This window comes from Hemitrygon akajei, chromosome 4, assembly GCF_048418815.1.
Source record: "Hemitrygon akajei chromosome 4, sHemAka1.3, whole genome shotgun sequence".
Taxonomy (NCBI): Eukaryota; Metazoa; Chordata; class Chondrichthyes; order Myliobatiformes; family Dasyatidae; genus Hemitrygon; species Hemitrygon akajei.
In genome coordinates, this window is record NC_133127.1 from 66717624 (window position 1) to 67551227 (window position 833604).

The following is an 833604-nucleotide window of genomic DNA, read 5'->3' on the forward strand; positions in this document are numbered from 1 at the left end:
ACAGGGGGCAGGAAAAGCTGCAGTGTAACTTGTGGGCAAGTGGGAGGTGCCAAACGGGGAGGGGTGGGGGAGGAAGGGGAGTTGGTTGTCAGAAAAACAGTTGAGGAAAGCAGATGGAAGAAAGGGGATTAGATAATTACAGGGGTCGAAGATGACAGTATGTGTTTTAGGCAACATATTGGCAAATTAGAGAATAAGCATCTATTGTGGTGGGGTGGTGGAATCTGGAGCATGCAGGTTGGTGGTAGCTGTGAGGGCAATGGTTGTAGAATTACTGTTAACTTTTTGGGCCCTAGAGGACACAATTTTGACCTCTCTGAATCACAATGCACTTACCCCATAGATTCCATCCATTTGCCTTTTATGCTGAGGTCAGGAAAAAATCTATTGGAATTCTTAAATGCATCATCCTTTATACTTTAAAAAAACTTACCTTCTGAGTGTGAATTAATTGGCACCTGCTCATAGAAAGTTCTTGATGCTCGGCACTCTCTAAGAAGGACTGAAGACCAGTGGGTTTGTGCAAGGCTCTGTGTTGCATGGATAGGTGGAAATGGATCATTTGCCTTTGCAAACAAGGCACCAGTCACCCATCTTACAATTATATGTGCATCTGCCTGAGAAGTCCCACCGATGTTTCCAGCAAGGCGCTGGAATGATCCCAAGATGCAGCAGTCATGGCCAGAACATATTCACGGTATTCACCAACCACAACTTACTTAACAATCTGAATTTCAGGAAATGTACTTCAAAGTTCAAAGTAAATTTGATATCAAAGTACATATATGCCACCATATATAACCCTGAGATTCAATTTCTTGTGGGCATACTCAATAACTCCACAGAATAAATCAACAAAAGGCTGCCCAACTTGGCTGTTCAACCAGAATGCAGAAGACAACAAACTGTGAAAATACAAAAATAAAGAAGTAATAATAAATAAATAAGCAATTAATATCGAGAACATGAGATGAAGAGCCCTTGAAAGATGTGCTCAGTGGTAGGGAGGACTTTACTTGTGAAGGACTGAGTCATGTCCCCTAATTAGTGAAGGACTTTCCTTTCAAGGGCATTGGTGTTTCCGTACCAGGCTGTGATACAGCCAGTCAATACACTCTCCACTACACATTTGTGGAAGTTTCTCAAAGTTTTAGTCGTCATTCCAAATCTCTGCAAACTCCTAAGGAAGTAGAGGCACTGCCATGCTTTCTTCATAATTGCACTTACATGCTGGGCCCAAGACAGCTCTTCTGAAATAATAACACCAAAGAATTTATGGTTGCTGACACTCTCTACCTCTGATAAGGACTGGCTCATAGACCTCTAGATTCCTTCTTCTGAAGCTCCTTGGTCTTGCTGACATTGAGTAAGAGGTTGTTGTTATGACACCACTCAGCCAGAATTTCAATCTCCCTCCTACATTTCGATTCATCACCACCTTTGATTTGGTCTGCGACAGTGGTGTTGTCAGTAAACTTGAACATGGCATTGGAGCTGCGCTTAGCCACACGGTCGTACGTGTAAAGTGAGCAGAGCATTGGTATAATTGAAGCCTGCTTGAAACAGCTGGGTATCTCAGACTGCCAAAGTGAGAGGTTAAAGATCTCAGTGAACACCCCAGCCAGTTGATCAGCACAGGTCTTTAGTGCCAGGCCAGCTACCTTGTCTGGGCCGGATACTTTTCATGGGTTCATACTCTTGAAGGCTGCTCACATGTCAGCCTCAGAGACTGAAATCATAGAATCATCGGGGGCTGTGGGAGTTTGCGATAGTTCCTCCATGCTTTGCTGGTCAAAGTGAGCATAAAAGGCACTGAGCCCATCTGGCAGCAAAGCCCTGCTGTCACCTGTGTCACTTGATTTAACTTTATAAGAGGTGATAATATTCAAACCCTGCCACAACTGTTTAGCATCTTTCGTTGATTCAAGTTGTCTGGAGTTGCCACTTCACCCATGAGATAGCTTTCTGAAGTTTGTACTTGGACCTCATGCAGATCTCATGGTTCATCAGGGCTTCTGACTGTGGAAGACTCTGAATGACTTTGTGAAGGCACATTCATCTACAACTGTTTTAATAAAGTCTATTAGAACCACAGTGAATTCATTCAGATCCACAGATGAGTCCTGGAATACAGTCCAGTCCACTGACTCGAAGCAATCACGTAGCCACTCTTCTGCTTCCTGTGATTACATTTTTTGTTGTCCTAATCTCTGAAGCCTTGCTCTTTAGCCTCTGCCTGTATGCAAGGAGGAGGAGGAGGACAGCCAAGTGATCCAATTTACAAAATATGGTCTGGGCAAGGAACAGCAGGCATTTCTTATCTTAGTCTAATATTTTATATCTCAATGAAACAAAACTTTGGTCACTTAACCCTTTTTTTGTAAGTCTGATCTGTAAATTCCACCTTTTGTCCCCTGTGAAACTGCAGGTTAGTTAACAGGTGTCTGCTCCCATAGGAAAAACTTTCATCTGCATAGTTTTATAAGTGTGGCCACAAGCTCCTTGGCCCACTGGGTTTGTGACAATCATCAAGCATACATTTACTCTAATCTCATTCAACTCTCCCAGCAGTCCCATCAACAATGTGTGATTTTACCATCTTCTACTCTTGGAGCAATTTATAGTGGCTAATTAGTCTACTAACCAGCTCATCTCTGGAATCTGTGAGGAAACCGGAAATCCACATCATCACTATGAAAAGTTGCAATCTCAACAGATGACATACAACTTGGTGGAGTTGTGAAGGCAGGCAAAAATTAGAGCAGAATATAAATCAGGTGAACATATGGGCAGGGAAATGGCAGGTGGAGTTTAATTCAGGTAAGAGTGAGGTGTAGCACTTTGGAAGGTCAAATGCAAGGAGAAAGCATACAGCAAGTGACAAGATTCTTAAGAAAGTTGATGTACAGTGAAATCTTGGGGTCCTATTCAATAACACCTTGAAAGTGGTAATACAAAGAGATAGGGAAGTAAATAAGGTGTACACATGCTTCCCTTCACTTGCGCATTGAGGACGAGAGTCAAGAAGTCATGGTTCAGCTGTGTATAAAGTTGGTTAGGCTGCATCTGGAGTATTGTATATAGTTCTGTTCAACCCATTACAGGTATAATGTGGAGGCTTTGGAGATGGTTAAGAAGAGCTTCATCAGGATGCCACCTGGTTTAGAAAGTATTACCTATTAAGAGAGTTTGGACAAAGTTGAATTGTTTTCTTTGGCGTGTTTGTGGCTGAAGGGAGACCTGACAGGCCTTAATAAAATGATGAGATGCATAGATATGGTAGTTAGTCAGTCCCTCCCCTCCCCTCCCCTCCCCCCCCCCCCCCCCCCCCCAGAGTAGAACTGTCAAATACGAGAGGACATTGCTTTACGGTGTGAGAGGGAAAGTTTATAGGAGATGTGTGGAGTAAGGTTTCATTTTGAGAGCGGTAGGTGCCTGGAACATGTCTTCAGTGCAGGTGGTGGAAGCAGACATTTTAGTGGCATTTGAACATGAAGGGAACAGAAGGTACAGATCACATACAGACTGAAGGGCTTGGCCTAATCTGGCAGCATGATGGCACAGCAGTCATGGGCTGTGAGACCTGTTCCTGTGCTATATGTTCTGGGTAACTCCATACGGACCAGGTCTGAGGTCAGGATTGAACCTGCGATGCTGGGCTGCGACGGCAGGGCTCTACTGGCTGTGCTGTTGTGGCTTCCCCTTCTTTCCTCAACTCTTGCTCTCTGAAAATTTGTAAGTAAGTATACAAGATAAGTAAAGTACTCTCTTTGCAGAGTATCATGAGGCCACAATACTTACGGTGGAATTGCTTCATCAGTTCCTCCACTACCACTGTTTTGGCTAGGGTTTTTTTTAGTGAATTACAAAGAAATCAAGAAATCCTTTATAGTTTTTGATAGTCTTAGTGAGTGATTTAAATTGCTGCTCTTCCCCTCCCATAGGAGTTTCCCCATCACGCCAAAATTGAAATCTGAAATTCAGCACTTTTGTGTTGTTCACTTGATTGCTTCTGCTTACTCCATGATATGATATGGAATTAATTGCTCATACCTCACCCATGATTGTAAACCAATTAGTACAGAGTCTTAATTTCCAGAATAAACAAGAGAAATATTAAAAAAAGATGAGGTTGATTATGGTGATTAGATAAAAACAGTAGCAAGTTAAAATCTTAGCATAGAATTAAATGGGCTGAATCATGAAATGACAAACACTAGAAAACAATGTGGGAATTTTCAGCTATAATTTTTGGACAGAGTATAAAATAACATAATTGACATGGTGTTGCATTTAACTGGGAGCTATAATCATCATATTGAAAGGGGAGATCAAACTGGGTAAATTGACAATCTAATTTATGAGATGCAAGGGTAGATTAAAAAAGATAACTACTTTAAAGATGTTCATAATTGTCAATGACAACATGATATGAAAACTCCTTTAGAAAATGTTGTAACTTTGGCCAACCATAACGTTAACAACAGTATTTAATCAAGAGTATGTTTATAAGATCCATTAAACCATTAACAGGGGTTTAAAATCAGAAAAGATTACTAAGAAAATTATAGCGAGGAAACAGAAAATATGAGTAAACTCCTAAGATATAAAAACAGGCACTTTTTTGTGAATTAAGAAAAAGTGTAGCAAAGGTAAACACTCCCAACAGGGTGTTATAAAACTTAACACAATCAGTAAGGAAATAGAGATATTATATCTATCTTCGGTGTAAAAAACAATTTGTTAGAAACAATATACCTAATGTCCCCATTCTAACATTTTACTGCAATGAAAATGGGTGTGTTCTTTTTGTATGCCTTAATCTCAACTGTTTGAGTCCTTGGGTGGCAGCCCAGTTTCTGGGATATTACTTTTGTACTAAACTATTTAGTTAACCTCCAAATCCAAAAGATTGCTCTTAAAAATGATCTATAAAGAGAATTAGGTTTATTTGGACTAACAGTTAAATTCACCAAATCTTGCTTTTTGCAGTTGCTTTGACTGCAGTGATCAACGGAACAGAAAAACACCAGTTTTACAAGATCACCTTGTCATGCACAAAAATAACATCTTTTTGAATCAACATTGTATTATTGATTGCAATAAATAGGTTATACTGACAGTTGGATAGAGAATGATAACTTCTCACCAGCTCCAACTTTATTTCTCCAGAGGCACTAATTTTCATTATTTTCCTGAAGATTTTGCTCTTTTTCCTGGATACTTACAGATAGCTTCTTTAAGTATCACAACCCACATCTGCTTGGTTCTTTAATTACAATGCTGTATGAGCAGCATAAATATCAATTGATTTAAAATGTTTGAGGACCTCAAGAAAGCTAATATATGTAAGGTTATTTAAAAACATTACAATACCCTTTGTTTAATCTGTGTCTTGTGTGATTGTAGAGTTGCCTATTTTTACTCCACAGAATTCAGTATTATAATAATGCAGATTTTCTGCATGTTTTACAGCTGTTATATAAAAGGGATATGTAAATTTAAAATGCTGTAATAGTTTTTAATGTATTTAAATAGTTTTTTAGTTAGTAAACGTATTTCTGATGTTAATATGTAAGTGTCAGTTTGATGGCTATGTTTAATCTTACACACATTATAACATGTCCATTTTATACCTATTCCTTTTAGGAACATGATGTACTGTTTAGTGAACAGGAAAATGTTTTGGCACAAACACCAGCAGTAATACAGTAATTCTTCAAATCACATAGTCCCAATCTTGCACTTGAATTGGGTTGAATAATTTCAAACATCTAGCAGTATGCATTTGCTTGTGTTACAAAACATTTTTAAAAAGTTCTTATTTCTCAATGGCAATCCTGAAAAATAGAAACATGACTGTGGACAATAACCTGTTGTAACAAGAGCACCCAGTTCCAAACATATCAAATCAAAGAATAGCCATTTAATATATTATTAACAGGGGTATTGCTTTTTGAAAAGATCTGCAAACAGCTCAATATGCTAGTGTTCTTTGTACAACATTAACAAGGAAAAAAATGGCAAGGTCCTTCAAACAAAATTATTGCCAAGGGCTATGTACAATTTCCATTTGTTTAGACATAAATATGATTACCAATATGAGTAATATAAATTGACAGCAGATAAATCACTCAGTCAAAAAAATAGATAAATTACTCACTTTGTCTACATGAAGCTAATAAACACGTGATTTTTTTTTGTAAACTATATGTTTACAAATAAAATTGCTTAAGTGTCTGCTTTTCCATATGTCCCATCTGGTGGCCTGTAATATTTTGGGAATGCCATCAGCTGAATTGCGTTGAATGCATATTTCCTGCATTTTATATTCTTCTGCGCATTTTCTATCCGACATCCTTCTCTGGTGAAAAGGAAAGAAAAACATAATACCACAAGAGAAAAGGAAACAAATAGTTTCATTTATTAAACTTTTGCTGTAACATTTTCAATAATTAAAAATAACTGCATAATCATCTACATTTATTTAACACAGGTGATGATACATCTTACACACGTCAATCCATAGGGCAGGCCAAAAATAACCAACTGTTCACTGAAGTATTAAGGTTAGTGTTAAATATATACATTATTTAATTTTGCAGCAAAAACATTGCAAAAATCAAAACAGTCACAGCTGCTTTACTTCAGAATTCAAACCATCAATAATCTGAACTGCATGTTCCTGATTAAATATTCTTGTCTAAGAAATCATTGGCATAAACTTTGCCTTATTCCCCATTTGGATATGTTAGGGGCAGCTGGGAACAATTGTGTAGTCATGTGCTCTGCAGTGGATCATGAAAACTGTGAATGATATGCCTGCGAATGATATTTGGCCAAATCGAAGGAAAGAAATACCAAATTTAACAGTATGTGCCTGCATTTAACCTTTCAGTCTTACTATGTTATCATAGGATTATTGTTTATATTTTCAGAAGTCGAAGTATTTCAGTGTCGTTTTCATGAACTCACTACTCTGAGAGTATGGGATCTAAGACCATTTTGGTTTGTCTCCTGACTATATGTATGGTAAAGCAGGTACACTACATATGGACAGAATAGATGCTCAAATATTATATGAAATCTAGATGCTCTGAATAGCTCTCTGTCATCTGATACAATGACAAATTAGGATGCACATTTAAGCATTTTGTTTAATGTAGGCTGCATTACAAAATTATGCTAATGCACACAATGATGCCACTTTTCAATCAAATGAACCTCTCAATATGCACCTGCGGCTGATCCATTAACAATTATTGATGTCATTTTCACTTGGAGTTCTGGTAGCACCTGCCGCAGATGGAAACCTCATCAATATGATGAAGAGGGTTTAGGCTCTAAAATATTCACATTGCGTAACATCACGTAAACGTCTTCTGGCTTCCCTGCCTGGACTTGTTCTCTCATTAATGTGATGTGGCTGTCTCAGACTCCTCCAGCGCTCATCTAGTTAGGGAACATTACCAAGAGGGACTCCAATGTAATCCCCTGAAACAAGATGCCCTTCTTGCCCACTGACAATCTTGTTACAAACTTTGGCTTTGGGTAAGAGAACAATTTGGAAATAAGGTTCAGGAGTTTAAAATAACCCGGCTGCTTTTGTGTACTTGACACATGCTATGGTTTCCACACTGCTTCCATGGTTATGATGACTGCAGCCATCTTAGCAAGAATAGAGGCCATAAAATGTACAAAGTATCAGCCAGGTTAACTGACTCTTACTGGAAATTGGACTTTTTTTTTAGCAATTCATTAAACAAAACAGATAGTCTTCTCTTTCACTTTATATCAAATATGTAAATTATTTCACAAACAAGAGAAAATCTGCAGATGCTGGAAATCCAAGCAAAACACACAAAATGCTGGAAGAACTCAGCAGACCAGGCAGCATCGATGGAAAAAATGTACAGTCAACTTTTTGGGATGAGTCCTGCCGAAACATTGACTGTACTTTTTTTTCCCATGGATGCTGCCTGGCCTACTGAGTTCCTCCAGCATTTTATGTGTGTTGCATGTAAATTACAGTATTTGCTAATTTATTCAAAGTACCTGTGAAATCCAATTCTGATTCTTGTTTCTAAACCTATAAACACATATCATTTTCAATTAGCTACATTTTTTAAATTTAGGACTGCCCTTGACAGATTTCTGACCAAAAATATAGCATGACTTTATACATTTACATGTGTTTCATAATTTTTTTCTCTAAGAAAAGAAATACCTTTTACAATTACAGTGTTCACCCGTCTAACAGAACAGATCAGGATTTTATGTAAAACACTTGAAAATAAATCTTACACAATGCATAACTTGGTCTGGAAGAAACAAATTGCTACAAAATAAGCATTGAAATCATTACTGCAAAGACAGTGAAATAAATTAAGTAACTCAGAACAATCTTCCAAACATGGTGTACAATTGTTTTAGACTTACAAACAAGTTGGTTCTTTTACAAAGCAAGTTATATAGAGCTACATGAATACATTGTCAAGTGTTAGTTACAAAATGATGTGGTAAACGAGTGCATTATTGATATTTGGCCAAGAGTAGAGCGAGACTCAGTATGAGCCACACCACCAACAAGTGGGAACTGACAAGCAGCAAAGCGACAGGATAGAAGTGACTTGAAGATGGTCTGTTATCACAGTCTGTCTCAGGATCATCCGCGTCATTCATTGTTTCCTTGCCATTACTGCTGTTAGTCAGTGAGGAAGGCCAGTAACGCATAGCAAAAAAGTGAAAAGAAAACAAATGTTACTTCAAGATTGTTCAGGTTAGTTTGATACGGTCATTCATTTTGTTACAGGAACCACATGCTAAGAAGCAGAAGGGGGAAAGAAAACAAAAGCTTGAAAAGATCAAGAAGAGCATGAAGGGTAAACTGAGAATGAGAAGCGTGACAAAAACATGAACACGCGTTTTGGGTCAAATAAAAATCATTACTAGTGCACCTTCTCCTAACTCCTACTGGGATGAGGTCACTTGCCCAGCAACCAGTACCTGAGCATCCACTGGCTGAATCCATACATGCACAAAGGGTTTGCGGAGTTTATGCCCCCGACGACAATTCAAATAAGTGGAACATGCAGCTATCATGCATAGGGCATTTAATGGAGATTCAGAGAGACTGCAGATGGTGGAACCTGGAGCAATGCACAAGTCTCTGGAGGAACTTAACTGGTCAGGCAGCATCTATGGAGAGACTGTTGACATTTGGGTTGAGACCCTTCATTTTAGATCCATAAACGTTGGCTGTCTATTTCTATTCCTGACCCACTGAGTTCCTCCAGTATTTTGTGTGCTGCTCACGGTGCGTTTAATGCCACTGACCAAGGATGAATTTCCAGGCAAGTTTTACTCAACTAATTTTGCATTCAGTAGTACGGCATTAAGGGGTACAACAGGTAGTCAGCCTGTATTGTGCTCAACATATACACACACACACACACACACACACACGTTTAAATGTTTTTCAGTGAAGGTTCATACAAGCTGACAATGGACTGGAGCTTTTTTATTTAAAGTGCTTTCATCTTTACTTTGGAAGTCTGAAGATACGATTGTTTAAAGCTTTGTACTGAAAGCAAAAATGAGAGCAAAATATGGACCAGAAGTTCACATCTGCCACAAACTGCAGAGATGGAGAAAGGGAAGACTAAGGGGTATTTGTATCTCTTCTGGAGACAACTACTGAAAAGAAATTGTCCTATACATTCTGAGATCCTACAAGGCAGAGTCCATCAGAGTCTACGGACATTGCACATAATTGAACTATGAAACTAGATGAACTGAACCAGTCAATAACTTTAATCCTGTTACTGAGAAAGGGCTAGCTCACTGAAAACTAGTTCTAATGTTAAAGGCAATTTGCAATTATCAAGAGATAAAGCAGAGGGTGAGAGGCATATTTACTGAACTGATTATATTACAAAGGGCAACAGCACATGGGGCATTATATAAAGGGGAAGCAAAGGTGTAATTTTGCAACACTTGTGAATTGCTGGTATGGGACTTCAGATAAAGGCACAATTAGGAATGTGCTGGCTATTCCACAAAGGCAGGAGTAGCACTAAACACGGGTGGTTCCAATAGACCAGGAGTTCCCATCCTTTCTTATGCTATGGACCCCTACCATTAACCAAGGGGTCCATGAACCCCAGGTTAGGAACTCCTGCAATAGACTGATGAAATCAACAGCAGAAACTGACAAGAGTAGTGAACTACATTCAAAACCATGGAGGAGTCAAGAGAACCATGCGGGATGAAATAGGAAAAACGTAACCACAAAACAAATTCTCAGTGACTAAGACTAAGTAGTTTAAGAACCATTATCATGCAATGAAATGAAAAGCCAGGATGACATAATCTAGTGTTCTGCTAGATTTACGCATATACAGTATAAAATATACACATATACATGAGCAAAGTTTCTTTGTTAGAAATGTTTAAACTAATTACAATTCAAACAAAACATATTTATTTTCCAGGGAATTGTGAGGGGAAAGAAGGCATATGTGTGTGCTGATAGAGGGTTTGGGGGGTGGGGTAGAAATTAGGACTTGTCTGCTATGCAAAGAAAACACAGTTAAAAACACTAGTCTCTGGTAGCCAACCAGAAAAGGCCCTCTTTATTCCCATTCTTTGCCTCCTGGCAACAGGCTAATACTCCTATTCATGCTAATATCTTTCCTTTAATACCATGGGCTCTTGTTAAGCTGCCTCACTTGTGGCAGCTTGTCTAAGGTCTTCTGAAAATCCAAGTAAACAGCATCTACTGGTTCTCCTTTGTCTATCTTGCCTGTTATTTCCTCAAAGATTCCAACAGAAAACCATGCTGGCTTCGGCCTACTTTATCATGCGCCTCCATGCTCCCCAAAAACCTCATCCTTAATAATGGACTCCAGCATTTTACCAACCACTGAAGATAGGCTAATTGGTCCATAATTTTCCTTTCTTCTACCTCCTTCTCTTCTTAGACAGTGGAGTAACATTGGCCAGTCCTCAGGTACCATTCCAGAATCTGGTGATTCTTGAAAAATCATTATTAGTGCCTCCACAATCTCTTCAGCTGCCTCTTTCAGAACACTGAGGTGTAGTCCAGGTGATCTATCTTCCTTAAGACCTTTCGGTTTTGTAAGCACCTTCTCCTTAGTAATAGCAATTGTACTCACTTCTGCCCCTGACACTCTCAAATTTCTGGAATACTGCCAATGTCTTCCATGGCAAAATACATGAGTTCATCTGGCATTTCTTTATCCCCTATTACTACCTCTCCAACATAATTTTCCAGCAGTCTTTGATCTTTCTCCATCTCAAACTAAGAAACAGATTTCACCTCTTTCGCTGCACTTATCCACCCTGACCAGAGCACCTGGCCATTTAGGCCAATGGTCATTGGTCATCATAACCATCCCCTCCCCGCCCCACAACTAGCTCAGGGCTCTGCCAGGCTCACAAATAAAACACAATGCCCATCCTGCACACTCTTCTGGATTCACTACTGTCTACAAATGTTCAGCACCTTAAGCAATTTTAGAGGCATTAACTCATTTTTAGGAATTTAGCAATTCAAGACCAGGTGCAGTATTTTGTCTAGATTAAGAATAGACTCTGTTATCCATTAGATACATCGTGCATTAGGAAACAGCAGGAAACTCACAGTGTAGAGGTGGCAAATACAGTAGACCTAGCATTGATTGTGGGAGTATAGAGCTTTTGCTTGTTCATTCAGAACTGTCTGTGGCTTTAGAGAAGGACAGCTTGCACAAGATTCAAATAGCAATTATTGGGAGATGTAGCCTGCATGTAGAGCAAACCCAGAGGATGCCATAAATACAAATGGGAAATGAAGAGATAGGAGACTGGGCAAACTAAAACGATATTGAGACCAGAGGTGGTGCCATAAGAGAAAATGGCAGTGAATATGAAGCAAAGTTAGTTGCTTGTTGTATATTTAATACTCGAGTAATCACTCCAAAAAGGATCAATAGCTACAATTTATAAATGGTTATTGAATTTACAAATGATATCTAACGATAAAATTAAAGCTGCCTGGGAAATGGAATTTCAAGAGTTACTTTCAGATAATCAATGGAGTAATCTTGTATATATATATATTGGTTGATTAAGATCTCCTGCCTGTTTAAATAATTTATTACAAGCTATATATATAATTACATGAATTCCATATGTCATCAGACTGCCATGTGATATATGCATGCCTCACTTAATGTAAATGTGAAGTTAGACCCAGATTTTGGACTCCAGGGTCTTCCTCTGAATTAGTTTAATGTTTTGAAGTTACAAAACATAACATTATTCAATGAGAACACTGATGAAACATCTGGAGCTGCAATTTTAGTCCAGTCCAGACGACCACAAGCAATGTTTTATGGTTGATGTACTTGAGAGAAGTGCTGAGAGCAACAGGAGAGTGGAGTGTGCTACTATCATAATTATTAGGGAATCCCAATGTCCTTTCACTGTGTTGGATTGCACCTGGAAGCCAACAGCATTGGATGAGAAGACCAGGAGTATGCAGATTCTGTTCATGCAGCACACCCAATGTGAAAGGGAAGATGGGCCAAATACTGTGGATGGGTCTCTTTTCCCACCAGAATCACATTCTGTGCCCAGTTTGGGACAGTCACATGAAGTTAAGAGGGAGCTGGTCAGGTAAAAGGCAAGAAGGAATTAAGTGGAAGGTATGTGCATACAAGGTTCAACAGAAATGCCATCATACTAATGAAAGAATAGATGTGACAGTAGAAATGCTGCACCGTATGGAAAAAGTGAGAAGTGTTCCAATGGCAAATACAGCAGGTAGTGTGGATTACACTGCAGAAATCTGAGAGGTTGTAGAGAGTTCTGCACTAGATGCTAATAAAGGGACATTTAAAAAATATGGCTGTTGGGACACAGTTTACAGGGGTTAAAGGAGGGGTTTCCGAAAACAACACAATGAATGGCTGTGTCGTCTTGTCGTTCATTGGAAATTTGAAAGAAAGGAGGACCAAAGCTTTAAAAAAGACACTTCTGCTTTAAGATGATGCTGGTGAAGCACAGCACTGACTTGCGATTTGCAAACAAAAGATTACTGTATTAATCACACGTTTTATTGGATAACACCACTGCAATCAATAGCCTTTTGGAGCTGAGCTGTTGAACAGCCTGCACAATCTGGCATTTTTGAGGTGGGAACTGAAGTCTTGAAGGCGCAGGATGGTTGTGGTGTGGTGCGTATGGGCCAAATTGAGGCAGCTTGGCTCAGACACGAGGCAAAAAAAACCCCCAAGGTTTGACTGATTTAAGCACTAGGCTGAATTGGAATGGTCAGGTATGGGCTGAAACAAGACGGTGGGGCTTAGGCAAGAGAGCATATCTAAGTGGCAGGGCTTGGGTCCAAGAAGAGGTCTGGCGGATTTAAGTGCCAAGCCAGGTTGAAAAGGTCAAGACTTTGGGGGTGGAGGCAAGGGTCTAGCTGCGCTGTGAGGTTTACTTGTCTCTGCGCTGAACTGAGGCTGCTGCTTGCAACTAAGGGTGCAGTGATGATGGTTTTGTGGCTGTGGACTTACTTTTGTGAACTTCAGTTCTGAATGTTATTTGTTAACTTTTATTGTTTGCAGAGTTTGTCCTTTTCTGCACATTGGGCTTTTGATGGTCTTTTTTTAAAAAAAGTGGTCTATCGAGTTTCTTTGTAAGGAGAGCAATCTCAAAGCTGTATACAGTAAACATACTTCAAACTTTGAAAACCAACAAAGGATTTCTATCTAAAAGGCACTCAACTTCAATGGCAACACAATACCAGGATGATAAATGCTTCATCAGTCACAATGATGTGACAGCTAGGAATGTGAAAACACAAATGAAAGCCTCAAAATTGGGAAGCCCAGTTTGGGATGGCATTTCACAGAGGAACCCATGTGAAATTTGTCTGGTTTGGAAAGACGAGTATGAGAATGGCAGTCCACATGGAGTTTGCCCTGGTTAAGCTAGGTAGCCCTTGGACAACAATCATCAACAGCGTCAGTTCGAGCTATATAGCTTGTTTATGACGATGTCACCTTCAACATCAAAATTGAAATAATGTACGTCTCCAAGAAAAATTAATTGCTGGTTTTGCAGCTGATTTCTTCCAGATTATTGGCAAGGAATGTTCTCCAAATAAATCCACAGAAAAAAATGTGGATCTGCCAGGTATGTGAAATTGAAATAGGTTCAGTCACACAAGCTACAAGAATATCCCAAGGAAGCAAATCAGCGTGAAATTAAGTCATAGTAACACAAAGATTGTGGCAAACAAACAAGTTCTAGGAAAATTACTCATAAACATCATCATCATTCAAAGCAGTTGAGTAAGAGGAGACAGATACACCTTCAGTGCCAAATTGACAGAGTAAATAGGCATGAAGCTATGGTAGTAAATGTAGTTGAATAGTATTAATTTATAAATTCTCAATGTAAATATGCTCACCTATCAGTTCAATGTTTCTTTTCTTTAAAAGGGAAAGATGTGTTTTTGTATGTGTACACTTGTTTGTGAATCTTGCCTTTCAGCAATAAATGTAATTATTACTTCAGGGTTGCTACTAATGAAAGAAACTATTCCAAAAACTGAATGCACTGTGCTTCAGTTCAAATTACAGTCAACAGCTGCAATAAAGAGGTGCGGTTTCTTTACGCCCCAAATCCAGATGAGCAATGCAAAAAACATTTTATACAACACTTCGGTAGTCTTGCCAAAGTGACTATGTCAAGAGACACAAGAGTACGTGATGTGGTGAACAATAAATGACTTGGCTGCTGTTGACCTTTGCATAGCAGGTGAGTGAAAATCCTATAATTATACAAAAAATGTAGAAGACCTGTCACACATTTATGCTGTCAGGTGAAGGAAGGTAACTATTAATTGTGGCATTCAGTTCATAATTGGCAGTGTTGGAATCAAATGAATAGTACTTTCTGAATGATATCCTGCTCTATGTAATTCTGAGGGACCAGCCATAACTACCGCTAGCCTGCTCACCGTTATGTTGTCCAACATGATTCACAGTAGTAATTCTGCAAGCATCGTGAGCATTGAGTCCCAAAGGCAACTCTAGTCCCAAAAATAAGATGTTAACAACTTCAGTTTCACACCAAGGAAGTTTGTGTCATTTAATGCTACTTTAATTTTACTTTAGGCTTCACACAGAGTACATTGTACATTTTGCTGTGTGGCAATATAATTGTGCCAAATAGGATCAAATGAAAGCAGATCTGTGTAGCTCCTCCAATATGGCATCCAGTATATGCTGGGGACCATGAGCAGCAGAAACATACTGTTACGTACCCGTGACACGTGACAGGTGTTGAAGCTATACTGGACTTGAGGTAATGGTCTTGTGATGGTGGAGTGACGTCATTTTCCCTCCAGTAGAGGTCATGTGACAGGTTTTTTTCACAGGGTATAAAAGGAGGACCCCTCCCTGTGAGGAGGGGCAGTTCGTGGCTGGATTTGCCATGTTGACTTCATGCCACTGCGTGATTTAATATCATGACGCAGTGTGGTTGAAAGATGGAGTTTTATTTAATGCCTAAAGTTTAAAAGGTCATTGCCAGCAGTTTCTTTATAATACTGCTAGTTGAGAATCAGTGGAGAGTGAAGATCAGAGTTCGGGAGTTAAAAGATCGAGGAAAGTCGATTTCGACGGTGAAACAGGTTCGACCTTGTTTGATCCTCATTTGGAAGGAATTCATTGACTGTGCTCGTGTTAATCCCTGTGAATAGCAGAAAGGATTGAGTACAGTTTTGTAAAGGAAAGGTCAGTGCCTTAAAGCCGTTTCATTTTCCATCTTCGTAAATTCTCCGTGGGAAAAGTAGTTCGACTGGGAATCGAAGCAAGACGACATGAAAGAGAATTTAAATCATCTTAAAAAGTCTCTCCCTTAAATGGACTGTAAGCATTTTGAACTTTTAAAATACTACTTTGAAGAACTGTTTTTGCAACATCACTTTAAGAACTGTTTAAGCTTCATTGCTTTAAGAACTGTTTAAGCTGCCGCACAACAGTGTCTACCAAGAGTGCCAAGAGAATAAGGTCTTTATCATTATGGAATCCATTCTTCAGCCAACACAATGTATTCCATGCAGTCAGTATGGCCAAAAACCAAGGCAAGGCCAAGGACTGACAATTTCAGAGCCACAGGAGTGAATACTTACTCTACAGTTCCTCCTCTCCAGTTACCAAGCTGCTCCTTGATAATTTCACAAGAACATAAGAAATAAGAGCAGGAGTAGGCCATCCGGCCCATCAAGCTGCCTTGCCATTCAATAAGATCATGGCTGATCTGTCCGTGAACTCAGCTCCATCTCCCTGCCTTTTCCCCATAACCCTTAACTTCCCTACTATGTAAAAATCTATCTAACTGTATCTTAAATATATTTAGTGAAGAAGCCTCAACTGCTTCCCTGGGCAGAGAATTCCACAGATTCACCATTCTCTGGAAAAACAGTTTCTCCTCATCTCCATCCTAAATCTTCTCCCCTAAATCTTGAGACAATGTCCCCTAGTTCTAATCTCACCTACCAATGGAAACAACTTTCCTACTTCTATCTTATCTATCCCTTTCAAAATTTTGTATGTTTCTATAAGATCCCCTCTCATTCTTCAGAATTCCAGAGAGTATAGTCCCAGGCATATAGTTCCACAGTATAATCTCTCCTCACAGGCTAGCCCCTTCATCTCTGGAATCAACCTGATGAACCTCTTCTGCACTGCCTCCAAAGCCAGTATATCCTTCCTCAAGTATGGAGACCAGAACTGCACACAGTACTCCAGGCACACATTACTGCCTCATCAATACCCTGTATAGTTGCAGCATGGCCGCCCTGCTCTTGAATTCAAACCCTCTAGCAATGAAGGCCAACATTCCATTTGCCTTTTTAATAACCTGTTGTACCTGCAAGCCAACTTTTTGCAATTCGTAAACAAGCACTCCCAAGTCTTTCTGCACAACAGCATGTGGCAATCTTTCAACACTGCATCTTGCCTACAATTAGGAAGATTGCCAGTTTACAATAAACAGAGCAATTCAAATCAAGCTGACTTGCAGCCAATCTGTCAATCGTCAGTGATGAGAAGGGTAGAGTTTAATTGTCATTCAGAAATAAATGAATACCCATGAATAAAGGCAGACAAAAGTACAACCAACAGTCGTTCACAGCACAATGCAACATTCTCCATTTCATTTAATTTTATTCTCCTATGTCTTGCATTGGTTTAACTTTCTAATAATCTTCATTTAACCTTCCAATAGCCCTTACATTTCTGTGAACCTTCAGTGTGTTAGTCTTTCCTCCTCCAAATTCTAAGTACACCCTTGCCTCAAAGATCTCTGCTTTATCTACAAACATAGAACATTACAACACACTATAGGCCCTTCAGTCTACAATGTTGTGCCAAAATTTTAACCTACTCTAAAACCCCCGCCCCCTATATAGCCCCCATTTTTTTATCATCCATGTGCCTATCTGAGTTTCTTAAATGCCCCTAATGTATCTGTCTCTACCACAGCCCATAGCAATGCTTTTCATGCACCCATCACTCTCTGTACAAAAAAAAATATGCCTCTGACATCCTCCCCACATTTCTCTCCAATCATTTTAAAACTATGCTCCTTGTATTAGCCATTCCCACCCTGGGGAAAAGCTTCAGGCTATGTAGGATTAATTTTGGTTTCACTGAGTGGAAGACAGGAAATGTTGAATGACAATCCATTTTCATCCATTTTGTTCAACATCCAATTCCACAAAAGCTCATTAGTGATTAAATAAATCTATATACATAAAAACTCATCCTCAATTACTCAGCATAGTAAATGTGTAAACACAGAAAATAGGTGCAGGAGTAGGCCATTCGGCCCTTCGAGCCTGCACCGCCATTCAGTATGATCATGGCTGATCATACAACTCAGAACCCTGTACCTGCTTTCTCTCCATACCCCCTGATCCCTTTAGCCACAAGGGCCATATCTAACTTCCTCTTAAATATAGCCAATGAACTGGTCTCAACTGTTTCCTGTAGCAGAGAATTCCACAGATTCACCACTCTCTGTGTGAAAGTTTTTCCTCATCTTGGTCCTAAAAGGCTTCCCCTTTATCCTTAAACTGTGACCCCTCATTCTGGACTTCCCCAACATTGGAAACAATCTTCCTGCATCTAGCCTGTCCAATCCCTTTAGAATTTTATACATTTCAAGAAGATCCCCCCTCAATCTTCTAAATTCCAGCGAGTATAAGCCTAGTCGATACAGTCTTTCTTCATATGAAAGTCCTGCCATCCCAGGAATCAATCTGGTGAACCTTCTTTATACTCCCTCTATGGAAAGAATGTTTTTCCTCAGATTAGGGGACCAAAACTGCCCACAATACTCCAGCTGTGGTCTCACCAAGGCCTTGTACAACTGCAGTAGAACCTCCCTGCTCCTGTACTCGAATCCTCTTGCTATGAATGCCATCATACCATTTGCCTTTTTCACCGCCTGTTGTACCTACATGCCCACTTTCAATGACTGGTGTACAATGACACCTAGGTCTCGTTGCACCTCCCCTTTTCCTAATCGGCCAATTCTCTATCCACATCAATACCATACCCCCAGTACAGTGTGCTTTAAGTTTGCAAAAAAGCCTTTTGAAAATCCAAATATACCACATCCACTGGTTCTCTCCTATCCACTCTACTAGCTACATCCTCAAAAAATTCTATAAAGATTCGTCAGACATGATTTTCCTTTCACAAATCCATGCTGACTTTGTCCAATGATTTCACCTCTTTCCAAATGTGCTGTTATCTCATCTTTGATAACCGACTCTAGCATTTTCCCTACCACCGATGTCAGGCTAAACAGTTTATAATTCCCCGGTTTCTCTCTCCCTCCTTTTTTAAAAAGTGGGGTTACATTAGCCACCCTCTAATCCTCAGGAACTAATCCAGAATCTAAGGAGTTTTGAAAAATTATCACTAATGCATCCACTATTTCTTGGGCTACTTCCTTAAGCACTCTGGGATGCAGACCATCTGGCCCTGGGGATTTATCTGCCTTTAATCCCTTCAATTTACCTAACACCACTTCCCTACTAACATGTATTTCCCTCAGTTCCTCCATCTCACTAGACCCTCAGTCCCCTACTATTTCCGGAAGATTATTTATGTCCTCCTTAGTGAAGACAGAACCAAAGTAGTTATTCAATTGGTCTGCCATGTCTTTGTTCCCTATGATCAATTCACCTGTTTCTGACTGTAAGGGACCTACATTTGTCTGAACCAATCTTTTTCTTTTCACATATCTATAAAAGCTTTTACAGTCAGTTTTTATGTTCCCTGCCAGCTTTCTTTCATAATCTTTTTTCATAAAAGGCATTCCATAAAAGGCTAATGAATGGTAAAATAATATATCTGAGATCAAATTTTTTCTCAGTCGTACGACCAAAACTTGCTATGTAAATATTGGCTGAAAATTATTCCAAAATTCAGTTCCATTAACCCTGACATCTCAATACTACACTGTGCATCAGAGTGAGTGGCAATGGAAAATACCTATTGCTTTCAATTCTTGTAACACAACACCAGAATGCAAAAATTGCTGATATATATGGGCTACAAATTTAATAGGCCTCATTTAACGTACAGAACAAACATTTGTGATGAGGAAGTTGCAACAAAATAAATGGTTAGCATACAGTGGTATGCAGATATGTCACAAAGTGGACATGCCCGTGCTTTAATAAGCTTTAAATCAATTATGCGCAAACACAATAATAAATATGGCAACTAAGCGAATATAGCAGCAGTCCCACATGCAAAATCTTTACTTGGCATAATTGCCAGTTTCTTTTGATTTGTAAATGGAATACACATTGTTGGAGATTGCATTTGTTTAGCCAACAATGGGCCATGTATGAAACCAATTACAAATAATATTGATGCCAAGAGATATGATTGGCATATGATCAAAATCAATCCCATTCATGGTAATCCAATTTGAAGGTATAATTCACCTTGATTTTAAAAAATAAAGTACATTAATACAGATTTAATGCAAAAACTAAAATCGCTAAAGTGAAAGACAAATTTACTAAAATTCAGTGAGTTCCTTGACATTAAGAAAAATATTTGGCTTTGTTCAAGTATCACAATCAAATGATGCACTGGCATGGTATTAGAATTAAAATCAAAACAATGTTATTTCACTGCGTAATTCTGATATCGATCCAAACCAGTTCTGCTGCATTCTGCAAATATTTACAGGAAATGGCATTACTTCGGTAATACCACAGTTCCTTCAAAGAAATGAAACCAGTTGCTTTCGAAACCACTGTGGACTGGAAAGCGGGTACATTAAGACACATCACAAAAGGTTATTTCTGGCATTTTAATTAATGATCAAATCTAAAGCTTTTTGAAAATTTACAACTCTTTATAATGATTCCGGTAACTTGCCACTCCATCTCTTATGATTAAATACATTTCTACCATAACGAGAATTGGATAGGTTGAAAACCTATTCCAGACCTTTGTTAGCTTTATTCTTGAAACAATATGCAGTATATACAAACATGTAGGAAGTTCAACAGATATGGTGTATGAGAGAAGAAAGAAGAAAAGTCCAAGCAGGTTGTCAGAGTAGATTGCGATCAAATTAGATAGTGTACCTCAACTTCACTTATCTGCCTTTGATTCATGGCCTCAGTATAGCTACCTAGCAAATAATTGTCACTCATGTTGCTTAGCCCAAACACATTATATGTGGAGCTGGGTCTCTTTATTATATGAGGAGCCATGAATGAATCTGAACGGCTCCTTTCAAAGCAAATATCACCTTTTCTAAACTTATGGCAGTGGGAAAGGTAATTGACGAATAGCTTGAAGATAATATTTTTTAAATTGTCTGATGTTCTGAGGCCTCCAATAAGCACTATTGACTGCAGTTAATTAGAGGCTTAATTATACCTTGTAAATATTAGCATGTAAAAGTACTTAAAACTTAAAACAGAATGTGTGATTATAACACTCAGAAGTGTTAATATATAAAGTAATGTGTTTTGAAAAATATATATCAGCAAGGGTGTAATTCAGAATCATTTTAATCCTGACAATCAATTTGATCCTGCCAGTCCCTAGGTTCAAAAAATTTCACAAACACACCTAATCTATCCAAATAGATTAGGAATAGGAACTACTACATTTAAGAATGTTGACCACTACATTTAAGAATGTTGACCAAAGAAAATTTAGCTAAAATTGGTTAATTCTCAGCAAAATGGCAAAACAGAAAGATCCAGAAATACAGATGCCTGAAAGCATGATTGAGATATCAATAATAGGAAATTGGGTTAGTTTTTTAGTGTGTGATATATTCCACAAATAAGTAATGGGTTAAAATATGTATCAGTACTGGACACAAGAACAAAGCTGCAACTAATTTAGCTCACCTCTGCCAAAAAACTAACATTTATCTAGTTGGAAAATACAATGGATGAAAATAAGTTCTTCAGTTGAAACGTTGGATTGCATTTACCAGATGCAAGTAGGTTCAAAGGAAAAACTGACATTTCTAGAAGAACTTGCATTTAGTGTTTTTAGTAAAAATGATCAAGGAATTTAACTGGAACTTCTAACAAATTCAGAACTCATTGATAAGATGAAGAATAATTTATGTAGAATTTACACTACTCTAGTATAAGCGTCATGGAAGTAGCTGTCTTATGAAGTAGCTGTCATTACTTTTCTAACCAACTTGCAGCTGAAAGGTACCTAGTAGTTAAAAGAATAATTTCCTTTTTCACATAATTGCTAATGACCATTAGCCCAGCAGATTTTCCTTCAGGGGATTTGAGGAGATTTTAAAAATGGTAAATTCTTACCTTTTCCTTCCTATCTGTTTTCTCCCTCAAACCATTTTTTCTGTGTCCAATTTGAATTTGAGATCACTTTAAGTTTACCCTTACACTATGTCTCTCCTTTGTTTATTTCCCCATCCTGAAGGTACATACTGATAGTTTGGCATTGTTGTTTACTGTGGCCTCAGGTAGTATGTTTCCCTCAGTGCACCACAACTAGTTCACACTTCAACTCTCAGTATTTTTAAAACCTTGACTTGCAGCTTTGAGATTTTTGAGCTGCACTGCTGATGCACCATCAATAACTCACTCTGAGACGTAAAAGCGAGGTATCGGCTTTTATTGACTGGAAGAAGGAACGAGCAGTGAGTGACCACCATACTACATCCTGGAGACTGAGAGGCCGGGCTCAGACCTCCATCACCTTTATACAGGGGTCTGTGGGAGGAGCCTGTGGTGAACTAGATATACCTGTCTGACTGCTCCTGTGGCTCCTCCCACAGACCCTGCTGACTGCTCCTGTGGCTCCTCCCACAGACCCCTGTATAAAGGCGACTGTGGGCTGCTGCTCTCCCTCATTTTCCCCAGGATGTAGTGCTGTTTATTCTTCCAGTCAATAAAAGCCGATATCTCACTTCCTAAGTCTCAGCGTGAGTTATTGACGGTGCATCAGAGCCACAGGAGCAGTCATCAGGGGGCGTGTCCAGACAGGTATATGTAGTTCACCACAACAGCAAAACCTGACCTAGTGAATAATCAAATCAAAGAAACAAAGGGAAGGCAGCGAGATCACATTCTTTAGGCCTGTTGCAGCACTATTCAAACTGGGTGGCATGTGATGAGGAACTCAGTGAGTCAGGGAGCATCTGTGGAAGGAAATGACGTTTCCAGTGAAGACCCTTCACATGGATTCAGCACAGACCTTGGGTGAAGGGTGGATGAAGTAACCTTCATAGATACTCGTTCACATACAGACACTGTTTAGTTTGAAGCTGCAACTCAAAAATAATGGCTGCAACATATTACCGCATGCTAAATAAGATAATGCTTCCTTCAGGTATGGGGCATTCATCTTCATTATCTTTTGGACGTGGTTACAAACTGTGTGCACATGAAATAAAATCCATTGCATGTCCTGCACATTTTTGTGTGCACACGTCAATGGCCCCCTGTATCACCAGGAAGCCCGTGACTGTTGAAAATTGTTGTGCTTGATCTGTCAAGCGCTTTCCAGCCAAGGTGACGATGACAGATCTGGCTCAGTTTGAATGCCGAATCTTTGATAGTTTCCAAGCAGAGGTACAATATAAACGGACACATATAACTAAATTCCCATATTTCACCCAGAAAAGTGGCAGGAGAAACAGAGTTTCAGAGTGACAACAGCCTTCTTTGCCACCTAGAGGCATTCATGTCTTGTTCTGTGGCTGCAGGTGTGACTTGTCAAGAACCTCTCTGAAGAAGCATCACCACTTCCAGCATTAGAACAGAGCCAATAATAGTCAGCCCTTCTCACCATCCCCTTCTCCGTCTTCAAGCACGGCACTCTCCTTGTAGACCTTCCCTGCGACATCGAATAGATGGAAAAATTGCCAAAAAAGCTCCCATGTATGAAGGGCTTATACCTTCAGCCACAGCTAAGGCTCCCCAAGCACCAGCATTATCCAGCAATCAAGGTTCAGAAAATCTGTACGGTCAGAGCTCTATGTTTTCATTCAGTAACTGTCAGGGAATTAAATTCAATCAATCGACTGAGACAGACTTCGAAGTAGAGAGAAGACCTTTATTCGTGATATCACGGGGAGCAGCTCCGCTAACTGTGGTATATCCATCGGCTATACATCAAGCATTTCCTTTTGTATCTTTTAGCTACATTGCATTCATGATAAGAACATAATATTCTGTACATATTAGGTGTGGTGGACTTAAGCTAGACCCAACATGCAATATTATGTATTGAATGCTAACTTAAAGCTTTTCCTCCACAGTAACGGATGATAACCTTTAAACACTGCACGTAGTAGGGTGAGACAGTGATCTTCCACTGTTAAAAAGCCAGCTTGCTGTGTGTTTTGCACATCACGATTAATGATTGCAAATCCAGTTTGTTGGCACTGGCACCGACTCTAGACATTTCTAATGGGTATGAGTTATTACTAAATTAGCAGGCAATTTGAATCCTGCTGAACGTGTACATGTAACTTAGGTCAATTGCACCCAAATTGTGCAGGAATTATGCCCACTCTGACATTTCAGTTTGAAAAGCCTATCATTTTAAAGTTTTGTTTTACCACCAATAGCATGCTGTGTCTTTCTTCTTTTTTTAATGTATTTTCATTATTATTTTCATGGGTAACAAATTTATTTAATTTACTGAAAATCTCTGAAATTACCCTCATAGTCAATAAATACTATTTGAGATGTACTTGAGAAAGACCTACCTTCTCATACAGTCCAGTGCTCGGACAAAATAGTCCGGATGTAGGCTATGTTCTTCTTGCAGAATGACACATTGCTCCAAAGTTACTGACATGGACGTCCTGTCTTTGGCACTTTTACAGCTTGTAAAACGTATTCCATTGAGCCTTCGGCAAATCTAACCAGGATTCAAAATGACTTGAATTACTGGAATTGTTTCTTGAAAGTCTTCACAGTCACCTTGAAATAGTACGTTAACGTTTGGATTAATAAATTAAGATTTTTTTATTTGCTAGTGGAGTCCAAAGAAAGGGACCTTAAGTATAAAAGAGTCACTAATAAATTCAATAAAGAATTCCAGAGGAACTTCTTCACTGAGAGAATGAGTATGGTTACATTTACGAACGTTTAGATAAATACATGAGGAAGGAGTGGAAGGACAGGCAGTTAGGTCTACATAAATCAGGATGGGTAGAGGATTGTAGCTAGCATGAGCACCAGAGCAGAACAGTTGACCCCAATGGTCTGTCTCTGTACTGATTCTCTATGCAGTTTCATAAAGAGTTGGAAAATAACTTTAATACATAGAAGGACATAGAGATTACATTGTAGCATTCTATAAAGCTATATTTAATACATTTGCCTGAACCTCTTCTTTTAGTTGAATGGAACAATAAACCATACTAATGTTTCACTGAGCAGAGAATTTTAACTTAGAAGTTAAGCATAAAGAGATGAGTATAATTTCATAGCTACAATCTATTGTGGGTCAGATTTATTTCACAATATCCTCCCAGATGTCATTAAAATTGTGACACTGTGCTTTGTTCCTTAGAATTATCTGACAATCACAAACAATTGATTAATTCTGCATTTAAGCCCATGTGGAAAAGCTCCAAACTTGTGAAAATATAGTCCATATTTTGAATTTGCAACAAGTGGGGATTGGGTGTGAGCATGGACTGACAGGACAGGTGAAGGCAGAAGGAATAACAAAGAAGGACACATTCAGGACACATAGTCATGAATTCAATACCAAAAGCAGTTTAAAGGATAAAGAAGTTGAGTAATGAGGTACATTCATCTACAATTTGTTGTGTCCATCCTGACTCTCTCTCTTCAAGCCTTCTCCAACACATCAGATCACAACCAGCTCCTTGTCCATCTCTCTCTGTTCCCTATTGACTCTCAGCTCCAGTCTTATGGCCTTACTCTCTCATCCTCAACAACTGTCTCCATCCACATCTTCAATGAACAACAGTACTCTTCTTGCGAGTTTATTCCTCTCCTCCCCATAGTAAAGAGCAAAGTGCACTCCACACCACTTCCCAGTCGACCGTTCCAGAGAAGATATGGCTGGACATAAGTGGTCTCCCTTTCCTTAGCTGTCAGAGATATGGAGACAAAGCGTCTTGGCTACCTGGTAATAACATATCAGAAATATCACAAGGCATACAACTTCTCACTCACTTTAATTTGATAATCAACAGTGAGTGAAATATTTATACGAAACATTTTCGTCCTGACTGTTCTAATTCATGTCTTTAACTTGGCACAGGTCTTTATGCAAATGGTCCAGAACAATCACCACTGAAGATGCATCATCACAGGGCTCACGTAGTCCATGAAAGCACATCAGAATGGTAGCTAGGTGGGATTTCACCTGATGATTCACAAGTGAACTAAGCCGGTGGGAAGAGGAAGGGATCCCCTGCAAAGACTGTCAGAGATTCACAGGAGACTTCAAGCTATGCTCGATGAATATAACAGCATAGCAACAAGCAACAGTTCCAGGCTTCCCAGTTCACATTTCCAGAATTCCTAATTGATCCCCTTGCCTCTCCTGTTGTTAACTTCACCCTAGCTCTAATACAAGCACACTGTTGTTAATTTCATACTTTATCTTGATATGTGTAACAATGCCTATTCTCCAAGCATTTCTATTGCCTCTGGCATTTTTTTTGTCATTTAACTATTGCTGCCCTCCATCACATCCCTTCTGTTCTCCCCTCCCATCCCCTTTTTCTCAGCACCTTAAGACTTGTTTTGTTACTAACTTCCTCCAGTTCCACTGAAAGATCATCAATCCGTAGCTTTAGAGAGAGAAAATGAAGGAAGCAGTTAGCATGTCAGGCAGCATCTGAATCAATGTTTCAGGTCGATGGCCTTCTATCAAAACTGAAATTACATTACTGATGAAAAGTAATTGTACTAAAATATTAACTTGCTTTCTCCCTCCACAGCTGCTGCCGATTATTGTCATTTCAGTTTAATTTTCTTTAAAAATTTAGGTTTGATTTTAGATTTCCAGTAACTACGCCATTTTGATTTTAGCTAAAAAATATCTGCACAAGAGAGGAAGAAACCACAAATTTCAATGCAGATTAATATAAATTCTCAAATCAAAGAAAAATGCCACACCAAACTGGTGAAAGGTGGGCTGTGCTGCAAATTGGAAATACCCATACAGAGCACACAGCCATACTTGTGGATCATTAAATTCTATAGTATTGTAAAAGATAGTCTATGGTAAAGAATACATTTCACAGAAATTAGATCATACCAAAATGCTGACTGTTGCAACACCATCAACAAAGCATGGTAAAACCTTTATCGCAACATGTTACAGTTTGGTGAGACTAACTGAGACACAGATTACTACAAACTGGTTTAACACGTGTTGATAAATCAATAGATGCTGTACTTTCAATCACTACACAAATGTCAGTGAACTCTACTGATGCCTCTAAAAGGCATTCTGTCACCATATAGGCTCACAAAAGCCTTGCAGGCAACTGACATGACATTTTAGTAAGTCATATACCATTACAGGTTGGCAAAACCCACAGATTGGATTAAAAGACATAGATAATATTAAGATTATATAAAAGTAGAAACTTCTGGAAACACTCATCATTGTCAGCCAGCACCTCAAAAGTGAAGAAGTTAAAGATAATGTTTAGGATTGGTGTACAGAATTCTTGAAGATTTATGCATGGGAGTTCTGTCTGTTCCTTAATAAATCCAACAAAATCCAGTTTGCTGATAAGTTAATCTCTTTTTATAAACTGAGTGATATTCACCATTAAGGACTTGTGTCTGTTAGATAGTTTGGGTATGGTTGTCAAGAGACCTATTTTTAAGTTGCTGTGGAAACAGCGACTGCTAAATTTTCATGCAGCTGGGACCTCCATCATTATAAAAAAACCCTGTCAGTAAACTGATAATAATGTCCAAGATTTTACTTGATTTACTGGTTTTGTTGTTACGGCAATTGTACAAAAATGCAGAAGAATGTCAGCTGTCCAACTTTGATCAAGTGCTCCCTGCTCATGAGATTACTTTCAATTATTAGGGAAATTTCAATTGTGAAATTATTTAGCAGATGTTCTTATTCAACTTGTGCCAATGAAAATGAAATAATAGGGGACCATTAAGATCATTTCAAAATCTCATTTAAGTCTGTAAATACTTAGCACGGCATTGGCAAAGTTTTTTTTTGCAACAGAACAGAAGAGTCACTTTGATGTGCATCAGATGAGGTCAAGCCATCAAACAGAATTCAGGGATTCATCTTTGGACCTAAGGGTGTACCTTAGGATAATGCTTTAACACTGAAGCTGCAATGTATTCAAACAGTTGAAAACTGTTCATCACTTACAGTAAGTTAAAGACAATTCATACTTGGGGAATGCTTCCAGTGTATATCATACTCTGGCACTGTGTGGAATTACCTAAAGTTTAAATCTACGATCGAATTAAGAAGAAGACACCTTATGTATAATTATAGGAAATTAGCAGACCTAAACCTTGAGCAGTTTTATTCTGTGTTTTGACAACTAAAGGATAATATACAACTCACTAAAGAAACCAAGATTGATGAACTGTGTCACTGAAGATAAATTGTTTATTTTATAAGTTTGCAGCTTCAATATTTCCTTTCATAGTAACTGCGAAGAAACACAGTGCAGAGAGTCAGTAAGGAGAGCACAGCTGAACTAATTGTGCTCATACCATTGCTGAAAGACGATACAGAGTAGAAGGCATGACATTAGAACAGCAGAGAAGACTTAGGTGAACTGCACTTGGAGGCTGGGTTAACCTAGTCAGTGAAAAATGCTTTCAGACAGGTTGAGTATTTGAGGAATGGTAATTTGCAGTTACCATCAGCTAAAATGGTCATCTGCTGTAGTGACGTATTCAAGTGATTTGTAATGGTAGTGAGAAAATTGATAGTCTTTGTAGAATACAACAAATACGCAACTTTAATATATTTGTTTGGTTATGGGATCATAATCATGAAGGATAAAGTTGAAGTTCAATAAGGGATAGAATGCTCAGAACCTTGTAATCACGTCATGCAAAAGGAATCATATGGCAAACTTCATCTTTCTCCACAATTCCTTTTGTTTCGTTTCGTTTCTCTCTAATACAAACAAGTGTGAGGAGTTGGGAGGACAAACCAGGGTGGGACCTCTCCGTGAATGGTTAAGCACTAAGGAGTACTGTAGAACAAAGGGACCCTTGAAAGTGGTATCATGGGTAGATAGGGACGGAAAGAGAGTTTTTGACACATTGGCCTTCATAAACTGGCGTACTGAGTACAAGAGATGGGATGTTAAGTTGAAGTTATATAAGGCATTAGGTGAGGCCTAATTTGGAGTATTGTGTGCAGTTCTAGTCACCTACCTACAGGAACGATATCAATAAGATTTAAAGAGTACAGAGAAAACTTACAAGGATGTTGCCAGGACTTGAGGACCCGCGTTATAAGGAAAATCTGAATAGGTTAGGACTTTAGAATGAGGGGAGATTTGATAGATATTTACAAAATAAAGAGGTGTATAGAGAGGGTAAATACAAGCAGGCTTTTTCCACTGAGGTTGGGTGAGACTAGACCTAGAGGTTGTAAGTTAAGGGTGAAAGATGAAAGGTGAAATATTTAAGGGGAACATGAGGGGAAACTTCTTCAGTGAGAGGGTGGTATGAGTGTGGAAAGAGCTGAGAGCAGAAGTGGTGGATACGGGTTCAATTATAACATTTAAGAGAAGATTGAATAAGTACATGGAAGGGAGGGGTACGGAGGGCTCTGGTCCAGGTGAAGATCAATGGAACTAGGCAGATGACAGTTCAGCATGGACTAGATGGGCTGAAGGGCCTTTCAGTGCTGTAGCGCTCTATCTCAGTGACCCTAACTTGCAGCCCAGTCAAAGGAGAAGCTTCCCTTATTATGTATGTGTTAAAAATTAAAAGAAAGTAAAATGTCATTATTAAGCCTGGAATTCCCACCATAGAACAAGGGTATGAAAGAACAGGGGATTTCAGTCTACACACAATTGCAATGTAAGAATTCTGATTATCCAAGTGTGAAAATACACATCCAAACTCAGCAACTACATGCATCCCAGATACCTAGAATTTAGTGATCAAAATCTTTAATGAGCCTGAAACAAAGCACACCATTGTAAAGGACATCTCATTATGTGGGTTTCATCAACAGTTTGAAAACGATGAGGGAATTTCGACCATAGACAGGAAAATTCAATGTAAACATGGTTCTTTTCCACTGATGCAAACTTCAATGATTTCCAGCGAGAGTCTCTTCAAGAGGAACTGTAACATTCAGGGGCACATTAGTCTGGATGTAGCAACAGGTTTAAGATAAGAAATGTAAATATAGCTCTGAATCTCTGAGATCTGCAATAAGTTAGCAGCGTGTCAAACTTTAAAATTTAACAGCCCATTCACATAGTTTCTGAAAACTGCTTCAAAAAAGTAAGGCAAGAGCAGGGTGGTAAGGAAGCATGCTGATCCAACACATTGAAGTACGCAAAATAATCACATTTTCAAAGCCATCCTTTTTAAATACTGTTCATTCATAGCAGTTTTCGTAAACTTTGATACTCTCTTGGTAATTTCTGAATAACAATGTATATGGTGCTCTGTCTGCATTAGACTAGACATTCGTAAAGCACCTATAAGACCAGCAACAACCTGGTCCTACAGATATTTCCCAAGGTCCAATCTAATGCAGACACAACTGCTAGCAGAGAGGTGCAGCTCACAAAAGGCACACCTCTGACACAGGTTTCATAGTCAGATATGGAATTTCTTGACACCAGGATGGCAAGAGGCTGCACCAGATGCTGCTAAACAAGTTGAATATTTGAGCTGAAAGTTTGCATGTAGTGCAACGCATACATTATGGCAACACTTTGCCTGCAGTTACCATGGCAACTATGATGTAATCTCAGACCATCTCATACAAGTAATGTTCAAAATTCAAAAGTAAATTTATTATCAAAGTACATATAGTATACAGCATGTCACCATATACTACCCTGATCTTGCAGGCATTCACACTAGAACAAAGAAATACAACAATATAATCACTGAAAAGCTACAAAGACTGACAAGCAATCAATGTGCAAAACAAGATAATCTGTTCAAATACCAAAAATTTTTTATTAGATAGGTAGATTGAAAACATGTGTTGTAGAGTCCTTGAAAGTGAGTTCATAGATTATGAAATAGGTTCAGTGTTGAGATGAGTGAAGTTATCCATGGTGGTTCAGGAACCTGATGGTCAAAGTGTACTAACGTTCATGAACCTAGTGATGTGCGACCCAAGGCTCCTGGACCTCCTTCCAGATGGCAACACTGAAAAGAGTGCATGGCCTTGATGGTGGTGGTTCTTTTTTTAAATATATTTTTTATTAAATTTTTAAGAGAATTACATACAATGAATAGAATAATAGAGTAATGAAAATTAATATTAGCTCTCCCCCTCCCCTTAACCCTTCCCCCCTTAACATCCCTGTCTAAAAAAATGAAAAAATAAAAAAAAGAAAGAAAGAAGGATTGCCTGGATATTGGAGGATCCCCACATGCTCCATGGAGTTCAAAATAACTTTAGTATATATCTTTATTTTTTTCCGCAAATAACTAATAATTTTATCTTCAAAGGACCTATATATTTAATCCTATCTTTTGTAGATAGGGGTTTCAAATTTTCAAAAATATATCATATTCATTTCTTAAATTATATGTAATTTTTTCAAGTGGAATGCAGTTATATATTTCATTATTCCAATGGTCCATAGTTAAGTATGAATCTGATTTCCAAGTAACTGCAATAGCTTTTTTGGCTACTGCCAATGCAATTTTTATAATTTTTTTCTGATATTTATTCAAATTAGGTTTCGGTATTATCCCTTCAATATCGCCTAATAAAAATAATGTTGGGCTATGTGGAAGTTGTATTCCAATAATTTGTTCCAGTAAAAATCTTAGATTTATCCAAAAAGGTTGAAGTTTAAAACAAGACCAAGTAGAGTGTAAAAAAGTACCGATTTCTTGATTACATCAGAAACATTGATCAGATAAATTTGGGTTTAATCTATTTATTTTTTGTGGTGTAATATATAATTGATGTAAAAAATTGTATTGTACTAATCTAAGTCGGACATTTATTGTATTTGTCATACTATCAAGACGTAGTCTTGACCAGTTTTTTTCATCAATTTTAATATTCAAATCAGTTTCCCATTTTTGTCTTGACTTATGAATTCCTGGTTTAATTGTCTGTTTTTGAATCAAATTATACATACAAGACGTAAATTTTTTACGTCTGGATGGTGGTGGTTCTTAATGAAAGATGCTGCATTTTTGTGGTAGTGCTCCTTGTAGATGTGCTTGATGTTGGGGAGGGCTTTGCCTGTGATGGAATGGGCTGTATCCACAACTTTTGCAGGGTTTTCCATTGTTAGGCATTGGTGTTTTCATATTAGGCCCTGATTCAACCAGGTTATGCATCTACATAAGTTTCTCAAAGTTTTAGATGACATGCCAATTCTGTGCAAACTTCTAAGAAAGTAGAGGCACTGCCATGCCTTCTTTGTAATTGCATTTACATGCTGGTCCTAGGCAGCTCCTCTATGCAGGGAGAATTAAGGGAGTTACAAAACAGACAGACGAGCAGGGCCTCCAAGGTAGTAATCTCTGGATTTTTCCCAGTGCCATGTGCTAGTCAGGCCAGGATGATGGTACACTTGAGTGAGTGGCTGAGAAAATGGTGCAGGGGGCTGGGTTTCAGATTTCAAGATCAGTGCAATCTCTTCTGGGGAAGGTATGACCTGGACAAAAAGGACTACCGGTAGTTAAACCTAAACCCAAGCGAGACGAATATCCTTGCAGGCAGGTTTGCAAGGGCAGTTGGGGAGGGTTTCAAATAACTTGGCAAGGGAATGGGAACCAGACTGATAGGGCTAAGGATGGGGCAGTTGGTATACAAGTAGATGCAGTATGAGGTGAGACTGGGAGGAAGGTCAGGCAGATGATGGGGCAAAATTGCAGTCAGTGGGATGAGTTGAAGTGTAACATGGAGTCAAAATTGAAAAGGGTGATGAATACAAGACTGAAGTTGTTATATTTGAATGTTTGACATTGTATGCATCACTGAGACGTGGCTGAAAGAAGATCATATTTGGGAGCTTAACATTCAAGGATACACATTGTATTGAAAGGACAGGCAGGTAGGCAAAGGGGCTGGGTGGCTTTTGGTAAACAATGAAATCAAATCTTTAGAAGAAGTTTCCTTGGACGGAAAAATGTAGAATCCTTCTGGGTGGAGTTAAGAAATTGCAAGAGTAAAACAGTCCTGATTGGAGTTATACAGTATACAGGCCCCAGAACGGAAGCCAGGATGTGGGATACAAAGTACAACAGAAGATAGAAAAGGCATGGAAAAAGGGCGATGTTAAGAAAGTCATAGGGGATTTCAATATGGAGGTAGATAGGGAAAATCAGGATGGTGCTAGATCCCTAAAGATGGAATTTGAAAAATGCCTTCAAGATTGCTTTTTAGAGCAGTTTATGGTTGAGTCTACTAGGGGAGAAGCAATTCTGGATTGGGTGTTGCATAATGAACCAAATTTGATTATGGCGTTTAAGGTGAAGGAACCCTTGTAAGTCAGTGATCATTATATAATAGAGTTCACCCTGAAGTTGAGAGGAAGATGATAAAATCTGATGTATCAGTATAACAGTGGAGTGAAGGGAATTACAGATGCATGAGAGAGGAGCTGGCCAAGATTGATTGGAAGGGGACACTAGCAGGGGAATATAGACAGAACAGCAATGGCTGGAATTTTTTGGAAGGCGTAGGACAGATACATCCCAAAGAAATAGTATTCTATGGGGAGGCTGGGGCAGCCATAGATCATAAGGGATGGAAGTCAAAGCAAAATCTAGCAAAAAGTAGTGGGAAGTTAGAGGATTGGGAAGCTTTTAAAAACCACCAGAAGGCAACTAAAGATACCATAAGGAGAGAAATTATGAAATATGAAGGTAAGCCAGCCAATAATATCAAAGAGGATAGCAAAAGTTTTTCAAATATAGTAAAAGAGTGGATATTGGACTGCTGGAAAATTACACTGCAGAGATAGTAATGGGGGACAAAGAAATGCCAGATAAATAAAATAAAGATTGTGGAAGACACCCGCAGTATGGCAGAAATTCAAGAGTGTCAGGGGGCAGAAGTAAGTATATTTGTTACTACTAATGAGAAGGTGCTTGGGAATCTGAAAGATCTGAAGGTAGATAAGTCATCTAGACAAGATGGACTACACGCCAGTAGTCTGAAAGAGGTAGCTGAAGAGACTGTGGAGGCATTAGAAATGATCTTTCAAGAATCACTACATTTTGGAATGGTTCTGCAAGACTGAAAAATTGCAAATGTCACATCACTCTTCAAGAAGGGAGGGAGCCAGAAGTAAAGAAATTATACGCCACTTAGCCTGATCTCAGTAGTTTGGAAGATGCCAAGATCCAATATTAAGAATGAGGCTTCAGGGAATTTGGAGGCACATAAAATAGGACAAAGTCATATGGTTTCCTTAAGGGGAAGTCTTGCCAGATATCTGATGGAATTTTTCGGGGAAATAACAGGCAGGATAGACAAAGGAGAATGAGTAAATGTTATTTACTTGGATTTTTTAGTATCAGTATCACTTTATTACCAGAATGTGAAACATATCAGAATCGATTGTTGTTTGGTGCCAGGCATAAAACACAGGACAATACCATAACAGACAACACAATAGCAACTAACAATTTACAAGAAAATAGTTCAAACGGCCATGAGAAATCAACAATTAGCAGAATGGTCATATGTGCAAACATCAATAATCAGACTTAAATAAATGTGAACATATGAACAGATTAAATAATTATCAACAGAACAAGGAAATCAGGAAAGGCCATTTAACAAATGATGTGCAGGGACAGCTAGGGTATTACACCTGAGTGAGTTCTGTTGAAAGAACCTTCGGAGATGACGTGTGGTCCTGGTGGCAATTTGGTGAATAGATGACTGCTAGGATGGGTGGAGTCAATAGTAATTTTTCAGCTCTTCGTTCTGATGATGAACAGACCTTTTAATGTTGGTAGCTGACAGCCAATGATCTATAAGCTGAGTGAACCACTCACAACAACCTGGAGTTAGAGAGGGAGGAGGCAACTGGAAACAAAATGGCCTCAGATAAGGTGGCACACATGAGGCTGCTTAACACGATAAGAGCCCATGGTATTACAGGAAAGATACTAGCATGGTCAGAAGATCAGCTGCTGGCAGGAGGGAAAGAGTGGGAATAATTGGGGCATTTTCTGTTTGGCTGCTGGTGACCAGTGGTGTTCTGCAGGGGTGCGGTGTAGGTCATCCTCGCTTCTTTTCATGTTAGAAACATAGAAACATAGAAAATAGGTGCAGGAGTAGGCCATTCGGCCCTTCGAGCCTGCACCGCCATTCAGTATGATCATGGCTGATCATCCAACTCAAACCCTGTACCTGCTTTCTCTCCATACCCCCCGATCCCTTTAGCCACAAGGGCCATATCTAACTTCCTCTTAAATATAGCCAATGAACCGGCCTCAACTGTTTCCTGTGGCAGAGAGTTCCACAGATTCACCACTCTCTGTGTGAAGAAGTTTTTCCTCATCTCGGTCCTAAAAGGCTTCCCCTTTATCCTTAAACTGTGACCCCTCGTTCTGGACTTCCCCAACATCAGAAACAATCTTCCTGCATCTAGCCTGTCCAATCCCTTTAGAATTTTATATGTTTCAATAAGATCCCCCCTCAATCTTCTAAATTCCAGTGAGTATAAGCCTAGTCGATCCAGTCTTTCTTCATATGAAAGTCCTGCCATCCCAGGAATCAATCTGGTGAACCTTCTCTGTACTCCCTCTATGGCAAGAATGTCTTTCCTCAGATTAGGGGACCAAAACTGCACACAATATTCTAGGTGCGGTCTCACCAAGGCCTTGTACAACTGCAATAGAACCTCCCTGCTCCTGTACTCAAATCCTTTTGCTATGAATGCCAACATACCATTTACCTTTTTCACTGCCTGCTGTACCTGCATGCCCACCTTCAATGACTAGTGTACAATGACACCCAGGTCTCGTTGCATCTCCCCTTTTCCTAATCGGCCACCGTTCAGATAATAATCTGTTTTCCTGTTCTTGCAACCAAAGTGGATAACCTCACACTTATCCACATTAAATTGCATATGCCATGAATTTGCCCACTCACCTAACCTATCCAAGTCACCCTGCATCCTCTTAGCATCCTCCTCACAGCTAACACTGCCGCCCAGCTTTGTGTCATCCGCAAACTTGGAGATGCTGCATTTAATTCCCTCATCTAAATCATTAATATATATTGTAAACAACTGGGGTCCCAGCACTGAGCCTTGTGGTACCCCACTAGTCACTGCCTGCCATTCTGAAAAGGTCCCGTTTACTCCCACTCTTTGCTTCCTGTCTGCCAACCAATTCTCTATCCACATCAATACCATACCTCCAATACCATGTGCTTTAAGTTTGCACACTAATCTCCTGTGTGGGACCTTGTCAAAAGCCTTTTGAAAATCTAAATATACCACATCCACTGGCTCTCCCCATCCACTCTACTAGTTACATCTTCAAAAAATTCTATAAGATTCGTCAGACATGATTTTCCTTTCACAAATCCATGCTGACTTTGTCCAATGATTTCACCTCTTTCCAAATGTGCTGTTATCACATCTTTGATAACCGACTCTAGCATTTTCCCCACCACCGATGTCAGACATTGATGTTATACATCAATGTTTGGGTGATGGAATTAATAGTTTTATTAGTGGACGAAACAAAGACAGGTGGAGGGACAGGTAGTGCTGAGGAAGCAGGAAGTTTGCAGAAGGACTTAGACAGGTTGTGAGAGTGGGCAAAGAAGTGGCAAATGGAATACAGTGTAGGGAAGTGTATGGCCATGTGTTTTGGTAAAAGGAATAAAGGCGTAGGCTATTTTCTAAATGTGGAGAAAATTCAAATATGAGAGGTGCAAAGGGACTTGGAAGTCTTGGGCACAATTCTCTAAAAGTTGACTTGCAGGTTGAGTTGGTGGTGAGGAAGGCAAATGCAATGTTAGCATTCATTTTAAGAAGACTAGAATATAAGAGCAAGGATGTAATGCTGAGGCTTTGTAAGGTACTGGTCAAAACATATTTAGCACATTCTGAGCAGTATTCTATAGTGGGTGAGGTAGGACCAGAGGGCACAGCTTCAGAATTCAGAAATGAGAAGAAATTTCTTTAATTAAAGGAAAGTGAATCTGTTAAATTCATTGCACAGACAGCGATAAGGGTAAGTGTTAGGGTTAATTTGCGACTGCCAGTTCAGGTCAGCGTGATATTAGCAGACAGAGATACAAGGGAGGGAGCGAAACAAGGGATCCTTTGTCTCTAAACTGCAAGTGTCACGTGATTCAGTAAAACTGGGAATTCGTGAAAAAATTGATATCAGACCAATTAGAAGGGCAAAAGTGTCCAATATTACCAAATATGTATAACAAAGTTCAGCATTATCAGATATGTGTAGCGGGGGTTGGGCTAAGGGAAAAAGGAGTATAAATAAGAAAAGAATGTAAGGGGAGGGGAGAACGCGCCTTCCCAGCGGGGTCTTGTCACCTCGCTGTGCCAGTTACGCTTCTGCATTAAAGCCAAGTTTTGTAATATTCCGGTGTTGGTTGTCTCTCTTCCTAAACGAACACAGGGCAGAATTTAAAGACCAACAGTAAGTCATTAAGTATATTAAAAGCAGAGGTTGATAGGTTCTTGAATAGACAGTTGTTACGAATGTGCCACAACTCTGAGGGGCCGAAGGGTACAAAGTAGCCCCCTCCTTTTTGAGAATCACAAGATCGCTATTAATTCGGGTCTGGGACCCAGGAAATGAGAGAGAATCCTCAAGGTTTTGGAATGTGTCCTGGCCTCAGCAAAACAAAGCCACGGATAACGGCCATTGTCTCTTGGAGATGGAATTGTGTATTGAGTACTGTACTATTCATTGAAGCCCCTCAGGGGATGACCAGAGTGGGCTGGTTGAGGGATTGCATCATCCCAACCTGATTGACATCTGAGACCCCGTGAGTAAGGATAAAAGAGGGTCTGGGGAACAACCCCTTTAGACGCACCAGGAGAAACGCCAGAAATCCCGTGACAGCGTTTAATAGCGACAGCCGGTGGGGGGGCTCGCGTGGGTCCTTTTCCCTTGCCTGGGAATTGGTGGCCTCACCACGGAAGACCGGCTTAGCTAAAGGAGAGGCCACGAGTGAACGGCCACCCCCAACGAGACTCTGACGGATCGAAATCATAAAAGGAATTGGCAAGTTTCTAAAAATCTCTCTCTCGACTCCAACCAAGGCTGCAGCCTGAATGAACTGAGTGACTTTTATATTTCCATCGGACAATACATTTATCCCCTAGACAACGATACAGCTTCTTTCTTATTGATTATTATTATACCCACACTTTTAGATTTAGTATTGACGAAGTATATTATCTGTATGTTTGCATTGATATTATTTTTGTGTATTTTTACTAATAAATACTGTTAAAAATAGTACCATCAGACTTCAACGGACCTCTCTATCTTTGCTGGTAAGTGACCCAGTTACAGGGTTCGTAACACAGTGCATCAAAGATTACAGGAATACGGCAGGAGAATGGTGTTGAGGAGGAATAACAATTCAGCCATAATGGATTGATGGAGCAGACTCAATGGGCCAAATGGCCTAATTCTGCTCCTATATCTTATAGTCTTATGGTCCATGATGAGACCCCGCCAAATATAGACTGCTTCCCAAACATCAGGATTCCTTTCAATGTAGGCTGATGCCAATGTTGAAATTCATCTTCACCTTCACTATACCATCAATCGAACAAAAATAAAGAGTGTGTCATCAGGAAACAGCACAATCCTCATATCGTACTGGGCAGCAGTAATCTCTGCCCTGCTGTACATGCATGTGAGATCTTTAGCAGCCACCTGAAAGTACTGGGGAGAAACCGTTTACATTGTCTCTCCAAGATGCTCCAAATCCACTCACAAGGTACGAAAACCAACATTAGTGTCCTCTTCCAGGCCAACATCTTCAGCACAGCTTCAATTACAAACATGATAAAATCTGCAATTGCTGGAAATCCAAAGCAACACACACAAAACGCTGGAGGAACTCAGCAGGTCAGGCAGCATCTATGGTAAAGAATAAACAGTCGATGCTTCAGGCCGAAGCTCTTCTTCAGGACTGCTTCAATTACATTGGGTCAGCTCCAGTGAGCAGGCTGTGTGGCTCATTTCACCAACATCAAACTCCTGATATTGGCACTGCATTCCAAGTACCATCACAGCAAGAGATTACCAGATGATCACAGCAAAAACATTCTTGACCAATGTAATACCCTCATCAACTCATGGAAATCCATTGCCCATGACGGCTTAAAATGAAGAATGACCATCTTAGGTTCCTTCAGCAGAAGTAAGTGTAAATGTAAATAACAAAGGAAATATAGCACTTTTTAAACATCCTTCCTCCCCATCCCGACAAGCTTGTTTTCTTTTTAGGTATTTGTTTGTTTAGATTTTTTAAAGCACTGGTTTCATAACTGCTCAATGGCACTTTGGAGCATGCCAACTCGGAGGAGAGTAAGGCTATGGACAATGCTATAGATGACTTAAGGATTTTCAAGGCAGATGGAAGATAGGGCCAGGAGTAGATCCCTGGTCTTCAAGCCTGGAGTGCCATTCTTCAGACCATGACTGATCTTACACCTCAGCATATTTTGTTTGCAAAAAGGGTATTTCTGTATCCATTAGTTCCTTAAGATCCAGGAATCCATCAATATCTGTTTTGTATGAACTCAATAACAGAGCCATTGGAGCCCTCTGAGAAAGAGAATTTCAAAGATGCAACACCTCTGAGAGGAGGATCTTCTTGTCAGTGCAATCCTATATAATCTGTCCCTTAATCTGAGACTACAACCCCGTCATCTGGGTGAACAACCTTCCAATGTTCAGTGTGTCAGCCACTGTAAAAGGCTTGTAAGTTTCAATGAGATATCCTTTCATTCCTCTAAACACTAGAGAATATAATCCTTGTTTATGTAATGTCTCATAGAGAAAACCCACCATCCTTAGGAATCCTCAGAACCCACCATACTAGGAATCTTTGCCGCTCTCCATATATGGCAGCCAAGCATCTTTTTAGGCAAGGAGACCAAACTGTACGTAATGCTCCAGGTCTGAGCTAAATCTGGCCTTATGCGAATATACCTTTATTACAAAAGACAACTTTATTATAGGATTTTAGTACAAGGATAAAAGCCAATGACATTTGAATACTGATTTTAATCAAGCACAGGAGGCTTTGGAACAACTCATATTTGAAGTATTTCTTGACTCTTGAACACCAGGCTAGATCACGTCTGTCTGAATGTGACACAAAAGCAAAACTTTTGCAGCATTAAGTCCTGGTCGATTTCTCCAATAGGAATGCAAATAATTTTGATTGATTGATCAAGAAGCTTGGAAAAGCTTTCACATTACATTATGGTATTTTAGTGACTTGAACATTTCAGATGAGGTGTTGAACTGTGGTCACCCCCCCCCCCCCCCGCCACCCGCATCCTTCCAGAGTAATGTAAAAGATGACAAGGTATCACTGGAAGATGGGCTGATGAAATATTTCCAGTGTCCTATGTCCTACCAGTACTTATTTCCCAACATAACATTACTAAGAAAATAAATTAATATTATCCCATTATTGGATGTAGGACTATTGTGCTCTATTTATTATCACTTTTTCCACATCCTCATAGTGGCTACCCTTCAAAAGTACCACATTAGCTGGAACACCCTTGAAGATGTGCAGAAAAAGAAGAAAATCAGTTTTCTAACACAATGCTTATGATAAAAATAAAAACATAGAGAAGAATTGGTCTGTGCATTGCTCAAATGCACATAGTACTTACAGATGCAGCAAGTTTTAGGATTTCCACATTCTTTCTCTTCCTAGCTTGGATGTTTTCACTGAGGCTTTGAAAAAGGTCTTTTAAATCAATTTGTGTTTGAAACCGAGGCAGACCTATAAAAGCAGAGAAACAACTTGAAATCATATAGCCATCATGATTGGAATTTTATTATACTTTGTTAAAGTCATCAGAATGAAAATATCATTTTAGTTAATATTTCACCGATCATTTAGGTATCTAGCATTTATTATTCTCATTTTTATCTCATGTGGGATTCTCAGGTATGAAAGAGAAATCCTATTCATATTTATACAGGTTGTATCAGTGGTATAGCTAATAGGGCTGCTGTGATCTGAATCTCCAATATTGTAATGATGATTATGTTTGTATTATTTGTTGTTAATACAAAACTAAGTCTAAGAACAAGTTGCAGAGGGTCTTCTAAATGATAAAGGAAATTTATGAAAGTGGATTAAAATCTGACTGATAATTGATAGCAATAGGAGTTTTACTTTGGAAGGATGAATAGTAAAATGGAAAACTGGGAGCAGGTGGGAACATTGTACTTGCTCAAGGAGAATTTGAGGAAACCCTGGAATTATTTCCTCTGGCCACCCAGTAATTTCTTGCTTTGAACAAGTTTAGAGTAGAGTGCTCGTTTTAGGACGGGTGTGAATGACCTTTTAGCCACCAAAGCCAGGTGAAATGATGGTGAGAGTGTAAGCCTTGAAGAGAATACTGACAGGGGCTTGCTTATTCTGCCAGTAGATGCTGGACGATTTTGTGGAGACTGAATTGGTAATAACTCCCTGTGCTTTGGAAGACAGGGCTCACTACTGTCAGGAGACTATGAGCTCTATGCTGTGTTTGAAGTCATGATCTTCAAACATTCTTTCCCCCCTCATAATCAAGGCATATTGATGCCGATGATGTATTTCATCATTGGTATGTATCTTCACTGAGTGTTGGCTCCAAGCATGGGGATATGATCCACCTTTTGTAGGATTTCATTGTGGATGTTTTTTTCTTGGAGCATAGATATGCAGTGAGGACAACTGTGTGTAGCACCTTTATTTTGCTGACGTTTAATGAACAGGTCAATAAGTTATGGCTTGGAGCTTGGCTCCCAACCAGCTCAAATGTAAGTATGTTTAGTCAATATAGTTCAATGACTGAGTTTGGAATGATGTTTTAAAAACAGAACAGCTTCCCATTTATCCTGTAGATCATATCCGCTAGAGCATAAAAAAACTTGGAAGTGAAACATTACAAGGGGTACAGTTAAGGATTGTGCTGTGGCAATGACACTGCCTTGCTTAACAACTGTCTGCACTGAGATTACATTTGTTATGATGGACCCATTGATTAAGTTCATGTCTTGACAAATCCATGATGACAGCAAAATTTGAGACAGAAACCCCAAAGTCCTCCTCAGTTAATGGAACCGAATTGTCATTAAAAGGTCAATAAAGACCATGTATAGTGGTTGATGCTCTTCCTTGGATTTTTCTTGGAATAGTTTTGTAGTGAAAATCATAACTATTGAGACCTCAGATGAACAGCATCATAATACAATTCAGGTTGTGGACAGGAGGAGGCACATCAAGACATCACTTTTATTCACTCTTTCTGTGCAGGTAGTAGAGAGACATTTTAGTAGTTATCAAAGACAACTCTGTTTCCATTCTTGAAGATAATCATTATTACTGAGTCCATCTATTCCCCAGATATAGGAGCTGAGGCTATGAGTATATATCCAAGGATTCTTTCCTTCCAGTTTTAGAATTTCAGCAAAACTACTCTGAAAGTTTGTAAGATAATGCAAGATACAAGGACTCAAATACTTGCACCAACGGCACTTTGTGCATTACTGTGATATTCTGGTGCTGCTGCAACTTATTTTCTGCTATTTATCTATTTAATACTGTTTTTCTATTACTGTCTTGTTTTTATCTACCACTTTATTTAATTGCCTGAGAGGAAGCCAGAGTTTCATTGTACCTATGTATAGTGACAATAAAGATCATTGAATTCAATTCATATTCAAAGATTTTGTAAGAGAAGTTTCTTGATGAGATACTGAAGATCTCAATCCAGATTACCTTACTTTTTTGTTACTACCAGTGTTCTGGGACCAAGTTGAAAAGATAAAGAAGCAGTTAAGCAGTGATCATTTGGTGCCAGTCACGGCATGGGTGATGTGGACATCTTAGAAGATGTCAGTGACTCATTTGTTGATGCTACCATGAGACCTTGTGCTGGCAAAACAGAATGCCAGTTATAATAAGACTATTCCAATCATTTTGCAAGGAGGACCTTTTAGGAGTGCCCTCCTTCCTTGTTTTAAACATATTTATGTCTCACTGAAAGTCTTATTCACTTCTTCGTTCCATAGAACTACATCCAGCAATGTTTCATGTCCTTCCTACTGGAAACATGTTTTACAAATTATTCACGATGCTGATCACTTACCTTTTCTTCTCCTGTCATTCTTTATTATATTCCATGGAATTTGTTTACACACCTAACCATATTACTCAGGGATTTCCATCAATGTAAAACCTCTGTTTCTAGTCCCTATTTTAATTTAAAAAGAACCAGTCTTTGAAACCCCTAAATATATTTAACATTATATTGCTGTTAATAAATTTTAGCTCCAGCATCTCACTCCCCTTTCTTATTTATCTTAAACACACCTTCACTGGAATGTTTACTTTCTATTCCTATGATTAAGCATTAAGAAAATTTTGTTTTGATAACTCATTGTCTGCTTGCATCTCCAGCTTGCCAACATTTCTTGCATCAACACACCTGCATTCCAATACAGCTAGCCTGGCTTTTTGCCTTCTTCTAATTTTCCTGCTCTTTTTATTTAATTCATTCATAATACAGCACCAAAAAGAGTCTTCATCCCCCTTGGAAGTTTTCATGTTTTATTTTTCACAACATTGAATCATAGTGCATTTAATTTGGCTTTTTTTTTTGACACTGATCAAGACTCAAGAAAAAGACTCTTTCATGTTAAAGTAAAAACAGATCTCTACAAAGTGATCTAAATTTAATTACAAATATAAAACATAAAATAATTGATTGCACAGTATTCACCCTCTTTAATATGACACACCAAATTATCAATGGCGCTGCCAATTAGTTTTAGAAGTCACCATAAAAAGTCCAGCTACAAATTTTTCAGCATTTAATATCATCATTCCCACAATGCTGATTGTGGTATGCTTTTGGTATGCTGGCCTTTATAAATCAGAGCACTGAGTATAGGAGTTGGGATGTAATGTTAAAATTGTACAAGGCATTGATGAGGCCAAATTTGGAGTATTGTGTACAGTTCTGGTCACCGAATTACAGGAAAGATGTCAACAAAATAGAGAGAGTACAGAGGAGATTTACTAGAATGTTAACTGGGTTTCAGCACCTAAGTTACAGGGGAAGATTGAACAAGTTAGATTTTTATTCTTTGGAGAATAGAAGGTTGAGTGGGGACTTGATAGAGGCATTTAAAATTATGAGGGGGATAGACAGAGTTGATGTGGATAGGCTTTTTCCATTGAGAGTAGGGGAGATTCAAACAAGAGGACATGAGTTGAGAGTTAAAGGGCAAAAGTTTAGGGGTAACATGAGGGGGAACTTCTTTACTCAGAGAGTGGTAGCTGTGTGGAACGAGTTTCCAGTAGAAGTGGTAGAGGCAGGTTCAATTTTGTCATTTAAAAAAAAATTGGATAGGTATATGGACAGGAAAGGAATGGAGGGTTATGGGCTGAGTGCAGGTAGGTGGGACTAGGTGAGAGTAAGCTAGTCTCATGGACTAGAAGGGCCGAGATGGCCTGTTTCCGTGCTGTAATTGTTATATGGTTATTGAGAAGTTGCAGAACCTGGGCCTCTGTACCTCCTTCTGTAATTGGATCCTCGACTTCCTAACCAGAAGGCCACAGTCTGTGCGGATTGGTGATAACATACCCCCTTTGGAGATGATCAACACTGGAGCACCTCAGGGGTGTGTGCTTAGCCCACTGCTCTACTCTCTGTATACACATGACTGTGTGGCTAGGCATAGCTCCAATACCATCTACAAATTTGCTGAAGATACAACCATTGTTGGTAGAATCTCAGGTGGTGATGAGAGAGTGTACAGGAGTGTGATATGCCAACCAGTGGAGTGGTGCCACAGCAACAACCTGGCACTCAACGTCAGTAAGACGAAAGGGCTGACTGTGGACTTCAGGAAGGGTAAGATTCAGGAACAGCTACTTCCCCTCTGCCATCCAAATCCTAAATGGACTTTGAAGCTTTGGACACTACCTCACTTTTTAAAAAATATATAGTATTAGTGTTTTTGCACATTTTTAATAGTCTATTCAATATACGTACTTGATTTATTTGTTTATTTATTAGGTTCTATTTTATTTATTATTATTATTATTATTATTATTATTATTATTATTATTATTATTATTATTATTTTTCTCTGTCGCTGCTAGATTATGTATTGCATTGAACTGCTTCTGCTAAGTTAATAAATTTCACGTCACATGCCGGTGATAATAAACCTGATTCTGATTTTTATGCAATCTGATAGAGCTTGAGCAGTTTTGTAAAGAATGGGGGAGAATTGGAATGTCAAGCTGTGCAAAGCTGAGAGAGACCTATCCACACAGACTCAAGGCTGCAATTGCTACCAAATGTGCATCTACTAAATACTGATCGAAGGGGGTGAATACTTACACAGTCAATAATTTTTAGTTTTGTATTTGTTTTTAATTTAGATCACTTTGTAGAGATCTGTTTTCACTCTGACACGAAAGAGTCTTTTTCTGTTGACCAGTGTCAAAAAAACAGCCAAACTATGTCCGCTGTGATTCAATGTTGTAAAACAATAAAACACGAAAACATCGGGGGTGGGGGGGGGGGGGGGGGGAAGAGGGATGAATACTTTCCATAGGTACTGTATGTGAGTGTTTGTCGTACAATACCATTTGACTGATTCAAAGAACACTACGGCCTGATCAATTTTGAAATGGTCCAACTCACCCACGCCACATCTTTTTGATGATTTTACTGAGTAGCATTCAAAGTCAGAACAATAAAGTACATAGGGTTCCAGCAAACTAAGGTTAATTCACCCCCTTCCCCTGTTTGATGAATGCATAATGCTGGCCTTAACAGGTCAAAAGCAAACCTATTAAACCAGCAAGACAAGGATGTATTATCCTGTCTGTTAATCACATCTGAACAAATAATTTTCCTTTCCTCGGGCAGTTTTCTTGTTGAGCATGACACCATTCTGGTTGCACTGAGAAACCACATGTAGATGGCAGCATTTATCCCTTTTACTATTTTGAGTGCAATGTAAGGTTAAGAAACACCTGTTCCCAGCATAAACTTGTTTAGTTGAACTGATAATGTTTTAGGTGATCTTGATAATCCTGCAACATGCAACTCTTGTACAGAAAAAACACTAATAATGCTGGTCCCAGTACGTGAAACCCAGTTATCAGATGCCTCATGTGATACCTTGTACCAATGCAAGATCATTGACTTCAACTGATAAGCTATAGAATTAGGTTGTTCCTTCTGTTGTGCTGCACACCGTAAGCTTCATCAAAATAATCTTGCACATGCAGCATCAGTGACTCAGCAGAGTTCAGTAAGTGGAATGTGGTGTAGCTCAGTGGTCAAACAGGAAGCTTACTACCATTGTCTCAACCATACAGCCTGTTATAGTACTTAGTGCATCTTTCATTGCCTGAGTTGATCTTTCTGGTAAAGGGCTGAAGAAGAAGGAATCTAATAAAACAGGACAGTGCAGCCTGGAGGAGAGGAAGGGAACCAAAGGGAGGTGATGGGCAGATGGGGAGAAAAGGTGAGAGGGTAACTAGAATAGGGAATGGAAAAGCAGAGAAGGGGGGGAGGGGAGTAAGATAGAGAAATTGATGTTCAAATCATCAGCTTGGAGGCTACCCTTACGGAATTTGAGGTGTTACTCTTCCAATCTGAGTGTGGCCTCATTGTAGCAGTAGAGGAAGCCATGGGCAGACGTGTCAGAATGGAAATGAGAAATCAAATTGAAATGGACTCATTTTTGGAGGACACCGGTTTTATGTTCAATGGCCTCAGCACTGAATGTGCTCTGTGCTTGTGGTTTTGGGGACTCTGCAGTTCATATTCCACGTGTTTTTGTTTGTATTTGCGTGGTTTGATTGAGGCACTTGGGCGCAGAACCGTCCCTGCACAGCGTGGCTTGCAGCTGCTGACACAGCATTGAAATGACTGACCAGTAGTTGTAGTTCCTGAACCGTTCTGGGGATTCTGCTGTTTAATGTCTCTGTGTTATTTGCAGGCCTTTTGCTGTTAGGATGATTTGTTCTTTTTTCATGCATTGGGTGTTTGAGGCTCTTTATTGTGCGGGGGTTTCCTTAAACGAGTTTTATGGTGTTTCTTTGTTCCGTGGCTGCATGCGGGAAGATGAATCATAGGGCTGTACACATACTGTCTACACACTTTTGATAATAAATGTACTTTAAAGTTGAAATGGGTAGTCACCGGGAGATCCGGCCTCGACAAAGTTGTCCTCGATGTAGAGACTCACTAACATAGAGACGGACGCACGGTGAGCACCAGACAAAGCTGGCTCCTCACCTGGAAGGACTGTTCCAGACTCTGAATGGTGGTGAGGGGGCAGGACAAATCACTTGTCCCGCTTTCTGGGATTAGTCCCAGGAGAGAAATCAATGGGGAAGGAGGAGTGGACAAGGGATTCACATGTAGAACAATCCCTACAGAAAATAGAGAGGGTGCAGGGAGGGACATGATGTGCTTAATGGCAGGATCCTGTTGGAGAGTAATGTGCTTCCCATCACAGTTAGTGCAGAGTCCCTATGGAGCATTCTATGCCTAATTTGAAGTAGCATAAAGGAGATGATTGAGCAGGAATCAGGCTGTCAAGTCAGAGAACCTGTCACAAACAGAACTTCTATTTGCATATTTAACTACCTCATGCAAAGGCTAGCCCTTTGCTCTCTCTAATATGCCCTTAACAACCCTTCTCGAAATGACAATGCTCATCAACCCCAGCCCAATCCCAATAGCAAATCTGATCCTCTTTCAGCAAACAATCACAACCACCAATGTGACCAAGAAAATACCAAAGGTTCAGAAAAATCACGAGGAACAGTAAAACATTCTAAATATCTAAAAAGAGATTAAGCACCTATCTAGAAGTCAATAGTGCTATAATATACGCATACTTACAATCAGCTGATAAGTTTTCTTGAAATGACTTGAAATATTTATTAAGTAGTTTAAAGTTCTCTTGGTTTATAATTTCCTGCAGTGAAATATCTCCAAACCTAATGACAACATATAAGATTATTGGTTAATATCAAAATATTACGTTTTATAATTTCATTAATTTCTGAACTAAGCAGAATTAGATAAATTGTAAAATGTGTATTTATAGCCCAATTTTCCCAATCCGAGGAAATTTGCAAAGCTAATGAAATGTGCAATGTGTGAGAGCTTCCTTGAAGTTGTCATAAGAAGGTCGTGGGGGTACTACCTATTAAGTGCCCCTAGTGGCATGACATTGTCTTTAACAACTAAGTCCAGCTCCTGGCCTTCACATGTGGCTTAGCTACTAAGCCTAGGAGAACCTTTTTCTACTGACAGGAGATAGGGTTTACCAGTGCTTTAAAACCAGTTGCTTCAGCCAGATGGGGCTCATCAGGTGTGATTGGCAGGTCACCTAGGAGAAGGAAAACTCTGATCTCAAACCTCCACTGTCTCGCGGCTATACTCACTCATGGTGAAGGCTTTGGTAGTAAACCTCGAGGGAAAAATCTGGAGCAGGAGTCCCTTAGGAAGCCCTATGTAGAGTTCAACGTTGACTGGCAACTCCTGAAATGGTACTGGTGCCAAACTGTAGTGGTCTTTGCTGTTCCTTTGGAATCATCAGCTACATGGGGGGTGGTGGTGGGGCTGATGTACGAGCAACAGCTTGCTCTCCATATCGTATTGCCCGAGCTTGCATATTGACTTGTGTATCACGTAGATAGCTAGAACGCAGCAATGGAGAGCCTCAAGAATGTTTGAGGTAATGTGATCAAATTAAACATACAAGGTCCCATAAATAGAGCCAAGCATAAGAACCGGTAATCTGTTGATGAGGGCTAGTGTACAAGCAAAATCTTGTTAAGCTAAAGTCTGGAAATTGGGTTATGCAATATTAAAAATGCTGTGGAACATTTTGGATTATTTGTCACTTTAATAAATGCCCTCAATGACTCTGATAGATGATATATGTCAAGTTAACTCTGTAATTTGACTTTTATAATCAACATTAAACTGGTAGATATATTAGTTATTGTTCCAACAAATAAATTCTGTAACTATTTAACTAAGTTCAGAAAAAGGTTAAAGTATGATCTATAGTTTATACTGCATTATTTTATCAAATTCCATGGAATCAGTAGTTCTCAATCTCACTGGCACAGGGAGAGAAAAAGTCATCAGTCATATTTACTACTGACTCATACTGGCTGGCCTTATTGTGCAGTAACGTCTTAAGAGGATTTTAAATCTTTTGATCTCAGAGAAATGTACACAAGAGCATGTCAGTGACAGATCCATGCTCTTTGGCCGCAGAAAAAACTCTTTTCTTTTACTCATTTAAAACATTCATCTTTAATGGCTTGGTATATATAATTTGCTTGGTTTCCTTTCATGTAATTCAATATGCTGGTCTCTCATAGCATCCATATATCAACCACCCAGCATCTCCACTCTCACAGCTCCCCAGTCTCTACTTGAGTCTAAGCCAAAGGAATCATTCTGTTCTGGAATCTAATTCATCTGGGGGTGCCAAAAATAGCTAACGGAGCCTAAGTTGCTGCCAAAGACCGCTGCTCCCAGCAAAACTGAGTTTATGGCAGCAATTGCTATTTGTTTGAAGTGGATATTGTGGTCCACTCTAGAAAAGTGCAAGTCATTTGACAGATTCTCAGGAATTTCTTGAGCTAGCTTTCCAATGAATAGAATAGATAATACTTCCAGATTAAAGCATTCAATAAACAATTTCTAAAATACTGATACCTTTCAGCCAGAGTTTGTTGTTCATTTATTCCAATGTTAAAAAACACTGGATGTACATGCAACAACTTTCCATCTTTGATTTCCTGTGGCAAAGCTTCAAACAATTTGCTGGGAAGTTGCAGCTCCACTGTGTAAAAATCTCTGCAAGAAATCCAGAAGAAGAAATAAAGCAATTATTGTTTCTAAAAATGACTTTGGAGGAAATGATGACCTGCTGCACCTGACTTTTGGAGGAAGCGAGATCCAAGCTTAGATTAATTGCACATCCATCTTCTACATTATGTAAGGAGATCTGATATCAACAGTGAATGAAAATGGAAAAAAAAAGTAACTGCAGCTGATGGAAATCTCAACTAAAAAGAATAGAGAACACTGCAAACATGCAGCTGGTTGAGCAACTTCTGACAGTGACTTCAGTTCTGGACTGTGACGTGAAATAGTGAATGGTTCCCAGCACCTGGCAAGGACTAAGATGGGTGAGATGAGAAAGGATTATGGAATTAACGTTATTTGCCAGTGAAAAATCCAATGAGAGCAAAGGTGGGTAAGAAGGAGTATCCCTGCTTCTTCCAACTCCTGAGGAGTCCAAAGAAAAAGTTAAAACCACATATTGCCTCTAGCAAAGTTCAAGCAACTTCCTTCTTCAAGCAACTTCTCCATGAAGCCAATGGCATCATGGAGCTGTGGTTTTTATCTTTCAATTAGGTCTTCAGCTGATCACGATAGAGTCTTGGCTGAATAGAAAGCTGAGGAAGACATTGTTCCTGGGAAAGAAGAAAGACTGTACATCAACCCTTCTGATCTCAAGAACATATTAGCCTCTTGAGATACCATCACCAACAATCGACTGCTACCAGCAACTCTAACATCACTCAAAAAATACCCAAGAATGTGGTTTGCAACAAGTATCAACCAGTGCAAGAGGAGGTACATGTTACTCCAAAAATCTGCATCCAATAGCTTCCTTTTTCATGGAATCTTACATAAATTATGGAACTTCTTTATACTACTTTTACAATTGTTTTACAGTTTTTTGAAGGCAAGAATTTTCTGTTCAGTAGTTTATTCAATAATCAGATTTTCATAACATGCTCATTGAATAGAGTGCTGAGCATGTTGTTAACATCTGGTCATTGAATAACTATAAAACAACCATTAAAATAACATCCCCAATGCCATTAGGCTTTACAATTCAATCACCAGGACTTAAGAACTTTTTAAAAGCTATTATTAATGCTTTTTGAGATAGTGATTTAGATGCATATCATATTTTTTTACTGAGTTAAGTATTGTATGTAATTAGTTTTGCTACAACAAGTGTATGGGACATTGGAAAAAAAGTTGAATTTCCCCATGGGGATGAATAAAGTATCTATCTATCTATCTATCTTTGCATTTCCAGCATTCAAACTAAGGCTGCAGTTTCCAGCAATCAAAATTTAAAACCTGAAAATGCTAGAAATACTTAAGCAGCGAATGTGAGGTCAAGCTTTCAGGACAATCTGAAAGCGGGGGTGGATCATCCAATTAAAATGCTGCTGGGCAGGGAGGTCAGGATGTAGGGTCAGCAATTCCAAAGGAGAGACAATGTGATTCTTGGTCAGGGCCTGGTGGGAAACTTGCTACTAAAGGCTTTCTCATGTGCCTGTCCCCATTTCCTTTCTAGAAAGCTGATGCTGTGGAATTGTTTGATATATGTGAAAGAACTTAAGTGTGTTGTGACTTCTAATTGAACCATAGTTAAGAGTCTACAATCTTACAGAACATTTGGAACCATAACAATAATGCATCCAAACTGAGATCACCAACTGGAAATAATGTTCAAATTCAAAATACCTGAATAAAATTGCAGTATTTGGATACTCATGTACACACAATCTCTGTGATGGTTGCCAACTTTGGATGTGGTTACTCTGGAGAGTGTGCAGTGGAGACTCATCACAATAGATTGGTGGGACTTCAGTTGTAGATTAGATTGAATAGGCAAAGGAGTACTCTGACAGGAATACAGTCTACCTCGCCTATGTAAGGGTTCAATTTACTGTAAATTAGAAACATCCATTTCTATAGCCACCCACATTGTACTGTTCTGTATACAATTCTTATAATTCTTTCATTTCATAAAATATCTTCCATCTTCACCCCAACTATACCCATAGTTAAACAAATAGGACATGTACTATATCCCATTGTTAATAAGCATTACAAACATTTTACTATTAATGTTTTTTTCTCAGCTCGAGCTGCTAAAACCTGAGGTAGGGAGATAACCAAACACACTCAACCCCATACACCTGCCTTCTCGCCATATCGTTTGATATCCTAACCGATCAGGAAGTTATCAACTTCCGCTTTAAGTATACTCATGGACTTAGCCTCCTCAGATGACTGTGGCAGAGCATTCCACAGCTTCACCACTCTCTGACTAAAAAGTTTCCTCCTTACTTCTGTTCTAAAAGGTCACCCCTCAATTTTGAGGCCGTGCCCTCTAGTTCTAGATACCCCCATCATAGGAAACATTCTCTCTGCATCCACCCTAACTAGTCCCTTCAACATTCACTAGGGTTCAGTGAGATACCTCCCTCATTCTTCTAAATTCAAGTGGGCACAGGCCCAAAGCTGCCAAACACTCCTCATATGTTAACCCCTTCATTCTGGGAATCATCCGTGTGTACCCCCAATGGATTCTCTCCAATGACAACACATTCTTTCTGAGACATGGGCCCAAAACTGTTGACAATACTCCAAGTGCAGCCTGACTAGTGTCTTATAAAGGTTCTCCTTACTTTCATATTCTATTCCCCCGAAAATAAATACCAACACTGCATTTGCCTTCTTTACCACAGACTAAACCTGTAAATTAACCTTGGGTAAGTCATGTATGAGGACATCCAAGTCCCTTTGCACCTCTGACGTTTGAATCTTCTCCCCACTTAGATAATAGTCTGCACTATTGTTCCTTGTACCAAAATGTGTTATCATACTTTTCCCAACACTGCATTCCATCTACCACATTTTTTGCCCATTCTACCAATTTGTCTAAGTCCTGCTGCAATTTCATTGCTTCCTCAGCACTACCCACCCCTCCACCTACCTTCGTATCATCTGCAAACTTTGCCATAAAGCTATCAATTCCATTATCCAAATAATTCAAATGCGGCCTGACTAGTGTCTTATAAAGCCTCAGCATTATCTCTTTGCTTTTATATTCTAGTCCCCTTGAAATAAATGCCAACATTGCATTAGCCTTCTTTACCACAGACTCAACCTGTAAATTAACCTTCTGTGAGTCTTGCACAAGGACTTCTAAGACCCTCTACACTTGATGTTTCAACCTTCTCCCCATTTAGATAATAGTCCGCAGTAATTTTCCTTTTACCAAAATGCATTTCCCAACACAATATTCTATCCTTTGGAATTCTTTGAGAAAATAACAGGCAGGATAGACAAAAGAGTCTCAGTGAATATCGTTTACTTGGATTTTCAGAAGATCTTTGAAAAGACATTGTCAACCTTATAAACATGTGGCTGTCAGACCTCTACTTAAATAGCCAAAACTTGATAGTAAAGTACTAGCTAACTACAAGCATACAATCAAATTTTCCCAATCTGGGCAAAATTCCTGAGAAAGGTATTTTCATCCAACTCACCGATTTTCTAAATGAGAAAAGTATTTTCTGAATCAGTCAGTTGTAAGGAAGGCAAATGCGATCTTAGCAGTCATTTTGAGACGACTAAAATACAACAGTAGGGATGTAATGTTGCGGTGTTATAAGGCATTGGTCAGACAGTATTCTGAGCAGTGTTGGGCCCCATATCTACAAAAAGATGTGCTGGCATTGGAGAAGATTCAGAGGAGGTTCACAAGATTCAGTGAATGTAAGGGTTAATGTGTGAGGAGTGATTGATAGCTCTGGGCCTGTACTCATGGGAGCTTAGAAGAATGAGGGAGGATCTCATTGAAACCTGCCGGATATCGAAAGGCCTAGATAGAGTGGATGTGGAGAGGATGTTTCCTACAGTGGGGGGAGTCTAGAACCAGTGGAATAGGCAGGTTGTCTCTTTAGATAAGATATGAAGAGGAATTTAATCAGCCAGAGGATGATGGAATCTGTGGAAATCATTGCCACAGACCACTGTGAAGGCCAAATCATTGGGTATACTCAAAATGGAGCTAGCTGGATACTTAACTAGTAAGGACATCAAAGGTTATAGAGAGAAGCCAGGAGAATGGAGTTGAGAGGGAAAATAAATCAGCTATGATCGAACGGTAGAGCAGACTTGATGGGTTTTTATGGAAACTCGTTTGCCCTAAAGTATTCACAATGGTTTTGAATGCAGCATTTATTAATGTGCAAATATGTGGCCATAAACCATTGATAGGGTCGAAAAGAAAGCTTTTGACACATTGGCCTTCATAAATCAAAGTATTGAGTACAGGAGATGGATGTTATAACTAACTTAATGCCTAATTTAGAGTATTGTGGGCAGTTTTGATCACCTAGCTACAAGAAAGATATAAACAAGGTTGAAAGAGTACAGTGAAAATTTTAAAGGACATTGCTGGGTCTGGATGAACTGAGTTATATGGAAAGATTGAATAGGTTAGGACTTTATTCCTTGGAATGCCGAAGATTGAGAGGAAGTTTGATAGAGGTATACAGAATTATGAGGGGCATAGATGGGTTAAGTGCAAGTAGTCTTTTTCCACTGATGTTGGCTGGGACTTCAACTGGAAATCATGGGTTAAGGGTGAAAGGTGAAAAGTTTAAAGGGAATAGGAGGGGGAACCTCTTCACTCAGATGGTGGTGAGAGAGTGGAATGAGCTGCCAGAGTGACTGGTGCATGCGAGCTCGATTTCAACATTTAAGAGAGTGGATAGGTACATGGATGGTATGAAGGGCTCTGGACCCGGTGCAGGTCGATGAGAGTAGGCAGTTTAAAAGGCCCAGCATGGACTAGATGGGCTGATGGGCCTGTTTCTGTGCTGTACTTGTCTATGATGCTATGATGATGACTCTAAACCTTCCATATTTCAGGAATGCAGCAGTTGCAGATTCCTGCCTCCATCAATGTGATTGTGAAAATGGCATCTTAAACAGTTGCTCCAGACTCAAAACAGTTCTGCTTGGAACCAATACACACTCCACTAGATTAAATGGAATTCCTTTCACTATTTCCTTCCCATCTGAACTATACACCTAATAATGCAGATGAAACAAGGCCAATATCACTATGAATTTCGATGTGTTTTATTTCCGAAATAACTGAACTAACAGAACAAATAAGATCAAATACTTAAAGCGTATTCATTAAATTTACGATAAAGTAATAACAATCTATCATGTACTGTTTCCAAGCTTCAGTCATATTGAGGGCAATGGTTTGAATTTACAGGCCATAAAATAAACAGGTTAAAACTCCAGCTCTCTTTACAATGGCTACTGGTATCTAATTACCAAGTGAGTCAGTCATTCTACATAAGAATATATGTTATCAGGAGCAGGAGTTTGCCACTCACACTCTCAAGCCAGCTCTGTCATTTTGTATGATCTTAATAATCTTCAACATGTGCAATGAATCTATGACCTTTGATCAGTTCTAAATTTTCTCAGAAATTTCAATGCAGTGAACTTTGACATTGTATCATATTGTACAGTGTTAGTGTAAATCCTGTAAGATTACATTCTAACATGATTATACAAAAGTTTGAGACTATTTTGAAAAAATTTGCTTACCGTATTCCAGTCACAACAGGATAAAGGTCAGCACTAGCACTCTCTTCCATCTGTGCTTCAACAACTTTAAATGACACTTTCTGTAAATCTGTTATTGCAACTGACATGTCTTCTAGCATTCCGATCTCTTCACCTAGATGTAAGAGCACATACCCTTCAATTATCAGCAAGATACATTTCCAGAGCCAATTTTTAGGCCACGGCAGAGAGGTGGTTGGCTGATAAACTCCTATCTGATCTAAGTAACAAACAGAGAGTTATTTACCAGCCACAGAACAATTAAGCAAACAGTTCAGCAGTGTAAGCAGATTCCTCGAGCATAGGACTGATGCACCATCAATAACTCACTCTGAGACGTAAGAAGTTTTATTGACTGGAAGAATGAACAACACTACATCCTGGAGAATGAGGCCGGGCTCAGGCCTCAATCGCCTTTATACAGGGGTCTGTGGGAGGAGCCACAGGAGCAGTCCAGACAGGTATATGTAGTTCACCACAAGAACCTGATTAATTATAGTGCAAAGATAATTATTTTGCAAAGTGGTCAAAGTGGTTGTGACTTGGGTTGATGGCATTAGCTGGCTCTGCAGTTTCCACGTAGTAGAACAACTTCTGCCAACAGTAAACTAAGAACAAATTATATAGTTAAGAGCTAAAAGCCTTAAAACTTTATTTTACACTGAAGCAGAATTATTGACAATTATTACCCTGCTTTAAGTTCATCCCATATAAGGTTCACCTGAATGTTTAATGTGGAGCTCTCAGGCCTGTGCAATAGACACGGTGAATTTTAGAAACCAGGAGAGCATAAATAATGTGAGGAGCGGAGTTGGCAACTGAGATGCAGATGGGCTTCAAACATGTTATCAGTAACCCTCAATATCAGAATTGAGAATTCAGTTGATTTCCTAAATGATAATTCTATCACTTAACACTTTCACGATGACAATAATGTCTTTAAGGTCAAAGCAAATCATCTGTGCATGTTTAACTAAACTTCCAATCATAAGCTAACTTCAACTTCATAGAAAAAGAAAAAAAAGATAATGCCAATATAAAAAAAACCTAGTTATGATCCCAATTGTTGTAGGCAAGGGAAGTTCAGATTTAACCACTGATAAGACTTAAATTGCTTTTTCCTCATTTGCTTACCAGATGGAAACATTCAAACATTTTGTAAATTCTTAATTGTCCTTGAGAAGCAACAATGAACTGATTTTGTAAACTGTTCCAGTACATTTGGTGTATCCTTTCCCACACAACTATTAGGTCAGGATTTCAATCAATCACAATGAAGTAGAGGCAAAACGTATTTTGAATCTTTGCAGATTTCAGATGGGCAGCAGCATCTTTTAAAGTGCTGTGCCCATTAGATGCACATACTTACTGTGAAAATAGAGGGGTGGTATTGCTTCACCCCTTCTGGATACAGCAGATATCTTTAATGTATTTCACAGAAGCTAATAGGGCAAGGGACAGCTGATTAAGGGTCATAGGTTGCTATACTGTGTCTGGGTGTACATCATACCATGGAGGAGGAAAGGGTATTATCAGTAGTTAGTAAATGGGTATTGGAAGAAGCACGATGCAGCATGGGTCCTGTGAGGCAATCAGAAATTAATGGGGTTGGGTTGAGAGTCGAGCTTGACACTTAGTCTGAAAGGGTTGGAAAGTTGGTAAGTCAGTCCCATCTGAAGCTTATACATAGAAACATAGAAAATAGGTGCAGGAGTAGGCCATTCGGCCCTTCGGCCCTGCACCGCCATTCAGTATGATCATGGCTGATCATCCAACTCAGAACCCTGTACCTGCTTTCTCTCCATACCCCCTGATCCCTTTAGCCACAAGGGCCATATCTAACTTCCTTTTAAATATAACCAATGAATCGGCCTCAACTGTTTATACCTTTATACCTGGCTACAAAGATCTTAGAGAGACGCTAAACAACACTAATATAACACTTTTTTTCTGGAAATGACCGCAATTAACAATTACCCACAGAACAACATTATTCAGTTCCCCAAAATTTTAAAAGGAATGTTACATGTGAAATTATGTCAATGACAAACATAATCCTGTACAAAGATCAACTGTAAGAAATAACTAATTGAATGCCCAGTATATCATTAAACTTAATAAATGTCTCTGCTGGCATTTTGTCATCTATTGATTTTGGATTCAATTGCTCTAAAAAATACCAACATGATAGGATTAGTTTTCTGAACCAATCAGAAACCAGTATTCTCAATAAATAAGAATAGCTTAGCTGCTGAAAAAGAGGTGTAGAGAGTTGGAAAAGTTTATTTGCAGTGATGAGAGTCTTATCAGCTGAAGGCAGTGCTGATCATAGTTCAAAGTACAAAGTAAATATGTTCTGAAAGTATATATATGTCATCATATACAACCATGAGATTCATTTTCTGCGGGCATTCACATAAATACAAAAAACACAGCAGAATCAATGACAAACTGTGCAAAACAAAAAGAAAATAAATAAATTAATTAATTAATGCACAAACAAGCAGATATGCAAGCAATACAAGTTGAGAAAATGAGATGAAGACTCCTTGAAAGTCAGTCTATAGTTTGTGGAAACGGTTCAGTGATGAGGCAAGTGAAGTTGTCACCTTTGGTTCAAGAGCCTGGTGTTTGAGGGTTAATAACTGTTCCTGAACCTGGTGGTGTGGATCCTGAGGCTCCTGTACCTTCTTCCTGATGGCAGCATTGAGAAGAGAGCATGACCTGGGTGGTGGGGAGCCTTGATGATGGATGCTGCTTTCCTCTCTACCACACATCTACAGAAGCTTTGGATAACATGAAATCCAGTGGCACCGCTGTGCCTTCTTTATAATGGCGCTTAAGCGCTGGACCCAGGTGAGATGCTTGGAAATAGTAACAATGAGGAACTTAAAGTTGCTGTCCCTCTTCAGCTCTGATCTCCCAATGAATACAAGCTCATGGGCTTTGGGTTTCTGCCCCCCGAAGTCAATAATCAGTTGCTAGGTCTTGCTGACATTGAGTGAGAGGTTGTTGTGATTTCATTCAGCCAGGTTTTCAATCTCTCTCCCATATGCAGATTTATCAATTCATCACCACCTTTGATTCAGCCAACAACAGTGGTGTCGTCAGCAAACTTAAATATGGCTTTGGAGCTGTGCTTAGTCTCACGGTCGTAAGTGTAAAGCGAATAGAGCAGAGGCTAAGCACGCAGCCTTCTGGTGCACCTGAGCTGATGGAGATCGTAGAGGAGATGTTGTTGCCAATCTAAACTGACTGACATCTGCAAGTGAAGTAATCAAGGATCCAGTTGTACAAGGAGGTATTGAGGCCAAGGTCTTGAAGCTTATTTATTAGTTTTGAGGGGATAATACTATTGGAAACAGAACTGTAATCAATGAAGAGTATCCTGATGTATGCATCTACATTGTCCAGATGTTCCAGGGTTGAGTGAAGAGCCAATGAAATGGCCTCTGCTGTTGACCTGTTGTGACAATAGGCAAATTAGAGTGGATCCAAATTGCTTCTCAAGCAGGAGTTGATATGTTTCATCACTAACTTCTCAAAGCACTTCATCACAGTTGAAATAAGTGCTACTGGACAATAGTCCTTGAGGCTGGTTGCCACATTCTTCTAGGGTACTGGGATAACTGAAGACTGCTTGAAGCAGGTAGGTACCTCAGACTGCTGAAGCAAGAGCTAAAGATCTCAGTGAACACTCCAGCCAGTTGATCAGCATGGGTCTTTAGTACTCGACCAGGCACCCCATCTGGGCCAACTGTTAATGGTTGAATGACCAAATATATGATGAGTAAGAGACAAGGGTTATGCAAAAGAGTGGAGATGTTTGAAAACATGATGAATATTTTTTAAAGCTCTCTAAGTATAAAAGCAAAGCAGCAATTTTGCTTATGTTGTAGTTATATTCACTCTTGAGTAACTTTTAGAAGTTTGTAAAGGCCACAAGGCTGTGCAATTACATTCAGCAAAATGATAACAACATTTTTAATTACCGTAGGTTTAAATTACAGGGACTGCAATACTTTTTACTTGATTAGAGAAGGTCCACTAGTTGGACTGATTCTGTGCTAAAAGAACAAAGTTTTAATTAGACAGATTAAAGGTTATTGAGATTAAGTTATCTTCTTTCTATCTCGCAATTCTTTCCTGGATTCAATGAGAAACATCTGAGAATGAAAGAGAAACAGAAAAAGTGAAGCAAAATGCAGGATAATTTAAAGTGACCAGAGTAATTTCTCAAGTGGAAGTGACAAATTGTAAAACAATAATTTTAATAATATTAAAGGGAAAGTAATGCCAAGTTAGTAAGGTAAAGAAAATATACAAAAATAAAAGCAACAGCTCATAAAAAGCTTCAGTCAAAAGAAGAACCTTTGGTGACCCCCTCAGGTGCTGGAGTGTAATAACTTTACAACACAAAGACAGTTTGTCAATCATTTGGATTGTTACCTGTACATGGTGTTGAAATTAAGTAATATGTTTCAAATTTAGTTCAACACTAAAATTTGATACTTCCATGCAATATGGAAGGAAGCCTTTAAGGCCTTGTAGTCAACACCTTCCAATGTCTGTGCTTAATTTTCTGTAATACATTGTCACATCCACTGCCTTGTAAGATACAGAATATGAAAGTTATGACTATCTATGCAAGGAAATTTCCCTTATAACTTCTATAATGATGGTAAGTTATTTCAGCAAGCATTAATCAAACTGTAGCATTATCACTTTAGCATTATGTTTTTAAACACTCCAGGTTCCTGAAGGTTCATGGGAAATTTTGCATTGCCTATATAAACTTGTTTAACTAAAAGTTCAAACAGGAAAGAAAATTCTCAAAATTGGTCCAACTTCAGGGTCCATTTCCAGAATGCTTACATAACTTTACACAGAACAACATGCTACACCTCAGAATCATCTTTTAGCCAAAAGCAAAATTAGACTGCAGCTCTATGTAGTTTATTTGAATGGTACGAGACAGAAATTCTTTCAAATAAGAATGGTAAATTCAGCATAAAGCATAAATGTAAAGTGCTTTGAGGATATGATAGAAGTATGAATTCTACATCAAAGATGTATTTTGTATACAGGTAACACAAGGGCACACAGTGTGTACATTTAGGTGTTTAAGGCAACAAACTAAGATTGTATTATCTGAGTAACTTAGCCACCACCTACAGCTGCTCTTGTTAACTTTCATCAGCACTTCCACATTACAGGAACACAAGCGATTCAGTAAATCTTGAGAATCACACACACAATGCTTGAGAAACTCAGCAAGTCAGGCATCATCAATGAATGGAAGAAGCAGTCAATGTGTCTGATGAAGGATCTTGGCCCAAAACATTGACTGTTTACTCCTCTTCAGACCTGCTGAGATCCTCCAGCATTTTATGTGTGCTTGCTCCCTCTTACACTGTTATAGAGTACTTCCAACAAACAGCCTGAACTACAGCAGGTTTCCTGAAGCTAGTAAGCGATGTGTTCATAAAACTAGACATGTTACTCACTGTATGTGCTGAGAAGTCCTTCAAACTGCACCAGCAAACCCACTGTGTGAAGCTGCAGTAGAAAACCCTGATCGTGCAAACAAGTTTGCAGTTTGATCACAAACCCACAGACCAGACCTGCAAGCTAACAAGAACAAGAAAACTGATAAGGCATTAAATTTATATTCTATTGTAGTATTTCATTTTATCAACAAAAGCATAGTTATAATGAAAATTTCTTCAGGACTACATGCAAAACAGTAGGGAAGATGACATTAGTAAGATTTCCGACACAAAATGCTGGAGGAATGACTCAGCAAATCAGGCAGTATCTGTTGAGGGAAATAAACAGATGGTATTTCAGTCTGAGATCCTTCATCAGGATTCTTTTAATTTAAAAAAATTCTTATCTATTCTTATTAGGCAGCATTATGCTTTTACTTCAGTAAGGACAGGAAGATGCTGTTGTGTGATTTCCTGTAGAGTAGCCATTGCACACCAACTTTGACAAAGCCTTGATATAGAAAAATCTTGGTCCAAGGACAGTGGGTCTTAGATGAAGCTAAGATACATACACAGGTAGGAAGATAAGCATACAATAACTACTCACACTCCAGTTGAAAGCTTATGAACAGTGATTCTATCCAAATTTTGTACCCTGACTCAGACTCTATGACTCTCCATCAGTGCATTCTACTTCTAAAACCTCTCCCAACTCCTCCCAATCCTCAAATCCTCCTTTTCTCATCCATTTCCTCCTTGACTCACACTCTCTTTCTCCCCTCTCTAGACACCCTTCCTTCACCCTTTTACTTTTCAAGGGAAAACTCTGAGAAGCACCAACATATTGTGTTCTGACATTAGAGGAATGGGTGCTTTGAAAATATTTGAGGAAAAGATAAAATTATATGGAGGAGTTGGATGGAATTGAGACGGATAATTTCAGTTGATGACCTCTGGCACAATCGGTCCAAAGGAATCCATCTATGCTATAAATTCAATTGCTCTTACTGCTGGTACCGTGAAGAAGATGGAAACAAAACTCTGTCTGTTCCCTCAGGCTGACATTCAACAATAAAATGCTATGGTGTTATTTTCTCGCGAGGAGCAGTTCAAAACAAATGAAAGTGGTAATACATCTTCAGAAAATATGGGCACTTGGGGTTTCCATTAGAATGTCATGCTTTTGGGAAGAATGTAAAATGGATAAGCTGAAAGAATCTGTTATCTTATTATGGAGCTACTCTTCTAATTGGTTTGAACAAGCAGTTCTCACTGTCATGTAACATCAAACATTAAACAAGTTTGGAGATTGACAAATGTGACAGATTGTTGGCTGCTTTAAGGGATCTTTCAAAAAAGAAGTCTGTCCAAATGTAATTCCCTGGAAGATAAGCTATATACTTTGTGACATTTTGTAATAATCCATATGTACGAAACACCTCTGAAGTATGTATGGAAGAAGGAGCAATATGAAAACAAATATTTCTTCTTCTGTCTTTGGTTAATTATCCTGGAGATCTATCTGGTCCAGAAAGTCTTGCACCATATTTAACATACAGTACAATAAGGACAATGCCATTTTCCTTAATACTTATTGTTATTATATATTACAAAACATAGATTAATGGACAAGATATCACGTAAAAGCAAATGAACCCAGCATTCAATTTCCTCAGAAATGCAATTAACAATATATTATATAATGAGATTCAATTTCAATTCACCATATTTTGTATAAAATTATTCGAATGTTATACTACTCTGTCCATTAATTCTTGTGAAAAGAAGAATAATAAATGATTATGTTAAGATATCATCTAATGCTACCAGCACCTTTCTCACATTGTACCACTATTCTACAACATACTGAACCAGCTGTGACAACTGAATTCTGTAATTATTATTCTACCGTTTACAGAGATTATTTGGCCGAATAAGGCCATTTCATTTGCCACTCCATCCCTAGAGGGAAAGGTATGGCGAGAAAGTGTAAAATGTCTTTAAAAATAGAAAACCAATTAATTGGACCAAAACGGTTTTATTTACAAAGGCTTATATATTAGACACATTGACACAAGTTTATTATTTTTTGGAATAGAAGAGTAAATTCCCCAGCCTAAATAGGATTTAGAATTTATGTATGGCACAGCTCTGCAGTGGGAGCAGATAATAGTCACTTCAACCTCGGGAGATCAATTACTCCATTAAAATGCTCCATTACTGGAAGTGCTGGAACACAATTTAAGATAAAGTGCTTTTCTTGCCAGTCTACTGTGAGCATGTACTCAATATCCTGGGAACCATTTGCCTCACTCTAGTAGGTAATCTTACAGTTCACGTGGTGGCCGAATACTCATGCTTCAAATTAACAAATCTGAACAAATTCCCAGGTGGTCCAGTGGGTAATTGCTTGTGCTCATCTTGACTAATCCATTAGAATTGGAGCACACTCAGATCTGTGTACAATTAGTTTTCCTCAGTAGTGGCTGGAATTGATTGCCGCATGTTGAAAAAGGTGAGCTCTTCATACAAAACAAAAACTGGCTGCATCTATTGTCCAACACTAATTACTACTGTATTCAGGAGGTACTTACTAGGTAACCATATTAGTAGCTCTAGACTGGCTACGGGTTGCAGGGTTCTTTTCCAGAGAACCATGTGGGTTTTAATGATAATCTGGCATTATCACAATTGCCGCCACTGAAGCTAACATTTGGAAAAAAATCCCAATTAATGTATGATGGAATTCAAAATAATTTAAACACCAGATCACTGGTCCAGAACTCAATTTGCTAATCAACTAATTTAAACTGCCCACAAGTGATTACAATGAATACTCATTTTTAATAATGATTTCATAATGCTAAACCCAGAGGTAATGATAATTGACATGAGCCTGGATCCTGCTTAATGTTGCTGAATCATCATATATTTGCACTAAGTTTAATCCACATACATTTCTATTCATTAATTCCCTTTGTATCACATTGGCAGAGTATTCACTTACTGCTTGGCTAAACACGACGTCTCTCCTCTGATGCAGTGCCAGGGCCTGTGGTATATTGGAACCACAATCCTGCAGAAGAACAAACACCATGGCCTTCTTTGCTCTGTTAATCACTTCACTGACACAGTCCTTCAGAGTAATTACCAGCGGGTACAGCCCTTCGTACCAGTTATCTGACAAAACAAAGGCAATTAAGATAATTAACAAAGCACTGTTTGAACACATTCCTATGCACTTGCATAAATATATGAAAAACTATTGTATGAAAGTAGTAATGTTCTAAAATAGTTTTCAAGGTAACCTTGGATCCACCCAACTGTTCCACACTTCACTGCAGCTTCTACTAAATTATAAGAATATTTGTAATACTTATGGCATTCTTTCCAATATGCCTACTTTAAGATTCTCTAAAAATGAGAATTTGTCAGCTTTGTGATTTAGAAAAAATAAAATACAGAATAAAGATAAATAACATGCTAATTACATAGCTGGAATGATGTTTCAAACTGAAAGATCAAGATTGATTTTTTTTTCCAGTCACTCACAACAATTTAAGGCAAAGTAAGAGGCATTATCAATCTATTGTGTAACATCAGGACATTGCCTGAAAATTCCAAAATTAATTTCACCGATGTATGCTTTTTCGCCTATTACCCTCTCCCCTATGGGCTAGGACATTTATTGATATTTTTTCGCTGAGAAGGATGCAGTGGTGTCTGCTTTTGCAATGCAGCAGCTTGCAACAAGGAGTAACTTATTTTTTTTTACTTATAGTTTTAAATTGGTGATTTTAACTACTAAATTGGCACCAGACAAATTACCTTTTACTTATTCAATATATAAAAACATATTTTAATTCTCCTCCCCACTTCCTTATGCAGACCTAAGGTGTACAACATTAGAACCCATCTTGAATTCAGTAACTAAAACAAAGCTATTTTCTATCGCTGTCTTTAACGTTTGCTCCATATCTGTCCCAGGCAGGCACACACAAAATATTTTCTTTTCATTAGTTCTTTTTTATTAACTTCTTTAGCTACTATTTTACTTTTTACACTGTTATAAAATTCTTTGTTACATCCTTTTGTTTTATTTACTGTCTATTTTTCATGTTCCCTCCAGGATGGCGGTACGACGCAGCTTGCAGCGGCCACTCCGGAGCTGATTATCTGTTATTTGTGAAGTGGGGTGCCGTGCGCAATCATAATCGATTGAAAATGGACGTGGGAGCATGGAGGAACATCGGGAAATCTCCAGGAAGACCTTCTTCGCTGCTGCTGCTGCTGTGAGGTCCGGGACTCTGCTGGGAAGAACAGGCCCCCAGCCCTCGGGGTCGCGTTGCCGATGGCCATTGGCGGGGCCATCTTAATACGCTCGGCAGAGGATGGTGCTCGGGGAAGTTGTGCCGGAGGGGATGGTCGTCGGCTCGGAGGTTCGACAGACTTGGATTCCGCTGTAATCCGCTTTTGGTGTGTGCTGCATCTGCGAGGCTGGGTTCGATGGAACTTTCATTGTCTGCTGTGTCTGCGGGTCTGAGTCGGGCGGCGCCATGGAAGTCCATAGCGGGGGTATTCCCTTCTGCCGCCAGCGTGGGATGGCAAGTCTGTCGGGACCCTGGGGACTTGTGGAAACTGTGTGGTGATTTCTTTTGAACTTATAGTCCTTTAACATCTTTGGACTATTTTTACTGTGCCCATAGTCTGTTTTTTTATCAATTATGCTATTGTCTGCACTGTTGTAACTATGTGGTTTGGTGCTGGTTTTGTAGCTTTAGATTTTGGTCTTGTTTTGTCTGGTGGATTTGGAGCTCCTTTCCGGGCAGCGCGCTAAGACAGTAGCGCGATATTGATACGCAGCAGCCTTTCCGGGTTCTGGATTGGGGATTGCCAAACGTTACGTGGATTTTCTGGTGTAGTCTGTTTTGTCATGTGCTTTTGTGATATCATTCTGGAGGGACGTTGTCTTATTTTTTAACTGCATTGCATTTGTGGTTTCTAAATGACAATAAACTGAATCTGAATCTGAAAAAAAAACCTTTTTTAAAACTTTTCACAGTACTTTCTACATTTGTTTATAATCTTACAGTTTTCTTATGGATTATTATGTGCAGCTACCCCCATTTTAAAAAATTATGTTTAGACTATTTATTACTCTATTGAGTTATATTTAATGCACCTTGAATTTATTTATTTATAACATACCTGTTTAATACTCCATCAATACTGTCCTAAATTATTTCCCATAACTTATCATTCGCTATCATTTCAGCACATTAGTATAGGCTGCATTCCAATCTGATATTTTCTTTGTGAACAAACACGAGGAAATCTGCAGATGCTGGAAATTCAAACAATAACACACACAAAATGCTGGTGGAACACAGCAGGCCAGGCAGCATCTATAAGGAGAAGCACTGTCGACGTTTCCGGCCAAGACCCTTTGTCAGGACTAACTGAAAGGAAAGATAGTAAGAGATTTGAAAGTAGGAGGGGGAGGGGGAAATGCAAAATGATAGGAGAAGACTCGGAGGGGGTGGGGTGAAGCTAAGAGCTGGAAAGGTGATTGGCGAAAGTGATACAGAGCTGGAGAAGGGAAAGGATCATGGGACGGGAGGCCTCAGGAGAAAGGGGGGGGGGAAGCACCAGGGGGAGATGGAGAACAGGCAGAGTGATGGGCAGAGAGAGAGAAAGAGAGAAGAGTTAGAGAAGTCAATGTTCATGCCATCAGGTTGGAAGCTACCCAGCTGTTATATAAGGTGTTGTTCCTTCAACCTGAGTGTGGCTTCATCTTGACAGTAGAGGAGGCCATGGATAGACATATCAGAATGGGAATGGGACGTGGAATTAAAATGTGTGGCCACTGGGAGATCCTGCTTTCTCTGGCGGACAGAGCGTAGGTGTTCAGCGAAACGGTCTCCCAGTCTGCGTTGGATCTCACCAATATATAAAAGGCCACACCGGGAGCACCGGACGCAGTATACCACACCAGCCGACTCACAGGTGAAGTGTCGCCTCACCTGGAAGGACTGTTTGGGGCCCTGAATGGAGGTGAGGGAGGAAGTGTAAGGGCAGGTGTAGCACTTGTTCCGCTTACAAGGATAAGTGCCAGGAGGGAGATCGGTGGGAAGGGATGGGGGGGGACAAGTGGACAAGGGAGTCGCATAGGGAGCGATCCCTGCGGAAAGCAGAAAGGAGGGGGAGGGAAAGATGTGCTTGGTAGTGGGATCCCGTTGGAGGTGGCGGAAGTTACGGAGAATTAGTTCTTTGTGAAGTACTTGGGCTATTACTTCATATGGAAGAATTTACATAAATGTCAACTGTATTTTCACCATAGTTTCAATATTCCTATCCTTGACTCACGTCTGAAGTTCACCACAATGTAATTTCTGAATCTCAATTGATTGGGCATTGATTATTTTCTGCATCTTATTTCTGACAATTAAATGAGAAAGAAATACTACATTACCAATTTTGATCCCAATGCTATACTCTTATTCCTATCTATCTTGAGAGTTTAAATTACCTATCATGTTCCCATTAATGTCAGATATCTCTGAAGCTATTCACCTCTGTATAATCTCCAGTGCTTCGGGAACATTTGGAATATTTCTAGAAATGTAATAATTCCATTCACATAGATTCTACCTTACAGCAGATCCCTAATATTATGGCCTTAAATATCAAAGTTCAAAGCAAATTTATTACCAAAGGAGATAAATGTCACCTTACTCTACATTACCCTGACAAAGATGGACAAACAACTAGTGTGCAAAAAAAACAAAATGTACAAATGCAAAAGAAGAAAAAAAGTAACAATAATAAATAAATAAATAAATAAATAAATAAACAAACAAACAAACAAGCAAGCAAGCAAGCAAGCAATTCATATCAAGAAGACGAGTTGCAATGTCCTTAAGATTGTTCACCTTTGGGGTGAGTGAAGTTAACCCTTCAGGGTGAACAGGCTGATGGCTGAGGGGTAATAACTGTTCCTGAACCTGGTGGCGTGGGACTTGAGGGTCCTGTCCCTTCTTCTTGACAGCAGCAGTGAGAAGAGAGCATGGTGTGATTGGTGGGAATTCATGATGATGGATGCTGCTTTCCTGTGACAGTGCTCCTTGTAAATATGCTCAGTATCAACACTGAAAAAACCCCATAACAATGACAGAAATCCTTTAGCAATGACACTGTATTTGTCTTTTTCCTTACTCTCTCTCTCTCTCAATTATATTGTAACCAAGAGTTTTAAGATCAAAATCCATTTTTTGGATCATGTTCTTAAGCTTTAGCTGTAAGAACACTTGGTTAAAAGTCATCATTCTCTACTTCCATTTTTAATACCACTCAGTCATACATTTCAAAAGCCTGAAAGCACATACTAGCAGGCCATCTTCTATCTGCTGATACAAGACTGCTGAGTGTTTGCCTTGTATGATAAGATGGACTCATGACCTCACCATCTACTTCATCATCGTCTTGCGTCTTATTGTCTGTTGACATTGCACTTCCTCTCTTACTGTGACACTTTATTTTGCATTCTGTTATTGCTTTTTCCTTGTTCCACTTCAATGTACTGATGTGATTAAATGATCTGTATGGATGGCTTACAAAACAAAGATCTTCACCGTCCCTCAGTACAATACACTTGACAATAATGCACCAATTTACCAATATAGTACAATTTTTTTTACTGCATTCTTTAGTAGGTTTTCTAATATTTTCCTTTCTTCTTTGACAATATTTGTAAATCTCTCACTACACTGTAGCCTCTTTTTCTGGTAATTCATAATGCATTCCACTTAAACATCTGCTTCTATTTCAGAAAGTATTTATAGATGACTGCTCTACCATAAGGATGAATTTCAATAAGATCAGAAGGGCCTACACCAACGAATACAATTATGTAGAGTAATACAGATTAATTCTCTCCTTTGATTTAGATGGAAGTTATTCCATTGTTCCAGAAATGTGAGCACCCCTCTTTCATATTAGCCTGCAGCTACATATTTAACTTTCCATCCTTCTTCCCTTTAACCTGTCAGGTTCATGATACTGAGATGCTTTGTTTCTTCTGAAACTGCTCTAGCACGGCTTTGATAGTCCTTTGTGTCTTGCAACATTCACTGAGTACTTCATTCACCTTCCCTTAAATGAATTCCATGGTGTGTATGTGGAAGAGATGATAGTAGACCAGCAGATGAGCTCCTCTTTACTGGATTCAAGACATTGTATATCTAGATCCTCCCCAGGTTACAGCAGAGCTCGGTTCCTGTGAACAGTCCATAACTCAGACTGCCTATACGGGACAAACGAAGGAATTACGGTATGCAAGAGAGAAGCACAGAAAGAGCTGTGAAAGGAGAGCAGCTGCCAGCTGGTCTCAATGACTCAGTGAAAGAGTCAGCTTCACGCTCACAGATCTGCCTGGCTCGGCCCAGTCTGCAACTGTTTGGGCTCGTTAGGGATAGTGATGGAGCGTAGGGAGAGAAGACACATGGAAATGCCCCATTTATATCCAGTGGAAGATGCCTGCAGCTGGCAAATCCATCCCACTGTCTCCCAATCACTCATTCATATGTGTAGACTGCCTGTAAATCAGGGGTTTGTAACCTGAGAAAGACCTGCACTAGTTTGTACATGCAGAACAAAAGCATGAATGCACTTTATTACATTTATCAAACTGCAAATCCAAGTGTTTTGATGAAACACTGTGACTGGGTCTCATTGGATTTGCTCTTTCAGAACGATGATTTCCTGCTGGTTAAGGTGAAAAAGAAAACTAGTGATCTTAATAGTAACAGTTAACAATCCCAATGTTACAGTGGGAAATTGGTCCAAACTCCCAAGGAAATAAATATTTGAATTGCACTGCAGAGTGTTGCTTTTATTTGATTTTATGTAAATTGAAAGCACACCCACCACATGCTGAAGAGGAGCTCTGGTCAGCTGACGAAGAATTTAGTTCACAGTCTGGGCTGCTGCCGCTTTCTTCAAGCAGTCGGTCCACCATTGCAATTATACAGTTCAAGCTTTTCCCCACATTCACCCACACTCTGTCCTGGAAAAAGAAACAAATTATATCCAGAACAAACACACATTTTCTATATCAATGTTATCAAATACTCTTTGAGTTATTAATGATTAAAATATTTACACAATGGCAAGGCTAAGAGATCAATTATAGTTATTAACTACAAAATTAAGAAAACATTTGGGTAGGGTGAAAGCTTTGGTCGCAGCAGGAGTGGAAGGAACACGTCTGTCTTCAACTGGTACGATTAAGCTACCCTATCTTCATCAGCCATTTCATTGAAAGTAAAATCAATTTCTAAGTAATTCTGTGTTGACACAATTGGTCACAACTAATAACCTGACTTGTGGAAACATAAAGAAATTTCTGATTGGAATTTCACTGCCCTGGCAAAATGCTTGTTTTGAATAAGTTACTTGATCTCCATCTAATCCTTTTATGAAAGAATGAGATTTTAAAAAACATGTTACTAATGAATAGTATACACTCAGATAGAGTCATTTTGTTGTACGGAAGAAAAAGTTATTTTTACTCATTTGTGAGATCTTTGTAAACAATATAAATGTTTCCCATAATCAGTTAACATTATTTGAGCTGCAGGAGCATTTTTCAGAAACCACATTCGTATTGGAAGCTGCTTGATTGTAACATCACACAAATTTTCACACACACATAGTTTACAGAATTGTACTCTTACAGTTTCCTCTTATGGAACTGATAAGATGAAATGCATAAACAAACCATAAACATGTGCTAATTATGAAGTAAAATTTCTCTAAAAATTCACTTGCCCAATCTTCCTCATCATATTCAGCATGGTGAGGTATTGAATCTTTACTGGACTTGCGTTCGTTATTTTCAGTTTGTTCTTCGGCTGTGTCTGGATTAGGGATGAGAGTGGAGCACTTTTTGTTGATGTAACTTGGACGAGCCTTATGTAGAGCCAACAGTGCACTTCTCAACAACTGGTCTTCAAAAGTATGTACAAACTGCTCTGTCTGTTAAAGCAGATACATATATAGATATATTAATGGATTTAATGTCAAACCATTCTGCCTACTCCTTGGATAGGCAATTGAGCTATCTTATCTTCACCAACAAGACATCAGTTTGGGCATTAAGTTCCTTTCATTCTTTAACAAATTGAACATCTGTTCCCTGAATAACAGCAGAGGTAAGAATGATAGAAAATAATTCTATTATAGTTCATTTACATTTGTCATTTAGTAATGCTGTTTTGGTTAAAGTTTGAAGTATTTTTGTTCACTTATACATTTTACTAAGGTGCCCAATATTCCATGAGATCATATGACATAGCAGCAGAATTAGGCCATTTGGCCCATCGAGTCTGTTCTGCCTTTCAATCACAGCTGATCCTTTTTTGCCCTCCTCAGCCCCACTCCCTAGTCTTCTACCTGTAACCTTTGATGCCATGTCCAATCAAGAACCTATCAAGTTCAGTCTTAAATACAGCCAATGAACTGGCTTCCACAGCTGCCTGTGGTAACAAATTCCACAGATTCACCACCCTCTGGCTACAGAAATTTCTCCGCATCTCGGTTTTAAATGGACGGCCCTCTATCCTGAAGCTGTGCAGTCCTGTCCTAGACTTCCCCCATCATGGGAAACATTCTTTCCACATCTACCCTGTCTATGCCTTTCAACATTCGAAAGGTTTCAATGAGATCCCCCCTCATCCTTCTAAATTCCAGTGAGTACAGACCCAGAGCTATCAAATATTCCATGTATGATAACCCTTTCATTTTTGGTATCATCCTTATGACCCTCCCCCCCCCCCCCCGAACTCTCTTCAATGCCAGCACATTTTTTCTTAGATGAGGAACCCAAAACTGTTCACAATACCCAAGGTGAGTCCTCACCAGTGCCTTATAAGTCCATAGCATCACATTCCTGCTCTTGTATTCTAGATCACTTGAAATAAATGCTGAAGGAAACCATGCTGACTTTGTCCTCTCTTGTCCTATGTCACCAAGTACTCCATTACCTCAGCCTCAACAACTGACTCTAACATCTTCTCAACCACTGGGGTCAGGCTAACTGGTTTATCATTTCCTGTCTGCTGCCTTCCTCCTTTCTTAAAGAGTGGAGTGATATTTGCAATTTTCCAGTCCTCGGGCACCATGCCAGAGTTGAATGATTCTTAAAAGTTTGTTACTGATGCCTAATTACTGGATGAATCTCTCACACACACACACACACAACAAGTAGAAGATGCAGACGGGGAGCCACAAACTGATACATGGATGGTTTGCTCTTAACTAATGAATGGAGCTACAATAGAGTTAATATCTATGTAATGACCCCTGCCAACATCAGCTGACACAGCGAAGAAAAACAATCAGCCTTATCAGATTCATTTCTCTGTTACTTTAAGATTGCAATTCATATTCCTAATGAAAAACTACTAAAGAATTCCTACAAGTATTGTAAAAATTCATCATACAGCATTGATATCAATAGTTATTAACCTCGAGTGATATTGAAGAAGACAAAAGAAAATGTTAGTGTTATTTTTTGTCTTAAAAGTTATTAATGCATACTGGTGTAAAATATTGATTATACCAATGAGACATCAGGATCAATATTATGCCAGGCAGGTTAATCAACATCACTTCTCAATCATTTTAAAGATGCACCGTTAACAGCTTATTCACTATCATCTGATCCAAATAAAGACACTTCATTCACTACTATTATTCTGATAATATTGATGGAATATTGAAAATGTAATCACCCATTCATCAATGCAAATACATTTGTCCCGTAAATTATGAGGCTATTGCAAGTGTTAAGTCATTAGAAGAAAAACTAGAAAACTTAGTGGTGACAAGATTTGTGGCTTACACTTCTAGTACGCTAAAATACTGTTGCACGTGTCTCATCAGGCTTCAAGTCAGCCACCATCATTCCGGTGCCAAGAGAACAGTGGCAAAAGGCCAAAATATTTACTGCTCAGTGACACTGACTTCAACAATTATGAAGTGCTTTGATCAGCTGATAATAGATCATATAAATCCTCACCTTCCAGTTAACATTGGACCCTATCCAGTTTGCCTACCACTCAGACCAGGCCACTGATAGTGCCTTAGCCTCAGCTCCATCCAGTCGCACCTTAAAAACAATGCCTCACATGCCAGGTTGTTGTTCATCGACTTCAGCTCAGCGTTTAACACAATCATCCCTCAGAGGGCGGTGGGTAAACTGTCCTCGTTGGGACTCTTCACCCCTCTTTTTACCTGGATCTTGGATTTCCTGATGGAAAGGCCACAGTCAGTCCAAGTTAGCAGCAACATCTCAAGCTCCATCACCTAACATGGTGAGTACTGGTGCCCCCCCCCCCCCCACAGGGTTGTGTGCTCAGCCAGCTCACTCATGACTTCATTGCCAGATTCAGCTCAAACAACATCATCCAGTTCTCTGATAATACAGCAGTGGTCGGCTTCATCAGCAACAATGATGAGTTGGGTTACAGGAAGGAGTCTTGTTAAATGGTGCGAGAACAACAATCTGAGTCTCAACACGGACTAGTCAAAAGAGATGATTGCAGACTTCAAGAAGACACAGGGTGACCACTCTCCATTGCACATCAATAGCTCTGCCGTGGAGAGAGTGAAGAGCACAAAGTTCGTTGGTGTGCACATAACCTGGACCCACAACACCTCCTTACTAGTCAAGAAGGCACAGCAGCATCTACAGTTTCTGAGCAGATTGGCATGCAAGGCCATTCTCACAACTTTCTCCAGGAGCGCCACTGGGAGTGTCCTGTCTGGCTCATCATTGTGTGATATAGACGCTACAAGGCATTGACCACAAGACCCTACATTAGACAGTAAGAACTGCCAAGGGTATCATTAGGGTCTCCCTCCTCTCACTATTTATAATACTTACCAAGAGCATTGCAGCTGAAGGGCCCAAAGCATTGTTGAGTATCCCTACCACCCATCCCACAATCTTTTTGACCCACCACCGTGAGGAGGGAGTACAGAAACATTAGGACTAAGACTGTCAGAATGGAAATCTTCTTCCCTCAGGCTGTAAGACCGAAGAAAACCTTGCTACCATCGAGGTGTCATCACTGGGACAGCAAGCTGCTTACTGCACTGTTTTTTTATCTGTGCTGTGCCTTACAACATGCATTTTGGGTTATACTTTATTAACTTATTGATAGTATAAGACATCATTTTATGTGAAGCATGTGATATATTTTGTGTGGGTGTCCTGTGGACTCGAGGAACTTTGTTTCATTTGGCTGTATATATGGTCAGCTGACAATAAACTTGAACTCAAATTGTGAAGAAGGTTGTGAAACTGATCAAAAATAAGTGCTCAACAGTTTTAAAAGGGTTTTCAGGTCAAAAGATGAATTGGATTATGATCTGTGTGTGCTAATGGGAAATGTATTTTAGTAATGTATCTTGTGCCAATTCATCGCACAGCAAGTGCAAGTCAAAGCCACAATCCCTGTGACATCCCTATACAGGATGCTACGGGGTGAGGGAGGCTGTAGGCAAGAGGGTCTTTGCAATTGTGTACATCTATTTCTCCTCTACCAGAGGTAGCCATCCCCAAGGAGATGCCCGACTTACCCAGACCCATGCTTGTGTAGGATAAGCCATACAGAGCATTTTCTCGTTAATTACAAAATGGCACTTCATGCATGAGCTGGGGTGTTCTGGTATGTGTTCAAGCTGTTTCAGGTGCTATTTGAAGCTAATGAGGTTTTTTTTCCAGTGCCTGGGTTCCTTTCAAATTCCACCTGTGAAGAATACACCATATTATGGTTTTTTTTGTGTGGCTGTTTAACAGTAGTTATTTCCAAAACCTAGGAGATCCAATTTAAGAAACGAGCAAAGTGTGATTACTGACTTCATTTGAAGTGAGTCAGATCGTGGGAAGATATTGGAACCACTAACATGAATCACAGCTGCAAATTATAAGTCTGACTTTGCAATTTCACCTGGAAAAGTGAAACTTGCTTTGTTTAAATCGATCTTGCATCATATGGCACTAAAAGTTAATACAATGCAGTGAGTGGTTATTATTTTCAACAATTGCACTATCTTCTTCTTGATGAGAAAGTGAAACAATTTCCAAATTAAAACACTTTTGTAAATAAGTATTCTAATAAGAGGTGAGAAACCAGACTGAAGGATTTTCTGCAGTGATTGATGCTGCTTATTATCTATTCACTTTTGTATTTAAAAATCCAACATGAAATTTCATATTACAACCATTATTCATTTCTGACACATTTCATTCTGTAGTAACCTGATATAATTATCCTCTCTGCTCTCCATCTATCAGCCAGATTGCAGTAGGAATCAGCCAGGCCGTTTTGGAGAAAGCACTGTGATCAACTACAACAAACACATCACCCGTGGAACCAGAGGAACCAACACACTTGACCACTGGTACACCCCAAGAATACTCACGGTGCCATCCCACACCTACACTTCAGCAGGCCTGATGACCTGGCTGTGCTTCTGCTCCTGGCATACAGGCAGAGACTGAGGATTGCAGCACCAGTGATGAGGACCACAAAAGTATGGTCAAGCGAGGCAGAGGAGCACTTACAGGACTGTTTTGATTGAGACTACAGGACCATATTCAGCGATTCAGATTTGGATCCGAATGAATATGCCACAGTTGATGCCAACTCCATCAAGACCATCATGTGTGGATGAATGTGTGTCGTCGAGAACATACCAAACCACAAGCCGGAGAAGAACCAGGAGATTCACCTTCTGTTGTGGGCTAGATCTGTAGTATTTTAGACAGATGATCTAGAACTCTGCATGAAGTCCAGATCCAACATATGGAAGGCTATCTTAAGAGTGAAAAAGCAATTCTTAGTGAAGTTACAGATGAAATGCATCAGTCAGGTGCATGTCAGTTATGGCAAGGTCTGCAGGCCATTACTTCCCACAAGGCAAAACCTAAGATAAGAAATGGCTGTGATGTTTCACTCCCCATGAGTTAAATGCCTTTTATGCACATGTTAAAAGGCAGAATAAAATTATGTCCCTGCATCATCTGGTGACCTTGTGATAACTGTCACAAATGCTGATGTCAGAATGTCTTTCAAGAGGGTTAACTCTCTTAAGGTGTCAGGCCCCAATGACTATTGCAGGTTTTTGAGAGGTTGATCATGGATAGAATTAACTCTTGCCTGAATAAGGACCTGGACCTGTTGCAATCTGTCTCGCCAAAGAGGTCTACAGAACATGCAATCTCACTGGCTCTCCACTTGGCCTTGGACACCTGGACAACACCTATACTGAGGCCAGACTACTTTTTATTGATTACAGCTTATTATTCAGCACCATCATTTCCTCAGTACTAATCAACAAGCTTCAAAACTTGGATTTCTCTACCTGTCTTCTTCTACTTCCACATTGGGAGTCCACGGAAAGTACGGATTAGAAGTAACATCTCGTCACTGACAATCAACACAGGAGCACCTAAAGGCTATTTGCTTCGCCCACTACTTTACCCTCCCTATACTCATGTCTGTGTGGCTAGGCACAGCTCAAATGCCATCTATAAATTTGCCGATGACACATCTGTTGTTGGCAGAAACACAGGTGATAGCGAGGAGGCATACAGGAGTGAGATATAGCAGTTGGTTGAGTGCTGTCAAAACAACAACCTTACACTCAGCATCAGTGAGGCCAATGAATTGATTGGCGGAGCATCAGGAAGGGAAAGGGAAAGTTGTGAGGATACGTAGCAGTTCTCATCAAGGGTCAGCAGTGAAAAGTTGGATCAACTTTAGGTTCCTAGGTATCATCATCTCTGAAGCTCTATCCTGGACCTAAAATATTGATGTAATTACAAGGAAGGCACGCCAACAGCTGGATCTCATGAAATTTATACAGATGTACCCTGGAGAGCATTTTTACTGGCTGGTATGGTAGCACAATGCACAGGTTTCAAACTCTGCCAGTTCCATCACGGGCACCAGCCCCATCACCATCGAAGATCTATTCAAAAGGTTGTATCCACCATGAAGGACCCTCACCACCCAGTACATGCCATCAATGAGGAGGCACAGGAGCCTGAAGGCACACACTCATAGTTTTAGGGACAGCTTCTTCATCTCTACTATTAGATTTCAGAATGGTCCATGAACACTAACTCATTATTTTGTTCTACTTTTGCATTATTTATTTATCTATATTCATTGTGAATTATAGTCATTTTTATGTATTCTGCTGTAAGTTGTCTCAAAACAACAAATTTCATGATATATGTTACTGACAATGAATGGGATTCTGATTCTAAAGTAGAATTTGGCTTCACCTGTCAACAGTGCCATTTAGAAGCATCATGAATCACTGATCACAAACAAAAGAAAGTCTGTAGATGCTGGAAATTGGACAACACAAAATGCTGGAGGAACTCAGGAGGCAAGGCAGCATCTAGGAAAAGAGTACCGTCAATGATTTGGGCGAAACCTTTCAGCAGGACTGGAGTAAAAGAGCTGAGGAGTAGATGTGAAAGGTGGGGGGGTGGGGGAGAGGTGAGAGAAACACAAGGTGATAGGTGAAAATGGAAGGGGGATGGATGAAGTAAAAAGCTGGGAAGTAAATTGGTGAAAGAGACAGAAGGCCATGGAAGGAAAAAGGGTGGGGGGGGGGAGCACAATGAGAGGTGATGGGAAAGCAAGGAGATAAGGTGTTGCTCCACCAACCTAATTGTGGCCTCTATCTTCCAGGAAAAGCAGGATCTCCCAGTGGCCACCCATTTTAATTCCACTTCCCATTCCAATATGTCTATCCATGGCCCCCTGCACTGTTGTGATGAAGCCACGCTTAGGCTGGAGGAACAACACCTTATAATTTGTTTAGGTAGCCTCCAACCTGATGGCATGAACATCGATTTCTCAAACTTCTGGTAATGCCCCCATAACCCCTCTTCTTCACCATTTCCCATCCCCTTTTCTCTCTCTCACCTTATCTCGTTGCCTGCCCATTGACTCCCTTTGGTTCTCCTCCCCCCTTTTCTTTCTTCCATGGCTTTCTGTCTCCTTCACCATTCAACTTCCCAGCTTCTTACTTCATCCCCTGCCCCTCCAGGTTTCACCTGTCACCTGGTGTTTCTCTCTCCCCTACCCCCACCCTTTTAAATCTACTCTCAGTTTTTTTTCCTCCAGTCCTGCCAAAGGTTTTGAACTGTACTCTTTTCCTAGATGCTGCCTGGCCTGTTGTGTTGCATCAATCACTGATTTTTTTCCCCAAAGTTTGTGTATTCTGGCTGTGAGTAGAATTCCACAAACGTTTTGAATTTTCAAGAGCTGTTTTGCCGTTGCAAAGGCCCAGGTGTTGCTGGTTCTCCATTTGGGGCTTCCACACAGACCAGATGTTGACAGCCCTGGGTGCAATGGTAATCATTCCCTTTGCAAATTTCTATTTGGACAATGACCACTACCAAACTGATGAAAGACCAAGCTGCAAGTCATTTCTGCCCAGTTTTTAGCAAGCAATTCTCCAAGCTAGACCTCAAGAGGGAAGATCAATATTGAAATAACTACTTGGTGCCTACTGCAGCTCCAACTTCACACTCAAAGCAGGGAATAGACCGCATTTCCCATGGCTGTTCAGCTGATTGTGGCAATTTATGTTTCTCAATATTGTTTTTTCCAAGCTAGTGATATGGATGTACGTAACCTCATGTTTTGCCATTATTGTCTAACAGAGGTTACTTAAATTCTAATAGAGGAGATCTAACTGCACTTAATTTGTCTCCTGTAGGAGAGCATCAGGCTTCCTCAGCAAGCAGATTTATGATGTCTGCAGACTGCCTCATGATGCTAGACTCCACAGGTCTGTTACTTTATCGTTATGCAGGTGCTGGATTTCAGTTCCATTCATTAGCAAAGTCAGAAGATATTCATAGAAACAAAGAATACAGCACAATACAGGCCCTTTGGCCCACAAAGTTGTGCCCAACACGCTCCTATCTTAGAAATTACTAGGCTTACCTATAGCCCTCTATTTTACTAAGCTCAATGTACCTATCCAAAAGCATCTTAAAAGGCCTTATCATATCTGCCTCCACCAGTGTTGCCAGCAGTCCATTCCACGCACTCACCACTCTCTGAGTAAAAAACTTACCCCTGACATCTCTACTCCCCAGCACCTTAAACCTGTGTCCTCTCATGGCAACTATTTCAACCCTGGGAAAAAGCCTCTGACTATCCATATGATCAATGCCTCTCATCATCTTGTACACCTCTAATCCTCTGTTGCTTCAAGGAGAAAAGACTGAATTCACTCAACCTGTTCTCATAAAGCATGCTCCCCAATCCAGGCACCATCCTTGTAAACCTCCTCTGCACCCTTACTATGGTTTCCAAATCCTTCCTGTAGTGAGGTGACCAGAACTGAGCACAGTACTCCAAGTGGGGTCTAACCAGGGTCCTATATAGCTGCAACATTACCTCTCAGCTCCTAAATTCAATTCCTCGATTTATGAAGGCCAATACACTGTACACCTTCTTAACCACAGAGTCAACCTGTGCAGCTTCTTTGAGCATCCTATGGACTCGGACCCCAAGATCCCTCTGATCCTCCACACTGCCAAGAGTCTTACCATTAATACTATATTCTGCCATCATATTTGACCTACCAAAATGAACCAGTTCACACTTATCTGGGTTGAACTCTATCTACCACTTCTCAGCCCAGTTTTGCATCCTATCAATGTCCCGCTGTAATGTCTGACAGCCCTCCACACTATCCACAACACCTCCAAACTTTGTGTCATCAGCAAACTTACAGCATCCTTCCACTTCCTCATCCAGGTCATTTATAAAAATCACAAAGAGTAAGGGTCCCAGAATAGATCCCTGAGGCACTCAACTGGCGACCGACCTCCATGCAGAATATGACCCATCTACAACCACTCTTTGCCTTCTGTGGGCAAGCCAGTTCTGGATCCACAAAGCAATGTTCCGTTGGATTCCATGCCTCCTTACTTTCTCAATAATCCTTGCACGGGGTACCTTATCAAATGCCTTGCTGAAATCCATATACACTACATCTCTTCCTTCATCAATGTGTTTAGTCACATCCTCAAAAAATTCAATCAGGCTCGTAAGGCACGACCTGCCCTTGACAAAGCTTTGCTGACCATTCCTAATCATATTATGCCTCTCCAAATGTTCATAAATCCTGCCTCTCAGGAGCTTCTCCATCAACTTACCAGCCACTGAATTAAGACTCACTGGTCTATAATTTCCTGGGCTATCTCTACTCCCTTTCTTGAATAAAGGAACAACATCCTCAACCCTCCAATCCTTGGGAACCTCTCCCGTCCCCATTGATGATGCAAAGATCATTGCCAGAGGCTCAGCAATCTCCTCCCTCGCCTCCCACAGTAGCCTGGGGTACATTTCATCCAGTCCCGGCACATTATCCAACTGGATGCTTTCCAAAAGCTCCAGCACATCCGTTGGACTCGAGAGACCATGGATCTGCGCCTGGAGTTTCCAGGGCGCAGGCCTGAGCAGGGTTGTATGGGAGACCGGCAGTTGCCCAAGCTGCAGACCTTCCCCTCTCCACGCCACCGATGTTGTCCAAGGGAAGGGCACTAGGACCCATGCAGCTTGGCACCGGTGACGTCGCAGGGCAATGTGTTGTTAAGTGCCTTGCTCAAGGACACAAACACGCTGCCTCAGCTGAGGCTCGAACCAGTGACCTTCAGGTTACTAGTCTGATGCCTTGCCCACTAGGCCACGCGCCAAGGAATACTGAAGTAAAGTATTCATTAAGTACCTATGCTGTTTCCTTCAGTTCCATAAAGACTTTCCCACTGTCACATTTGATAGGTCCTATTCTTTCACGTCTTATCCTCTTGCTCTTCACATACTTGTAGAACACCTTGGGGTTTTCCTTAATCCTGCCCGCCAAGGCCTTCTCATGGCCCCTTCTGGCTCTCCTAATTTCCTTCTTAATCTCCTTTCTAGCAGCCTTATAATCTTCTAGATCTCTAACATTACCTAGCTTTCTGAAACTTTTGTAAGCTTTTCTTTTCTTCTTGACTAGATTTATTACAGCCTTTGTACACCGTGGTTCCTGTACCCTACCGCAACTTCCCCGTCTCATTGGAACGTACCTGTACAAAGCTCTACACAAATATCCCCTGAATATTTGCCACATTTCTTCCATACTTTTCCCTGAGAACATCTGTTTCCAACTTAAGCCTCCAATTTCCTGCCTGATAGCCTCATAATTCCCCTTACTCCAATTAAACGCTTTTCTAATTTGTCTGTTCCTATCTCTCTCCAATGCTATTGTAAAGGAGATAAAATTGTTATCACTATCTCCAAAATACCCTCCCACTGAGAGACCTGACACCTGACCAGGTTCATTTCCCAATACCAGATCAAGTACAGCTTCTCCTCTTGTAGGCTTATCTACATACTGTGTCAAGAAACCTTCCTGAACACACCTAACAAACTCCACCCCATCTAAACCCCTTGCTCTAGGGAGATGCCAATCGATATTTTGGAAATTAAAATCTCCCATCACGACAACTCTGTTATTATTACACCTTTCCAGGATCTGTTTCCCTATCTGCTCCTCGATATCCCTGTTACTATTAGGCGGCCTATAAAAAACACCCAGTAAAGTTATTGACCCCTTCCTGTTCCTAACCTCCACCCACAGAGACTCTGTGGATAATCCCTCCATGACGCCTACCTTTTCTGCAGCTGTGACATCTTCTCTGATCAACAGTGCCAAACCTCACCTTTTTTGCCTCCCTCCCTGTCCTTTCTGAAACATCTAAAACCTGGCATTTGAAGTAACCAATCCTGCCCCTGAGCCAGCCAGACTCTGTGCCAGAGGCACGGCCACTGCCGCTTCCCCCAGGTAGGCTCTCTCCCCCAACAGTACTCAAACAGGATTACTTATTGTCAAGGGGTACAGCCACAAGGGTACTCTCTAGTATCTCATTCTTCCCCTTCCCCCTCCTGACTGTGACACACTTATCTGTCTCCCGAGGCCCCGGTGTGACCACCTGCTTGTAACTCCTCTCTGTCATCTCCTCGCTCTCCCTGACTAGATGAAGGTCATCGAGCTGCATCTCCAGTTCCCTATCTCAGTCCACACCTGGTGCAGATATGGCCGTGCGAGAGGCTAGGAGACTCCAGGACACCCCACATCTTACACCGAGCACAGAACTTCCAACCTCGCCTCGTCCCGTTACCGCCTAAGCCCGTAGAACCAAAGCCCTACCACTCTTCTACCCTCTCACTCAGCTGCCCGCTGGATACGGTGGTCTTTATAAACCTTTTGCGCTCTACTGGCTGAAGTCACACGCCTGCGCAGTCTTGTCTCTCTTTAACCCGAGTTGTAAAAAGACTCCCTCCGCTCCGAAAAAATCAGCCGTTCACTCGCAGCCTTCTTGCTCTGAACTCAATTCCTTGACTCAAAGTTAAGAACATATGTATGCAATGATGGTATAAAAAAAAGATCTGATGGAGCTAATTGCTGGTACCTTTCCGGAAAGCTCCCCTGAACTGGGCTGCCTGACAAGAAGTCTTGAAAACCCAGCAGAGTGCATGTAGTCTCTGCAGGAGGACAGACCACACAGGTTTGCTGTAGGAGGAGAGACCACACAGGTTTGCTGTAGGAGGAGAGACCACACAGGTTTGCTGTAGGAGGAGAGACCACACAGGTTTGCTGCAGGAGGAGAGACCACACAGGTTTGCTGCAAGACACACCACACAGGTTTGCTGTAGGAGGAGAGACCACACAGGTTTGCTGTAGGAGGAGAGACCACTACCACTCAGCAACACAGTAAGCAGGCAGACAGCAGACAGTGACAGAAAGAGGAAAGGAAAGACAACCTGGACAGTCACCAGGAAACTTGTCACATTCAATGTCTGCAAACCCAACTCCCTAATAAATAAGCTTCATTGGTTTTCCTTTATCAACGGCTCCATTTTAGGGAATACACAAAATTAAAAAACACAGAATAGAAAATAGTAGTCTTCCATATCAAATATATGAAGGAAATTGTGCTGTGTTGCCCACGCAAGCCAACTAACCACTCCTCTGCAGCATTTAGTCCCTATCTTCCTGTCAAAGAAAACTGCAGATGCTGGGAGTTTAGAACAATGAGCATCTGAAATGTTATGTTTCTCTCCTCTACATGCTGCTCAGTACTTCCATTGTCCTGTTTTTATTTCGTATCTTATCCCTTTTGCCAATTTTGTAATTGATTTTCTATATAATTTGCCCAGAGCCCAGAGGAAATTTTCCCTTTGGAAAATGTGCTACTGGCTTATTCCATCAACTAACTGCCCAAGCCTACGTATTGGTCACTTTATATACAGGTCCATACACCAAGGTCACTATCATGTCCACCCCAGCTCAGGAATATCAATGTAACTGCTTTTAATTTGTTATGTTTTGTTTACCCATTGTCAGTGATCAAATCAGTGAACAAAAATAGTCACATACTCCAAATATTTAGGCTGTCAGATATACACATCCCTTTCCTTTGCACAGTGGGAGTATGTCCTCAGAGATAGAAAGAAAGACATCTTGTAAAAACCTGGTTAAATGTAAGACCATAAGATATAGGAGCAGAATTAGGCTATTTGGCTCATTGAGTCCGCTCTGCTATTCAGTCATGGCGGATTTACTTTCCCTCTTAACCTCATTCTTCTGCCTTCCAGCTGTAATGTTTGACACCCTAACTAATCAAGAACCTGTCAGCTTTTGCTTTAGATATACCCAATGACTTGGCTCAACAGCTGTCTGTGTCACCTCTCAAGTGAAAAATCGGCGGAAGTGATAAGTGTTGCTTCCTTTTAATTGAGAAAAATGACTAAAGCAAGCTAGGCCCAACATGCTGAGGATTACAACACAGTTCAAAATATTAAAGATAATCTGTAGCATTGTTATAAATGATGTACCATTTCTAGCCCCAAAGCACACACTGTCAATGAACGCATAATTTCTTAAAAATCTACAGTGCAGATCGTACCTGGAATACAATTTTATCTCACTGTGCCACAGGAAGAAAAATGTCAGCTGAATTTAGAAGTAAAGTTTTTTTTGTCTGTTAAATTTCTCTCAATTACAATGGATAGAGAAAGAGAAAGAGAAAGAAAGATTAGTCTTATTTGTCACATGCAGTGAAATGTGTCATTTGAGTCAAATCAAATCAACGAGGATTGTGTGGGGGTAGTCTGCAAGCAACACCATGTTTCTGTGCCAACACAACATGCCCACAACTTACTAACCCTAACCCTACCTGTACCTAACAGGGACTGTGGGAGGAAACTGGAGCACTCAGAGGAAACTCACACAGTCACAGGGAGAATGTACAAACTCCTTACAGACAGTGGAGGGAATCAAACCCTAATCAATTATTGATGTATTAATCACTACACTGCCATCCAGCATCTCATTCTAATGAGAACAAGAATGGGTGATTTCCTAATTTTCTCCTTTAAAGGATATACACTCAGTGGCCACTTTATTCGTACTGAATACCGTGGCTGCTGAATGTACGTTTACGGTTCCAGCAGCTGTGGCCCGGCTACTTTAAGATTCAACCTGCCATGCATTCAGAAATAATCTTTTGCACACCACTGTTGTAACTCATGGTTATTTGAGTTACTGTTGCCTTCCTGTTAGCTTGAACCAATCTAGCCATTCTCCTTTGAGCTCTCTAAGGAACAAGACATTTTTGACCACAATACTGCCGCTCACTGGACGTTTGTTTTTCGCGGCAGTCTCTGCAAACTCTAAAGACTGTTGTGTGTGAAAATCCCAGGAGATCAGCAGATTCTGAGGTACTCAAACCACCCCTACTGGTAGCATGGTCAAAGTCACTTAGATCACATCTCTTCCCTGTTATGAGGTTTGGTCTGAACAGCAACTGAACCTCTTGACCATGTCTGCATGCTTTTATGCATTGAGTTGCTGCTGCAAGATTGGCTGATTAGATATTTGCGGTAATGAGCAGGTGTACGAGTGCGCCGAATAAAGTGGCCACTGAATGTATATACAGGATTCTTGCGTATCAGCTAAGATAAGATGCTGCTGTTTATTTTTATCCTTTTCTGCAGACATCTGAATACCATGACAGTCAGCTAGAGCAGGCATTTAATCAAGTGAGATCTCACCTCACATTCTCCTCTTGGAGCTCCCCGTAGTGCATAAAGAGCAAAAAGAAGGAAGGCATCAACTGTTAAGAATTCCACCCAACCTTCTTTAAAACAGGGCAACTGATGTACAATAGAACACCTTGCCACTGACCTCACTCTCTGTGAGAACATGCCAAGAATCTACTCAGCAGCTCTGCAACCCAGATTATCAGCTCTTCATCAAGTGGCGCAGGTATGACAGCAGAAACAATTAAACCTTCCCTCAACTATCATTCCATAAAACGGTGGAAGGGGTTCAGAGGGATGAATGGCCTATCCTTTGCCACTCCAGTATTCCGGTTCACTGCGATGCAACGTATCCAAATCTGCAACCTATCAGATATGATGTTTTTTCCATTATTCTTTAAAAATATATTTTGCACTTAATCTTGTCAAATCTGTTTTCCCTTATTCTTTGCAAATACTATTATTTTTTATTATCCTAGCCATTGGAAGTATTAAATGGGGAGTGAAGCTTAGGCAACTGTAAAAAAGAACTGCAATCAATACAATATTTGTTGACTTGTGATCAACGCTTTATTGCATTGCCACATTTAGTGACAGTGTTCCTGCTACAGTGAGAGAAGTGGGACCCTCAAGGCATACCCTGAGCTGACCTCCCTTAGGTACCCTCTGTCATCGTCCATCTCCCCCCTCCTATCACTGCACAATGATAACAAGGCTTGAGACCCTCTCTGGAGAGTACTGCAGTGTGCTTCTAGTGGTCCACACTCAGGATCTCACCTTAAGGACTCAGAAGGTATCTTCTGTCCAGATCCTCTCTGCACTTGTTCCTGGTAAAACTGTGCTTGTGATTGTGATAACTTATTCAAATGTGACCAGATTTCAGGACTGGAGGCAGGAACCAAGGAGGCAAAGGACAGCGCTCAGCTCCAACAGCGCCTGCTGCGTGCAATGTATGACATCAGACAACCTTCATTCAAAGATCTGCAACATCTGGATCGTCCTGGGACCTATGCTCGGATGCTGTTTGTGGATTTCAGTTTGGCGTTTAACACCATCGTCCCTCATACCCTCTGCTCCAAATTGTCTCACCTTACTGTGCCACCTGACCTCTGCGATTGGATTTACAGCTTCCTGACCAACAGAAGTCAGCAGGTAAGGATGGGACAGGTCACCTCGGATATTCGAATCACCAACACCGGCGCCCCCCAGGGGTGTGTCCTCTCTCCACTGCTGTTCTCCCTCTACACCAATGACTGCACCTCCTCCAACCCCTATGTGAAGCTTTTGAAGTTTGCAGACGACACTACCGTCATCGGACTCATCCAGAATAGTGATGAGTGCATATCGACAGCAGGTGGACCAACTGGCGCTCTGGTGCAGTTGGAACAATCTGGAGCTGAACACGCTCAAGACAAAAGAGATGATAGTGGATTTCAGGAGACATCCCTCCGCTATGTCTCCCCTCACAGCCCTCAGCAGCCCTGTGTCCACCGTGGAGAACTTCAGGTTCCTGGGAACCACCATCTCTCAGGATCTGAAGTGGGAGCAGAACATCAGCTCCATCCTGAAGAAGGCCCAGCAGCGGATGTATTTCCTGCGGCTCTTGAGGAAATACGGTCTGCCTCAGGAATTGCTGCTGCAGTTCTACACTGCAGTCATTGAGTCTGTCCTGTGCACCTCCATCATTGTGTGGTTTGGAGCCGCCACCAAGCAGGATAGAACCAGACTACAGCGCACAGTGAGGACTGCCGAGCGCATCATTGGAGCCTCCCTGCCCTCTATTGTGGACCTGTACTCTTCCAGTTTGAAGAAGAGGGCGGGGAACATCATAAAGGACTCCTCCCATCCTGCGCACGGACTGTTTGATCTGCTTCCGTCTGGTAGGCGCTTCAGATCCCTCCAGACTAAGACTAATAGGCACTGGAGAAGTTTTTTCCCTACTGCGGTCACTTCGCTGAACAGTTAACTGCCGGTTAACTGTCGGCTAACTATTACTTGGATTGCACTACCTGTATGTATAATCTATATTTTCATTTATATTTATCATTATTATTGTTATGAGCAGAGAGACAACATCTGCCGGAAGTAAATTCCTTGTATGTGCATAGGTACTTGGCGATTAAAGTCTGATTCTGATTCTGATATGAAGAATAATCCCTCCTCTGAAAGTTCAAATGCATCACCAAGCTGCAAAGTGTCATATACAGTACTGTGCAAAGGTCTTGGGCACATTAAAAAATATTCTGTAAAGTGAAGATGCTTTCAAATATAATAAAATGAAGACTTTCTAAATATCAAAAAAACATTACTACAGAGAGCAGTAAACAGTAAAAACCTAAATCAAATCAATATTTGGTGTGACCACCCTTTAAAACTGCATCAATTCTCATAGGTACGTTGTTGTGCAGTTTTATCAGAAAATCGGCTGGTAGGTTGTTTCATGCATCTTGGAGAACTTGTCACAGTTCTTCTGCAGACTTTGGCTGTCTCACTTGCTTCTGTCTCTCCAGATAATCCCAAACAGCCTTGATGATGTTGACATCGGGGCCCTTTGGAGACCATACCATCTGAAAACATATAGAAAACCTCGGGTGCCTAGGGCTTTGCACAGTAATGTATTCACTAAAGCCATTTGGACCAATACATCCTTCGTTTCCAGAACTAGAACAATCCAGATCCGATGCTTAGCTGAAACTTTTGCTGAAAAATCTGGTAGAGAACTAATTAGTGAAGGGGTAGTGAAAGGATATTGGGGACAGAGAGGTGGGAGATGGAATTTAATTTGAACATTTATAGCAGGGACCTTGGTAGTGTTGATATTCAGAGGTGTCTTAGAGTGCATGTTCATAGCTCCCTGAAAGCAATGTCATAGGTAGATAAGGTGGAGTAGAAGTAACCTGGCATACTTGTTAATTACTGGCTATGGCACCTATACGTGTTGTAATGTTGCAACTGAACAAATCATTGGTCAAGCCATACTTGAAGTATTATGGATAGTTCTGGTCACTACGTCTTATGGGGATAGGCTGAGCAAGCTAGGGCTTTTCTTTTTTAGAGAAGAAGAATGAGAGGTGCTTTGGTAGAAGTCTACAAGATGGAGAGATGCATGAATAGAGTGAACAGCCAGAGACGTTTTCCACAGGGCATAAATGGCTAATATGAGAGGGCATAATTTTAAGGTAATCGGTGAAAAGTATAGGAGAGATGTCAGAGGTAGGTGTTTTTACACAGAGAATGTGCACAGAAGAGATTCACCAGGATATTGCCTGGAAAGGTGGATTTACTTGGGAGAGGTTAGGTAAACTGGGTTAATTCTCACTGGAATGTAGGAGGCTGATTATATAGATTATATGTGATTATATAGAGGTCTATAAAACAACGAGGGTCATAGGTAAGGTAGAAATGTAAAGTCTTTCTCCTCGATTGGTGGGCAGAAGGGTAAGGTAAGGTAGGAAGGAAAATTTCAAAGTATCTGAGGGGAAATTTTTCCCCCCACTTAATGAGTGGTAGTTACAGGGAACAAGCTGCCGGAGATAGAAGTAGGTAGAACTACAATGTTCGAAAGGCATTGGGACAGATACTCAGATCGGAAAGGAGCACAGGGGCATGGGCCTAATGGAGACAAATAGGATTATTGTAGACATCACAGTCATCACAGACAAGCTGGGCTAAAAGGGCGTTTTCTGTGACATACAATTCGATGATTTTGAAAAGTGAGTCATGTGTCACCAGAGTCCTACAGAACATTCACTTTGAAATGCATTACTTACCAGAGCCAAGAAAGTAGCCCCTGGAAGTCTCTGGGGAGTTGGGAGTTCCTAACAGCTTCTGCTTTTTTAGCCTTCTCAATGAGAAAAGCTTTGCCTTCAGCCTAACTCCTTCTGTGCCTAGTCACATCAGAGCCCTGTTCAAATCCTTGCTGTAAGTCCCAAAACATGCAACAATGAAGAACAATCTTGTTCTCGGTGCTCAACAAATTCATTCTGAGATTTCCAACTGCAGCCTTCAACCGTGGTAAATGTAACTCTCTTCCCTCAAATTGAATGTAGAAAGAGAGCTGGTACAGGTACGTTCCTGCAAGGTATACCTGTTTCTGTTTCACAGCAAATCAATTGGTTATTGCACATGTGATGGTATAACCCTTGATTTGTAAATAATGTTCATGAAAGCATTAAAATAATATATGTATACACACACACATCTACATACACATACTTCAGCACATTGAAAGTTCACAGAAATGCTTTGCTATTCACTTCATGTAGGAAATCAATTATGTAATGCATATGAAACAGGCTCTTGATAATTACATTTCTATGCCAACACAAATTTAGATTTCCATTTACCAAAGCATTTCCTCTCTTTTGTTCTGAAAATCAGAATTAAATGATGCCCTTCCATCTGATCATTATTCAAGCGCTCACGGTTTAGAAATACTTGGACTAGGAGCATATTCCTTTCATGTGGAATGAACCATCAGCCACACAAACTTTGTTTCATGAAAAAGGCAGCAAACTTTGGAATCCACTATCTAAGAGAGCTGTGGAGGGTCATTTGTTAAGTACCTTCAAGGTAGAGATCAATAGGTTTGTAGATATTAAGAGAATCAAACAGTGTTATTGCAGGAAGTAGGCAATGAGAATTTTTAAAAAGTCATATTTTTTTGATTTGGGAGCAGGTGCAAGTGGCCAAATGGGCTACACTTTCTCTTTATGTTGCCACACTCCAGTACTTTTAAGAATGATTTTAAGATATTGTAGGGTTCTGTACTAATGCTAGTTACACATTATGTGTCAATTAGTCTATACATTGCATGCCAAGTTCTGCTTTGGTTACAAAAAACAGTAACTTGTTTGATGTCTTTATAATGTCATCAACTCTTTGTAAAAAGGGCTGTTCACCCTTGAAAGAAAGTAACGACAGACAGAAGAAAAGTCTGTGAAGGTTGAAAAAACAAGGCTTGGAGTCAAGATTGATTACCACAGATTTCAAGAGTGGGTTAAAAATGGGCAGAGGGTTAATATATGGAGTGGAGGTAAGGCTAAAAACAGATAATAAACAAACAAGAATGACCAATATGTTCAGGGAGGTGATACATCTTTAAAAAGATATTATCTAACATTGATGGAACTGAAAAGGAACAAAGATTGGTTAACCCATACAATGAATCTTACTCGAAGCAATAACCATTAAAATAACTATCACTTAACCTTTTATATGGAAGGTAAATAATCCAAGTGAATTTGCCAATTCTGACTAGAAAGAGATGCTAACAATCATCATGAGGGGGTGACAGAATATTGAAAAAGGCCACTGCAATCAAATCAAATACAGTCTGCATTATTTAAGATTGGGAATACATTTAATCAGATCAACTACAGATTTGCCAACCTTAATTAGGGATTGGTGAAAGTGAGAATGTGATATTATTAACTTAACTGGGCTAACAAAACAAAGTTAAAATAACAACGATTTCCCACTCATTTTCACATTATAATGTGTAACGAATGTGCCACAGCTCTGAGGGGCCGAAGGGTGCGGGGTAGCCCCCTCCTTTGTGAGAATCGCAAGATCACTATTAAGTCAGTTCAGGGGACACAGGAAATGAGAGAAAGACATGCAGAATCCACAAAAGGGTTGGAATGTGTCCTGGCCTCCGAAAGGCGGACCCATTGATACCGGCTATTGTCTCTTGGAGATGGACTTGTGTATTGCATCCTGTACGATGCATCGACACCCCAGGCAATGAACCAAGGGGGAGGTTGGTGGAGGGATTGCATCATCCCAACCTGATTGACAACTGAGACCCTGTGAGTCAGGATAAAAAGAGGGTCTGTGGGAACAGCCCCTCAGAAGAAACGCTAGCGATCCCATAATAGCAAAAACCAGTGGAAGGTCACGTGCGTCCGTTTCCATTTGCCCCGGAATCGGTGGCCTCTACCACGGAAGAACGGTTTTTAGCTAACAACGGGGAAATCAACTCCCAACGACTCTCGAAGGATTGACATCATAAAAGGAATGGGCAAGTTTTAACCCGTCTTTCTCTCCAACCAAAGGCTGCAGCCTACAGCTTGACTGAACTAAAGTGACTTTTATATTTCCATCGGACAATACATTATCCCCTAGACAACGATAGAGCTATTTCTTATTGATTACTATTATACCTGCGCTTTTAGATTTAGTATTGACGACGTATATTATCTGTGTGTTTGCCTTGATATTATTTTTGTGTATTTCTATCAATAAATACTGTTAAAAATAGTACCATCAGACTTCAACGGACCTCTCTATCTTTGCTGGTAAGTGACCCAGTTACGGGGTTCGTAACAGGTGTACTTGCCAGGAATAGAATATACAACAGTGGCAAAGTACCAGAAGATCTTTTAAAGCCAGTATTCATTGCACTGCCAAAGAAACCATGTGCAACAGAGTGTGGACAACACAGAGCAATTAGTTTAAAGAGCCACCTCACAAAAATTCTACTTAGAATCATCATGCTCAGAATAAGAAACAAAATTAAACTAGAGATCGGTGAAGAATAGTGCAGCTTTGTCGACGGCAAGGGAACATCAAACGTCACTTATGTTCTCAGGAATATTATCAAAAGGTCAATAGAAGTACAACAAGACCTATAGTTCTGTTTCATTGATGACACAAAAGCCATTGACACAGTGAAACACCAAGTCATCATGAAAATGCTTAAAGATATTAATATCAACGGAAAAGATCTAAGAATAATCAGGAATCTCTACTGGCAACAAAGTGCAGCCATACGGATAGACAACGAGATTGGTGGATATCAGCCAATAAAGTGAGGAGTCAGACAGGGTTGTGTTCCCTCACCAGACCTGTTCTCCCTGTACAGTGAAAACATGATGAGAACCATACAAGACCTACCTGGAATAAGTACAGGAGGATACAATATCAACAACCTCCACTATGCAGATGATACAGTACTGACAGCAAACAGTGAAGTAACTTTACAGAAACTAGTATCTGCCATCAACACAGAGAGCGAAAGACTTGGCTTAACCTTAAACAAAAAGAAAACTGAAGTAATGGTAATATCAAAGAAACCTGATATCCCAAACTGTAGCATCATATTGGGAAATGAAATCCTGAAACAAGTTCACAACTTCAAGTACCTTGGATCATGGGTAACATCTGATGGCAAATGCAAAACAGACATAAAAGCAGGAATAGCAATGGCAAGAACAGTATTTACAGAAATGAGAAACATCCTAACGAACAAGAAAATAGCAATTGACATCCGTCTTAGAACTCTCAGCCGCTACATTCTTCCCATATTGATGTATGACTGCGAGTCATGGACCATCACAAATGCAATGGAAAAAAGAATCAATGCAGCAGAGATGTGGTTCCCCAGAAGAATGCTATGCATATCATATACGGACAGGACAACCGACGAAGAAGTTCTACTGAGAACGAATACAAAACGTACATTACTTCAAAAAATCAGAAAACAGCAATCAAAATTCTTTGGACACATCATGTGAAAAGAGACATTAGAACATTTAGTTACAACTGGAAAGCTGGAAGGAAAAAGAAGCAGAGGCAGACAGAGAATGAAAGTGAGAGATGGATTAACATCATGGTTGGAAACGGGGAGGCAACAACTACAACTCAGAGGGTCAGGGACCGTGATGGATGGAGAGACATGAAGGCCCATGCCAAACGACAAGGCACCTGAACTACAGCCTGGAAATTAATGTAAGAAAGTTATAGACTGCTTGATATTATTTTGCTACAATAGATATTACTGTCAAACTATTTATTCACATTCATAGTCTAAGCTTGTAAACAGAGAAGAGATACTTGAACAAGGTATCAAAAGCCCCACAGTAGAATATCCCAGTATGAGGCACGGCACTTTCAACAGACAAAGTAAACATAGAAAATAACTGGAATGGAAGTCTGTTTTATTTGTAGAATACTTCTTTTGAAATTTGATATAATGTATGTTAAAAAGGAAAGTCTTCACAAATCACTCCAGTGTTCTCTCCAGGCACTGAGTACTTTGGATAACCTCAGAAAAATCCCCATTAGTGTTTAAATATGTGAAAGAAAAAAATTGTGTAATATTTTTTTAAAAAGACATGCTCAAGGCATACAAAGATTAAATTACATGAAAACACAATCCAGTTGAAGGACATAATAGAGAAGAACAGCATAGAAAGAGCCCTTTGACCCATGTAGTCCATGCTGAAAGCATTTAAATTGCCTGCTCATCATCAACCTGCATCGGAACTATAATCCTCCATACCCCTATCCCTCATGTCCCTAGCCGAACTTCTCAAGCATGCAAGCACCAGCTGTGCTTGCTGCTCATTTTCATTCCACACTCTCATGATCCTCTGCATGAAGGTTTCCCTTCATGCTCCCCTTAAACTTTTCACTTGTCACCTTTCACTCTTAACCCATGACCTCTGGCTATAGTCCCACCAACCTCAGTGGAAAATGTCTGCTTGCATTAACCCTATCTATACCTGCTCAAATCAAATATAAAATCTAAAAAAAATTAGAAAATGTTGGAAATACTCAATTACTCCTCTTTTTCACTATCTTTTTTTTTTGCTTTGCACTGCCATAAATCAAATTTCTCAACATAGGACAGTGATAATAAACCTGATTCTGATCTATGGGAAGAGAAACCAAGTCAACATTTCAGACTGAAGTCTCTTCAACAGAACTGAGAAGGAGAGAATAAAAGTTCATTAGACTGCTGGGAGAGTAGTGGGAAAGAACATCTTGGATAGGAAATAATGGAGATCACAGGGACAAGGTATGAACAAGGATATCTGATCAATGAGTGAATAACAGCAGTCAGCAAGTCAGTACACAAACAGAAGTTTATGGATGTTGCAAAATGTAGGGCAAGACATCAAGCTCAGCAGGTGAGGCTGGGGCTGGTTCTCCATTTCCAGCGAAAACAGAAAACAAGGTGAGCCAATATCATACGTGGGTTACTGATACAGACAGAGAAATTAAGTTATCCGAAGCTGTCAAATTCAATATCAAACCCAGAAGGCTGCAACGTACCTAGCCAGAAGATGAGGTTCTGTTCCTCAGTCTTGCTTTGGATCTGAAGTCCACAGACCAATGTGTTAGAGTGGAAGAGGGATGGAGAATAGAGTGGCAGGCAGCAGGAAACTCAGGGTTTCCCTTGTGGACTGAATGCAGGTGCTTCACAAAATAGTGATCCAATCTGTGTTTGGTTTCTCTAATGTTGAGCAGACCACATCATGAACACCAAAGACAAGAGAATTCCTGCTTCATCTGGAAATACTGTTCCTGGACAGAGAGTATAATACACCCAGATTGCACAATCAACTCACATATTCAGAGAAAATACTAATGAACATATCTTCTATGTCATCCTCAACTTTTCCACTCCTGTAATACTTAGTACAGAGTTAAGCAGAAGATAAAGATGATAATAAAGAGCATCACAAAACTGAAGTTCACTCTAAGTGAATGGTCTGAATACTTACTATTTCACTGAGCGTTTTCAATGAATCTTTGAGGCTGTCACTGGAGTGTTGCCTTGCTGCAGTCAGAAGGAGTTCAGAGTTGCTCAATATGCGAGGCTGAAGCTTATAAATGTTGGTGATGACTTCTTTTGCTTTGGTTGTGTCTTCAGGTGAATAGTAAATATATTGGTATGCTGAGCTAGAAAAAAAGAGAATAAAGATACTGTTGATTTTCAATTCATATTATAATTTTTAGAACAAGAAAATAGCAATGCTGTGGATAATATTCCACTACATAATTGAAAAAGTAACTGCTTTTTCCTCCTTTTCTAACGATTCAAATGACAGATGCTCATTGCTTGGCAAGACAAGAAGAGTCTAGTTTTCAAGAGAACTGCCAATTTGTTTGTGAAACGTGAACTGCATGTAAAAACCCATTATCTAAAGTAGAATTTCTCGTGTTCTACTTTGACAATGTGTTTTATGATACCAAGGCATACTTTTTAATGTGACCAATGCCACGTGGAACGCAATTTCACCAGCAGAAATGCAAATGTTGTAGTTCAAATCACGATCTATCCATTTTTCTTTATGCTATAGAAATTGAGACAATTTCAGCTCAGAGTCTATGCTAGCTCAGAGAGTAATTCCATTTCTCCAGCAATTTTCCCTGCAACCAAATCACCCTCACTCCCTTCCCTATTCAGTACCCTCTGATCTGTACCACACACCTATTCAGAAAAGGCAACTTACAGTGGCTGGTTAACCAACCAACTCACCCTTCTTTGGGATATGGCAGGAGAGTTGAAAACTCAGTCACAGGGAGAAGGTGCGAATCCCACACAAGTCAGAAGCTAATTTGTGGGGGCTGTGATGCATCAGAACAAGCAGCTTGCACCACACTACCAGCCAAATTCAATTTTAGCTGCGGAGATGATGGCAGATACTTCCAAACAAGGAAAACTTTAAACTGGTTCAGAACAGGTCTCTCGAGGCGAAGAAACAGAGCAGCTGAATTATGTTTGGACCACATTTGTTATGCATGCAGATACTTCATCACAAATAGATTGATAGCAATTGGGAGCAGATATCATTTGCCTGTCATAACATATGCAACTATGAAATTATTATTTAAATTTGGAAAGTTAGTTTTATCATTTTAAAATGTTCTGCTGTTAACAATTATGCTGTTGATCAGTATTCTGGCCTAGGATTTTCATGGAAACAAATGGTGAGGTTATAGCCCCTGGCATCATGAGACAACAAAGAGGCAGTTTCCTGAGAACCCATACACACACTTAAATCGGATGTTTATAACTTTCTCCTCTGTACCTTAATGATATTCTGTAGGGAAACCAGCCATGCCATAGGGAAGTATGAAAGGATGCTGGAGGCCACTGCCTGCACAAAATCCAAGGCAGTTCTTTGTCATATTGAGCTGAGGGTTCAAAAACTGTTTGTACTTCTTCCCTCTGCTCTACAACACTAATGGCTGCCAGATCCTTACAAACCCATTCATTTAAACAGGGTCATCAAGCTGTTCTGCATTTCTTTATTTTAATTAATCTATATAACATCTTTTAAAAATACATATTTTCATTTAATCGTTTTGAACTTTATTTAAATATGCTTCAGCTGGTTCTGAATTTCTCTGGTGATGAGAGATATTCAGAGATAGTGGGAAAAGTTTCCGACTGCACAGGCCTCAGAATGGTCAGAGGGCAGAGACTCAGACTGCGCAGTATGAGGCCTGGTTGTAGAAAAGTCCACTTTGAGAATGCTACCAGGATTAAGGTTGCCAACTGTCCCATATTAGCCGGGACATCCCGTATATTGGGATAAATTGGTCTGTCCCATACAGGACCACCCTTGTCCCATATTTGACTGCTACTACCCTGTAATCACCAGAGGGCACGCTTCCAGGCAGATCCTAGATCTGATATAACAGCGTGTGTGCGTGTTGAATGTGCTGTTGACGCCATGCACGAGTGATTCACCTGTCATCCAATCACAGGCCCCCTTATGTGCATCAGTTGTGTGCTATATTTTGCCAATTCCTGCCAAAACAAAAAGTTTCAGTAACAACTGGTGTTGTTCGATGGGTTTGGCATGTGCCAATATGGATAAACCTCCAAAAACGAAAAGACTGTGCAGCTATAACAAGCAATAGGAAGCAAAAAAGACTTGGGTTAAACCTGTCAGCAGTGACTCAACGTCAATGAAGGCCTTCTGTACTTTATGCCGTCGGGAATTCTCAATTGGCCACGGAGGTGAGAATGACCTAACTCAGCATGCTTCCACAGAAGTGCACAAGAAGGCCACACTAGCTAAAGGTGCCAGCAATACTGGTGCAATCTTCGTGAAATCTACTGCAGAAAATGACAAAATCGCGGCAAGTGAAGCCCCGTATGCGTACCACACGGTTAAACACAGACTCAGCTACAACAGCGCCAACTGTCTTGCTAAGCTCAACGGTGCTTTGTTTAATGACTCAAATGTTGTGAAGAAGATGCACTTGGGAAGAACGAAAGCTGAGGTGATGACAATGAATGTTTTAGGACCAAAGACTGTGCGGGCTATTATGGATGATCTGTCCCCGACCGAAGAAGGTGAGCCCGTGGAGCCTGTGTATTTCTCAGTTGCCACTGATGCCTCAAACAAGGGAGATAGAAAAATGTTTCCAGTGTGCGTGAGATATTTCTCTGTGTCTGATGGAGTGTAATGTAAGTTACTTGACTTTTATGAAGACAGTGATGAAACTGCAAATGAAACTGAAAAGTGCAGAGCTCTGATGAAAAGTATGAATTGGATATTAGACATGTCATAGCCTATGCAACAGATAATGCCAATGTAAACTTTGGAAAACACCACTCAGTTTTCCAGCTATTGAGCAATGCCAACAATCGCATTCTGAAAGCTAATTGCCCAGCTCACATAGCTCATAACACGTGCAAGCACGCCTGTGATCAGCTGTCAGTGGATATTAGATAATCGTTCTAAAGGTCTACAGCCACTTCTCAATAGCTGCTTCCCGAAGAGAGGAACCACATTCATTTTTGCACACAACGGCTCTCTTCATCCAGCTGTCGAATGTCTCCTGCTAAGCTGGCCAGCTCTTCTGTCATACTTCAGCTCCCTTGAGACCCGTCCTGCAGCACTGAAGAGGATTTTTGAGGATAAAGATAAAACTGGAGCTACTGAAATTTATCTGTGCTTTTTCCACAACGTGGGGAGTGTTTCTGACCAACTCGTAAAAAAAACCAGAGGAAACCAAACTCTGTATCACAGATGTTTACGAGGAAGTCCGAAAGTTCAAAATGAAGATGCTTCAGTGGAAACAGAATACCAGACCAAGCAGCTGACGGACAAACAAGTGCCAGCACAAAGGTCCAAGCAGCAACAGGACTTTGTGAAGTTCTGTGACTCTGTCATTACATACATTGACAAGTGGTTTGATTTTTCACCAGAAAATGTAATGATGAAACTGAAACCGATCGGCCTCTATGAGGAGCTCTCCTTCACTGACCTGGAGCAGGTGGTGGCTACCCTCAAAATGACAGAGACAGTCAATATGGACCAACTCTAGGAAGAGTTTTGTGCTAGCCGGGAGGAAATACAGAAAGCCAGACAGGATACCACAAAATCCACCAGTGAGAAGTGGGTGGCAGTTTTCCAAAACATAGGGAAAGCCAACTTGATCAACATATTCAGGATTGTCTCATTTGCCCTCAGTGTGCCAGGCTCAAATGCCTTTGTAGAGAGGATCTCCTCTCTGATGACCATTAGATGGTCCAACTCAAGAAACAGATGCAGCACAGAGCTGATCAAAAATGAACTTCAAATATCTGTGAACTGTGACTTGTCATGTAAGGACTTCTCTCTGGCTGAGCAAAAGGACAAAGGACTGCTTGAATCAGTCAAGAGCAGCAAGAAATATCCATGGAAAAAGTAGACTTGGTGAATCCCTCCCTCTTTTCCAGTGATTATATGTCTATAGGCACATACAGACAGAATTACTTGGTGTTATTTCATGTCTGACTGGTAGTCAGATTATGTTCTGCATTATGCTTTATTACAATTTGGTGTTACATTTCATATCTAACACTGAAGATATGTACACATGGTTCATATATTGGATTTGTTTACCTATTCAGGGTTGTTGTTTTTTTCTCTCTCTCTCTTTTGGAAAAGGTTCCTGTTACCATCTGCTAGCTGCCAGCTCCCTCAGTCACTTCATCCCGGGCCTGCACCATACCCACACTGCCGTGGCACCCTACCTTTTGTCCCTTATTTGGGAGTGAGAGAGTTGGCAAACCTAGCCAGGATACTGCAGCCTCATAATTGCAAAAGGTCAGGGCAACCATGGGTGCCAAGATGTACGAGAAATGTTGGCAAAGTCAAGCTTAATTTTCAAGCTCAGAAAAATTAGAGGGCTATGCGGTAGGGAAATTCTAGGCAGTTTCTGGAGTAGGTTACATGATCAGCACAACATTGTGGGCCAAAGGGCTGTAGATTTCTATGTTCTATGTTCTCAATCTAATTTATTGACGGTTATTGTCCTATTATTGCACTTTATTGACATGTCACCATAAACTTAGCTTTGAATTATGTGGTAGATTGTAGAGCTTACAAAAAAATTATCAATTTTTTTCTAAAAATCTATTTTTTCCTATGTTACTGTTAATATTTTGTTTAAATGTATGATAACTGCTGGATTCATTGCCACCAAAAAAATACTGTAATACTTACCTGTTCTTCAGGTTTTAAATTTTGGAGATCTTAGAAATTCAAAACAAAACTTCATAAAAACAAGCAACACACACAAAGTGCTGGTGGAACGCAGCAGGCCAGGCAGCATCTATAGGGAGAAGCACTGTCGACGTTTCAGGCCGAGACCCGAATCTCTTACTATCTTTCCTTTCAGTTAGTCCTGACGAAGGGTCTCGGCCTGAAACGTCGACAGTGCTTCTCCCTATAGATGCTGCCTGGCCTGCTGTGTTCCACCAGCATTTTGTGTGTGTTGCTTGAATTTTCAGCATCTGCAGACTTCCTCGTGTTTGCTTCATAAAAACAATTCGTTTTAAACCTTTTCTTCCCTCTCTATCTCTCTGTGTAGGATTTAAAATTCAACTAACTACTGTCACTGGGACTTCCTTATTTCGAATAGATTTGAGCAAAATGCACTGCTTATGAAAGATCTAGTACTTTTTTGCTGGAGGAAAGAAATTGGGAGAAAGGCAAAATCCAGGCCTTTAAAATGATATTAAGTGCAAGTGAATAACATTCTAACCTGAACAATTAGCTTTGATAACAGGGATGGATTCCTGAATGGATCAGAGACTTTATATTCCACATGGCTTTGTGACCTAGGCAAAGCTATCTGAGTTGTAACATTCCATTTTGTAAGCAGCAACCTAGGGGATATTTTTGTAAATCAAAGTTAGAACTGTCCAGTTATGCATGTAGCTAACATGCTGGAGTTTTCCACTGATAAATGTTACTTAAGCAGCTACAGAAATTGCTGCAAATATGCGCAGATGATCACCAATATACTCTGCTTTCTCTCCACCAGGTGGCTCAACAATGAATTGCACCCTCACCCTGAGCATCACTCTCTGGCTTCACATAAACACTGGGTGGATATCTACCATACAGTGGCTCACATTGCCGACTGCGTCATTCTGTCCCAGTCCCTGTCATACCACTATCAGCTTTAAGAAAGGTATCCTGGAGTTAATTAGGAAAGATTGCACAATCCCAGGCTAATTTACCATTCGCCTTCCTGAATACTTGCTGCACCTGCAAGCCAACTTTATGTGTTGTATGCACACAGTATTTAGACAGCAGCCTACCTTTTCAATCCTCTTACCAATTTTCTAACATTAAACTAACCACCACAATGCTTGTTAAATGACATTATTGTTGCTGCCTCAACTATCTCCTATGGCAACTCATTCCATAAACGCACCACCCTCTGTGTGAAAAGTTTGCTCCTCATATTCCTTTTAAAACTTTTCCCTCTCACCCTAAATCGATGCTCCCTGTCCTGGACTGTTACCGTCAACCTTATCTATTGTTCATGTCACATGACACAGGCGATTATGGTCCTTCCACGACCATGATGGTTCTTGGCAAACTTTTCTACAGAAGCAGTTTATTATTGCCTTCTTCTGGGCAGTGTCAGGTGACCCCAGCCATTATCATTACTCTTCAGAGATTGTCTGCCTGGCGTCTGTGGTTGCATAACTTGTGATGTGCACCAGCTGCTTGTACATCCACCGACCGCCTGCTCCCATGGCTTTACGTGACCCTGATCAAGGGCTGTGGGGTGTGGGCCAAGCAGGTGCTGCAGCTTACCTAAGGGTAAGCTGCAGGCTTGTGGAGGGAGCTCCTTACACCTCCTTTGTATCTCCACCCTACCACTCAAACCTTATCTCTACCTCTCCTAGTTTTAAACATTTCTAAATGGTTGCCCCTCAATTTTCCAATGTTCTAAGGTATAATGGCTTAGCCTGACGGCTCTCTTTAACTCAGGCCCTCTGGTTCTGGCAACGTCCTCATAATTCTTTTCCCAGTTTAACCACATCCTTCCTGGCCAGAACTGTACACAGTACTACAAGTGCAGCCCCACCAATGACTGATTACAACTACAACATAATGTCCTAACTCCGACACTCTGTGCCCTGTCTGATGAAGGCCAGTGTGCAAAACATCCTGTCTGCCTGTGATGTCACTTTCAATCAGCTATGCACTTGTACTGTTCCATTAATAAGGATCTATGTGGGTCATCTGGTTGGAATATTTACAGACGTATTCAACCTCTCGCCTCTGCAGTCTGAGGTTCACATCTGCTCAAAAGGACGTTTATTGAATCAGTACCCAAGAAGAGCGCGGTGATCTGCCTCAGTGACTCCCGTCCAGTGCTGTGAGAGGCTGGTTACGGTGCAAATCAATGTCTGCCTCAGAGATGACTTGCATCTGTTCAAATTTGGGTACTACCACAGCATTTCAATAGTGGTTGCCAATTGTCTGGCTTTTTACTCTGTGAGGACCATCTGGACAATAGGAACTTGCATGCCAGGCTGCTGTACATCAACCACAGCTCACTGTTCAACACAATTACCCCACCCAAACACAACATTAAGATTCAAGACCTGGACTTCTGTACCTCTGGTGCAGCTACCTCCTCCCTGGTAATATGAATGTCCTCCAAAGCATTTCCACTTGTTTCCCCTGTCTCCAAGGGGAATTACTCTCTCCCTAACTACACTTTACTCTTAATATAGCTATGGAATCCCTTGGTATTTTCCAGATCCATCTATTACCCTCTCTTTACCCTCAAGAGATTTCTCAATCCTTCCACAGTCATCAAGGGATTCACTCAACCCTGATCTTCTAAACTCAATGTATGTTTCCTTCATTTTCTTGAACAGAGCCTCACCACCTCTTCTCAGCCAAAGTTCCCTAAACTGGCTAGATTTACCTCTCACCATAACAGGAACGTGCTGCTCCAAGATATCAGACTCTTAAACGTCCCCTCCCCACTTGCCATTTATTCTTTTCTCTACACATAGTATCCTCCCATGTATTTTGTGTCATCACACAATTTGAACGCCTTACATTCTACTCCCACCTCGAAGTCTTTATAAAGACAGTGAATAATTGAGGGCCAAGAACTGATCTTTGTGGCATTAACAACAAGAAGTTCATGTTTCTCATTTCCTCCTCACTCACCACACTCCTCCAGGATGCTAAAATTCTCTTGTTGGGAATTTGCTATTTCTACTTTCTCTTTCTACACTCTGATCCCCATCTACTTGGACCAGGGTGAATGAGCAGGAAGTGACTGGATGGGTTAGACTGAGGAAATTGATTTCTGGTTGATTTTACTTACTCTGTTAACCTGAGACCCTATCCCAAACTCCTTCTATTCACCTCAGTGCCTACTCATTTATTTCTTCTCTGCTCTCCCTGCGGCACATTACTCACTGCACTCCCAGCAGTCTGCCCCTCTCTTTCACATTATTTGTCGAGTCGTACAGCACAGAAACAGGCTCTTCAACCCAGCAAATCCACATAAATCATCAACACTAATCCAGGAATAATCCGATTTTTTTCTCTTGTGAGCATATCCAGTCTCATACCCTTCAAAAATCCTACCATCTACCACTTGCACGTTGTTGGGCTGCTAGGTCACCTGGGAAAACCTATGTGACCACAGTGAGAATGTGCAAGCTCTGTACAGAGTACACCCGAGATTATGATTAAACCCGGGTCAGGGAGTGTGAGGCAGCAGCACTAATCACTTCACCATGGTGCCTCTCACTCCAATCCCACTCATTTGCTCCTTGCTTATAAAAATATCCAGGGGATAATGGAGTTAGCTCTGCTTATCCAAAGTACCATAATTGGCCTAGGTTCAAAGAAAACAGGAGGCTGAGCAAATATAAATAGCTTTGTCAAATCCTAATCACAAGACAAGTTACAATGACCAGTTAGCCTACTTTCTATTTGAATTTCATTCCAATTCAAATTTGTGATTTTTTTCAAATTATTTAGAAATAGTCCAGATGAAATTAAATGGGAAAGTAAGGAACAGACTGGAAGCGCAAGCACTTTTTTTTACAAAGAAAATACTTCTGAACTTTCCGGTTCTATACATATAAATAGAATTAAATTCCTGGTAGAATTCATTCAACCATGCTGGAGATGAGTGAGCTAAGTATAAATAAATGTCCTCCCATTTATTTACATTAGACTCTAAGGTTTAAATCGTGGCACTGAGCCATAATAACTACATTTTCAAACCACCCTGAGAATAAGCATGTTTTATTAGGATATATTTCCAAATAAGTAAAACTTCACTTCTGTACTGGATTTTGGCTACAAGTCAGATAAATTTATATTCCACTAACATGGAAGTTCTTCTGTGCAACTTCATTCTTTGATATGAACAGCAAAATATTTTAAGCTCCAGTTAATTTATTTTTAAAATATATTGCACTGGAAACTACTGTATGGTAACTGTAGCGATAAGTTTAGATTCTAGAAGATTAATGTTGTTTTTCTGTACTTTCATTGCTTCTTAATCAGGCACATCGTGTACTGAACAAGAATGGCCTGATAACTATCATTCCTTCACTTTGTCATACAGACATAAGGTCTATAGGTTCTGCTGTTGGTCAATGTGTCCCCTTCTGTAAGCACAACTGATAATCAAGATAAAGTACAAATGCATAGCTTAGAGGAATGATCTTTGACAAAAGACAGTAAAGTTGCCCACCTAGCCAAACATTTTAATTGATTTTTCATTAGCAAGACTGATTGGTCGATGATCACAGCTACCTTGCTCAAAAGCAATGCCTGGATAATAACAACAACAATCTACTGGAGGAATTCACTGGGTGGAGTAACATCTTTGAAAGGAAGGAATTGAAAATATTTTGGATCAAAGCCCTACATCAACAATTCTTTGCCCTCTATAAATGCTGTTCACCCACTGAGTTCCTACTAGCAGATTGATTTACTCATTCCAGATTTTTATCATTTTTAATCTCTTGTGTCTCCTAGATATAATGTGCTTGATTTACATGATACAGATAGATACACAAAAAGCTTTGAAACTTCAAAAGATTTTTAACAGAGAGTGAATTGCTCAACACAAAATAATCCAGGGCATTTTACAAAGGGATACACGGACGGGAACAGGACTGATTAAATAGGTGCATTTCTGCAACTATGTTTAGAACACAAAACATAAAAGTGTGAGAGAATGCTTGCTGAAGATTTTGCTACGTTTAGAATGAAGGTGGGTGAGCATTCTGAATGGTAGTTCTTAGTGAATTTATTCATTTGTATTAAAAGGTATATGAAAAGGCTAAAACAGGTTGAACTGTAAATGATTATGAATATTTCACAGAGGGTAAAAGAATTATAATTAGCAGTAAAGCAATACAAAGCAAACAAGAATTCATCTCTATGTTAACTAGATTATATTTTATTGTACGTCACAACATTTCTTTTACCAGGTAGAATATTGTAAATTTTACATTGTAGTATATACAGGGCTTTGTCATGCACCATAACTGTGCAAGTGGATCCTCGATTTCCTCAATTACAGACCCCAATCAGTTTGAATTGGTGACAGTATCTCTTCCACAATCTCCATCAGCACAGCTGCATCGCAAGACTGTGTACTGAGCTCTCTGCTCTACTCACTTTACATTCATGACCATGTGCACTAAACACAGCTCCAATGCCATATTTAAGCTTGCTGATTGTCATTGGCTGAATCAAAGGCGGTGACAAATCAGCATGTAGGAGGGAGATTGAAAATCCGGCTGAGTGGTGCCACAACAACAACCTCTCACTCAATGTCAGCCAGACCAAAGAGATGATTATTGACTTCAGGAGGAGGAAACCAGAGATCCATGAGCCAGTTATCAATGGGGGATCAGAAGTGGAGAGGCCGAGCAACTTTAAATTCCTTGGTGTTATCATTTCAGAGGATCTCTCCTGGGCCCAGCACCCAAGTGCCATTATGAAGAAAGCATGGCAGTGCCTCTACTTTCTTAGGAGTTTGAGAAGATTCAGCACATCATCTAAAGCCTAAACAGACTCCTATAGAAGTGTGGTGGAGAGTATATTGACTGGTTGCATCACGGCCCAGTATGGAAACACAATACCCTTTACAGAAAAGCCTACAGAAAGTAGAGAATATGGCCCAGTCCATCATAGGTGAACTCTCCCCACCACTGAGTACATCTACACAGAGCATTGTCGCAGGAAAGCATCAACCATCATCAAGGACCCCCACCATCTAGCCTATGCTCTCTTCTTGCTGTTGCCATCAGGAACCACCAGGTTCAGGAACAGTTATTATCCGTCAACCATCAGTTTCTTGAACTAAAGGGAATAACTTCACTCACCCTATCATTGAACTGATCCCACAACCTAAATACTCACTTTCATCTCATGTTTGTCATGTTTTCAATATTTGTTACTTAACTGTTATTATAATTTATTTTTTCTCTTTCTTTTTGCATTTGCACAGTTTGTTGTTTTCTCCCCCACATTAGTTGTCCATCCTGTTGGGTGGGATCTTTCATTGATTCTGTTGTGTTTCTTGTACTTACTGTGATTGCCCACAAGAAAATGAATGTACTTTAATAATAAATTTACTTGCCAAACCTGAGATTTCACTATTGGGCTGTTAATATTCGATATTTAATATTTTGGACACAAGAATCGATTATAGCATCTTGCCCACAATGGGTAAATTTGGAATGTAAATCTGTACAAGACTTTTCATTGTTTTCAATTTTAGGATTTTTACTTCATTTTTCTTTATCTAAATTGAATAAACAAATAACTAATCCTATAGTTAAACATACATTGCGAATATGGTTTCAATTTCGTAAATTTTTTGGCTTGAATAAGTTTATCCTATCAAGCCCTATTATATCTAACTTTTTTTTTGGCTCTCTTTTATGGATCAAGCCTTTGTATTATGGAAAACAAAAGGTATAACATGTTTTCGTGATCTATTTTTAGATAACAGTTTTACGTCCTTTGAACAGCTATCTAATAAATATAATTTACCTAAAACTCATTTTTTTAGATATTTGCAAGTTAGAAATTTTTTGAATAACATGTTACAGTCTTTTCCAAAATTATGTCCAATGGATATTACGGAAAATTTTTTAGCTCTGAATCCTTGCCAGAAGGGTTTAGTAGCCACCATTTATAATATGATCATGAAAATACAGCCAGAAGTATCAGAAAAAATTGAGAAGGAATGGGAAAAAGAACTTCATTGTCTTATACCCACTGAGCAGTGAGAGAAAATTTTACAATTAGTCAATTCTTCCTCTGTGCTAAACATGCCCTAATACAATTTAAGGTTGTACATGTCCAAGGATAAACTTGCTCCATTTTATTCTCATGTTAATCCAACCTGTGACAGATGTCATTCTGAAGTCACTTCATTGACTCACATGTTTTGGTCTTGCCCTTGTTTGCAAAATTATTGGAAAGATATTTTTGGTACTATTACAACAGTTTTGAATATCAAATTGCAACCGCATCCTATTACTGCAATTTTCGGTTTACCAATGGTGGATAATAGTTGTTTATCCCCCTCAGCTCGACAGATGATTGCAGTTGTTACACTAATGGCTAGAAGATCTATCCTATTGAACTGGAAAGAAATTAATCCTCCAACTATATTTCAGTGGCTTTCTCAAACTATCTCTTGTTTGAGCTTAGAAAAAATTAGAAGTGTTGTCGTCTTTGATCCTTCAGTTAAATTTGAAGAAACTTGGAGACCATTTATTCAACATTTTCATGAGCTAAACTGACTTTTCCTAAACCTTACTTTTATTATCCTTAATTATTTGGATGGAGGTACAGAGTTATTGACGCTACTGTGTATATTTGACATAATGCAATGGCCCATGTTGGTTAGTGTTTTTTTTTCTTTTTTTGGGGGGGATTTTTTTTTTATTTTCTCCTTTTTTCGTAATTACTATGAATTTGGGAGGTTATTATATATATATATATATATATATATATGGATTATCAACTATTTGAATGTATACTTAATCTATTAATTATGTAATCTCAAACTCTTTGTATTCATGTTTCACTTATGTTTGTTTAAAATTAATAAAAAGATTTAAAAAGGAAGAAAGAATAATAAATTTACTTTCAACTTTGATAAATATCCTACTTTGCAACTTATAATTGCTCTGTTTATTGGATGTCACAGAAGACAGGCACAGAAATGGCAAAGGGGTTCAACTTTCTCTTCTTGCCTTTTAAACTGATCGTATTTTCATGAATAACATTTCAATTATTAATAACCACTAAACCATGGTTGTAAAAGCTAAGTTCTAAAGCTCTTTCTGTGTCTTGACAAAAGAATGAGTTTTCCAACAAAGGAACTCAATGGGTCTAGCAGCATCTATGGGGCAAAAAGATCTATCAACATTTTAGTTGAAACCGTTCATTAGGACTAAGAATGGAGAGGAAAGGCAGCCAGTATAAAGAAGAGAGGGTGAGTGGTGAGACAGGGGCTAGTAGGTGATTCGTGGACCATAGGTGAGAGAAGACTTATAGAATTCATTAGTAGATACAGAAAGGGTAAAAGTAATATTTTGTTCATTGAAGTAAATAGGCATCCATTAGTCTCATGAGACCATGGATTTGCACCTTGAAAGGTTTCCAGGGCGCAGGCCTGGGCAGGGTTGTATGGGAGACCGGCAGTTGCCCATGCTACAAGCCTTCCCCTCTCCACGCCACCGATGTTGTCCAAGGGAAGGGCACTAGGACCCAAGCAGCTTGGCACCGGTGTTGTCGCAGAGCAATGTGTTGTTAAGTGCCTTGCTCAAGGACACAACATGTTGCCTCAGCTGAGGCTCGAACCAGTGACCTTCAGATCACTAGACCGATGCCTTATCCACTAGGCCACACGCCAACACTTCACTGAATTACTAATTAAGGAAAAGTGTTGCACAAAATCTCAGTGAATTACTGCATAATGATTTTTATTTCAGTTAAGTTGTTACAATAACTGTTTAGTTCAACATAAGACTTGAGATCTACAGTAAATCCTCAGGTTTTAAAACTGGTGGTTGTAGAGATAGTGAATGCATTGATTGTGATCTTGTGGTGAACTACATATACCTGTCTGGACTGCTCCTGTGGCTCCTCCCACAGACCCCTGCTGACTGCTCCTGTGGCTCCTCCCACAGACCCCTGTATAAAGGTGACTGAGGCCTGTTGCCCAGCCTCATTCCCCAGGATGTAGTGTTGTTCATTCTTCCAGTCAATAAAAGCCGATACCTCACTTCTTACGTCTCAGAGTGAGTTATTGATGGTGCATCAGATCTATCAAAGCATCCCAGTTTTAAGAATGAATCCTCAGGATTGGAAGGCATCCAAGTGAGATTTTCACCCAAGAAAGGTGACAAAAGAGAATTACAACCAGTTAGATGACTAGCAGCTTATGGAAAGATGCTGCAATTCCCTCATAAACACAAAACTTTTAACTTCATCAACTTCAAGAGGCTGAATGGCCTTCTCCTACTTATATTTCAGATCTTTCTTTATCATCTAATTCTGGGTCATGGGCTGTGCAGCAACCTTTTATATATTTTGTTAAATGTTTTGAGAAAATCTAAATCTAATCTGCTGACTCAGTGTCAAGATTTCTATGTTATTCTTCCCATAATCTGTTCACACTTGAATAAATTGAAAATATTCACTCAACAACTTGATCGGTACTGTGATAAGATATAACCAAAGAAGCTAAAATATTTTAAAGGAAACCAAGTTTAGTGTATCAGATTCATCTAGCTTTTGCAGAATCCAAATGAACATGTGAATTGATTGATTATATAGTTTCTCCTTAACTTACTTTCTCTTTTCCCCTTCAAATCTGTACAGCTGCCTGCGAAGACCTCCATTTCGAAAACCCCGGATGTGAGCTGCAGGAGCTCCAATCGTAACCACATCATAAGTGGCATCTAATAAAGAGTAAACACAACAAACAACTTGAACTTTTGCCTGCTTAGTAAAGTACTGAAAGAAAAACTGCCATTTAACTCTTGGATTGAATAGGCCCAGATGAAATTTCTCTATTTGGAAAGCAGCAGCCGTGAATGAGCAAAAGCAATGCAAACAAATCAGCAAGCTGCCTTGAAGAAATAAAAATCTGCAAAAGCAAATTATAAAAAACTCCAAAAAAGGAAACATATGTGGTTAATTCACTGTCTAATATAGAACTAAGCACGCAAGTTCCAAGTTCAAGGTTCATTCAATGCAGAACCATTTTAGATAGCAGGGGTAGAAGTATGGAAAGTGTTGTGTGTTTAATATTTCAGCAGTATTTGAGTAATATTGTATATGTGTGTATATATATATATAGTTTGACTAAACATTCTTGTTCATTTAAATAAGTTAGACTCCCATTTCCAAATGTCCGACCTTTCATTTCAATTAGTATAATGCTTTGGAGTTACAAAATATAGCAATAATGATGAGGTATTTTTATGAGACGACTACCTATTTGTTGAAGTGCAGCAAGACATTTGAGTTTAACCAAAAGTGCAGTGAGAAACGGTGGAGTTAAAAAAAAAACGCAACACATTATTTTTTCCTTTGGAGCAGCATGTTTTCTTTGCAAAAGGAAAGATGATTGAAACATAGAAACTTCAAAACATAGAAACCCTGCAGCACAATACAGGCCCTTCGGCCCACAATGCTGTGCCGAACATGTACTTACTATAGAACTTATTTTAGGGTTACCCGTAGCACTTTATTTTTGTAAGCTCCATGTAACTATCCAAGAGTCTCTGAAAAGACCCCATCATATCCGCCTCCACCACCGTCGCCGGCAGCCCATTCCACGCACTCACCACTCTCTGTGTAAAAAACTTACCCCTGACATCTCCTCTGTACTTCCAAGCACCTTAAGACTCTGCCCTCTTGTGTTAGCCATTTCAGCCCTGGGAAAATTCCTCTGACCATCCACACAATCAATGCCTCTCATCATCTCATACACCTCTCATCCTTTGATTGAGATTACAAAAAATGGCAGAAAACTGTCCATTTCAGTGCAAATTAAAGAGGTTGTCTGAGCATTGTCAGTTCAATGATGGGTCTAACGATGCACTGAGAGGCTGTTTAGTTTGTGGAATCTTACAAGGAAGTATTCAAAAATAGCTCCAAGCTGAAGCACAACTTACATTCAAAAGAGCAGTTGAAATTGCTATATCAATGGAAACAGCAGGCAGAGATGCAATTGAGCTGTAGTCAGGACTGACAGTGAGCATGAACAAAATTGCAATGTCTAAACAGAAACCAGCCTGGCCAGACAAACAGTGTTACCATTGTGGTGGGGGCTCACACACACCAGACCAAATGCAGGCTTAAAGGCAAAACCTGCAGAAAATGCAACAAAGTAGGTCACATACAAAGGACATGTCAGGCAGGCAAATATAAATGGACCGCACAGGGAAGAGAAGAAGTTAAAAAGTCAAGTTGCCGTTTCAAAGAGAACATTATCAGCGTGTTATTGATGAAAAATCTGATAATTATGAAAATTGTACAGGACTGGGCATCCTTGAGAATTACAATGTGAAAATCAATTATAGGCATGCAACATGGCTTACAGCAGAAGTGAATGGCAAATTAAAATGGAATTGAAAATGAGTTTGAATGGCATCTCAGAGATATTGAGCTGAAGCCTGAAGGAAAGATAACTCCTGTGAAAATAACATTCATAACAGTGGAATACAACAACCAACAAGCCACATTGGACTTGTATATGGTAAAAACAGGGGATTCAGCATTGTGATTCACTGAAACAACCACAACTGGACTGGAGAACCAGACACCATTTGCATGTCAGCTTCCCGGCAATAAAGCCAACTGAAGGTGAGTTAAGGTGGTACTGGATGATGTCATGTCAGTGTTCGAAGATGGCACTGGAAAATTCAAACATATCAAGGGTAAAATAGTTTTAAATGAAAAGGCCACAGCCAAGTTTTACAAAGCATGTCTGTCTCTTCATACCTTATACTGTCTGTGATAAAGTAGCCAGTGAGCTAGATCACATGGGGGCTGAAGGAATTCTTTCCATGGTTGAGCGGAGCCCATGGGCAATGCCAGTGGACCCAGTTTGTACTCTCAATCTTTTACTTTTAATTAGATTAAAGTTTTGGAGCCACAAAACATAGCAGAAGGCCCCCATATTCTCATAGTGTTTGAGCAAGAGCTTATACTTAGATATTATCTTCAGCGAAACAAAACAATTCAAGGTAATTGAACAGAGAATTAGATTCAAGATTAACTTGCCATCAAATTATGTATAAATTATACAGTCTTAAGATTTGCTTGCTCACAGGTAGACACAAAGCAAGAAACCCAAAAGAACCCGATTAAACAAGAAAAAAAGTACCAAAATATGACAAGCCAGCTAAGAAGGTACCAGATAAACTGAGCAAAAATATAGGTTTTAAGGAATGTCATAACAGAAAGAAAAATAGAAAGGCAGAGAAACCTAGAAAAGAAACTCCAGAAATCAGCCATCAGCAACAATTTTAACAATAAAACTCAGGAATGGTTTGAAAGCAAGAGGGGCTGGAGGAAGGTGGGTGGTGGAGAAATGTAAAAGAGTGGGAGAACGGCTGTGGCAATAGAGATATCCGAAATCAAGGAAGACAATGTTAAAACTAAAGAGCAACTTAACAATGAGCTGATATGGGGTAAGTAAGATGCAGTGTGAATGGCTAGCACAGAAAGCACTGGAATAATCATGTCAAGAGGTATAAAAGGAGGTCTGAGCAGACATGAGCTTAAATAGATATGGAGTCAAGCAGTGAAGAGATGGGCGAGTAACTGCTCTTCATGATGTTTTCAATATACGGGCTGAAGTTCCAGCATAAATGTTGCAATTTCTCTGGCTCAATTTCAGTCAGATGATGCTAGGAGTCTTAGAAATCAATGGCTGGAGAATGGAATTGAGAAGATTGCAGAATCAACAATAATTCTTTCATTGAATGATCAACTTGAATCAAGTAAGCAAGAACTTGATCAACATATTGATGGGTTATTTGTCCCTCAGATAACCCATCAGGAATTATAGCAAAACTCGAACATTTAAAAGAACTTAATTGAAACAAGTACAGTGAACATGCAGTTTCAAAGGAAATCAATGACCTGTGCTTTCAGAAAAGGAAAAGAAGAGTAATTTCAACAGTAAAAACCCAATAACCTGCCTCCGATTCTGATTCTAATTCAGAAATCCCAATGGCTTGGCATCTGTCTCAGTGGGGCTGTGGTTCCCAGGCTCCCCTTCCATTTACAGGGCCTGTAGTTCCCACATTCACCTTAAACTCACTTATTTCTGTACTTGAAACTTACCCAGCTCTGCTTCCCAAGTTCCTCTGCAGCGTTAATGGTTCTGCTTCCTAAGCACTCTTTAAATGCAGAGTGACATGTTTCCCATAATCCCTTTAAACTTAATCACATTCTCTGTAATTGTATTACTCTACAGTGTAACAGCTAAAAAAAATGAAATAAAACTGGAAAATTATCTTATCCAAAATCACCAAAGTCCTGATCATGCCAGATTAACTGAGTTTTACAGCACTCGAATTTGTTGTTCATGTGCTAAAATTGCAAGAATGCAATTGAAATGAATGCAAAGCTTAAGTTGCATATACCTTTCTTTTCTATTTAGTCTTTTATTAATGCTTTAATCAATTTATTCCTAAAAACTAGCACTGATGCACTTGTTTGGGATAACCTGTTTTAAACCTGATTTTCTTTTTTATGCTTTCCTAAGCTCAATCAAACACCAAATCATTGTAAATCTTGATTTGTTTATGGCCATCTAACAGCAGAATATACATGTGTAGTCACAGTAATATCTAATTTCTCATAATTTTTTTTGTTCTATGCTCAGGTATCTCTTTGGACTAACAGTATTGTACCATAATTACAATACTTGTAACCATCTCTCCCGTGTCCCCAACATTTGTTATGTAATAAGTTGGCTAAAATTCACATACAACTGCATATCATCAATATCCCATGAAGATACTTTTCCTTTGCATTCTGTGCTCTTTAGTAAAACTATATTTTCCTTCAAATTTTTCTTTCCAACTACAATGAGTCAATTTTGATATGTTCTCTTGCAACTCTATCTGCTCCATGAAAATATGAATCAAGTTCTCATTCCCCATTTCCTCTCAAGTGTTTACCATGCATATTTATTATTTAAACTCCATATTTATCCCCAGTTCTAAAACTTGCAATCTCTTCCATCCTCCTCCAACGTCACTTCCATTCTTTCTGGCACCTTTTCACAGATTAGTAGATTATACATATATAAAAAAACATTTGTTTTGCTCTATACACAAATGCTAGAGGAACTCAGAAAGTCAGGCAGTATCTAAGGAGGGAAATAAACAGATGATGTTTTGGGCTTTCCATGAACTTTTGTCAGCACTGATCTGAAACAAGGTCATGGGCTGAAATGTCGACTATTTATTCCCCTCCATAAATGTTGCCTGACTTGCTGAGTACCTCCAAAATTTTGCGTGCATTGCTCAAGATTTCCAGCATCTACAAAATCTCTCCTGCTTACATTTTTGTTCCAATTGTGGATTCTTTTTGCAAAATTTGTTTATAGCTTATGTTTAATTTTTTTTTGTAAATACTGCATCCATGTGATATGCCTGTAAGTACGTTTTTAATTGTACCTGTGCACACATGTACCTGAACATATGACAATAAACTCAACTTTGATTTATTAAGTTGTTCTATATCTTTTTGATTTCCCAAACTCCACAACTACTTTCATACGCATTCTTTAGCAAGCTCCACTTGTCCATTGATTTATTGGTTTCTAATATAACTGTGATAAGGTTAAACAAGTTTTTATATTTTAAGCTCGGCTATGTACTGTAAGTGATTTTCCTCTGATAAGATATTGATTTTGCTGTTTTCTGTAGATTATTCACATCTTACTCACTGATAGAATCATAACATAGCGTAAGAAAAACAGCACATAACTCTTCTACCAAACCTGAATTCCTTTCAATAGCAGGAGACGCAAGCTAAAACAGACATTAAAAAAAATATCTGCATACTTTATAAACATGAGATTATGACATCATAAAGAAATGAATTGATTAACAATGGATTATTAAGGATAAATTGCCTATGGAGGCTGGGGTCCATGCTTAACAATAAGCATTTAAAAAATAATGTATTAACTATTGTACAAAATGTGTAATCAACATAACAGTTCTAACTTTTTTTAATGAACTTGTCTTTTTGATGGAGGTATTTAACACACTTTGCAAATATGCCAATGTCAATTGAGCTCAAAGCTACCAGCTTTATCTGCAGCATGAAGCAATGTGTGGCTCATACAAATTGCATAAGAATTATATTAAGACTGACAGACTAAAATGCAAAAATAATTAGATAAAATGGAGTAATATTACAGAAATCCAATCATCTTGTCCAGAAATCCATTAACTTACTTTCTAGCTTCATTCCAATACATAAAATAAAGTCACAGGTAGAAATAATATCCATCGCAACTTCATGATTGAAAGCCAAAGACAATAATTATAAGTTGTAGAAAGCTAATTTGGAAAACAGCTTGCACTAACATGGTAAAAATCACAAACATAATTAGACTTTAGCAGCAAAATGGTTAAGTGTAAGCCTTGCAAAACCTGAATAACTGGTTAATTTCCCCCTGTGATAAAAGTATTATAACATTATACTGACCAGTGACAGAAATTATCATCAAATGTTATCAATTCTAATGATTTTTTTAAAAATTGGGTAGTGCCCTATTTTAGTAGCAACAACACTAACTACATGAAAAGCTATATCTACCCTCAAACCTCAAATGTCTTCATGCCACTGAATAGAAAGATCGTATCTTAAAAATAAATCCTGTACTGATGGCTTAAGACAAAAGAATTCAGAGACAGCTGTTACTATTGCCTAGATCTATAATGTGGGACATAACTTCATTGCTCTTGAATAACCAAGCAAAACCTGGACCTGTCAAGTTTCGATTATTTGGAATGGCATTCACAGAGCCCATTGTCTATATGAAAGGATCCTTTCACTGCTAGTCTGTCTTTGAGATCTGGATACTATTGCCAAGGCCAGCATTTCTGCCCAGACTTTATATCATCACTGATAACCTGTCTGACTTCCTAACTAGTTTTACAGCTCGGCTTAAAGAATATCAGGAATTTCTGCCATCTGGCATTTCATCCTGAATTTGGTATCATTTTCATTTATGGGAATTTGCTGGCATCAGAATTTAGATGACAACAGTGCACAGACCTAACATTTTTAATCTATTATAACGCAGCCAGGCATATGGGGGAGTGAGCCAGGATGAAGACCAAGGGGTTATAAAGTAGTAAAAAAATAAGAAACAAAAAGATTCAGTCTAGATAAATCTGCTCTAAGTATTATTGGTGGCTGCAGAACCCGATTCTTGATAAATTTCTGGGAAAGATTAACAGTGAAGGTACTGATGTGGCTTCAGTTAGTCGGAGTCATGCATTACAGAAATGGGCCCTTTACACCACCATGTCTGTGCTGACTTTTTTTGTCTACTACACTAATCTCTTTACATTCATTAGGTCCTTATCCTTCAACGCTTTGCCGATTTAAGTGTTTATTTAAATACCTTTGAAGTATAAAGCATGTATTCATTTCCTCCTCCTGGGGCAGCATTAAATACTCCCTGTGTAAAAACAATCCTACCCCTCTCTCAACTAAAGCCTATTTCTTTTTGTTTCTGATAACTGCCCCCTTTGGAATAAATAGATTTTGACCATTTACCCTATTCGTGCCTCTCATAATCCGATGTACTTCTATCAGCTAAGCTCTCGGCCTCCTCAATTCTAGGGAAAAGCAAGCCAGCTTATCCAATCTCTCCCCCATAATTAAAGTCATCCAATCCCGGAAGCATCCCGATGGCTATTATCTGCAGTCTCTCCAGTGCAATTGCACCTTTCCATTTGAGCTGCAACTTGAACGCACACAATTAAGTGCAACCTAACCAGTGCTTTGTAAGGTTGTAACATTCCAGCTCTTAAATTTTATGCCCTTAGCTATGAAGGCAAGTATGCTATCAATCTTCTTTACTACCTTAACAATCTATATTGCCACCTTTGAGGAATGATAGATTTGGACTTCTAGGTTTTTGTTCAACATTCCTTAGTGCTCTGTCAAAATGCATTACCTCGCTCACCATCCTACAGAGCTTTTACAGAAGCAAAGTATTCATTTAGGGCTCCACACAAAGAATACCCTTCTGGACCCTAAGCGGATACATGTTTCCCTGGATGCACACTTGCTTCTAATATACTTACAGAACAATGCAGGACTGTTCGTCATCGCACCTGCTCTCCTGATTTCTTTCATAATTACTCTCCTTGTGGAGGTTGATGGGTTCCTCATTAGTCAGGGCATCAAAGGTTATGTGGAGAAGGCAGGAGGATGGGCTTGAGAGAGATAATAAATCAGCTATGGTGGAAAGGCAGAGCAGACCTGATATGTCAAATGGCCTAATTCTGCTCCTCTATGCAGAGGTTCCCAACCTGGGGTCCATGGACCCCTCAGTTAATGTAGGGCCCAATGGCATAAAAAAAGATGGGAACCCTTGTCTTATGCTTTAAACACTCCATACTCCTCAAAGGAGTCACTTGTTTGTGGTTCCCTGCACCTGTCATATGCTTCATTTTCCCCCTGCAAGAGTAGAACTTATATTAAGCTTCAAACACCAGACAAAGGGGATTGTCCTACATAAGGGGCCTGGTTTTAAGGGGTCATGCCTCATGAGCCTGATTGAGGTTTTCAAGGAGGCAATGACGCAAATTAATAAAAGTAGAGTGGTAGATGTGGATTTTAGTAAGGTGTTCGACAAGGTGCCCCAAGGTGGACTCATCAAGAAAATCATGAGGTATGGGAACCATGGAAACTTGCCTGTGTGGATTTGGAATTTACTTGCCCACTGAAGGCAGAAGGTGGCAGTAGATGGAGTATATTCTTCCTGGAGATCAGTGGCTAGTGCTGCTCTGTAGGGATCTGTTCTGGAACCCCTATACTTTTTGAGTTTTATAGATGACTTGGATGAGGATGTGAAAGAGTGGGTTTGTAAGTTTGCAGATGACATAAAGGTTGGTGGTGGTGTGGGTGGTGAAGAATGCTATCATTGATTACAATGGGATATAGACAGAGTGCAGAGGAGTGGCAGATGGATTTGAATCTGGTAAAGTGTGAAGTGATACATTTTGGAAGATCTAACTTGAAGGCATAGCACAGGGTTAATGGCAGGATGCTTAGAAGTCTGAAGGAACAGAAGATCTTGCAGTCTAACTCCATAGATCCTTCAAAATTGCTGTGCAAGTTGGTAGGGTCGTTAAGAAGGTATATGGTGTGTTGGCCTTCATTAATCGGTGAATTGAATTCAAGAGTCACAAGTTAATGTTGCAGCTCTATGAAACTCTGGTTAACCCACACTTACAGGTTTGGATGCAGTTCTGATTGCTTCATGAGAATATAAAAATTCGGAGGAGTAAGCCATCTGGCCCACCAGTCATGATCCGCTATTCAATAAAATCATGGTTGGCCATTAAAATCTGGCCATAGACTCAGCATTATTTACCTGCCTTTTCCCAATAACCCTTAATTGCCCTGTTATACAAAATTCTATTTAATTGTGTTTCAAACATATTTAAATAGGGTAGCCTCCACTGCTGTCCTGGGCAGAGAATTCCACAGGTTCATTACTCTCTGGGAATAGCAGTTTCTCCTCATCTCTATCCGAAATCTGTTCCCCCGAATCTTGAGGCTGTGTCCCCTGGTTCCAGTCTCACATCAGCAGAAGCATCATCCCTGCCTCTATCTTATTCATCTCTTTTTATAATTTTATATGTTTCTATAAGATCCCCTCTCATTCATCTGAATTTCAGCTAGTACAGTCCCAAGTAACTCAATCTCTCCTCATAGTTAACTTCCTCATCGCTGGAATCAACCTTGCAAACCTTCCCTGCTCAGCCTCCAAAGCCATTATAGGAAGGATATGAAAGCTTTAAAAAGGATGCATAGGAATATTACCAAGATGATGCCTGGATTAAAGAATATGTCTTGTGAAGAAAGGTTGAGTGAGTTAGGGCTTTCTCTTTGGAGCAAAGGAGGATGAGAGGCAACTTGATAGAGGTTTTCAAGATTATGAGGGGCACAGATAGAGTGGACTGCCATGACTTTTCCCCAGGGCAGCAGTGACTAATACCAGAGGACATCCTTTTATAGTGAGTGGAGGAAATTTTGGGGATGATATCAGAGGTAGGAGTGTTTTCACATAGAAAATGGGAAGTGACTGAAACATATTGCTGTGGGTGGTGGTTGAGGCTGACACAGGAGAGATTTTTAAGAAAAATTTAGATAGATATATAGATGTATGAAAAATGGGGGGTTATGGGCTGTGTAAGAAGGGTTAGACTGATCATGGAGCAGGTCTGTATAGATCTGGAAGGATTGTTTGGAATGGGATGGACAGAGTGAAAGTGAGCAATGAAGTGTGGTGGACAGAGCAAAGGGCTTCCAGGTGAGGCAACACTTCATCTGGGTGTCAGTTAGGGTCATTTCTGCTCCCTGGTGTAGTCTCCTCTACATCGGTGAGAACCAATATAGATTGGGGTCCATTTCGTTGGTCACCTTTGCTCTGTCTGCTGCAAAGAGTGGGATTTTCTCATGTCCACACATTTTAATTCTACCTCCCATTCCCATTCCGACATGTTGGTCCATGGCTTCCTCTACTGCCACCACCAGGTTGGAGGAGTAATACCTCATATTTCATCTGGGTATCCACCAACATGACAGCATGAACCATGACTTGGCTAACCTCTAGTCATTTCTCCCCCCGCCTCTTCTCTCTTTTTCAATTCCATATGCTGCCTCCCCTGTTGCTCCTGCTCGTCTCCTAACCTGCCCATCACCTCCCTCTGAAGTCCCTCCTCCTTCCCTGTCTCCCAGGTGCACTCCCCTCGCCTATCAAATTTCTTCTTCTTCAGCCCTTTACAGCGTTCAGAGGAAAGTTGAAGATAACATTTTCAATTTATTTTTTAAGGTCAACAAAATACACAACATTAAAATGATCATTACAGTAATTTTAAATACATTTAACATTACCTTTGAATAAATCCACATACTTCTCCAAATCCCAAACTTCAACTCTCTCTCCAAGCAAGTCCCTGAACTTGAGAGGTTTCCTCCACAAGCCTCAATACATATAAAGCCAATTCAATAGCACATATCACGGCTTATGAATTTCCAGTGGTGGGCCTGCAAACAAAACATTTTTTGACCCATCACACTGTGATGGGCCAGGTTTTCCTGGGCCCAGCCTGTTGCCTGATACTGATAGTGTGGTCTCCATCAGCCTGCATGCATTGTATCTGGGATCTTGCTGCATGTCAAGGAAATATTGGCCATTAACATTTAAAAACTGCAGTGCAGGACAATGATGAATATAACAAAAATATCCTGACCTGTTCTGGCAGAACTGTTCTGAATTTGCATTCGCTGTAAATGCAGGTTAACTGGAACAAATTCAAGCTTCTTCTCCCCTCTGCTGCAGCTTGGTTTGAATGATGACCCTGCAAATCAAAAACACACCAGGCAATTTAGGCCACATGGAGGGAGATGGGCTAAGTCTTCCCGGTCCCACCTGCTGTCTGACATTGCCAGTGTGGCCTCCAGCTGCCTGCATGTATTGTATCTGGGATCTTGATGCACAGAGAGTGAAAGAGAGATATTTTAAAATGTGGATTGAATAGGTAAGTAGCCGCATGCCTTGTTGTAATAACTTCTTACTCTTGAGGCACCTGTAATCACTGATCAAGGTAAAGTATCTGCGATATCCAAAAGATTAAGGTACACAAAGTACATGGAGACTTAATAGATTAGATTGTATATTATAGATAGTAGATTGGATTCAATATTTACTTGGATATAGAAGACATAATGCAGTGGTGGAGATGTTATTCTGACCAGGGGACTGTGACCGGTGACGCCCCACAAGAATCAGAGTTGAGATATATATAAATGATTTGGATAAAAATGTAGGTGGATTGATTTACAAATTTGCAGATGACAGAAAAATTGGTGGAGTTGTTGACAGTGAGGAAGGTGATCAGAGGGTTCAGTGGGACATAGATCATTTGGAAACGTGGGTAGCGAAACCCAGAGTTTAAGCTAGAGTATTGATGTACGAAGCATGCAAGTCCATAGCTCTCTGAAAGTAACAACACAATGGAAAGGGTGATGGAGAAGACGTATGGTGGGCTTCTCTTCATTAGTCAGGGCACTGAGTATAAAAGTTGAGGTCATGTTGCAGTTGTATAAGACTTTGGCTAATCTACATTTGGGGTATTGTGTGCATTTCTGGTTGCCACTCTACAGGAAGGATATGGTGGCTTTACAGAGGGTGCCTTAATTAACAAATTGTAGTGGTGTGCTACACGCAGTGCTGAAATAACGACACGTAGTCAATGAACCGCGGTTACAAAAGAGATTTTATTCGAACTTCGCGGCCTCGCTTTAAAGCCTTCCTGATCCCGCCCTCCCCGGGCGTGGATGCTGTAGGGGGCACGTATTCACAGTCCTGTCCCGCGCGTGGATGCTGTAGGGGGCACGTATTCACAGTCCTGTCCCGCGCGGGCTTTTCCCTTTGTTGGTGAAGCAGACCTGGCGCCCTTTTGGGACTGGCCTTTATGCCGGCACGCTGGCTATTTGTGAGCCGGTTTGAGTGCGCTAGGAAGTGGGTCGCCACATAACCCCCCCCCAGAACCGGCGATACACCCCCCAATGTCCACAGTCTAGGCCGGACCCTGTTTGGGAGGTCTGCCTCTGCGCCACGGTGCCGGAAACTCGACCGGTTGCGCCACGTCCACATGGGCCGGTTTGAGTCGGTCCACCGTGAAAACCTCCTCTTTCCCCCCAATGTCCAGCACGAACGTGGACCCGTTGTTGTTGATCACCATAAACGACCCCTCGTAGGGCCACTGTAGCGGTGGCCGATGCCCGCCCCTTCGTACAAACACAAACTTACAGTTCTGCAGGTCTTTGGGTACGCAGGGCGGGTGCTGCCCATGCTGCGAAGTGGGTATGGGGGCCAGGTTGCCGAGCCTCTCGCGTAGTCTGCCCAGGACTGCTGTGGGTTCTTCCTCTTGCCCCCTCGGGGCTGGTATGAACTCCCCTGGGACGACCAGGGGTGCGTCGTACACCAACTCGGCCAACGAGGTGTGTAGATCCTCTTCGGGCGCCGTGCGGATTCCCAGCAGGACCCAGGGAAGCTCGTCCACCCAGTTAGGCCCTTTCAGGCGGGCCATGAGAGCCAACTTTAGGTGACGGTGGAAATGCTCCACTAGTCCATTCGACTGTGGGTGGTAGGCAGTGGTGTGGTGCAGCTGTGTCCCCAAAAGGCTGGCCATAGCTGACCACAGGCTGGAGGTGAACTGGGCACCTCTGTCGAAGGTAATGTGGGCCGGGACACCAAAGCGGGACATCCAGGTGGCGATCAGTGCCCGGGCGCAAGATTCAGAGGTGGTGTCGGTGAGCGGGATCGCCTCTGGCCATCTTGTGAACCGGTCCACGATAGTGAGGAGGTGCCGCGCTCCGCACAACACTGACAGGGGGCCCACGATATCCACATGAATGTGTCGAAACGCCGGCGGGTGGGGTGGAACTGCTGCGGCAGGGGTTTGGTGTGCCGCTGCACCTTGGCCGTCTGGCAGTGCATGCACGTTCTGGCCCATTCACTGACCTGCTTGCGGAGTCCGTGCCAAACGAACCTGTTGGCTACCATCCAGACGGTTGTCCTGATGGAGGGGTGCGCTAAGTTATGAATGGAGTCGAAAACACGGCGCCACCAGTTTGCCGGAACAACGGGGTGGGGTTAGCCGGTGGTGACGTCACAGAGTAGGGTCCTCTCACCTGGGCCTATGGGGAGGTCCTGGAGCTGCAAACCGGAGACTGCGGTTCTGTAACTCGGGATCTCCTCGTCTGCCTGCTGCGCCTCTGCCAGCGCCTCAAAGTCTACCCCTTGGGAAAGGGCATGAATGTTAGGGCGAGAGAGTGCGTCCGCCACGACATTGTCCTTACCCAAGACGTGCCGAACATCCGTCGTGTATTCAGAAATGTAGGACAGATGGCGCTGCTGGCGGGACAACCAGGGATCGGACACCTTCGTGAACGTAAAGGTAAGCAGTTTGTGGTCTGTGAACGCGGTGAAGGGCCTACCTTCTAAGAAGTACCTGAAATGCCGGATTGCCAGGCATAGCGCCAACAGTTCCTGGTCAAAAGCACTGTATTTGAGCTCGGGTGGCCGCAGATGTTTGCTGAAAAACGCCAGGGGTTGCCAGCGACCCTCGATGAGTTGTTCCAGCACCCCACCGACTGCCGTGTTAGATGTGTCCACTGTGAGAGCGGTAGGGACGTCCGTTCTGGGGTGCCAAGCGTTTGCCAAGGCTTCTTACGTTTTAATGAAAGTGGCGGCGGACTCCTCGTCCCAGGTAATGTCCTTGCCCTTACCCGACATCAGGGCGAACACGGGGCGCATGATTCGGGCAGCTGAAGGGAGGAAACGGTGGTAGAAATTTACCATACCCACGAATTCCTGAAGGCCTTTGATTGTGGTGGGTCGGGGGAAATGGCGGACTGCATCTACCTTAGCGGGCAGAGGGGTTGCCCCGACTGTAGTGATCCTGTGGCCCAGGAAGTCGATGGTGTCGAGCCCAAACTGGCATTTGGCCGGGTTGATTGTCAGGCCGTATTCACTCAGTCGGGCGTAGAGTTGACGGAGATGGGACAGATGCTCCTGACGACTGCTGCTGGCTATGAGGATGTCGTCCAAATAGATGAAAGCGAAGTCCAGGTCGCGCCCACCACGTCCATTAACCGCTCAGGCCGAACGGCATGCGGAGGAACTCAAAAAGGCCGAAAGGGGTGATGAGTGCCGTTTTGGGGACATCGTCAGGATGCATCGGGATTTGATGGTATCCCCGGACGAGGTCTACCTTGGAAAAGATCCTTGCACTGTGCAGGTTTGCTGCAAAGTCCTGAATGTGCGGCACAGGGTAGCGGTCCGGTGTTGTAGCCTCGTTCAGCCTGTGGTAGTCGTCGCATGGTCTCCAGCCCCCTGTCGTTTTGGGCACCATGTGCAGGGGGGAGGCCCAGGGGCTGTCGGACCGTCGTACGATCCCCAATTCCTACATCCTCTTGAACTCCTCCTTCGCCAGTCGGAGCTTGTCCAGGGGGAGCCTTCGAGCACGGGCGTGGAGGGGTGGTCCCTGGGTCGGGATGTGGTGCTGTATGCCATGACTGGGCATGGCTGCCGTGAACTGCGATGCCAGAACTGATGGGAAATCCACCAGGACTCTGGTGAAGTCGTTGTCGGACAGCGTGATGGAGTCTAGGTGTAGGGCTGGCAACTGGGCTTCACCCAGGGAGAACGTTTGAAAGGTCTCGGCATGGACCAGTCTCTGCCTCGGCAGGTCGACCAGTAGGCTGTGAGACCGCAAAAAATCCGCGCCCAGGAGCGGTTGGGCTACAGCGGCCAGTGTGAAGTCCCACGTGAACTGGCTGGAGCCGAACTGCAGCCGCACCGTACGGGTGCCGTAGGTCCTTACTGTGCTGCCGTTCGCGGCCCTCAGGGTGGGACCCGGTGCCCTGTTGCGGGTGTCGTAACTCATCGGAGGTAAGATGCTGATCTTGGCTCCGGTGTTGACCAAGAAACGGCGTCCCGACCGCTTGTCCCACACATACAGGAGGCTATCCCGATGGCCAGCCGCCGTAGCCATCAGTGACGGCTGGCCCTGGCGTTTCCCGGGAACTTGCAGGGCGGGCGACAGCGGCGGGCTTCTGCGCCCCACCGCTGGTGGTAGAAGCACCATTGTTCGTTGGGCTCCTCACTCACCTTCTTGGCGTTCCACAGCAAGTCCGCCTGGGCCGCCACCTTCCAGGGGTCGCTGAAATCCGCGTCGGACAGCAGCAGGCGGATGTCCTCGGGCAGCTGCTCCAGGAATGCCTGCTCAAACATGAGGCAGGGCTTGTGTCCTCCGGCCAGAGACAACATCTCATTCATTAAAGCCGATGGAGGCCTGTCTCCCAAACCATCCAGGTGCAGTAAGCGGGCAGCCCACTCGCGCCGTGAGAGTCCGAAAGTCCTTATGAGCAGGGCTTTGAATTCTGTGTATTTGCCGTCCGCTGGGGGAGACTGTATGAACTCCTCAACCTGGGCCGCTGTGTCCTGGTCGAGGGAGCTCACCACGTAGTAGTAACGCGTGTCCTCTGGGGTTATCTGCCGAATGTGGAATTGGGCTTCTGCTTGCTGGAACCATAGGTGAGGTCTTAGCGTCCAGAATCTTGGCAGTTTCAACAAAACTGCATGAACAGATGCGGTGTTGGTCATCTTCGGCCCAAATATCGTTTGGGCCGTCGGGGTCACCAATTGTAGCGGTGTGCTACAGGCAGTGCTTAAATAACGACACGTAGTCGATGAACTACAGTTACAAAAGAGATTTTATTCGAACTTCGCGGCCTCGCTTTAAAGCCTTCCTGATCCCGCCCTCCCCGGGCGCGGATGCTGTAGGGGGCACGTATTCACAGTCCTGTCCTGCGCGCGGATGCTGTAGGGGGCACGTATTCACAGTCCTGTCCTGTGCGCGGATGCTGTAGGGGGCACGTATTCACAGTCCTGTCCTGTGCGCGGATGCTGTAGGGGGCACGTATTCACAGTCCTGTCCTGTGCGCGGATGCTGTAGGGGGCACGTATTCACAGTCCTGTCTTGTGCGCGGATGCTGTAGGGGGCATGTATTCACAGTCCTGTCTTGTGCGCGGATGCTGTAGGGGGCATGTATTCACAGTCCTGTCTTGTGCGCGGATGCTGTAGGGGGCATGTATTCACAGTCCTGTCTTGTGCGCGGATGCTGTAGGGGGCATGTATTCACAGTCCTGTCTTGTGCGCGGATGCTGTAGGGGGCATGTATTCACAGTCCTGTCTTGTGCGCGGATGCTGTAGGGGGCACGTATTCACAGTCCTGTGATTTTCCCCTTGCTGGTGAAGCAGACCTGGCGCCCTTTTGGGACTGGCCTTTGTGCCTGCGCGCTGTCTATTTGTGAGCCGGTTCGAGTGCGCTAGGAAGTGGGTCGCCACAAAATATTCATTATCAAGAGAGATTGGATGGACTTGAATAATATTCTGTGCGGTGATAGAACTATATAAAACTATGAAAAGCAGTGCTTTGGATAAAGAGAAACCAAAATATGTGCTATACTTTGAGCTGTTGCATCAAGGATACTGTGAAAAATAAAACGTAATGTTGTAGGAAGTAACATAGAGAACAGATAGAAGATTAGCTACTTAACAGTAAACAGAGAGTAGGCTTAAAAGGTTCTTTTCTTTCCTCCCAACCTTTTCTGGTTGCCATTGGAGATAAAAGGTGTGCTGAAACCTTAACATTTTACAGTGAAGGAACTAAAGGTACTTTCTTCCCTCCTTACTTAGGGAAGTCTGGAAATATATTCAAAGCAGTTCTGAAGGTTTTCTAAATTAATATCTGAAATTGATGAGGAAAGAATAGGCAGACTGGGCAAGGACTGAAATATAATATCTAGAGAGGTCTGAAAGATGGGCATTTTTTTTTTCTTTTAAACAGCCATGAGTCTTTGGGACTCTTTCTCAAATTTAAGTCAGTAAGGTTAGCGAGGCACTTCATCAGTCAGAGGGTGATGCGAGTGTGGAATGAGCTACCAGTGGAGATGGTGGAGTCAGATTCAATTGCAATACTTAAGAGCGATTTGGATAGGAATATGGAGAGTGAAGTAAGGATGGCTATGTTCTGGGGCTGCAGGTAGATGGGACTAGCGAGAAAAACAGGCCAGCTTGGACATCATAGGGAGAAGCGTTCCAAAATTGAATAATTTTAAGGCAGAGTCAAGTAGAGTCTTGAAAAACAACTGGGTAAACAGACATATGTAGTTGAAGTTATAATCTATTATCTGCCAAGAGTTATTAAATAGCACAGCAGTCTCAAGCAGCTACGTGACCTTCTCTTGCTCCTAATCTGTCTGCAGGTGAGATCTCAAATATAGTTGGATTTATTGCCCTTAAAAGATTATCTTTAAAAATGTCATTCAAATCTTAAAGCTAAGTGCTCAGAAATCACTCCTTAATTAAATGAACATCTAAAGTAACATTGCATCAGGAAAAGCAAAAGAAATATGTACAGCTTCTGATGATTATTACTACAGGAATTCATCAGGCATTCTAATAAATATCAACAAATTCAATTTACAAAATTTCTGCAGATTCCAGAATGAACTAAAGGTGACTCAATCATAATACAGTCGGCCCTCCTTATCCATTGGGGATTGGTTCCGGGACCCCCCGTGGATACCAAAAAATGCGGATACTCAAGTCCCTATTTAACCTGTCTCAGTGCAGGTGGACTTTAGGACCCAGGGGAGTTCCGGACCCGCCACCCGCAGCTGCTGCTGAATCTGCAGTGTTTCTGTTACGTTGACGGAAAACGAACACAATTGAAAATAAAGTGGAAATAATAAAGCGATCGGAAAGAAGTGAAACGCCATCGGTCATTGGAAAAGTGTTAGGCTAAAGTCAGTCAACGATCGGAACAATTTTAAAGGATAAAGTGAGAATAATGAAGTACGTGTTAAGTTCCTGCCCTAATGAAAGCTACAATTATTACTAAGCAACACAGTGGTTTAATTACTGGATTATTGAAGTTTCTTAAGTGTTTTATATGCATAGAAAGGTAAAATATATACTATATACTAAGACAAACATTTGACTAACTGACACTAAATAATACCGGATGTACCTGCTCCGACCTACGTACAAATCTGACTTAAAGACTGCCTGTACTTTAAATCATCTCTAGATTACTTATAGAACCTAATACAATGTAAATGCTATGTAAATAGTTGTTATACTGTATTGTTTAGAGAATAATGACAAGGAAAAAAAGTCTGTACATGTTCAAAGAACGAGTGCTAGAGAGACAGCTTCCGGGTTTTTTTTATCCCACTCCGCGGTTGGTTGAACCCGCAGATGAGGAGGGCTGACTGTACTAACTAAAATCTAATGTGTGCCTAGGCAATTCAAACCTTTAAACATTTTTCAACATCTGAATGCTAATGCTAATAAATATATTTTTCAGTGCATAATATTTGACAGTTTAATAATGCAGCTCATTAAAAATATTAAGACGTATAAAAATAATCGATCAAAGGCAGATATCAAACTACATATTATTAAATGTGACATTAGTCTACAGAGTCTCCTTCAAATGTTATTTCAGCTTTCACTCATCAAAAAATCACAAAATATTGATAATGAAATGTTAAATAATTAATTACTCCCCCCATTTTAGAGAAATTAGAGAAAGTACATAAGATTGAACTCAGTAGAGCAAACTAATTTTATTGATGGGCTTTGTTTTACTGACTATCTTATCAATTATGATCACCTGTTGTCACTTCTACATTAAAATAAATTTGATTTAAAGTCTCTGTTAATTACATTACCATTCAACTGACATTTAAATATTCATTAAGTGAATAAATGAATTACTATTTTCCAAAGCAGAATTAATTTTCAAAAAGAATTAAGTATGACCAAATTAAAGTGATATGACCAAATATAGTTAAAATTTTAGAAGACAAATTTTGATTTGTAAAATATTTTCAAATCTATTCAAAATGTGCCCACAAAATTTAATTGAAGTACCACGTAACTTCGCAAAACTTGACTTACGTTACCACTGTATGGAAGAAAATAGCAGAACAAGTTATGATAAAACTCCTTTCCACACAAACCATCTTCTGTGGGAACTTGACACCCTGACCCACACCACCCAATTTATTTTTTTGGTCCATTTCCAACACGTCAGGAAAGATTTTTGTTCAATTAGATCATTCATTGATGAATAAGTCACAAAATAACTAACAGAAGAACTGTTGTAATGCTTGGTTATTTGAGTTACTGTTGCCTCCCAGTCAGACTGAACCAGTCTGGCCATTCTCCTCTGAACTCTCTCATTAACAAAGTATTTTCCACCCACAGAACTGCCACTTATTAGATGATTTTCTTTTGTTTCTCGCACCATTCTCTGTAAACTTCAGAGACTGTTATATGTGAAAATCACAGGATTGTTAGAATAGAATTCAAATTCACTTTAATTTTCAAAGTTAACCAGATCAATGAGAAACTGTATATTCACAATTGCTGAGGAGGTAAAGTGGACTACTTTTCTCTCTGTCCACAAAAACATGAGAAGAGTGTAGCACATTCTAAACAGTATCATTTGAACACCTGGACCTTCCATTCATTGCTTGCACTAGTGTCTTGTACCTGAGAATTTACTGAGTTCCGTGAGTACTTCGTGATAGCTGCTAATCATCTGCTGGTAGTGGACAGTTACATTTTGGCGTAGGGTGTCCCAGTGAGCAGAAAGCTCGCCTAGTTCCTCGAGATCTTGCAGCCTAATAGGTAGATATAAAAAGAAATATTCATGATCAATTTAAACCAGCTTAGTAACAGGATGCCAATAAACTTTTTTTTCAAAAACAGAAGTGTAGTTATAATGCTACAAATGGCGTGCCGGCGTATCAGAAATAAGTGAAGTATAAATTCTATCATATAACAGATGGAATGCAAATGGTTCACGAGGGCAACTGCAGAGACTGTAGTTTACCCTTAATTAGTCAGAGCGGGTAACAAACACAGGCCTATGTCGCATAACTCATTCATTGTTAGTCATGACAACTAATGCTGAACAGAGAAGTCCTCAACTGGTCTTGACCCACCAAAGTGGTTGACCTTTAACCTAGCAAGGTTAAAGGGTTAGCAAGCCACACAGTTAGAATGTAATGTGCAAAGGCACAGAAAGAGGTACACAAGATTGAATAGGTTCCAAACATAAAGTTTGGAAAGTTGCTCCCAGCCCATCTGATCTTGCAGAGACGTTTCTCACAAACACTAGGAGCACTGACACCCCATAGTTTAGTCAAACAACAGCCTGATTGAGTAAGCATATCAGGCCATTCCATCAAACCCTGCACTCATCCTGCCCTACCAGCTGAACTGGGTAACAGCAACATACTGTACAGGCAAGAGCCCTGATACCCCAGACTCCATGAAGCCTCCTGACGTAGCAAGGGAAGTTTCCATCCTTTCCACCTCTGATTTCCCTCAGCTGATGAGTCAATACTTTTCCAAGTTGCACAAAACTAGTCATCATCATTATGTGCCGTGTCATATCTTGACCATGAATATCCTTGGTAAATTTTTCTACAGAAGTTGTTTGCCATTGCCTTCTTCTGGGCAGTGTCTTTACAAGACACCCCAGCCATTATCGATACTCTTTAGAGATTGCTTGGCGTCAGTAGTTACATAACCAGCACTTGTGATTTGCACCAGCTGCTCACAAGATTATCCACCACCTGCTCCGATGACTTCACGTCACCTTGCCCTGCAAGCTAGCCGAGGGAAGGAGTGCTTTACACCTTCTTTGTTAGAGACATATCGCTACTCTGCCACCTGACAAAACCTGTAGAAAGCACAAAAGTTAGCAAAGATCCAGGTTCTATTTAAGTGGACAACTTCTATGATCAACACAAGGGGTGGCTTGGTAGCTCACTACTGATTAGGCTGGCCAAATTCTTAAACACTATGGAGGGATAAACACATCGAACCCTATCCTTGCCAGTCTACATGTAGGAGATTCATGTAGTTCATTCAGTTCACAACACCAATAGCAGAAATGCTTGCTGCAGATTCCACGAGGAGATGCCACATTCTCACACAGGCACTCATTATTATCTTCTGTGGTGTTATAATTACACAAAATTAGACAGATTATGGAACGTCAGCAGCATCAAAAATCAATAACTTCATGTCCTGGCATATCCTTCCCATCAAGCCGGGTGATGAACCCATGTTTTGTGAAGTGGCCCCAGGCATACCAAGTTTGAGGTATCAATGTGGGAAAGCTGCAGCATAGCAGCATGTGTACTGAACAGTAAAAAAAAACGGCTTGCAATAGAACGAACTGAGCTCTTGTAACCAACAGAGCAGATCAAAGCTCTACAATCTTGATCCATCTGCTTGTATTCTTTCCACAAGCCACTCACAGGGGCACATTGTGTGCCATTTATAAGGAGCACCGCAGTTACTCACACAGGCTGCACTGGCAACAGCTCCCAGCCTCAACTTTTATTGTAAGGTCAATAGCTTCTGCCAATTCTTATAGCAAATTCAAAGAACTACACAAACAACGAGAGCACTAGCAGGCAGGAATGTGAAACCAAGATTTCAAATCAGATCAGCTAGATTGTATAGAATGGCAAAGTAGGTCCAAGGGGCTGGTTTTCAATGCTAATTATTATATTTGCATGTTAGGCAGCTCACCATAAACTTTAAAGGCAAATAATGATGGGCAACAAATACTGACCATGTCACTGACACTCAAGTTCCTAAAAAGTAACAAATAACATCAAGTACAATAAAATATTTCATTGAATAAAAGTTAATTTTATGCAGATCTTTGTAGTATTATCTCCAAAGCTGCTGGCATCTCAACTGTTACACTTCATACTCAGATAATTACTTCTTAAACCTGAATGTAGGCATGCGGTTTGACTATGGAGATCAACCCAGTCTTGTCCTTAATTGACAATGAGTATGTGCACTTACAGACATCATCGTAAGATAATTGCTGGAAGGAGGGAGGCCATTTGATTTCAAAGACCTGCCCAAGATCAGTTAACAAACACATAGATGGGACCGATAGTAAGAAACTTTCTCTCAGCCCAGACACATCTACTACCGAGTGCAAAGATTTAAAGGAAGAGTTTAGAGATTTAGAGAGCATCTGAGGAAGAATTTGTTCACCCAGAGTGTGGCTGGAATCTAGTATGCACTGCCTGAACTAGAGGCATAGACTCTTAAGTATCTACGTTTGTAGCTCATCTCTTGAATCATCAAAGTCAAATGCTATAAAATTGGAATGGGTGTTTGAGGTTTGGCATTGATATGGTAGGTCAAAGGGTACTGTTATCATGACTCTCTTACCATCCAACTCTAAACAGGACAAAATATTAAGACAGCTGACTAGGAATCTAGCCTAAGAAATAGCTTTCAGAATATTATAATGGTTTAGAAAGGATATCCTACAGTTTAGGATCTAGACAGCTGAAAACAGTTAACATCAGTGGAGCAAAAAAAATGTAAGGCATATGAGGCCAAAACTAAAGCAGGATAGATATCAAAAGGAGTTGCAGGTAGGCAATGGGCTGCTTCATGGAGACATACACACATGGATATGAACATGAAAAACAGGAGGTAATGTAAATGAGAAGCACAGGTCTGATGCCATCATGATCTTGAATGAGTTAGAATACAGACAGCAGAATTTCAGATGATCTCTATTAACATGGTAAATCACAGTCAGTCAGTAAATTAGAGTGCTGTCAAGGTAAAGCTTCCTATCTGCAACCTCACACCCCTCTTCAGTCTACCTCAGAATTCTTTCCCGCCACTCCCCTTCTCTTCGTTATACTGGCCATCTCGCCTCTCCACTCAGTTCTGATGTAGGGTTTCGACCCAAAACATTGGTAATTCCCTTCTTCCCACAGATGCTGCCCAACCCACTAAGTTTTTCCAGCAAATTGTTTGTTGCTCCAGGTTCCAGAATCAAAATTTATTGTATCTCCAAAAGAGCACTGAAGCTGCAATCTGTACATTAACATCATGAATTTCAATGACATGCCAAGAGTTCATTAACGGCACCTTCCAATGTCGTAATCTGTTCAACCTAGAACAAACTGGGCAGCAGATGCCACCAAATGCATGCTCCCCTCCGAGTTATACACTGTATAATATGAACTTGACTTGGGAATATATCAGCAATCTATCATTAGGCTGCACTTTCCAAGGATTAGCACGTCCATTAGGAATATGTTGTTTATTCCAATGTGCTTCCAAATACAATCTCTTAATAAGTGGCCAGCTGTCAAGCACAATGCAGAGATATTCTGTTGGTGAGTAGCTCAGTCCACCACGGTTTCATCATATCTCCGGGTGTACACAGCTCTCAGCTTTTGCAGCACATTTTTAAAATCAATGAAATTGCTGGCAAAGCAGAAAATTCACTCAATTAAACTAGAAATATCACATTGTTACATTCTCTTCCAAAATGACCAACTATTGATAATTCGCTAAACAGGTGGATATATACTAAAAATGTTCTCTTTGTAGAACAAATAGGGGAGAGTAAGATGAGAATAGGTTGGAAAATGCAACAGAGAAGGAGGCTGAGATCCAGAATCAATGGAGGCAGAAGATGGAGAAGTTGGAGGGGTAGACAGAGGGCAGAGATTCCAGCGATCCCAAACAGGAGAACAATTAAAACAAGAGAGGGAGTATCCGAATTAGAACCAGGTTTAATATCACTGCAGCATGTTGTGAAATTTAGCAGTACATTGTAATTGTAAAGAAAACATAAATTACAATAAGGATATATAGTAAAATATTAAGTAAAATAAATAGTGCAAAAAGCAAACAAACATAGTAAGGTAGTGTTTATAGGCTCATTGTCCATTCCGAAACCTGATGGCAGAGGGGAAGAAACTGTTTCTGAAATGTTGACTGTGTGTCTTCAGGCTCCTTTACCCAGGAATGAGAATGAGAAGGGGACACATTCTGGATGATGGGGGTCCTTATTGATAGATACCACCTTTATGAGGCATTGCCTTTTAAAGGTGTCCTGAATGCTGCGAAGGCTAGTGCCCATGATGGAGCTGGCTAGTTTATAACTTCCTGCAGCTTTTTACAACCCTGAGCAGTGGCACCTAAATACCAGACAGAGGTGCACTCCACGTTATTAATGTGTTGGGCCCAGGACAGATTTTCCGAGATTCTGAAAACCAGGAATCTGAAACTGCCAACCTTTTCCATTGCTGATCCTCCAATGAGGACTGGTGTGTGTTTCCCTCAATTTACCCTTCCTGAGGTCCACAATCAATTCCTTTATCTTACTAATGTTGAGTGGAAGATTGTTGCTGCAACACCACTCAACCAACTAGTCAATCTTGCTTCTGTACACCTCCTCATCACTATCTGAAATTCTGCCAACAATAGTTGTGTCATCAGCAAATTTACAGATGACGTTTGAGCTGTGTCTAGCCACATGGTGCAGAGAAAGTAGAACGGTGGGTTAAGCACGCATCCTTGAAGTGTGTCAGTGTTGAATGTCAGTCAGAAGGAGATGCTATTTCCAATCTACACTGACTGTGGTCTCCCAGTGAGGAAGCCAAAAATCCATTTGCAAAAGGAGATACAGAGTTCGAGATTTTGGAGTTCCAGATGTTGTTGATTAGAAATGAGGGTATGAATGCTGAGCTGTAATCAGTAAACAGCAACCTCACATAGGTATTGCTATTGGCCAGGTGATCCAAGGACGAGTGGAGAGCCAATGGGATGGCATCTGCTGCAGACCTATTGTGGCAATAGGCAAATTGCAGCAGGTCCAGTTTCCTGCTTTGGCAGGAGTTGATTCTAGCCAGGACCAACCACTCAAAGCACTTCATCACAGTAGATGTGAATGCACCTGCATGATAGTCATTGAGGCAGTTCACCCTGCTCTTCTTGGCCACTCATATAATTTCAGCCCTTTTGAAGTGGGTGGGAACCTTCAACTGCACAGTGAGAGATTGATGATGTCCTTGAACACCCCTGCTATTTGGGGCCTAACACCTTGCGAGGGTTCATCCTTGCGAAAGATGTTCCGATGTCAGCCTCTCAAACAGAGATCACAGGGTCACCAGATGCTGCAGGGATTCTCACAGGTGTAGTTTTATTCTCCCTTTCAAAGTGTGCATAAAAGGCATTGAGCTCATTTGGGGGTGTAGCATCACAGCCATTCATGATGTTAGGTTTCTCTTTGTAGGAAGTAATGGCCTGCAAACCCTGCCAGAGCTGATATGCACCTGATTCAGTGTCAAACATCAATTGGAACTGTGTTTTTCACTCTTAAAATAGCCTTCCATTGGTTGTACCTGGACTTCTTGTATAGTTATGAATCACTGGTCTTCAATGCAACAGATCTCACTCTCAGCAGACTACGAATCTCCTAGTTCATCCAAGGCTTTTGGTTTGGGTACGCCTGCTATGTTTTCAAAGGCACATACTCATCCACACTGGTCTGGATGAAGCTGGTATAAACTGTAGCATAGTCACTCAGATTTGAAGATGAATACCTGAATATTGTCCAATCCACTGACTCAAAGCATCCCGGTTCCTTGACCATACCTTCTTGGTCGTCACCACTGGTGCTGCAGTCTAGTCTCTACCTATACACCGGAGGTACAGCCAGGAAATCCAACCTTCCACAGTATGGTTGTGGTATGGTGTGTAAGTGGTCTTGATGATGGTATAACAGTGGTCTTGCATTGGCTCCTTTGGTCCACATCCAGGTGTGCTGTTTCGTGTCTGCTGATCATGGTGCTTATCTCCTCCTATTCCTGTCTGAAGCTGGCTTGAGGTGGAATGTACATCGCTTCAAGGTTGGCGGCAGAAAAGTCCTTTGCCAGATAAAATGGACAACCTTTGACCGCTAGATGTTCTAGGTTGGGTGAGTGGGATTGAAACAGAACCAGCATGTCTGTGTACAACGATGAGTTAATCATAAAGCATACACCACCTCTGCTACCTTTAAAAGACTGTCCTGTTTTTTGTGGACCGTGCAGCGCTGCATCCGAAATGGCAGTGGTGAGCCATGTTTCCACGACGCAAAGCACACAAAAGTCACTGATAAACCGCTGCTATTGCAATCTTGTCTGGAGGTCTTCAGTTTTATTTTTCAGAGACGGTACATTTGCAAGCAGGATAGTTGGGAGCGAGGGTCCAAGGCCTTTCAGTTTAAATTGTACCTGTAGCCCAGTGTCCCTTCCGCACTTCCGGAATTGATTGATTTTATTACAGAGCAACTGCACTAATGACCAGTCTGCAGTCCGGGAACTGACAACTTTTTGCATTGACAGATTTTTTAAACTTCTTAAAAAGCAAACAACATTTCAGCTGTAGTAGTCCTAAACCAGAATTCCTGATGATTCCCAGCTGAGCTGTATCATTGAGCCTGCTTCACCAATCAATTAGATCATGGTTGATCTAGCTACAGACTCACCTCCACCTACCTGCCTTTTCCCCATAACCTTAATTACTCAGCTTTGCAAACATCTATTTTACGTGTGCCTTAAATATATTTAAACAGGTAGCCCCTACTGGATCCCTAGGCAGAGAATTTCACAGTTCCACTACTCTCTGGGAAGAGAAATATCCCCTCTCTCTGTCCTAAATCTATGCTGACAAATCATGAGAAAAATCAATTCTAAACTCTATATGCTTTGGTGAGAACATCTCTCATTTTTATTAATCCAATGGATTTACTCTGTGTACAACACCCCCACCCCTATCTCATTAATAAATCTGTTGAAGCTTTGCTTTAATCAGGCAACTTCAAGAGGAAGTGTCTAGGAAAGGACTGGAGATCAGGTACCACAGTGATTTTCCTACCACCCAACTACACAAAAGATAATTTATAGCAGCCAATTAACCTAGTAACCGGCATGACTTGTGGGGGGGGGGGGAATTAGGGAGGAAAGCACACATGGTCAAAAGGCCAACATACAAACTCGGGCAAACAGTGGTGGAAGTCAGGACTGAACCTAGGTCACTAGATATGTGAGGCACCTGGTCCACCCACTTCCTCTGTGCCACACTTGCCCGCACCTCAGAAGACACCGAAGAGACTCCCTCCATTCAGCAGGCCAGTTGCATTTTCACTTGTAAGTGATGTCTGGCAAATCAATTCTGTGTTGGAAAAATCCTTATGTACCAGCAGCCGGGGCAGTAGGTCTTCGGAAGAATCAGCCTATTGCCAATGGACTAAGCTCTGGTAACTCTACACAGCAGCACTGTGGGATTTCCAGTTTCAGCAAGGCAATCAGCAATGGGTATTAAACACTGACCTGTTCAGTGACATGCATATCTCTTAAATAAAACGAAACAAAATTGGACTGTACTTGATATTATATTTATTGCATCATGGACACTTCCGAAGCAGTTTTATATCACCTTTAGAATAGGACAGTTGTATATTGCAATTTTCTTTTTGCTGCAGGCATCCAACTTTACTGTGACATAAAACGAATGCTGTAATTTGAAAGTGAAGTCATCTGAACTGAATTTAAGCAAGCGATGGGCTACCACCTCGAGGTGCTGTTCTCACACAACATTTATTTTACTGCAGTGAAATCCAAACCCGTGCAAAAAAAATCCTTCCAAAATTTCCAAAGAATAAAACTAACCTCTAGTTTTTTTTAAGCATTAAATTGTAATAACAATTGCAATGCCCGTTCATCACTTCTTTTCTCAGCTTAGAGGATATTGCAGTGGAAATAATATCGCAAGTCAACTATCATTGGTTCATGCAGATATCAGCAGGAAACTATCCTTGTGATTTTTGAGAGAACGTGACTAAAATGCATTCGTATTTAGAGAATAGTGTTGAGTGCTTCATCCCGTACCAAATATGATGTATTAGTAATTAGACACTACAACAATCTTTTACTGCTCAGCAATAGATTACTCTGTTATTAACTAAGCAGCAAGGCGTGTTTTTCAGGACCAGTATCAGCCCACAGTGCAGAAAGCATACAGTAACATCCCATACAAAAGGCTCATACACAAGTTAACAGTGTATAGCAAAAGTGGTGGGGGAGGAGAGATGTGCATTAATGTAGATTGAAGAACTGGAACAGAAGATAGAGTACCAGTAAACGGGTCTTGTTCAAGTTATCTTATTTGAAACCTCCAAGATCCTAAAGGGGCATGACAAGATAGATATTGAGATGCTTTCACATGTGAAATAGTCTCCAACGAAAGGGTCACGCTTACACGATGGGAGTACAGTAGTTTAAAACTGATATGTGTCACTATTTCTTCTGATTGAGCATGGCAAGTCCCTTGCATTTTCTATCCCGGGGGTTGTAGAAGTCAGATCACTGGACTTGTTTAAGAAGAGTATGCAGTCACAGTTTTGAAACAGCATGAAATTGAGGGTAACGTGGACACAGATGGGTTGAGGTCCAAGGTAGATCAACCATTTATCTTATTAAATTGAGAGATTAGGTGGCCCACCTATTTTCTCAAATGTTCAAAGGTTCATTATATTGTCAAAGTATGCAAATACATTACAACAGTGATATTTGTCATGAATATCAGTTGTTGAAAGAAAAGACATCAACTGCCCCCTGCACCAAAAAGAAAAAGAAACAAAACTTGCAAACCCCAAAACCCCCCACCCCTCCCCACAGAAAAAACAGAGTGGCAATCACATCAAATCCCCTCCCCACTCCCCACAGGATAAACAGCAACAATAACAATCCCCAATCCTCCCAGTCACAGAAACGAACTGTGACAAGAGCATCAAAACCCACAATCACCCCTCTCACACATAAAAATTTAACTGATCACCCACTCACCAATCAGCCACAAGAAAGAAAATACCAAAAAAAAAATTGGAGGAGTCCAATCACATAAATCTCAGAATATTGAAAGCACCTTTCCGTTAGTGTACAAAGAGAGCGCCACACAAACTCAGTGCTTCTGTGAAGAGTGACTGCCACGAACACCGCCAGCCCGGCTGCTGGCCGCCATCGCCCTGGTGGATTCCATCGGGAATGATCGCTGACCCACTCTGCATTCACCTGGATACTTCAGTCTTCCACGCCACTTCGAGATGGAATCATTCGTGACCCTGGGCCCCACCTCTGGTCTTTTCCTTGGGTCAGTTCGTGTTTTCGTGTCCCCGTCTCTGATCTCCTCGAGGCAGTTCTCCAGACACAGCAGAGCACTAGATCACTTGATCAAGTTCCAAACTGCATGAAACTGGCTCCAACCATTTCCATAATACAAACAAGACAAAAGGTACAAGCAGACAGCACAGAAAAAGTGAAATAATTTAGGAGATCGGCTATCTGAAAGATGTTGCCCAAGGAATTGCTGTTTGCTGGTGCCATCTTGACCGAAACCCTTCATGAGCATTCTTGTGCATACGATATTCGTCGTTCAGAGTTTGGTGCATTAATTTGGCCCATATGCTCAGCGGAGTCATCAGCAAATTTTAAAATACTGATAATATCCCATCAGGCCATGCAGCATCTATGGAAAAGAGTACAGTCGACGTTTCGGGCCGAGACCCTTCAGCAAGACTGCACTCATTTCCATAGATGCTGCCAGACCTACTGAGTTCCACCAGAATTTTGTGTGTCTTGCTTTGATTTCTAGCATTTTCAGATTGTCTCATTTGTAATATGCAATTAAATTGTTTGCTTTGGTTAATTATTGACATCATATAAGTGGCACTACAGTGAAGATAATACATTCAGTGGTAAATAGTCCATCAGTGCCTTTCCTGAAGCTGTTTGATTTTGAAGAGCTGCATTCTATCTAGAGCCGAGATGAAAATTTACTCAATATAAAAAAGCTTCAATTCACTATTATTTTTTCCACACCATGGTAAATTCTTCAAATAATAGAGGAGATGGATTGCAAAGGCTCATCTTCCTTTTAATAGCTGGATGAACTAAGCTTTCTTCAGTCTCCATAATGTTAACAGTGGCCATATTCTATCTGCTTAGGATTATAGCAAATGTTTTAATGATTATCCAATCTACTTTGCATATAAATTGTGCTACAAGAAATGAGCTGGGCTGCAACAACAAGACACTCTCTTTCAAATGTCATTACTCTATTGATGGTACCGTAATGTTTTACAGCACCAGCAATCGGAAGACTGGGACTCCGTTCCCACTGTTGTCTGCAAGGAGTATATACGTTCTTCCCGTGACCGTGTGGGCCTCCTTCAAGTGCTCTGCTTTCCAAAGATAAACAGGTTAGGGTTAGTAAGTTTTGGGAAAACAACGTTGGCACCAGAAACACAGAGAGACTTACAGCACATTCTCATACTGTGTTAATCCTTGAAGCAAACAACACATCTCATTATATCCTTTGATGTTTCAACGTACATGTGACAAATACAGCTAATCCTTAACCTTTGATGCAGAAATTTAATTGATGAATTTGCTGTGGTGATATCACGCGTCACGTGTCAGAACGTGATTAGACAGAGTTCGGAGCATGCGCAGAAATGACAGGATGATCGAGAAGCTTGTATGTTAAAACGTGGTTGCTGTTTGCTGTTAAATAAAAGTTCTAGTTATGTTCTTCCAGAATATGTTTCTTTATGAGTAATCCATGGTACGTATAAAGAACACAACATGGTGTCAGAAGTCAGTCTGGAAGAATAATACGGAAATGGGAGAATCGAAGATAATCGAAAAAAGCGCAAACTTTTTTAGTGTTTGCTAACTTTTAAAAATGGAAGTTTTGCAAACCCCATCGACGCTTCAGCTGACTGGAAATGTAGCTGAAAAGTGGAAAACATTTAAACAGCGTTTTGAAATTTATTTATTGGCGATCGGAGCAGATAATAAAATGGAGAAAACAAAAGCTGCAATTCTACTCCATGTGATTGGGGACGACACAATTTAGGTACATAACCATTTTACTTTTGAAAATGGAGATAATTTGAATCTAAAAGCGATAATCGACAAGTTTGAAGCATTTTGTATACCGAAGTGCAATGTGATGTATGAATGGTACAAATTCTTTACATACAAGCAGACAGCTGGTCAAACGATTGATCAATTTGTTATGGAACTGAGAAATCAGAGTAAAAGATGAGAGTTTGCAGAGTTCACAGACTCTCTCATTAAAGACAGAATTTTTTGCGGCATTCTGGATAATGGTCTGAGAGAAAGACTGTTAAAACAAGATTTGAATTTGGAAAAAGCTGTGGCACTCTGTAAAGCTTTGGAGACCGTGATGTCACAGGCTAAAGAGCTTTTTATTGAGAACGGCAGTGTAGACACTGTAAAGCATGAACATATTAGAAAAAAATAATGAAGCGACAACAAAACTGATGGAGAGCAAGACGTCGTCTGAAAGAAAAAAACTTGTGATCGCTGTGGGCGGCAGAACCGAACTAAAAAGTGTGTATCAGAAAGTATGCAACAACTGTGGTAAGGGTAATCATTTTTCACGCTGTTTCAGAAGTAGAAAGGAAATAAAACACGTAAATGCAGTACTTGAAAACGAACGTCAGAGTTTTATATCGATGTGCTTTGTGAAAACAAAGAAAGAAAGAATGACTGGACTATTCCATTGCAAGTGAACCAAAACAATATTCTGTTTAAACTGGATACTGGAGAACAAATAAATGTTCTTGCAGAATCTGAGTTTAATGCATTAAATCCAAGACCAAAGTTACATCAGACAAATATAAAAGTGACTGGGTATTCTGGTGCAGACATTCCAGTTAGAGGAACATGTGTGGCAAAAGTATCACACCAAAATATGGTGCACACACTTTCATTTGTGGTGGTGCCAAGGAATGTACAGTCAATACTGAGATTATCTGCCTGTGAGAGACTGAATTTGGTGAAAAGAGTGTTAGTCCTGGACAGTGACACAGAGTCAGAATACAGTGACTTGATGAAAGAGCAAGAGAGAACAGAATTTGATTCCAATGCGGCAAAAGTAAAAGAAGTCATAAAGAAAGCTCCCGGACCCGTCCCTTTGTTACCAGCATCTGACAAAGCATTGCCACCAAAACCAGGAGTTGCAATTTTGCCCTCTGGAAGTAACGCACATGCATCAATGGGCCATGCATTCCATCGCAATCTCACCTCTGCAGGAGGACAGAGGCCAAACTTGCCGGTACAGTACAATACTGACCTGAAGCCAAAGAGTGACAAGAATCAGGATCCAACTGAAGAAATGAAAGCACAATTGAAGGAATTGAGAAGTTTTATTGAAATTGTGAAGTCTCAGCATTATACTGAGATTACGCAGTTAATGAATGAATTTTGATTTCTTCACACAGACCCCAAGAAAGAGCCAAATTCTGAGTTTTCATTAACTGATGCAGACCAGACAAAACATGGAAATAACAATGAAACACAAGAACTGTCTGAACCACTTAGAAGGTCTACTCGTGTTCGTAAACTCCCAGAGAGACTGATAGAGACATGTTAAATTATGCATTTGTTTTGAATAATGTTGCTAATTGTTTTCTTTTTAAGGAAAGGAAGATACGGTGATATCACGTGTCACGTGTCAGAACGTGATTAGACAGAGTTCGGAGCATGCGCAGAAATGACAGGATGATCGAGAAGCTTGTATGTTAAAACGTGGTTGCTGTTTGCTGTTAAATAAAAGTTCTAGTTATGTCCTTCCAGAATATGTTTCTTTATGAGTAACCCACGGTACGTATAAAGAACACAACATTTGTGACTTATTAGGGTCCAAACCTATTCGAAATGACAAAGTATTGACCTCAATTAACAGTTGATTTAGTACATTAAATAGTGAAGAGTATCAGCTCTAAGTAACAATTGCCAATAACATCAAGTGGTCTGAACTTAATTCAATTTATTCTTCCATATGGAAAATTTCAAAACAAGATATGCTACTCATGCAAATACCCTACTGTGTTAGCCCAGTTTATTGTGGTACTTATAGTTGGATTTGACAACATTTACAACATTGTTATTACTCCAGATGACATTTGCATTTTAACATCAATGACTAAGGTTAACTGCCCTTGACAGTAATATAATACAAAAAATTTTATTAATAGTATTTATACAAGCATTGAAATACAGCCTAGAAAAGAGGAAGCTGCCATGGAATCAGTTACATCACTGAAATCTAGGCAAAAAAGAAAATTACCAAATTATATAAACCTGTAGGCAAACACATCTCGTATTGAGGAGGTATATTTAAATTAGATTCAAAAACATCTGATATCTCCCTAAACTTACAAAGAAAGCACTAGCTTAGATATGTCACATACACAGCAGTATAAAAGAACTAATAATCTAAACTGTAAAATTTGCCTTTGAAATTAAGAGATCAATTTAAGGATGTTCTAAATGTACCATGCCTAACAAAGTACATTTATTATCAACATTATGTACAGTTTTGAGATTCATCTGCTTACAGGCAGCCACAAGTCAAAGAAACCCAATAGAACCTATTAAAAAAAAATCAAACACCCAGTGTGCAGAAAAATCTCCAAATCGTGCAAACAATAAAAGTAAGCAAATACAGTAACATTGGGAACTGAAGTTCACAGATGTGAGTCCACAGACACAAAGCCAGCCACCACTGCATATGATTCAGAAGCCTGTCGGTTGTAGGCAACAGCCTCAGTTCATTGCAGAGACGAGTAAACCTCACAGAGCACTGAGCTGAACCTTGTCTGTGGTCCATACACCCTGACCTTTTCAATCTGGCCTGGTGCTAAATTCGACCAAACCTCAGGTCGCTCCTCACTCTCAGACCCGGGACCTGCTGCTTCAATATGCCCTCGGGTCAGGGTTCTGCTGCCTCAATGCAGCCTTGTGCTTTAATCGATCAAACCTTGGCTCTTCCCTCACTCTCAGCTGGGGCCCAGACCCCACCGCTATGACTCTGCACCATTTCTGCCCTCCTTGCTGCGTCAAATTGCCCCCAAGTCCACTCCAGTAATGGCCCAACACTGGCTCTTTCCCTGATCTCAGGCCTGGGCCGAGCCGCCTTGATTTGGGCCATACATGCCACACCACATCGGTCCTGCAACCTCGAAACTTCACTCTGCAAAAATGACAGGTTGTCGTACAGGCAATTCAACAGCTCAGCTCTGAAAGGGAAGTGACAGGCTATTGACTGCAGTGATTGTTCCTGAGAAAATGTGATAAATACAGTAATTTATAGTTTTGTTTGCAACCCGCAAGTTGTCGCTGTGTTTCACCAGTACCATTTTAAACTGGACAACAGAATAAATAAAGTGACAAATGTTTCCCTTCTAATCCCAAATCTGGCTGAGGTTTAACTTTACAGCAAAGCAAACCTTCAATACCTTATTCCAGCAATCATTCTTGATACTTAAACCTGCCCATCAAATGACTTGGTCCAGAGAGAACAACTGTGGAGTTTGAACCTGACCGCAACTTGTGCTTGTTAAATTTCAAATCGAAATAAAAATCATGACAGTAATATCCCTTCACAAATTCAAGAAAGTTATGCAATTTGAAAGGTACATCCACCAACAGATAATTGCAACTGACAGCCCAAGATGTAATTTAAGACATTGCTGCTCAGCTTACCTCATCATGGAGTTTTTTTTTAACTCCACTGCTTTTGACCCGTCAAGGTGTAATAGATGATTTTTCAGGCTAAGAGTGGAAAAATTAGGCCAGAGCTTGCCGGGAAATTTTGCAAGTTCTGTAATGTACTGCTGACATTCTGTATATTTCCCTCACAACACCACCTAAGTATCAGGAAGTTGGCTAGCCCCACCCAAATGTGCAAATCTTGGATATGCTGATTTAACTGACAACCACAGCATCTGATGTCAGACATCTGAGTGAATTCTTTACAATGGGGAAGGGAATCAAGGTAATCTGCATTTTTTGAATGAATAATGTTTGTTCAATTATCTTAACTTATTTTAAAAAGTGTTTTAATTAATGCAAAATCTTTTAATTGTTAATTGGTTTAATTGTTTTTAAAGTCTCTGAATCAGAGTTATTTTGCATGTTTTATTGATCTTGAAACCTCACGACTTGGCTAGATATTGAAGTTTTTTTCCCAACCTTTTCATGTTGGATGCATTTTGACCTGCCCATAGGATGGTATCAGATTACACAAGGACCTATCATTGCACAAGCCCTTGGCAATTAACATCAGATTGGCACATACCAACAGCTGAATATAAGCACAGTCCAGATTTTTCACCATACATCAGCAATAAGCCAGGCCAGCTTGTTTCCAGCATCACGTTCTGATTGAGAGAATCGAGTGACTGCGGCAAACTGCACTGGCAGAGACTTGGGGTCAAATGATTTTTCACAGTTTTATAAATTCAGATGGCTTTAATATGTTCAGGACAAGAAATGCATTCTCTATTAAATCAGCCCTGAAGCAGGAACTGGTTTATTTCTAATTTGGCAACTGACAGAAGTTTACAGGAGTTTCCAGTGAACCATTTCCAAGCCTTCACAAAGTTGTTAAGCATTCTAAACCAAAATTCAGAACAAAATTATTGTAGGTAACCCGCTCAATTAGTTCTTGTTTATTAGCCTAGAAGTACAATGCCAGTTTGGCAGCACAAAGCACACTATTATAGCTGTTAAATTAAAAAAAAAGATTAGAAGGTGCAAATGTTACTAGAGATTGTGTTTAGCTCGAACAAAATGAAAATTAATTTCTTGGTAATTACATTTTCAAGTACAAGCATTTTAAAACACATGAATAAATCTGGAAATATAACACAAACATTCCAATTTTTAAAAATGCCTGGCCATGCAGGAATCAAACTGCTATTTCATATGATTGTGCCCAGATGACTGGCTGCCAGAAAGTAAAATTACAATTAAGTTTCACAAACACATACTATGTACCTAGGTCATAAACCATCATAATATGGCATATTTGCATAAATGGAACATTCGCACATTGTTCCCAAGGTTTAAAATTTTATCCTGGGATTCGCTTAATGCGTATTAAACCATAGCTTTTTTTATTGCCTCATTAACATCTTTCAAAAGAAATTAAGGAAAAAAGTAGCTCCTTATTGATATTTCTGTTCAAACCCACCAGACATTAATGAGAAGTACGATAAGGAATTTTAATAGACAAGAGAAATTTACATGAGGTGGCAAGATAATTGTAAAAATATTACAGTACGAAGCTGATACATCAGGCACCCTTGTGATTTAAGCTTAACAGATTACCTGGAAACATTGCACATCACCCCAATTAAAGTTCAAAGTTCAAAATAAATTTATTCTCAAAGTACATATTTGTCACCATATACAATCTTGAGATTCATTATCTTGCGGGCATACATAATAAATCCAACAAGCATAATAGAATCAATGAAAGACTACAACCTGTGTAAATACAAAAAGGAAGAAAAAAAGAAATAATAATAATAAATATAGTCAATAAATATCGGGACATGAGATGAAGAGTTCATAAAATGTGTCCATAGGTAAGAAACACAGAAAACCTACAGCACAATACAGACCCTTTGGCCCACAAATTTCTGCTGAACATGTCCCTACCTTGGGAATTACAAGGGTTACCCATAGCCCTCTATCTTTCTAAGCTCCATGTACCTATCCAAAAGTCTCATAAAAGACCCTATCGTATCCGCTCCACCACCGTTGCCGGCAGCCCATTCCACACACTCACCACTCTTTGCGTAAAAAACGTAACCCTGACATTTCCTCTGTACCTACTCCCAAGCACCGAGAATATTTACGTGATGGAGAAAGTGAAGGTGAATATTAAAATAATACTCCAACATATTTTACTTCTCTTTTTTGTAGTATAGTAATATAAAAACTTTCTGGAGAATCTAGTGAGTTTAAAGGGTGTGAGGGAAATGGGGTCCCCAGTAAGTTTAGGTGTAGTGCAGCAAATAGTGCCTTGGTGAATAAAGAGAGACTGCAGGAACAGGAACCTACTCAGTTTATAGCATGCAATGGAAGCAGGGCCCCGGTGGGTCTACAGACAGCACAAGCAGAAGTTACTGAACCACATGCCAAACCATCAGGATTTCCAAATAATAAATTATCAATCAATGGAGTTTTACTGTTCTGTCTTTTCCTGACAAAACTGGAGGATAACAAGCTGCAGAATTGGTAAACTTTGACTGTGACAGTCAGAAGGTGAGATCACTATAGAAATAATCCATAAAACTATCTAACACAGTGAAGCAGAACTCCATCTCACCTGTCTAGGAGGCCAATATACCAAAAAGAATCAAGTGTCTAAATAAAGAAACACTATTCTCATTTTAATCATCTTGGTGTCAATTTGCAATGAAAGTGCTGCAGTTATACCCTGACCATTCACCCTGACGACTCAGGTGAAAATTGGCCTGAGGCATTCGGTATTGATGGTATATTTTTGAAGACCAAACAGCCTCATATGTTGAAATAAAACCTTGGGCATTGGTATTTAGCAAGAATGGAGCCGAACACCAGTCTTTACTGCCACATGCTTAAACTGTCTGCAATTTAAGTCAGAAAAGGTCATACTCAGAGGAAAAAATAGAATATAAATGAGGATTAGATCTGATAATTCTGCCTATGATAACCCTTTAGTTCTGCACCACATTATCGAGCAAGACAATGTATCAGTTTTGTGCATTTTGGGGGGAGTGATATTATCTTGATGAATGGTTAACAGTGTGTGCAAATAGTGAACAAATACGTAGTAGGCGATGGACATGAGTGCAAAGGACAAGCCAGTTCAGCTTCCTGCTCTGCAAGGTTTACTTGTCTCTGCGCTGAACTAAGGCTGTGGCCTGCAACTAATGGGCTCCCGAATCAGCTGCAGTGACGATTGGTTTCATAGCTGTGGACTCACTTCAGTGAACTTCAGTTCTGAATGTTAGTTGCTTACTTTTTTTTGCATTTATTTGTTTTTTTCTGTACATTGGGTGTTTGACTGTCCTTTGTAAGTGGGTTCTATCGAGTTACTTTGTATTGTGGTTTCCTGTAAGGAGACAAATCTCAAGGTGGTATATCGTATACATACTTTGATAATAAATGTACTTTGTACTTACAATCTCGCAAAGCCGCTAAGCGTGTAAGAGTGTAGTGAACAATGACAATGAAGGAAGAGTGATTCCCTAACTGAGGGAGATATTTGTTATATCAGAGATGACACTGTGAGGAACTGTGCAGAATTACTGGCCAGTTGTGAAGTTGATTGGATATGGCAGTTAAAAATTCACTTACTGGCTTTAACCCCAAGTTAATTGAAACTCAACGGTGTTGAAGCTGCATCCTCAGAATTCAATAGTTGGCATTATGTTCCACCACAATCTGCTTCCTCTGGCCCTCTGTTTATTCACCATTTCCCTACCTAGATTCACTTCATGTTTGACAGGTAACACTTTCTTCAACTAAAATGCATTTCCCCTTTAAGAACAATGGGCCAGCGTAAAGCGCACGGATTACCTTCAAAAGGTATTGACAAATGACACTATTGGTTCCCTTCTGATTCATGTCCACGATGTGTTTAATACTAGATGCATGCAGAAATCATGATATAAACCAGGCAATGTGCATGTGGGGCAAAAAAATAATTGTTGGAAGATCTCCCCCACCCTCACCTCTTTAAACCGGTTACCTCCCTTCTATATTTTCAGACCAGATAAAGGCTCTCAACCCAACTACTCATTTCCCTCTACAGATATTGCCTGACCTGCTCAGTTCTTCCAGTAGTTTGTCCTTTTTGCAGTTTACAGCACCTGCAGACACATATGATTCCAGTGTGCATTTGGCATGCTACCTGCATTGCAATGAACGGGGATGCTAATTAGACACTGGGATCCCCATGTCTGATTTCATTGTATACTCAGTAAAATTCCCATATAACTATTAAACATACATAAGCATCCTGATAGAGCTTCAGTGATATAATTGGATGTCTGTTTCAGAAATCAATTGGTATCGATTAAATTAAAATACTACACTGGAACACCTTTCTGGGAAAGAATCCTAAACAGTAATATCATTTTACAATACAATTAAGAGCACCAAGAAATCCTAGACAGAGTGTGGCATTAATGATTACTTTTGCAAATGATTATTTAATTATAACAAAATTTCTGCATTAACAGACAACATTTATCAAATTACTCATCTAAACAGTTGAGATGTATTTTTAACTATTGTGGTCAAATTGCATAAAAATTTGGACGGAGATGGTGGGGGACTTAGAAGAGATATATTTTTCTATGTGATCCTAGTACATCTTACTCTGATGAAAGCTGAATAAAACTTTAGTCAATCTGCAGCAATTTACCTTCTTGTATCTTCTTGGATGAAGAGTTTTATCAGTTGCTTGGGGATATGGAAGGACAGTGTACTTTCAGCCATTTGTTCTCGTACACAGAGCCACTTGCCATTGGCTGTAGGTAATTTATAAACTTTATATATGATATTTTTAAACACTGTGAGAAGAAAAGAACAATTGCAGTAAATTATTAAGTAAATCGATAAAATAAATGAAACCTAATAATTATCTAATCACAATAAACAAATATATACTAATAAAGCTGAGCAGCTGAACAATGACAAGACAGATCCCTCAGCCAGTTGACCCTGAATCTCGTGAGGAACATGGTCTGCCAGAAATAAAGAAAAAGCAACATGCTCCCCCAACTTAACTGCATTATCACATTACATTCTCATGTGATTTGGATCAAGAGACCCAAATTAAAATAGTAGACGTATCAGGGGCTCCTAATGCTGCATAAGATGTAAGGAGGGTAATAATTTTAACATTAAAACAATGTTTAACCAGAAGTTAACCAAGATAGCCAGGTGGAAGGGCTTAGTGAGAGTTCAGTTATAGGCAGCAGAGCAAGCTTGTAGAGAATAGAAACAGAGAAGCCGATCTACCAGGCAGTTGAACTAAACAGTTGGATGAGAGCTTCAGCAGATAAAGGGAGGGAGAATCAGGCAACTTACGTTGGAAAAAAAATCAATAGTGTTTATTAAAGAACAGATGAAGAAAGTTCAACATTGTGAGTCATCAAATTTTCAGGCAGCTTCTTGGCAAAGGGATGAAGACGTTGAGTGGGGGGCAAAGGAGCTTCTGGCCGTCTTCTCAACATTGAGTCAGGTTAAGTTTCTTCTCATCTACGCTTGATACCAGTCAAACAGTTAGAGACAATGGAGGGATCAAGAAAGACACTGGTGAGATAAAGCTGGATGGAAACAACTGTGTTTTCCAATGGTGAGAGGTCACTTGTAGATGAGGGATGGAATTGAAACAAGTATAGATTATTCGAGAATGCTGTAATTCATGATGCAAGAACAGAAAGAGCCAGAAGAATGGCTGACAAAGAAGGAAATTCATCAAAGAGTCAATGTATATGAAGCCTGGAATAGACCTGAGGTTTAGTACATAAAATGGGCAGAACATTGGTCTTCAGTTTGTACATTCTCATGATCAAATTAGAAAAAATCTTCAAGTATGCAGCGATATTCAGAATTTCTATGAATAGCCACAGTTAGAATCACCAATATTGGTTTCCAGTGTGAAATTCTTCCTATTTTGCATGCATTCATAGCTGAGTTATACAGTAAATCATCAGTGTCTCCTCTCATAGATATTTATTTTTGATGAAAGGCTATGGAGCTAATGTAATTCAACATTTAAGGTCTTCATAAAAAGATAGAATCATAGATTGCTACATCAATAGGCCAATCGGCCCATCTGATCCGTGCCAAACTGGTATTCTCCCTAGACCGATACCCATTCCATCCATGTACTTACCCAAATTTCCCTTAAAAGTTGCAATCAAACCCACATCCACCACTTCCACTGGCAGCTCCTACAACACTCACAAATCCTCTGAATATAGAAGCTCCCACTCAGCTTCATCGTTCATCCTTCGCTTATGACCTCTAGCTCTAGTCTCATCCAATTTCCTTGGAAGAAGCCTATTCTGTCTAAACGTTCCATCTCGATCAAACCTGTCTTCATTCTCCTACGCCCCAGGGAATAAAGTCCAAATCTATTCAACCTTTCCCTGTATCCCAGGTCCTCAAGTCCTGGCAACATCCTTGTAAAGTTTGCCAATGTACCAAAAGCTCTCTTTACCGCCCAGTCTGTATTCCCAGGTCCCTTTGTTCTACCACATTCTTCATTGCCCTACCGTTCAACATGTAAGTCCTACCGTGGCTTGTCCTCACAAAGTGCAATACCTCATTAAGTTCCATCTGCTATTTTCAACCCATTTTTCCAGCTTGTCCATTTCTACAAGCTTTGATAGCCTTTCTCGCTGTTCACTACACCATCATTTTTGGTGTCATCTGCAAATATGCTGATCCAGTTTTCGACATTATCATCCAGATCATTGATATATTTGACAAACAACAATAGACCCAGAACCAATCCCCGAGTTGCATTACTAGTCACAGGCCTCCAGTCAGAGAGGCAACTATCTACTACCATTCTCTGGCTTTTCCTGCTAAACTGACGTTAAATCAAATGAGCTACCTCATCCTGAATACCAAGTATGTGAACATTCTGGACCAGCCTCCCACGTGGGACTCTGTCAAACCTTGTCCCTAATAATGCATTCCAACATCTTACCAACCACCAAAGTCAGGTTAACTGGCCTATAATTCCCTGTCTTTTGCCTCCCTCCCTTCTTAAAGAGTGGAGTGACATTTGCAATTTCTCAGTTCTCGAGAACCATTCCAGAATCTTGAAAGATCACTACTAGTGTCTCAACAATTTCTTCAGCTACCTCGTTCAGAATCCTGGGGTGTAGTCCATCTGGTCCATCCAGGTGACCTATTTTCCTTCAGACCTTTCAGCATTCCAAGCATCTTCTCCTTAGTAGTAGCAACTACACTTGCTTCTCCCTCCTGACATTTTTGAATTTCATACTGCTGGTGTCTTCCACAGTGAAGACTGATGCAAAATACTTACTGCGTTCACCTGCCATTTCGTTGCCCCCCAATACTACCAATTCAGCATCATTTTTCAGCAGTTCGATATCCACTTTCTATTGCTCTTTATATCTGAAAAAACTTTTGGTATCCTTTTTTTAATATTATTGCCCATCCTACCTTCATGATTCATCATTTCTCTCATTGCTTTTTTTTATTTGCTCTCAGTTGTTTTTTTTTAAAGTTTTCCAACCCTTTAGCTTCCCACTAATTTTTGCAATATTGTTTGACCTCTCTTTTGCTTTTGTGCTGTCTTTGACTTCCCTTGTCAGTGATGTTTGCCTCATCCTCCCTTTGGAATACTAATTCTTTAGGGTGTATCTACCTGCACCTTCCGATTGCTCCCAGAAACTCCAGCCATTGCTTTTCTGCCATTATCCCTGCTAGTAGCCCATTCCAATCAACTTTGGCCAGCTCCTCTCTCATGCCTCTGCAGTTTCCTTTACTCCACTGTAATATAGATTCATCTGACTTAAGCTCCACCCTCACAATCTGCAGGCTGAATTCTATTATATTCTGATCAATTTCTTCTAGGGGTTCCTTTACCTTAAGCACACTTATCAAATCTGATTCATTACACAACACCCAATCTAAAATAGCCTTTTCTCTAGTGGGCTGCTCTAAAAATCCATATTGTAGACATTCTATAAATTCCTTCTCCTGAGATCCAGCACCAACCTGATCTACCAATCTACCTGCATATTGAAATCCCCTATGACTATCGTAGGATTGTCCTTTTCACGTGCCTTTTTCTTCTCCTGTTGTAATTTGTACCCACATCCTGGCTACTATTCAGAGACCTACATATTAGTCCCATCACAGTCTTTATAACCTTGCAGTTCCTTAACTCTACCCAAAAGGTATGTCTTTCAATTCTATGTCACCTCTTTCTAAGGTTACACACAACCTATTATGCACAAACTTATGTTAAATATCCCTAATCAGATCCTATCTATCCAAGTACTTATTTATCCTGTCCCTTAACATTATTTCTATTAATTTACCCATTACTGATGTCAGGCACACTGCCCTATAATTTGCTGGCTTAATGTTAGTGCTTTTCTTGACCAACAGAACAACTTCAGCTGTCCTCCAGTTCTCTAACACATCATATGTGGCTAAGGGTGGTTTAAATATCTTTGCCAGGGCTAGTGCAATTTCTGACCAGCCTCCCACGAAGACCAAGGGGGCACCTTGTCAGATCTTGGGGACTTATTCAACCTAATATGCCTCAAGTCAGCAAGTACCTTCTCTTCTGTAATTCAGATACAGTCCTTACTATTGTTTTTGTCTCAGTTGTCTAAACTCCGTGTCTGCGTTCTGAGTAAACACAGCTGCAAAAAATCTACTTATGAGCTTTTTAGTTCCACACATTGATGACCATGCTGACCTTCAATTGGACCAGATTTCCCCTTTACTATCCATTTGATCTTAATATATTTGTAGAAGCCCATGGGATTCTCCTTCACTTTTTCTGCCAGAGCAATATCATGCCTTCTTTCAGTACTCCTGACTTTCTTTAGTGTTCTTTTGCATTTCTAATCCTTCTCAAGTGCCTCATTTGTTCCTTGGTGCCTATATGTGCCATACACCTCATTCTTTTTTATAACCAGGGTTCCAATATTCCTCCGAAACCAAGGTACCCTAAACGTGTTAGTTTTGCCTTTTATTCTCACAGGAACATACAAACACTTTACTCTCAATCTTTCACTTTTGAAGGACTCCCATTTCAAAAAACTATCCCTTTGACAGAAAACAATCTATCCTAAACTATCCTACATGATTCTTTCTGATGCCATCAAAATTGGCCTTTTTCCAATTTAGAACCTCATTTGTTCCTCATCTTACATGTGAGACAAGCATAACTCAAGTTAGGAGGGAAGAAAAAGTCATATATTCTTTTTGGCAGTGCTTGTACTGAGTTGGTATTTACAAGTATATTTCAAGTACAGAGCAAGGTTTCAATATTTGAACATGCCGGTAAATCTCCAGCAGAATTGTGATATGTAAGTAACCCCTGCTAATTCCACAGCACAGTTTACAGATGAATCTCATTCCCACAGTTTATTAACCTGATTGTGGTGCTCTGATAGCTCAAATCACTCTACTTAGCACAATTGCAGGGTTCAATAGCAATGAACACACTGAAGTCAAGCCAAAATCTCAACGTAGATGTGTACATTGTCTGCAAACAAGCCACACCTTAGAGAAAATGATTACTATATGTGGCAGCTTTGCCACGGGAATAGGCACCTTAGTTTTCTGGAACAGGCTGTCAATTGAAGGAGTCAGAGATGCCTCTTGTATATACAGGAGTCCAGAAAATACTTCAGGGGCAACTTGGTTAGAAAGTTTAATACCAGGTGTCAGAACTGACATACACAGTAATGTTTGCAAATACATCAATAAAACCAACTTAATAAGCACTGCATACTAAACTCACAAATTGCTTCATTTTGGATATCTCTGGCAGTCAGCTAACTCATGTTTGGAGAGAGACGTAGTCCATTAATAAGGAAGAAGACAGAAACATTACAAAATATAGTTACTGAAGTCAGTTTTAAAAATAGACACAGTATTTGAGGAGGTTGTAATCCAGTACTGGAAGAAAATGAAATCAACAACAGGAAGGTTTCTTTTAATTTTACACAGAAACATCTATGCATGAAAATCAAGGAAAAAGACAAACTCTGTGAATCTTCTTAAGTAAATATTGTGTTGACTTCATCTGGCATCCCATTGTAAGAATTGCTTTATTTGTTTTTGTTAATTTGGTTGGTAAATAAAGGACACAAAAACAGACATTTTCTCCAAAATCTTTAAATTACAGTAAGCCTTTGAAGACTAGACCATTATGAAACAAAAAGCAAGACAGGTACTATAATGACATAGTTGGAAAGATAGCTTTGATAGTTGCAACCATAGTTAAGGACTGCAGCCTGCCAGTAGTGAAAGCAAACCTTTGAATTAGACTCATTAGGACTTTGGTCCAACAATCTGGAGTGTTCAAGAAGAAACAGAGCACAGAATATACAGCCCAGCAGCTGCTTTGTCCAATCCACCCTTAGCATGATCTTAGCATGGCAAAGATCTTGCAACTGCTTTGCTTGCAACAATCACGATTTTGTTTTTAAATGGTTCTGTCTTTTTTTTTAACCGAATTTGGTTTACACCCAAACCTTGGAAATAAATTGGAGAACACAATATAATGGTAGAATGGCAGCTACCCAAGAGTGCATACAAATAACTTTTGGTTCACTCCATAATGCTGTGTAGCAGTCTGTGGCTCATTACAATTCATGATAATCAGCTTGGAAAGCTGGGTCTCTAAGTGAGGCAGAGAAGGTGACAAAAGCTTGTGTAGAGAAATTCTTTACATCTTGTGATCAAAATCCCATTAGTTTCAAGGCAATTAAGGAAAAGAATAGATCTGGTCCTCAGGTTAAGATTCTACATCACAGAAAGGCCAATTTTGATGGTGTCAGAAAGGATCTGGCAAGTGTAGGTTAGGATTGTGAACTGGCAAAGATGAACTCAGTAAGTGGGAGACCACAAAAGTGAAATTTTGAGAGTACAGTGTTTGTAGGTGCCTGTCAGAATAAAAGGCAAGGATAACAGGTTTAGGGAATCTTGGGTTTTCTAGTGATATTAAGGCCCAGGATAATAAAAAAGGAGGTGCATGGCACATATAGGCAAGTAAGAACAAATGAAATATTTGAGGAGTATAAGATATACAAGCAGACACTGAAGAAGTAAATTAGGAGGGCTTCAAAAAGGCATAAGGTTGCTCTAGCAGCCAAAGTGAAGGAGAATCCAAAGGGCTTCTACAGATATATTAAGAGTAAAAGGATTGCAAGAGACAAAATTGGTCAGAATGATAATCCAATCCATGTGTGGAGCCAAAAGAGAAGGGAGAGATTTTAAATGGATTTTTTGCATGTGTAATTGCTACAGAAATGGACATTGAACCTGTGGAAGTGAGTCTGTTATGAATGTGCCACAACTCTGAGGGGCCGAAGGGTACAAAGTCGCCCCCTCCTTTTTGAGAACCGCAAGATCGCTATTAATTCGGGTCTGGGACCCAGGAAATGAGAGAGAGACACGCAGAATCCACAAGGTTTGGAATGTGTCCTGGCCTCAGCGAAACAAAACCACTGATAACGGCCATTGTCTCTTGGAGACGGAATTGTGTATTGAGTACTGTACTATTCATTGAAGCCCTCAGGGGACGACCAGAGTGGGCTGGTTGAGGGATTGCATCATCCCAACCTGATTGACATCTGAGTAAGGATAAAAGAGGGTCTGGGGAACAACCCCTTTAGACGCACCAGGAGAAACGCTGGAAATCCAGTGACAGTGTTATATAGCAAAAGCCGGTGGGGCCCGTGTGCGTCCTCCCTTGCCTGGGTTGGCGGGCTCGCCACGGAAGAACGGCTTAGCTAAAGAAGAGGCCACAAGTGAACGTCCACACTAACGAGACTCCGACGGATCGAAACCATAAAAGGAATCGGCAAGTTTTTCTCCAAATCTCTCTCTTTCTCTCCAACCATTGAAACCCAGCGGTCCCCAAAGGCTGAAGCCTGCATGAACTGAGTGACTTTTATATTTCCATCAGACAATACATTATCCCCTAGACAACGATAGAGCTATTTCTTATTGATTATTATTATACCCGCACTTTTAGATTTAGTATTGATGACGTATATTATCTGTATATTTGCTTTGATATTATTTTTGTGTATTTTTACCAATAAATACTGTTAAAAATAGTATCATCAGACTTCAAATGACCTCTCTATCTTTGCTGGTAAGTGACCCAGTTACGGGGTTCGTAACAAGTCAAAGCAGCAGTGTGGTCATGGATCCCAAACAGATTACAGAGGAGGAGGTGTTTGCTCTCTTGAGGCAAATTTGGGTAGATTAATCCCCAGGCCTGACAAGAACCCAGGGGCCCTTGCAGAGATAGGTAAACCAACCTGAGGTACCAGAGGATTGGAAGATAGCTAATGTCGCTCCACTGTTTAAGAAAGGCTCTAAAAATAAACCAGGAATTTATAGGCCAATGAGCCTGGCATCAGTAGTGGGAAAATTACTGGAAGGTATTCTAAGGGATCTGATATACAAGTATTTGAATAGACAGGGACTAGTCAGCATGGCTTTGTGCATGGTGGGTCATAACTAACTAATTTTATAGAGTTTTTGAGGAAATTACTAGGAAAGTTGATGAAGGCAAGGCATCTTGTCTACATGGATTTCATCAAGGCATTTGACAGGGTCCTGCATGGGAGGTTGGTCAAGAAGGTTCAGTAGCATGGCATTCAAGATGAGGTAGTAAATTGGATTAGACATTGGCTTTGTGGGAGAAGCCAGAGAGTGGTAGTAGATGGTTGTCTCTCTGACTGGAGGTTTGTGACCAGTGAAGTGCCGCAGGGATCAGTGCTGGGTCCGATGTTGTCTGTCATCAATATCAATGATCCTGATGAAAATATGGATAAATGCATCAACAAATTTGTGGATGACACCAAGATTGGGAGTGTAGAGGACAGCAAGGAAGCCTACCAAGGCTTGCAGCTGGATCTGGACCTTCATTGATATCAACTTCTAAGAAAGTAGAGGCACTGCTGGGTGCCTTCTTTGCAAAGGCACTTTTGTACTGGTCCCAGGGCAGATCTTCTGAAATAATAATGCCAAGGAATTTAAAGTTATTGATCCTCCACCTGTTCCAACACTGGGCTACTTCCTTCTTGCAACCACAAACACTCAGCTGTGCCCTGGATATAACTGCAAATCCCCTAAGTGTCTCCACATTAAAAATTCATTGGCACACCTTGAACCAAGTAACTTGTGTGCCTAAACAGGGGAAATTTATCTCTAGATAATTTTCAGCCACCTACGTACTGATTTAAAGTTCATCAAATCTATCTACAGATATGAGGCTTTCTAGCTGCTGATCTCCTTGACAGCCATGCGGGCCAGCTCCAGAGGCTTCAGCTGCATTTTAAGTGCATGATAGGCCATAACTTGCAGCTGGAATCACTTCTGGCACAAAAATATGCAATTACTTGATCACAACCAATGAAAGTTGTACTTTGCTTTGACTGAAGAGGAAAAGCTATCTATTGGCTACAGAACTTCTAAATAACACAAGTTAGAGGAAGTGTTTGTTTCCACCAAAAGTAAATTACTGAGCATGTTGAAAGAACAGAATAATACAGTCAATGGGTTAGGCAGCATCTGTGATTCCAAGCCCTCCTATTCTCTGCTGATATCTTGAAGTGTCAAGAGGAATGATATTTTCTATATTTGTTTTCAAATTTGTAGAGTCATGGGACACTACAGCACAGGATCAGGACTTTTGGCCCATCTAGTCCATGCCAAATCATTAATCTGCCTAGTCCCATCAATCTGCACCTGGACCATAGGCCTCCATACCCTTCCCGTTCGTGCACCTATCCAAATTTCCCTTAAAAGTTGAACTCATACCCGCATCCAACCACTTATGCTGGCAGGCCATTCCACAGTCTCACCACCTTCTGGATGAACAGGTTCCCCCTCGTGATCCCCCTAAACTTGTCACCTTTCATCCTTAAGAAATGAGCTCTAGTTGTTGTCCCACCCAACCTCAGTGGAAAAAGTCTGCTTGAATCTACCCTGTCTATAACCCTCAATTTTGTATACCTCTATCAAATCTCTCCTCGGTATTCTATGTTCTAGGAATAAAGTACTAACTTATTCAACCTTTCCCTATAACTCAGGTCCTCAAATCCCGGCAAAATCTTTGTAAATTTTCTCTGCACTCTTTCAATCATATTTACATCTTTGTTGTAGGTAGGTGACCAAAACTGGACAAAATACTCCAAGATTAGGCTTCACCAACATCTTATACAATTTCAACATAAAATCCCAACTCCTGTGCTTAATGCATTGATGTATAAAAACCAACATGCTAAAACCACATTGTGTCTTTATGACCCTATCTACCTGTGATGCCACTTTCAAGAAATTATGGACCTATACTCCCAGATCTCTCTGTTTGACCACACTCCTCAGTGTCCTACTATTCACAGTGTAAGTCCTCCCAAAGTGCAACATCTGCATTAAATTCCACCTGCCATTTTTCAACTCATTTTTCCAGCTGGTCTAGATCCCACTGCAAGCTTCGATAGTCTTCCTCGCTGTCCACTACAGCCCCAATCTTGGTGTCATCCACCAATCTGCTGAACCAGTTGACCACATTATTATCCAGATCATAGTTATAGATGACAAACAATAATGGGCCTAGCACTGATCCCTGCAGCACACCACTAGTCAAAGCCTTCAGTCATAGAGGCAACTATCTACTATCTCTCTCTGGCTTCTCCCACAGAGCCAATCTTTAATCCAATATACTACCTCATCTTGAATGCCAAGCAAATGAACCTTTTTGACCAACTTCCCATATGGCACCTTGTTAAATGCCTTGCTAACGTCCATGTCGACAACATCCATTGTCTTGCCCTCATCAACTTTCCTGGTAATTTCCTCAAAAAACTCTATCAGATTGATTAGACACAACTTACCACACATATCCCTAATCAGTCCCTGACTATCTAAATACTTATTCATCCGGTCTCTTATAATACCTTGAACGTCCAAGTTGGTTTAGTCTTACATTAATATTAATATGGTTATTATTTTACTATGGACTTATTGAGTATGCCCATAAGAAAATGAATCTCAGTGTTGTACACAGTGACATATATACTGTATATGTATATTTTTTGATAATAAATTTACTTTGAACTTTGTATAGGGTCCATGATCTTGCTCTTGCATTGCCTCATGACTATAGACCCTGTGTCCATCTCCCAAGTAAACACAGATGCAAAAAATCCATTTAAGACCTCCCCCATCTCTTTCAACTCCACACATAGATTACCAGCATTATGCTCCAGAGGACCAATTTTGTTCCTTGATATCCTTTTACGATTAATATGTCTGTAGAAGCCCTTAGGATTCACCTTCGCCTTGTCTGTTAGAGCAACCTCATGCTTTCTTTTTGCTATCCTGATTTCCTTAAGTGTTCTCTTGCATTTCTTATTTGTTCCTACCTGCCTATACTTGGTATGCACTTCTTCGTTTTCTTAACCAGGACCACAATAGCTCTCGAAAATCAAAGTCCCCTAAATTTGTTATCCTTGCCTTTTATTCTAACAGGCACATATAAACCCTACACTCTCAAAGTTTCACGTTTGAAATCCTCCAAGTTGCCAGGTACACATTGTCAAAAAACAACTTGTCCCAATCGACATTTGCCACATTCCTTCTGATCCTCATTACTGATGAGGAATTTTAGTTCCAGATTTACCTTCATTTATCTTAATAATCTGCATTTAAATTCCCCAACTTATGGGATTTGAACTCGTAAGCATGGATCAGATGTTTAAGCTTTTACAACCTTCACCAGCAACTTAGCCACTCTGGTCCCATACTCTGCACTTTTACAATGGATTTTTCATCAAAATTTCAGCGACATATCTCCAGACGATTGTCAACAAATTAGGGAGTCTGATTTGTTTGGTCACAAGCAAGGTAAGAGAATCACCTCTAAGAATAGAAAGAAACTTCTTAAATTATATTCTATCTAAGATATAGAAAGACTAGTCCACTTTTCAGAAGATGATGTTTACAAAATATGAGCAAGAACATTCATTATGACAGAGGTCATATATGTAATTTCTAAGCATTAACTGTATATAAGACAAATAAAACAGCATACCTGAATCTAGTATTGAGAATTTTTCAGCATCATTAACAGTCTTGTACAAAGCACTGCCACATAAAGCTGACTAGTAAAGAAAAGATTACAAAAAACTCATTAAAATTGTTCAAAACAATCTGGGATTTGAAATTAGTTGAACAGATGTTTTCTAAACTTGTGTGACATTGCCATGTTCTCTATTTCAGTCCAGTCTTTAAAACACATAAAGAAAAAAAAAATGCCCAGGATATAAATAGCAGTTGGATGTGATACCACCTGAAGTAACCTCTAGCTTTGTAACAAATTTACTTCTAAATATGATGATTTTACTGCACAATCTGAAAAAATAATTAAACATATTGGTTTGCTTTCTCTTATTTACTACTAAAGTGGTTTAAATATTTTTCTAATTAATGTCAGATGATTATAAACATTAGCACTATTTAATTCCAGCAGAATTGGAGAGGTATAGCCCAGTGTTTCATTCCTTTTTAACCTCTAACCAAAATTCTACAGAAATGCTTTCTTGTGTGTATGCATTTATATTATTATTCTTATACTTGCTGGTATGGTGGATTGGATAGTGGACTACTTGACAGATAGACCTCAGTATGTGCGGTTGGGAGACTGTAGGTCTGACACAGTGGTCAGCAGCACAGGAGCGCCACAGGGAACCGTACTCTCTCCGGTCCTGTTCACCCTGTACACATCTGACTTCCAATATAACTCGGAGTCCTGCCATGTGCAGAAGTTCGCTGATGACACGGCCATAGTGGGGTGTGTCAGGAATGGACAGGAGGAGGAGTATAGGAAACTGATACAGGACTTTGTGATATGGTGCAACTCAAACTACCTGCGTCTCAATGTCACCAAGACCAAGGAGATGGTGGTGGACTTTAGGAGATCTAGGCCTCATATGGAGCCAGTGATCATTAATGGAGAATGTGTGGAGCAGGTTAAGACCTACAAGTATCTGGGAGTACAGTTGGACGAGAAGCTAGACTGGACTGCCAACACAGATGCCTTGTGCAGGAAGGCACAGAGTCGACTGTACTTCCTTAGAAGGTTGGCGTCATTCAATGTCTGCAGTGAGATGCTGAAGATGTTCTATAGGTCAGTTGTTGAGAGCGCCCTCTTCTTTGTGGTGGCGTGTTGGGGAGGAAGCATTAAGAAGAAGGACGCCTCACGTCTTAATAAGCTGATAAGGAAGGCGGGCTCTGTCGTGGGCAAAGTACTGGAGAGTTTAACATCGGTAGCTGAGCGAAGGGCGCTGAGTAGGCTACGGTCAATTATGGAAAACCCTGAACATCCTCTACATAGCACCATCCAGAGACAGAGAAGCAGTTTCAGCGACAGGTTACTGTCGATGCAATGCTCCTCAGACAGGATGAAGAGGTCAATACTCCCCAATGCCATTAGGCTTTACAATTCAACTGCCAGGACTTAAGAACTTTTTTTAAAGCTATTATTAATGCTTTTTGAGTTAGTGATTTAGATGCATATCATATTATTACTGAGTTAAGTATTGTATGTAATGAGTTTTTGCTACAACAAGTGTATGGGACATTGGAAAAAATGTTGAATTTCCCCATGGGGATGAATAAAGTATCTATCTATCTATCTATCTATCTATCTATCTATCATGGGAGGAGTTTAGGCCCATTGAATCCTTGTTGGCCCTCAGAGCATTCCCATCAATTCCATTCTTTCAATTTCTGAAAAGCGAGAGTCATATTTTATGGCGCTACTCCACCTATTAAGTGACCAATTGCTATTTAAGACATTTGCCTTAAATATTGTTAATTAGATGATTCAATTTAACCATGTGAAGTAATGTTCTACTTGTGTTCTTTTTAATTAGATCAGTAGTTTTAAAATATAATCTTCCATGTGTGTTGGCAAGTGCACTACAAGCCTCCGTATCAATCACTTGACTTCACAGCTGTGCTGATACAGACCATTGTCATTTTGCTAAATAGCTTTCAGAAGCTTTATCTCTCAATGACTGCCAGACCACTGACAAGTACCTACCATATTCAACCCTCTGAAAAGTGAAAACACAATAATTGAATCATCACCCAACTCTACAAAATGACAATCCCAGATCAGTTTAAAACAGTTAAATTTTCACATCAAGGATCCTTCAAAAGATGAAAAAGCAAGTAGGTTAAGCCTCAGAGTGGGGGTAGGGCAGAGAGAAGGTATGTGATAGGGAATGACTCAAGATTGTTAAAACAACAAGTTACTTCTAAAACTTGGTAGTTAGAGACAGTGTAGAAAAATATACAAATTTATATAGTATAGGCACATTTGTGCAGAGATTAAAAGGATTGATTATCTCAAGATACTCAGTGACAATGGACGTTGACGTGTCAGTGTATGAATCGGTTGTGGAGAATGAACTGCTGGATAAATAGGCTAGTGGGTGGTAGATACCGTAAGCTCTGTGTACACGCTTCATCTCCTTACTGAAGAAAAGTCTTACTTATTTGTGTTGGAGGCAGTTCAAAGATTTTCAAGGCTGATTTCAGAGCAGAAAGGGACGCCCCATGGCGAGAAGGAGAGTAGCATTAGAATATATTCATAGAGTTTAGAGAAACGATCTTACTGAAGCCTATATTTCTATAGGGGCTGACAAGATAGCTGCCGAGAGGACCCCTCATGAAGGAAACTAAAATCAAGGAGAATAATTTAAGATTAGGGGGCCACACTTTTAAAGTATACACTCAGTGGCCACTTTATTAGGTACACCTGCTGATTAATGTAAATATCTAATCAGCCAATTATGTGGCAACAACTCAATGCATAAAACATGCAGATGTAGTCGAGGTCCAGTTGTTGTTCAGACCATACATTAGAATAAGGAAGAAATGTGATATAAGTGATGATGACCATGGAATGATTGTTGGTGCCAGACAGAGTGGTTTGAGTATCTTGGAAACTGCTGATCTCTTGGGATTTTCACACACACCAATCTCTAGAGATTACAGAAAATGGTCCGAAAAACAAAAAAAAAATCCAGTGAGAGGTAGTAATGCAGACAAAAATGCCTTGTTAATGAGGAGGGTCTGAGGAGATTGGCCAGATAGGTTCAAGCTGACAGGAAGACAACAGTAAGTCAAATAACTGCATATTACAGCAGTGGTGTGTAGAAGAGATCTCCAAATGCATAACACATCGAACCTTGGGCTAAAGCAGCAGAAAACTATGAACATACACTCAGAGGCTACTTTAATAGGTATAGGAGGTACTAATAAAGTAGCCACTAAGTGTAGATGAGGAAGAATTTTTTCCTCTCAAAAGGGTCTTTGAAATCCTCTAGCCCAATGAACTGTGGTTTACTGAATGTAATCAAAGCTGAGACAGAGAGTTTTGTGAAGGATAGTTAATGGGTGACATGGAAGAAAATTGTGTTGATGCCAAGGTGGATGTGTTCCTTAGACTGGCAAAACAAGACTGAGGAGCAAAGTGATCTATACCTGGTTAGTGGGAGTGGGCAACTTAGTGGGAATGGGGGCAATTTCAGTAAAGGTGGGAATGGTAGTTAACTACTTAGGTTGACACCTTGAACTCAAATGGAAGCACCTACAGTGCCTGCTACAGTGTGTGGAGCCCAGAGACTGCATGTGCATTTGGAAATGACATCGGTGGCATTTGTTGTGCATGGTTAGATACCATAATGGATGTCCAGAGTCCTCCATGAGTGCACAGACGAGCCAGACCAAAACTTGTTCATTTCATGCAGCTCATGATGACCCAAAATTTCAATGATCTTTTATTTTTCATTGAAAATAGATCACAAGACATGTAAAAATATGATGCAGGTGGATCCAAATTATCATCCAATAACATACAAAGCATGGCAACACTAACCATTGGCTCATTGAAATATTGTAAGAAATATAGAATGTGAAACAAGATACTGAAACCATAGGAATCTAGATCATTGATACTGATTAATTATACAGTTAATTTTCTCTATGATCCAGGATAAAGGAAGAAACTCTAAGTGACTAGGATATAGCTAATCAGTTGCAAGAACAATGACTAGGAGAGGGGAATATTTTTCAGTCACTGGATTTGTAGCATGGGTAGATTGATCAGAGGGATAGTTTTTGAAAGGTCAGAGAAGCATCACTCTGAAATGCAGGATCAGGCACAATCAACAGTAAAAGCTCTCAAAGAACAATGATCAATTGGGAAGTGGAAGATTTCTAGAAGGCCTATTAGGAGCGGATTAGCAAATAGATCTTGGAGAGATTGGAGCTAGATTTGTGATGTGGATGGACCAAGAGAAGAGTCTCAAGTTTGAAAGGTTAGAATTAGATTGGATGGATTTTCAATGTGGAACCCTATAATATTGACATGTGGCATTGTTGAGAAAGCAGCAGGTGGGATGACTGATTGTGTAAATGGATAAAGCATAAATATTTTTAATAATACTCAGATGAATAAATTCTTCCCCTCTGGTGAGGAAATCCACTGAACTTCATCATGCTGCTCTATTCCTCCTTGTGCATCAGTAACCAAATGAAAAATCTCGATGACTTGAACAACATTATGGACAGAGCTTGGAGGTAAATAAAAGATAAGTGAAGTGAATACATAAGCTTATTCATGATGATAAAAGATGACAGGCAGGTATGATGGAAATAATGAGATGGAAAAAGCCTGTTCATAAAAAGCGAAAGGAAAATACTACAGGAAGTGCTACTTGAGATATTAAAAGCTGCATACATATTACGGAGATATTTTTGCCTGTATGTCAATGATCTGTCATTGTAAATAGGCAATACTTTTTCAAAGCTCAGAAACAATGCGAATTATAACAGATTAAACAAACATTTTAGAGTAGATTTATCTTGCAAGCTCTTACACACCCTTAGTTTTCTACAAAGATATTAAGTGAAGTTAGATGAATAGCACTGGGAATGTCTTCATTAATGAATAGCTAAATTCAAGGCCATATTTCAATAATCATTAAAAACTCAACCGTCCAAAGATACGTTTACCTTTTCTCGTGATGCTTCATTAGGAGCTTGGTCTGCATCTTCATTCTCATTTTCACCCATTTTAAGGTTGCTGATCACTATGGTCCCCACTTTGCTTGAACCATCTAGAGGGCTGAAATATAAATGACTACTTTTAACTCAAAGTAAAATAAATTTTCAATAGTATTCTTGCTTTTAGTTGTATGCTTTCAAATGAACATAACAGGTTTTTATTCTTTTTTATTCTTTTCAAACATATTTTGGCTGCGGAAATCTTTAAATAAACTTTTATATTGTACCCATTTATACAAGAATTACACAATTTTGCCCAGTATAAGAAGCAATCATGAAAATTGTGAACTTCCAACAGACAAGAAACATATTGTCAATTCAATCTTACTTCCCACAGAAACATTCTTGTGAATATATAGCCTGCTCTAACATCACCTGTACATGTACTAATAACACATTCTTTATTCTAATAAAATTAAATATTAGTGTAAGTTTTAGACAATAATACAAAATGAATGGATTTTTATATTCTTTGTCAAATCAGGGATAACATTTATAAGGCAAACATAGGTTTTCCTATGCTTAGGTCCATAAGCATAGGTTTTATGGAGCTTCCTGACTTCAGGAATAATGCAGTAAACATTGAACTATGACTGACCTTTAAAGGACTTGAAACCCAGCTAGGTAGTAATATTTTCTGATGGCTCATGGACAGAACAGCTCAGCTGGTGTACACAAGACAGAGTGTTTTCTTCTCTGGGCAATCTGAACCAAATAGACTGACTGTGACAGAACTAGGTGATGAATAATGCAATAAGAATGCCTTTTGTCACTATGCTTAGCAATATTATAAGTTCCTGCTCTTTATTTCCAAATCCACACTGAAAGTTACAATTGAAAATGCTTCCATCACCTGTTCAGGCAGTGTTTTCCAGATCATAAAGACTTGCTGCAAAAACAAAAAATGCTTCCATCTTCCCTCTGATCATTTTGTCATTTATATTGAACCAGGGTCCTTTTGATCTTCAATCAGGATTTACATGCTATCTCCCCCCATCCCCAAAATTATGAATATTACAATTAAATCTCTCCTTTTACAGTTGTATAATTAGCTGGGCCATAACAAACAGAATCAATATACTGCTTTTAGTATTAAAATATCTCATGGGAGTGATTATTAAACAAAGTTTGATATGAGTCACCAAAGGGATTTGTAGGGTAGATTTTAAGGAGGATAAAGTAAGGTATACCTGAATAAATTTGGGAATAGAATTCCAGAGTTTAGGATCTGGTCTACTGAAGACAAGGCCTGCCAATAATGGAACAAAATGAAGGTAGCAGAAGCCATGCTAGTTCAATCACAATGCCTGATAATTTTAATACATCACCATGGGCAAAAAATAACAATAGAAAGTTATCTGATCACAAACTGCACAACATGATCTTATTATAGCATGGTTAACAGTACCCAAAAAACTTACGAAATCATTTGTTGACCAGTGCTTTAAATTCTTGCTTTCTCATATCAGAAAGAAATGCACTGGAACATTTTATGGAAGAATACAAAATAAGTAAGTAAAACTAAAAGAGAAAATTAGAAATTTGATTGGTTTGTAGGGAAGAAAGAGAACAGGGAGAAAACACGAAGAAATCTGCAGATGCTGGAAATTCAAACAACAACACACACAAAATGCTGGTAGAACACAGCAAGCTAGGCAGCAGGGAGAAACAAGGTTTAAATAAAATTTAGTGTAAACTAAATCTAATATAAAACCATTCAGATCCCCAAACGGTCCTTCCAGGTGAGGCAACACATCACCTGTGCATCTGTTGGGGGTCATTCACTATATCCAATGTGGTCTCCTCTACCCTGGTGAAACCTGAGATAGTTTGGGGTACTGCTTTGTCAAGCACCTTCACCACATCTGTAACAAAAGACAGGATTTCCCAGTGGCCACTCATTTCACTTTGACTTCTCACTCCCATTCCGACATGCCCTCCTCTACTGCCATGATGAGGCCACACTCAGTCTGGAGGACCAACATGTCATATTCTGTCCAGGTAGCTTCCAACCTGATGGCATGAATATCATTTTCTCTAACTTCCAGTAATCTCTCACTCCTCCCCCTTCTCTCATTTTCCATTCCCCATTTTAGCTCCCCTCTTACCCCTTTGTCTTCTCCTCACCTGCCTGTCACTTCCTTAGGGGGTCTCTCTGACTTCCCTTTCTCCCATGGCTCACTCTCCTATTAGATTCCTCCTTCAGCCCCTTACCTCTTTCAGCTATCACCTCCAGTTTTTTACTTCATCCTCCCTCCCACATTTTCTTTTTCAGGTTTGTTCCCTCTTCCCCACCCAATTGCCCCCTCACCTGGTCTCACCTATCCCCTGCCAGCTTGTACTTCCCCTCTCCACACGTTCTTACTGTGACCTCCCCCTTCCTTTCCAATCCTAATGAAGGGTCTCAGCCCATTACATTGTCTGTTTATTCTTCGCCATAAATGCCACCTCCTGGTGACTTCCTCCAGCATTTTGTGAGTGTTATAATAAAAACCTGATTGTTCCCAATTATTTACAGGCTGCACTTCACTAACCTTTGACTTTGAAAGGATATGACCAGCTAAACTAAGAACAAACATCACCATTCTGGTCATAAGGAAGAGCATCAGGCATTAATGGTCTGTCCTGATCAATTCCTTTGCCAACAGTTCCCCATCCCAATACAAGATATTGAATGGACAAGGGCGCACAGCTCTCTGCATAAAGCTGGGATATGATTTCTATAAAAAAAAGGCTGCGAGCAGTGACCAGACAGCCGGTGATGCGATTTCCATTATCTAGGGCACTGACAACCACGGCAGGCAAATGCAGCACGCAAAACATCAATGTCACACAGCAACTGTCTCCATACCAACCTCCACAGACGTGCAGCTGGTGAAACCAAAGTACCAGATTCGCCAAGATAAATGTTGCAAAGAAGAATTCAGGCTAATTTTGCACTGGGCACAAGCTTACCAATAAATATTCAGCCGAACAATTTAACCTGGTAGAATGTCTTATATTAGCAACTTCCAGATGGAAGACAGCTGCTATTGTGATTTTAGCTTATTGTTTTGCTTATTTACATATAGTCATTGTTTTACCATTAATACAACTATATCAGAGATAGATTGAAATAAACAATTTAGAAAAAAATTTAAAATTTAAAATAAACATTTTAGAAAACCTGTTCAAACTTACCAGCTTTTTAAGAAGACAATTGAAAAATAACATCATTTCTAAATAGTACTGTTATTGCAATCATTTACTATCCAAATACTGATCCAGGCACCAGGTCTGTTAGCATTTCAAAATGTAGCACCCAATAACACGTGTTCTTGCAACCATGTAGCTGGCACAAAGCTGACACGAGACATTTCCTATGGAAGTATCTCATTGCTCTTACATTCACAGTGAAACATTCACTGTTTCATTTGGTAGTTGAGATAATTGTTGTATATTTCTTTATTATGACTGGGGTTTAAGGAATCAAGGGATGACAATGTATGTCGCAAATCAACAATATTTTTGTGTGTGGCTCCTTATGCACGCATTATGATAATAGGTTTATCATCGCTATTAGAGTTATAGAGTCATACCCCATGGAAACAGGACTATCAGCCCAACAAGTCCATGCTAACCCAGATTTCTGCCTGACCTAGTCCCATATGCCTATGCTTGGCCCATGTCCCTCTAAGCTTTTCTTATTTAAGCATCTGTCCAGGTTTCTTTTTAATGTTGTTAATGTACCTGCCTCAATGACTTCCTCTACTAATTCATTCCATTTTTAGACTGAGAGAAAATGTTACCCCTCAGGATCCTTGTAAATCTCTCCCATCTCTCCTCAAACCTATGTCCTCTTGCTCTCGATTCCTCAACCCTGGGGAAAAGACTGTGTGTATTGACCCTATCAATGTCCTTCATGATTTTATACACCACAACAGAGCTCCCATCATTCTCCCACATTCCAGAGGGATAAGTCACAGCCTACTCAACCTCTCTCCATAACTTAGACGTAACGTAAAGATCTTTAATCCTCAGTATGTGAAGGTTGTAGAAAATAAAGTCAATTCAATTCAATTCAGATCCCAGTAACATCTTCATAAATCTCTTTCCAGCTCAATGCCAGTGTTCCTATAGCAGGGTAACCAAAACTTGAATGCAATATTCCAAATGTGTCCTCAGGAACATCTTGTACAACTGCAACATCCTCAGTTCTATACTGACAAGAGTCAGGGTGCCAAAGACCTGAATCATCATTGCAACATCCCAAGCACTAGAAATCCCCACTAATTTAGTGAAAATATGTTTCTTCATGAACCCTTTGACACACCCCAAAATGATTTCCTCTGATCCCCCGGCAACCTTTCCCATGATGAAGCTGATTGTAGATAGCCTTGTTTTGGGGTTCTGGAATTATGTATCCAAAACACGTAGCAAGGCCTTCGGAGCTGGCAGAGCGTAACCTGAGGCTTGGAATTCAGTGGCTTAGAAGAGGCCACTTTCCACAGCTTTTTTTCTATCCGATGCAGTAGCTCCTCCATACTAGACAGTGATGCAACCAGTTAGAATGCTCTCCATGGCACATCTGTAGAAATTTGCGAGAGTCTTTGGTGACATACCAAATCTCCTCAATCTCCAAATGAAATATAGCTGCTCTTGTGCCTTCTTTGTAATTGCATCAATATGTTGAGCCTAAGACAGATCTTCAGAGATGTTGACACCAAGGAACTTGAAAGTACTTACCCTTTCCACTGCTGATGCTCAATAAGGATGGGTGTGTGGTACCCTGAGGTCCCTTTCCTGGTACATAATCAATTCATTGGTCTTACTGACACTGAATGCAAGGCTGTTGTTTCAACACCACTCAACCAGCTTATCTATCTCACTCCTGTACACCTCCTCATCCCCATTGGAAATTCTGTCAATAGTTCTGCCACCAGCAAATTTATAGATGGTGTTTGAGCTGTGCTTAGCCATGCTGTTGGAATGCCTGATTCAATTTAATCTATGGTACAACAAGTATCATCTTGTTCTTGTTAATATTCACACAGAATAAAGTAGTGATTGTAAAACCCAATGGTGGACTTGGGCTCAAAATGTATGTGGTCATCAGGATTAGAGGATGTTTAAGTGGAGACTCACTGCCTTTTAAAGCAGATGTGGAAGCCCTATCTGCTTTTTTACAAAGGAGAGAACGGAGCTAATCTAGGCAACTTCCAAATACACATTCCACGTGCAACACTATCAAAATAGATCAATTGGCACTTAATCACTCTGCTCTTTGAGGTGTTCTGTGCATGGATTTGAAGTTTCATTTGCCCAAGCAACAACAGTCACATCTCACTAAGTAATTAACTGGCCCCATTCAATCAGGTTATCTTTCCACTTGCCTCGACATATTTATGTGCAAAATAAAACAGTCTGTTAATTCATTCTTGAATTCAATTACTCATGAAAACACGAAATCAGAGTTAAAGGTTAAAAAGGCAGCTAAACAATTAACATAGCTTAGGAAATCGAAAGGAAAGTCAGAGAAAAAATGAACTACAAAAAATAGATTATAATGTAATCATATGTTTTTCATGGTAATATTCAGTGAAATAAAATTAAATCTCATAGGATCACTGCAATTAGCAACACCATTGAAGCAACTTTGACATCACTTGAAATAGGCAAATCTTTCAAATACGGTATATTACGGTACTTATCACATTCTCTCACTCACATGTTGAAAATGAGACAGATTCATTACTACAAATGGTAGCGAGGTAGGCATTTGTCATGAGAGTAGAACAATGTTCAGAGTTGATAATCTTACATCAGATTCATTGCAAAGGCAATGGATAGTTGAGCGAATTGGACTTGTAGGTTCAGAAAATTTGGCTGATTTAACAGTTTGTTAAAAAGGATGAAAGTAGAAAGTGGCAAGACCAGTTACAATATCCTTGGAAGTAGAGAAATACCACCAAGCTGTAACACAATAAAAACAAACTACTGGAAGAACTTAATAGGTAAGCTGCTTTCTTGAAGGGAAAGGAATGGTCAACACTTCAGGTCAAGAATCTGAATCAGGACTTTTCCTCCACAGATGATACCTGACTCCAGCATTGTGCTTTTTTCTTCAGATTCTAGTAGCTACAATTTCTTGTACCTGCCCTTTAAGTAACATTGAGACTTGGTGATGACTCGCTTCTTCATGAGAACCCTCCGCCATGCACGGCCATGCCCCTGTGGGATGGAACTCCCAGAAGTTCTGCAGGAGACACCACAGAACACACACAGGCTCCACTGGGCTTGAGAATGCTGAATGCCAGGAGAACCGAACAGGATGTTACCTAGATTACAGGGCATGGATTAATGAGAAATTGGACAAATTTGGGCTGGTTTCTCTGGAGCAGCAGAAGCTGAGGGGAGATCTAATCGAGGTTTATAAGATTATGAGACATAGATAGAACAAACAGACAGTATCTTTTTCCCAGGATTAAAATGTCTAATACCAGAGAGCATTCATTTAGATTTAAGGTGGAAGGGGGTAATTTCAAAGGAGACGTGAGAGAGGGTTAAGTTTTTCTTATACATACGAAGTGGTGAGTGTCTGGCATGCACTGCTTGGGGTGATGGTAAAGGCAGAAACATTCGGGACTTTTACGAGACATCTAGATAGGCACATGAGTGTGAGGAAAATGACAGAATATGGACATTGCATAAGCAGAAGAAATTATAAACACAAGATTCTGCAGATGGTGGAATTCCAGAGCAACACAAACAAAATTGCTGGAGGAACTCAGCAGGCCAGGCCGCTTCTATGGAAATAATAAATAGAAATAAACAGGACTTGGTGAAGTGTCTTGGCCCAAAATGTTAATTGGCTATTTATTTCCGATCTACAGAGTTCCTTCAGCATTTTGTGTGTGTTGACAGAAGAGATTCGTTTAGTTAGCCACTTGATTACTAATTTAATTGGTTTGGTACAATAATGTGAGCCAAAGCGCATGTTCCTGTGCTGTACTGTACTGTTCTATGCTTTAATTTTACAGGCTTAAATCAAGCTGCTGAAGGAACTCAGCAGGGAACTCAGGCTGTTCTGTGCTCAGCTCAGTTGGAACCCACCTTGCGGCAGAAGACTTTTTCCATGGAAAAGCCACAGATACTCAGCAAATTCTGGCAGCTTGCTCATCAGAAGATCCTATCATTGTGTTCCAAGTCCAGCAAGCTGGACTTGAACTTACTGAATAGCTTTCTGACAAAGGAGTACCACCACTGACGAATGGCCAACGCAGTAAAGGACTTACACTATCAATGATTGCAGAGAGAATTATGTTGTTTCATCCTACTGCCAACAATGAAAACAAACATTTCAAAATTCTTGATTCTTCAATGGTTCTCAGCTAGTTTTGAAATCTCACACAATGGATATAGTGAATAAACCACAGTAGAGATGGTTTTTTGGTCAGGCACACAGCATGGAGCAGAGACTTGGTGAAAACAAAACATTGCATTTTAACCCAGTACCAAATCCCAGGTTTTAGGTCAGGCTGATCACTCAACTCATAAGTCATAATAACTGAAGGAACAGTTCAATAGTGTCTGTACCAACAGCTTTTCAGGACCATACAAAACAGAGATTAGGTTCAAAAGTCTACCATATATTTGACTGCATTTCAGGAAATGTGGCATGCCCTTTGCAATGGTTGACGGAGCCCTCACATACATTTCTTCTACAACTCGCATGTCTGCTCTCAACCCTCTCTCAGTCCACACAGAATGGATATAGAGTTCCACTGGTCACCACCTTTTACTACAATATTCTCCACAATTAACGTTATTATTTATCACTTCCACCACCATCTCATTACCGCAGTACATCATCTCCCTCCCCCACTTCTGCTTTCCACAGGGTCCGGCTCTCATGACTTCCTGGTCCGCTCATTTCTTCTCCTGTATCCCTGTAATCATGAGTGCTATGCTTATCCCTACACAATCCTCCTTCACTATCATCCAGGGGCCTAAACATATATCCTCTTATATTTGATTTCTGCGTCTTTGGAATAAAACTTGATCTACTCTATCCACGCCTAGCATAATTTTATATAACTCTTTCAGGTCACCCCCTCCGCCTCCACAACAAGCTCCATAACCAGGGTGCACACAGATCTGATGTCAATGACACACTCAATGAATTGCATCAAGAATGTACATCATGGCCCACAAGCTACTTTGCCCTGGTCCAGAACCTCCAACATGTCAGTAATAACCTGGTAGACAGACAGACCAACTAATCTACTGGAGAATCAGATCTCTGCTACTCCTGTTGTATTAGATATTGTTTCATTTTAGCTCTCCAAGTTCAGTAATAACCCTGAACATATTTTGTGGTCTCCAGTTTCCATGTTAACTTGACTGCATCAGGAAAATTATTTGTATTCAAGTGGAACACACCAGAAACACTCAAGTCGGGCATGACAGACAAACATAGTTGGCAATTCAGGTCAATATTTCATCACTAATTTAAAACAGTAATCCACATTCTATCTCCAGATATTGTTCAACATTAGGAATTCCTTGCATTTTCTGTTGTAATTTCAGATTTCAGTTGGCTTTTATAAACCGCATATTGAAAAACTCAAGATTTGAGGGGAGATTGTGTAAGCAGCATGTCAGGTCAAGAGATATTTTCCAAGTACAGATTTGTTTCAGGAGTTTTATTTTCAAGCTAAATAGTGAAGAATGGTTTCTTTGTGGTCAGACAGTTGACAGACAGGCAAGTGAAAAGCACATAAAATAGCTCAATATCAAGTGCCAGGTGTTGGGGGCGATTGGAAACTGAAGATTGCTTTCTCAGTCAACAATAATAATATACATTCACCTTCAGTAACTTTTTTTTATGTTGGACAGTTTTTTTTTTAAATCTTTTTATTAATTTTAAGAAAAACATAGATGAAATATGAATACAAAGCATTTGAGAATACATAATTAATAGTTTAAATAGACAATCAGATATATAATAATCAATATATAAGGCCTCCCAAACTCACAGTATTTATGTAAAAGAAACAGAAAAAGAGAAGGAAAAAAAAACCCCTAAAAAAAGAGGAAAAAAAACTAACCAACATGGGCCATTATATAATGTTAAATACATACAGTAGTGCCAATAACTCCGAACCTCCATCCAAATAATTAAGGATAATAAAAGTAAGGTTTAGGATCAGACCATTTAACTCATATGAAAATGTTGAATAAATGGTCTCCAAGTTTCTTCAAATTTAACTGAAGAATCAAAAACCACGCTTCTAATTTTTTCTAAACTCAAACAAGAGATAGTTTGAGAAAACCACTGAAATACAGTTGGAGGATTAATTTCTTTCCAATTCACTAAAATAGATCTTCTAGCCATTAATGTAACAAATGCAATCATTCGTTGAGATGAAGCGGATAAACGGTTATTATCCATCATTGGTAAACCGAAAATTGCAGTAAAAGGATGCGGTTGGAAATTGATATTTAAAACTCTTGAAATAATATTAAAAATATCTTTCCAATAATTCTGTAAACAAGGACAAGACCAGAACATATGAGTCAATGAAGCAACATCAGAATGACATCTGTCACAGGTTGAATTAACATGAGAATAAAATCGAGCAAGTTTATCCTTAGAGTATGTCGGAGAGTATGGCCGTGCACTTTGATAGAAGAAATGAAAGGATTTACTAATTTCTAAACTGAGAGAAAATTCAAAAATATGAGGTGCAAAGGGACTTGTGAATCCTTGTGCAGGATCCCCTCGAGGTTAATTTGCTGGTTGGGTCAATGGGGACGAAGGCAAATGCAATGTTAGCATTCATTTCAAGAGGACTAGAACATAAAAGCAAGAATGTAATGTTGAAACTTTATAAAGCAGTGGTGAGACCTCACATGGAGTAGTGTGAGCAAGTTTGGGCCCCTTATCTTAGAAAGGCTGTGCTGAAACTGGAGAGGGTGCAAAGAAAGTTCATGAAAATTATTCCAGGATTGAACAGCTTGTCATATGAAACACATTTGATGGCTCTGGGCCTGTATTCTCTGGAATCCAGAAGAATAAGGGGTGATATAAAATAAGGTATAAAATATAGCAAACAGAATTAGGTCATTTGGCCCATCGAGTCTGCTCCACCATTTTATCATGACTGATCCAATTTTCCTCTCAGCCCCAATCTCCTACCTTCTCCCTGTACCCCTTCATGCCCTGACCAGTCAAGAATTTATCAACCTCTGCCTTAGATATACGTAGACTTGGCCTTCACAGTCACCTGTGGCAACAAATTCCACAAATTCACCACATTCTGACTAAGAAATTCTTCTCATCTCAATTCTAAAATGACAATCAGATCTGGTCTTAGGCTCTCCCACCATAGGAAACATGCTATCCACATCCAGTCTAACAAGGCCTTCCACCATTCAAGTCAAGTCAGGTCAAGTCACTTTTTATTGTCATTTTGACCATAACTGCTAGTTCACCACAACAATACACAGTAAAAACGAGACGTTTTTCAGGACCATGGTGCTACATGAAACAATACAAAAACTACACTGAACTACATAAAAACAACACAGAAAAAAACTACACTAGACTACAGACCTACCCAGGACTGCATAAAGTGCACAAAACAGTGCAGGCATTACAATAAATAATAAACAAGACAATAGGCACAGTAGAGGGCAGTGAGTTGGTATCAGTCCAGGCTCTGGGTATTGAGGAGTCTGATGGCTTGGGGGAAGAAACTGTTACATAGTCTGGTCGTGAGAATCCAAATGCTTTGGTGCCTTTTCCCAGATGGCAGGAGGGAGAAGTGTTTGTATGAGGGGTGCGTGGGGTCCTTCTTAATGCTGTTTGCTTTGCGGATGCAGTGTGTAGTGTAATGTCTATAATGGCGGGTAGAAAGACCCCGATGATCTTCTCAGCTGACCTCACTATCCGCTGCAGGGTCTTGCGATCCGAGATGGTGCAATTTCCGAACCAGGCAGTGATGCAGCTGCCCAGGATGCTCTCAATACAACCCCTGTAGAATGTGATGAGGATGGGGGGTGGGAGATGGACTTTCCTCAGCCTTTGCAGAAAGTAGAGACGCTGCTGGGCTTTCCTTGCTATGGAGCTGGTGTTGAGGGACCAGGTGAGATTCTCTGCCAGGTGAACACCAGAAATTTGGTGCTTAGCGATCTCTACCGAGGAGCCGTCAATGTTCAGTGGGGTGTGGTCGCTCTGTGCCCTCCTGAAGTTAACAACCATCTCTTTTGTTTTGTTCACATTCAGAGACAGGTTGTTGGCTCTGCACCAGTCTGTTAGCCGCTGCACCTCCTCTCTGTAAGCTGACTCGTCGTTCTTGCTGATGAGACCCACCATGGTCCTGTCATCGGCGAACTTGATGATATGGTTCGAGCTGTGTGTTGCAGCACAGTCATGGGTCAGCAGAGTGAACAGCAGTGGACTGAGCACACAGCCCTGGGGGGCCCCGTGCTCAGTGTGATAGTGTTGGAGATGCTGCTCCTGATCCGGACTGACTGAGGTCTCCCAGTCAGGAAGTCTAGGATCCAGTTGCAGAGGGAGGTGTTCAGGCCCAGTAGGCTCAGCTTTCCAGTCAGTTTCTGAGGGGTGATTGTGTTGAATGCTGAACTGAAGTCTATGAACAGCTTTCGAAAGTATGTGTCTTTTTTGTCCAGGTGAGTTAGGGCCAGGTGGAGGGTGATGGCAATGATGGCAATAAAATTCAAAAAAATTCAATAGATTTCAATGAGGTCACCCCTTATTCATCTGAATTCTAGTGAACACAGGCCCAGAGCCATCTGGCACTCTTTTATTGAATATAACTGAAACCTATCTCATGGTGAAGGCCCTTGATAGAGTGGATGTGAAGAGGATATGGTGGGAGAGTCTAAGACCAGCGGACACAGCCTCAGAATAAAGAGGTGTCCTTTTAGAACAGAGATGCAGAGGAATTTCTTTAACCAGTGAGTGGAGAATTCATGGAATTCATTGACACAGGCAGCTGTGGAGGCCAAGTCTACACATATTGAAGGCAGAGGTTGGTAAATTCTTGATTGGTCACAGCATGAGGAACACAGGAAGAAGGCAGGAGACTGGGGCTGAGAGGAAAAATGGATCAAGTATGATGAAATAGCGGAGCAGACTCAATGGGCCAAATGGCCTAATTCTGCTCTTATTTCTTAAGTTCTATTTCATCCAGCACAAAAAAGATAGGTTTATTGGCTTTCTCCAGTGTTAGAAATTTTCAATTACTTCTATGATTCTCTAATTTTAGTTATATTTCTGAACCTATTTCTATTTTCTGACAGCTCTATTTTTTTCTTCCTCAGAGATAAACTATTTTAATTAATTTGTCATTATGCAATTTTGATCCCAAAATCAAAAACATAAGAATCAATTGGGTATTCCTTATTACTTATTAAACATTCTTACTTACTCAAAGAATCACAAAAATAAAGCACAATGAAAGAGAAAGGTCCATTAAATATATGTTTTGAATTTTCCCGTTATCTGTCTTAACTTCTGTGCTGGATGTATAAAGGTTGAGGATAATCCTGAATAACTTACAGCCAACGATCTCTGATGGAAAACAAATTCCCAGCAAAAGAGTGATTTTGTTATGTTTGCATAAACACTGGAATAAAAAAATTATGAAGCAAAACATCTTGGTTTTGTGAATTCAAAGACAGTGCTTGTGCAAATTCAGTTTTACCTAAATAGTAGGATTACAAAGACTATGACAAAAAAGTAGCAAAGTGTGATGTACTTTGTTGGATTAACATTCAACATAGACAAGATTAGGCAAAGAATCCTAAAAGCTAAAATAAAGCTGAAATGTCAAGCCTGGTTCAGAAGATGATTACATTTTGAATAGTTTGTATAGTTGTAACTTTTGATGTCTTTCTCATTTTTCTTTACCCTCTTTAGAATGTCCAGTTTCCTTATTTCTCAACAAGAATATCCATCCAAAATCTGTTACCTAATTAACTAGATTTTTCAGAAGTTGAATGACATTCTATATATTTCAACTATATCCTATTGTTCCAATAATTGTGCTCCTGAAAAAGCTGAACTGAAAGCTTACTTACTCTATTTAACTCATACCTGTGTGATTTAATTTTAAAGATCTAGGAAATAATTGTTACTGCATTGTTACTGAAGGAAAGATTAGGTACAGTGTGATGTCAAATTTTGTTGACATGTTCTCAAGGAGATATTGTAGCGGTGTGCTACACGCAGCGCTAAAATAACGACACGGAGTCAGTAAACTGCAGTCAAAGAAAAAGTTTATTCCAACTTCACAGCCTTGCTTTAAAGCCTCCCTCAATCCGCCGGATGCCTCGAGAGGCACGTACTGACACCCCCTCAGGCTTTCTCCCTTTGTTGCAGACCTAGCCTTTGTGCCTGCACGCTGGCTAATTGTGAGCCGGTTCGAGTGTGCTAGTAAGTGGGTCGCCACAATATTGTATTTTACTATATTTAGCTTCACTTCTTCATGATATGACCAATCTCAAAAGCACTTAGGAACTGAATTTAAAAGTTCTTTGTTAAGAAGCCTCTGTGAACAACTCATTGAAGCTTTATTGAGCATTAATTGTCTGACTAGAGGACTGTTAGAGAACTTACTCTAGAAATGTGGTAAAGCAACTAAATTAAAGATAATAGTTTGAAAAGCTACAGCCCCAAATTGTGTAGGTAAATTTTGGCATTTCCTAAAGAAAGGAGCAAGTTTACCCAAGTGCCAGCAAGTTTAGAACCTTGCACAGAAAGATATTGAACACTATTTATATTAATTATCTGCTGATTCACATATAATTGTTTTTATTTTCCTTCTCAAATTGTTTCCTTAGCCCCTAGACCAATAGAGGATCAACAACATATTTCCAAATGAGAGTGGTTTTAAGGAACATGTAGCTCATGGAGTTCCCTTGTACCTGTGGCCATTGCACTTCTAGGTGGTAGAAGTCACAAGTTTGTGAGCTGTTCTCGGTGTAGCCGAAGTGAGAAACTGCAGTTCCTTTTGTCGATGAACTGGAGGCTAGGAATGAATTTTGAGAGTGGTTGATCAAGTTCAAATTAAGCAGATTGCTCTATCCTGTGGCAGAACTCAATTTTTATAATTGACACACAAAGAGCGAGAGGAACTCAGCAGAGTTTCTTTTCCGCTGAGTTCTTCTGGCATTTTGTGGGTTGTTCCAGATTTCCAGCATCTGCAGGTTTTATGGTGTCTCTATCTTTCTGAGATTCCCCATCTCTGATGTTGAGGTTTCAGGTTTTGCTCTTTATGCCAGGTGCCACCTCTATGGGTCAGTGGCCCTTCTGATTTCAATGGGACTGTGGGGAGGAAAGAAAGGGGAGCCAATCACTTCTGTTTATGCTTATTGTTGAATGCATTTTAACTGATGCTTAAGAAAACATTATCTTTAAAATATTTTTTGAATGGCTCTTAAAGGACTCCAAAACATTTAAAATTATTTTAGAGTTTTGGTAACTGTCAAAGCTTTCTGGTCCAATCTAGAGACCGAACTTCACATTCAATATCCTGCTGCTGGAATCTGGCAATCTGTGGGCCTCACACATCCAGACAAGGGAGATACAAAGATGGGTGGCCAAGGACAAGGACTGCATGCCATATAACTTTGCTTTACAAGGCAATGGAATGTCAGATTTACACACTGATTCCATCAAATCCCAAACCATTCTACACTACGTATTGGTCACTGAAATGGGGAAATAACTTTGATAAACACATGTGGTAAGCATCCCTGATCCAAACTTGATAGATGCCCAAAGTAAAACATTACCCTATATCCACCTGAGAACATGATAAGATATCATGGCCCCAGATCTATTTTCAACATTAGTTAGTAAATTGGCCTCGGAAGATCTGTACTGCATATTCAAAGGTAGTTAACAGTGTATTTGTATCTCATATTTAGAGGTATTTTACAGTGGCATTTCTTCTTACATAGAGAAGTGGGCATTACACCTGCCATTTCTGGTCTTGAGACGACCACAAGCTTACCCACATTAATGGCCAAGCATTTTTAGAGATATATTCTAATTTTCAAAGTCTTCTCGAAACTTTATTGAGATGACCTCTGGTCATAGCATCCAATTATATCTATATCTTTCCAAATAACTCTTTCCATCTTCAGAATCCAGATAGTGTCGCAGCTAGAGACTCACAACAATTACAATTAACCACCTAGGTTGCCAACATTCCCAGATTGTCTGGGAATTCACCCAGAATGCCAAGCTCTTATTGGTGCTGTTGGTGGAACATGGCAAGGCACCACATGATTCTGAATTATGCTCTTTAGCTGCGTTCATTGCCTGCATTCTGAATTCTGATCCCATGTTATCCAAATTGCTTTTTAGGGGATTTCCATTCTTGCCGCAAGCCCCAGTTGAAAGTTTCTTGTGGTTGGTCCCAAATGTTGATACAAATTCTTCAGAAATATAGCTGCTACACTTCAATAACATTTTGTGACACAGAGCAATCAGTGAGGCAAAAAGCTGTAACTGGTGGGCTGCCACAGAATGAAGTTGCAGCAATTTGCAATTTACATTAATGACTTGGAAAGATTCACTGTATAATGTATCCAAGTTTGCTGATGTTACAAACCTCGGTATGAATGCAAATTGTGAAGCATGCATCTCTAAACAGATACTGCAAAAGCATCTTGGCAAAAAGAAAACAGCTTGAGTATAATGGAATGAAATGTGAGATAGCAGAGAAGCTGTTACACATGCTAAAACAGAGAGCCTCCTCCTGTTTCTTCTTTTTGATATTCTTATGTCAAACATTTATTTATGCAATCTTCCTAGATAGCTTTCTGATTGAGATACTTCAATCTGAGAACAACTAAGGACTTCCTGTTTTCAATGTGACCAGCCTTTAAATGATCAATAACAGAAAAACTTTGCACTGAGTGCTGCAGGTTTGGGTTTATTTCATTCGTGTACTATATTGAATGAGTTGAAAAAGGTTTTGCAATTGTGGTGACATTAGTATTTTCAAAGTGTAACTCATTCACTAATAAATGGGGATCTATTTGGCGCATTTGCTACTTAGAGATTGAAGTGCTGCTTGACTGCTTAAATACAACCCGTGGCTGGAACTTAACTCCCTTCTCATGACGAAAATTCCTGAGGACCAAAGAGGCTGCAGTTCATAATACAGTATACAAAATTTTTAAACTTTTGAACCCAGGATTTAAGAAAATGACAAGAGGAAAGTAGATAAATTAAATACTTAACAGCTGAAATGACAGTAAGTATTACAAGCTAAGTAAATTATTATTTGGTATGATCACAACACTAATACGTTAACATACTATCTACTTAAGATCCTGTATATCCAGCAGTCCAAAACCAGGAATCTATGTGGTCCCATGAGATCAACTGCAAAAATATCTATCACTTATATGTACTTTTATGGTCCTGTTTCTCTTTCGCTCAGTAATCACTGTCAAGCCAGAAGACCAATGCTGGTGTAATGAATATAGAAGGCATACCAAAAGCAACACTGCAGATATTATGGATTTGAAAATTAATCTTCTGGAGATACAACATAGGATTAAAAGAAAAGACAAAGCAGAAATGGAGTAAAGCTCAAAGAAAATTTATTATCAAAATATGTATATATTACCATATACAACCTTGAGATTCATAGTCTTACCCGATCAGTGTCAAAAGTGCAGGTGGATAATCAGATAGTAGAAAAATCAATAAATATCCTCCCCCATGGTGGTGTTCAGCATACACACAAGGACGCAGATTTTTCCCTTGTTTTTAAACAAAACTAGCAGGTTAACAATAACAAGATTATCTTTATACATAAATTTATATAATGTAAATCAAGTACACTTAAAAGCAAAGTCAAGCAGCATAGGCAACAACAGGGCTTTGCTTCCAGATGAGCTCCGTGCCTCCCATTGCTCGCTTTGACAGCCAAAATATGGAACAACCATCACAAACTCCCACAGCCCCCGATGATGCTGTGATTTCAGTCTCTGAGGCCAACATGAGGGCATCCTTCAGGAGGGTGAACCCACAGAAAGCATCTGGCCCAGATGGTGTACCTGGCCGAGTAAAATAAAATCTGCGCTGCGCATCAGACAGGAGTGTTCACTGAGATTTTTAACCTCTCGCTTCAGCAGTCTGAGGTATTCACCTGCATCAGTTATACTGGTGCCAAAGAAGAATGGGGTAAACTGCCTCAATGACTATCCTTCAGGAGCACTTACTTCCACAGTGATGAAGTGTTTTGAGAGGTTGATGATAAAACACATCAACTCCTGCCCGAGAAGCAACTTAGACCTGCTCCAGTATGCCTACTGACACAACAAGTCCACTGCAGATGCCATCTCATTGGCTCCTTACTCAACCCTGGAACCTCTAGACAGCAAAAATGCATATATCAGAATGCTCTTCATCAACTACAGCTCAGCATTCATATCATCATCTCCTCAAAACTAATCATTAAGCTCCAAAAATCCTCAATACCTCATAGTGCAAATGGATCCTCAATTTCCTCACTTGCAGACCTCAGTCAGTTCGGATAATCCTACAAAAAGTAGTGGATACAGCCCAGTCCATCATGGGTAAATCACAGAAAGAGGCGGAGAGGGAAGAAGTAAAGGCATCTCGGAGAGAAGCCTTTGTTTTTAACTGATCGGGGAAAAGAGGCTAGACTGTGCTAGTGCGTGACGTAGCGCGCCAAAGGTTTAAAAAAGAGACCGCCATATACAGCGGCCATCATCGGAGTGGACTGAGGCAGAGTGGGACAGCTTTGGCTCAACAGGCTTCGGCGAGATTTGAATGGGGCATGACTGCGCAAGCATGAGGCAGCGGGGGAATTTAAAAAGCAAGCAGAGGCTGAGGACGAGCTTCACTCCAAGTGAAGTAAGGCCGGGTAAGCTCCTTTAATTAATCTAATTAGCTTAGGAGTAGGTAATGGAGGCAGCAGTTAGGGCAGTTGAGTGCTCCGTTTGCAGTATGTGGGAAGTCAGGGCGAGCACAGCTGTCCCTGATGACTACACCTGCAAAAGGTGCATCCAGCTGCAGCTCCTGACAAACCGTGTTAGGGAACTGGAGCTGGAGCTGGACGAACTTCAGATCATTCGTGAGGCAGAGGCAGAAATAGACAGGAGTTTCAGGGAGATAGTCACCCCTAGGAGTCTGGAGACAGGTAGCTGGGTGACTGTCAGGAGAGGGAAGGGGAATAGACAGGAAGAGCAGAGCACCCCTGTGGCCGTTCCCATCAACAATAAGTATACCGTTTTGGATACTGTTGGTGGGGATGACCTACCAGGGACAAGTTGCAGTGGTTGCTTCTCTGGCCCTGAGACAGGACCCTCAGCTCAGAAGGGAAGGAGAGAAAAGAGGAGAGCAGTAGTGATAGGGGATTCGATAGTTAGGGGGGCAGGTAGGTTTGCTAGAGAGGCTCCAGTGGATTTAAACTTGATACAAGTGGGGAGGGGAACCAGAGTGTAGGAACAGATGTATGGGAGAAGGAAGAAAAAGAAGACAGTAAAGTTCTTGTACTGTTAAAGATAAACAGAGAGTAAGAGGTGGAGAATTTCTTAAATGCATTTATTTTAATGCTAGGAGCATTGTAAGAAAGATGGATGAGCTTAGAGCATGGATTGATACCTGGAAATATGATGTTGTAGCTATTAGTGAAACATGGTTGCAGGAGGGGTGTGATTGGAAACTAAATATTCCTGGATTTTGTTGCTTCAGGTGTGATAGAATCAGAGGGACAAGAGGAGGAGGTGTTGCATTGCTTGTCAGAGAAAATATTACAGCGGTGCTCTGGCAGGATAGATTAGAGGGCTCATCTAGGGAGGCTAGTTGGGTGGAATTGAGGAATGGGAAAGGTGTAGTAACACATATAGGGGTGTATTATAGATAACCTAATGGGGAGCGAGAATTGGAGGAGCAAATTTGTAAGGAGATAGCAGATATTTGTAGTAAGTACAGGGTTGTGGTTGTGGGAGATTTTAATTTTCCAAACATAGACTGGGAAGCCCATTCTGTAAAAGGGCTGGATGGTTTGGAGTTTGTAAAATGTGTGCAGGATAGTTTCTGCAGTAATACATAGAGGTACAGACTAGAGAAGGAGCAGTGTTGGATCTTCTGTTAGGGAATGAAATCGGTCAGGTGACGGAGGTATGTGTTGGGGAGCACTTCAGGTCCAGTGATCACAATACCATTAGTTTCAATATAATTATGGAGAAGGATTGGACTGGACCCAGGGTTGAGATTTTTGATTGGAGAAAGGCTAACTTTGAGAAGACGCGAAAGGATTTGGAAGGAGTGGATTGGGACAATTCGTTTTATGGGAAGGATGTAATAGAGAAATGGAGTCATTTAAAGGTGAAATTTTTAGGGTACAGAATCTTTATGTTCCTGTTAGGTTGAAAGGAAAGGTTAAAAGTTTGAGAGAGCCATGGTTTTCAAGGGATATTGGAAATTTGGTTCGAAAAAAGAGAGATATCTACAATAAATATAGGCAGCATGGAGTAAATGAGGTGCTCGAGGAATATAAAGAACGTATAACGAATCTTAAGAAAGAAATTAGAAAAGCTAAAAGAAGATACAAGGTTGCTTTGGCAAGTAAGGTGAAAATAAATTCAAAAGGTTTCTACAGTTATATTAACAGCAAAAGGATAGTGAGGGATAAAATTGGTCCCTCAGAGAATCAGGGTGGACAGCTATGTGTGGAGCCCAAAGAGATGGGGGAAATTTTGAATAATTTCTTTTCTTCGGTATTCACTAAGGAGAAGGATATTGAATTGTGTAAGGTAAGGGAAACAAGTAGGGAAGTTATGGAAACTATGATGATTAAAGAGGAGGAAGTACTGGTGCTTTTAAGGAATATAAAAGTGGATAAATCTCCGGATCTGGACAGGATATCCCTAGGGCCTTGAGGGAAGTTAGTGTAGAAATAGCAGGGGCTCTGACAGAAATATTTCAAATGTCATTAGAAACGGGGATGGTGCCGAACGATTGGCGTATTGCTCATGTTGTTCCATTGTTTAAAAAGGGTTCTAACAGTAAACCTAGCTATTATAAACCTGTAAGTTTGACATCAGTGGTGGGTAAATTAATGAAAAGTATTCTTAGGGATGGTATATATAATTATCTGGATAGACAGTGTCTGATTAGGAACAGTCAACATGGATTTGTGCGTGGAGGCTCATGTTTGACAAATCTTATTGAATTTTTTTAAAAGGTTACTAGGAAAGTTGACAAGGGTAAAGCAGTGAATGTTGTCTATATGGACTTCAGTAAGGCCTTTGACAAGGTTCCGCACGGAAGGTTAGTTAGGAAGGTTCAATCGTTAGGTATTAATATTGAAGTAGTAAAATGGATTCAATAGTGGCTGGATGGGAGATGTCAGAGAGTAGTGGTGGATAACTGTTTGTCAAGTTGGAGGCCGGTGACTAGTGGTATGCCTCGGGGATCTGTACTGGGTCCAGTGTGGTTTGTCATATACATTGATGATCTGAATGATGGTAAATTGGGGTGGTAAATTGGATTAGTAAATATGCAGATGATACTAAGATAGGTGGCATTGTGGATAATGAAGTAGGTTTTTAAAGCTTGCAGAGAGATTCAGGCCAGTTAGAAGAGTGGGCTGAAAGATGGCAGATGGAGTTTAATGCTGATAAGTGTGAGGTGCTACATTTTGGTAGGACTAATCAAAATAGGACATACATGGTAAATGGTAGGGCATTGAGGAATGCAGTAGAACAGAGTGATCTAGAAATAATGGTGCATAGTTCCCTGAAGGTGGAATCTCATGTGGATAGAGTGGTGAAGAAAGCTTTTGGTATGCTGGCCTTTATAAATCAGAGCATTGAGTATAGGAGTTGGGATGTAATGTTAAATTGTACAAGGCATTGGTAAGGCCAAATTTGGAATATTGTGTACAGTTCTGGTTGCCAAATTATAGGAAAGATGTCAACAAAATAGAGAGAGTACAGAGAAAATTTACCTGGGTTTCAGCATCTAGGTTACAGAGAAAGGTTGAACACGTTAGGTCTTTATTCTTTGGAGCGTAGAAGGTTGAGGGGGGGACTTGATAGAGGTATTTAAAATTATGAGGACGATAGATAGAGTTGACGTGAATAGGCTTTTTCCATTGAGAGTAGGGGAGATTCAAACAAAAGGACATGATTTGAGAGTTAGGGGGCAAAAGTTTAGGGGTAACAAGAGGGGGAACTTCTTTATTCAGAGAGTGGTAGCAGTGTGGAACAAGCTTCCAGTAGAAGTGGTAGAGGCAGGTTTGATATTGTCATTTAAAGTAAAATTGGATAGGTATATGGACAGGAAAGGAATGGAGGGTTATGGGCTGAGTGCAGGTCGGTGGGACTAGATGAGAGTAAGCGTTCAGCACGGACTAGAAGGGCTGAGATGGCCTGTTTCCGTGCTGTAATTGTTATATGGTTATATGGTTATAAAGCCCTCCCCACCATTGAGCACATCTACATGGAGCATTATAGGAAAGCAGCATCCATCATCAAAGACCCCCACCACCCAGGTCATGCTCTCTTCTCATTGCTTCCATCAGGATGAAGGTACAGGAGCCTCAGGACTCATACCACCAGGTTCAGGACCAGTTATTACCCCTCAATCATCAGACTCTTGAACCAAAGGAGTTAACTTCACTCAATTTCACTTGCCCCATCACTGAAATGTTCCCACCTCTATGGACTCACTTTCAATGACTTCATCTCATGATTTCAATAATTATAGCCAGATTATTATTATTATTATTATTATTAATTTATTTTTGTACTTGCACAGTTTATTGTCTTTTGCATACTGGTTATACACCCAGTTGGTGTGGTGTTGCATTTATTCTATTATGGATATTGGATTTATTGATTATACCTGTAAGCAAATGAAGCTCAGGGTTGTACATGGTGACATATGTATACTTTGATAATAAAATTGCTTCAAACTTTCATCTTTTTAACTTTATAAAGTACCTAAGAGCAAACCAAAATGTTGGAATACAGCAACAATCCAACTGTAAAATAAAAGATCTCCACACAGGAGCAAGCTGCTTCCCAGCCAAACTGTTTGCACATCATCCTGTAAAGGAAATCGGAAACCACTGCCCAGGACATGGCTACTCACTGTCCTAAATCCATCATTAGAGGAAAAACTCGCTGATAAAATCATCTTGCACTGATCATAGCCTCCTGCTCAACTTTTTCTCCCCTGTCACTATGGTTCATCTTCCTTTAATTGCTAATGATGTGCAGTCAACACCATGACAAGGAGATACTAGGGACCATAAGATGATAAGACCATAAGACATAGGAGGAGACTTGGGTTATTCAGCTCATCACATCTGTTCCACCATTCCATCATGGCTGATTTACTTTCCTTCTCAGCTCCATTCTCCTGCCTTCTCCCCATAACCTTGGACACCCTCACTGATCAACAATTGATGTACTTCCGATTTAAATATTCCACTTTAAATGTGGCAATAAATTTCACAGATTCGCCACCCTCTGGCTAAAGAAATTCCTCCTCATCTCTGTTCTAAAGGGACAACCTTCTATTCAGAGGCTGTGCCTTCTGGTCATAAACTCTCAAACGATGGGTAGCATGCTCTTCATGTCCAATCTATTCAGGCTTTTCAATATTCAGTAGGTTTCAATGAGATACCCCCTCATTCTTCTAAACTCCAACAGCAAAGGCCCAGAATGATCAAATACTTTTCATATATTAACCCTATCATTCCTGTAAACTTCCTCTGTACCCTCTCCAATGCCATCACATTATTCCTTTGATGTGGAACCCAAAACTGCTCGCAATACTCCAAATGTGATCTGACCAATGCCTTATAAAACCCCAAAATTACATCCTTGCTTTTATATTATAGTCTTCTTGAAATGAATGCAAATTTTGAGTTTGTCTTCCTTACTAATGACTTAGCCTGCAAGTTACCCTTAAGGGAATCATGCCCTGGGTCTCTGAAGTCCCTTTGCACCTCCAATTTCTGAATTTGCTCAAATTCAGAATTATTTAGAAAATATCTTCATTCCTTCTACCACAGTGCAGTTGCATACACTTCCCTACACTCTATTCCATCTGCCACTTTGCCCATTCTACTAATCGGGCTAGATTCTGCTGTGAACTCCCTATTTTAGCAATACCTGCCCCTCCACCTATCTTTGTATTATTTACAAACCTGGCTACAAAACCAACAATTTCATCATCCAGATCATTAACATTTCACATGAAAAGCAGCGATCTTGACACTGACCCCTGCAAAATACCACAAGCCACCAGCAGCCAACCATAAAAGTCCCCTTCCAGAGAAAAGAATTTCAACAGTTTTCCCTTTAAGGAGATCATGCTGACTTTAGCTTATTTCATCATACACCTCCATGAGCACCAAAACCTTTTCCTTAATAATAGACTATAACTTTTTCCAGCCACTGAAGTCAGGCTAAATGGCCTATAATTTCTCATCTTTTGCTTGCCTCTTTTCTTGAAGAGTGGAGTGACATTTGCAATTTTCCAATCTTGCAGAACCATTTTAGAATCTATTGATTCTTGAAAAATCACTTCTAATGTTTCCACAATTTCTTCAGCTAGCTCTTTCAGAATCCTAGGGTGTAGTCCATCTAGTCCTGGTGATTTATCTATCTTCAGACCTTTCAGCTTCCCAAGCGCTTTCTCTGTAATAATACTGATACTCACTTCTGCCCTGACACTCTCAAAATTTCTGACCTGCTCCACAATGAAGACAGATGCAAAATATTTATTAAATTCATCCATCATTTCTTTGTCCCCATTACTACTTCTCCAGTATAATTTTCCAGAAGTCTGATGTCCAACTCACCTTTTTTATGTTTCATATAACTGAAAAAACTTCGAATATCCTTTTTTATATTATTGCTAGCTTACCTTCATATTTCATCTTTTCTCTCCTTACTGTTTTTTTAAGCTGCTGTCTGTTGATTTTTAAAAGCTTCCCAATCATTTTCATTATGTTGTATGCTTTCTCTTTTGCTTTTATGCTGTCTTTGACTTTCTTTCTCAACTACGGTTGTCTCATTCTCTCTTTGAAATGCTCCTTCTTCTTTGGGATGAACTGATACTGCATCTTACAAATTACTATACGTTTATGATTGGCAAGGGATCTGTTTATCAAATAGCAACAAACAGTTAAAAACTTCGGTTTGCTCTTCACAGGCCTAGAGGCAATGCGGCAAAACTGCAATGAACTAACTTCCACCCAACGTACAAACAGCAATTGTTGGCTCCCCTCTATGGTTCAATATGTACATTGCACTAAACCAGTTTCTGAAGTTCACAGTACATTTATTATCAAAGTACAAATATGTCACCACATACTACCCTGAAATTCATTTTCTTGCAAGGTATTCAGGGTAAATACAAATAAATAAAATAGAATCAATGATAAACCACATGGAAAGGTGGACAACCAACCAACATTCAAGTTCAAGTTCAGTTTACTGTTGCTCACATGTAACCACCGAATGAGACAATGTTCCTCTGGATCAAGATGCACAACACAGTACATACACTCGCATAAAGTAATATTACCAGAAATAAACAAACAAATAATAAGGGGACAATACAACACAAGCTATAAACTGTAAAACAGCACTGGCACTTTGTACGTGATGAGCCCTGGGTGACAGCAGGGAGCTCAGTAGTCTTACAGCCAGGGGGAGCAAGCTGTTCCTCATCCTTAAATCTCTTGTCCTAATGCTACAATACTGCCGGCCTGATGGTATGGGGTCAAAAAGATTGCTGGACGGATGAAAGGGATCATTAACCATGTTAAGGGCGCCGTGCATGGCGTTCTCCTATAGATATCTCTCCCGATAAATATGGGTGAAGAGAAACCCTGACGATCTGCTCGGCAGTCCTCCCAATCCTTTGTAGGGACTCGTGGTCAGATGCCTCGCATTTCCCTCATCAGATGGTGCCGCAGCTGGTCAGAGCACTCGCGATGGCGCTCCTGTAAAAATTGGTTAAAGCGGGGGTGGGGGGGGGGGGGACCCTCACTTGCCTCAGTCTCCTCAGAAAGTGGAGATGCTGCTGTGCCCACTTGACCAAAGGGGTGCTGCTGATGGACCAGGTGAGACCATCCATTAAGGGCATTCCCAGAAACTCGGAGCTCCTAATTCTCTCCACGGAGGATCCACGTATGTGCAGCGAGAAATGATCAGCGTCCGTCTTCCTAAAGTCAGCCTGCACCTTCCTTGCTGATCTGAGATCCACTTTATCCCCTGACTTAAAGGCAGCATCCTTGGGTAGACCTTTGCTGTCAGCCGTGACTTCTGATTTGCCCTCACATAGGTAAGTTTAATAATAGTGACACCCTCAATGCACCTCTCTATGTAGTCAATCACAGATCTCACATATTTATCACTATTCATGTGATCGTTGTAGCTAGCTGCCTCCCTGAACATGTTCCGGCCTGTGTTTTCAAAACATTCCTGTAATGCTGAAGTCGGTCTGTCTGGCCAGGACTTTTTCTCCCTTTGAGGTAGTTTGACATGGTATGTAGGAATTAGCTTAACAGGTAAGTAGTCAGAGAATCCAGTGTTCAAAGTTTAAAGCAAATTTATTATCAAAGTACATACACTACATGTCACCATATACAATCCTAAGATTCATTTTCTTGGGGGCAATCACCGTAAATACAAGAAACACGACAGAATCAATGAAAGACCACACCCAACAGGGCAGAAAACATCCAATCTGCATAAAAAACTGTGAAAACACAAAAAGAAAGAGAAAAACTAACAAATAAAGCAGTAAATATCGAGAACACGAGATGAAGAGTCCTTGAAGTGAGGCCAGTTCATTGGAAACAGTTCAGTTGATAGGTGATGGGGGTGAGTGAAGTTGAGTGATTTCCTCTGCTTCACAAGCCTGATGGTTGAGGGGTAATGACAGTTCCGGAACCTGGTGGTGTGGATCCTGTGCCTTCTTCCTGATGGCAGCAGTGAGAAGAGAACGTGGCCAGGATGGTGGTGGTCTTTGATAATGGATACTGCTTTCCTGTGACAGCTCATGGACCTTGGTTTCCTCCTCCTGAAGTCAATAATCATCTCCTTGGTCTTGCTGACATCGAACGAGAGGTTGTTCTAGTGGTACTACTCAATCAGATTTTCATTCTCCCTCCCATGTGTCACCACCCTTCCTTTGGCCTACAACAGTGGTGTCGTCAACAAACTTAAATCTGGTATTGGAGCCGTGTTTAGCCTCACAGTCATAAATATAAAGCAAGTAGAGCCAGGGGATAAGCACACCTGTGCTGAGGGAGATTGTGCAGGAGATGTTGTTGCCAATTCGAACAGACAAGGCTCTGCAAGTGAGGAAATCGAGGATTCAGTTGAGGCCTAGGATTTGAAGATTATTGATTAGCTTTGAGGGGATGGTGGTATTGAACGCTGAGCTGTAGCTGATCAAAAGCATCCCGATGTATGCACCTTTGCTGTCCAGATGAGCCAGGATTGAGTGAAGAGCCAATGAACTGACAGCTGCCGTTCACCTGTTGTAACAGTAGGCAAGTTGGAGTGGATCCAAGTCACTTCTCAGGCAGGAGTTGATATTTCTCATCACCAACCTCTCAAAGCACTTTATTACAGTGGATGAAAGTGTTACTAGATGATAGCAATTGAGGTAGGTTACCATTGAGGCATGTAGGGATGACGAGCAGCTTTATATGCATCACAGATGTTGGAATAAACCGGTTCTAATGCGTCCTCACCTCTGGTAGCAAAATCAACATGTTGAAAGAATTTAGGTAAGACTGCTTTTAAGTTAGCATGGTTGACGTCATCAACAACAATGAAGAAACCATCAAAGTAAGTGGTTTGCAAGTCAGTGATGGCACGTAGAGCTTCGCTTAGTTCTTCTCCAGCATTAGCACAGGGGGACATTTACAGCCACAATCACAATAGCAATCAACTCCCTCAATGGATACAAGGGGCTGCACTTCACAATTAAAAACTCTGCCATAGGCGAACAGTGGCTTATGTAGCTGCATACACCTGCCATCGCAGGTCTTGCCAGAAATTGCAGGAATTCTGTCAGCCCATAAAGTGGTGAAACCCTCTAGCTGACGTTTCCATCAGGATGAGCGTGCAGCTGATTGAATCTCAGACGCAGGATATCTAGTTTATTTCCTAGTGAATGAATGGTTGAAAGCAGAAACAATGGAAGAGCTAGCCTGAAGGATTTTGTCTTTAGTCTTGCACGTATACCAGCACAATTTCCACTCTTTTGCTTCCTTGCCCGCCGGTTCTGATGCTGTCACCTCTGGGTGGCTGTAGTGGGCAACAACACAGTGAGCAAAAGCCCCTTCTGTGGAGCTCTTTTACTATCCAACCACTCACTAGTGAGTTGGACATGCAATACATGATATTGTTAATCCCTACTGTGTCCTGCGATCATAAGACAGAAAGGACAAACAATTACACCATTAATTGGAGCCAGAAAGGCTGCTGAGGCTGGATGCACCGATGTCTCAAATAAGATGCGCAAAAGACAACATTCTATGTACATATATACATACATACAAACAAACAATCAAATAAATAAGTGGAAAGTATCGAGAATGTGAGTTGCAGAGTCCTTAAGAGTGAGTCCGCAGTTTGTGTAATCAATTCAGTGTTGAAGTGAATCTGCATGAAATTCTATGGTTTAGTGCATGCAAAACTTATTAAACCACAGAGGGGAACCAACAATGGAGGAAGGGCCCCTTCCCCCTGTGGAGTAGGCACTCTGTCTGGCTGCAGCTGAAGTGAGGAAGGCCCTAGAAAGCTACAGGGCCTGACAATGTACCTGGTGAGGTGCTGAGAGACTGTGCAGCCCAGTTAACTGACATTCTAATGGACAACTTCAGCATATCCCTGGAACAGTCAGCTGTCCCTTCAGGCTTCAAGGAGGCCTCCATCATCACAGTGCCCAAGGAGGTGACAGTAACCTGCCTCAATGAGTACCATCCTGTGGCACCGACCTCAACAATGATGAAGAACTCTAAGCGGCTGGATATGGATCACATTAAATCCCATCTTGCCGCTGCATTGGACCCTTTGCAGTTCACTTATCACCCAAACTGGTCCACTGATGGTGCAATCGCCTCTGCACTCCACTCCAACCTGTTCTACTGGAAAATGGTGCCTCAAATGCCAGGATGCTGTTTATTGACTTTAGCTCAGCATTTAACACGATCGTCCCTCAGAAGCTGGTGGGTAAACTGTCCTCCTGGGTCTCCTCTCTCTGTGACTGGATCCTGGATGTCTTGACAGAAAGGCCACAATCAGTCCACGATGGTAAAAACACCTCTAGCTCCACCACAGTGAACACTGGTGCTGCCCAGTGGTGCATGCTCAGCCCATTGCTGTCTACGCTGTTAATGCATGACTTCGATACGCTCTCAGGCTCAAGCCCTGCTGCCTCAATTCGGCCAGTACACAATCTTTCCAAATTGACACAGCAGGTAAAACTGATTGAACCTTGGGCCTTTCCTTGGGCCTGGGCCTGGGCTTGGGCCCCGCTGTCTCAGTTCTGCCATATCGAATCACCTCCAAATCCACTACACTGGCTCATTCCCTGTTCTCAGGCTTTGGCCCGTCCACCTCGATACAGCCTGTACACACCACGCTGCACCTTCAAAACTTAAGTTCACACCGCAAAACTGCTAGGTTGTACAGATCAACTCTGAAAGGGAAGTTATAGGCTATTGATCGCAGTGATCATATCCAAGAAAAGGTGTGATTAATACTGTAACATAGCTTTGTTTTCTTTGCTTACTACCAGCAAATGTGCTTCACCAGTGCCATTTTAATCGTGGACAAGACCAAAGAGATGATTGAGGACTTTAGGAATATGCAGGCTGACCACTCTTCACTACACAAACACGGCCTCTGCCTTGAAGAGAGTTAGCAGCACCAGGAGTGCATTTAATGGACAAGCTCACCTGATCCCTCAACACCCTCCCTTTGGCTAAGAAAGCACAGCAGTGTCTCCACTTCCTGAGGAGACCGAGCAGAGTAAAGTTCCTCACTCCATAATAACTAATTTCTCCAGGAGCACCATCTAGAGCAGGGGTGTCAAACTCATTTTAGGTCACGGGCCGGATTGAGCAAAATGCAGCTTCATGCGGGCCGGATCAGTCGGACGCGTGCGAACGCAGCTTTCGTTGCCTCCGTTTTTTCAGCCTGCTCTCATGTGTCTCAGTCTCTACTATAACTACAAAGTGTTTCACTTTACAAATTCCGTTTCTTATGAAGAAGACTGCCGAATAAACACTAAAAACCCTGAAAACCTGGTACCTGAATAAACTCAGCATTAGCCATATCATATGCCATAGGCGCTTCGATTACTGGGGCCAGCTTTAATAGTAATTAGATATTATCTCGCGGGCCAAAGATAATTCCACTGTGGGCCGGATTTGGCCCGCGGGCCTTGAGTTTGACATATATGATCTAGAGTGTCCTGGCCAGCTGCATCACCATCTGGTTTGGGAATTGAAGGGCATCTGGCCATGTCCCTACAAATGAATCTGAGGAATGCTGAGACGTTCACTGGGGTCTCTCTTCCACTCATTGGAAATATTTATCAGGAGCACTGCCTATGCAGGGCCCTTAGCATTGTCAGTGATCCCTCCCATCCATCCTACAATCATTTTGACCTCCTACCATCAGGCAAGACATACCGTAGCATTAGGACCAGAACGGTTATGATGGGAACAGCTTGCTCCCCCAGGCCGTAAGCCTACTCAACTCTCTGCCACCACCCAGATCTCATCAGGTTTTAAGTATCAGTAGCGTTATTCTCTTTACTTTTGAATTTGTATCATATAAGCAACTCATTATTTGTTCATTTATTTGTGGTAATACTACTTTATATGTTATGTATGTGAGTTATATGTACAGCATTGTGTAACTTGGACCAGTGGAACATTGTTTCATTTGGTGGTATACATGTGAATGGCTGAATGACAATAAACTTCAACCTGGACTTACTTTGGATTTATAGACACTGCTAACCAGTTTTGACAAGATTCAAGCATCTGTCAGAACACGCAAGGTAGTGTTCAAAAATGCCTTTCCGCTTTTCACCTAAGCAAATGGGAAAAGCACAAGAACTACAGTCCTTAAAGAAAGATGAAATAATCCAATGAAAGATCATTGACCCAAAACATTAACTCGGTTTCTCTCTCTTTTGCGTGATCTGCTCAGTATCCTCAATATTTTCATTTGTAATATAATTTAATGTGGGAAATGAACTGAAATGAAAGGAAATAGATGGAATTAGAATTAAATTAATGCAATTAAAGAAACAAGGTGGAAAAGATAGATTTGGATTACAAGGGGAAAAGATTTTTCTTAAAAGAATAGTCGTTTTCATAAATCAAAGAGTAATTCAGAAGTGAAGCATCACAATTTGAATTGCTTTTCTGGGCCACAGTGGTTGAATGGAATTGTAAGAGCACTAATCCCTTCACTTACACCATTATCTTGTAGACCTTATTTCCTGTAGCAATTTTAATTGGCAATTAATTTACAAATACAACAATTTCATTAATCTCACAGGGACACTGAGAGTAAGCTCTCACTTGACAAAGCTAATGGCATGGCTATCCAATCTATCATCTGTATGGCAATTTCTAATACAATTTTCCCCACAAGTTGAAGATTTACATGACAATAATGATAGGCATCATTAAACTCCACTATTTTTGCAATAAGATCTGGACATGCAGTACACTCTTGACAAAATGTTTTCCAGAAGGTGCCGTGCAACAACATACACATATCTAGACATTACCATTAGTGACATCAATGATTAATACTTCATTTGTTAACTTACTAGTGATATTCCACAGTTTAATGGAATTGGTTAAACATTCCTTTAAACAAGTTAATGCTCTACTAAAACAGCAGTGAAGGTCATATAAACTCAAACATGCTTGTTTACAAAATATCATCAGCAAAAGGTTTTAGGCTCTGCTTTTCTACTATCTATGGCAAATCAAATCCCAAAGACACTCTTTCTTTCAATATAAAGATTTTAATTCAGTATCCTCAACTATGTGATTTCAATTCATTGCTGGAAGGGGAGAAAATAATTCAGCATGTCTTATGATAATGAACGCCAGAAAAGTCCCTCTACATAGCCCTCAACTGTCACTCCTGGCCATTACATTTTTCTTTGTTTTTTGATGAACAGTTACAATTCATAGTATTCCCATGGCAACCATTTTTTCTATCCATTAAGTTATCCAATGTTACAATCCAGTGAAATGAATATTAAAAAGTGATTATTTCCAACATTAGTAATGATGGAAATATTCTTATTTTCTAAGTATACAACCTTAAGAGCTTCACTAAAACATAAGATTCTTAAAATGTAAAAATAATGAGACAAACTGTGAAATTTGTTGCTTCCTTAATCAAGATCCCTCATTATAACAGGCTGATTTGTTTCCACCTTGAATGCAATTTGTAAAATCAGAGGAGTTGCCGTTCATCTACAGTAAATATGCAACTGGCCACATAAATGACCCATTAGTCACATCATAGAGTTCAATTTTCAGGCGGATACCAGAGCATCCAGTGCCCTTTCACTAGTCTTTGTCCCCTTCCTCCTTCAGGATCCAAACACCCACACCACACATAGGTTGTCCCCAAACACCCACACCACACATAGGTTGTCCCCAAACACCCACACCACACACAGGTTGTCCATCCCCACCCAAACCACATGCCCCTATTTGCTCTAGTAATTCATGTTCTCATCTCCTTTAGTTATCAAATCCAGTTTTGGTAGCACTTTATGTACCTACTTATCTCCCTCCAGCAGTTGTCTCCTATCTTCGCAATCCCCTGCCCATATCTCGCTCCATCCGATTTCTTCCATCTCTTTTTGTCTGCCTCCAAACATCATTCGCCAGCCACTGTCTTTCAACTCCATCCCCACTCACTTCCACGACCTGGCGCTACCCATGTATTCTAACACCTCTCCTCAGTCCACCAGTTGCCTCAGAATCCTTCTATCCACTCTCCTCTCTACGCTTGCCACCTCACCTCTTCACTTTTAGTCCTGATGCAGGGTTTCAACCTGAAACAGCGACAATTTATTTCCTCCCACAGATGGTGCTCGACCCACTGAGTTCCCACAGCAGATTGCTTGTTTCTCCAGATTCCAGCATCAGCAGTCTCGTGTGTCTCCATGGTACCAGCCCATGTCAGTTTCTACTCATTAGTTCATCCCAAGTATGCTCGAAAACAAATCCAAATAGATTCAGATTCATTTACTTATCACATGTACATCGAAACATATAGTGAAATTCGTCGTTTGCATGAATGAGCAACACAGCCTAAGGATGTGCTGGTTTGCCAAACAGAACAACACAAGAAATGACAACGAGAGAACAACACTAACAAGGCAATAACAGCAAAATAAGCCCGGTTCCTTCCTCCCACCCATCCACTATGCACACACACCAAACAGTCCTTAAACCCAGAACAGTCCATCTCCGGACTCAACTGGACTCACAGACAGTAGGCCTTTGACTTTCTCAGTGGACTGGCGGACCCAAGGCTTCAGCCATCGAGCCTCAATTTCAGTGACACAGGACTTGCCGATGATGATGAATGAGGACCCAGAGCTCTCTGATGACTAGTCTCAGAGAGAAACACTGGTCTCACTGACTCATAGACCAGGGTGGGGGGTCACCAGCCCTCACGCCTCCTGCCCGCAGGGAATTCCGATCCCAGAATCCACTGACGATGAGCTGATCTGGTGGTCACCGGCCTTCATCCAACCTTCGCCCCATGTTCGCATCACTGACCTTCGAATACGAGCGTGGAAGTAGAAGAGTTTAAGTTTAGGACTCCAGCCTGACTTCTAACCCCCCTACAGCCCTGTCCTTAATCCATAACCTGGCCCCTAAATCCTCTCTGTATCCCCAAAACCATCCATATGACCCTGAAAGACAACTAATTTTGAGGCACAAACTTGTGGAGATGGTTTTGGATGGCCAAGGTATGTGAAGGTAAATGTTACATCAGAAAATATCCTAATTAATATTCTCCTATTTGAGGCCAATTCAAGGACAACTAATTACCATTCTTCTTTCAGGAATTATTCTAATCAAATAGCAATGACAAATAAATGATTTGAATCAGACTTTCAAGATAAGAAATAATTGTTTCTGCGAACTGAATTTCATTCTGCAATCTTTCCAATCTGGCAGAGATGACCTTATACTGATTGGCCTGATACAGACTGTATGCATCACGATTACATATGCAGACTGGAAGACCTCATCCTGCACACAAGTCATGCACCTTTACTCAAATAGTACCGAGGATCGGAGAATCAGTGAACTTCTCAGCAGTATTTCTGTCTGAATTTTCACGCAGGTCCAAGATATTGCAAATGCAAAATAAATTTTTGACATTTTAAAAAATTACTATGAACGACCTTACTAACTCATTTGATGACCATCAACCGGATCATATGCTAAACAGCTATTCACTGAAATGTTAATGGAATTGCAGGACAAGTGCATTTCCAAAGACTCAAATGATCAAATTCTTAGTCGTACACATTATGAGAACCATGCAATCAGTGTCACCGTCCTCCTGGGTATTCACAGTTGTTTTGTATTCTGATCATCTTGAACAAAGGTGAATATTTGTAGAGTAAGGGACATCTATGAATATTCACACAATTTCACAATAAGGGTGTTAATGCTGTTTCCTCCTGAAGTTCATGTAGACTTTGATTGCACACAAACCACGTAAAATGTCATAAAAATATTACAGGGGCATCTTGAGCAGCTGGATATGTGGGCTGAGGGTTGGCAAATGGCTTTTTAATACAGATAAACGTGATGTATTTCATCTCTGGGAGATCAAACCAGTGTAAGACGTACACAGTGAATGGTAGGGTCCTGGATAGTGTTATAGAATAGAGCAACCTAACAGTGCAAGTCCACAGCTTGTCAGAAGCAGCATCAATGGTAGGTCCGGTGATAAAGAAGGTACTTGACAAGCTGGCATTCATCATTTAGGACACCAAATACAGCATGTTATGAAGTTCTCCTTTCAGTTATACTAATGAGGCTGCACTTGGGAGCACTTTGTACAGTTTTGGTCACTCTGTTATAGGAAAATACAGCTTTGAGCAGCGACAAACCCAGACACTGGAGGTTGGAGAGGAAGTGATTTTACTCAGGTCCACTGCCCGAGTAGAAAAAGGGGGCAGCCGGTCGCAGCAGCATAACGGAGCTTTGACCAGCAACTAATCTGCACATGAGATTGATTATTAAGTGCAAATTAAAGGAAGGCAGGGGCAAGCACAGCGGCCATCATCTGAGTGGACAGAGTCAGAGTGGTGAAGTTAAGGCTTTAGCTCTTTATGGCTTCAGCAAAGAGAGGCTTCAATCACAGAAAGCAAAGGAAAGGAAAGACCTAACAGTGACTCCTTTGCTTGCATCTTCGGAAACAGCTCTATTTCTACCTTTAATATCTTTATTTTCCCCTTTCAGGGTTCTTTTGAAGACCCTGAGCTGGAGTTACACACAGGGTTCGGTTCTTTGCGGAAATGGGACCCGTTCTCGGGGTTCCATGACTGGCCGTTACTTGACTCACTAAGGGTTCGGCCTGAAAGTCTCGCTCATGTTTGGAAGCCTGAGATCTCGGGGCTCTGGAGCCAGGTGGATCAAGGATCGGTGTCACGGCAGGAGACTCGTGTGTTGGCAGGGAAGCCAGAAAATCTTTCACTGTGGGCCCGAATACCCGGGGTCTTTGCGATCTTCGGACACAGAGCTCAAAAGAAGTGACAAAACAGACTTTTAACATCATTAACCAGTGGGTTGTTGCTCTGTCTCCTGCTTGCTGTGAAAATGGGGGACACCTCCTTCTCTCTTGCCAGGGAGAGAGAAAACCTGTGGGTTGTCGAATTCGGATGAAATGCGTTGGGATAACTTTGGCCTATGTCTTTGCTATCGCTTAGCACATGCTTGGGCTCGGTGATGGTACCGATGTGCGTTTATTTTTGCTGCTGGGGGGAGGGGAGATCGTTGCTCGCTGCTGCTTACGCGTGGGAGGGGGAGCTGGGGGGGACTTTGGGGTTCTCACGTTTAACTGTCATTTATTCATTGGGGCACTTCTCTGTTTTCGTGGATGTTTGTAAAGAAAAAGCATTTCAGGATGTATATTGTATACATTTCTCTGACATTAAATTTGACCTTTGAACCTAGATTAAGTTTTTTTCCCCCTTCTTATATCTGCTCAGCTAGGACAGTAGAGATGAGAGGCAGGGTAGCTGAATGCCCCCCTTGCGGGATGTGGGAAGGCAGGGAGACCTCCAGTGTCCCCGACGACTACACCGGTGAGAAGTGCATCCAGCTGCAGCTTCTAACAATCCGTGTTAAGAGGCTGGAGCTGGAACGGGATGAACTCCGGATCATTCGGAAGGCTGAAGGGGTGATAGATAGGACAGACAGTTACACTCACAGTGCAGGACACAGGAAACTGGGTGACAGTCAGGAAGGGGAAAGGGGTAAGGAGCCAAGGCAGAGTACCCCTATGGCCATCGCCCTGAACAACAGGTATATCATTTTGGATACTGTTGGCAGCGGGGGGGATTGTCCTAACAGAGGAAAGTCACAGTGGTTGAGTCTCTGGCTCTGATTCTGCCTCTGTAACTCAGAAGGGAAGGGGGAAGAAGAGGCACACTGTGGTGATCGGGGATTTCCCAGTTAAGGGAAACGACAAGCGGATCTGTGGGTGAGAATGAGATTCCCAGATGGTACATTGCCTCCCAAGTGCCAGGGTCCAGGATATCTTGGATAGAGTCCTCAGCATTCTTAAGTGGAAGGGTGAACAGCCAGAGGTCATGGACCATGTAGGTGTCAATGACATGGGTAGGATGAATGACAAGATTCTGCATCTGGAGTTTAGGGAGTTTGGTGCTAAATTAAAGGGTAAGACCTCCAGGGTTGTGCTCTCTGTATTGCTACCCATGCCATGTGCTAGTGAGGCCAGAACTAGGAAGATTATACAGTTTAATACGTGGTTAAGTAGTTGGTGTAGGAGGATGGCATAACATTTTTGGATCATTGGGCTCACTTCCAGGAAGGTGGTGCCTGTACAGAAGGGACCGTTTGCACCTGAACTGGAAGGGACTAATCTCCCAGCTGGAAGGTTTGTAAATGCTGCACGAGAGCTGGAGGGGGAAGTGAACCAGAGTGCCAGAACAGTTAGTGGAGAGGTTGTGGAGGCAGACTTTGTTAAGATCTCAGACAAAACCAGGAACTAAAAGGTTGAGCACGGTGTGACTAGTGTCCTGAGCTACATATATTTCAATGGAAGAAGCATTGCAGGAAATGTGGATGAGCTCAGGGCAAGGATCAATACCTGGAATTATGATGTTGTAGCCAGTAGTGAGACTTGGTTGCAGGAGGGGCAGGACTGGCAGCTCAATATTCCAGGGTTTCATTGTCTTAGACTCAACAGAGAGAAAGGGATTAAAGGAGGTGTGGTGGTATTACTAGTCAGGGAAAGTGTCATGGAATGCTCTGTCAGGACAGACTGGATAACTCATCTAGTGAGATGTTATGGGTGAAGCTGAGAATTAAGAAAGGTATGACCACATTAATAGGGCTAAATTACAGACCACCCAACAGTCCTAGGGATTTAGAGGAACAAATTTCTAAGGAGACCGCAGAGTGCTGAGGTTGTTACAGTAGGTGATTTTAACTTTCCACATATTGACTGGGAATCCCACACTGTAAAAGGACTAGATGGGATAGAGTTTGGCAAATGGGTTCAGGAAAGTTTCCTTCATCAGTGTGTAGAAGTCCCAACAAGAAAAGTGTGTGATACTGGATCTGCTATGAGAGAGTGAGACAGGGCAAGTGACAGCAATTTGTGTAGAGAAATAGTTTGCATCCAGTGACCACAATGGTTTCAAAGCAAATATGCAAAGAGATAGGTCTAGATCACAGGTTGAGGTTCTAACTTGAAGAAAAGCCGATTTTGACAGTATCAGAAATGATCTGGCAAGCGTGGATTAGGACAGACTACTTTCCGGCAAGGTGTACTTGGAAAGTGGGAGGCCTTCAAAAACAAAATCTTGAGAGTGCAAAACTTGCATATGCCGGGCCAAATAAAGGTAAAGATAATAAGTGTAGGGAACCTTAGTTCTCAAGAGATACTGAGGCCCTGGTTATGAGAAAAAAGGAGGTGCATAGCAGGTACAGGCAAGTAGGAAAAAAGTGCTTATGGAGTACAAGAAATGCAAGAGAACACTTAAAAAAGAAATCAGGAAGGCTAAAAGAAGACATTAAGTTGCCCTAGCAGACAAAGTGAAGGAGAATCCTAAGGCATTCTACAGGTATGTTAAGAGCAAAAGGATTACTAGGGACCAAACTACCAAGGGTGTTCCCTCAGACCCTATTGGAGGCAAGTGCAGAAATTGCCAGGCCACTAGCAGAGTTATTTAAAACATCCTCAGCAACAGTAGAGGTACCAGAGGATTAGAGGATAGCCAATGCTGTTCTGCTATTTAAAATAGGCTCTAAATGTAAGCCAGGCAACGATAGGCCAGTGAGTCTGACATCAGTTTTGGGAAAGTTATTGGAAGGTATTCTAAGGCACCAGATATGTAAGTGTTTGGATAGACATGGACTGATTAAGGATAGTCAGTATGGCTTTGTGAGTGGTAGGTCATGTCTAACCAATCTTACAGAGAATTTTGTGGAAGTTACCAGGAAAGTAGATGAAGGCAAGACAGTGGATGTTGTCTACATGGACTTTAGTAAGGCATTTGACAAAGTCCCGCATGGGAGGTTGGTCAAGAAGGTTCAGTCGGTTGGTCGAGAAGGAGCAGTCGATTAGCATTCAGGATGAGGTAGTAAATTGGAATAGATATTGACTTTCTGGGAGAAGCCAGAGAGTGGTAGTAGAGGCTTGCCTCTCTGACTGAAGGCCTGTGATTAGTGGAGTACTACAGGGATCGGTAATGGGTTAATTTTTGTTTGTGATCTATATCGATGATCTGGATGGTAATGTGGTTAACTGGATTAGAAAATTTGCAGGTGACACCAGTATTGGGGTTGTAGTGGACCTGCAGTATCTAGAAAAATAGGCTGAAAGTTGGCAGATGAAATTTAATGCAGACAAGTGCGAGGTTTTGCACTTCAGAAGGATCAACCAGGGTAGGTCTTACACAGTGAACAGCAGGGCACTGAGAAGTGTGGTAGAACAAAGGGATCAGGGAATACAGGTCTTTAATTCAATGAAAGTGATGTCACAGGTAGATAGGGTCATAAAGAAAGCTTTTGTCTCATTGCCCTTCATAAATCAATGTATTGAGTACAGAAGATAGAATGTTACATTGACGTTGTATAAGACATTGGTGATGCCTAATTTGGAGTATTGTGTGCAGTTTTGGTCACCTAGCTACAGGAAAGATGTAAACAAGGCTGAAAGAGTTCAGAGAAAATTTACAGTTAAAGGATGTTGGCAGATCTGGAAAACCTGAGTTGTAAGGAAAGATTGAATAGGCTGGGACTGTACTCTTTAGAATGTAGAAGATTGAGAGGAGATTTGATAGAAGTATACAAAATTATGAGGGATATAGACAGTGTAAATACAAGCAGATATTTTCCACTACAACAGACTACGCTGGTGGGACTACACCAGAGCTCACGTCTTAAAGGTGAAAGGTGAAAAGTAGGAGAACATGAGGGAAAACTTCTTCACTCAGAGGCTGTGAGAATGTGAAATGAGCTGTCCGTATGTGATCCATGTGAGCTTGATTTCAGCGTTTAAGAGAAGTTTGGATAGGTACATGGATAGTAGGGCTATGGTCCAGGTACAGGTCATTGGGAGTAGGCAGGTTAAATAGCTTTGGCATGGACTAGATGGTTTGCTTCTGTGCTGTACTTCTCCATGATTCTAAAATAATTACTTAAACTTGGAGGTTTGGGAAATGAAGCGTAGCGTAGACTACGACTTTATTCCCCGGAATGAAGGAGATTGAAGGGTGACCTGATAGATAAAATCGAAAAAGGCATAGACAGGGTGAAAACACATAGTCTTTTACCCCAGAAGGGGATGCTAAAAACAAGAGGCTATAGCTTTAAGATCAGAAGCAAGAGATTTTAAAGAGATACCAGACACAGCTTCTTCATACAAAGGGTAGTGTGTATTTGGAATGAGCTGCCAGAAAATGGTTGAGGCAGGCACATTAGGAGCATTTAAAAGCCATCTTGATAAGTACATTGATAGAGGGCTATAGGCCAAATATGGTCAGATGGGACTAGTTTGCTGGGCAACACAATCGGCATGGGTGACTAGGACTGGATTGCATGCTGTATGACATTATGACTCCATTATAGATCAGGTACCTAAGCAAAGTGTCTGTGCTTCAATTTTTATTTCTCTCAGCAATTTAGAGACAGGCTATTTTACAGTTAAGGATATATCAGTGTTATACAAGGTTGATTTAGAAATAAGGTTTAAAAAGTTTGTAATTTTCCCCACATAATTCCACAATTACCAAAACCAGCTGCATTTCAAAGATTTAAACGTGTTTACTCAAAACAATGGATCAAGGTCGATTTGATCGAATGTGTTCACTTGCTACCTTTGTACTTTAAAATAATGTCTATTTTTGAAAAATTAGTTCTGCTGACACTGCATGCCCTCAGTCTACAGTCTAGTTGGTTAAAATCAAGAAAATATACCTCACACAACCTTCCACACCCAAATGTTCAACACCTCATCGGACAAGTGCTGTATTAAATAAGCTAAATCATCCCAGGTTCAAATTTCTTGTTCAATGTTCCTCAGCTAAATAGAGTAATCAGCCGGATCTCCTGATCATTACGGCCATGTAATAGGGATCAGGTTCAGCTCCATGATCAACATGACGGTGGACGCAGTGGTCCAGATTGTGTTGACATTGTCCAAAGCATTGCCAGCAATTATCCTCACAAAGCCTGGCAAACTCTACGATGAACACAAGTGCAAAGTCCCCAGGTTAGCACCAGAGTTTCACCAGTGATTTCTCTACTGCTACTGAATTCCAAATGATATCCAACAACAGAACAGATATGGATGGAACTTCTCCTGCTTTCTGTGACTGATCCATCTTGTGGTCTGCAAGATTACTCACTCAAACGTTGATCTTATTGTTGTGACGATACCACTTGATGTTCTGTCACACAGAAACAGACCCTCTTGCCTGCGTGCCCACGCTGACCCTCCTGCCTGCGTGCCCACGCTGACCCTCCTGCCTGCGTGCCCACGCTGACCCTCTTGCCTGCGTGCCCACGCTGACCCTCTTGACTGCGTGCCCACGTTGACCCTCCTGCCTGCGTGCCCACGCTGACCCTCTTGCCTGCGTGCCCACGCTGACCCTCCTGCCTGCGTGCCCACGCTGACCCTCCTGCCTGCGTGCCCACGCTGACCCTCCTGCCTGCGTGCCCACGCTGACCCTCTTGACTGCGTGCCCACGCTGACCCTCCTGCCTGCGTGCCCACGCTGACCCTCTTGCCTGCGTGCCCACGCTGATCCTCTTGCCTGCGTGCCCACGCTGACCCTCCCCCCTGCGTGCCCACGCTGACCCTCCCGCCTGCGTGCCCACACTGATCCTCTTGCCTGCGTGCCCACGCTGACCCTCCCCCCTGCGTGCCCACACTGATCCTCTTGCCTGCGTGCCCACGCTGACCCTCCCCCCTGCGTGCCCACGCTGACCCTCCCGCCTGCGTGCCCACGCTGACCCTCTTGCCTGCGTGCCCACGCTGACCCTCCTGCCTGCATGCCCACGCTGACCCTCTTGCCTGCGTGCCCATGCTGACCCTCTTGACTGCGTGCCCACGCTGACCACTGAGTATCGGAATGTATCAATCCGACTTTCCAGCAATTGGCGAATTGCCTTCTATGCCTTGGTGCTTCTACCAACAGTGCTTTCCAGCTGGCAATAACACTCTGGGTGAAATAAAAAATTTCACAGATGCTCACTAAACCTCCAACGGTTTATCAAAAACCACTGCCCCCTGTTGTTAAACACTTCATCAGTGGGGGAAAACATTCTCACTGACTACCCTTCCTATGACCCTTAATTTTGTAACAATTAATCAGCTTCCAACCTACTCCTCCACCTTCACTGCAACCTGAGTCTATCCAGTCTCCACTCAAAGCCAAACTGTTCAACTGGCAGGCAGCACCTTCAGCTCTCACTCCAGTAAAATCACTTCCGTCCTATAGAGTGGCAACCAAAAATGCACATATATTCCAGCTGTGGCCTAACTATAGTTCAATGTAAATTTATTATCAGAGTACATAGGTGTCATCATATATAACCCTGAGATTCGATTCCTTGCACAGTAAATGCAAGAAACACGATAGAATCACTGAAAGACTACACCCAACAGGACAGACAAATAGGCAATGTACAGAGACAACAAACTGTACAGACACAAAAGAGCAAAAACAAATGATAGTAATAAATAACCAATAACTGTAGAGAACACGAGATGATGAGTCCTCAAAAGTGAGTCACAGGTTGTGGAAACAGTTCTTGTACCTTCTTCCTGATAGCAGCAGAGAAGAGAGCATGGCTTGGTTTGGGGGCATGGGTCTTTGATGATGGACGCTGCTTTGCTACGACAGCATTTCCTACGATGTGCTCAATGGTGGGAAGAGCCATTGAAATGACATCTGCTGTGGACCTGCTGTGACAGTCGGCAAATTAGAGTGGATCCAAATCAGAGTTGCTATGTTTCATCGCCAACCTCTCAAATCACTTCATCACAGTAGATTTAAGTTCTATTGGATGATGGTCATTGAGGCAGGTTATCGTGTTCTTCTTCGACTGGCATAACTGAAGCCTGCCTAAAGCTGGAGTATAACTCAGACAGGCAAAGTGAGAGGTTAAAGATATCGGTGAACCCTCCAGTTGTAGAGACAAAGAGGATGGAAACAGGTCCTTCAGCACAGCTCATCCATGCCAACCAAGTTCTCTAACTGAGCTGTTACCACTTGTATGCATTTGCCCAAAATCCCTTTAAACTCTCCTGTCCATAGATCTCTTTGAGTATCTTTTAAGCATTGTAATTATGTCTGCCTCCACCACTTCCTCCACAGCAGCTCATTTCACATACACACCCTAGATGTGAAAACTACCTCTTGAGGCTCATATTGACAATTTTAAAAGTAGATGAGAACATAACAGACAGCAAGGGTGGAACCAAGGCTTTGCTCTCAAAAATTTTCAAAAAGAGATTCATTTGTTTCAATTTGAATAAATTTGCATAATCTGGTCATATGTTCCTGGAAAGGACGACTGCCTTTCTGTGTAGATGGTGACAACATGATATCTATCAATTACAGGCGGTGTGTACAGAATATTTGAGTAAAGTACCAAACAGTGAACACAGTTACCAATTTTTTAAATAAAACAGCTATCATTACCAGCAGGAGAAAAGGTTTCCTGTTTTTTTTCTCTGCTTGGTGATCAAACTGAGTGATGTGAATAATCCTGCATTGGGTGCACACTCCTACAAGCAACAGCCAATCAAATTCACAGACACACTATTACTTCATGAATGTCAGACACAACAAAATGCTACGGGGCAACACTGAACTAACAAGTAGGGTATGTTTCAGAGAAAGATGGAGAGGATGTGGAAGACAATCCCTTAAAAATGGATATGAATATTATATAATCCATTTGCTTTGTTGATCCAGAGGCTATAATAACAAGGAGATTCTCAAGTGTAGAATAAATCCAAAACTCCCTTGTTCATAATTATAAAAGTCCCATTTAACCCACCAGGGAAAAGATATACATTTGAGAACATGTTTAGCGAACTGCCTCTTAAACATTAAGAACAGTGTATGAAAATTTGCTTGACTGGATTTAAGTTTGGAATATGAAAATGCAGTTTATCCCTATCCCAAACCAAATGTAAGTCTGCTTGCACATTTGTGTGTACTGAATGCAAATAGGAAGAGAAAAATCACCTTTAGTCACTAGCATTAACCCTTCAATTCTATCTGCAAACACACATTCGGTTCTGTGGGCATAGTGAATCTAAATGCATGGGGAACCAGTACAATCAGAATCAGATTCATTCAAACAGTTCGCATTTAAATATAGGCAGTAGTGGTTGGATGTGAATTTCAAAACATTATTCACAACATCTGAAGTATCTTCTTACTTGACTTGTTTTTGTGTACCTTTAAAACATCTCCAAGCACATCAGAGGAGAGTTAACAAACCGCAAGAGGAAATATGGGGCTGAAAAGTACCTATCTCTCACTGGCAGTTACACTTAGATTGATTATCAAAACACAAAAGTCAGAGAATATAGAGCTGGGAGGAGAGATGTGAGCACTGCCACTGGTTTCACTGCGGAGAACTCACTCGTTTCACTGGGTTTGCTGACCTTGGCTTAAAAATTGTTTGTTGGTAGGTTGTCTGTTTATTTTTCTTTGTTTTTTTAAAAATAATTTTTACCAGATTAAAGTATCTCAGTTATATTTTTAAACTGTTCTGTTAAATTATTTATGTCTAGGTTTTCTTTAAGTGTTGCCAATTGAGATACTAAAGGACTTAAAGAGGTCTTTGACAGCAACAGGAAGCCAAAAAGCCTTCAGGACAGTGTAGGGACAGCTCCGAGGGCCTGCCACTTGAGACATAACAGCAGTTATTGTTTGTAGCTAACTTGCTTTAGGAAACAGCTGCATATTCCGGTCCTCCAGGGCGATTAGTTCCAAGGAGAAGTAAAACAACAAGTGGAGCTGATGGAAAAATGAAGGGAAGAGCATAGGTCACTGGGTGGATTCAGCATGAGCAGGCCAATTAAGACAGGTAGCTCAAAGTTTGTTCAAAGAGAAAAGTTTACAGTGGGATGTATGGACACACTTCCTATAATAGGACACACTGCCTATAATAATTAATTTCAAACTGTAATTCTCATACATATTTCTCATATTCCTTAGGCACTTCCGTGGCAGAGCATTCCAGCAAAAGTTGTCAAACTTCCAACCGAAGTAGAAGTCCTAGCTATCATTTCCCTTTTTTCACTGAAGCACTGAAATCAGCTAAAAACCTCCTTAGTAATGAACTTGGACATCAGAAATAAAACAGAAACAGAAGGCTGTCAAGCCCTTCAGGCATGGTTCACTTGGCAATAAGATCACAATTGATCATTCATCCCAACACCACTTTCCTTAACTCAACTTCAGTAGTGAGTGGATCTGCCAGTTCATCCATGCTTCCCAGTTTGGAAACACTCAGCTTGTTTTCTTTGGCACACAGTCTTCCCTACACTTGCTGATAAAGTCTGTGATGGTAGTGACGTACTCATCCAGGCTGGCAGCTAAGTCTTTGAGCATGGACCAGTGAAAAACTCAAAGTAGTTGCACTGCAGTTTGTTAGCGTTGTGCAATTTTCTCTTAATAATGTCTCAACATCTAAAATTCCTATCCACTTCTGTCAAGAACATACTCAGTGACTCAAAGGCCATTGCTCCTTTAAGCACAGAATTCAAAAGGTTCACTTCCCAGTGGGCGAAGAACCCTTTTATTTCTATTCTGAATGGCAATCCCTTGTTTTGAGCATGTGACCCCTGATCCCAGACACCCTGCCCAGGAAACCCTCATCCCTGCATCGATTCTGTCAAAATACATTATAATTGTATACATTTCAACATCACATCTCGTTACAAACCCCAAAGGACAGACTCACTCTGCCTAATTTTTCATCACAAGACAAACCCATCATCTAAACACTGAATCTTCATAGCACTCCCTCAATTCAAGTGCATTCCAATTTCCTTAAATAGAGGTCACACGTGCGCACAATATTACATGGGTTCTCACCTGCACTCTAAATAATTGTGGCAATAAGTCTCTACTCTTGTACTCAAATCGTCTTTCAATAAATCCTGTTTACCAAATTGCTTACTGAAACTTTATGTTACTTCAAGTGATTTATGTACAAGGATGGCCAGGTCTGCCTGAATACCAACAGCCTTCAAATTCTCCCCATTTTTAAAGTATACCCACATACTCTCTTTTTTATTTTTAGATGTCCTTGGGTTTTTCTACATTACATTCCACCCATCTTGTACTTGCACTTTTACTTTGCCCATCTACAACTACCCCCTCCACCTGCCCCCCGCATCCTCTTCACTACCCACACCAACAATAATTATTCTTCTGATGCACACATTCCCTCCAGCTGGTCACTCGGGGGGGGGGGAAATCTACCAGTTTGCTTATTGTATGAATGTTAGGGCTGAATTTTAATCTTGGCATTGAAACATATAAAATTATTCAAATATTCAATTATCACTAGTGTTCCTTATAAATAAACATGTAATTTAATGGAATTGCAAATGGGGTGCAGCTATAATTGTAGAAGGAATCATGATTTCATTCTAAGAATGAAACACAGCCATGTGCTTGTGATTGAATACAATGGGGAGGAGCACTTTAATTTGATTATAAACATTGCCTAATTAATATCATATACAATTTTGAAAACAAAGTTTTCAGAATGCTGCTAAGCTTGTGCCAAAAATAACACTGTACAACAAAAATTTCTCTTCCTGAATGTTTTTGGGTATTATCATAGATTTTGGGCTGCTTATCATGCAATTCACCATGAAATTTCCCTATCACGGACCTTTTCTTTCAAATCACCTAATATAATACAAGTCAGGTGATGCCAAGACTAAGGAAGGCATTTTTTGTTGGTCCACAAATCAGACAGATTATCAATGACAGGCAATTCAAAAAACTTCTGGTGGGACCAGAGCAAATCGCATGGAAGGCATTCAAGGATGTTGTTGAAAATTTTCTTGGCAACTACAAACTACGTGCAGCTGATTGACAACATGCTTCAAGTATGCAAAACCATGAAGAGCATTTTCTGCATTCCCATTTAGACATCTTCCCCGCAAATATTGGCACTGTCAGTGATAAGAATGGTGAAAGGTTTCACCAGGACATTGCAGTTATGGAGAAATGATATCAGGGCAACTGAATTGCTTCAATGTTGGATGATTATTGTTGGACACTTAAGCGAGAAGCTTCAGTTGCTGAGTACAAACACAAATCGTCAACAAAACATTTTTAGCTTAGTTGAACTACTGCAAAGTGTTAGCAGTTATGCAATTAAACATATTATATTCAACAAGTTAATTGACTGTTTCTCCACATCTCTGCATGATAAAAGTAGGCCGAAATTATATTTGTCTTCAGCTTCAAGTGGTCTACCATAACCACAAAAATAATCTGAGGAAGTAATGCTTTTGAAAAAATTTCCTGCTGAGTGTTATTTGAAGACAAAATTCAATTTTCTCAGAAGTTGGAAGCATTAAAGATAAGTAAGTATAATGAAGCCCATGCCTGTTTTATTAGTGTTTCTCATTAAGCACATGTACATCATGTACGAACTCTGTTACTTAACTAGACAAAATATCTGGTATACAAAGAAATGAAGTGGCTTTAAAAAAATAAGTTTAAGTTTTATTCCCATTGGTGAAAGCTTAGTTAAGAAGCATATAGCAAAGTTATCCAGACTCAGCAAAATACAACTGAATCTCAAAACTGCGGAGTTAGGTCAGCTCAGTCAGATTGCTGGTTGAAGGGCGAATACCCTGTGGCATATGGTGACCCTGAGGTATCTGTCTTAAGAGACCAATGCCAGAGCTTCTTTCGCGGGTTGAATCCTCACAAGGCACCAGGCCCCAAAGGTATACCTGGTCGGGCACTCTCAACGTGTGCCAAACAACTGACAGGACTGTTCCAGAACATCTTCAATCTCTCATTGCTGCCGCCGGAGGTTCCGGCCTGCCTCAAATCATACAATTGCCCAAGGACAGGAGGATGAACTGCCTTAACGAGAATCGACTAGTTGCACTCACATCCACTGTGATGAAGTGCTTTGAGAGTTTGGACACAGCTAGAACTAACTCCTGCCTAAGCAAAGACCTGGACCTAATGCAACTTGTCTATTGCCACCATAGGTACAGAATGGATATAATCTCACAAGCTCACCTGGACAACAGCAAAACTTATGTCGGAGTGCTCAGCATTCAACACCATCATCCCCTCAGTTCCAATCAACAAGTTTTAAAACCTGGGCCTTTGGAAATGACATCTCCTCCTTGCTGACACAGGTGTCCCTCAAAAATGCATGCTTAGCCTGCTACTGTGTTCTCTCTACAACCATGGTGATGTGGCTAGGCACAGCTCAAATACATACATAAATTTGCCAGTGGCATAACAGTTGTTGACAGAATCTCAGATTGTGATGAGAAGGGAAATAGATCAGCTGGTTGATTGGTGTTGCAATAACAACCTTGCACATAACGTCAGTAAGACGAAGGAGTTGATGGTGGGCTTCAGGAAATGAAAGTCGAAAGATAACAATCCAGTCCTCTTAAAGGGATTGGCAGTGAAAAGAGTGAGCAGCTTTAAATTTCTGGGTGTCAACAATCTCTGAAGATCTATCCTGGCCCAACATATTGATACAGTTACAAAGAAGGCACAGCAGCAGGTATATTTCATCAGGAGTTTGAGGTCAGCAAAGGCTCTCAAAAACTTCTCGTGAAGGAGGGCAGTCTGACTGGTTGCATCATCGTCTGGTATGAAGGAGTCATTGCAGAGGGTTGGAAAAAGCTGCAGAAAGGTGTTAATACAGCCAGCTCCCTCTTTACCCAGAACGTGCTTTCCTCTCAGTAGTACCATCAGAGACGAGGTACTGGAGCCTGAATACACACATTAACATTTTATGAACAGCTTCCTCCCTTCCACAATGAGGATTCTGAGCAGAATCAGAATTCATGTATTTCTTATTGTAATTTTTATGTATTGCACCCTACTGCTACTGCAAAACAAATTTCATGATATATGTTAATGACAATAAACCTGATTCTGATTCTAATTCTGATTAACTATAGTCGGTGCCTTTACAGTAGGATTGAGAAAGGTAAACCAGTGCACGGCAGCCAAGTGTACATCTTTATGAGAGAGAATGTGATAAGTGATCAACTTGTTTACACCTGCCATATTCAAATTTTATCCAGGTTTAAACATGAAAAACCTTGCAATGACGACATCCTTTCAAATATATCTAACATTATTTTCATAGGACAATAATTATTAAGTAATGTTTTCTTCAAATTAAAAAAATCTCTAATTTTGCGCTTCACTAAAATGTATTACAACTACACTAAGAAATTGCAAACAATTTGTTCCTGCTATTGTGTTTTGATATACATCTGCTGATCCTATTTGATCTCGTTCTTTCATGGTTGACAAATTTAGCACAAATAGAGAATTTACAACTCTCTTTGCATTTCAATAAGTACATTTAATGTCAGAAAAATGTGTACAACATACATCCTAAAATTCATCTTCATATTTGAATCTATCAATAACAACCCCTTTGTATTCAGACAAATACATACTATGGTAAATGATTTTTTTCTGTGACTTCTGTTCACCACACTAAAATAATTTCAGTACAAATGGAGAGAACAGATTTCCAAGATTCAAGTAAATTTATTACCAAAGAATGTATAAATTATGCAACCTTGAGATTTGCTTGCTCACAAGTAGCCACAAAGCAAGAAGCCTAAAGAACCCAATTCAAGAAAAAAGAATAAAAATAAAAATCAAAAACGAACATTAAAGTCAGGCTGGTTTCCAGTAAATTGTAAGCTGGTTCAAAGCTGGTGACAGAGAAGTTCAGACAGAAGAATAAGTAATGAGTGCTGTGACTACTCTTCACTTTTAAAGTTTCAAATATGATATTGATCTTTGTCTGTAATTGAGTTAATTCTACCAAAATAGCACAAATTCAGTCCTCAAAGGGTTTTAATTATATTTCTTTGACACAATGTTATCTAATTAAATTATTGCTCACAAAGCTAGCCCTGATTCCATGGATATCTGCACAGAACTGCATTTTGCATGAACTGCCAGTATACCAATCTGAAATTAAAATGTGTTAAGTGCTGGAAGGCAGAAATAAAACAGAAAATGATGGAGGAGTCTTGCAAGTCAGATTTTCGAACGATAACAGGTCAAACAGAAAAATGAACTGCTTTTTCATCCATAAAAGCTGCCTGATCTGCTAATTGTTTCCAGCAATTTCTGTTTTTAAACTTGGATTACATAGAGATAGCTGATAAATAGCTGTACAACATAGTGATATCCAAATACAAGACTGAGTAATTGATTATGATAAATAAAGGACACTGGAAGGAACTGAGAATTAAATTTAGTCGAAGAAGAACATAGCAAATCTCAAGTGGAGATGTTCAATTGCATCCACAATTTCCCATAATGAAACAATCCATTCCTGGTTGAAGAAATGAACAGCCAGTTAGAATTAGAATTGAAGAGCGTACAGAACAACTTGACCACACCATTTAAAAGGTCAGGAGTGGTTCATGGGTCAATTATCAGGAGATAAGTATACAAGATGAAAACAGAAACTTTTAGGATAGAGGGCTGCTTTATTTAAACAGGCTCTGAAATGCACTATTGGATGGTAATTGAGGTGTTATTCATTAAACTTGTAAAAGAATTTTGTTGGAAATTAGAATAAAGCAACAGAATGGGAACAGAGATTTAGAGCTGCTGCTCTCTAGTCCATACACTTCAACATACTTATTCTGGGTTGCTAAGGTATTTTTGGAATCAACTAGCACGTTTAGTTTTTTATTTGAGGGGGGAATACTTAGTTTATTCTTTGAGCAGGGGCTTGGGTCAATCCACTCTGGTGGCAAAGGACAATTGTTTCTATTTGGCACCAGCTGGAGATTAGTAAAGACGGTGTTTAACAAGAAGGCTGGACAGACTGGAATATTGAGGAGAACCCCTGCTGTTTCTTTTGGTCTTCAACAGAGCTTCTTGTAACTCATCTCTGTGCACACTCTGATCTTTTTTCCCTGGTTCAGTCTTTTAAACAATTTGAAACATTTTCCTATGCTTGCTTTTAATCCATGTTCAACCATTTGAATTTTCTCTTTGATCCTCTCCTCCTCCTTTGTCATGCAGCTTTCACCTAATTTACATCCTTTGCAATTAAGATGATGCATTTCATTATCATTAATTACTGGCATTTAATGTCAATTTTCATGGGTATTTTTCCTGTGGTACACTTACTCAACTAATTCTCACTGGATGGGTCCTGGGTGAAATCTGTTATCTTGAAAGCTAGAACTTGCACGAAGATAATTGCTCATGCATAAACCCAAGCATCAGATCCAATGATAAAATCATCAGCAACAATTAAATATTCTCCAACATCTCCAATTCATTAGATCAAAACTTTCCACCACAACTCTTGTTCAACATGCTATACAAAGATGCGTTCTTCCGCAAGTTCACTTGGAAGCTGGCCTTGTATCTGACCATTTTAATTCAGCATAATTACGTAATTACTACCTGCATCTTTTTTTAAAAATCCTCTTATCTGCTTAAAACAAAATCAATCTAACCTTTACTGATTAGTCTCCTTTTCTTTCCCCTTTACCTTATCTACATCCATTCAAAAGCATGAAATACTTGCATGCAAGTACTGGCAATCTTCTTTCACCTTTGTCAACTGGCTTTGATTTATGAGTCATCATTTCAGCAATGTGCATTGCCAGGCTATTAATTCCCAGGAACAACAGGGCATATTCCTATTACCCTCACAATGTTCACCTTTTCCTTTTCAACAGCGGTCACACAGAAGCCCAGATTTCGTTTTTCCCTTCGAGATCACAGGCTACTGAAGTTCAAGGGCAGCAGCTTCAAATGACTCAATGTAACAAAATTAAATCTCATAATTGCTGCAAATAGGTTTGATTTTCTGATGCTCCATTACAGAACGACACACTGAGGGAGAAATTCTCAGTCGGTCTATAAATGATTGTGGCAGCTTCAGCCACTGATTGCACATTGCAAACTTGGTTATTCCCACAACACCCGCCCTCCCCCCCCCCCCCCCAAGCCCATGAACTCTATCATCATGAAGAACTAGACTGACAGGTGCAATGGGAGCACTGTCCCCTGCAGATTCCTCTTCAACTCACTGACCATCCTGACTTGAAAATATATCACTGTTCCAGAATAACGGTGCAACTACAGTAAGAGGATCATCATCAGAAAGGCTGCAATATTTCATGATAGTGGCTCAACACCATGGTAATAAGGAAACAGGAAATAGAAGAGTAGGCGACTTGTCCTATCAGACCAGTTCCACAATGCAATAAGATTAAAGTGATACTTAATGCAAGTACATTAAGTATCATTTTAATGTACTTAATTCATAATTACTTAAAGATTCATCAGTCTGTCTTTTGAACTGAGCTTCTACAGCCCTTTTGGTTAGGAAATTCCAAAGACTCACTAACTTCCTCATCAGTTTGCTACTGAATGAACAATCCCGTATTTTGAGACAGACCCCTAATTTAAGAAAGCTCTGCTGCAGGAGACTTCGTTCTTTAAAGATAAAGATTAGCTTTACTTATTACATGTACAGTGCCTATAAAAGGTATTCACCCCCCTTGGAAGTTTTCATGCTTTATTGTTTTACGACGTTGAATCACAGTGGATTTAATTTGGCTTTTTTGACAGGATCAAAAGAAAAAGACTCTTTCATGTCAAAGTGAAAACTGATCGCTACAAAGTGATCTAAATTAATTACAATTATTAAACACAAAATAATTGATTGCATAAGTATTCATTGCCTTCAAGTCTGTATCTAGTAGATGCACCGTTGGCAGCAATTACAGCCTTAAGCCTGTGTGGATAGGTCTCTATCAGCTCTGCATTTCTGGACATTATAATTTTTCCCCATCCTTCCTTACAAAACTGCTCCAGCTCTGTCAGATTGCATGGGGATTGTGAGGGAACCGGCCTTTTTCAAGTCCAGCCACAAATTCTCAATTGGATTGAGTACTTGGTCACATCAGGACATCAACTTCATTGTTTTTAAGCTTTGGCTTTATGCTTGGAGTCATTGTCTTGCTGGAAAACAAATCCTCTCCCAAGTGGCGGTTCTCTTGCAGATTGCATTAGGTTTTCCTCCAGAATTTCCCTGTACTTTGCTAATTCACTTTACCCTCTACTTTCTCAAGCCTTCGAGGGCCTGCTGCAGTGAAGCATCCTCACAGCAAGATGCAGTGACCACCACGTTTCACAGTAGGGATGGTGTGTTTTTGCTGGTGTGTGGTGTTCGGCTAAGGCCAAACATAGTGTTTAATCTGATGGCCTAAAAGCTCAATTTTGGTTTAATCAGACTATAGAACACTCTTCCAGCTGTCGTCAGAGTCTCCCATGTGCCTTCTGACAAACTATAGCAGAGATTTCATGAGAGTTTTTTTTCGACGGCAGTTTTCTCTTCGCCATTCTCCCATCAAGCTGCGATCAGTCAAGCACCCGGGCAGCAGTTGTTACATGCGCAGTCTCTCCCATCTCAGCCACTGAAGCTTGGAACTCCTCCAGAGCTGTCGTAGGTCTCTTGGTGACCTCCCTCACGTCCCCTTCTTGCCTGGTCACTCAGGTTTTCAGCCTGCTCTATTTGCAGCTGTGCCATATTCTTTCCATTTCTTGATGATTGACTTAACTGTACTCCAAGGGATATTCAGTGATTTGGAAATTTTCTTGTATCCATCTCCTGACTTGTACTTTTCAATAATCTTTTTGTGGAGTTGCTTGCCCTCATGGTGTAATTTTTGCCAGGATGCCTACTCTCCAACAATTGGACCTTCCAGATACAGGTGTATTTTTACCACAATCAATGGAAACTCCTTGACTGTACGGTGATCTCCATTTAATTAATTATGTGACCTATAAAACCAAATGGCTGCACCAGTGATGATTTGGTGTGTCATATTGAATACTTATGCAATCAATTATTTTGTGTTTTATATTTGTAATTAATTTAGATCACCTTGTTAAAGATCTGTTTTAACTTTGACACGATAGTCTTTTTCTGTTGATCCTGTCAAAAAGCCAAATTAAATCCACTGTGATTCAATATTATAAATCAATAAAACATGAAAACTTCCGGGAGACGGGGGGGCAGGAGGGGGGTTGAATACTTTTTATAGGCACTGTACATCGAAACATCAAAACATACAGTGAAATTAGGTGAAATTATCATATTTAACTTTGACCTTAACTACTACCACTGATATTAGCTTGAATGGTTTATATTTGTCTCAAGTTATTCTACCAAAGAAATATAGAAGGATTCAATTATACCAACTTACCTTCAAATCTCTTCTTAAAAGATTGTATTAGGAACCTCAATAATAATGTAAAATGGGATTTACTTTGTAAAAATTAAAGCATCATTTTGGAACTGCAATGGATTAACCTGACAATGGGTCTTATGTCATATAAACAGACAGCATGGAAACAGGCACTTTGCCCATTGGTCCATTTCTCCCAGTGTTACATGGTAGTGAGATCAGGAATAGAAAGATAGGCCAGGTGAATGTGTGACTAAAGAGCTGGTGCAGGGGGCAAGGATTTGGGTTCTTGGATCACTGGTATCTCTTCTGGGAGAGAGGCAACCCGTACAGGAGGGAGGGGTAATATTTGAACCAGAGGAAGACCAATACCTGCATGGGAAATTTGACTCTGCTATCAGAAGTTTTAAATTAGACAGACAAGGAGGTGGGACTTGAGAGAGTAAAGTCAGTAAGACACAGGGGTACATGCCGCAACCAAAGCAAGCAATCAGGATAGGCATGTTTACCGTTAAAGGGCAGACAGGACCATGGCTTTAAGCTGTATCTATTTTGATAAATGTACATAATTTAATATGTAAGGTGGAAGAACCGGGATGGATTGCCTCAAGAGACCATGAAATGTGGCTGAGAGAAGAGCAGGACTGGCAGCTCAATGTTCCGGAGTGCCGATGTTTTTGGTGTGACAGAGGAACAGGTAGAAATGGAGGGGTAGGTATGAGAACCCCACCCTGGACCATCAGAAAGTCTCTGTCATGGATATAGTGATGGTGGAGTGCTGCCTTTTTATAAAGGGAGGACATAACACCTCCAACCTAATGGCATGAACATTGATTTCTCCAGCTTGTAGTAATCTCTCTTCCTCCTCTCTTTTTCGATTCCCCATTCTGGTTAGACTCTCACTCCTTCCCTTCTCCTCACCTAACTATCAACTCTCTTTGGCTTCCTTTCTCCTTCCAGTTCTTTCATGGTCCACTGTCCTTTTCTATCAGATTCCTTCTTCTTTAGCCTTTTATCTCTTCCACCTATCCCCTCCCAGCTGCTTAATTCAACCTCCTGCCCTTCCGCCCACCTATCCACCTTCTCTTTTACCTGGTTTCACCTATCACCTGCCAGCTTGTACTCTTTACCCTCATCTTCTTATTCTGGATTCTTCTCCCTGCCTTTCCGATCCTGATGGAATGGCCTGAAACATCAATTTTTATTTCCTTTCATCAATGCTGCCTGATTTGCTGAGTTCATTCATCGTTTTGTGGATGTTACACATATTTAACAGCGGTGTTGAAAAGGGTCTTCTTGAGGACTGATCTAACAAGGGCATTTGGGAGAACTTAGAAATAGCAAGATGATCACTTTGGTGTGGTTACACCACAGATTCCCTCCCCCAAAGTCAGCAGGAACTTGAGGAGCAGATGCATTATGAAACTACATGTAGTTCTAAGAATAGCTGAGTAAGAGCTAGTGGGAAATTTCAATATTCCCCATATCTATCTTCTTCCTATAGATGCTGCCTGGCCTGCTGTGTTACACCAGCATTTTGTGTCCATTGTTTAATGTCCTGAAATTGTAAAGGGCCAACTTTGAAAGCGTTAGCTAGGGCATAGCTGGGATTGACTAGGTGACTTCATTTAAAGGCAAAGGAATGACTGGCATGTGGAGAATTTTAGAAGTCCAGAGGAAGCATTTTTCTGTTAGGGTGAAGGGTAGATAAGTTCAGGGAACCCTCACTTACAGGAGATATTAAGGCTCTGGTCAGGAAAAAGGGGGAGATGAAGGCAGCTGGTTACAAATTAATCACACAACAAACATAAAAAGTTTAAGAGCAGGTTTAAAAGGGAAATCAGGAAGGAAAAATAGATGATATGTGGTGAATTTGACAGACAGGGCTAAGGATAATCCTAAATGGTGTTCAGTTATATTAACAATAGAAGGGTAACTAGTGAGTGGCTAGGTCTTCTTAAATGACACCAGGGCTGCCGATATGCAGAGCAACAGTTTTTAATAACTATTTCTTCTCAGTGTTTACTAATGAGAACATCATGAATGCCAAAGGAATGAGGGTGATAAGTAGTGAGTTCTGGGAGCATATGCGCATTACAAGGAAGGAGATCTTTGCAGCCTTGAAGTGCTTAAAGGTGGGCAAATCCTCAGGGTCTGATCAAGTTCACTCCTGGATCTTATAGGAGCCCATCGAAGAAATCACAGAGGGCCTTCTAAAGATATTTATTTCATCATTAGCCACTGGTGAAATTCCGGATGACTAGAGACAAGTTAATGTTTTTTGAAGAAGGATAACAAGGACAGACCAAGGAACTACAGGCCCATAAGCCTGATTTCAGTAGTAGAGACTTAACTGAAGGGAATTCTGAGGGATAAAATTGACCATCAAGGCCTGATCAGGAATAGTCAGAATGATATTCTGTGTGGTAGATCATCTTTTACAAACCTTTTGGACTTTTTGGAAACAGTAACTGAGGGGATAGCTGAAGGTAGGGTAATTAATGTTGTCAACATGGACTTCATAAGGCCTTTGGCAAGGTCCCTTATGGTAGGCTGATTTGGAAGGTTAGATCTAAAGGATTCATACTCAATGCCTGACTAATGAAGGCCAACATGCCAAAAGTCTTCTTCACCACCCTATTTACCTGATATACTACTTTCAGTGATCCAAGTTGTTTGCAGTCTTGGGTTGTTCTTTTCTACAATGCTCTGTGTAACCCCACTGTCTAAGTCCTACCCTCATTTGATTTCCCAAAATGCAACACCTCACTCTTATTTAAATTAAACAGCATTTGCCATTTCTTGGTCCACTTACCCCAGTCTGATCAAGATCCCTCTGTAAATCATGATGACCATATTCACTGTTTATGATACCACCAATCCGAGTTTCATCTGCAAACTTATCAGTCAAAAAGCAATTACCCTCTACTTCCTACCATCAAGCTAAATGTGCATCCAATTAACCAGATCCCATGCAATCCAATTTTCCATAACAGTCTACCACATGGGACCTAATCAATGGCCCTACTAAAGTCCATATAGACCACCTCTACCACCCTGCACTCATCTTGGTTATTTCTTCAAAAAACTTAATTAAGTTAGTCAAACACAAGCTCCCATGCACAAAGCCTTGTGGACTATTCCTATTCAACACCCACCTTTCCAAATGCATGTCTTAACATCGAAAATACAAGCATGTTCTTTTAAAACCAAGAATGAAAGATTTTCACTCATGTTTCTCATTGGTAGTGCCCACTTTTTGTGAAATATACAAAATCAAAATGTATGCAATATTAATATTGTATTGTATAATAACTGCAAAGTGGAGAGAGAATTGGAGGTTGTTTGAGACTTAATAGCTAGGAATTCCCTGCTGGAAATATAAACTGTGGTGGTCTCGAAAAGAAGAATATTATCTGAAGAAATCAAAGAAACATAATTTGGTCAGAATGATCTTTTTTAATGCTTCGTGTTGGCATATTGAGCAGGAGGAGGTACTCAACCCCTCCGGTCTTCACCACCACTCAATATGATTGTGGCTATTTATTATGCTCATCTCCCATTCTCTGCTAGATCCTCCCAGACTTCTATTCCCTGATATTTCCAAAACGTACTTAGTTCCTCTTCCCCAACAATCTAGCCCCCACAACCATCTGGGAACTCCAGATATTCACCACTCTCTGCAGGAAGATGTTCTTTGTATGCCAGCTTTAAATGATTGGCCCTCTAATCTTGTTTCAATACTCCCTCTTTCAAAATCTTCTACAAGAAGAAACATCTCAACATTTACCCTAACATGGCCCCCAAAGACCTTACATATTTCAATAAAATTATTATTCAAAACTGCAGGAAATATAAATCCAAATTCTTTACCACTCATAATTAGGCAACCCTTTTATCCCAGGAATTAGTATACAAGGTCTCTCTTGGTCAATCCCAACACTCGTATATCCCTTCTTAAATACAGGGATCGAAACTGAGCCTCACTAGTACCATGTGCAACTATAACAATACTTCAATATTTCTTAAGTACAAAAAAGGTTAAGTGTGGGCCAAAATATTATTTGCAATAAGGGCCAAAATGCCACTTGCCTTGCTAACCACCTGCTGCTAACTTTCTTGCAATTCCTGCAGAAGAACACATAGATTCCTCCAACTTTGCTCACCTGCAATTTCTTTTCATTTAAGTAACGCCCTGCCTCTAGATTCTTCTTATCAAAGTACATAATCTCACCATGTCCCACATTAAGCACTATTTGCTGAACTTCTAGCCAATTTTACTTGGCCTTTTTTTTCTCTACATACTCAATTTGGAAAGTCCCAATATTCTCACTGCGATGCTTCAGCGCTGCAATGTCATACACTGACTTAAACATCTTAAACTTTGCCCTCTTCTGCAAGACAAATAAATGATAAATAACTGAGGCTAAGGGCTGAAACTTGCGGGTACTTCACCTTGTAGTGGAATGGTCATCTTACGCTTTCCAACATATGCAAAACAAAACTCACAACAGACAACATGAAACAACCAATACCCACAAGTGCAGTCCTGTTGAGCAGCTGCACTCGCTTTGAATCACAAGCAAACACATAAAACGGAGGCAACGGCCTTTTAAATGGGGAATTTTGGCTGTCCATTTTATCAGCAAGTGACATCTATTTGCCAGTTTTTTTTCCACAGCTCAACCACTTTAACAGCAATGGGAGTTCCGGAAAAAAAAATGCAAAAGCCAGAATCTTGCTGCTTGTATTGCCGCCAGCGCCGACCTCAATGGGAAATTGAAACATACCTCCCGGAAAACAATTGGGGAGAACACCTTCCTGGCGAGAGACCGAGTTGGAGGAAGGATTGCAAATAGTTCTGTGTTGGACAACTCAGGATTTTGACTGTCCTCATAAATATCAGAATAAGAGAGTCCATTTCCTGCCCTGAGCACCTGACCTACAAAAGATCCGACAATCCTGTCCTGGACAGCCACAGTACTGGAATCATTCCGACACGATGAATAGGACTTCGCAATCAGCGTCAAGCATCATCAGCTCGCTGCTGGTCTCCAAACAATTTGAAATTTACCCTGGAACAATCCTCCTCAGGCGAACTACTGTAGCGAGGATCCTTCCCGATTAAGTACATCAAAGTTTGGAGTCGCCAAGTCCCGCCCCACACTCATAGCCCTGCCCACAAAGTGTTCTTCACTTTTTAAAATATAACGATGGCGAACGTAAATTATTTGGATCTCAGCACGCTCTGGGGTATTGGTGACCTGCAAAAGTTGACCTAAGGAAAAACGTAGTTAAAAAAAAACCTGGGTTTAAGCAATTTAGCCAGAGGAAGTGGAAAATAGGCTACAGCCACACTAACTAGTTTAAAAGGATAAGGACCAAATGTGTGCAACTGGATCCGGCTCATGGTTGGCACGAACGAATTGAGCCAAAGAGCCCGTTTTCACACTATCTAACTCTATGTGACTCTTCTTGTTAATTAAATATAAGTTTTTGGGTCATGGTTATGGATATTTGCGCACTATGTTGTTCAACACAACTGACGTGTAAATATTGCTTCTGATCCGTAATACATTTCACCAGTATTAATTTAAACCAGTCTGATTAAAGTGAATATTATATTGGTAACAATGGTTTATATTGGTAATAAAAAATTCACTTTGCTTTTGAAAGATCATAGTTTTCTAGCTAAATAATTAATCAAAGGCACACTTACTTGTTTACTAGTCATAATCAGCTTGGTCCCCGTATTCAATTATTTTCCTGGAATCATTTTCTAGCACTTAGGTATTAGGAAATAACATATGATTTAATAAACGTTTCCATGTGGAGGCATACAAATATCAGATTAATACTTTTTGCTTACCTCCGTTTTGACAGTAATGCTAACACTAACACCTAACAACAGCAGCAGCACTGTGACCAAAAGTGATTACTATAGCACACTTGAAAGAACAGCATACGGAAATGAAGACACTGCAGTTATGTTCTTGATTGCCTATGCTTGATACATGTGATTGAGCATAAGGACTTGATAGACTGCTTTTCAATAAACCACATACAAAGTTAAGAATCTTAACGTCAATGAGACAATACCACAAACCATTGCAAGCCCTTAATGTTTGTCGCTTATAGATCATAACATTTTAAATGCATAATTCAATATAAACCTAAAACAATATTTTATCTCCTTTTGGGTAAAAATATGTGCTTAGTGCAATGGCAATACTGAATGTATGAATTCAAGTATAAGCATCAACACTTCATACAGGGAAATTGTTAAACAAAGCTGCCACAAAAACAGACATCTCTTTCTCTCTTAAAGTAATATTCCACAGCTCCAATCCTATTAACATCCTTCCTGCTAAAAATTATGTTATTTCCTTCTAAGTGAGGCTATAAATTTAGGACTATTTCCAGAAATACGTGACTGCCCCGCAAGAACAATATTGAGATGATCAAAAAATATTTGATGACAAAATTGGTCCTCTGGAATATCAGAATGGAAATCTGTTTATGGAGCCAAAAGAGATGGAGGAGACCCTAAATGCATTTTTTGCATCTGTATTTACTTAGGAGATGGACGCTGAGTCTATAGAAGAAGGCAAAATGGCATGAACTTCATGGATTCTATACAGATTACAGAGGAGGAGATGTTTGCTGCCTTGAGGCAAATTGGGGGTAGATAAATCCCCAGGGACTAACAAGCTGTTCCCTTTGACCCTGAGGGAGGCAAGTCCAGAAATTGCCAAGGCCCTAGCAGACAGGTGAAGTGAAGTGCTATATGATTGAAGGAGAGACAATATTGTTTTGCTGTTTAAGAAAGGCTCTAAAAGTAAACCAGGAAATTATAGGCCAGTGACCCTGACATCAGTAGTGGGAAAGTTATTGGAAGGTATTTCTAAGGGAGTGGATATATGAATATTTGGATAGACATGGACTGATTAAAGAGAGTCAGCATGGCTTCGTGCATGGTAGGTCATGCCTAACCAATCTTATAGATTTTTGAGGAAGTTACCAGGAAAAGTGAATGAAGGCAAGGCAGTGGATGTTCTCTACATGGATTTTAGTAAGGATGGTCAAGAAGATTCAGCTGCTTAGCATTCAAGATCAGGTAGTAAATTGGATTAGGTATTGGCTTTGTGGGAGAAGCAAGAGAGTGATAGTAGATGATTGCCTATCTGACTGGAGGCCTGTAGCTAGTGGGGTGCCGCAGGGATTGGTGCTGGTTCCATTGCTGTTTGTCATCTATACCAATGATCTGGGTGATAACGTGGTTATCTAGATCAGCAAGTTTGCAGATAACTCCAAGATTGGGGGCGTAGTGAACACTGAGGAAAGCTATCATAGCTTGAAGAGAGATCTGCATCAGCTGGAAAAGTGGACTGAAAAATGGCAGATGGAATTTAATGAAGGTAAGTATGAGGTGTTGCACTTTGGTAGGACCAACCTGTGTAGGTTTTACACAATGAATGGTAGGGCACTAAGGAGTGTGGTAGAACAAATGGATCTGGGAATACAGGTCCATTATTCATTGAAAGTGGTGTCACAGGTTGATAGGGCCATTTAGAAAGCTTTTGGCATATTGGCCTTCATAAATCAAAGTACTGAGTACTGGAGATGGGATGTTATGTTGAAGTTGTATATCAGTGAAGTATCATTTGGAATATTGTGTTCAGTTCGGCTACCTTCCTGTAAGAAAGATATAAATAAAGTTGGAAGAGTACAGAGAAAAATTGCAAGAATGTTGCCAGGTCTGGAGTACCTGAATTATATGGAAAGATTGAATAGGTTAAGCCTTTATTCCCTGAAAAGTAGATTGAGAGGAGATTTGATACAGGTATACAAAATTAGGAGGAGTACAGAAAGGGTAAATACAAGCAGACTTTTTCCACTGAGGTTGGGTGGGACTACAACTAGAGGTCATGTGTTAAGGGTAAAAGGTCAAAAGTTTGAGGGGAAACTTCTTCAGTCAGAGGGTGGAGAGAGTGTGGAACAAGCTGCCAGCGTAAGTGTTGCATGCGAGCTTGATTTCAACGTTTAAGACAAGTTTGGATAGGTACGTGAATAGAAGAGGAATGGAGGACTATGATCACTGGGAATAGGCAGTCTAAATGGCTGGGCACGCACAAGATGGGCCGACGGCCAGTTTCAGTGCTGTACTTTTCTATGACTATTAGTAGGCTTAAAGTCAGATAAATCCTTCAGGCCTGTTGAGAGGCATCCCACAATATTATTGAGGGTGGGAGACTGGTGACGACATTGCTAAGTCTCTGACAGAAAGTTTCACCTCTTCTTTGGCCAAAGGTGAAGTGCTGAGTCACTGGACGATCAGAAATATGGTACCCTTTTTCAATAAAGGCAGTGACAAACCAGGCAACCACTGCCCTTAATCTAGGAAAATCATCTGGTAAAATTCTGACAATTCAATTAATCTGTACTTAAAGAAACAGGGATTGAACAGGGATGGATTTGTTAATGATGATCCTGTCTGACTAATTTCATTGCACTCTTCTAGAAGGTTACTAAGTTGAAGTACTGTGTTTGATAGAGTCTACATAGACTTCAATAAAGTCTTGCACAAATCCCTAAGTGGGAGACTATCCAGAAGGTATAAACCCATGGGATTCTGGGCAATTTAGCAAAGTGAATCAGAAATTACCTTGAAGACAGGTAATACCCTGGCAGAGGGTGAGAAATTTTTTACACTTGGAACCTGTGACTAGTTTTATGTCACATGGATTAGTGCTGGGATGGTTTCTATGTGTTATCTACCGTACTTTAAAAATGTGGATGTGAATACAGAAGATATAAATAAGTTTGCTGATGACATCAAGATTGCGGGCAGTGTAAGCACAAATCAATGCAGTTCAATTTGTAAGATTGTAAAGAAATTGCAGATGGAATAATTTCTGGAGCAGCAAAAAGACTAGAATAGACATAATAAATGACAGGACCTTAGGAAGTAATGAGTAACAGGAGGTTACCGTGGTGTACATGTTGAAAGATCCTGCAGACAACAGCATGAGCAGATAACGTGGTTAAGAAGGCTGAGGCGTAGAATAAAAGAGCAGGAAGATCATGGTACACCTATATAAAACTTCAAATAGGCCACAGCAGGGGTGCATTTCTGATCAACACTCTGTTGTGCTGATGTTATTCAACAAAGTTAGAAGTCAAGGGGTCTGCTTCTTAATTAGCTCCTCATGGTCCTTGAACAAGATGGTTCTGGTGAGTTCCTGCTCACCCAACTTGGACTATCTAATAGTGAAGTGTTGCCCGTACTACCTGCTATGGGAGTTCACTTCAGCTGTCCTGACAGCAGTCTACGGATAGGCACAAAGCCTGCACTAAATACACTCTGTAGTTAACAGCCTTGAAATGGGATACCCAGAACTCCTTATCATCATTGCTGGTGACTTCAACCAGGCCAACATCAAGAGAGTATTACCACATTTCTACCAGCAAGTCTGTTATCCGAACAGCCATTCTCTCAACCATTGTGATACTATGAAGTAATTCCTCGACCACACTTTGGTAAATCAGCCTGTGCTCCTACTCCCTGCATACAGACAGAAGCTGAAACTTGAGGATCCAGAACAGAAAGTTATATGGATGAGATTCATCTGAAAACTCAGTGAAGACACAGATGAGATTCTACATGATTGCTTTGAGTCAATTGACTGGTCCTTGTTGAAAGACTCAGCTGTAGCCCAGACGAATATGTCACTATCATCACAGACTTTATCAGCAAGTGTGTTACCAACAAGGACAATCTGGGTGTTTCCAAACTGGAAACTATGGATGTACTAGGAGATCCACTCTTTTTTGAAGTCTAGCTGAGCAGCATTCAAATCAGGTGACACTGACCTTGATAAGAAATCAGGACATGACCTCTGTAAAGCTATCAGAGATGCTAAGAGTCAGTCCAAAACTGAGTATCAATTCAACTAACAGCTGTGGCAGAACTTACATGTTGTAACTGACTATAAAGCAAAGTCAGGCAGCATCACAGACAATAGCACATCCCTTTCAAATGGGATTAACACATTCTATGCATATTTTGAATAGGTATGTCACCAGCCACCCTAACAACCTGCAGTATACCCGAATCTACAGTCACCATCACGGACATAAGATCAGTCTTCTGGAGTGTAAACCTGCGGAAAACATTGAGTCTGAATGGTGTCCCAGGCAGTGTCCTTAGATCTTGTGTGGATCAGCTGGTAGGGGTGCTGCATTAGACTGTGGTCCCCTCTTGCTTTAGAACGACTACCATCACCCCGCTACCCAAGAAAAGCAAGCTAATGTGCCTTAAGGATACTGCCTGGTGGCTCTCACGTCTACCAGTATGAAGTACTTCAAAAGGTTGATTATGGCATTCATCAACTGCAACGCAATTTGCCTACCACTCAAACCATTCTACGGGAAACACCATCTCCCTGACCCTGCACTCATCTCTGGATCATCTGGACAGTAAGAACACCTACAGAACATAGAACAGTACAACTCAGGAAAAGGTCATTTGGCCCTAAATGTTGTGCTGAACCAGATAAAAAGCAAATCAAAAACACCCAAACACTAATCCCTCCTACCCACACCATGAACATATCCCTCCATCTTCCTTACAACCATGTGCCTTTCCAAACGTCTCCTAAAAGCCTCCAATGCATTTGCCTCTACCACCATACCAGGCAGTGCTTTCCAGGCACCCACAGCTCTCTGAGTAAAAAATGTACCCCTCACACCCCCTTTGAACCTACCCCCCCCCCCCCACCTTCAATGCATGCCCTCTGGTCTTAGACATGTCAACCCTGGGAAGAATCAGGCTATTATTCACAGACTACAATTCTGCCTTCAACACTAACATTCCAAGCAAACTCGTCACCTAATTCTAGACCCTGGGAGTTAATGCCTCCCTCTGCAATTGGATCTGTGACTTCCTGACCTCCTGACAAACATACCTCAATCAATTAGGGTAAGCAACAACATCTCTACCATAAACACTGGTGCTCCACAAGGCTGCATCCTCAACTCCCAACTCTACTCCCTATACACTCATGACTGCACGGCCAAGTTCTGCTCTAAATCCATCTACAAGTTTGCAGATGATACTGTAGTGGGTCGCATTTCAAATATTGACAAGTTAGAGTATAGGAAGGAGATAGGGAGCTTGGTGACATGGTATCATCACAACACCCTTTCCCTCAATATCCACAAAAGAGTCAATCATTGATTTCAGAAAGGGGGCAGTGCACATGCTCCTATGTACATCAATGGTGTTGAGGTTGAGAGGGTTGAGAGCTTCAATTTCCTAAGTGAGAACATCACCAATAGCCTGTACTAGTTAAATCACATTGATGTCACCAACATCTCTACTTCCTCAGAAAGCTAAAGAGATATGGTATGGCATGTCCCTGTCAACTCTTACCAGTTTTTATTGTAGGGTAGTGTAATTGGGAGAAATGAACATAATTCACAACCACTGACATTTAAAGAGGATGGGCTGATGTATTGACGTTATTATATAAAGAGTTTAAGTGCGTTTTGTGTGTAGGTTTTGGAATTCAATGAAATGTGTTACGGGTTTCATTAAACATACACTGTGTAATGACTTGATCTGTATAAAGAGTATACAAGACTATCCATTGTATCTTCGTACATGTGACAATACCAATTACAACAACAATGGAGAGGTACAGAGGAGACTCATCACAATGTTGCTTAGGATGGAGAATTTAGTTATGAGGAATGCTTTGATAGATAACGTTTATTTTCTTTGTAATAGAGGAGGTTGAGGGATGACTTAATTGCACTGCACGAAGTTGCAAGGGACATAAGTCGGGTAGACGGTGAGTAATCTTTCCATGACACAGAGAAGCAGCAAGTTTCACAACATATGTTGGTGATAATAAACCTGATTCTGACATTGAAGATTACAGAGGATTCGACATAGAAGTTTATAATCCTGTTTAGTTGAAACCTGTTACTTTCACCCCACGGTGTTGGTGGAGACAGGCACTCTTATACTTTTAAGATTTCTGAAATAAACACTTGAAATGCCATAGCAAAAACAGGATATGTATTAGTGTGGACAGGTACTTAATAGGTGACAGGGACAGAGGGCTCACCGCCTCCAACTTCTGAGTTCAACATGTCACTATGCTTTGGAAATCTAATTTCAGGCAAAGGGAAAATGAGTTCAAAAATTAATTGCATTAATAGATTTTATTTTACAACCTGGTAATAGATTTTCAGAATTAGAACTAAACAATTTTGAAAGTAAACTTTAATTTGTTAAGTTGCAGATCAAAAGATTATAGAAATGAGATGCCACTTATTTATTTCAGCTCTATGTGATTGAAAATAGTTCTTTCCCAGGGAAAAATGCCAGTTTCCTGAACTTCCCAGTCTGGGCTGCACTTGTGTGTCTAATGACATGTCTGCTACAGAACTGCGGAAAATGCCTTAACTCCCAAGGCACAAACACTTATTAACATGACTCTAGATTGATATCCCACTAATTAAAGTCCCATTACTTATCTTACTCCTTTCAGGGTCCACCCACCCTGCTGACCCGCCCCCCCCCCCCCCATATCAAGTGTGTTGTACCACCGCAGGAATCTATTAAGTAGCTCAACCACAACACAAGACCTAATTCAGTTGAATGTCTTTTGACAATGGTATGACAAATTTTCACAAAACAGAGCAACTAGTCAGCGTAGGGCTCATAGATTTATTTTTTATCATTTGTAATTCACCAGATTATCTCAGAACTCATAAAAGAGTTGGGGAGCAGGAATGAAGGAAGGAGCTGGGAGTTGATAGATGGAAGAGAAAAAGAGCTGAAGAAGAAGGAATCTGATTGGAGAAGATAGTGGACCTGGGAAAAATGGAAGGAGGAGGTGTATCAAACAGAGTTGATGGGCAAGTGAGGAGAAAAAAACAGGCAAGAGGGGAGTCAGAATGGGGAATAGAATAAGAGAGAAGGGGGAGAGGGAAGAAGTAACTAGAAGTTAGAGAAATTGATGTTCACACCATCAGGTTGGAGGTTACCCAGATGGAATATGAGGTGTTACTCCTCTAACCTGACAGTGATCTCATCATGACCATAGAGGAAGCCTTGGACCAATATGTCAGAATGGGAGCTACCCACCCACTTTCTCCCTCACCTGGTGTCACACACTGGCTTCTTCCCCTTCCTTTCCAGTTCTTTTGAAGGGTCTCAGTTCAAAACATCAATTGTTTTTTTTCTCCTCCACTGATGCTGCCTGACCTGCTGAGTTTCTCCAGTATTCTCCAGAGCAATGCGTGTTGCTCTAGGCATTGTAACTGTGTCGAATAGGGAAACTCAACTAAGTCCTCACCCTTCCTTTTATGTAGCCTACTCTTACTTCCCATGATTTCATAATAAATGACAATCAGAGAATTGTCAACATTTTAAGCATCAGAGTAATATATTAACTGGTTCCTTACAGTTGTCACACTGGGGGGGGGGGAGGGGAGGCTGTTATGGAGATGAATTCTGACAACCTGTTCAATGTTCCCAATGGCATGCATCTCAAACAGTCTCTGATAACCAAGTCCAGCTCCTGGCCTCCACATGTGGCTTCGCCCGGCAGAACCATTCCTACTGACAGGAGAAGGGGCAAAAGTGGGTTACTGGGGCCATAAGACCAGTCACTTCAGGCAGCTGGGGCTCATCAACCGTAGTTTGCAGTTCACCTAGGAGAAGAAAAACTCTGATGTCAAAACTCTGCTGCCTTTCAGCTGCAGCCTCTCATGGGGAGAGCTTCAGGAGTAAACCCCAAGGAAAATTCCGGAGCTGGAGTCCCTAAGGCAGTCCTCAATTGAGTTCAACGCTGACTGGCAACTCCTGCGACGCCGCTGACACCAAACTGTATCGGTCTCTGCCATCCACTTGGATTCATCAGCTATGGAGAGGGAGAGACTGCTGAATGGGCAGGACAAATCCAACTTCAGAGCTGTAACCTATTCATTTAGAACCAGTCATATCCATCTAAATACCAAGTTTTATTTCCACTTTTCTTAAGATATAGTAACTGAAAACTTGAATGAAAATACAATCATTTGAAGTCAGAGGCAATGAAACTGTCAATCATTAGCAATATGCATTTTGGTGCACATGGAAAAAGCAAATAGGCATGAAGATTTTATCCCTTTACAGAGAAAACAAAACATGCAGACACGCAATCTATTTTATAGACATTTTAACAGACAGCTGATAAAAGAGACATCTATTCTATGAAATAGTCCTTATCAAATATAAAACTGAAGTTATCACTTTAATCAACTTTTGCAAATTTAATTGACAGCTTCCATGCTTTGAATCCTGCCTGCTCTTGCCACAATTTAAACTTTAACAGCTGAGTAAACAGCTTTAAGATAATCGCTGGGTAATGTAAAGAGCAAGAGTTCAGTCTATATTGTAAATAAGGTAACTCAGTAATATTACTCAGAAACAGAATTTTTTCACCCAAATTACACAAGATAGTTAAAAACCCACACCACATTACGAAAGCAACTTCAATAATATTAACTGAAATTCAGATTGAAACTTATTAATAATATCCAGAATGGTAAAGATATTTCTCAGAAATTAAAGATCAGTAAGATAAATGAATAGTTGGTGATATATCCAGAGTTACTAAAAATGTGAAGTAAGTTGTCATCTAACTGGAAAAAATCCCTCTCTCTCTCCATGCTACCTGATCTGCTGAGTACTTCCAAAATTTTAAAGGCTGAAAACACATGAAGAACATTGATGGATGGAGTCTATTATGTGTAAAGCCCAAGGTGCTTCAGAAAAGCACTATAGTACAAAACTGAAACCATATGTTAGGAGGAGTGAAGAAAGCTTGTTTAATTAAGGCTGATTAGAAAGCTACAGAGGAGGCTAAGATGGCAGACAATAGACAATCGACAGTAGGTGCAGGAGTAGGCCATTCGGCCCTTCTAGCCAGCACCGCCATTCACTGTGATCATGGCTGATCATACACAATCAGTACCCCGTTCCTGCCCTCTCCCCATATCCCTTGACCCTGCTATCTATAAGAGCTCTATCTAACTCTCTCTTGAATGCATCCAGAGACTTGGCCTCCACTGCCTTCTGGAGCAGAGCATTCCACATATCCACCATTCTCTGGGTGAAAAAGTTTTTCCGCATCTCTGTTCTAAATGGCCTACTCCTCGTTCTTAAACTGTGGCCTCTAGTTCTGGACTCACCCATCAGTGGGAACATGCTTCCTGCCTCCAGTGTGTCGAATCCCTTAATAATCTTATATGTTTCAATCAGATCCCCTCTCATCCTTCTAAATTCCAGTGTATACAAGCCCAGTCGCTTCAATCTTTTAACATCTGACAGTCCCGCCATTCTGGGAATTAACCTTGTGAACCAATGCTGCACTCCCTCAATAGCAAGAATGTCCTTCCTCAAATTTGGAGACCAAAACTGCACACAATACTCCAGGTGGGGTCTCACCAGGGCCCTGTACAGTTGCAGAAGGACCTCTTTACTCCTATACTCAATTCCTCTTGTTATAAAAACCAGCATGCCATTAGCTTTCTTCACTGCCTGCTGTACCTGCATGCTTGCTTTCATTGACTGATGTACAAGAACACTTAGATCTCGTTGTACTTCCCCTTTTCCTAACTTGACTCCATTTAGATAGTAATCTGCCTTCCTGTTCTTGCCACCAAAGTGGATAACCTTACATTTATTCACATTAAACTGCATCTGCCATACATTTCCCCACTCACCCAACCTGTCCAAGTCACCCTGCATTCTCATAACATCCTCCTGACATTTCACACTGCCACCCAGCTTTGTGTCATCGGCAAATTTGCTAATGTTACTTTTAATCTCTTCATCTAAATCATTAATGTATATTGTAAACAGCTGCGGTCCCAGCACCAAACCTTGCGGTACCCCACTGGTCACAGCCTGCCATTCTGAAAGGGACCCGTTAATCGCTACTCTTTGTTTCCTGTCAGCCAGCCAATTTTCAATCCATGTCAGTAGTCTGCCCCCAATACCATGTGCCCTAATTTTGCCCACTAATCTCCTATGTGGGACTTTATCAAAAGCTTTCTGAAAGTCCAGGTACACTACATCCACTGGCTCTCCCTTGCCCATTTTCATAGTTGCATCCTGAAAAAACTCCAGAAGATTAGTCAAGCATGATTTTCCCTTCATAAATCCATGCTGACTTGGACTGATCCTTCTACTGCTATCCAAATGTGTCATAATTTCCTCTTTTATAATTGACTCCAGCATCTTTCCCACCACTGACGTCAGGCTAACTGGTCTATAATTCCCTGTTTTCTCTCTCCCTCCTTTCTTGAAAAGTGGGACAACATTAGCCACCCTCCAATCAGCAGGAACTGTTCCTGAATCTATAGAACATTGGAAAATGATTACCAATGCATCCACGATTTCTAGAGCTACCTCTTTAAGTACACTGGGATGCAGACCATCAGGTCCTGGGGACTTATCAGCCTTCAGACTCAACAGTCTATCCAACACCGTTTCTTGCCTAATATAAATTTCCTTCAGTTCATCCTTTACCCTAGTTCCTTTGGCCACTATTACATCTGGGAGATTGTTTGTGTCTTCCCTAGTGAAGACAGATCCAAAGTACCTGTTCAACTCATCTGCCATTTCCTTGTTCCCCATTATAAATTCACCCGTTTCTGTCTTCAATGGCCCAATTTTGGTCTTAACTATTTTTTTGCTATTCACATACCTAAAGAAGCTTTTACTATCCTCCTTTATATTCTTGGCTAGTTTACCTTCATACCTCATTTTTTCTTGGCGTATTGCCTTTTTTGTTATCTTCTGTTGCTCTTTAAAAGCTTCCCAGTCCTCCGGTTTCCCGCTCATCTTTGCTATGTTATACTTCTTCTCTTTTATTTTTATACTGCCCTTTACTTCCCTCATCAGCCACGGCCACCCCTTACTCCCCTTAGGATCTTTCTTCCTCTTTGGAATGAGCCGATCCTGCACCTTCTGCATTATTCCCAGAAATACCTGCCAGTTTTGTTCCACTGTCTTCCCTGCTAGGGTATTATTCCATTGAACTTTGGCCAGCTCCTCCCTCATAGCTCCATAGTTCCCTTTGTTCAACTGTAATACTGACACATCCGATTTTCCCTTCTCCTTCTCAAATTGTAGGTTAAAACATATCATATTATGGTCACTACTTCCTAATGGTTCCTTTACCTCGAGGTCCCTGATCAAATCCGGTTCATTGCCCAACACTAAATCTAGAATTGTCTTCTCCCTGGTAGGCTCCAGTACAAGCTGTTCTAAGAATCCATCTCGGAGGCACTCCACTAACTCCCTTTCTTGGGGTCCAGTACCATTCTGATTCTCCCAGTCTACCTGCATGTTGAAATCCCCCATGACAACTGTATCAGTACCTTTGCGTCATGCCAATTTTAACTCTTCATTCAACTTACACCCTACATCCAGACTGCTGTTTGGGGACCTGTAGATAACTCCCATTAGGGTCTTTCTACCCTTAGAATTTCTCAGTTCTATCCATACTGACTCTACATCTCCTGATTCTATGTCCCCCCTCGCAAGGGACTGAATATCATTCCTCATCAACAGAGCCACCCCACCCCCTCTGCCAGTCAGTCTGTCCTTTCGATAAGATGTATAACCTTGAATATTCATTTCCCAGGCCCTGTCCGCTTGAAGCCATTTCACAGTTATTCCCACAACATCATTCTTGCCAATTTCCAACTGAGCCTCAAGCTCATCTACTTTATTCCTTATACTTCATGACAAGAGGTAAAGATGTTCAATAAGAACATAGGACTCTGAGAAATGAAGACACAACTGTCAATAATGATACAGAGAGCACAAGGGCTAAAATCAGACAAATAAAGGACTGTAGGACATATTCGATAGGATGTGTGCTGTTGGGGAGGGAGAAAGGAACATCATGAAGGGTGGTTTTGAGCATAAGAATTAGATTTTTAAATTGAAAGTGTTGGAAAACCTGGATCCATGAATGAATGCACTTTGATGAGCATGGGAGCACTGGTATTAGGAGCTAATTAAACTAAAATCAGGTTTTCACAGGGCCATTGGGAGTCTAAGTGGTTTACTCGCTTCACAGAAAGAGGTTTTGGCTTGGGGAAAGAAGAGAGAGAACTGCTGAGTGACTTTGTCATTATTTTGTTATCAAGTGTATGTAATGATATAGCAACGTACAATGAGTGCTGGGGATCCCATTAAAAAATCATCAGTAATGCAGATAAACAGAAGTGTTCTGATCACTAACATTCCATCTAAATAATCAATACACCAAAATATTAAATCTGAATTCCCCACTTTTTTTATTTTTCGTTGCTTATGTTACCATCCCTGCAGAACTAACCTGATCATCTTATACATGTGTTATGCATTATTTTTCAAAATAAATATAAACTTATAAATTTATGCACACACATGGATGAAATGAAGCTCTTTTAAAAGAGAAGACTAAGGGACAAAGGCACTTGTAGAAACAGAAGCCATTTCCTTTCTACTCAAAATAACAGCTTCAAGTGTTCCAGGTCAGACAGAGCATGCAAGTGTCAGGATAAATATAGTGCTTCACCGCGATCTTAGAATGAATCAGCAATTGCAAATAGAAGTCTCGTTAGCCCCTGGTGCTACTGCCTCTCTACCTATTCATTGGGACCCTCAGCACAAATGGGCTAATTAACATGTGATCTGATTAGTAGTTCTGAGCTACTGGATTTCTCCCTACTGGGAACTAAAATGAGATTGTTTGAATTCACTTCATTTGTGTCTTTAACAGCCATAAGAGATCATTGTTGCAGTTGCATCTGCATTTATCTATTTGTCACACAGAGCTTCTTACATATATTCAATACAAGGCACAGTGACCACTGGGGTTCAGAAATGGTCAATTAAATAGCTGCCTATCTTGAAGTTATATATAGATTTTGCATATTACCATCATTGCAAGGAGGCCAATTTCATCACTTAACCAACACATACCTTAGATTTATAGTCAGCGTTTGCTCTTCCGACTTCAGCAGATCACCTATAGTAAACGTAGCAGAGCCCAGGAAGCTTCGCTGCAATGTAGAGAAGAATGTCTTCATTAGCTTGAAAATCCATAAGCATGACGGCTTCAGAATATGACTTGTTTTAAAAAACAATGGAGGTGAAGAAGAAAATAGCAGGATAGATCCCATCTCACACAGTTCGCCACATCAGTGACACAGCTACCAATAACATTCAGCTTAATTTTCTTCATGACAGCAGAGTATCTATTTTCACTAAAGGCCATTGACGAATCACTAAACAAGGAATAGAAATTTGACATTCTGTGTTGATGAGGAATTGAATTGAATTGACTTTATTTCTTACATCCTTCACATACATGAGGAGTAAAAATTTTTACATTACATCTCCACCTAAATGTGCAATGTGCAATCATAGTAATTTATAATAAATTATAATAATTAGAACAGTCAATGTAACATAGAAATACACTCAAGTCAGCATGAGTTAATCAGTCTGATGGCCTGGTGGAAGAAGCTGTCCCGGAGCCTGTTGATCCTGGCTTTTATGCTATGGTACCGTTTCCCAAATGGTAGCAGCTGGAACAGTTTGTGGTTGGGGTGACTTGGGTCCCCAATGATCCTTCAGGCCCTTTTCAGACCTGTCTTTGTAAATGGTCTGAATCATGAGAAGTTCACAACTACAGATGTGCTGGGCTGTCTGTACATCTGATGTGAATATATGCATAGACAGCTAATGTTTAAATCAAAATTCATCTAACATTTTAAAAATAAAGTTTTAAATCAACTTTCTCCACTGTCCTCCCATCATCCACACATGTTTCTTGCAGATGTTTTTTTTCCCTTGCTGATGTAGCTTTTCTTTTGAGGATAGTGCCTCCCACTGTCCATTGAGCCCAAGGCTACTGAACTGGTAATTCAGCTTGGATTAGCACCATGTATTGTATGTACCCTGCTTGCATCTAACTAATGCATCTTAAATTGGAGTTCCTCAATTGTGACCCAAATTGATCACTGTTCCTTAAAACCAGTTCCAATACTACTATACAAACAGAGATGACCTAACTCAGCAGAGAATGAGTGTTTTACTTGGGATTTTTAAAGCCTCACTGCTGCAGATACCCACAGTCGACAGAGTGCCACATTGGACAAAAATATTCCAGCTCATATTTGTAAAACAATATCTGTTCAGAAATTATCTTGCTCTATCTGAGATGTCTCTTGTACTGTATGTTAATAAAAGAACCACAGTCACATTTGTAGAGACATACTGTCTACAGAGAAATGTTACTTCTGATGCAGTATAATTGAATAAATTAGTTGTGAGTTCAAACTTTCCATTGCTATATCAACATGCTTCAAACCATAGGTTGAGAGTCCATCTACCTTTGTGGAAGTTCAGGAATATACAATCTATTGCTGTCATGTGTAGGAAATTGTACTTACTTTTGAAATTCATTGAGAAAAGACAGTAACTGAGAAACCTGTTTGCAAACAGAGTAATGAAGACAAACTTACAACCATTTAGGTTGTAGACCATTCATTGAAATACTGTCGTATTAATGATCATATGATGAACATTACTAAAAAGGCACATAATTACATTTAAAATCATGCTGCTTGAAACAAATTAGCTAGTGCTGTGTTCCTGGGGCAAACCAAGGCTTTGTGGACACTGTGGGCTGCTAGATGCAAATGGAACGAATGGGGTAGAGTCAAGTGATTGGACTTCAGGGACCAGCAATCATGGGCCAGGAATCTGGAGCTTAAAGGTTTGGCAGCACAGTGACTGTGATTGGGATTTGGGGCATGGTATGGGACTGGTAGGAGGTGGGGTGGTGGGGGGGGGTTCTTGGTGTCAAGTCGATATGCCATCAGACCTGGTTACAAATCTAAATTAAGGTAATTAATTTACATTGGAGTTATTTCCAGACTTGGGTTAATAAAACACAGTTGATCCAGGAATGGCCATAGACTGTTGATTAACAATTTCTCTCAGAACAATTTACCACGTGGAGTTTTTGACATCGTCTAAGTACACCAACCATGATGGATGCACCCGCACCAAGTCTGGTTTCCTCTGATATCCCCGTACAACTGCAATGCAAAACTGGCGAGGTCTGGAGAATATGGTCTGCCTCAAAGTATCAAATATGAATAGCTTGCAAATAAACCATTACTTTTCTGGATGGACATAATGTATATCATCCTGGATATTGGGTACTATTAAGTTTTTTAAAATATTTTTCAGTACGATAGGATCTATCATGTCTTTGTAAATCACAAATTGTTTTGTTCCTTGTATGTTGATCATTGCTTCCGAATTTCAACACAATACCTCCAGTCATGTTTAACTCTGGTACCAATCATAAGATTAAGACAGATTACCACGCATGGCATCTAGTACAAAGACAAAAACTCCACAAAAAAGCAGTGAAGAGCATACTGAATTTAATTTCTATTACATTTAATGTTTTGCACAAAGCAGCACCTCTTCAGATCGCAGTTTGCTTTCAACTGAATGCATTGAAACATAAATGAATTTATACAACGATGCGTGCAACAATCAAATAGAATTAATTTATTTGTGCAAATGTTTACCTTTGTGCTGTAAATTTTAATATCATTGTACGTTCTAGTCTTAGATTCCTTCTTGCACGTTTACTCAAGATCAGATCTACCTCTGAAAAATTAACTCATCCATTTCTCATGGATGCAGTTATCACCTTCAGACTGGAATCTTCCAACACCTCTGCAAAAATCTCACTGCACCCCCTCTCCTTATATAAGCCTAGCTCATCATTCTAGCAGACTTAATCCAAAACCTTAATGTTTAATTCCTTATAAGAACAAGTGTTTCAAAATCTTGCACAGCTGTTACAGCAACCTTTACAGACCTGCATAAGATTTCACACTGTTTTTCTTGGTCCACAAATGCCTCCACGTTAACTCCTCCTGTCTGCACAGTAGCTAAATAAAGATGCTCCACACCTCCACTATGCCACTGTGAGAACGAGACCTGTGAAGCATCAACTAATAACCCTTTCATTTTTTTTAAACATTTTGTTTACCGCGGTCCTTTTCCTCTCCACAGCCTCTATATATTTAACTTTGTGGCTGTGGCGTGAGTGGTGAAGGGCAGATTACTTACAGTGGAGGAGGACACAGACAGAAATGGAGGACCATTTTAGATTGAATATAGAACAATATACATAGGAATAGGTCCTTTGGCTCATAATGTTGTGCCAAACCAATTAAATTAATCTAATGGCTAAGTAAACTAATGTCTTCTGCCTATACAATGTCCATATCCTCTCATTTTACTCACATTCACATGTCTATCTAAACATCTCTTTAAAATCTATAACATCTCTGCCTTTATCTCCAAACCAGGCAGTGCATTTCAGACATCCACCACACTGTGTGTAAAAAAAAACTTGCCCCTCACATCGCTTTTGAAATAAGCCCCTCCCACCTTAAATGCATACCCTCTGGTATTAAATATTTCAATCCTTGGAAAAGTATATTGTCTATCTACTCAATCTATACTCTCATAATCTTATAAGCCTCTATCATATCTCCCTTCAGCCTTCGCCGCTCTAGGGAGAACAACCCAAGTTTGATCAACCTCTCATTGCACATGCCCGCTAAACCAGGCAGCATTCTGGTAAACCTCTTCTGCACCCTCTCCAAAACCTCAACATCCTTCCTATAGTGGAGTCACCAGAAACGCATGCAATACTTCAGATGTGAACTAACTAATTTTATAAAACTGAAACATAACTTCTTGACTTTTGAACTTAATGCCTCGACTAATAAAGGCAAGCATGTCATATGCCTTCTTAACCAGCAATCAACAGTCTAGCTACTTTCAGAGAGTTGTGAGTTTATACCCCAAGATACTTCTGCTCATCAACACCGTTAAGGATCTTACACTCGACTTCTTGCATTTCACCGACCTAGGTGCAACACTTCACATTTGGCCTGTTTGAACTCCATCTGCCATTGCTCAACCCATATCTGCAGCTGATTTATCCTGTTATATTCTCTGCCAGTCTTCTACATTATCCACAACACCACCAATCTTTGTACTACCTGCAAACTTACTACCCACCCATCTACATTTCCATCCAGGTCATTTATATACATCACAAACAGCAGATGCCTCAGTACAGATCCCTACAGAGCACCGTGAAACACAGACCTCCAGCTAAAATAAATCCCTTCAACCACCACCTTCTGTCTTCTATGGGCAAGCCAGTTCTGAATCCAAACAGCCAATTTACCATCAACCCTATGCATCTTAATCTTCTGGATGAGCCTCCCATGATGGACCTTGTCAAACATTTTACCAAAATCCACAGCTCTACCTTCATCAATCACCCTCAGCAACACATCAAAAAACTCAAGTTAGTAAGTCCTGACGAAGGGTCTTGGCCCAAAATGTCGACTGTACTTCTTCCTATAGATACTGTCTGGCCTGCTGAGTTCCACCAGCATTTTGTGTGTGTTGCTTGAATTTCCAGCATCTGCAGATTTCTTCATGTTCAAGTTAGTGAGACATGATTTGCCCTGTGCAAAGTAATGCTGTCCTCTCCCAATTTCCAAATGCTCATAAGTCCTATCCCTAAGAATTTTCTCCAGTAACTTCCCTACCACTGATGTGAGACTCACCAGTCTATGGTTTCCAGGATTATGCCTGGTTCCCTTCTTGAACAATGGAACAATATTAGCTACTCACCAATCATCGGAGACCCCACCTATAGCTAGAGAGGAGGACACGAATACACAGGCCTAGGTTATGTACTGACCCTATTGCTCTTCAAGACCACCTCCGACATTACCTCAAAATGCCCAAGCATATCAATTTGCTCAGCACTGATCCCACTATCCTTCATATCATTTTCCTTGGGAAATACTGATGTAAAGTACTCATTAAGGACCTCACTCACATCCTCTGCATCCAAACAAATGTTGCCCCCCTTTACCTTTGAGTGGTCCTACCTTGCCACTAGTTACCTTCTTGTTCTTGATGTATGCATGGAATGCCTTGGGATTTATCTTAATCCTACTTATCAAGGACGTTTCACGGCCCCTCCTGTCTTTCCTAATTTCCTTCTTAAGTTCTTTTCTAGCTTGATTATAATCATCAAGAGCACAGTTTGACTCTAGCTTCCTTAACTTTACATGCATTTCCTTTTCCTTCCTGGCTAAATTCATCACTTCTGTCACCATCCAAGGTTCTCTTACCTTGCCACCCTTGTCCTTCCTTCTGACTGGAACATACCTGTCCTGTACTCTGTGCAGTTGATCTTTAAACACCTTCCATATGTCAGATGTGCACTTGCCCAAAAATAGCTGTTCCCAAATAACTCTCCCTAGTTCCCAACTAATGCTCTTATAATTTGCACTGCAAGTGCTTTGAGAGGCTGATCAAGGACTACATCTGCAGCTTTCTACCACCCAAACTGGACCCCCTACAATTTGCCTACCAACACAACCGATCAACAGGTGACGCAATAGCCACTGCTCTAAATTGCGTCCTTACACATCTGGAGAAGAAGAATACTTATGTGAGAATGCTGTTCTTGGACTACAGTTCAGCATTCAACACCATAATTCCCTGCAGGCTCGACAAGAAGCTCAGAGACCTCGGCCTTGACCCTGCCTTGTGCAGCTGGATCCTGGACTTCCTGTCAGATCACCAGCAGGTTGTAAGAGTGGGCTCCCTCACCTTCAACCCTCTGACTCTCAGGGCTGTGTACTGTCCCCTCCTTTACTCCCTGTATATTCATGACTGTGTTACCACCCACAGCTCTAATCTGCTAATTAAATTGGCCAACGACAGTACATTGATTGTCCTAATCTCAAACAATAACGAGGTGGTCTACAAGGAAGAAGTCATCTCTCTGACACAGTGGTGTCAAGAAAATAATCTCTCCCTCAATGTCGCAAAAACAAAACAGCTGGTTGTGGATTACAGGAGGAATGGAGATGGGCTAACCCCTATTGATATCAATGGATCTGGGGTTGAAAGGGTAAACAGCTTTAAATTCCTCGGCATCCACATCACCAAGGACCTCACGTGGTCTGTACACACCAGTTGTGTGGTGAGAAAAGTACAACAGCGCCTCTCTCACCTCAGACGGTTGAGGAAGTTTGGTATGGGTCCCCAAACCCTAAGGACTTTCTACGGGGGCACAATTGAGAGCATCCTGACTGGCTGCATCACAGCCTGGTATGGGAACTGTACCTCCCTTAATCGCAGGATTCTGCAGAGAGTGGCATAGACAGCCCAGTGCATCTGCAGTTGTGAACTTCCCATGATTCAGGACATTTACAAAGACAGGTGTGAAAAAAGGGCCTGAAGGATCATTGGGGACTCGAGTCACCCCAACCACAAGCTGTTCCTGCTACTACCATCCAGGAAATAGTACCACAGCATAAAAGCCAGGACCACAGGCGCTGGGACAACTTCTTCCACCAGGCCGTCAGACTGATTAACTCACGCTGATTAAATTACGTTGACTGTTCTATTTATTATAAATTATAAATTACCATGATTGCACATTGCCCATTTAGATGGAGACGTAATGTAAAGATTTTTACTCCTCATGTATGTGAAGGATGTAAGAAATAAAGTCAATTCAATTCAATTCAATTAATAGTTTCCTGCAAGGTTCATACTTATCGTTATCTATAGTTCTATTTAAAATTAAGGGGTTGTAGTGACCCTTCCCTAACTGCTCACCCACTGAAAGGTCAGTCACCTGGCCAAGTTCATTACCCAAAATCAGGTCTATATAGCCCCTCCTCTTGCTGGACTATCTACACATTGATTTAAGAAACCCTCCTGGATGCACATAACAAATTCTGGCCCATCTCTTGCACTCAGAAGGTCCCAGTTTATGTTAGGGAAGTTGAAGACTGCATCCAACAACCCTATTGTTACTATAATCTCTTACTATCTTTCCTTTCAGTTAGTCCTGACAAAGGATCTCGGCCCAAAACGTTGATAGTGCTTCTCCTTATAGATGCTGCCTGGCCTGCTGTGTTCCACCAGCATTTTATGTGTGTTGTTTGAATTTCCAGCATCTGCAGATTTCCTCCCGTTAACCCTATTGTTTTCACACCTTTCCTTAATCTGCCTGTATACCTGTTCCTCAATGTCCTGGTAGCTATTGGGGTTACCGTAGGCATGTCTACAGTTCAATCCCATCAGAGTGATTATACCTCTCCTATTTTTCAGTTCCACCCATACAGAGACAGTAAGCTAGCCTTCCATTGAGTCCCCTCTGAATGTAGCTGTGATATTATCCTTGATTATCCCAACTTCCCCCCACCCCCACCCTCACCTTTTACCTCCCTCTCCATCTTTTCTAAAGCATCGAAACCCTGGGACATAAAACACCCATTCTGGTCCCTTTCTCAACCAAGACTCTGTAATGGCCACAATGTCATTGTTCCATGTATTGTTCCAAGCTCTAACTTCATGATCTCTAGCCATAATACTCCTTGTATTAAAATACTCACTTCAAATTGCCATCTCATCATATTTATTATTATGCTCCTGTTTGTTTTCTTTTACTGGTCCCAACATCCACCTTCCCCTCCATCCCTCTACTTTCAAACCTGGTGCTTTGGTTCCCACCCACCCACGTCAAACTAGTTTAAACCCTCCCAAATAGCTAGAAACCTCCCAGCTAGGATATTGGTTCCCCTCCAGTATAGGTGAAACCTGACCCCCTTGTACAGGTCACCTCACCCCAGAAAAGGTTCCAATGATCCATGAACCTGAAACCCTTCCCCATGCACCAACTGATCAACCACTCATTCATCTGTACTATCATTCTATTCCTGCCTTCTTTAGCATGTGGCTCTGGGAATAATCCAGAGATTACTACTTTGGAAGCCCTGCTTTTCAGCCTTTTTCATTAATCCCTATACTCACTGTGCACCTTTTCCCCTCTCTACTGATGTCATTGATGCCAATGTGCACCAAGGCCTCTGACGGCTCACTCTCCCTCTAGACTGTGTCATCTCTCATAAATGTCATAGTGCGGACATTATCGACGTTACAAAGGGGGGAACACAAAAGCAAGTCTGAAGAAGGACAGCCTATTCATGCTACCCCCACTTCCCAGGGGGAAGCATCTCTTTCTGCAGGGGGACAGACTGTTGGACTGTCATGGCACTCTCAAAGAATGTTAATGACAGCAGCAGTCAGACATTGTGTTGCTATGGAAACTCAGAGACACCACAAGAGGCCTGATTTCAGGTTGGCTGAACATTGTTGCAATGGAATACACAACTTACTCCGCGTAGGAAAGATTGGGCTTTTGGCTTTACGAGAAACCTTCCCTATAGTCCATGGTAGTATGGTGGCGTGGTGGTTAGCATGACACTTTACAGTACCAGCAACCAGGGTTCATTCCTGCCACCGTCTGTAAGAGGTTGTACATTCTCCTGATGACTGCATAGGTTTCTTCCAGGTGCTCTGGTTTCCCCCCACAGTCCAAAGACATACCGGTTGGTAGGTTAATTGGTCATTGTAAATTGTCCCAATAATTAGGCTGGGGTTAAACCATGGGTTGCTGGGTGGCACAGTTCAAAAGGCCAGAAGGGTCCGTTCCACGCTGTATCTAAATAAATAACTGTTCTGGATGGTTTTCTGCTGGATTTTCTTTGCACCACGCTTTTCATTATGCTGTGCATTTACTTCCAGCTGCAGATTGTTCCTTAAAAAGTCCTTATGTTAGTTCTCTGCAGCATTATATACTATCACTGGAACCCTCCCCCCCTTTGCACCACCTCCTCAGCATAGCTGGCTACAAATGTCACACTCATACCAAACAATTGCCAAGCAAAAGCTATCTCCAACTTGGCATTCAATTGGCATCATTAAATCCTCTGCCATCAACTCATGGGGTGTTGGGGGGGTGTTACCATTGACCAGAAACTATTCTGCTCAAACCACATAAATAATGATGCCTCAAGAGTTGGCCAGTTTCTGAGGGTCCTGTGGCAAGTCCTGACTCCAAAAAAACTGTAAAGCACAGGTTAGGAAAGTAAAGGAATACTTTCCCCTTCTCTGGAGGAGTGCAGATCTACAAAGAGTGAAAAAGTTTGACTCCACTGGGGAGAAAGCAGGTTAATTAACTGGCAGTCAAACAACCACCCTAAACTTTCATTCATTCTATCAGTTACGTCATATAGTTACAATGCACACCAGCAGCAAGATGCATTACAGTTACTTCCCTTGGCTACCCATATCCATAACCATAAACGTGCTTTGAAACACTACCACCTGCAGGTTTCCCTTTGAGAAAATTAATATTCTACGTTGGAAATAAATCATGCTTCCTCACTGTCTAAATCAAGGTTACCTACCAACACTACTGTGGACATAACTTCAACAGAAGGATTTGTAAGTGTTCAAGAAGGTGACTCGATTATGGAGATACAAGTGACTGCAGAAGCTGCAACCTAAAGTAAAAGGAGCTACTATCGGAAGTAGGCAGGGCAGGCAGCATTTGTGGAGTGAAACGGATAGCTGGTGTTTCAGGTCAAGATATTTCCACTGGACTGACTTAATTATGGATATTCAATTAATACTGCCCTTACCAGTTAGGCTAAATAAAATAAATGAAAAGAGGACATTTTGTTTTAAAAATTGCTCAGTCTTCTATATTCAAAGGTATGCTAATGTAAACAGTTCTCATAATTTAATCCTCTAAAACCATTCTGGCATTGGGACATTCAAAGGCAATATTTCCAGTGCCTAAAACTAAAATTCAGTCTGTAGCATCTTACAGCATAACTATTCCTCTATTGGAAATATTTTCCAAATGTTTCAAAGAAGCACATTTCTCAACAGAAAATAATCAACAACACTAACAGTGTTTATCTGCAACTGTCTCCTAACCAAAAGGCATACACTGCAAGAAAAGAAAGTCTGTAATTAAATAGAAATGCAAATAGTTCACATCACTGACATAAGCCTCATCATATTAAAGTAGCTATATATTATACGTGACATTTGCTGAATTCATACATTATTACTGTATTGGTAGACCTTTTTTTGTTCAGAAAAATGTCAATATGCTATTGTCTTGAAGAAAGGTAATCAAGTTCTTAATATCATATTTGACAACGTGAAGATTTCATTGTCACTACAAATGTGTTATCTTTCGTTAGTTTTAATGAACTGCAGCAGCTACTGAATGTAAAACTCATGTGCCAATCAAAATAGCAGAATAAGAAGAGAAGAATTTTAGGAAACAGGAAAAAGCCATTGTAACAAATTAATGTATCTTTTCAGTTAGGAAAGTTGTTGTCAGCAATGTTTACACAATAGGTGATTTGAAGTATTCTATTTGTCCAAAACACTAAATAAGGCAACATTTAATATTACTGTATTTCATTTCTGTTCTCCAGGTTCTTTATTTGTAGCACAGAAGCAATTCTGAAATTGTTAACTTGGAATTCATATTCTGCTTAACCCCCCCTTAAGCACATTAATGCTTAATTTTGACAAGTCAGAGCTGTAGCAAAACCAAGATTCTCTATGACACACTGACAGCTTTCTCAAGAAAACCTGGTCAAACATATAGAGAAAAAAATAATAGTGTAGAAATTTGACCACACAGTGTATGCTTCCCTGAACTACTGTGATGCAATTTCTATGAAAAATAAAACTAATGAAGATCAGTGAAGATTGCTGTAGAAGCTACAAGTTTTGCTTGTGCCTGAAGGACTCCAACCAAGTACAACAGTGTTCAGTGATGTGCATCTAAATGTCATGTAGCCTGGAAAGGCCAGCATTTATTGTCATCATTATCCCTGAACAGAGGGACTTGCTGGACCATTTAAAATGGCAGTTAGGAATGAAACACATAATGGAAGTTGGAATCAAACTGGGACCAGATGAGGTACAGATGGCCCATTTTCTGCCACGAAGGATATTAGTGAACCAAAATGAACCTAATAGACAGCTTCTCTGTTTCCCTGACTTTCATCAACAGATTTCAGGGAGTCTGATTCACGGATGAATATAAAAGAGACTGCAAATGCTGAAACTTTCAACAAAAAAAATGCAGAATGCTGGAAGAATCCAGAATCAATTAGCACCTGTGGAGGCAAACGAGATAAGTCAATATTTCTGCTTAAGACCCTGTCCTGATGCAAACTCTTGACAAGAAACATTGACTTTCACATTTCACCTCCACAGACATTGATTGACACACTGAGTTCTCTCAATGTTCTGCTTTTTGTTCTTGATTCTGGGATATCTCCCCTGAACCAATTTATCTAGCTATCCCTCTGTTCCATCACCATGATGATAAACACACAACCCTTCCATGGCTGCATCTCTCATCCAACTCTCCCTACCTACCATCTGATTCTCCACCTGACTTACCTCAGCTAGATCATTCATCGTGTAACAACTCCCTCCCTGACAGCTAATAGATAATCATATTCCTGATTAACAACCCACACCATGTATGACATTTGCACTTCCTAACTAACAACCCCACATGCATGACAACTAATTTATCCCTATGACCTAACAAACTTCAACCAACATTTACATCCACTAACGACTAGACCCCGACTAAATGACAATTATTTCAGTAACGCAAATACCCAAACCTGACTGTCAATCTTCTCTAGCAACACACCGAAATGCTCAGCAGATCAGGCAGCATCTATGGAAATGAATGAGAGGTCAACATTTTCAGCCGAGACCCTTCTTCATGTCTGGAAAAGAAACGTGAAGATGCCAGAATAAAAAGGTGGGGGTCAGGGAAGAAATTATAGCCCAAAGATGACAGGTGAAGCCAGGTGAGAGGGAAGGTGAAGGGCTGGTGAAGAAGGAATCTAATAGGAGAGGAGAGTGGACCATAGGAGAAATGGAAGAAGGAAGAGCACCAGAAGGAGGTGATAGGCAGGTGAGGAGAAGGAGATAGAGACCAGAGTGGTGAATAGAAGAGGGGGAAGGGGAAGGGGAAAATCATTGGAAGGAGAAATCCATATTCATACTATCAGATCAGAGGTGTTGTTCCTCCACCCTGAGAGTGGCCTCACCATGGCAAAAGAGGAGGCCATGGATTGACATCTCGAAACAGGAAAGGGGATAGAAATTAAAATGGTTGGCCACCTGGAAACTCCACTTTTGGCTGATGGAATGGAGGTGTCAACCTAGCGATCTCCCAATTTAAGGCAGGTCTCATTAAAGTAGAGAAAGCCTTCTAGGGAGCACCAGATACAATAGGCGATCTTCACAGAAGATCAAATAGAAGATCTGTCAATCTTCTCTTTCAACTTGACTGATGATCATACCCCCAACTAGCAATTCTTGATTCAACACACATCCCTATCCACCCCATCCCTTCACTCAACATTTGCCCAATCCTTCTAGTTGCCAGCTCATTCTCCTAGGGTTCAATGCTCATCCTTCTCCCACACCCAACCAAGGCTCCTGCCTGATTGCCTTTTTACAAAGTTACCTATTCCAGATGGATATATTTGCTCAGTTGGTAAGCGAAGGGGATAGGTGAAGATTGCAGAAGACCTTATCATAATCTTCTGATCCTTCTTGGATGTAGATGTTGTTGTTGAGGATAGAATCCCTGTTCAAAGGGTCTTACAAATGTGCCAAGCAACCATCGGAATGTCAACTTAACATCAGTGTTGGGAAGCTTTTAGAGAAATAATCATGGGGAGAAATGAATAGACACTTGGAAATGTATGAATTGACAATCAGAGACTGCATGATTTTGACTAGTCTGATTGAATATTTAGAGGAAATCAAGGGAAGGTTAATGAAAAGAAAGCAGCAGATATCGCCAAATTTGACAATGTTCCATTTAAAAGACATGGTCACAAAATTGAGGTATGTGAAATAAAGAGGACAGTTGCAGCATCTATAAGAAATTGGCTCAAGGACAGAAGGTACTCATGACAAACAGTTCAGGCTGGTGAATGGGGAACAGTTCTGTTCAGTGTCAGGACTACTGATAGACAGTAATAACTTGGCTATAGATGTGCAGAAAAAAAATCAAAATTTGTAGATGATGTTAAATTTGGAGACATCATAAACAGTAAAAAGGATCAAAATGGATCACAAGAGGACGTAGATTATCTAGCAGAATGGGCATGTGAATGCCAGATGAAATTTTAATACAATGAAATCTGGTTTTATGCATTCTAGCACAAAGTCTCAATGTCACAGTTGTAAAGGATAGGTGAAAATAGAGAGACCCAAATATACATGTGGATAAATCTTGGAAAGAGGCAGGACATGCGGAAAGTGCAGTTAATTGAGCATATGAAATTCTGGACCATAAATTATTGTATTAAGTACAAAAACAGGAAGACTACGTAGAATCTTTAAAAGTAAACTGAGGCCAAAGTTGAACTATTGTATCCAATTCTAGTATCATACATTGGGAAGAATGTTGGAAGCTCTAGAGAGGGTTTGTGGGAATGGTTACAAGAAGAAATAATTTCAACCTTAAGATTACACTGCAAAAGAAGGACAGGAGGAATTTTGCTCAACATGTACATGATCATGTTGGATTAGATTAACTAACATGAGGCAGATTTACACTACTGAATGGTTCAAGCAGCAGAGCACAAATCAATGTGAAATCATACGAAAAGGGGGAGATGCAAGGAAAAGTGGATGATGATCTATAACTCAAGGTAGAAGCAAACCAATCCAGGGAATTGGAAACACTAGAGAAGGGTCATTCTGTTTGGGACTCATTAATGCTGCATACTCTTCCTTGGTAATGTGCAGTGATAGGACAATAATAAAAAGCAAGTATAGTCACGTACTCAGCCCGAGATTGTGCTTATGGCTGCCAACCTTGAAACCTTTTGCTTTCTATTGACTAAATAAGCAAAATCTTACTCTGTAGAACATAGAACTCAATGAGTGCTGAGCTCCAAAGTTTGAGCTGCACAGTGGTGTGATTTGCTATAGAATTTTTATATGACAACAAAAAACACACGGAAGCAGGTGATCTGTTAACATTTGAAACATGATAAAATTCAAAAGTGTGCCCTGAAAATCAGCAGTATGAGCCTTTTCCATAGGAGCATCACACCTGGTCCTGACCTCATTTGCAAGTTCATCAAAGGAGGAGTGGAAGTCCTGGCCATATTTGCAAGCCTTCCAAATTTTGTGGCATTTTGAGTCCACGTAAACTGACATACACTTTCTCCTAGGCTGGTGTTGCTTAGTTACTCGCTGATAAGCTTCTTCAAGCTATTACTAGAGACAACAGGTATTTATCATGTTCATTCAATGACTTTATATTAAACCTTCTGTATTTTGATTATGGTTGAAGAAAATATTGTTATCTCCTACTCTGTAACATGCAAGCATACTGCATGGCAACTTCCAGCACCAATATAGCTTTTCCATTCTGCTGTCACAAGAAATCATAGAAGCTAACAATCAAAAAGGATTTGTACTAATGTGTCACCTTAGAAGTGTTGACGTCCTGCATATAGAAAATCATTAATAAATCAGGTGAACAGTTTGAAACAAGATTGATAACAGGATGAAACAAGCTTGATGCATCAAGTTTGATAATACCACAAAATGAGGGTGTGTGCAGAGGCTGGGAGGTTTGTTCCATTAGCGTGATACAAAGGAAAGTAACTCTAAGGTCAATATTCCATGTTTGTGAAGCCATGACAATGAACAGTAAAATGTGTTTACTCTCCACCCAGATTATCTTTTGGTAATTACTTCATTACTTTTGAAGCTGAGTTGAGAAAATTATTTTAGGCATACTTCACATTTTCCCTGTAATTATGGCCATTGTAACTCCTCAAGGATAAGAAACAATTATAACATGAAACATTTTATAGTTAGGGATCAAACTTGCTACAAACCAGCAACTTACAAATATTGCCTCAGATATGTATTCCAAGTATTAATCAGTAACTGTACAAAGAACAGGATGAAACATGTAATTGTAACCAGTAAACACGCGGAAAAAAAAAAACAAGTGTTTCAAATTAAAACAAAATCTTTGAAGTCAGGGAGGGCTTCCAATTTTATCTCAGTTTACACTCAGGAGTCAGGAAAGGCATTAATGTCGTGTTTGCATTTGAAAGATGAAGTGGTTCTTACATCCAATCATTTAAATAGGATACTGACCTTCATTAGTCAAGGCATGGAATAGAGAAATAGAAAAGTTAAGCTCCAATTTTACAAAGAATTGATCAAATCTCAGGTAGGGTACTGCATTCTGGTTAACTAAGATATGATGGTGCTGTGGAGAATGCAGAGAAGGTTCACCGGGACGTTGCCTATAATCCATTCAGTTAATGGATGGGAATGGAGAAGTTTGGTCTGTTCTTCCTGGAGCAGAGGAGATTAAGAGGGGACATAACTGAGGTATAGATAAGGTAGACTGGTGAACTACTTACTCATATCATTGACAGATAAAACTAGATTCAATAGAGTTAGGGTTGGGGGAAGAAGTGCACACTGTTTAGCATGGATGAGATGGGCCAGATTGTCTATTTCCATGGTAATGATTCTATAGTTCTACCAAAATGAGTTCTGAGAACTAGAACCAAAGGCATGAGCTCAAAAGATGATTTTAAGATAAGATCTCCAAAATTTTAGAGAACAGAGTCGAATCTATGTACAAAAATGTCACGTAATGTCACATTTTAAAATTTCTGTATGATTCACTAGCATTTGAACTGTTCATGAAGTCACAGAAATGAACTGGACTGAGAATGTCATTCTGACTTATCCAAATGGTGAGATAATTTTATCTTATTATTTTACCAATAGTTTGGTGTTTTCCTTGTGGCGTTTCTTTACAAATTTTCATTCTTGACCCACAAGCCCAAAATCTCCAACATGCCTCCCATACATTTCTTTCCATCCCATACATTCAAAATTTTTAATTTCATTGGATTCCTTAGTTCCACAGAAGGCAACCTTATTTTAACACCTCTTTGCAATCTCCAAATGTTCTCCTTTTCTCCAAACTTTGTATTTTATCCTTATGGCTGATTACTCATTCCATTTCTTAATGTTTTTACTTTCTCTTCCACTGTCGTAGATCATGATTATTCCATGCAACAGATTTTATTCAATATGTATTTCTCTCCCACAACTTTATTCCTCAGCAACGACTCCATTACCTGTTCATGTTCAAATTCACCCACTGTAGATGTGCATCTATGGAATGACTGGAGTAGAAGAGTGCAAACCAGAGTTCCAAATCACTATGTAAATAATTGAAGTACTAGTGTATCAGTTTTTCAAAAATGTTGTACAGTATTTATATGTTACTCATTTATTTTTGGATGTCCCTTGTGATCAAAGATGACTTACTTCCTGTCTAGTTTCGTGGATTCTTCAGTGCCTAATTAGATCACTGTGGGAACTCTACCACAGATGGGGCAGAAGATGGATAGCAAGAGATTGTGAGATGGCCAGCTCCTTCTCCTGTTTACGTAAATCTTTACTGTGTCCCTGAAGCATGGGCTTAGTGTTCCTAATGCCATCCCAAATGCACCTTCTTTGGTTGTTATTGGGCCAGAGATACCCAAGAGCAGTGGAGATGTTGTATTTCAGAATCAGAATCAGGCTTAATATCATTGACATATGTCGGGAAATTCATTAGCTTTACGGCTGTGGTACAATGAAATATGTGATAAATAAATATAGAGGGGAAAACTGAATTACAGTAAGTATATATCTCTTTATTAAATAGTTAAGGTAAAATAAGAAGTGCAAAAATAACAGAAATAAAAAAAGTAGTGAGGTAGTGTTCATGGGTTCGATGTCCATTTAGGAATTGGATGGCAGAGGGGAAGAAGCTGTTCCTGAATCACTGAGCGTGTGCCTTCAGGCTTCTGTACTTCCTACTTGACAGCAACACTGAGAAGAGGGAATGTTCTGGGTGGTAGGGTCCTTAATAATGGACACCGCCTTCCAAAGGCACCATTCCTTGAAGATGTCTTGGATACTGTGGAGGCTGGTACCCATGATGGAGTTGACTAATATTACAAGTTTCTGCTACTTACTCTTATCTCGTGCAGTAGCCCTCCCCCAATACCAGATTGTGATGCAGCCAGTCAGAACGCTCTCCACAGTATACTTGTAGGAGTTCTTGAGTGTTTTAGTTGACAAACTAAATCTCCTCAAACTCCTTATGAAATATAGTTGCAGTCTTAGCTTCTTTATTGCTGCACCAATATGTTGTGTCCAGGTTAGGTCCTCAGAGATATTGATACCCAGGGAACTTGAAATTGCTCACTCTCACCACTTCTGATCCTTCTATGAGGATTAGTGTGAGTTCCCTCACTTTACCCTTTCTGAAGTCCTCAATCAGCTCTTTGGTCTTGGTGGCATTGAGTGCAAGGTTACTGCTAGAACACCAAGGGGTCTTCTTCAAAGGAGTTTTCAACATATCCCTGGATTTTCTCCATTCATCTGGTGATCTGAGCCCAGGACAAAGCTAGAATAAAGTGTCTGTTTCAGGAGTCTGAGGCTGGGAGTGAGAACAATGAGATCTGCCCAATGAAGCTGAGTGGGTAGAGTAGGGCCTCAGTATCAGGGACGTTGACAAGGGTTAGGACAATGTCATTGGTTGATTTGGTGGAGTCAGTGTTAGTGGTAACATTTTCCCCGGTGCCTTCCAGCTAACAGGAAGGACAAGTGAACTAATGTCATTTACACGCATTAGGATAAAAATATTTTTTTTAAACCATGAAACCTCAATTGACACTAAGCAGAACTTATGCTTGAATTTACTGTACATCTTTTGCTTGTTGATTTCAAACAGATTGTTCAGAAAAATAAGTATTGTCATACCATAGTCAGAAGTTGCCAAAGTAACAGATTGCTTGACAAAATTAGCTTTTTAACCTCGCCTCTTCAGATCAACCTGGATTTGTGGTGTAAGTTGTCACAAATACAAATCAGTAAGGGTGCAGCAATGCAAATAATATATCTGTAGTCTCTTTTAAATAATACTGCTATGGAGGTAACATAGTTATCCTAGAAGTACACAAACATGGGGTTCTTCAGAAGATAATCTAGTTCCACAAACAAAAACAGAATGAGGGAAAATATATAAAAGAGGGGAAATATAACCTATAGGTTGATCAGAACCTAGAAAAGTGTGTCATATTGCATGCCAGTGAACATTTCTCTATACTGCAGTAAAATGCAGTATAGGTTAAAGGTGAGGTGAGGAAGTGAGTCGCTTTGGTGAAGGGGGGATGGTGGGGATTCATGGCCAAGGACACAAACTTGGTTGGGGGGAAATATCCAATGGGTAAGGCAGGTGTACATCAAGATCTGGGCTGCTGATGTGATAGTGTTCAGGGTCTGGAAGTAAGGAGGAAGAACGGCATTCAGTACAGTGTGGGAAGAGTCCAAGAGGAGCAGGCCAGCTTTAAATTAAAGGAGAACAACTTGGCTGAGCTTGGTTTTCAGCTAGGGGCTTGCACAAGTTCCAGAAGCCGCTTTTAAATGATGTTGCAACAGAGGAAAAATAGTTGCCCCAGAAATACACAATTATGGGGTTCTTCAGAAGAATTTGATTCAGTTCCACAAACAAAATGAAACTGAATATTCTGGGGAAGGATAAACTGTGGCACAATTTTTCAGCTGAATTTCTAGAATACCAAAATCTGATCCAGAAATCGTTCCAATTTGGAGTCGTTCTGGAAGTAATAGCATCACACTTCCAAATGACCGAGGATCATAAATATAGTGCAAGAATTAAAGCATGTTTGCAATTAAAATAGATCAGTTTTTTAACAGCACCCAGGCTGTAGGCTCACTTGAAAAACAAGTAAATCATGAGATCATTTGTCACATAGCCATGAAACTTGTAGTGATGTCGTAAGATAAGATAAACTTGTTTATGGCAGGAAGGCAATTAACACTACTGCCACATCTGGTCTCAAGATGAGGCTTCCTGCCCCACTACATCTGAAATGTCCTCATTTTTCAGGAAGTATGACTTCCCCTCCGCTGTGGTTGATGGATCTCACTCTCACAACAAATGTTTCTTATAATCTGTTCTCACGCAGTCACACTCCACACAGAATAGATTTCCCTTAGTCATCACCTTTCATCCTATTAGCCTTTGCAATCATCCTTTGTCATTTCTGTCAGCTGCAATAAGATTCCACCACAGACATATCCTCTCCTCACTAATCCTTTCTGCCTTCTGCAGGGAGCACTCCCTCTGTAACTCTCTAGTCCACTCATCCTTGTACACCTGATCTCTGGCAGGTTCCCCCTTCTCCAGCACTTGTCCTCATCCCTCCTCCCACACCACCATCCAGGGAACCAAACAGTTCTTGCAGCTGAGATGCAGGTTGATGTGCACCTCCTCCAAACTTGTCTTCTGCATTTGGTGCTTCTGATGTGGCCTCGGTAGTACTACACACAGAGTGGGTGATTGTTTCACACAGCACCTACACTCCGTCTGCAATAGCCATCCCAACCTTCCAGCTGCATGCCACTTCGAGTCCATTCCACCTCCATCCCCAGCCTTCTCTATCGCCAGGATGAAGCCCAACCAAAAGTGAAGAAACAACCCCTAAAGGTTCCCAGTCTCACCGATTGTAATTACCTGATTCAAGTATTGGTAGTCCTTGGTAATCCTGTTCGTCACTCTCAGAATCAGAATCAGTTTTAAAATTGCCGCCATATGTTGTGAAATCTAATTTTGCACCAACAGTACAATGCAATACATAACAATAGGAAAAAAACTACAAATGACAGTAAGTATATATTTATAATAGTTGAATTAAGTGAGTAGTGCAAAGTAGAAATAATAGTGAGGTAGTGTTCATGGGTTCAATGTCCATTCAGACATTGGATGGCAGGGAGCGGGGATTAAGCTGTTTCTGAATCATTGACAGTGAGCCTGCAGGCTTCTGTACCTCCTTTCTGACGGTAGCAATGGGAAGAGAGCATGTCCTGGGTGATGGGGGTCCTTCATGTGGACGCTGCCTTTCTGAGGTATCACTCCTTGAAGATGTCCTGGATACCACATAGGCTAGTGCCTATGAGAGAGCTGACCAATCTACGACTCTCTGCAGCTTACTTCGACCCCTCCCCCCAGTACCAGATGGTGATGCAGTCATTTAGAATGCTTTCCATGGTACATCTGTAGATATTTGAGAGTGTTTTACAAACCAAATTTCCTCAAATTCCTAATCAAATATTAGCCACTGCTGTTCCTTTTGTAACTGCATTGATATGTTGGGTACAGGTCAGAGATATTGACACCCAGGAGCTTGAAATTGCTCACTCTTGCCACATCTGATGCCTCTATACGGACTGGTACGTCTTCCCTTGTCTTACCGTATCTGAACTCCACTATCAGCTCTTTGGTCTTACTGATGTTGAGTGCAAGGTCGTTGCTGCAACACCACTCAACTAGCTGATATTCCTCTCCTGTACACCCTCTCATCACCACTTGAAATTCTGCCAACAAAGGTTGTATCATCAACAAGTTAATAGACGGCATCTATGCCAAGACACACAGTTATGTGTGAAGAGGGAGTAGAGTGGTGGGCTAAGCACACATTCCTGAGCTGCATTAGTGCTGATTGTCAGCACTAGAGAGGTAGAGATGTTAGTTCCGATCGGCACAGACTGTGGTCTTCTGGTCAGGAAGTCGAGGATCCAGTTGCAGATGTACAGAGGCTAGGTTCTGGAGCTTTTCAATCAATCTGTAGGAATGATTGTGTTAAACTCTAAGCTATAGTCAATAAACAGCATCCTACCATAGGTATTTATATTCTTCAGGTGATCCTGCAGCTGTCTCCAATTTTCAAACTCCACTCCCCTCAATCATACTCCACTTACCTCTCCGCTTTGTCTCCACCTATCATTGGCCTGCCACTATCTTCCAACTCTACCCCTGCTCCCTGCCCCAACCTGGCACAACCCGCCTGTTATCTTAAACTGTCCCTCAGTCAACCAGTCATCTCAGACTCCTTTCTAACCCCTCCCCTCCTCCTGTCTATACCAGCCATCTGAACCTCTCCACTCTCAGTTCTGATGCAAATTTTCAACTCGAAATGGCAATAATTGCTTCTCTCCCATAGAAGGTGGTGACCAATCAGCAGATTGCTTGTTACTCCAGATGCCAGCATCTGTAGTCTCTTGTGTCGTGTAGACCATCTCTTGTTTATAGAAGGATAGCTTTCAATGTGATTGACAAATGCATGTGAAATCAGCAATGAAGTGAAGGCTTCATTTTAACTACATAAGTTTGAACAGTAAATGAGCACACTGCACTTCTCTTGAGACCAGTTATGAACAGTGCCTGGTCCCTCAAGTTCTCCAAACCAGCTGTTATGCTCAAGGGTCCCTGACAGGCAGAAGGGTGTGAGGCTATTTGCTTTAGAGTATTTAATAACTTATCCCTTACTAATGTCTTAATAAATTTAGTATTTGTAACCTTATATTGTTTAAATGTATTTTTCCTTCATTGATCCAAATCCTTATGATCAGCTTGCATTTTATTAACATAAGAGGGAAAAAATGCCTCACATTCGATTTGCCTATGAGTAAGTGAACAAAATGTAAACTTTCTTGAACTACAAAGTATTGAATCAACACAATTGTTCTGATTAAACATAGTGAAATTACTTTTATGGAAACATAACAATTTTGATTGAAGATACCAATGACCATCTAGTTTATGACCTACCAGCTTCATGATACGATTGAAGTTGAAGACTGGAAGAAAGAAAATGAAAATGGTACATGTGAAGGTGAGGGAGGAGTGGAAACTGAAATGAGGTTAATGAATATTTCCAGATCAGAATGAAAGGAACTGACACCAAATTATAAATCAATATACTAAAAAAGAGAAGCTTGGTTCTGATGAAAGGTTTTCTCTAAAACATTAACTCTACTTTTTTTCACAGATGCTGTCTAACCTACTGAATACTTCCAGCATTTTTTGTTTTTAATATAAGGATCAGGACTTGAGCTCAAATGGATTGAAGCATAATCCACATACTGAACAACAATCAATAATATATAAGGCCCATATGAGTTCTTTATGAGAATATAATCAAAAAAGTTGTTGCTCAACGCTATAAGTTTAAACAGGTGAAGATGAGTGGGTTTGGAAAAGGATCAGGCTTCCAAAATGATACAGTTTGCTGGTGGAAGTTGAAAGCATTGCCAGATGAAATTTTATCTGGACAAGAGCAAAGTGTGCACTTGCGGAGGTCAAACGTAAGGAGAAAGTAACCAATAAATGGCAGGACCTTAGGAGCACCAATGTACAGAGTGATTTGGGATGCAAGTACATATCTCCCTGAGTGTGGCAACCACAAGTTGATAGGGTGGTAAAAAAAAAGCATCTGGCATACCTGTCTTCATTGGTCAGGGTGTTGAGAATAAAAGCTGGGAAGTCAAGTTCCAGCTGCATAAAACTTTATTTAGGCCGCATTTCAAATACTGGATTTCTGACTGTCACATTACAGGAAGGGTGTGGAGGCTTCGGAGCAGGTGCAGAAAATGTTAGCTTGATTCACTATAAAGAGAGCTTGGATAAACTTGAATTGTTTTCCGTGGGGCATCCAAGACATTGAAACAAACTGACAGCAGAAGTTCATAAAATTATGAGTGGCATAGATAAGGTAGATAGAGTGTTTTTCTCAAGATGGAATTGTAAAATACCAGTGAGGAAAATTTAAAGAAAATTCAGGAGGCGAGAGAGTGGTAGGAGCTTGGAACATGCTACCAATGGAGGTGATGGAAGCATATATAATAATATGGTATGGTAGACTGAAGAATCTATTCCAGTGCTGTTCTCATCTGTGTTCCATGTAGTTTTACCATTAGTTATTCACTATTTTTACTAATTGTAATCTCATCTTCTCCTTCAATAATTATTAAATAGGACATAGAACAGTACAGCACTGGACAGGCTATCAGGGCCACAATGTTGTGCTGAATGTGATGCTAATTGGAACTAAATCTCCTGAGGACACACACTCAGTGATCCAGGAGCATCTTCTTCCCCTCTGCCATCCGATTTCTAAATGGACATTGAACCCATGAATGCTACCTCACTTCTTTATATTATTTCTGTCTTTGCACTGTTTTTAATTTAGCTGTTTAATATACATATATATTTTCTGTAATTAATTTCTTTTTTTCTATATTTTCAAATATTAAATTGTACTGTACTGCTGTTGTTAAGTTAACAATTTTAACAACATATGCTGGTGATATTAAACCTGATTCTGATCTCCCCCTCCTGAGTACAAGCCATATCACTTCAATCCCTTCATATTCATGTGCCTATCTTAAATTGACTGTTTCCACTATCAACCCTTAGTAGCCCATTCCAGGCACCTCACACTCTCTGTTAAAATACTTGCACTTTATATCATGTTTAAACTCCATCCCTCCCCATAACAACCTTAAAAACCTGTTGTCTGGTGCTTCACATTTCTACCCTGGGGCAAAAGATTCTGAATATCTCTTCTATCTATGCCTCTCATCATTTTAAAAGTCCTTCTCATATCTCTCTCTTCAGCTTCAGGTGCTCCATAGAGAACAACCAATTTTTGTTCAAACTTTCAAATTCATCAAAGTTTTGATAGATTTGATCACTGGGCATCTCAATGGAAAAATCCTTCCAACTGTGAGCTAATCGATTTGCAGTTCATTAGACCAAATTATCTCATTAGCAGATTATCTCAAAAGGAGGGGTATCAGAAAATGATGGCCGGTATTAACACTTATACATTCATGCAAGTAATCTATAAGAAATCAACTGCACTAGATGGTGTTATTCAGAGCAATAAACAATAGAAATGGACTGCCGATGGACCACCAATGACCACAGCTACAGTAGAGAATTCTATTTTGGGACATTTTCAATAAGACTACATTATGAACATTGACTAAGGTTGTGAAATGTCAGCATAGAAGACCCTTATAAGGAATGTACAAACATGCCTACAGAGAACACCAGATCTGAATTGCAAACTCCAACGACTCGAGCTGTAATAATGTTGTGTTAACTGCTATGATACCCTGATACCCCAAATTCTTCGAGGCCAAAAGCAAACGAACCTCTGGACTATGATTTATGACATAGAGGTATTTCTGAGCAGTCAATGATGACATTGGAAATTTTGAGATCAGGACAATTTACACTGGTGAAATTTGGACATATCCCCAAGTCAATTGATGAACTTGTCTAAAACATGGAGGGAAAGGGAAAGGAATTTAGTTGATCAGCCATGTGTTATCTCCTGGTTCAAAAGAAAGTCAGAGTAAAATCTCACTCCAGATATGTGTGCAAACTGTGCATAGTTGATACACTAATGAAGAAACGGGTTTTCTGTACTTTTGAAGCAGTAGTGCTGCATTGCTTGTATGAACTGTGTAAAGAGGGGGTTTTTTTTGGAAAACATTTCTATGAAATGAAATAAAGTAATGTCTACTAGACAAAAAATTAGAAACCTGTTCCAGTACTTGTGATCTTATATGATTCCAGAAGGAAACAGAAAGTGAAGAAAAAGTTGCATTTGTTTCTTTTCCTAGTTTTCTTTGAGAGCAGTCAAATCAAGTTAAATAAATTCCCTCTTCATCTGGTATTACAAGATGCTGGAATTCTTATCAACTGGCAAATGATTAAAGAGTCAACTGCAAAAAAAATGGTGTATTTTACATTGGTGGATTAAGGCTCTAAGCTAATACTCACAAAACTTGTTGACAACCCACTGCAACTATACCATTCAAAGCACCAGAAGCTTCAGTTCAAAAACATTCAGCAGCATTTTAGCTAAAATTCTTCATGATCAGAAAGTTTTTTAAACCAACTACTAGGGTGACCACACACTTCTACCATTTCTCTTTGTGCTTTCGGTAAAATTAATGGAGATTCTTCTCAAAATGAAGAATTCAAATTCACAGTGGCTTAACTTAATTCATTTTGAGATTTTGCATATATTATTATTGCTACAACAAGTGTATGGGACATTGGAAAAAATGTTGAATTTCCCCATGGGGATGAATAAAGTATCTATCTATCTATCTATCTATCTATCTATTATTTCTTTAAAAACTGAATACAATAGAATGATGGGGAATAAAAACTTATAAAATAATAAGTTCAAGGAAGCATAGCATTCCTTATCACATTTGCTTTCAGTAACACAGATCCCCATTGTAAGATATTTCTTTAATCTGGTACCCTGTTTATTGAATTTGTCATGTGTGTCATTACTCCTTTGAGCATTACATTTTGATGACTGCCACCACTACTGTTGTGTGTTTAATATTTCAGAAATATTTGAGTAATCTTGTGTGTGTGTGTGTGTATATATATATGTTGATTAACCATTCTTGTTTGCTTAAATAATTCATTACGAGTTTTATGTATAAATGCATGAATTGCGTACATCATCACAATACCACATGATACATGGGTGCCTTGCCTAAAGTAAACACAAAGTTGGACTCACATTTTGGACTCCTGTGTCTTTCTTTGAATTATTTTAACATTTTGAAGCTACAAAACATAGCATGGGTGACAAGGTATTTTCAAAATGAACACAAGACTACTATTGACCTGTTGAGACACAGCATCTGCAGAGATGGCTGAGTTCTTGAAAACAAACAGCACCACATATGTTCTTCAGAAGGGAAGGCACAATCAAGTGTTTGAAAAAGTCAGAAATGAAAGAATTCAAGGGTTCATAAAGAGTGAGTACTAGGTGATAATAATCCTAAAAAAGCAGAAATAGCTGGCTACATCACAAAGATTGACACAGTTGATTACACAACAGATAAATGGATTTTATATACTAAAACTGAAATAGCCAATGAGAAACAAGTACCAATTTTGCTAAGTGCATCAGGTTTAAAGACATACAATTTGCTTTAAAGTTTAACTGCCAAAGCAAACCAGCAGAAATGAACTTTGCTGCTATTGTTGAAGTAATGCAGGAACACTTAGAAACAAAGCCATTGTTGATTGTGGAACGGTTTCATATGCAGAATCAAAAAGAAGTTCCTTTCAGCGTATATGGGGTTAATGACGCACTGAGAGATTACTTGTGGAATCTGACAAGAAAGCATTCAAAAACGGTTCCTAACTGAAGCACAGCTTACATTTAAAGGTGCAGTTGCATTTGCTGTTTCAATGGAAACCGCAGAGACACTATTAGGTTGCAGTCAGGAATGAAAGTGAGCGTGAAGAAAATTGCAGCGTCTAAACAGAAACCAGCTTAGCTGAACAAATTGTGCTACCGTTACAGCAGGGGCTCATATACACCAGACCAGTGTGGATGTAAGGACCAAACTTGCAAAACATACAACAAAGTAGGACACATACAAGGAGCATGTCAGGTAAGCAAAATAAATGGATTGCTCAGGGAAGAGAAATTGCTAAAAAGTCAAGTTGCAGTTTCAAAAAGACCATTAATCCACATGCTGCTGTTTAAAAAATCTGATAGTGATGGGGGTGACACAGGACTATGTGGCCTTGAGATGTACAATCTGAAAACTAACAATGGACAAGCAATCCGGCTTACATCAGAAGTGAATAGCAAATTAATTAAAATGGATGTAGACACTGGTTCAACTGTTTCAGTCATTCCACAAAATGAGTTTGAATGTCATTTCAAAGATACTGAACTGAAGCCTGCAGATGTACAACTAAGAAGTTCTGGAGAAAAGATTACTCCTGTGGGAATGTCATTCATAACAGTGAAACACAACAACCAACTAACTACATTAAGCTTATATGTGGTAAAAACAAAAGGACTAGCATGATTAGCATGATTAGCTGAGACAATTTACGTGACTGGAGATCCATCCACCATTTGCGTGCCACATCCCCTGCAACAGAGTCAACTGTGAGGAAATTTAGTAAGGTCACTGGATGATGTCACAACTGCCTCTATACTGTGCACCATGGAGTGTTGACCAACAGAGGACAAACGGGTCTTGGTACCAACTTTTGTGCCTCTGGCTAGAAAGCATATTTGACCAAGAAAGGACCACACTGCTCAGAACTCTAGGAGTGACAAAAGCAGTGGTCTGACTACAACAGCTTTTGTAGGGAACATATCTGAAAAAGCTTCTACCATGTTAATCAAGTAGTTATTTGTAAAATGTGGCCTGGTTTCAACCTGGAAGCGAGTTCAAGCAGCTTCAGGAAAGCTACAAGCATTCGGCTTCTGTGAGTATAAAGAATCAGTATCTATACGTGCATTAAGGTTATTGCAGGAACTTCAAGGGGGAGACAACAAGCTGCTTGTAAAAGTAGATAAATGGAAGGCCAAAAGGAAAGGAGATAATGGATATAGGAAAATGGAGGGTTCCTCAGATGATGTTGTGGATGAAAAAACAAAGAGGAGAGATCAGATCGTAAAGGGAGCAAAGAAGGATTAATAAGAGAATATTCCAGTGAACTAAATGCACCTTCTCAAGATCAAGTTGCGCAAACTAGAAGAAGAAAACCGAAGAAGAATGAAGGCGGCTACCACTGTTAGAACCACTTTTTGCAATCTCACAACAAACTCCTACAGTCACCATGGAGGAGACCCCCGAAGCTGAGATTATTTCACAGCCACAAGTCTCCTGTACCAAGCGAAGTGATCCCTCTTTCCAGGCAAGACGTTATCCCACAGGAGTAAGAAATTCTCCACAGTGATTAGATCTTTAGGCCGGAATGGGACAATCTAAAGTTTACTATGCTGAGGATGCTTGTATATGGTAGTTGTATTATATAGCATACTGTGTATATAGTTGAGATGTATTCTGTATTGAGTTGGAGTTTATAGCTAAGCAGGGAGGAGTGTTGTGTATTTAATATTTCAGTAATATTTGTGTAATCATGTATATAAGTTGGTTGATTAAGCATTCTTGTTCGTTTAAATATTTCATTACAGGTTATATGTATAAATACGGGAATTACCTGCAACAACATGCTACCATGTGATACATGTGCACCTTACTTAAAATAAACACAAAGTTAGACCCACATTTCGGACTCCCAGTTCTTCCTTTGAATTCGTTTACTGTTTTGAAGCTACGGTTGTACTGTTTTACCAGTATCTCATTTCATTAGCTTCATAAGTTACAAATCCTTACCTCTATCTGCAATATTGTTCATGAAGGCTGATGAAAAATTGCTTTACTCAGACTCTCCATGGGCAAGGCTATATAATCTGTACCAGCTTTGCTTCAAAACTGCACCAGTGACTGGTGTTCCTGTTATCCCTTGTGCATCGCTGTGGGCACTGGATGGGTATGATGTGTTGTGGAATCCTATTTTCAGTTTTTGATTCCAAAATCATAAGGTTAATACATGCCTTCAAAACTTCAGTCCCAATTCAGACATTTGAGCACCCAAACTCTAGACTAATATTCCAAAGCCATTTCGATGTTACACTTCATTGTCAAAGGTGTTATTTTTCATTGGTGCAATTAAGCCAAGGCCACGTCTTCTCCCTCTGATGAAAATATATGCCATGACATTATTTTTTAAGATTTGGGCAATTCCTGTAAATGTTTATCCAACTATATATCCCTCAAATAATATTATTAAAATAATTGTCTCATCATTATCACATTGCTGCTCGAGGGATCTTTCCACATGTAAATTAACTGTTGTATTTCCTATATTGCATAATGTGACTACATTCCCAAAGTACCCATTTTGCTGTAAAACAGATTGGGGCATGCTGAGGTTAAGAAAGATGATTATATAAATGTTGCACTGTCTTTTTTTTCCTGATTTGATTCTTCTATTATTTTGCCAGCAGCAATAAAAACTCATTATCCAAGAAGGCTGGTGACTTTAGTGCTCATGGGTACAAAGGTAGATCAAAATCTGCGGCAAGTGAAAATACAGCTATGTTTCTATCTGTCAAAACAGAAAAGAATGAAGTGCATTCATCTACTTATATGAACAAAGGCAGATCATATTTTTTGGTTGCTGTGTTTGAAGGGATTTTGCTCATTCAGTTATCAGAAATAAAGTAATTCGCTGGTATTACTGGTAAAATGTTATTTAATCCAAATTATTAGGTGACATGACTAACCTAATTAAGGAAGCAAAAATAGTCATATGTCGTAATGTTTTGCTCAGATATTTAATATCTACAACCACAATCAAGAATCATATTAGTAAAAGCCACAGTCAAAATGTCAGCTGCTTTCCATGGTAACTATTTCCGAAAGTTGAACAGCTCAAGTAGTAACAGCACAGCAAGGGAGCCACACAAACATAGAATACTGAAAGAGAATTATGCTTTTAAGCAGTTCTTTAATGAAAACATGACACATTTATCCAAATTATCTGAATAAATATTGTATTCCCTGTACGTTGTACTTGCCATAGTGATGTGTGCACTGAACACTTTCTAACCTCACTTCTCTGACATAAAATTTCAGAAGCAACTGAATTACTTTGTCACATAATTAACAATACAACAGAGGATGAAATACCCCAGTGTATCCATTGTAATTACCAATTAATGTAATCTGGCTGATGCAGAGATACTTCTATCGTGTGTGGTTAAGCAATTGTATCAAAGAATAAACTAGTACTCAGTTTACAAATATTCCATACCTCCAGTACTGTGCAAAAGTCTTAGGCACATATGAATAGCTCGGGTGCCTAAGACTGTTGCACAGTACTGTAATAAGAGTATTGCACTGTACTGCTGCCACAAAATAAAAAACAAATTTCATGACATATGCAAGTGATGATAAACCCAATTCTGATATGGGTCTTTACTGTGGACTTGAAGTGGGAAGGGGGCAGGGAGAGGGGAAGAAGCGGGAAGCACCACAGAGACATTCTGCAATGGTCAGTAAACCAACTGTTTGGAATCAATGACCCTCCCGCCCTTGGCACACCTTCTCTGCCAACCCCCTCTCATGGCACTCCACCCTTGTCATTCCCAGCATCCTTTGCTTCCATCAGACTTACAAACTTACTCACCACACCACGTTGCCATATACAGTGCTGGGCAAAAGTCCATAGGCACCCTGGCTATATACAATATATATGTGCCTAAGACTTTTACACAGTACTGTAACCTCTTGGCATATCAATGTTTACACTGAGAAGAGTCAAGAATGTAGCAAACCAGACTGGATATGTTTCATTTGCCAGGTGCCTTTGTGCTCAGTGTTGCTTTTTCATGTATCTTGGGTACGTCACTGATATTTCTCATAAACAATTAATTCTTTGAACGTATTTCCTCTGTTTAGATTGATTAGACTAAAACATACTCCCTTAGTAGCAAGCTCTACGTATCTTAAAATTCTACAGTAATATTTGGAAACAAGAATAAAATTCTTGAACTTATTTTAAAATTAAAAGAAAGACAAGGGAAATACCATCGATTTTCTGTTCAAAATTTCTGATAATATCTGTCTAAAAAAAGTACACTAATAGACAAATCTGGTATTAGTGAGTTAAATTAGTGTCAAAGTTGGACATCAGACCCCACTCCCAACTATTCTGCTGGCAAATGTAGTTTCTGTTAAGTAAAACTGAAGACCTCGGAGCAAGACTGCAGTACCAGAGGGACATCAGGGACTGCTGTGTAGCTTGCTTTGCGGAAATATGGCTCTCCGCCACCATTTTGGACGCAGCACTGCAGTCCAATGGCTTCACCATTCTCTGCAAAGTCAGAACAGCTCAGTGATTTAAAGGTGGAGGAGATGGAGTATGTGTTATGATTAACTTATTGTGGTGCACAGATGTGGTGCTTCTGTCTCAGTCCTGCTCACCCAACCTGGAACATCTAGTGGTCAAATGTAATCCATTTTATCTGCTGAGGGAGCTTTTCACCAGAATCCAGTTTGCATTGTACATTCCACCTCATAACTGTGCTGGGTTGGCACACAACGATCAGCAATCACAAAACAGACAATATTCAGGGACTGATCTTGGAGTCTGAATAAATATACTACTGTTGTCACTAACTTTAAGACCTGTGTGGATGAGGGTGTCTTCAAGAACATACCATTCATACCCAAACAAAAAGCCTTGGATGAACCAGATTTGTAGTCTGCTGAGGGGTAGATCTCTGGCATTCAAGACTGTTGATCCAACACTTTACCAGACGTCCAGATATGACCTGCAGAAGGCTATTTCAAGGGCAATAAAACATTTGCAATTGAGGCTAGAGAAGGAATTGGATGCACATCAGCTCTGGCAAGGTTTGCAGGCTGTTGCTTCCTACAAAGTGAAATCTAACATCATGAATGGCAGTGATGTTTCTCTCCCAGATGAGCTCAATGACTTTTATGCACACTTTGAAAGGGGGAAAAAAAGCAACTACACCTGTGCAAATCCATGCAGCATCTGGTGACCGCATGATCTCTGTCTCAGAGGCCAACATCGGAACATCTTTCAAGGGGATAAACCCTTGCAAAATGTCAGGCGCTGATGGTGTACCTGCTAAGGAACTGAAAATACGTGCCGACCAACCAGCAGCAGTGCTCAAGGTCATCTTCAGTCTCTCACTCCTGCAGTCGCAGATTCCCACCTGCTTTAAACGGGCAACAATTATACCAGTGCCCAAGAGCAGGGTGAGCTGCCTTAATGACTATTGCCCAGTTACACTCACATCTACTGTGATGAAGTGCTTTGAGAAGTTGGCCATGGTCAGAATCAATTCCTACTTAAGCAAGAACCTGGGCCCACTGCAATTTGCCTATTGCCACAATAGGTCTACAGTGGATACAATCTCACTGGCTCTCTACTCGGCCTTGGACTATGTGGACAATAGCAATACTTACATCGGGCTGCTGTTTATTGATTACAGCTCAATATTCAACACAATCATACCCTCAGTTCTAGTCAACAAGCTCCAGAACATGGGCCTCTGTAGCTCTCTTGGCACTGGATCCTCGACTTCCTCACTGGGAAACCACAGTCAGTATGGATCAGAGATAACATCTCCTCCTCACTGACAATCAACACTGGGGTACCTCAAGGATGTGTGCTTTGCCTGCTACTCTACTCTCTCTACACACATAACAGTGTGGCTAGGCAAAGCTCAAGTTCCATCCATAAATTTGCCAATTACTATTGTCGGCAGAATTTCAGATGGTGATGGGGAGGCATACAGGGTTGAGAGGGACCATCTAGTTGGGTGGCGTTGCAACAACTTTGCACTCAACGTTAGTAAGACCGAAGAATTGATTGTGGACTTGAGGAAGGGGAAGTTGAAGGAACAGACACCAATCCTCATCAAGACTTCAGCAGTGGCAAGGGTGAGCAGTTTCAAGTCCCTGGGTGTCAACATCCCTGAAGATTGATCCTGGATCCAGCATACTGATGCAATTACAAATAAGACACAACAGTAACTGTATTTCATCAGGAGCTTGAGGAAAATTGATATGTCCTCAAAGACCCTTGCAAATTTCTACAGGCGGAGAGCATTCTAATCGGTTGCATTACCATCTGGCAAGGAGGAGCCAGTACACAGGATCAGAAAAGGCTGCAGAACTTTGTAAACTCATCAGCTACGTAGTGGGCACTAACTCCCCAGCATCTTCCCCTTCGCTATCTTATTTCTGCATGGGCAGTGAACGCATGAACACAACCTCACTTTTTACACTTTACATAATATAATTATATATAGATAGATGTGGATATATAATTATATCATTTCTCATTGTAATATATAGTTTTTATGATTATGCTCTGCAATGTACTGCTGATGTATGAGTGATAATCAACCTGATTCTGAACTCATCAAAACCTGGTCAACCTGAAGTAAGTGGACTGGATCCCTTCATAGCAACAGGAATTAAATATTGCCATATTAATGGAGCTGGTAATGACATCAAAGACTCTTGCAAATTTCTGTAGCTATACCCTGTAAAGCATTCCAACTAGTTGTGTCATCATCTGCTATGGAGGGGGCACTGCAGAAGATTGGAAAAAGCTGCAGAAAGTTGTAAGTTCAGCTGGCTCTATCATGGGCATTAGCCAACCCAGCACTGAGGACAATTTTAACAGGCAATGCCTCAAAAAGGTAGCATTCAGCATTAAGGATCCCCATCACTCAGGATATGACCTCTTCTCATTGCTGCAATCTAGGAGAATACACAGGAGCCTGAAGACACCCACTCAACTTTTTAGTAACAGCTTCTCCCTCACCCACCATCAGATTTCTGAATGGACAATGAACCAATGTACACTAACTCAATATTTCTTTTCTCTTTTTTGCTCTTTTTGTGCTCTCTTTTTGCACTAATTACATAATTTAATTTTAAAATATTTTTCTTATTGCAATTTATAGTTTATTTTATTAGGTATTACAAACTACTGCAACCACAAAAATACATTTCATGGCATATGCCAGTGATATTAAACCCGATTCTGATTCTGAACTGCAGTGAATTCTTCCTAAGTAGTTCTCAAATACTTAGTCCATTAATATCCTGGTCCAAAATAATGCAGCTATTCAGGGATGTGTTGGACTCCTCCCCATAGCAGACTTTTCAGACTTTGCTCTCAGCAACAACAAAATGGTATCATTGTCTGGTGCTCACTGATAGCTTCCCATAACTGTAATGTTGTCCTGTCAGCAGAGACTAAAATGAATCTGGCATCACAGCTAGCAGTGCCATTAGCAGTGCTTGTGAACAGGTCCAACAACAACAAAGCTAATCAAAAGAAACTGTAGTATTCTCAATGAAATATAAATGATGTATAGAAAGTAAAACAGAGTTGCAGAATAAAGGTGGGATACTGGAGACAGATGAGAGCAAAAGACTGAAACAGTAATTTAAGTTTCCAATTCCAATGTTTTTGTCTAAGAAAATGAGACTTAATTAATGTTTCAGTGTCATGTAAGTTGCTCATCAATAATCATCAGTTAACCTGTCAACAAATCTCTCCATCTCCTTAGTGAGCTATCTTTTTAGCTGCTTCTGATCTGGAATTCAAGAGGAAGTTCATACTATAATTAATTTCATGCAATTACCAAGGTCTCCTTTGCTTGGTAACTTTGACATTTGCCCCTATAGTAATAAATTTGCATTTTACCATATATTTTGCAGCAGATACTGTACATGGTATATTTTTTTTAGCAGAAATTATTCCTTACGCTTTTTCTTTACCCTTTAATAATTAGCCTCGCCTTATTTCAAAGTTTCATCTAAATATTTTGGAAATAGGACGGCTAGCTCAGCTTTAAATGACATGTCGCTTTCAACAAGTCTGCTTACTAATCAGCAATATTGACAAATATGATGACTTGTTCCCGCATCACAATTTTCTCGGAAAATGGTGTCATGCTGGAGCTCCAATCAAGTGCTAAGAAAGTGCTTTTACACTCAAAATGTCACCATAATTGCTGACTACATCCCAAATGTTTCCAGCTTTTCTCTTGTTTGACTTCCAGCTTCAATACTTTGCTTTTTGTCAATTTGCAGTTCAGCCCAACAGCTAAGATCTTTTTGACTGCTCCTGCTGCAAAGTGAGGAGTGTTGTGTGTCAAAATAATCATGTCCCTTTCAGTATTTTCTTTTCCAAAATGAAAAGCAATGCATGTGCATTTGACAATAGTGTTTGGAAATAGTGTAAGACACAATATTAGGCCCCAATTCAATAACTTATACAATGGGGGCCTCAAGCTGGCCAAGGTGGGCAACCTTTATGCAGGCTGTCCTTGGATCCCATTTTTACAGAGGTCCTTAAGTCCCCTTGGCCTATAAGTCCAGAAAGATATAATATCACTCAATATGTATGTGTACAATAAATGGCATCAAAATACATAAGGTTGATAAGAAAGAATGATTACTAAAAGTGGAGAGAGAGATAGGAAACTAGTTTTGCCATTCATAGGAATGAATATGTAGCAAGTACTTACGTTGGGCTTTTCAATTTAATGATATTTTGGTAGCTTGTTGATATGTGTGGGTGTCCATAAGTTGATCACTTGTAACGTGGGAATAGCCTATATATATTGTTTGACAATATAATCAAATGTAGGAGTTCCAGGCAGAATATCATTAGAAGATAGAACATCGAGCAGTGCAGCACAGGATTAGTCCCTTTAGCCACAATGTCTGTGTCAAACATGATTTAAAATTAATCCAATCTCTTCTGCCTACACAGGTTCCATATCCCTCCATTCCTCGAATACTCATAATCATTGCAAAGGTCTCTTGATTGCCACTATCCTATCTGTTTCCATCACCACCCCTGGCTGCATGTCTAGCTCGGCACCTGCCACTCTCAGTATAAAAACATTGCCCCACACATCCCCTTTAAACTTATCCTCTCTCACCTTACAGCTATGCCATCAAGTATTCATAATTTCTACCTTGGGAGAAAGATTCTGGCTCTCTACCCGACCTATACCTAATTTTACAAACTTTAATCAGGTGTCCCCTCTTAAAAGCATCCAGATCTTTTCTATAAGACAGAACTGTATGCAATGCTCCAAGTGCAACCCAAGTAAGTCTTATACAACTGCAACATGACTTCCTGACACTTACATTCTACACCCCTAGCAATGAAGACGAACGTGTCATACAATTCCTTTACCTCTCTATCTATTGCAATGCTGCTTTCCGGGAGGTTTCACTTGGACTCCGAGTTCACTCTATAAGGATCCAGTCATAATCTTTCCTGTTACATTCGATCACAAAAGTGCAATACCTCACATTTACCCAGATCAAACTCCATCTGCCGTTTCTCTGCATGTTACTGTAACTGTTCTATCACCAGCTGTGTTCTTTGATGAACTGTCTGCAACTCCATCAATTTTAGTGTTTGAGTAGAAACTTACTAACCAAATTATTTATATATATCACAGACAACAGAGTTCCCATCAGCGATTCTCAATTACTATTACTCTGATATTGATACCATGTGAGAACTCTGATCCTGGAAGTGGAAATGGAAACAACACATTAAATTAGATTGATGGTGACAATCCAAAAGCACAGACATGATGCCGAGAGAACTAGACCTGAAAAGGATACACAAACAGGAACTGAAAGACAGACAAAATTTAATAATAATAATAATAACTTATATAGAGCACATTTCATACAAATGATGTAGTTCAAAGTGCTTGACAATGGAATAAAGTGCAAACATGAAAATAAAAGGCAAAAAGATGAACTAAAGGCAAGGTTAAATAAATAGGTTTTAAGGTGTTTAAAAGTGTCAACTGAATCTGCATTTGTTATAGTTTAGGTATTGAGTTGCACAGTTTAAGAATGTAGTTCATAAAAGCTGACCTGCCAGTTATCTTTTGAGAGAAATTGTTTGAATTTAAGAGACCTGAGAGCTTGAGCAGGATTATAAAACAAAAGTGATTCTGTGATGTACTCCGTCCCAGATTATTAAGAACTTTAAAACCGAGTAAGGGAAATTTAAAATCAATTTTAATGGACACAGAAAGTCAATGCAGAGTAGCAAGGATGGGAGTGATTGCTCCCTCACCTTGGTTTTACGTAAAAGGCAGTGAAGTCTTTCATTAGTTGAAGTCTGTCATTAAACTGCTTTGGAAGGCCAGTAAGAAGTGCATTGCAGTAACCTAGACTATCCCATCTAAAGGCATGAATTAGTTTTCAGTGTCGTTATGTGACAGAACCGGCCGTACCTTTGCAATGGTAGAAATGCTGGCCTGGTCATTTTCTTTATGTGGGATTTAAAATTCAACTCTGAATCAAGGATAACACCCAGTCTTATTACTTCTAATTTTACAAGGAGAGCCAAGTTCCCAAGTTTATTGAGAAGTTTTGCTTTTGGACCAACCAGAAGTATTTCAGATTTACCTTCATTTAGTTCTAGGGAAATATTGCTCATCCATTTGTTTGATCAGTGTACAATGAACAAAGTGACTGATTGACGAGAATCTTAAACCATATGAGTAGGAAGTGAATGGGAGCAAAGTATCAGCTGTACTGAGAAAAACGGCTATATCCTCCCCATAATCACACAAAAAAATCTGTGTGAAAGCAAAGGCAAATTATTCAGTTTAATTCCTGAACTGGGCAGAGACCTTGAATCTGGTAAGCAAATGGAATGCATGCTGAAACTGTAGGTGCAAGTCAGGAAGAGCTCACAGAGTACATGTAGTCTTTTGTGAAAAAGTGAATAACTATTTACTGGCATTTATCAAGAGTCCTTTAGTATGGAACTGGTAGGAAGTCAGGCTCACACAGTTGAAAGCTGGGACTATAGTAGAGGCTTGTGGAATAAGAGACTATCAAGACTTGGATGCTGGGATTCTGGTAAACAATAAATGCTGGTGATACTTGGCATGTGAAACAGCACATGTGAAAACAGAAACTGAGCCAATCTCTCAGTTCAGTAATGAAAGGGTACCAACCTGAAACATGAGCTCTGTTTCAATCTGTAAAGACTCTATTGAAATTGGTGATCGAATGATTTCTGCAATAGATCAGTTGAGACTGCATGTTGGAACTCACAAAGCTATGATGAGGCTGAGTCAGGACAAACTTCATAAAGAGAGGTATCAAGTCAAAGCAAGCCTCACAAGGAAACTGAACCTCTGAGTTAAAACTTGCAATCAAACAGTCAGAGAGTGTATTCAACAACAAAACCTCTAAGATGATTGAGAAAACAAGAAAATTTTGAGCTGTTCTTTAAATATGTACAGTACATTTGAATTAGATAATCAGGAACAGAGTATAACAGACATTTATGTGCAATGGATTCCTTGTGTGCACACAAGTGTGAGCACACATGTGTGTGTGCGCACATGGTGCCACTCAGACAATGTAATAGATTCACAGACATTGGGTTGTATTGTCCATTGCAACATATACCTACCATCAACCAAACTGTTGTGGTTGCAACATGAACTAACAGGCCTGCTGAAGTCCCAAGTGAGGTCACCTGGCAGAGCACTTGGTGAATTGCACATCACTTGCTCATCATTAGGTGGTAAGGGAGGATGCGGGCCACATGCAACTGATGACATCAACATGAAAGCCACATTCTACCAACACCTTCCCCCAAAATTTCTGTCTCCCAAAGTTTAATTCCCTCGGGGAATAAAAAGTTGTCGCTGTGAACCAAGGTAGAATTCACGATTGACATCTTGCAAACCAAAGCCAAACAGCTGCTGAATAAAACATATATCATCAAATATCAGACACCATGCCACAGTACACACCCTTTAGCTCACAAAGCTCTGCCAAACTTTTAACCTACTCTAAGAGTCCCAACTGTGTGGAAAACATCATGTGTGGTCCCAGTACCCAAGAAGGGCTGACCGAAAGTCTTGAATGACTCCCGTCCTGTGACTCTGAACTCACACATCATGAAGACCCTTGAGTGACTGGTCCTGGCTCACCTCCAACCCCTGGTCAGATCATCCCTCGATCCCCTGCAGTTTGCCTACCAGGAGCACATTGAATGCTTTTTGGTTTCTCAAGTGCCTTCAATATCATACAGCCCTCATTGCCGGGGAAAAAGCTCCATTCAGTACAAGGTGACACTTCCATTGTATCCTGGATAATGGACTACCTGACTGGCTGACCACAGTTCATGTGGCTTCAGAGCTGTGTGTCAGACATGGCTATAAGCAGCACTGGGGCCCCACAGGGGACTGTTTACCCTCTATCCCTCAGACTTCGGATACAACACTAAGTTATGTAATTGGTAGAAATTCTTTAAGCAACAATTATTCGGTGTATAAATGGATGACAAGAGGGTGAATACAGGGCTGTGGTGAAGGACTTAGTCAAATGGTGCAAGCTGAATCATCGGCAGCTCAACATCAGTAAGACAAAGGAGATGGTGATGGACTTTAGGGAGACTAAACTTGGTTTGCTTCCTGTTACTATTGATGGTGCGGACGTGGATGTGGTAAGGACCTTCAAGTACCCGGGATTGCACCTGGATGACAGACTTGAGTGGAGCACCAACTCAGAGGCTGCGTACAAGAAGGGCCAGAGTCACCTCTCTGAGGGGAATGAGCTGCTTTGGTGTATGGAGGCCACTCCTTAACATATTCTACCAGTCTGTTGTCACCAGTACAATTTTCTATGCGGTGGTGTGCTGAGGCAATGGGCTCAACACGGGTGATGCCAACAGGATCAATAAACTGATTAGAAAGTCTACCTCTGTTATAGGAGCCAAACTGGACACTCTGGAGGCTGTGGTAGAACAAAGGACCCTACAGAATATCTTGGCAATTCTGGACAATGTTTCTCATCCTCTGCATGCCACCTTGGTTGAACAGAGGAACACTTTCAGTAATATATGAAGGCAATTGCGCTGCTCTAAGGAACGCCATATGAGGTCATTCTTACCCTCGGCCATCAGGCTCTATAATAAGTCAATCTATAGCAGGGGAAGTGATGACCCCTCCTGTTCGGCAGTTTAAGGTAATATTTTTTTTATTGATTCTTCTTACTTCTCTTCTAATATTGTATATCTGTGAACTTGTAATGCTACCGTGATACTGTAATTTCCTTTGGGATCAATAAAGTATCTATCTATCTATTTATCAATCTATCTCATTGCTCATATATAGCCCTCCATTTTTCTATCATCAATGTGCCTATCTAAGAGTTTCATACATGTCACCAATGTATCTACTTCTACCACCACATGACATTCTTACCTCTGACATCCCCCTTATACTTTCCTCCAATCAGTCAGGCTGGACTGGAGAGCTCGTCTAGGGAGTCTTTATGTGTAGAACTGAGGAGTAAGAAAGGTATGAGAGATTATACTTTATACCACCCAACAGTCCCAAGGATTTGTAGGTGCAAGTTTGTAGAGAAATTGCAGACTGTTGCAAGAAACATAAGATTGTGAGAGAAGATGATTTTAACTTTCCACCTATTGACTGGAACTCCCATACTACTGTAAAATAGCTCTATCAGAAAGAGTTTGTAAAATGTATTTTGGAAAGTTTCTTAAATCAGTAAATGGAAGTTCCGACTAGAGAAACTATGACCTCTTCTGAGGGAATGAGACAGGCCAGGTGACAGAAGTTTGCACCTCGTGATCATAATGCCATTAGTTTCATGGTAATTATGGAAAAAGATAAGTCTGGTTCTTGGGTTTCTATTCTCCATTAGGGAAAGGCCAATACTGATGGTATCAGAAAGGATTTGGTAAGTGTGGACAGGTTTTTTACTGACAAAGGTGTACTCCGTAAGTGGGATTCCTTCAAAAGTGAAATTTTGAAAGTACAGAGTTGTATGTTCCTGTCAGAATAAAAGGCAAAGATTTAACAGATTTAAGGAACCTTGGTTTTCAAAAGATATTGAGGCCCTGGCTAGCAAAAAGGAGTTGCATAGCAGGTACTGGCAGACAGGAACAAATGAGACAGGGAATTTATTGAGTACAATTCAGCATTCAATACCATGATCCCCTTAAAACTAATCAATAAGACTTTGACCTTGGCTGCAATACCTCCATGTGCAATTGGATCTTCAATTTCCTCACTTGCAGAAACCAGTCAGTTTAAATTAGCAACAACATCTCCTCCACAATCTTTACCAGCATAGGTGCTTCTGCACTATTTGCTTTATAATTATGATTATCAGGCTAAGCAAAGCTCCAATGCCATGTACAAACTTGCCAATAGCACCACTATTGGACCAAATCGAAGGTGGCAAGAAATCAGCCTATAGGAGGGAGAGAGAAATTCTGGCTGAGTGGTACCATAACATCAACCTCTTATTCAATGTTAGCAAGAACAAAAAGCTGCGTTTTGACTTCAGGAGTAGGAAACCAGGGGTCAATGAGCCAGTCCTTATCACAGGATCAGAGAGGGTTAACAACTTTAAATTTCTAGGTGTTATTATTTCAGAGGACCTGTCCTGGGCCCAGCATGTAAGTGCAATTACAAAGAAAGCACAGCAGTACTTCCCTAGTAGTGTGTGCTCCTTTGGCTGGACACCTAATTATTTGACAAACTTCGATGGAGAGTATATTGACTGACTGCAACTCGGCCTAGTATGGAAGCACCAATGCCCTTGAATGGAAAATCCCACATAAAGTAGTGGATCTGGTCCAGCCCATCAATGGTAAAGCCCTCCACACCACTGAGTACATCTAACTGAAACACTATTGCAGGAAAGCAGCATCCATCATCAGGGACCCCCACCACCCAGGATATTCTGCCTTCTTGTGGCTGCCATCAGGAAGGTGGTACAGGAGCCTTGGACTCACAGTACTATCTACAGGAATAGTTAGTACACCTCACCTACCAGGCTCTTAAACCAAAGGGGATAACTTCACTTGCTCCGTCATTGAAATGATCCCACTTTCATGACCGCTTCATCTCATTTATTGCTTATTTATTTATTATTCTTTCCTTTAGCATTTGCACAGTTTGTTGTTTTCTGTACACTGGTTAAGTCGGTGCGGTCTTTCATTAATTCTGTTATGATTATTATTCGATAAATTCTATTAAGTATGCCTGCAAGAAAATGAATCTCATGATGACATATATGTGTTTTGATAATAAGTTTACTTTGAACTTTGGAGGGCAATGGTTGATGGGACCAGGCAGATTAATGGTTTTGCACAGACTAGATGGACTGAAGGGCCTGTTTCTGTGCTTTATGACAGGCTTGGGTGAAGTAAGTTTCTGCATTCTCTGTCAGTTAGTGTAGCAAGAAGAATGACTCCTGGGGCCGTGTTGAGCTCTTTGACGTGGAAGTTTTGGGAGACCAGTAGCCTTTTGGATAACCACATCTGCACCAGGTGCACCGAGCTGCAGCTCCTCAGAGAACATGTTCAGGTACTGGAGCTGCAGCTCGATGACCTTCGGCTTATACAGAAAACTGAGGAAGTGATAGATAGGAGATACAGGGAAGTGGTCACACTTAAGTTGCAGGAGGCAGGAACCTGGGTGACTGTCAGGAGAAAAGAAGGAATTGGGCTTCAAGACAGAGTGGCTCTGTGGCCATTCATCTCAATAATAAGCATACCACTTTGGATATTGTTGGTGGGGGGGGGGGGGAACAACCTACAGGGGAACTGCAACGACCAGGCCTCAGGCACTGTGGCTCAGAAGGGAAGTGGGGAGAAGAGAACTTCAGCAATGACAGGGGATCCCATATTTAGAGGAGTAGACACAAGAATCTGTGGACGTGATAGAGACACCCAGATGGTATGCTGCCTCCCAGGTGCCGGGCTCAGGGTCGTTTCATGGCATTCTAAAGTGGGGGTGGTGAGCTGCCAGAAGTCTTGGTACATATTGGCACTGATGACACAGGTAGAAAAGGGAAGAAGTCCTGAAGAGAGATTTTAGGGAGCTAGGTCAAAAGCTGAAAAGCAGTACCTCCAGGATAGTAATCTCTGGACTGCTGCCTGTGCCACGCAGCAGTGAGGGTAAGAATAGGATTATTTGGCAGATAACTGTATGGCTGAGGAACTGGTGCAGGCGGCAGGGATTCAGATTTCTGGGTCAATGGGATCTCTTCTGGGATGGCCTGTACAAAAGGACTGGGTTACACCTGAACCCAAGGGGGACCAGTATCCTTGTGGGCAGATTTACTAGAGCTGTTGGGGATAAAATTGAAGAGGGTGACGGATACAGGACTGACTGTGCGATATCTAGTACTCACAGTACATGGAATAAGGTAGATGATCTTGTAGCACAGTTAGAGATTGGCAGGTATGGCACTGTGGACATCACTGTGTTGTGGCTGACATAAGATCATGTTTGGGAGCTTAATATCCAAGGATACACATTGTATTGGGAAAACAGGCAGCCAGGCCGGGGGGGGGGGGGGGGGGTGGTTCTATTGACAAAAAATTAAATAAAATCCTGAGAAAGAGGTGATATAGAATCGGAAGATGTAGAATCCTTTGGGCACAATTAAGAAACAGCAAGGGTAATAAAATACCTGAAGGGGTTACATAGAGGCCTCTGTACAGTAGTCAGGATGTGGGCTACAAACTACACTGGGAGACAGAAACCACATGACATAAGGGCAATGCTATGATAGTCACGAGGGATTTCAATTTGCAGGTGGATTGGGAAAATCAGGTTATTGCTGTGTCCCAAGAGTGAGAATGGATAGAATGCCAATGAGATGGCTTTTTAGAACAGCTCATGGATGAGCCCACTAGGGGAAAGGCTATTCTGGATTGGTTGTTACATAATGAACCCGATTTGATTAGGGAGCTTGTAAAGGATTCTGTTAAGAGATGGTGATCATAATATTATAGACTCCAACCTGCAGTTTGAGAGGTACAAGCTAAAGTCAGATGAATCAGAATTACAGTGGAGTTGAAGGAATTACAGAGGCATGAGAGAGGAGCTGGCCAGAGTTGATGGCAGAACAGCAGTTGCTGAAGTTCTTAGGAGAAATTCGGAAGGCACAGGGTAGATATATCCCAAAACAGAAGAAGTACTCTGAAAGCAGGATGATGCAACTGTGGCTGACAAGGGAGGTCAAAGACAACATAAATGCAAAAGAAATGGTATATAATACAGTATTTGTGGGAAGGTAAAGGATTGGGAGGCTTTTAAAAACCAACAGAAGGTAACTAAAGATTCCATAGGGGAGAAAACATGAAATACTACGGTAGCTAACCAATAATATCTGATGATAACTAAAAGATTTTTCAGATATGTAAAGAGTAACAGAGGTGAGAGTAGATATCGGACTGCTGGAAAATGACATTGGAGAGATAATAATGGGGAGCAAGAAAATAGCAGACAAATTAAATAAATATATTTCATCTGTCTTCACTGTGGAAGACACCAGCAGTACATCATAAGTTCGAGAATGCTGGGGGACAGAACTGAGTGCAATTGCTCGTGCTAGGGAAGCTGAAAGGTCAGAAGGTGGATAAATCAGCTGGACCAGATGGTGTACGTTGCAGGATTCTGAAAGAGGTGGTTGGAGAAATTGCAGAGGCATTGGTAATGATCTTTCAAGAATCACTAGATTCTGACATGTTCCAGAGTACTGGAAAATTGCAAATGCCATTCCACTCTTCAAGAAGGGAGGGAGGCAGAAGAAAGGAGATTATAAGCCAGTTATCCTGACCTCAGTGATTGGAACAATGTTAGAGCCAATTGTTAAGGACGAGGTCTCTGGGCACTTGGAGGTGCATAAAAAACAGGCCAAATTCAGCATGGTTTCCTTAAGGGAAAGTCTTGACTGATAAATCCATTGGAATACTTAGAGGAAATAACAAGCAGGATAGACAAAGGAGAATCAGTGGATGTTGTGTACTTGGATTTTCAGAAGGCCTTTGAAAAGGTACTGCACATCAGTCTGCTTAACAAAGTAAAAACCCATGGTATTACAGGAAAGATACTATCATGTATAAAGGATTGGCTAATTGGCAGGAGGCAAAAAGTGCATACTGCCTGGCCTGCTGAGTTCCTCCAACATTTTTGTGTGTTGTTTGGATTTCCAGCATCTGCAGATTTTCTTTTGTTTGATAAAGGAAGCCTTTTCTCGTGGCTGCCAGTGACTAGTAGTGTTCTGCAGGGGTCGGTGTGTTGGGTCTGCTTTTTAAGTTATTTTTCAATGATTTGATGACAGAATTCACGGCTTTGTGTCCAAGCATGTGTGTGATACGAAGCTGCATAAGGACTTAGACAGATTAGGAGAATAGGGTGATAAGTGGCAGATGGCCACTTATGGTCATGCGCAATGTATGGTCATGCGCTTTGCTAGAAAGAACAAAAGCATAGACTATTTTCTAAATGGGCAAAAAATTTAAAAATCTGAGGTACAAAGGGACTTGGGAGTCCTCGTGCAGGATTCCTTAAAGCTTCACTTGCAGGTTGAATCAGTAGTGAGAAAGGCAAATGCAATGTTAGCATTCATTTTGAGAGGATTAGAATATAAAATCAAGGGTATAATGCTGAGGCTTTATAAGGCACTGATGAGGCCTCACTTGGAGTATTGTGAGCAGTTTTGGGCCCCTTATCGAAGAAGGGATGTGCTGACATTGGAGAGGCTTCAGAAGAGGTTCACACAAATGATTCTAGGATTGAAAGGATGTATGAGGAATGTATGAGGAACATTTGATAGTCCTGGACCCGCACTCACTGGAATTTAGAAGAATGCAGGGGAATCTCATTGAAACCTATCAAATGCTGAAAGGCCTTGATAGAGTGGATGTGGAGAGATGGTTCCTACAGTAGAAGAGTCTAGGACCAGAGAGCACATTCTCAGAATAGAGGGACATCCCTTTAGAATGGACAGGAGGAGGAATTTTTTTTTTGGCCAGAGGGTGATGAATTTGTGAAATTTGTTTCCACAGGCAGCCATGGAGGCCAGGTCATTGGGTGTATTTAAGGTGGAGGTTGATAGGTTCTTGATTAGTCAGGGTGTGAAAGTTTATAGGGAGAAGGCAGGAGAATGGGGTTGGGAGGAAACATGGATCAGCCATGATGGGATGACAGAGCAGACTTGATGGGCCAAATGGCCTGAACCTGTTCTAATGTCTTATTGTCAATGGTTTCATCATTAAATTTCATTGCACTTGGCACACTTAACGTTAAAATGTTGCGAGACTATGCAGTGTAGCGTCAGTCACCAAAGAGAAATATGAACAACCACTGTAAATTTAAGGGGAAAGAAGTTTATTTCAGGTCACTTCTGTTATTCCTAATAATGGAGTTAACATGATTTTGCTTAGCTGTGGTCATTCATATAGATGAGGAATCCTGCAGAGTATTGGCAAATTTTATAAATAATTTATGGTTTAGAACATGTGTCAAAAATATAATTGCCTTGAAGAAATCTATAATAGTGCAAACATAATTGAAGGTCTCAGCCAAGATGCAAAGGATAGATTATAGTGTGAAGGATATTACTGTAAAAAGAAAAATTATCTCAACCAATGTTTATTGCTTGAAGTTGAAGAGGTTCATGGTTCCAGCATGAACATGATATCCTAGTAATCAACATATAGCTGTCAACAGTATTTCCCCCCGCCAGAGATGAGCAAAACAATGACTTACAATTGAGCTCCAAAGCACAAGCCTCCCTGTCAAAGAAATTCAAATACAAATAGAGTGCTTTCACAATGAAATTTCTGTGGACTTCTACTTTGCTTTAGTCAATTGTTTATAAAGATTATCTAATGCAGCTTAGAAAAGTTTAATCTTGATGTTTTGTATTAATTAATTAATACAAACTGAAAAATCATAATCTTCAAATGAATCTATCCATGAAAATATTAGATTATAATAAATTTTGTTAAGCAGATTTTTACTAAGATTTTCACACAGCTTAATAAATATTGGGTAGATTTCTTTGTGTTATCTCACCCATAGATGAAAAGAGGAACTCATAACAAGCAGTGTTTATACCAGACCTTGTTGTATACATTCCTAACCCCACCACTAACCCCTTCAAACCCCCACCCTAACCATTTCCCTTTCCTGCTATGAACAGTGACCTTCTACTGCAAAATTACTTTTCAAATGCTACCAAGTCAAGCTAACAATCACTCATTGTTTTGCAATATTTGTAGAAAGAGCATCCATACTAATTTTGTTGAACACCAATCATCAGATTGGCAGGATTTTTTCAAAATAAGAAAGAAACCCAAACACCTCGCTTTTCTTACGTTAGCTGGCCAAACAGCCCTTCCCCAAGCATGCACTTTCCCATCTATACCAATTCCCCAACTGCCAGAAATTCACTAAAAACTCTAGGCACAGTCTTGCCCACTGGGGAAAAAAAACACCCACCAATGTAGAGGCTGGGAGAATCAACTCCCAAAGTGAAGGAATGCTGTCATGTAGGATGAACTTTGACAGGAAATCAATAGTTGGAGATTCAGTGAATGCCAAGGGATTTGGGAGACTTGCCCAATTTTTGAGCAGGAGTGGAGGGATAGACAGGCAGTTATGTCTAGTGGCTAGCCTGTTTAAGAGCTTAAAGTCACAATATGTAAATAACTTGTGTGCTGGTTTGTAGATAAATTTTAACATTCTATGTATATTCACTCAGTGGCCACCTTATTATGTACAAATGCGCACTAATATAAATATCTAATCAGCCAATCATGTGGCAGCAGCTCAACTGATAAAAGCATGCTGACAAGGTCAAGAGGTTCAGTTACTGATCAGATCAAACATCAGAATGGGGAAAAATGCGGTCTAATTTACTTTGACCGTGGAATGTTTGTTCGTGCCAGACAGGGTGGTTTGAGTATCTCAGAAACTGCTTATCTCCACGCATTTTCACACACAACTTTCTCTAGAGTTTACAGGGAATAGTGTGACAAACAAAATTCATACAGTGAATGGCAGTTCTGTGGGTGACAATGCCTTGTTGGATAATAGACAATAGGTGCAGGAGTAGGCCATTCGGCCCTTCGAGCCAGCATCACCATTCAATGTGATCATGGCTGATCATCCATAATCAGTACCCCGTTCCTGCCTTCTCCCCATATCCCTTGACCCCGCTATCTTTAAGAGCTCTATCTAACTCTTTCTTGAAAGCATCCAGAGAATTGGCCTCCACTGCCTTCTGTGAGAGAGGTTAGAACTAAATGACCAAACTGGTTCAAGCAGTTAGATTCAGTTCTGTTGAAAGGCTTTCTAGATAAATTAAAGAAATTGAAAACATGATCATAGTATGGAATCTTAAGTTATAGAGCACATAGGTCAGCAATGTGCCTACATCAGCCCTCTGAAAGAGTGTATCATTTGCAGCCAGTCATCATGTAGAGATATATTACACAACAGCAGGCCCTCTGGACCACCATGCCTGAGTCAACCTTCACCGATAGCACTTAATTGGTACTATGTAGTGGTGAAAGTATTATCACCACTTTATTCTCATATCTCCATCAACTCCTACCTCCCTTCCCCAATTCTAGCCTGTTGTGATTATCACAAATATTCTTCAAATATATTTGAATCATAAGTCCTTTTAGCTGAGAGTAACGTTATACTAAAAACTCAAGTCCTTGGAGTGCTTCCACATAAGCTGCCTCCAGTGCATCCTGGGAATTACCTGGTGTGAGCGGGTGATTCACACTGAAATACTTGTAAAGATCAACTGCAGAAGTATTGAGGCCTTGATCACCCAGCGTCCATTGCAGTGACTGGGGCATGTGATAAGGATGCCCCCATGTCAGCTACCCTGCAGAGTGTTATACGGCCAGCTACATCGCTATAAGGAGCAGATGAAGAATGCTTTAAGGAAGTGCATGATCAGACCTGAGGACCGGGAGGATGTTGCTGCTGACCGTGACACTTGGCAACAGCTGTGTAGGGATGGGGTTCGTATTCTGGAGATGGAAAGAACAACCGGAAGACAGCAGAAGAGAGCAGGAGAATTGCAGCCATGGTTGCCATCACTACCACCATTACCACATATACATGTCCCACCTGCAAAAGAACTTGTGAGTCCAGGATAGGACTGTATAGTCATCAAAGATCTCACCGTTAAAGGAGTGGATGTCGTCATCGGATTCCGATGGAGAACCGAAAAAGACTAAAAACTTCAATCTCTGGTCAGTGACATGGAAAATTCCTATTTGATCCAAAGCTAAGCTTTCTCTTTCCTCAACATGCCCAGGAATTTTCTAATGTCATACATTTGTACATTATGTGTTGACTATATCATCATCATTATGTGATGTGTTATATAACACGAGCGATCATTGTCCCATGAGCATGATTGTTCTTGGCAAATTTTTTTCTACAGAAATGGTTTGCCATTACCTTCTTCTGGGCAGTGTCTGTACAAGACCAGTGACCCCAGCCATTATCAACACTCATCAGAGATTGTCTGCCTGGTGTCAGTGGTCACATAACCAGGACTTGTGATATGCACCAGCTGCTCTTACGACCACCTGCTCCCACGGCTTCCCGTGAGCCTGATCAGGGTCTAGGCAGGTGCTACACCTTTCCCAAGGGTAACCTACAGGCTAGCGGAGGGAAGGAGAGCTTTAAACCTCTTTTGGTAGAGACATATAGCCACAAAATGAGATACTGATAACATTGGTACTCAAAATTTAAACTGTCCTTCTGTAGAAGTCCATACTTCCATTTTGATGAATGAAAAAAGTTTAGCATAGAATTTAGATCTGACTCTTCAAACAGCTGAGGATCTAATGAAATCACAAGCCAACAGTCCAGCTGAATTGTATGAGCAGGAGCAATAACCTCATCCACCTCGAAACCGGTTAATGAAACCTGCATTATGTTTACGCTACCTGTCTCATTCACACAGATATCCTTTCTCAAATGGCTTAATGAAAGTACTTTAATTCTGATCTAATATTTACATTACCAGCATTCTTCATGGAATGATAGATATTGAAAATATCTTAATGTTGTAAACAATAATCCCAGAAGAATACTATGTTCAAGCAAGATGGTTCATCATGTGCGGTTGGAAATTAGGAGGCATATATACCCAGTGACTATTTAGATAACATATTAGTCTTGAATTTTACCACCTGCATGACAGTTATTGGGGATGTGGCATAAAATAAAGGAAGAAGGGAGATGGCAGGAAGAAACTAGTAAATAATGAAAGAAGGAAAGCTGTTTAAAACAACATCAATAGATAACCATATAACCATATAACAATTACAGCACAGTAACAGGCCATCTCGGCCCTTCTAGTCCATGCCGAACGAGCTGCTTTTCTCTGAATCCAACATGTTTTCACCCAGAATTATTTATAAATTCATACTGGCACCAGTCTTTCCAAGTAAGGCCACAACAATCATCAAAGATGGCCAGATACATATTTGTCAAGCTTGAGAATAGCTCATCACCATCCAAATCTAATCTGGCCACTAACAGCAAACTTTGTGTATGGTCATAAGTTTGCTCATTATCTTGCCTTGACTTGCTTAGAAAGAATGAGGAGTGTGGTGAAATGACTCACTGGTAATTACTTCTGGTAGTTACTTTCTGTTCAGCTGAAAATATTTATATGATACTTGGAGCTGAATAATGAAAGGATAGACATGATGATGTGAGCTAGGAGCTAGAGCTGTGAATTTACATGTAGATGCCCTAGGACATTAGCCACGTGGTGGCTGGTATTTCACACTGAATCGTTATCTGGTAACAATTTAGACCCAGCTGACATTTATCCTGCTCACCCTGATTTGGAAAGTTTGGAGAAGATACTTAATTGCTATGACTCTTTCAACAACAAGGCAATTACTCATACCCCATTAGTTTCTCTACATGCCTCAGTTGAGAAACAGGTAAAAACATGAATTAATATTGACCGCACAAAATATCAGCATTGTTCTTGATAAGCAATCGGAAGAATGGCCACTATACTGCATGAAATGCAAGTGAGCGTACTGTGTCAGTTAGCAATGCCACAATGAGCAAGAACGTGCAAACTGTAATGTAATGATTGACAAAATCCATTTTTGCCTATATTTTCCTTTAATACACCAGGCATATCAGATAGCATGTACCACAGTTGCAAATTTTCATGTGACATTAAAGTTGAAGTAGAAAGTCTCGAAAAGGCATAATTTATGTTGTAGATCTGTGAGATTAATACTGAAATAGGTATATTTTATTTTTATTATTGGTGTCATACTTAGTGCACAATTGTGAACAACTCTCATGCAAAATGTTCTACTGGTAATTGAACCACAGTCACAGAACTACTGTACCTCAAAACCTATTAGGTACTAAGATCTAATCCTTCTCCTGTAAAGGCTGGAAAATGATGGAACGCAGAGTCCAGATGGAGATATATCAAATACTCTGCGAGAATGAAGTTATTTTTGTTAGCACAGAGGAGATGGGCCAGAAAAGCAGCAACAATAAAGTGTAAACTTTTATTTCTTCTTAGAAATTATAAAATGCTCATTAAAATACTTCTCAATTAAAGATCACCAAATATCCTTGACTAAATAAGTTTAGAAGCCAACTGTTCATGTTTGATTAGTCTGGATAGAGCGCTTGTGATAAAATGAGTTTTCAGAGAATGCTATCTAAATCATTTAAAATCACAGCACCTGAATTAAAGCTACAAATAATACGGTAGTTCTTTCAGGGACACTTCTTGTTTTTGCAATGAGATTCAAGTTTATTGACAGATTGAACACTAATACTTGATTTTTGAATTGCAAAGGGCTTTGGGGAAGAAAACTGACTCTTCTTAATGCAAACAGCATGAGTAGAAAACTAATAACCCACTGGTCATACATAGTCTCTTTTGACTTCTTCAAAGTGATAAATGATGACAAAATGAAGAGCTGAGATAAGAGATTGTGCGACTTTTCCTGTTTCTATTTGGGTAGACTGTGAACCTCCACTAAATCTTCATGAAGAGTCATATATTATGTTTTCCTTGTAACTGACTAGGGAACCTACTCAGAAGGAACACATCAAAAACTGTCCAATCTGCTAAATTGCCAATAGCATCATCTTACTAAGCATGAAGAAAATGGAGATCATACATCAGCAATTATGGGACTGCACTAATACCAAAGCAACCATCAGCATTGATTACATTCATGTAAGTATAGTTTATCAGTTCAACTATCTGACAAGCATATTGCGAATGAGATTACACCATAGTAATTTTCCCTTTAATTTATGCGATGCTGGAAATACTCGTCTCTGCACTAAACTGAGGCTGTGGCCTGCAGCTAATGGGCTTCTGTGGACTCACTTTCATCAACTTCAGTTCTGAGTGCTATTTGCTTTCTTTTATTGCTTGCACTACTTGTTTTTTCCCTCTGCACATTGAGGGTTTGACGGGTTTTTTTTGTTTTAATGCATTCTATTGGGTTTCTTGGTTTTGTGGCTGCCTGTAAGGAGACAAATCTCAAGGTTTATAAAGTATGCATACTTTGATAATAAATGTACTTAAAACTTTGAAGATCATATAAATACCAAATTATTTATTAGTTAGAAGTTATAAGTTATTTATTTGTTAAGAAGCATCAAAGTGCCTTCTCACAATAATAATTTAAAAATTAAAATTATCCGCCACCAATTAAAGATTCTAATTCACAACCTAACTTTAATTGATGAAATAGGTGATGATGAAATAGATAGCTTCATTGCCAAGTTTGCAGATGATATGGAGATTGGTGGAGGGGCAGGAAGTGTTGAGGAAACAGGTAGGATGCATAAGGACTTAGACAGATTAGGAGAATGGGCAAGAAAGTGGCAAATGAAATATAATGTTGGAAAATGCATGGTAGAAATAAATGTGCAGACTATTTGCTAAACAAGGAGAAAATCCAAAAAATCTGAGATGCAAAGAGACTTGGAAGTCCTTGTGCAGAACACTCTAAAGGTTAACTTGCAGGTTGAGTCAGTGGTGAGGAAGACAAATGCCATGTTAGCATTCACTTCAAGAGATCCAGAATACAAGAGCAGGGATGTGATGCCAAGGCTTTATAAGGCACTGGTCAGGCCTCACCTTGAAAATTGTGTACAGTTTTGGGCTCCTCATCTTAGAAGAGATTTTCTAGTATTGGAGAGGGTCCAGAGGAGGTTCACCAGTATGATTCCAGGAATGAAAAGGTTATCATGCAAGGAACGTTTAATGGCTCTGGGTCTGTACTCACTGAAATTTAGAAGGACGAGGAGGGATCTCATTGAAACCTTTCGAATGTTGAAAGGCCTAGACAGATTAGATATGGAAAGGATGGTTCCCATGGTGGGAGATTCTAGGACAAGAGGGCAAAGCCTCAGGATAGAGGAGCGCCCTTTCAAAACAGAGATGCAGGGAAGTTTCTTTAGCCAGAGGGCATGGAATTTGTTGCCACATACAGCTATGGAGGTCAGGTCATTGAGTGTGTTTAAGGCAGAGATTGATAGGTTCTTGATTGGACATGGTATCAATGGTTACGGGGAGAAGTCAGGAAATTAGGTTGAGGAGGAGAAAAAAAAGGATCAGCCATGATTGAATGGTGGAGCAGACTCGATGGGCCAAATGGCCTAATTCTGCTCTTATTTCTTATGGTCTTAATTGTTGTACTCCAGAAGTTTAAGAGTGCTGTTACAAATTTTCTACCATAATTTGGCAGGGTTAGAATTAGGGCTCGATTTAGCAGATTAGCAGATCCATAAATGCTAGTTATTTCAGTGCTACACAGAGGAAGGTAAAGTTCTCAAAAGTGAGCTCTTGATACTCCTTGTGTATCAAGGACAAAAAGATTCTCACTTGTGGCAAGACTACAGAAATTTAACTTGTTCATCTGAATACACTGGTATTGGTTTCTTGTTGTCACATGTCCCAAGAAATAATGAAAAGCTTGTCTTGCATACTGTTTGTGCAAATCAAATCATTGCACAGTTCACTGAGGTAGAATAAAGTCAATCACAAACAATGCAGTATAAAGTGTAAAAGCTGCAGAGAAAGTGTAGTGCAGGCAAAATCATAAAGTGCAACTTTGCAGCAAGTTAGGTCGTGAGGTCAAGAGCCCATCTTATCGTACAGAGGTCGGTTCAAGAGTCTGATAACTGCAGACTACAGTGGCTCTAATCAGGAATCCAGAATGCAAAAAGGATCCGACTGGAGCTAGAGCAGAGCAAAGGAAATGGAACAGCATGCTATTATGTAATCTCAAGCTGTATAGGGTAAAACACCTTGTCAATAATACCATGTAAAAAAAACATAGTATGTTCTAACACCAGGCAGAGATTTTTCAAAAGAACAGCAGCAGCAGCGGCCTGGTGATTCCAACCAGCAGCTTAAATCTGTAAAATGCGTCAGACAGTTTGGTTCAAGCTAAGGGTAATTACACTGATTTTATTTCTGACATGGCTCATTATCTTGGAATCACAAGAATTACAGCCACCAGTCTTCCCACACTTTTCCAGAAAATCATTTAAAATATTTCGGCTTTGATTGTGAGTATTGGTTGGGTCTTTAACTGTGCAGAATGCCACATCAAGGCAAATCCTTATGTCATCTAACATAAGCGCAGAAGCACTTTGCAGAGAATTTAAACAAAAGGAAATGAGGAGGGCATGTTTACAGAATCTTCTATTCCCCATTCCACAGATGATGAAGACCAACCTATGCTATGTTTACAATAGGGTGAGATTATATTGCTGATCCACAGTAAGCCAGCACAAAAGAAACATGGGGGTTTCTCTTGCACATCGGTTGTTTGGCAGTCTTTGTTTATGTATAGTGTTTTATAAATGGTATTATATTTATTTTTTCCTATAAATGCCTATATATTTCCTGTATTTTTCCTATAAATATGGTAATATATACATACCCTGATAATAAATTTACTTTGATCTTTGAGCTCAGCTAAGTGCCACACTGTATACAGCCTAATTTTTTTAAAACCCTCTTATATGGAGTGGTATTGTTTGCAATATTGCCCATGAGCAGAATGTCTGAAAAACTGTCTTTTGTTAATCTGCAAAAATGGTAAATGTCAGCAATGCAAAGTATTTTAATGCCTTTTACAAAAATTGCATCATGTTTCAACACAATTATGTCCAGAACCAAAACACAAATTCGCCATTCAGAAGAAAGTTGCAGTAGTGGATTTATAAAATTCAGTAAGTCAGCAGTCCAGATATTCTTCTTTGGTTTTAAAAATCACATTTAGTAAGTATATGTAAGAAGCCACGTCAGCTTATGGAGCAGTTCCTTTATAGGGTTACATGCAAAAAAAAACAGGCCTTGCAGACTCAAGTGCACACAAAAAAAATTCCTCCATTTGCTCCACATTTGCAAAGTTAGCAAAGAAAATTGGATAGGATGCAAATTGTGGAAAGCTGGGGAATAATAGGAATATTCAGGTCTTGAATTGGTGGTGGAAATGAGACATGATCAGGCTGACATTGGTGGGTATCCAGTCTCTATATACTTCTACCCAACCCCCCAGCAAGAAGGTTGTAAAGCTCTTCACTTCTTTCTTGACAGGAGACCCAACCTTCTAACACCTCCCTCCTCCCTCTGGCAGAACTGATCCTCACCCTCAACTACTTCTCTTTCAGCTCCTCCCATTTTCTCCAAACTCAAGATGTAGCCGTGGACACCTGCATTGGCCCCAGTTATGCCTGCCTTTTCGTTGGCTGTGTGGAACAGCCGAGGCTTCCCTGGTAATGCTCCCAACTCTCTCTGTGATACAATGACAACTGCATTGGTGTTGCGCCTAGGCTGAGCTTGTCAATTTCATCAACTTCACCTCCAACTTCCACCGTGACCTTAAAAATCACTTGGTCCATTTCTGACACTTCTCTCCCAATTCTCGATCTCTCTTTCTCCATCTTTGAAGACTAACTATCTACCAATATATTTTTGTAAACCTACCGGTTCCCACAGCTATCTTGACTATACCTCTTCCCACCATGTATGCTGAAAAGATACCATTCCTTTTTTTCAGTCTCTGCTGCATTTGTGCCCAGAATATGGTTTTCTTTTCCAGGACATCAGAAATGTCCTCCTCCTTCAATGTACAGGGTTTCCCTTCTCCACCACTGATGCAGCCCTCAGCTGTATCTCCTCCAATTCCCGGACATCCACACTCACTCCATCTTTCAGCTGCCTTAACAGGGTTAGAGTTCTGCTTGTCCTCACCTACCACCCATGAGCCTCCGCAACCAGCACATTACTCTCCGCAACTTACACCATCTTCAACGGGAACATACCACCAAACTTATCTTTACGCCCCTTCCCCCAACTGTCTGCTGCTTGGTGAGGCAAAACTTCATATGCGAACCTGTCATGGTTGTCTACTGTATCCGATGCTCCTGGTGTGGTTTCATATACATCGGTGAGACTCAGTGTAGATTGGGAGACTGCTTTGTCAAGCACCTTTGCTCCATCAATAAAAAGCAGGGTTTCCTCGTGGCCAACCAATTGAATTCCAATCCCCATTCCCATTCTGACAATTCAGTCCACGACCTCCTCTACTGCCACATTGAGGTCACTCTCAAGCTGGAGGAGAAACTCCTTATATTCCATCTAGGTAGCCTCCAACCGGATGGCATGAACACCAATTTCTCTAATACAGTAATTTTTCCCTCTCCCCCTTCACTCTTCTTCCATTTCTTTCTCAGGCCCCCTCTCACCTTTACTCTTCTCCTCACCTGCCTATCACCTCTGCCGATACCCCTCCTCCTTCCCTTTCTCCCACAGCCCACTCTTCTCTCTTATCAGATTCCTTCTTCTCTAGCCCTTTATCACTTCCACCCACCACCTCCCAGCTTCCTACTTCACCAACCCTCCCCCACCCATCAAGCTTCACCTATCACCCTCTAACTTGTCCTCCTTCCCCTCCCCCATCTTCTTTTTCTGGCTTCTCCACCCTTCTTTTCCAAGTGTGATGAAGGGTCTCAGCCTGAAACGTTATTCATTTTCATAGGTGCTCCCTAACCTGGGGGGGGGGGGGGAGGGGAGGAGAAGTGAAGTAAAGAGCTGGGAAGTTGATTGGTGAAAGAGATACAGGGATGGAGAAGACGGAATCTGATAGGAAAGGACAGAAGGCCATGGAAGAAAGATAAGGGGGAGGAGCAGCAGAGGGAGGTGATGGGCAGGTGAGGAGATAAGGTGACAGAGGTAAATGGTGAGGTGGAGGACGTTACCGGAGGTTTGAGAAATCTATGTTCATGCCATCAGGTTGGAGGCTAACCATACGGAATACAAGGTGAACTCCAGTTACTATAGTTCTATGGCGCACTATTTTGTCATTAATAAACACTTGAATAGATTGCTTCCTACCATGTTATCTTATATATTAATAGCTAAATCATTCCAGATTGTAATGCACCAATTACATTTATTTTATCTCCTGAACAATTTTCTAATCAGGTCAGTAATTTTGTATTAATTCTACGAACTTAAAATTTATCTAGAAGTGTCCTGATTGAGTACTCACTGAATATATCTTGAATGCTTAGTCACTTTATCCAACATTAGATTTAAATAACCTCCCTCACAATCAGTGTCAGACAGCCAGAGCTATTTTTTTTTCTAGTTTCTCTCAGTAACCTTCATGTAATGGAGTCAAATTTTCAATTTAATAACCAAAGTGGAACATTTTCTGAACCAAGTTAGCTTTGAACAACCATGGCTAAAACACTGTATGTGCATTCCCTTACCCCCTAGGCTTTCAAGTGTGAGATTGTCCAGAGATTGACTGATCAGTCTGTTCCTATCCAATATGATTGTCTTCTTGTTAGAGTGTGGAACAGTGTTCCTTTGGCTGGAGCTAGTTGTTGTACCAATAACTTTGGACACCATACGGTCACAGAAATAAGCTAGCAGCTGCAACAGATATATTGCCTGCTGAAGTGACTACTTAAAATTGTCACACAGCAGCAAAACTAATATAATAATGGTTTTCAGGCAAAGCCATGAGAAGGAATTCCTTCTAATATAGTAGCCATACTCTTTAAAGTAAAGATAATCTAACTAAATAATTGAGATGCAAAATGGCCGACTGATATAATGGAACAAAAATAGTACAGTCGATGCTAATTTACAATCAATGCTGATGGACTTCAGAATCATGAAGGCCAAATGAAGATAAATGGATAACTTCTCTGGAAGAACCATTAACCTGTATACCCTCAGCGGCCCATGTGGCAATATTAGCAACTTGGTGACAGCAATCCGCAACATCGCTTAACCTAGTAAATGAAAATCAGAAAACTGAGAGGCTGGAAATATGGATAAACGTAGAAATGCTGGAAACCCATAGTAATCAGGGAGCATCTGAGAAAATGAGTCAGAGCTAGTGTTTCAAACTGAAGACCCATTGTCAGAGGTAAGAAAGAGAGAAAAATTGAGGGAAGTTAGAAAGGATGGGGTAAGAAGTAAAAGAAATGTAATATCACTGATTGGTTACGTCCTGGGTTGTCTCCAGGAAGAACTGTTGATGAAGTTATCTAGAGATCCTAGGTTAATGAGGACAACGGGAGTTGTACAGTGTTAGTTGCAGAACTACAGTATTAGCTGCATCCCAGCATTTAAGTTCCTTTATTCATGTTCGCTCTCTAACTTTCCTCAATAACCTATCAATCAGATGATTTCAGAAATAGCTTATCCTTATCACAACTGTGGCCTCACCCTTTCAGAGATTTTGTCCATCTTCCTTTACCCAACCACCCCAGAAATTAAGACTTTTCTTCTCTCTCTTTCCCAGTTCTGACAAGGGATTGTCAATCAGAAACGTTAACTCTGTTTCCCTTCTGCATCTCTTCCTTATCTTGTAAGCAAGATTGTCACCCAAATTCAGACTCTATCCAGTAATAAACAGGCTGCTTCTTCACTTCACACTGCTTTTGACTGGCAGTTTCTTGAAATTTATAGCACAGCATATATTTAATCCTTCAATGTGATGAAAATTATCCATTCTAATTACAAATAACAGAGACATCTTAATATGCAATAACTGGATTTCACCCTTATTTTGTCCACTTACTTGGTTTATATTAATTCCAACAGGGATATTCCATTCACCCCACCACACCCCAAACACAGTGAGACTGGAAATATTTACCACAAAAAGTTAAGGTAGTTTTCATCCTGATTATAGTATTAAAACACAACCTGCATAGTTCCAGATGTCAACTGTTCAGAGAGATCACATGCTGTGGTTTGCCCTTCTAGATTCATGAGAAACAGGTCACAGTCTCCAGGCAGTCACCATACAGCAACATGTAGGCCTGGAATGGAGGGGTGGAAGGGGTCTTCAGGCAGACAGAGATCCAACTTAACTGTGCCATGCTTGACTTTTAAAGTGTGCTGTAAGCATTTGAAGAGTCACTGATAATGCAACAAATTTGCATTATTATCATTCAAAACTCTGACAGGCACATGCAGACAAAATTACACCAATGTACCAGCCAATAGTTTTTCATTCAGAAACATGCTGTGGGGTTTGCACCTGGTTTTACTGATTAAAAAAAAAGATCAAAGGTTATATATTATTGCTCCAGTTTCTGTCAGGAAGCCAAAAGTTGGTGTTGCACACGTTGAGGATATCATCACATGCATGCACAATCCTGTGCAAACAAGGGTAGGGTGAATTGGCCTGATGATTTGAAATGGTCCTGGTTGTACTGTGCAATGTGATATTTATGTAAGATATACACATAGGAAACCAGAGGGGGTGGGTCTAATCGGAAGGCAGAAATTAAAATCAATTATAAGTAGTGGATGAATTGAAGAATGATGAGACTATAATGGCTGGAATCTGGGTCAACACACAAAGTGCTGAAAATCAGATAAAGGATATTGATCTGAAACATTAACTGTCCATTTCTCTCCATAGATGCTGCCTGACCTGCTGGGCTCCTCCAACACTTTATGTGGATCAATTGAACACTTCCCTGCATGATACATGCTAGCCTGTCATGATATCATCCAGCGCACATTTCCAGTTTCCAAGGTTACGGTGGAAACCCCGCCACAGATGGCCAAAGAGGCATCGTTTGAAGGGTCTGCACTACCCTGTCAATGTACTGACGTCTGCCTCCAGTAGCCTCACATTTTATCCATAAGCAAATTTTTAACAACTTTGCTGGCTGCCCACATAACTTATAGCATCCTTTCACCCCATTCAATGTATACACACATACTGTGGTTGCACCAGCCCTGCCAGCATAGTAAGACCATGCCTTGAAGGGCTACAGCGCTACTCTTGCCATGAAACACAATTGGCATGGAAGGGAGTAGCAGAGGGAGGAATCCAGCCAGGCACACTGACAATGCATCCGGCCCCTCTCCCGTGTTTTCATTCTCCTCCGTGGCTGCCTCTTCTGCTGCTCCAATAGGTTATTTTTCCCAATTCTCTAATTTTAGAAGTCACCTGATTGGCTACTATCTCTTTTTGAAACATCCCCAAAGAAACAGTGTACCTTAATTTCCAGGCAAAGATATTTTAAACAAGAAGCAACATGGTAGTGTAGTGATTAGATGTAAGATCGCGGTTTGGTTCCCACGCTGTCTGTAAGGAATTGGTACGTTCTCCCCATGACCACATAGGTCTCCTCGACGTGCTCCAATTTCCTCCCACATTCCAAAGATGCACGGTTAGAGTTAGGGTGTATTGGGCAAGTTACAATGCGTAGTGACTCTTCCGAGCAGTTCAGCAAAATCCTCGCTGATTTGATTTACGCAAACAACTCATTTCACTGCATGCTTTGAGGTACATGTATCAAATAAAGCTCATCTTTAAGAAGCTTCACTTCAAGAAAAACACAACTGCTTTGTAACAATGTCACAAATGTGATGCAGTTTCATTCATCAAACTGAAACCCATGAAAATTTCTCTTTAGATTTAGGATAAGGAAGACGGTGTAAATATTTTTAAATGAAATATGGCCATTTTCAAATTTCTTCTTAATCAGAGAACATCTGAATCTTTCATATGGATTTGTGATGCAATTACTAATGCTTGACAAGGCAGCTGCACAATATAAACTACAAAGGATCACCACGGAGACTAAATATGAATTACCTCTCGTTAGATATGCTATTCCAGATATACTATGATCTGTTTACTTAGTGCAGAGGTGAAGCTACCAACTGAATAGGCACGTATTTAGAATCTGCCTGAATGCTTTCAAAAATGTTTTAATTTTTCAGGCTCTGATTTTCCAAGGACAATGAAGATGCACATTTAATAGAAAAATAGTTAGGTACTCACGGTTTCTTGGGACTTCTCTTTGACATCGTAGACGGTTAGTTTCACCCGCGTCTCTTCATAAATGGGATAGCCCGGTGGGAAGGTAGCACCAGTCAAAAACACTGGATCCCTTGTTCCCTGTGTGCCACAAGCAAACAGGCCTGTCTCAGTATGCTAGCAGCTGTGTGCAGGGTCGCATAAAAAGAATTGACAAATACATGAATCAAAAATAAAAAGGAGCCGGTAAAAATTGCAACTAAATAAAAAAAGTAGATAAACCAAGGAAAACTCTTCAGTATTAACAGTATTGCCTCTCATCGTTATAGTTTCACAGCCAGCCAGAAACACACCATTAATCAAAACAACTGTGTGCCAAGTGTTTTCCAGTCCCCTTCATTGATTGTGCCCCTAACTGACATTTTCTTCAATGTTTTTTTTAATACACTTTACATCAAAAATATATTTAAAACAAACCCACTGACTTCCTTACTGGAATAGTGATTTTGTTTCGATCTCAGTCTTCAGAAGAGATACTCCATCATGCTAAGTTTCCTCTGTACTTAAGAGGAATGTTGATATTAGGATTCAACTGCACCCACTGTGCGCTTCTGCCTGTTGCTGGTGCAGATGTCATTCTAATTATAAAGCCTGGTGAAAAGGGGCTTAGCTCTATAGTTAGAGATTCAGCTCACTTTCTCTGAGGGATCAGTAACTGGAGTATGACATCTAACTGGCAAAAATCTCAAGGCAAGTGGCCATTAGGGTAGTTACCGTACCGATAATTTCAGCACATCTGAAACTGTGCGCTAACGTACAATACAATTGGGTGTAGAGTTTGTTTTTAATACATCCTCATTCAGGTCATCCTCTGCCTCTGCAAAATACAATCCACTGGTTTAAATGCAAATGAAAGCACTTCCTATAGACATACACAGCATTAACACCTTGCACCTACATGTAACAGAAAGCTGTTGGACAGTGACCACAAACAAAACTGACTTCCTGGTCAGAGCTATGATGCACAAGACAGTCGCCCCTTTTCTGGCCAGGCTCTCTCATTCACTTTTACCCACTGGGCCAGATCTTTGACGCTGAGCTCGTAACTATGCTCAAGTTAATAGCATTCACTAGCTTTCCTGTTTGGAAGTTGGAACCTAAGCTGGTATGCTAAGCCTCCAGCTCAGTGTGTGCCAATGCTAGGTGCACTGCACCATGGCACTGATCTCACCATAGCATTCAGTGCGCCAGCGCAACTTAGAACCACCAACTTCCTTACCATCTCCTGTTCGCATCAACTCTGCTTCAGAGCGGCATAGCTCTAAATTATTTTACAAAAAATATCATACAAAGTGCCTCTGATTTTAAACAGGATCCCTGTGATATGCTTGAAGGCTTGTCACAGAACCACATTCACTGTTTTTGCTTTTTTCAGCAAGGATTTCAGCTTCACTCCCCAGAGGCTTGGAGGAGAACCCATTAATCACCTGTAGCTCGGACATATACAACGACAACAAAGTCTGCCGGTTGGGAGTGCCTGGCCTAGCCAGCCGTGGCTTGTGAAAAGACCTTTGTCTGCCTTAGGTTTAGGACTCAGAATTTGTTTTAGGTGAAATAAACAAAACTTCATTCATTATTGGAGGTTCATGCCTGCTGTATGAACATGGTGGCAGGCCATGCTCTCAAAACAAAACAACTCAGAGGTTCAGGTTGCTAATACCTAGCACTGTTTCCATAACACTTAAACTAAAAGCCTGACCAGCTGTCAAAGCAACTCCAAAACAGGCATGGAGGCCTGCTTCGGGGAGACCAGCATTGCTCAGGGTCTTGCCCACCGGAAGGCAGTGACTTTCCACTGGAAATTAAACCCAGGGATCAAGCTGGAAAAAACAATATGGACAGGGTGTGACAGGTTCACTAGAAAATCTATATCTTCAGAATGGTCAGCGGGGTTTTACTATCCCAGTTTTAATATTTACATAATATGCAGATTAGGTCAAATTCACAAAATGAATTGGCAGCACATAAATCCATTAAACTTCATCCATCAGGTCCTTTGTTAAATAGACAAATTGATATGTCACTTATCATCATAGTGATTTATTTACAATTTCAAGATTTATGTTCTGTTTTCTTTTTCTATCAATTCTGGCCTGGCCCCTCTCTCCTCCAGCCCTCAGAGGCAGTCTCACAGAGCCACTGCATCCTCTGGTGTCTCAGCTAACCTCCCTTTGCCTTGTGTGTGGACACTGACAGTGAGTATCAAAACACTGCTCAACCGAAGTGAAAGGTCGCTACTGAGCTCAACTTTCATCCTCACCTGATATCCAGAGCTGCACTCCCCAGCATCAAATGCAATGTAACCGTTTGGAGAGAAGATGGTGCACAAGTTTCCCTTTCTTAAGATAATAACACTAGTCTTTTTGTGTTCTGGAGTAGCTGTGGTCTGCTAATTCAGCAGTGACAGTCTGATGAACGAGATACTTCCTTATCTATATGACTCAATTGTTCCTTATCTCAGCCAGATGAACTATAAATGGACGCATTGTTAAAGACTTATTCTGCAACCACCATTTTCATGCAAAGGTAATGTTGCATTATGCTCTTGTTTGTGTACTAACCACTTACAAGGCTGAAAGTTCAAGCAATGCCGAGGCACGATTCCACTTACATTTATGAGCAGAAAAAAAATTGACAGTGGATGCACACAATAACTGATTGGAAGCATCATTTATAAGAAATGAAGTAATGTGGTTTAATTTAATGGCTTTTACCAAAGAATGCAGAAATCTTTTCAAAGTTTTTATTTCATCATGTTGACCTCTCACATTATATTTTTAACAGGAGGGTAGCCATCAGCTCATTGAGTTCATACTTTCGCTGACATATTGTCATTAGTCCCACTCCCCCATTTATTTCCCTGTAATCCGCTCTCGCTCAGACGCTAATCAATTCCACTTTGGTACTCCCACCAGCTACATAAACTGGGAGCAGCTTACATCAACCAGATTGCCTTCATGGGGAAGGAAGCAGAAGCAGGCAGGGAGACCTCATGATTCATGGGGAAAATGTGCAAACCTCACAATGGATGTTAGAATCACTGCGACAGCTCGAATTGGCGTGCTGTTGTTACGCCTTATTCTCCCCTTACTCGTGCTAAGTCTTGGACCCGGGATAGCATGCCTGCCTTATCTGCTGGTATCATAACACAGAGGCTTTTCAATCCCCACATGTATGGTCATGGGTAAGCCTGTCACATCTAATACTGTGTCCATCTGATATCTTCTATTACTGCCGGTATGCTGGAAGTGAGAGTCGGCTTATTCAGAACACTATGGGAAGATCAGAATCAGAATCGGGTTCAATATCACTGGCTTATTCTGTGAAATTTGCTGACCTAGTGGCAACAGTACAATGCAATCCATGATAATATAAGGAAAAATAAATAAATCAATTACAGTATGGATATAAACAAGAGAAAATCAGCAGGTGCTGGAAATCCAAGCAACACAAGCAAAATGCTGGAGGAACTCAGAAGGCCAGGCAGCATCTATGGAAAAGAGTACAGTTAACGCTTCGGGCCGAGACCCTTCGGCAGGACTAGAGAAGAAAGGCTGAGGAGTAGATTTAAAAAGTGGGGGAGGAGAGAGAAACACCAGGTGATGGGTGAAACCTGGAGGGGGAGGGATGAAGTAAAGAGCTGGGAAGTTGATTAGTGAAAGAGACAGAAGGTCATGGAAAAAAGAAAAAAGGGTGAGGAGCACCAGAGGGAGGCGATGGGCATCAAGGAGATAAGGTGAGGGATGGAAAAAGGGATGAGAAATTGTGAACTGGGGGGAATTACCAGAAGTTTGAGAAATCGATGTTCATGCCATCAGGTTGGAGGCTACCCAGACAGAATATAAGGTGTTGTTCCTCCAGCCTGGGTGTAGCCTCATCACGACAGTGGGGGAAGCCATGGATGGACGTATCGGAATGGGAATGGGAAGTGGCCACTGGGAGATCCTGCTTGTTCTGGAGGATGGAGTGTAGGAGCTCGGTGAAGCGGTCTCCCAATCTACGTCGGATCTCACCATATACAGCAGACCACACAGGGAGCACCGGATACCATAGATGACCCCAGCAGACTCACGGGTGAAGTGTTGCCTCACCAGGAAGGACTGTTTAGGGACTGACCCTCCCCACTAATCTCCCTCCTGGCACTTACCCTTGTAAGCAAAACAAGTGTTACACCTGCCCCTACACCTCCTCCCTCACTACCATTCAGGGACACTCCTTTCTCCTATTCCAACCTCACTCCTAAATGCCCAGCTTTCCACTCCCTCCGTGCCAATCCAAAGCTCACCATCAAACCCACAGATGAGGGAGGTGGGGTAGTAATCTGGCATACTGACCTCTACCTTGCTGACGCCCAGTGCCAACTCTCAGACACCTCCTCTTACTTACCCCTCAAACAGGACCCCACTAAGGAACACCAGGCCATTGCCTCCCACACCATCACCAGCCTTATTTACTCTGGGGATCTCCCATCCACCACCGCCAACCTCATAGCTCTCACACCCTGAACCTCCCATTTCTACACCCTAACCAAGATCCACAAACCTACTTGTCCAGGTAGACCCACTGTTTCATCTTGTTCCTGCCCCACTGAACTCATATCTGCATATCTCAGCTCTGTTTTATCCCCTCTATTTCAGTCCCTTTTTACCTACATCTGTGACATCTCACATGCTCTTGATCTTTTCAAGGATTTCAAGTTCCCTGGCCATCATCATCTTAGGTCTACTATGGATGTTCAGTCCCTATGCACCTCCATCCCCACCAGAGAGCTTCAAAGCTCTCTGTTCTTTTCTGGACAAAAGACCTAACTAGATCTCCTCCATCATACTCTCCTCAGCCAAGCGAAACTTGTTCTCCCTCTAAATAACTTCTCCTTTGGCTCCCCCCATTTCCTTCAAACAAATGGGGTAGCCAGGCGCACCGACATGGGTCCCAGTTATACTTGCCTGTTTTTCAGCTAAGTGGAACAGTCTACGTTCCAAGCTTACATTGGGGACGGTGCTGCACTTTTCCCACGCTGCATCAACGACTTCATTGGTGCTGCTTCCTGCACCCAAGCTGAACTCGTCGACTTCATCGACTTTGCCTCCAACTTCCACCCTGCCCTCAAGTTCACCTGGTCCATTTCCGACATTTCCCTTCCCTCCTTGATCTCACTGTCTCTTTCTCTGGAGACAGCTTATCCACGGATTTCTATTACAAACCTACAGACTCTCACAGCTACCTGGATTATACCTTGTCCCACCCCGCTACTTGTAAAAAACGCCATCACCTTTTCTCAATTCCTCCGTCTCCACCGTATCTGCTCTCAGGATAAGGCTTTTCATTCTAGAACAAAGGAGATGTCCTCCTTTTTCAAAGAAAGGGGCTTTCCTTCCTCCACCATCAACATTGCTCTCAACCGCATCACCTCCATTTCACGCACGTCTGCTTGTATCCCATCTTCATGCCACCCTACCAGGGATAGGGTTCCTCTTGTCCTCACCTACCACCCCACCAGACTCCTTATCCAGCACATAATTCTCTGAAATTTACGCCACCTCCAATGGGATCCCACCACCAAGCACATCTTTCCCTCTCCTCCACTCCACTTTCTGCTTTCCACAGGGATTACTCCCCACACAACTCCCTTGTCCATTCGTCCCTCCCCACTCATCTCCCTCCTGGCACTTATCCTTGCAAGCGGAACAAGTTGCATACCTACTCCTGCACTTCCTCCCTCACTACTATTCAGGGCCCAAAACAGTCCTTCCAAGTGAGGCAACACTTCACTTGTGAGTCTGTTGGGGTCATTTACTGTGTCCGGTCCTCCCGGTGTGGCCTCCTGTATATTGGTGAGACCTGACATAGATTGGGAGACTGCTTCACCACACATCTACGCTCCATCTGCCAGAGCAAGCAGGATCTCCCAGTGGCCACCTATTTTAATACCACATCCCATTCTCATTCTGATATGGCCATCTATGGCTTCCTCCACTGTCATGATGAGGCCACACTTAGGTTGGAGGAACAACACCTTGTATTCTGTTTGGGTAGCCTCCAACCTGACAGCATTAACATCGATTTCTCAAACTTCCAGTAATGCCCCCCAGCCCCCTCCCCTTCACCACTTCACACCCCCTTTGCCCTCCCTCACCTTACCTCCTTGCCCACCCATCTCCTCCCTCTGGTGCTCCTCCCCCTTTTTCTTTCTTCCATGTCCTTCTGTCTCTTTCACCAATCAACTTCTCAGCTCTTTACTTCATACCTCCCCCTCCAGGTTTCACCTGTCACCTGGTGTTTCTCTCCCCCCTCCCCCCACCTTTTAAATCTACTCCTCAGCTTTTCTTCTCCAGTCCTGCCTAAGGGTCTCGGCCCGAAGCGTCGACTGTACGTTTTTTCCATAGATGCTGCCTGGCCTACTGAGTTCCTCCAGCATTTTGTGTGTGTTGCACAGTAAGATATTAAATAGTTAAATTAAAATAGTGCAAAAACAGAAATAATAAAAGTGAGACAGTGTTTATGTATTCTATCTCCATCTAGGAATCGGATGGCAGAGGAGAAGAAGCTGTCCCCAAATCACTGAGTGTGTGCCATTAGGATTCTGTACCTCCTTCCTAATGGTAACAATGTGAAGAGAGCATGTCCTGAGAAATGGGGGTCCTTAATTTTGGCTGGGGGCAACACAAAATTAATATTTGTAGTGTAACAAAACTGCAATAGTCCACTATTTAACTGTCCAGAATCCCTTTGGTTCCACAGCTGGCTCATCAGTTGCTGCTTGTTACATGCCCTACGTACTCACTCTGTTCATTGGAAGTTTTATTACAATACTGTGTAACATCAAAAAAGTGAGTTAAAACTATATTTCATCATTGAGCAATCAAAAACAGCAAACATTTCAGCACCACTGAAGTCCCAAGCATGTTGGATATTGAAATTTAATTGGTTATGTAATATTGGTTGTGAGCAATGATTGTTACTTTAAGGCTACCATCCCTTTAAAAATTGTATCTTGTGATTAACAGCACTCTATGCTGCAAAGATGTTAAGAAAAATTCTTAAGAGACAGTCTGCGAAGAAACTACTTTTAAGCCAACATTTTGCCTAAACTCCTCGCTTCTGTACATTTATCAGACTTTACTAAAGGTTAAGAATCAAATGAGCACAAGTAACTTGCAGGTTTAAATTAACATCTACGTGTACCTCAACCACACTCCCAACACTCGTAAAAACAACAGGTAATGTTAACAGTTTATTGATGCATCATTTACAGACGATAGATAGGTGAAAACTGAACGCAACACATCACAAAAGATATCACAAATAACATTTCATCAGCAGGGGAGAGAAAAAGCAAAAAGGTTTCATTCCAAGTCTAGGCTTTCTTCTGTTCATGGAGTCCTACCAAAAGCAGAATTATGCACAACAGTTATCAAAATGTAAACAACAGATTATCAGCAACGCATTATCAGCTGGTGTAGCTTTGTTGCAAACAATTATATGTGGGTTTCACTGCAGTGAGAATGTTGAAAAGTTTACAAGGAGGCTTGCTGGCTTTAAACACTCAGAGGTACAGTAAAGCATGTTTTTTTCAGCTTCATGTAGTCTATTAATTTGACAATTTGTGACTGATCTTTCACCACAGCTTCTCACCATCAGTCTAAATTGATTCATTTACAAGAACTTTTACAGACCTACAACTTGCTTCCGGTTTCCTGTCCACAAAGAACTTTTGGTCTGCTTAACACCATGCTATTTCTAATAGCCAACACATAAGTCAGGCAGCAAAGTTAATTGCAATGGCTGTGAACAGCTCCATTACTATCAATTAATTTCAATGTTCACTGGCTGATGCATAAAAGCTACTTCTGTCTGAACACAAGTTCAGATTTCTTTTTTCCACGCAGGAAAAGAGAGCAGTTGACAACCAGAATAGATGAGTGTTATTATGAAGCAGACATACCAGCTAGGATTAGTTGAATGCCTAAAGTTTATATTGGTGTGTGCATCTAAATTAGTAGGAAGATAAATTACATCTCACTTTGATCAGTTTAAATCTCACTAAGATTTGGCATGTATAAACACAACATTTACACTGAAAAATGGGAATTGAATTTGGGGTTGGATCCAACTTCTAAATATTTACATAAATGAAACATCTAATGTCCCGAACAAACATAGTTTGATAAAGTACTGCTTCTAGTATCAGTAAGCTCTGATCTCAGCAAATTAACAACCATAAATCTACATCTCTTACATTGCTGCCGGCAGTGCTGAACTGCACAGCCTCTTCTCTTGACTTTCACATCTACAGTTTCATATTACTAGACTAGAATTATTGATCCCTATTTTAGATTAATGTTCGAAGCATGGCAGAGTGCAACAGGCACACTTGTCAGTTACACCAAAGCAGCGGCAGCTCAGAGACCTTTGGTGGAATATCTTGGTTTAAGTTGTAAAGTGTGCCTTCTACCTTTGATTTTTAAAAATAGCTCAATATTTAAATAACACGGAGGTTCTGAAGTAGGTTCTCATTGTCTCGCTGCCAGACAATTTTAGCAACACAATTAAGGAAAGACAGGAATTCCGGAAACTCGGAAACCATAAAATTTTGCTAATTGTGTAATATTGGATACTAAAACATGTGGAATGGAATCTGTTTTTGTAAAAGGGAGCCTTGAGCAACACTATTCATTCAATGTTGTAATATTAGCAAACACAAACTAAATACAAAGGTCATTTTTGGAGCTGAGATGGGCCACTAGGACATTCAACCCTGTTGCACTATTGATAAAATCGTAGCTGAACTCCTCAGTCCTGTAACTTTTCAGCACTTGCTTATTTACCTCTGCCTTAAAAGTAATCAGACTGCTTTCACTGACCTTTGAGGAAGAGAGTTCCAAAAAGCGTATTACCCAAAACGTTTCACATCATTTCAGTCTTAAATGAATAACCCTAATTTTAAAACTGTAATTCATAGCTCCATAGGCGTTTAACATCATCTTCATCCTCTTTAAGGAAATACCAAGAAGGACAGATAAAGGAGAATCAGTTTATTTAGATTTTCAGGAAGCCTTTGTCAAGGTGCCACTCATAAGGCTGCAAAACAAGATAAGAGCCCATGGTATTACTGGAAAGATACGGGCATGGCTGATTGGCATGAGGCAAAGAGTGGGAATAAAGGGAGCCTTTTCCAGTTGGCTGCCATTGACTAATGGTGTTCCGTAGGGTAGGCGTTGGGACTGTTTCTTATTACATTATATGTGATGACAGAATTGATGGCTTTGTGGTGAAGATAGGTGGAGGGACAGATAGTATTGAGGAAACAAGGAGGATGCAGAGGACTTAGACAGATTAGAATGGGAAAAGAATTGGGAAATGGAATACAGTGTCAGGAATTGTATAGTCATAAACATTGGTAGAAGGAAGAAAAACATAGACTATTTTCTAAATGGGCATAAAATTCAAAAATCCAAGGTGAAAAAGCACTTCAGAGTATCTGTGCAGGGTTCTCTAAAGGTTAACTTGCAGGTGAGTCGGTGGTGAGGAAGCCAATTGCAATGTTGCATTCATTTCAAAAGAACTAGAATAAAAAGCAAGGGTGTAACATTGGAGTTTCATAAAGCACTAGTGAGACCTCACTTGGAGTATTGTGACCAGTTTTGGGCCCCTTATCTAAGAAAGGATGTGCTGAAATTGGAGAGGGTTCAGAGGAGGTTCACTAGAATAGAGGAATGTCCATTTAGAATGGAGATGAGAAGGAATTTCTTTAGCCAGAGTGTGGTAAATCTGTGAAATTTGTTGCCATAGGCTGCTGTGGAAGCCAAGTCATTAAGTTTATTTAGAGCAGAGGTTCTTGATCAGTTACGACATGAAGAGGGAAACTGAATTAGCCATGATGAAATGGCCCAGCAGACTCGATGGGCAGAATGGCCTCATTCTGATCCTATCTCTTATGGTCGCATGATCTTATATCCACCCAGCCAAGAATTTTATGCATTCCATTCAAGACTCCTTTCACTAGTCTGAACTCCAACAGATGCATCCATTATCAGTCCTACCTTTTCTCATTAGATAACCTGTCCATTCCAGCTATTAGTCTGAAAACCTTTCTTTGGATTACTTCTAATTTATCAAAGGCCTTCCTTATATAATGAGACCAGTGCTGTTCAGCACTCTAAATGTAGCCTCACTAATGACCTATTTAACTGAAGCATGAACTCCCTGCATTTACTGCATTTTCAATCCTTGTAGCAATAAATAATAACATTCTGTAAGCTTTCCTCATTACTTGTACCTGCATACCACGCTTTTAAAAATTGATTTTTCCTGGATTAAGACACTCTGCACCCATCTCCTGGACTGGAAACATTTCATAAGGCATTCCTTGAAGAGATTCATCCCTGTATGCTCAACAAGATTTCCACAAGATGTTATCATTCTCTGTTCAACAGTTTCTCTGAGTCAGTGGGTGAAAGTAAACTAAGCCATGCCACTGTTGGGCATTCCTGGGACAATTAACTTTTAATACTATAAATTGGTACTTCTCTTTGTTACGTTCTCACACGTACCTTTGGGAAAACTAACCCCATTCAGCTAACTGTGCCCACAACATGACATGAACCAATACTCAAACTTCCTAATCCCCCAGGCCCTCCATACCCTTATTGCAAGATTCCAGACTCCCTGATGTCCCGATTTTCCAAAATTTCCTCAAAGCTTCAAGTCTACCTCTTCTACTGCCCCAACCACCAAGCATTCATCCCTCCAGTATCTACAAACCTCCACGCATCTAGTGCAAACTTTTGGATGTTCTACAATTTCTAATAACATCTCCTTTTTCTGCATTAATACATAGTCTATCCACCTATGAGGGGTGGGAATTCCTCATCGTTTAACAGTAACATACACTCTGTGGTCACTTTATTAGGTACAGTTGTACACCTGCTCATAAATGCAAATATCAAATCAGCAAATCGTGGCAGCAACTCAAAGCATTAAAGCACACAGACATGGTCAAGAGGTTCAGTTGTTGCTCAGACCAAATATCAGAATGAGGAAGAAAATTGATCTAAGTAACTTTGACCATGGAATGACTGTTCGTGCCAAACGGGGGGTTTGAGCATCTTAGAAACTGCTGATTTCCTGGAACTTTCACATACAACATTCTCTAAAGTTTACAGAGAATGATGCAAAAAAACAAAAACCATCCAGTGACTGGTGATTCTGAGGGCAAAAATGCCTTGTGAATGAGGGAAATCAGAGTGGATATGGCCTCGTCATGAAGTCCTCCTCGCCACTGAGCACATCTACACGGAGTGGAAAGCAGTGTCCATCATCAAGGGCCCCCACCACCCAGGCCATGCTCTCTTCTTGCTGCTGCCATCAAGAAGAAGGTACAGCAGCCTCAGGACCCAGAACACCAGGTTCAGGAACAGTTATTACCCCTCAACCATCAGGCTCTTAAACCATTGGAGATAACTTCACTCAGCTTCACTCACCCTGTCACTGCACTGTTCTCACAACCTATGGACTCATTTTCAAGGACTCGCCATCTCATGTTCTCAATGTTTATTGCTTATTTACTATTATTATTATTTCTTTTTTTCTGTTTATATTTGCACAGTTTGTTGTCTTTTGCACATTGTTTGTCCACCCTGTTATGGGCAGTCTTTCATTGATTCTATTGTGTTTACTGTAGTTACTGTGAATGCCTGCAAGAAAATGAATTTCAGGGTTATTTGTGGTGACATGTGTGTACTTTGAGAATAAATTAACTTTTAACTTTGAATATTGAGAATGGCCAGACTGGTTCGAGCTGCCAGGAAGGTGACAGTGACAGCATGATCATCTCTGAACGTCAACCTTTGAAGCGGATGTGCTACAGCAACAGAAAACCACAAACATACACTCAATGGCCACTTTGTTAGGTACCTCCTGTGCCTAATGAAGTGGTCTTTGAGTGTATGTTCTACTCAAATTGCATCATATAAAACAAACACATTTGTTTTCTCCACAAGTATACTTAAAAGGAAAGTTGGCAAACTGCTCTTAATCTCATGTGTCCAGTCTAACCAAGGTAGCATTTGAAACATTTATTTTTCACCTTGCAGAAACAGTCTCCTGGTGATTTATTTGACACTTTCCAAGAATTTACAATAAATTTTCCATTTTATCAATATCTATTTAAATGTTATTTTTAAGTCTGCTTCATCAATGCCCACAAGGTATATAATATGCGTAGCTCTTGACAAGTCCTCTGTAAGAAAACATTTATTCTTTCTTATCAATCAGTCAATCCAGAATTAACAAAACAAGTTGCCTTTATCAGCCTCCGCCAGACCCCATGCTCAACAATGCTTGTTTTGAAAAGGTCAGCATTAAATGAGCTGTATATCATACTTTCTTCAAACAAGAGCTGCCAACCTTATGAATTAGGACCCAACAGAGAGCGAGGTTGTATAATGCTGCAAAGTAAGTTATTTTGATGAGGCGTTGAGCATAATGTGAGAACTAAAATAATCAAATTTACCACATTTACAAAGCATCACTCCCTGCTTTATCTTCCTGTTATCTTATTTTAATTATAAATTCACTTATACATATTTATAAGCAATTTTGTAAGCTGTAAAGTGCCTATAGTGGGAATAGTCAAACCAGCCGCAGAGTAGTATAGATTTCCCGTCTTGCTGGTGCTGTCAGACGTCCATTCCACTTTCTCCAAAATACAACTGCAAATATTTAAAACCAGTGGAAAACTCAAGAATGATGATAACTTTGAAGTATTTTCTCAGTGAAAATTGCTTGTAGGGTTTTCACAATTCAGAACAGGGTCATTCTACATTTCAATTCTGTTAGTAGGCAAACTTATTCAGACAGGTTGGATTGACATTTGATCAGCAGCAAAAGTATTTCACTCTAAGCTTTCTTTTGTTCATGCATTTCTCCCAAAAGCAGAATAATGCACAACATTTTTAAAAGCTTAAACAAAAGGTTATCAGCAATACATTAGCAGGTTAAAGTCACAGAGTCATAGAACACTGCAGCACACTAACAGGTCCTGTGATCCATCTAGTTTGTGCCGAACCATTTATCTCCCATAGACCTACACCCAGACCATAGCCTCCCATACACGTAGCTATCCAATTATCTCCTAAATGCTGAATTCCAACCCACATCCACCATTTGTGCTGGCAGCTCGTTCCACACGCTCACAACCCTCTGAATGAAGAAGTTTCCTCTCAAGTTCCTTTTAAACTTTTCAACTTTCAGACCTCTGATTCTAGTCTCACTCAACCTCAGTGGAAAAAGCCTGCCTGCATTTACCTTAAATACATCCATCACAACTTTGTGTACCTTTATCAAATCTTCCCTCAATCTTCTATATTCTAGAGAATAAAGTCCTAACCTATTCTACCTTTCCTATAACTCTGGTCCTCAAGAGTTGTAAATTTTCTTGGCATTCTTTCAATCTTATTTACATCTTTCCTGTAGGTAAGTGACCAAAATACACACTTACTCCAAATTAGGCTGCACCAACGTGCACCAACGCCTTATACATTTTCAATACAATATCCCAACTCCTGCATGCAATACATTGATTTATGAAGGTCAATATGCCAAAACCTTTCTTTACAACTCTAACTACCTATGACGCTACATTCAAGGAATTATAGATCTGTATTCTCTGATCTCTCTGTTCTACCACACTCTTCAGTGTCCTACCACTTACCGTGCCCTACTCTGGTTGGTCTTCCTGAAGTACAACATCTCTCACTTGTCTGCGGAAAGTTCCACCTGCCATTTTTCGGCCCATTTTTCCAGCTGATTCAGACCCCACTGCAAGCTTTGATAGCCTTCCTCACTGTCCACTACAATCCCCAATCTTGGTGCCATCCATTGTACATCATGCCAAACCAATCTCACTGCCAGACTGTTTTGAAGGAGGTATATTGATGTCGTTTGATCAATTAAAAAATAAATATAAAATATCAAATAACACTCTTTTCTGTTATTTTCAATTAAAGGCCTATTTACGAGATAAACTGGGTCAAACAATGTTAATGCCAAAACCTAATGAAATAGAAATCTTAATTCAAAAAGGAAAAATTAAAAAATTTATATCTTGTCTGTATAATTTGATTCAAAATCAGATAATTAAACCAGGAATTCATAAATCAAGACAAAAATGGGAAACTGATTTGAATATTAAAATTGATGAAAAAAATTGGCCAAGATTATGTCTTGATAGTATGATAAATACAATAAATGTCCGACTTAGATTAGTACAATATAATTTTTTACATCAATTATATATAACACCACAGAAAATAAATAGATTAAATTCAAATTTATCTGACCAATGTTTTCGATGTAATCAAGAAATTGGTACCTTTTATCATTCTACTTGGTCTTGTTCTAAAATTCAACCTTTTGGGATAAATTTAAGACTTTTACTGGAACAAATTATTGGAATACAACTCCCACATAGCCCAATATTATTTTTATTAGGTGATATTGAAGGGATAATACCGAAACCTAAATTGAATAATTATCAGAAAAAATTTATAAAAATTGCATTGGCAGTAGCCAAAAAAGCTATTGCAGTTACTTGGAAATCAGATTCATACTTAACTATGGACCGTTGGAATAATGAAATATATAGCTGCATTCCACTTGAAAAAATTACTTATAATTTACGAAATGAATATGATATATTTTTGAAAATTTGGCACCCCTATCTACAAAAGATAGGATTAAATATATAGTCCTTTGAAGATAAAATTATGTTATTTGGGGAAAATAAAAACTAAAGTTATTTTGAACTCCATGGAGCATGTGGGGATCCTCCGATATCCAGGCAATCTTTCTATTTTTTTTCTTTCTTTTTTTTCAGATAGGGATCTAAGGTGGGGGAGGGTCAACATTAATTTTTCACTATTCTAATATTCTATTCATTTTATGTAATTCTCTTTAAAAATTAATAAATAAATAAATAAAAATAATAATAGTGATGTATAAAACAGGAGAAAAGTACTAAGAAAGCATCTGGCTGCCATGTGATTTTGGTCTTGACGGCCAATGTCAAAACATACTTCAAGAGAACAAATCATCACAAGGCATCTGGCACTGATGTTATACCTGGCTGGGTACTGAAAATCTGTGCCAATCTGGCTGGAGTGCTCGAGGACAGCTTCAACCTCCCACTGCTGCAGTCTGAGATTCCCACCTGTTTCAAAAGGGCAGCAATCATACCGGTGGTTATGGCTAGAATTAACTCTTTCAGGAGCAAGAAACTACTCCTGCTTCAATTCAACTACTGCCAAAACAAATCTATGGCAGAAGCATTCTTACTGGCTCTCCACTCCACTCTGGGGCACCCAGACAACAGAAAAGCATATGTTAGGCTGCTACATATCAATTACAGCTCAGCATTCAATACCATCCTCCTCTCGGTAATAATCACTAAGCTTCTTGTCTTGCATCTCTGTACTTCCTTCTGCAATGAGATCTTCATCTTCCTTGTTGCAAGACCACAGTCAGTATAGATTAGAAATAACATCTCCTCCTGACTGACAATCAACACAAGTGCACCGCAAGGATGTTTGCTTCGCCCACTGCTCTACACTCATGACTTTATGACTAAGCACCATCCAAATGCCATCTATAAATTCATGGATGAACTGACTGTTGACAGAATTTCAGATGGCAACAAGGGACATACAGGAGTGAGATAGATCACCTGGTTGAATGGTGTCACAGCAACAAACTTACACTCAACATAAGCAAGACCAAAGAATTGATGGTGGGCTTCAGGAAGGGGAAGTTGGGAGAGCAAGAACCAGCCCTCATTGAGGGGTCAGCAGTAGAAAGGAAAAACAGCTTAAAGTTCCTTTGTGCTAACATCTCAGAGGATATGTCCCATGCCCAACATACTGATACAAGCACGAAGAAGTCATGTCAGCGACTCTACCTCTGTGGGGGTTTAAGAGATTTGGTATGTCACCAGTGATCCTTGCAAATTTCCTTAGATGCCCGGTGGTGTATATTATGACCGCAATGGGGACTCTAAAGCAGAGAATCACAAGAGGCTGCAAGGTTCTATAGATTCAGCCAGCTGCATCACAGGCACAACCCGCCCACCATCGAGGACATCCTCAAGAGGTGCTGCCTCAAGAAGGTGACGTCCATCACTAAGGACCCTCACCACACAGTACATGCCCTCTTCTCATTTCTACCAGCAGTTCAGAGGTGCAGGAACTTGAAAACCCACACTCAGCAATTCAGGAACAACTTTTCCCTCTGTCATCACATCTGAATTGTCTCTGAAACTCATTATTCCTTTATTTCTCTGTTTTTTAAATTTTTAATGCATATAATTTTATGCCTTCACTGCCTCTGCAAAACAGCACATTTCACATGATATAATACAGTGATAGTAAACCTGATTCTGATTATGAGCCATGTCTTCTTTTGCCTTTGTAAAATTGGAATCATAACTGAAGCGTGAGATCCCAAAGCCATTGGCATCTGGAGGCAAATGGCATTGTATTAGTTAAAGAGCCTTCTCAATGCACAAGAGCTCACTCTATTACTTCCTCAAGTTAAAGCCTAAAAAATGTCACTGTGCAGGCATTAGCCTGTCTTAAATTTCTAAACTTGTCTCACCAATAAATTATAAGACGATCTGAAGATCAGTTTCTCAGTGCAAAAGGAGTACTCTTGCACGCTCTTCAAAGCACATGCCACTGCTCATTTCTGCTCAGCCAGCTTCCCAAGGTTTGCTCAGCAGAAGCTACTGGCGAGATAGACATTTTTTTTAAATGCAAGAGTTTCCACAGATTAACAATAACATTACTATGAGGCTCAAACCCATGGTCTTTCAATGCTTGAGCCTCTTAGTTCATGGACATCCTGGAGAGATGGGCTATGATTAAACATAACCTAGGGATTTACAGACAATTTTGAAACCTAGCAGCATATGAACACAATACATATGGTTTTACAAAGGAAATATAGAGAAGTAAAAAAATAATGGCAATAATAATTTCCCCATGGGGATGAATAAAGTATCTATCATCTAAAAAAGGCAAAGACTTATCTTTATGCAACATACACAAGATGCTGAAGAAATCAGCAGGTCAGGCAGCATCTATGGAAATTAATAAACAGGCCAAGGGTCCTGAGGCCAAGACCCTTCCTCAGGACTGGAAAGGAAGGCAAAAGACAGCAGAATAAAAATGTGGAGAGAAGGGAGGGAAGTTAGCTAGAAGGTGATAGGTGAAGCCAGGTGGGTAGGAAAGGTAAAGGGCTGGAGAGAAAGGAATCTGATAGAAGAGGAGAGTGGACCAGAGGAGAAAGGAAAGAAGAGGTCCCAAGGGGAAGTGATAGGCAGGTGAAAGGAGGTAAAAAGTCAGAGTGAGGAATAGAGAAAGGGGGGGGAGGGGAAGATTTTTTTTACCCAGAAGGAGAAATCAATATTCATGCCATCGGGTTGGAGGCTACCCAGATGGAATACAGATGTTGTTCCTCCACCCTAAGAGTGGCCTCACCTCGGCACAAGAGAAGCCCTGGACTGACATGTTGGAACAGGAATGGGAATAGGAATTGGAATTAAAATGTCTAGCCAGCAGGAAATACCGCATTTTGCTCATGAAGTGGAGGTGCTTGACGAAGCGGTCTCCCAATTTACAGCAGGTCTCGCCGGTGTACAGAAGGCCACATCGGGAACACCGGACACAATAGACAAGTCCAGCTGATTTGCAGGTGAACTGTTGCCTCACATGGAAGGACTGTTTGAGACCCTGAACGGAGGTAAGGGAAGAGGTGCATTGGCCGGTGTCGCAGTTTGCCTGCTTGCAGGGATGTGCTGGGAGGGAGAATAGTGGGGAGGGACGAACGGACAAGAGAATCACTGAGGGAGCAACCCCTGCGGAAAGTGGAGAGAGGGGGAGGTAAAGACAGGTTTGCCTGTAGGATCCCTAGATCCTAACACCAATGATTAAACCTGTATTTATTCTGTGCCTTTTATGTTTTCTAGAGATTCAAAACTGATTTATAACAGTGTGGTTACTTTTTTGTGAAACCTATTGGCTAAATTGTTCATAACAAAGAGAAAGGAATAAGTGACCAGCTGACCTGTGTCAGTGAATATATTTGAGACAGTTTATTTGCTCACCTGCAACAGGGAACATCATATAAAGCAGCACGTGTACAAAATTCCTTTGAAGCAATAAAACAGATATTATATTATGCAAGAATGAAAGTTAGATTTTCTGTTTTAAATGCTTGGGTAATAATACTCAGCCTGACACTTTGGTGGAAAGGATGGGTGATGGGGGAACAAGATGAGGAGGAGGAAATTGTGAAACATCTGTTTGGAGACTGTTCACTTGCACTTGCTCACTGACTGAACAGAACATTTTTTTTCTATTAAAAGTATAAAACTAGCATTGCTTTATAGATAATCAATGTACATCCATAAACTTCCTTCTCCAAACTGAATAATGTCTTTAACTATAACTATTATAAATCCAATAACTATGGATTTAAATAATATTATGCATTTTGTTTATGAATCCACAATGAATAGAACCTGCATTGTTTGCCTGTTGCTGTTGGTTTAGAGACATATAAATGTGCTTATTTCTACAAGTAAAATTCAGTCAACTATGTTCTTCGGCTTTTCCAGTCCTCATCACTCATCTGCGTGGTCTGACTTAGAATCAAGTGGGAAGAATGCCAACCCCAGTAATATGTTTAGTCTTTCAGGTTCTTTCTCTGAAAGACATCATGCCAAGTCATTCAGCACTTCTGTATCACACATGTGCTGGGCTTAGATACAAATTTATAAATTCTGACAGGGAAAACTTCCTTAATTCCAAAATTCAATACATTTTATTTAAATTAATTGTTCTTCAGTTGCCTTATGGTCTTACTCAAAGAAGGTAGGAGAGTAAGGTGAAAAAGTTATTTTTTTTAAATCATAATAACAAAATAATTTATATTTTTTAATGATGCAGCTATTAAGTTGAAGCTCACATTGGCTTTACAGCTTCTAGTATTCTTGTGTCAGATGTTGAGGGTCTAGTCTTTCTGTGTTAGTCACTGTAGTGCCTTTTTGATATTTTATCTTGTGTTGTGCTTTGATAATCTTTTGCCTAACATACTCCTGTAATCATTTGGTGATATTACTCCCTACATTTTATTCCAATGTCTTTTTGGTTAGACGGAAGCTTGGGCAAGGTATAGCGGAAGCCTCAGGTAAATTTTGAGTGACTGAAGGAGTAGGAAGGATTTGGAGTGCGTTGCAGGCCAACTTTTAGCAGTACAGGTTAGGGGTGGGCTGATGCAGGAAAGGAAAGTGAATGAGGTGCACATTTTTATATACTGATACTAAGAATAGTGCAGGGTCAACGGAAAGCTCAGCTTATTAAAAAAAGTTGCTGCCAATTGTCAGTCCAGTCAGGAAGCAGGAAAGACAAGCAATTTAAAATATATATCAGTGGAACTGGTAGAGGGAAAAATAAAAACAAAATTTAACCTTTGTATCTAAAAATGTGAATTTAATTATATTAGACTGCCACCTAATGATCACATGCCTCAACTTAAGTTTTATAAAAAGCTTCAAGTGAAAAATTGATCTAAATTATAATACCAAGTAATAAGATATAAAAATAAACAATGTTATTCAGCTAGCATTTTAAGGTTAAAACGACAATCAAGATTAATTTTGAATAAAAACACAAAATGCTGGCAGAACTCAGCAGGCCAGACAGCATCTATGGGAGGAGGTAGTGACGACGTTTCGGGCCGAAACCCTTCATCAGGAGTGAAGTAACATGGGATGGTCGAGGGGGGATAAGAAGTTGGGGGAGGGATAAAGTAGAGAGCTAGGAAGTGATAGGCTGGAGGGAAATAGGCTAGGGTGAAGGTGGAGAATTATGGGAAATAAAAGAGAAAGAAAGGTAGGGCTGGGGGGGAGATTATAGGGAGGGGGGAAAAGAGAGAGAGAGAAAGAGAACCAGACTAAAATAATATAGGGATGGGGGTAAGGGGGGGCAGGGGTATCAACGGTCAGTGAGTTGGATGTTCATGCCAGCAGGTAGGAGGCTACCTAGGCGGGAGATAAGGTATTGCTCCATCGACCTGCGTGTGGCCTCATCTTGACGGTAGAGGAGGCCATGGACAGACATGTCGGAGTGGGAGTGGTCTGTGGAATTGAAGTGTGTGGCCACAGGGAGATCCCGCCACTGCTGGAGGACTGAGCGCCGGTGTTCGGCGAAACGGTCTCCCAGTCTGCGGCGGGTCTCCCCAATGTATAAATGGCCACATCCATCCCAGGCCCCAGACAGTCCTTTCAGGTGAGGCACCACTTCACCTGCGAGTCAACTGGGGTGATATACTGTATCCGGTGCTCCCGATGTGGCCTATCATTCCCTTGGGTCAGCGCTGGGCCTACATATCCTTCGATTTTGGTACAAAAAAAATAGAGAAATTTTCAATGCTTTTCTTCACTTTTGTAACATTATAATATAAATATTCACCTATCAAATTCAGAGGCTGGTCTTAACTGAAAGGCCATTATTGTCTATCCCACTGATACAGACACTGATGAGAAACAAGCTTAGTGGCTGCACAGACTATCCATGTATTGGAATGGGTGAGGGTTGGATGGGGGAAGTGTCATATCAAACATTGCTTTTGGACCTGGGTGATCACTCCCTGGGCTCGGAGACTGAACAGCACTTTTTGGTTAGTCTATCACTCATTCCCTGACAATTCCAAAGCAAATCCCCATTACCTTGAACTAGGTTGGTCTCAATTTCACATTATTCCATTTCAGTTCATATTTTTAAGTGCAAGAGAAATTCCAGATCTATAACTTTTAAAGGGTGAGTGGATAATAATCTGAAGAATATTTTCTTGCATTAGCCTAGAAAAATGTTGTCATAACAAAATTACCTCATGTAATGTGTTCTTAAGTTCTTCATTTGTTACCACGAACTTTTCATTAATTAATAAAACGAAAAGTACTTAGGTGATATGTGACTTAATGACCCACCATGCTACCAACCTACAAGCAAAATCCCCTGGATGTCAGCTTCAAGAGTGTGTGGTTCACTTTAATTTAATTTTGGCAATGATATTCCTTCATACATTTTTCTGAAAAAATCCTTATTTATGTTGAAGAGATTTTGAATACAGGTCTACAGCATAGAACATTTCTTGGCAGCATGCAAAACTAATTCATTAATTAAAGCACAATTTAAACATTAGCTTTGGGTCCATTCGCAGCTGAGTTATCCTATGCCACATGGCTGACGGAGTTGAAAAAATCTGATTTGACATCTCAGTCAATGTTGGGTGCCACATTCTTACCCTGTATTAATTGGTGCAGTCCAACTCCATGTATCAACTTTCATTATGTCATAGGAACCACAAGCTGCTTTTAGTACATAACAAATTTGTATGAAAAATTGGATGAATGTAATCTCCTCTCACTTACAAGAATAACTCAACAGCATCAGCAGCTTGTTTCTGTTGCAAAGCTATCAGTGAGGCTGAATTTCCCAGTACTGCCGCACACGTTTAAAGTTTTCGCTGTTCAATATATTCTCAAAAGCATTATTATTTTCTGAGTCCTGATGAATGGTCTTGGCATGAAATGTTGACTATTTATTCATTTCCATAGATGCTGCCTGACCTGCTGAACTCCTCCAGTATTTTGTGTGTCTTGCTCTGCATTTCCAGCATCTGCAGAATCTCTTGTGGTTATTGTTTCCTTACTTACCTCAAATTTAACTTTATTTTGTCCTTCCTTGATGGCATTAACCGCATGCTGGGTAAAATTCCGAGAACAGTAGTTGTGATGCTGTAAATGTATAATTATTTGAATGTATTTTTGCAATGAATTTTGCAGCTTATTCAGCCACTCACCAAAACTAGCCTCTCCTGCAGTTCATACATATACACTTCCAAAAGAAGTTGCAGAATAATCTTCTTGACCCCTTACTGAATATCCCCTTCCCTGGAGCCTGCAACAAACTGTAATTCCTATCACTGTCTCTGTGGAAATCAATTACTTTAGACCATAAGGCCAGAAGACATAGGAGCAGAATTAGGCCATTCAGCCCATCGAGGTTGCTCCACCATTTGGTCATGGTTCATTTACTTTCCCTCTCAACACCATTTTCCTGCCTTCTCCCCGTACCCTTTGACTCCCTTAATAATCAAGGAACTATCACACTCTGCTTTAAATGCACCCAATAACTTGGCCTGCACAACCATCTATGGCAATGAACTCCACAGATTCACCATCCTCTGGCCAAAGAAATTCCTCCTCATCTCTGTTGTGAATGGGCCTCATTGTATTCTGAGGCTGTGTCCTCTGGTCTTAGACTCCCCCACTATTAGACTCTGATAGGCAGGGGACCAGCATTCTGGCAGACAGGTTTGCCACTGAAACATGGATGTGTTTAAACTAAGTAGTGGGGGGGAGGGGATGAACTGGAAATATAAGGATGGAGTTAAGGGGAAAGTGAAAAAAAGAAAAGTTAAAAAGGACAACAGAATCAATGGAGTAGAAAGCTCAAGAAGAGATCATACAGTATGGCCAAGTGAAATAGGAATTGATATGAAAGGAGAGGAGAGTAACGAATTAAAAGTATTATATATGAATGCGCGAAGTATAAGGAATAAAGTAGATGAGCTTGAGGCTCAGTTGGAAATTGGCAAGTACGATGTGGGAATAACAAAGACATGGCTTCAAGCGGACAGGGCCTGGGAAATGAATATTCAAGGTTATACATCTTATCGAAAGGACAGACTGACTGGAAGAGGGGGTGGGGTGGCTCTGTTGGTGAGGAATGATATTCAGTCCCTTGCAAGGGGGGACATAGAAACAGGGGATGTAGAGTCAGTATGGATAGAACTGAGAAATTCTAAGGGTAGAAAGACCCTAATGGGAGTTATCTACAGGCCCCCAAACAGCAGTCTGGATGTAGGGTGTAAGTTGAATGAAGAGTTAAAATTGGCATGTCGCAAAGGTAATGATACAGTTGCCATGGGGGATTTCAACATGCAGGTAGACTGGGAGAATCAGAATGGTACTGGACCCCAAGAAAGGGAGTTAGTGGAGTGTCTCCGAGATGGATTCTTAGAACAGCTTTGTACTGGAGCCTACCAGGGAGAAGGCAATTCTAGATTTAGTGTTGTGCAATGAACCGGATTTGATCAGGGACCTCGAGGTAAAGGAACCATTAGGAAGCAGTGACCATAATATGATATGTTTTAACCTACAATTTGAGAAGGAGAAGGGAAAATCGGATGTGTCAGTATTACAGTTGAACAAAGGGAACTATGGAGCTATGAGGGAGGAGCTGGCCAAAGTTCAATGGAACAATACCCTAGGAGGGAAGACAGTGGAACAAAACTGGCAGGTATTTCTGGGAATAATGCAGAGGGTGCAGGATCAGTTCATTCCAAAGAGGAAGAAAGATCCTAAGGGGAGTATAGGGATGACGAGGGAAGTAAAGGGCAGTATAAAAATAAAAGAGAAGAAGTATAACATAGCAAAGATGAGCGGGAAGCCGGAGGACTGGGAAGCTTTTAAAGAGCAACAGGAGATAACAAAAAAGGCAATACGCCAAGAAAAAAATGAGGTACGAAGGTAAACTAGCCAAGAATATAAAGGAGGATAGTAAAAGCTTCTTTAGGTATGTGAATAGCAAAAAAATAGTTAAGACCAAAATTGGGCCATTGAAGACAGAAACGGGTGAATTTATTATGGGGAACAAGGAAATGGCAGATGAGTTGAACAGGTACTTTGGATCTGTCTTCACTAGGGAAGACACAAACAATCTCCCAGATGTAATAGTGGCCAAAGGAACTAGGGTAAAGGATGAACTGAAGGAAATTTATATTAGGCAAGAAACGGTGTTGGATAGACTGTTGAGTCTGAAGGCTGATAAGTCCCCGGGACCTGATGGTCTGCATCCAAGGGTACTTAAAGAGGTGGCTCTAGAAATCGTGGACACATTGGTAATCATTTTCCAATGTTCTATAGATTCAGGAACAGTTCCTGCTGATTGGAGGGTGGCTAATGTTGTCCCACTTTTCAAGAAAGGAGGGAGAGAGAAAACAGGGAATTATAGACCGGTTAGCCTGACGTCAGTGGTGGGAAAGATGCTGGAGTCAATTATAAAAGAGGAAATTACGACACATTTGGATAGCAGTAGAAGGATCAGTCCGAGTCAGCATGGATTTATGAAGGGAAAATCATGCTTGACTAACCTTCTGGAGTTTTATGAGGATGTAACTATGAAAATGGACAAGGGAGAGCCAGTGGATGTAGTGTACCTGGACTTACAGAAAGCTTTTGATGAAGTCCCACATAGGAGATTAGTGGGCAAAATTAGGGCACATGGTATTGGGGGCAGACTACTGACATGGATTGAAAATTGGCTGGCTGACAGGAAACAAAGAGTAGCGATTAACGGGTCCCTTTCGGAATGGCAGGCTGTGACCAGTGGGGTACCACAAGGTTCGGTACTGGGACCGCAGCTGTTTACAATATACATTAATGATTTAGATGAAGGGATTAAAAGTAACATTAGCAAATTTGCTGATGACACAAAGCTGGGTGGCAGTGTGAAATGTCAGGAGGATGTTATGAGAATGCAGGGTGACTTGGACAGGTTGGGTGAGTGGGCAAGTGTATGGCAGATGCAGTTTAATGTGGATAAATGTGAGGTTATCCACTTTGGTGGCAAGAACAGGAAGGCAGATTACTATCTAAATGGAGTCAAGTTAGGAAAAGGGGAAGTACAACGAGATCTAGGTGTTCTTGTACATCAGTCAATGAAAGCAAGCATGCAGGTACATCAGGCAGTGAAGAAAGCTAATGGCATGCTGGTTTTTATAACAAGAGGAATTGAGTATAGGAGTAAAGAGGTCCTTCTGCAGCTGTACAGGGCCTTGGTGAGACCCCACCTGGAGTATTGTGTGCAGTTTTGGTCTCCAAATTTGAGGAAGGACATTCTTGCTATTGAGGGAGTGCAGCGTAGGTTCACAAGGTTAATTCCCAGAATGGCGGGACTGTCATATGTTGAAAGATTGGAGCGACTGGGCTTGTATACACTGGAATTTAGAAGGATGAGAGGGGATCTGATTGAAACATATAAGATTATTAAGGGATTGGACACACTGGAGGCAGGAAGCATGTTCCCGCTGATGGGTGAGTCCAGAACTAGAGGCCACAGTTTAAGAATAAGGGGTAGGCCATTTAGAACAGAGATGCGGAAAAACTTTTTCACCCAGAGAGTGGTGGATATGTGGAATGCTCTGCCCCAGAAGGCAGTGGAGGCCAAGTCTCTGGATGCATTCAAGAGAGAGTTAGATAGAGCTCTTATACATAGCGGGGTCAAGGGATATGGGGAGAGGGCAGGAACGGGGTACTGATTGTGTATGATCAGCCATGATCACAGTGAATGGCAGTGCTGGCTCGAAGGGCCGAATGGCCTACTCCTGCACCTACTGTCTATTGTCTATTGTCTATGGAAAGCATGCTCTCCATGTCCACGCTCTCCAGGCCTTTCATATTCATTCGATTTCAATGAGATCCCCTCTCGTTCTTCTGAACTCCCATGAGTACAAAAACATTGGGAAACAATGTCCTCTAAAAGACCTCTAAGGTTAGTATGTATCAGCAATAACTGCAAAAGAAGCTGACAGGCATTACTTTGTCTAGGTATACTTGGGCCACCCACCTAATAAATAATCGTAAGAGGTATGTGACAGTTTTTGAAGGTATGCCATTTTCCACATTTATTGCAGGTCATTTTATTGCAGAATGAATGTATTGACTTAGAACATCAATTAGAGCAACCTCTTTGTACACTTTTCTCCCAGTTGAATCTCTCTTTCACCAGATATCAAATGGTGAAGACTGTTCAATTACACGTCAACTGAATCTGTTTTCTACTTCTGCCATTGTTTTGCCACCTGCTGATTTTTACACTGCATGGTCTCCGGAAAGTCTACCAGTAATTATCACATACATTCAGTAAAAAAAGCTGCCAAAATAACCTCTACCTACATGCAACCACTTAACCTTTACTTGACTGTGATGCCATTGATAGTTCACCTTATCCCTTTGGCAAATCTGCAGTGCAAGACCCAATAGGACAAGTTTACCATGGATAATAAATGAGGGTGCAGTCTTAGTGTTGAAAATGGATAGTTCACCCAACTAGGCATATATGTAAGGCACAGATATCCAAAATGGACCAAGTTCTCTCCATGAGATTTATTAATCAGGATGTAATCCTGAGACATCAAAAAATTTAATCCATTTGCAACGTGGCACTTCATCAAAGGCAACAGACTGAACTGGAGGGCAGTGGTTGACTTTCCTGCCACTGGACAGTCCAGAAATAAAAACCAGAGGTTGTAAATAAAAGCACAAAATATTCTCATTTGTGATGAGAGAAATATGGCTAGCCTTGCATTTTGATTGGTCATTGTGTGAAATGCTAATTCTGTTTCACTTTCCACAGATGCCTGTTTGGGTTCTTGGACCAACCTGCACCACCCTTATCACTACTTCTGTACAGCAACACTATAAACTCTTTGCACTACGAATGATTTTTTTTTTCACTTTATTTGTGTTATGGTTTTTGTCTAATTTAGTATAACTGATCTTGTTAATTTATGTTTTCTTGTGAATGTTAGATATCTCCTGCTATAGGTCTTTGAATTTAATGCAAGTACGCTTTACCATTGCACCTATGCAAATGTGTACTTGTGCATATGACAATAAACTTGACTTTGACATAAGTACATTCTATCAGCTTCATGAATGATACAAAATACAACAGGATCCTGAATGGCTCCCTAATTCCCTCTCTGCAATATTAGCAAAGTCTATTACAGGTAGAGATTTCTCGTTGTGGATTTAATGAGTGGCTAGAAGACACACAGCCACAGAGCTGTCAATTATGATTGGACTTTTGGAAATGCAGCTGTCTGGTGCAATTGGGCACAAGTGTAGCAGGCTTCAATTATAATCATTTGGATTACAAATTTTTGTCATACCACAGCTGTCTCATAAGAGCATGTGTACCCACCCATAATTCCTTTCATAACTGCAGCCATGCTTTTTAGCTTTTGTTGAAATCATTAAAGTTGTAGAGTACTGCTTATTAGGATTCACCACAATTTTTGTGCATCCTTCAACATGGCTTCAAAAAGGTCCAACAGTTTTAAGGACTACACCTTATCGAAGAAACTGTGTGAAGCTGTGAACACTAACTCTCTGCTGTTTGTAATTAATTGAAGTGAGAAAGGTAAGTAATTATTGAACATTAATTGCATGTTAAATGTCACAGTGTCAATAGTGTGAACAATGCAAAGAAAATGGGAAGTTATCAAGAACGGAGATGTTGTAATAAACTTTTTCTAATCTAGTATAACTTTTCCATGGACAGTCCCAAGCCCAGCTGTGAAAGGGGACAGTTGGGCATGGAGCTAGCAACCCCATCCCATAAAAACCCCATGCTACAGAAATGCCAGCAGAAGTTCCAAAGACTTCATCCCTTGGGAGAGGAAGGCTCTTCACCTGGAAGATGTAAGAAGACATGTGATGACAACAGAAGCCACAAGGCTGATCAGCCTTCAATCAGCCCAGGACAGAGGACTCTGGCAAGCTGCTGTTGATGGCCTGTGCCCCAGTAGGGGTGATGGGCTTAAGAAGGAGAAGAATCTAGTAGTACACTACATTCAATGTTCACAATGTAGTCTCCTCTGCATTGGAGAAAACGAACATAAATTAGATGATGTGCAGTGCACACATAGTCTATAAGTCGAGAAGATATAGGAGCAGAATTAGGCAATTCAGTCCATCGAGCCTGCTCCACCATTCCATCGTGGCTAATCGTAGATCCCACTCCACTCCATACACCTGCCTTCTCGCCATATTCTTTGATGCCCTGACCTATCAGAAAGCTATCAACTTCCGCCTTAAATACATCCACAGACTTGACCTCCACCACAGTCTGTGGAACAGCATTCCACAGATTCACTCATCTCTGGTAGGTCGCCCTTCAATTTTGAGGCTGTGCCCTCTAGTTCTGGATACCTCACCATTGGAAACACCCTCTCCACATCCACTTTATCTAGTCCATTCAACATTCAGTAGGCTACAATTAGATCTTTCCACCTTCTTCAAAATTCCAGTGAGTACAGGCCCAAAGCTACCAAACACTCCTCATATGTTAACCCCTACATTCCCAGAATCATCCTTGTGAATCTCCTCTGGGCTCTCTCCAATGACAATACATCCTTCTCTGAGATATGAGGCCCAAAGCTGTTGACAACACTCCAAGTGCGACCTGACTAGTAATCTCAGAAAGCCTCAGCGTTATCTCCTTGCTTTTATATTCTATTCCCCTTGAAATAAATGCCAACTAGTCTATAGGCGTGATTCTGAGTTTTCAATTGCCTGTCACTTTAACTCACAGCCCACTCTGTGCCTTCTTTCTTTAGCCTCCAACACTGTGACAATGAGTCCCAGTGGAAGCCTGAGAAATAGAATATCACCTTCCATTTGAATAAATGGCAGCATTCTGGACCCTATAATAAGTATCCCAAATGCCTCTGTCATTATAAAACTGGTTAATTCCACTGGCTCAGTTTTTCCTTAGTTCTGTGGATAATTTGGTCTGCTGGGCATTTCACTTGAATTGAATTGACTTTATTTCTTACATCCTTCACATACATGAGGAGTAAAAATCTTTACATTATGTCTCCATATAAATGTGCAATGTGCAATCATAGTAATTTATAATAATTTATAATAAATAGAACAGTCAATGTAATATAGAGTACACTCAATTCAGCGTGAGTTCATCAGTCTGATGGCCTGGTGGAAGAAGCTGTCCCGGAGCCTGTTGGTCCTGGCTTTTATGCTGCAATACCGTTTCCTGGATGGTAGCAGCTGGAATAGATTGTGGTTGGGATGACTTGGGTCTCCAATGATCCTTCGGGCCCTTTTTACACACCTGTCCTTGTAAATGCCCTGAATCATGGGAAGTTCACAACTACAGATGCGCTGGGCTGTCCACACCACTCTCTACTATTACACAAAGAAGAATAATTTCATCGGGACTGCTACATTTATTCATTTGGTTTCACACTGAAAGAGATATTCCCCTTGTTCTACCCGTCCTACACCCATTTTCTTTGCCCTTGAAAACGGAGATTATTTCTCTCTTTCCCAATTCCGATGTAAGGTGCCAGATCTGAAGCATTAACTATTTAACAGATGCTGCTTGGCCAGCTGCGTGTTTATAGCATTTTCTGTTATAATTTCTGGCAAAATACGACATCCATGTCAGATCCCTGAGTACACTGGCAATGAGTTGGTCTATGGCTCAACATGGAAATGCTGCCTGTAGGATATGTGTGGTGCAGCTACTCAGCATTAAGATGTGTGGCTCGGGGTTCCACTCTAACAAGCAAGGCAAGTGCAAGCCTATGCTGGCCATGCTGTGTGTTGACAGACCAACCAGCTCTTACATCATCCCCTGTTCGATGAGATGGAAGGTGCTCTCTCTCCCTTGTGTTTTTTTATTGTGCAGCTCTCCCAGTATTTGGTGGTCACCAGACATTTATCTCATTGCTTTAAAGAAATCTGCCTGGCTTTAAAAATCTTTAATAAAACTGATTAATGTAAATCATGGGAAATCCTCCAAGAACTTGAGTCATACCTATCACAAAGGAAAATTGCAGACATTGATGTGGGCCCTATTTTCTCAGTCTTTAAGATATTGTTAGAGGTGTTGTTCAGGGCAGTATTGTTGACCCAACCAGAATCAGAATCAAGTTTGTTGTCATTGACATCAGACGTGAAATTTGTTCCAAATTCAATTCGATTTGTTAATGATACTTCCAGTGTCGTAATGTCAGAAATGAGGTGGTTTACCTATTCTACTCTATTCATAACTTTAATATTTGATCTATCCATAACTTTTCAAAGTATAAACCACACCGTCATGCAGCATGACCTGATGGCATTCAGACATAGGTTGATAAGAGGTAAAGAACATGCATGTCATTGAAGTAAAAGCAATGACCATCTTAAATAAGAGAGCCTTGCTATTGACCATCTTATTTGTAGGTATTATCATTGCTCAGCCTGCATCATCAATATGATAGGATCATCTTAGACCTGAACCTTAACAGGATCAGTCACTTAAATACCATGGTTACAAGAGTAAATCAGCATTTGGTCATCCTACAATAAATAACCCAACTCCCATCTCTGTAAAGCATTTTCAGTGACACTAGAAAGTTTGTGAACCCTGTCAATTTTTCTCGATTTCTGCATAAATATGACCTAAAATGTGATCAGATCTTCATGCAAGTCCTAAAACTAGATAAAGAGAACCCAATTAAATAAATAACACAATAAGTATTATACTTGTTCATTTATTTACTTATTGAGAAAACTGATCCAATATTACAAGTATTTGCTGGAAAAAGTATGTGAACCTTTGGGGTAATGCCTTCTACAAAAGCTATTTGGAGTCAGGTGTTCCAATCAATGAGATGAGATTGGAAGCGCTCTGCCCTATAAAGAAGACACACAAAGTCAGGTTACTCACAGAGCTTGCTCTTCTCAAGAAAGATCTGTTTACGTGCGCTAAGCCTCACTCAAAACAACTTTCAGAGGACCTTAGAAGAATTGTAGAGATGCATGAAGCTGGAAAAGGCTACAAAAGCATTTCTAAAGACCTGAGTGTTCATCCATCCACAGTAAGATAAATTGTCTACAAATGGAGGAAACTCAGTACTGTTGCCACCCTCCCAAGGAGAGGGCATCCTGCAAAGATCACACCAAGAGAACAACATAAAATGCTGAAGGAGGTGAAAAAGCAAAAGAGTAACAGCAAAAGACCTGCAGAAATCTCTAGAACTTGCTAAAGTCTCTGTTCATGTGTCCACTATAAGAAAAGCACTGAACAAGAATGGTGTTCATGGAAGGACACCACAGAGGAAACCGCTGCTCTCCAAAAAAACATTGCTGCACATCTCAAGTTTGCAAAAGACCACCAGGATGTTCTACAACTCTTCTGCAGCAATGTTCTGTGGACAGATGAGACAAAAATTTAACTTTTTGGCAGAAATGTACATTGCTAAGTTTGGAGGAAAAACACCAACACCAAAACCACATCCCAATTGTGAAGCAAGGTGGAAGGAGAATCATGGTTTGGGGCTGCTTTGCTGCCTCATGGCCTGGATGACTTGCAATTGTTGAGGGAAAAATGAATTCAAAATTGTAACAAGACGTTTTACAGGAGAATGTCAGCGTAGTTTAATAGAAGTTGGATAATGCAACAAGACATGATCCGAAAGACAAGAGTCAATCGACTACAGAATGGTTTAAAAAGAAGAAAATTTGCGTTTTGGAATAGCTGAGTCAAAGTCCTAAACTTAATCCTACAGAAATGTTGTGGAAGGTCCTGAAGCAAGCAGATCATGGAAGGAAGCACACCAACATTCCAGAGTTGAAGTCTAAAATTCCTCCTAGCCAATGTGCAGAACTGATCAACAGCTTAGGTTGAAGTTATTGCTGCACAAGTGAATCACAGCAGTTCTTGGAAGCAAAGGAGCAAAGGTTCACATATTTTTTCCAACAAATACACAGACCAGAATTACGCCATTCAGCCAATTGAGTCTGCTCTGCCATTCCATCATTACTGATCCCGAATCCCTCTCAACCCCATACACCAGCCTTCTCGCCATATCCTTTGATGCCCTGACCAATCATGAAACTATCAACTTCCACCTTAAATATACTCTTGGACTTGGCCTCCACTGCAGTTTGTAGCACAGAATTTCACAGGTTCACTACTCTCTGGCTAAAAAGGAAAATCCTCCTTATCTCTATTTTAGAAGGTTACCCCTCAATTTTGAGGATGTGCACTCCGGATCCGGATATCCCCACCACAGGAAACATCCTCTCCACATCTATCTATCCAGTCCATTCAGCATTCAGTAGCTTCCAGCGAGATCCTCCCCCCCCCCCATTATTCTAAAGTCCAATGAGTAAAGGCCCAAACCTGCTAAACGCTCCTTATATGTTAACCGTTTCATCCCCAGAATCATCCCCATGAACCTCCTCTGGACTCTCTCCAATGACAACACATCCTTTCTGAGATATGGAGCACAAAACTGTTGACAATATTCCAAGTGCAGCCTGACTGCTGTCTTATAAAGGCTCAGCATTATCCCCTTACTTTTATATTCTACTCCCCTTGAAATAAATGCTAACATTGCATTTGCCTTCTTTACTACAGACTAAACCTGTAAATTAACTTAATTCCTTCTTCACCTCTGATGTTTGAATCTTCTCCCCATTTTAATAATAGTCCGCACTATTGTTCCTTTTATCAAAATGTATTATCGTACATTTTCCAACACTGTATTCTGTCTGCCAATTTTTTGCCCATTCTTCTAATTGGTCTAAGTACCACTACAATCGCATTGCTTCCTCAGCACTACCTACCCCTCCACCTGTCTTGATATCATCCGCAAACTTTGCCTCAAAGTCTTCAATTCAATTATCCAAATCGTTGTCAAAAATGTGAAAAGTAGCGGTCCCAATACTGATCCCTGTGGAACGTCACTAGTCACTGGACGCCGACCAGAAAAGGACCCTTTATTCCCACTCGCTGCCTCCTGCCTGTCAGCCATTCCTCTATCCATGCCAGTATCTTTCCTGTAATGCTATAGGATCTTATCTTGTTAAGCAGCTTCATTTGTGGCACCTTATCAAATTCCTTCTGAAAATCCAAGTAAATGACAACCACTGCCTCTCCTTTGTCCATCCTGCTGGCTACTTCCTCAAAGAACTTGAAAGAATTGTCAGGCAAGAATTCCCTTTGCAGAAACTATGCTGACTTTGAGTTATTTTATCATTCGTCTCCAAGTACCCTGAAACCTCATCCTTAAGAATAGACTCCAACATTTTCCCAACCGTTGAGGTTAGGCTAACTGGCCTATAATTTCCTTTCTTTTGCCTTCCTCCCTTCTTAAAGAGTGGAGTGACATTTGCAATCGTCCAGTCCTCCAGGACCATGCCAAAATCAAGTGATTCTTGAAAGATCATGACCAATCCATCCGTTACCTCTTCAGCAGCCTCTCTTGGGACACTGGGACGTAGTCCATCTGGTCCGGGTGACTTATCCACTTTAAGACCTTTGAGCTTGCTCAGCACTTTTTCCTTTGTAATAGCAGTCAGTCCTGCTTCCTGACACTCACAGACCTCTGGCACACTGCTAGTGTTTCCTCAGTGAAAACTGATGCAAAGTACTACACGTAATATTAGATAATTTTTCTCAATAAATAAAAGAACAAGTACAATGTTGTTTGTGTTATTTATTTAATTAGGTTACCTTTATCCAGTTGTAGGACATCCATGAAGATCTGATCACATTTTAGGTCGTATTTATGCAGAAATAGAGAAAATTCTACTAAGTTCACAAACTTTCTAACACCACTGTACATTCTTTCCCAGGTATTTGCACTCTCTGTACTTAGATGAATATAGATCCAAACATTCTTATGTATCTCAACACCATGTGAAATAAAGCTCCCGTTCCACTACCCGAATTATCCAATCCATGTACTTCATGTCTCCAGTTAATAAATGTACTGTCGCAAGTAATCTAGGTTTCAACAGTATTTTTCAAACCTGGATTACCTTTAAATTCAAGGTCAGCAGGTTCAATGAAATGCCATTATCTTCTGAGTCTTTTTCATTTAGAAATTGAGTATAACACAACTCCTTACAGTTGAGGTAGTTCCTGGGTCTTTTAAGAATTCCTTTGCAAGATGAACTGCAGCATTCTAGATGGGAGCCCACTACGACCATTGAAATCATAAAATCAACACACACAAGAAACAACACAAAGGGTTTTTGGCCCGAAACATCGACTACCTTTTTTTCTAGAGATGTTACCTGATCTGCTGAGTTCCTGCAGCGTTTTAGTATGTGTTGCTCGGATTTCCAGCATCTGCAGAACTTCTCTTGTTCATGAAATCATAGAAACAGCTACCTGCCACATTAGCACTAATGAAAGAAGCTTGTCGTAAACAGATGGGAAATCATCCCAATAAAACATTATGAGTTTCAATGCATTTACAATGAATATTTCACTCATTCTACAATAAAAGTCCTCCATATCACCAGATGTCATCAGGTAGGAACCTCTCATTAAGCTAATACTGACATAATCTTGCAATGAGAATTGTACACACAATATTCATGTGTAATTTCTATGCTTGCAAAGCGTATCCCACTGGCTGTAGAAGCACTGCAATACCTCTGGTTCTAACTAAAAGAAAGAGTTCTTGGACTTAAACACTTATTTCATCACAGAAATTATTGAAGTTATTGAAAAGCATTAAGTTAGGTAGGTCGCCAGGACTGAATGTAAGATACCCCAGGCTACGGCAGAAAGTGAGGGAGTAGATTGCTGAGCCTCTGGCAATGACCTTTGCATCGTCAGTGGGGACGGGAGAAGTACTTGAGGATTGGAGGGTCACAAATGTTGTTCTGTTGTTCAAGAAAGGGAGTAGAGATAATTATAGACTAGTGAGTCTTACTTCAGTGGTGGGCCATTTGTTGGAGAAGATCCTGAGAGACAGGATTTATGAGCCTTTGGAGAGACATAATCTGATTAGGGATATTCAGCATGGCTTTGTGCCTTACAAGCCTGATTGAATTCTTTGAAAATGTAACAAAACACATTGCTGAAGGTAGAGCAGTGGATGTAGGGTATATGGATTTCAATAAGGCATTTGATAAGGTTTCCCATGCAAGGCTCATTCAGAAAGTAATGAAGCATGGGATCCAAGGAGATCTTGCTTTGTGGATACAGAATTGACTTGCCCACAGAAGACAAAGGGTGGTTGTGGAGGTTCGTGTTCTGCATGGAGGTCGGTAACCAGTGGTGTTCCACAGGGATCTGTTCTGGGAACCCTCCTCTTTGTTATTTTTTATAAATGACCCGGATGAAGAATTAGAAGGGTGGGTTAGTAAGTTTGCTGATGACACAAAGGTTGGGGGTGTTGTGCATAGTCTGAAGGGTTGTCAGAGGTTACAGCGGGACATCAATAGAATGCAGAATCAGGCTGAGAAGTGGCAGATGGACTTCAATCCGGGTAAGTGTGAAGTGATTCATTTTGGTAGGTCAAATTTGAAGACAAAATATAATAATGATAAGACTCTTAGCAGTGTAGAGGATCTGAGAGATCTTGGGGTCTGTGTCCATAGGACTGAGTGTTGCATAGCTGCATAGCTTGACAGTGTTGTTAAGAAGGCGTATGGTGTGTTGGCAATCATCAGCCATGGGATTGAGTTCAAGAGCCCTGGGGTAATGTTACAGCTATATAAGTCCCCACTTGGAGTACTGTGTTCAGTTCTGGTCACATCACTACAGGAAGGATGTGGAAACTATACAGAGAGTGCAGAGGAGATTTACAAAGATGTTGCCTGGATTGGAGGGCATACCTTATGAGAAAAGGCTGAGTGAACTTGGCCTTTTCTCCTTGGAGTGATGGAGGAGGAGAGGTGACTTGATAGAAGTGTATAAGATGATGAGGGGCATTGATCATGTGGATAGTCAGAGAATTTTCCCAGGGCTGAAATGGCTAGCACAAGAAGGCACAGTTTTAAGGTGCTTGGAAGTAGGTACAGAGGAGATGTCAGGGGTAAAAAAATTTTTGCAGATAAACCTAAATTATTTACCTAGATAATTTCTAAGGTAAGGGCATGTTCGGCACAGCTTTGTGGGCCAAAGGGCCTGTATTGTGCTGTAGGTTTTCTATGTTCTATGTTCAAAGCTGCTGCACAGGTTGACAGTGTTGATAAGAAGCATATGGTGTGTTGGCCTTCATCAACCATGGAATTGAGTTCAAGAGTCGTGAGGTAATGATACAGTTATACAAGACCTTGATTAGATCCCACTTGACCTACTATGTTCAGTTCTGGTCACCTCACTACAGGAAGGATATGAAAACCATAGAAAGTGTGCAAAGGAGATTTGCAAGGATGTTGCCTGGATTGGAAGTGTGCCTTATGAAAATACGTTGAGTGAACTTGGCCTTTTCTCCTTGGAGCAACAGAGGATAAGATGTGACTTGATAGAGGTGTATAAGATGATAAGATCCATTGATTGGATAGCCATAGGCTTTTTCCCAGAGCTGAAATGATTGACACAAGGGGCATAGTTTTAGGAAGCCTGGAAGTAGGTACAGAGGAGATGTCAGGGGTAAGTTTTTCATACAGAGAGTTGTGGGTGCATGGAATGCACTGCTGGTGACGGTGGTGTAAGCAGATGCAATAGGGTCTTTTAAGAGACTCTAAGGAAAATAGAGGTCTATGTGGTAGGGAAATTCTAGGCAGTTTCTAGAGTAGGTTACATGGTTGGCGCAACATTGTGAGCTGAAGGGCCTGCAATGTGCTGTAGATTTCTATGTTCTAAGTTCTAAATAAAAGCTGGTGAATAGAAAATTTATCCCATTACTAACTGGAGACAAAGAGAAAAAATAATTTATCGTTATGAGGAAAATATAAGGTAACATGTAAAAGCTAGACTAATGCAAAGAATTAGTTTTAATGTTTTCTCTGAAACTATTGCAATAACCTTGGCTTCAATACATGAAGAATACTCAAGAGTCTGCTCAAATGCTGACCTATTTGCTTGACCTTCTTAATTCTCAGTGTAAGAGATGTAATAATGGCTGTGAGCCAGTAATCCAAGCGTATGAATTGCTCAGCATTGGCTTACTTGGAGGTAGGATGTGAAATTACTATTGCAAAAGAATTGTTGTTCTTTCCAGAGGCAACAGTAAGGGAGATTAAACCTAAATATTGGATTCTCAATTGCTGTTAAGTCCTTTGCAGGATAAAATTCTCCCTATTCCTAGAAAAAGCTAGATAATTCTGTTCGCATTATAATACCATATCTGAGGATAAGATCACAACTTAATCTACAGAGAAAATATCTGAAAATACACCTAATGACTGGATAAGGACTCCTTAATCCCTTAATTATTATGCATCATTGGTATCTCTTTGATGTACATAATTTCCTATGTTAAAATGTGTAGTCATTGTGATCACTTATTTCAATCAGTTAACTTCTTCTCTGTAAGAGACTCTAAATTCTTTCCTGGAGTATCAATTTATTTCGTATTGTAATACATAATCAATTTTAGAATGATCCAGAGCAGCAGGAAAACATTTATATCCATTATACTTGCAGCATTTTTAATATAATGATTTTTCATTGGCAGCACCATGATAGGAAACAAAATACTTTTAAAAATAGTCCTTAATGTCCTGACATCGTTGAAGTAAAACAGCCATTTAAAATGAACACTTTTTCTTTAGGCTGAAACTAGTGGAAAGTGTGTCACCTCTTAGGCCAATCACATATATAAATAAGGTTAAACCAAGCAATGATGGCACCCCAGCCAACAGTTCTGTTTTCTGTGTAATTTACTCAAAGAAATAATCTGACAGTGGGGATTTATATAACAGCTGCCCTTCATTTTCTTATCTACTCATAATTAAAGTAAATTGAAAATAGTCTCAAATCTGAAAATGAACAACTTCAGGTGGCTGAAATGTATCAGAAATGACCCTGATCTATTACATTAAAAACAATTTCTCACTTTACAAAGAATGCTTGATCTGCTGGACGCTTCCAACATTCACCTTCTGGCTTCAGTTCTGTGACCTGCATTTTTCGTTTACAGTTCCTTTCGTTTGGTTGTACTCTAGAACTCCCCTCACTAATCTTGAAACAAGGTAGCTTTATAAACAGTGTATTGCCACTGCAGCTCTGGCTTCATCCTATCCGAGTTATTCCCTTGTCACGTTACTGCCCAAAACAACACATTTCACAACATATGTCAGTGATAGTAAAACCGATTCTGTTTCTGAACATGAACCACCCCTTCACTTCCTGCAACTTCACTTCCATTCATTTTCTTGCTTTTCCAACTCAGTTGGAGAGTCTTCATTGTGAAATGTTAACTTCTGTTTTTACACAGTTGCTGCCTGACCACCAAAATATTTCCAGTATTTTCTGCTTTTATTTGAAAGTAACCTGCCTTTGGTGCCTGTTTCAAGTAGTTATTTGCTGAATGTAATTTAATTACCTATGTCAAACTCATTAAAATTAAGAAATCATAAATCAACTTGGAACACACTAAAAATATCATCTGTAAGTTTTTTTGTTTCATACAACATGTTTATCCACAGTGTAATGATTATGATATTAAAATTGAGGCAACAAAAAACACTGAAAAAAATTTCAGAGACCATCAGGGGAACTGGTCTGTAATTTATGTAATAACATATTTCATATATTGATTAACATAGTTGCATCTTATCTTTCTAATTTTAGTTCAATTTTTTTTTACCAAGCACAGAAACAAACAAGGCAATGGTCTTTTTAAAAATGCAAACATCAGGAAATCTAGAGATGCTGGAAATTCAAGCAACACACACAAAATGCTGGTGGAACGCAGCAGGCCGGGCAGCATCTATAGGAAGAAGCACTGTCGACATTTCAGGCCGAGACCCTTCGTCAGGACAGTCAGGACTTTATCTAGTCCTGACGAAGGGTCTCAGCCTGAAATGTCGACAGTGCTTCTCCCTATAGATGCTGCCTGTCCTGCTGAGTTCCACCAGCATTTTGTGTGCAAGGCAATGGTCAATGTTTTAATATAACCCATAGAAATGACATCACATCATTTCAAACAAAATAATCTGTTAGCCTATTCCTGGTGAATAGATTGTACCCCACAGTCTTCATTAAGTAGTTTAGTATGTCTTAACTATTTTTATGTAATATTATTTTTAACAACCCTAAGGGTATTCTCATTTTTAGGTCACACAGAGTGAAGTTTCACAAAATCTTGTCATACACTTATATAACAAAGACTTGCTTATTTCTCTTTTTTGTTTTAGTACAATTTTTGCCTCTCTTTTCGCTCACTAAAGTGTCTCCCTAACACTGGAGCAGATCATACTTGACCCAGCCTTGTCAGGCCTGCACAGGCAGGCACGTCCCTGAATCCACACATCTAATAGAAGTCACCAGCCACTCATTTCCAACTCATCACCTGCAGCCTATTTAATCCCAGCTCTCATCCACAGTCTTTGTTCACCCATCGAAGCAGCCAGCCTCAACCAGTTGCTCCTAGCCTTCAATGACCTTCTTGACTGTTGTGTTTAGTATCAGTTCTCTCTTGTTTTGTGGCCCCTTGTAGTTGTTATTTTGCAGTTCAATAGTATTGTTTACTGCTGAATCATCTCCACTGCTCTGCTTTAGGGTCAAGAGTCCTCTACATTCCCCGCCAGGATGGGTGCACCAGCAATTGACCCAGCAGAGTTTGTTTGCTTAAAGGAAGTCAGCCATGATCCAGAGCAGCAGGAAATCAATGATCATCTGCTAGCCACTCTCAAACAACTCTCCATCTCGATACAGCAACACGGCACCATTCAACCTCTTCCCTCAAAACACTGGATTCCAGTGCCCGAACGCTTCGACAGTTCCCCAACCCAGTGCCACATCTTCCTGTCCTAGTGTGTCTTGCACTTCCAGCTCCAGCCATCTTTGTATTTTATGGACCAGGCCATCTCTCTCTTGACCAGGCAAGCTCTGATCTGGGCCGCCAGTAACTGAGACAATAACACCCCTATCTGCAACAGATATAATACTTCCACTGCTGAGATGCACTGGGTTTTCAACCATCAGGGAAGTGGAAGGCAGGCGGTGGATCAGATACTTCACCAGTGTCAAGGCTTATGCTCAGTGCTGGATAAGATGGTGAAATTCAGGACCCTTGCAGAGGGCAGAAGAGCTGCTGGTCCATTATCATCACCATCTCTCAAAGCGCTTAAAAGGTCACCTATCTACTCAGAAGATGCCCACCGACCTCGAAAGCCTCATCACACTGGCCCTCCGTATTGACAAGTTTCTTATGGAACGGCCCTCCACATGATCAGCCAGAACCCCAGTTCCATTCCCAGAATCATTTCAGGACCCTCATCAGCAATGCCTCCAGAACCCATGCAGTAAGGAAAAGCTCTCTTAAACTCCCACTTCTCGTAAGTATTTTGCTCTCTCCTTCGCATCTCAGAGAGTGTGTTCCCTAGCTATCATCCACAGATCAATGGACAGTCAGAAAGAAACCAATCAGCAAGTCGACAAGTTTCTGTGATGCTTTGATGCCTCTAATCGTTCCACATCAAAGTATCTGCTCCAGGCTAAGCTGTCCCACAATCTACATACTTCCTTGCCACGGGTATATCACCCTTTGAAGTGCTTCATGGCTACCAATCCCCATTTTTCTCCACAGAGATACCGACAATGGAGGCCTCGCCTTCCAGGGCCTTGGTTTACTGCTGCCAGGATGCTTGGAAGAGGGCACAGAAGGCTATACTTGCTGCCAATCATGCCTACAGCTGCCAGGCCAACCACCAGAGGCACCCAGCCAGACTACTCCAGCTTGGGAACAATGTCTGACTGTCTCCTCCAGATCCGTCCCTATGCACTGACTCCCACAAGCTCTTGCTTCCCTCAAGATTATCGATCATCAGTCCAGTCACTTACCATTTCCAGCTCCACCATTCCTCAGGATCACACCTACTTTCCATGTGTCCTGCCTCGAAGACATTGACCATGGACCACTCAACCCACCTGAGCCTGCACCTCCAGAACCAAGGTGGGCCAGTGTACATGAGTTGATGGATTCACACTCGTCTTAGATGGGGCATGCAGTACCTGATCAACTGGGAAGGGAGCCATCCAGTTTCATCTTGGAACCATCGCTCATCAAAGAGTTCCACAGGACCCATCTGGATCGTCCTGGGCTGTGGGGACCCACCCATAGGAGGGGGAGTCCTGTCAGGCCTGCAGAGGCAGGCACCTCCCTGTCTCCACCCAGCTAACAGGAGTCACCAACTCATCACCTGCAGCCTATTTAAACCCATCTTTCATCCACAGTTCTTGTTCACCCATCAAAACAGCCAGCCTTAACCAGTTGCTCCTAGCATACAGTTACCTTGTTGCCTGCTGTGGTTGATATCTCGTCTGTCTTGGTTTGTGGCTCCCTGGCCCCTTGTAGCTTGTTATTTTGCAGTTTATTAGTAAAGGATCATTTACTGCTAAATCATCTCCACCTCTCTGCTTTTGGACCATGCGTACCCTACATTCCCTGACAAGCCTATGTTCACTTCTTGCAGGATCCCTGTGCCTATACAGCACCCCATTTCCATAAGGAGTTCACTAATGTGTAGAGATGTCATCAATCATTCAAAACATGCAAAAACAGCTGAAATACATTGAAGTATTTTAAAAACCATTAAACCATATTTTAAAAAGACAATTTTTCCTCTGGTTAATTAACCTGGTATTAATTGAAAAGGGGAGAAAGGGAAAAAGAAAACAACTTAGATCCACTCATCTGTTTCTAATGAATGTCAACAACCCCTTCCAAATGAACAGGCCACACCAGGTATACTATCTGTGGCTGGCATAAAGGTGTGGGGTCAGAAATGAGGTGTGTCCAACTGCTCAGCTCTGATCAATAAGGAAGCAACTCTGGACTTAGTGCTGGATGCAAGGGCAGGGGGATGGGGTAAGTGGGAAGAAGAAGAAACGTGTGGCTTGTAGCAGCTGCTCATTAGGCAGAATAATGTGACCATTTGCCAGACTTCCAGTGCTGATGGATGTACGATAGCAGTGTGCAAGACTCATCTCATCTACCAGCTGACGCTAAAATTGAGCCATTGGGAATGTGCTGGAGGTCAGATGATATTGTATCAAGACGGTATTGTAATCTGCTATTGTGAGTCCACCAATATCCATCAGTCTGAAAGTGGTTACATTGTACACCTTAATGTAGCTGGTACCAAGTATTTTCTTACTCACTGGCCTCCCCTAAACTTGGATTGGATATCCGCCTCACTGACAAAATAAGGTAGGACCTTCTAAGTGACACTCAGCTGCACAGCCTCAAAGTTCTGTTCTTTAACATGACAAATGTCAAATTGCCAGAAATAACAGCAATATGAGTAATTATGATGCTCCAGGATGCCAAAAGTAACATGATTAAACAGATACAGTGCTTACCATTTTCCACTACAAACATATCAGAATTTTAAAAAACACAAGAACTATAGCAATGAAGTCAAAATCCTAATGGTAGAAATTTCATCTTAATTCTTATGATTAGTCTGTTGGCCAGTGAGCGATGGAAATGCAGTTAACGTAAAACCTATAAGTCCTTTGAAACACTGAAGCAGAAAGCCTGAACGAAATAAAATATGCAGGACTATTACAATGAACAGGATTCAACATGAATTAGCACATTAATGGGATGTTATCATAACATAGTTGTCTTATTCAAATTCTCAAATACTGCTGCATACCTGAGTCGTTAACTAATTATATAACTGAAAGCTGAATTAGGGCAGCCTGGTAACGGGCGTTAGCTCTGGCAAACCAGGTTCAAACCAGGTTCTGTTGCTGCCTGCAATGAGTTTACACGTTCTCACTGTAACCACATAGGTTTGCTGAGGGTACACCAGCATCTCGCTGCATCCCAAGGATGTACCATTAGGTTAAATGGCTACTGTAAAATTACTCCATTGTGGCTAGGTGGTAAGAAAATTTGAAGGAGCTATTGCTCATGCGAAAGAGGAGAAGATGCAGCGGAAAGTGGGACTGCTCAGATTACTTTGATCTCCAGCTGGAACTCAATAGACCAAATGGCTTCCTTCCACATCATAGGGAAATATGAAGTATTTAAAATGAGCAGATGTAAGTCACTATGTAAATAATTATTGCTCTCCACTTCAATGTCTATGTAGTGGCCTGATCTCCATCATTTTCAGGAGGCAGAGAATTCCAGAGATCCACGACCTTCTGAGAAAACGTTCTCTGCACCTCAGACTTAAATGATGGTAGCAATGAGAAGAGTGTATGTCCTGGGCATTGAGGTGAGGGTGTCCTTAACAGCAGGTGCTGCCTTTTTGTAGCGTCGCCTTTTGAAGATGTCCTCGATGCTGGGGAGGCTGGTGCCCATGATGGAGCTGACTGAGTTTACAACTTTCTGCAGCTTTTTCCGATCCTCTATACTAGACAGTGATTCAACCATCTCGAATGCTCTCCACAGTACATCTATAGAATTCTTCAACAGTCTTTCGTGACATACCAATTCACCTTAAACTTCCGATGAAATATAGCTGCTGCCGTGCCTTCTTTGAAATTGTATCAATATGTTGGGCCCGGGTTGATGTTCAGAGATGTTGACAACCAAAAACTTGAAATTGCTCACTCCTTCCATTGCTGATCTCTTGCTGAGGACTGCTGTGTGTTCTCTCTACTGCCCCTTCTAGACGTGCACAATTAAATCCTTCATCTTAATGACACTGATTGCAAGGTTGTTGTTTCAACACCACCTAACTAGCTGATATATTGTACTCCCATGTGCCCCATCATCACCACTGAAATTCTGCCAACAATAGTTCTGTCATCAGCAAATTTATTGATGGCTTTTGAGCACACATCCTTGAGGTGCACCAGTGTTGATTGTCAGTGAGGAAGAGATATTATTTCTGATCTGCACTGACCATGGTCTCCCAATGTGAAAATCAAGGACCAGTTGCAAAATGAGATACAGAAGCCCAGGTTTTGAGCTTGTTGATTAGTACTGAGGGTATGATAGTGTTGAATATTGAGCTGTAATCAATAAACAGCAGCCTGATGTAGTTATTGCTGCTGTCCAGGTGATCCAAGGCCAAGTAGAGAGCTAGTGAGATGGCATCCACCATAGACCTATTGAGTCAATAGGCAAATTGCAGCATTAGGGTTAGGGTTAGGATTAACCCTAACCCTAATGCGAGGTCCCTCCTTGGGCGGGAGTTGATTCCAGCCACAATCAACCTCTCAAAGCGCTTCATCACAGTAGATGTGTGTGCTACTGGGCAAAAGTCACTGAGACAGCCCACCCTGCTTTTCTCAGCCACTGCTATGAATGAAACCTTTTTGAAGCAGGTGTAAGCCTCCAACTGCAGCAGTGAGAGATTGAAGATATCCTGAACACTCCCACCAATTGGTTGGCACAGGTTTTTGCACCAATTGGGCCTGACAAGGGTTGGTGACAGACAGGGTAGTTTGAATATTTCATAAACTGCTGATCTAATGGGATTTTCATGCTCATCAGTTTACAGAGAATGGCATGGAAAAAAAAACATCCAGTGAGCAGTGATGGAGCAGACTTGATGGGCCGAATGGCCTACTTCTGCTCCTTTGTCTTGTGATCTTGTGACTTTACAACAGAGGTGTGCAGAAGAGCATCTCTGAATGCCCAACGCGTTGATCCTTGAAGAGGATGGGCTATAGCAGCAGAAAACCACAAACATAAACTCAGTGGCTTCTTTACAAGGTCCAGGAGTACTTTCTTTAAGAAAGAGAGTTCCAAGGGCTTGTGATTGCCTGAGAGGAAAGAGTGAACTCTTGTTATGAAGCTTTTTTTGAATAGCTTGGGCCATTCTTTTAAAATAGTGACGCCTTATTCTAGATTTTTCCACCAGAAGAATAATCCTCTGCATATCCATATGTCAAGACCAAATTTCAATCTAGCCTTTTAATGTTTTCCTAAATGCCACTTGGAAACAAGAGTCGCCTGTCCCAATCTTTCCTTATAAGACAATATACCTGTTTTGTGTGTTAGTCTAGTAAATATTCTCTGTACTACTTCCAATGTATTAGCAATATTCCTCAAATTAGGAGAACAACACTGGTCATAATAGCCCCACTATGGATTCATCAGTGTCCTATAGTACAATATTCTTTAATAGTTGTGGATATATGAAAACGCAGAAAATATACAATCCGCAGCAGCAGCAGACCCCCTGAACCCCACCTTCAGCATTGAGAGGAATAAATAAAGAAAAGCTCCACTCAGGCAGTCCCTGAGGTAATTAATGCTTTCTCTGAGTTAGCTGCAAGACTGACTTAAACAGTAAGTTGCATTTATTTAGCAACTTGTAGGTAGCAAGGAATTCTAAATAAATTTACAGGAAAATTAACAAAAGAAAAACTCATTCTGAGCCACATTAGGAGATATTGGTCTACAATATGTGATTAAAGACCAGAAAAACACCGCCGGAATGCTCACTACATGGCAGTCCCTATGGTGAGAGCTTCCCTTTATTCAGATGCCTTTTGCTGACAAGGATCAATTGAAAGCCAGAAACTCCAGTAGCGTTAAAATGATGAGCAACTACTCACTATTGTAACCTCTTTCTTAGACAGACCCTTGAAGTTAAGGAGAACTTTCCTGTATTTCAGTATAGAGAGTTTTGAGGCTGATGATGAGGCCTATCTATGCTTTTTGGCTTTTGGGTTGTAGATGGATCATGAAGCATCATGATTATCGGTTAGGTGCTGGACCTCCATCACTTTTCCCATCTACATATATAAATAACTGTGGCATCATTGTATGGTCGGTTTAACCAAGAGAGAGATCAAAGAACACCAAATAAACCAGACAAGCATTATAGCATTTTCATATTTCCTGAGTGTTAATCCATTGCTGACATAACTCTGCTACAGATCAGGAGTCCACAGATTAAAGAATGCTCTTGGAGAATTAGTAAGAGTTGAAGTGACCATTCTTTTTAACAAATAGCTGCCTAAACTAGGAAGTCTTGGAAGTCCCTCTCTTTTTTGGCATGTAAGTATAAATCCCTCTTTTGCCCTCAGAATAAAATGCAAGAACAACTAACATTCTAAGTATTCAACCGCAGGTCACCCTCAGGCCCCAAGTACAGAAGATCGTCCTTCTTTATGGGGTTGCAGGAAAAGCGAAATCATTTTGCCACATGAACAACCATTGATGGACGTTCCTGGGACAAAGTATCCTTCCCAACATGGTACCAGATTTGGACCCCAATCAGCTAAATACTCTTTCATCCTTTAGGCCAGGTTGCATATGAACAGGAGAAAATAGGAGCAGGAGTAGGCCACCAGGCCTCACCATTCAATATGACCGATCTGTCTCTCCTTCTGTGCCGGTTCCTCATCCTTGTGTTTCTATATCCTGTTGCAGAATCGCAATATCCTCCATCATCTACTTTCATATCATTAGCAAACTCAGAAAATGTACCCAACGAAGGAATATGCAGCATAGTTGCAACATTTGCAGGACACAGATTCGAGATCATATCAAACCAGACTCGGTTAATTGAAAATTGGGACTTGGTTAGATTCAACAACTCCTCCTTAGCCACTGACCTGAGGCACTGAGAGATGTGGACCAATAGCTTGACTACCAGGAAAGGCAGAAATTAGTTTCAATCTGACTCCCCATCTGAATCTTATCCTGCGTTGACAAACTTTTTTTAATATATCTTTATTAATCATTATGAGGAATGACAATTATAGTCAAACCAATAGGATATCATTGTGGCAGAAACTTAAATAAAACCATTTGTAGAAAATATTTTATAAAATATTTTTAATAATTTTAAAATGTGAGATATATATCAAATTAGGGCAGATAGTATATGATTAAAAACACAGGTAAATATTATAAAAAAGTACAACAACTTCAGCCTATTTTGGAGTGGAACAACTTTCTGAAAGTCAAGTCAATATACTGTAAGTATTTGTCTTCAACTGTGGTGGAGAAGGCAACTCCCCAAGAGGAATTCTGAATTCCTGACATAAATAGGATTACTGTGTTGAATGTTTCATACACAAAAATCCTGAAGTTGCTTTTAATTTCCCAAACTAATGACACTGAATACCAATGGTTTGTGGTCATTGTTACCACAAATCCTGAATCACTAAAGTAACAACAATTTGTTTAAAGAGGTAGGTTTTAATAGGTATGAAGGAAAGTGTTAGGTAGGTTGAGAGAGATTTGGGGAAGATCTTCCTAGACTTAGGGCCTCACCAGCTGAAAACATTCACACTAATAAGAGGATGAAGGAAGATGGGAATGTACCAGAGTCCAGTTAAAGTTGCAAAGCTGAAGATCATTACCGAGTTAGAAATGGCTCCAGCTTAGAGAGAGATATGAATATGTCACTGAGAATTTTAAAGTTACGGTATTTTTGGACCAGAACACGTTATTGGTCAGAGAGAAGAGGAGTAATGAATGAATGAATGAAATACATTTGGTGGCCAAGGATATGAAAGGACCACTTATAGAGGCTGTAAGATGGTAGCCACCAAAACTTACATTTGAGAATTTTTTATTTGCTGCACTCTTCTCTACTCGTAAGGTTACTATCGATGCAATGCTCCTCAGACAGGATGAAGAGGTCAATACTCCCCAATGCCATTAGGCTTTACAATTCTACCGCCAGGACTTAAGAACTTTTTAAAGCTATTATTAATGCTTTTTGAGATGGTGATTTAGATGCATATCATATTTTTTTTACTGAGTTAAGTATTGTATGTAATTAGTTTTGCTACAACAAGTGTATGGGACTTTGGAAAAAAGTTGAATTTCCCCATGGGGATGAATAAAGTATCTATCTATCTATCTATCTATCTATCTATCTATCTATCTAAGATCATGGTAATTGTTGAAAGTTATCCATGCAGAAGGGATAGTAAAGTAAAAAAAAATACTAGCTTGTAAAAAAACAAAGCAGGAATACTTCAGATGTTCAACATGACCTAAAAACAAAACAGCTCCTCCCCTACCCCAAACAAAGCTACCTGTTTTCAGAAGTAGTGTTGTCATTGGAGCACCAAGGTAATGTAATTTATCAATGTTTGCCATTACAAGTGGCAGCCATAAAAATTAGTTCATAATGCCAGTTCATCACTAATGGCCCATTGCCATAGACTGCTATCTTTATAATTACAGAGTAATGAAGGCACATATCCTGTCCTGTCTCCCAGCCTGTTTTTGATTAACATGATAAGAATGCTCAATGTACTTTACTAATGTGGAGACAATTATTTACACAGTGCATATGATGTTATATCTTAGTTAAATATGCTTCATAAACTCTCTAGAAAAAAAATTACACTCAAGATTAACATGCTAATCAAACATCACATTTTAACATTATAGTTAACATGATGAAGTATATATGCCTCTCCATACAGTATGTAATTCTTTTATTAAACTTGTATATAACAAGAAAAATATGGTGCAAAATTAAAATTATATAATTAAAGCATAATTACTCATACATGAGAAGGAATAAGTAATTCCAAGAAATTTTACAGTAATTCTTCAAATAACTCAATTGAAAACTAAGCTATTCTAAAAGACACCAAAAATTGGATCTAATGAGTTAGCTAATTATAATAATAACATAATAATAAGAGTATTATAATTGGCCTCAGCCTCCCTAAACTACAAGAGAAAGAAAGACGATTATAACTCCAAATTCTTGCCCTAATTTTATTGATTTTTTTTCTCACTGTTTTCTTATTTATTAGCTGTTACATTATTTACACTGTAACAATGACTATACTGAGTACTGGCTCCTGCTGATCAGTTACAGGATTCTCTGTGATGTCTGTGACAGTCAAAATGCCTGTGGTCACTGAACGGTCAAGGAAATAATTTTATGGATTCCTTTACTGAAGGGAGACATCATTCATAAAACATGTTTCAATGTGAATCAGTACCTTTAGGAACAAAGAAGACAAAACTGAAGGGCGATTATAAAAGTCTAAATTTGATTAATGGTACATTTCTAGACTGCTAACTTGAAAGGACTGAATATATTTCATATTACTATATTTATACTGTAAAACATTTAAAAAGACAGCAATTTGTACGGCTTTATGCATTGGCTTATAAGGCCAAAGAAATTGCAGTAAACACTTCAGTTCAAAGACAAAAGCATTATGATCCATGAATGCACTTCCTCCACAGGTTCCTGCAGAAAGTGCGACATTTCCTATCACAACAATCCGGAAAACGAAATGGAGACTTTGGGTGCCATTCAATAAAATTAGACACCTACTTCAAAGGAAATTTAGTCACTGCTTTCAAATCAGGTGCTAAATCAGTGAAATCAAAATTGCTTTGTAATTTAACAAAAGCACATTATGCTTGTCATGCAATGACAAAAAGAAAAGTGATGGGCCTTAAATATGAGGTTACTGTCTTGGAGTAACCAAAGGGCTGGCCCTCGGTAGTTAAATTTGCACACCACAGTAAGCTGACTGATTAGATGAAACAATTTCAACACCTGTCATATGTTCCACAATTTAATAGAACAGAACATTTATTATTTTTGGTTTGAAGGATTTCTTTCAATCTTTTAAAAAATATTCTATTTTTCTCATTTTACCACTGCTTAATTTTATTAGAAGGAATCCAATGGAAATGTATTTCTTCCCTAAGGCCATACATTTTTGTTTGAGAAGCTGTCTGCTTTACCTATACGTTGCCTTGTATTTGCATTCTGCAAGGAACTATAAAGCTGTTTTTGAATGATACTCTTATAGTTTGGTTAAAGTAACACTTCAATAAAATGTCTGCAAATTTGCACACCACTCATGCTAATGCATTTTGCAATCTGTCATCACTATTATTGTAAGGTAATTTAAACATGATTTATGCATACAGATCCTCCTCAGGTTATGAACATCCAAATCACGGGCATCCCACACATACAAACAAGCATTTGGAAGCCCAGCGGGAATGATAGAATGGATTTGCCAGTTACTGTGAGACTGCAAGCATCCAACTGGGAATAGGGTACTTCTGTGCACCTTCACTCCCCAACAACGCCTCCCCTCGCCCATAATAACTGGGGGCTAGATTGAGATGAACAGAGCTAGGAGTGCTGTGTAAACTCACTCGCTCATTCCCTGACTCAGTGAGTCTGGCTGCCGACTAACTCTTCCCAAGCCTACTTGCTCTCCCCGTCACAGCTGTTCCTGCAATCCTCTCCCACACACTGTTTTTGTTCAAACAACTTGGGTTATGGATAGTTTTCAAGAATGGAACCCCGTTGTAACCTGGGGACTGCCTGTACAAAAAAAGTAGACGATAGTTTTTGAAATTCCTACATCCATATCTTCGTAAATGAAGATAACATGATGTACTGAGGCACAATGCGCCCCTCAGCAAGCCTAGAAACCAAACCATTACTGCATAATAGCACATCTTGATTCATCTAAGGGGATTACCAGAAGTCAGCTCTGTGCTTACAGGAGAAACAGATATCAGCATGTAAAATCCTCCGAGAACTGCAGGTAGGTATTTCTGCTAACCTGTTTTGCTGATGTGAAGAATATTAGGAGTATTGTGCCCTCTGTCAACTGCTCCTTTTCAGTAAAATTGTATCAAAGTCCGGTCATCACCTTCCCTAGTTTTAATTTGGTCAACATATCATTTTCATCCTCTTTTAAAAAGCAAATTCTGCCATCAGTAATAAAGTTCAAAATATGAAATTAGCTATGACTTCTAACACATTATTCACAGGTTCCACAAAATTAGGCTCCTCCAATTTACTGGGAGCATATAGTCTTAATTCAAACACAAACAGCTTAAGTTCTGGGGCTAGGGGTGGGACTTCACAAATTTCTGAGGGTAAATATTAGGAAATCCATACACAGAAGGCAATTGAAATTAAGTACCACTGAGACACTCACCTCCACTGTTTCAGTATTAGAGTATCTGGTCAGGCTCTGCTGTGTAGGATTTATGACTGCGATCTGCACAAAGGCATTCGGCTTCCGATCACGAGCTGTAGCCACCAGTTCCTTGCATGCTGGCATAAAATGCAGAAAAGAATTGTAAGCAGGACTTTTTAAAATATATTAGGAACATAAAAGCTCGCTTCTGAACAGCATAGCTGTAGCCACAACACGGCAGTCTGCTTTACAGAGGAACTTTCCAACTAAAGGAAGTCCTTGGAAGCAAAGCTTATTGAAGGAAGTCACATGTCAAAGCTTGTTTAGAGAATTTTCCATAAATTATACCATCCTTTATTTGATTTCCTGCCAATGCTATACTGTCAAATGTTCTTCAGTTGTCTGATCTGCACATGCATGAACATACAGTGTATCATTGTGTTAATTCACTACCCATGTTTTATCAGGCAATAACTCACCCTACCATCTGTTACGCCACAGGATCCAATATAATTTTAAGCAGGAACAAAAAAGGCTTCTAGTAGAGTCGAATAGTTTTTGCATGCAGAAACCTGCTTGTCTTCAGTACTTTTCTGCCTCTCATTCAGTGTTATTACATATGTAGGAATGATTCCACATCATCATCAGCAAAAAGTAGAATAACCCCAATCACAAATCTCAAAGGACTAGGCACAGTGTAACTTTTTAAGAAATGTTTCACTGAAATAAGAGATTCTCCAATTTTAAATTGCATTAATGAGGCAGGAAACATTTTGGAAAACTGTCTTGGCTGGCTGCAAGCTGGTGCAGATCAATCAGCTTAATGCATTTGCCAGACGGAATGTGGTTCAAGAATTGAAATGTGTACTGCAGTGCACTTTAAACAGAATTCTCCAGGAGCACTGTTAAATAACAGTGCACAGTAATCAAATACGTATCACTGAAACACGATATTTGGGGTGATAGATTTTGGTGTTTTAATCCAAGATACTTTTAGAAGTCAGGGACAAGGCATAAAACTTGTTGCTTCACAATCGTTTTGAGAGAACAGAAGAAACAGGCGCAAAAGCTAGTAGCAGAGGGCTTACTGACAAGAGACGAAGAAGATTAAGAAGAGGATTAAGATGGCGCTGCTTTGTATTCAGCTATTTTATACCCATAGAGATAAGAAAAATTCCATTCTAATCCATAGATTAAAAATTAACCAGTTATAATGCATTTAGTTAATACTGCAGTAAAAATTAACCAATGAGAAAACACTTATTCACTTAATGTAGAACGAAGAGCTTCCAGAATGATACTTTGTATAGCCACTAGAGGCATATTAAACAGTTACGCATACTATAACCACTAGCAATCATAGTAAGCAGTTGCTTGTATATAAGTAATTATATAAAATACAGGCAGATAATTAATTGTTAAACTGCAAAGAAAATAATAGTTAGATAGTTGGATCCAATAAGGGAGTGGAGCATAAAGATCTTCAAAGAAAAAAAGCTCTACTTACTGACACTATTCTAAAAGCTTGCTAAGATTATTTGGCAATATTAATCAATTGCAATGACTAATATTTGATTTACATTGGAGCAATCACAGAAACATTCTCCAGCACTACAAGATTAATCAGTAGTCATTTGACTCACATGCACTACACTAGCATGACTTTGTTGGCAAATTGCAGTAGTTGAAGCCAGCTCAGCTTTGTTGAAGCCCTAGCTACACCTCTTAAAAGAAGGACTGTGGCAACATAAGGACCAATAAATATGATGTCTAATATCTTTTCCATTCTTAGACCAGCTGTTTTCATGATTCCTCTAGTGGCTTTCTGCATATGCCCCGACTGTTTCTCCTCAGCAACTCAGTTTGAACAGCTACTGCTCCAGGTATAAAAGTGTAGTCTAAGGCTGGGTCATTTAGGCCACAAGTCTTCCAAAGAAGTGTGAAGTTACTCATACTGGTCAGAAAAAAAAGGGAACAGGACAGGCCAAATTGCACATGTGGGCCTCACCAAACCCTGCTCACAAAATGACTTACAGAACCTGGACAACTGGAAAATTCTTGTCCTTAACTTTGCTAAAAGTGAAAATTTCTAAAGGTCACTGAAATTCAAAGACATTCAAAAAACTATTGAAAGTTAATGTGACAATTCAAAAAAAGGTTAAATAAGTATTTTAAAATAAGTCACTAAAAACACTTGTAAAAAAAATTAAAGTAATTCAATTAATTAAAACTAATCTAGATTACCTTATACTTGTCATTCTCTCTCAAGTCTCACAGCCAGTTCTGTCCATTCAAATGAATAAGTTCACTGTTCCTGCTCCTGCTCTAAACTGGCACTGGTTCAGCGATCAGATTCCCCAGTGTAACTGCTGAGATTTCATCAGGCTCATGCACTGCCGTTGTGCTGCATGTCAAGACCAGCTGGGATCTATGGGCTGAACCTAAGCAGAAACTCTGAGACCTTCAAGTTCACATGGGTGTTCTTAAATTGCTGACACTAAAGAGAACAAACAGCAGCAATTCATCACTGAACTGCCAGAATTTTCTTACAAGACCCACAGACTATCTTTGAAATAATAAGGAACAAGTAAATGCTGGTGCACAAACCTCGATGAGTTTGCTTTGAAACAAATGGGTTAAATTGCAGGTACAAAAAGCAATTTGGAAGCTAAATTGTGTGCTGGCCTTCAGTGAAAGGTGGTTTATGTAAGGAAGCATTGCTATATTCATTCAGAGTGTCAGTGACAGCACACTTGGAACAGGCTCCAGCTTTAGACTCTGCAGCCAAGGAAGGATACACTCATCTTGGAAGTGGTACAGATGTGATTCATTTTGTTAATTATGGGACCATTGAAATTTCTCACGAAGACAAATTCAGTAGGATAGGCCAGTACTCACCAGGGTTCAAAACAGAATGAGGTGATATAGACCTTCCTTTAGACGATTCCAAAAGATAACATTCTGGTGCTAATAATTGCTTGAACATTCAGTGCAGCAAATCTGCACATATTTCTAAATGTCTTGGCACCCATTGAATGTTTTGGCAAGATTTTTATGTTTCCCGATGCTATTAAATCTCTGTACCTTCCCCAAGTTTGTCTTTGAGAAGACTTTCAGCCACACTGGTCTGCATAGTGGTAGCTGTTGTTTACGAATAGATGAAACACCTTTACTTTTACAACAGTTCAATCTAAGGGCCAATCGTTCCACATCTGTATTAATATCACTCGACACCACCTTACCTATTCACTACTTCCTCAGCACACTTCCATACATTTTCAAGCACTAAACTGATTTACAGTGGCAACTTGTCTCAAACTACCTCTCCTCTTCATAGGTCATGGAGCTATACCAACACAGAAACAGGCTATTTGGCCCATCCAGTCCGCACTGAACTGTTATTCTGCTTAGTTCTATTGACATACACGTGGACCATAGCCATTCATACTCCTCCCATCTATGTACTTATCCAAATTTCTCTTAAATGTTGAAAATGAAGCCACATCCACCACTTCCATTGACAGTTCGTTCAACACTCACACCACCCTCTGTGTGAAAAAGCTTCCCGTCAGGTTCCCATTTTACCTTCCACCTTTGAACTATGACCTCTACTTCTACTCTCGTCCAACCTCAGTGGAAAAAGCCTACTTGCATTTACCTTATCTATACCCCTCATCATTTTGTATGCCTCTTTCAAATCTGTGCTTATTCTCCCATGCTCCTAGGAGTAAAGTCTTAACCTATGTAAGCTTTCCCTATAGCTTAGGTCCTCAAGACCCAGCAATATCCTTGTAAATTTTCTCTGCACCCTTTCAATCTTATTGATATCTTTCCAGTAGGCTGGTGACTAAAACTGCACACTATACTCCAAATTAGGCCTCACCCAATGTCATATACAACTCCACTGTAACATCCCAACTTCTGAACTCAATCTATCGATTTATGAAGGCCAATGTGCCAAAAACTCTCTTTACGACCCTCAACTGTGACTCTACTTTCTAGGAATTATGGATCTGTATTCCCAGATACTTCTGCTACACTGCAATCCTCAGTGTCCTATTGTTCACCGTCTATGTTGTATCCTGGTTTGTCCTCCCAAAGTACAACATGTCTGCATTAAATTCCATTTTCCATATTTCAGCCAATTTTCTATCTGGTCCACATCCCACAGCAAGCTATGATCACCTTCCTCACTGTCCACTCACCCCAATTTTGGTGTCCTCTGCAAATTTGCTGACCCAGTTTACCACATTTTCATCCAAATCATTAATATAGAAGACAAACAACAACGGACCCAGCACCGATCTCTGTGGCATACCACTAGTCACAGGCCCCCACTCAGAGACCAACCATCTACTACCACTCTCTGGCTTCTCCTGCTAAGCCAAAATTGAATCTTATTTACTACTTCAATCTGAATGATGAAGTGTGTGTGTGTTTTACAAGTAAACAGACATTCACAGGATCCACAGCATTTGAGATAATCAAGGCTTTGGGATCAACACTTATTGAACTGGTTTCACAGCAAGCCAGGTTCTTACCTATACATCTTGGAGAAGCAAGGTTTGTGCTTTCCTTGCTCACATCTGTCACCTCATAAAACCTCAAGTATGAAGTCACGGACATCCCTGCACAGTTCTCACAGTCTAAATCATGGTCACCCTCCCTCTCAACTTCTTGCTATATACAGTAACTACGTATCATAATCTGATCATCATTGCAGTATTTATTACCTCTACAGCTAAAAACCCAGATACATCTAGTTTCCCAATCAACCCACAAGGTTCAACAGACCAGCCATGGGTAGTCACTCTCATTTCAGGGTCCCCAAAGCCCGTTCATTCCTGTGAACATTAGAGCTTCCATTCTCATCTCATAAATATGTGTTACCTTAACGTGCATATTAGAAAGGTTCTAATATGAAGTTCTTAAAGTGAAGCTTTAAGGGACCTTTCTAATGATCAATTTCAGGTTTGCTGGTGGCTCTCACAATTCAATGCCATAGCCAATCGTAGTTATCTCATATCTTGTGAGGTCCACACAACCCAATGGGATGTATCTTATAGGATCAAAAATATCTTCTTCTGATCATCCTTCCCACAGCTCCATGCACATGAGATGAACAATATTTCAGACACAGTGACACCTTTGATTTGGTGCTACATATGAAGCTACTTAACAAGATAAAATCCTGTGGTGTTACAGGAAAGATACTGGCATGGATAGAGGAATGGCTGACAGGCAGCGAGCAGCAAGTGGGAATGAAAGAGGCCTTTTCTGGTTGACTGCCGGTGACTAGTGGTGTTCCTCAGGGGTCAGTATTGGCACCGCTACTTTTCACATTGTCTGTCAATGATTTGGATAATGAAATTGATGGCTTTGTGGCAAAGTTTGCAGATGATACAAAGATAGGTGGAGTGGTAGGTAGGTAGTGCTGAGGAAGCAATACGATTACAGAAGGACTTGGACAAATTGGAAAAATGGTCAAAAAAGTGGCAGATGGAATACAGTGTTGGGAAATGTACGATAATGCATTTTGGTAAAAGGGACAATAGTGCGGACTATTATCTAAATGGGAAGAAGGTTCAAACATCAGAGGTGCAGAGGGATTTAGGAGTCCTCGTGCAAGACTCCCAGAAGGTTAATTTACAGTTTGAGTCTGTGGTAAAGGTGGCAAATGCAATGTTGGCATTTTTTTTCAAAGGGAATAAAATATAAAAGTAAGGAGATAATGCTGAGGCTTTATAAGACACTAGTCAGGTCACACTTAGTTTTGGGTCCCATATCTCAGAAAGGATGTGTTGTTATTGGAGAGAGTCCAGAGGAGGTTCATGAGGATGATTCCAGGAATGAAGGGGTTAACATATGAGGAGCGTTTGGCAGCTTTGGGTCTATACTCACTGGAATTTAGAAGAATACACGAGGATTTCATTGAAACCTACCAAATGTTGAAAGGACTAGATAGGGTCGATGTGGAGAGGATGTTCCCTCTGGTGGGAGTATCCAGAACTAGAGGGCACAGCCTCAGAATTGAGGGGTGACCTTTTAGAACAGAGGTAAGGCGTGAATTTTTTTGCCAGAGATTAGCGAATGTGCAGAATGTTCTGCCACAGACTGCGGTGGAGACCAAGCCCGTGGGTATATTTAAGGCAGAAGTTGATTGTTTCTTGATTGATCAGGGCATCAAAGGATATGGCGAGAGGGCAGATATATGGGGTTGAGTAGGATCTGGGATCAGCCATGATGGAATGGCAGAGAAGACAATGGGGCTGAATGGCCTAATTCTGCTCCAATGTCTTGTGGTCTTGTAGACACCACGGCCATGGTTTCAGTGAATCTCACAACAGGGCTGGTAAAAAGCAAATGTTGCTGACTGCATCATATTTATGCCAAACTTCAGTTTTCAGCAAATAGGATACACAACTCAGCCACTGTCTGCCAAGATAGAGCAAGGTAAGAACCAAGAGCCAAGATAAAACAGTATCTAAACTCAGAACAGGACATCAACCGGGAGTGAAAGTTACAGGAAGATGGTGAAAGTGAGACACTAACTGTCAGCCTCAAGAGCCCCATCCCTGGTCCTCCTAAACATGATGTGAGGCAGTGTTTATCGTGGAAAGGTTCTCAGAAGCCCCCACAGCATGCTGTCCATCCTGTACACTCACATTCAAATAACTAAACCATACTCTCTGACTTGCTTAATTCACTACAAAAGGACGTCTTCAAAAAGGTGGCATCCATCATTCAGGACATCTATCACCTGTGACATGCCTCTTCTTATTGCTACCATCAGAGAGGAGGCACAGGAGCCTGAAGATACACACTCAGCATTTTTGAAACAGCTTCTTCCTCTCTGCCCTCAGATTTCCGAACAGTCCATGAACCCACCTGTAAACACTACCTCACTATTTTTGCAAAGTAACAAATTTTGTAATATATGCCAGTGATATTAAATCTGATTCATATTCTACAGTATCTTAAGAATATTTTTCAGTCAGCATGATAGGATGAAGTACTGGCAGCTTGCTCTGAACCCGTAATGTAACTTTTAATTAAATTCAATTAAATTACTTAGTTCAGAATGTGCTCCAGCACCCATTGTTTTGTTTCCAGCATCGGAATTATGAATGGCTTGCTAAGTTATTACCGAGCTGACTTCACATTACATGTCTCGTACTTGCTAGATTTGCAATTAATCTCAGTGGATGTATGTCTTCCTGGTGAGCAGCTCTTTCTATTTACCAATCCCTCAGGAGCTCATCAACTGGTCCACTTTAGCAACACCAGCAGTCAAGGGCACTAATGGATATTATGGATGAGGACAAACTGCAAAGGAGCAGCGCTGCTGGAGTAGGTCAGGAGGGCACAATAATCTCCCCTTGATTCAACAGAATACCAGGTCAGCAGTTACAAATGGACCCACGAAGCTCTGTGAAAGAAATGCAACATGCAAGCTGCCCAGTTGTACTTTGTGGAGATATATCAGAATTCTTTTATTTTCAACAATGACTTGAATAACAGAATTTTCTCAAACAACAAGAAATGAAGCATAGACTGTCAGAATTACAGTGTAATGACATCCTGGTAATTCCTAAGGCAGCTCAACTTGTTCACTTCTGCTCTGCCTATCTGATTCAGACTTGACTTACTCTCACAAAGTATTACTTTTGATTTTCTGAGGATGCATTGTCTGAATAGTAAGCCATTTTAAATCATCTGTACAAGTCCGTTATTGTATTTACGATTAAGTCCTCATAGTGTAAAGGAGCTTGGTGATGATTGGATGCTGTCGGCAGCTCTCTGATGCTGGACTCTATAAAGGAGACCGACTAAGTTCATGTGACTTCATGCTATGATACACTATAATGTTCTCGTACAGCCAGGATCACTGTTCACTACTTTGAATAATTAACCACTTTGACAAATATTAGACAACAAGGGGGCCTTGGGTTTTGCAACATATGGCCATGGAGTGCAATTTACATATGCTTACAAAGGCATTCCTTTTGTGCTTTGAATAGCCGACCACACACTCAAGATACAAGATTCAAGATTGTCCTGCTGTAGGGTCTCAGCCCAAAACGTCGACTGGACTCTTTTCCATTGATGCTGCCCGGCCTGCTGAGTTCCTCCAGCATTGTGTGTGCATTGCTTGGAATTCCAGCATCTGCAGATTTTCTTTTGTTTAAGATTGTTTGATGTGATTTCCAATACACAGGTGTAACAGAGAATGAAATCATTGTTACTCTAGATTCAGTGCAGCACAACAAGAATCACAATGAGATAAAGAAAGCCATAATTTAACACGATAGCTGATATACATAGATAGATTGTATATCCGTAAAGTGACGGTAGACACAGGAGGGTCTGTGCATAAGCTACTCTGACAGGAAGTGATAAAATGGAGGTGGTGGGGGTGGGCTAGTGAGTGGAGGTGTTGATCAGCCTTAGGAAAAGTAATTGTTTTTGAGTCTTGTGGTCCTGTCATGGATGCTACGTAGCCTCCTCCCTGAGGGAAGCGGGACAAAGAGTCCATGAACAGAGTGAGTGGGATCCTTCAGGATGTCACTGGCTTTTTTCCAGCACCTTTCTGTTTAAATGTCCTTGATGGTGGGTAGGCTGGTGCCAGTGATGCATTGGGCAGTTTTGACTTCCTGTTGTAGAGGCTTGCTGTCCACTGCAGTACGGTTTCCGTACCATGCATGATGCAGCTTGTTAGGCTGCTCTCTACTGTGCTTCTGTAGAATGATGTGAGGATAGACGTGCATAGTCCAGCTCTCTTCAGCCTCCTCAGAAAGCAGAGTCATTGGTGAGCTTTCCTGATAGTAAGGCCATATGACATAGGAGCAAAATTAGGCCATTCGGTCCACTGAGTCGGCTCCACCATTCCATCACAGCTGATTTATTAACCCTCTCAGCCCTAGTCTCCTGCCTTCTCCCTGCAACCGTGGGCACCCTCATTAATCAAAAACATATTAACCTCCATCTTAAATATACCCAATGACTTGGTGAATCCACAGATTCACCACCCTCTGGCTAAAGAATTTTTTCCTCATCTCTGTTCTAAGTGAATGTCCCTCGTTTCTGAGGGTGTGCCCTCTGATCCTAGACTCCCCCATTATAGGAAACACATCCACCCTATCTAAGGCTTTCAATATTCAATAGTTTTCAATGGGATCACTATCATTCTTCTAAACTCCAGAGAATACAGGCCCAGAGCCATCAAGTGCTCTGCATGTTAACCCTTCCATACCTGGGACTATTCACTCCTCTCAAAATTAATTCTAACATTGCATTTGCCTTCTGTAACACCAACTCAACCTGTAAATTAACATTTAGGGATTCCTGCATGAGGATTCCCATGTCCCTTTACACCTCTGATTTTTGAATTTACTGCCCATTTAAAAAATAGTCCATGCCTTTATTCCATTTGCCAAAGTGCCTGACCATACACTTCCCAACATTATTTTGCATTTGCCAGTACTTTGCCCATTCCCCAATCTGTCTAAGTCCTGCTACAGGCACAATACTATCTTTGTATTTTGTGTAAACTTGGCCACAAAGTCATCAACTCCTTTATCCAAATCATTGGCATATACCATGAAAAGAAGCAGTTCTAACACCAGCCCCTGAGGCACACCACTAGTCATCAGCAGCCAACCAGAAATAGCCCGATATATTCCCACTCTTTGCCTTCTGCCAGTCAGCCAACCTGTATCCATACTAATACCTTTCCTGTAAAATATGCATGGGTACCTATCCTGTTAAGCATCCTCATGTGTGGTACCTTGTCAAAGGCCTTCTGAAAATCCAAATAAATAACATCTACTGACTCTTCTTTGTCAACCCTGCTTGTTACATCCTCAAAGAATTCCAGCAGATTTGCCCTTTAGAAAACCATGCTGACTTTGGCCTATTTTATCAACTGCCTCAAAGCACCCCAAAAGCTCGTCCTTAATAATAGACTCCAATGTCTATAATTGCCTTTCTTCTGACTCCCTCCCTTCTCAGACTGGAGTGTTTTTTTTTGCCTTCTGTTGGTTTTTAGAAGCTTCCCAATCTTCTAACTTACCAGTAATTTTTGCAATTGTATAATTATATTATTATATACCCCCTCTTTTGCTTTAATGCTGTCATTGACTTCCCTTGTCAGCCACTGTTGCCTCATCCTGCCTTTAGAATATTTCTTCATCTTTGGGATATATCTTTTCTGATCCTTCCGAATTTCCCCCAGAAACACAAGCCATTGCCTCTCTGCCATCCTTCCTGCTAGTGTCTCCTTCGCTAGCTCCTTTCTCATCCCTCAGTAATTCCCTTCACTCCATTCTAACGCTGATATATCTGATTTTAGCTTCTCCTTCTCAAACTGCAGGGTGAATTCTATTATATTATTATCACAGTCTCCTAGGGGCTCCTTTACCTTAAGCTCCCTAATCAAATCTGGACCACTGCATAACACCCAATATAGAATTACCTTTCCCCTAGAGGCTCAACCACAAGCTGCTCTAAAAGCCATCTCATATTCATTCTACAAATCCCCCTCATGGAATCCGGCACCAACCTAACTTTTCCTATCTACCAGCATATTGAAATACTCCATGATTATCGAAACATCGCCCTTTTGATATGCCTTTTCTATCTCCCATTATAACTTGTAGCCCACATCCTGGCTACTGTTTGGAGGCCTGTATATAACTCCCATCAGAGTTTTTTAATGCTTGCAATTTCTTAACTATATCCAGAAGGATTCTACATCTTCCAACCCTATGTCACCTATTTCTAAGGATTTGATTACATTTTTTTATCAACAGAGCCACACCACCCCTCTGCCTACCTGCCTGTCATATCGATACATGGTGTATCACTGGATGTTAAGCTCCCAACTATGATCTTCTTTCAGCCACGACTCAGTGATGCCCACAACATCATACCTGCCAATCTCTAGTTGTGCTATGAGATCGTCTACCTTATTCTGTATATGTGTGCATGAAAACATAACACCTTTAGTCCTGTATTCTTCACCCTTATTGATTTTGTCCCCGTGTTAAACATCAACTCATCCTACTGAGTCTGGCCAATGGATTGATTATTTTAGAGTGTCATGCAAAGAAAACTTCCCTAATTCTTCCTTATCGTGGAGCTTTGACCCCTCTAAGTATTGTATTGTATGTAATTAGTTTTGCTACAACAAGTGTATGGGACATTGGAAAAAATGTTGAATTTCCCCATGGGGATGAATAAAGTATCTATCTAAGTTAACTCTACTGATTGGATTATGCTTCTCTGGCCAAGGCAGTTGCTCTCTTTCCTCTCCTGTTGAACTGCAAACCAACTGGCACCAGATGTCTTCTTGCATGAAGTATGACTCTCTGATCTAATTTATTCTCTTTGGTACCAGTATCTGAGCTCCTATGGATATAAGAGATCGATGAACTGATGCAAGGGCATTTTTCTTTCTGCAGTAACTGGTGCCTGCATCTCCCCCTGCTCTGCAAATTACCCCTGCTGCAACCCTGGGGCAGTAGGATGTGCCTCAGATCTGGAGAGTCTCCACGATTATATGTCATCCCTCCATCAAGCGGTGGGATGTACAGATGCTCTCATAGAGTGTACTTCCTGTCCTCTTGAATAAATGACACCAAGCCATACCCAGTAGTGGAAGTGTGCTGACGGGGTTGTGCATGTGTGTCTTTAAAAGCTGGCTGATAGGTCTCGGCTGTGTGGCTAAGTGACGACAGCTGTAGAGAGCCCATTATTTTCTGAAACAGCTTTGTGTTACATGAAGGGTTGCAACAAAACTGGTTTTTAACCTGCACTAAACAATAATTCCTTAAAGAAACAGTGTAGTTTTACAGGGGAAAATTGGCAATGAGGAATTTCTAGCCCATAATCTGAATTTGTCTCTAAGATTTGCAATGCCTATAAGATTTTCAGAAGGATTAGCAGGGTGAGTACTGAAAATCTGTTTCCTGTAGCTGGAGAGTCTAAAACATAACATAGTTTGAGAATAAAGGGTCAACTTGTTCAGGCTGAGTTGAAGTAAATGTTCTTTCCTGGGAGGGTTGCAAATTTTTGTAATTCTCTGCAAAGGAATCTGCAGAGGCTCAGTCACTGTGTGTATTCAACGCTGAGTCTGACTGATGCTTGAACCTTAAGTAGAGCAGAAGGTTTGAGGAATAAGCAGGCATGGGCTACCCGTGTTATTATTGATGGCTGCAGGCTCAATACGGCCATTTCCTAAGTCCTTTTGTTCTTACTCTCTGGGTTCTTTTCAAATCTGGACTTCAGTAGCCACCCAGCTGCCCTACGACATTACAAATAACATTAAATAAGTGCAAAGGCAGACAGGAGACAAGTGTAGAGGCAAATACAGATCTTTAATGTTTTTCTTTTGCTTTGAACAGCATAATTTTGAATGTCACACACACACACACACAAAATGCTGGAAGAACTCAGCAGGTCAGACAGCATCTCTGGAGAGGAATAAATAGTCAATGTTTCAGACCCAGGGTCTCAGGCCCAAACTATCAACTGCTTATTCCACTGCACAGATGCAGCCCAACCCGCTGAGTTCCTCCGGCATTTTGTCTGTGTGGCTCTTGATTTCCAGCATCCACAGAATCTCTTGTGTTTGTGATTTTGAATGTCAGCTTAGTTGAGTTTTGCACAGAACAGCTGTGGACAAGTGAACAGTGAAATATTCTGCATGAGAAAGCATCCAAGACAGTAAATATGGGGCAGTATGTTTCATTGTTATTCACTTATGATCATCATCATCAGTGATCACTCATAGTCGAGTATGATTCTTCTCCTGGTGATTGATCTGGTCATTTGTGGGTCCTGAGATGACTGAAGGGGCCATTCTGTGATCAGCAAGTCCTACTGCAGTGTTGGCAGGTGTAGGTCATTGAAGTGGTGGTGGATGTAGCTGGTTGAATCTTTCCCAGTCTCTCCTTACGTTGAAGCAGCTTCATCTCAGCAACACAGCTGAGGTATTCTTTGAGCTGTGCAGTCTCCTCATAGACGTTCCTCCCCAAGCTTTCCCTGTCCTGTGCATTCAGGTTGATCTGGCACTTCCGCAGAGGGGCTTGATATTGTACTTGAATCACTGTTTCAGCCCTCCAGGAGTGCACTTTGCATCCTTGAGTTGGCCGAACAGGGGTTGTTTAGCAAGATGGGAGTCAGGCATATGGATGATGTAGCCGACCCATTGAAATTGGTGTTGAGTCACGATTATGGCTATGGAGTTAATGTTAGCTTCCTCCAAGATGCTGGAGTTAGTATGCCTGTTCTTCAGGCTAACTCTCAGAATCTTTTGGAGGCATCTTTAATGTAAGCTTCTAGGGATTTTACATGCCTGCTGTATGTTGTCGATGACTCCGCTCCGTATAGCAAGGAGAGGAGGACTACAGCTTTATAGACCAGAAGCTTAGTGTTGGTCTTGATATCCCGCTCCTCAAAAACCTTTTCTCTCAGCCTGGCAAAAGCTTCACTCTCACAGCCTATTCTGCGCTCAGCTGTCATCTTCTCCTGGTCACAGATCTTGACAAGCAAGGCATGAGGGTGATTCAAAAGGTCTATGCCACCTTCCTTGAGGAATTCAGCAGCCTTGTTGTTCCTCAATTTCTTGCAAGCTGTCTGCACCTCTTTGAATCTAGGGGTCTACTCATGTACTTGGTTCCAAGGTTGTCAAGCTGAGGAGTGGTGGTGGGGACAAGCTCCCACTATCTAAAAGTTCTCCTCACGGCATGCGCCTCAAATAGCCTCTGACAACCAAGTCCAGCTCCTGGCCTTTTTGTGTGGCTTAGCCTCTAAGCCCGGCAGAACTGTTTCTACTGATAGGAGAAGGGGCAAGGGCGGGCCCTGGCACCGTAAAACCAGTGCTTCACGTAGATGGAGCACGTCAGCCAGGGAAGGCAGTCCATCTAAGAGAGGGAAAACTCTGATTTCAAACCTCCGCTGCCTTGCGGCCATACCCACTCATGGGAAAGGCTTCGGGAGTAAACCCTCTCTTTCCAGGCGCAGATCCATGGTCTTGCAAGACTAACAAAAGCCTCAAACTCATGTACTCCTTCATGGGTCGCTGTGGGAGCTGGTTGATGACTTCAATATCCACAGTGATGGTGCGATTAAGTAGCTCCTGAAAGTGTTCCTTCCATTGAGAACTGATGGCACCATTATCCTTTAGCAGCTTTTGTCCATCTTTGGAGTGAAGGAGGTTTAGGCCATACACTGCCTTAGTGGCAATAAAGAAATCCCTGATATCACCAGAGCCAGCAAGCTGCTGTATTTCTAGGACCTTCTCAGTCTACTACTGATTCTTTCTTTCCCTTACTCTATGCTGGACCATGGCCTTAGCTTTGGAGTGGACTTCCCTTTTTGCCTTGCAGTGATGTCCTTCTGCCAGGCACAGAAAGCTTTCTTTTTGTTGTTGAGTAGCTCTTCTATTTCATTGTAATTTTCATCAAACTAATCTTTGTTTTTTCTTGGTCTTGTATACAATGATGTTTTTAAATGTCCAAGATGGTGGTATTCAGTGTGGTCCAGTGTGCTTCAACGTGAGTCTTTCAGAAAGGGCAGCCAGGAGATGTTGTACCTTCACTGTGTCTTTTGGATGTTGAACTTGGGATGGCTTTGCTTCTTTTGCACTCTGCTCTTCCACATGACTTTGATGGTTATTTGTGAGCAAATAAGCTGATGTTAGCATCACTGATCATAGCTCTTGTATTCATAACATCTCTGTGATTACTCTCTGAACAATGACATAATCTCTAAAATGCCAAGTCTTTGAGCGGGGATGCATCCACAACGTTTTCACCATATTTCTCTGGTGGAACAGTGTGTTGGTGATGGTCAGCACACTTGAAGAATAAGAGCACTCCACTGGACTTGATGTTGCCAACACCTCCTTATAATCAATGCCAGGAACACCAGCACTTGTGGTTATCCCTAATGGCTGTTAAGAAGCTGTGTGTCAATTGCCTTATTGAGATATTTCAATCCTTGTGGCAAATGTACTTTCACACTACTGTGAGGTTGGGAGCTGCAAGAAATATAACTCAAGAGTTATAGAGAAATAGAGGCATTTTGGCGCATCAGGATGCCCTTGGAGGTCAATTGCGATGTGATTGCTGCTCTGTTATTTTAAAGAGAGGTAGTTATTAAGCATAAAGTAAAGGGAGCCTTGGCAAATTACAGGGGCGTACCTTGCACTGCGTCAGCAATACACTGTCAATGGAGGATGGCATTGCTCAGAGAAGTGGATGTGCTGTAAATCAAGTGGGCTACACACCCCGAATGATGGCGGGCTCCTTGAGTATTGTGAATACTGGGAAGTATTCCATTAACTTTTCCCTGTGGAAGTCTGTTGAGGATGCCAGGTGCTGTGGAATACCTAGCCTCTGGCCTCCACTTCTAGTTCCAATAATTATATAGTCAATCCAGTTAAATATCTGGCCGATGGGATCTCCTGGATGTTGAGAGTGCAGAATTTAGTTGGAGTATTATCAGTAAATATCAAGGTGGTTGCAATGTTATTTTGGAGATACTAATTTTATGGCATTTCAGTGCATGAATACTATATTTATCAGACAGTTCGAATGTCGTACAGAACTTGCTGCTTGAAAGTTTAAAATAATTCAGTTGTAGATGGAACGGTGATTCCTTCCAATTGTCTTTTCATGGACAGCACAATTCTATCAGACTACCTTGATGGTGGGAACAGAAAGGCATGTGTAAAGTTTGCCTTCTTCCCTGCCCACTCCTCTTCTCTTCCCTTCTGTCTAACATTACCCAGCTGTGGGCAAGCACGGTGTCTGCATAATGCCAAATTATGGACAAAACAGGCTACCTTGTAAGGGCAAGCATTTCTCCACAGTGTAAAGCAGTACCCAAGTGACTGAATCTTAAAATCAGGCTCTCAGTTGGTCGGGGTCGACCATGGGTATTGTGTGAAGCTGTCTACATGATACACAGGCCAGGGTTGTACGATATGGAGAGCAAGCTGTTGCCCACATAGCAGGCTTCCCCTCTCCGCAAAGTTGATAAATGCAAATGAATGGCAGAGACTGAATCAGTTTGGCACGAGCAGCGTCACAGGAATTGCAAGTCAGCATTGAACTGAATGAAGGACAATCTTGGTCTGTTCCAGACCTTTCCCCGTGAATGGGTATAGCCGAAAGGCAGCAGAGGTTTGAGATCAGAGTTTTCCTTCTCCTAGATGAGCTGCCGACCACGACTGACGAGTCCCATCTGCATGAAGCGCCTGATTTTTAGGTGCCAGTAACCTGCCTTTGCCCCTTTCTCCTGTCAGTAGAAGTGGTTCTGCCAGGCCTAGTAGCTAAGCCGCTTGTGAAGGCCAGGAGCCGGACTTGGCTGTCAGAGGCTATGTGAGACGTATTACATTGGGAGCATTTAATACGTGGTGGGAGCTTATTCCCCACTGCACCCTGACGGCACCCCTCCCCCACCCAGCTACGACAACCTTAAGGAACCAAGCTCAAGAGTTGCTTTGAGATCCTAATTAACCGCTTGATAATGTTGCAAGTTGTACCGATACTATCATTATACACATTCAGATACACTGCACAGTATTCTGAATGGTATGAGGAGCCGGGAGCTAAATAAACATTGCCAGTCCCTATGTAACCACCCTAATACAGTAACCAGGCAACCAGGGGATTGTGGTGGTGCTTGGCTGCTCGTTTAGTACTAACACTGACCATCATTATCTTTTGAATAACGAAGTGCAGGTGAGTTGCACACTGCGTTATCACTTCAGCTCATTTGCATACCATGATCCACAATCGAGCTGACCTTGTATAACAACAGAACACCGTTTCACTGGAACAATAATGCATCAATGCTACTTCAATTGAATAGAAAACCTGGCATCAGCTGCCAGCTGGTGCATTATGTTTGGAACTAAAAGTGCACTAATGGATGGCCATCACTTTCCTGTCAGAAAGAATGAACTCTGTGCTCTAATCAAACCCCTCAGCCAAATTGGTGCCACACTCCTCCATGCCCCTTGATGTTGAACCCAGGCTTTCTAACAAGCTTTGTAAGAATATCAATATACACATCCAACCAATTTTCTTCAGTACACTCAGCAGGCCAGGAAGCATCTTTGGAAAAGAGAGAACAGTCGACTGCTTACTGTTTTCCGTAGATGCTATCTGGCCTGCTGAGTTCCTCCAGCACCTTGTGTGTATTACTTTGATTTCCAGCATTTGCAAATTTTGTTTTGTTTGCAATTTTCTTCTGTACAAGTATCACTGAAGAATTCATCCAAGTCCTCTGCAGCAAAATTCATGTTCAACTTCATCCTCTGGTAAGATGGCATCTGCTCTGTTTCTGTGGTGCCAGTTCAACTGTCTCACCACATGCATATGCCATGTCCATGCCATGCCTTATAAATGACGCCTGTATCAAAGCTGGTGGCAGGTGAAATAACTTGATGCTTGTCTTCATTATCCCTGTCCTCTGATCCTCCGTTGCCTGGCCTGATTGCTCTTAAAGGGCATCCGTGAGAAGAAACACACAAGGCTACATCACAGGTGATGGAAGAGGAAAGAGGGGGGTGGTGAGGTTCAGGGGTTGTGGAAAGGGAGACGTGAGAATTACATTATCTGCAGCTTGAAGGTCAAACAGATTGTGAGGTGAGGAGGAAGTGGGATACAAGAAGGAGAATTACTGTAATTTTCAGTGAATTTGGGCTTATGGCAAGCTGTTAATTCAGCAATGGCAATGCTATCCAGATGGGGTTTTTGTGACTGCAGAAACAACTGAGTCCCTACAATTTGTTCCAGCTGCCCCTGGTCATGTAAAACCTAAGATTTTAAAAGAGACAGAAGTGTATCGGTGAATATTACGTGTTTGATTAATTTAGTTGCCATGGTTAAATTATAGGCAACGTGTGCTCGCTGAAGATGTAGTATGTGTGTAACTTGCAGTGGCGCTAATGGTTAAAATGGAATAGATGAAGGTTGGTTAAAATAGAATATATGAATTGTTAGATCAAATGATCCAACAAATGGTGTTATGGTGAAAGTAAGTTAAGGATGGTGTTAGTGATGCTTTTGAAGATGGGGCATTTCTGGGTGCGCTTAGACTTCGACCATTTGTCTGAGGTCACTAAACTTTGTTGCATCCGTTTCCTTGGGACTTGACTTGTGGCACAAGTTTAATATCTATCCACCCACGTTACCTTTTATCAAGGGTCCAGATAGCCTCCTCTGGTCCCTACAAATAAAGAACATCTCTCCTACAGTCTATCCACTCCCACTCAGTTTTGCCTTTCTTTATTGTTTTTCGAGTCCTGCAAGTCAATCATTCACTGCTCTAACAACCACATATGTCCATTTTGCTATCTATAACTAGTGCTCGGCACTCATGATAATTGCTTCTTACCGCTGCAGGCAACCAATCAACAGCATAATTGCTTTGTCATTCCAATCATTCAAATGAGTTTGTAGCATAAAATTCACATGCTGCCAGAATTGCAATGAAAGGTTTGACAATTTGCACAGTGTGATTCTGTCACCTTTTATTGTGTGCTAGAGAATTTGGTTCCTCTAACTTTAACCTCAAACTTAACCTAAACCAGCAGGATTTTTGTTCTATGATGTATTTATCTGGCAACAGAAGTGGCGAAAAATTCACACAAACAGTGACAACACTGACAATAATGACAAGATGGTTAGACTAGCAGTCGTCATAAAAACAATGGCAGCAAAGTAATAGGGTGAACATCTTCTGTTGCAAACTATGAGGGGTTGTGGCAACATGACAGGTTTGAAAAAGCAAAACCCTCATTTATTAATGAATTTCATTCGCATCAGAAACAGGAAATTAATGAGCTGGAGAAACTTGAGATTAAATAAGAAACAGAAATGACTAGCACACTAAAAAACCTTGCTGAATGATTGCAAGATTTATTGGGGGGAAAAGGCAAATTTAGAAACTGATGTCATTAATACCTCATGAGGTCAGAAATAGAATGGCTCATTTTGGACTGTCTAACCATCTTAAAAAGCTGTATTGGGAATCTTGATCAAACATTCTGTCTTCACATACAGTGAAAAATAAGTCCAGAAACTTGCATACAAGTTTGGATAACAATCAGAAGTGGCAATCCTAGCTAAATCCCAGCTCACTTTCAGAATCCAATTATTGTTTACCTACTACAGCCCTGGCTGACTCAGATTTGGAGTTATTGTTCACATTTCTGGAAGTTATTCAAACTAGTCTCATGTGACAGCCTGGGATTTGTTCTGAATCCCCTTTTCCTTCCTCACTAATACAGCCATAAGGAGAGAAAAAGCAAAATATGAAATACAAAGGTAAACTAGCCAATAATATAACAAAGGATACCAAAAGTTTTGTTTTTCAGTTATACAAAAAGTAAAAGAAAGGAAAGAGTGGATTTTGAACTACTAGAAAATTGCACTGGAGAGGTAGTAATGGGGAAATGGGGTAGAGAAATGGCAGACAAACTTGAAGTATTTTGTGACAGTCATCACTGTGGAAGACATTAGCATTATGCCAAAAAATTGAGTGTGTCCAGGTGTAGAAGTGAGCACAGTTGTTATTACTAAATAAATGGTGCTTGGGATGCTGTGAGGCCTGAAGGTAGCTGAAGAGATTGTGGAGGCATTAGTAATGAATCTTTCAAGAGTCACTAGATTCTGGAATAGTTCTTGAGGATTGGAAAATTGCAAATGTCACTTCATTCTTTAAGAAGGGAATGAGTCAGAAGAAAGAAAATTATGGGCCAGTTAGCCTGACCTCATTGGTTGAGAAGATCTTGGAGTCCATTATTAAGTATGAAGTTCCGGGATACTTGGAGGCATGTAATAAAATAGGCCAAAGTCAGCATGGTCTCCTGGTATGGAGGGGCCTCTGCACAGGACTGAAAGAAGCTGGAGAAGGTTGTAAATCTAGTCAGCTCCATCTTGGGCACTAGCTTACAAAGAACCCAGGGCATCTTTAGGAAGCGATGTCTCAGAAAGGCAATGTCCGTTATTAAAGACCTCCAGCACCCAGGGCATGCACTTTTCTCACTGTTACCATCAGATAGGAGGTACAGATGCCTGAAGGCACACACTCAGCAATTCAGGAACAGCTTCTTCCACTCAGCCATCCAATTCCTAAATGGACTTTGAAGCTTTGGACACTGCCTCACTTTTTAAATATACATTATTTCCATTTTTGCACAATTTTTAATCATCTATTCAATATACATAATTGATTTACTTGTTTATTTATTATTATGTTTTATTTTATTTATTATTTTTTCTCTCTCTGCTAGATTATGTATTGTATTGAACTGCTGCTGCTAAGTTAACAAATTTCAATTCACATTCCAATGTTAATAAACTTGATTCTGATTCTGATTCAGAGAAAATCTTGTATGACAGGTCTGTTGAAATTCTTTCAGGAAATAGAAAGCAGTGTAGATAAAGGAGAGTCAGTAGATGTTGTTTATTTGGACTTTCAGAAGGTCTTTGACATGATGACACTCATGAGGCTGCATAACAGGATATGAGCCCATGGTGCTACAGGAAAGATGCTGGAATGGATAGAAGATCGACTGAACGGCAGGAGGGAAAGTGTGGGAATAAAGCCTATTCTGGTTGGCTACCAGTGACTTGTGGTGCTCCGAGCGGGTCAGTGTCGGGACCGCATTCTTTTCACGTTATATGGCCGTGATTTGGATGACGGAGTTAATAGCCTTGTGGACAAGATTGCAGATGATACAAAGATAGGGGAAGGGATAGTTAGTGTTGAGGAAGCAGGGAGTTTGCAGAAAGACTTAGACAGATAGGGAGAATGGGCAAAGAAGTGGCAGGTGGAACATCATGTAGGGAAACATCTGTTCATGCACTTTAGTGGAAGGAATAAAATCATAGACTATTTTCTAAGTTGGGAAAAATTTGAAAAAATCAGAGGCCCAAAGGGACCTGGAAGTCCTTGTGCAGGATCCCTGAAAGTTAACTTTCAGGTTGAGTCTGTAGTAATGAAGACAAATGCAATGTTAGCATTTATTTTAACAGGACTAGAATATTAAAGCCAAGATATATTGCTGAGGCTTTATAATGCATTGATCAGACCACACTTGGAGTATTGTGAACAGTTTTGTGCCCCTTATTTAAGAAAAGATGCGCTGGCATTGGAAAAGGTCCAGAGGAGGTTTACAAGGATAATTCCAGAATGAAAGGGTTAACATAGGAGGAGTGTTTCATGGCTGTGTACTTGCATTTGATGGAATTTCAAAGAATGAGTGGGGATCTCACTGAAACTTACCAAACATTGAAATACCTAGATAGAATAATGTGGAGAGGATGTTTCCTGTAGTGGGGGAGACCAGGACCAGAGAGCACAGCCTCAGAATAAAGGGGCACCCGTTTAAAACAGAGATGAGAAAGAACATCCTTAATCAGAGGGTAGTGAATCTGTGCAGCTCATTGTCACAGACGGCTGTGGAGGCCAAATCATTGGGTATATTTAAAGTTCTTGATTAGTCACGCCATCAAATGTTACGGGAGAATGGGATTGAGAGGGAAAATAAATCTGCAATGACAGAATGGCGGAGTGGACTTAATGGCCAGAGTGGCCTAACCCTGCACCTATGTCTAATGGTCTTATGGTCTGGTGTGTATAAAACTAAGCAACCCAGGAGGAACAATTGAAGGTCAAACTGTGCATTACCAAGAATAGAAGATTCAATAACAAATGAGAAGTTAAATTTGAAAATGAACCAAATTTTACATTTTTTCCTTATCATAAAATTCACTGTTCAACCTGAAAAACAAATGTATATTTTTACTGGCTCGAATCAATATCCAGATTATTGTAGTCAGTTCATCCCTAATGATCAAATACTGCAACATATTTAGTACTAAAATGAACAGTGTATCAAGTGAATATCCATCAGAGTACTCTTTAAACTGAGAGTGGAATGGCTCCAAACAATATTGCTGCAGTTTAAAGCTTCACAGCTAAGTGAAGAGAAAACAGTGTGGTTATTGTAAACACGGTTCCACAAACGACTTGTTTATAATGCTTAGAAGGAAAAAAAACGTCAAAATCTAATATGCTTCTGGGATAGTGACAACCATCTGAATGGAACCAATTTAAATGACATCTGCAGACTTATTGACCATATTTTCCACTAAATAGATGATTATGGCTCATATTACTGAAGCTGTCTTGATTAGTCAAGCTTTCTGTAGCCAACATTAAACGCAAAAAAGTCACTTATTGTTTTTCATCTGCATTTTAATTTGTATTTTGCCACAAGCCAGCTATGTGCATGGACACATTTTTATACATTTTGCATGCATTTTATTCATTGTAAGAGGTAAGATAGAGATTCACAATATTCCTTCAATTTTCTGTTGTTGGTAAGTGGGTGAGGCAGCACACAATTTCTGTTTCATGTTCAAATTGAAGGGTATTTTGGCCAAGTCCTATATACACTATTTTTAGAATCATGACAAAATTTTTAAGGGGACGGTGATTCAAATTGTTGATATATAGGAATATAAGAACTAGAAGCATTCATCGACTCTGTAATTCATTGAGATCATGGTTGATTATTTACCTCTTTTACCCCAACAATATTTTGCCACCTCTCATAACATCCAAAAATCCATCAATCTTTATCTTGAATATCCTCAGTGACAAAATTTCGAAAATAGAGAATTCCAAAGATTCTTTACCATATGTTGAAGTAATTTCTTCTCATCTTCATGCTAAATTACTTCCCCTTTATTTTAAATGTGACCCCTGGTCTAGACAGCAGCCATTTATGCAGTCTCGACCCAGTCTGTTTAATCTCTCCTCAGAGAGCAACCTTCTCATCCTGACACTTAACTCGCCACTCCAATATTAGAAATCAATCCAGTGACCCTTCATTGCACTCCCTCTGTTACATGTATCCTTCCAAAGGGAGTAGACCAATTGAATTATATACAGTGCAAACTCACCAGTGCTCTATAAAATTGCAGTAAAATATCCTTCCTTTCTAATCAATGAATTCCCACACACATTTTCTCTTCGTGATTGTTTGCTGAATCTGCGTGTTAATTTTCAATAAACTGAGACAAATAATCCAAGTCCTTTTGAACATAAGCATCTTTCAATCTCATTGTTAAAACACACCCCTTTACTAATGTTTCCTACAAAGACGATGACTTCACTTTCTTCTACATTATATTCCATTTGTCCCATTCTTGCTCATTTACTCAGATTTTCTATATCTCTCTGAAGTGTCCACACTGACATGCATCTCAGCATCATCAGCCAATGTGGACTTATTACATTGGCTCCCTCGTCTAAATCAATGACACTGCAAACAGTTGGGACCCCAGTGCCATACCATCATCTACTAACTCTGACCCATCTCTGCACCAAATCCTCAATGCTACCTTGTTTAACTTTGTTTAGTAACTTATACGTGCCTCAGTGAAGAACTTCTGAAAGTCCAAATGCAGCACATCCACTGAATCCAAGTTCAGTATTCTGCTGGTTACAACCTCGAAAAACCCTCACAGTTCAGAATCAGAATAAGATTATAATCCCTGGCATACGTCGTGAAATTTGTTGTTGTGCAGCAGCAGTACATTGCAATACATAATTTAAAAATCTGTAAATAACAGTAAATTATATATACTGTATATTAAAAAGTTAAATTAAATTAGTAGTGCAAAAAGAGAGAAAAAGGTAGTGTTCATGATTCCAGATCTGCCATCAAAAATCTGACAGCAGGCAGGAAGAAACTATTTCTGAATCATTGAGATTTGTTAAACATGAATTCCCTCTCATGAATCCATGTTGATTCTCCCCAACCCTACTATTATGTTCAAAGTGCTTCATTATACTTCTTTGGTAATATTTTCTAATATTTTCTGTGATTAATTCTGTCAAAATTATTTGTCCATTTTCCCCCTTTCCGTCCTCCCTTTTTCCTTAAATGGGGGTTCTACATTTGCTGAAGGAACTCAGCAGGTCAAACAACGTCTGTGGAGCAAAGGGATGGATGATTTTTGAGCTATAAACTATGGTAGGCTGAGCAGGAGCTATTACACTGGAGTGAACATTTTGAGAGCAAAATGCAGAGATTTTGACGGGAGGTTTCAGCAAGAAAGCTGTGCAACAATGCAGTAAGCTGAGGTAGGGTAGAAAAGTGCCCCTCTTGTCAAATGTGGCAAACCAGGCAGAAGTCAGGAGTCCCAGACCTATAGAGAAAAGCAGCAACCAAACTGGCTGTATCATGACAGGCTCTGTTGTATAGCGGGGAGGACGAAGTACATAGCACACAAGGTAGACAAACAACCAATATGCAAAAGACAACTAATTGTGCAAATACAAAGGAAAATAAACAAAATAATAATAATATTAATAATAATTAATAAATACATAAATAGAGATAAATATTGAAAACATGAGATAAAGAGTCCTTGAAAGTCAGTCCATAAGTTGTTGGAACAGTTCAGTGTTTGGATGAGTGAAGTTTAGTGAAGTAACCAAACAAGTCCCCTCTTGTTTAAAATAGTTGATGGGTAGTGACTGTTCCTGAACCTGGTGGTGTGAGTCCTGAGGCTCCTGTAACTCCTTCTTGATGGTATCAAAGAGAAGAGGGCATGGCCTGGATGGTGAGAGACCTTGAAGATTCCTTTCTGCAATAGCATTCCTTGTAGATATGTCACATATAGAAAGACAGGGCTGTCAGCTTAAAGCTCCAGCGGATAGAAGCTTCAGGCATGACAGAGAGGGATTCAGGAGGTGAGAGTACATTGCACTGCAGATAGGTTGCACTCCTGAGGTGTCCATGGGTGAACCTTTTGGGAACAATGACCACAGTTCAGTAATCTTCAAGATAGCCATGGGAAAAATAAAAGGTAATGTTTACATTAGGATCCTAAACTAGTATAAGACAATGTTGATGAGGAGTGATTAATGGTGGGGAAACAACATCTGATAAGTGGAATGGTAAGTTCAGGGAACCCTAGATCCTAGTTAACAAAGGATATTGAAGGTTTAATCAGGGAAAAATAAGAAGTATATGTCAGGTACAGGAAATTGGGACTGAATGAATCACTTGAGGTTTACTGGGGATATTGAACAGAATTTAAGAAAGGAACTAAAAAGGCGAAAAGAATCCAAGAAATGATCAAGGCAAGTGGAATTAAGAAGATTTCTAAAACCTTTTGATTCAGGTTTCAAATGTTAATTTGCTGGAAAATAAACAAGATTACCTGCATCTAAAACTGAATCCGTGTGAGATGAAGGACAGCTGCATGCTCACCCTGACAGAAACGTGGCTCCAGGACACTACCCCTGAAGTGAACATCCATCAAGACCTCAGCTGCTAGGGGGTTTCTTCTCTTTTCAGGCCAACCGAATGCCCACAATCTCCGGCAAGACCCACAGCGGAGGTGCATATCTCTACATTAATGGGAACACTTCAGGGACGATGACTCACTGTTTGCCTATGATTGAATTCTTAATGGCGAAGTGCAGGCCCTTCTATTTACCAAGGGAGTTCACTGCTGCTGTGATTATGGCCTAATACATTCTCTTCCACGGAGTAATGCTGGGTAAGTGCTGTGTGAGCTCTCCAGCACCATCAGTGAATTACAAACCACACACCTCAATGGTTTCTTTATTGTTGCTAGTGACTTCAACCATGTTAACTTAAAAACAGTCCTGCCTAAATTCTTCAAGCAATATTGACTTTGCTACCAGAGGCCAGAACGCATTAGACTGGTTTACATCAAGATCTTTGGTGCATACAAAGCTGCTTCCCATTGGATTCTCTGAGCACTTTTCTGTCATGCTGCTTCAAAGGGAGATAAGGACCTGGCCAGAACGAGCAACCTCAGCATTACACGTTCAGGGAGGCAGCTACCTATGACCACCACATTAACATCGAGATCTGTGACTGGCTACGTAGAGAAGTACACTAAGGACTTCACTGTTATTAAACGCATCTGTGCGAGGGCAAATTAGAAGCCACGGCAGACAGCAGAGGTCAGGACACTGCTGAGAGATCAGGATGCTGCCTTCAGATCGGGAGATAAGACAGCTCTCAGGACAAGAGATGCAATTCCCGTAGCTCCAGGAAGGCAAAATGGGATTATTCAAAGAGGTTATACGTCCATTTCTGTGATATCAGAGACATGAGGCATTCAGACTATAACGTACTACAAGCTCACCCTATGTGTCAACAACAGTGACACTTCTCTCCTTGATAGGCTGAATGCTTTTTTTACGCTCGGTTTGATGCACACAACAGTGTGCACCGCGGTGAAGAAGGCCCCCTCCTTCCCCACCTAAGGAGCAGGTACTCTGTCTGCTTGTAGCTAATGTGAGGAAGACCTTAGCCATGGTCAACCCAGGGAAAGTTGTGAGGCCTGTTAACATACCTGGTAGGGTGTGGAGGGACTGTGCAGCCCACTTAACAGAGGCTCTGACTGACCTCTTTCAGTATCTCTCTGGAACAGTCCACTGTCCCCTCAGGCTTCAAGGCTTCACCATCATTCCAGTGCCCAAAAGCAACCTGCCTCAATGACTGTCGTCCTATGGCACTGACCTCAACAATAATGTAGTGCTTCGAGTGGCTGGTTATGGATCACATTAACTCCCATCTTCCTGCTACATTGGACCCTTTCCAATTACTTATCACTAAAATCGGTCCAGTGATGATCTCATAGCCTCTGCACTCCACTCCGTCCTGTCCCACTGGAAAATGGTCGCCCATATGCCAGGGTGCTCTTTCTCAAACTCTGCCTGGTGCTAAATCCCTCAGAAGTTGGTGGGTAAACTATTCTCATTGGGCCTCAACTCCTCTCTCTGTAACTGGACCCTGGACTTCTTGATGGAAACACCAAAGTCAGTCGGTGTTGGCAGAAAGATCCCTAGCTCCATCATTCTGAGCACTGCTGCTCCCCACCACTGATCACACTGCTGACTCATGACTAGATCCAGTTCAAACCGTATCATCCAGTTCACTGATGAATTAACAGTGGTTAGCACTGTTAACAACGATGACGAGGCGGCATGTAGAGAGTTATTAGAGTAGCTGGAAAAATGGTGTGAGTACAACTCAAGTTGAGTTGTTATAGACAAGACCAAAGGGATGATTGTGGATTTTAGGAAGATGCAAGCTGACTACTCCTCACATGGCTTCTCTGTGGAAAAGGTTAAGAGCACCAAGTTTCTGGGAGCGAACATAATGGACAATCTCACCTGGTCTCTCAACATCACTCCTTCAGTCAAGAAAGCACAGTGGCATCTCCACTTCCTGAGGATATTGAGGCGAGTCAGGCTCTCCCCACCCGCAGTTTAACCATTTTGCACAGGAGCACCATCGCGATTGTCCTGACCAGCTGCATCACTGTCTGGTGTGGGAATTGCAAGGAATCTGACCACGTCCCGACAAAGGATTAGAAGGACTGTGAGAGGATTATCGGAGCCTCTCTCATCTATCATGAGCACAGGGCCCTTAGCATTGTCAATGATTCCTCTTATAGAACATAGAACATAGTAATCTACAGCACATTACAGGCCCTTCGGCCCACAATGTTGTGCCAACCATGTAACCTACTCTGGAAACTGTCTAGAATTTCCCTACTGCATAGTCCTCTATTTTTCTAATCTCCATGTACCTATTTAAGAGTCTCTTAAAAGACCCTATTGTATCCGCCTCGACCACCATCACTGCTAGTGCATTCCACGCACCCACCACTCTATGTGTGAAAAACTTACCTCTGACACTGACCCTTGTACCTACTTCCAAGCACCTTAAAACTATGGTCCCTCATGTTAGCCATTTCAGCCCTGGAAAACAGCCTCTGGCTATCCACACAATCAATGCTTCTCAGTATCTTATACACCTCTATCAGGTCACCTCTCACCCTCCAGTGCTCCAAGGAGAAAAGGGCAAGTTCACTCAACCCATTCTCATAGGCACATTTGTCAATCCAGGCAACATCCTTGTAAATCTCCTCTGCACTCTCTATAGTATCCACGTCCTTCCTGTAGTGAGGTGACCAGGATTGAACACAGTACTCCAAGTAGGGTCTAACTAAGGTCTTATATAGCTGTAACATTAGCTCACAACTCTTGATGAAGGCAAACACACCATACACTGTCTTACAACACCGTCAACCTGTGCAGCAGCTTAGAGTGTCCTTATGGACATGGATACCAAGATCTCTCTGATTCTCCACACTGCAAAGAGTCTTACCATTAAAATTTGACCACCAAAATGTACCACTTTACACGTAACTGGGCTGCATTCCATCTGCCACTTCTCAGTCTAATTCTGCATTCTATCAATGTCTTGCTGTAACCTTTGACAACCCTCCAGACTATCCCAACTTTTGTGTCATCAGCAAACTTCCTAACCCACCCTTCTTCTTTCTCATACAGGTTGTTTATAAAATTCACAAAGAGGAGGGGTCCCAGAACAGATCCCTGTGGAACACCAGTGGTCACCATCCCTCATTCAGAATATAAGCCATTTACAACCATCCTTTGCCTTCTGTGGGCAAGCCAATTCTGGATCCACAAAGCAAGGTCTCCTTGAATACCTACTTTCTGAATGAGCCTTGCACGGGGAGCCTTATCAAATGCCTTACTGAATCCATATACACTACATCCAAAGGTCTACCTTCATCACTGTGTTTTGTTACATCCTCAAAGAATTCAATCAGACTCATAAGGCAGATCTGCCCTTGACAAAGCCATGCTGATTATCCCTCCAAATGCTCATAAATCCTGCCTCTCAGCATCTTCTCCAACAACTTGCACACCACTGAAGTAAGACTCACTGGTCTATAATTTCGTGGGTTATCTCTACTCCCTTTCGTGAACAAGGGAACAATGTTTGCAACCCTCCAATCCTCTGGTACTTCTCCCATCCCTATTGATGATGTAAAGATCATTGCCAGAGGCTTAGCAATCTCCTCCCTCGCTTCCCACAGTAGTCTGGGGTATATTTTGTCCAGACCCATCGACTTATCTAACTTAATGCTTTTCAAAAGCTCCAGTACACCCTTTTTCTTAATGTCCATATGCTCAAGCATTTCAGTCCACTGTAAATCATCACCACAATTGCAAAGGTCCTTTTCCCTGGTGAATACTGAAGCAAAGTATTCATTAAGTGCCTCCATTAGCTCCTCCGACTCCATGCATAGGTTTCAACTATCGCTCCTGATTGGTCTTATTCTCACACAGCTCATCCTCTTGCTCTTCACATACTTGTAGAATGCCTTGGGGTTTTCCTTAATCCTGCTCACCAAGGCCTTCTCATGGCCCCTTCTGGCTCTCCTAATTTCATTCTTAAGCTCCTTCCTGACAACCCTGTTATTTTCTAGAGCTCTAACAGTACCTAGTTTTTTTGAACCTTTCATAAGCTTTTCTTTTCTCCTAATCTTGATTTTCTACACCTGTTGTACACCATGGTTCTTTTACTCTATCATTCTTTCCCTGCCTCAATGGAACATAGCTATGCAGAACACCATGCAAATGATCCCTGAACATTTGCCACATTTCTGCCCTGCATTTCCCTGAGAACATCTGCTCTCAATTTATGCTCCTAAGTTTCTGCCTAATAGCATCATATTTCCCCCACCCAAATTAAATGTTTTCCCAAATTGTCTGCTCCTATCCCTCTCCAGCGTTATGGTAATGGAGATAGAATTGTGATCACGACCTCCAAAATGCTGTCCCATCAAGAGCTCTGACAGCTGATCATTTCCTAGTACCAGATCAAGTACAGCCTCTCCTCTTATTGGCTTTTCTACATATTGTATCAAGGAAACTTTCCTGAACATACCTAACAAACTCCACCCCATCCAAACACCTTGCTCAATGGAGATGCCAGTCAAAATTAGGAAAGTTAAAATCATCCATCACAACAACCCTATTATTATTGCACCATTCCAGAATCTGCCTCCCTATCTGCTCCTCGATACTATTGACTGGTCTATAAAAAACACCCAGAAGAGTTATTGCCCCCTTCCTCTTTCTAATTTCACCCAGACTGGCTCAGTAGACAATCACTCCATGATTTCCTCCTTTTCTGCAGCCGCGATATTATCCCTGATTAACAGTGCCACGCCACCCCCACCTCTTTTGCCTCCCTCCCTGTCCTTTTTGAAACAGTTAAAGCCTGGTACACTCAGCAGCCATTCTTGTCCCTGAGGCATCCAAACTCTCTGTAATGGCCACAATGTCTTATCTCTTATCTATCCAACAATCCCTTTGACCCTCTACCATTGGGCAGGAGGGACTGTAACATTAGGACAAGAACTGTTAGGATGGGAGATAGCTTCTTCCTCCAGGCCATAAGACTACTAAACTCCTGAACTCCCTGTCGCCTCCCAGGTCTCATTATGCATGAAACACCAGTAATGCTACAGTTACAAAATGCTAGTGGATCGCAGCAAGCCAGGCAGCATCTATAATAGATAATAGATCTATAATAGATGCTGCCTGGCATGCTGCGTTCCAACAGCATTTTGTGTGTGTTGCTTGAATTTCCAGCATCTGCAGATTTCCTCGTGTTAATATTATACTGTTCACTTTTTAACTTTGACATAAATGCACATTATTATTTGTTGATTTACTTATGGCAGTTAGTTTATGTGCTGTGTGTGTGAGTTATATTGTATTGTGTTGTGCACCTCAGTCCGGAGGAACGTTGATTCATTTGGCAGTATAGATGTGTACAGTTTAAAATCAATAACCTGAACTTGAACTTGAAGTTTTATGAGTATATTAGAAATATGAGGATAGCTAAGGAAGTGATAGGACCCCAAGGGGATCAAAGGAGTAATCTATACACGTAGCCGTGGAATATGAGCAGGATCCTAGTAAAATCAGCAAGTCTGCAGACAATATGAAAATTAAGGAAATCCTGCATAGCAAAGAAGATTGCCTAAGGATATGATGAATTTGCGTGAGGTAATGGACTTTGAGAAGTCAATTTCTGGTAAGACATATACTATATAGGTGTACTGTAATGTAATTGGGAGCAAAGTAGATCATTCACAACCGCTGACATTGAGTTGGGGTTTCAATTTAAGAGACTGGTCCGAGGTGATGGCGTTTTTACGTAAAGAGTTTTTTAGTGTGCTTTTATGTGTCAGTTTTGGAGTTCAGCAAAACGTGTTACAGGTTTTATTAAACATAAAATGCCTCACTTTGTTTTATTTACAAAAACCTACATTGGCAACCCCGAGGCTCCAGAATGATTCCAGAGTTATCGAACATGTCGGCCATTGCAGTCGCTTTGAAACTGCCAGAGTTTCAGGAGCAAAATGCCGTCATTTGGTTTGTACAAGCTGAGGCTCAGTTCACTCTTTGAGAAATTTCCGCAGAAGACACCAAATTTTACTATGTGATAGCGTTGCTCAGCAATTCCAAGGCTGCAAGAGTAGTGGACACCTGCCTGAACATGATAAATACCAATCACTGGAAATGCAACTTTTACAGACTGTTGGACTATTGGAGTCAGAGCTCTCCTTACCCAGCCTTGGCGATGCTAGGCCTTCAGAGTTAATGGACCACATGCTTTCTCCCCTGGGAAATCACCATCCTTGTTTTATTATTAAAGAACTTTTCATGCAGCAAATGCCTGATCAAGTCCACATAGCCCTTGCTAATATGCCCGTGAAGGACTACGAGGAACTTGTTAAAATGGCTGATAGTCAACACCCAGCTGGGCAGCGTTGCATCATTCCTCCTTCTTTCTCTACCTCAATAAGCCTGGTCAGCAAGGCCCCAATATAAGGACACAGATGACACCGGGCCTGTGTTTTTACCACGCTCACTTTGGTACGAACACTAGGTCTTGCTGCTCTGAGGACTTCCTTGATGGACGAGTGTAGGCATGGGTCCTTCTGGGGCTCAGAACTGCTCCTAAAGAGGACCTGCAGTCATCCTTGGCAGACCTGGTATATGGGCAGACGCTATGAGTGCCAGGTGATTTCATTCCTGACAACACGACTGCCTGGTCAGCCTCTCACCAGCATTCCACCCTGCTCAGTAAATTCAATTCCTTTGCACCTAGTCCTACCTCCCAACATGGCATACGACACCCTTGGGTTCCTTTTGACCTACATTCCCCCTCGTTTGTTTTGGTCTGCCATGACACACACCAACATCCCTTCAGGCCCCCTTACGACAGCCTGTTCCCCATTTTGGAACAGGGAGAAAAGATATGTCATAGATAAGAGGGGTAAGACTGAACGTATTTCGATAGATCGCCTTCAGCCAGTCCACCAAGATTTGGGGTATTCCACTGCTATGCCCCTGGCGTCACAACATGACCAAGAGAATGTCAACATACTTCTGGATAAACCAGCGGTACCTGTGGTTCCGCCACCCATGGAACACAGGACCTGAGCCGGGCAGCTCACCCGAGCTCCAGACAGGCTCACAATGCCAGTGATGGTGAATTCTGTGTAAGGTAACATAATTGGGAGAATTGCACATAATTCACAACCACCGACACTGAATTGGGTTTTCACTTTAAGAGGCTGGTCTGACATGATGACGGTTTTATATAAAGAGTTTTTTAGCACACTTTTTTGTGTAGGTTCTGGAGTTCAATAAAATGTGTTACGTGTTTCATTAAACATGAAACATTTCACTTTGTTTTATTTGCGAAAACCTACATAGGCACCATAGGAACATTGACGTACAGAGGTACTTTGGGGTGCAGACCATAACTCCCCGAAAGTGATGACCCAGGTAAATAGGGTAATAAGGAAGCATTCTGTATGCTTGTCTTCATAGGCCAAGCCACTGAGTACTTAAATTGAGATGTCTAACTGCAGCTGTACAAAATATCAGACTGGTGTGTGGTAAACCATGTATACCTGTCTGGACACGCCCCCCTGCTGACTGCTCCTGTGGCTCCTCCCACAGACCCCTGTATAAAGGTGATTGTGTCACTGCTCCTCCCACAGTCCAGGGCAATCATCCAGCATGGACATGCTCCGTTTTACTGCTAATAAAAGCCTTTCAGTATTTACTCTACTTCCAGTCTTTTGGAGTTATTGATAGTGCATCAATTTTATTAGCAGTAATTTTAAAGCATGGAGAGCGTTTTGAGACCCAACAAATTGGACATTGACCCGCAAACACCTGAGGCTGGCAATGCTTTCGAACTCTGGCTAGCCTGCTTCCAATCATACCTGGAGGAGATTGAAGTGACCAAGTCCGCCGCGAAGTGCAGAGTTCTCCTCTCCAGGGTCAGTCCACGGGTCTACTCGATGATCAGAGACCAGCCGAGTTACGACAGCACGATGAGCGCCCTCAGAAGACAATACCTGCGGCCGGTAAATATTGTCTATGCACGACATCGCTTAGCGACACAGCAGCAGCAGGCAGGAGAGTCGAGCGCTGAGTTTGTCCGGGCCCTACAGACACTCGTGCGGGCCTGCAATTGCCGGGGGCTGACGGCCGAACAGCATTCGGAGCTCCTAGTAAGAGACGCCTTAGTCACAGGGATCAGGTCAGTGTATGTGCACCAGCAGCTGCTGAAACACGCCGATCTTACCTTACATTCAGCGATTGAGCTGGCCAACACGCTGGAGGCCGCTCTGCACAACTCTGACGCTCTCCAGGCACGCGATCTCCCAACGGCCTCGTGGACACTGCAGACCCCGCAACCCGCCGGCGAATTGACCACGACTGCTGCCAGTCACGAGTCCGTAAAGTGTTACTTCTGCAGACTCGAGAAGCATCCCAGAAAACGCTGCCCGGCCCAAGAAGCTACCTGCTCCAGCTGCAGAAAGAAGGACCACTTCGCCAAGGCCTGTAAGTCCAAACCGCTAGTGGGATCGAGCAGCGCCGCGTGCGAGGCATGGGGGTCGCCATCTTGGCCATCGCCATCTTACCTGCCCACCACCGCATGCAAGGCATGGGGGCGGCCATCTTGGTCGGCGCCTCCTCTCACTGTCTACGACCTACGGGTGCTTACCAGGCACCCCACCGCACCGGACCAAGACAGCAATTCAATTCTGGCCTCCATGACCCTCGACCAAAGCACTCCCCATCAGCTTGCAAGGTTAATGATGGACATCCTGGTGGAGGGGCGCAGGACAAGCTGCCTGTTTGACACGGGCAGCAAGGAGAGTTTTATCCACCCGGACACGGTGCAACGCTGCGGACTTGTGACACGGCCAGTAAGCCAAAGGGTCACCATGGCTTCTGGGTCGCATACAACAGACATCCGGGGGTGGTTGTGTAGTGACACTAGTGGTGCAGGGCACAGAATATCAAGACTTTACATTACTGGTCATGCCTCAACTGTGTGCCCCCGTGCTATTGGGACTCGACTTCCAGAGCCACCTGAAAAGCATGACAATGGAGTATGACGAGCCCCACCCACCAATCACTGTCAGAAATCCCCAGTTCTGTGGGAACTCGTCACATACCCCGCTACTGACCACACGCACACACACCGACCCACACATCCCACCCAACACCATGCCAACAGCTGCACTACGGACACCACTTGCGGCCTCTCCACCCTCAAGATCCCTCCACCGCCGTTCGCCATTGACGTACAGAGGTACTTTGGGGTGCAGCCCGTAACTCCCTGAAAGTGATGACCTAGGTAAATAGGGTAATAAAAAAGGCATTCTGTATGCTTGTCTTCATAGGCCAAGCCACTGAGTACTTAAATTGAGATGTCTAACTGCAGCTGTACAAAATATCAGACTGGAGTGAGAGTACTGGGTACTCTTCTGATTGTCACATTACTGTAAGGATATGGTGGCAATAGAGAGAGATTCACCAAGCTGTTAACAAGAGAAAATCTGTAGATGCTGGAATTCCAAGCAACACACACACACAAAATGCTGGAGGGACTCAGCAGGCCAGGCAGCATCCATGGGAAAAGTAGAGTCGACGTTTCGAGATGACTGCACTTTTTTCCATAGATGCTGCGTAGCCTGCTGAGTCTCTCCAGCACCGTGTGTGTGTTTCACCAAGCTGCTGGCTGGAATTGAAGGCTGTGATTAAAAAGAGAGATTGATTAGTCTAGGCTCATTCTTCCTGGAATGTTACAAATAAAGAGGCTCACAAAATCTTGAGAGGTATAGGTAAGCTAGATGGTCAGAATTTTGTTTTCTCAGGGCAGGAGAATCAATAACTAGAGGGCATAGGTTAAAGGTGAGAATGGAGAAATTTAAATAAGATCTGCGAATAAGTTTTTCACAGAGAGGTTGACTAATATCTGGAATGTGCTGCCAGAAGAGGGTGAGGCAGATACAGTTCAACAATAAAAAGGCAAGTATTTGGATAGGGGAGGTATAGAGGGATATGACTCTAGTGCAGGAAATTGAGATTAGTATGGATAGGTATCACAGTCAGCATGGAAGAGGTGGGCCATAAGAGTCACCTATGGTGTACGACTTTATGATACAAAATGTGAAAATTACACTTACACTTACATTACTACTATAGAAATTAGAATCAAATCAACAAGGGGATTAAGTTCTTTGCTTGCACCTCACATTTTGTTATATTTCAGCAATGATAAAATCTTTTAATTTTGCCCAGAATAAATCTCTTCCATAATTGTTGTTATGCCACTTTAAGTAACATCGTTTAGTAGATATTCCTCTCAAAGCCAGCATTATTGTTTACAATTGGAACTGCCAGGTCTGAGTGGGAAGTGAAAAATTAATACTATACAAAAACTGCTAGAACTACAATTGAAATATTGCTGATGCCACATCTACAATTTCTCAAGTATAATTTGTATAAGTAGGACTGGACCTGTTTTAATCCTCTTAAAAAATAGTGAAAGTAAAACTCAAAACAGGACTTGAAATGAGAAAGCTTGCTGTTTAGCTAACCTAATTTTATTCATTAAAAATTTAATATTTTACTTTATGATCACCTCTTACCTTTAACAACATACTATCCTTCTTAGAAGTGCTCAGCACCAGTACTTACAGCAGACAAATAATAGTTGCTGCACCATAATTAGAACAGCATCATCTTGAAGTACCACAGCTAATGGATGTAGTCATAACGAGGCAGAGAAAATTACCCTTGAATGCCAAGACACAAGAAAGACAACTAATTTATTAGTACTATGGATGTCTGTACTGCTGTGCCTGACCTACTGAAATAACTGCATTATACGATAAAGATGAAAGGACAGCAGCTAACTGCTAGACTTTTAATGAACAGGGAATGAAATGGATTAAGAAAGGGTTAGGTTAGCAGAAGAGGCTGTCAGTATTAAGGCTGTCACTACTTAACAGTGCTCCTAAAAGGAAGGTGTCAGCAATCCTTGCGGTGGCTCATTCCATCTTAAAAAGTCCTTTGAAATCATAAAAAAGTATTGTTTCTTAAAATATTTTATTAAGATGCTTACTGTAGGTGCGTTTTTCAATTTTAGCACCGTTTTGCATTTTAGCACTTGATCAAACCAGCTACTTTTTAACAAGGTGTCAATGTAAGTATTATAAACAATGTCTATGTTCTTCAAGCTCTTTTAAAGGGTGTATTAATAAAGATCTATATGCTTGCTAAGGCCACATGCACTTTGGTATTCATAATGTAGATGCAGATAAGGCAGAGGTTGCTGTGGTTGGAGGTTGGCCCTCTTTACACCCTTTTACTACCTAATAAATTGACAGATGTGTGGCCACCAAGCCAGTGAAGATTCATGAAACTTGTGGATTATCATGATACTCCTGTAGTCAATCTTATCTCTTAATTAACCTATTATGTGCACATTATGTTATTTGCCAATAACATAATGTGTACACAATGTTATGTGAAATGTTTGCTATTGTCACATTCATGTACTTAATAGAATTAAATAATATATATTTATGCAGTATCTATGGAATTGAATTAACAGTTGACATTTTGGGCCAAGACCCTTATTCAGAACTTATTAAATTCCACAGAAGAATAGCAAGAAGGGTCTCAGCCCAAAACATTGACTGTTTATTAATTTCCATAGATGCTCCCTGGCTTGCTGAGTTCCTCCAGCATTTTATGTGTGTTAGTTTGGATTTCTAGCATTTGCAGAATTTCCCATGTTTATATTTATGCAAAGAGCTTCATCTCAAAAGCATACAGTATAGTGATGCTCAATATGACATGTAAATTTTGGAAGGTTTATGATTGTTATGGCAAATAAAAATGAAAGAACCATGTGTTATTTCAAGTTCTCACATAAGATATGAGAGAAATTCAGAGGTCAGACATGAACAGATGTACAGTATAGCTCAAAAATGCACGTAACATTTTAACTGATGCTTCTTTGAGGTAAAACATTTGTGTCCCACTATAATGTTTGATTAAGTAAGCCAGATGAAATTATCACAACACAAAGAAGTGCATCACAACACTACTGGGTTAAAAATTTCAGCTTATTAAATCATCATTTCATGAAGCTAATTTTTAAAAATGTAAGAAATTCTTCAATAAAAATTAAAGACAAACTATTAAAACACATTGTATATAGTAATATTTATGCCTTAAGATATTGGCTCTAATTATAACATTGACAGAGATAGTGTCTGATCTTACCAAGACTGAATTCCAACTTGGGTTCAAATGGAAAACTGGAAATCCCTGCAGATTAATGGGAATAAAGATAAGATTAATCAATAACACTTTTGTCACAGTATTAAGAAATCCATAAATTGCTATGTCATATGAAACAAATATGCACAGTATATCGTATAACCTCTTGTCATCTTTATGTTCTACCCATTTCTTTCTGACTTGCAAACATGCCCTACTTTTAGCAGTCAATCTTTTTTTTTAGAACAGGACAGGAAATCAATGAGGAGAGAAAGTACCATAGCAGAAATAGAAATTCTGCAGTTTGTGCAACATTTGCAGAAGGGTTAAAAACATAAACATGATATTTTCACCTCACTACCTCTTCTTATTTAGTTATCTATAATGAGATAGGGAATATCCCGATGGAAAAAAAAACATCAGCAAAAGTAATGCCAAAATATGCCTCCTTAATTAGAGAAATGGATTTCCTTCAATGCTTATCACATTGAATGTTAATTTTGTTATCTTAAAAGGGCTCATGCTCTACGAACAGAGAGTTCATTGTCCTCTGCCCTTAGACCTTAAGTTATTACAAAAGCAGAGTGTAATATTGGGTCAGAGATACGACTTACCAAAGTGACGTGTTCAAAACAACAAAATATGAGAAATGCCCGCTCTGCCATTCATTAAGTTAAGCGTTTATTTCAGCACCATCTCCCTGTTAAAGCTATATCCCTTAATTCCCTAACTACCAAAAGCCCATTAGTTGCTCTCTTAATATGCCCAATAATTGCTCCCTTTCATAGTGAATTCTAAAGATTCATTACAAAGCATCAATTCTGCACCTAGAGCATCAAACTCTGTAGGAGTTCTGTATGTTTCAAAAAGGATCATTACCCATCTTAGGAGATCTATCGTGGACCAATCACATTTATCCAATCACAAAGAAGGCACTTCAGCCCCTCTACTTCTTGGGAGATTGAAGAGATTTGGTACGTCACCAAAGATTCACAAGAAATTCTACCATGTACAGCAGAGAATATTTTGACTGGTTGCATCACAGCCTGGTATGGCGCCTCCAATACACAAGACTGCAAGAGGCTGCAGAGGGTTGTAGACTCAGTCATTCCCACTGCATGCACATCCCTCCCTGTCATTGAGGACATCAAGATGCAGTACTTCAAAAAGGCAGCTTTCCGCAATTAAAGACCCTCACCATCCTAGGCATGCCCTCTTCACCTTACCTACATTGGGGAGGATTTATAGAAGCCTGTACCAAAATTTTAAGAAAAGCTTCTTCACCTCTACCATCAGATTTCTGTATGGTCCATGAATCCATAAACACTACCTCATTATTTTTGAATATTTATTTTTGTAATATAGAAATTTTATATCCCACACAGTACTGCTGCCGCAAAACAACAAACGTTTCAACATATGTCTGTGATAATAAACATGATTCTGATTTTCTTAAACACTAGCAAGTAAAAACCATAAGACCATAAGATCATAAGATCTAGGACCAGAATTAGGCCATTTGGCCCATTGAGTCTGTGCCACAAATTCATCATGGCTGATCCAATTTTTCCCTCAGCCCCAATCTCCTGCCCTCTCCCCTTATCCCTTCGTGCCCTGACCATTCAAGAATCTATGAACTCCTACCTTAAATGTACATAAAGTCCTGGCCTCCACAGCTGCCTATGGCAAAAACTTCCACTGATTCACCACTCTCTGGCTGAAGAGATTCCTGCTGAAGGGCCTCAGCCCGAAATGTCGATTGTACTTCTTTCCATAAATGCTGCCTGGATTACTGAGTTCCTCCAGCAATTCCCAGCATCTGCAGATTTTCTCTTGTTTGTAAAGAAATTCCTCCTTATTTCTGTTCTAAAAGGATGTCCCTCTATTCTGAGGCTGTGTCCTCTGATCTTAGACTCTCCCACCACAGGAAACATCCTTTCCACATTCACTCTATCAAAGCCTATCACCATTCGATAGGTTTCAGTGAGACCACCCCTCATTCTTCTGAATTCTAGTCAATACAGGTGCAGAGCCATCAAACACTCTTCATATGACAAGCCATTCAATCTGAGAATAATTTTTGTGAGCCTCCTTTGAATCCTCTCCGGTTTCTGCACATCCTTTCTAAGGGGCCCAAACCTGCTCACAATACTCCAAGTGAGGTCTCACCTGTGCTTTATAAAGTCTCAACATTACATCCTTGCATTAAAATTCCAGTCCTCTTGAAATAAATACTAACATTGTATCTGCCTTCCTCACCACAGACTCAACCTGCAAATTAACCTTTAGGGAAGCCTGCACAAGGACTCCCAATTACCTTTGCACCTTAATTTCTTTCATTTACCCTCCATTTAGAAAATAGTCAAACCTTTCATTCTTTCTATCAAAGTGCATGGCCATACACTTCCCAACACTATTCCATCTGCCAATTCTTTGCTCATTCTCCTAAGCTGTCTAAGTCCTTCCATAGCCTCTCTACTTCCTCAAAACTACCTGCTCCTCCACCTATTTTCATATCATCAACAAACTTTGCAACAAAGACATCAATTCCATCATCCAAATCATTGGCATGTAACATAAAAAGAATCGGTCCCAGCATAGACCCCTGTGGAACACCACTGGTCATCGGCAGCAAGCCAGAAAAGGCTCCCTTTATTCCCACTCTTTTCCTCCTGACAATCAATCACTGTTTTATCTGTGCTAGAATCTTTCCCGTAACACCATGGCTTTGTACTTTGTTAAACAGTCTCATATGTGGTACCTTTTCAAGGGCCTTCTATAAAGTCCAAATACACAACATCAACCGATTCTCCTTTGTCAAGCCTGCTTGCTATTTCTTCAAAGAATTCCAACAGACTGGTCAGGCAAGATTATCCCTTGAGGAAACCATGTTGACTACAGCCTATTTTAACATGTGCCTCCAAGTACCCTGAGGCCTCATCCCTAACAATTGACTCCAACATCTTCCCTACTAACTGGCCAATATTTTCCTTTCTTCCACCTCTCTCTCTCTTCTTGAAGAGTGGAGTGACACTTACAATTTTCCAGTTTCTTGCAACCACTCCAGAAATGATCATTACTAATGCCTCCACAATCTCTTCAGCCACTTCCTTTAGAACCCTGGGGTGTATACTATCTGCTCCTGGTGACTTAGCTATCTTCAGACCTTTCAGTTTCCCAAGAACCTTCTCTCTAGTTATGGTAACCACACACTTCATGACCTCTGACACCTGGAACTTCCACTACACTGCTAGTGTCTTCCACAGCGAAGACTGATGCAAAATACTGATTCAATTCATCCACCGTTTTGTTGTCCCCCATAACTACCTCTCCAATATAATTTTCCAGCGGTCCAATATCCACTCTCATCTCTTTTACACTTTTATGTATCTAAAGAAACTTTTGGTATACTAATCTAGCCATCCCAATAATCAACCCATACAAACACACCATCCTAAGAATTAAGGTAGGCTTGGGGGAAGACAAGTTGGGCTGAAATTTCATCTGTGTCCCTTCTCTGGCAATAAAATGCAATTTGCTATTAGTAATCTCACTAATGCTGTCTCAAAAGCTTTAAATTGGCACTATTTCAGGAACAGTGAATGTTATGGATTGAATTATCAGCATATGTTGCATTTTTCCACCCAGCTCAGACCCCAGGAAGCAGTACTCTATAGTCACTGTACAGCAATAATGTGTACATGCTACAGTGATGTAAGGAGACTGGCAGAATCCAGGCACAAGGATAATAGAAACCTGCATGAGCTTTTGAAGAAGAGTGTGTGCAGGAGGCAGCCTCTTTGTGCTTTGTACTTCTTTGGAAAGAAGGTGCCAGGGAGTTAGCCATCTACTTTTATAAATGTCTGCATCTTTGAAAATCTTGTCTTGTCATCAAAAGCCTTTTCCTACTGTGAATGCAAAAGTCACATTTATCATAAGTAAAAGTTCCCAACTTTCCTAGTGGAGCTTTTCAAATCTTCTACACTCCAGCAGTATGCAAGAGAATGTCATGTACAAGATATCCCAGCAGAAACAGCATGCTGGATTCCTGGGGCAAGATTTCTGAGAGCTGGTGTGTCCCTGACTTTGAGTTTGAGAGAACTTGTGTTCGGCTCCTACTCGCTATCTGCCTGGCCTCCGTCAACACCTGGGAGGACACTTCTGCTCCCTGTCCCATTTTTGTAGTGTTCACTCATTCACTCATTCCTTGCCATCGGTTCCCTGTGGCAGAAAGATTGCTGGCTGGATGTGCTGAGAGTCTGTAAAGGCTACCCTCCAAGGTCAAAACTGTGAGAAAAAAATACAGATTTATAGTGCCACCTCTTTTGCCAGATGCTTATTTCCTGCCTACTTTATTCACTTCTGATTTGTCGAACATAAAACCATTTCCCTTTTTGCAGAATTTCTTCTCACACATCTGTGTTATGTTTTGTAACTTCAAAGCATTAAACTAATTCAAAGGAAGACACGGGACTCCGAAATGTGAGTCTAACTGTCTTTACTTTAAGCTAAGTGTTCACGTATCATCTAGCAGCGTGATCACATATGCAATTAATGTATTTATACATATAACACATCATGAATTATATAAACAAACAAGAATGCTTAAGCAAACAATATATGTGTACCTGTGTGTGTGTGTGTGTGTGTGTGTGCACACAAGTTTACTCAAATATTACTGAAATATTAAATACACACCACTCCTCCCTATAAAGTTCAACTCAATAGAGAATGCATTTCAACTGTATACACAATACTCTATATAATACAACTATTATAGAGACATCTACAGCATAGTAAATTTTAAATTGTCCCACTCAGGCCTAAAGATTTAATCACTGTGGAAAATTTCTTTCCCTTGTGGGATAACGTCTTTCCTGACAGCGGTTGGGGGAGGGGGGTGGCAGGGATCACTCTGCTTGCCAGTTGAGAATTCTGGCTGTGAAAACAGCCTCAGGTTCCGGGGCCTCCTCCATGGTGGTTGTAGGAGTTGATTCTGGGGCTGCAGGAAGTGGTCCTGGCAGCTCCAGACACCTTTCTTCTCCTTCCCTTTTCTTCTAGTTTGTTCATCTTGATCTTGGGAAGGTGCATTTAGTTCACTGGGGCATTCTCTTATTAATCCTTCTATTGCTCTCTTTATGATCTGATCTCTCTTCTTGGTTTCCTGATCTGCAACATCATCTGACAAATCCTGTTTTCACATCTCCATTGACTCTTTTCATTTTTGTCTTCCATTCATCCAGCTAGGCTTTGATCTTTGTATCTACTTCTATTAGCAGTTTTTGTCTCCCAGTTGAAGTTCATGCAATAATCTTAAAGCATGCAGAGCAGATTCTGGTTTTTTAGACTCACAAAAGCCGAATACTTGCAACTTTTCTAAAGCTTCTTGAACTCTCTCCCAGCTTAAAACCAAGCCACGTTTCACAAGTAACTGCCTGATTAACATATCAGAAGCTTTCTCAGATATGTTACCTACAATAACTGTTGTAGTCGGATCACTGCTTTCGTCACTTTCAGGATTCCTCTGAGCAGCATGGTCCTTCCTTGGTCCAATATGCTTTCCAATCAGAGGCACAGAGGTTGGCACCAGCACCTGTTTGTCCACTGTTGGGCAACAATTTATGGTGTTCAGCATGGAGACAGTTGTGGCATTATCCAGTAGTATCTTTCTTAATTTGCTTTCAATTGACAGTATTGTAGAGGATGTGGCACGGTGGATGGTAGTTTTCTCAAGCAGTAGTTTTCTCGGCCAATCACATCCCCACAATGCTGGTCCTCCCATTTTTATCACATACAAGCACAATGTGGCTTGTTGGTTGTTGTATTTCGCTGTTACAATTGTCAATCCCACAGGAATGATCTTTTTTTCCAGTATAGGTTCTTAGTTGAATATCTGCAGGTTTCAGTTTAGTATCTTTGAAATATTTCTCAAAATAATTTTGTGGAATGACTGAAACAACCAAGCCAGTGTCTAATTCCATTTAACTTAATTTGCTGTTCACTGCTGGTTGTAAGCCATATTACTTGTCTATTGCTAGTTTTTATATTGTAAATCTCAAGGCTAGCTTGTTCTGTGTCACTCTCATCATTATCAGATTTTTCACCAACAGCATACAGATTAGTGCTCTTTTTGAAAATGCAACTTGCTTTTATCTTTTTTTCTTCCCTGTGCAGTCCATTACTTCTGTCTACCCAACATGTTTGTTGTATGTGTCCTATTTTGATGCATGTTCAGTAAGTTTAACCTTTAAACCTACATTGATCTGGTGTATGTGAACCATTGTCACAATGGTAAGACTATTTGTTCGGCAAATACAGTTTTGTTCACACTCACTTTCATTCCTGACTGCAACTCAATTGCATCTCTGTCAGAAGTTCCTGCTGAAACCGTGATTTCAATTGCTGTTTTAAATGAATGTTGTTCTTCAGGTAGGAGCAGTTTTTGAATGCTTTCTTGTAAGATTCCACAAGCAAAATGATCTCCTAGTATATCTTTAAGCCCATTACTGAACTGACAATTCTCAGACAATCTCTTCAATTTCGCCACATACACTGAAATGGACTCCCTTTCCTTTTGATGCTGCTTATAAAACCTGAAGCATTCGGCAATCACAATAGTTTCTGTTCTAAATGTTCCTGAATTACTTTCACAGCTCATTGCTGCTGGTTTAGTTGCAGCAGTCGGACTTCGAAGCAAACTGTATGCCTTTAAACCCAGTGCAAAACTGTTTCCCATGGACTGTTTTATTTGCTTCAAAATACCTTTCAATTAGCTCAGTGTACATATACCAGTTATCTTCTGTGTAATCAAACACGCAAATATTTCTTACATCACCAGCCATTTCTCCTCTTTTTTACGAATCAGAATCAGAATCTGCTTTAATATCATATTGAAATTTCTTAACTTTGCGGCAACAGTACAATGCAAAACATGATAATATAGAAAAAAAACGGTGAATTACATTAAATATATAGATATATATTAAATAAGTGGTGCCAAAACACAAATAAAAAATATAGTGGAATGTGAAGAAGCCAGTGTGCCTAGAGGAAATCCATGTGGTCACAGGGAGAACATACTAACTCCTTACAGGTAGTAGCAGGAATTGAACCCTTTCCAGTGACTGCTGTGCTGTGATAGTGTTACGCTACCAGAAACAGTGATGTGTATGCAATAAAATCCTAACTACAATGCAAATGTGTATCTACAGCCCAAACAAAATAAATAAACTGGTGTTCTTATAAATGTGATTTTTTTTGCCAATTGTTTCAACTGGAATTGCAATTAAAATAAACAACATATTAAACCAAAATACTAACATATTGCACACTTATACAATGTGTGCAAGTTTTGGCTCCCAAGCCTTACAAAATATTTTAAACAAATATGATAATTTTCATCAGTTTTATTGTAGTAATTCAATTTATTTATTTATTTAGAGATACAGCGCAGTAACAGGCCCTTCCAGCCTAATGAGCCTATGAAGCCCCATTACATCCATATGTGACCAATTAATCTACTAACCCATCCGTACCTCTTTGGATGTGAGAGGAAACTGGAGCACCCAAAGGAAAGCCACTCAGCCACAGGGAGAACATACAAATTCCTTACAGAGCATGGGGGTGGGGGGGGAATTGAACCTGGGTCACTGGTGCAGTAATAGTGTGCTAACCACTATGCTACCATTCCACTCTGTTAATTTAATAAATTCTATTCAATCTAATAAAAACAATCCAGACACATAATTTTTGATTTAATGATAATTTGATTATTAAGCAAATCAAAATATAACATTAAGGTCCTTAGATACTTAAAATGATCTTTAATCATGAAGAGTTTCATGCAGTGTAAATCTTACCTATCAATGGAGATTGTGTCTCTGGTATAGGGAGGATCTGATGGGCCTCATCTGGGCTTGTATTGCCTTTGATTTCCATGATGAGTTGCTGAAGGTGTGCAATTCTCCTTCGCAAACCTTCAGAGTTTGCTTGTCGGAGTGCTGCAATCCACTCTCCACAGTCTGACTTTGAGATGGCTTCAAGATAAATGTCTGGCTCTCCACTCTGAAAAGCTGCACTCAAAAAATCATTTAACACCTTCAGTAATCATAATTTTCACAAAGAACTGTGACAGGATTGATGCAGTATACAGTTTGGAGCATTAGCCATCCATCTTTACTGCCAGGATTTCAAATATCTAACAGACTGCTGAAAGCTATCTCTATTGTCTTTACATTCAGTGCACTTCGTATAAGCAGCACAGTGGTTTCTAAAGTAATTAATACAATATAAAACTAGGTGGCAGAATTATCAAGAAAAAAGGTCTCTGCAGCAGGAGCCTCTGCTCAGCTAGAATTGGCAATTTTCATTTTCTTAGATCCAATACACTCAGAAACAGTGAGACAGGATACTGGCAGAAAGCCCAATGGAATTTACTTAGAGTGAATATGCCCATCATCTCAGCTATAAAAGCTATCCTTTATGGTTGGTTTACTTTCTATTCTTACCAGTTCTAACTCATGAGTTTTCTCATGACAATATAGCATGACACGAGTGTAATGAATGGCCAACAAGTTTTATGGGGAGTTCCGGACATTTTTGCAACCTAAAGCAACAGCAGAATGGGATATCTTATTTGACTAATAGTAGGGCAGCTAAGTATAACTCTTCCAACAATTTTCCCACAATTGAGCCTCAAATTAAATGAAAAGTGATATTTTCTGTTCAGAACGTGCAAAGGCAACCAGGAATTCAAAGTTCATGTACTTCTATATTTGTATAAATTAATTCCTCCAGTTGGTGAAACTTATCAAGAGACCATCAATATGATTTCAAAAAGCACTGTGCTTCTGTGCAGATTCCAATGTCAAACTCAACCAATGGGCTGGACAGTGATAATGGCTAGCCTGTTGTTCCATAGAGGATGTTTGACCTCTTGTTCCATCTCTGGATTTGTCATTGAGTCCTTCCAGATTGTTGTAGACTGAAGATGGGATACACCTTCTATTTCACTGCACTGTTTTATGGGATATAAACACTGCCTCATTCTGATCTAAATGGAAAAAGTAAGTCTAGAAGGTTATTTTTACTTTTATTAATATAATGTTTGAAGTAATTTATATAATCTAGCTTCAAAAATGTCTTTAATTTCCAAAATTATTTAAATATTTAATCTGGTTTAAAATGTCTATCATGATCAGTTGAACAGGCTCTTGACAACCTGATCCTTCAAAAGACATTAAAGACAGTCCAAGGACAGGGCCTCAGGTTCCACTACTCAAGGGATTGTGGCTTGTGCATGGCTCCACTTTGTGCAGTGGCTGCAGGAAAAGCAGTGGGGCAAGAGCAAGCATAATCTGGCCCAATATTTACCACAAGTGCAGTTCTTTGTAAAATTCAAATTAAAGAAATGTAATTTTCAAGTTGGAAAGTATATTGAATGGGAGTCATTTAATAGTAGCATTGTGTTAAGCACAAATGGTTAAATTGGATTGCACACATTCTTTTAATAAACCAGAACAAGGTTTAATTTACTTCTAATGCTCAATTAGGTCTTCTGCAAATAATTATGAAGTTGTCCAAAACCTAGTTCAAAATGCCATTATAGTGATATATATCTAGAATCAAGGGGTGAAATGGGACATTCAAGTGTTTCCATTGGGACTGTGCCCAATTGAAAACAGCTGTCAATACTTAACGATCAGAGAGGTGCAGCTCGAAAGCAACTACACATCCTCAGAGGTCACACTTTTGTTCTAGGAGTGGTGGAGGTAGAGAGGGGTGGTGGAAGCAGATTGTGATGGAGGCAGTGATGGTAATGGGGGGGGGGGGGGGTAATCCTGGCAGTGATGGTAATGGGGGAGGGGGGGGAGGGGGAACCCTGCCAAGGCCACCATGGGAATAACAACTCAGGTTATCTCTTGCAGGATAAATCTACTTTAATAAATCCACATAGTGTTTCAAACTGAACCACACATCATGACAAACTTCATTCCATGGACACACTAATGCAGTCACATTCACCCAGACTGTTAATCACATGGATTGTTACTCCATCTAACCTTTCCAGATGTGCGTAATATTCCTGCAACACTCTCCTAGTATGAAAATGCCAATGCCCTTGAACGGAAAATCCTACGACATAAAGTGGATATGGCCCAGTCCATCATGGGTAAAGCCCTCCCTACCATGGAGCACGTCTACACAGAATGTTGTTGCAGGAAAGCAGCAGCATCCTCATCAGGGACCCACCGCCGGACCATGCTCTCTTCTTGCTACTGCCATCAGGAGGAAGGTACAAGAGTCTCATGACTCACACCACTGGGTTCAGGAGCCTCAACCATCAAACCAAGGGGATAATTCACATAATTTCACTTGCCCCTTCACTGAACTGTTCCCACAAGCTAAGGACTCACTTTCAAGGGCTCTTCATCTCATTTCTTGATATTTATTGCTTATTATTTATTACTATTATTTCTTCTTTTTCTTGGGTCTGGTCTTTCATTGACTATTATGGTTTTTGATTTAATAAGTATGCCTGCAAGAAAATGCATCTCAGGGTTGTATATGGTGACATATATTTGATAATAAATTTATTTTGAACTTGGGACTCTCCTCCATTTCTCATGCAGAGGTCAAGACTCCAAAATTAGGTTAATCAAAAGCTCACACAATGCTTTTCAGATCTTCCAAGCAGACCCTCACTAGCTCGTCCCAGTAGCAGACTGAAGAAAACCACCCTTTTACATAGAAGACCCAAAAAAAATTTGAAATCAGAGGCTATAAGAATCCTGGCAGTGAGAACATTGATAAAATGTAACTGTGATGACTAAATCCCCTTTTATTATTGATCAGTGAATACTCTGATTACGATATATGCATGGCAGAAGGCTGGCAGAGGAGAAGGAACAGAATAATGTTGATGCAGAGAACAGTGTGCAATCAAACCTTATACTCCAGCACTCCACCTCAGAGACTGACACAGCAAGGAGAGAGCTGATTATATTAATGAGGTGCATGTCATAGGCATCTTGTGGAGAGTACTCTGGCGTGGAAGTGTATAGACAGTACCACATGCATCCATAGAGCTTCAACGGTCCCAGATGAGGATCACAACTAAAATGCTGGTGTAGATGAGCTGTCACACTTACTTGCATGTTCTCACAGGATGGCGAATGGAGCTAGAGACGATGACCATCACTCAAAAGCCATGAGCACTTGTCTACAAGGGCTTCATCATTGTTTTCAAAGGCTTTCTAATTTCTACAATGTCTATCTTGTTCATGTGATAATATAGATGGAGGCCACACAAAACCTTTCTTGCCTCTCTCCAGACTGATTCTGACCGAGCTAGAGAATGTTCCTGTCTCACAAAACACGCTGAAGGTCTTCGAGAAGGAGAATGCATTATCAGGAACAGACTGCTGTCCTTGGCTCTTCATACAGTTGATATGAGGACACTGTTCTTGACTGCACATTAGCAGCTTACACGTATCAGATGCTCTTCTGCATAAGCAGAGGAATACTACATAAAACTGTGCCGGGACCGTGAAAAGAACGGACTCCAGAATGAAGACAGCACTGAGCGGGTCCTAGGAGTCAGGCTCTGTCAGCATGGTCGATGCAATGGAAGCACCGAGTGACAGTCAGTAGTTTGTTGGACTTTTGTTGGAAAAGTCACCTGGTGCACAGTTCTAGGACTCACGCACAAGGGGACATATTCATGTCTTGCTGCAGCTTTACAGTCAGCATGCTCACCCCTGCCCCACTGCCAGACATCCTTCAGTCGACACACACAAAATGATATTATGACTTAGCATTATCGTATCAGTTGATTTGTCATTGTTTTAAAAAACGTGTTTGTGTAGGGATATGTCAAACTAGTGTGGCAGCCTCTGACATTGCAGAGCCTGCCTAGCCTTGCCTAGAAGGCTTTTAATGTAGCATGTGTTGACTGACAATGCTCTGGCTAAAGATTAATTGTAGTTAGATATTCAGCTGTTTTCCATTGAAAATATAGCAACCCTGCAGCAAACCGACAACCTATGACCCACATCAGGAGGTTGATTGTAATCCTGTGATTCTCATTCCCTGCTTGTTCTGCTGTTAGAGAGACACATCTCAACTCGTTCTGAAATACTCATGACTGCACAGCCAGACTCTGCTCTAATTCTAACAAGTTTGCAGATGGTATCACTGTAGTGGGTCACATCCCTAGTAATGATGAGTTGGAGTACAGCACAGGAAGGAGAACAAGAACTTAGTGACATGGTGCCATGATAGCAATCTTTCCCTCAATATCCACAAGACAAAAGAGCTGATCATCGACTTCAGGGGGTTGGGGTGGGTAGTTCACATGTTCCTGTCTACATCAACTGTGTTGAGGTTCAGAGGGCTGAGAGCTTCAGTTTCCTAGGTGTGAGCATCAACAATGATCTGTCCTGGTCCAACCATGTTGAAAGCTCACCAACACCTCTACTTTCTCAAGAGGCTATAGAATTCAGCAAGTCCCATCAGCCCACAGCTGTTCCCACTGCTGACTGAACTGCTGGGTCCAGCTCAATCTGAATCATCAAATTCACTGATACACAACAGTGCTTGGCCCAGTCAACAATGGTGTACAAAGAGGAAGTAGACTGGCTTGTAGAATGGTGTGAGCACAACAACTTGGCTCTCAACATGGACAAAACTAAAGCGATGATTGTGGACTTTAGAAAGATGCAGGCTGATCACTCCTCACTGCACATGAACGGCAGGTGCATGGAGAAAGTTATGAGACCAAGTCTCAGGGGAATGAACATAACAGATAATCTCACCTCCTTCAACACCACCTCTTTGGTCAAGAAAGCACAGCAGCATCTTCACTTCCTGAGGAGATTGAGGTGGGTGAGGCATTTCCCCCCCCCCACCCCCCAACACCCATTCTAACCAATTTTTACAAAAGCACCATTGAGAGTGTCCTAACCAGCTGCATCATCGTCTGGTGCGGGAATTGCGAGGCATCTGACACAAAACTCTACAAACAATTGTGAGGGCTGCTGAGAAGATCATTGGGGTCTCTCTTGTACCCATCCATGATATTTATCGTGAGTGCTGCATGTGGAGGGCCTTTAGCGTTGTCAAGGATCCTTCTCATCCATCTCACAATCTCCCTGATCCCCTACCATCAGACAGGAGGTACTGCAGCATTAGGTCAAGAACTTCTTCCCCCAGTCCAAGAGACCACTCCCTGCCACCACCCAGGTCTCATCACTAATGAAGCATTATACTGTTGACCTTTTAACTTGTGTCATGAATGCACCTTATGGTAACTGTCAATATTCTGGAATATATTTTGTTAATTTATTTGTAGTAATATTTTTTGTGCTGCATGTGTGTTATATGTACTGTGCTATGCACCTTGGTCCGGGGGAAGACACAGCTCAGCATGTTACAGAAGGATCTGTGGATCCTGTCTATACTTCTCATTGCTTCAGTAAAGCAGCTGGCTTAATCAAAGACCCTACCCACCTCGGACATTTTCTCTTCTCCCCTTTCCCATCAGGTAGAAGATACAAAAACTTGAAACCACATGCCACCAGGCTGAAAGACAGCTTCTGTCCCATTACTTTCAGACTCTTGCTTGGACCACTTGTATTATAAGATGCACTCTTGGCTACACTATCCACCTTGTTATGATTTCATGCTTTATTATTTATCTGCACTTGCAGTCACAGATGATGTGTTTTAGTAGCTTGTACACTTCTCTGAGCACTGTTACTGTTTAACCTTGTCCTACCTCAGTACATTGTGTAATAATTTGATCTGTGTGAACAGTATGGAAGACAAGCTTTGCACTGTATCTTGGTACATGCAACAATAATAAACCAATCCCAATAATAACTACAGGAGGAAAAGAAAATTAGAGAGGTCGCAGACTAAATATCTAGCTCTCCAGTAGGAATCCTCAAATCCCAAGACAAAAATTATTGAAAGAGACAATATTACATGGGGGAGCATTTGTGAGAAATAATTCCTTGTGGTGGGAAGTAGCACCAAACTTCTATCAGGTCCTGCTGACAAGCCTGGAGTGAATCGTTATGTTTCTGTGCACTTCATCAATTGCAGAGTGCGCCTTGAAACGGTCAATTCATGGAAGAGCTTAATACAATCCTTAACTGGAGTCTCATAAGGGACTTCCCACTGCTGAACAATTATGTATTTATTGTTTTGAAATTTTAGTCCCTCCATGACCAATGGCAACCTGATCAATGCGCTGATATGTGCACTATTCTCAGCTATTGTTGCACTTACTTTAATGACGAGCCAACGTCAAAGAAAAATAATCCAAAGGCTCAAGGTCGCAACCAACACTTAGTCAACATACAGGATCTGATCTGAGGGGAGCGTTTTTTGTGGAAAGGGTATGGTCATTTGAGCAGGGTGCCACATAAGACCATGAGATATAGAATTAAGCCATTTGACCCATCAAGTTTTTTCCACCATTCCATCAACCCTCTCAACCCCACTCTCCTGCCTTACCCCTACAAGTTTTGACACTCTTATTAATATCAGGAATTAAGGAAAATATGTATCAAGACAAAATATTGTCACAAAATTACTTTTTGTATTGTTCTATCAGGCAGGTGAAACTGCACACCAGGATTTCATGCATCATCTGAAATCTGATATATTGATGTTATTGTTGCAAAATAGATGCAGTGACTTGGTCAAACTTTAGTTTGTAAGTCATTGATAAAAATGCACCCTCTCGCCCTTTAGTATCAGAGTGTGTTTAGTACAGGATCAGGTTGTGTGTGTTGATCTAGGACATTAACCTGGCAGCTGTTCCTTCCTCTTGCTGGTCTTCAAGCTCTCTTTCATGACCATCACGTTCTTGGTCCCTTTCCTCCAGTAATGGCCGCAGCTTTGATTGGAAAGATAGTGCTGCTTGCGGAACACAACAATACAGCCTCTCTTTCTCTTTGATGCACTCTATAAAGTGCTCCCAGACACACTCAAGAGACCCATGGCATCTAACACTAGAACCCTAGTATATTGTTGAACTTTCTTTGTGTTCAGATGGTGTGGTTACTAGTGTAAGTGCCCAGCAAAATATGGGCTTGATCCCATGATGGAGCATTCAACCCCATGAGCAGTGTTGCCCATGAAGGTATCTGATACGGGTGATTTCTCATGTATTCACAGAAGCATAGCATTCACCATTAGGAAATTATATTTCTGATCTAAAGCAACCTGTAGATTAAAGGATTGGAAAGCTTTTCTGCTGATGACAAGGTCTGAGTTATTAAAGGGAGGTCTCAGGCAATTGTGGTCTGCACTCATAGGAAACCAGTAAAGCCAGCAATACTGAGTACCTGAGATACCATAGGTTTCTCACACTAATCAAAATAAATGGGATCATTTCTTTAGGAGCAGATAGCCTAGATAAACTCTCTAGTGTAGTGGTGGGCAGCAACTCAAGAGATGTGGTAGAGATTGGCAGCTACCACAAGCATTGACGGTCACTATGCCCTTGACCTCCAGGCCTGACAGCACGCCCATCTTGCACATCTCAGTGATCACAGCTTTAAACAACATGAGTCTGCAGGAATGTTGCTCACCAGAAAAAGCTAGGCAGGATGTGGGGTCTTTGAAGGTTCTCTGGGAATAGGCTCTTGATTCACGGGCATTTATTTGTTTCCTGCCCCGAGTATTCTGATCCACCCTGAATGGCCAGACATGACGACAATAACACTCCTGTAAATGAGCGATAAGATGCCTTTTCGGCCCAGGTGCCAACTTGAATGGAATGAGTATCTCAATGCTCACTGTTCACTGGAGCACCCTCTATACATTGGAAGGTGTTTGAATAACCCACACTCAGCTATCCAAATGGGTATCCTGACATGCCCCTCTTTAGTCAGCAAAGCAGCAAACCAGTGATGTGTTCTAGCATCAGGCCATAACTTTCTGTCCCATTTTACACCGGTAAGGGCAAAAAGTATCATTATACTATCTTTGCATTAGCAGAAGGTCAGACACGTTGATATGAAGAATGTACAGGAGTGTCTAGTCCAGCTTTTCAATTTTACCTGGAAATGAAATCCAAATGAGGCTGAATTGGACTGTTCTTTTTTCAGTTTCTAGGCCAAAGAGAGTAATTTTAGTTTCATGCAGACAGCATTAAAGTTATATGACGCTCTTGGTATCCAATTTTATCTTCAGCCTGATATTTCTTTCTATGATGGCATATAAAATGGGCAATTCACCTGATCTCCAGATTGTCCCTCAGTTGCCCTGCAGTGCACACATCAGACCGTTCCTCCACAACACTGGTAGGCTAGGTTACAATGATCCTCAAACTGTAGCTCTGACAATGTGCAGATAGTTAGGCTTGTTGAACTGTGCAACTCAAGGAATTTTACCCAACTGCTAAGCACCAAGAAAATAAAGTTTGGAATTTTTATTTGGTATTTCATACGCTGATTAAGAAAATGTGTTGTTCTCCAGCACAGATTACAGAAATTTCAAGCAAATAGTTCAGAAGACAAAACTGATTGTCTTTTTCATTTTTATTTTTAAACAACTCATGGCCATTTGGTGGGAGATTAAAGATGATTTTGTGCTGCACATATTTCTCTTTATACAACCTGAGGAAAATTGCTCAAAATTCACTTCCTATTATATTTTTAAGAGCTGGCAGAGAAGTTCAGTGTAACAAACTTAATCTCAAGAGATCTTTACAGATTCTTCAGTGACATTTCTTGACGTGTTTGCTGATTTGGATCATGTTTAAGTCTAACTTCACCTTGATCAGAACTAAGTGAGGAAAAGCTACATGATTTATTAATTATAAGGTTTCTTGTAAATATCACAAAAGTGAATATTTTTCTTCAATTGACAACTTAGAATTTTAATTTTTAATATCAATTTTATTCCCAGCAACTGTATTACAGAATGACAATTGATTTCAGAGTTTATATAATCAAGGTATTTTGATACTCATGTCATTCAATGCAACGTTTTCAAAGACTCAACATAGTTACATAAAAGTAAGTGTAAATAAAGTTATCTTACCAAAGGATAAAAAATCATCAGTAGTTAAGGGAACACACACAAAATGCTGGAGGAGCTCAGCAAATCAGGCAGCACCCATGGAAATGAATAAACAGTCAAAGATTCGGGCCGAGACCCTTCATCAGGACTGGAAAGGAAGGGGGAATAAGCCAGAATAAGCAGATGGAGGGGACGGAAAGAGTACTAGCTGGAAGGTGACAGGTAAAGACAGGTGGGCGGGGAAAGTGGTGATAAAGAAGCAGGGAGGTGGTAGGTGGAAAAGAAAATGGCTGGAGAGGAAGGAATCAGATAGGAGAGGAGAGTAGACCATGGGAGAAAGGGAAGGAAAAGGGGGACCAGAGGTGCTCGCTTCTTCCAGAATTCTCTTGTCTACTTGTCCCTCTTATATAATTTCCCTCCTGACACTTACCTCTGCCATCAGAAGTGCTACACTTGCCCATTCACCTCCTCTCTCACCTTCATCAGGGCCCCAGACAGTCCTTCCAGGTGATGCAACACCTCAGCTATGAATCTGTTGGGGTCGTCTACTGTATCTGGTGCTTCCAATGTGGCCTCCTGGACCTTGGTGAGACCTAATGTAGACTGGAAGATCACTTTGTTGAGCACCTTCGCTCCATCCGCAAAAAAATAGGATTTCCTTGTGGCCAATCATTTTAATTCCAATTCCCATTCCCATTCCGACATGTTGGTCCATGGACTCCTCTGCTGCCATGTTGAGGCCATTCTCAGGTTGGAGGAGCAATGCCTCCTATCCTGTCTAGGTAGCCTCTAACCTGATGGCATGAACATCGATTTCTCCAATATCCAGTAATATCTCCCCCTCCCCCTTTCCTCTTCCATCATTCTCCACACTGGCCCCCTCTTACTTCCTCTCTTCTCCTCACCTGCATATCATCTCCCCCGGTTCCCCTCCACCTTCCCTTTCTCCAATGGTCCACTCTCTTCTACTGTCAGATTCCTACTTCTCCAGCCCTTTGCCTTTCACCCTATCACCTCCCACCATCTTAATTTATTCCCCCTCCCCCTGACCCAGCTGGCTTCACCTATCATCTTCCAGCTTGTCCTTCCCCTCTCCCAGTCATCTTCCCCCTTCCTTTCCAGTCCTGGTGAATGGTGCTGGCCCGAAACGTCGACTGTTTATTCCTATCTGACCTTCTGGAATACAGCACTGATAAAGTGGATATAAATTCCTGAAACTTCAGCACAACTTCCACAATTGGAAAAGTATTAGAAAATAATAACTGTATGTAATATTTTCATCTTGTCTACCGTTTGTTTAAGGATTTGCATAGAAAATCTGAGCCTAATAATGCATAGATAGTTAGTAGTTGAGGTATGTCTCAAAGTTGGATAAAAATTCTTTCTGAACAAGAATATAAAACTTTTAACTGTGCTTCTTAATTGAACTTGAAAGCTAATTCTTGAGTTAAGTTAATCCAAATCAGCCTACATGGCTCATTCTCTCCCTTTACAAGAGCAGGGATGTGATGCTGAGGCTTTATAAGGCACTGGTGAGGCCTCACCTTGAGTATTATGAACAGTTTTGGGCCCCTCATCTTAGAAAACATGCGCTAGCATTGGAGAGAGTCCAGAGGAGGTTCACAAGGATGATTCCAAGAATGAAAGGGTTATCATATAAGGAACATTTGATGGCTCTGGGTCTGTACTTGCTGGAATTCAGAAGGATGAGGGAGGACCTCACTGAAACCTTTCGAATGTTGAAAGGCCTAGATAGAGTAGATGTGGAAAGAATGTTTTCCATGGTGGGAGGGTCTAGGACAAGAAGGCTCAGAATAGGGGGGCGTCTTTTCAAAACAGAGTTGCGGATAAATTTCTTTAGCCAAAGGGTGGTGAATTTGTGGAATTTGTTGCCACATGCAGCTATGGAGGCCAGGTTGTTAGGTGTATTTAAGGCAGGGATTGATAGGTTCTTGATTGGACATGGCATCAAAGGTTACGGGGAGAAAGCTTCCAGTAGAAGTGGTAGAGGCAGTTTCTGTATTGTCATTTAAAGTAAAATTTGGATAGGTATATGGACAGGAAAGGAATGGAGGGTTATGGGCTGAGTGTGGGTCAGTGTGACTAGATGAGAGTAAGCATTCGGCACAGACTAGAAGGGCCGAAATGGCCTGTTTCCGTGCTGTAATTGTTATATGTTATAAGGCCAGAAACTGGGGTTGAGGAGGAGATAGGAAATAAAGGATCAGCCATGATTGAATGGCGGAGCAGACTTGATGGGCCAGGTGGGTTCTGCTCCTATCCTGGAGATAAATGTGGATGATTTCATGTCTCTCATAGTGTATAAGGTTTGATGTTGAAATGCCAGTAGTGTGATCACGATTAACACAATTCTCCTGAATCTTGACAATACTCTTCCTTTATTGGAAAGCTTTGTTTTATCAAAGTAGGTTGGTGCTCTGAACAAATGCTTTCATATCTCAACAATTTTCAAAAAAACAAGTTATTTCAAATAAACCCTTTTTGTTAAATCGTGTTTCTGATGCAGACTATTTATGATATTTATAACCTTAGTTACACAGAGATGATGAGGCAGTTGTAACTCATGCCACATGAACATTACCAACAACAAAGTTTAATACCTTCTTTTCCCTACACTTGAGAAGAGAGTGGTGAACCGCTGTCTTGAACTGCTGCTACCTGGGTGAAGGAGGTAATACCACAATGCTATTAAAGGGGAAAAAATTTAAGGCTTTCGCCAGTAACCATGAAAATATTTGCATCTATATCTGAGCCAGTTTAACGTGCCTTTTGGGTGGCGACACGGGAGAAGGAGTTTGCAAGTGGTCTGATCCCCTTTGTTTCCTGCCTTTACCCTTTAAAATTGGTCCATGTCTCTATTTTAACAGGATCTCGATTGCTGTTGCAGTGCATCATACAGGCAGTCTATTTGTCTACAGCGGTGAAAAATGTCAGTGTTTAAGGTGGTGGATGGCATTTGATTTCAGCTGCTAATCATGGAATGGTTTGGCTCTGATTACAACATGCTGCTTTTGTGTCTGGAATTCATGAAATCGTGCTCCTACTTCATGTTCAACTCTTCCCTGTACTCTTCCTGGTTACATGCTCCTCATTGAATTATCGTTTGATCTTTGGTTTGATAGCAATGAAGAGTAAGGGATATACTGAGCAATGACATTAAATTGTGTTGAAATATAATTTGGCTGCTTCTCATGATCCATAACTCCTTACAGAAGTCCAGTTCTGAGGCATTAAATCCGTTCAGATTCCACTTAACCTTGTGGAATGTTTTTGTATTGGTGTTTTCTTTTTTTATATGGTCTATTGACAGAGAAGGAGGCCATTTGGCCCATTGTCTATTTGGGCACTGACAGTATTTCCATCAATCCCATTTGCCCACATAGTTATAACCTATTCTTTCTCACACAGTACTGCTACATAACAATACGGAAAGTGACATGAATGGGAGTTTAGATCCAGGACTTCAAATTCTTTTGGGAAGGTACTGATGATGTGAGATGAGAGCTAATTTAAGTAGGGTTTAAGTTGTGTAGGTTATGATGACCTGCTCCATATCCTGCTGGCAGCAATGTTCTTATTTATTCAGGCAGTTCAGTGGTACTTGTGCTACTGTGCTATTCACTGAAGTCCACCAATTAGATTACATTCTGGGCCACTGTGGCCCTCGGTGCTGCTTCCAGGTGGCACTTAACATAAAAAGATTTTGTCTCTGTTCCCAGGATGGGGCTTTCTTTTCCAGGACATTGCTGTGATTCTCTTGTCCATTTGTTCCTCTCCACTGATTTGCCTCCCAGCACTTAACCTTGCAAGTGACCAAAGTGCTACACCTGCTCATTCACCTCTTCCCTCACCTCCTTTCAAGGCCCCAGGCAATCTTTCCTGGTGAGACAACACTTTAGCTGTGAATCTATTGTGTCCAGTGCTCCCAATGTGGCCTCCTCTATATTGGTGAGACCTGTCGTAAATTGGTGGACCGCTTTGTCGAGCACCTCTGCTCTCTCAAGAAAAGCAGAACTCCCTGGTGGTCAGACATTTTAATTCAGATTCAGATTCTCATTCCCATTCTGACAGGTTGATCCATGTCTTCCTCTTGTGCCATGATGAGGCCACCTCAGGGTGGAGGAGCAACACTTCATACTCTGTCTGGGTAGCATCCAACCTGATAGCATGAATATCAATTTCTCCTTCAGGTAAAAAAAATCTGTACCCCTTCCCCTCTACTTCTATTCTCCACCCTGGCTCCTTACCTCTTTTCATCACCCTTCTTCCTTTCCTTCCTCCTATGGTTCACTCTCCTCTCAGACTCCTTCCTCTTCAGTCCTTTACCTTTCCTACCCAACTGGCTTCACTTATCACCTTCTATCTATTCTTCCTTCCCCCCCAATCTTCTTATTCTGTCATCTTCCCCCTTCCCGTCCAGTCCTGAAGAGGATCTTAGCTCAAAACATCAACTGTTTATTCATTTCCATAGATACTGTCTGACCTGCAGAGTTCCTCCGGCATTTTGTGTGTGTTGCTGTTTCTTCAGTTTGTAAGAGATTTCCTTCCCCTATATTGGTTCTCAAGGCATGAGACTTCATGGAATCCAAAGTCAATATTGTGGACTCCCATATAACTGTTTCAGTACTGTCTTGTCTTCTCTAGTTTAGAAACATGGTGCAGACTGTAATAGAACATAGAACATAGAATAGTATAGCACATTACAGGCCCTTCGGCCCACAATGTTGTGCTGACCTTCAAACCCTGCCTTCCATATAACCCCCCCACCTTAAATTCCTCCATATACCTGTCTAGTAGTCTCTTAAACTTCACTAGTGTATCTGCCTCCACCACTGACTCAGGCAGTGCATTCCATGCACCAACCACCCTTTGAGTGAAAAACCTTCCTCTAATATCTCCCTTGAACTTCCCTCCCCTTACCTTAAAGCCATGTCCTCTTGTACTGAGCAGTGGTGCCCTGGGGAAGAGGTGCCGGCTATCCACTCTGTCTATTCCTCTTAATATCTTGTACACCTCTATCATGTCACCTCTCATCCTCCTTCTCTCCAAAGAGTAAAGCCCTAGCTCCCTTAATCTCTGATCATAATCCATACTCTCTAAACCAGGCAGCATCCTGGTAAATCTCCTCTGTACCCTTTCCAATGCTTCCACATCCTTCCTATACTGAGGCGACCAGAACTGGACACAGTACTCCAAGTGTGGCCTAACTAGAGTTTTATAGAGCTGCATCATTACATCGCGACTCTTAAACTCTATCCCTCGACTTATGAAAGCTAACACCCCATAAGCTTTCTTAACTACCCTATCTACCTGTGAGGCAACTTTCAGGGATCTGTGGATATGTACCCCCAGATCCCTCTGCTCCTCCACACTACCAAGTATCCTGCCATTTACTTTGTATTCTCCCTTGGAGTTTGTCCTTCCAAAGTACACCACCTCACACTTCTCCGGGTTGAACTCCATCTGCCACTTCTCAGCCCACTTCTACATCCTATCAATGTCTCTCTGCAATCTTCGACAATCCTCTACACTATCTACAACACCACCAACCTTTGTGTCATCTGCAAACTTGCCAACCCACCCTTCTACCCCCACATCCAGGTCGTTAATAAAAATCACAAAAAGTAGAGGTCCCAGAACAGATCCTTGTGGGACACCACTAGTCACAACTCTTCAATCCGAATGTACTCCCTCCACCATGACCCTCTCTGCCTTTTGCAGGCAAGCCAATTCTGAATCCACCTGGCCAAACGTCCCTGGATCCCATGCCTTCTGACTTTCTGAATAAGCCTACTGTGTGGAACCTTGTCAAATGCCTTACTAAAAATCCATGTAGATCACATCCACAGCACTACCCTCATCTATATGCATGGTAACCTCCTCAAAGAAATCTATCAGGCTTGTTAGGCACAATCTGCCCTTTACAAAGCCATGCTGACTGTCCCTGATCAGACCATGATTCTCTAAATGCCCATAGATCCTATCTCTAAGAATCTTTTCCAACTGCTTTCCCACCACAGATGTAAGGCTCACTGGTCTATAATTACCTGGACTATCCCTACTACCTTTTTTGAACAAGAGGACAACATTCACCTCCCTCCAATACTCTGGTACCATTCCCGTGGACAACGAGGACATAAAGATCTTAGCCAGAGGTTCAGCAATCTCTTCCCTTGCCTCGTGGAGCAGCCTGGGGAATATTCCGTCAGGCCCTGGGGACTTATCCGTCCTAATGTATTTTAACAACTCCAACACCTCCTCTCCCTTAATATTAACATGCTCCAGAACATCAACCTCACTCATATTGTCCTCACCGTCATCAAGTTTCCTCTCAGTGGTGAATACCGAAGAGAAGTATTCATTGAGGACTTCGCTCACTTCCACAGCCTCCAGGCACATCTTCTCACTTTTATCTCTAATTGGTCCTACCTTCACTCCTGTCATCCTTTTGTTCTTCACATAATTGAAGAATGCCTTGGGGTTTTCCTTTACCCTACTCGCCAAGGCCTTCTCATGCCCCCTTCTTGCTCTTCTCAGCACTTTCTTAAGCTCCTTTCTTGCTACCCTATTTTCCTCAATAGACCCATCTGATCCTTGCTTCCTAAACCTCGTGTATGCTGCCTTCTTCCACCTGACTAGATTTTCCACTTCACTTGTCACCCATGGTTCCTTCACCCTACTATTCTTTATCTTCCTCACCGAGACAAATTTATCCCTAACATCCTGCAAGATATCCCTAAACATCGACCACATGTCCATAGTACATTTCCCTGCAAAAACATCATCCCAATTCACACCCGCAAGTTCTAGCCTTATAGCCTCATAATTTGCCTTTCCCCAATTAAAAATTTTCCTGTCCTCTCTGATTCTATGTTGACTAACATCTGAGATCCTGTGGTTATGATTATGTCTGATGATTGTTTGATTGCCCTATGGGGGGGTCTGCATTTCCATGGTTGATACATGCTAGCAAGCTACCGAGTAGAGCCTTTCTGAGTGAATTAGGTTTGGTCCCTAGATATGGAAATTGAATGCATGTCCTTGAATCATGTGTCCATTATGGATCACTGTCCACTAATACAACCACCATATTATCTTCAGTTGTGATGATCTTGCATCAAAATGACACCAAGATGGATACTTTAAGATTATATCTAGTAACATATCTAATCAAGGAAAAAGAGTCAATATCTACCGGTAGTTCAGGATAATGCGTAATTCATCAAATCCCCCACTCTGGTCGATGGTTGATTGGAGGAATGCTAAAGTGTGTGTGTGTGTGTGTGTGTGTGTGTGTGTGTGTGTGTGTGTGTGTGTGTGTGTGTGTGTGTGTGTGTGTGTGTGTGTGTGTGTGTGTGTGTGTGTGTGTGTGTGTGTGTGTGTGTGTGTGTGTGTGTGTGTGTGTGTGCGCGCACCATCCTTTTTAATCACTGTAGAGTACTGTATCTGACTCACACCCATCAACAGATGTTGCTTGCTGGGAACTTGTTAGTTGTAACCAATACTTAGAAGTATGTAAATTACAAGGGAAATTAATTTCACTTTGCCTTTTTGGTTTAAGACACTGATCACATAATGAAACTTATTTGGAAATGCTCCAAGACAGAAGTCATCTCATAATTTGTGAAAGTTCTGTTTCAATTTTCTATTTTCAATCATACACAATACAAGCAAAGAAAAAATTCCATATTTGAAATGAATGACATCTCAATTTGCAGAATAGTCAGGAAACAATTGGAATTTATCAAAATTCATGGAGGTAGGTAAGTGTTTTACAATCACATACCATTTTCACCAACATGATGTATGCTTTGGGAACGGTATTTATTTATTGAGATCCCGTGCGGAATAAAACCTTCCGGCCCATTGAGCCATACTACCCAGCAACCCCTGATTTAACACTAGCCTCAACACAGGACAATTAACAATGACCAATTAACCTACCAACTGGTACATGCTAACCACTATGCTACTGTGCTGTCCTTTATCTACTGTAAAGAAGATAAGTTATAGAAGTTTGACTTCAAAGCTAATAGGAAAATATAGGCCAGCCTTCTTGAACTGATTTCACTGCACAACTTTTTCATGATTTCTTCAAACAATCAAAATTAACAGTGAAATTTTTATTTGTTTGAACTACTGTATTTGAAGGTGGCAGGTTGGAGATACGCCTGTACCCAAGGAGGTGTAAGGCGCTCCTTCCCCCCACTAGCCTGCAGGTCACCCTTGGGCAAGGTGAGATTAGCATCTCACCCGCTTAGCACCATGCCCCATGTGCCTTTTAGGGTCACCTGAAGCCATGTAAACAGGCGGTGGATGGGTCATATGAGCAGCTAGTGCATATCTGGGATATGTAGTGCATACAAGTATCTGGGAGTACAGTTGGACGAGAAGCTAGACTGGACTGCCAACACAGATGCCTTGTGCAGGAAGGCACAGAGTCGACTGTACTTCCTTAGAAGGTTGGCGTCATTCAATGTCTGCAGTGAGATGTTGATGATGTTCTATAGGTCAGTTGTTGAGAGCGCCCTCTTCTTTGTGGTGGCGTGTTGGGGAGGAAGCATTAAGAAGAAGGACGCCTCACGTCTTAATAAGCTGATAAGGAAGGCGGGCTCTGTCGTGGGCAAAGTACTGGAGAGTTTATCATCGGTAGCTGAGCGAAGGGCGCTGAGTAGGCTACGGTCAATTATGGAAAACCCTGAACATCCTCTACATAGCACCATCCAGAGTCAGAGAAGCAGTTTCAGCGACAGGTTACTGTCGATGCAATGCTCCTCAGACAGGATGAAGAGGTCAATACTCCCCAATGCCATTAGGCTTTACAATTCAACTGCCAGGACTTAAGAACTTTTTTTAAAGCTATTATTAATGCTTTTTGAGTTAGTGATTTAGATGCATATCATATTATTACTGAGTTAAGTATTGTATGTAATGAGTTTTTGCTACAACAAGTGTATGGGACATTGGAAAAAATGTTGAATTTCCCCATGGGGATGAATAAAGTATCTATCTATCTATCTATCTATCTATCTATCTATCTATCAAAAGTTCTGGTTATTTGACCAAAGACATCAGGTAGACAACCTCTGAAGAGTATCGATAATGGCTGGGTTTACCTGTCTTGTAAAGGCACTGCTCAGAAGGCAAGGACAAACCACTTCTGTAGAAAATTTGCCAAGAACCATCATGGTCATGACAGATAGAAGACTATGATCGGCCACATCATATGATATAGCACTTAATGATAGATAGATAGATAGATAGATAGATACTTTATTCATCCCCATGGGGAAATTCAACTTTTTTTTCCAATGTCCCATACACTTGCTGTAGCAAAACTAATTACATACAATACTTAACTCAGTAAAAAAAATATGATATGCATCTAAATCACCGTCTCAAAAAGCATTAATAGCTTTAAAAAAGTCCTTAAGTCCTGGAGGTAGAATTGTAAAGCCTAATGGCATTGGGGAGTATTGACCTCTTCATCCTGTCTGAGGAGCATTGCATCGATAGTAACCTGTCACTGAAACTGCTTCTCTGTCTCTGGATGGTGCTATGTAGAGGATGTTCAGAGTTATCCATAATTGACCGTAGCCTACTCAGCGCCCTTCGTTCAGCTACCGATGTTAAACTCTCCAGTCCTTTGCCCACGACAGAGCCCGCCTTCCTTACCAGCTTATCAAGACGTGAGGCGTCCCTCTTCTTAATGCTTCCTCCCCAACATGCCACCACAAAGAAGAGGTGATTGATGACAATGATGATAACTTTATTTGGTTCAGAGAAAGAGCTATTGTTGTGTGAAAATGAAGTTCTTCCGTGAGATGAAGTTCTTCCTCCCATTATATCCCCATGGACCTCAATCTAATCTGAAGACAACACTCTCTTACACTATATTCAGCCACCTGGAAAAATTCTTTCTCCCTACGTACACAATGAAATCCTTCAGTCATGTTAAACATATAAAATAACATTGGTGAGATCGCTTATGCTCACTAAAGTTTGAAAGACAGCTAAAATTAAAGTAAACTGTTTTCAAAATTTAACCTATCCGTTCCTGCTAACATTCTGGTGAACCTGTATTGGAGAAACTCAAAGTCTACACAATAGTCTACGTGTGATCCAAGCAGAGCTTGACACAAATCTAGCACAACTTCCAGCTCTTCATATTCCAGTCCCTTAAGATGACAATAAATATTCATTAATATTTTAAATATTTTTAATCTGTCTGGTAGTCTTTAGTAGATCTGTCCAATAACAACAGAATTCATGAAAAAGTATGTCTTTAAAATGATAATGAATTAATCCAAGCTTAGTTAGTGTCATGGTTTCTCGTGCCCCACAAACAACCAGGAGACGCAGAAGATTCTTCAAGAAGTATTAAACTTTAATTTGCAAATCAAAGCTGAGACAGTCATTGAGCTAGTCGCTGATTGCCCACCAATCCTTGTACATAGCATTTTTTATAGCAATCTCCTGGTTTCGTTGTATTAGCATATCCAATTGGTCTACAGTTGCGCATCACAAGTACATCCGCCACTACTGTTTCTACCCATTGACTTAATCATGTTCTAATCTACATCTCTTAGCTACCTCTTATTAACACATCATTGTCTTCTACGTTCTTAAGATTTCATTCTCCTACTAAATTGGATACATGCATAGCAAATAGCAAACTCAAAGCTGACCACATAGTTTTGGTTACACAGCAAACAATGCAACTTTTATACTCCAATATTAGCAAAAACAGAAAAACATTATTTTTGAACAGTCCTAACAAAGGGCTTTGTCAAATTTGAATGGAAAATACTTCACTTGAACAATATTTCATGATATAAATTAAAAATCTCATACTTCCTTGAATTTGCCCCTATCTCCATTTTCTCCTCTAATCCTATTATCCACAGATTTCTTGCTGGTCTCAAACTCATTTATCCCACCTTTAACTTCCTGGGCCCATTACCAAATAGTCTGGTTACAGTGTCTCTCATCCACACCTTGCCAACAGCCCCCACATAGATAATATGGTACAAAGTGGGAACCAAAATACTTATTAATAAACATTGGCACAGCAGGAAAGCTTTCATGGCTGCCTCTGAAACCAGGGCAGGTGGGATTGTCAGCAATGTGACAGAGCTGGTAAACATCCATTGTACCACTGAATGATTGGTAACTAGCAAAAAAATTAAAGGCATCATACTAAGAGGGAAGAAAGAGAGAACCAGAAGTGTAACCACAAAAGATGAAATTGAAAGCACATCCTGTTATAGTAAATTTAAAGAGTCATTGAAAGCACAGATACTTGTAAGAGTTATTAGCAAAAGACAAAAGTGAAACAGCAAACACAAGAAAAGAAATGCCCAAGAGAAAACTGTGAAACACAGATTATTAATCTTACAAAGAATAAATGGTCTTTTATTTTTCCTCTCCAGTTTCAAATAAAAACCTGAAAGAAAAATACAAAATTGCTTTTTCTTCCTGCAGTAAGATGAGATGAAAGCAAAATCTCAATCTCAGAAACTTAATATTTCAAAAATAATTGTTCTTGAATGTGTGTTAGTGGCTGGCAAACTGATGGTTAACTGAGAAACTCGTGTAGGAAGAGCACACAACGTAAATTTTCTACACTGAGCTTTACTTGCCACGCTTGTATAAATTCTAAACATTTTGAACAGCATTTTAGTCCCGCATCACCCTCCACAAGTTTTTCTTCACCCCTTAAATACACAGCACCAAACACAAAATTTGCTACAATCACAAACAATTTTCTAATGTAATCTTTTACAAATAATTTGCTGCACAAGAGTGGTAACTTGGTAAAGCTTCTCTAATACAGCTGAAAATCAATTTACCACAAAAAATAAGCTTTTTGAATCACTACATCGTATAATCAGATTTTAAGTTACTGAATATAAACCTATTCTCTAGTTAGACAAGCATACAGTACTTTGTTCCAGAGGAAATGTGGAAAAGAATTAATTCAAAATCTTCCAAATCTTATTTGTTCATGAAATATATATTCGTAAATAAATATTAGAAAGCTGGAATTAGTAACGGTAATCACTAAAATGCTGTAAAAACTCATCTGGTTCAATAGTTTCCTTCAGGCAAACAAATCTGCCATCCTGACCCAGTCTGACCTGATATGATTCTGGGATCTTCACCGCTCCATCAGTTCAGGTACAATTAGTGAGAATAAATGTTGTCATTGCTAGTGTTGTTCACATTGTGTAAAAGAACACAAGAAAAACAGAAAGCTTCAAGGAAATGACTTCCCTATAAGTCATTTGATCTTTGATATGGACTAACCTCCTCAGCTCACTAAATTTGTGAAGGTACTCACAGATCCATATAGCGGGAAATTCGCATTCAAACTGACATTGGTCCAGGAATCTTTAAAACAACTAACAAGAAATGACTGGTATAAAATACTCTTCACTGACTTTCTCACCTTGTACTGCACTCATAATAAAATGTCACAAATGCAACTACTGTGAGAGACTCATGTGCAAATGACTAACAAAGGTGAGAATGTCGAAAGAAGCCAATGTGATATGCATAAAACAGGAGTTTGTAAAGTTATTCATCTCACCTTCACATGTTAACTGTTTGCTAAAAACAGATGAAGGACATTTCAAAACAAACCAAAGCATTCTTAAATAAAGCTCTATATTTTTCAACCAGCATTAGCTTGTACTTCTCTTATTTGAGCCATTCTGATCTACAAGGCAAATCCTCATCACCTTACTTTGTTTCTACACAATGAGAGAGGAACACCAAAATTACACACCCTGATCCTTCATAAACAAGCGTATGGGGTTGAGTGGGATCTGGGATCAGCCATGATGGAATGGCAGCACAGACTCTATGGGCTAATTCTGCTCCTGTGCCGTATGGTCTTATGGTAAGGGGTAGAAATAGCAGGAAGGCCTGAAGGAACAAAAGCCAGCAATGGAATTGAAAGAATCCAAGCATGCGTTTCTGTGTAGGTTTTGGCGTTCAATAAAATAAGTTACAGGTTTCATTAAACATAAACGTCTCACTTCGTTTTATTTGCGAAAACCTACATTGGTAACCCCAATGGTCTAGGACAATTCCAGAGTTACTGAACACGTCAGCCAATGCCGTTGCTTTGAAACTGCTGGAGTTTTGGGAGCAAAGTGGCATCACTTGGTTTCTACAAGCTGAGGCCTAGATTGCTCTGCAAGAAATCAGCACCGACGAGATCAAATTTTACTGTCTGGAAGCATCGCTTGGCAATTCCACGGCTACGAGAGTGGTCAGTCTGCTTGCACACCCGCCTGTACACGATAAATACTGATTGCTGAAAACTCAACTTTTACAGACTTTTGGACTATTAGATTCTGAGTTTGCCAAACGGTTGCTCTTCTTACCCAATCTTGACGATGCTAGGCCTTCAGAGTTAATGAGCCACGTTCTGTCTCTCCTGGGAAATCACTTTACTTGTTTTATTTTTAAAGCACTCTCCATGCAGCAAATGCCTGATCAAGTTTGTATAGCCCTCGCTAATGCACTCATGAAGGAGTATAGGGAAATGGCTGATTGTCTTCACTCAGCTAGGCACCAGTGTATCATTCCTCCTCCTTTCTCCACCTCCATGAGCCTGGTCAGGAAGGCCCCCAACATAAGGATGCCTGCAGCTCTGAAACAGACTTCGCCAGGTCTGTGTTTTTACCACGCTCGCTTTGGTATGAACGCTGGGAAATGCCAACTGCCTCGTAGCTTCAACGGTCCAAGTGTATCAGGACATGACAGGTCTGTGAACACTGTGGGTTCCAGCTGACAGGTCTTCTACTGTACATTATAGTCACCCTTTTGGGGCGATGTTTGCTGTGTGACAAGGGTGCTCAAGTGAGTGTGCTGCCAGCATCACCTATTGATGAGAAGGCAAAGATTAACAAAATCTCGCTGGAGGGCACCAACAGCAGCAGGATCCAGACTTACGGGACACAACGAGTGGCACCCTGCTTCAATGGGTGATGTTACACATAGGACTTCATCTTGGCTAAAGTGGCTGGAGCTCTGCTCAGTGCATATTTCCTGCATGCCCAAGGACTGGTAGTCAATCTTAGGAACTGCCAGCTCGTGGATGTCAAGGACTTTGGGTCGTGACCCTGCTCCCCCATTAAGTTCCCCACAACAACTCTGTCAAGTGCATGCACAACTACATGTGAGTTTGCTTGACTGCTGGGTGAATTCCCAAACCTCACTAAGTCCACATTCTCCACTACAGTCACAAAACATGGGGTAATCATCACTGGCCTGCCAGTCCATGCCCAAGCGTGTAGACTGGACCCAGAACAGCTGGCAACTACGAAGGCTGAGTTTGCCAACAGCAAAAGACTCTTCATTGTACATCAGTCAAATAGCCCCTGGGTTTCACCCCTCCATATAGTCCCTACCATATGGGTTGACTTTGCCAGCATGGCAGCTGACCACGTTACTGACCCAGAGGTCCAGGCTTACTGAACAGCAGTCACAAGCCTGCAGCTGGCTGACATTAAGTTCAGTGAAGCTGGGATTTTGCTCCTGTGTGATGTCTCAACCGCTCACCCTCGCCCCATCATGCCCGCAAACTGGGGACAGATTGTTTGTTACTCCATACATAGCCTCTCGCATCCAGGCGAATACTTTAAAGTTTGTTTGGCACGGTCCCAGAAAGGATATGTGTGATTAGACTGCAGCTTGAGTGGAGTGCCAGAGAGCAAAAATTAACCAGGCGTCACTAGCACCTTTTGAGGTTCCTAAGTGATGGTTTGACCATTTCAATGTGGACCTTGTTGGTCCTCTTCAACCCTCCTGCGGTTTCACACACCTCCTTACCGTGGGGGGACTGTACCACCACGTGGCCAGAGGTCGTCCCTCTAGCATCGACGATGCCACAGACGTGGCACGGGCGTTCATCAGCACCTGGGTTGCTCAGTTTGGCACCCCAGCTGATATTTGCCCTGACTGTCCCCAATTCATATCAGACCCCTGGGCTGTGATGGCCCAGAACTTCGGTGTTGGGCTACATCATACCAAGCTGTATCACCCATACTCCAATGACCTATGCAGGAGGGCTTCCCTGACTGAGAAGTGTTGGCATGATCATCTCCCATGGGTCCTGGTGGGGCTCATAACTACTCCAAAAGAGGACAGTTGTATATGGGCAGCCGTTATGAGTGGCACGTGATTTCATTCATGATGCCATAACCACCTGGTCGGCCTCTCACCAGCATTCCACCCTCCTCAGCAAATTCAATTCCTTTACACGTAGTCCTACCTCCCAACATGGCATACAACACTGTTGGGTTCATGTTGACCTACATTCCCCCTCGTTTGTTTTGGTCTGCCATGACACACACCAACATCCCCTTAGACCCCCTTACAATCGTCCATATTGTGTTTTGGAACGGGAGAAAAGACTTTAATCAGAGATAAGAGGGTAAATGTGAATGCATTTCGGTAGATCACCTTAAACCAGCCCATCAAGATCTGGAGTATACCACTACCATGCCCCTGGCATCACAACATGACCATAAGCAGACAACGCACCTCTGGACGAGCCAGAGGCACCTGCGGTTCCTCCAACCATGGAACACAGGTCCTGAGCCAGGCAGCTCGTCCGCGGTCCAGACAGGCTCACAACGCTGATGTTGGTGAACTCTGGGAGGGGGGCCCTGTGTAGGGTAATGTAACTGGGAGAAATGTACATAATTCACAACCATCAACATTGAGTTGGGCTTTCACTTTGAAAGGTTTGTCTGATGGGATGAATTGAATTGACTTGATTAATTACATCCTTTAGATACATGAGGAGTAAAAATCTTTACATCAAGTCTCCATCTAAATGTGCAATGTACAATTTATAGTAATTTATAATAAATAGTATGTACAACAGGACAGTCAATATAACAATTGTATCAGCATGAATTAATCAGTCTGATGGCCTGGTGGAAGAAGCTATCCCGGAGCCTGTTGGTCCTGGCTTTTATACTGCGGTACCATTTCCCGAATGGTAGCAGCTGGAACATTTTGTGGTTGGGGTGGATCTCCAATGATCCTTTGGGCTCTTTTTACACACTCGTCTTTGTAAATGCCCTGAATAGGGGGAAGTTTACATCTACAGATGCGCTGGGCTGTCCGCACCACTCTCTGCAGAGTCCTGCGATCGAGGGAAGAATAACGTTACGTGAAGATTTTTAGCACACTTTTGTGTGTGGATTTTGGAGTTCAATAAAATGTGCTACGGGTTTCATTAAACATAAAACACCTCACCATTTTATTTACAAAAACCTGCAATGTTCTAAGAACTGCAGTGGCTTTGCATATGCTGTCCATCTGCACTATCTTCTCAAGAAACTGCAGGTAATGAATCCATTGAAATTATGAAAGTCAACTGTGCTGATCTCAGAGTCGTAGAGAAGTACAGCACAGAAACAGGCCATTCAGCACATCTAGTCCGTGCCAAAACCATTTAATCTGCCTACTCCCTTTGACTTGTAATAGGACCATAGACCTCAATACCTGTACCTTCCATGTACCGATCCAAACTCCTCTTTAATGTTGAAATCCAACTTGCTGGCAGCTCATTCCACACTCTCACCACCTCATGTTCCTCTTAAACTTTTCACCTTACTCCCTTAACCCATGATGTCCAATAACCCAGCCTCAGTGGAAAAAGCCTGCTTGCATTTACAGTATATATCTCCCTCAAAATTTTGTATACCTCTATTAAGTCTCCTCTTAATCTTCTACGTTGCAAGACATAAAGTACTAACCTGTTCAATCTTTCCTTACACCTCAGGTCCTCCAGCACTCCAGTCCCTGTACTCTTTCAACCATATTTACATCTTTCCGGTAGGTAGGTGACTAAAACTGCACACAATACTCCAAAATACACCTCACCAGCATCTTATAAAATTTCACCATCATATCCCATCTCCTGTACTCAGTGTTTTGATTTATGAAGGCCAATCTGCCAAAAGCTTTCCTTATGAACCTATCTACCAGTGACACCATTTTCAATTAATTATGGACCTGCATTTCCAGATCCCTTTGTTCTACCACACTCCTCAGTGCACTACTGTTCACTGTGTAAGATCTACCTAGGTTGGTCGTACCAAAGTGCAACACCTTGCACTTATCTGCATTATATTCCTCAATTTTCCTTGTAACTTCCTCAAAAAACTCCTTAAAATTGGTTAGACACGACCTGCCCCAAATCAGTCCATGTCTAGCCAAATATTCATATATCGAATCCCTCAGAATATCTTCTAATAAATTTCCCACGTCAGGCTCACCAGCCTATGCCCTGCTTTAATTATAGAGCCTTTCTTAAACAGTGGAACATTAGCTATCCTTCAATCCTCTGGTTGTGATGAATATTCATCTCCTGGGCCAAATTCCTCTTAAATGTTGAAACTGAAACCCATCCGCCACTTTCGCTGGCAGCTTGTTCCACACACTCACCATCCTCTGAGTGAAGAGGTTCCCTCTCATGTTTTGCCAAGCTCGCTTTCTAAATACAGCGGCTGCCACTTGTCAAGATCAAATAGTTGTAAGTAAACTTCCATTTACTGTATATCCGATACCCGCTATTGATATCCGATAGGGCTCAAGGTCTTCGTTTGAGTTTAGAACTTCGCGGTCTACAAATTCAATACCATCACAATGTAAAGGGAGGTAAATGGGGTTGAGCATTGATCAGTCTAATAATCCAGCATAATGAGAGATGAAATATTTGAGGGAAGCCTGAGGGGGAACCTCTTCACTCAGAGGATAGTGAGTGTGTGGAACAAGCTGCCAGCGAAAGTGGAGGATGAGTTTCAGTTTCAACATTTAAGAGAAATTTGGGTAAGTACATGGATGGGGTGGATTTTGAGGCTTGTGGTTCATGTGCAGCTCTACGGCACGAGCAGAATAATAATTCAGCATTGACTAGATGGGCAGAGGGGCCAGCTTCTGTGCTGTAGTGCTCTGTGACTCGATATAACTGAAATGCTTAAGGACTTTACTGGCCTCTTGCTGCTCTCATTCCTGGAGTATGGACAGAAAGGCAATGTCAGGTTTCGAGAGATTAACTTCTCATTCATCACAAGGTTATCAAGGGTAAAGGTGTGGGCTGGCAGGTTAATTGGCCCCTGCAAATTGACTTTAATGTGCAGGTGAATGGTAGAATCTGGGCGAGTTGATGAGGATATGGGGAGAATAAAAAATGGCAAAATTGAGATTACTGTAAGATTAGAATAAATGATTGACATTTGTTATGGACTCAGTAGCCATGTAATTATCGTTAGGATATGATAATCATTTTAACTCATCCTAAGCAGTATCTAAGTGACTTAACTCCATAAACTCAGATTAACTGGAGAACAAAGATCAACTAACTCCCACAATTATAAAGGGATTAGTGGAAGAAATTAAAGATGTCTTAATGCTGTTGTACTGAGTTCTGGTGAGACCATAGCTGAGGTATTATCAATGGTTTTGTTGCCCCTTACCTAAAAAAGGATACTTGGGTGCCACTGCTTCTGTGAGAAAGAATTTGTCTCCTGTCTGGAGTTTATGAGAATAGGATGTGATTGCATTAAATCATGCAATAGGTAATCTGATAGGGTAAATACAAAGAGGCGGTTCCTCTAGCAGGGGATTGTAGAATTAGAAGACATTGCCTCAATATACAAAGTAAGCAATTTAGGACTGGGATGATAATGCGTCTTTATTCAGACGGTTTGAGTCTTTGGAATTTTCTCACCTAAGCAATTGTAAGTAATCACTCATACTCAAAATTGAAATCTATTTTGGGGCACTAAGGAGATCAACTTATATCTAGAGAGGATGAGAACGTGTAACTAATGTAGAATTTCATCAATGATATTGATTGGTAGACGGGATTCCAAGAGCAATGCGCAATGCACCCATTCCATTTTCTTATGTTGAAACAGCTAAAACAAAGATGTAGAAAACAGCAAAGCTGATCTCCTTTGCCTCATGAGTAAGGTGTCCTAGCTCACTCAGTTACGTACTGGAGAAGTTATACATTGGGAAACATTACATGGGAATTACATTGAAATACGGTAAGGTGAACCACTGGCACGTGTTAAAGGAAAGGGCCTGGTATTAAATTCAGGTATGATAGATGCTGGAAATCCAAAGATTCAAGATGGTGCCAGTGAACAACAATTCCTTAGGTGACATCTTTCAGACAGCAAATCTTTCCTATTATTTCACTTTTTCTACATCTTCTGCTTGTTCTTTCTGCCTTGTTTGTGTTACGGAAACTGTTGGAGCCTCTGACGTGCAGTTTCAAACTCGATCGAAGGATCCAGCACTGTGCATGTCTGGAGATTGGCTTCATGGAGATCTGAAACAGATGGCCAAAAAGGACTGAGAACACGAGCTGGTGACCAGAGGTGAGGCATGGGGTCACGAACGACTCCATCTCTAAGTGGCTGGGAAGATTGAAACATTGAAGTGAATGCGGAGGGGGTCAGCAAAGGCTCACAACCGAGGCCAACAGGGCGATGATGGTCAGCAGCCAGATCAGCGGTTTTGGACCCAGATCAACAGCGTTCGGACCCAGGTCAGCAGTCACTCTTTACAGAAGGACTGAATTCATGCAGACACTCTCCTAGTACGCAGACAAAAAGATGGTTCTGATATTCTGAGATTTATGTGATTACTGGGCTGTACTTTATATTGGTTTCCTTCAGTTTTTTTGGTGTTTTCTTCCTTGTGGTTGATTGGTAGGTGGGTGATCTGTAAATGTTTTGTGTGAAAGGGGGGAGTTGGGGGTGTTGATGGGGGTGTTGCTGTTCTTTTCTGCAAGTGAGGGGGTCAAGGACTGTTATTGTCACTGCTTTTTCCGTGGGGAGGGGGTGAGGGATTTTACAATCTGCATGTTTTGTTTCTTTTCTTTTACACACCGGGGGGAGGGGAGAAGTTGATGTATTTTCTCTCATCAGCTCCCATGGTCTTTCTGGCTATCTGGAGAAGACAGATGTCAGAGATGTATTGTACATGCACACTTTGACAATAAAATGAACCTTTGATCAGTTCGGCATACAATGACTGGGGACTATGGATCTAATGTTTAAGCCAACTCAATAAAGATCTCATAAATCAAGCCAACTTATTCAATGCCAGAAAATTCCTCATGTACGTCGAAGCGTGGTTCATTTTAAGCCTTTTGTACCGAATGATCGTTATAAGATACACGATACACTGATGGTCTCGCCATTGCAATCATCACAACAAATGTGATCACTGTGGTGCTGTGCTCTCCTGCACTTTGACCTATGCTGTATCAACGATTCCATCACTTCGTCCAGTCCCACATCCAAATGTGGACTCCCAGAGAATAAACAGAATACAGCACATGCTCCATCTAACCACGCAACCTACCTCAGATTCTTCATCCTCTCACTGAAATCCCTTCCTCAGAGGATGTCATTATTAAAGCTAACCAAATAGGGAGAAAGAACCCTGAGATCAAAATCCACTTCACATTAGAATCCACACTCAAGGATTACCAGAATAACAGAGTAGCTACTGAATCAGTCAAAATTATTTCAGAATTAAATGCTTTACTATATTTTATTGGAGAAGCATCCCGCACTATCTGGCTGCTTCAAGCTTTTCCTCGAGTACATTGACATGAAATGGAAGCTGTTAGGAACCTGACTGGGTGACAGAGCTGTCATAACAGTGTGGCTTTCTCTCTGCACACAGAACATGCTCTAAATGGGAGTGCATTTGAATCTTGCTGCTATCTTGAGAAATATTTATAACAGAGTAAAATGAAAGATCAAATAAAGAGAAATTAAGGGCATTTGCCAACAAGATGAACAGCCAGTGTTTCACTATCTTGGAAGTGGGCTTCAGTGTCCTAGCACTGTATCATTATGTTGCTTCCGTGGCTGCAAATTGACTTCTGTAAGGCTGACCATTTTCTCTCTGAGTCTCATGGATGTGACCTCTGATAAGCTCTTACATTAAGTGGATGGCTTCAGACTACAGACCAAATGGAGAGAACAGTTTGTGACTACTGGCTATCGCAATTATCTAGCAAATGTATCATGACAGAGCATAGAGGGAGCTAAATTGGTAACCAAATGAGCTGTGAAAATCAAAGCTCAGCACTATTATGCCAAGCAATCTCTTAGGTCATCAATGCACTGGCACCCAGCTCACATTATCATTGTTGCATTAACAAGACCTGGAGCTGATCGAGATAATGGAACCTGAATCGTGGGTGCCTGGTCTCTCTCCCCTTCACTCTTCACTTTAGATTCATAGAAACATAGAAAATAGGTGCAGGAGTAGGCCATTTGGCCCTTTGAGCCTGCACCGCCATTCAGTATGATCATGGCTGATCATCCAACTCAGAACCCTGTACCTGCTTTCTCTCCGTACCCCCTGATCCCTTTAGCCACAAGGGCCATATCTAACTTCCTCTTAAATATAGCCAATGAACAGGCCTCAACTGTTTCCTGTGGCAGAGAATTCCACAGATTCATCACTCTCTGTGTGAAGAAGCTTTTCCTCATCTCAGTCCTAAAAGGCTTCCCCTTTATCCTTAAACTGTGACCCCTTGTTCTGGACTTCCCCAACATCGGAAACAATCTTCCTGCATCTAGCCTGTCCAATCCCTTTAGAATTTTATACGTTTCAATAAGATCCCCCCTCAATCTTCTAAATTCCAGTGAGTATAAGCCTAGTTGATCCAGTCTTTCTTCATATGAAAGTCCTGCCATCCCAGGAATCAATCTGGTGAACCTTCTCTGTACTCCCTCTATGGCAAAAATGTCTTTCCTCAGATTAGGGGACCAAAACTGCACACAATATTCTAGGTGCGGTCTCACCAAGGCCTTGTACAACTGCAGTAGAACCTCCCTGCTCCTGTACTCAAATCCTTTTGCTATGAATGCCAACATACCATTTGCCTTTTTCACCGCCTGCTGTACCTGCATGCCCACCTTCAATGACTGGTGTACAATGACACCCAGGTCTCGTTGCATCTCCCCTTTTCCTAATCGGCCACCGTTCAGATAATAATCTGTTTTCCTGTTCTTGCAACCAAAGTGGAAAACCTCACATTTATCCACATTAAATTGCATCTGCCATGAATTTGCCCACTCACCTAACCTACCCAAGTCACCCTGCATCCTCTTAGCATCCTCCTCACAGCTAACACCGCCGCCCAGCTTCGTGTCATCCACAAACTTGGAGATGCTGCATTTAATTCCCTCATCTAAATCATTAATATATATTGTAAACAACTGGGGTCCCAGCACTGAGCCTTGCGGTACCCCACTAGACACTGCCTGTCATTCTGAAAAGGTCCCGTTTACTCCCACTCTTTGCTTCCTGTCTGCCAACCAATTCTCTATCCACATCAATACCATACTCTCAATACCGTGTGCTTTAAGTTTGCACACTAATCTCCTGTGTGGGACCTTGTCAAAAGCCTTTTGAAAATCTAAATATACCACATCCACTGGCTCTCCCCTATCCACTCTACTAGTTACATCTTCAAAAAATTCTATAAGATTCGTCAGACATGATTTTCCTTTCACAAATCCATGCTGACTTTGTTCGATGATTTCATCTCTTTCCAAATGTGCTGTTATCACATCTTTGATAACCGACTCTAGCATTTCCCCCACCACCGATGTCAGACTAACCGGTCTATAATTCCCCGGTTTCTCGCTCCCTCCATTTTTAAAAAGTGGGGTTACATTAGCCACCCTCCAATCCTCAGGAACTAATCCAGAATCTAAGGAGTTTTGAAAAATTATCACTAATGCATCCACTATTTCTTGGGCTTCTTCCTTAAGCACTCTGGGATGCAGACCATCTGGCCCTGGGGATTTATCTGCCTTTAATCCCTTCAATTTACCTAACACCACTTCCCTACTAACATGTATTTCCCTCAGTTCCTCCATCTCACTGGACCTTCGGTCCCTTACTACTTCCGGAAGATTATTTATGTCCTCCTTAGTGAAGACAGAACCAAAGTAGTTATTCAATTGGTCTGCCATGTCTTTGTTCCCTATGATCAATTCACCTGTTTCTGACTGTAAAGGACCTACATTTGTCTTGACCAATCTTTTTCTTTTCACGTATCTATAAAAACTTTTACAGTCAGTTTTTATGTTCCCTGCCAGCCTTCTCTCATAATCTTTTTTCCCTTTCCTAATTAAGCCCTTTGTTCTCATCTGCTGGTCTCTGAATTTCTCCCAGTCCTCAGGTGTGCCGCTTTTTTTTTGCTAATTTATATGTTTCTTCTTTGGACTTGATATTATCCCTAATTTCCCTTGTCAGCCACGGGTGCACTACCTTCCCTGGTTTATTCTTTTGCCAAACTGGGATGAACAATTGTTGTAGTTCATCCATGTGATCTTTAAATGCTTGCCATTGCATATCCACCGTTAACTCTTTAAGTATCATTTGCCAGTCTATCTTAGCTAATTCACGTCTCATACCTTCAAAGTTACCCTTCTTTAAGTTCAGAACCTTTGCTTCTGAATTAACTATGTCACTCTCCATCTTAATGAAGAATTCCACCATATTATGGTCACTCTTACCTAAGGGGCCTCGCACGACAAGATTGCTAACTAACCCTTCCTCATTGCTCAATACCCAATCTAGAATGGCCTGCTCTCTAGTTGGTTCCTCGACATGTTGGTTCAGAAAACCATCCCACATACATTCCAAGAAATCTGCTTCCTCAGCACCCTTACCAATTTGGTTCACCCAATCTATATGCAGATTGAAGTCACCCATTATAACTACTGTTCCTTTATTGCACGCATTTCTAATTTCCTGTTTTATGCCATCCCCAACCTCACTACTACTGTTAGGTGGCCTGTACACAACTCCCACCAGCGTTTTCTGCCCCTTAGTGTTATGCAGCATTTTACACAAGCTGGGCAGAATTCTGCTCACAACATGCAGAAGTGCTGAAAACTTGCTGCTGCTCCTGAAGAAGGTGAGTTCACCTGTGACCCACATTTGATCATATAAAGGAGCTATCCACTCATAAAGTACACAGGAGTGATCTTCTCACCTACAGCAGCCTTTTGCTCCTGGGAACCCATGAGAAGCCTTACATTTGCACCCCAATATCTAATGAGAAGTGTAGGCACGTGGCCTAGTGGATAAGGCATCAGTCTAGTGATTTGAAGGTCACTGATTTGAGCCTCAGCTGAGGCAGCGTGTTGTGTCCTTGAGCAAGGCACTTAACAACACATTGCTCTGCAACGTCACCAGTGCCAAGCTGCATGGGTCCTGGTGCCCTTCCCTTGGACAACATCGGTGGCGTGGAGAGGGGAAGGCTTGCAGCTTGGGCAACGGCCGGTCTCCCATACAACCCTGCCCAGGCCTGCGCCCTGGAAACTTTCCAAGGCGCAAATCCATGGTCTCACGAGACTAACGGATGCCTAAAATCTAATGAGACCACTCACCTGCCTATGAATGGCACCTCACCGCTCAGTGATTAGTGGTGCCTCCCTAATGAAGATGAAGATGTTAAACTGCTCCCTGATGATAGATTGCTATTCCTAAGGAGCTTTGATTGCTTCAAGGACCAGAACTCCAGCTGGATGAGTATGAAACCAGATCGAAGCACAAAGGCATCCCGAAGCAAAGCCGGCTCTGGCAATTCTCTTTCTCTGAACTGGACGTTCGTTGCAGAGTCTGTGCAAAGTGCACACGGTGGAGATTGTGGTATACCATTAGGCACAACCTCCGCAAGAGCATGGAGGTGGACTATTCCATGATCTTCGTCAGCACCTGCATTGACAACCAGATCATTCTTCATTCATTTCACAACACATCCCAGTCTTAGTCTTCATCCCAGTTCTCTTTGGCAGTACAGATACATGACTCACCTAAACAAGCCCACAAAGCAGGTTCTCCATTTCTAACGCCAGACTGCAGGCAAATAACTCTCATCATAGACAAAGTTAGGTGCACCAAGTTCCTGGGAGTTCACAACATGGATGACCTCACCTGGTTCCTCAGCATCCCCTCCCTGAACAAGAAGACACAGCAGCGCCTCCACTTCCTAAGGGGATTGAGGCAAGCAAGGTTCCCTCCTCCCAACCCATCTTAATTGAATTTTACAAGAGCACCATTGAAAGCATCCTGACAAGCTGCATCTCCACCTGGTAGGGGAGCAGCCGAGCATCAGACCAGAAGTCCCTACAAAGGTCTGTGAGAACAGATGAGAGGATCATAGGAGTCTCCCTACCATCCATTGGGGACATTTATCAGGAGCGCTGTGTAAGCAGGGCCCTTAGTATTATCAAGGATCCCACCCACCCATCCAGCCTCCTCTTCAACTTTCTACCATCAGGCAGGAGACTCCGATGGATAAAGACAAGAACAGTCAGGATTGAAAACAGATTCGGCCCTCGGGGCATTAGGCTTCTGAACTCCCTGCCGTATCGCATTATTTGTGTCACTGGTTAATTTGTTCTGTACCTTGCAATATATTTATAGATTTTATTCTTACTTTCATAAGTGTGTTATACGTGCGTTATATGTACTACTGTGCTTTACCCCGGTCCAGAGAAATGTCTCATTTGATGGAATATATGTATATAGATAAATGATGTAAACTTGACAATAGTGCCTAGTGTACCTCCAAATATATCTGTTCCTCTAACTTGTTCAATTTCACCATGTCAGTCACTGGAGTGATACTGAGAAATGCAAAATGACCCTTGGTCATCACTGTCATCATCTCCTCCTCTTCTTTCCACTCTTCCCTCCTGCTCCTGCAGGAGCTTGTGCCTAGATAGTTGGCCATTACTCCCTCCTCCTTTTCACCATGCTGCCCTGGTGGGGGGGACTCCTCATACTTTGCATAGACAAACAATAAAGATCTGCTCCCAGAAGTAGTACCTGAAGCAATTGGATTGTGATGCATCAGCACACATGGCAATGAAGATGTATACTGGAAATCATTACCAGCGACAATGCAATAATCGCATTGTCGATAAATACAGCCCAGGATCAAATACAGATTTGCTTCTCAGTAGCTCTTCTGTCTACAAGGAGAACTGTCTCTTCCCAACTGGCCCTAAGAAGCACAATTCCATCTGGGTGACCTGTCTTAAACATGCAACTTTAGACTAAATGGGGCAGATTCAGGACACTGGCTCACCTTTCAATTGCCCTACATCTCTAGGCTTGATGTGCATGTATTGGAGGAGGGAGTGGACTACCAGTTATGAAAGCTGGTGTAGGTGAGGGAGGCAGTGGATGGTTAATAGTTTGTGCGCCTTCTGTTTTTGTGTGTTTTTGTATGTACAAATACATGCATTTGCATAAATGCCTCTGGGAAATTATATCTATGTGAGCGAGCAGTATTCTTTGCGGTCTCTGTCACTTTTTGACATATCTTATAAGGTCAGAAAATTTCTTGCAGCATTGCACCATTGAGTAGAGTGGGTTCTAACTTGGTAAGTGGCATCCTGCCCGGTTCACATTATCAATGGTGGCTCTTCCTGGCACGTGGGACCTTCCTCCTGGCATGCTCTCACTGATGAACATTTTAGTATGCCTCCCTGTGAATCATATATATATATATATAATCTCTCTCTCTCTCTCTCTCTCTCTCCTCTCTCTCTCTCTCTCTCTCTCTCTCTCTCTCTCTCTCTCTCTCTCTCCTCTCTCTCTCTCCTCCCTCCTCCCTCCCTCCCTCCTCTCTCCTCTCTCTCTCTCTCCTCTCTCTCTTCTCTCTCTCTCCTCCCCCCCCTCCTCCCCTCCCTCCCTCCCCTCCCCCCCCTCTCTCTCTCTCTCTCTCTCTCTCTCTCTCCCTCTCTCTCTCCCTCCTCTCTCTCTCTCTCTCCTCTCTCTCTCTCTCTCTCTCTCTCTCTCTCTCTCTCTCTCTTCCCCCCCCCCCCTCCCTCTCCTTTTGCAACTTCACTGCCTTCTCTATGGCTGCCTCAATCAATACTCAGTTTATGGTTGCCCTGGAGAGTCTGCATTTAAGAATGACACTACCCTGTGATCGCTGCACAGGAAAGTGCCAACAGCTGCACTGACTGTGGGTCTCTTCGGCAACTGTGCATAATGCACTGCTTCCCGGGTGTAAAGTACTCTCACACTGCTGTGCATGTGCTTGGCCGGTTTCTCGATGTTTGAGTGCATGTAACATAGAAGCAGAATTATTATCACAGACATTTAAAACACAGAACAATGCAGCACAGTACAGGCCCTGCGGTCCACAATGTTGTGCTGCCCTTCTAACCTGCTCTAAGACCAATCTCATCCTTTACTTCCTCGTTTTTCTGTTATCCATGTGCCTATCTGAGAATCTCCTAAACGTCCTTAATCTATTTGCCTCTGCCACCATCCCTGGCAGCACATTCCATGTACTCATCACTTTGTAAAAAGCCTACCTTCAACATCCCCCTTATACTTTCCACCTCAAAATTATGCCCTCCTCATATACAAGGAAATCTGCAGATGCTGGAAATTCAAGCAACACACACACACACACACACACACACAAAATGCTGATGGTACGCAGCAGGCCAGGCAGCATCTATAGGAAGAAGTACAGTCGACGTTTCTGGCCGAGACCCTTTGTCAGGACTAACCGAAAGAAAAGATAGTAAGAGATTTGAAAGTGGGAGGGGGAGGGGGAGATCCGAAATGATAGGAGAAGACTGGAGGGGGAGGGATGAAGCTAAGAGCTGGAAAGTTGATTGGCAAAAGGGACACGTTCCAAGGAAGGATATATGGCTGTAGCAGCGGGTCTGGGTCAAAATGTGGTCAAAAAGTTGAAGGGCCGAAGAAATTATAGATGGGGAGCAGTGAGAGAGGGTTTGCCTTCACTGAAGGAGTTTAAATCTTCTCTTGATGGGAGTTTAGAGAAACCCTCTCTCACTGTTCGCCATCTATAATTTCTTCAGCCCTTCAACTTTTCGACCACATTTTGACCCAAACCCATTACTACAGCCATATATCCTTCCTTGGAACGTGTCCCTTTTGCCAATCAACTTTCCAGCTTCATCCCTCCCCCTCCTGTCTTCTCCTATCATTTTGGATCTCCCCCTCCTCCTCCTACTTTCAAATCTCTATCTTTTCTTTCAGTTAGTCCTGATAAAGTGTCTTGGCCCGAATCGTCGACAGCGCTTCTCCCTATAGATGCTGCCTGGCCTGCTACGTTCCACCAGCATTTTGTGTGTGTTGCTTGAATTTTCAGCATCTGCAGATTTCCTCGTGTTTGCGTTTTTAAATTCACTACTGCGGAGCCTCTTCCAGTGATGCCTACACTGAAGAAGTTTAAATCTTCTCTTTGATGTGAGTTTACAGAAACCCTCTCTCACTGCTCCCCATCTATAATTTCTTCGGCCCTTCAACTTTTCGACCTTTTGACCCAGACCCGTTACTACAGCCATATATCCTTCCTTGGAATGTGTCCCTTTTGCCAATCAATTTTCCAGCTCTTAGCTTCATCTCTCCCCCTCCTGTCTTCTCCTATTATTTTGGATCTCCCCCTCCCCCCTCCCACTTTCAAATCTCTTACTATCTCCTCTTTCAGTTAGTCTTGACGAAGGGTCTCGGCCCGAAACATCAACTGTACTTCTTCCTATAGATGCTGCCTGGCCTGCTGCGCTTCCACCAGCATTTTGTGTGTGTCCCTCCTCATATTAACTGTTTCTGCCCTGGGAAAAATTCTCGGGCTATCCACTCAAACAATGCCTCTTATCATCTTATACACCACTATCAAGTCAGCTCCCATCCTCCTTTGCTCCAAAGAGAACAGCTGTAGCTCACTCAACCTTTCCCCATAAGACATAATCCAGGCAGCACCCTGGTACATTTCCTCTGCATCCTCTCTAAAGCTTCCACATCCTTCCTATAACGAGGCAACAAGAACTAAACCCAATACTCCAAGTTTAGTCTAAACAGCAACAGTACCTTGTGGTTCTTGAATTCAGTCCCCCAACTAATGAATCCCCCAACTAACCCTACACCTTCTTAAACACCCTACCAACTTGTGTGGCAACTTAGACATCTAAGGACTTGAATCACAAGACTCCAGCTCTGCATCCTATCATTGTCCCATTGGAACCTACAACAATTTTCTACACTATCTACAATACCATCAACCTTTGTGTCATCCGAAAATATATCGACCCACCCATCCGCTGCCTCATCCAAGTCACAAATAAAAATCACAAAGAGTTGGGGTTGGTCCATGAACAGATCCCTGTGCAATACCACTGGTCATCGACCTCCAGGCAGAAAACACCTCCTATTATCACCCTCTGCCATTTGTGGGCAAGTTAATCTCAGATCCCTGGATCCCACGCCTTCCGACTTTCTGAATGAGCCTCCAATGGGGAACCTTGTCAAATTAGAGAAAGTAGCTCCTGCTCTACTCTCTTTATACCCATGACTGTGTAGCTAGGCATAGGTCAAATATTATTGTTGTATAATAAAATGGATTGCTCAAATGCCATTTATAAATTTGCTGATCATACAACCATTGCTGGTAGAATCTCAAATGGAGACAAGAGGGCGTACAGGAGTGAGATATACCAACCAGTGGAGTGGTGCCACAGCAACAACCTGGCACTCAACGTCAATAAGACGAAAAAGCAGATTGTGGAGGTCAGGAAGGGTAAGATGAAGGCACACATACCAATCCTCACAAAGGGATCAGAAGTAGAGAGAGTGAACAGTTTCAAGTTCCTGGGTGTCAAGATCTCTGAGAACCTAACCTGGTCCCAACATATCAATGCAGCTATAAAGAACGCAAGGCAGCGACTATACATCATTAGGAGTTTGGAGAGATTTTGTATGTCAACAAAAATACTCATAAACTTCTATAGATGTACTGTGGAGAGCATTCTGACAGACTGTATCACTGTCTGGTATGGGGGGAGGGGGTGTGGGGAGGGCTACTGCTCAGGACCAAAAAAAGTTGCAGAAGGTTTGTAAATTTAGTTGGCTCCATCTTGAGTACTAGCCTACAAAGTACTTAAGACATCTTCAAGGAGTGGTGTGTCAGAAAGGCAGCGACCATTATTAAGGACCTCCAGCACCCAGGGCATGCCCTTTTCTCACTGTTACCATCAGGTAGGAGGTACAGAAGCCTGAAGGCACACACTCAGTGATTCGGGGACAGCTTCTTCCCCTCTGCCATCTGATTCCTAAATGGACATTGAACCTGTGAACACTACCTCACATTTTTAATATATATTATTTCTGTTTTTGCACAGTTGTTAATCTATTCAATATATGTATATGTATATGATTGATTTTTCTTCTAGATTATGTATTGCATTGAACTGCTGCTGCTAAGTTAACAAATTTCACAATACACACCAGTGATAATAAACCTGAGTCTGATACTGATTCTGAAATGCCTAACTAAAATCCATATACACCACATCCACTGCTCTACCTTCATCAATGTGTTTTGTCCCTTTTTTTGAAGAATTCAGTCAGGCTCATAAGGCACGACCTGCCCCTCTCAGAGGCATACTGATTAACTGTTATCAGACGATACTTCTCCAAATGCTCATTAATCCTGTCTCTGAGAATGCTCTCCAATAGTCTGCTCACCAATGATGTATATAATTCTCTATTACCTTTCTTGAACAATGGAATACTTGCCACCCTCCAATCATCTGGTACCACTCCTGTGGCCAGTGAGGACACAAAGATCATCACCAAAGTGACTGTAATCTCTTCCTTTGCTTCCTGTAGTAAACTGGGATATATCCCATCTGGCTCCAAGGACTTATCTATGCTAATGTGCTTCAAAAGTTCCAACACACCCTCTTTCTTAATGTCAATATGTTCCAGCATGTTAGCCTGTTCTACGGTGTCCTCTCATTCATCAATGCCCCTCTCATCAGAAGCAAAGTGTCATTGATGACCTCCCCTACCACCTCTAACTCTGGGCACTTTTAATCTTTTATCCCTGTTTGGTCCTATCCACACTTTAGTCTAGGCACTCTAGCCATGTATATGTAGAATGCCTGTGCTTTTCCTTGATCCAATTAACCAAGGCCTTCTCATAACCCCTTCGAGAAGTCCATTCTTATGCTGCTTCCTTACGACCTTGTACCTCTCTAGAGCCCAGCCTTATCCTTACTTCCCAAACCTTAAGTTTGTTTCTCTCTTTGCTTTGACTCCATATCTCTTGTTAACAATGGCTCCACATCCTACCGTAGTTTCCCTGCCTCATTGGGACCACCCTATCCAGAACCCCATATAATTGTTCTCTCAACAACCTCCAGAATTCCATTGTGCATTACCCTGGGAACACCTGTTGCCAATTTACACTCCCAAGTTCCTGCCTAATAACATCATAATTTGCTCTCCCCCAATTATGTACTTTCTCACACCGCCTGCTCCTATCTGCGTCAAGGCTATGGTAAAGCTCAGGGAGTTGTGGTCACATTCTCCAAAATATGCATCACTAAGAGTTCTGTCATCTGATCATCTGTTCATTGCCCAGTACCAGTAAGTGTACAGGGTGTCCAGGGAGGATAGCACCTCTGCTGGTGGGCTTGTCATGCTTTGCCTGGGCAGCTCATCCACCTTCAGTCCCCACCTGCCACCCAGCTCTCACCTGTGGCTCCAAGTAACTGTTTGCATGCAACAGTGACCGCACCTCAGTACAGCGCTTCGACAGGTGGGCTAAACCAGGTGAGGGTAGCCAGGAACCTCCAACTCCAGTGAGATAGGGATATGTCTACCCCAGCATGTGAAGCCAGTTCCAGCAGACTGAGCAGATGAGATCAACTACAAGATCCAACGGCCAAGAAGGTGGTGCTGCAATGCTTCATGGAGAGCGAAGTGCATGACAAAGCACAGAAGGTGGCATGGCTATCCACTGCAGCCAAGGAAGTCTCCAGATCTGACGAGTTTTCATACCCTTGGACCAAGATTTTTGAGGGCAAGGCTTTTTCACTATAAAACTCCTCCCACACAGGTTTTGCTCTGTGCTATCTATGACTGTACAGTCTATAAGCTGCACAGACAAACATGATCGTCAGAAACAATGGACAACCAACACACCAGTAAGTCAGCACCCTATATTCTCACTCCATGACCTCATCTCTTTTCCTACCTATTTCATTGGTTCCAATATGTCTTAGGGATCTGGGCTGGGACCATTGTTGTTTGTTGTCTATACCAATGATCTAGATAGATAGATAGATAGATAGATAGATACTTTATTCATCTAGATGATCTAGATTATCATCTAGATGATAATGTGGTAAATTGGATCAGCAAGTTTGCTCATGCCACTAATATTGGAGGCATTGTGGATAGCGAGGAAGGCTTTCAAAGCTTGCAGAGCGATCTGGACCAACTGGAAAAATGGGCCAGAAAATGGCAAATGGAATTTAATGCAGACAAGTGTAAGGTGTTGCATTTTGGAAGGACAAATCAAGGTAGGACATACACAGTAAATGGTAGGGCACTGAAGAGTGCGGAGGAACAAAGGGTTCTGGGAGTTCAGATACATAATTCCCTGAAAGTGGCGTCACAGGTAGACAGGGTTGTAAAGAAGGCTATTGGCATCCTGGCATTCATAAATCAAAGTATTGAGTATAGGAGTTGGGATGTTATGGTGAGGTTGTATAAGACATTCATGAGGCCAAATTTGGAGCATTGTGTGCAGTTCTGGTCACCTAACTACAGGAAGGATATCAGTAAGATTGAAAGAGTGCAGAGAAGATTTATTAGGATGTTGCCGGGTCTTCAGGAGTTGAGTTACAGGGGAAGATTGAACAGGTTAGGACTTTATTCCTTAGAGCGTAGACGAATGAGGGGGATTTGATAGAGGTTTACAAAATTATGAGGGGTATAGAGAGTAAATGCGAGTAGGCTCTTTCCACTTAGATTAGGAGAGATAAATACACAAGGACATGGCTCTAGGGTGAAAGGGGAAAGGTTTAGGGGGAACTTCTTCACTCAGAGTGGTGGGAGTGTGGAATGAGCTGCCACCCGACGTGGTGAATGTGGGCTCACTCTTAAGTTTTAAGAATAAATTGGATAGATACATGGATGGGAGAGGTCTGGAGGGTTATGGACTGGGTGCAGATCAATGGGACTAGCGGAATAAAGTTTTGGCACAGACTAGAAGGGCCGAATGGCCTGTTTTCTGTGCAGTAGTGTTCTATGATTCTATGATTCTATGTACCAAGACTTCTGGCTGCTCACCATCCTCCTGCAGACTCGATTTAAGAAGTCCCCGACCATGGCATGTGGAAGACGACATACCATCCGGGAAACTCTTTCACACTGTTGAAGTCTCCTGTCTCTTTATGAAATTATTGAATCCCCTATCTCCACGGTTCTGCTCCTCTCCGCCCTTCCCTTCTGAGCCACAGAACCAGACTCAGCGCCAAAGACCCAGCTGCATTCCCCTAGTTGGTCGCACACCCCACTCCCCCAGCCATATCCAAAGAGGTATACCCGTCATTGAAGGGAATGGCTGCAGGGGTACTCTGCCCGTTCCCTTCCCCTGTCCTAACAGTCACTCAGCTATCTACCTCCTGCAACTTAGAGGTGACTACCTCCAAGTTACTCCTATCTTCCTCCTCCTCATTTGCCAGAATAAGCTGCAGCTCCGGTTCCATAACGTGGTCTGTTTAGAGTTGCATCCAGATATGTTTCTTGTAGATGAAGTTATCAGGGAGACTGGAGGCCTGCAGAGCACACCACTGACCCAGGATCCATTCATATTACTCTAGCTAGGCACTAATAAAGAAAGATAGAAAGTCCTGGTGGAAACCCCAACCTAACCTCATCCTCTTTGTATCAAAGCCTTTCAACACAAAGCTTCAGTTCTCCACTCTAACTCTGGCCCACTTATACTACGGCCCCTCCCACAATGACCATTCTGCTTAAACCTAATTTCTTTTTAATATCCCTTGCCAATCACCCAAATGATCCCAAGCTCTGCAGAACGTTCCAACATGCCTCGCTTGCTTTTTAAAACAGGCACTAAACTGTACAAGTAACTGTACTTGCAATCTCAAGCTCCACAGAAAGTCACAACAGGCCCCCGATCTGATTCCTCCACATCCCCCTCTGTTCTCAAAGGAAGAACCCCAGTTTGTACAATTTACTGAAGTCTTTCATCCTCTTGTCCAAACCTGTCCTTCATTTGATCCCTAACCCAGCTCCCAGACTCTTGTGTTCAATCCATCTCTGGGTCTCTCTGCCCCTCAAATCAACCACCAGTTTTAACTAAGATTCAGCAATTCTATTGTCCATTTGTTCGACCACATTTCTCCTTAACAACTACACCCCAGTCTTCACATTTTTGATCCTTTTCACATATCCACTTCCAGACCCATCGCCCATTTTCCTCCCTGTTCCCCTACTGGCTCCGTCCACATAGTGTCCACACCATTCACTCACTGAATCCTTCCTGTCTCTGGATCCATCTGCCTTTCATCTCTCTGTTCTGAATGATCTCAACCTTCTTGAGTGCTGTTGTATAAATACTGATCCAGGCTTGGCAGAGAGTATTTCATTATTTTTTTCCTATGTAACAAAGACCATGCCAAGAAAATTTTACACACTCTAAAGTAAAGGTATCCCTCAAAGTTGTCAAAAATATTTTCATTGTTTGTGCATGTCTGTGACAGCTTGAAGCACTCAAAACTTCTAAAAATCAAACAAATAATTGTTTAAAAAAATAAAAACTAAATCATAAGATACTCTTTTAAACTACTATCTACTTAAAATATCACAGCAACATAACTTTCCTTCTTCTCACCTATCTTCCTCTCAGTAGGTTCACAGACACTGCAGTAACACACGGTTACCAGCAAGCCTTAGCTTACCAGTAAGATGCAGAACAACAAGTATCCCTTGCTCTATCCCTTTGCAGGTAGAAGGAACAAAAAAAATGCTTGGGAAGTAATCGGGGTTGTAGTGCTCTAAAGTCAAATGAATCCACCTCTTGCGAAATCGCACCAACTTATCATACTTGAACATCGCAATATTGACACAAAAACCATAGTGAAACACTAGCACAATTCAGCAGAGAAAAGCAATTTTGCTCTCCTATCTTCCCTTAGGGATAGTGATGTAGAAAGTAAAGTGATTGAAATTTGAAACTAAGTACAACACGTGACAAAAATGTGCAAAAAAAAAAAAATCAGTACCTAAGAAGGAATGAAGTAATAATTTATTAGTTAGTTGATTCATTAGTTCTGAAGAACAGCCTTTTCTGAAATGCTAACTTTTTTTTCACTTAATTATGCTGTTTAGTTCACCTTTTTAGGTCTCAGAATTTTCTGCAACAAAGACGTGTATAATTGATTCTTAGCTGTCCCAATATTAAAATCAAGTTCTTACAATTCCGCATCATATTGTTTATTCATTTCTACAAATTCAGTTATTCCAGTTTAAAATGTCACACTCACAATTTGCATATGACAAAAGGCTGGAGGCATACTTCTAAAACAGTGGCATAGTTTTGCCAAGTCCCAGTAATTTTGAAGAAGTAAGTCCATGAAACTTAATTTCAAATTTTATTCTCGCTACTGTTTCTTGACACTATAAATCCACTATAAAATCATAAAAATTGTTGCATCCTACATGATCTAATACATAGAATTACACAGGTCATCCAACTCAATTTATGTGAAGTGGAAAAACACAACAACTTTGTCTTAAATATGGGAAGTTGTTTTCCTATCGTTACTCTGCCCGGTGTGATGGCAGTTATTAAGATTTTTTTTAAGACTGACACTTTCAGTATCAGCTGCACTCCTCATAGCAGTCTGTTCAATAGATGATGTTACAGATCACAGAAGCCCTAAAGAGCAATTCAAATGTAAGCTACAAAAAAAAGATAACAAATATCAGGCAACGCGAGTGAATCTGCAGATGCTGGAAATAAATAAAAAACACAAAATGCTGGCAGAACTCAGCAGGCCAGACAGCATTTTGTGTTTTTTATAACAAATATCAGTATTCTTTATATTTGTAGGGAGCCACTTTCATTTTTTTAGTATACAAAGCACAACTTCGGGGATTCATTTTCACCTCCTCTGGTTAAGTTCACAAAAATGGCAATGAAGGTTTTGATCAGTTATGCCTTTGTTTCTATTATCAGTGTTCTCACTATATAGATATCAAAACAGATGTCAAACATCTGGACCACAAATTAGTTACACAAGGTCTGTGTCCAAGCTGCCAATATACAGTATGCTCTCGGGTATGGTACAAGATTAAATCCATTACACCATCATCACCGTAACATGATTATTTTCATTTACAATAATTAACTGCCTTTTCTTCTCTAGCTATTCTAGCTGTGTGTATGGACTCAGCTTGTGACCTTATTACACAATGTACTTCAGCTAGGTACTCAATTAAACTTATTAGTCAGTGAATCCCAACAATAAGCAGAGTGGTTATTATGACTGAGCCAAATACCCAAAATCCACATTCACACATTTCCGATCGATACCTGAGAACCCCTGTCTTAAGCTTTTTTTTGATGTTCCAGCTATTAACGAGACAAGTATCAACTATGCACTAGAAGCCACAAATCAATTTCTTGGCTTTCTCAAAATTATCACATTAAATCAAAAGTCCTGGGCTACAGCTGTCAATTCAGAGTGCTGCTAGTGTGGCTCTTGCATTTCAGTATTACAGTGGCATGGTGGTTACGTTAAGTCTTGTGATCCAAAACGCTTGGACTAATGATCTGGAGGCATGAGTCCGAATTCAACCAGAATTCAGTGATTTTCATAGTTAAGCAAGGAATGAAAAGACACTCACAGCAAATGATAGCCATAGTCTCTTAAAACCCCTTCTGGTTCAATAATGAAGGGATTGTGTTCCCTTTTCTCAATAAATGTGTCTTCTAACATACTGTAAAGTGATTGATTCTCAACTGCCTGTTGAAAAGGCCCAGCACACTACTCAGTTATTTTGTGATGTCATGCACTGTAGGAGCACTTATAGTATGTGGACTGATAGATGTCTCACCACCATATTAGAAAGACATTTCGAAGGTGTACAGTAAGTGCATGCAGTACACATTACCTACAGATGGATGATTTCATAAAAGTTACTCCCTTAGAGTTTCAGTCAACAAAAGAAAGCATGGGAAACAAGAAGTGAGCATGGACAGGGAAAGCTAATGGTCAGTATTGGCCTCTTTACATTGAGAAGGAATATACAGGTGAAGGTGTACAGAGGGAGGTTCATGTAGATACCTATCTCTCATCCAGCCTCTGAACCACCTCCCTCATTACTTTTACATCTCCAGGTGACCCACGTGGTCTCAGTAATTAGAACTAATTGAGCTTAGCTTTTCAAGTGTTCTCAATAGATGGCCGCCATCTGAGACCCACCTTGTATCAAAATAGATAAACTGGCAAATAGGCCAGGAATTAAGAAACTATGAAAAGTACGTGATTCCAATGTACAAGCAATAAACCAAAATTTGTAAAGATTTAGAACGCCTAAGATGTATCAGGGTTGTTGCCTTCATATTCTTGGTTATTCAAGGGCAATACTTGGAATTACTTGTATCCTGGACGGCCCAAAGTTATATACTCTATCACAGCAATTTTAATGCAATTGTTTCACTGCTCCTCCGCAAAGGTCATGAAACATACTTTAGCACAATTTAATAGACATCAGCCACATTTTGTCAAATGTGAGAAACTGTTGGCAAGTCTTTCCACATGAAGATTATCAGCATTCGTTACTCCACCTCCCACAAATGCACAACATGGCAAGAATAATGACATAACTATATAGGAGCAGCAAGCCTGGGTGATTTTATTTTCCTATCCGTAGCACACAGGAGTGGATTTCAATTGCAGCACCTCAGTCTGTGATCTGGGAGCTCAGCACAGTTTAGGAAATGAACAATGGAACTTCCTAGACCATAGATCAAAAACAGGCAGTGCATTTATTCACCAAGTCATTATCCCATGAGTGTACTGTTAATCTACGTTGCATTCCTTCTCCAAATTACTGAGTGTGACAGTGATTTGAAAAACTTGGCACCTTTTAAAAACAGTAGATTAGGCTGATACTCTGAAAATAATGCAATTCTGCTGTAAAGCAGCCAGGGGCAAACTAATCATTACTGACTTAAAATAAGGATTAAAAAAAATGCCCCCCAGTATTCTTTGGCAGTTGGAAATCCACATCCGACAAACATCTTTACAATCACCAACCACAACAAACTCAAAAGGACAGTGAGCAGGTCATATGCACAAGGGATTTTACAAATGCTGGAAGTCTCGAGTAAAACACACAAAATGCTGGGACATTTTGGGTGTGTTTGATATGCCATGTATTTTACGTTTTGATGAGTTGCTGGGGAATGGGGAGATGCTGCTGATTGGGTTGGATAGAGCTGAAATGGCCTGTGCCATTGCCAGGGGTAAATTTTTACCCTAAACTGGAACTGCCGGAAACTTGCTCACATCTGTGGACTCATTGGTTCAGGTAGATTTTCTTTAATTTATGCAAAGCAGTTCTCACATTTGCTGCAGAGGCCTGGGCCTGGATAAGGGGCAAGTGACATCCCCATGCCATTCACGCATGGCTGAAAAGCAGTTCAGTGTTGTCCAGACATTGACTGTGCTTGTTCAGACACCATGATGTATTGACATGTTAGAGCAAATCAAAATCTGAAGGAAAACTGCAGACTGCATGATCCAGAGGATGAGTGTCCAGTTATGAAAACAAATTGTTAGTCAGTCACACAGTACATATAAATATTGCACTTTGAGATAGAATTTCTAAATCTGTGACTTTATCAAAGAATTTCAAACACATGCAGAGTATAGTCTTTAAAATCATCATAAAAAGGCAACAAATTTATCAGTAATAACAATTATTATACATGAAACCTCAAATACCTTCATCTGGCCAATTTTTGATACTTTTTAATTTAAGAAATGCATATAATCAAACATTGCTTCAAAAACTCATTCCATGGTATTCAAAGTCAAGTTAGCATCATTTAAAATTGTGAATCTGTTGTCAATACTCACTGATAGTTAAAGCTGGGCTCTTGCTATCTCTGCCTTCCACAATGTAACATCGTTCCAGGAGTATTACTTCCGCAGGACCTGATGTCTGCAGACAATGAATGGGAGAAATTGAAATCAGAGCAGTTCTACCAACTCCTACATTGCTGTTCTCTGAAAAATGCAGCAGCTGTTGAAATGGTCCACCTCTCTTGCAATGAATTAACCTCCAGGATTAGAGAGAGACTGTAAGAGGACAAAGTCTGCATACAGTATTCAATTCTTAATTGTACCAAGGAACACTGCCACAGACGGCTTAACCTTAAATAAGCTCGAAATGTGTTACTTGTGCAAGAAATAAAACAAATTATTAACACTGCAAATTTAAGTATATATGAGTCAAACATGCCTGACTGATTCCAAAAATACTTCCAAAAGAAACATTATTATAAACTGGTATGGTGAAATAACTAGTATAGATAATATTACTATCACAAATATTTAGCAATATCTATTAAGAAGCTTCTGATGTAGTGTTGAATGGCAGCTAAAGCATTCTAAAAATGTTAACAATAGTCTAGTTTCAAAGATTTAGAGAGAGTGGAATGGGTCAAGTTGTTTTATGGGAAGGATGTAATAGAGAAATGGAGGTCATTTAAGGGTGAAATTATGAGGGTACAGAATCTTTATGTTCCTGTTCGGTTGAAAGGAAAGATTAAAGGTTTGAAAGCGCCATGGTTTTCAAGGGATATTAGATACTTGGTTCGAAAAAAGAGGGATGTCTACAATAGATATAGGCAGCATGGAGTAAAGGAATTGCTCGAGGAATATAAAGAATGTAAAAGGAAACTTAAGAAAGAGATTAGAAAAGCTAAAAGAAGTTACGAGTTTGGTTTGGCAAATAAGGTGGAAGTAAACCCGAAAGGCTTCTACAGTTATATTAAAAGCAAGAGGATAGTGAGGGATAAAATTGGTCCCTTAGAAAATCAGGGTGGTCAGCTATGTGTGGAGCCGAGGGAGATGGGAGAGATTTTGAACGATTTCTTCTCTTCGGTATTCACTAAGGAGAAGGATATCGAATGGTGTAAGGTGTGGGAAACAAGTAAGGAAGTTATGGAACCTATGACAATTAAAGAGGTGGAAGTACTGGCGCTTTTAAGAAATTTAAAAGTGGATAAATCTCCGGGTCCTGACCGGATATTCCCCAGGACCTTGAGGGAAGTTTGTGTAGAGATAGCAGGAGCTCTGACGGAGATCTTTCAGATGTCATTAGAAACAGGGATTGTGCCGGAGGATTGGCGTATTGCTCATGTGGTTCCATTGTTTAAAAAGGGTTCTAGAAGTAAGCCTGGCAATTATAGACCTGTCAGTTTGACATCAGTGGTGGGTAAATTAATGGAAAGTATTCTTAGAGATAGTATTTATAATTATCTGGATAGACAGGATCTGATTAGGAGTAGCCAGCATGGATTTGTGCGTGGAAGGTCATGTTTGACAAACCTTATTGAATTTTTTGAAGTAGTTACGAGGAATGTTGACGAGGGTAAGGCAGTGGATGTAGTCTATATGGACTTCAGCAAGGCCTTTGACAAAGTTCCACATGGAAGGTTAGTTAAGAAGGTTCAGTCGTTAGGTATTAGTGCTGGAGTAATAAAATGGATTCAACAGTGGCTAGATGGGAGATGCCAGAGAGTAGTGGTGGATAATTGTTTATCGGGATGGAGGCCGGTGACTAGCGGGGTGCCTCAGGGATCTGTTTTGGGCCCAATGTTGTTTGTAATATACATAAATGATCTGGATGATGGGGTGGTAAATTGGATTAGTAAGTATGCTGATGATACTAAGGTAGGAGGTGTTGTGGATAATGAGGTGGGTTTTCAAAGCTTGCAGGGAGATTTATGCCGGTTAGAAGAATGGGCTGAACGTTGGCAGATGGAGTTTAATGCTGAGAAGTGTGAGGTTCTACATTTTGGCAGGAATAATCCAAATAGAACATACAGGGTAAATGGTAGGGCATTGAGGAATGCAGTGGAACAGAGAGATCTAGGAATAACAGTGCATAGTTCCCTGAAGGTGGAGTCTCATGTAGATAGGGTGGTGAAGAAGGCTTTTGGAACGCTGGCCTTTATAAATCAGAGCATTGAGTACAGAAGTTGGGATGTAATGTTAAAATTGTACAAGGCATTGGTAAGGCCAAATTTGGAATATTGTGTACAGTTCTGGTCACCGAATTATAGGAAAGATATCAATAAATTAGAGAGAGTGCAGAGACGATTTACTAGGATGTTACCAGGGTTTCAGCACTTAAGTTACAGAGAAAGGTTGAACAAGTTAGGTCTCTATTCATTGGAGCGTAGAAGGTTGAGGGGGGATTTGATCGAGGTATTTAAAATGTTGAGAGGGATAGATAGAGTTGACGTAAATAGGCTGTTTCCATTGAGAGTAGGGGAGATTCAAACGAGAGGACATGATTTGAGAGTTAGGGGGCAAAAGTTTAAGGGAAACACGAGGGGGTATTTCTTTACTCAGAGAGTGATAGCTGTGTGGAATGAGCTTCCTGTAGAAGTAGTAGAGGCCAGATCAGTTGTGTCATTTAAGGTAAAATTGGATAGGTATATGGATAGGAAAGGAGTGGAGGGTTATGGGCTGAGTGCGGGTAGGTGGGACTAGGTGAGATTAAGAGTTCGGCACGGACTAGGAGGGCCGGAATGGCCTGTTTCCGTGCTGTGATTGTTATAAAATGCAACAAATCCAAGTTAATAATACAATAAAGTTCACTTAAAGTCATTTCTAATTATAAATAAAAAAGGCAATGGAAAAATCGAATTGGCAAGCCAAATTTGTGTGGAATGATGAAATGTAACAGTTCAGGTCCAGGACCCTTTTTTAGAACGGGAAGAGAAAGGAAAATAAGCTAGTTCCCAGTGGAAGAGAAGGTTGAAGAGGGGTGGAGAGCACAAACAGTAATAAAATAATGACAGGGAGACATGGCCAGTTCTAATGAAAAATAGAAATGAAAGGAGAGTTAATGAAAAATGTACATAGTTGCGACAATAGTGGGATACTGCCGGCAGAAGATTTCAATTTTATCAGTATCAACTATGCCACCAAAAGGGCCTGGATGGGGTAGAATTTGTATGGTGCATCCAAGAGAGTTTCCTCACTTAGTATTCAGAAGGACCTGCTCGGAAAGGAGCAATACCGGACCTCCTCTTAGGGAACTGCAAGTAACTGAAGTGGCAGCTGAGGACCACTTTGAGTCCAGTGACAACAAGTCTATTAGTTTTAAAATAGTTATAGAAAAGGAACTATCAGGACCACAGACTGCAGTCATGAAATGAAGCAAGACCAACTTTGAAGGCATTAGGCAGGACCGAGCTGTGGTTGATTGGGCTACTTTAGTTGAAGGTAAAGGAAGAGTAGGCAAGTAGGATGAATTTAAAAGGATCTTAACAATAGTACAAGGGCAGCATGTTCCTTTTGGGGTGAAGGATAGACACACCAGGTTCAGCAGACCCTGGCTGACATGAGGCTCTGTAGGGAAAAAAGAAGGAAGCTTACATCACATTTAGACAGCCTAGGTATGAATGAATCCATCAATGATATCACAAGTTTAAGAGCAACTTAAACAGGGCAAAATAAAAGGATATGAGATGGATTTGTTCGGCAGGGTTAAAGACAATCCCAAGAAATTCTTCAGTTATATTAACAATAAAATGGTGATGAGGGTGAGACAAAGTCTTCTTAAAGACCATCGAGGCTGCCTATGTATGGAACTGCAGAAATGGCTGAGATTTTTCATTGTCTATTTCTCCTCAATGTTTACGAAGGAGTATATTATTGTTACCAAAGAATTGAGGGTATTTAGTGGTAAGGTTTTAAATCATAATCATATCACAAGGAAGGAGGCATTTGCAGACTTGCAGTGCATTAATGTGAGCAAATCCACAAGGCCTCACCAAGTGCACCTCCAGATCTCATGGGAAGCCAGGTAAAAAAAGCAAGGAGGCGGCCCTTGTAAAGATATGTGCTTTATCATTAGACATGACCAATGTTCCGGAAGACTAAAGGGTGGCTAATGTTGTTCCATTCTTCAACACGAGTAGCAAAGATAGGCCAAGCAACTACAGGCCAGTAAGCCTGACTTCAGTTGTAGGGAAATAACTGGAGGGAATTAAACTTATCATCACTTTGTTGGTCTAGGCCTGATCAGGAATAGTCAGCATGGCTTTGTTCTGGGAGATCATGTCTGACGAATCTTTCAATGTTTCTTGAAGAGGTAACTAAAGGGGTAGATGACAGTAGAGCAGCGGATGTTGTCTATATGGACTTCAGTAAGACCTTTGACAAGGACCCGATTGGCAGGCTGATCTGGAAGATTAGGTCACATGGAAATCAGGGGGTGCTAGCGAAGTGGATTCAGAATTGGCTTGATAATAGGAAATGATGGTTGAAGGTCAATTCTTCAGTTGGTGGTTTGAGAATATTGGAATACCCCGGGTGTGAGTGTTGGGACTTCTGTTACTCATTATTCATGTAAATGATATGAAGGTACATGGCGTAATGAGCAAGCTTGCTGATGATACTAAATTAGTGGGAGTGAAGAAAGTTAGAATGACTTACAAAGAGATCTTGGTTAGTTAGGGAGATGGGCTGAGGAATGATAAACAGATTTCAACTTAGATAAGTGTGAGGTGATGTATTTTGCACAGTCAAACGAGAAAAGGACTTATACAATGAATGACAGGGCACTGTCAGGTGTTGTGGGATGGAGGAATCTGGGAGAACAAAAATATAGTTCACTGAAAGCAGGTGTGCCAGTAGAGAGGGCAGTGAGGAAGGTGTTTAGCAAGCTGGTCTTCATCAGTCAGGGCATTAAGTTTAGGAGTAGGGAAATTATACAAGTCATTTGTGCGGCCACACTTGCAGTACTGTGTACAGTTTTGATCACTCTGTGAGAGGAAAGATGTGGGTAAATTGGAACAAATGCTGAAGAGATTTACCAAATGCTGCCTGGGCTGTAGAAAGAAGCTGGTCACTCTGGATCTTTATCTCCTGGAGCAAAGGAGAATAAGGGTGACCTCATAAAAGATTAGAAAATCCTGAGGGGTACAAATAAAGTAGACATTCATAGTCTTTTCCCTAGAGTTGAGAGGGCACAAATATGAGGAAAGGGATTTGAGAGGTAACTTCTTTACAGAGGGGATACTGAGCACCCAGAGGAGGTGGTTGAGGCAGGTATAACTGTAACAATTACTTAAGTCATTTGGACAGATAGATGGAAGGGTGGGTTTTGGAGGGTTATGGGCCGAACACGGGTAACTGGGACTGGCAGGGAGGTTGCTGTGGTTAGCATGGACCAGTTGAGCCAAAGGGCCTGTTTCCATGGTGTATTGCTCTATGCAGAATTCAGAACTAAGCATGTAGGAAGCAATCTGTCAAGTCGCTGGATAAAGTGATGCTTATCAAGTTTACATCGGGCCTTATTGTAACAAAGCAGGAGACCATTGCAGAAATATCAGAATGGGAGTAGGATAGTGAATTAAAGTCACAGGCAACTGAAAGTTTAGGGTCACGCCTAGGGAGGTCATATTCTGAATACCAAATACATACATCAGAGTGAAAGAAAAACAAATTACTGTAATTATTGTTTCATCTCTGTACCTGGATGGTGGGAAAGGTAAAGTTTAAAATGACATGTGTTGCATCTCTTGATGCTGGAACATCTTCTGAGTGTTTCTCACATTTTCTGTTTTACTTTTGATTTTCACTGTCTGCAATTTTATCGACAATCATTTTGCTCAAACAATTTTCCGAAGAAAGAAATACTCAAAAAGGTTTTACCTTGATGTAACAAGAAAAAAGAAAATATTTTCTTGTGCAGTTTAAGATAGTTAATAAAAGAATTAGAAGGGAATGAGTTGGAATTTCTTCTAGCAGTGAATTGTTGACAGTAAAATCAAATTTTTGGAAACTTTCAAAAGCTAATTAGACAGAGAGGAACTTGAGCTTTAAATAGGTCAGTTCTTTCAAAGAGCCAGCTTAATGGGTCAAATGCCTTGGAATAGACTAAGGGCAAGCAGAACAACAGGTAGAAAGCTAATATTTTAGGTAGAAGATTAAGGGACAGAGAACAGAATGAGATAGTTTCAGGTTGACAGACTATTATTTGGTAGAGTAGCACAGGAATCAGTATTTTGTACTCAGCTATTAACCATTTATATTCATGTCTTAGATGAAATAAATTGGATGTAGTACCCTCAAGGTCACAGACAAAACAAAGCTTGGTGGAAAGTGGACTGTGAGAAGTCCTATATATTACCTATGTTAAGCTGGTCGGCAAGACAACATACAGCAAAATACAAAGTGACAGTAAAATACAATATTAATTAAATATTTTTAAAAACAATAGATGTTGATTATATAGAAGGATATTGATGTGCTGATTCATGCAAAGCAGGAACTTGCTATGCCAGTATGACAACAACTGGGTGGGTAAGTGGCTCCATGTGAGGTGATGCATTTTGGAAAGTCAAACTAACACAGGAGGTATACTATGAATGGTGGGGAAACGGAGTGTAATGGAACAGAAGGAGCAACGAGTACCTGTTCACAATTAGTTGAAGCTGGACTCACAGGTAGAACGGGAGGTAAATAAAGGTTTTAGCATGTGACTTCATCAGTCAAGACATTGAAATAAGTTGGGGCATTATGCTCCAGTTGTAAAAGTTATTAGTGAGGCTGTATTCAGGGTGCTGTGTACAGTTCACCTTGTAATAGGAAGGATGTAGTTAAACTGAAAAGTGTGCAAAGACTTACAAAGATGTTGCCAGGACTAAAGGGCCTAAGTTATAGACAGTGGTTGGGCAAGGCGGTCACTTGGAAAGTTGATGAATGAGAGTTGACCTTATAGACGTGTTTCAGATTCTGAGAGGTAAAGATAAGACGGATACGTTTTTTTCCCTGAGGTAGGGCTCCAGTACCATGGGACATAGATTTAGGGTGAGAAGGAAATGATTAGATAGATAGATAGATAGATAGATACTTTATTCATCCCCATGGGGAAATTCAACTTTTTTTTCCAATGTCCCATACACTTGTTGTAGCAAAACTAATTACATACAATACTTAACTCATTAAAAATATGATATGCATCTAAATCACTATCTCAAAAAGCATTAATAATAGCTTTTAAAAAGTTCTTAAGTCCTGGCGGTTGAATTGTAAAGCCTAATGGCATTGGGGAGTATTGACCTCTTCATCCTGTCTGAGGAGCATTGCATCGATAGTAACCTGTCGCTGAAACTGCTTCTCTGTCTCTGGATGGTGCTATGTAGAGGATGTTCAGAGTTTTCCATAATTGACCGTAGCCTACTCAGCGCCCTTCGCTCAGCTACCGATGTTAAACTCTCCAGTACTTTGCCCACGACAGAGCCCGCCTTCCTTACCAGCTTATTAAGACGTGAGGCGTCCCTCTTCTTAATACTTCCTCCCCAACACGCCACCACAAAGAAGAGGGCGCTCTCCACAACTGACCTATAGAACATCTTCAGCATCTCACTACAGACATTGAATGACGCCAACCTTCTAAGGAAGTACAGATTTAAAGTGACCTGAGGAGAAGGTCTTACACACAGAGGGTGACGAGTAAATGGAATGAGCTACCAAAGGAAGTGATTGAGATAGGTACAACAGTGTCATTTAAGAAGCACTTGGACAGATACATGGAAGACATGGGCCTGGAGGGATATGGGCCAAACACAAAAAAATTGGGACTAGCTGAGTGGGCACAGGGGTTGGCATAGACTGATTGGGCTGAAGGGCCTCTATCTCTGCCGGAGTATGATGCCCATCTCTGCCGGAGTATGGTGCCCATCTCTGCCGGAGTATGGTGCCCATCTCTGCTGGAGTATAATGCCATCTCTGATGGAGTATGATGCCCATCTCTGCTGGAGTATGATGCCCATCTCTGTTGCAGTATGATGCCAATTTCTGCTGGAGTATGATGCCCATTATGATAAAGGGACTAGAGTTCAAAATCAGTGAAATTCAACAGGGCTTTGGTGAAACCTCATATAGGGTACTGAGTGCAATGTTGGTCCCTGGACATAAAGGACATTATGCATGGAGGGAACTGTCAGAGGAAAAGAGGTTAAGTAAAACTGCTTTTTACTCACTTGTGTGATCACTTTTGATAGAAGATTTTAGGAGAAAGTGACAGGGTAGATAAGTCTTGCTTTCTCTAACTGCAGAATCTAGAACTAGCGAAAATGGTCTCAGGATAAACAATTAACCATTTAGGACAAAATCCCTGGAGTCATAAGAAATAGAGGCATTAGGCAACCCGCTCCTTGAGTCTATTCTGCCATTTAATAAGATCACAGTTGATTCGGTGCTTTGTCACTCTGGGCCCACACCCTCCAATCCCCTTCACGAGCATTATTTGTCAAGTTCTGTTTGGAGGTACAACTTTACTTAATCACTTTTCCTGACAATTTCTTCCATGCATAATATACTTTACATGTAGTATAAGGACTGAAACCGGCAGACATTTCTTTATTTCTTGACTGTATATCAGTGGAACTCTCTGTCTCACAGGGCCGTGAATACACAGTCACTGAGTACATCCAAATTGAGATTGACAAATGATGCTCCAGTTGTAAAAGTCATTAGTGAGGCTGCATTTGGGGTGCTGTGTACAGTTCACCTTGTAACAGGAAGGATGTAGTTAAACTGAAAAATGTGCAGAGAAGACTTACAAAGATGTTGCCAGGGCTAAAGGGCCTAAGTTATAGACAGTGGTTGGGCAGGCTAGGACTTTTATCACTCGGAAAGTTGATGAATGAGGGGTGACCTTATAGAATCGGAGGTTATGGGCCTAGAGTGACAAAGTGGACAAGGCACAGGATCAGCTGCCTTCTTATTAAATAGTAGAATAGACAAGCAACGAGCAGAATACCTAATGTGTCTATTCCTTAAGGCTCCAGGAAACTAAAAGAATCATTAACTATAACTTTAGTCAATGCCAAGTATCGAATTAAATGCTATTTAATTCTATAGATGTGATTAAATCAAACACTTTTGGGGTAAAAAAAATCCCACTTTAGGGAAATGCACATAAGGAATATTATAATCTTTTCTCAAAAAGTTATTTGGAAAACAAGAAACAAAATATCTTCCAATAGCCAGCAAAGCAGGCCACATAAAAAGACATAATTGTTCATTTATTCCTTTTCAATAACAAGATTTCATTGATGATTTTAAGAATGGTGATCTTACACTTTTACTAATAAAGTGAAAAGTGAATAAACCAGAATTATTTTTGTAATAACCATGCCCAATCTTCCACATGAGTAAACAAATTTTGAAACAATACTGTATCATTCAGGTTTTATTGAAATACAAAATAAGTTTCTAAGTAATTTAACTAATTCTTAAACACCATATGAATGGAAGTCATTATTAGAATCTGAAAATATTATAACTAATTAGGAAGAATATATAGAGGACCATCCAAATGATGCCACTGATGTCAATTTAGTTAGTTAGACAGGTGAGAACTTGAGATTGCTGTCCTTAAAGCAGAAATTATTAGAGGAATTTTATACAAAATTATGATTTGATAAAGTTAATGGCAAGTACTAGCACAGCTAATTTCCACCAATATCTAAATGACTAATCAGAAACACACACAAAATACTGGAGGAACTCAGCAGGTGACATCAGCATCTGTGGAAAAGCGTAAACAGCCGATGTTTCCGGCCGAGAACTGGAGAAAAAAGAGAAGTCAGAGTCAGAAGGTGGGGGAGGGAGGAAGAAATACAAGGTATTACTGTAGGAGAAACCAGGAGGGGGGAGGGGTGAAGTAAAAAGCTGGGAAGTTAATTGGTGAAAGAGGAAAGGGCTGGAGAAGGGGGAATCTGATAGGAGAGGACAAAAGACCATAGAAGAAAGGGGAGGGAGAGGAGCACCAGAGGGAGGTGATGGGCAGGTAAGCAGATAAGGTGAGAGAGGCAAATGGTGAAGGAGAAAGGGGTGGGGGCAATTACCAGAACTTCGAGAAATCGGTGTTTATGTCATCAGCTTGGAGGCTACCCAGACAGAATATCAGGTGTTGGTCCTCCATTCTGAGAGTGGCTTCATCACAGCAGTAGAGGAGGTCATGGACTGACATATCTGAATGGAAATGGGAAATAGAATTAAAATGGGTGGTCACTGGGAGATCCAGCTTTTTCTGGCGAAGTGGTCTCTCAGTCTACGTTGGGTCTCATCAATATTCAGGAAGCCACACTAGGAGCACTAGATACAGTAGATAACCCCAAAAGACTCACATGTGAAGCATTGCTCATGTGGAAGGACTGTTAGGAGCCTTGAATGGTACCAAGGGAGGGGATGTAGGGGCAGGTATGGCACTTGTTCCACTTGCAAGGATAAGTGCCAGAAGAGAGATCAGTGGGGAGGGACAACTGGACAAGGGAGTCACATAGGGAGCAATCCTTGTGGAAAGCAGAAGGTAGGGGGGAGGGAAAGTTATGCTTGGTGGTGGGATCCCTTGGAGATGGTGGAAAATACATTGAATTATGAGCTGGATGTAAAGGCTGGTGGGGTAGTATAGTGAGAACAAGAGGAATCCTATCCCTGGTAGGGTGGTGGGAGGATGGACTGAGGGCAGACGTGCATGAAATGGAAGAGATGCAGTTGAGGGTAGTGTTGATGGTGGAAGAAGGGAAGCCCCATTCTTTGAAGAAGGAAGACATCTCCTTAGTTCTGGAATGAAAAGCCTCATCCTGAGAGCAAATGCAGCAGAGATGGAGGAATTGAGAGAACAGGGAGGCATTTTTAGAAGTAACAGGGTGGGAAAAAGTATAGTCCAGGTAGTTGTGAGAATCAACGGGTTCATAAGAGACATCAGTAAATAAGTTGTCTCCAGAGATAGAGACAGAGAGATCGAGAAAAGGGAGGGAGGAGTCGGAAATGGACCAGGTAAGTTTGAGAACAGGGTGGAAGTTGGAAGCAAAGTTGAGGTCAATGAGCTCCACTTGGGTGCATGAAGCAGCATCAACGCAGTCATCCATGTAGTGTAGGAAAAGTTGAGTAATCGGAAAACACAGACTGAAAATAATTGGCAAAATGGAGTTTGAGCTCTTTTTTCTTTGTAAATTTGCAGTGGTTTCCAAAATGCCACTTGAAATAATGATTTACGTATATACAATATTAATTTTCACAAGAAAACTAGGAATATCTTGAAAGTATGACAAAACACAATGGTATGGAAGGAGCAGTTTGGGGGAAGTGGGACAAATTGGATACTTTCGTAGATGCAGTGCAGTAATTTGATATACATACACAGCCAAATGTACTTCTATCCAGATGTTCTGATCTGAGGTAGCACCTTGGTTAATTTAACAGTGAGGTGGGAAATGCTGACATTGCAAATCTCTTAATCAAACTAAACAGAGTGCTTTAAGAATAATAATTGTCAAGCAAGCTAAATTCATCAGGTACAGTCTCTCTGCTTACAATGCCAAGGTCGGGATAATAAATCTGAGATTGTGAAAGACTACTAATTCTTAGGGGCAAATGAATTAATTCGGTGCTTTTGTAATAACTCTTGTTGCAACGACAGTGAAGCAATGAAACTTTTGCATAAAGCCTTCAATGAATTAAGGATTAGATTAGATTAGTGGTGAATGACTGAATAACTTAAAGATTAGATTAGTTTTTTTTTACATATACATTGAAAATAAGGCGAAATGCCTCATTTTGCTTCAATAGTCAATAGTTTGTGGATGTGTTGGGGACACCAGCCTACAATGCTGCAAGTGTTCTGGCACTAACATAGCCCCGACACATATTAACCCATATGTGCTTTTGAAATGTGAGAGGAAACTGGAGCCCACGCGGTTACAGGGAGAATGTACAAACTCTACAGAGAGTGATGGGAATTGAACCCCAATTGCTGGCACTCTAAAGTGGTATGCTAGCCACTACACTACTATGCTACTCTGCCTAGCCAAGGGCTGGCCCAGGACTATTTAACAGAATCAATTTGTGTACAGTTCTACAAGTGGCAAAACTTTACCTGACAAAGGGCCCATTATGAAATTATAAACTCTGAATGGGCCACACATGTTTGCCTGCTGTGTAGTTAAATGGCAGGTTGTGAGATCAGCCAACAAACTGGACATTATGATGAAGCTGTGTTGAAATTTTGAGATATGAACTGGAAGAGAGGGAAGTGAAACAGGTAAGGGGGTATTTGGAAAGTCAAAGACATTAGTGCAAGGGTAATGACAACTAGAATACGTGGGTAAGGCGTATGTGTTTGCACCAACAGACAGAGTCACACTGAATCTACTTTAAACACTGGGCAATGGAATCTGGAGTATTGTGTTTAGTTCCAGTTACCACTTTCATAGGAACGATGCAAAGGCTAAAGAGATCAGGAGGGGTGTATGAGATTGGTTCTGGGATGAAGAGCTGTAATCAGAAAGGTTGGGAATGTTTTCTTTAAGGAAGAGAAGGCTTATGGGAGATTCAACAGATGACTATAAATGGAGGAGTTTGCCTTCCTTCCTTCGGCAGCCAGAATGTGCATTGTTGCTGACTGGGTGCCATGGGAAGTACAGCAGTAAAGGGCTAAAACCTTTCTCAGATTACTCTGCAGCAAAACCGTGAGAAGCTCTGTAAACTGAAGCGGAAATTGTCAAGCATCAACCACGTTCTTACTTAATAATCATTTCTGAATCTAATCCATGCCAACACTGTTTTACCCTGCATTTTTTTATTGACTAATTTCATGATTTTCTAAGTGAGGATTTTTTCCTTATCACTTATCTGCAAAAACTGGTGCAATTCTGTTTCTAAACAAAATATTGCTAAGATCTATGATTAAAATGTCCGCTGTTTTCTTGGCTTCACACACAAAATGTTGGTGGAATGCAGCAGGCCAGGCAGCATCTATAAGAAGAAGTACAGTCGACGTTTCGGGCCGAGACCCTTCGTCAGGACTAACTGATCTCAGATTTCCCCCTCCCCCTCCCACTTTCAAATCTCTTACTATCTCTTCTTTCAGTTAGTCCTGACAAAGGGTCTCAGCCCGAAATGTTGACTGTACTTCCTATAGATGCTGCCTGGCCTGCTGCGTTCCACCAGCATTTTGGGTGTGTTGCTTGAATTTCCAGCATCTGCAGGTTTCCTCGTGTTTGCATTTTCTTGGCTTGTTTGATTTTTAAATAATCTCCAGTGCCAAGACCTGGATGAAAGTTTATTTAATTCTAAAAGTTAATGAATTTAGTTAGGGACATTGCCATGATTTATTTAAACAAGGGCTCTTTTAAACTCAAATTTTGACAGGTACTTTAAATTCCAAGGTGCAATGTCTACTTTTAAATAAACTGAGCTTTAAAAGTGCTTTGTTTACTTTAAAAATAATTATCATTGAAAAACACACAAAATGCTGGAGGAACTTAACAGACCAGGCAGAATCTATGGAAAAGAGTACAGTCGACGTTTCAGGCCAATACATCAATTGTACTTTTTTTTTCTAGATGCTGCCTGGCCTGCAGAGTTCCTCCAGCATTTTGTATGTGTTGCTTAGATTTCCAGCATCTGCAGATTTTCTTTTGTTTGTGATTAGATTATCATTAAGAAATGATTTTTGTGGCTTGCAGTCCAAGTTTAAATGTTTTATCGATTACTATTCCTTTGAATATTCACAAAAGCACAGCTTAATTAAGTGACTATTTACACAAGCTAATTTTTCAGCAGCTTCCTCCCACACCCACACACACAGCTTTATCAAGTAAAATGGAACAATAAATATAGATTGTAAAAGCTGCTTACATCAATGTGACAGACTAAAAAATAGTCAATTCCCTAATGAAGATATGTTAATGAATTTCTCTTTTCATTTTAAAAGGTTGATGTGAAATTGAGTTCACAAGCTGTGTAATGATCCATTCCTTTATATTGATCTTGTACAAGAACATTGATGGTTCTAACAATTAATTTTATTCAGTTTTATTTAGCACTATTGCAGTAAGTTGGTTGCAAGTATCTTAAAGGTGCCTAAAGAATGAATAGCAACCTGTTGTAATTACCTGGAATTATTTGCAAACACATGTTCTTTGTTATTCTCTGTGTCATGTCTTGTATTATGAGTTAATAAAATATTTATCTGCATTAAAATTACATTAGAAATTATAATGAGCTGAATTGCATTAGGGCCCTCTGCATCCTGGTAATGTTGTAAATTATGTGAACATCCCCAGTTCTAGACATGAGACCATCAACATATAAAAATTGGAAAATTTTGCATGCCAGATTGGACAATTTGAACTGGTATTTGAGACATTTGGCATTATTTTGCTTATTTAATTATTAAAAGAAGCTAAATATCTTAAGAATAATCAAAACTTAATCTCAAAGGTTATCTTACATAATGAGGTGATTTTTAATAATAATAATGATGTGCTACATGAATTAATCAGGAACATGAAGAAATTACATCTGATGTAATTGGACTTTGGAAAACGTATATGGTTCACCCACACTCAATGAGTTAACATGTTTCTCGCGTCAAATGAAAATGCAACAGCACTGTCACTATAGAGGACTTCTGTGATACAACTGCAGCTGAAATACCTTTAGTATCATATTAAGAAGGTAACTCTTGCTGCTTTAGACCTTTAGTGGCTAACGGTTTTAGTATAGTTACGTTAGTACACTATATTGTTAAATAATCAATCAGAAATGTAATAATAATTTAGAACAAATAGGAGTATTTAATCTATATTTTCTACCTTTAATATTGTATTGGAAAGTAAAAACTTCTGTTACTCATGAATAATATTCAATTATAATATATAGAATGTGTAAAATTAGGGGAAGGAAATGGGTGGTGCTTGCAAGGGAGGCAGACCGAATAGAATTCAGTATCAATAATCTAAAGTGACTAAAGGAAGTGTGAGATATTTTAGTTAAAGTGGAAATTGTAGTCAAGAATAAACCATCGATAACTTCCTCTAGAAACACCTTTGGGTCTTTAACTATTATTTTAACAGCTATGCCTTTGATAACTGCAACATCTTTCGACTGTAAAACTGGTTTGGCTGCACTTGGAGAATTATGTACAGTTCTGGTCACCCCATTACAGGAAGGATGCGGAGGCTGCCTGGATTAGAGGGAATGAGCTATAAGGAAAGGTTGGATAGGGTTCTTTCTCTGGACTATCAGAAGCCAAGAGAAGTCCTGATAGAAGCCTATAAAATTATGAGACATAGATGGAGCAGACAGTCACAATTTTTCTTTCTGGAATGGTGTCAAATGGAGAAAAGTTTAAAGGAGGTGTTTAAGTGTGTTTTCTTACAGAAAGTGTTAGGTGCCTGGAATATGCTGTCAGGGGTAGCAGTGGAGGCAAATGTGACAGTGACATTTAAGAAACTGTTAAATAATGCATGAATATGTAGGAAATAGAGGGATAGGGATCATGCACCAGCAGAAAAGATCTAGTTTAATTCAGAATTATTTTCTGCACAGACATGGACTAAATTGTTCTGTGTTCTACCTGATCTTTTGGATGAGATGAACTGATTGTGGCAAAACAATTTGAATGTTACATGTGACATAAAGCAAACCTGATGGGTTGTGAAGAAGCAAACACAGATGTGGAAATGTGCAGTGAATTTGCATTGAAAAATGGTTCTCAGACATGCAATTATTTGACAAGTGAATATTGTGAAATGTCAAGGAACATGAGAGAAACAAATGACTAAATCATCAGGGCACTGACACAAGGAAATTGACCTCGAGACGATCAAGACAGAATTAAAACACGTTGGTATCTTTGAATAAATTCCAAAGTTGAGAGTCAGAATTGAAGTACAGTAGCTTAAAATTAAGGAGACATAATACGTTGCAGGTGCTGGATATGAGTTTAAAAAGAGTTTACTTGCATCATTATTACTCTCAAACCTATAAAGAAATATGGAATACGGATGCATAAAGGAATTAGAATTCCTGTGCACAGGGTATCGATGAGAAAAAAGCTTCTTTGAGATCCGAATGGGAGAACCACAATAATTAAGTGTGGGTAAGGAACACTCATCACAAAAAAAACCCAGATTAAACACAATAATGAAATCTGTATACATTAACAAAGCATTTTTGCTTTGAAATCATACCAAGTCACATAAGTTTCATAAGTAACTGAACATATCCCAAGCAACACACACAAAAAAACTGGTGGAGCTCAGCAGGCCAGGCAGCATTTATGGAAAAGAGTACAGTCGACATTTTGAGCCGAGACCCTTTAGCAGGACCTGAAACATCAACTGTACTCTTCTCTATAGATGCTGCCTGGTTTGCTGAGTTACTCCAGAATTTTGTACATGTTGCCTGGATTTCCAGCATCTGGAGATTTCCTCTTGTTTGTGAACATATTGCAGGCAGGTTATTAAAAGGATGGCCATTTCTATGTCATTATAAATTTTTTAAAAATAAGATAAATGTTTCTGTAAACCAAGCATTGAAGATCAAATAAGATTATGTATTAATAGCTGAAACAAATATAAATTAACTTAAGAAAAAAGATCTCATTGTTTGATTTGAGTAAATTCAGGTCACAGGTCTGCTGTTTGTGCATGACAATTTTCCTTTAATGTGGTGAAACCCATGTTCTAAATCCGAAGACTAATTTTTACCTTGACTTAATAGCTTTCCTCTTCCCCAACCAAAACATAGATACATAACTTGGTGCCTTATTATTTATGTTGATTTCTATCTCTGTTCTTAACAACTAGTTCTAAAAATGTCTATCTAGAGATTCACATGAGATTTTCATAAAATAAGTATAGAGCTGTATATCTTGAAGGAACCCCAAACAGCTCAAATCTCCATCCATGAAACAGAGAATATATTCTCAAAACACCAGCTCAACTTCTGCTGCTATAGATTCAAGGGAAAAAAAACTATTTAGAGGGCATAGCACAGGAAAGCAGTAGCATACATTTTTAAAAAATGACCTTACAGAGAGCAGAACAGAGAAGGTAAGAAGCCAGCTTGCTATCACCATATTTAACTTTAATGATTTCAAAGTTCAGGAAGGACTGTTAAATGGAAGCACCTACTCAGATAAATAGGAGGTAATGATTTCATATGATTATTTAGATGTCGTAAATAAAACAAGGTGAATTTCATCAACTAATTTATAGTATTATTACTACAGTTAAACTAAAAAGGAACCTTGTAATTGTTAAAGCAATGTGATTGAGGAAAACAGAAAATAGCTCAACACTTTGAGCTGGCAATAAGCCTCTGAATTCTGATTAGATCATGAAGATATATCAGCAAGCTGCGTAAAGTGTTACAATTAGATTTGAACCCTGCTTAATTAGTTTTCTCTGTCTGTTTAAGTTCCATTACGAGCACAAACCTCCCCACCATCAAGGATAGCTTTAAAAGGCGGTGCCCCAAGAAAGCAGAATCCGTCATCAAGGATCCTCACCCTCTGTGACAAGCTCATTTCTCATTCCCACCACTGAGTAGGAAGTATAGGAGCCTGAAGGTTCAGTATATCACTCAACAACTGGAAACGAAATGGCTGTATTGCTTTGGTTGGGACCCTTCATAAGAACTGAATTATATCACCCTAAATTTAACTTTTAGCAATTACTGATCTCTTAAAAATGAAGACAGATGTTCAACAATACATTTAAGTCTAATCATTCATTCCACCCACTGTACAGTGCTAAATTTGCTATGGGAAACTGCAAGGATATTTGTCTCTTAGCCTTGTAAAATGGCTGCCATGTGACAAGCTTAAATTTAGGTGGAAAGTGTTTCCGATGTAACCAAGAAACTGGTACATTTAGGTGGAAAGTCACATCTTAACCCGTTAAGCATTTATGTGGCATACTAATTCACTCTAGTACAAAAAATAAGTTTGACTGTGAAAATATAAAAATACTAGTTGAGGGAGGAGAAAATAAATAAAGAATGCAAGCTTTCAGACTAAAACAAGATTCACAACAGAAAATCTGCAGCTAGACAATTGTTTTAGTAAGACATAGGAGCAAAATTAAGCCATGTAAACCATTGAGTCTGCTTCACTATTTGATCATGGAAATATATTTTTCCTTTCAATGCATTCTCATGCCTTCTTCTGTAATCTTTGATGCCCTTACTAATCAAGAATCTCTAAGCTTGTGCTTTAAATATACCCAATGACTTGCCCATCACAGCCACCTGTAACAAATTAATTCCACAGATCCACCATTCTCTGGCTAACGAAATTCCTCCTCATCTCTGTTCTAAAGGGTCACCCTTCTATTCTAAGGCTGTGTGCACTCTGGCCTTAGACATTCCTATTATTAGAATGGATGAGATACGTTTATAATGACCAGCTAGCCACCTTAAATTCAGCTTTTAAAAAAGGACTTCTTATGTATCCCCAACGCTTTGTTTGAAATACCTTTGGAGGTGAACTGTGGAGAGTATTTCTAATTTTGAAAGTGTGATTGTCAAAGCTTCTATGATAATTACACGTAGGGCCCTCTGTCTTAAACTAATGGATAGGATATGGGAGATCCCACACTACCAGCTTCACCAAACATAGTCATGGAGAGGTCTGTTGGGTTACCAGTCATCTGTCAGAGATTATCATTGTATCCAAAATGGATTAAGCACAAATTATTTTGATTCTCCTTGAGACTCTCCCATCCAATTTTCCCCACATTAAGATCGATTAAAGCTTTACTACATCTTGTGCACTAGAGTGCAAGTACAGTATATCTTCACCCACAAAAATTTTGTAACCCAACTCCATTAAAAACTTATCCATTGTAAAATCTTGCATCATATTTTCAGTCCACTTAATTACACACTGCAAAGCAAGTGCTTGCTTATAATCACAAATAAGAGAAAATCTGCAGATACTGGAAATTCAAGTGACATACAGTACACAAAATGCTGGAGGAACTCAGCAGGCCAGGCAGCATCTAAGGAAAAGAGTACAGTCGACTTTTTGAGCCGAGACCCTTATAATACCTGTATTATAAAGGCTTTCATTGTTGGACAAGAGATCATTCTCTTGCTTTTAACAGAATTGCAAATGGTATACTATCCAGGAAACTAAAAGTATACCTTTCTGATCATCTTGACATAAACTATAAGTGAATGACAATTAATATTAAAAGTACAGTCCTTATGCACTCAAATCTTTGTAGGACAGAATTATTGTATTTATATTTAATCCATTCTATGTGCAAGTGGCTTCAACTGATTTCGGAATTATCAGCACAGACTTGTGCTTGTCAGCCGTGCTGACATCAAAGGGGACACTGCATCAACTTTGTTCATAGTGCTTCTTAGACAACACTTATGCAAGCTCATAAAACATGCATGCTGTCCCTTTAAGAATAGTGACAATCATGCATGATTGGATATTGTGATACAAGGATGAAACGGACTCTGCAGGGATTTGATCAGAGCTTTTAATTAGGCTACACAGGCATTGCACTACCTTGTTACAGTCTGCTGTACTAACAATCACCTCATGGAAGAATGCTCAGTCATTTCTCACTGACAGCTCACTAACCAACAGCATTAATCCAACTTGCTGAGCCATCAGCTACCTGGCATCAAACTGACAGCATAAAAATTGCAATTTGCATTCATTCACTGCCATATCTGAACAACTATGACATTCTCCGATAAACCCTGACAACTTTAACATCTCCTGGAAGGTGAAAAATGACTGCTCAGAACTGGTTTTATAGAACATAAATTGTGTTGCAGAAATATAGGGGACGTGCAGTTTTGTTGCAAGGCCTTGTACACTGATAAACTGTGTTCACTGCCTTTGGTGAATGTTTATATTACGTGCCTTGAAAAAGTATGCAGCCCCCACAACTATTTTCACATTTTACTATTTCATTTTCTAAATTTATAATATATTTAAGTACAAACGTTTGTAGGATTTTTGAGCTAATCCACAAAGCATTGTGCATAATGTCAACTATAAAGAAAAAAATCCAAAACCTGTAAACATTTTACTAAAAATTAAAAACCAAAATTATGAGACTGAAAAAGTATTCACCCCCTTTGTAATTACTACGCTAACTTTCCTCAGGTGCAATATTGTATATTAACTTACCAACTCATCCAATTTGTTGATGTAGAAAATTGGAGGATCACATGAATAAATACTCCCTCTCTCTACAAGGCCCAACAGTATCGAAGATTTTCAACAGACCAAACCAAAATGATGAGAAAAGAGCATTCAAGACAAGTCAGGGAAATGATAATAGAGAAGCACAAATCTGGGGAAGGGGACAAGACCATCTCAAAGGCACTAAGCTCAGCACAGCCCATCATGAAAATGTGAAAAAATATGAAACCACAGCTACACTCCTTAGGTCAGGCTGCCCTACTCATTTATATGAACAAAGGGGTGGGGGTTGAATACTTTTACAAGGCACTGTAGTGTGAAATCACAAAATAGTTTTGACAAGTATCTATTACTAAATGCAATTTATAAAGCAGCATTTCACAACAAAATTCTGATACCTGACCATGCACTTAAAAACTTCCAAAACTTTTGCTAATTAATCAAAAAGTAGGCTTTTAAGATAGAAGCTCCTGGGTTTACTCTAGACCAATGGAAATTTTCAACTCTGAGAGATCTGAAAAGTAAAAGCGTTAAAAACTGGAGGTGAATTAGGTCAATAAGGTTCAGATACAAGTCAGCTGTAATCTAATAGAAAGACAAACTGAGCTCAAAGGTTACATAGTACATAGTCTGTTCCTGTTCTACATCCTAATTTACTTAATTAAACTATCATTAGAATGAATTTAACAGAAATTACATTGCAGGAAAGCCTTGAGCTAATAACACTTAGATAGTAAAATGCAAATAACAGTCTAAAAGTGCTATTCCCTGAGAGCTCAACTTAGACCATTACATAATTGTTTATTCAGCCATTTCTGCTAGAGATCCATAATATAAACTCAGCTTCTTTCCCCCTCCATGAACACTGCCTGATCTGCTGGATATTTCCTATAACTCTGACACAAAATTCTGGAGTAACTCTGCAGGTCAGACAGCGCCTATGGAGGGAATGAACTGCCAACTTTTCAGATAGTGAACCTTCATCAGGTCTCAGCCCAAAGTGTTGACTGTTCACTTCCCTCCTTAGATGCTGCCTGACCTGCTGAGAAACTCCAGAGTTTTGTGTGTGTTAATTCAGATTTTTTACATCTGCAGTCTCTCTTGTGTCTCCTATGACTCTGACCTGCCTTTTAAAGCTTTTACACTTTGTGCTCTCTCTCTCTCATTAACTGATCATTGTTGATTAAGCATATCAACCCTGGCCTCACCCAGTTAGGGGTGTTGCTTTGTCCGATCCATCCTCCCACATACTCCCTCTGTAACTTAAAACTGGTTTTTTTCTCTCTTTCCCGGTTCTATTGAAGTGTCTTCCACCTGATTTTATTAACTTGTTCTCTCTTTCTACAGATGCTGCCAAAGTTCCTGAGTGTTTCCAGTATTCTCTGTTTTAGTTCAGATTTCTAGGATCTGTTGGCTTTTTTTAAATTTACTGTTTAATGAAATACTTCAGATTTTCAGTATAGCAAATGTAAAATAACATACAGTGAAAAGAATGACTGTAACAATTTATAATATATCACACTCACCATAATTGCTTATGTTAATGCAACAATGATTAAAGATAATTTTTCTAACATTTCCCTGGAGATCTTACTGCTAATGTAAAGCCGTAAAACATTCTTTGTCTGTTTCACACCATCTGACTAAATTGAAATAAGGCACCTTCATGCTTCAGTAATGCAACAAATGCATCACAGTGAAACTGAAATTATTTTGGAACATTGCATACTTTGCGCTACAATCAGACATGGTATGATACAAAATATTGTGCAATAACTTAGTGGAATTAATAATTAACTGCCAAACACCACAGTTAATGATTTAAGTGGAGATTTGAGATATCACAAATCGTAATAGTTGGCTTCAAGTAAAGTTCCTGCAATTCATATAGATTCCCATCTGTGGTAAAAGGACATTTCTGGATGGATTTTTAAAAAACTGCTGCAAACGAAGTCAGAAATCAGATGCAATTCTCAGCAAATCGCAGCAGTATTAACTATTAAGTAAATTCTTGCGTGATTAGGTGAAGGTTAAGTCCGGGGTTGCTGGTGGCATAGCTCGAAGGGCCGGAAGTGCCGATTACATGCTTTATCTCTAAATAAATAAACAGGCACAACCAATCTATCATGGAAAGTCTCTCATCAATGTAACAATTTAAACTATAAATCTTGACTCATAGACTTTAACACCAGAACATTATGACCAGAAGGAAGCAATACAGCCATATCTTGCAGCAATATCCTTACTTGATAAAACAAACCAGATGGACATTAAATATCATACACATTGGTGAAAAATACAGCTCTCATTATAATGATCAATATACTCAAGAAAAAGTTCGAGGGCAAACTGTGATTTAGTAACATGTTTGAACAATATCTGAGGATCTAACCTGGTCGATGTAGTTATAAAGAAGGCAAGACAGCAGCTATACTTCATTAGGAGTTTGGAGAGATTTGGCATGTCAACAAATACACTCCAAAACTTCTGTAGTTGTACCGTGGAGAGCATTCTGACAGGCTGCGTCACTGCCTGGTATGGAGGGGCTACTGCACAGGACCGAAAGAAGCTGCAGAAGGTTGTAAACCTAGTCGGCTTCATCTTGGGTACTAGCCTACCAAGTACCCAGGACATCTTTAGGGAGTGGTGTCTCAGAAAGGCAGCACCAACTATTAAGGATCTCCAGCACCCAGGGCATGCCCTGTTCTCACTGTTATCATCAGGTAGGAGGTACAGAAGCCTGAAGGCACACACTCAACAATTCAGGAACAGCTTCTTCCCCTCTGCCATCCAATTCCTAAATGCACATTGAATCTTTGGACACTACCTCACTTTAAAAAAAATATACAGTATTTCTGTTTTTGCATGTTTTTAATCTATTTAATATACATAATTGATTTACTTGTTTATTTATTATTTTTTATTATTATTATTTCTGCTTGATTATGTATTGCATTGAACTGCAGCTGCTAAGTTAACAAATTTCACATCACATGCCAGTGATAATAAAACTGATTCTGATTCAAAGATAAAGCATCTAGGTCTCAAAACTATCAAAAGTGTGTGAGCTAGCAAAGAGCAGCCAGACTCATCATTCTTATCCTTTGCATCGACCCCTGGTACCCAGCCACTTGATCAAGAACATATTCTGTGAAGTCCAGATGGTTGCAAAGACTGCAATACATTAAAAGGAATCACACAGGGGCAAATTTTGCTGCATAATATGAAGATTTGGGAGCTGAACTGTCTCTAATTCCAATGTTGAATGTTGCCCTGCTGTCTGAGCTTGGGAACACAGCCACTTTACCACAGGCGTCACCACCCTGAGTGAAGCACAGGAAGGAAGACATAGCCAGCTTGAATAATAAGGCATTGGGTACACCTTTCGGAATGAGAAACCACAAAAGGCATTTCAATTTCAGAGTGAGCTTCCGCATCTAGCATGAATTGGTCAAGTCCAAATTTGCCTCATTTCCTGATCACCAGAGTCTGAAAGGTTACATCCCAACAAAAAAAAAGTGCCTTGGCAGGCAGACGGTAATCTCATTTATGAACTAAAACTCAGCAGTGAAGAGATTCGAAGACAAATACACAACCTCGTCATCCACGACTAGGAAAAGGAGGATATATCAGGGCCCCTCGGAGAGGATGTAATCATGACCACCTGCAAGAAAGGAGACAAACCCAAACGAGGTGCGTACGTGTGTTCAGCTTAAAGTCTGCCACAGTGGAAGTCACCAGAACCCATCTCACCCTCCACTTCAAATAGTCAAACAGATGCATCCCAACCCACAGTGTGGATTCCATTCAGCTGGAGGCAAGGTGGACATGACCTTCACTGTGAAACAAGTCAAGAATATGTTCAAATTCTCCTGGGGGAAAAATGCCACTCCACAACAGCTCCTGAGAATCCCTGGCTCAGGACTGCTCAATGCGAAGCAGAAACATTTGCGATGGTAATCTATTGTAATAATATTGCCTTTTCTTGTAACTTTATTCACAGTCAATAATACTTCATTGCCAATCTCGATATCCAGGTCAGGATAAACTGTCTACAATGAACATGCCTAAGAAAATTTAAAAAATGAAGGGTAAGAACAGGACTGCAACTCAAATATCTGCAGTTAAGTGAATAGAAAGTCCTGTATTCAAAAGTAACATTACCTAAAGCATCTTGCCATTACCATCTGGGATTTAGCTTAAATATAATTTAAGACTTGGTGTATACACATCCACTTAAATTCTAACCACCTGAGGATTTCCTATGTAAAATTAAATGATTAAATGTTCATTTTCAAGTGGGTGGAAACGTGTGCGACAAAATTAAGAAAATAATTAATGTTTTTACTGAACTAGCAATCATTGCTGATTTTAAATTATTTTTACGAGAGATTGCTGGAAATGCAAGCAATACACCCAAAATGCTGGAAGAACTCGCATCCATGGAAATGAATAAACAGTCGAGGTTTCGGGCTGAGACCCTTCTTCAGGACTGGAAAGGAAGGGGGAAGGCGCCAGAATAAAAATGTGGTGGAAAGGGAAGGAGGGTAGCTAGAATATGATAGGGGAAGCCAGGCGGGTAGGAAAGGTAAAGGGCTGGAGAGAAAGGAATCTGATAGGAGAGAAGAATGGACCATAGGAGAAAAAGAAGGGGCAAAGGACCCGGGGAATATAATGGGCAGGTGAGAAGAGGTAAGAGGCCAGAATGGGGAACAGAAGAAGAGGGAAGGGAAGGGAATTTTCTTTTGCCAAAGGAGACATCGATATTCATGCCATCAGTTTGGAGGCTATCCAGACAGAATATACAGTGGCCTCATTATGGCACAAGAGGAAACCATGGACCAACAAGTCAGAACAGGAATAGGAATTGAAATAAAAATGTTTGGTCACCAGGAAGTTCCACTTTTGACGGATAGAGCAGAGGTGCTTGACAAAGCGGTCCCCCAATTTACAATGGGTCTCACCATTGTAGAGGAGGCCACATTAGGAGCACTACACAACTCCAGAAGATTCACAGGTGAAGCATTGCCTCAGCTGGAAGGACAGTTTCGGGGACAACCCAACAGATTCACAGGCAAAGTGTTGCCTCACCTGGAAGGACTTTTTGGGGGATGACCCCACCAGGTTCGCAGGTGAAGTGTTACCTCACCTGGAAAGACAGTTTGGGGGACGACCCAGCAGATTTGCGGGTGAAGATATGCAACACCTAATGGTGACTCCTTTGCTTGTATCTTCGGAAACAGCTCTATTTCTGTCTTTAATATCTCTATTTTTCTCTTTCAGGGCTCTTTTAAAGACCCTGACCTGGAGTTAAACGCTAACTTCAGTTCTTCACGGGAATGGGACCCACTTTCGGGGTCTCACGACTGGCTGCTATTTAATATACCAAGTACGTGGCCTAGAAGACTACCACACCTTCAGGGTTCTGGAATTTCATGTCTCTAGAGGCAGATGGACTCAAGGTCGATGCCTCTGCAGGAAATCGGTGTGTCATGGGAGATGGAAGATCGAAAGCAGCAAGTTGGCAGCTGGCGTGTGCCCAGAGACCCGAGTTCTTTGGGCACAGAGCTTGGAAAAAGCAAATGCAATGGATTTGTAACATTGTAAATCAACGAGTTGCTTGTTATGTCTCCCCTTGCACTGTGAAAACAGAGACACCTCTTTTTCCCTTATTAGGGAGAGAGAGAGCCTATGGTATGTCGAATTACCAGGTGAAGAGTAGTCCTTGGAGTGCTGCAAGTCTGTGTTTTTATTGAAGCTTTGCTGCAAGCTTGGGTACTCAGTGACAGGGCTGGTAGAGGAGGGAGGATCGTTCCTTTGCTGCTACTTACATGTGGGAGGGGGAAGCTGGGGGGGGCTTTGGGGTTCTGACATTTAACCGTCGTTCATTCTTTGGGGCACTCCTCTGTTTTCATGGATGGTTGCAAAGAAAAAGAATTTCAGGATGTATATTGTATACATTTCTTTGGCATTAAATGTACCTTTGAAACCTGGAAACTAAATGATTTAGTTTCTAATTTAACCATTGAAATACCAATAATGTTTATCATGTGTAGTTCAATAATTGCAACAGCTTCTTCACTCATTCTGTAAAAACTTTTTTAAAACCATCTTAATCCATTTCCTACAATTGAGTGAAAGATTTCAAGATTATCAATTTATCTCACTGCTTACTTGTTAAATTGTCAAATATTAACCCTCGTTGGTTTAAACCAAACACTTAATCGCCTCTTCTGCATTTTCCCCTAAACTACACAAACCATATTTCAGCTAAGTGGTCTTGTCCAGGAGGTTCAAAGAACAATACAGACACCTGCACAAGGAGCTGATAAATTATCAGGTTTCACCTATGTCTACAAAGCAGTAGGAGCAAAGCATTGGCAAAAGCACGAATTACCTTCACTCTTCTGGGAAAAAATAATAAAATAAATGTTTACTTAATTATTTCCTCAGAGCACATTGTATACAGTATATTCATTTTGTTTTTCTTACATCTGCCGCTCTACACAATGGTTTTTTTTTGCAATATTTAACAATTGAAAAATTTCTGACTAATGTGGATGTTTCAGGAACTTCATTGTACTTTCTAAGAGTGTGAGGATAAAATGTCATTGGAGGACACAAGCAGGGGGAATTAAAGACACAAATAGCTATTGTAGAAAAATTCCATTATCTTCAATAACCTATGACCTGGGTCTGCATCTATATGTACCCCTGCTTCATTGAGCAAGTTAACCAACATCCATTTCACATAAATTCCTCAAATTTTGTATCTGAGCTACACATTGTATTCCACTGCACAGCCACTGGCTCAGATTGACCCAAACTAACTCGGGGTTTTCCTAACACAAAGCTGAGCATCCAATCCCATTTTTGTTGTGTCACCAACTTTAACATTTACAATATTCCCATCTCCGCTCCAGTTCAACCCAACTGCTATGGAAATACTTATACTTTAAGCCAATTCTCTAATACTCCCTTGACCAACATCCTAAACTTCATGATATGCATCTTTACATAATCATAACCTCTGCTGCCTGTTGTACAGTTGGCCCTTCTTATCCATGGAGGATTGGTTCCGGGACCCCCTGTGGATACAAAAAAACGCGGATGCTCAAATCCCTTATATAAAATGGCGTAGTATTTGCAAATAACCTACGCACATCCTCCCATTTACTTTAAATCATCTCCTAATTACTTATAATACCTAATACAATGTAAATGCTATGTAAGTAGTTGTTATACTGTATTGTTTAGGGAATAATGACAAGAAAAAAGTCTGTACATGTTCAGTACAGACGCAACCATCGTAGCTCTTCTGGGAACGCTGATGCCGCCTTGACATCAGCCGATGCCGATTCTCCCGTGATCTTTAAGCTCTTGAGACTGTAGCGCTTTACATAGCTAGCCAGCCATCCCTTACTAGCCTTAAACTCCTTCCTCTCGCGCACAACACAAGTAGCGAACAAACGAGGCGCGAGGCAAACAATGCTCAACTTCCGGGTTTTCCCGATCTGCGGTTGGTTGAATCCACGCATGCGGAACCCGCAGATAAGGAGGGCTGACTGTACAGAAATTATTTTGGCCTAATATACCAATTCTTGTTAAACAGCTCTGTTACTTCTCCACTGCCTCCAATTCTTATATTTACATCTCTGACCTTAAATTGGTTTATTATTATCTTGTGTATTGAAGTACAGTGAATCAATTGTCTTGCATACGGTTCATACAGATCGAATCACTAGATAGTGCATTGAGGTATACAAGGTAAGAAAATAACAGAGTGCATAATACCACTATACTATACTACCTGAGGGGTTTAAGGAAAGCGAATCGGCCTCAAAAATAGCTGGCTGACTTTTACCAATGTGCGACAGAGAGCACAGTGACATATGGAATGACAGTTTGGTACACTAGCTACAGCAAGACAGATGACAAAGCACTCCAATGGGTGATTAGGATGGCTCAGCACATCATTGGGACTCATCGACCAGACTTCAAGACAATGTACTACTCTTGATGCATATGGTGCACTCAAAACATCATTAAAGACCCATCCCATCCCGATGCAGTCTGTTCAATCTCCTGCCATCTGGTCGGAGATACAGAAACATCTTAACCAAGACAGTTAGACTGAAAAAACAGCTTCTTCCCGATGGCTGTCGTGCAGCTGAATAATGCCACACCCCAGCTTGCCAATGGCCTTTGAGTGTCATGGACTACCAAAGTCACTTGTTGCATGTAGCGATTGGAACTTTTATTTATTTATTTTTACTTCAGCCACACAACATGCATTGTAAATATCTGTTGTGCACAGACTGGAGTAGCACCACAATCCTGTAGTCCTGAGCAACAAAAACAAAGTTCTATTCTATTCTAGATTGGGAGAGCAAGAGTCCATCTTATTGTACTAGAGAAGCATTCAATAGTTTCATCACAACGGGATAGAAGCTGTCTTTGAGTCTAGTGTTGAGTGCTTTCAAGTTTTTTGTATCTTCTGCCCAAAGGCAGGAGGAAAGAAGAGACCTTGTATCTCTGCTTCAGGGCTACAACATTTTGAAAACTATGTTTCTCTTCATTTCGCTTGTGTGTCAGTCTCTCCCCTTGCCTGACAAAGGGGAAATTAAAAGATAACTACCAGAAGATCTAGTGAATCAAACAGTATCTGTGGAGACAAAGCGTTGGTTGCTGATTCAGGTTGAGGCCTGCATCAGGCCTGAGAGCCTAAGGGGAAGATACCGGTGAGGAGGCAAGGTGAGACAGAGGCCTAACAGATTTTATTAAAACAGCTGTAGGTAAGTGCCTAGCCTGCTGTGTTCTACCAGCATTTTGTGTGTGTTGTTGTAGGTGAGTGTGTCTCCATTCAGGGTTTTCCCCAACCCTGTGCAAACCATGTAATCTGGAATTTGCTGAGATCCAGATTAGAGGCATTCAAGTCTGAAGATCAAGAATGCTACAAGAGACATTTTCCAGAAAGCCATCTCTCAGGCGAAGTGGAGATTCCGGACTAGACTGGACGCAACAAGTGATGCTCGACAGCTGTAGCAGGGATTGAATGCCATAACCTTCTACAAAGTTACTGCAAATCTGGGAAACCAGAAGTCTATGGGCCAGTACTCATCAGGGGCTCAGAGGTGGAGGGGGTCAGTAACTTTAAATTCATTATCTCAGCGGACCTGTCCTGGACCCATCATACAAACATAACTGTGAAGAAAGCATGACAGCATCTCTACTTCCTCAGGAGTCTGCAGAGATTCGCATGGCATCAAAAACCTTGGCAAACTTCTATAGATGTGTGCTGACAGACTGTATTATGGCCTGGTATAGGAACAGCAATGGCTTTGAGCAGAAAATCCTACAAAAGGTAGTGGATTTGTCCTAGTACATCTCGGGTAAAGCCCTCCCAACCATTGAGTACATCTACATGAAACATTGCCATAGAAAAGCAGCATCCATTGTCAAAGATCCTCACCACCCAGGCCATGCTCTCTTCTCACTGCTGCCAGCAGGTAGAAGGTACAGGTGCCTCAGGACTCACACCACCAGGTTCAAGAAGCTTTACTACCCTCAACCACCAGGTTCTTGAACAAAAGAGGATATCTACACTCATCTATTGAGATGTTCCCACAGCAAATTACCTCATTTTAAGAACTCTTTATCGAGTTATTTCATGCTCTTGTTATTTATTACTGTTTATTTATATTTGCATTTGCACAGTTTATCATACATTAACCTGTTTACAGTTACTATTCTATAGATTTACTAAGTATGCCTGCAAGTAAAAGAATCTCAAGGTTGTTTGTGGTGACATGTATATATTTTGGTAACAAATTTTACTTTGAACTTTGAGCTTTGAAGCTGGAAGGTGACATGTGGGTGTAGTCAGATGAAGGAATTGAGGTGGGATGACAGGCAGATGAAGCCAGGTGGAAGAGGGATGGGGAAATGGTAGATGCAGAGGCTGGTATATGATAGGCGGAACAAGGTAAGGGAGATATGATGAGCAGATGGAAGTTGATGCAGGTGGAATTAGGAAAGATGAGCCAAAGGATAAGAAACCGGAGTAGATAGGTATGTGTGTGATGAGTAAACGGAGCCATGGAGAAAGAGGTAAGTCTAGGCAATGGGGGTAGAAAAGATGAACAAAAGGTGAGAGACCCTAAATACCACGGTGGGTGTGGAAATAGAACACGGGGAATGGGTTACCTGTAATGGTTGGTACAACATTGTGGGACAAAGGGCCTGTAATGTGCTGTAGATTTTCTGTGTTCTGTGTTCTATGTAACTGGAAAATTCAATATTCATATGTGATGCTGTTCTTCCACTTCACATTTGGCCTCCTTTTGGCAGTGGAGAAGGTCCAGGACAAAAATTTTAGTGTGAGAATAGAAAGGGGGATTAAAATTATGTGCAGCTGTACCTCTCCACCATCAGATATCTGAACAGTCCATGAACCCATGAATGTGCTACCTCATTGTTCTTTTTTTTAAATTCTAAGTTCAAAGTAAATTTATTACCAAAGTGTGTGTGTGTGTGTATGTATGTATGTATGTATGTATATATCACTATATATAATCCTGATATTTATTTTCTTACAGGCATACACAGAGAATCCAAGAAACATAATAATATCAATGAAAGACCACACCCAACAGGACAGACAACAGCCAAAATGCAAAAGATCATAGACGGTGCAAATACAGAAATAAATAATAATAATAATAATAATAATAATAATAATAAGCAATAAATATTGAGAATTCAGATGAAGAGTCCTTGTAAGTCAATCCATAAGTTGTGGGATCAGTTCAGTGATGGGACAAGTGAAGCTTGTGAGAAGTTATCCCCTCTGATTCAAGAGCCTGGTGACTGAGGGGTAATAACTGTTTCTGAACCTGGTGGTGTGGGTCCTGAGGCTCCTGCACCTTCTTCCTGATGAGAGTGTGGCCTGGGTGGTAAGAGTCCTTGATGGTAGATTCTGCTTTCCTGCGCTATTTATTTAATTTTATAATTTATAGATTTTTGTACCTTGGCACTGTACTGCTGCCATAAATTTCATACCATATGTCAGTGATAATCAGTCTGATTCTGATTCTAATTCAAGGTAGCCATTGCAGACAGAGCAGAGATCTATATGAGGACTCCATCAGCAGAGGGAAACCCCACATCTCCTGAAGAAGGATCAAAATGTAAAGCCTCTTTCTGCGAGGAAGCACAGAGGAGATGGAGAGACTGAGAGAAGGGAATGGCGTCCTCACAGGAAACAAGTTGTGAAGATGCTTAGCAGAGGTAGCTGTGGAAGTCCATAGGTCTACAGTAGATATTGGTGAATAGTTTGTCTCCTGAGATGCAAACAGAGAGAATCAGAAAAGGATAAGAAGTATCAGAACTAATCCAGGAGAATCTGAGGATAAGGTGAAAATTGGTAGCAAAGGTGAGAAGTTCTACACATCTGCGGGGGAGGAATGCTACTAATGAGCCAAAGTAAAATGTTCACTCACAACACTATTTAAATAGATCAATTAATGTGATTTAATTCTGTGATTTAAATTAATAAAGTTTTGCTGGTGGAATGCACACAGAAGGCAAGCAGAAACAAATCATTCAATAAACTGTGCAGTAAAAGCTCCTTGCTGATGATGAATACAATAGAATCAGTATAGTTTATGGATTCAGATACTCCTAATGTCACATCTCATTCATTCACAATCAGAACAAGCCTAAAGGTGCAGTGAGAAATAATTAAGTATCACTTCCATTGGCTTTAAAAATAAAGTCGGAGGTTTACTTTAAATTTGCTGAAATATTTATTTATCTAATAACAATGACCTGTTGTAATTCTACAAATCCTGCTGAATATATTAGGAACGTCAACTGTACTTAGAAGGGAATTTTGTTTCAGTTTATGCTAAAATAATGTTGCAAAGATGCATTCAGTTCTAGAAGAGTTAATGCCCATAGATTAAAATGTTGTTCTGCTAGGATATGAATGAATGAATGAACAAAGCCCGCTATTAAGCTGTTAATGTTTGCACATTGCAACTGCATTGAGACAATAAAAAGACATTAAGCATATCCAGAACAGCTGATGCTATTCATTCAATACGTCTGGGAAGAGACCCTAGCGGGCCAGAGTTCCCAGACTGCAGAGAAGGTACTATTCAAGCTGTAATGTTGACAGCTTGACTGATCCATTCTCTTCACAGATGTGAGGAAATCATTTTCTGAAGGTAAAGTTGTAAAGCCTCTCAGAGAGAAAGAGATTTTGAGAATTTACTCACTGCTCATAAAGTGAGACAGAAAATGCAGACTGATAATTTAAACATGCATTCAGAGATTTCCAGAAGCGAGTTACTTTAGCTCACATCAATAACATTGTCTCGTAATTCAATCAGCAGGAAACATGTTCATAACCAGAAACTGGAACTTTCATAGCTGATCCATTTTACATAATATAGTGTTATAGGAAGCAGTTTCAGGTCATCATTCTGAAATGCTAAATGTTCCTTCCTCTATGGATGCTGCCTGGCCTGCTGAGCATTTCCAACATATTCTGTATTAGAGTTAATTGTGTTTGTCTCAACTGAACACCTTGTTCAGTCTCTTAAAAACTAAGACACATATAACAGAGTCTTTCCTTGGATTACACTAAAGTTTTGTTAAACTTTGGGAAGCAAAGATAATCTTAAAGGGCCTGTTAGTATATCAACAAACAAACCATAAATCTTGTCTCAATTTTGATAGCTTCTGTGATTATTTTTAAACTAATTTAGTACAGTAGTAATTTTATATATTTTATTGTACAACTGCTGCAAAAAATAAACAATTTTCCTGACATATATGAGTGATGATAAACCTGATTCTGACATGGGTCTCTATTGTGGACTGAGAGTGGGAAGGGGGGCAGGGAGAAAGAAATCATAGTTGGGAAAAGGGGAAGGGAGAGGGGAGGGAGCAGGAATCACCGGAGAGACATTCTGTAATAATCAGTAAACCAATTGTTCAGAATCAAAAGACCTTGTCTGGTGTCTCAGGGCTGGGTGTATCTGCACCCACACTACCCCTCTCCACCCTTGGCACTCCTCTGGCTCCACCCTCACCATACCCAGCATCCTTTGCTCCCGCCAGATTTACAAACTCGCTTTCCACCCCATGATGACAAATACAGCACTGTACAAAAGTCTTAGACACCCTGGATATGTATATGTGCTCAGTACTGTAAGTGGCACTCTATAACGTATCCTGGGGTATTCTGACCCAAAAATGATGCATTTTTTAACTTTGAAATGTTATAACTTCTTTGGTACAATAAAATGACAGTAAAATATTGATTCAATTATTTACCTGGAATATTAAAAAAATCCAATATCTCTTTATTAAACGTGAGTGAATCATTATATCACAGACACGGGCTTCCCACGTTCACATCAGCTCTTTGTAGAGCAATTAAACCAGTTCATTTCCTGCACTCCTTCTCCAGAACTTATTAAATTCCTCTCTGAAATCTCCGATTCTTTCCATCACCTTTATATTCTATGCATTCTGTTTCACCATCACTCCACAGTTAAAGTGTTTTCCTCCCCTACTCCAAAATCTTTTCCCCAAGCCTTTAAGTCTGTGCTCGCTAGTAACTGAATCATTTAATAATGAGAACAGATTCTGTCTATTTACCTCGCCTAAACCTCTTGTGATCATATACATCTCTCTCAAGTCTCCTCTCAACAATCTCTTCTCCAAGAAAAGAAAACATTACCAGCTTGTCCAATCTAACCTTAGAGCGAAAATCACTCATTTCTGGAACCAGACCATCTCAGGGAACTTCATACACTTTATAAAGTATGGTGATCAAATTTAGTTGCAATATTAATTTGTGGACCTGCCAATATTTTACACAGATTAAACATAACTGACTTGATTTTGTATTATGTGCCTCTATTTATGAAGTCCAGAATCCCATCTGCTTTACTAATTGCTCTCACAACACGTCCTGCCACCTTCAAAGATTTATGCATATGTACACCCAGGTCCTGCTGTTCCTGCATATCCTTTGGAACTGTGCCATCAATCTTTGCTCATCCTCTCTGCCAGCGTGTCACTTCTCATATTTTTATTAAATTTCATCTGCCACTGTTTGCCAGCTCATGTCCTTTTGCAGTCTATTACCACCCTCCATGCATTTTACATACCTCCAACTTCTGTCTCATCTGCAAATTTCAAGAGCGGCCCCCTGCCCTGTAATTTTAACCCTAATTCTCTATATCAACATGCAGGTTATTAATTTTTTTTTACAAACAATAGCATTAGTCTAGCACTCATGCCGAGGGAAAGAGCAGTCTACTATCTCCAGTGCTGAAACAGAACATTTACTACAACTCTTCTTTGCTTGCCTTAGTCCCATTGTTCACTATTCTTGACACTGACCTTTTCATTGCAAGAATCTGGATGTTGCTAGCCAGCCTTGTAATCTTTTATAAACCCACTAATTCTCACATCTACCACTTCTTCCCACCCCGTCACTTGTAAATATGCCATCCCCTTCTCTCAGTTCCTCCACCTCTGACGCACCTTGATGCACCGTCAATAACTCACGCTGAGACTTAGGAAGTGAGATATCGGCTTTTATTGACTGAAGAACAACACTACATCCTGGGAAAATGAGGGAGAGCAGCAGGCCACAGTCGCCTTTATACAGGGGTCTGTGGGAGGAGCCACAGGGGCAGTCAGCAGGGTCTGTGGGAGGAGCCACAGGAGCAGTCAGACAGGTATATCTAGTTCACCACATTCACCCCCCCTTTGTTTAAAAAAAAAATCCCCAAGCATATTTACAGGTTAAGTCTATCAGGTGGTCGAATCGTTCGCTGCGATCTACGTAGCTCCGGCTGCAATTGCACAGGAGCCGGAGGTGGTGTTTGCTCCGGAGGCGGAGAGTGGGTTGGTTCTGTCCCAACAGGAGGTGTCAGGGATCCCTCGCGTGTGAGCGAGGTCCCTGGAATAGACGCGTACGGGATGCCCGGTACATGAGCGTCGTGAGGAGTCTGTGTGGGGCACGGTGCGTGCGGAGTCACCTCGGGTACAGGGTGCATAGTTACCGTGGAATGCTCGGGGTAGTGGTCTGCTGCTCCGGCGGGCGCCAGGTCGCGGACAGAGACCGTGTCCTCCCGCCCATCAGGCAAGACCACGTAGGCATACTGGGGATTAGCATGCAGGAGGTGAACCTTCTCGACCAGCGGTGAGTACTTATTACTCCTCGCATGTTTACGTAGCAGCACTGGCCCCGGGGACGTCAGCCAAACTGGCAGGGTGGTCCCAGTGACAGACTTCCTGGGAAAAGAGAATAAGCGTTCGTGAGGGGTGGCATTAGTGGACGTACACAACAGGGAGCGGATAGAGTGGAGTGCCTCAGGGAGGACCTCCTGCCATCGGGAGACCGGCAACCCTTTTGACTTAAGGGCTAAAAGTATGGCCTTCCACACTGTGGCATTCTCCCTCTCCACCTGGCCATTCCCCCAGGGATTATAACTCGTGGTGCGACTAGTAGCAATGCCCCTAGCAAGCAGGAACCGGCGCAACTCGTCACTCATAAAGGAGGACCCTCTATCACTGTGGACATAGCAGGGATATCCGAACAGAGTGAAGAGCTGGCGCAGGACTTTTATGACCGACGTGGTAGTAGTGTCGGGGCAGGGAACGGCAAAGGGGAATCGCGAGTACTCGTCAATAATACTGAGAAAGTAGACATTGCGGTCGGTGGAGGGAAGGGGGCCCTTAAAGTCAATACTCAGTCGCTCAAAAGGGCGGGTGGCCTTGACAAGCTGCGCAGTGTCAGGACGGTAGAAGTGCGGTTTGCACTCAGCGCAGATCTGGCAGTCCCTGGTCATCGTCCTGATGTCCTCCAGGGAGTACGGCAGGTTCCGGGCTTTAATGAAATGATAAAACCGGGTGACCCCCGGGTGGCAAAGTTGGGCATGAAGGGCATACAGCTGGTCGAGCTGGGCACTAGCACACGGTCCCCAGGATAGGGCATCAGAGGGTTCATTGAGCCTGCCAGGCCGGTACAGGATATCGTAAGTGTAGGTGGAGAGTTCTATTCTCCATCGCAAAATTTTATCATTTTTGATTTTGCCCCGCTGTTGGTTGCTGAACATGAACGCAACCGAGCGCTGGTCGGTCAGCAAGGTGAACCTTCTGCCGGCGAGATAGTGCCTCCAGTGCCGAATAGCTTCCACTATGGCTTGGGCTTCTTTCTCCACCGCGGAGTGCCGAAGTTCAGAGCCTTGAAGGGTACGAGAAAAAAACGCCACTGGCCTGCCTTCCTGATTGAGGGTAGCAGCCAGCGCGACGTCAGAGGCATCACTCTCTACTTGGAAGGGAATGGTCTCGTCTACCGCATGCATCGTTGCTTTGGCAATGTCCCCTTTAATGCAGCTGAAGGCCGCGCGGGCCTCGGCAGAGAGGGGAAAGGTGGTAGACTTGACCAGGGGGCGGGCCTTGTCTGCGTAATGGGGAACCCATTGGGCGTAATAGGAAAAAAAACCCAGGCACCGCCGGAGGGCCTTGAGAGTAGTGGGAAGAGGGAGTTCTAACAGGGGGCGCATACGGTCGGGGTCAGGGCCAATGACCCCGTTCTCCACGACATACCCAAGGATAGCGAGTCGTGTGGTTCTGAACACACACTTGTCCTTGTTATAAGTGAGGTTCAAAGTATCGGCCACTTGGAAAAAGCGTTGGAGGTTGGCGTCATGATCCGACCAGTCGCGACCACAGATGGTGATGTTATCTAGATAGGGAAATGTGGCCGTCAGTTTGTACTGGTCCACCATCTGGTCCATCTCCCTCTGGAAGACTGAGACCCCATTTGTGACACCAAATGGGACGCGCAGAAAGTGATAGAGCCTGCCACTCGCCTCGAAGGCGGTGTAGGGGCGGTCCTCTGGGCGGATGGGGAGCTGGTGATAAGCGGATTTCAGATCAATTGTCGAGTACACCTTGTACTGAGCTATCTGGTTGACCATATCCGCGATGCGGGGTAGGGGGTACGCGTCAAGCTGCGTGAATCTATTGATGGTCTGGCTGTAGTCCACAACCATCCTATTTTTCTGCCCAGTCCGAACAACGACCACCTGGGACCGCCATGGGCTTGTGCTCGGCTCGATGATCCCCTCCCTGAGCAGCCGCTGCACCTCTGAATGAATAAAGGCCCTGTCCCCTGCACTGTACCTCCTACTTTTAGTTGCCATAGGTTTACAGTCGGGGGTCAGGTTGGTGAACAGCGATGGGGGAGGGATCTTGAGGGTGGAGAGGTTGCAAATAGTGTCAGCAGCATGGTGCTGGGCGGGATGTGGGGTTCGGTGTGTATGTGCGTGTGGTAACGGAGTATATGGCGAAGTCCCACCAAACTGAGGATTCCTGACAGTGAGTGGTGGGAGGGGCCCGTCATATGCCATAGTCACACTTTCGAGGTGGCTCTGGAAGTCCAGCCCCAATAGCACAGGGGCGCACAGTCAAGGCATGACCAGTAGCGCAAAGTTCCGATATTCTGTGCCCTGCACCACCAATGTCGCTACACAACCCACCCGGATGTCCGTGGAATGCGACCCAGAAGCCAAGGTGATCTTCTGACGTACCGGCCGTGTCACGAGTCCACAGCGTTTCACTGTGGCCGGGTCAATAAAACTCTCAGTGCTGCCCGTGTCAAACAGGCAGCTAGTCCTGTGCCCCTCCACCAGGATGTCCATCATCGACCTTGCGAGCTGGTGTGGGGCGCTTTGGTCGAGGGTCACGGAAGCCAGCATTGAACGGGGCGTGTCGGGGGCGGGGCCTGGTGACGCCGGCAAAGATGGTTGTCCACATCCGGTCATGCAAAATGGTGGCCCCCAGGTCTCAGACGCAGCGCTGCTCGACCCCGGGCGCGGTTTAGACTTACATACCTTGGCGAAATGGCCCTTCTTCCCACAGCTGGAACAAGTCGCTTCGCGAGCCGGGCAGCTGTTTCTGGGATGTTTCGGAAGCCCACAAAAGTAACAGAGTTTTATACCTGGCGAATTCGAGGGGTTCGAGATACCGCGACTGGCAGCGGCGTTGGCGAATTCGCTCGGAACCGGGGAATCGCGCGGCTGGACCTCTTCGGCGTACAGCTGCGCAGCCTCTATCGTATCGGCCGTCTCTATCGCGGAGCGTAAGGTAAGATCAGCTTTTTCCAGCAGCCGCTGGCGTATACACACTGACCGGACCCCAGTCACAAAAGCGTCTCGGACCAAGAGTTCCGTATGCTGTTCCGCTGTGAGCGCTTGGCAGTCACAAGTCCGCGCGAGTGCCTGTAGATCTTGGAGAAATTCAGCAGTCGACTCCGTAGGCCGCTGTTTTCGTGTTGCCAAGCGGTGCCGTGCATAAACTGGATTTACTGGCCGCAGGTACTGTCTTTTGAGGGCGGCAAGCGCCTCCTCGTAGGTGGATATGTCCCTGATGAACGAATAAACTTTTGGGGCGACCCTCGAGAGGAGAAGTCTGAGCCGAACAGCCGAGTCGGTGGCACGAACCTCCTCCAAGTACGATTGGAAGCACACCAGCCAGTGTTCAAAGGCAAGAGCTGCTCCAGGGTCTTGGGGGTCCAAGTCCAGGCGTTCTGGGCGTAAAACGGTTTCCATGTTGTAACTTTCAGTCAATAAAATTGATGCACCGTCAATAACTCACGCTGAGACTTGGGAAGTGAGATATCGGCTTTTATTGACTGAAGAACAACACTACATCCTGGGAAAATGAGGGAGAGCAGCAGGCCACAGTCGCCTTTATACAGGGGTCTGTGGGAGGAGCCACAGGGGCAGTCAGCAGGGTCTGTGGGAGGAGCCACAGGAGCAGTCAGACAGGTATATCTAGTTCACCACACACCTGCTCTCAGGATGAGGCTTTTCATTCCAGAACTGCCGAGATGGCCTCCTTCAAAGAAAGGCGCTTCCCTTCTTCCACCATCAACACTGCCCTCACCCGCAACTCTTCCAGTTTGCGCATATCTGCTCTCACCCCAGCCTCCTGCTGCCACACCAGGGATAGGGTTCCTCTTGTCCTCACCTACCATTGCACTAGCCTCCATGTCTATCACATAATTCTCTGCATCTCCTGCCATCTCCAACGGGATCCCACCGTTGTTCGAAGTTCAAAGTGCATTTACTATCAAGGTGTGTATATATTTTACAACCTTGAGATTTGTCTCCTTACAGGCAGCCACAAAACAAGAAACCGAAAGAACCCATTTTAAAAAGACTGACAAACACCCAATGTGCAGAGAGAGAGAGAAAAAAAAAGCAAACTGTGCAAACAATAAAAATAAGCAAATGGCTTTTAGAACAAAAAGTGAGTCCTCAGATACAAAGCCCAGAGCAGCCGGAACAAGCCCACAACCTCAGCCTCAGTCCAGCAAAGAGAGGTGTAAGCTTCACAGAGCAGCCGAGGCAGGTAAAATCAGATTAAGCTTCCTTTTCTGTGTAATGTTTTGTAGTCTGTGCAACATTATAGTATGGCATGGTGGAAATGCCCAGTAGGTCAAACCATACAAAAAATAAAAGAAACAAGAATGACAAGCAAAACTGGCCTCCCCGTTTGGTTCCACGTCACCTTCCAGCTTCCGTTTCTATCTTTCCCCTTCCCCATCTGGTTTCATCTGCCCATCATCCTCCACCTATCACCTGGCAACCTCTGCTTCACCTCCACTTTTCATTTCGATGTAATCCCTCTACGTTCTTAGTCCTGATGCAAGGTCCTGACCACTCATTTGCCCCTACAGATGCCACTCATCCCATTGAGTCCCTGCTCATTACTACCATCAAGGAGGAGGTATAGGAGCCCGTCAATCCACACTCAATGCTTTAGGAACAGCTCTTCTCTGCCATCAGATTTCTGCACAGTCCATGACCCATTAACGCTAACTGGCACTACTTACTTATTTTTGCAACATCTAATAATTTTAACTGTACTTCTGCTGAAAACAACAAATTTCACCATAGATATCAGTGATAATAAACCCGATTCTGATTCAGAGGTTTGTGTTTTTGCTTCAGATTCCAGCATCTGCAGTCTCTCGTGTCTACTTCCATATCACTGTCAGATGAGGTGTTCCAGAGATTTGATTAAGTGACATGAGGAACAGTGATTTATTTCTATCTTAGGATGAAGCTCCAATCACCCATCTTCTATAATTATTCTTTTCCTTCTGTACCTCTACTATATTTGTGCTATGTTTTTCCAAACATACCCTCCAAATATTCATGATATAAGGTTACTGCCACTTTATCATCCTTACACTTCAATTGTCTTTGAACCACTGCCAATGTTCATTAGGGCTCCAGACCTTAACCCACATGGCTTTGCCCATCCGTTGTTAATCTGTTCAAGCTTATGAACTCCTACTACATGGGTTTTCCATTTTGCACTATTCTCATTATACCTTATTGCTACAGAATATTATACTCTTACACTGCTGTTCTTTAAAGTCTAACACCTCTTTCCTTTGCACAAGTAAAAACATACCCACACTTGTTTTAAAAAGGCAAATGCCCTACATTGACGATCTCCAATCTGAGTACATACAGTATGCCCCTTCTGGTGCCGAGTACAAGCGACAAGAAAACCAGCATCATCAGCAGCCTTGCCACATGGACATGGAGATGCACCTTCAGCTGTGAATGTCAGGTAAATAAGCACACATCTCTCTAGTGTCGTGAACAATCACAATGCATGCATCACAACTGATGATTCAAACTACACAGCGTCCACTTCAATGCACAAACACATTATTCCACATTACATCTAATTCTCCCATTCTCTGCCCTTTTCTATTGATCCTTAACAATCCCATGGTTTTTGTTTTGAACTGGACTGACTACAAGTGGTAAACTTAAAGATACTGTCCTTCTTAAGCCTATTGGGTTTGCTGGCACTTAATGGGTCACTTATGTACTTATTAAATCCTACTGGCGAGGCTCAGCATCGTAGCTGAGGAGCTCCTTGGAGATGTAGATCTAACAAGCCTCATGGTTCCATCAGATTTGCTCTTCTCCAATATTGAGCAAAGAAATATTTTTCAATGTACATCGTGAGGAACCAATCATTACCTGTATAAATGTGATCCTCAGATTACAGATCACTTGTGTTAGGTGGCTGCCTATTATTAACATCGCTGCTGCTATTTTAATAGGGAGCTTTTGTGCAATTGTATCCTGTGATTTAAAAACCAATCACTGCTTGTAAATATCAATACATTCAATGGCAATAGATTGAAGGTTGTTTCTTGCTGATTGTAAAAGTTCCTTTATTAACTTTGTATCTAACTATTTCTCGCTCCTTCTTGACAAGGGTTGAAATAATCTGTAAATATTCCCACTTCTAGTCTTACATAAAGAAGGCAAGTTCTTAATTAAATATTTGAAGATGATGGGCTTATGACAGTGATGACCAAGGCAATTATTATCACCTTGCTTTGGACTCTCATAGTGAAGTGTTTGCCCTTTGATTCCCACTGACTGGAAGTTTACTAGAGCTCCTAGATAGGGAAGAAAGTCATCAGACTGGATTTGTCCTGCTTTTTGAAAACATAACTTGGCAATATTCCTCATGGTTGGGCAAATGCCAAAGTTACAGCTGTTTTTCTATTAGCACAGTAAGTTCTGGAACAGAAAACCTCAGAAGTATAGTGAGATAACATTTTCCTTGCTGTGTACTCTGCATCTTGCCACGGAGGCATGCCTTCAGATGACATTTCATTGCGATGACATTGGAATAAATGGTAACTAAAGAGTAGCTTCCAAAATGGTGGAAATCTCAGTGGGAAGACAGAATAGATTGTCCACTTCTCATTTCCAGCTGTAAAATGGCAGTCTTCAACCTTACCTTTTGCATTCACATGAAATCATTGTGGATGGGACCTTCACTGAGCCTCTGCCTCCCACTAGCTGTTGAATTTTCCAGAAGCAATCATAATAGGATTTGGTAGGACTGGGGATGGGATCTCTTACTTTATAACATGCTGTCCCACAATTTAACATGCACATGGTTGCCTCTTGTCACCTGACCAGCTGATCACCTCAACCTCAGTTATGACCTTTTACCCTCCTCAATGAAACAGGATTGGTAATCTTGCTTGATACTAAGGGAATGATGAGCATACCAGGCTATTGACTGCAGTGGAATACAATTTGTTACTGCAGGTACCAGTGTCTCTGTTGTGACCTACTAAACTTGTTCTGAATCCAACCCAATTTACATGATGATGATGGTTGGAAACATAATTACCTTTGGCCAGCACCACTGATTCCATTCTAGAATCACTGGATAAAATGGCAAAATACTAATGCATTGAGTTGATGCGTTTTGCATCCAGGACCTCAAAGCTGTCCATTCATGGTAGGCCTTAATCAAAAATGCATATGCATATAAGCTGTTCACTTATTTTGTATTACAGTCTTCCTTAATTTCTGGCAGCTTATGATTTTCAATTCTTTTCTATTTTTTACTTTATAATAATCATTTAAATTACATAAATCTGTGTGAACTTATTTGAAATGTCTCTGTTTATCACACTTTGTAGGTAGGCCACAGCACAGTAGCCTCCGTGCTGGTTGGTGTCACTGAGCTGTAAACCTGAACTGAATTATCTGCAACTAATAGATTTGTGTGGATAAATTCAGACAGGTTGTTCTCCCTTGTCGAATCACTCTCACCTGCCACAGAAGGAATCTGAACAGTTTAGTGTTTCAGATTTGGTCAGTTTCAAGTCACATTGAAATCTCCCAAGTGTAACACACCTGTGCCCTTACAGTCCTCAGTGCTTCTGTGTGGTGTTTAGCAACGGAGGAGTGATGATTCATCAACTGAGAGAGGGTAGTAATTGGCAATTAGCTAGTTTCCTCAACTGTGCTTGGCCAAATACGATAAAATCTTGAGACCAGAGGATGAACTTGAAGCTCCCAGACCCAATCCATCTTGTCTTTGTACTCTTCCAGCAAAACTGATGGATTTGCTGCTGCTGCTAGAAAAATTCATAGAGAAATTGAGGGTGAAGTCTGGGATGTTACTTTAAGTTTGTGATTCTCTGAATTTGACTATCTCTCGGGTTTTTGCTTGATTGGTTTGTGAGTAGCTCTTCTACATAAGTACAAGTCCACAGAAAAGATTTTTGTGACATATCTAAATTTAGAATATTTGTGACTGGTAACAAATTTGAAAGCAAGTGGTCTGTTTGGATGTACTCAAATTAATATTTTCCCATTATAGTTTTTGGCATATTTTAAATAGTCTCCTTGGCTACTTTCCAAGGGCAGTTGACATGGATGGAAGATTCTCTTTCCTCAAGGCAATCAGATGGGTTTTCTTTTTGCTAACTTGGTCATTTCTTGGTCACCAAGAAAGTAGTTTTTTCTTTCACTTTTGTTTCTATACTTCATAAAATTTAATTCTCTGGCCCAGAATTTATGGTAATGATCTTAGAGAAATGTTAGTGTTCACAATCATGACGAAAATTAACAGCTCTTCCAGAATCTATACAGATAAGTCCAGAGATCAAATCAACTTAAGGGTCAGTAATTTAATGTGAATTTCAATCTTCTATAAATTGTAAAGAATACTGAATATGATAAATGTTGAATGAGGTATAATTAAGTTTTTAATCATTAGGTGAAAACCATAATTAATATAAACCAGTCTGACTCAGAAAATTGTAATATTACATATGGATTGTCAGTCCCTTAGGATAATATTTAGAATCTTATAGTATAAAAAATAAAAACTATAACACATTTTAGCTTCTAACGTAATTCCAGATGTGTATCTCAGTCCTCAATTTATTTTCTGCAAAACGCTCAAGTTAAATAGAACTATAGCTTTTTATATGCTGATTGTCTGCCGGTTCTAAGTACTGCTCTTCAGGGGGGATATTGAGCCTACTGTGGGCACGGAAGAGGTTTTACTGAGTGATTTTGGGGGTTAAGTGAGTAAATTAGTGAAATTGGTTTCGTTGTAGATGAGACAGTGAGGATTGGGTTTCAAAATTATTAATGGCTTCATGTATTAAATCAAGATAAAACAATTCCAAGTTGCAATAAAGTCAATAATCAAGAATACAGTGTTAAGATAATTGGCAAAAGATTCAATTCTCTAGGCATGGTGTTGTAATGATCAAGTTTTGCTTAACTGTGTTCTTCTGAAGTGCCTTGGGAATTTTGCTGCAATGAATTGGCACAATAAATCTTCTTAGTAGTAACAGGGTTGGTAATCAATGGATGCAGATTTAAGATAATTGGCAAAATAAAAATCAGTGCTTTAGGCACTGTGTAGTGATGATCAAATTTTGTTTATGTTCTTTTGAAGAGCCTTAGGAATTTTGCAACAACAAATAATGGTATATCAAAGTGCTATTGTCAATAATGGTCTAAAATGCATTGCTCGAAAGATGAAGGAATAATATGCTATGCTGAATTAAATGTTGAAAAGGAAATCTTATCAAACTATAAGGAAAGACCAGGAGTTAAAGTGACAGCATTTTCAAAAATTCACAACAAACTGTAAATGGTTTCCCCTTCTCTATGTTTCTGTTCTACAGTAAATGATTTTCCATATTCAAAACAATATAGCTAAAAAGGAATCAGAGGTTTTTGATGAAGAGGTACAAATTTGGACTGAGATCTACCTTTGTCTGTTAAAGCTAAATTTATATACAAATAATACACCAAGAAAGCACAACAGTGTCTCTACTTCCTTAGAAGTTTGCTGAGATTCGACATGACATCTAAACCTTTCAAGGAACTTCTAAAGATGTGTGGTGGAGAGTATACTGAGTAGTTGCATCATTGCCTGCTATGGAAACACCAATGCCTTTGAACAGAATGTCCATCATGGGTAAAGCCCATCTACACTGAGTGCTGCTGCAGGACAGCCGAATCCATCATTAAAGACCTGATGCACCATCAATAACTCTCTCTGAGACGTAAAAATGAGATATCGGCTTTTATTGACTGGAAGAAGGAACAAGCAGTGGTTGACCACCATACTACATCCTGGAGACAGACAGGCCGGGCTCAGACCTCAATCGTCTTTATACAGGGGTCTGTGGGAGGAGCCACAGGAGCAGTTAGCAGGGGGCATGTCCAGACAGGTATATGTAGTTCACCACAAGACCTCCGTCACCTTGGCCATGCTCTCTTCTCACTGCTGCCATCAGGAAGAAAGTACAGGTGCCTCAAGACCCAGGTTCAGGAACAGTTATTACCTCTCAACCATCAGGCTCTTGAACCAGTGGTGATAACTTCACTCAGCTTCACTTGACCTATCACTGGACTGTTCCCACAACTTATGGACTCACTTTCAAAGACTCTTCATCTCATTTTCTTGATATTTATTGTTTATTTATTTATTATTATTTTTCTTTTGTACTTGCACAGTTTGTTATCTTTTGGTTATTTCTCCATACCGTTAGGTGTGCCCGTTCATTGATTCTATTATATTTCTTGGATTTTCTGAGTAAGTCCACAAGAATACAAATCTCAGGGATGTAATGGTGGCATATATGTACTTCGACAATAAAATTACTTTGAACTATATAAGAGTACTGTTTGTCAGTGGCATTCACGTTGATATATTCACATCTGTTGACTTAAATAAAATCAGAATGTGTGTGTATAAACTTCAGGACATTTTCACACACATACAACGTTAAACCACAAATTCTTAATATGGTGTTGGACGAAAATAAGATCTGTGAGGCTTTGTGTTTTCCAGATACAGCGATGCATCTAATATTCTTGCAATGCAACAAATATTTCAATTAGCATTGTTTAATAATGATTCCATTCAACTGCAATGAGACTGTGTACATATTACGAGCAAAACGTCAAATCCCAGTTTAGCTTTAAGCATCATCATAGAATTCCACCTCGTTATCTGCCTAATGTATATTAGGTAAGACTTTGCATCTATTTCCCTGTTATAGCTTTTTCCTTTGTTGCTTGATTCGTACAGCACGGGGAAATAGCTCTTTAGCCCAATTCATCCACGCTGATTATCTGAGCTAGTCACATTGGCCCACACTTGACTCATATCACTCACCTTCTTTATCAATGCATCCATCCAAAAGTTTTAATAACATCCTCTAAACATTCCTCTGACAGTACGTTCCATATATTGTACCAACCACCCCCTGTGTAGGAAGATTGCCCTTCATGTCCTTTTTAAATCTTTCCATCTCCTTTTAAATCTAAGCCCTTTATAGATTCCTTTATCCTGAGAAAATTACTCCTTTTTAAGTCCCTCATGATCTTGTATACCATGCGATCTCCTGTGCTCCGGGGAACTGAGTGCCAGCATATCCCATTTTGAAGCCCCTTAGTCTTGGTAACAGCCTTATAAATATTTTGCACTCTTTCTAGTTTAATGGCACCAGAAGGGTGCTCAATACTCAAAGTATGGTCTCACCAAGACTTGTACAGTGGTAACATGCCATCCCAACTCCTGTATTCATAGCCATGATTGATGAAAGCAAGTACCTTCATCACCACTCTGTTCGCCTTTGTCAGGGAAGTACATATGTTCCTGTCCCCCTCAGTCTCCTGTTCTACAACACTTCCCGGGGGCCTTACATTCACTGAGTAAAAATACACTGGCCTGGATTTTGGACTAATTAACAAACTAATGGTAATGACCTTGAGCCAGAGCCACTGATTTTGAATGCATCAGTTGTCATGATGCATCATTCACCTTTCCTGAGCTGATGCCAGTAATCAGTTCTGTCAGATTCCAGTACCCAGCAGCAATGCTATCATCAAACAGCTAATCTCATTTAAATATTCATTACTGGAAAACCAGGACATTAATAGCCATTGAAACATGCACAAAGCAGAAGCTCAAATAAATCTTCTTCAATAGGAGTCAATTATTTTGTACTCCTTTCAATCTAAACTGTTGAATACAGAGACACATTAAGGAGTAATGTGAGATATCGCTAAGCTTGATAGATTTCTGCACAGTAGATGATCAACCAACACAATGAAACATCATTGACTAGAAACAGTAACTATTATTCTCCCTATTAAAGCAGCCGAAACTGCTAAATAACCCCTGCATTTTCTACTTATTATCTGATGTAAGAGTTATATCAGCACACTAGATTTTTTAAAGTTCAAAGTTCAAAGTAAATTTTATTATCAAATTATACATATGTCACCATATACAATCATGAGGTTCATTTTCTTGTGGGCATACTCAATAAATCTATAGAATAATAATCATAATAGAATCAATGAAAGACCACCAACTAGGGCATTCAACCAGAGTGCAGAAAACAACAAACTGTACAAATACAAAAGGAAGAAATAGTTAGTTAATTAATTAATAAGCAAGCAATAAATATCGAGAACATGAGATGAAGAGTCCTTGAAAGTGAGTCCATTAGTTGTGGAACATTTCAATGATGGGGCAAGTGAAGTTGAGTGAAGTTATCCTCATTTGCGATGGCTGAGGGAAAGTAGCTGTTCCTGAACATGGTGCTGTCAGTCCTGAGGCTCTTGTACCTGATGGCAGCTGTGAGAAGACAGTATGACCTGGGTGGTTGGGGTCCCTGATGATGGATGCTGCTTTCCTACAACAGCATTTCATGTAGATGTGCTCAATGGTTGGGAAGGCTTTACCCATGGGACATATCCACTAGTTTTTGTAGGATTTTCCGTTAAAGGGTATTCGTGTTTCCATACCAGGCCATGGTGCAACCAGTCAGTAAACTCTCCACCGCACATCTATAGAGGTTTGTTAAAGTTTTAGATGTCATGCTGAATCTTTGCAAACTTCTACAGAAGTAGAGGCACTGCCATGCTTTCATTGTATAAACTGACAGATTTGGTGTTGAAAATTGGACTAGTGAGTCTCATTTCTAGCATCATACAAAAATGGAGAGACCTGTGGGAGGAGAAGCATTATGTTCTGCTATACTGTACTCCTAACAGAGTAAGAGATTTAAAAAGTAACCTGATACAGAACAAAACTTGCCATAGATATGACATAATTCACTAGAAGAGGCAAGCCTGCAACAAAATGAGACAAAAATAAATGGTTTAAAGTTAAAAAGATAACAGAGAAAAATACGTGAATAGGAGTGGGTTACCAATGAGAGGTAGACTAGAATAGAACATAAGAAGTATTGTCAAGAGTATATAACACTCTATATCTTGACTTTGGGCTTAAAGAAAAATGAAGTTCATAGAAAAAATATGATTAAAGTGGATTTAATGAATCTAATTTGTCAGTTCAATAATCCAAAGTAGGTACAATAAAGTAATTTTAAAGCAAAGAGAATCTTTAAAATATGTTTTTAAATTGCAGTCTTTTGTTAAAATTGGAAGGTCTCTCACTCTTATTGCAAGACATTCATTTCCCTACGGCAAAGTCAGAATGCTCTATTGTAGTTATGAACAGATTCAAATCCTTAAATTTAAGAAAAGAGCTAGTGAATAAATTCTTTGCCCTGTACTAGATTATTTAGCACAGGTGACTGATGGGACTTTAAATGAATATTTACTTATCTGTTTTAGATCAAAAAGTTATGTCATGTAACCAAATTCAATACCACTTTAGCTATGATTTAATAGCTTACAGTACCACATGTGTTCTTGGTTTAAATTCATATAAGTCTTCAGTTCTTGGCTTTCAGTCTGAATAATTTATACTGTTGCAAATGCATATCAGATAATCTATTTACTCATCAAGGTTGCAGGAATTTCAAACCATCCACCAATACTCACATGCATCTTAACACATGGAAAAATAATCCAAACAATTGCTGTCTCCACCGTTTGTCTGCTTCCTTTCTGCATCCAAACCTCAACACAAAATCTCCCTCATCTTTCTTACACCCCTGGATAACTGTAAATCAGCTTATTTTCTGTCTCTTTTTAACTTGGTTTTCTAATCCCTGATAGCACATTCATGAATGGCATTTTTTTGTGATTGTGATGCACCAGCTCTCTTAACAGCCTCCCAATGTGTTATGACCAATTAAGCCACAGTCCATTATTTCCCATCCATTTTTTCTCAAGTGTTTGCATGCCCACTTATCTAATCAATGCTTCCACTTACCCAACAACAGCATTGCTTTCCTCTCAAGCATAATTATTTCTGGAATTCTTTAATGTTTAATCACTAAAGCACTCTTTTTCTCCATCTGCGTGTCTTTTAGTGGCAATCATCTGCAGCCACAGTTGCAGCTGTGCACTATACATATCAACAACCAATGTACTGCCTCTCAGACACCATATTTGACAGCATAACCCATCTACAAGCTAGCAGATGGCATGACGAACATTAGAAAAAAGTATCAAAATCTCCTCTGAAATTAATGTTTATTTTTACCAGCAGTCTAAAACATTAATTCCCTTGTCACTGACTCCATCCTGCAATTTGGTGACTTTTCAACTCGATCTTCTGATCAGGCAATGCCTTGTTTTTAAAATTCTATCCATGGGCATTCAACAAGGCCATGGCTGAATGTTTACCGTTCTAACACATACCCCAAATCTCTTGATCTACTTGCGTCCAAAAGTCCATTCATTTCTGTTTTGAAAATATCTTGTGGGTAGAGAATTCCAAAGATTCACTAAAATCTGGGTAAGAAAGTTCCATCTCATTTCAGTTTCAATTCCATTGATGAGACTGCGACTCATGGTTGTTTTTATCATGTATCAACTCTATCAAGCCCAATAAGAATTTAGCATGGCTCAATGAGATTACACCTCTATTGCTGAAACTCCAGAATGCTTAATCTCATCTCCTAGAACAAAACCCAAACCTAGGAATCAATTGCCATTGAACTACCACTGCACCCTGAGCAGCAATACCTCTTTACTTATCTCAGGAGACAACACTAGTGCACAATTTTTCAGATTTGTTATCATCTGTTATACTGAGTTAAGTATTGTATGTAATTAGTTTTGCTACAATAAGTGTATGGGACACTGGAAAAAATGTTGAATTTCCCCATGGGGATGAATAAAGTATCTATCTATCTATCTATCTATCTATCAGGGCCCTATATAATTGCAGTAAGGCAAAGTTTATGTATTTTTTTTGCCCTTCCATTTTCTTGCTGTATCAATATGTTACCTTCCAGTAATTAGTATAGAATGACAGCCAGGTCTCTCCAAATGCCAAAGTCATTCGAACTCTCAGCTTTCAAAAACACAGCTGTCTTGTTTTTCTGCCAAAGAGTTGAACCTCACATTTTTCCTCATTATATTCCTACTGCTATGTCCCTTCCCATTTACTTAGCCTTTCTATGTCCCTTTGATGTCTCCCTGCATTTTCCTCATAACATGTACTACTATTCATCTCTCTGGCATAATCAAATGTTGATATATCAAATGGTCACCTCATCAAAATCGTTGATGTAAATTGTTACCAGTTACAGCCCAAGCACTGGCCTGTGCTCCATATATACTAGATCAACTGCTCTTCCTTCATCAATGTGTTTAGTCACATCCTCAAAAAATTCAATCAGGCTTGTAAGGCACGACCTGCCTTTGATAAATGGGTTCTGGTCTTTTCTCTACCATTGATGTCAGGCTAACTGGTCAATAATTCAACATTTTCCTTCTTAACATTTACATCTACTTTACATTTTCCACCTACAAATCTTTAGGAATTGATTGAGAATCAATAGAAAGTTGGAGGTTGATAACCAGTGCTTCTGAATTTCCATTGTCTTCTCTTCCCAAATTCTGGGGTGTATGTCATCAGTTCCTTGGGGTTAATTATCATTCAGTCCCATTAATTTCTGGAATGCTTTTTATTAAAATCATTATTTTTTACAGTTCCCCAGTTTCTCCAGACCTGTAATCCTCCATTTTGATGGCATATTTTTGTGTCTTCCACCGTGAAAAGATAAAATATTTATCTCATTTGTACTTCCTTGCTGTGCAGTGTAATTTCTCCTGTCTCAGTCGACAAGGCACCAAAGTTATTTTTTTACATTTATGAAAGCTTTAACAGTCTACTTTTAATGTTTCTTACCACGTTTCATATTCTACTCTTCTCTTACATATCAAATTTTAATCTTCTTTTGCTAAATTCTGAAATTTTCCTAATTCCCAGGCTTATTGTTCCTTCTAATGAACATAAGCCTTTTCCTTTGACATAGTACTATAACTAGTCCTAAAGCAGAACTTTCTTCTTAGGCTTATCTACTGTACGTTACTGGTTCCCATGTGGATACTGGATCAATCCCCTCTAGTCCCAAGTTCCTCTCAACTCCAAGCATATGTATTTGTTGTGAATGCCTGCAAGAAAAAGAATCTCAGGGTTGTGTATAGTGACATATATGTACTTTGATAATAAACTTACTTTGAACTTTCTTTTCCGCAGCCTTAAAAGGGTTTGAGTAAAGGAATGACTGGAACGATGGATGTGAAATATTCCATACCACTGAAGAAAACAGTCACACAGTAACAGATTTGGCTGATGATACTATGTATGAACTTACCATTGTCAATTGACAGAAGGTCTATCCCATTATTAGACTCTACTAAAGATGTGCTCAGTTCTGGTCACCTCACTATAGGAAGGATGTGGAAACTATAGAAAGGGTGCAGAGGAGATTTACAAGGATGTTGCCTGGATTGGGGAGCATGCCTTATGAGAATAGGTTGAGTGAACTCGGCCTTTTCTCCTTGCAGCGGCGGAGGATGAGAGGTGATCTGATAGAGGTGTACAAGATGATGAGAGGCATTGATCATGTGGATAGTCAGAGATTTTTTCCCAGGGCTGAAATGTCTAACACAAGGAAGCACAGTTGGAAGTAGGTACAGAGGAGTTGTCAGGGGCAGGTTTTTTACGCAGAGAGAGGTGAGTGCGTGGAATAGGCAGCCAGCAACAGTGGTGGAGATGGATACAATAGGGTCTTTTAAGAGACCCCTGGATAAGTACATGGAGCTTAGATAAATAGAGGGCTATGGATAACCCTAGGTAATTTCTTAAGTAAGTATGTTCGGCATAGCATTGTGGGCCAAAGGGCCTGTATTGTGCTGTAGGTTTTCTATGTTTCTATTAATGTTTGTATCATAAAGAGATCACAGAATCATGGAAAAATACAGCACAGAAACAGGCCCTTTGGCCCAGCTGATCCATGCCGACTACTGCATTAACCTACCCAAAAGCCTCGTAAGTCTTGACCACTTCCTCTGGCAGCTCTTTCCAGGTGCTCTGTGTAAAAAAAAGTTACCTCTCAGTTCTCTTTTAATTCTCCCTCCTCTTACCTTGTAACTGTGCCCTCTAGTTTTGGATTCCTCAACCCCCGCTAAAAGACCACAGCCATCTATCTCACCCATAGCCATCATGACTTTATAAACTTCTATGAGGCCATCCCTCTTTTTACTACACTCTAGAGACTAAAGAACCAATGTGGCCAACCCCTCACTATAACCTGGGATCTCTAGTCCAGGCAACATCCTCACAAATGTCTCTGCACCCTGTTCCAGGTTGACAATGTTCTTCCAATAATAGGGTGACACAATACTCTAAGTGTGGTCCAGACAACAACTAGTCCTCCTAAGATAGCATCATCAGCAGAATTACTAATCAGGCCGTCTGTATCATTAAATAATCACATCCAAACCATTAAATAATTAATAACAGAGGTCCCTACACTGAACCCTGGGACACCCCACTAGTCACAGGCCTCCACTCGATGAAACAACCTTCAATGATCACCCTCTGCTTCTTACCAGTGAGCCAATCTTAAATCCACCTCACCAGCTCTCCCTGAAACCCAAGCAAACTAACTTCCCAGATCATTCTACCACGCAGGGTCTTGTCAAGGGCGTTACTAACACCCGTACTGACAATATCCACTGCCCTACATTCAATTATCCTCTTGGTTACTTCTTCAAAAAACTCCAAGAGATACATCAGAAATGACTTCCCAAGAACAAAACCACGCTGGCTATTCTTGATCAGGCATTGGCTATCCAAATGAAGGAATTACTTCAGAATTCCTTCTAGTAATTTCCCTACAACTGACATCAAGCACACCAGCCTGTAGTTCCTTTGCCTCTCCTTTCTCTCCCTGTCACATTTTTGCTGTTAATATAATTGAAGAATTTCTTGGAATTATCGTTAACCCTGATGAATCCATCTCATACTCTCTTTTTGCCCTCCTGATTTCCCTCTTAGGCCTGTTCTTAAATTTTTAATATTCATGAGGGATTCTTTTTTAACTCAACTACCTAAACACGATGTAAACTTCCTTCTTTTTCATGACCAGAGCTTTAATGTCTCTCTTCAGTCATGGTAGACACAACCTGGTGTGTCTACCCTTCACCCTTACAGAAACATGCTGCCCCTGGATTCTTGATACAACTCTCTTAAATGCCTTCCACTTGCTAACTGTTTCTTTGCCTTTAAATAGAGTAGCTTAGTGGACCCCAGCTAGATTCTGCCTAGTGCCCTCAACTTTTGCCCTGCTCCTATTCAACTTTAACTTGTGGTCCTGAATGCCAAAGTAATTGATATTTTATTAATAAAATTATGAGTGAAATCACATTTTCTGATTATTTAATTATAAATTCCCGTCTTCTAGAGAACAAAGCAATTTTGACAGCTGAAAAACAGATTAAATTGATGCCTATTATTTACTCTAAACTGGGAATGAATCAATAAGGAAACAATCAATAAATAACAAACACAAAAGGAATGAAAATAATTTGTGGGTCAAAAGGCTCAATTGCAGTTTAACTTCAGTGGATGTGTAATACAAAAAAATGAGTATAATTGATTTCTTTGAGTGTGGTTCGATATTAAGAAGAGTTTGCAGGGGATTAGTTTACTAATCATCCTGTTGATGACTTTTTCCAGTAAGTCAATATGTAAATTCTTGGTTTATTTAGTTTGAGGATCTGTAGTTCCCAGTGGCATCCTTCACCACCCTGACAGCCTTCATTTCAGTCCTTATTGGTCTCAGTTTTAAATGTCACCAAATACTAAAGTGACAGAACCTCACCATCATGCAGACATGCAAGTACATTAGTGCCTTTATCCTCATCAATTATAATCATACACCCAGTTACCATCAGAGCATGGATCACAATCAAATTATTTTAATTATGTTTAAATCCATCATGATTATGATTTACTATGCTCAGTTTTAACAATGCTAAAGAAAAATAAATTACTTTGAAACAGCTTCATGCTAATGCTGACAAAATACTGCCTTCTTGCAAAGGTCTATTAAATTTGTCTCTCTCTGGGGCTGCATTATACTGTATGCATTTTTAAAGGAAACTCTTTCCATTTTATACAATTGAAATTTACCTCTGGCTTATTTATTAACTTCTACAAGACTCTACTTTCTAATTTATGGACCTACAAGTATCATGCAAGTCATTAAAAAGATGTCAAGGGCAAGAAATTACACTGTGTTGAATAAGTTTATATTGTGCATTATGCATTAGCTTAGAAAATGGAAAGCTGATTATTAAAAAGCAAATGCAGTTCTAAGAGACACAGATACAATATATTCGATTGCACATTCTCCTCATGTGCACACGCCCTTGGTCACATTATCCCTGGGTTTGGGAGGTGCTCCATAAGTCCTGATAAACTGCTTATGTGCAGCAGTGCTTTTTGGAAACAGTATATACAAAATCCATGGTACATTGATTATGAAAGGTGTTTAGGTTTGGCAGGGTGCCAGTCAAATCAGCAGTTTTGCCCTGAATAATGTCAATATCTTCAGTGCTGTTGGAGTTGCACCTTACCAAGCAAGTGGAAGCTCTTCACCCAACCCTTAGGATTATTGTCACTAGGGTGGTCAAAAGTGAAGTGATCTAGGAGGTGTCATTTCCTGCAGAACATCCAGACTCTGACTTGTTCCTGCAGCCATAGTACATTGCGACTGGGACCAGTAAATTTCTTGTCAAAGATGGCAACTGTGTCTGATAATGAAGGGATACTGTCACTGGTATTTGGTTAAATATTTGTGTACTGAGATGTTTATTGCCTGACACTTGGTAAACCTCTTACTTATCCGTTTATCCTTTTCTGCTACCAACCTCCACCCACCTACCCCATCTCCCCACACCCACCAACAGCATCCTTATGCCCAGGCCAGGAACCTGTTCAAGAATTTTAAAAAATAGGTAAATACTATGGCATTAAAACCTCACAGCATTCACCATAAATGCTTCCAAGACTCACTTGCAGTAATAGACTTCATACAGGTCTGTGTTTTCTCACTTTTGGGGCTACAGGAATTAAGCAAGCTTTCAAGAAAATGAAAAGGGTTCATTGGAAGGTCACATGGGCATTTAACGCCACAGGAAGGTGTCAAAGTTACGAAGTTGTACACAATTCACTGGGTACTCCAAAGAGATTCCAATATATTAAACCAGAGACTCTATACCAATTGGCAGAGATTCTTAAGTTCAAAGTTCAAAGTAAATTTATTATCAAAGTACATACATGCCATTTTCTTATGGTATACTCAGTAAATCCAAGAACCATAATACAGTCAATGAAAGACCACAACCAACAGGATGGACAAGCAATCAATGTGCAATAGACAACAAACTGCAAATGCAAAAGAGAAGAAAAAAGGAATAGTAATAATAATAAATAAGCCATAAATATCAAGAACATGAGGTGAGGAGTTATTGGAAGTAAGTCTTTAGGTTGTGGGAACAGTTCAGTGATGGGGCAAGTGAGTCAATTTTATCATCACATGAAAACAAATGCTTGATTCTCCACTGTCACTTTCTCTTGACACCGCACACATGTCTAAAACAGTCCACATTGTAATTTCAACTGACATGAAATTCCTTTGATGGTTCATCTTGCAAAGATAATGAGCATCGCTTTTATATGCAGATGGCAACATTATATGCATTACTATTTCAAGGACATGAGGTGGCTTCCTAATTAGTTTATGAATAATAACAATTATATCCCCCAGGAAACTAGTTAAGTTGATGGAATCACGTGGGAATGGAGCAATTTCCAAACAACTTAATATATTGTTTACCCCAAGGATCAAATGATTTTTAAATAATGCAGTTACCTGAAGCTAAGCTCCAAACAAAAATATAAGAAGCAGTGATTTGCATTTACAACAGTGGTATCAACACCATCAGAAAGAGGAGAGGGTTAGAGAGAGGAGGAGAAATAGAACAGCTATATGTGAGTTCCATATATGATTCTCCAGTGAAATTGAACTCTTCTCAAAGGGTTGTTTGTGATAGTCCTAGTGTTGTGATCCCTCCCACTATTTATCAGTTAAAGTTTGCAGTATAAAATAAATACTTGGGGAAACAGATTGAGAAGTGACAGGTAGAAGTGAAGTTCCTTCCTAACATGCTTCAGAACTTTTCGGAGGATGGGGAAGAGCAAAATATTCAAGACTCACTGAAAACTTTCAAACTGTCAGTGTAAATGCCAATGTCAGATAACGATTCCTCTAAAAAATGCCAATTCTGGAACTTTCTGGCTGCTCTCTGACATTAAACTCATTATGGTCCAAATGTGAAGCAGAAACATACATTAATTCCGCTGCAGTTATAGTGGAGAATATAACCGCGGAAACTATGCCAGATTAGGTCTGATGCAAGAATAGTGTGTCCACTCATTGGAATAGAAAGGAAGAAGGAGAAGACATTTTTTTTAGCCATCTGAGTTTGTTTAAAATCCAGGGTGTCAACACCTGAAAGGACCTATCCCGGGCCCAACACATTGATGCAGTCACAAAGAAGGCATGCCAGTTGGTCTACTTTGTCAGGAATTGGAAGAGATTTGAAATGTCACCAACAACTCTTGCAAATTTCTATAAATCTGCTGTGGAGACCATTCTTACTGGCTGCATCATAGCCTCAATAAGATAGCATCCGTCAATAAGGATCCTTACCACCTAGGGACACACCTATTTCTCATTACACCATCGGAGAGGAGGAACAGGAGCCTGAGGACCCTCACTCAAGGATTTAGGAATAATTCTCAGAACCAACATGATTGGTTTTCTCATGAACCATGTACATTACATTACTATTCCTTTTTTTTGTATTTATTTGTAATTATATTGATTTTTATGTCATTACACTGTACCACTGCTACAAAATGACAAATTTAATGACGTACAAATCAGTGATAACAAACCTGAATCAGATTCTTAGGTAGTTAGGGAAAGTGTGAATAGGTTAGGACTTCATTCCCTGGAGCACAGAAGAATGAGGGGAGATTTGAGAGGTATATACAAAATGATGAGTGGTGTAGGTAGGATAAATTCAGGCAGGCTTTTTCCACTGAGATTGGGTGAGACTAGAACTAGAGGTCATGAGTTAAAGATGAAAGGTGAAATATTTAAGGGGACATGGTAGAAACCTTTTCATTCAGAAGGCAGCGAGAGTGTGGAACAGTGTAAGTGCTGGATATAGATTCAATTTCAACATTTAAATGAAGTTTGGATGGGAGAGATGCAGAGAGATGTGGTCCAGGTGAAGATCAATAGGATTAGATAGTATTATAGTTCAGCAGAGACTAGATGAGGGCGAAGAGTGCTCAAAGACTCAAATCGAAGTATAGAAAACATTCAGGTTTCAAATTTATTTTTACTATATCCAGGATGTGTTACACAAAAACACAAGAAGGATATGTCAAATCTATGGTGGACCGCCGAATAAACTGATCACCAGGTCTATTTCAAACAAATAAATTACTTTTGAGTATTATTTTCCTTTGTTGAAAAAAGTTTAAATACATTTCAGTGTAATTACTAGATTTTCCAAAGATTCAAAGTAAACATTATTACTTTAGGAATGTTTATACAATGCTTTATTTACTAATCGAACAGTTACAAAGCACTAATTATAAAGGGATAACATCTAAAGCTGACAATTGCACCACCAGATAAAACCAATACCTGGCAGTCTGGTTGATCCTTTCTTTCCTATTTTATGATTAGACGGTGCTACTTACTGGTTTAAGTGATAACTTGCTGGTAGTCAGAAAGTAACGAATACTTCATTCTTTACACCTTTTCTGGTAAACGATCTCTGCAAACAATGGCCTGTCGCTTCCCCATAGGAGCCGAGCTGAATCACCTGCATGATCTTGCATTTTTGCGACGTGGCTGGAGTCTCGCTGGATCAGGACATTTGCAGCGTGTCCAGGCTGGAGTTGCTGGAGACAACTTGGAGGAATTTCAATGTGGCAGAACCAAGGCAAGGCAAGGAAATATCTGAGGTGTGGTGGATTTAAGAGCCGTCGAATTGGAGAGGTCAGGTACTGGCTGTATCAAGGTGGCAGAGCCCAAGTCTGAGAGTGAGGAACGACCCGAATTTTGGACAATTTACATGCCGGGCCAAATTGAAGTGGTCGAGGTTTTGAGGTCAGAAGCAAGAGATGGGCAGGTTCGGCTTGGTGCCCCACAGGGTTTGCTCGAATCTATACAAGACTGAGGCTGTGGCCTGCAACTAGATTGCAACTGTGGCCTGAACGTCTAGATTGGATGCAGTCATGCCTGGCATTGTGAACTTCAGTTCTGAATGTTGTCTACTTGCATGATTTGTTTTTTTCTGCAAACTGAGTGTTTGTCAGTCATTTGTTTATAATGGGTTCTATTGGGTTTCTTTGTATTTGAGGTTGCCTGTAAGGAGACGAACCTCAAGGTTGTATTAAGCATACATTCTTTGATAATAAAATGTACTTTGAAGTTTGATTATTTTCAATCTTTGGTTGATTTCTCTATTGTTCTTTACAGTCAATAAGAGAGAAACTAATGCAAAGCATTATCTTTCTTGAGTCCTGAGTCATTCAGAGATTTTTAACAAAATCTGAAACTGAAGATGTGAGGTCTCCACTCTAAAACACAGAATTGACTACCATTCTCTCAACTTTACATTTTTGTGACCTTAATTCAGCTGCTTTTAATTATTACAACTTAATATCTGCCCTACTGCATCATTTCTAAAGCAGAATGTTGCCATTTTTACTCTATTCTCAACACTTAAAGTGTAAAAATAGCCACTAACATCGTTTCCTCATCAGAAGCATGCTTCATTAACCAGCCCCCTGTGCTTCCTCAACACTCAAATTCAAATGTCTCAGGAACTTTAGTCAAAGAGATGTGTTATCTAAGCAACACACAGAAAATGCTGAAGGAACTCAGCAGGCCCGGCAGCATCTACGGAAAAGCGTACAGTTGACGTTTCGGCCAAGACCCTTCAGCAGGATTGGAGAACAAAAGGAGAGTAGAGTCAAAAGGTGAAGGAAGGGGAGAGCGAAAGATCGGGTGATAGGTAAAACTGGGAGGGGGAGGGATGAAGTAAAGAGGTGGGAAGTTGATTGGTGAAAGAGATACAGAGCTGGAGGAAGGGGAATTTAATGCAACAGAAGGCCAGGGGAGAAAGAAAAAGAGGGGAGGAACACCAGATTGAGGTGATGGGCAGGCAAGGAGATAAGGTGTGAGAAGGAAATGGGAATGGTGAATAGAGAAGGGGGGGGGGGGGGGAGGCATTACTGGAAGTTCGAGAAATCGATGCTATGCTCATGCCATCAGGTTAGAGACTACCCAGATGAAATATAAGGTGTTGTTCCTCCAATCTGAGTATTGTTTCATCATGACAGCAAAGGAGGCCACGGACTGACATGTCAGAATGGGAAGTGGAATTAAGATGGGTAGCCACTGTGAGATCCCGCTTTTTCTCGCAGATGGGAGTGTAGGTGCTCGGCGAAGCAGTCTCCCAATCTATATCAGGTATCACCAATATACAAGAGACCATGCCAGGAGCACTGGACGCATTAAATGACACCAAAAGACTCACAAGTGAAGTGTTGCCTCACCTGGAAGGACTGGTTGGGGCCCTGAATGGTGATGAGGGAGGAGGTGTGGGAGCAGGTGTTCCGCTTACAAGGGTAAGTGCCAGGAGGGAGATCAGTGGGGAGGGACGAACAGACAAGGGAGTCACATAGGGGGTGATCCCTGCGGAAAGCAGAAAGTGGGGGGAGAGTGGGAGGGAATGATGTCATTTATGTCCTGGACACGGAGGCTGGTTGGATGTAGATGAGGACAAGAGGAACCCTATCTCTGGTAGGGTGGCAAGAGGATGAGGGTAAGAGCAGACGTGCATGAAAAGAGATGCAGCTGAGGGCAGTGTTGATGGTGGAAGAAGAGAAGCCCCTTTCTTTGAAAGAGGAGGACATCTCTTTCATTCTGGAATGAAAAGCCTCGTCCTAAGAGCAGATGCGGTGGAGACGGAGGAATTGAGAGAAGGAGGTGACGTTTTTACAAGTAATAGGTTGGGAAGGGGTATAGTCCAGGTAGCTGTGAGAGTCCGTGGGTTTATAGTAGATATCAGTAGATAAGCTGCATCCAGAGAAAGAGACAGAGAGATCAAGAAAGGGGAGGGAGAAGTCAGAAATGGACCAGGTGAATTTGAGGGCAGGGTGGGAGTTGGATGCAAAATGAATGAAGTTGATGAGTTCAGCCTGGGTGCAGGAAGCAGCACCAATGCGATCACTGATGTAGCATAGGAAAAGTGGGGTCAGCTACCAGTGTGAGCTTGGAACATAGATTGTTCCATGTAGCCAATAAAAAGGCAGGCATAACTGGGACCCATGTGAGTGCCCATGGCTACCCCTTTTGTTATCTATCTATGTTTTTCCCTATCTTACTCTGACCACCAAGCAAAACATCTCCTGACATCCAAGACTGCCCTGACATTCTCTTCTGGATTCTGTTCTATTTTGCCTTTCAAAGAACAATACAGCACAGTACAGGCCCTTCAGCCCACAATGTTGGTCCAATAAGAAAGATAAGGTAAAAAGCAATGTATACTGCGAAGTAGCTCATGGGCATGTGAGAGTGGGAGACTCAGAGCAACGACAATGAAATGGGGTTTTATTGTTCCTAACTATATTACTTACTACACTAAAATGTTAACTTCCTTCTGGCTTATTTTGAACAAGCATATTGTCATTAGAAGATTCACAAGTCCAAATGTTCCTCATGTTAAGTGGAGTGACCTGACATTGATGTAACATTTCATACAATATAGACAAAATCAGGATTTTGGAATTAATCTTACTATAGAGCTCATTTTAAAATTAATTGAGTTCACTTTTAATTTTTTCCTGTGCAATAAATTATTAAGTGTGCATATTAGGACAATTAGCATGGACCTGGGTTAGCTATCTATTCCTTAGAGATCATGCACAACAAATAATGATTGCTGTTTGAATCCAAACATTGCCTCGTACACATTCAGTGATATATCATGGGGACTTCATTACAGCAGTAGATTGCACTGCAGGAGAAAATGCATTTGCATCTTTCAGTACACATACGTTGAAACAGCAGTATACTTTGCACTGAAATGCTACTGCCAACGTGTTTCTCCAGCCTCCTGCAGAACCAAAGGAATACTCCCTTTTTGTGCATTTCATTTCTGAGTACTGGAGCATAAAAGAAACAAAGAGAAAAAGAAAACAGTGCACCATATTCCTACCTCAACTTAACTTCAATCTGATGATCTGCCAGAACTTACACAATATCTCAAAGAGAATAAATACTTTGCCTTTTCCTGATGGCAACATCTTCAAGAGTGAAAACTTCAAGCAAAAGAAGCTCTCTGAATAAGTCAAAATCAAAAGTGGTGCATTTTGATTAATAGTTCTAATTCTATGATTAGACCCAAATTGAAGTACATGAAGTAACTTCAGGTTTGACAGATCTGCCATCTCTCTGACATTTTCATGTTGTCTTTCTCCTTTTTTCCAAACTATTCTGCCATCAAAATTAAAATGACCCTAAAGCTATGTCAAGAAATCATTGTCTGCTAGACTGAGATAAGCTTCATCTAATTAAACATATTTTAGAGACAATGCTGAACACTTCATATCCCAAACATGTATTATATTCTGAGAATGTGATCTGCATACAAGAAGAGCATTTAAGTTTAAAGTGGTTGAAGACTTCAGGGAAGAATTCTCACAACTCACTTCTGCAATAGTAAGAAAGGTATTTTACATATATTTCCTAAAATTTAATTTGTCTTCAAGCCTGAAACCAAAGTCCTTATGATCAATTAGTCGAAAAAAATGCAGTCTGTTGCAAAATGTGTGACCCAAAATTACTTGTGTTATCCATTATATAAATCAATTATAATATCAAGAAACATAAAGAGTACCTGTGCCTGATGCACACATGGCCATACATAGATCTTCTTTCATGTAAATCAATATTTTCTCCAAAGAGGATCTTTAATAAACAGAGGTTAGATCAATGAAGAGTTGCACTGCTGTAAAATGGTATGCTCACTTTCAATAAGTACACATTGGATTTCATTGTTAATTACAATTTTCTCTGTTTCTAGCCACATTTTGCTCAAATAAGAACCAATGCTAGTGATAGCTATACATAGAGCAAGTTCACTAACACTGCATTTTTTCTCTGTGCCATTTTATCAGTTGTAGGAAATTTATTGAAAAAAATTCTAAGTAGTAAAATTTATCTGCACTTATAAAGGCAGTTATTAGTCAAGGACAATCAGCATATCTTGTCTACTGAGTTTGAATTTTTTGCATATGTGTGCCAATTAATGGAGTATCATTAATGTAGTCTACATCATCTTCAACAAGGCCTTTGACAAGGACCGACATGGGAGACTGCTCCAAAGATATTAGCCCATGGAATCCAGAAGAATTTTGCAAATTGGATCCAAATTTGATTTGATGAATGAGAGGAAGAGGACAACAATGGGGGTGGGGTGGGGGTGTTCCTTGTGATTGGAATCCTGTGACCACATGGACTTGTGCTGAGCCTTTTTGGTCAATTACATTAGTAAATTGGATGTTAATGTAAGTGGTATGGCCTGCATGTTTGCAAGCGACACATAAATTATGGTGTCATTGATAATGAGGAAGCTGCAGAGTGATATTAAGACCATAAGATTATAAGACATACAACAGGAGCAGAATTAGGCCATTTAGCCCATCAAATCTGCTCTACCATCTCATCATGGCTGATTTACTATCCCTCTTGACTTTGTCAAGATGGCGCCGGGAACCTCGTCGATGGCTGCTCACAAAACTTTGAAATATACCTCTTTTGAATTGCTCTCAGTGCAATCTGCAGCACATCATTTCCCTTTAAACAACATACTTTTGAACCGACTTAATGAACTACAGATTTCACAATCTTCTAAAGGCCTCAGCAAACTTAACTCTCAAACATGAAGGTACGGCATCTTTAAGCAGACAAAGGTTCATCACCATGGCTGGAAGTGAGACAGGAGGGGAGGGAACTCCAAGCCAAGATGGAACACTGAGGAACGAGATCCCATCTACTCCGCATCTTGTTAGCAAATGTACAGTCAGTCACTGGAGAACAAGCCTGAGGACCTGAGGGAAAGATTGCTGTATCGGAGGGAAATGAAAAATTGGTGTGTTCTGTGTTTTACCCAGACATGGCCTACACCCAGCACACCAGATTCACTGATCAGACACAAAGGCATCTCAACACACAGAATGAACTGAACTACTGATTCAGAATAGGCAAATGGTGGGGTGATGGGGTGCATGTTTCAAGATAAACTCTGTGACGTTCAGATGTGGCGTTCTTGTCGTACTTATGTTCGCCCGACCTGGAACACCTAACAATCAAGTGCCAACCATTCCACTTACCAAAAGAGTTTTCCTCTGTGACCCTGACCACAGTTTATATACTACCATCAGCCAACTGTAATCGGGCACTTGAGATACTGCATGCTGCCATCACCAAACAAGAAATAGTCCTGATGCATTTCATAGTCAGGAACTTCAACCAGGCTTATTTGAAGAAATCTCTGACCAGTTACCCTCAGCATATAACCTGTGGCACCACAAGTCCCAACACGCTAGACTGCTGCTATACTACAAATGCCTGCTGGTCCATGCCCAACTCACCTTCCTGGAAATCTGATCACTTGGCTGTTCTTCGCCTACCTGCACACAGGCAGAGGCTAAAGAGCAAGACTCCAGAGATCAGGACAACCAAGAGGTGATCGCAGGAGGTAGAGGAGCAGCTACAGGCTTGCTTTGAGTCAGTGGACTGGGTTGTGTTCAAAGACTCATCAGTGGATCTGAACGAATGCACCATGGTTGTCACAGACTTTATAGAAATAGTCGTAGATAAGTGTGTCCCCACAAAATCATTCAGCACCTTTCCCAACCAAAAACCCTGGGTGAACCATGAGATCGGCAATGTTCTAAAGGCAAGATCAGAAGCATTCAGCTCTAGCGACCAAATAAGATACAAGAGGCCGAGGTACGATCTCCAGGAAGCCATCTCGCCACTGAGGATGCTTGACAGCTGTGGCAGGGCTTGAATGCTATCACCTCTTACAAAGTGAAACCAAACGACATTGGTGACAACAGAGGTTCAGCTCCAGATAAGTGCAAAGCCTTTTATACTCACATTGACTGTCAGAACATGAAAAAAGCTCATAAACTTCCACAGAACCCAATGACCCTGTAACTTCAGATGCTGAGGTTGATGTGAGAGCATCCTTCAGGAGGGTGAGCCTACGGAAAGCAACTGGTCCAGGTGGGGTACTTGGCCAAGTACTAAAGACATGTGCTAAGCAACTAGCTGGAGTGTTCACCGATATTGTTAACTTCTTGCTTCACCAGTCTGAGGTACCCAACTCCTCCAACTCAAGTGTGGCCTCATTACAGAAGTAAAGGAGGCCATGGACTGTCATACCATGATGAGGCCACACTCAGGTTGGAGGAGGAATACCTTATATTCTGGCTGGGTAGCCTCCAACCTGATGGCATAAACTATTTCCCATTCATGTTTCCCCTCTCACCTTATCTCCTTACCTGCCCATCACCTCCCTCTGGTGCTCTTCCCCATTCCATGGCCTTCTGCCCTCTGCTCTCAGTTTCCTCTTTCTCCAGCCCTTTATCTCTTTCAGCAGTCAACTTCCCAGCTCTTTACTTCACCCCTTCCCCTCCTCTCAGTTTCACCTATCACCTAACACCTTGTACTCTGACTTCTCCACTTTCTTTCCAGTCCTGATGAAGGGTCTTGGCCCAAAACATTGGCTGTTTACTCTTTTCAATAGATGCTGCCTGACCTGCTGAGTTCCTCCAGCATTTTGTGTGTTTTGCTTTGGATTTCCAGCATGTGGAGGTTTTCTCCTCTTTGTGATACCATCTTAGTGTCTTTTTCAAATCCACCGAATTTCCTGTCTGTTCCTCTAACTATGGAATCCCCACAATCAATCAGTTGGTAAGATAGGAAAGGCAAAGGTAGATGAATTCAGGAAATTCATGAAAATCTTCATGGATTTTCCTGAAAAAAATGAGGTAATGTAATTTGGGATGTCTAATAAAGGCAGGATACACAGAGTGAGTGGTAGAACCCTAAGGAATGTTGGGAGTAAGAGGGACTTACTCTCAGATATCTAAAGGCACAGATGGTTAACGTGGTTAAGAAGATAAATGGTGTTAGGGATCATTCTGGAGTAATGTCATTATGGATAAACTAACATGAGAACCAATCTTCAAAAAAAAGACCAATCATTGAGTGTGGGACATTCTGATTGTGTCCCATTGAAACAACACACGGAAAACAATAGGAGAATGTTCCTGCTATTAGCGCATTGCTAAAGGTGTATGTCTGCCACAACATTGACAGTTCAAGGCAGACTTATGTCGTCGTTTAACCAGCTAATAGTTGTATATTCATGGAGCCATCGTTCAACACTGTAATAAAAGGGGTATATTTTGAGTATCTGGAGTTTATACTCAAGGTTTTAGAACATACACACTTCATATTTGAAATCAAACATTCAAATATGCTTGTTAGAATTCTAGACATATCCAAAGGGCTACTGCTAGTTAGGATATGCTACCATTGTAAATATGTGATTCTGTAAATTTACCTGACTATATTTAAAATGTGAAAGTTAAGTAGGTGATTATAGCAATTGAGTGTAGTTAATCGTTTATAGACCATAAGACATAGGAGTAGAATTAGAACATTAGACCCATTGAGTCTGCTCCACCTTTCCATCATGACTGATTTATTATCCCTCTTAACTTCATTCTCTGGCCTTCTCCCCGTAACCTTTACTGCCCTGACTAATCAAGAACCTATCAACCTCCGCTTTAAATATACTCAATGACCAGACTTCCACAGCTTTCTGTGGCAATGAATTCAACAAATTCACCACCCACTGGCTAAGGAAATTCCTCCTTATCTCTGTTCTAAATGGACATCTCTCTATTCTGAGGTTGTGCCATCTGGTCCTAGACTCATCCACTATAGGATACATCCTCTCCAGATCCACTCTTTTGAGGTCTTTCAATATGTGATGGGTTTAAATGAGAACCCGATCCCCTTCACCACATTCATCTAAACTCCAGCGAGTACAGGTCCAGAGCCATCAAACACTCATCATATGTTAACCCTTTCATTTCCGGAATCATTCTTCTAAACCTCCTCTGGACTCTCTCTAGATCTGAGATCTAATGATTCATAAAAGATCATTGCAAATGCCTCCACAATCTCTTGATCTATCTCTTTCTAAACCATGGGGTATAGTCTATCAGGTACAGGTAACTAAGAAAGTTCATCTTTTCTTAGCAAGGAGCCCAAAACTGCTCACAATACTCCATGTGGTCTGACTAATACCATATAAAGCCTCAGTATCACATTCTTCTCTTATATTTTGGGCCTTCCAAAATGAATGCTAACATTACCTTCCTTACCACCGACTCAACCTGCAACTTAACCTTTAGGGAATCCTGCATAAGGACTCCTAAGTCCCTTTTCACCTCAGATGAAAGACTAGGCCTTTATTCTTTCTACCAAAGTACACTGTATTCCATCTGCCACTTCTTTGTCCATTCTCCCCAGTCTGTCTAAGTCCTTCTGCAATCTACCACTTTCTCAACACCACCTGCCACTCCACCTATTTTTTCATCACCTGCAAACTTGGGCACAAAACGATCAATTCTGTCATCCAAATCATTGATATTATATGTGAAAATGAAGCAGTCCCCATACTAACCCCTGCATAACACCACTAGGCATGAACAACCAACCAGAATAGGCCTCCTTTATTCCCAGCCTTTGTCTCCTGCCAGTCAACTGATCTTCTATCCATGCTAGGATACCACCTGTAATACCATGGCTCTTAACTTTTTAAGCAGCCTCATGAGCAAAACCTTGTCAAAGGCCTTCTGAAAATACAAGCAAACAACATCTACTGACTCTCCTTTATCCATCTTGCCTGTTAATTCCTCAAAGAATTCCAACAGATTTATCAGGCAAGATTTCCCCTTAAGGAACTCAATGACTTGGCCAGCACAGCTCTCTGTGGCAATGAATTCCAATGATCCGCCACCCTCTGGCAAAAGAAATTTTTATCTCATTTCTGTTCTAAGTGGATGTCCCTATATTCTGCGGCTGTGTCTTCTGGTTCCAGACTCCCCTCCTATAGAAAAGCATCCTCTCTCTTTCTCTAAACCTCTCAATATTCAGAAGGTTTCAATGAGATCTTTCCTCGTTCTTCTAAGCTCCATCAAGTACAGACCCAGTGCCATCAAACACTCTCTGGTGCCAACCAGAAAAAGCCTACTTTATTCTCACTATTTGCCTCCTACCAGTCAGCCAATCTTCGATCCATGGTAGTATCATTTCTGTAATACTATGGACTCTTCTCAAAGTAAACAGCATTCTTTTCCTCTCCTTTGTCTATTGTGCCTGTAATTTCCTCAAAGAATTCCAACAGATTTGTCAGTCATGATTTCCCCTTAAGGAAACCATTCCACCTTTTTGATCATGTGCCTCCAAGTATCCCAAAACCTCATTTTTAATAATGGACTCCAACATCTTCCCAACCACTGAAGTCAAGTTAACTGGCCTATAATTTATTCCCTTCTGCCACCCATCCTTATTAAAGAATGAAGTGACTGGTGTAATTTTCAATCCTCCAGAACCATTCCAGAATCTAGTAATTCTTAAAAGATCATTACTAATGTCTCCACAATCTCTTCAGCTATCTCTTTCAGAACCATGTGCTGTAGTCCATCAGGTCCAGGTGACTCATCTTCCTTCAGACCTTTCAGCTTCTTAAATGCCTTCTCCTTAGTAATAGCAACTTAACTTCAGTCCCTGACATTCTTGAATTTCTGGCATACTACTAGTATCTTCCACTGTGAATACTGATGCAAATTACTTATTAAGTTTGTCTCCCATTTTTTGTCCCCCATTAATACCTCTGACATTTTCCAAGGGTCCTATATCCACTCTCACCTCTCTTTTACTCTTTATATATCTGATAATACTTCTGGTATCCTCTTTTATATTATTGACTACCTAACTTCATCTTTACATTCCTTCTGACTTTGTTGGTTCCCCTCTATTGGTATTTAAAAGCCTCCCAATCCTCTAACATTCCATTAATTTTTGCTCTATTATATGTCCTCTCTTTTTATGCTGTCTTTAACTTCCCTTGTCAGGCATGGTTGCACCTTCTTCCCTTCAGAATACCTCATCTTTGGAAAGTATCTACCTTGCACCTTCTAAATTGCTCCAGAAACTTCAGCCATTGCTGTTCTTCTGTCATCCCTGATAGTGTCCCCTTCCAATTAATTTTGGCCAAGCTCCTCTCTCATGCCTCTCTAATTCCCTTTGCTCCACCAGAATACTGATACATCTGGCTTTATCTTCTCCCTCTCAAATTGCAAGGTGAATTCTATCATATTATGACCACTGTCTCCTCAGAGTTCTTTTACCTTAAACTCCCTAATCAAATCTGGTTCATTGCACATCACCTAATACATATTTGCTTTACCCCTAGTGGGTTCAACCACAAGCTGCCCTAAAAAGCCATCTCATAAACATTCTACAAATTACCTCTTGTGTTGCCTTTATGGCATTTGTTTAGTTTATTATATTTTCGCTTTAGTAATTCGTTTGTTATCGTTTTCTAGTTAAAGTTAAGATTGTTTAAAGTAAATTTGTTGTCTGTGATATATCGCGGCATGCGATGACGTCACACCCGGTTTCGCCGCGTCTTGTGGGAAAATACCGGTTTGGAGAAACGGGAAGGAGGGGGCTCACATGTGCAGGATCAGTGCAAGAAAAGTTTTCTTTCTACGCACTAGAAACATCAGTGAAGCAACGCCGTAAGTTCATGAGATAATCGATATGTTGAATTAAAAATGTTAACGCTGATTCTGTTAAAAGTAATGACGGTTGATAAGGTTTATGTTTTTGCTATTTAAAGAGTTGCGGATAGTTTGTGTTGAAGTGTATTTAAAGCAGTTGATGGCGTAGGTAGATTCTGACTGTATGTTGCACTTTAATGTAATATAGTTGTTGTAGTTTTACTTTTGCAAGTATTTACGATGTAAATGTGATATTAAGAAGGAAACAAATACTGTATATATTTTGTATTGTTTTATCAACAGTTTTCACCATACGTTAATGTGGAAGAGTGAACAGTAAATGGTTAATCTTACTGCGATCCTGTTTTCATTGACTACGGTTTACCTCGGTGTTTAGTTCGGAGTTCTTTTACACCTGTGCGAGAACACTACACCTCTCTTGGGATCCAGCACCAACCTGATTTTTCCAATTTACCTGCATATTGAAATCCCCCATAACTATCATAACTTTGCTCTTATGACATACCTTTCATATCTCCCATTGTAAATTATATCCCACATGCTACCTGCTGGTTGGAGGGCTCCAAATAACTCCCATCAGGGTCTTTTTACCCTTCAAGTTTCTTAGCTCTTCCCATAAAGACTCTACATCTTCCGATCCTATGTCAACTCTTTCTAAGGATTTGATTTCATTTTTTATCAACAGAACCACCCCTCCCACTCTGCCTTCCTGCCAGTGCTTTCAAAACAAAATGTATCCTTCGATATTAAGCTCCAAACTATGATGTTGTTTCAGCCACAATCCCACTATATCAAACCTGCCCATCTCTAACCGCACTAGAAGATCAGTTATAGCAATTGTAAAAGCAGAAGAAAGGACATACAACAAAGTAAAAATTAGTGGGAAGATAGAAGATTGGGAAGTTTTTTTAAAAAAAACCTACAGAAGCAACTTAAAAAAGTCGTTAGAAGGGAAAAGGTGAAAGATGAAAGCAAGCTAGATGAGAGTGGATATAGGACCGCTAGAAAATGAGGCAGGAGAAATAATAACGGGGAACAAGGAAATGGCTGATGAATTAAATGAATATTTTGCATCAGGCTTCACTGTGGAAGACACTAGCAATATGCCTGATGCCAGCAGCATGCCTGATGCTGTAGTATGTGAAGGAAGAAAAGTGGGTGCAATTACCGTTACAAGAGAGAAGGTGCTCAAAAAGCTGAAAGATCTAAAGGTACATGTCACCCAGACCAGAGGAACTGCACCAAAGGGTTCTGAAAGAGGTAGCATTAAAGATTGTGGTGACATTAGAAATGATCTTTGAAAAATCATTGGACTCTGGCAATGGTGTCAGAGGACTGAAAATTTGCAGGTGTCACTCCACTCTTTAAGAAAGGAGGAAGGCAGCAGAAAGGAAATTATAGACCAGTTAGCCTGACCTCAATGGTTGGGAAGATGTTAGAGTCAATTGTTAAGGATGAAGTGATGGACTACTTGGTGACACAAGACAAGATAGCACAAAGTCACCAAGGTTTCCTTCAGGGAAAATCCTGCCGGACAAACCTGCTTGAATTCTTTGAAGAGATTACAAGATGGATAGATAAAGGGGATGCAGTGGATGTTGTATATCTGGACTTTCAGAAGGCCTTTGACAAGGTGCCACACATGAGGCTGCTTACCAAGTTAAGAGCCCCTGGTATTATAGGAAAGTTACTAACATGGTTAGAGCATTGGCTGATTGATAGGAGGCAGCGAGTGAGAATAAAACGATCCTTTTCTGGTTGGCTGGCGGTGTTCCGCAGGGGTTGGGTGTTGGGACCACTTCTTTTTATGCTGTATATAAGTGATTTAGCTGATGGAATAGATAGCTTTGTTACCAAGTTTGCAGATGATACGAAGATTGGTGAAGGGGCGGGTAGTGTTGAGGAAACAGGTAGGATCAGATAGGTCTATCATCTACCTTATTCCATATAATGCCTGCATTCAAATATAGCACCTTCAGCCCTGTATTGATCACCCTTCACCAATTTGCTCCCATGTTATACTTCAACTCATCCCGCTGGCTGCATGTGTGCCCTATAATCTACCTGTCCTTCCTCACAGTTTCATTGCCTAATACGTTGATTTGTATACCAACTGCACTATCCTCAGCTCTAACTCTCCAGTTCCCATCACCCTGCCAAATGAGTTTAAACCAGCTGTAACAGCTTAAGCAAACCTGCCCACAAGGCTACTAGTTCCCCTCGGGTTCAGGTGTGACCTGTCCTTTTCGTATAGGTCATACATTCCCCTGAACAGGTCCCAATGATCCAGAAATCTGAAACCAGCCACTGCATCAGTCTCTCTGCCACTCATTTGGGCATCATTTATCACTCTTTTATTGTTATCTTTGTGTTGAGGAACTAAAAGGCATCATGTCAGAACAGTTGTATCCTCCAGGACTCTCTCTCTCTCCTGGAGGTTTGCTGTGTGAATAAAGACTTTTATATTTCCAGGTTACAGCTTCTGTGTGGCTCAGTTTAGTCAAGAGCAATGTATGGGATACTGTATTAGGATACAAGAGCAAAAAGGCTACAATTCAACAATATAACATTAGGCCACAATTGGAGTACTGAGTGCAGTTCTGCTCCCAAACTATAGGAAGAATGTGATTGCTTTGGAGACCTTGCAAAGGAGACGCACCAGAAATGAGCATTTCACCTATGAAGAGAGATTGGTTAAGCTGTGTTTGTTTTGCTTGGAGCTGAGATGGTTGAGATTGGATCTGATTACAGGAGACCTTAGGAAAATTATGAGGGGCAAAGATAGAGTAGATGGGGAAAAAACTTCCATTTTGCTAAGCTGTTTATCACCAGAGGGCATAGATTTAAGAAAAATAGTTTGAAATTTAAAGAGGATATGAAGATTTTTTTTCCACTGCGAGTTAGTTGAAACCTGGAACACCCTGCCTGTGGGAGTAATGACCACAATTACTCTCTGCAGGGTCCTGGCAAATGTTTATCCCTCAGACACCATCTCTGAAAGATCACCTAGTCATGATCACATTCCAGTACATGAAAGCATGCAATGCACAAACTGTTTTCTGTTTTTTTTTATAGTGCAATGATGGCAACAATTCTACGGAGAGCTTTGTTGCCTGTAAAATGTTTTGGGATGGGCACATATGGTCATTCTATTTTCCTTTGAAATCAATGGAATGTCACCCACAATAGGGTACACTAGATATCAACCAATCAAACAATGATCCAGATTAATCTAAACATGTATCTTTTGTTCCAAGTGAGTAGCAAAAATGGTCAATAGTTATGACTGAAGACGTTTACTACAGCTTCAGTTTTGTACAGGCAAAATATGCTTGTCGACATATAGATATAGAGCTCTGCCTTCTATTTTGAATAAAAAGTTAAGTTACTGTATTTAGTAATAAAGTTAAGTACAGCATCTTCCTTAATTCTGCAGAAAAGTCTTCTCAGGAGTGACAAAATAATGCTACTAAAGATTAATTATTTGAAATGCCTTTCTTCATAATGACCTGATAAACTTTGAAGATGGCAGGGAAGAATGATGTAGACATTTTTATCAGCTAGACTCTTCAAAATCCACAGTGTTAGGGCTTCCATATTGTTAAGAATGACAGATCAATTACTTTTACTTCCGTAATCAAATATGCTGGAGCTTTTTTGTTCTAGTTCTAGTATTCATATTTATATTACTGGGAAAGAAAAAGCTTCAGTTACAGTCTTAATCAAAAATATTAGAGTTGGATTTCAGCTGAGACCTGTGCCGGCTGAAAATATAAATGACGTGTAGTTCAAAGTAACATAAATGGCATGCAGCTCCAGCCTGATTTCTTATATTTAGGTTAACAGAATATCATAGTTAGCCTCCTTATATTTGTGATAATAGTATATCACATATTTGAAGGACTATATTCCACTTGCATGGAGGGGTACAGTTCCACATTTATACATATGCATATGCAAATAACTTATGATGGCCATTGGTTAAGATTATCTATTTTAAGTTAATTCAGTTACTGTATTTCCCTGCTTAGCTTAGATATATAATTTCTTACAATATTGATCTGAAGATTGGGTTGGTGGTTCCTGGCCCACTGCAGTCTCATGCACCAAAAGTACTGGGACACACTGCAGGAGAAAGCATGTTGGCTGCATAAGACTGCATTTCAATCAAGTGACCTGTCTGTCCAAGATGGTGTCAGACTTCTTTTTTGTTATTGGAACTCTCCCCCTCCATGCCAGTGGAAAATTGTCCTTCAAACATGCGAGTTGATCCTTGTAAAAGTGTAAAAACTTATGGGTGTCAGGAGTCAATGTTTATAACTGATCATACAATATCACAAATACGATAAAGGTGATACTACTGAGAAACAAAGAAGGATGCTTGAATTCTCTTGGTAGCCTGGTATAAAAGTCACTTGTCACTTAGCTGACATGTCTGAATGTTGTCCAAGTCTTGCTGCATAAAAGCACAGATTGTTTAATTAATTGAGGAGCTAAACAGTGCAGTCATCACCAAGTCTTCCCTCAGGAAGGAAGACAGATTAATGATAAATATGTTTGACCTTAGGACTCTGTTCCTACTCAGAGTCCTGGAGATAAGATAATTATTCTCCATCTTTCTTTGCACTAAATATAGTGACAAACTGTGAGGATTCCTCTTCATTCCCACTAATTTCAATTTTGCCGAGCTCTCAAAAGGTACAAATGTTTATTTATTATCAAAGTATACAACTCTGAAATTCTTCTTCTTCGGGTAGCCATGAAACCAAGAAAGAAAAGAAAAGCAGCCTGATCATCAGCCCCCCAAATCCCCCTCCCTGCACAAAAAACAAACAAAATGGAATAGGCCCATTGACCCCCAAATCCCCCTCCCTCACAAAAACCAAACAAAATGGAACAGGCCCATCGACCCCCAAATCCCCCCCTCACAAAAACCAAACAAAACGGAACAGGCACATCAACTCCCAAATCCCCCTCCCTCACAAAAAAACAAACAAAATGGAACAGGCACATCGACCCCCAAATCCCCCTCCCTGCACAAAAAACAAACAAAACGGAATAGGCACATCGACCCCCAAATCCCCCTCCCTGCACAAAAAAACAAACAAAACGGAACAGGCACATCTACTCCCAAATCCCCCTCCCTGCACAAAAAACAAACAAAATGGAACAGGCACATCGACCCCCAAATCCCCCTCCCTGCACAAAAAACAAACAAAATGGAATAGGCCCATCGACCCCCAAATCCCCCCCCTCACAAAAACCAAACAAAACGGAACAGGCACATCTACTCCCAAATCCCCCTCCCTGCACAAAAAACAAACAAAATGGAACAGGCACATCGACCCCCAAATCCCCCTCCCTGCACAAAAAACAAACAAAATGGAACAGGCACATCGACCCCCAAATCCCCCCCTCACAAAAACCAAACAAAACGGAACAGGCACATCAACTCCCAAATCCCCCTCCCTCACACACAAAAAAACAAAATGGAACAGGCCCATCGACCCCCAAATCCCCCTCCCTGCACAAAAAACAAACAAAACGGAATAGGCACATCAACCCCCAAATCCCCCTCCCTCACAAAAAAACAAACAAAATGGAACAGGCACATCGACCCCCAAATCCCCCCCTCACAAAAACCAAACAAAACGGAACAGGCACATCGACCCCCAAATCCCCCTCCCTCACAAAAACCAAACAAACAAAATGGAACAGGCACATCGACCCCCAAATCCCCCTCCCTCACAAAAAAACAAACAAAATGGAACAGGCCCATCGACCCCCAAATCCCCCTCCCTGCACAAAAAAACAAACAAAATCAGAACAGGCCCATCGACCCCCAAATCCCCCTCTCTGCACAAAAAAACAAACAAAATCAGAACAGGCACATCGACCCCCAAATCCCCCCCCTCACAAAAACCAAACAAAATGGAACAGGCACATCGACCCCCAAATCCCCCTCCCTCACAAAAAAACAAACAAAATGGAACAGGCACATCGACCCCCAAATCCCCCTCCCTCACAAAAAAACAAACAAAATGGAACAGGCACATCGACCCCCAAATCCCCCCCTCACAAAAACCAAACAAAACGGAACAGGCGCATCGACCCCCAAATCCCCCTCCCTCACAAAAACCAAACAAAACAGAACAGGCACATCGACCCCCAAATCCCCCTCCCTGCACAAAAAAACAAACAAAATCAGAACAGGCCCATCGACCCCCAAATCCCCCTCTCTGCACAAAAAAACAAACAAAATCAGAACAGGCCCATCGACCCCCAAATCCCCCCCCCTCACAAAAACCAAACAAAATGGAACAGGCACATCGACCCCCAAATCCCCCTCCCTCACAAAAAAACAAACAAAATGGAACAGGCACATCGACCCCCAAATCCCCCTCCCTCACAAAAAAACAAACAAAATGGAACAGGCACATCGACCCCCAAATCCCCCCCTCACAAAAACCAAACAAAACGGAACAGGCACATCGACCCCCAAATCCCCCTCCCTCACAAAAACCAAACAAAACAGAACAGGCACATCGACCCCCAAATCCCCCTCCCTGCACAAAAAACAAACAAAACGGAATAGGCACATCAACCCCCAAATCCCCCTCCCTGCACAAAAAAACAAACAAAATCAGAACAGGCCCATCGACCCCCAAATCCCCCCCCTCACAAAAACCAAACAAAATGGAACAGGCACATCGACCCCCAAATCCCCCTCTCTGCACAAAAAAACAAACAAAATCAGAACAGGCCCATCGACCCCCAAATCCCCCCCCTCACAAAAACCAAACAAAATGGAACAGGCACATCTACCCCCAAATCCCCCTCCCTCACAAAAAAACAAACAAAATGGAACAGGCACATCGACCCCCAAATCCCCCTCCCTCACAAAAAAACAAACAAAATGGAACAGGCACATCGACCCCCAAATCCCCCTCCCTCACAAAAAAACAAACAAAATGGAACAGGCACATCGACCCCCAAATCCCCCTCCCTCACAAAAAAACAAACAAAATGGAACAGGCACATCGACCCCCAAATCCCCCTCCCTCACAAAAAAACAAACAAAACGGAACAGGCACATCGACCCCCAAATCCCCCTCCCTCACACACAAAAAAACAAAATGGAACAGGCACATCGACCCCCAAATCCCCCTCCCTCACAAAAAAACAAACAAAACGGAACAGGCACATCGACCCCCAAATCCCCCTCCCTCACACACAAAAAAACAAAATGGAACAGGCACATCGACCCCCAAATCCCCCTCCCTCACAAAAAAACAAACAAAATGGAACAGGCCCATCGACCCCCAAATCCCCCTCCCTGCACAAGAAACAAACAAAATGGAACAGGCACATCGACCCCCAAATCCCTCCTCCCTGCACAAAATGAATAAATTTAACAGGCACATAGACCCCCAAATGCCCCTCCCCACATAAAAAAACAAGAAAGATCAGGCGAGAAACACAAATATAAAAAACTATAAGAATGAAGAAAGTTTTTAGTCCAAGACCATATCCAAAACACAGAAAACCTGGGTAACATTCTTTGAGCACAGTGGCAGTTTTCCACTCTCCAGTAGCAGAGCGATCGCCATCGATCAAAACACAGGCAGCCAGCGCTCACCTTCTGCATTTGCCTCAATGTTTCAATTTCCCTTGTCGCTTTTATTGCAAAATAGAGTCAAACATCGGCTCGCACCCTACCCCACCATGAGTTGCCTCTGTGTTGCCATGTTCACTTAAAACCTGCCTTGATATTTGGAGCAGTTAATCACATCTCTGGAATTCAGCACCTTAGTTCACAGCAACAGTAAGTTCTATAGCCAAGAATTCCAGAAAAAGCTTTTCACTATACCTTGGTACAGGTGGCAATGGTTTATTACTGTCACACTTACCAGGGTACAGTGTAAAATTATATCCTGCATGCCATTTCATTACAGCAGTTCATTGGGAAAGCAGTAACAGAATGAAGAGTAACAGTTACAGCAAGAGTGCAGAGCAGGCAGACCAGAAGGTGCAAGGAGATAGATTGCACGGTTAAGGGCCAACCTTATCGTTCAGTTGTTTTATATCAGCAAGATGGAAGCTGTCTTTGAGCTTGGTCAAGCATCAATGGTCAGGCTATTGGTGAGCAAGAGCTGCTCATAGCACTGTTGACAAAATTTTTTCGGCACTTTGCTGATGACTGAAACAGACGGATGGACAGCGATTAACCAGACTGAATTTGTCCTGGTTTTTGTGGACAGGATACACACAAGTAACTTGCTTCATTGCCAGATTCTATAGCTGTATGGAACAGCCTGATCATTTTCAGCCTCAAAGGATATTGTTTGGTTCCAAAACAAGAGATAATAATTGAATTGGGATGTTGGCTGAAAATTCTGATTGTCAACTAAATTATTGTATTGCTAATATTTTTCGACTGTTTTGACTAATTTGTGACAGAACTCCCCTAACTTCAGTACAGAATTGTCTGTGCTAGAAATTCCTTTGCCATTGTCAATGCTGAGCAAACCTTTGATTTATCCCATCATTTGACAGACCAGTTTGACACAACTAACTGGTGTGCTGAATCATCTTGGAGAGCAGTTAAAAGTCAGCTGCATTGCAATGCATTTGGAATCACCTATTAGCTAGATTAAATAAAGCAGGTTACCTATCCTAAAGGTCGTTAATAAACTTGATAGGGTTTTATTCTTTTATAACAATCCAATAGATTCACAATCATCATTTCAAATCTTCCCCCTTCCTTTCTAGTCCTGATGAAGGGTGTCAACCCAAAACATTGACTGGTTATTCATTTCTATAGAAGCTGCCCGACCCACTGAGTTTCTCCAGCATTTTGTGTGTGCTGGTTTAGATTTCCAACATCTGTAGAATTTCTCGTATTTATCATTACAAATGTTTTGCTTTTTACTCTACATTTATTTAATTACTGATTTTTCAATGACGACATTTATTTTTCCAGATCAGTGAGTCTGATCTGGAATTCCCTCTCCAAGTGCAGAACCACTGAAACAGATCAAGAAGTTGACTCATCATGACCTTCTTGAGGAGAGTTGGGAATGAGCATTAAATTCTGGCCATGCAAATCCCCAGACTCTGAAAATGAATCAATTCATTTATTATTTAAAGTTAGCAATCCAGTTATGTAACTAATATGCCACTCTTGCAAGCACATATGATGTTAATCTTTTTATCTATTTGCTTACATTGCATAACAATTCCTCTGAGGAAACACAAGACTGAAATACATGAGCATTTGTTCTACTTTTAGTGAATATATTTCCTACTTAAAGCACAGACAGGTTACAAAGAACAGTACAATGGTACAAAACAAAAATATTACAAATGAGAAAGATCACTATGCAGGAAAACTCATCTTATAACATAACATCTTGGGAGCAAATATATTTATGTATTTATTTTCTGATCCATTTAAATTGTAAGATATAATCGTCTTTGAATTGTAAATTGTTATTGATCCCTTAAAATAAATTCTACATGTTTCAAGTATATACACTTGCATAGTTCAACACTGAAATCCGTACATAGTCTGTTACTTTGCTCTTATGTAGATAACACTCCAGCAATGCCATGACATTTGAATTGGAGGTGAAAACAAAGTAAGTGTCTCAGACTAGATTGCATTGAGGCTGAAGGGATCACTCTGGGCTCGTGACCAGCTCGTGACCAGCTGTGTGTTTGCCCGGCATTCAAGGCATCACAGCTGCGTGTGGATCTCAAGACCAGCAGAAGGGATCAGGCCTTAGGCATGCAAACTGAGGCCCCACCATTAGTCTTGGCAGCTAAGGAATGTCAGGGTATGAGATAGAGACTTGTAGTTGATGAAAAGAGGCATTGAAAAATCTGATGAAAAAGGTTAAAATATTAACATTTAACAAAACATAAAAAATAAATTAAGGTATTAGTTTAAGTGATATTAAAATTAACAGATTTAAAAAGACAAACCTTTTATCTTCATGTGCTTTATTGTAAACTTTTGCTCTGTGGGTTCTGCAAAGTGGAACGGTATACCTTTGGACGGTATACGGCTGAGGGGACCTGGCCTTCTGGAATGCCCCTGGTCTTGATTGCGAATGCAGTGAAGAGGACAGGAGATCACACGCATCCTGCGCTGACCTGAAAGGCAGCTCATATTTTCATGTTGCAGTGAGCAGCTACAGAAACTCAGAGAAGATTTATGTCCATACTGTGGCGACCCAATTACTAGCACACTCGAACCGGCTGACAATTAGCCAGCGTGCAGGCACAAAGGCTATGTCCGGGACAAAGGGAGAAAGCCTGAGGGGATGTCAGTACGTGCCTCTCAAAGCATCCGCGCGGGGGAGGGCGGATGGAGGGAGGCTTTAAAGCAAGACTGTGAAGTTGGAATAAACTTTATCTTTGACTGCAGTTTACCGACTCCGTGTCATTATTTTAGCGCTGCGTGTAGCACACCGCTACAATTGGTAACCCCGACGGTCCAAACGTTTTTGGACCGGAGATGACCGACGCCGCATTTGTTCATGTGGTTTTGTTGAAACTGCCAAGCTTCTGGACGCTACGACCTCACCTGTGGTTCCAGCAAGCAGAAGCCCAATTCCACGTTCGGCAGATAACCTCAGAGGTCACCCGTTACTACTACGTGGTGAGCTCCCTCGACCAGGACACAGCGGCCCAGGTCGCGGAGTTCGTACAGTCTCCCCCGGCGGACGGCAAGTACACGGAATTCAAAGCCCTGCTCATAAGGACTTTCGGGCTCTCCCGCCGTGAGCGAGCTGCCTGTTTACTGCGCCTGGATGGCTTGGGAGACGGGCCTCCATCAGCTTTAATGAATGAGATGTTGTCTCTGGCCGATGGACACACACCCTGCCTCATGTTTGAGCAGGCATTCCTGGAGCAGCTGCCCGAGGACATACGCCTGCTGCTGTCCGACACGGATTTCAGCAACACCCGGAAGGTGGCAGCCCGGGCGGACTTGCTGTGGAACGCCAAGAAGGGGAGTGGGGCGTCCATCTCACTGATCACCCGGCCACGCTCCCAGCAGCAAACCAGTCCAGGCCCGGCCGCAGAGCCCGCTAAACCCAGAGGCCAGGGTGTGGAGCCCAACGAGCAATGGTGTTTCTACCACCAGCGGTGGGGCGCAGAAGCCCGCCGTTGTCGCCCGCCCTACCAGTTCCCGGGAAACGCCAGGGCCAGCCGTCGCTAATGGCTACGGCGGCTGGCCATCGGGATAGCCTCCTGTATGTGTGGGACAGCAGGTCGGGACGTCAGTTTTTGGTCGACACCGGTGCCGAGATCAGCGTCTTACCTCCGACAAGTTACGACACCCGCAGCAGGGCGCCGGGTCCCCCCCTGCAGGCCGCGAACGGTAGCACAATAAGGACTTATGGCACCCGTCCGGTGCAGCTACGGTTCGGCTCCAGCCAGTTCATGTGGGACTTCACACTGGCTGCCATAGCCCAACCGCTTCTGGGTGCGGATTTCTTGCGGGCTCACAGCCTACTGGTCGACCTGCCCAGGAAGAGACTGGTTCACGCCGAGACCTTTCAGACGTTCTCCCTGGGTGCAGCCCAGTTGCCAGCCCCTCACCTCGGCTCCATCACGCTGTCCGACAACGACTTCACCAGGGTCCTGGCGGATTTCCCATCGGTTCTGGTACCGCAGTTCGCGGCAGCCATGCCCCGACACGGCGTACAGCACCACATCCCGGCCCAGGGACCACCCCTCCATGCCCATGCTTGGCGGCTTCCCCCGGACAAGCTCCGACTGGCGAAGGTGGAGTTCAAGAGGATGGAGGAATTGGGGATCATTCGGCGGTCTGACAGCCCATGGGCCTCCCCCCTGCACATGGTGCCCAAAGCGACAGGGGGCTGGAGACCGTGCGGCGACTACCGCAGGCTGAACGAGGCTACAACACCGGACCGCTACCCTGTGCCACACATTCAGGACTTTGCAGCAAGCCTGCATGGCGCACGGATCTTCTCCAAGGTGGACCTCATCCGGGGATACCATCAAATCCCGATGCATCCTGACGACAACCCCAAAACGGCACTCATCACCCCGTACGGCCTTTTTGAGTTCCTCCGCATGCCGTTCAGCCTGAAGAATGCCGCACAGACGTTCCAGCGGTTGATGGACGCGGTGGGACACGACCTGGACTTCGCTTTCATCTATTTGGACAACATCCTCATAGCCAGCAGCAGTCATCAGGAGCATCTGTCCCACCTCCGACAACTCTATGCCCGGCTGAGTGACTACGGTCTAACAATCAACCTGGCCAAATGCCAGTTCAGGCTCGACACCATTGACTTCCTGGGCCACAGGATTACCACAGACGGGGCGACCCCTCTGCCCGCTAAGGTAGATGCGGTCCGCCATTTCCCCCGACCCACCACAATCAAAGGCCTTCAGGAATTCGTAGGTATGGTCAATTTCTACCACCGCTTCCTCCCTTCAGCTGCCCGGATCATGCGCCCCCTGTTCGCCCGCTGTCCGGTCCGGGCAAGGACATTACCTGGAACGAGGTGTCCGCCGCTGCTTTCATTCAAACGAAGGATGCCTTGGCGAACGCCACGATGCTAGTGCACCCCAGAATGGACGTCCCTACCGCCCTCACAGTGGATGCATCTAACACGGCAGTCGGTGGGGTACTGGAGCAGCTCATCGTGGGCCGCTGGCAACCCCTGGCGTTTTTCAGCAAACTCCTGCGGCCACCCGAGCTCAAATACAGTGCTTTTGACCGGGAGCTGTTGGCGCTATACCTGGCAATCCGGCATTTCAGGTACTTCTTAGAAGGTAGGCCCTTCACCGCGTTCACGGACCACAAACCGCTTACCTTTACATTCACAAAGGTGTCCGATCCCTGGTCGTCCCGCCAGCAGCGCCATCTGTCCTACATCTCTGAATACATGACGGACGTCCGGCACATCTCGGGTAAGGACAATGTCGTGACGGATGCGCTCTCTCGCCCTAACATTCACGCCCTTTCCCAAGGGGTAGACTTTGAGGCGCTGGCAGAGGCACAGCAGGCAGATGAGGAGATCCCGAGTTACAGGACCGCAGTCTCCGGTTTGCAGCTCCAGGACCTCCCCGTAGGCCCAGGTGAGAGGACCCTACTCTGTGACGTCGCCACCGGCCAGCCCCGTCCCATCGTCCCGGCACCTTGGCGACGATGTGTGTTCGACTCCATTCATAACTTGGCGCACCCCTCCATCCGCACTACCGTCCGGATGGTCTCCAGCAGGTTCGTTTGGCATGGACTCCGCAAGCAGGTCAGTGAATGGGCCAAAACGTGCATGCACTGCCAGACGGCCAAGGTGCAGCGACACACCAAGGCCCCGCCGCAGCAGTTCCACCCCACACACCGGTGTTTCGACCACATTCATGTGGATATCGTGGGCCCCCTGCCAGTGTCACGAGGAGCACGGCACCTCCTGACTATCGTGGACCAGTTCACAAGATGGCCAGAGGCGGTCCCGCTCACCGACACTACCTCCGAATCCTGCGCCCAGGCACTGATCTCCACCTGGGTGTCCCGCTTTGGTGTACCGGCCCACATTACCTCCGACAGAGGCGCCCAGTTCACCTCCAGCCTGTGGTCAGCGATGGCCAACCTGTTGGGGACTCAGCTGCACCACACCACTGCCTACCACCCACAGTCGAACGGACTGGTGGAGCGTTTCCACCGTCGCCTAAAGTCGGCTCTCATGGCCTGCCTGCGAGGAGCTAACTGGGCGGATGAGCTTCCCTGGGTCCTACTCGGCATCCGCACAGTGCCCAAAGACGATCTGCACGCTTCGTCGGCCGAGTTGGTGTATGGCGCACCCCTGGTCGTTCCCGGGGAGTTCATACCAGCCCCAAGGGGGCGAGAGGAAGAACCCGCAGCAGCCCTGGGCAGACTACGCGAGAGGCTCGGTGACCTGGTCCCCATACCCACTTCGCAGCATGGGCAGCACCCGACCTGCGTACCCAAAGACCTGCAGAACTGTAAGTTTGTGTTTGTACAACGGGGCGGGCATCGGCCACCGCTGCAACGGCCCTACGAGGGGTCGTTCACGGTGCTCAGGAACAACGGGTCCACGTTCGTGCTGGACGTTGGGGGGAGAGAGGAGGTTTTCACGGTGGACCGACTCAAACCGGCCCATGTGGACCTGGCGCAACCGGTTGAGTTTCCGGCACCGCGGCGCAGAGGCTGACCTCCCAAACAGGGCCCGGCCCAGACTGTGGCCATTGGGGGGTGTATTGCCGGTTCTGGGGGGGGGGGGGTTATGTGGCGACCCAATTACTAGCACACTCGAACCGGCTCACAAATAGCCAGCGTGCAGGCACAAAGGCTATGTCCGCAACAAAGGGAGAAAGCCTGAGGGGGTGTCAGTACGTGCCTCTGGAGGCATCCGGCGGGGGAGGGAGGCTTTAAAGCAAGACTGTGAAGTTGGAATAAACTTTATCTTTGACTGCAGTTTACCGACTCCGTGTCGTTATTTTAGCGCTGCGTGTAGCACACCGCTACAATACTACAATTGACCAGGGGATCTCTAAGGATTTGCTTCCTCACTGTTAGTTAGCTCAATGTGCCATTCAGAATGTGATACATTGCCATTATTCACTTTCTGAACCTGACAAAGATGGTCAGATTGATGAATACAGGTGAAATTTTAATGGTTCAATCAGTCATCATTATTACGAACAAACTCTAGCCTGAAAAATTAGAGTTTTACAAATTTGGAGTTTCATTACATTTGAACTTGGTTGGTGCTGGATAGCTGAAACAACATTAATTGTTTTGCACTTGTTTTTTAGTCTGCTCAATTATTTCTCTTTTTCCCTTAATTACATTTATTCTTTTCCACACTTCATATTGCATAATTTTGGTCTAACCTATAATTTCTACTTTAGATGCCACTGCCTCATTGGTGTGGACATAACTTGCCATATGGTGGCAAAAGCATGATTTCCTTTGCCATGATTCATTCTATCATAGTCAATGACATTTAGAGCTAGTGAGTGAGGATTAATTCCTTGCTAAATGAGTCAGGGTGAAGATTCTTCAGTCTAACTGGCTGAAGAGCCTTATTGCTGCTTTTCAGGTCTGCCAAACACTAATTGAAGTGCACACCACAGTGGATGAAATGTCTAACAGTCATCCTCTTTTCTGGAGATAATGTCAGCTTGGATCCACGTTCTCCCTCACCAACATACCATTTTGCTTCCTAAGTTCTGTGTTATTGATCTTGAAGGTCTTTGGCTTGATCGTTCTTGTGTCACTACAAAATTGCAATCCAGGCTCCTGGAGTTGACGAAATGTATAAAGTGGTTGGCAGCTCACTCTACCCTGGCTTTCAAATACAAGTCTAGACTCTTCATTCAAATGTACCTGACGCTGAAGTCAAATTGAGCTATTAAACATGGTTCTGAAATCGAAATCTGGAGCACATAATAAGCAATGGTTATGTGAACACATATTTCATCTCAAGTGAAAATCACAGTGTTGGCCCAGGAGGGGAGGGGAGTATCCATTGGTTATACGCACCAGAAAAGAACATGATCAAAAAGACCCACGAGTAAGGATAAGACTTAAATCAAAGATTAATTCTCACAAAGCTGCTTTAATGCAGATCTCTAAAATAATATTCTTAATGGTTATTCAACACAGTTACTAAAGGTGATTCTGTTCATAGTCTAAAGACTATTACTGAATATGTAACACTTTTACTTAATTAGCCATCAGAATAGAGATATTAATTTACAATAACATTTTTGAAATGTTTTACCCATTTGCACAACAACATTGCCTGTGCTAAGTATTTGCATGTCCCTAGAAAATTACAAGTCTAAAAAGAGAGTTGGGAAATAGCGAACTCTCGCCAAGGACAGGCTAAATGAAATTGAACTGATTTGTACTCATTGTGAGACTGAATACTTTTCCAATTAGATTATGAAATGAAAAGTGGGATTGGAAAGACAAAGTGAAGAAAGAAAGAAAAGTTGTAAGCAATAGGGTAAGATGGAGAAAATGCGAGAAAAAGGAAAGCTGTGGGAGAGGAGAGGCTGAAGAGGAGGGAAAAGATTAAGGAAGGAAGAAATAATAGGATGAGAAAGAACCATTTGCTGGAGCACATTAAACTACTTATTAGGGCATTGCAGAATGGAAAAAAATGTGATGCAGAGTATCCACATTCCAAAACGAAATGAGAAAACATATCTTAAAGAATAAAATGGATGGGGTTTCCGGTGACGTCATCGTCGAGAATGGCAGCTTAAGTCACTAGCTCCTGCGGAAAAACGCCTATTAAGCCCCATTAACCCGTCAAATGTAATATTTTTTGAAAAATATTTGAACTGAAAAGAGGGGCAAGAATGGGGAGAAGAAATGGAAATAAAAAAAGCGACACTGCGGAGCCTGCGTCCGAGAGGAGTGCAGTGAGCGGCTCTCCGACCTGACTGCGTGCGAGTGAGGCGGCCGCTGGGCCTCGTTCAGATGAAGCGGCGAATGTCTTCAAAATCCTGAAAGAAATAATGGAGGTCCAGAAAGAAATAAAGCAGCAGCTCCATGATATTAAGGCAGAGCTCGCCAGCATTAATCAAAAAATAGCGGTGGCAGAGACTCACATTGAGAAGGTGGAAGATCGCGTTCAAAACGTGGAACGGATACCGAGTAAGAATAAAAATAATACATCACCAAGAAGGTAAACTGCTTGACCTGGAGGGAAGATCACCGCAGAAAAATTTCAGAATCTACAACGTTCCCGAAGGAGCGGAGGGCCCATCTATGACAGAGTTCGTCAGAAAGTTACTGCGGGACGCGCTGGATTTCCCCCCGGCTATGGAGCTGGAAGTCGAAAGAGTGCACCGCGCGTTAGTCCCGAAACCTACCCAGGATAGAAAGCCATGCTCAATTATAATTAAATTCCTTCGGTACAGCACCAAGGCGGAGATTCTATGAAGGGCCTGGGGTAAGAAGAGAGTGTTTTTAGAGGATAAATTAATATATTTCGACCAAGATTATCCCCCCCCCCCACGGACCTCCAGAAACGCAAAGAATACTCCGAAGTAAAGCGAGTATTAAAGCAAAATAAGATTAGATTTCAAACTCCGTACCCTGCTAAACTTCGAGTGGTTTATGACAACGGGACGCAGTTGTACCAGACAGTGGAAAAGGTGACTACAGACATGAAGGCCAGAGGGTTGCCCGTCAGCATGACCAAAACGAAAGAAAGCCTGGCTGATGAATTGTCCCGCTCGGCTTGGGAAATAGTGCGAGAAACGAGAAGGCAGGAGACAGGAGGAGGTCGAGAGAAACATATCAGGAAGAGATCGGGAGTTTCCCAAAGACAGTCCTCACCCACTTCAGAAGAGCCATAAGGTTTGGCTAACTTTAAAAATGTTGAGAAGCTAAACAGAAGCAAAAGTACACGATGATATACCTATCTCGAGAAATACTTATTATAATGTGGATTTTATATTACTTAGTTGTTATTCTTTATTCTCTCACTTACTCCTTTTTCCCCACCAAAATGAGTATATATGTGTGTGTGTGTGTGTGTGTGTGTGTGTGTGTGTGTGTGTGTGTGTGTGTGCATATATGTGTGTGTAATGTGTGTGTATATATCTATATGTGTGTGTATATGTATGCATATATATTTGTGTGTGTGTGTGTATGTGTGTATATATATATAGATATATATAGGAGTACACAGGGAAATCTTTTCTGTGTAATGGATTTGTTCACTGACTTTTATGAATACTGCAATGGGGGCCCTCAACTCACAAGTAGGAGGGGTTATCCCCCACAGCTAGACATTTCCTCTAGCTCAACACAGGGTCATTTACTAGAGACCTCAGCCTTGGAATCACATGTTCGTTGCCCTTTTTGTTATTATTTGGGTTTCTTGGTTCTTATTTGTTCAGGGAGTAGATCGATTAAGTTTTATTCTAGTTTCATTGATACATTGACAGATAACTACAGATGGCTAAGCACAAGGTAAAATTCATTTCTTTTAATGTAAATGGGCTATTAAATCCAATCAAACATAAGAGAATTTTATCCAAAATGAAAAAAGAACAAGTCCATGTAGTATATTTACAGGAAACTCATTTAAGTGATAATGAGCATAAAAAACTAAAGAGAATGGGCTTCACTAATCTGTTTTCTCCTCACATAAATCAGGGCATAGGAGAGGAATTGCTATTCTTATCTCAAGTAAGCTAAATTTTGAAAAAATATTCAAAATGAGAGATAAAGAAGGCAGATATATTCTGGTAAGGGGGAATATAGACGGAAATTCAGTTACTCTATTGAATATATACGCACCCCCAGGAAGTGATATTGGTTTCTTTCAGAAAATTACTGATATTATGGTAACGGAAACAGAAGGTCTCCTGATATGTGGGGGAGACTTAAATTTACAATTACAACCAAACTTAGATTCTTCCAATAGAAAAACCTATGAAACAAAATCTTTACATAAGAAAGTTAATACACTTTTTGAGGATGTTGGTTTAATTGATATATGGAGGGATCTTTTCCCCAACAGAAGGGATTATACTCATTATTCTGCTCCCCATTCTGTATTTACAAGAATAGACTATTTCATAACATTTGGAAAAGACAAAGACAAAATAAACACCTGTGGAATTGGGACAATAGATGTAAGTGACCATGCACCTATATATTTATCTGTTGATTTTGACCTAAAACCAAAGAATACTATTTGGAAACTAAATTCAAGTCTACTCAATGATCCGTACTTTAAGGAACAAATTAAAAAAGAAATTGGTCTCTACTTAGAATTTAATGATAATGGAGAGGTTTCACCTCCCATTTTATGGGATACTCTGAAGGCAGTCTTAAGAGGGAAAATTATAGCGATATCTTCATATAAGAAAAAAATAAGGAATAAAACATTAGAGGAATTACAAAATAGGCTGAAGGAACTAGAGAAAAAACACAAATTGAATTTGGCACAGGATACATTAGGGGAAATTAAAAGTATTAGGAATGAAATAAATAATTGGGCTACACAAGAAATCAGGAAAAATTTAATGTTTCTGAAACAGAGACATTATGAAAGTGGATCAAAATCTATGAAAATACTGGTGTGGAAACTGGAAAAAAAGATAGCAGAAAATACAATTCATAGAATTAGGGACCTAAGAACAAAAATGATAAAAAATAAGCTAAGTGAAATTCAAGAAGGTTTTGAAGTGTTTTACAAAACGCTATATTCCAAAGTTCCAGGGGAAAGCATAACCCAAATTGACACCTTCTTGAATTTTCTAGAGTTACCCACTTTAAGTGAAGAACAAAATAGAAGGATGACTGCTGACATAACTGAAGTTGAATTAAAAGCTGCAATTAGTGGGCTTAAATTAAGCAAGTCACCAGGATCAGATGGGTATACGGCAGAGTGGTACAAAGAATTTAAAAATGAGTTAATTCCTGTTTTACTCCCCACACTGAACTGGGCTCTAAAAAAGGCACAAATGCCACCCAGTTGGAAGAAAGCGATAATCTCAGCTATACCGAAAGAAGGCAAGGATAAAATAGAATGCGGGTCATTTAGACCAATATCCTTTCTTAATGTAGATTATAGGTTATTATGGCCAAACGATTAGAGGAGTTTCTACCCATACTGATACGTAATGATCAGACAGGTTTTATATGACAACGCCAGACTCAAGACAATATACGAAGAACACTTCACGTTATGGATCATATACAAAAAAATAAAATCGAAGCAATAGTGATAAGCGTGGATGCTGAAAAAGCATTTGATTCGGTTAATTGGAATTTTCTTTACAGAGTTTTACATAGATTTGGTTTCCAAGACACGATTATTAAAACTATACAGACACTATATGACAATCCTAATACTAGGATTAAAATCAATGGATATTTATCAAATAGTCTTACCCTAGAAAGGGGCACGAGACAGGGTTGTGCATGGTCACCACTACTCTTCGCGTTATATCTGGAACCACTAGCTCAATACATCAGACAAAATGAAGATATCAGGGGAATTACTATTAAAGGGACAGAGCATAAATTGGCTTGTTATGCGGATGACATTTTGATCTATCTAGGGCAACCATCATACTCATTACTTAAATTGATGCAATCCTTGGAACAATATGGTCAAATATCAGGGTACAAGATCAACATAGATAAAATCCAATTACTTTCATATTACTATTGCCCACCAAGAGAAATTGAAAGTCGATACCCCTGGGCATGGCAAACAGAGTCTTTCAAATATTTGGGCATCATTATGCCAAAAGATTTGGCAAAATTATCAGAAAGTAATTATCAGCCTTTATATAAAAAATTAAGGAAGATGTGGCAAGATGGAGCCTGATTCCTTTCTTCAGTCTCAGTTCAAGAATTGAGTCTATTAAAATGAATATACTGCCCAGACTGTTATATCTCTTTCAGACCCTACCAATAGAAATTAATCAAAATCAATTCAATGAATGGAACAAGATGCTATCAAGGTATATTTGGCAGGGTAAAAGGCCTAGAGTTCGTCTCAAAACTTTGCAATTAGCAAAGGAAAAGGGGGGATGGGGCTTGCCTTCTCTTAGAGATTATTATTTTGCAGCACAGTTGAGAGCTGTGATATGTTGGTGCAACCCATCATATAATGCTCAATGGAAAAACCTGGACAGGTACATAAATAATATTGATAACCCATGGGTGAAATTGACTCTTAAAATATGGAAAACTACTATAAAAGAATATAATCTAGAGGGAGATATTGCAATTCTTAAATGGTGTGCATAAGACTCCGATTTTACACCAAATAAATTGGATGCTAGATTTAAGGACTGGACAGCTAAAGGAATAACAGTTCTTTGCAACATAATAAAAGAAGGAACACTGTTCAGTTTTGAAATGCTTAAAGAGAAACACTTATTAGAAAAACAAGTTTTTTATCAGTATTTACAGATGCGACAATATGTTAATAAGACGCTTAAAAATGTAACCAAGGCAAATACATGTTTGATAGAGCTCTTTAGAAAAGCATATAATTCAGATAATGGTAGTAGAATCATTTCAAGCATGTATAAGGGGTTGTCAAATCTTAAAACACATTCGACTTCATACATTAAAACAAAATGGGAGAAGGAAGGAGGGATAATTATATCTGAGGAAGAATGGACAACAATATGGAGATATCAATGGAAGTGTACCAATTCACAGAAATGGAGGGAGTTTGGATGAAAAAACTTAATAAGATATTTTATTACACCCTCTCAGAAATCCCATTATGATGGTAATCTCCCTGTTTGCTGGAGAAATTGTGGATATCAAAATGCAAATCATTATCATATTTTTTGGGACTGCCCTGTTATCAAAAACTATTGGAGGGGGATACACAATGCCCTACAAGACATCTTTAAATGTGAAATACCCTTGGAGAGTAAGACCATATATTTTGGATATATACCTCAAGAATGGTTGAAAAGAGATAAATTTTTAATGAATATACTGTTGGTGGCTGGTAAAAAGACTCTTACTAGGAAATGGTTATCAAAGGAGTGCCCAACCTTAAATGCATGGATGGAAATTACAATGGACATTTACAAAATGGAGAAGATAACAGCATCTGTTAATCATAAGCTGGAACAATTTGATTCATACTGGGAAAAATGGTTTAACTACATAATGCCTCATAGGCCTGATTTTATTCTCACAAATCAATGAATCGGTTGTAAAAAAAAAGATCACTCCCTACTTGTACATAGTTCTTTCCTTTTGCTTGTTTTTTCTTTCCACTCTTTTCTATAAGTGTATACCCCAGATAAATACTTTGTGGAGATTTTGTGATATATATGATTATATGATATATATGTACAATGTCCGAAATACATCTTATGGAAATGTTTGTTTGATGAACTTCAATTAAAAAAAAATAAATTACAAAAACAAGAATAAAATGGATACAAAAAATTGTGACTGAAATATTTTTACTAATGCACCTTATAATAACCGAAGACACATTGTTTGGTTTGATACTCTGATATCACCCAAACCCTCCACTGCCTCTGTACTGGCTGATTTTCAGTTCTGGGTGAGTTTAAAATTCTTTAAATTAAACATGAGGTAGACAAATGGCTCTGTCATAAGTTCTTTTCCCTAGCTACCAATCCTATTTCCCCTGGCTGAACAAGACCATAGCTAACCCTACAAAACTACCCAATTCTGAGCAGAGCCTCTAGTCATAAATCTCAGTGTTATCTAATTAATCTACATTCATCATCCACTTCCAACTAGCTTCTACCAATCGGCTGCTGTAATATAAGCATCCATCAAGCATTTGTTATTCACATAATCAATGATTCCAATACTCCCATGCCCAATAGCTAACTTCTATCCTATCCCCATCTTCAGAAGATCGCCAAACTACTATCTCTTTCACCCATTACCTTTATGTTCCTGATCACTGATTTGCAGTTCAATAATACTTTGACCTTAAAACTATCACCCTTGCGTTTGCCTGAGTTCACCATGTATTGGAACATTCTTTTAGAATCTGTTTGGATTCTTGTAGGGAAGGGACGGTGCTCCAGGGTATGTAAGATACAAAAGCCTGACTTTGTATGAGAGCAAGAATGACAACAGTGCTTGGGGCATTTCTCTGCTGTGGGTAAAGTACCAGTCTGTATTGCCAGTGCTACAGTGCAGATATTAACTGAGCAGAACTTCTGAGAATCTGAGTAGGTAAATCTACAACTGATAAACTTCTCAGTTTTGCAATTCCAAGAGAATGGTCACAACCAAAAAAGGCCAATATATATCACCATTATTAACCTCAGGGATAATCTACTGAAACTGCTGAAGAAAATTAGCTGCCCTCCAAGGTGGCCCTATGTGACCTACGCCTTCATGACAACACAAGCAGTGATAGCTACAATGAAACAACATTGCAATATTTTTGGATCCACACCAGGGCCACAAGGCATTCTGCCTTCCAAACTCTGAAAAATTCTTTGCATGAGCATGATCTTATCCTTTCAACTCATCCACAAAAGGTATCTACATAAAAGAACCCACAGGAAGCTCTTTAGCATTCAGTGTCTGACAGCAAAGGAGCAAGGTATTGATTTACTATTGTAACTAGATACAATGAAAAGCTTGTCTTGCATGCTGTTCTTTCAGATCAAATCATTACATGGTGCACTGAGGTAGAACAAGGTAAAAGAATACAATGCAGAATAAGTGTAAAATCCCCAGAGGAAGTGCAGTGCAGGTAAACAATAAAGTGCAAGGTCATAACAAGAAAGGCTGTAAGGTTAAAAGTCCATTTTATTGTACAAAAGGTCCACTCAACGGTTTTATAGCAGTGGGATAGAACCTGTCCTTGAGCTTCAAGGAACATGCTTCCAGGCTTTTGTACCTTCTGCCTAATGGAAGAGGGAAGAAGAAAGAACGTCAGGAATGGGTGGGGACTTTATGCTGACTTCTTTACTGAGGCAGCTAGAAGTCTAGCCGGAGTCCATAGAGGGGAGGCTGGCTTCTGTGATGTGTTGTGATGTGTCCACAGCAAGACTGATTCTTGCAATCATGTGCAGATCAGTTACGTACCAAGCCATTATGCATCAGGTTAAAGTACTTCTATGGTATATTGATAAAAGTTGTTAAATGTTGACAGGAACAAGACAATTTTCTATAGCCTTTTGTGGTAGTAGAGGCGTTTGTGAAATTTTGTGGTCATGACATCAATGTGGTTGGACCAGGACAGGCTATGGTGACATTCACTCCCATGAACTTGACCTCAATACCATTGACATAGATAAGAACATGTGCACAAACCCCTTCCTGAAGTCTGAGACCAGCTCTTTTATTTTGTTGACTTTAAGGAAAAGGGTGTTGTCATGATGCCACTTACTAATTTCTCTATCTCCTTCCTGTACTCCAACTCATCATTATTTGAGATATAGCCTGTAACGTGTAAATGGAGTTACAGCAGGACCTAACCACACAGTCATGAATGTACAGAGAGTAGAATAGGGGGTGAGTACGCAACCTTGAGGAGCACTAGTGTTGAGAATAATCATGGTGAAGATTTTATTGCCTACACTTACTGATTGCAGTCCGTTGGGAAGGAAGTCAAAGATTCAGTTGCAGAGACAGGCATTGACTTTCAGCTTCCAGAGTTTAGATGAGTTTGTCTAGAATTCTAGTATTGAAGACAAAGCTGTAGTCAATAACCAATAGTCTGATGTAGGAGTCCTTACAACCAGATGTTCCAGAGATGAGTGTAAGGCTAGGGAGATGGTATCCGCCATTGACCTGATTCAGCAGTAGAAACACTGCAGGTTATCTGGAAGACTGGAGTCGATGCATGCCATGAACAGCCTCTTGAGAAATTTCAGAGTTACTGGGCAGGTCATCATTAAGGCATGTTATTTTGTTTTTCTTGTTTATCACCAGGATGAAAGAGGTCTTATTAAACCTAAGACAGTGAGAGGTTAAAAATGTCTATAAATACATCCTAGCTGATCCACACAGGATCTAAGAACACAGCCAGGAACTCTCTCCAAGTGTTCATCCTCTGGATCTTACGTCCATGATGGTGACTATAGGTTCAGGTACACTGGAGACTGTCAGGCGGGTGGTGACATAGCCATTCCCTCTGTTGAAGACATGCATTAAGCTCATTGGGATGGATGTGCTATCGTTGGCAATGCTGCCCAACTTGGTTTTGTAACCTGTTACAGTACACAAGCTCTACTACAACTGATGGCTGGACTGGGACTCAAGTTTGGATTGGCATTATTTCTTATCATCAAAAACATGTTCAACCATCATGTACAAAGCAACACCTCGAGCAGTTAATGGACAGACCTTTGCAGAGCTGACCTGTAAGGACATCAGGCTGACCATCAATATCAGAGAGCAAATGTTCTGCTTCAGAATCCTACTAAACCATCATCAGTTAACATTAACAGTATGTCACTGGAGAGAGTCGATAGGTTCATTGATCTTGCTCCACAGCCACGAGTAATCTAATACTTGATTCCAAAATCAACATGAGCATTGCATAAGCTGAAGTTGTTGCATCCAAATTGAACAAGAAAGTGGTGATCAACAGCAGCCTGTCAAATAACATCAGCTAGACAACCAAAGCTGTATCCTTGTGCAAGGCATAAGAAAAGGCTTAACAGTTTATTTCCTGATTTCCTGACTGCCTCAGTTGCATCCTTGGTTTTTCCTGCTGGAACACCTTCAAGGTCACGAAGCGTGTTAATTGGACAGCATACACTCAATACGAAAGCAATGTTGTTGGTGGTGCATTGGCCGTGTTCGTCCAATGAACAGCAGCCACGTTCCACAGAACATTCTGTCTGCAAACTGGCCATCGAGTTACAACCTGCAGGACAGCCTACATGGGGATTTGTAAGCAAGACACACAGATAATATACACTGACACAAATAACTAGGGAATACCCATCAAAAGTTAGGTGAACTTTCCAGGAGGGCAACAAAAGAAATAAGGAGAAACAAAGCTGGCTGAGCAGAAGGTCCTGAGGAAACAACAACCAACATACTGCAGGAGGGATTCAGCAGGTTGAGCAGCATCAGTAGTGAGAAATGAATTGTCAGCTTCAAGTCAAAGTCAAAATCAAGTTCCTTCTTATATACCCAATCATATGTACGTAAAGATGCAATGAAAAACGTGTTTGTAGCAGCAACGTAGGCACATGGCAGTATTCAAAAGAAAAACATAAATTAAACATAGATTATGCACAATTTTGCAAAAAAGAGAATAACTGGAAAAAGGCAAGACCCTGTATTAGGTCTAACATCAACCCCAACAGATACTGCTCATCCCACTAGGTCCGTCCAGCAGATTGTTTGTTATTCTGGATTCCAGCATCAGTACTCCCCTCTGTTTCTGGAGAAAACAATGCTGGCAAATGTTTCACCTTCTCGGCTGGCTGCCTTCATTTGCAAGTATAGCAGAGACTGTCAGGTCAGACAGATGTTCCTGAACCACAACTGGAACGACACATCCAAGTACAGGCTCTAAGCTTGACTTCAAGCACTTGTTTCAACCTGATATTTGACTTTAGTCAACAACTTGCAGCAACGCCAGGGAAATGCTTTCTCCATTGCATGAATTAGCAAAGCATTTTTGCAACATGCAGCAGAACTTTATCTCAGAAGGTACCAATCACTGTCTCTGCCTCTGCAGAAGTCCGGAATGCAGCACTGGTGGTAGAGGGTTGAACAGTTAAAAGTCAGATCATTACTAGTAGAAACCAGGCATCTGTAACAATGTTCATGAGACTATCAAATGATCCTATAAATCCCACCTAGTTCACTTATGTCCTTCAGGGAAGTAAATTGCTATTCTTCCCTGGTTTGGCTTCAATGCAGATTTATACTGCTATATTTAATTCTCAAGTGAAATAACCTAGCAAACCAAAGTTCACAAACAATTTCCTCTCCACCCCACCCATACCCAACGATCTGCTTGACCCACTGATTCATAGACAGCAGATATTGTATTTGGCAGTGGCACTGATGTCTCAAAAACAATAGAAGTCTTATTGATGCAGTGAAACACAAACATAAAACCAGATGAATTCAGGATAATGGGCGGTCAACTTCCAAGAAATTGTCATTTCTTATGCCAGCAGCACTTTCCAGTCTCTCAGCTTTCCCTTTACAGCACGCAACCAGTGTAACGCTCTGTAGGGTTTCACAGCTAATGTAATGGTTTCTCTGTAGCAGCAGTGTTGGGGTTATGACAAGAGATAATGGGGGCTTTGGAATGTGCGCCATCCAATGAAAGGCGTGTTGTTTCTTTCTTGTGTGTCTGAGAGGAGGTATTTGCAGTCTTTTGTTGGCGAGAGGAATAGAAAAGACGTGAGAAGAGCGAGCCAGTAGACTGCAGGGTGGAGTGGACTTGGAGTGAGGGTCCGGGAGTCGACGACGCTCGGAGGAAAGCCATGGGGAATCCGTGAGCTCCGATTTTCATTAAAATGGGCCCTTTTCTTTTTGTTTTCTGTACTAACCTTATAGCCAATTTTAGAATTATAAAGCTCAATTGTTTAATTGCATATGGTGTACTGTCTGATCTTTCGTGGTTCTGAGTTGTAACAGGGGAACACATCACACAGCAGCCACACAAACGAGATTTCATCAGTTTGGTAAGGATGGCAATTGTCTTCCCCTAGACTAATGCAGCCCACTGAACCTAGGAGTTACACCAGTCAAATGTGGGAGCTTTGTATAGCTTTGGGCTTCTTGCAATAAAATAGAATTATGTTGTACTTCATTATTTCGTTAATGACAAAAAGAGTTAAGCAAGTAAGGGTGTATCTGCTGGTGTTCACTTACATGATCAAGAGGTAACTCTCCAGAAATAGTGGTTATTTGAAAGCATTCACCCTTATGTACTTCAGCTAATACAGTTGCCAATTTTTTCACCATCATAGGCAGTCCATTGGAATGAGGATAGCATGCTTCCACTCAGGATGTGTGGATTCTAATGTGGTTCATGAGTATGATATTGGAACCATGCACTCTTCCATGGATGTGGAAAATGGTGGCTATCAGGCAGCCAGGGTGGGATGGGGGGTGGTGATTTGTGAGGTTATCCATTTGTATTCGTCTTTTGCAAGGCTTTGAAATTCTAAACATCATCCCAAATGTTCCTTCTCTACGTTGAGCCATCATGATTTATATATTCCCAGCAATCAGTGGAGACATTACGTTTCTTCACAGACCATTAGAGCAAATGAAATGTTTCTGTTGTTCTGTTGGTTATCTGTTCCTGTGGTAGAGTTCAAAATTGGCTGTCAGATTTCATAATATGGTGTTGATATGCTTAATCAGTGTAGCCAAACAAGTTTAACAGTAGCCTTGACACTCCAGGAGAAGACATGGTGTGGTTCATATGTTCTTCCCCAAAATTCTTGTCAACCTTAGTCCATTTTAACAAGTTAAACTGTGTTAACATCTTTTCTTGACCATAACAATTATCAGCTTATAATTTCCAACAACTTTAGACTTGCATTTTATTTTTCTCCCTACAGCATTATACCCATTCATTTTACAAGATGAATTTTTCAATTTACTGACATAGTCCTAATTACATCTTGGGTTTTTTTTTGTGATGTAAATGCGAATGGTAACTTGTCCACTGTCAGTGACATAATGTGAATCATTTCTTGAACATATTGAAAATTTGAATGCATTTGCAAAATATCCATTCTTAATGTAGCAGAGATAAGCACCACACACATTAAATCTGGAATAGTGCCTTTCAGGATTTGAGAGCATCCCAGAACATTTTACAGACAATGAGCAAGCAATGACCTGTGGTCACAAACAGCAATGAAACAAATGCTCTTTTCATTTATTTTTACAAAGTCATTTGAGGGACTAAATCTTTTTGAAGTAGTGAAGGTTGCTCTGAAAAACACGTATGTTATAATCTGTAGGATAAAACGTGGTAATTGTCTGGTATTTTTAGTTTAAGCGCTTCAGTAAAATGTCGCTATGTTGAAGTTATTATGCAATATAATAAAGGCATTAACTCTGTTTGAAATACATGAACTGGCATCTTCTACTTGGTAACAAACTGATATTATTAATATTCTACAGTAGATTTCCACATTCCAATAAATGAACCATATAATATGATAACACATTCTGTTTATGCTCTGAGAGATCAATGATTTGAATAAAAAGGTTTTTAATGCAGTGTTTTACTCAAAAAATAGCGTGCAATAGTTCACAGATTGGACTACCAGGAAAACACTTGGACAATTAGCAATAGATCAGAATTACTATTTTTTAAGGATTAACAAGAGACTCTTCATAATATTCTGTTTGTATTATTGAAATTACCTTTCCTTCAGTGTTTACAGTTTATTGCCGTGAAAATCACGAGAAACATTGATTAATTAGGTACTCAGTGCACACAAACATACAATAACTTATTATAAATAAATTAAATTTATTTCAACGTTTCTTCAAAATAGTAAATAGTCTTTTTCATTGGGACTTCATGTTTTCTCTTTCTCCCATGCTAATGCTGCCAATTAATACTACATTTGGATTATTGATGCACTTTATTCTCTGATTTAAAACACTCTGTGCATAATATTCTTATACTTCATCATGGCTGATTATTGATTTCTACTGAACTGATTCTACTAAGCCACAAAAATCTCTCCTGTGATAATGCTTAAAGTACTACATAGTAGTCATAACATTAGAAGAGAAGTAGCATGCCATTACAAAGGCTGGCTCTCCCTCCCTCGCACTGGGATGGAGCACAATTGCTCAAAGTGGCTCCCTGAAATGTCTCCAAAATAAGATACCAACGAAGGAGAATGGCAAGGCCCAGGAAGAATCAATTTCTCTATGTTTTAGCACACTCAGTAGTCCACTTGATTTATTGGAAACGTATAATTCTTTCTATGATTGAACTCCTAAGTGGTTCACTTATTGCTATTGCAACAACGAAAACATCAGATGCTGGAAATCTGAAACAGAAACTGCTGAAGTACCCAGCACACCGGGCAGCACTTGTGGAGAGAGAATCAGAGTCAACCTGCTTGCTTCCCTCTCTCTCTAAATGCCATCAATGAACTATTAAATAGATAACACCACAATTAAATGTACCATTTGGACAACCATGCTCTCCATCCTATCATAAGCATTCACCTCATTCTTCTTAACTTGTTCTCTGCAATTCTGAACATTCTTGGCACCTAGAGTGCAAAACATAATGACCTGGACCCTAGAAGTTGAAAGTGTTGATAACTAGATTTCTTACTGGAATATGTGGGTGGGTGGATTGTTCTGTCCATCAGAGGTCAAATTCATCTCCAGTTTACTGCAGAAGGTCATTTTTTCATTTCCAATGCAGGATCTTTGACTTTGTTTCATTCTCAACTGACTGACCTGCTGATTGTTTCCAATAACTTCCTTATTAATTTCACCCTCTAATGTTACGTTTCCAGTTTAAGTAATAACGAGAATAATTAATTAAATTATCTCGTGATTCACAATACTATGGATTGCTCATGATGGTTACCTTAAGTAAGACTAAAACATGCCTTTGCCAGGTGATTGCAGAGTGGAGAAGGCAGTCCTAATTAAGTTTCAAAATGTAAACATCTTTGACAGCAAGAACAGATTTCTATAAGACAGTACTCTATTCTGCATGAAGTGCTACTTCTCTGAATCAAACACAACATGGTCAAATGAAAATTCTTTCACTGGAACTTCTCCTCCAAGGCATTTCCATCATGTTATAGTCTGGAGGGTAGGACTCAGCTTCATCTAGCAACTTTGCTTTAGTACTGGGGACACAATAATGCAAAATTCATGACTAAAGTGATGTGGTTAATCAAGTACAACCTATGCAGCTTGGTCATCCTTTGGCCCTCATTTCGTTTACAATGTGAGATCCAACGTTGCTCATGGAAAGACCTCCCATGCCATTGTTTATTTTTTTTCCATGCATCTCATCTAGGACAGAAATTGCTGCACTATGTAAGCCGGCTTAAAAGCTCCACTATGAAGAGCAGTGGGGAAATGGAGCAATCTGCTCAGGCATCTTTAGGCTGTAGCATTGTTCCTGAATGTGACATCCTGGGCTTGCCTCCCACGATAATCCTTGTCGTTACGCAACAAGGATGCTCATCTTGTATCTCCTTTGCTGAGCTCTCCTATTGGCCATGTAGTACTGAATGTAGAATACAATAACAAAGTATACAAATCTGGTTAGTGTAAAGTACTCCAAAATGATTACAGAAAGTGGAATCCCATTTTGAGAAGGCCAAGCTACTTATGATGACATTCTGCAGATACCAATGGAGTTCTGACAGAATTAAGCAGTTGTGCATGTTTCTTGGACACCTGCCTCTGAACATGAGGAAATTCTTCTCATGATCAATGATCATTTGAACATTGAGGGGAGGAGAAGCCCCTGCAATTCATAAACAGAAGCTCAAACTGCCATATGTGCAGTCCATCAGCACCTAAATTCTAGGGACACTAGCCATGTGGACAAATCATGTTCCTGTAGGTCCTTCAAGAAAGAAAAAGTTGAGCAAGTCCCATTTCATGTAGTGTTAAACATGGTGACCTTTCTAATTCCGTGAAAGCATGGTGTGATCAAAAATCAGGAAGTTAGGTGTGCCATTAGTTGGACCTCTTTCTGACATAACTGGGTAACTGATCCATTGACAAACAAGAGAAAGTCTGCAGATGCTGTTAATCCAAGTAACACACACAAAATGCTGCAGGAATTCAGCAGGCCAGGCAGCGTCTATGGAAAAGAGTACAGTCAACGTTTTCAGCCGAGACCCTTCAGCAGGACTGGAGAAAAAGAAGAGTCAGAATTGGAGGGTAGGGGTAGGGGAGGGAGAAACTAGGAGGTGGGAGGGGTATAGTAATGAGTTGGGAAGCTGATTGGTGAAAGAGAAACAGGGCTGGAAAGGGGGAAATCTAATAGGAGAGGACAGAAGGCCATGGAAGAAAGAACATGGGGGAGAAGCACCAGAGGGAGGCGATGGCGGGCAAGGAGATAAGATGAGAAAGGGAAAAGGAGATGGGGAACACAGAAGGAGGTCCATTGAATCCACAAAGCTCAAAATCATCTCCAATTTGCATTCAAAATATCAAGATATTTCTCTGACAACTGTTTTGTTAAGATCTAAGCCTATGAAAATTGTCCATAAGATGGGTTGAAGCAGCAGTATATTTCCCAGTATACTCTGTAAAGGTTAGAATCATTGAATTTCAGCACTTCTTTCCTTTGTCCTTCAGGACCCCTGAACCTGCCTGTAGAACTTGACTTTAAGCCCTTATTCAGAAAGCAGAATCACCATGGAAGAACATAAATAGTTCCCAGGGCTTCTGAGGTGGCAGTGGAACTCAATGGAATGGTGACAGGGCATGCTTTTCAGCTCAAGTAAACAACCCAGCTGGACGTTCTGCCAATGAACTTCTACCATTATCGACCCTTCAGCTGAGATTGCCAGAGAACAGGCTATGTTATAAAGCTCCCGTTTGTTACTGTTAACTCAAACCACTATTGGATAATTTGCACTGTAGGAACTCTGAGGATAGCACTGGATAAAAATTGAGAGTCATTATATGCACTTCTATTGTGGAGTTGAATTAAACGTGGGAGGATAGATCATGACCAGAAGGGGCAGGTTAATTTTCCAGACTGACACAGTGCAACAGTTAATGATCACAATCATATTCCATTCTGTATTAAAGCTACTTTTGGCAACATCGAAAAGCAACTGCTATGTAATCTAATTTTTATGCAGTGCTTTGTTGTGGATAAGTGAAAATAAGGCGTACACACTAATTTCTGAATTAGAACCATGCTATCAGGAAGGGGCCAAATGCTTGCTTCTGAAAATTCTAGAATGCCTGCCTTCTCAGCCAGGAGATGAATATTGAAAAACACTAAAAATTGGAACAGGCGAAAATAAAGAGAAGCTTATCCTCTGAAATGCAGCTCATCAGGAGTCAATGTGATTTGACAAGTTGAATTATCAAACATTTTGCGATTAATAGTCTCATATATTCAAGGAGCAAGCCTACAAAAGGGAATAATTTAGGAATTCAAAGTAGCATTAATCTGTAACTTCAGTCATCCAATGGCATAGCCACAAGATCATGTGAATAGATTAGCCGAAGGACCTATATATTGACTTTTTCCAACAACCATAACATTGTTTGCACTTCAATTAAGTGAAGGAAAAACTCTCAGCCTCTGGAAATAAAATTCAAAGACTCTCACAATTGCATTTGCAAAGATAACAGCATCAACTCTACTGAAGGTCAATGCAATAAGTTGGAAAACAGGCAAATTACAGAAATTTTCAAAGTACGAAATGGCTGACAAGCAGAAACCAAACAAATATTTCACAAAGGCAGATTCAGAACAACCAGCAATGGTACTTCAGTTATCTGACAAAATAAGAAGTTATTGTATTAAAAAAGCAATCTCAATGGAATCCTTATCAAAGACTGCAATAAATTCCTTCACCTTAATCATATTTTCTGAGAACTTCTGAATTAACCTGGTGCAAAATTCATCAGCTTTAATCTTTACCACCATCCCGATTTACTTAATGCCTTTCATCACTGATCCTCACTTTCCCAAGTTCCCCATAAATAGCTAACATGAGCAATACCTTGCAAGCAAAAAGTAATTGAGCACATAAACAATGAAAATACTGTTTTTAAAAATCCAATTTCACACATCCTTAGAAGCAGCTGAACTTTACATTCTTCTATAAAAACTAATCTATACATTGGGAACTTTACAACAAAGAATTATTTTTGTAAAAAAAATTATCTTTGGCCATCAACACAAAGTAAGTGTGAAAGGGATGGCCAATTGTTGTGCTTAGGAAAGCTAACAAGGTATTTAACGAGATTCTGCAGATGCTGCATAATTGATGCACCATCAAATAACTCTCTCTGAGACATGAAGACGAGATATCGGCTTTTATTGACTGGAAGAAAGAACAAGCAGTAGTTGACCATCATACTACATCCTGGAGACTGAGAGCCGGGCTCAGGCCTCAATCGCCTTTATACCAGGGTCTCTGGGAGGAGCCACAGTAAGTGGGAGGGGCCACAGGAGCAGTCAGCAGGGGGCTTGTCCAGACAGGTATATGTAGTTCACCACATTCACCCCCCCTTTGTTTTAAAAGAGAGTCCCCATGGGGCGAAGTTTCTTACAAGTATATTTACAGGTTAAGTCTATCAGGTGGTCGAATCTGTCTACAGTGATCTACATAGCACTGGCTGTGATTGCACAGGTGCCGGTGGTGATTGCACCAGAGATGGTGGTTGTGCTGGTTCTGGCCTAACTGGAGGTGTCAGCCCACTAGGCGTCAGTGATCCCTCATGCGTGTGCGAGGTGCCTGGTATAGGAGTGTCATGAGGAGTCTGTATAGGGCTCGGTGTGCGCGGTGTCACCTCGGGTACAAGGTTCATAGTTACCGTGGAGTGTTCGGGGTAGTGGTCTGCTGCTCCTGCAGGCGCCAGGTCACGGACGGAGACCGTGTCCTCCTGCCTATCAGGTAAGACCACGTAAGCATACTGGGGGTTCGCATGTAGAAGGTGAACCCTCTCGACCAGCGGGGAGTATTTATTGCTCCTCACATGTTTCCAGAGCAGCACTGGCCCTGGGGACGTCAGCCAAGCTGGTAGGGTGGTCCCAGTGGCAGACTTCCTGGGAAAAGAGAATAGGCGCTCGTGAGAGAGAATAGGCATTCGTGAGGGGTGGCATTGGTGGACGTGAATAACAGGGAGCGGATGGAGTGGAGTGTCTCGGGGAGGACCTCCTGCCAGCGAGAGACTGGCAACCCTTTTGACTTAAGGGCTAAAAGTGTGGCCTTCCACACAGTGGCATTCTCCCTCTCCACCTGTCCATTTCCCCGGGGATTATAACTCGTGGTCCGACTAGTAGCAATGCCCCTAGCCAGCGGGTACTGGCGCAGCTCGTCACTCATAAAGGAGGACCCTCTATCACTGTGGATATAGCAGGGATATCCGAACAGAGTGAAGAGCTGGCGCAGGGCTTTTATGACAGACGTGGTAGTGGTGTCGGGGCAGGGGATGGCAAAGGGGAACCGCGAGTACTCGTCGATAATGTTGAGAAAGTAGACATTGCGGTCGGTGGAGGGAAGGGGGCCCTTAAAGTCAACACTCAATCGCTCAAAAGGGCGGGTGGCCTTGATAAGTTGCGCCTTTTCAGGACGGTAGAAGTGCGGTTTGCACTCAGCGCAGACTTGGCAGTCCCTGGTCATCGTCCTGATGTCCTCAAGGGAGTACGGCAGGTTCCGGGCTTTCATGAAATGGTAAAATCGGGTGACCCTCGAGAGGAGAATTCAGTGCAAAACAGCGGGTTCAGTTGCACTAACCTCCTCCAAGTATGATTGGAAGCATGCAAGCCAGAGTTCAAAGGTAAGAGCTGCTTCAGGGGCTTGGGGGTCCAAATCCAATCTTTCCGGACGTAAAATGCTTTCCATGTTTTAAAACTTCCAGTCAATAAAATTGATGCACCATCAATAACTCTCTCTGAGACGTGTAGGCGAGATATCGGCTTTTATTGACTGGAAGAAAGAACAAGCAGTAGTTGACCACCATACTACATCCTGGAGACTGAGGGCTGGGCTCAGGCCTCAATCGCCTTTATACCGGGGTCTGTGGGAGGGGCCACAGGAGCAGTCAGCAGGGGCGTGTCCAGTTATATGTAGTTCACCACAATAACCACAGCAAACACACACCAAATGCTGGAGGAACTCAGCATCTATGGAAATTAATAAACAGTTGATGTTTTTAGCCGAGACCCTTCTTCAGGACTGGAAAACAAGGGGGAAGATGCCAGGATAAAATGGTAGGGGAGAGGAAGAAGCACTAGCTAGAAGGTAATAGGTGAAGCCAGGTGGATGGGAAAGGTAAAGGTCTGAAGAAGGAGGAATCTAATAGGAGAGGAGAGTGGACCATGGGAGAAAGGAGAAAGGAGAGCCATCAATGTATTTTAAAAGTAATTTGCTAAGAGCAGGAATCATTTAGCTTTACTAAGAAGAATTCCACTGAAGATTGGAATTTCCAGCTGTGGGGATTATCCAAGATGTTTCAATTTACTGTATTTCTGAAGTTTGTGTTGAGTTGTCAATGTAGCAGCAGACTGCATAGTTCTGGACATTATGCATTCTGGGTGATTCAAATACAAATATAATCTCAAAGTCATTTTGTCTTTGTAGGTAGGTCAAGTCCCCTGCTTGAAAACATCACAGGGGAACAGTTTCTAGTTATATTGTGCAGGCTCAAAATCAGAATCAGAAACATAATCAGGTTTATTACTACTGACATATGCCATGAAACTTGTTGTACTGTGGCATCAGTAGATTGCAAGACAAAAGCAATTACTATAAGTTACAATAAAAAGTATGTAAGTATATAGTGGAAAAGAGGAATAGTGAGGTATTCTTTGTGGTTTCATGGACTGTTCAGAAATCTGCTGGCAGCGTGTAAGAAGTTGGTCTTAAGATGTTGAGTGTGGGTCTTTAGGTTCCTGAATCTCCTCCCTGATGATATTAAAGCAAAGCAGGCATGTTTTGAATGGTGAGGACCCTTGATGATAGATGTCACGTTCTTGGGTTATCACTTTTTGAAGATGTCCTCAATGATGGGGAGGGTTGTGCTTGAGAGGGAGTTGGTCAAATCTACAACCATTTGCAGCCCCTTTCCATCCTGTGCATTGGAGCCTCCATTCCAGGTGGAGATGCAACTGGTCATTAAGCTCTCCACCATATATCTATAGAAATTTGCTAGAGTCTTTGGTGACCTACCTAATCTCCTCAAACTCTTAATGAAGTATAGCTGCTAACATGCCTTCTATGTGAATGCAACAATAATTTGGACCCAGGATAGATCCTCTGAGATGTCGATGCCCAGGAACTTGAGATACTTGAGAATAATTAGAAGTATTTTTAAGTATAACTGAGACACCAGGGAACTTGCAAACCAGAAATGAAGGCCACAAATCACTTTTTTGTATTTACAAAATACTTGGAACCAACTTTCAGGAGATCTCCTACCTTTCCGTTTGGACATCTCCACGAAGAGTTGCTAATGAGGCGCTTGTTGAAAAGCAGCAGCTTCTAAGTATGCAGAGCAACTGGCATCGAGGAACATTTCTACTTGTGAGAGATGAAGTGGCAACAAGGAAGAGACAGCAGAATGCACCCTAGTGTGCTCCAAGAGCTCTGGTATTTTCATAGATTGCCAGAAAAAACAGGACAAATCAAAGAATTCCCAGATGTTGACCAAGATGGCAGGTTTTAATAAATTAATCTTGCACAAAGGTCAGAGACTTCTGACAGTTGTCATCCTTAATTTGCCGTAAAATCTGTGGTAATGAAAGGACTTCAAACTGATCTGATTCAGTTTTCATATATAAACAAAATTAGGAAAGAGAAAAGGTCTCTGCATGGAAACTGTATCAATTTTATCAGTAAGTTCATAATCTACATGAATCTGTAATGAATCATTGCAATAAGTTTTAGATCAATACTGTCCTCATTCCAATTTGCAATAAGTCATGAAGATTGGTATAAAGTTACCAACTGACATCTTCAGAAATCTAATATTTCATTTAAATATCTTCCCGTAATACTATTGTGGAATGGGAAAATGAGGCTGGATACAGTTTTGCATAAAGCAGTTTCCCAACAAAGTCTGTGGAAATGATAACTTTTTTTTGTATTTACAAAAAATGTTGATCAAGTGTGTTTTATACATTCAAAAAGCAGAAAGGTAAACTAAATAGTTGATTATTTATTTTAGAAGATAAAAACTAAATGCAAGTTGTTATGTCTGAGTATTCCTGAATTTACAAATAGAATATCTATATAAATTAATGCAGTTGATTGGAACTGAGACCAAAGATAAGACCAGTTCTCCAGGGATATGAAGGACTATTCATCTCTGTACTCACTGTACATTCTTACATAATATTCATACAGACATGCATATATCCATTATGCCAAATTTTAGCAGGGCTGTGAAAACTCTCTAATTTAGGGGCAAATGTTCAAAGGTTCATTATTATCAAAGTATACAACTCTGAAATTCTTCTTCTTCGGGTAGCCATGAAGCCAAGAAAGAAAAGAAAAACAGCCTGATCATCAGCCCCCAAATCCCACTCTCTGCACAAAAAAAAACAAAATGGAACAGGCACATCCCTCTTGCCACTCAAAAAAAAACAAGAAAAATCAGGCGAAAAACACAGAATACAAAAAAACTGGAAAAAAGTCAATAAAAAAGTCAAAAAAGTTCAAGGCAATATCCGAAAGACAGAAAACCTGGGTAACATTCTTCAGGCACAGCAACAGGCTTGCCCCTCTCCAGTAGCATAACAGAGTGATCCTCAGCAATCAAAAGACTGGTAGCCAGCCCTTACCTTCCGCATTCACCTCAATGTTTCAATCTCCCTCATTGCTTTAATCAGCAAACAATGGAAGCTTTAATCGTCACAATGGAGTCAAATGTTAGCTCACACCCCATAAGGGTATACCCAGAATCCTCTTGGAGACTGCAGAGTGCTGAAGCATACAAACGATCTCCAAACTTCCACATTCACCTCGATGTTTCAATCTCTCTCATTGCTTTAATTGGCGAACAATGGAAGCTTTAATCAGTGAAATGGAGCCAAGCATCCACTCGTGCCCCCTCCAGCAGCCTGCCCGCCATGAGGTTCGCTTACACTGCCTCTGCCTCCCAGAATCCTCTCTGAGACTGCAGAGCACTGGGACACCCAAACCATCTCCAAACAGCAAATCACGGGCTCCAACAGTCCCAGAATCACATCCAAGATGAAAAACAAAAGTAAAAGACATGGTTTCCTAATCTAGCCAGAAGACATCGACCAAAGGAGCATTGTATGCAGGTGCCATCTTGGCTGTAAGAGCCATGTATGGCCCTGATGAAGGGTCTCAGCCTGAAACATTGACTGTTTATTCATCTCCATAGATGCTGCCCGACTTGCTGACTTCCTCCAGCATTTTGTGGGTTTTGCTCTTCATTTCCAGCATCCACAGAATCTCTTGTGTTTTAGAATTTTTGTACGTGTTCATGCAATATAATGTACATACTATATGCACCAGTAAATATAAATGATTGCATTTTCATGACATTGCTTGGTTTAGACATTCTTCCAACAATGAATTTTTGAACTACCCCAAAACATTCAAACCAAAAACTATAGTGCCTCTGGAATATACTTAACCAAACAAAGCAATTGCTTAATCCAAAGATCTTCAAAATAGACATAAAGAATGTTTGCTTTTATTTGACAAAATAACTGATAAGTTGAAGTAAAGGATGTAGCTACTTTAGAGACAGGGAAGAGGGAAGAGCCTAGCTGGAGTTACTTCAGTTAAAATATATTGTAATTGGAAATGCTTTCATCCAATTTGACTTGGGGTTGAAAGTTCTCAACTGAAGGTGCATCATCTTTCTTGTTCTGCAAAATAGCATCAACATCCCAAGTGTTAGTGTTGATTTTCTGAATAAAGTCTAGACGTTAGATATTCACACAGTCTGGTCTACAGGAACACAGACTCATCATTTGATCATCCAGACATAATCTGTACTTTTTGGAGTCCGTGCTTTACTCTCCAATTACTGAAAAACAATGACTTGATCACTGGCTGTGAATCTAAACTAGTTATTCTTACACTGATAAATAGCACTGATAGTCTTCTCTTTCTGCACATTTTGTTTTGTGTTGTAATTACGCTGGTATCCAGCAGCTTTTGTGGGTTGCCCAAAGAGAAAATAATACTTTACAATTAGATCATTCTGTAGCACAATGAAGTATATTCACTTTGATTTGCAACCACGCTAAGTTCAGTAAATGCAAAACATCATTCATGATCATTAAACAGTAATTGGAATGATTGGGACAAGGCATGATAAACTCACTCCGAGAACCTGGTTTCTGATGTTATTAAACATTTCTACACCAATGGTAATATATTTTAAGTACCGTTTAAAAAGCAACCAAAAATACTAAGTCAGCAGCCTTCCAAACTACAGCCATGGAGGAGAACAGAATAGGTGCATTCACACAAGCAAATTCACACTAATGTCAGGGAATAACAAAAAGCACAAGGATGATTAATAGATGTATCCATAAATTGTTTAGTTTTGTTATGTAAGGGAGTATATGATAAATGTGGTTTGTGCAGGCATGGTTTTCGGACACAGATGATTAAGCACCAAGGGAGTGGGGAATGGGATATGCCAATGATACAGTTACTTGAATAAGCTTTATTAAAAATAGTTATATTAAAAGTTCTCTGTAGCCAGCCAGAAAGTATCCACCACAATTACCTCTAGGCTTCCTCTTCCTGTTGCCCAGCTGCTGGCCAGGGTTGAGAACCACATTGCTACCAGGGTGTTGAGGGCAATGTAGCCATTATAAACCTCAGCAACCTTTCTGGACCGTATTCTGAGGTACTGTACATACAAAATAGTTTGGAAGGTAGATATTTTGCTGAGGACACCAACTGACTGCTCAGTAACATTCCATCTCACAACGTTTTCCTCAGTACATGAGAATTTGGCTCTTATTTGAGGATTACCTAGTAATCATAGCAGTTAATGCATGGGAGGCTAGCCCTTGTCCACTAACAGCTATCCTTGGATTGACACAGTAGATCAAACATCAAGGGCGCTGTTACTCTTCAATTTGCCAAACTTTACTGGTCATGGGTGCAAATCAGTTGTACACCAAGGAAATGGAATCCATTCTGATTAATTTACAGTCTCCATGTTCTGATATGGCATTCTGAGGGTGATGCAGCTGTAGGCAGTGGCTTCCTGAACCCTCAGAGTATCTGTAATAACCCTCACCTTTGCTATTCTCTTGAAAGTGAAAAGGGGTGAATTTTGGGAGAACAGAGGGTTGTGCAGTAAGCCTGGAGATATAGTGAGAGCTTGGAAGGAAACTAAGGAAAATTATATTAACTACCACTGGTAAGGCAGTTTTAACCCTGTTACGATTGCAACATGTAGTGGCTTCTAGAATATATTTTACTTAAATATTAGTGCTTTATTGCCAATGAATCCTTACAACATGTAGTATTGACTACAGCACTGAAATCTGATGGCATTAAATTGGCATAGCAAAAGGATTAACATCACCTGTTCAGAACTATTAGTATGTGTACTGCACATGTACTAACCACTTAGCAGTTTTAATAAGAGCTGAATGCAAAATAAGGAAGAAAAAAATCAAACGGGACTCTTGAGAGTTATAAAGTAGTCTGGAAGGAGCTTAAGAAGAGACTTAGGAGAGCTCAAAGGGGACATGAGAAGGCTTTGGGAAGTAGGATTAAGTAGAACCCCAAAGCATTCCACATGTATGGCAACAACAGAAGGATGGCTAGGATGACGGTAGGACCACTTAGGGATCATGAGGAAAATATGCCTGGAGGCAGAGCAGGTTGGGAAGGTCCTTAATGAGTACTTCAAAGTTCAAAGTAAATTTATTATCAAAGTACATTAATGCCACCAGTTAAAACCCTGAGATTAAATTTCTGGTAGGCATTCACAGAAAATACAAAGAAACACAATAGAATCAGTGAGGAAACATACTCAACAAGACGGACAAATAACCACTGTGAAAAGGCGACAAACTGTAAATACAGTACAAAAAGAGAGAAAAACATAAATAAATAAACAAGCAATGAATATCGAGAACATAAAATGAAGAGTCCTTGAAAGTGGGTCCATAGTTTATGGGAACAGTTCAATGTAGGGGCAAGAGCCTGATGGTTGAGGGGTAATAACTGCTCCTGAACCTGATGGTGTGGGTCCTAAGTCTCCTGTACTTCCTTCCTGATGAGAGAAGTGAGAAGAGAACCTGTCTGGATGGTGGGGGTCGCTGATGATGGATGCTGCTTTCCTGCAACAGTGCTCCATGTAGTGGGACACTATGCTGGGGAGAGCTTTACCTGTGATGGACTAGGCTGTATCCACTGCTTTTTGTAGGATTTTCATAGCCTGGTATATTTCTATACCAGGCTATGATGTAAGCAGTCAGTATACACTCCAACTCACATCCACAGAAATTTGTCAAAGTTTCAGATGATACTGATTCTGATTCTGACATGCTGAATCTTCGCAAACTTCTAAGCAATTAGAGGCACTGTTGTGCTTTCTTCAGCAAGAAGACAGCATACAGAGAGGAGGTGCAGCAGCTAACTGAGTGGTGCAGAGCCAACAACCTGTCTCTGAATGTGAACAAAACAAAAGAGATGGTTGTTGACTTCAGGAGGGCACGGAGCGACCACTCTCCGCTGAACATCGACGGCTCCTCAGTAGAGATCGTTAAGAGCACCAAATTTCTTGGTATTCACCTGGCAGAGAAACTCACCTGGTCCCTCAACACCAGCTCCATAGCAAAGAAAGCCCAGTAGGGTCTCTACTTTCTGCAAAGGCTGAGGAAAGTCCATCTCCCACCTCCCCATCCTCATCACATTCTACAGGTGTTGAGAGCATCCTGAGCAGCTGCATCACTGCCTGGTTCAGAAATTGCACCATCTTGGATCGTAAGACCCTGCAGCGGATAGTGAGATCAGCTGAGAAGATCATTGGGGTCTCTCTTCCCGCCATTACAGACATTTACACCACATGCTGCATCCGCAAACAGCATTATGAAGGACCCCACGCACCCCTCATACAATCTCTTCTCCCTCCTGCCACCTGGGAAAAGGCACCAAAGCATTTCTTCCCCCAAGCCATCAGACTCCTCAATACCCAGAGCCTGGACTGACACCAACTTACTATCCTCTACTGTGCCTATTGTCTTGTCTATTATTTATTGTAATGCCTGCACTGTTTTGTGCACTTTATGCAGTCCTGAGTAGGTCTGTAGTCTAGTGTAGTTTTTGTGTTATTTTTACGTAGTTCAGTGTAGTTTTTGTACTGTTTCATATAGCATCATGGTCCTGAAAAACACTCATTTTTTTACTGTGTACTGTACCAGCAGTTATGGCCAAAATGACAATAAAAAGTGACTTGACTTGACTTGACTAAAGACACTTGCGTGTTGGAGCCAGAACAGATCCTCTGAAATGATAATGCTGAGGAATTTGAAGTTGTTGACCCCCTCCACCTCTAATTCCCCCAATGGGGACTGGCTTATGCACCTCTGGTTTCCTCCTCCTGTAGTCATTAATCTGCTCCTTGGTCTTCCTGACATTGAGTGAGATGTTGTTGTTGTGGCGCAACTCAACCAGATCTTGAACCTCCCTCATATATGCTGAATCGTCACCACCTTTGATTCAGCCAACGACAGTGGTGTCATCACCAAGCTTCAGTACGGCATTAAAGCTGTGCTTAGCCTCATAGTCATAAGTGTAAGGTGAGTGAAGCAGGGGCTCCCTGTGCTGATGGAGATCATGGAGGAGATGTTGTTGCTAATCTGAACTGACTGGAGTCTACAAATGAGGAAATCAGGATCCAATTGCACAAGGAGGTAATCAGGCCTAGGTCTTGGAGCTTATTGATTATTTTTGAATGCTGAGCTGTAGTCAATGAAGAATATCCTGTTGTATGCATCTTCACTGTCCAGATGTTCTAGGGTTGAGTAAAACACCAGTGAAATTGCATCTGTTTTTGACCCCATTGTGATGACTGGCAAATTAGAGCAGATCCAAGTCGTTCCACAGCCAGAAGTTGGTATGTTTCATCACCAACCTTTCAAAACACTTCCTCATAGTGGATGTAAAGAACTACTGGACGATAGTCATTGAGGCAGGTTACCACGTTCTTCTTCAGCACCAGTTTAACTGAAGCCTGCTTGAAGCCAGTGGGTAGCACAGGCTGGTGAAGTGAAAGGTTAAAGATATCAGTGAACATTTGATCAGTACAAATCTTCAGTACTCAGCCAGGTACCCTGGTTAGGCCAGATGCTTGCTATGGGTTTACCCTCTTGAACGATGCTCTCACATGGGCCTCAGAGATTGAAATTGCAGGTTTGTTGTTGTTGTGTATTTAATACTTAAGTCATATTGGAATAATCTGGCAAATATATTGCTCTTAAGCATTCCTTGTTCAAATAATTCATTACAAGTTATATACAAAAATAAGTGAATTACATACATTGTGACACTACCACATGACATGTGCATGCCTCACTTAAAGTAAACACAAATTTAGACTCTCATTTCAGACTCCTCTTTTTTCCTTTAAATTAATTTTCTGTTTTGGGGTTACAAAACAAACTGATGAAAGTCCAGCAGTGGATATGAAACATCTGGATTTTAGTAAGACATTTTACAAGTTTCATCCAGAAAGTCATGAGGCACTGGATCCACAGAAACTTGTCTACATGGATTCAGAAATTGTTTGCCCATAGAAGGAAGAGGGTGGTAGTAGATGAAGTGTATTCTTCCTGGAGATTGGTGACTAGTCCTGTTACACAGGATTCTTTTCTGGGACCCCTGCTCTCTGTGATTTTTATTCATGACTTGGATAAGGAAGTAGAAGGATATTTAGTAACTTTGCAGAAAAGTGTAGAAGGCTGCCATAGGATATAGGCAGAGTGCAAAACTGGGCAGAGAGGTGGCAGATGCAGTTCAATCCGAAAAAGTATGAAGTGATACACTTTTGCAGATCAAATTTGAATGTGAAGAACAAGGTTCATGGTAAAATTCTTAGATGTGTGGAGAAGCAGAGGGATGCTAGGGCCCAAGTTCACTGATTCCTCAAAGTTACCATTCAAGTCGATAAGGTTGTCAAGAAGGCATATGGTGTTCATGGCCTTCATTAATCATGGATTGAGTTCAAGAGCTGTGCGGTAATGTTGCAGCATTATAAAACTCTGGTTAGACCACACTTGGAGAATTATGTTCAGTTCTGGTTGCCTCATTAAAGGAAGGATATGGAAGCCTTAGAGACAGTGCAGAGGAGATTTACTGAGATGCTGCTTGGATTAGAGAACATGTTTTATGATGAAAGGTTGGACACATCCATTACCATAAGATACTGCTTAATCAGCTCTGAGCAGGACTGCAGAAATGAAAGGCAGAAGAAAAGCAAGTTATGCATTGTAAAGGGAGAAAAATAATTTGAATTATTTAATGAATTTAATGAATTGTCATTCATGCCAGACAACTACGGTATAGAGTTTAATTGCTCAGAAAATCCATAACTCAGCATCCTGTTATATCTGCTATAGAGGGCAAGGACATTAGGAGGAAAAGTAAAGAAATATGAATGAAAGGATTTGAATTTGCTGGATACGCATAAATTTTATACAGAAACAATACGATATACCGACCTGGTTTTCAAACTTTAAGTTGCTGTGTGCTTTTACGGTTTAAACATATAAAAATGTGTAACTTCAAAAATGGAAACAATAGAGGATATTAAGACAAGAAAAATTATTAAACTCCAACTGAACTTAAATGCATGGCTTCTTAACAAACACTAAGATTTCTCTGTAAACAGTCATTCAAGCTCTTTATGGGGTTAAAAATGATAATTATTGTCCATATTTTTCAAATGGAAACCTATTTATTTTTCTACCTAACAAATACAAGTTTAAATCAGGGTAGTGAACAAATAATAAACCTTTAGTGTTTTGGAATGTGATTAGTTAAGAAGAATCAAGCATTATGATTCAAATGAAATTTAAAAGATACACTAGGGGTTCCTCTTTCCAGAAGCAACACTGATGTTGTGTCAAAACAATTCAAGGCTAAACTATGAATCTATTGATCAGCGTTTTCTCACCAATATTTAATGATTTCAAGATGTTTGAAAACATCATTACCTAGAATGCTGCCATTGAAATCCTGAGGAATAAGCAAATGGAAAGGGTGACAATTAGGAGAGAGAGGTGTGCATTTAAATTACATTTTTCATGACCCAAGAATGTCCTGAGCTTCCAGCCAATAAAGTACATTTCCATTTTCATCACTTTTATAATTTTGGAAACTCAACATCTAATATATGTACAGTAGGTACGCACAGCACTTCCCACAACTAACAATATGTTACTGGTTTGATAATCTCTTTTAGCAATGTTAACTAAGAGATAAATATCAACCAATATATTATTTGTTGATCTACTTTAACAGAACAAAGAATCTTTTCTTAGAAGAAAGCAGGATTTCTGAATAATGCCACATTTGAAACATACATATCTCACATGTCTTCATAACTGCATTGGAGTATTTGCATAGAATCATGCATTCAAGATTCTAAAGTGAGACCCAATGAGACCTTTTGGACCAGAGACAAAAGTGCTCCCAACTGAGCTGAGAGTACTAACAGAAAATTTTTAAAAGCCAACAAGTTGGGAGCCTCAGAAAAGAGGTTTGATATATTGCATGGGTCTCTAAGTAATGATCACATCAAAATAAGGAACAGGAAACCCAGGCACTTGCTATACAAGAACATACACATGTCTTCAACAATGTGTCCATTTATTGAAGTTTAGAGTGTTAAAATTATTTCATAAAAAGAAAAATATTTCTTGGCAAGTCCCCAAGGGCAGAAGGTATTTGAAAAAAAGCCCCCAGTCTATAGAAAGTAAATATATCTATCTATGAGAGCAATTAGCCTCTCATTAACCATTTGCATTACTATATATAAATCCATCAAAAAAGGAAGGCCAGGTAAAGCAGTCACACATCAATGCTGGATGTCAAATCCCTGACAACCAATGATCAGTATCACCGAAAACTACTTTCATTAAAAAACATAGATTTTTATGGTTTGCTTTGCCTTGCCCTCTGCTTTCATAACATCACAATTGTTCTGAATGTGTAATGTGATTGAAATGTTATCAGATATGGTGCACGTGAATAAAAATGGCATTTTTCAGATAGATTTTCAATACTGTTGATTGGTCTCCTGGAATTTTAAGTTTCAACAATATCTTCAAGTTTTGTGTTATAACTGAAAACATAATGTTTAGTAACAATACTTAATGTTGGACTTTGTGATTTTTGTACTTAGGAAGATATTGTAAAATACTACTTATGATTTTAGGGTTTTGAATGTCACAGGGCCAAATTGTCTGCTGTCATTTATACTGAAAAGTTTTAAAAGTTTTGAAAGAATTGGATGAATTCTTAGTCATAGTTTTGTAATGCTTTATGCATAGTTAAACAGAAAACTAACCAGGTCACAAGTGGTCCCCATGTAGGATCACAATGTCATCCTAGTCTGTTTGGTTACACTGGCAGAGATACATCTAAATACTAATTAACATCCAAATCTAGGTTAATATTTTCAAGACTAAATATAGCAAATCTAAAACAGTTGAGATCAAAAGATCATTATGAAAGAAATATCAAAATTAAAAATTTAGAATAACCATTTGTAAATAGCTGCAAAATTTCAAAATAGGTGCAAGGAAAATTGTAAACAGAACACATTTTTATAAATTGCAAAAGCAACATCTTAAAAAAATAAATGTGTTTAATGCAAATGTCAATAAAATATTGAGAGTGGGTCTGATTAATTTCCTAGGAAGTGCAATATCTATATTTAGAACCTGAAAGCCAAAATATGAGAAAAAAAACAATGAAGTGAACGCATTCAGACATCATCTATCAATGGCACAATGAAAAGCCCAAACCTGAGCCCCTTCTCTGAACTACAGTATCCAATAGCAGCACTCGCCCCACTTCAGAGGAAGAGGAAAATCATCATTAACTGTGAGATGCTTCGTGGGCATATTCTACTGGACCGTTTGGAGAGCAATAGTAGAGAAATCTGGAGTAAGGCATGCATCTCTTAAATCATTGTGCTGTTACAAATAATTTTTTTAAAAACCAGAAGTTTTGTGGTTATCACAAGATTTACTAAAACCTGATTCTCTTTCAAACTTACTTTTGATAACAACTTCAGGACACTGTTAAAAGCATCATTATGGTCACGTGGTGTAATTTGGCAGCATAGGCTCATCGAGCCAAATGGGCTTGTTACCAAGCTGTACCTCTAAATAAAAAAAACAAATAAAAAATATATTGATTTGGCATGATAATAAAACAAGGATGTTCAATAATCCCAAATGTTTCATGTGAAAGGGACATATTTTCCAATCAGTGGCAAAAGATACAGCTTACTACTGAATCCAAAGAAACCTACCTACTAAGATCATGATTGACTCCTACATGTAGAATCCCTATTCACCTTTCCTTTCCAAAGACATCCACCAACAGGGATATCATCAATTGTCCGAGCAATCATCCAGAAGGATTCCAGTATTTACCAAATAACTACATAAACCCCCCCAAATCTTAAATTCTTAAAATATTTTGCACATGATAAAGATTGGAATGTGCACGTGCAATATCATCAACGTTCTGAGGGAAGCAGACAGCATACATTCAAAAGCAAGCTTTAGTGGTTGGAAAGATTGCTCAGCAGGGTTTATGAGTTTGCATGTCAATTTTGTCTGAAATAGATTGTACAATGTTGAGTGCTATAACAGCGTAATGATTCTATGTCGATTTCAATGGCAGACTACAAATGATGGTGGAGGAGTACTGAATCACTGACAGCAGAAACTAAACTGCATTTCCATTGGTAGTTGAGTGTTTAGGTTACTGGATTAGACTCATGAAATGTTCTCCGCCTGAAATATCAACTCTGTTTCTCCATTAATAGTATAAAATATTAACCCTCCACAGTTGCTTCCTGATCTGCTGAGTATTTCCAGAATTTTTACCAGAGTGATAGCTTTTTCTTGCAGTTAGTCTACTTAACAAGAAGCATTCTTTTTCTGTTATTCAAGTATGTTTCAGAATGAAATTAACAAAATATAATTTAATGTATTGGAATATTTTAACTTGTTAACAAAAAACAGAAATTGGATTTTGTGCTTTCCACAACCGTAAATTCATCAAAGACAAAACTCAATAATAATTTAAAAAGGCAATTTTAAATATTAAGGGGCTTCAACTGAAGAATTCCGAGAAACCCGTCAAAATTGCACGTTAACTAAATTCAGAAGGGCAGCAAAGAAAACAAAGCGTATCTCTGGCAGAGCGCTTCCTACTCAATCACCACAAAAGCAGCTTCATCAATAATGGAAGGCTTACCGTTCCTCAGAAGAATAGCATACATTTTCTATTCAGTGGAAAGAACTGTATGCTTTGTATTGAGCAGCACACCATATTTACAGCACCTGATAGAAAATAATTTAAATTGAGTACATTTGCAAGCACTTCTACATTTCGAAATTTGTTTTAAAAAAGGATAGATTGTAAGTCAAGGTGTGCATTACAGAGAACAAAACTGACCTCACAAATAACTTGCATAGATAAGATTTTTTTCTTCAGAACTCTAGATGCTAATGACAACATGATTGCAGTAAAATGTCAGTACAAAATTGTCATCTACGATATGATTGAATACCTGTCTTGGTTGAGTAACCACTACTTTATGTAATGGACAGATATATCATATTACATTTTGCATTAAAAATGACAGGAACATCATGCCACATAATTACCATACAAATGAATTTGAAAGCAAAAGTTAGATCCAAATTACATTTTCAACTACAAATTAGTGTTACAAAATCAATAAAATGTACTGTACAAAATTCTTGCCAAAAGAACACTACATCATAAGGAATTTTACAATTCTATTTTCCTAGGTCTGCATAATTAATAACTATCAGATCTGTTCTCTATTGCTTATTATAATGATGCATATTTATCTTGAAATTCACCTTCAGTTGGAAGCATCAAGTATGCTATAGAATGGTGGTAGTGCACTCTGCCACCAAAGCCCGATACCATTGAAATCCGTGAAACAAAAAGTCCTTATCCTCTGGTGCTGTTCCAGCAACAAAGCCCACTGCTGCCATTGGTATTCTGTAGTTTATCATGAATAGAATCTTAAACTCTTGTCAAACCACATAAAATGCTATATCAGAGTTAGTGCTTGGCTAGAACAGCATTTGAGTGTGCGTCCATAGAAAATCATTATGCTTCAAGGCAGCTTCTTGCACAGGGGGATAGATGCATGAGAAAGGACATCATAATATGGGAGACACATGTTCACCATTAACAAAGGGGCATGTCCAACCTGGGCCTAGTGGGGAGGGGAGGTTGCGGGGGACAAATAAACCACCATTCTCCACTAAACTGCTTAGCTACAGATCAGTGAAAGTGACACCTTGCTGAGATTGATATTCATCCCTCTACTACCCTCTCCAGGAAATGGCATATCTAGCTTTTCACAGGAACTTTGTCAACTCCCCAACACCCCACCCCACCAAACAAAGAGGAACTGTTCTCCGGTCAGCAGCTGAATAGCAGGAATCTGCAACCAGACACACACACACACACACATCATTGACAGGAAGTATATGAAGATTTTAAACAGAAGCAATAGAGCAGCAGCTTTCTGACAGCTTCACAACAGCCATTAGGAGATCACTTCACGACCTCTTAATAATGTTTTACAGTCAATGAGCATTACACCACAGGCACTTTGTCCCATCCAGCCCATGCTAACCTATTAGTTTTTTCCCTAGTCCCATCTACCCACACCCCATCATAGACCTTCATACCCCTCTCATCCACGAGCACATCCAAACTTCTCTTAAATGTTGCAATGGAACTCGCATTCACCACTTCAGAAAACAGCTCGTTCTACACTCACACCACTCTCTGAGTGAAAATGCTCCCACTCAGGACCCCCTTAAATATTTCACCTTTCACTCTAAACGTATGAACTCCAGTTCTAGTCTCACCAAACTTCAGGTGAAAAACCTTGCATCTATTTACCCCTCATAATTTTGTATACTTGTATCAAATCTCCCCTCATTCTCCTACATTCCACAGAATAAAATCCAACCTTTCTCTACAACTCTGATGTTCAAGTCCCAGCAACATCAAAAATGTGGCATCCATCATTAAGGACCCCCATCACAACACCCAACACTAATTGGTATTTTACTGTAGGCAGAATAGCACATAATAATACTCCAGATGTCATCTCACCAACATGTTATACAATTTCAACATAACGTCCCAACTCCTGTACTCAATGCTCTGATTTATGAAGGCCAATGTGCCAAAAGGTCTCTTCGCAACCCTATCTACCTGTGGTGCTACTTTGAAGGAAACATAGATCTGTATTTCAGATCACTTAGGTAGTTCAACTCTACATCCTAGTGCCCTGCAATTCACTTTTCATGTCCCACACTGGTTTCTCCTGCCAAAGTGAGACACCTCACACATGTCTGCATTAAATTCCATTTGCCATTTTTCAGCATATTTAACAAGCTGGTCCATATCCCACTACAAGCTTTGAAAGCCTTCTTTACTGTCCAAAACACCCCACCTTGGTGTTATTGTAAATTTGCTGATGCAATTTACCACATTATCTACTAAATCATTAATATAGTTTATGAACAACAACGGACCCTGCGCTGTTCCCTGCAGCACACTTCTAACCACAGGCCTCCAATCATTACTACCACTCTCTGCCTTCTCCCACTACGCTAATACTTAGTTCACTTTACCACATCCTTAATGCCAAGCCTCTGAAACTTCTGGACCAACCTCCAATGTGGGGCGTTCAAGTAAGGTAGTGTACTGGGTTCATTGTCCATTCAAAATCTGCTGGCAGAGGGGAAGAAGCTGTCATGAAAATGTTGAGTGGGTGCCTTCAGGCTCCTGTACTTCCTCCTTGATGATAGCAATGAGAAGAGGAAATGTCCTAGGTGATGGGGTCCTTAATGATGGATGCCACATTTTTGAGGCATTGCCTTTTGAAGATGTCCTTGATGCTGGGGAGGTTAGTGCTCATGATGGAGCTGGCTAAGTCTGCAACTTATTTCAGCTTTTTTTGATCCTGGGCAGTGGCCCCTTCCTTACCAGATGCTGATACAACCGGATAGAATGCTCTCCACAGTACATCTGTAAAAATACGTGAGGGTCTTTGGTGACGTACCAACTCCTAAAACTCCTTACGAAATGTAGCTGCTGTCATGACTTCTGTAGCTGCATCAATATGTTGGGCCCAGGATAGATTTTCAGAGATGTTAACATCCAGGAACTTGGAAATGCTCACACTTGACACCCTAAGATGTTTCCATCATCTACAAATCATAAATCACTTGTTCGGATGAGCGCACTCCAAAACTCTCAAAGAGTTTGACACCATACAAAACAAAGCAGCCCAATTTAAGTATCCTAAACATTAAACACTTCTTGGGCTTCCAGCCAGGTACAGGCATTGTTAATAACTGACATTTTGATGACAAACTCCATCATCTTCTTGGCAGAATTTGTCACTGAAATGCTGGTATTAAGTGATACCTGTACCCAGCTGGAAGCCCAAGAAGAGTTTATTCATCATATACACCAGGAAATCACTAGATCCTTTATCCTGAGCATACATTCTCTTCATTGCCAGAGCACAGTGATTTCAGTATACACTAGCTGTTCCTACAACAGCTCCTAAGCCCATGAACTCCACCACCAAGGACAGGAGAATAAGTGCTAGAGTTACTGGAAAATCTCTCAACTTTGACAGCCATCAAAGGTGGAGATATGTTTCTGCTATCTGTCAGAGCTTCCCAGGATGACCCTCATAATGTGCCACATGCCATGCAGGACACGCTGCTGGAATACTAATGCGAGATCACATAATTAGGAATGTGGGAACCCAATGACAGAGGGTGCAGATCAACAAGGTCTTCCTGATTCTCTTAGTTCCCACAGGAGAGAGGTGTGCATGGGGAAAAATATATTCAGCTTAAACTGGACGAGGAGAATCCATAGTTTAGGGAGTAACAGAAATTCCCACTTGTCTCTGTATTTTTATCTATCATCCTCAAATTGCTGATGCATGCACAAGATGGATAAGATCAAATACATAAAATGCCATAGCACGTGTTTTGAAGATTATAGCCATAAGGTATAAACTATTTGATTCAGAAATTTTAACTAATTGTCATGGACTTTGCATGAATCATGAAATTTAATTTGTCAGGCTAAGATCTGAAAGGCAATTTCCAAAGAGTAATTTTATTATCTAAATTTTAATCTTGTGACCTCTATTTGCTAGATTACAGCCTCTCCATCTTTTCCTTTATGTTATTTTCAACCCTGCCGGCATGAAGGGAATTTGAACAGATTGTAATCACTTTGCAACAAAACTGAAGGTTGAGGAGGAAGAAGCTAACATATTTAGTGTTTGACTCTTTGATTAAGAAGGAGCAAATAAACAACTAGTACTTCATGCTAGAGAAAGAAAAATCAGGAGTTTATGAAAGAAATGTCTAAATGTTCCAAACAGAACCAGTAACAGTAAAGGATCTCAACTTCTCTATACCATTACTCAATGTTGTGGTGATCTGACGTGTAAGAACATGATTGGAGAGAGTTCTGAGCATGCGCGGGGATGATAGAAAGATCGAGAAACATGGCATTGTAAAAACATTGTGGTTGTTGTTGTTAAATAAAGTTCTATTTCTTCCAGAAAATGGTTTTTCATTAGTAACTCAAGGTATATGAATATAAAGAACACAACATGGTGTCAAATGTCGGTCTGGAAGAATAATACATTTCCTAACATGGGAGAATCGCAGATAATTTTCTGAAAAAAGAGTTTGAACTATTTTGGTGTTGCTAACAGTTTTACAAATGGAAGGTTTGCAGCCTCCACCAACACTTTAATTGTCTGGGAACGTAGCTGAGAACTGGAGAAATTTAAGCAATGTTTTGAATTGTATTTATCGGCGATCGATGCGGATTGAAAACCGGAAAAAAACAAAAGCTGCGCTTCTACTCCACATAATAGGTGACGACACAATTGATATATATAATCATTTTATTTTTGAAAATGGAGATAATTTAAAGTTAAAATCAATAATGGACAAATTTGAAGCATTATGTATACCGAAGCGTAATGTGACATACGAGCGGCATAGATTTTTTACATGTACGCAGAGAGCTGGTGAAACTATTGATCAATATGTTACTGAGTTGAGACACTGGAGTAAAACATGCAAGTTTAGAGAACTGACAGACTCTTTCATTAAAGACAGAATTGTTTGTGGCATTCTGGATAATGGTCTGAGAGAAAGATTGTTAAGAGAACAAGACTTAGACTTGGAAAAAGTTTTGATGCTCTGCAAAGCTTTGGAAACCGTGATGTCACAGGCTAAAGAACTTTTCATTGAGAACTGCAACATAGACGCTGTGAGAAATCGCGAACATATTAGAAAAAATAATAAAACAACAACAAAAACGACAGAGGGCAAGATGTCATCTGAAAGGAAAAAGCTATGTGATCACTGAGGGCGGCATCATTGACCAAAACAGCGTCCAGCGTATGGGAAAATGTGCAATGACTGTGGTGAGAGTGATCATTTTTCACGCTGTTGCAGAAGTAGAAAGAAAATAAAACAAGTAAATGCAGTGCTTGAAAATGAACTTACGGGGTTTTATATCGATGTGCTTTGTGAAAACAAACAAAGTAAGACTGACTGGACTATTCCATTGCAAGTGAACCAAAACAATATTCTGTTTAAACTGGATACTGGAGCACAAGTAACTGTTCTTGCAGAATCTGAGCTTAATGCATTAAAGCCAAGACCAAAGTTACATCAGACAAATATAAAAGTGACCGGGTATTCAGGTGCAGACATTCCAATTAAAGGAACATGTGTGGCAAAAGTATCACACAAAAATATGGTGCACACACTTTCATTTGTGGAGGTGCCAAGGAATGTACAGTCAATACTGGGTTTACCTGCCGTGAGAGACTGAATTTTGTGAAAAGAATATTAGTCCTGGACAGTGACACAGAGTCAGAATACAGTGACTTGATGAAAGAGCATGAGGACTTGTTCAAAGGGCTTGGTTGTCTTCCAGGAGAGCACAGCTAGGAGTCATAAAAAAAATTGATGAACCGACTAAATGGGTCAATTCACTTGTCATTGTTGATAAGAAAAATGGAAAACTGAGGATTTGCTTAGATCCAAGAGACTTGAATCGAACCATTAAAAGAGAACATTTCAAATTGCCTACTCGTGAAGAAATTAAGTCACAGTTTGCTAATGCAAAGTACTTTAGTAAATTAGATGCATCCTCTAGATTCTGGCAACTTAAACAAGATGAACCAAGTTCAAAGTTGTGTACCTTTAACACTCCTTTTGCCTGATATTGTTTTCTTCGGCTTCCATTCGGAATTGCATCAGCTCCTGAAGAGTACCATAAAACCATTTACATGCTATATGAGCACATTGAGGGCGTGAATACTTCCATGGATGATATTATTGTTTGGGGATCATCTAAACAAGAGCATGACGCCAGACTCAGACAAGTCATGCAAGGCAAACCTGAAGTTGAATAAAGACAAATGTCAGCTAGGAGTGACTGAACTTACCTTTGTGGGTGATATCATCAGCATAGAGGGTGTGCGTCCTGATCCATTGAAGGTTTCTGCTATTGAGAGCATGCCAAGACCGCAATGTAAAAAGGATGTTCAAAGGTTCTTGGGAAAATTCATACCCAATCTTTCGGAACAGCTTGCTCCATTGAGGCAGCTAACAGAAAAGAGAAACGAATGGAGCTGGAACCATGAACAGGAGAAGGCATGGCAAAATCTCACTAAAGTGCTCACTAAAGAACCTGTGGTGACATTCTATTATGCTGAGAGACCCATCAAAATCTCATGTGATGCATCTCAAGCAGGCTTAGGGGCAGTATTACTTCAGAAACATAATCAGGAATGGCTAGCAGTGGCATATGCATCCTGTGCATTATCTGATCCAGAAACAAGGTTTGCCCAAATTGAAAAACAATTGCTCAATATTCTGTTTGCTTGCGAGAGATTTCATCAGTTTGTGTCAGGGCAATCTATTGATGTTGAAACCGATCATAAGCCTCTGATTGCGTTGTTTAACAAACCTTTAAGTGTCTGTCCTTTGCAAATTCAGCAAATGATGATCAAATTGAAAATATATGCATTGAATGTGTCATACACGCCTGGAAAATTCATGTACACGGCTGACACACTTTCCAGAGCTGTGGATCCAACAACAAAAGACAGTCACAGGAACGCTGTTGATGTTCAGGCATTCGTTGATACGATCATAGAGACTGGACCCAAGGCTGGATTTAGTGGGGCTGGGGCCCCTGGGCTGGAGGTCCTGATGGGCCCCTGCCGACATCATAAAATGCTGCTGTACCAAGCAAAAAAAAGGCAAGAACAAGAGCAAAGGTCGTTCTGGTCTAAATATCAAAGCTGTGGACCAACACATTGGTTTAGTACAATACGTAGGCTATAAACGTACAGGCCTTAAGAGGGAGGACAGGAAGTAATGCAGATTCTTAGTTTGAAGGACAGCATCTAAAGCACTCAAAAATTGACATAGGCTTAGTTGGCTTAGTAAGGTTATGAGGGAGACGAAGTGTGATGTACCCAATCTTAAATCTTTATTTAGCTATTGCTGCACATACCATAGGCCTTATTTCTCAAACAATGCCAAAGCATTTTTATCTAGGTACTTTTCTCAACCGTGTGTTCTGAGAAAGTAAAATGGAAATGAGAGGCAAAAAAGCCAAGAGAGATGGAACTATGGCAAACTAGGAAACTTGACAATACTCCAACAATCTTTTTGAAAACTGAGATCTAGCACATACTAACCTATTGCTGTGCTGTGTGGCTTGCAGAGTGAAGACCACTTATCACTTACTAGGTTCGTAGGTTTCAAAATTAAAGCCTCGTTCTTCGGGATTTCTTTGCAGCAAAGACCTTGATCAGATCACTAAAATCCAGTTTCCAAACAAGATCACTTTCAAGTGACATCAGAGTCAGATGATTCAGCCTGTCCTGTCCCATTGTGGATCTGAGCCTATTCTTCACTAGCTTGAGCTTGGAGAAACATCGCTCACCACTTGTATTTGTGACAGGGAGAGTCAAGTAAAGCCTCAAAGCAATGCTTACATTTGGGAAGATGACCTGCAAGTTTTTTTCTCTGAGGAAGCATAAAAGCTCTGTTGTGGATGAAATATCTTTGCCACTTACAAATTCCCTGAAATGGACAATCTCCAACTCCAGGTCAGCTGAATATCTGCTTTGGAGATCAGATGCTCTCTTGTGCAGATCTTGTACAGAGAAAGAAGGGATATTGTTTAGGTGCTAAATGTGTTGTTAAGGTCATTTTATGATGCAAATCTGCAATCAATTTCTACAAGTAATCTATCCATCACGACCAAAAAAACAGTAGCTGAGAATTTTTCTCTGGCTGACAAGCCAACATCAGGTGTTGTGGATTCACCCAGAAAGGCTTTACATTTTCTTTGTTGTTGGGTGTCTTCTTTGTACACTTGCGAGACTGTTGGAGACGTAGTTTCAGCTTGGGTCTCAAAAGTATCAAATTGATCGCGTAAGCTTGCTATGTATCCCCGTAGTGATCTCACCAAATCCACAGCATTGCACAGGTCTAGATTTACAGCTTGCAATGCAACACCTGCACTTTCAAAGTGCTGAAGAATGCAATGCCACAATTTGCTCAGAAAAGCTATTTCAAGGTCAGTATCGTTTTTCTGATCACTATTTTCATGCTCTCCTATGCGCTCAATGTCATGTTTCCAGTCTCTAAAGCCAGTTTCGAAGATGGACTGACAGTTACCGTCACTGAAGATGCAAAACACACAGCCGGTGGAAGGGGAATGTAAGAGCCATTGCCTTGATATGTACTCACCATTTATGAGCTTGCATTTGAAGTGAAATTTCGAGAAAAAACGTCTCATGCCGGCAGGTAGGACCGTTTCGCCAAACACCAGCGCTCAGTCCTCCAGCAGTGGCGGGATCTCCCTGTGGCCACACACTTCAATTCCACAGACCACTCCCACTCCGACATGTCTGTCCATGGCCTCCTCTACCGTCAAGATGAGGCCACACGCAGGTCTATGGAGCAATACCTTATCTCCCGCCTGAGTAGCCTCCTACCTGCCGGCATGAACATCCAACTCACAGACCTCCGTTGATACCCCTGCCCCCCCATCCCTATCTATTATTCCAGTCTGGTTCTCTTGCTCTCTCTTTTTTCTCCCCTCACTATAATCTCCCCCCAGCCCTACCTTTCTTTCTCTTTTATTTCCCATAATTCTCCACCTTCCCCCAGCCCATTTCCCTCCAACCTATCACTTCCTAGCTCTCTACTTTATCCCTCCCCCCACTTTTTATCCCCCCTTGACCATCCCATGTTACTTCACTCCTAATGAAGGGTTTCGGCCCGAAACGTCGTCACTACCTCCTCCCATAGATGCTGTCTGGCCTGCTGATTTCTGCCAGCATTTTGTGTTTTTAGATAAATCAGTAGAGTGGTTTTCATCCTCAATCCTTTGTTAAAATTATTATTTTAATTACTACCTTAATATATGCCTACTGGTTAGGAATAAATAAACCACATGCACAAAGATGTGCTGAAGTAAATCACACCAGAAATGCTTGATTCAGTTTCGAATGAAAATAAAAAATGGGAGCTCCATGCTCTAAGTTATAGACGATAATGTGTTAACCTTTAGAACACTCGAGTTGAAGCCAGAAGTTTTTATATAAACCCTGGTGATATAAAATTAAATTTAATGCAAACCCTTTCAATTAAATGCAGGACTTTTCCAGGTGATGAAATAAAATGAAATTTTAAGAAGGACATTTCATACATTTACACTTCATGACTAAACTAATCCAAAAAACCAGAAGATAATGGCATGTCATTGAGAAATACACTTTTAAAAGAGTTCTACAGGCGTCTGCTATCTGATTATTTTAGAAAGTCTGTAAGATGGTGAAGACAAGGTGAAAACAGAGAGCAAAACCAGATCCAGAAAATGCAAATTAAACAACAACCACAAGCTTGCAGATTATCTATTTCTTTCTCAAACATGCAATTTAAAAGTAGTGATTTGACTCAGAGGCAACAGCTGGTTTACAATTGGGAGAACACTTACGGAACTGTCAGTGCAACTGGGAATAGTTACTTCACAATTCAATACTCTGTAATCTATCAATACATATGTAAGCTGATCTTGTTTTTGACAGTGCACATGGAAACAAGACAGTATGGGGGCAGAAACTACATTAGAATCAGGAGATATGTCCTTGTAAATAAAAATGAAAGGTATTCCTTTCCAAGTTATTTGCGATTCTTCCTCTTCATTATAGAGTCATTACACCTTCCCAGGGCCGCACTTTGCAGGCTCCTAAACTTTGAAGCTCTGGTGCATCCAAGCAAAACAGAAAATATTGGGAACCGGACAAGAGGCAGCAAAGAGGCTGTCCTCCAGGGTTTGTGAGCTAGGCAGACACACACAAATCCATGACTGATTGATAAATATAATTATCAACTATCTACAGTTTGAAAGTCTGACTAAAGTGAAATCTTCGCTCAATAATGGAAATACGAAAGAAATTTGTTCCTCACAGAGCTAACTGATTCATTTGAGAAAACAAACCATAGCAGAAATAGAGAGAAGCCAATGAGCATCGGATAAGCCAGAGTGATTGCTAGGAGCTTAATTATAAAAGTTAAAAGTGGCATGGGGTGGGAGGGAAGCTATACATAGTAGAAACATATGCAAAGAAAGCAAATAAGCACAAAGTGTACATATGATAAAAGATACATTAATAATAACGTTTTACTTGAATGTTACGATTTGAACTGAGTAAAAGAAATCCAGTATTTTGGAAATATTCCACCTTTAAGTGATGGAAATGTGTAAGTCAATTAACTAATAGGATTCAAGATACTCGGGAAAGAGAAGAATGACTGAAAAGTATGCTGGCTTTCATTAAATCACAGCAGAATTGATACTGCAAAATAGATTAAATGTAATCTAAGAATGTTCACAATGGAATTATTATCAAAATTGATCAGTTTGCTATTTTTCATCCTTTCAATAAAGATCAGAAGGTGCCAGTGAATTTCTTAAACTTGTCATAAAAAACAATGAAGTAGGTTTAAATTATTTTAAACACAACAAAATGTTGGGAAATGGTGACTATAATATAATTAATTTATTCAATTTTAGATTTTTTAAAGCAAAGGAAAAACAATTAAGTCTAACAGAATTAGCTTAAGGAATTGTAAATAGTGATTAATTTCTAAATACCTTTCCAATTCCCGATTCATTTAACTTATATCACTAATTGATAAATATACTTCTAGTTAAGATGTGCTGGATTTTCATGATATAAAACCTCTGTGTAAGTTTAGGTAAAAAAATAACTTTACAGCCAAATGTACAACAAAACTATAGCAATCTACCATCCTAATGGCGACACCTTTGCTTGCATTTTTGGAAACAGCTCTATGTTTCCATTTCAGGGTTCTTTTGAAGACCCTGACTACAGTTCTTTGTGGGAATAGGACCCACTCTTGGAGCTCCATAATTGGCCGTTGTTCGGCACACCAAAGGTTCAGCCTAAGAGTCCGGCTTGAATTAGGAAGCCTAGGATCCCGGGGCTCTGGAGACAGGCGGATCAAGGGTCAGTGTCACAACAGGAGACCCGTGTGTCGTCTTGTCAGGGGAGTTGGGATATCTACTGTGTGCCTGGAGACCCGGGGTCTTTGTGATCCTCAGACACAGAGCTCAAAAAAAGCGATGTGACAGACTTTTAACATTGTAAACCAGTGAATTGTTTGTTATGTCTCCCCGCTCACATGGAAATCAGAGACACCTCCTTCTCCCTTATTAGGGAGGGAGAGAGCCTGCGGTATGTCAAGTACCGGGTGAAATGCCAAGTCTTTGGGATAACTGCAAGTCGGTGTCTTTGCTATTGCTTTGCTCACACTTAAGTGCTCGGTGGCAGTGTCAATGCTTTTTTCCTTTTACCGGTGGGAGGAGGGTGGATCGTTGCTCGCTGCCACTTACGCATGGGAGGGGGGACTTTGGGGTTCTACCATTTAACTGTCATTCATTCTTTGGGGCACACCTCTGGTTTAGTGGATGGTTGCAAGGAAAATGAATTTCAGGATGTATATTGTATACATTTCTCTGACATTAAATTGTACCCTTGAACCTTTGAACTATACGTCCCAGTGACTCACCAAATGATTTTTCTTTCATTCCTTCCAACTCAGTGGAGCCCCAGTTCCCATAAGAACTTTCAACTCACTAGGGCCTTATTCGATTACTCCCTTCCAACTCACCGGGAACTTGTACTTACTTGTACTTATGCTCTCCTTAAAATGACCATAATCCTGTTTCCTGTGCTTCCTTTAAACTTTACAGGTTTACTGGAAAATGTATTAGAGTACTTCGTAATTTCAAAAAAAGGGGTCTTAAAACATGTTAGATTAAAAATGGGAATAATTATAATAGTCCAGAATATCTACCAGTCTGGAGCATCACATTCTTGAGCATGCCAAAAATCAGATATTTACTCCATGGAGAACAATTGAATTATTACTCACACTTCAAGGTATATACTATTCATACCTTTTCACAATTATATTACTGATAAATATTTAGTTATTTCAGGAGCTTTGTTGAGAGTAAAAAAGCCAAAAATGCAGAAATTAGTGACAAAAATGGAAATTTCAAAATACTTATGTTTGAATTAATAATTAGGACAATCTTGGCACATGTTTTATCAACCACGTTCATTGTTCCTTTTTCTTAAAAGAGGTCACCAACATGCTCTGATAAAATTGGTTTTAATTTTTCTTTTTCAGGATGTGCTTTGGCATTAACTCACAGCTGCCATCTTGTGACAGAGCAAGTTTCCATTTCTTTTGTTACTTCAGTCAACATTTTAACCCGGGCTAAAATGAAATAACTTCCCTACTTTCTAATTTATATTTTAATTGTGACCTTTGACTTATGTATTTCAGAAAACTTTTCCATTACAATGATTTAAGCCCTATTGTTCTTGTGGTTGATGGGCATTGTCTAATATAATAGTATGTGGCATTTTTAAAATAATTGAAATTCACGGTGAAATGAAACTTTGCGTGCAACACAAACAAACTTACAATTTTAAAAATGTACTTCTTTCACAGGGATAAAGCACATGTTAGGATATTCTGCTTCCAAAGAATGACAGTATAAAACACTGCATTCCATTAACAGAACCTGAGGGGGCCAAAATTCTCATGGGCAGGTTTGTCAGAGCTGTTGGGGAGAATTTAAACTAATTTGGCAGGGGGATGGGAACTTGACTTGGTGGGACTCAGTATAGGGCAGATGATAAAAAGTAAAGACAGTAGGCAGTCAGACTGTCAGGAAGGGCAGGCAGAATATAGGACAAAATTGTAGCCAACAGGGTGAGTATTAGTGCATTAGGGTTGCAGAATCAAAAAGGGTAGCAAATACAGTATTCAAAATGTCATATCTGACTGCTTGGAGGATAAGAAATAAGGTGGATGATCTTGTTATCCTTTACAGATTGTCAGGCGCCATCACTGAATCATGGCTGAAGGATGGTTGCAGTTGGGAGCGTCCAAGGATACACAGGCAGAGGGTGTGCATGGCGTTGTTGGTAAAGAATGCCAACAAATCATTAGAAAGATGTGACATAGGATCGGAAGATGCTGAATCCTTGTGGGTTGAGTTAAGAAACTGCAGGGGTAAAAAGACCCTGATGACAACTGTATACAGGCCTCTCAACAGTAGCTGGAATGTGGACCACAAATTACAATGAGAAACAAAAAAGATGTGTCATAAGGGCAATGTTATGATAGTCATGGGAGATTTTAACATGCAGGTGGATTGCGAAGATCAGTCTGGTAAATTATCTCAAGAGAGTGAGTTTGCTGAATGCCTACAAGATGGCTTTTTAGAGCAGTTTGTCCTTGAGCCTAGGAGGGGATCAGCTATGCTAGATCCGGTGTTATGTAATGAACAGGAGGTGATTAGGGAGCAGTGATCACAATATGATTGAGTTCAACCTGAAATCTGAAAGGAAGAAAGTAAAGTCTGACGTAGCAGTATTTCAGTGGAGTAAATGAAATTACAGTGATATGAGAGAGGAATTGGCCAAAGTAAATTGGAAGGAGATACTGGAAGGAAATGCTGGCAGGGATGACAACAGAGTAACAATGGTTGAGTTTCTGGAGAAAATGAGGAATGTGCAGGATAGATGTATTCCAAAAACAAAGAAATATTTCAAGTAGCAAAATAGCACAACTGTGGCTAACAAAGAAGTCAAAGTAAATATAAAAGCAAAAGTGAGGGCATAAAACAGAGCAAAAAATGATGGGAAGATAGAGGATTGGGAAGCTTTTAAAAACCTGCAGAAAGAATCATAGGAGGGAAAAGATGAAATATGAAAGCAAGCTAGCAAACAATGTCAAGGTGGATTGAAGAAGCTTTTTCAAGTATGTTAATAAATAAATAAAGTATGTTAATACAATAAAAGAGAGATGAGAGTGAATATAGGATTGCTAGAAAATGTGGCCTGAGAAATAATAACATTGCACAAGGAAATGGCAGATGAACTGATGAGTATTTTGCAACAGTATTCACTGTGGAAAGCATTAGCAGTGTGCCAACTGTTGAAGGGTGTGAGGGAAGAGAAATGAGTGCAGTTACTATTACAAGGGAGAAGATGCTCAAAAATCTGAAAGGCCTAAAGGTACATAAGTCACATGAACCAAATGAACTGCACCTTAGGGTCCTGAAAGAGGTAACAGTATAGATTGAGGAGGCATTAGTAATGATCTTTTGAGAATCATTGGACTCTGGAGGACTGGAAAACTGCAAATGTCACTTCACTCTTTAAGAAAGGAGAGAGGCAACAGAAACTCCCTCCCTAACAGCACTGTGGGTGTACCTACATCTCAGAGACTGCAGCAGTTCAAGAAGGCAGTTCATCATCACCTTCTCAAAGGCAATAAATCCTGGCTTAGTTGGCAAAGCCCACATCCCATAAATGAATAATTTAAAAAAGGGGAATTATAGATCAATTAGCAATACCTCAATAGTTGAGAAGATGTTAAGGATGAGGTTCTGGAGTGCTTGGTGACACAAGACAGGACAAAGTCAGCATGGTTTCCTTAAGGGAAAATCCTGCCTGACAAACCTGTTGGAATTCTTTGAGGAGATTACAAATAGGATAGATAAAGGAGATGCAGTGGATGCTGTACAGTTGGACTTTCAGAAGGCCTTTGACAAGGTGCCATGCATGAGGCTTTTTACCAAGTTAAGAGCCCATGGTATTACAGGAAAGTTACTAACATAGTTGCAGCATTGGCTGAGTGGTAGGAGGCAATGAGTTGGAATAAAAGGATCCTTGTCTGGTTGGCTGCCAGTGACTAGTGGTGTTCCAGAGGGGTCGGTGTTGGGACCACTTCTTTTTATGCTATATATCAAAGAGTTAGATGATGGAATAGATGGCTTTGTTGCCAAGTTTGCAGATGATATGAAAATTGGTGGAGGGGCTGGCAGTGTGGAAGAAACAGGAAGGCTACAGAAGGACTTAAACAGATCAGGAGAATGGGCAAGAAAGTGGCAAATGATAAACAATGTAGAAAAATGCATGGTCATGCACTTTGGTAGAAGAAATAAATGCACAGACTATTTCTAAACAGGGAGAAAATCCAAAAATCTGAGATATAAAGGGACTCGGGAGTCCTTGTGCAGAATACCCTAAAGGTTAACTTGCAGGTTGAGTCAGTGGTGAGGGAGGCAAATACAATGTTAGCATTCATCTCAAGAAGTCTAGAGTATAAGAGCAGGGATGTGATGCTGAAGCTTTATAAGGCACTGGCTATGCCTCACCTTGAGTATTGTGAACAGTTTTGGGCTTCTTATCTTAGAAAAGATGTGCTGGCATTGGAGAGGGTTCAGAGAAGGTTGACAAGGATGATTCTGGGAATGAAAGGGTTATCATATGAGGAATGTTTGATGGCTCTGGGTCTGTACTCACTGGAATTTAGAAGGATGAGGGGTTATCTCATTGAAACCTTTTGAATATTGAAAGGCCTAGACAGAGTAGATGTGGAAAGGATGTTTCCCATGGTGGGACAGTCTAAGACAAGAGGGCACAACCTCAGGATAGAGGGGTGTCCATTTAAAACAGAGATGTGGAGAAAAATCTTTAGCCAGTGGGTAATCAATTTGTGGAATTTGTTACCACAGACAGCTATGGAGGCCAGGTCATTGGGTGTATCGAATGCTGAGAATGATAGGTTCTTGATTCGCCACGGCATCAAAGGTTATGGGGAAACGGCAGGGGAGTGGGGCTGAGAAGGGGAGAAAAGGATCAGCCATGATTGAATGGCAGGCAGACTTGATGGGGCAAATGGCCTAATTCTGCACCTATGTCTTATGGTCTAACTCCATAATTGGAGTTTTGTGTTCTTTATCATTAGGGACAGTTTTCTGAATTTTTGATTTCAATTGTTATTTAAACTCATTAAGACAGAAAGAGAAATGTCAAAATCCCTCAGCAAGGGTGCTAAGGTGACCCAGCTTTCTATATTCTTTAAATTATAACAAAGGTTTTGAATGCCATTGATGTTGAGATACAACATAGATGCTGAGATTCTGGGACACATCCTGGTACACATTTAAGAATAGAACAATATTATCTTCATGAAACATTACATTTGCGAGCCACCATCCATTCTATTAACTTTTACAAAACATTACCATTATGATAGCAAAGAAGAACCTGATTATACTACTACCAGAATATCACTGCAGAAAGAAAGGAAACAAAAAAAGTGGAAATGTAATTAATTGATGATCAATAATGGAAATGGAATTTTAAATCTACATCATAAATAATCAGTAAACCTTAGGGAGGAATATGCAAATGATATTCATGCACAGTGTACTGTTCTTTCAAACCTTGTGCTTGATACAATAGTTAAATTTGATTCAGGCTTTACTTAAATCAATTGAACGCAAGAGCACACAATGTGATTAATGCATCAATGGCAAGAGAGACTATGTCACAGTAATGTCTGGCTGCACACAGGAGATATTTAGTAGACATTATTCTTATAATGAACAGTCAGAATGAAATTCTGGCTGATGTCCATGTCAGTCTGTGAGGAGGAAACTTGGTACGTGTGTCTCATAATCTCAATGGATTATTTTTGGAAGGAATGGATAACTTGCCCTACTATTCTAAAACATAAGTCATTATATCTGTTTTAGGAGAGCCTGTATGAATTCCCCTTTCATTCCAGAATTGAAATATTAATGTCTTAACAAGACAAAAAATGAAAATGGCACAGTTAACGCAACCAGTAGTTATGTAATGTCATTAATAGATAAAATAATCCCAAAGTATTGCCAAATCAGCCAAGCAGAGAACGGGATGACCAAAGCTTGGCCAAAATGGCAATGAGTCAGATGTTGAGAAGGGATGTAATTTTAATGGAGAAACAGAAGAAAACAATGAGCTCAAGAATCAAGTAGCTCTTTAGAAGTTTTTTGCTGCCTAATAGGATGTGGGTTGCAAGAAAAAGATGATGGAAGTCTTCCCTTGGTAGTGACAAACTAATCTGGAGATATCCACAGGAGCTTAAGAAAGTGCTAGGGGCATGGACCGAGGTCAGGATGGATCAGATCTATAAGTATAAAGCTGACTGCAGAAATATTAAGTGAAAATACAGTCCTTGCCTTCAACACTCAACTCTCTGTATACTTCAGTTATAACCAAGGTTTTGAATATCCTTGATGCTGAGATACCACATAGGATGTGCTCAGACACACCACCAATGATTTCACCTGTAGTCATTGGGTGTTTCTCCATCAGACCCAGCCAGGATTGATCAGGTCCCGACACATATCCCAATTACCTCCTCTCTCAATGCCTGACTCATTGCCATTTTGGCCAAGTTTTGGTTATTCTTCCCGTTCTTCCCTTCTTCACCGGTTTGGCAAGACTTTGGAATTATATTTAACTATTAATGGCATTACATAACCACTGGCTTCATTAACTGTGCCATTTTCATTTTTTCTTCACGTTGAAACATTAATCCCTCAATTCGGCAATGAAAAAGAAATTCATATAGGCTCTCCCAAATCAGAGATAAGGATTTATGTTTTAGAATAGTAGGATAAATAATTCATTCTTTCCAAAAATAATCCCTTGAGGTTATGAGACACAATGTACCAAGTCTTCTGCTCTCAGACTAACATGGACAACAGCCAGAATTTGTCCACGAGTCACATCTCTTGATTCATAGGCTCTCTCATCAGCCTCTGTGACAGTCCAGAGGGTTCATTTCTTTGTAGTCACCTACTAGCTTGAGAGATCTACCATGACCACCTACAGAATGACCATGTCAGTCATCAGTGATTATGATGCAATGAAGTCCAGGAACTTTAATGGCTTGTTCAAGATCCAGTCAGACACTGTGTTGAGCAAGCCTGCTGGTGATCTGGGCTGAGGCTGTGGTTGGTTTCCAGCTTTGACAAAGCCAATGGGATTTCTGGATTGGCGGAAGTAGCTATTGATGTCAATGGCCAAGGAGATATTTACTGTCACTGCCTTCAGCACCTGGTCATGGTGGCAGTGATAGCATCCTTCTCCCAAGGCTTTTGGGCAGCTGCTGAGGATGTTTTCCAGGATCCCTCTGCCAAGGCAGAGACGATATGATGGTACCTCCCTTTTGCCCCTAGCTAACAGGTATGCAGGATTAGGCAGGGCATCATACGCAGCCTGGATCATGAACTTGCTGCACTGGGGTTCTGCCTGCCAGATGTTACCCAAACAGCCATCTGCACAAGTCAATCAGCAACTCATCTGTAAGTAATCATTGATCCCGTCAAGTAATTCCCTCTGCTTAGATTGGATACGTATTAGGTATGTTGCTGAGGCTGAATTCAAACAACAACGACAAGACAAGTGAAGTTTTTGCATTTGTTATACATGTTCAGATTTCCTGTTTAAGCAAGGGCCATCCAATCATTCGTCTTAATACAATTTTTCACAAATTTGTATCCCGATAGTAACTTTGTTGCAGACATCAGGGAGGAGGTACAGGATCCTAAAGACCCCCACTCAGTAGTTCAGAAACAGCTTCTTACCCTTTGCCATCAGACTTCTAAATGGTCCACAAACCCACAAATACTACCACGTTAAACCTTGTCAAACACTATCTATTTATTTTTTTAATTCATGGTAATTTTATGTCCGCACTGCACTGCTGCTACAAAACAACATATTTTGTGTCCTCTGAGTCAGTATTAATAAATCTGATTCTGACTGAACAATACTACACATAAAGATAACTTCTAAATCATTAAAAGTAAAAATACTACGGTAAGCCAAATAAATCTACTTCAAATTCAGTGTTGCTTAATTTGAATCATCTGCTAATTTAAATTAAAATCATTTTAAAAACTTACTCTGCTGTTTTATTCAAATTGCTTAGATGAAATTATAGGATAACACAATTTCTTTCAGCAAAATGTAGATCATAAATGACTTTTAATTATTAAAATTTTGACAATTACATTTTTGGTCTGGTATAACTATATACTTGAAGAAGTGAAGAACATAAACTGCTTCAGTGAATCTGATTCCAAATGACTTCAATGATACTCCAGAATAATCCTTACATTGTCTTAATTATCATTTTGAGTGCTCCTTCAGCCTTGTGGTTTGTAGTTTTCACTTCATAATATATTTAATGTTGTAAGTTGTATCCAAATCATATGAACGATTTTATTAAGTCCGCATAGTGTACAATTGCTAAGCAACCTTTTCCCTGCCATCACATTATGAAAATATTTTGTAACTAAGTTCATTACAGGTATTTACATGTTTTAAGTTATTCCTTAATATGGTTAATCTAGCTTACCTTGATTTTTCCCTTCAGCCATCAATCAGCAATTCATTATTACCAAACTGATTTTTAGGGATCATTGGATTCATGTAATTTTGACCATTGTTTAGATCAATGAAGCAAATTATCTTCTTTACTGTTGGCAATGTTTCCAATACTAGCAGCTTGACAACATCATACAAAATATATTGTGAAGTTTCTTTACATGTGCAAACCCACATCCTTTATTTAATATGCTAAATCCAGAAATTTAAATAGCTCCCAACAAACACACTTAATTTACTAAGGTTCCTGATACACGATTATTCGATACCTTAGTATATACTTTCAAATGTACATAAATATAATTAATCTTTATACATCATCAAAATCAGTAAAATCAATGCTGGATAATAAGTCACTTTATAATTAGGGAATTACAGAATAGTTCTCTGTCAAGTTTTGTTTAGTAGATATGGATTATTGTTCCTGGCACCATATCATAGAAGTATTACAACCATAATCCTACTGGACTTGTGTTACAGTTTGATTTCTTCCATTGTCATTACCTTTTATCCAAATAGAAATGCTAATTTAGCCAAAGGCAGACAAGACTAGGCTATGATCATATCCACTGTGAACTGGTTTAGGAATGCCATTAATTTTAAGACCAGTGCTAACGCATACACACACAGACAAACGTGAAAGAGTAATTTAGCACACAAGAGAGAAGAGACCCAGCACAAAAGTACAAGAGAGGAAAAGACAGAGAAAAGGCAAAAGTCCTTTCTTATTATTCAGGTCTGAACATCCTTTTAAATCAGCCAGTCAGTCTAATATTATCCTTAACTCGTATATACTAGTTGTTAATTTCATTTCTTGAAAAAAATGTCTGTATTCATCTAACATCATACTTGTATGGAACTGGAGTCATACTTAGCCCAGGCCCGGTAAAGACAGGGGGTCAATCTTTTTGAGAAGTATGTTCTGGGGTATCTACTGTGAACTCCCACAAAAGAATGATTCTCAAGATAGTATATGATGATATATATGTAATGATATATATTATTACTTGATGATAAATTTACTTAGAGCTTAGTTTTAATACCATCTCTTACTGTTGCAACACATACAAACAAGCTGGATGAACTCAGCAGGTCGGACAGCATCCATTGAAATGAGCAGTCAACACTTCGGGCCGAGACCCTTCGTCAGGACTGAAGGAGGGGGCGGGGCCCTATAAAGAAGGTGGGGGGAGGGTGGAAAACCAATCAGAGGAAAGATCAAGGGTGGGGGAGGGGAAGCAGGGAGGGGATAGGCAGCAGAGGTGAAGAAGGAATCTGAGGGGAAAACACTATGGGTAGTAGAAGGCGGCAGAATCATGAGAGGAGTGATTGGCTGCTGGAAGAGGAGACAGAGTGAAAGTGGGATGGGGGAAGGGAGGGGGAGGGAATTACCAGAAGTTGGAGAATTCGATGTTCATACCAAGGGGCTGGAGACTACCCAGACGGTATACCGCCTTGGTATGAGCATCGAATCAACTGCTCAGCTTCCTGAATGATCTGAAGTTCATCCAGCTCTTGCTCCAATTTCTTAACATGGTCTGAAAGAAGCTGCAGTTGGATGCATTTCTTGTACGTATAGTTGTCAGGGATACTGGAGGTCTCCCTACCTTCACACATTAAGCAAGAGAAGCATTCCAATATCCTACATGGCATTCTCACTGTTCTAACTGTGAAATAAGAAAGAAATCTACTCAGAGCCTTGAGAGGCAGAGTCAGAAGCTTTTTCCCAGGGCTGAAATGGCTAACACAAGAGGGTACAGTTTTAAGGTGCTTGGGAGTAGGTACAGAGGAGATGTCAGGATTAAGTTTTTATGCAGAGAGTGGTGAGTGCATGGAATGGGCTGCCAGCAATGGTGACGGAAGCAGATACGATAGGGTTTTTTAAGGGACTTCTGGATAGGTACATGGAGCTTAAAAAAAGAGGGCTGTGGGTAACCTTAGGTAATTTCTAAAGTAAGTAGATGTTTGGCACAGCATTGTGGGCTGAAGGGTATATCTTGTGCTGTAGATTTTCTATGTTTCTATGTTTCACCTCTTCTTACCAAAGCCTCCATGAGCCAACGCCTGAACTTCCCACTCTTAACCCATTCTCACAATGGCCATTCCTCTTAAACCCAACTATTGAACCTTGTCAAGTGCCTAATTACACTCACTTAAGAAATGTGGCATGCAGCATTTCCCGAATGCCCCTGCTTGCTTATTTTGGACTCCCTTCCACCCCCCACCCCCCCACACTGCTATGCAATCCGACATTTCCTCAGGAACTGTGGTGCGCAGAATCTTCATTGTGTTCTTTAAATACTGAGATATATCAATCACTTCAGTTTTCTTTGTTGTACTGAGATATATTGATCACTTCCGTGTTCTTTAGTGTACGGTACTAGAATATCTTGTGCACTGCCTTGTAATCTGTCAGCATATGGAACTAGGAAAAATATAAACTTACTCAGACCACAGCTCAGTCAATAAATCAATGAACTTTGTCAACATTAAAAGGATGAAAAACGATAGACCTAGAGTAGTCGCAAGCTATCTACTCATCATTTAAACAACATACTGCACTTGATTCCCACACACCAACTGGAACACAAATTTGATACTGAAAACATCTTTCCTGTTTATTTGGTAAAAGATTACAAAATAATCATTATTCCACTGTATTAGTGACAGCTTAAAAGCAATTACCCCCTAGATGTAGTTCATTTACAATACACCCAAATTCCATTGAAAGTAGCCCAGAGTAAAAGTTTCTGTAAATTAAATCTTGACAGGGTACCATTTGTCAACAGTTTATGTTTGGAATTAACAGCTTGGCCTGCTATCTATCAGGGACACTTCTAAATAGGATGACATAAATGGCTGCATCCTCAACAAATTAAAATACTGACATTTTCCTGGTCAACATGAATAAACATAAAAGTAAACAAATGCATTTGGCAAGGCAGACCTTAATTTATACTCCCATAGCTTGCTTACAGAAGAGGTGAGTAATAAATATTTTTTTAATTCTGTGTGGTCTTAGGGCGCAAAAGATATATAATCCATGACAAGCAAAGTATTAGCAGGGCATATTTGTAATATTCTTACAAGCAAGGTCATTTTGGCTTCTCCATTAATAGGAGTGTTCACAGGCCTGGGATGGGCAGTGGCTGGTGAAGATGTTGTGTTTTTACAAGGAGGCTTTATGGACATTTACCCTCTCCTCCTGGAGCTTGCTGCCTTCATGGAGCTTAGAATTTCTTACCCACTTTGGGAATTTGGAGCTAGACATGCAGATGATAATGCCTGTCCTTCAAAGTTGGTTAATCTAATCAGAAGCTGATTGAGGCTTGCCAGGGGCTCAGGAGGAGGTGATGGTACCTCTCCATTGCTTTGAGTTGCCAGAATCTCCAACACAAGTAGAAAAACAGGGATCACTACTGATAAACAGACCATAATCTTGATGCTAGCTCGAGCACAAGCTTCTGAACTATGCTGTCATTTTGTATTCAGTGGTCGAAATCATCTTTAATATACATAAAAAACATTGGTGCATATTGAAACAACGGTTATACAGGGTAATTCAAAAAGCACAAGTTTACCATAAAGCTGCTGTCTCCTCAGGGTCAAATGCATCTAACTAAATTACAATCCTCAGTAATTGAGGGCATATTCAATACCTACATATAATCCACAGTCTAAAGCAATAACACTCATAAAAGAGCTGGTTGGTGTTTCCCATAGTGTCATTGACCTCAAGAGACCTGCTGTACCATTTGTCTCATTCACAGATTATCTATTGAAATTTTGAAAAATGGAAAAAGGGAAGTATAAAGAGTTTTACTTCGTGCTTGGTCTGCAAGAGTGATCCTCCAGCAACATTCTAAAAGGTCAGTAAGAATGTCTTCTTGAGACCATAGCAGTGCCTTAATGCTTACAAAGCTGCATTAATTTGGCAAGCTCAGGGCATGGTACCTGGGGCCCAAATGTATTGGGGACACACTGGAATCAGGGATCCAGTATCACCATGTGTCAGAGTGAGTGTGGGAATCAGATGAAACACAGTAATCGACACCCAGTGAGCCAGATGCCCAAGCATAAGGAATTCTGAATAGTCAGATAACAGATTATTTCTCCCTTGAAACATTCAAACCTCTCACAGATCTCTAGCCTTTGCATAACCGATCACACAATTTTGAGTCAAGTTTAAGATGTGTTTGACTATTTCATCCATCCAGAGAAAGAGCTTTATTCTCATAACTCAGTGTCAAATACTTTACAACACAGAGCAGGGCAGCACAGGACAGGCCCTTTGGCCCACAATGTTGTGCCAAACCGATTAAATTAGTAATTAAATGGCCAACTAAACCCATCCCTTCCATCTATGTGTGTCCATAACCTTCATTTTCCTCACATTCATTTGCCTGTCTAAATGTCTCTCAAAAGTCCTTAATATTTCTGCCTTTACCACCACCCCAAGCAGTACAATCCAGGCACCCAGCACTCTCTGTAAAAAACTTGCCTCCCATAATCTTACAAACTTCTATCAGGTGTCCCCTCGGCTTCACCTACTGCAGAGAAAACAACCCATGTTTGTCCAACCTCTCCTTCTAGCTAATGCCCTTTCATCCAGGTGGCATCCTCTTCTGCACCTTCCCCAAAGGCTCGACATCCTTCCTATACTGGGCTATGCAATACTCCAAATGTGGCCTAATTAGATTTTCATCGAGCTACAACATACAGTAACTTCCTGACTTTTGATCTCAATGCCATATGCTTTCTTAACCACCCCATCAAACTGTGATTCCAGTTTCATAGACCTTTGAGCTTGGACCCCAAGATCCCTCTGCTCATCAACACCTTTCAAAATCTTGCCCTTATCAGTGTACTGTCTGTTTGCGTTTGACCTACCAAGGTGCAACACTTCACCAATCATCCAATTCACCATAGATCCCATGCATCTTAATCTTCTGAATGAGCCTCCCATGAGGATCCATGTCTATAGCTCTACCTTCACCAATCACCCTTGTTTCTTCATTAAAAACTCGTTAGAAAGACACTACATTCTCTCCAGTAACTTCCCTACCACTGATGTAGGGCTCACAGGTCTATATTTTCCAGTAGTTCCATTCTTGAATAATGGAATAACATTAGCTCCTCACTAGTCCTCTGGGATCTTGTCTATGGCTAAAGAGAACACAAAGACATCAGTCAAGGTCCCAGCAATCTCCTCAGTTGCCTCTCTCAGTAACCTGGGGTATATCCCATCAGGCCCTGGAGACTTTTCCACCTTAATGCACTTTAAGACACCCAACGCTACTTCCTCCTTTACCTCGAAATGTCCTAGCATATCAACATGCCTAGCACTGGGCTCCCCGTCCTCCAGGTCCTTCTCCTTGGTAAATACTGATGGAAAGTACTCAATTAGGGCCTCACCCACATATTCCACATCCAAGCAAATGTTTCCCCATTTATCCTTGTGTAGACCAACCCTCTTTCTAGTTATCCTCATGCTCTTGATGTGTGTATAGAATCCCTTAAATTCTACTTGCCAAGGACTTTTCATGGTCCTTCCCAGCTTTCCTAATTCCCTTCTTGAGTTCTTTTCCGGCTTCTTTTTGATCCTCCAGGGTTCTGTTTGATTCTAACTTCCTAAGCTTTACATACTTCTCATATTTCTTCTTGACTAAATTCATCACCTCCCTCGACATCCAAGGTTCTCTTGCCTTGCCACCCTTGACCTTCTTTCTGACTAGAACATACCTGTCCTGTACTCTGTACAGTTGGTCTTTAAACACCCTCCACATGTCAGATGTGGACTTGCCCAAAAACAGCTGTTTCCAATCAATTCTTCCTAGTTCCTGCCTAATGCTTTAGTAATTTGCCCTGCTCCAATGCCCCCTCAAGGTCCATACTTATCCTTACCTATAGCTATATTTAAACTTGTGATCACTGTTCAGCCACTGAAAGGTCAGTCACCTGGCCAGGCCCATTACCCAACTCCAGGTCCAGTACAGTCCCTCCTCTTGTAGGACATATTAATTGAAGAAACCTCCTGGATGCATCTAACAAATTCTGCCCCATCTAAACCTCTTACACTAAAAGTTCCCAGTTTATATTTGAGAAGTTGAAGTCCCCCATGATAACAACCCTGTTGTTTTTACCTTTCTGTAATCTTCCTGCATATCTGTTCTTCAAGGTACCGATGGCAATTGGGGGTCTGTATTGCAATCCCACCAGTGATTTATATTTTGTTCATTTGTTAGGACTATTATTTCCAAAGCTAGAAAACTTCACCAATGCTTCCATTGATGGAAATAAGCATTTCTGGAGGTAACAGATGTTGTTTGAACTGATAAGCATTTCTAGAAAATTCAGTTTTAATTTCAGATATACTGCATCTTTAATATTCTACTTTTGTTTCTGTGTTACACAAGCAGATTGATCAGAGCCTAAGAGAGTTTCAGCATGGCAACATGGCGTATTCTTTACAAATTTGGCAGTCTAGCTTATTCCTCAATTTGTTTTGTTAATTGCTGCTAGGAAGTGAATACTCCCAGATCTCCTTCAGTATTTCCATTATCGAGTTCAAAACCATTGGGTATTTCCTTCAATATTTTTCTGACAGTGAAGCAGAGAAGGCAAGAGAAGTGATTAAATTATAAGAAAACATTAATGTAGCAGTTAGTCTTCAATTTGAAACAAAAGAGAGCTTTGTACATATAGCACTCTATTTTACTGTATAAAATAACAAAACCTGCAAATGAATATTGCGTGTGGTTCTTTGGGAATACATTAATATTTACTGATTTTATCTCAATGAGCTTACTGGCTCAAAATCTAGTATGTTGCTCATATTATATGTCTAATGTGATATTAAATCTGGAGTTGGGTAATGTCGCTGCCCTAGGAGTTCCGATGTTCTCAAAGGTTTTATCGAGATTCTGAGATTTGTGGATTGAGCTGAAGTTCATATTGGCCTCTTTCAGTTCCATGTTTCTTTCTTGTTGCAGATTAGCAAGCTGGGGGTTTGGGTGATCTGTTAGTTTTTGTGTGAGGAAAAGGTTAGGGGTGTTTGGGGTTTGTGAGATTTTACTTCTTTTTCTTTGCATGGGGGAATTGATGTCTTTCTTTCAACTATTTATATGGTTTTGTGTGTTCTGTGGCTATCTGGAGAAGACAAATTTCAGAGTTGTATATTGCATACATATTTTGATAATAAAATGAACCTTTGTTTTCAATATTTTGCTAAATTGAGGGATAGGAACAAATATGGGGTTTGATATATGTATTATTAATTATGAATGAAAATTGTTGATGTAGTCTTTAAATTCTTTACATCTTAGGTTGTAATAATGTTTGTACAAAGTTCCAGGAAAACAGTCAGTAAGGAACCCATAAAGAGAGAGGAGAGACCGTGTACTCATGGGCATTTGCCTACACACTCTAAAAATTGACTCTATTAGATGCTAGCAATCAACAGAGTGCAACATTCCTTCAAATGATTCATGCTCAGAATATAATTACTTTATTGTATAATAAAATGGATTGCTCAAATGCCATTTATAAACTTGCTGATGATACAACCTTATTGGCAGAATCTCAGATGGAGATGAAAGGGCGTACAGGAGCGAGATACTAGCTAGTTGAGTGGCATCACAGCAACAACCTTTTATTCAACGTCAGTAAGACAAAAGAGCTGATTGTGGACTTCAAGAAGGGTAAGATGAGGGAACACGAACCAATCCTCATAGAAGGATCCGAAGTGGAGAGTGAGCAATTTCAAGTTCCTGGGTGTCAATATCTCTGAGGATTTAATCTGGTCCCACATATATCAACCCAGCTATAAAGAAGACAAAACAGCAGCTATATTCCATTAGGACTTTGAGGGGATTTGGTTTGTCACCTAACACTTGAAAACTTCTGTATTGCGGAAATACATTCTAACAGCTGCATCACTGTCTGGTATGAGATGAGGGGCTACTGCACAGGATTGTAAGCAGCTGCAGAAAGTTGTAAAATCAGTCATTTCCATCATGAGTACTAGCCTCCATGGTATCCAAGACATCTTCGGGGAGCGGTGCCTCAGAAAGGCAGCATCCATTATTAAAGACCCCCATCACCCAGGACATGGTCTCTTCTCATTGTTACCATCAGGAAGGAGGTACAGAAGCCTGAAGGCACACACTCAATGATTCAGGAACAGCTTCTTCCCCTCTGCCATTCCATTTCTAAATGGACATTGAACCCATGAACACTACCTCACTTTTTTTCTGTTTTTGCACTACTTAAATTTAATTATTTAATATACATACATACATTTTATATATTATATATATACACACACACAATTATTTATTTATTATTTATATATTTATCAAATATTGCATTATACTGTTGCCACTAAGTCTACAAATTTCACAAGATATGCCGGTGATAATAAACCTGGATTCTGATTCTGATTGCAAGTAATGTACATCAATTATGCAGATGAAAATGTGTAAAATTTACATTTAAGTTTTGCATCTCAAATCACAGAAACATTGACATCATCGTGGCATACGCAGAGGTGAGGGAGTGTTTAGCACCATCATTCAGCCTCTCACTCACTGCTGCCAGAGGAGGGTTGTCTGCATGCGGCAGTCTCTCTCGACTGCTCACTTGTTGCTCCTAAGGGAAAGCCATGGAGTTCAAAAGATACCTCTCTTTCCTCAATGCTGTTGGAGGATGGTGCCAGAGCAAGGTCTAATCAACACGGTTTGTAGATTGGACTCTCATTCACATTTTGATTATGTCTGATTTTATGGTCGCTCCTTTTTGTTGCTATTTTTGGACGATTTTTTGGGGGGTGTTGGGGGAGGGGTTGATGTTTTACTTTGAACGTGTTGCACGGTTTTTCTTTGTTTCGTGGCTGTCTGTGGGAAGACGTATCTCAGGGTTGTATATTGCATACATACTTTGATAAGAAAGGTACTTTGAATCCATTGAATCTAGATCCCCAGTACAATTATTACCGAGTTTCAACAGACATGAATAAATACTTAATATTCTATTGACCTTTCTGACGGTTCAGATTTTCACTTCAGCATTGCCTTGATGATCATTTATCTCCAGGGTTCCTCTAAGCACTCTAGCCTCTGAAAATTTACATCCAACACACCAAGTTATTCCTTAACAGAAAAAAAAATCAGCAGCTTTGGCTGCATTTGTGGAAATAGTCAACATTTCAGAAGTTTGTCTCTGTTCCTCTTCGCAATGATGCAGCCTGAGTTACTGAGTGCTTCCAGGTTGCTCAGTTCTTTAGATTTTAGGATTTAGATTTTTTAAATTTCCAAATTACATGTTTTAGCTGTACTCAGGAGAAATTTTACAATCAAAAGAAGCAAAACTACATAATTAAATATATCAATCCTATGCGCGTCACACAATTTTCCTCAAAAGATGATTGGCAGGTCAGCTTTTTTGAACCACACTCCTGAATTGTGGAACTCAATTCCTAAAACCATTAAGAATGGTCGATGACACTTCTGATTGCCAGCTCAAAACCTACTTATTTAACCTTGCTTTTAACTAGCATCTTTTTATCTTTTATCTTCATGTTTGCACTTCATCCCACTGTAAAGCACTTTCAACTATATCCCTTCTTTGTGCAATTAAAACTGCAGTTCATGTATCTTCTCAGAACAGAAATCTCTACAAAATTCTCTGCAGTGACATCATGAGCAGAGCCAGTGGTCAATGTTGTCAATTCAAGAGGTCAGCAGAGATTCTCTTTCCAGCACATGTACTCATGAAGCGGATAAATACAAAATAGACTTGTACAGATTTCTTCCTTTTCTACAGGGCAGTTTTACTAATATAGTTTCAATGTTTAATTATTCCTTGTATGCCAAGATGCACTGAATGTCATAACTTCATGTTCAGTGTATTCATTATGTTCACATTAAATTATCACACAAGATAGATAGATACTTCATTGATCCCACAGGAAATTAAGGAGTCACAGAAGCATTACAAGTGCACAAATATAAATATTAGGAGAGAAATAGAAAGAATAAAAAAAATGTTACAATAAGCAATCTAACAGGAGGGGGTCATCACTTACCCAGCTATAAGTTGACTCATTATAGAGCCTAATGGCCGAGGGTAAGAATGACAAGGACAGAATATTGCAATTACTTTTCTCTGCTCTCTGGTACTTAATAACTTGAATATTACTGCCCCCTTGTCAGCCCAGGCTAGATATCTTCCAGATCATTCTACAGACTGGGAGGGCTACTAAGCACAGAAGTGAGTATTAGAATTGCTGGTATTTACACAATACTTAAGACATATGAAGAAAAAGTAACACACACAGAATGATGGAGAAACTCAGCAGGTCAAGCAGCATCTATGGAGGGAAATGAACAGGCAAGCTTTCAAGCCAAGACCCTTTATCAGAACTAGAAAGGAAGGGGGCAGAAGCCAGTGCTGATAAAGGGTCTTGGCTTGAAAGCTTGTCTGTTCATTTCCCTCATAGATGCTGCCTCACCTGCTGAGTTCCACTGCACTTTGTGTGTGTTACTGAATATTTCCAACACCTGGAGAATCTCTTGTGTCTATAGAGGAAAAGTCAGTGGCAAAGTGTCCAAAACTGTCTAGCTAAGGCAAGACTTCCGAAATGCTGGGTCTGAGCCCAGATAGGAATGCAATGTCAACAGGTGGGATTCCAATCTATAGAACTAAAAATTTGCCTCACCTATCATACCCTCACCCAACAGCCTTTGTTGGAAACCTTGCACCCAAACCATTCGCAATCTATTACTTGTTTTGCTGCACCTAGAACCTTCAGGTAATGACACTGCGATACAGGAGCCTTTGAAGTCGTAAGGTGGATGGTAGGTGGAAGAGAAAAAAGCCAATTAGCAGGTCAGGTGGTATCAGTGGAAAGAGAAACGGTTAACCTTTTGGGCCAGGCAAGTGGTTTCGGGCCTAAAATATCCAACGGCTCTCCTTCATCAAGCACTGTCTGATGTACTTGGTGATTCCAGCATTTTCTGCTTTCATTTCGGATTTCCAACATCTGCAGTGTTTTTGCCTTTTAGAAAGAGAAAGGTTATCTGGAGCAACACACACAAAATACAGCAGGAACTCAGCAACATCTATGGAAATGAATAAACATTCGACGTTTCAGGCCGAGACCCTTCTTCAGTGCTGGAAAGAGACATTAGCATAAAAAGGTGGGGGAGGGCAAGGCGGACAGCTAGAAAGCGATAGGTGAAGCCAGGTGGGTAGGAAAGATAAAGGGCTAAAGAGGAAGGAGTGGAGAGTGCCATAGGAGGAAGCAAAGGAGGAGGGGACCCAGGGGGAGATAATAGGTAGATGAGTTGAGGTAAAGTGTTAGATTGGGAATGGAAGAAGAGGGGAGGAGGAGGGAATTCTTTTCTTACTGGAAAGAGAAATCAATATTCATGCCATCAGGTTAGAGGCTACCCAGTGGAATATGAGCTGTAAATCCTCCACCCTGAGGGGGCCTTGGACTGACACGGCAAAAAGGGAATAGGAATGGGAATTAAAATGTTTGGCCACTGGGAAGTTCCACTTTTGGCAGATGGAGCAGAGATGCTTGAAGAAGCCGTCCACCAATTTACGACGGGTCTCATCAATGTAGAGGAGGCTGCATCGTGAGCACTGGACACAATAGACGACCCCAGCAGATTCGCAGGTGAAGTGCTGCCTCACCGAGAAGGACTCTTTGGGGCCCTGAATGGAGGTGAGGGAGGAGTTGAATGGGCAGGTGTTGTACCTAGGCCGCTTACAGAATTAAGTATCTGGCAGGAGGTTAACGTGGAGGGTCAATGGAGTCACAGAAGGAGCAATCCCTGCTGAAAGTGGAAGGGGGGGAGGTTAAGGTACATTTGATGGCAGGATCCCTTTGGAAAAGACGAAAGTTGTGGAGGATGATGTGTTGATGCTGCATCTACATCCAGCTCACTACCAAGTTTGGATATCTATTGCTTGGAACTCCAGTGCTTTTGGGCTACAAGTGCGTCTGTTCATACAGATAACAGAGCTGACCAGACCTTGTACATTCTTAATGGTAGCACTCTTACTAAAGCCTCTGATTCATTAGGTTGAAAGTCCGATGTTAAACTGATCAAATTAAGCTACAGTGATAGGTTATTTATGAGTAATTCAGCTTTCTGACACGCTTGGTGATTACAGTAATTTCATGACTTCACTAATATTTGGGAGATGGCTGATAGGATGGTAGTTGTAACTAGTCGCAATATAATTATGTCATTTCGTGGATAGAATGTACTGAGATGATCCACATTTTGGTCTCATGTCTGCATCGTAGCTGTGTAAGAGCTACATTGGGGAACATCCAACCCATGTTTGCAGGTATTCAACACGACAGCTGGAGTGTTGTCGGTGTCAGAGCCTTTACCGTCTCGTGTACATGCAGTTGCTTCTTGATTTGATTTGGACTGAAACAAAGCCACATGAAATTGCTGTTAACAAAACCCCAGACCTCAGGAAATATTCATGTAGACCCAATGAGCACTTAAGAAAAAGAAATTAAAAGTATTGTCCTCGCTCTCGCTCAAGCTGGTGGGCACCATACGTGAGATGGACAAGGTCATGACTCTGAGGGCTGCAGGCATGACCAGTGATCTATATGCACTTTTAAAACATGTGTTTGTCTCTCTCTCTCTCTCTCTGTCTAATAAGTGCAGATAAAAGCAGTCAAATTTAAATTCCTGCACATATATCTGAGAAAGAGATTATTCATCAGGTCTGTTGCTTGGTGATTGGATCCATGGCCTCTGCTTTCATTTAGCAGAATCAGGTGGGAAGGGATGGTTTTCTTTGCAACCATTTAACTGTTTATAATCTGCAGATTTTAAGCATTGAAGCACCTCATAAGAGCACCTTCTAGTATAGAACTGGGCTGGTCTCCTGGCTTTAGAGGGATAACCAGATGAATGATGTGCCAGGTCATGAGGTTCTACTGCTAAGAGAACACAACAATTCCTGAAAACAAATGTTCATGCAGTCTGCGCTACCTCCAGGTGCTCCACTTTCCACAAGAGGTGGGGACAAGTAAACTAATTAGCCATTGGATAGGAGGCTAAAAGAAATGATGGGAATATGGGGAGAATAAGTTACAGGGAAAATCAGTGGGCAAGTTTAACTGTTTGTGACCCAGCATAGTCTAGGTGGCCCATATGTTGCAAAGAAATATGGAAACATGGTCCCATTTTTTGGTCTGACCGACCCCCATGATACTAACGTTGTCCTTCAAAAAGTAGATTTCCTTAATATGAAAATTTAACAATGGGCATTCAGCTCCTACAGACCCTCAGCTCTCTCCTTGTCACAACCCCACACACATCCACAATTTCCTTTCCCAATGATGGTGTAGTTCTGATAACCCTGAATTCCATTTGCAGAAATACATGCTCAGATCACAAACACGAAAAAAGTCAGCAGACGCTGGAAATCCAAAGCACAACACACATGCAAAACACTGGAGTGACTCAGCAGGTCAGGCAGCATCTACGAGAAAGAATAAACAGTCATGGTTCGGGCTGAGTCCCTTCTTCAGGACTGAGATGGAAGGGGGAAGATGTAAGAATAAAAAGATGGGGGAGGGGAAGAGGCTAGGTGGAAGGTGATAGGTGAACCATTTTTATTCCAGTATCTTCCATTGCCTGTTTATTCTTTTCTATAGATGCTGCTTGACCTGTTTTGCACTTCTAGTAGACTGTTTGTTTCTCTATATCTTAGTAGTTGAACTTCCTACACCATTTCCAAAGTTCAATTCAAATGGAGTAAATGGAACTCAATTTTAGAAGCACAGCAAATAGTCATTAAATAGCACTTTACCGGGACACACTTTTTTTTTCTCCACTGCCTTTATCAGAAATTTGTTCTGTAATATTAAAATGAATCACTATATTTGCTGGATGTAATTTGTATGTTCAACTAATTGTCAGGAAACATAGAGGAGGCTTGACCCAAAAGCGGAGCAACGGAGATGATTCATTGATGAACGGTAACTTTAATATAAACGGCAAAAATAACACGCCACAAGGGGCCATAAAACAAGAGAGAACGCATACTAAACACCACAGACAACCACGTAACTGAAAGCTAGGGGCAACTGGTTGAGGCTGGCTGGTTCGATAGGTGAACAAGGATTCTAGGTGGGAGCTGGTTTTAAATAGGCTGCAGGTGATGAATTGGATACAAGTGGTCGGTAACCATCTTTCTTTTTGACAACGAAGAATCCTGCACCGGCTGGAGACTGGGATAGTCAAGTTAAGCCATACTGTAGCACTTTGGCAGTGTAGTCATTCAGAAATTGAGTCTCAGGAGGGGAGGGGGGAACAGACAAACTCGGGAAATGGTAATGCCCGGGAAGAGGTTGTTCATGCAGCCATGCAGTCTGCGATGCAGGCTACCTTTTTACTAAACATGATAGCTAAGTCATGAATTACCATGGGAGTTTGGTGAGGTTGAGGGTTTCCTCCGCCTCCGTGGATTCACAGGGTGAAGCCAAATGAGTTTGCAGGCAGGTTAGCAGGCCACCAGCTCAGCAGTGAACCGGAATACCATACGAAGTAAGGGTTGTGAATAGAGAGCCAGAGGTAACCCAAGTTGAGAGCAGTGTTGGGTGAGTCGATTAGGAGGAATTGCATGGGCTCAGAATGTTCTCCGATACTTGTGTGCACAGGCCGTGTGCATGATCTGACCATCCCAGATCCATCAAAAGGCCATGATGCAGAAGGGGTAAGAGATAGGCTTAGTAGGAAGTCCATGCTGCACACACAGAGCCCGGTCCAGAAAGCGCCAGAACCTACCAGAGAGTCATGTGCACATAGAGACATCAAGGTGTAGAGGAGGTCAGAGAGAGTGAGTTGGACTATGGTACTGGAATGAGGGGCCAGGGGTAGCCCACCAACCAGGAGGTCCCTTGTCTCTACCTGGTGGTGCCATTTCCCAGATGCCATGGACATTAGATATGTGGGTGTTCAGCCACTCCACAGTTAGCGCACAAATTGTCCCTCCACTGACACTCACAGTGTCCTGGGGGCTCTTCCCAACTGCACAGGTTCAGAAAGCTTTCCTGATGAGGGTCCTGCAGCCTAAAATAGTTCTGGAAATGAAACTGGGGTTTGGGCAAGTGATCTGGAGGGCAAGAGTGATGAGGCTATTGAGTCTGGTGAGCATCTCCCTGGTAGAAGCTCATCTTTCAAGCGCTCCGGGAGGCCGTGATGGTACTGGGTCAGAAGCACCTGCACATTCCAGCCACACTCTGCCATAAAGGTCCTGAATACCACAATGTAATCCAGCACCAAGCATGAGCCTTGACACAGGCAAAGTATCTCATCCACTGCCTCCCTTCCACTTCCCAGATGGTCAAAATGTGTACTTCTGTCGGTGGACCACTGCATTTAGGTGAGCAAACTCTGGCGGGTCATCGTGTCAGGAAATGTAGAGGAGGCTTGACCCAGAAGCAGAAAGGTAACTTTAATAATAAACGGCAAAATAACAAGCCACAGGGGACCACAAAACAAGAGAGAACAGATACTAAATGCCATAGGCAATCAGGTAACCGAGGGCGAGGAGCAATTGGTTGAAGCTAGGTGGTTCGGTGCCTGCGGATGAGAGCTGGGTTTACATAGGCTGCAGATGATGAGTTGGAAACAAGAATCAGGTATTTCCTGTTAGCTGGGTAGGCCTGACATTAACTTTATATTGCAGTGCAGAGATGCTTAGAACTAAATTTTCTAAACCTTTCATAATTTTAATTACTTCTAATGTACCCTATTGTTTATTTGCATTATCTTTTCAAGATAGAAAATTTCTAAAGTAGTTCATCATTCCTCCCACATCAATGCCTATATTTCTACCTGCTTCCTATTAATGATGTCTCACAGAAGCTTCGCACACACAGATTGACAATTGGCTACATCATTAAATAGCATTTCCAGCCAGGAAACTGACAGTATTGAATAATCTCTTTTCCCCTCTCATAGCACAGAATGCAAATTAATTCAAAACAGAATTTATTTTTAATGTTCAGCTTCATTGAATTCATCAAATATTTTACAGAAGAAGCAAGCATTGTGGTCTACGATCTTAAGAGCTTGTGGACTATTCCTATCACATGGCTTAACAGAAAATAGTCAATCTCGATGTTAATAAAATGCCAGCAGCACAGTCAGCTACTTCTCTGTCAGAAATAAATCATATTGGGAGCCATATATTACACAGATGCATTTGTTCTGTGCAATAATATTTGACAAATAAATCATTCTACAATAATATCATTACTGATGTGTCCACTGCTGCTTAATTATGTCAACTAATAGTTAATGCTAAACGCCTGGTTTTCCTTTGCTTACAAATTAATATGAGTCACCAGCACTGACAATGATACTTATTAAAATGTTAATATCTCTCCTAACCGGCTCTTTCTTATTTTTTTATGAATTAACAATTTATGATATATTCACAATTTGAACAATTCATAAAGCTAAGTGGTTGAAATAATGTTCAATAACAAATATCCGTGAACCGCTTTTGCATAAATCTGTTAATTTTCAGGCTTTTTGTTATGGACGCCCTTATAGGGTGCTCACATCTAAATCTGAACCCCAAGGTAAGTGACTGCCAATATTATAGCATCAGAGTTGTTGCCACCAAGCCAACCAACAATGTCAGCAAAAGAACAAATGCGGCAGGCAATTTTGCAAGCAGAAAACTCCCACAATCAGCAATCAATAATAACTAAAACATTTCTTTTCACGGAGCTGAATGAAGGCCAAATATGGGCCAGGACCATAGAGATAATGCCCCTGCTATTCTACAGCTCGTACAATGACCAATCTTTTACCCAAGAGAGCAGATGAAGTCTTACTTCAAATTTTCATCTGAAAAGCAATGTGACTGAAAATTTAACTCTAAACCCAATTTAATGTGAGAATCACTAAAGCAAGCATTTGAAGCTGCTCACCTGCACTTGGCAACGACAAAACAGAATGCTGAACAATAAAGAAGTGGATTGAAAATCAGAAAACTGAGAACAAAATCAATTCAGCTTTGGATTAATGAACAAAACCAGTGAAAGAAACAAATGGAAAGGATATGAAGCACAATATCACAGGTTAGAATCAGTGTGATGTTATGGATGAACAAACTCATTACAATTTTTAAACATACTGATTAATAAAGGGAAAGTATCTGTAAATTGAACACCAATTTTTGTGCTAACTTTGTGCTTGAGATTTGATAAAATTTTGAAGAACTGTCAAACAGTTTGTTGTTGCAAAGACTAGAGCTCACAGGGATTGCAGGTGAGGGGCCTATTATTTGGATCTGATCAGAGAGCAAAATGAATACTAATGGGAAATGCTGAAAATAATCAGCAGATCTGGTAATATCTTGGAGAGAATTTCAAGTCAACATCCTTACGACAGAACCAGCAGAAAGGTAGGAGGGCTGGAAGGAACAAACAAAATATCTGTGATACTTTAGAGGCCAAGAGAGACTGAAGTACACATGGAGAGATGACATTGAAGGCTCGTTAATTACAGCTGTTGTGTCTACATCTGTTCTGGAGATCAATGAAGACATAGAAAGGCTAAGGAAAAAACTCTAAAATTATGAAATATAGAACACTACAGTACAGGTTGCTAGAAAATAAAAGAGAAAATGCTGGAAATGTGACATCTGTGGGGAGATGCAGATTTCCACAACTGCAGTATTTATAGTACTTACAATTCCAACAGTTTTTTCCTTCTCCTGTGCTCATCCAACCCTTTAAATTCCCTAAAAACTTTCTCAAACCCCCCTCATATTACACCATCATCTTTTTGTATCATTCAACTTCTCTTGGTCTGTACCAAACATTTGTTCTCTCTCTCTCTCTCTCTCTCTCTTTCTCTCTCTCTCTCTCTCTTTCTTTCTCTCTCTCTCTCTCTCTCACACCAACTTCCTCCTCTGCAACTTCAAACATTCTTTCTGACTCTGACAAAAGGTCATTGACCTGAAACACTAACTCTGTTTCACTCTCTGCATAAGTTTTATGTTAATGCCTGATCTTCATTGAATACTCTTTAACAGCGACATATGTAAGTTAGAGGTTTATCTGTTCTCTATCAGCTTTACTGATTATGCAAATTCAGGTAGAAGTGGAAATGAGGGTGTAAGGAAATACAGAATGGTGGAAGATGGTGTATTCTAATTTGGAAAATATTCACTTCAGTGCACCATCAACTCACAGTGGCCGCTTTATTGGGTGCACCTTTACACCTGCTCATTAATGCAAATATCTAGTCAGCCAATCATGTGACAGCAACTCAATGCATAAAAGCATGCAGACGTGGTCAAGAGGCTCAGTTGGTGTTCAGGCCAAACATCAGAATGGGGAAGAAATGTGATCTAAGTGACTGACCATTGAAAGACTGTTGGGGCCAGATGGGGTGGTTTGAGCACATCAGAAACTGCTGATTTCCTGAGATTTTCATGCACAACACTCTCTAGAGTTTATGGAGAATGGTGTGAGAAAACATCCAGTGAGCGGCAGTTCTGTGGGTGAAAATACTTCAATAATTAGAGAGCTCAGCATACAATGGCAGCCTGGTTCAAGCTGACAGTGAGGCAACAGTCACTCAAATAATCATGCATTACAATAGTGGTGTGCAGAAGAGCATCTCTGAATGTACAACATGTCAAACCTCGAAGTGGATGGGCAACAGCAGCAGAAGACCACACCGGCTTCCACTCCTGTACCTAATAAAGTGGCCATGGAGAGGAAACAACGCAAGTACAATGGCGTTGATGTTTTTGTGCCGAAATCTGAAAGCTCAAACTGCTCTCACACTTGTCACCTGCACCAGGGATGACTTGCAGAAGCCAAACAGAGGTCATTTACAACCAGCACGCCTTTGAGATGTAAGAGGAAACCACTACAGCTATGGGAACTTCACATGGTCACAAGGACAATGTGAACTCCATGCAAACAGTGCCAAAGGTCAAAATCGAAAGCAAGTCTTTGAAGCTGCAAAGATAGATACAGCACTGTGTTGCTCTTGGTTGTATGTTCGGCTATAATCTCTGTTAAAGATTACTATATTAACATGGATGCAGGAAAAATATAACCTGATTTTCCAGGAGAGCTACATGAAAGCAAATAAGTATCATATTTCCTGCAGTCACTGAGATGTTACCAGCCATTCATAACATCTAATATTAAATAAGACCATAAGACCATAAGAGCAGAATTAGGCCAGTCTGCTCCACCATTTGATCATGGCTGATCCATTTCCCTCTCAACCACATTCTCCTGCCTTCTCCCCGTAACTTTTCATGCCCTGAAGAATCTATCTATTAAGTACACATAATGACCTGGCCTCCACAGCCATCTCTGGCAACAAGGTCCACAGATTCACCAGCCTCTGGCTAAAGAAATTCCTCCTCATCTCCATTTGGAATGGACATCCATCTATTCTGAGGCTGTTCCGCTGGTCCTAGACTCCCCCACTATAGCAAACATCCTCTTCAAAACAACTCTGTCTCGGTCTTTCAACTTTCATTAGGTTTCACTGAGATCCCTCCACATTCTTTTAAATTCGAGTGAGTACAGGCTCAGAGCCATCAAACGCTCTTCATATAAGCCTTTCATTTGTGGAATAATTTTGTGAACCTCCTTCATACCTCCTCGAACGTCAGTGCATCCTTTGTTAGATAAGGAGCCCAAAACTGCTCACAATATTTCCAAATAAAGCCTCATCGGTAACTTATAAAGCCTCAACGTTACATTTTTGCTTTTATATTCTAGTCCTCTTGAAATGAATGCTAACATTGCATTTGCCTTTCTCACCACCAACACAATTCACAAGTTAACTTTTAGGGAATCCTGCACGAGGACTCCCAAGTCCCTTTGCACCCTAGATTTTTTAATTTTCTCCCCATTTATTGAGAAAATAATGTACATTTTTACTCCTTCTATCAAAGTGTATGACCATACACTTCCTAACACTGTATTCCATGTGCCACTACTTCGCTCATTTTCCTAATCTGTCTGTCCTTTTGCAGCCTCCCTGCTTTCTCATCACTACCTACTCCTCCTCCTTTCTTTGTATCTTCCACAAATTTGGCCACAAAGCCATCAATTCTGCCATCTAAATCATTAACATACAATGTAAAAAGAAGTGGTCCTAACACTAAACCCTGTGAAACACTAATAGTCTCCAGCAGTCAATCAATAAAGGCTACCTTTATTTCAATTATTTGCCTCCTGTTGCCAATCAACCAATGCTCTATCTACGTATCTTTCCTGTATACCATGGGCTCTTTTCTTGCATAGCAGCCTCATGTGTGGCACCTTCTGAAAATCTAAGCACACCGCATCCACCTATTGTTCTCTGTCTGACTGTTATTTCTTCAAAGAATTCCAACAGATTTGTCAAGCGAGATTTTCCCAAAAGGAAACCATGCTGACTTTCACTTTATTTTACCACATCCCGCCAAGCACCTCAAAATCACATCCTTAACAATTGAGTCCAACATCTTCCAAACCACTGAGATCAGGTTATATGGTCTATAACTCCCTTCTTGAAGGGCAAAATGATACTTGCAATTTTCCATTCCTCCAAAACCATGGCAGAAAATAGTGATTCATGAAAGATCATTACTTATGCCTCCATAATCTCTTCAACTACCTCGTTCAGAACCCTAGGGTGCAGTCGATCTGTTCCAGGTGACTTATCTACCTTCAGACCTTTCAATTTCCCCAAGCACCTTCTCCCTAGTAATGGCAACTGCACTGACTTCCACCGCAACACTCTAGAACGTCATTCATACTGTTAGTGTCTTCCATAGTGAAGACTGATGCAAAATACTTATTCAGTTTGTCCGCCATTTCCTTGTCCCCTTTTAGTACCTCTCCAGTGTCATTTTCCAGCAGTCTGATACCTACTCTCGCTTTTCTTTTACTTTTTATATATCTGAAAAATCTTTTGGTATCCTCTTTGATATTATTGGCTAGAATACCTTCATATTTCATTTTTCCCCACTTTATGGCCTTTTTATTGCCATTTTTATTGGTGGTTTTTAAAAACTTCCCAATCCTCTAACTTCCCATTGATTTTTGCTCTATTATATGCTTCCTCTATTACTTTTTATTGATTTTGACTTCCCATGGTTTGTATTCCTGCCTTTAGAATACTTCTTCTTCAGGATGTATTTATCCTGCACCTTCTGATTGCTCTCAGAAACTCCAGCCATTGCTGCTCTGGCATCAGCCCTGCTGGTGTCCCCTTCCAATCAACTTTGGCCAGCTCTTCTCCCATGCCTCTGTAATTCCCTTTACTCCACTATAATACTGATACATCTTCCCTCTAAAATTGCAGAGTGTATCCTGTCATACTATGATCACTGCCTCCTAAGGGTTCCTCTACATTCAGCTCCCTAATCAAATCCAGTTCATTACACAACATCCAATCTAGAATAGCTGCTCCATTAGTGGGCTCAACCACAAGCTGCTCTAAAGAAAACATTTCATAAGCATTCTACAAATTCTCTCTCTTGGGATCTAAATCAGCACCAACCTAATTTTCCCTATCTACCTCATATTGAAATACCCTATGACTATTGTAACATGGCCCTTTTGACATGCATTTTCTATATACAGCTGTAATTTGTAGCCCTCATCCTGGCATATATAACTTCCAACAGGGTTTTTTAAACTTGCAGTTTCTTAATTCTACCTACAAGGATTCTACATCTCCTAATCCTATGTCACCTCTTTCTAAGGATTTGATTTAATCTTTTCCTAGCAGAACCACCACACCTCCTCTGCCTACCTGCCTGTCCTTTCAATACAATGTGTATCCTTGGACATTAAGCTCACAAGTATAATCTTCTTTTGGCCACGACTCAGTGATGCCCACAACTTCACACGTGCCAATCTCAAAATGTGCTACAAGATCATCTACCGTGAGCGCGCCCTTAGCTCCTGGTGGAGTCGTCGGGGCACCGTCATGACAAGCTTTTTGCACCGATCTTTATGGTGTTTGCTCATCGTTTGGCGTGTCTTGGGCATCCGAAACCTGGTGGAGCCCGTCTCTCTCCAGGTTTTTGGAGCCAGCTGGATTCAAACTCGGGAGCCTTTGCTCTGATGTCCAGTGCTGATGCCACTACGCCACCAGCCGGCCTATTTCATGTACTGCGTGCATTCAAATATAACACCGTCAGTGCCGTATCCATCATCCTTTTTGATTTTATACTGCAACTCATTCCACTGGCTGCAATTTTGCCCACTCATCTGACCATCTTTACTCACTACACACTGCCTCTGTTTGTAAACTAATAGCCCAATCACTCTGGTTCCCATCTGCCTGCTAAATTAGTTTAACTCCTCCCCAACAGTTCTAGTAAACCTGCCCTCAACGATATTGCTCCCCCCCCCCCCCCCCGGGTTCAGGTGTAACCTGTTCCTTTTGTACAGTTCATAACTTCCCCAGAAGAGATCCTAATGATCTGGAAATCTGCAACCCTGCTCTCTGAACTGGTTCCTCGGCCACACATTCAACTGCTAAATCAGTATCCAAAGCAGTACTTCTTATTATTAAGGGGAACAGCCCCAGGGTACTCTGCACTGGCTGCCCATTTCATTTCCCTCTCCTGCAACCTAGGGATGACTCCCACCCTATCTACCACATCTTCAGTTTCTCGTATGAGCTGAAGGTCATCGAGCTGCAACTCTAGTTCCTTAACACATCTCACCTGGTGTAGATGTGGTTATCAGAGAGGCTGGGGGCTTCCCAGAGTTCCCAAATCTCACATGAAGAATACAAAGAACAGCCCCAGTAGCCATTCTCATTGCTCTAACTATGTACTAACAGATGAAGAATAAAAAATAATGAAGAGTAAACTTACCAGTTATGTACCTCACCCAAGCTAAAGCTTCCCCACTCTAACAATGTACCACTCACACAATAGCCACATTGCTTGTCCCACCTTATTTTTATTTGCCCTTGCCAATGAATCACTACTTGATTGAGCTGCCAGAGAACACCAAAAACCTACAAACACTCTTTTTTCAAATCCCACTCGAGGACCTGTGAGTTGCCTCCACTCTTGTTTCTGATTTGATTGGACCGCCAGAAAAATCTAATTCACATTTTCATTAGAAGGGTATTGCTCACCACCCGGTTCACTCCATCGATACAGTCAGCAAATAAAATCAAGGGAACACGAGACACCAGAAAGGGAGGAAAGTAGAGATCCACAGGCATTGCAGGATTGGAGGAGATTACAAAGGAAGAAAGTTGGAAGTCTAAAGAGGAATTTGAAAGCCCAGATGGAAACATTAAAAATATTAAAGATGGAAGCATGCATTATTTCAGTTCATCATCGACCTTGTTCAGAAATATAGATTACAGTACTGTTATGTTCCAAGGTTTGTCATTTCATTGGTAATGTAATCTTAAAGCCACAAAGTGCTTTGTTTCTTGAAAGTGGACATATTCAGCAGATGGGCTGTATTTAATATGTATGTAACATTTACAACTGTTTGCCCAGAAATGTGTACACTGTTAACAAACTTGATATGCACAGTTACATGCTCATTCAGCCAGGCAATTGTCGATTACCACTTCAATGCTCAGTAATGATCATTTGCGTTTTGCCATTACCACAGCATTTGTAACATTTTCAAAACAGAAGAACCTTTTTTAGAGATAATATAAATGTCATGTTATATTACATTTTATTTATCAGACACATTAACTTACAAAAATTACATAAATAGAAAAGCAGATACAGAATAATTGCTTTAATAAGTTATCCATGAGGTCCATAAACCTGTGCTGCCAAGCTATCTATTTTACATTGATTTTTTTAAATCTCTGAACCACTTCATTTCTTTGTCTGTTAGCTGAATTTCCTTTTGAGTTAAAAGACTGGGTTAAAACATCTCTTTATAGGATTGTGCCTTAAATAATGAGGCATATTGCAAAAAGTAACTGCTGGATTGCAATTATGACATTATCATCAATAATATTATGCAGGAAGAAGCCTATGACAGTCAAATATACCTGTAGCTCAGAGGACATCACACCTCACCAGATCAGCGGTAATCAAAAATAAAATACTACAGATGCTAGACATCTGAACAAAACAAACATATAGGAAACACTCAGCGGATCAGGCTACGTATGTAGAGAGAGAAACAGTCAATATTTCAGGTCAATTGAACAGTAAGAGATAAAACTACTAAGGTAAAGTTGAACCTGCTTAACTGAAGTTAAGCCTGCTGGCCAGGTTGAAGTTATTTATTACTATGATTAAAAGCAACAAACTCAAATGTTAATTCAGTTCCTCTGCCCACAGAGGCTGCCTGACCCACTGATTTTTTTTAAATGTTGGTACCAGCAGTACAGCAAAATTAGTAAAGGATTAAAAGTACTCTGCCTCTGTCCCCAGGCAGGTACGGATCCTAAGCACAATGCAGAGTGTTAAAAATAGAAAGATCTGATGTCATCTTTAATCTAACAATGAAAATAAGGGCAACATTATTCAGTATCAATGAACATTCACACTAACTAACCATTTGAGTGGCACAGCTTTGGACTGTAGTTACTGCTTTCCATGGGTGGAGCAACAGACTTCATAGGTTTTGCAGTCCTGACGTCACAAGACAAAACACTTGTAGGGACTCATATAATGCACATCTGGAGCCTGAACGCAGACCCATCCCCGACTCCCATACACTCCAATGCCTGACTCTCACTGCCAATTTCTCCTGCGCACCTGCTACGATCTACCCGCTCCATCCAGAACCCGCTTACTGCCAGGAGTTCCATCCTTATCAAAGCTAGACAGTCAACAATGAAGTGCCGGAGAGAGAAGGAGAGAGACCAGAAAGGAAAAAGGAGGGGAGAGATGGCATGAATATATAGAATAAGATTCAATCCCAAGCTCTCTCACGTGCAGCTTATTGCTTTGAAAGCCAGGCTTGGTTTGATTCACTGCCCACTTTCAAGGAAATGGCTTGGGGCAGTAGCCAACCTTTAGCTACACCCACTGCTCCCCATCTCTTTTCTTTGTCCTCTGTTCTCCACCTCTTTTCACTACCTCCTCCCTTTATTCCTCTCCGTCTTTCCTCTTTGCACTTTCGCACTCCCTCCCTACTGCCCAAAGCTGCCACCACTTCCCACCTACACCCTTTCCACACCCAACCATTTCTCTGTCCCTACCATCAACACTTTCCCTCCATTCCCCCTATCCCCACTCTCTCTATTTCCATCACTCGTCCCTCTCACTCCCTCACTACTCCTACGGTTCCATCTCTACCTACCCACGCATGACTCCTCCTCTCCATCACATAATTTTAAGGTGAGAGGTAGGAGATTTAAAGGGAATCTTGGGTGTAAGTTTTAATTACAGAGAGAGTGGCTGATGTCTGAAGCATACAGTTAGAGGGGGTGGTGGAATCAGATACGTACTGCATCGAATAGATATTTAAATAGGCAAAGTATATGCCACGGTAGCATGACGCTATTACAGCTCGATGTGTTCCGGAGTTCGGAGTTCAATTCTGGCAAGAGTGAAGAGTCTCTGTACATTCCACCCCCAAGGAACACGTGCATTTTCCCTGAGTGCTTCGGTTTCCTCCACGAGACCAAAGACATGCCGGGTAGGTTAATTGGTCGTTGTAAACTAGGTAAGGATCAATCAGATTTGTCAGGGGTTGCTGAGGCAGTATGCCTCGCAGGCCCAAAAATCCCTACTCCACACTGTACTGCTATATAAATAAATAACTAGATAGATAAATAAATAGGCAGAAAGATAGATAGACAGACAGAAAGATAAAGGATACAGTCTTAATGCAGAGAAATGTGTCATGTAGCTAGGCAAGAAGGTTGACATGGACAAGGTGAGCCCAAGGTCCTGTTGCAGTGCAGTACAACGTTATGTTTAGTTAGTTAGTGATGTTTAGTTAGTGCTTACCTTTTGTTTTATTTTAAAATATTGATATTCCACTTTTATTTAAAATTATATTAAAACCACAATTAACATGATTACTTTGGAAATTATTTATCTTATCATGATTAATTTTATCATTAAAAAACTCTAATAAAAAGTTATGTTCATGATTGTTGTTTAAACTACAAAAATTTTTAATTACTCAACAGTCCTAATTATAATACGAAAATTTGATAAATTCATGCTATATCACCATAATTAAATTGGCAATTAATTACTAAAATTAATCATTTTTTAAAATCACTCAGTAGCTCAAATTCCAGTTATAATGTTAAAGATGTTAATAATGTTATATTTTATCATGTTAATAATGAACACTGCAAATTACGGAATTTGTTTTTGCAGAGATCTTTTATTAAACTAATAACTTACCGTTTCATTTTTATACTATAATTTTAGATTGTGGGTGCAGGTCATTCCTGCCCCATCAGCACAATTAGAGTTCCCCTGAAAACTCCCAATGTCCATCAACTTCATCCACCTAAGTTACCGCGAACATTTTACATTCAGTTCCCTTCATTTGTCCCTCCACCTGATCAATGTGGCTCCAGTAAACTTTTCACACGAGCGGCAGACATTGGCTCTCAGAAGAAATATTGATGTTATTATTCCCTGTTTAAGTTAGCCTAATGAGTTCCATTGATTTCCAGTGAAATTTTAAAAATATATATATATTTTCCGTGTCCCAGGTGTAGCTGAAAGCTTGTGAATGTCATAGTTTTTCCAACAACATTTGATGGCCGCAATCATGCTGACAGATCAGGAACCTGAGGTGGGCATGGGACAGCAATATCTATCAGAGTAACTCTGTGAGTCCAGCAGCTATCTGCACTGAAATAGAAGTGACACTGCAATGGACCACACCTACGTCAGCTCCCACAAAATTAAGAGAGAAAGTAAGCCACCAAATCCTTCAAGATTGCACTGCCAATTAATAAGATCATGGCTGATCAAAATACTCCAGTAGTTTTGTCAAACATAATATCTCTTCCAGACTTCATCTATTACTGTTGATATTTCCCTAGTGTCCTGTTAACTCAACATTTATAATAGCTTCCAGTACATTTCCCCTGTCTAGCTCATCAGCTTATAGTTTTCTGCTTTCTCACTTCTTCCCTTTCTACAGTGTTGTTAGTTTATGGTATCCTGCAATCCACAATTTTCACAATTTTGAAATGTTAACAATGCACTCATTATCTTCACAGCTACCTCCTCTCATCCTTCAACTTAGTCAATCGTTCCTTAAAATTGTACTCTGAGACCATGAGTTACCTCCACCACTCTTTCAGAGCGTAATATACCAAAAAGTCATTGTTAAAGACAGAATGCTGAACCTACAGAATGCTAATTCCGAACAACAGTTAAAATGATCCACTAGGTTTTACAATGCCCTTCTTACACACATTCATTTCTCTTTTTGGCAATGTTTCACATTTGCGGGAGACATTTTCTGAGTGGGGAATGGTAATTGTATACAACCATAAGGCTATAAAATACAGGAGCAGAGTTAGGCCATTTGGCTCATCGCCTGCTCCGCCATTTCATCATGGCTGATCTAAAATTTCCTCTCAGACCCAGTCACCTGCCTTCTCCTCGTACCCCTTCATGCCCTGACTAATCAAGACACTGACATACAGACTTGGCCTCCACAGCTGCCTGTGGCAAAGAATTTCACAGATTCACCACTCTCTGGCTGAAGAAATTCCTCATCTCTGTTCTAAAAGGGTGGCCCTCTATTCTGAGGCTGTGTCCTCTGGTCTTAGACTCTTCCACCACAGGAAACATCATATCCACAACCACTCTATCAAGGCCTTTCACCATTCAATAGGTTTCAATTAGGCCACCCCTCATTTTTCTGAATTCTAGTGAATACAGGTCCAGAGCCATCAAATGTTCTTCACATGACAAGCCGTTCAATCGTAGAATCATTTTTGTGAACCCCCTTTGAACCCTCTCAAGTTTCAGAACATCCTTTCTAAGATAAGGGGCCCAAACCTGTTCATAATATTCCAAGTAGACCTCACCAGTGCTTATAAAGTCTCAACATTACATCCTTGCTTTTATATTCCAGTCCTCTTGAAATAAATGCCTTCCTCACCACAAACTCAACCTGCAAATTAACCTTAAGGGAATCCAGCACAAGGACTCCCAAGTAATCTTTGTGCCTCAGTTTATGTATTTTCTCTCTACTTAGAAAATAGTCAACCCTTTCATTTCTTTTACCAAAGTGCATGACCATACACCTCCCAACACTGTACTCCATCTGCCATTTCCTTGCCCAATTTCCTCACATAAGTCCTTCTGTAGACTCTCTACTTCCTCAATACTATCTGCCCCTCCACCTATCTTCAAACCACCTGCAAACTTTGCAACAGAGTCATCAATTCCATCATGCAAATCATTGACATAAAACCTAAGAAGAATTAGTCCCAACACAGGCTCCTGTGGAACATCACTAGTCACTGGCAGCCAACCAGAAAAGATTCTCTTTATTCCCACTCTTTGCCTCCTGCCAATCAGCCACTGCTTTATCCATGCTGGAATATTTCCTGTAATACCATGGGCTGGTAGCTTGTTAAGTAGTCTCATGTATGTCACATTTTCAAAGGCCTTCTGAAAATCCAAGTATACAACATCATCAATTCTCCTTTGTCTATCCTGCTTGTTATTTCTTCAAAGCATTCCAACAGATTTGCCAGGGAAGATTTTCCCTTGAGGAAACCATGCTGATTATGGCCTATTTTATCATGTGTCTCCAAGTACCACGAGACCTCAACCTTAGTAATCGATTCCAACAACTTCACAACCACTGAGGCCAGATTAACTGGCCTATAGTTTACTTTCTTCTGCCTCTCTCCCTTCTTGGAGAATGGAGTGACATTTGCAATTTTCTAGTCTTCTGGAACTGATTCTTGAAAGATCATTACTAACACCTCCACAATCTCTTCAGCCACCTCTTTCAGAATCCTGGGTTATATACCATCTGGTCCAGGTGATTTATCTACTTCCAGACCTTTCAGTTTCCCAAGAACCTTCTCTCTAATAATGGTAACTTCACTCAATTCATGAATCTTGACACCTGGAACGTCCTCCATACTGCATCCACAATGAAGACTGATGCAATATACTTATTCAGTTTGTCTGCCATTTCATTGTCCCCCATTTCTACCTCTTCAGCATCATTTTACAGTGGTCCAATATCCACTCTCACTTCTCTTATACATTTTATATATCTGAAGAAAGTTTTGGTATCCTCTAACTGCAATACTGTAGAATGTTACTCAGTTTGTCAGCGACCAACGTTTGGTGTCAATGTAAAGGATTTTTGAAGAATATTACCTAAGAAACTGAATTTTTAAATTGTGGCTTGACAGTACAAAACAAAAAGGAGAAATTATGTAAATACATTTAAAATATCCAGTTCTAAAGAATATCACATCACATGTATTCAACTTAAGTGTTCTTGGAGCTGTATTCTTACAGGCAAGTGGAGATTACTATGTCACACTCCTTACTTGTGCCTTGGAAAAAGTGAAACTAGTTTTGGGAATTTGATGGAGAGTCACCAGCCTCAGGGTACACATTCTCTTTACTGTCGTTGTCACCCCCATCAGATCAAACATCAGAATGAGGAAGAAATGTAATCTAAGAAATGTGGAATAATTGTTGGTTCCAGATGGAGTGGTTTGAGTATCTCAGGAAAAGTTGATCTCCCGGGATTTTTACACACAACAGCCTCTTACATTTATAGAGAATGGTGCAAAAAAAATGTAGTGAGCAGCAGTTCTGTGGGTGAAAACACCCTGTCAAACCACACATTACAACAGAAGAGCATCACCGAAACGCAGAACTTGTCAAACCTTGAAGTGGATGGACTACAGCAGCAGAAAACCATGAACATACACTCAGTGGCCACTGTGTGTACGTAACCACTGCAGCTGAGTTTATGGTCAATGACAACTTCCAGGATCTTGATGGTGAGAAATGCTCAGTATAGTTAGATCATTACTCTTGAAGAAGCAGCAAACCATTGCATTGTACATTTGTTCCATAACTTACCAGACCATGCTTAAATGCTGGATAAGATTTTTTTTGCATACTCTCATCAACAGCCCCTTCATTTTCTCGAGTTCTGAATGGAATAGAACATTGTGGAAACATCCCCATTCTGTCATTATGGTTGCGGATGGGCTCCCACTAGAGATGGTTGGGTTTAGAATACAACCATAGGAAAGTCAAGTTTCTAGGCCAGTTACTGACAATGACCACTATTTCATCAGTAAATTATCTCCACTCTAACCCTTACCTGATTCTGCCACCTCTCACATTCTCTTCACCTTAAAATACAGGGAATGTGAAATTGACCTGTTTTCCCTCTTTTCCAGTTCTGATGAAGGGCTTCAACTCAAAACTTTAGTTCTGTTTCTCTTTCTTGACTGCTGAATATTTTAAGTATTTTCTGTTTTTATTTCATTTTCACCTCTCCTCTGGATTTCAGCCCCTAAAGAGCAAGTCTGCAAATGTTGAGCCATTAAAGAAAAACCTAAATTAAGTATGAGTAAGTAGATTATTGGTAAGTCTGTCTCCTGTTGATAACTACCATCATTGCAGTTGCCAATTGAGGACAGACTGATGTGCAGAAATTTGCCATCAGTTGCTTGATTTAAAGCAGCGGTTCCCAACTTTTTTCATGCCATGAACCCCACATCAGGAACTCCTGATCTAAAGAAAAACACAGTAGCAACTACAGAATTCTGTTCTGAATTCAAGGATGCTGAAGTTCAGAAGCACAATCGTTAAAGTAACCGTGCCATCTGTATGTTTAACACAAGCATCAAAGAAGAATATCTACCTTCAAATTTCTGCCTGTTCTATTGGTCTCTCAGATGACGAAAAAAAACTCCAAAATCTGTTTAACTGATTTTACAATGTGTTAATACCTTTTCTTGTCAAAACTAGTGTGAAGAATTTAATTGATGAACTTCTTCATTCTACCAGACAATTCTGTCCAATTTACTTCTCTAAGGGCCCTTCTGACCTGTAGAGTTGCTACTGCTTTGCAAACCAATAATAAAACAAGTTAGTCTCATGGCTTTTAGCAGTTCACCACTTTAACCTTAAATAATATCAAAAGGCAAATAAGGTCATTCAGAAAAAAAACAGGGCAAGTAATTTGAACACAGAAAATACAGACAAAAGGGGAGTGATAGTGAGCAGAAGTTACATTTTTTTTGATTAAACGCTTGAAAAACTCATCAAGTCAGACAGTAGGGGAAGCAGTTAAGATTTCAAGTCTAGGACCTTTCTTCAAAACTGAGCAATTTATTTTCATGATGGTGATCAAAGGCTAAATACTACCAAGTACTGAATAGTTATATTACATTTCTTTGAAATGGTTCCAAATGATCTTTTATGTCTATCTGGAATAATAGAAAGCATCCCATTTAAACTATTCATCTGAGAGACAACTCCCCCTGCAATACAACACTCTTTCATTTCTGCATTGATTTATGTGATCATCTCTGGATTGAGTTTGATACCATACCTTACTGACTCAAATGTAATGACGTCCATCTGTGGTTATATAAAAATGGTCTTTAGGAACATACACAAGATGCTGGAGGAACTCAGCAGGTCAGGCAGCACCCATGGAAATGAATAAACAGTCAACATTTCGGGCCAAGACTCTTCCTCAGGGCTGGAAAGGAAGGGAGAAGACACCAAAATAAAAAGGTAGGGAGAGGAAAAGATGGTGATCTGGAAGGTGAAGCCAGATGGGTGGGAAGCCAGAAGAGCTGGAAATGAAGGAATCTAGAAGAGTGGACCACAGGGAAAAGGGAAGGAGGAGAGGCAACGGGGGAGGTGATAGAAAGGTAGAGAAGAGGTAAAAGGTCCAAGTGGGAAACAGAGGAAATCTATCACTGTTCAGGCAGCAGAAAGATGGGATGAGCGCTGATGTCAGGGAAATGGAGGAAATACGGATGAGGGAAGCATTAATGGTGGATGAAGGGAAACCTCATTCTTTAACGAAGGATGGCATCTCTGATGTCCTGAAAGCATCAGCCTGGGAGCAGATGCAATGGGATGGAAAGGGAATAACATTTTTACAGGAGACAGGTTGGGAAGAGGTATGGTCAAGATAGCCATGGGAATCAGTAGGTTTATAAAAGATGTTGGTCAACAGTTTGTCTCCAGAGATGAAAACAAAGAGATTGAGAAAAAAGATGGCAGAAATGCACCAAGTGAATTTAAGGGCAGGGTGAAAGTTGGGGGCAAAGAAGGAGGAGCCAAAGGAAAAAATTATTGAGGGCAAGGACTAAGTCTGCCAGACGGAGGAGGATGGTGGTGGTGAAGGGGAACTGGTTGGTTCTTTTATTGTGAAAGAAGAAAGAAGCGGAGAGCTTTAAGGCCTTCTTGATGGGGGATAGAAGTGTATCTGTTTCTCGGCCTGTTAGAGGCTGTGATTTACAATTTGGAGATCGTTTGAGTGATCCAACACTTTGCTGTCTCTGAGAAGATTCCAGGAAGCACGTGCATACTCAGACAGCCTTGATGCAAAGAATCTTTGAGATGGGCATGAGCTAAAGTTCAACTCTATTTCACCAGTTAAAACATCCATTAATCATCAAATAAAGTGTCGAATAAAACTGGCATATCAAGGCTTTTGTGGAAGGCGAGCGAGAGTTCAGTGCTGACTGCCTTCCTTTCAATCACTGCCAAGAAGGAATCTGTGAGCAGCCTATTGCTGCGTGGTTTGCTGTGGCAGGCGGGTAGGCCTCTCTGCCTTGTGTGATGTCCCTCTTTTTTGATGAATGTCAGTGATATCAATGGTAATATGCTTCTGCTATTGTGTTTATGGATTGTGGACTTTTTCTGACTCATGGTTTTTATATTCTGTGTTTTTTTTATCACCTGTTCCTTTTCTGTTTTGTTGTACGAGGGGAGAGTGTTTGTGGGTTGATGTTCTGTTGTGTTCTGTTAGAATTTTTGTGCAGGGCAGGGGATGTTTTCTGAGGTTCGATGTTCCAGTTCCATTTTGTGCAGAGGAATGGGGTTATAGGGTTGATAATCAGGATGCCACTCTTTTTTATGTGGGGGGGAGGAAAGGGTTTGATGTTTCCCTCTGAACAACTTTCATGTTTTTTCTTTGTTTCCTTGTTGTCTGGAGAAGACAAATTTCAGAGTTGTATATGGATACATGCTTTAATAATAAATGGACCTTTGGACTTTGAACCATGTCTGGAGATCCAAGGTGAAAATTAGGCAGTCAGAGCCAAGGAATTGAAAGCTAGTAAGGAGACAGAGAGGATATGTCAATGTACAGCAAAACAGCAAAATTCATTTTTATCAATTGCATTAAGTAAATTCAGTCATACCTGTTGCTTGACTGTTATATTTTATTATGGAATAAACCAATTTATAAAGTTAGACAAAGCTTCATCTCATGCACTGACTGAAGAAATACACAACTAACTCTGCCACACAACAAATAAACCCAAGTCAAACTAGTTTCTCAACTATACATGCCACCACTAACTTAAGCCTTCAACCAGCTTACAAAAGTTACTGGAACTAAACGTTCTATATACCCAAACCAAATGTGAAACTAGTATAGTGAAAAGATACAATTTAAGGTTTTAGAAGCAAAAAGGTTAGTTTCCTTTCCAAATGAGTTAGATAACAATGGACAACAATTTTTTTTGAAAATATTGCTTCCTTGGAATTTTTTAAATTTATGATAGACCACTTGAAGCTGAACACAAATATAATTTCAGACTACTTGTACCATGTAGGAATTTGAAGAAACAAGAAATTATTTTTTATTTATTATAATGCATAATAGTGCTGACACTTTGCACTTGTCCAACTGAGCTAAAAATGTTTTGATGATGATTTGTGTTTGTACTCAGTGTCTGAGGCATCTCGTTTAAGTGTCCAACAATAATCAGCCTGCATTGATGGATTCCAGTTGCCCTGATATTATTTCTCCATGACCACAATGTCCTGGTGAAACCTTTCACCATGTTTGTCACGGACACCACCAAGATTTGCAGGGAAGAAGTCTAAATGGAATTGAACTTCTAGTGACATGTTTCACTTCATGGTTTTGCATCCTTTAAGCATGTTGTCAACCAGCTGCACGTAGTCTGGTGATCTATAGTTGCCAGGAATATTTTCAACAGCATCCTCCAATGCCTTCCACGCAATTTTCTCCTGTCCCACTAGAAGTTCATTGAATTGCCTGTCATTGATAACCCGTTTGATTTGTGGACCAACAAAAATGCCTTCCTTAATTTTGGCACCAGTTATTCTGAATTGAATTATGAATTGAAATAACAAATATAGGTGATTTCAGAAAATGGTGCATGATAGGGAAATTTCACAGTGATGTTTATGATCAGCAGCCCAAAATCCAAAAGGTAAACTCAAAAGTATCCAGGAAGCAAAATCTTTGTTGTGCAGTGTAATTTATTTTAAAATTCAAGCTATTTTAGCAATCTAAATACAGACAAAATTTGTATGTCAAAAATCTAGATTGATTTAAGTGACATACGTAAAGCATAAAACAATACAGCACAGGAACAGGCCAATATTCCACAATATTTTAAACAGGAATAGACCCTTCAGTCCTCTATATTGTGCCAAACTAATTAAAGTAGTAATTAAATGCCTAACTAAACTCATTGCTTCTGCCAACGCAATGTCTATATTCCTCCATTCACTGCACAATCATGCACCTATCGCCTGAATGCCTCTTCCATATTTGGCTCCATTCCCACCCATTACAACAGATTCCACTCACTGTGTAAAAAGCTTGCCTATCACATCTCCTTGGAACTTACCCCTTAAAGGAATGCCATCTGTTTCGACATTTTGACCCTGGGGAAAAGATACTGGCTGTTTATTCTAGATATACTTCTCATAATCTCCTAAACAGTTCTCCCCTCAGCCTCCACCATTCCAGAGAAAATAATCCTAATTTGTACATCCTATCTTTACAATATGGCCTCTAATCCAGGCAGTTTCCTGGTAAACCTATTCTGCATCCCCTTCAAAGCCTCCATATTCTTCTTAGAAAGGAGTGAGCAATACTGAATGCAAAATCCAGAGTTTATCAAGCTGTAACATAGCTTTCTGACACTGGAACTCAATGCCTCGACAAATAAAGTCAAGCATGCCATATGCCTTCTTTAACACGCTATCAACCTATGCTGCCACTTTCACAGATCTATGGACTTGGACCACAAAATCCCTCTGTTCATCAATGCTTTGGAGGGCCTTGCCATTAACAGTGGCAAGTCCTTTTCCACTTGATCTCCCAAAGTCAGCACCTCACATTTGGCTGGATTATATTCCATCTGCCATTTCTCTGTCCAAGTCTATAAATGATCTATATCCCACTGTATCCTTTACAATCTTTTATACTATTCTTAACACCACAAATTTTTGTGTTGTCTGCGAATTTACTAATCTACCCTTACACATTTTCATCCAAGTCATTTATAGTATATACCATAAAGAACAGAGGTCCTAGTAATCCCTGGATCGCTGGGGACCACCAATAGTTACAGACCTCTAGCCAGGAATAGTTTATTCAAATATTACCCTCTGCTTTCTACAGATAAGCCACTTCGGAATCCAAATGGACATCACCACGTATCCCATGCATGTTTATCTTCTGGATGAGCCCACCATGAGGGGCCATGTCAAACACCCTACTGAAACGCATGTGGACAACATCCACAGCTCGACCTTCATCATTCACCCTTGTTACCTCCTTGAAAAACTAAATCAAGTTAATAAGACATGACTTGTTCCACACCAAGCCATATTCATTGCCCCCAGTTTGTAAATAATAAATTAATCTTTCCCACGAATGAAAGTAATGGGAAGTGCAAGAAGGTATTAAAACAAAAAATCTCATTGATGGCTCATTGGCTAATTGGGCAGCAGTTGCCAACAAAAGGAACATAGTTTTAAGTGGAGTGGCCATTGTCAGAGTGGTCCAGTAGGACTTTGACTTGAGAGGCTTCAGAGAGAATTAGATAAGATCCTTAACCTTTCTGCTTTGAACTACTGTACTCAGAAGGATTAATTGCTTAGTGAGCTTCCAGTTGAAACTTAAGCAAAGTTACTGAAGGCATGGTAATTAAATAAAATGACACTAAATTACAACTAATTAAATGAAGTAGCGATATAGAATCAGGTGTTGTGGGAGCTGGAGGTCCCCATCTGCAGTAAATGCTGGTTGCTTGAAGAACTGAAGCTTAAAATTGATGAAACACACACAAAGCGCTGGTGGAACGCAGCAGGTCAGGCAGCATCTATAGGGAGCAGCGCTATCGACGTTTCGGGCTGAGAGCCTTCATCAGGACCATCCTGACGAAGGGTCTCGGCCTGAAACGTCGACAGCGCTTCTCCCTATAGATGCTGCCTGGCCTGCTGCGTTCCACCAGCGCTTTGTGTGTGTTGCTTGAATTTCCAGCATCTGCAGATTTCCTCGCGTTTGCCTTAAAATTGATGACTTGGATTCTGAGCTTCAAACACTGTGACGCGTCAGGGAGGGGAGAGTTACCTCAATGCTGCAACAGGGAGCAGTCACACTCATTAAATTAATAGCTTCAAATTAAGTCTGTGTGCGGGGTCATGAGGGTGCGACTGTCACTGAGGGAGGTACAGGGATCTAAGTGATAGTACAGGAGCAGCCAGCCCTTGAGCTTATCCCTCTGGTCTGACATGCTGCTCCCTATGCAGACAAGAGTGGAGGCTGTAGGAAGAATGAACTATCTAACTGTGGCATTATGGTGAAGGAGCTATTTGGGAAGGATGGGGGAGAAAAGAGAAATGTAATAGTACAGTTACAGGAGTAGACACAATTCTCTGTCACACAGCTCAGGAGTCCCAAAGGCTAGATTGCCTGCCCGCTTCCTGAGTTTGGGACATTTCATCTGACCTGCAGAGGAATGTGGAGTGGGAGGGGATAACTCCAGTTGCCATGTTCCATGTGGGTACCAGCAATGTACTAGAAAAGGCTGAGGAAATTTGAGCAGCTAATGAACAAATTAAAAGGCAGAACTAACACTTACAAATTGGCACAGGACCAATAAGATTACAGTGTTAAAGGCATGACTCAAAGAGAAGTGTGGGAGAAATGGATTTGAATTTGTGGGACATTGGCACCAGTATTAAGCAAGGAGGGATCTGTTCTGATGGGACAGGTTCCGCCTAAACCATGCTGGGACCAGGGTCCTTGCAAATTGCATATCTAGGGTTGTGGTTAGGGCTTTAAACAAAACACTGGGGGGCGGGATTCATTCAACTGATTAGAAAATTGTGGATAAACGAAAAGGGAGGGAGAGTGCAGAAGATGTTACTGAGGCCTCCAGACTATAGAATAAGACAGAAAGTTTAGAAAAGGAAGTAAATTTAACTTCAGGAAACATGGAGAAGAAGAGTGGTGAATACAGTACAGAAGGTGTTATATTTAATGCACACGACATATGAAACAATGCAGATGAGCTTGCAGCACAGTAAGAAATTGGCAGGTACAACATTGTGGGCATCACAGAGGAGCAGCTGTAAGAAGATCACAGCTGGAAGTTAAACATCTATGGATACACATTCTATTGAAAAGACAGGCAGGTGGGCAGAAGGGTGGGTGGTTCTGTTTGTAAAGAATTAAATCAAATATTTGGCAAGAAAAGACATAGGGTCAGAAGATGTAGGATCTTTGTGGGTAAGAGTTAAGTAACTACAAGGTAAAATAGATCCAGCTAGGATTATATATATAGGCCTCCAAACAGTAGCCTGGATGTGGGTACAAATTACAACAGAAGATAGAAAAACGTGTAAGAAAGGCAATATTATGATGGGATCGTCAATGTGCAGATAGGTTGGCAAAGGCAAGTTGGTACTGGATCCCAAGAGAAGGAATTAGTAGAGTACCTCTGAGATGGGTTTTTAGAGCAACTTGTGGTCAAGGCCACAAGGGCAAAGGCAATTCTGGATTAGGTATTATGTAATAAACCAGATTCAATTAGGGAGCCTAAGGAAAATGAACCCAGAGAATCAGCGATCATAATATAATAGAATTCACCTGGCAGTTTGAGATGTATCAGTATTACAGAGGAGTAACGGTAACTACAGGGGTATATGAGAGGAACAGGCTAAAGTTAATTGGAAGGAGACACTAGCAGGGATGACAATAGAGCAGCAATGACAGGAGTTTCTGTGCGTAATTTAGAAGACATGGGATCATTTCATTCCAAAGTAGAAGAAACATTGCAAAAGGAGGGTGAGGCATATATTGCTGAATTGTAAAGTCAAAGACAGCATAAAAGTAAAAGGGCATACAATATTGCAAAAATTAGTGGGAAGCTAAAGGATTGGAAAGCTTTAAGAAATCAAAAGAAGTCAACTAAAAAGTAATAGGACAGAAAAGGTGAAATATGAAGGAAAGCAGCCAAGAGTTTAGCAGATATATAAGGAGCAAAGAGGCAAGAGTAGACATCAGAATGCTGGAAAATGACACTGGAGAAGCAGTAATGGAGAATAAAGAAATGGCTAATGAGCTGAATATTTTGTGTCAGTCTTGAGCGTGGAAGACAGCAGCAACATGCCAGAAATTCAAGAGTCAGGGGCAGAAGTGAGTGTAGTCACTATTACAAAGGAGAAGATGCTTGATTAGTAAAGGGATCAAAGGTTATGAGGAAAAGACAGGAAGAATGGGGTTTAGAGGGAAAATATATCAGCCACGATCAAATGATGGAGCAGTAGCTGAGCCAAATGACCTGACTCGGCTCCTTTGGCTTACGGCGCAAAAGCAAAAGCATTGCGATCTTCCGAGCACCTTGCTGATGATTTGAACTAGATGGATGGGGCTATAATTACTCAGACTGAATTTGACATCAATATTGCCCAACTTTCCTAAGTCTCTGTGTCTTGCTCTGGTGTATAATATCAGGTGCAAAAAGCCTTAATCTATTGTCAGAACATCTACAGCACCTGCCATAGTCACAGTACATCTCCACTTTAAGAAGTGCAGATAGACTTTATAAGCCACTACAATTTGCCTTGTTCCAGCCTATGGCCGATTTTATTTGCGATATCACATATGAAAACAAATCACACAGTATCTTCATGGTACTTCTGCTATTCAGTAGAAATGTGTTGAAGCAATTGTCCAAAAACTTGTCATCTCTTGATCATTTCTAAACTGTAAGATGGCCGGTCAATTTCAGAAACACAAGAGATTCTGCAGATGCTGGAAATCCAGTGCAATCATGCTGGAGGAACTCAACAGGTCAGGCAGCATCTATGGAAATAAAATAAACAGTCAACGTTTCAGGCTGAGGCAATTTCGGCTTTTTCCTGAGGTCACCTGGGAGCAGTCAGAACAGTCATCTCAATTTTTGGAGGCTGATGAAGGATTTCATTGAAGATGTCATTATCACTTCCTTCAGCAAACCTGAGTCTAATGGGGCACTTTTTCCTAAGTCTTGCTCTGGTGTATAATATCAGGTGCAAAAAGCCTTAATCTGATGTTATCTGATTTCATTGGCAATTAGAGTGCAGGGTGAAAAGCAAACAACATCAAATGAAATTTAACTGCAGTTTAAATAAATGACTGGGACTTGGAACATAGAGCAGTACAGGACAGAAAAGGAAAGACCCATTGGCCATAATATCTGTGCCAGTTATGATGCCAATTTAAGATGGGTGTAAGTCTTATCCTTAAGAATCACCTTCAATAATTTCACTCTCTTCATGACCTACCAGACTTTAATATCATTGTTTATTGGTGAAATTCAGCATCCTGCAAAACAAAAGGACAAGGACGCATGATTCAACTTTCAGACATGAATCCCTGAAAAAAAATAGGACTACACATATAAATTATTGGGCCTCCAATTTCAGCATTTTCCCTTAAAATTTGATTAAACTTAAGGGATACGTGCGGAACACAGAATAATACGACTAGCTCAAGTAGACGCCTTGGTCAGTATGGAGAAGTCGGACCAAAGGGCCTTTATCTCTGCTATATAACTCTTGACTCTGACTTAAGAAAGAAGACAGGGAGAAAGAAACTTTTGTTAGATAGTGTTCCAAGCTATCTCAAAGCATTTAGTCATTGATCGAGGTACTGTTGATGTGCAGTCACACTGAAAAACAGCTGTTTTACATGAAGTAAAGCAATAATGAGTAAATAATGGCCCTTTGAAAATAGAACATAGTGAGATTGAAAAATAAATTAATAAATGGGAAAATGATTAAAGGAGGTGGATGTCTTCCCATTTATCACAAGAAAAAAGCTTCTGAATTAGGCACATAATCATAATAACTGTGAAGAGATTAATGCCGCTGAAGGGTGGGAAATCCCGAGAACTTAACGATTTTATCAACGTTTAAAAAGAAATGTGTCCCAAATGTAATTTTCTAAAGTCCTCTCTATTTGGGAATTGTTCCTTGAGCTTGGAAAATTGAGAAAATCAGTCTGCTCTTCAAGAAAGGTGGGAGAATGAATCTATGGCCTCTTGATCCAATGTCTGTTGTCATATGAACAGCATTCATAGTTAACAACAGAATGACTGAAAACCTTGAATTTTCAGTTGACCAGCGAGAGCCAAGTGGATGAGTGAAGGTAGGTCATGCCCAGTGAACCTAAGTGATCTTTTGTTTTGAAGATGTGACTAAAATAGTAGACAGAACAATGTCTGCAAATGTTATTTACGTAGACTTCCAGAAGGCATTTGATAATGTCTCCAACAAGAGACCGCCAGCTAACACGGAAGGTCAGAAGTTGATGGAACTGAATCCAGATTATTGACCTAGCAAAGCAACTATCTGAGTGGTAAGAAACAAAAAGCAGGGATAATTGGCAGGAGATGAAGAATGCCATCAATCAAGCAAGCATCTACATTGTGGCCACATTTACTTGTCATGTTTATAAATTGCTTCAGTGATGGGATGGAAAACCACATGCCTCAGTCTGATGGTAACACTAGGACAGTCAAAAATTTTATAAGTGTAAATGAAAGTATTAAGTTGCAGAAATGTTCATGGAATAAATGGGTACAGAAAGGACAAATGGGCTTCATTGCAGGCAAATGTGACGTTTGCCACTTTGAGTTAAAGGAAGATTTGAAACCAATAGCAGCAGAGTTCCAAAGAGAGCTGGAGTTCATGTACATACATCATTAAAATGCCATGTACAGGTAAGTAGGATCTATGCTGGAATTTACATTCAAGGGACTGACTGGATAAACATATCTTTTGGTGTGAAAGGAAACTGGACATCCAGAGGATACTGAGAGAACTCACACAGGCAGCACCAGGGTGCAGTGTCAAGCTCAAATACCTGGAGATACAAGGAAGCAGCTTCACCAGCTGTGCTTACTGTTTTGCAGTCACTGGAGGTAGAACATTAAAGAGTAACTTAATTGAAGTTTACAAATTACTAAGGGAGATAGCAATGGTTAATGATACTTCGTGGATGGCAAGTCCAAGGTCAAGGAATATCGTCAAAAAGTAAAGACCAAATGCGAAATAATGGGAACATTCTGCAAGTATTGAGAACAAATGATGCTAAGTAAATGGTTAATTTTAAATCAGAGATTGACAAAACTTTGTTTGGGCACCATAGTTGTGTAGCAGTTAAAGCAACACTAGGCATCCGTTAGTCTCGAGAGACCATGGAATTGTGTCTTGGAAAGTTTCCAGGGCACAGGCCTGGGCAGGGTTGTATGGGAGACCGGCAGTTGCCCATGCTGCAAGTCTCCCCTCTCCATGTACCGATGTTGTCCAAGGGAAGGGCAAGGGCCGATACAGCTTGGCACCGGTGTCGTCACAGAGCAATGTGTGGTTAAGTGCCTTAACCACTATGACAGAACTTAATAAGGTTTTAAAAGATACCAGAAGTGGTAAAGCACCCGGGCAAGACGGCATTCCATCAGATGTACTGAAGCAAGGTGGTCCTGCTCTGAAGACTGAACTGTTGAACTTATATAATGCTTGTTGGCAGAATCAGTGTCTTCCTTGGGACTTCAAAGATGCTTTGATAGTCACCATCTACAAGAAAAACGGCGACCGTAGTGTTTGTGGAAACCACCGAGGAATCTCCCTTCTGTCCACAGCTGGCAAGATGATGGCAAAGATACTGCTCGACTGGCTCAAGGTCATCTCAGAAGATGTGCTTCCTGAATGCCAATGTGGCTTTAGGGCTGGAAGAGCAACCACTGACGTGATTTTTATTTTAAGGCAACTCCAGAAAAAGGTGGTAGAGCAGAAGTAACCATTGTTCATTGTCTTTGTTGATTTCTCACAGGCATTTGATACAGTGGACAGAGAAACACCCTGGGAAGTGCTCAAAACTTCTGGCTGTCCAGATAGGCTGGTTATGATGTTCAAGTTGTTTCATGAGAACATATCTATCGGAGGAGATGTCAGCAAAGCCTTCATCAACCACAGGGTAAAACAGGGATGTATTCTTGCTCCAACTTTGTTCACACTTTATCTTGCTGCAGTTTTGGAAATAATGGACTATAATTTGGACAAAGGTGTGTATATCAGGACTCGCTCAGATGGAAAATTGTTCAACCTGTCAAAACTCAAAGCCTCAACCAAATCAAGAGAGATATGTGTCAGAGAGCTTCTGCATGCAGACGACTCAGCCCTGGTTGCTAATGATGTTAATGTGATTCAAGAAATTGTAAACCGCTTCTCGTTTGCTGCCACTCTTTTTGGCCTAAGAATCAATGTCTCCAAAACTGAATTCTGTACCAGCCTCCTCCTCTGTGTAGTCCCAGTGAGACCCAGCCACCAGTCATATCAGTCAACGGGGTAGAGCTGAAATGCTCTGACTCTTTCACATACTTAGGAAGCGCTGTGACCAACACCAACTCATCAGATCTGGAAGTTGCGAGGAGAATTAAAACATCTTTGGTGCTTTACAGAAGCAACTTTGGTCTCGCCACGACATTAAAATGGTAACCAAGGTCAAAGTGTATAACACAGCTGTTTTACCATCTCTGCGTTATTCAACTGAAACGATGACATTATATCAGAAGCACGTCAAGAAATTGACCAAGACACAACTCAGGCATTTACGCCAAATATTGCACATCAAGTGGCAAGAGAGGGTACCAGATGCGGAGGTGCTCAAATGTGCTGGGACAGTCAGCGCAGAATCACTCATCAGTTTCTCAGCTGCGTTTGACTGGTCATGTTACAAGAATGAGCGATGATCATTTACCCAAAGCTGTTTTCTATGGCGAGCTATATGAAGGAAAGAGGAAGCATGGTCATCAAAAGCTGTGCTACAAAGATGTGCTCAAGCACCATATGAAGAACACTGACATGAATGTCAACACCTGGAAGAAAGATGGTTTGAACAGAAGTTGGCGCTGCATTGTCAGGACGTCAATCCCAGCTATCAAGGGGAAAAGGCAGAAGAAATATGAAGCAGGTCATGAACACAGACATTCGGTGCTAGACCAGTCAAATCACAAATGCAACCGATGTGGGAGACAGTGCCGATCCAGTGCTGGTCTTGTGGCCCATAAATGTGCCTGCAGAGACTAAACTCTCAGCACAGTCAACATCGAAATCGATGGACAGCCGAAGAAGAGAAAGCAACACTATTGCAGCTCAGGACGTTCAGAAATTCAGAGTTTAATTCCGGCGCCGTTCTGAAACAGGTCTCTGTACGTCCTCCCCGTGGAATGTGTGGGTTTTCTCCAGGTCACCCAATATGCTCCCACAGTCCAAAGACGTACCAGGTAGGTTAATTTGTCATTGCAAATTGCCCTGTGATTAGGGTAGGGTTACTCAGGTTTGTTGGAAGTTGCTGGGACAACTTGGCCTCAAGGTCCAGAAGGGCCTCCTCCTTGCTACTTCACTAAATAAGTAATAAATAAATGTGTCATGCAAAAATAGAAGAGATTAGGTTATACCTCAACCTTGATTTCACTTGCCCAGATTTTTGAAAGTAAGATTCTATCAATATTTCCAGCACAAAAACTAGAACTTTAGGATTTCTATACAAATCCAAAGTCTCAAAGCTGTGCTTAGCTGCTTAGAGACATTTTGATGAATGGATGTGAATGTTTTTGTTTGCTGAAACTTCTGTCACAGATCAACATAAAGTGCAAGCAACTGACCAAAAATTCTGGGCCTCAAATGACTTAAGAGCCCTGGTCCTCTTCCTAAACTGTGTCCATCTGTCAAATCAGAAGCATCTGAGTCTCAGATTTTATTTCAGAGTTAACATCTCTAACAATACAGCAATCTCCCATTAATACACTGCAAACACAGATTAGAGCCATAGTGACATATAGTACAGAAAGTGCCCATTGGCCCATTGAGTCTCCAATGTCCATTTACACTGATCCCACATCAAGCCCATTTTGACCTCCCTACATTTCTCTCAATTTACACCACATTCTATTTACCTACACACACTCAGCCCAATTTAACAGCAACTAATTAATCTAAAAACCCACATCTTTCAGATGTGGAGAAAACCAGAGAACCCTGAGGTAAACCAGCAGCTGCATGCAGAATGTGAAAACTCCACACCAATAGCGCCTGATGTGAGGATTGAACCCAGATTACTGGAGCAGCCACGCTTCTCGGTCACCCCGTAGCTAAAATGGGATTTGAACTCACAATCTTCCTACTCAGAGGTGGTCGACTAAACTACTAGCACACCTTTGGGATGTAAGTGGAGACTGGAGATCCCAGGGTAACCGAGTAATCTGAGGAAAAACATGCAAACTCCACACAGATAGCATTTACCTGAAGGCCCAAAGGGCCATCTTCGGCATTGTAAGTGAGCAAATTGTGTCACCGCTGATCTGTGTCCCGGCTGAGTTCACTCATCGGGCATATTTAAAAATCAAGTAATTAGATAATTCTGTAATTAATAAAATGAAAGCTAGACTCAGTAATGATAACCACAAAACCACCAGGTTGTTGTAAACATCCTTCTGGTTTTTAGTGTTCTTGAGGGAAGGAGAAGTGCCATCCTTGACCAGTCTAGCCTATATGAGACTCAGACCCAAGAATGCACTTGACTCTTTACTGTCTCCACGATTCAGGGGTAATAAGATAGTAACAATAAATGACAGAGGAACAGAATTGTCAGCAACATCTAAATCTCATAAAGAAAACAAAAAAATTCAGTTCTTGGAAGATAAATCATTCTCAACAGCAGGACTGGAGGCAGCAGAATGTTTAAATTACCCAGACAGAAAGACCTGGACCAATAATTCAAAAATCCAGCTTCAAACCACGCAATTGCATCTTGAAATAATACTTTATAAAAATGATTTACTTCATATTACCTTACAACAAAGAATGAGGCCATTTAACTCACCAATTCTGTACCCGTTCTCAATTCAGCCTCATCAATCTCTTTCTCCATATCCAGCAAAAGAGACTCACATCACCTAACCTTTATATTCAATAACATTAACACTGCTAAGTGCCCCACCACTGACATCCCATGGATTATAAATGACCAGAAGCTCAGTGAATCACATAAATACTCTGGATGCAAGAGTAGTACAACATAAAGCTGTCGCCCCAACAGCTCCGGAGATTCAGGTTCAATCCTGATCTCAGATGCTGTCTATGTGGAGTTTGCATTTAATCTCTACAAAAGCTTGGGTTTCACCCAGGTATTTTGGTCTCTTTCCACATTAAAAATATATTGATAGGTCAATTGGTTACTGTAAATCATCCCTTGGTGTTGGTAGCATAAAAAAAATCAGGATAAACTGTAAATGATGGGAATGTGAGAGAATATAAATTACTAGGATATTCATGGGGTTATGGATCTGCTGGGAATGCTTCAAGAGCCAGCAAGTAATCAATGGATGGAGTAACTTCCTTCTATTTCACAAGGAATAAGAGAAGAACAGGTCAGAAGCTGGGTATCCTGCATAAGCCTTTAATGCATTAACTGAGGAGAAGGTCAAGGAAGCCAGAGAATTCAGAGTAGAGAACGGTGATGTTTTGAAACATATCAATGCAGTGGTATGAAAGAAAATGTGTTGGTGGTCTTGAGGTACATAAGGGTAGGTAAATTCTTGGGGTCTAACCAATTTTATCCTCAGATGTTATGGAAAATTAGGCAAGAAATTGCTGGGGTCTTGGAGAAGAATTTTTGTATATTCCTTAGTCTTGTGCGAGGTACTGGAAAAATGGAAGGTAGTAATGTTATACCTTAAGAAGGGCGACAAGGACAAGGCAAGGAACTGCAGGCTGGTCATCTGAAAGTCAATGGTGGGAAAGTTACTGGAAGAGATTCTGAGAGAAAGGAATTCGGCATCTGGAAAGGCAAGAATTGATGTGGGATAGTCAGTGTGACTTTGTGCATGGGACATCATGTCTCACAGATTTGACTGCATTTTTTTGAAGTTGCAAAGAGGTTTCACGAGGCCGGTGGGGTAGATATTGTCTGCATTGACTTTGGCAAGGATTTTGACAAGGTCCCTCATGGCAGGCTGCTTCAGAAGGTTAGATCAAATGGGATCCAGGGTGAGCTACCCACCACCTGCATACAAAATTGCCTTGGTGCAAGGAATGAAAGGGTATCGCACAGGGTGTTTTGCGAATTAAAGGCCCGTGACTTCCAACTTGTTTGTTATATGTACTAACGATTTGAATGAGAATGTAGGTGATATGATTAGTAAGTTTGTGGATGACACCAAAATTGTGGTGTGGTGAACAGTGAGGAAGGTTGTCAACAGGATCTAGCTGTGGAAAATGGGCAAAGGAATGGTAGATGGAATTTGACTCAAACAGATGCAAACTGAGGTATTTTAGGAAGTTAAGCCAGGGCAGGAGAAATACAGTGAATGACAAGGCCCTGGGGAATATTCTAGAGCAGGGACATCTAGTGGTGCAAGTACATTGTTCCCTGAAAGTGGCAATATAGTTGGACAAGTTGGTGAAGAAAGTGTTGCCAAAAGGCCAGTTTCCGTGCTTTTTAACGTGCTGTGAATCACTCACCTCCTGACACACCAAACATTTTCTTTTCTTTACAAAGCAGAAGTGTGATGGAATGGTCTCCTTTCCTGGATAGGAACACTCCAAAAATACTCAAGGAGCTCAACAGCCCTGAACAGAACCAGCCTCTTGAGTTGTACCCCATCATTAGCTTGGCAGTACTTCTCAAGCCTGCAGCATCCACAGTATGAAGAACTAGGGCCGTAAGCGCATGGGGCCACAAGAACACAGAGTACGAGCAAGGATAAACTCCACCATTCAATATGATCATGGTTGATCTGGCCTCAACTCCTCTCCAGTGCCAGATTCCCATCACCCTCAATTCCTCAATCTTCAAGTATTTATCTCCCCCTTAAGTAATAATTTGACCTCCATCTTAGTGGAGGGCAGGGAATCACAGAAACTGATTACCCTCTGAGAGAAAAAAATATGCCTTAGTTTTAAACTGATTTTCTGCCATACAATATTTTCAAAAAGGTGTGTTTTCATCCCTGATATGGAATAGATTATCATAAACCAGAGTCTTCTTGATGTAAAGTAAGACTATAATCTAACATACGATGTTGCAGAATTACTACTGCAGTAATTACATTACATATGTTCTCGGCTCTTCTACAACATCAGTTCTAACACTACAGCACTGTACATAAATAGCTCAACTTCCCTTCCTGGTTTTTTCTTCAAGAGTTTGTTTACATATTGCTTGATTAGCAAACAATAAGGTTAAAGTACAGAATCAAAAAGTAGGCTTTGTTCAGCAGTAGCTGCGGACAGTGTAACAGAGTTAGTATTTCAAGTCAATGACCTTACTGAACTGACGGACTGAGAAAATAAGCAAGTTTTATGTCAGAGAGGAGGACTCATAGAAACCAAACATCTATGATAGGGTGGAGACTGAAGTTGCTGGTTAATTTCAGGTTTCATTTCTCTCCTTTAGATGACACTAGAAGTAATTTTGTCACCAGGACAACCTTAATTTCTATCCTTTCACATAAATTTCTTTTGATAGATCACCTGGTTGAGTGGTGCCACAAAAACAAACTTGTTCAATGTCAACAAAACCAAAGGACCTGATTGTTGACTTCAGGAAGCAGAAGGAGGGCAGTCTACATTGAGGGATCGTAGTGGACAGAGTCTGTAGCTCCAAGTTCCAAGCCATTAACGTATCAGATGACCTGTTCTTGCCCCAGCAAGAAGATGCAATCATTAAGGAAAACACACAAGCATTTTTACTTTCATAGGAGTTTAAGGAAGTTTGGCTTATCATCAAACACTCTAACAAACTTCTGCAGAAGTAGTGCTGAAAGTATCCTGACTGATTGTATCATAGTCTGGTATAGTATTTTGAATGTGCAGGAACATAAGAAGCTGGAGAGTAGTAGACTCTGCCCAAAACATCAGGGGTACATCCATCCCCACCAGTAGATAGTGTCTACAGCAGGTGTAGGTTCAAGGAGGCTACATCTATCATCAAAGATAGCCACCACCCAGGCTTTGGCATATTTTCACAACTACCATCAGGCAGAAGGTACAGAGGCCTAAAGCCCCTTCTTCTCTTCAACAATTCAATTCTTGAACCAACTAGTAAAGCCTAACCACTACAGTTAAGAAACACTATGACCACTTTGATTACTTTGCATTAAATTACACTTTTTTGTTTTAGTTACGTTTCTTGTAAAAGTTCTGTATAATTTATTTTATGAATGCTGCATATCTAATGTACGTGTTTGAGTCGCTGTGGCAAGTAAGATCTTCATTGCACCTCTGCATACATGTGTTTGTGCTATGACAATACAACTTTGACTCTCCACCTCTCCCCATCTCTGCATCTTAAAATATGATTGTTTTCTCGTTTTTGCAGTTCTGATGAAGGACCACTGGCATGAGACGTTATCTCAGTTTCTCCATGGATGATGCCCAACCTTCTGAGTTTCCCAAGACGTCCTGTTGTGTTTCAGATTTGCAGCATCTCTAGTTTTGTTTTTGCTTGTCAGTGTAGATTCCACATGGTTGTATATAACATTCTGTACCATAGGGTGACTAGCAGAAAGAACAGTTGCTTAGAGATCTCAGTGAACACTTCTGGCAATTTATGATTCATGAGATGCTCATAAGTAGACTTATTTGGATGCAAGAAACTCAAATCCTACAAGTTTCCTGATGATCTCCAGATTTTTCCAGTGGCAAGATCATAAATCTTAATGTGTAAGATACACCAATCTTGGTGTATGTCCCCCAGTGTAATAAATGCACAGGGCACTCAATACTGCATAATGTTAGATTGTCAACAAATGAAGCAGTTTATGCTAGCATGCAGCGAGACCCAGAAAACATGAAAGCATGGGTAGTTAAGTGTCACGTATTACATGCGCAGCAATATGGCGGGGAATGATTAATCATGTACGGGGAGATTGCACTTAATGCAGCATTTTGTTGGTGAATGTGAGAACTCAGTGAGACAATGAATTACTATACATAAGCCTTTGCTTTTTCTGCGGCAGGTCAAATTAACATTAAGTTGAATTTTGGGCAAATGTTTAATACTCCCATCCAGAATGTTTAGGCCAGGAACATGACCAGATTGTTTGCAGAAGAATATTCCCAAAGAAAGTGCTTTGATGATATCTACCAAGTGGGAAGGAAAACTGCTGGCCTGCTCCAACTACATAAAATGAAGTCCACCCATATATCTGGGACAAGCAGACTAATCAGATAAGGTTTCAATTGTACAGATATTATTTAAATTATAACCAGCTCCAATATCAAAATTAAATAGTAAAATCACCCAAGCCCTTGTCCTATTTGTACCACTTTGTATCATGATATACGAAAACTCTAAACTTGATCACAATAGTCCAAAGGGCACAGAGGACATTTACCAGAATGGTATCAGTGATTTGAAATATCAATTACATGGGAACACTGGAGAAGATATGGTTGTTCTTCTAGGAATGGAAAAGATTTATATACTGTTTACAAAGGTGTTCAAAGTAATGAAGAGCACAGACTAGATAAGAAGAAAACAAGTAAGAGAAATTGAGGAATCTCAGAGAGGACCAACTTAAAATACCTTGCAGGAGAATCATGCGAGAAACAGGGAGATATTACTTTTTGCTGGGTTCTGTGCCCCGATTTTGCACTAGCAGTGATGATAAAACTGAAGGTATTCTGTCAGTCCTCTGTAAAACTGATACCTTCATCAAGGCTGTTATTTAATGCAGAAATCCCAAAGTCAGTCAGTGACTTTAATTTCATTACAGCAATTCCCTCCAATAAATATTTCAAAATATGGAGGAATTTAAATTTAAATGTATGTTTATTTTTAAAGTTTACTTATTATATCTTAATATCTACATTAACAATAAGAATATATTTTTAACATGCTTTACTGCTTGCCATGAAGATAACATCACAGTGGCTAGTCACCAGAGAACATCTTGAACTAATTCCAGACAGCAACAGACTTCCAGGTCAACAGTGAACTCATTGCTTCTCCACTGATAACAAATATTATTGTGTTTTGGTGCAAGCAAGTTTAATAACATTTACTAGAAAATTGAATTTAAAAGAAATACTGTACATTCCAGTGCTTTAGGGGAACAGAGAATTGTGAATATCTGGAAGATTTCTTTTTCCTGAAGCATAAGATGTAAGTTTATTTTAAAGCATTTTAAATGGGTTGAACAGCATATTCTGTGTTATAATATTGAAACGTCATTCAAACCTATTGAATGAGAAAGGCCTTGATAGAGGACACAGAATAGAGGGACGTCCTTTTAGAACAGAGATAGTTTCTTGATGGGTCAGGGCATGAAGGGATATGGGGAGAAGGCAGGAGATTTGGGCTGAGAGGAAAATTAGATCAGCCATGATGAAATGGCGGAGCAGACTAAACAGGCCACATTCTACTATATCTTACAGTCTTATGGTCTAATGTATATGTCTGTTGGATGTGTAGCAACCAGCAAAAATTGAGATAACCAAACTACAAAATAATCCTTGCAGCGTGGTGATGCAGAATTAGTTTTCAAACTTCTTTCCATGGGGAAACCATTGGCACACGGGGAAACTCAAGGCAAATCTTGGAAGTACTGGTACATTTTAGTGGATCCCCAATCTTTACAGCATTACCTCAGTATCATTAAACCCAGTTCCAATGATCCCAATGAGATCCAATTGTCTTCAATGGAAATCAGTAATACCATGCAAACATTCTACAGGGCATCCATGTGACTACAATTACTGAAATCAGATTAAGACAATTGAAATGATACCAAATGAAGAAAGAACTCAAATAAGCCCTGTGTTCATTGTCTGATATGATAACAAGCCAACTGCACCCAAATTGCAGTAAGGCAAAGAACATTAGGGGACAACACAACCGAGAAAATTGCAGCCAGGCAACATGTCATCATTGTTGTTTCTGAAAAGAAAATCAAATCCAATGATAAACAAGAGAAAATCTGCAGATGCTGAAAATCCAGGCCAAAACGTCGACTGTACTTTTTTTTCATAGATGCTGCCTAGCCTGCTGAGTTCCTCCAGCATTTTGTATGTGTTGCTCAAACCCAATGATAATGTATTTGTATGTGATCTTAAGCTCTTAATGAAGTACCCTATCACCACTCTGGAATTTACAATTAAATTAACATCCATCAGTCAAGGCATGAGAAAATCTGCAGATGCTGGAAATCAAACTAATACACACAAAGTGCTGAAGAAACTCAGCATCTATAGAAAAGAGTAAGCAGTCAACGTTTCAGGCCGAGTCCCTCATCAGGACGGAATTCCTCCAGCATTTTGTGTGTATTAATTAGTTAATACATAACTATAATCAGTTAAGTAATAAATTCTATAGAAAGGCCCAAAAAATTGCCATTTGATGCTTGGAATCAAATGTCTTTTCAGGCACCCACTGAATAAAGCATGAATAACATGATTTTATCTACCAAGTATAGATTTTTAAATACATTAAATGAAACTCAATTCAAATTGATGCTATAAATTTTAAATTCTGTTATAATGATCCTCTTGACAGCCCCACTGGGGTTCATTACTGTGAAGTTCAATTGTACTTCTGCACCTACAGACATCCCTGTCTATTTTCCAAAAGATCATGTCAACAGTAAGAAAACAGTGTTTTCATTGCAGTAAACATTTTAAAAACCAATATACTGGTACAGAAATAGCATACTTTTTGATCAATAAATACAGAAAAAACTGAATTCCCAAGACATGGCATGCCTAGCCTCAGACATAAATTTGAAGATGCATGAAATTCTCCAAGGGATTCACAGATCCCAGAGTCTAGCAAACAGAGCTCCAGAAATCAATAATATTTTCCAACCTTTTAATAACACTGTAGATAAAAAGTAAATGGAATTACAAAGGCATTGTTAATTAGAATTTGTACTTACACATGTGCTGCAGGTTCTCTGCTTCATCTTCTGACAAATAGGAAAACTAACCTGGGAGGAAAGCATTTGTGCACTATCTCATAATACGATTTTATTTTAAAATCTAATGAATCAAGCAGTTAGGCAGCATCAAATTTCTGATTCTTTAATTTTACTCAGTACAAAGTCATAATGTTTGCTGTACATAACATTACTCATTTGTAAAGTTGATCCAAATCATTGGTAACTGTACAAAATAAATTGTAAAAGATAGACAAATAATGCTGCAGGGCAATGTGTATGTATTGATTCAGCCTTTATACAAACTTCAAGTTATCATTTGATAACGTATTTTACTTTTAATGGCTGCTGTATAACTTTAAGTTTTCAGATTTTACATTTATAAAAGATTTGAAAGAGACATTAGCAAGATTATCTTGCTTAACAACAAGCACAGTTGAACTCATCACCTCAAGGGTTAAAAAGACTGAAAGTAACAGTTCTAACAGAATTTAGAATGGCTTCTTATGCCAGTACTATGACAGCATTTAGTTTTACTGCTAAATATTAAGACGCCACAAATCATGTATAAACCACTGCACACAGCAAACAACATACTATAACTAACTTCTTATTATTCTTGTCAACTATATTACTAGTTATTATAAAATAGAAGCCTTCAATATTACAAATATGCACAATAGGCACATCTGAAGAATGTCATTACTAGTAGCCCTTCTAGAAAGGTTCCTTTTCATTGAGTTTATTTACTAATAGGCATTCTTCATATTTCGGGATGATTCTACTCATGATGAATATCACTGAACTACAACATGGAAACAAAACTTTGATACATTATTAATCAAAAGGATGCCATAAGACCATTAGAAGCAAGTTCTTCTATTCTGACCTATAGATTCTTACTGCAACGTGCAGAGTACTTATTACACATATTTATTTTGTGCTCCTCTGACAGCACACTTAACACCTAATTAAATTTTAAAGCTGTTTATACCACACCTTGCAAACATACTTCATGAGCATGGACTGATTTCAATTTACACACCGCTTTTACAAATGTTTGCACTGTTGAATTGATATCTGACATGCAGAGCTGATTGCTCGGCCAGCTTGACGATTGTCAATTAGCATTAATAGTCATCATCTGCACTCTGCTTTCTACATACCGACTGTTGAAAAATATTAAAGAACAGCAGATACAGTTTGCAAATCAGCTCTCATCAGAAAGTTGAATTCAATGAGTACTCAACATTCTGTCAAATTACCAGTGGAAAATACAAGGGAAATAATATTACAGTCATAAAATGAAAAGCTTAAATGGAAAGCACAATAAAAAAAACAGGTTGAAATAGATGTAGTGATCACTTACACTGCTTCTATTTTTCATTAAGAACAGCAGGTTTCCTTTCAGGCGGCACCATCTTTCTATTAGTCCTGCGTGAGAAAATGAAACATTAATAAAATGGTATTCTGCTGGTGAAGGAAAGATGGTTCTGAAAGAAGATGCATCAGTAATAAAGGTCAGGGAAGAAAATCATTAGAAAATTCCTGCTCCAGCCAGCAGCTGCATACATATGACAGCCTGCTAAATGCCAGATAACTCCCCAGAAGGCTCTTCTTACCCTGCAGCTGAGAGATTTGGTGACTGCTGCAGAAACCATCTGTTTTTCATTGGCTTCCACAGGGAAAGAGAAACAGGAACTTGTGTGATTTTATGTTAAACAAAACATTGGTATTTTGCAATAAAAGATAAAAATCTTAATAATGTATTGCATTAAGATAAATTAGCCTCAGTTATGTAAATCATGTTCAGCAAGGCAGGAAAACAGTTTAAAATATTTATATATTTTTTATAACATGTGACCAACTGGTATAGTTAACTGAAAACTAGTTGTTGTCACCTTGCAAAACATGAAATAATTTGTTAAGTTGAAGTAATATTTAATTATTAAAGTATAAATCATAAAAGTATCCTCATTAAAATGCATTGCAGACAACATTCGTAAAAAAAACCCAATGTAAACTGGAGATGAATCTCTCCAAGTAAAGCACAATAGTTTCAAATTCCAACAGCTTGGTTTAGGGTTTTAGATATGGGTGGGAAGGACTTAAGAAAGTGCACTAGGGAGAGGCAATCCTGCACTAACTCTGACACAAAAGTCACTCTGTTCTTGATGTGGGACCTCATATAAATTAATATGTTTATAAATCCTAACTCACAACTGGCCAAATGAACTGCTGGGAAGCGAATACATGCATGTTTCTAGATCTCAGCTTGAAAAACTTTGGCAGTCAATGGCAGGATGGAAAACTTTGAACAGAAGGCATGGAGGAGTAGGATCTGACACCTGAAAGAATTAACAGGCTTTGGGCAGGGTCGAGGAAGGGGAAGTGCAATCTATCAAATATCAGGAGGCGGGTCATTTGGAGAAAGCAAATCTTGATGCTTGCATTACATGTTTCCTATCCCCAGTGGCCCCCAAACCTGCCTGAAAGAAAACTTTAAACATTACTTCCCAAGTCCTTTCAGGCCAGAAGTGGCTTCTGTAGTGTTTGTACAGTAACTGAGCATACTCTGGCCCCTGTCCACCCAAACCTCTTCCCTGCATGCATCCCCATATCCCATTCAAGCCTCAGAGTGAACTTGCTGTCCTGTTCATAATGGCATCAGTGGACCAACCCATTATTTTAAAACTAGTTACCACCCCCTTCGTACAGCCGACTTGTCTATCTATTTAAAGGAGCAGAATAATACTGGCACATGAAACAAGATGAGAGGAGGTAAACGTATTTTGTTAGCTGCCCTGTCCTGTTAGGTGGTTTCTATTAACTAGAGTGCCAATTAAAGTCAGGAGTATATCTTTCAGAATCAAACAGAAGTAGCTTCAAAGTTCCATCATGCACGTGAAATGTAATTTTCAAACAAAAAAAAATGTGACTCCAATCTATTTTCCAGAATTGTCCCACTGTGGCCATAGTCTGAATTCTAATATACATTAGAGTATATTTCAGTACGATTTCAGGAACTGGTAAATTCCCAGTGGTCCAAGGCAAGTTCCTGCATTCTCACTAAACACAAAAAAAAGCCCTGCTCTTTCTCAAGATCCAAATCACCTCCCAGGAGAATAAAATGCACATCGATACGTGATGGGAAATAAGCCATCATCAGAGATCTATACAAAGCTGAAAACAACTTCAACCCAAACAATATAAGATTTAGTAGTGAGTACCCTATGATCCTTAGACTTATTTGTGCACCAGAAACCAAAATTAAGTCAATTGTTTCAAGCCTTCATTATTCATTGCTCTACGCTTACAATAGCTATGACAACAAAGCTAATGTATAATACACTCCCCTGCAGGTGTCAAGCTTTCAAAATGTACACTGAATCACTTAGTATGCACCTTAATATAAATTCTTAAAATGGTAATAACATATATATTTTCAAAATTTAATGTATTCATAATAAAATGAAATAAATTAAGAACCTTGATTGGCTAAATAATGTTAAAAAATATTTTGCTGAAATTTGTTTGAAAACATAACACAGACATCCAATTATTAATTCCAGATGGCTCAGAATATATCTAACAATATTCATTTTTGAAACTGCGTGATTTAAATAAATTGGTAAAACAAAATTCAGAAATACCTCTTTAGCACACAGTTGCAATTTTAACCCCAAGCAGATCCGATTAAAATCGCAGGTTCGGTCCCTGGGAGTCAGAATCCAAGCATGTCCTAATCGATTTTAACTGGTGAGTTTCATCATTATATCAATTGTGTCTGCAGCCACCAACCCACGTCAACTGTAAGCCAGCAGTCACAGGCAGTATATTTAAAGAGTGAATGCACCTCTTAAAGGGAAGTTGCAATCACTGAATCTGAACTTTAAAAAAAATTGATTGATTCTTCAAATAGACTAAGTCTGTGGATTGGATAGAGGGTAAATGGTACAGGTATCTCTAAGTTTACAGAAGAGGTGTAACTAATAGCAGAAGGGGTCATAAGAGGGGAGTGCATTCCCATGTGAAAGTAATGTACCCAATTACTTCTCAGTAAAAGTGGGAATAAAAGAGATTTTAAAACATACAGAGCACACTTTACCACCTTTCATGCTCACTTCCAATAGATACCAGGTGCTTGCTGTCGACACTGTATCCAGCCACACTGTATTCTTGTCATCTTCATGCACTATACCAAATCAGGTAGATGATCTTGTAGAGCACTTACAAATTGGCAGGTATGACATTGTGGGCATCACTGAGCTGTGGCTGAAAGAAGATCACAGCTGGGAGCAACACATACAAGAATGCACATTGTATCGAAAAGGACAGGCAGGGAGGCAGAGGGGGTGGCGTGGCTCTACTGAAATCAAATCTTCGGAAAGAAGTGACATAGGTAGATGTCAATCCTTGTGGGCAGAGGTAAGAAAATGCAAGGGTAAAAAAAAACCCCAATGTTAATTATATACAGGTCTCCCAACGGTAGCCAGAATGTTGGCAACAAATTACAACACAGGATAAAAAAACATGTATAAGGACAATGTTATGATAGTCATGGGGATTTCAATATGCAGGTAGATTGGAAAATCAGGTTAGGCTGGATCCCAAGAGAAGGAATACTGTAGAATGCCTAGAAGATGGCTTTTTAGAGCAGCTTGTGGTTGAGTCCACTTGGGAAAAAGCAATTCTAGATTGATTAAGGAGCTTAAGGTAAAGGATCCCTTAAGAGGCGGTGATCATAATATGACAGGATTCACCCTGCAATTTGAGAGGGAGAAGTTACATTCAGAATTATCAATATTAGAGTCAATGTAACTACAGAGGCATGAGGGAGGAGCTGGCCAGAGTTGATTGGAAGGGGATACTAACAGGGCTGACAATGGAGCAGCAATGGCAGAAGTTTCTGGAAGCAATTTGGAAGGCGCAGGATAGAATTTTCCCAAAAAGAAGTATTCTAAAGGTAACACTACTTGACAAGGGAAGTCAAAGATAGCATAAAACACAAAGAGAGGGTATATAATTTTCTTAAAATTAACAGGAAACTGGAGGATTGGGAATTATTTAAAAATCAACAGAAGGCAACGGAAAAGCAATAAAGAGAGAAATGATGTAATATGATGGTAAGCTAGCCAATAACATAAATGAGGATACCACAGATTTTCTTTCAGATATATAAAGAATAAAAGAGAGGCAAGAGTGGATATCAGATCACTAGAAAATGTTGCTGGGGAGGTATTAATGAAGGACAAAGAAATGGCAGAAAAACTCAGTAAGTATGTTGCACGAGTCTTCACTGCGGAAGACACCAGCAGTATGCTAGAAATTCCAGAGTGCCAGGGGACTGAAGTGAGTGTAGTCACTATTACTGAGGAGAAGGTGCTTGGGAAGCTGAAAACTGAAGGCAGATAAGTCACTTGGACAACACCCCAGGGATCTGAAGGCAGATAAGTCACTTGGACAACACCCCGGGGTTCTGAAGGCAGATAAGTCACTTGGACAACACCCCGGGGGTTCTGAAGGCAGATAAGTCATTTGGACAACACCCCGGGGTTCTGAAGGCAGATAAGTCACTTGGACAACACCCCAGGGTTCTGAAGGCAGATAAGTCACTTGGACAACACCCCAGGGATCTGAAGGCAGATAAGTCACTTGGACAACACCCCAGGGATCTGAAGGCAGATAAGTCACTTGGACTACACCCCAGGGTTCTGAAGGCAGATAAGTCACTTGGACAACACCCCAGGGTTCTGAAGGCAGATAAGTCACTTGGACAACACCCCAGGGTTCTGAAGGCAGATAAGTCACTTGGACAACACCCCAGGGTTCTGAAGGCAGAAAAGTCACTTGGACAACACCCCAGGGTTCTGAAGGCAGATAAGTCACTTGGACAACACCCTGGGGTTCTGAAGGCAGATAAGTCACTTGGACTACATCCCGGGGTTCTGAAGGCAGATAAGTCACTTGGACAACACCCCAGGGTTCTGAAGGCAGATAAGTCACTTGGTCTACACCCCGGGGTTCTGAAAGAGGTAACTGAAGATATTGTGGAGTCATTGTTAGTGATCTTTCAAGAATCACTAGATTTTGGAATGGTTCTGGAGGACTAGAAAATATCAAATGTAACTCCACTCTCTAGGAAAGGAGGGAGACAGAAGACAGGAAATTATAGCTCGACCTCTGTGGTTGGGAAGATTTTGAAGTCCATTATTAAGGATGAGGTTTTGAGATACTTGGATATTTATGATAAAATAGGCCAAGGTCAGCCTGGTTTCCTTAAGAATAAATCTTGCCTGACAAAGCCTGTTGGAATCCTTTGATGGCAAAAAGGTTGGAAGTGTTGTGGATAGTGTGGAAGGCTGTCAGAGGTTACAGCAGGACATCAACAGGATGCAGTATGAGGTGGTTCATTTTGATGGCAAATATGGCAGAATATATTATTGGCAGAATATTGGCAGTGATGACAGAATATAGTGTTAATGGTAAGACTCTTGGCAGTGTGGAGGATCAGAGGGATCTATAGGACACTCAAAGCTGCTGCACAGGTTGCCTCTGTGGTTAAGAAGGCATATGGTGCATTGGCCTTCATTAACAATGGGATTGAGTTTAGGAGCTGAGAGGTAATGTTGCAGCTATAGAGGACCCTGGTCAGATCCCACTTGGAGTACTGTGCTCAGTTCTGGTCGCCTCACTACAGGAAGGATGTGGAAACCATAGAAAGGGTGCAAAGGAGATTTACAAGGATGTTGCCTGGATTGGGGAGCATGCCTTATGAGAATAGTGAGTGAACTCAGCCTTTTCTCCTTGGAGCAAAGGAGGATGAGAGGTGACCTGATTGAGGTGTATAAGATGATGACTGGTATTGATCATGTGGATAGTCAGAGACTTTTTCCCTGGGCTGAAATGGCTAACACAAAAGGGCACAATTTTAAGGTGCTTGGAAGTAGGCACAGAGGAGATGTCAGGGGTAAGCTTTTCACACAGAGAGTGGTGAGTGCGTGGAATGGACTGCCGGTAACAGCAGTGGAGCGGATATGATAGGGTCTTTTAAGAGACTCCTTAGAAAAAGAGAGGGCTATGGGTAACCCAAGGTAATTTCTAAAGTAAGGACATGTTTGGCGCAGCTTTGTAGGCCGAAGGGCCTGTATTGTGCTATAGGTTTTCTATGTTTCTAAATAACAGGCAAGATAGATAAAAGAGAGTCAGTGGATGTTGTTAACTTGGATTTTCAGAAGGCCTCTGACAAGGTGCCGCACATGAAAATGCCAAAGAAGTTAAGATCCCATGGTATTGCAGGAAAAATACCAGCATAGATAGAAGATTGGCTGATTGGCAGGAGGCAAAGAATAGGAATACAGTGGGCCTTTTCTGGTTGGTTGCCAGTGACTAGTGGAGTTCTGCAGGGTTCAGCGTGGAACTATTTCTTTTCACATTATATGTCAGTGATCTGGATGACAGAACTGATGGCTTTGTGGCCAAGTTGGAAGATAATTCAAAGATAGGTGGAGGGCAATGGAATGTTCAGGAAGCAGGGAGTCTGCAGAAGGTTTTGGACAGATTAGGAGAATGGGCAAAGAAGGAGCAGATGGAATACAGTGTAAGGAAGTGCATGGCCATGCACTTTTGTATAAGGAATAAAGGCTTAGACTATTTTCTAAACAGGAAGAATATTCAAAAACAAGAGGTACAAGAGTCTTGAGGGTCTTTGTGCAGGATTCCCTAAATGTTAACTTGCAGTTTGAGTCAGTGGTAAGGAAGGCAAATGCAATGTTAGCTTTCATTTTGAGAGGACTAGAAATACAAGGATGTAAATGCTGAGGCTTCGTAAGGCATTGGTCAGACTTCACGTAATATCGTAAGCAGATTTGGACTCTGTATCTAAGGTAGGATGTGCTGGCATTGGAGAGGGTCCGAAGGAGGTTCACAAGAATGATTCCAGGAATGGATGGGTTAACCTATGAGGACCATTTGATGGCTCTGGCCCTGTACTCACTGAAGGTTAGAAGAATCGGTGGGGTGGTGCGGTCTCATTGAAACCTATAGAATAATAAAGGCCAAGATAGAGTGGACATGGAGAGAATGTTTCTAATAGTGAGGGAGTCTAGGGCCAGTGGGCACAGCCTCAGAATACAAAGGCATACCTTTAGATCAGAGATGAGGAGAAATTTCTTTAGCCAGAGACTGGTGAATCTGTGGAATTCATTGCCACAGACGGCTGTGGAGGCCAAGTCATTGGGTATATTTGAAGTGGAGATGAGCAGGCTGTTGAGGAGCGAGAGTGCTAAAGGTTACAGTGAGAAAGCAGGAGAATGGGGTTGAGAAGAATAACAAGTCAGCCATGATGGAATGGCAGAGCAGATTTGATGGGCCAAATAGCCTAATTCTTCTCCTATGTGTATAGTGCTATGGTGCGCTGACAATTATTGAACCTGCATCTCCCCTCATTCTTCTTCCTCAATGTTTTTTCAGGTCAGTTTCAGTACTTCCAACTAAAGACATTACTGTTATCACACATTCATCTCTCAACCTTGTCACCAGATGCAAAAGCTCCACAAACACGCACTTGCTATCACATTAGAAACCTATATCTCCCCCGTAAACTTCTGCCAAGAAAGCAGCATACAAGAGGTCACTGGAGGAACCTTCAGTATTGTGGGCTATGGGAATCAGGAGATCGTGGAGATGCATGGGGATGGTAAGCCTTGTTTGCTTGTACATGTTTGGGCACCACTTCATCACACACAAGCATATATAATTGCAACCATCTACAGTCAATCATTTCACTTGCAAATATACAATACCTCCCTGGCATCACAACTAACAGCCCTTTTTCTAAAAAGAGAATAATCCAAAGAAGGACAACACTTCTGAGAAAAATTGATCCTGAAAAATGTGCGATGAAATTTCTAAATCTCTAAGCCCAATGCAGACAGAACATTCCTTTGGCATTCAAACTACATGTGTATGTTTATCCAAGGGATCTCCTCATAGAGTATCTGGAAGTTTCTTCAAAATATTGTTGCCATCCCAGAATGCAGTTAGCCATATGATACAATCCTTTAATCCTTAAAGGCATAATTATCAATTTCATGACCAGTATCACCTACAGCACACTACTTCCTCTTTCTGATTTAATATCTCTCTGATTTATAATTTTTTATTTTCTCTGATTTGATAGTGCAATATCATTGTTTTTTGGTGTTAATGGCAGACATTCACCAGGTCCTGTTGAAGAATTATCCTTCTCTGGACTTAATATGTCATCTTATCTTAACTTGCATTCGAAAACTTCTGTTGATGCTTTGTGAGCATCGGTTAGATTCATTTCAAGAAAACTTTGATCTCACAATCTTCATGTTTAATCTCCAAGGTTTTATTGACTAGGATTAAATGGTCAATCTTACTTTTTAGATGCTGAATTGTACAGAATTTCACACCAATTTTCAACAAGAGAATTCCTCAACCCACTCACTTCCATTTCTTCCCTGATTTCCTATCTCCTCATCTATAGCCTGCCAGAATATCTCCTTACCCTAACCTTGTCATACAGGCTAAAGATCTTCTCCTTGCATCTGATCCCAGTTTTAATTGATTTCCTTCCTTATTTTCTTGTAAATCTCACCTTACAGGAATCAATTTCCATTCAGTAACATTTCAACTACAGGAAATCATGCTGTGAAATATGGCATTATCCTATAACTAGGGAGACAAATTGCAAACTGATATTTCATGGAGATGTCAGATTGACCATCCATAACCCGCTCCTTTGATGCCTCCTTTATGAACCCAACTTTTCTACCCCCCCCCCCCCCATCAATGTTCCTCTAACTTGTAATGCCAGTCTGCACAAAAATCTGTGCTGTGTAATTTTTTGCCAGTGACAACGTGTGCACACTGAATTTTTATGTGGAAGTAAACACGAAGCTATTCTGAGGATATTAAACTACCAGGTCCAGTTTGTTGTTCATTGCTTAAAAGAAACAAAATAACTGTCAATAAGAACTTTGATCTCCTCTGAGTTTGATCATTTTCGCTGTCGTTCATCTGCACTCTCACAAAACATACGTAGCTGGTCTGTAGCGGGTAATGAAGGATTTTCTCGCCAGGGCTTTTGCACGCCATCCATATGTAATTTGTTTGCTAAATGATGTTTTTAAAAAGTCAAGTTTCCAAATATCACTCTATTTCTCCCACTTGCACATTCTCCAGCAGGTATCACCAGTTTCTGTAATATACATAAATATTTCTCATAGCTGCACATTCCTGACTTCCTGAGCTTCCGATGTAGCATTTCTACCGTTTCATTAAGCCATTCCGCTTTAAATGAATTAACAGTTCTACATTTTACGCCTTTTGTTTGTCTGGAAGTTAACATAGTGAATCAATAATTTCTTCAATAAAATCCGTATAAATAAGCCAGTTCTAAAATCTGCAGACAAAACATCACAAACTCCACGTTGTCAACAGCATCGCATCAGAAACCGGAAAAGGAAATGTGATTGTGTACGATCATGAGATAGATTTATCCTGCCAACCAGATAGAGGGTGACATTTAAATTTCTTTGTGTGCTAATAACAAAAGAGATGTGTGCGCACGCATGTGTACACCTTAGAGAGAATGTTGTCCTCCATTGAAGCTGAGCGTTAATCAATTGAAATAAGAATTTGTTATTTTGCTCTTCCTGAATTGTCCAAACTGAAACAATCCAAATTGTGGACCATTATCTATTTTAACTTCAGGAAATCATGTGTGATTAAAACAAATCTCAGATTTTTGATTGTGCATTTTGTAGAACTATATAACCCTTATGCTTTATTTTTAGACACACTGATTGTCTGTCAAATAATGCAATGTAGAGATTGTTCCTTTGTCTCAATAATCAATATGCACTGCTGGAACAGCCTTGTAAGCCAATTCCACATCTTTAACAAGTTGTGTTCTGCACTCACGACAAAGCATCTATTTACTGGCTAGGTCTTCTATACTTTAGTCAATACCAAGCCAATTGACAATTTCTCTATGATTTGTACTCTGCCTGGAGTTAAACTATTGTTTTCCTTTGCAATCCCTTTTGCATTACTCCTCTGTGTACTCAATTTATACAGCTTTGGTTGGAGAACAATTGACAGCAGCTATGCTGAAAGGGTTTTACACGTTCGTTCAGATTTGCATCTATATGTGTCCATTCATTTCATGTGCATTCACACCTTTGCTTCAAGTTAGGATTTTTCTGCATAGCCCTGGGTTTTTCACTATTATCAGAAGGATATTTTCTGCCACCTGTGCCGTATACATTTCATTTCCTATGTTTCTCTTCGTTTCTTCACAGAATAATGTCAACTAGGCATTCACTGAAACATTTTGCTCAGCTGCTCACTGTTCATTGCCAAAGTAAGAGATTAAATGTCACCAGAATGAGAACATCAGGCAAAGGGCCCAAACTGACCTCGAACAGATTATGGTTCTAACTGATGAGGAAAAGTTGTCCAACAAAAGTTGTTTAAACTTGTACCTCCAAATAGGATCACCAATGGTGCTTTCTCTAAATGATTTTTTTGTTTTAGTCAATGCACAGGATGTTCAAACAATAGCCTTTTTGTGGTTTGTACGTGATACAACTAATTGCTGCTCAAATTCCACCGCTGGACACATTAGAGATAAGTTTTAACACTCAGTTGGTGTTCCCACACCCCGCACTTCCCATTTCTACCTCCTACCGAAGATCCACAGACCTGCCTGTCCGGGTAGACCTATTGTCTCAGCTTGCTCCTGCCCCACCGAACTCATCTCTGCATACCTTGACACTGTCTTATCCCCCCTTGTTCAATCTCTTCCAACTTATGTTCGTGACACTTCTCACGCTTTGAATTTTTTCAATGATTTTAAGTTCCCTGGCCCCCACCGCCTTATTTTCACCATGGACATCCAGTCCCTATATACATCCATCCCCCACCAGGACGGTCTCAAAGCTCTTCGCTTCTTTTTGGATTCCAGACCAAACCAATTCCCCTCTACCACCACTCTCGTCCATCTAGCGGAATTAGTTCTTACTCTCAATAATTTCTCTTTTGGCTCCTCCCACTTCCTCTAAACCAAGGGTGTAGCCATGGGCACCCGTATGGGTCCCAGTTATGCCTGCCTTTTTGTTGGCTTTGTGGAACAGTCCGTGTTCCAAGTCTATACGGGTATCCATCCCCCTCTTTTCCTTCGCTACATCGATGACTGCATTGGCGCTGCCTCTTGCACGCGTGCTGAGCTCGTCGACTTCATTAACTTTGCCTCCAACTTTCACCCTGCCCTCAAATTTACCTGGTTCATTTCCAACACCTCCCTCCCCTTTCTTGATCTTTCTGTCTTCATCTCTGGAGACGGCTTATCTACTGATATCTACTATAAGCCTACAGACTCTCACAGCTACCTGGACTATTCCTCTTCCCACCCTGTCTCTTGCAAAAATGCTATCCCCTTCTCACAATTCCTCCATCTCCGCCACATCTGCTCTCAGGATGAGGCTTTTCATTCCAGGATGAAGGAGATGTCTTCCTTTTTTAAACAAAGGGGATTCTCTTCTTCCACCATCAACTCTGCTCTCAAACGCATCTCTCCCATTTCCCGCACATCTGACCTCACCCCATCCGCCCGCCACCCCACTCGGGATAGGGTTCCCCTTGTCCTCACCTACCACCCCACCAGCCTTCAGGTCCAACGTATAATTCTCCGTAACTTCCGCCACCTCCAATGGGATCCCACTACCAAGTACATCTTTCCCTCCCCCCTCTTTCTGCTTTCCGCAGGGATCGCTCCCTATGCGACTCCCTTGTCCACTCGTCCCCCCCATCCCTTCCCACCGATCTCCTTCCTGGCACTTATCCTTGTAAGCGGAACAAGTGCTACACCTGCCCTTACACTTCCTCCCTCACCACCATTCAGGGCCCCAGACAGTCCTTCCAGGTGAGGTGACACTTCACCTGTGAGTTGGCTGGTGTGCTATACTGCGTCCGGTGCTCCCGGTGTGGCCTTTTATATATTGGTGAGACCCGACGCAGACTGGGAGACCATTTCGCTGAACACCTACGCTCGGTCCACCAGAAAAAGCAGGATCGCCCAGTAGCCACACATTTTAATTCCACGTCCCATTCCCATTCTGATATGTCTATCCATGGCTTCCTCTACTGTCAAAATGAATCCAAACTCAGGTTGGAGGAACAACACCTTATATACCAGCTGGGTAGCCTCCAACCTGATGGCATGAACATTGACTTCTCTAACTTCCGTTAATGCCCCTCCTCCCCTTCTTACCCCATCCCTGACATATTTAGTTGTTTGCCTGTTCTCCATCTCACTCTGGTGCTTCCCCCCCCCCCCTTTCTTTCTCCTGAGGACTCCCGTCCCATGATCCTTTCCCTTCTCCAGCTCCACTTTCACCAATCACCTTTCCAGCTCTCAGCTTCACCCCACCCCCTCCGGTCTTCTCCTATCATTTCGCATTTGCCCCTCCCCCTCCTACTTTCAAATCTCTCAGTATCTTTCCTTTCAGTTAGTCCTGACGAAGGGTCTCAGCCCGAAACGTCGACAGCGCTTCTCCTATAGATGCTGCCTGGCCTGCTGTGTTCCACCAGCATTTTGTGTGTGTTGTTTGAATTTCCAGCATCTGCAGATTTCCTCGTGGTTACACTCAGTTAGTGTTGCAATGCACTAGAAATGACCAACCATGAGGAATTTCTTAGACAAATCTTATGCATTTTGCTGTTCTTAACACTTCCCCACCCCAACCAATGCCCCACCATCGTATCATTGGAGCTAAAAGAATAGGGACAATAGTACAGTATTGGTTAACCATGTCTCCTGCCCACTGTATATAAATGGCTACTCAGAAACATGGGAGGTAAGTAGTCCCACACTAATGCATGTACTATATTTTTTGGTGGATTTGTGCAGTTAGGTGTTTGTGAAAATCACCAAACAATTATCTCCAGTGGAACATACAGTGTGGGTTTCTTTCTTTACTATTTTGTGAAGTAGTGTCAACGCCGTGGCAAGATCTGGAAGAACCATAGTTTTTCATGAGATTATAACTGAAAATGATCAGAGTTCCATCAGATTTAGGAGTTATCTCACTTAGATGGCTTCTTCAGCCGGTTGCAGTATATTTTCATCTACTCATAGACTTAAATAAGTTATTCCCTTTTCACAAATCTCATTTCTTTTATAGTGTTGATGTAATCTTACTAATGTTCAAGCAAAAACTCTCTCTCTCTTTCAATCTTTTTATTAATATTAATAATATGAAAAAAATACAATTGATATATTAATAAAGGGATTACAAACATACAAATTCCCATTGCACATGAAAGAATACATAAGCAATGATTACAGTATAAATGAGTTTTCCCAAAACATGAACCATACAGTATATGTGTGAACAAGGTAAATCTAGATATTTCATAATATATGATATAAAAAACAGAAAAAAAGAAAAAAATGTTTGCAAAATTAACTAAACTACTAATCTAATAGCTAATAAAGAAGAAAAAAGAAAAAAAAGAAAAAAAAGAAAAACTAGAAAAAGAAAAAAAAAGGGCTGTTTATAATATCTCACAAGAATACATAATCATCAGTGTCGTCAACTCCGATCCTCTCAACATAAATAAGATTAAAGCTGGAAAATCAAATAAGCTTGGAACAGGGTCATATTATATCATATGAAAATATTGAATAAATGGTTTCCATATCTTTTCAAATTTAATAGAAGTATCAAATACACCACTGCTAATTTTTTCTAAATTTAAACATAACATAGTTTGAGAAAACTAATGAAATACAGTGGGAGGATTAATTTCCTTCCAATTCAACAAAATAGATCTTCTAGCCATCAAAGTGAGAAATGCAATCATTCCACAGGCGGAAGAAGATAAATGAAGTGAGTCCATCACTGGTAAACCAAAAATTGCGGTAATAGGATGGGGTTGTAAATCGATGTTCAATACCGCAGAGATAATATCAAAAATATCTTTCCAATATTTTTTCAAAAGCGGACATGACCAAAACATATGAGTTAAAGACGCGATTTCAAATTGACATCTATCACAAATAGGGTTTATATAAGAATAAAAATGAGCTAATTTATCCTTGGACATATGGGCCCTATGTACGACCTTAAATTGTATCAATGAATGTTTGGCACATATAGATGATGTATTAACTAATTGAAGAATTCTATCCCAATTCTCAATAGGAATAATAAGATTAAGCTCTCTTTCCCAATCATTTTTTGTCATATAAAGGGGCTCTGAACGTATCTTCATAATTATATTATAAAGTTTTGATATAAGCCCTTTTTGAAAAGGGTTTAATTCAAACAAACTCTCCAAAATATCTGAAGACACAAAATTTGGAAACGTAGGAAGTACCGTACTTAAAAAATGCCTAATCTGTAAATATCTAAAAAAATGAAATCTAGGCAAATTATATTTGTTAGATAATTGCTCAAAAGACATAAAACAATTGTCCGAAAATAAATCAGAAAATCTTAGTAATCCCTTAGTTTTCCAAGCCGAAAAAGCTTGATCTATAATTGAAGGGTGGAAAAAGCAATTAGATACAATAGGAATATTTTAAATGAATTGAGTCAACCCGAAAAATTTCCGAAATTGAAACAATATACGTAAAGTATGTTTAACTATCGGGTTGTCAATTCGTTTTGGCAATTTAGAAAGAACAAAAGGGAGAGAAGTCCCTAAAATAGAACCCAGAGCATAACCTGGTACCGATTTAATTTCCAAACTCACCCAATGAGGGCCAAAAGATCCATCCCAGTCTTTCAACCAACATAACAAATATCTAATATTAACTGCCCAATAATAAAATCTGAAATTAGGTAATGCCAACCCACCTTCCTTCTTTGTCTTCTGTAAGTATATTTTACCTAACCTGGGATTTTTATTCTGCCATATATATGAGGAAATTTTTGAATCAACATTAGTAAAAAAAGATTTCGGAATAAAAGTTGGTACCGCTTGAAAAATATATAAAAACTTAGGTAAAATAACCATCTTAATAGCATTAATCCTACCTATCAGAGATAAAGATAATGGTGACCACTTAGTAAACAAGCATTTAATCTGATCAATTAAGGGTAAAAAATTAAACCTAAATAATTCTTTATGGTTTTTTGTGATTTTAATCCCTAAGTAAATAAAAGAGTCATTAACTAATTTAAAAGATAAATTTCCATAACTTGGGACCTGTCTATTCAAAGGAAACAATTCACTCTTATTAAGATTTAACTTATACCCAGAAAACTCACTAAATTGAGCCAACAATGATAGAACTGCTGGAATAGATTTCTCAGGGTTAGAAATGAATAATAATAAATCATCTGCATACAAAGATAACTTATGAATATCTGTCCCACGATTAATACCCGAAATATCCTGTGATTCTCTGATGGCAATTGCCAAAGGTTCTAAAGCAATGTTAAATAGTAATGGGCTAAGTGCCCCTTGTCTAGTGCCCTGAAATAAACGAAAAAAGGGAGATCTTTGATTATTAGTAAACACCGAGGCTACTGGAGTGTGATAAATCAGTTTAATCCAAGATATGAATGTCGGACTAAAATTAAACTTCTCCAACACATAAAATAAGTAAGGCCATTCAACTCTATCAAATGCTTTCTCCGCATCTAATGAAATAACACATTCTGAAGTGCTATGTGAAGGAGTATAAACAATATTCAGTAATCTCCTAACATTGAAAAAAGAATAGCGATTTTTAATAAAACTGGTTTGATCTTCCAGAATAATTTGGGGTAATACCTTCTCCAGCCTGGAAGCCAGTAAACAAGCAAAAACTCGAATGCTATTTCACTAATTACATAAACAATGCTGAAACCTTTGTAATACAATAGCCTGGAATATTTTCGATTATGGTTTTGCCCAATTCAGTAGGTTGATTTATGAGTACTGTAATGTATGGGTCTATTTCTTTTAGAGCAATGACCCACCCTCACCTTAGCACTACATACTGATCTGTTGTCTGCACATGCACATTGTTCTCCCTCCCTCCTGTTGCAATGTGAATACACCAATTAAAGCCATCACCCGTGTGTGTGCTTTTATTTAACTGATATGCAGCTTTACACAGACACAACACGTTGGCGACAAATATGAACTTGAATGTCAGAAAATATCACAAACAGTTACAGCATGATTACAGGATGAAATAGCGAGAGTTAAACAGTACAGAGAATGCCGTCACGGATGCCAATGAACATGTGAGTAGCAGTGAAAGACGTGAGTGCAGTAAAGTGAAAATAACATGGCGAAAGCTTCAATCAGAGAAGTTTACAAATTTGATAGCATTAATGAAGACTGGGAGTTGTGTATCGAGAGGGTTGAACTGTATTGTAATATGAACAAAGTGAAGGAGCAAAAGAAAGCTGCTTAGCTTCTTAGCTTAATGAGTGCAAGAATGTACAGTCTCTTACACAACCTAGAAACCCTTGAAAAGCCAGCAAGTGTTCAATGAATTTGTTACAATTTTACAAAATCACTTGAGCCCTGAATGGTAGGCAATAGCTGAGAGATTTAGATTTTACAAAAGGAACCAGTCAAAAGATGAAAGCATTTCTGAATGCATTGCAGAACTGCGCAAACTTTCCCAGTACTGTGACTTTAGAGATGGACGTTCTGACCCATTAAGGGTCAGGCTCATATGAGGCATGCACAGTCAAAGCACTCAAAAGAGGCTACTGTCCAAAAGAGACCTAACCTTAGAACGAGCATTGACCTTTGCAAAATTATTAGAGACTACAGCAGAACTACAGAAAAGAATGTTAGAATGTGAAATGCACAAAATGTCTATGAATGGTGCAAAAAGCCAAAGATGCTATTGGAGTGGCAAATCCTCCCGTGATGCAAATGACTGTTGAATCAAAGAAAAAGTCTGCAGAATGTGTCACAGACAGGGTTACATAGACAGAGTGAGCAAGGCACACAAAAAGCACAACCAAATGAAAAGTCTCAAACACAAAACTAAGCAAATGTATAATAGGCATCCATTAGTCTCAAGTGACCATGGATTTGCACCTTGGAAGGTTTCCAGGGCGCAGGCCTGGGCAGGGTTGTATGGGAGACCGGCAGTTGCCCATGCTGCAAGTCTCCCCTCTCCACGCCACCAATGTTGTCCAAGGGAAGGGCAAGGGCCGATACAGCTTGGCACCGGTGACGTCGCAGAGCAACATATGGTTAGCATTGGCACTTGACCAAGTGGTTAAGGCATTGGTCTAGTGATCTGAAGGTCTTTAGTTCGAGCCTCAGCTAAGGCAGTGTGTTGTGTACTTGAGCAAGGCACTTAACCACACATTGCTCTGCGACGTCACCGGTGCCAAGCTGTATCGGCCCTTGCCCTTCCCTTGGACAACATCGGTGTCGTGGAGAGGGGAGACTTGTAGCATGGGCAACTGCCTGTCTCCCATACAACCCTGCCCAGGCCTGCGCCCTGGAAACTTTCCAAGGTCTCTCGACACTAACAGATGCCAAATGCATAAAGTTACCAAATGTAAGACAGAATCAGACAACACAGAGTCTGCCAAAGGTGAACTGTCACGGCTAGAACTGCAGTGTTACTGAAGCAGATCGCAACATAATATGGATCACAATAGATGTTTCTGGTGTAAAACTGAAAATGGAGCTGGATACAGGGTTAGTTTTGTCTATAATTCCAGAGGCTGTCTACAACAGACTTTTTTCTAAGATACTATTAGAGAAGGCTTCAGTGATGCTAAAGACTTACATAGGTGGAAAAGTGTCTCCCAAAAGCAAATTGAAATGTGATGTATGGAGGCCAAACACAACAGTTAGAGCTTTATGTGTTGAAAAGTGGAGGGCCAGCACTTTTTGGACATGAATGGTTGAGGAAAATCCAACTAGACTGGTACTCAATCAAAACTCTCAGTGTGACATCAACAGGCAATGGCAGCCCAAACGGTAGCACTAACTAGAGTCTGGCAAAGCTGCTTAATGCTAGTGAGGTGGTGTTTGAGAAAGGGACTGGTAAACTCAAAGGCATGAAGGGCAGAATTGAACTGGATGAAAAAGCAACACCAAGATTCCATAAAGTGCATCCAGTGCCTTACACATTACATCGTAAAGTGGGTGCTGAACTGCAGAGCTTGGAGGCGACTGGAATTTTCTCCAAGGTTGAGTTGAGTGCTTGGGCCATGCCCTTTATCCTGGTGATCAAGAAAGGGAAGGCCGGAGCCTTCGTATTTGTGGGGATTTCAAGGTGAGCATCAACCCAGTCCTGCATACTGTGCAGTTCCCCTGCCACAAATAGAAGACACTTTTGCATCTTTGGCAAGTGGGGAGATGTTCTCAAAGATTGCCCTGCCACAAGCCTGTCTGCAAATGGAGCCTAAGGAGTCAAGCATGAAGTTCCTCACAATCAACACTCACAAGGGACTGTTCCAGTATAATCATCTTGTCTTTGGTGTCTTATCAGCTCCAGCAATCTAGCAAAGAGCAACAGACCAAGTGCTCCAAGATATCCCAGGAAAATAATGTCACCCTGATGACGTCATTGTGACTGGCAAGAGTGATGAAGAGCACCTCCAGAACCTTGGTAAAGTGTTTATCTGGCTGAGTGAGCATGGTCTGTGCTTAAAGAGAGAGAAATGTGTTTTTCAAGAATGAAATCTCATACTATGGACATGCCATTGATGAGCATGGCTTACATACAGGGAGTCACAAGAGAAGATTGAAGCAGTGCTACAGGCACCCAAACCAGAAAATAAGTCACAACTCAGGTCATAATTCGGCCTTGTAAACTACCACCACCAGTTTCTCCCAAACATTGCTACAGGGCTGCACCCATTGAAAGCACTGTTACAGTCAGCAGCAAAGTGGTAATGGTCCGAAAGATATGAAAAAGCATTCGAGGAAACAAAGAGACTAATAACATCAAATGACCTGATCACCCATTATGACCCATCTCTACCTATCAGACTGGCATGCAATGCATCCCCTTATGGCACTGGCGCTGTTATATCACGCATTATGAAAGACGGATCTGAACACCTGATTGCACTTGTTTCAAGATCACTGACAAGTGCAGAACGCAAATATACACAGATTGACCGAGAGGCCCCTAGTCTAGTATGGGGAATAAAGGAGTTACACCACTACCTCTACCGACAAAAGTTTACATTAGTGACAGATCACCAGTCCCTTGTGTCCATTTTCAATCCCAGGAAGGGAATTCCAGTGATCTCTGCTACCCGGTTGCAATGTTGGGCACTTCTCCTAGGAGCCCACTCTAATGACATAGAGTTCAGGGGTACCAGACAACACAGCAATGCTGATAGCTTGTCATGCCTTCCACCGTTGGCAACTGAAGAAGAAAAGTCTTTATCAGCGCCCTTGCAGCAGTGTTCCACACCACGTTGCTGGACCAGTTACTGGTAACAAATTCCGAAATACAAAGGGAAACAAGGAATGACCCAATATTGTCAAAAGTCTATGAATTCACCAAGGATGGCCAGCTCATGATATCCTATGTTTCCATAATTCTCAGCAAGATGAGACTAACTGTCAGTATGTCAAAGAATGCTGATGTGCGTATCTCATGCTGTGGTTCCCTCTAAACTACGTACCAGAGTGTTAGAAAGTCTGCATGAAGGACATCTGGGTACTGTCAAGATGAAGCTTCACCCGGAACTACATGTGGTGGCCGGGAATAGATATACAGATTGAAGACTTGGCCAAAAGCTGTTTGGGATGCCAAAAAAGTTCAAAATGCACCCCCACAGGCACTATAACACCTTTGGGAGTGGCCGTCATCACCATGGCAAAGAGTACATATAGACTTTGCTGGGTCTTCATGGACTCCATGTTTCAGATTGCAGTGGATGCTCATTCAAAGTGACTGGAGGTTATACCGATGAAGTCAACCACCTCAGCAAAGACTGCCTCTGCTTTGAAGACTAGCTTCACCAGAAACAGCCTACCAGAACAAACAGTGAGTAACAACAGACCACAAAACACGTCAGAAGAATTCTGACTGTTCCTGAAGAAAAATGGCATCAGACATTTCAAGTCAGCTCCTCACCACCCAGCAATGAATGGGTTAGCTAAAAGGTTTATCCAAATCTTCAAGAAGTCTATTAAAGTGACAGATAAGGAGGGTACTTCTCTACAACACAAGGTGTAAATCTTCCTTTTTCTGTGTAATGGAACTCTGTTCATGCGATGACAAATCAAACCACTGTCATGCTATTCATGAACAGGAACCTGAGATCTCAGATGGACCTCCTGAAACCAGATCTCTAAAGGGAAATGCAGAATAAATAGTTCACCCAGTTGCCAAGTGAAGCAGCAAGGAGCTTCTAGTTTGGAAAGCAAATCCTAGCTTAACACCATCCAGCCCAAGATCTTAAGGCACAAACTAACGGAGATGGGAGTAGACTCTCACATGGTGGATTGGATAGTGGACTACTTGACAGATAGAGCTCAGTATGTGCGGTTGGGAGACTGTAGGTCTGACACGGTGGTCAGCAGCACAGGAGCGCCGCAGGGGACCGTGCTCTCTCCGGTCCTGTTCACCCTGTACACATCAGACTTCCAATATAACTCGGAGTCCTGCCATGTGCAGAAGTTCGCTGACGACACGGCCATAGTGGGGTGTGTCAGGAATGGACAGGAGGAGAAGTATAGGAAACTGATACAGGACTTTGTGATATGGTGCAACTCAAACTACCTGCGTCTCAATATCACCAAGACCAAGGAGATGGTGGTGGACTTTAGGAGATCTAGGCCTCATATGGAGCCAGTGATCATTAATGGAGAATGTGTGGAGCAGGTTAAGACCTACAAGTATCTGGGAGTACAGTTAGACGAGAAGCTAGACTGGACTGCCAACACAGATGCCTTGTGCAGGAAGGCACAGAGTCGACTGTACTTCCTTAGAAGGTTGGCGTCATTCAATGTCTGTAGTGAGATGCTGAAGATGTTCTATAGGTCAGTTGTGGAGAGCGCCCTCTTCTTTGTGGTGGCGTGTTGGGGAGGCAGCATTAAGAAGAGGGACGCCTCACGTCTTAATAAGCTGGTAAGGAAGGCGGGCTCTGTCGTGGGCAAAGTACTGGAGAGTATAACATCGGTAGCTGAGCGAAGGGCGCTGAGTAGGCTACGGTCAATTATGGAAAACCCTGAACATCCTCTACATAGCACCATCCAGAGACAGAGAAGCAGTTTCAGCGACAGGTTGCTATCGATGCAATGCTCCTCAGACAGGATGAAGAGGTCAATACTCCCCAATGCCATTAGGCTTTACAATTCAACCGCCAGGAGTAAGATATGTTAAAGTGCCGGGGTTGATTGTATTTAATGTATTTAAGTAAACTACTTAAGAACTTTTTAAAAGCTATTATTAATGCTTTTTGAGAGAGTGATTTAGATGCATATCATATTTTTACTGAGTTAAGTATTGTATGTAATTAGTTTTGCTACAACCAGTGTATGGGACATTGGAAAAAATGTTGAATTTCCCCATGGGGATGAATAAAGTATCTATCTATCTATCTATCTATCTAGCACATGACAAGTGAACACCCAGTAGGATAACTACAAGAACTGGACCACTGATGTACACAGTAGATGTTGGAGATCAGACTTGGAAACCTCATGTGGATCAGATACTGGATGGTCAACCAAAGAACACACCAGAATCGAATGAATCCAACAAATTACACATTACAGTCACCAGACTTGCCTCTCAGTGATGACGTCACTGACAGCAACATGACACCAGAAACCGACAGCGTTGTCTTAAACAAGACACCATCAAACCCGATGCCACTCAACAGGTCCAGAGGCACTATCCTGAAAGAAGCAGAGCGCCACCCAGAATACTGAACCTTTACAACTGTGATGTTGTTATGGACTGCTATTGTGAAAGCAGGCTTACTTGGAATATGGGTTTATGAAAGGGAAATTCAATGTTTTGTACATACTGTATACAGTTTTATTGTCTGTTAATCTAACGGAGGAGGAACTGAAATGGGTGGATCTATTTCTTTTACAGCAATGACATCCCCCTTAGCACTACCTATTGATCAGATGTCTGCGCATGCACATTGATCTCTTTCCCTCCCGTTGCAATGTGAATACACCAATTAAAGCCATCACCCACGTGCGTGCCTTTATTTAAGGTACCCCATGCAAGGCTTATTGAGAAAGTAAGGAGGCATGGGATCCAAGGGGACATTGCTTTATGGATCCAGAACTGGCTTGCCCACAGAAGGCAAAGAGTGGTTTTAGACAGGTCATATTCTGCATGGAGGTCGCTGACCAGTGGAGTGCCTCGGGGATCTGTTCTGGGACTCTTACTCTTCGTGAGTTTTATAGATGACCTGGATGAGGAAGTGGAGGAATGGTTTAGTAAATCTGCTGATGACACAAAGGTTGGAGGTGTTGTGGATAGTGTGCAGGGCTGTCAGAGGTTACAATGGGACATTGATAGGATGCAAAACTGGGCTAAGAAGTTACATATGGAGTTTAACCTAGATAAGTGTGAGGTGGTTCATTTTGGGAGGTCAAAAATGATGGCAGAATAGAGTATTAATGGCAAGTCTCTTGGCAGTGTGGAGGATCAGGTCACCCTGGTCAGACCCCACTTGGAGTACTGTGCTCATTTCTGGTTGCCTCACTACAGGAAGGATGTGGAAACCATAGAAAGGGTGCAGAGGAGATTTACAAGGATGTTATCTGGATTGGGGAGCATGTCTTATGAGAATAGGTTGAGTGAACTTGGCCTTTTCTCCTTGGAGCGACGGAGGATGAGAGGTGACCTGATCAAGGTGTATAAGATGATGAGAGGCATTGATCGTGTGGATAGTCAGAGGCTTTTTCCCAGGGCTAAAGTGGCTAGCATGAGAGGGCACAGTTTTAAGGTGCTTGGAAGTAGGTACAGGGGGTAATTCTTTTTTTTTTTTACGCAGAGTGGAATGGGCTGCTGGCGACAGCGGTGGAGGCAGATTCGAAAGGGTCTTTTGAGAGACTCCTAGACAGGTACACGGAGCTCAGAAAAATAGAGGGCTATTGATAGCCGTAGGTAATTTCTAAGGTAATGACATATTCAGCACAGCTTTGTGGGCTGAAGGGCCTGTGTTGTGCTGTAGATTTTCTATCTTTCTATGTTTAAACATTAAACCTTTAAAATTATAAATCTTGGATGACATATCCTCATCCATTAGTTCACACATGCAAACAAACCATGCAATGCACAATTCAGAATTTGCACTACCCTTCAGAGCTAATTGTCTCACTAGATCAGTAACTTTCTGATGGTGCTGAGTTGTGATTTTGTAACTTCTCCATTAGTTTGTTAAATAGGACTTCAATTGTCCTAAGGAGGCAGGAATGAGTTTGCAATGTTACATTGAGTATCTGGCCCAACTTCCACCAAACAGACGTACACTTTACACCACTGCATGACTTCATTCCACACATCTTCCCCCTTGCCCTCTATTTCATATTCCTCTCCTTTTGCAGTACAAACTGAAGGTATCCTGTATCTTATCATAACCATGGCAGAAGGCCTCATAGTGTGGGCCATATCCTGCAGTTTAATCCCACACAGAATACTAGGGGTGTCAGCACCCACAAGAGCAACTATGACAGTAGGAGATGAGCAAGTGCCACCACTGTCAGGCTGTCTGCTCAACCTACGATTACAATGATAGCTAGTCAAGTGAGATGGGACTGCAGCAGCTGAGGAGTTGTGCTCCAGTTTGGGGTTGTGCTCTTGCAGGTGCAAGATCAATAACATTCAGCATGCCAAGGGTTACAACGTAATTCACAGAGCCTACCTCCTCTTCCCTAAAAGCTGAGATAGGAGAGTCTAGCTAGAGATGGTGGAGCAAATGCACCTTCTTGTTAAAATTGTCTACCAACAATAACTAATTAATGTTTCGATGCAAACAGCTGTATCTGCATACACGTTAATACTCCTTTCTCAGACTGACATTCAAGACTGTTTGGGGACCTTGATGCAGCTTCCAGAGCAACGTGGTGTGCCACTCTCATACTCTTACGTCAGACAGGGAGGTGGTACCAACTGATACTTCACTCCAAGCATCAACACCAACAAATTCAGCACCTAAAAAGCTTGCATTTTAACCAACAAACATTCTGCTGGAGAAACTCAGTAGGTCAAGCAGCAACTGAGGGAAAGAAATTGTCAACCTTTCAGATCAAAACCCTGCATAAGAACCTTCCAATCTGACCCTAAACATCGACAACTCCTTTCCTCACCCAGAGCTCGACTCACTAAGTACCTGCAACAGATTGTTGCTCCAGATTCCAGCATCTGCCGTCTCTTGTATCTCCAACCTTGCATTTTAATTTGGTTTTGGCTCAATGCGGAATTGCCATTTTGAGGTCAGGAAATCCAGAAGAACGTGTTGCCGAAAAATTCAAAGTGCTTTTAATTTCTTCTTGAATGCTTCCCTTATCGCAAGGTCTGGCTCTGACTACCAGGGAATTTTTACAGCTCAAATCCACGGCCAAATGGCTTGAGTGGGGAATAACACTTTTAATTGGGGCTAGAATGAGATCACAGTGGGTACCGACTGTAGGAAGTAATTTTCAGAGGAATTTGTCACGATGAAGGAATACAGGGCACACATAATTTCTATCATGTACAATGTACACAATTCTGTGCACAGTTGGATAGACATCATACCGATAAACAAGGGTTTTCTTTGTTACCTCTGCTCTAGTGGAATTAGTGGAGGAAGTGAGGTAGGGCTCGGATGATGGAGGAGAGAAGGTGATGGGTTCCCTGTAGAGAAGACAACGGAATAGACTCAGATAGAGAGAATCTGGTCGGGTCAAAGGCTTCAGGGGATGGAGTACTGAAGAGCCAAAAATAGATCAAGCAGAATATATCAAGAGATGACAGGTTCATTCTTAGTATTTATCTGAATAGTTGTGAGCTACGTTAATTATATCAAATAATTTACAGCCTTCATCAGTGTTTTGCTCCCATTGACAATAATTACCAAGAATGAAGATGCCAAGATTGCTAATTCTCCCTTCCTTAGCTCGCTTCCATTGTAACATTGGCCACAGCCAATAAATAATATATGGAAGCCTGGTAGTCAGGCTTTGTCGTTTTTGGCTTGGTGTTAATAATAATCATCAACAATCTTGAAAATTCCTCAGCTTTTTTGCTTATTTATTTATTTGAGATACAGTGCAGAACAGGCCCTTCTGGCCCTTCAAGCCACACCACCTAGCAATCCCCTGATTTAATCTTACAAAGACCAATTAACCTACCAATCAATACATCTTTAGACCAGCACATCTTTCCCTTTCCCCCAGTTTCTACCTTTCCAAAGGGATCCCTCTCTACACAACTCCCTTGTCCATTCGTCCCTCCCCACTGACCTCCCTCCTGTCACTCATCCTTGCAAGCGGAACAAGTGCTACACCTCCTCCCTCACTACCATCCAGGGCCCTAAACAGTCCTTCCAGGCGAGGCGACACTTCACCTGTGAGACTACTGTGGTCATTTACTGTGTTCAGTGCTCCCGTGTGGCATCCTGTATATTGGTGAGACCTAACATAGACTGGGAGATCGCTTTGCTGAGCATCTACGCTCCATTCACCAGAAAAAGTGGGATCTCCCAGTGACCATAGATTTTAATTCCATTTCCCATTCCCATTCTGATACGTCCATCCACAGCCACCTCCACTGATGAGGCTACACTTAGGTTCAAGGAATAACACCTTATATTTTGGGTAGCCTCCAACCTGATGGCATGAACATCAATTTCTCAAACTTCCAGTAATGCCCTGTACCCCCCCTTCATCATTTCCCATTCCCTTATCCCTCTCTCACCTTATCTCCTTGCTCGCCCATTGCCTCCACCTGGTGCTCTCACCCACCCCCTTACTTTTCTTTCTTCCATGGCCTTCTGTCTCTTTCACCAATCAACTTCCCAGCTCTTTACTTCATCCCTCCCCCTCCAGGTTTCACCTGTCACCTGGTGTTTCTCTCTCCCTCCCCCCACCTTTCAAATCTACTCCTCAGCTCTTCTTTTCTGCAGTCCTGCCGAAGGGTTACAGCCTGAAATGTCGACTGTACTCTTTTCCTAGATGCTGCCTGGCCTGCTGAGACCCCCCAGTGTTTTGAGTGTGTTGCTCAGACTTCCAGCATCCACAGATCTCCTCTTGTTTGTTTTCATCTTTGGACTGTGGGAGGAAACCGCGGCACGCAAAGGAAAGCCACGCAGTCACGAGGAGAAAGTACATACTCCTTACAGGCAGCGGCAAGAATCAAACCCGGTCACAGGGTCACCGTGCTGCCCCAAGTAGGTAATAGGTCACTGTATTGGCAACTATGGAAAACCTGTGGTTTATCTTAGAGAGAGAATCCTACAAAGTCAATACTAATCGAGGGCAAATAAAGATGAGATCTAGTTAAATATAATGAGCTTTGACCTAACTCTACACTATAGCTTTTTTTCAGCTCAAGATACCTTCTTAAGAACAAGATCATTAATTGAAACATTACTAAAAGACATCATAATAAAAAGAACTAGATTATTGACAGCACAGTGGCGCCAGGAACTTGATCACCACACCACTCTGTGGAGAGGCTAACAGTGAAGTCTGGTGTTGGGCAGTCCGGGAGAACTGTGTGGCCACTCATGCTGAGAAGATGGAGCTCGGGGCTGCACACTACATCATATGTGTCATTTGAAATTGAGTTACTTTGGGGTGGGAGTATTGACATGCTAAGGTCTAGGACGTTTCCTTTTTGCTTCTGTTTTTACTCGTTTGACATCCAGGAATTTGAAACACACAGTGGATTTCATGCACCATAAAATTGCTCTAATTAGACTGCAATGTTAGACCTCAATCCATCAACATCACAATTATCATGTCAAATTCTTATTTTGCAACACAAGCTATGCAAACATTATACTTAACCCGTATTCAATATTTTTTTACTGATTACGCAAATGTTTGCTAATCAATCAACATATAAATATTTCTCTCCATGCCTATTTAGCACAATGGATTTTGCAATTAATTAATATTTCTCAGCACACGTAACTTCACTTCCCCACTCATTCAATGACAACAGTCTCCATTACACCAATACTGCTATGTTTTCCCACTTCAAAACATTAAACTAATTCAAAGGAAGAGACGGGAGTCTGAAACGTGGGTCTAACTTCGAGTTTACTTTAAGTGAAACACAGACATACGCAATTCACATATTTATACATATAACCTGTAATGAATTTATTTAAACAAACAAAAATGCTTAATTAACCAACATATATACAAGACCACTCAAACATTACTTAAACAGAGCAAATACTCCAGCTTTAAGATGGAAAAACATCTTAAACGACTACAGGGCACATCACACAACAGCATGGTACACCAAAACAAATTATAACAATAGAGAACATGTAGTCAAAAGTATTCTCAAAGTTTTTAAGTTCTATTAAAGAGAGACAGAGACAGCTAGAGATATATATACCGTAGATTCCGGATTTTAAGCCGCTACTTTTTTCCCACATTTTGAACAGCTTTGAACTTTGCGGCCTTTAATACGGAGCGGCTAATACATGATTTTTTTCATGCCGCCTCGTAAACATTTTGCCTCGTAACAGTAGACCAATAAAATTGATGAGTAGTTCACAGAGGTCCAATGAAATTGTACGATAAATCAAACGCACTTTCACAATTAAATTATTGTAAATCAGTCATTTGTACTCACCCTCATCAACATGGAAAACACTCGAAGCATTGTGCTGCCTTATGGCAGTTATTTAGTTTATAATATTTTCGCTTAGTAATTCATTTTCTAGTTAAAGTTAGAAGAGTTTTAACTATATTTGTTTTCTGTACTACATCGCGGGATGCTATGACGTCACATCCGGTTTCGCGGTGTCTTGTGGGAAAAATGCCGTTTGCGATAAACGGGACGGCGGAGCGAAAACGCTGCTTTTAAGTTAAAGGCGATCAATAACTTTTCCTGGTAGGCTGCAGTATATATATTTTTTACCAGTCGTTAGGAGATATTGGAATGTTGTTCAGTAAAGAAGTATACGCAACGTATATTTAAAAGTAGCCGCGTTACGGGCACGGTTCGAAAAAAAGCATTTGCAATATGTATTTGTTTTTGTTACCATATGGATTTAATTAAAAGTTAAAAAATCCTCACGTGTAATATCTTTCTGTGTAAATATCTCATATTACAACGTGGGACACCTGCGGCCGAAAATCCGGTGCGGCCTAAAATCCGGTGTGGCCTTTACAATTAAAAAATTGATTTTATTTCTAAAATTAGAGCCAGCGGCTTTTAATCAGGTGCGCTCTGTAGTCCGGAATCTACGGTATATTAAGAGAAATAGAAAGAGTGATAGAGAAGAAAGAGACAGAGATATTAAGACAGAGAGATAGAGAAAGACAGAGAGAAACTAATCATTCAAATCAGAAAAATGGAAACATGAACCTCTGAGCAGGTGTGGTGATGGAGGAAATTGCACAGTTAGGAATGAGGTACAGGGACAGTAGACAATACATTTTTCTCTATAACTTCTATAGAACTTCTGGAGTTCATTTGCCTCCACTGCAATGACGGGAGATAAATAAGTTTCATGGGAAATTGGGCATTATGCTCCTACAAGAACAGCCCAATTAGACCATAAGACATAGGTGCAGAATTAGGCCAATTGGCCCATCAAATCTGTTCTGCTGTTCCAGCATGGCTGATTTATTCTTCCATTCAACCCCATTCTGCTGCCTTCTCCCTGTGACCTGTGATGTCCTAACTAACCAAGAAAAGCTTACAAAAGGTTCAGAGAGCTAGGTAATGTTAGAGATCTAGAAGATTATAAGGTTAACAGGAAGGAGCTTAAGAAGGAAATTAGGAGAGCCAGAAGGGGCCATGAGAAGGCCTTGGAGGGCAGGGTTAAGGAAAACCCAAGGCATTCTACAAGTATGTGAAGAGCAAGAGGATACGACGTGAAAGAATAGGACCTATCAAGTGTGACAGTGGGAAAGTGTGTATGGAACCGGAGGAAATAGCAGAGGTACTTAATGAATACCTTACTTCAGTATTCACTATGGAAAAGGATCTTAGTGATTGTAGTGATGACTTGCAGCAGACTGAAAAGCTTGAATAAGTAGATATTAAGAAAGAGGATGTGCTGGAGCTTTTGGAAAGCATCAAGTTGGATAAGTCGCCGGGACTAGATGAGATGTACCCCAGGGTACTGTGGGAGGCAAGGGAGGAGATTGCTGAGCCTCTGTCGATGATCTTTGCATCATCAATGGGGAAGGGGGAGGTTCCAGAGGACTGGAGGGTTGCAGATGTTGTTCCTTTATTCAAGAAAGGGAGTAGAGATAGCCCAGGAAATTATAGACCAGTGAGTCTTACTTCAATGGTTGGTAAGTTGATAGAAAAGATCCTGAGAGGCAGGACTTATGAACATTTGGAGAGGCATAATATGATTAGGAATAGTCAGAATGGCTTTGTCAAGGGCAGGTCGTGCCTTACGAGCCTGATTGAGTTTTTTAAGGATGTGACTAAACACATTGATGAAGGAAGAGCAGTAAATGTAGTGTATATGGATTTCAGCAAGGCATTTGATAAGGTACCCCATGCAAGGCTTATTGAGAAAGTAAGGAGGCATGGGATCCATGGGGACATTGCTTTGTGGAACCAGAACTGGCTTGTCCACAGAAGGCAAAGAGTGGTTGTAGATGGGTCATATTCTGCATGGAGGTTGGTCACCAGTGGAGTGTCTCAGGAATCTGTTCTGGGACCCTTACTCTTCGTGATTTTTATAAATGACCTGGATGAGGAAGTGGAGGGATGGGATAGTAAGTTGCTGATGACGTAAAGGTTGGAGGTGTTGTGGATAGTGTGGAGGGCTGTCAGAGGTTACAGCAGGACATTGATAGGATGCAAAACTGGGCTGAAATGTGGCAGATGGAGTTCAACCCAGAAAAGTGTAAAGTGGTTCATTTTGGTAGGTCAAATATGATGACAGAATATAGTATTAATGGTAAGACTCTTGGCAGTGTAGAGGATCAGAGGGATCTTCAGGTCTGAATCCATAGGACGCTCAAAGCAGCTGCGCAGGTTGACTCTGTGGTTAAGAAGGTGTACGGCGTACGGCATACGGAGCTGGTATTGAGGGATAGGTCAGTGTGTGGCATGCACTGTGAAACCACACAGAAGAAGCTCCTGTGTGAAAAAGACCTTATATTCGAGAAAGTGCTGAACATCTCAATATCATTAGAAGTAGCCACATGAAGTGCTTCACAGATACAACGAAAATCTCTGAAATATGCTACGAATAAAATGTCACTGAACAGAAATGAAGAAAAGAAATGTTATCACAGTGGGAACAGGTCGCATGATCCTGATGTTTGTTGGTTTAAAGACAAGGAATGCAGAAACTGTGGCAAACAGGGCCTCACTGGCAGAGTATGCAAAGCTAGTACACAGCAGGAAAAGGACAAAATGCAGGGAAACAAGAAACCCCAAAAAGGAAAATACAACAATGTACACAAAATGACAGAAAGCAGTTCTGATGAAAACGACTCAGACAAAAGTGAATTGTCTTGTCTGCAACTTCACAGCGTGAAAGACACAGATGATCGAAGAGTAATATGGATCACTCCACAAGTGGCAGGCGTGAGACTGAAAATGGAGTTAGACACAGGCTCAGCTTTAACAGCGATCTCTGTACACGACTACAAATGACTGCACAGGACAGAAAGTGCATCCCAAAGGTAAAATTAAAGTGACAGTGACCCACGGAGACAAAACACAGCAGCTGAACCTCCATGTACTGAAAAATGTAGGACCATCGTTGCTAGGATGTGAATGGCTCAGGAAAATCCAGTTGGATTGGCACACCATCAAGGCACTAGTTGTGTCAGCAAAGGAGGGCAGCTCAGTGGAGAAGATGTCCACAGCTCTCCTCTCACCCATTGTCGACTATTACAATGACAAGGAGGAGCTAGACAGCATCAACAGGGAGACAGATATTGCCAATAAGCAGGATGATGAAGACTATCTGGAAGTAAAAAGCAGATGTACCAGGAGGAATTGACATCTCTCAAAAGACAGTGACAGCAGTTACAGGGAGGCACTTCGCAGGAGTATCAGAAAAGGATGAAGAAACTAGATCACAATACAAGCAAGGAATACAAAATGCAGAGCTTTTTCTGCAACTGGGGACAGAAGAAATGGAAAGGAATTATATTAGAGAGAAAAAAGAAGCAGAGAGAGTGCAGGAGACCCCACCTCAGACCGGCCTGAGCCGCAACCACCTCACGCAGCCTGTCAACACTCTGAGCGAGGCCGAGACGGAGCAGCAATCCGACAGCAGCAGCAGCAACAGCCAGACAAACCCAAATCCTCCGGAGAGAAGAAAGTCATCGCAACAAAGGCTCTTGGAACAGTAAAGTGGTTGAACATATGAAATGGATATGGATTCATCAACAGGAATGATACAAAGGAAGACGTGTTTGTACATCAGACTGCTATAAAAAAGAATAACCCACAGAAATACCTCCACAGTGTTGGAGACAGTGAAACTGTGGAGTTCAACGTAGTGGAAGGTTGAAAGGGTGCAGAAGCAGCAAACGTAACTGGTCCCGGAGGAGTTCCAGTCCAAGGAAGCCAATGTGTCACGGACAGAAATTGTTATCATCGCTGCAACCCCTGCCACCGAGGTCCACCACGTAATTACCAACAGAACATTGAAGGTGGAGAGAAAGGAGATGGAGCAGGGACAGCAACAGATGGAGAAAACCAAGATTATCAAAATCAGCAACATCGCCCTCCTTACAGAAGACAGCGTTACCCACTTCACTTTGTTCGTCGTCGCTATGGTCGCCGCCCACAATATAGCAACCAGCCTCAGGGAGAAATTACTGAGGGTGAAGAAATAAATTAAAACCAGGTTGCTGGGGAAGAAGGTAAACTTAACAGAGGACAAAATCAATTCCATTCAAACAGAACAGCTTTCGCACAAGGTAAATCTTGAACCAATGTTTTCCTCCATTGAGATTCATACACTTAATCCTTTGTGGGAAAGTTTCTTTTGCACATATATATTTTGAATCCTCAGCTAAAGTGTCTTGTTTTTCACAAAGAAGTTGGGAAACAGCATCAAAACAGAGGCAAATTCTGGCAACAAGCTAAGGTTTCTAGTGTATTTTCACACTTGTGCTGAATGTGCATCTGAAGGAATTCTCCCTCTTGAGCCAGACAGACAGCACTGCAGGTAATCCTTAATATCAGCAAAACTACTTAAGAACTATTTACAGCAGCTTAAGAACAATGGAACGAGCAACAGGATTCTGATCAAATGCTGCACCAAATGGTGAAAGATTACTGGTAAAGTGCTGATCTTTCTGTGAGTCATTGGATTGCCCTGACTCTTGAATAACTAGCAGAGACAGCAGATCACCAACCATTTCTTTTGTTGGTGGCAAGTCATCTCTGAAGCAGACCATGGAAATTCCTTATGCTCAGAGGTCAACTTTTCATGACTTTTATATGGAAATCTATATTAAAACAAACAAGTTTATTGACAGACGTTACTCCGAGGGGCAGAGAAGACCTCCCCTCCCAAAAGACTTCAGTTATAATAATAATTATTATTATTACATTACTTTGTTATAATTTCATATTATTAAGTTACTAATTAAACAGTGGGTGGGCGTTTGTATATTAAGGGTACACATACAGTATTTGTTTAGCATAAAAAAGTTGATACACTTTTTAAATAAAAGGGGATGAGTGTACCATATAGCCCAATGTATAATATGGGGCTATTTTATGTCGTAGTAACACGTTATTGAGCATGCACTATTGGGCACGTATTGATCTGTATATGTGTTCAGTTTTAGTTAGTAAAGAACCCTGTTAACGTCGCTCCAGTCTTCAGTGTTTTTATTAATGATATTGTTGTGTAAACGGCCACATACACATCAGACATCATGGTTTGAGGCCTAGTTCTCGCTACAACAAAGGCCAAGTAGTTCCCCTATCATCTGATTCCCAGAACCACTCTTGTGATTTTTGAATTTTCTCCCCATTTAGAATATAGTGTACATCTTTATTTCCTCTAACAAAGTTCATGACTATACACTTCACTACACTATATTTCATCTAACACTTCTTTGCCCATTCTCCCTATCTGTCCAAGCCCTCCTACAGACTCCCTACTTCCTCAACACTACCTGCTCATCCATCTATCTTTGTATAATCTGAAAACTCGGCCACAAAGCCATCAATTCTGTTATCCAAATGGTTGACATATAACAAGAAATGAAGCAGTCCCAATACTGAGCCCTGCGGAACACCACTTGTCACCGGCAGCCAATCAGAATAGGCCCCCTTTGTTCTGACTCTTTGCTTCCTGCTAGTCAGCTAATCTTCTATCCATGTTAGTATTAATCCCATGGGTTCTTACCTTGTTGAGCATACACGTGGGGCACCTTATCAAAGGCCTTCTGGAAATCCAAGTAAACAACATCCACTGACTCTTCTTTGTCTAGCCTATTTGTCATTTCCTCAAAGAATTCCAATAGATTTGTCAGGCAAAGTTTCTCCATAAGGAAACCTTGCTGACTTTGTCCTACTTAATCATGTGCCTCATCCTTAATAATGAACTCCAACATCTTCCCAACCACTGAAGTCATGCTAACTGATTAATAATTTCCTTCCTTTTGCCTCCATCCATTTTTAAAGAGAGGAGTTTTATTTACAATTTTTCAGTCCTTGGAACCATTCCAGCATCTAATGATTCTTGAAAGATCATTACTAATGCCTCCATAATCTCTTTAGTGACCTTTTTCAGAACCCTGGGGTGCAGTCCATCTTATCCAAGTGACTTATCGACCTTCAGACCTTTCAGCTTCCCAAGCACCTCCTCATTAGTAAGAACAACTACACTCACTTCTGACTCCTGACACTCTCAAATTTCTGGCACACTGCTAGCGTCTTTCACAGTGAAAACTGAAGCAAAATGCTTATTCAGTTTGTCCCCCATTTCTTCATCCCCTATGACTACTTCTCCACCATTATCTTCCAGCAGTCCAATATCCACTCTCACCTTTCTTTTACTCTTTATATATCTGAAAAACCTTTAGTGCTCCCTTTGATATTTTCAGATACTTATCGTCATATAGAGTCATAGAAAAGTCTCTCTCTCGCATAGATATGTATCAATATATTTTATTGCACATAAAAGCCATTTCATTCGGCCACTCTACAACACAGATAGGATTCATGTGGAAATTCAATGATATAATTTTATATTTAAAAATAAAATCACATATTTTATAAGATTAAGAATCCCAGATAAATAGTTCATAAAACTGGTGTATTTACTGACAAGATTTGCCTATTTTAGCAAGAAAATTACTATTATAACAATAGAAACGGCAATAAGAAAGAAGGTTGTGTATCTGTGGAATTTGTTGCTACAGGCATCTGTGGAGATCAAGTTATTGGGTGTATTAATGGCAGAGATTGATAGGTTCTTGATTCGTCAGGGTGTGAAAGATTACAGGGAGAAAGCAGAAGAATGAGGCTGAGAGGGGAAATGGGTCAGCCATGATGAAATGGCAGAGCAGACTTGATGGGCTGAATGGCCTAATTCTGCTCCCATAGCCAATGGTCTTATGGTCTATTTATTTATTTTTTTTTCTGGAAAGTGGATGTCTGGGCTCTGGGTGATATCAACTACTACACTCCCATCAGACCACATTTTGATCTATGAAGTTCTTACTTACTCAGTTAAGCCCATCACCTCTACTGAGACAGTCTTTCAAGATGTCCCCAGGTGTAGCCAGCCCATCTTCAAAGATCCTTCCTCTCCCAGAGATTAGGTTTTTAGTGTTTCATTTGTTCTTTTGGTACAACTGGGTTTCACAGAATGGGGTTGCTAGCCCCATGCCCAACCCTCCTCCCTTCACAGCTGGGCTTGGGAGCATCAGTGGTGGAGTTCAATGAAGTTTGGAACGCCAGAAATAGTTGGTTTCGGTCAGCACTCAGGAGGGAGTATGGAACTAGGTAATATAATTTGGAGTCCCAAATGCTTAATCTTGATAATTATTCCTAAGAGTAACTGGAGATATATATCAAATATAATGATTGAAGACGTGGTGGTTACATCTGGAGAAGATGTTGTCAAGAAGGTTCTCTAACAGTCAAGAACGAGGTGAAAATCTTTTGGTTACAGTGCTTTGTTAGATGTTCATCACAGTACAAATCAGTCAGGATCACCCTGTACCAGCAAGAAAGGCAAGTAAAGAAGTAATAAAGGAACTTGGGTATATGCTTTCAAACCAGTCTGAAACAGTTTAGATAAGAAACTTGTGAACCAGTACTGACCAAGTCACACTTCAGCTTTGCAAAGAAACTACATAAGTATAGACCAAACACAATATACCAAAAAGTGATTATGCAAACACATAAGCAAGTGAAAAGAAAACTAAAATTACAAGGGAAAATGCAATTAAACAATCTGGACCTTAATCCAACAATTGTTTTGATCACATTTCCTCACATCCTAGAGAATTAGCATGTTCTTGGTCATTCATGTAAAAATACATAGTGGGAAGGTGAAGGCAAGAACTCTTGAGAAGCAGGGGAAGCTGAAGAACATTAACATCATTCCAATGGCATAAGAGGATTTCAGGTGGAAAGATATACATTTTATTTTGTTTAAAAGTGATCAAAGACTTAACAGATCATTTGTTCAAACTAGCAGGCGTGAAAAAAAATTGTAATGGAATTGACTCACTGCTTGAAATGAAGATTCTCTCAGCTAATCCACATTTCAGGATACAAACAGCAAATAAATAATCTAAGCTAATTTATGGACAATTTAAATGCTAGTCCAGATCAGAGGTGAGAGCCGATTTCACTCACTCTCTGCAACCTTCACGCTTTTCTTCAGGGCACCAGGGTCTCTCGCTGTTCTGTTGTTTGGTCCATTTAAACACCAGCCCTAATAGACTGAAAAGACAGGGTGTCAGTAAGGGCGAGACCCAATTATGCTCGTTCTCCGTGATGGTGTTGAGTTTATGAAGACTGCCACGGCTGCTGTGCTCTATACCCGCTAGTATGATAAACTGATAAGTGAGGCTCTGGGCCTACTCTGGGCTGCTCCGTGCTTTGGATCTGGGGACTCAATTTTGGCTCGGAATACTGTTGTTCACTTCAATTGTGTGCATGATCGGTACTTTTTGTTTCTTTCTCTCGCACATCAAGTGTTGGTCTTGAGTTCTCTCGGGTCTCTTGCTTCGTGGCTATCTATGAGCAAGCAAGTCTCAAGTTTGCATAAGTGATATATTCTTTGATAAAATTAATCTTGAAACTTGAATCTTGATGTGCCAAACATCTAAATTTATAAATTTCAAAATGGGAAATATACCACAATATGTGCTTGCTTTCTACATGATGTAAATTATTAATGGTAAGTCACAGTATGGCACAAAGAAAAAATAGCTACAAAGTAGAATGAAACATCTAGACCAGGGGTTCCCAACCTGGGGTGCCCGCACCCCCAGGGGGTGTGAGATGGAATTTCAGGGGGTGCGACAAAGAGTGGCTTGTGTCCTTGAGTGACGAGTCACGAGTCATCACTCAGCCAGCTGCCAGTGTGCCTTGAGAAGTGGTAGTAACATCTGTCCCAAGCACACTCCAGTCTCCCGCTGCCGAAGTCGAGAGAAATGTAAACTCACTCCAGTCTCCCGCTGCCTGAGTCAGCATTAAGGATTCTCATTAGTGTTACCTGGGAAGTTACACCTCAGAGTCGAGGAGTCTCATCATTGTTAGCTAGAAGGTTACATCTCAGAGTTAAAAATCATCTCATAATGCCAAAATTTTTATATATCCCGAATCAACCATCAAGTAACGACTTTGCGTTAAAACCAAACCCACAGACAGTAGGTAAATTATTCAATTATAAAATTTTAAAAAGCCACATTTTGATAAAAAGCAGTTGAAGTCATTCATTCGTATTTGTCTCAATGCATTAAAGAAGTTTTTGAATTTCAAAGGTTTTTTTCTCTTAAAAAGTTTTTTTCTTGAATCGTTGATAATTTTGAATTGTGTTAGTTGAGGTGGTATCATGGTTAGCACCGAGGATTTTGAATCGTGTGATGGGAGTTCATATCGCCAGTAATCATCGGAAATAGGTGTGCAAATTCAAAGAGAGTAGCCTAATAATTCACGTCGCGTCCCCATAGCATTTCCACCTGATGATTTATCTTGGCTTAACCGCAGATAATATCGTAATATAATATTCAAAAGCATATTTCTCGTGATACTTTGCTATAGGCATGTCTGGTTGAATAAAGCGGTCATCCCTGACTTAGTCAGATAGTTTTTCTCATAGTAGTTCATATTTTTCCCTTCATTAACCCTTCATCATGTCAAAAAGGAGGAAATGGAATGATGACTATGTGTGCTTTGGTTTCACTTGCACAACAGGAAATGATGCTTGCAAAAACCCCAGTGCGTTCTTTGTAGCGTTGTGTTTTCCAACTCAAATCTGAAGCCATCCAAGCTTCAAGAGCACTTCAAGAACAAGCATGGCGGAGCTGATGTTGAAGGACATGATGTTGGGTCATTGAAAATCAAAAGAGCTCATTTTGATTCACAAGAAACTCTTCCAAAATTAGGTTTTGTTTCTTTTGAAAAACCATTACTTCTTGCTTCATACCAAGTGGCATATAAAGTGGCCAAATCCAAGAAGCCCCATACAATTGCGGAAGATCTCATCAAGCCATGTGCACTGGAAATAGCAACAATTATCCTGGGCAAAGAAGCAAGAAAAAATTTTGAACAGGTGCCCCTATCAAATAATGTCATTCTCAACCGAATCAGTGATTTGAGTGAAGATATTTTGGACCAAATCATCTCAGATGTCAGAGCTAGTCCTCTTAAAATCTCTATTCAGTTGGATGAGTCAACCAATATCTCCAGTTGCAGTCAACTCATCACATTAGTGAGGTATGTCAATGATGGTGCTGTGAAGGAAGATTTCCTGTTTTGTAAAGATCTGAAAACAAACACAACTGCAAAGGATGTGATGCAGCTGGTGAAAGACATCTTTGCCAAACATGATTTAGATATCAAACTCATTGGTTCTGTGTGCATTGATGGGCACCTGCAATGCTTGTAAATAAATCTGGCTTTTCTGCATCAATGAAAAAGGAGATTCCAGACTTGCAAGTTACCATTGTTTTCTTCATCGGCATGCTTTGGCATCAAAAACATTGCCTCCAAATTTGAAGAAAGTCATTGATACTTGTGTGAAGATCATCAACTGGATCAGGGAGCGTGCTTTGGACCATCGCATCTTCAAATCATTTTGTGAGGATCTGAAGTGAGCATTCAGTTTTGCTTTTCCACACTTTGTCCGTTGGTTGTCACGAGGCCAAGCATTAACCCACTTCTTTGAACTGCGGGAAGAAATCAAAGCTTTTCTGGAGGAGCGTGAATGTGATCTGGTTGGGGCAATGGAATCACAGGAATTCGCCCAAATGCTGGCTTACTTAGCTGACATTTTCACTCGTATGAATGACCTGAGTGTTTCTTTTCAAGGAAAAGGGATAAACATATTGAAGGCTTATGAAAATTTGAATGCCTTCAAAGAAAAGTTACGCCTTTGGCGTTGAAGGATGGAAAGAGGCAGTCTCTCAAATTTTCCTTCACTCGAAGAGATGGTTGATGATGCTGGATCCATAACTCCTTCTGTGCGTGAAGAAATTGTGGCTCATTTGGAAATGCTGTCAGAATGGTTTGATGGATATTTTGCTGCTGGAGACCTGAAGATTTCAGAAGAATGGATCATGAATCCATATTCCTACAATTTGGAGAAAATGTCAGATGATGAAGAGCTGAAGGAAGATCTTATTGATTTGTGGACAAATCGCGCTCTTGAAATGCAATTTGAAAGCAAGACTTTGGAGGAGTTTTGGTGTGCAGCACTGGATATGTTCCCAAGACTTGGTGGAAAAGCACTCCGCGTCCTCACTCCATTTGCAACAACATACTTGTGTGAATCTGGATTCAGTTCTCTTTTGTCAATCAAGACAAAATCTAGGAATCGCCTGAATCCACAGGCAGACCTGCGGATCGCAGTCAGCAAGAAAGGTCCACGTTTTGACAGAATCATGAATGAGAAGCAGGAGCAAAGAAGTCATTGAATTTTATGTTCACAATTGGGATTGATTTTACTGTTTACAATTTTTTCTGAATAAATTAGAATCTAATTGCTCAGTTTATATCTGCATTTTATGCACTGAATTAAAAGCTTATTTTTTTTAAGTTCAATTTGTTCACCCGCAGTATTGTATGTGGTTCAATTTGTGGTTCAAAAATTAGAAATTAGACTTCTTCATCTTCAAATGTGATATTACTTTTGTAGGGGGTGTGAACATTAATCAAACATTTCCTAGGGGTGTGGGGCATAGAAAAGGTTGGGAACCACTGATCTAGGCAATGAAGTGTCACCAGCATTCACTTATTTCACATTTCTTGATACAATACCCAAGTGATGGTAATTTCACAGTAGGTTATTTGACCAAGAGATGGATTCAAGGGATGCAGCTGTTATAATCCAGAGCACCGACATATACTTTCCAGTTGAAATAACTAAATGGCAATGACAATCGAGCCAAGAATTCAATAATAGTTATAATTCTTTCCAGACCATCACTCCTATCCTTCCCAACTCATTACTGCCATCTCTGTTTTCTGCAAGGTCAACTGCAAAGCTGGGTATCAAATTTCAGATCTAGCTTATCTATTTAACATTGTCCAATATTTTGTAATTTGTTGACAAAAGTCACCAGAGGAAACAGAGTGGATAATTCTGATAAAGAAGTCTACAAAAAAGAAACAGAATATTGATCTGAATGTGGACAGCGTTAGCAGTCCCATCTGGTATGAGACACTTCATATGTGAAAGGAATAGTGGCTGACTTCTTTGTTGCATGCTAATGTTGTCTAACAGCCAACATTGGGGCTGGAAATCACTCAGACAGCTCCAACATCTTAAAGGACAGCCCCAAAACCATCAGCCACCAACATCATCACACATCTTATGGAAACTGCTTTATAGAGCACAACATGGCTGGCAGCACTGAGAGAAGGCTGCAACAGAAAAAAATATTGTTGTAATTCACCTGGTAAAAGGCCTAACAAATAAACAGACAAAGAACTATTCAGTACAATTTGTGAAACTCAGTTTTTCCAGATATTCAAGGTTGTACCAATGCCAAATTCTCTCATTTATACACGTCAATTACGTCAGATGTGCAGTGGTCTTTATTGTACACAGACACAAGATAGGTGGGAAATACGACCATAATACATGGGAGCAGAAGAAGGTCAAAGTGAGGTGTCCTGGTGAAGTGTCTCAGCCTCAAATGCCAATTGCTCATTTCCCTCCACAATTGTATCCTCTTTCTTCAACTGGAATGGGTTATTTGAATTGCTTTTGAGAAATTCATATTGTAGAAACATCTACACTGCCTTTAGAATCTGAGCTAACCCACTAATAATAACATAACATCTGTTGAAGACAATCTCTTGGTCCTCCAGGGATGTGTATTTGACAAAACAACTGCACAGCTTTGAAATAATCCTCCACAAAGACACAAAATATACATTTTTTCAGATTGTACTCTCTCTTTGGATTTCAGATGAATATACAAGTGTTCAATAGCATATTTTGTAAAAGGCCTCTGCAGCAGTCCGGTATCTGATAACAAAGACACACTAGGTGAGGAATAGTAATGCCATTAACTGTCAGTGAGAATCGGTGAGATTTTCTCTTGGAGGCCATCAATACCCAAGCATTTGTGTATGTGAATGTTATATGCCAGTTATCAGCTCACACTAGAATGTCTTCGATATCTTGCTCATGATTTCAGCCTGATTCAGTATCTGGAGGTTCTGAATGGATCGAAGCACTGAGAAAATATGAACAAGTGACCCTACTTATGACCTTAAAATGAAAGAATGTTCTTTAACAGACCAATTCCTGCAAGGATGCCCTAGAAATGAGATGCTTAGATTTCAACAATTCAATTGTGCTGGACATGATCCGGTCTAGAAAGATCTTTCGCCAAAAATTATCTTGGATTTCAATTTTTCCAGTGCTCCTTGATCCCACATTTAGTCATTTGCTGCCTGATGTCACCACCAGCTCACCTTGTCATCCACACTTAATACATGCCAGCTGGTCCTGGAGAAAGCCAAACTAAACTTCAATGAGGGAGCAGTACAATAGTGCTACCATCATCACAGTTAGTGATACCTTCTGTTATTTAGCTGATGACTGAGAACAGACCATTGAGGTGGTGACTGGATCAATTGAATTTTTTTCTTCTTTTTGTGGACACAATGTAGCTGATGAATGGTCTATCTCTGCCAACAGTGACCCTTGTATTGGAGCAAATTTGTGGAGTTCCCAGCACTGCAAATGAGCCCCAAAAATACCTTCCTGCTTCTTGAATCATAGCTTACCCTCTGACATTGTTAACAAAGCTTTTAACCACCTTTCATCCATTTCCCACACCTCTACCCTCATTCTTTCTCTTCCAGAAAAAAAAAAGACACAAAGATTTCCTCTCAGGAAACCATGCTGGGTTTGGCCTATCTTGTCATGTGCCTCCAGGTACTCTGTAATCTCATCCCTAACAATCCATTCCAACAACTTCCCAATCACTGATGTCAGGCTAACAAGTCCATAGTTTCCTTTCTGCCGCCTCCCACCCTTCTTAAATAGCGGAGTATCACTTGCAATTTTCCAGTCATCTGGTACAATGCCAGAATCTATCAGTTCTTGAAAGATCATTGTTAATGCCTCTACAATCTCTCCACCTACTTCCTTCAGAACCCGAGGGTGCATTACATCAGGTCTAGGAGATTTATCCACCCTCAGACCATTAAGCTTCCTGAGCACCTTCTCCGTCGTAATTTTCACTGCTCAAACTTCACTTCCCCAACACTCTTGAATCTCCAATATACTGCAGACGCCTTCCACTATGAAGACTGATGCAAAATACGCATTCAGTTCCTCTGCCACCTCTTCAGCTCTCATTACAATATCTCTAGCATCATTTTATATTGGTCCTAAATCTACCCTTGACTCTCTTTTACCCTTTATATACTTTAAGAAGCTTTTAGTATCTTCTCTGATATTAGTCACCAGCTTCCTTTCATAATTCATCTTTTCCTTCCTAATGACTTCCTTAGTTTTCTTCTGCAAGTGTTTAAAAGCTTCCCAATCCTCTATCTTCCCACTAGCTCTGGCTTCCTTGTATGCCCTCTCTTTTGCTTTACAACCTTGAGATTCATTTCCTTGCAGACCTTCACAGTTATATGAGAAACAAAATACAGTCCATAAAAGATTTCATCCAACAAGACAAACAACCAACGTGAAAAAGACAACAAACTGTGCAAATATTAAAAAATGGGAAAAAAATATCGAGAACATGACACATCCTTGAACGTGAGTCCATGGGTTGTGGGAACAATTCAGTGATGGGGTAAGTGAAGTATCCCCTGATTCGAGAGCTGGCTGGTTGAGGAGTAATAACTTTTCCTGAACCTAGCGGTATGAGTCCTGAGGCTCCTCTACCTTCTTCCTGATGGCAGCAGTGAGAAGACAGCATGGCCTGGATAATGGGGATCCTTGATGATAGATGCTGCTTTCCTGTGATGCCACACCATGTAGAAGTGCTCAGTGATGGGGAGGGCTTTACTCATGATGGACTGGGTTTTACTCACTACTTTTTGTTGGATTTTCTGTTCGAGGGCATTGGTGTTGGTGTTCTTAGAGGCTTCACAAGCTTCTAAGAAAGAGGAGGTACTGCTGTGCTTTTTTCATAATGGCACAAGTGCTGGGCCCAGGACTGATCCTCTGAAATGATAACATTGAGGAACTTTAAGTTGCTGATCCTCTCCACCCCTGATCCCCAAAGAGGACTGATTCACAAATCTTTGGTTTCTTTCTCATTAAGTCAATAATCAGCTCCTTGGTCTTGCTGATGCTGAGTGAGAGGTTGTCACTGGGGCACCACTCAGCCAGATTTTCAGTCTCTCTCCTATATGCTGATTTGTCACCTCTTTTGACTTGGCAAATGACGGCAGCAAAGGAAATGTGGGTTATCTGAAATTGGAAAATTCATTATTCATACCATTAGACTGTAGGCAATATATAAGGTATTATTCTAGTTTGCATTTGATCTCGCCCTGGAGATGCAGAAGGCCTGGGACAAACAAGTCAGAGTGGGAATGGGAAGATGGTGGAGAAGTTGAAATGGCATGCAACAGGAGATCTCAAAATGGTTCTTTCAGTCAGAGTGGAGATGTTTTGCAAAAGTCACCTAGTCTGCGTGTAGCCTTGTGATTGTTTTGGAGGACACATCAAGAGCACTGAGTGCAGCAGACAAGTTTGGAGGAGGTACTGGTGTATGTTTGCTGGACTTGGGGCAGTTGTTGAGGTAGTGGTGAGGGAGGAGGTGCAGGACAGAAATTGGGCAAGCGGTGCTGCAGCAGAATAGCTAAGGCAGGGTAATGATAGGCTCATACTGTTACAGACAAAATTACCTGGGAAGGGGGAGGGATGAACAAAACCAAGGAGTTATGGAGAGAGGGGTCCCAGCAGAAAGCAGGAAAGGCTGGGAAAGATGTTTGTGGGCTCCTTTTGCAACAAGCAGAAATAATAAACAATGTTATTTGGCTGCAGAGGCTTATAGGATGAGGATTAAGAACTAAGCAAGCTCTATCTTTGTTCTATCCGAGTGAGGGGGTGGAGGGAATGGGAGAACATACAATATGTCTGGAAAAAAGAGGAAATGTAAGAGAGGGCTCCATCAACCACAATAAAGAGGAAGCCAGATTTATTGAAAAAGCAGAACATTTCTTGGAAACAAAAGCCTCAGCTTGAGAACAAATGTGGCAGAGATGGATAAAGGGGATGGCATCCTTACAAGAATTGAGGTGGAAGGAAGTCTAGCTGAGGTAGTTGTGGGAGTTAGTGGTTTTATAATGAATGCCAATAGATTCTGTCTCCTGAGATGGAGACAGAGAGCTCCAGAAAAGGGAGGGGGATGACAAAAAAATGGGTCAAATCAATTTGAGGGAGGGTGGAAATTCATGCAAAAGTTAAAAAAATTGATTAGTTCCACACAAGTGCAGGAGGCAGCAGCAGTGCAGTTGTTGGCGTAGTGGAGAAAGGTGCAGGGAGTGGCGACAGAGTCAATTTGGAACATGAGATGTTCAAAACAGACAATGAAAAGACATGCGTGGCTAGGGCCCACCTTAATGCTGATGGTTATCCTTTCAATTTGTAGAAAATCTGGAATTTGGTGGAGGGTAGCCTGATGGATCTTTGTTCCAATGGAGGGCTCTAAGACCTTCCCAGTCAAGGGTGAGAGTGAAGAGGTATATAAAAAAAACTAAACATCAATAGTGAAGATGAGGCAGTTAATGCCAAGTTATTAAAATAATGGTGGGCACGTTAGGTTGTAGATGGAAAGGACTGGACAAAGGGAGACAGGACAGAATCAAGATCTGAGGAGTTGTTAGTCCCCTTCCCCCAGATTCCCTGCAGCTTAACAGGCTCCTTTTGTCTCCTTCCCACTTCCAATGAAGGATCTTCAACCTACAACACCGGCTCGATTTCTCTTTCCACAGATGAGGCTTGAACTTCTGAGTATTTCCAGTATTTTCTATTTTCATTCTCTACACCACAGTCAGGATACTGCTCTGACACAGAGATTTTGAGCTATCTAATGTACTCAGATGTTTCCTAATTGAAATGAATGAACTGAATTGGCTGGAGTTACAAAACACCTTTTAAAATATTGCCAACTTACTTCAGCACATTTTTATTTTTAATCAAAAATGATTTAGTTATATTAAAAAAAAACATTGTAAGCCATGAAAGTAAGAAGCGGTTGACTGCAACTTTCTGTAACTTGGTTTCAGTTATTTTAAGTATCTTAAACGAAGAAATCAATGACACCAAGAACACAGCTCTGATAATAAAACCATTTCCAGCTATACTAATAAAACTACGCTTGATTACCATTTATCGAGGAATATTGTTTTAATAGAAAGAATAAAAATTTACTACTTTTCCACTTTACTAGGAGCTTATGGAGGATTTTACGTTTGATATTATGCAAATAACTTGCGCAAATGCTCAAAAATTTAATCTACACATTTTCAATACTGCACACAAAGCATAACTGTACCCATATTATTTTTAATGGATGCTACAACTGAAGAGCTTTCTGAATTATTCCATTGTCACTTCCAAGTACTGCAGTTAGATATTGTGAATCCTACAAGTTAATAGCTCACACTGAAACTTACAGAAATGGAAGCAAACCCTGCTCTATTCTCCTCAAATGGGTGTCCTATGACCTTCCTGTTCCCAGCTGAATGGGGCTCTGCTTTAAATGCAGCCCAGACTCAGCAGTGCAGTGCAGCAAGGAACTGACAGAAAACAAGTGTGTGAACTTTTCCAGTCAAGTACTCACCATATTATGTAAAGAAAGTATCAGGGGAAAAGAAAAGAAACACAGTATCACTTAATGCACGGATTGTGCCACATCAATTTTTAAATACCTCAGCATTTCATCCTTATTGAGGTGAACACATGGAGAAAAACACCAATAACCAATGCTTAGATATGGCTGTGGGAGGTGGGGGGGGGGGGGAGCATTCATCTGAGCCCAAATTTTTAAAAAAGAGGCTAACTCATCATCCTTCCACAGTCCACCATCCACTACTTGTCTCCCCAATCGTCAACGTACTCCAACCTTCCTTTACTCAAGAATCTCACCCATGATTCATTGCAAGACCACAGTACTGTTCAAAAGTCTTAGGCACATATACACACATAATATATATGTATACACACAAACACATAATACCTTTGCACAAATCTGTACATTGTTCTCCAGTCAAATGAAACCATGTCTTCAAGCCTCCCAGGGATTTATTAGACATTATCAATCAGTTACAGCAATGTTATTTCGCCCCATGATTATCCAAATGCCTTAGATGAATGGCACCAAAGGACTTTTTGAACTTAATTGTTGGAGCAACATTTGTCAAACAATTCCTCTAGCTTTAGTACATTTTCTTCTTCCCTGTTTTAATTTATGGTCTAAACTTAGGACAATGCTAAAATTCTCAAAGATTCCCTCAAAAATTATGAGAAGCTCTACTTATTTGAAAGCTGAAACATTAGTTCAACATTATCAGCCTATAAATACCTTAAATGCAACCTACCCATTGCCTCAAATACCCAGCAGCTTCTTAGTCCAACATCTAGCTTAATTATCACTTACGTTCTCAAACAGCCACCATACGTAACTGAAAAGCTAATGAAAATTAGTAACTAATGAAAATAAGAAGCTCCTGAAGACAGGCTACTCATGATTTCCTTTGGGATAGACTCTTTAAGCCAGATCAAATTTTACTGGAGGCAATGATTCCATGGGAAGTATCAGTGGTAGGGCTCAATTGTATCTACAACTAACAGGATTACATAAACAATACATATATACACTAGAACTTACAATTTTGTTAAGGTTATTGGGATGTTGTTTATCCTGACCAGGGCATGCACATGTCAAATTCTCAGAAGAAGGGATCAGTCACTGAGAAGAGGTGAGGTAGATGTGGGTGACATGGATTACCTCAGGTCAGGTTGATGGGTAGATGATAGATGGGAATTGGGAATTTAGTGGAATAATCAAGTCTGAAAGAAACAAAAACAGGACAAGAGGTGCAGCAGCAGAATAGTTAAGGCAGGGTAATGATAGGAAAAGTTGGAAGTAGAATGGGGGGGGTGCAAGGGAAATAAGGAATCAGAAGTTTGAATCTGTACCCATTTCCCTTCTGACCCAGTTCCCATTGTTGCAGTCAGTATCAGGACTCATAGATATGATTAGAAACATGGGAATAAGTGCTTCCGCACTCTTTACAACACTTCAATATATTTAAGATACTTCAAAGCCAACCATTCCTCAAACCCACCATCCTCATAAATGTTCAACAATTTAACTATTGATACATTCACATTCAGCAACAATTAATAACTACCGATACTTTGCATCTTACTTTAATTGCAGCCAATTAAGCATTAAGTTTAAATATTCAGAGCAGAGCAAAAAATATCAAATTACCACCACAAAGGGAAAAAAATTGAAAAACATCTGTTCATTAACTTGATCTGATGGAAAATTGTATTGTGTTTAATAAACATATCTAATTTGATTAAATAATTTAAATTCAAATCTCATTCATTTTAGATCTTAAGACAGCAGATGAAAAATTGGACTCAATTTGATTTGGACTAGAATCCTTTGAAAATAATTACATGCCAAATTTCACTTCCTTAAGATCAGAAAAATTAAACCATTTCTTAAGAGCAATTTTCATGATCCAGAAATAGAAAGGAGTCAACAGTAAAACACATCTATAGCTTTAATTTTTTTCCAATTAACCTACATTGTCAAAGATTACAGCAACAATCAATCTAAGTTTCATACAGAGCTCATCAATATTAACAGATTTATGTGAGTCAGATTTAGCTAACCCTCTCGAGCATTTAGCATCTTGGTTTCTGGAAGGCATAACTTGAAACTGTGACACCTTGGCTGATTAGGTTTCATTGTTCTACAAACAATTGCTCATACTGCTAGCAAGCAACAAGCTGCAAAATAAAATATTATCCAACTATTTATATGGCAGAATTTTTAAAAGCCATCATCAACTGCTAAAGTTTTCTACCTGTTGTACATCTGTACCACTGCTTTGTAGTAGAACCCAAGTTTGAAAATAAACCAAACACTTATGAAGAAACGAACTACTCTAAGACCCAACCAATCACTAAGCAAACTTTTTCTCCTCATGGATCATTTTGTCCCAGACTTCTGCATCTATATATTGAAGCTCAGAAATCAGAGACAAGCTGAATATCAGATGCCAGTACATCAGATCTCCCTCTGCCCAGCATTCACCACTGAGTTCATCACCTTCAAATTCAAGTTGAAGCTGAAGTTGAATTGTCATTCAACCATTACACAGGTATACAGCTAAAAAAAGCAGTGTTCCTACAGGGCCAAGGTGTAAAACACAGTGCACAGTCACACACAGCACATAAAGATAGTATATACAGTCACAAAATATTAGCACATGCAACTTGCATTTGGTCCCTCAACTTTACATCATGAAGGCTGATGTAAACAATATGATTCATTTTATTCGAATGGACGACCCAACATTGAATAAAAAGATAAATCCTTACCTCATTATTTTTTAAATCAGAATATTTTTACTAAAACCTAATGTAAAATAAATTTTATTATCAAAGTACATATTTGTCACCATAAACAACCCTGAGATTCAGTTCGCTGTGGGCATACTCAGGAAATCTATAGAAGACTATCTATAACATAGTCAATGAAAGATCAACTAGAGTGTAAAAGACAACAAACAGTGCAAATGAAAATATAAATAAGGAGCAATAAATAACAAGAACATGAGATAATGAGAAAAAGGATCCTTCAAAGTGAAACTGTGGTTTGTGGGAACATCTCAATGGATGAGCAGCTGAGTGTTATTATTTCCTTTGGTTCAAGAGCCTGATGGTTATTCTTGAACCTGGTGGTGCGAGTCCTGAGGCTCTTGTACCTTCTACCTGAAGGCAGCAGAGAGAGAAGAGCATGGCCTTGGTGGTAGGGATCTCTGCTGATGAAGGTTGCTTTCCTATGATAGTGTTTCATGCAGATGTGCTCAATGGTTGGGAGGGCTTTACTCATGATGTTCTGGGCCAAACCCACTACGTTTTGTAGAATTTTCCATCCAAAAGCTTTGATGTTTCCATACCAGGCTGAGATGCAGCCAGTCAATATACTCTCCACTACACGTCTCTAGAAGTTTGTCTGTGTTTTCGATGTCATGCTGATTCTCCACAGACTCCTAAGGAAATAGAGGCACTGCCGTGCTTTCCTTGCAATTGCACTCAGGTGCTGCGCCTAGGACAGATCCTCCGAAATAGTAACAGCCAGAAAGTTAATGTTGCTAACCCTCTCCACCATTGATACTCCAATGAGGACTGGCTCAAGGACCTCCGGTTTCCCTCTCCTGAAGTCTACATCAGTTCCTTCAGCTTCTTTAATGCAAGTCCAAAATAAACTGTTGTTAACAGAATCTCAGATTGTGTCGAGGAGGCGTACAAGAGTGAGACAGATCAGCAGATTGACTGGTATTGCAACAACAACCTTGCAATCAGTATCTGTAAGACAAAGGAATCGATTGTGGACTTCAGAAAGGGGAAGTCAAGGTACACAACCCAGTCCACATTGAGGGGTCAACAGTAGAAGTGGTTGAGTTTCTGGATGTCAACTTCTCTAAAGATTTATCCCAGGCCCAACATAACTATGTAGTTTGGAGTTTGAGGAGACGTACTATGTCACCAAAGACATTGGTAAATTTCTACAGATTTACCAGAGAGAGCACAGCACATCTGGATGGATGTATCACTGTCTGGCACTGAGGCATCAATAAGCACGTTCGGAAAATGCTGCAGAGGGTTGTAAACTCCGCTAGCTCATCATAGGCACCAGCTTCCCCACCATCAAGGACATCTTCAAATGGTCATGCCTCAAGAAGGCTGCATCCATCATGAAGGACCCTCGTCAACTAGGATATGCCATTTTCACATTGCTACCATTAGGGAGGAGGTACAGGAGCCAGAGGACACACATTCAACGTTTCAGGTACAGGCTTCTTCCCCTCCACCATTCAATTCATCAGATTTCTGAACTGTCCGTAAACCCATAAGCACTAGCTCTTTCTCTTTTGCACTAATATACAAGTTACAATAAAAGTATAAGTGAAACCACCCCAGTTTCCTTGGCTGCGTAGGTCTAGGGAAGACAACCTCTGGCCCCGCCAAACTTGTAAGATTGATGTGAACTTGATCCCACCTCAAACCTCAGTTTCCATGGATGCTGTGTCATTCGCTACCCTGTTACAAATTAATGCCACAAAGTAACAGACATTACACTGCATACGATTAAAGGAATTATATTTATGAATCTTAACTGAAGGATTAGTAAAGAATAACAAAAAGAAAAGGGCCCATTCTAATTAAACAGTCAAATGTGCACAAGTTGGAGCTCTTCTTGAACTTCTGTCACTCGTGCTACGTCCTCGGTCAACGTGAAAGCACACTCCACCTTCCGAACGTCGCTTGCAATCCATCTCGAACAAACAGGTCTCCCACTGGATCGTATGCTACAACTGGTTTTCCCCAGTGTCTTCTCTCTTCATCTCCTCTCGAACAAAAACTCCAAGCCCAACCTTGTCCTTCACCAATAAAACCTCCCACTAATTGGATGGCACACATTCCTCATCATCCCTCATCTTCAGCAATAACCCAAACAGGCTGAAAACAGAACAGACAGCTCTTACAGAACTGCTAAATGAAATACCTGCAGCATAAAGATGTGAACCAGGGTATTACATGAGGTATATTATTTATTATATCTTACAGTAATTTTTATGCATTGCACTGTACTGTTGCCACAAAATAACAAATTTCACGACATACATTAGTGATAATAAACATGATTCAGAGTCTGAATCTGAAAAATAGCTCTGGAAAGATGACAGAAGAATTAGAAAGCAGATTTGGATATTGGTACACATGGTCCCAATTTACTCTAATAAGGACAATTGCATTTAAAGTGGCAACAGGCAGAATCAAAGAACACCACACATTGACCCAAATGATTATACAGAGACCTCGATTCAAAAGGCACATAGGATTTCTTTTTCCATAGACATGAAACTAACTGGAAGTCCAGACCACAGAATCTGGCCCGCCAGAGCAATGTGCCTGGAAGACCCAAAAGCAGACCTGCCTCAGCTGCAAGACATATCTCCAGCATGCTCAGAATACACTCTTGATGCTATCGGTGCCATTGCAATATTTGACAGACTTCATATGCTGCAGCTGTGTGCAGCGCAGAGCGCAATCCCAACACTTATTTTCAATTCGAAAGATTTCAAGGGAACTTCACTGCATAATTAAGAGAAATAAATGAATGTCAATCTTGCTGATTTGCAATGGTGTGGTTATTAATATTCAAAGGTACAAAGAAATATGTATAAATATGACACTCTAATATCAAGCTCTAATATGAAATATTGATTAAAACAAAACAAAATAACCAGAAGAAGATTCTTGCAAGAATAATTTCTTCCCAGTACCAAACCATTAATTCTGCTCCTATTTCCACATTTACCACCTGGCCTGCTGAGCGCTTCCAGCATTTGTTTTTATTTCAGAATAGTATCAAAGTCAGCTTCAGGGATTATGTTTTCTAACAAATCCAATAAACACAATTCAAGAGTTTCACTATCAAACTTTGTATAACTAAACAATTAAATAGCAAATACACCTTGCCTAAGGTGAAGAGCTTCAGTTTGGGCTAATAATATTGTCATTATATATCAGAATATTCTCAATGATATATCCGATTGGCAGATATCAGTGATAAGTTCATAGCATCATTTACAAAACAAGACAATCTGAAGGAAGGGATAAAGCAGGATAAATGAAGGATTAAAAACATATCAACTATAATGGATTCTTAGAAGACAGGATTTCATTCTCCCAATGCATTACTCACAGTAAGTAAAGGCCTTCCCACCACTTGTAAGATTGAAGGCAAATTCTTCAAATAAGCTTAGTGGTCTGAAGGGGAGCACCTCCAGAAAAGAATGCATTTGATTGTAGTTCCCGTTATGATGTGATTCTAGTTTCTAGCCGCTCCTGTTTTTCGTGCTATTTCGGCCAATTTTGAATCGGAGCAGCCTGCAGATGATGAACACTGATCTGAATTGGATATTCTTGGGCTCTTTCCATTTTATATTGTGTGCTTAGTTATATGAAACCATCAAAAGCCAAGTTACAAAATTAATGCTTAAAATAACATCGGAGGAAAGCCACATATTAACTGGCTCAACAACAATCTTCTTGTCAGGTAGTTCCTCAGGTTTGAGATTGAATCCTTCCACTTCAGCTCTGTGGTAGCTATGGAGGTCAATGTGGCAAACGTAGACTCTTCTTCAGATGGAGCACGTGGTGGGTGACAAGTTGGGTAACTGTTTAGTTTATGAAACGGTATGCGCCTACAGTGTCTGCTTCAGGAGGCTGCTCTATCGGAAAACAATGGGGACACAGTTGCACGATGGGCAGTGGAGTGCACTGTGGCTGTTTCACACAACCAGCAATCCATGCTCAATGGTGAGTGCATGGAATGTGACTGTTCGAGTACAGTTACATCCCACATAGCAGCAAGTTATTAGTTTAATTAATTAAGGTTTGGTAAAGAAACCATCTGGATGGTAATGGGTACGTGTGACAGAATGGATTATCAGGAAGTGAAATTGCTCAGAGAGCCATCAAAGCTTGATAGCCTCCTTCTATGTTATTATGAAATATTCGAGTGGTGCAGAAGTGAAAATAAAATCAAGGTCAGTGATTTCCATTAACAGAATGAAATTCAATTTATATTTGCATGGTATATTGCCGCTCTCAAACATTTCAGGATTATAATTCCACAATTGCTCATTATTCTATGAGAAATGTTAATAGATATTATTAATGCATTCTTCATAGCTTTCAAAACTGAGAATTCACAATGTGAATACTGCACCTATTGGGTATTTGATGGTAGAAATTATGCAGGGATTTTCATGGCTGCCCACAAATGATTCTGGGGTTTAGGGGGCCCAGTCTTACAGTACAGCAAAGGGAATCTCAAATTTCTCAGAGAAAAGGGTTAGAAATGCAAAGTGCAGTGAAAAACAAAGCAGTAGGTAAAGAGATGCAGACATGGAGATTATGGGTTAATAATGAATTTCTGATGTTGCAGTGTCAAGAGGGTTAATCAGGATTTGGACCTCATTTTTTTGTGTTCAATGAAACCCAACAAATGATGGCTATATTATTTGCATGCTTGGATGCACTTCCTTTCAATCACATTGGCTGCATACATTCTAATTACCATCACTGAAACACAGGTAATAGCAAGTGCCACCAAAACAAAACTCATTTGCTTTTAATTTGAGAAGTCTAATTAAGTCTAACAGCTGCTAGAAATTAGTATGTTTACATTTTCTAATTAACAAAAGAGAAGAAAACAGACAATAATTAGAGACTACTCCAACAGTCAACATAACACATTGGATAAACAGATGATAATTAGAGACTTCAAAATTTGTGAGATTCATTCTGATATATTAACTGAAATTGCATTGAAGAATGACACTGTGCCAATCTGCCAGTTTAATGTGATCAAAATTTATAGAATAGTTAAAGAAGGTGTAAAATCTCCAGATATCCTCCCATTCTCAATTACTCTCTCATATATACTCTGTTTATAAGTACATGAGCTGTATTGTAAGCCCCACCTTTTCAAGATATATCCTCTGCCTTTATTTCCAAAAGCAAGAATTATTCAGGTCTAAAAAGTATCCCATTTAGTTCAACTATATGAAAAGCATAATTTATTCTGGAAAATTAAATAACAATTTTAATTCCAGATTTTTGCAAGAACTTATTAATGAAAGCAAGAGATTTTCAAATAATAATTCACAGAACAAATTGAAGCATGTTTTGGTGGAATAGGTAATTAATTATTTCAAAAGAATTTAGAGTGGGATATATTTTAAATATTGAGTTCTATTAACTTGAAAGGCCAAGCCATTAGAGAGTCACTCAGTAAGCAAAATGACAATTTCACCCAATGACGAGATTGAGTAATTTCAGTATGATAATTTTATAATGGGTGACAGGAGAAACCAAATATTAATCAGAGTGCCACAAAACACTTTTCAATTTTAATGCGATGCCAATTTTCATTTCTGTAGATTCCCAAAAGACAATCTTGGTATTCATTAGAAGCACAGTACAATTTCAAAATATACTTGTAAGTAGTAGTGAACACAGACATTGTTTATACTCAACACCTCTGCAATTCAAGAATTTAATACAATAGCAAAATAGGTTCAAAGGAGGTTCACAAAAATGATTCTGGGATTGAAAGGCCTGTCATAGGAAGAGTATTTGATGGTTCATGGCCTCTACTTACTGGAATTCAGAAGGACGAGAGGTGACTTTGTTGAAACCTATCAAATGTTGAAAGGAAGCAGTAGAGTGGATATGGAGTGAATGTTTCCTATGGTAGGGGAGTCTAAGACCAGAGGACACAGCCTCAGGATAGAGAGGCATCCTTTTATAACGGAGATGAGGAGTAATTTCTTCAGCCAGAAAGTGGTGAACCTGTGCAATTCATTGCCACAGGTGGCTCTGGAGGCCAAGTCATTGGGTATATTTAAAGACATTGGGTAAATTTTTGATTAGTCAGGGCATGAAGGGACACAGCATGAAGGCAGAAGATGGGGCTTGAGAGGGAAAATGGATCAGCCATGATGAAATGGTGGAGCAGACTTAATGGGCCAAATGGCCTAACTCTGCTCCTTTACCTTATGCTCTTATAATTTGTAAATAGAAATTGAGTTTCAATCCAGCTAAATGTTGGAAGGTGCATAGTGTCTGGAGAACAGATCACTTCCCCTTTGGTAATCAAAAATCTATGTAGAGTTTTGAAGCAAAGGGTCTTGTGATCTGGATTCACAAATTATAAATAATAGGTGTGTAGGTTAATGAAACTAGAAATAAGTGAACAAACCTATTTGCTTAATTTCTTGACAATATGGATAGAAAGGAAGTTCTGAATAGATCACACTCGGAGATCTACAAATTTCTACGCTCCAAAACTACGTGGGGGTATTTGGGAAGCTAAAGTTAAAACAGAAATTAGGATGGGAAGGCTATTTCTAAACCAGGAAAGATCAGATTTGCAGGGTTTCCCCTCAAGAAAGCCTGTTAAGTGACCTGAAAAGGGTCTTTAAAATGTTGGTGTTTGATGGGAATCACAGAAATATTTTATATTTCTATAGGGTGTTCATGTCCCTGCGTGGATTCTACTGTACCTATGCTTCCCAATACCTCAGGAAAGAAGTCAGCATAATCAAAAACCCACCCACCCTGGACGTTCGCTCGTCTCCCCTCTCCCATCAGGCAAAAGGTAGAAAACGCATGCCACTGGGCTCAAGGACTGCAGCAACCCTGTTTTTATAAGACTATTGCGTGTTTGCCTAGTTCAATAGATTTCAATGAGATCCCCTTTCATTCTTCTAAGCTCCAGGAAATACAGGCCCAGAGCCATCAATTGCTCTCCATACAGTACATTAACCCTTTTATTCCCAGAATCATTTTTGTGAACTTCTTATGGACCTTCTCCAGTGCCAGCACATCCTTTCTTGAAAAAGTGGCCCAAAACTACTTGTAGTTCTCCAAATGTGGCAATGCCTTATAAAGTCGCAGCATCAGATCCTTGCTTTTATATTCTAGTCCTCTCAAAATGAATGTTAACATTGCATTTGTCTTCCTTACTACCAACTCATTCTGCAAATTAACCTTTGGGAAATCCTGCACCAGGACTAAGAAGTCCCTTTGCACCTCCAATTTCTGAATTTGCTCCCCATTTAGAAGATAGTCCACATGTTTATTCCTTCTACCGAAGTGCATGACGTTACACTTCCTGACACTGCATTCCATCTGTCAATTCCTTGTCCATTCTCTTAATCTGTCCAAGTCCTTCTGCAAACTCCCTGCTTCTGCAACACAGCCTGCCCCTCCACCCATTTCTGCAAACGTGGTCACAAAGTCGTCAATTCTGTCATCCAGATTATTTACATATGACATGAAAAGAAGCGGTCCCAAATTCAAACACTGCTGGATATAACTACTTACTGGCAGCCAACCAGAAAAGGCCTCTTCTACTCCCACCCTTTGTCTCTTGCCAATCAGTCCACCTTCTATTCCCATGATACCACGTTTAGCAGCCTTATGTGCGGCACTTCGTCAAAGTAAGCAACATCCACTCACTCTCTTTTGTCTATCCTGCCTGTTATTACCTCAAAGAATTCCCACAGATTTGTCAGACAAGATTTCCACTTGTGAAAACCATGCTGACTTTGGCCCATTTTATCATGTTACTTCAAGTACCCCAAAACCTCATTCTTATTAGCATCTTGCCAACCACTTAAATCAGGATAACTGGCTTATAATTCCCTGCCTTTAGCCTCCTTCCCTTTCTAAAGATCGGAGTGACATTTGCAATTTCCGAGTCCTCCAGAGCCATTCCAGAATCTTGTGATTCTTAAAAGATCATTACTAATGCCACCACAATCTCTTCAGCTACCTCTTTCATAACCTTGGGATGTAGTCCATCTGGTCCAGGTGACTTATCTACCTTCAGCCCTTTCAGTTTCCCAAGCAACTTCTCCTTAGTAACAACGATTACAACCCCACACGTGACAATAATAAAACAATTCCAATTCAAATTAAGTACAGCGTAATCATAAACGAATTAGTAGAGAACTCAAGAGAAACATAAGCACCCAAAGTATTATAATGTGAACATGCTTCCAACTAAAGCTGTCAGAAAAGACAGACTATGAAATATGAAGATATACTGGTTAGCAGAGAAAGCTTTTGTGGGCAGTAGACAAAACTAGAAGACCTAGTTTAAGACCGAGTTCAGTTCTCTGCGATTCAAAATAATTGTTCACATCAAAACAAGAACAACCCTATGTTCCAAGCCCAAGCAGTCTTGTGGCCAGCAAGCATTTGGTTATCCATAGCAACACACACAAAATGCTGGAGGAACTCAGCAAGCCAGGCAGCATCTATGGAAAAGATTAAACAGTCAATGTATCAGGCCAAGACCCTTCATCAGGAGAGATGAAGGGTCCTTTCCATAGATGCAGCCTGGCCTGCTGAGTTCCTCCAGCATTTTGTATATGTGTTGCTTTGATTTCTAGCATCTGCAGATTTTCTCTCATTTGTGATTTAGCTATCATAACTAAATCAATGTTGGCATATCATTTTATCTTGTGTTCCTTAGGCTTTCGTTTCTAAAAAGCTGTATGTGCAAAACGCATAACTTCATAATTTTTCTTAAAAGTTGACATGTTTTCAATTTTAGTAAGATTGCAGAAGGTTTAGATCATTTAGTTCTCAATGTTGTACTTTTCTTTGTAGCATTTACTTCCAACTTTCATGTGCCATATGGTTGGTAAAAGATAAGACGTGGTGCATATTTCACGATCAATGATACTGACAATGTGGGTGCTGTTACTGAGTTAACATTTCCACCAACTGAGGATGTACGCAAATATGGTGGCTCATATGTTTACAATAGAAATAATGCTGACAAAATTAGCATAATCTGTCATTATGAAGTAAGTTTGACAGGAAATTCTGAAAACTGGAAGTTGCTGTCTGATTTTACTTAATCAAATACTTTGCTGCACGAGAGCCTCACCAAGATTTGGCATTGAAATAATGAAGGAAATGAAGTTGAAGTAATTACGCCATAAACTATCCTTAAATGTGCTATAAGGGATCAGTATGAAGTATGAAGTGCATCTTTGTACTTATTGCCAGACTTGGATTTGACATATTTCCCTGAGGATTCATAATTTGTTGAAGTGGCAGAAGATTTTATTGTAGCTCAACAATCATTTCTGAGTCAGGGCCTTTAAAAAAGTGGTAACACTGATATATATATTTTTTAAATTTAAACATTATTAAGGTAGATTACACTCAGAAACAGGTCCTAGAATTGGATGTGCACAATTCCTAAACTGAGTAGGTTCAAATCAATGCAGATGTGAATATTGTCCTTCATATCAATTACAAAAGAGCATCAATCCTTAAGTGTGCACCATCCAAGAGGGCAAACCCACGCAAAATAGGCCTCATGGAAGAGTGCAAGGCTGCAAAAGAGATGGTGTTCTGTGATTCACTTCACACAATATTGCAGTGCTCTGCATTTGGCAGAGGTCATGAGGGATATCCTTTGCTTTGGCAGGGGCATATGCAAGAAACCCATTAGAAGAGCATGACTAAGACAAAGTCATCCAAAAGGGGGATTCTCAAGTATCCAGTAATGTCTGAAGATATTTCATAAAGTTACTAAAAATGTCAAGGTGACATAAGTACCCTATCATAAGTACAGTGATTCAGTGTTTACTGACATGCACACCAAAAAATTGTTACTCTATCCACACCCCAACCCCAAACACATGCCCTCATCAAACCCCACCACTGATATTTTACCCCTTCCATACAGGAGGTCAAGTCCCCAATAGGACAATCAGCAAAAAGCTACTACAAAGACCCCATTTAGGCAAAGACAAGGAAGGAGCTCTCCCGTTGAGAAGGAGGTCCCCTTTTGAATGCAGTTTCCCTCTCAAAGAGAAGAAACCTCACTACAACCAATGGGAAAAGGATCAATGACACAGGAAAGTCTGCAGATGCTGGAAATCCAAAGCAACACACACAAAATGCTAGAGGAACTCAGCGGGCCAGGCAGCATTTATTGAAATGAATAAACAGTCAACTTTTCAGGCCAAGACCCTTCTTGAGGACTGGAAAAGAATGAAGATGCTAGAATAAAAAGGTGGGGGAGGGGAAGGAGGACAGCTGGAAGGTGACAGGTGAAGCCAGGTGGGCAGGAAAGATAAAGGGCTGAAGAGGAAGGAATCTGTTAAGAGAGTAGAGTTGACAACAGGAGAAAGTGAAGGAGGAGAAGGGCGATAGGAAGATGAGAAGAGGAAAGAGGCCAGAGTGGGGAATAGAAGAAGGTAAGAGGAGGGAATTTTTTTTTTTTAACTGGAAGAAGAAATCGACATTCGTGCCATCAGGTTGGAGGCTACTCAGACAGAATAAAAGGTGTTGTCTCTTCACCCCAAGGATGGCCTCATCTTGGCACAAGAGGAGTTCATAGGCCAACCTGTCGGAACAACAGTGGGAATCAGAATTAAAATGTTCGGTCACCAAGAAGCTCCGCTTTTGGCAGATGGAGTGGAGGTGCTCAGCAAAGCGGTCCCCCAAATTACAAGGGATCTCACCAATGTAGAGAAATCCATTCCAAGAGCACCATATGCAATAGACAACCACTGCAGATTTGCAGGTGAAGTGTTGGAAGGGCTGTTAGGACCCTCAATAGAGATGAGGGAGGACGTACATGGACAGGTGTAGACTTTAGGCCATACCCATTAGTCCTGAATAGCCAGGACAGGTGTAAACTGCAGTTAAGACAGGATTACTCACAGCTTTCTTTGCGATTACTACACTCCCATCATTTAGGTCACAGTAAACACCCTCATTACTTCCGTGTTACCGTGTTGCTTTAAAATTATTCTGGCAGCAGCTCTCAAGTTTTGTCTTTGCAGTGTAACAGGAAAGGTCACCGAGCTTCCACCTCACCCAGATGAGAAGAAAAGGAGAAGTAAAAATCTTTTTACTAGTAAGAAGAGACACAGGGTGGATGGAAGGAAGGGTCATGATAATCAGTGCTGACAGAAAAATGTGAGTGTAGGTCTGGCCAAGGGCCAGGCAGTGGTGTAATGGCATCAGCACTGGACTACCAGGTGGATGGTCCTGGGCTCAAATCTGACAGGGTCCCAACCTGGGCAGCAGCAGTATCTGTGTAGAGGAGAGGCCTTACCACAAAAACCCTACAGATAACTACACTATCCATAGGGTCGCCGTGAGTCGACAGCAACTTAATGGCACTCAACAACAACAGGTCTGTCAAAGCATCACCTTAGAAATTAGCATAGTGAGGAATAAGTGGATTAGTCGAGAAGGACTCCTGAAACAGGGAGATAAACCAGGCTTGGCAGGCTGCAGTCTTTTCATTCTCAGTCAGTCTGACCTTTAGCTGATCCCAGACTCCAGTCCGGAGCTTCTCATGCATCATCAATGACATGTTTGTGGACTCAGAGCAACCAAAAAGACTACAACCATGAAAGGGTCACTGTGACATAGAGTTGGACCATCAAACCCATGTAATAAAGTTATCAAACAGGTAAACCACTATCAGTTGAAAGTTCTGAATCAAATGCTATGGGTTTTTAACTGATTTTCTTTCTGTTATGAATATGTCAACAGCATAATGCCAAAGAAAATAGCCAATGTACTGTGTAGATTTTTGAAGGTATCTAGGGAGCTTTCAGGTCAATTCTCCTTGTGTCAGCTCAATAAAAATATTAAATACAGTACAAGCACAAAGTAGATAATCTGCTCCAAGTTGTGCTGAAACTGTATCATGACCATTACAGATTGAATCTTTGAGCTCCTTTTTATGTTGGTGAGTGTGCAGATGGATATTGGCCAAACAGTGAAATCATCAAGTGTGCCCCACATCAGAAAAGCATATGGCATGAAAATGCAAAAAGCATTTGGAAGCACCCTGCCCAATTTCCCCATGGGACACTTTCACCAGGAAATTATTTCTACTGCAATCTATTCAATTGTCAGAATTTGCACATTAAAAGATGCTGAATGATCAAATTTCTAGGCCATAATGTCTAGTTTCCTATTTTCAGTTCTCCTGTAGGGGACACTGTTAAAAAACGATCTGTAAGTACCACATGCAGCAGCTCAAAACCTATAAACAATTGAACAATTACAGTCAGTTCTCTGATGACCACAAAATCCAGGTTAACCTGATTAGAACAATCAGGTCAAAAAACTTAGAAATAGAAAATGCTTCTAATGAAGGATTTATCACTGTCACAGTGAAAAGTTTGTCTTGCAAACCATCCATCCATATAGGTCACTGCATTACATCAGTAATTTGACATAGTACAAGATAAAACAATAATAAAGTGTTACAGTTACAGAAAATACACAGTACTGATAGACAAAAACTAGCAAAGTCATAATGAAGTAGACTGTAAGGTCAAGATTCCATCTTATCATAAGAGGAGATAGGGCAGGACCTCCAAGGTTGTGATCTCAGGATTGTTACTCATGCCACATGCTAGTGAGGCCAGAAATAGGAAGATTATACAGTTTACCACATAGCTAAGTAGTTGGTGGGTGGGTGGGGAGGGGGAGGGCATAAGATTTTTGGATCGTTGGGCTCACTCCAGGGAAGGTGGATCCTGTATAGAAGGGATGGTTTGCACCTGAACTGGGGGGAAACAATATCATAGCGGGCAGGTTTGTTTATGCTGCACGGTGGGGTTTAACCAACATTGCAGTGGGATCTGAGCCAGAGTAGTTAGCAGAGAGTTTGTGGAGGAAGGTACTGGTAAAACCTCAGACAAAGTCAGGAATCAAAAGGTTGAGCGTGGTGTGACCAGGGTTCTGAGCTGCGCATGTTTCAATACATGTTGTAGGAAAGGCAGACCAGTTCAGAGCACGGATCAACACCTGCAATTATGATGTTGTAGCCATCAGTGAGACTTGGCTGCAGGAAGGACAGGACTGGCAGCTCAATATTCCGTTCTTTCATTGTCTTATCCTCAACAGAGTGGGAAGGATTAAAAGAGGAGGGGTGGAGTTACTAGTCAGGCAGCGCTCCGTCAGGATAGTCTGGAGAACTTGTCCAGTGAGGTGTTATTGGTGGAATTGAGAAATAAGAAAGTTATGACCACGTTAATGAGGCTATATTACAGACCACCTAACAGTCCTAGGGATTTAGAGGAACAAATTTGTAAAAAGATTGCAGACTGTTGCAAGAAACATAAGGTTATTATAGTAGGTGATTTTAAATTTGTACATATTGACTGTAATCCCATATGGTAAAAGAACTAGATGAGATAGAGTTCATCCAATGTGTTCAGGAAAGTTTCCTTCATCAGTACATAGAAGTCCCAACAAGAGAGTGTGTGTGATACTGGATCTGCTATGAGAGAATGAGACAGCACAGGTGACAGAAGAAGGGAACACTTTGCATCCAGTAATCACAACGCCATTGGTTTCAAAGTAAATTTGCAAAAAGATAGGTCTGGTGTGCAGGTTGAGCTTCTAAATTAGAGAAAAGCCAATGTTGATGGTATCAGAAATTATCTGGCGAGCATGGGATGCGACAGGCTGTTTTCTGTCAAAGGTGTACTTTGAACTTGGGAGGCCTTCAGAAACAAAATTTAGAGAGTATGAAGCTTGTATGTGTGTGTAAGAATTAACAGTAAAGATAATGTGCAGGGAACTTTGGTTTCCAAGAGATATTGAGGCCCTTGTTCAGAAAAAAAAGGAGGTGCGTAGCAGGTATAGGCAAGGAGGAACAAGTAAGGTGCTTATGGAGTATGAGAAATGTCAGAGAACACTCAAAGAAATCAGGAAGTCTGAAAGACATGAAGTTGCTCTAGCAGACAAGGTGAAGAAAATTCCTAAGGGGTTCTACAGATATGTTAAGAGCAAAAGGATTAGAAGGGGCAAAATTGATCGTCTGGAAGATCAGAATGGTAATCCATGTGTAGAGCCAAAAGAGGCGAGGGAGATCTTATTTCTTTGCATTTGTATTTGCTCAGGAGATGGAAACAGTCTACAGAAGTGAGGCAAAGCAGCATCAACTTCCTGGACCCTGTATAGAGTACAGAGGAGGAGGTGTTTGCTACCCTAAGGCAAACTGGGGCTGATAAGTCCCCAAGGCCTGACAAGATGTTGCCTCAGATCTTACGCGAAGCAAGTGCAGAAACTGCTGGGGCCCTAGCAGAGATATTTAAAAATCCTTAGTGACAGGAGAGGTACCAGATGATCGGAGACTAGCCAATGTTGTTCTGCAGTTTAAAAAAAGCTCTAAACATAGACAAAGCAATTATAGGCCAGCAAGTCTGACATCAGTTGTGGGGAAGGTTTTCTAAGGGACCGGATATATAAGCATTTGGATAGATATTGACTGTTGAAGGATAGTCAACATGGCTTCATGCATAATAGGTCATGTCTAACCAACCTTACATAGATTTTCAAGGAAGTTACCAGGAAAGTGGATGAAGACGAGGCAATGGATGTTGTCTACATAGACTTTAGTAAGGCATTTGACAAGGTCTCATATGGGAGGCTAGTAAAGAAAGTTCATTCGCTTGGCAGTCAGGATGAGATAGTACATTGGATTAAACATTGCCTTTGTGGGAGAAGGCAGAGAGTGGTAGCAGAGGGTTGCCTCTCCGACTAGAGGCTTGTGACTAGGAGTGTGCCACAGGGATCGGTGATGGGTCCTTTGTTGTTTATCATCTACAGTATATCAATGATCTGGATGATAATGTGGTTAACTGGATCAGTAAATTTGCAGATTACATCAAGATTGGGGATATAGTGGGCAGTGAGGAAAGCTTCGAGAGGGATCTGGAGCAGCTAGAAAAACCGGTTGAAAAATGGCAGGTGGAATTTAATGCAGGCAAGTGTGAGGTTTTGCACTTCTGTAGGACCAACCAGGGCAGGTCTCACACTGTGAACATTAGGGCACTGAGGAATGTGGTAGAACAAAGGGATCTAGGATTACAGATCTATAATTTATTGTAACATCACAGGTCAATAGGTCATAAAGAAAGCCTTTGGAACATTGGCCTTCATGAATCAATGTATTGAGTACAGAAGATAGCATGTTATGTTGACATTGGTGAGGCATAATTTGGAGTATTGTGTGCAGTTGTTCTCACATATGAGGGGTGATTGATAAGCTCGTGGCCTAAGGTAGAAGGAGTCAATTTTAGAAAACCGGCACATTTATTTTTCAACACAGCCCTCTCCTACATTTACACATTTAGTCCAAAGGTTGTGGAGCATTCAGATCTTGGACCTCCAGAAAGTGTCCACAGATGAGTGATTGATAAGTTCGTGGCCTACGTTAGAAGAAGATGAGTTATACAGCTCTCGTTACATGCACATGCAGGTCAACTCTTTGAGTGATTAGGCATAAAGTTTGAAGTTAATAACTCATCTCCTTCTACCTTAGGCCATGAACCTATCAATCACCCCGATGAGTTATTAACTTCAAACTTTCTGCATAATCACGCAAAGAGTTGAATTGCATGTGTCTACGACTCTGCAGTTTCCTGCAATCCCAAGCAGAATAGTGTCATAGCAAGCCACGATTCATCCAAACAGGACACATTCTATGGTATATCGATAAGATTTACTGAGGGTCAAATGGAACTTTCTCCAGCCTCCTGAGGAGGTTGAGGTGCTGTTGAGCTTTCTTGGCCATGTGGTTGGACCAGGACAGGTTACTGGTAACGTTCACCCCAAGGAATGTGGAGATTCCAACCTTCTGACTTCAGGCATTGCTTTTCTTTCTCTTCCTCCTTCAATATGTGCTGCTTGACCTGCTGAATGTTTCCAGAGCTTTCTGGTTTTGTTTCAGATTTCACTGTCCTTCTTAAAAAGTTTTCAATCCAGTTAAAAATCTCTAATTAAGCTTCACTGAGTTGCCTTTAGACTCCTAATTCCCAGAGTCTAGTCTGACACCAACACACACACACACACACACACACACACACACACACACACACACACACACACACACACACACACACACACACACACACACACACACACACACACACACACACACACACACACCCACCCACCCCACACCCCCCCACCACCACCACCTACCTGAACAGCACTCCACTCCCTTTGCAATTTTTGCTCATTTCTCGGTTCCTGCTAAAACATTGTTTATACTTACATTTACATCATTTATTATATTCTAATTTGCCCTTTACTGTGCCTATTGTCTTGTTTATTAATTATTGTACTGTCTTGCACTGTTTTGTACACTTTATGTAGTGCTGTGTAGATTTGAAGTCTAGTGTAGTTTTGTGTTGTTTCATGTAGCACCATGGTCCTGGAGGAACGTTGTTTCGTTTTTTCTGTGTACTGTACCAGCAGCTATGGTTGAAGTAACAATAAAAACCACTTGACTTGACTTAACATGCACAATATTAGTGTTGCAATTCTGGGACCTCTGTACAATTAATAAAATGTTAGATTCCATAAATAATTTTGAGGGAATCATCATTTAAAATGAAGTGAGAAATTTCAATTACGGTCCACAAAAAATAGAAAACAGTACTAGTGTTGTTTTGGATCTTATTAATAGTGTTCTGTTAGTGGGTGATTGCATCCTAGTAAACATATTAAAAACTAGATTGTGAGAATACAATATAGAAGCACCTAGGGCTACAAATGACCTGAGAAAATCCAACTTTACACAAATTCTCCCACACATTTTAAAACTAGCAATATTAATAAATAATGAAATGTTTGATGGCATGAATTAATGATTGGACACAGTATATTGGAGAATTTTTAAAAGTCCACTGACTTCTGTGGCAATTCTCTGGTTAAACACAATACTTGCACGAACACAGTGCCAGAATGTTAATTGATTGGGGTAAATAATTAGTGGATAACTTAGTACATTCGGTCAGTCGCATCTGTTGAGAAAATTAATGGACATTTAGTTTTGATGGTAGACCTTAAAATAACTCTACACAGCTTCTGCCTGAAAACAGAAAAAATTTCTATTTTTTTCGAGTTTCGGATATCTAGCATTCATGTTATTTTGCTACTGCTCAGCTCATTTCTTCTCTATAATTCAAACCTAGCTATAAAGTAAGGATTTAATAAGATTGTAAAAGGCTGTGTTTCATTTGCTAAGGCTGCCTTGATCCTGAATTATATTCTTCTTCTGACAGATTTGCTCAAAGTTAATAATGGTATTCTTCTGTATTATATGGCTATATCAGAGATATTACTTTGTATATTCTAGGCTGCATAAAGGGAAATTATTTCATTATTTTTAAATATGCAAGTAGAATTCCCATGGCTTTGTTCACAGTCAAAGGATACATTGTTTTATAACAGAAAGAGTGCCATCAATCATGTGTGACAGTGACAAAAGTGCATTACAGAGACAAGATTTGCAGACGGTATACGAGACTTCTAAAGTAGTCCTGGCACATCCTCCATGGTTTCATTTGCAATTTGTCTGATGAAATGCTATTTCATCACAGAAGCATTATTGTGCTATCTAAAGTAACTTCAAGGCCAGAAATGCATAAAAAGCTAATTTTAATTAATGAGCTCCTGATGCATGGCACATTGCTCCAGTGCAGACTAGATTCCATACCACTGTACATAATTTTGCCAGAAACATTTATGTTTCATGCATATATAGATACATACATACATACATCAGTACATATTTACAATTCCTTGAAAAGGTATTCAGCTCCCACAACTATTTTCATATCTTACTGTCTCATTTTCAAAATTTAATATATTGAAGTAGGATTTTTGAGCTAATCTATGAAACGTTGTGGATCATGTCAAATCAAAAGAAAAATTCCAAAACCCCTCAACAATTTACTAAAAATTAAAAACCAGAATTGTGAGGCTGAAAATGCATTCATCCCCTTTGTAATTACCACACTAACTTTCCTCGGGTGCAATATTACCTCACCAACTCATCCAATCTGTTGATGTAGAAAACTGGAGGATCACCTCTTTACAATGAATTCACAAGAATCAATACCCCCTCTCTCTGTAAGGCCCAACAGTATGGTAGATTCAAGCAACACACACAAAATGCTGGTGGAAAACAGCAGGCCAGGCAGCATTTATAGGGAGAAGCGCTGTCGACGTTTCAGGCTGAGACCCTTCGTCAGGACTAACTGAAAGGAAAGATAGTAAGAGATTTGAAAGTAGCAGAGGGAGGGGAAAATGCGAAATGATAGGAGAAGACCAGAGGGGGTGGGGTGAAGCTGAGAGCCAGACAGGTGATTGGCAAAAGGGATACAGAGCTGGAGAAGGGAAATGATCATGGGACGGGTGTATGGTAGATTTTCAACAAACCAAAACAAAATGAAGACAAAGGAGCATTCAAGATAAGTCAGGAAATTACATTAGTGAAGCACAAATGTGGGTAAGGGTACAAGACCAACTCAAAGGCATTGGACATACCTCAGATCTCAGCACAGTCTGGAATGAAAATATGGAAAAATATGAAACCACAGCCGCACTGCCAAGGTCAGGCCGCCCCTCTAAACTTAGTCATCAGAAAAGAATGGCACTTGTAAGACAACCTACTGTGACACCAACAGTCACTCTGAGTAAGCGGCAGGAGTCAGTGGCTGAAGCTGGGAATGGCTCTGCAATCACTAAGAGCTTGCAAAGAAAGGGTGTTTATGGAAGAGTGGCAAGGAAGAAGCCCTGGCTAAAAAAATTAAGGATACCCTTGCCCATAAAGATAATATAAAGTTGTGGAAGAAGGTCTTGTGGTCGGATGAGACTAAAGTGGAACATTTGACCTGAACACTAAATGGTATGTGTGGCATAAATGTAATACTACACATCAGCCAGGTATTAGCAGCCTTACTGTAAAGTATGGTGGAGTTAGCATCATGCTGTGGGGATGCTTTTCAGCCGTTGGGTCTGGAAATCTGTCAGGATAGATAGGAAGATGAATGCTGCAAAATACAGAAATATCCTGTATAAAAACCTGCTAGCCTCTGCCAGGAAGCTTAAGCTAGGGAGGAAGTTCATCTTTCAGCAGGACAATGCCCCAAAGCACACTGCCAGAGCAACCATGGAGTGGCTTCAGATGAAGACAATTGAAGTCCTCGAGTGGCCCAGTCAGAATCCTGACCTCAGCCCGATCGAACATCTCTAGCAAGACCTCAATCTTGTGTTCACTGCTACTCCCTGACTACCCTTGCACAGCTTGAGCAATTTTGCAAGGAGGAATGGACAAATCTTGCTTGTCATGTTGTGCAAAGACTTATCCAAAAAGACTACTGGCTATAATAGCTGCGAGAGGTGGTTCAATTAAGTACTGAGCAAAGGGGGAATGAACACTTTTAAACTGCTGACATTTTAGTTTTTCATGCTTTACAATTTTTTCCTGTTTTTGGGCTCTGGAGCATGTGATTCACAAATAGAAATTCAGTTAAATTGATCAAAACCCCAGGTTGTAATATTTATATGAACAAAGGGTTGGGGCTGAACAGGTTTTCAAGGCACCTATATCAAAAGTTAAACTCTCTCAGCATTTTTAAAGGATGTCTCATTTAATATTGGACAACACACATTTAGCAAGAGTTTTTCTGCACTGGAATATGGTCCCAAGCTTTTGTTGCACTACAACCATCCTCAGACAATGTTGGAATGCCAGGTAACCAGAATGCAGGGAAAGGCTGTTGATGAACAATATCATAAATCAGATATTTGGGTGCATTTGCACAGTTCTGTAAACCCAAGGGCACTACTAGGGTCGTTCAGGGATTAAAGGAAGAACAAAGGCATAAAACAGGAGTACTTGTTTGTGTGTTCAAATATCAGATTCCTGGATTTGTAATCTGACAAATGCTTCTTAAACACCATTATTAGAATTAAGTTATCAGAACATTTATTTTTTCTAGTTAAAGTGTTATTTTCAATATCCATTTCACACAATTACAATCATTTTGTAACCCTACAGAAGATGACTCCAAAAGTCAGTACTAACAAATGTAGGTATTGGTACCGAGGCCTTCCAACTCCTGGACCTGCACTGGGCTGGATCATCCAACCTGCTGATTGCCAGCTATTTTCTTCATCTTATCTGAAAACATGCCTCTTCCACTTTACCTGCGGAACTCCTCACCAGTCTTGGTACACATTTCCTTTCATGAGGTTGGGTAGATGGGGGCTGAGGAACTAGTGGGAGGCCATGTAGCATTTACATGGTAAAAGGAGTGAGTCACTGATAAATTAGGAATTTAGGAAAATTCTGCCCCCATCTAATTGTCTGCCTGGTTAGCTGATTAATGAATCAATATTGCCATCCCTGAAACTATTTAAATTGATTGCAAATCAATTTAATGGAAAATGGAGAAAATCAATAGGCTGAATCATGCTGTTACCAGCCAACACCTCACAATTTGTCCACAATCAGATTTACCTTCTTCAGCTATCCCTTTCCAATGTCCTGTAACTACAGAGCTATCAAGAGGACCCATTCCTCTAGTGGTGACTCAGCAGGCAGCAGAAGGCCCTGCCTATGCACCACTGTTGCAGATTTCTAATAATTCCTGCTATCAGAACAGTTGAATGTACCAAAACAGCTAAATTTCATTCTAAATTTTAATTTTTAGAATTTAATTCTCAAAATTAAAATTGTTTAAAAGGCTAATTATATTCATGTTTGGCTTACATGAATTAAAATATCAATAAAACAAAATATAAAATAAGATGACTGCCGGAGAATGGCAAAACTTTGTATGCAGCTTCAAAGGGAATCATCTAATATTCCTGCTTAGGACTACTTCAGCTGGATGACCATAGGTACTTCAACAACTCCATTGAAAGGAATGGGGCAGGACTAGATGTGCTACAGTTAGCATACATCTGAGAGGGTCAGATATGTGTATCAAGCCCTCTGTCTGGTTCTTTACAGACCCGTTGCTTTGCCCGGAGACCAAGAAACCAGGTGTGCCTCCAACTACTCAGCAATATACAGACTACATGTGTTGGGGCTAACCTGCGCACTGAAACTGAACTGGAACTTCTCCACAGAAGCGGCCAATCAGTCATCAATGCATCCACCCAACCTTTTAGTTCTGTGGACCAATCACAAACTCAACTTGTAAACCACCAGCCCCAATACCATAATCATCAAAAGAGACACATTCTGTGGAGAGACAAAAAAGCCAAGTTAATATTATAGGCGAATAACATAACACCAGAACAGGCCAGTTCTGACACAAACATGACAGGTTGGTTATCTGAAATTGTTGAATTCAATATTGAGCCCTGAGGGGTGCAACACGTCTAGAAGTAGATCAGGTGAAGATACAAACTTTACCTTGGGCTTTACTAGAACAGCACAGGAGGGCAAAGATGTCAGAATAGGGCTGCATAAGGATAATTAAAGTGATCGGCATTAGGAAGCTCAAGTCATGATTTTTGCCTGAAGAAGTGTTCTGTGAAGTGACACCCAATTTTACCTGTAATATTAACATCTGAACTGTTGTGTTTTGCAGCTCACAGTTCCAGGGATTTTTCTTTTTTCTCTCTCTGGGGCTCATTATCATCTCCCTCTATTTCCATTTCTCCAGAAAGACCAGCTGAGATTAACAAGCATACATCACCCTCTTAGATGGATCAACACGTGTGTGTCACCATGACAACAGACCCTCTATCCTATTGTAGTTATTCTCTTTACTCTCTCCAACTCTCCCCCTTCCTGCAAATGTAAAACATTTTTCTTGCATTTTGTCTCACAGTTTTGATGAAAAGTGATAGATCTGAAATGATAATTGTTAACACTCTCCACAGATACTGCTCAACTTGCTGAGTACCTCTAGAATTTTCTGCTCTTATTCTATATTTTGATTTTGCTTTGCAATGTTGCTTTTGGGAGGTCACTGGTAATTGCCAACATCAGCCAAGCCCTCGATAAACATTTCTAATGAGAAATCAATGGATTTCAGCAATCAGATCATGAACAGCTTGAAACAACTGGTGCACATCAGTTCTTAATCCATTGCCTCAAAGATTTGCACTTACTGTATCTTTATAGTTATTTGACAGTTTTGGAATGTACTGTTACATTGTTCGATCTGATGATTAAACTATCTTTCGTTGTTTCCTGCATAGGGAGTGTAACGGTTATCATAATGCCTTGCAGTACCAGCTTAAGATTGGGATTCAATTCCCGCCGCCGTCTGTAGCGAGTCTGTACATTCTCCCTCTGACTGATTTGGTTTCCTCCAGGTGATCTGGTTTCCTCCCACATTCCAAAGAGGTATGAGTTAGGGTTAGTAAGTTGTGGGCATGCTATGTTGGCACTGGAAACATAAGGATATTTGAGGGCTGTCCCCAGCATATCTCTGACTGTTGTTGTTGAGGCAACAACACATTTCACTGTAAATTTGGATCTTTTCATATACATGTGACAAACAAAGCTCCAGAAAGACCGGTTGCTTTGTAACAAGCAAACAGCAGCAGGAATACAGCACAAGGTCCCTGAAAGATGCTTTCTTTGTTTACACAAGTCATTACAGGTTATATACAAGTGTGTAAATCGCAGACATCATTATGTCACGTCATGTGCATGCCTCACTAAAAGAGAAGCTGTTCCTGGCTTCCATGCTTTTTTTTCCAGTTAGCTTTGGAGATACAAAATGTAACAGTGGTGACAAGGACATTTGAAAAATAACCTACCTGTTGAAGAGAAGCATGTTTTTCTTCGGAAGGGGGAGAGAGATGTTTGAGTTTTTAAAAAGCGCACCATGTGTTTCTTCAAAAGGGGAGAGAGATGATCAACCTTTTAAAAATGTAGAAAATGAACAAAACCTACAGGATCATAAATGGTGAGTGATGGGTGATAATAATAAATGTATAAAGCAGAAATGTCTGACCACATTGGAAAGATAGATGTGTCTAATTTAACAACAGATAACTGAATGATATATACTGAATGAATTGAGCAGTATTTTGAAGCAAATGAAATAATCAATGAATTGCCAGTGCTGAGTGTAATATGTGGAGAAGCATACTGCTTGTTTTGAAGTCTGACTGCTCCAACGAAACCAGCTGAAATGAGCTTTGCTGATATCATGAAAGTTATACAGGAACATTTAGAAATTGAAACCATTTAGGTTTCATAAGTAGAAACAAAAGGAAGGTGAGTCCATTTCAGCTTACGTGACTGAATTGAAGAAATTGTCAGAGCATTGTCAATTCAGTTATGGGCTTAATAATGTACTGAGAGATCATTTCCTTTGTGGTATCTTACAAAAAACATTTGCAAACTGCTCCTAAATGAAGCAAACCTCTCATTTAAAAGAGCAGTTAAAATCTCTGTATCATTGGAAACCATAGGCAGAAATGGATTGAGTTGCAGTCAGGAATGAAAGTGAGTGTAAAAAAAGTTGCAACATCTAAAAACAGAAACCTGCCTGGCTGAATAAATTGTATTACCATTGTAGCAGGGGCTCATGACACAAGACCACTGCAGGTTTCAAGGTAATACAAAGATCATATCAGGTAGACAACAATAAATGGACTGCATAGTAAAGAGAAAGAGATAAAAAGTCAAGTTAAAGAACACCAATCTGCATGCTGTTGATGAAAAATCTCATGATAATGACAGTGCCACAGGACTGAGTAACCTTAAGATTTACAATGTGAAAACTAATAAGAGACAAGCACTATGGCTTACACTGAAAGTGAACAGAAGTGGACACTAGCTTGACTGTATCAGTCATTCCACAAAATGAGTTTAACTGGCATTTCTAAGATACTGAACTGAAGCCTGCAGATATGCTGGAGAAAAGATAACTCCTGTGGGAATGGCATTCTTAACAGTGAAACACAACAACGAACAAGCCATATTGAACATGTATGTGGTAAAAACAAACGGCTCCCTATGCGACTCCCTTGTCCATTCGTCCCCCCCCCATCCCTTCTCACCGATCTCCCTCCTGGCTCTTATCCTTCTAAGCGGAACAAGTGCTACACCTGCCCTTACACTTCCTCCCTCACCACCATTCAGGGCCCCAGACAGTCCTTCTAGGTGAGGCGACACTTCACCTGTGAGTCAGCTCGTGTGGTATACTGCGTCTGGTGCTCCCAGTGTGGCCTTTTATATATTGGTGCAGACTGGGAGACCGTTTCGCTGAACACTTACGCTCTGTCCACCAGAGAAAGCAGGATCTCCCAGTGGCCACACATTTTAATTCCATGTCCTATTCCCATTCTGATATGTCTATCCATGGCCTCCTCTACTGTCAAGATGAAGCCACACTCAGGTTGGAGGAACAACACCTTATATACTGGCTGGGTAGCCTCCAACCTGATGGCATGAACATTGACTTCTCTAACTTCTGTTAATGCCCCTCCTCCCCTTCTTATCACATCCCTGATATATTTAGCTTTTCCCCCCTCATTTTTTTTCTCTCTTTCTGCCCATCACTCTGCCTGTTCTTCATCTCCCTCTGGTGCTCCCTTCCCCCTTTCTTTCCCCCTAGGCCTCCCGTCCCATGATCCTTTCCCTTCTCCAGCTCTGTATCCCTTTTGCCAATCACCTTTTCGGCTCTCAACTTCACCCCACCCCCTCCGGTCTTCTCCTATCATTTCGCATTTTCCCCTCCCCCTGCTACTTTCAAATCTCTTATGATCTTTCCTTTCAGTTAGTCCTGACAAAGGGTCTCGGCCCGAAACATCGACAGTGCTTCTCCTTATAGATGCTGCCTGGCCTGCTGTGTTCCACCAGCATTTTGTGTGTGTTGTTTGAATTTCCAGCATCTGCAGATTTCCTCATGTTTGCTTTTGAAAAACAAAAGGACCAGCATCGTAGGGCTGTGATTGGCTGAGATAACTACTACTTGATTGGAGAGCCGTCCACTGCTTGCATGCCACATCCCTTGAAATAGTCAACTGAAGCAAATTAAAAAAGATACTGAATGATGCCACAGCTTTGTTCAAAGATGACATTGGAAAACTTGAACATATTAAGGATAACATAGTGTTAAATGAAAATACTACATCCAAGTTTTACAAAGCCCATCCAGTTCCTTATACCAGGTGTGAAAAAAATAGCCAGGGAGCTAGATCATGTGAAGGCTGAAGGAATTCTTTCCAAGGTTGAGTGAAACATTTGGGCAACATCAGTGTCCAGTAGCCAAGAAGACAGAGTCTGTGAGGATCTGTGGTGATTTTAAGGTCAGCATCAACCCAATACTCAAAGTAGATCAATACCCTCTGCACAGGATAGAAGATGTCTTTGCAAACCTTTCTGGAGGGAAACACTTTAGCAAAGTGGACAGCTGAGGCCTTCCTACAGATGGTGATGGAAGACTCCAAAGTGTACACACACACACACACACACACACACACACACACACACACACACACACACACACACACACACACACACACACACACACACACACACACACACACACACACACACACACACACACACACACACACACACACACACACACCATTTGCACCCTCACTCACACAGAAAGCTATAGACCATGTTCTGCAAGACTGCCCAGGCACTCAGTGTTAGCTAGATAACATCATTGTTACCAGGGAGGATGACAAGGAATATCTCCAAAATCTAATGTTAAAAAGATTAGAAGATTATAGGCTCAGAGCATGATGCAACGGATGTGAATTCTTTAAACCAAGCATCACTCACTGTGGTCACAACATTGACGCAGATTTACACAAGCATGCTGAGAAAATTCAAGTAGTGGTGGATGCCCCAAGGCCAAAGTATGTGTCACAGTTGCAGTCCTTTTTATTACAGATTCCTTCCAAAAAATGGCTAGAGTGCTCCACCCCTTGACAGACATCCCACCCTGCAAAAACCCATTTCAGGGAGGTAACACCACCAACCCCCCCCCCCACCCCCCGCAACCCCATATCCCCCCCCCCATCAACTTTCAAGGGTGTATGTATACAGGACATTTGATTATGAAAGAACACAACAATTTATTTGATCACATATTGAAACTACTTACACTCATATATATTTTGTAGCCTGGGGAAAAGTATACACTCAGGACAACAAATACTTTTTTGGGTTTTAATTCCTTTATCTGTTTTAGACCCCGGAAGAGGGTCTTAAAACAAATGAATAAATTTACAACCAGTCCCTGCCATTACAATCTCCGTTTAACCTTCGACCCACACCCCTGTGGATCAACGGATTGCGTATGCAGTATAAAAATACATAAAGCAAACCGCACAAAACTAATACGGTGGTGGCAATTCTGAAGGAACACAATACAAACAACATTAGAATCCCACCAACCCTGGACCTTATACATTGCAGTGAAAATGTAAGCGAATACATCTAAGACATCTTTGAGTACACACGTGCTTAACTTCCAAAGAGAGACTAAACATTCACATTGCGCTGTTACATTCACAATCAGTCATGATACAGTAAAGTTAGACAAAAGGTACACTTTGGCACAACTTTTACAAGATATTGCCTGATAGTTAAATTACAGGAAGACTGACCTACTTGGCCAGTAAGGAACTTCGCACAAGCCACGCTATCCAGCGCCGATGCCTTCACTGATGAAAATCTAAAGCATCCACATGTAAAACATGTCAAATTACCAATATTCTCAATTTGCCAACAAGCATAAACGAATTCACATGGATATCGTCCATTAATACTCACTTTTCCTCACCATGCCCAGTATCTCTGGGAGGAACTTAATCCCAAAGCCCCACCAGCTGCTTCTGCAGAAAACAAAATGGTCTCCCAACTATCCCGCGCATTTGTAATTACATCACCATCTCCACTTCAAGGCACAGACAACTATTCTAGCATTACCCAGCTGGATGCCTAAGTACACATTTAATGAAAATGAATAAGATTCGACGGTCACCCAGTTACACACACACATATATATTCCTTGTTGAGTATTTTGTTGGTAGTCTCAATGCTAATAGCTAAATGCTAATGCAAATAGCTTTTCTAGTTCTTTTGCAAACTTTCCTCATAATGTGACATGGCTTGCTTGGCAGATTTGAGCATTTTGCCGGAAGTCTCAACCTCATAGCAGTCTGTGTCAATGAATTTGTTCATTTTGCAAGACATCAGATTCACAAGTGTTTTGTGAGACAGCTGACTTCTGAATTCTGTCTTAATGTGACGCACCATGCTGAATGCCCTTTCTACATCACAGTTAGAATTTGGCAGCACCAAAAGCAGCTTCATCAACTGGCGGAGCTCTTTGAATTTCAACTGCTCACAGATTTTACTTTGGACAGCTTCCCCCAGAACTCATCAACCGGTAAACTTTTGTAGTTCGGCACCAGTCTCTCAAGGTTAGTTGAGACATAACTCACTGTTGCAAACAGTGCAGCGAGCAACACTGTCATTGCTTTTGACCCCTATTAGGCAGGGGTACACTTTAGTGTAGTCTGGGGTGAAGTACATTTTATATTTTCTTTTTTTGGAACACTCTGCCATGGCGGTGCAGGACACTAAACTGAACTGATTGACAATGAAAGAGAGAGAGGTTGACAGTAAAGCCCGCCCACAGAGAAAACTGATAGGTCTACTTAGCACAAAGAGAGACCAATAAGGATGCTCTCTCTCTCACTCCCTTGCTACATCTCTCTCTCTCTCTCTCCCCCTCCTCTTGCTCTCAAAAAATTCAATTTCCGGGCTATTGTATATAATTTGCGCGCATCAGGGAGCCGCTATCAACATGTGGGAGACTCCTGGAACTTCCGTGAGAGGTGGGATGTCTGCCTTGAACTCATTACTACAGATTGGGAAGAAATGGCAATGGTCAAATGGCAATGCCTCCTCACCTGGTTTAGGTGCAGTCATGTCGCATGTTACGAGTGATGGAAGTGAATGCCCCATGGCCTTTGCATCATATTCCATTACTGCTGCAGAGAAAAATTACGCACAGATTGGCAGAGAGCTCTTAAGTCTGGTTTGGGGTGTGATTCGTTTCAATCAGTATTTGTATGGGAGTTTACCCTTATTACTAATCATCAAGCACCAGTGTCCATTTTCAATCCACAGGAGGGTGTTCCACTAACAGCAGCAACACAAATATAGACATGGGCTCCGTTTCTTGAGGACACAATTCCAAGATCGAATTCAAGAGGACAATTAATCATTGAAATGATGGCAAGTTGCCCCCTATACCCTTGGAAAAGGAAATACCCGAAAAGTTTACAAAAAAGGACACTCCTCTTGACGTATTCTCCCTAACACAAATTGAGAGTCTCCCTATTACAACAGAGATGATCCTAAGGGAAGCCAGAAAAGGCCTCACGTTGTCTCAGATCTACAGGGCAACTCTACATAGAATCTGCAGCAGACATGCCACTTTCCCCAGGATGAGCTTCCCCTTGACGAGAGTTGTGTAATGTGGGGATTGAGTTATTGTACCATCCAAGCTGAGACCTAAAGTGTTGGAGGAGCTACAAACCAGTCTTCTAGGTGTGGTCAAAATGAAAGCATTGGGTTGAGGCTTTGTCTGGTGGCTTGGGATAGATCAGTCGACCAATGTTATGCACTGTTTCGGATGCCAGAACATCGAGAAGATGCCAAGAGCAGCACCTCTCCATCCCAGGCAATGGCCTGCATTGCCCTGGCAGAGGTTTCATGCAGATTCTGCTGGACTATTCATGGGCACAAATTTCTTGGTAGGGGTAGTTGCAGCTAGTAAGGTGGACAGAAGTGTTTTCACTAGCTTCCACTACAGCCTCTCACACTGCTGTTGTGTTGAAAAGCCTCTTCTCAAGGACTGCTGTTCCAGAACACTTAGTCAGTGAGAATGGACCACAAGTTGTTGTGGAATAGTTTCAGTCATTACAGAAAATGAATGGAATACAACATATTACACCTGCCTGGTAGCACCCAGCTACCTTTAAATGGCTCGGTGGAAGGGTTTGTCCAGAGTCGCAAGAATACCGTGAGCAATGTCAGCAGAACACACTACACTAACACTGAATCACAAGCTCACCAATTTCCTCCTTGAATATCGCAATGCAGCACACTCCGTAACCAGCTGTGCTGTCCTTGGGTCACCATTTGCGTTCATGTTTGGATCTCCTCAAACCCAATCTCAGAAGGATTAAGCAGGACAAATAGCTGAGCCAAATTGAGGGCTCCTCAAACAAGGAGGTTTGATGTTTCACTCCAGTATAAGCAATCCCCAGTGAGGGAGTAGAGCAGATCAAAAGTTGGTACGCAGAAAGATTAAGGATAGAACTGGATCACTTTCCTGCACAGTGGACAATGTGTCTGATGTCATCTGGAACTGACACATCAATCAACTGAGGACAGCAGTTAATAATTAGAAAAGAAACATGGCCAGAGCTGTCAGAACCACTTCCTAATGTCCCAGAGTCAACTCCTACAACCACCATGAAGGTGGTCCCAGAACCTGAGATCATCTTACAGCCACAAGTCTCACCTACCAAACAGAGTGATGCTCTCTTGTCAGGAAAAGCATTATCCCACAAGAGTAAGAAATCCACCACAGTGATTAAATCTTCAGGCCTGAATGGGACAATTTAAAATTTACTGTGCTGTGGATGTCTGTCTAGTGGTTGTACTAAAGTTCAAAATTCAAAGTAAGTTTATTATCAAAGGTCATGTTTCTCACCAAATACAACCCAGAGATTCATTTTCTATTTTCTTGCAGGCATACTCAGTAAATCCAAGAAACAATAGAATCAATGAAAGACCACACCCAGTGTGATCAAACAACCAATGTGCAAAAGACAACAAACTGCAAATATAAAAGAGAAAATCGATGAAATAGAGGTATTATATAGTATACTATATAAGATGACTAGAGAGCAATACATTACATATTTGAGTTGAAATGCATTCAAGATTGAGTTGGAATTTATAGTTAAGCAGGGAGGAGTGCAGTGTATTTAATATTTCTGTAATATCATGAGTAATATTGTAAATATATTGCTTGATTCATTGTTTCTATACATAATTCATTATGGTTTATATGTAAGTCGTACATGAATAGCATCTGTCATTACACCAGCTTGTCATATGTGCACACCTCACTAAAATGGAAAAAAACTAAGTAGACACATTTCCTGGCTCTCACGCTTTTCCTTCAATATGTTTTGAGGTTACAAAACATATACAAGCATACGCCATCATTCAATAAAAAAAATCAGGGTTGATACTATTTCCACATTCCAAATGTTTTTGATTGTCTCTAAGATATATTAATCTCGGTCTTGAATGTGATCAAAGATAGAGTTTCCACAGACTTTTAAACACAACAGACAGAAGGAACAGATTTTTGGAATCTATTTTTGTCAATCACTTTCAGATTCCTGTGTTTCAATGAAGCCCCTAAATCTTTTGAACACCGCTGCTGGTTAATATTATTTAATTTTTTCTTACAGGGCAAACCTCTTGGCCTGGGAAGAAATCTACTGAATCTATCTAGAAGTACTTTCAGGGCAAGTATCTTCCTCCCTGTGTGGGATACCAAAATGGCAATTGAAGGTCTGACAATCTGAACAAGGCTTTCAGCCTCTTGCACTGTTACTCCCTCTCAACATCGCAGACATGTAAATAAAGATACCTACACTTACATACCAGCTTAACCTTTGGCACATCTGGATCAAAGTTCAAGATCCCTCAGAGAATTACGATTCATTTCCCTTGTACCTGGAATCTCCTGAAACATGCAATTCCTATAACCAACAGTAATCTCAGTATGAAGCTGCTGGAAGAACAATTTGAATAGTCTGTCATCATATTCTTTTCTAAAGAGGAAACTTGTCAGCTCACATCAGAAGGCTTTCATATGATTGTAAATATTCTGTTCTTCAGCTGGGTTTACTGTTTATCGGGAATTGGTTATATATTATACATAATGGCATCCACAATAAGAACATAGAATAGTACAGCACAGTACAGGTCCTTCGGCCCACAATGTTGTGCCAACCCTCAAACCCTGCCTCCCATATAACCCCCCCACCTTAAATTCCTCCATATACCTGTCTAGTAGTCTCTTAAACCTCACTAGTGTATCTGCCTCCACCACTGACTCAGGCAGTGCATTCCACGCACCAACCACTCTCTGAGTGAAAAAGCTTCCTCTAATATCCCCCTTGAACTTCCCTCCCCTTACCTTAAAGCCATGTCCTCGTGTACCGAGCAGTGGTGCCCTGGGGAAGAGGCGCTGGCTGTCCACTCTGTCTATTCCTCTTAATATCTCGTACACCTCTATCATGTCTCCTCTCATCCTCCTTCTCTCCAAAGAGTAAAGCCCTAGCTGCCTTAATCTCTGATCATAATCCATACTCTCTAAACCAGGCAGCATCTTGGTAAATCTCCTCTGTACCCTTTCCAATGCTTCCACATCCTTCCTATACTGAGGCGACCAGAACTGGACACAGTACTCCAAGTGTGGCCTAACTAGAGTTTTATAGAGCTGCATCATTACATCACGTCCCTTAAACTCTATCCCTCGATTTATGAAAGCTAACACCCCATAAACTTTCTTAGCACATAGTTAGCACATATTAGAGGACAACGCAAGCGAGTGGGTTCACTGCCTTAGGCTTCACCAGAAATCTTGGGTTGCACAAACCAATGAAGGAAGTTGAAGTAGTGTGCAAAATCTCTCTTTGATCATACATTTTGGGTGAGCTCCCCGATGCAGCAGCGAGTAGTAAACTATGACGTGTGGCAGAGAACAGGTGTAGAAGCCTTGCATTACCTCTTCGGGGTAAGGCAGCAAGCTGAGAGTGATAACAATCTTCACCTATGCGGTCACAGCAGACTAGGTTGCTGTGGTTATGGGAAGTCATCGATCTCAGTGACTGAAAATACAGGATGAATATTAGCTCTTTAAGTAGCATAAATCGAGAGTTGCATAACTAACAAGCTGAAACAAACACGGTTTCTGAGCTCCTTCATGGGACGAGATTATCAGAAGGACAGGGAAAAAAAGATTTAAGTATATACTAAAGTCTCCCTGAGCAACCCGGGTTCAATCCTGACCTTGACTGCTGTCTGTATGCAGTGTGCACATTATACCCGAGATGGCATTGCTTTTCTCTGCCATGTCCCAAAAACATGTGGTTTTAAGGTTCACTGGCCATTATAAGTTGCCTCTTCTGTGTAGTGGCAGAATCTAAAGGCAGTTGAAGAGAATTTGGGAAGAAAACAAAAATGGGATTATATAAGGTTAATCTAAAATACCCAGCTGATCACAAACAAGAAAAAAATCTGCAGATGCTGGACATCCAAGCAACACACACAAAACGCTGGAGGAACTCAGCAGGCCAGACAGCATCTGTGGAAAAGAGTACAGAGTCGGCGTTTTGGGCCGAGACCCTTCATCAGGACTGGAGAAAAACGATAAGAAGTCAGAATACAGAGGTGGGGGAGGGCAGGAGGTTGTAGGTGATAGGCAAAACTGGCAGGGGGGAGGGGTGGTGGAAAGTCGATTGGTGAGAGAGATCCAGGGCTGGAAAAGGGAGAATCTGATCAGAGAGGACAGAGGCCATGGAAGAAAGGGAAGTGGGAGGAGTACCAGAGGGAGGTGTTTGGCGGGTAAGGTGATAAGTGAGAGAGAGAATGGAAATGGGGAATACTGTAGTGAAGGAGAGGGGAGGCCATTACCAGAAGTTTGAGAAATTGATGTTCATGCCATCAGGTCGGAGACTACCCAGACAGAATATAAGGTGTTGCTCGTCCAACCTGATAGCATGAACATCAATTCCTCAAACATCCGGCAATAACCCCCACCCCTTCTCCTTCACCATTCCCCATTCCTACTTCCCTCTCTCACATTATCACCTTACCTGCCCATCACCTCCCTCCGGTGCCCTTCCCTTTCTTCACTGGCCTTCTGTCCTCTCCTATCAGATTCCCCCTTCTCCAGCCCTGTATCTCTTTCACCAATCGACTTCCCAGTTCTTTACTTCAACCCTCTCTCTCAGTTTCACCTCTCACCTACTACCTTCTATTTCTTCCTCCCCTCCCCATACTTTCTTACTCTGACATCATCTTTTTCTCCAGTCCTGATGAAGGATTTTGGCCTGAAACGTCGACTGTTTACTCTTTTCCAAAGCTGCTGCCTGGCCTGTTGAGTTCCTCCAACATTTTGTGTGTGATGCCCAGTTGTTGGGTGGTGCAAGCTCAATTTACCAAATGGTTGTTTCCATCTTGTATCTCGCATCAGCTCTATTACCAAGAAATACAACATCCCCACTGACTCCTGGAAAGCCTATGACTAGAGCATTTGTAATGGTATGCATCATCTCCCCAGTCTCTAAGGCAGCCTCTTATCACATCTGTAGAGAAGTCTGTTATTGCCACATCAGCCTCATCAACTACATCAGAATCCACAAAACTGAAGAATAAGCAAGTTATCCTTTACCCTAGAGACTGCCAGGGAATAAGGATGATGGTTTCAAGGAAACAGTGTGAGTAATGCTCAGTTATTCCAGAATAAATCAGAACTATCATTTTTCAGAACAGTAAAGATGGAAATTGGAATTATGGGAAATGTCACATACTGTATTAACACATCATTTAACAGAGTTTAATGCTGAAATAAAGGAGTTAGGGAAAACAAGATCCCTCCAAAAATGTTATCAGAAAAATTTCCTGATGCTCACTAAGATAGCCAGAAATGTAAATAATATTATTTGATTTCAGGTCAAGTCAATATTCAAGTTTTATTACAATATGTTGTTTTACAAATAATTTTACAACTTAATTTCTTAATTTGACTTAAAACTGTAAACATGTATTTGAATGATTACTGAATATAGATTAATATTAAAATTCTTTTTAAAAATGACCCAATTTATGAATGAACCACACCATGCCAATATTTTAAATAGTGAGTTAAATACTATATTTGAAATTAATGTACCTACCATGACATTAGAAAAGTCTATGCATGATGTTGATAGAACTTTAATAAGTACAGGCTGTCCCTTGGTTATGAAAGCCCAACTTATCCTATGATGTTATTAAAATCAGAAGTCCAACATATATAAATACATTTTCCTATGATTGGCAGAACTAGTTTCCTATTTCCACTTGTAGTAATTGTTCTTTTTATCAGTCTTATGTGCTTTTGATGCATTTCATTACAATACTACAGTGCTTGAATTTTTTGTGTGTACATTCCAATTAATGAACAAAAAAAACTTCAGAACATGCAGAAAGTGGAACCCATTCGTCACCAAAGGCTGGCCTGTATTGAAGTCACTCATTTTGGAGATGTGATTCAATTGAAGTTACAACTCCATTAGCATGAATGTTATTTGTTTCAGGGTAAATAACTTTACAGAACAGTACACATTTAATTCTTATCAGGGTACTTTAACATTATACATAATATCCAACATAATTACAAGACAAATATCCCCAACAATTCAATATTGTAAACTATATACAAAACTACATTTTAAATGTGGCCATTTTATTCTCAACATGAGAATCAGTTAATTATTTTAGGTAGAAAATGAAGCCTAATTATGTGCCAGATTTCAATGTAGGAACTGAATTATTGATTGGATCCTGTAAAGTCATATAAATAACGCTCAAATGCCATGTGGCATTTATGCTAATTAAGTTTTCAACTATAAATTTTCAACAACTTAACGTTAAATGTTAATGTCTTTAAAAGTGTTAGTATGTTTTAAATACTAAAGTATGCAGATTTATGTACATCTTTCAAAAGCACAGAATGTGTCGCAAAAATGCACTATGCACTGTAACTTCAAACTTACAATCCAAAACACATTAGCATAAAGTAAATTTTATTATCAAAGTACATACATGTCACTATACAACCCTGAAATTCATTTTTTGTGGGCATGCTCAGCAACTCTATAGAATAGTAACCATCACAGGATTAGCAAAAGAACAACCAGAGTGCAGAAGACAACAAATAGTCTAAATGCAAATATAAATATACAGCAATAAGTAATGGGAACATGAGATAACGAGTCTTTGAAAGTGAGGTCACTGGTTGTGGGAACATTTCGATAATGGGACAAGTGAGTGTAGTTATCCCCTTTTATTTAAGAGACTGATGGTTGAGGGGTAGTAACTGTTCCTGAAGCTTTGTACCTTCTACCTGATGGCAGCAACGGGAAGAGAGCATGGTCATGGTGGTGGGGATCTCTAATGGCGGATGCTGCTTTCCTACGACAGTGTTTGCACAATGGTGAGAAGGGCCTTCCCTGTGACTGACTGGGCCATATCCACTACCTTTTGTAGGATTTTCCATTCCAGGACACTGGTATTTCCATACCAGGCCCTGATGCAGCCAGTCAATACACTCACTGCTACACATCTATAGAAGTTTGTTAACGTTTTAGATGACATGCCAAATCTCTCCAGACTCCTAAGGAAGTAGAGGCTTTCTTCACAATTGGACTTATGCAAGTCCAGGACAGGTCCTCTGAAATAGCAACACCCAGGAATTTAAAGTTGCTAACCCTCTCCAACTCTAATCCTCTGATGAGGACTGGCTCTTGGACCTCTGGTTTCCCTCTCCTGAAGTCAATAATCAGTCCCTTGGTCTTGGCATCATTAATCAGCTTTCTCTAATTTCACATTATTCCTCCACTTGTACTATCACATGTACTTTCTATTAGCCTTCCCTCCAACTGTTATACTAAAAATATGTGTACTGTTAAGCAATCAAATACAGTACTTCTTGTTGAACCAGATCTCCTTGGGTCATACTGTGAACAGCATTTAAGTCTTCAAAAAGCAACATCCTAGAGTTCCACCAAAGTGCTGTCAAATGCATGAATTCTAGACTTAGGGGAAGAGTCATAAAGCTATCATTTAAATATGCTACTGAATTCCCTCGGCTTCCAAAAGTGGAGCTCTGTCTTGCAGTCAGAATTAAACAACATAGAAAAAGCCCTTTGGCCTTGCTCCTCCGTGCCAAACAATCTGGCTACCCGAATTAGTCCTACCTGGATGCAGTTGGTGCATCTCTCTCTAAACCGGAGATTCTCAACATGGAATCCATGGACCCCTCAGTTAATGGTAGGGCTCCACTGCATAAAAAAGGTTGGGAACCCCTGCTCTAAACATTTCTTATACATGCACCTGTCTGAATGTCTTTGAAATATTATAACTATACCTGCCTGCACCAATTCTCTGGCTGTGTCCTCCACATACCCTCCACCCACTAAATTGCTTCTCACTGTGACTTTGCGTTTGCTAAATGAACTTCTCAGTGGAATCCAACAACTTTATCTCAGTGGAATCTCAAGCTTACTTGAAAATTCACTTTGGTAAGTGTTGAGTCTGCTCTTCATTTACACAATTCAGTTTTGGAAAGTTAAAATGACTAGGCAGCTATCTCTCATACAGAATTCAATCACTTCAGCCCTTCAGATGACCAACCAGTTCTGATGTAAACTCATTCCCCTGCAATTTTTTTTCTCTCTGCAGATGCTATTTATCTGCTAAGCATTTCTGCCACTCTCTATTATTTCCGGTTTCCAACCAGCACTACATTTTATATGCCACAGTCCCAGTGTGCGATTACTTTCTCATTCCCTTCATTTATTCTTCTCCATTTACCTTCCTTCAAAAACATCTGTTATGATTAACTAGCATTTGGCTTCCCTTCTTAAGCAACACTGAAAGCTATCGAGTAACCTAGACATTTTCCCCTCCACCTTACCGCAAGCATTCTCTATAATCTCCATATCATTCCTCCGCCCCCCACAACAGAAAGCTCCAATTTCAGTCACATTGCTCTACCTCGGCCTTTTGTCTTTCCGCCTGAGTCACCCAGTTCATTCCACAGTCACTGCAGTCCCCATCACCCTGTTCCTTTCCCCTCATCCACCCACTCTATCTGTCCTTCTCCCACAGATTCCTTCCACTGGGTCACCTCCCCCAATGTTCCCATCTAAACAATTCATCTCCCTTACCTGATTCCATGCTCCACCAATCAGATTCTATCGTCTGCAGTGCTTTGTTATCTCCCAGCCACTCTTCTGTCCTCAGTCTGCCTAGAGCCCTTCCTAATGACTTGTGTTTTTTTTCTCTGAGCATTGGGTGTTTAACAGTCTTTATTTCATATACACATTTAAGATCTTTTACCGTTCTTTGTTTTGTGGCTACCTGTAAGGAGATGAATCTCAAAATTGCATAATGTACATACATACTTTGATAATAAATGTACTTTGAACCTCTTTATCACCTCTCTGTGTTTCAGATCAAATTAAGGATGTGGACTCAAAACATCAACGGTCCATTTCACTCTACAGGTGCTGCCTGGGCCCCTGAATTCTTCCAGCATTTTATTTGTTGCTCCAGATTCCAACATTTGTAGATTTATTTCTCTAATCCCATTCCCCCAACAAGGATCCCCCCCCCCACTTCTATGGATTCAGCTTAATCCATTTAATCTTCTAAAACAAAGATTCCAAAACTCCTTCCCACCCACAAAAAATCTCCAAAGAATGCTATCATTCTCATTCTCCACAATGTATCACTCAGTAACTCTATTTATTTCCAACCAACTGCAGTCAATGTTCTGCTCAGTAAAACAAATTAAAAAATACTGTCTGAACTTATTCCCATTTCATTCCTCTAATTTTTTTTTATCTGGTTGTCTTTTGGATTGGCTGTATTAAAATTGCATCTGCTACTTGTGTTGGAAAACAATGCTGTACAATATTATACAAGATCAAGTATGATTTCTGTTATTTTTTCCCATTTCATTTGAAGCCAGTAACATTTGTACCTGAATAGACATCTTACATTCTGCCTTAAAAGTGAAAACACGATTAGTTTTATAACTCTTTCCTCAATGTAGACTACGAGTTTATTCCTCCCCATCTTAACTATTTTCCAACTCATGCTCACCCTTCTAACAGGAAGAGCAGTAAATGTAGTGTATATGGATTTCAGCAAGGCATTTGATAAGGTACCCCATGCAAGGCTTATTGAGAAAGTAAGGAGGCATGGGATCCAAGGGGATATTGCTTTGTGGATCCAGAACTGGCTTGCCCACAGATGGCAAAGAGTGGTTGTAGACGGGTCATATTCTACATGGATGTCAGTGACCAGTGATGTGCCTCAGGGATCTGTTCTGGGACCCCTTCTCTTCATGAATTTTATAAATGACCTGTATGAGGAAGCGGAAGGATAGGTTAGTAAGTTTGCTGATGACACAAAGATTGGGGGTGTTGTGGATAGTGTGGAGGGCTGTCAGAGGTTACAGCAGGACATTGATAGGATGCAAAACTGGACTGAGAAGTGGCAGATGGAGTTCAACCCTGATAAGTGTGAAGTGGTTCATTTTGGTAGGTCAAATATGATGGCAGAATATAGTATTAATGGTAAGACTCTTGGCAGTGTGGAAGATCAGAGGGATCTTGGGGTCCGAGTCCATAGGACGCTCAAAGCAGCTGAGCAGGTTAACTATGTGGTTAAGAAGGCATACAGTGTATTGGCCTTCATCAATCATGGAACTGAATTTAGGAGCCGAGAGGTAATGTTGCAGCTATATAGGTCCCTGGTCAGACCCCACTTAGAGTACTGTGCTCAGTTCTGGTCGTCTCAATACAGGAAGGATGTGGAAACCATAAAACGGGTGCAGAGGAGATTTACAAGGATATTGCCTGGATTGGAGAGCATACCTTATGAATACAGGTTGAGTAAGCTCAGCCTTTTCTCCTTGGAGTGACGGAGGATGAGAGGTGACCTGATAGAGGTGTATAAGATGATGAGAGGCATTGATCGCGTGGATAGTCAGAGGCTTTTTCCCCAGGGCTGAAATGGCTGCCACAAGAGGGTGCAGGTTTAAGGTGCTGGGGAGTAGGTACAGAGGAGATGTCAGGGCTAAGTTTTTTACTCAGAGAGTGGTCAGTGCCTGGAAGGGCTGCCGGCAACGGTGGTGGAGACGGATACGATAGGGTCTTTTAAGAGACTTTTGGATAGGTACATGGAGATGAGAAAAATAGAGGGCTATGGATAACCCTAGTAATTTCTAAGGTAGGGACATGTTTGGCACAACTTTGTGGGCCAAAGGGCCTGCGTGGTGCTGTAGGTTTTCTATGTTCTATGTTTCTATGTGGGTGGCCAATTCCAACAGAAATAAAATTGATCAATGGGGAAACACTTGCTTTTCTCTTAATGTATATATTTGACTCACAAAGTTTGTTTTTCAGAATTTCAGCCTTTCATTTCAGATTTCCAGTATCCAGGAATCTTTGTTTACCAGGTATAATCAGTTTTATATATTCTTTAACATTATAATTTTAACTGTACAATTAATTCCTTTTGAGAATCATATGCTTGGTGTAACAAAAATTTCAAACATCTTCATTGATAACTATCATTGCTTAGAACTTACATTATGAAGATACAACAATCCTGTTGTAAACACCTAATCGTGAATTCCATTCTATTGGAAAGTATTTGATTTGAAAAGCTAAAAAGACTTTGATTTAAATCAGTAGTTCTAAACCTTTTCCTGCTCATGGCCCACTCGTAACTTTCACTTATCACTGTGGCCCCCACCCTCCATAGTCTCCATTAGTTGCTACAGTTTCTTGTCAACTGTATTAATTATTCTAATATACAGTCAATACTTATGTTTTAACAGTTTATAGGAATTATATGTTAAATATAATGCAACAGGCGTCTATAAAAAATAAAACCATTTCAAAGCTCTGGATAGTTTACATTATTTATAATACATATAATATTCTTCCAACCAGCAACAAAAATGTGCTTAATATTGTTACCTTGGGTAATTAGTAAGATCCTTGCGATTGATGAATCTAGTGTGTTTTTATAATATATGCTTGCGACTTGGTTACAGATAATCAAAGATCACGTCTTTTCACATCAAGATGGTTACAACTTTTGGATTCAGTTGAAGAGTTTGACTAAAACCACATTCAATTTGATAAGAGGTGAGAAATCTAACTGAAAACTACTTGGCTTTCTCCCAGAGCTGTGGAAGCTTATTCTGAATATTATGAGTAATATAGAATTTTTTTTGATGCCGCGTTTGAATTTTGTTTGAGTTATTAGATCACTCAACACCATTCACATTCACCCCAAATGCAGACATTTGTCTGGAATATGCATCTCCAACAGGACTCAGAACCAAAATTTCATTATCAGTCTGCAGTTGCTTCACATGATCAAGATGCACAATCAGATCATCATCTTGCAATTCTATTTTAAGAGGGCCAGTGAAGGAAAAGGCATACATTCACAATGTCGAATATTGAATTTTTCAAGGAAAGTGGTAATAGCCTCTTTGCATGATATGAGATTGCATTTTTCTTGTATCTGTTTGTTCAATGAATTCAGTTTTTGAAATATGTCTGACAAGTAAAATGTGTCAGACTTAGCGGTGTCAATTTCATCTCTGACACATCATCCTCCACAACTTCCACCACCTCCAAAGGGATCCTATCATCAAACATATCTTCACCTCCCCCCTCCACTTTCCACAGGGATCAGTCCCTCCATGATTCCCTTGTCCATTTGTCCTTCCCCACTAATCTCCCTCACAGAACATTGCTACAAGCAGCCAAAATGCTACACCTGCCCATTCTCCTCCTCCCTCACCTCCATTCAGGACACCAAACAGCTATTCCAGGTGAGGCAACACTTCATCTGAGAATCTGCTGGGGTTGTCTATTGTGGCCTCTTCTGCATATTCCCGGTAGCCAAACATTTTAATTCCGATTCTCATTCCCGTTCCGAGATGGCGACACATGGCCCCCTCGTCTGGGTAACTTCCAATCTGATGGCATAAATTTCGATTTCTCCTTCCCTTGCACTCCTCTGTTCTTCTATTCCCCAATGTGGCCTCTTGCCTCTTCTCACCTGCCTATCACCTCCCCCTGGGTCCTCTCCTCCTTCCCTTTCCTCTATTGTCGACCCACCTCTCCTCCTTCCCTTCCTTTCCAGTCCTTCATCTTTCCTACCCACCTAGCTTCACCTATCACCTTCTCATTACCCTCCTTCCACTCGCCCCTCCTTTTTATTTTTGCGTCTTCCCCTTCCTTTGCAGTCCTGAAAAAGGGTCTCAGCCCGAAAAGTCAACTGTTTTTTCATTTCCATAGACACTGCCTGATTCCAGCATTTTCTGTGTGTTGCTTTGGATTTCCAGCATTTTCTTTTGTTTATGATTTATCCCCCAATCTGCTTATAACTTGGAAATGCTACAATACAATCCCAAAGTGCATATATATATATTTATATATTTTAGTAATATTTCATTAAAACAATGAACTTATCGAGATCCATTCAGAAACTCCTGCGGCCCTCAGTTTCTAGTTTTTATTTGTGGCCCCTACATAACCCAGCATGGCCCCCTAGAGGGCCATGTGGCTCACGTTTAGAACCACTGATCAATATTATGAAAAAAAAATTATACAATGCTCTAGAAAACAATGTAACATTAATTTGCCAACTATTAACCAAGACATTTTGTGATTTGTGGTAACATGACATTGAAAATAAGTATTAAAGAAACAGCAATTTTGTTTCATAATAGAAAATTCCAAAAATTAAATGAACAATCAAAAATATGTCTCCAATACCTCTGCATTTTGTAACTATAAACAGAAGGAGCTTATTCTGTACTTCTGGAAGGATATTAATCAAGTATTTCCGGAAGGATATTTTAGGCATTCTATGTAAATGAGTAATACTAATAGCAAGCCCATTTTTCATAAATGCAAAGATTGCAAAATAATTCAAATGTAACCTTGATGTTTTCTCCATTTGGTTGTTGATGTCCTGATTTTCAAAATGCCTTCCTTTTCAAAATAGAAGGGAGTCTTCTGTGCAAGGGAGAACAATTCAGTGGAGTTGAATTTCATTTCATTTCTTTTCAGAAATAATGAAATGGAAGATGAGGACTGACTTAATGTAGCAGTCAACGAAGCAAGGGCAGCATCAAGAGCTAAATATGAAATAAAATGAATAAAACAGATTATTTTCCCAATAAAAAATTCTAACTCTACAAAAGTAAAAGGCAAGTCTTTTCTTTCAAAATTATTTTTTTCATTGACAGCATTGTGGTCTAAACTACAGAGGCTGTTGCCATAGTAAAGCATCTCGAAAGATCCTCAACAACCATGTACTGAACAATGTACAACAAAAAGAACAATAATTTAGGATTAACACCAAAATTATTTCCTAGAAAATGTCATTTCCAATAAATGTATCTATTTCATTCTGGAATTTCCTCTTATCTTATTCCCTCAAAGGGGCTAATGCTGAAGTATATTTCTAAAGATGATAACAATCCTCTCATTTGCATGTCAACCAGAACTAAATGCCAGAAAGTCATTAAGTTATTGGTGGGAGAGGCCATTGCTGAGGTGAAAATTACAATCCACAGAATAGCCATCCATTTGCAATCAGGTGTAGGAAGACAAAATATTTTTATTACTAATTGCCTGAGGATATTAAGGCTAATTGTAACCCTCCTTATTGCTAACAACTCAGACTAGAGACTGATGCATGCAATAGGCTATTCCTCAACAAGCTAAGCCTGTCCTAATAAAAAGCCATCGAAATGAAGTTATTGATTTGGAATTTGATTTGGAAGTTATTGATTCCAAAATTAATTGTTTGGAATACTTCCTTTATTAAATAGATAATGCAGTTCCAAAATTTGCTACATACATGCACACATACACAAATCAGTTATTGTCACCAAGGTGTGATTTCAAAGTACAGAATATAATTTTGGAGTGAGGGTGAGTCTGACGAGGCCAGATTCAGATCTCACTTCGAGTTCTCTTATAAAAGTGGAATACATTTTGATCCTCTCATAGGTACCAGACATGGAAGGTTCAGAAGCAGATTTTGACATCTATTCGTCCCTACATCCTACACTTGTTGTATGCAAAATAGGTAAAATGTTACTTGTTCTCCTGGGTCACATTCCCAAGTTGCAGCAGTCCATATACTGATGACCCACCTACAAAAATATTGTCATTTTTGCTCTGGTGAAAGAATAGCTGTCTATTTCCAAATATTTTTGGAAGGAAAGAATTTCAACATTCAAGATTCAAAGTACATTTAATATCAAAAAATGTATAAATTATACAACCTTGAGATGTATCTGCTTATTGGCAGCCACAAAGCAAGAAACCAGAAAGAACCCAATTAAGGAAAAGACCAATATCCAATGCAAAGAGAAAGAAGAAAAGAACACAAATCATGCAAACAACAGAAGTGAGCAAGAGAATCCTGAACTGAATTGAGTCCTGAGATCTGAATCCATGGAGCAGCCTGGAACAGACTCAAAGCCTTGGTCTCGGTTCATCGTATTAGCAGGGCAAATCACTACGAAGCTCACAGACATAGTGCAAAGCAGGCAGAGCACTCTCACAGTCTCAGCACAAAATCGGCCTGACCCCCGCCTCTGGTCCCAACACCCTGCCTTTCCAGTCTATCTGGGCCAGTGTTTGAATAGTCGAACAGCAGATCGTGCCTCGCTCTAGGACCCAGGCCCTGCCGCAGTGAAATGCTGCAGGCCTAGGCCATGCCACCCAGTGATTCGCTCCGGGCCTAGAACACACCGCCAAGCTCAAAGTCATTCTCAGTCTCTCCAAATGGCTCGGCGCAAAGAGCAATCCAACCTCGCACCCAGGTTAGTTGGGTGGGCATTGAAACTCTTCTGCTTTGACTCCTCCTCTCCGAGTCGCTCAGTCCAACTCCACCAACGCACCAGCACAGCTCATCCCTCGAACTTGTTTCACCTTCTCTCCCCACTTCATTGTTTGCAATGATAGTTCACAATTTACTAAAGAAAAGGTGTTATTAATAATGTTTTAGTCAATTTTGTTGTCTTTCAAACTACCAGAAAGCTGTTGCTTGTCTTCAGTAGTATCACCTTAAACAGGAATTTTATAGTATTACGGCTTATGTTCTTAGTAACAGGTGTTATCTAAATAAGTAATACAAGATTCGACAGAGAACCCAGCTGAAGATAGTGCAATGTAAACCTATGTCACCACTAGTGACGGGGAGAGGGTCTCAAGCAAATTGGCAAGGTGCTAATTAAGCAAACTATGGTTTCCAGAATGGCATCAAATCACAGGCTTCCACATATATGATGTCCATATTAGCCCTTTGATTCTAGGACTCTGAATTGTCAAGCTGCTTGTCTGACAGCCTACACTGAAGAGTAGAAAGATAACCAAGCTTTAAAATGAGAGGACCAAATTCATCGTCTTTATTTCCCAATACAAATTCCTCTTCTGGAACTTGCCCGAAATTTGATCAGACTACCAACCTGGTTTGGAAAGGGAGTTCCAGAACTCAGTTCTTGGGCACCAGTGAAGAACAGGAGCACAAAATTGGAATACACTTACTCAAAAGGCCATGGGGCTGGAGGATATTCAGAAAATTAGGTACCAGGTTTGTATCGCATCTGACCCTGGGATCTAACTCCAACTACATACACATCAGCAACAAGGTCACCTGTATCTACCTCTGAAATACCACTCAACTGCTCCCTTTCTTCAGTTCATCTTCTGCTAAAACTTCCATCTGCATCTTTGCCATCTTAACTCTGATAATGCACTTGTAGCTGTTCCCTCTAATTTTAATTACCTTCAAATTAATCATCTAATAATTGATGATTTCTTAAGTTCATCATGCCATTTGCACATCAGCCTGATTCCTGTTGACTTACTGCAGCAGTGGGAAGCTTAACTGGACTAACCATCAACATTGCAAAGTCCTAGCAATCTCTTGTAGGCGCTGCATTGTTTACCACTTGATATTTTGCAGGCAATCCTGGCAGGTAGGGGTGTCAGGGATATCATTTCAAAATCACTGCATGTCAGGACAGATACCACTAAATATGCTCTTTTGTTATGCAGAGAAGATCAAAAGAAGCTTCACATGGGAGTGATGTTAAAAAAAAGATATAATCCTGAACCACATTGTAAAAAATTAGTGCAAATCACAAAACCCTGATGGAATAGCCAGGTATTCTAGAGAGGGTGGAAACGTTTATTAAGGGAGCTTATGGACTTGACACTTGAAGAAACCGTGGAGAACTTTTATATTGAGAGATTAGCAAAAGACCAGAGTTGCAAAGCAGATATTAGGAGGATTTGAGTTACAAAGCCATGAATCCACTGAGGAATTTTCAAATAACATCCTAGATTTCTCATCCTTCCAAAACCGCATCCCTTCATCTTCTGAATAACCTCTAGCCCTTGATCTTTCAAATAGATATATTCCAATTCTACACTTATGTTCATCTCCTCACTAGTGCCTGTTTCTTCAGGTATCACAATTCACATTCTGAAACTCCCCTTTCCTCACCTTTTCAGGTTCTCTTATGAAACCCCACTGTCTTCATAAAGCTGTTGATTATTTGCCCTAAGATTGTGTTTGACATCACTCTTGCAAAGTATTTTCTTCTCAGATCATGTTTGATTGAATGTACACTTGTTATTGAAGACAATTAACATCACTTCTTGTTATGAGATGTAGCTTTATATCAAGAGCTGAGAACTTAGATCCTGAACTGTGCGTTAAAAAAAAAAGCAAATTGGAATGAACTCTAGAATTTAAATTTTCACTTTGCTGTTTGGAAATCAGCCTTTGATGCAGACTTATAAAAATTCTTAAAAGGAGTCAAAATCCATTATTGCAAATGTGAAATGGTAACAATTTAGGAATAATTTATTTCCTCTCTCTCAAATATAATTATCTCTCTTTCATGTGCAATTATACATTGTTACTGTATACTATCTTCACCCTAAAATGACAAAACATTGTTAATTTATAATCATAAATATTTCATTGGTATGCTAAAATATGCAGAATAATACTGACGAAGTTGTTGTGATAGAATATAAGCTAGAAAGGACAGAATCCGTTGATTGTTCAGAGCTGAGGTAATATTGTACATTAATACATCATATCTTCCATATTATGCATATTTTCATGATGAAATACTTTTCTAATGTTAATATTTCCTCTGAATTGCAAACCTCAAGGTTGTATAATTTATACATTATTTGATAATAAATATATTTGAACCTTGATTTCACCACCATTCATAATCTTAAAATTAGAAATGATAATACCATGGTAGGCATTTAGTCTCTTGTATTCAATAATAGTTATTGAATTGTATCTGAACATTCCTGGTACTGTACACTATTCAAATGGATAGTGCCACAACTTTTATTAAACAGGATTTTCACATAGATTATAAAAAGATTGTAGACTTAGTCACGTGCAAGTAATGTGTGAATTGACAGGACAGTGAATCGAAATTGGTCCCTCACAGAAAAGTCTAAAACTGAGATACTACTACTTCACTCTAAGTAGCAAGCTTTGGAAAACAAGTATTTCAGATAAAAAGCACCAGCTTCCTGCGATGGGATACCATATTCCTCTGTAAATTATACGTAGCTAAATTCCTAAACATAGAAAGAATCTTCCGGGGCATGATTTCAAAAACACGAAAAGAAAATATTCTGTGCATTGCATCTAACTACCATCTTTTTCAAAACACAATTACAAAATTAATAAAATTGATTTTGGCATTTCATTAAAGTTCTTTCTTGTAATTTTGTTTTGTATTTTTATTATATATTTGATTGTTTTCAATGTTTCATAGTATAAACCTAATCAAAGGAATGCACTATTTGATCATGATTACCAGAAGAAACAATTAATATTTTGCAGTCCATTCAGAATCTTTTTCATTACTTAGAATTGAAACTGTTTTCTTGACAATAGACCTTGACATAAGAATTTTAAAGTATAACCTTCATGTGATGTTTAAGAGAAATTTGCGTGAATCATAGGACTATATAAACATTTTTTTAAAACCTCCAGCAACCTCCAATTTGCAAGAGGTTATGTCAATTTTGGTCACAAATGTGTTACCAAAGAAGAAATGCATGATAGAGCAAATACTTAAGACACAATTTCTGTCAGTAGATTGAACTGAATAGGTAGAAAACCTTAAGAGATCTGATTTGGTGTGCTCTTACCAGCTCAGAGTATAAAATTGGCATATAACTTTATGCTCAAATCCCACAACTCAAACATTTTAAACAGCTTCTTGGCAACAAAGTACCTTTCATTCTCATCAATATTTCCCTTGCCATAATGTTTCCTGGTGCATATCAAACTACAACTAAATCAATGGATTTATGAAATTACATTAGATAAAAGCAGCCTTAAATGATCAAATGTTATACTTCCCATTCTGTTAATATGTATTGGAATGCCAACAGACATTCAGAAAGAAAAACAATAGTCCCCTGTAAGTCCAGTTAATATCTCAATATTGGAAAAAATCTACAGCATTTAAAATGAAAAAGTATTATTACAGTATGGGAAGTTGCAGCCAACTGAGTTAGAGCAGTTCTTTGTAGAGCCATCCAATCAATCACAGTTTTCTGTTCTGTCCAGGAAACTTTACAATTTTTTTTTCAAGTGCCTAAGCAATTCTCTGACCTGGAGCTGGGATGAAGGGTTGAGACATGGCAGGATCAGAGGAGTCAGGGTGTGAGGTTCAAAGGACTAGTTTAACAATGACAGTGGGATGACTAGTGGGGGAAGAATGGTGTAATATCCAGAGTAACAAAGGGACTTGTCTTGCATGAGTCGCAACCCATCAAAGTTTACTTAATCTTGCAAGCCATCACTCTCCATACACACACACACACAAATGAATTTCATTCACAATGTTGAGTAAACAGCTTATCATACAATTTAATTTCTAGGTGTGCTATTTTCCATTGTGAATAGTTCACTTATTTTGAGTGCATGCAGAGTCAATCTTTCCAGCGGCATGTAAACTTGGAGACATAACAACGTTTTCAAAGTTGTAAGAGAAGCGGTTGAGCAGAGAGTACTGCAGCACAACTTATCTCACGCCCCATGCTGCACAGAACATCGCATATCATTTGTGAAAGAAGGCTCCAAGTCAAGGGTGTACAGCACAGGCCCACGATCAAGCATACTTTCGTCAGCCAATGATTGGTGTGTCAAGGCCGACCTGGATGGGAAAGGCAGTTTCCCGGAGCAAATAGTTTTCACCACATTGTGTCCAGATATAATCGTCTGGTCTGACACCAGCAGAGAAGTAGTCATTGGTGAACTCACAGTCCCCTGGGAAGACAACACCAATGAAGCCCATGAGCACGAGTTAACCAAGAATGCAGAATTAAGATCAGAGTGCAGAGACAGAGGGTGGAAGGTCTCATGCTATCCATTTGAAGTAGGTGGCCATGGCTTTATTGCGTTCACTTTCCACAAGTGGCTGCGTGACCTTGGCTTCACTAGAAGAGAGATCAAGTCAACCAGCAGGGCTGTAGCTGAGGCAGCAGAGACAGGATCATCATGGGTGTGGACCAAGTACGTCCAGAGGGGCAGATAGTCGGGCAGTGTATCCATCTTTTGTAAACTCTTCAGTAGCTGCATAGATACCTGAAGAGTAGACTAGCTGTTGAATGGAAGTGACCAACAACTCTGATAGAGGCAGATGCCAAGTTTTTAAGCTCATCAGTGGAAGGTGGTGCTTTAGCACTGCTGGCCCACCACCTCGAGGGAGTCTTGATCACAAGCGGGCCGAAACTCCTGAAGACAGGTGGCAGATCAACTGATGATCCCACTGGTGCTAGCACAGGACAGTTAACATCTTAGTCCAAGTGTACTTTCAATTCTATTCCTGCAACAATTTCTCCTCAATGATCAAGGGGACAAGCCACTTTAGGCTAACAGTATGAAAATGTATTTAGCTGTGATCATTAAATGGTTGAGTTTGGGATCAGCATTCACAATGCAGAAACATAAAGGAGCTTTAAAATTTCAAGTTAATGCTGATCAGTGTTACATTTATGTGACACCTCACGGTAACCTGACCAAATAGGTAAATTGTAAGACTGGTGGCACACATTCAAAATTGAACTTAAAGCAATATCAAACCAAATTATACAATAAATGAACAAAGAAGATCCAATATATAATAAAACATATAACAGGATTACAAGAGAGAACTTCAATGAAATATCAAAATTATTTTATTAGTTCTATAATTGTGTTAAAAAAGCCAGTAGTTCGATGCAATGTGGGCCCATTGAAAACTGATAAAATTGGACATAAGAGTGAGAAATTTATCATGAAATTATTTAGGGTAGGCAAAGGGAAAACAGTAAACTGGTCATCCCATGGAAACATTTACTGAATCATGAGCAGAAATAAACCAAAATCAGCACAGACACGATGGAAATAAAAGCAATGATGGTGATCACAGTGACAAATTCCCAGAGGCATTCAGTTCACCAGGCTGATTCCAGAGATGAGAGAGTTAGACTATGAGGACAGATTGAGTCACTTGGGACAGTACTCACTGGAATTCTGAAGATTGAGAGGAGATCTTACAGAAACATATAAAATTATAAAAGGGATGGATAAGATAGAGGCAGGAAAGTTGTGTCCACTGATAGGTGAGACTAGAACTAGAGGACATAGCCTCAAGATTCAGAGGAGTAGATTTAGGATGGAGATGAAGATGAACTGCTTTTCCCGGAGGATGATGAATCTGTGGAAATGTCTGCCCAATGATGCAGAGGAGGCTACCTCAATAAGTATGTTTAAGACAAGGTTGAATAGATTTTTGCATAGTAGGGGAATTTATGGATATTGGGAAAAAGCAGGTAGGTGGAGATGAGTCCATGGCCAGATCAGCCATGATTTTATTAAATGGTGGAGCAGGTTTGATGGGCCAGATGGCCTTGTCCAGTTACTACCCCTCAACCATCAAGTTCTTGAACCAAAGGGGATAACTTCACTTAACTTCTCTTGCCCCCACTTCATTGAAGTGTTCCCACAACCTATGGACTCACTTTCAAGGACTCTTCATCTCATGTTCTCGATATTTATTGCTTATTTATTTATTTATTAGTATTCCTTTCTTTTTGTATTTGCACAGTGTGTCTTTTGCACACTGGCTGAGCAGCCATTTTGGTGAGGTCTCTCATTGATCCTGCTATGGTTATCGTTCTGTTATAGATTTATTGAATATGCCCACAAGAAAACAATTCTCAAGGTTGTATTTAGTGACACATATGTACTTCAACAATAAATTTATTTTGAACTTTGGCGCTATAATAGCATTACACTAACTGCTACACTATTGTGCTGGCTAAATTATACAATACTTATACAAAGCCCCAGTCAAATATACCTAAATATAGCTGGGCAGTACTGAGCAACACATATCATGGTGTCATTGATACAACATGGAAACAGATCCTTCAACTCACTTAATCTGTGCCAAACATCAACCACCCATTTACATTATCCTACATTAATCACTTATTTTTGTAATTCTCCTGATATTCTCATCAGTTTCCTCCAGATTTTACCACTCTTCTACAAAATAGGAGCAATTAGCAGAAGAGTACTAATGCATCAGCCTGCAAGTCCTCCCTGAGTATTAGAACTTCAACTTTTGGTTTAAGATCATCATGAATTCAGATATTCTTGTCAAGTCCCTCCCCTCCCATCAAGCCCATCATTCTATAAGCTTTTCAGCGGCTCTAGCCCAGAGCTCAGAGTTCTCCCCTTCAAATTTACTCTGAGCTCATCTCACAAATTTAATGTTGAAGGTATTGTGATTGGTTGTATAATATGGCATTACAAATGTGCAGGGATGTAAGAAGCTAGAGAGGGTAGTAGACTCAGCCCAATATATCATGGGTACATCCCTCCCCATCTATCGGTAGTATCTCTCGGAAGCACTGCCTCAAGAAAGCAATCAAACACTCCACTATCCAGACCATGTCACCTTCTCAAAGCCACCATCTGTCAGGTGGTACAGACACCTCAAGTCCCACACTGCTGGTGTCAAGACATCTACTCGCCTGCAAACATTTTTTCTTAGACCAGCTGGAACAATACTAATCAGTACAGTTTAGCAACACCATGATTTCTTTGATCACCTTGTACTGACATGGGCTTCTTTTGCTCTAATTATGGTATTTCATGTAAAAACTGTGTAAAATTTATGGGGTTTTCTGCAAATGCTTCTCATTCTTGTTCACGATGTTGTTGCAAGTAAGTTTTTCATTGCACATACTTGTGCACATGACAACAAACTCATGGTGACAAATCAGCATGTAGGAAGGATATTGAAAATCTGGTTGAATGGTGCCACAACAACAATAACCTCTCACTCAATGTTAGCAACACCAAGGACCTGATTATTAACTACAGGATGAGGAAACCAGAGGTCCATGAGCCAGTCCTCATTTTGGGATCAGAGGTAAAGAGGGTCAGCAACTTTAACCTTCTTGGCCCAGCATGCAAGTGCAATTATGAAGAAAGCACAAAAGCACTTCTACTTCCTTAGAAGTTTGTGAAGATTCGGCAAGACAACTAAAACTTTGATGAACTTCTATAGGTGTGTGGCAGAGAGCATATTGACTAATTGCATCACAGCCTGGTATGGAAACACCAATGCCCTCGAATGGAAAATCCTTCAAAAAGTAGTAGATGTGGCCCAGTCTATCATGGGCAAAGCCCTCCCGCCATTAAGCACATCTACATGGAGTGCAGTTACAGGAAAGCAGCGTACATTATCAAGGACCCCCAGCACCCAGCATGCTCTCTTCTTGCTGCTGCCATTAGGAATAAGGTACAGGAGCTTTCAGACCCACATTACCAAGTTAAGGAACAGTTATTACCCTTCAACCATCAAACTCTTGAACCAGAGGAGATAAATTCACTCACCCTATCATTGAACTGTTCCCACACCTATGAGGCTCACTTTCAAGGCCTCTTCATCACATGTCTTGATATTTAGAAACATAGAAAACCTACAGCAAATACAGATGCTTCAGCCCACAAAGTTGTGCCGAATATCTCCAAACCTTAGAAACTACTAGGCTTACCCATAGCCCTCTATTTTTCTAAGCTCCATGTACTTATCCAGGGGTTTCTGAAAAGACCCTATCATATCTGGCTCCACCACCGTTGCCGACAGCCATTCCACGCACTCACCACTCTCTGAGTAAAAAACTTACCCCTGACATCTCCTCTGTACCTACTCCCCAGCACCTTAAACCTGTGTCCTCTTGTGGCAACTATTTCAGCCTTGGGAAAAAGCCTCTGACTATCCACACGATCAATGCCTCTCATCATCTTCTACACCTCTATCAGGTCACCTCTCATCCTCCGTCACTCCAAGGAGAAAAGGCCGAGTTCACTCAAACTATTCTCATGAGGCACGCTCCCCAATCCAGGCAACATTCTTGTAAATCTCCTCGGCACCCTTTCTATGGCTTCCACATCCTTCCTGTAGTGAGGCAACCAGAACTGAGCACAGTACTCCAAGTGGGGTCTGACCGGGGTCCTCTATAGCTGCAACATTACCTCTCAGCTCCTAAATTCAATCCACGATTGATGAAGGCCAATGCACCGTATGCCTTCTTAACCACAGAGCCAACCTGCGCAGCTGCTTTGAACGTCCTATGGACTCGGACCTGAAGATCCCCCTGATCCTCCACACTCCTATTAATACTATATTCTGCCATTAATTCTATATTCTTACCATTAATACTATATTCTGCCATCATATTTGACCTACCAAAATAAACCACTTCACACTTATTTGGGTTGAACTCCATCTGCCACTTTTGAGCCCAGTTTTGCATCCTATCAATGTCCCGCTGTAACCTCTGACAGATCTCCATACTATCCACAACACCCCCAACCTTAGTGTCATTAGCAAACTTACTAACCCATCCCTCCACTTCCTCATCCAGGTCATTTATAAAAATCACAAACCGTAAGGGTCCCAGTACAGATTCCTGAGGCACTCCACTGGTAACCGACCTCCATGCAGAATACGACCTGTCTACAATCACTCTTTGCCTTCTGTGGGCAAGCCAGTTCTGGATCCACAAAGCAATATCCCCTTGGATCCCATGCTTCCTTACTTTCTCAATAAGCCTTGCAAATGCCCTGCTGAAATCCATATACACCACATCTACTGCTCTTCCTTCATCAATGTGTTTAGTCACATCCTTAAAGAATTCAATCAGGCTCGTAAGGCACGATCTGCCCTCGACAAAGCCATGCTGACTATTCCTAATCATATTATACCTCTCCAAATGTTCATAAATCCTGCCTCTCAGGATCTTCTCCATCAACTTACCAACCACTGAGTAAGACTCACTAGTCTATAATTTCCTGGTCTATCTCTACTTCCTTTCTTGTGTTACGAGAATCACAGGCTTATACTGTGAGTGTTACTTTAAGGGTGCCTGAGTGAGGCGGGACTATGACGTCAGTCACAAGCTGCGGAAGCCTGCTGCAGACTTAAACTGAGAGAGAGACTGGAAAAGCTGTTGGAACTCCAGTTTGTTGCTGTCATCCTGAATGAGAGTTCCATACTCTCCCCTGCCCAAGAGGTTGGGTTGAGTATCGGCATGCAGTGCTCAACAGATGTGTGACTGTCACTTCGTATAATCCATACATGTGGATTTGTTGGAGTATTCTGTGGTATCACTTTTGTTGGCCCTTACCTGGAATTGGGGTGTTACATGGAAACCACTTGAAGATGATATTCCTGTGACTGTCGCCTGGTGATATTTCTAAGTGGATTTCCGAATGACTCAACAGACAGGATCTTCGATGACTGCTATTCTGTTTACCCAGCCGGGAACTTGTGGAATTCGACGTAATCACCTTCTCTCTATATCATATTCTGGATTACAAATCCCTCTCCCATCATCTATTCCGTGGATTACCGAACCTTTCTACTTTGCCACCTGAATCTTAAGACTTTAAGAATTGTTCCTAAACTTGATTGTTTGGGAGCCACACACACATATATATGCTTAACACTGTTAACTTCTGTTAATAAAATTTGTATTATTTCTATAAGTAGATACAAATAAAGATAGTGGTTTTAACATTAAAACCCAACTCAGTGTGTGATCTATTGCTGCTGGTACGTAACATTTGAATAAAGGAACAACATCCGCAACCCTCCAATCCTCCAGAATCTCTCCCGTCCCCTTTGATGGTGCAAAGATCATTGCCAGAGGCTCAACAATCTCTTCCATCACTTTCCGCAGTAGCCTGGGGTACATCTCATCCGGTCCTGACAACTTATCCAACTTGATGCTTTCCAAAAGATCCAGCACATCCTCTTTCTTAATATCTACATGCTCAAGCTTTTCAGTCTGCTGCAAGTCATCACTACAATCACCAAGATCCTTTTCCATAGTGAATACTGAAGCGAAGTATCCATTAAGTACCTCTGCTGTTTCCTCCGGTTCCATACACACTTTCCCCTGTCACACTTGATAGCTCCTATTTTTTCACATCTTATCTTCTTGCTCTTCACATACCTGTAGAATGCCTTGGGGTTTTCCTTAATCCTGCCTGCCAAGGCCTTCTCATGGCCCCTTCTGGCTCTCCTAATTTCCTTCTTAAACTCCTTCCTGTTAGCCTTATAATCTTTTAGATCTCTAACATTTCCTAGCTCTCTGAACCTTTTGTAAGCTTTTCTTTTCTTCTTCACTAGATTTATTACAGCCTTTGCACACCATGGTTCTCGTCCCCTACCATAACTTCCCTGTCTCATTGAAACATACCTATGCAGAACTCCACACAAATATCCCCTGAACATTTGCCACATTTCTTCCATACTTTTCCCTGAGAACATCTGTTTCCAAATTAAGTTTCCAATTTCCTGCCTCATAATTCCCCTTACTCCAATTAAACACTTTTCTAACTTGTCTGCTCCTATCTCTCTCCAATGCTATTGTAAAGGAGATAGAATTATGATCACTATCTCCAAAATGCTCTCCCACTGAGAGATCTGATACCTGACCAGGTTAATTTCCCAATACCAGATAAAGTACAGTCTCTCCTCTTGTAGACTTAACTACATATTGTGTCAAGAAACCTTCCTGAACACACCTAACAAACTCCACCCCATCTAAACACCTTGTTCTAAGGAGATGCCAATCAATACTTGGGAAATTAAAATCTCCCAGTGCCACGCCCCCACCTCTTTTGCCTCCCTCCCTGCCCTTTCTGAAACACCTAAAACCCAGCACTTGAAGTAACCATTCCTGTCCCTGAGACATCCAAGTCTCTATAATGGCCACCACATCATATCTCCATTTACTGCTTATTTTTTCTTCTCTTTTGTATTTGCACAGCTTATTGTCTTTTACACATTAGTTGTCTGTCCTGCTCAATGCAGTCTTTCATTGATTCTGTTATGTTTATTGGATTTACTCTGTATGTCCGCAAGAAAACAAATCTCAAGGTCATGTGTGGTGACATATATGTACTTTGATAATAAATTTACTTTGAACTCGGCTTCAATGTTTGACTGACTTTGACACACCTCGCAGTCTCTCCATCATATTCCAATGGAACTGCTGTCAACCAAACTTTTCCTGACAACCAAGTGGGACAATCATGCAAATGGTTTCCATTCTTTCAGTGCATACTGACTTATTTTCAAATACGCACACATCTCTTCCACCAGAACAAAAAAAATTACCTTCAACATTATTTGCATCTCCAAATGATTGAATATTAGCTACTAAATCTATATTCATTCTTTCATAACTCTGTGCTTCAACCACCCTAAACAGATGTCTTTCCTTCCACAGCATAAATTATCAGAACCCGTTAAGCAAATATTATTAAACTTTGATCATTTCATCCTGTTCCACTTCTCTGCCACTTTTGATACAAATGTCAATACAGTCATCCTCCAACACCTACCTCAATTTTATCAAAGAACGCCCTCAGTTCTATTCTTAGCTGTTTGTTCATAACCTGTGAAATGAATCTCTATATCCCATTGCTCTAGTGCCCATACCTTTTAATCAACCTCTCCTATTTCTCATCATCAAGGTGCTTCTTGACAACTCATTCAATAATATCTCAGGTGACATATGTATGTTTCAATACCGAACTGTACTTCATCACCACTTCATTTCAAAACTGTTTCCCCAATGCACTGCACTCCATGAATTATGTCACACAATTTACTAAGTGATACACATCTGTAAATGCCAGTGTTATCAAACATCATTCACTGTATAAGAAGGGCCATATTTTGGGAGCATTTTAGAAATATGAAAACACTGTGACCGACCCCTAACTCCTGTTGTGACTGTGATTGAAGACATTGGACAAACACTGAAGCTGGAGAGAAAGAAATCTTTATTCATCACAACAAGTATCAGTATTTTGGAGACACTCTTGGTAGAGGGACAAACCCAAATGTACAATGGCTTTTAAAAGTATTCAGCCCCCAACCCTTTATTCACATAAATGAGTATTACAACCAGGGATTTTGATCAATATAACAGAGAATATTTACTTGTGAATCACAGTGGAGCCCAAAACAACAGAGAAAGTTGTCAAGCATGAAAAACTAAAATATCCAGAACTGAAATGTCAGAAGTTCAAAAGTATTTACCCCCCATGGGTTTTCCAGGGAGGGGTAGCTGCTCTGGTGGTGGGCTTGTCGTGCTCCACCCAGGGGCAGCTCGTCCACCTTTGGTCCTCACCTGCCACCCAGCTCTCACCTGTGGCTCCAAGTAACTGTTTGCATGCAACAGTGGCCACACCCCAGTACACCACATCGACAGGCAGACTAAACCAGTTGAGGGTAGCTGGGAACCTCCAATCCCAGTGAGATAGGGATATGCCTACCCCAGTGTGTGAAGCAGTTCCAGAGGACTGGGTGGATGAGATCAACTACAATATCCAACGGCCAAGAAGGCAGTGTTGCAATGCTTTCTGGAGAGCAAAGGGCATGTCAAAGCACAGAAGGCATCATGGCTATCCACTGCAGCTGAGGAAGTCTCCAGTCGTGAAGATTTTTCATGCCTTTGGACCACGATTTTTTTAGACTAAGAGAGTGGCACTGTCCCAGTGCACAGGCTTTTCCACTACAAAACTCCTTGGGAAAAGGTTTTAACGTCATCATTGGAAACGATGGACAACCAACACACCCCCACCCCCGCTCAGTATTTAGCTGAACCACCTCTTGTAGTTATTACAGCCAGTAGTCTTCTTGGATAACTATTAGCTTTGCAGCATGAGATGGAACAAGATTTGCCCATTCCTCCTTGCAAAATTGCTCAAACTGTGCCAGGTTAGTTGGGGAGCAGCGGTGGACAGCAATCTTGAGACCTTGCCAAAGATTTTCAGTCGGGTGAAAGTCAAGACTCAAGAACATCAATTTTCTTCATTTGAAGCCACTCCACGGATGCTCTAGCAGTATGCTTTAGGTCATTGTCCTGGTGTAAGACAAACTTCCTCCCCAGTTTAACATTTCTGGCAGAGGCTGGTAGATTTATATCCAGAATCTCTCTGAATTTAATAGCACTTACCTTCACATCAATCTAGACCAGATTCCCAATCCCTACTGCTGAAAAGCATCCACGAAGCATGATGCTACCTCCACAATACTTTATGAAATAGTGCAGGTGATGTCACCTGGCAAACGTGCAGAATTAGAATACACCACACATACCACTTAGTGTTGACTTTAGTAAAAGTTTGACTTTAGTCTCATCCAACCACTAGACTTCCTTCCACATCTTTACAGTATCTTCTAAGTGACACTTCACAATGATTTTACGGGCAAGCATATGCTTTCTTTTCGCTAGGATTTCTTCCTTGCCACTGATCCATAAATGCCCTTTTTGTGAAAGGTCTTAAGAGATTGTGGAGTCATGAAATTAAGACCACAAGACTATAAGTTATAGGAGCTGAATTAGGCCATTCAGCCCATTGAGTCTGCTCCGGCATTCCTGATCCAGGATTCCACTCAACTCCATAAACCTACTATCTCGCCATATCCTTCGATGCCCCGACCAATCAGGAAATGATCAACTTCTGCTTTAAATATACCCACGGACTTGGCCTCCACTGCAGTCTGGGGCAGAGCGTTCCACAGATTTACTACTCCCTGGCTAAAAAAACTCCTCCTTATCTCTGTTCTAAAAGGTCACCCTTAATTTTGGCACTGTGCCCTCTAGTTCTAGATACCCACATAATAGGAAACATCCTCTCCACATCCACCCTATCTAGTCCTTTCAAAATTTGGTAGGTTTCAATGAGATCCCCCTGCATTCTTTTGAATTCCAGTGAGTACAGGCCAAAAGCCGCCAAACACTCCTCATATGTTAACCCCTTAGTTCCTGGAATCATCCTTGTGAACCTCCTCTGGACTCTCTCCAATGACAACATATCCTTTCTAAGATATGGGGCCCAAAACTGTTGACTAGTGCCTTATAAAGGCTCAGCATTATCTCCTTGCTTTTATATTCTATTCCCCTTGAAATAAATGCCAACATTGCATTTGCCTTCTTTACCACTAATTCAACCTGTAAATGAACCTACTGAGAGTCTTACATGAAGTTTAAATCTTCTCCCCATTTAGATAACAGTCTGCACTATTGTTCCTTTTATCAAAATGTATTATTGTACATTTCCCAACACAGTATTCCATCTGCCACTTTTTTGCTTATTCTTCCAATTTGTCTAAGTCTTGCTGCACATTCTTTCCTCCACCTACCTTTCTATCATCCGCAAACTTTGCCACAAAGCCATCAAATCATTGACAAACAATGTGAAAAGTAGCAGTCCCAATACTGACCCCTGAGGAACACCACTAGTCACTGGCAGACAACCAGAAAAGACCCCCTTTATTCCCACTCACTGCTTCCTGCCTATCAGCCATTCCTCTATACATGCCAGTGTCTTTCTTGTCATGCCATTGGATTTTATCTTGTTAAGCAGCCTCATGTGTGGCACCTTATCAAATGCCTGCTGTAAGTCCAAGTGAATAACATCCATTGCCTCTTCTTTGTCCACCCTGCTTGTTACTTCCTCAAAGAACTCTTAACAGATTTGGCAGGCAACAGAAACCATGCTTACTTTGACTTATTTTATCATTAGTTTCCAAGTACCCCAAAGTCTCATCCTTTATAATAGACTCCAATACTTTTGTAACCGCCAAGGATAGGCAAACTGGCCTATAATTTCCTTTCTTTTGCCTTCCTCCCTTCTTAAAGAGTGAAGAGACATTTGCAATCATCCTGCCATGCCAGAATCAAGTGATTCTTGAAAGATCATGCATCCATTATCTCTTCAGCAATTTCTCTCAGGACTCTGGGATGTAATCCATCTGGTCCAAGTGGCTTATCCACTTTAAGACCTTTGAGTTTGCCTAGCACTTTTTCCTTGGTAATATCAATGGCACTCCGTCCTACTCCCCAACACTCACAGACCTCTGGTACACTGCTCGTGCCTTCCACAGTGACAACTGGTGCAAAGTACCCATTAAGTTCATCTGCCATTTCTTTGTCCCCCATTACTACCTCACCAACATCATTTTCCAGTGGTCCAATATCAACTCTCACCTCCCTTTTACTCTTTATATAACTGAGGAAAAACTTCTGGTGTCCTGCAATGTCATCTCCAGTTGCAGCCACCGACTTCTGCAGCTCACTGGGAGTGACTGTTGGTGTCACTGGGGCCTCTCTTACAAATGCCATTCTTCTTTGGTGACTAAGTTTAGAGGGGTGGCCTGACCTAGGCAGCGTGGATGTGGTTTCGTGGTTTTTTCCACTTCTTCGTGATGGACTGCATTGAGTTTTGAGGTACGCCTAGTACCTTTGAGTTGGTCTTGTACCCTTCCCCAGATCTGTGCTTCTCTCATATCATTTCCCTGGCTTGTCTTGAATGCTCTTTCAGCTTCATTTTGATTTGGTCTGTTGAACCTTACAGAGAGAGGGCATTTAAAAACAGGATATTCAAAGAGGTGATCCTCCAATTTTCTACGTCAACAAAATGGGTGAATTGGTAAGGCAATATACAATATTGCACCTGAGGAAAGTAAGCAAAGGGATGAATACTTTTTCAACTTCACAATTTTTGTTCTTAATTTTTATTAAATTGTTGACCGGTGTTGGACTTTTTCTTTTTATTTGACACGATGCACAACGTTTTGTAACTTGGCTCAAAAAATCCTCCATCAATACACTTTTATTTAGAAAATGGGAGAGTAAAATCTGAAAAATAGTTAAGGGGCTGAATACTCTTTCAAGACACTGTACATCATATTTTGATACCCTTAAGATCAAAGTTTACAGGTGTGTCAATACGATTTCAACATTTACAATTACATTGTTTACTTCAATACTTTGGGTTAACAAATGGTTCCTTTGATATCCATATTCACAGTAGAATCACATTGTAATTTGTAAGACACCTCTCAAGATTTAAATGCTTTTGTTGGGAGAGAATAATTAGCACAGATATTCCATTAAAAAATTGAAGATGACAGAGAGATAAGCACCTAACATTTATGTTGGCAAATGATAGTGAGACCAGTTGAAGGGACAGTGGGGTTGGTGGGGGAGGGGGATGGAAGAAGCTGGGAGGTGCTAGCCAAGAGAGGTAAAGGGCTGAAGAACACACACAAAATACTGGAGGGACTCAGCAAGTCAGGCACCACTTACAGAGGAAGACAAATATTATCCCCGTTCATTAATACTGCCTGACCTGCCGAATTCTTCCAGCATTTGGTGTGTGGTGCTCAAGATTTCTAACATTTGCAGAATTTTTTGTGTTTATGAGGCCTGAAGAAATAGGATTCTGCTAGGAGAGGATGTTGGATTGGACCATGGAAGATACAGGAGGAGGAGGGGAACCTTAAGGAAGTGATAGACAGTTGAGAAGAGAAGAGGTGAGTGAAGTAACCAGAGAAGTGGGGGGAGGGGGGTTAAGGGGAGGAGAAATAACAGGAAGCTAGAGAAATCGATGTCAATACCTCCAACCTGCGTTTGGCCCCATTGTGACAAGAGGAGGGCATGGACAGACATTGGTGTGAGAATGGTAAATTGAACTGAAAAGGGAGATCTTGCCTTTTGCAGCAGGCAAAGCGAAGGTGCTTAACGAAGCTCAATCTGTAATTTTCTAGCTTCTCATGTTCTCTCCTCCCCCATGCACCAACCTTCCCCCTCACCTGGTCTCCCCTAACACCCGCAGCCTGTTCTCCATGCCTCCCCCCACCCTCTTATTCCAGCTTCTGCATCCTTCCTTTCTAGTCCTGATGAAAGGTCTCGGCCTGAAGCATTGACCGTTCCCCTCCATAGGTGCTGCCTGGAGTGCCGAGTTCCTCCAGCATTTCATATAAGAATCTGAAATTGTTTCAAAAAAGCAACAGAAAGAACAGTAAGATCAAAAAGAATAAAAGCCTTAAAATGACAAGCTTATTTCTCAACAAGCTGTAAGTGAACTTAATATCCATCCTCTTCAGTTATAAATATGAAACAAAACAATTCCTTTGCAGAAAAGTATCATGAAATATTGCATTGTTCATTTCAGGAGCATCAACTGTAACACCAATGAAAGCAGCTTAAGGATGCTTGTAATTTTCCTGGCAGAATTTTTCAAAAGAGAACTGCATAATGCAAGGTGTACCTGATGAAAATACAGAGCAGATCATCAGAAAAATAAAAGCATCATAAACAATAGCATATCTTTTGTAAATTCAGAAACACACATCAGGAAGGAGAGAGGGATGGGGTAAAAGGTGCAAATGATGTCACATGTATGTCAAGATGATGCAGAGGACATCACAGTTCAATAGATATTTCAGGTAATTTTTTTGCATAGACATTTACCAACTAGTATTCAGAAAAAAATGTGCATTGAAGAATTGCAAACAAAGCTAGTGTGGTGTTTGTTTAATGAAAGGTAGTCCACAGCATCAGTAACCAAGGTAACAAGGATACAATCCAAATATGAGCACAGGAAATTAATATATTAGTAGTGGCTACATTTAGCTTCACTAAGAATACTTACATTTAACAATTGCATAATTTTCAATTAAAATGCAAGTCTTACAATCTTACATTAACTCAATCTTTTTCCTTCAAAATTTCTACCTTTTATTGCCCCATCAATAGAGCAATGTGTAAAATCAAACGTTTCATTAAGAAGAGTTCTAAAATACACTTGAGCAGAGTTTAATGACCAAGGACTGACAACACAAATAGTCCATAAATCAACAGTATCTGGTGATCTCATTCAAAAATAGGGTTTAGGATTTATGCAATTCAGCAGAAAGTAGGCAAAGGTTGAACAAATTAAGACCTTATTCCATGGAACACAGGAGACTAAGAGAAGATCTTACAGAGGTATAGAAAACTGTGAGGTGTATAAAAGCAGAATGCATGCAGGCTACTCCTCTCAGATTGCGTGAGACTAGAATTACAGAGTCTAGGGTCGATGATGAAATATTCAAGGGAAATCTGAGGGAAACCTCTTTACTCAGAGGGTGCTGCGAGTGTGGAATGAGCTGCCAATGCAAGAGGTAGTTGCGGGTTCAATTGTAATAGTTAAGAGAAGTTTGGATAGGTACATGGATTAGAAACATATGGAGAGCTACAGTCCATGTGCAGATAGATGGGATGAGGTAGAAGACCTGGCCAACAGAGAGTAGATGGGTGGAAGAACCTGTTTCTGTGCTGTTGTGCTGTATGACATTATGACTGTAAAATGATACAGTCCATATCTGCTTACAACAAAATCTAGACAACACAAATACTGTACTCGATAATGACCATCTCCAGTAAGAGTCACTCTAGCTCTTGCCATTCAATCAGCTTAGAATCATCGAGCTCCCCACCTCGATACCCTGGGATATTACTGAACCAGTTACATAAATACTGTGGCTATTAGTGCAAGCCAGATCAGAGACTGGATCTCCTGTGAGCACTATTTCATCTTCTCCTTCCTTCTTCTATGAAGCACAAGTCAAATGTGTTGCTGTATTCTCTCCACTTGCTTCATTACGTGCAGCTCTAGCAACTTTGAGAAGCTTCATTCGATCCAAGGACGACAAAAAAAATCAATCTGCTTGAACAATATCTCAAACAAAACATTAATTCCCTCTACCATCAGTAGACTGTAAACTTCAGTGTGTACATTTATTTGTCAATACTATTTTCACAGTACCACACAAATCTGTAGTGTCTACAACCAAGGCAAGTCATAACAGCCACATGGAAACTTCATTACTGGCAAGTTTAATCAGTCAGATTTTACAAACACATGCACGCACGCACGCACACACACATGCACACACATCCTTCCTCTTTGTATCTCCATAACTTCAGCAGACAAAACATCACAAGAGGGAATGCAGCCATTCAAGACAATAACTCATCAATACATTCTCAAGGTGGACTATAGATGTTAGCTATGGCAAGAAGTTCCACACTACGGAAAATATTTTTTTTAAAACAGCACTATTGGGGCAATCAGCACTCTGACACATTGCTCAAGTGACTTTTTTTTAAACCTGTCAGAACAATAATTGTCCACTTACTTAATTTTTGTACAATCACATAACTGCAGTTATGAAGGACCTATAGCTATTCCTTCCAGCACCAACAACACCATGAACCAAGAACATGGTATGGCAATCTCAGAATTAAATTGATAGCAACCCAGGAATTCAGGCTAAATTATATCTCATTACTCATTTATCCAGTGTGTAAAGCAATGCAGTATAATTCTCAGTTAGAAAATGAGTGCAGGAGGATTTTGTTGCAACAGGAAAACTTTTTCCCAATCTGCTTCATAGCAATTGATCTGGCTCACTGTCCTTTCTCTTCCCCTAAAACAAAAACTTCTCATCATTCAGATTACAAGCAGGCACTACTGTAAATTACAGGTTTGTACCAATGGAAGCAGTACTAAACACCGTTTGTTATTGAAATTTATGTATCCCATAAATTTAGCGTACTATAGATTTCTAAAATAATTGTAAAATTGGTGGTCTGACAATAATTAGTAGCAATAAAATTATTACGAAAGAGAACCTAACCTCAACTGGCTCATTAGCACCACCTAGAGGTGCTAGCTGGCACCTAATTTTTCTTTTTTTAAAAAATGCTTCCACACCACTGCTACCCTAATCACTTGGTAGCTTATTGTGAAAACAATATTAGACTTAAAACATTGTAAGGGTGTTGGCATCCATTCTTGAGTCCATAGTGATTGAGGTTTCCTGAGCATTACTGTTTATTTTAATGCATCAGATTGAGAGCTACAACCAATTGCAGTTTTGTAGTGAGTCCATTAATCAGATGAGAGAATCAGTTCCCAGGAATCCTTGCACAAAGACAGTACGTATTTAATTAGTGAAAAATGTATTAATTGTGGAGAAACATTTTAATTTAAGAAGCAGTGCCCGGAGTCATTACTTCAAGAAGATAAATACTAGCAGGACTGGCAATATTTACGTTGAGAGAAACTGATTTAGCAGGTCAGTCCAATAACTCATCAGAACTACCTTCTGCTGCTGGAAAGTCATAACCAAAATATTAGTTCTGTTTCTCCCTCCACAGACGCTGAGTATCTCTGGCAATTTCTCTTCAATTTTTGTTCTTATTTCTTATTGCGTCTGCATTTTTTTAAACTTTACAATTGCTTCAAAAGGATCTTATTACTTCTGTCATAAAAATCTGTGATAAACATTTGACCGAGTACACACCCTCCACTGATAAAGCAATCTGGCGGGAGCAAAGGATGTTGGGATTGGTGAGGGTGGAGTGCCACGGGATGGGTGGTGAGACAGGCGACAGAGAAGGAGGTAGGGTTATGGTCTGGGTGTAAACACACCTAGCCTTGAGACATTTTATTCCAAACCATTGGTTTCTTGATCATTACAGAATGTCTCTCTGGTGCTTCCAGCACCTTCCCTTTTTGCAGCCATGATTCCTCTCTCTCCCTGTTTCCTTCCCATTCTCAGTCTACAATAGAGAGCCAAATCAGAGCTAGGTTAATCATCACTCATACGTCATTAATTTTGGTGTTTTTTTACAACAGCAGCAGTACAGTGCAATACATAACAGACAGACAGACATACTTTATTGATCCTGAGGGAAATTGGGTTTCGTTACAGTCGCACCAACCAAGAATAGATAGAAATATAGCAATATAAAACCATAAATAATTAAATAATAATAAGTTAATCATGCCAAGTGGAAATGAGTCCAGGACCAGCCTATTGGCTCAGGGTGTCTGACACTCTGAGGGAGGAGTGGTAAAGTTTGATGGCCACATGCAGGAATGACTTCTTATGAACGCTCAGTGTTGCGTCTCGGTGGAATGAGTCTCTGGCAGAATGTACTCCTGTGCCTAACCAGTACATTACGGAGTGGATGGGAGACATTGTCCTAGATGGCATGCAACTTGGACAGCATCCTCTTTTCAGACACCACCATCACAGAGTTGAGTTCCACCCCCACAACATCACTGGCCTTACGAATGAGTTTGTTGATTCTGTTGGTGTCTGCTACCCTCAGCCTGCTGCCCCAGCACACAACAGCAAACATGATAGCACTGGCCACCACAGCCTCGTAGAACATCCTCAGCATCATCCGGCAGATGTTAAAGGACCTCGGTCTCCTCAGGAAATAGAGAAATTACTACAATACTGTAGTTACTACAGTAAATGGCTTAGGCACCCTAGCTATATACAAACATATATATAGCAATTGAAAGGGCAATTTTTAAATTTGAGGCAACAGACAGCACCATGAGATCATTAATCAGAATAAGAATCAGGTTTAGTATCACTGGCATATGTCGTGAAATATGTTGTTTTGTGGCACTGAAACTATAAATTTCTAATGCAAATAGAGAGCAAAAAAAAAGGAAAGGAGTGAGGTAGCTTAAACAAGTTTATTACCCATTCAGAAATCTGATTGCAGTGGAGAAGAAGCTGTTCCTAACGTGGTAAGTCCGTGTCTTCGGGCTCCTGTATGTCCTTGATGGCAGCAATGAGCTGAGGACATGCCCTGGGTGATGGGCATTCTTAATGATGGATGAGGCACCTTTTCCTGGCATTGCCTTTTGAAGATGTCCTAGATGCTGAGGAAATTCGTGCCCATGAGAGAGCTGGCTGACTTCGCAACTTTCTGCAGTTTTCTTTCAAACCTGAGCAGCAGCCCCTCCATACCAGATCGTGCTGCAAACAATTTGATTTCTTTCAAACCTGAGCAGCAGCCCCTCCATACCAGATCGTGCTGTAAACAATTTGATTGCTCTCCACGGTACGTCTGTCAAAATTTACAAGAGTCCTTGGTGACATATCAAGTCTCCTCAAACTCCTAACGAAATATAGTCACTGTCGTGCCTTCTTTGTAATTGCATCAATATGTTGGGCCTAGAATAGATCTTCAGAAATGTTTACACCCAGGAACTTGAAACTGCTCACAATCTCCAGTGCTGATCCTTTGATGAGGAATGGTGTGTGTTCCCTCAACTTCCCCTTCCTCAAGTCCACAATCAGTTCCTTGGTCTTACTGACATTGAGTGCGAGGTTATTGTTACGACACCGCTCAACTAGCTGATCCACCTCATTCCTGTACACTTCCTCATCACCATCTAAAATTCTGCCAACAATAATTGTGTGTCATAGGCAGATTTATAGATGGTAGTTGAGCTGTGCCTAATCTCACAGCCGTGAGTGTAGACTGAGTACAGAAGAAGAAGAATAGACCTTAACTTGGCAGTGGAGTTATCGGGGCACCGACATGACGGTGTTTCCGTAGCAAGCTATTCTTATTTTTACAAGGCCAAATTGCTAGCTCGACGCTCAACCCGACTTGGATTCGAACTCGGGAACCTTCGCTCCGGAGTCCGGCGCTGATATTATTGTGCCACCAAGCGGGACTAGACTGAGTACAGCAATAGGCTAAATACGCATCCTAAGAGTGTGCCAGTGTTGACTGTCGGTGAGGAGATGTGATTTCCGATCTGTACTGACTGTGGTCTCACAATGAGGAAGCCAAGAATCCAATTGTAGACGGAGGTCCAAAGGCCCAGGTCTTGTAGCTTATTTTGGAGGGTATTATCGCCTTGAACGCTGAGCTGTAATCAATAAACAGCAGACTGATGTAGACATTGCTATTGTCCAGGTGATCCCAGGCCGAGTGGAGTGGGTCCAGTTTCTTGATTAGGCAGGAGTTGATTTTGGCCATAACCAACCTCTCAAAGCACTTCATCACAGTAGGTGTGAGTGCAACTGGACAAAAGTAGTTGAGATAGCTTGCCCTGATTTTCTTGAGCACTGGTATGATTGTCGCTCTTTTAAAACAGATGGGAACCTCTGACTGCAACAGTGAGAGATTCAAGATAGCCTCAAACACTCCAGCCAGTTGGTTGGCACAATTTTTTAGTGCCCTACTAGGTACACCACCAGAGGTCACCCTCATGAAAGCTGTTTTGACACTGGCCTCCAACACAGAGATTACAGTCACCAGATCCACACAGGTGTAGTTTTATTCTCCCTTTCATACAAGGTGTTTAACATCACAACTATTCATGATGTTATGTTTTGCCTTGTAGGACATAATGACTTGCAAAGCCTGCTAGAGCTGATGTGCATCCAATTCCATCTTTAACTGCAATTGGAATTGTTTTTCATTATTAAACTAGCCTTCCGTAGGTCATACATGGACCTTTTGTAAAATTCTAGATCACTGTTCTTGAATGCCACAGATCTAGCCCTCAGCAGACTATGAATATCCTGGTTCATCCACAACTTTTGGTTTAGGTATGTCTGGTATGCTCTTAAAGGCACAGAGTCATCCACACAAGTCTTAATGAAGTTGGTGACAACTGTAGCGTATTCATCCAGACTCAAAGATCAGTTCCTGAACATTGTCCAGCCCACCGACTCAAAGCAGTTCCTCTGCGGCTCCTGACCATACCTTCTTGGTCCTCACCACTGGTGCTGTGGTCTTTAGTGACTGCCCATACGCTAGCTGGGTGGTCTCTCATTGATTCTATTATAGTTACTATTCTATAGATTTGTTAAGCATGCCCACAAGAAAATGAATCTCAGGTTTGTATATGGAGACATATATATACCTTGATAATAAATTTACTTTGAACTTTTGAATGCCACAGATCGAGCTGTCAGCAGACTATGAATCTCCAGTTCATCCACAGCTTTTGATTTGGGTATTCTGGTATTTTCTCGAAGACACACACTCATCCAATTGTTTTGATGAAGCTGGTGACAACTGTGGCACAATCATCCACACTCAAAGATGAATTCCTGAATATTGTCCAGTCCACCAACTCAAAAGCAGTCCTGTAAGAGTTCCTCTGGCTCTCTCCACCATACCTTCTCACTCCTCACCTCTGGTGCTGCTGTCTTTAGTCTCTGCCTATATGCCTGAAGTAGAAGTACAGTCAGGTGATCAGACTTCCTGAAGTGCGGGCATGGGATGGCACAGTAGGCATTATTGATGGTGGTATAACAGTGGTCAATCTACTCAGCGGATGATAGCCTTTTCAACCTTATTGGCTAGGAAAGCCATTTTACTGAAATGGAAGGACCCTAACCCTCCTACCACCTTTTATTGGCTTTCCTCTATCATGTCCTGTTTAAGTCTAGAGAAAATAAGAAGTCGGATATTGGATACATCAACTAAATTTGAAGAAATCTGGATACCTTTTATTCAATATTTTCATAAGATCTGATTTTTGTACTGATTCTCTTCCCACTGTTTTTTCAGAACTTTGGATTTGATCAGAGTCTCTCTTCTCTTGTTTTTTTCTCTCAGGATGGACTGCCCAGTCCTTTTTTTTGTGTTTAGAATACTGGTTTTTTTTTCTTTTTTCTTTTATATAAAAATTTCTAATAGTCCTTCCTTTCTTCATAAATTGATAAGGGGAGAATTGTACACTCTTGTTCAGATTTATACTTTGTATATCAACACTGTGTGATTCTGATATTGTTTATTTTACCTTCTGTATGTACTGCTATTGACATATATACCAGCAGTATTCTCCACTTGTTTGTATACACACTTTCTTTTAAACCAATAAAGAGATTGAAAAAAGAAAAAGAGGTCAAGTGCGTTGACTCCTCTGGTTCCACAGGTGAGATGCCGGTAGTTATTGTTCAGAGACTTCTTCAAGCTGGCAGGGTTGAAATCGCCCGCGATGATAAGGAAGGCATCAGGATGTGCTGTTTTCATGCCGGCTGATTACTGTGCTCAGCTCCTCCAGTGCCCGCCTGATGTTGGTCTGAGGTGGAACGTACACCGCTAAGAGTTGATAGCGGAAGACTCCCTCAGCAGATAAAACACACGATACTTGACCACTAGCTGTTCCAAGCTGGGCGAATGGGACTGAGACAGAACCATCATGAAGCACACACCCTCTCCTCTACCTTTAAAAGACTCGACTGACCTGCCTTTGCAGAGAACATTGAAGCTGTTGGGTTGCAGCGCTGCATCCAAAATGGCCGAGGTGAGCCATGTCTCCATGAAACACTTCTAGTGCTTGATTTGCCTCATTGCTTTGCCTCTACCTTCTATTGGCACCTTCACTTCATGAACATACCCCCACCACCCACCAACTTGCAGTCTGGCTTCTCACCCAGCTCCAGTGCTCGACGCATGACCTGGGCTTTCCTCGAGGCACATTAAATCCATCTGACAGTTTTAACAGCCCTTAAAACCAAAAATATGACATCTAGCTGTCAAAACAATTCTGGAGATGGTGATTACCATACAGAACCAGAAAGGCCCTTTGTTATACAACTCCGGACCTCTGTTGTACATATTCCCTAAGGGATAAGTGGTCATAACATGATTGAATCCCTCATTACGATGTAGAGTAAAGTAGTATAATTGGAAAGTAGGGATCTGAATCTAAACAAAGGAAACTATAAAGGTGTAAGGCTGCAACACACACAAAATACTGGAGGAACTCAGCAGGCTGGACAGCATCTATGGAAAAGAGTACAGTCAACATTTCAGGCCGAGACTCTTCATCAGGTCTGGAAAAAAGTAAGAAGGTGGATGGAGGGGAGGAAGAAACACAAGGTGACTGGTGAAACTGGGAGGGGGTGGGTGAAGGAAAGAGCTGGGAAGTTGATTGGTGAAAGAGATACAGGGCTGGAGAAGGGGGAATCTGATAGGAGAGGACAGAAGGCCATGGATGAAAGAAAAGGGGGAGGGGCACCAGAGGGAGGTGATGGACAGGCAAGGAGTTAAGGTGAGACAAGTGAGTTAAGGAGTTAAGGAAAGGGGAATGCTGAAGGGGGGTGGCATTACCAGAAGCTTTAGAAATTGATATTCATGCCATCGGGTTGGAGGCTACCAGACAGAATATCATGCTCATGTCCCCCCAACCCGAGTGTGGCCTCATCACAACAGTAGAGGTGGCCACGGACTGACATGTCAGAATGGGAATGGGAAGTGGAATTAAAATGGGTGGGCACTGGGAAATCCCTCTTTAGACTGAGCTAGCTTTAGACTTGGGAAATAAATCAGTCAATAATAAATTGGTAATGAATGATTAAAAATGTATGCATGATTTGTAATATTTATTATTGCCTGTTGGCACATAAAATAAATCAGGAGAGATGGCTCAACTTCGGCTTGCGAAGGAAAATAGGGATAGCACAAGATCCGAAGAGGAGGCATATGAAAATACCAGATATAGTGTTAGATTGTGGATTGCGAGCAGTTTAGAATTTGGGAAAGGAAGACAAAAATATTGATTGAGTGAGTAAAGATGAGGTACAGTATGAGAGTAAAATACTAGTGTCTACTATAAATAAACACTTGGAAAGTAATAAAATGAAGCATTAATCCAGCATGAATTTATGAAAGTTAAGCTTAATAAGTTATTTTTTGATGGTGATAATGAGTAAATGCAATGTATTTAACTATCAGAAGGTTTTGACTATGTCCCTCATAAGAGTGTGGAGTGCAAAATTGAAGCACACGGGATGGTGGGGGGGAGTAATATATTGAGAGTTTTGAGCTGTCAAAAAGGCTCTAATCTGATTTAGATCATTGAATAAGTGAGCAAATTGATGAAGTCTAACGTAACTAAATATGTTATTCACATAAGTTCTGAATTCAGATTGCATAAACAGTGAAAGATTAGGAAAAACAGGAGTTGCAGCAAGTGCTTTGTGTCCTTATATAGTAGTTCCTAAAAGTAGGCATTCAGGTTCAGCAGGTAAACAGTACGGCTTACAAATGTAAGAGGATTTGAGTACCAGGAGCAAGAATATATTGCTGCTGTTATTTTGAGTCTTTGTGAGACAAGGAATTCTGTGTGTAGTTTTTTTTTAATCTAAGGAAAGATGCTCTTACTATGGAGAGAATGCAATGAAGCTTCAGCTGATTAATTCCTGGGATGGTAGGATGGATATATTAGGAGAAATAATTGGGCTTACATTCACTGGAGCTTAGAAGAATGAAAGAGATTTCATTGAAACTAAAATATTCTAACAGAATTAAACAGATAAAATACAGGGGTAATGCTCCCTTTGACTTGGTTACAGGCTCAGGATATGGAGGATGTCGTTGACAATCAAGATCAGGAGAAATTTATTCACCCAGAGATGGTGAACCTGTGGAAATTTCTACCACAGAATGTACCTTGTCATTAAATACAGTGCATACAAGAAGGAAGTAGGCATATTTCTTCATGGCAAAGGGAAAGCTCAAAGCACATTTATTATCAAAACCTTCTGGTCAAGATGGTGCCAGCATACAACACTCCCTTGGTTGACAGCTTCCAGATAGCCACAAAAATGTCTATATTACTTATTTTACATCTGTTTTGCATCTTAAATGTGTTTCTGGAACTGTTGGAGCCTGTGATTTGCAGTCTGGAGATCGAATAATTGATTCAGTGCTTTGCAGTCTTCAAGAAGATTCTGGGAAGCAAGCACATACTCAGATTGCCTACAGGCAAAGATACTTCAAGATGGAGCATGAGCCAATGTTTGATTTTAGCGTCGAGGAAGATTGAAACATCAAGGTGAATGCAGAAGGCGAGTGAGAGTTCAATGCCAAATGCCACCTTTTGATCGCTGCCAGAGAAGGAATCTATGAGTGGCCAAACACTGTGGGCAGGCAGGTAGGCCTCTCATGTGGCGTCCCTCTCTTTCGACGGAGGAGAATGTCACCATGGTTCTGCATTATGGATTGGACTGCTGCATTTATGGACAATGGTTTTTATATTGTATTTATCGCCCGTTCCTTTTCCATTTTGTTGTGCGGAGGGGGGGAGGTTGCTGTCCTTGTTGCATTGTTACTTCTTTGTGGGGGAGGGGGTTGGGGGGAGTTGATGTTCTTGTGTTCTGTTCGTTTTATTGTGTGGGAGGAAGGGTTTTGAAGGTTGATGCTCTTGCTGCATTGTTAGTTTTTTTGTATGGGTGAGGGGGTTTGGGAGTTGACGTTCTTGTTGTGTTTTGTGCGGGGGAGGGGGTTTGGGGGCAGATTATCAGGATGCCGATCTCCATAGTGCAAGAGGTGGCCATGATTCTCTCCAAACAAGTTTCACGTTCTTTCTTTGTTTCCTGGCTATCTGGGGAAAACGAACCTCAGAGTTTATACATCGATAGGTACTTGATAATAATAAATGAACCTTTCAACCATTATACAACCTCGAGTTCTGTCTCCTTACAAGCAGCCACAAAACAAAGAAACCCAAACGAACAAGACCATCAAACATCAATGTTCAGAGAGAAAAAAAAATTGTAAGCAATAAAAGTAAGTAAATAGCATTCAGAACACAAGTGAGTTTATAGACACGAAGCGCAGAGCAACCAGAGCAGGCCACTGCTTCCGACTCAGTCCAGCGCAGAGCCGAGTAAAAGTTACAGGGCCCTCAAGCATGGAGCGCAGAGCCGAGTAAAAGTTACAGGGCCCTCAAGCATGGAGCGCAGAGCCGAGTAAATGTTACAGGGCCCTCAAGCATGGAGCGCAGAGCCGAGTAAATGTTACAGGGCCCTCAAGCATGGAGCGCAGAGCCGATTAAATGTTACAGGGCCCTCAAGCGTGGAGCGCAAAGCCAAGTAAATGTTACAGGGCCCTCAAGCGTGGAGCGCAGAGCCGAGTAAAAGTTACAGGGCCCTCAAGCATGGAGCGCAGAGCCGAGTAAAAGTTACAGGGCCCTCAAGCATGGAGCGCAGAGCCGAGTAAATGTTACAGGGCCCTCAAGCGTGGAGCGCAAAGCCGAGTAAATGTTACAGGGCCCTCAAGCATGGAGCGCAGAGCCGAGTAAAAGTTACAGGGCCCTCAAGCATGGAGCGCAGAGCCGAGTAAATGTTACAGGGCCCTCAAGCATGGAGCGCAGAGCCGATTAAATGTTACAGGGCCCTCAAGCCTGGAGCGCAGAGCCGAGTAAATGTTACAGGGCCCGCAAGCGTGGAGCGCAAAGCCGAGTAAATGTTACAGGGCCCTCAAGCGTGGAGCGCAGAGCCGAGTAAAAGTTACAGGGCCCTCAAGCATGGAGCGCAGAGCCGAGTAAAAGTTACAGGGCCCTCAAGCATGGAGCGCAGAGCCGAGTAAAAGTTACAGGGCCCTCAAGCGTGGAGCGCAGAGCCGAGTAAATGTTACAGGGCCCTCAAGCGTGGAGCGCAGAGCCGAGTAAATGTTACAGGGCCCTCAAGCGTGGAGCGCAGAGCCGAGTAAAAGTTACAGGGCCCTCAAGCATGGAGCGCAGAGCCGAGTAAAAGTTACAGGGCCCTCAAGCATGGAGCGCAGAGCCGAGTAAAAGTTACAGGGCCCTCAAGCATGGAGCGCAGAGCCGAGTAAAAGTTACAGGGCCCTCAAGCATGGAGCGCAGAGCCGAGTAAATGTTACAGGGCCCTCAAGCATGGAGCGCAGAGCCGAGTAAATGTTACAGGGCCCTCAAGCATGGAGCGCAGAGCCGATTAAATGTTACAGGGCCCTCAAGCATGGAGCGCAGAGCCGAGTAAAAGTTACAGGGCCCTCAAGCATGGAGCGCAGAGCTGAGTAAAAGTTACAGGGCCCTCAAGCATGGAGCGCAGAGCCCAGTAAAAGTTACAGGGCCCTCAAGCATGGAGAGCAGAGCCGAGTAAATGTTACAGGGCCCTCAAGCATGGAGCGCAGAGCCGAGTAAAAGTTACAGGGCCCTCAAGCATGGAGCGCAGAGCCGAGTAAATGTTACAGGGCCCTCAAGCATGGAGCGCAGAGCCGAGTAAATGTTACAGGGCCCTCAAGCATGGAGCGCAGAGCCGAGTAAATGTTACAGGGCCCTCAAGCATGGAGCGCAGAGCCGAGTAAATGTTACAGGGCCCTCAAGCATGGAGCGCAGAGCCGAGTAAAAGTTACAGGGCCCTCAAGCATGGAGCGCAGAGCCCAGTAAAAGTTACAGGGCCCTCAAGCATGGAGCGCAGAGCCGATTAAATGTTACAGGGCCCTCAAGCGTGGAGCGCAGAGCCCAGTAAAAGTTACAAGGCCCTCAAGCATGGAGAGCAGAGCCGATTAAATGTTACAGGGCCCTCAAGCGTGGAGCGCAGAGCCGAGTAAAAGTTACAGGGCCCTCAAGCGTGGAGCGCAGAGCCGATTAAATGTGACAGGGCCCTCAAGCGTGGAGCGCAGAGCCGATTAAATGTTACAGGGCCCTCAAGCGTGAAGCGCAGAGCCGAGTAAAAGTTACAGGGCCCTCAAGCATGGAGCGCAGAGCCGAGTAAATGTTACAGGGCCCTCAAGCATGGAGCGCAGAGCCGAGTAAATGTTACAGGGCCCTCAAGCATGGAGCGCAGAGCCGACTAAATGTTACAGGGCCCTCAAGCATGGAGCGCAGAGCCGAGTAAATGTTACAGGGCCCTCAAGCATGGAGCGCAGAGCCGAGTAAAAGTTACAGGGCCCTCAAGCATGGAGCGCAGAGCCCAGTAAAAGTTACAGGGCCCTCAAGCATGGAGCGCAGAGCCGATTAAATGTTACAGGGCCCTCAAGCGTGGAGCGCAGAGCCCAGTAAAAGTTACAAGGCCCTCAAGCATGGAGAGCAGAGCCGATTAAATGTTACAGGGCCCTCAAGCGTGGAGCGCAGAGCCGAGTAAAAGTTACAGGGCCCTCAAGCGTGGAGCGCAGAGCCGATTAAATGTGACAGGGCCCTCAAGCGTGGAGCGCAGAGCCGATTAAATGTTACAGGGCCCTCAAGCGTGAAGCGCAGAGCCGAGTAAAAGTTACAGGGCCCTCAAGCGTGGAGCGCAGAGTCGAGTAAAAGTTACAGGGCCCTCAAGCATGGAGCGCAGAGCCGATTAAATGTTACAGGGCCCTCAAGCATGGAGCGCAGAGTCGAGTAAAAGTTACAGGGCCCTCAAGCATGGAGCGCAGAGCCGAGTAAAAGTTACAGGGCCCTCAAGCATGGAGCGCAGAGCCGATTAAATGTTACAGGGCCCTCAAGCATGGAGCGCAGAGCCGAGTAAAAGTTACAGGGCCCTCAAGCATGGAGCGCAGAGCCGAGTAAATGTTACAGGGCCCTCAAGCATGGAGCGCAGAGCCGAGTAAATGTTACAGGGCCCTCAAGCATGGAGCGCAGAGCCGAGTAAATGTTACAGGGCCCTCAAGCGTGGAGCGCAGAGCCAAGTAAATGTTACAGGGCCCTCAAGCATGGAGCGCAGAGCCGATTAAATGTTACAGGGCCCTCAAGCATGGAGCGCAGAGCCGATTAAATGTTACAGGGCCCTCAAGCATGGAGCGCAGAGCCGAGTAAAAGTTACAGGGCCCTCAAGCATGGAGCGCAGAGCCGAGTAAATGTTACAGGGCCCTCAAGCATGGAGCGCAGAGCCGATTAAATGTTACAGGGCCCTCAAGCATGGAGCGCAGAGCCGATTAAATGTTACAAGGCCCTCAAGCATGGAGCGCAGAGCCGAGTAAATGTTACAGGGCCCTCAAGCATGGAGCGCAGAGCCGAGTAAATGTTACAGGGCCCTCAAGCATGGAGCGCAGAGCCGATTAAATGTTACAGGGCCCTCAAGCATGGAGCGCAGAGCCGATTAAATGTTACAGGGCCCTCAAGCATGGAGCGCAGAGCCGAGAAAATGTTACAGGGCCCTCAAGCATGGAGCGCAGAGCCGAGTAAATGTTACAGGGCCCTCAAGCATGGAGCACAGAGCCGATTAAATGTTACAGGGCCCTCAAGCATGGAGCGCAGAGCCGAGTAAATGTTACAGGGCCCTCAAGCATGGAGCGCAGAGCCAAGTAAAAGTTACAGGGCCCTCAAGCATGGAGCGCAGAGCCGGGTAAATGTTACAGGGCCCTCAAGCATGGAGCACAGAGCCGATCAAATGTTACAGGGCCCTCAAGCATGGAGCGCAGAGCCGATTAAATGTTACAGGGCCCTCAAGCATGGAGCGCAGAGCCAAGTAAATGTTACAGGGCCCTCAAGCATGGAGCGCAGAGCCGAGTAAATGTTACAGGGCCCTCAAGCATGAAGCGCAGAGCCGAGTAAATGTTACAGGGCCCTCAAGCATGGAGCGCAGAGCCGATTAAATGTTACAGGGCCCTCAAGCATGGAGCGCAGAGCCGATTAAATGTTACAGGGCCCTCAAGCATGGAGCGCAGAGCCGAGTAAATGTTACAGGGCCCTCAAGCATGGAGCGCAGAGCCGATTAAATGTTACAGGGCCCTCAAGCATGGAGCACAGAGCCGAGTAAAAGTTACAGGGCCCTCAAGCATGGAGCGCAGAGCCGATTAAAAGTTACAGGGCCCTCAAGCATGGAGCGCAGAGCCGATTAAATGTTACAGGGCCCTCAAGCATGGAGCGCAGAGCCGAGTAAAAGTTACAGGGCCCTCAAGCATGGAGAGCAGAGCCGATTAAATGTTACAGGGCCCTCAAGCCTGGAGCGCAGAGCCGAGTAAATGTTACAGGGCCCTCAAGCATGGAGCGCAGAGCCGAGTAAAAGTTACAGGGCCCTCAAGCATGGAGCGCAGAGCCGAGTAAATGTTACAGGGCCCTCAAGCATGGAGCGCAGAGCCGAGTAAATGTTACAGGGCCCTCAAGCATGGAGCGCAGAGCCGAGTAAATGTTACAGGGCCCTCAAGCATGGAGCGCAGAGCCGAGTAAATGTTACAGGGCCCTCAAGCATGGAGCGCAGAGCCGAGTAAATGTTACAGGGCCCTCAAGCGTGGAGCGCAGAGCCGAGTAAATGTTACAGGGCCCTCAAGCATGAAGCGCAGAGCCGAGTAAATGTTACAGGGCCCTCAAGCGTGGAGCGCAGAGCCGAGTAAATGTTACAGGGCCCTCAAGCGTGGAGCGCAGAGCCGAGTAAATGTTACAGGGCCCTCAAGCATGGAGCGCAGAGCCGAGTAAATGTTACAGGGCCCTCAAGCATGGAGCGCAGAGCCGAGTAAATGTTACAGGGCCCTCAAGCATGGAGCGCAGAGCCGATTAAATGTTACAGGGCCCTCAAGCGTGGAGCGCAAAGCCAAGTAAATGTTACAGGGCCCTCAAGCGTGGAGCGCAGAGCCGAGTAAAAGTTACAGGGCCCTCAAGCATGGAGCGCAGAGCCGAGTAAAAGTTACAGGGCCCTCAAGCATGGAGCGCAGAGCCGAGTAAATGTTACAGGGCCCTCAAGCGTGGAGCGCAAAGCCGAGTAAATGTTACAGGGCCCTCAAGCATGGAGCGCAGAGCCGAGTAAAAGTTACAGGGCCCTCAAGCATGGAGCGCAGAGCCGAGTAAAAGTTACAGGGCCCTCAAGCATGGAGCGCAGAGCCGAGTAAATGTTACAGGGCCCTCAAGCATGGAGCGCAGAGCCGAGTAAATGTTACAGGGCCCTCAAGCATGGAGCGCAGAGCCGAGTAAATGTTACAGGGCCCTCAAGCATGGAGCGCAGAGCCGAGTAAATGTTACAGGGCCCTCAAGCATGGAGCGCAGAGCCGAGTAAAAGTTACAGGGCCCTCAAGCATGGAGCGCAGAGCCCAGTAAAAGTTACAGGGCCCTCAAGCATGGAGCGCAGAGCCGATTAAATGTTACAGGGCCCTCAAGCGTGGAGCGCAGAGCCCAGTAAAAGTTACAAGGCCCTCAAGCATGGAGAGCAGAGCCGATTAAATGTTACAGGGCCCTCAAGCGTGGAGCGCAGAGCCGAGTAAAAGTTACAGGGCCCTCAAGCGTGGAGCGCAGAGCCGATTAAATGTGACAGGGCCCTCAAGCGTGGAGCGCAGAGCCGATTAAATGTTACAGGGCCCTCAAGCGTGAAGCGCAGAGCCGAGTAAAAGTTACAGGGCCCTCAAGCGTGGAGCGCAGAGTCGAGTAAAAGTTACAGGGCCCTCAAGCATGGAGCGCAGAGCCGATTAAATGTTACAGGGCCCTCAAGCATGGAGCGCAGAGTCGAGTAAAAGTTACAGGGCCCTCAAGCATGGAGCGCAGAGCCGAGTAAAAGTTACAGGGCCCTCAAGCATGGAGCGCAGAGCCGATTAAATGTTACAGGGCCCTCAAGCATGGAGCGCAGAGCCGATTAAATGTTACAGGGCCCTCAAGCATGGAGCGCAGAGCCGAGTAAAAGTTACAGGGCCCTCAAGCATGGAGCGCAGAGCCGAGTAAATGTTACAGGGCCCTCAAGCATGGAGCGCAGAGCCGAGTAAATGTTACAGGGCCCTCAAGCATGGAGCGCAGAGCCGAGTAAATGTTACAGGGCCCTCAAGCGTGGAGCGCAGAGCCAAGTAAATGTTACAGGGCCCTCAAGCATGGAGCGCAGAGCCGATTAAATGTTACAGGGCCCTCAAGCATGGAGCGCAGAGCCGAGTAAAAGTTACAGGGCCCTCAAGCATGGAGCGCAGAGCCGAGTAAATGTTACAGGGCCCTCAAGCATGGAGCGCAGAGCCGAGTAAATGTTACAGGGCCCTCAAGCATGGAGCGCAGAGCCGATTAAATGTTACAAGGCCCTCAAGCATGGAGCGCAGAGCCGAGTAAATGTTACAGGGCCCTCAAGCATGGAGCGCAGAGCCGAGTAAATGTTACAGGGCCCTCAAGCATGGAGCGCAGAGCCGATTAAATGTTACAGGGCCCTCAAGCATGGAGCGCAGAGCCGATTAAATGTTACAGGGCCCTCAAGCATGGAGCGCAGAGCCGAGAAAATGTTACAGGGCCCTCAAGCATGGAGCGCAGAGCCGAGTAAATGTTACAGGGCCCTCAAGCATGGAGCACAGAGCCGATTAAATGTTACAGGGCCCTCAAGCATGGAGCGCAGAGCCGAGTAAATGTTACAGGGCCCTCAAGCATGGAGCGCAGAGCCGAGTAAAAGTTACAGGGCCCTCAAGCATGGAGCGCAGAGCCGAGAAAATGTTACAGGGCCCTCAAGCATGGAGCACAGAGCCGATTAAATGTTACAGGGCCCTCAAGCATGGAGCGCAGAGCCGAGTAAATGTTACAGGGCCCTCAAGCATGGAGCGCAGAGCCGATTAAATGTTACAGGGCCCTCAAGCATGGAGCGCAGAGCCGATTAAAAGTTACAGGGCCCTCAAGCATGGAGCGCAGAGCCGAGAAAATGTTACAGGGCCCTCAAGCATGGAGCGCAGAGCCGAGTAAATGTTACAGGGCCCTCAAGCATGGAGCGCAGAGCCGATTAAATGTTACAGGGCCCTCGAGCATGGAGCGCAGAGCCGAGTAAATGTTACAGGGCCCTCAAGCATGGAGCGCAGAGCCGAGTAAAAGTTACAGGGCCCTCAAGCATGAAGCGCAGAGCCGAGTAAATGTTACAGGGCCCTCAAGCATGGAGCGCAGAGCCGAGTAAATGTTACAGGGCCCTCAAGCATGGAGCGCAGAGCCGAGTAAAAGTTACAGGGCCCTCAAGCATGGAGCGCAGAGCCGAGTAAATGTTACAGGGCCCTCAAGCATGGAGCGCAGAGCCCAGTAAATGTTACAGGGCCCTCAAGCATGGAGCGCAGAGCCCAGTAAAAGTTACAGGGCCCTCAAGCATGGAGCGCAGAGCCGAGTAAATGTTACAGGGCCCTCAAGCATGGAGCGCAGAGCCAAGTAAAAGTTACAGGGCCCTCAAGCATGGAGCGCAGAGCCGAGTAAATGTTACAGGGCCCTCAAGCATGGAGCACAGAGCCGATCAAATGTTACAGGGCCCTCAAGCATGGAGCGCAGAGCCGATTAAATGTTACAGGGCCCTCAAGCATGGAGCGCAGAGCCCAGTAAATGTTACAGGGCCCTCAAGCATGGAGCGCAGAGCCGAGTAAATGTTACAGGGCCCTCAAGCATGGAGCGCAGAGCCGAGTAAATGTTACAGGGCCCTCAAGCGTGGAGCGCAGAGCCAAGTAAATGTTACAGGGCCCTCAAGCATGGAGCGCAGAGCCGATTAAATGTTACAGGGCCCTCAAGCATGGAGCGCAGAGCCGAGTAAAAGTTACAGGGCCCTCAAGCATGGAGCGCAGAGCCGAGTAAATGTTACAGGGCCCTCAAGCATGGAGCGCAGAGCCGAGTAAATGTTACAGGGCCCTCAAGCATGGAGCGCAGAGCCGATTAAATGTTACAAGGCCCTCAAGCATGGAGCGCAGAGCCGAGTAAATGTTACAGGGCCCTCAAGCATGGAGCGCAGAGCCGAGTAAATGTTACAGGGCCCTCAAGCATGGAGCGCAGAGCCGATTAAATGTTACAGGGCCCTCAAGCATGGAGCGCAGAGCCGATTAAATGTTACAGGGCCCTCAAGCATGGAGCGCAGAGCCGAGAAAATGTTACAGGGCCCTCAAGCATGGAGCGCAGAGCCGAGTAAATGTTACAGGGCCCTCAAGCATGGAGCACAGAGCCGATTAAATGTTACAGGGCCCTCAAGCATGGAGCGCAGAGCCGAGTAAATGTTACAGGGCCCTCAAGCATGGAGCGCAGAGCCGAGTAAAAGTTACAGGGCCCTCAAGCATGGAGCGCAGAGCCGAGAAAATGTTACAGGGCCCTCAAGCATGGAGCACAGAGCCGATTAAATGTTACAGGGCCCTCAAGCATGGAGCGCAGAGCCGAGTAAATGTTACAGGGCCCTCAAGCATGGAGCGCAGAGCCGATTAAATGTTACAGGGCCCTCAAGCATGGAGCGCAGAGCCGATTAAAAGTTACAGGGCCCTCAAGCATGGAGCGCAGAGCCGAGAAAATGTTACAGGGCCCTCAAGCATGGAGCGCAGAGCCGAGTAAATGTTACAGGGCCCTCAAGCATGGAGCGCAGAGCCGATTAAATGTTACAGGGCCCTCGAGCATGGAGCGCAGAGCCGAGTAAATGTTACAGGGCCCTCAAGCATGGAGCGCAGAGCCGAGTAAAAGTTACAGGGCCCTCAAGCATGAAGCGCAGAGCCGAGTAAATGTTACAGGGCCCTCAAGCATGGAGCGCAGAGCCGAGTAAATGTTACAGGGCCCTCAAGCATGGAGCGCAGAGCCGAGTAAAAGTTACAGGGCCCTCAAGCATGGAGCGCAGAGCCGAGTAAATGTTACAGGGCCCTCAAGCATGGAGCGCAGAGCCCAGTAAATGTTACAGGGCCCTCAAGCATGGAGCGCAGAGCCCAGTAAAAGTTACAGGGCCCTCAAGCATGGAGCGCAGAGCCGAGTAAATGTTACAGGGCCCTCAAGCATGGAGCGCAGAGCCAAGTAAAAGTTACAGGGCCCTCAAGCATGGAGCGCAGAGCCGAGTAAATGTTACAGGGCCCTCAAGCATGGAGCACAGAGCCGATCAAATGTTACAGGGCCCTCAAGCATGGAGCGCAGAGCCGATTAAATGTTACAGGGCCCTCAAGCATGGAGCGCAGAGCCCAGTAAATGTTACAGGGCCCTCAAGCATGGAGCGCAGAGCCGAGTAAATGTTACAGGGCCCTCAAGCATGAAGCGCAGAGCCGAGTAAATGTTACAGGGCCCTCAAGCATGGAGCGCAGAGCCGATTAAATGTTACAGGGCCCTCAAGCATGGAGCGCAGAGCCGATTAAATGTTACAGGGCCCTCAAGCATGGAGCGCAGAGCCGAGTAAATGTTACAGGGCCCTCAAGCATGGAGCGCAGAGCCGATTAAATGTTACAGGGCCCTCAAGCATGGAGCACAGAGCCGAGTAAAAGTTACAGGGCCCTCAAGCATGGAGCGCAGAGCCGATTAAAAGTTACAGGGCCCTCAAGCATGGAGCGCAGAGCCGATTAAATGTTAGAGGGCCCTCAAGCATGGAGCGCAGAGCCGAGTAAAAGTTACAGGGCCCTCAAGCATGGAGAGCAGAGCCGATTAAATGTTACAGGGCCCTCAAGCCTGGAGCGCAGAGCCGAGTAAATGTTACAGGGCCCTCAAGCATGGAGCGCAGAGCCGAGTAAAAGTTACAGGGCCCTCAAGCATGGAGCGCAGAGCCGAGTAAATGTTACAGGGCCCTCAAGCATGGAGCGCAGAGCCGAGTAAATGTTACAGGGCCCTCAAGCATGGAGCGCAGAGCCGAGTAAATGTTACAGGGCCCTCAAGCATGGAGCGCAGAGCCGAGTAAATGTTACAGGGCCCTCAAGCATGGAGCGCAGAGCCGAGTAAATGTTACAGGGCCCTCAAGCGTGGAGCGCAGAGCCGAGTAAATGTTACAGGGCCCTCAAGCATGAAGCGCAGAGCCGAGTAAATGTTACAGGGCCCTCAAGCGTGGAGCGCAGAGCCGAGTAAATGTTACAGGGCCCTCAAGCGTGGAGCGCAGAGCCGAGTAAATGTTACAGGGCCCTCAAGCATGGAGCGCAGAGCCGAGTAAATGTTACAGGGCCCTCAAGCGTGGAGCGCAGAGCCGAGTAAAAGTTACAGGGCCCTCAAGCGTGGAGCGCAGAGCCGATTAAATGTTACAGGGCCCTCAAGCGTGGAGCGCAGAGCCGATTAAATGTTACAGGGCCCTCAAGCGTGGAGCGCAGAGCCAATTAAATGTTACAGGGCCCTCAAGCATGGAGCGCAGAGCCGAGAAAATGTTACAGGGCCCTCAAGCATGGAGCGCAGAGCCGAGTAAAAGTTACAGGGCCCTCAAGCATGGAGCGCAGAGCCGAGTAAATGTTACAGGGCCCTCAAGCGTGGAGCGCAGAGCCGATTAAATGTTACAGGGCCCTCAAGCATGGAGCGCAGAGCCGAGTAAATGTTACAGGGCCCTCAAGCATGGAGCGCAGAGCCGAGTAAAAGTTACAGGGCCCTCAAGCATGGAGCGCAGAGCCGAGTAAATGTTACAGGGCCCTCAAGCATGCAGCGCAGAGCCGATTAAATGTTACAGGGCCCTCAAGCATGGAGCGCAGAGCCGAGTAAATGTTACAGGGCCCTCAAGCATGGAGCGCAGAGCCGAGTAAATGTTACAGGGCCCTCAAGCATGGAGCGCAGAGCCGAGTAAATGTTACAGGGCCCTCAAGCATGGAGCGCAGAGCCGATTAAATGTTACAGGGCCCTCAAGCATGGAGCGCAGAGCCGATTAAATGTTACAGGGCCCTCAAGCATGGAGCGCAGAGCCGATTAAATGTTACAGGGCCCTCAAGCATGGAGCGCAGAGCCGAGAAAATGTTACAGGGCCCTCAAGCATGGAGCGCAGAGCCGAGTAAATGTTACAGGGCCCTCAAGCATGGAGCACAGAGCCGATTAAATGTTACAGGGCCCTCAAGCATGGAGCGCAGAGCCGAGTAAAAGTTACAGGGCCCTCAAGCATGGAGCGCAGAGCCGAGAAAATGTTACAGGGCCCTCAAGCATGGAGCACAGAGTCGATTAAATGTTACAGGGCCCTCAAGCATGGAGCGCAGAGCCGAGTAAATGTTACAGGGCCCTCAAGCATGGAGCGCAGAGCCGATTAAATGTTACAGGGCCCTCAAGCATGGAGCGCAGAGCCGATTAAAAGTTACAGGGCCCTCAAGCATGGAGCGCAGAGCCGAGAAAATGTTACAGGGCCCTCAAGCATGGAGCGCAGAGCCGAGTAAATGTTACAGGGCCCTCAAGCATGGAGCGCAGAGCCGATTAAATGTTACAGGGCCCTCGAGCATGGAGCGCAGAGCCGAGTAAATGTTACAGGGCCCTCAAGCATGGAGCGCAGAGCCGAGTAAAAGTTACAGGGCCCTCAAGCATGGAGCGCAGAGCCGAGTAAATGTTACAGGGCCCTCAAGCATGGAGCGCAGAGCCGAGTAAATGTTACAGGGCCCTCAAGCATGGAGCGCAGAGCCGAGTAAAAGTTACAGGGCCCTCAAGCATGGAGCGCAGAGCCGAGTAAATGTTACAGGGCCCTCAAGCATGGAGCGCAGAGCCCAGTAAATGTTACAGGGCCCTCAAGCATGGAGCGCAGAGCCCAGTAAAAGTTACAGGGCCCTCAAGCATGGAGCGCAGAGCCGAGTAAATGTTACAGGGCCCTCAAGCATGGAGCGCAGAGCCAAGTAAAAGTTACAGGGCCCTCAAGCATGGAGCGCAGAGCCGAGTAAATGTTACAGGGCCCTCAAGCATGGAGCACAGAGCCGATCAAATGTTACAGGGCCCTCAAGCATGGAGCGCAGAGCCGATTAAATGTTACAGGGCCCTCAAGCATGGAGCGCAGAGCCCAGTAAATGTTACAGGGCCCTCAAGCATGGAGCGCAGAGCCGAGTAAATGTTACAGGGCCCTCAAGCATGAAGCGCAGAGCCGAGTAAATGTTACAGGGCCCTCAAGCATGGAGCGCAGAGCCGATTAAATGTTACAGGGCCCTCAAGCATGGAGCGCAGAGCCGATTAAATGTTACAGGGCCCTCAAGCATGGAGCGCAGAGCCGAGTAAATGTTACAGGGCCCTCAAGCATGGAGCGCAGAGCCGATTAAATGTTACAGGGCCCTCAAGCATGGAGCACAGAGCCGAGTAAAAGTTACAGGGCCCTCAAGCATGGAGCGCAGAGCCGAGTAAATGTTACAGGGCCCTCAAGCGTGGAGCGCAGAGCCAAGTAAATGTTACAGGGCCCTCAAGCATGGAGCGCAGAGACGATTAAATGTTACAGGGCCCTCAAGCATGGAGCGCAGAGCCGATTAAATGTTACAGGGCCCTCAAGCATGGAGCGCAGAGCCGAGTAAAAGTTACAGGGCCCTCAAGCATGGAGCGCAGAGCCGAGTAAATGTTACAGGGCCCTCAAGCATGGAGCGCAGAGCCGAGTAAATGTTACAGGGCCCTCAAGCATGGAGCGCAGAGCCGATTAAATGTTACAAGGCCCTCAAGCATGGAGCGCAGAGCCGAGTAAATGTTACAGGGCCCTCAAGCATGGAGCGCAGAGCCGAGTAAATGTTACAGGGCCCTCAAGCATGGAGCGCAGAGCCGATTAAATGTTACAGGGCCCTCAAGCATGGAGCGCAGAGCCGATTAAATGTTACAGGGCCCTCAAGCATGGAGCGCAGAGCCGAGAAAATGTTACAGGGCCCTCAAGCATGGAGCGCAGAGCCGAGTAAATGTTACAGGGCCCTCAAGCATGGAGCACAGAGCCGATTAAATGTTACAGGGCCCTCAAGCATGGAGCGCAGAGCCGATCAAATGTTACAGGGCCCTCAAGCATGGAGCGCAGAGCCGAGTAAAAGTTACAGGGCCCTCAAGCATGGAGCGCAGAGCCGAGAAAATGTTACAGGGCCCTCAAGCATGGAGCACAGAGCCGATTAAATGTTACAGGGCCCTCAAGCATGGAGCGCAGAGCCGAGTAAATGTTACAGGGCCCTCAAGCATGGAGCGCAGAGCCGATTAAATGTTACAGGGCCCTCAGGCATGGAGCGCAGAGCCGATTAAAAGTTACAGAGCCCTCAAGCATGGAGCGCAGAGCCGAGAAAATGTTACAGGGCCCTCAAGCATGGAGCGCAGAGCCGAGTAAATGTTACAGGGCCCTCAAGCATGGAGCGCAGAGCCGATTAAATGTTACAGGGCCCTCGAGCATGGAGCGCAGAGCCGAGTAAATGTTACAGGGCCCTCAAGCATGGAGCGCAGAGCCGAGTAAAAGTTACAGGGCCCTCGAGCATGGAGCGCAGAGCCGAGTAAATGTTACAGGGCCCTCAAGCATGGAGCGCAGAGCCGAGTAAATGTTACAGGGCCCTCAAGCATGGAGCGCAGAGCCGAGTAAAAGTTACAGGGCCCTCAAGCATGGAGCGCAGAGCCGAGTAAATGTTACAGGGCCCTCAAGCATGGAGCGCAGAGCCCAGTAAATGTTACAGGGCCCTCAAGCATGGAGCGCAGAGCCCAGTAAAAGTTACAGGGCCCTCAAGCATGGAGCGCAGAGCCGAGTAAATGTTACAGGGCCCTCAAGCATGGAGCGCAGAGCCAAGTAAAAGTTACAGGGCCCTCAAGCATGGAGCGCAGAGCCGAGTAAATGTTACAGGGCCCTCAAGCATGGAGCACAGAGCCGATCAAATGTTACAGGGCCCTCAAGCATGGAGCGCAGAGCCGATTAAATGTTACAGGGCCCTCAAGCATGGAGCGCAGAGCCCAGTAAATGTTACAGGGCCCTCAAGCATGGAGCGCAGAGCCGAGTAAATGTTACAGGGCCCTCAAGCATGAAGCGCAGAGCCGAGTAAATGTTACAGGGCCCTCAAGCATGGAGCGCAGAGCCGATTAAATGTTACAGGGCCCTCAAGCATGGAGCGCAGAGCCGATTAAATGTTACAGGGCCCTCAAGCATGGAGCGCAGAGCCGAGTAAATGTTACAGGGCCCTCAAGCATGGAGCGCAGAGCCGATTAAATGTTACAGGGCCCTCAAGCATGGAGCACAGAGCCGAGTAAAAGTTACAGGGCCCTCAAGCAGGGAGCGCAGAGCCGATTAAAAGTTACAGGGCCCTCAAGCATGGAGCGCAGAGCCGATTAAATGTTACAGGGCCCTCAAGCATGGAGCGCAGAGCCGAGTAAAAGTTACAGGGCCCTCAAGCATGGAGAGCAGAGCCGATTAAATGTTACAGGGCCCTCAAGCCTGGAGCGCAGAGCCGAGTAAATGTTACAGGGCCCTCAAGCATGGAGCGCAGAGCCGAGTAAAAGTTACAGGGCCCTCAAGCATGGAGCGCAGAGCCGAGTAAATGTTACAGGGCCCTCAAGCATGGAGCGCAGAGCCGGGTAAATGTTACAGGGCCCTCAAGCATGGTGCGCAGAGCCGAGTAAATGTTACAGGGCCCTCAAGCATGGAGCGCAGAGCCGAGTAAATGTTACAGGGCCCTCAAGCATGGAGCGCAGAGCCGAGTAAATGTTACAGGGCCCTCAAGCGTGGAGCGCAGAGCCGAGTAAATGTTACAGGGCCCTCAAGCATGAAGCGCAGAGCCGAGTAAATGTTACAGGGCCCTCAAGCGTGGAGCGCAGAGCCGAGTAAATGTTACAGGGCCCTCAAGCGTGGAGCGCAGAGCCGAGTAAATGTTACAGGGCCCTCAAGCGTGGAGCGCAGAGCCGAGTAAATGTTACAGGGCCCTCAAGCGTGGAGCGCAGAGCCGAGTAAAAGTTACAGGGCCCTCAAGCATGGAGCGCAGAGCCCAGTAAAAGTTACAGGGCCCTCAAGCGTGGAGCGCAGAGCCGATTAAATGTTACAGGGCCCTCAAGCGTGGAGCGCAGAGCCGATTAAATGTTACAGGGCCCTCAAGCGTGGAGCGCAGAGCCAATTAAATGTTACAGGGCCCTCAAGCATGGAGCGCAGAGCCGAGAAAATGTTACAGGGCCCTCAAGCATGGAGCGCAGAGCCGAGTAAAAGTTACAGGGCCCTCAAGCATGGAGCGCAGAGCCGAGTAAATGTTACAGGGCCCTCAAGCATGGAGCGCAGAGCCGATTAAATGTTACAGGGCCCTCAAGCATGGAGCGCAGAGCCGAGTAAATGTTACAGGGCCCTCAAGCATGGAGCGCACAGCCGAGTAAATGTTACAGGGCCCTCAGGCATGGAGCGCAGAGCCGAGTAAATGTTACAGGGCCCTCAAGCATGGAGCGCAGAGCCGAGTAAAAGTTACAGGGCCCTCAAGCATGGAGCGCAGAGCCGAGTAAATGTTACAGGGCCCTCAAGCATGGAGCGCAGAGCCCAGTAAATGTTACAGGGCCCTCAAGCATGGAGCGCAGAGCCCAGTAAAAGTTACAGGGCCCTCAAGCATGGAGCGCAGAGCCGAGTAAATGTTACAGGGCCCTCAAGCATGGAGCGCAGAGCCAAGTAAAAGTTACAGGGCCCTCAAGCATGGAGCGCAGAGCCGAGTAAATGTTACAGGGCCCTCAAGCATGGAGCACAGAGCCGATCAAATGTTACAGGGCCCTCAAGCATGGAGCGCAGAGCCGATTAAATGTTACAGGGCCCTCAAGCATGGAGCGCAGAGCCCAGTAAATGTTACAGGGCCCTCAAGCATGGAGCGCAGAGCCGAGTAAATGTTACAGGGCCCTCAAGCATGAAGCGCAGAGCCGAGTAAATCTTACAGGGCCCTCAAGCATGGAGCGCAGAGCCGATTAAATGTTACAGGGCCCTCAAGCATGGAGCGCAGAGCCGATTAAATGTTACAGGGCCCTCAAGCATGGAGCGCAGAGCCGAGTAAATGTTACAGGGCCCTCAAGCATGGAGCGCAGAGCCGATTAAATGTTACAGGGCCCTCAAGCATGGAGCACAGAGCCGAGTAAAAGTTACAGGGCCCTCAAGCATGGAGCGCAGAGCCGAGTAAATGTTACAGGGCCCTCAAGCGTGGAGCGCAGAGCCCAGTAAATGTTACAGGGCCCTCAAGCATGGAGCGCAGAGCCGATTAAATGTTACAGGGCCCTCAAGCATGGAGCGCAGAGCCGATTAAATGTTACAGGGCCCTCAAGCATGGAGCGCAGAGCCGAGTAAAAGTTACAGGGCCCTCAAGCATGGAGCGCAGAGCCGAGTAAATGTTACAGGGCCCTCAAGCATGGAGCGCAGAGCCGAGTAAATGTTACAGGGCCCTCAAGCATGGAGCGCAGAGCCGATTAAATGTTACAAGGCCCTCAAGCATGGAGCGCAGAGCCGAGTAAATGTTACAGGGCCCTCAAGCATGGAGCGCAGAGCCGAGTAAATGTTACAGGGCCCTCAAGCATGGAGCGCAGAGCCGATTAAATGTTACAGGGCCCTCAAGCATGGAGCGCAGAGCCGATTAAATGTTACAGGGCCCTCAAGCATGGAGCGCAGAGCCGAGAAAATGTTACAGGGCCCTCAAGCATGGAGCGCAGAGCCGAGTAAATGTTACAGGGCCCTCAAGCATGGAGCACAGAGCCGATTAAATGTTACAGGGCCCTCAAGCATGGAGCGCAGAGCCGAGTAAATGTTACAGGGCCCTCAAGCATGGAGCGCAGAGCCGAGTAAAAGTTACAGGGCCCTCAAGCATGGAGCGCAGAGCCGAGAAAATGTTACAGGGCCCTCAAGCATGGAGCACAGAGCCGATTAAATGTTACAGGGCCCTCAAGCATGGAGCGCAGAGCCGAGTAAATGTTACAGGGCCCTCAAGCATGGAGCGCAGAGCCGATTAAATGTTACAGGGCCCTCAGGCATGGAGCGCAGAGCCGATTAAAAGTTACAGAGCCCTCAAGCATGGAGCGCAGAGCCGAGAAAATGTTACAGGGCCCTCAAGCATGGAGCGCAGAGCCGAGTAATTGTTACAGGGCCCTCAAGCATGGAGCGCAGAGCCGATTAAATGTTACAGGGCCCTCGAGCATGGAGCGCAGAGCCGAGTAAATGTTACAGGGCCCTCAAGCATGGAGCGCAGAGCCGAGTAAAAGTTACAGGGCCCTCGAGCATGGAGCGCAGAGCCGAGTAAATGTTACAGGGCCCTCAAGCATGGAGCGCAGAGCCGAGTAAATGTTACAGGGCCCTCAAGCATGGAGCGCAGAGCCGAGTAAAAGTTACAGGGCCCTCAAGCATGGAGCGCAGAGCCGAGTAAATGTTACAGGGCCCTCAAGCATGGAGCGCAGAGCCCAGTAAATGTTACAGGGCCCTCAAGCATGGAGCGCAGAGCCCAGTAAAAGTTACAGGGCCCTCAAGCATGGAGCGCAGAGCCGAGTAAATGTTACAGGGCCCTCAAGCATGGAGCGCAGAGCCAAGTAAAAGTTACAGGGCCCTCAAGCATGGAGCGCAGAGCCGAGTAAATGTTACAGGGCCCTCAAGCATGGAGCACAGAGCCGATCAAATGTTACAGGGCCCTCAAGCATGGAGCGCAGAGCCGATCAAATGTTACAGGGCCCTCAAGCATGGAGCGCAGAGCCCAGTAAATGTTACAGGGCCCTCAAGCATGGAGCGCAGAGCCGAGTAAATGTTACAGGGCCCTCAAGCATGGAGCGCAGAGCCGAGTAATTGTTACAGGGCCCTCAAGCATGGAGCGCAGAGCCGATTAAATGTTACAGGGCCCTCGAGCATGGAGCGCAGAGCCGAGTAAATGTTACAGGGCCCTCAAGCATGGAGCGCAGAGCCGAGTAAAAGTTACAGGGCCCTCGAGCATGGAGCGCAGAGCCGAGTAAATGTTACAGGGCCCTCAAGCATGGAGCGCAGAGCCGAGTAAATGTTACAGGGCCCTCAAGCATGGAGCGCAGAGCCGAGTAAAAGTTACAGGGCCCTCAAGCATGGAGCGCAGAGCCGAGTAAATGTTACAGGGCCCTCAAGCATGGAGCGCAGAGCCCAGTAAATGTTACAGGGCCCTCAAGCATGGAGCGCAGAGCCCAGTAAAAGTTACAGGGCCCTCAAGCATGGAGCGCAGAGCCGAGTAAATGTTACAGGGCCCTCAAGCATGGAGCGCAGAGCCAAGTAAAAGTTACAGGGCCCTCAAGCATGGAGCGCAGAGCCGAGTAAATGTTACAGGGCCCTCAAGCATGGAGCACAGAGCCGATCAAATGTTACAGGGCCCTCAAGCATGGAGCGCAGAGCCGATCAAATGTTACAGGGCCCTCAAGCATGGAGCGCAGAGCCCAGTAAATGTTACAGGGCCCTCAAGCATGGAGCGCAGAGCCGAGTAAATGTTACAGGGCCCTCAAGCATGAAGCGCAGAGCCGAGTAAATGTTACAGGGCCCTCAAGCATGGAGCGCAGAGCCGATTAAATGTTACAGGGCCCTCAAGCATGGAGCGCAGAGCCGAGTAAATGTTACAGGGCCCTCAAGCATGGAGCGCAGAGCCGAGTAAATGTTACAGGGCCCTCAAGCATGAAGCGCAGAGCCGAGTAAATGTTACAGGGCCCTCAAGCATGGAGCGCAGAGCCGATTAAATGTTACAGGGCCCTCAAGCATGGAGCGCAGAGCCGATTAAATGTTACAGGGCCCTCAAGCATGGAGCGCAGAGCCGAGTAAATGTTACAGGGCCCTCAAGCATGGAGCGCAGAGCCGATTAAATGTTACAGGGCCCTCAAGCATGGAGCACAGAGCCGAGTAAAAGTTACAGGGCCCTCAAGCAGGGAGCGCAGAGCCGATTAAAAGTTACAGGGCCCTCAAGCATGGAGCGCAGAGCCGATTAAATGTTACAGGGCCCTCAAGCATGGAGCGCAGAGCCGAGTAAAAGTTACAGGGCCCTCAAGCATGGAGAGCAGAGCCGATTAAATGTTACAGGGCCCTCAAGCCTGGAGCGCAGAGCCGAGTAAATGTTACAGGGCCCTCAAGCATGGAGCGCAGAGCCGAGTAAAAGTTACAGGGCCCTCAAGCATGGAGCGCAGAGCCGAGTAAATGTTACAGGGCCCTCAAGCATGGAGCGCAGAGCCGGGTAAATGTTACAGGGCCCTCAAGCATGGTGCGCAGAGCCGAGTAAATGTTACAGGGCCCTCAAGCATGGAGCGCAGAGCCGAGTAAATGTTACAGGGCCCTCAAGCATGGAGCGCAGAGCCGAGTAAATGTTACAGGGCCCTCAAGCGTGGAGCGCAGAGCCGAGTAAATGTTACAGGGCCCTCAAGCATGAAGCGCAGAGCCGAGTAAATGTTACAGGGCCCTCAAGCGTGGAGCGCAGAGCCGAGTAAATGTTACAGGGCCCTCAAGCGTGGAGCGCAGAGCCGAGTAAATGTTACAGGGCCCTCAAGCGTGGAGCGCAGAGCCGAGTAAATGTTACAGGGCCCTCAAGCGTGGAGCGCAGAGCCGAGTAAAAGTTACAGGGCCCTCAAGCATGGAGCGCAGAGCCCAGTAAAAGTTACAGGGCCCTCAAGCGTGGAGCGCAGAGCCGATTAAATGTTACAGGGCCCTCAAGCGTGGAGCGCAGAGCCGATTAAATGTTACAGGGCCCTCAAGCGTGGAGCGCAGAGCCAATTAAATGTTACAGGGCCCTCAAGCATGGAGCGCAGAGCCGAGAAAATGTTACAGGGCCCTCAAGCATGGAGCGCAGAGCCGAGTAAAAGTTACAGGGCCCTCAAGCATGGAGCGCAGAGCCGAGTAAATGTTACAGGGCCCTCAAGCATGGAGCGCAGAGCCGATTAAATGTTACAGGGCCCTCAAGCATGGAGCGCAGAGCCGAGTAAATGTTACAGGGCCCTCAAGCATGGAGCGCAGAGCCGAGTAAATGTTACAGGGCCCTCAAGCATGGAGCGCAGAGCCGAGTAAATGTTACAGGGCCCTCAAGCATGGAGCGCAGAGCCGAGTAAAAGTTACAGGGCCCTCAAGCATGGAGCGCAGAGCCGAGTAAATGTTACAGGGCCCTCAAGCATGGAGCGCAGAGCCCAGTAAATGTTACAGGGCCCTCAAGCATGGAGCGCAGAGCCCAGTAAAAGTTACAGGGCCCTCAAGCATGGAGCGCAGAGCCGAGTAAATGTTACAGGGCCCTCAAGCATGGAGCGCAGAGCCAAGTAAAAGTTACAGGGCCCTCAAGCATGGAGCGCAGAGCCGAGTAAATGTTACAGGGCCCTCAAGCATGGAGCACAGAGCCGATCAAATGTTACAGGGCCCTCAAGCATGGAGCGCAGAGCCGATTAAATGTTACAGGGCCCTCAAGCATGGAGCGCAGAGCCCAGTAAATGTTACAGGGCCCTCAAGCATGGAGCGCAGAGCCGAGTAAATGTTACAGGGCCCTCAAGCATGAAGCGCAGAGCCGAGTAAATGTTACAGGGCCCTCAAGCATGGAGCGCAGAGCCGATTAAATGTTACAGGGCCCTCAAGCATGGAGCGCAGAGCCGATTAAATGTTACAGGGCCCTCAAGCATGGAGCGCAGAGCCGAGTAAATGTTACAGGGCCCTCAAGCATGGAGCGCAGAGCCGATTAAATGTTACAGGGCCCTCAAGCATGGAGCACAGAGCCGAGTAAAAGTTACAGGGCCCTCAAGCATGGAGCGCAGAGCCGAGTAAATGTTACAGGGCCCTCAAGCGTGGAGCGCAGAGCCAAGTAAATGTTACAGGGCCCTCAAGCATGGAGCGCAGAGCCGATTAAATGTTACAGGGCCCTCAAGCATGGAGCGCAGAGCCGATTAAATGTTACAGGGCCCTCAAGCATGGAGCGCAGAGCCGAGTAAAAGTTACAGGGCCCTCAAGCATGGAGCGCAGAGCCGAGTAAATGTTACAGGGCCCTCAAGCATGGAGCGCAGAGCCGAGTAAATGTTACAGGGCCCTCAAGCATGGAGCGCAGAGCCGATTAAATGTTACAAGGCCCTCAAGCATGGAGCGCAGAGCCGAGTAAATGTTACAGGGCCCTCAAGCATGGAGCGCAGAGCCGAGTAAATGTTACAGGGCCCTCAAGCATGGAGCGCAGAGCCGATTAAATGTTACAGGGCCCTCAAGCATGGAGCGCAGAGCCGATTAAATGTTACAGGGCCCTCAAGCATGGAGCGCAGAGCCGAGAAAATGTTACAGGGCCCTCAAGCATGGAGCGCAGAGCCGAGTAAATGTTACAGGGCCCTCAAGCATGGAGCACAGAGCCGATTAAATGTTACAGGGCCCTCAAGCATGGAGCGCAGAGCCGAGTAAATGTTACAGGGCCCTCAAGCATGGAGCGCAGAGCCGAGTAAAAGTTACAGGGCCCTCAAGCATGGAGCGCAGAGCCGAGAAAATGTTACAGGGCCCTCAAGCATGGAGCACAGAGCCGATTAAATGTTACAGGGCCCTCAAGCATGGAGCGCAGAGCCGAGTAAATGTTACAGGGCCCTCAAGCATGGAGCGCAGAGCCGATTAAATGTTACAGGGCCCTCAGGCATGGAGCGCAGAGCCGATTAAAAGTTACAGAGCCCTCAAGCATGGAGCGCAGAGCCGAGAAAATGTTACAGGGCCCTCAAGCATGGAGCGCAGAGCCGAGTAATTGTTACAGGGCCCTCAAGCATGGAGCGCAGAGCCGATTAAATGTTACAGGGCCCTCGAGCATGGAGCGCAGAGCCGAGTAAATGTTACAGGGCCCTCAAGCATGGAGCGCAGAGCCGAGTAAAAGTTACAGGGCCCTCGAGCATGGAGCGCAGAGCCGAGTAAATGTTACAGGGCCCTCAAGCATGGAGCGCAGAGCCGAGTAAATGTTACAGGGCCCTCAAGCATGGAGCGCAGAGCCGAGTAAAAGTTACAGGGCCCTCAAGCATGGAGCGCAGAGCCGAGTAAATGTTACAGGGCCCTCAAGCATGGAGCGCAGAGCCCAGTAAATGTTACAGGGCCCTCAAGCATGGAGCGCAGAGCCCAGTAAAAGTTACAGGGCCCTCAAGCATGGAGCGCAGAGCCGAGTAAATGTTACAGGGCCCTCAAGCATGGAGCGCAGAGCCAAGTAAAAGTTACAGGGCCCTCAAGCATGGAGCGCAGAGCCGAGTAAATGTTACAGGGCCCTCAAGCATGGAGCACAGAGCCGATCAAATGTTACAGGGCCCTCAAGCATGGAGCGCAGAGCCGATCAAATGTTACAGGGCCCTCAAGCATGGAGCGCAGAGCCCAGTAAATGTTACAGGGCCCTCAAGCATGGAGCGCAGAGCCGAGTAAATGTTACAGGGCCCTCAAGCATGAAGCGCAGAGCCGAGTAAATGTTACAGGGCCCTCAAGCATGGAGCGCAGAGCCGATTAAATGTTACAGGGCCCTCAAGCATGGAGCGCAGAGCCGATTAAATGTTACAGGGCCCTCAAGCATGGAGCGCAGAGCCGAGTAAATGTTACAGGGCCCTCAAGCATGGAGCGCAGAGCCGATTAAATGTTACAGGGCCCTCAAGCATGGAGCACAGAGCCGAGTAAAAGTTACAGGGCCCTCAAGCATGGAGCGCAGAGCCGATTAAAAGTTACAGGGCCCTCAAGCATGGAGCGCAGAGCCGATTAAATGTTACAGGGCCCTCAAGCATGGAGCGCAGAGCCGAGTAAAAGTTACAGGGCCCTCAAGCATGGAGAGCAGAGCCGATTAAATGTTACAGGGCCCTCAAGCCTGGAGCGCAGAGCCGAGTAAATGTTACAGGGCCCTCAAGCATGGAGCGCAGAGCCGAGTAAAAGTTACAGGGCCCTCAAGCATGGAGCGCAGAGCCGAGTAAATGTTACAGGGCCCTCAAGCATGGAGCGCAGAGCCGGGTAAATGTTACAGGGCCCTCAAGCATGGAGCGCAGAGCCGAGTAAATGTTACAGGGCCCTCAAGCATGGAGCGCAGAGCCGAGTAAATGTTACAGGGCCCTCAAGCATGGAGCGCAGAGCCGAGTAAATGTTACAGGGCCCTCAAGCGTGGAGCGCAGAGCCGAGTAAATGTTACAGGGCCCTCAAGCATGAAGCGCAGAGCCGAGTAAATGTTACAGGGCCCTCAAGCGTGGAGCGCAGAGCCGAGTAAATGTTACAGGGCCCTCAAGCGTGGAGCGCAGAGCCGAGTAAATGTTACAGGGCCCTCAAGCGTGGAGCGCAGAGCCGAGTAAATGTTACAGGGCCCTCAAGCGTGGAGCGCAGAGCCGAGTAAAAGTTACAGGGCCCTCAAGCATGGAGCGCAGAGCCCAGTAAAAGTTACAGGGCCCTCAAGCGTGGAGCGCAGAGCCGATTAAATGTTACAGGGCCCTCAAGCGTGGAGCGCAGAGCCGATTAAATGTTACAGGGCCCTCAAGCGTGGAGCGCAGAGCCAATTAAATGTTACAGGGCCCTCAAGCATGGAGCGCAGAGCCGAGAAAATGTTACAGGGCCCTCAAGCATGGAGCGCAGAGCCGAGTAAAAGTTACAGGGCCCTCAAGCATGGAGCGCAGAGCCGAGTAAATGTTACAGGGCCCTCAAGCATGGAGCGCAGAGCCGATTAAATGTTACAGGGCCCTCAAGCATGGAGCGCAGAGCCGAGTAAATGTTACAGGGCCCTCAAGCATGGAGCGCAGAGCCGAGTAAAAGTTACAGGGCCCTCAAGCATGGAGCGCAGAGCCGAGTAAATGTTACAGGGCCCTCAAGCATGGAGCGCAGAGCCGATTAAATGTTACAGGGCCCTCAAGCATGGAGCGCAGAGCCGAGTAAATGTTACAGGGCCCTCAAGCATGGAGCGCAGAGCCCAGTAAATGTTACAGGGCCCTCAAGCATGGAGCGCAGAGCCCAGTAAAAGTTACAGGGCCCTCAAGCATGGAGCGCAGAGCCGAGTAAATGTTACAGGGCCCTCAAGCATGGAGCGCAGAGCCAAGTAAAAGTTACAGGGCCCTCAAGCATGGAGCGCAGAGCCGAGTAAATGTTACAGGGCCCTCAAGCATGGAGCACAGAGCCGATCAAATGTTACAGGGCCCTCAAGCATGGAGCGCAGAGCCGATTAAATGTTACAGGGCCCTCAAGCATGGAGCGCAGAGCCCAGTAAATGTTACAGGGCCCTCAAGCATGGAGCGCAGAGCCGAGTAAATGTTACAGGGCCCTCAAGCATGAAGCGCAGAGCCGAGTAAATGTTACAGGGCCCTCAAGCATGGAGCGCAGAGCCGATTAAATGTTACAGGGCCCTCAAGCATGGAGCGCAGAGCCGATTAAATGTTACAGGGCCCTCAAGCATGGAGCGCAGAGCCGAGTAAATGTTACAGGGCCCTCAAGCATGGAGCGCAGAGCCGATTAAATGTTACAGGGCCCTCAAGCATGGAGCACAGAGCCGAGTAAAAGTTACAGGGCCCTCAAGCATGGAGCGCAGAGCCGAGTAAATGTTACAGGGCCCTCAAGCGTGGAGCGCAGAGCCAAGTAAATGTTACAGGGCCCTCAAGCCTGGAGCGCAGAGCCGATTAAATGTTACAGGGCCCTCAAGCATGGAGCGCAGAGCCGATTAAATGTTACAGGGCCCTCAAGCATGGAGCGCAGAGCCGAGTAAAAGTTACAGGGCCCTCAAGCATGGAGCGCAGAGCCGAGTAAATGTTACAGGGCCCTCAAGCATGGAGCGCAGAGCCGAGTAAATGTTACAGGGCCCTCAAGCATGGAGCGCAGAGCCGATTAAATATTACAAGGCCCTCAAGCATGGAGCGCAGAGCCGAGTAAATGTTACAGGGCCCTCAAGCATGGAGCGCAGAGCCGAGTAAATGTTACAGGGCCCTCAAGCATGGAGCGCAGAGCCGATTAAATGTTACAGGGCCCTCAAGCATGGAGCGCAGAGCCGATTAAATGTTACAGGGCCCTCAAGCATGGAGCGCAGAGCCGAGAAAATGTTACAGGGCCCTCAAGCATGGAGCGCAGAGCCGAGTAAATGTTACAGGGCCCTCAAGCATGGAGCACAGAGCCGATTAAATGTTACAGGGCCCTCAAGCATGGAGCGCAGAGCCGAGTAAATGTTACAGGGCCCTCAAGCATGGAGCGCAGAGCCGAGTAAAAGTTACAGGGCCCTCAAGCATGGAGCGCAGAGCCGAGAAAATGTTACAGGGCCCTCAAGCATGGAGCACAGAGCCGATTAAATGTTACAGGGCCCTCAAGCATGGAGCGCAGAGCCGAGTAAATGTTACAGGGCCCTCAAGCATGGAGCGCAGAGCCGATTAAATGTTACAGGGCCCTCAAGCATGGAGCGCAGAGCCGATTAAAAGTTACAGGGCCCTCAAGCATGGAGCGCAGAGCCGAGAAAATGTTACAGGGCCCTCAAGCATGGAGCGCAGAGCCGAGTAAATGTTACAGGGCCCTCAAGCATGGAGCGCAGAGCCGATTAAATGTTACAGGGCCCTCGAGCATGGAGCGCAGAGCCGAGTAAATGTTACAGGGCCCTCAAGCATGGAGCGCAGAGCCGAGTAAAAGTTACAGGGCCCTCAAGCATGGAGCGCAGAGCCGAGTAAATGTTACAGGGCCCTCAAGCATGGAGCGCAGAGCCGATTAAATGTTACAGGGCCCTCGAGCATGGAGCGCAGAGCCGAGTAAATGTTACAGGGCCCTCAAGCATGGAGCGCAGAGCCGAGTAAAAGTTACAGGGCCCTCAAGCATGGAGCGCAGAGCCGAGTAAATGTTACAGGGCCCTCAAGCATGGAGCGCAGAGCCCAGTAAATGTTACAGGGCCCTCAAGCATGGAGCGCAGAGCCCAGTAAAAGTTACAGGGCCCTCAAGCATGGAGCGCAGAGCCGAGTAAATGTTACAGGGCCCTCAAGCATGGAGCGCAGAGCCAAGTAAAAGTTACAGGGCCCTCAAGCATGGAGCGCAGAGCCGAGTAAATGTTACAGGGCCCTCAAGCATGGAGCACAGAGCCGATCAAATGTTACAGGGCCCTCAAGCATGGAGCGCAGAGCCGATTAAATGTTACAGGGCCCTCAAGCATGGAGCGCAAAGCCCAGTAAATGTTACAGGGCCCTCAAGCATGGAGCGCAGAGCCGAGTAAATGTTACAGGGCCCTCAAGCATGAAGCGCAGAGCCGAGTAAATGTTACAGGGCCCTCAAGCATGGAGCGCAGAGCCGATTAAATGTTACAGGGCCCTCAAGCATGGAGCGCAGAGCCGATTAAATGTTACAGGGCCCTCAAGCATGGAGCGCAGAGCCGAGTAAATGTTACAGGGCCCTCAAGCATGGAGCGCAGAGCCGATTAAATGTTACAGGGCCCTCAAGCATGGAGCACAGAGCCGAGTAAAAGTTACAGGGCCCTCAAGCATGGAGCGCAGAGCCGATTAAAAGTTACAGGGCCCTCAAGCATGGAGCGCAGAGCCGATTAAATGTTACAGGGCCCTCAAGCATGGAGCGCAGAGCCGAGTAAAAGTTACAGGGCCCTCAAGCATGGAGAGCAGAGCCGATTAAATGTTACAGGGCCCTCAAGAATCGAGCGCAGAGCCGAGTAAATGTTACAGGGCCCTCAAGCATGGAGCGCAGAGCCGAGTAAAAGTTACAGGGCCCTCAAGCATGGAGCGCAGAGCCGAGTAAATGTTACAGGGCCCTCAAGCATGGAGCGCAGAGCCGAGTAAATGTTACAGGGCCCTCAAACATGGAGCGCAGAGCCGAGTAAATGTTACAGGGCCCTCAAGCGTGGAGCGCAGAGCCGAGTAAATGTTACAGGGCCCTCAAGCATGGAGCGCAGAGCCGAGTAAATGTTACAGGGCCCTCAAGCGTGGAGCGCAGAGCCGAGTAAATGTTACAGGGCCCTCAAGCGTGAAGCGCAGAGCCGAGTAAATGTTACAGGGCCCTCAAGCGTGGAGCGCAGAGCCGAGTAAATGTTACAGGGCCCTCAAGCGTGGAGCGCAGAGCCGAGTAAATGTTACAGGGCCCTCAAGCATGGAGCGCAGAGCCGAGTAAATGTTACAGGGCCCTCAAGCGTGGAGCGCAGAGCCGAGTAAAAGTTACAGGGCCCTCAAGCATGGAGCGCAGAGCCCAGTAAAAGTTACAGGGCCCTCAAGCGTGGAGCGCAGAGCCGATTAAATGTTACAGGGCCATCAAGCGTGGAGCGCAGAGCCGATTAAATGTTACAGGGCCCTCAAGCGTGGAGCGCAGAGCCAATTAAATGTTACAGGGCCCTCAAGCATGGAGCGCAGAGCCGAGAAAATGTTACAGGGCCCTCAAGCATGGAGCGCAGAGCCGAGTAAAAGTTACAGGGCCCTCAAGCATGGAGCGCAGAGCCGAGTAAATGTTACAGGGCCCTCAAGCATGGAGCGCAGAGCCGATTAAATGTTACAGGGCCCTCAAGCATGGAGCGCAGAGCCGAGTAAAAGTTACAGGGCCCTCAAGCATGGAGCGCAGAGCCGATTAAAAGTTACAGGGCCCTCAAGCATGGAGCGCAGAGCCGAGAAAATGTTACAGGGCCCTCAAGCATGGAGCGCAGAGCCGAGTAAATGTTACAGGGCCCTCAAGCATGGAGCGCAGAGCCGATTAAATGTTACAGGGCCCTCGAGCATGGAGCGCAGAGCCGAGTAAATGTTACAGGGCCCTCGAGCATGGAGCGCAGAGCCGAGTAAAAGTTACAGGGCCCTCAAGCATGGAGCGCAGAGCCGAGTAAATGTTACAGGGCCCTCAAGCATGGAGCGCAGAGCCGATTAAATGTTACAGGGCCCTCGAGCATGGAGCGCAGAGCCGAGTAAATGTTACAGGGCCCTCAAGCATGGAGCGCAGAGCCGAGTAAAAGTTACAGGGCCCTCAAGCATGGAGCGCAGAGCCGAGTAAATGTTACAGGGCCCTCAAGCATGGAGCGCAGAGCCGAGTAAATGTTACAGGGCCCTCAAGCATGGAGCGCAGAGCCGAGTAAAAGTTACAGGGCCCTCAAGCATGGAGCGCAGAGCCGAGTAAATGTTACAGGGCCCTCAAGCATGGAGCGCAGAGCCCAGTAAATGTTACAGGGCCCTCAAGCATGGAGCGCAGAGCCCAGTAAAAGTTACAGGGCCCTCAAGCATGGAGCGCAGAGCCGAGTAAATGTTACAGGGCCCTCAAGCGTGGAGCGCAGAGCCGAGTAAATGTTACAGGGCCCTCAAGCATGGAGCGCAGAGCCGAGTAAATGTTACAGGGCCCTCAAGCGTGGAGCGCAGAGCCGAGTAAAAGTTACAGGGCCCTCAAGCATGGAGCGCAGAGCCCAGTAAAAGTTACAGGGCCCTCAAGCGTGGAGCGCAGAGCCGATTAAATGTTACAGGGCCATCAAGCGTGGAGCGCAGAGCCGATTAAATGTTACAGGGCCCTCAAGCGTGGAGCGCAGAGCCAATTAAATGTTACAGGGCCCTCAAGCATGGAGCGCAGAGCCGAGAAAATGTTACAGGGCCCTCAAGCATGGAGCGCAGAGCCGAGTAAAAGTTACAGGGCCCTCAAGCATGGAGCGCAGAGCCGAGTAAATGTTACAGGGCCCTCAAGCATGGAGCGCAGAGCCGATTAAATGTTACAGGGCCCTCAAGCATGGAGCGCAGAGCCGAGTAAAAGTTACAGGGCCCTCAAGCATGGAGCGCAGAGCCGATTAAAAGTTACAGGGCCCTCAAGCATGGAGCGCAGAGCCGAGAAAATGTTACAGGGCCCTCAAGCATGGAGCGCAGAGCCGAGTAAATGTTACAGGGCCCTCAAGCATGGAGCGCAGAGCCGATTAAATGTTACAGGGCCCTCGAGCATGGAGCGCAGAGCCGAGTAAATGTTACAGGGCCCTCAAGCATGGAGCGCAGAGCCGAGTAAAAGTTACAGGGCCCTCAAGCATGGAGCGCAGAGCCGAGTAAATGTTACAGGGCCCTCAAGCATGGAGCGCAGAGCCGATTAAATGTTACAGGGCCCTCGAGCATGGAGCGCAGAGCCGAGTAAATGTTACAGGGCCCTCAAGCATGGAGCGCAGAGCCGAGTAAAAGTTACAGGGCCCTCAAGCATGGAGCGCAGAGCCGAGTAAATGTTACAGGGCCCTCAAGCATGGAGCGCAGAGCCGAGTAAATGTTACAGGGCCCTCAAGCATGGAGCGCAGAGCCGAGTAAAAGTTACAGGGCCCTCAAGCATGGAGCGCAGAGCCGAGTAAATGTTACAGGGCCCTCAAGCATGGAGCGCAGAGCCCAGTAAATGTTACAGGGCCCTCAAGCATGGAGCGCAGAGCCCAGTAAAAGTTACAGGGCCCTCAAGCATGGAGCGCAGAGCCGAGTAAATGTTACAGGGCCCTCAAGCATGGAGCGCAGAGCCAAGTAAAAGTTACAGGGCCCTCAAGCATGGAGCGCAGAGCCGAGTAAATGTTACAGGGCCCTCAAGCATGGAGCACAGAGCCGATCAAATGTTACAGGGCCCTCAAGCATGGAGCGCAGAGCCGATTAAATGTTACAGGGCCCTCAAGCATGGAGCGCAGAGCCCAGTAAATGTTACAGGGCCCTCAAGCATGGAGCGCAGAGCCGAGTAAATGTTACAGGGCCCTCAAGCATGAAGCGCAGAGCCGAGTAAATGTTACAGGGCCCTCAAGCATGGAGCGCAGAGCCGATTAAATGTTACAGGGCCCTCAAGCATGGAGCGCAGAGCCGATTAAATGTTACAGGGCCCTCAAGCATGGAGCGCAGAGCCGAGTAAATGTTACAGGGCCCTCAAGCATGGAGCGCAGAGCCGATTAAATGTTACAGGGCCCTCAAGCATGGAGCACAGAGCCGAGTAAAAGTTACAGGGCCCTCAAGCATGGAGCGCAGAGCCGATTAAAAGTTACAGGGCCCTCAAGCATGGAGCGCAGAGCCGATTAAATGTTACAGGGCCCTCAAGCATGGAGCGCAGAGCCGAGTAAAAGTTACAGGGCCCTCAAGCATGGAGAGCAGAGCCGATTAAATGTTACAGGGCCCTCAAGCCTGGAGCGCAGAGCCGAGTAAATGTTACAGGGCCCTCAAGCATGGAGCGCAGAGCCGAGTAAAAGTTACAGGGCCCTCAAGCATGGAGCGCAGAGCCGAGTAAATGTTACAGGGCCCTCAAGCATGGAGCGCAGAGCCGAGTAAATGTTACAGGGCCCTCAAGCATGGAGCGCAGAGCCGAGTAAATGTTACAGGGCCCTCAAGCATGGAGCGCAGAGCCGAGTAAATGTTACAGGGCCCTCAAGCATGGAGCGCAGAGCCGAGTAAATGTTACAGGGCCCTCAAGCGTGGAGCGCAGAGCCGAGTAAATGTTACAGGGCCCTCAAGCGTGAAGCGCAGAGCCGAGTAAATGTTACAGGGCCCTCAAGCGTGGAGCGCAGAGCCGAGTAAATGTTACAGGGCCCTCAAGCGTGGAGCGCAGAGCCGAGTAAATGTTACAGGGCCCTCAAGCATGGAGCGCAGAGCCGAGTAAATGTTACAGGGCCCTCAAGCGTGGAGCGCAGAGCCGAGTAAAAGTTACAGGGCCCTCAAGCATGGAGCGCAGAGCCCAGTAAAAGTTACAGGGCCCTCAAGCGTGGAGCGCAGAGCCGATTAAATGTTACAGGGCCATCAAGCGTGGAGCGCAGAGCCGATTAAATGTTACAGGGCCCTCAAGCGTGGAGCGCAGAGCCAATTAAATGTTACAGGGCCCTCAAGCATGGAGCGCAGAGCCGAGAAAATGTTACAGGGCCCTCAAGCATGGAGCGCAGAGCCGAGTAAAAGTTGCAGGGCCCTCAAGCATGGAGCGCAGAGCCGAGTAAATGTTACAGGGCCCTCAAGCATGGAGCGCAGAGCCGATTAAATGTTACAGGGCCCTCAAGCATGGAGCGCAGAGCCGAGTAAAAGTTACAGGGCCCTCAAGCATGGAGCACAGAGCCGAGTAAATGTTACAGGGCCCTCAAGCATGGAGCGCAGAGCCGATTAAATGTTACAGGGCCCTCAAGCATGGAGCGCAGAGCCGAGTAAATGTTACAGGGCCCTCAAGCATGGAGCGCAGAGCCGAGTAAATGTTACAGGGCCCTCAAGCATGGAGCGCAGAGCCGAGTAAATGTTACAGGGCCGTCAAGCATGGAGCGCAGAGCCGATTAAATGTTACAGGGCCCTCAAGCATGGAGCGCAGAGCCGATTAAATGTTACAGGGCCCTCAAGCATGGAGCGCAGAGCCGATTAAATGTTACAGGGCCCTCAAGCATGGAGCGCAGAGCCGAGAAAATGTTACAGGGCCCTCAAGCATGGAGCGCAGAGCCGAGTAAATGTTACAGGGCCCTCAAGCATGGAGCACAGAGCCGATTAAATGTTACAGGGCCCTCAAGCATGGAGCGCAGAGCCGAGTAAATGTTACAGGGCCCTCAAGCATGGAGCGCAGAGCCGAGTAAAAGTTACAGGGCCCTCAAGCATGGAGCGCAGAGCCGAGAAAATGTTACAGGGCCCTCAAGCATGGAGCACAGAGTCGATTAAATGTTACAGGGCCCTCAAGCATGGAGCGCAGAGCCGAGTAAATGTTACAGGGCCCTCAAGCATGGAGCGCAGAGCCGATTAAATGTTACAGGGCCCTCAAGCATGGAGCGCAGAGCCGATTAAAAGTTACAGGGCCCTCAAGCATGGAGCGCAGAGCCGAGAAAATGTTACAGGGCCCTCAAGCATGGAGCGCAGAGCCGAGTAAATGTTACAGGGCCCTCAAGCATGGAGCGCAGAGCCGATTAAATGTTACAGGGCCCTCGAGCATGGAGCGCAGAGCCGAGTAAATGTTACAGGGCCCTCAAGCATGGAGCGCAGAGCCGAGTAAAAGTTACAGGGCCCTCAAGCATGGAGCGCAGAGCCGAGTAAATGTTACAGGGCCCTCAAGCATGGAGCGCAGAGCCGAGTAAATGTTACAGGGCCCTCAAGCATGGAGCGCAGAGCCGAGTAAAAGTTACAGGGCCCTCAAGCATGGAGCGCAGAGCCGAGTAAATGTTACAGGGCCCTCAAGCATGGAGCGCAGAGCCCAGTAAATGTTACAGGGCCCTCAAGCATGGAGCGCAGAGCCCAGTAAAAGTTACAGGGCCCTCAAGCATGGAGCGCAGAGCCAAGTAAATGTTACAGGGCCCTCAAGCATGGAGCGCAGAGCCAAGTAAAAGTTACAGGGCCCTCAAGCATGGAGCGCAGAGCCGAGTAAATGTTACAGGGCCCTCAAGCATGGAGCACAGAGCCGATCAAATGTTACAGGGCCCTCAAGCATGGAGCGCAGAGCCGATTAAATGTTACAGGGCCCTCAAGCATGGAGCGCAGAGCCCAGTAAATGTTACAGGGCCCTCAAGCATGGAGCGCAGAGCCGAGTAAATGTTACAGGGCCCTCAAGCATGAAGCGCAGAGCCGAGTAAATGTTACAGGGCCCTCAAGCATGGAGCGCAGAGCCGATTAAATGTTACAGGGCCCTCAAGCATGGAGCGCAGAGCCGATTAAATGTTACAGGGCCCTCAAGCATGGAGCGCAGAGCCGAGTAAATGTTACAGGGCCCTCAAGCATGGAGCGCAGAGCCGATTAAATGTTACAGGGCCCTCAAGCATGGAGCACAGAGCCGAGTAAAAGTTACAGGGCCCTCAAGCATGGAGCGCAGAGCCGATTAAAAGTTACAGGGCCCTCAAGCATGGAGCGCAGAGCCGATTAAATGTTACAGGGCCCTCAAGCATGGAGCGCAGAGCCGAGTAAAAGTTACAGGGCCCTCAAGCATGGAGAACAGAGCCGATTAAATGTTACAGGGCCCTCAAGCCTGGAGCGCAGAGCCGAGTAAATGTTACAGGGCCCTCAAGCATGGAGCGCAGAGCCGAGTAAAAGTTACAGGGCCCTCAAGCATGGAGCGCAGAGCCGAGTAAATGTTACAGGGCCCTCAAGCATGGAGCGCAGAGCCGAGTAAATGTTACAGGGCCCTCAAGCATGGAGCGCAGAGCCGAGTAAATGTTACAGGGCCCTCAAGCATGGAGCGCAGAGCCGAGTAAATGTTACAGGGCCCTCAAGCATGGAGCGCAGAGCCGAGTAAATGTTACAGGGCCCTCAAGCGTGGAGCGCAGAGCCGAGTAAATGTTACAGGGCCCTCAAGCGTGAAGCGCAGAGCCGAGTAAATGTTACAGGGCCCTCAAGCGTGGAGCGCAGAGCCGAGTAAATGTTACAGGGCCCTCAAGCGTGGAGCGCAGAGCCGAGTAAATGTTACAGGGCCCTCAAGCGTGGAGCGCAGAGCCGAGTAAATGTTACAGGGCCCTCAAGCGTGGAGCGCAGAGCCGAGTAAAAGTTACAGGGCCCTCAAGCATGGAGCGCAGAGCCCAGTAAAAGTTACAGGGCCCTCAAGCGTGGAGCGCAGAGCCGAGTAAATGTTACAGGGCCCTCAAGCATGGAGCGCAGAGCCGAGTAAATGTTACAGGGCCCTCAAGCATGGAGCGCAGAGCCGATTAAATGTTACAAGGCCCTCAAGCATGGAGCGCAGAGCCGAGTAAATGTTACAGGGCCCTCAAGCATGGAGCGCAGAGCCGAGTAAATGTTACAGGGCCCTCAAGCATGGAGCGCAGAGCCGATTAAATGTTACAGGGCCCTCAAGCATGGAGCGCAGAGCCGATTAAATGTTACAGGGCCCTCAAGCATGGAGCGCAGAGCCGAGAAAATGTTACAGGGCCCTCAAGCATGGAGCGCAGAGCCGAGTAAATGTTACAGGGCCCTCAAGCATGGAGCACAGAGCCGATTAAATGTTACAGGGCCCTCAAGCATGGAGCGCAGAGCCGAGTAAATGTTACAGGGCCCTCAAGCATGGAGCGCAGAGCCGAGTAAAAGTTACAGGGCCCTCAAGCATGGAGCGCAGAGCCGAGAAAATGTTACAGGGCCCTCAAGCATGGAGCACAGAGCCGATTAAATGTTACAGGGCCCTCAAGCATGGAGCGCAGAGCCGAGTAAATGTTACAGGGCCCTCAAGCATGGAGCGCAGAGCCGATTAAATGTTACAGGGCCCTCAGGCATGGAGCGCAGAGCCGATTAAAAGTTACAGAGCCCTCAAGCATGGAGCGCAGAGCCGAGAAAATGTTACAGGGCCCTCAAGCATGGAGCGCAGAGCCGAGTAATTGTTACAGGGCCCTCAAGCATGGAGCGCAGAGCCGATTAAATGTTACAGGGCCCTCGAGCATGGAGCGCAGAGCCGAGTAAATGTTACAGGGCCCTCAAGCATGGAGCGCAGAGCCGAGTAAAAGTTACAGGGCCCTCGAGCATGGAGCGCAGAGCCGAGTAAATGTTACAGGGCCCTCAAGCATGGAGCGCAGAGCCGAGTAAATGTTACAGGGCCCTCAAGCATGGAGCGCAGAGCCGAGTAAAAGTTACAGGGCCCTCAAGCATGGAGCGCAGAGCCGAGTAAATGTTACAGGGCCCTCAAGCATGGAGCGCAGAGCCCAGTAAATGTTACAGGGCCCTCAAGCATGGAGCGCAGAGCCCATGAAAAGTTACAGGGCCCTCAAGCATGGAGCGCAGAGCCGAGTAAATGTTACAGGGCCCTCAAGCATGGAGCGCAGAGCCAAGTAAAAGTTACAGGGCCCTCAAGCATGGAGCGCAGAGCCGAGTAAATGTTACAGGGCCCTCAAGCATGGAGCACAGAGCCGATCAAATGTTACAGGGCCCTCAAGCATGGAGCGCAGAGCCGATTAAATGTTACAGGGCCCTCAAGCATGGAGCGCAGAGCCCAGTAAATGTTACAGGGCCCTCAAGCATGGAGCGCAGAGCCGAGTAAATGTTACAGGGCCCTCAAGCATGAAGCGCAGAGCCGAGTAAATGTTACAGGGCCCTCAAGCATGGAGCGCAGAGCCGATTAAATGTTACAGGGCCCTCAAGCATGGAGCGCAGAGCCGATTAAATGTTACAGGGCCCTCAAGCATGGAGCGCAGAGCCGAGTAAATGTTACAGGGCCCTCAAGCATGGAGCGCAGAGCCGATTAAATGTTACAGGGCCCTCAAGCATGGAGCACAGAGCCGAGTAAAAGTTACAGGGCCCTCAAGCATGGAGCGCAGAGCCGATTAAAAGTTACAGGGCCCTCAAGCATGGAGCGCAGAGCCGATTAAATGTTACAGGGCCCTCAAGCATGGAGCGCAGAGCCGAGTAAAAGTTACAGGGCCCTCAAGCATGGAGAGCAGAGCCGATTAAATGTTACAGGGCCCTCAAGCCTGGAGCGCAGAGCCGAGTAAATGTTACAGGGCCCTCAAGCATGGAGCGCAGAGCCGAGTAAAAGTTACAGGGCCCTCAAGCATGGAGCGCAGAGCCGAGTAAATGTTACAGGGCCCTCAAGCATGGAGCGCAGAGCCGGGTAAATGTTACAGGGCCCTCAAGCATGGAGCGCAGAGCCGAGTAAATGTTACAGGGCCCTCAAGCATGGAGCGCAGAGCCGAGTAAATGTTACAGGGCCCTCAAGCATGGAGCGCAGAGCCGAGTAAATGTTACAGGGCCCTCAAGCGTGGAGCGCAGAGCCGAGTAAATGTTACAGGGCCCTCAAGCATGAAGCGCAGAGCCGAGTAAATGTTACAGGGCCCTCAAGCGTGGAGCGCAGAGCCGAGTAAATGTTACAGGGCCCTCAAGCGTGGAGCGCAGAGCCGAGTAAATGTTACAGGGCCCTCAAGCGTGGAGCGCAGAGCCGAGTAAATGTTACAGGGCCCTCAAGCGTGGAGCGCAGAGCCGAGTAAAAGTTACAGGGCCCTCAAGCATGGAGCGCAGAGCCCAGTAAAAGTTACAGGGCCCTCAAGCGTGGAGCGCAGAGCCGATTAAATGTTACAGGGCCCTCAAGCGTGGAGCGCAGAGCCGATTAAATGTTACAGGGCCCTCAAGCGTGGAGCGCAGAGCCAATTAAATGTTACAGGGCCCTCAAGCATGGAGCGCAGAGCCGAGAAAATGTTACAGGGCCCTCAAGCATGGAGCGCAGAGCCGAGTAAAAGTTACAGGGCCCTCAAGCATGGAGCGCAGAGCCGAGTAAATGTTACAGGGCCCTCAAGCATGGAGCGCAGAGCCGATTAAATGTTACAGGGCCCTCAAGCATGGAGCGCAGAGCCGAGTAAATGTTACAGGGCCCTCAAGCATGGAGCGCAGAGCCGAGTAAAAGTTACAGGGCCCTCAAGCATGGAGCGCAGAGCCGAGTAAATGTTACAGGGCCCTCAAGCATGGAGCGCAGAGCCGATTAAATGTTACAGGGCCCTCAAGCATGGAGCGCAGAGCCGAGTAAATGTTACAGGGCCCTCAAGCATGGAGCGCAGAGCCCAGTAAATGTTACAGGGCCCTCAAGCATGGAGCGCAGAGCCCAGTAAAAGTTACAGGGCCCTCAAGCATGGAGCGCAGAGCCGAGTAAATGTTACAGGGCCCTCAAGCATGGAGCGCAGAGCCAAGTAAAAGTTACAGGGCCCTCAAGCATGGAGCGCAGAGCCGAGTAAATGTTACAGGGCCCTCAAGCATGGAGCACAGAGCCGATCAAATGTTACAGGGCCCTCAAGCATGGAGCGCAGAGCCGATTAAATGTTACAGGGCCCTCAAGCATGGAGCGCAGAGCCCAGTAAATGTTACAGGGCCCTCAAGCATGGAGCGCAGAGCCGAGTAAATGTTACAGGGCCCTCAAGCATGAAGCGCAGAGCCGAGTAAATGTTACAGGGCCCTCAAGCATGGAGCGCAGAGCCGATTAAATGTTACAGGGCCCTCAAGCATGGAGCGCAGAGCCGATTAAATGTTACAGGGCCCTCAAGCATGGAGCGCAGAGCCGAGTAAATGTTACAGGGCCCTCAAGCATGGAGCGCAGAGCCGATTAAATGTTACAGGGCCCTCAAGCATGGAGCACAGAGCCGAGTAAAAGTTACAGGGCCCTCAAGCATGGAGCGCAGAGCCGAGTAAATGTTACAGGGCCCTCAAGCGTGGAGCGCAGAGCCAAGTAAATGTTACAGGGCCCTCAAGCATGGAGCGCAGAGCCGATTAAATGTTACAGGGCCCTCAAGCATGGAGCGCAGAGCCGATTAAATGTTACAGGGCCCTCAAGCATGGAGCGCAGAGCCGAGTAAAAGTTACAGGGCCCTCAAGCATGGAGCGCAGAGCCGAGTAAATGTTACAGGGCCCTCAAGCATGGAGCGCAGAGCCGAGTAAATGTTACAGGGCCCTCAAGCATGGAGCGCAGAGCCGATTAAATATTACAAGGCCCTCAAGCATGGAGCGCAGAGCCGAGTAAATGTTACAGGGCCCTCAAGCATGGAGCGCAGAGCCGAGTAAATGTTACAGGGCCCTCAAGCATGGAGCGCAGAGCCGATTAAATGTTACAGGGCCCTCAAGCATGGAGCGCAGAGCCGATTAAATGTTACAGGGCCCTCAAGCATGGAGCGCAGAGCCGAGAAAATGTTACAGGGCCCTCAAGCATGGAGCGCAGAGCCGAGTAAATGTTACAGGGCCCTCAAGCATGGAGCACAGAGCCGATTAAATGTTACAGGGCCCTCAAGCATGGAGCGCAGAGCCGAGTAAATGTTACAGGGCCCTCAAGCATGGAGCGCAGAGCCGAGTAAAAGTTACAGGGCCCTCAAGCATGGAGCGCAGAGCCGAGAAAATGTTACAGGGCCCTCAAGCATGGAGCACAGAGCCGATTAAATGTTACAGGGCCCTCAAGCATGGAGCGCAGAGCCGAGTAAATGTTACAGGGCCCTCAAGCATGGAGCGCAGAGCCGATTAAATGTTACAGGGCCCTCAAGCATGGAGCGCAGAGCCGATTAAAAGTTACAGGGCCCTCAAGCATGGAGCGCAGAGCCGAGAAAATGTTACAGGGCCCTCAAGCATGGAGCGCAGAGCCGAGTAAATGTTACAGGGCCCTCAAGCATGGAGCGCAGAGCCGATTAAATGTTACAGGGCCCTCGAGCATGGAGCGCAGAGCCGAGTAAATGTTACAGGGCCCTCAAGCATGGAGCGCAGAGCCGAGTAAAAGTTACAGGGCCCTCAAGCATGGAGCGCAGAGCCGAGTAAATGTTACAGGGCCCTCAAGCATGGAGCGCAGAGCCGATTAAATGTTACAGGGCCCTCGAGCATGGAGCGCAGAGCCGAGTAAATGTTACAGGGCCCTCAAGCATGGAGCGCAGAGCCGAGTAAAAGTTACAGGGCCCTCAAGCATGGAGCGCAGAGCCGAGTAAATGTTACAGGGCCCTCAAGCATGGAGCGCAGAGCCCAGTAAATGTTACAGGGCCCTCAAGCATGGAGCGCAGAGCCCAGTAAAAGTTACAGGGCCCTCAAGCATGGAGCGCAGAGCCGAGTAAATGTTACAGGGCCCTCAAGCATGGAGCGCAGAGCCAAGTAAAAGTTACAGGGCCCTCAAGCATGGAGCGCAGAGCCGAGTAAATGTTACAGGGCCCTCAAGCATGGAGCACAGAGCCGATCAAATGTTACAGGGCCCTCAAGCATGGAGCGCAGAGCCGATTAAATGTTACAGGGCCCTCAAGCATGGAGCGCAAAGCCCAGTAAATGTTACAGGGCCCTCAAGCATGGAGCGCAGAGCCGAGTAAATGTTACAGGGCCCTCAAGCATGAAGCGCAGAGCCGAGTAAATGTTACAGGGCCCTCAAGCATGGAGCGCAGAGCCGATTAAATGTTACAGGGCCCTCAAGCATGGAGCGCAGAGCCGATTAAATGTTACAGGGCCCTCCAGCATGGAGCGCAGAGCCGAGTAAATGTTACAGGGCCCTCAAGCATGGAGCGCAGAGCCGATTAAATGTTACAGGGCCCTCAAGCATGGAGCACAGAGCCGAGTAAAAGTTACAGGGCCCTCAAGCATGGAGCGCAGAGCCGATTAAAAGTTACAGGGCCCTCAAGCATGGAGCGCAGAGCCGATTAAATGTTACAGGGCCCTCAAGCATGGAGCGCAGAGCCGAGTAAAAGTTACAGGGCCCTCAAGCATGGAGAGCAGAGCCGATTAAATGTTACAGGGCCCTCAAGCCTGGAGCGCAGAGCCGAGTAAATGTTACAGGGCCCTCAAGCATGGAGCGCAGAGCCGAGTAAAAGTTACAGGGCCCTCAAGCATGGAGCGCAGAGCCGAGTAAATGTTACAGGGCCCTCAAGCATGGAGCGCAGAGCCGAGTAAATGTTACAGGGCCCTCAAACATGGAGCGCAGAGCCGAGTAAATGTTACAGGGCCCTCAAGCATGGAGCGCAGAGCCGAGTAAATGTTACAGGGCCCTCAAGCATGGAGCGCAGAGCCGAGTAAATGTTACAGGGCCCTCAAGCGTGGAGCGCAGAGCCGAGTAAATGTTACAGGGCCCTCAAGCGTGAAGCGCAGAGCCGAGTAAATGTTACAGGGCCCTCAAGCGTGGAGCGCAGAGCCGAGTAAATGTTACAGGGCCCTCAAGCGTGGAGCGCAGAGCCGAGTAAATGTTACAGGGCCCTCAAGCATGGAGCGCAGAGCCGAGTAAATGTTACAGGGCCCTCAAGCGTGGAGCGCAGAGCCGAGTAAAAGTTACAGGGCCCTCAAGCATGGAGCGCAGAGCCCAGTAAAAGTTACAGGGCCCTCAAGCGTGGAGCGCAGAGCCGATTAAATGTTACAGGGCCATCAAGCGTGGAGCGCAGAGCCGATTAAATGTTACAGGGCCCTCAAGCGTGGAGCGCAGAGCCAATTAAATGTTACAGGGCCCTCAAGCATGGAGCGCAGAGCCGAGAAAATGTTACAGGGCCCTCAAGCATGGAGCGCAGAGCCGAGTAAAAGTTACAGGGCCCTCAAGCATGGAGCGCAGAGCCGAGTAAATGTTACAGGGCCCTCAAGCATGGAGCGCAGAGCCGATTAAATGTTACAGGGCCCTCAAGCATGGAGCGCAGAGCCGAGTAAAAGTTACAGGGCCCTCAAGCATGGAGCGCAGAGCCGATTAAAAGTTACAGGGCCCTCAAGCATGGAGCGCAGAGCCGAGAAAATGTTACAGGGCCCTCAAGCATGGAGCGCAGAGCCGAGTAAATGTTACAGGGCCCTCAAGCATGGAGCGCAGAGCCGATTAAATGTTACAGGGCCCTCGAGCATGGAGCGCAGAGCCGAGTAAATGTTACAGGGCCCTCGAGCATGGAGCGCAGAGCCGAGTAAAAGTTACAGGGCCCTCAAGCATGGAGCGCAGAGCCGAGTAAATGTTACAGGGCCCTCAAGCATGGAGCGCAGAGCCGATTAAATGTTACAGGGCCCTCGAGCATGGAGCGCAGAGCCGAGTAAATGTTACAGGGCCCTCAAGCATGGAGCGCAGAGCCGAGTAAAAGTTACAGGGCCCTCAAGCATGGAGCGCAGAGCCGAGTAAATGTTACAGGGCCCTCAAGCATGGAGCGCAGAGCCGAGTAAATGTTACAGGGCCCTCAAGCATGGAGCGCAGAGCCGAGTAAAAGTTACAGGGCCCTCAAGCATGGAGCGCAGAGCCGAGTAAATGTTACAGGGCCCTCAAGCATGGAGCGCAGAGCCCAGTAAATGTTACAGGGCCCTCAAGCATGGAGCGCAGAGCCCAGTAAAAGTTACAGGGCCCTCAAGCATGGAGCGCAGAGCCGAGTAAATGTTACAGGGCCCTCAAGCGTGGAGCGCAGAGCCGAGTAAATGTTACAGGGCCCTCAAGCATGGAGCGCAGAGCCGAGTAAATGTTACAGGGCCCTCAAGCGTGGAGCGCAGAGCCGAGTAAAAGTTACAGGGCCCTCAAGCATGGAGCGCAGAGCCCAGTAAAAGTTACAGGGCCCTCAAGCGTGGAGCGCAGAGCCGATTAAATGTTACAGGGCCATCAAGCGTGGAGCGCAGAGCCGATTAAATGTTACAGGGCCCTCAAGCGTGGAGCGCAGAGCCAATTAAATGTTACAGGGCCCTCAAGCATGGAGCGCAGAGCCGAGAAAATGTTACAGGGCCCTCAAGCATGGAGCGCAGAGCCGAGTAAAAGTTACAGGGCCCTCAAGCATGGAGCGCAGAGCCGAGTAAATGTTACAGGGCCCTCAAGCATGGAGCGCAGAGCCGATTAAATGTTACAGGGCCCTCAAGCATGGAGCGCAGAGCCGAGTAAAAGTTACAGGGCCCTCAAGCATGGAGCGCAGAGCCGATTAAAAGTTACAGGGCCCTCAAGCATGGAGCGCAGAGCCGAGAAAATGTTACAGGGCCCTCAAGCATGGAGCGCAGAGCCGAGTAAATGTTACAGGGCCCTCAAGCATGGAGCGCAGAGCCGATTAAATGTTACAGGGCCCTCGAGCATGGAGCGCAGAGCCGAGTAAATGTTACAGGGCCCTCAAGCATGGAGCGCAGAGCCGAGTAAAAGTTACAGGGCCCTCAAGCATGGAGCGCAGAGCCGAGTAAATGTTACAGGGCCCTCAAGCATGGAGCGCAGAGCCGATTAAATGTTACAGGGCCCTCGAGCATGGAGCGCAGAGCCGAGTAAATGTTACAGGGCCCTCAAGCATGGAGCGCAGAGCCGAGTAAAAGTTACAGGGCCCTCAAGCATGGAGCGCAGAGCCGAGTAAATGTTACAGGGCCCTCAAGCATGGAGCGCAGAGCCGAGTAAATGTTACAGGGCCCTCAAGCATGGAGCGCAGAGCCGAGTAAAAGTTACAGGGCCCTCAAGCATGGAGCGCAGAGCCGAGTAAATGTTACAGGGCCCTCAAGCATGGAGCGCAGAGCCCAGTAAATGTTACAGGGCCCTCAAGCATGGAGCGCAGAGCCCAGTAAAAGTTACAGGGCCCTCAAGCATGGAGCGCAGAGCCGAGTAAATGTTACAGGGCCCTCAAGCATGGAGCGCAGAGCCAAGTAAAAGTTACAGGGCCCTCAAGCATGGAGCGCAGAGCCGAGTAAATGTTACAGGGCCCTCAAGCATGGAGCACAGAGCCGATCAAATGTTACAGGGCCCTCAAGCATGGAGCGCAGAGCCGATTAAATGTTACAGGGCCCTCAAGCATGGAGCGCAGAGCCCAGTAAATGTTACAGGGCCCTCAAGCATGGAGCGCAGAGCCGAGTAAATGTTACAGGGCCCTCAAGCATGAAGCGCAGAGCCGATTAAATGTTACAGGGCCCTCAAGCATGGAGCGCAGAGCCGATTAAATGTTACAGGGCCCTCAAGCATGGAGCGCAGAGCCGAGTAAATGTTACAGGGCCCTCAAGCATGGAGCGCAGAGCCGATTAAATGTTACAGGGCCCTCAAGCATGGAGCACAGAGCCGAGTAAAAGTTACAGGGCCCTCAAGCATGGAGCGCAGAGCCGATTAAAAGTTACAGGGCCCTCAAGCATGGAGCGCAGAGCCGATTAAATGTTACAGGGCCCTCAAGCATGGAGCGCAGAGCCGAGTAAAAGTTACAGGGCCCTCAAGCATGGAGAGCAGAGCCGATTAAATGTTACAGGGCCCTCAAGCCTGGAGCGCAGAGCCGAGTAAATGTTACAGGGCCCTCAAGCATGGAGCGCAGAGCCGAGTAAAAGTTACAGGGCCCTCAAGCATGGAGCGCAGAGCCGAGTAAATGTTACAGGGCCCTCAAGCATGGAGCGCAGAGCCGAGTAAATGTTACAGGGCCCTCAAGCATGGAGCGCAGAGCCGAGTAAATGTTACAGGGCCCTCAAGCATGGAGCGCAGAGCCGAGTAAATGTTACAGGGCCCTCAAGCATGGAGCGCAGAGCCGAGTAAATGTTACAGGGCCCTCAAGCGTGGAGCGCAGAGCCGAGTAAATGTTACAGGGCCCTCAAGCGTGAAGCGCAGAGCCGAGTAAATGTTACAGGGCCCTCAAGCGTGGAGCGCAGAGCCGAGTAAATGTTACAGGGCCCTCAAGCGTGGAGCGCAGAGCCGAGTAAATGTTACAGGGCCCTCAAGCATGGAGCGCAGAGCCGAGTAAATGTTACAGGGCCCTCAAGCGTGGAGCGCAGAGCCGAGTAAAAGTTACAGGGCCCTCAAGCATGGAGCGCAGAGCCCAGTAAAAGTTACAGGGCCCTCAAGCGTGGAGCGCAGAGCCGATTAAATGTTACAGGGCCATCAAGCGTGGAGCGCAGAGCCGATTAAATGTTACAGGGCCCTCAAGCGTGGAGCGCAGAGCCAATTAAATGTTACAGGGCCCTCAAGCATGGAGCGCAGAGCCGAGAAAATGTTACAGGGCCCTCAAGCATGGAGCGCAGAGCCGAGTAAAAGTTACAGGGCCCTCAAGCATGGAGCGCAGAGCCGAGTAAATGTTACAGGGCCCTCAAGCATGGAGCGCAGAGCCGATTAAATGTTACAGGGCCCTCAAGCATGGAGCGCAGAGCCGAGTAAAAGTTACAGGGCCCTCAAGCATGGAGCGCAGAGCCGAGTAAATGTTACAGGGCCCTCAAGCATGGAGCGCAGAGCCGATTAAATGTTACAGGGCCCTCAAGCATGGAGCGCAGAGCCGAGTAAATGTTACAGGGCCCTCAAGCATGGTGCGCAGAGCCGAGTAAATGTTACAGGGCCCTCAAGCATGGAGCGCAGAGCCGAGTAAATGTTACAGGGCCCTCAAGCATGGAGCGCAGAGCCGATTAAATGTTACAGGGCCCTCAAGCATGGAGCGCAGAGCCGATTAAATGTTACAGGGCCCTCAAGCATGGAGCGCAGAGCCGATTAAATGTTACAGGGCCCTCAAGCATGGAGCGCAGAGCCGAGAAAATGTTACAGGGCCCTCAAGCATGGAGCGCAGAGCCGAGTAAATGTTACAGGGCCCTCAAGCATGGAGCACAGAGCCGATTAAATGTTACAGGGCCCTCAAGCATGGAGCGCAGAGCCGAGTAAATGTTACAGGGCCCTCAAGCATGGAGCGCAGAGCCGAGTAAAAGTTACAGGGCCCTCAAGCATGGAGCGCAGAGCCGAGAAAATGTTACAGGGCCCTCAAGCATGGAGCACAGAGTCGATTAAATGTTACAGGGCCCTCAAGCATGGAGCGCAGAGCCGAGTAAATGTTACAGGGCCCTCAAGCATGGAGCGCAGAGCCGATTAAATGTTACAGGGCCCTCAAGCATGGAGCGCAGAGCCGATTAAAAGTTACAGGGCCCTCAAGCATGGAGCGCAGAGCCGAGAAAATGTTACAGGGCCCTCAAGCATGGAGCGCAGAGCCGAGTAAATGTTACAGGGCCCTCAAGCATGGAGCGCAGAGCCGATTAAATGTTACAGGGCCCTCGAGCATGGAGCGCAGAGCCGAGTAAATGTTACAGGGCCCTCAAGCATGGAGCGCAGAGCCGAGTAAAAGTTACAGGGCCCTCAAGCATGGAGCGCAGAGCCGAGTAAATGTTACAGGGCCCTCAAGCATGGAGCGCAGAGCCGAGTAAATGTTACAGGGCCCTCAAGCATGGAGCGCAGAGCCGAGTAAAAGTTACAGGGCCCTCAAGCATGGAGCGCAGAGCCGAGTAAATGTTACAGGGCCCTCAAGCATGGAGCGCAGAGCCCAGTAAATGTTACAGGGCCCTCAAGCATGGAGCGCAGAGCCCAGTAAAAGTTACAGGGCCCTCAAGCATGGAGCGCAGAGCCAAGTAAATGTTACAGGGCCCTCAAGCATGGAGCGCAGAGCCAAGTAAAAGTTACAGGGCCCTCAAGCATGGAGCGCAGAGCCGAGTAAATGTTACAGGGCCCTCAAGCATGGAGCACAGAGCCGATCAAATGTTACAGGGCCCTCAATCATGGAGCGCAGAGCCGATTAAATGTTACAGGGCCCTCAAGCATGGAGCGCAGAGCCCAGTAAATGTTACAGGGCCCTCAAGCATGGAGCGCAGAGCCGAGTAAATGTTACAGGGCCCTCAAGCATGAAGCGCAGAGCCGAGTAAATGTTACAGGGCCCTCAAGCATGGAGCGCAGAGCCGATTAAATGTTACAGGGCCCTCAAGCATGGAGCGCAGAGCCGATTAAATGTTACAGGGCCCTCAAGCATGGAGCGCAGAGCCGAGTAAATGTTACAGGGCCCTCAAGCATGGAGCGCAGAGCCGATTAAATGTTACAGGGCCCTCAAGCATGGAGCACAGAGCCGAGTAAAAGTTACAGGGCCCTCAAGCATGGAGCGCAGAGCCGATTAAAAGTTACAGGGCCCTCAAGCATGGAGCGCAGAGCCGATTAAATGTTACAGGGCCCTCAAGCATGGAGCGCAGAGCCGAGTAAAAGTTACAGGGCCCTCAAGCATGGAGAGCAGAGCCGATTAAATGTTACAGGGCCCTCAAGCCTGGAGCGCAGAGCCGAGTAAATGTTACAGGGCCCTCAAGCATGGAGCGCAGAGCCGAGTAAAAGTTACAGGGCCCTCAAGCATGGAGCGCAGAGCCGAGTAAATGTTACAGGGCCCTCAAGCATGGAGCGCAGAGCCGAGTAAATGTTACAGGGCCCTCAAGCATGGAGCGCAGAGCCGAGTAAATGTTACAGGGCCCTCAAGCATGGAGCGCAGAGCCGAGTAAATGTTACAGGGCCCTCAAGCGTGGAGCGCAGAGCCGAGTAAATGTTACAGGGCCCTCAAGCGTGGAGCGCAGAGCCGAGTAAATGTTACAGGGCCCTCAAGCGTGAAGCGCAGAGCCGAGTAAATGTTACAGGGCCCTCAAGCGTGGAGCGCAGAGCCGAGTAAATGTTACAGGGCCCTCAAGCGTGGAGCGCAGAGCCGAGTAAATGTTACAGGGCCCTCAAGCGTGGAGCGCAGAGCCGAGTAAATGTTACAGGGCCCTCAAGCGTGGAGCGCAGAGCCGAGTAAAAGTTACAGGGCCCTCAAGCATGGAGCGCAGAGCCGAGTAAATGTTACAGGGCCCTCAAGCATGGAGCGCAGAGCCGAGTAAATGTTACAGGGCCCTCAAGCATGGAGCGCAGAGCCGAGTAAATGTTACAGGGCCCTCAAGCATGGAGCGCAGAGCCGATTAAATGTTACAGGGCCCTCAAGCATGGAGCGCAGAGCCGATTAAATGTTACAGGGCCCTCAAGCATGGAGCGCAGAGCCGATTAAATGTTACAGGGCCCTCAAGCATGGAGCGCAGAGCCGAGAAAATGTTACAGGGCCCTCAAGCATGGAGCGCAGAGCCGAGTAAATGTTACAGGGCCCTCAAGCATGGAGCACAGAGCCGATTAAATGTTACAGGGCCCTCAAGCATGGAGCGCAGAGCCGAGTAAATGTTACAGGGCCCTCAAGCATGGAGCGCAGAGCCGAGTAAAAGTTACAGGGCCCTCAAGCATGGAGCGCAGAGCCGAGAAAATGTTACAGGGCCCTCAAGCATGGAGCACAGAGTCGATTAAATGTTACAGGGCCCTCAAGCATGGAGCGCAGAGCCGAGTAAATGTTACAGGGCCCTCAAGCATGGAGCGCAGAGCCGATTAAATGTTACAGGGCCCTCAAGCATGGAGCGCAGAGCCGATTAAAAGTTACAGGGCCCTCAAGCATGGAGCGCAGAGCCGAGAAAATGTTACAGGGCCCTCAAGCATGGAGCGCAGAGCCGAGTAAATGTTACAGGGCCCTCAAGCATGGAGCGCAGAGCCGATTAAATGTTACAGGGCCCTCGAGCATGGAGCGCAGAGCCGAGTAAATGTTACAGGGCCCTCAAGCATGGAGCGCAGAGCCGAGTAAAAGTTACAGGGCCCTCAAGCATGGAGCGCAGAGCCGAGTAAATGTTACAGGGCCCTCAAGCATGGAGCGCAGAGCCGAGTAAATGTTACAGGGCCCTCAAGCATGGAGCGCAGAGCCGAGTAAAAGTTACAGGGCCCTCAAGCATGGAGCGCAGAGCCCAGTAAATGTTACAGGGCCCTCAAGCATGGAGCGCAGAGCCCAGTAAATGTTACAGGGCCCTCAAGCATGGAGCGCAGAGCCCAGTAAAAGTTACAGGGCCCTCAAGCATGGAGCGCAGAGCCAAGTAAATGTTACAGGGCCCTCAAGCATGGAGCGCAGAGCCAAGTAAAAGTTACAGGGCCCTCAAGCATGGAGCGCAGAGCCGAGTAAATGTTACAGGGCCCTCAAGCATGGAGCACAGAGCCGATCAAATGTTACAGGGCCCTCAAGCATGGAGCGCAGAGCCGATTAAATGTTACAGGGCCCTCAAGCATGGAGCGCAGAGCCCAGTAAATGTTACAGGGCCCTCAAGCATGGAGCGCAGAGCCGAGTAAATGTTACAGGGCCCTCAAGCATGAAGCGCAGAGCCGAGTAAATGTTACAGGGCCCTCAAGCATGGAGCGCAGAGCCGATTAAATGTTACAGGGCCCTCAAGCATGGAGCGCAGAGCCGATTAAATGTTACAGGGCCCTCAAGCATGGAGCGCAGAGCCGAGTAAATGTTACAGGGCCCTCAAGCATGGAGCGCAGAGCCGATTAAATGTTACAGGGCCCTCAAGCATGGAGCACAGAGCCGAGTAAAAGTTACAGGGCCCTCAAGCATGGAGCGCAGAGCCGATTAAAAGTTACAGGGCCCTCAAGCATGGAGCGCAGAGCCGATTAAATGTTACAGGGCCCTCAAGCATGGAGCGCAGAGCCGAGTAAAAGTTACAGGGCCCTCAAGCATGGAGAGCAGAGCCGATTAAATGTTACAGGGCCCTCAAGCCTGGAGCGCAGAGCCGAGTAAATGTTACAGGGCCCTCAAGCATGGAGCGCAGAGCCGAGTAAAAGTTACAGGGCCCTCAAGCATGGAGCGCAGAGCCGAGTAAATGTTACAGGGCCCTCAAGCATGGAGCGCAGAGCCGAGTAAATGTTACAGGGCCCTCAAGCATGGAGCGCAGAGCCGAGTAAATGTTACAGGGCCCTCAAGCATGGAGCGCAGAGCCGAGTAAATGTTACAGGGCCCTCAAGCATGGAGCGCAGAGCCGAGTAAATGTTACAGGGCCCTCAAGCGTGGAGCGCAGAGCCGAGTAAATGTTACAGGGCCCTCAAGCGTGAAGCGCAGAGCCGAGTAAATGTTACAGGGCCCTCAAGCGTGGAGCGCAGAGCCGAGTAAATGTTACAGGGCCCTCAAGCGTGGAGCGCAGAGCCGAGTAAATGTTACAGGGCCCTCAAGCGTGGAGCGCAGAGCCGAGTAAATGTTACAGGGCCCTCAAGCGTGGAGCGCAGAGCCGAGTAAAAGTTACAGGGCCCTCAAGCATGGAGCGCAGAGCCCAGTAAAAGTTACAGGGCCCTCAAGCGTGGAGCGCAGAGCCGATTAAATGTTACAGGGCCCTCAAGCGTGGAGCGCAGAGCCGATTAAATGTTACAGGGCCCTCAAGCGTGGAGCGCAGAGCCAATTAAATGTTACAGGGCCCTCAAGCATGGAGCGCAGAGCCGAGAAAATGTTACAGGGCCCTCAAGCATGGAGCGCAGAGCCGAGTAAAAGTTACAGGGCCCTCAAGCATGGAGCGCAGAGCCGAGTAAATGTTACAGGGCCCTCAAGCATGGAGCGCAGAGCCGAGTAAATGTTACAGGGCCCTCAAGCATGGAGCGCAGAGCCGAGTAAATGTTACAGGGCCCTCAAGCGTGGAGCGCAGAGCCGAGTAAATGTTACAGGGCCCTCAAGCATGGAGCGCAGAGCCGATTAAAAGTTACAGGGCCCTCAAGCATGGAGCGCAGAGCCAAGTAAAAGTTACAGGGCCCTCAAGCGTGGAGCGCAGAGCCGATTAAATGTTACAGGGCCCTCAAGCATGGAGCGCAGAGCCGAGTAAATGTTACAGGACCCTCAAGCATGGAGCGCAGAGCCGAGTAAATGTTACAGGGCCCTCAAGCATGGAGCGCAGAGCCGAGTAAATGTTACAGGGCCCTCAAGCATGGAGCGCAGAGCCGATTAAATGTTACAGGGCCCTCAAGCATGGAGCGCAGAGTCGAGTAAAAGTTACAGGGCCCTCAAGCATGGAGCGCAGAGCCGAGTAAATGTTACAGGGCCCTCAAGCATGGAGCGCAGAGCCCAGTAAATGTTACAGGGCCCTCAAACATGGAGCGCAGAGCCGATTAAATGTTACAGGGCCCTCAAGCATGGAGCGCAGAGCCGATTAAATGTTACAGGGCCCTCAAGCATGGAGCGCAGAGCCCAGTAAAAGTTACAGGGCCCTCAAGCATGGAGCGCAGAGCCGATTAAATGTTACAGGGCCCTCAAGCATGGAGCGCAGAGCCGAGTAAAAGTTACAGGGCCCTCAAGCGTGGAGCGCAGAGCCGAGTAAAAGTTACAGGGCCCTCAAGCGTGGAGCGCAGAGCCGATTAAATGTTACAGGGCCCTCAAGCATGGAGCGCAGAGCCGAGTAAATGTTACAGGGCCCTCAAGCATGGAGCGCAGAGCCGAGTAAATGTTACAGGACCCTCAAGCATGGAGCGCAGAGCCGAGTAAAAGTTACAGGGCCCTCAAGCATGGAGCGCAGAGCCGAGTAAATGTTACAGGGCCCTCAAGCATGGAGCGCAGAGCACGCCACGGCCTCATTTACAGATAAGCGCAGAGCCAAGTAAATGTCATGGATCTCTTGCCCAGACACCCTTCCTTTTCAATCCAACTGGCCCAGCGTTTAAATCGTCCAAACATCGGGTCATTCCTTACACTAAAACCCAGGCCCTGTCACATCGATATGCTCTGGGCCTGGATCCCCTGCCATGTTTCAGCCCATACCCAACCTTTCCAAATCAGCCTGGCGCTTAGATCAATCAAACCTCACTCTTGGTTTAAGCGAACTGGCCTCAAATAAGCCTCTCCACTGTTCTGCCCCACTCACCCCAACTTTGCCTCGAATATGCCTCAACCTTGCCTCGCACCTGCATGCTTCGCTCACCTCTCCATTGTTTGTAGTGATCGTTTACCATAAATTTTACAAGAAAAGTGTTGTTAATGAAGTATTTAGTTGCATTCTTTATTTTGTTTGCTGCCCGTAAGTAATTGTTGAGCTTCACCAGTGGGTATGGAGAGAAAGCAGAAACAGGATGATCAGTGCAGTGGCAGAGAAGGAGATAGAAGATGACATAACGGCTTTGCCACATCATTAGTGATGCTCTTGGATTTGGATAAAGGTTCTGCCTGTACATTTTGACAGTTCCCGTCTGAGCTTATGCCAATCCCTTTTGAAAAGATGAGGCAGTTAGTGGAATGTTGCACAAGCTCAAGTGAATAACTCAGTGGTAAAATAATTAACTCGGCTGCACCTTGGTGCACAGAAATACCAGACCTACGACTGAAAGCTGACTTTTGAATGTGGCACTAGCAAAAAAAAACTTGAAACTTCAAACATTTTATCACTACCCTATCCTAATAAAGTATATATACACAATCACTTCATGTAGTAACTTGACTAAAGTAACTTTCCATCTTATAACACAACACAGATTTAGAAATAATACTTCAGCTAACTTGTCTCAAATAATTTCAGTAAGGAACTAAAACATAATTCAACCAGCACATTTTTCCCTGATGAGACAGACTGGTCCCAATGTGCACTTCATGTTGATAACTGGATGATATCATGGCCTATAGGTATTGCCAAGACAGTATTTGCCATTATTGAAATGGAAATGCCACTTCAATAAGTGAAGAAAGTTATACAACTAAGAGCAGAAATTGAAAAATTCTGGTTTAAGATGCTCCAAAAAAACAGATTCATGAAATACCATCCTGCCATTTGAATTCCCTTTCATATGAAATTAAGAGTAAAAAGCTCTGCACTTGTAGAATAGGCATAAGTAAACTTGTAACAGATAAATTTAGGTTAGCAATTTTCTGACAATGCAATGTATTATTTACCATCAGTAACTTCCTGACACTGAAACTGAATGAATAGAAATATAGAGTCCTGTCCTCTCATAACTTAAATGTTGGGAGATTTTGTTTTATAAACAGGTCTTCCCCTATGGTTCATTTCCTGTACCAGATTTGATACTGGGAACACACAATTTAATTTATATTTCCTTCTCAGATATTTTGCTGCATAATATTATTTACCATTTTGAACCATGGTAATCCAAAGTTCAAAATGCAAATCTGAAGAGATATCATCTGCTACTTAAGGAAAAGTTGATCAATCAACTCCTACATTGTTTACAAAATTAAACAACATATTGATATCCATTCCAGGCATGCACACTCTGCAGATTTAACCTGGGATCTCCAGTAATTTATTGTAATTTGTCAAAACTACAATAACTTGGAGAGATCTCTAGGGCACTCCAGGTGATAAGATCCCTATCCATGTTTCCTTACAACATAAAGGGAAATTATTCAGCCCAATGTGTCTGGTCTGGGTCGCAGAACAAACCGATTTCTCCAAGGTTGGATGAATTCTACCACCCACCAATACGAGGAGCAATTTCTAGAGACCAATTAACCTACTACAGGTTTTTGGAAGTGGGACAAGTAACGAACTTCCCCATTTTTCTGGGATAATCCTTAAAGGAGAATGAGGGTTTTAGCTGAGCAGTATTCATACCTGACAACAGCTCAGTAAACAAGTCATCGGTGTCAACAATGACTGACCAACTGGGTTACTTCAGCAAAATTTTTCGCCTTTGCCCCAGATATACAAATTGGTAGATTAATTGGCCAGTAAAAATTGTCCTCGGTTTGTAGGTGAGCGGCGGAGCGGGAGAAGGGTGGGCGACGATGAAAACAGAGGGACAATAAAATGTAGGATGAGAGTAAATGGGCCGTTGATAGCGAAGCGATTCAGTGCGCCGAAGGGCCCGGCTGTGTTCCCCGTAACTCTGTCAATGTTTTCAAATCTACTGCAGTGGCAGACACATCTAATCAGATATCGCTGAATGTAGAACCGTAATACTGTACAGGCGTTTCACGACTAACACATAGACTCGAACTCGCAATGGATTTTATCGTTATGGAGAATAAGCTCCAAACTAAAACAAAGTGTTATTTCGTCCTGCCATATCTACCCTTACTCAAATGTTAATATGACACAATTTAACGTGGGAGCGTCGCCACTGAATAATACAGGTTTCTGGGGGGGGGGGGGGGGTTTACGTTAAATAACAAGACATCGCCAAATCAGAAGGCTGGAGTTGTAAAATTCAACTCACCTTAGTTCGACTCTAGTTGGGCAGCGGTCACCTTCCACTTCACTGTGGTTTGAACAGGTAGCCTTTGCGTCACTCTCACCTGCCTGCGCGCGCCCCAGGTGAGTCTCGGCCTGGTGCGACACCCTTCGGTGACCGGTGTGTGCCGCACCCAACCCCAACACCTCCCTTCCCAATCAATCACCGCGTCGCTAAAGCAGTTCAGGCCATGAATAAACTCTGTACAGTAAATGTTCAGCTTCCTGTGGAATAGGGCGCCAATGAGAATTATGATATTTTATTTCTGTCTTCTGGTTGATTTTGCATGGTTTTGTCATTACCGAATTTTTGTAATGCCTTTCTTCCGGAAATCAGTACGGATATTTGGACAGGAGTAAATCCACAAATGCAAATAATACAGTAAGTTCCTTAAAGGCGTCCAAACCTCTAGAGATCTTATTATTATTAATAGTTGCTAGTCTACAACATAATTAAAATGTAAACACATTACCATGAGTCTGTCTGCATTTTCCAGTAAAAACAGTTAAGCCTCCAATTATATACTATTGTTGAAAGTGCTTATCTTTATTAACATGTATTTTTTCTCAGCCCAAGCTGGTAAAACCTAAGGTATGGGTCCAGCCAAGCATGCTCATTTCTCAAGTGCTAGGAATTTTTGGACTATTCTAGTGGTATCTAGTATTGTGGCTTTCTGAATATTGCTGTGTGGGACTAATTGTTTATAATATAATTTGTAGGTCTCTGACTCTAAAATTGGATCAGGCTTGCATTTATAGTTTGTATTTTAAAGCAAGGTTTTGGTAAATGATGTTTGCTACCTGATAATGCTTGTGTAAGTAATCAGATTGAGTTAAACTGCTGTAGGATCCTGTAATGTGTTGGATTGCTTCTAGTTTCTCTTGGCATTTTCTGCATTTATCATCTTGAATTTGTTGGTCTTTTGTTATGTATCGTTGATGTTTTTCGTGTGTTAACTGCCTGGTCCTATATTCTCCTATATCTGCTTCTGGGAAGAAGTCTCCAACTCTGAGCCAGACTTTCGATGCTTCCTTGTTGACATCTATTCTGCTGAGGTCATGGGGTCATCTTCCATGGAGGATCATGTTCTTCTATTGGTCAATTATGATGAAGTCTTCATTTTTCTGGGTTGAGCCTTCAGTTAAGTTTAGTGGTGTGTACTTCTTATCAGAATTGCACTTGCTCACATGGAGTGCTGAATTCTGTTTTCATTGATGAAAATATATCTTTAGTTTTATCCAACTTTTGTGTAATTTTTGTCCATATTTCCTCTTCCTCCTGTGCTAAGTAGTGTTAGTAATCTAAGTGCATTCAGGTGGACATTGTGCTTTCTAAAGTTCAGTTCCTATTTTTCTTTGTAAATTTTCCACATTGGTTTGGACCAAAATGTTATACCAAAAGTATACGCTAATATGGGTATAGCACAAGTATTTATTGCCTTCATCATATTTTTACTCTTGAGCTCTGGCAGAATTTCTTAAGCTTTGAAGTAAATTCTGTCACAACTTTTCCCTTTATCGTACAATGATCTATTTTCTTTGCTTGTTGATATCCCAGGTACTTGTATGTTTCACATTGATCGATCGATTGTATTGTATCTGCTGCTCTGTGCTATTTTCTTCAATGCACGCTTTGAAAGGGAGAACACAACTACAGCTATGAAGATCCCTGCTGCACCTGATGACCCTGTGACCTCTGTCTCAGAGGCCGATGTTAGACTGTCTTTAAAGAGAGTGAACCCCTCGCAAGGCCGAAGGTCCTGTTGGAGTATCTGATAAGGCTCTGATAACCTGTGTCAACCAACTAGCAGGAATATTCAAGGACATTTTCAACCTCTAACTGCTACAGGCAGAAGTTCCCATATGCTTCAAAAAGACAACAATTATACCAGTGCCTAAGAAGAATAATGTGGGCTGCCTTAATGACAATCACCCGGTAGCACTCACATCAGCCATCATGAAATGCGTTGAGAGGTTGGTTATGACTAGACTGAACTCCTGCCTCAGCAAGGACCTGGACCCATTGCAATTTGCTTATCGTCGCAATAGGTCAACGGCAGACACAATCTCCATGGCTCTTCATACAGCTTTAGACCACCTGGACAACACAAACACCTACGTCAGGATGCTGTTCATTGACTATAGCTCAGCATTTAATACCATCATTCCCACAATCCTGATTGAGAAGTTGCAGAACCTTGGCCTCTGTACGTCCTTCTGCAATTGGATCCTCAACCTCCTAACCAGAAGACCACAGTCTGTGCCGACTGAGTGATAACATATCATCTTCACTGACGATCAACACTGGAGCACCTCAGTGGTGAGTGCTTAGGCCACTGCTCTACTCTCCATATACACATGACTGTGTGGCTAGGCATAGCTCAGATACCATCTACACATTTGCTGACGATACAACCATTGTTGGTAGAAACTCAGGTGGTGACGAGAGAGCGTACAGGAGTGAGATATGCCAACTAGTGGAGTGGTGTCGCATCAACAACCTGGCACTCAACGTCAGTAAGACGAAAGAGCTGCTTGTGGACTTCAGGAAGGGTAACATGAAGGAACACATACCAATCCTCATAGAGGGATCAGAAGTGGAGAGAGTGAGCAGCTTCAAGTTCCTAGTTGTCAAGGTCTTTGAGGATCTAACCTGGTCCCAACACATTGATGTAGTCATAAAGAAGGCAAGACAGTGGCTATACTTTATTAGGAGTTTGAAGTAATTTGGCATGTCAACAAATACACTCAAAAACTTCTATGGTTGTACTGTGGAGAACATTCTGACAGGCTGCATCACTGTCTGGTATCGAGGGGCCTCTGCACAGGACCGAAAGAAGCTGCAGAAGGTTGTAAATCTAGTCAGCTCCATCTTGGGCACTAGCCTACAAAGTACCCAGGGCATCTTTAGGAAGCAATGTTTCAGAAAGGTAGTGTCCATTATTAAAGACCTCCAGCACCCAGGGCATGCACTTTTATCACTGTTACCATCAGGTAGGAGATACAGAAGCCTGAAGGCACACACTCAGTAATTCAGGAACAGCTTCTTCACCTCTGCCATCTGATTCCTGAATGAACTTTGAAGCTTTGGACACTACCTCACTTTTTTAATTTATTATTGTTTTATTTTATTTATTTCTCTCTCTCTCTCCCTCTCTCTCTCTCTGCTAGATTATGTATTGCATTGAACTGCTACTGCTAAGTTAACAAATTTCACGTCACATGCTGGTGATAATAAACCTGATTCTGATTCTCTGTTGCACCTTTCTTTATGCTTCATGCTCTGCACTTATTCAGTCCAAAGTTCATGTTTATATATTTAGAAAACAGTTCTACTATTTGAATTAATTGCTTTAGCTTTGCTGATGAAGGAGAGTATAATTTCAAATTGTCCATGTATGGAAGCAGAGTCGAGGTATAGTTTGTTTGGTTGGCTCTAATTTGATACCCTATTTTCATCTGATCCAGTAAGTTAGAAAGTGGGTTTAAAACTAGATAAAACTCTGGTGGGCTTGGAGAATCTCCCTAGGAAGTGCTTTGGCTTATTTTGATAATGGTAGTTATTCTTTGTAGGATGTTAATAGATAAGGTGATTATAGCACGCCAATGCTTCATTAGATGTCGTAGGAACTTGACGAGTATTGGGTGTAGTTTATAGATATTAAGAGTTTCTATTAACTACTACTATAATTTTTTTCTTTTGGCTTGAGCTGGTGAAACCTAAGGTATAGGCATAACTTGGCAAACTCATTTCTCAATTGCTAGGAAATTTAGACTATTCTGGCGGTGTTTGGTATTGCAGCTTTCTGGAGATTTACATAAATATTTCCGTGTAGGATTAATTGATTAAAGCCATTGTGCAGTGCCTTTGCAATGATACCAGTTGTAGATATTACTATTGGGGCAATGTATATACCCTTGTCATGTTTCATAGTCTTTCAATTTTCTCTTTTAATTCAGCATACTTCTGGTATTTTTCACTTTTTTGATTTCTATATGTAATGTGTGTTTGGAATGGCGATATCTATTAATTAAACAGTTCTTGCTTATTTATCCTGTAATATTATACCTGGATGGTCATTATGGATTGCCCTTTCTGTAAAAATGGATCAGTCGTAATATAATTCTGATTCTAAAACTGGATCAGGCTTGTATGTATAGTAAGGAATGGTTTCTTTTATGTATTTTAAAGCCACTTGATTGTGCCTGTGTGAGTAATCAGATTGAGTTAAACTGCTGCAAGATCCTGTAATGTGTTAGATTGTTTCTGCATTTATTGTCTTGAATTCGTAGGTTTTTTATTATGTATTCTTGATGATTTATTTCATGTAAACCGGCTGGTCCTGTATTGTCACAAGGAATGTTTCTGGAAAGAGGTCTCCAACTCTGAACCGGGCATTTAATGCTTCCTTGTTGACATCTAGTCTGCTCAGATTGTGGGGATGTCTTCCATTGGTTAACTTTTTCTTCTGTAGTGATAATTTCTTCATTTGTTTGGGTTATGCTTTCTTTTTAAGTTCAGTGATGTGTATTTCTTATCAGAATTGTGCATGCTCACATTGAGTGCTAAATCATGTTTTCGTTGATGAAAATATATCCTCAGAAATTTTATCTGACTGTTGTGTTATTCTTTATGTTTGCTATTCCTCTTCCTCCTATCCTCAGTAGTAATCTAAGTGTGTTTGAGCGTACATAGTATTTTCTAAAATTTGTCGTTTCAGTGCTTAATTTTCTTTGTAAATTTTCCGCATCAGTTTCAGACCAAGATACAGTATTATGCTAATATGATGCAAAAGTGTTTATTGCCTTTGTTATATTTTTACTACTGAGCTCTGAATGGGAGATTTTCTTGAGCCTTGAGGTGAATTCTGTTGAACAATTTCCCTTTATCACCTATGATCTGTTTTGTTGTTGATACCCCAGATATGTATATGTTTCATGTTCATCTATCAGATGTAATGCATCCTGAGGCTCTGTTTTATATTATATTATTTTCATTGTCAATCACAATTACATTTTTGTTCTTTCTCTAGATAATTAAAGATGCATTTGTTTGTTATTTTAATTAAAGTATATGGAGAGATTTGGAGAGCTAATGTTTTGACTAATTTAACTGAATATTCATATTGAAAAAATAATTGGAGACATTTGGTGGAGTAATAAAATTTTCAAAATAATATGTAAACCTCCAATTATACATTATACTGTAAATATTTAAAATAAAAGATAAAACCAATCGCTAAAGTGACAAAATATTAACTTTAAATTTGATGAAATAATGAATGAAACATGAGCTGTTCATGATATACCAAATCAATTAAATAATCCCAACACACCATTGCAGACCCTCTAATATCCTTCTTGTTCGTATCTGTGACAGGTACCTGTCCCAACTCCACTGTTTACCAGGCTAGAGAGATGCTCTCCAGCAACTAGGATTGGAACAAGGATATTTAGTTGATTAGATGAGACCATGGAATAAACATACCCTTGCAAGGAATAAACTCTGATCAAATAAGGATAAGCAAATGTCTCACATTTGCTTACTTTCTGCTGATGATGTATTTCTTGTGGCATTTGGTAAAATTCTATGTTCCCCAGAACATATTGGTGCAATTCTACACTGCCCTCATTGAGATCATCCTCACATCAGCCATTACTAACTAGTTTGGTACAGCATTCGCTCACAACATATGAAGACTACAGCGAACTATCAGGTCAGCAGGAAAGGTCATTGCCTGCAGTGTAGATAGATAGATAGATACTTTATTCATCCCCATGGGGAAATTCAACTTTTTTTTCCAATGACCCATACACTTGTTGTAGCAAACTAATTACATACAATACTTAACTCAGTAAAAAATATGATATGCATCTAAATCACTATCTCAAAAAGCATTAATAATAGCTTTAAAAAAGTTCTTAAGTCCTGGCGGTTGAATTGTAAAGCCTAATGGCATTGGGGAGTATTGACCTCTTCATCCTGTCTGAGGAGCATTGCATTGATAGTAACCTGTCGCTGAAACTGCTTCTCTGTCTCTGGATGGTGCTATGTAGAGGATGTTCAGAGTTTTCCATAATTGACCGTAGCCTACTCAGCGCCCTTCGCTCAGCTACCGATGTTAAACTCTCCAGTACTTTGCCCACGACAGAGCCCGCCTTCCTTACCAGCTTATTAAGACGTGAGGCGTCCCTCTTCTTAATGCTTCCTCCCCAACACGCCACCACAAAGAAGAGGGCGCTCTCCACAACTGACCTATAGAACATCTTCAGCATCTCACTACAGACATTGAATGACGCCAACCTTCTAAGGAAGTACAGTCGATTCTGTGCCTTCCTGCACAAGGCATCTGTGTTGGCAGTCCAGTCTAGCTTCTCGTCTAACTGTACTCCCAGATACTTGTAGGTCTTAACCTGCTCCACACATTCTCCATTAATGATCACTGTATCACTGCAGAACTTGTATGTGACCAGGACAAAGAAGCAGGAAGGAAAAATCATAGCGGACACTACCCATCCTGCCAACTGCCTTTTCCAAAACTTCCCTTCTGGAAAGCGCTATAGGGCAATTAAAAGAAAAACTTCACAATGTCTTAAGTAGTTTCCTTCACCATCTAATGAAGTCTAGTGTGGCTCTGATGCTTTCAGGATTTGGCTTTCGTGATCAGTTGACCTGATAGACTTGAGAAGGTCAAGGATCAACTTTATTCGCCATATGTATTCAAATTATTAGTAATTTGCTATGGTTTGTTGGTTATGCAACAAAAAAAACAAGATTAAACAATTATAAAGAAAAAGAAATAAAATATTAGAGGTTAAAGTATGGATATAGAATAAAATGTGCATAAATAGATAAATATCAGCATGCATTTACAATATAAACAGCAGTATATGAATTTCCAGCATCTATAGATTTTCTCTTGTTTGTGATCTACTTTGGGTGTCTGTGCTGATTTTGTTAATTTACAGTCAATCAAAATAACATGGCAGAAGAATTCCTCTGTCAATAACTATTATGAAGTAATATACAGTTTTGTAGTACTGTAGTAGAATTGGTAGTCTTTTCATTTGTTCTGTATTTCATTTAAATACATAATTTGTTACACAGTTAAATGATATTTTATCTTTTTGATACCTTTTTAATTATTTCCATGAAACTTCAGCTAATTGGCAGCCACTTAATTGATCAAATATGTACCGGTCCCAATGCGACCCAATTAAACAAATCCACTGTATATTCTCGCAACACACACAAAATGCTGGTGGAACACAGCAGGCCAGGCAGCATCTATAGGGAGAAGCACTGTCGACCTTTCGGGCTGAGACCCTTCATCAGGACTAACTGAAAGGAAAGATAGTAAGAGATTTGAAAGTAGGAGGGGGAGGGGGAAATGCGAAATGATAGGAGAAGACCGGTGGGGTGGAACTGAGAGCCGGAAAGGTGATTGGCAAAAGGGATACAGAGCTGGAGAAGGGAAAGTATCATTGGACGGGAGGCCTAGGAAGAAAAAAAGGGGGAGGGGAGCACCAGAGGGAGATGGAGAACAGACACTGTATATTCAATTTTTTTTCAGTTTTTTATGCTTATTGTGTTGTTTTTACACTGATTCAGATCCAGAGTAACATTCATTTTGTTCTCTTTGACACTTGTGTACTGATGAATGACAATAAACCATCTTAAATCTAAAAAAGCATTGGGATTAGTCGTTGGATGTGGGCTATGTTCCCCGTTCAGCAGCAGGGAGGGCAGGAGATTGCTGTTGGTTCCTGGCACATCAGCACTGACTGGATGTACCTCACATATAGACCTCATAGTGCCGATTCCATTTGTTATTCAGTCTCGGAGCAGAGAGAGTAGTATTCTGGAAGTTTGTTACTGTGTATTGTCTATTATCTGTGTGGGCCCTTTGCTGTTCAAGTAGACTTGAGTGAAGTAATTTTAACTGAATGTTTTTAGGAAGAGCATCTGGTGATCTGATATGGAACAAATGCATCACTGCACTTTTTAGAGTGAGGTCATTACACGCATTATGTAATGAGGAGTGACCCAACAGAGATCTATTGAATGTTGAAACACCTTGATAGAGTGGATCTGGAGAGGATGTTTCCTATGGTAAGAGAGCCTAAGACCAGAAGGGACAGCCTCAGAATAGAGGGGCATCATCTTAGAACAGAGATAAGGAGAAATTTCATTAGACAGAGAGTAGTGAATCTGGAATTCACCACAGGCAGCTGTGAAGGCCAAGTCTTTATGTATATTTGTAGGTTGATAGACTTGACCAGTCAGGACATGAAGGGATACAGAGAGAAGGTAGGGGATTTGGGGCTGAGAGGAAAATTGGATCAGCCATGATGAAATGGTGGAATAGACTCAATGGTTCAAATGGCCTAATTCTGCTCCTATATCTTATGGTCTTATTATACAAAGTGTCTTAAAGTGTTTGCAATTCAGTGCAGTGACAGGAGTAATAGAGAGGGTGGGAGGAATGGTTGCAGTTATAAATAACAGATGGATAATGTTACTCATCTTCTTCCCATAGACCGAAGGATGATAGATTTTAGTCACCCATCAATTCCATTCACTCAAAGGTTAAGAAACATGTTGACTGTACAATATCCTATATCAATTAGATTTAACAACTACCAACCCAATTTATAGCCAAGCTATTCAAATGCAATGTTTCTATCAATGTGGGAAATTTTCCAGGTATATCTTATCCACAAAAGAATTAGCATATATCTAATGTGGTCATCTGTTACCTGTTAGTCTCCTCACAATATTCGCCAATACACTGAAAGAAATATCAATCGGCAGTTACTCACAAATAACTCTCACTTTGCCACTTAACCAATTCTAAAAATTCATACGTTACAGACTATGCTGAGGGTTTATTGCAATCCTTTCAGAATCTCTGAGGTCATCAGAAGGTAGAGGAACAGATATAGATATGTAATAACAATGGGGTTATTGTACAGGGGGTTTTCAGAGAGAGCAGAATTTTTGAAGTTTGTCCAGAACAGCTTTTTGACGCAGATATAGCAGTGAATGAGGTTGCATTAGGGAACGTAGCTGGTCAAGTGGAGAGAGTGGCAGTGAGGAATCATTTTGGAGATAGTGACCATAATTCTCTATATTTTAAGGTAAAGGACAGGATGGACCAATAATAACAATCTTAAACAAGGGGATGCCAATTTCATTAGCATATGGGAGAAACTGCAAAGGTACACTGGGAGCATCGACACACAGCGGCCACTTTATTAGGTATACCTGTACACCTGCTCGTTGATACAAATATCCAATCAGACAACTCAGTACGGGAGGTACCTAATAAAGTGGCCACTGTGTGTACATCTGTAAGTTTACACCTACACAGTTGAAAGCATATAAAGGAGAAATAACAAGAGTTCAAGGACAACATCACAAACAAGAGAAATTCTGCAGGTGCTGGAAATCCGAGCAACACACACAAAATGCTGGAGGAACTCAACAGGCCAGGCAGCATCCATGGAAATGAGTACAGTCGACGTTTTGGGCCAAGGCCATTTGGCAGGACTGGAGAAAAAAAGGACAACATGTTCCTTTCAGGGTAAAAGCGAGGGGTAACAAGTGTAGGGAACATTGGATGCTGCAGATATTGAAGGTTGGACAAAGGACGCCAGTGTCTTCCACACTTCAACACTCCTCCTTCCTGACTACTAGTTGATTATTTTCACCTATGTCTTGCTTTAGATATCAGTGCACCTGTGCCTTGTTTTGTTAGTCTATTTAAATTCCATCTGTTTTCTCTGTCTTTGCTCAGACTTGAGTTTACCTACCTGTTTACAGTGATTCTCGAGTGTTGGCTGTGTTCTCTACTAACCAAACCTCAAGTAAAGACTCTTTGTTCAACTTCAACCTCATCCTCATATCTGGTCCCCTAAGCACTTGGGTCCACCTGGTCTATGCTTCTCCTGGTAGTCCATGGATCAAAGATACAGAACTTTGCCTTAACAACCCTGGTTAATTTGAGCCTGGCAATCACCACCATCAGAAAAGCAAAATAATTGTTACTCTGGATCTGATGCAATTTAAAAAATAAACACAATAAGATAAAGAACACAATAATAAAAAACACACGCAATAAATACAAATATGTAAGATTGCTATATTCATAGATTATATTGCATAAAGTGACACCAGATACAGGGGTATGTATGTAAGATGACTGACAGGAAATGATAAACTAGTGGTGATGTGGGTGTGGAGGTTTGGGTTAGTGGGTGGAGATGTTGATCAATCTTACTGCTTGGGGAAAGTAACTTTTTGAATCTGTTGATCCTGGCGTGGATTCTACGTAGCCTCCTCTCTGAAGGGAGTGGAACAAAGAGTCCATGATCAGGGTGGCTGGGAACCTTCATGATGTTACTGGCCCTTTTCTGGCCCCTTTCTGTATATCTGTCCTTGATGGTGGGTAGGCTGGTGCCAGTGATGCATTGGGTAGTTTTGAATACCCATTGTAGAGGCCTCCTGTTGGCCACAGTGCAATTCTGTAACCTGCAGTGATGCAGCATGTTAGGATGTTCTCTACTGTGCATCTGTATAATTTCGTGAGTATAGATGGCATTGAGAAAAAGGTTATTTGTCTAGCACTAGGCCCTGAGCTCTTCCACCTCCTCTCTGTGGGCTGATGAAGTGTCTCAGTCCAAAATGTTGACTGTTCACTCTTTTCCATAGATGCTGCCTGGCCTGCTGAGTTCCTCCAGCACTGTGTGTGTATTACTGTCTCATCATTGATGGTGATGAGCCCCATCAGTGAACTTGATGATGTGTTTGGCCATGCAGTCATGTGTGACCAGATTATACAACAGTGGGCTCAGCACCAAGCCCTGGGGGGTGGGGGGGGCACCTGTGTTGAGGGTGATGGGGAGGGAGGAGCGGTTGTGGATCCTGACTGTCTGAGGTCTTGTTTTTTAAATCCAACACCCAGTTGCACAGTGGTGTATTTAGACCAAGGAGCAGGAGTTTGTTCACTAAGGCCTGAGGGAAAATAGTGTTGAAGGCCGAACTGAAAGTTTGATAAGTTTCAACAATCCTCTCCAATCTGTTCTAACAGAAAAAAGTCCAGTTGTAAGATTTTCTTGTTATTTTGCTTTTCCCTATATCAAACAGCAACCTGCAGGGATTTCTTGTCCTCACCTGTTCCCCAACTATTTCCTCAGTGTATTGCTCTTAAAAATTAATACTTGCAACTGTTCATGATTTCATCCTCTGCAGCATTGTTTCTGATTCACACACACAAAATGCTGGAGGAACTCAGCAGGTCAGGCAGCATCTATGGAGGGAAATAAACAACAACATTATGTTGCAGTAATGTTGGAGTACCATGTCTCCTGACTTTCTGAATGAACCTACCTGGGGAACCTTGTCAGGTGCCTTACTAAAAGCCAAATACACCATATACCTGAATGAAATGTCAATCTTCTTCATCCTATAGAAAACTGCACCAGGTTAGACAGTCTCCAACTACTATTATTCTCCATTTTTCAGTGCATCCTTGTAAACCAGATGGGTAACATTTCTAATGACACATTTCCTGTAGTGTGATGACCATAAATGTTTATAGTATTCCAACTGTTACACTCATTAATGCTAGAATTGGAATAAGAATCAGGTTTATTATCACTGACATATATTGTGAGTTTGTTATTTTGCTACAGCAGTATAGTGCAATATGTAAATATTACTATAAGTTGCAATAAGAAATATTTTTTAAAAATAAATAGGTAGTGCAAACAGAGAGCAATATAGTGAGAGAGTGTTGATAGTTTCATGGACCATTCAGAAATCTGATGGTAGAGAGGAAGAAGCTGCTCTTAAAATGTTGAGTGTGATCTTCAGGATCCTGTACCTCCTCCCTGGTGGTAGCAATGAGAAGAGGGCATCTCCTGGGTGGTGGGGATCCTTGATGCTGAAAGCTGTCTTTTTGAAGCTTCCCTCAATGGTGGAGGCAAATGCCATGATGGAGCTAGCTGAGTGTACAACCCTCTGCAGCCTTTTCTGATCCTGGACATTGGAACCTCCACACCAGACAGTGCTGCAAACACACTACAGCTGTAGAAATTTGCAGGAGTCTTTGGCCACATTCCAAATTTCCTCAAGCTTCTAATGAAATACAAAAACTTCTTTGTAATTGCATCAATACTTTAATACTTTGAGGGAATGATGGTGTTGAACAGTGGGCTTTGATCAATAAATAGCAGCCTGACATAGATATTGTGGTCTAAGACTGAGTGAAGAGCCAGTGAGATTGCATTTGCTGTAGACCTATTGTGGGTCGGCAAATTGCGGTGGCTCTAAGTCCTTGCTTAGGCAGGAGTTAATTCTAACCATGACCAACCACTCAAAGCAGTTCTAACATGACCTGCCAGCTTTTGTACTCCATGCTTAGCCAATGGAAGTAAGTACTTGATATACTGTACCATTTGCATCACCTGTTATTGTCAACGATTGATGAACAAGGACTCAAAAATCACTTTGTACGTTTACATTCTATCATTTGTTATCTATGCTCTCATCTTGTTTGCCCTCTCTGTATCATTAACTTACACTTCTTCAGGGTGTATTTCATTTGCTACTTTTATAACTGGTCCATTGAAACTTCCTTATTATATATCTCTTGGCATCATTAACAAATGCTTTAATTATGCACTATACTTAAGCCCTAATCTCACAAAAAAGAACAAAGGTCCTGATCCTGAGCTCGCAGAGCCACACTGCACTTGGTTTCCCAGTCACTAAAATTTCATTCAGACCTTATCCTCTCTTGTCTGCCAACAAACCAGTTTTTGATCCAATTTGCCACTGACACTCGGATTAACCTACCTGAGAGAACTTGGTCAAACACCATGCTAAAATTCATGTAACCTCTCTGTTCATACCCCTCAGAAATCAGACATTAATTGACCTTCCCCTAATGTGACTTGGCTAATGTTCCTGGATTAATCCATTTGTCTCCAAATGTTGATATATGCTGTTCCTCCAGAAAGTTTTGCAATAATTTGCCCACTGCTTATATAGGACTGACAGGCCTGCAATTACTTTATGTAATCTCTTTCTTCCTTTTATTATAATATTGTTCTATTGTTATTTGAAATAATAACACTACATCAGTCCATGATAACCCTTCTGTAGACTTAGAGTGTGGAAAATTAGGATCTGTGATTTTTCCTCTCTTCTATGAACCTTGGCTATATTTTAATTAGTCAGCTTTAAAGATGCTAGAATCATTCATTATATGCTTTCTCTCTCTACTTATTAAAACATTGCACTCTGACAGTAGAATAGTAAGAAAAGGACAGCCCTGATGATACTTTGACAGAATGGTGAAGAAGGCAATTCACATGCTGGCCTTCATCAATCATAGCACTGAGTATAGAACCATAGAACACTACAGCACAGTACAGGCCATATATGTCAAACTCAAGGCCCGCGGGCCAAATCCGGCCCGCGGTGGAATTATCTTTGGCCCGCGAGATAATATCTAATTACTATTAAACCTGGCCCCAGTAATCGAAGCACCTATGGTGTATGATATGGCTAATGCTGAGTTTATTCAGGTACCAGGTTTTCAGGGTTTTTGGTGTTTATTCGGTTTCCCTGGTTTATTTCCTGAATATCATTAATGAATAAATTTTTTTTCTATTAGAGCTGGCCCGCCGGTATATTGCATGCACCATACAAATCCCGCGAATCACCGCGAGTTCAAGTCGTTTCTGGAGGAGTTGGGTTCAGAATATAATGATTTGCCCTATCACACAAAGGTGCGATGGTTAAGCCAAGGAAAAGTGCTGAAAAGATGTTTCGAGTTACATGAGGAGATCTGTCAGTTCATGGAAAGCAAAGGGAAAGACACAACAGAGCTCCGGGATAAAAAGTTGCTTTGTGAAATGGCGTTTCTGTGTGACATCACGAGCCATCTCAATGTGCTCAACCTGCAGCTTCAGGGGCGGGGGCGTGTGATCACAGACATGTACGCTGCAGTGAGAGCTTTTAAAACCAAGCTGCGCCTGTGGGAGACGCAGATGCAGCAAGAAAACTTGAGCCATTTTCCGTGTTGCCAAACTATGAAAGAGCAGGTTTCTACCGCAGTGTTCCCACGTGCAAAGTTTGCTGAAAAACTTAGCATACTTGGTGCCGACTTCACACGGCGATTTGCCGACTTTGAAGCCCAAAAAAGCAGGTTTGAACTGCTCAGTAATCCATTTGCAGCTGACGTGGAAAGCGCACCAACCAACATACAAATGGAGCTGATTGAACTCCAATGTAGTGACACACTCAAGGCAAAGTATGACTCGGTGGGCGCTGCACAGTTTCTACATTTCATTCCCGACACAATGCCCCAGCTGCCTACCCAAGCTGCTCAAATGCTCTCTATGTTTGGCAGCACATATCTGTGTGAACAACTGTTCTCTTTGATGAAGATAAACAAAACATCACACAGGAGTCGTCTTTCTGATGAACACCTTCACTCAATTCTGAGGATTTCCTCAGCTCAGAGCCTGACTCCAAACATTGATGAACTTGCATCCAAGATGAGATGCCAAGTATCTGGCTTAGACTAGTGTGAATCACAGAGTGTTGGCCTGTGGAAAAATGTTTTCATTAGAAATTACTCCGGAAAAGCTGCAGATAAAGCCATAAGAAATAAATGCAACTGATTTTTTATTTATTTAATGTTCAAAGTTGTTTTTGTAGGCAATAACCTAAGCTTTGTTAGTTCCAGGTTAATATGTGTAATAAATTCATTTCAATAAGTTTTGCAATAAACGCTGAACCAGTCCGGCCCTCGACTTGTACCGATTTTTTAATTTTGGCCCACTGTGTATTTGAGTTTGACACCCCTGGTACAGGCCCTTCAGCCCTCCATCTTCTGTCGACCCATATAATCCTTAAAAAAAGTACTAAACCCACACTACCCCATAACCTTCCATTTTTCTTTCATCCATGTGCCTGTACAAGAGGTTCTTAAATACCCCTGATGTTTTAGCCTCCACCACCATCCCTGGCAAGTCATTCCAGGCACTCACAACCCTCTGTGTAAAAAAAACTTACCCCTGATGTCCCCCCCCTAAACTTCCCTCCCTTAATTTTGTACCTATGCCCTCTGGTGTTTGCTACTGGTGCCCTGGGAAACAGGTACTGACTATCCACCTTATCTATGCCTCTCATAATCTTGTAGACCTCTATCAAGTCCCCTCTCATTCTTCTATGCTCCAAAGAGAAAAGTCCCAGCTCTGCAAACCTTGTTTCAAATGACTTGTTCTCCAATCCAGGCAACATCCTGGTAAATCTCCTCTGCACCCTCTCCATAGCTTCCACATCCTTCCTATAATGAGGTGACCAGAATTGAACACAATATAAGTTCAGTCTCACCAGAGATTTGTAGAGTTGCAACATGACCTCTCTACTCTTGAACTCAATCCCCCTGTTAATGAAGCCTAGCATCTCATAGTCCTTCTTAACTACCCTATCAACCTGTGCAGCGACCTTGAGGGATGTATGGATTTGAACCCCAAGGTCCCTTTGTTCATCCACACTCTTAAGTAACTGACCATTAATCCTGTACTCAGTCTTCTGGTTTGTCCTTACAAAATGCATCACCTCACACTTGTCCAGATTGAACTCCAGCTGCCATTTTTCTGCCCAACTCTGCAGCCTGTCTGTATCCTCTTGTAACCTTCAACCACCTACAGCTCCATCCACAACTCCTCCAATCTTCGTGTCATCTGCAAACTTAATCACCCATCCTTCCATCTCTACATCCAGGTCATTTATAAAAATCACAAATAGCAGGAGTCCCAAGACAGATCCCTGCGGCACTCCATAGTCACCGACCTCCAGGCAGAATACTTTCCTTCCACAACTACCCTCTGCTTTCTTCCTTTAAGCCAATTTTTAATCCAAACAGCCTATGTTCCACTGATCCCATGCCTCATGACTTTCTGGATGAGTCTCTCATGAGGGACCTTGTCAAATGCTTTGCTAAAGTCCATGTAGACCACATCCACTGCCCTACCCTCATCAATTTCTTTTGTTACCTCTTCAAAAAACTCAATCAGGCTCGTGAGGCACGATCTTCCCTTCACAAAGCCATTTTGACTATCCATGAGTAGACTGTACCTCTCCAAGTAAATTCTTCCTGTAGATAGGAAGGCATATGGGATACTGGCCTTGATTAGTCAGGGCAATGAATACAGATGTAGAGAGGTTGTACCCCAACTTTATAATCAGACATCAAAGACACAAGACATTTCAGATGCTGGAATCTGGTCAAACTAGATCTTTGCTATCCCTTTAAAGGTTATAATTCTCTCCAGAAAGCAAAATGCCACAGATGCTGTTAAATTTAATAAGAAATGGAATATGCCTGAAGAAATAAGCAAGTCAGATGACATCCATAGAGCAAGGAGAGTTACAATTTGGTTCAATTACCTTCATCAAAAATGGAAAAGCAGCTGAAAATAAAACCAGTCAAATAATGCAGAATAAAAAGGTTGACAACAAAAGGAAGGCTCTGTGGTAAGGTGGAGAGATTAAATAGCAAAGAGTGATGATGATTTGGGAAACAAAACATAAGAAGTGTAAATGGGAATAGCAGAATCACAGTCTGAAATTGTTCATTATATTATCAAAATGTTCCTAGTTTAAAACAATATTGTTTTCCTTGGGATTTCATTATGTTTCAGTGTGAGAGCTAAAGATACAGAAATTGGAATTGAAATTGAGAATTAAAACAGGTGCCCAGTCTGGATCACTGACAGACAGAATAAAGATTGGCTTTTTGCCTACTCAGTGCGGGAGAATCAAATCAAATCGAGTTTATCAAACTCATCTCTCCCATTTCACGCACATCTGCTCTCACCCCATCCTCCCGCCACCCCACTCGGGTTAAGGTCCCCCTTATCCTCACCTACCACCCACCAGCCTCCAGGTCCAACATATAATTCTCCGTAACTTCCGCCATCTCCGAGTTCCCACCACCAACCACATCTTCCCCTACCCCCATTTCTGTTTTCCACAGGGATCGCTCCCTACGCGACTCCCTTGTCCATTTGTCCCCCCCCATCCCTTCCCACCAATCTCCTTCCCAGCACTTATCCTTGTAAGCAGAACAAGTGCTATACCTGCCCTTACACTTCTTCCCTCACCACCATTCAGGGCCCCAGACAGTCCTTCCAGGTGAGGTGACACTTCACCTGTGACTCAGCTGGTGTGATATACTGTGTCCGGTGCTCCCGGTGCGGCCTTTTATATATTGGTGAGATCCAACGCAGACTGGGAGACTGTTTCGCTGAACACCTACGCTCTGTCTGCCAGAGAAAGCAGGATCTCCCAGTGGCCACACATTTTAATTCCATGTCCCATTCCCATTCTGATATGTCTATCCATGGCCTTCTCTACTGTCAAGATGAAGCCACACTCAGGTTGGAGGAACAACACTTTGTATTCCGTCTGGGTAGCCTCCAACCTGATGGCATGAACATTGATTTCCCTAACTTCCATTAATGCTCCTCGTCCCCTTCTTACCCCATCCCTTATTTATTTTATTATCCCTCCACCCCCCGCACACACTTTTTTCCTCTCTCAGTCCCTCACACAATCACTCCTTGCCTGCTCTCCATCTCCCTCTGGTGGTCCCCTCCCCGTTTCTTTCTCCCTGGGCCTCCTGTCCCATGAATCTTTCCCTTCTCCAGATGTGTATCACTTTTGCCAATCAACTTTCGAGCTCTTGGCTTCATCCCTCCCCTTCCTGTCTTCTCCTATCATTTCGGATCTTCCCTCCCCCTCCCACTTTCAAATCTCTTACTATCTTTTTTTCAGTTAGTCCTGACCAAGGGTCTCAGCCCGAAACATTGACTGTACTTCTTCCTATAGATGCTGCCTGGCCTGCTGCGTTCCACCAGCAGAGTGTGTGTGTGTGTGTGTGTGTGTGTGTGTGTGTGTGTGTGTGTGTGTGTGTGTGTGTGTGTGTGTGTGTGTGTGTGTGTGTGTGTGTGTGTGTGTGTGTGTGTGTGTGTGTGTGTGTGTGTGTGTGTGTGCGTGCGTGCGTGTGTGTGTTGCTTGAATTTCCAGCATCTGCAGATTTCCTAGTGTTTTGAGTTTATTGTCATGTGCGTAAATATGGTGTGGTGTGAGTACAATGAGCAACTTGTTTGTAGCAGCATCACAGGCACGTAGGTATAGACAAACATTAAGTATATATATTTTTTTATTAGTTTTTCAAAACATTTTACAAAATTAAAAAACCCAAATCCCAATGAGGAGCATTAATACAGTGCAAGATTAAGCATACAATAACAATATGCTACAAAGGAAGAGAGTTTAATAAAAAAGCACCTAAATTGAAGACAAGTGAGCTTAATGTCCTCCCCAAGCCCCACAACACAAGAAAAAAACAACAACAACTCCAGACCAACCACCACACAGTATAAAGAGTATAAGTCCGGACAGTCAAACTCCCAGACTGTGAATACACCTAGCAACAGAGGATAATAATGCCTACTACCAGAAAAAAAAGGGAGCTGAAAGCAAGGGACCGAAAAGAAGGAAAAAAACGAACGAAAAAAACCCTAGTCAAAAGGAAGGTTATGAAAGTACTCGATAAAAGGTCCCCAGATCTTATGGAACTTTAGATCCGAATTCAGAACTGAATAATGAATTTTTTCGAGGTCCAAGCAGGCCATAATGTCGTTAAGCCATTGCGCATGAGTGGGCGGGGCAACATCTCTCCATCTAAGGAGGATCAAGCGTCTAGCCAGGAGAGAGGCAAAGGATAGTATTCGGCATTTGGTCGGACCCAGACATAAATCTGTCTCGCCCCAAAAACCGAACAGAGCAATTAAGGGGTTAGGTTCTAGATGCTGATTCAGAATACCCGATAATGTAGTGAAGACATCTTTCCAGAATTCCTCCAAGCTAGGACAGAACCAGTACATATGGATGAGAGAGGCCACGCCCCTCTTGCATTTATCACAGAGCGGACTAATGCCAGGGTAGAATCAAGATAGTTTAGATTTAGACATATGGGCTCTATGAACAATCTTAAACTGTAAAAGGCAATGGCAAGCACAAAGGGAGGTTGAGTTAACCGATTTGAGAACTGAGTCCCAGCTCTCCTTGGATAAGGAGATATTTAAATCCTGCTCCCAGGCCATTTTAATTTTATCCACAGGGGCCCGTCGTAAGGCTGCTAGTTTATCTCGGATAATTGAAATTAAACCTTTACCTAGTGGATTAATGGAAAGAAATAGGTCCATAGCATTTTTCGCAGGCATTTCAGGAAAGTTAGGAATTAAAGGAGCAGTAAAGTGTCGGATTTGGAGATATCTGAAAAAGTGAGCGTTAGGCAGGTTGAACTTAACGGAGAGCTGCTGAAAAGAAGCGAAGCGATTATCAAAGAAGAGATCTTCAAAATGTCTAATGCCCTTCCTGTACCAAACATGGAATGCTGAATCGTACGTAGTAGGTAAAAAAAAGGTGATTATGTGCGACAGGGCTAGAAACGGAAAACCCCTGGAAACCATAGCATTTCCTGAACTGAGCCCATATACGCAAAGTGTGTCTAACCAGAGGATTAGCTATTGATCTGGGCAGACTGCTAGGGAGTGCAGAGCCGAGAAGTGCAGATATAGATAATTCTTTAGTGGAGCTCAACTCCATTGCCACCCAGTTAGGGCACTCGGGTTGACCGTGGAAGAAAGACCAGAAGGTAGCACAACGTATATTAGCTGCCCAATAATATAAGCGAAAGTTAGGTAAGGCCATGCCACCCTCTTTTTTAGATTTTTGGAGGTGGATTTTATTAATTCTAGAGCGCTTATTCTGCCACAGATATGACAAAATAATAGAGTCTAAGGAATCAAAAAAAGATTTAGGAATAAAAATTGGGATAGATTGAAATAAGTATAAAAATTTGGGGAGAACATACATTTTAACAACATTAATACGACCTACCAAAGACATAGATAGAGGTGACCATTGTACCAGACTCTGTTTTATAGCATATGAAAGATTGACAAAGTTTTCACGAAAGAGATCTTTAAACTTCCTTGTGACTGTAATTCCAAGATAAGTAAGTTGATTATGGACTACTTTAAAAGGGAGATCACAAAATATTAGTTCTTGTGCTTCTTTATTAATTGGGAAAAGTTCAACTCTTATGTAAGTTGAGTTTATAGCCAGAGATCTGGCTAAACTGGTCAAGAAGTGAAAACATTAGAGGTAAGGATGTAGACGGATTTGAGAGAAAGAGTAATAAGTCATCAGCATAGAGAGAAACTTTATGCTCAACACCCCCTCTCCAAATCCCGGTCAATTCAGGACAATTTCGAAATGCTATCGCCAGAGGTTCTATAGCCAAATCAAAGAGAAAGGGACTTAAGGGGCATCCCTGATGGGTGCCACGTTTGAGATTAAATACTTGGGATTTCTGAAAATTAGTTAGAACAGAAGCAGTAGGACACAGGTACAGCAATTGGATCCAAGAGATGAAACTTTGGCCGAGGTCAAATTTTTCTAAGACTGCAAAAAGGTAGTTCCACTCTATACAGTCAAATGCTTTCTCCGCATCAAGGGAGATAACACATTCAGGAGTCCCAGTTGGAACTGAGTATAAAATATTAAATAGACGCCGAATGTTAAAAAAAGGGAGACGGTTTTTAATAAAGCCTGTTTGGTCATCAGAGATAATGGAGGGAATAACGGTTTCTAATCTATGAGCCAACACTTTAGCTAAGATCTTTACATCAACATTGAGCAGAGAGATCGGCCTGTACGAGGAACACTCGTTGGGTCTTTGCCCTTTTTTAAAAGAAGGATAATAGATGCCTCATTGAAAGAGGGTGGCAATTTGCCGTAGTTAAACGAGTCAGATAATACTGAAAGTAACTGAGGGGAAAGAAGTGAGGAGAATGATTTATAAAATTCCACAGGGAACCCATCAGGTCCAGGAGATTTCCCTGAGGACAGTGCAGAAATTGCAAAAGATATTTCTTCTGGTGATATAGGCGCATTGAGTTTGGCTTTGAAATCAGATTAAAGTGAGGGGATGTTCAGATTCTGTAAAAATTGATCCACAGAGATATTGTCATTCAGGGATTCAGAGGAATAAAGCCGAGAATAAAAATTTTTAAATGCGTCATTAATTTCTAAATGATCCGATGTAAAGTCTCCGTTCTCCTTCCGGATCTTTGTAATATGTTGTTTGGCTTTGGAACGCCTCAGCTGATTGGCTAGGAATTTACCAGACTTATCCCCATGAATGTAAAAGCGGCTCTTGCTTTCGAGAAGTTGGCGTTCAACAGGTTGAGTGGACAGAAGGTTAAATTTAGTTTGGAGTTCAACGCGCTTCTTGTATAATTCAGGGTTCTTAGTTTGGGCATATATTTGATCCAAATCTTTAATCTGGTTAATGAGGTCTGCTCGATCTGCACGGGATCTTCTATTGAGATTTGCTGTGTAAGAGATTATTTGACCCCTCAGATATGCTTTCATGGCATCCCAGACAATCTGGGATGGCACTTCAGGTGATGTATTAGTGTTAACATAAAAGGTTATCTGGTCCTTAATAAATTTTACGAAATCATCATCCGACAGTAAAGTTGAATCGAACCGCCAGTGTTTGTTCCTCTGAGGGAGACCAGGAAAGTTCAGAGAGAGGATAATTGGGGCATGGTCAGAGATCAGTATACTCTGATAGTCACAAGAGTGGGCAAATGGGATAAGTTGGTTATCGAGTAAGAAATAGTCAATTCTGGTGAAGGTATGGTGAACATGTGAGAAAAAAGAATAATCTCTCTCCGTAGGATGGAGGAAACGCCATATATCAGAGATACCAAAATTAAAGAGAAACGATTGAATAGCTAAGGCAGATTTAGTAGGTGATCTGGTAACAGAGGACGATCGGTCCAGTTTAGGATCCAACCAACAGTTGAAGTCACCACCCAATATAAGAGAGTATGAGTTTAGGTCTGGTAGTGAGGGAAAAAACCGTTCAAAAAAGTTAACATCATCAAAGTTGGGGGCATACAGGTTTGCTAGTGCAACTCTAGTGTTATATAGTTTACCAGAAACAATAATAAAACGGCCATTTGTATCAGATATTTTATTATGGAGTTCAAAAGGAATATTTGAGTTAATAAGAATGTAAACTCCCCTAGCTTTAGCGGCAAAGGATGAATGAAAATGCTGACCTGCCCACTTTGACAGAAGCTGGGAGTTATCAGAACAACGAATATGAGTTTCTTGGAGGAAAGCAATGTCAGCTTTGAGTTGTTTAATATGTGAGAATACCTTCCTCCTTTTAACAGGGTGGTTCAGTCCCTTTACATTCCAGCTCACGAATTTAAGTGCACTAGCCATTATCAAATACTAATGCATAAAAGGCAGCAGGCATATAGAAAATCAAGCAGTACAATAGCAGTCTGGAAGCAGAGATGTAAACATAGATTCGTAAGGTCAAAATATAAACATGTCCTAAGCAATAAAGAGATGTTGGAACTGGAAAATCCACCCCACCCGCACAACCCAAAACTAGACGGCTACCAAAACAAGTAGCTAGCTCTACCAAAAAAATTAACCCAAATACAACTTCCAGATCTGTGTCATTAACAACAGTTCCGTATAAATACTATAGCAAATAATAACTGGCTTATGCACTAGAAAACATAACTACAGATTAGAACACCTTCTGCAGAAATATACCACTTAATACAGAGAAAATCGGAAGAAAACCAAAACTAACCTACCCGCGAAAAATTATAGAAGAATAAAGTAAGAGAAAGGGAAAAAAAAGGTAAGAAGGAAAAAGAAAAAAGAAGAGGAAGGGGAAAATTATAAATTCAAGATGAGTATTTATCAACCATTTACAGAGAAGGGAGAGAAAAATTCAGAGATTAGAAAAAGGGTGAAGAAAAGAAAAAGATAAAATAAATAAATATTTAAAGCAAAGGGAAAAATAAATCAGCAGTTGAACTGTGAACCGACAAACAGGGAGGCCTTCACTAAAGACTTCGAACCTCCAAAACAAGTTAGAGTTAGTTGTAGAACTCTGTAGGTAAAGTTATACAAGAATAAAAATAGGTTACACACACACCAAATCCCGGGAGAGATTGTCAACAGCCCTTAAAGTTTCAATGAATAATGTCTGAGTGATTCAAGTGAATTCCGAGTCCAGAGAAAGTAATTTTACTACGAGGAGTACTTATCCACCATTTTAGGAGGTCCGATCAGATTTCAAAGATGACTGGATAGCCGGAAGACTTGCCACAAACGCTTCAGCTTCCTTTGCTGATTTGAACCACTTGAATTTCCCGGTGTTAAGCTTGATTCGTAGATCAGCAGGATTACGAAGGGAAGGTTTGAAACCACGATCAAAAAGCACTTTCATTATGCCTTTAAACTCAGCGCACATCTTTAAGGTCTGGGGTGCAAAATCTTCCACAAAGCGAATGGTTGTATCCTGGTAAGAAAAAGAGCCTCTGCGACGTTCCTCCACAATCAGACTGTGTTTTACCTGGTATTGATGGAAACACAAGACTACTGGTCGCAGACGGGAGCCCAGAATTCCGGGGGAAACGTAAACTCTGTGTGCCCGTTCGAGCTCGGGCGGCTTCGGAAGCAAATCTTTCCCGAATAACTCACAGAGAAACTCGGCGAAAAACTTCACGGTTGATCCATTTTCAGTCGCCTCTGGTAGTCCCAGAATTCTGAGGTTGCAGCGTCTGCTGCGATTTTCGAGATCCACCATTTTGGAAAGAAGTTTATTAGATTTTTCCTCTAAGCTGGAACAGAGAGTCTCCAAGTATCGAACACGACTTTCTAAATCTTCAGAAGTCGAATCGATGCGAGATAAGTGTTCAGCATGTTTGTCCACTTTATCGTTGATCCAATCCAGTTTGTCTTCTAACTGTTTGAAAGCGGTTTTAAATTCCTTTAAGATTTCGTCTCGGAGCTTTCCCAGCGCAACCAGCGTCTCATCTGATGCGGTCATAGCTTCTTTTCTCCCGGATTTAGAACTCTTGCTAGACATTGTAAGTTAGATATATTCACAGGCAAGTAAGAGATACCGAAATAATTCCTAACTAAGGTTTAAAAAAGTGGAGACATTTAGTGCAAAGGTAGCGACAGTAACGGAACAAAAGTTCGGAGCAGCTAAACAATCGCCATCTTACCGGAAGTCCCAAACATTAAGTACCGTATATTTAAATTATATAAGATCGAAGACAGAAAAATGTTTGTTCAAAAACAAGACGTTAATGCAGAATAAGAGAAACAATTAGAGGCATGTCTGTAGTATCACAAGTCATGTTCAGTCGTGTTCCATTACTGAGGTAGAATTAGGGTTGTGCAGGTCATTTCCAGAACCTGCTGGTTGTTCCTGAAGCAGCTGGTGTGAGTTGCCTGATGGTACCAATAATAAGATATATCAAGTTCAAAGAAATACTTGTTAAATATCATTTCATCTATAAAGAATACTAAGCATTCAAAATTATAGAGTAGGAGGAAGTTAAAGTACAGGTGTTTCATCTTCTGGAATTGCGCAGGAAGTTGCCGTGGGACATTGAAGGTAGTGCCTGAAGAGTAAATCGGACCGTTATAGAGAGAAGATGAGAAGATTTGCAGATGCTGGAAATCCAAAGCAACACACACAAAATGCTGGAGGAACTCAGTAGGCCAGGCAGCATCTATGGATTACAGAGAGAAGACTGTCAATGGAATTCTGAAAATGCAAGGGTGCTGGCATCAGTATGGAGATATGAGAAAAGGCAAATAATTTATCCATTCATGGTATATAGGTAGGTAAAGACAGTGAGAATTCAATTTTGAGAGAGAAAGGAGTAGTGAATGAAATGGTAGTCATGCAGCTTAGCAACTGCACTGCTGATGAATCCTTGTTTGAGAATGAAAACAAAACTTATCTGAAGCACTGACAGGTAAGGTGGCATTGTCCAACCTGATGTGGCAGACACAAACCAGAAGGATGGAGTGCCAGGATGTGGGCTGGAAAGAGATGTAGTTAGGGCTGCAGTAGCAATCAATGGAAGTATCATCGATGTGGTCACTGAATGGGGGCTGGAGAAACTGGGAAAGGGAGGGGAACAATCAGGTAGATCTTGTGAAGTAAATCGACAGCAAAATTGATGCACTTGTCCAATCTGGTGCAAGTAGTAACACTAAAAGAATTAATATAAACTGATAAAAACTAACGAGTGTTTTGTGTTAAATGGAACAAAGGATATTTCACATATAACACAAAGGCAATATTAAGCCTTAGGTGCCTTGTATAATTACACGTAAAGATTGATCCCTAGTGTCAAAGAATTGAGCTATAAGACCATAAGGGATATAAGCAGAAATGTGCCATTCAGCCCATCGAGTCTGCTCCGCTATTTCAACATGGCTGATCCATTCCCCATAACCTTTCATGCCCTGACTAATCAAGAATCTATCAACCTTAAATATACCCAATGACCAGGCCTCCACAGCTGCCTGTGGCAATGAAATCCGCTGACTCACCACCCTCTGGCTAAAGAAATTGCTCATATAATCTCCATTCCAAATGGATATCCCTATATTCTGAGGCTGTGTCCTCTGTTCAGAGACCAATATAGGAAACATCCTCTCCACATCCATTTTATCTACAGCCTTTCCACATTTGCGAAGGTTTCAATGAGATTTCCCCCCCCCCCCCCCAACATTCTTCTAAATTTCAGTGAGTACAGGCCCAAAGCCATCAAGTGCTCCTCATACAATAACATTTCATTTTCAGGATCATTCTGAAACCCTCTGAACCCTCCCCAATGTCAGCACATTCTTTGATAAGGCGCCCAAAACTGTTCACAATACTCCAAGTGAAGCCTCACCAGTTTCTTATAAAGCCTCAGCATTACATCCTTGCTTTTATATTCTAATCCTCTTGAAATGAATGCTAGCGTTGCATTTGCCTTCCTTGCTACTGACTCAACCTGCAAAGTACACAAAATGCTGGAAGAACTCAGCAGGCCAGGCAGCATCTATGGAAAAGAGTACAGTCAACATTTCGGCCTGAAAAAAAAACTTCTGTTATGCTCTTTTATATCAATCACTAGGTTAACTTCATATTTCATCTTCCCCTCCTAGTGGCTTTTTCTGTTGCCTTTTGTTGGTTTTTTAAAGTTTTCCAATCCTCTAACTTCCCACTAATTTTTACTGTTATATGCCCTCTTTTGCTTTTATGTTGTTTTTGACTTCCCTTGTCAGCCACAGTCGCCTCATCCTGCCTTCAGAATACTTCTTTGGGATATATCTGTCCAGTTCCTTAACACGTTCTCTGAGGAGCTGCAGCTCGGTGTACCTGGAGCAGACGTGATTATCTGGGAGGCTGAAGGTCTCCCACACATCTCAAACAAAGAACATAACACAGCCCCTGAAGCCATTCTCTCTGCACGAACTGACGAATGATGCAGGAGAAGAAATTTTCCAAAAACTTGCCTCACTCAAGCATCCCCACTCTAACAATAGTCCACTCACACAACAGCTGCTCCACTTGCCCCTACCTTGTTTTATTTGCCCTTGCTGATGAGCTGCAATTCGATTGGGCCGCCGGGAAGAAGCAACTTGCAAAGGAAAGTTAGAAAGATAAAGACTTTTTATTGTTGTAAGGCAGGAAATACAAGACATTAAGAAGAACAGTTCACAGTGAATGAGCTTAGTGAAGTACCTAGTTGACCGACATGACACAGGAAAAGCTCCAGGTGATGGCCTCATTCTGCCTGATCACATCAAACATGGGAGGCTGAAAGCTTACAATATCTACTTCAACTTTTTGGTCCCTGTTAGAGAGAACATTGTGTCCTGGCATATGCAGGATGTAAAGATTGTCTCTTTAATAAATATAAGGGCAGCTGTCGTGACTGTAAATTATTTCAAGGCATTTCCCTTCTCCTCCTCCTCTTCACCCTCAATCCCCTCTGTAGCTTCAATCCTCTGGTCCTGACCGCCTCACCTTCACCATGGATGTTCAGTCCCTGTCCTCTTCTGTTCTCCATCAGGAAGGCTTCAAAGCTCTCCGCTTCTTTCTTGCCATCTAGCATAACTGGTCCTCACCCTGAACAATTCTCCCTTCGGGTCCTCCCACTTTCTCCAAACTTGAGGGGTAGCCACGGGCACTGCTTCTTCGTCGGCTATGTAGAACAGTCTATTTTCAAAGCCCTCCTCAGTTATGCCCCCCAACTCTTCCTCTGCTACATTGACGACTGCATTGGCACTGCTTCATGCATCTATGCTGAGCTCGTCAATCTTATCAACTTTGCCTTTAACTTCCACCTTGCCTTTAAATTCACATGGTTCCCTTTTCTTAATTTCTTTGTCTCACTACATCTGTTCCCAGGATGCG

The 833604-nt window shown here is 41.5% G+C and overlaps 1 protein-coding gene, 2 long non-coding RNA genes and 1 pseudogene across 13 annotated transcripts; 3 read left to right on the forward strand and 1 right to left on the reverse strand.

The window, feature by feature from the left end:
* Positions 1-4925: 4925 nt before the first annotated feature.
* inpp4b (inositol polyphosphate-4-phosphatase type II B) lies at positions 4926-806266 on the reverse strand. Of its 11 annotated transcripts, none has more exons than XM_073042760.1 (26): positions 806178-806266; positions 723702-723899; positions 633753-633817; positions 442201-442285; positions 393961-394173; positions 386105-386149; positions 348539-348657; positions 297789-297905; positions 237152-237231; positions 164735-164846; positions 159741-159810; positions 148320-148467; positions 128679-128809; positions 119793-119900; positions 109106-109214; positions 94708-94885; positions 70830-71036; positions 69927-70065; positions 64009-64181; positions 61020-61143; positions 55495-55627; positions 49756-49896; positions 47917-48014; positions 40654-40766; positions 24328-24482; positions 4926-6364 (listed from the first exon to the last, which is right to left on the reverse strand). In XM_073042760.1, exons 2-26 carry the CDS (start codon positions 723814-723816, stop codon positions 6232-6234), a joined length of 3111 nt encoding a protein of 1036 aa, XP_072898861.1. In that variant the 5' UTR covers positions 723817-723899; positions 806178-806266; the 3' UTR covers positions 4926-6231. The 11 variants fall into 11 exon arrangements, with proteins under 11 accessions (XP_072898861.1, XP_072898860.1, XP_072898862.1 ...); XM_073042759.1 differs by lacking the exon at positions 4926-6364 and adding an exon at positions 6396-8701; XM_073042761.1 differs by lacking the exons at positions 4926-6364; positions 297789-297905 and adding an exon at positions 6396-8701.
* Positions 14695-66040, forward strand: LOC140726415 (uncharacterized). The gene is made up of 2 exons (XR_012098629.1): positions 14695-14829; positions 65131-66040. It is a non-coding gene; the product is annotated as an uncharacterized lncRNA (long non-coding RNA).
* LOC140726414 (uncharacterized) lies at positions 305251-324476 on the forward strand. Its single transcript, XR_012098628.1, has 3 exons — positions 305251-305376; positions 315501-315620; positions 324365-324476. It is a non-coding gene; the product is annotated as an uncharacterized lncRNA (long non-coding RNA).
* Positions 664670-665472, forward strand: LOC140725856 (Y-box-binding protein 1-like; annotated as a pseudogene).
* Positions 806267-833604: the final 27338 nt, after the last annotated feature.

Coding starts and splice junctions, on each gene's coding strand:
- inpp4b (XM_073042759.1), bottom strand. CDS start 723,816: ATGAAATTCAACTCCACTGAATTGTTCTCCCTTGCACAGAAGACTCCC. Junction 119,901..128,678: donor GGAACTCAGTAAATTCTCAG/GTACAAGACACT, acceptor TTTGATTTGCAG/GGTCATCATTCAAACCAAGC. Junction 8,702..24,327: donor GCACTGGACTGTATGAGAAG/GTAGGTCTTTCT, acceptor ACTGACTAACAG/CAGTAATGGCAAGGAAACAA.